Source organism: Mastigoproctus giganteus, chromosome 6 (assembly GCF_048544385.1).
Source record: "Mastigoproctus giganteus isolate SK-2022 chromosome 6, ASM4854438v1, whole genome shotgun sequence".
NCBI lineage: Eukaryota > Metazoa > Arthropoda > Arachnida > Uropygi > Thelyphonidae > Mastigoproctus > Mastigoproctus giganteus.
The window spans coordinates 137,753,441-138,891,695 of NC_143580.1; the positions used below are offsets into that span (position 1 = coordinate 137,753,441).

The 1,138,255-nt window shown below is 39.0% G+C and overlaps 6 protein-coding genes and 1 pseudogene across 7 annotated transcripts; 1 reads left to right on the forward strand and 6 right to left on the reverse strand.

The window, feature by feature from the left end:
* Positions 1–17,187: 17,187 nt before the first annotated feature.
* LOC150084610 (chymotrypsin inhibitor-like) lies at positions 17,188–48,318 on the reverse strand. Its single transcript, XM_090375348.1, has 2 exons — positions 48,245–48,318; positions 17,188–17,364 (listed from the first exon to the last, which is right to left on the reverse strand). Exons 1-2 carry the CDS (start codon positions 48,303–48,305, stop codon positions 17,192–17,194), a joined length of 234 nt encoding a protein of 77 aa, XP_090231474.1. The 5' UTR covers positions 48,306–48,318; the 3' UTR covers positions 17,188–17,191.
* Positions 48,319–118,227: 69,909 nt separating this feature from the next.
* On the reverse strand, positions 118,228–153,681 carry LOC150084611 (uncharacterized). Its single transcript, XM_090376512.1, has 5 exons — positions 153,482–153,681; positions 147,439–147,730; positions 131,160–131,330; positions 124,964–125,205; positions 118,228–118,591 (listed from the first exon to the last, which is right to left on the reverse strand). Exons 2-5 carry the CDS (start codon positions 147,665–147,667, stop codon positions 118,385–118,387), a joined length of 849 nt encoding a protein of 282 aa, XP_090232638.1. The 5' UTR covers positions 147,668–147,730; positions 153,482–153,681; the 3' UTR covers positions 118,228–118,384.
* A 22,477-nt stretch (positions 153,682–176,158) lies between these two features.
* Positions 176,159–619,761, forward strand: UGP (UDP-glucose pyrophosphorylase). 2 transcript variants are annotated; one of them, XM_090376515.1, is made up of 16 exons: positions 176,159–176,274; positions 201,593–201,721; positions 212,482–212,589; positions 225,060–225,242; positions 232,038–232,171; positions 242,115–242,183; positions 251,756–251,889; positions 261,346–261,434; positions 285,264–285,332; positions 296,811–296,842; positions 303,982–304,078; positions 326,966–327,044; positions 337,541–337,707; positions 338,538–338,642; positions 398,693–398,777; positions 619,718–619,761. In XM_090376515.1, the coding sequence occupies exons 1-15, from the start codon at positions 176,248–176,250 to the stop codon at positions 398,774–398,776; spliced, it is 1,506 nt and encodes a 501-aa protein (XP_090232641.1). In that variant the 5' UTR covers positions 176,159–176,247; the 3' UTR covers position 398,777; positions 619,718–619,761. The 2 variants fall into 2 exon arrangements, with proteins under 2 accessions (XP_090232641.1, XP_090232640.1); XM_090376514.1 differs by lacking the exons at positions 398,693–398,777; positions 619,718–619,761 and adding an exon at positions 366,490–367,994.
* On the reverse strand, positions 618,579–710,277 carry LOC150084613 (maltase A2-like). The gene is made up of 4 exons (XM_090376513.1): positions 709,931–710,277; positions 663,438–664,511; positions 647,642–648,271; positions 618,579–619,314 (listed from the first exon to the last, which is right to left on the reverse strand). Exons 1-4 carry the CDS (start codon positions 709,931–709,933, stop codon positions 618,835–618,837), a joined length of 2,187 nt encoding a protein of 728 aa, XP_090232639.1. The 5' UTR covers positions 709,934–710,277; the 3' UTR covers positions 618,579–618,834.
* Positions 710,278–730,656: 20,379 nt separating this feature from the next.
* Positions 730,657–730,776, reverse strand: LOC150084614 (5S ribosomal RNA; annotated as a pseudogene).
* Positions 730,777–967,811: 237,035 nt separating this feature from the next.
* LOC150084615 (uncharacterized) lies at positions 967,812–981,377 on the reverse strand. Its single transcript, XM_090375349.1, has 3 exons — positions 981,197–981,377; positions 979,028–979,589; positions 967,812–967,906 (listed from the first exon to the last, which is right to left on the reverse strand). Exons 1-3 carry the CDS (start codon positions 981,201–981,203, stop codon positions 967,885–967,887), a joined length of 591 nt encoding a protein of 196 aa, XP_090231475.1. The 5' UTR covers positions 981,204–981,377; the 3' UTR covers positions 967,812–967,884.
* A 114,926-nt stretch (positions 981,378–1,096,303) lies between these two features.
* LOC150084616 (uncharacterized) lies at positions 1,096,304–1,103,744 on the reverse strand. The gene is made up of 2 exons (XM_090375350.1): positions 1,103,228–1,103,744; positions 1,096,304–1,096,391 (listed from the first exon to the last, which is right to left on the reverse strand). The coding sequence occupies exons 1-2, from the start codon at positions 1,103,740–1,103,742 to the stop codon at positions 1,096,373–1,096,375; spliced, it is 534 nt and encodes a 177-aa protein (XP_090231476.1). The 5' UTR covers positions 1,103,743–1,103,744; the 3' UTR covers positions 1,096,304–1,096,372.
* Between the last annotated feature and the right edge of the window lie 34,511 nt (positions 1,103,745–1,138,255).

The following is a 1,138,255-nucleotide window of genomic DNA, read 5'->3' on the forward strand; positions in this document are numbered from 1 at the left end:
AGTTTTGAGATATTATTTGTTAATTACACTACGTTTAATTTTATACCTTGACTGTAACCAGATTTTCAGCATTAATGCATGAAAGAAGACTAATCAACACCATCAAATGATCGTTGGGAGAATCTCAGCGCCCAACATTTGGGACACCGTGGGCGCTTCCCCCAACCAGCTCTCCTCTCCACTCCCAAATCTTATTGCTCTCTCTTCGAGACTACTTCTTAAAGATCGTTTCCTCCCTTATCAGAAGTTCCATCTAGTTCAACTCCTGGATTCCGCGGCGCCTCCGTAGCCAGGTGGGAAGGAGCAGCAGTGCGTAGCACACGCTTCTTGATTAGACCGGGGTTCGAGCCCGTCACCACCAAATATGGAGGATGCGGAAAGGTCAGGGAATGACCACCGCATATCCCGGAGCAATATGGCCTTAGTTCCTAATGCTCCTAAAAACCAAATAACAAATAACAAACTCCTGGATTCCGACATATGTAAAGTCGTAGAGGACAAGAAGTATAGACGTCTCATCTTAGATCCGCACGTTGTTTCCACAGTCATCAACTGATCTCACATAAGAGATTTACTTTTTCTTGGCTATCCTATGATATTAAATCATCGTATTTTCGGAATCACTGCATCAAGGACCTGGGAAGTTGAGAATGGAAGCAGGGCATCAGAGAAGACTGCATTATGTATCGAAAGTTATGGTGAACCTGATTGTTTCTGGCAGAGAAACAATGAGGTTCGCTGTCATTTATCAATAATGTCCACCATCATTTTAGCATAGATTATCATTTATATAGACAAATGTAAAAGTGCATTTTAATCCAGTGTTTGTTGTTATTACCATCTTTGAGGAGATTGCTTGGATTAGATTGCGTCATGCAATCTGATTCCCTGCAGAATTTAATGTCTACTCCACTGCTGTGTCCCGTTTAGTAGGATTTCAAAAAAATTGACTCCTCCTAGCGGTATTAATTTTTTATGATGACCTGAAACACGAAAGGTAAAAGAACGAATGGTACGTCACTACACTGAATAGTTTGAAGGATGGGAAGGCAGGAGATACTCTTTGATATTAGACTTTTCTTTCTGTCCGTTTTAATTTTTAGAAACAGATATAAAAGAAAAAGAAGTTGATTCCAAAGAACAGAAGTAAAAGGGATAAATCAGGAAGAGGAAAATGACTTCTGTGAATTCGAAGTTGGACAGTGAATAATCTTGACACGATGAGCCACATGTTGGAACAGACTTTGAATTACAGATGTCAGTTGGGAAGAACAAAGTCCATGGAAATATCTGTAAAAAAAGGCATATAGTAGAAACTGTATACCCATATACAGTTTGTGAGAGAAAGGTTATTAATTAACCTCATTGGTTAATACAATTTATAAAATTTATCATTTTATTAAACACGAAATAAAAATGTAGTTTTACGTTCTCTAAATTTAAACCTTCAGTTTAATTAGAAGAACAGTATAAGATTTATTACTCTTCTGCAGTATACACTTTAAGTCTATTTTCTTACTATTGTGACCACATCTCTAATACTTTTTTAGGGTGCAAACAGCTGCTATTCATCCACGAATTGATTCATTCCACTGGATACCTGAAGACGCTCGGAGGGATCTGCCACCATATTCCACAATGTCGGAATAGATGACAGTTTCATGTCCATACGCCTCACTTCCCGTTCAAAAACATTCCACGGGTGTCAACTTGGCCTCCAAATTCGCCTGACCTCAATATTGAGCTGTCAGACCAGTTTGTGGAGGCCAGTAAAAATCTAATATCTTCACTGTGTTCCTTTACCTACTGATGCACAGTGTGGGCTTCATGATACGGTACATACGTCTCTATGTGCGGCGTATCGTGATTTGGAATATTAAGAATAAATATTGCCACAGCCGACGAAACAGTGAAATGCCGTCTACGGCGAAAAGGCCGTACACTATTTGCGCAGGCAACAACGCTGGAATGACACAACTAAAGGCGCAATAATGTAGAAATTCCTACTAGAGCTTGATTTAAAAAAAAAGGAAAAAAAAAAAAAAACCCTACCCGGAAACCCCATCCTGGTTCTCTCCAGGCCTCTTCACTACTTATCTCCTGACTGGTCATGGTTTGTTTGTTTGTTTTTTTTTTTTGCTTTTTAGGAGCATTAGCAACTAAGACCATATTGCCCCGGGGATATGCGGCGGTCATTCCCTGACATTTCCGCATCCGCCGTATTTTGTGGTGACGGGCTCGAACCCCGGTCTAATCAAGAAACGTGTGGTAAGCACTGCTGCTCCTTCCCACCTGGCTACGTAGGCGCCTACTGGTCATGGTGCCATCAAAGGAAAACTAATTAACCCAGGCTTGACTGATAACCCGCTATGCTCTTGTGGCCTCCTGGAATCCTGAGAACACCTAAGGTACCACTGTTCGCTGTATGAAGACCTCCGCTGTATACTGATCGCAACCATCCGTTTCGACCCGTAGGACCAGGAGCACCATCTTCTGGAATCAAAGGAAACATACAATTCCTTCACAAAATTCGCCCCTGACCTATTTGAGAGACGAACAGGACCACCACCATAACATCACTCTCTCAAAGGAAATATCACCACTTATATGCCAAATGAAGTGACCACGCCAACCAAACCAGTGGAAATCAATGGTTTCCACTGGTTTGGAATTTGGCCTCCAAATTCCAAAAAAAAAACTCCTCTGGCCGGCCGGGCTTCCCACTGCATCAGTGAGCCTTCATGATTATGAACCTCGGACGAGATTCCTCCCATGAATGACCCTAACAACTTGGAAATCAAGGCTGGCTGGGATGCTGTCAGGTTTTTTTACTCGCTCTCAACCAGCAGGTATTGCCAACGCGCCGTACAGGCGATCTGAGCTGCCTCCTTTGCTGGCCACTATTCTTGCCCTTCCCTGGCTTGGGGAAGGAAACGGCCCTGTTGTCCCCTCTCCTTCCCGCTGCCTTCCAATTTTCTCTCTGGTGGGGCATGGGCATGCCCTATTTCTGTCTATCTCCCACAGTCTTCAGTCTCCTTCCCTACTCTACCTGCACGCAAGTGAACGCCCCACACAAACTAAATTCAATAATCTAAAACCAGTTTTGGCCACCATTCTTGACCTTCTTCAAACGCTTCCCCGCTACGCGATCACAATTTTTTTTTCCTTTTTTTTGTAGGTCCTAGCCACTGTAGTCTCAGAAAACTAGGTTGCAGGACCTGCTAGAGTAAATCTTAAACTACTAGGTACCTGGTCTGCCTCTACTGGGCGAAAGTGGATTTTAAATCTCTAGCTTTTGCAACGTACTGTATCACCTGACAATGTAAACTACGCGGAGATGGGATTAAACCCCTGGTGCCGTTTGACCCTAAATACACTTTATTTGCCCAGATGGTGAAAGAAGAAAGGAAAGGAGGAAATATCAACGGTCAGACTTTGTGGAGAATCTGCGCGGTTCGCACAGTGGTATCATCACCGTCCTTTCCATACCGGGTGGAAAAAACCCGGGTTCGAACCCCGTCGATGATGCGAGGAAATTGAATGGGCTTTAATGACTTAATAGGCTTTAGTCGGTCTCAGGCATAAACAGCAAGATTTCACCCCAGAAACCGGAGGTTTCGTCCAGCAAAACAGTCAAATCGACCAGAGAACACACGCAATTAACAAATATAAGACACGCAGCACGGCAGATGAATTTAATTATTCGGATGGTCTAAAAATAGACTCCGTGGAGGAAGTGTGACCATATTGTTAACATTCCCTTTCTCGCCATACTGCAGGTTCTATATTAGGGTGTATGTGGGTTACACGATTACGATTAATTATGGAACCCGCAACAATTATATGGAGCCCTTCCAACCAATAATGATGAGGAAAATCATGCGGGCGGTGTAATAATTCAACGTTAGAATGACGATTATAATTTATATGCTGTTCACACCAATACACATGACAGGGCGGACAAATAGCCGTGTCATGCTCCGAGATGCAGCCACAAAGTTTGTGTCGGGATTCTTCTGCGTAACAAACCGCGCAATCCGGGAAAGTAATTCGATAAACCACATCCGCACATTGCGGACGTGGTTTATAGAATTAAAAAAATAAGAGTAGGAGTGTGTTATAGGTCTAATGACTCGAATGAGTACAAGGAACAATTGTACAGCGAAATAGAGTGGGCCAGTAAATCAGAATTTCTTATAATGGGAGATTTTAACTTCCCAGATATTGACTGGAACTTGTGGAGTTGGTCACTCACACACTAGTCAGACTTTTGTGGATTTATTGGATGATTGTTTTCTGCAGCAGCATGTTCGAGAGGCAACCAAAGAAAGTAATACTCTTGATCTGGTTATCAGCAGTGATCATTCGTGTATTAAGAATCTGCAGATAAAGGAACCACTAGTTGGCAGTGATCACAGATCATAGTACTGATGGGGATTTACTTAAAGATATAATTACAATCAGGGGTAAAGGAAAGGGTTTTTGCTTTCGTAAAGGCGAGTACAGTGGTCTCAGACAGTTTTTAAATTCTGTACAGTGGGATCAACTGACGATGTTACCAACAGTAAATTCTAAGTGGGTAGCATTCAAGGAATTAATCGTGGATGCTACTAAAAGTTTGATACCTATTAAGAAATATTGTTCAAGGTTTAGGCCAAAATGGTTATCGAATGAACTAATGAGACTCGTGACAGAGAAGAAAAATGCATGGGATGCATATAAATTATCAAGCGACTCAGAAGCCTATGGCAGAATATAAGCTAGTCTGTAATCAGGTCACAAAGGAGGTTAGGCAGGCGAAGGCAGATTACGAGAAATCTTCGGCAAAAGATGCTAAGAAAAACAGCAAGGATTTCTTTACTTATATGAACTCTAAAAGGAAGGGGATGAATCTGATTGGTCCACTTGACATCGATGGTTCGATTGTTGATGATCCTGCTCAGATAGCATACAAACTGAATGAGTATTTTGCATCTACATTCACACAATGATTTTTGTAATAACTGAGAGCAAAGTGGAGGAGAAATTGTTGAAGTTAAACATAAGAAAGGCACCTGGGATGGATGGGATCTATCCAGTTATATTAAAGGAGGTGGCAAAGGAAGTAAGCAAACCCTTAGCCATAATTATGAGTGCATCCTTGGACTCAGATGAGGTCCCGACGAACCGGAGATGTGCAAATGTATCCCCAATTCACAAAGGGAGATCGAAGGGTGACACGAGTAATTACAGACCAGTTAGTTTAACTTCTGTTCCGGGTAAAATAATGGAGTCACTGGTTAAAGATGCATTGCAGGATCATCTAGATAAGACTGCAGCAATAATTCAGACACAGCATGGGTTTGTTAAGGGAAAGTCTTGTCTGACAAATTTTATAGGAAATTATGATGTGGTTACAAAGGAACTGGATGCAAAAAATAATTTTGATATCATATATTTGGATTTCAGGAAAGCTTTTGACACTGTTGCGCATGGAAGACTATTGTACAAATTGGAGCAGAATGGTATTAAGGGTAAGTTGCTACAATGGATAAAATGATAGTTGAGTGGGAAAACACAGAGGGTGGTAATCAATGGGTGCTGCTCTTCGGGGACTAATGTTATTAGTGGAGTCCCACAGGGGTCTGTTTTGAGTCCGCTGTTGTTTTGTATATTTATCAATGATACTGATGAAGGTATATCACGCTTAGTGTCGAAGTTTGCAAATGATACAAAAGTTTTGCAAGGTTGTTAATGATTATCCAGATCCTACTGCAACAGGATCTGGATAATTTGGGCAGATGGGCCTATCCGTAAAGCATGTTACGATTGCTGGTCAGTAATCTGGAGAGGTTATCCAGGAAACAAACTACACCAAATAAAACCAGAACCAAAGCTGTGGCTCTACACATTCCTATACAGTTTACTTTCCTAAATCGTATAGGAATGTACCATAAAATAATCAGTTATTACAATGAAGTTAGTATTTCATATTCATCATTAGAAAGACATAATATGGTCCTAGCAGCCTATGTGTCGTTAAACCCAACAGCAACCGCAGATTTGAAATGCTTTCAGCCTACGAAGTTTGATTAATCAAAATGCAAAAACATAGAGGAAACAAGAAGATTTAACAGCGTTTGGCATAATTTTACCAAGTCAGTGTGATGTGCTGGAACGAAGAGAGTAGCGTTTGTTTATGTTGAATCCTCAGTAGAGGGAGTTGGATTTGAAGCGAACGAGAGAGAGAGAGAGAGAGTGCGAGCAAGCAGACGAAATTTACAAAGTGGGTTAATTTCTATGTTCAAAAATGATCATGTATTCATAAAAAGGTGTATAATTTTGCCAATAAACGTATTCAGTTAGAGACATTATTTGTTAATTACACTAATTTATTTTTATACCTGATTTAAAGAAGTGATTTACTTTTTCAGCTATCGTGGGATATTAAGTCATTGTATTTTTCAAATCACTATATAATATCTGTGTAGGAATGCCATAGTTCATCCATAAATTTAACTACATACGTAGTGTAAAGGCGTCGTTTAATTTCATCACGTATTGTGGCTGCCTTCACAACAATATGTTTGGTATTGCACTACTTCGAATAAACAACGCTTCTCTAATAGAGGAGACCACGGTTATTTATTCTCAGTGGTCACCACCCAGACGGCACCGTTTGAAAAATTGTATGGGATAAAGATCTCTGTTATCCTTATACTGTCCCTATTAGACTTAGTACAGCAAAAAAGGTGTAGGAAAGCGATAGTAGGAGAGGAAAAAGAAGGCATGCCGTCGAAAGAGAAAGGGACAGTTACTCCTCATATTCACACACCACTCAAAAACTCATACACTCCTCGAATAGGCAACGCTTCCCCAGTGGAGTCGAACGTTGTTACCTATTCTTGGAAACTCCTGAAAACAGGCTCCCTACTGTGACCATTTCGAAGCTAGTTGTGAATTTAATGTAGGAAAAAAAAAAAAAATTGGACCAAATCTAACAAACCAAACAAATTAAATATAAACTTCAAACCTGTATATTATGGAAAAATTTAATTCAGACTTTGAACAGAACTGTTTTGATAAGAATACGAGAGCTGATAAGGTCTATATTTTTATCAAGAAAACTGAATTTTGTAATAAATAAAGAAAGCAAAAAAAAAAAACAGGTGCTTTCATTTTTTTCTGAAAAGCAAGCTCTGTTTCATAGTAATTTACAAAACGATTCATATTGGGCGTTGTTGAATATGTGTTGCCATTGTCTTTAATTTTCTGAACCGTTTTGGCTAATGATTTAGTCTTCTTTGGTAAAACGCAGCTGAAGGACTATCAGCCTCCCCAAATTTTAGTTGTATTTTACGCTCCTTTTCTTTCTTTTCTTCCAATAGTATTTCTACGTTGTTCGTTTCTTTCCTTAATTTTTGTACGATAAAATGATTTTGCACTTTGCTTAATTTTCACCGACGTTTCCCACTGACTTCCACCTTGCTCTACTATCTTTTTAAGAGCTGTTGCAAAGTCCCAGTCCTCTCTCTCCAGAACTGCTGGGTTGAGCTTCCAATAGCTTTTTCCCAGATTAACGTTCGTAAATAATTCTCCCTTCCACATTACCGTCCTGTGATCTGCAAGTTTTCGACCTCGAATAATTCTCACATGCGGTATCATTGTTATTTTATTCTTAACTGTTGCGTTCCATAAGTGCGATCTATTCTAGTTCCTATTAGTAAATTAATAAGAGGAGTTTACCTCAATATAGTACGTAGAACACTTCCGTATGATACCCTCCAGAAATTAAAACGGAAAAAACGAAAAAATCGACAACTTACCGGTACATTAAAGTAAAATATAAATAATTAAAGTAAATTATAAATAATTAAATAATCAATTTAACACAATTCAAAATCAATTCAAAACAATTAAAATTCAAATTAACGCAATTAAAAGAATCTAACGAAAATATTCAAAACGATTTTCCTTCCTGAAGCTGACAATGCTTTTCGACCGACTGTCGTGATCACAGGAATGAAAATTATCGAATCAGGCTAAACCTGCAACTTAAATAGTGATTATGTGTCTTCGCGCATGCGCGTAAAGGTCCACGCATCGGAGATCAAATATGGCCGCCGAACATTAACAGAATTCTCGTGTAATTTCAACGGTTTCTGCAATTAATAGTCGCGTATAATTACGTTGAACGTTAAGTATTTTGGCCTCGTTAAATAAAAAAGTATGTTTTTCGTTAATGGCATGAAAGGCTAATTCTGACGCTGCTGAACGAGAAGCACGAACAGAGGCTTCGTGTTGATTTACACGGATATTAAGAGAAAACCGCGTGGAACCCTGATAAGACGAGTCGCAATCACCGCAAGAAATGTTGTATACTAGATCATTAATTTGTGTTGCGAACGCCGAAAGAACCGAGCGATTGTTCAGTATAGTGTGTAACTTCCGTATAGGCCTAGCTATAATTTTAAATTCGGTATCTTTAAAGAATCTGTTAAGCTGTTTGTGCCACTGTTCAACATATGGGACAGAAATAAAGTATTTTTTGATATTACTATTGTTGATTGGTGCAGTATTTTGTATCCTATCCTTAGCTTGTACCCTAATTCGATTTATAGTGTTAATGGGATAACCCCTGTTCAAGAATCTGCTAGTTAATATTTGTATTTCTGAGTCTAAAGCAGAATCCGTCGTTGAATATTTATAGGCATTTAGAAATTGATTAAAGATAATCGATCTTTTGTAGGTGAACGGGTGGTAGCTATTATAATGTAGAAGCATACCGGTGTTAGTGGGTTTTCGATAGATGCTAAATTGTATTTTGTTCGAGTCCCGGGTAAGCGTGAAATTTAGAAAGTTTAATGACTTAGTATCCGTATCTTCCCTTTCCAATGTAAATTTGAGTCTAGAATGAATATTGTTAAACGAATGTAAAATATCTTGGATAGTACTACTATCGGTAATAACTAGAACATCGTCTAAATACCTCCCTATAACCCTATTAACTAGATGGTTGCACACTGTTACTATGTTCTCAGCAGCTAAACAGGTCAGTATCTCCGCTAGAACTAATGCTTGGTGGTCTTCGGAGCTAAATCACAGTTTCAAGTGCAAACAGTCCCTCCATAAACAATGGAAACAGTCTGGTACAGCATATGACCGAACTCAGTACTCCAAAGCTAGAGCACTGTTTAATAGACTGAAATCGCAAGCCATTAAAGAATACACTGACAAGACCTTATCCAAAGGCAAAGTGCCATATACCCATAACTCTGAACCAGATTCCAATTTCAATCCAGTTGAATGGATCAACTATGTAGCCAGATTCCAAGACAACATCACACAACCATATGATTACCAACCAGACCCCATTTCAAGTCCAGATGATGAGCTGTTTTCTATTCAAATCGATCGACAGCAGCTTCGTCAAGCCATCAACTCGCTGCGTCCGTCATGCACCGCTGGCATCGATAATGTCCCACATTTCATCGTAAAGTGCCTCAGTCCATATATCCTTGATCCTCTGCTCTACTTGTTCAACTCCATCCTCTCCCATAGAGTGTTTCCGGCATCCTGGAGCAAATACAGTCTTGCCCCACTACCTAAAGTTCAACTACCAAGCCAGCCGAAGCACTATAGACCGATCTCCACTGCATCCACGCTCCTAAAGCTACTGGAAAAAGTTCTTCTTCCGCATATAACACGCCATCTTCTTCCACAATCATCAAAACAACTCCATTATGTTCTCCCTAATAGATCAACTGTCTCCAACCTTCTGGCAGTCCAAACGGAAATTTTAAATGCATTTGAGGCCAAATCAGAAATGGCGGTTGTTTATGCCGATATTGAAGCTGCTTTTGATAGCCTCAACATCTCAGCCCTTCTGAATCTCCTAACCAATTTCTTTCGGATCAAAGGTGACGTTTTCGCTTTTCTGCACTCGCTCCTCCGGAACAGAACAGTGTACTTCACTCATCGTAACCTCTGCTATACCCGATCCATCAATGCTGGTGTGCCGCAAGGTGGCGTTTTATCGGGGTTACTTTTTACAGCCCTCCTTATTCCGTTTGTGTGTAACAGAGATGATGTCATTACCTACGCCGACGATATAAAGTTCCTAACGGAAATACCACCATCAGCCGACAGGGGAGTGATCACATCGGAAATCTGTAATAAGATCACAGCTTTCTCTAGCCATCTCAACCATTTCGGTCTCAAACTGAACCCCCAAAAATCCGTTATTATGGTTTTTTCTCTGAAGAAGTGTCCCACATTCATACAACCCTCACTGGAGGGCGCAATTATTCCAAGTGTTACTAAACACAAAGATCTCGGTGTAACCTTCGACCCAAACCTTAGGTTCAACTGTCACATCGAATGTGTTCTACGCAAGATCAACCGAATGCGCTGGATTGCCCGTCAACATCTTCTTCATAACACAGACGCAAGAACCACAATCAGATATCTGGAAACCATTGTGTATCCTACCTTTCTGTATGCCTCTGAAATATGGGCATCCGCAGTACCTTCTCTCATGAAGCCCATCTTCGCCAGTGAATACTGGATATTGAAGTGGGCAACCCACAAACATCGACTCCCCCCTCAGCAGAGGACCACCAGCATGGCCGACCAACTCCAAATCCCACGGCTGCCTCAAATAATCAGCATGAGGAGAACTGTGACCACAGTCAAAATGCTGGTTGGCAAAATCAACTCCCCTGACTTCTGGGATATATGCCAGTGGCATGTTCCACTTCCGTCCTTACGAGCCACCCCTCTTCTTCAGCTACAACGGAACAGGCTGAAGATCAGTGACAGATTCCTACCTGGACAAGTACTTCCTACAGTACAAGCCCTGCTAATGATCGGAGTTGACCTGCAGAAATTCGCTTCTGATCGCAATTACAGGCGCTCGTTGGCCGAACTTGTTCCCCTTTTGTTTGGCCCCTGATGTCGACTCATACTGATATCTCCATCTTCTATCTCCTATGAGGTGCATAACGGCACGTCGCAGGAAAATCGACGAACTGTCTTCACAAGAAAATGCAATACCGAACAATAATGTGGCACTGTGAAATTTTCTGACTTGTGTGAATATGCTTAAATATGTGCTTTGTACATATGAACGTGTACATACCTTGGTGTACTGTCTGCCTCACAACTATGTACATACTCATATCTATTGAATGGCTAATGCTACGTTTTTAATTGTTATGTAATATTTTATACTGCACAAATTTTTATACTGTACATATTTTTATATTTCTATATCATTGTCAAGCCCCTGGCCTCCTGGCTGTGGCGGGCACATTATTGTATCTTTACTGTACAATAAAGATTTTCTTCTTCTCCCATAGTATGTGATACGGGGACGAAAAGGTGTCAAATGTATCTGCTCAATCGTTGAGAGATAGATCTCTGACATTAAGCCACTCAGGCTCAAACCCATTGGTAATCCAAAAATTTGTTTGTACACCTTGTCTCGAAAGGTGATGTAGTTAGCCTCAACTAATAGTTTAATTAAGTGAAAAATCTCCTTTATAGGCAGCTTCGTATAATTAATCGGTGTCGAGTTTTTATTTAACATATCCCAAATAATATCTAATGTGTATTCAACGTTTACATTCGTATATAATGATGTAACATCTAATGAGAATAAATTGTCATTGTCGCCGAGTCTACAGTCTTTAAGATTATTAAATAATGTATCGTAATTCTTAATCCCAAATTGTATAACCTGTCTAAAAGGTTTTATAATGTTATATACATGTGTGGCTAAGGCTGAAAATGCCGAGTTCCTGTAGGAAACAATAGGTCGAATCGGAAATCCAGGCTTGTGTAATTTTACCTGACCAAAAAGTGCAGGAATATTGTATGTTCTGGACTTCAATTCCTTCAACTGAACCATAGTAATGTAGTCGTTTTTACGATATGTGGTTAACGTTTTATTGTATTGATTTACCAAATTGGTAAACAGTGTCGGGTCCACTTCACAAGAATTCTGTTATTACACGAGAATTCTGTTAATGTTCGGCGGCCATATTTGATCTCCGATGCGTGGACCTTTACGCGCATGCGCGAAGACACATAATCACTATTTAAGTTGCAGGTTTAGCCTGATTCGATAATTTTCATTCCTGTGATCACGACAGTCGGTCGAAAAGCATTGTCAGCTTCAGGAAGGAAAATCGTTTTGAATATTTTCGTTAGATTCTTTTAATTGCGTTAATTTGAATTTTAATTGTTTTGAATTGATTTTGAATTGTGTTAAATTGATTATTTAATTATTTATAATTTACTTTAATTATTTATATTTTACTTTAATGTACCGGTAAGTTGTCGATTTTTTCGTTTTTTCCGTTTTAATTTCTGGAGGGTATCATACGGAAGTGTTCTACGTACTATATTGAGGTAAACTCCTCTTATTAATTTACTAATATCATTATCAACGTAGAACATATTGAGTATTACAGCTCTGATTCATACTATCTAATTCTAGTTCCTATATAATTAGCTATTCTGGTGGCTGCTCGTCGCCCCTGATTTTTTTTTTACCTGTAGAAGTATACCAAGTACCATTTAGTACAAACCATAATTAAATCACCAACACCCCAGTACAATGATGCGAGCCTCCATCCCCAGAACTTTCTCCGTCACGGGGTCAGGAACGCAGTTCCAGCCCCGTGACGTTACAACCCGCTGCCCCTTCAAATAGTTGTCTAGTTCCTGAAACAGTGTTTTCCTTTCTAAAGTGGAATTTGGACTATACACACTGATTACTCTAATTGTACTTCCCCCATAACTCCAATCCACTACCACAATCCGGCCTTCTGTATCCCTACCCACCAGTCATATAGTCCCTAGAATTGGAGGAGCCACTACTGTCCCCTACCGCTGACGATCGATTCATCCCAAACCCTCCTGAAGCCTGGCCATTCCTCGTATTCTTTCCTGCGAATCTTAACAATCTTAGTAAACTTGTTAAAAAAAGCCCTCGAGAGGACTATTAGACGTTTCTACCGGAAACCTGTCAATAGTAACCACTTTGCGTATATTACCAATTTGCACAGGTTTGATCACGACATTTCTAATAGAAAACCCTTTCAAAACCTTTTCTCTTGCCTCTACTCTATCCTTTTATCTCGTGAACCGAAACAACCTGAGTCACTCCCTCCCTGCATTACCTCTCTAATTGGACAAACCTCTGTAGTCTGAAACTCCACTGTCCTTTCTCGAAAAAAGAACTGTGCCATAATCAGTCTCCGTTCCTTAAGGAAAATGAATAAATACAAATTCGTGTATGAATTTGTATTCATACACGAATACACCTGACACCAGAAAAAAGAAAAATACTTAACTTGGCAGAAATAAATTTCAAAGAAATGTACGACAAAGAAAAAATAATCACTTACTACCCCTCTAAAGGAGGTTCCCCACAAAGGGGTTACCTCAGCCGGAAGGACTGCCTCTTGATACGATCGGACACTTTAATCAATATTCAGAACACATCTGAACGAAACAAATCACAAACTAGCCTCTCACAGCGCCGTTTCGAATCTAATTTGTTTACGTATGGGATAATAACTCTACTATCCACTTGTCCCTGTCAGACTTACAAAAGCAAAAAATATAATAAAATTTATAGTAGGAAAGGAAGAAAAGAAACGGTGTAAAAGATTGAAAGGGACTAATTCAAAAACTCACTCGTCGAATAGGCAACACTTCCCCAGTGGAGAAGACTGTTGTTACCTATCCTCGGAAACTCCATGATTATCAGGCTCCCCCTGGTGATCACATATGGCTAAGGGATAAAACAATCCTCTTCCACACTTACTGCCCCTATTAGATTTGAGAAAGAAGAAAGATAAAGAGGGGTAGCAGAGGAAAGAAAGAAAACCTGTCGTCAGAAACAGAAAGGGGCAGTTTTCACCATCTAGTCACACTTGAACTCATTACAGTGCTCTTACAACCCAATCGGATCAATTTCGCTCAGAAACACTCCGTGAAGAGCCCAGTCCGTGTGATTGGTTGCTAGCAGGCAGCCGCCTGGAGTTGGCTTGCCCTACATGATTTCTCAGGCCCTCCACCTCTTCCATCTTTACACACGGCTTTATTTAAAAACAAGCCACCGCAATCTCGGGAGGCAGACCATTTTCCTGGAACCCGCTTGGTCCCTATCCCCTTTAGACTAAGTTAGTTAGATAATTGCCCCCTAATCCCTAACTTAAGACTAGATTTTACCAACTAAATCTTATTACCTACTAACCGACACAGTGGTGCTGGATAACACCACTGTTTTAGAAATCAGTGTTCCCCCAGTTGTAATAGTTCTAACACCACAAATCTTCTTATTGCAGCATGCATGAATTGAATAGCTTATTTATATACACCTATACGTGTTCCTTCTATTTTTTTTTCTAATTTTCCATGCTTGGTATTTCACTTCATTGATTAGGAACATCAGAATGTGTGTGGCTCTGGAGACCGCCGGAAACTGCAAAAATTGCAGCTGATCCCTTGTTAATCGCGGTAATCTCAGAATTTTAAAATTATGAACCGTGTCCCAGATACGTTAAACAGGAGGACAAGAAAATGACGCATGTTCCACTGTTTCCCGCGCTTTACAATATTGACACTCTATTTGAGTATCCTCGTAACTTAGCTTTGCTTAACTCTACGGGCAAATGACCGTAAATCACCCTCCAAGCTAAGTCGCTTCTTGATCCATACCCCATGTGTTTGTGAAGATTGCTAAACATCTGGATTACAACTAAACTGTGCCATGACCTCGGATTCTGTACTGCTGAGGTAGCATACAGAATCTATATTCCTATACATCCCACATGAGGAGTTATTCATGAGAAGTTATAATTTCCAGCATCTTTCTGAAACTTTGTTTTCTTCCCACATCCAGACCCCCTACCGATAGTTGCTGAAGATATTTGTTCACCAGTTTATAAAAGAGTGGTGTTGTTTCTGCTGTAGAGCCTGTATGCTCAAGTTAGTAAACCAACCCATTGGGATTTTACTAAGGTAGAAGCTACATGCGTGTCAAACAGGACCGATCGAATGTGCTTTTTTACATACGTCCACCGTAACCACTTTAATTGTGGTATTTCATAACCTCGGAGAGCCTTTCTACAATGCAATCTCTGTTGTGTCGTCTCTTCTTGCCTATATCTTTGGCAAAGGATGCAAAGAAAAACACTGAGACTTCTTTACTTATGTAAACTCCAGAAGGAAGGGGATGAATCGGATTGGTCCAATTGATATCGATGGTTCAACTACTCATGATCCTGTTCAGGTAGCTAACAAATTAAATTAATATTTTGCATCTACGTTCCACATGAGGAGTTATTCGGGGAGAAGATTGCCAGAGGAGTATTAAACTCCGGCAAGGAGCTAGATAATCTTGTAATAACTGAGAGGAAATTGGAGGAGAAATTGTTGAAGCATAAGCAATTAGGCACCTGGGGTGGATGGAATCTATCCAGTTATATTAACGGAGGCAGCAAAGGAAGTAAGCAAACTCTTAGCCATAATTATGAGAGCTTCCTTGGACTCAGGGAAAGTACCCATGGTCTGGAAAATAGGACCCCAATCCACAAAGGAGGATTAAAGGGAGACTCAGGTAATTACAGCATGTTAGTTTAACCTCTGTTGCAGGGAAATTAATGGAGGCATTGGTTAAAGAAGCATTGCAGGATCATCTGAAGAAGACTTCAGTTATAGCTCGGACACAGCATGGTTTTGTTAAGGGGAAGTCTTGTCTGAACAATTTGATTGGATACTATGATGTAGTCACAAAGGAACTGGATGCAAAGAATAATTTTGATATCATATTTGGATCTTAGAAAGGCTTTTGATACTGTTGCACATTGAAGACTGCCGTAGAAATTGGAGCAGTGTGGCATTAAGGGAAAATTGCTGCTATGGAAAAAGGGATGGTTGAGTGGAAGAAGATAGTGGTAATCAATGGACACTGCTCATCGTGGACTAACGTTATTAGTGGAGTCACTCAGGTTTCAGTGTTGGGTCCATTGTTCTTTTCTGTATTCATTAATGACATTGATGATGATATATCAGGCTTAATGTCCAAGTTTGCAGACGATACGAAGGTTGGCATGGTTGTTAATTACATTAATGACAGTCGCTGCTGCAAGAGGATCTAGAAAAGTTGAGTAGATGGGCTGAGAGGTGGAAACGGAAGTTTAACATCGACAAATGTAAAGTACTGCATATGGGAAGCAGCAACCCCAGAGTAACGTATCAATTGTGTGGTACTACACTGACAGAAGTAGAGAGTGAAAAGGACCTGGGGGTTATTGTGTAGGCAGATATGAAGTTTTCTGAGCAGTGCAGACGGTCTGCAAGTGTAGCCCATCGTGTCTTGTCAATGATATTCAGGAATTTTTCTAGCAGGGATAAGGAGTGATTATCCCCTTATATCAGGTAATGGTCAGGCCATACCGTGAGTACTGTATACAGGTCTGGAGGCCTCATTTTAATAAGGATGTAGAGCTGTTGGAACGAGTACAGAGAAGGGCAACAAGATTAGTGAATGGAACAAAGGGGTGCTCTTACAAAGAAGGGCTGTAATTTTGCAAATTACAGTGTCTGGAGACTAGGCACCTGCGAGGTGATGTCATTGAGATGTATAAAGCCTCGAATGGTTTGAGTATGCTCAGTGCTGATGGGATTCTTCCTCTCGCTCATAATAATCGCCTGAGAGGACATAAATTCAAATTGAGGAAAGTCTGTTGTAGGATAGATGTGCCGAGGTTTGCTTTTAGCCAGCAGATGGTTGATTTCTGGAACAAACTTGCATTTGTCGTTGTAGAAGTTGATAGCTTAAACAGATTCAAGGCAGAATTAAACAAACATTTGGAGTGGGTGATCGGTGGAGTGAGAAGGGAGGGAGGGTTATGTGTGGGTTTTTTTTTTTTTTTTTTTTGGCTGATGCTATATAAGCTTGCTTTCTTGCATCATGTGTCCTTGCTAATGCTATTATTCCAAAAAAAAAAAAAATGGTCAGAAAACATGTTTTGTTTAAATTTTGCTATGTAGGAAGTTGTGTTGGGCTCAGTTTTACGTTCTTTGTGTGCTTACTAGATTGCTGTAGTTAGACGTACATTCTAAATTCAGTTGAGACATTCTGCCATCTAATTTAAACTTTATTCACAATTTACACTTCGTTTCTTTTTTTTCGTTAACATTTTGATGTTTGTACACACTTTCCGGCTGAGTTTCTCACCAACCCCTTCTTGCAGAAACATCCCGTAACGCATTGGAGCGTGCATACGCGCACTTCCTCCGTGTAGTTGTCACACGTATCTGGGCATGCTGTACCACATGATTGGTACTCCTCATTAACTGGACACTCTGCGAATGAAATAAAATGCAAACATTATTTATTAGATTAAAAAAATGGAAATATATATACTTAATTTATGAAATAGTTTCATTCTTTACAGATCTCTCAGTATCAACCTTTTGAAGAGGCACTTTTGCGTTACTTATTAATCAAAACCAAATTGTCTTCCACTTTTGCTACAAGTAACGCAGAATGAATAATATATTTACATTCAGGGCTTTATCTTGACAATGATTTTCGTATTTAATTTTCCAATTATATACAGAACGTCCCGTGTCTATATATGAACGTGGTGGAAAGCTCTCAGCATCTGATGTACCAGTGTCCATTATATGAGGACCTTCGATGCATTCTGATATCAAAAATTCAATTCATCCCGAGACTTCGGGAACAATAACTCCTAGAATCTGAGGACACCCATGCAGCATTTTTAAATTCGCCCAAGACCTCTTTGGAAGACGTTAGGATTCTCCCACCACCACAGAACCTACCTGATTTAGTCCTTCCACCAATTTTCCTGGATGGCACCTATTCCAGGATCTGTGACACCTCAGAACATGAGCTCTGACCTTCAGCTTCGCTGCCAATGCCACCTGGCGTACCGAATAGGGTGTTCCTACCCGATTCACTTTAACTCCTTATCCCTCGACTGAGGCAGACTGTTCCCTGTCTCCTACCCCCGTCGAGGGATAAGGAGGCAACTCTTCTTTTCCCTCTGATGGGGCATGGGCATACCCCACTGACTCCTGGGATTGTCTTTTCTATTGGCCCCCAGCCTTCAGTCTCCCCTCCCTCTCTGTCTTCAGTATTAGCAACAAACGAATGGCAAAATTTACCGAGCCTAACACACGAAGTTTTAGACTTTATACTCCTTTTAGCCAAATCCAAACGTAGTGTGTGTGTTTTTTTTATTTTTACGTCCTAGCCATCGAAATCTGAGGAAACTAGGTGACAGGACCTGTCAGAGTAAATATCTAATACTGATGTACCTGATCTGCCTCCCAGTAGCATAGTATGGCAAACGGTGTGCCCACCAGGGGCCCAACGGCTAAAAGGTCAGAAGAACAACGGTACACAATACAACACTACAATATCCGTACACTTTTAAATCTCTGGCCACGACAATGTTTGGTATGTGAAGATAGGGGAAATCCCTGGTGCCGTTAGACCCTGAACACACTCTAATCACCGTGTTACCAGAAAGGTCAGACAGTTTGGCATGACAAACATTGCGAAAACAAATGAGAATAGGCAAAATGACTAATGAATTTAATGAAGAATTATTTGTCAGAGTAGGCGAGTAAATCAGTCTATGATCTAATCAGCTAATGGAGAACTTCGCCTTTCCAGATATTGACTAGAACATGTGGGCTGTCACTTGAGTAACAAGACTTTTCAGGATAATGAAAAGTCTTGTTACTCAAATTCAGCACAAAATCAGGAAACTCCAACAACTGGATAGTAGAATTGTCACCAGCAGCATGGAACACCTTGAAACAGCAAGACAGAGTATTTATAAACTGGGGCATCCACCACTTTAGAGATCATGTGGCTGTCCACAAATGTTTCAGGTGCTGCTGGTTTGGGTACACTACACCCACTTGTACCCAAAGCTAGCCCATCTGTGGTCACTGTGCACGACTTCAACTCGTGCACAAAAAAGAATCCTCACCAACTGTGCAAACTGCAAGGCACAGAGGCCATCGGCGGACCATTCTAACAGGGACATCAAATGCCCCGTGTATTGTAAAGTAAAGGGAACATACCAAATGAGACTCGACTATGGCGGTACGCCTTAAATCTTTCAACTTAAACAGAGTAAACTTCATACAGCTAAACGCTCAACGTTCTAAAACAGTTGCCGCACAGCTTACCAAAAAGGTAAATGAAGAAAACCTGGACATATTCCTTATCCATGAACCGTATGCATACAACAGAGAGGTCAAGGGATAACCCCTGGCCTATAAGATTGTTCACGACAGCAGTGAGACACCTTGGGCCTGCATTCTAGTGAGGAATCCCAGTATCACCGCTACAAAAATTTCCAATTACTGTGCATCATGAGATGTTTGTGCCCACATCACCTCCCTGGGAGATTTCTATGCGGTTTCGCTATATTGTCGCCCGATAGAGGATGTCTTACCTGCAAAGTTTAAGTACTGACTTCCCGAATAGCAAGATCATCGTGGGAGCGGATGTCAACTGCCGGTTCCAACTGCCCTGGCGTGGTTCAGCGAGATCCCGGAGAGACGTGGAGAACACAATGGATTGCGACTGGAGAACTACCTGGCAAGTAATCCATACATAATACTAAACCAGCCAAATAACCCAACCACCTTTTCCAGCTCGACGTGGGAGTCTACAATTGATGTCGCCCTTGCCCCTGATCTATTGCTGGACATCCAACCTCTTGGACCGTCCAAGAATACTGGACCACGTCGGACCATGGGGCAATTACATTCGAGCTCAGACTCTCTCTGACCCGACAGCCTGCGATTATATACATCTAACTTAGATACGCTGTTGATAAGGCGGACTGGCCTCTATTCCAAACTTCCCTGACCACTGCAGCCCAATCCCTATGTGTTGCTGGACTAAACCCGGATCAGCACCATATTGCAGTGGTTGACCTCATCACGGCAGCTGCCAACAACTCTGTTAAAAAAAAAATATATTTCCCAAGGAGCTGTTCCCAGGTGGCCCCGGACCTACAATGCCTGAGGAAAGAAGTCATTAGGACAAGAAAACTCTTGCAGCGAGCGCGGCGCTCCTGGCCAGCTGCTGGGACAAAACTTCCCCGCGGTCAGAAATCAGTACACCACCACCATCCGCCAACGCAAACAACGTTGCTGGAAGAACTTTGTATCTGCAACTGGGAACGATGATCCCTGAGGTGTTGTCTACAGGGTAACTACAAACAAACTCCCCAGGGGTAAAACTATCCCTGCTACAAAAACGCTCCAAGGAACTTATACCCGAACTTGGTAGGATTCTGTAACAAACATCCTGGATACTCTGTTTTGGAACCCCTAGCTCATTCCAATCAGGAACAGAAAATCCTATGTCAGGATAATGACACCTATCACACAACTACCTACGAAGAACTTCTCACCAAAATAGAATTGGACATAACAGCACTGAAGATCAAGAACAGGAAGTCTCCTGGCATTGACCTCCTAGAGCCAGAGATCATTAAAAGGGCCGTCGAAGCCATTCCAGATGTGATACTCAATTTGTTCAATCACTGCCTTAGGGAGGGCCTCTTCCCGCAGGCTTGGAAAACTGCAAATCTACGTCTCGTTCTCAAAAATCCCAGTAAGAAACGGGACCTTCCGGAGTCGTACAGACCAATCGCACTCCCTTCCGTACTGAGCAAGCTGTTCGAAAAACTTCTGAAAAATCGAATTGAAACTCATTACAGTGCAACGGGCCTACAGTCGCAAAATCAGTTTGGCTTTAAGAAAACCTGTACAACCCTAAATGTACTCGAACATCAGTGAAGCGGCAACCTCAACAAATCGCAAGTATTTCCTTGTTATTGTAATTGATTTTGCCTTGGCATTTGACACCTTATGGTGGCCAAGCGTCCTCGGCCGGCTCCGGAAGGCCAACCTTTCAAAAAACCTGTTCCAATGTATGAGATCATACTTATCTAACAGATATATAACTGTTCGAGCTCCATACTGTAACGTGACAAAAGAGGTGTTCAGAGGCTGCCCACAGGGGTCTGTCATAGGCCCCGTCCGCCTGGAACATGGTTGTCCACGACTTCATGAACCTGGATTTCGGCGACGTCGTTTCCTTGGCCTATGTGGATGACTTGGTTCTGATGCTTCCTGGGGATTCCAGAGCTCAACTGGAGACTACCGCTACTCTGGCAGTTGACACCCTTGAGAACTGGGCTGCAACCAATAACTTAAATTTCATCAGAGAAAACAAGATACATTCTGCTCAGAGGAACCTTGAGTATCAGACGACCGCCCCGAATCAGGATTCAGGGTGTAACTATCAAGATGACTAATGAATTGAAACACCTCGGAGTGATTCTTGATAAAAAAAAAAATCAATCGTATACACCACATATCAAGTATATACACAATAAAATCAGTGTACTCCGCACTGTTTACAAGAAGAGCGCGCAAGGACTGGGGTCTGAGGAGAAAATCCCTCGGCCTCTACTATAAAGCCATCTTTCTACTGGTAATATCGTACTCAGCTGGAATTTGGTTCCACTAGGCCCCAACAGCTGTAAACAGAAGAAAGTTGAAGACAATACAAAAGTGTATATTACTAACCGCCTCAAGAGCTTGTAAAACAGTCAGTACTCACGCAATCCAAGCCCTTACAGGATCCCTCCCCATGGACCTGGAGATCATCCAACGTGGACTGCTTTATCAGCTGGCAAAAGGCCGGGTGGCCACTTGCCTTGACTTTACAACCAACCCTTAAAATGATCTTAAAAATGAAAGGAAACGCGCCTCTGCTCACAGCCAGCTGACCTGGCAAGCCTGCTGGGAAGCATCCAGCAAAGGATAAATCACGCGCAAATTTCTGCCTACAATACAAATGGTATATCCTAAATACCCATCATGCTCGCCCCTGGGCTCTTTACCACCTATGTGCTCACTGGCCATGGAGGCCTTTAGAGACAAGTTTCAGGGTTTTAGACTCAGCAATAACCCACTCTGTCACTGTGGCTCCCGAGAAATGGAACATTTACTTTACACCTACCCTCTCTATGAGGACCTGCACCACAGGCTAATCACTAGGATCTGTCTCTCCTTCAGAGACCAGGAGCACCTTGTAATAACTGAGGAGGACACATACAGGGCATTTGCTCAGTTTGCCAAAGATCTCTTTAAAAGGAGGACATTCCCGCAACCTCAACTGCAGCAGTGAACAAAAAACTGAAACCTTCCACCAAGAAATGCAAACTTGGAAACATCATCTGTATCTGCCCTGCCTTCTGCTGGTAGCAAGAAAACTCAAATGTGACAAATCACCTAATCCTAACATCAAGGGGCATGCCCATGCCCCAAGGAATGCGAAACCGTGAAATCCACTTTCTGGACACGTCCTTACATATCATTGAGACCATCTCAACGCAAGAAAACTGGAACATGACAATACAATGACTAAAACTTAATCACCTCAAATATAAATGCAACCTATGTGACGATTGCCATACACAAAGAGTCCACGCATTGACACTATTGTGCCATCACCAGGAGTAGACAAAATACCATCCTTGAGCAAAGAGAAACGAAATGTGACAAACTAGGACCGAACTGGACCAATACTTGACCATGACTGCAGCAATTGGCTGCCACCAAAAGCCATTAGGCAACCCAAGGCTGGACATCTGGCTCAGCCTGCTTTCACTCCTTTCCCTGGCAGGGGGAGGTGATATTTTTCTGTCTCCTGCCACCACCCACTTTTCCTTTTACGCCCGTGAAGCAGTGGGGCATGGGCATGCTCCACTGCCTCACGGGGAGTCTTGTTCTATCGACCCCAGTCTTCCGCTTCCCCTTCCAACACTTTCTCCTTACATAGTGTATTCCCCACGAGTCCAAATTTAAATAACATCAAAATTCATGCCTGACCTTTTAGGCTCTTAGAATTTATCATTTCAGCGTACAACCCCATCTGGCGTTTCTAATAACTACTTAGTAAAAAAAAAAAAACCAACCGCGATCATTTTATCTTTATTTTATTTACATCCTAGCCACCGAAATCTCAGGAAAATAGGTGGTAGGACCTGCCAGATTAATATATTGACAACTGGTACACATGGCTAGCCTCCCCGCGGCAAAGTATGGAAACGCTGGGTCCCACTAGGGGCCCAGTGGCTAATAAGTCAGACGAACAATGGGCACAGCATACTACACAACACATGATCCACACACTTTTAAATCTCTGGCTTTGACAGCCTAATGTCCTCGATACAATGAACATACACGGAGATGGGAGAAGTCCCTCGTGCCGTTAGACCCGAAAACACTTCATACTTTTTAGGATAATTGTTTTCTATATACGTATATAAGAGAGGAACGAGAGAAAACAGTACTGTTGATCTGATTATCGGCAGTTAATTCCTACGCATTAAGAAAATCCAGATGGTGAAACCATTAAGTGGCAGTGATCATAATATATGGATGTCGGATCTACTTAAAGATATAACTACTGTCAAAGTGAAGGGATTTTACTTCGGGAAAGACGATTACAGTAACTTTTCCACTAAACTGTACATAAAAACAGTTTCAAGTTCTGTTTAGTGCCAACTGCCAAATTCTAAATGGGAAGCATTCAGTGAAGTAATTCATAGAAAATAATAATCTCTTTATACCATCTAAGAGATATTGTTCCAGATTCTAAAAGGAGGTCAGATGAATTGATGAAACTCATGGTAGAGAAATAAAATGCATGGGATGCAGATAAATTATTAGAGGCCTGTTGTCCATATAACCTAGGCTGCTAAGTCACTAAGAAGATTAGTCAAGCTTATAGAGATAATAAGAAGTCTTCGACTAAGAATACAAAATGAAAAGTAGCAAAGAACTCCCTTCTTATGTTACTACTAGAAGGAAAAATTGTCTGGTGTGATGAATTCTTGTTTTGGTTTCAGCGGAGGGAGGACTAGAACATATTGAAAACAAGCGTGAACTATGCAAGCAGGTGGCAAACGTTTGTGCCCATTGAAACTTTTGATATCAGTGAAGAAATGTTGCGATGCTGTAGGATATCTGGAGTTATTTCCAACTAGACGCAGTACATCCTTCTGCGAATAGGTTCTTCCAAAAGGATAGTGCTCCATGAGGCCACAGTTGTACAGAAATAATTCTAGGAACATGACAGTGAATTAAGCCTACTTCAGGATTCCCTCCAGTTACCTATTGAGCACATTTCGTCAACGTGGATCAACATCTCTGTGGAACGCTTTCAACACCCATGTGAGTCCATGGTACGATGAATCCAGCCTGTTTTGAGAATTAAAGATCTGCTCGCTATTACGTAGGTGTACTTAATGAGGTGCCCACTCAATGTTGTTTACTTCGTACTATGTATAAAATATACAATTCGTTTATATTTTATTTCTTTTTTAAGTTAAGCTTTTTAAAATTAATAAAAGTTACGAATTATGTGCGGATGATCCATTTCCTGTGTGTGCATTATTATGTTCTCTTAAAATGAAAACTACAGGAGTGGGGAACTCGCCTGTTGACACTGCCACTTGATCAGTGTCGCCATGTTTTCTTCACAGTCCGATATGAGAGAGGTAGATTACAGATCTTTCAAGAACTTATTATCTCAGTTGCCAATGTCAGTCATTTCGAGTAAAGAGAAGTTGCAGTTCCCATATGCTACAAACTGTTTCTGGGAGATGACTTCCTGTTTAAACATCGACTTGGGGAAGGTTGATACGTTCTGTATCACTTTATGAAACCACTAAAGATGTGGTAATACTGATTGATGAGAAATTTTGATAGATTTGGACGAAAGGGACGACTGTGTTGTGAATGAATAAATGCAGCTTTAATATTTTAATAAATACCTACATGATTTGCTGTGTTCTCACTAATATATAAAATGAATTGTTAGTCTGGGTCTGAATTCTACCTGTTGCCACCGACGGTACAATTATGATTGGGTTGATTTTTCGAATGAGAGAGGGGTTCGAGCCAGTCACCACCAAATACCGAGGATGCGGAAAGGTCAGGGAATGACCACCGCATATCCCGGAGCAATATGGCCTTAGTTGCTAATGCTCCTAAAAACCAAATAACAAACAAACAACAAAACATCGAATGAGGGACAAAATTACTTCCACAGACGATGATATCTCCATATTTGTTCAAGTATTAGTCGTGCCTGAATTAACTGAATCCACTGAATTAACCGGACAGGTAGCCATTGTTGAATCAGTTCATGTATTTGTTTGTTTCAGAAAAATAATTTCCTCGTATATATATTTGCAATTACTGCTGGAACTTATGCGCTTTAAACAGAGAGGAGAGTTTACATATGTTACTTACTCAGTGCTTGGCATGAAGCAACCAATACAGCAACGAATACGATAATGACCTTCATGGTCATCCACTGAATTAACCGGAAAGTGGTATCCTTTTTAAAACGTGACGCGCGCTTTATATATGTTTAGTGGATGGCTGATATCTGATCATACATCGCAATTTTGATATCTACTCAATTCAAAGTCCTAAGAACAGTTGTAGTCCTTTTGTGTCTCACGGTGTGCGATAGAAACTCTTAAAGACACTTCAGTGTGAACATATGATATGCGTACATACAAATTTCTACAGAAGGAAATGAAAGGTCACCTTACCTTTTGTTTGTTTCTTTCTTTCTGACTAACTACTCTGGATATTTACAAATATCGAAACGAAGAAATAAACATATAAAAGACTCCAAATTTGGCGTCTTTTATTTGGTTATTTATTTTTTTATAAACTGACGTTATTAGACCGTTTCTGAGAGTACCATCTTCTTAAAATGTTTTTAAATAGATTCTGAAGGTCTGGTTAATAAAAAAAAAAAAACAAAAAAATCAAAGAAAACATTGTATATGATAGTGTAAAATGAAACTCACATAAATGATTATTCCTACAATTAATTGCACCTATATGGCGTCTCGTGATCTTAGTTACCTCATTCTTTGAGTTCACTTATTGAGTGAATCAATAAGTGAGCCAATCAATAGTGAATCAATCGATAAAATGTGAGCACTATAAACTTAGGCTGGATACATTTGAAATGAAAAAGCTTAAAAGGAGGTTCATCCATAATAAAGAATCAACATAAATAATAGATGCCCATTAATCCAGGTTTTTAATTGTAAAAGAAAAAAATATCATCTTTGTAAATGGCTGTGTTTGGTGTGTGTATTGGGCACCAAAACAACTGAAACTTTTGCATATCGTATCTATAATTCCATGTATCCTTCGGCCGGTTTGATGGTAGAAAAACCCTAGTATCCGGGAGAAAAAACCATGGTACCTTTTCCTGACAAACTCGAACACGTTCTCAAAAAAATCTTCATATCGATGACGAGATTCGAAATCGGAGATTTTTTCACCCGATGTGGGTAGAAGTGTGATCACAAACACAATGTTACTCCGCGAGCCCCTTTAAATTGCTTCGATCTCTTACATGCAATATGCTCATAAGGATGTTTCTCGTCCATTCTAATTAAATCAGGATTGGAATCGGTATCATTATTCGTGGTGTTGTTAAAACTGGAGGTGATTGGGATCCATCTTACCAAATTCTTACTACTTTTATTTTTGTTTTATTTATTTTTTGAATGGGGAATGATATTTATTTAGTAATGCTGTATGTCTGTTTTAAAAATATAAATATATATTTAAAAATTTTGCTGTTTTTGTTGTTCACTAAATGACTCAGACGTTGTTGTACAGAGGCGTAAAAAATTGAAACAACCCTTGAAATTAAAACTATGCTTAAAATTAAACTGTGAACAGATCGAACACACACATCAAGCTTTCTTGTTTAGTTTTATTTTATTTATTATTATTTTACAATAATTTGTTATTTTTAAGTTTAATTAAATTTATACGAACTTTAATTAGCCATCAACTAAAGTAGATAACGCTGCTTATCTATTTTACAAATATTTTGTTAATTTTAACTTTATATGAATTTTAATTAACCATCTAAAATAGATAACAAGCAGTGTTATCTATTGTAGTTGATTCATTAAATAAACTTCGCACTGTATTATTCTAATTATTATTTGCTTTTAGTATACATTGAATTTTTACTCCAGTCTTACATGCCTCATTAACGGTGAATTATTCGTATAAACCTCATCCAGTTCTGTCAGAAGTTCAGCAAAGATCCACTCTCTCCATCAACGTGAATACGATATCCGCATCTGGTGGATTCCCAGCCACATTGGAATTAGGGGAAATGATTCGGCTGACACCGCAGCCAACTCAGCAATTCCCACTAATACCTGCTGTCTGTGTTCCTTATAAAGACTACGCGGAAAGAATACACCAAAAGTTACACTCCAACTGCCAGGATTTATGGAATAGACGGACTACAAATAAATTCTTTCACATAAATCCTGTAACTGAACCGTGCAAGCAAATCTGCACAGAAATCGTAAAGCGAAGTTATTCTTACCACGACCCGTATAGGACTCAGTCATCTGACACATTTATATTTTTTATTATCTCTCTCTATACATTAAAAAGGTTTTCCTCCTAGTGATATTTATTCGAGCCAATCGGAGAAGACGGCAAGGCAATTGCGTCAGTACAAATGCAATTAATGATTGACAACTGCCTCCATAACGTTCACCAACTTAGTGCACATGCTTCACTGGCAAATATTTGATGTTCCATTGTAACTTTTTTTTTTTTTTTATATTAATGAATATTGTATGTTTCTAAATAGTTTTTAGTATTTTATAAATATTTTACATATTTGTATAGTTTGTCAATCAGTTAAATATTTTATCTTCTCTTTCGGATGCAACAAAATTCCTCATGCATTATGGAACCCAATGCAAAAGTTCTTTGGCTAAAATCTATTATTCGGGGTACCACTTGTCTCCGCGCAGTGGGGTGGCCGTAGAACAGAATGATTGTACGGTCGAGTTCTGTGATTGGGTGATTATTGTGACTGCTTTTTATTTATGATATTTTGGTGTTGTCGAGGAGAGGGAGTGATTGGCTTGGGTAGGATGTTTATTCCTCCCATCCCATTTTAAAACAGCGGCAGGTGGGGGGATAAACACCCTAGGCATGTCAACCTAGGAGGAAAGGGGACAGTACTAAACAGTGAGCGACACCTGCCAATCACTTCCTTCTTCCTGACTTTTAGTCGAAGTATGGTCTGATCTGAACTTTTATCAGGCACTTTTCCTAAGTGACCTATTTAAACGCAGGCAAATAATTACATAGTGATATTTATTCGACCTTGAGAATGCCACGTACTATAAATGCACATGTAAATAATTACATAGGTCATCTGCTGATTAGATATCGATCATTATGGCATAATGTTTGGGTTGGGGCGCCTTCGGTGGTTTCCGACAGCTGCGCCGCATACTCTGTGAAAGCAAGAAGTGTGTTGTTTTATGAAGTGTACTGTTGGGTTGGGTTGTCATCTGGCCTTTTGCTGCAGGGCCCCTGATGGCGCTCTACTTGGCTACCTCTGGGAGGTAGCCAGGCAGTACCAAATTCTCTGCCAGTGTCGCCTGAGCTTCCTGACAGATATCCACAAAAAAAAAAAAAAAAGAGAAAAAGGAAAATGAGGATATATATAGTTTGTGCGAGAAATGAGGGAGGGAGTTAGGATGAGCCTTGAGTACGACAGCGAAGGTATCCTCAGGTGAGACGGAGATGTCTCCATCAGACGAAATGGGAACCAGAAGTTACAGTGCAAGGGGAGCACTGCATAGATCGTCATTCGGCAGGTAGAGTGAAGTCCAGGTTATTTTCTTTGAGTCAAGTCTAAATGATGTTTATATTTTTAAATCCGGTGATGGTCCGATTGTTAAAAGTTTGTCCTAGACGTCCTGGGCGAAGCGGGTGAAACCAAAATAGGCTCCTTGTTTTCCAGCACTTGGTGCTGAAGGTCTTTTGGAAGATAGTGTATCCTTGTGAGAAGAGTGCATCTTATATCCTCGTAGATATCGATCAGTGCGTTTCAACAGTGTCTTTTACGTAAAAAATATTTGACTTACTCCCGCATACCTCTACGTATTACGTAGAAAAAAACCGTTTGCGGGGGTTGGCCAGCAAAGCCCCCTAATTATTATTAATATCTATTTATTGTTCTGCTCTAGAACCACCAACTGGACAGCAGTAAGCTGGGGGGGGGGGTGATTATTACATTCACAGGTTAAGGCAGGGACATGTGTCCGGGGTTACATGGCGCCACATATGTGCTTAACCTGAAAGGAACAGTATTTACAGAATTATTTAATTATATACTTGAAAATTGTGAAATACCATAGTATCCCAAACTAAGTAAGAGAATATTGGATCAAAAATGCTGGATAAAACGAGAAATATGTCCAAAATGTTATTTCCTTGGTTGAGGCAGTCCATATTTCCCTGTGAGTCATATCGGTAGATTTAAGTATGTGTCCACTAGCTTCTGGGGTCTGTAGCTCTATTGCTAACAGAATTTATCGAGGTCGATGGTTAGACTGTTTATCAAATCAACCATGTTTCCTGGGAACATGTGTCTCAGACCTCCTGAAGTTGCTGAAACTGATACTCAGCCTTGTGCCCACTTGACTTCTTCCGGCAATTCGGGAGTTTTTATAATATCATTGATATCAGGGTCGTCAAGTCGTCCAGTAACTAGTCTGGCCAGTGCAAAAAGGTTAGCTGCCACAATTCGTTGTTTCCGTGGTGAGATTGACGTAGAGTTGGGCCCTAGAAATAGTGTACTGGTTGCCAGTCCGCCATTTGAGCCATTTCAAGAGCCAATATTCCAGGCTGAGGAACTTGTTGAAGTGTGTTGTAGGGACCGATGACCAAATAGTTCCTGCATAAAGAGAATTGGGGTAGAGACATCGAAGGACTGAGGGCTGATGGCCCTACTATGTGTGAGTCCAGTTTTATCTTTAAGAGATATTTTAATATAGTTCCCAGATTCTAATGATACGCGTTTTACCCCTTTTTAACCGTCTGACTGTACTTTATCCTCTCAGTCAGATTTTATCCGATAATGATAAGGTGTCAGCTCTTTTTACTGTTTTACAACTAACTAATTTATGTACATATAAATAAAATAAAGAATACATTTTTAGAGTATATATTCCACTTTTTAAATATATATTCCTAACATTTTGACCAGGTAAACTCCTTTAAAGTTAACAGAATCTATTTTTAATTTGTCTTGGGACATAACACCCATTGCCACTAACGCGTCGGTAAAATCGTATACCGGCCCGTATACCTCAATTGAATGAATAACACTGTAGTGGCCTCTGTAGCCGAGTGGTCATTAGCGGGACTGCACTCTCACACACTCTTTTAGTAGACAGGGGGTCAAGTTCTTGACTACTGAATGCGGTCAATCGAATATGCACTGGACCAGCATGGCAGATTATGGTCCTTTCCCTCAACGAATTGTTGAAGAAGCTTCCATCTTGCAGTGGATTGATAATGGCTGCACTTTACCTTTTTTTACCTTTAACACTGTTACTATTGGCGAAATCATTAAAACTCGTTTGTCACTTCCACTCAAAAATTATCGAAAAGGAATCGATCATTCCAACGAGTATTGTTTTTAATTACGCAAATTACCAAATTTCTTTAGCTTTTTCCGTTGTAGAGATTTGATATTTCGAAAGTAACATCTTTTCAGTACCTGTAAGATTTTTTCAGCATGATGCTTTCCTTAGTGACGAAAATAAACAATAACTAGGGAAACATAAAAATATTTGTTTATTTCTTTAGTTTATCATAACTCTGGCTGTTCCGCATAAAGAGATGGCCATTTCAATGGCTACCATACTAAAGGGATTCCCCTGGGACGGAATAAACAAAAACAACCGTTGAACGGCAGCAAACAAGCCCTCTTTCTTAATGCTTTGCATGTTATCATTCAAGCCTTCTTCAGCAGATATCAAAGTTTCATATATGGAAAACTTCTTCCGATCACTTAGTGTTCTGAATATGACCTACTTCGAGGCCGTTATTATACTCTGAGTGATCACTGAATGATGACCACCTACCTAATACTTCGTAGGTCCTCCTTTTACCCTCAGTACAGCAGATATCCGACGTGCCATTGATTCAACAAGATGTCGGAAGCTTTCGGGAGGTAGAGCCAACCAAGCTGTATGTCATGCGGTCAGCAACGCAGGTATGGAGGTGGTTGGTCTTTCCATAGTGTCCAACAAGTGGTCTATGGGGAGTTCGGGGGCCAATCGATATGCTGGAAGTCAGAACTGTGTTCCTCAAGCCATTCCTACACAACAAGTGCCCGATGGCTCGGCTCATTGTCATCTTGGAAGACACCATCGCCATTCGGGAAAAAGTGTAACATAGCGGGGTGTACACAGTTAGCAAGCAGTTGACGATAGCGGAGACCACTGATACGTTGTTCTACATGCACCAGAGGTCCACGCTCCTGCAGTGAAACATGCCCTACACCACACAACAGCCTCCACCGGCCTGCAGTTTGATACTATGCATGATGGATCAAGAGCCTCATGATCTTGACGCCAAATCCGTACACGGGTTGGAGTAAATAACGTGACTCATCCGACCAGCACACCTTCAACGCCGATGAACCTTGGTTAGAAGAGGATGCCGTAGGGGTCGTCATACGTGCGACGAATGGTCATTCCAGATATTGTTCCTGGTTGGCCCATTTTGTATTGGATAGTCAACTGTTCAACAGTGCTGCGCCTGTACGAGTTGTCGAACCCAGCGCTCACCTCTAACATCAACCCTTTTCAGTTTTGCCTTCGGGTCGTCGTTTGACCATTTTGGCGCAAGTCCTAGTACACTTTAACTACGACGGCTTTCGATCACCCTAACAGTTCAGTCATTTGGAAAAATGGAGGCACCAGCTCGTCGAGCACCCACAATCTATCCTTTACCAAAGTCCGATAAATCCTTCCTTTTACCCATCATGCTCGGAATTTTACTACCTGTTGAACCACTGACACTTTATCTATGCTACGTAGGTGTACTAACTGCGCACTCTCGTACCTCACGTGGTCAGCGGGTCGCATTCAGTTTTCATAGGGGTGGTCATAATTCAGTGATCACTCAGTGTATATCAGCTCGCTAAGTATCATTTAAGTTTTTGTAAAAAGTGTAACCTTTTTTTTTTTTTTTTTTTTTTTTTTTTTTTCTGATAGGATACAGTATAAGCTTAAAACGTGGTGAAGAAGGAAGGGGGTGTTGATATTTGTCAGGAAAATTATGTTTTTGTTAAAAATTTTTTTTATGTAGGCAGTTGTGTTCAGCCCATTTTTAAATTTTGTATGTTCATGTTAGAGTGCGTTCTAGACAGTCCGGCAATATATACTAATCTGATTTGAGACATTCTATCAACTGACTTAAACTTTATTCAGAATTTACATTTGGCAATTCATTTCTGCTTTCATTAACATTCCTCTGGTTTCACACACTTTCCTGATTTGTGTCTCACAAATCCGTTATTGCAAAAACATCCCCGAGAGCATATCTTGACGCAAGGGCGTTGTACCGGTTGTTCACATGTCAGAGGGCATAGGGTGCCACATTCTAAATAGTGCTCATTTTCCGGACACTCTGAGAATGAAATAAAATTCAAACATAACTTTTAGAATAAAACAAATGAAAAATGTATTTACCTAATTTATAAAATAATTTTATTCCTTTTAAAAATTAGTATCAACTCTTAGAGAAGGCCTTATTGCATTACTTATTAATGAAAGCTAAATTCGTGTTCTGTTTTTGCTACAAGTAACCAGAATTAATAATAAATTTGCATTTAAGGTTTTATTATTATCGTATGTAATTTTCAAATTAATACTTTAGTAAAACCTTTCGAGTGTCTATAAACACTCAAAAGTTCTTTAGAGAACCAATTGTTATTTTTTATGGTGACGTTAAAGAGTTACCAGATATTTCTGGAATAGCAACTATAGGTTGAAAGTCAGGAATATTTGCTGATGTTAGAATGGAATATCATCAACAACCATTGATTCAAACTTGCTGTAACTTTGTTGGTGTCATTAATAAACAACCGAAACAGCATTTTATTCCAACTCCATAAAATTGAAGGCAGGTGGAGTTGTGAACATTATATTCTCCAAGGAAAATAAGTATTAGTAAGGCCAAATGATGCCAGAAAACGAACCCTGTGTATAAGCAGAAACTGAATAAATAGACAATCATCCAATTCAGCTTTAAACTTAACCAGACTCACTGCCTCACCACTATGAGATGCAACGAGGTGACTATTGTAGGTGACTCTGTTACCGTGTGGTCTGGGAAATTGGAAACATTAAAAAAAAATAGTGAAAGAGGACCAGGCATGTCTGCCAGAGAAAAATGGCGTTATAAATATTGTTGTACACATTGATTTTAATGATAGAAAGAGAAGGAAATGTGAAGATTTACTTAAGTACAGAGTGATGTTTTTCTCAACAAGTATACTCTTCATATATAAGAGATGAAGAGTCGTTTTCAATCAGTTCTGTCCTGGAAAGACCACAATGCTAATTGAGTAGATTTGTTTTCAGTATGATCTATCATTTTTAATAGGTCAAATTGCTTTTACAGGAATGGGAGTCATTTAAACAGAAAGATGTGCAAGAATATTTGCTGGTGCAATCTAAGGAAGCAATGTTTGGTCTTTTGGAAACTGTTAGCTTCGGAAGATGTCTGGAATTATAAAACCTGCTGGGGTACTCATGGGAGAAGGAAATACATCAGCTGTTATCACTTATCCGACAGAGTAGACGAGTAAATCAGAGTGTCTTATAAATGAGTCTTCGTCTTTCTAGTTATTGACCGGAACATACGGGCTAGTCATTTGCATAGTTGCAAAACATTTCTGGATTTACTGAATAATATACCAGTATATGAAAGAGTGCAGTACTTTTGATTTAAGTGAATTGTGACCGGGCGATCTTTCTAGAGCGACTGGTAGTGATTTTTAAGTTCCTACATTTTCCAAAACTGTTTGATAGAAGCTATTCTAAAAAAAAAAAAAAACCGTACGCACAAAAGATGTTTTATGTGTAAACATCTTTGACGACACCTAAATTTCGAACAGCTAGAACCGAAATCATGAATAATGAAATTTATGCTCACTCCCGCTGCTTACTCTACTGAATCAACGTTTGGAAGAGGTTAGGCCAATAGCCTAACTACCCATTTGATTGTAGCTATTTGTTGAATAGTATAAAGTTGAATAGTATATATTGTTACTGTCATGTTACTCTATCATGCTTTGTCGCAAATTACATATGCAATGCTACGAGATCTTCAAGAAACTACAGTATCCACGCATAATACGCTATCGAAACTGACTTAGCTCAGGATCTCAACAAGTATAAACTCGTGATGGTAACGCTGCACATTCCATTTCGCAATGAGGAAACAGATACTGTCACAGATGAAATATGTCAAGATCTACTATGACAATGAAAAGTTCATAGTAGAACGTAAGTTTTACCCCAGGGGCTCTCATCTGGTGAGTACGGGCTTGGCATACCCAGGGTGCTGAGCTGGATATCATCATTCTTTTCTTTCTTTGCGATTCCCTTTTCTCTCTCTCTCTCTCTCTTGGGGTAGTTCAGAATTTTGTTTTGGCTGGTGCAGCATAAGCCTCAGGCTTTCTTGCACCATACGGCTAATAATAATAATTATATGAATCGGACTTGGATATTCGCAAACCGATTGAAATATGTAAGCCGATGTGTCAAGACAACGACGACGGTAATGACCTGCATAGCCTTGCAACGCGACTGCGAGAAGAACCTTTTTTGAAACTTTTACAATCATCCAAAAAGCTAGACGAATGAGGATCTAAAGCTCGCCACGCTCAACTGACTCAGATCAATTGCAAAGAAAGGCGAAAACTTGATGACCAACGAGGACTTCTGCAACTTAATGGGAATGACCGATGACAAGCACAAGATTCTGATCATACATGCAATTTGGAATCTTATCTCCCAATCGCGAACCGATTGAAATATTCTTGACCGGTCCAGCTGGTTGCAGAAAAATGTTTGATTCGCCTCTTGAAGCGCATGTAATGTAGGAGTTACAACCTCTTCGGTAATACAGATGTTTACTGTAAAGCCTACATTACATGCGCTTCAACTGGTAAGCAGTGCTGTAGTCGTAAAATTAGCGGAAGGTATACTCTGAATGTTACGAAAAATAGAGAGTATACTGCTCATATTAATCGAATTCCATATACTCCATATTACAGTCTTTCAAAAACCAAAAGGTATACGCTATTCACCTTAAAAAAATCAAAAGGGTATACGTCGTATATCCTCTACTACCACCCTGCTGGTAAGGCTGTAACATATGTAATGATCTTGGATGCGCTCAGAGCTGTTTATGCCACCTCTGAGCACATCCAAGATCACTGCACTCAACATAACCATTTCTTTGGTTACCGAAAGGTTTCTGCCACGGGTGGGAATGGTTAGCCAAAAGCCACCTAAGTGGTATGCCCCGAATCATAAACGTTTTTCCGAAAACCAAAGGCAATGTTTTGGGCATTGGAAAGACGAGGCATAGACACCCCATACATTATGATTTTGGAGAAAATATATGAGACGCTACCTCCTTTATTAGAGTAGACAAAGACAGTAGGAAATTTAAAATTGAGAACGGAGATGAACAACGAGACATCTCCGAAGCTGTTTACTGCTGTCCTTGAGGAAGTTTTCAGAAGGTTGGTCTAGTCTCAGAAAAGAGTCATTATGAATGGAGACATTTACGATTAGCAGATGACATTGTGATCATAAGCCACGATCCCAAAAAAATAAAGAAAACCTTAATCAGTTACGCAGAGTTAGTAAGGATTTCGGATTAAGATGAATATGGCTAAAACAAAAAATTATGATGAACAAGTATGCCATAGAAAGGTATATAATCATTGAAGGAGCAGTAATTGAAAAGGTGAATTCATATACTTATCTGGGACAAGTAATTAGCTGTAATAATGATAAATGGCTGGAAGTCAAGAGAAGAATAAATTTTGGATGGATAGCATTCAAGAAATACAGTCACATACTGAGGAACAATATCCCAGTTTGTCTGCAATATACTCCCCACCACGATTTATGGAAGTAAAACTTGGGCACTCACCAAAAGAATGGAAGAGAAGCGGAGAACTACACAGCGAAGAATAGAACGAATTATATTGGGAATCAGACTTTTGGATAAGAAGAGAAACACATGGATTAGGCAGCAAATTCAAGTAAAGGATTCTTATCAAAACTAAAGAACTAAAATGGTCCTTGACAGGACACATAGCTCGAAGACATGATGACAGATGGACTAAGAAAATAACAGAATGGTACCAAAGAGGAGCTAAAAGAAAACCTGGGAGACAACGGAGATGGGCAGATGAAATTATTTTACATTTCGGATAAATTGGGATATTGCTCCACAGTATGTGACTATATTTCCTGAATGCTATCCATCCAAAATTTATTCTTCTCTTGACTTACAGCCATTTTGCAAGGTTGTGATCCATCTTCCCTACTGCTGGCATCAATACCACATCAGAATACACACAACAGAATTTGTTGGAAATGATTTTACACTTTCGAAGCATGAAGGTGAAAACATAAATGTGGTTCACCAGATCTTTGTGAAATAGTTTTTCATTAAATAGTTAAAAGTATGAAATGACACGAATAGAGGAACATTCAAAAAAGTTTTGAGAAAATACATAGATATAAAGATATAAAGAAAAATAATTTTGTTCATGTAGTTCGTCTGAACGTTAGTGCCATTACGTCTCATCATGTTCGTATAATCGGGCCAACCACAAAAACTAAACGTGCCAAGGAAAACGGATTTGGAATCGGAATTTATGATGAAAATCACTTGTTGACCTATGTTACCAGAACTCACTCTTAACGTATTAATAATCCTCAGTGTTGTTCTCCACTTAATCGATCATAGATGTGCGTAATAAGTGGAAATAATTTGAAGACACATACAGCGTAATATGTTATTTACTGTTATTTTACAAATATTTTCCCTTTTTATAACTCTAATGAACCTGTTGGGAAGCAGCATTATCTCTTTCGTGTTAATTAACTAAATATTCTTTAATACATACCGGTTTAGCTGAGAGCTTTTTAACAATTACTATCTTAGATTATCATGGAACTTTTTCACTCTCTTGAAAAAATGGGTAAAAAAAACTAACAGAAATATTACTTACTGGGAGTTGGTGTCTGCGCTTGATAGCAAGCAAATAACACAGCAAGGAAAACTAGTAGGAAAATGGTCTTCATGATTGCAGCGCTTTGTGAATCAGCTGTATAATGGTACTATTTATGTTTGATATAAAGGGAAATTTGCTTTTCTCTTGTAAAAACAAAGGGGGAAAAAAGAATAGCAGCTGTATTTTAAGGAACGTCATTGAACACGCCACAATTTATCTTCAAATTTTATGAAACGGTGTGTTCCCCGATTTCCAGGTGCACATCATCTGCCATGAGTCAGATACAGATGCACCCTTGATCCCCTCCCCTTGGGTCCTTTTTGTGGGACCTGCTGATTTGTATATTGAAGCCGACGAATCTTCCTTATATATTCGTAGGAAAACATTACTTTTGATGTATGCCGCAAAACTCCGCAGTCTTCCCTCTCACACTAGTTGGGGGATGCTTGTACAATACCGAATGGGAGTCATTTTACGAGAGGAAACCAAATGAAAACCGTCCTGCTGTACTTAGGCTTAAAGAACTGATTCAAACATGGAATATAGAAATCGGTAATATATTTCAGGACACGACACCACCAGATCCACCATAGACAAATGTCCTTGTAATTTACGACGACTATTTCCAACAGTGGGGAAAGAACATCTTGTCTCATATCGCACAGTTACATGAAAGTCACTCGGCTTCTAATTCACAGGCCTGTAACGTCTAAACAGACGGATCAAAAACTGAGACCCAAGTAGGTGCTGCGGCAATCTTCCCGTCATTCACTACTTCTGTCGCATTACCTGTAGAATCCGATATCTTCACTGCTGAGCTTTATGCTATGAACATTCGCACATGAGGAATTATTAAGGTTGGAAAATGGCAGAAGGTTATCAAATTGCAGCAGGATACTTAATGATTTTGTAATAAGTGAAAGCAAAGTGGAGGAGAAATTGTTGAAGTTAAACATAAGAAAAGCACCTGGGGTGGATGAGATCTATCCAGTTATATTAAAGGAGGCGGCATAGCAACTAAGCAAACCCTTAGCCATAATTATGAGAGCATCCTTGGACTCAGGGGAGATTCCCACGGACTGGAGAAGTGCAAATGTATCTCCAATTCACAAAGGGGGATCGAAGGGTGACACGAGTAATTACAGACCAGTTAGTTTAACTTCTGTTCCGGGTAAAATAATGGAGTCACTGGTTAAAGATGCATTGCACGATCATCTAGACAAGACTACAGCAATAATTCAGACACAGCATGGGTTTGTTAAGGGAAAGTCTTGTTTGACAAATTTTATAGGATATTATGATGTGGTTACAAAGGAACTGGATGCAAAAAATAATTTTGATATCATATATTTAAATTTCAGGAAAGCTTTTGACATTGTTGCGCATGGAAGACTATTGTACAAATTGGAGCAGAATGGTATTAAGGGTAAGTTGCTACAATGGATAAAAGGATGGTTAAGTGGGAGAAGACAGAGGGTGGTAATCAATAGGTGCTGCTCTTCGTGGACTAATGTTATTAGTGGAGTCCCACAGGGTTCGCTGTTGGGTCCACTGTTGTTTTGTATATTTATCAATGATATTGATGAAGGTATATCAGGCTTAATGTCGAAGTTTGCAGATGATACAAAGGTTGGCAGGGTTGTTAACGACAGTAATGGCAGTGTGCTACTGCAACAGGATCTAGATAATTTGGGCAGATGGGCTAAGAAGTGGCAACTGAAGTTTAACCTTGACAAATGCAAAGTACTGCATATGGGTAGAAGTAACCCCAGAGAAACGTACCAACTGTGTGGTACTACACTTAAGGTAGTAGAAAATGAAAAAGACCTGGGAGTAATTGTGTTCTGAGCAATGCAGACAGGCTGCCAGGGCAGGTCATGGGGTTCTGTCAATGATATATAGGAATTTTGCTAGCAGGGAGAAGGAGGTGATTGTCCCTCTGTATAAGGCAATGGTCAGGCCACGCCTTGAGTACTGCGTACAGGTCTGGAGGCCTCATTTTAGGAAGGATGTAGATTTACTTGAGCGTGTACAGAGAAGGACAACAAGATTGGTGAGGGGAATGAAGGGATCCTCTTATCAAGAGAGGCTTAAGTTCTGCAAATTGCAGTGGCTGGAGACTAGGCACCTGCGAGGTGTGATCTGATTGAGGTGTATAAGGCCTTGAATGGGTTGAGCACGCTGAATTCTGGGATCCTTCCACTTGTTCAGATTACGAACCTAAGGGGGCATAAATTCAAATTAAGAAAAGACAGTTGTAGAATAGATGTGCGGAAATTTGCCTTTAGCCAGCGGGTGGTTAATTGCTGGAACAAACTTCCATCTGTCGTTGTGAAAGTTGATAGGTTGAATAAATTTAAGGAGGAACTGGACAGGCAATTGGAGGGAATGGTGTGGATTTTTTTTTTTTTTTTTTTGGCTGATGCTGCATAAGCTCATACACTTGCTTTCTTGCAGCACATGCCACTACTACTACATGACTCTGGATCACATTACTGAACTTCTAATTACGCCTGTTTTAGTATACACTGACTCTCTCAGTGCTGTCTCTGCCATAAATAGTAATACCAACTCCTCTCACCCTGTAATGAAACAAATCCATTCTAAATTACTTGCCTGTAATGAGTCAAACCAAATTGTAACATACTGCTGAATTCCAAAACATTGTGGAATAACAGGAAATGAAAAGCAGATCTTGCAGCGAAACAACCAGATACTACTCTTTTGCAGACTTTTAAAACTCCATATACCGATTTTAAACATTATCCGTAAAGCCTGTTACATTAGCTGGTCACTAATCTGGAGAGGTTATCCAGAAAACAAACTAGACCAAACAAAACCAGAACCAAAGCTGTGGCTCTCCAGCTTCCGGGAAAGCAGACGAGAAGATACAATTTTAGGAAAGCTAGTGATTGGGCATAGTCATCTCACTCACCTGCATCTATTAACTAATTACAGCGAGAAAAAAAACCAGGTGCTTTCATGTTTTTTTCTGCAAAGCAAGCTCTTTTTCATAGTAATAAAAAAACAATTCCTAATACTGGGCGTTGTTGAATATGTGTTGCCATTGTCTAATTTTCTGAAACGTTTTGGCTAGATGATTTAGCCTTAGTCTTCTTTGGTAAAACGCAGCTGAAGGACTATCAGCCTCCCTAAATTTTAGCTGTATTTTACGCTCCTTTTCTTTCTCTTCTTCCAATAGTATACCGTCATTAACAACTAGTACTTCTTCTGTTACCCTTTCATCCCCGCACCGTGGTTCAATTCTTTTTTCTTTTAAGAGATCTTTCACTATTTCTACGTTGTTCGTTTCTTTCCTTAATTTTTGTACGATAAAATGATTTTGCACTTTGCTTAATTTTCGCCGACGTTTTCCACTCATTTCCACCTTGCTCTACTATCTTTTTAAGAGCTGTTGCAAAGTCCCAGTCCTCTCTCTCTCCAGAACTGCTGGGTTGAGCTTCCAATAGCTTTTTCCCAGATTAACGTTCGTAAATAATTCTCCCTTCCACATTACCGCGATCTGGAAGTTTTCGACCTCGATTAATTCTCACATGCATCTTTGTTATCTTATCCTTCAACTGTCGCGTTGCATAAGTGCGATCTATTCTAGTTCCTATATTATTAGCTATTCTGGTGGCCGCTCGTTACCCCCGATTTTTTTTTTTTTACCTCTAGAAGTCTACCAACTCCCATTTAGTACAAACTTTGATTAATTCACCAACTCTCTGTACAGGAGTTGGTTAATGATGCGGGTTACCCCCATCCAGAATTTTGTCCATGCGGTAAGGAACGCAGTTCCATTCCCCGCCATTACAACCCACTGCTCCCTCAAATAGTTTTCAGTCCCTGAAACAGTTTTCCTTTCTGAAGTGGAATTTCGACTATAGACACTGATTAGATTAATTGTACGTCCCCATAACTCCAATCCACTGCCACAACACCGCCTTCAGTCCACCAGTCATATAGTCCCTAGAAATGGAGGAACCACTACTATTTCCCCACCCCTGCTAATCGATTCTTCCTAAACCCTGGCCATTCCTCGTATTCTTTCCTGTGAACCTTAACAACCTTACCAAATTTGTTAAAAAAAACAAAACTCTCGACAGGGCAATTAGACATTTCTACGGGAAATCTGTTAATAGTAACCACTTTGCGTATGTTACCAATTTGCGCAGGTTTGATTATGACATTTCTAATAGAAAACCCTTTCAAAACCTTTTCTCTTAGCTCTACTGTTTTCAAGATCAACTCGTATTTCTGCCTCGGTAAGGGACTTAATCGTTTTATCTCGTGAACCGAAACAACCTGAGTCACTCCCTGCATTATCTCTCTAATTGGACAAACCTCTGTAGTCTGAAACTCCACTGTCCTTTCTCGAAAAAGAGAGCTGTGCCATAATCAGTCTCTGTTCCTTAAGGAAAATGAATAAATACAAATCTCGTTTCGTGTCCGACAACAGCAAAATGAAAAAAGAAAAATACTTAACTTAGCAGAAATAAATTTCAAAGAAATGTACAACAAAGAAAAAATAATCACTTACTAACCCTCTAAAAGAGGTTCCCCAGAAGGGGAGGGGGGGTTACCTCTGCTGTAAGGACCGCTGCTTACTTCTTGATACGATCGGACACTTTCCTCAATCTTCAGAACGAGTAGAACACATCTGAACGAAACAAATCACAAACTAGCCTCTCACAGCGCCGTTTCGAAGCTAATTTGTACATGTGCCGGATAATAACTCTACTATCCACTTGTCCCTGTTACACTTAGAAAAACAAAAAATTCGAGGAAGCAGAAAAGAAACGGTGTAGAAGAATGAAAGGGACTAATTCCTTCAACTCGTCATTCAAAAACTCTAACTCCTCGAATAGGCAACACTTCCCCAGTGGAGAAGACTGTTGTTACCTATCCTCGGAAACTCGGTGATTATCAAGCTCCCGCTTGTGATGGCATATGGCTAAGGGATAAAACAATCCTCTTCCATGCTTACTGCCCCTCTTAGATTTGAGAAAGAAGAAAGATAAAAATGGGGGGTAGTAGAGGAAAGAAAGAAAACCCGCCGTCAGAAACAGAAAGGGCCAGTTTTCACTATCTAGTCACACTTGAACTTATTACAATGCTCTTACAACCCAATAGGACCAATCTTGCTCAGAAACTCTCCGTGGGGAGCCCAGTCAATGTGACTGCCTGCTAGCAGGCAGCCGCCTGGAGCTGGCTTGCCCTACATAAGTTCTCCACGTCTTTCACTCTTCCATCTTTTCACAAGACTTTATTTAAAAAAAAGCTACCCCATTCTCGGGAGAGAGACCATTTGCCAGGAACCAGCTTGATCCCTATACCCTTTAGATTAAGCTAGTTAGATTATTGCCTCCTAATCCCTAACTTAGACTACATTTTCTACCTAAGCTGCACATAAATCTTAATAACTCCTAACCGACACAGTGGTGTTTTGGAAATCCCTGTTCCTCCACTTGTAATAGCTCTAACACCACAAATCTTCTAATTGCAGCCCGAATGAATTGAATAGCTTATTCATATACATCCATACATGTTCCTTCTGTTTTTTTTTCTAATTTTTCCATGCTTGGTATTTCCCTTCGTTGATTAGGAACATCAGAATGTGTGTGTGTGGCTCTAGAGACCGCGCCGGAAACTGCAAAAATAGCAGCTGATCCCTTGTTAATCGCTTTACTTTCGTAATTTTATGAACCCTGTCCCAGTTACTTTGAACAGCAGGACAAGAAAAAGACGCATGTTCTACTGTTTCCCGCTCTTTACAATATTGACACTCTATTTGAGTATCTTCGGAACTTAGCTTTATTTAACTCTACCGGCAAATGCCCGTAAATCACCCTCCCAGCTAAGTCGCTTCTTGTCCCATACCCCATGTGTTTATGAAGATTGCTAAACATCTGGATTACAACTAAACTGTGCCGTGCTTGGGGATTCTGTACTGGTGGTATCTATAAATCAAATAATTTCCAGTATATTTCTGAAACTGTTTTCTTCCCACATCCAAACCTTCTACCGATAGTTGCTGAAGATATTTGATAACCAGATTATAAAAGGGTGGTATTGATTCTGCTGTAGGGCCTGTATGCTCAACTCCTAGCAACTTAGTAAACCTCTCCATGTGGTATTTTACTAAGGTGGAAGCTACATACGTGTCCCACAGGGCCGATCGAATGTGCTCTTTTACATACTCCCACCTATGCGGCATTAAGGCGAGTTTCGTGGAGTAGGATCAGGAACAGGGAAGTACAATTTATGGATGCCGTGTCTATATTTTCTGTCACAAGGAAACTTAAGGTCAGCATCCAAAGACTGGGGATATGAAAGTAGCAGAAATGGCAGAAACCTATCGGATAGGTGGAGACGGCTGAGATGTGGGCACAGAGTTGGCGTCGCTCTGAGGGAAGCTTGGATGAGGGACTCTCCAAGAGCACAGGTCCCGGAATGATGGTGCCGAAACCTTGCCAGTGGTCATTTTCACAGTTGTGGTAAGGCATTTCATCCTAATCAGCGTGGGAAGCCTGTCAATTTTTATCAAACTGGCCATTTCAGTTGTCCTTAACTGTGGAGAAAGTTTGTTTGTTTATGGCCCATTTTAAGTACTAAAACTCAATAGAAAAGAGTGGTCGAATTGTGCTAGGGCAGCAGATACCCATACCACTGCAGTGAGTATAGAAGCGGTGGATATACTGTGGTTTTTATATATCTTCTGTAGTCGTTACTTCATTAATATAATGCAAATGCTGTTTGGCCATCCATCTGAGTCGAGCTGCCTAGGTGAGCAGCTTTTCCATATGGTTACCAAAACGGAGTCTACGATCAAAAACAACCCCGAGATAGGTATGTTTATTGACGATGAGAATAGGAGAATTACAGTGTTGGCTGAATATAAGAAGGCATTTTCTTTAATGAGAATATCATAAATTCAAACTTTTCTGGATTTATTTTTAATCTGAATTGGTTAAGGTAGTTTGAAAATTCCAGGAGTATATTGTTAATTATTATTATTATTATTAGCCATATGGTGCAAGGAAGCCTGAGGCTTATGCTGCACTAGGCAAAAAAAAAAAAAAAAAAAAAAAAAATTTCCCTATTACCCTGAGAGAGAGAGAGAGAGAGAGAGAGAGAGAGAGAGAGAGAGAGAGAGAGAGAGAGAGAGAGAGAGAGAGAGAGAGAGAGAGAGAGAAGAAAGGAATCACCAAGAAAGAGAAGAATGATGATATCCAGCTCAGGACCCTGGGTGTGCCAAGCCCATATTCACCAGATGTGAGCCCTTGGGGTAATTGATGCTGTTATCACGAGAAGATCATCACGTGGAGGAATTAGTGTGAAGAGTTTCATATCATCAGCATAACATAAAGAATCATGCCTGGACTCAATGAGCGGAGAGATAAGCGCTGTAGGTAAGAGCCCAGATAAGACACCACCCTGTGGCACGCCTGAGAGACACATCACTCTTATGTTTGGCCGTGGACAGTAAGCCGGATTCTTCTTTTTGAAGGAGTGAAGTGAGGAACTGTAGAGTTTCTCCCTTGATTTGATAATGGTCTGAAAGTAGCTTCAGCATTACCCAAAAAAATAAGAATTAAGCAAGGGTTAACAAACGTGTAGCATAATAGATGGCAAGGCCATGGGAATAGCAAAATAATATCGACAAATCTGAGTTTAAAAGCTTCTGTTTTATTGACTGCTTATGGCTTTGGTAGAAAGTTGGATTTGTTAGAGAAGAAGTGCAATTATGGACAGGTCAAAGACTGATTTCAATCTTGCATTAGAAAGCGATATATCTTCAAGGTTAACGTCATTTCTGTTTCGTCTGTGCTTCTAATTTATTTAATGTGTTCTGTGAATGTGTAACCAGTTATGTCACTTACATGTAATATACTTGGTGTTAGACTGCATTTTATTTTTACTGTCTGGCTGAATTGACGATACTTTTATTGATCTGCTTATTTCAGTACCCTTGAGAAAGTACTTACTCGCCCAAGGCGAGTAAGTACTCTCTCGCGCTAAAAGTGTAATCTCTTGGGAAGGATTGAACAAAATCAACTGTTGAATGGCAGTAAACTAGCTGTTCTTTCTAACTGTATTTTACTTTACCACTCAGGCCTTCTTCAGCAGATATCAGAGTTTTTTTTGTTTTTTATATGGAAAACATCTTTTGGTGCTTTCAGTGTTCTGAATGTGACCCACTCTGAGGCTATTATTCTTCTTCTTCTCTTTAACTAGCATTTAAGTTGTAGTCTATATCGTCTTTCCAGCATTTAGTATAATCTTAATATCTGGGAAAGAAGTGGGTGTTGATTTTTGTCAGAAAACATGTTTTTGTTTAAATTTTGCTATGTAGGAAGTTGTGTTGGGCTCAGTTTTACGTTTTTTATGTGCTTACTAGATTGCTGTAGCCAAACGTACATTCTAAATTCAGTTGAGACAATCTGCCATCTAATTTAAACTTTATTCACAATTTACATTTCGCATTTCATTTCTTTTTTTTCTTCGTTAACATTCTGATGTTTTTACACACTTTCCGTCTGAGTGTCTCACCAACCCCTTCTTGCAGAAACATCCCACAACGCATTGGAGCGTGCATATGCGCACTTCCTCCGTGTAGTTTTCACACGTATCTGGGCATGCTGTACCACATGAGTGGAACTCCTCATTATCTGGACACTCTGCGAATGAAATAAAATGCAAACATTATTTATTAGAATTAAAAAATGGAAATATATATATGTTTTTAATTTATGAAAGAGTTTTGTTCTTTACAGATCTCTCAGTATCAACCTTTGAGAAGGCATTTTTGAGTTACTTATTAATCAAAACTAAGTTGTATTTCACTTTTTGTTTTTTTATAAGTAAGCCAGAATGAATAATAAATTTACATTCACCGCTTTATTTTGACAATTATTTTTGTATTTAAATTATTTTTCAATTATATACATATAATTGGAAATTCAAATATATACATTTGAATATGATAGTACAATGTGTACAGAAAGAACGTAAGTTTTATGTCAGAGTTAGCCTAGAGTAGAAGCTAATACACCCTCGTGTATTATGTCCATAAATTGTGTGTGTTCTCTAAGCAGTTTGCCTGTTTTTCAAGACGCATAAACCCAGTATTTTGGGAGAAAACACCTTGCTATTTTCGCCTGAAGACAAAAATTCCTACCGTTGTCAGGATTCGAAAGATCTTTCCCACCTGGGAAGGGCGGTTATTATAACCACTGTGCTACCAGAAAGGACAGACAGTTTGACGTGACATAAACATTGCGAAAACAAATGAGAAAGGCCAAACAACTGTAATGAGTTTAACGAAGAATTATTTGTCAAAGAGATTAGGTGAGTAAATCAGATTGTCTTATAATGGAGAACTTCAGCTTTCTAGGTATTGACTAGAGTACGTGGGCCTGTCATTTGAGTAGCAAGACTTTTCAGGTTTTGTATATGAAGCAGTACTGTTGATCTCATTACCAGCAGTGAATTCTCATGTATTAAGAATATCTAGATGAAGAAATCATTAGGTGGCAGTGACCATAGTATATGGATGTGGGATCTATTTGAAGGTATAACTACTGTCTAGGGTTAAAGCGAAGGGACTTTACTTACGGAAAGGCGACTACAGTAACTTTTCCACTAAATAGTGTTTAAAAACAGTTTTCAAACTCTATTTAGTGGAACCAACTGCCGAACTCTAAATGGGAAGCATTCGATGAAGTAATCGTGGAAACTAGTACGCTCTTTATACCATCTAAGAGTATTGTTCCAGTTTTAGATCTAAAAGGATGTCAGATGAACTGATAGTACTCGTGGTAGAGAAGAAGAAAAAAAGCATGGGTTGCAGGTAAATTATCAGGTGATACAGAAGCCTATGGTAGATATATAAACTAGGCTGCTAAATCACTAACAGGATTAGTCGAGCTAAGACAGATAATAAAAAGAAGTCTTAGGCTAAGAATAAACGAAATGTATTCATCCTTTTGTGAATATATTATTCCAGAAGGATATTGCAGAACTGATTCTAGGAACGTGACAGTGAATTTGGCCTACTGCAGCAGTTGCCCCAGTTACCAAATTCCAGTCCTATTGAGCGCATTTTGTCAACATAAATCAACATCCCAGTGGAAAGCTTTCAACACTGCATTGAGTCCATGCTACGATAAATCCAGACTGTTCTGAGAATTATAGAGGGATCTACTCACTATTAGGTAGCTGTACCTATGAGGTGCCCACTCAATGTTTAGTTCGTACTATACTGTATGTATTAAATATACAGTTCGTTTGTGTTTTATTTCTATTTTTAATTTTAAGTTAAGTTCTAATAAAAGTTAAGAATTATATGCGGATGGTTTATTTCCTGTGTATGCGTAATTATCGTTATTATGTTCTCTTAAAATGAAAAATCAAACCACAGGAGTGGGGAACTCTCCTCTTGGCACTGCAACTTAACCGTATTCAGTGTCGCCACGTTTTCATCACAATCTGATATGATAGAGCCAAAATCATAGATCTTTCAGGCACTTGTAGTTATCTGTATTACCAGTGTTAGTCATTGCGAGTAGAGAAAAGTTGAAGTTCCCATGCATAACAAACTGTTTCTGGGAGGTAACTTCCTGTTAAAACATCGACTTGGAAAAGAATGCTGCGTTCTGTATCACTTTATGAAGCCATCAACGATTTGTTAGTACTGATTGCTGAGAAATTTTATAGATTAGATGGAAGAGACGACTGTTGTCAATGAATAAATGAATATTAATATTTTAATAAATACCTACATGATAAACAATAATGGCATCATTTGTACTCACTAAGATATAAAACGAATTGTTAAGTCTTGGTCTGAATTCTACCTATTGCCACCTCCTCATATATATACTGTACATATTTGCAATTACTACAGGAATTTATGGCTTGAAGTAGAGAGGAGAGTTTACATATGTTACTTACCGTGTGCCTGGCATGAAGCAACCAATACAGCAATGGCAACGAATACGACAATGACCTTCATGGTGATCCACTGAATTAGGCGGAAAGTGATGTCCTTTAAAATGTGACACTTTATATACGTTTAGTGGATGGCTGATATCTGATCATAATCAGCATTTTGATATCTACTCACGTTCAAGGTCTAAGAACAGTTGTTGGTTAGTCACCCGTAAATTCAGTGGAAAGAACACTTGACCTCACATCCTTTTGTGTCCCACGGTGTGCGATAGAAACTGTTAAACGTGTGAAATAAAACACCTTCATTCGGTTATTAAAAAAAACTAAGAAAATATTTGTAACATCTGGATGAAAACAAAGATTTCTCAACACGTGCTACGATTTAAGGATCATCTACAAGTTACATAACTCACGGAGGTAAATTGCAGGTTTCAAAACTCGTTACGAAGTGTTACGGGGGGGGGGGGGAGTTCGCAGTTAAATCTCAATAATTTGAGAATGTCACCTTGGTGTGAAACTTTACATAACATTTTAGTAGAATCTACTGATCACAGGGTTTTTTTTTTTTTTTTTTTTCCTGAGGGTGTCAGCGATTGGCAAGGTGAAGGATTTGTGGAAAAAGGTCAATTTGATCCCCGACTCGTGAAATATTTTTGAATTAAAGACATTTCAGTTTGAACGTATGATATGCGTACATACAAATTTCGACAGAAGGAAATGAAAGATCATACCTTTTGTTTCTTTCTTTATGACTGTCTACTCTGGATATTTACAAATGTCCAGACAAAGAAATAACCATATAAGACTCCAAATTTGGAGCCTTTTATTTGGTTATTATTTATTTTATAAACTAATGCTATTAGACCGAATTTTCTGAGAGTATCACTTTCTTAAAGAGGCTTTTTTTTTAAACTATATCTTTTAGCTATATATATATATTTTTTTTTTTTTTTTTTATTAACTATATCTAGTTAATAAAAAAAATCAAAGAAACCACTGCATACTATAGCGCAAAATGAAACACGTAAATTATTATTCCTACAATAAACTGCACGTATATCACGTCTCGTGATCTTATTTGCCTCATGTTCATTGAGCCAATCAATAGGGCACAAAAATACTAGGAAATTCTGAACTGTCTGCGTGAAAATGCGAACACCATAAATTTAGGCTGGATACATTTGAAATGAAAAAGCTTAAAAGGAGGTTCATCCTTAATAAAGAATAAACATAAATAATAGATGCCCATTAATCCCTTTACTAGTTGTGGGGTAGGGTATCCAGGTTTTTAATTGAAAAAGAAAAAATATCATCTTTTTAAATGGCTGTGTTTGGTGTGTGTATTGGGCACCAAAACAACTAAAACTTTTGCATATCATGTCTGTAATTCCATGTATTCTTCGGTCGGTTTGCAGGACGAAATACCTTGCGGGAGAAAAAAAAAAAAAAAAAGATTCTCTTTTAGGTTATGCTACTATTTACTTTGAAAACAAAATTATGTTTCTATAAGTTCTGAAAAAAGTTCTGATTGTGACCCACTGAGTCCATTATTATTCATTTACTCTTTAATTAGCATTTAAGTTGTAAATTCTGTATCGTCTTTCCAGCATTTAGTATAATCTTAATATCTGGGAAAGAAGTGGGTGTTGATATTTGTTATAAAACATATTTTTGTTTAAATTTTGCTATGTAGGAAGTTGTGTTGGGCTTAGTTTTACGTTTTTTGTGTGCTTACTAGATTGCTGTAGCCAAACGTACATTCTGAAATCAGTTGAGACATTCTGCCATCTAATTTAAACTTTATTCACAATTTACATTTCGCATTTCATTTCTTTTTTTTCGTTAACATTCTGATGTTTGTACACACGTTCCGGCTGAGTTTCTCACCAACCCATTCTGGCAGAAACATCCCATAACACATTGGAGCGTGCATGCGCGCACTTCCTCCGCGTAGTTGTCACACGTATCTGGGCATGCTGTACCACATGATTGGTACTCCTCATTAACTGGACACTCTGCGAATGAAATAAAATGCAAGCATTATTTATTAGATTAAAAAATGGAAATATATATACTTAATTTATGAAATAGTTTCATTCTTTACATATCTCTCAGTATCAATCTCTTTTGAGAAGGCATTTTTGCGTTACTTATTAATCAAAACCAAATTGTCTTTCACTTTTGCTACAAATAACCCAGAATGAATAATATATTAAAATTTGGGCTTTTGTTACAATTATTTCGTATTTAATTTTTATTATTTCGTATTTAATTTTCCAATTATATATATAACGTCCCGTGTCTATATAACAACACGCTCGAAAGGGCACCAAAACAACTGAAACTTTTGCATATCATATCTATAATTCCATGTATCCTTCGGTCGGTTTGCAGGACAAAAACCTTCTGGGAGAAAAAAAAGATTGTCTTTTAGGTTATGCTACTATTTACTTTGAAAACAAAATAATTATGTTTCTATGAGTTCTGAAAAAAAAAAAAAAAAGCATATGACCCGTGACTAACTCAGCCCACGTTCTGAAAAAATTCTTCACGTCAGGATTAGAAATTGGACGTTTTCCACCCGGTGTGGGCGGACGGTGATTATAAACACAATGTTACCCAGCGAGCCCCTTTTAAATAGCATCGATCTTTTACATGTAACATGTTGAAGGATGTTTTTCGTCCATTCTCTTTAAATCAGGAGAATTTTTTTTTTTTTTTTTTTCTTGAATGGGGAATGATATTTATTTATTAATGCAGTATCTCTGTTTTAAAAATATAAATATATATTCAAAAAATTACTTTGTTTTTGTTGTTCATTAAATGACAGACGTTATTGTAGAGTACAAATAACGTTTTGTACTTAAAATGCTTAAATCTAAATTAAAAAAAAAAAAAAATCAAAAATACACTTTCAATTAAAAGTTAAAACTATGCTTAAAATGAAACTGTGAACAGATCGAACACACATCAAGCTTACTCTTTAGTTTTTTTATTTTATTTATTATTATTTTACAAATATTTTGTTATTTATAAGTTTAATTAACTTTATACGAATTTTAATTAACCATCTAAAAAAGATAACATGCGGTGTTATCTATTTTAGTTGATTTATTAAATAAACTTCGTACTGTACTATTTTAATTATTATTATTTGCTATTAGTACATATCTAATTTTTACTTCAATCTTGTCGCTCGAGTTTTGGAAGCATGGCTGGGATTGAAACCCGTTTGTCTAAATCTATACTAGACTGCTGTCCCCTACCACATAACAGCTGACATAAATAAATTAATAAGTATTGCTATTAGTATTGGCAAACGATGCAAAAAAAAAGCAAGCTTCTTCATCAAGAAAAAAAAAAATTCACATATCAGTGTTATTCACATATCAAATAAGTTTCTGTATTGTTTATTTGGTAATACGGTAATAGTATATTGGTTAAATAAGCTTTTCCCAAGTTACTCTCTCTCGTATTACTAAGGAACTTTTCTCTCTTGAAAAGATGAAAAAATAAACAGGAATAATACTTACTGTTAATTAAAGGAGTCATAGCATGGCAGCAAGCAACCCACACGACAAGGGAGACCAGTACGATAGTGGCCTTCATCATCAAGCACGAAATAAGCGCCTACAGAATAAGAGACTTATAAACGTTTGATGTTATGAGGAAATCCGCTTTATAACTTTCCCCTTCTAGGAACAAAGAAAAAGCCCACTGAGTAAAAACAATCAAATTTATGTTCTTGTTTCTAAGCAAACTGCATTGAACATCCCATTTCGCGTTAAAGTTGCATAATACAGTATGTTCCTTTATTTTCTGGTGCGTGTCAGGTCACACCGCTGCCCTGGGGATAGTCACGCCGCTGCCCTATGATGACCGCCCCCTACTCCTTTCTGTTGGAGACTGCGCATGTATTTGATTGATGAGCTAATATGACGTTCTACGACTTTTGATTAACCAAAAATGTATAAACGTAAAAGGCGAGAAAACAAAACAGGAAATTCTGATAGCGTTTGGAGTTTTCTTCTCCATTTCTCTTTCTATCATTTTTGTTTTTTGTTAGAAAGAAAAACCAAAATGATTGATATTGACTGGAACGAAGAGAGATAGAGGAGCAGCGATAAGTGAATCTGTTAAAAAAGTATTTAATTTTAGGCATGAAAGTATTCACTTTGAAACATTCAGTACACCATTTTTAATTTATTCTGTTTTACCTTGATTTAAAGAGAGGCTGTTTACTTCTTTCTTTGCTAAAGTCGTCGTATTTTCTGAATAATGACACGTAGAAAACGAAAATATTGACGCAGAGTTTCTAAGAAGATTGCATTAGGGAATACTCGGCATAGAAAGGAAAATTAAATCTATTTTTCTTCTCCTCCAGAAACTTTCCGCTATGAATGAATACAATGTGTGCAAGAGTGAATACGAAGGAAAATTTGATTGTTTCGAAGAACTTGAATCCATATTGATTTTGTTAATTTTACTCATTTCCAACAGTATGCTGCAACGGGGATGTGTTCTGTTTTCTTTTAATTTTTTTTTCTTACCGTGGCTTTGATAAATATTATGGTCATCAGCACTCTAGGCCACAATAAAAGATCTAAACTGGTGTCATTAGATCAAATCAAATGTAACGGTCATATCTATGTAAGCTGTTGGGTCCAACTTCTGTCTGCCATCTTCCAGTTCTGTTACAACCTGATTGTTCATTATTTCTATTTAGCCTTGCAATAATTGTGAAACCTTTTCCTTGGTTGGATCTAGATTTTAAGTCTGTTGATTTGAATATTTTCTCAGATCGTGTCAGTGAAATTATTCTTATACGTATGAAATCTTTTATTCCACCCTAAACTTTGTTTTTTTTAAACAAAATATGCTAAGGCTATTTAAGATAGGAATATATTGCAATTGGCTTGTATCCCAATCAGTAGCTTCATTTTCTGCCTATACTAATGTTGTTAAAAGATTATTAATCAATCCAAACTCGATTCAGAACAGGCTCAGAGTAGAAACTTGCTTCTTGACAAAATGATAATCGAGCCTTCTGTTTTCTGGCCAAGACTATTGGGTAAAACTCCTGTCTATCCATGCTTCCAGCTCTGTTACAACCTGATTGTTCATTACATGTAAAAACAGCGCTGACTTAATTAGCATCCAACTTTTCTTTCAAACCGTTGCATCGATAATCTTAATAAATCGGCTCCTACAAGAATTCTGACAATCTTTATGGTAAGAGATCTTCAGATCCTAATGAAATTTCTTCACTTGCTCTCAAAACCTGTGCTCCAGAACAGAAAATGGTGAGAAATTCCTCCATTCCGATTATTGTTCAGTTGCTCTTACCTCTATTCTTTCCAAACGAATCTATAAATCCATCAATTCTTACATAATCTTTAAACTTTCCGTCTGATCAATGATCGCCAGTATAGATTCCACGAATGATGATCCAGTGGTGGATAGCTTGCCTTATGTGTTACTCCTCTTTCGACAAATTTGATATAAAAGGTAAATGAAACTCAAGTAGTTGATTTTCACATTTCCAAGGCTGTTGATCGTGTTTTACATAAAGGTTTTCTAAAAGGCTTCCATGTGTTTGTCTGTCTGCTTTTTTTTGTGAGTTGTTATCCAGTTTTCTTTCCGACAGCTCTCGCGGGTAGAACAGTGAATATAATCAGTCTTCCCGCCATAGTCATACCAGGTAGAAAGGGTCGAGTTACAATCTCGTTAATGGCACGAGGGTGCAATTATTCCAAGTGTAACTAAACACAAAAATCTCGGTGTAACTTTCGATCTAAAGCTTAGGTTCAACCCTCATCTGTTCTTCGCAAGAAAAGCCGAATGTGCTGGATTACCCGTCAACGTCTTCTTCATAATACGGATGCAAAAGCTACAATCAGATATCTGCAAACTATTATGTACTCCACTGCTCTGTATGCCTGTGAAATATGAGCCTTCGTGCCACTTCTCTCATGAAGCACGTCATCGCCAGCGAATACTGGATACTGAAGTGGGTAACCCACAAACATCGCCTTCGCCCCCAACAGAGGACCACCAGCATGGCCGATCAACTTTAAATTCCACTGCTACCTCCAATAATGCGCATGAGAAGAACTGCGATCACTATCAAAATGCTGGTTGGAAAAACCAACTCCCTTGACTTCCGGGACATATGTCAGTGGCATGTGCCACCTCCTTCCCTAAGAGCCACTCCGCTTCTTCAGATACAGCGGAACATGCTGAAGATCGGTGACAGATTTCTACTCGGCCAAGTGCCTCCCATAATAGTGTGCATAGTGTTATCGGTCAGCCACCACCTGTGGTTTCCCTCATCTGCGCCATATGTACGCTGTGAATGCCAGAAAGGTGTGTGTGTGTTAAATGTGTAGTTTTGTGTTGGGTTCTGTTGTGTGTCCTGACATTTGGCTGCGGGGCTCCTAGTGGGACCCCACGTTGCCTCCACACCACTAGGCGGTAGCCAGGCTGCCCATTTTCCTCTGGCTAGTCTTAGTCAGGGTTTGCCTGAGCGGAGACCAAGTAAAATATAATAAAAATAAATAAAATAAAAATAAACAAACAAATAAAAAAATAGATAAATAATAATAATAAAATTAATAAATAAAAAATATATATAATTATAGTAGATCACGTGGGTATAGTGCAAGAAGGGAGTAAAGCTGGGAGAAATGTAGCGGCTGTAGGTAAGGCAGCCGCCCAAGTTCAGTGGAGCAAGGTCCACCAGGCGAGGGGAAGGGAACAAGTCCCAAGAAAGGGAAGAAAGTCATATAGCAAGGGAGTCGGGTGTTCAATCCTGTTCTGTCCAAGGACAGGGTTAACAAATCCTACCCCGATAAAATCGGGGTTAACAGATATATTCGGCAGTGTACAGTCTTTGAACCATATGGTATTCAGCTGGCTCAAGTCTGGGCATCACATGATTCCCAGTATGAGTAGGCGGTAGGGTCTTTCGTCTTGAGAACAGATCTTGGGCAAATTTGGTGAACATGAGCAAGTGTTCATATCCCTGTGCTATCACTTGGATCCTAGTGAAAAACATGCTACGAAGGTTCTCATAGGGTGAGCAGAGGTACAGTAAGCGGTTCCAGTCCTCGATTTCTCCACAAGAGCAATAGGGATTATTTATTATGCCCATGGAAGTCGATTTTTTGAATGATCGATCCATGCCCAGTTATTAGATAATTTGCGTAAAGACCTGAGGAGTACCATGGTGTAGCTTTCGGGAAAACAAGTGAAACGTCAGGAATAATTTTTTTTTTTTTTTTTTTTTTTTGTAATTAGACCCTTGTCATTGTCTGTCCATCTGGCAAAAACCCCCAGTTTCTGGGGAAGGGCCGTGCTATCTATCTACGTCTGAAACATCCCTGGACAGGCAGTAATAGTCAATGGATGACCTCTAGATCGAGTGGAGGGACACCCGCAAGGATCTGGAGTGCGGCAGAACTGACCGCGCAGCATGCCCTGGTGATAGTTAGTAGGATACGTCGCTGGATACTTTCTAGCTTGCGCTGGTTACAGATCAATGTAGCTCGGTGAAACCAGACCTTCGAGCCATATGGAAAGATTGGTAGAAAGATGGATTTGTAGAGAAACTTAAGCGTGCCCCGGTTTAACCCCCAAGTCTGATCGGCTGATTCGAACAATCAGGGCTGTATAATTCCAGACTTTGGTATGGAGATGAGAAAGATGCGGGAAAAGGGTGAGTTTGGAGTTCAAGACGATATCCAGGTATTTAAGTTCTGTGACCAGTTTAATGGTAGTTCCTTGGATTTTAATCTGTGGACGTCCTGTTGTCTGCAGGGATCCCTTAAGGAGGATGGACTGCGTTGTCTGTGGGGAAGATATGGAGTTTGGCCTAATCCTGCAATATCCGAATGGCATGATTTGCGATGGCTTCAAGGGATGCTCGAGTATGCAGCGATCGGTATGGTGAGGTCATCGGCGAATGCCTGGGTGGTAACAGGGCCTAAGTCAAGAGCAAGGAGCTCATCTATAACAATGTTCCAGAGGAACGGGCCCAGAACCGACCCCGGTGGACAGAGCGCGTGAGGCTTCTATATGGAGTGAAAAATTGTGATCTTCCGATTATCCAGGTATATTTGAATACACTTGTACAAGTTGAGTGGAGTATGTGCTTGCTTGCCGCAGTCTATGCAAGATGCTCGGCCACCAGAGTATATTAACTGCTCAAGGGAAATCTATTGCAATTACTAGGTAATATTGATGTTATGGCTGCAGTGACTAATTGGCAGAGAGTCTTCTGTGCAGCATCCTGGGCGAAAACCGAATTGAAGATCAGATTGAAGGCCGGCGTTAATATAATGTGCTTCGAGTCCCGGTTGGAGGAGTCTTTCGAATAGCTTGCTTATCATGGATAAAAGAGCAATGGGCCTGTAAAGGTTGGGTTGCTCGTGTGGTTTGGATGGATTCTTAAGTCTAACATTAGCAGTTCTCCATTCTTCCTGGAAGTAATCAAAATTTAAGCATTTGTTGAAAAGATCCGAGAGGAACTGTGGGTTGATTTGTGCTGCCTTCTTAAGGATTTCAAGTTCCAGGGCATTTTTTTTGTCTTTCTTGTGAGCGAGGGCCTGCTGTAGTTCCTCGATGGTGAATGCAGCTTTACCTCCCGTAATACAAGCCCTGTTAATGATTAGAGTAGACCTCCAGAAATTCTCTTCTGATCACAAGTACAGGGGTTCGCTGGCTGAATTTGTTTCGCTTTTGTATGGCCTCTGATGTCGACTCAAACTGATATCCCCACCTGCTATCTGATGTGAGGAGCAGAACTTCACCTCTCATTTTCACTGACGAACTCTTTCACAAGAAAATGCGAAACCGTGTACAGACCAACTTAATGCACGCCTGTGAAATATGCTGACTTGTGAGCATTTGTGGTTTGTAATTACTTTGTACAAATCTACATGTATACCTTGTACTGTCTGCCTCAGAACTATGTATATACTCATAGCTATATATTTAGATATTAATTGATCCATAGCATGTTTTGGAGAAATATGGCCTTAGTTGCTAATGCTCCAAAAAACCAAATAACAACACCATAGCATGTTTTACTACCACGTTTTAATTTATTTGAATGTCATGGTTAATTCTCATCTATTTGTAATACATATTTTTATATAACCCCATAACCTTGTCAAGCTCCTGGCATTCTGGCTGTGGCGGGCCTATATTGTATCTATACTGTACAATAAAAATTTCTTCTTCTCCTACATACATTTTTTTTAGACCTTATCACATAATGTAATGAATAAAGCTCATTTTATCAGATAAGCTGCATGCAATTATTTTACTCTGACTACCACATTATATTAAAATAGATCACACACAAAGTACATGTACAGGCATTTCTCGCTTTACGAGTTCCCGGGTTTACGAGTTTTTTTTTTTTTTTTTTTTTTATCAAGTATCAACAAAATCGAAAATATTAATTGCAAAAATGAATGTTAAACAATTATAAATACCGCATTTCAAACCACTCGCGTAGCTATACAATAGTGTGCCCCGTTTCGATATTAATCCGTTACCATCGTATCGCGAAAATATCGTAATGTGAACCCAATAACACATTGTTTTTTGATAATTCGTTCCACGACCTCGGAAGTTCAAATTTTCGCTATATAACTCCCTAAAAGGTCGTTTTTATAGTGTAAATTATATTAGTTACCAATTCAAATCATTAAACGCACTACACTTTCATCGTTATCATATGTTTTAAGAACCAATTTTGAACGGCTTTGTGATATTTTTCTAAAACACATTTCTGGAAGTCACGACAATAAAAACAGTTTGCACTTTCCGGTTTATTGGGCTTTTCTGTTACTGCAAGCAGTTATAAACGGGTGGTAAACTCCATGTTATTGCCTTTGCGAAAATACTGAAAGCTGGAATTTTGTGTTTTTTTTACGTTATTATGGTGAAATGTGTTTGCCCTTTACTGAAATCTTCAATCGTATAAAAAACATTAAAAATTTTTCAGAATCTTCTCTTTATTCCTTTCTCTTTTAAGCTTCGTAAACTTGCTATTCCGAGCAAATCGTGTTAGTTGCAATTTGTGCGTTCCGTTAAAAAATGCTTATGCATCTATTGAAATTTATAAAGAAAAGAGAAGATTATCTTGGAAACAAACGCCTCTTAAAACATTTCTGACGAAGACGACTCCCTGTGCAACAAACCAACGAGTGCCGAGCCAATGAGTGATCAACGAGTGTGAATTTAGTCGATGATGATGAACAATAAAAAAAAAAAAAACATTCTTCAACATTTGTAAGTCATAAATTATTATAATTTACTTGATTTTACAGGCTACGTTTTCATTTCTTTGGACAAATCAATCATTGTTTAAACATAAACTAATTAGCTAACTAATTTCATCGTTGATAACGTAACCCCTATTTTTAACATTATGTCTATGGGAAATAAATTCCCGCTTTACGAGCGCGCGCTAGGAACGAATTAACTCGTTAAGTCGAGAACTACCTGTATAACAACATTCAACTTCCTTCTTATCACAGATCGTTTTTAATTCTCTTATGATGCATAACCATTTATTCCATAGTTTAATGTGCAAATTTTTAACCTCCAAGAATCTGCTTATACCTATACATGTAGTTCTCTGTAGAAGTGTGCACTCCCGGGGTGATTTGATTGTCGTGCAGGCCGAAAAACCAGAAATTACCGAAGGGAGGGGGAGGAAACCCTTCTCTCTCTCTCTGCCTGAGATCGATTAACTGCCTCAATTGAAGAGGATTTCAGAAATTCGTCCAGGTGGGAATCGGAATTATGCTGCACAAACGAATGGCAGACGGCGATGTATAGTGCCCATTAAGACTAGTATTTGGTGAAAGTTCTAATGATTAATATTCGTAAAATATTAAGTTTAAAAAAAGAGGTGTAATAAGGAGCCACACGTCTAGAAGGCATCTTTATCTATTTTCTTTGTTCCTCCTCGTGCGGTTACGCGTTTCGAAGCTCCGCGCTAAGAGCTAAAAATATAGTGTTCGTAACAGTGCACCATGATGAATCAAATACCAGAAGACTCCGTTTAATATCAGCGATCCGATGATGGAACTATCGTCCAACTCTCTATTACAGGTAAAATTTTGTCATTTTTCTGTTGCATATATTGCAGACATCATAAAAGGCTTATCATAACCACAGTAAATCAAAGAAATCTCGCGAGGTCAAGGTTGCCACACAATAGCGCCGATTTAATCCCCCAGTCATTGAGTCGGGTAAATTCCCTAGTGGCCTCCTCCTTAATATCTAACGGCCTGCAAATTCAAATAAATCCATTGAGCGTCGCCTTAGAAAATCGTCTTAAAGTAACTACTATTCTTAGCTTAAACTTAATATAGATAAACCTAAGCCGCTGTCAATAACAAACGATGGGAACAGTGATGTCAGTCCTGCTGTCGTGTTCATCTCAGAGAACTCTTAAATGAAAACGAAACTCCATGTGAGGAGCCAACCATCAATGAAGATTCTATGCATGGAGGCGTACTAATTTGTCAGAAAACAGACGGTCTGATATTCGAGAAAACACCCGGGGTTTATACGAACGACAAAATAGCGGGCGAACACAGTGCACCTGCCATTTCTACACTAAACTCTGCAATGAATTTTAATACTGGGATTTGTTCTCCTGTAAATAAGAGTTATGTTGTTAATGCTAGTGGCAATCTTACAACCCACATTAAGCCAGTTGCCTCCAGAACGCAACTCCACAGAAATCGAAGTAGACGACGGCATATTAGTGATAGTATTGTATATGCCAGCTGTCATAATGAAAACTTGGCTGATGCTGGTCCTAATAGTGAAAAGAGTATTGTAAACTTAAATAAATTTCAATATTCAATATGCCAGTCCCAAATAAACAACAGCGCGAGTCTAGATGTCCCAAGTGAAACATCCAATTCGGTTGTGGAAGCTTGCCTAGGAACCAACAAAAAATCTGACCATCGATGGAATCGATGGATAGGAATCGACAATAGATGACAAAACACTAGATCCAATTGTGAATGAAAAAAACATCTACAACCACGAAATCAAGCCGGAATTGAGCATAGTTCAGAACGTGACACTTTGTTTAGCCCTTCCAGACTTTGAAGGTCGCCCGCTGGAGGAAACATGTCCCTTCCCTGAAAGTATTGGGCATTTAACCTTCGTGATAAGGGGGCAAACTGAAGATCTCAGGGATGAAGTTTTCTCTATCGAAAATGAAAAAGGACAAGTAAGCCTATCAAAGGTTAATGATCGACTACACAATACTTCTTCCAGAAAAGAACCACCCTACCTCCATACATAATTGCATATGTCCTTGACCATCTTGCACAACTCTCAGAGCACCTTAGCCGGTCGGAACGAGTACTTAGGAAGCTGACGTTACCACTGCAAACCAACCTTAGTAATCTAACTAAAGAAAACCAACGTTTAAGATTCCAAAACCAAGTAATTTTAGACAAACTAAATGACGTAAAAACACAACAGCATGACTTCAAAAAATTTGTTAGTGAAATAGGAATTTCAACAAGTCAATATTTACTAATAGAACCAATATTAAACCATTCTTACCCCAACGAACCTCAAGAGCCCACTCTGGATAGTATGCCTCTTACCACTGAGATTCAACTACATGTGAACGAAGGAGAGAATGCAAACGAATGTGTCGAACTTCAGAAAAAAAACAACAACTCGCTAAACAAAATTCCTACTCCACTAGCTGCCATGTCCGCGAAGACGTGATTCGCCAGGTTCACTAGCAGTGACTGAAGCATCATGTACAAGAGGAATTATAGTCCCCACCCAGACCTCTGTAAGCCCTAAAACAAGCATAACGGATTCGACTTTAATTGAGTATCCCACATTTGCGGAGACAGTCCAAATTCCCGTAGTCGAAAACCAAAGTTTAAAAAATTTAAGCAGTCCCATCTAAACCTAATCTCTTTCTCAGCGAACTACTAATGTATCAGTTGATACGAACCTCCCATTGATTACTCAGGCAAGAAGACTGGTGGACATATACCATATGTCAGCTGTTCGCACCAGAGAAAAGATCTTCGTATCCAGACTGGGCCCTGAGACAAGAACAAAGCGTATTAAAAGTCTATTTTTGATGGAATGTGGGTTTGAAGTGGACGTATAGAAATTAAGAACCGAACACCCATGCTATGCCTCCTTCCTAGTGATATGCACATCTAACGCGACTAATACTGTCATGAACCAGAAGAACTGGCCTCCAGGAACACTGGTTAAGCCTTTTAAAGAAAGACCCCCCCATGAGGGTGCACAGACAAAACTCATAATCTAATCCAACGTAGCAACTAATGGCTAGTTTGGAGACTGAATCGAAAACTATGCAATTGCGATATTTCCTACAAAATGTCAGGAGTTTATCTAATAAGCTCCATTCCCTCCAAACGCTTTTATCTCTCAGAGAAATTGATCTCATCTGTTTAACGGAGACCTGGCTGACAAATGAGCGACAAATTGATATACTTCTTAAAACTACCCCTTATAAAGGTATCGGAAACAGTAGAGGTATGGAAGAGGAGGGGGGCGTCCAAATATTCTTTCCAATCCAGATGGCAGGCGACAAGAGTTAAACTAAGTCAGTTTAACAACTTTGAAGCTTTGTGTGTAACACTGGTGAACCGACAAGTGAAAAAACAAAACTCTTTGGTTTACCTCCCTTCTGACCATTCCGACGTTACACGGATTGAACTCCAGACCTGGTTAGTAAAAAGCCTAGCCCCTACTCAACAAACTGTTGTAGGTGGAGACTTTAATATGCCAGTCCTAATACATGTAAAAGCTCTACAAGACTTAAAGTTAACCTTGAATTCTTTAGACCTCAGGAGACATATCACACCGTCAACAAGAAAAGGTCAAGCTTTAGATCTAGTATTCCCCAACTGTAATAACATACCCAACCCTTTTCATTCTCATCAGATCACTCACCATCTCCATACCAACGTTATCGGGAAAGAAAAATTATAAATAACTATTCGTATACTCACTCTGATCTGATTTTTTTCTCCAAAATTCCTGAAACCTGAAATAGTTTTCAACCATCTCTCCACCATTGATTAGGATAATTTATCTTCACTATCTGTTGAAGAGGCAATCCAGACCCTAGCTGAGCAGTTGAGACATATCGCCATGATCGGAGCGTCTAAACAAGTCAGAATTACTGAGAGAACCCAGCGGTGGTTCCATCCGGATATGAAAATTGCCTTTAGAAGTAAGCAGAGGGCATATAGAAAATGGTTAAAATCGAGAAGCAGTACAGACCACGAAACCTTTAAAAGAGAGAGAGCTCGTTTCCTTACACTGTTAACACTGTTTTGTGCATGGTATTAAAAATTTACCGAGGTTTTCCACACGTCAGGAAAAGGCAGGAGAATCATATTAATTGTATAGGAACAACTGCACGCTGCAAAGAAATAAAGCAGATGTGAACATTTCCTGGAAAACAAGCTGCAGCAGTCTCTGATTTCAGAGACTGCTGGGAGTCATTGCGAAACAAGTAAATACATGGGCTGTGTTAGGGTAGCAGAATAGGAACAGCTGCATGTATAATTAAGTGAACACCAATGCTATGCTAGGAGTTTGGTAAATGAATTTGAGGCTTTGGTCAAAACATCAAAGGCAGATATTGTTGGGATATCAGAGACGTGGTGTCACACAGATATAAGGAATGCAGAACTGGAATTTGGGGAGTACAATGTCTACAGAAAGGATAGGAAGGGAGGAGGGGTTATGCTATTAGTAAAGAAACACAAAATCCAAGGAAGTACAGCTGGACATTTCAGTTTGGTGTGACATAAGCATTGGGAGATCAAAGTAGGAGTGTGTTATAGGGCTAATGACTCTGAGTATAATAAGAAACTGTAACAGGGAAATAGAGTGGGCCAGTACATCAGAGAGTCTTATAATGGGGGATTTTAATTTCCCAGAGATTAACTGGAATTTGAGGTTTGGTCACTCGCATTCTAGCACGGCTTTTGTGGATTTATTGAATAATTGTTTTCTACAGCAACAAGTTCGGGAGGCAACTAGAGGGAGTAATACTCTTGATCTGATTATCAGCAGTGATCATTCGTGTATTACGAATCTGCAGATAAAGGAACCACTAGGTGGCAGTGATCACAGTGTACTAATATGGGATTTAATTAAAGATTTAATTACCATCAGGGGTAAAGGAAAGGGTTTTTGCTTTCGTAAAGGTGAGTACAGTGGTCCCAGACAGTTTTTAAATTCTGTACAGTGGGATCAACTGACGATGTTACCAACAGTAAATTCTAAGTGGGAAGCATTCAAGGAATTAATCTTGGAAGATGCTACGCTTTTCATACCAACTAAGAAATATTGTTCAAGGTTTAGGCCTAAATGGAAGTCAGATGAACTAATGAGACCTGTGGCAGAGAAACAAAATGCACGGGATACATATAAATTAACAGGTGACACGGCAGCCTATGATAGATATAAGCTGGTCTGTAACCAAGTCACAAGGTTAGGCAGGCAAAGGCAGATTACGAGAAACCTTTAACAAAGGATGCAAAGAAAAACATCTACGACTTCTTTACTTGTGTAAACCCTAGAAGGAAGGGTATGAATTAGATTGGTCCACTTGATATCGATGGTCCAACTGTTAATGATTCTGCTCAGGTACCTGACAAACTCAATGAGTATATTGCATCTACATTCACACATGAGGAGTTATTCAGGGAGGGGAATGCCAGAGATGAATTAAACTCTGGAAGTGAGCTAGATAATTTTGTAATAACTGAGAGCAAAGTGAAGGAGAAATTGTTCAAGATAAACATAATAAAGGCACCTGGCGTGGATGGTATCTATCCAGTTATATTAAAGGAAGAAGAAAACGAAGTCACAAACTCTTAGCCATAATTATATGAGCTTCATTGGACTCAGGGGGAGGTACCCATGGACTGAAGATGTGCGAATGTAACTCCAATTCACAAAGGATGATGAAAGGGTGACACAAGTAATTACAGAGCTGTTAGTTTAACTTTTATTCCGTGAAAATGAATGGAGGCACTGGTTAAAGAAGCACTGCAGGATCATCTAGACAAGACTTCAGTTATAGCTCGGACACAGCATGGTTTTGTTAAGGGGAAGTCTTGTCTGATCGATTTGATTGGATACTATGATGTGGTCACAAAGGAACTGGATGCAAAGGATAAATTTGATACCATATACTTGGATTTCAGGAAGGCTTTTGATACTGTTGCATATGAAAGACTACTGCACAAATTGAAGCAGTGTGGCACTGGAGGAAAATTGCTGGTATGGATAAAGGGATGGCAGAGTGGCAATCAATGGACACTGCTCTTGGTGGATTAATGTTATTAATGAAGTTCCCCATGGTTCAGTGTTGGGGCCATTGTTGTTTTCTATATTTATTAATGATATTTATGATGGTATATCAGGCTTAATGTCCAAGTTTGCAGACGATACGAAGGTTGGCAGGGTTGTTAATGACACTAATGGCAGTACGCTGCTGCGACAGGATCTAGAAAATTTGAGCAGATGGGCTGAGAGGAGGCAACTATAGTTTGACATTGACAAATGTAAAGTACTGCATATGGGAAGCAGTAACTCCAGAGTAAAGTACCAACTGTGCGGTACCACAAGGATGGTAGTAGAGAATGAAAAGGACTTGCAGGCAGTTGTGAAGGCGAATATGAAGTTTTCTGAGCAGTGCAGACAGTCTGCCAGAGTAGCTCATGGTGTCTTGTCAATGATATACAGGAATATTTTTAGCAGGGATAAGGAGGTGATTATCCCCGTGTATAAGGAAGTGGTCAGACTACACCTTGATTTATATATAAATTCTTTATTGCTGATAAGTACAGAACATGTACTAGAGACAATAATACTCATCACGGCGACATGGCCAGGAGTTTTACATTATAATATTGAGATTAATTGGCAAAACATTTTTTACCATTACATGGAAATTATTAGTTACACAAATTAAACATGTAAAAATGAAATTATAATAATGAAAATATGAGGACTGAACGTCATATGGAGGAAGTTATCCCAGTTCCACCGATGTAATCCACTCGAGGAGCATGTGACGGTATTTGTAGTCGGTAGCCATTTTTTGTAGGTCGACTCCAAGACGGAGCAGTGCCTGAATTTTGGGGAGTGCCTGGGCAGGTAAGAACCGACTACACAGTTTCAGCCGGTTGTATTTGAGGGTTAGTGTGGGCTCTGACTTCAAGGATGGCGGAGGATTGTGCCACTGACAGAAATCCCAGATGTTTGGGGCGTTTATCACTCCTGTGTACATTTTTACTGAGGTCATTAAACGCCTGCTGTCAATTAACCTTGGAAGCCTGGGTACATTTAGCTGCTCAGCCATGTCAGTTGTTCTCAATTGAGGGGGTCGGCGATGCTTATTTGTGGCCCATTTCAGGGTCCAGTATTCACACGAGAACACCGGTTTTTGAAGAGAGGGCGACGCAGATGCTCAGATCTCAGCTGCATATAAAATAGCCGGATAAACAGTGGCTTGAAGATATCTAGTAGTGGTTGCGGCATCATTGGAATGAAGTAGGTGTTGTTTCGCTCTCCAGCGTAGGGTGTTAAATCGCTTCCGGAGGTATTCCGTGTGAACATTAAATTTCAGCCTCGGATCAAAATAGATACCGAGATCCTTATGGCAGGTAACTACTGGGATGAGAGTACCTAAAACTGAAGGTTGAATTATTGTTGGTTGGTGTTTCAATGAGTATATCATTATTGCAGATTTTGAAGGGTTAAGGTTTAATCCAAACATCTTCAAGTAAGTTGAAAGGTCGGTCAAATTCTCTGTGATGGAAGACGTAATTGCCATTGGGTCTGCAGACGGTGGGATTAAGGTCAGAAACTTTATATCGTCGGCATATATTATAGCATCATCACGAAGACGCATAAAAGGAATCAGAATGGCTGAGAAGAGAAGGCCAGACAGGACACCACCTTGTGGGACTCCTGCATTGATTTTTCTTGTAAAGTGGGTCTTCTTCAAAGTGAGGTGGACACTTCTATTCTTCAATAAGGCGGTGAGGAAAGCTAGAAGGTCTCCATTAATCCTGAAGAAGAATTGTAGAAGACTGAGAAGGGCTGTGACGTCTAGACTGTCAAAAGCAGCTTCAATATCGGCGTACACTATAGCTAATTCAGATTTATTTTCGAAGGCTTGAAGAATTGAAATCTGTGCGGCCATGAGGTTTGTTATGGTGGATCTATTTTCGACTGCGAAATGGAACTGTTTCAGCTTCTGTAGCATCAGCTGTTTGTTTAATGCTGGAAGGAGTGCCTTTTCTAGAAGTTTCAGTAGGGTGGAAGAAGTTGAGATTGGTCTGAAATATTTTAGGCTTGTTGGTGCTTTAACCTTAGGTAGTGGCCTCACAGAGTATTCATTCCACTGAGCAGGGAAAACTCGTGTGGAAAGAACTGAGTTGTAGATTGAGAGTAATGCATCTAGGATATAGGGGCTAAGGCATTTAATTATGAAATGAGGTATCTTATCACAGCCTGCGGTACTAGATGGACGCAGGGAGTTAATTGCATATATCAGTTGCTGTCTTGTGATGGAAATTATGGAGAGGTCATCAGTAGCAGCAAATTGAGAGTTTTGGAGAGGGATTTCGGCAGAAGCGGACTTGGTTTTGAATCTTGAAATGTAGTTCATCCAGTTATCTAGATCAAGATTTGAATTAATGCAACTGTGTCTTGATGAGTATGGCGCTTTTCCTTTAGACAAGGTAGTATCGGTGTATCTCTTTATTGAGTACTATATACACGTCTGGAGTCTTCATTTTAAGAAGGATGTAGAGCTGCTGGAACAATTTATTTATTTATTTATGCAAATATTTATACAAAAATAGCAGTGAGATTTAAAATGTGCTTTTAAATGCAATTTTAAAATCTGACATCTTAAGAGCACGCTCAACTGCACCAAAAACTCTAAAGAAGAGCACGAGTTTACCAAAATGTAACAACGTTGATTCACACACGTGAGCGAACTACAACCGATTAGCCTGTCTGGGAGGTTTGTTTACGAGTATATATTACTGATATGCAGGGGCATGTAGGGTAAAATAATCTACAATAGAATAACCAACGTTACCAACCTGAGGAACACGTGTCATTGGTGGCACGCCTTCTAATGTTGAAAAAACAACGTATAATTTTTTTATAAAAATTATACAAGTGATTTTAAAAGAAATGGAATTAATCTGGTACAGTTTAACTCTGATTTCAACGTAAGGGAACAAAAGGTTTGTTTTTAAAACCCTATAGTTAGTATAGAGCGGATAAGTTGGAGGAAGAGTGGACTTGATATCAATTCTCTGTGGACGAAAATGTATTCCCTAACCTATACTAAAAAGTGTTTAGGGCTGAAAGCTTCAGAAAATTTAGTAGACGAACAAATTAATGCAAAGCATTAATTTGTAAATCACCGAAGTAGGTGCAATGGCATCGCTTTATTACATCTCATATTATAAACGCCTTCACAACGAGTTGCCTGTTATTGCACTACCTCGAATAAGCAATGCTTCCCTAGTCGAGAAGACGGATATTAAATCTCGTTTGTGGCCCGTTTCCTAACAGTTAATCTTTATTTCTTCACGATGACTGTGCATGTCTAAGTTTGTGGTGTTCGGTCTGTAGTAAGATATTTATGCTTTTTTTGTAATTTTCTTAATAAGAGTCTTGTATGACAAATGTGATCGTACTTTTTTTTTTTTTAACCGACTCAACAATAACACTTATTGACCGACTTACTCGTAAGTACTTGGCAATATTCTCCCAGACAAGCCCTCGTGGGTAGCACAGTTAGTGTAATCACCATCCTCCCCAAACCGGGTGAAAAAGACCAGAGTTCGAATCCTATCAATGACGCCAGGAACTGTTATGGGTCTTATACTGATTTCCAAAATTTATTGAAGAAAGTTTTAATTCCATGATAGCAGAATTAAATCGCTAGTGTAGGTGAAAAGATTAACTCTGTAGTCCGACAAATAAGTTTTCACTCGGCATACAGATGTCCAAATTTTGTGCAGAAAGAAACACGGTATTATACTTTTTTCTCATTCACACCAGTACTTGACTAAATATTTAATATTATTTTAGGCAAGCTTGCACAGACCATACATCTGAATCATCATTAAATTGATCTTAAGGAGCGCAAACGAAACTTTAGATCTCAGCAGAAACTTATCGATGAGTACGGATGTGTATAATTTCTTCTAATATGTTCATATTTTTAAAACTTTTAGTTTTCAGATGCCAGTATACGTGTCTACAAATTGATTATATTCCACGATCAAGTGCTCCATTTCAAAAAAAGAAGAAAAAAAAAGGAATTTCCATAATAAAATTTGCGTAAACTCACCTGAGAAAAGTTAACTCGGGAAGTACATTAACAAGATCGCATTCTAGGTTTTAATTCCATCAGTTGTTGTGAAGGAACAACCTTCATCATCATTGTGCTGATGTACGTGCAACAGAAAAAACACAGTTGACATTCATGTAAACTTTATTCATAGCACAATTTCACATTGGTTCTCGATATTTCTGATTAACATCTATTTAGAGGCACGCACTGGCCATATTTGTTCCGCAGCAGCCCTCGTTTGCAGAAACATTCTCCGCTACATACCGTTGGGCAACCCACTTTGGGTCCGCCAGGGTATACACATTTCTCAGTACAGTAATTTCCACACGTTTTGAATTCTTCCCCTGGTCGATTGCAAACTGAAAGAAAGTTTAAAGTAAACGTAATGAAATATTAATGAAGAAAATATTTATATCTAACATCTGAAAAGAAGTGAGGGGTTTTTTTATTGGTAAAAATGTGCATATTATTTTCTGGAATATATTGTTGTCAGTTGTGTTCTGAAAACGCGCAACACGATTAAGTGAAAGTTAAAAATTCTAGCTAGAGATAGATATTGCTGCTACTAGCATTGTCACATTTTTTATATAAAGAAGCTGATATTCTTCAAGTTTGTTACGAATAGTGAGATATATACGTAGTACAGGATTATTAATTTTAATAGTTATTTTGAATTTAATAGCGTTAATATACCTGTAATTCTAAATTTCGCTAATTCATAGTTTATTGAATTGACTTAATTAATGCTTTAATTTAAATTTTGACTAGTTCGTATTAGTACAGACGTTTTAGCAGCCACTACAGCAGGAGAGCTAGACAAACAATTGGGGAGGGGAGGAATGGAATCGGAAGCTTTTTCATTTGGCTGATGCTGTATAATGTTGCGCAAGGTCTTTTCTCCGTTGTAGTATAAACTTGCTAGTGTACCAACAATTCTCAGTTATGGTGTGATGTGTCAGTTAGGAATAAATGTTCTTTGCAAGAGTTACACTAATATTTATATCCGGAGAACCCTGGCTTTCATGTAATCGTCTAGTAGTTAGTTAGGACAAATCCCGTGTTCTAAAAACTTACTCAGATGGACGTTGAGCAAATCTGCAACATCAAGATCGCGTTGTGATTATTTTCACCTTTGACTCCTTTCTATTTGATTAGAATCAAAAGCGCCGCCTTAACAGTTCTTTATCAGTAATCCATTCAAAGAAATCATGTGTCATCAGAGAGTAATCAATAGGCAAAAATTAGCAAACAAAACATGGTTTATTAAACATACTAAATCGTTACAAAATACAGTTAGACAAAACAGTGTATAAGTCTTTAGTAAAATAGCCTTGAGCTTTTATACCTTTACATATTTAGGTAACCAACGGATTAATTAATAATGGTGTGGGTTTGCAAATTGTTATGTTCTTCATGAACAATCGACAGCCAAAGTGCGTTCATACATCGCGTAGCTGACGAATATTACACCACATTGGTAGAACATGTAAGATTGTAGGCCATGATTAATATTCAGTCTTACTATTTAATTATAATATTCAGTTTTAATGTTAATTAGGATTATTCAGTTTTAATATTTAATTATAATTAATTCTAATTAAATAACGTCCGGTATTCATGTACAAGTTATAGTATCTATTAAATATGAAATGCTAAGTAAAATAACAAAACTCTCATCAAGGTATGAGTGTCCGTGAGGATAAATGTCTTTTAGCACATAAAAATTATATAAAAGGGGGGGATGGAAGTATGTTCGACTTAGCGCAATTAAGTTCCGTTTATAATTAAATAACGAGGGTTAACTTACCCGAATAATTCAGCAACGCCTCAGGAACTGTAGTTAAAGGACAGTAGTTCATCTCGATTCCTTCCTATATCTCATCAACGAGTTTTTAGCCTTCTTCTTCTTCCGACTTTTCGTTTCCCCTTCTTAAGAATATTTTCTTCACATTCTAAAAAAGATTATCATTGCGACGGCTCTCTATCTTAACAAAATCCTAACTCAAACTCCGCTAACTGCCCTTACAAGTCACAGCTCTTTCACTGACCAACTCTCACTGTCCAAGGCTCGGCTCCAACTACCTCGAACTCCGACTTCAACTATTCCCACACCCTAACTGTTAACCGAACTTCCTTCCCCCCTATTTCCCTTCTAGTTAGTTTCGTCAAACGGAAAAACATCTGGGGAACTGTATTTTTACAGCGTTCAGACTCAACCGAAAATCCGATTTATGAAAGTCGTTGAAAGAATTACATGTTTGTATGAGGCTCGCCCAAAAGCCAAAACGGACATAAAATCGTCTACTCCGACACAAGAAACTATGAAATAATAAACACTCTGCTGATGCCTGAATCAAACACAATACTAGTAGTGTTCTCCGAAAATCTAACTCCCCTGTTTTTCGTCAACAATACGCTTGCCCGCTCCGAACGAGTAAATAACGTACGGCAGGCGTCGGACGGTGGTTTTGGAATTTCGTGGGTGCGGCTCTGCTCCCATGCGAAAGCGAAAGTAATTCTGCCTTCTCCGGCGAGGTAAATATCGTATGACAGATACAGTGCAGCAAAAAAGTATGAGGCCCTTGTGCTCTCTAAGAATGTACCAATACGGTTAAAAATAAATGCATTTTTAACACCCCTCCGCGCCACCAGTAGATTTTGCGCAAGTGAAAAGAAAATTTCACATGCTCAAAATTTAAAGCATTACACAACTCTCAAAGATTGAGCATAGGGCCTTTAGGGGGGGAAAATCAGACATCTTTCCTCTTACATAATCAAATTAACCTAAATTAAACAAAAGGTGTCAAATATAACACTGTGTTCAACACATAGTGTACAATACATAAATATTGTTGTCTGAGGATAATTACTGTTCATGTTTTTACACTTTTGCACATGACAACCTTACCTGGTTGGAGAGACAACAACAACAATCTTTGCAGCAAAAAAAAAATTAACACAGTAAAAAATGGTAAGTGTTCTTGGAGAATTATGACAGTGTCTCTCTTGGTTTTACTCATTTCTGTTTATTGATTGTGCTGTAGGATGTTCTTTTTGTTCACTATTGTTGGTTCTGGACCATCAAAGTTCTGTCGTATTGGAGAAACTATCTTTCATTATCTGAAGAATCGGTAAGAGTTCATCTCCTCTGGAACATGGAGGATGTAGGTGATGTGTGACATCCATCACCATTCGATGCAGTAACATGACATGAAACAAATAGAAGTACAAAAGTATTAATATCTGTCCTTGTTTCTAATATTGTTTACAAAATATGATGTATATCTAACACAAAACAGAATTCACATCTATGACAATTAACAACCAAGACAGTACATTGTATATATAATGTTATTTCAACATTTGTGTAATTATATATTTAAGCTAAATTGAATGTAGATTAGCCATCCCTTACAATACATAATCAGGGTTTAATACAAAAAAAAATGCTTAAGGAACAAACAATTACAATGGCTACATCCACAAAATATAAAGAAATAAAGAGTAACATATTAGATTAATTGATAAGTAATTGATAAGTAATTGTACCTGAGATTATATAACTATTTATGCAGTATAATAATAATCAGTGCATAAATACTTCTGACAGATGTTGCACTTCTGTCAGTCACTTCTACACCTGTTCAGAAATTGTACAATACTAATGTCTGACATTCAGTGGTTATATATGTCTAATATATATATATAGAGCTAAGATTACATACATGATAATTCAATACTGCAGTAACATAAACTAGTTACAAACTGTGATTATTATGAAAACATATTATGTAATTGTTCAACATGAACATCTGACAGTAATATATCAGTCCTTATTTATCTCAACATTCAATCTGGTCAGTAGCCTTCTCCAACTTCACTAGTCCTTTAAACTCAAGCTACTGAATGGAGGTATTGGTTGAGTGCACTGCACAGTGCTCCACCAAGCGTTTCCAAGGACACAAGAAAGGGTTGTCTCTTGGTAATGGTAATAGTTCCTTATCTGGGCAAGGAGAAGTCCCTTATGTCTACTACTGTTCTAAAGGGAAGGGTCTCCGGTAGGAATTGTGCTTTTCAACCCCTTTGGTGAGAATTGACTAGCACGGCATAGCAATCAGGTCGATCCATGACCCAGAGGGTCAAGAATTTGAGAGCTCCTTGCTCTTGGACTGAAACCATGTACTGATTGTCACATCCAATTTTGAGAATCTCCTTTGCTGAGGGTGCATCTTCTTCACCTCTAAACCACAGGATATCAACAAACAACCTGTTGTTGAAGGGGATGATTAACAATCTGCAGGGGTTTTCTTGGGCCGACTGAGCACCAAGGTCTTCAAAGTTTCTGCATGGACAACAACTTGGCCCACATCTTTGTATGCCATAGCTCTCCACAGCCACAGCATCCGTGTGAGGAGGAAGGCTCTCAGTTTGGTCACAAAATTTAACACATTCCTGACTAATAATGTTGATGTAACTGCAAGTGGGAAGAGAAAAAAAAAAACACAAGCAAGGAGAATAATTCCACTTATTCACTCTTTCTCTCCTCACTCTTCCCTTTCAGTCAAAAGATTTGTTTCATTTACGTCTTCTCGTATTATTTTGAATCACAGGAGAGGGATACCTTAGGTCATTTACACTTCTCATTTACTCATTTCATTCACTCTTCCTGTTCTCACTCACAACCTCAAATGTCACTTTCTCGATTTCCTTACATTCCATTTCAGAAATGAATCACTCAATTTATTTGCAAAACAAAACATGTCATGCACGGAAAACTAACAAGATTCCCATCCCAAAAAAAATACTTAGAAACCATTCTCTTATTTTGAAAATCGCCCCTGATTTTCCTAATTAACACAGTGTTTTATTCATCAGCAGTCTGGAATCTTGAAGGCACGAGCATGAGTACAATACTCAGCAGTCTTGTTTCCGTTTCCTTTTCCATTATAGTTGATATTAACTATGTGTTTGTTCTATATTGACTTATCTACATTCATATGATATCAATCACTCCCTTAATTTCATCCATGATGGAGTCCTCAATAGTAGGTAAACTTTATTTGAAAAAATTTAATTATGGAACTAGAAATCTGATTCGTGTTGTTTCACATCCTTATCTGAGAGTAAAACTGAGAGGTGTTTTTTTTTTTTTTTTTTCAAAATAGCACAGGGAGATGGATCCCAAGTGTAGATCTTGAAATTCAGATGTTACCTTCTTTTTCTTTAGTCTTTTCTTCAGGAAAAAGACAAAACAAGTAATACCTGGGTGGAACCAGCCGTTCCCAGGACAATTGCTTCACCTCGTCCCCAAAATGAAAGAACCAAATATGATTTTTTTTTTTTCTCTGGATCCAATCACCTGAACTTAAATTTTAGCTATGCAATGAGAGAGAGAGAAAACAAAAGTAACCAGGGGCTTACTGGCCATGCCCTAGCCAAAATGCGCCCTTCCTCTCTGCATTTAATCCTGTATAATTTTATAAACTTGATATGTTTGTGCAAAAAAATAATAATGTCTGTTCAATAGAAATATTCCATCACTGGTCATATTTGATCAGAAGCTGTAGTGCTACTCTCCTTTTACTCCCCTTTTCTTTTTTTTTTTCGGATAATGATTCTTACTTTACATGGAATTTAGGTTTTTTTTTTTTTCTTTCCTGTGTTTCCACCATCATCATTCAATACTCTGTGCTTGTTGCTCCATCCATTTACACAACTGCTGATAAAACATACTGACAGAATCCAACAAAAATGATCAATATCTTCACCTCTATGGTCACGTTCTTTGATCCTTTGTTTGCCATAACTTCGCTTATCCCCTTTTTTTTCTCATTAAGGTAACCTTTTCCATATGGTGAAAACTGGGCTTGCTCACCAGTCAACACATGACCCACTGTGTCTAACCTGATCCACGTTTACATTGGTGGCATCAAACACATTCTGTAGAAAATAACTGGTGGGTTCCTAACAATCTACGATCCAACTCTGCTAGCCAATACGATTCGGCTGCTAGCCTCTGACATATACATAAGGCCTGCCAATTAACTACATATAAATACAGAAAAGAAATGTCACTCTCATGTGCCTCTCCTGTTCCAACAAAGAAAAATTGTCCTGTTCCTTCAAGACAGAGGAAACACAATAGTGAGCCTCCTCCCACACTGTTCTTTCATTCTTCAGGGTTTCTATCTTACTAATTCTCTCTTTTTTGTTTTTCTTAATCTCTCCAAGCATCTCTAAGTGCACCTGCCCAATCAAATCCTTTGCCTTCAACTCGTCGGTTTAACCTCGCTGCCAGTGGCGCTCCTAGCATCCACTGAAAGGTCCTATCCACCATACTTGGCTGTTCATCTGGGTCTGCAGTTCTCTGTTCTTCACTATTTTGATCTGGAGGTTCACTCCTCTGATTCTCTGTTCCTATGGTAGGATAATTTTGTTCTGCCTCATCTCTTCTAACTGGAACTGACTCGGGCACTACTTCATTTTGTGGTGGAGAGATACTAGACACCACAGGAGGGGGGTGAGTCACACGGCTACGTAAGTTGTATGGGTGAGACTGGGTGGGTACCTGTGTAATTCTGTCTGAACTTCCAGACGGCTCTGTCCTCCACTGATTCCTCGATGGGAGAGAAGACAATGGGATTGATACAGGCAAACTCACCGTTCTATCTGGTTGTAGTCTCACAGGTCTGGGGTGTATTGGTGGAATCAACGCACATTCTTCTAATATGGGCTCATCAAAGATCCAAGTTTCCTTCGGCACTGTCTCTGTACATGTCTGATCCAGTGATTCACTATCTTCGGGTTCTTCTTCCTCTCCTATTCTAAGTTCGGGAAAAACTTTCCGATCGACAACCTTTGTCAACCGATCCACATGCACTATCTGCCTGTCCTTTGGGTTATACAGATTTTGTATCTCATAATTGACCAAAGAAGTTTGCCTAATTACCCGGTATGGACCTGAGCTTAATCGGGCCAGTTTCTTCGTAGTACCTGTCTTTATCTTAGGTGTGAACAGGTAAACTAAACTTCCAACACGAATATTTTTATCTACTGCCACAGCAGTTCTGCGTTCTTCTTGTTTCTGTACAGCCTCTTCCAAATGTTGAGACACAATCTCATAAGTCCTTTGGAGACGTGCACACATTTGTTCTGAGTAGTTTTCTAACGAGGCATAGCTCCGTCTGGTTTTTCCATGCCATAGGTCAGATGGTAACACTAAATCTCTACCATAGATTAAGAAATTGGGCGATTCCTGAGTAGCACTATGGGTTGCTGCATGGTACACAGCTATCGCCAGTGGTGTCATTTCATCCCAGTCCGATTGAGCCTCATTTATGACATGCGATAAAATATTTGCTAAGGTGCGATTTAGACGTTCTACTTTGGCATTTGTTTGCGGATGATATCGAGACGTATGAATTTGATGAATATTCAACCTCTCACACACTTGTCGTACCAAAGAGGACATGAAATTTGTGCCTTGGTCTGTAAGAATGTACTTAGGAATTCCATGCCTAGCAATCACATTATTAATAAAAGCTGTAGCAACTTCATCCGCTTTTTGAGTCTGCAGTGGGACCACTTCGGCATAACGAGTAAAGTTGTCAACTGCCAACAGCAAATACTTGTTTCCTTTCAGTGTCATTGGGAGAGGTCCCAAAATGTCTAATGACACCCTCACCCAAGGGGCGTTTTCGACTGGGACTCTCATCAGAGCCGCTTTAGCTTTAGGATTATAACCTTTTCGTTCCATGCAAGATGGGCAAGATTCAAGATAATTCCGGATATCTGCGTACATGCCTGACCAGAAAAAGTCCCTTTTAACTTTTTCCAGTGTCTTCTGTAACCCTAAATGGCCTCCAGAAAGTAAATCGTCATGGCATGATTTTAAAATTTCCCCCTTTAGACCTTCTGGAACGACTAACTGTTCATTTGGGTCTTCTCGGGTGTTTCCAGAGCCAGACAGAGTATAGTGGTACAATAATCCATCATTACTCATATAAAAGGAATCTGGCACTCTTGTTGATGCCTGGAGTGTTCCTTCTAGCGCTTCGATTAATTTCCGCAAGATCGGATCTTCTCTCTGTAGAGTTTTGATCAAAGTTCTGGTTTGATTTTGAGGAAAAATCACTGGTTCCTGATTTGCCTCTGTTGATATTGGAGCGACTACCTTCATATTTCTTTGTTTCCTGTGCTTTTTCTGTGACTCATCTTCCTCTAACACAGGTCTAGAAAGGAAATCTGCATTTGAATGAACTCGACCAGGGCGGTAGACAATTTGAAAATCGTATTCTTGCAACAACATGCTCCAGCGGGCTAATCTAGGCGATGGGTTCTTTAAATTAAGCAAAAAGCTCAATGGTTGATGATCAGTTATTAGTGTAAAATGATTTGACACTAGAAAAGGTTTAAATTGCATGACTGCAAAGATTATAGCCAAGGCTTCTTTCTCAGTAGTACTGTAGTTCAATTCTGACTTTTTTAACAGTCTAGATGCATAAGCTACTGGCTGTCTAGAATTCTCATCTATCTGTACTTCTAAGCATGCTGCGACACAATATGAAGATGCATCAGCAGATACCACGAAAGGTCGGGAAAAGTCAGGGTAGACCAACAAAGGTGGGGTGGTCAGAACAGTCTTTAACTGGTCGAAAGCCTGCTGCGTTGAGCTGTTCCAGACAAATGGTGTTTCTTTCTTTGTCAAATTTGTTAGAGGTCTCGCAATCTCCGAAAAATTTGGAATAAATTTCCTGTAAAATCCTGCCATTCCTAGAAAAGATCGCACTTGTTTCGCAGTTCTTGGGGCTCGACACTCTCGAACGGCAGCCACGTTGTCGGGATCGGGGCGAATACCTTCAGAATTGATTAAATGCCCAAGGTATTTTAATTGTTCTTTTAGGAACTCACATTTCTTAGGTTTTAGCTTAAGGTCGTATTCTCTCAGATGCTGGAAAACCTTTCGCAGCTTCGAAAAATGAGAATCCAGGTCGGACGAAGCAATAATTATGTCGTCGAGGTAGGCGAAAATGGATTCCTTCCCAAGGTCATGAAGCACCAAGGAGAGGGCCCTTACGAACGCAGAGGGCCCGTTCTTCAATCCCAATGGCATTCGGGAAAATTCATACAAAGATTCCCCAGTGGTGAAGGCGGTTTTGTGCCGATCCGCTGGGTGCACCTCAATTTGATGGAAACCACTTTGCAAATCGAGCGAAGAGAAATATCGCGCCTGACCAAGAGTTTGCAGTATTTGATCAATATGAGGGAGAGGAAAGCAATCAGAGAGAGTCTTAGCGTTCAATCTCCGAAAGTCCACACAGAGTCTGTAACTAGCATCTCGTTTCTTGACTAAAACAATTGGCGCCGCATATGGGGAATGGCTTGGTTGTATGATGTTGGCTTCCAAAAGTTCATTTACCTGCTTTCGAACTTCATCTTTTAACAAATATGGAACTCTATAAGCTGTCTGCTTGACCAGTATGTTATCAGTCAGTCTAATCCTATGCTTTAACACCTTCGAGTTTCCTAACTGAGCTAGTGATTTAGCGAAAATATCTCTATACTCATATAACAAATCGGACAGTTTATGCCTTTGATCATCTGTCAAGTGATCGAGGTCAAAGTCTTGCAAAGTCACCGGAGCTGTAGTTTTCTCATTAGCTTCCTCACCTGTAAAAACAACTGTATTATCCCTAACACCCTCAAGACTAGCGATATTCATCCCTTTGGGAAGGTGGAGGGTTTCGTTAGTCAGATTGGCTACAAGAACAGACACTCTGCCATCTGGACCTAATCTGTCTATTGAGCATTTGACTGCTAGGTCATCACGACCTAAGTTAGAGTTAGGTTCTGTCAACACTAACTGTTCGGCAGAAGCAGCAAGATGGTTACAAACAGCCGTTACTACTTTTTCTGATGAGGCGGGAATCAAATGTTTGGAAGTTAATTTAGCTACCGACGGTTTTAAATTCAAATACTGGTCTCTTACGCCTTGCTCCTCGCTACCCTCTTCCCTTAAGCAAATGTTCAAAGGGGCAGAGTGTATAATTCCCTTACCCAAGTCTAATGTAAACGAAAATCGCCTTAAAATATTTAATCCTAAGATTACATCGTACTGGTCCTTAAAATTTCCTGAAGCTACCAAAATCTTATCCCGAAAAGTCGCCTGATCTAACTTAAAATTTACTGTAATTTCTGTATGTATTGGAACCACATAACCTGAGACTCCAGTTACAGTTAAATCTGGATGTCTGGGATTCAAGGAGCTATCATGCCTAATTTTTTTAAATAAGTCTGTGCTTAAAAGCGATACACTTGCTCCCGTGTCCACCAAAAACTTGGCTGGGATGCCTTGAACGTACCCATTAATTAGCGGCAGTTTGGCATCATTATTTAATATATAAACCCCATGTTGCGCATTTCTCTGACAGGCATAAGATTTATCGACCCTATGAAAATTCTGGTGAGGGGAAGCGGTTTTATTGCGTTGGAACTTCCTTCCATTTCGTACAGTATTCCCTTTTTGTCATAAATACTTCTCCCCATTTTGCCTATAGTCTACATGATTTGGTGATCTTCCCAAAATAGATCTGTGCTGAGTTTGATCAAAGGTACGTTTATTACTAGGTATTCCCCTTCTCTCCCTTGTAAAGGAGTTCATATTATTGCTATTTCGATTGTTATAATGAGTTTTACCTGTTAATGTATCTCTATTTCCATTAAAATTACTGCCCTTTCCGTTAACATAGGCCGCCCCATTTTTTGGTACTGCAGTGTATTCGCGCACTGCGCGCCCATCATGCCGAGAAGGAGAAAAATTCGGTGCCGGCCGGCGATTGCTTGAACGACCGCAGCCAGCAAAACGATTCTGTCCCTGCTGCCTAGCGTCTCCGCGATTCGGTAACCCACGCTTCCGGCCAAAACTCGTTTCTCCATAGCGTCGGTACTCGCGGTCGTTGACCTCATTCGTAGCGTCTCCTAGCAACGCCCTTCCTGACTGAGAATGCCTTACGGGGAACGCTACGCGATCGCAGAAAGGGGGGGGATGCATAAGTTTCAGTATTGAAATTTTGGCTTGGATGATACCTGTTATTATCTGCGCCTTGTGTTTTTAAATTATTATGTGTAATATTATTTACAGCTAGTGTATGTAGCGATTGCTGTAGGTCTTTTATCTGGTCCTGTAATGGCTTAATGATTTCTTTAAGATAGTTTTCTTGTTGGTCCCATATTTCTCCATCACTGTTATTCTGACTATACATGGCATTAATTGGCCTGTGTTTTGTTTCTGTAATAAGCTCGTTGGTTTCCTCTCGTTTTGCCACTGTAATTGCTTGTGTGAAGGTGAGAGGATTTTGTGAAAGAACCAGCCTCCTGATCTTACTTGAAACACCCCTGAGAAATTGAGCCAGCATTGCCTGATCTAATATTGATAATGCCTCTGGCGACTCACTTTTCGTGTTAAATGCTAAACGGCCCAAATTTTTAACCCTCGTAGCAAAACTTGCTACGGTCTCATTAGGCAATTGTACAGCATGTGAAAAATTATGTAGACATGTCACACTAGGTTCCGTTTTTTCGAACTGAGCCAAAAATGCATTTTTAAACACACTATAATCTTTTTCTTTACGTAAGTCTACAGAATTTGCGAGGAATTCCGCAGCAAGAGAGCGAACTTTGGACTTACAGACAGCTATTAATTCGCAATTTCCCCAAAGTGCTAATTGTCCTACACTTTCTAGCATTTCAAAAAAATACTGAACAGACGGACCTTCATCTACTTTGCCAGAGAAAACTGGCACTAAACCCAAATAACCAGCAATATTTGCCAAATAAGGTCTGCCCATTTCGGGAGGGGGTTGTGTCTCCTGGGTTCCAAAAAGTGGAACAGAATTTTCTATACCCGAGGTTTGTGGGCTCTGTCCCTCCATTTTGACTTAATTAGTGTCTGTGTAAAATTAATGTCCCCCAAAATGGTGTAAAACCTACCTTTCCGTTGAGCTGAAACAGAAATATATTGTTAATAACCAGCAATTCCAAAGCAAAAGGTATTACAACATGTAGCAACTCGTTTTATTCTTAATTTTTGATAAATTTTCTAGTTTAAAACATTACAAGTTGCTGCCTGTTGTTCAATATGAGTGTTTCTGGAGACGTCTGTGTTATTTGTACTGCTGTAAAAAAAAATGCCTATGACTAGTCTCTGTACACACAAAAATCAGTGCTGTCCCAATCCTTTCTATTAGAAGTACGTTCCTCAGTCTACAACCATCAGAATCATTTACGGGCATTCATATAAATCGGGTTTTTCATCCCGCAAGGACACACTTCAATCCTGGTCACGGCACCAGTATTGCGCAAGGTCTTTTCTCCGTTGTAGTATAAACTTGCTAGTGTACCAACAATTCTCAGTTATGGTGTGATGTGTCAGTTAGGAATAAATGTTCTTTGCAAGAGTTACACTAATATTTATATCCGGAGAACCCTGGCTTTCATGTAATCGTCTAGTAGTTAGTTAGGACAAATCCCGTGTTCTAAAAACTTACTCAGATGGACGTTGAGCAAATCTGCAACATCAAGATCGCGTTGTGATTATTTTCACCTTTGACTCCTTTCTATTTGATTAGAATCAAAAGCGCCGCCTTAACAGTTCTTTATCAGTAATCCATTCAAAGAAATCATGTGTCATCAGAGAGTAATCAATAGGCAAAAATTAGCAAACAAAACATGGTTTATTAAACATACTAAATCGTTACAAAATACAGTTAGACAAAACAGTGTATAAGTCTTTAGTAAAATAGCCTTGAGCTTTTATACCTTTACATATTTAGGTAACCAACGGATTAATTAATAATGGTGTGTGGGTTTGCAAATTGTTATGTTCTTCATGAACAATCGACAGCCAAAGTGCGTTCATACATCGCGTAGCTGACGAATATTACACCACATTGGTAGAACATGTAAGATTGTAGGCCATGATTAATATTCAGTCTTACTATTTAATTATAATATTCAGTTTTAATGTTAATTAGGATTATTCAGTTTTAATATTTAATTATAATTAATTCTAATTAAATAACGTCCGGTATTCATGTACAAGTTATAGTATCTATTAAATATGAAATGCTAAGTAAAATAACAAAACTCTCATCAAGGTATGAGTGTCCGTGAGGATAAATGTCTTTTAGCACATAAAAATTATATAAAAGGGGGGGATGGAAGTATGTTCGACTTAGCGCAATTAAGTTCCGTTTATAATTAAATAACGAGGGTTAACTTACCCGAATAATTCAGCAACGCCTCAGGAACTGTAGTTAAAGGACAGTAGTTCATCTCGATTCCTTCCTATATCTCATCAACGAGTTTTTAGCCTTCTTCTTCTTCCGACTTTTCGTTTCCCCTTCTTAAGAATATTTTCTTCACATTCTAAAAAAGATTATCATTGCGACGGCTCTCTATCTTAACAAAATCCTAACTCAAACTCCGCTAACTGCCCTTACAAGTCACAGCTCTTTCACTGACCAACTCTCACTGTCCAAGGCTCGGCTCCAACTACCTCGAACTCCGACTTCAACTATTCCCACACCCTAACTGTTAACCGAACTTCCTTCCCCCCTATTTCCCTTCTAGTTAGTTTCGTCAAACGGAAAAACATCTGGGGAACTGTATTTTTACAGCGTTCAGACTCAACCGAAAATCCGATTTATGAAAGTCGTTGAAAGAATTACATGTTTGTATGAGGCTCGCCCAAAAGCCAAAACGGACATAAAATCGTCTACTCCGACACAAGAAACTATGAAATAATAAACACTCTGCTGATGCCTGAATCAAACACAATACTAGTAGTGTTCTCCGAAAATCTAACTCCCCTGTTTTTCGTCAACAATACGCTTGCCCGCTCCGAACGAGTAAATAACGTACGGCAGGCGTCGGACGGTGGTTTTGGAATTTCGTGGGTGCGGCTCTGCTCCCATGCGAAAGCGAAAGTAATTCTGCCTTCTCCGGCGAGGTAAATATCGTATGACAGATACAGTGCAGCAAAAAAGTATGAGGCCCTTGTGCTCTCTAAGAATGTACCAATACGGTTAAAAATAAATGCATTTTTAACAATAAGCTTGCTAGCTTCCTTGCATAATATGCCACTACTAATCCTAAAATGCTCAACTCGCATTCCTTTGAGATTTTACAAAAAGTGAATGGATTTCAATCGAGAGGAGAAATAAAATAGCCGCCCGTTAATCGAGCCTGTTCATTAAATAGCAATAAATAAATAAAAATCTAATTTGAAGTTAATCAGGTGTTAGGATCTTTTGCATAAAAAGCACATAAATTCTAAAACAGTATTTTTATTTCTTGGCAATTGCGTTTTGAAAGTAGTGGCTATAAAAAAAAAAAAAAAAAAAAATATGTCTAGGCGTATACTATACTATACTATACCTGGAATCCCCAGCACACCGCCTTCAAAATAGGTCACAAGTAATAAATAATCTAATTTTAGTTTCTAAACTATGGCTGTTCGACTATATATACACTGTAGCTGTGTTATTGCAGCCAACATACGTTTGCAACAGAGTTTTCTTTGTTGGTGATTGCGTATGGACTTGATCTCAGAATGTACTGCAATCCACGTACGTTATCCAAGGAGCCGCTTAGCCGCCCTGCTGACTATTAAGTTTGAATCAGAGATTAAAAACAAAGTTATTGTGGGTAAGGTAGACATACACAGTCACATAACACCTGCTTTCATTTTTGGAGAATAACTTTAAAATTTGTTTTTCTCCACATTTTTCAATTTTTTCATTGTTTATTCTCTAATACATATTGGTTTAACTGCAAGCTTTTTATCTCAGATAATTTTGGAACTTTTCTCTCGTTTGAAAAGATGGGAAAAAACTAACAGAAATATTACTTACTTTTAACTGGAACATATTTCGCCTGATAGCAGGCAACAAACATGGCAAGAAAAAGTAGTAGGAGAATGGTCTTCATGATTGAAGCGCAGTGTGAAGCATAACAGTACTGCACTTTATATATATTTGATTCAAAGGGAAATTCTTTTCTCTTCTAGGAACAAAGGAAAAAAGGTACACCATTAAAAAAGAATTTAGTAAGAACTGTATTTTCTTGTTTCTAAAGAAACGTCATTGAGCACCCCACCCGTGTTGTATCTTCTCACGTACGCGTGTTCCCCGATTTGCTGGGGCATGTCATTTCTCCTAAAGACCTAAACCACGGGATGAATATTTGATTCCCCCCCATTTGGTCCTTTTTGTGTAGAACGCAGTCCATTTGGCGTATTCCTGTATTACCAAACCAGGGTGACTGATTGGAAGGAAGAGAGTAGGGTTTGTTTATGTTGAATACTCAGGGGATGGAGGAGATTTCAACCGAGAGAGAGAGAGAGAGAGAGAGAGCAAAGGCCATAACAGTCAGATTCTATGTTCAAAATTGAATCTTCATTTTTAAAAAGGGTGTTTAATTTTAAACATAAAAGAATTCAGTCTGAGACATTATTTGTTAATTAAACCACATTTAATTTCATGTCTTGATTTAAAGAGGTGATTTACTTCTTTGCTATCGTGTGATATTGAGTCATCGTATTTTCGGAATTGTTGCACCAAGGACACGGGTAGTTTGCAATGAAGGCAGGGCTTCAACGAAGGTTGCATTATGTATCGAAAGTTATAATGAACCCGATTGCCTTCTCTGCCAGAAACTTGTTTCTGTTACGAAAGAACATAATACCTGCGAAAGGAAATATAAAGGCAAATTTGTCTCGAAAAGAACGAATTCGAATAATTTTCTTATTTTTATTAATTTCCTAATAGTGTTCTGCTGCAGGGAATATATTTTTTAAAATTTATTTTTAAATTTTTTTCTTGTTTTGTCTTTGGTAAATGCTATAGTTGACAAATCTTTCTAATCTCAAATAAAACAAGTGTTAAACTGATTTAAATGATCAGATGAAGTGTAAGAATTATGTATGCATAATAAATAACTATTTTTTTCGCTCTTCTCTACAGCGTCTCACATTATGAAGGCAAAAGTTTTTTAAAAAAACTGACTCTTTCGGTAATAATAGTGCTATTAATTTTTTTATGATGACTTCAAACACGAAAAGTATAAGAACCCATTCACGGCAGTGAATTTTTTTTTTTTTTTCACCTCACTTCACTTCCATAAGTTGGTTGAAGGATGAGTTGATAGAAGATATTTGTTGATTACGAGACGCAATCTCAAAAGCAGAACAAACCTGTGTCTTGAAGCCAGACTACAAACATAACCGCTAGCATAATAGCAATGTGCGAAGACGAACATCAAATGACAATGGAAATAAGACAAGAAAATAGCCACCTTATGCACGATACTTGTTATTATGGATGGCTTTAATTTTCTTCTTTTAGATTGGAAATCGTGGGCACAAAACCGGAGTGGTTTCTTGAATCCATCAATTGATTGCTATTTACTTCAAAACATCAGAAAAGTACAAAGGACAGCGTCAGATAGTCACCAAGGTTCAAGAAGTATTAATCACATAACAGCTCAGAAATTGGTTGTGCGGATTGCCCCTTATGTCATCAATCCTTTGACTCCAAAATTTCTTTTGGAGTCAAAAGGAAAAACTTTGTTGTAGTTTACGGAAAAGGAAAGTTCAACTCGTAGATGGAAAACAGAGAAAATTCAACTGGTCTGTTGCAAGATCAAAGTGGTGAGATAATCGACAGGCCGAGCGAAATGATGGATGTACTGACTGATTTCTACTGAAATTTATTTTAGTCCTAAATATATTCTCTAATGAATGCATTAAAATGAACTGACAATGCTCTTTAATCATAGGCACACATTTTCTGATGGAAAAACGTGTTCTATCTCTTGTTTAACATCAAATCTTACTAAAATTTCTCTTGTGGAAAAGGATTTAAGAGAAGAAAAAAATTTCAAGTATTTTAAAATGACAAAGCTAGAAACTGAATTTCTATTCGCCAAAGAAATTTTAGTTCCTCCCCTCTCTCTCTCTCTCTCTCTCTCTCTCTCTCTCTCTCTCTCTCTCCCCCCCCCCCCTTCTCAGCATCCTTGAGCATGTAGATTATTTAAATTTTAAATTATTCTCGGCATGGCCATAATGGTTTACAATTTCAATGCAAATGTTTTATTTCAGTCGACACACCTGCGCAACTGTTAATGAGCCTGATATTATATTTTTTGTAGTACGTATGTGTTTGATTTGCATTTTGTGAACTGCTGTTACCTCCCAAACACAGCCGCACCCCCTTGCTGTAAACTTAGTTTGCATTGGATAGTATACTCAAAAGTTATTAGGGTGAGGCAAAGCAATACATAGATATTATGATTAAAGTCCGCTTTCTTCTCTTCTTAGGATTTATTCCATTATCACAACGGTTATCCTCCACCTAACATCAAAAAGTCATTCCTTTATTCGTTTTCCCCCCTTTTCTATCTTCCCAATCTCCGCCCATTAGTTCTCTTTTACTCATAGCTCTTCTCACACCCTCTGTCCACGTCCGTCTTGGTCTTCCTCTCTTTTTCTTTCTCCATGGTCTCTATTCCATGACTCTTCTGTGCAGTCGGTTGCCATCCATTCTCTTTACATGACCAAACCACTCCAATCTTTTTTCCCTCTGTTTTATCAATGATGGTTTTTTGGGCGTTCATTGTATTCCTTATGTCATTTCTAACTTTTTCAGTCCTAGACTTTCTTGCCGATCTTCGCCAAAAATCCATCTCAACAGCCAGTAATTTATTTATTTATTTTTTTGTGTTTATTTTAAGATTCAAGTCCCACATCCATATAATAAAATACTTTCTAATATTGCACTATATATTTGATATTTTGTTTTATTAATGATATTTTTATTCCAAAGCACAGAACTGAGCATTCCAATGACCTTCACCCAGTCTTCTCAATTTTGCTGTACAGCTGATCGTCAGCCTGAATAATTGGACCCAAGTATTTAAATTTCTGTACAGTTTCACTTATTTCCATCTAAATCCAGAACATCCTCACTACGATTCATGTACTCTGTCTTATTAAAATTAACTGTCAGTCCCCATGTTTTGTATTCTTCTAGTAACTTTCTGCTACGTAATTCGCATCCTCTTCATCCTGTGCTGCCACAACTTGGTCATCTGCAAACAGTAGATTGTAAAGGTACTTATTTTGACCAAGAAGAATACACCCACTGAACTGTGACCATGGTCTTAGGACAACTTCCTGGTATAGCATAAATAGGTGACAAACAGCATCCTTGAAGTAGTCCTTCGGAAGTTTTAAATTTCCTTGATAGTTTCCAATCAATTTTAACATTTTAATTACCAATGCTAATTCCGCTTTCAAAGTCACAATGTAAACCAAAAGTTCAAAGAATTTTTAATAATAATTTCTCCATAGTTAATTCAGTAATACTCTCATATTGATCAAGAGACAAGGTTTTGCGGGTTAGTCTCAAATTATTTTAGAATTTTTTTCCTCTATCTTAAAAATAAGGAAGAAAAAAGCATCAGGAATATTATTGTTTTTTGAAGTATTATGTCGTTTATAGAAAGTAGCCAGTACGGAAAGAAGACTAATGCGAGAATAACCTTCATGATCAAGCACTAAATTGAGCAAATATAGAATGCTTTGCGTTTCCTCCATTTTATGACAGGGAAAATCCACTTTGATCACCTTTAGTCATCTAGTGAAACAGGAAGCAGGCACATATTTCACCGATTTCCTTGCCTACTGCATGCAATCTCTTATAAAAGATCATTTTCCGTGTAAAAAGAGAAAAAAAAAAAGAAATTTTAACGGCCTATTAAACCTGGTGTACCTGAAAATGGTATTTCTTCAACATCCGAACACTATTTAAAAATAGGGCTTGGATGTTGATCACATATCATTTTCAGGTTCATGTGCTTAAAATGGCTATTCTGTTTCATGTTAGTCCGTCGGTCAGCCCAACTCGATATCCAATGGACGGATTTTCACGATATTTGACTATTTAAAAAAATCTGTGGAATCATTACAAATTTTAATAAAAACGGAAAATAGAAATCCAACAATTATTTCTTTTTTAATACATTTCTCATACATTATCCACATTGTATTTGTAGCACAAGCACTGGATGATGTCTGATGCACTGATGTGGGAGATGTACTGAAAATAAATAGTTTCGGTTCGCGAAAATGAATGGTATTATTTAAGGAACTCTCTGTTATTATCAATTCATTAAATATCTATCCACATCCAATGATAAAAGTTTGGAAAATTTGTTTAAATGCCGGCATTAATTACTGCATAACTGTGTGAAATGAGTACTAAACAACGTCGAAAGAGAAGATTCTGCATATAGATGATTCCGAATTGCATCATGTTCGTCAAAATGGAGGTGGTGTTGGGGGGAAGGATTCAGCGTGCATATAATCAAATTAAGCAAAAATACAAGCCTAGGAAAACAGAGGCAGGACGATGATTGACTCACTTATATTTATTAAAAAGGTTCACATCACTTTCAATCAAAGCGATAACATGGTTGGCCACTTTATTAGGTATATCTACCTAACATCAAGTAGGTCTTCTTTAGCTCGCAGAACAGCTTGGATTCTTCAGAGAGATTTTCAAATCGTACGACAGGAATGCTGCTCCATATTGACTCAATCTCTTACAGTTGTTGCAGATTGGATGATGGCGGATTCTACTCTGAAAAGCTAGTTTCACCCACTTCATCTCACGGTGCTCAAACTGATTAAGATCTGGCGACTGAAGAGGACACCACCGCAGTAAGCTGAATTCATTCTCCTCTTCCTGGAACGAGTCCTGTTCAAGATAGGCCGCATAATCATGTTGAAAGACACTATTCGCAGAGCGATACACTACAGTTATCTAGGTATACGCCTTGTCGGAAACTATTTCCACAACAACTGTGACATCCAAATGTTTCTCCACTGGTATCAGGGGATCAATGCGTACCACGAAAACACCCCCCCCCCCATTCGCATACGCACATTACATCGCTAGCACAAACCTGCAATGTTGACACTTGGAGGATGTGTTCATGCACCCATGAAATTCCATTCGATCTAACCTAATCTCCTTGAAAATTATTAACAGATTGTTCCCGCTTAATACAGTGGAAATCCTAAACCAGTTTCAAGTTAACTGCGAAAAATTATTCTCCAGTAGAACCTACAGAACGACTATCTTTCAACAAACAACTGAGTCACATCAATAAGAACTGGAACATGATATGGATACTCCTCTTGGATGACACCCAGTATGATGGCTTTTTTTTTTTACTGACCTGTCAATATTTATGTAAATTTATTCTCTGGGTTGTAAATATTTTATCCCCTCAGGCTTGCATTCTGTGCAAGGAGCGATTGTAACTAGCAATCAATTGAATGAATAAATAAATAAATAAAAATGCTAATATCCGTTTAGGATTACCATGAAAATACCAGTTCGGTGGTTGCTACAGTGATAAGGGATTATTGCTCTACTGACCGATACTGAAAATATAAAAAGCATTAATGAAACCAACTTTAAACAAGATTTGTTGAGTTTGATTTTGTAGCAAGGCAACTAAGGCCCTCCGTCCATTTTATGAGGTCAGTATATTTGTGAATTGCCCGTTTCTTCTACTTTTTATCTGATTTTGTAAGATAAAAAAAACAGTTTCTGTAAGAAAACAACATATTTTAACCAAGCCCATTTGATATGATTTTCATACTCCATGAAATAGAACGATGCATACTTGGAATTAAAGAAAAAAGTGTTCTTGTAATTTGATTTCTAAAATTTTTCATTGGAGTGTAAAAATTGCGCAACTCTCTTTTCAAGATGCCTTTATTTTACTTTGATTAATTAGCATTCGTAGAAAGGAATGCAGATGCCTGTTGCATTCCTGGTAAAGCCCGGTTTACAAATACATTCAGAAAAGCACACTATAGGGCAGAAGGGAAGATCATCGAAGTCTTCGCAAGTCGAATAACAAACTTGACCACAGTAATCTTTGAAATCTTCTCTATCTTTATCGCAATCCTCGGGACCTTGAAAATAAGAAAAACAGTTTTATATCATTTGTTTTATACTAAAGCAGCTCATCGCGCTCTAAAGTTAAAACTCCAACTTTTTTCGCAGCAACTCAAAAAACTTAACTAAAATCGAGCTTTCAAGATTTGTGTGTTTTCATTACGAAAATACTTTAAAATGCATATGAATTGTTTCGTTTGCATTCAGGCCATTATGTTTACCACTCGAGACTGTAAGCACTCTCTAAGAGTTCTTCTGTATCTGTAGATAAATTCACTTATCCAGAGAAAGCAAAACACAAGATTGTAGGTGTGAAGATTTTGGAATAAACTTTGGAATAGTAACAGGCAAGTTATGGGCACTGCGATTCTGTTGTAATAGCTGCCAATCGACATTAAGAGGACGATGTCAGTAGCAAATGTCCTTTTGCGATTCCTCGAATTTAGAGTGAATGTGCAAGAAAAAACCATGATGACGTTGTGGACATTTTTGTGTATAAGAAGACTAAAGTTCGAAAGCATGTTGCGTATGAGAATACCATTATCTATTGTCCCAATTTTACAAGAGTTACCTATACGAAATTTGAAGAACGATGATGACAGCGCAATGATCTAGGCCTGTACTCTTTATGAGGCCGCTACCGCCAGTAGGAAGAATATTCTAACATTTTCGACGCTTTTCTTTCAATAAGACAGTTGCCTCTGTCTTAAATCTCAATGTGGTATGGCATGGTTTAAGGATAACAATGTTGAGTGTGGTGACTCAGTTATGCTAAGCTCAGAGTGCCTCTCTGAACCCAGCAAAACCATTGTGTAGCGAATTACGAACCGATTTGAAGCCTTGTCAGTGGAGATACAGTATCACTTGTCCAGTTAAAAACTAGGTGGAAAAACTATTTACATTAACTTTTGATTTTTCCACCTATATGTATTTCGGCCGGAAAAATCAAAAGTACGTTAAAGAAAATTTGTATACTGTATATATGATATAAGGATATTTATGGTTGGAAATTTTTTGTTTCCAAGAATATTAAGTATTTTTAACCATAATTTATTTGATGTGGTACTTTATGGACGAGTTTTGTCTTGTTTCCATTAGCAGTCAGCAGAAGCATTGCAGCGTAAATATTTCTATATAAAATAATCAATTAAAGTGGAACAGTGTTTGGGTGGGGAACTCCCCCAGTGGTTTCCCACAAATGTTCCGTTTACTCTGTGTGGGATACAGTACTCTGTAAAAGCCAAAGCTGTGATTTTTGTGTTGGGTTGTGTTGTACATCTGCCTTGTCGCCGCGCGGCCCCTGATACTTTAAACTCTTCAGTCAGCTAAGAGGGAAATGTGACTGAAGAGTCTACGATTCTTCAGTCACATTGTCCTCTTAGCTAGTACCGGCGACTATGACAAATTTTGGTGTGGTGGAGTACCATACAATAACGGTGAACTGAGGAGACAGCGAGAAACTTCGAACAATAATAAGGAACATTTATAGGAGTTGTGTAAGAATTACCAAAAAGGTCACATTACAAAATTCGATAAAAGATACTCGAAAATATGGTCATACAACATCAGTACGGCGTATTATCCCCTCCAACGGCTAAACTGGCCTCACAGCAGTGAACCATGCTCAATATAAGTGTGTCAATAAGATCCTGTGGTAACAAATCCCAAATCCAACAACCAGCGCAGACATTAGCTCACCGAGTGACCAGAGAATTGGCTGTCGGCGTGCAATGCGACGCATAAGGGCATCCCAATGTTCGATCGGACTTCAGTCTGGCGAGCGGTACTGGCCACACAAGTCATGGTGTGGCCAGTACAGTACCTAGGCCAACCGTACCCCAAAACAGTCGCAGATAGGGTTCGAAGATCTGTTCTCGGTACCTGTGCGCAGTTAAAATAACCCTATCAAAACATGAAGAGGGGTGCAGCCGATGATCATTATTCCACCCCACACGAGAACACCGCTTCTACCGTAAGTCACCCTTTCTGTGATGTTGGAGGGATGGCACCGTATTACTCGTTGTCTTCAAATGAAATAACGTCTAGAATATGTTTGTAGGCTAAAACGGGACTCGTCAGAAAACAGAACTGTATTCCATTTGTCAGTAAAAAAAAATTAAGTGCAGCCATTATCAACCCACTGCAGGATGGAAACCTCCTCAACAATTCATGTTGAGGGAAATTGACCATAATCTGCCACGCTGGTCCAGTGCGGGTTGGCAGATCGACCGTATTCAGCAGTCAGGGGCTTGAACCCCGGTCTACTCAAAGAGCGTGTGCTACTGCACTCCCGCTCCTGCCCACTCGGCTACGGAGGCCTTTTGTCAGGGGTTCCTCCAAGTCACACGTTCATAGCACCAGTTTTGGCGAGCTCTGCAGTGGTTTGGGGTTACTGGGATACTAACCACTGGCTTGTTCCTTCCGTAGAGTCCACTTGAATTGCGCCTTCTTACCGCAGTCTGGTTGGAAATGTTTTCACCTGTGGCCGCAGCAACCTTAAGAAACAATTGATGGCAAAATATCGTAGGGCCGGCCCGGGCTACGTACGAAGCCGGGCGATTGCCCGGGGCGCTGACGCTTTGGGGGTTCGTGACATTGGGAATGTCGAAGGTTTGAGAGGGCGCTTATGCTTCGTGGAAGGGGGAAAGCGAAAGATTTGGGGAAAGGTGTGGAGGCCCTTTCTCTATAGTGCAGTAAACAGCCGAAAATGCATCAACCACGTGACATGTGTCGGATGCAAAGGCCTCCAAATTTCAAAGAGTTTAGCGAAAATGGATAGAGAACTCGGGAATACCATAACCGAAAATTTTCTCTCACACCCCTCAAAGATGGACTGAGTTTGCGAAACAATGACAGCTCCCTTGAAAGGGGCGCTTTTATTGCCTTCTTCCAGGCTCTGCCCTATAGGGCAGAAAAAACTATAAAATTGATTTTACCGAAGTCATTAATAAATTTTCAGGTATAAAATCAAGGAAAGGAATGCATTAAAGGAATTTCTTTTGGCACTTTGACATTTGGTGTTAATAACAAAAAATTCTTAAATTTTTGTTTTGCACTTTTAAATAGCTTTGATGTAACTTGTTGTAATGTAATGTTAAATCTATATTTATTCTGTAAGCATCTACTATTGAGTATTGTCAAGTGTCAGTCTGTCTCCAAATCATTCCACTTGTAGATGGGATACCGATTTGAAATTTGTATAAATATAAGTGATTGTCTACAATCCTATGTGTATCCCATTTCGTTCACACGAGCGGCTGAAATTTAATTATAGAAACTATTATTATTATATAAATTAAAGACAAGCGTAACTGCAACCCGCTGCTTTGTATTTTGATAAATGCCCTTATAAAAAATTGACTCTTTTGTAAAATTTTTATTGTTAATATTGTAATATGACAAAACATTATAAATATTCTGGTTGTCTTTTTTTGTGTTTACATTTCTCTTTTTTAACTTTTCTCTAGCAAAAATAAAAATATTAACTCCATAAAAACATGTTAATTTTTTTTCTATCTGGAAGGGGGCGCAGGAGTGCCTCCCAGTCCGCAGCGCCAATATACCTCGGCCAGCCCTGTTCATAGCGCCGGGCGACCTTGGCTAGCTCGTCTTGTAATGGTTCCAGGTCTCCTGAAACTGCTTCCATAGTGTCGAGACGATACTGAGTAACACATTGTCACCTCCGCTTGCGACTGCCCGGCTGCAAGTCGTCCAACGGCCCACCATTTCAAAGAATCATCTAAACTACTGCTACTCAAAGTGTGGTTCGCGGGCCGCTGCCGGGCCCCGAACTGTTTGTCACCCGTCCGTGACGAATTGGAAATTGGTCGCGGACGTTACTGAATCTGGACGATTCGTCCATTACCGATCCGCGAGATTTGTATTTTACAAAAGTACTGGTCCGCCACGGATTGGAAATAAAAGAAACTGGTCCTTCACCGTAGATAGTTTGAGAAGCCACTGATCTAAACCACGATGACTTGCCATCCTGAGTATACTGGAGATATGGCTATCCCACGGAGGAGCAAGACAAGAAACTGGAATGAAGTGGTGGTTGCAACTCGTGTAAGCTGATAGATCGATTTCTATTGAATACTCGGAATTTTCATGCTAGGATACCTATTTTATCATCCCCTGGCATTTTCTGCCGTGAAGGGAATTTGTCACTTACCAATGTACACCTATATTTTAAATTTGGTAGGCCAAATAAAGATTTATTTATTTATTTTATCAAATATTCGTCGTCAGAGACAGTTCACAATAAAATATTCATCAAAAACATTTTGTTCTTTTAATTTTGTCGAGCAATGTACTTTTAGTTTAGCTGCCATAAACCTCTTCTGTTACTGCAGTCTTGAAAACAGATTCCCAAGGTTGTGCTTGGAAACGTCATAGAAAACAGTTGGCAAGTCTATCACACCATGCTAGCGTGATAGACTTGCCACCAGCTGTCCTGTTTTTTTTTTTTTTTTTTTTTTTTTTTGGATAGTCCGGTAAAAAAAAAAAAAAAGAGCATGTGTATCCTGTACGCACGAAAGATGTTTTATTTTATATGAGAGCATCTATGGCGGCACTAGAGTAAAACGGTTTAAATTTTTGAACGGTTTGATGTTGATCAAAATCTTGAAAAACAGATTTTATTAAAGCCTGCATTTTATTCTTGCATAATATTAGTACCTGCTTTCTTGCATAATATTCTGCTTTTATTCTTCCATAACTTTACTACCCGCAGCTTTATCTACCGAATGAACGTTAGCGACTGAGTTAGCATCGTTAGCGCCATTTAGGAAGCAACGTCATTGAAAAACCTAATAGCAAGTGACGTCAACTGCGTCATTTCCGTAATAAAATTTCGTTACCAATCAATTTTACTCTAGTGCCACCATAGATGTTTCACATCAAAAGTTAAGTTGCGGTTCTTCCTGAAGAGTAAACATGGTTGCTTTTCAGGCAGAACCACAATAATAAAGTTTCAGCTGTTTCAATGAATTTCAATTTTTATGGAAACTGGAACAGTTTTCGCGTTGATCTGTACGAAATAACTGTTTGTGTGTGTCAAATTTTTGGACTTTAAAGATGTTTTCTCTACAAAAAACTATAAAAGCTTGCTTGCATTTCCGGTTTTGTACATGAACAACACCGAAAATTGCGGATAAACAATCGCGAAAACTGCAGATATGTGAAAACGATAACGATTGTTATCTGTCTTTTCCGCGGTAACGTGGCAACCTTATGGTGTGAAGTATTAATCATACCTGTTGTAGGGAATTTAATTTCCAACACCTGATACTAATAAATTATACAAATTTGCATACATATTGCACGTATGCAATATGTATGCAAATTGCATACGAAGTGTCAAATTGCAAATGTGGTACGAAGTGTCTTTTAATTTGAATTTAATATTATACTAAGATGCAAACGTAATGCATTTCTTTACTATATCGTCATAATGGATTACCAAAGTGACTGCTGTGTATCATGAATCTGAGTCACGCAGGACCCTTCAGAAGATACCCAATGGGAGACAGATGAATCTGAATGTGAATTTTAATCGTCAGGTCGAAGGAAGGGCATTGAGATCGTTTCTTTACATCTAGAATACAGTGATTTCTCTGCGGAGAGTGAACATTTCGCCTTAGATCAAAAATGCAGTGTGCGTTCTGTGAACCAAAAGAAATGTTCCTTGGTACGGGCTCTAATGTGCTACAGAAGTTATGTTACATTTACAATGTCAATCATAAAATCAAAGTTAATAGTTTATCGACTAAACCTGCTAAATATTCAAACATTTTCTGTTGAAAGAAAGTTAATCTACAAAAAAATATTTTAAAGAAACCTTATTCAAGCTTTAAAAATTATATTTAACTTCTGAAGTTTCGTTCCCTTCAATTTTAGCATACTTGGTCACTCCTTAGAGAAAGCTACTGTTTATCTTTAGCAACAGTTCATGTCTGAGTCATTACCCGTTTACTTCCTTCTAATGTGGCCGTCCGGGAGGTAAATAATTGCAATTTTTGGAAATCTGTTCTGAGATGCGTACACAAGTAAATCTAAGACAGCCACCAAAATTAATTGCCTACCTCGAAGTCAATTCTGCTATTAAAACAAACAAAAAAGTAGAAAGTATTCATGCATGTATACAAAGCAGTACAGTTGAGAAGAGCTGATTATGATTTATACAACACAGGCATCTCGGGCTTATCGTACTGTGTTTATTGTTCTTGTAAATAATAACCACAGGCCGCAAAATTCAAATGTTAAAATATATGTTTTAGGCTGATAAACCCGGATTGACTGACTTAGAAAAACCTTACTTCCTCCTATTGGGATCGGCTAACTACAGCCGGATTGAAGAGGACATTAAACATTTCTTCACTCTACAACAGAATTCGTACCCAGACTTCTCCAAATGAACAAGTGGCGAAACCACTACATTGCCATGGAGGACCAAAGAGCTGTTGATAAACTAATCAGGTAGGCTCCCAGCTCGCACTTATGTGACTGGGAAAAAGTCACAGATCCCTTCAGAACAACAGGACAGTTATTGGTTTCACATATCCGTAGCTTCCGGTTTTGCATATTGGTGTGTATTACTTCAAAGTAGATAGACAGACTTATTGGATGGTTGCTATAAAAATATCAGACACACGAGCAAAAAAAATACAAAGATGGATAACTATGAAGCACACTGACATTTTTAATTTAGATATTAGTCGCTTTTGATACTTACCTACTTCGTCCAGCCTACAGGGCACAAATGTAAAAACAGTAAATAATAAAATAATTACTCTCATTGCGAAGGTAACATAGAATTAGACCTATCAGTTTTATAAGGTTTGTAGTAAGAAGCTTCATTCAGAACCCTTATAATAGAAGGATAAAGATAAAACCATTTTATCAAATTTAATCCCATATGACACTGTTATCAGTAACTAAGAAATAGCAGATGGCCCTTAAGAATTGTCATACAAAGCACAGAATGTGAATATGTGGCATTGGGCTACACGTCGTATATGTCCGATATTTCAGTTCTTATACACTGTATTTTTCAAGATAATAAAACCGATGTCAAAAATTTAGACAACTGCCAAGGTTAAAGAAATGAAACGAACATTGCATAGTGACACTGTAAGAAATTATTTTGCTAAAATAGTTCCAAAACATTGTAACAAGGATAGTACGTCTGATAGGTATTGAAACAAATTGTCATAAAAATTTTCAGATAAACTGGTGGCAGAGCCCAGGCACCAATTAAAAGCCACCATGATTATCTCTCTAATTTTTATGTTATTTGTTTCCTGGTCGTCTTTTTGTCATAACAAGGCTGGAAGTTTTGCATTTATTTTTTTAATATATTAAAATTGGAATGTGTTATCATTTAGATTTTATAGTTCCTGAATTTAAATTTTGCCAAATCAATTTTTTTTTTTTTTTTTTTTTTTATAGTTAAGTTGTAGCTCCCCATCCGCGGTTTAGTTTAAAACGACATCGGTATAATTTTGAAATAAACGTAAAAGTAATTTTATTTCAAGCGGGGAGGGAAATAAATAAAACGGTTGTAGCGTGAGAAGGCGCGACGCATAATTGTATTCATAATTAGCTTTGACATCTAAACTCGCATTTTCAAGAACGAATGTTTCAGAAATACAACAGGTGACGTTTATTCAACAAATATGTTGTTGATTTTTAGGTGCATAAGCGACCTTGACATACTGCGCCATTGTGTATTACGTATGTAGCAGTATGTGCTCACAGGCGCTGATTTGTATGTTGTGCGAACTAAAAAAAAAAAAAAAAGTAACCCTTGTGTCCTCTGCTTGAGATCGGTATCAGCTAACTGCAACCTCGATCTAAGAGGCATATAGAAGTTCCTCTGGTCTATGATGGAACTTGAATCCAAATCTCTCCCAAATGGTTGGCGAAACCGCTATACTGTCATAAAATAATGCAAATGATATTACATTTTTGTAATTCTTAAAAAATAAAAGTTTTAATTTTTACAGTAATTTAAAAATTAAAATAATAATATTTTTAATTTTTTTAGTATTATCGAGATTAGTGACAAAAAAGAACAGTAACAAATGCAGAAAAAAAAGCTGGTAACACCATAAAAATAACCAATAGTTATTTTAAATGATTACACTAAAATTTAAATTTTAATGTTGTTATTTAAAAGTTTGTGGAAGTTAAAATAAGAGGTAAAAATCTTCATTGCGATGCTTCACAATCTATAGCCATTTCATGAAATAGAGCCATCCTTCAAAAACTGCATCACGTGTTCCCATCGTGCGATATAGAGCAGATATGTCGGGCTGTTGTATATTTGCATTTCACTGGGATAACGGTCAACATAACGAAATATTTGTAGCTTTGAATGTGGCATGGTAGTCGGCGCCAGATGAAGGCGCCGACTAAATTTTACGAGTATCACAGAAACTGAAACCTGCTGGGTTTCCATATATGAATGTTTTTCTTGTATACTGAAATAGTGTGCTCAATTATGGAGACCTAATCTGATAAAAGACAGAGCTTCTTGAAAGGGTTCAAAGACGGGCAATTCGCATGGTGAGATTGGCAAAAGGGCGACCATACGAGGAAAGGCTCCGATTATGTGGGCTGCAGAGCTTGACAACCAGACCCTTCAGAGAGGACCTGATTGAGGTTTGAGATTAGTAAATAGGGGTTAGTAAAATGAATGAAGGCAGAATTTTCACCGTTATAAAGAATTCCAGAACTAAGGGCCAAAATTTTGAAATTATAGCGGAAGAGCTTAGCTTAGATTGTATGAATTCTTTTAGCCAGCGAGTCGTTGATTGCTGGACTAGCTTGCTTTCGCAGGTAGTTGAGGCTGACAGTTTCAATAAATACAAAGGTCAACTGCATAGGTATCAGTGTGAGGAGGGAAGCAAATAATTTCTATTTTCTTAACTACTTTTTTTTTTCGGCTAGTGCAGCAAAAACTTGTGGCTTCTTTGCACTGTATTGCTATTACTACATCGAAATTGGCCCAGTAACTAAGTTACATCTAGCCAGTGGTGCTCCTGTGGTTGGAAACACCTCGTTGATGCGAGAGGCCAATAAAGGGTTTTTTTTTTTTTTTTTTTTAAATAAAGGCGACACCCAGAACGTATGTTCAAATCCGCCTAACAACTCTCAAATGAGTACATTACATCTTTCAAAAAAAAAAAATAATAATTAATTAAACATTACAAAAACATAAAATATATAAATTAATTTAAAAAAATATAATAAATAAATAAAAAGCAACACATTAAATTTACACTGGGAACTCATCCATATCTTAAACAATTGTGGTTACCAAGAACTCTAATATAAATAGACTTAAAACTCTTAAGTCTTCGTGGTAAAATGAGTCTTCTTGTCCAATTGTATCTTCAGACTTGATTGAACCGGGTTCGCCCTCAGAATAACCCTCTTCCTCCAAGCAAAAACTTCTTTTGCAAAGGCCTGAAGTGCTGCAAGATTACTTGGCATTTGAATTAGTTGTTCCACTGCAGTTAGGGAGAATCCCTGGACGTTATTCCTCAGCTGTTCTCTGGATTAATCATATATTGCACAGTCGAAGAGTATGTGGGACCAGTTCTCCTTCGCTGCACAGAAACAGAGGTCTCACTCTGCAGCCTAAATTGAAACAATTTCTCATTGAGGGCCCCATGTCCTGAAACTGGATAGGAGGTTCCATCGTGAGAGTAAACCATTTTGTAACAGATTTTGCCATTGCAAAGATAACATCCGGTATAAACTTTTTCGTGACTAGTCCCTTGTTGGTTGTGTCCCATCGGGTCTGCCATATATGAACTAGCTCATATAGCACCGCAGCCTCTCTCTTTTCACATTCGTGTCTAAGTTAAGGTGGATGCCTAGGATTTCTGCACGAATTTTCTTCCGTATCCTGCAGCATAGTCCCCCCATATAAACTACTAAGAGGTCCAGTGGAAAACTCCTGCAATGACGCGTTGCCGCTGTTGAGACCGTTCTGCAGATCCGATAGGTGGCCAGGGGAAGTCCCCGTTGGACAGAGTTCAGCTTCTCTTTAATTTTACAATTAACTGCCCGATGAAATCACGCCCACTGAAGCGAACATGATCATGGGGAGGAACATCGCCTTCTAGTAAAGGAGTATTGTGCGCTTGGAGGGCCCCCAGTCACTCCTGGAGATTCTGACTATTGAGGCTGGGAAGTTTTTTACTTTTATGTTGAGATTCTGAAGATGAGGGAGGAAAGTAAGTCTATGGTCAATGATGACCCCTATGACTCGGGTTTGGGTCACAAGAGGTAACTGCATGCCTTGGATTTTAACATGAGGGGGAGTCGAGTTTGGCTCCAAAGATAATCATATTGGTTTTTGCCTGATTGATTCTGAGCTTTATATCATCAAAGTTTCTTGCGACGACCGACTAACTGGTTAAAATATATATATTTTTTTTATTAAAATAGAAATGATATATACATAAGATAAAACAGAAATAAAATAAGAAAAGCATTAAAATACAACAAGATAAGAGAGTCAAAATATATATATATATATAATAAAAGCGTTAAAATACATAGATAGTAGCTTTTGAAGCAGAGTGCTTCTTCATCAGCTAGTGTGTGAGAATGGTGTACTTCGGTATATATTAATGGTTACAATAGCACAAATCAGCAGGGCATGATCATGTATCACCACTCTGGTGTCGGTAAAGCAGAATTACGTATACGTGATGATCGCCAGCGCTCATCGCACTGCAATACAGTACATTCTATAATAGGGTGTAAGTGTACTCCCCTCGTCCGATTCATAGTACTATTATTGGTGGCTATGTGTAGTGCTTCAAGCCATGAGCGCTGGCGGTATTCACGTGAACAGTCGACGATTTCAATATCCCGTTGGGGATCAAGATTGTGCCGCTCAACCCAATAATGTTCGGCGACTGCGGAGCGTTCAAAATTAGCGGTTCGCAGAGCCACCTCATGCTCAGAAACCCGATCTTTTAATCTTCTACCAGACTCACCTACATAATACGTTTTTTTTTTAGTTTGTTTATATCGTATGTATATATATATGTGTGTGTGTGTGTGTGTATATATATACACAGGGTGATTCACTACCAGTGCGACAAACTTGAAGGAGGTGTAGGGGGCACAAAGACGAATCGGAATCACATATCATTGCAGAGTCCGAAATGCCTTCGTCATGCGGTAGAGGACGTTGAACGGGAGGTCGCGTGAACAGCGATCCCGCTGGAAGTCAGCATAAGTTGCAAACTACATACACTTCAATCTATTCTCCTTACTGCAGAGTACGATATCATTTGTTTAATGGAGACCTGGATGAACCACAATAGATGTATTGACACTCTTTGCCTCCCTTTGAACTATGCTGCTCAAGTTAATGGACGCGCCATTCGCCGCGGTGGTGGAGTTGCAATCATCTATAAAAATTCCTTTTCTCGACATAGGACCAACTCAAGTAGTTCCCAAAACTTTGAAGCCATCTCTGTAATCCTTGACCTCGATGAAATTAGAATATAGGTTTGCACTGTCTACCTCCCTCCAGAACACACCCTAGAGGTTAGAACGGAATTAGCGACCTGGATTACTACCAATCTCCAACCCAACGTCCCTACTATTCTCGTAGGGGACTTCAACATGCCCCTGCCAAGGTACTCAACGGCTCGGTCTTCTCTAGAAAAAATGTTACATATGCTCGACCTTCAACCGCTTCAAACTCCCCCAACTCGCGGAAATCAGCAGCTCGACCTCATTTTTCACAACACACTTCATGCAGAACTTATCGAACCAACCTTCTTCTTCAAATCAGATCATCAACCGTTAGATTGTGAATTCTATGCCCGTTCCGACCTCTCTAATACCTCGGTTGAAGGATGTGGCCCGCTGCATACGAGAAGAGTCTTTTCAAACAAGTTCATTAAGCAAGAAATAATCCTCCATCGCCTCACTACGTATAAATGGAACTGCCTGTTAGAAAAGTCAGGGCCTGAAGCTGCTTCCATCCTGGCTGATGAATTATTTCAAATAGATTGTGTTGGTGCGTCTAGGGAGATTCGGATCTCACATCGATCTAACTGGTGGTTTAACAACAATATGAAGGTTGTGTTTGTAAGAAAACAAAAGGCTTACAGAAAATGGCAGAAAACCAGAACCGCTGAAGACTACATCGCTTACAAAAAAGAACGAGCCTGTTTCTTAAAGCACAAACGTCAAGAGTACAATTTTGCAATTTCTAAAAAGCTTAAACAGTCTAAAAGAATCAACAACAACAAGAATACCAGCTTCACCATGGACGAAACCTTATTTAGGGAATGGGCGAACAGTACTTTCGGAATCTCTCCAGATCCTAATTTAAAGTATAACTCTCTCGCACCAGACAATACCAGTTGGCTGGTAAATTACATGAATAACATGACTCCATCCGGATCCAATCTTGATATCAGACCTCTACTAACAGAAATCACCATAACCAAAGAAAATGTAATTCAGGCATTAAATAGTCTCCCAAATAAATCCACTTCTGGCCCCGATATGTTCCCCCTCTTCATCATGAAAGTAAGCAGTCCATTCATCATCGAGGTCTTGCTACACATATTTAGAGAAACCCTACACACTGGAATTATCCCTGAAATATGGAAACATTATATTGTAAAACTCGTGCCTAAAGTCAAACATCCGAAAGACAAGAAGGATTTTCGTCCCATCTCTATAAGCTGCAATTTACTGAAATTGTTCGAGAAGACTCTGCTGCCAATTCTTGTTATGCATTTTTTCCATAAAAGACCACCATATTTACACACTGTAATTCCAAAGAGATCAACTGTGACTAATCTAATGGACACCCTATTTCGGATCCAAACGACTCTGAACGCCAAAGAACAGATTGATGTAGTATTTTTAGACATTAAATCTGCTTTCGATAATGTCTCAATCAATTCCTTGATGACAATACTTGAAAGGCATTTCAGAATACAGGGAGGCTTATTAAAAGTCATCGTTTCCATTCTCAAACAAAGGCATTTGAGAGTAGAACATAGAACCTTCCAATCGAACCACGTCGTCTACAGAGGAGTCCCCCAAGGTGGCGTCCTTTCCGCACTATTTTTTGCTGCCGCTTTGGACCCCTTCCTCTCTACTCATCCTGACTGCAGCTCTTACGCAGATGATATGAAACTCTTCATCTCGTCAAAACACGATGACAAATCTGAAGCAATCACCGCCCATGCCACTGCCCTAATAGAAGAACTTGACCATTATCTTGAGAATATTGGCCTATCCATAAATCCGACCAAGTCAGCACAAATGTCATTCACCAACTTGAAGAAGAAGAAGATGAACATAGACATCTACATCAATGGTATTAGAGTCCAAAAGGTTTCTCATCACACTGATCTAGGGCTCACCTGGGATGAAGGCCTGACCTTCCAACAGCACTTCGCCAACACTAAAGCAAAAACTCTGTCAGCAATGTGGGCGATAAGACAGGAACTTACTGGTGTAAACAACCAAAAACTTGCCACTCACTACATACAAACATGTCTTGTCCCGATTCCCATGTATGCCTCGACGATCTGGTCCTCTGCTTCCCTCACTAACATCAAAAAATTCATGGGTATCGAATACTGGATTTTAAGGTGGTTGAACCGTGTTAATGGCCACCCTTTCACCATCTCGAGATCAGTCATGTATGCTAACCTTGGTTGCACCCCTTGGAATCAGTTGCTCATCACAGGAAATCTGCGTAATCTCTGCCAACTCCTCAACGATCGCTTTGACGCTCCAAATGTCCATACTCTTGTTGCAGGCCCTAGGCTTTCCCGCGTCCTTTGCAATAGTTCATGGATTCCCCTAAGAAGCTTAGTACAGAATTTAACTATGCTTAGAAGATGTTTTCCGTCTAACGTCCTCGAAACGTACAATACCCTGAAGATTGATCCCACAAGTTCTGTGATGAGAAAGCGTACAGATCTGAGAAGATACAGAACATGTACCACCACATACAACTGTAGAAGTTTCCTTATTATCTCCTTCAGGATGGAATCTCCCATGAACTCTACTTTACTGATGAATTAATTTGTTTTAAATCGATGTGTGTTTTTTATGTACAGATGTATTAGCTGTAAATGCATATATTAGGACGCGTATGTGTTTATATGTCTCTGTCTTTTGCTTGTGTCACTGTATATATTTGTATCTGCTTTATTTGCTCACTTTAGATGTACGATTTCTATGTTTGCTCTCTAACTTATAATGTATAAATGTATATAGGCACCCTCCTAGCTGAAGGCTGTTCAGGGGTGAATCATATGTAATAAAATGAATAAATAAATAATAATAATAATAATTTGCGAACCGGTTCCCGAGGCAGTAGGATGGACGAGTATTCAAACGTTGAACTGGCCGACATGCACCTGGCGTATGGAGCTGCGAACTGTAACGGGCGAGCCGTTCTGCGCTTGTACCAGGAACGTTTCCCGCACAGGCGTGCTCCCCATCATACGATTTTCGCACGTGTGCACAGAAGGTTACGTGAGACTGGTTGTTTCACGAGAGGAACCATGAATCGAGAGCGAACGACGAGGACGCCAGACAATGAGGAGAATGTCTTGCAGAAGGCAGTACGAGTACTCGAGCGATAGGCCAACGATTGGATATTTCCCAATCCACTGTATGGAGGATACTGTCAACAAACCAAATGAGTCCATACCATCTGCAACGCGTCTAATCATTGGAGCCTGCGGATTATCCACTCCGGAGGACTTTTGCTACTTGGTTTCTTCAACAGAAACGGTTCGCAAATGCCGACTTCCAGCGGGATCGCTGTTCACGCGCCCTCCCGTTCTACAGGTCGATAATTTCCAACTTCACTTTTAGAGCCACCCTTATTTATGCAAATGTATCTCCCATACATAAGGGTGGCTCTAAAAGTGAAGTTGGAAATTATCGACCTGTCAGTCTGACTTCAGTAGTAGGGAAAATCATGGAGGCAATGATCAAGGGTGGAATTCAGGATCATTTGGATCGAATTGAAATTCTCAAGGATACTCAGCATGGTTTCGTAAAGGGAAAATCATGTTTAACAAATCTGGTTCGCTATTTCGAAAGGGTCACTCACGAGCTGGATTTAGGGAATAATTTCGACATTGTTTATTTAGATTTCAGCAAAGCTTTTGACTCAGTCCCACATGAGCGGTTGCTTTATAAGCTGGAACAGGTTGGAATCACTGGGAAAATCCTTAGATGGATAGAAGGATGGCTTCAGGGCAGGAGGCAGAGGGTTGTGATAAATGGCTATTCCTCAGATTGGGTTGATGTAAGAAGTGGGGTTCCCCAAGGATCAGTATTAGGACCACTGTTGTTTTTAATTTTCATAAACGACATTGATGAAGGGATAGAGGGCGTGATGTCTAAATTTGCAGATGATGTTAAAATTGGTAGAGTAGTTAATGATCACTGTCAAGCTGAGCTTCTTCAGAGAGACCTAGATAGACTTCAGGAATATTCAGAAAAATGGCAGCTGTGCTTTAATCCAACAAAGTGTAAGGTATTACACCTGGGAAACAGTAATCCCAAAATAACTTATTCACTTGGTGGAGTTCAACTAAAGCCAGTACTGGAGGAAAGGGACTTGGGTGTTACGATACGGTCAGACATGAAATTCTCTGAGCATTGTAAACAGGTTGCAAGGAAGGCCCATGGTGTCCTATCAATGATCTATCGAACTTTTGCAAGTAGAGATAGGGACGTGATAATCCCATTATATAAGGCTTATGTTAGACCACACTTGGAATACTGTGTTCAAGTATGGAGACCGCACCTGAAGAAAGACATCGAGCTTCTTGAAAGGGTGCAAAGAAGGGTAACTCGCCTGGTGAGATCGGCAAAAGGGCGTCCTTATGAAGAAAGACTTCGAATATGTGGGTTGCAGAGTTTGGAAACTAGACACCTTAGAGGAGATTTGATTGAGGTGTTTAAGGCTCTGAGAGGCATCAGTAAAATGAATGAGGACAAAATTTTCAAGATTACAAATGATGCTAGAACTAGGGGACATAAATTCAAGTTACGGGGGGAAATGTTTAGATTGGATTGCAGGAAGTTCTATTTTAGCCAGCGAGTTATAAATTACTGGAATAAGTTGCCTTCATGGGTGGTAGAGGCCGAGAGTTTGGGGAAATTCAAAGGTCATCTGGATAGTACTTTCGGGTAAGGGAAGCACATAGGATGATAGGTTTAATTTCCTTTTTATTTATTTTTTATTTTATTAATTATTATTATTTAGTTATTTATTTATTTATTTATTTTTTTTTTTTGTTTTTATCATTGTTTTGTTCGGATGTATATTTTTTTTTTATTTTTTATTTTTTTTATTTTATTTTATTTATTTATTTATTTATTTTATTTTATTTTTTTTTTTTTTTTTTGGCTGGTGCAGCATAAGCCATAGGCTTTCTTGCACCATGCGGCCGTTACTAATACTAATACGTCCTCTACCGCATGACGAAGGCATTTCGGACCCTGCAATGCTATGTGATTCCGATTCGTCTTTGTGCCCCCTACACCTCCTGCAAGTTTGTCGCACTGGTAGTGAATCACCCTGTATAGTGTAAATAATTCCCCTGCTGGTGATGTTACTAGTACGAACTTGCCTAGTGTTCAGTCTATTAATCTGAAACTTATGCAGATCAATGGGCAACATTCTAGAGTTGTATCAGATGAGATACAGCAGAATCTTATTGGATTAACAGCAGAACAAAACTCAATCAATATCATTACTATTTAAGAGCCATATTTTGCTAAAAGGCGAATGAGAGATCATTCAAAGATCACGGGTTATTCTCTTTCCACCCGAGTAATCCACCCTGTGCATTAGGAACTGAAGACTTGTATTGTTGTATTAAACGACAATTGATGTTACTGTCATTAATGATCTCTGTCACTAGATTGCAACTTGTATCCTTGTCACATAATCTACTATGACCTTTTGTATCATCTCAATATACTGTCCTCCATCTGAAGTCTTAAATAATTCATTAAATTATCTAGAATCTACATTGAATTTTCTGGGTCCTCATAATGTTCTTATTTCAGCGGATATAAATGCCAAGTCTTAAGTTTCGGTTTAGTGCACACTCTGATGCCCGAGGACAGTTACTGGAAGAATTTATTATTAATAATAACATGAAGATTTTTAACGGACCTCAACAGTTTACTGCAATCTCTGGTAAATCAAACATTGATATCACTTTCTCAAATTCCTGTAATCTAGCTATCAATGATTCGACTGTACAACCTAACTGGACAAGGTGTCAAGGTGTGTTTGTTTTAATTGCAGTCTCCATGGTTTCCCCTATATGAAAAGGTAAAGGCCAGGTCAGCAAGTGTATAAACTGGAATTGGGTGTGTTACTCATCGGCAATCCTCAGTCATTATTATTATTATCCGTTTATTAACCGCAAGAAACTGTGGATCACCAGGACGGGACAGTGTGCCAGGAGGGTGAGAGATTTACAAACTGAGGTGCGAGGAACCACATGTACAAGAGTACATGCATGCTTAACCCGAGATATGTGCATAACTGAACTTACATATACTTCAAATAAAACAGTTTATAGCAATAGACATCAGAATTTTAAAAAATATGAAAATTAAAAATAATAAAAAATGCAGCAGGCAAAAAGTTCAGGTGTGATTGTTACAGGTTCAATAGTTGGTAACAGTTCTTGAGGCATTCCTTTTTGTAGAGCTTGTCCTCACAGAACTTATCAGGGTTGATGCCCAGTTTATTGTAGATTTGGAGGCAGTTGGCTGTAAACATTCCACTAAGGGAATCAATATTTGTAAGTCATGCTGTTTCCAAGGCCGTTTTGTAGACAGGACAGTTGCTATCTCTCCCAGAATTGTGAAATTCACGTTTTCCTCTCTTACAATTTATGCACAATGGCATTTCGTTTTTTTAGGACACTCGTTAAACACTTGCCCACCACGCACATATTGACTGCAAGACGGGGACTCGTGCATGCAGTACTGAGCGGTGTGACCGTATCCCAAGTAGTGAAAGCATTTTGTCACAACAGTATAAGGTCTGTGTCTGTGAGAGCTCCAGGCAAGAAATGTGTGCTCCAAAGTAAATATATGTTTGTAAATCCTGGGAGAAAAACTAACAACCCAGTTTACAGATGAATTTGACTTTGCTTTAGTTGAGAAGCGAAAGAAAGTTCCGTTCTTAACCTGCTCAAATTTAAAATCAGAATTGCCAAGATTTTCATTATATAAATTTTCAAGTATCTCGTCACGTGTCAATTCCTTTGGGATATCAAAAATCAGTGCAGTGGAGGAACACCTGAGCTGATACTTGCAGATGTAAAGGACTCCAAGGAGGACAAACACTCAAGATCTGTTTTAGAGGCTGCTTCCTGCAAGACTCCTTTGTTCCTCACTAGTCTAAGAGATTTGATCTTAACATTTTTTTAAATCCGATTTAAGAGTTTTAGCCACCAATGTGTTAACGTAGGAACTTGACTTACAATCACTGTTTTCAGAAGCTCTAAGAATTAAGACATTGTCAAGTTTCACTTTAGGAACATTTATAGTAGAACGGGCGGCATCAGCAAAGGTCCTGACAGGAGAGGTAGCAGTAGCTATATATTCCTGCAAAGTTGAATCATCTGTATAATCAGTGCATGGGATACATCATGTGTTAATGTAGGTTTTTCTGTAGAGGCACTATCTGAACAGATTGTTGGGCCAAACAAGACATATTTGTTGCTGTACTGGAAAATGTATTTATAACTCTTTCCAAAAGATTGGTATATGTATTTATTTCTACATTTAGGGCCTTTAGCTTTTCGTTCTCTACAAGGAGATAAGTTGCAAGTCACCAAATTGAGCCATTTATCCATGATAGTGTTACCTGATTGCTTAGTAACATTGTTGCCTTCGTAAGAAAGGAAACTAGAGAGATTTTGTCATATAAAGTAAGAACATTCTGTTTTGGATCATTTGCCTGAGCATTTTTTAAATTATTTTTCTCATCTGCACCTGCAGTTCCAAGTTTATTACTCGGAGATTCTTCTGAATTTATTTGTCAAGAGTAGATTGTGAAAGAGAACCACTAGCACCTTTTGAAGATGAACTTTTCTGAGAGGCAATAGTTGGTTCCAATGATTGAGTCAATGGCACTTGAGGGGTCAGAGGTTCTGAGATCTCACCAGAAGATGGCAATGGAGGAAAGTTATCAGCTGCAGAGAGTTGTTTATCATCCATATTAACCAAAATCAAAGTATATGCATAGTGCAAATTTAATATCTAAAAGTAATGAGACTGAGGTAAAAGAAGTTTATCTTGAAACCTCTTCAGTCTTCGGAGTCCAGGCAGTAGTAGGCTCTTCAGGTCAAATTCTTGCAGTCTGGTAGCTGATCTTGGCAGAAAATGCGTGTAGAGAAGATCTTTATGCAAACGGTGAAAACTTGCGACACGCGTGTGCTATTAAAACAAAATGGTGAAACTGATATCTCCGATGCGACGCCCGTCCAAGGTCATGGAAGGAGGAAAACAGCCCAGTCAAATTAGCGAGGGTAGAACTGTGGTGTTTAGGCAAAGGAATAGCCACCTCCCTAAAGCTTCGGCTATGGCGCCTAAGCGGAGTGACCAAAGACAATAACGATGAGAAAAAAAAACGGAAGATACTCGAAAGAGAGCCCTAATACCACAAAACTGTGCTTACCAACAGAATCCTCAAGTTGTAATTATCCATTTGGTGACAAACTGCACTTTTAACACGAAATAATTCTATAGTTCTGAGGCGATAATACAGGAACTAAAAATAACATGTCCGCCACACTACGAACACGTACGCCTATCAAAACGCAGAATTATAAGCAAGTGGCATTTCAAGGAAATTCTGATATAAACTGACTCCTTGAGTGCAGTCACCACCATTCAGTCTGTTACTTCTCCCCACCATCCTATATCAATATCAAACATCCCACCAGATAGTCACCTTCTGCTGGATCCCTGGTCATGTCAGCATCCCAGGAAATGAAAGTGCGGATCATGCTGCTGAACATCCTGACAGTGGATGATTCTGCCATCTGAAAGTCCCATACACTGATTATAAATCCACTGTTAAAAAAGCATGTAGGATTCAATGGTCAGAACTGTGACAAACTCAAGTCAATAATAAACTATTCCAGACTAAAAAAAGAACTTCAACTATGGACCTCTAGTTTCAGGAGAAGCAGGCAAGAAGTCATTTTAGCAAGGCTTCGAATTGGTCATTCTTATACAACTCATCGGTTCTTGCTTATGGGAAAGAATCCTCCTCAATACCCCATCTGTCAGACTCAACTAGCAATTAAACCAATAGAATGCCCTCAGTACTCAAGTATCTGAAAATCCAGTTTTCATTCTCTATCCAATTTACAAGACCCTTTAACTTTACACATACTTAGCAAAAATGCAAATTTTGAAAAACTGTTTCGATATTTAAAACACAAATTTATATAACCATCTCTGAAAGCCATATAAAAGTTTCAGTCACAAGAAAATCATGAACGTGATTTTCTTGGCCCTTGTACCAGAAATCCTCAATTACAACAAAGGAGCCTATAGACTTATATTAGCAGAGGCATATGATGCAAGAAAGCAAGCTTATAGAGCATCAAAAAAAAAACCTTCCCATTTCACCTATTCGGTCACTCCAAATGTTTGTGTAGTTCAACCTTAAATTTATTCAAGCTAAAGCTATCCACATATCAACTTCCACAACAACAAATAGAAGTCTGTTCCAGCAATCAACTACCAGCTGGCTAAAGGCAAACTTCTGCACATCTATTCTACAACTGTCTTTCCTGAATTTGAATTTATGCCCCCTCAGGTTCTTAATCTGAGCATTGAGAACTCAGTTTGAGCAGCCATTGAACCTGCTCAAACCATTCAAGGCCTTATTCACCTCAATCAGATCAACTCGCAGGTGCCTAGTCTCCAGTTGCTGCAATTTGCAGAACTTAAACCTCTTGGTAAAAGGATCCTTTCATTCCCTTCATCAATCTTGTTGTCCTTCTCTGTACACGCTCAAGCAAATCTACATCCTTCCTAAAATGAGGCCTCCAGACCTGTACACAGTGCTCAAGGTGTGGCCTTATACAAAGGGATAATCACCTCCTTGTCTCTGCTAGCAAAATTCCTATACAGGGTGTCTCAAAAATATTGGTACAAACGTTTAGGGGAGGTAGGTAACATCTAAAGGAATGTGGGTTGCATAGGAACCCATAATCGGAAACGTCACAAAGTAGTAGCAGAGGCACAAGAAGCAGAAATGACACAAGACAGTAATTAGTGGCAAACATTTATTTGACATATTATTAATGGAGTACGAAATGAATGCATTTCATGATGTTACAACAGATGCTCGAAGGTTCCACCATGAAACGCGATGCGTGCGTCACACCGACGCATGTTTTGGTACAACGGTCGAACACACCTGGAGTTTCTTTGACAGTAGCAGCAGCGCAGACGATTCTCGCCACGTGATCCATTTCCGTCTCCACAGGCGATTCAAACACGATATATGAGGGCCCCCCCAATAGAAAGAAATCAAGGCTCGATAAATCAGGTGAGTGTGGGGGCCAGGCAACGGGTCCACCACGGCCAATCCATCGACGCCCAAAACGCCTGTTCAAATGGTCATGAATAGACCTTCCATAATGGGCAGGCACCCCATCATGTTGAAACCAAATATTGTCTCTCACATTTGCTGGAACATCGTCAAGCAACCCTGGTAGAACTTGTTCAAGGAAGATCCGATATTTAGAGAAGTTCATGCGGGATGGTAACAGGTATGGGCCGAATAAGCAGTCACCGACCATACCTGCCCACACATTTATTGCGAAGCAATGTTGTACTGCATGGGGGTGCACACTGTGGGTTGTTGTGAGCCCACACATGAGCATTGTGCTGATTGAATAAGCCTTCCCGAGTGAAATTAGCCTCATCCGTGAACAAAACAGGATGGAAAATTTAAGTTTTAAGTCTTGAACTTTGTTGAAGAAACCACTTCGCAAAAGCCACACGTGCAGGATGATCTTGGAGGAGCAGTAGCTGAACCCTTTGGAGATGAAAGGGGTGTAAGGAATCGTTGTGCCAGACACGCTGTACACTGCAACGAGACACTCCTAAGGCAGAGGCACGCGTGCTGGTAGTAGGATTATTTTAGACTGTATTCAACACACTTTCTTCCATGGTGGGAGTTCGCATCGAACATGGTCTGCCCGCACTACTCCTGTTACCTCTAAATGACCCATAATCGCACAAATTTTGATGCACACGCGCAAATAAATGGTAGTCCGGTACATGTCTGTCTGGGAAGTGTTCCCCATAAATTTGTTGAGCGGCTCGTCCACACAAAAAGATGCATGCTTTTTGTGTGCCGACTACTGCTTGAATGAGTAAACCAGAAATTTTCCCTCTCGCGAACTGATGAACAGCGCCATGTCCCGACTTACAGTGACGTTTCCGGTTATGGGTTCCTATGCGATTCACATTCCTTTAGATGTTACCTACCTCCCGTAAACGTTTGTACCAATATTTTTGAGACACCCTGTATATCTTAGACAAAACCATGCTCTGGCAGCCTGTCTGCACTGCTCACAGAATTTCATATCCGACTGCACAACTACCCCCAGGTCTTTTTTCATTCTCCACCTCCCTGAATGTAGTACCACACAGTTGGTACATTTCTATTGGGTTACTGCTACCCATATGCAGTACTTTACATTTGTAAAAGTTAAACTTCAGTTGCCACTTAGCCCATCTGCTCAACTTTTCTAGATTCGTCTAGATATAGAGAAGAATAAGTTAAAAGTTGGAGAGAACCTAGTTTTACTATTGTAAATATACACTTGGTGATCACTGAATTATGACTACCTAATACCATGTTGGGCAATCATTTGCACAGATAACAGTCACTATTCACCTAGGCATTCATTCCACTAGGTGTAAGACATTCCTAAAGATTTGCAACCATGCTGCCTGCAAGGTTTTCCAGTGTTGGAATGAATAATGGTTGCATGTCCATATGCCTCACTTCCTGTTCTTAAATATCTCATAGATGTTCAATTGGATTGAAATCAGACGAATCTGGAGGTCAACCAAGGTGGGTGATATCTACACTGTGTTCCTTGAACCACTTGTGCAGAGTGCAGGCCTGATGGCATGGCACATTGTCTTGGATGATCCCATTTCTGTCCAGGGAAAAATGCAACATGGCAGGGTGCACATGCTCTCCTTACAGCTCACAGACCTCACCCATTGTGGAGTTGGAGGCAACCCCCACAACTGCATTACAAATAAGACTTATAGACCTCACCCAGTGAAACATTGGTCTACTTTGAACCAGGGGTCCTAGTTCTTGCCAGCAAAACATGCTCATATTAATCAACCACCGTCATCTGTCTGAATGATGGGCACCATGCATGATAGTTCCATGGCCTTTTGTTGCTTGGAACACACAAAGGCATCCATTGGAGTGTTGCACCAGGTATTTGGACTCATCTGACTAGCACACTCATTTTCAGTCCTCCAGTGTCCAACTAGCATGTTACTGACACCACAGCATTCCCCATCAACAACAATCAGCAGTGAGGAGAGGGTGTCTGTTGGATCATTTGTGGTGGAACCAAATATTTCTGGGTATGTTGCAGCAATTAACTACCTGCTGGCTAAAGGCAAACTTCCATCAATTGGGATATTTTTCTTGCATTTGCTATATTGTATTGAGATGTCAACTGTTGCACAGTGACATGCCATTGAGGCCGACCGGGCTAGCCGGGTGGGTAAAGTGCCTGTCTGGCAACCCAAAGGTCGCGGGTTCGAATCCCGCCTCGGGCTTGGATCAAAGTACTGCAAAAACCTTGGGAGGTGCATTATGGCCACAGAAGCCGATGCGCCAACAACTACAAAAAAAAAAAAAAAAATGCCATTGAGCTTATACAATGCACTGTGCCCTTTGCTCACAATGAATATCCTTGTGTAATTCATTATAGTTCTGTCAGTGGAGGTGGTTTGATATCATTCATTATACACTGAGTATAAATAGTAACAACAGAAATTAAAATGTTTGCTTTTTGTATCTTCATTTCTGTGTTATTTGAAAATATTTTTCACTATTTCAGTTCCAGTAACTTCTAATATAGTAATGGCAATAGTATTCACCATATAGTGCAAGGAAGCCACAGGCTGAACTGTCAAAAAAACCAAAGTAGGTAAGAAAATACAAATTATATGCTTCCCTCCTCATAAAGTTTACTATCCAGGTGATCTTTGAATTTATTCACAGTGTCAGCCTCAACTACCCGAGAGGGCAACTTGTTCAATCGTGACTCACTCGCTAAAAGAAAACCTCCTATAATCTAGTCCAAACCTCAAGCCCTGTAATTTGAATTTATGACCCCTATTTCTGGAATTTTTTTATAACAGTGAGAATTCCACCTTCATTCATTTTACTAATCTCTCTCAGAGCCTTGTAAACCTCAATCAGGTCACCTCTGAGATGCCTGGTTGCCAAACTCTGTAGTCCAAATAATCAGTCTTTCCTCATATGGCCATCCTTCTGTCGATCTCGCCATTCGAGTTGCCTGTCTTGATCCCTTTCAAGAAGACCAATGTCTTTTTTCAGATGAAGTCTCCATACTTGAACACAGTATTCCAAATGTGGTCTTACAATTGCCTTATACAGTGGGATTATGACCTCCCTATCTCTGCATGATAATGTTTGATAAATTATCGATATGACACCTTGGGCTTTCCTAGCTGCCTGTTTACACCGTTCAGAAAACTTCATATCTTCCCATATTGTAATTCCTAGATCCCTTTCCTTCTCCATTGTTTTTAATTCAACCCCACCAAATGTATAATTTATTTGTGGGTTGCTATTCCCCAGGCGTAAAACCTTGCATTTAGCAGCATTAAAACAGCTGTTTTAGTGATATGTTTACTTATCTTTTTATTTCATGCAAAAATTAAGGCAGTGTTATATTTTCTTTATTCACTTTTAATGACTATGGCATTAGTAATTTTTGCCACTCAGAAAACATGCATTTTTTCAATATTTTCAGCATAATCTTCTGATATTTCAACCCTTTATTATCACAATGACAAAATCAAGGGATTTATCATGTTTCTTGAATTTGTTGTGATAAGATCCTAAAAACACTAAAATACTTGCAAGTGTGTGTAAAGTTAACTTAAGCTGTAGTCCTCTACAGTTGTCCTCTGCCAACAGAAGACGACATCCAAAATCTCCTCCTCTACTTCAGGAGTCTTAGATCTTGGTAGTCCTCTGTCGGCAGCAGGAGGTGTAAAGGTCCCATGTTCACAAAGGCGGCGACGGATACCTTCAAACGTTTTCCTGTCTGGGCATCTTCGTTCTGGGAACCTTTCATGGTACAAATGACGAGCCTCCAGAGCACTGCCATCCGTCAAACCGTACATAAAGTGCATATCCACTTGCTCCTGATTTGAGTACATGGCTGGAATGGAAAACCACCAGATTCTGTCAGTACCTTGTGATGAAGGAAATCACCTGCAGGGGATGAGACAATCCAGTTAATAACTCGGGAATCAAGCATTTCCGGAACTATGTTGATATAAAATATTTTTATTGTCTACATATGAGGAGCTCATTACTGAAGTTATGCGTGCATTTTTGAGACACCCTGCATATATATATATATATATATATATATATATATATATATACTGTATATATATATATATATATATATATATATATATATCTGATAATTAAAATAAATATGATATTTAAATAAAATCATCAGCCAGTAGTACGGCAATAATGCAGAGCGAAAAGAAACGCAAAATAATATAAAATAAACAAACAGGGAAGGGAAGGTAGAGATAATAAGACAAAAAGGTAGTCGATAATCCCCTGTATAATTTAGTCAATTAAGTCATTAAACCCAATTAATAAAAAACGATATAAATTTAAATAATGCCAATTATAAATAATTTAGCGGTACCGCCCTTTTAATACAAATTTTAATACAAATTATATATATATATAATTTGTATTAAAATTAAATTAAGTACGTATAATTGGATGTGAAAGTTACACAAGGTGCCAGTAACTAAGGGTGAGGAAAGTAGATAAAGAAGAGTAGTAGACATGAGAAAGCAATTTATAGTAGTGAAGCGGCCTTAATAGTAAGCTGTGAAGAAATTCAAAATAGCAGGAAAATAGAGACCTCTATAGTTGTATTTAGAATACAAGTGCATGGAAATAATTTATAATTAGCATTGAAAAAAGTAAAGAAACGCAGTTGGAAAAGTATGGCTTTACAGTGATACAGTCATACAAAATTAAACATTACTGTTAAATATAAAGAATTATATGGTGGCAAAAAAACATACACATAGGCCAAATGATAGGGCTACGTTATAATAAGCTGAAAGGTAAACGTATAAGAGTATGGTAAATAAGAATCATCAAATATTTTGAGAAATAAATTAATAATTATAATCTATCCATTGCATGAAACTGCATCCTAGGAAAAAGAACTGGTTAAAATCCATCCAATATAGTGACTTAAGATCCAAAGGAGGTGCATTTTATGGAACCAATTATAAAAGGACATGAAATAACATGCAAAAAGTCTATGCATATGAAATAATTCCATTTATGTAATACTAGATAAATTCACAGGTAGCATCAAGTGTGAATTTAATGTGGAAATAGTAGTAAATGAAACCAAGGAAAAAGAATCCATTAACATTATATCCAATTATGAAGTGATATAAGTAACATGGTGACTAAAGATGATATAATCCATGAAAATGCAACAATTCCAAGTAAACATTTAAGGTATAGAAGAACAGGAAATAATTCCATGTATATAAAACTAGACAGATCCACAGGTAGAATCAGGTTTTAAAGAGTTACACAGGTTCTAAAGAGCTACATTGAAAACCCATTTTTATATATATATATATTTTAGGTCAAGATTCCAATGGATTTTGGTTTGCATGTCGCTGGGAATTTTTTTTTTTTTTTTTGGCAGGAAGTATTACCAGTAATTAAGGCCTAACTAACTGGCTAGCTGTAGTTTTACTAGCAGTTGTTGGATCGCCTATAGTTCCATGTTAAAAAAAAAAAAAAATTCCCCACCACACACAAACCAAAATCCATCGGGATCTTGACCTAATATATCAATGCACGTATAATGTTTAATTGTTCATCCTACAACAGCATTAACACCGCATAAACGCGATATTGTTCAAAACAAATATAGAACATTGGCTTAAAAGTAGTGTTCAAAAAAAAAAAAAAAAAAAAAATATATATATATATAAATAAAAACACACACATACTGTACATACATACATACTATATATATATATGTGGGACAAAAGTTCACAGATTTGTGAAATAAAAAGAAAAACAAAGTGAAAGAGCTCAAAAAACAGTTTTATTTTTATTCAATCATCACCTGAACGAATACACTTATTTCACCATTCTAAAAGTTGCTGAAAAGAGCCTGCAAAGGCACCCAAAGAGGCTATGTTCAGTTCGGTGGTTACATTTTTTTTTTTTCATGTTCTCAACATCCCAAAATATCTTTCCTTTGAGGGCACTTTTCACCTTGGGAAAGAGGATGAAGTCTGCTGGTGCTAGATCGGGAGAGTTGATCTGTACAATGCCATATTTCATCAGAAATGTCTTTGTGAGTGCAGAATGGGTAGAGGCATTCTTGTGCAACAAGAACCAGCTGCCTTTCTCTCAAAATTGTAGCCTCACCCAGGATACGCACTTCAATAGTTTGTAAAGCACGTGTACATCGACTCTCACCCCTTTGGGCAAAAACTTCTAGTGAATCGCACCGTTTTTCAAAATCATGACCAAGGAATGGTGATGATTTTGAAGTCTGCTGCATACTCTGGCATTTCATCTCTGGGTCGTACTGAAACACCCAACACCTCTCCAGTGAAAATACAATTGAAGAAATTAGGAGTGTCTTGAAAAGTCTGGATGAAATCTTCACGTGATGACACTCTTCACTGCTTCTGCTCATCCATGAGATTGTGTGGCACAAATTTTGCACAGATTCTCCTTTTCCCAAAATCGTCATGCAGAATTTTGATCAATCATCTTATTCATATCCAACTCATCAGCCATCATTCTGAGGGTCAAACAATGATCTCTTGCCACAAGTACACACTTACCATGATATGACTAATTGCAGGAAATTAATTCTCTTTATTTTATAAAATTGTGGAAAGATGCTACCAATGAAAACAGCTCAAAATTTTTTACTAACTTTATTTAGATAAGAGTTCCAAAAATAAAAACAGACTTTGATATAACAAGATCAGGCAACATGCTTAAATTAACTATAAATAAATTACAAGATTAAGATTCAGTGCACCAATTAATATTTGAAAATTCAGATAAATTAAAACATTACCCTGTGAAAAACCATGATTCATATTTTGAATACAATAAAAAGTTTAAAAAGTTCCATTCAATTCAAAATAACATTATAAAAAATATAAAATATTAATTCCAAGAATAAATAAATTTCACCATCCAAATATATAGCACCAATAAAAGTTGACAAATGTTTTCTATCACCTCAAGCGATAAGGAGCAGCACTTTTTGAACTTTTCTGGTGTGAAGTGAGATGAAAAAGAGAAGAGAGGTTAGGAGTGCTGTGCCTTTCAACAACTATTTTTTGTTGTTCAATTGGTGTATCAGGAACTATATACTGTCTGCTAGTATACCACTCTGTTGTTATCAGTTTGTTTCTATGAGCTTGAAGAGCAGACGGATATATCTGAAAGTTCAATAAAATACATCATTAACAAGCCATATTTAATTAGAATTGTAATAAGTATCAATTAATGAGCATTAACAAATAAACTAATTATTATCTGAATAATACAAATTGTAAAAATAGGTGACCAAAGAGGATGCCAAGTGCTAAAACAACTAAATTGACAGTTAATTCTTAAATTACTCTAGTAATAGCCTGCTTTTTTTTTATTTTTTCAGCCAGAATTTTTGTTCCCTTTCCAGTTTCCTTTGCCATCATTTCAACCTTCCACAATATCTGATACTATCTCTTAAACAACTTACTTTTTCCTTTTCACTTTCATTCCAATACCCTATCAATTTTAACTGATCACTCACATCTTGTTACTCCCCTTTAACCAAACCCTTTTCTAAAATACTTATGTTTATTTGCTTTAGGTAATGAATACAATAAAATAATGAAGTTCTTACAACAATGAACAATGGGTTGTTGTTATTTGGTTTTTAGGAGCATTAGTAACTAAGGCCATATTGCTCCGGGGATATGCAGTGGTCATTCCCTGACCTTTCCACATCCTCCGTATTTGATGGTCACGGGCTCGAACCCCGGTCTAATCAAGAAGCATGTGCTACGCACTTCTGCTCCTGCCCAACTGGCCACGGAGGCAGCAAACAATGGGTTGTTCATAGCTGTACTAGTAGGGATTGCAACGCCAGCCACAAGCATGTTCAACTGGTTCTGTCGAAAAGGGGTCCATATTCAAATGGTCTAAATAATAATTTCTTGGTTACTGTAAAATTTGAAAAAATAAAATAAAAAAAAATCATTATTACAAAAATACCCTGTATAAGTTTTGCACAGATCATGCAAGCAATTCTTGAACAGGGTCCCACAAATGTTGGACCTGGGATTTGTAAGAGGATCAACAAAGGTAAAACTACTCATGCTGTCCAAAGAAATTTATTTGAAAGATATGGCATAAAAACTCCACCAAAATTGAGAATCCTATGCTGGGGGCACAAACTCTTTTCAATGGAAGGTGATTTGATTTTGATTTGGTAGTTGTTGGCGCATCGGCTTCAGTGGCCATATTGCACCTCCCAAGGTTTTTGCAGTACTTTGATCCAAGCCCGAGGCGGGAATCGAACCCGCGACCTTTGGGTTGCCGGGACAACGGAAGGTATTTTGGACAAACCTAGACTCAGAAGACCCTTAGTTGGTGAGTAGCAGCAAAAAAAGTAACAGAATAAATTGAACAAACACCAAGAAAATCATCTGGCTTTGATTAACTCTGAAAGATATGTCATTTAGACAAATCTTACTGTTTACAGAGAAAAATTGCCAAATTGGTTTTTCTTATGTAATGCTTAAGCAAAGCTTAGTTTCACTGTTGTTGTCGTCATTCCAACTGTGGTTCCTGTTTCTTGATTAATTAATTGATTATCAGTTTTATAAAAAGTACTCATTAATTAAATTATTCAGAAATTGCCGCTTTTTTTAATTTATTCCGCTAACTGACTTTTGTAACTTGGGACGTCCTCTTAGCAAGGGAAATATTTTAAGACAAGTTTAAAAACCACTATTTCTCTCTTTGGTTATCAATTACCGTTTCTGTTTCTTTTACCTCTCTCTCTCTCTCTCTCCCCCTCAACACTATTTCATGTTTTCCTATTGTCTTAGTAGTCTTATCTATGTCAATAACTTCATATCTGGAAGAATTAAAATTTGTTGCACATTTTTTTAATCATATTAATATTTAGCATTTTTGTATTTCACTCTTTGCATCATCGATGCCTCAACATAATGTATTTACCCCATTTTGCAAAAATTTCACTCAGCAGGAACATATCAGTTGCATAGTGTGAGGTACGACTATATGATACGACTTATCACATAGCACCCTATCAGTTCCTCCCCCCAATAACCCTGTAGATATTTCTGGTTGAATTTCTTTTGACTGATCAGTAATAATATAAGCACGAAATATACTAACCATAATGACAATACATTAATATTTCTAGATTTTCTTTCTGTCAGTGAATTTACTGCCACAAGTTAGCATAATTATGCTAAAAATAAAATAACATTTCCAACTACAACAGTTATTTAAATTTTTTTTTTCTTAACATTATTTTTATAAAAATTATAAAGATAATAACAGAAAAAAAAAAGTGTCTGTCAGTGAACATGACAGTATTAAGTGTAGTAAACACTGTGTGGGGAATCATGCAGCATCACAAATACAGTTGCAGCTATCATGAGACCACTCTGGGCAAAATAAGGCATTTTACAATACTAAATAAAAAAAAAAAAAAAAAACACTGCTCACCTATCTTGTCTTTTAAAGTTAAATATAAATAACTGAGATAAAATGAACAACTAGCAATTGTAAGTGCATGCCGCTTGTTGTGATCACAGATAACGTTATCATTCATATAATGTTATCACTTTTATGAAGTTCTCATCAGATTTATAAATACATAGAAAAAATGCAGTTTATTGTAATCAGTGCTTCAGTTTATGTTATCACTTTTCCCCTTACAGCAGTTTACACATGCAATGAAAGTGATTATATAACACCTTGCTTTATTCTTGAACTTCAATGCATTGTTTGTGACTAGTTACTTTTGCTTCATACATTTTGTATGGTTGTTGATGTCATAACCCCATGAAAGAATACTTTGTCTTTACTCTGTGAAAGAGTACTATATCTGCACTGTATCCTACCAATGTGACTGTTTCACAGTAAAGCATTAACCCTTTTATAATTCTTGATTTTAATATTTTCTTTAATTGTTTTGTATGGATTTCCAGAAACATTCTGAGTTTCATTTTTACTGATAACTTTCTTGAAGACAGTGGACAGTATTTTAATGCTTTCTTTCTATGCTTGTACACTTTTTTAATATACACTTTTGCACTCTGCATAAATAAGCAATGCTGAATAGCTGTATTCTTGTTGCTTCAGTTATTGTGATCACTTTAGTTGAGTTCTGTGTTGATCACAATAAGAAGCATCCACTGTATATAGGACAATTGTTTTTCCCTTAAAGGGAACATTATTTTTCCCCCACATTTCTGTATCCCTTTTAACTTTACACTAAAAGAAAGAGTATTTATAATAGCACTAAATACACAAATCACCAAACAGATTTACATAAGTATAGCCCAAACTAACTTATTAGCTGCTTGGGTGGGACTTTGGAGAAAATTATTCACAGTCGACTTACATAATACCTGGAAACTCAAACCATTATGAACAAAATCAGTTTGGTTTTCAGAAAAATAGATCCACTCTACACATTATGATCAAAGCTGAGACAAATGTCTGAAATGCATTCATAAAGAATGAACATTTAGTCATGGTGAGCCTAAATACAGAGAAAGCCTTTTGATACCAAATGGTGTTTTGGAATTCTCTCTGACTTACATGCTCTAGGAATGAGGAAACATCTTACCATCTTTAATTGGGAACCTTCTCCAAGATCAAACTTTACATCAAGTTATTTTCAAAGAATATTCTCCAGAATCTTTGTGCAGGAGGAAGGGGCACTGAGGATCAATACTACACTCTTCTTGGTTAGATTACACACTCTGACAAGAACCATCCCAAATTTTGTAGAAACTTACCTTTATGCCAATGATCTCTCTATATCCAGTCACTCTCAGAATATGTATTCCATTGAAAGGCTACTCCAATTCAAATAAAATTCAATTATGGATGTTATAAAATGGTTACAAACAGTCAACACAAAAAAACCATTGCTTTACATTTGTGCAAGAAGCATAGAATGCACCCTGACCCCGAATTGCATTTGTGGAATCATGTTATATTGCTAAGTAACAACATCCAATTCCTAGGAGCGATATTAGATAGGAAACTAAACTTCTTAAAACACATACAATATGAATAAACTATTTGTCTAAAGAAAATTAATATCCATAGAGTACTCTCTGCCATGTCATGTGGAGCTGATCGATGCTCCCCTCTTCACATTTACCAAACCATAATCCAATGCCAACTAGACTATGGTGCACTTGTAAATGACTCGGCTAGAAAATCAGCACTGCATTGGCTAAATCCAATTCAATACTATGCCCTTAGTATATCTTTAGGTACTTTCTGAACATCACCAGTTCATAGTTTTATATACACATGAACCTCCATTATCCCATTGGAGACAGATGCTTCTGCAATAGGCATCAGTATGGCAAGATCAAACTCAAAATAAGCTCCTTCAAATAAAGGAAATGCCACAACACGAACTCCAGTTGAACAGATGAGAAGAGGTTGTCCTTGCAAGGGCATGCATTGGGGAGGGTGTGTGTGTGCACGCACACACACACCCACACACACACCTTCATTTGTTGCCAAGTGCAGATCCTCCTCACTGTTCTCACTGTCCCTCCCTACTGACAATGAAACACATCATCCTTGACTATCCCTAAACACAAGCTGCTCGACTCAAATTTTAGATCTCTTCTCCAGCATATTCATTAGAACTGAGTCATATTCTCACTAATGAAGCAATCTGACTAACTTATTCAGTTTTTTAAAGCAAATCTGTTTATATGAAAATTTCTAACACATCCCCAGGAAAAATGATTTTGGGAACAACAAAAAAAACCCAGCAGCAAATACATTGCTGAGTCCTGTCCTATCTAACATATTTCTTCAGTTTTATTCTTCTGATTGTATCTCTAAAGCAAACCACTTAAACATACAGCTTTTTAGTTGTAGTTCAGCCTTATCATATGAATTTATAGTGCATAATATATGTGGCATAAAAAAACACACTTCCACCATTTCTTTCCTTTTGCTCTTCTCCATTTGCAACTTCTTGCTGTTTTCAACTTGATGTTTGCTATTTTATTTGTGAATGTTCAAAAAAAAAAAATCATCTTATCACTTTGATAAATTTCTTTAAATATCTATTCTTTCTGTTTGTAAAATCAATTAGATTACATCATAAAATCTGAGTTTTCTCATTATTCCTCTGTCAAATAAGGAAGTTTTGACCAACTCATTGCATATAAATGAGTTTGTTTACACATGGGTAATGCATACACAATTTCTACTACCAAGGTAGTTTTAATGAATCGTTTTAAATCATATCGCATATTGTAAATACCTTCACAATGAGTTGCCATGGTATTGCACTACCTTGAATAAGTAACACTTTGCCTATAGAAAAGACTATTGTTACTTATTCTTGGCAAATACTACCACCCTCTCATATTGTGGAGTTATACTTCATAACTGGGTTATCACTATGGCAACAACAGGGTACCTGTCCACCCACTGATGAGAAGCCAATAAGCTTCAAAACGGTGCCATCTAGGTGGTGGTATCCGCCAAGAATAAGTAACATAGTCTTCTCCATAGATGAAGCGTTACTTATTCGAGGTAGTGCAATACCATGGCAGCTCTTTGTGAAGGTATTCACAATATGAAATATGATTAAAATAATGCATTAAAACTACCTTGGTAGTAAATATGATGTGTGTGTGTGTGCATTACCGCATAAACAAACTCCTTCATACTCTTAGGCACTTAGCCAAGAAATATCTTTTAGATTTGACTCAATGAGTGTTCGATTGTTCATTGAAACTTCCAACTGAAATTCCAACTTGAACAGTTATTATCTCCATAGTTTGAGGTCCATTACTGTCTACATTGGTTACTGAAGTTAAGGGTGAGCCACTTGTCCAATCATCACTGATGATTACTTGGCTGTATGTAACAAATCCTCACCATTGACTAGTGTTAACAACACAAGCACTTTAGGAACATTGCTGAATTACTGATAGTTTACCATCATAATGTACAAAAATCACAAATGTACAATGCAATTCCATCAGTTTTCAATGAATTCTGGTTTTAAGGAGCAGACTTAAACAAAAACCTCAGCTTTCTTTTTGTTCTTTGAAATACGACATAATAAACTTACGTTAGATGGAAAAGCAAGAAATGTTTTATTCACTTATCTGGAATTAGTGTACAAGCTGACATGTTTAGAAATTAACAGATGATTTTCCTTCACAGGCCAAAAAGAAAGCAGAGGAAAACCTGCACAGAGTTATGGAATTAAAAGCAAATCGTGCAGCTGTGAATATTATTTCTAAAGACACAAAAGCTTGATTTACTGGGAAACTTTAATGAACATCTATGAATGATAGTTTACACTGATATACCTTATTTTAAGAGGTTTTTACATGCAGAAAACTCAAAGTTCTATAGCACCAAGTAAATAGCCCTTTCGTTAACTATTGCAAATAACATAATTTTTAAAAAAAATAAGCAATCTAAATCTAGAGTACATTTTCCTGCACACCCTGCTTAAAGAAGGTGTTTAGAAACTTAAAGAAAAGAAATGCTTATGTTTCACTTGCGTTTCTAGCAGCTTTGATGTTGTATGTTTTTTTGGAACCAACTTCCTTTACTGAATCTGCCCATCCATAAGAAACGAAAGGTGAATTTGGCCTTTCACCACCAGCTTGTCTCCTAGCTCTATTTATAGCAAATCTCCATGGTATGCGTTCAGAAGCACTCTTAGTAGTCTTATCAAAAGTTACAGCAGGTTTCTTTTCCTTCAGTTGAGGTTTCTTGGCTGATGTAGATACTGAAGTTCTCTCTGAGTGATAAAAAATAAGTAAGTTTATTAAACCCAAAATAGTTCTCTCTAATAGCCAATGCTAATTGTACAGCACTGTTTAGTTACTGTATACCAATATTTTTAGAAAATGATATTAGAGCTACTGCATTATTTTCAATTGCAGCAAGCAAATCCAGAAAACAAAGATAACATAGGAGAAACATAAATAAACATAAAGGGTTATTTTAAAACATGTGCTAAAGCAAGTAAGGCCATGACATACTTGCTATATAGTAAATTGCCCATGTTCCAGGCAGCCATTTTCCCCCAAGATGCAGGAGAAGAAAATCCTTCATAGTAAAACTGCACTTCTTTCTTTAAAAAAAAAAATAAATAAAAAATAATTATCAAAAAAAGTTTTAAAGAAAGAATGCATGGAGTGCATGAGTGTGCAGGATTAATTACCTGCACACTTATTATGCACCCCATGCATTATTTCTTCTCACATTCAATACTGCTGTCAGTAAACCCTTCAAATAAGAGTTAAATTAAATCGCACATTCTTGCAAGTTGCAAAATGGCATCCATTTAACATGGAAACTGTACTGCATGTCAAAACTAAAATCTGGAAGTGTGAGTGAATAGGGTACAGTTACAGCTTAAATTATAAGGAGGACAGGGAATGAGAAAGATGGAAACTTGAGGAATATTCTATCAAACATACATTTATATGAGAAATGTACTGTTTAATAGAAATGAATGCTTAATAATTGATGAATGCTTAGAGATATAAAAAGTAGACAAGTGAAGAAAGATAGTGAATAAATGTGATTTATCTAATACTGATAACCATTCTCCTTCCAACATCCTCCCAGTACAGCCTCTCCCCTGCTTATGTAATACTTGACTTACGGAAATTGAACTTTACGTAAGTTTTTGCTGACCGGTGCAAACTTAAAAAAAAATCATGGAAACATTTTGCATTCCATTGGAATAAATAGAGGTATTGTGAAAATATCATAATGCGAACCCAATAACACATTTGTTTTTTTTTTTTTTCTTTTTGGTAATTTGTTCCAAGACCTCGGAAGTTGAAATTTTCGCTATATAACTAAGTTATTTATCTCTCTAAAAGGTAATTTTTATAATGGAAATTGCACTACACTTTCATCATTATCATATTATTATTATTACTATTATCAGCCATATGGTGCAAGGAAGCCTGAGGCTTATGGTGCACCAGCCAAAAAAAAAAAAATTCCCGCGTTACCCTGAGAGAGCCGACTGGGCTAGCCAGGTAGGTAAAGTGCCTGCCTGGCGACCCAAAGGTCACGGGTTCGATTCCCGCCTTGGGCTTGGATCACAGTAAAATGCAAAACCTTTGGGAGGTGCATTATGGCCATAGAAGCTGATGCGCCAACTAACAAGGGAAAAAAAAAAAAAAAACCCAGAGAGAGAGAGAGTCAGAAAAAGAAAGGAATCGCCAAGAAAAAGAAGAATGATGATATCCAGCTCAGGACCCTGGGTGTGCCAAGCCAATACTTACCAGATGTGAGCCCCTGGGGCTATGTTCCATTATAAGAATCAATTTTGAACGTCTTTGTGATATTTTTCTAAAACACATTGCTGGAGGTCACTACAATAAAACAAAAACAATTTGCACTTTCCGGTTTATTGGGCTTTTCTGTTAGTGCAATCTATTATAAAAGGGCGTAAACTCTATCTTATTGCATTTGCAATAATACTGATAACTGGAATTCTGTGGGTTTTTATGTTACGGATTAGGTGAAATGAGTTCCCCTTCACTAAAATCTTCAAATCATATAAAAAACAAATAAATTTTCAGAATCTTCTCTTCATTCCTATTTACTTGTTACAATGGTGAAGGGAAAGGAACCAATGGAAAGTGCAAGTGCTAGCACTTGCAAGAAAACGAAATCTTGATTTAGAAATGAAGATAATTAATTAAGAAGTATGAAGCAGGACAAAGTTCGTCATCTATTGCACGAAATTAGGTCTCGTTGCTTCAACAGCGAATACAGTAAACCCCCGCTATTCACGGTATCTGTATTTGCGGTTTCGCTGTAGCTGATTTAATATAAAATGAAACCTAATGAAATGTGAATTTTAAATCGCCGTGAACATTTTCCGCCTTAAAAAACATGGGCATGGCTAAAATCATTTTTCCCGGTCAAAACAGTGCTCAGTGGGTGGGGGGGGGGGGGAGAGGGGTGACAAAATCGCGAGCGTGGATGTTTCTCACTAATCCTTGTTCAGTATGTGCTATGCGCTTGTCATGGAAGGTTTCATTGTTCGCTTTTAATTTATGCTTATAAATTGAATAAATTTATATGCTTAAAAGTGAAAAATCTACCGTTTTGCAATGTGTTAGTGTAAACAGACTTTTTCAAGTGTGTTAACGGAAGAAAGTGACTTTATTGTGGACAAATTCTTTTCTAACCCCTACAAGAATATGGCTACGAATAACAAGGGAATTGTGAAAAGATCAAAGAAGGTGATGACATTAGCGAGTAAAATTCAGTTATTAGACAAAATTTCTAATGGTGAAAGTGTCTGGTCAGTGGCAAAACATTATAAAATCAATAAGTCAACAGTACGATCAATCAAGAAATCGGAAGAAAAAAATCCACCGTAGTGTCCGTGAAAAAGCGCTAATTGCTTCAAAAATTTGCTCTGTAACTCGTGATGTTAAATTAGAAAAAATGGAAAAAGCTTTAAATCTGTGGATAGAAGACCGAACTAAAAATAAAATTCCCTTAAGTTCACTGTTCATTCGTGAAAAGGCAAAGCACCTTTATCAACACTTTAGCGAAACTGGTGATAGAACTGGCGGGATAAGTTTTTTAGCTATAGCAAAGGCGCTGGATTGAAAGATTTGTTTGAAATTTCTAATAAATATTACATTTAATATTAAATTGTTTCTTATTTTCATTTCGATGCTTTATGCTTGCATTTCACTATGTACTGTCTATGTACATAGTCATATTATGAAGGTACATATAATACATACAGTGGCGCCTCCGTAGCCAGGTGGGAAGGAGCACCAGTGTGTAGCACACGCTTCTTGATTAGACCGAGGTTCGAGCCCGTCACCACCAAATACGGAGGATGCGGAAAGGTCAGGGAATGACCACCGCACATCCCCGGAGCAATATGGCCTTAGTTGCTAATGCTCCTGAAAACCAAATAACATAATACATACATAGACAAAATTTTAGACTAGTTTTTCTTATATATTTCATACTTTGGAACGGAACCCCTTTATTACTATGGGAGCCATAATTCAGTATTCGCATTTTCGGTATTCGCGGCATTTCTCAGGAACGTAACCCCCGCTATTCGTGGGGGTTTACTGTACTATTTTACAGGACAGTGCACATATAAAAGAACTTATTAAAGGATCAGCACATTTAAGATCAACAGTGATCACAAAACAGCATTCAGGTGCTATATCGAAGATGGAAAAGCTATTAATAATATGGATGGAAAATGGAAAATCAGATTCAGAAGCAAGTACCCCTGAGTCCCCTTTACGAAGATATTAAGGATAAGTAAGCCAAGTTTGTGGCAAGCAATGGGTGGTTTAATAGGTTCAAACGTGCTGGTTTCCAAAACATTAAAGTATGCGGTGAAGTTGCCAGTGCCGATTTTGCAGCTGCAGAGAAATTTTGTGATGTGTTGGAAAAAACCCCTTCAAAATCTCCACAGCCCTCAACTTCTGCAGTGGTGTGCTTATCAGCTGGAGAGTTAATTCTGGCAATGATGCTCGACAGGTGAAACTTGCTGACGTTATGCCTGTCTCCTCTCTCTTTTTGTAATTTTACAATTTTGAAATTTTTGTAATTTTTCCTGTGCATGAGATAAAAAAATTGAATAGATAATTCTATTTACCAGTTCTTCAAACATTTCTTTTTTTGTTTCAATCAAATTTGCGAGTGCTGCATAAGCATTTAGGGAAATTCCGACTTATGTAGAGTTCTGCAGAATGCAACCCTTACGTAAGTCGGGGGGGTGGCTGTATATACAAAATAGGTTATCAAAATACCGATTTAGGCTACACTTCCAAGGTATCACTTACTTTTCTTAACTGTAAAAACAACAATTTATTAATTATTCTAAAACAGAGCTATCAGCATACAGGATGATTCATGAGGAAAGGTCATACCTGGGAGTTGATGGAAATAGAGTAGAAAAACTTTATATAAACATGAATCCAATTCTGAACAGTTGCAGGGCTATTGCTGTTTAAATTTTAAAAAGTATTTATGGAATTTTGAATGGTAAAAATTAATTAAAAAAAAATATTTAACAGCCATGTACCTCATGAATAAAAAATTTAATAGATGTGTATCTGCTTATTCTTATTTATTAATTATTTGTTAGCAGACATATAAGTTAGTGCAACTGCATCATGTCTACACGTAGTATATTAACTGAAGTTATTATAGAGACATCGCTTCATTACATCTCTCTCCCCTTGACAGGGGCATCTGTACATGGTGACGGGACCTCCCAGTGACACTACTGAGCTTCCAGATTAGCATCACTGGAATTCAATGCCCACAGCTTAGGTTCTAGGCTAACATCATAGGAATCTGGTATGTTTGCCATGCACTGCAACCTGTGGAAATTCAGAAAGGGGGAACCTGGTGCTTGAGGGGGTCCAGCTTGAACACACCATTTTGACCCCTGCTTCAACAAGATGGGTGGTCCTGGATGTCTTGGACAAGATCGATCAGCTAGTGAGTTTGCCTGCAAGGAGTCGACCATGTCAATGGCATGCCCCTACCCTCATGGTTGGAGGGACAGGATTCAGACTGGTGGTGTGGATATAGCATCTGGGTAGCCCTAGCGTTCCACTCTTGAGCACATTTATTGCTTGCCAGGTATTGGGTTATCATTGGGCTCCGTGGTGGGTGGGGAGCCCGGGTGCTGAACCAAAATAAAAAACTATGAATCCTGATAAAAGTATTTATTCTGGAGCCCTAACCTGAAAAATTAGCTGGTAATGTTACTTCAGCAAAAAAGGCAGAAAACAGAATTTATATCAGGTCTAACACCCTATTACCTGATAATGCACTCTAAAAGTGAGAAAACTTTAGGAAAAATGTCACCCTTCTTTATCCAGAAGAATAAAGAAGGGTGACAGGAAGGGATTGGAAGGGTTGGCAGACTCTTCTAAATCAGTGAAACAGCTTCACTCAGGCAACATCCTTGTAGAGACCAGAAGTGACAAACATTTAGAACAGCTACTCCGAGCCACATCTACATAGGAAATGCCAATCACAATAACCCCCACAAGACACTGAATTCATCCCATGGCATCATTGCAGAATGGGACCTCATGGAAGTGTCTGATGAGGAAATCTGTTCCAAATTAAAACCCTAAGGAATGACACCTGAGTAATCAATATTCATGCATAGGGACAGGAAACTTGTTCCCAAGAGAAACATCATCCTAAATCATTTAATACTCAGTCTCCTAATGAAATCAAAGCAGCTTAAATGTCCAGTGAATCCATATGTCCCAAATCCTCTAAGGTGCTTTAAGGGCCAGAAATATTTCGCATTCATTTATTACATTGCACTACATATAAGCTTTTAGCTTCATTTTATTTATATAAGTCTAGTATTACCTTACTTATTTCCATGTAATATCAGAATTTTTGTAATCAACATACATAAATACATGGATTATCAAAATATTGTAGCAAATAAATATCTTTTATTTTCCTCCTTTATTTTTTCAATCACGCACAGACATTATCATTCCTCAACTCTCCTTTATTTCAATTTAATCATAATAAAGAAGTATAAGCTGTAATGGAACAGAATCAAGAAATGTCTTCTTCCAAGATAGAGGAGAGTATAAAATGTTAGAATATGAATAACAGTTTATACAAGAACAATTTTGAAATTATAAATTAAAAAACTTAACATTATTCTAATTAAGACTTCTGATATTAACTTACTAGTTTTTATTATATTTGAAATGCATTCTGTCTGTGTAAAATCTTCTTTGAAATCAGTGTATCTTTCTTTTATATCAAACGCTTCTGTTTGAGTAGATTTATTAGGTGAAAGCAATTCAGGAGTCTGTACGCCTTTCTCAATTAGTTTGTCTGCAGTAGGGTACTGAAAATCTGTAAATAAATTGACAAAAATTTATAATCACTGTTATGCCACTAATTTGGTTTAAATATAAATCTCTAAAATAAGAAATAAAATTGTAACTACCTGTTGATGACTTAAATCAACAGGTAGTTACAATTAACAAAGCAGTCAGAGTAAAGTATGTTTTTGTAGTGGCAGGATATCCTTATTATCCAGGGCAAAGAAAATAAAAGCATTTAATAAACATGAGGAAGTGACTTCCTTAGCAGGTTAGAATATAATATAGTGAGATGGCAATTTAATCATCTTTCATTGGATTTTCTCAATTCAGTACTCAATTTCTAAGTAAAATATCTAATAGTTTACAAACTAGAAACTGAATTAGGCATAAGCTAAATGAAAGTGTTTATTCCTTTTAAATTTATTACTTTTATTGTTAATTATAAATGAAGTTTGGATTGCAATTAATTCCTATTGTTTTTAGATTTTATTTTAAATTCTGATATACATTTTTTTACATAAACATTTTTACATTTTTAATGTATTTGTTTCTTTTAATATTAAAGCAAATTCACTTGAGCTCTATTCATTAACCCTTTGCAGTCCAATGCCATGGCCAGCACACCCATCATCATTTCTGATTACAGAATTTTTTTTTCAGCTGTAGAGTGCCCAATTTATGACAACCCACGAAACTTTATATCCAGCATCACCCCCCTCCCCAGGAATGAAGAGTACCTCTTCATTACTGAGGAAAAATATTATAAGGAATTTGTTAAATATGCACAAACAGTTTTTGAAATTAGAAGACAAACTCTCAGACAGAATCGGCAAACAGGTTTAGTCAGCAAGTAATGTCAAAATAGTATAATACAGTTAACCTAATTCTCAGTTGGGGTTATCTAATTTTGGTATTGACAATAACTTGTCCAAATGAAACATCTGGGAATTATTACCTGATAGAATATAATAGAATACCTGTTAGATAGAATACCTGTTAGAATATAATATTACACTATATTATATTCTAACATGCTAAGGAAGTCACTTCCTCATGTTTATTAAATGCTTTTCTTATTTTCTTTGCCCTGGATAATAAGGATATCTTGCCACTACAAAAACACGTGTATGATATACACGTCATACACGTGTGTGTGTGTGTGTGTGTGTGTGTGTGTGTGTGTGTGTGTGTGTGTGTGTGTGTGTGTGTGTTAAAAAAAAAAATAAAAAAAATAAATAAAGTGTGCTGTTGTCGTATAGCCTATATTTAGGGTGAAGCCCTATTAGTGTGCAAGATAACAACTGAAAATGGGAGCGTGGAAGCTAATATCCTTGTCTTAATTGTTGCAAACATAAATATATATGAAAGAGAAAAGAAAAAAGTACCTTGTGTATACGCAGTATGACTGATTACAGTGAATGTGTTGTGAACTTGTCAGTTGACTGGTGTCCCTGTGACTTAACTGCAGTGGGGATAACCTAGCAAGGAAATCACCATCCTTGCTAATGCCATGCTGTTCTCCTTTCTGATGGCATAGCATGGGATAGGTACACTGGTTTCAACTGGTCTGACCAGTGTGGGATGTCACCTTGACCAAAAACCCTACTTAGGGCACCCTGGCCCTAAAACAGTAATCGCCCAACAACAAACCCAGGGCATGGCCCATTCCTCTCCCCACCCAAAACTTCACCTGGTGGACCCTACTACCCTAAACACTTTCTGCAGTCCTCAATAGCCAGCCCCCTTTTGTGTAGGGTGGCTTTCTCTACCTTCCTCTTTTATCCAAAAAAACTTTAACTGTCACCCCTATGCTCTCTTTCAACAAAAACTTTTTTTCTTTTTTCTTTCTTTTTTTTTTTTAAATAAAAGAGGGACCTCTCTGGCAAGCTCAAGTGATGCCAGGGTTTGCCCCAACCAGAGCACTGATACCCTACTACCTGGCTCATCTTGTGGATGGGAAACGGGGGCAACCTTGGTTTTCCAAGAGGCCCATAGCTAAGAGGACAGATGACAACAGAACAACACAAACATACACAATATGATGCAAACCACACAGTCACACATTTTCTAGTCTTCGCAGAGTTTTTGTTTCACGACACTGCATCATGGAGTTGGGGAAAGCCCCACAGTGCCACAGGGCATAAAACACTATATACTGAAGCAATTATTGTACTACCATCTATTTACATTTCATATAAACAATCCAAAAAGATAAATTCATGTTTATTGATGTTTATATTCAATTATTAAGCACATGCCCAATTATTAAATGCATGTTTTTTTTTAGTTCTCGTTCAGTTGGATGTTGTTGGCAATTTTATAATTTTATGCTGAGATGTCAGCATTTCCAATTATAAAATCTGTTTTCCTGCTGTACTGCCATCCATTTGTACTTCATATACACGAAGAATGGACAGACAGAATTAAATTTTTCAAGAATGTATCTAGCAAGAAGAGTTCTGCTGGTATTTTGGATGCTGCATCCCTGCCCACCCAAAAAATGACAAACGAGGAATTCAAAGTAGGGATTCTAAATTTAAAAACATTTTGTCAATTAACTGGATGGTAGGTTTTGTGAATATTTTCTTCCAGGAAGAAATATTGCATTAGAGCTTTCAAACTGTTCGGTCATACTGTTTTATAAACAACAGCTCATGTAAAACTAAAAATAATTTTTGAACATTACATTTTAACTAGTCACTTGTTTGATTGATAGAGCTGGACTACATGGGGAAGACAGTGAAAATAATACTGGACTGTAAAGGATTAATACTAGTGTACAAGATGTATTTTTGGAATTAAATAAATTTTAAGTTGACATAAATCTAAGTGAAACTGAAGAGCACATTTTATGACATATTCAATTAACAGTGCGGTTCACAACAAAGTTTGTTTTGCATTTTATGAAGTGCTCTGAAATGCATACTGATCAAAATATTATAGCTTGGTAAGATTTATATAAGAACCTTTGAATTACTTCAGTTTCACTTGTTCAGATTACGAACCTAAGGGGACATAAATCCAAATTAAGAAGACAGATGTAGAATAGATGTGCGGAAATTTGCCTTTAGCCAGCGGGTGGTTAATTGCTGGAACAAACTTCCATCTGTCGTGGAAGTTGATAGGTTGAATAAATTTAAGGAGGAACTGGACAGGTATTTGGAGGGAATGGTGTGATTTTTTTTTTTTTTTTTGGCTGATGCTGCATAAGCTCATACTCTTGCTTTCTTGCATCACATGCCACTACTACTACTACTATGAATAAATTTAATTATTTTCATTTCTGATGATCATACATGAAATTAGCATTAGTAGAGGCATATGATGCAAGAAAACAAAACTTGTACAGCATCAGCCAAAACAAAAAAAAAAAAAAAAAAAATCCCATTTCACACAATCATTCACTCTAAAGTTTGTCCAGTTCTTCCTTAAATTTATTTAAGCTATCAACTTCCACAATGACAGATGGAAGTTTGTTAGAGCAATCAACCACACACTGACTAAAGGCAAATTTCTGAACATCTATTCTACAACTGTCCTTCCTCAATTTTTAATTTATGCCCCCTCAGGTTCATAATCTGAGCAAGAGAAAGAATCCCATTAGCATTGAGCCTGCTCAACCCATTCAAGGCCTTATACATCTCAATCAGATCACCTCGCAGGTGCCTAGTCTCCAGACACAGAATTTAAGCCTCTCTTTGTAAGAGCACCCCTTCGTTCCTCTCACCAATCTTGTTGCCCTTCTCTGTACTCGTTCTAGCAACTCTACACCCTGTCTGAAATGAGGCCTTCAGACCTGTACACAGTGCTCAAGGCATGTCCTGACCATAGCCTTATACAAGGGGATAAATCTCTACTAGCAAAATTCCTGTATATCATTGACAAGACCCCATGCCCTGATCTGCCAGCCTGTCTGCACTGCTCAGAAAACGTCATATCTACTGCACAATTACCCCCAGGTCTTTTTCATTCTCTACCACCCTGAGTGTAGTACGACACAGTTGGTACGTTTCTCTGGGGTTACTTCTACCCTTATGCAGTACTTTGCATTTGTCAAGGTTAAACTTCAGTTGCCACTTCTCAGCCCATCTGCTGAACTTTTCTAGATTATTTTGCAGTAGCATACTGTCACTACTAACCCTGCCAACCTTTGTATCATCTGCAAACTTCGACATTAAGCCTAATATGCCTTCATCGATATCATTGATAAATATACAAAACAACAACGGGCCCAACACTAGGGAACTCCACTAATAACATTAGCACACGGAGAGCAGTGTCCATTAATTTACCACTCTGTCTTCTCCCGCTCAACCACCCTTTTATCCATTGTAGCAACTTGCCCTTAATTCCATAATGCTCCAATTTGTACAGTAGTCTTCCATGTGCAACAGTATCAAAAGCTTTCCTGAAATCCAAGTATATTAGAACAAAATTACTTTTTGCATCCAGTTCCCTTGCAACCACATCATAGTATCCAATCAAATTGGTCAGACAAGACTTCCCCTCAACAAACCTATGCTGTGTCTGAATTATTATTGTAGTATGGTCTAGATGATCCTGCAATGCTTCTTTAACCAGTGACTCCATTATTTTTCCCGGAACAGAAGTTAAACTAACTGGTCATATATAATGATAATATATGTTGAGATGTTTCTGTTCTACTAAAAATGAACTATACTTAATTTCTCCAACAAAAAAGTCTAAAATTTCTAACATCAACGCCAGAGCTTGCACTTGATCATCTTGCAACACAACTGCAACCCCCAAGGCAGAATGCGCTGGTCCAACAGGAACTAGTAGCTGTTGGTGATTCTATTATCAGGGAAATGGGGAACATGCTATGTAAAAAGAATAAGTGGAACACGACCAGGGTATGTCTGCCAGGGGCAAAGGTTGATGACATTGTAGAGCAGATATCATATTTTAAGGGCACAAAAGGTGATATTGTTGAACACGTTGGCACTAATGATGTTAAGAGTAGGAGACCAGCAGGATTACTTAACAAGTACAGGTCAATATTGAAAAAAAAGTCGTGTGTTAGGGTTGAATTTGAAAGTGTCTGCAATTCTGCCCAGACACGATAGGAGGGAGTATATGATGAGAGCCTTGTTGATCAATATGGCCCTGGAAAGATTGTGCAAGGCTCAAGGGATAGAATTTTTTTCAGCTTGGTCTGTACTTGTTAACAGGAGAGACTGCTTCTACAGGGATGAGATACACTTAAATAGAAAGGGTGCAAAGAATATTTGCTAATGCTATCGAGGCAGTGTTAGGTGGGTTGGAAAACTGCTAGCTTGGAGGGATACAAGGAGTAATAGATTAACAGTAGCCACTGGCAGAGGTGAAAGTGATTCTTGCACTGCTTCTTTTGGAATGAGCAGCAGCCTGGAAAACAAGATGCAAGATATTTCAGAGACTGTTGGGAGTCATTGCGGTACAAGTAAACACAGGGGTTGTGTTAGGGTAGCTAAGAATAGGAACAGGTGCATGTATACTTGCGTGTACACCAATGCTAGGAGTTTGGTATATAAATTTGATGAATTTGAGGTATTGCTCAAAACATCAAAGGCAGATATTGTTGGGATATCAGAGACGTGGTGTTACATGGATATAAGGAATGCAGTACTGGAATTTGGTACAATATGTACAGACAGGATAGAAAGGGAGGAGGGGGTTATACTATTAGTTAAGAAACACATAAAATCCAAGGAAGTGAAGCCAATCAACATCGCTGGACAGTGTGGTGTCCAGTCATTTTGGTGTGACATGAGCACTGGGAGATCAAAATTAAGATTAGGAGTATGCTATAGGCCTAATGACTCTGATGATACGAAACTGTGCAGGGAAATAGAGTGAGCCAGTAAATCAGAGTGCCTTATAATGGGGGATTTTAATTTCCCAGATACTGACTGGAATTTGTGAGTTGGTCACTCACACACTAGCTAGGCTTTTGGGGATTTATTGGATTATTGTTTTCTACATCAGCATGTTCGGGAGGCAAATAGAGGGAGTAATACTCTTGATCTGATTATCAGTAGGTGATTCTTCATGCATTAAGAATCTGCAGATAAAGGACCACAAGGTGGCAGTGATCACAGTGTGCTGAAGTGAGATTTACTCAAAGAGGTAATTACCATCAGGGGTAAAGGGAAGGGTTTTTGCTTTTGTAAAGGCAACTATGATCGTCTGAGACAGTACTTAAATTCTATACTGTGGGACCAACTGATGATGTTACCAACAGCAAATTCAAAATGGGAAGCATTCAAAGAACTTATCTTGGAAGCTACTAGGCTTTACATACCAACTAAGAAATATTGTTCAAGGTTTAGGCCTAAATGGATGTCAGGTGAACTAATGAGACATATGGCAGAAAAGAAAAATGCATGAGATATATATAAATTAATGGGTGACACGGAAGCCTATGATAGACATAAGCTGGTCTGTAAACAAGTCACAAAGCAGATTAAGCAGACAAAGGTAGATTTTTATGAGAAATCATTGGCAAAGTGGAGGAGAAATTGTTGAAGATAAACATAAAAAAGGTACCCTGGGTGGATGGGATCTATCCAGTTATATTAAAGGAGGCAGCAAAGGAAGTAAGCAAACCCTTAGCCATAATTATGAGAGCTTCTTTGGACTCAGGGGAGGTACCATAGACTGGAGATGTGCAAATGTGACCCCAATTCACAAAGAAGGATCAAAGGCTGACACAAGTAATTATAGACCTGTGAGTTTAATTTCTGTTCCAGGAAAATTAATGGAGGCACTGGTTAAAGAAGCACTGCAGGATCATCTGGACAAGACTTCAGTTATAGCTCGGACACAGCATAGTTTTGTTAAGGGGGAAGTCTTGCCTTACCAATTTGACTGGATACTATGATGCAGTCACAAAAGAACTGGATGCAGGGAATAACTTTGATATTATATATTTGGATCTTAGAAAGGCTTTTGATACTGTTACACATGGAAGACTGCTGCACAAATTGGAGCAGTGTGGCATTGGAGGCAAACTGCTGCTATGGATAAAGGGATGGTTGAGGGGGAGAAGATAGAGAGTGGTAATCAATGGACACTGTTCATCATGGACTAATGTTATTAGTGGAGTCCCTCAGGGTTCAGTGTTGGGTCCATTGTTGTTTTCTGTATTTATAAATGATATTGATGATGGTGTATCAAGTTTAATGTCCACGTTTGCAGACGATACAAAGGTTGGCAGGGTTGTTAAGAACACTACTGACGCTACGCTGCTGCAACAGGATTTGGAAAGGTTGAGCAGATGGGCTGAAAGGTGGCAAATGAAGTTTAACATTGACAAATTTACATATGAGAAACAGTAACCCCAGAGCAATGTATCAACTCTGTGGTACTACACTGACAGTGGTAGAGAATGAAAAGGACCTGGGGGTAATTGTGCAAGCAGATATGAAGATTTCTGAGCAGTGCAGACGGGGTGTGGAGGCCTCATTTCAAGAAGGATGTAGAGCTGCTGGAACAAGTACAGAGAAGAGCAACAAGGTTAGTGAATGGAACAAAGGGTTGCATTCAAATTAAGGAAAGACAGATGTAGGATAGATGTGCAGAAATTTGCCTTTAGCCAGCAGGTTGTTGGTTGGCGGAACAGATTTCCATCCCTTGTTGTGGAAGTTGATAGCCTAAATAAATATAAGGCTCAGCTGCACAGGTATTTCGAACGAACGGAGGGGTGAAATGGAAAATGGGAGTTTTTTTTTTTTTTGCTGATGCTGCATAATCTTGCTTTCTTGCATCATATGCCTCTACTAATGCTAATGTAACACTAAGTTTCTTAACATTGTAAAGTTTACTGAAATCATAAAACCATTATTCACTCCAAGTAAGCTATCGCATACTTGGCACTGAGCTGTTTCTAGCTGCATACTGATAACAAGCTGATTTCAGTTGGGCTTTATGGCATGAGAGATTATATAGGAACTCCCCAACTTACGTAATACTATACTTATGGAAATTTGACTTTACATAAGTTTTTGCCGGCCGGTGCAAACTTTAAAAAATCGTGGAAACATTTTGCATCCTGTAGGAATATTGTAAGTTTGGTTCACGTGATGTGAACCCAATAACACATTGTTTTTTTGCATCCAGAGATTTTTTTTTTTATATGATTGAAGAAGAGAAGATTCTGAAATGAATTTTCAGAATATTCTCTTAATTTCTCATTTAATTATTACAATGGTGAAGGGAAAGGGAAATTTTTGCTATATAACTAAGCTATTTATCTCTCTAAAAGGTCATTTTTGTAATGTAAATTGCAATACACTTTCATCGTTATCATATGTTCCATTATAAGAATCAATTTTGAATGCATTTGTGATATTTTTCTTTTGTGATATTTTTCTAAAACATGTTTCTGGAGGTCACTACCATAAAACACTAAAACCAATTTGCACTTTCCGGTTTATTGGGCTTTTCTGTTAGCGTAATCTATTATAAACAGGTAGTAAACTCAGTTTTATTGAATTTTCGATAACTGGAATTCTATAGGTTTTAACATTACGGCATTATGGTGAAATCAGTTCCCCCTTCACTGAAATCTTCGATCATATAAAAAACAAATGAATTTTCAGAATCTTCTCTTCATTCCTATTTACTTATAACAATGGTGAAGGGAAAGGGACCAACAGAAAGTGCAAGTGCTGGCAGTGCTAGGAAACGAACACACATGATTCAAGAAGTACGAAGCAGGACAAAGTTTGTCATCTATTGCAAGGGAATTAGGTCTCGCTGCTCCAACAGTGAATGGCTATTAGATTCAGGGCACTTGCTTCTGAATCTGATTTTCCATCACTATTATTAATATCCACGAAAAATCCATGTGTTTACCGTTCATAAATAGCCGCCATTGTTACGGGGAAATTAATCAGTAAAATCTATTAATCTTGTCCAACTTCATTGTACTTTTAACTATACATATAACCACTTAGGTTACGTAACATAAATAATTAGGAAAAATAAATAATTAATACATAACTTGATACGGAAGTTATATAAAGGGATTTCGTAGATAACACTCGTTACTGAAACATAAATATTTCGTAGATAACACTCGAGATTTAGTAGATAACACTCGTTACTGAAACGCATATTTTAAGGGACAGTGCAAGTATAAAAGAACATGTTAAAGGATCAACGTATTTCACACTAGACCAGTCCACCCCAACAGTGATTACAAAACAGCATTCAGGCGCTATATCGAAGATGGAAAAGCTATTAATAATATGGATGAAAAATCAGATTCAGAAGCAAGTGCCCAATCTAACGGCCATTGAGGTTTGCCGTACTTAACAATAAGTACGGCAAACCTCAAGCCAAGTTCTTGGCAAGCGACAGGTGGTTTAATAAGTTCAAGCATCAGGATGGTTTCCAAAACATTAAAAGTATGCGGTAAAGTCGCCAGTGCCAATTCTGCAGCTGCAGAGAAATTTTGTGATGTGTTAGAAAAACCCCTTTCTTAATCTCCACAGCCCTCAACTTCCGCAGCGGCGTGCTTATCAGCTGGAGAATTAATTCTGGCAACGATGCTCGAAAGGTAAAACTTGCTGAAGTTAAGCCTGTCCTCCTCTCTCTTTGTAATTTTATAATTATGAAATTTTTGTAATGTATGAGATAAAAAATTGAATAATTCTATTTACACTTTCGTCAAACATTTCTTTTTTGCTTCTATCAAATTAAGTGTGCATAATTGCAACTGTGGAATTTCCCTAAATGCTTATTTAAGGAAATTGACTTACGTAAAATTCGACTTGCGTAGCGGTCCACGGAACACAACCCTTACGTTAATCAGGGAGTGGCTGTATTTGACTTAAGAGATTAAATTCTAAAAGGACTGGATTCTGAAGAATGCTAAACTGATGTGTGCAAATTTTTTTTATTTAGCAAGATCTACCATTATAAGTGCAACAACGAACAAGGAAAAAAAGTATTGGTATCGAGAAGGCAGCAACTTCTTTAAATGCTATAAAATTAAATCAGCCTACCATGGAGGAGCAACTTTTGTTCATCTATAAGCCAAATGAAAATTTTGTAAATTTCTGCTGGTTTGTTATATATATTTTTTTTTCCATTTCCTTCTTTTATTATATTTTCATTTATGGCCTATTCTTTTCACAAGAATTTTTAAAAAATAATGGTAATTATTAAAATTATAACATATCATGAAATTATTGCACAGTGTTACCACAAAAAATGAAAAATTAAAATAATGTGCTATTGTGATCACTGCAATTACAATGTCACTTTTGTCAAAATACTTCTTGCAGCTACTTTAAGTTAATTGGAGGTTATGATTTGTCAGCCTCAACATTGTTTTTATGCTAATTCATTTTGGGAAAAAAAACTGCCCACAGTTAGGGATACATCTGATTGAGGACATTTTAAAGATTACTGTTGGGAAGATTAGAGTAGGGTTAGCCTTGACTTCCAATTTGGGAGTCATGCCATATTTTTTTTTTGAACTTAGTATTTATCTGTGTGCAACTATGTCAACCTCATTTTGTATGGCTGTATGGAAGAAGTCATGACACAGGACATTAAATTTCAATAGTAAAAATTCAAGGAGACACTGTATATTTTCACACCATATATTTCCATGCAGTCAGTCCTTAGCACAGTTGTTTTCGACCTTTTTTAATAATGGCACCCCTAAGTAATTTATTTTATTTTGTGGCAACCCTACTCAATTTTCTGCCTGTTAGATCCGATTCTCTCTCTCTGTATATATATTATATGATAGTTATTACAATAATATAACTATAAACAAAATTACAATTCATAATACAAATTAAATTTTATTCTTTATATAGAGGTTCTAAATAAACATCAATTAAAGATCACTACGAAATTAAAAAGATACCATACAAGAAATATGCATTTAGTCAAAGCTTAATAAAGAGACGGCACTCACCTTAATAATCTGTTGTGGTTATATGAATCATAAAACAACTGATGAAAAATCATTGGCTAACTAAAAATGGTGTTTAAAATTTGCAGTAAGGAAAGCATGGTTTAAAAAGAGTAATTGAAAAAAACTTAGCCTAGAGGAGGAAGGGTGCACCATATCGTCCTCTAGTTGTCTGAAATTAAAATTAAAAAAGGATTAAGGCCAATAGTCGAGAACGGCGGACTTTCGATATGTTCATCTTCAGTTGGCGATAAAAAGAAGAGCGAAAGGGTTGCTGTAGATCTTAAGTACCTGAAATGTTATGCTGGACACGTGGTAATTTAATTCGCGTGAGATTCCAAATGGTAGACAAGATAACCGGAAGTTCTGTGTTTCAGACGTCAAGATCGGTATCGAGACGATATCATTCTATTATGAGAGTTAGGTATAGAAGGAGTTTATAATTTGACGATGGTTGTTGCAGTATTAACTGAGGGGTTGTGTTTATGAGTGTGTACCTGTTGAGACAGTTCAGTATTTCCTTGCTGTGTCTAAAAACTATGGACGTGGTAGTAGGCACGTGTGTTTGCGATGGTGGATGATCCAAATTTATTAGTAGTGCTCCTGATGTAGCATGCATTACAGTCGGGTTGACATTTGATTAAAAAAACTATGTTGTTGATGTCTTTAGTGTTGTAAATGCAGGTTTCTTTATATTTATTAAAAGGGACTCCTAACTTATTATAAGTAGAAAAAATTAGAGATATATCAGTGTTAGTGAAGATAAGACAATCGTTCTAGCGATTTATCAGTGGTAAGGGAGAACAATGCGAATGTTGGACAGGTTGGATTTTTTATAACTGGGTTTAGAAACACAAACTACTAATCTTACTTTTAACAGTTGAAATAATGTATTTAAGGGCAAAGGCCTCAGATATAACCAAAATGATGCCAATTTAGTTAATTAAACTAATTTGGTAGATAGCTATGTTAAAATGATGCATTTGCTTAGAAGAGGAAGGGTTGATAGAATGATGTTGAGGAAATGATGCACTTGCCTAGAGGTTTTCTAACACATTAAAGTGATGTGTTAGAAAAACCCCCTTCTTAATCTCCACAGCCCTCAACTTCCACAGCAGCGTGCTTATCAGCTGGAGAGTTAATTCTGGCAATGAAGCTAACCTACATATCAGTTGAAATAATTTGTTGGATTAGTTTGATGGGATATTTTCTGGCTGTAAAGTTCTCGGTGAGATATTTTAGCTCGAATGATAGTTCATCCTTTGATTGGCAGTACTTCAAGGCATTAAAAACTTGGTTGTAAAGAACTGATTTCTTTACACTAAACGGGTGATGTGAGAGAAAATGTAGATATTGGCCTGTGTTGGTTTTTTTCCTGTAGATTTATCTTAGGCCTGTTATTTTGTTTATATATGGTTAAATTAAGAAAATTGATTGCGTTATTAGTTTCTAGTTCTAGGGTATATTTTAATCTTGGGTGTACTGAATTAAAACTGGTAAAAAGATCGTTAATGGTGTTTTGATCTCCGATCATTAGAACGTCGTCTGCATACCAGATGTAAAGTTTAATATTTACCGGAAAAGGTTGAAGGGTCTGATGTTCAACTCTGGCGAGGTATATTTCGGATAAGGATGCTGAGATACCTAGGCCCATAGGGAGTTTGAAAATCTGTTCATATACTTGATCTTGAAAATAGAAGTGTCTAGCTTTAATTAGTACAATAACGAGCTCCAGAATGCTGTCAATGTTGAGAGAAGTCTGATTCGCTAAGGTATTGTCCAAAGTTAAAAGGTTGCGTAGGGCCTGTAAAGTGAAAGCGAGGTCTACATTAGTGTATAGGGAGGACACTACATCAAAGGAATCCAGTAAATCGCTCCGGGATAACGTAATAGGACTTATGTGTTCAAACGCTTGGCATGTATTGTAGATCCGGAATTTAGAAAACTTCATGAGGGGGGAAATGATCTTGACCAGGAAGAAAGATATATTTGTGAAGGTGGATTTGCTACAGGAAACAATCGGGCGTAAAGGGTGATCAGGTTTATGGAGCTTAATAATGCCAAACATATGGGGTAAGTGTTGTTATGGATACCTATTTGTTGTGAGGTGTGCAAGTTTATTTCATGATTTGCTCGTAGCCTTCTAAGCAGGGTATTTAACTTGTTTTTCAGATTTGAACTGGTGTAATTATTGTCAATTTTATAAGTTTGGGAGTCGGAAAGAACTTGTATTTTATTAACGTAGTCCTGTTTATCCAGAATAACAATGGTGTCACCTTTGTTGGCTTTTTGGATAATAACATTGGGATTATTTCTTAACTTACGTATATTAATTTGTTGCTGTTTAGACATATTAGACTGGGATGTAAGACGAGTGTTCATGACAGCATTTGTTTCATGGAAAATGCAGTTTTTATCTGGGTGATTCCCGAGTTTAGTTTGTAGTTCTATTATACAATTTTCTACAGGGTAATGTTTACTTTTAACTGAGAAATTGAAACCATACTCAAGGCCAGAGAGTTCAGAGGAAGAGAACGTTTGGGATGAAATGTTAGCAACAGAAGGTATGCGAGGTTTGTGGTGTACTTGAGTAAGCTTATTCCATTTCTTTAAATGTTTTGGCTGATTTGATAGGTTGCTTGCTGCGTTGATACGCATGTTGTTTAAATCAACAAACTCAATCTACTCTGCTGGGGTCATGCTCTTTTTTTTAAATTATATTTTAGGTAATGTATGTGATGTAACAGTTTTTGTTTGTTGTGAAACCTGTTCCGTAATTCTTCTTTAATGATAGCTAAAGAAAATTGATGAGTAAGGTGCGGATATTTACTACAAATATGCTTGGAGCATTTAGGAATTGTGTTGTGTGAGAGGCATTTCTGGAGAAAAAATGTGCAGTTTGGACAAGAAATATTTTACAATGGTTTCTGTAAACAGAACCTGTCTATTGACTGTGTCAACATTCATTATTAGGGTTGGAAAGGGATAGGCAGTCTGGATGAGGTGTATTAGATCAACGTTAAAATATCATAATTAATGACCATAAAAGAGTTAGCAAAAGCTTAAGATGCAGAAGTTCGTGACAAGAAATATGCATTTAGTCAAAGTTTAATAAAGAGATGGCACTCACCACAATAATCCGTTGTGGTTATATGGATCATAAAACAGTAGTGTGAGAAATCATTGGCTAACTAAAAATGATGTTTAAAAATCGCAGTAAGGAAAGCAAGGTTTAAAAAGGGTAATTGAAAAAAAACTTAGCCTAGAGGAGGAAGGGTGCACTATATCGTCCTCTAGTTATCTGAAATTAAAATAGATACCATACACCTTTTTATAATGAAATAAATATATAAATTTAAAAAAATAATAAGTTTAAATAACTTAAACCCAAATTACGAGTCAAGGGTTACCAAACTTGTTAACTTTAATTGAAGAAGAGCTAAATTTATACATTTATAAATGTTGAAACTTTTTAATATAAAAAAAATTGTGTATTTTTGATTTTGCAAACACCCCTTTATAAACATCATGAGCAAAAAAAAAAAAAAAAAGAAAAAAAAGGAACTACAAGGAAGCCCTCAATCAAGTTTGGGTTCACTAGTATTTTTCAAAGGGGGAAGGACAAAACCTCAGTGTCTGTATATTGGTTCTATCGCCGGAATTGTTGAAACCAAGCAAGCTGGAATGGCATCATAAGACACATCATCCTGAACTTTTGAACAAAGACATCACTTACTTCAAGCTGAAAGAAGATAATGTGAAGCAGCAAAGGCTGGACACCTATGGTGTTTCACACAGGCTCATTGTTCAGTGCTGAAAACTAGTTATGATGTTTCTTTACTTATTGAGCAGAAAAAGAAAGCACACCATTGCTAAAGAATTCATAATTCGAGCAGTAAAATTAATGGTTCAGAGCATGCTTGGTAAGGAGGAGGTTAGATTATTGGACCAGTTCTCACTGAGTAATTGAACAGTGAAATGATGAATTTTTCATGTGGTAGAGGATATTAGGGGCAACTGATTGGGGAGCAACAAACCGAAGCATGTAGTATTCAAATTGACGAGCACAGACATAACTAGCACTGCACATTTAATGGCATTTGTGAGATATGCATGACAATACATTTAAAGAAGATTATCTATTTTGCTTGTCCCTTGAGGAGCACACCTATGCAGCTTATGTATTTCATAAACTGCAAGATTTTGGTAATCAGCATAATTTTATAGTCATAGCTGCCACGCCATCTGTTGAAGTAACAACAGATGGCGTGGCAGCTATGACAGGAGTCACATCAGGACTTCAAGTTTTAATGCACAGTATTGCTCCAAACATCACTGGCCTTCATGGTAGTTTACACCAAGAGGCTCTAGCTACCATAACATTACCTGATGATTTGAAGTTGATTTTAGTTGTGACAAGTGCTAATTATATCAAAGAAAGTTCTTTAAAAGCATGTCTGATTCATCTTTTGTGCCAGGACATGGATGCCAAACATGAGATGCTTCTTTTCACATGGAAGTATGTTAGTTATTGAGAGGAAGTGTTTTTGAATGAATGTTTGAACTGCAATCTGATGCAGCTATATTTCTGAGACAACAGAAGAATGAGTTGTTGCTGTACTTTCAGAATTCAACATGGCTCTCTAAATTTGCATATTTAGCTGACATTTTTAGAAAACTTAATATACTGAATAAAACAAGCAACAGAGAAAACCCAAGCATTGCATTCCAAGACAATGCTTGACCTACAGATCATAAAAGTTGAGACGTCACATTTTGCTGTTTTCCCCCACACTGGCACAGTTTACAAAAGACACTGAGGTAGATCTAAGTGAGGTTAAAGTTTCTATTTGCAAACACTAGAAATGGAACTGGAGTGATATTTTCCAGTTATCCTAACTTTCAATGACACTTTCCCCTCATTCAAAATCCTTATCTACGACCAATAAATGTTGTATAAGAGGACAATACTCAAGAAAAATTTCCAGAATGGTGTTGGTCACCTTTATAGGCCACAACATTTGCATATTTTGTAGTCATGCACAATTTCCTAAAATTGGAGGATTCCTCATGATTTTTGGGAGGATAGTGTATATTAGTATACGTATACCTTGCAAGTATAACACTGTTCGGAAAGATAGCATCTTCAAACCCAAAGCTTTCTAAAACTACAAAAAATAAAAACAGTATATAAACTTACCTTCGAATGGCTCTGTTAAAACAATACGTTCTTTTGGTGTAAGCCCTCCACACTGACACTCTTCATCTGAACAATTGCAGTCCCAGCCAACCCACTGAAAAGGTTCATGGCGAAATTCTTTAAGCTTTTTCCAATGTCGAAACTCTAAATTTTCTTCAAAGATTTGCTGTCGTCTTTGGGGTGACGACCAGTGAAAATTTCTCCGGTATTCACTCTTCTTGTGCACCATCTCTAATCATTATGTGAATATTTTCTAAACCAAATCATTCTGCCCACAGTAATTTTACAGAATCTACAAAAAAATTATCAAAAATGCTTATTTCAAATCACCTGGATAATAATTTATGGGACTGAATAGAAAGAAAGGGGGAAAATGAACAATGCAACACAGATCAGTTTTAAAATTCACAAAATGAATTCTTTACATTCAAAAACTTCATTAATAGAATGACAAAAGTGCTGAAAATGACAAAGCTGCAACAAAAAAGAAACATTTGCTGTTATTTTCAAATCAATGATAAAAACTAATGAAATCACAAAATCAAGACTACTTAAATTCTACTACATTTGAAATTTATTTAATTTAATAATACTGTCATTTAACAGGAAACTACTAACCTTGTAAATTTTAACACCTTCTTGCCCAGTATAATTCCAGAACATTATTAAAAAAAAAAAAAAAAAATACTGAGCTAGGGCATACAGTTATTATTAATCATATGGTGCAAGGAAGCTTGAGGTTTATGTTGCACCAGCCAAAAAAAAAAAAAACATTTCTGAGTTACCCTGAGAGAGGGAGAGAGAGTCAGAAGTAGTAGGGAACCACCAAGAAAGAGAATAATGATATCCAGCTCAGGATCCTGGGTGTGCCAAGCCCATACTCACCAGATGAGAGCCCCCTGCAGCTTGTAGATATAAGCAGCACAGCAGATACTCCACAAATCAAATTGGCAATGTATCCAAGATTTAACAAGTCAGAACCAGTAAAACACCAATTCCACGAAGCCACAGCCAACCACAGGGATTTTATTTTTTAAGTGATTTATCAAAGTAATGTAATGCCAATCCAATAACTGCATAAATAATAGAATATGCTACCCACTTCTTTAGAAGCTTAGAAGAAATGATGTGAATTGCTTCTCATCAATCACAATAATTCAACAAGGTCCAAAGTTTAGCTGTAAATTTGGTTTTGAAAGATATTACCAGACATTACACGTGCGGAGGTTTGCCTACAGCCAGCAGGTAGTTGATTGCAGAAACTGTCAGACATCTGGTGTTGTGAAAGTAGACAGTCTGAATAAATTCAAGGAATAACTTTATACAAGTTATTGTTCAGGTGATGTGGGAGCTTTTTTTTTTTTGTTGTTGATGTTTTCTAAGCTCGCTTTCTTGCATAATGTGCCACTATTACTAATAATAATTAGTATTATTATTAATAGTAGCAGTGGTACTAATGACAAATGATGCAAGAAAGCAAGCTTATAGAGCATCAGCCAAAATAAGTCAACCCTTCCCATTTCACTTGTCCATCCCCTCTAACAGTTTATCTAGTTCTTCCTTGAAGTTATTCAAGTTACCACCACTCTAATACCAGATAGGAGTTCGTTCCAACAATCGACCACCCTCTGGCTGAAGGCAAATTTCTACAAATCTGACCTGCAACTATCTTTCCTCAATTTGAATTTATGCCCCCTCATGTGTAATTTGAGCACCTGGAAGGATTTTTATCAGAACTGAGTATGCTGTGATGTGGAAGCCTTAAACAACTAATCAGACCTCCTTGCAGGTGACTTGTCTTCAGAGCAGTAGCATAGGAATGCCTTGGCATTGGGGCAGGTGCCAAGGGCGTCGGTATTAGAAGAGTGCCACTGACAGGCCACATCAGATCCAAGCCAAACTATTTCGACACCCGAGGCTACCTGACAAAATGGCGGCCCTAGATGATGTTGCATCAGGATGAGAGTAGAGGGTGGGGTAAAATTTAATTTTTGCCAAATGGCGTGTTTTCAGAGGAAAAGGTCGATTCAAGCCTGCATGCATCGTTAAATCTCAGTACACTGCTTCACCAGTGCATGGTCAAATGCATAGCAGTTCGCAATTCAGGCATTTACAAAGATGAAATGTTGGCAGATTTTTAAATTCGGCAAGGCTTTCACTGTGTAGAAAATGTTCTAAAATATAATGGCATGCAGGCAATAATTAAAAAAAGAAAAAAAAAAAAAAAAAACCTGTATGAATTATATCACCAATCTCCAAAAAACCAGCGCAAATTAAGGATGATTGCTAAAGAACTTGTTGTGGAAACTATAAAGATCAGTCGTGTGTTCGTGCTACGATGAGCAGCTTGTAGCTTGCGGATTGCAAATGCAGATTAAGGGAATTATTCTGCATTGTGCAAACATTTTGAATCAGAAGTTAAATATTCCAGATTATTAAATCTACTTTTAAATCTGGAATTTCTTAACCATTTAGCACTAATGATAGACATCATGAAGGAGCTCTCTTACCTTTCAGAAGCTTTACAGATTCACTATGGTAAAAGCAGATAAATTAATTATTCGAACTATCAATGCTATTGATAATTTGAAAAATTCTGAAGGAAATTATGAAGCTAAAATTGAGAGCATGTTGAAGTGGAAAGAATTTGAAGGAATCGAAAGTAAGAACATATTTAAAAAATTATCTCTTGACAAGTTATTAAATGCATAGTTTTATCCTTAAAGGATAAGTTATTAATGCAACAGAGTGATTTTAAATTAAACAAAGAAAATAATGATACCATTGAAAGAAATTTTAAATATGCTACCAGAAATCGTGGAATATGAAAGAACTTTCGTCTCGGTGGCAAGACGGTGAAAACTGAATAAGAAATTTGTTTTCTGATAAAATATGAAATAAAATTAATGATTTTAGATATTTTGTCTAAGACAGTTTCTTTCAAATCGAATGAAATTCCCTTTTCAATTAAGAAAGCCAGAAATATCTTTTAAACCACTGCGATTAGCAGTGCTGAAGCTGAGCGAGCTTTCAGCGCAATGAATAATATTGTGTGATTGAATGAATAATGTTGCCAATTACGTTGCAGATTATGATGATCATACATCTAAATGGTAAACTGTTGCTTCAATTTGATCCGGATCGTTATGTCAAATCATTCTTCTGTAATCATCCCTCTGCTATTGAGCAAAACTCAACAAAAAAATAAAGAAGTAAACTGTATATGGCAATTTTTTGAATAAATTTTTCTTCAATATTTGTGTAATAATTTTTTTTCATATAATCTGTGATTTTTGTGTACCTTTTCTAGAATAGTTTGTTTTTCATGTAATATTTTTTATACTGTGGAATGTTTTGTGATAGTTATTTGTGATATGGGAAATGTTTCGTGTTATTTTTTATTCGCAACGTTAAAATTTTATCATAAAAAAATGTATTCATAATATTTCCCTAGGTGTAAAAAAAAAAAAGAATAAAAAAGTCACGCATCTGCCGAGCCCATGCGGTAGATGGCTATGTGAAACATCCTTTGTGTTTCTTTTAGATATTTTGATCTGCATATATTGTTTACGAAATAAGAGCTTTTGTATTGAAAATATCTTATTAATCATTCAGAAATTTCCATAATTTCTGGAAGACAATATACAATGGATTTATGATAACTAAAGTAAGAGATGTATACTTGCTACTGCAATGTATCTAAATGACTCTGAAAACAGCGTCAATTGAGGTACCTGACTTTAGTTGAAACAACATACGCAGCTGTTCGGGGCACCTAACAACAGAATGTTAGGTGCCCCGAACAGCTGCATATGCAAAACGAAAAAAGAAATTGTTGACAAATCTTTGTATTGTTGCAGTCATATGACAAATACTTGCAATCATATTTACTGCAGTAGTAACTGCAGGAAGTATGATTGTGACATAATACTATTCAAAAATTCTAAAAAGTTAGAACTCGAGATATCGTACTGGTCACGAAAAATGCATTGCGCACTCTAATCATACTACTAGTGAGTGCCCCACACAGACTAGTGTTGGGAGTGTGGGAAGCGCCTCTGGCAGACGCCGCGGATGACGTCACTTTAGTGACAAATCAGATTTACCCAGTATGTTTCATATCAAAATGTCGGCAAAATTGCGAGCCCATTGTTAAAATATTCACAGCTCACCACTGTGTGTATATATATATATATATATACACACACATATATATATATATATATACACACACACACAGTGGTGAGGTTTTTTTTATATATATATATAAAGTTAAAATCATTGGATGTATAGCATTAAGTACTATGTATTTTTATTTAATTCACCTTTTCACAAGTGTAATAATTCACAAATCATTACAAATACATACAAATAATCACAAAATATTATTACTTTCAGGCAATACAAAAGGGGCTCACATCTGGTGAGTATGGGCTTGGCACACCCAGGGTCCTGAGCTGGATATTATCATTCTTCTCTTCTTGGTGATTCCCTTCTACTTTTGACTCTCTCTCTCTCTCACACAGGATAATGCGGGAATTTTTTTGGCTTGTGCAGCATAAGCCTCAGGCTTCCTTGCACCATCATCATCATCAGCCATTTTCAATCCACTGCAGGATGAAGGCCTCTCCAGCAACTTTCCAGTTCCTTCTGTTTTGAGCACTGGCCATCCATTTACTACTCAAAAACTCATGAATTTCATCTATCCATCTCCGCCTTTGTCTTCCAGGTTTTCTTCTAGCTCCTCTTGGGTACCATTCTGTTATTTTCTTAGTCCATCTGTCATCATGTCTTCGAGCTATGTGTCCTGCCCAAGACCATTTTAGTTCTTTAGTTTTGATAAGAATGTCCTTTACTTGAGTTTGCTGCCTAATCCATGTGTTTCTCTTCTTATCTAACAGTCTGATTCCCAATATAATTCGTTCCTTGCACCATATAGCTAATAATAATAATATTACCTGAAAATAATAATTACCTATTTACATTATCGTTTTTATAACTATCTACTTTTATTTTTATTATCAAATTCTTATGTAGTCAAGAAGTTGTTTTTATTCTTTCAGAAAACGAAAAAATTAAAAATAAAATTACTGCGAGTAGTAGTACATGGCCAGTATACAGACCGGCAGATACGGAAGTGCCGCGCATGGTCCGTGACAATTCCCAGCACAGACCGGCAGATACAGTGAGTGTCGGGCATGCTCAGCAAGTAGGAACTGCCCGTCAGAATACGATTCACGACAGGTTGGAGCTGGCGGTGACTTGGGGGGCGGACCGTGACTCACGACACTAAAGTGCAGGTTACCTTTTAACTGTCCATTAGTCACTGTGTTGTTTTAAAATCGGGAACTCGTTTTCCGATTTTAAAACAGCGGGATGATGGGGATAAACACCCTGCCTAAGCTAAGCACCCCTCTCTCGACGACACAAAACAATCAGAAACAAAACGCATTCACAATAATTACCCAATCACAGAACTCGACCGTACAATCACTCCATTCTACAACCACGCCCACTATAATAGATTTTAGCCATATTTTTATATGTAATTTCTATGCCGTATTATTTCATGTTACGTTTATTACTGTTTCCATACTCGACCTCGCCGCCGACTGCAGGAACCAGTGTGGATTCCAAGATTTTCTGAAGGCGGGAGGAGCTGAGTCAGTGTTTCGGAGAATCACTGGGCTTTAAACATATCATCATTTAGTAGTAAGGAAAAAAAACATTCCTTTTATCACAAAGGGTGTGGGGCTCTAACCCCTTCCGTCTATATCTGAAACCGATACTTGATTGAACATAAGCGCCGCAACTTGTATTTTAAAAAATTAATAATTTTAAAGTATTGGTCTCGTTTTAAAAAAAAAAAAAAAAAAACTGAGTTCATGAAGAAAATTTTTTTTCTTCATGAGCTGAGTTTTTTCTTGTTCGAAAATCGTGAAAAACAGGTGCTTGTCCTCCTTTTAAGGAGGACAATTCCACATTCATTCCTTTAAATTTCGGATATACTGGCACTGCTCTGAATGAAAAAACGATTACATACCATCCGACGCCGTAACATGATCCAATCACTGCAAATACATGCAGAAATATCAGTTGTCAAATACTTCGGCAGTCACAGCTTCATTACGATTCTGAATTGAATTAAAACAGGTCTTTATGACATGGATGGATCTTATTTAAACTAGGTGGTCAAATTTCAGGTGCATAACACACGCTACAAATATTAATAGTACCCCACCTTTGAATTCAAAAAAATATAGCAGTTTAATGCTACACAAACGCCGCCACGTGGACAATAACTTACGTACGTTTGTGCTTCAGTTTGGGATGGAGCGGGGTATTAATCACACTGAAATCCAATTTTCTGTTATTTTATCGAATAATTAAATCTGTTGGATACTAATGTATGCTCCATGACCCAGCTAGATTTGTAATAACTGCTGGAGAACTGGAGAAACTAACGATTTATAAAATCTGGTAGAACCGTTGAACATCGAAAGGAGGAGTAGGTGCATACTGGAATGCCCGCAAAGTTCCACTTCCAGAGAAGGGACTGCAGTTCCGAACGGTTTTATAATTATTAGGAGGCAAAAAAAAAAAAAACTCATGAAATTGTATCTATATAAAAAACACGTAGTATGTCCTGCTTAGAAAATATTTGTAATTCAATTTTGCCTCTTTATTTATATAGTGTCTTCTGTGTTGTAGCACAGTTTATTAGCCATATGTTGCAAGAAAGCCTGAGGCTTATGCTGCACCAGCCAAAAAAATTGGTAGACCGCGGTCCTTCCTTGCACCGGGTGGGGAAGGACCGAGATTCCGGGTGAGAATTTTTATGGGTCTTTTTCACAATGCAATTGTGTTAGTCGGTCTCAGGAGAGGGTAACATGGTTTTTCTCCCGGAAACACGAGTTTTTCGTCTAGCAACCATCATATCGACCACAGAATACGCAATTTACAGACATATTATATACGGTGCATTATAATCTAAGTTGCTGATGCGCCTAAAACGTTACAATACCCTAACCCCCACTCCCTTTTTATGATAACACAATATTTGCTCTTAAACACAGCAATGTGAGCAATGTTGCAGGACCTCTCCGAATTTTCGCTATGCTATTGAAGAGTAAGGGCTGTCACACCTGTTTCCGCAAAGTTTTAGATAGCATTATTTTGTGTCTTACGTAAGAGATTTTACGAGGCTGTCGACACATTGACATTACTTTTCATAACCTAGTTACTCCATGTGAAAATATTCTCACAACTCTCAACATAGGGCTCCATAATTCCTTCAGTAACCATGAACATTGGTGGGTATTTTGAAACACAAGAATTTGCTTTGTCCATCAGTTGAAAACTTAGCAGTATAATGTTATATTCTTATTATTACTAGCCATATAGTGCAAGGAAGCCTGAGGCTTACGGTGCACCAGCTAAAATAAATTTGTGATTACCCTGAGAGAGAGAGAGGTAGAAGGGAATCACCAGAAGGAGAAGAATGATGATATCCAGCTCAGAACCCTGTGTGTGTCAAGCCCAAACTCACCAGAAGTCAGCCCCTGGGGATATATATAACTGATATTAAATATTCAATCAGAACTAATGCCAGTAGCATGGCAAAACTGTTGTGCGAAAATAATAAATTAAACATAACGATAATCAACAGGGAGGGAAAAGAAAGGTAACAAGACTAAAAATTGTAGCAGAATATCTCCAAATAATTTAGAAAAATCCAATTAAAATAATAAATCAATTTTAAAATTTAGAGCCAATTACATAAGAATTTAACGGCGGCCCCCCTCCCTCTAGTTCCAAATTCCGTGAAATATCACAAATAGAGACTAAACTAACTACAATAAAATAAACCCAAAATAACAAAAATATACTGACCAGTATGCCCCATATCAACAAAGGATCACAAGGCCAATAATGGTCAGGGAATCACTACATTTCAATCATTAGACAAATCGCCCCAAAGGCGAACCGAACGAAGGATCAGTCCGCAATCCGATTGGGGGATAGGATGGCGATTTGAATAAGGGTGGTCCTTATGCAGCGAAAAATAAAAATATAGAACAGACTAGCACTCCAGAGCAGAGCCACACCACTGACACAATGCAAGCTTAACCAGCTTATATAGACAATATTCTTTTCCCCACAATTCTGTTCCCTCCCTGTTGATTAATCATTACGTTTAATTTATTATTTTCACTCAAACGTTTTGCCATGCCACTGGCATTAGTTTTGATTTAATATTTAATAGTTATATATTGGGCATCATGTGGAGGAATGTGCATTTTGCTGCCTCTAATGATAGCTTTATATTTATTTTCTTAATTTTCGTATTATATTTTTTACTATTTTTCTTAATTATTTCATTATTCTAATATACAGGGTGTCTCAAAAATACACGGCATAACTTCAGGAATGAGTTCCTCATATGTAGACAATAAAAATATTTTATATCAACATAGTTCCGGAAATGTTTGGTTCCCGAGTTATTAACCGGAATGTCTTATCTCCCGCAGGTGATTTCCTTCATCACAAGGTACTGACAGAATCTGGTGGTTTTCCATTCCGACCATGTACTGAAATCAGGAGCAAGCGGATATGCACTTTATGTACGGTTTGGCAGTCGGCAATGCTCTGGAGGCTCGTCGTTTGTACCACAAAAGGATCCCAGAACGAAGATGTCTAGGGAAAACGTTTTAAGGTATCCATCGCCGCCTTTGGGAACATGGGACCTTTGCACCTCGTGCTGCCGACAGAGGACGACCAAGATCTACGAATCCTGAAGTAGAGGGGTGGACCAACTGCCTGGCCTCCACGCTCACTGATTTAAACCCACTAGATTTCTTCTTGTTGAGCCATTTAAAGTCATTGGTGTATTCGACTCCGGTAGCTGATGTGGAAACTCTCCGCAATCCAATTGTGGCAGGTGTGAGACAATACGAAACATGCCAGGAATTTGGCATCGTCTTCGCGAGTCCATGAGAAGTCGATGTGAGGCCTGTATTCAAGCAGAAGGTGGACATTTTGAACAATTACAATAAGGTGATGTGAGCAGTCAAGTGTCATAGACAGACCTTTAAAACTCGGAAACCAAGCATTTCCGGAACTATGTTGACATAAAATATTTTTATTGTCTACATATTATTATTATCATCAGTTTATTCCCATAAGGAAACCACCCCGGGACGGCAAAGTGCCAGGAGAGTACAAATTACATATCAGGGTGCGAGATATTACAGGCAGTGGGTTACATATACTGAATCCGTAGTCTCGTCCCCAAATATTATATACACATTTTATATTTAATACAGTATTTACACATTAATGATTGTGTACATACATTATACAAATCATATATTTACAATTCAGTAATTCCATATATATTTACACAACTGTTAGGGAAGGTATTTTGCAAGTCAATAGCTTACCAAATTATTATTATTCTTAAAGTGGAAAGTTTCACTTTTACTCAATTCTTTGGAAGTTGTCACTTTGCAGTCGATTCATATTTCAGTAAGTCTGTAAGAATTCTAGAAGATCTCTTTCCGGTATGTTGCATCCTCATAGAGTTTTTCGGCCTCTGTGTGCAGAGAGTTAAATATTTTTGCAAAGTAGCCTGCAAAGATTCTTCCCATCAAAATGGGAAGAATCTTTGCAGGCTACTAAGATTTTTCAGGACTGGACGCAGTGGATTACTTAATTCTCCGCTACGTCTAGCAGTGGCACGCGGTTTGACTAGAATATTATTCAGGACTGGAGCATCCACTCTGCCTGTGAGCATTTGTGCGAGGGGGTGTATATTCCTGTTAATTGTCCTCTGCATCCAGGGTGTGATGTTAAGGTTTGACTAGAGAATGGCCCTTGAGATAGTAATAGGGTGGCCTGGAACTCTGTTAAGCCATCGCAAGAACCAGTACTTGATCCCAAGGACGGACTTATAATGTGAATCGGGAGCTGGGACCAGATTTGAGAAGCGTACATTGCAACTGGCAGGGCACGCTTTAAAATGTACTTGGTTGCTAGCTGAGGATCCCTAATTCCTACCAGTTCTTGTCTAGTAGCCCATAAAGCAGCGATTATTTTGGTCTTCATATATATATGGGCGAAGTGTTGAGCAAAGGTGAGTCTGTAATCCCGCTTAAGCCGCAAGTCCAGGTGAGCGTGCACTTTTTTCACACTAGACCCGTTTATGGTCATTTGGGCAGACTTCTGTGCATTAATACGGAGCCCGATGCAATCCGGATAGCTCTCAAATTCTCGGATTGTGTTATTCGCCATCTGGCAAATACCTTCTGCTGATTCGTGGTCTTTGGAAGTGATGAAGTCACTTCCAAAGACTACGTCATCATCATTACATCGTCAGCATATGTTATAAAATTGCAATACCGTGCAAGAAACGGCTCTAGGGCGGCCGCGAAGAGGGTAGCCGAAATAACTCACCCCCCCCCGTGGCACTCCTCGCGAGATGGTAAAGCAAGATTGTAGTTTTTGGTGCTTAACAGTAAGTTTTCTTTGTTCTAGCAGGCTCCTTATTATAGTTAACAGATTTCCTCTTATATTAAAATAATTCCTTAAAATCCCAATGAAGGCTGGAATTGAGATGTTGTCGTAGGTTGCAGAGATATCCAAAAAAATAATATCAATTTGTTTCTACTCATTTAGTGCTTTCTGCATGCGAAAAAGGGTTTCCAGTAAGTTTGTTACTGTTGATCTCCCCGAAATGACTGAGTGCAAATGTGGTGGTCTATGGCTGAAGTAGTGTTGGTTGATGATAGGAAGCAGTGCTTTTTCAAATACCTTCTGTAGGGTGCAACTAACAGAAATTGATCTGTAATCCTTAGCCAATTTTGGGTGTTTAATCTTTGGTATTGGAGTTACAATGTAATTTTTCCAAGCTTGCGGGAACACTCCTGATTTGATGATTTCCTGATAGATGTGTAATAATAGCTCTATTATAAATGGGCTACTTGTTTTAAGGATGAACATTGGAAATTTATCTGGTCCAACAGTGGCCGTATTGGGTAGATCGTTGATTGCTTTCATTACGCTCTCTTTCGTGATTTGAATTTCACTCAAGGGAGGTCTTGTTGGTTCCTCTCGTGTCGAATAGTTTCGCTTCTTTAAATCTTTCAGGAAGTCCAAAATTTTGTTCCTATTATCAGTAGTCTCAATTTAATTCAGTCCAGGAAGTGTTATTAGCCCATTCCTTAAAAATGCATTCAGTGATATTCTCTGTGCTATTCCTATTACTAGTAATTCTTTTTGCTTGTCTTAATTTGTTATGAACAACATTGCAGTGTTCCTGTCTTTTTGTTTTGATGAAACATGCTCTCTCCTTCTTATAACGAATGGGATCGGCGGGATGACCCGTTCTTTGCCATTTTCTATACAGTTTTTGCTTCCTGAGGAAACTTGCTTTCAGTTGTGGGTTGAACCATTCTTTTGTTCTCTCAGATATTTTAATTTCTTTTGCTGCTCCTTCCAATGCTGTTTGGTATAGCTTTTTTTGATCATTTCTAAAGCTTCGTCTACTGGCTTTTCTTGCAGGTCACTCCAGTTGTAACTAGTTAGACGATTGAGAATGACTTCCCGGAGAAAAGATACTGACTTTGCTTTGCCCAGTTCGTGTGCTTACCCTGCATATATTTATGGATCTTCAGTTCTACTTCAATGGGACTGTGGTCCGACTTAAATTTTACGAAGTTTTAAACTTAAATTTTATATGAATATGAGGCTTAAATTTTATATGAATACGAGGAACTCATTCCTGAAGTTATGCCGTGTATTTTTCAGACACCCTGTGTATATATACATGTATATACATATATAAGCCATGTGTGGTGCATGCTGCGATGAGAATCGTGTGCCTCGTGTAGTAACACAGCAACGATGCAGCACAGTAACCCAGTCAGTACAAGGTACGAACACCAAAAGCAATATCCACGTAGACCATATTAGTTCGTATAGATCATGGCAGTCACGGGTACACATATTCACTGCAAGACACGAGAAACTGCATCATGCATTAACACGTCAGCATCACCACTGGACCATCGACATGTGTACACCTATCACCTTGTCTGATGAGCCCCTTTTCAACTCTATCATGCCGATGAGCATATTCTCAATCGACAAAAGCAACACAAAACCTTGGCACATGTTAATGTTTGGAAGTCTAGAAGTTGTGGTGTTATTGTCTTGGGATTGTTTTCGTGGCGGGATCTAGGTTCTCTGATCACCGCTCATCAATGGATCCATGGAAACGCCTACATTTCGATCGTCGCCAGCCAAGTATACCCCCTTCATTCAATCCAGACAACTCGAGCATCTATCGAGAAAACAGTACGCTCTTCCAGAAAGCATGTTAGATTGCCAATTGGTTTCAGGAACATTATAATGAATTCTCCGTTCTCATGTGGCCGCCTACTCTACGCAATCTTGACCAATCGAGCGGTTTTGAGACCTCCCACTGGAAAAAGACAGTGGATACTATGACCGTAAACCTGATGTCATCGTATCCGATGTGTGCGCCCATTACTGGATACATTGTGAAATACCACAGGACATTCTGTAACACCTAGTGGACTCCATACCAAGACGTGCATGGGCTGTATTACAAACGCCCTTATGTGTAGTGCAGGCTGTTTGGTTTTGTTTGTTTGGTTTTTTTTTTTTTTTTTTTTTTTTTTTAAGGAGCATTAGCAACTAAGGCCATATTGCTCCGGGAATATGCGGTGGTCATTCCCTGGCCTTTCCGCATCCTCCGTATTTGGTGGTGACGGGCTCGAACCCCGGTCTAATCAAGAAGCGTGTGCTACGCACTGTTGCTCCTTCCCACCTGGCTACGGAGGCGGCGTAGCACAGGCGTTTGGATCGCCATCCTCTCCACACCGGGTGTAAAAGACCTGAGTTCGAATCCCGTCAATAACGGGAGGAATTTTTATGGATATTTTTCACAAAGTAGCTGAGTTAGTTGATCTCAGGCGAGGGTAGCATGATTTTCTCCCAGAAACTCAGGTTTTTGTCTAGCAAATAGAAAATCTACCCCAGAACACAAGCAATTTGCCGATAATATACACAGATAAACATGGCTTTAGTTGCCGATTCTCCTAAAACTCAATAACAACAACGAGCATTACAAGCAAAGGGTAAGTCTGCGTGGTACGCGTTAAATAGGTGTCAATAACGTAAAATCAACTAGGTGTATATTCCCAGTTCTTCAACAAAGCTGTACGCTATTTCAAATAATTATGATCAGTTGTCTGTGGACATGTGTTGTACCATGTATAGGGTAGCTCCTAAATGTTAGTTGAACTCCTCCGATATGGATTTATTTATTCAAAATAACAGTTTAGAGACAAGGTTTATGGTTAATCAAATTATACTATATATTCTGTATGCATTCATTATGGAATGAATCAGCGCCACCTGTATAATATCTAGGTGGTGTTGGATAATACGACTCACCACTAATGTAATCTTGCACGTTAGTGAATTAATTTTACATATACATAGTATAAGAGTAGTAGCAAAGCGGTTACACTCACCGTCCTCCCAACACTGAGTGGACAAGGCACCAGATTCAAATGCCGTCAATGACGCAAGCACCTATGGACTTTTTCACTCAATGGCTGAGTTAGTCAGTCTCGTTAGTCGCGGATAAAAAGTTTTCCACCCCCCCCCCTCCATCACCAGAAACTTGAGTTTTTTTTTCATTGCAAAAGGCATAGAGACGAGAGAACATATGCAATTTATGACACGGGTACATGAGCTAATTCTAGGGAGGCTCAATTAACTTAAATTATTACCTAATTGTACTAAGATAAGATTAAAAAGTTTAAACACGCAAATGGCTGTAATTCCTGGAGGGTTAACTGGTCAATTGCACCCCCCTGGATGTATCAATAAATAAGCCTTTCAAGGACTACATGTGTGAAGAATGGAATAAATGGATGATGCTCCCACAGCATGAACTAACATCAACAGGGCGCATCAAAAGGCCTACCATTGTACAGGTTTGCCAGTGGGTCAAAATGCTTGGAATGAAATTAAAATGGAGACAATAGTACGATCGTTTAAGAAGTGTGGCATAACTAATGCTCTTGACGGCACGGAAGATGACCTTTTGTATGAGGAAACAGATTCATCTGACTCAGAGATCGCTCATAACATGGAAGATGGTAATAATGAATATCTTGAATTTTTAAAAATTTCTTGTGTTTTATGAATTGAATAAAAACTCCATGTTGTAAGTCCATTTAATAAAAAAAAATTTAAAAATAAATGTAACTCCATTTAATTTATTTTTAATACCTACCCCCTGATTACGTCCCGTATCACGCCATGTCGCCATATTTGTTTACATCAGTCGGTAAAAGATCGCTTCTTAGTTTCACCATAAACAGTATCGAAGGATAATAGAAGGGTTATTATTTTTTCAAAAATATGTGGCCAAAACTAGGGTGCGTCTTGTATGCCCGTGCGTCTTATAAGCCAGAAAATACCGTAATTAAATTGAGACGGAATTTTCTCTGTTATAAAGAATTCTAATACTGGGAGGTCATAATTTCAACCTAGAGGGGAAGGGATTTAGAATATATTGTAGAAAATTTTCTTTTAGTCAGCGAATCGTTGATTACTGGAATAAGTTTCCTTCTCATGTAGTTGAGGCTGACAGTTTTAAGATATTCGAAGATCAGGTGGGATGTTACCTACATGAGGAGGGAGGCGCATAATTTGTTTGTATTTTCTTATAATGCAGCAGAACCCTGCGATTTCGTTAAAGTATATAGCTAATACCAATACTAATCTTCTACATCATGTAGACCGTTTTGTTAAGAACTAATGAAAAATGAAAAAGCCCTAGCAAGAGATCAATTAACTGCAGAAGGGTTAAAAATAGAGTTTATAAAAGAGGACACAAAAAATATGAAGTTATACCCCTTTTTTAATTACTAAAATATTTTTTGTAGTACAGCGGGAAGGAACTCTTTATCCTCTTTTAACTAGTGGCAAGAATCAAAAGGAGGTTTATTCCATATTCTAGCAGCTAACAGTGGCTGCAATAGTTGTTTTTATACACATCCTGTGAACGAACTCAGTTCGACACCCGCCAAGGCCGAAGGGACTGCTGCCATGTTCCACCACGCCATTACAAAGTTCTTCGATTTTGATCGCGATTCGCATGATGGGTTTCCCATCGCTTGAATATTCACAGATTACACAGAATTTATAGACATAATATAATGATGACTCATGGAATTATCTGCTTGAATTCTTATTCCAAAATAACTTTCCTGGGCCTTTTTGCACAATCTAATAGATCAACGTCTGATATGTATAGCGTCTCATTTAATTTACTCCTCATATTAATCATCATTTAAGAAAATTCAAAAACCGTTTCGATCTTAAAACAACACCTTCATGTCTCCTCTCCTCAGTTAATCATTGGATATTTTACCTGATCGTATGGTGCACTATGGCCACAGATACCGATGCGCCTAATAAATCCCCAAAAAAACAAACCTGATCGTAAAATCAACATTCTCTATGCCTCTCCAATATGGGCTAGAGTGATGAACTCCAACTTCAAAAATTCTCTCCCTTGAATATTGGTTCCTGAAATCGATCTTTTTGTCGAGCCAACTTTGAGGATGTCATTTTGAATATGACTTTAGCTAAATGCTTAAACTATTGTTTATTTGAATTCGAAATGTTAAAAACATATTTATTCCCTCTCAGCATTGAATAACAAAGTTTTCTACAATTCTTAACATGGTAGTCCTGGATGGTCTGGTGTACAAAAGGATTAAAAATCCTTCGCAGTTCGCATAACTTCAAAATCAAACTAAATTTTGTACTTAATATATAGACTTCAATGACTTGATTTTGACTTTCCTGTCGGCCTGATTTCAAGATTCAGTTTCTTAGATATTGATCTTACATTGCAAATATCTGATAGGAATTATTATTGTTATTAGCCATATGGTGCTAGGAAGCCTGAGACTTATGCTGCACCAGCCACAAAAAAAAAAAAAAAAAAAAAAATCCCGCGTTTTCCTGAGAGAGAGAATCGCCAAGAAAGCAAGAAATAAAAGAATGATGATATCCAGCTCAAGACCCTGGGTTTGCCAAGCCATACTCACCAGATGGTCCCTGGGGTCAATTGTTCTGAAGTGACTTGCACTTTAATTAATTTAGCCTTCATAACCATGGAATCATTTACAGTCTCCCAGAAAAAACAGTTATCATTTTTCTTGCATTTAACCCATTGATTTATCTTTTCAGTTCGGCTTTTTTTGTTGTTGTTGTTTTTGTTTTGTAACAGTACTTATTATTTACGAGTGCACTGTATTTATATTAGATCCGATTTCATGATTGTGTTATTCATTTAGCTAAAGGTTGCTGTAGTGTGAAATATTTTCGTTAATATACATATTAATCATCCATAACTTACCTGTTTGATCTTCGTTGAAATGTTAGCTGTTTTGGCTCTGGTAGTGTGTAACTAGAACCAGCAGGAAAAGCAAAAATATTTCTTATATGTTATGATACCCATCTAGTTGTACTTGTGGCTACTGCTGCTTTGCAATGGGCTTTAGAACAGGCTGAAAAGATCTTAAGATTTCTTCCTTGAACAGGATTAGAGATTAAACCTCCAAGTTGGTGATAAATGGTGAAGCCGCTATAATGTTTCAGAGGATATGAGTTATGGCATGACTACAAGGAAAAGGAGACAGCGTCACCCACGGTCTCGTAACGAGGAGGAAGAAATATTTTTGTTTTCCTTGCTTGTTCTAGATATACATCACTCCCAGAAAATCCGAAAACCACAGGTATAATAGTCTATCGAACCTTCTTCAATACACAAATGGCCAAGACCTATATATAAGGAAAACTTACCAATCTCACAGGTTAGCTGATTTAATCATTGCATGCGGAGCCGAGCTGACTGATTTTGAAAGAGGTGTTATTATATTGGATGCCACATTGCTGGTTGTGGAATTACTGACAGCCAACACCATCCAAAGTTTGCTGTCGGTGATGGCATCAAAAATGGAAGTGTGACAGTAATCACCTTATAACGATGCACAGAAAGGCCAAATAAGCACACGTGACTAGTTGGTAAATGGAAGGGTAGTCTGACAATTTTGGGCGCTTCCGTAGCCAGGTGGGAAGGAGCAGCAGTGCTTAGCACAGGCTTCTTGATTAAACCGTGGTTCCAGCCCGTCACCACCAAATACGGAGAATGCGGAAAGGTCAGGGAATGACCACAGCATATCCCCGGAGCAATATGGCCTTAGTTGCTAATGCTCCTAAAAACAAAATAAAAAACAAACAAACAACTGACAATTTTGTTACACCCCCATATAAAACATCAACATTGTGAATGAGGGAATAGAAGTTGAAGCCTGTATGAACATATTATATATGCAGCTCCACAGCTTTGGCTTTCATGGAAGAGCAAATCGGAGGTCTCACTTTGCATGGTGCAACGTGCTTTTTAAATTTGCCATGCCCTCTACGATGTGGCGGTTCTTTGGTACAGAATCATGTTCGTTTTGAAGCAAATTTCTTGTCATATCGCTAGTGACGTTAGAAAATGGTTCATGGACATGAAATGTACAAAAGTTGCTTTTGTTCCATGCACAGGTCTGATCTGAAACCTATGGGATTAAATCGGTTTAGTGGAGTGGCAGATCTCGCTACATCCTATTCCTATTAGAGGCAAGTGTACGTATGAAAGTGAATGCAGTACGTCTGCTGTCGGAGTGCAGTTTGAGAACAGTGAAGTTCAAATGAGGTGAGGTTATGGTGTGGTGCTGGTTTTCATGGTACGGCCTAGAATCTTTGGTTGTTGTGCAAGAACCATGAACCCCAACGCCTATCTTAACATTTGGACAGTTTAATGCCAGTATGATGTGGCAGTTCTTTAGTACAGACCATTGTTTCGCTAGGATAAAGTCCCATGCCGTATAGCTGTTCGAGATTATTTCAATGACATGAATGTAAAAAAGTTGGAACGGCAAGTGCCGAGTTCTGATATGAACACTTTTGGATACCTATGGGATGTATACCGAGTGGACAGAAATCATGGGATCCCTACCTAGTAACGGGTAGGTCCACCTTTCGCCGGGATAAGGGCAGTCACACGGCGAGCCTTTGAGTCAACTAATTCACGAAAGCGTTCCAGAGGTATTTCCATCCATGCTTGCAGTACCGCTGTCCATAATTCCGTCGTGGAGCATCCAAAGCTGGAACGGACTGTCACAGCATCCCAAAGATGCTCCACAGGGTTCATGTCCTGTGAACGGGTGGGCCATTTCGTGGTGGTAAAATTGGCGGAATGTTCTTCGAACTATGTTCTAGTCACCACAGCTCTGTGAGGAGGTGCATTGTCCTGCTGGAAGTCTATTGCCTTGTGGGTGCACGATGACCACGAAGGGTTTCAGATGGTCTGCAAGGATGGACCGGTAATCTGGAGCGTTCAGAAATGCATCTAGACGTACTAGAGGTCCCAACGTGTGCCAGTTGAACACGCCCAAGACCATTACTGACCGTCCACAACCCTAAACAGTTCCTTGTGCACATGACGGGTGCATAGCTTCATGCGGTTTCCGCCAGATACGCACCCTCCCGTTCGCTCGAAATAACGGTAAACGGGACTCATGGGACTAGGAGACCCGTCTCTAATCATCCAAGATTCACTGCCGATGTTCTTTCGCCCAGTTGAGGCGTAGAGTTCTCTGTCGTAGTATTAGCAAAAGGATTCTGGTGCGTCGGTGGCTTTCATAACCTATTGCGACTAATCATCAACTGATGGTCTTTGTGGAGACATTTCTGGCAATTCCTTCGTTGAAGGCGGCGGTGATTTGCGCCACTGTCGCTCTCCGGTCGTCTGAAACAATGCGAGTTAGCCTTCGAAGGCTACGTACATCCACCACCCTTCTCGGCCCACAGCGCTGTCCACGATGAGATGTTATTCCTAAAATGATATATTCTGATACACTCTTGATACTGTCGAACAGGGATAGTGCAATTTCTTGAACACCTCCGTGATACAGTGAGCCGTGCGTCGGGCACCCACTATCATCCCTCTTTCAAAGTCGGTTAACTCTAATAATAATAATAATAATTCCTCGACCAACGATAACACCAGACATTACAACCACCCTGTGTACTTGGTAGCAGTACCCGTTACGGAGTGGAATCCTTCAAACAGGGAGAAATAATATGAGCAACAATAATAATAATAAAATCACGACGATTACCCATACTGATATCAAATTACCGTCTACGTGAATGTAGTGTACCTATATACAAGCGATGGGTTAGTCCACTAAAGAGAAGGATGACAGCTTCTCTTTGCCCAGGAACTAGATATCCCATAAATTCTGTCCTTTCAGTGTAATAGTAAAGTTTTTGGGAGAATCAACGACTAAGGCCATATTGATCTGTGTGTACTATACATCTGTAAATTTCATGTGTTTTGTAGTCGATTTTCTGTTTGCTGGACAAAAAACCCGAGTTTACTAGAGAAAAAAACCATACTGCCCGAGACCGACTAACTCAGCCACTTTCTGAAAAAGTCCCTTAAAAATTCCTCACGGCTTCGAAGAAACTAGAACTCAGACCTTTTCCACCCGGTGTGGGGAGGACGGCGCTTCTACTAACTGTGCTACCCATTAGGGCGGATGAATGGAAAGTCGAGTGATAGATAGACCACGATATTCCACATCAATATCTCAACTGCTTAATGAAGTCTATCGTTCGTTGTGGAATATGTACCCACGTGGGTGGAACGTGTCATAGGACCAAAGAGAGAGAGGGGAGAGCCATCCTATGAAAGTAAGTGACAGTGGCATCAATGCGAAACCAAAGTGTGTCCTGATATTCTTTTGTAGGCAGTATATTTTTCAAATGCATTTCGTCCTCTGCTGAAATTCCGAAGTCAGAATCTATGACTTATAGACTTTGTTAGGAATGATTAACCTTCTTGAAGTTTCATCAATATACGTAATACTTATTTTCGTAACTTTATAGATTACTTTGTCACTTCTAGTGAAGAATAAGTAATATATTTTACGTGTCATCAGAAATAGTACCAAGTTATACTGCATGTGTATTGTTTTATGTATATATTTAATGTTTTATTCCTGTCTTGTACACACGGTCTTAAATACTTATCTTTACAAAGGAGATATTAACTTTAGTCTGTAAATAAATATAAATTCGTTGGTCAACTAGTTCAACATACTGTAGATATACAATATCACAGAGGCGCCTCCGTAGCCAGGTGGGCAAGAGCAGCCGTGCGTAGCACACGCTTCTTGATTAGACGGGGATACGAGCCCGTGACCACCAAATACGGAGGATGCGGAAAGGTCAGGAAATGGCCACCGTATATCCCCGGAGCAATATGGCCTTAGTTGCTAATGCTCCTAAAAACCAAATAACAACAACAGTACCACAGAGTAGCACTACTCTACATACAGTACATACGTATACAACACAGGAGCTAGAGCAATTCGCCCTGTACAGCACGTGGCCAGATGAGTTCATATCGGATTTAAAATATAAATAAATAAAAAAAAAACTTGCAACCTTAATGAAATTAAAATATATAATAAATGCGCATACAATTGTTTATTAACAATAAATTTCTGATAATGTTATTTAATCTTTAAAATTATACAAATATAATATTAACTTCGTATTATTATTATTATCTGTTTATTAACTCCAGGGGATCACATCTGGTGAGTATGGGCTTGGCACACCCAGGGTCCTTAGCTGGATATCATCATTCTTCTCTTTCTTGGTGATTCGCTTCTACTTCTACTTCTCTCTCTCTCTCTCTCTCTCTCTCTCTCTCTCTCTCTCTCAGGGTAATTCAGAAATTTTTTTTTTGCTGGTGTAGCAAAAGCCTCAGGCTTCCTTGCACCATATGGCTAATAATAATAATAATAATAATTTCTCTTTCGAGACGCACATTAACAGCACATGGCTAGAGGGTGTGGTTATATTATTTCAGTATTTACAAGAATAATTGCATGAACTTATTTACAAAATTTGGAGATGAAAAAACACAGAGCATGCGGCTAATAAATTAATTACTAAGTAGTTTTAATTAATTACTAAATGAATGATAAAAGCTAAATATTATTACCGGTATATAAATTATTAAATTAGTGTTCTTATTATATTTGTACCTGCCAGTACACATTATCAAAGATTTCTGTCCCATACATTTTGTCTGTACATAGTCTTTCTGGATCTATGTTTAAATTATTAAAATACTTCACAGTATTTTCTGGGAAGCTTCCCAGAGAGTCCAACTGAGTCATTTCGCACTTGAGACTTGATTCTTCCCTATTTATTCTCGGTCGTGTCATCCGAGGGCGAGCGATCACATTTCCAACTTTCGGCGCATCTATTCTCTCCGTTAGTAGCTTTGCCAGAGTTAAGATGTTTCTAGTTATGATGATATAATTCCAGGATGTGATGTCAAGGTTGGCATAAAAGACCCCTCTTGAAATAGTAAACGGTTTCCCAGCGTTCCTATTTAGACATCTCAGGTGCAAGTATTCTATTTCTAAGAAGGCGTCGATGTTGTTAATTTTGGATAGGTCGCCAGCGGAGTGCTTTTTAATAAATATCCTCCAAAGTCTTCAGTCCCTTAGATTTTTGGCATGGCACACCTGAAAGACAAAGTTTAAGTTCAAAAACCTTAAAACATTGGAGGAACTGTCAATAGCGATACAGCAGAAATCGTAGAATTTCAACTAACTTGTGCACTGTTGTGTAGAAGTATTGAAAAAAGATATCCCGTTTATGCAGAATTGCCGGAGGGGAATATTTTGAACATCTTAAATAATTTTTTTTTCTTTTAAATAGAAGAAAATTTTAAAATTAATTAGAAAATAGAGGCAGATTAGAAAGAGAGCGAAGAAACAAACAAATAAATAAATATCAGATTAATTAGAAACCATTTTTCTTTCACTTCTACTTCTGATTCTCTCTCTTTCTATTTCTCTCTCTCTGGGTAACTCCGAAATATTTTATTTTTTTGGCTGATGCTGCAAATGCCTCAGGCTTCCTTTCACCATACGGCTAATAATAATAATAATAATAATAATAACCAGGCCAATCCCCATTAGAAGAGGGATCTTTCAGGGAGATGCTCTGAGCCTACTATGGTTCTGTCTAGCACTTAACCCGCTATCCACCATGCTCAACGGCAGAAAATATGAATATAACCTCAAAGAAGGAAGAAAGAACCCGTACACCCTCACCCACCTGATGTACATGGATGACATCAAGCTCTACGCGGCAACCGAGAAGCAACTCCAACAACTACTCCGGATCACCGAAGAATTCAGCAAGGACATCAGGATGGAATTTGGTCTAGAAAAATGCAAGACCCACACACTACATCAGGGAAAATTAGTGCCGAAACTACAAGCTGCTGACTGGTAAAGAGATCGAAGCTATGACAGAAGGAGAGACCTACAAATACCTAGGGATGATGCAGGCTAAGCAGTTAGAACACAAGGAAATCAAAAAGTGCCTGACCGAAAAATATCACCAGAGACTCAGAAGTCTGCGGAAAGCAAAATTAAAAGGAGGAAACACAGTTAAAGCCATAAACACCTATGCAGCTCCAGTACCAACATACACATCGGGGTCATAGATTGGACTAACACCGAGCTAGAAGATATCATGCGAAAGACAAGGACAATGATGACCAATAGTCGCCAACACCATCCGAACTGAGCAGTAGAGAGAATAACAATACCTCGGGAAGAGGGAGGAAGGGGCCTGATAGAACAACAGAAAACAGCGATAGTTAACCTGAAGGATTACTTCGAGAACAACGCAGCACCATTCCACCAGGCCATAAGGAAGATAGATAAATGGTATGCCCCACTCAACCGATGCGAGGAAACCCCTCGAGCCCAGATGGTACAAGAAACGAAGTTAGAAAGATGGGCAAAGAAGACACTCCATGGCAGACACTACAATGACCTCCATCAAGATCACATCGATAACACTGCTTCCAATGCAGGGCTCACAAGCGGGACGCTCTTCCGCGAGACTGAAGAATTCATGCTAGCCATCCAAGATAGGTAATCAACACCAGAAAATATAGAAAATATATCGCAAAGGAGCCCGGAATATCAGATGACACATGTTGACAATGCCAACTGGCCTCAGAAACGATCTAACACATCACCGCGGGGTGCAAGGGGATCATCCAGACTGAGTACACTCATAGACACGACCAGGTAGCCAGGATAATACATAAGAAGCTAGCGAGGAAATACCAGTTGGCCAAAGAAAGTGTACCATACTACAAGTACGAACCCCAGGCAGTATTAGAAACCCGAACCCACAAGCTGTACTGGGAATGCGCCATAATAACGGATAAGACCATTCCGCACAACAGACCGGACATAACCCTTTTGGACAAGATGGAAAAGGCTACCTACCTGATTGACATAACGGTGCCCAACACTAGCAATGTCCAGAAAACCCATGAGAAAAAAATTACGAAGTACACGAGACATGAGATCAAGGAGATGTGATATAGGGAAGAAGTATCAACCATCTCAATCAGCATGTCAACCACCGGTATGATACCAAAGACTCTACATAGCAGCCTAGCAGCAATAGGTCTCCCAGAGAACACCTACAAGGAACTCCAGAAAGTCGCAATCCTGAACACCTGTAGGATAGTCAGAGATTTCTTCAACCGACAGTAACACCAGACATTACAACCACCCTGTATACTTGGTAGCAGTACCCGTCACAGAGTGGAATCCCGCAATCAGGGAGAAATAATATAAGAGCAACAACAATAATAATAATAACAACACCTACAAGGTAGTGAACCCCAGCAATTGATAACATTCACAGCTACTGGTACAAGAAGCTCATTTGCACATACAGAATCACCTAGCAGAGCAGCTCACTCGAATGATAAGGCACCCGGAGACAATCCCGAATTTTCTCACTGACGGTGTCACATATCTGAAGCCTAAAGACGAAAATACAAGAAACTCGGCAAAATACAGACCAATCACCTGCCTCCCAACGATGTACAAGATCCTGACCAGCTGCATAACCAAGAAGATATCAGACCACTTAGAGAGTCAGAACATAATGGCCGAACAACAGGAAGGACGCAAGCGGAGGAGCAAAGGATGCAAGCAGCAATTAACCATAGGTGCTGCATTTATGGAGCAAGCCTACAAGAAGCTCCGCAACCTATACACGGCCTACATCGCTTACCAGAAGGCCTTCGACTCCGTACTTCCTTGCTGCCTATTAGAGACCCTGAAGATCTACAAATTCAATCCGATAGTGACAAACTTCCTAGGAGCAACAATGGCGAAATGGATTACCACCAATAAGGTCGAGAACATCACAACCAAACCAATCCCCGTTAGAAGAGGAATCTTTCAGGGAGATGGTCTGAGCCCACTGTGGTTCTGTCTAGCACTCAACCCGCTATCCACCATGCTTAACGACTGCAAGTATGGATATAACCTCAAAGGAGGAAGAAAGAACCTGTACACCCTCACCCGCCTGATGTACATTGATGACATAAAGTTCTCCGCGACAACCGAAAAGCAACTACTCTGGATCGCCGAAGAATTCAGCAAGGACATCAGGATAGAATTTGATCTAGACAAATGCAAGACCCACGCACTGCACCAGGGAAAGTTAGTCGGCCGAAACTACCAGCTGCTGACTGGAAAAAGATCGAAGCTATGACAGAATGAGAGACCTACAAATACCTAGGGATGATGCAGGCTCAGCAGTTAGAGCACACGGAAATCAAGAAGTGCCTGACCGAAAAATATCATCAGAGACTCAGAAGCCTGCTATAAGCAAAATTGAACGGAGTGAACACAGTTAAAGCCATAAACGTCTAATGCTCCTCTAGTACTAACATACTCCTTTGGAGTCGTAGGTTGGACTAACATCGAGCTAGAGGATATCGTGCGAAAGACAAGGACAATGATAACCGAGAGCCGTCAACAGTGGAGAGACTAAAAATAGGACGGAAAGAGGGAGGAAGGGGCCAGATAGACCTGATAGAGCAACAGAAAACAGCGATAGTTAACCCGAAGGATTACTTCGAGAACCACTCAGCACCACTCCACCAAGCCATAAGGAAGATAGATAAGTGATATACCCCACTCAACCTAAGCGAGGAGCCCCTCCCGCCCAGATTCACCAGAAACGAAGCTGGAAAGATGGGCAAAGAAAACACTCCATGGCAGACACTATAATGATCTCCATCAAGATCACATATATAAAATTGCTTTCAATGCATGGCTCACGAGCGGGACGCTCTTTCTCGAGACTGAAGAATTCATGCTTTCTATCCAAAACCAAGTAATCAACACCAGAAACTACAAAAACTATTATTTAGTCCACCGGAATAATTAAATTCATCTGCCGTGCTGTCTCATGTCTGTAAATTGCATGTGTTCTATGGTCGATTTGTCTGTTTGCTGGACGAAAATCCCCAGTTTCTGGGGAAAAAACCTTGCCATCTACGCCAGACACAGATTACCTCAGCCACGGAGTGAAAAAAGCCCATTAAAGTTCCTTGGGTCATCGACGGGATTCAAACCCTGGCCCTTTCCACCAATTTCTGTATGGGGAGACGGTGACGATACCACTGTGCTACGCGCACAGTCACCAGAAACTACAGAAAATACATCTCCAAGGAGCCCGGAGTGTCCGATGACACATGTCAACGATGCCGTCTACCCTCAGAAACGATCCATCATATCACCGCGGGATGCAAGGTGATCGCCCAGATTGAGTGCACTCATAGACAAGACCAGGTAGCCAGGATAATACATCAGAATTTAGCAAGGAAATACCAGTTGATCAAAGAAAGTGTACCGTACTAGAAGTACGAACCCCAGGCAGTACTAGAGACTCCAACCAAACCAGGCAGTACTGGGACCCCGCCAAAATAACGGATAGGACAATCCCGCACAACAGACGGGACATAACTCTTGTGGACAAGAAGGAAAAGGCTACCTATCTGATTGACATAACGGTACCCAACACTAGCAACCTGCAGAAAACCCATGGGGAAAAACTCAGGAAGTACACGAACCTAAGACAGGAGATTAAAGACTTGTTGCATATGCAACAAGTTACGAAAATCCCGATCTTCGTGTCAACCACAGGTATGGTGCCAAAGACCCTAGCAGCAATATGTCTTCCAGTGAACACCTACAAGCAACTCCAGAAAGTCGTAGTCCTGAACACCTGTAAGATAGTCAGAGAGTTCTTCGACCAACAGTAGCAACAACGACCCTGTGTACTTGGTGACAATACCCGTCACGAGGTGGAAACCCCAATCAGGGAAAAATAATATAGGAGCAATAATAATAAGATAATAATAATATCTATTAGGGTCACCTTTTTTTATCTTGAATTACGGCCAGTACACGTCTTCGCGCGGAGAATGGTAACTCTCTGACAGAGAGAAAGAGAGTAGCTTCAGATTCGACCATTTTTTCATCAAGATATTTGTCAGTTGCTATATTGTAGTCAGTAGATAATTGTAAGGGGGCCTGGGTAAATGTTCGATATCTTTAGAATGTTCTTCTAACCATTCAGATTTTGAACGATGGATAGTTGCGTTGTCGTCTTGAAAGAATTTATCGAAATCGTAAAAACGAAGACTTTTGGCGATAAAATGTCCTTCGAACGATATGAGCTGACGCAGTCCGTACCAAAGAACTTAGCATGATACCATTTCTAGCCACTTGAGAGGTAGACACGGGACAGTAACAGTATGCCTGGTTTCATGAGGTTCACGCCACACTTTCACCATACCATTGGTGCAAAAAAAAAAAGTGTTAATGGAGACTCCTCAGACTACACGATCTTTTTCCACAGTTTCCGAGTCCACTGTTGGTATTGGCGACATCAGTCCAGGCGAATCTTTCGATTTTTTTTTTTTTAACAGAAGGTTGTTGCTTTCGCTTGTTGGAGTTCCCAATTTCAGCCGTATTCACCTTTCATCTTCCACTCATTATATACTTCTGCAATGGTTTTTTTATATTTTATTTTTTATTTTGAAACACCAGTGATTTCCTTTGTTTTCTGAATTGTGTCACTGCCTTAATCAATTAAGAAACATAGGAAAGCGTTCAGCGTTTACCCGATACCATGGCACTTGTGATCATACCAAGTGACTACTGATTTTTGCATATCGTACGTTTAATTATCTGTTGTGTGTATATATACACTGAACGATCACTGATTTATGACCACCCCTATGAAAACTGATTGCGACCCGTTGACCACGTCAGGTACGAGAGTGCAGAGTTAATCGATCTACGTAGTATAGATAAGGTATCGGTGGTTCATTAGGTAGTAAAATTCTGAGCGTGATGGGTAAAAGAAAGGATTTATCGTCCTTTGATAAAGGACAGATTGTGTGTGCTCGACGAGCTGGTACCTCGATTTCCCAAACGGCTGAACTGGTGGGGTGTTCGAGAGCCTCCGTAGTTAAAGTGTACCAGGATTGGCGTCAAAATGGTTAAACAACGACCCGACGGCAAAACTGCAAAGGTCAGCGGTAGGTCGATGTTAGAGGTGAGTGCCGGGTCCGACGACTCCTACAGGCGAATAGGCGCAGCACTATTGAAGAGTTGACTACCCAATACAACATGGAACAATATCTGTCATGACCATGCGTCGCACGTATGGGCTATACCAGTAGACGACCCCTACAGCATCCTCTCCTAACCAAGGTTCATCGGCATAAAAAACTTGCCTGGTTCAAAGAGCATGCAAGTTGGACGTTAGAAGACTGGAAGAAGGTGTTCTGGTTGGATGAGTCACGTTATTTACTCCACACCGTGGATGATCATGTACAGTTTTGGCGTCAACAGCATGAGGCTCTTGATCCGTCATGCATGGTAGCAAAAGTGCAGGCCGGTGGAGGCGGTTGTGTAGTGTCGGGCATGTTTCACTGGCAGGAACTTTGAACCCTGGTGCATGTGGAACAACGTATCAGTGGTCTCTGTTATCGTCAACTGCTTGCTGACTGTGTACCCCCCGCTATGTTACACATTTTCCCGAATGGCGATGGTGTCTTCGAATATGATAATGCGCCGAGCCATCGGGCACTTGTTGTGCAGGAATGGTTTGAGAAACACAGTTCTGACTTCCAGCATATCGATTGGCCTCCGAACTCCGCCGATATGAATCCCACAGAGCACTTGTGGCTTGTGGGACACTATGGAAAGGCATATCAGGATTCTGGATACACCAATCACCTCCATACCTGCATTGCTGACCGCATTACACAGCTTGGTTGACTATACCTCCCGAACGTTTCCGAAATCTTGTTGAATCAATGCTACGTCGGATAGCTGCTGTACTGAGGGCAAAAGGAGGACCTACGAAGTATTAGATAGGTGGTCATAATTCAGTGATGACTGAGTGTATACACACACGATGTACTGTATAAATAATGTAGATGCAGATTGGAAAGAGAGCGAAGAAACAAATAAATAAACAATATTATTTATTTTAAGAAAATTTGCTCATAAATTTTTCTTGTACGTATATTATTTTTTCGTATTCTAAGTGCTTCCTTTACGATACTGTTTATGTCATAATCTAAGAAGTATCATAGATCCAATTTAATCTGTGAAGATCATGCATCACAACTGCGTGGCAGGACATTGCGTTATTTTGTAGAGTCAAGGTCGTTCAGTGGAGTGAAGAGGTCATCGTTGTAGGATGTCGACTCATTCCGAAAAGTTAGCTGTAGGTTTCCCAGTTTCGTTATCTGACCGTCTGTTGTTATAACTGTATCTACTGTTTTGATTTCAGCTATCCATTAGTTTGATTGAATTTCACATCCACACTTTAGTGAATGTAAGAAGTGCTTAGCGGTACGATTTATCTGTTTATATACATGTCGCGTATATAAACCGTTTGCAACTTACAGTTGCCCAGTTACCGAATGGCATTTTATTAGATCTTACAAGCGGACGTTTATAATTCTTTTCACTAAACTGTATTAAACTGCTTGTATTGACCTATTTAGGCCGTCAGGGCTTTGAGTGTAAAGCAAATTTGTATTCCCTCCCACAGACAGCTCGAAACCGCTTCGTGACCTCCTTTCCCTTTCCTAAATTGGGTTAATGGGACTCAACCCGGGCATCATGCGGCTGTGTGAAAAATGTAAACATGAATCAAAGAAGTTGGAAGAATGGGCATTTCGGTATGTTCCAAGGCAGCATAATGTGATATGGCAGCGGCTCCCAAACTACTGAAATCTACGGACCAATTCAGAAAAAAAAAAAAAAAAGTTTGTGGACTCATATATATATATATATATATATATATATGAGTAGATATATATATATATATATATATGTGTATGCACACCCAGGGACCTAAGCTGGGTATCATCATTCTTCTCTCTTTTGGCAATTCTCTACTACTTCTCTCACTTTCAGGGTACTCAATTTTTTTTTTTTTTTGGCTGGTACAGCATAAGCCTCAGGCTTCCTTGCACCATATGGTTTTTAATAATAATTATAACTATAATAATATATATATATATATATATATATACACACACACACCCCTTCTGAACCTTTTGTGGATCCTCTGGAACTGGTCTGCGGACCCCAGTTTGGGAAATGCTGCTATATGCGATTTACCTTGCACTGTTTGGCATTGGAATACGTAGAAAGCAATATTTTTTATTTGAAATTCGTGTTGAATAAATCAGTACCCTGTTGTACCCTTGTTTTTGTAAGTATCGTAAATTTAACGAAGTTGAGTTTTTGTGTGAATATTGTGTTCATTTCCTCTACTGATAGTGACCATCAATATACATTTTACAGTATTCAGATAGTAGAAAGGGTACAACTTGGAGGGTGTTACTTCCCGTCCCCCAAGATTATTCCTATTTTTTGAATTTATCACCACTAACCAATTTTCTGGTGAGTATGGGCTTGGCACACCCTCATTCTTTTCTTTCTTGGTGATTCCTTTCTGCTTCTGACTCCTGTTTTCTCTTTCTCTCTTTATATTTTATACTATTATTATTAGCTATATGGTGCAAGGAAGCCTGAGGCTTAGGCTGCACCAGCCAAAAAAAAAATTCTCGAGTTACCCTGAGAGAGAGAGAGAGAGAGAGAGAATCACCAAGAAAGAGAAGAATGATGATATCCAGCTCAGGAACCTGGGTGTGCCAAGCCCATACTCACCAGATGTGAGCCCCTGGGGTTAAACCTTTAGACTTGGTGCACAATAGCCTTAGATGCTGATGTGCCATAAAACTCCTAACAACCAACCAACCAACCTCTCTCTCTCTCTCAGGGTAATTCAGAATTTCTTTTTTTTTGGCTGGTGCAGCATAAGCCTCAGACTTCCTTGCACTATATGGCTAATAATAATAATAACTCCCCACACCCCCAGATTAAACTTAAGATTGGGCTGTATTAAAGTATAAAAAAAAATTATATTTTAATCCATGCCAAGCTAGAGTTCTGTGTTTTATCTTCATTGTTGCCAAATTCCACAATGGAGCTGATGTTATTTAAATATTGAGGCTGGTTTATTTGGAATATCAAAGACTGCTTTTGGACTGCCCATTGCTGCCCATTGCTAACTGGTCTCAGTTAGCAATGGGCAGTGCATGCATTTTAAGAGATCAAAGGTTTGATCTTGCAACTTGTATATCCTGCCTGTGTACTTTATGGTGGAACTGTAGGCTGATGCAGGTATTTAGTTTTAGGGTCTCTTCTGTGATAATTATTATTATTAATAATAGCCATATGGTGCAAGGAAGCCTGAGGCTTATGCTGCACCAGGAAAAAAAAAAAGTTCCAAGGTTACCCTGAGAGACAGAGAGAGAGTCAAAATTAGAAGGGAATCACCAAGAAAGAGAAGAATGATGATATCCGGCTTGGGACCCTAGGTGTGCCAAACCCATACTCACCAGATGTGAGCCCCTGGGGTTTGATGTTTGTCATATGCATAGCTCTAGACTATATTAATTTGAATGAGATATAAAAGAATGCGGAATAAAGAATTACACTTAAATGTAGTGAGCAAAAAGAAAATTACTTATGAATTAGCCTTTGCATTCTGTAAATCCAGTTGAACCTAGCCAGACCTCACCCCTGTTTTGCTAAGTTGTTACACCAAAGAACATGAAGGCTTGATCTGTCCTTGGATTATTATTATTAGCTATATGGTGTAAGGAAGCTTGAGCCTTATGCTGCACCAGCCAAAAAAAAAAAAAAAAAAAAAAAAAAAATCTGAATTACTCTGAGAGAGAGAGAAGAGAGAGAATCAGAAGTAGAAGGTTATCACCAAGAAAGAGAAGAAGAATGATATCCAGCTCAGGACCCTGGGTGTGCCAAGCCCATACTCACCAGATATGAGCCTCTGTGGTTAAAAAGAAGTGCTAAGGATGATTAAAAATGTGTATGTATTTTTGTTTGGTATCATTATCAAAGGAAGGATAAAATTGTTTTCAAGAATTGTGAATGATATGGAAATTATTAAGAGTGCATTGCAAAATATCAATTTATCTCTCCACACTCAGTGGATTTGGAGAAAAGCCACATTTTGCTCTAGTAGTTTGGTGATATTATAAGATGATTTTGTAGGTGTCACTTGTGGAGAAATTATTATTATAGAATCAAAAATGTATGACTGGGTGAGAATGTGATATATCTACACTGGTGGGCAAAATTAAGGCAAATAGGTTTTTTTTTTTTTTTTTTTAAACATCTAGTTATGTAAAATTTTAATACTTAGAAATATAGAGAAATACTCAGTACAATATTTTGCCTCTCAAATTGATCTCACCTTATTGCAAAAAAAAACAAAAAAAACCAAAATTAAGAAACCAGAATAAAATTATATGTAACTATATTCATTATATTCTGATTTCTTAATGTAATGCAGTCTGACCAAACAATTAGTCACGATAATTATAGTAATTTCTATGTATTTTGTTGGTACTATGCAAAACAGCTATTAAGTAATTGGCCGAAATATTATCATTAAAACTTTGTTTGATTAACATGTTTTTAGATTGGACATTTAAGACATCAGGGTTATTAACTGTGCACTATTTATGCCAGGACTTATTTTTGTTCATTTTGTGCTTTATCAGCAGAATTTTCGAATTTTAATGAGATAAGCCAAGAAAATTTCCTTAAGTTATTGTGAATTACAGTTGGTTGAATAGTAATTTCAGAGTAAAAAAAAAAAAAAAATTCTATTCATATGCCACTGGGATAAAAGTGATAACATAAATGCATGCTGCAGTAGTTGTTTTTATCTTTGAAGATTCCAGTATTTTTCTTGAAGACATTCAAATAATTAATTTCACTTTTTTGAAATCTTCTGTTTTTATTAATCTGAAATTATTACACTGAAATTATTTTCAGTGTAAAAATTTGTATTGATACCAGTTGTACAGGCTGTGCAATATTATATATAACCCAGTATTCTTATTGGTAGACAGTATGCAAGTGACCCACATTAGTACAGAGGGTTTATACATGTAGTATGTAATAACCTTGACTGCAACACATGATTGCTTGCAGATGGCATAAGTAACTTCTGTATGCTTCAAAATTTGGAGGAAAGTTTTATATATTAATTATAGAAGCTTATCCATAATTTTATCTAGTTTAATGTTTCATTCATCACTTTTTAAATATGTGGGTATCTTCTTTTTATTTATTCATAAAACTTTCAAGCATGTTTCTTATATAAAGTCAGATTATATGTAATGGAATCATGTTCTACAGTTTGAGGCAGATATATGATAGAATTACTTTCCCATGGATGAAATTTCCATTGTGATTTATAGCATTTAGATTATTAATGCAATTTTTTTTTTTTTAGGAATAAATTTTAATGTCTTTCTAATAATACTTTTAGGTAACTAACATGCCCATGTCCACTAGTGAATGATTTATTATATGAATTTTCATTTGTAGAACATTATTTTTGGCCCACTCTTCACAGTGAAACCCTCTGTGGGCCTTGAATAGCAAAAACTGCAGCAAAGATCACTATGCTATATAAACAATTTTAACTAATGTATAGAAGATGTGTTAATGCTTGCCCTTGGTAGCTGATTCTAGCTGGGTTGATTATAATTGATCATTGCATTAATGCTATGAAATATACTTTGTGTTCCCATTTCCATTCTGGTTTTTGTGTGTGTGTACATGGCATTTTCACTCCACAGGTAAATGTTATAGACTAATTCTTATAGATCATATTGTCTTTTATTTAGAATGCAAGTGGTAAAACAGATGGTGCATTTCCATTGCATATCCTGTTAATGCCTTTCTATTTTCATACATGTACATTATTTTATACAAACTGTAGTAGAGGTGATTTGAGGTGGCATAACACATCTGTTAAAAAGCCCTGTGATATGTACAATTTTATTAAATTTTATCTACAGCAGAAAGAACTATTTTGAATTTAAAAAAAAGAAGAAAAAAAAAGTCCACTCTAAAAGAGTTACAGAGAAAAGTGATAATTTTAATGTTATAGAAGTGTGATCAAGGTTGTGATATTCACCACACATTTTTAAAGTGTTATCCACTTGTAGTTATCAGTTTTGTCTACATCTACCTTATTCCTCTGGTGATCTTTTGAAAATTCATCACACTGATTTCACTTCTATGAGATTGTTGTATTAAATGATAAAATGTTTTCTGACAGAATGCTGCATGTTCTTCAGTTCAATGTGAGTGTTTATATATTTTTTTAAATAGAAACCAAATCATAAATGTGATTTTAATTGCCCCCGAGGTTGTAATAATCAGTTTTTCTGTAGTGTGGGGGAGATATCTGCATAATCACAGAGGAAGAGACTCTCTTCAGATGACTCTAGTGTAAAATAAATATTTTTAGCCATTTTTTTTTAGTTTTAATAGAGCATGCATAATTGTATAGTCACATTTGAAAGGTTGAGTAATAGACTTCTATTCCATTCTAACATTTTCTCTCATCACATCACTGAAATCCATTGTTCTCCATTATATTTTTAATTGTTCATTATCAAACATTGGTTTCCTAACTTATCAAAATTGCCTATCTTGGGGAGATGGTTATTCCTTCTGTAGCAGTAAAAAAAAAAAAAAAAAAATCTGCATTATTTGATCATATGGGGGGGGGGGGATTAATGTTACAAGATTCTCACACTTGCAATTCCAATTGAATTTTTATTATTTATACAGCTACCATGAGAGAGAAGAAAAAATAATTTTTGTTTTACTTTGCGATTTTAGGTCAGCTTTGAAAGTAGACCTTCCTTCTATTTCAGATGCTAAAAAAAATTTCATTCATTCATTAAACCTACTCATGGTGAAAATTATATTAGTAAGCTTCAACTTTGTTGCAACAAAACATAATATTTGACAATTCAGATGATGCAGAAATACACATTCCCTCTGTATTTAGATAGAGATTTTGTAGGTTATTACTTAGTACCGGTAAGGGTATCAAATCCACGTGTGCACAGGTTTTGCAGCTCCCGCGAACGAAAAGTTTTTAATTATACTTAGCCGCTTTATTGACTTAATTGTTAGATTAAATTATTTTCTATAAGTAGCTTATAGACCCAGTCAAGCTCCGTGGTTTATTTTGAATTTAGATAGCGCGATTTGGAAAGTAAATAATACCTCTTGTCCGTAGATTAACCGTTCGTAACTTGCCACCATTGTTATACGATACGTGTGCTAGCGTAAGGTTTAACGGATAACGAGTATAGTAGTATCAATTAATTAATCAATAAAATTTAATAATCTTATTAAATTTCATTGTCAATTGAATTGCATTTTTTTAACTAAATAAATATAGCGACCTAGTTATTACAAGCGTGGCGTCGTGAATTGATACATATAAGTTAACAGGGGATAAGAAAGTCGTATAACTGGTTAAAGAAGCACTGCAGGATCATCTGGACAAGAATTCAGTTATAGCTCAGACACAGCATGGTTTTGTTAAGTGCAGGTCTTGTCTGACCAATTTGATTGAATACTATGATGTAGTCACAAAAGAACTGGATGCAGGGAATAACTTTGATATTATATATTTGGATCTTAGAAAGGCTTTTGATACTGTTGCGCATGGAAGACTGCTGCACAAATTGGAGCAGTGTGGCATTGGAGGCAAATTGCTGCTATGGATAAAGGTATGGTTGAGTGGCAGAAGACAGAGAGTGGTAATCAATGGACACTGCTCAACGTGGACTAATGTTATTAGTGGAGTTCCTCAGGTTTCAGTGTTGGGTCCATTGTTGTTTTCTGTATTTATAAATGATATAGATGATGGTATATCAAGCTTAATGTCCAAGTTTGCAGACGATACAAAGGTTGGCAGGGTTGTTAAGGACACTACTGATGCTATGCTGCTGCAACAGGATCTGGAAAGGTTGAGCAGATGGGCTGGGAGGTGGCAAATGAAGTTTAACATTGACAAATGTAAAGTACTACATATGGGAAACAGTAACCCCAGATCAACGTATCAACTCTGTGGTATTATGCTGACAGTGGTAGAGTGAAAAGGACCTGGGGGTAATTGTGCAGGCAGATATGAAGTTCTCTGAGCAGTGCAGACGAGCTGCAAGAGTAGCTCATGGTGTCGTGTCAATGATATACAGGAATTTTTCTAGCAGGGATAGGAATGTGATTATTCCCTTGTATAAGGCATTGGTCAGGCCACACCTTGAGTACTGTATACAGGTCTGGAGGCCTCATTTCAAGAGGGATGTAGAGCTGCTGGAACGAGTACAGAGAAGGGCAACAAGATTAGTGAATGGAACAAAGGGTTGCTCTTACGAAGAAAGGCTTAAGTTTTGCAAATTACCGAGTCTGGAGACTAGGCATCGGCGAGGTGATCTGATAGAGGTGTACAAGGCTTTGAATGGCTTGAGCATGCTCAATGCCGATGGGATTCTTCCTCTTGCTCAGAATAATCACCTGAGAGGGCATAAATTCAAATTGAGGAAGGACGGATGTCGGATAGATGTGCGGAAATTTGCCTTTAGCCAGCGGGCAGTTGGTTTGTGGAATAGACTTCCATCACTTGTTGAAGTTGATAGCCTAAACAAATTTAAGGCTCAGCTGGACAGGTATTTCGAACGAACGGAGGGGTGAAATGGGAGTAGTGGTTGTGTTTTTTTTTTTTTTTTTTTGGCTGATGCTGAATAAGCTTGCTTTCTTGCATCATATGCCTCTACTAATGCTAATAACGTAACGCGGATATAATATTCGATACCGAAATACATATATGTAGTGTTATAACTGCATTGGAATATAGGTTTAGGTTTATATTTTGTATTGGAATTTTATTGAACTTGAATAGAAATCATGACTCAGACCAGAGCAGCAAAGCAAAAGGCTCAAACTAGTGGAAGTGCTGTGGCTCAGGGGAAAACCGAGGGGGGGGCGGTTGTCCTCTGAATCACAGTCTATTGAAATGCACTGCTTGTTTGATATTTGTGGAGCAATCAGGAACCAGACATGATATTGCCAAGGGGAATGTCTCTGTGTGTGTGTGCGATGTAAGGAGTGCGAGGAAATCAGGCGCCAACTCGGCATTGTTATGGACTTATATGAGAGCTTGAAGGACAGGGTGGATGTCCTCGAAGGATTTAAATTGAGGGGCCCATCAAGCTCTCAGCTGCCCACATCAATGCCAGAGCTTGCACTTGAACATCACTCAACACAGCGGCAACCCCCAAGGTAGAATGCGCTGGTCCCGAAGGAACTAGTTGTAGGTGACTATTGTCAGGGAAATGGGGAACATATTATGCAAAAAGAATAGATGGAATAGAACCAGGGTATGTCTGCCAGGGGCAAAGGTTAATGACGTTGTAGGGCAGATATCATCCTTTAAGGGCACAAAGGGTGATATTGTTGTATATGTTGGCACTAATATTATTAAGAGTAGGAGACCGGCAGAATTACTTAACAAGTACAAGACAATGCTGAAAAAAAGCTGTGAGTTAGGGTTAAATTGGAATGTGTCTGCAATTCTACCCAGACACGATAGGAGGGAGTATATGATGAGAGCTTTTTCGATCAATGCTGCCCTGGGAGAGATTGTGCAAGGCTCAAGGGGTAGAATTTTTCTCAGCCTGGTCTGTGCTTGTTAAGAGGAGAGACTGCTTCCACAGGGATGGGATACACTTAAATAGAAAGGGTGTAAGAATATTTGCTGATGCTATCGAGGCAGAGTTAGGTGGGTCGGAAAACTGCTAGCTTGGGGGGATACACGGACTAATAGATTAACAGTAGCCGCTGGCAGAGGTAAAAGTGATTCTTGCACTACTCCTATTGAAATGCAATTGAGCAGCAGCCTGGAAAGCAAGGCAGTGGGAATTTCCAGGACTGCTGGTGTCATAGTGGAACAAGTAAATACATGGACTGTGTTAGGGTAACTAAGAGTAGAAACAGGTGCATGTATACTTGCATGTACGCCAATGCTAGGAGTATAGTTAATAAATTCTATGAGCTTGAAGTGCTAGTCAAGACATCAAAGGCAGATATTGTTGGGATATCAGAGATATGGTGTCACACAGACATAAGCAGTGCAGAACTGGATTTTGGGGAGCACAATGTGTACCGAAAGGATAGACAGGACAGGAAGGGAGGAGAGGTTATGCTGTTAGTTAAGGAACACATAAAATCTAAGGAAGTGTATCCAATTGGTGTGGGTGGACAGTGCAATGTTGAGTCTGTTTGGTGTGACATAAGCACTGGGAAAGGAAAAATGAGAGTAGGTTTGTGTTATAGGCCTAATCAATCTGATGAGTATAATGAGCAATTGTGCATAGAAATAGTGGGCCAGTAAATTAGTGTCTTATAATGGGGGGATTTTAATTTCCCAGATATTGACTGGAATTTGTGGGTTGATCACTGACACACTAGCAAGGCTTTTGCGGATTTATTGGATGATTGTTTTTTACAGCAGCATATTCAGGAGGCAATTGGGGGAGTAATACTCTTGATCTGATTATCAGTAGTGATTCTTCATGCATCAAGAATCTTCAGATAAAGGAACCACTAGGTAGCAGTGATCACAGTGTGCTGAAGTGGGATTTACTCAAAGAGGTAACTATCATCAAGGATAAAGGGAAGGATTTTTGCTTTCGTAAAGGTGACTACGGTGGTCTGAGACAGTATATAAATTCTATATGGTGGAACCACTAGCGTAGCTACCCTCTTTCGGGCCTGGAGGCAAAGATCATGTTTGAGCCCATACTTAATGATAATTGCAAAAACAGGAGACAGCCAAAGATGCCAAGCCCCCTAAAGGGCCCGGGAGGCAATTGCCTTGCCTGCCAACATGGTAGCTGTGCCACTGGGTAGAACCGACTGATGATGTTACCAACAGCAAATTCAAAATGGGAAGCATTCAAAGAATTAATCTTGGAAGCTACTAGGCTTTTCATACCAACAAAGAAATATTGTTCAAGATTTAGGCCTAAATGGATGTCAGATGAACTAATTAGACATGTGACAGAGAAGAAAAATGCATGGGATACATATAAATTAACATGTGACACAGAAGCCTATGATAGATATAAGCTGGTCTGTAACCAAGTTACAAAGGAGGTTAGGCAGGCGAAGGCAGATTATGAGAAATCTTTGGCAAAGGATGCAAAGAAAAACAGCAAAGAGTTCTTTACTTATGTAAACCCTAGAAGGAAGGGGATGATTCAGATTGGTCCACTTGATATCCACGGTTCAACTGTTGATGATCCTGCTCAGGTAGCTAACAAACTAAATGAATATTTTGTATCGACATTCACACATGAGGAGTTATTCAGGAAGGGGAATGCCAGAGGTGTATTCAACTCTGGCAGTAAGCTTACTATCCAGTTATAGTAAAGGAGGCAGCAAAGGAAGTAAGCAAACCCTTAGCCATAATTATGAGAGCTTCCTTAGACTCAGGGGAGGTATCCATGGACTGGAGATGTGCAAATGTGACCCCAATCCACAAAGGAGGATCAAAGGGGGAGACAGATAATTACAGACCTGTTAGTTTAACTTCTGTTCCAGGGAAATTAATGGAATCACTGATTAAAGAAGCATTGCAGGATCATCTAGACAAGACTTCAGGTATAGCTCGGACCCAGCACGGGTTTGCTAAGGGGAAGTCTTGTTTGACTAATTTTATTGGATACTATGATGTAGTCAGAAAGTCACAAATGATGTAGTCACAAAAGAATAACTTTTATATCATATATTTGGCTCTTAGAAAAGCCTTTGATACTGTTGCACATGGAAAACTGCCGCACAAATTGGAGCAGTGTGGCATTGGAAGCAAATTGGTGCTATGGATAAAGGGATGGCTGAGTGGGAGCAGATAGAGATTGGAAATAAATGGACACTGCTCTTTGTGGACTAATGTTATTAGTAGAGTCCCTCAGGGTTCAGTGTTGGGTCCATTGTTGTTTTCTGTATTTATAAATGATATTGACGATGGTATATCACGCTTAATGTCCAAGTTTGCAGATGATACAAAGGTTGGCAGGGTTGTTAAGAACACCACTGACGCTATGCTGCTGCTGCAACAGGATTTGGAAAAGTTGAGCAGATGGGTTTAGAGGTGGCAAATGAAGTTTAACATTGACAAATGTAAAGTACTACATATGGGAAACAGTAACCCCAGAGAAACGTACCAACTCTGTGGTATTCCACTGACAGTAGTAGAGAATGAAAAGGACCTGGGGTTAATTGTGCAGGCAGATATGAAGTTTTCTGACAGTGCAGACAGTCTGCAAGACTCGTGGTGTCTTGTCAATGATATACATGAATTTTTCTAGCGGGGACAAGGACGTGATTATCCCCTTGTATAAGGCAATGGTCAGGCCACACCTTGAGTACTATATACAGGTCTGGAGACCTCATTTTAATAAGGATGTGGAGCTGTTGGAACGAGTACAGAGAAGGGCAACAAGATTAGTGAATGGAACAAAGAGTTGCTCTTACGAAGAAAGGCTTATGTTTTGCAAATTACAGTGTCTGGAGACTAGGCACCGGCAAGGTGATCTGATTTAGGTGTATAAAGCTTTGAATGGTTTGAGCATGCTCAATGTGGATGGGAGTTTTCCTCCTGCTCATCTTTAAATTCAAATTGAGGAAAGATGGTTGTAGGATTGATGTGCGGAAGTTTGCCCCTTTAGCCAGCGGGTGGTTGTTTGGCGGAACAAACTTGCATCTTTCATTGTAGAAGTTGATAGCTTAAATAGATTCAAGGCAGAACTTGACAAACATTTGGAGCGAGTGGATGCATGAAATAAGGGTTTTTTTTTTGACTGATGCTATATAAGCTTGCTTTCTTGCATCGTGTGCCTGTGCTAATGCCAAAACGACACTGCTCCTGTTAATAAGAATTGAATATTATCATAAAACTGCATTTCTGAATAAGGTCATAAAAATAAAATGCTTTTAGACATCACTGCATTATTTGATACGGCCTAGACTTGAGCATTAATAGTTTTATTATTGGAAATTTATTTTCATATGTGTGTGATCAGAAAACTTCATATCTGACTGCACAGTTACCCCCCAGTTCTCTTTCATTCTCCACTACCCTGACAGTGCAGACAGAAGCGTCTGCACTGTCAGGGTAGTGGAGAATGAAAGAGTGCAAGCAGTGCAAAAGTGCATATGTGTTGCAGTTACTCTGGGGTAACTGCTACACATATGCAGTAATTTGCATTTGTCAATGTTAAACTTCAGTTTCCACTTCTCAGGCCCATCTACCCAACTTTTCCATATCCTGTTGCAGCAACATACTGTCATTACTGTTATTAACAACCCTCCCAACCTTTGTATCATCTGCAAACTTTGACATTAAGCCTGATATACCATCATCAATATCATTGATGAATACACAAAACAATGTGCCGAACACTGAACCCTGAGGGACACCACAAATAACATTAGTCCCCGTAGAGCAATACCCATTGATTACCACTCTGTCTTGTCCCACTCAACCATTCTTTTATCTATTGTAGCAACTTGCCTTTACTGCCATACTGCTTCAATTTGTACAGTAGTCTTTCATGTGCAACAGTATCAAAAGCTTTCCTCATGTGTGAATGTAGATGCAAAATACTCATTTAGTTTGGCAGTTATCTGAAAATGATCATCTACAGTCAAACCATTGATATCAAGTGGACTAATCTGATTCATCCCCTTCCTTTTAGAGTTTATATAAGTAAAGAAGTGTTTGCTGTTTTTCTTCGCATCTACCATAGGCTTCTGTGTTGTCTGACAATTTATATGCATCCAATGCATTTTTGTTCTCTGCCACGAGTCTGATTAGTTTATCTGTCATCCATTTGGGCCTAAACCTAGAGCAGTATATCTTAGTTGGAACAAAAAGCCTAGTAGCTGCCAAAATTGCTTCCTTGAATGCTTCCCATTTAGAATTTGCCCGTTGGTAACATCATCAGTTGGTCCCACTGTATAGAATATAAAAAATCTCTGAGAACATTGTGGTCACCTTTACAAAAGTAAAAACTCTTCCTTTTACCCCTGATAGTAGTTACATCTTTAAGTATATCCCACATCAGTACACTGTGATCACTGCCACTTAGTAGTTCCTTTATCTGTAAATTCTTAATGCATGAATAATCACTGCTGATAGTCAGATCAAAAGTGTTACACTCTCATGTTGCCTCTCTAACATGCTGCTGTAGAAAATGATCATCCTATAAATCCACAAAAGCTTTGCTTGTGTGTGTGACAACCCACAAGTTCCAGTCTATATTTGGAAAGTTAAAATCCCCTATTATAAGACACGCTGATTTACTGGCCCACTCTATTTCTCAGTATAATTGTTAGTTGTACTGATCAGAGTCATTAGGCCTATAATTTTCCCCAGGGTCTCACATCTGGTGAGTATAGGCTTGGCAAATCCAGGGTCCTGAGCTGGATATCATCATTCTTCTCTTTCTTGCTTTTTTGGTGATTTCCTTCTACTTCTCTCTCTCTATCTTTGGTTAACGCGGGAATTTTTTTTTTTTTTTTTGGCTGGTGCAGCATAAGCCGCAGGCTTCCTTCCACCATATGGCTAATAATAATTATAATGAACGCCTACCCTCACTTTTGCTTTCCCAGTGCTTATGTCACACCAAACTGACTCAACATTGCACTGTCCATTTATGTCAACTGGATGCACTTCCTTAGATTTTGAGTTTCTTAACTAACAGCGTAACCTCTCCTCCCTTCCTTTCCTGTCTATCCTTTCTGTACACATTGTACTCTCCAAATTCCAATTCTGCATACTTCATATCTGGGTGGCATCATGTCTCCGATATCCCAACAATATCCACCTTGGATGTCTTAACCAGCATATCAAATTCATCAGATTTATTTACTATACTCCTAGCATTGGTGTACATGCAAGTATACATGCGCCTGCTCTTACTCTTAGTTACTCTTAGTTATATATTTACTTGTTTCATGACCCCCAGCAACTGGCTTTCTGGGCTGCTTCTCATTCCAATAGAAGCAGTGCAAGAATCATTTCCACCTCTGCCTGCGGCTACTGTTAATCTATTAGTCTGTGAATCTTCACAAGCTAGCAGTTTGGGGGGATTCACAGCAAATATTCTTGCACTCCTTCTGTTTAAGTGTATCCCATCCTTGTAGAAGCAGCCTCCCCTGTTAACAAGCACAGACCATGCTGAGAAATTCTATCCCATGAGCCCTGCACAATCTCTCCATAGCCAAATTGATTGACAAGGTTCTCATCATATACTCCCTCCTATCGTGACTGGACAGGATTCTTTCGAACTTGGGAAGCATTGAATTTTGATTTTATTTCAGTACTGTGTTGAAATACATTCGAAGTCCCATAGTGTTATTTTCATATCTTTTTTTTTTTTTTTTTTTCAAAAATTATGAAACTTCATTTGTGGAGGAAATTGTCCGTCACACTGTCTTCCTCAAGCAAAAAGTTGATAAAGGCCAGCATGTCATTGTACAATAATTTAAACAAATCAGTTGCGTTTTAACTTATCTTTGCTACAAAATTTTTAGGGCTAAAGCCTCAAACTATGAGAAATTTAGACTGATATTATTTTGTGCAAATGCATCATCAACTTAAAGCTGAATTTAAAGATAAAACAAAGTTTATATGTTGGGCATCGTCTCATGTTGTGAAATTCTTCACAACAAAATGCTTTCCTCTTATAATGTTATTTCAAATAAGTAACATTTCCCCATTAGAGAAGTATAAAAACAAGCTGCAGTAAGTACACGTTGGCACTAATGATATTAAGAGTAGGAGACCGGCGGAATTACTTAACAAGTACAGGTCACTGATGAAAAAAAGCTGTGAATTAGGGTTGAATTTGAAAGTGTCTGCAATTCTGCCCAGACACGATAGGAGGGAGTATATGATGAGAGCCCTGTCGATCAATTCGGCCCTGGAAAGATTGTGCAGGGTCAAGGGGTAGAATTTTTTTCAGCCTGGTCTGTACTTGTTAACAGGAGAGACTGCTTCTACAGGGATGGGATACACTTAAATAGAAAGGGTGCAAGAATGTTTGCTGATGCTATCGAGGCAGTGTTAGGTGGGTCGGAAAACTGCTAGATAGGAGGGATACAAGGACTAATAGATTAACAGTAGCCACTGGCAGAGGAGAAAGTGATTCTTGCACTGCTTCTATTGGAATGAGCAGCAGCCTGGAAAATAAGATGCAGGATATTTCAGAGACTGCTGGGAATCATGGGGGTACAAGTAAACACATGGGTTGTGTTAGGGTGGCTAAGAGGAAGAGCAGGTGCATGTATACTTGCGTGTACACCAATGCTAGGAGTTTAGTAAATAAATTTGATGAATTTGAGGTATTGCTCAAAACATCAAAGGCAGATATTGTTGTGATTTCAGAGACGTGGTGTCACACAGATATAGGGAATGCAGAACTGGAATTTGGGGAGTACAATGTTTACAGAAAGGATAGACAGGATAGGAAGGGAGGAGGGGTTAAGAAACACATAAAATCCAAGGAAGTGAAGCCAGTCAACATCGCTGGACAGTGCAGTGTCGAGTCAGTTTGGTGTGACATAAGCATTGGGAGATCAAAATTGAGAGTAGGAGTGTGCTATAGGCCTAATGACTCTGATGAGTATAATAAGAAACTGTAAAGAGAAAGAGTGGGCCAGTAAATCAGAGAGTCTTATAATGGGGGATTTTAATTTCCCAGATATTGACTGGAATTTGGGGGCTGGTCACTCACACACTAGCAAGGCTTTTGTGGATTTATTGGATGATTGTTTTCTACATCGGCATGTTCGGGAGGCAACTAGAGGGAGTAATACTCTTGATTTGATTATCAGTAGTGATTCTTCATACATTAAGAATCTGCAGATAAATGAACCATTAGGTGGCAGTGATCACAGTGTGCTGAAGTGGGATTTACTCAAAGAGGTAACTACCATAAGGGTAAAGGGAAGGGGTATTGCTTTCATAAAGGCGACTACGATGGACTGAGACAGTATTTAAATTCTATACAGTGGGATCAACTGATGATGTTACCAACAGCAAATTCAAAATGGGAAGCATTCAAAGAACTTATCTTGGAAGCTACTAGGCTTTACATACCAACTAAGAAATATTGTTCAAGGTTTAGGCCTAAATGGATGTCAGATGAACTAATGAGGTATATGGCAGAGAAGAAAAAGGCATGGGATACATACAAATTAACATGTGACACAGAAGCCAATGATAGATAAAAGTTGATCTGTAACCAAGTTACAAAGGAGGTTAGGCAGGCGAAGGCAGATTACGAGAAATCCTTGGCAAGGGATGTGAAGAAAAACAGTAAAGAGTTCTTTACTTATGTAAACTCTAGAAGGAAGGGGATGAATCAGATTGGTCCACTTGATATCGATGGGTAAACTGTTGATGATCCTGCTCAGGTAGCTAACAAACTAAATGAATATTTTGCATCGACATTCACACATGAGGAGTTATTCAGCGAGGGGAATGCCAGAGGTGTATTCAACTCTGGCAGTAAGCTAGAGAATCTTGTAATAACTGAGAGTAAAGTGCAGGAGAAATTGTTGAAGATAAACACAAGAAAGGCACCTGGGGTGGATGGGATCTATCCGTTTATATTAAAGGAGTCAGCAAAGGAAGTAACCAAACCCTTAGCCATAATTATGAGAGCTTCCTTGGACTCAGGGGAGGTACCCATGGACTGGAGATGTGCAAATGTGACCCCAATTCACAAAGGCTGACACAAGTAATTATAGACCTGTGAGTTTAACTTCTGTTCCCGGAAAATTAATGGAGGCACTGGTTAAAGAAGCACTGCAGGATCATCTAGACAAGACTTCAGTTATAGCTCGGACACAGTATGGTTTTGTTAAGGGGAAGTCTTGCCTGACCAATTTGATTGGATACTATGATGCAGTCACAAAATAACTGGATGCAGGGAATAACTTTGATATTTTATACTTGGATCTTAGAAAGGCTTTTGATACTGTTGCACAAATTGGAGCAGTGTGGCATTGGAGGCAAGTTGCTGCTATGGATAAAGGGGTGGTTGAGGGGGAGAAGACAGAGAGTGGTAATCAATGGACACTGCTCATCGTGGACTAATGTTATTAGTGGAGTCCCTCAGGGTTCAGTATTGGGTCCTTTATTGTTTTCTGTATTTATAAATGATATTGATGATGGTATATCAAGCTTAATGTCCAAGTTTGCAGACGATACGAAGGTTGGCAGGGTTGTCAAGGACACTACTGACACTATGCTGCTGCAACAGGATCTGGAAAGGTTGAGCAGATGGGCTGAGAGGTGGCAAATGAAGTTTAACATTGACAAATGTAAAGTACTACATTTGTCAATGTTAGAGAATGAAAGGGACCTGGGGGTGGTTGTGCAGGCAGATATGAAGTTCTCTGAGCAGTGCAGACTGGCTGCAAGAGTAGCTCATGGTGTATTGTAAATGATATATAGGAATTTTTCTAGCAGGGATAAGGAGGTGATTATTCCCTTGTATAAGGCAATGGTCAGGCCACACCTAGAGTACTGTATACAAGCCTGGAGGCCTCATTTCAAGAAGGATGTAGAGCTGCTGGAACGAGTACAGAGAAGGGCAACAAAATTAGTGAATGGAACAAAGGGGTGCTCTTACGAAGGAAGGCTAAAGTTTTGCGAATTACAGTGTCTGGAGACTAGGCACCAGCGAGGTGATCTGATAGAGGTGTACAAAGCCTTGAATGGTTTGAGCATGCTCAATGCTGATGGAATTCTTCCTCTTGCTCAGAATAATCACCTGAGAGGGCATAAATTCAAATTGAGGAAGGACAGATGTAGGATAGATGTGCGGAAATTTGCCTTTAGCCAGCAGGTGGTTGGTAGGTGGAACAGACTTCCATCCCTTGTCGTGGAAGTTGATAGCCTAAATAAGTTTAAGGCTCAGCTGGACAGGTATTTCGAACGAACAGAGGGGTGAAGTGGAAGTGGTTATTTATTTAGTTTACTTTATTTTTTTTTGGCTGATGCTGCATAAGCTTGCTTTCTTGCATCAAATGCCTCTACTAATGCTAATGCTAAAATTCTAGACTTAAACTTATTTAGCCCTTATAAAATTATAAGGGGTAATTAAGTCCAAGAGTGAAAGTTAAGGGCTAAATAAGTTACAACCCAGTTGTCAGCTCTTGTACCTTGGGTACCGACCCAACCACCAATGTGATGCCAAATAGTATTGAAATATTACCATCTGGATGATACTATTTCACGGCTATTTGGAATTGGGAATAAGTTTACTTTCTCAAATAAGATCACTTATTTAACAAGTACAAGGCAATGTTTGAGAAAAAAGTCGCAAATTAGGATTAAATTTGAAAATGTCTGCAATTCTGGAGGGAATCACCAAAAAAGAGAAGAATGATGATATCTAGCTCATCTGGGGAGCCCCTGGGGGTTATGTGTATATTATAACAATATCAGAGACGTGCCACTGAGACAAAAGGGATGCAGAATTCGAATATCGGGAGTACAATGTGTACAGTAAGGACAAACAGGACAGGAGGGGTTGGTTGGGGTTATAAGAATCATTAAATCTAAGGCAGTGCATCCAGTTTGCATTATGGCCAGTACAATGTTGAGTCAGTTTGTGACATAACACTGGAAAAACAAAAATGCAAATAGGAATTTGTTATAGGCCTAATTTTTTGTGAAGAGCATAATGAACAACGATACAGAGAAATAGTTTGATGTTTGTGGAGCAATCAGGAATGGGACATGATATTGCCAAGGGTAATGTCTTTGTGTGTGCACGATGTAAGGAAATCGGGGAGTATATTGTGCAAAAAGGATTGGTGGAACAGGACCAGGGTATGTCTGCCAGGGGCAAACGTTGATGACGTGGGGTTACTTAGGAGACAGTGGGATTACTTAACAAGCACAGGTCAATATTGAAAAAAAAAGCCGTGTTGTGTACTAGTACACTTGATTGAAGTGTACAAGGCCTTGAATGGTTTGAGCATGCTCAGTGCTGATGGGATTCTTTCTCTTGCTCAGAATAATCACCTGAGAGGGTATAAATTCAAATTGAGGTAAGACAGTTATAGGATAAATATGTGGAAGTTACCTTTAGCCAGCAGGTGGTTGATTGCTGGAACAAACTTCCATCTGTTGTTGTTGAAGTTGATAGCTTAAGATTCAAGCCAGAACTATACAAACATTTGAGTGAATGGATGGGTGAAATGAGAAAGGTTTTTTTTTTTCTTTTATTGGCTGATGCTGTCTAAGCTTGCTTTCTTGCATCATATGCCTTTACTAATGCAAATATTAATGCTAAACAAGGGGCAGCAAATCAGAATATCTGTAATGGTGGATTTTAACATTCCAGATATTGACTGGAACTTCTGGGTTTGCCACTTACAGACTAGCAAGACCTTTAGAGAGTCGACGAGAGAGAGAGAGAGAGAGAGAGATCAATACTCTTGAACTGATTGTCAGCAGTGATTCTTTGTGCATTTAGAATCTGCTGATAAAAGAACAATTAGATGGCAATGATCACAGTGTATTGATGTGGGATTTACTTGAAGATGTAACTGTCATAAAGGGTAAAGGGAAGGGCTTTTGTTTTCATAAAAGTGGCTACAGTGGTCTCAGACAGTTTTTAAATTCTGTACAGTGGGACCAACAGTAAATTCTAAATTGGAAGAATTCAATGAAATAATTATGGAATATACTAAGCTTTACATACCAAGAAATGTTAAAGCTGAGAAAATGGATGTCACATGAACTAACGAGATTCATGGCAGTGAAGAAAAATGGTTTGCATATAAGTTAACAGGTGATACCGAAGCCTGTGATACATAAACTAGTCTGCAGTCAAGTCACAAAGCAAGTTAAGCAGGCTAATGCAGATTTTGTAAACACCACACAGAGAGAATAAATCACATTGGTCCTCTTGATATAAGTGTTTTAGCTTTGGATGATCCTGCTCAGGTTGCCGATAAACTGAATATGTATTTTGCTTTTACATTCATACACAAGGAGTTTTGAGAGAAGGAGATGCCAAAAGTTTATCAAACTCTGACATGGAACTAAATTATTTTGTGATAAGTGAGAAGAAAAAGAGAAATTGTTGACGCTAAACATAAAATTGACACCAGGGTGGATAGAATATATCCAGTTATATTAAGAGAGGCAGCAAAATAGGTATGCAAACCTTTAATCTTGATTATGAGCATCCCTGGATTCAGGGCATGGCCCTGTGGAATGGCAATGTGCAATTATATACCTCCACTTCACAAAGGGGGGTATCAGAAGGAGACATGAATAATTATAGACCTTTATTGAAACTTATATTAAAGGGAAAATAATGGAGTCACTGATTAAAGAAATAATGCAGGACTGTCGAAATAGGAATGCAATTATACCTTAGTCACAGCATGGATTTATTAAGGGGAAATCTTGTCTGACCAGTTTGATTGGATGCTATCAGGTAATAACAAAGGAACTGGATGCAAAAAGTAATTTTGCTATCATGTATTTAGATTTTGGGAAAGCTTTTGATATTGTTGCACATAAAAGATTGCTGTTAAAACTGAAGCATTGTGGCATTAAGGCCAAGTTACTGCTACGGATAAAGATGGTTGAGTGGGAGAAGACAGAGTGGCTATCAGTGGACACCGCCTTTGTGGATAAATGTTATTAGTGGAGTCTCTAGGGTTCAATATAAAAAACAACAGTGCTGCCCCATTGTTGTTGTCTATGTTTATTAATGATATTGATGAAGGTATATCAGGCTTAATGTCTTAGTCGACAGAAGTAGGTACGGTGGTTAATAAGAGTAATCAGGGTATGTTACTGCAGCAAGATCTAGACAAATTAGGCAGATTGATTGAGAAGTGACAGTTAAGTTTATCATTGACAAGCACAAGGTACTGTATTTAGGTAGCAGTATATTCAAGATTAATGTACCAAATCTGTGGTACTACACTCAGGGTAGTGGAAAAGGAAAAACACATGGAGGTAATTGTGCAGTCAGATATGACGTTCTCAGAGCAGTGCAGATAGGCTCTCTGGAGAGCACATAGGGTTTTGTCAATGATATACAGAAATTTTGCTAGTAGGGATAAGGTCATAATTATTATGTGGTATAGGGCAATGATCAGATCACACCTTGAGTACTGCATATATAGATCTGGAGGCCTCATTTTAGGAAGGGTGTAGAACTGCTGGTATGGGTACCAGCAGTTCTACACCAGGGCATCAAGATTTGTGAGGGGAAAAAAGGAGTACTCTTACCAAGAAAGGCTTCATTCTGCAAATTGCAGCATCTGGAGACCAGGCATGTGCAATGTAATCTTATAGAGGTGTTCATGGCTTTTAATAGATTGGGCAAGCTCAGTGACTATTGTATCTTTCCTATTGTTCATGCTATGGTTATGAGGGGACAAATTCAAATTGATGAAGGACGACTGCAAATAGATGTGTGGAAGTTTGCCTTCAGTCGGTGGAGTTGTTCATTATTGAAACAAACTTCCATCTGTGTATAATTCTGTAATGGAGATATTTTACTTATTCAAAGTATAGGAGGAAGGTAACTCATTGTGAATGATTTATCACAATATGAGAGTTATAATAATGACACCTAATGTACAAACTTTGTAATGTCTTGAAATTTATCCATGAACTAATGATGCTTTTGAACAAAATAATATAACTTCTTTTTATTGAACTTCTTTTGATATTATAATTTTCATAAATGTTTTATTAATAGTAGTAGTAGAGGCATGTGATGCAAGAAAGCAAGTGTATGAGCTTAATGTCAAAAAAAAAAAAAAAAAAAAATCACACCATTCCCTCCAAATGCCTGTCCAGTTCCTCCTTAAATTTATTCAACCTATCAACTTCCACAACGACAGATGGAGTTTGTTCCAGCAATTAACCACCCGCTGGCTAAAGGCAAATTTCCGCACATCTGTTCTACATCTGTCCTTTCTTAATTTGAATTTATGCCCCCTTAGGTTTGTAATCTGAACAAGTGGAAGGATCCCATCAGAATTCAGCATGCTCAACCCATTCAAGGCCTTATACACCTCAATCAGATCACCGTGCAGGTGCCTAGTCTCCAGCCACTGCAATTTGCAGAACTTAGCCCCCCTTTTGGTAAGAGGATTCCTTCATTCCCTTCACCAGACTTGTTGCCCTTCTCTGTACACGCTCAAGAAAATCTACACCTTTCCTAAAATGAGGCCTCCAGACCTGTACGCAGTACTCAAAGCGTGGCCTGACCATTGCCTTATACAAAGGAATAATCACTCCTTTTCCCTGCTAGCAAAATTCCTGTATAACATTGACAAAACCTCATGACTTGCTCAGAAAACTTCATATCTGACTGCACAATTACTCTCAGGTCTTTTTCATTTTCTACCACCTTAATTGTAGTATCACACAGTTGTACATTCTTCTGGTGTTACTTCTATTCATATGCAGTACTTTGCATTTGTCAATGTTAAACTTCAGTTGCCACTTCTCAGCCCAGCTGCCGAAATATTCTAGATCCTGGTGCAGTAGCACACTGCCATTACTGTCATTAACAATCCTGCCAACCTTTGTGTTATCTGCAAACTTTGACACTAACCCTGATATACCTTCATCAATATCATTGATAAATATACAAAACAACAGTGGGCCCAACATCAAACCCTGTGGAACTCCACTAATAACATTAGTTCACAAAGTGCAGCGTCCATTGATTATCATCCTCTGTCTTCTCCCACTCAACCACCCTTTTATCCATTGTAGCAAGTTACCCTTAATACCATTCTGCTGCAATTTGTACAGTAGTCTTCCATGCACAACAGTGTCAAAAGCTTTTCTGAAATACAAGTATATGATATCAAAATTATGTTTTGCATCCAGTTCCTTTGTAACTACATGGTATCCAATCATATTTGTCAGACAAGATTTTCCCTTAACAAACCCATGCTGTGTTTGATTAATTGCTGCAGTCTTGTCTAGATGATCCTGCAATGCATCTTTAACCAGTGATTCCACTATTTTACCCGGAACAGAAGTTAAACTAACTGGTCTGTAATTACTCATGTCACCCTTCGATCCTCCTTTGTGAATTGGGGACACATTTGCACATCTCCAGTCCGTGGGGACCTCCCCTGAGTCCAAGGATGCTCTCATAATTATGGCTAAGGGTTTCCTTAATTCCTTTTCCGCCTCCTTTAATATAACTCGATAAATCCCATCCACCCGAGGTGCCTTTTTTTTTGTTTAACTTCAATATAACTGGTAATATAAACTGGAGAGATCCTATCCACCCCAGGTGCCTCTCTTATGTTTAACTTCAACAATTTCTCCTCCACTTTGCTCTCAGTTATTACAAAATCATTAAGCATCCTGCTACAATTTGAGAACCTTCTGGCATTTTCCTTCCTTAATAACTCCTCATGTGTGAATCTAGATGCAAACTACTCATTAGTTTGTTTGCTATCTGAGCAGGATCATCAACAGCTGAACCATCAATATCAAGTGGACCAATCTTATTCATCCCCTTCCTTTTAGAGGAAGGGGATGAATAAGATTGTTAAAGAAGTAAAGAAATCCTTAATGGTTTTTCTTAGCATCTTTTTCCAAAGATTTCTCGTAATCTACCTTCGCTTGCCTAATCTCCTTTGTGACTTGATTACAGACCAGCTTATATCTGCCATAAGCTTCTGCGTTGGCTGAAAATTTATATGCATCCCATGCATTTTTCTTCTCTGCCACATGTGTCATTAGTTCATTTGACAACCATTTAGGCCTAAACCTTGAACAATATTTATTAATAGGTATGAAACTTCTAGTAGCTTCGACGATTAATTTCTTGAATGCTTCCCACTTAGAATTTTCTGTTGGTAACATATTAGTTGGTCCCACTGTATAGAATTTAAAAACTGTCTATGACCACTGTAGTCACCTTTACGGAAGCAAAAACCCTTTCCTTTACCCATGATGGTAATTATATCTTTAAGTAAATCCCACATCAGTACACTGTGATCATTGCCACCTAGTGGTTCCTTTATCTGCAAATTCTTAATACACGAATGATCACTGCTGATAACCAGATCAAGAGTATTATCCTCTCAGGTTGCCTCTCGGACATGCTGCTGCAGAAAACAATCATCCAATAAATACACAAAAGTCTTGCTAGTGTGTGAGTGACCAACCCCAAGTTTCAGTCAATATCTGGGAAGTTAAAATCCCCAATTATAAGATATTCTGATTTACTAGCCCACTCTGTTTCTCTGTACAATTGTTGATTGTACTCATTTGAGTCATTAGGCCTATAACACACTTCTACTCTTTAAGGGTGTAGTGAAGGTGAAAGTGGTGGCAAATTATAGAAAAATTACTATTCTATAGCAATATCTATTAGAGATGCCTGATCAGTTAAGTGAGAAAAGGTTGTCACTTTGTAACAGTGATTATATTTTTATATAATCACTCCAATGCATATTTTTATTGGCTGGTACAGCACAAGCCATAGGCTTCCTTGCACCATGTAGCCATTAGTAATACTAATTAAGTTAGAAAGAAAAGTGATAGAGAACTTACATTGTGCTCAGGGAAAGCAGTAGTCATTGTGGATATGAAGAGTCAGTATTGTGTAGGTTATAAGTTAAGTATGAAACTTAAAGAGGTATAACACCAGAGAATGCTTATGGTGCATTATGACCAACGTAGTCCATGCACCATTAAACCCTAACACAACCAACCAACCAAATGCATAAACTTACCTTTAGTAGCATTTACTATAGTTGACATAATTTTTTATACCACTTTTATATCTATTTGACTATGCAATGTTTTGTGTAGTGTTTTGTGAAATGCTATGTTTGTTCTATTATTATTAATATAATAAATAAATAAATTGTTTTTTGTGTTATTGTTTTTTTCGCCTTAGAAATACTATAAAAGTACTATTTTTAATCTTAAAAACTCCTTTTTTGATGCCTATTATTTGAATCATATATGCAACCAATACAATGCATTTTGTATTGGTCACTTATCATTTATGATATGCAACTAATACAAAAGCTTTCAATATCATTTATGAAAATTAGAAGCAGGAGGGAGATCCAGCACAAGGGATCACCAATTGTTATACTGTTCCACCCTCAAGAATGATTATTTATGATAGCCCTCTGTCTCCTATCTTTTAGTCAGCACGTGATACAGCAAAGGTTGTCATTCATTAAGGATAAGTCATACCTGACCAATCTGATAAATTACTGTACTGGTCTAACATTTGGATGCAGCTAATAATTTTGACAATTCATATCTAGGCATAGCAAGCTTTTGATTTTTCCTCATATCAAAAATAATGTCTTTCTTTCTTATAAGTTCCTTTTGCTTCTGTTATTATGAAGTACAATTGTTTTTTTCTCTGTATTTTTTTTGTACTTTGAATTGTATTTGAAAATAAAGGGGTGTTATTAATTTTGGCAAAGTTCAGTGAAAGTCAACTTTTTATATTATTTTAGTTAAATGTTTAGTGCTACATATGATAAAATATTTAATTATTTTTAAGGCCTTTGGAAAACAAAGAAAAATTAGTGATACGACAGAATTTAAGGAATTAACTAAGCGGGATGCTCAAATACAGTTGGCACACGAACTTGAAAAACTGTTGCATACGGCACCGACATCAGAGAGAGAGGTAAATTAAAACTATATTGCTTTATAATTTGTCATTAAGAAGTATTATTCTGATTATATAAGTCACTTCAAAAAAATCTTTTTATAACAAGTGTTAAGATAAATAGAAAGAATTTTAAATAAATTGTTTTTATGAGAGGTGTTATTTTTAATAGTAAACAAAAATGTAGATTTAGACTTCTTTTTATAATTATTAAAAAAATGCTGCATTTTATAATTGCCTTCAGTGAAAGACATATCTCACTATCAGAAATTACATACATAAAATAATGTTATTGACTTTCTTAGAATTTAATGAATTAGCAACCCAGTTGTACTTTTTCTACCGTAATAATACTTTTTTTTTGGTTTGATTATTCCTTGGTTATTTAGTTGATTTTTATTTGCCAAACAGTTTCTAAAAAGGAAAAATTTATTGTTTGGATCTTTTATCCCACTAATCACATATTAAACTACAGTTATAATTCTTTCAGTTTGATGAAAAGAATTGTTATTGAATAACTTTAAACACCCATTCAGTAGTAATGGAATATACGAACCTAGAATGATGTTAGAATCACTTTAATGTTTAAAAAATAGAAATTCACTAACATACAGATAAGTTAGTGTTTTTAATTTTCAACTTATCTGAATAAAAACTAAGACAGATTAATTTTTTTCCATTGTCATTTTGTATGGATTTTTATATTTGTAAATACAGAGCTTTTTTTTTTTTTCGAGGGCTGTATAAAGAAATGACTACAAACTAGTGGGGAACATTGCTCATTGGAATTTTCACTTGGTCAACTACAGTGTTAGTACACTACTGGCAAGGCAAACTGCAGTTAATGACATTTGTTAGTGTCATGAAACATTATTGTGTCAAGCAAATTTTTGTTATTTTAATTAAATGTTTAGTGCTACATATGATAAAAGATTAAATTATTTTTAAGGAATTTGTAAAACATAAAAATTAGTGATACGACAGAATTTAAGGAATCAAGTAAGCACATCGTCTTTTAACAACAAATTAGAAATAAAACTTCGGAGATTACACTAAACTAACGGGACATATAACAGTTTGACTTACACTGTGCCTCTTATGTTTTGGATGTAAATAAACACTCGACTACATAGTGTTATGTGATTTCTCTGTAAAATTATGTTATTTTTGTAGAACCATAATTTGATTACTGTTTATGGCTCTATTTTCATCACTTCAATAACAACAACACTTGCTTTGCTTGTTACATGAATGCATAGAGGAAGATTTATTTGATTGATATGTTTGCTTTTGCCTTATCTTAAGAAATCTTAATTTCTTAAGTCTTCAATAGTAGATTTAAGAAATTAAGTCAATGTTGTAAATGAACTGAGAACGATGTTTCTTATCTTAAGAAATTAATAAATCCTTAATTTTTTAAGATAAGAAAATAGACAAATTATGCACTTCCCTCCTCTCATAGGTAACTATTCAGTTTACCTTTAATTTCTTTAAATTGTCAGTCTGAACTGCTTGTGGAGACAACTTGTTCCAGTAATCAAGAACTTGCTGCCTAAAAGAAAACTTTCTACAACCTAGGCTAAACCTCTTCCCCTGTAATTTGATTTTTATAGCCTCTAATTCTGGAATTCTTTATAACATTGAAAATTCTGCCTTCGTACATTTTACTACCCCTCTCAGAGCCTTCTAAACCTTAATCAAGTCCCCTCTAAGGTGTCTAGTTGCCAAGCACTGTAGCTGACATAATCAAAGTCATATCTTCTATAGTTGCCCTTTTGCTGATCTCACTATGTGAGTTGCTCTTCTTTGAATGATGCCTTCAAAAAGCCCAGTATCCTTTTTCAGATGAAGTATTCTAAATGCAGTCTTACATTTGCCTTGTACAGTGTAATTATGTCCTCCCTATTGCTATAGGAATGATGTTGTTTGATAAATCATCAATATGACACCATGGGCTTTCTTGGCTGCCTCTACACTGTTTAGAAAACTTCATATCTGCCTATATCATAACTCCTAGATCCTTTTCATCCTCTAGTGTTTTTAGTTTAACCCCAACAAGAGTACAAAATATTTTGGAGGCTGCTATTCCCCGAATGTAAGAACTTGCATTTTTCTTCATTAAAACATAGCTACTACTTTCCTGACAGTTCTTGAAGTCTGTTCAAGTCATCCCGAAGGAGTCCTGCTTGGCACTGATAATTAACAACTCTGCAAATTTTGAAATCATGCCCGATATCCCTTTGTCAATGTTGTAAATGAAAATCAGAAATAACAATGGTCCAAGAACCGATCTTTGCAGGACTTCACTTCTGACATTACTCCAATCTGAAGATTATCCATTAATCGCAACTCTCTGCTTCTGCCCTGCATCCACCCTGTGATCCATCTTAGAATCTTTCTAGTAATCCCTACATGTTCCACCTTATACAATAACCTCTCATGTGGGACTGAGTCAAATGACTTGCTAAAATCCAAATAACCTATGTTGGAATTGTTCCCTGCATCCAGCTCATGAGTAACTGTGTTAAAATAACTTACCATGTTTATTAAAGATGATTTTTCCCTTAACAGAACCATGGTGGTTGTCCTTCAGAATGCCATTTTTATCTAAATGTCCCTGGATTGCACTCTTAATCATTGCCTCCATGATTTCCCTGCCACTGTAGTCAGACTAACTGGTCTTTAATTATCAATTTCTCTCTTAGAACCAACTTTATATATTGGTGATGCATTCGCACTTCTCTAATCGAAAGGAATCTCTCCCTTTTTTGCTCTGTTAGACTGGTCAGTTCTGTATTCATCCATCCATCTTGGCGTCCTCCCTGTGCTATGTTTTCTAAATGATATACATGCATTCCTGGCTTCTGTGATTAATGCTTTAAAGGTATTCCATATTTCTAATGTATTTTCTCTCCCCCTACAATGTGGCCAATTGATAGATGCCAATTGATAGATGATTACTTTAAACTGTTATAGTCTCTTTTTCCTGAAATTAAAATCTGTTGCCTTTTTCTTTAACTACTGCACATCTTCCTCCATCACCCAACTATCAACTGTGTGAAATCACTATTTCCCAATAATTCCCAATTAGATTCCAAACACTCTGTGTAGATCATTCACAGAAATCTCAGCTACAACATCATAATTGCACATTTTTAGGCGCCTCCATAGCCAGGTGGGAAGGAGCAGCAGTGCGTAGCACACGCTTCTTGATTAGACCGGGGTTCGAGCCCGTCACCACCAAATACGGAGGATGCGGAAAGGTCAGGGAATTACCACCGCATATCCCGGAGCAATATGGCCTTAGTTGCTAATGCTCCTAAAAACCAAATAACAAACAAGCCACATTTTTAGGCACACAAAGCACAACCTGAAAAACACCTAGGAGACCTTAGCAGTCACCATCCATTATGGGGAAACCATAACCTGGACAAGCGAGGGCAGACTATCAAAAAATTACTTGATCAACACAATCTGATAACTCTCAGTAATGGAGCACACACACTCTTATACTCATCTTCCTACAGGATCTATTTTAGCTATTGATGTCTCTCTATGATCAGCAACCATATATCCTCTATTTAGATGGACTATTCACAGCAGTCTACTGGGCAGTGATCACTACCCTGTGATATGTTGCATTGATACAAACATTCCCCACCTTTCTTACCAGATTGCCAAATGGAACTTTTCTGAAGCTGAATGGGACATATACAAGCAGCTAGCAACACTAGAAGAAAAGCAGGTCCAACAAGTGCCCATAAACCTAGCAGTAGAATATATATCTAACCAAATACTTCAAGCAGCGGACAAAGCGATTCCAAAACAATCCACAAAAATATTGGCTTGCTCAAAAAGTGTGGTGGAATGATGAATGTAGTGCAGCTAAAGAACAGAGCATGGAACATTTTCAAAGAGTTCCCAACAACAGTAAACCTCATTTGCTTTAAACAGGCAAGGGCAAAGGTAAAACATGTTAGACAGACTAGCAAAAAGGGAAGTATGGAGGTGTTTTGCTTCCCAATTACAAGAACGACAAAAACCCAAAAAATATGTGCCAAAATATAAAGCCTTGAATGGTTTGAGCATGCTCAATGCTGATGGGATTCTGCCTCTTGCTCAGAATAATCACCTGAGAGGGCATAAATTCAAATTGAGGAAAGACAGATGTAGGATAGATGTCCGGAAATTTGTCTTTAGCCAGCGTGTAGTTGGTTGGTGGAACAGACTTCCATCCCTTGTTGTGGAAGTTGATAGCCTAAATAAATTTAAGGCTCAGCTGGACGAATGAACGGAGGGGTGAAGTGGAAGTTTTTTTTTTTTTTTCTGGTTGATGCTGCATAAGCTTGCTTTCTTGCATCATATGCCTCTACTGATGCTAATGCTAAATACAGCAAATGTATGCAAAACACCCACATGTCAAGTGTATCCCATGTTCACTGTCATTGGCTATGGCATTACAAAACCAGAGGAGATTCAGACACTCTGTGTAGATCATTTACGGAAATCTCAGCTATGACATCGTATTTGCCACATTTTCAGTCACACAAAGCACAAGCTGAAAAACACTTAATCAATTTTGAATCTGCATCCAGTGCTGCCTACAATCATCCCTTCACAATGTCATATTTGCACCATGCTGTAGCCTCCACTAAACTCAGTGCAGCAGGGCCAGATGGAATACATTACATCATGATAGCAAAACTTACTGAACTGGCACTCAAGACACTGTTACTCCTCTACAACAGAATATTCAAAGGAAGCATTTTTCCTGACAAATGGCCCCATGCTTACGTTTTGACATTTCCAAAATCAGGAAAAGATCTTGGAAATCTGCAACATTATCGATCTATTGCACTCACCAGCTGTATGAGCAAGGTCATGGAAAAAAATGATCAATGCCTGGCTATCCTGGCATAACTCTCGACCTTTTGATTAAGACAGAAACAAATGTTTGTTTCTGTCTTAATCAAAAGGTCGAGAGTGTCCTTGAACATATAAAAATGTTCCGGATTACGTGTCTTAAAAATCTTAAGAGTTCTATCAGGCACAATTTGGGGAGCTGACCATTACACAATATTATATCCTTCATATGGAAAGAACACCTTGCCATGGTCTTCTTTGACACTGTTTGGAGATATGGTATAATGCGAACCCCATACTATTTGGGATTACGCGGACACCTATCAGAGTTTATCAGAAACTTCCTACACCACTGCTCATTTCAAGTTAGCGTTTACAACCACTGATCTTCAAAGTTCATCCTTGAAGAAGGGATCCCACAAGGATCAGTGCTAAGTGCCACCTTCTTTAATATAATAATGAATTCAATAACACAGGATCTGTCACTACCATGTATGCCGATGGCTTCAGTATCACCTGCCATTTGCCTAATATGCAAATGGAGAGAAAGACAGTTGCAAGGTGCCTTCAACAAATAGCTAAATGGTTCAAGAACAATAGATTTCACCTCTCAGACCAAAAAACGATTGGAATATATTTCTGTAGGAAGTGTAACTTACATCTGTACAAGACCCAGAACTTCAACTAGAAAATCAAATCATACCAGTAGTCCCTAGTGCTTTCTTGGTTTGATATTTGACCAAAAACTCCCCTTCCATGAACATATAAAAATGCTCCGGATTACCTGTCTTAAAAAGCTAAACATTTTAAGAGTTCTATCAGGCACGATTTGGGGAGCTAACCATTACATGCTATTATATTTGTACCATGCATTAATATGGTCACGTCTAGACTACAGTTCTGTAGTCTAGACGTGACCATATTGTGCTTGGTATAAAGTGCTTGGTATAGCCCTGCTATACCAAGCACTTTATGTTGACTGGATCCCGTACACCACAGTGCTCTTCCTCTTGCACTGGGGGCATACCTTACATCACTGGTTTAGAGCTTATATGCCGAAGCATGTGAAACCTCTTTGCAGCTACCAGACAAATGCTCTTACTAAACTATGCAGCAAAACTCAAAGGGCATCCAAACCATCCCACTTGGAATGGACTTTCTCTCCTAAATGGGAAAGCCTTTACAGAGCTTATCCATCTATAAACCCACCAACCAGAATACGTCTTTGCTCACTGCAGGCTGCCTGGCAAATTGACCTTAGTAAGATACAGCTGTCTACTGCATCTCATACAATCCCACCTTGGATGCATCATATACTGCTGTGTGACTTTTCATTCACAGCCTGGAAGAAAACACACCTTGTCCCAACAGAACATACTGCAAATACATGTCACACTGAGAACCCAGCATGGCCAGTACACACCAATCTACACAGATGGTTCTAAAATTGATGGTCATGTTGGTACAGCAGCATTATTTCCCAACATTATTCAAGAAACTCCCTAATGAATTTGGCAGCTATACTGCAAAATTCTGTGCTACCTACATAGCCTTAAATTACACACTTTCACCAACCATATTGCACAGTGTTATTTATACAGACTCCATTAGTGCTATCCAAACTGCACAATAGAAAACGAATAGAATAGTGATCTCTTAGACAGATCTGGAATAAATACTCTTAAGTTAAACCAGAAGAAATAAGTTCTCTTTTGTTGGATCCCTAGTCATGCTGAAATTGCTGGAAATGAATATGCTGACATGGCTGCCAAAACTGCTACATATCCTATAGACTAATTCTTTACTACACCTGCAGCTGACTACAAGTATATATAGAGAGAGAGAAATAGAAGGGAATCACCAAGAAAGAGAAAAATGACGATATCCAGCTCAGGACCCTGGGTGTGCCAAGCCCATACTCACCAGATGTGAGCCCTTGGGATGATATATAAAGAAACGATGTCTTGAGCAATGGCAACATCTGGCAGAGTAAAGCCAATAACAAGCTACTTAGTATAAAAAAAAACACTTCCAACTAAGGAGATCCAGTATACGTGAAAACTGACATGAAGATGTCGTATTAGCATGATTACAGATAGATCACACACCTGACATATCTTTATCTGCTTGCAGTCAGTCACTGACCACACAGTGCACAAACTGCAGCATCCATCTTACAGTTCCCACCATACACTTGTTGATTGTCCCCATTTGCAACAGTGAGCGACAAACTCTCTTTGCCTCATTTTCAGCAATGAACACTGAGTATTGCTCATCTCCTAACAGATACCCACATATGGACAAAATCTTTACTCTCCACAAACAGATAAAACTCTATAACACATTCTAAACTTCAACCACAATCCATATTGATAAAAAAAACAGAGCATTGAACTTTACCATAGTTAGGTGCATTATGGCCGTATTGCTCTTAGCAGTAAAGTCCATAAACAAACAAACCGAGTGGCTATGGAGTATTGAATGGTAAAAAATAAGTGGTCATAATGTATGTAGTATGAGTAAACATTTTACTAGTTGCATATGTGTGTATATTATTTTTTAATTTTTGTTTATCTATAGCCATTTTTACTGCATCAGCATGGATGGTCCATAAGTAAGGAAACATGTTTGACTGTAAATAACAATACAGGCAGTTCTTGCTTTAAGAGTTTTCGCTTTACGAGTTCCTGGGTTTACGAGTTTTTTTTCCCCAAGTATCAACAAAATCGAAAATATGAACATTAATTGCAAAAAATGAATGTCAAACAGTTGTAAATACCGCATTGCAAACCATGTGCGTAGCTATACAATACAGTGTACCCCCTCTTTACGATATTAATCAGTTCCAGAGGCACCATCGTATCGTTAAAATATCGTAATGTGAACCCAATAACACATTGTTTTTTGGTAATTCATTTCAAGACCTTGGAAGGTTAAATTTTTGCTGTATAACTAAGCTATCTATCTCTCTAAAATGTCATTTTTAAGATCATGAGCATGACCTTAAGGCCATATAAAAAGGTTGTGAGCATGGTTCGTAAATTGTATTAGTTACCAATTCAAATCATTAAAATGTACTATACTTTCATCGTTATCATATGCTCTGTTATAAGAATCAATTTTAAACGCCTTTGTGATGATTTTTTAAAGCACATTTCTGTAGGTCACGAGCATAAAACAATAAACACAATTTGCACTTTCTGGTTTGTTGGGCTTTTCTGTTACTCCAAGCAATTATAAACGGGTAGTAAACTCGATGTTCTTGCATTTGCGAATATATGAATAGCTGGAATTGTGTGGTTTTTTTACGTTATTATGGTGAAATGTGTTTCCCCTTTACTGATTCAATCGTATAAAAAACATAAATTTTGAGAATCTTCTCTTCATTCCTTTTTTTTTAAGCTTCGTAAACTTGTTACTCCAGGCGAATCGTGTTAGTTGCAATTTGTATGTGCCGTTAAAAAATGCTTATGCATGCAGTCGTGAAATTTATAATTAAAAGAGAAGATTATCTTGGAAACAAATGCCTCTTGAAACATTTTTGAAGAAGACGACTCCTTGTGCAACAAACCAACGAGTGCCGAGCCAATAATGAGTGATCAACGAGTATGCATTTAGTCGATGATGATGAAGAATAAATATTCTTTAACATTTGTAAGTCGTAAACAATTTCTCTATTATTATAATTTGCTTGATTTTACAGGCTACATTTTCATTTCTTTCGATAAATCAGTCATTGTTTAAACATAAGCTAATTAGCTAACTAATTTCATTGTTGAGAACGTAACCCCTATTTTTAACCTTATGTCTATGGGAAATAAATTCCCGCTTTACGAGTTTTCACTTTATGAGCACACGCTAGGAACGAATTAACTCGTAAAGTCGAGAACTATGTGTATTTTAAATAGATATTTTAATTAATGCTAGCACAATAGAATGGGTATGCACAAACTGAAAAAAGCGAAAAAAAAAAAAAAAAAAATTCACATCTCTTCAGTATGGCTGTCATTTTGTCTTTTGGGAAAGAACAGCACACAGCAAAGCACAGTTCTTCAGAAATGTTCTCCAATTATTGACTGCTGAAGCTCCAGAAGAGATCTGTGCTTGTTCCTCAGTAAGTTATTCTTTAAGAATCCTCACAAAAAGTAATGACTGCGTTAAATCCAGAAGCGTGCTGGCTGTTCAATGGAACCCAACTGCCCGATATGTTGACCTGGGAACTTTACATCTAAGAATTCACAAACAGTTTTTGCATGGTGAGTAGATGCTTCATCTTGATTTTGGTGTTAATGGAAGGATTTTGCCTTTTAGCAGTCTGGCAGATTTCTCCTGTCATAGTTCCCTCAAAGAAAAAAAGGTCTGAATACATCTCTTTCCAAATTCAGGTTAGATTGTCAAGCCAGGAGCATTTAAATCCTTGTTAAATAATTTGGATTGTTAAGAGATTAAATAAACACAGTTATGGTGATTAATAGTTCCATTTAGTTTAAATATAGCTTCATCAGTCTGAAAAACATTCTCAATGATGTCTGGGTTTGTGATACTCAGCAAATTCCATTCAGGTCATCATTCCAGTTCTCATTCAAACGTATTTAAGTTCCTTTATGATTATGTAAGCATCATCAAACTTCTGTACAATATGCTTTATGGTTTTCATTGTGGGTGGTTTATATCCAAAAAACTTCTTGAATTTGTGTGCAACTCCTGCAGCATTTTAATATTTTCATACCACTTTACTATTTCAATCTTGTCCTTTGTTGGAGGGCCCATTGCACTTTTCATATGTTAAAGTTATTTTGAAACAATAAAAAATTATAAACTTTTAAACTTATACATATTTACATCAGTAGGTATTCAAAATAGTTTCCTTACTTACAGACCACCCTGTGTGTGTAAAGTGCTTTGTGTTCACAATGTCTGTTTATCTGCATGTAATAACTCAACTTTCAGAAGATGGATTTTCATGAAATGTTATATTTGGCTCTTTTAGAACAATTTATCTAGCCATCCCAAAGTTAATTAAACTTGAACCAATTTGTATGTCCATCTGCACATAACAACTTGACTCCCGGGGGATGGATTTTCATGAAATTTTGTTTCTTAAAATCAAACAACTAGTAATTATTATATATATATTTTTCATACCTATCATATAGGCCAGGGATGGCAAACCTATGGCATGTGTACCCAAAGTGGCACACATATACATTTTTTGGGCACATGGAATTCAGTGTTCCAAAAAAAAATTTTCAAACTTCGAAACATCACTCCAGGAATCCACCTTGAGTTGTGACCTGTGCATGCCCTTTCTCTCTGCCAGGCATGTAGTGACGAAGTTGTGACAAAATTGTGTGATTAAATGTCTTGAATATCACCTTCTGATATTCAAGGGGCACGTGAAAAATTCTGAGGAGCACGTGGAGGGTAGTTTTTTTTAAAAGATTTAGCCAATTTTGGCAGACATTCATAAAAAGGTTTGCCACCCTGACTTAGGCTATCCATATACCCTATAATTTAGCGAAACTGGATATTTATGTTTGTTTGCCTTGTGCTGATAAGAGGAATGAATAGGAAATATGGAGTTTGCCCATAAACCATGTTATTGGTTCATGCATGAAAGTTTTTGCTTTTTTTAAAATTTTTTTTATTATAAATTATGAAATATTATCATTTGCTGATGTGCCTAACACATTGTGTACATTAACTAACTTGTTTAAAATTATAATAGCTGTTCTGTATATTTGAAATATACTGTACAATCTGCTTGAGATTATTAAGATGTGTGCTTGTACAAATGAAAAGAATAGCCAACTGCAAACATTCATTGCAAACTTATAATCATAAGTAATCAACTTTTTAACTGCATTGTCATTTTGTTAATGCTAATTTCATTAATTTTTCTCTTAAATTTTTAGAAAACTGAGGCAGATTTTGAAGGTTTTAAGCAGTTATTTGTAAAATTTCTGACTGGAGTAGCTTTATCGGTGCAGTGGGATAAAATTGAGCCTTTGCCTGAAGAAGCTGTAAGTTTATAGTTTATTAGCATGGATTTTGTTAAAATATATTTTACTTTGTTCTAGTTAAAGTTTAAGTATTAAGAATATTTATGTGTTGACTAATTTTACAGCTAAAAGCTTGAAGTACTGTTGATTATCTATTAAGATTCTTAGCAAAGCTTATTATCTTAGTACTCACCTCTAGATCCATATTGGTTAGGGTTAAATTTACATAAAGGAAAGTAGAGTAAAAGTTTTCAATTATATTAATAGATTAATTAATTTAAAAGCATCTGTAGGATGAGGAAGTGCACCACCTTTTTCCTGGTGTCATTTATAAATATTATATGAAGAAGAGTCGTGTGTTGAAAAACCAAGAGCTGGACGAGAAGCCTTCGATGTCGTCGTCATCAGTTGGGGCCATTCACCAACTGTATTAAGTATGGGTTGAAGTTGTTGTTATTTGGTTTTTAGGAGCATTAGCAACTAAGGCCATATTGCTCCGGGGATATGCGGTGGTCATTCCCTGACCTTTCTGTATCCTCCGTATTTGGTGGTCACGAGCTCGAATCCCGGTCTAATCAAGAAGCATGTGCTACGCACTGCTGTTCCTGCCCACCTGGCTATGGAGGTGCCATGGATTGAGGTGATAACATTTCTATAAATAGCTTATACAAAATGCCCATCTGGTATAATGGGCATTTAGTATATTTAGTACTAAATATACTAAATGTTACCACCTCAGTTTTAGCTGAAGTAATTAATCTGAATGCATTAATTACTAAAAAGAATTGCCAGGACCAAATATTTGCACTTTGGTTCTAATTTTATCATGGTACATAACAAACAATATTTATAATTTGTTGATCTTCAAAAAGATCAACAAATTATGGTCCTTGAGGTTGTCACAGACATTCTCTCAGATATGCCAGACAAGCTGTTCTTGCTACCTGGGAGTCTAAAACGCTGATGGAACTGATATTCGGGTGACACTCAAGTCAAAGTGGACCCAATTTCGGCGAAGTCCGGACGGTCTACGACAGCCAAATCCTCTGCTTGCACCTTCACGATGGTGGGACTGTTAGTAATCCTGGGTATAACCTTCATGCACAAGTACATGGTGGGTGACCACCCAGGTGCGAACCAATGTAAGCAGGGGTCGAGGTGTGGCGCCCACACTACATGGAGGAACGCCGTCCCTCTATGTTACCAGGCAGTACTAGGTGGTAGATGACTCTCATCAACTGGTGAAATACCACCACTTTGCTTATTGGAGGCTTGAAGTGGTGGAACCCATGTTTAGTCTCTAGAGCTAAGTTCCGGCCAACCCTTCCCTATCTCTTTCATCATGCAGTATGATTGATGATTTTTGAGGTTATGATGAATGTCGTGGCGAGATCCAATATTCCTTACATTTTGAGGGTACAGATCTAAAACGGTGTTCGCAGGCCGGCCGCTAGTTAGTACACCGGACTGAACCTATTGGTAACTCTCTAGAAAGCTTCCGGATCAGCTAGTGTATAATCTTGCTACCTCTACTCTGCCAGATAGTGACTGGAGGGAGTCCGAGTAGTGTGTATGCGGGGAGCATTGTCGAGGCCACGTTATGTCAAGGATCTGGGTATATTCTTACCACATGTACGCCATATCCAAAAATTTCATTACTTCATACAGCATGTCCCACCCACTTTTTCTTACTATTGAATACACCATGAATTGTCAAAATAATAGAGCAAGCTTATCTGCGAAAAGATCTAAACCTCCCAAGGACTTCCTAATTCATTTCACAAATATACGTGGTCTCAATTCTAATCTCAACGATGTCCATTTCCACTTGCAGTCTTCCAAACCCCATGTACTTTTTCTGACTGAATCTCAGTTATCAGTTGATTCAACTACTGCTCATCTCAGATGTCCAAATTATTTGCTGTATGATTCCTTTCGCCTCAAAGGTGGTACTTGTGCATATGTCCATTCTGATATTCCCTGTCAGAAACTTGGCAATTTGGAATCTCCTCTCTTTGATCTTCTCTGGCTTAAAATCTCTCTACCTCATTGTGTAAAATTCATCTGTTGTCTCTACCGTTCTCCCAACTCCACTAATCACTTGGAGCTCTTTGACTTCCTCTCTTTGCAACTTGACTTTCTCCAGTCCAACTTTCCTAACAATGAGGTAATTTTCCTCGGTGATTTTAACGTTCACAACTCCAGCTGGCTTCCGTTTTCTAGTCACACCGACCCAGCAGGTTGAGATGCTGAGGCTTTTGCAATTACTAATGACCTAGCACAGATTGTTCATTTACCTACAAGAATACCGGACAAACCTAATCATACAGCCAATACGCTTGATCTTTTTCTCACAAACAACCCTTCTAAGTACAAGGTTGAAGTGAGAGGTCCTTTAGGCACTTCAGATCACAACTTGGTGATTGTCTCTTCTCCAATGGAACCTTTATCTCATGGCTATTCCCAACCTCGTATTGTTTGGCATTACAAGAATGCAAAATGGGATGACCTGCGAGACTTCTTTTCTTCTTTTCCTTGGTCTGATTACTGTTTCAAAACTTCTGATGTCAACGTTTGCTCAGATCGTGTCAGTGAAATTATTCTTGCAGGAATGGAATCCTTTATCCCACACTCCACTTTAAAATCTCGTCCTTTATCTAAACCTTGGTTTTCCAATAAATGTGCTAAGGCTGTCCAAGAGAAGAACGTTGCATATCGTAATTGGCTTGTTTCTAATTCTTCAGTTTCATTTTCTGCCTACACCAAAGCTCGCAACAATTGTAAAGCAGTTATTAATCAGTCCAAACTAGAGTGTGAACAGGCTAAGAGTAGAAAACTTGCTTCTTGCCATAATGGTAGCCGAGCATTCTGGTCTCTTGCCAAAGCTATTGGCCGCAACTTTTGCCCATCTCTGCTCCCACCTCTGTCCAAACCAGATGGTTCTGTTTTCACTTCAGCCAAGGATAAAGCTGACCTGCTAGCATCCCATTTTTCTTCCAGCTCATGTATTAATGATCTTGGTAAAACACCTCCCACCATTCCTAACACGCTCCATTCAATGCCTCCTGTGGTCTTCCGTCAAAAGGATATCAGAAGGATTTTGATGAATCTTGATGCTAAGAAAGCTCCAGGTCCTGATGGTATTTCTCCACTTGTTCTCAAAACCTGTGCTCCTGAACTTACTCCTATTCTTTGCGGCCTTTTTTCACTTTCTTATTCCAAAGGTGTTTTTCCTTCTGCTTGGAAATTTGCTCATATCCAGCCAGTTCCCAAAAAGGGTGACAAATCCCTCCCATCCAATTATCGTCCCATTGCAATTACTTCTACTCTTTCTAAAGTAATGGAGAAATCAATTAACCGCCAACTCTTAAACTACCTAGAAACCTTCCGTCTGATCAACGATCGCCAGTATGGATTCCGTCAGTGTCGATCCACTGGTGATATTCTGGCTTATGTTACCCATTTATGGACTAATTCAATGGAAAGGTTCGGTGAAACACAAGTAGTTGCTCTTGACATCTCAAAGGCTTTTGATCGTGTTTGGCATAAAGGTCTTCTAAACAAGCTTCCATCTTATGGTTTGCCAACTGTTTTTAATAATTGGTTATCCAGTTTTCTCTCTGATCGCTCACTGAGGGTGATGGTAGATGGCTCTCTGTCTTCTAACTTCTCCACTAATGCCGGTGTCCCCCACTCTTTTCCTCTTGTATATCAATGACCTTCTTCCATTGACTGGAAATCCTATCCATAGTTTTGCCGATGATAGCACATTGCATTCAACTTTCCATTTTGAGAAACCTTGTCCTGCTCAATCAGCTTCAAGCTCTCGAAAATCTGTTGCCAATTCCTTAAATGCCGATCTTCAGGTAATTCTCCAGTGGGGCAAAGACAACTTAGTTGATTTCAACCCTTCTAAAACTCAATCTTGTCTTATGTCTCGCAAAAAGGATTCTTCTGCTCCTATGCCTATCTTTAGTGACACTCCAATTTCTAGGCAAAATTATATATCTCTTTTGGGGATTACCCTGACTTCTAATCTCTCTTGGCACAAGCACATTACAAATATTGCTTCCTCTGCATCTAAAAAACTTGGTTTTCTCTTTCGCTCTCGGCGTTACTTTTCTCCCAAACAGCTGCTCACTCTGTATAAATCGCAAATCCGCCCTGCCATGGAATATTGTTCCCACATCTGGGGTGGTGCCCCCAAAACCTCTCTCAGACTTCTTGATTCCATTCAGAAGAGGGCAGTTAGGTTAATTAATGATTCATCTCTAACAGAGTCTCTCCACTCGCTTTCTCATAGACGCACTCTTTCTGCTGCATGCCTCTTCTACAGATACTTCCATGGGCACTGTTCTTCTGAATTGGCTTCTATAATTCCCGCTCTCTCTTTCAAAACAGTCCGAACATGTGCCGCCACCAGCCAACATCCATTTACTGTCCAACTTCAAACCCACAGAACCAACTTTTGATCTTCCTCATTTATTCATTCAACTGCCGTTTTCTGGAACAACCTTCCTTCATACGTATTTCCTGAAAATTACAATCTACAGAAGTTCAAGTCCAATATCAACAAATATCTTCTTTCGTCTTCTCAACCTCCAACCCAAGCACGGTACTAAGTACTATAGGTTATAATACCTCTCGTGTTTGGGGTTCTCATAAAAAAAAAAAAAAAAAAGCATACATCAAAGAATCTTAATCTAAAAAAATATGGCATCAAGGTTAATATTTAGGGGAATAAAAACATTTTTATGAAAATGGAAATTTTATGAAAATTTGCAGTGACGATTGAAAGAAGTATTGGAAAATAGTTTTACCACAATTTGGAGTGTGGGCAGTGCTCCACCTTATTACTACTTTTTATAATTTTCATGGACCTTTTCATAACAGAATGTAAACTGCCGACAAAGTTCAGTATGGTAAATTTAAAAATTGTATCAATATTTTGTGTGTATGATATGTTGTATTAAATATAGTAGTTTGCAAAATATTGAGAATTTTAGTCCCAGAATACAGGTGCAGAATGGTAAATATAAAGTACCCCCCCCCCCCCCCCCCCGATCCTTTTTTGGGCAGGTAACGATTTAATTTATCATCCGCTGTTGAAGTAGGAAAAGTGCTTGATAATGTTTTCTGAAATATCAGCTGCCACTATCTATGATTCACATTGTTTATATGTATAGTGAGCAGTGCAAGATCAGTTTGCTGTATAATATAACTTAGATAGTTCTATTATACACAACTCTTTTAGTGGCATCTGCTATATCATGTGATAAAGCTGTGAATTCCATGTTTATCTTTTGCAACCTGACTTTTAGAGAAAATGCATACTCACTCTCTTGGTGGGTATGCTTTATCATTCAGCTGTGCTGGCTTTTCCAAAACCTTAGTATGACCTCACTTTGCCTAATAACCATAGGCTATTCTCCCTTACCAGCTGCTTAGGCAAAATTCTTCAAGGACTGGTGCATCTGAGGCTTTTGTGGATTCAGTTTGTAATTGAAATAAATAACATAACATGGAGCATGTCAAGTATGGTTAAAGCATAAATATATGTAGATGATCTCACTATCCTCCATCACTCACAGAACATGAATGCCCATGAGCCACCAAATATGGAGGATGCGGAAATGTCAGGGAATGACCACCGCATATCCACAGAGCAATATGGCCTTAGTTGCTAATGCTCCTAAAAACCAAATAACAACAAGAGAACATGAATACCTCTGAAAAACAGATCCAATTACCAATAAGTAAAATGATGGATTCTGTAAACTGGATGCCGAAGTTTTGGGAAAATATCCACTGTCATACACTACTGCAAATGACATGCATGTCAACCCGAATTTTGAATATAGAATTATGTAATCCCGGTTTCTAATACTATCAGTGTTTTGGGACTAATAATTATTAGTCCCTAAACTAATAATTATTAGTCACTGGTCAACAAGGTTTTGCTAACATGAGTGAAAGTAAGCATTGTTTGGTAATTTGTATGTGCTGATTATGAATATGACAGTAAAATGTTTCTATCATGTTACATTTTTTTAGAAAAATGCAAAAACAATTTAAAAAAAAACGTAAAATAGCTTCAAAATCAATGAAATTGCCCAACATCGTGCTCTGTACCTTTCCCAGTCGAATTTATTGTAACAAAAGAGGCATATTTGTGTTGTTTAATGGTGTGCTAATACCTCTTTTTAGTTTTATGGTCCCGGGGAGTGGCCGTTCTGAGTTATATTGCTATTAACCCCAGGGGGCTCACATCTGGTGAGTATGGGCTTGGCAAACCCAGTGTTCTGAGCTGGAGCTTCATTCTTCTCTTTCTTGGTGATTCCTTTCTCTGCTTCTCTCTCTCTCTCTCTCTCTCTCTCTCTCAGGGTAACTTGGGAATTTTTTTTGACTGGTGCAGCATAAGCCTCAGGCTTCCTTCACCATATGACTAATAATAATAACCTTATTATGCAGTAGCACGTTTGGACCCTACTATATTTCCGGCGGCCAGGTGGCTCTGTGAAAGACAATTTGTTTACAAGCTGTCTTTAGCCCTTAAATGTACATTTTTGGGGTAAGTTTCTATTTTTAAGATCTAGTGGTAGGTTGTGGTGTTTTAAAGTTCCGTTTTGGTCTTGTGAAAATTCGTGAAATGGAGCGAAAACGCAGTGTGTGCGTTACTTCACCAAACAGTTTTTGCTATGTTTGTGGACAATTTATAGTGAGGTCGCAACGTTCATTAATCACAGACAAGATAGAACAAGCTTATTTTTATTTTGGTCGTCATGTAGGTGATCAGGATAAAAGGTGGGTACCACATATGTGCTGTATAATGTGCTATGTAAATCTGACTGAATGGATGAAGGGGAACAATTCTAAAATGCCTTTTGCTGTTTCAATGATCTGGAGAGAACCAACAAGTCACATCCAAGATTGTTTTTTCCCTCACAAATAATAATGGTTTTCAAGGAAAAATAGAGATAAATAAAATACCCCAACCTTCCATTCTCAATGAGACCAGTGCCCCCCCCCCCACACAGCAACTCCCTATTCCCGTTCCTCCACCAAGTTGTGAAGAAATCAGTATTCCAGAAGAAGAGCAAAAGTCACTAGAGCCCATACCTGCCCCCTCATCGTCTGCCGATCCTAGTTACAATCCTGAAAATGACAATACACAACACTTAATTGAGAAAAGTGAACTTAATGTTTTGGTTAAGGAATTTAAATCTTTCAAAGCAACAGGCTGAGCTATTAGGATCTAGGTTGCAGCAGAGGAATTTGCTGGCAAAAACCACGAGGATTTCTGTGTTTAGAAACCAAAATGAAAAGTTTGTGGGTTATTATCAAATGGAAGGTTCTCTTTGTGTCTGCAAAGATGTAAATGGATTGATGGATGAACTAAAGTTTGAACACTCCTGAAAAATGGAGTAATTCATTGATTCTTCTAAATTCAGTTTAAAAGCAGTTTTGCTATACAATGGTAATATCAAACCATCAGTTTCAGTGGCTATGAACGAAACCTATGATAGCTTGTCACTGCTATTAAATGGATTAAACTATAAGAAATATTGTTGGAAAATCTGTTGTGATTTAGAAGTAATCACTTCGTTGCTTGAACTACAGAGTGGTTTTACTAAGTATTGTTTGTTTCCTGTGTTTATAGGATAGTTGAGCAGTTGAACATCATTATATTGTTAAGGAATGGCTCATCAGAAGAATACTTTCCCAGGAAACTCAACATAAAATGCACGCCTTTAGTGAAACCTGAAATGGTGCTTCTCCCACCTTTGCACATTAAGTTGGGTCTCATGAAAAATTTTGTAAAAGTTCTGGACAAAAATAAGGAAAGTTTTGAGTGCTTAAAAAGCCAGTTTCCAAAAATTAGTGATGCAAAGTTGAAGGAGGCTTTATTCGTAGGTCCACAAATTAGACGGCTTTTAAAGGATGAAATCTTTGAAACTAAACTTAACACCACTGAATTAGCTGCTTGGAAATCCTTCAGAGCTGTTGTCAGCAGGTTTTTAGGGAATAAAAAAAGTTGAGAACTATAAAAGAATTGATAGAAAAATTATTGCATAATTATCAAACTGAATATTGCTGAAGATACACTTCCTACTTTCCTGGACTTCTTTCCAGACAACTTGGGATCTTTCATTGATGAGTTGAGGGAAAAATTCCACCAAGATATCCACACTATGGAGCAGAGGTATCAAGGATGATGGGATCCAGCAATGATGGGTGACTATTGCTGGTTTCTGATAAAGGGAGGACCATTCTGCTCATAAGAGTAAAAAATAGCTGTAAGTAGGAAGAGTTCCTATTTTTGCCTCCACTTTTGTGGTTTTATTGCTTACTTAAATCCATATATGTGTTTATAAAGTATAAATGTGTTATTTTTTATCCATTTAGAATATTTACTGGTCATTTCTATCTCAAGTAATAATTTACAAGGAAAGTAAAGTACATTGAGATAAAAATTCACAATTTTTGGAAAAAAGGAGCACAAAGCCATAACATGAAAACATGACATGCTGCAAACTTTCTACTGTCATTTTCTTTTCAGCACATGCTATTTAGTCCAAATCGGTTGATTTTGTTCATGTTATCAAAAAAAAAGGTTAAACTTGTTGGCTAGTGTAATCAATAATAAACATTACCTTCAGGCTCATGTAGCATGTCTTTGAACTAATTGCTACGGAACCTAAGTATTCTTCAATCAGAATATCAGTTCCATCTTAAGGGGGTGGTGAACAGACAGTGTCTCACTATTTAATGCATTAATCAGGTTGTGATAGGTTATGGATCCCTTATATATGCTTCAGACAGGGAAAGTGTTGTACAATGTTTTAACACCATTCAGCACAGTGTCAGACAATACCCAGAGATTATGGGCATCCATTCATGCCCAGTTGGGATGGTGGCTGATGGCCTGGTTTTAACATCTGAGCAGAGGCACATCAATGATGAGCTAGAGACCATTCGGCAAGCCCAGTGACTAACTCTGAGAAGGGGAGACATTTGTTCACCTTCTTGCCCTCCATTTTAACTGGAGACTTCAGTCTTGTATGCAGTTTGACCTGATGACTTTTGGTGTCCTGGTAGGATATGGCCTGAGGTCCAGGCTACAACAGTTGGGGCTTGGGCCCTCAGAATTGTACTCTTGCAGAGAACTAGAGACTGGCCTCCACATTGTTCTGCAGTGTCTCTATTATGAGGATGCATGTGTTGTGCTGGAGTGAGGGACACTTGCTCTTCACATAGATAAATTAGTATTATACAGTAGATTTTGGTTCTAATTCAGTATAATTAAAAATACTACACTAAACTTATATCCTTATGCAGTTATAATGCACCAGTTATGCTGTGAAATTTGCGTTACTGAATATATGTATTTTAATATAGAGCTTATGGTATATGTATTTCAAACCCATCTGAAAAGACATACTTTCAGTTGGGTTTTCTAACTATCTACTTGATCTATTTTGTCATCTGGGAACAACATCCCTCTGGTAGACCTTATCTCATTATAAAATTTGCCATCACCTTTTCTATTACTGGGGATTTCAATGGACATAATACTCTGTTTAGTAGTGCTGACATCAGTTTGTTTGTTTGTTATTTGGTTTTTAGGAGCATTAGCAACTAAGGCCATATTGCTCTGGGGATATGCAATGGTCATTCCCTGACCTTTCTGCATCCTCTGTATTTAGTGATCACGGACTTGAACCCCGGTCTAATCAAGAAGCATGTGCTACGCACTGCTGCTCCTGCCCACCTGACTACGGAGGCACCTCTGACATCAGTGGAAGTGGTCAGAATATGAAATATATATGCATTGAAAACAATGACCTCTCCCTTCTAAATGTGGGTTCTAACACCTTTTTCCGCATTCCTACCTGTACTTTTACTGTGATCGATCTCTCTATATGCTCCTCTTCACTCCTCTCTGTTTGTACGGGTGAAGAAAACCTTTATGGTAGTGATCATTTCCAAATCATAACCACCCTTTTCAATGGGAGACTATGCCATCTGTCTAGGATATCATGGTGGAAAATTGATCATGCTGACTGAAATGCTTTCAAACATCCGGCAAATTTTAATACTTACACAGTCAGCCAGGAGCCAGTTAATAACTCATTTAAGTACATCACAGAAAGTATTGTCCAGGCAGCTGCAACGGCAGTTCTGAAGACATCGACTCAAACTATGGTTTGGGAAATGGTGGAAACTGAGTCAATGTCTGAGTCGAAACTGAGTGGATGCACAGCAGCAAAAAAAAGACAAAACAAGGCATGGGGGATATTTCATAGATAACTTACCCAGAAAATTTAATAGCTTTCAAACATGCACATACCAAAGCATGTTACATCAGGTGTCAGAGTAAGAAGAAATCTTGGATCTACTTCATCCTCTGTTAGTCGGGTGGCAACACCAAAAGTTGTCTGGGACATAGTCCGGAAAATGAAGGTCAAATACACATCATGCTCTTCATCAATCCTAGAGCATAATAGATGTGTAATTGCAAACCCAACTGCAATTGCCAACACTCTTTGCAAGATATTTGCTAAAGTGTCTGCAGAACATCTTACACCTCAGAATTCCTGGTCCTCAAACAGAAATCTGAAAAACAGCAGTTGAAACTGTCCTCAAATGGCTGTTAAGGATACAACCAGATTTTCACATACTAGGAACTGAAAGTGGCTCTCTCTCTCTCTCTCCCAGGTGAGTGCTATCTGGCCAGATAACATCCATTGTGAGATTATTAAACATGTTTCGTGAGAATCTGTGAGTTGCTTACTCTATCTCTACAACAGAATCTATCTCAAAGAGTAGTTTCTGGACTCTGTCTTAGGACAATCATACTTGCCATTCCCACACCAGGAAAGGATCCAAAAATACCAAATATTTACTGCCCTATTGCACTGACCATCTTGAAAATGCAGCAAGGTCACCACAACCCCACAACATTCGTAGCTTGTTAGTTCCCTAAACAGAATACAGGCAAGTAATATGCAATAGATTATTCTCCCAGTGGCAACAATCTTGGCATAGGCAGGTTATGGACAAGCTGTATTAAATAAAGCCTGTAATCCAACACTCAGTGTAATCTGTACACAAACCATAGAGGGGAAGTTGTTCAACTCGCCTACATATAGGACATAGTCACCTTATGTGTGCTTTACTGCTGAGGGCAGATGATTCTTCTATGTGTGAGGAGTCTGGCACCTTTTTTAAACATGTCATATTTTATGTTAGTGTCCATGATATAGATATGAATGTGTTTTATATTTTACTGCTTTTGGTCATCTGGCTGAGTCTTGTACACTCAGTTAAATTTTATCCAACAATGAGCATGTCTCTGTTGTTTTTAGCTGTTTAAAATCACTAAACCTTTTTACTCATATTTAAAATTTACATTTTTAATGTTATGTTTTTTATACCTTTATTGTTATACATGTCAACATAGCAGCCTAATTCATTGGGTCACTGAAATCTTAACTGTGATCTTTTATATTACCTCATGTTAGAATGTGTAGTAATATAATTTTTATAGCTGGGGAGTTTTAGTATTAGTATTGGCAATTTAGATGGCATTTTCCCCATCCCTTCCAATAATTTGTCCAAATCTTTTTTGAAATTTACTGCAATTGTCCATCTCCCCAATATTAGGTGGAAAATTATTTCAGCAGTTGACCATTCTTTTGTTGAATGCGAATTTCCACACATCTAATCTGCAACCATTCTTTTCAAATTTAAATGTATGTCCTTTGTATGTTTCTTATACACTTCAGTTAGGTCATTGTGCAGATGCCTAGTTTAGAGAGACTGCAGTTTAAAGAATTGGTCTTCCATGTTAAGAACATTCTGTTGTTCCCTCAACTGATCTTGTTGTTCTTCTCTGCACCTTTTCCAACAGATCTGTCATTTCCTGAAATGAGGTTTCCAAATCTCATTTCAAGAAGGACACTGATCCATTGGAAAGGGTTCAGTATTTCACTAGATGTGGCTTAACCATTACCTTAAACAATGATTATTACTTTTTTGTCCCTTCTGACAAAGTTCCTGTATATTTGACAGAATCCCACGAGTTGTTCTAGCAGCCTGTTTGCACTGTCAGAGAATTTTGTATTAGTTTCCACAATCACCTTTAGAACTTTTCCCTCAATAAGTTCTTGAATTTGGTGCCACCCAAATGGTATTTTGTGCTGGGATTACTGCTACCCAAATGCACCTTTTATTTATTGCTGTTAAACCACAATTACTATTTTCAAACTCACCTGCTTAGTTTATCCAGATCCTCATGAAGTAGCCTCTCCTGATTACTGTTATTAACCACTGTGCTCACCTTTGTGTCATCTGCAAACTTAAACATTAAACTTGAAACACGCACTTCATTATCATTAATAAATATTAAACACAGTAACAGGCCTAAGTTTTATTTATTATGTGACACGAGAACATGTCATGAAATAACACGCTGTGTATTTTTGCAGGTTCGCAATTATGACAGCTTAGATGAACCACAAACAGACACAATCAGAGATATGTTGAACAAATTAGTGGTAATTAAACTGAATGGTGGCCTTGGAACTAGTATGGGGTGCACTGGTCCAAAATCTGTCATTCCTGTACGAAATGATTTGACTTTCCTTGATTTAACAGTTCAGCAAATAGAGGTAAGGCTGTAATTTTTAATTTAATCATAAATATATATTCTTTGCATTTAGTTATCCTTTACTAGTTTAGTAGTTTTTTTTTTTTTTTTTTGAAAAGTATAGTCATATTACCTTCTTGAACATGTATTTGACCTGGTACAAAAATTTCAAGGAATATTATATTATACCCCCTTTCTTTGCTATTTATTTGATCTAGTATAAAACTTCTAGAAATTTTATATACAGTGTGTTTCATACCAATAAACTGAAGTTAAATAAGAAACTTTGCATGTACTTTACATTGAAAAGAAAAAAGGTTAGCTTTCAGTACAAGGTTCTTACTTGTGGATCTTTGCGATAATGAGTGATAGGCAGGTCTTGCTCCACCCATTGCTTTTCAGTGTTTTGACTGCTTATCACCACAGTTTTGCATTAGAGTTAATGCCATTTTGCAAGTGAGTACAGCTGGCAGAAATATGACGTACAGGCCTGGAAACCAAACGTTTTTGGTAGACACTTTTCTTCCTTCTGATACTGGATTATCCAAGCAACATCCCTTTGAAGCAAATCATGTCGCATTTCAGATAGATCTGCAAACATTAAACAAGCATTACATATCATAAGTCTGTGATTCAGAGGACAACCTCTCCCCTTCTCAGTTCTCCCCAAGCCACGACACTTATGCTACTTTGAGGCAAACTACAGCTTTGTTGCTGTAGTCTGATCTGAGATATGATTTTCATTCAAATCCAGTTTAATTAAGAATAATATGCTGAACTAATATACCTAATGCAGTAATAACACTATGCATAGGTATTATGCCATGAAGTTTATGTTATTAAATATATATATATATATATATATACAACCACTCCCTGACTTATGTAAGGGTTGTGTTCCGCAGAACTCTAGGCAAGTCAAATTTTATGTAAGCCGGAATTTCTCTAAATGCTTACGTAGCACTCGCAAATATGCGTGCTGAATTTGATTGAAGCAAAAAAGAAATGTTTAATGAACATGTAAAAAAAATTTATTGAATTTTTTTTATCTCATGCCCAGAAAAAATTTCAAAATTATAAAATTAAAAAGAGAGAGGGGACAGGCATAACATCAGCAAGTTTTACTTTTCGAGTATCGTTGCTACAATTAGCTCTCCAGCTGATAAGCACACTGCTGTGGAAGTTGGGGCTGTGGAGATTTAGAAGGGATTTTTTCCAACACATCATAAAATTTCTCTGCAGTTGCAGAATCGGCACTGGTTTAACACACTACATACTTTAATGTTTTGGAAACCAGTGTGATGTTTGAACCTATTAAACAACACATTGCATGCCACGAACTTGGCTTGGGGTTCGTTGTACTTATCCTTAATATCTTCATGAATACTTCTTGCTTTTGCTTGAATGGCCTCTGGACTTAGAGGCACTTGCTTCTGAATCTGATTTTCCATCCATAGTAGTAATAGCTTTTCCATCTTCGATATAGCACCTGAATGCTGTTTTGTGATCACTGTTGATCTTAAATGCGTTGATCCTTTAACATGTTCTTTTATATGCGCACTGTCCCTTAAAATAGTATTCACTGTTGAAGCAGCGAGACCTAATTATGTGCAATAGATGATAAACTTTGTCCTCTTTCGTACTTCTTAATTAATCGTCTTCATTTCTAAATCAATTTTGTTTCGTTTCCGTGCACTGCCAGCACTTGTACTTTCTGTTGGTCCCTTTCCTTTCACCATTATAATAAATAAATAGAAATGAAGAGATGATTCTGAAAATTTATTTATGTTTTTTATATGATTGAAGATTTCAGTGATGGGGAATTCATTTCACCATAATACTGTAACGTAAAAACCCACAGAATTCCAGTTATTGGTATTACCGCAAATGCAATAAGATCGAGTGTACCACCTGTTTATAATAGATTGTGCTAACTGAAAAGCCCCAATAAACCGGAAAGTGCAAATATTTTTATTGTTTTATGGTAGTTGACCTCCAGAAATATGTTTTAGAAAAATATCACAAAAGCATTCAAAATTGATTCTTATAATGGAACATATGATAATGATGAAAGTGTAGTGCAATTTCCATTACAAAAAATGACCTTTTAGAGAGATAAATAGCTTAGTTATATAGCGAAAATTTCAACTTCCGAGGTCTTGGAATGAATTACGAAAAAAACCAATGTGTTATTGGGTTCACATTATGATATTTTCACGATACCTCCATTTATTCCTACAGGAAGTTTGCACTGGACAGCAAAAACTTACGTAAAGTCAAATTTCTATAAGTCAAGTATTACGTAAGCCATGGAGTTCCTGTATTGCAATATCAAGTTTATGTTTGCCTTTAATCCATAGAATTGGGTCATATTTGCCTATGCATTACAATACTATAAGATTATAGGGATATTTCAATGCAATAATTTAAATAAAATCAAAATTTCACTTTATGTTATTGCCCATGTTTGATTATGATCCTGAAGATTTTCTGATTTTAGAATGCGAAAGTGGTATACTGCATATCTTAACACAATTTTAGAATTTAAAAACAAACATAGCAGTTATCTTTTTAAATGGAAGATTTGCTTCCATACATCTCTTGCCTGTTTACTTAGACAAAATCATTATTCACAGTTCAACGTACATTTGCAAATAGAATCCAGCTGATGAGAAGTCAGTAAGCTTTGAAACAGCCATTCTAGCAGTGTCTCTGATTTTTAAATGTATAATGGATTCAGCTGTTCAGGTGATGATATACAAATTAAAAAGATGTTAGCAATGTAGGCAGAATTGTGAATATTTGTGAAAAATGAACATCAGCCCAGTCCTTAGCACTGAGGACTCTGTGCTTGGTGGTCTGCAGGGAGAAGAAAGTTTCTCCATGATCAAAATCAAACAGTTAACACATAATGAATTTTGATTTTATTTCAACTACTGTGTTGAAATACTCCTGCAGTCTTATAGCAAAGCATCAGATTATCTACCTTACCTTTAAAAACAAGTGGCAGGATACACCCTGTTTGTTTAAAAAAAAAGTACCATGGAGTGTGCATCACAGTTTCACAAATTGTGTGATGTAGATTGAAGTATGATGTCTTGGTTGCTGTGACATAGTAGTTGTGGTCTTCGCTTCATTGTATTTGCTGTTGGCCTTGTTTGTTAGTATAAAATTCATAATGATAAAATAAATGAACCAGTGCTGGGAGATTGATTTCAGTGGTGAAGGAAAGGGATGAATCATGTTGGTCCACTTAGCCCCTGGATATGAATGGTATAAATGTTGATGAATCTGTACAAATTGCAGATAAACTGAATAAATATATTGCACCTTCACTCGCATACAGAATTGGGATTAGCATAAGTGTATCTAATGCTGATTGGGAGTTAAATTATTTTATAATAACAGTAAGGTAGAAAAGAAATTGTTATAGGTAAAAGTGAACAAAGTACCTGAGGCTGATGGAATCTAAAATTATATTTAAAGAAGCTTCAGAAGAGGTTATTAAACCTTTAGTCATTATAATGAGAGTATCCTAAGATTCAGGAGAAATACCTGCTGATTGAAGATGTGCAAATGTACCTCCTATTCATAAGGATGGTTTTGGTAAAAGGGTGAAGTGGGTAACAACAGACCTATAAGTTTAGTCTCAGTGCCAGAGAAAATCATGGTTAAAGTAATGTTCTTTATTGGAGTGGAGCCATACAACAATCACAGCATGAATTTGTTAAAGGAATATCTTGCCTCACCAGTGTGATTAATTACTATAAGGTTGTTACAGTGGAACTAGATGTGGATGAAAAGAATAATTTTGACATCATATACAGTCAATCCTCATATAACACATGTTTACATTACACGAATTCGATCATACACGATTTATGAATAGGGGAACAATGTTGTATGTAACACGAACCGAATTTGCTTACGATTCACCTTTGTATTTACAAGAAATAGGGAGTTGAGCACGGGAATTGTCCAACAACGCAACACAATAGGAATGAAGAGAAGATACTGAAAATGTATTTATGTGTTTTATATGATTGAAGATTTCAGTAAAGGAGAAACACATTTCACTATAATAATGTAAAAACCCACAATTCCAGCTATTGGTATTATTGAAATGCAATTAGATTGAGTTTACTATCCGTTTATAACAGATTCCACTAGCAGGAATGCAACTGTAAATTTTTTTTTATTGTTTATGGTAATGTTCTCCATAAATGTGCTTTACTAAAATGTGAGCTAGCGTGAGGTGATAGTCAGTTTCTGCCTTTATGGTGTTGTTTATTCAATTGCCTACTTGCTACTCCTCATTTTTGTCCTTTTTATACTATAATTGTATAAAAAGAGTAAAAGACCTAAAAAAGAGTAAAATACTTGAGAAAAGTGTGAAAAGGAAGTGTGCTTGTGAAGAAACTACAGAAACTTTTAGTTTCTTCACAAGCACACTTCCTTGCACACTTCCTAAAGAAACTTGCCCTTCTCTGTACACGCTCAAGTAAATCTACATCCTTCCTAAAATGAGGCCTCCAGACCTGTACGCAGTACTCAAGGCGTGGCCTGACCATTGCCTTATACAGAGGGACAATCACCTCCTTCTCCCTGCTAGCAAAATTCATATATATCATTGACAAAACCCCATGACCTGCCCTGGCAGCCTGTCTGCATTGCTCAGAAAACTTCATATCTGACTGCACAATTACTCCCAGGTCTTTTTCATTTTCTGCCACCTTAAGTGTAGTACCACACAGTTGGTACATTTCTCTGGGGTTACTTTTACCCATATGCAGTACTTTGCATTTGTCAAGGGTAAACTACAGTTGCCACTTCTTAGCCCATCTGCCCAAATTTTCTAGATCCTCTTGCAGTAGCACACTGCCATTACTGTCATTAACAACCCTGCCAACCTTTGTATCATCTGCAAACTTCGACATTAAGCCTGATATACCTTCATCAATATCATTGATAAATATACAAAACAACAGTGGACCTAACGCCGAACCCTGTGTGACACCACTAATAACATTAGTCCACGAAGAGCAGCACCCATTAATTACCACCCTCTGTCTTCTCCCACTCAACCATCCTTTTATCTATTGTAGCAACTTACCCTTAATACCATTCTGCTCCAATTTGTACGATAGTCTTCCATGCGCAACAGTGTCAAAAGCTTTCCTGAAATCCAAATATATGAAATCAAAATTATTTTTTGCATCCAGTTCCTTTGTAACCACATCATAATATCCTATCAAATTTGTCAGACAAGACTTTCCATTAACAAACCCATGCTGTGTCTGAATTATTGCTGCAGTCTTGTCTAGATGATCCTGCAATGCATCTTTAACCAGTGACTCCATTATTTTACCCGGAACAGAAGTTAAACTAACTGGTCTGTAACTCATGTCACCCTTCGATCCCCTTTGTGAATTGGGGATACATTTGCACATCTCCAGTCAGTGGGAACCTCCTCTGAGTCCAAGGATGCTCCAGTCAATTGTTGACTGGAGCATCCTTGTTGTGCCCCTTATCATTTTTAATATTAATTAATGACATTGATTAAGGTATTTTAAATTTGATGTATAAGTCTGCTGTTAATACAAAGGTGGTCACAGTTGTTAATGACAGTATACAGGGTATTGTTCTGTTCATCTGAATTTTTAGGAAAGAAACTCTGGCCAAAAAAAAAAAGGGTGAGCAAGCAGAAATCCCCTCCATTCTTGTGAATAACAACAGGTTAATCAGTAAATGATTGATTGAGATTCTTATAAATTTGGACTAAATTTACAAGTATACAAATGTGTAAAAGGAAAGTAAGTGAATGTACTGTGGTGATATTAAATAAGAAGAAATCAGTCATTTATATTCATACTGTGATTTGTGCCAGCAAGGTGAATGATGATTTAACATTTGATAAGATTGGACAATGGGACAAATCTTTGTAAAGTTTCCTCTGAAACTCTCACTCTTGAAGATGGTATTGCCATTGTAGTGACTGACAACTTTTCAACATCCAGTGCAGGCAACTGAGAGTTTGGTTTATAGCCGAGACCTTGAGATTTAGCATCAGTCATTTCGTTGGAAGACCTATCATCATCTCGACCAAAGATATCAAAACAGATATGCTGAAATTTGAAGATGATGCTGTATGTCACAGTGGTGGTGCTATGTACTACAGGTGTTATCCACAAGGTCATTTGGTGAATCATGAATTTTATTTGGCCATTCTGAAATACCCAACAGTGGTTTTTAGGTAGTATTCAGTTAACTATACCAATTTGTGGTTAAACTTGTGGATAAGCAGAAATGAATGAAAAAATATGCATGGTCTGATTACAAATTACATTTCACTCATTTCTGTCTGAAATACATCTTGGAAGGAAAGGGTTCATGATGTGGCAACTATCTCCAACATCTAACATGGAACATAGCTATCTTGAAAGAAGAATATGAAAGGTGCACCAAAGAGTAGGGACTATTGAAATTACTTTTTACTCAAGAGTGCATAAATTTGAATTACTGGGTGTTCTCATGTTCTGTTAGAATGAATGAATTCAGTGCTGGAATTTTGATTAGATCTCATACACAATTAAATGGTTCATAGCTGACATTAACTGACAATTGCAGTAATTGCTGACTGTAATTGACAATTGCAGTAATTGATACCACATGCTTCCTTAAGCTGCTGTGCATTTTCAGTTTCCTGTGACTATTGGTTTGTTAGATCCATCTGCTTGAATTTATAAACTTACTTTATAAATGTCCTGTAAATTGATAAAGAATTGATAACACGTGTGGTTTTTATTAATTTCATTAGCACTTAAATAAAACCTATGATGCAGATGTTCCACTTGTGCTGATGAATTCATTTAACACAGAAGATGACACACAGAAAGTGCTACGAAAATACAGAGGGTTTAGAATCAGAATATTCACCTTTTTGCAAAGTAGGTAAGTTTTTTTTTTTTTTTTTTTTTTTTTACTTATTAATTGAATAAAAAGAAGTCTGTTTGAAAATGGAAAGTCACAGATAACACTAGTATATATAAAGAAAAATCTGCTTTTTTAAAATATAAATAGATGAAATTATGCAACTTTCAGGTGCTGGTTTCAAATCTGTAAATTAATATTGCTGGATCACAAATGTTTTGAATGAAATGAAAAAAAAAAAAAATGTACTACTTACTGCAGAATAAATCTTTTGCTACAGATAATTCATTGTGCATATAGTTAGTACATTTGTTCTTAATAGCTGCAGAGTATTAAGAACAAATGATAATGTGCACTCTAATTTCACTAAATCAGTACTTTATTTTAGTTTTGGCAGTTATTTTATTTTATTATTTTATTTTTTGTACATGGATGAATTAGTGCTGTTTTTCAAATTCTTTTGTGCTTATTAAAGGAATCACTTTTGAATGCAAACAGTAATCTGTCATTCCATTTACCCTGTTATCTTTCTGCTCATAACCTTGGTGAAGCTTTTTGCCAAGGTTCTATGGAAAGTATTCAAAATGGCTGTGTAGAAAAGAGAAGGTTCGTACTCTTGTTTCAGTCTATTTTTTTTTAAACTAGTGAGCATGTTGTTGATTATCTTCTTATAGTCCTTTGATTTATAAATGCCTAAAGTATTTAACAACATTATAGAAGTTCTTCTGAAATTATCATTTTGCAGCAGCTCTCTGATGTGCGATCTGTCATATACTGTAATGGAGTTCAGCATCACTTATCTCAGAAATATTTGAAACTGTGTACTGAAAATAGCCTTCCTCATTATCTTTGGCTGTATATTCTGACAGAAGCACTTTTATTGGAAATACAAGTGGCCCAATGATATGTTTTCGATGATATAAATCTCGTTGTGAGTTTAGTCCTTTTTGGTCATGTTTTTCTAATTCAGTGATCAGCTTAAATCCTGCTATTCGATTCAGACACACAAAAAAAATTGGGTAACTGAATATTGTCCAAGAAGTTAGCATCTTCAAATTGTCACAAGCTGTCTACTCATAATCATAATATTTCACCTCTTCTAACAAGAATTTTAGACTGTAAATTTTCTTTGTGTGTTTGGAATAGGTGATGGAACCACAAGTGACATTTTATCACCTTATATCAGAATCTCTCTTAAGTTCATCGTTGAGCTGTCAGTGAAGAATCTCCATTAGAGTGAATAGCACCTAATATGCAGTGCATCAATTAAACCATCTACATCAGTACAAAACACAAGATTTCTCCTTTGCAGCTTGAATTTTTATAAATTGTTTTCTTTGACAAGGTTTCAGCTTAACCATTACTTTTAAATTCATTATGATTACTTTGGGAAAAATCAAATCGGGGAATATGTTCTTGAAGTATTGATGTTCTGAGATTTAGCTGTAAATGGTACGTCATCATTGTGGGAAACAGGATGAATAGCTCATAGCATATTTTGATATTGTATTGCAGCTTTGTTCCTGGTACTGTATCCCTATTGCACATGAAAAAATAGCAATCTAGTGTTTGGTCTCTAGGTTCAGACCACACCATAGATACATCAAAAGTAAGGAATTTTCATTTTCTGTTAGCAGTTGTCATACATTTTCAACACAGAAAATGTAATGATTTGTTTGCCTTGGCCACTAGTTCTGATATCACAATAAGAATGATGCTGTGCTTTCAATAAAAATAATAATAATACATATGATAAGGTAAATAAAACCACCTACAGCACTTCTTTTGTTACTAGAAAATATAATTTGGGATATATTCTGTATATCATTTGGCACTATTGCAAATGCTTTATTAAGTTTAATTTTTTTACAACTCTGACATGCAGAAAAAAAAAAATCAGAAGTTGCTTGTAATCCCATTAGTAGGGAATAAACTGTGTTCCCATAATTTTAAGTCAGCAGAATTTTATTTTACAGCCTGTTGTCACTGGAGGGATAAAGCATTCCTAGTAAGAGAAAATAAAACAGAGAGAAGTGCACATGTTATCTAATTATTTCAGTGTGTCTCCATCAGAATAAAAATCCAACTCCTCTACTTGTTTGGTGCATAGGGCAAATGTACTTTACATCTCACTAAAGATACATGTCAGGTGGAAGTTTTACTTCCACACACACCATTTGATTGCTAATTCAGACCACCCACTGTCTAATAGAAGACCTTGAGACTTGAAACAATCTGCAATGGCAGTGCCTTTCAGTTTTAACAATAATGGATTCACCCTTTTGATGATGTTATTCAGTTTTTTTTTTTTTTATCTTAATCCCAACCACGAAAGGTATTAGAACCTATAGTACTTAGTACCTTGCTTGAGTTGGAGGTTGAGAAGACGAAAGAAGATATTTGTTGACATTGGACTTGAACTTCTGTAGACTGTAATTTTCAGGAATTACGAATGAAGGAAGGTTGTTCCAGAAAATGGCAGTTGAATGAACGAGGAAGATGAAAAGTTGGTTCTCTGAGTTTGAAGTTGGACAGTAAATGGATGTTGGCTGGTGGTGGCACGTGTTCGGACTGTTTTGAAAGAGAGAGCAGGAATTATAGAAGCTAATTCAGAAGAACAGTGCCCATGGAAATATCTGTAGAGGAGGCATGCAGCAGAAACAGTACGTCTATGAGACAGCGAGTGGAGAGACTCTGTTAGAGATGAATCATAAATTAACCTCATATGTGATGAATCATTAATGTCCCCTCATATGATACTGTGAAAAATTGGAAAAGACAGTTGAGGAATGGAATGGGCGAAGCAGTGTGCCACAATGACCTAAGAGAAGAGAGACCCATCTCAGCCACAGATCCTGCCTATGTGGTTAAAGTGGAACAGCTAGTCCCTGAAGATAGATGAGTGACTATAAATTTTATAGCAAACGAAGTGAACATTGGCCGTGGGTCTATTTGCACCATGGTGCACGAGTTCCTGCACACGTCTTAGGGGGCAACCTTATGGGATCTGAGATTGTTCACACCTCCTCAAAAGCTCCTCAGGAAAGTTTTCCACACAGTTATTGGGACTTTGTAGAAAGAGAATGTTGAGGTTTTTTTTTTTTTTTTGATTGAATTATAATGATGGATGAATGCTGAGTACAGTACATACTATGACCCAGAAACAAAACAGATGAAAAAGCAATGGAAACATTTATCTTCATCAAACTCCAAAAAAGCCAAGGTTCAATTGCCTGCTACCAATTTCATGTTATTAGTTTTCTGGAACTATAAAGGTATCGTCCAGATTTTGCTAGCAGGGAAAAGGAGGTGATTGTCCCTCTGTATAAGGCAATGGTCAGGCCACGCCTTGAGTACTGCGTGCAGGTCTGGAGGCCTCATTTTAGGAAGGATGTAGATTTGCTTGAGCGTGTACAGAGAAGGACAACAAGATTGATGAAGGGAATGAAAGGATCCTTTTACCAAGAGAGGCTTAAGTTATGCAAATTGCAGCAGCTGGAGACTAGGCACCTGCGAGGTGATCTGATTGAGGTGTATAAGGCCTTGAATGGGTTGAGCACACTGAATTTTGATAGGATTCTTCCACTTGTTCAGATTACAAACCTAAGGGGGCATAAATTCAAATTGAGGAAATACAGCTGTAGAATAGATGTGTGGAAATTTGCCTTTAGCCAGCGAGTGGTTAATTGCTGGAACAAACTTCCATCTGTTGTTGTGGAAGTTGATAGGTTAGGAGGAACTGGACAAACATTTAGAGGGAATGGTTGTGTGAATTTTTTTTTTTTTTTTTTTAGGCTGATGCCACATAAGCTCATATGCTTGCCTTCTTGCATCACATGCCACTATTACTATCCTCAGATTACCTCCCAAAAGGCAGTGACATCATTGGAGAGTACTACAGAAACATAGTGGGAAAGTTAAGAAAAGCTATTAAGTTGTAGAGAAGCAAGAAGCTATTCAAAGGTGTCCTCCTATCCTAGCCAACAACACTGCTACTCGCAGAGTTGTTTTCATGGTGGACTTAATGATCAAGTGAGTGGCTTTCAAAATCTGTAGCACCCACTGTATTCTTCTGGTCTTTTACCTTCAGGCTTCTACCTCTTTTCTAAAATGAAAAAATCAATATGGGACCAGATTTCAGACTGATGAACAGGTAATTAATGAATAAAAGCCTGATATATATATATATATATATATATATATTTTTTTTTTTTTTTGTTTGTTTGTTCAATGTGAAGAGTGCTGTTCGAGAGGCCTGAAAGAAGTTCTCCGTAGATGGAAAAAATGTGTGGCTCTAGGTAGTACATAGAGAAGGATGAAATTGCCAACCAAGTTTCAAATCCTAATTGAAGGTTGACTTAGAAAAAGTGCAGTACAAGGGGTGGTCAATATTTATTGACCATCCGTTGTATTTCATATTTGCTCGTTGCCTCTGAATTTCTTTACCACACTGGTGTCAGACTGACTGGTATGAGTAAATATCTACTTACTCATAGAACCACCTTTATCTGTTGGTGATATGTAGGTACATCTACAGTCTAACGGAACCTTATCCAAGTCCAGTGATGTTCTCATAGTTAATCTCAATTGGTCAATTCACTCTCTTGCTGCTGTATATGTCATCAACAATAGGAACTTTACTTGCCTTCAGGCTGAAATTTTTCTAATAAATGTTTTTGATTAAGACTTTTCCACACCCACTAGACAAGGGTCTAATCTCATTCATTCTTTTCTTTATATTCACATACCTGAAAAGCCATATCACTTGCTAAGAGAGCCATTCTTTGCTCTCATAGCCAGTATTTTTTCATAATGAGACCTTGCAAGCTTAATACTTTCCATACTACTGTTTACAAGTCAACTTGTAGCTTTTATAGGCTTTAGTTCTTTCATTGCTCTGTAACTTTCCCACACCACCTTTTTCTGCTCTATTAAACCTGCCAGCTATGTATTAATCCATCTCAGCATTCTTCTTGTGCTGTATTTTCTTATATATATATATATATATATATTTTATTTTAATTGCTTAGATGAATCAAACTTTAGTGTCTATTTTCCATTGGGTATTAGGGTGTATCCTGAACAGGAGCAGCAAGGGATAAAATATTAGAACAATCAATAAAACAATCAAATTTAATTAATTTAAGCAATCAAAAATATATATATATATATATATATATAAACTTAAGTGAGAATAATAATTAAAAAAAAGAAATTTATTCTCTTCCTTCCCTGTTGGTTTGATCGTTACGTATAATTTCACAATTTTCGATCTTCTGTTTTGCCATGCTGCTGACAATTTATTATTATTATTTTATTTATTTTTTTTAATTATTATTCTCACTTAAGTTTATATCTCAAGCGTCATATAGAGGAAAATGCCTTTTGCTGCCTCTGTATGCTTTACTCCTTTTTTATGTAAGATTCAGTTTTCAATTATTTCAAACATTATTCAAATAAGTATATATATATATATATATATAGGGGTGCGCTTATGAATAAAGGCTTAAGTTCTGCAAGTTGTAGCATCTGGAAACTAAGCATCTGAGAGAGGCGGCAAGCGAGTGCATTGAACCACTGAGGCTGGTTATGCGAGCATCACTAGACTCTGGGGAGATTCCCTTGGATTGGAAAAGTGCAAATGTATCTCCCATACATAAGGGTGGCTCTAAAAGTGAAGTGGGAAATTATCGACCTGTCAGTCTGACTTCAGTAGTAGGGAAAATCATGGAGGCATTGATCAAGGGTGGAATTCAGGATCATTTGGATAGAATTGAAATTCTCAAGGATACTCAGCATGGTTTTGTAAAGGGAAAATCATTTAACAAATCTGGTTCGCTATTTCGAAAGGGTCACTCACGAGCTGGATTTAGGGAATAATTTCGACATTGTTTATTTAGATTTCAGCAAAGCTTTTGACTCAGTCCCACATGAGCGGTTGCTTTATAAGCTGGAACAGGTTGGAATCACTGGGAAAATCCTTAGATGGATAGAAGGATGGCTTCAGGGCAGGAGGCAGAGGGTTGTGATAAATGGCTATTCCTCAGATTGGGTTGATGTGAGAAGTGGGGTTCCCCAAGGATCAGTATTAGGACCACTGTTGTTTTTAATTTTCATAAACGACATTGATGAAGGGATAGAGGGCGTGATGTCTAAATTTGCAGATGATGTTAAAATTGGTAGAGTAGTTAATGATCACTGTCAAGCTGAGCTTCTTCAGAGAGACCTAGATAGACTTCAAGAATGGTCAGAAAAATGGCAGCTGTGCTTTAATCCAACAAAGTGTAAGGTATTACACCTGGGAAACAGTAATCCCAAAATAACTTATTCACTTGGTGGAGTTCAACTAAACCCAGTACTGGAGGAAAGGGACTTGGGTGTTACGATACGGTCAGACATGAAATTCTCTGAGCATTGTAAACAGGTTGCAAGGAAGGCCCATGGTGTCCTATCGATGATCTATCGAACTTTTGCAAGTAGAGATAGGGACGTGATAATCCCATTATATAAGGCCTATGTTAGACCACACTTGGAATACTGTGTTCAAGTATGGAGACCGCACCTAAAGAAAGACATCGAGCTTCTTGAAAGGGTGCAACGAAGGGTAACTCGCCTGGTGAGATCGGCAAAAGGGCGTCCTTATGAAGAAAGACTTCGAATATGTGGGTTGCAGAGTTTGGAAACTAGACACCTTAGAGGAGATTTGATTGAGGTGTTTAAGGCTCTGAGAGGCATCAGTAAACTGAATGAGGACAAAATTTTCAAGATTATAAATGATGCTAGAACTAGGGGACATAAATTCAAGTTACGCGGGGAAATGTTTAGATTGGACTGCAGGAAGTTTTATTTTAGCCAGCGAGTTATAAATTACTGGAATAAGTTGCCTTCATGGGTGGTAGAGGCCGACAGTTTGGGGAAATTCAAAGGTCATCTGGATAGTACTTTCGGGTAAGGGAAGCGCATAGGATGATAGGATTAATTTCCTTTTTATTTAATTTTTAATTTCATTTTATTATTTTTATTTCTTTATTAATTATTATTATTTATTTATTTAATTTTTGTTTTTATCATTGTTTTGTTCGGATTTTTTTTATTTTTTTTATTTTTTTTTTTTGGCTGGTGCAGCATAAGCCATAGGCTTTCTTGCACCATACGGCCGTTACTAATACTAATACTAACTAGACATCTGTGAAGTGATCTGATTGAGGTGTATAAGGCCTTGAATGGTTTGAGCAGGTTCAGTGCTGACAGGATACTTCTGCTTGCTCAGATTAAGAACCTCAGGGGCATAGATTCAAATTAAGGAAAGACAATTGTAGAATAGATGTGCAGAAGTTTACCTTTAGCCAATGGGTAGTTGATTGCTGGAACAGACTTCCATCTGTTGTTGTGGAAGTTGATAGCTTAAATAAATTTAAGGCTGAACTAGACAAACATTTGAAGTAATCGGATGGGTGAAATGGGAACAAATTTTTTTTTTTTTTTGGCTGATGCTGTATAAACTTGCTTTCTTGCAACATATGCCTTTGCTAATGCTAATATTCTCATGGCTTTTGTGCCTATTGCTTTAAAAGCATTGAATATTACAATATCCTCTCTCTCTCTCTCTCTCTCTCTCTCTCTCTCTCTCTCTCTCTCTCTCTCTCTCTAACATAACTACTTTCTTCACAGTTCCCACTTAGAACTATATGATCATTTCCTGCTAATGATTTCTCTATTAATGGTGTCAGCCCTGTAATGTCATATGGGTTTTCACTGATGATCAAGTCTAGCATATTCTTTCCCCTAGTATTTTCTCTAGCATCTTGATACAAATAAGAATCATCTGGTTTATCTAAAAATTCTGACCCCATGGTGAGTTTCTCTCCCACTTTCCCCGATCTGTATGGGGCAAATTGAAATTGCCCGTAATGAGACATTCACACTTGCTCATCCATTCCATCTGCTTGTAGAGATGCTTGTCATGATCTACACAATCATCTGATCTATAGCATTCCCTCACTCTCATTTAACCTTTGCTTCCAACTACCTAATGCCACACAGATTTTATGCTGGCATGTGCTAGTTCTGAATGTGGGAAAGCCTTTATCATGCTTAGACTGCTTTTGATAAAAGTGAACATTCTTTCTTAATATTTTATATTTACCCTAGTGAAAATCATCATTCTCTATTTCTGAAGTGACATCACATTTCCATTAGTCCTGTTATGTCAGCAGTAGTTGCCCTAAGCAATAAATAGTTCAGATTCACTAATTGACTCTGCTCCTGGCATTGCTGTAGGCACAGTTTAGACAGTGGTCTTGTACTACTGTAGTTTACTACCTTAACCCCCCCCCCCCACCCCTTGAAGTTATTTAAACTTTTTTCTGTAGCATTAGCTATCTGTTCATTTGAAACATTGTTATCCTTGGCACGTCTTTCCAACACCAGCTTTTGAGGGAACAGTCAAGAGCTCTTGAAATATGCACATGTGTTTATTTTACCCATACCATCAGATAAATGTGTCTCTCCTCCTCCCAATTTATAGTTCCCTGAACCTTAAACTCTCCTTAATGATATATATATGTTACATATATTAGTAGTAAAATGTAACAGATTGTAACAATATGTAATATTCCTTCTCTTCTTTTGTAGAGAAGGAATATTACATCTATTCCTTCTCTACAAAATAGATCCTTCTACATACTAGCAGGCCATACTGATACCCCTGCACAAGATAGGCCCAGCCTTATAGTAAGGTGGGTTGCCTCAGGCCATGAGTGACAAAAAAAAAAAAAAAAAAAAAGGTAAGGAAATTTAGATATGCTTGTATGTAGTTCTCAGAATTCCTCTGACTTTTCCTGTCAGTATAGCATCTTGGGGACAAGAAGTTTTTTGAAGTTAAAATTTTAAAATTTATGAATACTTACATGCAGTCAACGTTGATTTGAAGCCAGGTTAAAAACTTGGCAGTTTTGTTGAATGAAAATGATATTGCAAGCGAATTGGACTATAGGGAAGTTATAGCTGATCTTGCATTACCTAAAGCTTGTAAGTTTCTTTATTAGTTATTAAGGTAGATTTTAAATTGTTGATTAGAAAAAAGTGTGAACAAATAGTCCTCCATTACAAATTATAGTTAGTGGTAGGGGGATAAACTGGATTTGACATAAACCCTAGTATTCACCATTGAAATGGAGACCATTGTGAATGTTTTGCCTTGGGCTTCACAAACTGTAAGGCTGGGCCCATCCCTAAAAGTTATGCAGAGTCACTTGAGTCTTGAGTTAATCCACAAGGCTTTTATCACATAATCCTTTCTATTGCTTCTGGGCAGAATTGCAGATACACATTGACTTGACTTGTGACTTTTTTTTTTTTTCCCAGCATAATCCTGTATTTATCCACTTAATGATCAGTTTATGAGAAGCATATGCAGGTATGCTTCTGCTAAATGTTACGTAAGATAGGAGTCTTTCTGAGCTAGCTTTTGTCACAGGAGAAGTAACATAACTTGTCTCTGATAGTAATCTGATTTGAGTGTGGCTGCAAACTTGTAATGGATCTGTACAATACAAAACAGTTCAATATTTTTTATAAACATGTATTTTGTATAGTGGTAATAATTTTTACATTATGCAACAACTTTTTACATTGAAATATAATACTTTATTGTATTTAACTTTAATCTACTATGTTCCCTTTAATCTTTATTAAGAGAAGAATATCTGTGAGTGATTTCTGATGTTCACTGCATTTTGCTGCAGAATGTAACCTGTTGCTTAATAGGTTTTATGTTAAGTATTGTATACATATATAATTAACCTGGATAGGCAAAACATTCATTTTTAAAACAGCTGCACTATTTATCCCATCTACTTGCATGAGTAGTTGTATGAGAGTGGTCTTTATTATACTTATAGGATTTCTAAAATAGAAAAATTCTCTGGTGTAGTTAGGCTCATTCTAATGCATTCATTTGCAGATATCCTAGGATAAACAGAGAAAGTATGCTACCAATAGCTACTACACTAACCAACCCTGATCCTGAAGCGTAAGTGTATCATCTGCATAATTTGAATTTTTTTTTGATATTGTAAAATTTATTCTAAATACCTATGTTAATAAAGAAAATTTGATAAGTAGTTCATTAATTCGATCCTAATATATATTTTTACAAATTAAATTAAATTTTTTAACCTGCAGATGATTGTCAGGTTATCTCTTTCAGATTAGTGGTACAGACTTTTCAGTGACACACTTTCGAAAATTTTTGTAGAACCTTGTTCCACCTGGTATATTCTAACCTGAAATGCTACACACGTGCCTAAATGAGGTGTAAGAAGCTCTTCAGAGTATAGCTCCACAACCATTTCAATTTGCAACAACTGGTTGAAGAAATTTATTCAACTTGGACCATCATCCTTGTGGCATACTTTTGGTACCTTGTTGAGTCTTTGCCATGATGAATCTGGGCTGTTCTGAGGACTAAGGGGAGGGGGGATCTACTCACTATTAGGTAGGTGTACCTAGTAAAGTGCTACTTAATGTACATGTAAAGCTGTACCATAAATGCTTCTTGCATACTGATTTATGGAGTGTTTTACATGCTCTTAAAGGTATGCAGTCTGATCATTATTCAATCCTGGTCTACATGTGGGAAATGCTCTATTTTCTGTATGAATCTGATAGAGATGTCTTCTTTTGTTGGTTCTCATGCTACTCAGGGATCAAGTAAAATGAGTGAGCTGATGAGTGCATAGTCAGCTGCCCATATTGGTTCCTTAAAGATTTACAACATGCCTTCATGAAAGAAGGCTTTCATTATGGCAGACAATCTGTCACAGGCAGGAAGTAAACAAACTATATCTGATTAAACATGTGATTAGGATGTGGCAATCCTGTATGCATAAAGTTCATCATGAGAAAGTCATTTTGGCCTGACGTTGAATAAGTAGCTACTGTGCATTCATATCTTCTTAAAGCTAAGGATTGCCCCATATGCATAAACACGGTTGTGTTACTTCCAACATTAAGCATGTTTTAATTAACTGCCATTAGTTTTTTAATAAGTGATGCAAAGCTGCTTATATTGCCATTAACCAAACACCTTTTTTTTTTTCTATACTCGGGCAAATTTAACTGACAAACTTAACATTGGATGTGTTTGCCTTTTTGCACTTGTGCTGCAGTATCTAACAGTGATCATTCAGTGTGCTGATCATACTAGCACATCTTATACTTGTACTTTTATACCTATACTGCTTATGCCTTTTATTATTGCAGTCATGGACTTGGTGTGTTATGGCACCAGATGCTGCTACATCATAAATCAACTGCCACCACCATTATTTTCAGAAAAGAAATCTGCTTTTCTCTTTCTTATACTACCAAATAACTCAGCTACTTAGTTTCCTCATGGCACTGCACCTGCCTCTCCATGGTGAGGCTGGAAAACTGGGCTGTAAAGTCAGCCCACGGGGCCAAAAGGAGCAAAAGATGGACCTTCTTTCGATCAGGATTGCAATTCCAACCTTAATGGAGTTGCATCATCTTAGTAGCGACCCCTATAGTCAAACAGAGACACTAAAGATGGTTGCTGCCCAAATGGAGTCATCCATCTTTTCTTTATCATACACTCTTTATCAAACCAGCTTGTAGGTAATTTATCACCATTTTACATCCAAAAATGTCTAGAAACATAGCTGGTTCTCTGAAAATGTATCTTAGATTTAAATCTGGTGATCTGCTTGTTGAAACTACCAATCACAAATATGTGACCAAAACTTTTCTCATTTTGAGGAATTCTAATTGGTCTCCTGCTACACTCAATACCTCCAAAGGGTTCACTTCAGAGAGGGAGCTAATGAATGGAGGAGAGAAATTATACAGCAAAGTCATGAGCTGAAAGTGACATAAGCAAACAGTTATGTTGAAAAAAAGATGTGAGCTTCAAGTCTGTTTACTGCACAGAGGAGTGTAATCAAGGAGGGGGGGAACTATTATCAACTATTAAACTGCACCATTTGCAGTTTAATAGTTTAAAAATTAAAAAAAATTAAAAATGCAATGATCATTCTCATTTTTTAGTGTATTTTACTATAAAAATTATAAAAAAAGTTTCCAGGCCATTGCATTATCATCTAAAATTTGTTTTCAGCTATAAATTATGAGAAACAGAAAGATAAACATTCTGATAAAAAAAAAAAAAAAATATATATATATATATATATATATATATATATATAATAAATATACAGGGTGTTTCAAAAGTGATGGTCAATAATTTAAAGGTGAACTGTACAGACTACAATATGCAAAAAAAGCCTAGTAAACATGGGTCCTTAAGTGAATTGTTTTCGAGATATTGCACATTTCTAGTTGGAATTCACCACTGACTTGTTTGTTTGGGTTAGGTTATGCTCATTCTCTCCCTTTCCCCTCTCTCAATGCTCTGAGATGTAGCAGGCATACTAGTACTTGTCAAAGGATAGTCAACATGGAAAGAGGTTACAGCAGTGAAGAGTATGTAGACATGCAATTCATGTATGGTAAAGCCAAATGGCAGTGCACTCAAGGCTGCATGTTTGTACCAAGAAGTATTTCCCCGCTGAAGGCAGCCCAACAGGCACACATTCATCAGGGTGCATCAGTGACTTAGAGAACATGGGCACTTCGCACATGGAGTAAGAGCAGGTAGGTCACCCTCAACTACCTGCGAGGGCAACTTGTTCCAGCAATCAACAACTCACTGGCTATAAGAAAACTTCCTACAATCTAATCTAAACCTCAAGCCCTGTAATTTGAATTTATGACCCCTAGTTCTGGAATTCTTTATAACAGTAAGAATTCCACCTTCATTCATTTTACTAATCCCTCTCAGAGCCTTGTAAACTTGGATCAGGTCACCTCTGATATGCCTGGTTGCCAAACTCTGTAGTCCTGATAATCGCAGTCTTTCCTCATATGGTTGTCCTGTCGATCTCACCATTCAAGTTGCCCATCTTTGGACCCTTTGAAGAAGCTGTGTCTTTTTTTAGATGAGGTTTTCATACTCGAACACAGTGTTCCAAATGTGGTCTTACAAGTGCATTATACAGTGGGATTAAGACCTCTCTATCTCTACAGGATAATGTTCGATTCATCGAACATTATCCTGTAGAGTTTATCTGCCCGTATTGTAATTCCCAGATCCCTTTCTTCTGCTGTTTTTAATTTCCATTTCACTTCAGTTTCAACTTCTGCAGTAGACCTCTCCTAGTATATATTGGGTAGCTCTTAATGATACGCTGAACAGTGATCATTGCCCACTAATATATAAAATTCAAATATCCTACTCTTTAACAACAAGAAAATCCAGTAAAATCAAAATCTTCAAAGGCTGAATGGATAAAATACCTTTGTCTCTTTAGATGACCATAACATTTGGTCCTGTTCCACCAGCACTGTTATCGAACACTTGGCAAATCAAATGCCAACAGCTGTAACTGCTGGTTTTCTGCAATATAAACTAAAAAGCCATTAAAAAATAAATTATGGAAGGAAGAGTGCAATCTAAAAACAAAAAAAAAACTATTCCACAAACAGCCAACCACTTCCAGTTTCAATAATTATAAGTGCTTTAGAGCAAACGCCTGCTATATCAAGAGAAAAGCCAAAAAAAAAAAAAAACTCTTGGATTAAATTCACTTTCTTAGTTAATAAAAAATACTGATGTCAGAGTGATCTGGAAAAAAAATAAAGGAATTAAATGGAAAATTTCCTCCATTATCTACTCCACTGCTTAACTGGAATGGATAGGAGCTCTCTAATCCTAAAGAGATTGCAAATGTTCTAGGAGCTGTATTTTATGAATTGCCTTCTTCAGCAGCATGATGAACATATTCTTGAATGTGTTCAATCATTTGCAATGTTTGAATTGCATTTACCACCACAATCTCTTTCCATCTCAAGGAACGGTTGCTTGGCCCTGATTGGGTGTATTATGTAATGCTCCAACATTTAGATCAAAATTCATTATCTTCGTTGCTAATCTTTTTCAATCATATATTTACTTACTACACATTCCCAAGCTGCAGGTGTCATTTTTGTGTATTGCCATTTAGAAACCCAAGTTTTGGTCAACAGTATGTGACCTACTATAGAAACAGACCACAGGTAACTTGGCCTGCTGCTATCATATTACAGAAACTAATAGAAACTTAGAAGATGCACATCAGTAAATTCCTCTGAGATCCCATAGATACAGACCCTCCATACAGAACCTTTATACAGTCTTGTGACAATTACTGCCGGCAATTAGGAAAACACTCTCTAGCAAACAATAACTGTCAACAATTACATAATGCTTTATATGAAAAATTATCCTGACTGTAAAAATTTATACCAGTGAATCAAAGTCTGAGAGTGAGTTGGGTACAGCAGTGGTATTCCCTGATACCACCATTTCTGTATTGCATTCCTACAGAATGTAGTAGTTATGCTATTTAAGTTACAAGTTAAAAAACCTGATATCAAAAATATTTTCTTCCTGTTAATCTAAAACACCTCCCCACCTTTACATTCCTTATTAAAGCTCATCAGATCAGAGCTGAGCTAGATTTCTGCTAGATTCCAGGCCACACTGGAATATCAGGGAATGAAAGTTTGGATCATGCTGCCAAACATCCATCCAGCACAGCCCTACTGAAGTTTCTACTGCCATTGACTATAAATCCAATATACATAGAATATGTAAATAAATCCAATATACAGAGAATATGTAAATAAATCCAATATACAGAGAATATGTAAATAAATCCAATATACAGAGAATATGACACTTCTGTGGAAAATGAAAATATATATATATATATATAGTAAATTCTTTCAGTTAAAGCCTGTACTACATTTATGGGCCCAGCTTTCATACAAATGGATAGGAAGAAGTAATCTTAGACAAAACTCAAATGGATTTTAGTATTAGTAGTGGCAAATGATGCAAGAAAGCAAGCTTATATAGCATCAACCAAAAATAAAAAAAATAATAATGAAAAAAAAATAAAAACCTCCTAAATCACATGTCCATCCCAATCAATAGTTTGTCCAGGTCTTCAGCCTATGTCTTACTTATCTTTTTTGCTTCTGTCAGGAAATGACTTTACACAGTGTATGCGCTGCTCTACATCTCTCACAGTAAAGGCATTTGGAATGAGCTTGTACAGTAATGCCTGACTCTTCTTCATTCAGTTTTATCTCAAACCTACAAGAACCTTTGTCATTTGGCCACATAGTTGATAACTCAAATCTCACAAAATTCTTTCCTATCCTGAAACATATATAATTATGTGATAATTTCTGACTGCTTCTGCAGCAGTCAAAGAGCATATGCAGAACTACATTGATAGGTACAATATGGCCTAAAGCCACCAGTGCCAAGCATTTTTCTCTGTGCAATTTATAGTGCTCTTAGAAAATAATATAGTTTTATTTCTTTTCTTGTGTGATTTTCTTCTCTTTTGTTTACTTTTAAGTTGTTCTGTGTTTGCAAAGTCAGAAGTAAGAATCCAGAAAGGGAATCCACCTTTCTTTTTCTAGTCTACATATCAAATACTAACCACTCTACTAACTTTAATAACCGCTTGGTCACTTGGTGGCACAGCTCCTGCCTCCGTGTGGTGGGGCCAATAATCTGGGGGAAAATCCATCCCATCAGGGCTAAAAGGAGCAGAAATGGAAACTGATGTATTTCCACGTTTAGAGCCAAAGAGCTCTCAACATGACAGTGACACTGACCATGACTGCTCCCTTTCAAAGAGACTTTAAAAGGATACAAGAAACAGGAATCTAGCATTCTTCATAGTGCATTCTTTGTCATTTCAACCTGTGAGCAAGCTCTACCCTTTCATCATTCAGAGATGCCTAGAAAATGCCGCAGGTTCACCAAAAATGGTTAAACGACTCCAATCAGGGATTTACTAATAGAGACATCTTACTCAAGACATTCTGAGTTATTATTATGACTAACTTCTTTAAATGGAATTCTGATTCAAGTCACTTCATGTAACACACTGAATTCTTCCAAGGGAGTGATCATGGAATGAGATCTATTAAACGTTTCTGAGAAAGAAATAGTCCAGGAGCTAAAAGATCAAAACACCTCTCGTGCAAAATGAATCATGATCAGAAAATACGGCATACGGTTAAGGTTATGTTACTCTTCAAGAAACATAACCTTAACTTTCAGTACACCGGGTTCTGTCAAAGCATGTTACTTGAACTACCACATTTGGCCATATACCCCAAATCAGCTTAGATGTTATTAATGTCAAAAATTTGGCCATTCTCAGACGGCATGCCACAGAAATGCTATATGTCTGAACTGTGGGTGCAAAACTTGTAACAAGCAGAATGCAAGGCACCAATACCACAGTGTCCTAATTGTAGTGGCAACCATCCAGCATACTCCAAAGATTGTGAACTCTGGAAGTTAGGAAAAAAAATATAAAATTGAAAATAGTTTCTTCCCAGGAAGCAAGAAAGCAGGTCAATTTAAGTATACCAAAATGCACTTATGCTTGTACCATCCATAGATACAAATCAGTGGCATGTGTCCATCTCTCCAAAAATATCAATCTCAGACTGGACTCGATCAGTACTCTCAGTCCAGCATCCATCTAAACTGAACTTAATAGACCACAGCAATAATATGCTACTTGCAGTTCCATCCCAGAGTTCACATTGTCAAGTAGCAGAAAATTTGAAAAAATCATATCCTGTTGACACGAAGTAATCATGCCTAACAAACTTTGTCAAACCTAACAATGGTCAAGAAGAACTGCTTGAAATACACACAGAAGATGATATGGATTATAGCAATGACTCAGGATGTCCTACATTTCACAGAAAATAAAAATCAAAACTGGACTGTTATAAACAATCCACTCATAAAAAGTAGACAGGTACATCTTCCACATACAAAACCAAATAATGGAACACATCATTCAGTGGAATTTCAGAGGTTTTTGCAGCAACGTCGATGATATTTATGAATTAATTCACTGCTTCAGTCCTTTTGCCATGTGCCTATAAAGAAACCAACTTGACACCCCAAGTTTCCCCTGCAGTCAAAAGTTATACTATCTTCAGACAAGACGGATCAGATACTAATCGTGCTTATGGAGGAGTAGCCATCCTGTTGGATTCAAGAGTTCCCTCCAGATGCATTTCATTGCAAACCTCCTTAGCTCTTGCCACACGCATTGTAATTGGAATCACTTTGGTCTCAATTTATCTTTTACCTTCCATATTCTATTCAGAAAATCGAGGATCTTGTCTTGCAACTACCACTTCCATTTTGTTTACTAGGTGACTTTATGCTCATCACCCATTATGGAGTGTCTCCAGCTTAGAGCGGCGTGGAAAGCTTGTTGAAATGTTGATCGACAGACAGAATTTAGCATTATTGAATACCGACTCCTCTACCTATTCATTTTCCTACTGGAGCAACCTCTGCAATAGACCTTTCCATTTACTCTCCAGTACTCTGTCCAAGGCCTCCGTAGCCGAGTGGGCAGGAGCGGGAGTGCAGTAGCACACGCTCTTTGAGTAGACCGGGGTTCAAGCCCCTGACTGCAGAATACGGTCGATCTGCCAACTCGCACTGGACCAGCGTGGCAGATTATGGTCCATTTCCCTCAGCATGAATTGTTGAGGAGGCTTCCATCCTGCAGTGGGTTGATAATGGCTACACTTTACTTTACTTCCTCTATCCAAGAGGATGTTATAGATAACTCTTAATGACCCTCACAACAGTAACCATTTTCCAATAATATGCAAAATTCAAACTTCCTGTTCCTTACCAACAGATAATCTAGTTAAAGTCTGTCTAGATAAAATGTAATCTATACTTTATATTTAACAGCTAATCTAGTTAAATGTTAATTTCCAAAGGCTGACTGGATAAAATACAACAGGCTCATCACATTTTACAACCATATCATTCAGTCGTCTTCCATCAACCACATTACTTAACACATAACAAACCAAATGCTAACAGCTGCAACCACTGCCATTCCTCAAAACCAAGTCAGGAAAAGGCAAAAATTAAATTACTGGTGGAACAAAGAATGCAACAATGCAAAAAAGGAGAAAAACAAAGCATGGAATGTTTTTTTTGCAAACATCCAACCACTTCCAGTCTTATTAGTTATAAGCAACTTAGAGCAAGAGAGCACGTTATCAGACAGAAAGCGAAAAAAGAATCTTGGATTAAATTTTCTTCTTAAGTTCATAAAAATACAGATATGAGACTGATCTAGAGAAAAATAAAACTGTTAAACAGTAAATTTCCTCCAACATCTTCTCTACTACTTAACTGGAATGGATGGGAACTCTCTACTCCTACAGAAATCGCAAATGCTCTAGGATCCGTATTTGGTCAGTTGCTCTCCTCAAATGCTTATGACCAATCATTTCAAAAAAAATAAACATGTGACCTAGAAATCCAAAATGATTTAATTGACAGCTATGCATTATTTTATAATCAACCATTCACCATGATTGAACTGTAGCTGGCTCTTATCAACACAAGAAACAGTGCTGCTAGTCCCGATGGGATATTTTATGTAATGCTCCAAAATTTAGATCAAAAATCACTCTCTTCACTGCTGATTTTTTTTTCAATCAAATCTTCACTGAACATACATTCCCAAGCTCCTGGCATCATTCCTTCATACTGACAATCCCAAAACCTGGTTAAGACCATTCTGCTCCTCACAGCTACAGATCAATTTCACTTACCAGCTGTCTGGGCAAAACTCTCGAAAAAATGATTTATGGTCGTCTGACTTGGTATCTCAAGTCCCAAAATTTGATTAACAACAATCAGTTTGAATTCCAAAAAAATTGATCATCATTGGACTTATGATTAAAGCTGAAGTAAACATCAGAAATGCATTATCAAAAAGGAACATCTTGTCATGTCTGTCTGGACACTGAGAAAGTCTTTGACACAACATGGCATTTTAGCATCTTAAAGGATCTGTATTCTCATGGCCTGAGAGGAAATTTGCCATATTTCATGCAAAAGTTCCTACAACAAAGATCCTTTCAAGTTTGTTATAGGGGACTCTCTCTAAAAACTTTGTCCAAAAAGTTTAAGGGTCTGTTCTCAATGCTACTCTGTTTGCAATTAGAATGAATCACATAACTGAACTCATTCTGAAAACAGTGGATTCATACCTTTATGCCAACGATCTCACAATCTCCTGTCATTCTCAAAACATGAACTATATTGAGAGACAATTGCAAATATCATAAATTGAATCCAGATTTGGATGACACAAAACATGTCTCATCCAAAGAAACTTCGTAATTTTTCCTCCTTTTTCCCCCGTCATCCTTTTTGTTGATTAAATAATAAATAACCAAAAATGTGTGATATCTAGGTCTGTGAAGATCCCAGTGTGGCTCCGCAGAACCCCAGAAAATTTGTTGTGGTTTGTTTTTTTTAAGCATGACATTTGAATTAACTTATTCTATTAACAGTATTTGTTATTAATTGAATTCTTTATTGTACTTCAGAACTGTTCAATATTATACCTTGTGTGTGTTATTATTTATTTTATTTTGTTTTTTTTTTTTTAGTTGGTACCCTCCTGGACATGGAGATTTTTATGCTTCTTTTTCCAATTCGGGACTTTTAGATAACTTATTAAATCAAGGAAAGGAGTATTGTTTCATTTCTAATATTGATAATTTAGGAGCAACAGTTGACTTGAGTATCCTTTAAAAGTAATATACTATTTTCAAATGCATATTTCTTTTATATAAAAATTCACAAGATGCATATTTTTATTTAGATGTTCTATAGATGTATTGTGTTTACACATGATTAAATTATTTATACACCCTGTGAAAATACTATTTTTATTCTCGTGGAAACATGTTTGTGTTTTTCTGTGAACATGTTTTTTATCCTAGAAATCAAAAAAAAGATGAAAAAATTTTTTGACAAGCTGAGACTTACTAAAAAAGACATGTCTTACATCTGGAACTCAGAATACAGATACAAACTACATTAAACATGTTGAGGGGGTTCAAAAAGATTTGTATTCACCCAGAAGTAGTTATGATATACAGATGAAAATTTTTTTGTTTAATATCTTGAAATCTCTATAACAACCATGCAAATTTTGGTTTTGATCTGACAATTAATTTTTTTCTTTGCACTGAATGAAATCTGCCCAGGTTACAGTGTTGTTGCACATTGGTATAAACAATTCAGATGTGGAAGAACCTGAATGCATGATGAAGAAATTCCAGGATGCACAGCAACTGCTGTAACAGAAGAGTGTGTTGCAAAAATTGTGGCATCACTCCTGAAGATCACTGCATTAGCATGAAAGAACTAGCTGCAGAGCTCCATATTAGTGTAGGGTCTGTGGAGAACATTGATCCAAGTTGCATATGGGTAATATGTCTGCTAAATGGGTTCCCAGACTTTTGATCCCTTACCAGAAGAATGGAAGGGCAAAATGTGCACATGAAGTACTGTCACTATGGCAGGAAAAGCAAGAGGAGTGTTTTTCACTGCTGGTCATCATGGATAAAACTTGGATCCATCACTATGATCCCGAAAATAAACAAATGTCAAAACAGTGGAAACATGAACAATCAATCCCCCCATAAAAAAAGGCAAAGGTGCAACCAAATGCTGGCAAGGTGGTGCTGTCACTACCTTGATTTTTGAGATCAGCATGGTGTTAATAGTAACAGATTACCTTCAAAAGGGCTGTACCTGTGATGGCAAAGTATTATTCCAACCTCTTCATGAAGCTATGTATGCTATAAAAGAAAAAAAAATGGGGAAAGCTGCCAAAAGGTGTATGCCTGCTCCATGATAATGCCCCTGCCTATTCCTAGTGTGTGCAGTGAAGTGTTCCCACGCATGTGGGTTTGAAATATTACCACAACCTGCTTATTCCCCTAACCTTCACCCTCAGATTTATTCTTCTTTCTTGCACTGAAGTCCTTTTTTTGTTGAAAACACTTTGCTGCTTATGATGAGGTGATTTCTGCTGCTGAGTCATGTTTTGAAGGACAGTCAGATGATTTACACAAAACTGGCCTGTAGAAGTGTATTGAGAAGTGGCAAAAAATGTGTCAATTTAACTGGTCACTATATTGAAAAAGTATAATACATGATTTTTTCAACCTTTTATCACAACTACTACAAATCCTTTTTTTGAATCCCCCCTCTTATATTTTCTTTCAGATAGCCAAATGCCTGTTGGATTTGGATGATGTAGTTGTCTACTGTTGTTAAGGATGTTGCAGTGTGTTTCTTCTGAAGATTGGATATCATAGCTATTGAATTAGTGTAAATTATTGAATTCTTGAGCAATGCAGCTGTTCAGCTGCCACTTGGAATTTTGTGGTGAAATCTTCTTTGGTTTTTGTGTCAAGCACTGTTCCCAAATATAATGATAAAACAAAATCCCTTTTTAAAAGCACACTATAAATTATTATTATTATTATTATTATTAGCAGCCATATGGTGCAAGGAAGCCTGAGGCTTATGCTGCACCAGCCAAAAAAAAAATTCCCGCGTTAACCTGAGAGAGAGAGAGAGAGAGAGAGAAGTAGAAGGGAATCGCCAAGAAAGCAAGAAAGAGAAGAATGATATCCAGCTCAGGACCCTGGGTTTATCAAGCCCATACTCACCAGATGTTCAGCCCCTGGGGTATTTGTTGAACTAAAAGTAAGGCAATGGTCATTTCCGAAGTAGTATTAACAGTTCCCACCAGCAAAACAACAAACTTAATCTGAGTCAGCTGACTTCCAGAGACAGTAAACAACAAGCAGTATAACACACAAGTTAAATATAGAGGTACTGAAGACAGTTTTATATATAACATATAATGTAGATAAAGTTTACGATTTAGTTATAATACAATCTATTAACAATACGTGATGCTATTTGTTATAATTAAACATGACACAATCAGGGTACCTATTTTAATGTAGATGTGAAATATGGCCCTGAGTGCCAAGTGATTTCTAGTGTTTCTCTAGGGAGAGTTCTAGCTTTTTTCATAAACCCTTCTCCACTTGCAATATTTCTGCCTTCCTTGCTAGCAACATCACTGTTACACCTGCTAGCAATGTTACTGCTATCTCCTACTAACAGCATTCTGCTCTCTTCTGATTTCTTGGTCACTGGTTGGTATCGCTTTTGCCTGCACATGGTGGGGCCAGTAACCTTGTGGGAGAGGGATTTTCTTCTCTCAAATTCAAACAAATCAGAACCACCAACATTTCTGATTATACATTCCTTATTGACTCAGCCAGTAAGCAAAACCCTCCTTTTGTCATCCAGAGATGTCTCAAAAATGTGGCAAGTACACCAAAAATGGTAAAATCTTAATTTCACGTAATAGATCTCCGGTGAGGAGATCTATTAAGTGAAACAACTCAAGCAAGGCATTCTGAACTAATATTAAAAATGTCCTCTATAAGCAGAATCCCATCCGAAGTCACACTACATAACACACTGAACTCTTCAAAATGAGTGATAGATAAGTGAATGGGATTTAATGAATGTCACCGAAGTGGAGATAGTTATGGAATTGCAGGAACAAAAAGTAAAGGTTATTTGGGACACATCGGGACTAGTGCATTTTGGCCTGATTAAGTGGCTACCCCAATTATCCGACCGGGCTAGCCAAGTGGGTAAAGTACCTGCTCGGCAACCCAAAGGTCGCGGGTTCGATTCCCGCCTCGGGCTTGGATCAAAGTACTGCAAAAACCTTGGGAGGTGCAATATGGCCACAGAAGCCGATGCGCCAACAACTACCAAATCAACAAAAACAACAAAAACAGCCCCAATTATCCGAAGTTTCATGTAAATAGTTAAAAATACAATGTACCCTCCCTTTACAATTGGTTCACTGTACAATCAAATCATGTTACGATGGAGTCACCATAGTAAAGTACCATTCACTATACGATGTGCAGTAAGCGCCGGTCATTGTGACCATGTTTGTGAATTGAATTTTAATTCTATTAAACAGCGATTCTAATTAGCAAAAATAGGAGGAATATTATCCACAGGCTATAAAAGAAAAGATATATTAAACACAAATTTACCCTTTATTACCTTACCAATTAAAAAATTAAATGATACGTGAAAATCGGAAGAATAAACGTGATAATCGGAATAATTAATGCGTACTGTAAAATATACATACAAACTAGTTGACATTTCTGTTCACTGATATTTGTGGGTGGGGGTTAAAATTTAAAACAGTAAAAAGATAAGCAATCAATAACAAAGAACACGGCACACACAAATTGCAAGTAACACAATACGCGCAAGTGAAAACAGTGTAACGAGTTACAAAGCTTTAAAAATAGGAATGAAGAGAAGATCTGAAAATTAATTTTTTTATATGATTGAAGATTTCATGGAAGTGTAAACACATTTGACCATAATAACTCACAAAATTCCAGCTGTCGGTATTATTGCAAATTCAGTAAGATTGAATTTACTGTCCGTTTATGACAGATTTCACTAACAGAAAAGCCCAATAAACAGTTGATTGCTAATTGTTTTAATTGTTTTATGGTTGTGACCTCCTGAATTTCGACCGAACTACTTGGTACCGTCAGAGACCATTAACATTAGCATTAGTAGAGGCATTTGATGCAAGAAAGCAAGCTTATGCAGCATCAGCCAAAAAAAAATAAATAAAGTAAAATAAATAAATAAAAAATAACCACTTCCACTTCACCACCCCTCTGTTCGTTCTAAATACCTGTCCAGCTGAGCCTTAAACTTATTCAGGCTATCAACTTCCACGACAAGGGATGGAAGTCTGTTCCACCTACCAACCACCCGTGGCTAAAGGCAAATTTCTGCACATCTATCCTACATCTGTCTTTCCTCAATTTGAATTTATGCCCTCTCAGGTGATTATTCTGAGCAAGAGGAAGAATCCCATCAGCATTGAGCATGCTCAAACGATTCAAGGCTTTGTAAACCTCTATCAGATCACCTCGCTGGTGCCTAGTCTCCAGACACTGTAATTCGCAAAACTTAAGCCTTTCTTCATAAGAGCACCCCTTTGTTCCATTCACTAATCTTGTTGCCCTTCTCTGTACTTGTTCCAGCAGCTCTACATCCTTCTTGAATCAGGCCACACCTAGAGTACCGTATACAGGCCTCCAGGCCTGTATACAGTACTCTAGGTGTGGCCTGACCATTGCCTTATACAAGGGAATAATCACCTCCTTATCCCTGCTAGAAAAATTCCTATATATCATTGACAATACACCATGAGCTACTCTTGAAGCCCGTCTGCACTGCTCAGAGAACTTCATATCTGCCTGCACACCCACCCCCAGGTCCCTTTCATTCTCTACCACTGTCAGTGTAGTACCACAGAGTTGATACGTTGCTCTGGGGTTGCTGTTTCTCATATGTAGTACTTTACATTTGTCAATGTTAAACTTCATTTGCCACCTCTCAACCCATCTGCTCAACCTTTCCAGATCCTGTTGCAGCAGCATAGTGTCAGTAGTGTCCTTGACAACCCTGCCAACCTTCGTATCGTCTGCAAACTTGGACATTAAGCTTGATATACCATCATCAATATCATTTATAAATACAGAAAACAATAAAGGACCCAATACTGAACCCTGAGGGACTCCACTAATAACATTAGTCCATGATGAGCAGTGTCCATTAATTACCACTCTGTCTTCTCCCCCTCAACCACTCCTTTATCCATAGCAGCAATTTGCCTCCAGTGCCACACTGCTCCAATTTGTGCAGCAGTCTTCCATGTGCAACAGTATCAAAAGCCTTTCTAAGATCCAAGTATATAATGTCAAAGTTATTCCCTGCATCCAGTTCTTTTGTGACTGCATCATAGTATACAATCAAATTGGTCAGGAAAGACTTCCCCTTAACAAAACCATGCTGTGTCCGAGCTATAACTGAAGTCTTGTCTAGATGATCCTGCAGTGCTTCTTTAACCAGTGCCTCCATTAATTTTCCAGGAACAGAAGTTAAACTCACAGGTCTATAATTACTTGTGTCAGCCTTTGATCCTCCCTTGTGAATTGGGGTCACATTTGCACATCTCCAGTCTGTGGGTACCTCCCCTGAGTCCAAGGAAGCTCTCATAATTATGGCTAATTGTTTGCTTACTTCCTTTGCTGCCTCCTTTAATATAACTGGATAGATCCCATCCACCCCAGGTGCCTTTCTTGTGTTTATCTTCAACAATTTCTCCTCCACTTTACTCTCAGTTATTACAAGATTCTTTAGCTTACTGCTAGAGTTGAATACACCTCTGGCATTGCCCTCGCTGAATAACTCATGTGTGAATGTCGATGCAAAATATTCATTTAGTTTGTTAGCTACCTGAGCAGGGTCATCAACAGTTGACCCATCGATATCAAGTGGACCAATCTGATTCATCCCCTTCCTTCTAGACTGTGTCACGTGTTAATTTGTATGTATCCCATGCATTTTTCTTCTCTGCCATATGCCTCATTAGTTCATCTGACATCCATTTAGGCCTAAACCTTGAACAATATTTCTTAGTTGGTATGTAAAGCCTAGTAGCTTCCAAGATAAGTTCTTTGAATGCTTCCCATTTTGAATTTGCTGTTGGTAACATCATCAATCGATCCCACTGTATAGAATTTAAATACTGTCTCAGTCCATCGTAGTCGCCTTTACGAAAGCAATACCCCTTCCCTTTACCCCTAATGGTAGTTACCTCTTTGAGTAACTCCCACTTCAGAACACTGTGATCACTGCCACCTAGTGGTTCATTTATCTGCAGATTCTTAATGCATGAAGAATCACTACTGATAATCAAATCAAGAGTATTACTCCCTCTAGTTGCCTCCCGAACATGTTGATGTAGAAAACAATCATCCAATAAATCCACAAAAGCCTTGCTAGTGTGTGAGTGACCAGCCCCCAAATTCCAGTCAATATCTGGGAAATTAAAATCCCCCATTATAAGACTCTCTGATTTACTGGCCCACTCTATTTCTCTGTACAGTTTCTTATTATACTCATCAGAGTCATTAGGCCTATAGCACACTCCTACTCTCAATTTTGATCTCCCAATGCTTATGTCACACCAAACTGACTCGACACTGCACTGTCCAGCGATGTCGACTGGCTTCACTTCCTTGGATTTTATGTGTTTCTTAACTAATAGCATAACCCCTCCTCCCTTCCTATCCTGTCTATCCTTTCTGTAGACATTGTACTCCCCAAATTCCAGTTCTGCATTCCTTATATCTGTGTGACACCACGTCTCTGAAATCCCAACAATATCTGCCTTTGATGTTTTGAGCTATACCTCAAATTCATCAAATTTATTTACTAAACTCCTAGCATTGGTGTACATGCAAGTATACATGCACCTGCTCTTCCTCTTAGCCACCCTAACACAACCCATGTGTTCCCATGATTCCCAGCTGTCTCTGAAATATCCTGCATCCTATTTTCCAGGCTGCTGCTCATTCCAATAGAAGGAGTGCAAGAATCACTTTCTCCTCTGCCAGTGGCTACTGTTAATCTATTAGTCCTTGTATCCCCCCAATCTAGCAGTTTTCCGACCCACCTAACACTGCCTCGATAGCATCAGCAAACATTCTTGCACCCTTTCTATTTAAGTATATCCCATCCCTGTAGAAGCAGTCTCTCCTGTTAACAAGTACAGACCAGGCTGAAAAAAATTCTACCCCTTGAGCCCTGCCCAATCTTTCCAGGGCCGAATTGATCGACAGGGCTCTCATATACTCCCTCCTATTGTGTCTGGGCAGAATTGCAGACACTTTCAAATTCAAACCTAATTCACGGCTTTTTTTCCTCAGTGACCTGTACTTGTTAAGTAATTCCACCGGTCTCCTACTCTTAATATCATTAGTGCCAACGTGTACAACTATATCACCTTTTGTGCCCTTAAAAGATGATATCCGCTCTACAACGTTATCAACCTTTGCCCCTGGCAGACATACCCTGGTCCTGTTCCACCTATCCTTTTTACAAAGCATGTTTCCCGTTTCCCTGACAATAGTCACCAACAACTACTAGTTCCTTTAGGACCAGCGCATTCTGCCTTTGGGGTTGCCGCTGTGTTGCGCGATGACCAAGTGCAAGCTCTGGCATTGGTGTGGGCAGCTGAGAGCTTGATGGGCCCCTCACTTGTAATCCTTCGAGGGCATCACCCTGTCCTTCAAGCTCTCATATAGGCCCATAACAACGCTGAGTTGTCGCCTGATTTCCTTACACTCCTTGCATCGCGCACATACGAAGACATCCCCCATGGCAGTATCATGTCCCATACCTGACTGCTCCGCAAACATCAAGCAAATAGTGCATCTTAAAAGGCTGTGATTCAGAGGGCAACTGCCCCCCTCAGTTCTACCCTGAGCCACAGCATTCTAATTAGCTTGAGCCTTTTGCTTTGCTGCTCTGGTTTGAGTCATGATTTCGATTTACTTTCAATAAAATTTCAATTTCAGTACAAAATTAAATCCTAAACTTGTATGCCAACACAGTTATAACGCTATATTTATGTTTCAGTAACGAGTGTTATCTACGAAATATTTATGTTTCAGTAACGAGTGTTATCTACGAAATCCCTTTATATAACTTCCGTATCAAGTTATGTATTAATTATTTATTGTTACTAATTATTTATGTTAAGTAACCTAAGTGGTTATATGTATAGTTAAAATTACAATTTAATTGCCAATGAAGTTCGACAAGATTAATAGATTTTACTGATTAATTTTCCCGTAACAATGGCGGCTATTTATGAACGGTAAACACGTGGATTTGATACCCTTTCCGATACTAAGTAATACCTACAAAATCTCTGTCTAAGTTACTTTAAACTTAAGTACCGTAATAGGAATATAAAGCTACTCTAGAAAATAAGTTAATATGTCAATTTAAACTAATAAAGCAGAAAATAAATCAGAAAAAACTTCTCTGTTCCAAGAGCAGCAGAAAGGCACGTCCGCACCGGTAACTCTCGTCCTCAGATATTCTAGGATAATCGTAGGATAATCCCCAGTGCTGCGGTCTCCTGCCCCGATTAAACGGCATGCTGTCCCAATTAAGTGAAGTAAACCCTGGCTATTTTCTTGATTGGTTTCCGTGTTTTAAGATTTGCCCCAAATAAACGGCTGTCCCAATTAACCAGTGGTCCAAATAACCGGAATCCACTGTATATATTTGCAAGGTTATTTGTTGATTTCACCGTTACACTAAAAAGAAATGAAAATAGTTTAGAATTAAAATTTTTTTGAATAAAATTCTATGATAAATTATTAATTTTAAAAGAATACATGGCAGCAGCGTTATATCTGCTGCAATTAAATTTATTTATAACAATAAAAAAAAAATTCAGAAATTAAAGAAATCACGTTACCAGTCTGTTGGTACCCAACAGCAGAAGGCAATTCTGTAGATATATTTTAATGTTTTGTTAAAATAATAAAGAATAATCTTTTAAAATAAGCAAATTACCATAAAAAACATTTGTAATTCTTAAAATTTCTTTATAATATAAACAGAAGAAAATGATTTTTCACTTTGACAGTTGATGTGCAGTTTGTGCTCTCGCTGATGATTGATCACCAAGGGCTTACTGGTTAAACTACTTGTGGATTTAATAACTCAAATTTCAGATTAAAAGCTCTGAGGAACATTGGAGGCATTCTTCGTGAGATATTTGCTTCAGTGATCATGTCTTGAGATTTACTCTGAACATTGGCCGTGGGCAGTGCTCACCAAACCCTGTTGTCACTTTTTTAAACTTTTTTCTTGTTCCTTTCATTTCTGAATGATCTAGGCTATGTATTCCAAATTTTCGCTTCTGGGCAGTGTATGGTTTGTCACTTACAGGTGCCAGATTGACCCAGTTTAATAATAAGTACTCTGTATGTGCTATTAATGATCTGTTTATACTTCTAATATTTAAGACATCATGGTTTAAATATTAAATAATGCTGATATTCCCCCATAACCATTAACATACTAGCACAAAGTTTTACCATTTGAATTTGGCATATGCTAAGCTAGACAAAATCAATTATCTTATTTTGCTGCAACTCTTTGGTCTTGTGTTTTTCATCTAAAAATATGTTTTCATGCATATGTGAAAAAAGTACTTGTTTTTACTTTAACTGTTTAGATATATTGAATTTACTTCTAAATCCTGCCAAAGATCCCCATCCTGAATTTGTAATGGAGGTTACAGACAAAACTAATGCTGATGTAAAGGTAAGTGATATGTGCTCACATTTATGCCCACATAAATAAACACAAAAATACATAATTTACAGTAGGTATGCTTGAAATATATGTGATTTTGGTTTTTAAGAATGAATGCTACTTTGCATGGTATGTGCCAAAAATCAAGTATCCTAAAATATTAATACATTTCTTAGTAATCAGTGCAAACCAAAATACAAATAATAAACAAATAGAATGCATAAAATTTAACTAGGTTAAATTTTATGCTTTCTGTTTCAGCCGTCTATGTTGGCTAAGCTCCTCATGTTTCCCTGTGAATAGTGAGATGTCAGAAATTAAGCTAAGCTTTTATTTTACAGTGAACGTAGGTGAGTTGTATCATATAGAAGCCAGCTCAATTCTTGATATTCACATACTATTTTGGATATTCACCGCTTCTTGATTAGACCAGGGTTCGAGCCCGTCACCACCAAATACTGTTCAAGAAATATTGTTCAAAGTTCAGGCCTAAATGGATGTCAGATGAACTAATGAGACATATGGCAGAGAAGAAAAATGCATGGGATACATATAAATTAACATGTGACACAGAAGCCTATGATAGATTCAAGTTGATCTGAAAACAAGTTACAAAGGAGGTTAGGCAGGCGAAGGCAGATTACGAGAAATCTTTGGCAAGGGATGTAAAGAAAAACAGCAAGGAGTTCTTTATTTATGTAAACTCTAGAAGGAAGGGGATGAATCAGATTGTCCACTTGATATCGATGGTTCAACTGTTGATGATCCTGCTCAGGTAGCTAACAAACTAAATGAATATTTTGCATCAACATTCACACATGAGGAGTTATTCAGGGAGGGAATGCCAGAGGTGTATTAAACTATGGCAATAAGCTAGATAATCTTGTAATAATTTAGAGTAGAAATGGGAGGAGAAATTGTCAAAGATAAACATAAGAAAGGCACCTAGAGTGGATGGAATCTATCCAGTTATATTAAAGGAGGCAGCAAAGGAAGTAAGCAATCCATTAGCCATAATTATGAGAGCTTCCTTGGACTCAGGGGAGGTACCCACAGACTGGAGATGTGCAAATGTAACCCCAATTCACAAAGGAGGATCAAAGGCTGACACAAGTAATTATAGACCTGTGAGTTTAACTTCTGTTCCAGGAAAATTAATGGAAGCACTGGTTAAAGAAGCACTGCAGGATCATCTTGACAAGAATTCAGTTATAGCTCAGACACAGCATGGTTTTGTTAAGGGAAGGTCTTGCCTGACCAATTTGATTGGATACTATGATGTAGTCACAAAAGAATTGGATGCAGGGAATAACTTTGATATTATATACTTGGATCTTAGAAAGGCTTTTGATACTGTTGCACATGGAAGACTGCTGCACAAATTGGAGCAGTATGGCATTGGTGGCAAATTGTTGCTATGGATAAAGGGATGGGTTGAGTGGCAGAAGACAGAGAGTGGTAATCAATGGACACTGCTCATCGTGGACTAATGTTATTAGTGGAGTCCCTCAGGGTTCAGTGTTGGGTCCATTGTTGTTTTCTGTATTTACAAATAATATTGATGATGGTATATCAAGCTTAATGTCCAAGTTTGCAGACGATACGAAGGTTGCAGGGTTGTTAAGGACACTACTGACGCTATGCTGCTGCAACAGGATCTGGAAATGTTGAGCAGATGGGCGGAGAGGTGGCAAATGAAGTTTAACATTGACAAACGTAAAGTACTACATATGGGGAAACAGCAACCCCAGAGCAACGTATCAACTCTGTGGTACTACACTGACAGTGGTAGAGAATGAAAAGGACCTGGGGGTAATTGTGCAGGCAGATATGAAGTTCTCTGAGTAGTGCAGACGGGCTGCAAGAGTAGCTCATGGTGTCTTATCAATGATATACAGGAACTTTTCTAGCAGGGATAAGGAGGTGATTATTCCCTTGTATAAGGCAATGGTCAGGCCTCACCTTGAGTACTGTATACAGGTCTGGAGGTCTCATTTCAAGAAGGATGTAGAGCTGCTGGAACGAGTACAGAGAAGGGCAACAAGGTTAGTGAACGGAACGAAGGGTTGCTCTTACGAAGAAAGGCTTAAGTTTTGCAAATTACAGTGTCTGGAGACTAGGCACCGGCGAGGTGATCTGATAGAGGTGTACAGAGCCTTGAATGGTTTGAGCATGCTCAATGCTGATGGGATACTGCCTCTTGCTCAGAATAATCACCTGAGAGGGCATAAATTCAAATTGAGGAAAGACAGATGTAGGATAGATGTGCGGAAATTTGCCTTTAGCCAGCGGGTAGTTGGTTGGTGGAACAGACTTCCATCCCTTGTTGTGGAAGTTGATAGCTTAAATAAATTTAAGGCTCAGCTGGACAGGTATCTCGAACGAACGGAGGGGTGAAGTGGAAGGGTTTTTTTTTTTTTTTTTTGGCTGATGCTGCATAAGCTTGCTTTCTTGCATCATATGCCTCTACTAATGCTAATGCTAAATACGGAGGATGTGGAAAGGTCAGGGAATGACCACTGCATATTCCCGGAGCAATATGGCCTTAGTTGCTAATGCTCCTAAAAACCAAATAACAAACAATAACAAACAAATTGGATATTCACTACTGACACTTGAATGTTAAATTTAATTTATCTAAAACTTGTTGACTGATGATAAAACTTGTTGACTGTTCTTGACTGATGATAAATGATTGCAATGATTTTTTTTGTTTTTTTTAATATGAAAACCTCAACCATGAAAGGTATTAGAACCTGTAGTACTATGCATGGGTTGGAGGTTGAAAAAGCCGACCGGGCTAACCAGGTGGGTAAAGTGCCTGCCTGGCAACCCAAAGGTCGTGGGTTCGAATCCCGCCTTGGGCTTGGTTCAAAGTACTGCAAAAACCTTGGGAGGTGCACTATGGCCACAGAAGCCAATGCGCCAACAACTACAAAAAAAAAAAAAAAAGAGGTTGAAAAGATGCAAGGAGATACTTATTGGTATTAGGTTTAAATTTCTGTAGATTGTAATTTTCAGGAAATACATGTGAAGGGAGATTGCTCCAGAAAATGGAAGTTGACAGAATAAATGAAGAAGAAGAAAAGTTGGTTCTGTGATTTTGAAATTGGACAGTAAGAGGATGTTGACTGGTTGTGGCACGTATTCAGACTGCTTTGGAAGAGTGAGCAGGAATTATAGAAGCCAGTTCTGAAGAACAGTGCCCATGGAAGTATCTATAGAAAAAGCATGCAGCAGAAACACAACGTTTCTACTTTATGCTTATGGGATAGAAAGTGGAGAGACTCTGTTACAGATGAGTCATTAATTAACCTAACTGCCCTCTTTTGAATGGAGTCTAGAAGCTTGAGAGGTTATGGGGGTACCGCCCCAGATGTGGGAACGGTATTCAGTGGTGGTACGGATTTGAATTTTGTACATAGTGAGTGGCTGTTAAGAAGAAAAGTAAAGTAATGCTGAGACCGAAAGAGAAAACCCAATTTTTTAGATGCAGAGGAAACAATTTTTGTGATATGCTTATGCCAAGAGAGTTTAGAAGTCAGAGTAATCCCTAATAGAGATGTGATCTCTGAAAACCTAAGTGTTGGCAAAGAATCCTTTTTGCTGCAAAATATTACAGGTCTCAGTGTTAGAAGGAGTGGATTGAAATCAATTAAGTTATCTTTGCCTAGCTGGAGAATTACCTGGAAATCAGTATTTAAGGATTTGTTAGTGGATGTTCAAGAAGTTGAAGCTGTTTGTGCAGGGCAGGGTTTCACAAACTGGAAGGTGGAATGCAGTGCGCTGTCATCAGCAAAACTATGAATAGGATTTCCAGTTAATGGAAGAAGGTTATTAGCATACAAGAGGAAAAGAGTTGGAGAAAGAAATGAACCTTGGGGAATACCAGCAGTAGTGGAGAAATTAGAAGACAGAGAGCTGTATACCATTGTGTGCAGTGAGTGGTCAGAGAGAAAACTGGATACTCAATTACGAAAATTTGTTGGCAAACCATAAGATGGAAGCTTATTTAGAAGACCTTTTTGCCAAATGTGATTAAAAGCCTTTGAAATGTCAAGAGCATCAACTTGAGTTTCACCAACCCTTTTCTTTAAATTTGTCCATAGTCGGGTAACATAAGCCAGCATACCACTAATGGATTGACATTCATGGAATCCATCCATGGAATTCATGGATCATTGATCAGATGGAAGAAGTTTTGCCTTCTGTTTGTGGAAAGTTTAGGAGTTGGTGGTTAATGGATTTCTCCATTACTTTAGAAAATTTAGAAATAAGTGCAGTGGCACAATAATTGGATAGGAGGGATTTGTCGCCCTTTGTAGGAACTGGCTGGATATGAACAAATTTCCAAACAGAAGGAAAAATATCTGTGGAATAAAGTGTAAAAAGACAACACAGAACAGGAGTAATCTCAAGAGCACAGATTTTGAGAACAAGTGGAGAAATACTATCATGACTTGGTGCTTTCTTGCCATCAAGACTGTTCAAAATTTTTCTGGTATCCTTTAGATGGAAGACCACAGGGGCATTGAATAGAGCATGATAGGTTTACCAAGATCACCAATAAAAGAGATAGAAGAAAACCAGCATCCTAGTTTTCTTCTATCTCTAGGTCGACTTTATCTTTAGCTGAGGTGGCAATAGAGACATTAGGTTTAACAAAGGTTGGAGTAGAGATCGGAAAAAGTAGCTTTGACAAGACAACAGAATGCATGATTACCATTTGGATAAGAAGATAGTTTTCTACTCTTAGCTTGTTCACAGTCTAGTTCGGACAGATTAATAACTGCTTTACAATTGTGAGCTTTGATGTAGGCAGAAAATGAACCTGGAGATTGGAATCAAGCCAATTACGATACACAATACGACCTTGGCAATGCTCGTACCCTAAACAATTTTCTTGCAGAATTTTTACACCATCTTGAAAATTGTTCTCTTGTTAGGAGGTAGTTCTTGATAATGATCTGAAATATAATCATTAGCCATTTCAAACTGATTATTGCTCCACTCTTCCACCCTGTTGACTGTTTTACCTAAAATAATGCCCTGTGTTAAAGGTGATTTCTTGAGAGTAAACATTCTAGCAGTAACAAAAATCCAAAACACTAAGGAGAAAAGACCACAGGAAACTTTTCATTTAATAGGCATTTAATAGAATGTACTGGGAATGGTAGGAGTTTACCAAGATCATTGATACAAGAGTTAGAAGAAAAGTTAAGAATTTGAAACATATTGTAATGAATTTGCTAGCAACCGGTATGTTGAAATTGGTTTTAAATGGCCAGTATGTGTTTCTGAGTTTACCTTGTGTTATCCTTTTTCTCATCCGTATGTGCTTCACTGATTGTTTGGCTTCGCTGGAACATTCATTTTTTTTTTTTTTTTTTTTTTTGATTATATGTTTAGAGTTATGAATAAAATTACCTATCAATAAGTTATAAGACATTGTAGCATTCATATAGAGGAAGTATAGGGCATTTTTTAAATGATAGCACCATTAGCAAAAACGGCCTTGTGTGTCAGGAATAAGTATACAGAAATACAGTACATCCTTCTTAACTCAATATTAGATTATTTGAAATGTGATATATTTTGAAGTTGTTACCATTCCCTGATCATGTATTGTGAATAATCTATACTAAAGTGCATTTAATATGGATTATTCAAAATACGTCAACAACGAAATTCAAAGTTTGAATTGGGTACAGTAACTTGTGGAGTAACTTGTATGATTTAAAATCACTGCTGAAACCATATTTACAAACTGTTATAACAAAAATTTGCTATAACAAACACTGTTATAACAAAAACTGCTTGGTCACTGGTGGCACAGCTCCTGCCTCCTTGTGGCAGTGCTGGTAACTTGGGGAAAATTGGACCCTCAGGGCAGATATGGAAACTGATGTATTTCCGTGTTTAGAGCCGAAGAGCCCCCAACATGACCATCATGAAACTGATCACAACTTTTCACTGTGGAAAAGAATAATAAAGGATGCAAACAAGCGGGAATCTCCAGCTTTCTTGATAATCCATTCTCTTCACAACCTGTTAGTAAGCTCATCATACAATGCCACCTTGAAAATGCAACAGAATAACTGAAAATGGTGAGACATCTCCAATCTGGGGACTTGCTAATAGAGACCTCTCACCCAAAACACTCTGAGCTACTGTTAAGACTAGTTTCTTTAAGTGGAATTTAAATTCACCCCACATGACATACTGAATTCTACCAAGGGAGTGATCAGTGAATGGGAGAATTAAACGTTTCTGAAGAGAAATAGTCTGGGAACTAAAGGATAAAAATGTAACTCAGGCAAAAAGAATCTTGATACGAAAAGAAGGTACCTTAGTTCCAACATGTAGTATCATTTTAACCTTCAATACACTGAATCTACCAGCCTCAGTCAAAGCAGGTTATTTAAACTGCTCTGTTTGGCCTTTTATTCCAAATCCTCTAAGATGCTACAAATTTCAGAAATTTGGTCACCCTCAGACTGCATTAGCATTATTTCACACATATGATGCAAGAAAGCAAGCTTATATAACATCAACCAAAAAAAAAAAAAAACCTTCCCATTTCACCCATCCAGTCACTCCAAATGTTTATCTAGTTCAGCCTTAAATTTATTTATGCTATCAACTTCCACAATAACAGATGGAAGTCTGTTTCAGCAATCAACTACATGCTGGCTAAAGGCAAACTTCCACACATCTATTCTACAACTGTCTTTTCTCAATTTGAACCTATGCCCCCTCAGATTCTTAATATGAGCAAGCAGAAGTATCCCATCAGAATTGTGCCTGCTCAAACCATTCAAGGCCTTATACACCTCAATCAGATCATATTGCAGGTGCCTAGTCTCCAGATGCTTCAACTTGCTGAATTTAAGCTTCACAGTTGGTATGTTTCTCTTGGGTTACTGCTACCCATATGCAGTACTTTGCATTTGACAATGTTAAACTTTAGTTGCCACTTCTCAGCCCGTCTGCCTAACTTTTCTAGACCCTGTTGCAGTAGCATACTGTCTTTACTGTCATTAACCCTGCAACCTTTATGACATCTGGCATTATATAACTTCATTGATATCATTCATAAATACACAAAAGAACAATAGGCCTAGCACCGAACCCTGGGGGACTCCACTAATAACATTAGTCCATGTAGAGCAGTGTCCATTTATTACCACTCCTGCCATCTCCCACTCAACCACCCCTTTATCCATTGCAATGGCACCTCCGTAGCCAGGTGGGCAGGAACGGCAGTGCATAGCATACGCTTCTTGATTAGACTGGGGTTCGAGCCTGTGACCACCAAATACGGAGGATGCGGAAAGGTCAGGGAAAGACCACCACATATCTCCGGTGCAATATGGCCTTAGTTGCTAATGCTCCTAAAAAAAACCAAAATAACAACAGTCTATTGCAGCAACTTGCCCTTAATGCCATACTGCTCTAATTTGTAACAGTCTTCCATGTGCAACAGTATCAAAAGCTTTCCTGAAATCTAAGTTTATGTTATCAGAATTATTTTTTACATCCAGTTGCTTTGTGACCACATCGTAGTATCCAATCAAATTAGTCCAACAAGACTTCCCCTTAACAAACCCATCCTGTGTCTGAACTATTACTGCAGTCTTGCTAGGTGAACCTGCATCACTTCTTTAACCAGTGCCTCCATTAATTTTCTCCGTAAAAGATGTTAAACTAATAGGTCTATAATTATTTGTCACCCTTTGAACTCCCTTTGTGAATTGGAGATTCATTTGCACATCTCCAATCCATGGGGACCTCCCCTGAATCTAAGGATGCTCTATGGCTAAGGGTTTACTAACTTCCCTCACTACCTCCTTCAATATAACTGGATAGATTCCATCCACCGCAGTTGCCCTTTTTATGTTTAACTTCAACAATTTCTCCTCCACTTTGCTCTCTGCTATTACAAAATCATTTAGCTCCCTGTTAGTGTAATAAACTTCAGTCCTCCTCTTCCTTACAGAATTCCTCATGTGTGACTGTAGATGCAAAATACTCATTCAGTTTGTCAGCTATCTGAGCAGGATCATCAACAGTTGAACCCACAACATCAAGTGGCTAGATCAAGTCCTATTCTAGATAGGTCTGCAAACATTTTCACATTTCGCACATTTTTTTAGACTGTGATGTGTTGGACAATCGCTCCCTTTGGTTCTCCCCCAAGCCACAGTACTACATATACTTTGTGCCCTTTGCTTTGCTGCTCTAGTCAGGGTCATGATTCCGTTTAAGTACAATTTAATTAACAGTGAAATTTAATAAGATTAATACATTTTTAATTGATTAATTGATAATACTAAACTATGCTAACAGATTTCTAATACAGTGCTATGTATTTCACTCTCTAGTTTTACGTTAAACCTTACTCTATCAAGTTTGAGATATATTATGTATCGTATAACAATCGCGGTAAGGTACAAATAGCAAAATCTATGGACACAAAGTATTAACTTTCAAAATCGCTATCTAATTCAAAATAAACCAAGGAGCTTAACTAGGACTATAAAGCTACTTATAGAAAATAATTTAATATAACAATTAAGCACTAAATACGGAGGATGCAGAAAGGTCAGGGAAGGACCACCGCATATTCCTGGAGCAATATGGCCTTAGTTGCTAATGCTCCTAAAAACTAAATAACAAACAACAAACATAACAATTAAGTCAATAAAACGGCTAAATATAAATAAAAACTTAGCATTTGCCGGAGCTGCAAAATCTTGTCCAACTTGTGGATACCTGCAGTATGTATACAAACTGGGGGTGCAAAATTCATCAATCATAATGCAAAGCTTAAACTCCACAGTGTCCTAATTGTATGGGCAACCATCCATAATTCTCTAAAAATTGTGATCTCAGGAAGTTTGGGAAAAAAATACAAGACTGAAAATAGTCTCTTGTCAAGAAGCTAGAAAACAACTTAAATTAAGAATGCCAAAAAAACACATGCCTTGGCAATCCACAGTCACCAATCAGTAGCTTGTCAGACAGAAGAGTCACTCTGTCCAGAAAAATCAATTGCAAAAATCAAAAATCAATTGTTGATTAGTACTGTCGACCTAGCATACATTGAAACCACAGTCAGTAGACCAAAGTAACAATACCAACTCAAAGCATTAGCATAGGCATATGATGCAAGAAAGCAAGCTTATGCAGCATCACCAAAAAAAAAAAAAAAAAAAAAAACACTTCCACTTCACCCCTCCATTCGTTCGAAATACCTGTTCAGCTGAGCCTTAAATTTATTTAGGCTATCAACTTCCACGACCAGGGATGAAAGTCTGTTCCACCAACTACCCGCTGGCTAAAGGCAAATTTATGCCCATCTATCCTACATCTGTCTTTCCTCAATTTGAGTTTATGCCCTCTCAGGTGATTGTTCTGAGCAAGAGGAAGAATCCCATCGGCATTGGGAAATTATCAAACCATTCAAGGCTTTATACACCTCTATCAGACCACCTTGCCGGTGCCTAATCTCCAGACATTTGCAAAACTTAAGCCTTTCTTCATGGCGCCTCCGTAGCCAGGTGGGAAGGAGCAGCAGTGCGTAGCACACGCTTCTTGATTAGACCGGGGTTCGAGCCCGTCACCACCAAATACGGAGGATGCGGAAAGGTCAGGGAATGACCACCGCATTTCCCGGAGCAATATGGTCTTAGTTGCTAATGCTCCTAAATAACAAACAAAACAAGCCTTTCTTCATAAGAGCAACCCTTTGTTCCATTCACTAATCTTGTTACCCTTCTCTGTACTTGTTCCAGCAGTTCTACATCCTTCTTGAAATGAGGCCTCCAGACCTGTATACTGTACTCAAGGTGTGGCCTGACCATTGTCTAATACGAGGGAATAATCACCTCCTTATCCCTGCTAGAAAAATTCCTGTATATCATTGACAAGACACCATGAGCTACTCTTGTAGCCCGTCTGCACTGTACAGAGAACTTCATATCTGCCTGTACAATTACCCCCAGGTCCTTTTCATTCTCTACCACTGTCAGTGTAGTACCACAGAGTTGATACGTTGCTCTGGGGTTGCTGTTTCCCATATGTAGTACTTTACATTTGTCAATGTTAAACTTCATTTGCCACCTCTCAGCCCATCTGCTCAACCTTTCCAGATCCTGTTGCAGCAGCCTAGAGTCAGTAGTGTCCTTGACAACCCTGCCAACCTTTGTATCATCTGCAAACTTGGACATTAAGCTTGATATACCATCATCAATATCATTTATAAATACAGAAAACAATAATGGACCCAACACTGAACCCTGAGGGACTCCACTAATAACATTAGTCCACGATGAGCAGTGTCCATTGATTACCACTCTCTGTCTTCTCCCCCTCAACCACCCCTTTATCCATAGCAGCAATTTGCCTCCACTGCCACACTGCTCCAATTTGTGCAGCAGTTTTCCATGTGCAACAGTATCAAAAGCCTTTCTAAGATCCAAGTATATAATATCAAAGTTATTCCCTGCATCCAGTTCTTTTGTGACTGTATCATAGTATCCAATCAAATTGGTCAGGCAAGACTTTCCCTTAACAAAACCATGCTGTGTCCGAGCTATAACTGAAGTCTTGTCTAGATGATCCTGCAGTGCTTCTTTAACCAGTGCCTCCATTAATTTTCCTGGAAACTCACATGTCTATAATTACTTGTGTCAGCCTTTGATCCTCCTTTGTGAATTGGGGTCATATTTGCACATCTCCAGTCTGTGGGTACCTCCCCTGAGTCCAAGGAAGCTCTCATAATTATGGCTAAGGGTTTGCTTACTTCCTTTGCTGCCTCCCTTAATATAACTGGATAGATCCCATCCACCCCAGGTGCCTTTCTTGTGTTTTATCTTCAACAATTTCTCCTCCACTTTACTCTCAGTTATTACAAGATTCTCTAGCTTATTGCTAGAGTTGAATACGTCTCTGGCATTTCCTTCGCTGAATAACTCCTGATGTGTGAATGTCAATGCACAATGTTCATTTAGTTTGTTAGCTACCTGAGCAGGATCATCAACAGTTGACCCATCGATATCAAGTGGACCAAAACCCATTGTAAAGTCCCCTTGACGTGTGCACCTCTACATTGTGAGGGGACCTCCCAGCGATGCTGCTGGTCTTTCAGATTAGCATCACTGGGATCCAACCCCCATACCTTGGTTCCAGGGTTACATGATTGGAATCCGGCATGTGCAGCGGTGCACCGCAATCCTTGGAAACTCAGAAAGGGGATCCTGGTGGTTTTGGGGCCCAGCCTTGATACATCTTGTCGAAGCTGGGGGCTAAGTGATACATCACTTATCCCCCAGCTTCGACAAGATGGGTGTTCCCTGACCAGCCCAACTGGGATCAATCGGCAGGTGGTTCTTACTGCTAGGGTCAATTGCATTCCAATAGGTCTCCCTCCCTTTGGTCCTGGGATGGGATCAAGGCTTTTTGGAAATGTGGGTATTGTGCTCCTAAGCGAACTTGGCATCCCATTCATGTATGCAGTACCTGCTAGTTCACGAGTGGGCCTCCCCTTGTAGGGCTCCGTGGTGGGTGAGGTACTCAGGGCATCAGAAATTTTTATCATACTCATATGAGTAATTTAAATTCTATTTCTTTTTGGGCCCCTACCTAACCGATCAGAAGATACCAATAACTGCAGTTCAAAAAGGTCCACAGTATACATGACTTCTCCATTAAAAATTGGGGTTAGTCCATAACTATCTTCTGTCTGTCCACTGAACCAAAAATTCTGACTTCTTGCCTGTCTTCACTGATGGCTCGAAGTTGGAGTTGTCTGTCGGATCTGCTGCTATCCTTCCAGGGCATACTATATCTGGGAAGATTCCCCAAGAATGCAGCATATACACCGATGAGCCAAAATTTTATGACCACCTACCTAATATGATGTTGGTCCTCCACGTGCAGCCAAAACAGTTCGTACCTGACGAGGCATGGATGCTATAAGATTTCGAAATGTGTCTTGTGGTATCTGGTACCAACACGTAACCAGCAGATCCTTTTAACTCCTGTAAGGTCCGTGGTTGAGCTGCCACGGATCGGAGTTGCTGTTCCAACGCAAACCACAGATGCTCGATTTGATTGATGTCTTGGTAATTTGGAGGCTAGGGCAATACCTGGAAATCTTCCTCATTTCCGCAAACCAGTATCGAATAATCCGGGAGGTGTGGCATGGCGCATTATCTTGCTAAAAGACAGCATCGTCAGAGGGGAAGACCGTTGCCACGAAAGGGTGTACCTGGTCAGCAGTGATGTTTAGGTAGGTGGTAGACATCAGAGTGCCCAGCACATGGATGACTGGACCTAGGGTATCCCAGCAGAACATCGCCACGGTGGATCCAGGTGCCATCACTTTCCCAGGTAAACGACGCACATGTACCTGGCCGTCCACATGGTGCAACAGGAAACCGGATTCATTGGACCAAACGACGTTCTTCCAATCACTCAAGGTCCAGTTTCGATGCTCGTGCCCATTGTAAGTGGTGTCTCCAGTGAACCATGGTTAGCAGGGGCACTCAGAGCAGCCTGCTGCTATGCAGGCCCATTTTCAGCAAAGTCCGATGTACTGTGTGTTGTGACACATTACTTCCATCACCAACATTCCGATTACTGGCGAGTTGCACCACAGTCACCGTTCTGTTGCCACATACCATCCGGGAGAGCCCTTGCTGACCTTAAGCATCATCCAACAACTTGCTGGCGGTTCGTGGGTTTTCCCTTCTCGGACAACTTTCGGTAGGTACTAACCATGGCTGACCATGAGCATCCCACCATCTGTACCATTTCGGATATGCTCTGACCCAGTCGTCTGGCCATTACAATTTGTCATTTGTCAAACTTGCTTAAGTTTGCTGCCTTTTCCATCTGAAGAAACAAGAGTAACACGGATTAACGGAGCTCAGTATCAGGTGTTTTTTATACCGTGTCCCGACCCACGTACGTGCCGTAGTTCACCAGCAGTTGCTTTGATTTGCATAACAACTCGCTGGTCGTAATATTTTAGCTCATCAGTATATACAGCTGAGTTGTATGCTATAGAGTTAGCCTCGGACCACATTAAAATCCACAAGTATCAAAGGTGTATGGTGTACACTGACTCTCTAAGTACACTGCAGGCTTTATCGGGAACGAGGTATAATCCTCGTTCATTCGTGACCCAGATTCAGCAGATGCTATATTCTCTCTCTGAGTTCATTCGACATTCGTTTCTGCTGGTTGTTATTTGGTTTTTAGGAGCATTAGCAACTACGGCCATATTGCTCTAGGATATGCGGTGGTTATTCCCTGACCTTTCCGCATCCTCCGTATTTGGTGGTGACGGGCTCGAACCCCGGTCTAATCAAGAAGCGTGTGCTACTCACTGCTGCTCCTTCCCACCTGGCTACGGAGGCGTCCCGTTTCCGCTGGATTGGGATCAGAGGAAATGAACTGGCAGATCATCAGAACCCCATAACACCTATTGCCTGTTAGTCCCCTATACAGACTACAGGCAACTAATACATGCTAAATTACTGTCCCAATGCAACAATCTTATCTATCAGATAAGATTGTTGCATTGGGACATCTCTATCAGATAAAGCCTGTAATCAGACACTGGCAGTCTAGTCTGCACAGGAACTGCAGAGAGGAAGTTGTACTAGCTTGCCTCTGCATAGGACAATCATCTTAAGCATGCATTTCTGCTGAGGACAGATGATTCTCCTATGTGCGAGAGCTGCGGCACCATTTTAACTATTCATCACATTTTAACCGAGTGTCCACGTTTTAGACGGGTGCCTCCATAGTCAGGTGGGAAGGAGCAGCAGTGCGTAGCACACGCTTCTTGATTAGACCGGGGTTCGAGCCCGTCGCCACCAAATACGGAAGATGCGGAAAGGTCAGGGAATGACCACTGCATATCCTGGAGCAATATGGCCTTAGTTGCTAATGCTCCTAAAAACCAAATAACAACATCAACGTTTTAGACATGAACGTGATTTATATTTTACCACTTTTAGTCATCTGGCTGAGCCTTATACACTTAGCCATATATAGTGTGACAGTGACCATGTGTCTGCTGTTAGCTATGTAAAATCAGTAAACTTTTTTACTCATATTTAAAATTTACCTTTCATTGTTATTTCTTTGTTGATGTATCTTTTATACTTTTTATACCTATGCTATTATATGTCTTGACATGATGACCTAATTGATTAGGTCATTGAAAACTTAAATTTTTTATATATGACCTGCTTTTGGCGCATTATAACCTTAGTTGCTAATGCACTAATAAACTACAAACCAGCCAACCAACCAATCAACCATTGTAAAGTAGTAAAGTAACTATCTTCAGAAAAGACAGAGCTGACAAGATAATGCCATGGAGGAGTGGCAGTATTCTTGGATTCAAGTGTCCCCTCCAGATGCATCTTATTGCAAAACTCCTTAGAAGCCATTGCCACACATGTTGTTAATGTAATCACTCTGACACTGGTTTCAATTTATCTTCTGCCTAATCATCCATATACTATTCAGGAAATTGAAGATCTTGTTTTATGGTAACCATTTCCATTTTATGTATTAGGCAACTTTAATGCACATTATCTATTATGGGATTGTTATATCTGACAGATGCAGCCAGCTTATTGAAATGTTGATCGATAGACAGAATTTAACATTACTAAATACCTGATTCTCCTACCTATATCCATTTCCCTACAGGTTCAACGTCTGCAATAGATCTTTCCATTTGCTCTCTAATCATCTTCCCAAGTATAGATTGGGTACCTCTAAATGATCCTTATAGCAGCAACCATTACCTATTAATGTGCAAAATTCAATCATTCTGTTCCTTCCCAATAGAAAATCCAATTAAATTGGAATTTTCCGTTCTATATTTTGTCCAAAATATAGAATGCATATCTCATTTGAAAACTATATCATCTGTTCCTGTTCCATCAAGAGGGTGTGGTTGTCCAGGCAGATATGAAGTTTTCTGAGCAGTGCAGACGGGCTGCAAGAGTAGCTCATGGTGTATTGTCGATGATATATAGGAATTTTTCTAGCAGGGATAAGGAGGTGATTATTCCCTTGTATTTTTTTTTTTTTTTGTGAACCCCAAACACGAGAGGTATTAGAACCTATAGTACTTAGTACCGTGCTTGGGTTAAAAAAGCATGGGTTGAAGGAGAAGTATGGTGGGAGGGGGATGCCAGAAACTTTGCTCTAGAGACTAAACATGGGTTTCACCACTTAAGGCAATGGTCAGACCACACCTAGAGTACTGTATACAGGTTTGGAGGCCTCATTTCAAGAAGGATGTAGAGATGCTGGAACGAGTACAGAGAAGGGCAACAAGATTAGTGAATGGAACAATAGGGGGGCTCTTACAAAGAAAGGCTTAAGTTTTGCAAATTACAGTGTCTGGAGACTAGGCACCAGCGAGGTGATCTGATAGAGGTGTATAAAGCCTTGAATGGTTTGAGCATGCTCAATGCTGATGGGATTCTTGCTCAGAATAATCACCTGAGAGGGCATAAATTCAAATTGAGAAAAGACAGATGTAGGATAGACGTGAGGAAATTTGCCTTTAGCCAGCGGGTGGTTGGTTGGTGGAATAGACTTCCATCCCTTGTCGTGGAAGTTGATAGCCTAAATAAGTTTAAGGCTCAGCTGGACAGGTATTTCGAATGAACAGAGGGGTGAAGTGGAAGTGGCTATTTTTTATTTATTTATTTATTTTTTTTTTTTTTGGCTGATGCTGCATAAGCTTGCTTTCTTGCATCAAATGCCTTTACTAATGCTAAGAGTGCTGACAGCTGTGTACACTGCAGTTCCGCAATATCAAGTAAGAAATCAATGAAAAATAAATTACTGGTGGAATGAAAATTGCGACAATGCAAAAAAAAAAAGAGAAAAATAAAGCATGGAATCTATTTCGCATACATCCAACCACGTCCAATCTTATTAATTATAAATGTCTTAGAGCAAAAACTTGTTATATCAGACAAAAAGCGAAAAAAGAAAGTTGGATTAAATTCGCTTCTTCAGTTAATAAAAATACTGATATCAGATTGATCTGGAAAAAAATAAAATATTTAAATGGTAAATTTTCCCTTTTATCCACCCCACTACTGAAATGGCATGGACATGAGCTTTCTATGCCTACAGAAATATCAAATACACTGGGAATTGTATTTTATCAGTTGTCTTCTTCAAACGCTTACGATCAACCATTTCAAAAAATTAAAACCGTAACAAAGAAGTCCAGACTGAATTTCACTGACACTTGTGCTTTGCCTTATAATCAACCATTTACCATGCTTGAACTTCAGCAGTCTCTTATCAGTTCAAGAAACAGTGCTGGTTGCCGTGATGGGATATGCTGTGTAATGCTCCAAAATTTGGATAAAAAATCACTATCTTCACTGCTGATGTTTTTCAGTCGAATCTTCTCTGAACATAACTTCCCAAGTTTCAGGCATCATTTTTATGTACCGGCAATCACAAATTCCACAAAAGACCATTCTGTTCCTCACAACTACAGGCCGATATCTCTTATCTGAGCAAAATCCTAGAGAAAATGAAACATCGGCGTCTCACTTCGTACCTGAAGTCCCAAAACTTGATTAACAACAATCAATTTGGGTTCCCAAAAAATCGATCATCATCGGATCTCATAATTAAAGCTGAATCAAACATCAGAAATGCATTCATCAAAAAAGAACATTTCTTCATGGTCTATCTTGACATTGAGAAAGCCTTTGACACCATGTGGCATTTTGGCATCTTAAATGGCCTACATTCTCTTGGCCTGAAAGGCCATTTGCCATATTTCATCCAAAAAATATCCTACAACAAAGATCCTTTCATATCCATTATTGGGGAACTCTCTCTAAGAACTTTGTCCAAGAAGAAAGAATTCCATAAGGGTCTGTTCTCAGTGTCACTTTGTTCACAATTAGAATGAATTATATAATTGAACTCATTCTGAAACTGTGGATTCACACCTTTTCGCCGATTATCTCACAATTTCCTCTCATTCTCAAAACATAAACTACATTGAGCCACAACTGCAAATATCAATTAATTGCATCCAGATATGGAATGCACAAAACAAAAATGGTTATAGACTATCCAGCCAGAAATCTGCTGTTCACTTCTGTACCAGATGTAAAATGCATCCTGAACCTGAACTTCACTTGGATAACCATCCTCTTCCAATAGCTAATAGTATTCAACTACTTGGCTTAATTTTTGACAGCAAGTTAAACTACCAAAAGCACATTGAACATCTGACTGCTTGTCAAAAAAAAACTGTACATTCTCAGAGTCTTATTAGCCACAACATGGGGTACAGATTGTGACACTATGCTTTGCTTATATAGATCCATAATCAGTTCACACCTGGACTATGGTGCACCTGTCTTTGATTCTCCTAGGGAGAGCAGTTTACCTTGCCTCAACCCTATTCAACATTCAGCTCTTACACAGTTCTAGGTGCTTTCAGAACATTTCCAGTGCAAAGTCTATGTTGAAGCCCATGAAGCTTTAAATATCAGATGTTATTACTAACTATGCAACCAAGATCCAAAGCCAGGTGACCCATTCTAATTGGTCAGTACTTTATGATCCACAGTTTGACCTTTTATAGAAACAAACCACAGGCAATTCAGTCTGCTGGTATTAGGTTAAAGGAACTAGCAGAAGATTGGAATATACACTTCAATAAAGTCCAATAGATTTCAACCCTCCATGATCTGTTATCATGCCATCTTGTGACAATTTTTTTCCACCAATGTGGAAAACACTCTCTATCAGACATTAACATCCAACAGTTACACATTGTGCATACTCAATTTTATCCCGATTTTGCTAAAATATATACTGATGGAACGAAGTCTGAGTGGATTGGATGGAGCAGTGGTATTGTCTGATACTTCTATTTCTCTATCTCTTCTCATAGAATGCAGGAGTTACACTACTGAATTAGATGCCATAAAACTTGCTCTATTTTCATTTGCCATCCAAAAGAGCATAATATACACACTCACAAAGTTCCTTATTAACCATGCAAAATGCTTCTCCACATACTGATCCATTAATAAAGTTGATTCATCTCAGAGAGCATCAGCAAAAGGTTGTCTTCTGCTGGATCCCAGGCCATACTGGAATACTAGGAAATGAAATCGTGGATACTTCCAAACACCCAAGCACAGCTCCATCCAATTTCCTGGTACTGTTCACAGATTATAAAATGAATATTCAAATTATATGTAAATGTCAATGGACACTTCAATCGCAAGTGCAAATTCATAAGCTCCTTCAAATTAAACCTGTACCAAAATTATGGGCTTCCAGCTTCATTATGAACAGACAAGAAGAAGTAATTCTAGCCAGAGCCTGAATCGGCCATACTCATCTGTTTCTTTTGTCAGAAAATGATTCCTCAGTGTAATCACTGCCACACACACCACTCACAGTCAAACATATACTTCTACAGTATAATTTGTATAATAATGATCATCTAGTTTCATTCAGTTGTCTTGCAAACTTAAAGGAGCCTTTGTCACTTGGCCATATCATAGGCAAAAAATCAAATCTCGCAGTATTTATCTCCTGCTAAAACTAATAGGATGATATAGATATAACAACTTCTAATTGCTTCTACAGCAACCAACCCAGGCAGTATGAACCACTTTCATAGTGCAATATGGCCTAAGTGATCATTTCACTGAAAATTCCAATAACATTCACCTCCCCCCGTATTTAGGAGGCGCTTCCGTAGCCAGGCGGGAAGGAGCAGCAGTGCGTAGCACACGCTTCTTGATTAGACCGGGGATTCGAGCCCTTCACCACCAAATATGGAGGATGCGGAAAGGTCAGGGAATGACCACCGCATATCTCGGAACAATATGGCCTTAGTTGCTAATGCTCCTAAAAACCAATAACAACAACAACTGTGTTTAGGCTGAGCAAGAGAAAGAGTGCCATTGGCATTGAGTTTTCTCAATCCATTCAAAGTCTTAAACACAGTCAGATCACTTTGCAGGTGCCTAGTCTAGTTGCTGTAGTATACAGAGCTGAAACTTTTCTTGGTGAGACCATCCTTTTTTCCTTTCACCAATCTTGTCCATCTCTGCACTTTCAGCAGAGCTGCATCCTTCTTAAAATGAGACTCCAGTCCTTTATGCAGTACTCAAGATGTAGCCTAACCATTGCATTGTACAATGGGATAATCACCTCCTTATTCCTGCTAGAAAAGTTCCTATATATCATTGACAAAACCTCATGAGCGCTGTTCTGACAGCCTGTCTGCACTGCCAGAAAACTTCATATATAACTGTAAATTACCACCAGATCTTTTTCATTTTTCACTACTCTGAGTGTAGCACCGCACAGTTGGTACATTAATCTGAGATCACTGCTACTTACATGCAGTACTTTGCATTTGTCAGTGTTAAACTTCAACTGCCATTTTTCATTAACAGAGAAAAGGAAATGAAGATATGGCATCGTGATCCAAGTTGTTCTTTTTTTATTCGCATGTTGCTCAGATAAATCGAATTGGAGAACAACTGAGATCCTAATACGGAAATAGCACTATCTGGGAAATCACTGGTCATGAAAAAAGTCCATAAGTATTAAAAGTACATTTGTATAAAAATTAAATATACACAAAGAAACTTTTGGAGCGATGTGCTCCTTTATCAACTTTAAAGAAAAATAGTATGGCATACCATCATTTTGTTGCAGAGAACTGGAAAACAGTGTATTGTCCTCTGTGAAAATGTAAAAATATCCTCTGCAAAACATAATGTATCATCGTCTGTAAAAAATGTTTTCCAGCTCTATTATATAATGATGGTTTGCTGTATTACTTTTGATGGTAAAAGCAATCCAAAACAAGGCCAAGCAGGCTGATAATTCTAGGCATGTTATTCTCACTCATGCAGAAAGTCTGTTCATATTTCTCTCTTCTGGCTTGAAGAAAGCAATTTGTGTGTTTCTTTCAAATGCCATACCAGTATTTGAAAATCTGAACATAGGTCTTCATTACAACATATCTCACATCCATGTACGAGGTCATTACTCCTAGATATGTTGAAGAAAATTTTGGATATGTTGAAGAAAATTTTGTGCAAATTTATTTTGTTAACAGTTTTTAAATCTTATTCCATTGTAGAAATTGATTACCATAGTAGACTAAGCTAGAAGGTTGATTCTGACTTATTCATATGGGTAGGTATTTCTGTTTCCATGGTCATTGGAGAGCCTAAAACAGGAGGAGATTCTGTTCTTTTTGATCAGTGAGGTTTATGGTTGAATGTGACAACATGGTGCACAAGTTTCCATTGAAAAATGATGTTCTCATAAAGTAAGGTAGCACAAATTTCAGTAATTGGTAGTGCATCATTTTAAAATTTATTTTTTTGTGGATAGATTCTGTTACATCTTGATGTCGATAAAAGATAAAGAAATAATTGAAGCAGTGGATGTTTTTCAGTGTTATTTCCGTCAGTTTCAATGTGAGAACCTGCCAGATACTGTTATGAAAAAACATATTGCTGTACAGTCTGGGGAACTGAAGAGTGCACAAGGAAGATTGAAATTAACAAATTATTCCAAATCATTCTTGGCATTTTAACAATTCCTCACAGTGCTGAGTGCGAGGGAAATTAAAGTGTGGTGGGACTGAATTCAATTCTGTTTCTGGCGAAGCTTTGAAAATTACCTTGATAGCAAAGTCTAAACAGCAGTGCCATTGTTATAAACAACTCTTCAAGTCAACATTTCTGAAGAAGGCAAAGTCTGCAACACTATTTTTCTTGAAACTATCAAAATCAGTTGATTTTGAATACAATATCCAAACAGAAATCCATAGACAGAAAATATTAGGTTAGTTAATGTTTAAAAGTATATTGTACTGTTAAACAATCCTGTGGCTGTGTTCTAATATAAAATGTATATTTTGCCGATGAAATTTAATTTCGAATGTAGTGTGGACTTCAAAAAAAACACCTCCTTTTACTGAAAGATCTATTTTCTTCCTTTTTCTAGAGAAATGCCTTCTGATTTTTTGTAAAAGCTACTGTTTCACTCCTGCTTACAAATGCCTGAATTCCAGCTTTTTGAAAATCTAAAAAGTTGGCAGTTATGGAACAGGGACAAAAAATGAAAAGGTATTATTCAGTGACCAAACAAAATTTTCCTGAATGATGTGCTTTGGTATTGATATTGCCTGTAGAGCACTTCCTCTCAGATTGTATTGTCTTGACTGAGATTTTAGTTGGGTACAGTAATACCCCGACTTACGCTACCCCGACTTACGCGAACTCGGAGTTACGCGGTTCTTGATTTTTTTCGTTTGGCAACGCTGCCGCCCACTATCTTCAAGGTCGTTTTTCATATGTTATCGATATACGGTGCGACGGCGGAGAATGAGAGCGAAAGATGAACAAAATTCAACTTTGTTGCTTTTATGTTTTTTATATCAGTGAAGGGGAAACACATTTCACCATAATAACGTAAAAACCAACACAATTCCAGCTATCGGTATAATCACAAATGCAATTAGATCGAGTTTACTACCAGTTTATAACAGATTTCACTAGCAGAAACGCAACTGGATTTTTATTGTTTTATGGTAGTAACCCCTAGAAATGTGAGGTGTTAATAGTGTATCTCTGCCTTTATGGTGTTGTTTATTCAGTTGCTACATGCGCGCAGCTTTGTTTATGTGTAAAATACTTAATTAAAAGGTGTGAAAAGGAAGCGTCCTGGTGAAGACACTGCAGATTCAGAGAGAAAAAGAAAAGCAATTATCCATAAACAGAGGCGGACTGGGTCAAAAATTCTTACCCGGGAAAATTTATAGTGGCCTCATACTATGGTTTATGGCCAAAATCACACTGGCCCACCGGGGTTTCCCCGGTAAGGCTTATGGCCAGTCCACCTCTGTCGATAGAGAAAAAATATGAAATTGTGAAACGCTTTGAGCGAAATGAAAGACCATGTGATATTGCACGTGCTACAGGCCTAAATGAAGCAACGGCGAAAAGCACATGACAATTGCAAACTTGACAGGTTGAAAATTGAAAAGGGCTCAATTGTAAAGGGCTTAAAAATTTTAGAAAACATAGACTCCAACGAAGAACGCGTTATAGCTACAAAGCAAGGAATAAAAAAAATTATTAGCTTGCTACGAAGAAATTCTGCGTGAAAAAAAGAACGCGCTGTGTCGTCAGACGAATTTGTTAGATTTTATGAAGCCATCGACATCGAAATAACTTTTTTACGTAAGTCATTTGTTTTTTTAATACATATTTTGTATTAATATGTATAAAGAACTGCAATTTTATTAATATTTTTCTTCTAAACTAGTGTTTTTGTTAGTCCTTGGTCCCAATTAAGCAAAATTTGTATATATTTATATGCAAAGTTGTACCCCGACTTACGCGAATTCGACTTACGCGATTTTCGTCGGACCCACCTATCGCGTAACTTCGGGGTATTACTGTACTCTGATGAGGCTGTTTTATGTGGTTCAGGCATTACCATCTAGTCCATTAGTAGTAATGCTTGAAACTATGGAGTCCAAACCTACTTTGATGTTTTGGACAGTTGTGCACTACCTATATTGGGAGAATACTATGAAAATTAGCTATGTCAATGTCAGAGACAATGCTTTTTGTAATAAACAGTGACATCAATAGATGGCATGATTATCCAAGAGTCTTTACCTCAATCCCATTGAATGCCTGTGGTAAGGACTGGGAGTTCTAGCTTAGGCCATGATATTTGTTGTATAGTCTTGTAATTGCTTTCTTCTCTTTGTGTTATGTTTCCTACAGCCTTAATCTACTTCATTCAGGTTCTTGAAAGCTAATATTTGATAGCAAAATAGCATCTGTTTATAATGATCCATTTGTTTTAAATCAATGATAAAGATGGGAATGGGATCCCTCCCATTCCTATCTTTACCATTAATTTATTTTTATTAAACAGCCTATTTCGATATAGTTTAGGGCTAAAGCCTCAGGTTATGTAAAGAGTTTAACTAATGTACAAGTTAATCTTGTCCTATGGTGAAGTGTTATTTATTTGAGATAGTGCAATATCATGGCAACTCGTGAAGGTATTCACAATATGAGATATACTTAATGATGCCAATTTATAACTACTTAAGTAGTTGGCTATGTACTGAAATGATGCAATTGCACTAATTTATACATTAGTTAAACTGCCTATGAAAATTAAGAAATGCAAATAAGGTGCAGCCCTGTCTCACTCTCACCCTTGTACTATTTCCCAATGTTTCCATTAATCCCAACTTGCAGATTTTGTAATGGTCACATACAATTTTTATTTCCCTTTAAAAGTTACCCTTGATGTGATTTTCCTAAAAACATAAAAGAGCACAACCAAAACAACCTTCTTTAAAACGAGCCCTGACAGCAGCTTTTTGAGAGCTTGTTTGAAATTAAGGTGAATTATGGCCACCGCATACTGGAAGTTGGTAGAAAGTATGTCCAGGAGAGTTGAGGCTTATAGCCCAAGGTGGCCTTACAATGTATTAAGTACATGGTAATTTGAACTAAAATTTGAGTTCTTAACGTTAACAACCAACTTTGTGTATGTGAATAATTTTGATAATTTAATGTTATGACTGCAATTGAAAAACTAATTTTCCCATGTGTTATCATACATAAAAAATTATTATTATGGGTTTGGAATGGATTATAAGTAAATTTAATGCTGAAATTATGTATTATGAATAGTCATTTCACATTTTCTCTTGGTTTATTATGTCTTCATTTCTAGGGTGGTACTTTAATTCAATATGAAGGAAAGCTTAGATTACTTGAAATTGCTCAGGTTCCAAAAGATCGTGTGAGTATATTTTATTTTAATAGATGTATATGATACTTATACCAGATTAAAAAAAAAAAATCTTTCTGTTTTCATATTTTGGGAGTATTTGTGATTAGTCAGGCAGCCAGACAATGTCTTTCCTGGCTGTCTGACTAATCACATGAATATCATTGGTATGAATTGTTTTGTAATGCAACTTACAGAATGTTGTAATTTGAATGATGAGCATATGTATATATTGAAAATTTCAGAAGTTTCCGAAAAGTCTCCCAGATGTGTACAAAATACATTTTCTTGTTGGTCAACATGTCTCTCTCTCTGTTTTAATTATTGGCTCCTGGAATATTGCAGGCATGAAGATGTGCGTGGGCACTGCTTTCATTGAGCAGTTATGATTGTGCTGTGTATACAGTGGTTGTGCTATAATGAGAGCTGAGGAAACCAGAAAAAAACATTTTAATTTTTTAAAATTTTATTTATTATTATTTTTGTATTAATAATCTGCTGTACAGATTTGTATCAATAAGTGCATGCATTAGATATATATAAAAGTGCAGAAAAGTGGTAGACAGAAATTATTAGAAAGACCAAATGAGGAGCAATATATAGAACCGATTATTCTTGAGAATTATACATAATCATATTACACACTCTAACATACACAGCCCAACACATGGTCTTTGACAGCAGCTCAAGTAAATAAACTTAGAACATGCCAACGAGCAATGGAAAGAAGTATGCTGGGTATAACCAAAAAAGACAGAATAAAATATACTTCCATCAACAAAAAACTAAAATCAATGAAGCCATCAAGACATCCAAGTCCTTAAAATGGAAGCGGGCAGGACATCTCTCCAGAAAACAAGAGGACTCGTGGGATAAGCTCACAACTGTTTGGTTACCAAGAGAAGGAAAAAGAAATGGAGGAAGGCAGAAAACCAGGTGGAGAGATGAGTTGACATCCCTTTATAGGCCCCACTTGGACAAGACTGGCATTGAACCCAGATGAATGGAAAGTCGGGGGAGGCTTTTGCCCAGCAGTGGGATTCCACAGGCTAACACAACAATTCTTGAGGAGCATGCTGATATTTCTTGGTCATCTTATTTCTCAATATGATTGGTCCTGCCATTTTACTAATTTTCTAATAAAACTTTTATGATATAACATTAGATGGAGCTGTTAACTGTAAAATTGACCAAAATCGGACTGTTCTTCCCATGTGCCCTCCCTTCATTTGTTAAAATACGTAAAAAAAAATTATAGAAAATGTGTAAATAAATAGATAAAAATAAAATGATAGAACTTTTAAAATCTCACTATATATAGTAAAAGCATAAAACTTTTATTATTCTAACCGACAAATTCTAGCCATATTCTAATCGACAAAAAATATGTATAGGACAATAAAAACAACCAAAATTTAATATTTTTTCTATAAATAAACTGTAATTATTGTACACTATCGTGTACATTGATTTGGTATTTATTTTTTCCTCAATCGTTGCTAATATCAATATCATTTTTCTTGACCGACCAGGTTAAAATTTAAGGAAATAGTGAGTATAATTACAGTATTCAATTAAAACAAAAGCCAGGTGGATTTACCAAAATTGTAAGCACCACCAAGCATTAAGTAATTATTTTAGTTATATATTTTTGTATTAGTTGTTTCATTTATATTGGCACATGACCTTGAACAGTGCATTATGCCATTTCAAGGTCACAGTTATAGAAAGTTACTTATACTTATATGACATGCTAGTGGATTTAGAGACTGAACTAGGCAATCCTCGTCTGGGGCAAAAGTAATATAAGTAAAGTAAAATAAGTACGCTCCCATTATATGCAGGTATCAATCTTTATGAATTTATAAAAATTACTATTGCTACAATTTATGATTTGCACATATTTATTAATAAAATAATTTAAATAATACAATGAATATAACAAAACAAAAATATCAAAGAAAAAGAAACTTACAGATTGGCATTAGCAAAGGCACATGATGCAAGAAAGCAAGCTTATATAGCATCAGCCAAAAAAAAAAAAAAAAAACCCTTATTTCACCCATCCACTCGCTCCAAATGTTTGTCAAGTTCTTCCTTGAATTTATTTAAGCTATCAACTTCTACAACAACAGATGCAAGTTTGTTCCACTAATCAACCACCCGCTGGCTAAAGGCAAACTTCCGCACATCTATCCTACAACCATCTTTCCTCAATTTGAATTTATGTCCTCTCAGGCGATTATTCTGAGCAAGAGGGAGAATCACATTCCCATCCGCATTGAGCATGCTGAAACCATTCAAGGCTTTATACACCTCAATCAGATCACCTCGCAGCTGCCTAGTCTCCAGACACTGTAATTTGCAAAACTTAAGCCTTTCTTCGTAGCAGCAACCCGTTGTTCCATTCACTAATCTTGTTGCCCTTCTCTGTACTCGTTCCAACAGCTCTACGTCCTTAAAATGAGGCCTCCAGACCTGTATACAGTACTCAAGGTGTACTCCTGACCATTGCCTTATACAAGGGGATAATCACCACCTTATCCCTGCTAGAAAAATTCCTGTATATCATTAACAAGACACCATGAGCTACTCTTGCAGACCGTCTGCACTGCTCAGAAAACTTCATATTTGCCTGCACAATTACCCCCAGCTCCTTTTCATTCTCTACCACTGTCAGCGTGGTACGACAGAATTAATACATTACTCTGGGATTACTGCTTCCCATATGTAGTACTTTACATTTGTCAATGTTAAACGTCATTTGCCACCTCTCAACCCATCTGCTCAACTTTTCTAGATCCTGTTGCAGCAGTGTACTGTCATAGGTGTCATTAACAACCCTGCCAACTTTCGTATCGTCTGCAAACTTGGACATTAAGCCTGATATACCATCATCAATATCATTTATAAATACAGAAATAACTATGGACCCAACACTGAACAATGGGGGACTCCACTAATAACATTAGTCCTCGAAGAGCAGTGTCCATTGATTACCACTCTCTCTTCTCCCACTCAACCATCCCTTTATCCATAGCAGCAATTTGCCTCCAATACCACACTGCTCCAATTTGTGCAGCAGTCTTCCATGTGCAACAGTATTAAAGGCCTTTCTAAGATCCAAATATATGATATCAAAATTATCTTTGCATCCAGTTCCTTTGTGACTACATCATAGTATCCAATCAAATTTGTCAGACAAGACTTTCCCTTAACAAACTCATGCTGTGTCCGAGCTATAACTGAAGTCTTGTCTAGATGAGCCTGCAATGCTTCTTTAACCAGTGCCTCCATTAATTTCCCCGGAACAGAAGTTAAACTAACAGGTCTGTAATTACCTGTGTCTCCCTTTGATACTCCTTTGTGGATTGGGGTCACATTTACACAATTCCAGTCCATGGGGACCTCTCCCTGAGTCCAAGGAAGCTCTCTTAATTATGGCTAAGGGTTTGCTTACTTCCTTTCCCACCTCCTTTAATATAAATGGATAGATTCCATCCACCCCAAGTGCCTTTCTTGTGTTTATCTTCAACAATTTCTCCTCCACTTTACTCTCAGTTATTACAAGATTATCTAGCTTACTGCCAGAGTTGAATACACCCTTGGCATTTCCCTCCCCAAAACATTCCCTTCTTTCTAGAGTTTGCATAAGTAAAGAATTCTTTGCATTCTTTGCCAAAGATTTCTTGTAATCTGCTTTCGTCTGCCTAATCTCGTTTGTAACTTTGTTACAGACCAGCTTATATCTATCATAGGTTTCTGTGTCACATGTTAATTTATATGTATCCTATACATTTTTCTTCTCTGTCACATATCTAATTAGTTCATCTGACATCCATTTAGCCTAAATCTTGAACAATATTTCTTTGTTGGTATGAAAAGCCTAGTAGCTTCCAAGATTAATTTTTTAAATGCTTCCCATTTTGAATTTGCTGTTGGTAACATCATCAGTTGGTTCCACTGTATAGAATTTAAATACTGTCTCAGACCACCGTAGTCACCTTTACGAAAGCAAAAACCCTTCCCTTTACCCGTAATGGTAGTTACCTCATTGAGAAAATCCCACTTCAGCACACTGTGATCACTGCCACCTAGTGGTTCCTTTATCTGCAGATTCTTGATGCATGAAGAATCACTACTGATAATCAGATCAAGAGTATTACTCCCTCTAGTTGCCTCCCAAACATGCTGCTAATCATCCAATAACTCCACAAAAGCCTTGCTAGTGTGTGAGTGACCAACCCACAAATTCCAATCAATATCTGGGAAATTAAAATCCCCTATTATAAGACACTAATTTACTGGTCCACTCTATTTCTCTGCACAATTGCTCATTATACTCTTCAGATTCATTAGGCCTATAACACACACCTACTCATTTTTCCTTTCCCATTGCTTATGTCACACCAGACAGACTCAACATTGCATTGTCCACCCACATCAATTGGATGCACTTCCTTAGAAGTGCATCCAGTTGATGTGGGTTGGAAAACCCCTTAACATAACAGGAAGGGAGGAGGGGTTAACATAACCCCTCCTCCCTTCTATCCTTTCTGTACACATTGTACTCCCCAAATTCCAGTTCTGCACTGCTTATGTCTGTGTGACACCATGTCTCTGATATCCCAACAATATATGCTTTTGATGTCTTGACTAGCACTTCAAGCTCATCGAATTTATTAACTATACTCCTAGCATTGGTGTACATGCAAGTATTCATGCACCTGTTTCTACTCTTAGTTACCCTAACACAGCCCGTGTATTTACTTGTTCCACTATGACTCCCAGCAGTCCTTAGAAATTCCCATTGCCTTGCTTTCCAGGCTGCTTCTCAATTGCATTTCAATAGAAGTAGTGCAAGAATCACTTTTACCCCTGCCAGCAGCTACTGTTAATCTTTTAGTCTGTGTATCTCCCCCCCAACCTAGCAGTTTTCCAAGCACATCCTTGATTAGATCGTGGTTCGAGCCTATGACCATGAAATATGGACGATGCAGAAAGGTCAGGGAATGACCTCTGCATATCCCCGGAGTAATATGGTCTTAGTTGCTAATGCTCCTAAAAACCAAGTAATAACAACACCTCAATTAGATCACCTCGCAGGTGCCTAATCTACAGACGATTTAAGTTCTGCAATTTGCAGAACTTAAACCTTTCTTGGTAACAGTAACCCTTTGTTTCACTCACTAATCTCGTTGTCCTTCTCTGTACTCGCTCTGCAGCTCTACATGTTTTCTAAAATGAGGCCTCCAGACCTGAATGCAGTAGGTGTGGCCTGATCATTGCCTTATAGAAGGTTAATCATCTCCTTATCTCTGCTAGCAAAATTCTTATGTATCATTGACAAGAACTCATGCTCTGCCCAGAAAACTTCCGTGGAAGTTTGGTCGGCGGCACCACCCACTAGCTTCAGAAAACTATGGGCCTCGAATTCTGGGTGCTGAAGTGGGCCAACTTGTGGCCGCACCAGATCTACACAACATCTAAATTTTCTCTCGCCCATGATTCACAGAGCCCATGTGCTAAAAATAAAGTCATTCCTTCATCTGTGCTCAGCTAAGCAGGATCACATCAACATCTGGAACGCAGTTGGTTGGTGTTTGCCAGGCAGACATCTCCATAGTACCCCCTCCTTGTGCTCAAGGCTCCAGCGGTTACAGAATTTCAAGAGACACTTCCCTAATGTGACTCTGGACACTCAACTCGCTCGACATCGACCTGTTAACAATAGACAAGGCATATCGCGATGGCATCTTGTCCTATCTTGCTGTTTGTAAAGGACATTTATGTAAGTGCTGATCGTAGTTAGCCAATGTCATTTCATGTTCTGCTCAACTTGTAGTCCTTTTTTGCTGTAATTACTACATTTTTACATTTTGATTATCATCTTTGTTTTTATCTATTAATTATTATTTTATTTCATTTTTTTTTCTATTATAACACAAAATCACTTGTATAAACAACGAATTGTAAGATTCCTCTGGCTTTCTGTGTAAGGAATCACTATTGTATACAATTTATGTTAATAAAGAATCTTATTATTATTATATCTGACTGTACAATTACCCTCAAGTCCTTTTCATTCTCCACTACCTGAGTGTAGTACAGCACAGTTGATTTGTTACTATGGAGTTACTACTACCCATATGCAGTATTTTGCATTTGTCAATGTTCACCTTCAGTTGCCATCTCTCAGCACATCTTCTCAACTTTTCTTGATCCTGTTGCAGTAGCATACCATCCTTACTGTCATTAACAACCCTACCCAACTTTGTATCATCTGCAAACTTGGACATTAAGCCTGATATACCTTCATCAATATCATCGATAAATACAGAAAACAACAATGGGCCTAATAGGGACCCCTGGGGGACACTATTAATAACATTAGTCCATGAAGTGCAGTGTTCATTGATTACCACTCTCTGTCTTCTCCCACTCATATTCATATCTTCTCCCTTTATCCATAGCAGCAACTTGCCCTTAATGCCATACTGCCAACTTAATGCCAACTTGTACACTAATCTTCCATGTGCAACAGTATCAAAAGTTTTCCTAAAATCCAAGTATATAATATAAAAATTATTTTTTGCATCCAGTTTCTTTGTGACCGCATCATAGTATCTAATGAAATTGGTCACAGAAGACGTCCCCTTAACAAACCCATGCTGTTTCTGAATTATAACTGCAGTCTTGTCTAGATGATCCTGTAGTGTAGTGCTTCTTTAACCAGTTTGTTATTTGGTTTTTAGGAGCATTAGCAACTAAGGCCATATTGCTCCGGAAATATGCGGTGGTCATTTCCTGACCTTTCCGCATCCTCTGTATTTGGTGGTGACGGGCTCGAACCCCGGTCTAATCAAGAAGCATGTGCTACGCACTGCTGCTCCTTCCCACCTGGCTACGGAGGTGCCCCTTTAACCAGTGACCTCATTATTTTCCCCAGAACAAAAGTTAACAGGTCTGTAATTACTCGTGTCACCTTTCGGATCCTCCTTTGTGAATTGGTGATACATTTGCACATCTTCAGTCCATGGGGACCTCTCCTGAGTCCAAGGATGCCTTCATAATCATGGCTAAGGGCCTGCTTACTTCCTTTGCCACCTCCTTTAATATAACTGCATAGATCCCATCCATCCCAGGTGCCTTCCTTATGTTTAACTTCAATTTCTCCTCCACTTTGCTTTCAGTTTTTACAAAATCATTTAACTCTCTGTTAGAGTTTAGATAAGCTTCTGGCCTCCACTTCCCTACAGAATTCCTCACATGTGAATGTAGATGCAAAATACTCATTCAGTTTGTTAGGTACCTGAACAGAATCATCAACAATCATACCATTGATATCAAGTGAAACAATCTGATTCATTCCCTTCCTTCTAGAGTTTACACAAGTAAAGATGTTATTGCTGTTTTTCTCTGCGTCCTTTGCCAAAGATTTCTCGTAATCTGCCTTTGCTTGCCTAACTTCTTTTGTGACTTTATTATTATTATTAGCCATATGGTACAAGGAAGCCTGAGGCTTATGCTGCACCAATCAAAAAAAAAAAATAATAATTTTCTGAATTAACCCGAGAGAGAGAGAGAAAGAAAGAAAACAAGAGTCAGAAGTAGAAGGGAATCACCAAGAAAGAGAAGAATGATGATATCTAGCTCAGAACCCTGGGTGTGCCACACCCATACTCACCAAATGTGAGCCCCCAGGGTTATTAGAGACTAGCTTATATCTGCCATAGGATTCTGTGTTGCATGATAATTTATGTGCATCCTATGCATTTTTCCTCTCTGCCACGAGTCTCATTAGTTCATCTGACATCCATTTGCACCTTAACCTTGAACAGTATTTCTTATTTGGTGTGAAAAGCCTAGTAGCTTCCAAGATTAATTCCTTGAATGCTTCCCATTTAGAATTTGCTGTTGGTAACATCATCAGTTGGCCCTGCCGTATAGAATTAAAAAATTGTCTGAGACCACCATATAGTCACCTTTACAAAAGCAAAAACCCTTCCTTTTACCCCTGATAGGAGTTACATCTTTGAGGAAATACCACATCAGTACACTGTGATCACTGCCACCTAGTGATTCCTTTGTCTGCAGATTCTTAATGCATGAATAATCACTGCTGATAATCAGATCAAGAGTATTACTCCTTGTTGTTGCCTCTCGAACATGCTGCTGTAGAAAACAGTCATCCAATAATTCCACAAAAGTCTTGCTAGTGTGTGAGTGACCAACCCACAAGTTCCAGTCAATATCTGGGAAGTTCAAATCCTCCAATATAAGACAATCTGATTTACTGGCTCACTCTATTTCTCTGTGCAGTTGTTCGTTGTACTCATCAGAGTCATTACGCCAATAATACACTCCTGCTCTGAATTTTGTTTTCCCAGTGCTTATGTCATACCAAACTTTGTTTCTATATAAACTACAAATAAAATACATAACTGCAAAGAAATAAAAGTAATCATGGAAACAAAATATTGTAAAATATAATATAGAGTACTTTTTTACATTATAACATAAACTAAAATTATTCATTTATGATATATTATTTTAATTGAATTTTTCTCACCTTTGCTGAAGCAAAATTATCAATAATTTTATCAAAATTTATGTTTTTTTCAATGTGTTTTAAATGGATATAATTGATATGTTGGTTAGTTGTTCTTGTCTGGTTGTTGATCTAAAGTCAGCTCACATCTGGTGAGTATGGGCTTGGCACACCCAGGGTCCTAAGCTGGATATCATCATTCTTCTCTTTCTTGGTGATTCCCTTCTCCTTCTCCTCTCTCTTTCTATCTCTGGGTAAATTGGGGTTTTTTTTTTTTTTTTGCTTGTGCACAAAAGCTTCGGCTTCCTTGCACCATATAGCTAATAATAATAAGGTGATTCTTAATCGAGTTAAGTTTCCTGAAGGACTTTTGACAAGAAGCTACTGTTGCAGGCAGGGTAAGAAAAATTCGTAACACTATGTTTGGATAAGATTAAGGTTACCGGATGTCCTTGTTTCTGAGGATATGTTTTAGTGTTTGGGACAGCCTCGGATGACCTTGCAGAATTTACACTTGCATCCTAGTTTTTTGTCATTTAAAAAAATCATCTCGTCATAAAATGAATATTCATTAAATAATATGTGCATTGCACATTCAGTCAATACACATTGCACGTTCAGTCAATACAACAGAATAAATAAAAACAATGCATTTTTATTTATTATGTTGTAAGCAAATTTATTTCTAAAGAATTAGTTTTTAGTAATAAAATAATTTTTAAAATGTCCTTGTTTTGTGCTCATTTTTAAAACTAAAAATGTAGTTTTTTCCTGTTTTGTCCTAGCCTTTGAATTCTGGGTGTGGTAATCCTAGATAAGATTCTGTTAGACAATACTCATGAATGAATTGGAGAAGTTGTTTAATCATGTTTAATCAATTCGTGCAGAATTGATTAAACATGATTTTTGAAACTTTAAATTTCTGTTGAAATGTGATCGATGAATACTGATTTTAGAGTACATTCATCATAAAAAAAAAATGTTTGCATTTGTTTTAACAGTCAAATATACTGTATTTTCAGGAACATATAGTGAAGGCTTCAATGCAGAGTCTCAAAATCTGCCAACATTTCATCTTCGGAAAGTTTATTTAATATCTTAGTCCCCCCCCCCCAACATTGCTACTCTCACTAGTTCTTTGAATATCATCCGAAATGTCAGAATCAAAGTTGGATATTCAGCTACTGTGGCCATGTAAGCACAAACAGGAGAAATTTACTGAAAGGTGTGGATCACTCACTCCTACGAAAAACAGATGACTGGTTGCCAGAGTAAAGATAAACCATGACACAGGTTGATCTGAGGCTATTATCTGTGTCAGGAATACACTTTAATCCTCTGACTGGCTATGGAAAACAGTTGACTAGTGTGACTTCTAGGTTTGTGGGATAGGTGGCTGCGTAAGTTTTACAGGCACCACTTACATTGCAGAATGGTAATCCCTTTAACCCTTAGTTCTCAATTTCTAATTGCCTAAAGGCCAGAGGTGGGAACAGTGCTTACAAAGTTAAATCTCTCTTTGTAATTACATTTAAAAACTATTTTAAATGTAATTACCAAGATGAATTCAAAAAAAATTCGCTATAGTGAGGTTTGTTAAACGAAGTCCGACTGTAATTAAATCAAAAATGAAGCGATATTAAAATACATAATTGGTTGCGTGTGCCCTTAAATACTGTGCCCGGGGGCTACGACCCCCGCTCGCCACACCATAGTTCTGACTCTGAGTGAATTACTTATTTAACATGAATGAAATATAAAAATAAGTACTTCGGATAAAATTATATTTGTTACTACTTACAAAGTTTTGTGAGCAGCCATCTAAAATGAACTGCAAGAAGCAGTTTTTAAAATTCCATTCAAGAGTTCACATGAACAAATTACTATCTATTAGTTTAAGAAAATACAAATAGGAATACAATTTATTTGATTACACTGTAAACTATATTCGTCTTTACTGATGGTTTCTATTGTTTTCGATAATGATTTATCTATGATATTAATTACTCCTTTTTTTTTTTTTTTTTTTTTCTCAATTCGATTTCTGCCTCTAGAATATAGTTACTTTCAAAATGTTAAATTTCTGTTTTTCCTACATATTTCAATAGTTGTTGTTATGGAGGTACAGTAAGAATGGCATTTTTGCTTCTTACTGTACTATGTTTGCTTCTTACATTTGAATTTATAAGTTTGCATTTTTGCTTCTTACATGCTTGCATCTAAACGACAGTCCCCAATTGTCGTTTAGAAGAAAATTGACTTAATATTTTTTCAGTTATGGCTTATTTAATTTTAATAGTTCGTGCAGTTTTGTTTTTAGCTATTTTCCCCAAACCATTTTTTTTTATATCTGCTCTTAGATTTGATGAAGTAGGCATCTTGTTCATCTCATAACTATAATAGGATTTACTAGCAAATTTGTAATCAGTTTTTCTTTGATGCATTTTTGAAAATTTTCACCATTCATTTCTATATAATAATCTCCACTTGACTGTGTCTGCTTTTATATTAACAGTGCATCTTTAAATCCAGTCTCCTCCTGCACTAACAGTAATCATTCTATTTCCTTTCTCAAAGTGGCATATTATAGCCTAGGTTGCTGTTGTGCCACTAAAACCAAATCAAATCCTTTCTCAAGGTTCAGGCAAATCCTTTTTCAGAGCCATCAATACTATCCCCTTAGGAACAGTATGAGAACTATGAATGAAAGTCTCGTGTATAAACAGTTGAACTGTTTTGTTTTCAGTATAGTTTAATATTCGTTAAATAACTAATTCTATAATTAAAAATAGCATGAGCTTAAAATAACAAATTCTTTAATTTTGTGCATTATGCCTTTTTAACCAGAATTTTTTGATTATTTTATTATTGAAAAATCTGGAAAACCAGAGACATTAATAACAATATATTTTTATAACAAAGCCCTCTTTCTGTTTTAGGTGGATGATTTTAAGAGTGTGAAGAAATTTAAGTAAGTTGTAATGGAACTTATTTATTTGACCTTTTGTTGTCTTTTTTGATAAAAATAAACCTGATATTAATATTGAAGTTGATAAACTGTTTATGGCACTTTAGACATATTTCAGATCATTGCTATTTTTTCAGTTTAATTTCTTAGTAGAGATGCATTTTTTAAAACTGAATACAAAATTCTTAGGACAAGATTCCTTCAGATAAAACATAAAATGATTCCTGTAGTAAAATCAGAATTATTTTACTACAGGAATTATTAAGTTAAGTGACCTTACCTTTAAGGAATCATTAAGATAACTGAAGTAAGATAACCTTATATTTAGTTATATTTAATTAAGAAAATTCTGAATGATGGATCTGTAAATATAATATTAATTTTTATTGGCTATGAAAAGAGTTGTGGTCAGAATGCCCAATGGTGATTTTATACACCACACAGATTTTCATGAACAGGCTTAGCTACATTTCCCACAGTGCAGTGCAGCAGATAGGTTGTGACAGGATGTTCAGTGCTTCCAACAGTGCCACCTGCTACTAGCAAAATATAATTTTCCTTTAAGTGAAAGATAAAAATGTACTACCACTGTATTTTAATATTACAGAGCAAAGCATTGCGTTGACTTGGAAATGGGGTGGGATTTTTAAGAAATATTCAAAACTCTGTTGTAATCATTTGTTTTCTCCCTCCCCAGATCCTCTTGTTTTAGAATTTTTGCAGCTGCATTGGTGGAATAATGATGGTGATCCTAGTGATAAACAGTAGTGTAGTGTAGTGGGAACGGTAGAGAGCAATGCCACTCAAATACTAATAAAGTTTTTTAGATATATTAGTTTTTTTTTTTTTTTTTTTTTTTTTTAAAACATATTAGCAAGCCACAAGAAAATGGCTTTGAGAAATACTTTTTATAGTTTTGTGTTTGTGCATTTTTTATGTATGTTGCCAGACAAGTTAGTTAAAATATCATGTGTATTTTTTTAATCAGTGGGTAACAGAAACAAAAACTGATGAATGAGATGAATAAATTTTTAAAAATTGACTTTCACAAAACTTTAAAAATATAAAAGATACATTCAAGTGTAGTATTATGTTCAAGTAGTTATATAGATATGCAACCTATATTACTTTAAATTTTCTAAGTTTAATCAGAAATTAAATAACATTGTTACAATAGTTATAGTAAATTACAGCCACTCCTCGACTTACGTAAGGGTTGCGTCCCATGGAACTCTACGTAAGTTGAATTTTACATAAGTTGGAATTTCCCTAAATTTATGCAGCACTCACAGCTATGTGCCCTCAGTTTGATTGAAACAAAAAAGAAATGTTTGATGAACATGTAAATAGAATTATTTATTCAATTTTTTTACCTCATGCATTGGAAAAATTACAAAAGTGTACAAAATTTGGTATCTTAATTCTCATGTAGTGATGAATTGTAATCATTATGGATTTCAAAAAAAATGTCTACTCTTGACTTCTTGTTAAAACTTGAGTCAAACATTAGAAATGCTCTTATAAAAAGGAATGTCTTGTCATGATTAATTTGGATGTTGAAAAATCATTTGGCATCATGTGGTGCTATGTAATCCTTAAAGACATCCATATTTTAGGACTGCAGAGCTACCACTCCTAATTCGAGGTTTCCTGCAGTCCAGATCCTGGAAAAAAAAATAATAAATTATAAAGCATGTGTGCTACATCCTATTCAAGGTACTGTTTTGAAAGGGATAACTGTGTGTGTGTGTGAATGATGACTGAATGAGAATGTCCAATATGCCAACTGTTGTACCCTGAATGAGCATACAATTTTTTTTTTTTAATAGCATACTCTGCACAAATCATGGTTACAGTATGGTATGGTTACAGTGTGCTCAGGAACACCACACTAGACAGTGCGGAATTGAAAAAACATTGCTCTTTCTGATGTCCAGTTCCTGCTGTGTCCCAATGATGGGAGGGAAGACCAGAAAGCAATAAGAGTCCATGAACGTATCCTGTTTGGTATCACCAGTGCAGTCTGGTGGTGACAGTATGAGGTTTGTATCAGTGGTGCACATTGGGCTTCTTGACACTAGTAGAACAACATTTAGTTCCCACAAGTTATCTGGAAATAGCTTCTGACCACCAGCACATCTCTTCATGGCTGCAGTGTATATATCTGCAAATAGGTTCTTCCATTTGAATGCTATGCCATGTCACAAGACCAAGATTATACAGAACTGGTTTTATGAATATGAGAGTGGATTCATCCTACTGTGGTGGCCTGCACAAGTTAACTGATCCCAATCCATTTGAGCACCTGTTGTATTAGATAGAATGCGCTGAGTTTCAGAACCACAGCCATCCAATTTGAAACAACTGTGGAAAGCAATTGACAACCAGCATCCCTGTGGTACACTTTTCTACTTGTCTTTGAGTCCATGCTATGGTGAATCTAAGATGTTCTGAAGGCTAAAGGGGATTTATTCACTGTCAGGTATGTGTACCTTATAATACGACTACTCAGTGTAGGTTCATTGTTTTACACTGTTCTGCATTTCTAATTTGAAAATAATTTCAGAAAGCACCATCAAAATTTTTTGTGATGAAATGATATGTAAAATGGCAAATATACACAATTCCTGTGTTAATCCCCTTTAACCTAATATGTTAATATAAGTCATGCCAATTCCAGTAACTTTGTGTTTGGATTACACTAAAAAAAAAAAAAAAAATTCCCACTCATCTCTTTTTATTTTATATGTAAAAGGTGCGATATCCAATTTTTTTTTTTTTTTTTTTTTTGTAAATGCAGTAATTATAAAAATAAAAAAGCTATATTTAGAAACCTTTACTAGGAGTTGACATGCCAGTGTAGTCACTGGCATGTCAACCAGTTTTATACTTATATTTTAATGCCATGTAAAGTTTTAGTTGTTAACAGAGTGCTTATTGGTGAAATGGCAGTAGTAAACTTATGAATGCATGACTAGGTGAAAAGATACAAATTCCAGTAGCACATATTTCTAAAATTCACAGTGAGAGGAATACAAAGTGAATGTGCATAAATGAGGTGGTAGAGAATAAAAGAGTTCCAGGGGCAATTCTACAGTCCAACAAAGTTTTCTGAGCACTGTAGATAGGCTGCTAAGACACCATGGGATTTTGTCAATAATAGATAAGAATTTTTGATAGCAGGAATGAGGAAGTGATTATACCATTGTATAGGCAGTGGTTAGGCCACATCTTGAATACTGCATATAGGTCTGGAAGCATTATTTTAAGAAGGATGTGGATCTCTTAGAATGTTTGACAAGATCAATTAGATTGGTTAGGAACACAAAAGGGTTCTCTTACTACGAATGACTGTCCCATAGTCAAGTGATCAAGCACAAGGGTACTGAAGTATGTGCACTGTCAGTGATTGTGGTTTAAGCCTACATGACCACTAAATATGCCAATGTCTGCCTATCTTGTGAAGTATAATCAGAAAATTAATTAATTTATTTATAAGGAGAACATAAATTGAAAAAGGATGGCTGGAGGATACACATAAGAGTTGCTTTTAGCTAGAGAGTAATTAATTGTTGGAACACATTATCTGGTGTTGTGGAAGTGGATAATAGTGTAAATAAATTTAAGGAAGAATTAGACTAATCATTAGAGAGGTTGGACATAGTTTTTTTTTTGCTGATGTTGTACAAGCTTGTTTCCTTAAATCGTTTGCTAATACTAATAGCTGAAGTTCAAAATCAGAATATGTGCTTATGAATACTATTTTATACTCTCTGTAGAGACTAGCAAGTAAAACTAACTACAAGTGTGTTGTTATTTGTAATTTGTTTTTTTTTTTTTAGGAGCATTAGCAACTAAGGCCATATTGCTCTGGGGATATGCGGTGGTCATTCCCTGACCTTTGGCACCTCTGTAGTCAGGTGGGCAGGAGCAGCAGTGCGTAGCACACGCTTCTTGATTAGACCGGGGTTCGAGCCCGTGCCCACAAAATACAGAGGATATGGAAAGGTCAGGGAATGACCACCGCATATCCCCCCCGGAGCAATATGGCCTTAGTTGCTAATGCTCCTAAAAACCAAATAACGTTCCCTGACCTTTCCGCATCCTCCGTATTTAGTGGCTCACGGGCTCGAACCCCGGTCTAATCAAGAAGCATGTGCTATGCATTGCTGCTCCTGCCCACCTGGCTAGACCGGGGTTCGAGCCCGTCACCACCAAATACGGAGGATGCGGAAAGGTCAGGGAATGACCACTGCATATCCCGGAGCAATATGACCTTAGTTGCTAATGCTCCTAAAAACCAAATAACAATCCTGCCCACCTGGCTACGGAGGCGCCACAATACACAAGTGTGTTGTGTGACATAAAAAAGATGTATATGCTTGATAAGCAAGTTGTAATCACACAGATTAAGGTCAAATTTGTTCGTTTGATTGGTGTTTTAAGGGGTTTTTGTCACGTCAGTTGTGGTGTTCTAGTTGATATGGCAGGCTGGTTTATATATCCTTTACATGAAGGCTAAAAAAAAAAAAAAAAAAAAAAACAGAAATAACTTGCAGGAAAAAATGTTGTCCCCTCTATCTAGCCTTCAAGATGGATTCCAATGCTACTGATATCAGAAAACAAAACACACAATTTTTATATGATCAATTTCTTGACTTTAATTGAGAAGCTTTATTTTGAAGATCCTCCTGTTTTGTTTTTGAATCATATTGAAATGCGCATAATTTATCATGAGTTAATTTTCCAAAACAGATTGCTGTCTGCTTGAACTCCTCTCAAGATAAGAATAAAACCATCTTGTTAGAATGCACCGTGCAAGATGAATACTGAAAATTTTTTAGTAGTTATAGCACTTAACACCCTACATTATTTATGCAATTTTAAATTGTTTATTGAGTCCCTGTAGAAATTAGGCAAATGACTTCAAATCTTCCTACCAAAAGTTTGCCTCGATGAAACCTGTTACCTACAAACTTCAGGGAGACCTCAAACATGCTGAACTTGGTTTTAAATGGGGATTCAAAGTTGGTTCCAAAATGTTGGCAAGAATGCTATGTTATATACTATATTTGATTTGCCTTTTATAGGTTTAAGTCTTTTGTGGAATTTCTATTTCAGTACTCTTAATAAATCACTTGCATAAATAACACAGAGTGAAGTGTATAATTTTAAAATTGAATATCTTGCCAAAGAGGTTTTTCAATGGAAGTTTATTTTTCAAGTTCGTGCAGTATGAGTGACTGATTCTTCAGTTTAATTTAACTCTTCAATAATGATAATTGCCTATCTGATTGAACTAGATCCTCTCACTCTTAATGTTTTCACTAGTTTCATGAGTTGTTGGATGTCTAATCTGTTTATCATCATTGATGTTTTCTCTGCTTTCTTTAAACTTTTCAACCATTCAGAAAACTACTCATATAATAACAAAAAAAATTAAATTGTTTCTTTCATACTGCTGTTTTTATTATGTGTTACACTTATTATTATCATTACATATATGCTTTTGTTACATTACATTGCATTACTGGTTAAATGAAAAAGTAAGTTGTGTATTCATTTAACCAGTGCATTTCTTGCAAACTGTTTGCAAGTTTGCAAGAAATCTTCACTTCAAAGGGCCATAGATTTTAATGATACAAATGCATCAAATGTTTAAATTAAATGAATGTTTTGGTTGAATTTCATAAGCTACTGATTGTGAGGCTACACCAGCATGTCTAATCATGCTGGTGTAGCCTCAATAGCTGAAGTCATTACTGTTACTTTAATAATTATAAAATAAAGCTGAATTAGCATTTTAGCATTAGTAGAAGCATACAATGCAAGAAAGCAAGCTTATACAGCATCAGCCAAAAAAAAAAAAAAAAAAAAAAAAATGCTTCCCATTTCACCCATCCATTTGTTTGTCCACTTCTTCCTTGAATTTATTTAAGCTATCAATTTCCACAATGACAGATGAAAGTTTGTTCCAGCAATCAACTACCCAGTGGCTAAAGGCAAATTTTCACACATTATTTGTCAACTGTCTTTCCACAATTTCAGTTTATGCCCCCTCAGGTTTGTAATCTAAAAGAGAGGAAGAATCCCATCAGCATTGAACCTGCTCAATCCATTCAAGGCCTTATATGCCTCAATCAGATCACCTCACAGGTGCCTAGTCTCCAGACGCTGTAATTTGCAGAACTTAAGCCTTTCTTCGTAAGAGCACTGCTTTGTTCCCCTCACCAGTCTTTTGCCCTTCTATGTACTGACATTAGGTCTTATACCAAAAATCTTATACCAAGCAGTACAAAAAAGTACTGATCGCTGCATTCAGCATTATAAATGCTTATTGTACAGCCTGTGTTGTTAACATTTTCAGTTTCATAAAGCTCTACCAATATTTTAAATATAGCATTTTAGGGGATACACTAAATTCTATAAAATATAAAAAAAAAATTGTAAATTGTACACCTAATGTTTTAGACCCAAGTGTATTCTACAAACACTTGCTAAGTTCAACACCCATGAACAAAATCCATCTGCTTTAAAGGATTTTTTTGAGATTTGCATGGAATATTTGTTAAACAGTGCCCATTGTCTAAATATTTTTCTGTTAACATAATGTCAAATATAGCAATAGTAGGAAAGATAATGTCCAGCTGTATTTTATTGAATGCAGCTGAACATTATCTTTCCTACCACTGGCTTTTGAACAAAACAAGGAAGAATGTTTGTAGGAGATAAATAATGGAAAAGTTCCATGTAATATCAAAGTTAAATAAAATGCACTTCTACAGTATTTTGTAAATTAGGTAACGTTAACAAATCATTATTTTCATAGTTCTTGTTCATTTTAAGAGGCTTTCTTTGAATTTTCTGCTGAAATGAAGAATTGTGTTATTTTTATTTCTTAATATTTTTATTCATTGACTTCTAGCTTATGTAATCTGTTGACACTTTTAAATCAACATTAAAAAGCATTTTGTGATATTCTGTGAGGTAATAAAGTGAATTGAATGCTAACCATATTGTTATTTATGATTAGTGCAAAAGCAATTTGTTTATAATTTGGCAAATTTATTATAGTATCTGTGCTATTTTATATCAATTTTTTTTGTATCTAGTTATATTTAATACATGCATTGTTTTAATAGAATCTTCAATACCAATAATTTGTGGATTAAACTGAAATCTGTTGCAAGCCTAGTGAAAGAAGGTGGCTTAGATATGGAACTTATAATTAACCCCAAGGTATGGAAAATAAATTTTAGAGTAGGCTTCTATGTTTATTAAATACTTCCATTATACACTGCCTGACCATTTTATTAGGACCATGATTGTTGGCTCTAACATTCTGCTAACATATGTAATTGAAACATTTTCGTGGTGTGTGACATATACAAGAAAGTGTTATAATAGTAGTAGTAGTAGTAGTGGCATGTGATGCAAGAAAGCAAGTGTTTGAGCTTATGCAGCATCAGCCAAAAAAAAAAGAAAAAGATAATCACACCATTCCCTCCAAATGCCTGTCCAGTTCCTCCTTAAATTTATTTAACCTATCAACTTCCACAACGACAGATGGAAGTTTGTTCCAGCAATTAACCACCCGCTGGCTAAAGGCAAATTTCCGCACATCTGTTCTACATCTGTCTTTTCTTAATTTGAATTTATGCCCCTTTAGGGGCATTAGATAAAAGAACGGATCTTCTAAACAATAATGCTGTGAATGTGTAAGCTGTGAATGTGTAATCTGAAGAAGTGGAAGGATCCCATCAGAATTCAGCGTACTCAACCCATTCAAGGCCTTATACACCTCAATCAGATTACTGCGCAGGTGCCTAGTTTCCAGCCACTGCAATTTGCAGAACTTAAGCCTCTCTTGGTAAGAGGATCCCTTCATTCCCCTCACCAATCTTGTTGCCCTTCTCTGTACACGCTCAAGCAAATCTACATCCTTCCTAAAATGAGGCCTCTAGACCTGAATGCAGTACTCAAGGCGTGGCCTGACCATTGCCTTATACAGAGGGACAATCACCTCCTTTTCCCTGCTAGCAAAATTCCTGTATATCATTGACAAAACCACATGACCTGCCCTGGCAGCCTGTCTGCATTGCTCAGAAAACTTTATATCTGACTGCACAATTACTCCCAGGTCTTTTTCATTTTCTACCACCTTAAGTGTAGTACCACACAGTTGGTACATTTCTCTGGGGTTACTTCTACCCATATGCAGTACTTGGCATTTGTCAAGGTTAAACGTCAGTTGCCACTTCTTAGCCCATCTGCCCAAATTATCTAGATCCTGTTGCAGTAGCACACTGCCATTACTGTCATTAACTACCCTGCCAACCTTTGTATCATCTGCAAACTTCGACACTAAACCTGATATACCTTCATCAATATCATTGATAAATATACAAAACAGCAGAGGACCCAACACCGAACCCTGTGGGACTCCACTAATAACATTAGTCCACGAAGAGCAGCACCCATTAATTACCACCCTCTGTCTTCTCCCACTCAACCATCCTTTTATCTATTGTAGCAACTTACCCTTAATACCATTCTGCTCCAATTTGTACAATAGTCTTCCATGCGCAACAGTGTCAAAAGCTTTCCTGAAATCCAAATATATTATATCAAAATTATTTTTTGCTTCCAGTTCCTTTGTAACCACATCTAATATCCTATCAAATTATAAATCTTTGTGATCCAGCTAGTACTCAAATCAGTTCAGCAGCAATGAGAAACAGGCAGAATATCATAGACTTCCAAAAAAGTATGATGGTCAGTTCACATTTAGCAGGTGTTGTAGCAGAGAGGGCGACTACTGTGTTAATGACTGCTATGAGGACTTTTTTCACAGCATTATTGTTTAGAAGATCCCTTCTTTTATCTAATGCCAGAAAGTTTTTTTTTTTTTATATAGGTGGTCCTGAAGCCTAGACTAATTGTGGAAATTATTCTGAGTGGAATTGCTAAAGCTTTATGGAGATTAACAGCTACTATTTGTGTGGCCTACTTCCCAGCATTTGGACCGCCTCTTGTAATAGAAATCTGCAGGCTTTTCAGTTCTCCATTTTCAAATCTGCTGGCTGATAGAATAGATGCCTGAGAAATTTCTATTCAGTTGGTTCTGTATAATGTGCAACAGGTTGCAATCCACCAGTGCAATGGTATGTCACATTTCCAGCCATTAGCTAGCTACTTCATGGCATTTTTTTTTATTCTCTTCAGCTTCAGTTCTCCATTTTTTCACCATTTTTCTCACATCAGGTTTACTATTAATTATTAAAACCTGCCTTTCACTATTAACATTCCTTTTTTCTTTTTCTCACACATTTAAAACTACATCTTCACTCAAAATTACAGCTGTAACTCTGTTTTACACCTCAATTTTTTTGGTAAAATTTGCAAATATTTCTCTTCTGAATATCATAACTTCTTATATTTTTCAACTTCTTCAATCAGAACTGTCACTTTTGTGTAGGAGCCTTTTACTATTCATCCGTAACTCAGATTGTAATTATTCAAATTTATTTTCTTACAGCATATTTTAAAAATGCATGTGCTGCCTCCTCCTATTTATTTTGTTTATTCCAGCTCTTCCCACACTGACTGCTCTTTGATCTCATTGCTAAGCCGAGCTACACTACACTACAGGTGCCCTACATTGCAGTGTTCTCAATTTTAAGGGACACATACCTTGCTGTGTTGCTAATTGCTATTTGATGCTGTTAATTATAGAGAATTCTCCACTAAATTCTGCATGTTCCTATTTTAAAGTTCATACTTTCTTTTCTTACTTTTTATCTTTTATTTTTTTACACATAGACACCTTCCAGTATAAATTTACATACTTAATAATACTATATTTTCCAGTTGTTCGTTACTATATAAAAATAATTTTTAAAACTGAAGTCTTACAGTTAGTGTCAGTAACACAGGCAAACTGGAGGCAAGTTGTGTTCTGATTAGCCATGATTTGCACTTTTCAGCACTAATGGAAGAGTGCAAATGCGGAAGAAACCAAAGAGGAACTGGAATCATGCTGTTGTATACTGATAGTTTAGGTATTCTGGAGGAAATGCAGTGGTGTGTGTGGCATGTTTTTGTGGCAAACTTTTGGTTCCCAGATTCCAGTGGAGAGCATTGTTGATTGCCACAACATATCTGAACATTGTTGTGGATCAATTATACTTGTCAGTGTTTCATGTTTGCCCCCTATTGATGGGTAATTTCAGGTTGGTAATGTAATGCATCCAGTGCCAAATGTGTGGAAGTGTGCCAAACTATTTGAGGAACAGGAAGAAGACTTCAAGTGTCTGACCTGGCCACCCATTCTTGATCTAAATCTCATTGAGCAACTGTGTGATTATCTGGAAAGTCATGCTAGTCAGGCACAATCCTTTTCATATATCCCCTCAATGTGTGCACTTGTACATGGTGAGGGATCCTGCTAGTGATGCTGCTGGGCTTGCCATCAGCTAAGATTCATTGCCTATACCTTGGTTCCAGTGTTACATGATTGGAATCTGACATGTGCAACCATGTGCTGCAACCAGTGGAAACTTGGAAAGGAGGATCCTGGTGGGTAAAGAGACTCAGGCTTAATACACCACTTTGGCTCAGCTTCGACAAAACAGGATGTCCCAGACTGGCCGACTGGAATCAGTTGGTGGGTGGTCCTTACTGCTAAGGTCAAATGCATTTCAATAGGTCTCTTTCCCTTTGGTCATGGGATAGGGTCAAGAGTTATTGGAAATATGGGTAAGATGTTCTTAAGTGAACTTGGCATCCCATGTATGCAGTACCAGGCTAGTTTGCAAGTGGACATCCCATCATAGGGCTCTGTGGTGGATGAGGTGCTTGAAAAGGGCATCAGAAATTTATTTTACTCTTATGAGTAACTTAAATCCCTTTTTTTCTAATGGGGACCCAGCAGTGCTCCTGCCAAATTGAACAGATGATACTGACAACATTTTTGTAAAAAGAGCCAGAACTGAGGATCCACAATCAGTGACACTACTTTTCCTCATTCTCAATTTTACTGGCATGCAGGTAATCAGGAAAATGTCACCCTTCTTCATCCAGAAAGGATTACAAGGATTGCCAGGATCTCTAAAATCTATGAAAAGGCTATGATCTGGAGATCTTTTAGTTGAAGTCTCATGTGCTAAACAAGTTCTGAAAGTTGTATCCATAGGGGGAATTCCTATCACTATAACCCCCACTCCTATAAAATTGAACTCTTCACAAGGTGTCATATCAGAAAGGGATTTCTTCATGTCTTTGAAGAAGAGATCTGTTCTGAATTGAAAGATCAAGGTATTATAACTGTCAGGTTATAATACCTTGATCAAAGATGGGAATCTTGTTCCTACTCAAGTTCTCATCCTTACATTCAATATCCCATGGCTTCCAAGTTCCATCGAGGCAAGCTACTTAAACTGCCCAGTAAGAATATATATTCCAAATCCACTGAGGTGTTTTAAGTGCCAAAAAGTATACCAACTTGCAAACAGTCTGTCATGGTAACCCTGCTTGTGTTTGATGTAGTGCCAAAAACCATAAGAGCACAGCATGTCCAGCTTCAAAGATAGTACAAATTGCAAAGTTGAGCACTCTGCATACTCTCAAACATTCCAGCAGTGAAAGAAAGAAAAAGAAATTCAATAACTGAAAATAGAGCTGAATGTCTCCTATTAAGAGGCCAGAAAACACATCCAACTGGTAAATAGCAGCAAGCCATCATATGCTGTCAGAATCATTTACTGAGTTTGCTTAAACCAACTCAAATGAGCTAACCAGCTGCTACACTGTATCCATACCTCCTACACTACCACCTCTAAAAAAGTAAGTGAGAAGGAAAAGAGTAAAAACTGCTCCCATCTCAACCACAAGAACAAATGGAGGTAGAGGAGGAGGCAACAGAAGAATCAATCTTGGAATTTTTTGTAGAAATTGACACGGGACAGTGTCCATACTTTCTCAAAAAAGATAAATCTAAGACAGAAAAATAAGCCCTCAGCAATTCGTAAGGTGATCGATGCAACTATCAAATCTAAATAATGGCCACATTAAAATTCTTGCAGTGGAATCATTATGGATTCCATTGAAATAGTGATGACATAAAGTTTCTCCTGTGTATGCATGAGTCAACCTAATTTTGCTTATAGGAGATATTATAAAGGCAAACAAGGATCCTTATTTGTATAACTGTTCAGTTATTCACAAAGGCAGAGCTGGGTATGGACCTACCTGCAGAGGAGACTCCATTCTTGTGAATAACCATATCCCTTTATAATCTATGGTACTTACCACCAGCTTAGGGGCTGTAGCAGTTTGTCTTACAATAGGGTTCGTCTTAACTGTTTTCTCCATCTGTTTGCCATCTGGAAACAATATCCAAGATCTCATTAAACAGTTGCTGCTCACTTTTCTATTACTAGGAGATTTTATTAGACATCATACTCTATGAGGTAGTAAAAAATTCAGAGCTACAGAGCTCAATAACTTCCACGATTTTTTAATATATTAAAAAAAGTAAGAGATTATCTCAATCTTTTTTTGTGGAATGCTTCCAGTCAGTTCTCTCCCAAATGTGACGAATAAAATAAGATGAAAAAAGATGAAAAAAAAATGAATTAATGAATTCCCTCACTCATAGAGATATGACCAAATCTGATGCGCAACAGAATCGAAAGCCAAGAGCCCAAACCCGACCCCGAAACATATCAAAACACCGCAGCAAGACCATGAGTGCGAGAAGACATTGTGTCAGAATAAATAGTCAAAACTGCTTCCGATAATAAATAATTAAAATCACAATTAAAAAAAGTATAAAATTAAAAGGATTCAAAATAACAATTTGGATGAATACTCAAATTAAACGAAACAGCTGTGCATTTCGTTTAATTTGAGTATTCATCCAAATTGTTACTTTTAATCCTTTTAATTTTAATAGTGATTTTAATTATTTATTATCGGAAGCAGTTTTAACTATTTATTCTGACACAATGTCTTCTCGCACTCCTGTTCTTGCTGTGGTGTTTCGGGGTTGGGTTGGGGCTCTCAGCTTTCAATTCCATTGTGCATCGGATTTGGTCGTATCTCTATGAGTGAGGGAATTCATTAATTCGTTTTTTTTCATCTTATTTTATTCATCACATTTGGGAGATAATTGACAGGAAGCATTCCGCGAAAAATATTGAGGTAATCTCTTACTTTTTTAATCTATGAGGTAGTGCTCACGGAAGGGTCAGACTATTGAGGATGAGCTCAAAAAACTTTTATGGAAGTGATCATTTCCTCACAATATTCACCCTGTGCAGTGGGAGACTATGCCATGTGTTGAGGTTACAATGGTGGAAGATTGATCATGCTGATCGGAATGCCTTCAATCATCTGGAAACATTTAATACCACCGCAGTCAGCCAGGAGTCAGTTAGACTCAGTTAAGTACATCAAAAAAAGGATTGTCCAAGCAGTAGCAATTGCAATTCCAGTGAGATTAATTTGGTTAGCATTAGCATTAGTAGAGGCATTTGATGCAAGAAAGCAAGCTTATGCAGCATCAGCCAAAAAAAAAATAAAGTAAAATAAATAAATAAAAAATAACCACTTCCACTTCACCCCTCTGTTCGTTCGAAATACCTGTCCAGCTGAGCCTTAAACTTATTTAGGCTATCAACTTCCACGACAAGGGATGGAAGTCTGTTCCACCTACCAACCACCCGCTGGCTAAAGGCAAATTTCCGCACATCTATCCTACATATGTCTTTCCTCAATTTGAATTTATGCTTTCTCAGGTGATTATTCTGAGCAAGAGGAAGAATCCCATCAGCATTGAGCATGCTCAAACCATTCAAGGCTTTGTACACCTCTATCAGATCACCTTGCTGGTGCCTAGTCTCCAGACACTGTAATTTGCAAAACTTAAGCCTTTCTTCGTAAGAGCACCCCTTTGTTCCATTCACTAATCTTGTTGCCCTTCTCTGTACTTGTTCCAGCAGCTCTACATCCTTCTTGAAATGAGGCCTCCAGGCCTGTATACAGTACTCTAGGTGTGGCCTGACCATTGCCTTATAAAGTGAATAATCACCTCCTTATCCCTGCTAGAAAAATTCCTATATATCATTGACAATACACCATGAGCTACTCTTGCAGCCCGTCTGCAAGAGTAGTTTCCACGTTTTCCACCTGGTTTCCACTGGTTTCCACCTTTTCCAAAACCATGGTGGAATGCAGAATGCACAGCAGCAAAAAAGGCTCAAAAGAAGGTGTGGGGGATATTTCATTTGTTATCACACAACAGATAATCTAGTAGCCTTCAAATGTGCATGTGCTAAAGCACATAATATTAGACATCAGAGGCAGAAGGAATCTTGGATCCACTTCACATCTTCCATCACCCAGAGGATGAGATCTAAGTTCATTTTGGGCAAAGTCCAGAAAATGATAGACAGATACACATGCACCTTACATCAATCTTAGAGCATAATGGATGTGCAACTACAGACCCTGCTGCAACTACAAATACTCTAGGGAGACATTTGCTAAAGTGTCTACCAAAACATTAACTTCCTTGAGTTTCTGAGCCCTAAAAAAAAAACTGAAAAGCACCATTTGAAGTTATCTTCATGTAACTGCATTGGCCTACAATAAACCTTTCACAGAATGGGTAATGAAAGTGGCAGGTGTCTGTTTTCTTTGATATCGATAAAGCATATGACACTGCTTGGAGATTCAGAATTTTTAAAAGATATTTCCAACCTTGGTCTTGGGGGGGGAGGGCAACTTCCTCCAGCTGTAAACAGTACCCTCTTTGTTGAGACTTCAGCATCTTTTCACGTCATGAAACAAGTCTTATTGAAAAACAATTGCAGCATGCCATTGACTGTGTTGATGTTTGGGTAATGGCTAATTGGTTCAGATTTTCATCTCAAAATGTAGTCTGTGTACTCTTTTGTTAGAGGCAGATTCTTCACCCTGAACCAGAACTAAAGCTTGGATAAAACACTATCCCAGTAGCACCTGAAACAAAATTCCTGGGATTTATATTTGGTGAAAGGTTAATATTTTTACAACTTGTGTATATGTAGTAGTAATAGTAGTAAAGGAGGCATGCGATGCAAAAAAGCAAGCATATGAGCTTATGTGGCATCAGCCAAAAAAAAACAAAAAAAACACTAATTAGCATTAGTAGAGGCATTTGATGCAAGAAAGCAAGCTTATGCAGCATCAGCCAAAGAAAAAAAAAAAAACCACTTCCACTTCATCCCTCTGTTCGTTCGAAATACCTGTCCAGCTGAGCCTTAAACTTATTTAGGCTATCAACTTCCACGACAAGGGATGGAAGTCTGTTCCACCAACCAACCACCTGCTGGCTAAAGGCAAATTTCTGCACGTCTATCCTACATCTGTCTTTCCTCAATTTGAATTTATGCCCTCTCAGGTGATTATTCTGAGCAAGAGGAACAATCCCATTAGCATTGAGCATGCTTAAACCATTCAAGGCCTTAAACACCTCTATCAGATCACCTTGCTGGTGCCTAGTTTCCAGACACTGTAATTTGCAAAACTTAAGCCTTTCTTCATAAGAGCACCCCTTTGTTCCATTCACTAATCTTGTTGCCTTTCTCTGTACTCGTTCCAGCAGCTCTACATCCTTCTTGAAATGAGGCCTCCAGACCTGTATACAGTACTCTAGATGTGGCCTGACTATTGCCTTATACAAGGGAATAATCACCTCCTTATCCCTGCTAGAAAAATTCCTATATATCATTGACAATACACCATCAGCTACTCTTGCAACCCGTCTGCACTGCTCAGAGACTTCCATATCTGCTGCACAACCCCCCCCCCCAGGTCCCTTTCATTCTCTACCACTGTCAGTGTAGTGCCACAGAGCTGATACGTTGCTCTGGGGTTGCTGTTTCCCATATGTAGTACTTTACATTTGTCACTGTTAAACTTCATTTGCCACCTCTCAGCCCATCTGCTCAACCTTTCCAGATCCTGTTTCAGCAGCATAGGGTCAGTAGTGTACTTGACAACCCTGCCAACTTTCGTATCGTCTGCAAACTTGGACATTAAACTTGATATGCCATCATCAATATCATTTATAAATACAGAAAACAATAATGGACCCAACACTGAACCCTGAGGGACTCCACTAATAACATTAGTCCACGATGAGCAGTGTCCATTGATTACCACTCTCTGTCTTCTCCCCCTCAACCACCCCTTTATCCATAGCAGCAACTTGCCTCCAATGCCACACTGCTCCAATTTGTGCAGCAGTCTTCCGTGTGCAACAGTATCAAAAGCCTTTCTAAGATCCAAGTATATAATATGAAAGTTATTCCCTGCATTCAGTTCTTTTGTGACTGCATCATAGTATCCAATCAAATTGGTCAGGCAAGACTTCCCCTTAACAAAACCATGCTGTGTCCGAGCTATATCTGAAGTCTTGTCTAGATGATCCTGCAGTGCTTCTTTAACCAGTGGCTCCATTAATTTTCTTGGAACAGAAGTTAAACTCACAGGTCTATAATTACTTGTGTCAGCCTTTGATCCTCCTTTGTGAATTGGGATCACATTTGCACATCTCCAGTCTGTGGGTACCTCCCCTGAGTCCAAGGAAGCTCTCATAATTATGGCTAAGGGTTTGCTTACTTCCTTTGCTGCCTCCTTTAATATAACTGGATAGATCCCATCCACCCCAGGTGCCTTTCTTGTGTTTATCTTCAACAATTTCTCCTCCACTTTACTCTCAGTTATTACAAGATTCTTTAGCTTACTGCTAGAGTTGAATACACCTCTGGCATTGCCCTCTGAATAATTCATGTGTGAATTGTTCAGAGGGCAATGAATAATTCATGTGTGAATAATTCATGTGTGAATGTCGATGCAAAATATTCATTTAGTTTGTTAGCTACCTGAGCAGGGTCATCAACAGTTGACCCATCGATATCAAGTGGACCAATCTGATTCATCCCCTTCCTTCTAGAGTTTACATAAGTAAAGAACTCTTTGCTGTTTTTCTTTGCATCCCTTGCCAAAGATTTCTCGTAATCTGCCTTCGCCTGCCTAACCTCCTTTGTAATTTGGTTACAGATCAACTTGAATCTATCATAGGCTTCTATGTCACGTGTTAATTTGTATGTATCCCGTGCATTTTCCTTCTCTGCCATATGTCTCATTAGTTCATCTGACATCCATTTAGGTTCTTTGAATGCTTCCCATTTTGAATTTGCTGTTGGTAACATCATCAGTTGGCCCCACTGTATAGAATTTCAATACTGTATCAGTCCATCGTAGTCACCTTTACGAAAGCAATAACCCTTCCCTTTACCCCTAATGGTAGTTACCTCTTTGAGTAAATCCCACTTCAGCACACTGTGATCACTGCCACCTAATGGTTCATTTATCTGCAGATTCTTAATGCATGAAGAATCACTACTGATAATCAAATCAAGAGTATTACTCCCTCTAGTTGCCTCCCGAACATGCTGATGTAGAAAACAATCATCCAATAAATCCACAAAAGCCTTGCTAGTGTGTGAGTGACCAGCCCCCAAATTCCAGTCAATATCTGGGAAATTAAAATCCCCCATTATAAGACTCTCTGAATTACTGGCCCACTCTATTTCCCTGTACAGTTTCTTATTATACTCATCAGAGTCATTAGGCCTATAGCACACTCCTACTCTCAATTTTGATCTCCCAATGCTTATGTCACACCAAACTGACTCGACACTGCACTGTCCAGCGATGTCGACTGGCTTCACTTCCTTGGATTTTATGTGTTTCTTAACTAATAGCATAACCCCTCCTCCCTTCCTATCCTGTCTATCCTTTCTGTAGACGTACTCCCCAAATTCCAGTTCTGCATTACTTATATCTGTGTGACACCACGTCTCTGAAATCCCAACAATATCTGCCTTTGATGTTTTGAGCAATACCTCAAATTCATCAAATTTATTTACTTAACTTCTAGCATTGGTGTACACGCAAGTATACATGCATCTATTTCTATTCTTAGCTACCCTAACACAACCCATGTGTTTACTTGTACCGCAATGACTAACAGCAGTCTCTGAAATATCCTGCATCTTGTTTTTCAGGCTTCTGCTCATTCCAATAGAAGCAGTGCAAGAATCTCTTTCTCCTCTGCCAGTGGCTACTGTTAATCTATTAGGCTTTGTCTCCCCCCCAGGCTAGCAGTTTTCCGACCCACCTAACACTGCCTCGATAGCATCAGCAAACATTCTTGCCCCCTTTCTATTTAAGTATATCCCATCCCTGTAGAAGCAGTCTCTCCTGTTAACAAGTACAGACCAGGCTGAAAAAAATTCTACCCCTTGAGCCCTGCACAATCTTTCCAGGGCTGAATTGATTGACAAGGCTCTCATCATATACTCCCTCCTATCGTGTCTGGGCAGAATTGCAGACACTTTCAAATTCAACCCTTATTCACGGCTTTTTTTCAACAGTGACCTGTACTTGTTAAGTAATTCTGCCGGTCTCCTACTCTTGATATCATTAGTGCCAACGTGTACAACTATATCACCTTTTGTGTCCTTAAAAGATGATATCCGCTCTACAATGTCATTAACCTTTGCCCCTGGCAGACATACCCTGGTCCTATTCCACCTATCCTTTTTACAAAGCATGTTCCCCGTTTCCCTGACAATAGAGTCACCAACAACTACTAGTTCCTGTGGGACCTGCGCATTCTGCCTTGGGGGTTGCCGCTGTGTTGCATGATGACCAAGTGCAAGCTCTGCCACTGATGTGTGCAGCTGAGAGCTTGTTGGGCCCCTCAATTTAGTTCCTTCGAGGGCATCCATCCTGTCTTTCAAGCTCTCATATAGGCCCATAGCAATGCTGAGTTGTTGCCTGATTTCGATACACTCTTTGCATCGCGCACACACAAAGACATCCCCCATGGTAATATCATGTCCCGTACCTGAATGCTCCACAAACATCATGCAATCAGTGCATTTTAAAAGGCTGTGATTCAGAAGGCAACTGCCCCCCCTTAGTTCTCCTCTAAGCCACAGTACTTCCATTAGCTTGAGCCTTTTGCTTTGCAGCTCTGGTCTGAGTCATGATTTCTATTAATTTCAATAAAATTTCAATTTCAGTTCAAAATTATAACCCTAAACTTGTATCCCAACACGGTTATAACGGTATATATATTTTTCAGTGTCAAGTATTAATTTTCTATGAGTTCCCTTTATATAACTTCCGTATCAGTTATGTATTAATTTATTATGTTACATTTGTAATCTAAGTCGTTATATGTATTTAGTTAAAAGTACAATTTAATTGACAACGAAGTTCAACAAGTTTAATAGATTCTACTGATCAACTGACAATATTATAACCTATACTATATTAACGCTAGGTATGGCAAAGACGACAAGTTACAAACGGTAAATCTACGGACACTTAAGTATTAATTAACTTTCAAATCTCGCTATCTCAATTCAGAATAATCTAACGAACCTTTCTAGGTCTATAAGCTATTACAGAAAATAATTTGATGTAAAAAATATTCAATAAAGTGGCTAAATATGGCTAAAAAACGTCTCGTTCAGCGGAGTTGCAACTTGTAACACGTGGCTTTGATATCCTTACCGATACTTTTATGCAATTACAAGGCCGAGTAAAGAATAAATACACCAGATTAATCAGAAAATTACAAAATAATGCTATACTACTAAATTTAAATCAAAAGTTTTAGAAAAACAATAATTTCAAATCAATAAATAAGAAAAATCCACTTAGCCGCTTTGAATACGTCTGGCTCCTACTAGCCTTGTCAGCAGACTTCACACATCTATTCCCTCTAAAAGTTTGTACAGTTCCTCCTTGAATTTATTTAAGCTATCAACTTCCACAGTGACAGATGGAAGTTTTTTCCAGCAATCAACTACCCGATGGCTAAAGGCAAATTTCCGCAATCTATTCTGCAACTGTCTTTCCTCAATTTGAATTTATGCCCCCTCAGATTTGTAATCTGAGCAAGCAGAAGAATCTCATCAGAATTTAGCATGTTCAACCCATTCAAGGCCTTATACACCTCAATCAGATCACCTCATAGGTGCCTAGTCTTCAACTGCTGTAGTGTGCAGAACTTAAGCATTTCTTGGTAAGAGGGCACCTTCGTTCCCCTCACCAATCTTGTTGCCCTTCTCCGTACGTGCTCAAGCAAATCTACATCCTTCCTAAAATGAGGCCATCAGACCTGTACACAGTACTCAAGGGTGGTCTGACCATCACCTTATGCAAAGGGATAATCACCTCATTTTCCATACTAGCAAAATTCCTGTATATCATTGACAATACCCCATGACCTGCTCTGGCAGCTTGTCTGCATTGCTCAGGAAACTTCATATTTGACTGCACAATTACTCCCAGATCTTTTTCATTTTCTACCACCCTAAGTATAGTACCACACAGTTGGTATGTTTCTCTGGGGTTACTTTACCCATATGCAGTAATTTCCATTTGTGAATGTTAACCCATATGCAGTAATTTCCATTTGTGAATGTTAAACTTCAGTTGCCTCTTCTCAGCCCATCTGCCCAAATTTTATATATCCTGTTGCAGTAGCACGCTGCTATTACTGTCATTAACAACCCTTCCAACCTTTGTATCATCTGCAAACTTCAACATTAAGCTTGAATTGCATTCATTAGTATCATTAATAAATATACAAAACAACAGTGGGCCCAACACCAATCCCTGGGGGGACTCCACTAATAACATTAGTCCACGAAGAGTGTTCATTAATTACCACTATCTGTCTTCTCCCACTCAACCACCATTTTATCCATTGAAGCAACTTACCCTTAATACTATACTGGTACAATTTGTACAGTAGTCTTCCATGCACAACAGTGTCAAAAACTTTCCTGAAATCCAAGTATATGATATCAGAATTAATTTTTGCATCCAGTTCCATTGTAACTACATCATTGTATCCAATCAAATTTGTCAGAAAAGACTTTCTCTAAACAAACTCGTGCTGTGTCTGAATTTTTACTACAGTCTTGTCTAGATGATCTTGTAATGTATCTTTAACCAGTGACTCCATTATTTTACCCGGAACAGAAGTTAAACTAACTTGTCTGTAATTACTTGTGTCACTCTTTGAACAAAAGGTAACCCCTTTGTGAATTCGGGTCACATTTACACATCTCCAATCTATGGGGACTTCCTCTGAGTCTAAGGATGCTCTCATAATTATGGCTAAGGGTTTACTTACTTCCTTTGCTACCTCCTTTAATATAACTGGGTAGATCCCATCTACCCCAGGTGCCTTTCTTATGTTTAACTTCAACAATTTCTCCTCCACTTTGCTCTCAGTTATTACAAAATCATTAGGCACACTGCAACAGTTTGATAAATTTCTGGCGTTTTCCTCCCTTAATAACTCCTCATGTGTGAATGTAGATGCAAAATACTCATTCAGATTATCAGCTATCTGAGCAGGATCATCAACAGTTGAACCATCGATATCAAGTGGACCAATCTGATTCATCCCCTTTCTTCTATAGGTTATATAAGTAAAGAAGTCCTTGCGGTTTTTTTAACATTGTTTCCCAAAGATTTCTCGTAATTTGCCTTCGCTTGCCTAACTTCTTTTGTGACTTGATTACAGACTAGTTTATATCTGCCATAGGCTTCTGTGTCACTTGATAATTTATATGCATACCATGCATTTTCTTCTCTGCCACAAGTCCCATTAGTTCATCTGACATCCATTAGGCCTAAACCTTGAACAGTATTTCTTAGTTGGTATGAAAAGCCTAGTAGCCTCCAAGATTAAATCCCTGAAGGCTTCTCATTTAGAATTCACCATTGGTAACATCATCAGTTGATCCCACTGTATAGGATTTAAAAACTGCCTGAGAGCACTGTAGTCACCTTCACGAAAACAAGAACCCTTTCCTTTACTCTTGATGGTAGTTACATCTTTAAGGAAATCCCACATCAGTACACTGTGATCACTTTCACCTAATGGTTCCTTTATCTGCAAATTCTTAATGCATGAATAATCACTTATGATAACCAGATCAAGAATATTACACTCTCTGGTTGCCTCTTGAACAAGCTGCTGCAGAAAACAATCATCCAATAAATCCACAAACGTCTTGCTTGTGTGTGAATGACCAATCCACAAGTTCCAGTCAATATCTGTGAAGTTGAAATCCCCTATTATAACACAGTCTGATTTACTTGCCCATTCTATTTCTGTGTATTATTGTTCATTGTAATCATTGAAGTCATTGTGCCTCTAATATACTCCTACTCTAATTTTTGTTTTCTCAGTTCTTAATGTCAATCAGACTGACTCAACATTGTACTGTCCATCTATATCAAGTGGATGTACTTCGTTAGATTTTGTTTTTCTTAATTAACAGCATAAACCTCCTTCCATCCTTCCTTCCTTCCTATCCTGTCTGTCCATTCTGTACACATTGTACTCCCCAAATTCCAATTCTGCACTGCTTATATCTGTGTGACACCATGTCTTTGATATCCCAACAATATTTGCCTTTGATTTCTTGACCAGCACTTCAAATTCATCAAATTTATTTACTATACTTCTAGCATTGGTGTACATGCAAGTATACAGGGTGTCTCAAAAATATTGGTACAAACGTTTAGGGGAGGTAGGTAACATCTAAAGGAATGTGAATTGCATAGGAACCCATAACCGGAAACATCACTGGAAAGTAGTAGCAGAGGCACAAGAAGCAGAAATGATACAAGACAGTAATTAGTGGCAAACATTTATTTGACATAATATTAACAATGGAGTACGAGATGGATGTTACAACATGATGTTACAACAGATGCTCGAAGGTTCCACCATGAGACACGATGCATGCGTGACACCGATGCAGCATGGATTGGCGGACACGGTCGAACACACCTAGAGTTTCTTTGACAGTAACTGCAGCGCAGACAAGTCTCGCCACGAGATCCATTTCTGTCTCCACAGGCAATTCATACACGATAGATTTGAGGGCCCCCACCGAAAGAAATCAAGGTTCGATAAATCAGGTGAGCGTGGGGGCCAGGCAATGGGTCTACCACAGCCAATCCATCGACGCCCAAAACACCTGTTCAAATGGTCACGAACACACCTTCCATAATGGGCAGGTCCCCCATCATGTTGAAACCAAATGTTGTGTCTCACATTTGCTGGAACATCATCAAGTAACCATGGTAGAACTTGTTCAAGAAAGATCCGATATTTAGCGGAGTTCATGCAGGATGGTAACAGGTATGGGCTGACTAAGTAATCACTGACCATACCTGCCCACACATTTATTGCGAAGCAATGTTGTGCCACATGGGGGCGCACACCGTGTGGGCCCTCTGCTAATCCATACACTAGGTGCATGTCTACCAGCTCACAGTTCATATATCAATGCATGCTCTTCGTGCGGTGACTACTGCTTGAATGAGTAAACCAGAAATTTTCCCTCTCGCAAAGTGATGAACAGCGCCATGTACCAACTTACGGTGACGTTTCCGGTTATGGGTTCCTATGCGATTCACATTCCTTTAGATGTTACCTACCTCCCTTAAACGTTTGTACCAATATTTTTGAGACACCCTGTATATGCACCTATTCTTATTCTTAGTTACTCTAACACAGCCCATATATGTTTATTTGTTTCATGATGATTTCCACCAGTCCTTGTTTCCCCCCCAGCACCCCACCTTCCAGGCCGCTGTTCAATCTAATAGAAGTAATGCAGGAATCATTTTCTCCTCTTAATAAGCCTTCAAAAATGTTTATAGGACACATCACACCATTACTCTATCAGATCTCTTGAATGATAGAGATGATCTTACAGATGTTTTCACCTTCCTTTAAGATATTAATTTATACCATCTCCTCTAAGGAAGTAAGCACAAGCAACAGACTAACCGAATGAAGTATGAATCAGACTAAAAGGATTAACAGAAATTCAAAGTAAGCACCTCTGAAACATATCATATCCTATGAACTGGCACATTATGACTAACGTAGTCCGTGCACCATTAAACCGTAACACAACCAACTTTCACCTCTGCCTGCAACTACTATTAACCTTTTAGTCTGTGAATCTCCCCAAGCTAATAGTTTTCCAACCCACCTAATGCTGCCTCGATAGCATCAGAAAACACTCTTGCACCCTTTCTATTTAAGTGTATCCCATCCCTGTAGAAGCACTCTCCTGTTAACAAGCACAGACCATACTGAGCAAAATTCTACCTCATAAGTCTTGCACAAATCCCTCCAGGGTCGAATTGATTGACAAGGCTCTCATCATATACTCCCTCCTATTGTGTCTGGGCAGAATTGTAGACACTTTCAAATTTAACCCTAACTCACAACTTTTTTTCAGCATTGACCTGTACTTCTTAAGTAAATCTGCAGATCCCCTACTCTTAATGTCATTAGTGCTAAAATGTACAACAATATCACCCTTAAAAGATGATATATGTTCTATAACATCATAAACTTTTGTCTGTATCAGACATACACTGGTCCTATTCTACCTATCCTTTTTACACAATATATTACCTGTCTCCTTGACAATAGAGTTATCAACAATAACTAACTCCTGTGGAACTTTCACATTCTGCTTTGGAGATTGCTGCTGTGTTGCCTGATTCTCCAACATTCTTGTCCCCATTGCACAGCAGTTAAACTTATAGGTCTGTAGTTATCCTCTCTATCCAGTTGTTTCCAAGCATCTTTCAAGGGTATTATGGAACTACTGTATTAGATATGCACAATTCCTGCACCGGCCATTACTAAATCTAATTTCTAATGTAAAACTCCTGTCTCTCTTTGCTCATACAAAGTGGGTTTGTTTACCACATAAGGTGCGTAAATTGTGAGGTATGTTACATTGGTAAATATGGCATGAGATTGGAAAACCACATCCATCAGCACAAGGAGGCTGTTGGCACTGCTAATTTTACTCAATTTGTTGTTGTTGAGCATTACTGTACTGAAAAACACAGATAACCTTGGCCCCTGCAATAATACTGAGATTGTCAGTCACTCTTTACAATTTCTGTTTTCATTTACGGCTTGAAGCACTGTATTTTTATGACTGGGTACAATTTTAACTTTGATAAATTTGTTAAAATTTATTAAAAGTTAATTTTTTAATTAACTTTTAATAAATTTTCTTTTAATATTATGGAGTCTATATCTTATAAGATGACAGGCAGCGGTGCACTTGGAATACTGTTGCTAATGCACATCCTTTATCACTGCCACATTCTGATTATGCTTCCCCCCCATCATATCCTCCTTTTTTACCCTCTGCCACATGACAAACCTGCTGTTTGCCATATTGTTCCATGCTCTAGTTATTGACAAAGAGGTGTCCTGGCTAAAAAATTCCTTATTTATGTTTCTGATTTTATCCTTTTTTTCTATTATGCATGATTACTAGTATATCAAAAATTCACATTGCTTGAAGATTTTTTAAAGACAGTATAGGAATAAATAGAATTAAAGATTTTTATTTTTAAAGACAGTATGGGAATAAGTAGAATTTTAAAACTGAATGCTTTTTTATTCCTAAAAAATCTTTCATATATTATGAATAAGGTTAATAACAGCTTAAAACCTTCAAATAAAAAAAAAAGAGAAGGAGAATTTACATTGTATATCTAAAATAAACAGTTTAGTTGAATTAATCACAATTATAGACATCTGTAGAATAGAATTTTGGAAATTTGCCTTTAACCAGCGGGGCTTTGATAGTTGGAACAAACTTCCATCTGTCATAGTGGAGTAAATACGTTCAAGGCAGAACTACACAAGTATTTGGAGTGAATGGATGGGTGAAATGGGAAGGTTTTTTATTTTTAATTTTTTTATTTTATTTGGCTGATGCTGTATAAGTTTGCTTTCTTGCATCATATGCCTCTACTAATGCTAATACTAATCACTCTTAAACCATGTGAAATTAATAATGCTGAAACTGCAGCACATTACATATTTCAGTAACTATTGCTGTTATAATATAAAAAAAACAAACTGTCCAGATCAATTAAATTAAATGAAAGAAACCTACTTTCACCATGGAAGAGATCCCACAATCCTTTGCAAGGTTGGTATGATGCTGCCGCTGCCTATGTTACATTAAATGACTAAAAATATCATTCTCAAATAAAGACAAAAGCAGAATCTCAAATAAGAAATTACCTAAAATCAAAAAGTAATAAGAATGTCTTATTTCAATAATGAACTGTTGAAAAGCAGACAAGCATTCACTGGTGCCCCGATATGACAGAACAAACAAAGAGAAATAACTAATCTGCAGAAAAACTAACTCAAATAAGGCCAGCTCTCTTCATATTAACTTAAAAAAAAACTAAACATACAAAATGTAAATTTTTATTCAGCCAATGACAAATTGAGAGAATCAAAAAAAAATGTAAATATGCAAAATAAAATTACTAAATCAAACTACTGAAGAAAACAATTAAATAAATAAAATAAATGAAACAGTATCAAATAATATTGGTTAATATATACAGGGTGATTCACTACCAGTGCGACAAACTTGCAGGAGGTGTTAGGGGGCACAAAGACGAATCGGAATCACATAACATTGCAGGGTCCGAAATGCCTTCATCATGCGGTAGAGGACGTTGAACGGGAGGTCGTGTGAACAGCGATCCCGCTGGAAGTCAGCATTTGTGAACCATTTCTGTTGAAGAAACCAAGTAGCAAAAGTCCTCCAGAGTGGACAATCTGCAGGCTCCAGTGATTGGACGCGTTGCAGATGGTATGAACTCATTTGGTTTGTTGACAGTATCCTCCATACAGTGGATTGGGAAATACCCAATCGTTAGCCTATCACTCGAGTACTCGTACTCGGATTTTCTTCTGCAAGACGTAGGACATTCTCCTCATTGTCTGGCGTCCTCGTCGTTCGCTCTCGATTCATGGTACCTTTCGTGAAACAACCAGTCTCACGTAACCTTCTGTACACACGTGCGAAAATTGTATGATGAGGAGCACGCCTGTGCGGGAAACATTCCTGGTACAAGCGCAGAGCGGCGTGCCCATTACAGTCTGCAGCTCCATAAGTGAGGTGCATGTCGGCCAATTCAACGTTTGAATACTCGTCCATCCTACTGCCTCGGGAACCGGTTCGCAAATGCTGACTTCCAGTGGGATCGCTGTTCACGCGACCTCCCGTTCAATGTCCTCTACCGCATGACGAAGGCATTTTGGACCCTGCAATGCTATGTGATTCCGATTTGTCTTTGTGCCTCCTACACCTCCTGCAAGTTTGTCGCACTGGTAGTGAATCACCCTGTATATATATATATATATATATATTTTTTTTTTTTTTTTTTTTTTTAATATAGTAACAGCAATAATTACCTAAATATGTAACATGCTGTAGTTTCAGTATTATTAATTTCACATTATTTAAGAGTGATTAATTCAACTGAATTGTTTATTCAGTACAAAGATAATTTAACAGTTTACAGCATTAAATTGTGCCAGATACTAGATGTACCTGGCATAACATATGCCATCTTTCTGATTATGGCGTAAATATTTTAATCTAGATTCTTCAGTCTTCACCATTCTTGTTTAGCAGTGATATAATCTACAGTAGTCACCTGTGGGATATATGCATATGTCTCTCTTTGCAGGTGGTTCCCCATCTTCTCCAAAAAATATTGCAGCGACCTCCATTTTGGATGTAGGTGCATTATATTGTCTCTCAACCATCTCCTCCAATTGTTGCATTACTTCGGCCACACATCCTTTGTTTGATTGTCTTTCAAGCTGTTTTGTTGTTGCTTCAGCAGAATCGAAAATACAAAGTTGTCCATATCCTCGCTTATTTGCCTCGTTTGGATATAGTGGTGAGACCAAATGGTAAATCTTGCCGTGTATTCTAAAACAGTATGGACAATTTCCAGGCAGTGATTTAATCTCTGCACCCATTTATGTGAATTCCATTGCTGAGTTGTACTCCCGTATGTGTTCTCTGTAGTTATTTGCTTCATGTGTATCCCCTATAAGCAGCTCTCGTAATAGAGTAGGTGTCTCAGACAGTGGGTCAATGAAACCTTCCATCATGACAGCATTTAGTGTATTTATTCAATGTGTTTAACTCATGTCTCCAATATCTTGCATTGCAATACTCACAGTTGTAACATATTTCCTATGTCATGCTCTTCCACATTAATTACAGCTTGTTGATTATTCGCATCCGGTACTTCTATTTGATTAGTCCTACAGCATCTTCTCATTTCCAATCTTGCTTCTCTTCCTTCAATGTTTTCTGTCCATCTTCGTAGTCGCAGAGCCTCATTTCAATCTCTTAGTCTATTAGATCTCTCCTCTAATGTTTCATTAGCATTTCTTCTACATTTTCTCAAAGTTATTATACACTGTTCAGCCATTTTTACATGTATTAAAAGTTAGAACGGTTTATTAAAATTGAAGATAGATAAAATAAACAGTTAAAATAAAAATACATCGATAGCTTTCAGGTATCGGTTGCCTTTCTTCAGTCGAAAAATGTTAGTACAAAAATATGGTGGTCATGCGAGGTGAACCGGGTGCTGGCAACAATTAGCAGCTGTAAAAATGTTAATACAAAAATTAATAAAGAATACCCGGTGTGGTGGTCATGCGAGGTGAACGGGTGCTGGCAACAATTAGCAGTTGGAAAATTTGGGCAGCATACCTAAGCGTTTTATATATATAGATACGTTTTATATATATATAATTTATCCCAAAAGGGATTAATTTAAAATGAATTTATTTTCAGGTAATTTTTGAATCCATTTAACTGTCTGATGCATTGGGTTATGCCTGCACTTAATGCTTCTAAATACAGAAATCTTTGTCCCTGCAACAGTGCCTTGAGCTTGAGGAATAGATCATAATTGCAAAGAATCATATCAAGACTATAAAGTAGATGTGATGTCCTTTCCGCTGGTAATGTGAAAACAAGCTGTATAGCTTGTTTTCATGTGTGTGATGTAAAATGCCTTACCGTTGTCACGGAGTACAAGCACACTAGCTTCCAACTGCCACTTCTGATGAATTTTTGGGCATAATTTCTTCATATATCTCCAGTTATTAAAATGGTCATCATAGCCTATAATGCTCTCACAGTTATAGGCCATAATGACTGTTTCTCCTTTAATTGTTGCCAGTGATATTCAGAGCAGCATGGCAAAGATGGATGCTTCTGGTGAGCTGATTGCAACATCAGAGCAGTTAAAAATTGCATATTGTTGCTATTTCATCAATAGCAACAATATGTTTTAAAACTCTTCGCCTTCTTGTCAGTAATGTGCAAGTAATTGTTGCACTTTCTTTACACTCTGATAGCAAATGTGGGACCCATTGGGCAGTGGTGATCTTTCATATTTGTAACACTTAAGTTAAAATTTGTTGAATGGATCATTTAAATATTCTGGGTTCTTTTGCTATTTCTTTACAGGTTGTGTCTGTCTTCCTTCAAAATGGTGGTAATAATGTCTGCTAATGTGTCATCCATAGATGTTTCTGGTCTACTTGAGTGTTGGCTGTGTGCTAATTAGTCAAGAGTGAACCAAGTCATATATATATGACTTGGTTCACTCTTGACTTTCCACACATTACCTGCAAGAATTCATAAATTTGTGTTAGCATTCAACCATGTTAAATTTTGTAATATAACAGATTTTTGTTATGAAATTTGAATCTGACCCAAAACAATATCACCATCCATTTTTAAAAGCCTCTACACAGACATTGAATGTAGGAACTCTGTTTCAAGCACATTAATGCTGATGTTAAACTTCAAATTATTATCTTGATAAATGTGAGGATAATGATTTTGCATATTGAATGAGAAGTACATGTGTAGTGTACATTACTTTTGGATTAACGATCATATGAATGTTTGGTTATTGTCTTGCAAATATTATTTGAAATATTTTAAAGTTTATTATATTATAAAGAATATTTTGAAATATGCCTCTGTTATTGCTTGTAGAATCCTTTATTTTAATAATTTCTTAATTTCAATATTGATTCTTCAAAAGTTTTAATTTGTTATAAATTTTAAGCACTTAGATTATGGGCTGAATGTTATCCAGTTGGAGACAGCTGCTGGTGCTGCCATGAAGGATTTCGAAAGAGCAATAGGTATCGTAATGTTTTTTTGAACTGAGAAATGGTTGATAATTATTTTCTTTTATTATATTTTATATATAAACTTCTTTGTTTGTCATGGAACTATATTTATTAATTTTGTAATTATTATTATTAATTATATTTTTAAGTTGTAATAAATGTGGATTTTCAGAAAATCCTGAAGACCAAAATAGCACTGATACTCAAATCAAGAATTACTGGAACTAGTGCTAGTGTAGAATCAGTGGTGTAATGATATGATGGTACTGCCAGCAAAATTCCACAAGCCCAGGATACTTTTGGTCCTGCCATCTAATTTTATAATCATCAGGTGGGGATCCTATCAGTGAACTTTTACTGTAGACCATTTTGCTCATAGCCACATCACTGTAGAATACGCTTTTTTGGTAAGAATTTTATTGAATGCCATATTCAAATATTTAAAAAATTTTCATGTAAGGTATCTGTATTTCACCGGGTTTCTTATAAAATTCTCTCTACAGCAGTGTTAAAGTGTTTATGGTTCTACAGTAAATTCTACAGTTTGTGGTTCTATAGCTTTCAATAAATTCTGCCCCTATGCTTTCCTTTCCAGAAATTGCCAATTATTAACACCAGTGAATCATCACATCTCAGCATAGATTGTGTCTTATTCATGCCTCTGAAATATTACATAGTGACTCTAGAGGTCTGTCTGTTATCTTTTATTTTGATATATTGTGTTCAGCCTATCTTTCCTTGCTTTTGTAAATGGATTAATATTTATTGATTCCAGTTTTTAAATTTTTAATTTTGATTCCAATTAAAATATATTTGTACTGCTTGCTCTTTTCCATCTGCATATCTCTGCTTTGATGGCCTTATTCATATGCACTTGTCAGAGGTACTTTTAGCTTTTGACCTATTGAATGTCCTTGTTTAATTTTATAAGACGTATCAATGTAGAAATCATTTTTTGTGCACTAACTGACTGATGTTTTGACATTTCTGATGAATCTCTTGCTGCATCTCACCATGAGGCTTCTCTTTATACCTTTTCTTTATATCTCTTTTCTTAGCAGTCTCCCTGGGATATAGATGAACAGATTGGAGGAGATTCTATACCTTGTAATACTCTCTTTTGAATACTTATTTTGATTGGCTCTTTGAATAGAGCAATTTGTATTGATCTCCCATTATTTTGATGCCTTTGATCAGCTGGATGTATGTTGGGTAGACGCCTCTTTTTCTTGCAGTGCTTTTAAGAATTTCATATTGTGTTCTACAGTGTCAAATATATACAGCTAAGCCTCGCATAACGCGAGTTCGATTAACGCGATATTCAGTTAACACTATTTGAAAAATGATACCACTTTTCACTTTACACGATGCAAATTTCCAGTTAACGCGATCTTTTTTTTTTTTATGCGATAGTTGAAAAAGATTTGAATCGCGCGTTAAGCTTACCGCGAGTCGTACGGTCAATAAACAAACATTTGCCTGCTGCCTGCCTCAGTGTGTTCCATCAACCATCGGAAGAAGACGTGTTTGTCTGCTACTAATAAAGTCAATGCAGACTTGCATTTAAAAATTCAAATTTTTAAATGAGCCAGATGAAAATGTTACCGCGAAGGAGATAACGGTAAAAGAATTAGATGAAATCTTTCGTATCGCATAGAACCTCAAACAAAAGGTTTGATGTTCTCTGCGATATTTATTTCGCCAGGGCCCAGAGAAGATTGTTGTCGGCTATTGGAAATTGATTGATGAAAAGAGAAAATCAACACTGTTCAAATATTTCCGCAACAGTAATTTCTTCATTGTGTATTTTATGTCAGAGGTTCCCAAAGTTTCTCGGTTCACGGTGCCTTTAATGTCTCAGTAATTTTTTCAAGGCGCACCCAGACCAAAAGAAATACCTAACAGTTTCGTTTAGTAGTTAGGTCCAAACAACTTAATAAGAAATGCTGAAACTGTGAACTACCTTGAGCTAGTAGTTTGCACGGTGTCCGACAGATGTCGAGTATCGCTGTGTTTCCCTCGAAAATTTAAAATATTCCGCGGCGCACAGTTTAAGAACCGCTGTTTTATGCAATAAACATTTAATTCCATAATTATTTTCATTATCTTTTACATTATATACAGTTAAAAAAATTATTTAAAAGGTATTTTTAAAATTCTTTATGGACATTCCAGAAGGTCAAGGACCAATTATAATTTTTCCTATTGGTTATGATATTCGATTAACGCGTTTCTGTTTTGCGTGATGCGCTCGCGGGATGAATTAATCGCGTTAGATCGAGGCCTGCCTGTATATATATATATTTAAGTGTATGAATAGAAGGCATAATGGCAGCTTAAATTCTCTGAATCATTCAGTGAGCTGTGTGAAGGATTGTGAAACTTCTTCGGGATGCAGCCTGTTATTCTCTTCCAGTGTGGTTGAAATTCAGTGTAATGTAGTTTTGGTCATTTTTTTGTAAATGTGAGAGAAGACATATTAGTTGATGGTTATTTATATCTTCGCCCTTGCCTTTCTTGAACGTAATAACTGGCTGGATGTTTTCCATTCAGTCAATAAACATTTTGCCCATGTCAGGACATCATGTTAACCTTTCTGCTAGGGCTTTGTAAAGTCATACCTCTGTCCTGGATGTCCTCAGTTTTTATCTAATCTAAGCTTGTATCTCTTCTTTTTTCCATTTTGTGAACTGCACACTTCCTCTCCTCTTCTAGTATGTATGGCACCTCTAATGTTTGACGTTCTTACCTGTTTACATGTTGGACTTTAACTTTTGATCTGAGGAGAACAGATTTTTCAAAGGTTTTGACTATGTCCCTCCCTCCTCATAGGTTGGTCTAACCACATTTTGATAAGTAAGTTGTGGGGATTAGCTGTGTTTTTTTTTCTCCTTTGCTAAGATTTTCCTTTGGGATTTGGAGATGTTTTTGTACTAGTCTTCAGTGATGTCTTCAAGTGTTTTGTTTTAGCTTTAGGAACTGCTTGTAGTCCTTATCTTTTTTGGTTGATTTCTGTGGTTACACATTGTTCTATTGCATTCATCCTTCCTTATTATGATGAATGTTTGAGAGAGAGTGATGGTCTTAACTTTGCTATCTGAGAAATATTTTCCTTGTAGTTTTTACATTCAAATTGTCTTGTAGTTAGTCATCATAGTCTGTTTCATTCCTGGTGAAATCCATTGTTTTTCAGTTTTCTTTTCGAAGAAGCTCTTCATGAGCTAGAGACCGCTGCTGCAAATTTTGCAACAAGCTTTTTGTCTCAGTAATTTCAGTTACCACTTCATTTTTTGTCTATTTTACATTTTCCTGATTTTTAACTGATCACATACTATTGTAAGTTTATCTGTGTCTTGATGAATCCTCTAATTGTTTTTAAGTGTTTCATATTTTCTGTTGAAGGTGTTGGCACACAACAAAGAGTGGTTTTTATGATTCTTTTCTTCCTGTCTGTGACTGGTCTTCCTCAGAAAAAATGACTTAATCAGCTTAGTCATTTTCATCTGAAAAATGAATTCTACTGCTTAACAGAAGTTTTAATTTTTTTTTTTTTTTTACAACTCAGCTACTGCAATTATGAATACAGGTGACCCCTTAAGCTTGGCTTCACAGTTAAGCGGTAGAGGTCTGTGCAACGTGGCTATTGCCGTGCTACCTTATTACATAATATGTAGTTGCTTTAGTGCAATAATTGAATTTATAGTGCCATTGTCAAAAGTGACTTTGTTATCAGTAAAGCTATTTTGTGGCACTTTGCAGTTTTGCAATCAGTCAAAATTTAGCCCCTCTACATTGTACCTACTTTTTTATTGCAATATATTTTTCATTATGTATCTTTCAACTCAGCAGTTTTCAGAAACAGTGTGACGTAATACTTGAACGACTCCTTAGTCAGCTTCAGTCTTTGCTAGTGACAATGTCAGTGGGAGTTTCCAAGCTGAGTGAAAAGTGATTTCATTGTGTGTGTTTTGTTATTTAGTGAATTTATATTTTATTTCCATAGTAACCCTAATGGCTTCAAAGTGTGCCTCTACATTCAAAAGTGATTCCGGGAAGAATAAATCCAGAAAAATTCTGTCTTTGCATGAGAAAATGATTACAGGCATACCTTACTTTAAGGCTCTTCGCTTTAGTTGTTATGAAATTTAACGACACATAGACTGCTAAGGCCATATTGTGTCTTTCTAATGGTTAATAGGAAATACTAACTTTATTGTAATAGCTGTTATATTTTATGGTATATTCCTATGTTATGTAGGAAGGCAAACAGTTCTGTTTTATAGGGTTATCTCCAAGAATCTGCAATAATGTTAGTGAAGGCTGTGCATTAGCACATGATGTAAAGCTGTTTGAGTGGATATTGAGATGGTGAGGACAGTCCACTAATAAATGACAAATAGTCAGTTGCACGTGACATGATGTGCATTGAGGAGCGCTGTCATTCGTTAATAGATAGAGGTGTGTGAGTTGGGTATGCCCAATTCTTAGCCTTCCCACAATTACTTCTTTTCGTCTGCTTTTCTGAAAGCTGGGAGAGCCACAGCTTTGGATCTGGTTTTATTCAGTAAAGTTTGTTCCCCGGATAACCTCTCCAGATTGTTGACCAACTATTGTAGCATGCTTTATGGATGATTGGTTTGAAATCGTTATATGAAACTTAAAGTCTTTAAAATAGAAGTATCTGGTTGTTTGGCTGCAAGATATGCTTTTTCATTTCCTGCTATCCTACAATGCCCTGGGATTCAGCAGAATGTCACAATTTGGTTTGACTGATTACATGCAAGTAATTTAGAATGTATTTCTTTAATTACAGGGTGAGAGGAGTTGGTATTACTGCTTATGGCGGAGACAGCACTGAGCGAGTCAGTGTATATTAAAGCAGATGGAATTAGAAGTTCAATAATGTGATCCAGAGCTAAGTTTATAGCATCAAGCTCAACAGTGAAGATACTGCATTCTACTGGTAATGAGACAGAAGTGGTGAATGATGGGAATATTGCCGCAGCATGAGACCTACTTGAATCTTAGTTTTTGATCTATCTGTGTAGATTTCACAGGCCTGTGAATGAGAAAGAGAATAGGTTGCATGTAGCTGTGCAATATTAGAAGGAGACAGGGTGTTCTTTCTCCATTGTTGAAAATAGCCATCATATATTGCACAGATATTTGTCCAGGGTGGATCTGGTGGTGTCGTGTCCTGATTTCTGATATTACTGATTTCTATATTCCATGATTGAGCCAGTTCCTTAAATCTAAGTGGAGCAGATCAGTTTTCATTTGGTTTACTGTTGTAAAATGCCTCCCATTCAGTATTGTACAGACATCTCCAACTAGGGTGAGAGGGAAGACTGTGGATTTTTGTGGCATACATCAGAAGCAATGTTTTTCTCCAAAGATGTAAGGGAGGTTCATCTGATCAATTTTAAAAAGTTTTATTTCATTGTTTTACTACTTTTTTTCAGCATGCAGTTTTATTTTAAATTTAGGTAGGAATTCATTTCGATTTCATAATGGAAGCGTATACCCAATTAAGTTTCTGTTGTTTCCATAATTTAGTATTGATTTTTTTGGGGTTTAGTTTGCTTTCATCATGTTTTCTTTCAACATAGGAGCCCTTTACATTTATGATAGGGGCACTAACTCGCTGTCACTCAATTGGATCAATTGAACAAGAGGTGAGAAATTATGGAGGAAGTCAGTTTCATTGTTCGTTTTTGAAATCCCCATTCCAGCAAAAATTTGCATAGAAAAATATTACTTCCATGATGTTTTTAGTTGGAATACATTTTAAATTAAAACGTGAAATTGTTAATTTATTTTAAAAATAAATTATACCATTTGTAACACAGATTATGGTTTTAATTTCCTACACAAAATGTTTCAGAACCTAACCCCTGTTTTTCCATAACAACAGTATCCCGCTGAATGTGGAATCGCCGTGTGCGAACATTGGTCAGAACGTAACCCCCACACTCGGTGGGAATCACCTTATAATAATTTAATTTGTAGCATTTATAGTTTTTTTTTTTGAGCAGAAAAAAAATTCAGTGAGAAATAATTGTGTAATAGTTTGATTGATTTTTTTTTTTTTTTTTTTTTTTTTCGGCTGGTGCAGAAAAAGCCACAGGCTTCCTTGCGACATATGGCTAATAATAATAATAAAATAAAATAAATATGTAGTCTGGCTTCTAATCTTTGCATATATAAGAAAATTGACCTTCATGACTACTTAATTAAGGATCAGCAACTTTATGGCATGCTTTCCAAAAGTAACATTAAAGATATCTTAAATTGCACCATGAAATGATTTCATTTAATTGTCTGAACATGGCATTGCCAGAAAGACAGGCAAGTACACTCATATTACAGTTTCCTTTTGAAATGAGGCTTGCTGAATGCATTTCAGAAATCTCTACAATTTTAAAAATTGGGACAGTAAATCAGAGTGTCTTATAATGGGGATTTTAATTTCCCAGAAATTGACTGGAATTTGTGGGTTGGTCACTCACACACTAGCAAGGCTTTTGTGGATTTATTGGATGATTGTTTTCTACAGCATCATGTTCGGGAGGCAACTAGAGGGAGTAATACTCTTGATCTGATTATCAGTAGAAATTCTTCATGCATTAAGAATCTGCAGATAAAGGAACCACTAGGTGTCAATGATCACATTGTGCTGAAGTGGGATATACTCAAAGAGGTAACTACCATCAAGGATAAAGGGAAGGGTTTTTGCTTTCGTAAAGGTGACTGCGGTGCTCTGAAACAGTATTTAAATTCTGTATGGTAGGACCAACTGATGATGTTACCAGCAAATTCAAAATTGGAAGCATTCAAAGAATTAATCTTGGAAGCTACTAGGCTTTTCACACCAACTAAAAAATATTGTTCAAGATTTAGGCCTAAATGGATGTCAGATGAACTAATTAGAGATGTGACAGAGAAGAAAAATGCATGGGACACATATAAAATAACAGGTGACACAGAAGCCTATGATAGATATAAGCTGGTCTGTAACCAAGTCATAAAGGAGGTTAGGCAGACGAAGGTAGACTATGAGAAATCTTTGGCAAAGGATGCAAAGAAAAACAGCAAAGAGTTCTTTACTTATGTAAACTCTAGAAGGAAGGGAATGAATCAGATTGGTCCACTTGATATTGATGGTTCAACTGCTGACAATCCTGCTCAGGTAGCTAACAAACTAAATGAATATTTCGCATCTGCATTTGCACATGAGGAGTTATTCAGGGAGGGGAATGCCAGAGGTGTATTAAACTCTGGCAGTAAGCTAGATAATCTTGTAATAACTGAGAGTAAAGTGGAGGAGAAATTGTTGAAGATAAACATAAGAAAGGCACCTGGGCTGGATGGAATCTAGTCAGTTATATTAACGGAGGTGGCAAAGGAAGAAAGCAAACCCTTAGCCATAATTATGAGAGCTTCCTTGGACTCAGGGGAGGTACCCATGGACTGGAGCTGTGCAAATGTGACCCCAATCCACAAAGGAGGATCAGAGGGAGACACAGCTAATTACAGACCTGTTAGTTGAATTTCTGCTCCAGGAAATTAATTGAGGCACTTGTTAAAGAAGTATTGCAGGATCATCTAGACAAGATTTCAGTTATAGCTCGGACACAGCACTGGTTTGTTAAGAGGAAGTCTTGTCTGACCAATTTTATTGGATACTATGATGTAGTCAGAAAGTCACAAATGATGTAGTCACAAAAGAATAACTTTTATATCATATATTTGGCTCTTAGAAAGGCCTTTGATACTGTTGCCTGTGTACTTGGTAGCAGTACCCGTCACGGAGTGGAATCCCCCAATCAGGGGTTAATAATATAAGAGCAATAATAATAATAATAATATTCTTTATTACCCACTAATGAAATGAACCGATCCTTTGCCAAGGCAATGCCAAATATGTCAAGAGTCTTTTTCTTGTCAGAGTAGATTGTGTGTGTGATTCTCCAAAAATTCCTAGCAAACTTTTTTTTTTTTTTGGTAGGGCAGAGGAATTTTCTTTCACACACTGCTGTCCACAAGTGTTGCTGTGATCCTGGCAGTTAGACAACTTATGGCCTAAGATATTTGTCATGGGACAAATATCTTAGGCTATAAGATTATATAAGATAAGATATTTGTCATGGGACAAATATCTTAGGCTATGAATAGTAAAAACGTAGGTCACAATAAAAACCTTTCTCCAAGATGAAAGCTTTAACCATGCACAATGAGTTTTAATGTATTGCTTTAGCATTTGGCTGAGAACTAAATTTGCTGATCCTTGGATGTGTTACTGGATTGTCCTGTTTTTCCTAAACATAGCTGGAAAAATGGATGGTGCAAGATTTGTGAGGTTAAACTCTAAATAAATGTAATATTTTATGCTCTTCCTTTTCTGCCTCTTTCTTGTAGATGCTTGTAGAAGTTCGTGATTATGGATACAGCATACTAGTAATTTGATACAGTCGCTTAAATTAATAGGCCTGAATTTTAGTGTTTATTTGCTAATTATGGCTTATTATGCGAGTTATAGGTGGGGAACATTATGATGAGAGGTAGCAAAGGTTTGTTTTTATAGGGAACTCCCAGTTACGGACAGATGCTTCACTCCCAAGGCACATTGGAGTGAACAGTGTTATTTCAGAGAATAGAGGGCAACTCTGAGGGGAAGAGGAATAATTTAAAAGTGACTGGTATGTTAGACTGGTACCAATCAAACCATGCTATAGCAGGAAACAGCTGTATTATGTCTTAACTGTTATAAAACTTGAGCATTAAAAATTTTATATACTTACTGACAGCTAAATATTTTGAATATTTTTTATTATTATTTTAATGATTTTTGTTAGGCAGGAAAGGGCAATTTTGTTTCTAGAATATTTCTTCAGTGAGCTTCTTCTCTCTTTCTCTTATCACTGAAAAACAGTTTAAAGTAAACTTATACAGTTTTTTTCAGTTTTAGGAAATTTTCCATATTATTAAAATTACTACGAAGGTGTATCAAAAATTCATACCCTGAACTAGATAAAGCATCATCAGGAAGATGCCGTTTTTAATATAAGTTGTCTACATATTCAATAATTAACATGTGAAATTTCATTCCAGTAGCTGATCGTACACCAGAGGTGGAGCCTGGAATCTGCGGAAGGACTCTAAGGTTGACAAAATGGAGTATCGAGCAGTGATCGAGTTCCTGCATTTGCAGGGCAAAAAAGCTCGGGAATTTGATGAAGAAATGAAAGCTGTGTATGGGCAGAATTGTCCATCCTATTACACTGTAAAAAAGTGGAAACTGGAGTTCCAGTGCAGTTGTCTTTGATGAGCCAAGAGAAGGAAGGCCATCCAAAGACAGTGAGACGGTTACAAAGGTTGAGCAGCTGGTGCTGAGTGATAGATGTGTGACAATGAATTTCATCACAAATGCAGTGGGAATTAGTTATGGGTCTACGTACAGAATTTTACATGACCATCTGCACATGTCTAAGGTCTCCGCACGATGGGTTCCAAGATTGCTGAAGCCTTTGCAGAAGCAGTGTCGAATGCAATGTTCTCGCCAGCTATTGGATTTGTGTAATGCAGATGTTGGGAACTTTTTTGATTGGTTGGTGACAGATTACGAATGCTGGGTGTACCAATATGATCCAGAGACTAAAGACATATCAAAGCAGTGGAAGCACACCTCCTCCCCACCTCCCAAAAAGGCAAAGACCACCCCATCTGCGAAGAATGTGATGTTGTCCATGTTTTGCCATTAAACAACTGATCATAGATGAAAGAAATGTGTTACTATACATGAAGGGTACATAGAAAAGGATTAAAATTCCTCTGAAGTTTCATCTTTCTATGGCACCTCCATAGCCAGGTGGGCAGGAGCAGCAGTGCATAGCATACACTTCTTGATTAGACCGGGGTTCGAGCTCATGACCACCAAATACGGAGGATGCGGAAAGGTCAGGAATGACCACTGCATATCCCCGGAGCAATATGGCCTTCGTTGCTAATGCTCCTAAAAACCAAATAACAAACAAACAAATCATCTTTCTAGGGCTATTATTTCTAGGTAAGGGTACACACTTTTTGATACCCCCTCGTATATATGTTAAATAACTGCTGTAACAAGATATATAGATTTTTGACAGCTTTATGGATTTTGAATAAGAAAAGAAATTATCTGTAGTGCATGTTAATAATTAGATTTTGAAACCTGAGCCTTAATCAAATTTGGAAATATAGGTTATCTTTGGAAGGGAAGTTAAACATTATGCATTTAGATGGTATGGTGGTTATTGTCAGATTTACAAACTTTGTCATATTTCGAAATATGATTTCATAATTTCTTGATTACTTTTGCTTTTTTTTCCTTATTAAACTGTACATTTTTAAAACATTTCCCTTAATTCCTCCAAAATCCTATTTGGCAGTTATTGACATACTGTATAGCTTTACATATTCTTCATTACCCAATTCTCAGTTTAACTTTCTATTTTTTTGTCCTTTCTTAGGTATAAATGTTCCCAGAAGCCGTTTTCTTCCAGTCAAAAAAACTTCTGATCTTCTTCTAGTAATGAGCAATTTATATCTTATGAAAAATGGTACTCTTATGATGAGTCCCCAAAGGGCATTTCCAAGTGTTCCACTAGTTAAATTAGGAGACAACCATTTTTCTAAAGTAAGATGTGAATTTGAATGGTGTGGCATGTACAGTAATTGTTGTATTTTTATTAAGATAAAATTATTTCTGAATAAGAAATAAATTAAAAATCATTTGCATACTTCACTGATTCTAGGATTCAATATTTAATGTAAATAAAGACTGAAAATTTGCATGTCGTGGGAGCTTGTAATTTGGTAATCACTGTTTGTTTAGTCACTATAATTTGGTAATCATATTTCACCTTCTCTCTCTCTCTCTCTCTCTGCCTGCCTGCCTGCCCGCCATGTGTGAGACTTGCGATACCATTTTAACAGCCCGTCTTATACTTACTTCAGAAATGGCATCATTCATTGGTATCATTCATTGAACTAAAATTAATATAATTTTTAATTGAATAAAGGATTTGCCTTATTAATAATATTAATCAATTAAAAATTGATAATCATATTTAATTAATGTTTTCAATATATATTATATATATATTTTTTTTAAATAAAATTGAAGGTTTAGTGCAAATTTTATAAAAATTGAAGAAATTTGATCAAAACAACAAAATTTTCTTCTAGATTGATTCTATTAAAAAGACATTTGTAAGCATTGCATATACAGATTAATAACAGTTTGAGTAAGCTTATTTCTCAAGTGGATAAGAGCAGCTTTTATTTATTCTTTTTAGAGTCTGGTTCAAGAAACTGGTTAATATCATTTCAGCACTCCCTAATATCTAGGAATTTTTCAGTTTAAAATGCAGTATTGTTACTTTTCTGTGTATTAAAATTATAATTTTTAATACTTTGAACAATTTTGTAAATTGTTCCAAAATTGTTTGTGCTTGTTCATTTTAGGTGAGAGAATTCTTGAAAAGGTTTGCAAGTATACCTGATATGTTGGAACTTGATCATTTAACTGTTTCTGGTGATGTAACCTTTGGAAGAGGTGTTTCATTAAAAGTAAGTTTCATTATTTTATGGCATAATAATTTAATTTTTTTAAAATTAGGTGGAATATGATTGCTATTGTAAAATCAAAGTTGTTCCTTATTTAGTTTTCATCTTATTCTAATGTTAAAAACTAAGCAGATTTTTTTTTTCATAGAACAGTAAAACTTCATTATTTCCCAAGGTACAAGGAACAAAAATTTTAACTTTGAATTATCCAGTTTTTCTTACAGGTTGTCAGTTATTCAGTATTGCTATGCATGCTGAAGACATCAACGACATATTGGTATAAAAACAATGGCTTTTGCTGAACTTTCAGCATTTGCACAAAATGATATACAAGATATCACTAACTCTGTGTTGCATTTTGATCCTGTGTCATATTGTTCTTCCACTTTACAAGTATAAAGTACCTTCATACCTGTCTCCTCTTCACAATGAATTTTGAGATTCACAGAAGTTATATAACATTCATGGATGCTGGAGCATTTTAAAATTCAGTCCAGCAGTATATTAACATGCTTCATATCTAAAGCAACAATAATGATTTGTATTTAGGGAGTAACATGTGGAGTCATGCTGTGCAAACCAACAATATACTTACAAAACTGCATGTTTTTATAAATGCCATAGCAGCCAGGATGCATGATCATCCTGGCTGCTATGGCATTTATTTTATTGTTTGCGATGAAATTGTCCTCATATTGCAATAAATCTTTATCACAATGTCATTGCTGTGAAAATACTTTTATTGACTTTTGCAGAGTGTATACATATAGTAATAGAATTCGGCATATAGAGGGCAAGGAAGCCACAGGCTTTTGCTGCACTAGCAAAAAAAAACAAACCAAGTAGATAAGAAAACACAAATTATATGCTTCCCTCCTCACACAGGTACATATATAGCTGACCTTTGAATTTATTCAAACTGTTAGTGAACTACCTGTGAGGATATTGATTACTACCTGGGTAGTAATCAGTGGATGCTGCTCTTCGTGGAATAATGTTATTAGTGGAGTCCTACATTGTTCGGTGTTGGATCCACTGTTGTGTTGTATATTTATCAATGATATTGATGAAGGTATATCAGGCTTAATGTCGAAGTTTGCAGATGATACAAAGGTTGGCAGGGTTGTTAATGACAGCAATGGCAGTGTGCTACTGCAACAGGATCTAGATAATTTGGGCAGATGGGCTAAGAAGTGGCAACTGAAGTTTAACCTTGACAAATGCAAAGTACTGCATATGGGTAGAAGTAACCCCAGAGAAACGTACCAACTGTGTGGTGCTACACTTAAGGTGGTAGAAAACGAAAAAGACCTGGGAGTAATTGTGCAGTCAGATATGAAGTTTTCTGAGCAATGCAGACAGGCTGCCAGGGCAGGTCATGGGGTTTTGTCAATGATATATAGGAATTTTGCTAGCAGGGAGAAGGAGTTGATTGTCCCTCTGTATAAGGTAATGGTCAGGCCATGCCTTGAGTATTGCGTACAGGTCTGGAGGCCTCATTTTAGGAAGGATGTAGATTTGCTTGAGCATGTACAGAGAAGGGCAACAAGGTTAGTGAGGAGAATGAAGGGATCCTCTTACCAAGAGAGGCTTAAGTTCTGCAAATTGCAGTGGCTGGAGACTAGGCACCTGCGCGGTGATCTGATTGAGGTGTATAAGGCCCTTAAATGGGTTGAGCACGCTGAATTCTGATGGGATCCTTCCACTTGTTCAGATTACGAACCTAAGGGGGCATAAATTCAAGTTAAGAAAGGACAGATGTAGAATAGATGTGCGGAAATTTGCCTTTAGCCAGCGGGTGGTTAATTGCTGGAACAAACTTCCATCTGTCGTGGATAGGTTGAATAAATTTAAGGAGGAACTGGACAGGCATTTGGAGAGAATGGCGTGATTTTTTTTTTTTTTGGCTGATGCTGCATAAGCTCATACACGTGCTTTCTTGCATCACATGCCACTACTACTACTACAATTGTTCCAGCTATCAGTGACTCACTGGCTAAAAGAAAACTCCTTACAATCTAATCTAAACCTCAAGCCCTGTAATTTTAATTTATGATCCCTAGTTCTGGAATTCTTCATGACAGTGAAAATCCTTCCTTCATTTTACTAATCCCTCTCAGAGCTTTGTAAACCTCAATCAGGTCATCTCTGAGATGGTTGCCAAACTCTGTATTCCCACCTAATCGAACTCTTTCCTCATGCATTCGTCCTTCTGCCAACTTCACCATTCGAGTTGCTCATGTTTGGACCCATTAAAGAAGCTCAATGTCTTTTTTTAGATGAGGTCTCCATATTTGAACACAGTAATCCATATGTGGTCTTACAATTGCCTTATACAGTGGGATTACATATATATATATATTTTTTTTTTTTCATTATCATTTTAAGTATGTTGAAAATCTTCTAGTAAGTGCTTTTGTCTCATATCTTTGTTTCTAAGTAATTGTAGATCACAGCATTGAAAGTAGCTTTTCAAATTATAGGAGATCACTGCTGTCAGCCATTGATTTTTTTTTTTTTTTTTGGCTTATACAAGCAATATTTCTTGCCATTCAGATCCATCAGTGAAATTGAATCAAATGGCACAAATAGATGTAGAAGATAAGGTTACAAATGAATAAGTAACAAGTCTTTCTACACTTTTTTCTGAATTTTTTTTTATAATTTAACAATTTTTAAGTATAGTTGTAATCGAACAAGTTTGTTTTGCATCACGTTAGTTCCTAGTAAAATCATGGTGATTTTTCTATGAACTAACATGATGAAATGCACTAACTTGTTTAATTAGTGAATTTTCTGTAGTCGGAAGCTAAAACCTTTTTAGTCTGTACAGTTGTAAATAATTTATTTTATATTTTTTAAAATTTTGATGTGATTTTTGATAGTGATTGCGCTACTTGTGAACATTGAAATTTACAGTAATAGTAAATCCTTACCTAACAGCAGAATTGCAGCTCATTAAATATTATTAAAAGGATCATGAGAGTTATCCTCATCACCTGTATTCAGAGGGGTCTAAATGAATTCAGACCCCTCTGAATATACGTGATGAGGATAACTCTCGTCTGTATGAATTCAGACACCTCTCCCATCCCTGTTAATGGCTGTTGCACTCTGAAGGATAAATTTTAAGCTCTTGAGCTATTGCTGAATTCTGTGTGAATGATCAATGATAATTACACCTTCTGAAAAAATTTAGGGATTTTTCTCCTAAAAACAGATTTTTTGTAATCAACTGACTCTAGTGCTCTTATCTGCCCATGCCTCATCCTCCAAATGGGTTCTTTAAACAAGCACTTGACTCCTTACATAACATTTTCCACAATCCAGACATTTGATCTCATATAGTTCCACTTGTATCCTTGATAGGTATAGGATCATTTACCCTTGACACAACAGCATGCAGGTTTTACCTTAATAGTTGCACAAACAAGGCTGAAAAGCTCATATTATCCTCAAGATTCATTCTTTTAGCCTAGATAGTAAGGAATATGTGCAGTGGCAACAGGTTGAAATGCCCCCCCCCCAAACAAAACATATTTGTCCAGAATCCTCTGGAGAGTAGTCATGCTTTCAGAAGTCCATTGACTCCTCCAGTCCATCATCAACAGGTGGAATAGCACCTGTTGATGATGGGTGCTACAGGTAGAATAGGCTTTATTGAATAAGGCCTTAATTGTGCTATTCTTATGAGTGTTGACTTGTGTGATGTAGTGTGTGCATATTGCCGTAACACTCTGTGTAAGGCCCTGAGTACTAAGCTATCTCACTCACCCTAGAAAAAACACTAGTGTGATATCTAGTGTTTTTTCTAGGATGACTACTAGCCTGTTTTCATAAACCCTTCTCTGCTTACTGCTGTTCACTTGCAACGTTGCTGCCAATTCCTCTAGCAACATTACTGCTACTTCTGCTAGCATCGCACTCTTCTCTTTTGATTGCTTGGTCACTGGTGGGCACCATTCCTGCCTCCACACGGCGGGGCCAGTAACCTGAGGAACATTGAATCCTCAGGGTGAAAAGAAGTATAAATGGGCATTAATGATTTCCCATGATTAAAACCGAAGAGCTCTCAACATGACAATCATGAAACCGATCATGACTTCTCGCTGTTGAAAAGGCTAAAAAAGGGATGCAAACAAGCGGGAATCTCCAGCTTTCCTGATATCCATTCTCTGTCGGCACAACCTGTTAGCAATCTTTCCCCTGTCATCGTACAACGTTGCAGATGCAGACTGGGTCAAAAATTCTTACCGGGGAAAACAAACAATGTATCGGAGCTCAGATTGTAATATTGAAAATCATATCGGCCTCTGTCCTCTGGACCACCAGGGTTTCCCCGATAAGTCTTATGGCCAGTCCACCCTTGCAACGATGCCTTGAAAATGCTGCAGCATCGCTGAAAATGGTGAAACAGCTCCAATCTGGGGACTTGTTAATAGAGACCTCTCACCTAAGACACTAAGCTACTGTTAAGACTCTCTTCTTTAAGAGGAATTCCAATTCATGTCGCCCCACTTAACATGCTGAATTCTTTCAAGTGATCTATTAAATGTTTCTAAAGAAGAAATTGTCCAGGAACTAAAGGATTAAAATGTAACACAGGCAAAAAGAATCACAGTATGAAAAGATTCAGTGTTGGCATTCGAGGTGAGCGGATGCGCTTCGTCAGGGCTCCTCAGTTAAGTGGATTGGATTACTGTTGATTAGTGCTTTTAAATATTTGATTTATATAGATATTGTTGGATTATTTTGTTATAGGTTTTCCTGTAACAGTTTGATTTTAATAATATTATAGATATAATTTTTTTAAAGTTAATTTTCATTGATATTTAGCTAATTTTATAATGGTAGTTATGAGATCTGCCTTAAACACGTCACAGAGCATCGTGACTCACACGGAAATAGCCGATGGCGATTTACGGGTGAGTCATGATTTAATCTGTTGCAGAACCTGTGGAATGTTTTCGAAGGTCGACCTGGTGACTAACCATAGCTCACCTGGGAATTCTTTTCTTTGAGATCGATGTAAGGAGTGCACCGATCTTAAATTACAATTTGGTGCACTGATGGAACAATTTGAGTCCCTGAAAAAAAACGAGTGCTTGCCCTCGAGGGCGCCTCCGTAGCCAGGTGGAAAGGAGCAGCAGTGCATAGCACATGCTTCTTGATTAGACCGAGGTTCGAGCCCGTCACCACCAAATACGGAGGATGCGGAAAGGTCAGGGAATGACCACCGCATATCCCGGAGCAATATGGCCTTAGTTGCTAATGCTCTTAAAAACCAAATAACTAACTAACTAGCTGCCCTCGAGAATAATGCATCTGGGAGCTCGTCAGGGACTCAAGACTCCAGCAATCAACCAAATGATGCACATCCGATTCAGGCCTCAAAACAGAAAAACCAAGTGCAAACTACTCTGGTTAAAAAGGACGGGGAATATTTTTTGTAATAAGGTTAGGTGGAGTAGAAACAGGGTATGTCTGCCGGGAGCAACTATTAATGATGTCACCAACAGATTGTCAGATTTTAAGGGGGGTAAAGAGAATATTATTATTCATGTGGGGACTAATGACATTAAACGTACACACTCTGACGATTTGTTGGAAAAATACAGGACCATGCTGAGGAAATGCCACGAGCTAGGCCACAATGTCTGTGTGTCTGCAATTCTGCCCAGACACGATAGGAGGGATTATATTTTAAAAGCCTTGTGGATTAACTCAAGACTTGAAGGACTCTGCAAGGCTTTAGGGGGGAAATTTCTATCAGCATGGCTCACACTTGTAGGTAGAAGGAATTTGTTTTGTAGAGACCGGATACACTTAAACAAAGGTGGTGCAAACATTTTTGCCAGTATTATTGAGGATACCTTAAAGGTTCACGGAAACTGCTAGTTAGGGGAGATGTGGGTAATACTGACACGCGTTTATCTGATAATATTGGTCAAAGTAACTCTTGCACATACCTTAAAAGTTCTTATCTGTTACCCCAACTGGACATATTATCTAGATGTTCTGGGGGCAGAAACGTTTCAAGTGAGCGGGTAGCTAATGCCAGGGAAGAGAGCCTAAAAAACTTCAAGGGTTGTGTTAGGGTTGTTAAATATACAAGAACAGTAAGTCTTAATTGTTTATATAGTAATGTTAGAAGTGTTGTCAATAAAATGAGTGAATTCGAACTGCTGGTTAAAACAAGTAACGTGGACATAATAGGGCTTATGGAGATGTGGTGCCACCCGGAAATTGGGGATGATGAGTTTCAGTACGGCTTGTATAATGTATTTAGGAAGGATAGGGTAGATAGAAGGGGTGGTAGGGTAATGCTTCTTATCAGAAGCAGCCTGAGTGCGACGATAGCTTTCCCAGATTCAGATGTTTCACATGCTAGTATAGAATCTGTATGGTGTGAGATAGTTGGAAACAAAGGTATAATGCGAGTAGGAGTAATCTATAGACCAGGTGATTGTGAAGATAATGACGAAAGCCTCTACATGCAAATGGAATGGGCAAGTAAGCGTCAATGTCTTATTATGGGTAATTTCAATTTGCCTCTAATTGATTGGAGTAAATGGGAAGGAAACTCGACATGGGGAACAAAATTTTTAAATCAACTAGATTACTGTTATTTGTATCAATATGTCAAGGAAAGTACTAGAGAAAAGAATATCCTAGACCTCATCACCCATGAATCAGATGACATAACAGGGCTGACAGTAGAGGAACCAGTAGCAGGAAGTGATCACGGAGTTCTACGGTGGATGAAGATGATGAGAGAGGTAGCAGTAGTAAAAGGCAAAGGAATGGGTTTTAATTTCAGAAAAGGAAATTACGCTGCCTTACGGTACTACATGGCCTCTATTAACTGGGTAGATATCGCGCAGAGAATGAATACAATTGAACTGTGGTGTGCTTTTAAAACATTAATCACAGATACCTTGATTGCGTATATACCATTAAAAAAATACTTGACGAGGAGGGTTCCAAGTTGGATGAATAGTGAAGTTGCCACATTACTTGAGCAGAAAAAGGTGGCATGGAAAGGTTACAGAGCAATAAAAAGTACTGAAGCCTATAACAGCTACAAGATTATCTGTAATAGAGCCACAGAAAAGGTTCGACAGGCAAAGGCAGTTTATGAGAAATCACTAGCAAACAGAGCAAAGAGGAGGGATAAGGAATTCTTTCACATATATAAATGCCAAGAAGAGCAGGACAAACCAGATCGGACCTTTACGTAAGTGAAAGGGGATAGTACTAAATACACCAGTTGCCATTGCAGATGAACTCAACAGTTATTTTGCATCGATATTTACAAAAGAAAAACCCTTTGTGGCAATGGGAAATTGTGGGAGCGAAGTTGAAAAATATGTAATTAATGATATTGAAATTTCGCAAGATTATTTAATGAAAAAACTTTCGAGCCTACAGGCCAGTAAGGCTCCTGGAGTTGATGGAATATACCCTATAATCTTAAGGGAGGCGGCAAGTGAATGCATTGAACCATGGAGGCTAATTATGCGAGCATCACTAGACTCTGGGGAGATTCCCTTGGATTGGAAAAGTGCCAATGTATCTCCCATACATAAGGGTGGCTCTAAGAGTGAAGTGGGAAATTATTGACCTGTCAGTCTGACTTCAATGGTAGGAAAAATCGTAGAGGCAATGATCAAGGGTGAAATTCAGGCTCATTTGGATCGAATTGAAATTCTCAAGGATACTCAGCATGGTTTTGTAAAGGGAAAATCATGTTTAACAAATCTGGTTTGCTATTTCAAAAAGGTCACTCACGAGCTGGATTTAGGGAATAATTTTGACATTGTTTATTTAGATTTTAGCAAAGCTTTTGACTCAGTCCCACATGAGCGGTTACTTTATAAGCTGAAACAGGTTGGAATCACTGGGAAAATCCTTAGATGGATAGCAGGAGGCAGAGGGTTGTGATAAATGGCTATTCCTCAGATTGGGTTGATGTAAGAAGTGGGGTTCCCGAATGATCAGTATTAGGACCACTGTTGTTTTTAATTTTCATAAACGACATCGATGAAGGGATAGAGGGCGTGATGTCTAAATTTGCAGATGATGTTAAAATTGGTAGAGTAGTTAATGATCACTGTCAAGCTGGGTTTCTTCAGAGAGACCTAGATAGACTTCAGGAATGGTCAGAAAAATGGCAGCTATGCTTTAATCCAACAAAGTGTAAGATATTACACCTGGGAAACAGTAATCCCAAAATAACTTATTCACTTGGTGGAGTTCAACTAAACCCAGTACTGGAGGAAAGGGACTTGGGTGATATGATACGGTCAGACATGAAATTCTCTGAGCATTGTAAACAGGTTGCAAGGAAGGCCCATGGTGTCCTATCGATGATCTATCGAACTTTTGCAAGTAGAGATAGGGACGTGATAATCCCATTATATAAGGCTTTTGTTAGACCACACTTGGAATACTGTGTTCAAGTATGGAGATCGCACCTAAAGAAAGACATTGAGCTTCTTGAAAGGGTGCTGTTGTTGTTGTTATTTGGTTTTTAGGAGCATTAGCAACTAAGGCTATATTGCTCCGGGATATGCGGTGGTCATTCCCTGACCTTTCCGCATCCTCCGTATTTGGTGGTGGCAGGCTCGAACCCCGGTCTAATCAAGAAGTGTGTGCTACGTACTGCTGCTCCTTCCCACCTGGCTACGGAGGTACCACTTAAAAGGGTGCAAAGATGGGTAACTCGCCTGGTGGGATCGGCAAAAGGGCGTTCTTATGAAGAAAGACTTCGAATATGTGGGTTGCAGAGTTTGGAAACTAGACATCTTAGAGGAGATTTGATTGAGGTGTTTAAGGCTCTGAGAGGCATCAGTAAAATGAATGAGGATGAAATTTTCAAGATTATAAATGATGCTAGAACTAGGGGACATAAATTCAAGTTACAGGGGGAAATGTTTAGATTGGACTGCAGGAAGTTTTATTTTAGCCAGCGAGTTATAAATTACTGGAATAAGTTGCCTACATGAGTGGTAGAGGCTGACAGTTTGGGGAAATTCATGGGTCATCTGGATAGTACCTTCGGGTCAGGGAAGCTCATAGAATGATAGGTTTAATTTCCTTTTTTTATTAATTATTATTATTTATTTATTTATTATCATTGTTTTATTCGTTTTTTTTTTTTTTTTTTTTTGGCTGGTGCAGCATAAGCCATAGGCTTTCTTGCACCATGCGGCCATTACTAATACTAAGATAGCACCTTAGTCCAAACACGTAGCATAATTTTAACCTTCAATATGCCGAATCTACCAGCTTCAGTCAAAGCAGATTATTTAAACTCCTGTGTTCAGCCATTTATTCCAAATCCCCTAAGATGCTACAAATGACAGAAATTTGGTCACTTCCAGACAGCATGCCGAGGAGATGCAACATGTAAAAACTGGAGGTGCAGAACTCATACTGAATCAGAATGCATGACACCAACTCCATGGTCTTCTAATTGCACGTTCACCATTCAGCATACTCTAAAGATTATGATCTCTGGAAGTTGGGAAAAAAAATACAAGACTGAAAATAAAGTCTCTTATCAAGAAGCAAGAAAACAAGTTAAATTAAGCATTCAAAAAGCACTTATGTATCGGCTGTCTGCAGTCACCAATCAGTAGCACAAACAGAAGTGTTATTCTCTCCACACATACTGATTGCAGACGGCTCGGTCAGTACTATTGACCCAGCTTACATTTAAACCACAGTTAGTAGACCAGAGTAACACTGCACCATTCGCAATTCCATCTCAAAGCCTAGCCCATTGTAAAGTAGCAGAAAAATTGCAAAAATGGGATCCTGTTGAGGTGAAGCAACCATACCCAACAAGCATGGATACAGATGATATGACCAACCAAGAAGAACTTCTTGAATTATATGCAGGTGATAATGAAGATAACAATGATTCAGGTCACCTCACATTTTCCAGAAAAGAAAAATCAAGAATTGAATGTTATAAACAACCCATTCATAAAAAGCAGACAGATTCATCTTCCCCTTACAAAATCAAATAATGGAACACATTATCCAATAGAACTGTAGAGGTTTTTGCAGTAACATCGATGACATCCATGAATTAATTTACTGCTACAAACCTCTTGCAATGTGCTTACAGGAAATGAATTTGACGCTTCAAGTCTCACTTTCAATCAAAAATTATACTGTGTTCAGACAAGACAGAGCTGATACTAATAGTGCTCCTGGAGGAGTAGCAATATTCATGGACAGCTACTCCTCCAGATGTGTGGAAGTGTTCCCTCCAGATGCATCCCACAAACCTCCAATCTTATTAATTATAGAGCAAAAGAGCACAGAGCAATAGAGCAAAAGCTCGTTATATCAGACGTAAAACAAAATAAGAATATTGGATTAAATTTCCTCTTCAGTTAATAAATATCAGATTGATCTGGAGAAAAATAAAATATTTAAACAGTAAATTTTCTCCTTTATTCACTCCACTACTGAACTGGAATGGACAGGAGCTCTCTGCTCCTAATCTCAAATGCACTGGGAATCGTATGTTCTCCGTTGTCTTCTTCAAATGCTTATGATCAAGCATTTCAAAAAATTAAAACCATAACAGAGAAGTCCAAACTGAATTTCACTGGCACCTGTGCCTTTCCTTATAATCAACCATTTACCATGCTTGAACTGCATCAGTCTTTTACCAACTCAAGAAACACTGATGGAATATGATATGTAATGCTCCTAAATCTGGATCAAAAATCACTATCTTCACTGCTGATGTCATTCAATCGAATCTTCTCTGAACATACCTTCTCAAGTTCCTGGCATCGTTCTTATGTGCTGGCAATCGCTAAATCCAGTGAAGACCATTTTGTTCCTCACAACTACGGGCCAATATCTCTTACTAGCTGTCTGAGCAAAACCGTCGGGAAAATGATACATCACTGTCTCACTTGGTACCTTGAATCCCAAAACTTTATTAACAATGATCTACATTCTCTTAACCTGAAAGGCCATCTGCTATATTTTATCCAAATTTCCTACAACAAAGATCCTCTCAAGTTTGTTATCAGGGAACTTTCTCTAAATCTCTAAAAACTTTGTCCAAGAAGAAAGAATCCCACGAGGGTCTGTTCTCAGTGCCACTCTGTTCACAATTAAAATGAATCATATAATGAAACTCATTCCAAAAACAGTGGATTCATACCTTTATACCAATGATCTCACAATTTCCTCTCATTCTCAAAACATAAACTACATCGAGTGACAACTGCAAATATCAATTAATTGCATTCAGACATGGATTATGCAATGGTTCGTTACTGCTAACCTTGCTTGCAATGTTACTGCTGTCTCTAGCAACATTCTGCTCTCCTCTTGTGCTAATTGCTTGGTTACTGGTTGGCACCACTCCTGCCTCCAAGTGGGGGGCCGGTAACCTGGGAGAAGGAATTCCCTCTTCCAGGGCTAAAAGGAGCAGTGATGGATTGCGATGCACATCCACCACTAGAGACTTGAATACACTGTCTCAGACCATGACTTGAATTGTCTGAAGAGACAATGGACTGACAAACAGAGTGCAGATATGCTAGCATTTCTAATCATGCATTCATTATCCGCACAACCTGTCGGTGCCGACCGGGCTAGCCAGGTGGGTAAAGTGCCTGCCTGGCAACCCAAAGGTGTAAAGTGTGTTTAGGGTCAAACGGCACCAGGGGTTTCCCCCATCTTTGCATAGTTTACATTGTGGGTGAACCAGTTGACTGGAAAAGCCAGAGATTTAAAAGTGTATGGACTTTGTATATGTGTGATGCCTTGTACCGTTGTTCATCTGGTCATTTAGTTGCTGGGCCCCAACTGAGCCCCAATATTGCCCCACTTATGCCCCTTTGAGGCAGACCAGGAACCCAGTAGTCTGTTTCACTCTGGCAGGTTCTGCTGCTTAATTTCCTGAGATTTCGGCGGGTAGGGCCTTAAAAAAAAAAAAAAAAAAAAAAGAAAGAGAGAAAAAAGAAACGTGTCGACGTAGGGGTAGAATCACTTATTTTTGCTAGGCCAAGTTATGGGCGTAAGGTAATTTAGACAGGTTAAGTTTTTGGCATGTAGGGATTTGGCTAGCGTATAGGTAGAGAGAGGGGAGGCAGAAGGCTGGGGGGAGAAAGACAGAAATATGAGGCCAATAGAGGAGGTAGCCCCAGTTTTCAGTGGGCATGCCCCTGCCCCACCAGAGTAGAAGATATGGGGTGGGGAGGGCGTAGTAGGTATAAAGGTGAAGGGGCTAGAGTGCCCTCTTTAGATCGCCATATGGCTATTGGCAGCTATTGCTGCATTTGTTTTCAAGTTTCTTCACTCATGGGGCAAGCTCCGTCCTTGTGCTTGTGTCCCTCATCTTTAGTTTCAGCCCTTACATTGTCCTGGCTGGTGTCTCAGTAGTGGTACTTGATGTCATCATTGTAGATGGTGATTAATGTCCTTCTCTTGATGAAGAGGTCTTGTGCGAACTGGGATAATGCTCTATATTCATTCAGTATCTATGAAATGGGATTCCAATCCTTTTGGTAGGTATCTTATTTTTGTTATAAGTACCCCTCTGAGGTCTTCATATTGTGGGCACTCGTACACTATGTGATTCCAGCTTTCTGTCTCTCCTCACGTATAGTTGGGGTTCTCGGTGAGTCTGAATCCGTGCAGCTTCTCATTGTAGGGTCCGTGTCCTGTTATTAGAGATGTCAAATGGTACCCTGGGAAGTACTAGATCAGCTGTTTTGGGTAGATTTTCTGGAGGTCTGGTTATCTCACCCTTGATGGTCTCCGTTCATCTTCTCTGCCATAATTTTAGCAGGTGCCCTGGCAGCCTGTCTGCATTGCTCAGAAAACTTCATATCTGACTGCACAATTACTCCCAGGTCTTTTTCGTTTTCTACCACCTTAAGTGTAGCACCACACAGTTGGTACGTTTCTCTGGGGTTACTTCTACCCATATGCAGTACTTTGCATTTGTCAAGGTTAAACTTCAGTTGCCACTTCTTAGCCCATCAGCCCAAATTATCTAGATCCTGTTGCAGTTAGCACACTGCCATTACTGTCATTAACAACCCTGCCAACCTTTGCATCATCTGCAAACTTCGACGCTAAGCCTGATATACCTTCATCAATATCATTGATAAATATACAAAACAACAGAAGACCCAACACCGAACCCTGTGGAACTCCACTAATAACATTAGTCCACGAAGAGCAGCACCCATTAATTACCACCCTCTGTCTTCTCCCACTCAACCATCCTTTTATCTATTGTAGCAACTTACCCTTAATACCATTCTGCTCCAATTTGTACGATAGTCTTCCATGTGCAACAGTGTCAAAAGCTTTCCTGAAATCCAAATATATGAAATCAAAATTATTTTTTGCATCCAGTTTCTTTGTAACCACATCATAATATCCTATCAAATTTGTCAGAGAAGACTTTCCTTTAACAAACCTATGCTGTGTCTGAATTATTGCTGCAGTCTTGTCTAGATGATCCTGCAATGCATCTTTAACCAGTGACTCTATTATTTTACCCGCAACAGAAGTTAAACTAACTGGTCTGTAATTACTCGTGTCACCCTTCGATCCCCCTTTGTGAATTGGGGATACATTTGCACATCTCCAGTCCGTGGGGACCTCCCCTGAGTCCAAGGATGCTCTCATAATTATGGCTAAGGGTTTGCTTAGTTGCTTTGCCGCCTCCTTTAATATAACTGGATTGATCCCATCCACCCCAGGTGCCTTTCTTATGTTTAACTTCAACAATTTCTTCTCCACTTTGTTCTCAGTTATTACAAAATCATTAAGCACCCTGCTACAATTTGATAACCTTCTGCCATTTTCAAACCTTAATAATTCCTCATGTGTGAATGTAGATGCAAAATACTCATTCAGTTTGTTTGCTATCTGAGGAGGATCATCAACAGTCGAACCATCGATATCAAGTGGACCAATCAGATTCACCCCTTCCTTTTAGAGTTTATATAAGTAAAGAAATCCTTGCTGTTTTTCTTAGCATCTTTTGCCAAAGATTTCTCGTAATCTGCCTTTGCCTGCCTAACCTCCTTTTTGACCTGATTACAGACTAGCTTATATCTGCCATAGGCTTCTGAGTCGCTGGATAATTTATATGCATCCCATGCATTTTTCTTTAGGCTATTAGCTTCTACAACAAAAGACGGAAGCCTGTTCCACCAATCAGCTACTCGCTGGCTAAAGGCAAAAAGGATTGTACAATGGAATGGGCAGGACCTATCATTCCCAGCTGATATTGCAAATGCTTTAGCAGAATCTTTTTATAACATTCACACCTCTTCCTCTTATGTGACATCCTTTCAATGCATTAAAACTAATGAAGAAGAACGTCATAAATTTAATTTTTCAACTGGACTCTCACTTCCGTATAACCAGCCCTTTGCTCTAGCTGAGTTCAAAGAATCCTTGAGCAAATCTCTGAACAGTGCAGCAGGACCAGACGACATTCATTGCAGTATGCTGATGCATCTGTGTGAAGCCGATCTCTACATACTTTTACTCTTTTATAACCGGATCTTCTCAGAAAATACATATCCTCTGTCATAGCGTCATTCCTATATTTGTGCTATTTCGAACCAGGCAAAGATCCTTCTCTAGTTCAGAATTACAGACCAATGTTATTGACAGCTGTTTGAGCAAAATCTTTGAAATGATGGTGTATAAGAGGCTCACCTGGATTCCACACTCCCAAAACCTTCTTTCTGCTCACCAATATGGCTTCCGCAAAAACAGATCTACCCTAGATTTACTTGTCAAAATTGAATCAAACATAAAAAGGTAAAGTGCAGCCATTATCAACCCACTGCAGGATGGAAGCCTCCTTAACAATTCATGCTGAGGGAAATGGACCTTAGTCTGCCACGCTGGTCCAGTGCGGGTTGGCAGATCGACTGTATTCAGCAGTCAGGGGCTTGAACCCCGGTCTACTCAAAGAGCGTGTGCTACTGCACTCCCGCTCCTGACCACTCGGCTACGGAGGCCTACATACGTAACGCCTTCATCATGAGGCAGTGTCTAGTGATAGTGAACCTAGATATTCAGAAAGCATTTGATATCACATGGTATTATTAAAGATATACATCAGTTGGGGCTTAGAGGTTACCTTCCTCAAATCATTCAGAACTTTTTCAGGTTATGCACCTTTCAAGTTTGATATCAAAACAGGCTGTCAGCATCTCACATTCAAGAAGATGGTGTACCACAGGGCTCCATCCTGAGTGCTACCCTATTTGTGATTCAGGTCAATAACATATTGCACAATCTCCAAAAAACTATTGAATTATACGTGTACGAAGATGACATCATGATATCCTGTCACTATCGAAAGACAGTTGCAAATTGCTCTTGGTCCTTATGAAATGGATACCATCTTGCAGAACAGAAATCCACTACTACTCGCTTCTGCAAACTACAGTCACTTCATCCTGATCCTGAGCTAAAGATTAATGATGTTCCAATACCCCTTGCACACACACACACACACTGTCCGTTTTCTTGCCCTGATATTAGATAGGAAACTGAACTTTCATGCACATGTGACCTATCTTCGAACTGTCTGCTTGAAGAAATTGAATATCTTCTGGTGTGTGTCATCAGTGTCATGGGGTGCTGATTGATATACTGTAATCCATCTTTATAGAGCTCTCATCAGGTCTATGGACTATGGCTCTCAAGTGTATGACTCTGCGAGGAAAAGTACTTTAGAGCGATTAAACACCATCCAGCACAGTGCTCTGTGAGTTTCCCTAGGTGCTTTCAGAACTTCTCCAGTTCAGAGCCTTTACATCGAAGCCCAAGAACCTCCCTTACATCTTTGCAGGAGAACATTACTTCTCTCATATGCCACAAAAATCCAGTCTTCCTTCCCATCCTAATTGGCGATGCCTATATAATACCGAATGGGAGTCATTTTACAATAGTAAACCAAATGAAAAGGGGCTGCTCCACTTAAACTTAGAAAATTAGCTCGATCTTGGAATATAGAAATCGGCAATATATTTCAGAACACAACACCTCCTGATCCACCGTGGACACATATATTCCTGCAATTTATGATGACTATTTCCAACAGTGGAGAAAGAACATCTTGTCACCTTCCAATATCTCAGTTACATGAAGCTCACTCTACTTCTAACTCACAGGCCTGTAAAATCTATACAGATGGATCAAAAACCAAGACCCTACTTCAAGAAGAAAGTATACCAAAATTATATGAAAAAAGGCTTAATGACGAAATAAGTAAAACATCGGAGAGAGAACAAATAGAAGAAGAATTTAATAATATACGAATTATAATTTAACAGATAGACACACTAGAACAATTCAGGAAAAACAATAAGAGGGGGGGTAAAGATATGGAATGAAGAAATAGCTAAAGCAGTACAAGACAAACAAGATAAATATCTTAAATGTATACAAAACAGGACAAGGAAGAATGAAGAAATATATAAACAAGAATGTAATAAAACTAAAGATATAATAAGGAAGGTAAAAGCAGAGTCATGGGATAGATTTATAAGTACAATAGAACATGATGTTCATGGAAGATAAAATTTGGCATATAAAATGATGAAACATTTGAATAGCGCAGAGAAAGATACTTCAAGAATAAATATAATAAAGGAAGAACAATGGAAAAAACATTATGAAGAATTGTGGAAAGACCCAACATATCAAACAGAAGAGATACAGTTAGACCCAGTTAGTGACATAGATTCAATAACGAAGGAAGAATTAGAAAAGGCATTGAAAGTTACAAAAAATAGGAAAGCAGTGGGAATGGATGGTATAAATACAGAACTGATCAAGTATGGAGGAAGTTTTTTAAAAGATAGGATACTAAATTTATTTAATAAATGTTGGGAACAATATAAAATGCTGGAGGAATGGAAGATAGCAAAAATTATTTCAATATTTAAAAAAGGTAATAGAAATGATACAAAGAATTAGAAGGATTAGAACATTAAATACAATATATAAAATGTATAGCAAAATAATAAATAATAGAATTAAAATTATCTCTGATGAAATATTAATAGAAGGACAGGCAGGATTCAGAAAATGAAGATCATGTACAGATGATATATTTGTATTAAAACAAATAATGGAAAAACGAAAAGAGTTTAATTTAGAAACACATTTAGCATTTATAGATTATGAAAAAGCATTTGATCAAGTAAACAGACGAAAACTATGGGACATATTGAGTAATAAAGGATACCCAAAGCATCTTACAAAAATAATACAGTTTATATCAAGGAACAAAAATAGTAATAGATACAGGTAATAAATTAACAGAAGAAAGTATAATAAATCAAGGAGTTAGACAGGGATGTAGCTTGTCATCAACGTTGTTTTACATATATATCGAGGATTCTTCTCTTTCTTGGTGATTCCCTTTTGACTCTCTCTCTCTCTCTCTCTCTCTCTCTCTCTCTCTCTCTCTCTCTCTCTCTCTCTCAGGGTAACTCGGGAATTTTTTTTTTGGCTGGTGCAGCATAAGCCTCACGCTTCCTTGCACCATATAGCTAATAATAATAATATGATATGTAAATGGAAAGAGGAAATTAATACAAGGATATTTTAAATACAAAGAATAGGATTAATACACTGTTATTTGGGGATGATCAAGTAATTATTCAAGATGGTGAAGATAATTTACAAAGAGCAGTATTTAAATTAAACCAAATAACAGAAAGATATAAAGTTAAAATATCAACAATGAAAACTAGAACAGTGACTTTGAACGGGAAAAATACGCTGAGAACAAAAATAGTTATAGACAATAAAATATTAGAACAAGTAAAACATTTTAAATACATAGGATGTGATATAACATATGATGTCGAAGAAGATATGAACCAGAAATCGGTTCATATCTTCATGCAGAGTAATGAATAAGATAGTGATCCTCCAATACCCAGAAACCTCAATTCAAGGAAAAACTTTCATATTTATTTAGATTCGTCATCAGATTCAAACAAGGAAAAATTCAAACAATAAAAAGAACTCTGTCTAAGAAAACAAGGAAAGAAACACAATTGAAATTTTACAAAGTAATGGCAGTACCAACACTTCTTTACCGTTCTGAAACATGGATACCGAAACAAAGAGACATTAATAGAATACAAGCTGCAGAAATTAAATTTTTAAGATATGTTAAAGGATGTACAAAATTAGATAAAATATCAAACGTAAATATTAGAAAGGAATTAAAGATTTACTCAATTAAGGAAAAAATTATAGAATATAGACAAAGATGGAAAGAACATGTAGAAAGAATGGAACATAATAGATTTCATAAATTAGTTTACACATATAGAGCAAAAGGAAAAGGAGATAGAGGAAGACCGAAGAAAAGATGGGCAGACCTCTTTGAGATCGGAACAGGAGGATCGCCTAATCTGTGAAGGAAGACAAGACAAGAGATGCAAGGAAGCAAGGTTATATGCAACAGCCAAGAAAAATTAAAACTTCCCATCTCACCTGTCCATTCTTTCTAATAATGTAGTTCTCTTAATTTAACTCACTTCCACAACACCAGATGGAAGTTTGTTCCAACAATTGACTGTTCTCAGGCTGAAAGAAAATTTCCACATATCTATAACCATCCTTCCTCACTTTAAATTTATAATCCCATATGTGCATTGCCTGAACAAGAGTAAGGATGACATCAACATTTAGCTTGCACAATCCATTCAAAGCTTTAAACATCTCATTCAGATCCTGCAGGTGATGCAGTTTGCAGAACTGAATCTCTCAATAATAGTACTTTTTCGTTCCCCTCACTAATCTCTTTGCTCTTCTCTGTACCCATTCCAACAGGTCCACATCCTTCCTAAAGTATTTCAGAAAGGAATTATTTTATATATGTGGATGAATTTTATTAAATATTCTCTCCTTTATTGAGTTGATATAGTTTATTACAGTTATTATGATTGATTATTTTACTGCCCCTCCCAGCCTGTTTGAAGAATTTCACTCTAATTTTGGACAACCAACTCAAATTAAGGAAAAATTTATTTTAAAAGCATTTTTATGCAGTTCTCATTTTTATTAATTTGAAAACCATGAAAAAACTCATTGACTCTTAGTGGGAAACTTTGCTGCTCGGGGCTCATAAGTGATTCACTCTAGAGTGGGTTAAAGAAGAATGAACTTTGAAACACTGATGCATTTCGTGACTGTTATGATAGCCATGAATTGCATCCATCTGCATGCCCATATATCTCTACTACTTGCAACATATCATACCAATTATACAGGATGTTTGAGAGAGAATTCTGGTTTTCTTTCGGACATTATTTATCACTGACATAAACCAGGGCTTTTTTCCTGATGTAATGTGCCAGAATGGCATTCTTGAAATAAAAATGAAAAATGATATACTCAGGTGCATTTTCTAAACATTTTAAAAGGGTCTGTTGAAAAATGATTACTATCAGCTCAGGATAAAGAATTACCTCAGTAGGCCAAACGGATAACATTTTAGCATATGACAAAACTGAAATTCAAAATTTAAACAAAAGATATGGTATGAAAGACAGAATCCGTAATTTAAGTTATTGTGTAGTGTTAAACAAGAAACATCATATTAATTATAAATGTACATTGTTTTATAAAAGAAACAAAATTTATGGGTGTAAAATAAAGATGGCAAGTAATTATTATTGTGACATGCAGAGTAATGAATCAGATAGTGATCCTCCAATACCCAGAAACCTCAATTCAAGGAAAAACTTTCGTATTTATTTAGATTCGTCATCAGATTCAAACAAGGAAAAAATTGCCCATAACTCAGCTACTGAAAAAAATTGTTCAAATACTGGCCAGAAATGGAGCTGGGAATCCTGACAAATGAGCTCAAAATATTCAGAACTGTAAAAGACTACAAGTTATGTATGCAGTACAAAAATAGGAATGGACATTTAATGCCTGCAAAAGAATTTCAAGGTAAACCATGTCAGTGTGCTTGGAAAGTTAATCAAAATACCACTTCTGATCAAAAAGAAAAAACCATGAGGGCATTTTACAGTTTTGAGAGTCAAGTTAAACAAAATATTTTTATACGGGGTTCTATTAGGATTGCAATAATAAAAATACATTGTCCCAAAGATAATACTTAACACTTAAAAAATATATATACATATATAGTATTACAACTGAATTGGGATACAAGTTTAGGGTTAGCATTTTGTATTGAATTTGAAATTTTATTAAAATTGAATCGGAATAATGACTCAGACCAGAGCAGCAAAGCAAAAGGCTCAAGCTAAATGGAGTGCTGTGGCTCAGGGGAGAACTGAGGAGGGGTAGTTGCCCTCTGAATCACAGCCTTTTAAAATACGCTGCTTGCTTGATGTTTGTGGAGCAATCAGGTACGGGACATGATATTGCCAAGGAGCATGTCTTTGTGTGCGCATGATGTAAGGAATGTGAGGAAATGAGGCAACAACTCAGCGTTGTTATGGGCCTATATGAGAGCTTGAAGGACAGGGTGGATGCCCTCAAAGGATCTAAATTGAGGTTCCCATCAAGCTCTCAGCTGCCCACATCAATGCCAGAGCTTGCACTTGATCATCATGCAAAACAGCGGCAACCCCCAAGGCAGAATGCGCTGGTCCAACAGGAACTAGTAGTTGTTGGTGAATGTATTGTCAGTGAAACGGAGAACATGCTATGTAAAAAGGATAGGTGGAACAGGACCAGGGTATGTCTGCCAGGGGCAAAGGTTGATGACGTTGTAGAGCAGATATCTTTTAAGGGCACAAAGGGTGATATTGTTGTACATGTTGGCACTAATGATATTAAGAGTAGGAGACCGGCAGAATTACTTAACAAGTACAGGTCACTGTTGAAAAAAAGCCGTGAATTAGGGTTGAATATGAAAGTGTCTGCAATTCTGCCCAGACACAATAGGAGGGAGTATATGGTGAGAGCCTTGTCCATCAATTTGGCCCTGGAAAGATTGCAAGGCTCAAGGGGTAGAATTTTTTTCAGCCTGGTCTGTACTTGGTAACAGGAGAGACTGCTTCTACAGGGATGGGATACACTTAAATAGAAAGGGTGCAAGAATATTTGCTGATGTTATCGAGGCAGTGTTAGGTGGGTCGGAAACTGCTAGCTTGGGGGAAAACAAGGACTAATAGATTAACAGTGGCTACTGGCAGTGGTGAAGGTGATTCTTGCACTGCTTCTATTGGAATGAGCAGCAGCCTGGAAAACAAGATGCAGGGTATTTCAGACTGCTGGGAGTCATTGCGGTACAAGAAAACACATGGGTTGTGTAAGGGTAGCTAAAAATAGGAGGAACAGGTGCATGTATACTTGCATGTACACCAATGCTAGGAGTTTGGCAAATAAATATGATGAATATGAAGTATTGCTCAGAACATTAAAGACAGATATTGTTGGGATATCAGAGACGTGGTGTCACACAGATATAAGGAATGCAGAACTGGAATTTGGGGAGTACAATGTGTACAGGAAGTATAGACAAGATAGGAAGGGAGGAGGGGTTACACTATTAGTTAAGAAACACAAAATCCAAGGAAGTGAAGCCAGTTGACATCGCTGGACAGTGCAGAGTCGAGTCAGTTTGGTGTGACAGAAGCATTGGGAGATCAAAATTGAGAATAGGAGTGTGTTATAGACCTATTGAATATAATGAGGAACTGTACAGGGAAATAGAGTGGGCCAGTAAATCAGAGAGTCTCATGATGGGGGAATTTTAATTTGCCAGATATTGACTGGAATTTTTGGGTTGGTCACTCACACACTAGCAAGGCTTTTGTGGATTTATTGGATGATTGTTTTCTACATCAGCATATTCGGGAGGCAACTAGAGGGAGAATACTCTTGATCTGATTATCAGTAGTGATTCTTCATGCATTAAGAATCTGCAGATAAAGGAACCACTAGGTGGCAATGATCAGTGTGCTGAATTGGGATTTACTCAAAGAGGTAACTACCATCAGGGCTAAAGGGAAGGGAAGGGCTTTTGCTTTCGTGAAGGTGACTACTGTGGTCTGAGACAGTATTTAAATTCTGTAGGGTGGGACCAACTGATGATGTTACCAACAGCAAATTCAAAATGGGAAGCATTCAAAGAATTTATCTTGGAAACTACTAGGCTCTACATACCAACTAAGAAATATTGTTCAAGGTTTAGGCCTAAATGGATGTCAGATGAACTAATGAGACATGTGGCAGAGAAGAAAAATGCATGGTATACATATAAATTAACATGTGACACAGAAGCCTGTGATAGATTCAAGTTGATCTGTAACCAAGTTACAAAGGAGGTTAGGCAGGCAAAGGCAGATTACGAGACATCTTTGCAAAGGATGCAAAGAAAACCAGAAAAGAGTTCTTTACCTATGTAAACTCTAGAAGGAAAGGGATGAATCAGATTGGTCCACTGGATATTGATGGTTCAATTGTTCATGATCCTGCTCAGGTGGCTAACAAACTAAATGAGTATTTTGCATCTACATTCACCCATAAGGAGTTATTCAGGGAGGGGAATGCCAGAGGTGAGTTAAACTCTGGCAGTGAGCTGGATGATTTTGTAATAACTGAGAGGAAAGAGGAAAGTGGAGGAGAAATTGTTGAAGATAAACCTAAAAGAGGCACCCAGGGTGGATGGGATCTATCCAATTATATTAAAGGAGGCAGCAAAGGAAGTAAGCAAACCATTAGTCATAATTATGAGAGCTTCTTTGGACTCAGGGGAGGTATCCATGGACTAGAGATGTGCAAATGTGACCCCAATTCACAAAGGAGGATCAAAGGGCAACCACGTAATTATAGACCTGTTAGTTTAACTTCTGTTCCAGGAAAATTAATGGAGGCACTGGTTAAAGAAGCACTGCAGGATCATCCAGACAAGACTTCAGTTATAGCTCGGACACAGCATGGTTTCGTTAAGGAAAGTCTTGCCTGACCAATTTGATTGGATACTATGATTTGGTCACAAAGGAACTGGATGCAGGGAATAACTTTGATATCATATATTTGGATCATAGGAAGGCTTTTGATAGTGTTGCGCATGGAAGACTGCTGCACAAATTGGGGCAGTGTGGAATTGGAGGCAAATTGCTGCTGTGGATAAAAGGATGGCTGAGTGAGAGAAGACAGAGAGTGGTAATCAATGGACACTGCTCATCGTGGACTAATGTTATTAGTGGAGTCCCTCAGGGTTCAGTATTGGGCCCATTGTTGTTTTCTGTATTTACAAATGATATTGATGATGGTATATCAAGCTTAATGTCCAAGTTTTCAGACGATACGAAGGTTGGCAGGGTTGTTAACGACACTAATGACATTACGCTGCTGCAACAGGATCTAGAAAAGTTGAGAAGATAGGCTGAGAGGTGGCAAATGAAGTTTAACATTGACAAATGTAAAGTACTACATATGGGAAGCAGCAAACCCAGAGTGACGTATCAACTCTGTGGTACTACACTGACAGTGGTAGAGAACGAAAATGATCTGGGGTAATTGTGCAGGCAGATATGAAGTTTTCTGAGCAGTGCAGACGGTCTGTCAGAGTAGCTCATGGTATCTTGTCAATGATATACAGGAATTTTTCTAGCAGGGATAAGGAGGTGATTATACCCTTATATAAGGCAATGGTCAAGCCACACCTTGAGTAATGTATACTGGTCTGGAGGCCTCATTTTAAGGACGTTGAGCTGTTGGAACGAGTACAGAGAAGGGCAACAAGATTAGTGAATGGAACAAAGGGTTGCTCTTATGAAGAAAGGCTTAAATTTTGCAAATTACAGTGTCTGGAGACTAGGCACCTGCGAGGTGATCTGATTGATGTGTATAAAGCCTTGAATGGCTTGAGCATGCTCAATGCTGATGGAATTATTCCTCTTTCTCAGAATAATCGCCTGAGAGGGCATAAATTCACATAAATTGAGGAAAGACAGATGTAGGATAGATGTGCAGGAGTTTGCCTTTAGCCAGCGGGTGATTGGTTGGTGGAACAGACTTCCATCCTTTGTTTTGAAAGTTGATGGCCTAAATAAATTTAAGGCTGAGATTGACAGGCACTTGGATCGAACGGAAGGGTGAAATGGGAGCGTGTTTTTTTTTTTTTGGCTGATGCTGCATAAGCTTGCTTTCTTGTATCATATGCCTCTACTAATGCTAATGCTAAAAGGAAGGTCAAAGGAAGACACAGGTAATTACAGACCTGTTAGTTTAACTTCTGTTCCAGGGAAATTAATGGAGGTACTGGTTAAAGAAGTGTTGCAGGATCATCTAGACAAGACTTCAGTTATAGTTCAGACTCAGCATGGGTTTGTTAAGTGGAAATCTTGTCTGACAAATTTGATTGGATATTATGATGTAGTCACAAAGGAGCTGGATGCAAAAAATAACTTTGATATCATATATTTGGATCTTAGAAAGGCCTTTGATACTGTTGCACATGGAAGACTGCTGCACAAATTGGAGCAATGTGGCATTGGAGACAAATTGCTGCAGTGGATAAAGGGATGGTTGAGTGGGAGAAGACAGAGTGGTAATCAATGGACACTGCTTTTCTTGGACTAATGTTAATGGAGTCCCTCAGGGTTCAGTGTTGGGTCCATTGTTATTTTCTGTATTTATAAATGATATTGATGATGGTATATCAGGCTTAATGTACAAGTTTACAGACGATACGAAGGTTGGCAGGGTTGTTAATGACACTAATGACAGTACACTGCTGCAACAGGATCTAGAGAAGTTGAGCAGATGGGCTGAGAGGTGGCAAATGTAAAGTACTACATATGGGAAGCAGTAATCCCAGAGTAACGTATCAACTCTGTGGTACCACACTGACAGTGGTAGAGAATGAAAAGGACCCCGGGGTAATTGTGCAGGCAGATATGAAGTTTTCTGAGCAGTGCAGACAGTCTGCAGGAGTAGCTCATGGTGTCTTGTCAATGATATACATTGTTTTTTTCTAGCAGGGGGTAAGGAGGTGATTATCCCCTTGTATAAGGCAATGGTCAGGCCACACCCTGAGTACTGTATACAGGTCTGGAGGCCTCATTTTAAGAAGGATGTAGAGTTGTTGGAATGAGTATAGAGAATGGCAACAAGATTAGTGAATGGAACAAAGTGTTGCTCTTACGAAGAAAGGCTTAAATTTTGCAAATTACAGTGTCTGGAGACTAGGCACCTGCGAAGTGATCTGATTGAGGTGTATAAAGCCTTGAATGGTTTGAGCATGCTCAATGCAGATGGGATTCTTTCTCTTGCTCAGAATAATCGCCCAAGAGGGCATAAATTCAAATTGAGGAAAGACGGTTGTAGGATAGATGTGGAAATTTGCCTTTAGCCAGCAGGTGGTTGATTGCTGGAACAAACTTCCATCTGTCGTTGTAGAAGTTGATAGCTTAAATAGATTCATGAACTTGACAAACATTTGGAGCGAGTGGATGGGTGAAATAAGGGATTTTCTTTTTTTTTTTTTGGTTGATGCTATATAAGCTTGCTTTCTTGTATCATTTGCGTTTGCTAATGCTAATAACACCTGGAAGCCAAGATCTCATTCTTTCACATTTTATATTAGACAAAACAGGCAAGATATTCGTGTTGGCAAGAAGTATTTTAGGGACACCTATCAGATAAGCGATGGATGAATATACAATTGTTGTTCAAAAGATGTTTTGTCTCTGAAAGATTGCCGAGGTTACTATGTTCCAGGCAATAAAATTGATGACTCACATGTGATAAAACATATAAATTTGTTTTCAACTTATACCAGTCACTATACAAGAGTTCATAATCATAGTCAACAATATTTGAATCCAGACCTAATGTAAATTTGGTGTTTTAAGCATAAAAAGCTGAAAATACATCTTACCCTACAGAAGAAGAGGTACAGAGTATTCATTAGACATATATTTTACATAAATATTTAGTAATATTTACATAAATGATAAATATTTAGGCTCTAAGATTAAAGTAACAGTTTAATGGTTAGCGTGTTCGAAGAATACAGACGATTATGTAGCAATTAATGCTATATGAAAGGAGTGTAAATTTGAAATATATGAATGAATATTTTAAAATGCAAGAAATGTATTCATTGGGAGTTAAGACTGCGAATCAGCATGAAAATATGTTTATGGTAAGGAAACATTGCATGCTTTATGGTTTGGGAGAAAATTATTTAAAAAGTATTCAACATAATTAATTGGAAATATTGGACATTAATTAGATGTCGAAGAAGGAAGAAGAGGGATAATAGTGTCACCTTATGAATAAATGCATTGACTGGAGATTTAATAAGTACTAGTGCGAATTTGATGAATAATATATATCCATTTATATACATAGAAGACCTCTGGAAACCAGGCGAAAACCATGCGTAATCAGCCTTCTGCACTAAGTGGGGCTCTGCTGTAGTCACCTTTCCTCTTCAAGAGCATCTCTTGGGATGCATAATGACTCTTCCTATGATTAAAGCCAGCCCCTTTCTAGACTCCATTCAAAAGAGGGCATTTAGATTAATTAATGACTCATCTCTTACAAAGTCTTTCCACCTCTGTCTCACAGATTTATCTGCTTCTGCTGAATACATTTTCTATAGATACTTCCACGGGCACTGTTCTTCTGAATTGACATCTGTAATTCCCCCACTCTCTTCCAAACCAGCTTGAACATGTACCGCTTTTTTTTTTTTTTTTTGGAGACACCTTCTTGTGTATTTCCTGAAAATTGAAATTGTATTTCCTGGAAATTGAGGTCCTTAGTCAACAAGTATCTTTGAGGAAGTCTTCTCAACCTTCATCCCATACATCAGCGGTTCCCAACCTTTTTTAATTCGTGAACCCCTTTCAACATAATATTTTTAAAGCGAACCACTAAGCCTATATTCTCTGAAATCATATAATATTTCTGAATTTTTATTATAAAATATTTCCAGTACTACTTTTTATAAGCAACATTGCATAACAATTAATGTCTCATCTCTAACAGAGTCTCTCCACTCTGTCTCATGGAACTACTTCCATGGGCACTGTTCTTCTGAATCGACTTCTATAATTCCCACTCTCTCTCTTTCAAATAAAACCAAACACGTGCCGCAACTAATCAACATCCTTTTATTGTCCAACTTCCAACAAAACCAACTTTTCTTCTTCCTCATTTATTCATTCAATTTCCATTTTCTGGAACAACCTTCCTTCTTATGTATTTCGTGAAAATTACAATTAACAGAAGTTCAAGTCTAATATCAAAAGTATCTTCTTTCAGCTTTTCAACCTTCAACCCATGCACTGTACTAAGTACTATATTTTCTAAAAAAAAAAGTTCCTGTACCTAACAATGGTCCTTGAGAATCAAAAAAAATTTAGTATAGAAAATATGTTTATTTAACATGATATACTGTAAGATAGTAAACTAATTATAAGGAATTTTGGGAGATTTTGGTTTCTTTCTTTGGCAGTTCTTTACTTTTTATTTTACTTTATTGTTTATTATTAGTTATGTTTTGTAGTTTACAATAATATATCTATATAAACCTATGCAGATACCATTACAAAAAAATTTTTAGTGTGAACCCCCTGGAACACTTTCGTGAACCCCCAGGGGTTCGCGAACCACCGGTGGGAACTGCTGCCGTACATGGTACTAAATACTGATTGATTCTAATACTTTTCGTGTTTGGGGTTTTCATTAAAAAAAATTTAAAAAATATGGTATTGGTAACTTATGTTATCTTATTTCTAACACTGTACTTACATTAGTATTTTAAATAACGTTAAAGTTTATGAATGCTGTATTTCAGGGAACAGTTATCATTATAGCCAATCATGGAGACAGAATTGATATTCCTCCTGGAGCTATCCTTGAGAACAAAATTGTGTCTGGTAATCTCCGTATCCTAGATCATTAATGTTTACAAGGCATAAATGAAATCAAGATAGATGAAAATAAAATGAACCTTTAATTGCATTCTTGATGCATATCTATATAAATTTTTGTTTAGTTAATGGTTTGTCTTGTACAAAAATGTGAAATTTTTGTGCTACTTTTCATTTTGAAATTCCTAGTCATTACTTAAATATGTATGTTTGTAAATGTGCCAATGACATTAGCCATTTATTTAGTTTGGAATATTAGCTGTTGTAGAACAGGCTTTTTGTAGAAGAAATAATGCCATCAATGTGTGTCAAAAGATATACTTTCAGTAATAACAAACTCCATTTGTAAAAAGTTTAGAAAACTCTGAGGATATACATTCGAGAGATATTTTTGTATAGCGTTCTGTTTGAATCATGTAGAAGTTTAACTTTCATGGCTAAGAAATCCATTTAATAATATGAGGTGCTATCCAAAAAGTTATGAGAATGCATATAACCAGTTTGTCATCAGATGGACTCATACACAAGACATTGCCAACTCTGAGAGTCATTTTAACCCTATTTAATACAAATTTCCCAAATTAATGTTTGCCGTAGAAACTGTGGCAAACATTAATTTGGAAAGCATTGTAAGCTACGGCTGAGCAAATTGATTGGTTTTTGATTGAAAAGTGAGTGCAAAATAGCAAAGAAAATGGGTGGGGTTTAAAATGACTTCCAGGTGACTAACAATAGGCTAAAAACAGATGTTCACTTAATTTACTTAATTTTAAATCATGTTCCCCTCCAAATAAGTTGTCCCTTTTGGCAACTTAACAATAACAACAATGATACCTAGAGTGTCATCGTTGAAAGCATGTCTGAAATTCTTTTTCATGTTGCTGTTTGGTATATCTAACAGTTTATACTGAATCTTCAATACCTCATTAGCTCTTTCCATTGAGCTTCAGTTTAATCTTTGGACACTAGAAGTCACATGAAGCTAGATTTGCCGAGTAAGAGGGGAATCAGGTATTAAGCATCTCGTTCCTCGCCAGAAACTGTCAGACAGACAATTGTTTGGGTGTTGCTTTATCAGAATTGCCACTCTAATATTTTTTTTTTCGATAAAACATCTTTTCCACTACCTGTAATGTAACATCTTCAAGCTGTTCTGCCAAGCCACCTGAAGTAAAACTTGATGCAAACTCTTTGTTTGTTTTGAACAACTTAAATTTTTTTGAATGATTATAAAAAATTGCAAAGAACAGTATACGTATCTTCATTAAGCAGCTTTGTTTGCATGACTAATGTGGTGTAGAATGGTATATGACAAGAAAAGAGCTGCTGCAAAAGTATATTCTGTCACTACCTGGCTGGAAACTTTGTTAGTATCGATAGTTGTTGTTACATGACCTGTCTCATAATTTTTGGTAGCACCTTGTATATATGTATGTACATATATATTAAATAAAAGTAGTTAGACTAACCAATAATTTATTGCATGTTTACATAATAATCTGTTAAGAGTTTTGTATTAGATGAAATACAGATATTAATCTAATAATATCATTTGCATCATCTAATAATATTAGATGACACAGATGTCAGTTTTATGCCAAATGGTAAGTCATGTCCTGTTTGTTATAATCATATATGACTGCTTTTAGCATTTATTTTTTTTTTTTCCAAATGTTAAATAAATTGGAACAATCATATTAGTATCAGCCGTATAGTGCGAGGAAACTATAGACTTTTTCTACACCAGCAAAAAATAAATAAATTAAAAAATATAAAATAAAGAAAGAAAAACTAGAAAAGAAAATACAAAGCAAATTATACATTTCCCTCCTCATGTAGGCAACTATCCAGTTTACTTTTGAATTCGTTCAAACTGTCAGCCTGAACTACCTAAAGAAGCAACTTGTTCCAGTAATTAATTCTTGCTGGCTAAAAGAAAACTTCCTACAATCTAGTCTAATCTCTTCCCCTTTAATTTGTTTAATTTATGGTCCCTAGTTCTGGAATTCTTTATAACAGTGAAAATTCTGCTATCATTCATTTTATTAACCCCTCTTATGCACCTTAGATGAGCCTTATCCACCTTAATCATGTTCAGTCTTTAGGTGCCTGGTTGCCAAGTTTTGTAGCCCACTTAATCAAAGTCTTTCCTCATATGGTTACCCTTTTGATGACTGCACCAGGTGAGTTGCCCATCTTTGGACTCTTTCAAGGTGTTCATTATCTATTTTCAGATGCGGTCTCTTTACTTGGACACTATTCCAAATGCGGTGTTACAATTGCATTATACAGTGGCATTATGACTTCCCTATTTCTACTGGATATTATTTGATAAATCATCAATAGGGTACCATAGGCTCTCTTGGCTGCCCGTGGTATCCAGGAAAATGCAACTCCCAGATCTCTTTCTAACTTGACTGTTTTTAATTCTGTCCCAACAAGTGTATAAATTATTTCGGAGTTACCATTCTCAAAGTGTATGACCTTGCATTTTGCTGCATTAAAAGTTAACTGCCAATTTTCTGACCATTCCTGAAGCCTATTCAAATCATCCTGAAGGAGTGCTGCTTGTTAGTGATCATTAACCACTCTACCAATCTTTTTGTTGTCTGCCAGTTTGACTTCACACCCTTTAACTCTTGGTCAATGTCATTTATGAAAATCAGAAACAACAGTGGCCCAAAAACCAATCCTTGGTGATCCTACTTCTGATGTTGCACCATTCTGAAGAATATCCATTAATCACAACCAAATCACAACCTGCAGCCACCCAGCAATCAATGCTAGAATCTTTCCAGTAATCCCAACGTGTTCCAGCTTATACAGTAACTTCTCATGAGGGACTGAGTCAAATGCTAAAATCCAAAAATAAACTATGTTGTAATTGTTCTCTACATCCAGCTCTTACCAGGTTAGTTAAAAATGATTTACCTTTAACAAAACTATGTTATGTATTTCAGCATGCCATTTCTGTCTAAATGCCTCTTGGATCGTACTCTTAATCACTGCCTCTAACATTTTCCCTACCATTGAAGTCACACTAACAGATCTGTAATTACTGACTTCACTCTTTAGAACCACCTTTATGTATTGGAGATATTAGCATGTCTCCAATCCAAAGGAATCTCCAAAGTCTGTCTGGGATGCCTTCATAATTAACCTCAGTGGTGCAACACACACTCTTGCCACTTCCTTTAAAATTACTGGGTAAATGTCATCAACTCCAGGAGCCTTACTTGCCTTTAGGCTCAAAAGTTTTCCTAATAAATAGTATGTGCAATATCTGAAGTTCTTTCATTAATTATCAAAAATTTTTATACATACAATAGGCCTTAAGCCACTACAAAAAAAGTGAAATTTTAACAGTAAGATATCTCTGTTATTTTGTTTTTTTTTTTAATGAATGGGACATGTTGTTTTTTGGTTTTATATGAATAACTTGATTGCTATTAAGTTTAACTGATGCATAAAACTTGAACATATTGTGAATAATTTTAATAATTTCACCAGAAATGTATTCAGATGATACACAGAATGAGATAAGAAAAGAACTTGGCAGTTATAAAAAAAAAAAAGTTTCTTAATGCATCATGTTTTATTGTATTCATTGCATTTAGCTTAGCTTGATGCAAATGAAATAAATTTATTGTTTTAACATTTGATGTATTTTGTTTTTAATTACATGTAATACAAAGTGTCACCCCCTCCCTTCATGAAATGCATTTGAAAATGAATATATCAAAATAAAAAATATTTGTAATTAGATCAAATCAGATTAGTAATCAAACTTGCCAGATCTCCTAATTTAGATGGGGGAGACAATTTTTTGCTCCTTCAACTGCCTAACAGTGATATTTTTTCTCTTAATATTTCATCATATTTAAATTGCAGCCATACAATTAAATCCAATTTTTATTTAAAAATAATCTTATCATAAATTTCCTTTGATTGTTTGATCTGGTGCAGTAAACCCTCACCAATCCGGTTAATTGGGGGGAGAGGTGATCTGGATTAAGTGACAATCCAGATTAGTGAAGCAAACGATAACCTTCAAAGAAAAAAAAACCTTCAAACAAATAAATGGCAAATTTATGATATAGGTAGTGCTGATGAAAATAAATAAAAAAATATTACTGTAGAGCCTTTATTTAAAAACTATAAAAAGACAATACATTTATCCATCGATAGATGGATAAATGTATTGTCTTCTTATAGATTCTTTTTGTTTTTTTAATGTCTGTTTATAGATTCTTTTTGTTTTTTAATATCTGACAGTCTGTTGGCCAATACCAAATTCTTCAGCAACTTTTTTTCCAGGAACACCATTTTCAAGTTGTTCTATCACTTTGAGCTTGTTAGTGTTAGTTACAGTAACGTGTTTTCTTTTTATTCCACTTTTAAATTCATTAGAACCCATAATTATATAAAATATGTTAACTTGTGTGTATAAATAAATACGTTTAAAGAAGCATGCAAAAGAAGCAAAATAAGCAATAACATCTGTCTGACTAGAATCAACAACAATACAGAACAACATGCAAGACAATGTGATGTATGTACGTATGCTCTCTCTCTCTCTCTCTCTCTCTCTCTCTCTCTCTCTCTCTCTCTCTCTCTCTGTGTACAGTCAGGGTGACTCATCTGCCTTCATAAATCCCATGTGTCTTTCAAAGTATTCACCTGTGAATAGAATTTTTCATATTTCGATCCAGATTATCCGACGTCCGGATTAACTGTAACTGGATTGGTGGAGGTTTACTGTATTGTTTCATATGGATTTATGGAGGTTTCACTAAAGTGACTTTTTTATTTGCTAAGAAGACTTTTTCTCTGCTGTCTCAGGTGCAGTTAATTCTTTTACTTCCTAATTATATATGCAGACCTATCAGTCTGCATAGATTTTGAGCTTTACAAAATCCCTGGTGTTTATGGGTATACTTTTAGTGCTAATTCTAAAAATTCAAGTTGTTTTTACCTGTCATATACAGTTTTTTTTACAAACAGTAAGAATTGCTTTTTTAGATACACATTCCATGTATTTGCAATGTGTACTATTTCTTTTGACTGACTGGTATGGATATGCCCAAACATATTTAGACATATTGAGAAGACCTGCAAGTCAGGTAACTATATAATCCTACTAAGTGTTTATTCTGCTTCTGGTTGTTATCTGGTGCAGTTTTGCTAGGTGTTATCTGCTTCTAATGCGATTCTCATATTCTGTGTTGATTTTCAAAAATGGTAACTGTTTGAACATTAAAACTACATTAAAAATGTAGTTCAGGTTACTTAACAACAATAAAACATCAGAGGATTTTCTTAAAATGCAGACCAATGTTATTCACTGTTTATGGGGAAAAGGTGAGCAGTGATGAATTCATTTTTTAACAGATAATTGGTCATCTTTGCTAATGACCAATAAAGAAAATTCCTAATAGCAATAAAAGACACCATTAGTGAACTTCTGTGAAACACATGTATGTAATACACAAACCAAATGAATTGGCATTCCAAGGAGTTGTTGATAAAGAGTGTTTTGTGTTAACACTCTGCTTCATATAAACAGCACTGTTTTTCAGATAGTGAAGTATTGCACTGTTTATTTGAATATGGAATGCTCTCCACTTCTATATTGAGTTTCTTCAATATTGCAATATTTGAAATAATCAACATTTCCCCTATTTATATGAAATAACTTGTCCTAACAATGAAAGCCTTAGTATTACACAATTTCAAACAGCATATTTGAATGTTTTCTGCATATGAGATATATCGTTAAAAAAACAAAATCTTTATTTATCTGAACACAGTGTTTACCAGTACACAAATATTTCTTTCATTAAGTTTTAATTTCTTTAAATTATAACTCCTGAATCACATTTAATACAGTTTTGATATCAGGACTCAAAATTATAACATGCACACTATGGCCAAATTATCTTTTCTGCCAAAAAAAAAAATCATTCAGAAAGCATTGAGCTAATCTTATTGCCTAGATTTTGATGTTGTTTAGCCTCTAAGAAATTTCTTCAGAACTAGTCTTTTTCCAGTATGCTGTGGAATCATTCGTTTTTCCAAATGAACCAATGCTGACCCCAGATTTCTGCAGCTAAGTTTTTCCATTATTGTTTAGACCAGAGGTCGGCAACCTTTTTGAGTGAAGCGCTATTTTCGATCTAATTAAAAAAGAAAAAGAGAATCCGAAGGACCTCAGCTCAAGCTGGAGGGGGGGAGAAGTCTTTTAAGAAATCGAATAGAGTGGGAAGGTGTTTTAATAAAAAAAAATATAAAGTTTGAAATATTTATTAATACTGAAAAAACAACAAACATCCAATTGGGTACGGATTAATGTGACTTTTGCTGTTGAACTTCTTGAGCGAGTCTCTCAACATCAGGCAAGTATGCCATAATTTTCATCTTTAAACATGTTGAGAGACTCGCATTCTTCAAACCATTTCTTGATTTATTTTTAGTATAGTTCATGTTCGAAAATAGCCTGCAGAAATACATCGAATCAAAAACTGAGGAGTCCAAACGCAAATATTTTAAAATTTATATACATGTCTGGTAAACTACATGCGTTGAATACAATTTCGTCTTGCTTTTTCAACTAATCTATCACCATCCATTGTGTAGAATTGCAAGTGCAGCCTTTTTGCCTCTCGAAATCCTCAGTTTCAGTTTTAAGGCATTTTAGTCTTGCACTCCACATGTTCTTGATTTTTAAGTCCTCCAACTACATTTCAAATTGTGTTTCATGTGGGCTAAAAGTTAGAGCCACAGTTACATGTTCAAAGAGCCGCATGCAGCTCGAGAGCTGTAGGTTGCGACCCCTGGTTTAGACTTTAAAGAACCAGATGCTGACATTGAGAGTAAATGATATGTTTAAACTTCAACCACCAGTGTCACATATCAAACATGGTAAGTGGAACTGACAGAAGACATGATAATGCAATCACACACATTCCCAGCTTAATTCAATTGTTGCAGTTCTTCAAAAGATGTACTGAAAAGTACTCAGACATGGTGTACATTACAGATTTGTTTCCATGCAACTCATGTTTTAGTCTGTTGAAAAAACTTTAGGATGTTTACATTAGAACACTGAAATAAAAACAGCTCATTAGCATTAGTAGAGGCATATGATGCAAGAAAACAAACTACTGCAGCATCAGCCGAAAAAAAAAAAAAAAAAACCTTCCCATTTCACCCATTCATTTGCTCCAAATGTTTGTCTAGTTTTGCCTTAAATTTATTTAAGCTATCAACTTCTACAACAACAGATGGAATTTTGTTCCAGCATCAACCACACGCTGGCTAAAGGCAAACTTCTGCACATCTATCCTACAACTGTCACTCCTCAATTTGAATTTATGCCCTCTTAGGTGATTATTCTGAGAAAGAGCAAGAATCCCATCAGCATTGAGCATGCTCAAACCATTCAAGGCTTTATACCCTTCAATCAGATCACCTTGCAGGTGCCTAGTCTCCAGACATTGTAATTTGCAAAACTTAATCCTTTCTTTGAGTATGGGCTTGGCAAACCCAGGGTCCTGAGCTGGATATCATCATTCTTCTCTTTCTTGGTGATGCCTTTCTACTTCTCTCTCACACACAGATGGGTAATTTTTTTTTTTTTTTTTGGCTGGTGCAGCATAAGCCTCAGGCTCCCTTGTACCATATGGCTAATAATAATAATAACCCTTTATTCCATTCACTAATCTTGTTACCCTTCTCTGTGCTTGTTCCAACAGCTCTACATCCTTCTCAAAATGAGGCCTCCAGACCTCTATACAGTAATCAAGGTGTGGCCTAACCATTGCCTTATACAAGGGGATAATCACCTTATCCCTGCTAGAAAAATTCCTGTATATCATTGACAAGACACCATGAGCTACTCTTGAAGACTGTCTGCACTGCTCAGAAAACTTCATATCTGCCTGCACAATTACCCCCAAGGTCCTTTTCATTCTCTACCACCTTGAGTGTAGTACTATACAGTTGATATGTTACTCTGGAATTACTGGCACCCATATGCAGTACCTTACATTTGTCAATGTTAAACTTCAGTTGCCACCTCTCAGTCCATCTGCTCAACATTTCTAGATTCTCTTGGAGTAGCATACTGTCATTAGTGTCATTAACAACCCTGCCAACCTTCATAATGTGCAGCATAAGCCTCAGGCTTCCTTGCCCCATATGGCTAATAATAATAATATCATCTGCAAACTTAGACATTAAGCCTGATATACCTTAATCAATATCAATAATAAATACAGAAAACAGTGGACCCAACACGATTTATTGATTCCAAGAGCAGCTTAGCCCTTGTGGGCAGTGCAGGTGGTAGAATCGCATCCTCCCCACACCATGTGGAAAAGACTTGAGTTCAGCCCCGTTGATGATGTAAGGAATTTTTATGACCATTTTTCACAACCTTGCTTTTTCAATCTCAGGCGAGGGTAGCATGGTTTTTTCTCCCGGAAATTGGTTTTTCATCCAGCAAACAAAATTTTCCATAGAAAGCCTGCTTTATATACAGAGCAATATGGCCTTATCACTGATGCTCCTAAAATTCTACTACACAACATCAGCAGCATAACGAATTTTTAATGAGGTATATAAATTAGAGAAGCAATCTGAAGCATGTTCAGATCAATCAATGGTAATCAATGGACACTGCTCATCATGGACTAATGTTATTAGCGGAGTCCCTCAGGGTTAGTATTGGGTCCATTGTTGTTTTCTGTATTTATAAATGATATTGATGATGGTATATCAAGCTTAATGTCCAAGTTTGCAGACGATAGGTTGGCAGGGTTGTTAAGGACACTTATGGTATGCTGCTGCAACAGGATCTGGAAAGGTTGAGCAGATGGGCTGAGAGGTGGCAAATGAAGTTTAACATTGACAAATGTAAAATACTACATATGGGAAACAGTAACTCCAGAGCAATGTATCAACTTTGTGGTACTACACTGACAGTGGTAGAGAATGAAAAGGACCTGGGGATATTTGTGCAGGCAAATATGAAGTTTTCTGAGCAGTGCAGATGGTCTGCAGGAGTAGCTCATGGTGTCTTGTCAATGATATACAGGAATTTTTCTAGCAGGGATAAGGAGGTGATTATTCCCTTTTATAAGGCAATGGTCAGGCCACACCTTGAATACTGTATACAAGTCTGGAGGCCTCATTTCAAGAAGGATGTAGAGCTGCTGGAACGAGTACAGAGAAGGGCAAGAAGATTAGTGAATGGAACAAAGGGTTGCTCTTACGAAGAAAGGCTTAAGTTTTGCAAATTACAATGTCTGGAGATTAGGCACCGGCGAGGTGATCTGATAGAGGTGTATAAATCCTTGAATGGTTTGAGTATGCTCAACCGATGGGATTCTTCCTCTTGCTCAGAATAATCACCTGAGAGGGCATAAATTCAAATTGAGGAAAGACAGATGTAGGAAATTTGCCTTTAGCCAGCGGGTGATTGGTTGGTGGAACAGACTTCCATCCTTTGTTGTGGAAGTTGAAAGCCTAAATAATTTTAAGGCTGAGATTGACAGGTACTTGAAACGAACGGAGAGGTGAAATGGGAGCGTGGTTTTTTTTTGGCTTATGCTGGATAAGCTTGCTTTCTTGCGTAATATGCCTCTACTAATGCTAAAGAAGCCATAATTTTTGATTCAGTATTATATCTCTTTTTCAGTAGGCTTGGCGAAATTGCTACCTCTGGTGGTAACTTCATGAAAGAAAAGAAGACTTCTATACTTTAACAGTAGAATTAAAGGGTTGAATCGCATTGGGTTATTCGATGACTATGGATTAATTGTTGATGACCCTTTTCAGGTTGCAGACAAATTGAAAATAGGTATTTGACATCTACATTCACACGATGAATTCATTAGGGAAGGGGATGCTAGAAGTTTATCAAACTCTTAACGAGGAGCTAAATGACTGTGATAACTGAAAATAAAGTGGAGGAGAAATTGTTAAAGATGTACATAAAAAAAGTAACCAGGGATGGATGGAATTTATCCAATTATATTAGAGGTAAGCAAACCCTTATCCAAGTATGAGAGCATACTGGGATTCTGGGTGGGGTCCTATGGACTGGAGATGTGTGAATGTATTTGAATGTATCTCCGTTTCATAAAGAGCGATCAAAAGGCAATGTGAATAATAACCTGTTAGCTTAACGTCTATTCCACGGAAAATAATGGAATATCTGGTTAAAGAAATAATGCAGGACTGGACAGCCTTGCAAATATACTGCAATCACAGCTTTGGTTTGTCAAACTTATCTAACCAATCTGATATTACTATGATGCAGTGACAGAGGAACTGGATGAAAAAATAATTATGACATCTTATACCTTGGATTTCAGGAAGGCTTTTGCTATTGTTGCACATAACGACTGCTGTGCAAACTGGAGCAATATGGCATTAAGGGCAAGTTACTGCTATGAGGTGGTTAAGCGTAAGAAGACAGAGTAGTTAATAATGTGCACTGCCTGCTTTTCGTGGATTAATGTTATTCTCCAGGGTTCAGTGTTGTACCCATTGTTGTTTTCAAAATTTATTAATAAAGGTACATCAATGTATATCAGTCTTATTGTCTAAGTTTACAAAGGTTGATAGGGTGGTTAACGAGAGTCATCAGGGTGTGCTACTGCAACAAGATCTAGGAAAATTGGGTTGACGGGCTGAGACGTGGTGGTTGAACTTTAATATTGACAAATGCAAGGTACTGCATATGAGTAGCAGTAACTGCAGAGGAACTGAGTGTAGTAGAGACTGAAAAAGACCTGCAGTCAGACATGAAATTCTCTGAGAAGTGCAGATATACTGCCAGGACAGCTCCTGGGGCTTTGTCAATGATATACAGCAACTTTGCTTGAAAAAATTAAATATCCTCAGAGTACCATCTTCATCAACATGGAGCGCTGAGCGATACACTGCTTCTGGTATTAATCTCGCTTGGATTACAGAGCTCCAATCAATGACTCTTCCAGAAAAAATGCACTAATTCGGCTAGACACTATCCATCACAGTGCTCTAAGAACTGCTTTAGGAGCATTCAGAACATCCCCTGTACAGAGTCTATATACAGGGTGTCTCAAAAATACACGGCATAACTTCAGGAATGAGTTTCTCATATGTAGACAATAAAAATATTTTATATCAACATAATTCCGGTTAATAACTCAGAAACCAAGCATTTCCAAACTACAGCCAGTTCTATTGCTATTCTGCGTGTGCTGATTCCACGAGTGGCATGCACAACATCCAAAATCTCCTCCTCTACTTCAGGCTATTCAACATTCGACTATTTGGAGAGTGTTGCGAGAACACCAACTGTATCCTTACCATCTGCAACGGGTACGACGATGCCAACGGGAATTTGGTATCGTCTTCGCGAGTCCATGAGACGTCGATGTGAGGCCTATATTCAAGCAGAAGGTGGACATTTTGAACAATTACTATAAGGTGATGTGAACAGTTAAGTGTCATAGATCTTCAAAACTCGAAACCGCAACTAAAGTTTTTCCGGAACTGTTGAAATAAAATATTTTTATTGTCTACATATGAGGAACTGTGGACCCGACACGATTTTGACAAATGCAAGGTACTGCATATGAGTAGCAGTAACTGCAGAGGAAGTTTTGCCGTGTATTTTTGAGACACCCTGTATAGAGGCACACGAACCTCCACTCCATCTTCGGAGGAAAATGTTGCTACTTAACTATGCAGCAAAATTACGGACCCTTCCCTTTCATCCTATCTGGCCATACTTATTTGAGCCTCTGTGGACTACCTTTTATCACAACAAACCTAACGAAAACAAGCCAATTGGGACAAGGTTGTTACAGTTAACACAATTCTGGAATTTAGACATGTGTAATATCTTTCAGGAAACAAACACACATGAACCTTCATGGTCTGATTATAAACTAGTCTGTGATTTCTCATTAACCCTAGGGGCTGATATCTGGTGAGTATGGGCTTGGTACACCCAGCGTCCTGAGCTGGATATCATAATTCTTCTCTTTCTTGGTGATTCCCCTTCTACTTCTAACTCTTGTTCTCTCTCAGGGTAATTCAGAAATTTTTTTTTTTTGGCTGGTGCAGCATAAGCCTCAGGCTTCCTTGCACCATATAGCTAATAATAATAATTCCAACAATGGGGGAAAAAGCAAGCAGCAGATTTCACCATCAGAATTTTTTTTTTTTTTTTTTTTTGGCTGGTGCAGCATAAGCCTCAGGTTTCCTTGCACCATATAGCTAATAATAATAATAAAACTCCATGCTGCACATGTAGCTAAAAATTCTCGGTGTTTTCAAATATATACCGATGACTCAAAAACAAGTACGACAGTGGGCGCAGCGGCTGTTCTATTTTTTTCTAGTTCTGCGTTCCTTCCGAAGGAATGCAGTGTCTATTATGCTGAACTGTGGGTGATTAAAATAGCTCTGGATCACGTGATTAATCTGTTCAGTAAGCAAACTATGATTCTCTGAGTGCAGTAACATCATTGAAAAATCCATCCAAGCCAATCCACCCCGTCTTGAAGCAAATTAGATCAAAGATAATTGCGTTACAAGCTGTTAACCAATCAGTTACTTTCTGTTGGATACCAGGTCATGTAGGGATCAAAGGAAATGTTTATACCTTTCTATAAGGACATGGTTAGGCTGCATCTTCGGTACTGTATACAGGCCGAGGCCTCACTTTTGAAAGGATGTAAATCTGCTGGAAGTGGTGAAGAGGATAAAAGAGTGCACTTTGATTCAATTGATTGAGGAGTTTAAAGCCTTGAATGGATTGAGTAATGTTAAGGGCATTTTTCGACTTGCTGATTCTATACATGAGGGGGCATAAATTGAAGTTGAGGAAGTGTAGTTGTAGGATAGATGTGCGGAAGTTTTGCTTCATTCAGCGGGTAGTTGATTGTTGGACAGGCCTCCATCTGTTGTTGTGGAAGTGGAGGGTACGTACCCTCCACTTCCACCGTACCCTCCAAATTCTTGGAGGGTACGGTTGGATGCACTGTGTAGGTTTTTTTTTTTTTTTTAAGCTGATGCTACATAAGCTTGTTTTCTTGCATCATTTGCCATTACTACTACCGAGTCGCGGTAGCAATAATGGTACCGGGTCTCGTGTGTACAAAAAACATCGTTTAATGGACGGTGTCAAGCTGTTCGTTATATCAGAAGTCTGTTAATTTGAGGTCCATTCAATGAAGAATTTACTGAATTTCAAAGTGGACATCTGAGCTTCAGTGACAATAGAATATTGATTTAATTTATAAGCTTAAAAAGCAACTTTCGCCGAAAATCATTTTGAAAAAAAAAAAATGTTATTTACTTCATTACAATTAAGGTTATTATATTAATATCAATCTTACACCACGTGAAAGTAATGTAGTTTATTAGGCTGTTCGCTATACATTACTATACATTAAAGTGACGTTTCGGGTATGTTACTGACGCTTATCATCAGACCATGCTGTTGGGGAAACAGAAAATTATCATCATTATTATTAGCCATATGGTGCAAGGAAACCTGAGGCTTATGCTGCACTAACTAAAAATTCCTGAGAGAGAGAGAGAGAGTCAGAAGTAAAGAAGTCACCAAGAAAAAGAAGAATGATAATATCCAGCTGAGGACCCTGGGTGTGCCAAGCCCATACTCACCGGAGTTGAGCCCCTGGAGTTAATAGAAAAAGTTACTAATTTTTAATATTTTAGAATATTACAGTTACAATTACCAATACTACAATTACCAAATTTTTACAATGACATTTATAATTACTAATATTACAATTATCAATATTATAATTACAATTGACAAATTACGATTCTAAAGTATTAAGTTGCCATTACAATAGAAACAGGAAATGAAAGGTAAATACAATGAGTTTAAATTCTTACCTGCCGACAGACTCCTCTTGCCAATGCTCTCCGAAACCTAGTGTGCATAGAGGCGCTACCAGCAGTTAATTTATAGGTGAGTGATTTACTCCGTTAGGCAATAGGACAGTGCTAAGTTTTTATCTTGGATTTGGGGTTCTTTTGTAGTGGAAGCCTGGGGTGACCTTTTCTCCCATACTCTTAACATCAGGGTTGGTGTGCAGGCTGGTTTATTACCTTGGTCGAGATCAGATTGTCTGATGATGGGTATCAGTATGATACCTGAACGTCAGTTTAATGTATAGTAATGTAGGCGAACAGCCTAATAAACTATACTATTAATTTAACGTGGTATTAATATTATAATAACCTTAAAGGAAAACAACTACGTAGCATCCTTCCCTAACTACATTGATTACAATGATTCTTCATAGTAATTAAACGAAACTCCAAGTTATAGTTATGAATATCTTCACTCATTGTTCTTTTCTGAAAATGAAATGAGCCCTTTTCCAACCTTACTTGGAATACAACTACATCTAAGTGCATAGAGAATCGCTTATTTCGCATATTTCTTGAAGACTATAAAGATGAAATCACTTTAAGTTTCTCAAGTAAAGGAATCTGTATCATCTGTGCCAAGGAGTTAACCTCCAGCTTATATGAGAACACGCCACTGTTCAATGATTAATAGAGTAATTGATAACGTTCTTTGTTCCACTTCAATCGAATTTAGAGTGCTTCTTTCTCTCAGAAGAGGCTTCGTTAGGACTGCATTTTTTCGTGTGATTGAAAAAGACTAGTTCTATGATGGTTCTTCAGTTTCATGCTACCCAATCATCTTGGAATGGTTTTGACAGTTCCAGGTGTCTTAATATTTTTCTCCCAATCACGTCTGAACTGATTGGGTTCACGTACGGTTTTTAAAATTAAGTCTACAAATAAGATCCTAACTGGGAGTAGGAACTTTATTCCTGCCATTGGCACATTACAGTTTATTGAAATTTAGCGATTACACAAGAAATTGTAAAATTTCGAGAGGTAACTAACCCTCTGGGATGATAACTTTTAAACTGGTTTTAAGGTATTGGTATTTATTCATCGAATGCCAATAAATTGAGTCTGATTCGCTGATATGAACTTCAACAGAAGGTTCCATAGCCTTGCACATGGTTCTCAATAAAATTTGAGAGTGCATTATTATTATTATTATTATTATTAACCTGGGGATGATACAAGCTGAACATTCAGAATACAATGAGGTCAATGCCCGCCTGACCGAGAAATACCATTAGAGATCGAGAAGTCTGCTAAAAGCAAAGCTGAACGGGGTGGAATACAACTAAGACTATATCTACGCAGTCCTAGTACTAACGTACTTCTTCGGGATCATAACGTGGACTAACACCGAGCTGGAGGAGATCATGAGAAGGCTAATGACGACGAAAAGCAACCAATGCCATTCGAAAGCGACGGTCAAAAGACTGACCTTAGCCCAGAAAGAAGAAGGAAGGGGGTTTTCACAGACCTCATCGAACAACAGAATAAAGAGAATAAAACCAGAAAAACACTGCGCTAATCTACCAGGCCATAAGGAAGGCAGACAAATGGCATACCCCGCTCAAACTCGATGATGAGATCCCCACCCGCTCAGGCGTAAGAAACGAAGACAGAAAAATGAGCAAAAAGACACTTCGTGGCAAGCACTATGTAATCATCATGATTATATAGATAAGGAGGCGGAGGCTTCCAACGCATGGCTCACCAGTGGGACACTCTTCCTCGAGACCCGAATATTGTTATTGTCCCTGTTGTCACTAAATATTTTCGATTGTGAAATGTATTGTTATTTATGATTATTTCAGAAATTTAGTCAGGCTTGTTTCCAATGTGGTCCTAATGTCTTGTTTTTATTATAATATTAACTTCTTCAACATCTATCGGACTTCCTTATTTCGGTTAATATTTGATACCACAATTGGCTTCCAAAATAAGAAAGCGTAATGGTCACAGATATCCAATATATTTCTTAATAATAAAAAAAAAAAAAAAAAAGAACATAATCAGTTCTTTTAAGAAATGAAAATGAATACAATGAAGAAAAATTAATGTGGTTAACATTTCTTTATTTTATTTTATATTATTATTTTTGAACATTGCCATTGTAACATAAGTTTGCAGCATACCGCATTTAATGGACTAAGTTCTTTGATTGGTAGAAATTCATTTCAACAACTTTAATAATCGATTCGCAGAACTCGATTAAATAAAGGGATAGCGCACCTTTCAAACTGCGAGATAAGCGCGTGTAAAGGTTTGCGCTTGATGAGATGCGAGTGTCACGCACCTGTAAGCTTCGATGTGCATTGCTAAGTTGTAATCTGGGTTTCCCAAAATTGCATGCATGGATCAATAAAAGGAGGTTTGATGAACTAATTCTGAAAATAGACAGCTTCATCACTATTACACAAAGATCACTTTTGTGCTTCAGAAAGCAATCACTTGTAAACTAACAAAATTGTTACCATAAACTTTTAATAAGCTCGATCAACTCATGATACAGTGTTATTTCTTAACACTTTTTTGCTTATCTACTTACAGAACGTCATATAAGCTCAAGAGACTCTTTGGAACAATTATGTTTAAAAGAATGGAAATAAGCAGGCCCCAACAACTTTATTCAATATCTAGGCGCCACCTGTGAAAGTGTTTGCCAGGTGGAGAGGAAAAAAGGCATGCAGCAAAAGCCTCTTGGATTAGTCATTAATACAGAAAACTGTCCCCTGACCTGTCTGTGTGTGTAGCATAATAGTATCGTCACCGTCTTCCTCACACCGCGTGGAAAAGGCACGGGTTCGAATCCCTTCGATGACGCGAGGAACGTTATTGTTTTTTTTTTTTTAACTCCGTGGTTGTTAGTCGGTTTCAGGGGTAGATAGCGAGGTTTATTTCTCCGGCAACTCGGGTTTTTCGTCCAGCAAACAGACAAATCGACCAGACAACACACGCAATGCACGACAGATGAATTTAATTATTCGGGTGGCCAAAATTTAGTTTAGTTTTTTTGTCCCTTGACCTCACACTACACTACGCAAACTAACACAAGTGCGCTATCTCTGGCATTTACAGAGTTTGTACTACGTCACACTGCATACTTCGCGGTTTGTAGGGGAAATCCCCGGTGCCGCTAGAGAACAAACACTGTACACATGTCCCCTCCTGGAGTCATGTGATGAGGTACAAAATAACGTTGTTTGCCCTGCTTGGTAGCTCCAAATTTGTACGTTGACTTCCCAAAGCGGCCTATAAGAATCGAACACACTGTATAATACGGACAGTCAAAAAAAAAAAAAAAAAAAAAAATCCTTACCTCCGGAGTAAAAGTTGCAGATTCTGAAGGAATTTGTTGCGCTGATTCCAAAAATACCAAACTTATGTCGCTATTAACGTCTGCTTTAAATGAAAATATGCTGTCTTAAAAATTATTCTTATTTATTTTAGAATACTTTACTCACACGTATAATGCGCTACATACATTTTAAATCTTTAGAAATGTTTGCTACCCAGAGAATTTTTTCTATAGGGGAAAAAATTAATTTCCTATAGGGGAAAAAAAGTAATCTCCCATCAAACAATATCTCTGCGATCTTGGTACCTCTTTTCCATCGTGGATATGTTCCGATGAAAGCGTTCCCCTTGCTTATCACTTACATCTCCCAAATTTTGATTAACAAGCTGAGCTGGGAATGAAGAATGAATTTTCAAAGACATTAAGCACCTCATTTCTTAATAACATTGCAGTAAAGTTGGCACCAGAGATCCATGCACCAATGCTTTGAACAATCACCAACCTTCATTTTCCTGTAGCATTGTTTCAAATACATCTTCCCTGAAGGGTTTCTTTATTTGAGGCCCAGTGAAAATTCCTTTTTTCAGTTTTCCATCTATTAAACTGAGAAACATTTTCCTTAGATAAGGTGTAAGGTATGTTAGTGTCTAACGGCTCCTGGGATTTCTCCCATCTCCGCGGGTGTACATTGTATCGGGACCAGAGATTTGAAGTGTGTGGAGGTCATGTGTTGTATATTGTGTTGTGCCCTTTGTTCCTCCGGTCTATTAGCCGCCGAGTCCCTAGTGGGACCCGACGTTACCACACCGTACCACGGGGAGGCTGACCGGGTGTACCACTGATGCTAGAGTATTCTGGCGGGTCTTGCCACCTACTTTCCTGGGATTTCAGTGACTAGGACCACCAGATTTGGGAATGAGATGATCGCTGTTTCTTGAGCAACGGTTGTAATTTTAACAGAGCATAGGGTTGTTCGCTGATAACTTGTTCTAGGGCCAAATAGGTCGGGCAATAATTTTGATGTATTTAGATTTAGACCTGTGGGGCATATATACACATATATATAAAAAAAAAAAAAACCCGTTGTGTAAGAGAAAAGTAAGAGAGGAAGGCAGAAGACTGGAGGGTAGGAAACAGAAGAAAGGGGCCGACAGGGAAGATGGCCCCTGATGGCAGTGTGGCATGCCCAGTGCCTCACTAGAGAGAAGAGTGGGGTGGCGGGTGAACGAAAAACCACCTCCCCACACAAAAAAAAAAAAAAAATCATTGTGTAAGAGAAAAATAGGGGGGGCGGGTAAAAGGATGGTAAGAAGCAGAAGAAAGAAGCCGGGAAAAAAAGAGAGAGAGAGAGAGAGAGAGAGAGAGAGAGAGAGAGAGAGAGAGAGAGAGAGAGAGAGAGAGAGAGATACCCCGCAAGTGCAGGGTAGGTACAACTAGCACGGCCAGTCAGTTGGAGCCGACAGCTTGGTGGAAATCCAGCAGTGTGAGTGCTGCTATGGTGGACGGGTCATGTTCGAAAAGGTCTAGTCCAGGTGTCGTCATTGGGACTCCATTTGGTGAGTCTGTGTCGCATCCAGACTGAAGGCCGGCCCAGTAGTCCATGATAACGAATAGTGGGGTGGTCAAAACCGGGAGTCCAAGATATGATGGTCAAGTCCAGGGATCGATGGTAGGTCTCTTCTTGATGAGATGTGTCACGTCCGGTGGGGAGAAGTTGGTCCAGGAACCAATGATGAGGAATTTGTCAAGGTATGTGTGGACCCTGTCTTTGATTGCACTGTTAATATTGTCCCAACCAAGTGGGGAGACCAGTTGACTACTTGAGATGTGAGGGATAAAGTTGGGTTCTGTACTCTGGATGGTTTGTTGGTCAAGCCTTGTGTAAAAATACTCCTCATGGAGTATTTTTTATAATGGTATATACACATTCAAGGCTTCTGTGAATGATGTTTTAAAGGTATACCATAATTGAATTGTATTTGCTTTCTGTGCAATATCTACCCAATTAATAGAGGCCATGGCATCATAATTTCCTTTTCTGAAATTATAGCTCATTCCTTTGCCTTTAGCTATTGCTACCTCCCTCTTCGTCGTCCACTGTAGAACTCCGTAATTACTTCCTGCAACTGGTTCCTCTACTCTCAGCCCTATTATCATCTAGTTCATGGGTGATGACCCATGAACTAGATGATATAATACTTTTCCCTAGTACTTGTCCTATATGATGTCTTGTCATAGAAGGCGCTTTGGTTTGCATCGAAGATTCGGTTTACATTTCTATGGGAGTTCTCTTTGTTTTGGCTCGGAGTAGTCTCTTGCTTTATCCGAGGAGGTTCTGCTTCAGTATGTGTAAATATTCTCCTGTTCTCTGATTTTTGGTCGTGTTTGCTGTGGACGTTGTCTCTCTTGAGGATGCTATTCAGTTTTTCAATCAATTTCTTACTCCTGTTATCCCTTTGGTACCGCGTCAATTGGCCTATCTTTACTCTTAATTCTTCTCTATTCTGCTGAAGTCTTGTTTTTTTTGGTTTCTTCTGCTGCTTGTCTCTTGTTTCTCTTCCATTAATCCTAGTGGCTGCTATGGCAACACAGTATACAGTTGTGTAGATGACCTCCAGTGTTGCACCTTGAGGTAATGTGGTATTATTTACCGATTGAGGTGGTCTGTAATTCTGGACAGGATTCCATTGGGTCCCTGCTTTGGTATCACGTAGGTCTAGTGGGATCCATTCATTCAAATTCTGTTAGGGCCTTCTTCCACTCGTCTTCAAGAAGAAATACAACCCACTTCAGTCGCTCTGGGTTGTATTTCTTCTTGCTCTTCCTCTTCTTGTTCCATGTTGTCCATATTCTTTGTTCTTTGTAGTTTATCACCAACGTCCAGCTTGATTTTTTCCAAGATTGCAGGGGCTATCAGGTTCTTCTTGAGGATGGTCCTCTATTAGCTGTTCGGTGACCTGAACATTCGGGAATCGTTCCAACCACTTGGTATGCATTATTATTATTATTATTATTATTCATTAATAATTAATATTGCATTGCATTGTATTATTATTAATATTATTTTACTTTGGTTAATAGTTAACAAATTCGTGTAGTACTAAATCAGACACCATATAAGTCTGGGCTTTTCAGATATGCGCAATTTAGATATCAGTCGGTCATACCTATGATTAATTTCTTGTCAAGTAGGATTGTAGTTCTTAAAAAGCAAAGCATATACCATAATACTAATGCTAATGGTAGTTAATCAAAAGTCAGTGGCAATACTACCATACCGTTAGTCTTCCATCGCGGATGAGCCCGAGAATTCAGGGGGCCCCAATGGCTGATTTTGTATGTTTGTTAAAAATCGCGTGGAGTCGTTCACCATCGTGGGTAGCACAGTTGGTGGGATCGCCGTACTCCCCCACACCGGGTGGAAAAGACCTGAGTTCGAATTCTGTCGATAACGGGAGAAATTTTTATGGGTCTTTTTCACGACGTGGCTGAGTTAGTCGGTCTCACGCTAGGGTAGCATGGTTTTTTCTCCTGGAAACTTGGGTTTTTCGTCCAGCAAGCAGAAAATCGACCTGAGAACACAAGCAATTTATAGACAATATAGACGGAGCAACATGGTCTTAGTCGCCTATGCTCAAAACCCGATAACTATAATGAAGTCATTCGGCTGTCTGGTGAGAGGGGAACAGAATTTTTAGTTTGGCCACTGTCAAAAGCAGTGGGTGTACTATTTGCTCGAAAAGAGCAGGGTACTTGGCGCATTCTTCCAATATAACCTTTATTTCGAGGAAGCCGTTAGTAAAGGCATCGAAAAACAAGCACGATCTGCTTAAATGTGACAAATCTCCCTAGCCTGACTATCAGTAGTCAAGCTAGGGAGATCCTTTATAATATTTACGCCAGGCTTCGATTAAAAAGGAAACATAAATGAAAAAAGAATCGCTTTTTAAAGAAGCCTATGCTGCTACACGCGTATCATATTCTCCATAATTATGTCCTATCTGTTGAGAAAAAGAACAACGACTCTACCATGGCTAGACCTACGTTGGTTATGCTGGGAAAAGAATGGGTAAGAGAGATCTACTGTAACCTTTTTGACAGTTTAGATTTTCGTGTAATACGATCCACAGTTTCAGAGATATTTCGGGATGACCAACATCCAGCAGTCACAAAATAAAATCGATTGAAGGATAAAATTTAATTTAGTTGTAGTTCAGTCATTTCGTTGCACTTTAACTAATCACTTGTACCTAAGACAGAAAAATTGGTAATTATTGCTCATTGTCATCGCTGTTTACGTCAATGAAAACGGAAAATTTAAACAGTGGTATCATCAAAGCTTGGTATTAAAATACCAATCAGAAAAGGTTGTCTCGATTTGATAGGTGCAGGAGCTGAAGATGGATTTATGCAAAATACAGAAATGAAAAAAGGTTGTTTAGTTAAAGGGAAAAGTAGGTTGGAAAAATTTTAATAGCTGAATTTGAAAAGTCAACTTTCAGATTTGCTGAAGTGCAAATTGTCAGATTAAGAGACTGGAAAATGCAATACAATTAAAGCAAATTATGCGGCATAAAGAAAAAAATTTAAGACTACTATTTATTATAATTTCGTGCATGTTATGATAAGCTATCGAGATTCTCGTTTCCTCGGGTGTGATTCCTATTCTTCCACTTCTATTAGAATTTTTAGATCACGTACTTGGTAATTTTGAGTCTGGCCAAATTGCCCTTGTGCCCTCACAATGATCATCATGAGCTGTGTTTTTTGTATGGTAGATCAAGATGAGCTGTGTTTTTTGTGTGGTAGATCAAGATGAGCTGTGTTTTTTGTATGGTAGATCAAGATGAGCTGTGTTTTTTGTGTGGTAGATCAAGATGAGCTGTGTTTTTTATTCGTAATTTCATCAGCCTGAACGCCATACCCCACTGTTTAACCGTATTAAGTTCAAGTACAGTATTTAGTTTGTATTCTTCATGGCTTAGATAAGCAAAACAAAGTGTTCTTGATCATAGATGTTTTATAAGTAAAAATAACACGAGATACAGCTTTTATAATGTGTGTTTAAAATTTATGTTCGTCGAAATATTTAGAATATGCGCCGAAGAAGCTAAGGTCAGGCCAAAAAGAGTGAGTGTATTTTATCTCTAAGTTGCTCAATTCTATGGTCGATTTGATGTTCTCGATGAAAAACCAGTGTTTCAGGAGGAAAGCAGGTGGATATCCCACATCACAGGCCGACTGACTTACTCATCCTCCATGCCTAAAAATGCCCATAAAATTATTTTCGGTTAGACGGGACTCAAACCTAATTATTTTTCCACACGGTGGAAGTATGGTGATGATGGTGTGTGTTAAACGCCAAGGCATGTAAGGCTATGAGGAGATTTCGGTATATCGTATTTTTTAATTTCTGTGTATTGGATTTTCGTAAATGCATGTATTCTTCTGTTGGCTTTGTTACCACCGGTAGAAAAAAACATGTAGCTCTCTCTTGAGACCCATTATCTCAGCCATCTCGTGAAAACAAAAAAAAAAAAAAAAAAAACCCAAATAAAACAAAAAATGATAAAAAAAATAAAATAATAAATAAATAATAATAATTAATAAAAGAAAAGGAAATTAAACCTATCATCCTATGCGCTTCCCTCACCCGAAGATACTATCCAGATGACCTATGAATTTCTCCAAACTGTCAGCCTCTACCACCCATGTAGGCAATTTATTCCAGTAATTTATAACTCGCTGGCTAAAATAAAACTTCCTGCAGTCCAATCTAAACATTTCACCCCGTAACTTGAATTTATGTCCCCTAGTTCTAGCATCATTTATAATCTTGAAAATTTCGTCCTCATTCATTTTACTGATGCCTCTCAGAGCATTATCATCTTGAAATATGGCATTATTGTGCCATATGGTGCAAACATTGTTAGAAACAATGTTTGCATCATAGGATGAACTTGGCCCCTCAGAATACCAAGGTAATCAGTGGCGGTAATTCGCCCTTTCACGATGATTTTAGGATCTAAAGAATATCAAGATATTGCTGCCCAAACCATTGTTGATCCTCCACGTTTGCCATATGTCAGGATGATACGGTTCCTTTGCCATTCGCCAAACGTGAATTCTGTCCAACGTTGAAAAAAGTGTCAATGATTATTCTACTGAAAATATGACATTTCCAATAATCAGGTGTCCAGTTTTTGTGCTCCTTACACCATTCCATCTTGTCTGTAACATTGCCATCAGTAACGAGTGACTTGGCAATAACAGCTCTGCTATAAATTTTAACTTTAGAAAGTTCTCGCCGGACTCCATAAATATGCCCATGGTGTCTAGAAAAGTGAATTGCCCAGACGCACATTAAGTTCTGCGGTTAATTTTGAGGCAGTAGTTTTATTTTTTTGGGCTACAATCCTTTTCAGTGTCCGGCAGTCTTTTACCACATGGCAAAATTTAGTTAATTTAGTTGAAAACTTGAATTTAATTTTATAATTTACTAACTCTAGTAATACTATTAATTTTATTACCGGTAATATATTTTATATTGGTAGCATTCATTAAAGTTTTCTTTTCGAGAAATCAGTTTCTACTAATTACTTTTTTAGAATATCTTCAAGAGCAAGAAATCGTGGTCTACTTCCAAATCAGAAGATATTAATTTTCTGAATATTACAAAAAGAAAAATAAATACAAAGTATAAAAAAATACCGAGAGAAAAAAAAAAAGTCTGTAAATTGTTTTATAGTTTGTTTTAACGTACTACCGTCAGTAATAAACAGAAATGGCTTTGGTAATGGTTTTCCGAAGTCCTTAAGATAAAAGATCGCTTTAATGTCTTAAAGTCATAAAAGAGTTGGAAGTCTTTTGGCGACATTTCCAAGGTAATCAACGGAGCGGGTATTTCTTAAACATCGAAAATTTCGAAGAGCGTGTCAGAAACTGCACGCGCAAGATTTAATTAAAGGGCCTGCTCATGACATCTGTGACGTACGGAAACTTAATTTAAAAGGAAACACTGGAACTTTAGAAGGTTCAATTGATTTCTAATATCATAGTGTGTCAAATCCCTATGTCGAAGACGTGATAGGAAAACAGTAAGTAAAGAGGTCATTCTTCATGTTTATTTCGACATTTGGTTCTGAAAACAGATCCCCCTACGCTCTTTAATGCCACCCAAGAGTTCGTTTTTTGAAGCTGATTATCATACTGCGCATCTTATGATATACTGTAGTCTTAAAACACAAAAAGTAACGAATGAACTCTCGGAAAGTTAAAAAATAATTCTTCTCTGCGATTTATAAAAGTTTCTATTTCTTTTAGATAAAAATCCTGTATTTTATTAATGTAATAGGGTAATGAGCTATAGTTACTCCAGATATCTTTCTGCCTGCAGTAAATATTTCTCTCGATTGCGATGGAACTTTGTACATATGTTCTTAAAAGCTTCATATCCGAGAGGGTTCATTAGTGTGTGAACGTTGGAGGCAGTCGATTGTGTTGTTTTCTGTAAACAGCTTTTGCAATTTCGGTCACGTACCCATATCCCGAAAAATGGCGTACAAATTTTCTTCCCAGTCTTCAAATCATGGATTTATTATTGTTAATTCGATTTCAAATTTTAGCTACTTTGATGGTATACAGTACTCTGTTTTTTAAATAATACGCTTATTGGAACGGGCAATAAAACTTCTGTACTAGCATTTTCTGATATTGTACAACATTTTGTGAGATGATGGAGTTGGATGCAGGAAAGTCACGTTCAATGGATAAAATAACGCCATCCCCATTTTCTAAGTTAAACTGCATTTCCTACATGCTAATTTTACAAATATACAGATTCACAGAATTTACAATACAATTATTCGAACACACATTTTAGACACCGAAGTAAACATTCTCGCACACAAAGGTAGGTTAATATTTTCTCTTTTTGTTAATCAGGGTGACTTACTTGATTTCGTTCATCTTACTGAATGATATCTGTGTCTCTTTAAGGGCCAAAAATGGGGTCAGCATTCCTATTTGGGAAGAAATTTTGGATCTCAGATGAGGGGGTCAAAGTTTTTATTTGGTACCCTAACCCCCTCATCCGAGACTGGCTAAGTTTACCTTTCTTTTATAACTTAAATCATTTCCACGTTTCATTGATGGGACTCGATTCCAGTCCTTTCCAAAGGAGTAGCAAGCAATCCCGCCTTTTCGAGACATGGGACTCTCTTTTATATTGCATGTGTATTTAGCTACCAATGTCATGGTGCTTTTTTTAAACCAAAACTGGCCTCGATACGAACTATTGCAACCGCCGAAGTAAACCCAGTGGTGAGCAGCTCTTGTCTCTTAAATTGAAGATTGTGACAGGAAAAAAGATTTATGTTGTCCAGCCCTATTGCACACCTTGTTTCAGGTTTTTGGATAAGCCATTTTTACGAATGAAGCTAGGACAACATTTCCATTATTCAGATGTTTCGTAACTTTTTAATCTTACTTTGATGATTGACTTTGTGTTGATTGAGTTTTTACTGTCTAAGGAGAAAGTTGGATAGCTGTACAGGCTCAACAATGCGCTATTAAAAATTCATTTTGAAGGCTGTTCTTGACAAAATGATCAATGGTTCATATGAGTGGTTAAGACAGTAATTAGCATAAATACTATGCCATCTCACTGGCTGTATCAGTACAACTGAAAAAAAAAAAAATGTTGCTGGCAGTTGGATTCATCAACACTAAAGTTAACAAGGACTCTGGACCAACGTTATCATTTCGGATACCACAGTGAATATAGTCACCATCCTACTCATATCTGGTGCCATAAAAACCAAAACCAAACCAAACGAAAACCTCATATACGGCGAAAAAGACCTAGGCTCGACACTCGTCAATTGAATGGAGGAATTTTTATAGGGTTTATTTACAACGTGATTGAGTTAGTCTGTCGCAGGAGAGAGATGCGTGTTTTTTCATCCTGGAAGCTCGAGTTTTTCGTCCAATTAAACGGGCAAATCAAGTGTAGAATACAAGCAGTTTACAGAAACAGTATACTGATACGTCATAGCTTTAGTATTTTGGTCGCTTAACACAAACACTCATACACACTCGCTACGGTGGAAAAAAAAAAAAACAGAAAAACACCCAAAAGTTCTTCCCGTCAGATGGGAATCTGACCCAGCCCATTTCCGTGGACAAAAGGTTATAGATGCTCTTAGAGCCGAGAGGACTGAAGAAAGATCCAGTTTGAAAAATAAAGTAATTGAAAGCTTTTGAAGATTCAATGAGAGATTAGATTGCACATCAATTACGCTTAATGGAGATATTTAGAAAAATTAAAATTTGAACAGAAAGTACGGAGACCATGCAGAGACCATAGGCATAAAAAAGTTCCAAAAAGTGACACTATGGTAAATTTCACGTTGCATGCGACAAATAACATAATTTATTTGTTCAAATTACAGAACGACATGAAGATTCTACATACCATGCATACAATAGGTTCCTCATGTATTGCGTGATGCGATACCCGTTTGTAATATTGCTAATGTTTTGGAAGTACAGCACACTCAGCTTAGCCCAAAGCATGTCACGTGGAATGTTGGCAACATATCTTGCTTTGCTTCAGCCAGATAGTGAATATTGCCTTGATGAACCTCGTACTCGAGATACTTCATAACCAGAAGTCATAGGGATGATTAAGGTTTGAGCATTGGAAAAATGCCGGAAAAGATGTGGCCATCGTAAAATGTGGCCAAAGAAGCAGTTTTAGTTTTAGAAACAGATAATCTGGAGGATTGTCTATCCTCCAGAGTGATATTTACCTACTTCTCGGTGGGCAACAGCCCGGCATTAACGTACGAGAGTGCATTTCATGTGCACCATCGGCCATAGCAGCAGCAATTTTGTCAACAATTTCAGTTTGACGGTGTTTAATTTTAGCTAATCCACTCTTGGGGAAAGGGGTCCTCTCCTTAGTATTTTAAACAATAGTACTCCCAAAGCATAGCCAAGGCGTTAATGTTAGAAGAAAGATCTAACTTTGTTGGTAAAAGAACTTTACCAACAAAGTAGGAACTTTCATTTGCTAAAATTACCACGTTATCTTTTGCTTGAGACCTATTAAGAGATGTGTGTGTGTGTGTCATTAGTTAATTCACAAAATGTACTTTGTATATTGATTGGAACAGTACATTCTAATGACAATTTTTGCAACTGTTTTTTTGTAATACTTTTTGTTTTCGATCTAGACACTGTCGATTCTAAATTTCCCTAGGCGATTCATAATTTGTTTTCCAAATATATGCACTTTAATTATAACCACTCTCTCTATATATAACGTGCACATACGTGGTTTAATTTGTTATTCTGGGATCAATGTGTTTATCTAAAAATATATTTATTAAAGAAAACGTTAAGATTTTTTTTTTAATCAACAAGGAGGAAGTAAGTTCCATTTTATTATTACTTGCCGAAAGAACAATGGGAGCACGTCTTTGACAAGCTCAAACTTTACTTCGAATATCCCTGTTTTCGAGCATGTTCCGTTATAAGATTTTTTTTTGCAACTTTTATTATGCAACACTCGCCAATTACGTCGATAACAGCTGCCTTTCACTTCCCCCTTTTTAAATTTCTGACACGAAAGCGTACTTACCACGTATTACGCCATTTTGACCTCTTTTGCACTACAGAAGAGCGCTTCAAAACGGGATTAACTGCCTTAGATAAGGCTTGTAATTTTCACATCTCGCCTTCAATAATAAACTCGATGGAGGATCTTTGAAGCATTTGGGTCACAGGGGAGAGAGAGATGGAAATTAGGACTTTGTAAGAAGTTTTGATAATTATTAAGAAAGGGATTAATGATTTACCCGCTGGTAAGTGGTTGTAGAACAAGCAAAGTTTTCAGTTACTATTACATTACGCTGTCATATTCTTCATGCGTACAATAGAACTTTTAAAGATGCGCTTGAAGTTTGGTTTTATTTCTTTTTATTGAGATGGAGTTTAGAAAATGTGATAGTTGCACTCAAAATTTTACCATAATGCTTTGAATCATTTGCACGTGCGAAATTTTGCAATGCAACACGAAAGAAGAGGAATAAAAATTGTCATGAATAGTCTATGATTTGTCAGAGTTGTCATTAACAGGGTGGCAAAGAAGAGGCTATGATTCGAAGATGTTCGAGTTGGCTTGTTCGGCGAAGAGGTCAGTATCGAGCGTTCGGTGTGGTTGGGGGGGGAGGGGGGGAGGATTTGTTGAGTTTACTCAAGTTACCTAAATTTGGTTAGGATAGACTTGTGGAAATGCTCTCTGAGTACGAACTGGTTTCAACTTCATTATGATAGTCAAATTATAAATATTCCAAGATGTATTTGTTGGTTATGGTCATGAAAATCAGCGTGGAATCAGTTCGGAATATCTATCTGATGGAGATTTTAAACGAAGATATTCATGGAGTTGCTCGATAGCTGAATATAGATGGTATCTGGAGTTGATCCTGATTGGATTGATATCAGAGGATGGACTAAATTCATTCGAAATTTAATGACTTTGAAATGTACGAACATTCCCTTTTTTTAATGTTATTACATTTTTTATATCTTTTATTCCGTAATACTGTTATAATTCTTTTAAGTAGAGAATATTATAAACGAAAGTGTTAATGAGTTTAACCATATGGATAAATTCGAATTCTTTAAAATAGGAGAATCTCTAACTGAATAAGTCCAAACTTGTTCAGCTAGAGTTATGTGTCATATGAAATATGAAATTGTCATATGAAAATTTTCTGAATGTCTCATTGATTTACTCTGCGTCAGAACAGATCCTCTTTATTTAAATTGCTGTTATTGAATAATTAAATTCATAATGGTATGGGTTATTCTTCTTCTTATTTTTTTAATGGCAGTGGAGTTTCTAATACCTGAAAAGCATACATCGACACGCATTCCAAAAATTAAAATAATATAAAGGAAAGATTTGGAGCAAACACAGTAACCACTTTGTCAGGGTATTAGCTACTGTAGATCCCAAATTCTGATATGTTTTATGCGAAAGCATCGTATCAGGCTTGGAAGAGGTTAGCAAAATCCATTTGTAGAATAGTATGACGCTACAATCATAAGGAAATATAATTGTGACGTCATCATACTTCCTTAGTATGATTGTGACGTTTTATGCTCACGCCCGCTACTTACTCTACCGAATCAACGTTAGTGATTGAGTTAGCGTCATTTAAGATGTGACGTCATTGAGTCATTTCCGTTATATTCCATTGTTAGGTGCCGCTATAGTTGTTTTCACATCAAAAATATGTTCGTGTGACACCAGATTTGTTTTAAGTGCATTTTCACCCATTACTACGAATATCTGAAGTGTTTCTTGGCTGATTAAAACTCCCATTATTGCGATATTTGTTTATACTATGAACATCACTGTAGTAGCGACGGAAGAGAGAGAACTAGGAGTTTGAAAGTGTACAGGTGGATGACGACGTAAATGCATAATCGGGATAAATTTTGACTCTATATTTACTGCAAGATTTACTGTATCTCTCATGAAGGTGTTTATAAATTATGTATTTTCTCACTCGCTTCGTTTTTTGGGTTAGAAACTCAGTTTCTTTTAGGGGGAGGGGATGGGAGAGAGAGAGAGAGAGAGAACAAAAATTCACACTCCTCGCTAGCTTACTCAATTGTGGTGTGCAAAAAGTTACTCCAGCCTGGAGATGAGAAATATCCTTTAACTGAAGAACGTACCGAGCTAGATCTGAATCGAAACCAACCAGTTCCCTATGGCGTGAAAGTGCGATTGCTATAATCATTGTTCCATCCGTTTGAGACTAAAATAAATTTCGCATCTAGTAACGGTTAGAGTTACTTTGCCAGAACCCTTATCTAGTTTGTGTACGTATTACGAGATTGGCGAAAGGCAGTGTCTCATCGGTGAGCAAGTGGCAAAAGGAAGACTTTAGAGAATCCAAACAGAGTCGAAACTCGAGTCTGAGCAGTGGCAAACTTTTTAAATATATCAACGATATACTTCTCCACTGGAGCAGTACATTTTATTTAAAGTAGTGCGAAGGCAACTCTTGGGGAATGTGACTCCATAATGAGGTCAGTGCTCTCATTCGCAAACTTTGTTCAACACCACGTAAGAAAAACGCTTTGGCAATCACTTACAATAATGTATATCTATTACTTATATGAACACCCGCTGTTCAGCTATACTCTCTCTTTTAATTAATATTAAACAGTCCATGGTTATGTAATTTCCTCCAGACTAGCTGGTTGAGGAATTCTAATCATGTTAATTCAACGAAACCGTTATCCTTGATGGGCACTTCTGTAACTACATGATTAAGGTTACATTTACACCATGTGCAGGTGTTTCTGATAAGATCCCCCCCCCGTCTCACCGAAGCATTTCGGCTCATTCCATTACCTGCACTTTGCACACCATTCAGGTTTACGAAAAATGAGTTGCTGTCTTTTTCTGGAGAGTTGTTGATGTAAAAGAAATTGATTAACAGTTGCGAAGCAGCAGAAGCGTCTTATTTAATGAGTTCCTCTTAATTCAAAATGCGTTTATTAATAAATAACGTATGCGGTAAGCTAGGTTAATAGCAGTTAAGTGGCCTTGTTGACTCGAGCGTTAATTACTGGATAATTTTCATTCGATCTGTTTAGATAAATATTTTCGGTTATCAGACACACGCGTGTTTGTGACATCCGACAACCCGCGCTTAACCCCCATTCTAAATCACACGTTGAAAATTAGACAAGAATGGGGAGTGGGTCGAAGTGAATTCCGATACGATTCTTCGTTTGTGTAAGTTTTTTTTTTTTTAATTCTTAAAAACAATACTGTGCAGCGCAGTGTTAAACTAACTCAAAAGCAAGACGAAACATTTTACATTGATTTTAAACTCACTTAAGCTTTCCTGAATTAATGAAGCCAACTTGCCAATAACAGCAGTAGGTTGAGCGTGTTAGTACTTCTGCCGGCTGTTATCACCAGACAAGAGGGGCAATTATTAAACAAAGTCTAACAATTGCAATTGTTAAAAAAGGATTATTAAATAAATGTTTAATTGTTAAATAAAAAGGGTAATTGTTAAACAAAGTTTAACAATTGCCCTTTTTATTTAACAATTAAACAATTATTAATTACCCTTTTTAAAATAAAAAGGGTAATTGTTAAACAAAGTTTAACAATTGTCCTTTTTATTTAACAATTAAAAAAGTTTCCAAAAATGAATGTTTTCTACTAAATTTCGAGCAGTTGAAATCTTTAATAGGAACTTGTTTGCTTATGTTTATTCAGTCGTTTGTCGATGTTACTGTGACGCAACAACTGAAATTTGAAATAAAAATGTTGGTAAGCAGGTATTCTAAAGCGAAGAATTGACATTGAACAACAATTAATACTCAAATGAGGATTGCGCATTTAGATTTTGGCTAAAAAGGAAAGGAGGAAAAAAAAAAGTACAAATGTACTCTTATTCAATAACGCCTTGCGTGAATCTAGTAGATGCTTCCACTTTGCATTTGAAAAAGTAATTTTACTTTTGTTAAAAATTGAAATTAGATTTCTGTTTTTCAAAATTAAATGTTCGAATTTTCAGATTTTAATGTGATAGTGCGTTTAATATTTGCAAATTGTTGGGAAGTTAATGCGAATATACGAGAGAGGGCGTCTCCGAACATTTGTTCTAATTTTTGCATTTGTGGTCAGCGTGTAGCAATGGCGTCTAGACGTTATGTATTTGTGATACTGTTGTGCGTTCGTTTAATCCATGTAGTCCTTTAGTAATATTATAATTTATGAATTGTGAAACAGAAAACAATTTTCGTTTCTTGTTGAATGTTAGTGGTAGAAAATTTTCATTGGGACTTCTGAAGTCGTTTGGCTGATTGGACAACCGTGTCATGTGTTTACAGACTTAGAAAATCATACCTGAGGTAAGATTTGTTTTTATTCTTTAATAGATATCTTTAAGAACCACGTGAAGTAAAGAGTGAGTGACCTTTACAAACAGACTTCTTAGCAATTAGTGTTGGCGTTTTATTTTGTTTCGCCAGAAATGGTAACGTGATTATATTGAGACAAATGGACGTGCAACCATGCATTAGGTAGATGCATACTAAGGTGAATTAATTAAATCCGGTTTACAGGTTGACTACAGATAAAAGGAAAGGGAAGTGTTATTATTTTTTTGTGAGGGTGTGCAGTAAAAATATTTTAGTTAAGGGGTTGTAGTATCTGGTTTTTCCAATTACCAAAGTATCAATGGGGGAGGGAATCGCTAAGTTTAGGTATCTGCTGTTATTCTTTAGTAAACAAAAAGATGGTTTATTGGCATTCATTTTAACTAAACAGACGGCTACCAGTTTAGTTAAACTTTTAGTAATTAACTTTTTATTTATAATGCTGTGATCGACATGAGCATCTTGGTGGATTCAGAATAGAATCTTTTGCTCCTGGTTATGTCTTCTAAGTAGGTATTATCGTCCCTTAAAACCTCTTTAAATTTCTTCGACCATCCAAAACTTGAGCAATCAATTAATCAACAACAGGCTCTAGCCCAAAATGCGCCTTAGTCTCAACAACTTCTCACAAACCTTCCTGCATTTCCTGTCACACAGCCATTCACTTCTTTTTCTGGAAGTTTTCCGATGGGCTGTTTTTTTAAAGTCAACTATTCAACTTCAATTTTAATAAACATTTAGATCTAATGACCAAGGTATGAGTGAAAGCCACGTGTTAGAGTGGACGGGAGAGGTTCAGTGCTGCTCTAATCTGTCACTAGTATAACTATTCATATCGTCTGGCTACCGGTATGTTATCACAATATCATTTCTTTTTTAAAAAAGAATGCGACATTATGAATATATTAGCTAAGGTTACTTAATAATTTAACTTGTAATCATAGTTTAAATGTTCATTTTATTTCATTATCCACAATCTCCACCTACAATTCCTCACTATATCCTCCGTGACATTATTTTGTGTTCGCCACTCGCTCGATTTCAAAGTTCTGGGTTGATTATGTTGAAGACTAGAAGGATTCTTAAAGAACTCGTCAATTCAAGTTGCAGTTAAATAATCTGAGGTGGAAATTAGGGTTCTTCTGCGTGAGTTCTTTCATGTTTTTCGGATCGCACAACATACAGATCGATTCGCGAACACAATATGGTCTATGATTGTTATTGAGCACATGGGAGAAAATCAAATCGCTGGATGGGCAGAATTTATAATTTCGTGTCTGATATGGATATCAGAAGTAGATGATGTGGGTCCATGCAGATTCTGCGCATTATAACCAAGGTAGTCAATGTATCATCTGTGCAAAAGTGAATGATACGAGTTAATGATCGTATAACATTAGAAAGCATATCCTCAGGAATTGAATTTATTATATTAACCAGCATAAACGAATTTAAAACTTTACTGATACACCATGGTGTCAGATTAGGCTAATTATAAAAACATGTATTATGTTTTATAATTACTATGCGAAAATGTCAGCTCAAAGGAGAGGAATTTGAATATTTTTTTCACAAATGGACGATTACTAGGTATCTGGCAAGGGTTGCACGGTTTTATCTCCAGGAAGATCGTGTTTTACCCTTAAAAGCACGCAAGTCGATGATATAATAGGTGAAATTTACAGAGACATTACACTGATGCCTCCAATCCTTGATTGCTTTGACGCAAAAACAAACAGAGAATCACTTAGCCACTTTATTATCCACTCTTGATGATAACGCGCTACACTAGTCATTAGAAACCGAAGCATGCAATCATCTTTTCAACATCCAGATAGAATAAAAAAAGATACAAGCGTTTAATATAAATAAAAATAAAGAGATCTAATTATTGCATAAGAAGTAAGTTTCTGTAATTCCAAGGACTAGGCTGAGTTAATTGGACTCCAACTTCTGATAAATAAATGAAGAAAATTTAATAAAATAATATCGATTATTTGATTAAATAATACTTGTATTTATTTTATACCTGTATCACATTAGGAATAAAGGCAGTGGGAATATAGATGCAAATTTCTTGAGGTTTTTTTATGCACTGTACGGATTATTTTGCTTTGGGAAAAGGGGCACTTTTTTCTCTGTTTTATCATTCCACAAACATCGAATGCAATGTTAGAGTACAGTTTACGATTGGGGTGCTTTTCAATAGCGACAACGGTCGCTACTGAAAAGCACCAATCTAATCAGTGCAGCTAAGTTAGACTCGATGTGTAGGGTTCCCAATGTCGATGGGATGTGTGAAATTCGCAAACCAGCCTTATAACACATGGAACTTCTATGATACAGAGACGTTGATTGCTACTTCAGTTTCACTGGCCCCATTTACTCTCACGTGCATTAGCGAAATTCCAAATTCCGGTTTCCTAGCGATAATCTCGAATCGCTCCTTGTGTCCTTTTGCGGCCATACCAAAAGAAAATGTCAGTCACCGCCTCCCCCCCCCCTCGTCTCTGTTGGAGCCGCCGAACAATTAATAGTAGTGGGCGTTAATATTTGAAGAACCTTTTTCGTGGTTCGATCCGGGGTGGGGTTTCTTTGTTTTCCATAAAACAAAACTGACCGCAGAATATATGCAGGTAAACACAATATACCGATGCCACATCTCCTTATCTGCCTTGGTGCTTAATACATACCGGATATTATTCAACCTTTCTTTAAGGCAAAAGCCCCTTATACTCTTTTGATTTCATAATTATATATCTTAACCGGGGCCTTTCTTAGGCATATGCCTAGGGTCCGTACTTTGAGGGGCCTGTAAATGGCAACGGACACAACGAAAATCCGTGATATCCAGTAGTGTAATTACGAGCATGAGTGTTCGTGTTCCAGGGGTTCCAAAAAAAAAAAAAAATTGTTTAGGATTCGCATATCCTCAAGTTAGGCCCTAAGGTATTAAATTTTTGGATATTTATATTTTGTTATAGTAATACTTGGTAGCCGTATTAGAATTAAGACAATAATACCTCTGTTTGTGCTGCGGCTTTTATTTGCATCGGAATACCAAGGAAACTCATGGTAAGAGCGTTGCATATGAGAAATCAATGCATTGCGAAAAATTCTTCACCCGATTAATCTTCGATTTCTGCTTGGTGTAGCGTATGCTTATTAGTGTCCTCGGTGCCGGTCAGTGGATGTCATTGCTGTTTTTGATTTTATTTAATGGCCGAAGTTGAGAAATATACCTTATTAGTCTGGAAAGGACTTTGATAGGTTTTTACACCATGGCCCAATTAGCCAGTCTCAGACTTGGTTGCATTTTTTTGCCCTCTCTCTTTGATGATGCAAAGTGGGCAAACGGACACAGAATATAGCTAATTCACAGGCGAATATATTGATGTTTCGTTTTCTTACCCATCACTATGCAAATTCTAAACAACCTCGGAAAACTCTCACTATACTGCTATTAATGCATTTGTATTTCCAGATTTGGCGCAAAACAAGAATTTACTTCCCTCAGTGGTTAATTTTTTTCACCCTCTTTCGATCCCTTTCTATTACAGAAACGTATCTAAATGCAGACAACACACAAAGCTTGTCTGCTGAAACTGGAAGAATTAGATTATTTTTATATGAACGAATTCCGAAAATGCATTTCCGAGATAAGAAAACTTCGACACGGGGGGAACATCTTTTAAAATTCCATTTTATAAGAAAGAAGACAATCGAGAATGGAAGATCATTGGGGAATGTCACCACTCTACTAAATTTTCTAGGCAACATTTATTGCCGAATTTTTGAGAGGAAGAGATGAGGGCCAATTGCAGGAAATCTGCCGTGGGTTTAAAAGAAGCAGAAGTGTCTGGAAATTATATATGCAGTTAGATTTGTAAGAAGACAACTAAGTATGACAGGGAAATACGTGTTTTAGTGATATGGAACGAGCTTTAGATCGAATCAGAGACAGACATGGAAAATACTGAGTTAAGCATGTAATAGCTAGCTCTAAAGAATGCCACTCAGAGCATATATGTCACATATATTAGATACAGAAATAATCAGGATTGAAGAAGAGTAATGGTAGTTAGTTCCTGACAGAAGCAGTATATTATCAAGCCGTTACCGATTACGCTTCAATATAGTCACTACATATGATCGTTTCCCATACCAGTAATAAAAAGGAAATTTCACTTGCAGAGGGTTTTTATCGATATTTATGATAAACCGAATTTGAGCATTAACATGGTCTGCATGTTTTCAAAACGCCGCTCCTGAAGACGATCTTTCATCTTGATGAACAGATCGAAGTCTCAGACTCCATCACGAGTTCCCCTGACTTAAAGAATCGTTCATCGTCATGGTGTTCCGAGCGGGACAGCATAGAGGACTACTGCTTCTACTCCCTGTTCTTTGAACAACCATTTGCAGCTTCAGTAACAAAATCAAAATCGGAAACTATTTTGATAACACTTTGTCCATCATCTTTCATGATAATGCATGAATCCATGGGGTGACACCTACTCAACTTCTGAGCCGATAGAACTGGATAACGCTGGAGCATCCATCGTGTTCCTCTGGCATGAGTCTTTACACCTGCTGCTTAATTGGCGTCTAGAAAGTTCCATCGGCAGAATGGCGAATGAACGAATTTCCTCCATGGCTTCCGTTTTGAAAACCGATATTATATCTCATGTGTTACAGACTAGTATCTTCCAGATATCGATAAATACCGCTCTGTAAACAATTTTATGGCTACCACGAGTATGGAAAAAGGTGATACTGGTATACAATGATTGTATTGAAGGCACGTAATCAATAATTACTTGATAATGAATTGTACCTTCTTGTTGTTACTTTGGGTCTGTTACTTTCTATTAGGACAAGTATTATAGAGCCTTCGTTGGTAGCAGACAGTTGGTATAATCGTTGTCGTTTCCACACCGGGTGGAAAAAAACTGAGTTAGAATCCCGTCAATGACCCTAGCAATTTTTATGGGTCTTTTTCACAACGTGGATGAGTTGGTCTCAGGCTGGGGTAGCTTGATTTTTCGTGCAGTCAATTTACGGACATTATACTGCGCAATATGGCCTAAGTTGCTGATGCGCCTAAAATTCTACTACTAGAACAAGTAATATAGAGTCCACTGAGCTTGATATGAATAGTGTAATAGTTCGGAGAAGAGTGTATATTAAGTACACTTCTATTCATTCTGACATTTGATGTAGTAAGGAAGAATGGACGGGGCAGAGCTATGGTATTCAACGATTAAGTCTGTATACAATTTAATGAAGAAACCTTTGAAGACGATGCAATTAATGTAAGGATCAGAAAGAATCAGAAATAAAATTTTGACATCTTACCTAAAATAAAAATGTATTAAAGTAATTAAAATTAATGGCAAGACGAACGATGGCTGCGAAGAAAACCGAAGCAAAACATAGATGGCATTAAAAAAACTGAATGTTACAACAAATTGAAATTTGTGTCTTGTAGCATACTTAAAACGAGAAAATAGATGATGAGATCAGAAAGAGAGAATTAAAACTAGAACATTTTAATGCTATTACGCTAGCTTTCCTTAGAAAATAGGATGCTCCCAAGAAAACCAGAATATTCGTTTCTAAATCCACCGTTTTCCCTATCCTACCAATATCCTTATTTAAAATTCATCTTAAATAATAAAAATGAATTTTAGCGAAAATAGAAATTAAAACAAAAACTCCACAATCCGAATCCAGACCATACGAGGAAATGCAACTCCAAACCAATCGGAAAATGTGGTGGTTGGTGAATATCTGCTAAGCTTCTCACCGTATACTTTACGCCTAACTCAATGAGATTTCATTTCCAGTGTTTTCTCGTGCCAAGAGAAAACGTAATTACTGCGTCATTTTTCCTCACAATGTGATGACTTGAGAGCGGTTCTGAATACGCATTACGTATGTGCATAGCTGTCAAAAAAGATACTTTGAAACATCCAGTTTGACTTCAGTCTAGCAATTTGTCCACGAAGTGCCTCTTATTCCCTTTATAAGAAATGTTGTCATTACCATTTAATATTTCCTTATTTTATGACAAAAAATCAACTTGGTTTAAATCTGCCAAGATCTTGTTTAATAAAACCACACGTTTTTCTACTTTTACTGTAGAATAACGTGTTCTGTAAGGTACCATAATTTTCGATACCAGACTTCATAATAAACTTTCTTTATTGAGCCCTCTTTTAATTCTTGAACAACATTGTTTCTCTGCCTAGGGCTTCTATATTTGACCTACTTCTGACAGTCCGTTACATGCCCGTAAACATTGCTGTCAGGTAGATGTCGCCGGCACGGATCTCTCCGGGGCATTTCATTTCGTGCTTCACGAATTATTAATAACCAAACCGCAGGCGATGGTATATATCTTCTGATGGTAACATGGATGCAGAACTACATAAAGGAATATAGTTACGAAATTCTAATTAGCAGAATCACATCGTGTCTGTTTACTTTTCAAACTAAAGTTTGCAGTTTCATCACTTGGATCCGTGGTATTCACCAGAATGACGTACTTTATATCATCTTTAACGGACCAAAGAAGCATTTTAATCCACGCAGCACACATTAAAAATTTACAAAATTCTGATGATACGAGTTGCTCTTATGGATGAATATAAAATAACTTCCTGTAATTAATTAAAATTTTATTAGCTTAAAATTATTACGTCTAGGGAATATAAAATGTGTTTGAGACAACGTATCCATAGACTCGGCGTTCGATATTTGCGCTCTCTTTTTGTTTTCAGGCCTTGCAAATTGAAACTTCTGGATTTTTAAAGACACGGAAGGCCGAACACCATTTAGGCTGTGTGAATTGAAGTAAATGTGCCTTTGTGCTTATTTTACATCCTAATTTTCCAGATATGTTTATTTTCAAGTGTACGCATTGAATTTCGCATCAGACAAAGTTAAAATTTATGGAAAAGATGCTTGAACTACCATCCTTGAACTACCAGGAGTATCTGCTGAAGTCTTTATAAATGACTTCATTGGCTGTAATTTGATATTAAGGAAGACTATTGTCTGAAGGAGTTGAGGCTTCATGCAATAGAAACTCTTTATTGTAAAGAAAAATTATTATTGTAAAGATATAAAACTTAAATGGAGTTACGTAATAAGACTTTCTTGGGTTCCACCAACTTGTGCGTGTAATCGTCTTTGAACAACGTATAGTATTCTCTCAGCGTGGTCAGTGCTTCTGGGTTCAATGCTGACCTTATGATCTGCTTTCTTTCTTTCATATGAACCATAGCATTTTAATGTGATATGATTTCTGTCTCAGAAACGTACAGGGGACCTTTTTGTTTCCAAAAAGTAGCCTGTTATATTCTTAAGGTTTTCATACATATTCTTTAAGTAAACCGAATTTACAGTTGAAACAGAAGCATGAATGATACCGTTACGTGGGAAAAACGCCTTTGTGGTTTGTTTTGGAGGAATCGACGAACATTCATCACTCACTTGGTTTATATATTGGAGCTAATAAGACAGTCATTAATCATGAAATATTGCTGAACTATGAACAAATGAATATTCCAATAAAATTAGGAAATAAACTGCTCGGTCTTGATCCCAGGATTTCCACCTAAGATTTTTTTAGCTTGTTTAGTACGAATTGTACTTAACATTCTCACCCTCCAAGAAGTATCCGGATATCTCTTCTTTCGTTGGAAACTCTTGGATAAACAAGTGACTCACATTGGGATATAAAGAAGGGCACGAACATCGCAAGTTATTTAGTATTACTAGTTGAAAATGACGTAAGCAAGCTTATAGAGCATCAGCCAAAAAAAAAAACCCCACCCTACACACTTCACCTATCCGTACCCTCTAAGAATTTGTATAGTTCTTCCTTGATTTATTCAGCCCACCCACTTCCATAACGACAGATGGAAGTTTGTTGCAACAATCAACCCCCTTGACTGAAGGCAAACTTCCGCACATCTATCCTGCAACAATTCTTCCTTAGCTTGAATTTATGCTCCCTTATGTTTGTAGTCTCAGAAAGAGGAAGAATGCGATCGAAAATAGTTGTTCTCGTCGTGGCATATGGAGTCGAGCTGACTAATTTTCAGAGGGGTGTTAATGTTGAATACGGAAGCTCAGGTAAAGTGAGCTTCCGTATCCAACAATACGTGGTGACGGTATCATCGCCGTCTGAAATAATTTATTCAAACAACCTTTGCAAAACATAAATCAGGAGTTTAGGGCACCAACTGTGAATCCTGTACGAAAAATATGTGCGGTGTTCCACAGCTTCGGTTTTCATGGAAGAGCGGCGGCGCATAAGCTAAACTCGCCAATCGCAATCAGCTGTCTCACCTTGTATGGTGAAACAAACGCCCAAATGGTCTGTAGAGCAGTGGAAATCCAATTTTTGGAGTGACGAATCTTTCTCTTTCCATCAAATGGTCAGATGTTCAGGTTGCCTGGAGTTGTTTGTTGTTGTTGTTTATTTGGTTTTTAGGAGCATTAGCAACTAAGGCCATATTGCTCCGGGATATGCGGTGGTCATTCCCTGACCTTTCCGCATCTTCCGTATTTGGTGGTAACGGGCTCGAACCCCGGTCTAATCAAGAAGCGTGTGCTATGCACTGCTGCTCCTTCCCACCTGGATACGGAGGCGCCTGTGGTTGCCTGGAGAGCGCCTGTTTAATGAGCGCCTTCTCATTATATGGCATAGGACCTTTGATGGTTATGCAGGGAACCGTAAATCTTAACATTTTGGATAATTCCACAAGCTCTGTGATGTGTTAGTTTTGTTACAGACCCACGTTTATTTCAGCAGGACAACGTCCCATGCCATACTGCTAGTGCTGTTCAAGAATGGTTCATGTATGTGAATTCAGAAAGTTGGAATGGCTGGTGTAAAGTCCAGAACACCTTCCGTATGAACTGAATTGGTACGTCTTATGAGGAACAAATCAACACATCGTGCATGGAACTCAATTGGTTACTGTTCTTCAGAGGAATGGAAGATTTATGTTTCATTCATTGGTGAAAATTTTACCTAGAAGGTCGGATTGCGCTGTAGTCGTCACGGGAGATCGCGACGCTTTTGAAGTGAATAGCAATGACTGATGTCAGTGTGATATCGACGCGTGCCTCGGTAATTTTTGAAGGGTAGTGTAGATTTTCATGCTGGGAACAGTCATTTATGTTACATTCAAACTCTGATAATGAAATCGTATTGAGAATTTCTTGTAGAAATGATGTAAGAAAGATCAAGATCATGCGCGATTGATTTTATAATAGATATTAAATTTGGATACAACATATCCTGTTTAGTGTTATAAAATTGCACTGCAAAAATAGCTATGATCTCCGTACTTCTTGGTCCACACCAGACCCTGGGAATAGCAAAGCATAAAGACTTCTTATCTTAACTCCACTTCTTCAAATGTTCAATGTAAATGCAACATACTCGGTGTGGAAATTGATTTAACTTATTCACCTAGGTGCATCCAAAAAAACCCACAATAGGCACAATGTATTGTGCTGCGCTAATATCATATGGTGCAGAGAATGACGTTTCCCATCCATCTGCTGTCCACTTACCCATATTGAACTTCTAGGCGATTTCTCTTCTCGATAATGCTTGAAAATTTGTAATAAGCAGTCACCAATCTCCTAAAAAAAAATGTAGCCATTTTTAATTTTTGTAAGGAAAAAATATGGATGATGCGATGTCGTTTTTTTAAATCTACACACACGAATTACTAAAGGACGCATAATTAGGTCAGACCATAAACCATTGTAGGTATGTGACTTATTAAGTTAATCGAGAAACAGTTAACCACAGCCTTCTTAAATCATTGGGATCAATATAGAAACATAACACTTGTCTGAATTTATTTCAAAATTATTTTTATTAGGCCGTTGGCTCTAAACATATGGAGTTTTGCAGAATGTCACGTTATTATGACAAAAGTTAATCGTAATGTTATTCGCAGACAACAAAACCCTAACTGCCCAAGGAAGTGAGCATTAGCATTAGTAGAGGCATTTGATGCAAGAAAGCAAGCTTATGCAGCATCAGCCAAAAAAAAAAAAAAAAAAAAAAGAAAGTAACATAAATAAAAATAACCACTTCCACTTCACCCCTCTGTTTGTTCGAAATACCTGTCCAGCTGAGCCTTAAACTTATTTAGGCTATCAACTTCCACGACAAGGGATGGAAGTCTGTTCCACCTACCATCCACCCGCTGGCTAAAGGCAAATTTCCGCATATCTATCCTACATCTGTCTTTCCTCAATTTGAATTTATGCCCTCTCAAGTGATTATTCTGAGCAAGAGGAAGAATCCCATCAGCATTGAGCATGCTCAAACCATTCAAGGCTTTATACACCTCTATCAGATCACCTCGCTGGTGCCTAGTTTCCAGACACTGTAATTCGCAAAACTTAAGCCTTTCTTCGTAAGAGCACCCCTTTGTCCCATTCACCAATCTAGTTGCCCTTCTCTGTACTCGTTCCAGCAGCTCTACATCCTTCTTGAAATGAGGCCTCCAGGCCTGTATACAATACTCTAGGTGTGGCCTGATCATTGCTTTATACAAGGGAATAATCACCTCCTTATCCCTGCTAGAAAAATTCCTATATATCATTGACAATACACCATGAGCTACTCTTGCAGCCCGTCTGCACTGCTCAGAGAACTTCATATCTGCCTGCACAACCACCCCCAGGTCCCTTTCATTCTCTACCACTGTCAGTGTAGTACCACAGAGTTGATACGTTGCTCTGGGGTTGCTGTTTCCCATATGTAGTACTTTACATTTGTCAATGTTAAACTTCATTTGCCACCTCGAAGCCCATCTGCTCAACCTTTCCAAATCCTGTTGCAGTAGCATAGTGTCAGTAGTGTCCTTGACAACCCTGCCAACCTTCGTATCGTCTCCAAACTTGGACATTAAGCCTGATATACCATCATCAATATCATTTATAAATACAGAAAACAATAAAGGACCCAATACTGAACCCTGAGGAACTCCACTAATAACATTAGTCCACGTTGAGCAGTGTCCATTGATTACCACTCTCTGTCTTCTGCCACTCAACCATCCCTTTATCCATAGCAGCAATTTGCCTCCAATGCCACACTTCTCCAATTTGTGCAGCAGTCTTCCATGCGCAACAGTATCAAAAGCCTTTCTAAGATCCAAGTATATATCAAAGTTATTCCCTGCATCCAGTTCTTTTGTGACTGCATCATAGTATCCAATCAAATTGGTCAGGCAAGACTTACCCTTAACAAAACCATGCTGTGTCCTAGCTATAACTGAAGTCTTGTCCTGCAGTGCTTCTTTAACTAGTGCCTCCATTAATTTTCTGGGAACAGAAGTTAAACTCACAGGTCTATAATTACTTGTGTCAGCCTTTGATCCCCCTTTGTGAATTGGGGTCACATTTGCACACCTCCAGTCCGTGGGTACCTCCCCTGAGTCCAAGGAAGCTCTCATAATTATGGCTAAGGGTTTGCTTACTTCCTTTGCTGCCTCCTTTAATATAACTGGATAGATCACATCCACCCCGGGTGCCTTGTGTTTATCTTCAACAATTTCTCCTCCACTTTATTCCCAGTTATTTCAAGATTCTGTAGCTTACTGCTAGAGTTGAATACACCTCTAGCATTCCCCTCGCTGAATAACTCCTCATGTGTGAATGTCGATGCAAAATATTCATTTAGTTTGTTAGCTACCTGAGCAGGCTCAGGTAGCTAACAAAGCAGTTAACAAAGCTGTTAGCTACCTGAGCATCCCTTGCCAAGGATCTCTCGTAATCTGCCTTCGCCTGCCTAACCTCCTTTGTAATTTGGTTACAGATCAAGTTGTATCTATCATAGGCGTCTGTGTCACGTGTTAATTTGTATGTATCCCATGCATTTTTCTTCTCTGCCATATGCCTCATTAGTTCATCTGACATCCATTTAGGCCTAAACCTTCAACAATATTTCTTAGTTGGTATGTAAAGCCTAGTAGCTTCCAAGATAAGTTCTTTGAATGCTTCCCATTTTGAATTTGCTGTTGGTAACATCATCAGTTGGTCCCACTGTATAGAATTTAAATACTGTCTCAGTCCATCGTAGTCGCCTTTACGGAAGCAATACCCCTTCCCTTTACCCCTAATGGTAGTTACCTCTTTGAGTAACTCCCACTTCAGCACACTGTGATCACTGCCACCTAGTGGTTCCTTTATCTGCAGATTCTTAATGCATGAAGAATCACTGCTGATAATCAAATCAAGAGTATTACTCCCTCTAGTTGCCTCCCGAACATGCTGATATAGAAAACAATCATCCAATAAATCCACAAAAGCCTTGCTACTGTGTGAGTGACCAGCCCCCAAATTCCAGTCAATATCTGGGAAATTAAAATCCCCCATTATAAGACTCTCTGATTTACTGGCCCACTCTATTTCTCCGAACAGTTTCTTATTATACTCATCAGAGTCATTATGCCTATAGCACACTCCTAAGTTAATACAAGTAACATCATTAACATATGTACTGAATAGTAAGGGTCCTAAAGTGTGTCATTGAGGAGAGAGGTAAATTTTTTTTACCATCTCTCTGATACCTTATCAAATAACCAATAGGTTAGAGTGTAAATACTATACGAATATAATTTGATCCTCGTGGTCTGAAACGTCAAATATCCGGGAAATAACGATGTAAGTAACACCAACCCAGTTACCCTCAAGGCATTCGGTAGTCACTAACTTCCAGGAAGAGCCATGGTGGACAGTAGATAACGTGGAATTTATATGAGGGGAGTATTTTCTTGATAAAAAACAGAATATAGAATCTTTGATATGCTATTTAAAGGCGTTACAGGTCCTTAATTAAATTCGTTAAATTTAAAACTTTTTTTTTAATAAATGGGGATAACGTAAGCGTTGACCCTCGTGGGTAGCACAGTTGGTAGAATCACCGTCCTCTCCACACCGGGTGGAAAAGACCTGAGTTCGAATCCCGTCGATGACGTAAGGAATTCTATGGTCTTTTTGACAAGGTGGCTGCATTAGTCGGTCTCAGGCGAGGGTAGCATAGTGTTTTCTTCCGAAAACTCGGGTTTTTCGTCCAGCAAACAGAAAATTGACCTCAGAACACACGCAATTTACAGACAGTACACACGGAGAAATATGGTCCTATTCGCTGATGCTCCTAAAACCCTACTATGACAACAGCATCGTAATCCTTTTTAAAGTGAGTAGGATATTTTAGCTTTGTGAAAGGATTTATTGAAAATACGAAGTAACTAAATTATAAGGGATGCAACATTCTCTTTAAAAAAAACTGGGGATTTGATTTGATCGGGTATCCGAGAATAATGATTTTTAATACTTATAATTACTGTAAGTAATTAGATATTTAGAGGTTAGGAGTTAAGTATTTCGTAGTACTCTACGGAAGATTGAAATTAGTATTAGTAGAGGCCACATGGTGCAAGGAAGTCTAAAGCTTATGCTGCACCACACAAAACAAAAATAATAATAAATAATAATACAATAAATAAATAAATAAATTTAAATAAAATAAATAATTAATAAATAATAAGAGACAAAGGAAATGGACAACCTAAGCGTTTCGCTCCTCCCGTAGGTAATTATCCAGCTGACCTTTGAATTTCCCCAAACTGTTAGCCTCTACCACCCATGTAGATAACTTATTCCAGTAATTTAAAACTCGCTGGCTAAAATAAAACTTCCTACAATCGAATGTAAACATCTCTAGCCCCCCCCCCCCGTAACTTGAAATTATGGCACCTAGTTTTAGAATCATTTAAACCCTGAAAATTTTGTCCTCGTTCATTTTACTTTTGCCTCTCGGAGCCTTAAATACTTCAAGTCTCCTCTAAGGTGTCTTGTTTCCATGCTCTGCAACCCACATATTCGAAGTCTTTCTCATATGGATGCCCTTTTGTCGATCTCACCAGGCGAGTTACCCGTCTTTGGACCCTTTCAAGAAGAACAATGTTTTTTTTAGGTGCGGTCTCCATACTTGAACACTATTTCAAGTGTGGTCTAAAAATAGCCTTATATAATGGGTTATGACGTCCTTATTTCTACTAGCAATTGTTTGATAAATCATCGATAGGACACCATGGCCCTCCCTTGCAATCTGTCTACAATGCTTGGAGAACATGTCTGATCGTATCATAACTCCGAAGACCCTTTCCTCCACTGGTTTTGGCGCATTATAGCCTTAGTTGCTAATGCGCCAATAAAATCAAATCAAACCTTTCCTCCACTACCGGTTTAGTTCGACTTTATTTTTGAGAATAGTCAATACAGCAGTATGATTTTTATAACTTAATAGTCTTATCTAAAAGGTTTTGTGAGGCCACAATAAAGTGAATGAGTATTTATCTATAGTTGCATTCTAGTATAGAAAATTTGAATTGTTTGAATTATTGATTGATTGATTAAAGAGGCTCCGATCTGCTGTATAATTTTTGATGTTGTTTTGACAATTATCTGAAATGGTGCAAGTCATTTATTAAATGTAAGGACTTTATAATCCGAAAAAATAAAGTCATCACTTTCCTATGTCCGAATAAATATTAGAAAATACAAGATGAAGGAGGTGATCAGTCCTAGTGGGATTAACTTGGGTTAAATTATAGTTGTTCGAGATATCAATATATTTTGTAGGAATCGTAATTTAGTAACGGTTGATCTGTTTGAGGGAGGTTGGAGTCCCAATAAGATAACAGTATATATGTGGGTTTTGGTGATCTAAAAGGGCTGTGTGGGTTGTTGTCCAGTATATGCAATAAATTTACATTCACTGGTGGAAATAAGTATGCAAAGATAAAAAGAATCAGACTTTTATTATTATTATTTCGATGTATAATCTTTTCTAGGTTATGAAACATTCCAAACCTGGTACTTTTCAGAAATTTCGTATCGCCCACGCTTACCGAAGGATTACTATACATTTAGAAGACTCCATTTAGAAGGATTACTGTACATTTAGAAGCGTCTTGAAAAGGAAGAGTTTAGAAAGTAGTGCGCAGGGCTTCTACAAGCTGTGCATTTCTTTAGGAGACTTTTTCTTCTTTTAAAATTGTCCTCGCTTATAACTAAATAGTCCTTAGACAGTTGTTGATGCAAAAAGCGGTTTGGTCAGCGTTAGATTGCTCTTCAGGACAGTAATCATCCATTACACCTTTCAGTTTTAGCGTTCTCTTTCCTGTAAGATTGGTACGGACACTTGCAGATTAACCGCAAAAACAATGTAAATCACATCTGGCTCTAAAAACTGAAGCCAACTTTTCCGGTTTGTACGTTCCCGCACATATGGATTGAGCGCCTGCCTGCTCTCCCTTCCCACTCGGTGATCAGCGATTTTCCCCATCCCATTCCTCTTTTTTTATTATTATGGAGTGTTCTTTCCGTAATGTAGTGAAGTCCTTGAAAAGACCCCCTCATTGGCCAACAGGTACTCCATCGATTTTTCAAATAAGTGCAGTGAAAATTAAATTATCCTTAACACATAAACTACCTTTAAAGGCCGCTCTTACGGTAGATTTCGCGTGCGTGAGCTTCATTGCGTGAAATCATTGTGATCAGCGCGTGGACGAACGCAGCATTCCACAGTGGGATGTAGAGTGAGATCTGTTTTGTCAGAAGCTGTTAGAACGGTTCATGGGCACGGGTGTGACGTTTACTTCGGATGCCGATAACGCCGTCTGCGAGGAATCTGCAGAAATAAGTGGATGTGACAGACGCATTACACGCCGTTTAATCCTTTATACCAAGAATCATCACGTGTGGTATCTTAGCGGGGGAACTGAGAGAGAGAGAGAGAGCGCACAGGACCAGATGAGTTGGGGGAGTACGCTAAATAAAGTAGAAATTTTGAAGTAGTTGATCGAAAATACCGTTACCAGAACGTATCAATCAAACAGCTTTGAAAGTCATGGCATTCTCCATCTAATCATATTCTTTGTTTGAGTGGATCGTTATGAATGAAATAATAAGCGTGCATTTTAAAATGTTGAAATGAATAGGCACAGCTCGAAGATCTGGTGGTTCTACGTAATTTTAATACCAGAATGATAAATAATGCAAGGAAGCGCCTTTTTTGGCATATAAAAAAAACAAAACAAAACCCTGTCACTCATACTTTTTTGCCAAAACTGATCATCTAGTTTCACTTTGAACTTCACCAAGTTCCCCGCCTCAGCCACTCGGCAGGTAATTTATCTCAGTTATCTACATAACTTTGCTCGAAAGTTGACTTCATGAGATCCAGCCCTAAATAAACGCCTTTATATTTTACAATTCTGCCCCCTGGTTGCTATCTTTCCTACATCGCCTGTACCTAAAAAAACTGTTCAGAATATACCGCCTTAATAATTTTACTGATAGCCTTTAGGGCCGGCGCGACCACTAGGTCAGCAGAGTTTACAATAAATCATCAATACAAAGGTCAGTCGTATTTAGCAGTCACGGACTTGAACCCTGGTCCACTCAAAGAACTCGCACTCCTGACCACTCGGCTACGTCAGGCATCATGTGTAGTTACCACGCTTTGCAATCTGCACATAAACCATTTTTCGTACGGCCATCGATTAGCACCTCTCACCAATCTGGTCGCCCTTCTTTGAACTCCATCTACAGGTTCTGTGTCTTATTTTAGGCGCTGCCTAAATACCCGTATCCAATATTCCAAATTCAATCTCACCATTGTCTTATACAGAGGGGCAATGCCATCCTTCACCATACTTCCGAAGGTGTTGTGTAAATCATATATAGGACACCACGTGCCTAGCTGCCTGTTTACCCAAAACAAACTGGTAAATTTTTATATCTGGTTGCATAATAACTCCTAGATCTTGTTCATACTGAAAGAGCCATTTTGAGAAGATGGAATTTCCTTTTCAAGCATAAGCTAAACTGCACTCAGAGAAGTCTCAAGTATTGTGATGTTTTCATAGCAAAGTTTTATAGGTAATTTACGGGCGCTCATCTTAGGACTAGACGGCTCTCAACTTCTTAAACAGTTAGAGGCTCAAATAGTACTGTAACATACCCGCAAAGCGATCAAGGTCACATGTTGTCTCTTGCCCCGTGTAAATGCCCCAGGATCATGGTCTTCTTTATTCCGACCATGTACCAATCATCTCTGATATTTTAACTACAGCTGAGCCGTGAAACGGCCACCACACTCTTCTCAGGCACAACTTAAGAAAGGCTGATTAGCCTCTCATCAACGTTGCACTTAAGTCCCTTGACCGATCACTTGACTTTGTGGACATGTGAATTTCGTCACCAATGAAATTATTAGCAATATTCTTTCCATCATAACAGACATTGTCTCACAACCCAAATAAACATCGTGCTGCAGATATCCCTTGTGATATAATTCGGAGATCATAAAATCACATTAGAAGACTACGGAAGAAATTAAAAATACAGAGCCAGTCAAGGAGATCATCATCAACCTATGCTCAGTATTCTCCAAAATAGATAAATCATTAGTTTGTGCAGCTTAATAAAACTACAGCGAATCAATCCAGGAATAGCTAAAATATTATTTATTACCCTTTTTTATTTAATAATTTCTATTAAATTCGCTCTAATAAATTAAAATATTGCATACAAAAGTGGCATCACTGATCATTTCTATCACAATTTCAAACAACGAATTTTTCTTTTCAAGATGATTTTTGGCAAACTGCCAACATTGCTGAAAACTCGTGCGTGCTTCTATTCGTGCACATGCACGCACACACAAAAAGAAACAGATAATGTTGAAAAGTTGTGGCAGACTTCTCAAGCTTAATCAACAAAGTATCACTAAAAATGAACAAAATGATAAAAAAAAATCTGTAATGCCAAAGGTGATGATGGAACGGTAGGAGTTGAGTTGGGTGACGTTCGGCCACAGTAGAAAAGGCGTTATTAGGACTGTGTATTAGTTGTTAAAGACCTTAAACAATAGTTTAGAAGAAACGCAGTAATCATATTTGTATATATATTTTTTTTTACTTCTTCCTCCATCACCAGCTATTTCTTTAAGGGTAAGGATGTGATGTTCAGCTGTACTGGTGAAATTGTTTAATTTTTCAATTTGCTTTGTTTAACTTTGGAACCCGGTTACATTACGCGATCGATGAGCTGGAAACTTCCCCTCTGGGTCATTCAGTTATTTTCTAAACTAGAAAGGGCTTGGGAGAGGCCCTATCATTCCGCCGCATTAACTCGCTGAAATAAGCAACGTCAATAGGAATGGACCCTCTGGCTACACTCCCACTGCCAAATGAACACGGGGAACATTGCCCGCTGATCGCTGAATATGAAAACAGATTTGAATAAACTGATTAACGCGAGGAGTCCGTTGATTGGAAATGTGATTGTGAGGTGCCTACAGGAAACTGAGATGACACAGTGCAGTCTCAGCGGCGTGCCACTCTCGAGCGATGGGAACACGAGCAAACATTAACTTTCCTACAGAGCTGTAGGCTGATATGAAGAGATTATTATCTTGCCGAAGACATTCGTTAACTTTAAAAGTAAACAGATTAGAGACAGAACACTTCGCGTTCGTTCTTTCGCCTTTTTGCTTCCTTTGTACTCTTCGCAGTTGCTTTATACTTAGAACAAACGAATGCTGCAGTTTCTAATACAATGAGTTTGTTTCGTTGTGCTCAGACACTTGTTGATCCCCATTCATCGCTTTACGTATGCAGCAACTTGTTAAGACGTTGGACTCGACAATCCGGCAGTTCTCTCTTCAGGATTATGACTGGGCCCGCTGAAGCTAATGGATACACAATATTTCCCGATATGAACCCCTTCAATTACGCAAATAAGATCGGAGATTCTCGTATATTTGCAAGCGTTGTTTCTTAAAATTATTTCTACAAATAGCAGAGTGAGTCTTGGAGGAATTGGGTGAATTATGTGATAAGACCATGCTTTGTCTTCGTGTTCTGAGTATAACCTCAGATCGTGTGTAAATTATAACTTAAATGTAGGCAAAGGGAAAGCAGAGAAATGTGGACAACTTGTCAGTATCGTTCCTGTTAATTCCACACGATGGCCTCATTCTATGATGTTCGTGTCTGATTGGTTTAGCAGAGGTATATGATGCCAGAAATCAAACTTATACAGCATCAACAAAAAAAAAAAAAAAAACTTTCCCATTTCACTGATCCATTCGGTCCAAATGTTTGTCTAGTTTTGCCTTGAATTTATTTAAACTATCAACTTCCACAACAACAGATGGAAGTCTGTTCCAGCAATCAACTACCCGCTGGCTAAAGGCAAACTTCTGCACATCTGTTCGACAACTGTCTTTCCTCAGTTTGAATCTATGCCCTCTCAGGTTTGTAATCTGATCAAGAGGAAGAATCCCATCAGCATTGAGCATGCTCAATCCATTCAAGGCCTTATACCCTCAATCAGATCACCTCGCAGTTGCCTAGTCTCCAGAGGCTGAAATTTTCAGAACTTAAGCCTTTCTTGGTTGGTAAGAGGACCCCTTTGTTCCCCTCACTAATCTTGTTGCCCTTTTCTGTACTCCTTCCAGTATCTCTACATCCTTCTTAAAATGAGGCCTCCAGGCCTGTAAACAGTACTCAAGGTGTGGTCTGACCACTGCCTTATACAAGGGGATAATCACCTCCTTTTCCCTGCTAGCAAAATTGCTATATATCAGGCGCATCCGTAGCCAGGTGGGCAGGATCAGCAGTGCGTAGCACACGCTTCTTGATTAGACCGCGGTTTGAACCCGTGACCACCAAATACGGCGGATGCGGAAAGGTCAGGGAATGACCACCGCATATCCCCAGAGCAATATGGCCTTAGTTGCTAATGCTCCTAAAAAAAAACCAAAAAAAACCCACCAAACTGTATATCATTGACAAAACCCCATGACCTGCCCTGGCAGCCTGTCTGCATTGCTCAGAAAACTTCATATCTGACTGCACAATAACCCCCAGGTCTTTTTCATTTTCCACTACCCCGAGTGTAACACCACCCAGTTGGTACATTTCTCTGGGGTTACTTCCACTCATATGCAGTACTTTGCATTTGTCAATGTTAAACTCCAGTTACCACTTCTCAGCCCATATTGCTCAACTTTTCCAACTTGTTGCAGTAGCATACTGTCATTAACAACCATACCAACCTTTGTATCATCTGCAAACTTTGACATTAAGCTTGATATACCTTCATCAATACCATTGTTATATCGGTTATAATCAGCATAAAAATATACATTTTTATGCTGATTATAACTGACACGTTGTCAATCAAGTGTTGTACCTTAATTTATGGAATTTAATAAGCCATAATGTCCATGCGATATTACATTTCTTAACTGTTTAATTAAAAACTAAGCAATAATTATTATATTTTGTTAACCTAACTATATAAAATAAGGTTAAGTGGACCTAAAACAGAATAATTAATGGTAAACTTTTAAGTATTTAGAAAACGTACTGTATGTCAAGTAAAGATATCTATAATGAGTCAAAAATGCACAAAATTGAAGTCTGTCAGACAAAGTTTTATTTGTGGCAGCTCTCAGTGATGACATCGATTAAGAAAATTTGTCAGTCATGATTATTGGAAACCAATAAGAGACGATCATCATATAACGGGATTGTGAAGCTATCGACTTTTAGTATGGAACTTGTGGAAAGTTTCCTATGAGTTTCTGCTTCCCTTCATTTTTGCCTAACTGTTCACAGTAACTGAAAATACACTTGCCCGGACTATGAGTGCGGCTGACAAGACAGGATGGCGTCTGGATTGGGAAGTGATTGCTGTTTCTTTCATAGTGGTCTTCTATTGCATCCTCCCATGAGTGACTGATCCTAATACGAGACACGTGCCGTTTGGATGTACAACATATGTATTCTCAAGTAGATATGCAAGTTGTGCGGAGGGAAAAACTCAATGGAAAACTTGCTTCCTCTGTGTGTGTGCGATCCGCTAACTACAACCCCAATTGAAGAGGACTAGAGAAGCTCTCAGGCTTAGATGTCAACCAACTAGGCCACTCCAAACAAGTGGTAGACTGCGATGTATCGAACCGAATAGGTTGCCAGTGAGGACTACTTTATATGTATTTCCTTGAATACACAGAACTAAATATAATATAGTCTCTAATAACCTTAAAATGTGTTTTAGGTTAATGCAGAATAGTCCTACTCTGATATATTGATGTTCACTTTAAATGAGTGAGGTGTGATCATGAGATGGTTACGAGATATCCCTCGATGCTGTGAGGGATGCCCAGCACCACTGATTCCAGTCCACACCATTCCAGAATATGTCCATTGCTAACTTTGGGAATTTAACTACACGTGCTGTGTGTGGTTGCCATAACAATGATATTAGAATTCCTTTTGCTAAATGACTGTCATGAATATAACGCAATCCTTTTAAGGTACTTCATTGAAAAGGATCAACCAGCAACTGATTTATTTCTTATAATTGCATTGAAATATTTACTGAATCGGTGGTCTGGAGAGAGTTTAAGATGCACAGTCGTTTTATTTTGGACTAATCAAATAAAAGCTGGATATCAAGAATTAAGAAGCTTATCTTTGAGAATGTTGTTCGGAAAATGTCAGTTTTGAGATATTTAATTACATCTGGTAGTAAGGAGTAAATGAATTTCTCTGTTGTGCATCTACGATTATTTTTTTTTTCTAATTTTCAATTTAGAAAATGAAGCATCTTCTGGAGTTGAGGCAACTGGTAGAGTAGGGAAGAAAAATGGCGTACAGACGTTTGGAAAATATATCAGAACTTTATAAGATAGGGAAGTTAACAAACTCCTGCACGTCATCTATTTTTGAGAGTTCATTTTTCAAACAAAGTTTTAAAGATACTTAGTACCCAAGAAAGGAGAGAAATCGCAGTAAAATTCGATTAATAGCCCGTCGTTTACCTACATTTCTTCATGGGGAAACATCAATCAAATCTTTTGGTTGAATAATTGGATTCCTTTGAAATTTCACGAGATCATCGTGCAGTATTCTTATCAGCGCACTAAGATACCATTTTCTGGTAGTTAAGTTGATTGAAATTCACAATGCTCATAGTACAGTGTTAATTTTATAATTTCAGAAATCTGCTTAAGAGAATAGACGTTCCATAGCTAGAGGAAATGGTAAGACAAATCCCCCACTTCGTTCAATCGTTAACGATCTTTGGAGGTCTTGGAAGATTCTTCCGGCAAACACAATAAAAGCGTTCAATTCGCTGCAGAAAGATGTTGAAAAATTCTGTGTGGATGCAACATACCGAAAGAGATATTCCAGAATTCATATAGATTTGAGCATACTCCAAGTAGATGTGAACTGTGATATAACATACCAAAATGAACTGCGACAGAATAAAACTCTCCTTCAAATATATGAACCCAAATTCCTCCTCTAAGAAAAATAATGTAGTTATATATTCATTAATGAATGTGTAAATATATTCTTAATATAGTGTCGAATATGGTAATATGAAAATATATATTTCATATAAAGTTGGTATAGGCAGGATGTTAATTTTCAAATGCAACCCATAATTGTCAGTTTCCATTCTTGGTTTGTGCAACAATTTTATTGGTCGTTGGTAGAGGTTGATGATGGAGTTTAACCAGTGAGACATAACTGTAAGAAAATGAGCTGTTAGGAACAAGGAACATTGACGTGTGTTGGGGTATTGTGCGAGAGAAAACTCAATTTTTGATCAAGAAAGATAGTTCTGACTCTTGAAAAAAGAATTTTCATAATGAAGCTTTATTTTAGTAAGAAATCGTATGCGTTGTGCCAAGAAGCTTTCCAAAAACCTGAGTTTGAGGAAAACATCTTGTTGCTGTCCACATTATAATCACTGTGCTACCCACGAGACTAAAATCCAGGGACATTCCTATTCAACTAGGTTTCAACAAAGCGTTAAACTTCGTAAAAATCGAATCAGATCCCTGCCAGATGTTTCACAAAAGCCGGAGTAATTAAAGATAAGAAGGGTTAGAGTTAACTGTGTGATAGATGGGCTTGTTCATCCCTGTTTGAACTGACTGCACCAAAAACAGATTTGTTTCTTGGACCTCATTGTTCGGCCATAAATAACATGCAGTTTCTGATAAATTTCTGTGGGGTTAGTGCCTTTGGCATACAGAAGTCGGATAACTGCGCTCACTCTTCATTTGGCCCTGCTTCAAGCAGGGCAACTATTTTGGTTCATTCACTTTCTGTCAAATAAGGTATACAGCTATGTAACAAGAAGAAAAGAAATGTTTCTTATGTGACTTTATTTATGCTACGTTTCACTTATAGAGAATGTAAGGTTTCTCTCTTAAACAACTGTAAACTTTCTTGGCAAAAGCAGCTCTCATACCTCATTAGCATAAGTATTTGGATCTAATGTTTAGATGTTCGTTTATTTATTCTCAGTTCACTTGCCATTACGAAACTACGCAACTGTAGCTTATTTTACTGTTTTAATGATTGCCAGAAAATCGAAAATTTATAATGGTGTGAATAATTTCTTAATTGTCTCTTTTAGGGATGCTGCCATATTGATGTTCCTGAATTACTTTTATTATTATCATGAAGGAATTTTTAATGAAAACTACAGCCGCAAAAGGTACTACAATGTATGGTACTTAGTACCATGCATGCAATGAAGGCTCAGAGATATAAACTGCTTGTTGAATTTCTATAGTTTGTCATTTTTAGGAAATACATGTGGTTAAACGTTCTGACACAGAATATAATCAGAATGAATAAATGAAGAAGAGGAAAAGTTTGTTCTGTGAGTTTGGAGTTGGGTAGTGAATGGACGTTGACTGTTTGAGATACTGGTATAGGAGACAGCGGGGAAATTGCGGATGCCATTTCAAAAGACTAGTGCCCATGGAAGTATCTCTGGAAGAGGCATGCATCAGGAACTGACAGCTTATGAGACAGAGTGGTGAAACTTTGTAAGAGATGGGGCATTAATTAACTTAACTTTCTTATTTTGAATAGAGTCCATAAACTTAGAGAGAGATTTCGGGACCATTCCACAGTTGTGAAGTCAGTATTCCAAGGTAAGGCGGATCTAAGATTTATACGGAGTCAGCTATTTAGAAGAAAAGTAACGCCGGATGCGAAAAAAGAAAACCCAGTTTTTTGATGCGGAGGAAGCAATATTTGTAATGTGCTCCTGCCATGACAGATTGAAAGTCATGGTAACCCCAACTGAGATTTTTTTATTTTCTTTGGAAATGGTGGTGTCATCAAAGATGAGCATAGGAGTAATACGTGTTTTTGCAAGAAACACTTTTGTGTTAAGCGCCAAACAACTAAGGATGTGAGGTGTCAGTATATTGTGTCTGCAAATTGTATGTATTCTGGGATCGATTTGTCTTTTCTGGACGAAGAAACGGAGTTTCTGGGAGATAAAAGTATGCGAATTTCGCTTGACACCAACTAACTCAACCACATCGTAGAAAAAAAATCCATAAATACCTTCGTGTCATTGGCGGGGTTTGAATCCAGGCTTTTTACACAGGGTGTGGGGAGGATGGTGATTATATCCACTACGCCATCCAAGAAGGCGACTGACCTTTAAGAGGATTGGATTTAACCAAGTTTTCTTCACACTACTGTCATCAGTAAAACTAAGTATAGGATTTCCAGTCAGTGGAAGAAAGTCGTTAACATACTGTAGTAGAATTAAATACTGGGAGAAAGAACTGAATCTTATCTTAGGAAACATCAGCATTAGTTGAGAAGTTTAAGATAGAGGCGTCTACCATTATCTGCAATCGGCGGTCAGAGACAAAACTGGCTACCCAATTAAAAATACAATAGACAAGCCATAAAATGGAAATGGTGATTTCATTGGAAGATCTTTTTGCCAGACACGGTCGAAAACCATGGAAATATCATGAAAAACTGCCTGAGTTTCATCAGTTTTTTTTTTCATCATGTTTTGTCCAAACATGAGTAACATGAGCGACAAAACCAATAGAGCTCCAGTACTGAAGGAGTCCATATTGGCGATCATTGATGGATTTTGAGGATGGATTTCTCACTTACTTTGGAAGGAGTAGAGGTAAGTCCAATGGGAAGATAATTGAAAGAGGAGGGTTTGGCACCCCTCTTTTGGAAGTGTTTAGAAATAAGCAAATTTCCGTGATGAAAGAAAAACACCACTAGAATAAGTTGGTTTTAAGAAAGGTGACTCAGAACAGGAGCAAGCTGAGGAGCACAGGTTTTGAAAATGAGTGGGAAAATGCTATCAGGGCTTAGAGCCTTACTTGGAATTTAAGACTGTTCAGAATTCGTCTAACATCCATCTGCTGGAAGACCACCGAAGGCATTGAGTGGATTGTGTGGTATGGTGGGAGGTGATTCGCCAAGATCGTCGGTACAAGAGGCAGAAGAAAAGTATGATGCTAGTAAGTCAGCTTTATGTTCTTTGTTGTTGTAGTTGGAATTTTAAGAGCATTGGCGACTAAGGCCACGTTGCTCCATGTATGTTGTTTGTAAAAATTGCATGTCCTGAGGTCGATTTTCTGTTCGCAGGACGAAAAACCCGAGTTTCCGGGAGGAAAAAGACGGTATTCGAACTCGGGTCTTTTCCACCCAGTGTGGGAAGGAAAGCGATCCCACCAACTGTGCTACCCACGATGACTAATCTTCTTTAGCTGAGAATCTAATATAACAGGTAACGATGCACACGGACTTCATCTTACTAAGTTATCAAGTGGATATGCTACTTTTGTGAGGGGGGGGGTGGCAAATTTGCATACGTAGTCGACATTTTTGTGTAGCGTGATTATTCACATTCATTCAAAAATCTGAATTAAAAAAAAATTCACTTTTCTGTGTTTTTGCTAATAGCCTGGGATAGGAAGAATATACGTGCAACTTCACGAATCATTTTGGATTTTTTCTTTCGCGCATACTCAGTTTTTGATCTACTGCTGTCTTGAAAATGAGTCGCATCCATAAAACATTTACCAGTCGTTAAATATGCAAGTTCGGTGATTGACGTTATTTATTGGTGGCACAGTATCGTAAAACTTTTATCGGTCGCGTGACGTTCTTTGGCCGCCTAAATAGAAAAATAATTTATTTCAGCGCTAAAGGTTTTATGCATGCATAACTGTCGGTAAATGATTTTACGTATCTCACCAGCAAACTTAACGATAATAAAAGTCTTACACATGTGACCCAGGGTGTCCCATCTTATTCATCGGTCACATTACCTTTGTGTGCGGTCCTCTTGAAAATTCCCTTAAAATTCACACTACTCTACTTACGGTACTTTCTGCTAAAAGTTTCCAGAAATTCGAAGTTATTCAAAGTCTGAGCTCTCTCTTCTGCTCTCTGTGGTTGTAGAAGAATAATACAGCGCCACCTCGCAATATGAGTTTGTCTCGTGATAGATCAATTCGCATGAGCTAAATTATATCTTATACCTCGCAGTGTATCATAAGCATTTATCTCGATCCATTTTAATCTTATGTAAGTCTTATTTTTAGATAATATTGACATTATTCAGAGAATACCGATGGGGTATTAAGAAATTTAATTTCATTAAAATACAGTCATCGCAATCAAGCTTATAGACTGCATTTGTTATGCAGCTAATTAGTGTAAGCCAGATATACCTGAGGGTAATAATTTTTCTGTTGCTCTCATCATTCCATTTTAAGAGATTTGTTGGAAATGGCCATTATGCCGGAAGCGACAGTGAGCTTGCATCCATAAGCAGCGCGGAGCAGAGTCGTGAATTAAATTAGAGTGACATTAGTTTCATTTTTGACTAGCCGTGACTTCATTCTTTAAAAATAGGTTACGAAATTTTTGTGCAATGCGTAATTCGGACTTGATTTGTAATTGCTTTGGCCAATGAAACCACGGCGATGTGAGGCGGTAGGTATTGCGTCTGTTGAGCAATCTGTCCAGCAATCGGTCATATGCTATGACCGATTGCTGGATGAAAAATCTAAGTTTCGGGGGAGGGGAAACTGTGTTCCTTTATCGTGACCGACTAACTCGGCCACAATTGAGTAACGCCCGTAGATGTTCCTTCCTCTTCGAAGAATTTGAAACTATCCCGTTTCCATACCGCCCATTCAGATAGAGTGAATGTGGGTAGGGGATACTGTAATTACAGCAAAGTGCAATGGTTTCTGTACTTAAAGTACTGTAGCATTCCAGAAGTTTCTGTTCTTAGCGTGTTCATTGGCCATCTGAATAAAAGAGCAAGTATAGACTATGACTGATAGAGAAGTAGATAGCTCTTAATATCTCATTGGCCTTTTGCAGGAATTTCATTATTGATTAATTTTGATACACAATGCCTTTTACTCTTAAAATGCTACAGCGGACAGGTCGATTTTCCTTTTAGAACTGGTGCGAGGAAAAAAACATAATGAATGTGTTTACATGATTAAGATTTAGGAACTTCTGGTTTACACTCTTTCATCCTAAGACTTATCAAAATTCTCAGTTGTATTTAATACACATTATGTTGTTTGCAAAGGTGTCTAATATCAGATGTGAAAGAAAGTGATGCAATTTCCAGCAGTATCTTTTATTAGAAACATCAGCGACTTAATAATAATGCCACTTAAACTGTATTTTCGCATCCTGTATCGTTAGGCGCAATCTTTTAAATAAAATATGATACCTGAGCAGAGTTGTCATACCACGATGTAGTGATGATAATCAGAGAAAGTGGACAAGGCAGTAGGTTCCACCTCTCCTCCCCGAAGGTTTATGGTTTTCTGTATCATCCTTACAGGAGGACAGATGGTATTACCACGCAAGAATATTACAATTTTTTCAATTAACCGACGCTGCAGTGCAGTGAGAACTTAGCTGAAATGGTCCATCCTTTGACAGAGTCGTTTATCAGCGATAGTCGGATTTACACCCAAAAGACAACTTTTTTTTTTTGGTGCAAGGTAGAGTAAGTAGAGTTCTTTACCAAGAACTCTACCTTCCCTACGTGGAGGGTAGAGCTCTTGGTAAAGGTCAGGATTGAATCCTATTCCAGAGAAGGATTTATTGGTGTTTCTAACACGATATTTATTGGCCTTGAGCAAGCGTTGAATGGTCTTTTTATCGCTCACTACAGGCAAGCCAACCACTGAACCCAATTTATAAATACTATGTAGTGCTGCCTCATTACCTTAGGTGCCTTTATACAAATTCAAAACGACTAACAGTTCTGGAAAGGTAGCGGAATTTTGACATTTTCTAAGTTGATGAATTATACAAACATATAGCACTTGTCTTCTCCAGTTAAGAATTCGTTTCAGAAATGTCGATTGGGTTTTGTATTGCACCTGAGAGAGAAAGAAGAAACAAATATTAGTTGGATGCAGATATTTGTAAATTCTGAGGGATCTCAAAAACCCAACTTTAGTATTTTTACTAAAAGTTAACGAGATGAGTACCTTCCTCCTCCAGAGTTTCAGTATTGATCGCAATCTGTCACAGTACCTTACAAAACAAAGGAATGTTTATTGTAATACAGAAAATACACAGCAGCAATCAAAGTGAGAACATATTTTTTTTGCAAGATAGTAAAAATGTGCTGAACTCTCTGATTTTTTGGATTAAGTTAACCTTCTCTGTGAGGATTTCATTTGTAGTGTACTTTCTGAAATAAAGGATAAACTTATTCTCTGCTTTCTGATTATGTGTACGACTTTCAGATTGTTAGGAGACAACTTTGCCCTCTAACGTATACTCCAGCAGAGTAGAAATCTTTCAAATCCGACGTATCGAACTTAGCTAAAGACCAATCGGGTTAGCGAAAACTGTTTACAGTCTCCGAAGTTACACAGAGCACTATGGCAAATAAGATCGATACACGCACACCCCTCGTCTTTCCGTTTGTATACAAGTAACCTAAAAAAAATCAAACTTTGAGATCTGTAGCCTTAAACCCCGACGTTCTTTTTGTAATCCCTGGGAAAAGAAGTGAGTGGATAGTTTATGGCCCAATGCACTTTCTGTATCTCCACATGCACATACGATGAAATCGCACTGGGGAATTTCCGTCTCAGGATTACGGATTGCGATTTTCAAGATTTCCTCTCTTCACCCGCAGAAGAAAATTACTCGATACGTAAATAAATAGAGCAGTTAGACCTAAAACTTCAAAGGCTTCTGAGGAATAAGAGAGATTATAGTTTTATTACCTCCTATTCATTCTACTGTTGATGTCTAGAATAACTTCTTAAGATTCCCTTTCTTTCGCGACTTTCTTCTTTCACGCTGTTCCTTTAGATCACGCTCTAACAGAACAGCCCCCCCCCCCACACCCATTTTTTGCTTCTAATGAAAGGAGTTTGGTTCACGATTATCTTGGATGTTAAGTCCATCATGAATTGCATAGGTATTGCTGTTATAACCATTATAATGTATTTGATGATTAAGAGGGCTCTTAATCAGATATGTTTTAAGTAGAATGTTCTAGAGAGAGTTGAAATCGTTTCAAATCCGATTGGTTTTAATGAGACTTAGTATCGTTTGTTTCTCATTTTTCGATTCCAGGAGTGTGAAATATTGCACAAAAAACAGCTTAAAGGCTTAACTTCGAGAGTCGTTCGTAGAAGCGTTAATCCTATTTAATCTATAATCCTATAATCTTTCTTCGGAAGTCATCACCGTTTCCGAAACTAATTGTTGATTCCTGATATCGCTAAATGGACTTTTTACAAACTTTATTGCACAAAGTTTATCGGAAATTGAACGCTATAGAAGCTGTTAAAGTACGTTGTCTGTGTACTTTCTCCACATATTCACCAAAACGATTGAAATATTTGTTCTATCTCATAATGAAAAGTTCATTTAAATGTTAATTAAATCCGTCCTCCATGCATATAACTGGTTTAAAATTACTCTCCAGATACCGACATACCTTTCAAATTGCTGCATTAAAAGGTGCAGCGATTTGAAAGATATTTCTTTTTACCTTGGAAACCAGTGAAACTTCGATAGAGCTAGGTCAAGGCTATAAAGCTAAGAGTGTCAAGATATTCGACTTTGAATCGAGGTCAGGGTTAATCTTTGGTGGAATTTCAGGATATTGTACCAAAATTTCCTCTGGTTTCTTCGTCTGATGTGTTAATTGAGATATGGTATTATTGTGGAGATGAGTTACAGTACTGCGTATTATCCAGCTCTGGACAGACCGCGAAAGCCTAAGACCCGTTTCATACGAATGAATTGTTCCTTGTGATTTTTTCATTGAAGGTTAATAAAACTGTACAACAGTTATAAATATATTGAACTGAATGGTATTTTTCACATGGAGAACGAGATTTCAGCTCACTTATCTCTGGAATTCGGACGGAGGGTAATTGGCAGCTCAAGTTTGATATTTCCGGATCAGCTTTCTGGAAGTTCTTCCTTGACCTGTATTTCTTGAAAATTACAGTCTACAGAAATTCAAGTCTGATGTTAACAAGTACCTTCTTTCAACCCTTGCGCAGTACTAAGTACCATAGATTCTAATACCTTTCGTGGGTTCGTGACGCGCCTTAGTCGCTTTTGCGCCAATAAAATCAAATCCAACCAACCTTTCGTGTTTGACAAAAAAAAAAAAAAATAAATAAATAAACGCTCAAGATTAATCACCGGACTGGCAAGCTTAATCCCTTCCCTCTTCCTAGTATTGGTAGCGCAGGTGTGAAGTAGTGTAGTTCAGGATAATGCATACCACCGATTCGTGTTTTAGCTTGAACTGTTCCGTGACTTTTTTTTTTGCAATCTGTTGTATCAAAGTACATTTACCAAATCTAAGTCCATTTGGATTACTGAGAAGGTCACGCTATAGCATAATCATCTTCCAGTTATTCTCCAGAATCGATAAAACAGAATTTCTGATTCCCCTTTTATATAAATGTTTTAAAATTAAATGAATCGCATCTTTGATACCTCATAAGTGGCTAAATTTCATTATTAAATGGCTCTATATTTATTCTATAGATAAATTCTTAAAAAAAAGAGGGGGAAACGCTTAAAAGATATCCGAATTATTAAAAAAAAAAGCAAAAAGGCGCAGCTGGTTCGTGGCAGTGAATACTGATTATAGCTGGACTTAGTTTAGGCCTGGGATTTGAACGCACGTAAACAGTCTCGGAAACATGCGGGGTACGAAGCGTTATTCCCTGCAGGCTGTGATTTAGGAACATCATGGCCATCCACATTAATCACACTGATGGTGTCATTAATGTAAAAATGATGTATGAAATGCGTCGTTTCCAATAAAGAGTTCGCTGGTGTTTCATATCTGTTTCGAGAAGTTTTAAAGGGAATTTTGCAGCGCTTGATTTATGCGCACTGCTGTTCTGAAAAGTATTTGAGTTTCTTCCCACATTTTCGGATCTCGGAAACGATTTGGCTCTACCGAGATTTGTGGGAACGTTCCTAACTACTTTTAGTAAATCTATTTTCGCGAACGGCCGATAAGAAACGCAACAAAAGTGTCAAAATGAAATTCAAAATATCGAATCCGGAATGATATTGAGAAAACAGCAGTCGGAATCTGTTTTTCCATTAATAGTTAACTAATAAACATTAAAAGCATCGCTTCTTACCGAGAAACCACTAACTTTGCTGTTGCCGTGCTGGTCATTGTAGGTTCACCAAAGAACGAACTTGAAACGTTAAAAAAATCCATAAGTTAGACAATTAACAACACGGAATTCTTAATATGCATTAGAAAATTAAGAAATGCGTTTAATCGATAAATACTTGATAGTAATGCTTTAGCGACTGATTGAGGAATAGGTTACTTGGACCAATTTTGTGTTTACTATGGTGTGAATGATTTCTTTTCCAAAGAGTGGATACACTCTTTTATATTGATTCACAAAAAAGATGACCTAAAAATTGGTGACTTTTACTCCAGCTATAATTGAGTGCTACTAGTTGGGTGCGTTCGGTGTGTCTTATGCTGCATCTACTCCCATTCTTTGGAAAGGACATCGCATGACCAGTGCAGCTGTTTCTACTCAATAATACAATTTCCAGTAAATAAACTAGGTTATGGTGGTGGATAGCGTTTATATGTTACATTTCGATGTCTTTATTGTATCCAATTCGATTTAGAAATTGGACAACAGAAAAACTTTTCACATTTAATGGCGGTAAAACAATTCTGTGGGATAATGCGATTTGCTATTACAAAAGCGCAGAAGAGCTAAGCAAAGTAAACGAAACACACAAGGAAGTTATTGACGGATTTAAGAATAAGTGGCCGCTCATTGAACTAGGACATAAGCGATCAAAATTACGAGGGCCACCACAAAGCAATATCACCACTTTTTTTTTTTTTAAATAATAACTACTGTGTCCTAAGTTATCTTCAAGAAATGTTTATATTTCCCTCTACTGGTGGCTCAGTTTTTATTTTTAGTTTGTACCAGAAAGGTGTACTTGAACATGGTGGACTCGTGCAGAGAGTTGTGATCGAAATTTCGACTGTGGAAGTCGATATCAATTCACATATATGAAGATATCTATACGGAGATGGCGCAGCCTCTGCGTGCTAATAGTGAGGAATCATTGTATCAACGAAAACCACTCTGCAGATGGAATTTCCCATCATGGGTATTGGAAAAGGTCATAGAAGTGGGCAGTGATTAAATAGAACTAATGTAAACCTAGGCTTATTTTTTCTGCTTCTTGATTTTGTGCCTTTTATAACGTGAGTTCAAGGTTTGATTGGTAAACAGTGTTGGGTATGGTAATAGAATGCAAAATTGGAATGCCAATTTTGTAGGGACAAGCTATAACTTCATCATAATGTGCATAATGTCCACGACACATGTTTGCACTTCATAAGCCATAAATAGGTAGTTCTCGCTCTCAGTTGGAAATATATTAAAAGAATGATTACCTGTGGTTCAAAATTAAAGACAGCAAACTTAAATCAGAAGGGCCTAAACCAGTGAACCCAGAAACCGGCTTTTTTATGTCAAATTGCGTCCTAATTATTTTAAAATGTCATTCCCATTTTAACCAAATTTCACTGGCACCCATAAAAAGAAGAAATCATGAATCCATCTACAAATGACACAGGAAAAGTGCCTTATAGAGTTTTTTTTTTTCTCTCGAAGGCAGTGTATTTCATGGAGTTCAAACAGCTGACTGGAGCCACTTAGGCTTGCCACTTACAGATCCAATTATCCGCTATAAACCCCTTCGCTAATAGCCGGAAATTAATGGAAACTCCTTTCCTTTTCCCCTCCAAGTCGAAACGCAGAATAACCTTAAGACGAAGCAAGCCGTTGCCACGACAACGGAAAAGGACGTGCGAACCCAGGGTCGAGCGGTATAAAAAATGCATAAAGACCAACTTTTTGTGCTGACAAAGCCGACAGCCTTCTACATCGTTTTCCACTCTCTTCGTTACTTGTAAAATTAGTACGCCAAGTGCCCTTGATTTATAGAGTGCATCTGTAAGTAGCTCGGCCCGTTTTACGCCATGCAACACCAACTCTGGGTTGGTGTTATACGGACGTACGCACGGTATCACTTTGCACATGATTAGCGGCCTCGGAACGATCAAAACCACAGTCCAGTCTCCACGGGAGGCCGCACATTCAATCGGGAAGCTGAAGCTACCCATTTATATGAAGGTAATCGGAGAGATGGAGCCCGCCCGATCTATTCGGTGCCCACACAAGGCCCGTGATTTATTACCGCCGCCAAGTACGGTGACGGAGAATGTCAGCAGATACGCCTCTCGGATCATTAATCGTAGCAGTCAGAATTAATGGTAAACAAATACGATCTGCGAAGAAGCAAACGGAGATTACTTTAGATATGAAGAAGTAAATCCCTTAAGACACGGAGGTTTTCGGAAAATAAAGAAATACCAAAGAATTACGGTTACAGAATAGTTCTAACGTTATCAAAGGTAGAAAATGAGCTGCTCAGGTGTTGGTGGAAACGCTGTAAGGAGGAAAAAATGGCACTAAACACGTTTTGTTGCTTATCTCAAATGAAAAATGAACCTTTATGACACTCCCGTGCGAGATACAAATTCAGAATGCTGCACGAGTTTCAAGAATCGCAGTTTTTGTTTTCCAAACTGGGATTACAAGCAGCAAATATTTGCTTTTTCTTCATAGCTTACATATATTTGTAGATTTATACGACTCAGTTCATCTTGAGCAGGCTGGCTCCTGATGTCGCGCCTAGACACACACAAACACAAACGTTGTATGTGCACTCTAAGCGACAATTTGTTATTTTTTTATTAGAAAATCTATTGGAATATCTTTTTAAAAAGAGACAAGCTTCATTCATTAATACATCTCGATAGCTGAATGTTGCAGCATAAAGAACTTATTACAAAAACGTATAATAGTTGTTAAAATAGGACAGAAAATGGGATACGTTTTCTTTTGCATTGAAAAGGATTATATAAAGGTTCTGCTAGTCTTTAGAATTTTGTGCCGTCACACAAATCCATTGCTCGGTTTAGAAATCTGCTGTTGACTGTGGCCTTCACATCATCGTCGATGTGAACGTTTTATAAAAACGAACCAGTGATGTAGTAATCACACGAAAATAAGATCCGGGCTGTAGGAAGGATGTCTGAACACTTCCCAATGAAAGCTTTCCCATGTATACTTGATAACATTCACCATTAGGTGTAGCGTGGAAACTTCCATTATGTTATTTGCTGCAGGTAACATAGGAATAACATGGTTTGATGTTATATAGCGATGTGTAGTAGGAGACTTGGTCTTTGAGGATAGTTGCATTTGTTTGCAAGCGTATTGGATAATAGGCAAGATTATACTTATACTAAATAGCAGCTACTTGATTTCTACAACTCGAATTTTTTACTTAAGGCTAATAATATTTTAGACGTTTTGAGATAACTTTCATGACAAAATTTTAATGTCTTAAGATATTTAATAGAATATCTAGTAATGTATGTTTTGTAAATTTAATCTTGAATATTGCTTATAATTTGCATCGCTTTACAAAACCTCGTTCAGTTCTTTGGTCACACGCATCGAGAGGAGTAGTGCATGTGACCAAGGAACTGGAAGAGGGTCTGGAATGTGATGCTGTTAACGAAAGGTAATAATTGCCTTTTAACTATATCTCTTAACGAAAATAACCCTCGAAGTAAACGATTCTTTTAATATCACGGTTAGGAAATAGGGGCCAGATTTCAAACCGGTATAGAGATGTATCTGAAATGTTTATTTCAGAAGTTCCAAAATGTTTTAAAGTTATCATAAAACTTCCTCTTAAGTTGGAAAATCAATTATTTTAAGAAATGACGTTCGGTCAAGCTAAGCGTGCAGATATTCGCGAAGTACTTGTTCCACGACTCGTATGCTCGAATCACGTTATTTTAGAATCTTGTGATCAAAGTTACGTTCAGATGAAATAAAACCGATCCAGTTTCACGCAGACGTTGGTGTGTATTAAATCTTTTCGATTAAGGACAGTGACGTCGAGAAATCATCGTCGGTGTTTCTCAACAGTAGTTCTCGATTTACCGTTAAAAATACATAAACGAAAGAGATGTAAGCATACTCGTTTGAAAAATGAGCTGGATTAATTTTGTCGGCAAGAACACAGTTAAATATCCAATAACGTACAACCGAACACTGTTTATAAGCTCCTCAGAACTCTTGCTAGAACTAGTCTACATAAACCACACAACTCGATGTGCACAGTAAGATAGCGCTGCAGTTATTAGCAGCCGGATCTTCAAATGATCTTCAAAAGAAACCTCAACAGTTAGTTCCTGTAATGTCCATCGGTTTGTTAACGTACGTTGTAGTCGATGGGCATTACAGGAACTAACTGTTGAGGTTTCTTCTGTTTCAGCAGTTGTAGTGAAGTCTCCTCAAAGAACTCTTCCACATAGGGTGCCATGTGGTTGGTAGTACGGAGGAAAATCTTTGAGTATTCCCCAATTACATTTTTAGGACATTTAGATTTGTTCCACAGGGTGAAGGAATCATTTGGAGGTCAACGTGGTAGATTGCCCACTCAATGCATTTTAACAAAGCCAGACTGATTATGGTATCAGACATCCCTGCATGCTTAGGGGCTGGTTGTTGTACTGGAGGCCTAAAATTAATTTCAGGAAATGTATCTACCAAACACGGCTACTGGTTTTCGAACAACCCTCGTATTTCTTTTAAATTCAGATTAAACATATCACTTTCAAACAACTGTTTTAGATCTTTTGTATTATTTCCTGAAACTATTTGAAGATAAATTTTCCCTTTAGGCACGCTGCGTATTACTTAAGATAGTTTTAAAATGAATAAGTTTACTGGGTTTATTGAGAAGCAAGCGTTATTTGAAATAAGACCTTTTTTTATTGATTTATCTGCTTGATATCGTTCACAGTTATCTGATTTCAAACACGAGGTTTTCATCTCTCAACTTTTAGTTAGAGTAAGAGCTTATTAGTAAGCTCTGGAAATATTTGTGAATTTAAATGAATTCATTGTTACCACGACAGATACTTTGTTGATTTACTTCTGTGTCTGCCTGAAACCGGCCCCCTCTCAGATGATGACAAACTCAGTCTGCTATCTTCGTGCACGTTTCCTTAATGCAGCTTAAATCCTTAGTGGTAATTTCCTTCAACGAAAATTGTTTTATGCCTGACCTTCCAGAAGGGCTGTCATGCTTCTCGCGGAAGTCCTGGATTCTCCGTGAACAGAGATAATTTTCTCTTTTGCGCCGCACGTGAATGTCACCAGGTGTTTTAATTAAGATTCTTACTCTAGGATTATGGGAGCGTTCACGGAGTGGTGTATTCTAAAACCTCGCGATTTTGGGCTTTGTTTAATGAAGGTTGTGCACGAATGCCCGACTAACGATCAGATAGGCGCTGCCCCTGTTGTAAGGAGATTTTTGTACGTTTAAAAGTCATCGGTCTGTCATTATTCGCTTCTTATTGTTTTTCTTTCCATACAAGCTGCGCGTGAAGATAAGTGAACGCCTTAAGGAAAATATATTGCTTTAATTTCTGGTGACACAATTGTGACGACGTTGGAATTAACGAAGGGGGGGGATATTGCAGCGACGGATATCACTTTCAGCTATTTCGCAATTAAAAAATTGAAAAGGAAAAAAAAATCTTCAGTGACTCCATTTGCTTGACTGCTCGGATAGAAGCGTTGTAATGACTGGAATCTGTCCACCTTATGCGGCAATGCTTGGTTGTTGAGCACTCGAAAATATTTTGTCGTGAGAAGAAGGGAAGGGCAAATTACATCTCCCACTCAAGGTCGAAGACCAAAGAAAGGTACCACAGTGCGCAGTGTCCACAAAATCCCTTTGCAGTGGAATATTTTGTTCCAAAATATTTTATTTTATTCTCAGATAATATTTTGTGTAGGTCAGGGATCAATATTGCAAACACGAGTGGTCACACGATAAAAAGAAAGACCGGGAAGCCCTGCGAACACAGGTGAAAAAGGCTTTTTCATCGGAGAGTTTTCTTGTGACAAAGAGTTCTAGGGGTTCAACATCACGCCGAAATCCTCATGTGGATATTGCTGAATAATCTTGTCCAAGATCATTACAGAAATCGATTAACCTGGTGTTATCAATAGCATTTGTGCCAGAAAGATTGATATAGTTTCTATTACGCTGCTTTCTCCCCGGTGGCTCAAGTTCTAACCTTTGTTTTGTATTTATCAGATTAGCGTGGAAACTTTCTCGACAATTCCTGCTTGATTGTCGAGAAAGGTTGCACACTTATGTCCCCATTATTATGAGGAAATTGAGCAGTATATGGGCATCAATTTCGACGGATCACTTAAATGGCCTATAGCTTTTTATTGAAAGTTTCAAAATTCTTTGGACGTGGTTCGTTATGCAACTCCATGGTGGGAGGTAGATAGATCTGAAATCACGATTTATTTTTCAACGTGGAAGGCAACGTCTAACACGAGAAAGGATCAAACAGTATTCTTGAGAATGGAGATCAATATACAGATGCTCTTTTGATTTCACTGGATGGAGTTTGCAACGGCTAATACCACACTCACTGAGCAGGAGATCGCGAAAAACTAGTAGGAAGTCTTTCACCATCTATTAGTTTTTCACAGAATAATTCCCTACTCATTGCTGCGGCTTCCTTTCTTCCACCTTAATGAAAAAAAAAAGTTCCAAGGAATAATCACTATTCAGAAGTGAAAGGGATGAGGGAGTACTGTGTAAGTCATATATTTACGTATTACTGTAATTAGCGCATGGAAAATGTTTCAAAATAAAGTCACATCGCTTTTGTGAACACCTTATGACCCCAAAGTTATCTTTATATTTCTCTCTGAATTTCTCCAAAATGATCATTCTTATCTTTCAAATGAATAAATGTGAGTTAAATGTCTACGCATTTATTGGAAAATCTGTTTTACTCCACTTTCACCGGAAAATTTTCCAAAGTACGCCTGATTATTGAAGATGTTAAACAGAGAGTTGATATTTTGAAGCAAAGGCTTGGTAGTTTATAATGCCTAGCAAGTCTGTAGAATATGTAGAAAAATAAGCTTTATCTTAAGCTTATTTTTCTACATACCGCCAGCGCTATTATCACAATGGCTACGACTGTTGTTCTTCCACGGCTTATCAATAAAACTTGGATCGAATCCCGTCCGGTTGAAAGGAATTTATGAGCTCATACCGTGGTTGAGTTTATCTCAGGCGAAAATTAAATTTTTTTTTCCCGGTGGAAGGAACGAGAATCATGCATCCTCAATTTTAATCTCTCAGGCATGTACACTGACGATATACTGAGTGGCCACTTTATTAGGTACGCCCCTTTCATGAAATGAACGCTCTTTCAGTTATAATAGCATTATGTGTCGCCCGTATCATGCGATAAAAAGCAGGTGGGTAGATATGTAGGGTTGCTGCACGTGTGCAGTTCAATGCGAGAGTGGGCAAAACTAAAGATTTAAGTGACTTTGAACATGGCATGGTAATCGACAGATTACCATGCCATGTTCAAATACGAGATACTGCTACGAGACTTGCCAGTATGAGTATTTCGGAAACTTCAATCGTGTTGGTGTTTTTACGTATGACTGTGTCTCAGGTGTATTGAGATGGATCCAGTAGCTAATGACAATCTAATGGTTGATGCGCGACGCCAGTGGAGACTGAGAAGGCTTGTGCAGCGCAACAAAAAGGCTAAAGTCAATCAAATAAAAACCCGGTAGAACAGTGGTTACTAAATAGGGATCTCAAAACGCACAGTTACTCGAATCTTGTAGCGCATGATGTATCTCAGTCGATCGAATCGGGTTTCACCTCTTTCAGTAAGAAAAGAAGAAGGTACAGTCGTAGCGGGCTCAAGAACATCGACATTGGTCAATAGAAATCAGAAAAACTTGCTTGACCTGAAGAATTTGGGCTCCTGCTGTTATTTATTTATTTATTATTATTTTATAACGAAAAAGGCCTACGTGCTCTGGATTCATTACGAAAATTTTATTATTATTTCTCAGAGCAAACTAAACTAAAATTACAATTAATTAGCTTTCGGCTGAGTGGACAGCCTTCTTCAGATAGAAAAATACTTTGAATGGCAGTTGGAATAGAGATGGCACTGCCAGGATTGTGCGTGAGGTGCGTGGCTAATTGTTTGAGGTTGATGTTTGTGGCTGTGACGTATGGTGGTGACGTGGCCAGCGTTTGTCTATGGACAGAATTACTGCCTCTGTGATGGGGTTAACTTGACAACCACTGTTCCTGTTCAAAGAGGTATCCGAGCATTTTATGTTTAACGATTCCAACCAGGTGCGCCTTAGGTAATGGTGGGACCTGACCACGACATCGCGGTGTGGGTCAATGTCGTGGTGCGTTGTCCAGACATGTTCGGCGGTAGCTGAGTGTTCGACATCTGCCAAACGGATCGCCCTTTTATGTTCTGAAAGACGTTTCTCGAGTCGACGTCCAGTCTCTCCAAAGTAGCAGCTAGTGCAGTCACGGCAAGAGATGCGATAGACCAAACCGCTCTGTAGAAGGGTGGGGACGGGTGTTTTTACGTTGGAAATGAGAGAACGCAGTTTCTTGCCTGGGAGTTGGATGCACTTTATCCCATGGGATTTTAGGATTCTACCGATCTGTTGTGACAGGTTGGGGTAGTACGGGATAAATGCCCTCGTAGATTACCCATTACCTAAGGCGCACCTGGTTGGAATCGTTAAACATAAAATGCTCGGATACCTCTTTGAACAGGAACAGTGGTTGTCAAGTTAACCCCATCACAGAGGCAGTAATTCTGTCCATAGACAAACGCTGGCCACGTCACCACCATACGTCACAGCCACAAACATCAACCTCAAACAATTAGCCACGCACCTCACGCACAATCCTGGCAGTGCCATCTCTATTCCAACTGCCATTCAAAGTATTTTTCTATCTGAAGAAGGCTGTCCACTCAGCCGAAAGCTAATTAATTGTAATTTTAGTTTAGTTTGCTCTGAGAAATAATAATAAAATTTTCGTTATTATTATTTGTTTTTTCTGATGGAAGGTGCAGAAAATAGCAAAAATAGCATGAGTCTGTGGACCCATCTTGCTAATTGACAGTAATGCAGCTGATGGTGGCGATGTAATGAGAGTGTTTTTATGGTGCACATTGTACTCTCCGATATCACGGAAATATTTCGTTTCCACAGGTTATTTGAATATTGTTTCTTACCCGGCACATCCGTTCATAGCTGCAGTGTATCCTTGTGCGAATGGGTTCTTCCAATAGGATAATGAGGCTTATCACAAGGTCAGAATTGTATAGAGCTGATTCCAGAGACAAGAGTGGACTCTGCTTACTGCGGTAGCCTTTCCAGTCACAAGATCTCAATCCATTTGAGCACCCGTGGTATGAATAGAACGAGCTCTGTAGAGTAGAGATCTGCAGCCATCCTATTTTGTAACCTTTGGAAGTGATTGAGTCAACACGGACCAGCATCCCTATGGTACGATATCAACACCACCTCCAGTGTTATCCCACGAGAAATTCCAGTCTGTTCTGAGGACTAAAGAGGGAGTACCCTCTGCTAGAAAAGCGTATCTAATAAAGTGACCAATCTGTAAAATACACGGATTTTGAGGCAGAATACAGTACGCTGACGCTTCGTAAGTTTCTCAGCAGTAGGCAGATTGGGCATACCTCTTAAGGGACGGTTAAGAAGGGGCAGATAGCACTTTTATCAGAAGATCTGACTTTTAGTCTGTCAATATCGCGTGTTTGCATTGTTATTTCACGATTCTGTAATTGTTTTTCGCTATTTGTCTTTCTTCGTTACTTTCTACGGAGTGGTGCAAAATAAGCTGACCATTTAAAAAAAAACCATAACTTTTTTAGTTCTTTTTAGGTTTGTAATTTTTTGCGTTTATCTTACAGGTAACCCTTGGAGAATTTAATTATGGAGAGGTACACAATTGCTTAGCGGACTAAAATAGTCAGTGTTCTTGGAAAAGCCGACCGGGCTAGCCGAGTGGGTTAAGTACCTACCCGGCAACCCAAAGGTCGCGGGTTCGATTCTCGCCTCGGGCTTGGATCAAAGTACTGTACTGCAAAAACCTTGGGAGGTGCAATATGGCCACAGAAGCCGATGCGCCAACAACTACCAAATCAAAATCAAATCATGTTCTTGGAAAACAATCGGTCTGTAGTTCAAACGCAACGAGCATATAGACAATTTTATAACGTTCGCGAGGCACCGAGTAGGAACACAATTTACACTGCGGTTCGAAATTTTGAACAAAGGGGAACTGTTGCTGATGCCAGACACACTGGAAGACCACGTAGTGGTCGATCAATGGAAAAAATTGCACGTGTACAGGAGAGTGTTGCAGATCAACCCCAAACATCGACCAGAAGACGTTCTGCTCAATTGAAGATCTCTAGTCGCTCGTTGCAGCGAATTTTGGGTAAGAACTTGCATCACTTTCCGTACAAGATTCAATTAGCCCAATCCCTTCATTCCGAAGACAAACAAGCGCGTCTGGAATACACCCGTGCCTTCATAAACCTCTCAAAAAATGATGAGAATTTCATTTCAAATTTAATGATGAGCGACGAAACACATTTTCAGCTAAGTGGCTTTGTTAATAAACAAAACTGTCGATTTTGGAGCAATGCGAACCCAAGAATAACTCATCGGAGACCACTGCATCTAGTCAAGGTAATGGTTTGGTGTGCCGTAGCAGCCGAACGCATCATTGGACCTTATTTCTTCGAGGATGATGATGATGGTATTGTTCAGGCGGTCAATGGAGAGCGCTATAGGACAATGGTTGAAAACTTTTTGATGCCACAGCTCCAGAAGACCACAATATGTGGTTCCAGCAAGATGGCGCTACGGCTCACACCGCTCGAGCCACAATGGACCTCCTAAGGTAGCATTTTCCCAATCGCATTATTTCGAAAAATGGTGATGTGAGATGGCCACCGCACTCACCGGATTTGGCCGTCCCAGACTTTTTTCTTTGGGGCTATCTCAATGATAAAGTGCATGCCAATAACCCTCAAACCATAGAGGCCCTAAAAGAGAACATCCGGCATGAGATAGCCGCAATATCTCTGAAACTCCGAGAAATGCCATGGAAAACGCCGTGAGAAGAGCACATGTTTGTGAGCAAGAAGGAGTGGTCATTTGGCCGATATTGTTTTTCACATATGATGTAAAAAATTTCCAAGAATAAAGCTTTCATTCACCGTTTAGATAGTTCATTTATTACATTTCGTTCTAAAGTTACAGAGAAAACAAACTGTTCAGCTTATTTTGCGCCACCCCGTATTGCTTCTGTTTATTTGGGAATTCAACTTATGTATTAATGATTATTGGTGAGACGCCTCCTGACGACAGTAACAAGTGAATTCTGTGCGCATTCATTTTGGTTTTTTGTGGCGTTTGTTTTTATAGTTATTTCTTGCTAGTTCCTGAATCTCTTCTGCCTGGAGCAGCTCTGTGACCCCTTCCACATTTCATCTAGTGATCTTTGATGATTTAAAAACCAAACGATTGCCAACGAAACGGCGCTTATTTTGCCCTGTATTGTTGTTAAAGGATGCTGCACATATTAGCTTTGTAAATTGTTGAGTTCAATTATTATTTTCCTACGGAATATTCCAAATAATAGAGGCTACTAGTTTTTGTTCGTGTTTAAACGTTACAGAGTTGTAAATGTTTCATTGTTACATCGGGGATAACTCTTAATCATTAGATGGGTTCTATGGTATTTGTAGGAGCCAGGATGCTTTGCTTTGTAGAAGATAATCGCCATCGTTGCCTAACATTCCCTCAGTATTTTTCTTACAATTTACAGAAACCGTTATTGTCAAAACGAGTTCTAGGAACTGGAAAGGGCTCACGTATTCTCTTTAAGTTCCTGATGGCATCGATTTGTTCTTTCCCATTCATAGATCGAAGCTGCTGATTGAAACCAGTTCTGTGACCACACTACCGGCTCTCTGGGTTTAATGTAAACAACCAAACTCTTACAATGAACCTTTGTGAGGATATGATGTGAGATGAAACTTAAATTACCAGAAGACCACAATATGTGGTTCCAACAAGGTGGCGCCACGGCTCACACCGCTCGAGCCACAATGGACCTCCTAAGACAGCATTTTCCCAATCGCATTATTTCGAAAAATGGTGATGTGAGGTGGCCACCGCGCTCACCGGATTTGGCCGTCCCAGACTTTTTTCTTTGGGGCTATCTCAATTGAGGGAGAGAAGACAGAGTGGTAATCAATGGACACTGCTCTTCGTGGACTAATGTTATTAGTGGAGTCCCTCAGGGTTCAGTGTTGGGTCCATTAATAGTTATGCGATTTCATTTTATTTGCGGTCCACCCGTCCCGTTTACCCTGAACGGTACGGTAGGGAGGATTAGGGGCGATTATATATCGATCTGACGACCCTCGTCTGTGTTTGCGAGGATCGCTAGATAATCCCCGCAAACACAAGTGAGGATCGTCGAGAAACAGCCTAATTTATTTAATTTTTAAGATGCCCAAAATAGATCCAAGTGGATCGGCGATCTATTATGCATTATCAGAACTGTTCTTGAATATGTTTGTCCACCATCTTGATCTTTGGAGCTAACTTCTTAAACAAAGAATATCACTGAGCTTACGGATTAAATACATTAATCAGTTTCTCGACACTATCTATCTTTATTTTGCAACAGACCCTTGAATTTTCTGCCGAGCTTTGAAGTTCATCTCGATTATTTAAGGTTTTGATTTTAACTGTTGGAAATATCGATTGCTTTTCTAAAGACTTAAAAATACTGAATTACAGTTCATCTTTAACATCACTGCCAGTGAACAGATACGTAACCATTTTTAAACATGGTATGCCCTGGAATAGATTATCGTATTCAGCTGTTCTTAGAAGGAAAAATCTTTTTCTGCTTCTTTAGAGATATAATGAAAGCTAGTGGCAGTACAGCTTACAGAGTCTAATAAATCAAACACTTGACAGCAATTTATCTCAGTCAAGATCTTATAAAAAATTAAATACAGGGACAGCGTTTAAATTTCACTTACGTATGAAGTTTTCAGACTCTATGTTCAAAAATGCTAGTGTAATATGGTGTACACTTCGCCTTTATTTTTATACTAAAAACACACTTCGTTTCCAAAATTTTGACCGGGGTAATCATCGGCGCCCATGCCCCATGGATGACGACAAATTTTAATAGAAAGAAAAAGTTCAAATTAGAATGAAAGCAACAAACCTCGTGCCTTTCTTGTTTCATATGATTTTAACCCGTGATATTTGGCAAGAACCAAACGATCGATACGCTATAAAACCCAAGTGACACTGAATTCCCCATCCCCAAAGTAGTAGCTTGTTTAGTATGATTCGCATGGTGTCTGTTTTCCTTCAAGCGTCGGAGATGCGATGAAAAACGGCAGTGGAAGCAGCCCTGATTACACCTGTCCTGCCCATGTCCGAGTATTAAGTCCCTTGTAGCAGTGCTGGTCACAGGTGGCAGGAATGCACTCACCCCTAAAGCCCTGGAAGATTTACTTATTTAGCGGAGATCTTCTTCTAATTAGCGCCTCCGTGAGGTGTAGCGTGAACTGCATTGGGGTGAAATTAAGTTTCGCGAGCGGTCACATGTCACATTAAGCTGGTGAACTGTCTTGACTTGTTCACTTTTTTCTTTCTTCGATGCGTCCAAGCAAAAACAAGAAGGAAAAAAGATGCTCGTTTTAGAGGGGACGTTAAACAGCGCAAATAATTGATATCTTAATGGATGCGCAATGAACTGAGTTAGATGGAAAGAAGTTCCATCTGAATCCTTAATTTTGTTGAAGGATTAAATTAATAGAGAGTTTAAAAAGAGCGTGTAGCTAGAAATCTTGACGCTTTCTCGGAAAAAAGCGCTGTGTTCAGTTATATTATTTATACCCGAGGTATGCGTTATGATTTAGATTTGAATTCATTTTAATTTCATATAAAAAAACAAATTCTACCATGGAGATCAAACCCTAGCCCAAATTGATTCTTTATTATTGGATATTTCTGTGGATGTCTATAAAATTACTTTTAATATAATACTGCGTACTTAGCATATGTTCGCTTTAATAAAAGAGTTTTTTAAATAATTCAGAATCTTTCCTGAACAGCGTTATCAATCAGCAGTATTTTTACTTTCTTAAAGCATCCATTGACGTTGTAAATTCTGTCATTATACACTTAAGCCTCACTTCCAGTGAGTCGTGTCAAGCACGGGAATTATAAGAGGAAAGTTGGGCTTAAGTCATTAGGTAAAGGTGGGGGAGGGGAAGGTGGATGGAAAGGGTGTAGGTGTATGTTTCATTTCACTAAGTATTCACGTTAGCGCGCGTGTGCCATTTGGATAAAGAACGCAGATAACGGAACACGTTTATGTCTGCTGATAAGACAACCCTGTGTCACACGATCCAGCTCGGGCTACATTTCTTTTTTTTATCACTGCGCATGCATCCCTTAATGACAGTCCCTTAATAACCGGAAGTTAGGAACTTTCCGGGTGATTAAACGTTTTTATCAAGGTCCATCAGGGACTTCCTGCAGGCGTAGGCAGAGAAATAAGACTCCGTTGTTTTTCAGTTATCCCTCGTAATTATAGCAGATAGCATCTTAAGATCGCTGCTGGCATCTCTCTTAAATTATGCAGTGTGAGGCGGAGATCACTGGAAAAAAAGCCTCCGAACTTTCCCCTGCCCAGCCTCCTTCTTCCCCACCCCAGCCATTTAAGTGTCACCTTTTCATGACTTATAAATTAAAGAAATTAAAAAAAAAACTTATCTGATAAATAGAAAACGGCAGCTTTGCTATCAGTTCGATAACGGGAGTCGGACGGGTAGGAATGGGTAATTTAGAAGGGTTTATTGTGTGAAGTGTGTTCGGAAATGCGCGAATTACTTCAGAGATAAGTTCCGTGTGTCAGTGATTAAAAGTCAAAAGTACTCTTGGAAAGATAAAGACAGGGAATGGCTGTGCAGTGCAGGTTTTCTCTTTCTGAACTGTTCATCAGTGTTACATCTTCCATAGCGGGAGATGTTCTTGACTCCAACGAGGGGGAGAATTTTGACTTTGGTGAGAAAACATTATGGCAAGATCTAGAGTAACTGTCGTATCTTTGCGTGAAAAATTATGGCTGACTGCTCAGATGAAAAACAAGAAAGAACTCTCTTACAGAGGTGGTTAAATACATTTCGGCTTTTGATAACTAGGTTTGACTTTGAAATTTTATGTGATCATAAATTTTATTAATTCTTTAGAAAAGAAACTCGTGTTTGCTAGAGATTTATGTGAATATTTTCACTTCGTTGTCTGTTTAAATAAACAAAATTGAGTTACAGATAACATTTACCATTTATGGGAGTCGGAAAATTTACAATATTTAGAAAGAGTTGTGAAATGGGGTTGCATGTAATCGAAGGATAAGCGTAGATCCCTTAATATTACGTTACGGGATCTACGCCAATAAATTCTTCGGAGAAAGAAATTTAATTTTTTGCAATGTGGTGTATTCGTATAAATTGAATTGTACACCTGATGGATTTAATCGATCATTAAAGAATTGTTTTAATTTTGCTGAACATCCTCAAGTAGCCTAGTAGGATTATGCAGTCTCTTAACGCGCATGATATAAATGACTCCGGTGCACTCTTTTAGTTAACACCGGATTTCTTGAACAAGTTAATAATGTTTAAATTTCACGACTTGTTATAAGGACAATAACTGACATCAGCGTTGATGTTAATGATGTTGTAGCATTGGTTTCAGACAACGCAGCATGTATGAAGAAAGCAGTTAGTGAGGTTTTAAAAGGCGTGCTTCCCAATTCAGTTCACGTAACCTGTTGGGCTCATGTACTTGGTTGGTGACCAATTTTGAATTTGCCTTGAGTTTGCGATAATTTGGTTTCCGGCATGAAAGCAATTTTTTCTAAAGCTCCAGGTCGCTGGGCAGGTTATTTGAATTCCTTGCTTCAGCAAAACAAATAAGCCATCTCTTCCACCAGTTCCAGTGATAACACACTGGAATACCTGTTTAAATGCGGCAGTTTTTCATTCCAAACATATTACCTATATAAAGGCTTTGTAGAAAATGAAATATGAGGTAATGTTAGCACTGTGCAACTTAGAAAACTCTCTCAGCTGTAATCTTCTGACAGCATGGACTGTGGAGCGTGAATTTATGGCTGTTCATAATCAACATTTAATGAATACACTTCCGCTTTCGAGGCACACAACTTCTTAGCATCTGATGCATACAACAAAGTGTAAAGTGAAAGTGTGTTTAGGGTCAAACGGCACCAGGGGTTTCCCCCATCTCCGCGTAGTTTACATTGTGGTGTGATACAGTTCACTGTAAAGGCCAGAGAGTTAAAGGTATATGGATCTTGAGGTGTGTGATGTTGTGTACCGTTGTTCTTCTGGCCATTTAGCCGCCGGACCCCAGCTGAGGCCCGACGTTGCCCACACTTCGCCCCGTGGAGGCAGACCAGGTACACTAGTATTACAGTTATTTACTCTGGCAGGCCCTGCCACCTAGTTTCCTGAGATTTCAGTGGCAAGGACCTTTAAAAAAAAAAAAAAAAAAAAAAAAATCCTGTCTCCTCCCCTACCGCCGAGGGAGGGGGAAAGAAAGATGAGTCCAGCAAGAGCGCCGGCACCGATTGCCATTATGGCTGGCATATGCAGAGCGGTCTCATTGGGCTGGTTGGAATTCAGCTGAATAGAAAGTCACTCGTGAGGCTGTGTCCTGTCCGAAGGAGGTCCACATATCATTTCATGGTTGTTGTTGTGGTGGTGGATGCGGGAGAGTCCGCCTTCTTGTGAAGAGGTCTTGCGCATATTGAGTGAAGGCACTATAAGTATCTTTTTCAGTTAGTATCAGATATTCCTGGTCTCTTAGCGTTATTTGGGTGGTGGTTATAAATCGGCAGCGGAGATCCTCGTACAGTGGGCAGTCGTACATCAAGTGCCCCCATGTCTCGCGTAGTCCGCAGTGGCATAGAGGGGTGTCACTCAATCCGAATCCATGGAGTTTTTCTCTTATGGCGCCATGGCCGGTCAACAGGTAGGTGGCGAGTAGTCCAGGAGAAAGCCAAGGTGGATAGTTTGGGTACACCAGTTGTAGATCAGGAATAAATTTTTTAGTTATTTCACCTTTGGTTGATGTCTGCCAGCGGGTTTGCCAGCTCTGGTTGAGATGTGTGAGGAGACGTTTGCGTTCCAATTTGTGGTCAGTTTCAGGGTCCAAAGTGAAGTTCAGATGGTTAGCCTCGCGTCCCTTGGAGAGTTGATATATTAGGCCGCGGAAGACTATTTCAAGGTCTAGGGGAAGAATCCCTGTCAGGGCCTGGAGGGCGTGTGTGCTTACAGTATTGCAGGCTCTTGTTATTATAAGTAATATATACCGTTGCGTGGTGTCCAGTTTTCTTCTGTTGACGGCCGTGGTAGCCTTCCGGTACCACACGCCAGCGGCATACGTTATGGCAGGCAGGAATACGGCTTTATAGAATAGCTTGAGAGTTCTCCTCCGCAGGCCCCAATCCTTGCGGGAGACCCTCATGAACAGAGCAGAGTATCTTCTGATCTTTTTCTGAATGTAGGTCAGATGAGGGGTGAATGAGAGGTTATTATCTAGGACAACCCCGAGGTGTTTTAGTTCCTTTGTCAGCTTAATTGTAGTTCCTTGGATGCGGATTTGTGGTGGTCTCCTGATGTCCAGGTTACCTTTTAACAGTATTGAGCTGGTCTTGGTTGAGGATATGCGGAGATTGTTTTCGTCGGTCCACTTCTGTAGGATGTCAATGGCGCGAGTAGCAGAAGTTTCTAGCCTGGCTCTGCTGTCCTCTCGCAGTACCAGGGTCAGGTCGTCCGCGTATGCCTGAGTTGCCACACGACCTAGGTCTAGATTTAGAAAACCGTCGAGAACCATGTTCCAGAAGAGCGGGCCCAAGATTGAGCCCTGTGGGCAGCCTCTGAAGATCTGTCTGGAAATAGAATGATATGGAGTTTCTACAACGACCATTCTGTTGTCAAAATATGTTTTGACGCATTGGTATAGGTTGGCCGGGATGTTGGCCTTCCGGAGCCTGCCGAGGACGCTTGGCCACCACAGGGTGTCAAATGCCCCGGCAAAATCTATTGCGATTACAAGTAGATATTTATGGTTTGTTGTTTCAGCAGCTCTGGTAATGTTTTCCAAGGCATCCAGAGTGGAGCAGCCCCTCCTAAAGCCAAATTGATTCTGTGATTGTAGGCCTGCAGCCATGTAGCAAGTTTCGATTCTAACTTTGAGGAGGTGTTCAAAGAGTTTACTTAGTACAGAGAGAAGGGCTATTGGTCGGTATGACTCCGGAAGGTCCTGTTGCTTGTTTGGACTTTTCAGGATTAAGCGCAATTTGGCAGTCCTCCAAGCTTGTGGAAAGCATCCCTCATTAAGGCAGTGATTAAAGAGGGTGAGTATTACCTCTGGAATTGTCTCGAGGGTCTTCTTGACGATTTCAGGCTCCAGTAAGTCGATACCCGGTGATTTCTTGTTGCGCAGTTTTGCTGCAGCAGTATGAAGTTCGGTGATGGTAAGTGGTTCTTCCTTATTGGTGGTAGTATAGGTATCATTGTCTTGACATAATTTTTGCTGTTCTGGTGTAGTGGGAGTAATATGTCCAGGAAACATGCTGTCCAGGATGTTGTTGACATTATCCTGCCAGGTCTTGGTATAAGTGCCTAGCGGCGTCTTTGTTGCAGGGATGACTTCTCCCCTGGGGAGTTTGTTTGTCGTTATTCTGTAGACAACCCCCCAGGGGTGCTCGTTTCCGGTTGTAGAAACAAGTTGCTCCCATGAGCGCTGTTTTCTGAGTCGGATTAGAGCCGTGTACTCATTTCTTGCGGTGCGATAGTGGTCGCGGAGTTGGTCTATTTCTGCTGCTGGCCAGGAAAGTCGTGCTCTCTGGAATAGTCTTCTCCTTGTGTTCACCTCGCGTCTGAGCTGTTGTAGTTCCGGCGACCACCAGGGGACGGCCCCTGGAGTTGGGTTTTTCCTTTTAATTGAGCAGTTTGCAGCGGCAGTGATGAGATCCACCACGGCGGTTTGGTGCTGGTCCGGGCTCAGCCCCTCTATTTGGAGGGTTTGTGCTGCTTCTCTTAAGGTAGTCTGGAAGAGAGACCAATCTGCCTTCTGTATGGCATATCTATGTTGGATTTGTCGGGTTGGTTGTTGTCTGTTTATGGTGCGTTGAAGAGTGAAGGTTATGACCCTGTGGTCCGATGTGGTCCAGCTTTCCCTGACCATCCATCCCGAGAGGTGACCAGCCAGAGACCTTGAGGCGAGTGTAATGTCAATTGTGGCTTCCCACATTGTGCTGGAAAAGGTGGTGGGGTTATTTGGCTGATTGAGTATAGTGAAGGTACTGTTTGCCAGGAACTCCTCTAGGTGTTGTCCATTTGTGGCTCTGTGATGCCCTCGGATTTGGCTGAACCACGCCGGGGATCGACAGTTCACATCCGCTCCCACGACGATCCTGGCATTCTGGAATTCTGTGAGTAAACTCTGCAGGTACCTGGTAGCTGGGAGGATATCTCCCCCTGGGCGGCAGTACAGTGAGACTGCATAGAGTTCGCCGAGCGGGGTTATAATATGGGCACATGCGGCCCAGGATGTACAGTAGCTGGAAATCTTGGTTACAGTGATACTAGGGTTCCTAACCAGGATGCAAGCCCAGGGGTTGTCTCTATTATCCTGAACTATTTTGTAGGATAGGGGATATCCTCTCACCCCCCGGCTGTGCACATATGGCTCTTGGATAAGTAGGATGTCGAGGTTCTGTTCATTCGCTTTCTTGGTGAGTTGTCCGGCCACGGCCTTAGATCGCTGTGCGTTTAGCTGCGCGAAGTTTACCCTGTCTAGGTTAAAAGGTCTAAGGCGTGCGTCCATAATCAATCCTCATTTGGTATGCACCCTTAGCTTTGATGTAGATGGGACACTGATTGTCCCTGAGTGAGTGGTCCGCTGGCATCTTCTGTGATTTACAGTTTACACAGGTGGGCGGATCATCTTTTTTAGGGCAGGTGCCAAATTCATGGCCTTTCTCTGCACAGTGGCCGCAAGTAGGCTCTGTCTGGGCACAGGTGTGCGTCGTGTGTCCAAATCGACAGCAACGGAAGCATTTGGGAACAGACACATGCTCTTTGAAGCGATGGCTGCCCCAATGTATGAAAACCCTGGTTGTTTGTGCAATCGTTTTCCATGCCTCTGGTGTAAGTTCAACTACCCAATTTGTGTGGTCTCCTGTCCTGGATTTTGTTTGGAATTTTGGGGTGATTAGTGTCGTTGGTTCCACGTTTGGGTACTCATGCTGAAGGTTCCTGGAATATAGTTCCTTCTGCAGAGCTTCTGGTGTTAGAACCTTGCTGGTATTAAAAATGACTATACTGGGGCCCTTTTTCTTGGGGGACGCTGCCTCTAAGCCAAGTGTCTGGATCCTTGGGTTGTTGAGGATTTCGTTTGCGTCTTCCTTCGTCTGGGTTTCAATGATGACACCTGTATTCCTTATTTTTCGGAGAGATTTGATTTTTGTAGTCTTAAGATCCTGTGAGAGGTTCTTCATAATGGTTTGTTTCACCTCTTCACTAGTCTGGTGTTGTGCTGTTGAGGTCGGTTTTAATATTACTAGGTGTGGAGTCGGCAGGAGCGTTTTGCGTTTTGTAGTAGTTGCCACACGTGGCAGTTGTAGAGAGGTATCTGGAGCAGTGGTCCTCAGCGCATGTGCATATGTGGGTGCACGCTGTGGCATTTGTTTTGCCCCACATTCAGCGTAGGCTTGCAGTTTAGCCTTGGCCCTTTCGCTCTCGAGGTAGGCTTCGACAAGGAGTGCATCGAGTTTGTTCCACAATGTTATTATTTGAGCCCTTAGTGCAGTGGTGACTCTGTTTGTTTGCTCTTTAAAGAGGGATTCTAGAGCAGTTTTCAGGAACAGGGATTTTTCATACATTGTACCTTCAGGTAAGGTAGGATCCAGGAAGGTTTCCTGTGTCCTGTCGTCGCTAGTCTCCTTTGTCGTAATCGCTGTGAGATTTTCCTGCGTTTCCCTTATCTCCGTCTGGGAACGGGTTTCTATCTCAAATTTTGGTATAGAGCCTTTTTTATTTTTCTTCTTACCCGTTTGGGGGTCCCGGAGCGGGGATCCATCCCTTCGTTCTGTTGGTTTGTGATGATTATGCATTCGTCGCCCTGGGTTCCCCTAAGAGGGTCTCTGCTTTTGTCCGTATTCCTCTCCATATCACTCTTTCCGGATGACCGAGACTCGTCGGTTTATCGGGATTTCCTTTCTACTATCAAGAAGCAGTGTGCGCGTTATGTAAATAAAATCAGCCACAAGTGCGAAGCACAAAAAGAATTTGAGTTGTGGGCCTTTAAGTCATTGGGCTATCCCCTCAGTCACATGTGGGGAGGGAGATAGCCGGGTGTAAAAATAGACCTGGAACAACGGGACTACTTCCCTGTGGGGTTTCTGGGCGCGGCCAACACGATAGTGGTATTTAAAGACAGTAGAATCTACCCTAGAAATGTTCCGCCTTTACCATGATAAGTCTATGGCAGAGGGGGGGGTGCACACAAATGTCATTATTTTGGGTAAAACTCGCACACAGTTTAGTGGAAAATGTTGGGACACAAATGTTGTCCAAGGTTACAAGCACCGTTGCACCTCCCAAGTCAAGAGCAGGGTAGAAGCGTGGCGATCGCTATATCGGTCGCCTCTCTATATTCCAGATGTCAGACACAAGGTGACCTTGCGGTCTGACACAAAGAATACAAATAGTGACGCTTCCAACCAGCCAAACTCCCAACAAAGCACAGAAAGTTTTCTCACCTTGAGAGTCCACTGGAGTTGAAGAAACACTGTGTATACTCTTGCTGTGAAAAACACTTTAAACTGAAATCTACGAGCGTGAAATAAACAACGTGTCTGGCAGCCATAATGACGACCGTCTGCATACAACAAAGTTGCAGTTCATTTGTCATGGCTCAGGACTCCAGGTTTTCCTTTTGCGACAGAAAACTATGAAAGAGCTATGAACTCAGCATCCGCCAGATTAGCTCAATATATGGAAGCCGCAAAGGAACCAGCCATGGGAGTTTTCAAAACCATGTACATATTTGATCTTCGCCAATTACCTTTACTTTCGAAATCGTTCAATTGAGCATGCAATTTCATTGCCAGCATTAGCAAATGCATCCGAAGAGTGGCAGATATATTTAGATATCGTTGAGAGTGAAGAAATACACGAAATTGTAGCTACTCTTTGGTCCTCTCTGGAAAAACGACAACAAAAGTTAACAATGTTATTAAAGACGCATCTGGCATTTCCAGTATCATCAATTGACGTAGAACGCTGATTTTCGAAGTATGGATCTGTGATTTCTCTGTGTTGTCTTAATTAATAGTTTTATTAAAATTATTTCTTAATAAATAAAATGGCAGTTTTATGCCTCATTCATTACTTAATTCATAAATCTTGATTATTCACTGGCGTATTAAAAGTTCTTATGAAAAGTTCTTTATAATTGAAAAGGCCGCGGTGTTTCGTGCTTCTGAATACTGTGGGCCCTAATTATTAGTAGAGCATTTTGCAGTACTTATAACATTTAATCTTTCCAATTAAGTAGAAACATCTTTCTGCATCTTGTCTCCAAAGATTTTAAACATGGAGGAAGCATGGAATGCGAGAAACCAGATTTTTACCAAGAGTTTGTTTAAACAATTCTTTTCTGTTTTTTTAAACATAAATATTCACCATGACTCAAGAAGACAAGCAGGTCATATTGTATATTTTATTATATAATAAACCAAACAGCTGTTGTTGTCGTTCTCGTTCATAAAGGACATTCGTCTGAGGAGTTACATCGTGCATATAGCAAATGAGTCGATGCAGAAAAGTGTTTTTACGGGAAGAAATTTTATGACCATCGTTGTCATAAATACTGTTTAGCGTGGAAATACTGCCAGGCAAATGGAGAAATATTAGTTGTCAACTTGCGCGGTTCAATCAGTATTTGATAACTTTCCGCGCTACTTTCACTCCTTTCGATGTGACAGCCTCAGCTGGAATCGCTGTAGAGAATGGAGTACTGAGAGCTAAGAGGGAGGGAGAAACGCTAGAGCCGTTAGCATGACACATGGTGATGGAACTGTCCTTACCTCAAGTGACACAAGAGCTGTTTTCTGCAGTGAGTTGCGAAAAATCATCCAAACTACAAGACTGGTTGACAAACTGTCATCTGTTAGCGACACCTGAAACTTCTACAGCAGCGAACTTATCACAGGGCCGGATGCAGTGTCGCATGTCGGAAGACGAGAATTGGCGGGAGTCTGTGTGCATGGAGCTGGGTTGCTATGTTCGCAGCTAGTACTCTTGGCTGGAGAAATGAGTTTGTCAAGTTGTGCTACATCATACTCTTCCATCTTCAGTATACTCTTCCCTCTTTTACTTTTATACAGCGTATCGGGTTGAATATTTCAGTATGTTCATAAGTCTCAAATTATTTGAGATTGCAAAAAAAAAAGTTATCTAACGTGTTTCTAGCTTTTAAATCAGATGAGACCGAATTGTGTTTCTGGGCTCTGAGGAATGGTGGAGATGCAGAAAAGAATATCAAGACCAGTGTGAGTTGAACTTAATCTGCACTCAGTGAAAGAGGTACTATATAATACGGAATATCATGAGTAGTCTACTTTAGTCACTGGATATCATTCGATTGATTTAAGACTTCCCTGTCAGGAAACTAATAGGTTACAGCGCTATTACCATTCTTGTTATCAATCGATTTGGACTCATCATCGGTGGTTCACGTTAACCAAGAAATATTAGGGTTTTCTTATCTGGTTATGCAGTGTATTCAAAACATTGTCATTCTTTATATCTTACTAAACTAATCTATCATCTGGTACCACAAGCCTTAATTGTTTTATTTTACCTTGGAAATATATAATTCGTTGGTAACCTGAAAATATGAGACCGTCGGTAATTCAGAGTCTAACCGTTTTTCATTTACATTCGCCCTCATGGCTGAAGACGTTACGCAACCAGATTGTATATGTTAAAAGATTTGGTTAGGTTACTTTGCATTTATCAGGCTTAGAATATAGATAATTTCTCACAATAGATTGTTTTGTTGAAGTTTGATTAGTCTATGTCCAGAAAACAAAAGGGAAAAATCACAAATATGCAAAGTATGACGGCTATGCAATAAATTCATAGCGAGTGATGAAATATGACATCTGGTCAACCAATGAGAATTTTCGATGCAGAAGACAGCAAGAGTGCTTCCGATGACATACGATTCTTTGCTATCTTACTTTTCCACAAATACATTTCCTGTGAGAGTTTTTAATGCTGACCTAAAATGAAAAAGACTTTGAGGTAATTGTGCAGCCAGATATGAAGTTGTCTTAGCAGTGCAGACAGGTTGCCTGGACAGCTCATTGTCAATGATATAGAGGAATTTTTCTAGCAGGGATAAGGAGGTGATTATCCCATTGTATAAGACAATGGTCAAGCCACATCCTGAATACTGCATACAGGCTTGGAGACTTCATTTTAGGAAGGGTGTATGCTTAATGCTGATGGGATTCTTCCTCTTGCTCAGACTACACATGAGGAGGCACAAATTCCTTTAGTCAGCGGGTGGTTGATTGCTGGAACAACCTTCTATTGGTTGTTGTGAAAGTTGATCGCTTAAATGAATTCAAGGAAGAACTAGATAAACTATTGGAGGAAATGGACAGTTAAAATGGGAAATGTTTGTTTTTTTGGCTGATGCTGTATAAGCTTGTCCTCTCGCATCATTTGCTAATGCTAATCGATTTAGTTCAAGTTTAGTTTAGTTCGGTTGGTAGAGGAGTGTGAAAAGCACTCTCTGCTTTTGAATCCACAGAATGTATTGTTATAAGTTTTGAAATTACATTTGTTATTGCTGTCAGCTGCAAATTTGAGCAATATCTGCCTGCTGGTGTAATGTGTGTGTGTGTGTGTACCGCAGTTAAAATGCTGAAGTAGGAAGTAAAATTCGTCACGCAATCAGTCGATGCGCTGTAATGGAACTTCCTGCGATCCACCATTTTATGGCCGGTGTCATAAAACAGAAACAGCCTTTCGTAAATATAAGCGCATAAATTTAAATATCTAAAAGTGAAAAGCAGGCGAATAGACATTAAAAACAGATAATAATTCCACTTCCCGGAAGTGCAACACTGTGAAAAATTCGGTATTCATAACTGGAGATAAAATTCCTTGTTCTGAAGTACAAAAATATTGACACCGGTATAATTGCAGACTAACCGTGGCTGAAGACATCATCAGTGGATTAGCTCTGTCTTATTTCACTCTTTATTAATTTAGGATGATCTTTCAATGATTATAAACACAGTATCTTTTGAACTTCGTGTTTCTGCATCGAAGAATACCAACTCGCTGTTAATTACCACGCTAATCCTATTAAACCCGATATTGGCGTCATAAGTGAACGTTAATTAAGTTAATACCACAAATTATGTACTTAAATAATATCTGGGATTAAATGAAGATCTGACATTCTGATAAATGGCTTAAGTTTAATAGAGAAGATAATAGAACTAAAATTAAAAATAATTTCGTTATAAAGACGAAGAATAATTATTATCGCATTGCTATAATTCTTTTAAATATCGCAGCTTTCTAAAATAAATTAGTGAGCTACGCGATTATCGTGCTATGGCCTATATAGTCCTGCTTTATTTCATACCAGTGCAGTTAAAGAGCACGAACTTTAATAAGGTCTGTCTTTATTCCTTCTATTTTCTCCATTATTGTTGTTTTTCCATGGTAGGTGGAATCCTGGAGTGCTTTTGTAGATGCAATTATCTCTATGCATAATTAATTGTGCCGTGTTTACTAATTAACTGTTGTATGCATAATTAGCTGTAGCCTAGATATAATTACCAAATCCGTAGGCGTAATTAGCTGCGTATTACTTTGGATCACAGAAGGTCGGGTTCATACGTTTCCGCACCTTTATCCTCCGTATTCTTTAATGATCGGATCAGATGGACGTAATCTAAGTATCCCAGAAAGAAAAAGAAATACAGTGGTGAAGGGAAGGGAAGGGAGGAAGAGAGAAAGCGGTTAGGAAGTCAGTTACACCCCTGTTTTCAAGCGTATCTCTGCAAAGTGAACACCACACCAGCAAAACAACATTAATGTTAACCTTTGTCCGTCGAGCCATTTCGTCCCAACGGCTATCTCCATTAAGTTTAAACGGAGTTTGCATAATTGTACTCCAGACACAAAGTATGTGCGAAGTGTTCCCACTGCTGGTTAAGGGGATTTCCACGCACGTGGCTAACGATGATGTAAGGAAATTAAGTTCCCGACAACTAGGCTGCTGCGAGCTTTAATGTGTGGAGTGGGAGCATCGGGGCTGCCTTAAGTGTGAGTACTTAGATCTAAATAGCGTTGCAGTAGATCGTGGTTGAAATCCCTGCTTGGGTGGCTTCACTGGCCAATTGGAAGGAACGGCAAGCGCTACAGTAAGTGATGACCTGTCTGGGAGTGCTTCTTTGCAAATGTCTTTCAATCTGTTCCCTATTCAGGACAGATACGGGAGCTTAAAGCTCCCCTAGCGTTTAATTTATTTCCGTAGATACGTGAAAATCTACGGATTATATTCCGCACCCCTCTTTCCTTCTTCAATTCCCTTAAAGCTTTAAGGAAAGTGATGGCTATCCAGTTATTTGTATCTTGATGTCAGTCATTCTGGACCGACTATTGACTGGTGGTTCTCTGTGGGGTCAAAATGTGTGTCCAGCCACTGCGATTTTCCTAAGTTTTGAGCAGTGCAAACTTTTTAAGCTTAGTGTTCGGCTTACAGCTTAAAATATATAACCAGATTCCATCAATTACCGAATTTATATTACTAAAGTAAGTTTCGTGAGTAAAATGCTTCTCCTGTCGTGTCTTTCATTATGTTGATCTTATTAATTGTTTTGGTTCATTAAAATTTCCAAGTACTGTACATTAAATACAGTGAATTACTTCTCATTAAACTTTACCATTTGCTGGTTATCTTGTAAAAAAACTGCAATATGTAGTTCGTTATCTACAGCAGCAGCGTTGAAGGTAAAAAGAATTAGAAACAGCCAATAAATCTCGAAGTAGTTGAGAAGCCATTAGCCAAGAATTCGAGAGATTTTTGGCATTTCCTTCGTGAACAAGTGTGTGATCTGTAATTACGCGCACAGTTTCTTCAAGATCAAGTATTCTGTATTATGTGGAAGTATAGTGAGAAAGTTCATTGTTCTTCCTCTCCCTCCACGCTAACTTTGCGAGTTCGGCTATCTGGCTAAGTATTTTATAGTGATTTTGTCATTTAGATAGTTTTATGGATTATTATTTTTAAAATTTATGGCCTTTATGGATTGTGGATTATTTTTAAAATTTTTATCGTGGTAATTAAAATAAATAAACGATTAATCTTTGATTAAAGATGCACTTGGTTTAAGAAGTGTGTGAAAGAAGTATTAGAAGATATTTAAAGTTGGATCCCTTTTGTAATGATTCAATTTTAATCGATAAATATAGTTTTTGAATGTCTGTCAAGCCCTGCATACGCTTGCTCACTGAGTGTGCATACCTACCTAATACGGTGTTGGGGGCCACCGTTCGCACGGACAACAGCCACTATTCGCATAAGCATTGACTCCACTCGATGTCTGAAGACGTCCGTAGGGATCTGGAGCCATGCTGCATGCAAGGCTTTCCATAATGTTTGAATAGATGACGGTCGCGTGTCCATACACTCGCTTACCCTTCCAAAACATCCTGCACTTGTTCATTTGGATTTAAGGCCATGAAAATTTGGAAGCCAATCAAGGTGGGTGAGATCTACGCTGTCCTCGAACCATACTTTCACAGTGGGTCCCGTTGACGTTCTGTTCCCGGAAATATTGTAACATGGCAGGGTGCACAGGGTCTCCTCAGTGCTGCAGTAAGTTTGTAAGTGTCCATACTTGAACATAGTATTGAAAACAAACGTGGTCTTACAATTGCCTTATGCAGTGGGGCTATGGCCTCCATGTCTGTACAGGATAATGTTCGATAAATCGTCGATAGGGCACCATGGGCTTTCCTAGCTGCTTGTTTATACTGCTCAGAAAACTTCATGACTGCCTGTATTATAACTCCCAGATCCCTTTCTTCCTCTAACGTTTTTAATTTAACTCCGCCAGGCGTATAATTTATTTTAGGTTTGAGATTCCCAAGTAAAGGGTATTCGTGTCTAACGGTACCAGGGGTTTTCCCCATCTCCGCTATGGATTCCCAGGAATTAGACCTTGTTACATTTTGCTGCATTAAAACATTGCTGCCAATTTTCTGATCATTCTTGCAGCCTATTCAAGTCATCCTGGCGCCATTTGGAACTGATAATTAGCTACTATACCAATCTTTACGTCGTCTGCAAATCTTGACACCAAGCCTTCTATCCCATTTTCCATGTCGTTTATAAAAATGAGAAACAAGGGTGGTCCAAGAACCAATCCTCGGGGGACCACTTCTGACTTTTATACCAAATTGAAGAATATTCATTAATCATAGCCTTCTGCTCTGCCGCCACCCAGCAATCCGTCTTAGCATTTTTCCAGTATGTTCCAGCTTACACAGTTGAGGGACTGAATAAAATTCCTTGCTGAAATAAAAATAAGCTGTCGAAATTTTTCCCTACATCCAGCTCATGAGTAACTGTATTAAAATAGCCTACACAGTTAGTTAAACAAGATTTTCCCTTAACAAAACAGTGTTCTGTGTTATTCAGAATGCTGTAGCTATCTAAATGTCCTTGGATTGCACTTCTAATCATTGCTTCTAAAATTTTCCCTACGCCTGAAGTCAGACTAGTCGGTGTGTAGTTACCGACTTCGCTCTTAGAGCTGCCTTTATGTATTTTGGATACGTTTGCACCTCTCCAATCCAAAGGAATCTCTCCCGAGTTCAAAGATGCCCTCATAATTAATTTCAGTGGTATAATACACTTCATGGGGGTCTCCCTCAATTATTGGGGGTATGCCATCAACTGCAAGAACCGTACTTGCCTTTATGCTCGAAAATTTTTCTAATAAACAGACACCTGCAATTACGAAATAATTAATTTCACTCGCACAACCTGTTCTCAGCATGAAGGTTCTTTATTCAGGAATGATATGCAAAGTACCTGTTCAGTTCATCCACAATATCAGCTGGGTTGTCTTACGACTTCACACACACCAGTGCGTAAGGGTCCGATCTGATTCGCTTTTTCCTTCATTGTATTCACATAAATGAAAATTTCCTTTTTTCATTCTTTGTCTTAGCCTTTGCTTTCTCATATGCAGCCTTTGCCTCTCTAACCTTATCTGTGTTACAATTTCAAATAAAAAGTGCAGCTCTTGTAGGCTTCAGTAATTTTCATCGCTCTAACTCTACCGTGCTTTCTTTTTCTGGTCTCTTTTACCGGCCAGCTCCTCATTCATCCATTTCGGCAATATTTTCTTAATGGCGTGTATGCATTCATGGCTGCTTTGATTTTTACTTTAAAGGTATTCCATAATTCGAACAATATTTTCCCCTCACTCTGCAATCCATCCAATTAATAGATGCCATTTAGCGTCTTAAACTGTCAAACATCCCCTCTTCTGAAAGTAAAACACGTGCCTTTACCTTTATCTAGTGCAACGTCTTTTTTTTTTTCATCTTCCAACAGACAACTGTGTGATCACTATCTGCCAATGGTTCCTGTACAATAAACCCTGTTATGTCATCTAATTCGTGAGTAATAATGAGGTCAAGAATATTCTAATCCCTAGTATATTTTCTAACATGATGGTACAAGTAATAATCATCTAGTTTATTTAGGAAAAAAATCCCCAAGGCAAGTTTCCCTCTCATTTATTCCAGTAAATCTCGGGCAGATTGAAATCGCTCATAATAAGACATTAGCACTTTTTTGCCCATTCCATCTGCGTGTAAAGACTCTCGTTATATTTCTCACAGTCTGTAATTGACTCCAGATCTCATTATACCATTGCTTCCAACTAACTCATACCACACAGATTCAGTGCTGGCAGACTCAGCAAATGCTCTTTTCGCATTCAGGCTGATTTTGATAAAGTATTACCTCACGATCCCTTCCTTATCTTTCCTAAATATATTGTACATACTATAGTGGAACTCTTCATTCCCAGTTTCCGGGTGGCACCTCTTTTTTTGGTTAGCCCTATTATGTCAGCATTACTTGTCCTAACCAGGAGTTCAAAATCAGCCAATTTATTGTCAATACTCCTAACATTACTATGGACAGAGTTAAGACTAAATATTCTTCTATAATTTATTACTGTAACACACCACATGAAGTTATTTAGGCTCGTCTCCCTATATTTCTCATTCCACTCATTTGAAACGTTGCTACCCTCAGAACATCTTGGCAGCATTGACTGTTGTGGCGACAAACAAATGTAAAATTTATTTCATTATTGGCAGAGTTTTTAATCAATTATAGAATACGATTATTACAGGATATGCGCCAGTGAATATTGCCTTTGCTCAGCAAAGGACCAAATCTGGTTATCGCCTCTAGTGTGCAATGTTAACATTAGTCTCCTGCAGTTGTTTTGGAAAAGCATGAATTGCTGCATGTGGCCTGCGAAGAACCTCTGCCGGACAAGTCGTCGATACACACATTTTTATAACTAATAAAAGTCCCCTTTAGACGACAGAGTCCGATATGCAGTAATTTATGACCGTCCACAGGTTATTCAGATGATGATTACCATCCCTCAAACACGTCACACGAGTGACACTGTGATGGCTCACTTTTGCTGACAAATATGTGGAATAATCTCAAACGCTCCTCACAGAAAAGTTACCTGAATGTACCTTATGTTTTGTGAAATATCCTTGATTGCCATAAATTATTATCGAAATATTCAGGGTTTTTTCAACTAGCTAATTGTGTACTGAAAACAGTAATATATTCACAGTATATATATATATATATATAATCTTTATTGTATACAAACATGGCATATACAATAGACCCTTCACAGCAGCAATGCCAGGGGTTTTACATTGGCTGGTGGACAATAATAGCCTTGGGGAGACGGGACCCACATCGAAGTTCGGGCTCATCCCCCAGAGCCAGCAAATCAGTGTCAGATTGTTTACAGGATATATGCTTTTGACAGTATTTACAATGAAATAATAAAGATATTCACATTTACATTATGTTATGTTAATATTTATATTCATAAAGATATTCTTCACTTTATTTACAACACATTCATAAAGACATCTACATTATTTACAATATATTGGGCATTATTATGCTGCCCTTATCAATGTGCACTTTGCCTGGCCATGGCCAGGCTCTTAAGGATCTGTCTTCAGTACCTCCGATCCTTCACAAACCTACAGAGGCCGCCGTCAATTGAAAGGATTGTGGGGAGCATCTCCCTGGGGAGAAAGCGGTCACTGAGTGCTAGTCTGTTATAGTGAGCTGTGAGCGTGGGAGCTGACCTCAGTCCGGGTAGAGGGATCCTCCAGCCACACAATTCCCAGATGCTTGGCTCCGAGACCATTCCGGTTGTCATCTTGACAGTGAGAACAAGGCGTTTTTCAAATACAAGATTTGGAAGTCGGGCAAAACGAAGTGACGTCGCCATCGCAGTTGTCCTTTGCTGGGGTGGACGACGATGTTTTTGCACGATCCAACGAAGGAGCCAGTATTCGGCGGAGTACACGCGCTTGATGTTGGTAGGGACCGCGGACCCCCAAATTTCCGAGGCATACAGTACGACGGAGTATACTGAGGTGTATACGTACCGACGAGTCACATCCAGATCCCTAACGTGGAGCAGTTGTTGTTTTGTGGTCCAGCGCATTTGACAGAATTTTGCTGTGAGCTTGTCAATGTGGGAGTTGAAGCTCAGTTTATAGTCGAAGACGACTCCCAAGTCTGTATGCATCTTGACCACTGGGATGGGAATGCCGTCTAGAGGGGCTTGGATTTCAGTGGGTTGGCGCTTCAGAGAAAAGACCATTTGGGCTGATTTGGCGGGGTTAATGAGGAGGCCAAATTTATGGAGATAGGATCCTAAGTCGTGTAACTTTTCACAGATCTTTTTATTGATGTTTGAGAGATGTTCGCCGGGGTTAATCTGAGTATATATTTTAATATCATCGGCATAGCAGAGTATGTCTTCTCTCTGTTGCACAAACTGAATAATAATTGCGGTGAATAATGCTCCGGAGAGAACTCCGCCTTGGGGAACTCCCGCAGTGATCTTTCTCCAGATTGTGTGTTGATCCACTTTGAGAAGAATGGTTCTGTCAGAGAGCAGGGCTGTGATAAACCACAACATGTCACCTTTTATGTAGAAGTGGTTTTCTAGGAGGTGAACAAGTGAGGGGATACTGATGGAGTCGAAGGCAGCTTCCAGGTCGATGTAGGTGACAGTAAACCTGGAAACATTGCCCCTGTGTAGAGCACCTTCCCGCACGACATCAAATTATGCAGGAAAGCTACCTTTACAGGCAAATACGCTTTCGCCTTTAGATTTTTATAACTGGCAACTGTCTTTTGTGATCCTTTTTAATCTTTCGTTGTTATTATTCTACGAAAGTCTACTATAAGAATTTAACCGTTAATAAGGGGTCTATATTTTTCTGCTAGCCCACTGTCTATTGACGTGAAGAGACTTTTTTCTACGAACTTAATTCTCTCCAGTTATTTTTCAAAGAAATAAATTTCTGTTTATATTCTGTATGGCCACCAAATATTAACTCGACTTATTTTTGTCGTAGCCAGTGTACCAGCGCAGACTTGGTTTTTGAACAGGGGCGTTTTTTACAAATTTATATGGAAGGAAAATAACTACGAAAACTCAGTCCTACTCGAAACGGCTTCATCTGCTTTTTTTTTTTTTTTTGAAATGCAAGCGCTAGTTACTTGCAGTTACTGATCTGAGGCTTTTTTTTCGGTAAAACCTATTGTCTTTATCGACAAACGGTAGAGAAGACTTCTCACTTCAGAAATTTTTCTGTTCTTTTTACCCTTTAAGCAGTTTTGATAAATACGCACTCAAAAATCAGATGTTTTTATGTAGTCTTGATAAACAGATTCCAGTATGTGATTTTCCTTACAAAATCCTGTATAAAAATTTTCATCCTCATATACGTGAACTTCTTTGCAGTTAATCTTATCTCTTAATTAACATAATAATTAAATCGAAAATAAATAGGCGAGTCGCTGATTATCAGCGACTAGAGCATGTCATGAAATTTAATTTACATGCAATTTTTAAGAGGAATCTCTTTAATTCGGCCACGGCAAGAATATTTCATGTTTCAAAGTCTTTCAGATTCATTTTTAGAAGAAAAAAATTAAGGCAGAGATAGCACACACGAGATTTGATTGTAGTAATCTAATATTTGCGTGAATTTCTCTACTGTGTTTTCTTTACCAGAATCGGGGATGCACCTTTCATCCACTTTGTGGTCTGTCGCACGCTGCATACAGTATGGCTGGGATGGAACAATATTCGTGTTTTAGTAATCATGCAATTTGTTTATTTTTAATTTGGCAGTTGCTTGCCTTATTTGTGACGGCAACCTATTTTTCCTAGTGCGCGTCTGATTTATGTGCCTATTAGGCGAGTGTTGCGAGCACAGTTGTGTCAAACTAGTTACTTCATCTTAACGACAACACTTTTTTAAGAAAGAAAGAAAATAAAAAATCTTGTTAATTCTCTGGCCGTGTTCTTAGTGACAGCTAGTTAGCTGTTCTTGAATTATTAAAAAGATGTCTTAAAAATTCCCCAAATTAGATTCTGCTTACGTCCATAAAAAGTGATAATTTAAAAGAAGTTTGGAAAGTTCACGAGGGAAAAGATGTGATGTAAGTGACAGGTAACAACACGAAAGAAACCGCAGCCCTCTTTGGGAAGGTCCAAGTGTGTGATTACTGATTAAACCTGATTTTCTCTGTTCTTGGAGGATTCCACTAGTTGGAATAGTTCTAGTGAGCCATTTTAGCAGAAAATTCCTTTCCTTCGTGGTGCCAAGACAACGCATAGTGTGTACGCGCGCGCGCGCGTGGCCGTTCACCATGTATTTTCCTACTGGAATGCTGTCTGACTTAGCATTCAAAAATTGCCTCCACCTATCATCTAGTTTTGAGTAAAATTACCTACGAGCTTTTTTCACTCTAGGTTTATTGTACAGTTTATGTTTTATGCAATTTGAATTAGTTGAAATCCCTCAGGCGTTTTGTAATATGGAATGTTTGATTTGCCACTCGACCACTCCATCTTTTTTCCCAACTGAAGTCCCTTATTTGCGCATTTATTTGACCTGTTTGACTAATTCATTTTATTCCGTACTTTCAGCTACTTCCTTATGATACAGTTTATATAATGTTTCACTTTTTTATACTCTTATCCATACATATTTGAAAAGCATTACACTGCCTGGCCAATTTATTAAGAACGCCTACGTAATATTTGGTGGTACCACACCAAGATCAGTGAGTGTTGCCGAAAGAGTAGGACTGGAACTTTTATCTCGATAAAATTCCCCTGTCCATAACACGGCCATTCAGTGCATATCCCAGCTTAAAAATGAATAATGGTATTATTACAAAGATTAACAATCCAGGTCAAGAATTTCTCATCATACAGATCTCAGACTTATCTGGAATTGCGGGCTTGACCTTCACACATTGTCGGTTATGTGGTCCAACAGAAAGAAACTTGCTGCTCTGTATATTCAAAAGTTCTTAGGTCTGATAAATGCACATTAGCCTTACCGTGAAGCACAGTGGTTAAAATCACACGAGCAATTTTTATAGATTTCTTTCACAACGTGGTTGAGTAAGTCTGTCTCAGGCGAGGATTGCATGGTTTTTATTTCCGGAAACTCGGGTTTTTCTTACAGCAAACCGACCGAGGAATACATATAATTACAGATTAGAGACACTATCTACTGACACCTTGTAGCATTAGTTTCTTTGGCATTTAACACAGATACAATCTAACCTAAACTTACACACCAGATATAATTCCCATGCATACCTCATCTATTTGATCCTCTGCCCCATTTTCTAACAATCAAAAATGTTCTTGGGTTACGTAACCTCTGAAAACTGATTGCTATTCGCCTTTGACATCTCTAATGTCTGGAACTCTGTGGAGTACTCTAGGTTGGTTCGGAATCTTCAGAAAGAAGCAGTTTACAGGATCCAGCGATGCTTAGATGGAATTTCCGAATTAATACCTTCCATGTGGACATGTGTTTTGTAAAGGGGGGCTCCTAGAACGTCTGTTCAACTCCGCCTGGTATCTCTGTGAAGTACAGTATCACTACAAATGGGCCAGAATGTGAATGACGTAGGTTTGTGTGTGTGTTCTGTTGTTCTGTTCTGGCCTCTTGGCTACCCAGAAGCATCAGTCACCTGGACAGATGATTCTGGGTACTCGTCCACATCACGGGAAGGTGGGCCAGTTCCAATATATCACGTAACGTCTCAACGAAACTCTGATTCACCTGATGTTGTCAAAAGGTGGACCAGGTTCCTCTGGGGGCCCATTCCAGAGGAAGTGAAACAAAAAAAAAAAAAAAGATCCCGTGATGTAATTAATAAATAAATAAAAAAAAATAATAAATAAATAAAAAATCCCGTGGTATAATTAAAAAAAAAAAAAAAGGGAGAGAGAAGCTACACTAGTGGAGAGTGGGGAGACGAAAAAAAAAAAAAATAAATAAAAATAAATTAAAAATAAAAGTTTTAAGCTGCTGTCTGGGGATCCCCATTCGAAGCCTGCGTTATTCTGTAGGAGGCTTTCCTGCGCGTGAATACTTGCATTGAGAAGTTCTGGAAGGCAGCAAGGTTCTGTGGTGTCTGCAACAGAATGTCCAGTTGGTTTTCAGTGAGAGGGATGGTATTTGCTAGGTCTTGCCTCAGGTCCTCATAGAGAGCGCACTCATAGAGAAGGTAGAACCAATTCTCCTTGGCCCCGCAGTAGCAAACGTCTATGGGTATTAGGCCTAGTTGGAAGAGCTTCTCGTTCAATGAGCCATGCCCAGTGACTAGGAATGATGTCTCAAGAGTTAGAGAGAGCCACCTCTGTGCCGACTTAGAGGAGGGGAAAGTCACATCTGGTAGGAACCTCCTTGTAGCTGCTCCTTTGGTGGAAGTGTCCCATCTTGTCTGCCAGATATTTATCATCTCATTATAACAGCGTCTTTTCTCTGCCTTAGGGTCAGTGTTCAGGTTTAGCTCAATGTCTAAGATCTTGGTTGGAATTTTCTTGTTGATTCTAAAGGTCAGGCCACGGAAGGTTACATACAAGTCCAGTGGAAGGGTCCCAGCTAAGACCTGTATAGCAGCAGTGGATACTGTCCTGCATACCCTATGGGTAGCCAGAAGCATTGTCCGTTGTATAGAGCCTAATTTGCATATCATATTAACCAATCTAGCTCTGTGGAATCAAGCACCTGCAGCATACGTCACGATCGGAAGGAAGGCGGCTTTATAGTACAGCTGAAGTGACCGCGTGGACAGGCCCCATTCATTCCTCATTAATACCTTCCAAATGTACAATACGGTAAGGATTGATTTCCATAGATTTTGTGATTATAAAGCCTCCGGGATTCAGAAGACAGATGGCATGCACCGCCTAATCGAACTATAGCTATTTTGAAATAAATAGTTTGAAGACCTCCTGGTGTCATCAAGTCTCTGGCCTGCTTCCGCATAGCCTCTCTTCTGGGGAGAATATTATTTTTGTTCTTTTATATGTATGGTTTTTAGCACTATATATTATTGGTTTGCATGGATTATATTTGCGTGCATCTCTGTATCCATTTACACTTTTATTACTTATTGAAAAGTTACAGAAATATAAAACACCTTAAGGCTGTTTAGAAAATCGCAATAAACTGATTTAACGATATTTATTAGTGTTGCAATCTTACAAATGGGATGCTCTTGCTTAGTAATAAAAGAAATTCGCCGTTATCTCGGAGGAAATGTATTCATTGAAACTCCTTTTCTTCGTAAATTAATAATGCAAATTGCACTCATTAAAGTATTAATGTGAATAGCATATCTACGTTAATATTCTATTAAAAATATCATTAATATGATTTGAGACAAAGTAGGTTTTTATTTTAACTTAATTTAAATTTAATAAATAGATTGAAAATTTAATGGATAGATTAATCGAGTTTACATTGATTTACGATATGACAGTTAAGTCGAAGATTTTTGCTTTAGGAGAAAGAGGAGATTTGCGCTATTACATCAGAATTGTGAAATTCGATCCAGTGCAATCTGTTAAATTATAGAAATGAAAATTTAGACTTAAAAGAAGGAAGAAAGACAATCTTCTACTCGTTACGTATATTTTGTGCATTTATGCTTCTTTGCATAGTTGTTTGAACTGTATTCGCAATTCTAGTGGAGGACAAAAGTTAAGTTGCAGTCGAGTTTTACACGCTTAGCCTTTGTAGATCAAATGGAAATTGGGTACCGAGATCCTATTTCGTGAAATTGTTTCTATAATAAATTGGAGAAAGTTAACGGGACAGTACAATAGTGTTCCTTTAAAATTTCAGTTTATTATTCTCTTCAATGTTTCGCTAGGATCATAAATTATCAAAACCGTTCTTAAATACACATAACTACCATGGTCTTAGTCTGAAATTTGAATCTGCAATGGTGTTTATCGTTAGAAAGGTCTAGAAGGAGGAATCAAGTATCTGATACTAGCAGGAATTAAATTGATTTTTATTATAAAATTACGTAAAAGCGTAGTTAAAACACCCTCAGTGAATGCTTTAAATAATTTAGTAATATTGTACGTACCATGCATTGCGTGGATGAATGAGTTCGTGCTTGTATACTTTTTTCGATATGAGATCAAATACAACTATAATGATGCAAGTTTTTGGTTCTTCCTGATAGTTCATTTTGTTGCTGTGATGACCAAGTTCTAAACCCATTCGTTTCATCAAAGTCCTTTTTAAAAAAGGTTTAAGGCAACGTTGCTTTCATTTGCTTCTGAAACAACACTAAAATAATCAACTGAGTTGTTGACAAATATCCATTCTCGAGTGAATCTCGAAAATTTTCATATTTGTAATAAGAAATGATCAGAATTTTGACATCCACTGATTAGCAATGCATGGTTGCAGTTCCAGGGGTATTGAATATTTGCAATGTGATACGAGAATCGATATTCGTAATCGGGCTGACACCATACAGCCGCAGAAGGTATTTTGTTGGCCATTTGTTTCTGTTAAAAATCTAAATAGTATTATGGAATGTCGCTGGAATAGTGACTTTCCTCAGGACTCATCTTGGATTATAATTGTACAAGGTTTGTTTATTTAAAGTGTTTTCTGACGATATGGAATCATGAATGGATAGCGTTTTAGTCCTTAATATTCAACAGTGCCAAAATGTATCGAGGTGAGCCTTGACGAATAGCCACAAGGAATCCTATTGGTTTAATTATTATTAGTAATGTAATAATCAATCAGACTGTAGCAGTTAATGATTTGGCAGTTATCTTTACAACTTAGTGTCATTTTGTAAAATAAGTGCCGATTCGATTTCCAATAAAGCTTCGAGAATAGTAGGTTTCATTAAGGTAGGTAATTTGCAGGCAACTTAGCCATAATAATATTTCACTAAAAGTGTACTATGACCAAATATATCTAAACCTGGAGTGGGTAAACATAATTTAGAATCGTTTCAGAGAGAACCTTAGGGAAGAATTAGAATTGGCGCAGAAAAACTTGAAAACAATTGAATTCTTCGAATTGCCACTTCCAATTGAACTTCTCTCAGAGAAATTCAATTGGAAGTCGCAATCCGTGATATTTTAGATTTTTTGTCCCGATATTGATTTTGTTGCAATGAATAAACAGTACTGAGTTAGTCAATCTCCAGTAGTGCTCTTAGTTCTGTTTTTCTCCGAGATCTCCATTTTTTTGCCTTAAAAAGAAGTAGAACTTTGGAGGAAACGCAATCGCGAAATATGAATAAAAAGACAAGTTAAAAGTATTCTACCAAAAAATGCCTTTATGTCAGAGAAAGCTAGGTGATGATGTAAAAATAACTTCGCAATGCAATAAGAATTAATCGAATAAGACACAAAGTAATTCATTAATTAAATTTGCTATCATTTAATCTTACACGAGTAATTTTACTTATGGATAATTTTGATTTTTATGTTAAATAGACTTTAAATCAACTCTTCTTTTCAAGACGTTCTATTTTGGGAGAGGAAAAATAAGACGTGGAACGCAGCATCTTTCGGTTTGAAGATGCGTGGAAGGCAGCATGTGCTAGATAAGGAAACACTTTTCCTAAGATACGTGGATCTGCACAATGCATCTTATTTACATTAAAAAAAGGCAAGCAGCCATCCGATTATATGTGAACGATGTATTGATAAAGTTGTGTTGTACATCTGCAGTGTTTCGTGGGATATGACTCTGCTTTACGTGGAAATCGATGTCCGCGGCATTTAAATTCGAAACGATGTCCGTATTTGCAAGTCAGGGCTCCAGCTGCGCTTCGATATGTTACTGATAGAAGGGGGAAAATACATTTTAAAGAAAACTTGCTTCCAATTCTACGCGGTTTAGAAAAGTCCCGGATTTGCATAAGTTTAGTATGTATGAGGGAGCCTTTCATTTACTCGAATTCTAAAATGAAAGCATTAAAAGTTTTCAACTTTCCCAACACTACCTTTAGGAACTTTAATTTCTAGCCCATCCTCCCCCTTCCCCTCCCTCCCCGAGGATTTTATAGGAAGCTGCGGAATTGTTGTTCAAATAAGTCGATCAGATTTCTGATTTATGGCCTGTAATTCCAAAGTATTGACGCTATCGTTAGCCCTAAAACTTCCAGCGATGATTTAATTCTAAACTTCTGAGAAATATTGCTGACGTTGGACTTTAGTTTGAACGCTACATCCTCACAGCGACTTTGGGCACAACCTTGGGTTTTTTTGCGGTAGTGCAGATGTTGCCAATAATGCCCTATGAGCGAACTAAGTTTGAAGTAGCTCCTTGATAATGTTGACATGTCTTCCGTTAACACAATTCGGGAATCAATTCCCGTATGTCTCTCTATCTTTCTACCCTCCTATCATGTATGGATTCGCAGTGTTATGGACACTTTCCAGATTTCTGCTTCTAAGATACTGGTATTATCCATTAGTGCAGAGGATATCATCCATCATCTAATGCTTTGTAGCTGTCTCCCACTTAATATACTCAACAGTGTATAAAATTGATGCGATTGGTGGTGTAGACTTCAGATAAATTTATCTCGGCTTAATGTATTTACCACGCTGCTGTCGTATGTTTATTTATACGTTTCGATTAATTTATCTCTTTCTTTTTCAGGTGCATTACGATTGCAACGAAAATGAAAACAGTTGGGAATTTCATAAACTCAGTTTACAGTTTATGATAATTATTAAGAGGACATTTTCGGATAATAGGTTCATAAGGTTCCCATGGCCTTCCTTCTATCGAGTGGAGAGGCTGGAATAGAACAATTAATTAATGTCATTCGCTCATAATTCTCTAACGAATACCATTTTTGTTTTTTTGCATTTAAAATTTTCATTCTTTTTTTGTTCCATTCATCCATCATTCTCATTCACACCAGGGGGTATGCAGTCAATTTAAACCAAAGCAATAATTAAGCAGTTAAACAAACAGATAAAGTAAATTATCACACTGATTTAATTGACATGCAAATAATCATAATTAGGAGAATATTTATTTACATATTTAATCGAATAATGAAATAAAAACACGCCCATTTATATAACTATTATACTAACTTCTAATTTCGAGGTGGAGAAAGCAGGTGGGTGAATATAAAAGGGAGTGGATGATAAGAAGATTACCCACCTCAAAATTAGTTAGAAGTTAAAGTTATAGAGGGGGGCACCCCTCTATCCCTTTAACTTCTAATTACACCCCTGTGAAGGGAGCCCACCCTCCACATGGGGGACTGACAAGGGCAGTTAAAGGTCTGTGGTGGTAGGGTCCACCAGGCGAAGAAGTTGAGGTGGGGAAGGGAAGCAGGGATTGTTGGGGAGAAAAGTTAGGGCCAGGGTGCCCTATGTGGGGGGGTCGCACTGTTAAAAGTGCTTCTCTGTCACCCTTATAAACCATAATAATTATGGTTCATAAGTTCCCATGCCCATCCGTCTATCCAGTGGAGAGGCTGGAACAGTGGAGGGGGAGCAGAGTAAGAAGGTTAGGGTAAATGACAAGGTTATCCACCAAGAAGTAGGAAGTTAAAGAAATAGTGGGACACCCCTGTGGAAGAAGCCCATCCTCCACAGAGGGTACTGACAAAAGTAAAAGATTTGTGGTGGTAGGGTCTACCAGACGAAATTTAGGAGCTGGAAGTGGGGGAAGGGAGTATGGATAATTTAACAACAAAGAATAGGGCCAGAGTGTCCTATATTGAGGGAGGAGGAGGAGATCGCACCCCACTGAGGACAGTGGTTCTCTATGAATAAACCCCCACTGGCCAGACCGGCTGTAGCCGGTGTCAGCATATCCCACGCCATCTCACAAATTAGAGAGCATGACTTCATCCGTGTAGGGGGATTTTTACACAGGTTGCCCCCGCTGCAGTACAATTTGGCGGGGGCGCTGTGGAAAGTGCTTCTCTGTTGTCGAGATACTGGCACTTACAATTTTGTCCCAACAATCCAATCATACTATTGAAGTCAGAAAGATCTCTTTGCAGACACTCAAATAGTGATCGACTCGTGTGCGAACTACAATCTTATTTCAGCAGTTCCTGACTATGATCCATCACAGACCAGTCCATTCCTACACAAAGGGAGGATGTTGCCAACACAAAGCCAACTCAGTATATATACTTATATAGTCCGCTTTTATCTGTATATGCCGACTTTATTTTACAATTTAAATTTTTTAAAATACATTTCCTGTCTGGTAGGTGTGGACAAGAATATTATTCTTAGTTACTATCCATATTTAGGACAAGAACTTCAGTCATTATCAATAATCTTTTCACAGGTGTTACAGACCTTGAGGTCAAATTCAGGGACGATAATTCTCTTCTTAAACGGATCAAATTGCTCGTCGACTTAAGAGTGTAAGATATTGTTTGGATGAGGTGGGCAGCAACCTGCGCACTTGAAACCGTCTAAGCATCTGGGATGCCTTGAGGGAGAACTAACTGGGGTGCGTTGAACTCTCTCCATGCGCTGAGATCTGATCTTGTTGAGAAGTTGGATTGATTATCGCAAGGCCTTATAATTAGCGTTGTAAACAGAACAAGTGGTTGCTCAAGTGGCTTGACTGTTATGGGTGAAAATACTTTCTATTAAACGGCTGAATAAATGCATGACTTGCTCCGTTTCAAATAGTCACGATCGCATGATTATGATTCATGAAATAATTGGATTTGTTTTAAAAAGTCATTACAATTGAGTCTTTTAAGAATAATAATACTGTTTCCAGAAGAGTTGTTTGCCTTCTACGAAATACTGTATCTCATGCAAGAGATAATGAAGGAAGATGATATGAGAGGAATTATTTTTAGGGTGTAGATCAATAAATTTATAAAAAAAGAACTTGCTAATCTTATTAAAAATTTATAGTTTTTGGTAAACTGCAGTATCGAAGAGAGAAGTGTCTTACCATATTCAGCCTATGCGGATCGTTGATTGGTTATATCAAGAAAGTGATCACAAAGATATTCAAAAAATGAAATATTAAAAAAAAAAAACATGGCTGATGATACATTTAATGTATTTATAAATGATTACAAATTTATAATACGCAGAATATACTACTAGGGAGTGAAACCATGCAATAATTACGAAATGTTTGTTTTGAAATTCTATAGAAAACACATGAAACATCAGACTACATTATATGAAATAGATTCGTCTCTTGTAAGATGCTGGAAATGGCTGCTACGTTGGCAGCATATATCAATATCTAGCTGTGTCTGGATATTGATCCCGATGCATCTGATATTGGCGGCTACTTTGAATTGCGCTTCCTTCACAAAAGCCGAGTGGTCTTCGATTGAAATACGGTAAGGTTGGCGTAGTCTTTTCCTTTATAAGTGTCCTCGCGGCAAGCACATTTGTTGTAGTCAACGTCCTCTCCCCCACCGGTTGGAAAAGGTCCAGTTCGAATTGCGGCAATGAGAGGAAAACTTTTATGGACTTCTTTTCACTCCATGGATGAGTTGGTGGGTCTCTGGCGAGTATAACAAGGTTTTTTATCCCCAGAAATTCAAGGTTTTTCGTTCATCAAAACAGGAAAACCAACCACAGAATACGCGCAATTTATAGATATTATACACACAGATGGATGGTGGGCTTTTGTTTTTAGGTTATGAGCTGCTCTAACCCTACGTGGCGGTCTTCAAGTTGTAAATTAATTATACAGAAAGTTAGTTTCAACTGTGGCGTAGCCTATCTTTTCTGAATTAATCAGTGACCTGCAGAGGTCTTAATACCACGGATTTTCTTTTTGAAATAAGATTCAGATGCAGGGTGATTTAAATTTCATGCAATCTAAGTTTTAAGTGTTAATTTATCATCGATAACTTGATGGAATGATCAGCACTGGTCATGTCCATTAGTTGCTGCAGTTATAAGTCCACATTCAGTTACTAACCAGTAGTACTTTGTTTTTAATTAAGAGAGCATGCTATTTTGACAAGAACACACATATTTATCATTGAACATCAACGATTACAGATTTTTGTGTTTCGTATACTAAACTGCCTTCACATGTTGGAAGAATTAAAAGCGAATATCGAGAATATCGAATCAAAAATTTCACCGATAACAAAAATTGTCAAGTCTCATCAAACATGGTGAAAGTCGTTTTTCCTTCCATTTGAGTAGGAGGAAGCTTTCTAAATTTATTGCAGTCTCCATTATAATTATGCACACTCAGTGATCACTGAATTATGACCATCTACCTCATATTCCGTTGGGCTACCGTTCACACGAATATAACAGCAGATATTTGCCTATCATTGACATCCACTAGATGTGTGAAGACGTCCGTAGGGATTTGCAGCCGTGCTGCCTCCAAGGCGTTACAAAAGTGTCGGAATAGTTGACAGTTGCGAGTCCATACACCTCACTTCCCACGGGTGTTCAATTGGATTGAGATCAGGTGAATTTGAAGGCCAATCAAGACGGGTGATACCTTCACTGTGTTCATCGAACCACTCCTGCACAGTGCGGGCCAGATGACACAGCGCATTATCGTCTTGGAAGATCTCGTTTCTGTCTGGGAAAAAATTCAACATGGCAGGGTGCACATGGTTTCTTACGAGCTGCTGGTAGACCTCGCCAGTAAAAAAATTAGTCCATAAGAACCTGAGATCCTGCTAGTAAAATAAGCCCATATTAAGCAAACACCGCCACCTTCCTGGACAGTGTGCACCATGCATGATGTGTCTATGGACTCGCGTTGCTTGCATCACACACGAAGGCGTCCATCGGCGTAATACACTGGGAGTCTGCGTATCTTGTGACCACTAGGAGGTTATGTGTCTTTTTAACCTATGCTTTGAATTTAGAGCTTCGATTTTTGTCGGATATTGATCTCTCCTTTTGTCTCTTAGCTTTAAATGTAAAAAAATTTGGTTATAGACTATTTTATGATGAGGCTTTGACGAGTGATGGTGAAAATCATACATCTAGCTATGTTAGTGGATATTTGCAGTTCAGTAATTATGCATGCGGCTGTAAATCATACCAAGATGAAAAAGTAAGGATTGAAAGTAAGCACTTCCATTGATCTGTTTACTTAGTAGAATGATTCCTTTACGAAAATTCGGGTATGTTTTGTTAAATAGGGAATTCGCCTTGGATTCAGTCGAATCTCTGTAGAGTGGAAATGCGAAACGTGTCTCGTATTCTCAGAGGACGAAATGAGTAATTAGAGACTTATAAGTTCAACGTCTGTGCCGAAGAACAGTCCATAATGGGAAAAGTAGATCCTTATCGAATGACTTAAAACGGGATCAACTAGATAGGAATGGGGCTATAAAGGCAATCCAGCATGGATAATTTTAAAAGAAAGATCATGTTTGACTAGTCTGGCTGGCTGCTATGAGGTTGTCTCAAAATGACTGCATGGGAATAAAAAGTTTGACATCATACACTTAGATTTCAGTAGAGCACCTTATACATCAATCGTCCTACATGGACGATTGATGCATAAATTGGAACGGCGTCGCATTAGGGATAAGTTACTGATACGAATAATGGGATGATTAAGTGGTAGGAGCCAGAGTAACTATAAATGACTACTGGCCTTAGTGGATTAATGTTATGAGCGTGGATTCACGGGGTTGCCCCTTTGGGTGTAGCACAGTTGTCTCAGCAAATACTTATTGAGTAAAAAGTTACAAAATACTGAACAAGTAAAAGGACCGTGAAATGCAGTTTAAAGACAGTACATTTGTATGTTTAATTGCATAAGCTCAAATGCTAACAACAACACGTATCCTAGAGCAGGAAACTTTTAATTCTTTTGTCATACTTATTTCCCTTATTCTGTTCTTTCGTGATGTTAGACTTTTTTGTTACTTTTTCTTTATCCTACACTCTTTGCTGTTGGTGTTTACTTGCTGAGCGGAGTATGCACAAACCACTACGCGTTTTTTCCCTCGTGCCAGCTTCTGAAGATGGTTTTTTATTGACAAGACATCTTGGAGCGATCGCTAACTCCTTAAAGAACTCGACCCTGCTGTTTTCCCATTTTTTTTGAAAAATCTTGCCTGGTATGCCTTCATGTGACAATCAGGAAAATGTTAAACAGTGACAAAGACTGTGACGCACTCTGCTGAATCTTCGAGACAGTCATCAAGAACACTATGAAAAGAAAAGAAAAAAAGACACCATTATTCAAATGAAGCATCGCCAAGGAAAAGAACGAAGACAGTGCCATGCACAACAAACAAAATACACAAATTTAGGTCTTTCGTCACCAACACCAAAACTAGCTCGTTCCTGGTAGCTTTCTTCACGCTCCCATATGAAATTAAAAATCTCTCGGGATACGATACTTTAGAGGTTCGAGTAATTAGTTGTTGCTCCAGAACTAGTTTGAAGTATTCAGAAATAATTAGTTTATCGCGTCAACAGCGTATGAGAAAAAAGTGGACTAAATTATTAAAATGCGATTATAAATTTCTTCGTTTCCAATTTCCTTTCGCGAGGATTGGTTTGTGTTTAAACAAGCTCTAATTTGTATGAAATTCAATATTTGAGCTAAGTGATTTGAAGAAAATCAGATATGTGATCTAAAATTCAATATTTCAGCAGAATAGGTACATTAATTATCAAAGGTGCTCATAACCACGGATGAAGAGTGTTTCTAATGCATTTAGATGTGTGCATCTTGCTGATATTCATCTCACGTGGCAGTACAGATAGGATGGATCAAAACGTGTGTTGCCAAACCTTGAGAGCTTGTTTTGGAGTAGTAATACATAAAATTAATTTTACTTTATTACTAATCTTTTAATTATTTATTTGGTTATCTTTACCATAATTTCTGATGAAGAGGTGTAGCATTCCACATCGGTTGTCTCTCATAAGGAATCGCTTATTTGTCGATGCGAAGAAGCATCCCTGAACAGCACTTGCGAATAATTGTTTCGTCATTTTATTCCAGAAAGTTACTGAAGGTTCCATGGATCCAAATATTAATAAGTACTTTTAGCGATGCTTTTTAAAAGATAACTTACCTCTGTCTTACCCTGCGAATCTAAATTTCCATAGTCTTTAAAAAAGTAAAATCTTTAAAAGGAAGTTTCTAAACATTTCTTATTTATTATTTTATTTATTTTTGGATAAAATATTTGGATAATTAAATGAAGATTTACTTATCATGAAGAAGGCGTTTTAAAACCCATATTCATCGGGACTTTTTTTTATTTATTATCGATTCCCCAACACGCTTCCTGAATTTGACAGAACAATTTCCCTTGTGGATAGCACGATTGGTAGAATCGCCGTCCTCCCGACACTGGGTGGGAAAGACCTGGGTTCCAGTCCCGTCGATGACGGGGGGAATTTTTCTGGGACTTTTCACAACGTGGCTGAGTTAGTCGGTCTCAGGCGAGGGTAGCATGGTTTTTTCTCCCGGAAACTCGGGTTTTCGTCCAGCAAACAGAAAATCGACTTCAGAACACAAGCAATTTACTGACAATATGCACGGAGCAATATGGCCTTAATCGCTGGTATTTCTATAATCCTAATAACAACAACTTTATATATACTGATTTAGGCAAGCCTATAGAGCAGATATTCCCAGACATGTCTTGAGTCCCTTAAATTTTTTCATAAATTTCACGCGACCCACACTTTGGGAACTTCTGTTATAGTGACTTTGTCACCAGCGACTCATCTGGAAAGGGTAGGGATTCGAATGCCATAGGAGAGTGAAGGAGTTCTTAACCACTCTTCAGTTCAGTGGAGGTTAGTCGATCTTGGATGGAAGAATTTTTTTTTTCAGTTATAACGGGCTTTTAAACCCTCAGCCGATGGATACACACTTGTACAGATATAATATATGAAAAACCATATGAACTGCATTACTGCGAACAAAATACACTGCCCTAACATTAATATCCGGACACCTGCCTTTAGACAAAAAAAGAGCTTTTATTGTGTTATTTAATATTTTGTGCTGAAACATTTTGCTTCTATGACAGCCTTCAATCTTGGAGGTATACTCTCAACCAGCTTTTTATAAATGTCAGGTTCATCCACTCGACCTTTAATGCAGCCACCAATTCGGCCTTGTTCTTTAGGTGATCTCGACGTGCACCTACCCGACGATCCAATACAACTCAAAGATTCTCGATAGGGTTTACATCAGCACTCTGGACTGGCCAATCCAAGTTTTCCACACCCATGTCCTTAAATCACTCTGTTGCGACCCGAACTGTATGCCATGGCGCGTTGTCTTGCTGATACAGGTATTGGGCCTTCCCCGAAGTATTGCCATAATGTTAGAAGTGCATAATTGTCCAGGTGGTCCTGGTATTGCACAGCATTCATGGTTTTGTCGATAACGACTAATGGGCCAAAGGCAAACCATGAAAGGAGTCCCATACCATGATACTGCCTCCACCAAACTATTGGGAGGATACAATCAGGAAGGAACTGTTCCCCTGACATTCGCCACATCCAGAAATAGTTCCCACTCTACCGCCATCAGACTGGTAGAGTGGGACCTCGTCTCGTCTGTCCATAGGACTGTTTTCCTCTGCTCTGTAGTCCAGGATTCGCGCTCCTTACACCATGTTAATCGGCGTCTAGCATTTGTTGAGGTGATTAATTCTGTTGAACTGTTGAGGCAATTCTGTCATCTTGTTGCATGCCCACTTTTGCAATTGTCTGTTCGAAGCCCAGTGCATATTTATAGCAGGTCCTGTGACGTGTTGCATGCATAGGACCTGTTTTGCCATCCATGGGGGGGGGGTCCAGATTTTAATGGTAGGACAGTGTATTTGATCTATCAGTTTTTCAAGAAACCAAAGGTTATGGTAAGGACTCGGTTGCCAGCATCACAGCTGGTATATTTCGCGTTGTAATATTTTTTGTGGACATAAAAAATCTTAACCTATATGAATACAAGTACAGGTTAGGCTACATGAAAAAGTTTCTTTTTTTTCCCTCCTCAAATTGTCTTGTACAGTAGTGATAATGAGAAAAGAGGTAGTTGTTAATTCCACCTGTAATCAGACTTGCTCTGAATGGTATGAAAATAGTTCAATAGATACTTGAAGAGGGAAATTTACGCATTACATACTGATAACAAGCTATGATGCACTCTTTTGGGCATCAAGTAATAAAAGTGAAATAAATTATTTAGAAACTTTTTATATATTTAGATAATGAGATATAATTTTCCCATTAACTTGGTTAAAAGAGAGTCAGTTGTTTCTAGTGAGAATTCGGTAGGGATATCGATCTGTTTTTGTTGGGGGTTTTTAAAGTACAACGTATATATGAAGGGATGTACAGTACCAAAAGTATTCAGACTATATTAGCAAAGAAAATAGTAGGTTACGAATAAGATTTAAAGTCTTATTTGGCCTATAATGCTTCGTTTATCACTTTTCAGAAATATTTTACCATTCCTCTAGCAGAACAGTTCTGAATTAAGCAGCAAGCGATGTTGGTCTCTTGCATGTTTTTCTAATCAGTTCCACAATACAAAAGTCCTTTTCCACTTTTAAAAATTAAAAACTTAAACTATAGGTCGTATCAAAAAGCAGGTTTTTGCCTCATAATCCGTATATGTGGGAGTTTTTTAAGCAATAAAAAATACTTTTAAATCTAACCATCAAGGGGTGTCCAAATAATTAATTTTAGAAAAATATCGCAAAGATAAATTTTTCAATAATCTTTATTGACGATAAATCTCCACGTGTTCACATTATTTTTTAATAAGAAATCAAGATGGGGCATTAGGTTATCCACAGACGCATTTAAAAATTCCTTTGGAATGTCCATTATCCCCCCCCTTACTGCATCCTTCAAACCTGAAAGAATTGTTGTTGTACCTCATCAAAGCGTAGAATCACTTCTTATGAGGCTTACAGACAACAATCTTTAAGATTAGAAGTTAAGTGGCTCTTTTCGGAACGCCTTACAATATTTAATGCAGTTATTCTCGAACAACGGAGGACTGCCATAACAGTGTTGCCAATTTTTTAGTGCACCATCTTTAGGTAACATCTTAAAACGAACTTGACTGCTTTATTTCTAAAATGAAGACTACTACAGCTTTTTATCTTGAAGACAACGAATAAAACCATTCTCCGATACCCGGAGTCTGCTTTTCTTAAGAACACGAGAGCTGATTTGTTTATTGGATTGAATAAATTGCCAAGCCTCCTGTTGTTTAAATTTCGGACTAATTTTATTGTTCAACAACTAAACTTCCACATTTAATGATTACATTGTAAAAACTGTTTTTCGATACAACTTGTAGTTTTCGAGTTTAAGGATTCATTTGCGCAGATATATCAAGAACTGGAAATTGATGAAATAATGAGTACTTTAACCTGCTTGGAGGGATAATATAATATGCCTTTTAATTTCTTAAAGAAGCATTAAGGCTTAAAGAATTGCAGATTATTCTCAGACATTTCGTGGTACTTCCTGCACCAGGAAGTTTTCCAGTTTTAATTTAGAAATGTGGAAATGGACCTTATAACCACTCCTTGCTTTAGGTTCTGATCGGAACTCTGAGAGGATTAATATATTAGGTTTACATCTCTCCAAAGCACTGCACATCGACTGTTGTGACTGAAGCATTGATCTGTTGGGGGAACAGAAGGTCCTGCTCTATAAACTTCCATCAGTGTTGGATAGAGACCTCATCAGTCCAACACGAAAAGCAGCTCCAAACCACTAGACTTCCCCCCCCCCCACCGTTTTTCACAAAACCAGCATGCTCCTTCCTTTTCAATACGTTTTCTGGGTCGTCTCCATATCCGAGTTCCATTTGTTGAAAACATCGAGCTATACCTCTCCGAATAATTTCGTTTTACTCCTGTAGAGGATCATAGGATTTTCATACCTCAACAGAAGCAGACCAACCAGAGAATATACACAATGAACAGAGATAATATACTTTCATATCATGGCCTTAGTTACCTTACAGTTTAATAAATATAACCATATTGATGCAACGCTCTCTACGTACAGTGTGCTTGCTGAAAACTGTCCTTAGCTGGTTGGCTGTTCGGAGATGTAGTGACAAAATAATAGGTGGTTTAACAACAGGAAATATACGATATCCCAGATGGACTTCATCTCCCACTAAGTCCCGTTTCTTGTGGCTTATCGCCATCTGTCCACGTTCATATATGTTGAATTCTTTTTTCACCTTGTATGTAGATTGTAAATGATACTCTAGCTATCTTTGTTTGTATCTCAGCTATCGGATGTAGGGTCCTTATTCGTTTAGTGGCGCCCAGGTAAATATAATTGAATTATGAAGAAATTGAAGCACTTTACCCTAAGTACTCCCCTTCCTCAAAATACAGTTCAATGAATTTATCCTTTTGGATATATGTCTGGGCAGTGTTTTTCGGGTTAGTAAACCAAGATAGGAGGTTCTTCCAATCCCCACTAGAACTTGCTACCCACGCATGACAGACATGCTGCTCTTTGTAGCGCGGGATTAACAGCACATCAGAGTTTAAGTTATCTTTGTACAAATCTACTCCGACCCAACCATGTACCCATTAGGTCTACTTCATATCAACTTACCGGAAGACGTTGCACACAGCTACTCTAGAAGATGAAAATAATTCTAAAGAATGACACTCGATCACCTTTAAGACAAGGTGTTTAAGTAATTACTTTCTGCTTAAGTGATGAAGGGAATATCGGCAAATCAAGTACATTGCATTTTTCTGCTACTTTCCCTTCTAATTAGACCATAGGGATTACTCAGAAGTGGAATATCTGTTAAGATAGAATTATGCTACCTGCAGGATCTGGCGGAAGAAGAAATCGGTTCTGTTAATAGCCTTTCTTACATTGAGATGTGAAGGGGATTGTGGTAAGCCTCATGCAAAGTACTTGGGCTGTAAAGATTAAGGTTTTTGTTCTCAGGTAATAGATCACGACCGTGGTGACCTCTTGTGCGGGAGATTTTTATGGGTAAACTCCAACAAATAAAAATCCAACACAGATAACATTTTAGTCAGGAGTTCCGTATTATGGAGTTTTTATTGCCTTTAGAGCTGCATGGAATCAGACTAAGAACTTTCTAAACTTGTGAGTTCATGGAAAATTATCGCACCGATGAAAGAATAATCCTACAGATGAAGTTATTAAAAATAATATAACTAAATCACTTGTTCAATCAGTCATATCACTGATGAAATAGATCCTCCTTGGACTTCATCAGTCCAACCCGGACTTCTTCAAGAAGTGAGAACCCGCTACGGGTTCTCACTCATTTGGAGAAGTCCGGGTTCAAATTCCTTCAGCGACAGGAGGATTCTTAAAGGACTCTTCGATAGAGGCTGCAATTAGCTAGATTGTAGAGGGAGTAGGGTCTACGTGGATTATTCTACATATTTTCAGCTTCACAACATGTATATCGGCAGACATTACTATACAATAAAATACCATATGAACCAGCATGCCATAAGAATTGGAGCACTGCGGCCCAAGTCTGATATACCAAGGAATCCCCGCTGCTCTTCCTCAAGCAACCACCTGACGTCATTGATTGAAAGATGATACAATTTTCGTGTACAAGCTTTTTGCTACCAGACTCCTTTGGATGAGATCTTAAAAAAAAAAAATTGGATGTTGATTGTCTTCTTCAGTGGTCGTGCATGATAAATATGTTACAATCTGAACGCCATTTCATTAATAATGTGGAAATATATAAAAAGGGAATGTTTCTAATATGAGTTCCACAACAGGCGTCTTGTTATATTCAGCAGTAGAGTACATTAATAACCACGGCTGTTAGTGCATCACCAATCTCCTAGAAAGTACAGTTTTATTCATTATTTCCGTTATCATCATTGTTTCTTAATGTTTCTCCTTGTAGGTTTTGAGAGCGAACACAAAAACAAAATGGAATTCCTCAACTTGATACGACCAGTTCTTGGTACTTAGCCAAGAACCGCAACGTTATTAACAGGGTATCAGATGTGCAATATTATTATCGGATGATTCTGAAGTGGTTTTTGGAAGCGATGCATGGCTTTAGTTTTCTTTTTCCAGAAACATGTTATGTGGTGGAGGAGAGAAGAGGAGATGTCCGTTGGTCCATTATGTGTTTTCCAATCGTAATTGGCAATTGAAGCTTCCTTTCGTTAAATCTATTACCGAATCAGACTAATATTTAATGTTACAGCCAATGCATTGTCGTAGTTGTTTAATTCAAATAATTATTACTTGTTACGTTTCTAAGTGCTTTCTTGTTTCTGGAATGTTAGATAAAACAGTTCTCATTGTATATGTAGTTGTCTTCTACAGTGTTAGATAATTCGAAGTATTTTTGAAAAGGAAATGAATGGCGTATGACTGACAAAAGCAGGGTATTTGAAACAACTTATTTTACGCATGTCGACTCGCATTCATCGTTATTGATCTTTGATGAACTTTGCAGCCATCTATAAGAGTAGGAATTATTCCCTTTTGCTCCACTAAGCTTGTCACAGTAAAAGCTTGTATTTTCAGTTATTTTTTTCTGGTTCCGTTTGACCTCAGGACTACAGTCGCTTGCTGTAGTTCTAATTCGCACTACGTTTTCTGCTTCTTGTTGCAAACCTTTCAAGCCTTGATACATGGATGCACTTTACAGTAGACCTAACATTTCTTTGCGATTATTTTTTGTTTGATTCTCCTTTCGAATAATGTTCCGAGGAGCCTTGCATTAAGTATTTCTGTATGACGATAAACTGCTGATATATTTCTCGTGCTTTTCCGGATGCAGGGCTCAACATTGTATCGTAATATGCTTTTGTTTCTTTAAGTACTTAAGCTGATGGGTTATTGCTTTCGGTTATCGAATGATTTAACAACATGCTCCCTAGACGGTGAACTAAATCAAATTCCGAGGAACAGCACGAATAAATCACGGTGTCTGTGCTTGACGGAACAAAATGAATACCGGCATCGCTAGGCCTGGCTATTGATTGTGACTGTGGAGCACCTGGAAATACTTTGTGTACAGCATCCTTGCTCATCGTTTTTGTAGAGTTCGGTAAATGAGAGAAAGAAGGGGGGGAATGTGTTCGTCAATTCTTGCGTCATCCTCAGAGGGGAATAGGGAGAAAGTCAAAGTACGTTTAAAAATGTAGATTGGATGCTGAGGGCACGCGAATAAATTTGGTACCCGCTGAATATATTAAACGTATCTGAAGCTAAACCCAGCGAACACGTGCGTTTCGTAAAAAAAACACAATAGGCGAATGGATTGTGAGTTTTGTTTAGCGATGTTCCGAAGTTTATTATTTATCCACGCTATTTCAGAATAGCCTTTCGCGTGCGATGTTAAGCCTGCAAGTTCCATGCATTGGATATGATTTTCTAATTCAGTTTCTCCTGTAATATTTTTAGTAGCTCTAAATGGAAGTTCTACCACATTGTGGGTTTCAGATTCCTTTTTTTTCCCTTACACCGATGATCTACTTGGTCTGGGGGTGGGCGATTGGGACCATGATGTTGAAGACACTGATTTAGTTGCTAATATTTTGGTTATTGAATGATGATATTGTGTATGTTATTTATGGAGACTCCAGGAAACAGTTGAAGGACAAAATTTCCTAAATAATGACTGAATTAAATGGTTCAGTCATTATTTAAGAATCATAATTTAAACCAATACTTTACACGGTAACAGTGTTGCCAAAAGGGCAGGCTTAGTATTACAAGAACCCTGTTGTAAGATGTGGGGATTATTCCTTGAAGTATGTGAGAATGGTGAATTACCTCGGGTTGTGTCTGGGCGGAAGATTGTACTTCACAGGGTGTTTGTGCGAAGTATTTGAAAAATGAGATCAAGACCTTGTAGCTAAGCTCAGATGGGTTACTGGAATGGGGCATTAAAGGTAGAAGATTAGTTCTCCTTTGTCTTTTTCTGCTTAAGCTTGAGCTGAGCATGGTGTGTCAAGGTCTCAATGCTATGATTTAGAGGCATTTGTTACCAACTCAACGTTTTGCTCGTCTAGGCATAAATCGAGCATAGATGTATTTCAGGCATTTTCAGGGAAAATGCCGACTACAGGAACATCTCCCGAAAGATCCTGGGAGTGGTTGTGTTCGGAAATGGGATCGTATATGGAAATGGGTCATTCTGGATTGAAAGTTGAGAAAAGTAGAATATACGATACGATTATGAAAACATGGCAGACAAGATGGAATTTCCCTGAGAGCAGAAGCCTAACCTTCTTTATCTTTCAAGTTACCATCATCAAATTTAAAAACAGACCTTGGTTACAATTTGGTTTTCATAGTTGTTTCTTGCTGATGAATCATGGCAACTTAGTGGGGTCTGTTCACGTAGCGTCAGCGTTTATGGAGAGCATGAGTCGGGTCTCCATATCATCTCCATTGTTTACAGTATGCTGAACTCAGAGCACGGCTTGAGAGAGACGTTCTCTTTAAACCAGGAAAATTTATCAATATTGTTTATTGATAAATTGTATTTTAATAATTTTTGTTTGCTTAAGAGGAGATAAATTTTATTAAATCAAAATAGAAACCTAAATTAAATTGGAATTAGTAGGCCAGTTACCTCCACGAAGCATGGAGAGGACGATGCGATGTCCTCACTGACGCTGTGGGTGAGGTCTGCTTAAAATACTCTCTTTTTTGAGTATTTTAAGCAGACTTCATTGTTTTTGAGCTCTTGCATTAATTGTTTCCTGTTCAGAGTTTTTGTGTACTAATATTTTCTTGCTATATTGATTTGAAAGGAATGGGAAGTTTTGTATGAATGAAGTTGAACAAATGTCCATATGAGCTTCTAGCCTAGGTTTAAAGTAAATAGTTATTAACATAATTATCTTTTAGAACCTTTGTGCATTATTATAATAAACTGAAATTCTGTGCATCTTATTTTGTCTTTTAAAGGAGATAAACTTTGAGATTTTTAGACCGATTTTCTTCCAAGCCGAATCTGAAATTACATTACGAGAAGGAGCTTAAATATTACAAGCAGCTTTTTTCTCGGCAACTTCTGAACTCCATTAAATCACAGATAAGTAGGTGCCATGCAAAATATTGAAGCACGAAGCTCACCGTGCGAGTTTCCTCGTAAACAATTCTGTTCTCTCTTACAAATAAATACTGAATTATTAAAGGGGTGCGAAGTTTCTTCCATAAGACTGTTTGCATTCACAAGCAGGGAGTGTATAATTCAGGGCTTCTTGCGCAACTGTTTTCGACAGAGAAACCTCGGCAAAACTGTCCACCTATATGTATGAATAACGCTGCTCAGGCGGGTTCAACGGAACATTGATGAAAACCCACGCTCTGTTAATATTTAAGCCGAGTTGGTGCCTTCTTGTAGTTGACATATGCGGGCGATTTTCGTCAGCAAAGAGGATGTTATGTGGCACCTTTACAGCCTAGTGGGAAAACGCATCAGAGCAGGAACACGTCTATTATATTTACTCGGTATTCGCTGGATAGTATGAGAACTAATGGCAGCTACGATATACAGAATTTACACCCAGTTGTTCGAGTCTCCACTACGAACACAAATACGCAATATGAGTCAGTTAGATATGTTCTAAAAGTGGTAGAAACAATTTAATAGCAAGTTTCGTTGTTGTTACGGTTATTTTCTGCACACAGAGAAGAGAGGGATAGTACCCTCGAAACGGACTATATTGTGGTGTTTCAATGTCTTGTTTTTACATGATAAAACTTTATAGGATCGAATTCTGTATGCTGAGTGACGTCAGGCCTAACGATATATATATAGATACACCAGACAGGAAATGTGATTTAAATTTTTTTTAAAATTTCGTATTTCACTCTCCGGTTAATGTAAACTCTCCTTTGATGTGTTTGTTCCTAAAGTATAAACATAATTTAGTTTAAAAGCATTTATTTAATCTTAAATGAAGTGGTTGAACTTTATCCTGACTTAAATAACAATCTTCCGGGCTCTTTTATACACCCAGATATCTTTACAGACACACACACACACACAAAAAGAAAGCCATAACCGCCACGCCATTATTATTCACGTTAAAAGTTTACCATAAGAGCCAAAGATAACTGCCTCTTAAGTAAATGATGATGCAAGATACGCGATGCATCCATCCCTGATAGCATCGAGATTAGAAATGTTTTTTTTCCATTGTTCAGACCACGTACACGCGCATCTGTTCAATAGTACCGTACAGCGAAACTGTTAACATATGTTGCTTAGCAACGAAAATGATGTTACCGAAGTTCAATCAAGGAAAGGAGCTTTATTGTGCTTTTTCGAAACGACTGCAGAAGCTTTCTATAAATCTCAGAAATTAAAGTGTTCTTACTTGTTTCTTCTTCTTAACCTATGATTATGTTATTTCGAAGCTCACCCTAATTATTTTGAGACTGAACTCGTGATTAGGAGCATCCCTGCTTTTCTTTTCCTTTTGTTTCGTTTTCAAATGAGAGAATGTTAGGCCGCGGTACTCTGATAAAGCTCAGATTGTCGCTGGGTGGCGCCCTACATTGCTGTTCACGAATATTTTAAAGTGGGTGATTCTAAATGATCTGTATGTGTATAAAAACTGAAATAATATTGAAGCATATTATCTCGTGGAAGCAGGAATCCATGACAAGAATATTTTTAAAACTTAAGTCCTTATTTCTTGAAGGAAATTTGTTCGTTATTGACCTCAGCTGTGCTTGAGTGGAGGCGACAGTATTACAAATTGTCATTTATGTGATCCATGAATATAAAGTGTCTGGAGTTGAAAATTGGTGATGTAGACGAACTCTTCTGAATGGAAACGTCCAGAAACAAAAAGAGACTACGAAATAGATAGAAAGTAAAGTGCTCTTTCAGCACAGTTGATGCGACAGAACAGATGAAAGTTTCGATAAAAATAAAAAAGTGGATGCAGTAGGACAATAACTGCAAAAGCAAAGGAGTAAAGTATCAAACACAGTTTGGATTCAGCGTTGGCATTATGACAGAAGAATTTTCTCTCAAGATTGATGGCTGTTCTCTGAAGGATGTGCATGATTAGAGTTGAAATGCGAGGCGAATTGAAGCTTTTGTCACGCGTCTTTTATATTTATTTATAAGCCAGTGAGGCACTTATAGATTCATTGTTTAAAGTTTTGTCACGCATGCGTTGATGGAACTATCTTTCCACATCAGAATGATGTTTTTTTTTTTATAAATACAATAGACTGGGCCCTCGAAATTAGCCCCTGATGTGAGTACGAGTAATTAGTTTTATTAAGTATATTTACGTGTGTGAATTATTCAGTTTTTTTGGGCGCATTACATATTTATGCATAAAATGTCTATCGTCTTCACCATGTCTGTTCGTCCGTCCCCATGAAATAAATTGATTCATAGTGGATGGATTTTCATAGGCTCTTTTATAAAGGTTTTTAAAGCCATCCCAAATTTCATTAATAATGGAACAATAGAAATCTACCAATTATTATTCCTTTTTTCGCCTGTAATAGCTAGATTCCCAGTGGATGGAAGGAAGGATAGATGAAAATTCGTGAAATTTTATGTTTTACTATATTAGAAAAATTTGTCGAATCGTTCCACATTTCATTGATATCGGATCAATAGAAATCAATCCTGTTATGCGTGATCTCACACAGAGAAGGGGATACTTCAAAAGGCGTAGTGTCAGCATATTCCAGAAATGGAAGAATCAAGTGTCTGTTTCAGTTTTCCATAAAGGTAGCCTACAGTTCCCAGTTTCTTGATCACATGGAGAAGGAAAATAGAAAAGCTTATGAGAGATTTATTCACAGGTAAGGCAGTCTGAATTAAATGATCCTGATGAAGCTGAGAGGATTAGAAGCGCACTGATGCAGAAAGGCACCAAGATGATTAAAATCAGATCTGAACATGGTTATCATAGTTCCTCCACTGAGACCGAACTCCTGAGGACAGATGACTAGATTGGTGATGGGTACAGGTCGGTGCATGTGTGAAGGGCTTGGGGTATGTGGACTGTAGAGTTTGAAGATTGGAAACCTTGGGGGGGAATCTACTTGGACTGTGTGGAGAGCTGGGGATTGAGTAGAATGGATGGGCTCTGTTCCCTCGTGGAATGGGAACAAGGGGGGGATAATTGCAGAAATTCGGGGAATTGTGGGGGACTGGATCTCATAAGGTTCACCTGTGAGCAGCGGGTTGTTGTGATTGGAATGGAGTTATCTCCCACGGTTGTAGAGACGGTGGATCTGGTAGAGTTGAAGGCGGAATTGGGTGGTTGATTTGTGGGAAGGAGAAAAAGTATGAAAAAAGGAAAATATATGATAGTTATAACATTAACTTATAACAATGACAAAAGTTTTGGAGCAAATTTTTAGACGACTTTAGAAATTCCTCCAGTCGTCAACGGAATTCGAACATAGACTTCTCCAAACGAGTGACAAAATGGTGAAACTGCTATACCGTGACGGAAAACAGTTCACAGGATAGAGAGAACACACGGACAGCACCGCATTTAGCAATCACGCACGAATGAACCACGGACAACTCAAACACTTGTACAAATGCACCCTCGTGTTTGATCACTCGGCAACTATTTCGGCTGAAATAGCCTTCGTTGGAATTTGTCGCCAACACAGGTATTATAGCCTCCGTGTTTATAAGGTACGGGTGATGTCTTGGAAGGAGTAGGGATATATTTTTTGTCCAAATAATAAAAGAAAAGAATGCGAAATTTACTGAAAGTTTTAGTTCGTTTTTCGTCTACCCTACCAATTACCTTAGTTCCCCCACCTCCACCCAAACATCCTTGGCATTTTTAATGGGGTTCTATTTTGCTAATTATACGAAAGCCATAACAGTTTTAACCATATTACATTTTTGACACGCATGCATTTTCATGATTTTTTTTCGGCTTGATAGTTATAAGAGTGTATGGTATATCTGACAGAATTGTGAGGATCACTTCGCTCTTCTTGAAGTTTATTGAGCTTCAATTCCGGCGTATTCTTTTTATTTTGTGGATGAAAAGAAGACATTGAAAATTCCGACACACACAGTACCGGTATGCGTCACCAGAAAGGTTCTCAACTATTGACCTTGCATCTATTTCTACACGAGATGACTAAAAAACGTTTTCAATGGAACCCAGCGTAATTTGTTTTATCCAGAACAGAAGGATACTATTCTAAAACCATCTGCAAATGATTCGTGGAAGATTTGGCGGAATAATAAAATATTAAAATATGGAAAGTTAGCGTCGTGTTGAGTTTCAATGAGTGCGCCCTCACAGTGACCATCTGTGCGTGTGTTTCTCCGCATTTATACTCGACTATTATTTATACATTTTCAACGGTGGTGCGCGTGCAGCCAGGGGATGTGTGCTTCACTATTACCGCATTACCGGTGTTGTTAGCATTCGCGGCTTCACTTGCCTGGCTGACATATTCCATTACTCCACTGACAAGATGCGCTGAGACCAGCAACAAACCCGGGAGGTCGTTCCATCCAACAATATATCAAAAGTGCCAATATTATCACGTGATCTTCATGCGATAGCGTGAAATAACGCAAACCACCGATGGATTCTGACAACCTGAATCATCTAATGCGAACAACACAAACATGAAACTAAAGGAGGGCAATTTTTATCGTGTTTTTCGGGTTTCATTTTTTCCAATTTTATCCGTGATTATTTAGCTTTGCGATGTAAACGATATGGATTTTCACGTCACATTTACGCCAGCACAATGTCTTCCATAACTCCCTCGAGATAAGCGGGAGTAACCGAAATGGACGGGACTTGATTTAATTATCGACGATGCTCACATGCCTCTGGATTAAGTGAGAAGTCTTCTTTGGAAAGTATTGGGAACAAAAGACGTCATGAAAAAGACATTTCACAGTCGAAATGCTTTCAGAAAATGGACAAGTGAAAATAACCGCATTAGAAAGCCCTCGCGGGTAGTCAGTGGATGGCATCGATGCTATTTTTCTAACAAACGGTGTTGTTTTTGTGGCGCATCAACATCTTGTATTAAGCCAGTACAAGTGTGAACATCGGAAAAGACCAGGTTCGATTAGCGTTGCCGATTGGTTAAGAAATCCTTCCCATTGGGACATTGAACAAACCTTCAGCTTTTTTTTTAAATTGTAGCAGATTTTTAGTTTGCTTCAGTCGACACGATATGCTCCATCTGCTACTCGTTTGGAGAAGTTTTGGTTCGATTTCCATCGATGACTAGAGGAATTTCTAATGTCCTGTTTAATCGACGCTGTAGTAGTTGATCTCAAGAGGAAAAAGGGTTTCTGTCTGTGAGTTATTACGGTTGCCTAACAAACGGTGTTATCGGTAGTAATCGGCTGCTTATTATCATAAGGTAATACTAACCATCGTGCTTAAACGGTTTCTTCTAAACTACCAACCTACCTAATGGTTGCAATATTTGTATATTCAGCTAAATATGCTATTTATGATTACACAGAGGGATGTTTACCAACGATGCCGAGTTTTGGCTCCAAATTTCACCTCTAGTGGTAGATAACGCGTTCAGTATGTTCCATTTTTCATAAGTATGAAGTAATAGGACTATAAGTTCCTACCCATCTGCCTGCTTTAGATTTTACATGACCCTAGGCCTATAATCAGCGCCAGTCTCAGATTTGCATGACTTTTGCATTATTTTTACATAACGCGAGAGCACGTGCAGCTTCCTTGCATTATATGTGCTGGAAAGCGTCTTCACGCACGGATGTTAGCTTAGAATCGAAGATTGTAGAAAGCGGTGGATTTGGACCTGTGGGGGGGGAAAGGTCTTTTCTTCTTTTTTTGTGGGTTTTTTATTTAATATTAATATTAAATATTTTTTGTTTTGTTCCCTAATAGATATATAGACCTTTTATCTTATACCCCCACTTACACATCTGACTTTGGATTCACAGGAGAATTCAGGTTCCAGGGTACTTCTCAATTACGTATAATTCCCTTCGGAAAGGCTGCGTGTTCAAGAATGACAAAAACACACATTAATTTATAACATAACATAGTTTATTTACATATATATATATATATATACACAACATGATAAAGTGATCAAAACTCAGGCACATACTAATATTATTCAAATTTGCCTATGTAGCATCAGATATATATGGGATTAAGTACATTGGTTTTGCACTAGAAGGGTTATTTCTCTCTAAACAACATAATCAATATGCTTACAGAAAACTGCTATAGTTTCTTCTTCCTTCACACATGAACAATAAATACTTAAGAGGTTTAGTTTACACCCTTTTTCCTATGTAAGTCAAATTCTTACCTTATAAATTGATTTAGGAATTTCACTCTTAACTTCTGATTTATTTAGAGTCCCTTTTTGCCTTGGGGAATATAATTTCACAAACTTTCTCTAATCAAGATAAATCGTACATTTAACATCAATTTCTGGACTAATGCTTGTCCCAAGGGTTAGCTATTCATAAGGCTATTTCTTTCTCTGTATTTCTCTACCCTTCACTTCCGAAATATATCATACATATATGTTAGACAATAACTAATAACAAATATCCAATTTCTCTCCTTTGCTTTTCTACATATGTATAATTATACATTAATCAACCATACATATTTTTGTACATCCTTCCCTTAACATCTTTCTAAACTTTTACTAATCTGATATTATAGTTCCTACAGTCCTTTATAGGTAAGTAAGAATACTTTATAACTAGTCACTTACTTAATTTTTACCAACCGAACTTCTCTGTCTTGGGGCCTTCTACTCCTTGTTTGGGACTGTCATCATCTTTTGCCAAGGGCAGTCATCTTAGGGCTTTTCGTTTCTCAATGGGCTGTAGTCTACGTCTGGATAGGGCATCACTGAGTCTCTTAAGAATTTATGGGCTGGTCTTCGATACTGCTACTTAGCCTTCGGTTCAGCTATTCTGGCAGGCTCGGGATTACAACTTTACCTTCTCAGCTCACTTATCTGCGCATTGGCCTTTATCACTGCCTTCAGATGATGGACTAGGGTTATTTCTCTCCTTACACCACTTATTTTCATCCTGGCCACTTTCACTACCTTCCGATTACGGACTAGGCTTATTTCTCCATCCACTTCACTCGTTTGCATACGGGCCACTACCGCTGCCTTCCGATGAGGGACTAGTCGACTGTTCTCTTCTATCATGAAACTCATCTAACTTTTCTTAACTTACTGACTGTACTTAAACTTATCTAACCCTTCACTCTCCATCTTAACTTTGTCAGAACTTTCTCAACTGGCTGACCTCCCTGTCTTCGCTACACGCGCTCTCTTTTTGTTGTCCGAATTTGTGTACCGCCCTTTTTTTGTTGGCCCACCTTCTCTCAGAAATTTAACCACTCGTACTTCGATATTTAAATTTACATCTCGACTATTCGCTAGTGTGGGTTTCCTATGCTATCTCCATCCCCGCTAGATTCAACCTCCCATTTTAATATCAATATTCCTTGATTTGTTATATTTTATTTTTCAATATAACTATTCCTGACGTATCCTTTCTTATTAAATTTCTCAGTTTGGGAACGACGATCTGTTATCTTTATATACAATTTACTTGTAAGGTTTTATATCTTACAGACCTTTAGGTTGTAATCGGTCCCTCGAAGAATTTAAAGTTTTTGAGAATGATAAAAGAAATAAACCGAATTTAAAATTATATGATAATGAAATAAATTTAAAATATTGAAGCTTAATAAATTGGGAGCAAAGCTTTCTCAGAAGAGAGAGAGACAATCGGCTTTTGTTCGTTTCTTGAGACAGTAAGTATAAATCCCATTAAAGTAGTTGATTACCTAATTTGGTGTGCTGAGTCTATTTCATTTCGAGATAAACAGATAAAAATAAAGGAAACCTAAAGAAACTCAGAGGTTTGAATTTTTCTGTTAAGAAGTTAGATCTCTTCTGGAGAGGATATTCCAACTATATATCCTAAAATAAATGTAACCTGCGTTTCCTATAAACATATAATTGATATCTCATTCCATTTGATTTCTAGTTCACCACTAAACGCGTTGGCAATGAAATTCTCAAGCTGATGATGAAAATCAAAACTTCTCAACCAATTACATTAATGACATGGACGCTCTAAAGGAGCGTTTCCAATAAAATGAGTCCATCTTACCATATATACTTCCCTTCCAGATTGCCAACTAAACCTCTCCAACGTCTTCAAGTAATTTGCACTCGAATACGTTATCGATGTATTAAAGCAGATCAGTTGCACGTATGAAGTCTCTAAAGTTAAGGTTTTCTGGAGTAATGTCTTCTATGATCTATGAAGACTATCCATCAGAGGACCTTGAGTATTAAAATTGGACCTATCATGAAATGTATTCATACGAAATCGACAAAATTAAGTAACGAAAACAACAATAAATTATGATGCATATTGCATTGAGTCCCCAAACTGCTTCCAGTTACTGCCACGTGTCTCGGTGTTTTATGCACCAAATACTTGTTTTCGTATTTGCTCTAAACGTTGACTTATTAGCCGTAGTAAACTTCGCGGGCTTCTTCCATCATCCGTTTATTCTTTCCCACCTTCCGTTTCCATCGCCTACCGCACCGGGCGAGTGGGGAATATTTGGCATTTAATGCTCCAGAAAGTGAGATAGTTACATTTTTATGGCTGTTTGGCTTACATTTATTAGTTTTTAGTGTCGGAAATTACCTCGTGCATTAGAGACGTTCGTTATTGTAACCTCCGTAGCGTTGCTTTTAGCACTAAATGATTCTTGCGAGTTTCCTCCGAGTTTTGGCGGCGCTTGTAAATTATGAGACACAAACAAGCCCGCATTAATGTCGCGGGTTATGGATAATGGTAGCTGTAATGGTCCCCCAGGCCATTATAGAATCGTTCTGCAGGGACGTGTTGGGACAGCGTGGTTGTGATTCTGGGTGACAGCCCGTTCGCGTTAAGTCGGCGGCACCAGCTGTGCTGAAAGTCACTACTAAGATCCGCATTATGGCAGCCAGCTGTTTGCGGAAATATGACCCCTGGAGGTACGTTGTTGATTTTCATTACCACAAAAGGGCGGGCAGGGAGGCGGATCTAGAATTTAATGGTCGCGTGGAAGCTAAAAAGTGGGGTGCCGAAAGTTGTAACCTCTTAGTGGTATTTAGAAAATGCTCGCGAATTCATGCAGGGATGGGATGATCGACTACGTGATCACCAGAGAGCTTCGTGATTCATAAAATTGCCCTGTGGGAATCCTCGGTGGTGTAATGGTTTCAATCGCTGTACTTCCACACCGTGTGGCATAGGTTCGAATCCGTGAAGACGGTGGGAAGAATCATTGTTGGCTTTTTGTCAAATCCTCGCCCGGTTTTTCATCAGTGTACAGACAGCCATAAAATAAACTGACTTTAAAGATATGAGCTACTTCGATGCCTATTGCAAACAACCAACTCAATTGAGTTTTCTAAGGTCCAGAAAATCTAATCCAATTAATTTATTACAATAGTTAATACGCTTTTGCATTTTCGCCTACGATTTTTCCAAATGGGTAGGTGTTTGCTTGGATCTCGCGCTGAGATGATCATATTTGAACTTCAGAGCTATCTGTTGTTGAATATTTGTTGGAGATACGGGGAGATTATATGTTTTTTTTTTTTTTTTTTTTAAGTGTTTGTGAAACGCAAATAAGCTCTCGTAATATACCCGCGTAGGATCGCTCAGTATCGTGTAACAGGAAATGGGTATTGGATTCTGCGTGAGAAATGAACAGACGCTTTCAATTCACTGGCTTTTATATGTTGGATAACTTGTCACTGATATGTCTGCTTTATCAGAGTTTTGAATTTCTCTCTTCGTTTATTCTACATTGTGGAATTTGGAGGTTCTGGCAATAGAATTTCGTTCCAGTTTCATTTATTATATTCTCAGTGGGCTGTGAGTATTATGTCTTGAATTATTTTTGTTTATATATGTTTTAATTTGTTTATTCATAATGAATTTTACGTTCTTGGTGTTTTTAATATTTTAAAATATTTCATGGTATAAAATACGTTTGTATTCACAGTGTATTTCACAATTATATATCATTTTCAGGTTCAACTGGGTGTTATATTTTATAACTTAAGAAGGTTGAACTTTTCTTTAGTTTTCAGTTCATGTGAACATTAATAATAGTAAAGAATTGGACATGAATATTCGTTACGCTATATTATTTTATAGTGGCACGGTATGCTATTTAGCATTTCAGGCTGCAGAAAAAGAAAAACATCCTTTGAAACGTGGTTTGGTTTATTTTAAGTCTCAAACTTTCGATTATCAATAATAAACCGATGTACTCGTCTAAGAACTGATCTTTTCACAGGTGGAAACAAAGAAGTGAGCAACTGCACTCTTCTGCTATTTTAAAATGGTAATTATTTAACAACTTGTAAGCTTTTAATAGTAATCTTTAAAAAGAAAGATGAGGTTAATCCAAAATGTTTGGATTCCTTCTTCCCAACCAATGGCATTTATTTTTCCTTGAGGAAAAATAAATACCATATTGAATAGATGGCTTCCATTCGTTAGATTCCAGGTCTTCCATGAAATGATTCTGCCAGCAAAAGATTTCAAAAAGTTCAATTCCAAGAAGACGCTTAATAGAAAACAGTTGCCTTGAAAATCCACAACAATTTTCTTTTTTAATGTTGGAAATATGGCTGAATCCAAAAATCCAATATGAAGATTTCTTGGTTAAAAAATAAACTTAAATACCGAGTAGTAAATCTGGAAGTCTTCTATTTCTTCAAAGACGCTGAGTCAATTCAAAATAGTCGATGAGATGTCATAAATGTACCTGGTTAATACAGTGGGTAACGCCTGATATAAAAGCAAGGTTGTTTTCAGTCCGAAATTAATATTAATTGAGGAAAAAACCCACTTGTTTTGTTAAAGCGGTTTAATATTAAATCTTAACTATGCAATCACTTAAACAACCTTAAAATTAAACAGTACGCATTTAATTTATTAATATTTAATATTTCTAACTTCTGTTTTCACAGGATATGGGTTTCGTTTAAAATTTAGAGAATTTATTCTAAATGTATACCCAACAGCGACTTCAACAGCGACTTCTGCATATACGATTTTGATTTTGGATAACAACTCCTATAGAAGTTTTTTTCCCTTTTTTATTTCAAGCACACAGAAGTGCCTCGACGCCTTCTGGTGCGCTGAGTGTATTTGACATGGGTTATATAAATTTACATGGAACACGGAATGCCACATGCTCGGTACACATCAAAAGAAACACGCAACAAAGTTATTGATTCGTTTCAAAATCTTCCGACGTCTGTGATGTATGGCATATGTTAGTAACCTAATGCCGGGCACTCAGACTCAAAGGATTCTCTTCTTAAAAATCTTCCTTATTCTATTCTTTTGCCTTGTAAGATTAATTTCCAAGCGTTCCAGTCTTTTCTGCTCTTTTTTCCCCCCTCTTTCTGCAATAACTGGGAAATTTGAATATTTATTTAACTTCGAGCGAATTTCTAAATAAACAAAGGAGTACTGGGACACACTTATTTGTGCAACATTCAAAGACTTAATCTCCCACAGGGTAAGGTCTTAAAGAAGCCTCTTTGTATTAGAATGGTGTCGAGCAGTCTGTAGCTTTTCATTAGGTTTTCCATTTTCTGTGTGGAGCCGTTGAATGTTTTTATCTTCTTGTTTTATCCTTTGTGCCTTCCTTCTGTCTTGCAGGGAAACGTTAAATAAAAAAAAAATCTAAGTATGGAAATGAAAACGTACGAAACTCCCTGGAGGGTGATATGGGATTTGGAAATGAAGTTATAGCTTTTGAAACGACTACTGAACTGAATCGGAAACTTTGGGAGTTTCTTTCCCCTCTTTCTTGATTACAGTCAAGTACCAGCGATCGTTTATAGCTGAATGCAGCGCATCTTTTGATTAAAATTATTGGTTTTCCAAGGATATAAAACTTCAGGAGTTATTAAACTTTCGACACGAGAGAGAGGTATGAGGATGGAGGTGTGTTTACTCAAAGTTCATTTTCACCCCGAGCATGTTGGTTACTGGTATCGGTCCCCAAGGACTTCTCACTTTCTATTAATAGTTTGGTAGCTATTCTTTAGCTGGCACAGGTTAACAGTGTCCTGAGGTTTACTTTCTCATTGTTAGTGTACCTTAAAGCAGTCACCTCCCTCCTCTCTCTCTGGTGACCTGGCACCATTTTCTTGTGTTCACCTCTGTCCAGTTAACAGTAAAACAGAAATGCGATATTTTAATTTTACGTACTCGTCATGAGAATCTTATAATGCGAGATATAAGACAGGACTGAGTTTTAGAAGAATTGAAATCAACTAAGTTATCTTTTCCCCTCTGGAAAATTACCTGGAGATCATTTAAGGATTTATTAGTGGATAATCGAGAAGTTGTAGCTGTTTGTGCAGGGCACCATTAATATCCAGAGAGCAGAGTAGGAGAAAGAACTGAACTTTGGGGAATACCAGCATTAGTGGAGAGTTGCAGGATAGAAAGTCATTTGCCAATTACCGGCAGCGAGTGGCTACAGAAAACAAGCTGGCAGTTTATTTGATGACCTTTTATGCTGCACACGATCAAAAGCATTGGAAATGTCAAGAGCAACTGGTTGAGTTTCACGAAGAAATTTTTCCATTCGGTTTGTCCATGAATAGGTAATATAAGCCAGTACATCATTGGTGGACCGACACTGACGAATTCACAAGCAGAGGATTTGGTTGTCGCAGAAGGACCGGACTTGACTGAAATTTGGTCCACTTGAATATCACACACATCTTGCTGCACATTTTTTTATGTCCATAGTATCATTCAGTATGACCTGTGCTGTATCATACGTCTACGTGGTTCGCACAGCGGTGTCGTCACCGTCCTCTTCATACCGGCTGGACAAGTCCCGGGTTCAAATCTCGTCAATGACGCAAGGAACTTTTATGGGCTTTTTTCACTCAGTGGCTGAATTAGTCGGTCTCGGGTGAGGATAGCAAGGTTTCCCTCGGGAACTCGGATTTTTTGTTCAGGAAAAACATACAAATCGGCAGTAGAACAGACTTAATTTACAGACATGAGACACACACACGGCATGGCAGGTGAATTAATATTCGGGTGGCCTAATATGACAATTTTTTTTTTACTGTACCATATGACAACCCACTGATGGCAGCAACATGTCTAATGGTGACATGCCGGTCCTGCAGTATAATGTTCTAGAATTTGCTGACATTTTCTGAAGTGGTGGCAGTTTTTGGAGCTTCTCCGGCATGTTCATCTTCATACGATTTTCTACCACAATTAAACCATTGGCACTGCATTTTAATTATATCATATGATGGAGTAAAGTAACGCAGTGTCTACCACGTCTTTATGAATATTAGTCGTAGTCCAGTTCTTTTTCACAGATATTTGATAACAGCTCTGACCTCAGTTTTCTCCATTTCTTAAAAAGCTAGTACTCCTTCAGTCATTCAGTTTCTCACCTCCAACGAAATAAGTATTATTATGAGTGACCTCTAATTTCATTCATATGCGGAGACATTTAAAAAGAACTTTTAACCTTTTAACTAATTATTTCAATATTAGGAGTAGAGCAATTTGGTTATCCCTCGTATTTTGATACCGTGTAGACTCGAGCAGGCTGCATGAGAACTTTGTATACCCTCTCGATCTTCTATCGCATCGCGTGGAAAAGGACTAGGTTCGAATCCAGTATTAATCGGGGGAATTTTTATGGGCTTTTATCATTGAGTTAGATGTCTCGTGCGAGTGTCAACCAGATTTTAATCTCCCATTCGATTATTATTCTGTAAAACAAACAAACCAACAGAAAAATACACGTAGTTTATGGGCACAGTTGCTGAGGCCAAACAAAGAACAGCAAAAGTATACGCCTCACAGCCTAATTTCCTTATTATAACTCATATACGGAGCTGGGAACCTCTGAGAGCCGGACCATTGTGGTTAATATACGATTTCAGGAATTCCTGAGCAACCCAAATAGTCTTAATTGTTTGCGATTCGAAACCGTGAACTTCGCAATATTTTACTAAACTGAGCTGTACTGCGCACCACACGGATCCCAGCAAATCCCTGTAAGTAGCCGATTGCGCAGACCAGAGACGTATCTTGCGTGACACACACAACTTTTCTTGCCCATTCGATAATGGGCTTAGTGCAGCGTAAAATTAGAGTCATAACTTCTCCCGATAAGCCTCAAGAACGAGAGTTTATTTTAATTTGTTTTAATGGGAAATCGAAAGGTGCTCAGAGGAGGCAAAAAGTGTCGTGGCTGATTTGTAGTGAACAGAGGTATGGTGATGGCTGCATTATTTCGCTATCGGCCTTTTGTACGCCGTTACAAAGAGCTAGGTGTCACCACACATTGTTCCGTTATCTCTGTCGGCAGGCAGACGGGAAACTGGATCCCCCAAGTAAATGGGTCATATTTATTCCTTTACTGCCGCGTCCTTGAGAACAAAGAGAAGCTGGGGCCGGCGTTCACACATTACTGCTCCCGTAAGCGAACATTCGACCATTTTCTTCCTCCGAGGAAAACGTCTCCGAGAGAGAGAGAGAGAGATGCGCGAGATAAAAGACAGGTCACATGATTAGAAGGTTGACGACGGTGGTTGGTTTCATTGTCTTGTGAAGTGGATCCTGTTGCCTTCCTCTTAATTTCATGTATACCTCGCAAAGAGCACTTCCACGCCCGAATTCTTTTTGACTCGCAAACGCCTGAGAGGATTTAATACCGGCTCTTGCGGCTAGATGAAAGGATTTATTTGCTTTGTCAATTTACCTAGAGTGTGTGGCTGGTAAAATGCTCTGGTTCGAATCCCGTTGATGACTGGATCTTTAGGGTTTTCCAAAAAAAAAAAAAATTAAATATAAAGGCAACCCAAGTCGTGATGTAAAGGTGGCTACTTAATGCAAGGATGCGAGGACACTACTTGCCTTTGAAGAACATCCAAATATTTGAACAAGGTGCGTTACGAGCATTAATAACGTTGCATTAAGCCCCTGTGGTGTTGTTTGCGACTTAATCTTGTAGCTTGCACTTTCTGTAGACAACATTTACGTATGAAAGCAATTCCAGAGAAGACTGATTGCTCTAAGTAGATGTCTCTGCTAAGAAACAAACCTAAATGGACTTATAGAATGTTTTCAGTTGGTGTACGGAACCTCTCTATACATCTGCAGTATCCGGCTGTCAGCGCGGGTCTTATGCTCCCCGTACACGGATGTCAGACACGACAAAGAACCCGTTACCACTGTCGAATAACGTCGTTAGGGGTGGTGAAAGGTTATTATGTAGTGCGTCCAAACCGAGGCAGAAGCGGCCTTTCAGTTGTCATTCCCATCAGCTGAGCACACACAGTCGCCTTCCTATCGTTAATAAAAGGCAGTGACAAAGCACCTCCAACTTCCGGATGGTCCAGACAACTTCTGTCTTCACGTATCCAGGAAGGGCCTTCACGTGACGTTAAGTGTCACCCTGTCTTCCTTCGCAGTACTGAATACCAGCGCTTCCTCCGTCTCCAAAATCAAGTTGAACGACATGTTCGGATTAGCTAAATACGCCTTAGGCACGTAATTCTCCAACATTACCTGCTTTTCAGGGCCTCCCTCTGAACTAGGGCTGAAAAGATTTTCGTTAACTTTCTCGATAAATGAAGGTAATCCAGTCTTTTGATACTCTGCGGCATATTTTCTTTTTTTTTTAAGCGAAATTCTTTCTTCTGTACGGTTGGCTGGAAGGGCCCTGCCTTCTATTCGTATCTACGTTTTAATGACGTGCGCAAAAAAGATAACCGTTAATTAAGAATTTTCCTGATATAATGTGTATTTACTGTTAGGAATGCCACTAATAAGGTTAATATATCTGTGATTCCGAATAATTACAAATAGCCTTTCGCTATCACCAGTTGGATGGAATTTTCGTGGATGCTCTAATGAACTTGTACTGCGTAGTCTGATGGAAGTTAATTACTATTAATATTAAACGATTATTGAATTCGCTTTTGTGGAACTCCTGCCGGTACTTTTATTGAGAGGGAGGTTAAACAAATTATCCTTCGAACTTATCTAAACACGAAATCGGCTAAAGTTGTGCCGTAGCTTGATCACGCTGTCCACAGTTGAGATCTAATGACAGCGAACAGTGGACTTGAAAGAACCTGATTGGCATTATGGACCTCGACGCCATTACTCTGTCGATTCGTAGCCGATCTGATAAGACCAAGTGTCGCCTGCACGTGCGACACTCAAGCATCTCTTATTACTTACTTCAATGTACCACGCGGTGTCATTACACTCAGAGGGACGTTGTTTCCAAAAGCTGCTTTTTTGTAGTCGATTACTTGGCCCATTCTTATCTCAGAATTTATCTTCTTTTCAAATGACTGAGTTTAACTCGCTTGTCCATGGCAGCAAAGTTTTCACTCGTACGTACCGTGGACCGTGGTGCAAAGAGAGATGATATTCCTGGTGTTGCTTTGGTGACCTACTTTCCATGATGATGATGATGACGACAAGATTTCCAGTTTGGTTTGTTTTTAAAAAAATATTTTGGTCTTTGTTCTAGTGAACTTGTATATCTTATTATTAACAATTAATCTTCTACGAGTATGTTAGTTTAAGACGAGTATTTTTCTTGAAGGCAACTACAGACCCCTTCCCTTATTTCAAATATGCTCATACCTCTGTTTCTGAGATTGTACCATGGGCGATCGACTAAATTAGTGTTAGGCCGGAAAAATCCTTAATATTTTCACCAAGAAAATAGTGGCAGTTCAAACTACAATTCCATCTTCTGGGTAAAATCTTTTCAGACGTTTTTGAGGTGGTATACTTTAAAATAATTTACGATAGCCGATGTTTTGAAGTTGTGCTCATAAATTGTATCAAAATTTATGATCGTAGATCATAAAAGTTCTTTTTATATATGTATACTCTTATTGATGGTCACTGTAACCCTGCGTGGTAGATTTAACACCTTGTCTAGATTATGATATAGTTTAAAACCCTGCTTTCTTCACTGTTTTATTTTACATCATCTAATTTCTAGGTTTAATCCTATACAATCTCTTACAATCATAATCTGGCTATGCAAATCGAGGTTTAAAAACAATGCAAAACAAGTTTGTCAATATGGTGTATCGGATCTGTATTAATATGTATCCCTTTCAGACACCCATGCGGTTTGTGTTCTGACTAAACATGGCCTGAGGTCCAATCCTATTGATCTTTGTATTGATTAAAGTGTTGTAGTTATATCTGTGCTAAAACAAATTGAATGTCATTAGAGACCTTAATTGGAGAAATCCCAGCTGCTGTCAGGGAGAAATGTTTAATTTTATGCTATTCTTGAATCAAGCTGTATTTATGATACACACTGCCATGATTCGCACCACCATTGTGGATAGCTTAAACGATGGATGTCAAAGACTAAAAGGAAACTAGGCCTTCTTTAAGAAATAACTTCGTAACATTCACAAACGTTGCACATCTTTCTACTGACCTCCTCCTTTAAACATCAGATTTCGTGCTTTTTGAAGGAATTATTTGAAAAAAAGTTGGAAAAATTAAAGAAAATTAAGAGGTTAAAGTAACCTTTTGAATCTCTCCTTCCCGAATTTTAATATTATATTACTAATATAATATTAAAAATAGAAAGGGCTTCTTTTTAAGTTATTCGCCGCCTCACTGTCTGTTTACCCTCTTATGTATTAAGGGTCAAAGTTTGCCCAAATGAAACGTACTTAATTTTTGGAGAAAAATTGTCGTTCTTAGCTCGGAAAGTTTTCTTTTTAATTCATTCATTCCATTATTATCTGATTACTTCTGATGTGCCTTCAAATAAAATTACTTGCGTTGCTGTATTATTCTTTTGAGTCCTAAGAATTTTGTCTTGAAATATCACTTTGCATTCCCTTTAAAGTATCAGAACAGTTATTGATACGTTGGCATTTTTTCACCACAGTTTTTCTGTCATTTTTGTTCTCGCTATTCGTGGCCTTTTATCATTCATAGCGGTGTCATGCAGGACCTACTATTGCTTAAACATCAACTGTAGTGCCTGTTTGAAATATATTCCACTCATGTGCAAAAGTTAAGAAATTTGTACATTTTTTCACTGTTGGACAAAATGTGTGTATAAAAGTGGAGAAATATGTGCTATATGTAACTTTACCATGCTTTCTAAAGAAAGGTTGAGACAGTCCATGAAAAACAACATTGAGAGATGAAAAATATATCTGTTGAAAGGATTGATAGCCTGGGCAGAAGATGCCTCAAGAGATGGAAACTTGAAGGACATCTGGAAGGTAACTATGAAATGGAAGGCAATGTTTTCTAGATGGGCAGCAGTCGATGTGGAATTCGGATTGATTGATCTACCTTCAATATTGTTATCTTTGAGTGTAGAGTGGCTTCTGTGTTAGAAATCGGCCTACTTTAACCATGTTGATCGAAGTACTCTCTGTGTTCCCTCCTTTGTTTCAATCAAAATTGTTGGTGACTGTTTGAATAAAAAAACCTTCGTGAATAAAATCAACGTACGTGGTTAAAAACAAACAGATACATTGTACATACCTAAGTATCATATATCTATCTACTCGAGCAAGGATCCCGACGTTGACAAAGTTAATGTAGCAATGCAATGTAATGCTCTCTGTCAATATTATGCGATTGTATTTAATGCGATATTTGTGCTCCTTTAACTTGCCTTAAAGTGCCTCAAAGTTTGATTCATGTATGATTGCCAGCTCTATGACGACCTCCGCGACATCCTGATAACAAAATTGACCTACTTACCCAGAGGACAGGAACACCACCTACTAGACACAACAGAGGAATATTTGGCGTTCTTCGACTTCGCCCAGGAGCTCTTCACAAGGCGGAGGACACTTACTGTCGTGGAACGCCACTGACATATCCCCATAAATGTGACAACTTTACTGGATTTTTTTTTAATGAAATCCAAACAAGAGAGGTATTAGAACCTATAGTATTTAGTACCGTGCTTGGGTTGGAGATTGAGAAGACGAAAGAAGATTTGTTGATATTGGACTTGAACTTCCGTAGACTGTAATTTTCAGGAAATAATGAATAAACGAAAAAGTTGAAAAGTTGGTTCTGTGAGTTTGAAGTTGGACAGTAAATGGATCTTGTCTGGCGGCGGCATGTGTTCGCACGTGTTTTGAAAGAGAAAGTGCGAATTATAGAAGCCAATTCAGAAGAACAGTGCCCATGGAAATATCTGTAGAAAAAGGTATGCAGCAGAAACAGTACGTCTATGAGAAAGCGAGTGGAGAGACTGTTAGAGATGAATCATTAATTAACCTAACTGCCCTCCTCTGAATGGAATCAAGAAGCCTGAGAGAGGTTTTGGGGGCACCACCCAGATGTGGGAACAATATTCCATGGCAGGGCGGATTTGCGATTTATACAGAGTGAGCAGCTGTTTGGAAGAAAAGTAACGCCGAGAGCGAAAGAGAAAACCAAGTTTTTTAGATACAGAGGAAGCAATATTTGTAATGTGCTTGTGCCAAGAGAGATTAGAAGTGATGGTAATCCCCAAAAGAGATATATCATTTTGCCTAGAAATCGGAGTGTCACTAAAGATAAGCATAGGAGCACAAGAATCCTTTTTGCGAGATATAAGACAAGACTGAGTTTTAGAAGGGTTTAAATCAACTAAGTTGTCTTTTCCCCACCGGAGAATTACCTGAAGATCAGCATATAAGGAATTGGTAGCAGATTTTCGACAAGTTGAAGCTGATTGAGCAGGACAAGGTTTCTCAAAATGGAAAGTTGAATGCGATGTGCTATCATCGGCAAAACTATGGATAGGATTTCCAGTCAATGGAAGGAGGTCATTAATATACAAGAGGAAAAGAGTGGGGGAAAGAACTGAGCCTTGGGGGACACCGGCATTAGTGAAGAAGTTAGAAGACAGAGAGCCATCTACCATCACCCACAGTGAGCGATCGGAGAGAAAACTGGATAACCAATTACTAAAAACAGTTGGCAAACCATAAGATGGAAGCTTGTTTAGAAGACCTTTATGCCAAACACGATCAAAAGCCTTTGATATGTCAAGAGCAACTACTTGTGTTTCACCGAACCTTTCCATTGAATTAGTCCATAAACGGGTAACATAAGCCAGAATATCACCAGTGGATCGACACTGATGGAATCCATACTGACGATCGTTGATCAGATGGAAGGTTTCTAGGTAGTTTAAGAGTTGGTGGTTAATTGATTTCTCCATTATTTAGAAAAATTAGAAGTAGATGAAATGGGACGATAATTGGATGGGAGGGATTTGTCACCCTTTTTAGGAACTGGCTGGATAAGAGCAAATTTCCAAACAGAAGGAAAACCACCTTTGGAATAAGAAAGTGAAAAAAGGCGGCAAAGAACAGGAGTAAGTTCAGCAGAACAAGAATGAACATAAGCCCTATGTATGACAAAACTACCGCACTTGACATCCATGTGGACCTGGCACTAATGGGCGCTCAAGATCACGAACGATTTGATATCAACCACTGGAGCATGACGGACGGCAGATGGACAAAAGACGGACACAGTCGGACTTGACACTGATGGATTCAAACCTACGTGACATTGACCTCATCACAAACCTGGACACTTACCAGGACCAGATGCTAACCAATTGACGATGACATGAGGCGGTTTGTCCCTGGCACTCCACATGGGTGATCTCCGCGCTCCCTTGCGTGGTGCCTTTACTCTTGTTCCCTAGCGGGGGCCAGAATACGGTTCTCCCCCTCTTTCCTCCTGGTGGGGCCTAGGCCAGCCTCACTGAACATATTGGGGTGACCACTCTGTGAGAGATGGATCATGCCTTGTTTACAAGAGAGCAGCTGAAATAATACGCAATAATACCAATTATGGAAAGTAGGACAGTGTACTTACCATCATGCAGACTTCGCATAGGCCAAATAAACGCACAAAAATCAACCTCAGTGGCATCTCAGCTCCATCTCCTCATGGAGGAATTAAATCTTGATCTTCTCCTTCTCCAAGATCCCTACTTCATATGTGACAGGGTCTCTGATTATTCCCTAATATACAGAAAAGTTCAAATTATACAACAGCACTGTCTCACAGCCATCATGGACCACAATCCGAAACTAGTCATTACTAGAATTGATTCCCTATGCTGCCCACATCTGGCCGGGGCAACTTTGGCCGCATCACATTTCTCACGGCATATTTCCAATTTGGCACCAAGATACAGCCACACATTGCTCGTCTTGAGCAAGCCCCTGACTTTCTTGGAAATGCGGATGTTATCATACCTGCTGACTTGGTACAGGATCGTAGAATCCACTAGTCTTGCACTTAACCAGTGGACTTTGGATTTTTTTTTCTTTTGATATTTTTATTTATTTATTTATATATATTTTTTTTTGCCCAAGGACTTTCATTACTGTCTATAGGTGCGGGACTTCTTTTTCCTGACCTCTTGCAATTCTCTCGAGGCGGGAATTTGCTGGTGCCTGGGTTTGGGTTCCCTAGGTACGGGATCGTAGCATCCACTAGTCTTGCACTTAACCAATGGACTTTGGCTCTCTTTTTTTTTTTTACTTATTATTATTTATTTTATTACATTTATTTTTTCTCTTTGAATGATCCCAAATTCGTTTTGAGCATTCAGTACGAGCTACTCGAGGTCCGCCACATTACATGCGTAGTTGTGGCCCACCTCCCCGTGGTGTAGACGGACATTGAGCAGGCTTTCCAGGTGATCGCCTGCCTGGTGACAAAGTGGCCAGAAACAACTAAACAACACACACACACACTGCACGAACATAACATTACACACATTTCTGGCCTGTTACGGTGATCTGTAACCATCACAGTGTACAAAGGCGGAGTTGAACTCACGTTCAGGTGCCGTCACACATGACTACATAGCTGCTGACTCAAATGCTCGATCAACCCAATGGCATAATGCCACAACTGATGCCAGAGGAGACTTACTAGAGGAATTCATCGCCTCTCGTGGACTTGTAATAGCCAACTTACCGGGACAGCCAAGTACAGCTTTGGAAATGGGGAGTCTAATCTGGATATCACACTATTAACCACCTCTCTTGTCAACAGACTAAGGCACTGGCAAGTACACGACACTGCCACCACCAGTGATCATCGACTAATAACATATAGCATTGAAAACAGTGCTTGTACTTGTTTTTATGTTCAAGATACCATCAGATTCTCCCCTAGAACTGCCAAATTGGATACCTTTGAGAACATTATCCCAGATGCTCTTCACCACCATTCAGCTGAACTGGGCGCCTCAGTAGCCAGGTGGGAAGGAGAAACACACGCTTCTTGATTAGACCGGGGTTCGATCCCGTTACCACCAAATACGGAGGATGCGGAAAGGTCAGGGAATGACCACCGCATATTCCCGAAGCAATATGGCCTTAGTTGCTAATGCTCCTAAAAACCAAATAACAAACAACATCAGCTCAACTGAGCGCTTTCGAACCATGAATAGCAACCAGAAAACTAATTTCCTGCAAGACTTACTCCATAAAGCATCATGCTTTATGGAGTAAGTGCCTTGATGAAAAAATGTACTCGACATCCAAAATCAGTTCCCTCGTGGTCAGAAGAATTAACAGGTCTTCGCTCCTCTCTCCAGCATGCAAGAAAAGAGTTACAAAGAAACGAAGAACACACCTACCGCAAACAGTAGCACAGTACAAGGAAAATATACAATGCAATCAATCTGGAGAGAATACACGAAAAAAAATTATCATGCCAAACAAAGTTCCTAGTGGAGACGGAAGGCAGGCAACAAAAGCCCTTTGGGTTTGGTTCACAAGGTCATAAGGAACAAAGTACGGCCACAGATATCATAAATTCTATTCGTTCTCAGGGCTCCTCGGAGATGCTTTCCTGGGAAGACACAATGAACAAGATTGTAGACGGAATAATCTACCGAGACAATCCTGATTATGACACCTAAGTACACAGAAACATCATCACTGAGAATCAGAGCTACTTGCCCTCGGCCACAGAAGAGGAGGTTGCATTAGCCTTTGGTCTGTTGCAACCGATGTTCTAGTACAACCATTCAACACGTGTCTTAATGAAGGCTCCTTTCCTACACGTTGGAAACACACCAACTAACCTTACCCAAAGATCCATATCGTCCCACTGGTACAGCCAAAGCATACAGTCCGATTGCTCTATTGCCAATATTAGGAAAAGTATTTGAGAAGTTACTTCTCATCCGTCTTTAGCCTGTCTATGAAACCAAAGGACTCGCCTCCACACTCCAGTTTGGCTTCAAGCAGGGGTGCTTAACAATTGATGCACTACTGAAAACCGCTCACCTAGCAGATAATTCTGATGTCCGTTACGTACTGGCGATTTTTATAGATTTTAAGGGAGTTTTGACACCGTCTGGTGGCTAGGGAGCTGGCGGCGAGCCAGAATATCTAGCTGCTCTCTCAACTTCGTCAAATGTCATACAGATTGCTTCCATAACAGAAAAGTTACGATGAAAACAAAATTTCATAGTATCACCCTCCAACTTATCAGAGGCTGCCCACAGGGCTTTGTTCTAGGATTCGCTGTTTATAATATGATTCTGGATGAATGGCTCCTGCAGGACGTCCCCCATACCACACAGCTCTCATATGCTGATGACCTGGTTATCGTTGTTGAGGGCCCTACTCATTAGCTATTATTGAGACCAGAGCTAACACAGCCTTGAATGGCCTGTCGGTTTGGGCTGAAGAGAATAAGCTGGAAATCTCTACAGATAAAAGCAGAACCCTACTTCTCAAAGGCCGTCTTGACATCAACAGACCACCAACCATTCGTTATAAAGGACATGCACTCAAGAATCAACGTTCATTCAAATATTTAGGTGTTACCCTAGATGGTCGCAGAACTTTCATGCCACATCTAAAGTCCATGAAAGAGATACACTAGTGTACGCCCCACACAAGTTCCAAAGTTTAAGTCCAAATTACACCGTTTATAATCCTTTTGGCTTTTCCAATTCTAGCGCTCATCCCTCGATTTTTTTTTTTTTACATAGACCCTAGCCCTTGAAATCACAGGAAACTAGGTGGCAGGGTTTTTGCTCTTTAATGGAAGATTTCAATTCCATTGGTATGAAGAGAACGGAGATTATCCGGGAATCAGCAGCAATCCGTAGACCGTTCTGAAGATTCCCAAACTGCTGTGTGACTTTGTTTTTCAGTTTGTGATTGAGCTTTCATATCCTTTCTTTTCTTTTTTTTCCCTGTTCCGTTTCTTTTCCGTCTCAACAACCTTTGCTCTTAAAATGTATTGAAATGCAAATATGGTAGCAAAGACACATATACAATACCCGATAAAGACCATATTAACTGGGCATTATGACGAAAAGTAATCATTGATGCGCCCAAAAGTTCCAAAAAAATGAAATTCCAAAATCATTTCCCATTCATTCATATCCCCTGAATAGAGTGCTCCACTGCATTTCAGATAAGTATGCCTGGATAAATTCATTCGCATTCCCTGAACAGGATGCTCCACTGCATAACAAGTAAGTACGCTTGGATAAATTCATTGCCTTATGGAGTAAGCGAATTTTACCGAACACACATTATAAGCTATATTGTTCTTAAAGGTAAAGGTAGAAACCGAGTTTTGTAGGTTCAAGTGAAGTGTTTGCTCTACCCCAGATGTGAAAGACTCGGAAGGAAACCTAAGCCTTCTTTAAAAAAGAACATTCTTTTTCTCCATTTAGAATATCGATGTCCATTTTGTGATTGATTCCCTCATTTCAGCGCGGACTACTATTTCAACAAAATTACAAAAAAATTGATCAACTGGCATTAAAAGAAAGATAAAAATATCAGTAATCTTATCTGTCGTGGTGTTTAAAATTAATAAATAAATAAAATTCAAATGACATGTTTTTTTCTAGTGTCGCCTTTGCAATACTCTTTGTTCCGAATTCCAATCGATCTAGAAGCTATTGTATTTATTTATCTTTCAACTTTTAGAAATTTTCCGCTACTTTCATTACAAAATAATAGTGATTTGATTATCTTACATTTTAGAATTTACGATTCGTGCACTAATTCTTTAAAAAGTGATGGAATCGGTCTAGTTAAAACCACTATAATTTAATCATTGATTCTTTCTTTTAATATCTAAGATAAACGAAACAAAAAATGTCAGAAAAACCTTTTGTTGCGAGTCTCTCTCGAGATTTTTTTCCCCTCCCCATGAGGATGACTGAAGTGTATTGCTGTAAAAACGAACAGAAGGTTTTTATCATTCAACAGAAGAAAAAACATTGAAATACAAGAAACAGTACTTAGAATGCACTCAAGGAACACCAGAAGGATGGGCAGAATAGCATCGGGATTTTTATTTTTGTGAAAGAGAGCCTGTGACTGTGCACACCGCTCAAATAAGAGCAATTTTGTCCGACATTATTTATACCTTTTGTTCAAATATCCGCGCGTACGTCTTCTGATTTGCTTCTTCAGTTCTGCCCAATGTTTTGAAATTATGAAAAGAACGTTATCCAGAAAGTTTTTGAAGGATTGTTGCATATATTTTGGATGTGTGGCTTGTGTGTTATAGGCACGCATGCAGGCAAGAATGAAAATTGCCTTCCATTACTCCGTCTCCTGCCATATATTATCCTCCAAGCCATTCGGCTGATGGGGATTTTGACGTATTTCTCCTTAGCAAAATGTTTCGAATAATGAGCCCAATTGCTGCGTACACCATTTTGTCGTTCCTTGATAGGATGTTCCTTATTTTCCCAGGTCTTCCTCCTCGGTAACCGTGTTTTCCGATAAGTTCTTCTCACTCGTTTAACTTTCACAAATTTTGTTGCCGTTCACGCCCATCTATGCGCCTGCCAAAATATTTCTCCACTGTTACCACTCGGACAATGATTTCGTTAATGAGACTGCGTCCATAATTGGTAGCTTGATGGTTCAAAATTGTGCTCTTAGAACAACCTTTAGATTCTACTCGTTAGTCGGAGAACTGGATAACTATCGAGAAAATTGTAGTATTCCATCATCTGGTCCTCAAAATATCGAAATGATGGCCGATGCTATTTCACGGTAGTGGTGTGGGTATATACTACGTAATTTTTCGGGCTTATTGTTGTTATCATTGAATGTACGATAGGAGAAAACTGAGCAATAGAGAGGAAAGATGGAAAATCTATAACAATACGTAATTTTCATGTTTTTCTCATGTTTATAAAGACCCTTTTGGACATAATTGGTAAAAGGATGATTTAAATTGTTTACTGCTCTACCAAAGAAATATAAATGTATAAAATTTACAATAAAATAAATAAAAAAGAATAATGATTTTGTCCTACAAATGCAATCATTTTCGGGTTCTTTTACACTAATTATTTAAGATTCAACTAGATTTGAAGGAAAAAAACCTCATCCAAAGAACATAGGCCATTCACAAGAAAAATCTAATCATCATTGAGTCAGAGAAAGGCATGTTGTGACTCAATACCCTTCCGTTGTTGTGGCGCTCATTGCTAAACCTTGTTATTAAGGCGCCATTTGGAATTTTTTGCCATTCTTAATATATACGCTGTGATCAAACGTATGGAGACTCAAACAGAAAATACAACTGTTATTGATTGGATTTTAATGAGCTTATATCTTATCCTGTAAATTGCACTTTTTTTTTGTCAAAGTCCATGTCGATTGGTTAATCCGTTTCCCTCTTCTGCACCCATCTTTCCTTTAGAAATTCTTTTACACAAATACCATCTCTCAGCAAGCCATCATATGCGAACAACACAATTGAAGTGTATTGGATTAGTACAGTAATCCCTACACTACTATACATTGAAAATCAAACGCCCGAAATGTAAGTCTATGAATACATTAATTAGCTTCTTATAATTATTATAAAAGTTTATTTACCCTTTTAATATTCCTCCTAAGTCAAAAGAAATAAGCAAAGAATCACAGGCAACCGTAAGCAACAGGTTTATTGCGATATTCCTATTAGTAATGAGATAGTCGAGAAATTCCTCAACTATAACATTACAGAAGAGCTTAATTTGAAGTTATTCCCCCAAGGCTAAGTTAGTTGATCACTGAAGGAAAGACGGTTATTCCACCTGAAAACTCAGGTCTTTTCAACTAGAAGAAGAGTTTATAAAATTTAGTGACATCTCATGGCCGTGCACAAAAGAACTCAGCGGTTGCTGGGCATCAGTTGTTGTGTACTTTTTTGGCGGTGTCCTGAGGGTTGCAGAACGTAGATGCAAATAAGAACCCGTTTACTGGGGAAGGGGAGAGATAAATACGAAACGCAGTGTTTCATTAACTATCGCCTGATCTTGTCAGATGTGGATGAATTTTCTTTTCAGCGATGGCACTGTCTGATGGTAGCGAATTGATTGAATCGATCTCCATATATTCGCCCGTAGGAGTTTCTCAGGAAGATGCCAGAGCGCGTCCCTTAGGTTTTCGGTTTTCTCGACCATTGAAACATTCTCGCGTGTTGGCCAAGCGACTATAGCTGCAGGCAAGGGAACAGCGCGATGCTGTGACTTCGCACTCTTTGCCGCTGATTCATCGACCCGACAAGATCTCTTCTGTTGACTGGAGACTCGCTATGGGGTGTCTGGGGACGCTATTGTGATTCCTTCTATATTACACAGCTCGTGGCTCTAAGGAAAGGCCGACTCCTCGTAATACGGAGATGCGCTTAATTTCTCCGCGTGCAAAAGAAAACTTCTCGTTACTAACTGGTAATGAAACCGCATACACTGTCGATGATGATGTTTACTGTTTCCACCAATATTCATCCACGGATAAGAAGCAGTACATTCTGCGTAACACGGCTAATACAGAAATGTCCTTGGTTCCACCTATCGACAAATTATGGTAGTAATTAGAGTCCTCGCTTAAATTAATCAAATTAAGCGTTGTTTTCAATTTATTTCTATTATAAAATGTTTATTAATGCTTACAGAAATTGAATTTCAGAGTGTGATATCTCTTCTGGGATATGCACTATGGAAGTTCTCGAGAAAATTTCATCTTAAGCTAAGAAATTCAAAATGTGGTAACAATATTTTGAACTTTATCTATTTTTGATAATTAAAACAATGTTCGGCCAGGCTTTCTTGATGAACATCATCCGGCTAGTTCAGCGCACCTTGAACCTATTCTCTAGTTGTGAAAAGTATATTTTTGTGGTCTAGAACTGCAAGGTTTCCACCCGTAAATTTACTTTTTTCTCACACACTCACAGGCCTTTTCAAGCGAGGTAGTGAATTAGATGGTCCGAGATAATTTCCAGGTTTTTCATCCAGGGAATAGAAAACGCCATCCTTAAAACACAGAAATGTGCATAAGTTTGTTTTTTTTTAGTAATAGTCCACAATATAACAACAAAACTAAAATGGTTGATAGCCATTTAATTAATAAAATAAAATATTTCAACGTATATTAAGTTATATAAAAGTATAAACTTTTCTGTATCGGAATTTTTAGCGAACAAATACATGCAATGTCTTGATTATTATTTCTACTTTCTGTTTCATGTACAAAGTATAGACGATAAAAGGAGAACACATTAAAGATGACCGATACAGTACAAATTCTAGGAAATATCTGAGGGTCAATGCGCAGCAGATAAAGTCAAAGCCACGTAAATAACAATCCAAAGGAAGGGCATAGAATACAAACAGAATGGTTTCCAAGTGATCAAGGCATGCCACCGCCAGAGGGACACTTAATCGCAGACAAGTTAACAACAGATATAACGAGGGCAACAACACAACAACAAAGGAATTCACTTCTCCATTGAAAACATACATATGTCTTCCTCAGGACTTTATTTCGGCTGATTGGAGACATTTATCTTTGTCACGTCACGCGCACTTTCAACACCCCACATGTTACTGTTGTTTCCAAAGTAAAATGCCGGAAGAGGGAATTCATCAGGCTTGTTAAAGGAGAAATATTTTGAAGAAGGGCAGTGGTGTGTGTGTTTGTGTGAGTATCTTAAGCGCATACTGGCGGGATTATTTAAAAATCAACGAACAGAAGAACACGAACATTCTTAGGTCATAATTAGCATTCCTGAAGTAGCAGATGTTTTGGAATGATACGACTGGAATGTCTGTAGATAATTAATGACCGCAAAACAGTTAATATGCAGCAGAAAGTTTCCTGTTAGTTTTGAATTCTTTTGCTGCTCTGTTATTTGTTATTAGCTACGAAGTGTATCCTTCGTTCTTTGAGATATTCAGAACTAGAAACTTTATTGTACACCATTTTTCTTATTGTTTTCAAGAGGCAGTTGAAGCATATACGGAGTTGAAGTGGTAGATTCAGTAATTGGAAACCTGGAGTTGTGGATAGAACAGCGAAAATGCCCTGTTTGATTGTGATTGTGTATGTTGGTGCGTAGACCCTGCATACAATTCGGTCCTCTCCTCATGACTTGAACTTACCATTTACAACAAAAAGTTGAACTAATAGTTTAAAATGCGTAGCAAAGAGGAACATAATTCGCACAATCCACTCTAGCTCTTTGAGCCATAAAATTTGTACCACCGTGGCAAGCCAACATTCTCGTTAATTATGTATTTTTGATTTGTTCTCCGAGGTCATCTGTCAAAGAAATTTAACTACGAATACCTTGTTGAAGATGGTTCGATGCTTGCAACACCTATCGGTAATTTCGTTGACTTAGGAAGAAGGTATAAATTTTTACAAACGCTTCCCTTTCTTGGTTTTGTCATGCGCTCCTCTTGTTATGTGATCGTGCTTCTGAAGCGATCAGTAATATATGGCTAAACACGAACAAGCAGAGTTTTATGAAGTTTGACAATAATGGCTTCCCACTTTCCCTATGCAATTAGCTAGAATCAGTTTGCCTCCTCCCCAAGCATGTTTCTATCGCTTTAAGTGTCATCTATTTCACCTTCGCTTGGCCTATATAATTAGATCGACCCTTCTGTTGTGTAATATTGCTAATTCCACTGAGGTTAAATAAATCATCGAAGGATTTCGCTTATTCCTTTTGTTATCTGAATTCCCTCTTACGTTCTGCAAGGTTATCTTTCATTTGCTCTTCCTCGCAATTCAGAATCATGTTGCCTCGTGCATTATTTGCTCTACTTCATTTAACATATAACTACTGTGAATTACTGGGCTAATTTTTAAAAGTTAAACCCCAAAAATGTCGAGATATATGTTTACAAAGGGTATTTTTACTACGTTTAACATTGTTTCGGAACGCTTTGATTGTGTTTGAATCTACATTTATTATTGGGAAAGCATAAGTTATCATCATCTCCTTATAGCAGTGGACAAAAAATCTCAGCACAGTACTTTGGATATAAAATACTTTGCAACATCTGTTAATGATATCACTAGCTTATTGGCTTTTGCTATGTTGCATCATCCACTTTTTGTGCGCGTTCATCTTACAGGATCAATTTATTTTCCTTGCGAGCACCTAAAATTAACTCCACGCAAAACGTATAGCCATTTCTGTCTGTAATGGAGGTTATTCCCAAAGGCTAATTGCCTCAAATGCTCTCCTTCCTGTTTAGTAACTGAGTTTGGAGAGGCAGTAATGAGTCAGGAAAGTCTGTAGTGATAGGGAAAAAACTTCCACTCCAATCAGAATCGTTAATTGTATAGGCTTTCTTTTAAAATCCTTAAGGCAACCTGGTTTGAACATGTCTTATTTGTAAGTGGGATGAAAGTGTTCAGTCGTCACTAGGTTCTAGAACTGTTAGCCAGCGATTGTGTAGCGTGGATTGAAGCCTGACCTATCGAAGAATTCCGAAGAATACATGAGTCGATCTTTCAATCAAAAGTTTTAAGTGCACAAATAGAGAAATGGGGGGCGTTATTTCATACTAGGGGCACTTCAATATAAAGCAAAAGTTAGTTTCTAGTTAGGGTATGGGGAAACAGTATTGCAAATGCTATATTCAGCTTTTGAAGCGCAGTTGGAATTCTGTTAAAGGGATTTCTTATATCGAGGATTTAATTCTGCAGTTAACTCAAGTTAATTCTGTATCATATATCAAGAATTTACGCAAAAAGTATATTTATTCTTTTCCACAAGAAAAAGATAAACATACTGTGTTTTCTGGACGAAAAACCCGAATTTCCGGGAGAAAAACCGTTCCTGAGACCGATTCCCTTAGCTATGTTGTGAAAAAGGTCCACAAAAATTGTTCAGGTCATCGACGGGACTCTAACTCGGGTCTTTTCCACCCTGTAGTTGGGAGGACGGCGATTCTACCACCTGTGCTACTAACGAGGGCATGTGGTGAGAGAAAATTATTGCACTGACAGAGAACATGGTTGCCAAAGCCGTCAAGTAACATGGTAGTGGAAGTAGAGGCGAAGTACTGTGAGAAATGCCATTGCATAACAATGAAATTTTTCATGGGATTGTATTCGATCCCTTAAAGCAGAATTCATACCGCTCTTCGAAATCTTGCTACAACATACACCATAACAGCATTTCTCATGGTAGTATTTTGCTTGCTCACCCAAAAACAAGCCCTCATTAATTTCGCATATTTTATAGACTATGGTGGAACCCTACTCTAGGATGAATCAGTCTTTTCTGGACCATTTTGTAGTAAATCTTTTTGCACTGAGAGAACCTCGCATTCTTATAATTTACCAAGTCAGACGGATTTTTTAATGCCATTTTCTGAGAGTTTTCTGTTTTCGTCTGAAGGAATATCTAGTGTCACCATTAAACCATGGGTTAGCTTTGTTGAAAGTGCGAATCTTATTAGAAGCGTCTTCCACTGTAGTAACCTTTTGCTCATTGGATAGAGTAAGAACAGCATCATTAAAATGCATCAGACGAAGACTTACTCATGCCTCTCTAAGTAACTTCAATACAATTTTTGTCTTGGTGAATCATGTAGAGAAGATATGTTTGTTTTCTTTGGAGATTTTTTGTTGTTTGCCGGGTCTTGTTATCTGATCGTGGTGGTGAGACACTGAAATCTGATTACAAATGCTTCAGGAAGGTTTGCAGCAGGAGTGATCATTGCACCAGCTAGGTTACTGAAAGGGTTGAGTCTAGGTCTTTCTTCGCCTCCTTGTAACAGGGATGAGGAAGTTAAAAATTGCAAGCGACTACCGTAAGAGTAGACTGAACAAAAGAAAGTGTAATCCAGGATGGGAGATCCAGTCTTGTGTTAATCATGGGAAGGTAGAAAATACACATAGCTCAAGTCGAACCTTTTTTGATTAATAACCGTGGTTGAAAATTTGTATGAAAGAACGATGTGACACTCTTGTCTGTTGGAGTTACATGAATGCAAAATCTCCATGAAGATTATTAGTCAGACAACATATTTTGGATGGCGTAGGTCATGTTAACAGATAACCAAGAAGAACTGCACGAAGCAAACGAATGATTCTTAATACCACGAATATAATCTGAAGCACGCATTTATATTCTGACCAAAACCAGCATTGTGAATGCAATTGTTGCAGAAGCAGTAATTTGATTTATTGGAAATGTACGGCGCATCTTAATGTGTTTTCACCAAACTAAGGTTGTGCCTGTCCGTGAAGTAAGATTAATGTGTCCATCGTTATACCCATTAGTTTCCGATACAATGCATCTCTATTTTTCCGGCATTGTCGAAATTTCCGATTAAGACTCCCTTGAGATGGAACAACCGCAATACTCTTTTGAATATAAATTTGTTAGTAAACGATACCTTGTGCAAATGACAAACTACCGGTATCGTATCTGCTATAATAACTGGGAAAACGGGCGACTTTAATTAAACTAACACAATAAGCATATCAATAACTAGATCTGATTATAATGGCTTGTCCTGATGAGGTGTGTGTGTGTTGATTTGATTAATTCGGAAATCGCCAATTGCCTTTGCTGTCCTGCCGAAATAATTCTGCGCCAACAAGGCGAGAAGATAACGAGGAATGACACCAACACGGTTGTTATCCATTTTAACTGCATTTCTAATTGAACGTACGAGTCCAAAAGAAATTCAGATGTTGGCGACCATATTCGGACTGCTGAAGGTAGCGCACGTATATTTATACGTGATAAAGCGCACATATTCTTCTTGGCTCATTAGGAAATGCAAATTATCAGCCAGTTCCTTGATGAGACTTGGCTACGTTTTGAAACGGACAATGCTAACTGAGAAAAGATAGTTGATGCAACGATGTTAAATTCTCGTGTTCTGTAGTGTCCGAAAAGAAGAGATAAAATATCTTCCATTGTTTTCCTTTCGATTTAACGAATAAACAGTTTTGGGGAATATAGTGGATCCTCTGTGTCACTTTAAATATGAACTATTGGGATAGTATGAAAAGTCTGCAGGAAAGGCTGTCAATGATGTTTAATGGAAAAAAGTGGTTACTTTTGAAAAGCTCTTATTGGCATTTGGTTTTGGTACCAAGGTTTTTCTGGAGCCCACGGTTTTGCAAATGCAATCAAAAATTAATCTTGTTTTCAGCATGTATTCCAAATTCGTTTTGGACTTAAACACGTGACAATATAATTTTATATTTTACATTATGTGATATATTCATAATATAATACATATTTATAATATAAGGCAATATATTTTTAAGTGAGATGTATTGTTAAATCAGTATTAAATTAATGTTGTTACGTATTTAATTTCAAAGCCATGTATGCTATGAATTGATGCATTTGTAAGTGCCCCTCTAATCAAACGGGTTATCCAACAGCAAACGTAAGCAAAAATGAATAATAATAATAATAACCTAGCAGCAATGCTAGATCCCTCAGAGAACACCTACAAGGGACTCCAGCAAGTCTCAATCCTGAACACCTGTCCGATAGTCAGAGTTCCTCGATCAGCGGTAACACCACACATAACAACCACCCTGTGTACTTGGTAGCAGGACTCGTCACGGGATGGAAACCCCCCCCAATTAGAGAGAAATAATAATAAAACCTGATGTACATAAATGACATCAAGCTCTACGCCGCACCCGAGAAACAACTCCCGTCCCAGATGAGCGGTTACTTTTTAAGCTAGACAGGTTGAAATCACAGGGAAAATCCTTGGATGGCTACATGGCAGGCGGCAGAGGGCTGTGATGTAAGAAGTGGGGTTCCCCAAGGATCAGTATTACGATTACTGTTGTTTTTGATTTTCTTAAATGACATTGATTAAAAGGAAAGAGGGCGTGATGTCTAAATTTGCAGATGGTGTAAAGGTTGGTTGAGTAGTTAATGATCACTGTCAAGCAGAGCTTCTTCAGAGTGACCTCGTTAGACTTCAGGGATGATCATAAAAGTGGCAGCTTTGCTTTAATCCAGCAAAGTGCAAGGTGTTACACCTGGAGGACAGTAACCCCAAAATAATATATACAGTTGGTGGAGTTTAACTAAAGTCAGTAGTGGAGCAAATGGACTTGGGAGTTACGATACGGTCAGACATGAAGTTCTCCAAGCATTGTAGACTGGTGGGAAGGAAGGTCCATGGCGTCCTATCGATGATTTATCGAACATTTGATAGTAGCTTTAAGGATGTCATAATCCCATTATACAAGGCTATTGTTAGACCACACTTGGAATACTGTGTTAAAGTGTGGAGATCGCACCTAAAAAAAAAAAAAAAAAAAAAAAAAAAAAAAAAAACCACCAAGCTTCTTGAAAGGGTCCAGAGACGGGTAATTCGCCCGGTGAGATTGATGAAAGACTTCGAATATGTGGGTTGCACAGCTTGGAAACTTGGCACCTTAGAGGAGACTTAATTGAGGCGTTTAAGGCTCTGAGAGGCATCAGTAAAATGAATGAGGACGAAATTTTCACGGCTCTAAATGATTCTAGAACTACGGACCATAAATTCAAGTTACGGGGGAAGATGTTTAAACTGGATTTCAGGAAGTTTTATTTTAGCCAGCTAGTTATAAATTGCTGGAATAAGTTACCTACACGGGTGGTAGAGGCTGACAGTTTGAGGAAATTCAAAGGTCAGCTGGATAGTTACCTATGGGAAGAGGGCAAACGCATAGGCTGTCTATTTCCCTTCCCGTTCTTTTATTATTTATTTTTATTTTAATTATTTGTTTCATTTTATTATTTTATTATTATTTCACCCTATTTTTTCTTTTCTTTTCTTTCTTTTTTTTTTTTTTGGCTGATGCAGCATAAGCCTTATGCTTCCTTACACCATATGGCCATTACCAACACTAACTACTCTGTATCACTGAAGAATTCAGTCATGATATCAGGATGGAATTTGGTCTAGATCCACGGATTGCATCACGGGAAATTAGTCTGCCCAAACTATCAGCTGCAGACTGGTAAAGAGATGGAAGCCATGGCAGGGGGAGAGACCTACAAATACCTGGGGATGACATAGGCTCAGCAGTCAGAGCACAAGGAGATCAAAGTCCGCTTGACCGAAAAATACCATCAGAGACTCAGAAATCTGCTCAAAGCAAAACTGAATGCAGGGAACACAGTCCATGTGCTAACATATTTATTCGGGAATATAGATTGGGCTAACACCGAGCTGGAGTATATCATAAGAAAGACAAGAACAACTATGACCAAGAGCCGTTAACACCATCCAAAGTCAGCCGTGGAGAGACTGACAGTAGCTCGGAAAGGAGGTGGAAAGGGCCTGATAGACCTGACTTCATTGAGCAATAGAAGACAAGCGGCATACCCCACTCAACGCGAAGAGTCACCTCCAGCTCAGACGGAATAAACGAAGCTAGAACGATGGGCAAAGAAGACACTCCATGGTAGATAATACAATTACCTTCATCAAGACCATATAGATAAAATGCTGTCCAACGCATGACTCAAGAACGGGACGCGCTTCCCCGAGACTGAAGGATTTATACTTCCCATCCAAGACCAGGTAATTAATAACAGGAACTGTAGAAAATGGATCGCCAAGGAGCCCGGAGTGTCGGATGACACACACGTTGACGATGCCACCTGGCCTCAGAAACGACCCAACACATCACTGCAGGATGCAAGATGATCACCTAGGCTGAGTACACTCCTAGACACGACTAAGTAGCCACGGTAATACATCAGAAGCTAGCAAAGAAATACCAGTTGATCAAAGAAAGTATACGAATCTCAGGTCGTACTAAAGATCCCTACTCACAAACTATACCGGATTGCGCCATAATAACGGACAAGAGGAACTTGCACAACAGACTAGATATACCCCTCATTGACAAGAAGGAAATGGCTACCTTCCTGATCGATATAGCAGTGCCTAACACTAGCAATCTCCAGAAAACCTACGAGGAAAAGATGAGGAAGTACACAGACTTGAGACAGGAAGTCAAAGAAAAGTGGCATATGGAATAAGTACTGACCATCCCAATCACATTGTCAACCACCGGCATGGTGCCAAAGAGGCTCCCAGAGAACACTTACATGGAACTCCAGAAAACCGCGATCCCGAACACCTATAGGATAGTCAAAGTTCCTCGACCAACAGTAATAATAATAAGTATTACCTTACACAACCAACTATCTCATTCAGTTGGTGCCAATACTGTCACGGGGTGGAAAACATTTCCATAAGGATAAAATGTTATAATAATAATGCAAGATGTTTACATTTTGCAGTGTTACAGGGAACTGAATAAAACTGCGACAGAACTTTTCAGGATATTTCAATGGTGATGATGATACTGTCACTGTCAACTGATTTTTGCTTGTTGAAAGAGCTCTGAAGAATCGTTTAAGAATTTTTGAGGGCCTATATTTCAAAAATGCGTTATAACCAAGGAAAGATAAATATAGCGCGAAAGCTCGCAAACTAGCATCTGACAATTGGCCAATGAGTTGAAAGTATTGATCTGTAGCACTCATTTCCATTCTTACAGAACATTGATAAAGACTTGCCATAAGGTACATTACGAATAGTGCCTCCCCCAGTCAGGAGCGTGACTACTGAGAATTAAGAGGGAGGTGTTCGAGCATGAAAAAAGAACCCAGCAGGAGCACTCTCCCCAAAGACCTCCATTCAATTTGAAATGCCCTGTCCACCCTGCGATAACACCCTAAGATGGAGAGTACTACCATATATTGTGTTCATCTCTTGGTGGATCTTGTAGGTGTTTTTTCCTTTCAGAAACAGGACGGGGATGAAGGTTGTATGGTACACATGGTCCATAGTCGCACGCAGCTACAAAAAGGAGAATTCCTTAATGCTTTGATATACAGTGCTGTCGGTATCAAAGATTGGTTAAATATCGATAACACGTAGAACGCAGCTTCTTTTTAAATTTTTTTCTGTTTATTATGAAAATAAAATGCATTTATGGTATGATTACGGTAATTCAGGAAGACCACATAACAACAGAGGTCTTCCACAAATGGAAGACCTCTGATGTTATGTGGTCTTCCCGGACTATAAATAAAAAAAACTTATTTTTTATTTTATATTTCGATTACTTCAGTTTTATAAGTTATTTACGCTTACTTTGTTCTTCCTTATTGCATTAACTCCCATCCATAAATGTAATTAAGAAAAAAAGGCTTTTTAAAAACAAAACAGTGTACAGCAGTAACGGTAATTCATAAAAGAAAAAGTCCGTTTATTTTCAAATAATTACCTCCGAATAATTTCAAATGATCATCATCTGGGGGCCAATTTGTCAAAGGGATGGGAACTGCAGTAAGGAATTTAGAATTCAGATGTTCATTTAGTTGAAGAGAAGATAATGGAAAACACTCAAGCCTTGTTTATTAATGTCCCAGAGCTCCTTCATCTCATCTCTTAGGCACAATGAAGACAACGGGACATTTGATTTGCGAGGTTTAATTTACTACAAGCCCTTTGTTATCATCGCCTTGCTGATTTTGTTTGTTTCGTGAGTTAATACAGCAGCTACACAATATATTGTACGTCGACACAAATTAGCACCGAAGAAATGGACGCACTACTTTATGGCTAATGTTTCTGCTAATTACAATTTACATCACGCACTTTTAATAGCCTTTCCTGTCCTCCTCCCCCACACGTACATTTTCTCTTTTGAGCAGTTTGTCATTAGGGGATGCTTTTTACTATGGGCGGGTTCTAATTTGCTTCGTTTACTGCAACGTTGACGAAGCCAATTATGTTTGCCCCCAACACATTTTCACACGAGATGCTCCTTAACGAAATTTGTCTTTGAAACTTATTGAAAACTTTATCTTTCGAAATTGGTTATGCTCACGGGCGAGTCAGTAGATTAAGATGGATTTTATTCAGTTCACCGTATATTCTAAACGAGTTTAAATTTTTAAAATATTAATAAGCACTATGTATAATAAAAGACAACAAACACTTTTATGCGCCAACCGAGAATATTTAGTTTGCGCTCATCGGCCATATTGCCCATCCATTCTCTTACCATCCAAGAGCTATGGCAACAAGCAAAATATCCAGCGCATCAGCTGCAATATATGGATTACCTATGTGATATGTATGAAAAAATAAATAATAATTTCCGGATTTTTATTCCCATTAAAGAAACGTTTCCATTCTATTCATTGGGATTTGAAGGGGTTTGCTTTTCGGGCCTTGTGAGCCAAAAACCAAATCTTATACACCATTTTTGAATATTCAATGCCTGTTAGTCAACCAATCTATCTATTATACATAATCATAAACGTTCTTGAATACGTTTTCTTCCTGATATTGGTCTCGAGTTTTGCATCTACAAAGATAGATTTATCTTCAGGAAGACCACATAACAGCAAAGGTCTTCAACGAATGGAAGACCTCCCTCCTCTGACGCTATGTGATCTTCCTGGACTACAAATCAAAAACTTATTTTTTATTTTATATTTCCGATTACTTCAGTGTTCTAAGCTTTTTATATATCATTCGAAGAAACCAGATATCGAGGTTATAATATTGGCCCGAATTTAACAAGTTGACGCGAGAGAGTTTTAATTTGGGAAAAAAACTGCAACTGGCAACTAATTGCTAAATTATTTATGACTGGCTATTAGACTAACAACTTTAACCACTTAAAGGCTAACTGGATGGCCTCCCTACATTTTTCAGTAGGAACCAAAGAGGTTATATGCGAAGGTGAAAAACGACTCATAAAAATTGCAGGATGCTGCCATTATTTGCTATCAAAGGCACTTTGATAGTATGAAATCGAAATAGTGTGTTTAATAGTTTGGAAAAGGGGTATATGTATAGGAACTGGCTTCCTTTCTGTTGAGTGCAATCCTGCTGCAATCGTGACCTTTCATTTACTAGTAATAAATGAAAGGTGACACGTGTCAGAGCTAGATTTTGAAATGAATGCAATTTAGATGTTTTTTCAATCCTTGATCTTGTTTCATAAATATGTAAACGAGGGGGAAATGGTAATTTTTCTCTTATTTTACTCACAAATGAGGTCAACGGAAATAAGATTCTGTACATATTTATCTGATTTCTTGTGTAAATATTTCATTTCGATGCATTTCTGCGTTTTTTTCCAAGACACCAAGAATGTTTCCATATTAAGAATTGCTTTGCTGACACGACTAAGAAAAATGAAATTGTATTCGTTTAAATTGAGAAAAGGCCACATATTCTCTAGCTGTAGATTGTACGAACTCTCGAGGTGGCATGTTTTAGTGATAAGGCAGAATACCGATGCGAACTGTACTTTTTTTTTGCTGTTTTCACCGGTGTTTCTAATACGTGCTACAGATTCGCATTCTACCCAGCCTAAACATTTTAATTGCTGTAATGTAATCAAGCTCTTCAGTTTAAACAGACCGTGGGGTCGTTATAATGCGTTACCAGTGAACCGTAGATGAGTGATTAGAAGACTCAAAACAGACGCTACACGGAAGAAACAGTATTCTTAATTAAATCATTGTACACCTTAAGGGAAATTTTTTTTGCCTTAGATTAATGGGCAGAGTGCTTTGAGTTGTGAGAACAGCTGGGTGAAAAATTGATTACGAAAGTTTGTTTTAATTGCGAGTAATCAATCTGTTGAAAGAAATTCCCCGGTTTACAGTCGGTTGTTTTATTTTAAAGCTGGATGTACATTTAGTTCATGACCAGCGCGCTTTGTGATTTATTAAAATAGCCCGACGCGGAAATCCGGGCCTAATGTCAGGCGACAACATCTCCCCAGCCATCGATCACCTGAGTACTTCCAAATTGGTAGAGAGAGAAAGAGAGTCCCGACAACGCCACTCTTTCCAGGAGCTGATGGCTGTTGTTACTAGCTAGCATTACCTCCCCACTCAAGTCTGTGGTGAATTTATCTCTGTAGATCGCCTGTTGGACAGGATTTCTTGTGTTAACATACGACATGGCTGCCCTCTTACAGCAGCCATCCCAGACCGATGACTCTTGTTTGTGTTCTCTAAGAGGGGATGCATGATTGAACTACAAACTTTGCTATTGGCTGATCACATTACTTGTCTCCGAAGTATATTTTCCCTTTTGTATGCGTGTGTGGAAAGTAAAGTTGGACCATGAAAAATAGAGAGAAGAAGATGGGAAATGGGTTACGTTATTCTTAAAATAGCACCTCGGAAAAGTAGACTTAAAGAACTTAATTTATCTTCAGATGCTAGTTAAAGAAATATCTCGCTGCCACAGCACTTGTATTTGTGTGGAGAAGGAATCAGCAGTTTTGATATTCCGAGATTATTTTTTATTTATATTTATCTATATTTAACTTGTCTTACTTTCTTTTTTTTTATAATTATTTGGTCCTTGGATCTGAATAACGAAGTCCGTTAAAGCTGGCTTACTGTTAACTAATTATTTATAAATCAAAATCTTAATATGTTTCCATATTAAGAATTACTTTGCTGACGCGCTTAATTAAAATGGTAGAATTGACTTATGTACCTTCCTCTCTTGTTGTACCATAGTTTGAAAGAACAACGATGTTTTTATAAATAGTCATTTTATTATTGAGGATCTGTGCCATAAGCATGCTGTTAAATATAAATAAGACTGCATTATTTCTTTATGTAACTTTCTTGCTCGCTCTAATTTTTGTTTCCATTTAAAGTCTGGATTTAAGAAACATTAGCTTTTTTGTTTGTCTTATTGCATCGGTAAAGATTATTACCAGTTCCGTTATCCAAGAATAAGGAGTGCCCCAAGGGTCCATCCTTAGTGCCACCTTCTTTGCAATTAAGCTAAACACCATGGCGCAAAGTATCCCTAAAACTAGAAATATGTATATGTATGCCGATGATCTTGCCATATCATACCGTTCACCAAACATTAACACAATTAAGAGACAGTTACAACTTTCCATAAATAATTTAGAGATATGGATCCTGAAAAATGGTTATCGTCTATCAGAACAAAAGACAATGGTAGTTCATTTCTGTAAAAAGTGCAGATTACATCCAGAGCCTCAACTTAAATTAAAAAACACCGACAAATCCCTCTTGCCAGCAATTTCCGCTTTCTAGGTTTAACATTAGATACAAAAGTAAATTTTTCCATACATATAACTTATCTTATAACTCTCTGCTTGAAAAGGCTTAATATACTTAGACCCATATCAGCTGTGGCATGGGGAGCAGACAGATACACTCTCCTGCATTTGTATCGTTCCATCATTAGGTCACGTCTAGACTGGCGCAATAGTCTACGACTCACAAGAAAACTGTACTTACAAGACTGAATACCGTACAGTTCATGGGGCTTTTCGAACATCCCCGGTCCAATGTCTCTATATGGAGGCAAACGAACCACCACTCCACCTCAGAAGGAAAATAGAACTCCTCACCAATGCAGCCAGAATTAAAATCCTTCCCGATCATCCCAATCAACCGCTACTTTTCAATCCTGAATGGATAACATTCTGCAACAATAAACCTACTGAAAATAAACAAACTGGTATTAGACTACAATAGTTGATGCACTGCTGGAGTATGCATTTTGAGAAGACACCTATTTCCAACAATGTGGTAAAAAGTCCCTGGAAAACTTTAACATCGAAAAACTGCACGCAGGGCATGCTTCTAGCAATCTGGCTCAAAATCAGATGCCGCCGTAGGTGCTGCAGCAGTCTTTCCCTCATTCACGGTGTCTGTATCTTTTCCAACTGAACGTTGCAGTTATATTGCAGAACTGCATGCAGTCCATCTAGCTATAGACAATATCCATCTCAACAGTAGTTTAATATATACAAATTCCATGAGTGCGCTATCCGGAATAAGTAATAAATTCTCAACCCCACACCCCCATAGTAAAATAAATCCGGTCTCGTCTAAATAATTTGCAGAATAGGAATCATACTGTAAGCTTCTATTGGATTCCAGGACACACTGGCATTGCAGGTAATGAAACAGCAGACCAGCCAGCCAAGCATCCCAACAGAAGCGCACCTACATTTTACCAAGTACCCTATATAGATCTCGTAAACCATATCCGACATATTTGTAGAGACCAGTGGTTAAACTTTTGGAAGACACAGACCAACAATAAATTATTCAAAATTAAACATGAACCACAACTGTGGAACTCCAGCTTCAGGCAAAACAGACAGGAAGAGGTAATACTGGCAAGATTGCGCATAGGGCACACACACACCTAACCCATCTGCTCATGGGCGATGACCCTCCTGTATGCACGCATTGTTTATCACAACTAACAGTTCAACGTATCGTCTTAGGCTGTTTATTTTATACTCACATCAGAAATACCACCTTCTGGTCTCTGACACAAATGCAAGAACCGTTATCACTAACCCACCTGTTGGGAAAAAATGCTTATCTAGATGCGATCTCAAACAAACCAGACTATGTTTCCATTCTCAAATAAAGCGAATTTCCAGTATCTGTCCAAAAACTGGAAGAAGCATATTTTGGCCTAAGTTGCCCTTGTGCCAATAAACTTATATACTAACCAGTTCCGTTGATTGCAGCTGAATGATTTGGTTTTAGAGTATCACATTCCTTCTCTTAAAAGTGGTTCCCCTTAAAACACAATTTTACTAAAAATAGGAAATATCTTAGTAGACTAATACCATTAAAAAGCAAAGGAACTGGATCTTTCTCGCTCATGCTTTTTAGTGGCATACCGTGTATTTTTATTTCAATTTGAGACTTCTCAAACGTTACAGTATTCATATAACAAGATATGTTTATATTCCGGCTCAACCTCATAAGTCAGAGGAGTTTACAACCAGTTATTTCGCATGGATATTATTAATCGAACACCATGGTCAGTTGAAAAGCATTATACTACTGTACATCCTCTTAACCACTCGACTACATCAGATCGAGGTGTGGGAAAAAATGATGTTTAAACAGTAGTTGCATTTTCTAACGCATTTATCTGCTCCAACTCATTAAGACGAGAAAATATTCCACCCTCACTCGTTTTCCTTCCACTGGGTGTCTCGCAAAGTGTCCTACATAAAATTGCAGAGCAGACTGCATTACTGGATGCCGTTGTCCGTAGCAACAACCATTGGCAGTATTCCCTCGTCAAATACGCATCGTGGCAAATCTCGGTTCATTCTCTGAGTGCTTCCGGAAGCTGGTGTCATTCCATTAACGTCCCACATATTGCTAAAAGAAGAACTACGGAAGAAATAGCCCGAGAAATAAGCCAGCAAGAAATTATCACTATCAAGTGTTCCAGAAAGAAGTAATTTCCCAAATCATATTACAGTGTGTAGAAGAAAGAAGTGGAACAGCATTAGCGACACCATTACTGGAAATTTACTGTTCAAAGAACAGGTCGGTAATACTCGGGCGAAATAACAGATTGTCCCCTGGGAATCGGAAGCATCGGAAGTCTCTTTTAAGTGGACTCAATAATCTCCACTCTTTAGGTATGGATATGGGCACTTTGGCTGCCATTAAGACACCGAAGAGACTAACAAAGCGTGAGTTCTTCACAAACACGCTAGTGCTCGGGCAATTTGAATTTTCGAAATGCATATTGTAATCCTAATTTCAGTAGAAGTGCGCTATCGCAGTCTTTAAGCAAAATTAAAGATAGCCAGTGTAAGAAAAATAACATAAGGCTGATTCTTGCTGAATTAAAATTTAAAAATAATAATAATAATAAAACGATAATTTCTCCAGAAGTGGCGTTTCATCTTTTAGTCTTTGCGCAAAAGAAAAACCATTAATAAAACCTTAAACAGCAGTTCGTATATGCGCTTCTAATATTTTATTAAATTTAAAATGCATACGCAATGTTTTGCTACTTGGCTTTCGAGAAATAATCGAAATAGACGCCATAGCTCCTGCGTTTTATTAAAGTGCTTTATATCCTTATAAAAATAGCTCGAATGTAACTTTGGAATTTGAAAAAGAATGTTAGTAATGAGATAGTGAAACAGATTATTTTTGGAATTAACTTGTTTTTATAAAGAATACGAGGTAATTCGATAAATAGCAGACTTATTTTACTTATTAATAGTGTTAAACTTGGGTTAATGAATATTGAATTACCGTGATAGATTTACTAGTGAAAATTTGCATTATCTCATAAATGCCTGCCTCCTACTAAGGAGGTGGTAAAATATTCGTAATAGCAGTCTAGAAAGACAGTAGATATTACAAATAAATGGCCCTCGTGGGTACCACAGTTGGTTGAATTGCCGCGCTCCCACGCCTGGTGGAAAATGTCTGAATTTTGAGTGCCGGCGACGAAGTGAGGAATTTTATGGGCCTTTTTCGCAAAGTGGCTGAGTTAGTCGGTCTCAGACGTAGATGGCAAGGTTCCCCCCCAGAAACTGGAGTTTTTTGCCCGACAAATCGACTAGAGAACACATTCACGCAATTAACAGATATAAGACATATGTGACAGATATATGTGAGCTATTTTCTTTGAGGAAAAGTTTATGTCCATGTCTTTTTTGCTTCAGTAGAAGGAATAAACTTGTTTATCTAAGGTCACTGACCAAATTCTCTTGTCGTTATTATCGAAGGGTTTTAAGCGCATCATCGACTGAGATCATACACTGAGTGGAGAGAAATCATGGGATGACTACCTAGTAACGGGCAGGCCCACCTTTTATCCTGCTAAGGACAGTCACATGGCGAAGAATTCAGTCCATTAGTTCACGAAAGCGTTTCATAGGTAGTTTCATCCATGCTTGCGGCACCGCTGTCCATAATTTCGTCGCATTCCTGAGGGGAGTATCCAAAGCTCGAACGGACCTTTCAACAGCATCCCAACTATGCTCCACAGGGTTCATGTCCGCTGAACGGGGAGGCCATTCCATGGTGGTAAAATCTGTGGAATGCTCTTTGAACCACGTTCTGGTCACCACTACTCTGTGAGGAGATGCATTGTCCTGCTGGAAGAGTCCATTGCCCTGTGGGTGCACGATGACCATGAAGGGATGCAGATTGTCTACAGTAATAGACACGTAACCTGGATCGTTCAGAAACGGATCTAGACGTATCAGAGGTCTCAACATCTGCCAGTTAAATATTCATCAGACCATTACCCACCGTCCACCTGCCTGAACAGTTCCTTGTTGACATGATGGATGCATAGCTTCGTGCGGTTTCCGCCAGATAAGCACCCTCCCGTCCGCTCGAAATAAGTGGAAACGAGATTCATCGGACTAGGAGACCCGTCTTCAATCATCCAAGATCCAGTCCCGATGTTGTTTCGCCCAGTTGAGGCGTACAGTTGTGGTGTTAGCAATGGGACTCTAGTGGATCTGCGATTCCCATAACCTATTGCGGCTAATGATCGCCTTATGGTCTTGGTGGAGACGTTCCTGGCACACTTTCCTCGTTGAAGTCGTCGATGATTTGTGCCACTATCGCTCTCCTGTTGGCTGAAATAATGCGAGACAGACGTCGACGGCCACGTTCATCCACCACCTTTTTCCTCCCACTGCGCTGTCCACGATGAGTTGTTATTCCTGAAATGGCGTATTCCCAATACACTCTTTATGCTGTCCAAAGGGGATAGTGCAATTTCTGTACCACCTCCGCAATAGAGTGATCCATGCGTCGGGCACACACACTATCATCCCTCTTTCAAAGGCGGATAACTCACGACGTTTATCCATACTGGCGTCGAATTACCATCTACGTGAATGCAGTGTACCTATATACTTGCCAAGCGGTGGGTTCATCCACTAGCGAGAGAGGGGTGACATCGTCGCGTTGCCCAGGAAGCAGGTATTCCATGAATTCTGTCGTTTCAGTGTATCTATTATGTCTTTAAATTGTTTGTGTTCTGTAGTCGATTTGGCTGTTTTGCTGGACAAAAAATCCCGAATTTCTGATAGTGAAAACTATGCCACCTTTGCCTGAGATTGACTAAATTAGCCACGGTTGTGGGAAAAAAAAACCATAAAAATTCCTCACTTTATTTGACAGTATTCGAACCCGGAACCTTTTTCACCGGGCGAAGAAGGATGGTGATTATATCCACTACGCTAACGGCGAGGGCTATTCTCTCCTGTTAAATTATTTTGTTTCCTGGTCTAGTAGTCTGTGCAGTGCTTTAGGATATAGCAATTAAAGGATATAGCAATTAAAGACTTAGAAATTAAATGTGAAATATATTTTATTATTTCGAAGGTTTTTCTCTTTTGGATAAAAATTAATCTGGTAACTAAAATGTAAATGAGAAGTGGTGTTTGATTAAATGATGATTTACAACATTAAAAACTTTTTATACTGCATTAAAGATTCATTTCTAAATCGCTATGTACTCTGTTAACATTTCGCCACAATGTTTAGGATGCAGAATCCATAATCAGCAGCTGTTGAAGAACATCTTAACGGTATTTTAATAACAAACTATATAAGTGGGCACACACATTTCTGTGTTTATTTACACAAATAGAAATTTTTCTTCGAGAAAAAGTGTGCTAAAACATATCGTGCTCAGATGGCTTTATTGAAGTTTTTTCTTATCATCACAATGAGTCTATTATTAAGTGGGCCTAATAAAAAGCATCTTTCTTGTACGATATACTGAAGTTTAGAGACATTTCCAGCTTTTATCTTTTTCTGTTTTTAATTGGCACTTTCTGTGCCAGTCACATCTTAACAATACAATGATCCGGCTGCAACTTCAGTGATAAAATGCAGCCCTCTTTTGTAACCTTCTAGAAATGCCTGGACTTTGTTAGGGAACACAACCGGTGTGCCACAGATAGGTCTGCATCATCCGTTGATTTCGTATCGCCGAGATTTGACGTAAAATTAGATCGTTGTCTACCTCCCTTGTCAAATCTTACAGGAAAAGAAGTCTGATGGATAGCATTTCTTTGAAGATGCTATCACTAGCTGAAATACTTAGGGTCTCGATTTTAAAGTGTAAGATTTTTGTAAGAAACAGTTCTTTCTTCGAGCGAAGCAAGTTTTGTTTTTTGAAGGCAGGAAATAAAGTAATTGATTGATATTCCAGCTGGGATTGGAATATGAGTTTCTCGATTTTTATGAGGACTCCAGTTTTCTCTTTCGAGAAGGTGCGAGGGACTTTAGAAGTGAGCAAAGTGTTTTTACTTAAAAAAAAAAATAAAGTCAGTATATTACTCTGAAATTGGATGAACTGGAGCCACGTGCTTATCCGACGGTTCTAATTATTTGATCGAAATATTGATCTTTGGCTTGCACGTGCCAAGTTCTTCTTTCATAAATTAATAGAAAAGAACCGGCTTCAAATATGTTTCACTGTGGAACATTTTACCCCAAAAAATTGTAACCTTAAAGAAATAATAAAAGTAGAAGCATAAAATGCTTTGTTGGCTTCTGTGTTTGGTAACGGTGTTCACAGATTTCAAAGTTAAGTTTCTTATTCATTTCGTCAACGTTCTTCGTCCATAGGTATTTTAATTTCATTAAAACATGGCCATTATTCTCCCGTTTTTTTTATCATCTTCCAGACAAACAAATTGGCCAAAGAGGAGATTCAATTACCAAGTCTCTGACAGGGAATATCGGAACAGACATATGTACAAGTACATACTGGACTTACACATGATAAACAAAGCTGGAGTTGCCATAATAATAAATTAAACAACCCAATCCATCCGATTCGTTTATTCATATATAAAAGTAAAACTGGCTTAGGATCTTTCTTACTAAAACTTTTCCCATTTACGGTGAATGAATTGCGGATAGAAAGTTACAGAATTAATTTTAATAAAAAGAAGTCAACTGAGGCCAAAATTAAAGCAATAATCATAGAAGCAATGAAAGCGCATTTAGAGCATTAAGAAAATAAAGCACCAGAAGAATTCCGACACAGATGAATAACATTCTGGCCAGTCTAATAGAGCAGAAAAGATAGCATGGAAAAACTAGAGCTATTACAACAGGTACAGATTGATCTGTAATATTACCACAAATAAGGTTAGAGAACCGAAGGTTGAGTATGATAAAACAGTGACTAAGATGGGAACGAACAAGGAATTTTTCGTGTATGTGAATACAAAGAAGGAAAAAAAAAACGAATCAGAAAGGACCCTTGTGTATTGCATACGGGAAACCTTAGATAACCCAGCTATGCATCGGTCTCTACACAAGAAAGACCCTTCATTCTGAAGAGAGGCTGCGCAAGTGAGCTTGAGCCATAAAAAAATTAATTTCTTTGAAATTACTGATGACTGTTTATCAGAAAAACTTTCGAGGATAACGGCGAGTAAGGCTCCTGTAGTTGATAGCATATACCCGGTAATTTTGAGAGAGAGAGAGAGAATTGAACAATTGGGGTTATTATGAGGGTATCATTGGACTCGGAAGAGATTCCTTTGGATTGGTGAAATGTCAATCTGTCACCAGCAAATAAATGTGGTTCTAAGAGTGAAGTCGGTAACTACAGACCGGTTAGTTTGCCTTCAGTGATAGGGAAAACCTTGGAGGCAAAAGAGGAAGTTTTCGTTCATTGTACACGATTAATATTGCAATTCAGGGTTTTGGCATTCTGAAGGATACGCAAACATGCTTTCCTTGAGGTAAAATCATGTTTAGCTAAACTGGTAAGCTATTTTGACATAGCTACCCATGGGACAATTTTGACATAGTTTATTTGGATTTTAGCAAGGTATTTGACTCGGTCCCTCATGGCAGGTTATCGTATAAGCTGGAATATCTTAGCATTGCTGGAAGTGAAATTTTCTAAGATGGATCGTAGGGTAGCTGCAGAACAGCAGGCAGACGGTGATGATTAATGGATATTCTTCAGAACTTTAGAAGTGGGGTTTCTCATGGATCAGTTCTTGGACCACTGTTGTTTCTGACTTTCATAAATGACATCGACGAAGAGATAGAGGGAATGATGTCAAAATTTGCAGACTATGTAAAGATGGGAAGAGTCGTTAATGATCAGTGCCACCAAGCAGTGCTCCTTTACGGTGACCGGAACAGGCTTCAGGAATGGTCAAAAATGGATACCTGTGTTTTAATGCAGCAAAATGCAAGGTTACACTTGGGATAGCAACCACGAAATAACTTATAAACTTGGTGGAATTTAATTAAGAAGAGTAGAGGAAGAAAGGGATCTAGGAGTTACGATACGAGCTCAAATGAAATTCTCTTAGCAGTGTAAATAGGCGGCCAGGAAATCTTATGGTGTCCTGTTGATGATTTATCGAACAATAGTGTGTGGAGATAGGGAGTTCAGAATCCCACTGTATAAGGCAACTGTAAGACCGCATTTCGAATACTGTCTAAATATGGAGACTTCATCTGAAAAAGGTATTGAGCTTATTGAAAGGTCCAAAGACAGGTCAAGCACATGGTAAGATCGGCGAAAGGATGACTGTGCGAGGAACGACTTTGATTATGTGGGCTACAGAGCTTGGCAACGCAACTAAGCACCAGCTTAAAGGGAACCTGACTGAGGTTTATAAGGCTCTGAGAGGGTCAGTAAAATGAATGATGATGGAATTTTTGCTATTAAAGAATTACAGAACTAGGGGCCATAAATTCAAATTACAGTTGAAGAGGTTTTAGACTAAATTGTAGAAGTTTTCTTTTAGCTAGCGAGCTGCTGATTACTGGAACAAGTTGCCTTCGCAAGTAGAGTCTGACGGTTTCAATAACATCTAAGGTCAATTGGACAGCTACCTAAGTGAGGAATACCTTCCTCACTTAGATAGCTGTCTATCTGCTTATTTTGGGGATCATTGTATAGTACTTTGCACTGTATGGCTAATAATAAATTTGGAGAGTAGGGAGGGCATTCCACCTAAAGGATCCGATTTTTAATAAATGAGTTCCCGAAATGCTACCAATGTAAAAAAGAATGACTTCTTTTGAGCTTCTCAAATGAGGTGCCGTAAAGAGGACAAAATCAAATGATTGGTAAGTTCATTTTAACTTAATTCATTCCTAATATCTCTCAGAAAGTTCTGCTGGTTTTTAAAAATTAACCGTATATCAAGGTGCCTCAATTTGTTATGGCTATGAATTATTTCAGTTATGGCAGACCCTGTGAGCAAGAAATGATGCGATACGCTTGTGCACCTACAACAAAATTTAGAAGAACAACGTGTGATCTTTTATATCTAGGACCCTTCATTCGTAAATTACTCTCCAAAACTAATTTGAGGAATTTCACCATGGTGTGTTGTTTTAAAAACCAGCCCTCACTAATGTTACCTCCACAGCAATTGAAAGAAACGTGTCATTGCTAGTTTAACATTATATTTAAGGAAATAGGAAGAAATAAGTAATTGACGTTTGCTCCAGAAATACTGCACGAACTGTTTAGAAAGTGGTTGCAGTTGATTCCATCCTTAGCAATGGTTAAGAAACACAGGTATTAGTAACAAAGCGTCGTTTTTCCACAGAGTGCGCCCGTAATGGGGTTTTTGATTGCAGCTTACCAACGTATAGAGAGCGTCACACATGACCTGTTGGTGTTATCATCAGTGAAGGATGAAGTTCTAGGGTCCTCTCAATCCCCGGTTAACAGGGTGCAATTCGTGTGGGCGCCAGGAAGTATTCTGTGTCCACTCGAAGCTTTTTTGCCGGATCTTAAGTCTTTCCGCTAGCAGTAGAAAGCACTTAGTTTAATCGGCACAAGACGGTCGAAAAATTGCAGGATTGTGGCGCTGTAATCTGCTTTAAGATCAATATGGCGAAATATCATATCGGAGAAGAGGAAGTTTTCGTTCATTGGACAACTCGTCACAGGGGCTCGCGTTTTACGTCGCTTTGCCGGAGCGAAAATGTAATTCCGTACAACCGCAGAAAAGGTATCGATAGTAAATATGTGATTGTTCGCGAAAGTTTTCAAACATAATTGCAGTCACTGATACACGCAGTCATTGAACAGAGTGCTTGTGGATGTACGTGCTTGGGCGCATCTTGTCTCAAGGGCTCACCACCAAAATTATTTATAGCGTACAGTTTTCAAAACATGTTGCTTCACAGAGATTCGAATGACCTGCCCAATTCGATGTTTATTCTCTAAATGACTTTCTTCACGCTGTTACTTAACATAATAAAATTAATTTAACGCTGGCGCTCTAAAGATACCGATATAAATAAATAAATAACGTTTATATTTGTTAAATATGGTGCAGGAGCTCTCAGTGTGAAAGTCTTCTGCCATTGCAAAGTATAAAGAGCACCCTTTTTAGTAAAGGCACGCCCGAACTATCGGAAATCAAGAGCATCCACGAAAGTATACCTCGTCCGTATCAGGAAACTGAAGAATAATAAATCAACAGAGAGTGTACTCTTTGAGGGTTAGTCAACTTTTTCACTTTCTCAGTAATACGAAGAGTGTTCAGCAATGGGGGGATCTATTTCTTTAATGGAAGGCATTTCCCCTCCTCTTGTTTCGTGCCTCGAAGTAGCTATAGCTGAGACTTTGGAGGAGGTGACTGTCTTGGGAGATATGAAAGCTGTATGACCCAGTTTTATACGAAAGATCACATCACATCCCTTTCGGGGTTATATTCTCTGTACAGAAACTCCAATCATTCACAATTTTCTTTTGTCCACTCGCATACCATCGAAATTATTTGATAGCATTATCGATTTGAGGCTACCATATATGTAGAAGACCATGCAGGCAGGAACTCAACTTATTGTTTAAACCTTTCTGTCCCTGACTGCTATTCAAACTGCTATCGAAGTCTTTCCTGGCTGGGAGTTTTCATTAAGTTTTCGTGCCGACGAAGTCCCAAATCCAAGCAGTAGGAAGCATAGTATGCACGCGGCTCGGTTGTTGCGCCATTCGCCAGGCAAAGCAGCTGCGGGCACGACCACTCGGTGTACTTAATCCGCCCCACTGGAATCCGGGAAAGCTCCACAAACAAAGACGTTCCCGAACACGATATTATCTGCAACCCCGATGGATGACAATTAATGTTTACCCAACGCTCGTAGTTGTCGTTCTTGGGGTTGCTCAGTCACCCACTAGGGTGCACGGTTCTCAGTGACGAATAGGAAGCGATACGGAAATCTGCCGGACGTTGTCATAATGCTAGACTTGCTCTTCCATCGCCGCTTGTAGTGATGTCGCCGTGGACTTATCAAAACTCGGAACTTTGAAATGAATATGAAGACACGAAACCGGCGATGCGTGCATGCAGGGATCTCATTTCTCCATGGGGCGACTTCGTCGAGCACACATTGTCTAGGCAGCTTGTTCGTGTACAGACGTTTCGTGCTACATTTCACACGTCAGACCCAGTTCCTCTACATCAGCTTCTCTTTGCTCTTAAAGGCTCTCGAGATTCAAGTTGTAGTTCGATATTTTAGCATCGATTCATTATTTACCACATTTTAATGCGAAAGACACCGTCAGATGTCAGAAGGGGTCGTTGTATCACAGTAATTGGCACTCCTTACCGTTACTGTAGGCAACGGACATATAAATCGTTTTTTATTTTTTATTACTTCTAAAAATCTGAGGATAGTAACGCGAATACACAATGGCAATGGGCATTCGAAATCTGTTAAGGCTTCTCATTATTCGAGTTGAGTTTTGGATACATGAGAACCAATTAAGTGTAGTATTTTATTATTATTATTACCAGTTTATTACTAAGGGAATGTCCCTTTACGGCAATGGAGTTAAGAGGACATGGGTTACATGATAATATGGGATGAAAAATGACAAACCATTTACAGTTTGTGTACAGAGTACTCAAGCGGGTTAACATAATACATGGCCTTAACCAGGCTCTGTTTTATATACATAAACACAGCAATGCAAGGAATGTAGTATCACAGACATAACCTCTCCTATAGCTTAACGAGGGGCATACACAACTGCAAGAGTGGAAGATCTGCAGACTTTATCGTTGCACAGCTTCTGGGAGTCTATGGACAACCTATTAAATATTTCGATGGAGTTAAATGGAAACATAGTCCAGTGTGGTCAAGCTACTCAGCTTAGATTTGTATGGGAATGCAATGATAAGGCTTCTATACCGATTGACGGTCTGGCAATGATCTTACAGATATCAGGCGAGTTTATTTTTTGTTCTTTTCAATTCGCTCCCTTGCTTCTTTGGGAATTAAGAGAATATTAGATTCTACAAAGTTCCCAAAGTGTGCGAACAAATAAACATTAGGAGATTCAGTTTAATTGTAGACATTACAGGGAACTAACTTATTTGTGATCTGTTGCATTGAACCACAATAAGTTTGACACGCATCTCATCGTCGCCTCAAGAGCAGTTACTTTATTTGGAGATTTATTTCTGTTCGTGATGAAACAACCTGCCGCATGTCACTGTCCATCTGGAGCCTACATCCCTACTTGTGTTTGAATATATTGAAATTGCGGGGACAGTTGTGAACGAGAGACAAAGGCCCCCACTTGGAACTGCTAAAGGTAGCTCACTAAAGTTGTTTCGGAAGTCCATGGATTCTTTTCCTCTGTTTGCATCATGCGTTGAATTCCCCATCCCACTTATAGTTTGTGGATTCCCCATCTACAGACTGTATAACAGCTTGCTGAACGTATTTACATGATGCTGAATTCAGTTTTCCGTATAGTATTACGGGGATCACATGAGTCAATCACTTGATCTGGAACATTTCCCACAATTCATTGAAACAGTCTAACCAGATACTTTTGCGCCAATAATATCATCTAAGTCCATCCATCTACCCAGATGCTGGATATATTACTTTAAAATGACATCATATATGTAATATAAATAAAGACATGGATGTTGCTTACCTGAAATGCAAAAATCGCAAATCTTCAGGAAGAACAAAATAGAGGCAAAAAATAGATAATTTTCCATGGAGACAACGTTCTCGTATGTCCTCTGCACATTTAATTACTGCTCTGTGGAAGGGTACTTAATGGAACGCTTTTTCGGACATTACTTAGACAAGGGGAAGTTAACAGGTAACGTCATAATCTGACTACTTATAATTCAGAAGGAGTCTTTGCTAACTACTTCAGGAATATTTTCTAAGCACATCGATCGAGAAAGCAATAAACTTTTCCCTGCATCTAAAGCAGAAGGCAATTAAATATCCACTAGAAACCACAGTTCCTATCAAATAACTTGCATGTGGAATTTTTTTCTCTTCCAACTCTGAAGCTAGGAAAAATTTTTGTCCCAGGAAAGTAAAGCAGAACGCGTTGGCCTTCAGTGACTTTGCATATCAAACACGCATTAATTTTTTTTTGTAGTCAATGTAATGAACAAAACGGAATTAAAAATGGTCTGAGATGTCCCTTTGATTGTAAAAAAACTGCAATCGATAATGTCTTATTAGTTTCCTGAACAATTTTTTTCCTCTTCGGTTCCATTGTCGAACTTCGATCTCCACCAGTTTTTTTTCTGTGATTCTAAGAAATAGAGAGAAACTCTGAGGGACTAAGTTTAAGCCGGGTGGAAATTGCAGTGAAAACTCTCGTTTCGATTGATAAATAAATCAAGAACTATTTTGTATGGTTGTAAATCTCAACAAAGGCTACAATTTGTGATACATTTTTCTGAGTTTTGAAACCACTCATCGGATCAGCCCAAGTGATTTCTATCCTCATGTAGGTGGCGTATCCAGGTATCATCGTTACGGGGGGCATGGCGACCATGTCCAGGTGTCATCATAAGGGGGAGGGGCATGGCGACCAGTGAGTCTTTTAGAAAGCAGGAGGCGTTCTAAAAAAAATCAGGGTTAAGGAGGGACATATGCTCCTTCTACCCACCCCTGAATACGCCCCTTCAAGTAATAAACTTACATGCTTTTAAGTGGTCGTTATTTGTCTCCAGTGATCGAATGAGATTTCCCAATTGGCTCATCTTTTAGGATTCGTTCAGATACTGTAGTTAATGGATTCTACTGTTGTTGCTAAGCAGCGTATGGCGCCATAGCGATGCCAGAAACGATTTAGGGTGAAGGAGATAACCGACATCATCTTAACGTCTGATGACAGCCATTGCTTTTTTAAATATCGGGAATGGAAGTGTCCGGACTCAGTCAATTTTATTGATGATGATTATGTGATAATAATTCATTCTATTCAGAAGGCACGAGTAACGATTTGCTGTTCGGAAAATTGGGACGGATCTCGGTGTATCATTGATGGCTATGGCCTGTGAATCTTTCAGACATCAAGGTTACTGTAAAGGTCGATTACTACCATTCCTGATGGAATGTATACGTAGTGGAGTTAAAAGTACTGCAGGTTACAAATCTATTATGTTAATATCAAGTTAAAACATGTTCAAATTATTTATTCATATTTTAAACTTTCTAGAAGTTAAAGTTTATTAAAACATTATATATTTAGTCAGTAATGGATTCGTTGAAACTTCTAATATTTCAAAAAGGAACTCTTGTAAGATTGCAGTTGACTTCAACACGTTTGAATTGTATTGGTTGACGTGATGCGTTTATAGCTTTTTATCTTAGTGTGAAAGAGTGGTTATTGTTCAACCAGAGAGTTGGAGATTCTGCGACGCCCATTTTGATGAGTTAAACGGGCTAAATATAGCAAGACTGAAGAAAATGGATTTTTAGGAAGGAGCTGTATTCGTGACTATCGATTAAAAAAAGATAAAGCTACTCTTACTTGAAAATGAACTTTTCAACGATTTTGTCGACAGTGTTGAATATGGTGACGGAACGGTAACTAATGGATCAGTCTAGCCCCCAACCCTTTTAATTGAATACATGAGCTTGAAGGATAAATATCGCTATGAAGATAGTTGAACAAAATGATTAGAACAAGATCGATAGAGGCTGCAAAATAGAGGTAGGGAGAACTTGTAAAGCAAATTCAGGTACTTTCGAATTTCACTGGAAGTAATATCCCGGATTAAATAAAAATGTGACTTATTCGGAAGCAACATAGTGTGAACTGCATTTCTGGTTTCATAGTCCATGTACTATAAAAAGAAAAAAAAAGCAAAACAGAATTTACAGTATGTTTTGGAATGTACACAAAGTTCTGAACACATTGAATTTTGAGAACGATACTGTTGAAAGATGAACGTTAAAATTTTGTATGTAATTTATATTACTTTATTTGGAAATAAAAACATTTCAAATTCTATTAACAAATTAATATTAGAATACGTATATTTTTCTTATTTGCTTGCCGTCTGTCTTTGGGGATTGATCCGAATAATTTGGAGTCAAGTTCTTTGCGGATAATTTTGGATGGTCGTTCTGATCAGTTAAAGCATGCTTTTCTCTTCAATCTGTCAGTTCCTATTTGCCGATTAAGTTTCTCCGTGGTATGATTTTTCACCTACGTGTATAGATAAACATTAGATGGATGTGTACAGGACTTTCACTTTTTATCCAGAATTTTTTCAGAATTCTTATAAAACACTACTTTCTGGAAGAAGTTTATATTTACTAAATATATGATTTCATTGAACAGAAATGTTAAATAGTAGGTAATTTTACCTACTACTTGAGTCAGAGTGATACATGGATACTGATATCCATGAGTCATACTCATGGATAAGGGTTAATGAACTTTTATCCAAAGGTTGAACTGTATATGAAGCATGGGGGAAGCTGTAACCATTCAACAAACAGTTCAGTTTAGTGAATCAGGAATCTGAAATTAATGAAGGAACCCCTGTTAGTGCTTTACCATGAATTACGAGGAAAGACCATCATAGTTGGAGTGTAAAAACCAGTACGGCTGAAACAACAAATCATCGTAACAAGTTGGCCTCTCTCAGCTAGCACCACTTTATTTACAAGACGTTTGTCTTTTTTAGCCACAAGTTCAGGAAGTTTATTTGGCACAGTGGGCAACCCAGTTGCATCTGTGTTAAATATTCTCCTGAGCGAAAGTTTAAATGTCTCATAAACAACTCATAGATGATAGCAAAATCTGTTAAATTGTGCTTGTTAAACCTTGTTGCCCTTCCCAGACTACGATTTTCAAGAAGAAGCAGAAGAAATTGCAGAAGGCAGTCTCTTTCAACAGTTTTTGCGGTTAATTCTGTGTTCTGCTTTACAGTATTTCTTTCGGTATATTTATAACAAGATCTCTAAACTTCCTTATAGTCAATCAGTAGAATTTATCGTCTAATTCTTTGTAGTTGTTGATGAGATCAATTTGAGCATAATGTGAACGTTGGCTTCAACCTGCTAAATGATTTGGGAGTGTTCTCCTAAAATGAAATGTGGATTCATGCAAGCCAGTGCTCAAAACAGTGCTTTTATTTTCTCTCTGGCAATCTTAGTGATTTCTTTTGTGAAAACCTCTCTGCTCAATAAATATTTCACAGTACTGTGCTAGGAAATATTTTTAGCCATGTTCTAGTGCAAGTGTTGTCTCTTACCTGTTTTGAACACCGATGGGTGCATACAGAGATTTGGGTGCTCATCAGCCGATGAGCACCCAAATCTCTGCTTACCCTTTTAAAGTATTTTCCCAGTTAACCTTAATTACTTTATTTCATATAAGTAGTAATTAATTACTTTAATTAGTACTTCTACAGTTTCATAAAAACGTGAATATGAATTTTTGTCCCACCCATTCGTATTTTGAGGTGATCGGGAAAGATCAGTCCTCTATTTTATGCTTCACCTTTACTATTTCAGCAAATGGCTTCTATTTTACAAATGTATCTTCGTGTAGAGTTAGATAAATCCGCACGCTCAATTTTAAGCGAACAAATTAAGCTGCCACGCTCGCTTAACTGTCATGCTTCGATAGAAGTGTTAGGAACCATGCAGTGTTGGAATGCAGTTGAATTAAAATTACTTTGGGATTGTTGGTTGCTGGGAGGCAATAACTACGTTATTAAATTATATCAGGCAGTTGGTCACTACATCCAAACAGTTCATTTACGGATGGAGACAGGAATATCAGAGAACAATTACGAGCGCGAGTAAACCAGATTTAATGCACTGTCCAGCGAATTCATTGGAGCAATACGCGTTCCTTATAGCTATCTAGAGATTTCACTCGCCTTTCATCGCAAAACGACAGTAAGTACCACGTGGGGACAACTCGTGCGCCACAGTTATTCCTAAATACATTTAAGGGTAAGTTTCAGGGCGTTGTATAGGAGTTCGTCGATGCAAATTAATGAACTACGCAAGTAGTACCATAGGAAGATACAGACGAATTTTCTAACATTTGTCGTTTGGTCTTTTAATCTAACTTATATTCACTTGGCAAAATATTAGGAATTCCGGTACTAGTTTTCAGCCAACTTCGAGCGGTGAAATTAGCACGAGTTACTGATGGTGTGACGTCGATTAGGTGATACAGCCGAAGCGTCCTGCTCCCGTTTGCTGAGCTTCCGTATGTCCGGCCATGTTGCGACACGTTAGTTATTGTATTCGGTGTTTCCGTCGACAGGCTGCGCTAATGAAACTTGATACTGCGACCTCCTCAAAACTCGACGAACGCATCAAGTCCATGTTTATTGTACTAGGAACAAGGGTTTATTTCGAAGGCAACACAATTAATTACACGTGTGTCACGCCTGGGGTGATTTATTGGATTAACTCCGATAGTTACGGAGCCGGTCACGGTAAAGAACAGATGCTTGGAAAAGGGCTAACAAAGTCAAACACCGGGACAATAGGGTGTCTACCGGGCGCTAACACTGCCACTGTTTCGTACGACCGACATCCGCAAGCACCAAATGGCTTTCTTTATTCGTCACGGTTACTTGAGGTGACAAAGTCGCTAATTAATGATCCACCGGCGCTCTTTGATAAATAATGAGTAGATTAATAAAGTGACATTCTACCTGGGTTACTCAAACGATAATTACTCGTGCCATAAATTCTACAGCAGCCTGCCTGTCTGGTGGGAAATTTTCTCCTCAAGGCCTTAAATCTTCCTTACTGGTGTTTGTTTAAGGCACGTTGCTGTGTCACTCGCCGTTTGGTTTTGTGTGCTGCAAATGACTTAATTAGCGTTCTCTTTTATCATTTGGACGCGGAGGTTTCTTAAATGAAACAGCAAGAAAACTTCCTTGGATTGTATTAAGTTGGAGGATATTTTCTAATTTTCTGAGAAAATCCAAACACTTTCCGATAAACATCGCATGCATTATACGCTTATAAAATTGTTTTCCAGATAAGCTGGTTTCGTATGAAACAGTCAGTAGCAATTAGAAAATAACAGTGTCTAGTTTTAAGCGAGAAACTTTGATAATAACCGAGGTTGTTGTTTCTGTTGTCGTCCTTGGGAATTTCGTGGCATCGACTGCTCCGACCATAATGCAATAGATCTCATAGTGGTCCAGTTCCTACGGCTTGGCTGAAAAATCTGGAACACCTCACCAGAAAAGCTTATTCCCTCCCTCCCCCCGAGATCGGCTAATTATCAACCTAACTGAAGAGGCCTTTAAGACGTTAACCGCCATGAGACACGAAGGAGTGTCTCAGGCTTATTCGTCCGAAAGACCTTGAGACACACATGCCGCGTCACATAGTATTTATTCATTAGAGCTCTCTGAGGGATATAGTTGGGATATAGTTACCGCTGGAACTGTATCCCAATTGATTCAATTGGGATATAGTTACCGCTGGAACTTGAATATAGTTTTAACTTGTAGTTATTGTGAAATTTTCTAATAATTGAAACAGTCTTGATAATTAGGCTGTTTTATGTTTGAATGTCGTTTGCTCGTTTCAAATAGACTTACTGGAGAAATATGTCATTTTTTTTTTAATCACAATACAGTAATGCAAATAGACTCACTGGCGAAATATTAAAAACTTTTACTCAGAATTACAGCACGTATACGTCGCTGCATAGATTCCACATCTAGTCGAATGTATGCAGAGACGAATAGTGAAATCTGCAGCCTATCTCCAGATTTCACCATTCTTTCATCAGGATTTTGGCAACCGCGGCGTTGTGGTAAATTGAACTGCAAAGTCGAACTGCCCTTAACGAAAATATTACAAACATTCTCAATGGAATTTAATCTGGAGAATTAAGCGGTCAAGGAAGATGTTGGGAATGTTCCTCGAACCAATCATATACAATTTTTGCACGGTGATAGTTGGGCGTTGTCGTCTTGAAAAAATCCATGGCCATCTGGGTAAGAATGAAGTAGTGCAGGGTAAACTTGGTAAGAAAAGACAGAAAGATTTGGAAAACAAAACCTTTTATGAACGGACCCAGTCATACCAACAGAACAAACCACGACACTACATTCAGCCACTTGAGTGGTGGACGCGAGACAGTCTGGATCTATGGCATTTGCACAAATGGTATCCCTGGGACGAGTCTCGACTTATACATTTGTGCAAAAATGTATAAGTCGAGACTCGTCACACCACATGATCTTTTTATACTGTGCCATGGTCTGGTCTAGTCTAGGCGTTGGCCGCACCATAGTGTTTTCTTAGTTTTGGCTGCTGGACGTGAATCTCAATTTTTTTTCGTCCAAAAGTGGCTTTCGTATTGGCACACGACTACCATTTCCCAGTTTCTTTAACTCTCGCCACATAGTTCAGCTAGAAATAGGGTTTTCATTGCATAAATTGAAAATTTCAGTCATTTTCTGTGAACCGGAACTTCTATTCGGATGCACAATTCGCTTTAAATTCCAGTGGTCTCGTTCTTAGAGTACCTACTTTCTGCTGCATTTCTTCTTTTTTAGAGCTGCAGTCTCCTTTCATCTTCCATTCATTGTATACTTTCGAGATGGCTTGCTTTCGACACACACACACACACCAGTGCTTTTTTTTGTTTTCTTAGTTTTGGTTCCTGAACGTGCCTCAACAATAACAACTTTCTGAAAATTAGAAAGATCAGTAGTGAATCGATTAAGACGCCCAGAAAAAGAATTTAAAAAGAATGAGCAAACTCTCGTATTAGGGTTAAATGAGGACAACCTCATCCACCCATTTGTATTATGTTCACAAATTGCGTGTGTTCTTTGGTCGATTTCCCCGTTTTTCTGGACGAAAAACCAGAGTTTTCTGGGATGAAAAATCTTACCATTATCGGATGAGACCGACTAACGGCCACGGAGTGGGAAAAATCCCATAAACGTTCCTCGCATATGAACTCGGGCTTTGTGAACCCGGTGTGGGAAGGATGGTGATTATAACCACTATACTACCCGCGAGGACAAACCAGGAAGGATACAGTATTTGATACCATGGAACTTGTGATCGCACCATGTGACAACTTGCAAATGCAAACCGGAAATTTAATTCTGTTGACGCAAATTCAAAACGAATTCTATTTTTTTGACAATGAATGTACAATAAAGCATCGTATTTAAAATTGATAAGAACAGAACTCAAATATCGTAGATAACCCCGAGGGCTCACATCTGGTGAGTATGGGCTTGGCACACTCAGGATCACTAGCTGGATATCATCATTCTTCTCTTTCTTGGTGATTCCCTTCTACTTTTGTCTCTCTCTCTCTCTCAGGGTAACTCGGGAAGTTTTTTTTTTTTCCTGGTGCAGCATAATGTTTACATGTTTATGTTTACATTTCCCACTGAATACCATCAAAGACAACACATCACTTGCTGTTCGAATCAGTCTTGCGGCTCTCTCTGCTCATACGCACGTTTCAAGTAGATTGCGCGGGGAAGGCGAATATGATCTCACACTGCAATTACAGCTTTTCATAAATTAGCATAATTATTAATTTATATTACAGCATGCAATTTCAGACTCATATCAACTGCAGAAATGTAAGCAAGCCGCATGAGAAACGTGTCTCGTGGCCAGAAGTGACTTTTATTTTTACATTTGGGCCTCCTGATGAGTATCTCACAAAAAAAAAATGATGATAGCCCGCGTATTACCTTTTTTTTAACATTTTGGATCTTAATGTGTTACGAATTCCTTAATATGCATATCATTAATCCTCAAAATAACTGTTTTAATTATCTCAGCGTTCCAGTTAGGCATTTGGCATCTCCATCTTTATTAACAAAACGCACCAAATGATGGAATATCTACAATATTTCACGGCTTGACAGATGTTAGTTATATTTAGTTCGCTGTTTCCTTTTGGCAAGTGGTAATGGCAAAATCCATCTTGAGGATCGAAAGCGAAGTTTAAACCAGCGAGAGTGGAAAGAATCGGCAAAAGCTACACAGATTTCATTTATTCCAACGGGAACCGTACAAGGTGTTGCAACATTGATTTCGCGAGAATTGTAAGCGAATACAAGTGAAAAGGAAACCAATAGTTATGAAAGTTCTGCCAACATTTTCTAAATAAAGACACAGAACTTTGCATGAAGATTAAAATTTTTCGACGTTTCATACTTTGGGGGAGAGGGAAGAGGGGAAGGGGTTGTTAAACACGCTCGCGCAACTAACCGATCTCATCCATCCACGCACACATGCATACCACTTACTTTAATCGCCTTATGGTAACATGAGAAAAGATCAAGGCGTCATCCTTGGTATACTTTCCTTACGTTAGATTTTGGTGAGAAGAAGATGAATTACCATATTAATCTAGAGCATCCATAAAAAATCGTCTTCTAGCACTAATTTTGCATTAATCGAGAAGCCTAAGAAAGCGAAGTTGTGAATTCAAATGCCTTTATTAAAATTACGGTTCATCAATCAGTGATCTCTAATTAAACATTATAATTGAGGGGAAGAAGGAGGGAAGAAGGATGCATCAGAAAGCTTTACAGAGAGAGAGAGGGAAAAAGAAAAAAGCCTTTCCGGCACCATCCAACAATATGATTTATTGGTTGTAAGAACATTGGAAAAGGAAATAATTCCTCACAAGATAATTTTAATCTCTTTCTCTCTCGGGCGAATCGTGTAGTTTTGGAAAGACAAAAATTACTTCGCTTTTATGAAATTCGTAGCGCACGCTTTAGAAAACTGGTTAATTAAACATTTAGATTAAATTACCGTGAATCAATTTGAATGAATTCCAACAGTGTTTGCTTCGGTAATTTCACTTTTGTTTTAAGCACGTTCGTTGAGGCAAACAACAAAAAAAAATAATACAAAAGGCCAAATTAAATAGCGAAAGTATCATGCAAATAAACAGTGATCACGAATTCCAGTAATGGACATTTTTAGTCCGCTCTACCAGAGAGAATGAAACCACGTTCAGTTGAAGGTGAAATGCGGTTTTTACGTCATAACATGGCTGCAAGAGCTGTTCAGAAAGGAGTGGTTCTTTAATTGAAATGCGTTTCTAGTTTAGACTAGTTTTTGCCCACTGTTTTAATATGTTTTGTGTACACTGCTGCTGAAATAGGAAGTTGAGATATCAAATATCGCTGAAGACGAAGGTAGAAATGGATAAATAGGGGCACAGAATTTATTAGAAGTCATTCATATTGTATTTAACATGGTGTAATACCAAGCAATTTTTAAGTTTCCAGAAGAGCATTCCATCCAAAGATAAGATGTAAAGTGTGAAACGCCCAGTAGTTCTTTCATTAGGATTTCTCCCAAGAATGAATCGTGTTATGGTTGACAAATCTCAGCAGATTGTATTGTTGGACTGATTTCGCTGTACTATCTGTAAAATGAAATCAAAAATAATTGCATACAAAGCCATAGAAGGAAATATTGAATGAATAGAAGTATTCAGCATCCCAGCTAATTTTGTAAACGTCTTTTGTATAACGAATACAAGCAAGTTGAAGTCAAATGCGACCTCAAAATAGTTACAAGCACTAACTCTTGGCACTTTATAGTAATCTAAATCGACAAATGAATCGAATCGCCGCTTAAATTGAAAAGAAGAAGAAGAAAAGAGAAGAAGAAGAACTCTTTATTGCATTCAAAAGGCACACACCGTACACAATACACTTCACGGCTACAAGCCAGGGGTTTACAGTAAAGGCTAATACAATCAAGGATAAGATAGGAGAAAAAAACAATATTATTACTAATTATAAAAGTGTAGGATTAAACATACAAAAAACAATTGCAAATTTACATATGAAAATATATACATAATAGCATGTTATCAAGTTAAATTATTCTCCAGGGAGCAGTCCTTTTACAGTGCTCAGAAAGTTGGAACACTGCGGTGATGGATCCATGGCAGTGATGGACAGATCCTTGGGAGCAGGTTCTAATATCCTGTGACGTGATCCTGAGAAGGAAGCCGATGGAGTAAGTTCTGCCTATATTTTTTATCCAGTGCGAACTCGTAGAGGTTGCCATCGAAGGAGTGTATGTACTGCAGCATTTGCACGGGTAAGAACCGATCGGATAACTTTAACCGGTTTGGCGTGGCCCGAAGGCTTGGTACTGGGATTCTCCATCCGCACTTAGTCTGGTTCCGAAAGTCTGGTTCCGAAATAATGCCAACCATCATTTGTACAGCAAAGACGAGTCTTCTCTCATGGATAATGGCAGGAAGACGTCTGATGTTTAGAGCTGCCGCCATCTGGGTTATCCTTGGTGCAGGGGGAAGACGAAATTTCCATATGGCCCACTTCAATAGCCAAAATTCGCCCGCAAAAATCCGTCTCAGATGCGTTGTGACAGTTGAGGTCCAGACTTCTGCGCCATAAAGTATGACCGGATAGATATATGTCTTAATATATCTGCACCCAACGGCCTGGTCATGGACATGCATAAGTTGTTGCCTAAGCATCCATCGGAGTCGACAGAAATTTATTTGCAGATGGTCTGTGTGTGGTAGAAAGGAGAGCTTCTGGTCAAAGATAACGCCCAGGTCGGTGTGTTGCTGCACAGCAGAAATCGCGGATCCTCTTATATTGGGTTGCACCATTGTTGGGTTGCGTCTGAGCGAGAAGGTCAACTGTTTCGACTTCTCAGGATTGATGTGAAGGCCGAAACCGGAGAGGAAAACCTCGGGGTTCTGGATTTTCTGTACGATTAAGGCATTTGTGTAGTCAGCAGTGTCTCCAGGGTTGATAACAGTGAACAGCTTTATATCATCAGCGAAGGTGATAATATCAGTTCGGCCCGTCACGAAAGGCAGAAGAACAGCTGAGAACAAGCTACCAGAGAGGACCCCGCCTTGTGGGACTCCAACTGTAATAGACCTGGTGTAGCGTAGATTGCTATCGCGAACAATAATGGTCCTGTTCTCAAACATTGTCTGAATAAACCAGAGCACGTCTCTGCCAATGATGTAATACTCACGTAGTAGCCTTGCTAACGCGTGAACGGATACGGAATCAAATGCTGCCTGGACGTCGATATATGTAACGGTGATTTCCGAACCATGCCTCGACGATCTTGGTGGTGGTGGTGACTAGATTTGTAGTGGTGGATCTTGACTGGATGACACAGTGGATCTGCGGTGGCTGATGTGGCATTATTTGGGTGGTTAACGTTTTCAGAAGAGATTTCTCAAATATCTTTAATAAGGTTGATGCAGAAGAAATAGGACGGAAGTGACTGGGTTGAGAAGCAGAGCGTATTTTTGGCAGCGGTCTTACTAGATAAACATGCTATATAGAAGGGAAGAATTTTTGATGAAGGATTTTGTTGAATAACGACAGAATGAGATCAACAATAAATATACTCAGGCATTTCAGCATAAACTGAGAAATCCTGTCGGCGCCGGATGCGGCCGTAGGTGCTAAACTATTTATTGCATCAATCAGTTGATATTTGGTAAGTTGTACTGAATTTAAGAGGTCTATTGAAATCGGATTGATTGGGAATTCCATTGGTGTAGTGGATTCTGGCTGAGCGGCGAACCTAGTGATATGGTCGAGCCAACTACTCACATTAAGTGAGTCGATGGCGTCATCTGATTTGCTTCTATGGAAGGGCTTCTCCTCATTTATGCCAGCCTCTAAGTGAAGTTTTATTGCCCCCTTCTTGTTCCTAATAAAAAGCGCCCTAGCTAGAGAGAAGGCAGTTCTGCCTGAGGGTGAGCCGGAGTTTTTCCATCGCTTATACATGTTGTTTGACGTGGAAGCTTTCAGAGACTTTTGGACTCCGCCCTTGAATGCTCTGTAATGGTTAGCTTCTTTGTTGCAGCATAGAGAGAGAGAGATAGTGGCTATCCATCTTGTCGTTAGGTCAGTTCTGAGTTCAGGGTCGCATTTTTCAAGGACATCCCATGGGATTGCCTGGGCTGCATAAACACACCTTTCAGGATTGAAGTATTTGGCGCTCTAATTGTTTTGGCTGTGACTTTCCTCCTGCCAGAAGTGATGGGCATTTCTGTTTGCACAGAGAGAATGATGGGGTTATGCTCAGACTGTATGTTGCTTGTTGGGTTTTGATTAGCTACACAATTTGCTGACGCGAACACGAGGTCCAATGTGCTTTCACCCCTCGTCGGTGGTGTGCTCACCAGTTTAAGACCTAATATGCCTAGACGCTGACTCAGTCTTCTCTTGAGGCTCCCCAGGGTATTTGGGAGATTGAAATCCCCACAGACGACGTGCTTCAGTGATGAACGGAGATGATTAAGCAGCCAATTGAGGAGTTCATCAACTACTTGTGCGTCTGTAACTGGTGGGATATACACTGCCACAATGTCGAAAGAACCGTTCTGGCTATTGTTGTTTTTAGGTTTTAATGTTACTAGAACTGCCTCGAAAGAATCGGACTGGCTCGATACTGAGTGGAGGATAGAAAATACCTGCTCATTGTACAAAATTGCAACTCCTCCCCCCCTGTGGTTTTTTATAGACGTGCACACCATCTGATATCTTGCAGACCAAGTAGAAGAAAGTGTTTCTTCACTGAGATTAAGCCGTGTTTCTGCGAAGCAAACCACGTCCATTGAACTGGACAGCAAGAGCTCCTCAACTTCATTCAATTTGTTCCTCATGGATCGCACATTTTTAAATAGCAGTTGGAATGAAGCTATTCTCTTAACCTTGACGACGGACGCACATTGTCTGATCCGTCTGTGATGCGTTGCTGGTTTTCGATTTGTTGAAACCATGACAGGGATCGTAAAATTCGGAGACAGAGATGCCGGAGATATTGAGTAGTTTTCAATCACCGTTGAGAGCCTCCTTTCCATAGGTATGTTAAGGGCGAAATATGGAAACGGTCAGATGGACGGAACCCAGCCATTGTGCAGGAATACACTACATTTTTTGATAAATCACCCTGCGCGTACGCGAACTTGGCATACTCGTTGTTTCAAGTTCTAATAATTGGTTGTGTTTTTAAATATAAGTTAATGAGTAGAGTTTTACGCATGTACTAGAGCAACGGCCAAGTTTTTTTAAATCTCCCGAGGTCAAAATCTTCAAGTTCTGTACCTTCTAACGCTTACAACTATCCTGTTAGTCAAATGGAATCAGGTACCTTGCTGCTGCGGAAGCTCGCCATTCCTACAGCTTGAAAGAATTTGCTTATTCATTGCCGTCTTTACCGTCTGCGACCACTGTCAAGGTCAGGAAGAGGTGATAATCTCCCCTAGGGTGAAGTGTCTCTCAGCATACGTCATAAAGTAAGTACTGTATTCTAAACTTTTATTCTTCCCACGAAGTTAAGCCTTGCTATACCCGTGGCGACATGGCGCAGAAGCAAACTGAAATCTGCAGAAAATGCTCACAATCCACAAATTGCTGGATGAAGTGCAGTGGCCCCTGTAGTGGCTTGTTTTTTGTGAGACCTGTTGTATTTTAAAAAACTTGGCTCGCGCGCCTCAGCCCGGCGATCACGATCGCAATGTGCTACATGCCGTGGGCACAAAGTGAACGCCACAGAATCAAAGGCAAGGGATTGCGTTTACCCCTCCCCACCTCCGTCGCCAGCGAGCTACTCCGGAGAAGTTGACTGCAGGTCACCTAATGCATGCATGTCCGACTCCGCCACAGTTCTCCTACGCCGAGACGCTCAGGCGCAAACTGATCAGGTCTTAGAGCAGCGTGAGGAGCTCATGTGTCAGAATTGTAGTAAAATGGGCAAGAAGTTTACCTTGTTTGAAAATATTCTGAGAAAGCTCTGCATAGAGAATACAACCCTAAGAGAGTCAATACATAGGCTGGAAGACATACAACATTCTACGCACCATTCTGTGTCCTTGCTGCTGGAATCCATCGTAAGTCCATCCAGGATACAGATTCTTTACCTATGCAACTTGTTCAACACTCGAAACAAATGGTTTCTGACTCCCACATCGTGCGGCCCCCAACGGAGCCGTTACCTGCAATCCTTTCGCTTTATCCCCTGCCCCGGAAGTCGCGAAAGCATGGGGGAAGAAATCAGCACTAAGCAGAAGCAATGTGCCTCCCAAGCAAGGCAAGGCCAGTCTTAGTAAAGAAACCTTTGTCAGCCGAGCAGATCAGAATCGTGATGCAGTTATTGGCTCTAACCCTAACACACTAGGCATTAAAATCGTGCAACGTAGAGGAAGAAGGTCTAAACCATCCAGCATATTTATAAGTCGACTATCCCCGGAAACAATGGTGGAACAAATTGGAACTCTTCTGAAGCAGCTAGACATACCCGGTACCCCCGATCAAGGTTCCCACCAGGCATCCAAACTATGCCTCTTTCCGGATCAAGATCAGAGATCCTAATATAGAAAGGTATTTAAACACAGATATCTGACCTGCAGGTCTTCTGGTGATTCCATCTTTCGGCGACCATAATGCGCAACCAGGGGTACATGCGATCTCGAGACCAGAGGTGGGCAGGGTGCATCTCTCTGCATAGCTAGGCAGCAAACCAGACTGTACCTTTCAACCTGATGAAAGAAGAGCGGCCACCGTGCTGACTAAATCCTGCAATCATCTCTTCAAGTCTGATAACCAGATACAAGCGCACATTACTAGTAGGACGGGTCCTAGTGCTACACCCTGCTCAAGGGGAATCGACCTCCAATCAGCCACCATTCTCAGGGAAAGGAACCCTAGAAACTTAATCCAGATCAAGCCTGTCAACAATAAACATGTGAAATGCTTCATGCAGAACATCAGGAGCTTGAAGAACAAGCTCAGTGCCCTGATTGACATAATTCTAAGTGCGGATTACGACTTTGTTATCCTTATTGAAATCTGGCTTCGTGATGACATGGACATATCGCATTTAACCACCAACATCGGTTATCAGTGTATCCTGGCGAACAGGAAAGGTAGAAAAGGAGGGGAAGTCTTAATCTGCCAAAGGCAACAATTCCCTCTGATCAAGTCTTGTGCATACCCTGGTAACGATTTTGAGGCTGCACTGGGCTGCTATCTAGTCGATGGACTACAGTTATTAGTTTGTACAATTTACTTACCCCCACCCGTTGCAGACCAATGCATTACTAATTTTTCTGCTTAGCTCCTGACCTCTATCAAGTGCAATAAGAAAGTAATAATTCTCGGAGATTTCAACCTGCCCCTGCCAGCTACATCAAAGCTCCTCGATCAGTTAATTTCGGATCTGTCGAGTCTCAACATCTATTGCATCTGTGTCCCCCCCCCCTCTCGCGGAGAAGCCATATTACAGAGAATCTTTTCCAGCCATGGAAGTGTTGAAGCTGCAATCAGCTCTTTGAAACTTCTCTCATCTTGCTGAAAGAACGCTATAACCAACCAAACCAATCGAACTCGATTGAAAAGATCAGAAAAGCTGTATATGATCCAAAATACCTAAATTTTGAAACAGCAATGGACCTCTTTAGGCTTTACCCCTGGCGAACTCTTAGTGAAATCGATATAGAGGAAGCTGCGTTTTGGCTTCAGAAATGGTTATCTTTCATTGCTAAAGTGGCCATGTCAAGAGTTTGCGTCATCTGCCCACACTCGAAGCCGTGGTGGTCCAGCATCCTTATGCACCAGTTTAAAGAAAAACAACGACTACATGCCCAATTCAAGAGATCACCCACAGAAAGATCATACTCAGCGTACTCAATAGCCAGATACAGTTTTCAGAAATCCAAGAGGCAGGCTATCAACTCGTTCATGGAAAAGAGGATAGCTTGTGGACAGCGATCCTGGTCGTCCAATCACATCAGGTCAGTAGAATCGTTAGACCTGGCCGAATGGTGCAATCATGTTCGTCAAAACAGACAGTGCAGCCGCGGACTCCCCCTGGAACAGTGTCCACTACGACTTAACTAATCTCATGAACGTAACGATTGGTGAAGAGGAGCTAATTAAGGCCATCAATCCCCTGTCCAATAAGAAATCAATGGGAAGTGACTCTATTCCCACCTTTTGCCTTAAAGTTGCCTCCTACTTCATCAGCGATGAGCTGACGAAGGTGTTTAACAGAATTTTACAACAGGGAGTCGTCCCAAACGCTTGGCTAAATTATAGAGTCATCCCAATTCCAAAGATGCAGAATCCGACCTCTACTGCTGACTATAGGCCAAATTCTATCTCCTCCCCTTTTCTCAAATGCCTGGAGAAATGCATGTTTAAAGTGGTTGCCACTCAAATCCTTTCCCAGAGACCTCAGCATACACGTTACGCGCTCTCACAAAGATCGCCGATAACATGCATACAGGCCCTTAATTTAAAAACCCTTCAAGCCTGGGAGCAAGGATATGCTATGCATGCTGTTTTTCTTGATCTGAAAGCGGCCTTTGACTCAGTCCAAGTTAAGCCACTTATGTACCTCCTGGAGAACTACTGCTGTTTCACGGGTAATGTTTCGAAGCGCCTCAGAAATTTTCTGACCAAGAGGTGCCTTACCTTCCAGCAAGGGAATAACTGCATCACAAAACAGGTGGAAGTCGGTATACCCCAAGGTGGATCGTTGTCGGCACTGCTTTTTTCAGCGATATTTATTCCACTAATGAGTGAAATACCTGCGTTCATGGCCTACGCCGACGATATTGTTTGTTACCTCTCAAGCCCGACTAATACCTCACCAGACCAGGCAGCGGAATTATCGAATCCTGTCATCCTGAATAAATATCTCTCCTCTTTTTGTCAATACGCTACCTATTTTGGGCTTAAAATAAACCCTGAAACATCCAAATATATCATCTTCTCACCTAGAGCACAAGCAGACCTCAATCCAGCAGCCTCTCTGCGCCCTCCTTTGCGGGGCATGTTCTCGTCACCACTCATTCAGTAAAATTCCTAGGAGTGGTAATCACCGAAAACCTAACGTATAAGGAACAAATCCAGCAACTGCGTTCAAGAGCATTACGGGCTTTCTGGGGTATGAAACTTGATCTCTGTAGAGCGAACAACAAGGAAACAGTCAGAAAATTTCTCCTCTACTATTTTAGTTCTGTCATCAGTTATGGTATTGAAGTTTGGTCCGCTGCTCCTATGTCCAGTCTGAAGACGCTCTGGGGTCTGGAATTCTGGGTCCTAAAGTGGGCCAACAATTGGGCTCACCTACCCTACACAACATCAAAATCACAGCTCTGCATAAGTCTGAGATACACCCCGGCCCAGCACCTGGCATATGCGAGGAAGCTCACAATGGCGTTAATCTGTGGTCCGCCGCTCTCGACTTCGTTAATATCTGGGAAATCGTAGGTTGGAAAATCCCTGGTAGAGCCCTCAGAAACCGTCCAGTGCTCTGTTCTAACCTGCAGAAGCTCTCGACCTTCAAGCGGCACTTTCCGAACAGCATCATCGGCACGCTGAACTCGGCAAACATTGATTTGGATGTGTGGTCCAGAGATTCTGTCTACAGAAGAGAAAAACGCAAATCCATGGTCAAGTGCATTCATCATTCCTGCAATTGTCAGCGGAATAACTCCCAGTGAAAATATAGGCTAAGAAGAATATTTCTAAATACCGTAAATATGGCAGCATTTTCTATGGATTATCTTAGCATTATCCATTTAAAGCAATATACGAAAAACCTTGTGGTTTTTAAGTTTTGGTTTTTATATATTTGAGATTCTGTTCTGCGTCCTCTCTATAATAAAAACTAAAATTATATCATCCTAATATAATTGAATCTGCAAATATATTTTAAATTCAAGAGATTGTTTAGCGACTTTACGATTTTTTGACTGTCAACACCGGTTTCGCCCTACTGCTTTATTCAAATTTCATTATCGTTAAGACAACTAAAAGTTATAAGAATTTTGAATTCCTTACAATAGAAATCAACCCGGGACAGCGTTCTATTCACTTAAATAATAATGAGGGCTGTTCCTGTGAGCTGACGTTTCATTTTATATTTCTTAACTACCTTGCATTTTTAAGAAGATGACTTCATCTCAGGTGAATTCTTTCCATTTTGCGACCGCGTTATGGGCAGCAAACATTCGCGGAGTAATGACTCTAAAGTGAAGGAAACAGAATGAAATTTGAAGCTGAAAGAAAACGCTGTCGCTTTGAAATGTATTTAGAAACTTTCCTTATTTTATAAAGTAAAATAGAAAGCGTTGCCAGAAAAACAAATAAATATTGTAAAAAAGTTTCCAGAATATAGTTTTTCATTACGGGGAGGGCACTTTAGAGTAAATCCAAAATTTTACTATAAATAATAATATATTATAATCATTTGTTAAGATGCACGAAACATTTCTGTTCATAAAAACATATTTATTTATTTAAATTAAATAAAAATATACATACTGATTTGGAAATTAATTTGATTATTAAAATTAAATCGTTTAAAGTTACTATATTTGCCGAAAGGAATTTTTATGAGTCTTTTTCACAACGTGACTAAGTTAGTTTGTCTCAGGAGACGATAGCGTGGTTTTTTCTCCAGAAAACTCTGATTTTTCGTCCAACAAACAGAACTCAAGTGTTTGGCGCTTAACACGCTATTGGAATAAAATGGAGTGAATGGGAATAAATGTGCAACGCATTCCCCTTAAAGATTCCGAATTGAAGAGTAAACCCTTGCCATACCCGATACATAAACGTTTCAAAGAATCTGATGAAGGCATTCGAAGTTTCTCTCCGTTAGTCTTCTAGTGATGACCTCCGATCTGTTGAAACAGTGCCCATCAAAACGTAGTGCTGTGATGTATATAAATTGATCGAATGAAACAGAAAGCACAGTAATTATTTTCCACTTTGTTTTAGCCATTGTCTTGATAATCAACACTTGAAATCGTTGTTCAGGGAAATTTCTGATGCCTTATAATAATAGACTTAAGATACGCTGAATTATATCTACTTGATAATGTATTTCGAAAAGAAATCATTGATGGATTACGAGTAAAATCCTTTAAATACCTCTAATTAATAGTAAATCACAAATAACTTTTTTGCAGTTTAAAAAGTTTTAAAATAGCAAAAATCGCGAAGTAATTGGCTTCATTTCAATATGGAAATAATAGCGCAGTACTTGGTGAAGCACTGACTTACGTGTATGGTTGTTACGTTGTGGGGCGTGGTTCACATTTACAAATATTTATAACTTTTAATTGAAGCGCTACATTTTACATACGAGTACGTAGTATGGAATTAAAAGTAATTTATTACAGATACGCGCTCCAGGCATTGGGCCAACTGTTACCGGAAAGAAAATACACTTAACTGTACGCTGAAAATCTGCTTCGTCAATGTGAGCAGTCCCAGTCAAATGTAGAAAAGAAAGCGGAGACTTCATCCGATAAAAACAAGAGATCACCAGAACACTGGTGAATTGGTACCTGCCTTCTTACCTCTTTGTCAGGGGATTAGTGTCAAAGGAATGTGGTCTTGCGACTAGTAAGGCCACATCCCTTTGACACGAGACCCAGTATTCCAACGCAACCGATTATGAAATGGAAAAAAAAAAAAAATGAAAATCTTTTCAGTATGAATATAATAGTCTAGTGTATTTTTAACTTTAATTTTAAATGTGCAGCCCGTTTTTGAATTCGCAAATGCTTTATATTTTAGGTTTTGGTCTATCTGTTCGTATTGAATTACTGATTGAGAAGTTCTGGAGTAAGGAGTTTCGCGCAGTGGCAGTTTCTAGAGTATTTTAACCCTAAGGTATTCCTTGAGCAGCATGATACGTAGGTAAACTGTGTTGTACGAAGATAATAAAGCACTCGAAACCTACTTTGGTACTGTTATGTTTTTTTTTCCGAATTGGAAATACGTACATAATGGAGTTAAACGTTTCGTGGTATTTTCTTGCCACTTCTTTGGCGACATCTGTCTTTGCATATCATCGTCACAAACGATCACTTGTTACAAGTTCTTGTGATTACACAACTAAGTCTAACAGACGGTCGCTTACACCCACCCCTATTAAATAAAGCTTACGAACTGTATTTTAGCTGAAAATTAGGTGATCAGGACAAGCAGTGTCCTTATCACCAAATTACAAATTCTCTCTGTTGTTCAGATCGATTAATTTTGGGACACAAGAGGTTGACTTATTAGGAGATTTAAATCCTTGCAAAATCATTTGACTATTGCCAAGTAAGAAGATACAGGGCCACTGTTTAGGAGAAAGTTAGAAAGATCTTATAATCTGTGTTATTATTTCTATATTTAATACACTCTTTTATTTATGGTTTTAAAGATGGGAGGCAGCCAAGCTAAATTTCATTTATGTGAACGTGGAGAATTATCAAAAAACGCCGAGTTTACATTAACATTGTAGCCTGTCTAGGTATAAATAAGCTAATGGCGTTTTATTACACAAACTGTATTGTTATTTTTTTTAAATAATTTTAATTATTTTCTGAACGTTCTAACGCCATCTAACGGAAGCGGAGAGAGTTTAAAATATAATATTTTTGACATATTGTATGATTTCTTTACATTCGGCTTGAACAGATGAGTGATTTACGGTTTTCTGTGTGCCCACGACTTATTCCAATAATTCATTTACTGCTTAATAATCAGGAATAATAAATAAAAGTTAGTTCTAATAAACATGAACGTTTTAAGCTCGAGAACTGTTGCGTGAAACCCGTTTACAACTAATTGACTCGACTTAAGCTTTCAACAAAATTTAAAGGAAGATTTCCTAAATTTTATTAATTGATTACCACACGATAAAAATGAAGGTAGCAGTTTGTGAAATTAATTCCCAAGTACGTATAATCTATTTTTAGACTGTAAATATCACACATACGTAAAATAAATATAGAAGCAAATTAGAGGAAATCAGAAACTGATTTTGGAACTGGCATTTTTTAAACTTCCTATTTTTGTAACTTTTGCAAATTTATGCCTTGTAAACACAAATTCCTTTGAGATTACCGTGCCCTTATTTAATTTTGCAACAGTATTAAATAAGTATTCAATCGTGAATGCCTTAATTGCAATAAAAATAGGTAAATTCAGTGAATTCGTTCAGTATTATACTTGTCTTTCGAATCACGAGTGGCTGCTTTAAAGGAAGAAAAGACCATAAATAATTAAGCCTGATTTGTCCTTAATTTTTGCCCGCTGTAACTAAATTAAACTAATGCACGTGCAACGGCAAGTGCGTAATGACGAGCTTGAGTATTCAAATGATAAGAGCAATTAGATTTCGAGACCAGTGAATCCTCTTTAGATACAGACTAAAGGTCGCTTCATTATATCAGCCTGTTCTCATCCTGCTAAGGAGCGGAACACTTAATTTTTATTTATTAATAGTCAGTATATTTTGGAGAAATTTTTAAAAATGGCTGTAGGAAGAATTCTGAAACGAGAACTGTGCATTGGGATCGCTCTATTATTTTTTTTTTCTAAGAGCGAAAAAATGTAGGATTTGTAACATGGAAGTGTAATTTAATGAAGGAAACCGTGTATGTCACCCGACATATAAGGAACCTTGTTCTTGTATTAGGATTTTAGGAGCATCGGCGATTAAGGCCATATTGCTCCATGTATATTGTCTGTCAAAAAATGCTTGTGTTCGATTTTCTGTTTGCTGGACAAAAAACCCCAGTTTCCGGGAGAAAAACCACGCTATCCTCATCTGAGACCGACTAACCCAGCCACGTTGTGAAAAAGATCCAAATAAGAATTCCTCACGTCATTGATGTCACTCAAACTCAGGTCTTTTCCCACCCACTGTTGGGGAGGGCTATTCTACTAATTGTGCTATCCAGGAGGGGAAACGGAACCTACATTTAATAGACGTCACATCATACCCAAATGTTTTTCTTGTTGTGCTTTCAAGTTTTGCAGATGGAACTGAATTAGTCGATCACGGAACAAAAAACTAGAATTCCACGTCTGGACAATTCATGCAATCAATATTTAGTACACTGGTGTGCAAATTTAAGGACCAGTCAGGCTTTCATCTGTAGCTTCTCATAGGAGTGGCCTGGATATGGCAAAAGCGTACCAAAGGAACCTTGTGAGGTACAGAAACGACGAAAGAAACAAAACCGACACAACAACGGAAACAAAACGGCACAGAGGGACTTTATTCAAAAATGGCAACACAGCACTGGCTGCGATGGTTCAGATGCATCACTGCCAAAGATGGAACAAAGGGAAGAGGTTGTCCTCAGTAGGAGATATGGCTACCCGTAATGTCGATGTAGGCTTTGCACCGCCTGTCCATACTTAGAACAACGTTGTTGATAAGTTCTTGCGGTAACATCGTCCATTCCTCTGTCAGCGCCATCTTCAGGTGGTGAACATTTTCTGGTGTGTGTGGACGTGCCGCTAGGCGTCTCCCCAGAGCGTCCCATATGTTTTCGATGGGATTTACATCGGTGGAACGGGCAGCCAATCCATACGAACAATGCCCTCACTTTTCAAAAGCATATCAACAGCTGCAGTACGATGGAATGTGGCGCTATCATCCGTAAACACGAACTAGGGGCCAATGGCACCTCGGAACAGACGCACATGGGGAAGGATTACCTCAATACAGTACTGGTTACAGTACTGCCTTCCAGTATCTGGAGTTGTGTACGTCCATCCAAGGTAACGCCTCCTCAGACGAGAGCACCTCGACCGCCATATCGATCCCTTTCAGTAATGTTTGCGGGTCGATACCGTGTGCCAACCTCTCGCCAGATTAGGTGACGTCCAGAATCGCTTCTGAGACTGAATCTACTCTCATCAGTAAAGAGTACCTTAAGTAAAGATTTTGAGGTTGTAACCTTTAGAAATAGCGTTGGTCCTTAAGTTTTGCACACCAGTGTATTTAATAACACAGTTGCCTTTCAGGATGAGCTGACACACCCCACTGGATGATAACATTCCTTGTACTAATGGACAACAGTCCTATGTATAGATGCCGAGGTGGGTCAAGAGTCTCTTTTCCCTACAGACATGTTCCTTTCCTGGACGAGTGTGGTTGGTATTTTACAGAGATGGCATGGATAATCTATCCACGACACGACACTATGTATGCATATTTAATATGAAGTCGAATGTTCAAAGATTGGCTTTGAATACATAATTCTTCCCTCGGTAAAATACTGACGATGCCCCTGATCGTTTATCTAATTGGATACATTTAATCTTCCACTTCAGGAGGTGGGACAACAATTCAGCCATAGTTTCTGCATCATTCATGCGAACTCCACTCGGTTCAGACACTGCAAAGTACCATAAATATTGTTTATAATTACTTCCAATATATTTAAACCACTGGATGTAATTCATTCTTATAATTTTGAGTCTATCGCGAATACTCCAACGCATTTAATATTGCGAGCAGTTTAAAATCGATCTGAAAATGTCATCGTCAGTTTTACTGCTGGAGATTTTTCTTCTTGCCACAAATTTCTTAAACCTTTTATCTTTTCTTAAGCAAATAAATAACCTCGTAATCCAGCTAAGCTCGCTGAGAGAAAGAAAAAGAGGAGCCATTTTTTAATGGTCTATACGTCGCTCTTTTTAGCAGAATTTTCTCAAAAACAACAAGAAAAAGAACCCCCACTCGTAAATCACTGTGGAGGAAATATGTTTAAACACACTCCTAGACCTTGTCATTATTTATTTCGTAGACTCTACTGTGAATTGTATTACGTTCAGCGCTAGAATTATGGCGTGTGTGACACATCATAATTACGCGTTCTTCTTCAGTTCCAAAATGCAGAGTTTTCGAAATTGTCCTTTGGTTGTTTCTTTTTCGATTATCTTTCTTGCAACTTCTTTATAGTAATATTTTTGCTACTTCAGCCTTTCTCTCAATGGATTCAATGCAAAGACAAAATTAGCTGCTTTTATTCACTAATTAAACTTTTTTTTTTTCAGAAAAAAAGTTAAAACTTCAAGTCTGAATACTAAACTAAAAACAGTGAATAGTTCATTGAGTTTTTGCATTCATCAAATGTAATTGAAGTATCGGTGCATTGCATCCTTGGAGTCACAATGTGTGTGTAAAAGATTATCGATTCCCTTGGGCGAATTTGAGAATTCTATTGATCTGTGGCTTTTATTGACATTATGAGATGGCTAGTCACATTGGGCGAGGGTTGCATGTTTTTTCTTACCATAAATTCTTGTTTTTCATCCCTGAAACAGGTGAACCACCTGTGGGATACATGCAATTTACAGACACGATATAATGACGCTTCGCATCCTGAGGTACGTCGATGCAAACCCTAAACATTGCTTTGTCTCATCACTGGCTATTGTTTTGGATGTTGAATGCCTTGGCATTCAACATCCAAAGCAGTAGAGCAATGAGGCTTTACTATGTTTTGTTTACAATTTGAGAGTATTTTTGGCCTTCCTTTTTTCGGGACCACAAAGGTACTATTTGGGAGATAACTCGGCCATAATGTGCAAAAGTCCATAAAAGTTCCCCAGGCCTTTCCACAGTTACAACCACTGATCATCTGGGGTTATAACTGTGGCTGTTGTTTCCCGCTGAGTCTATGACAATTAATTTTGAACAATTTCTTGTTGAATTTCATTAGTACAGAAGTATTTCTTGTTTTCTGAAACCACAATGGATGTACCTGAAATAATCATGCATCCCAATTAAAATAGTATAAATGAAAATAAACACAATAAATTGTTAAGTGTTATCACAGAATTCTTTGCACACGATGTTAGGAGGGCTCTTTGTAGGAAACGATCTTTCTTGATCAATACGACTCCAAGAAGTTAATTTCTTTTCGTTGACTTAACTCAAGAAATTTTCAATTCGAATTGCTTCCAGAGTGAATTAATTTTTTTCTCAATTGTTGTTAATTAAAGAAGTTTATATTAATTGCTAATTTTGCAACAGACAGCAGGATCATTAGACGACCGCAAGATTTCTTAGAAACGGAATCTCCTTACTTTTTCCAGAGAAGTTCGTTCTGTAACGCTAGCGTCTTGCCGTCAATGTCTGCCAATAAAAGTGCCCCATAAACCGTAGACCCGAAATAGTCGTATCGTTTATGTCGGCCAGTTAGTGAAAATAAAGCGGGCTTATCTTTTCTTTATCATTCTTCTTAGTATTAATGCATGTATTAAGGAAACAGAAAACGCTCGACTCACGTTTCTTAAACATCAACACATTCCAGGAATCCGTGTAGGAGCAGGAACAGCACGTGATCCACTTGTACACAGAATTCCAAGTGTATCAATTGAATACTTCTGCGTCTTCCCCATCTTACCACCTAATTCCATCAGTGCCCATGTACGTCCATTACGCTTTCAACTACCTCGATAACAATCGCTAACCTCCATTAATGGCCCTGCGAGATCTTCCGAAACCCTCTCTTGTCTTTCCGGATATCATTAAAAATTTATGACCTTTGAAGATCTCGGTGAATCCACAAACGCTTCGAAAATCGCATCGGGCTAGAGAAAGAAGATAAAGGTTGATGGCCGCCATAAATTCTGTTTCTATAACTGCCAGCTGATCCTTCCTCCGTCCAGATGAACTGCCGAACAGAGAAGGCGAGGGTTATCCTGGCTGTCGCATTATGTTCCCGACGCGAGATTTTATCCTCGAAATTTCGAACCTCCCTCTGATAAAAATGTCAAAAAGAGTTCTCGTGTATGCTGGAGAGCAGTTTTTCTTTTATTGTCGGATTTCTTTCAGTAAGAAAATGAAGAAAGATCGAAGAAATATTTTTAAGTTAACTAGCAAGTATTTCCATAATAATTCTTCACTGCAGCCTAACTGATTGCTAGTGCATTCCTCAGCACGAAATAAGCCGGTTTCGTCTCATACATATCCACTCCTGTAGATAACATTGCAGAATTTTATTCCAGCTACTGCATCCCATCAACCGTTTGTCTCACCGCTGGGTTTTCCTTCAACACCTGCCACTGGTAGACTTTATACCAATGTCTGAAACTCTTTCTTTTAAAAATTTCGATTTTAACTTTATAACACCAATTCCCCCACTTTAGAATTATTTGTCATAACCATACATTTAAAAAGAAGCTGGAATTAGATACGATAAGATGGACTTATTATTGCCCTTATATCGCTTAAAAAATTCTACAATACAATGAAGGGTTTGGTATTGTTATTTATAAACTGATGAATTCTACGCCTTTATTGCTATTTATATAATTTTTGCCTCTTTTTTACCCAGAAATTTGTTCAAATTTTATCCCATTTCGCTGTCAGTTCAAGTTCTGTTTTGTGCACGGTTAATCTCTCGATTTCTTTGGCTTCCATCAGAGGTTCATATTTTCACGATCAATAAAAGCGATGAAGATTTTTAGTGCTTCCCGCTGCCTGTACATTGTAGTAGGAGGCTGGCCTCCTTGGGAAACATAACTCGGTTTGCTTCTTCCCTCGTGGTGGATCGCGCTACGTTATGGGCGGTCACGGCGCTCGTGACACTCCACCGAAACTGGCGAAGTGGTTTTATAGTCGTCTCTCCCGGAGATATTCGTTAAGGTCGAACGCGTGCTGTGGCACCGGTTTAGTGGTTTCTTTAAGGAGACAGTGACCGTTAATGCCCTGCGCACAGCAGGTACTGCCCCGGTCCCAGACGTTTGAATAATCTGAATTTCTATTTCTTGACAGCGGAATATATCTCAGCGCCTTCTGGTGTCGTAATGATAAACGAGGGTGTTCGGTCCGTTGCTGGAAGGAGAAATTCTTTATCGAGTTGCGTAAACGAAGAATGGTTTGGTAAAAAAGAAAAGAGGAATAAAATTCAACACGAAGCGTTGGTTGAGCATATTGATGCGTCGTCTCAACTATGGAGGGCTCTTCGCTTCATGGTTGCTTTCCTTTGGTTGAGTTACTGTTCAGCTTGTAGATAAAAGCAACAAACTCTCTCTCTCTCTCTCTCTCTCTCTTTCTTTCTTAGAAGAAATATTTACAGCCTTTTAAATATGTAACCCCTCTACGAAAGCCAGATGTCCAAATAGAGGGAAAATCTCTAAGATACCCAATTTTTATATCTGCGGAAGGCCTGTAGAAATTACCGAAAGGTCTCGACAGAAGCACGCGAGGAACGTGGGACGCATCGGTAATTACTAATTACAGCCACTAAGGGATTAATTTTGTCCCGTGCGAAGATCTATTGAGAATCTATTATCTTCAATTGATATTGTAACAAACTCTGCAAGTTCTTACCAAACTATCGCCTCGCAGATTTAAGACGTGATCGTAATGGCTGAGGAGGACCATTATGTGTTGACGTCTCATTAAGGGAGTTCATTCCAACTTCTCCGCGGGCATTTCCTTTTAAGAGCTGCTGTAATCCGAGAGAAAACTGAAACAGTTGGACGAAGAAGAAACCGAGCCACTTCTCTAAGGGAGTGGATCTAATGAACGAGCCTACCATTCTCCCGGAGGCCGACTCACGGACAATAGCGATGCCACAATTAGTTGTAATCTCTACCATCACGTGCTTATTCCTCGCTAACAATAGCTGGGGGCTCTGTTAGAATGTGGAAAATGAACCTCTCTGGTCTGTACCATTTCTTTTTTTTTCTTTTCTTCTTTCCTTTTTTTTTAAGCATTTGTTACGTACCCCGTAGTTAGCTTCGCCTAACCCGGCACAGCTGCTGTTCCATTTTCAGAGACGAGAACTAATTTTTCGGGAACCTAATGGTTTCTAAGTGCGTGGCCACAATTAAGGGCTGTTACAGTTGCCCGAGCATTCGTTTGCTGAAGGCCTTCTTAGAGAAAATGTGAAAATTGGATGGTGATTACATTTTGGATTCTCTAAGTGGTTTCGCTGTTAAAGTGAAGAGAGTCACTGTCATTACAGACGAATCACTGTATTTCTGCCGCGTAGTAGCCGGTCCTTTCAAGTTTTCTGTTAGAAATCCGAGCTACAGTTGCCAAATTAGACCGAGAGAGAGAGCAATGTTAATCTAAACGACTTTTGAATTCATTTGGAGCGAGTTTAATATTTCTCTTGTTCAGGAACACACTACTGCTTCTCAGTTCAACGACTGTTTCTTTAAAAGTCTTGAGTGTAACTGTCATTCGAGTTTAAAATGCAGAAATGTTTTCCTCACTGGTACGAAGTCGTCACATATCAGAATTCGCCATTCATTTGAATGAAGTCAACCGATGAATGCAAATAGCAATGAATTGGACTCTGACACCTTTTAAAATGAAACTCCACTCCATTCAATTCAACGAATGAAGGCGGATATTAATAAACGCCGTTGCGTCCACCCCTATGAGCAATTGAAAAAAGAAAGAATGTTCCAACAGAGAACTGAATTGCAGATTACAGATGGTAGATGAATAAACTCAATTATTGTTTATTCATCTGCTATCTTAGGTATACGCGCAAATTGTTTTAAAAACTTCTTAATTTTACTTTTTTTATAACATAGGTAGTTGTGAATATTTACTAAGTGATTGATTGACAAAATTCTTATAAAAAATGAAATTAAGACCAATAAGGAATTAATAAATGTGATATTATTAATTTTAAGTGATATTTTGCTAAATATTGGTCATAATTAGCTCTGTGGTAGTTACCAAGTCTATTCTGTTTAATTAAATGTTTGATCATTTTAATCTGATTTTTTTATAATTTAACGATTACGTATCCCTAGTTAAATTATAAAATTTAACTTGGAACACTTATATGCCGTAGTATAGGGTAACTATAATAATCAAACAGTCTAACCAAATACACTGCCGCAAATATAAATTGGACCACCTGTTGATAAGACGATATTTGAAGGTTCACCTTCAAATATCGTCTTATCAAAAGATGGTACGTTTCATTTGTGCCTGCCTCTTTGTTGTGGCTAAAGTAAAGTGTGTTTAGGGTCAAACGGCACCAGGGGTTTCCCCCATCTCCGCGTAGTTTACATTGTGGTGTGATACAGTTCACTGTAAAGGCCAGAGATTTAAAAGTTATGAATCTTGAGGTGTGTGATGTCGTGTACTTTGTTGGGGCTAGTGGGAGGGACAAATCGCTGGCAAAACTCTCACTCCAGGGTTTTATAAATCAAATTCTCTGTGAAAGTCACATCTAGTTGACTGAGCCATCCTCCAAGAGTCCTGCAACTGAACTCTATTGTCGATGAGTCGGTGCATTGTTATCCTCTTGAATTCCATCCTTACCAGAGTAAAAGTTGTGGGTTAGGGCACAAAATATTTCGCTATCAAAAATACTGCGAGATTGCCTCTCTTTGCTCTCAGCTCTTTACAAGAGTCCAGTCCACTTCCAAACTGATCTCAACATCAATTTACCATTATGACTTGGTCCCCTAATTTTGTTAATGTAAATATTTTCTGTGCTGCCATGATTTCTGGTCGAAGTTGATACATACTTTATATTCTTGATTTGTTTTTCTCTCCTTGATTGGCAAGGTTTCCTCCAGTTGAGGGATTTATCAGCATAAAAGAACGATTGTGGTCACCGAAGAATGCTTTGTAGTAAGGTGTCCTGAAAGCACCCAGGAGAAACGGCAGTATCGATTCTACTTTTCTCATTAGTTAAGTTTCGCCATCACCGCGCACTCCGTGTTAGAGACACAAAGGTGAAGAGAAAGGGACTTGTTTACGATCTGCTGTTACTACGAAGCTGCAGGATCGTTATTCTGTGGCCGTCCGTAGCCGCGATAGCTAACTCAACCAATTTCCAGGACATAACTTTAATAAAGTGTTGGACTCTCCTCGCTGGAAGCCACTTCGGCTGCAGATCTCTCGATGCGCTTGTTTAATGGGTTTGTAATAGTGGCGGAGGTTGGCCGACTGTCGCTGTATTTTGTGAATTGTGCACAGGGTACACAGATTACTGTGTTCCGACTGAGAATGGCAAAAGGCGCCGCTCACTATAAAACGGCGCTGTCTGATATGTGGACAGAGCGATAGAAGATAAATGGAGGAGGCCTTCTTGATAACACCTTTAACTCTGTCAGATCACGTGATTTGACATTACAAACTGCTACTGTATACTTCCTTTAGCTTGCTGACCGCGCACTGGGAAACCTGCAGTTCATCACTCTGCTCGTGTTGTACATGGTATAATGCTCTGTGATGCAGAACTCTCCAAGCAAATCGTGTAAACTCTCATCAGAATTGCGTTGGAGATAGAGAAATAAATATTCATTTATTGTCAAGTACGAGTAATTACATGGAGAATCCCTTTGCGTCTTTATTATAAATTGGAGGGCACATTTTGACCATAAAGTCCTTGCGTCTTAAATTTTCGGTATTTCTAAAACCATTCCTGCAAGCGAATCCAAATCTAATGGCATGGCTTATATCGATAATTTAAAATTAATTATTAATTCAAAAGCCATTTATGATATTCATAAAATAAGCCACGATGAAAATATAAAAATGAATAATGAATCTCATTATCGATGCTAATTAATCAGATAACCTAATTCATTCCTTAAGAAACAAGAAAATAACATAAAAATTAATATTTCAGATGTTTCAAATATCTATCTATTCCCACAAAGACTTAGTAATAGTTTAACAAAAATCTTTCTTTTAATTCCCATGATTTGCATATTTCCCAAAAGAATTAAAAATTCAAAATGGTTGATGAACCAAGGAACAGCAGCGATCCAGGACTTAAAAAGAAGCCATAAATCTTGTTCTAAGGTGATGGATCTTTCCTGTATTATCATATGCTATCCGAAAACTGATCTGGAGCCCGCAAAAAAGCACCTAAAGTAGTGCGTTCTGAGATGACTTAATAGCAAGTTTGGTCCCCCCCATACAGGAAACAGCTTTATAGCATCTTAAGAAGCCTCTTAAACAGCTCATTAACAAGTCAGGAGCCACGCCCCTCGCCAAATTAACTTCTGCAAGAGATTCAACAAGTGCACCGACACAATAGCAATAACTCCCAACAGAGAAAACTGAAGAAAACACTAATTCAGCACTAACGTTCCCAGATTGAAGAATACGAACAGGATGTTTCCGAATGCAACCCCCCATCTCATTAACCTTCGCAACATTCGCTGCCAACGATTTATCACTTCTCGATTATTTAGGAATCAAATCTCTAATCAGACGAAAAGCAGCCCAAACAGCAGACGTTATTTTGGCAATATCTTCAACCTGCTTTCAGCCAAGTGGCTAGCAACTCAACATACAATGTAATGTATACGGTAGCTCTGTTATTGTATTGTTTAGTTGTCATAAGCTTTCCCTTACCATTCCTAACTACACTCCCCTCCCACCCGGATCGTGGAATCACTTTCCTGGAGTGCAACCTCTTTTTATGGCTCATTTTCCGGTTCGAAATAGCCATCGCCAGAGTTAGATTATATTCACATTGCCAGGCTTCGATCCAAAATACTAGAGGCTCCAGTGTTTCCATACAAAAACCGTGCTCCTTAGGAAAATACTCCCCACATCACTGCAATGAGTGCTTTCTCCACTGAAATCCAAATCATCTGCTACCATAACCCTGCTTTGGTAATGTCTTATTCTTTTTTTAGGCTAATATAAACTTTCTCTGTGTTCATAAATTTTTAACAATTTCTCTTGCCCCTTATGATCGACTTCTGGCTCATTTCCAGTCACACATTGGCACAAACTCAGGCAATGTGTGGCCAAAAATGTTTTTTGGCCTTAAGCCATTTTCAGTGAATTCTCGATGGTGTTGTGCATGAATATGCTATCATACATTGCGATGTTTCTTTCCCTTCTGTAGACCGCAGCTATCATTACATCTTCAAATTCCAGAAGATATCGTTGTTGTTAGACTACTCAGATACTCTGCAGCTTTCCTTTGGTCCTATTTCTATGCAACAAACGGGAAAAATCAGTCCAACACCACTGTCGCTATGCAGGTTTTGTGTTCATGCACTTTTGGAATGCCATGGGAAAAGTAAGATTTCTGGTAATCCCATCTGTAATATCCACGGGCTGACTGGTGACTGTCACAGGTTTTATAATCCCACTCGGAAAGAGTCAGCAAAGTTTTCGTGAGCAGTATATGACAGCTGGAGTGACATACTTCGCCTCGTAATCGCCTTTTAATTGATAATCTTAGATGCCTGCCCCGGGGCACTACTTTTGGAAGAGAAAGGTCGCACCAAATCGTAAGCGATTTAAAAATAAAAATTAATTCTGTTATGCTCCAACACGGCCATTTAGGATAAATGTTCAATTGTACTGTTAACGTTGAGGTATTTTTGTTATCTTTTATTTCATTTCTTATTGGACATTGAATAAACGAGAACAAAAGTAAATCTCCATGAAACCTTGATCCTGAAGTTTTGACTGGTTTATCTTCCAAAAGTAGCTCCAATTTTCTGATTAGTTTATTAGGTTTATGATATCTCCAAGATATTCCATAAACCTGATAAACCAGTGTGACGTTAAGAAAGCCATACTAGAATAGAGTTACAGAGATTAAAAAAAACATGGCTACCAGTTGAACTAGAAACGTAGTCTGTCACACATAAGTCTATGCTTTGACTTACACTGAGTGATCACTGAATTATGACCACCCCTATGAAGACTGAATGCGACCCGTTGACCACGTGAGGTACGAGAGTGCAGAGTTAGTCGACCTACGTAGCATAGGTAAGGTGTCAGTGGTTCTGTAGGCAGTAAAATTCCGAGCGTGATTGGTAAAAGGAAGGATTTATCGGACTTTGATAAAGACAGATTGTGGGAGCTCGACGAGCTGGTGCTTCGATTTCCCAAACGGATAAACTCGTGGGGTGTTCGAGAGCCGTCGTTGTTAAAGTGTACCAAGACTGGTGTCAAAATGGTCAAACAACGATCCAATGGCAAAACTACAAAGGTGAGCGAAAGGTTGATGTTAGAGTTCAGCGCCGGGTGTGATGACGCGAACAGGCGCAGCACTGTTGAAGAGTTGACTACCCAGTACAACATGAGCCAACCCGGAACAATATCTAGCATGACCATGCGTCGCACGCTCGCACGTATGGGCTATACCAGCAGACGACCCCTACGGCATCCTCTCCTAACCAAGGTTAGGAGAGGATGCATAAAAGACTCGCCTGGTGCAAATAACATGCAAGTTGGACGTTAGAAGACTGGAAGAAGGTGTGCTTGTCGAATAAGTCACGTTATTTACTCCACACCGTGGATGGTCATGTATGGATTTGGCGTCAACAACATGAGGCTCTTGATCCATCATGCATGGTATCAAAAGTGCAGTTCGGTGGAGGCAGTTGTGTGGTGTCGGGCATGTTTCACTGGCATGAACGTGGACCCCTGGGGCATGTGGAACAAAGTATCAGTGTGGTTTCTGCTATCGTCAACTGCTTGCTGACTGTGTACACCCCGCTATGTTACACTTTTTCCCGAATGGCGATGGTGTCTTCCAAGATGACAATGCGCCGAGCCATCGGACACTTGTTGTAGGAATGGTTTGAGGAACACAGTTCTGACTTCCAGCATATCGATTGGTATCCGAACTCCATCGATATCAATACCATAGGGCACTTGTGGGACACAATGGAAAGGCATATGAGGCGTTCTGGATACACCACTCACCTCCATACTTGCATTGCTGACCGCATTACACGCAGCTTGTTTGGCCATACCTCCCGAACGCTTCCGACATCTTGTTGAATCAATGCCACTTCGGATAGCTGCTGTACTGAGGGCAAAAGGATGACCTACGGCGTATATTAGGTAGGTGGTCATAATTCAGTGATCACTCAGTGTACTTTGCTGTTATACGTTATTACAGAGCCACTAGGAATAGCTGTTGAATTGGTAAACATTTTTTATTGTAATTTTTCCTTAAATACTTTTAAACGGACCCAATATCCATATAATACGTCTTCCTTATAAAACTAAATGTTAAAGATATTTAGATTTATATAAGCGTTTAAGTACCAACAATGTCAATGATTGTTTCTTCTACAGTCAACCAGACCAACATCTAATGTAATTGACCTAAAAGTTCCACTTACGAAATATATGTGTAACCTAAAATTTGCATGTGACTTCTGATTAAAGAGGCCAATATAGAAAAACGGAACGAAAACCATTTGAGATGCATTTCCTCTTTGTTTGGACAGCAGACACCCAGTCATACAGCGAGGAATTGAGTCCACTGTTTCACGAAAGCATTTCACACTTATTTTCATCAATGTTTGCTGCACCGCTATCCATAATTCCATCGCATTCCTGGGTGGAGGATCCAAAGCTCGAACGAACCTTTCCACAGCATCCAAAAGATGCTTCACAGGGTTCATGCCCACTGAAGGGGAGGCCATTCCATGGTGGTAAAATCTCTGGAATGCTCTTCGAACCATGTTCTAGTCACCACGGCTCTGTGAGGAAGCGCAATGTCCTGCTGGAAGAGTCCATTGTCCTGTGGGTGCACGATAACCATGAAAGGATGCAGATGGTCTGCAAGGATGAACCCGTAACCTGGACCGTTGAGAGATGCGTCTAGGAGTACCAGAGAATCCAACGTGTGCCAGTTGAACACACCCCAGACCATTACTGACCGTCCACCTGACTGAGCAGTTTCTTGTTAACATGACGGGTACATAGGTTCGTTCGGTTTCCGCCACATAAAATAAGTGGAAACGGGACTCATCGGACCAGGAGACCCGTCTCCAATCATCCACTTTTTGTGCAATTTCTGTACCACCTTCTGCGTCGCGCAACCACTATCATCCCTGTTTCAAAGTCGGTTAACTCACGACGTTTATCCGTGCTGAATCGAATTACCATGTACGTGTATGCAGTAATGCAGTGTACCTATATACCTGCCAACCGGTGAGTTTGTTCACTAGCGAGAGGGGTGGCAACATCGTGTTGCCCAGGGACCAGGTATTTCATGAATTCTATCATTTCTGTGTATATGTGACATAGATATATTTCCGTCTTCTTCAATTAGCATCGGAAAAAAATGTTATAAATGCGAAACCCTAGTGGATATGGTTACTAATAGCCAGTGATGGTGCATGTGTAAAGAAAATGATCTGTCTAATTCATAGAAGATTGGATACAGGAAAAACATCTAAAGATATACATTTGAATGCAACCGTGTCATTAATAATGCCCAAGTTTTTCAAATTACGCACGATACAATTAGACAAAGTTCTTTCTTCTTTCGTGGCTGATTTCTTCAGGACTTTATTTGAATTATTTCAAGCAGGAAGGCCATTTGAGAGGCGAAGGTGAGATTTTATGGCTCATATTTTCGTCGACATTCAGGTAATTTATGTGCGGGTGGGATGAAACTCACTGTTCTCGGTTATAAAATTGCTTTCTTTCTGCTTGAACTGCTGTTATACTATTTGCAGAGTGGGTTTAGCTGACTGGTGTCTGCAATGGGAACGCATAAAGAACAGCAATTTCGTACAGCTGTATCACCATTTTTCGATTACAATGTTGATTGTATGTGGTTTTAATAAACCGTGAAAGGCCCTTGCAACACGTGCCATATATACGTACACGGAATCCATTTGCGCCAGACGAGGAAATGGAAAATAAATTGCCTGCGTGAAAAAACATCGTTCTGGTGACACAAGTGTGCGCGAGACTGTGATCATGTGACCACTTATCGGGGCAACGCTGGTGCTTGGAGCGCCCAGAGGTGTTCCATTCACTTGTCTTTTACAACTGCCGCGGTGGGTATTTCTACAGAGGAATTAAAATATTTTAAAGCTTATTTTCAGAAATTTATGGGTACGAGGATGCCTCCAGAGATATTTTAATTGATTGGACGATTTATTCGTAGTAATTGTCCACCTGATTAAGCCAAATCAAATTGCGTCATTGCCCCTAATAGTAGAATGGAACTTCTCGACTGGGGGCTCGATCAGAATCGTGCAATTTCTTTGGAGGCTTGCTAGTTCTGTTTTTCCATAATGAAATATTTTCTAATGATTTTCATCCTCACTTCAATAGAGCAGTCCACTTTCCAATTATTTTAATTGATGAGATACTAATTACTAGCTTCACTTGATTCTGGTATCTATCCACTGCATATTTCACAGTTAAAGGGAAATAGCATTCGCATCCGACCGTGAACCGATAGTTTTTTTTGTACCGGCTCCAACCCTTGACTTCAATATGTCAAGCGTTAAAAAAAACACAGCAGTAATCCTTCCAAAGTTCATGGACATCAATAAATGTCTAACCGCAGCAAAAAGTATACAATGGAATATACTCGAGCGGTGACAGGTTGATCTAGCAGGTGGAATAATAATTAGATGGCTAAATTCCATAGTCATTGGCTGTGGAAAAACAAATAACCATCACACCAAAGTCCATACCATAGTGGTCTGGAGATCTCAACTCCATCTCCGCTTGCAAGCTGGTTCTCCATAAACAATGAAAAAATACAGAGGACAGAGTGTGCTGAGAATAGAATCGTCTATTCATTGGCACGGACTCAGTTAAATAGGATAAAATAGTTGCAATTAAAATCTACACCAATGCCATTGTAAAAAGAGGGAAAAGGCCCTATACAAATCAGCCTGAAAACTTAGAAGTTTCATTTCCAACAATGTGTAGTTACTTTGTCGTCCTGGAGCTACACACAAACCTTATTAGCCCACAGCAAATAACTGTTGCAGCCAACTGCTTACAGCATACTCCACAGCAGGTCTTGATAGCATTCCAGACTTCGTTGTTAAGTGCTTCAGCCCATTTATTATTGATGTTCTATGACAATATTCAATGCAAATCCTTTCGCAGGAAACCTTCCCTGAAAAATGGAGTATTTATTCGATAAAATCCATTCCAAAGACCATTAACCCAACCATGCTTAAGCATTGCAGGCCTATCTCATCGGCATAAATCCTTTTAAAAGTTTTAGAAAAAGCAATCCTGCCAAAACACCTCTTGTCATCTCAACCACCACTATGTCACTATGCAATCTGCAAACGTTCCACTCACTGTGACAAACCTATTAGGTGTGACCAATAACACCCTTAAAGCCCCAAACAGCAAAAAAGAACTAGACCTCGAAGCAGCATATGACAGTATAAATATAAATGTTCTCAGCTTCAGAACTGTTTCCATATCAAAGGTAATATACTAGGCTTTTTAACTGATTGAATTGTGTTCCTTCAATATAACGACATATAACCTACACCAGAAGATTAAATTCTGTGGTGGCACAAGGACGTGTGTTGTCACGGTTATTATTTACAGCAGCGCTAATGTCATTTATCATGGGCAGACAAGATATACTGATGTATGTAGTGACATCAAACTATTTACTCTTTTTCCTCCCGGAGCCGACCCCGAAGTGATGACATCTATCAATAATAATAAGGTTGAGAAATTCGTAGACTACCTGAACAACTATGGACTGAGGCCAAACTCAAATACCAGTAAAGTGGCAATGACACTGTTTTCGCTAAAACGAAAATCAACCAAAAACCCACAGTCTCTCCGAGATGACCCATCCTCTTGGGTAGCACAAATGGTGGAATCGCCGTCCTCCCCACATCGCGTGGAAAATACCCGAGTTCGAGCCTGTCGATGACGTGAGGAATTTTTATGGGCCTTTTCACGTGACTGAGTTAGTTGGTCTCAGGTGAGGATAGCATGGTTTTTTCCTCCAGAAACTCGAGGTTTTCGTCCATCAAAATAGAAAATCGACGTCACGAAGCAGCGTGACCTTAGTCGCCGATGCTCCTAAAATCCAACAACAACAACCACCGAGATGACCCTATTCTAGTCATAAGCAGCCACGGGGACTTGAGGGTCATTTTCGACTCCAGATTTCGCATCCATAACCGCATAGAAGCTTTAATGAAGTAAAATGAGAAACCGCAGGTTTCCATGCAGCATCTTCTTTATGTTAATGACTTGCAAACCACAAAGAAGTATATTCAGAACTTAATCTACCCATTTTGTGTGTATGCAGCTGAACTTTGGGCGACTTCTGTCCCTCTACTAAAGAAAAAAAGTATACAGAAGACTACTGGCTCCTGAAGCAGATGATAACACACAAACATTATCTTCTGTCACAAATGCCAGCCACTCAAAATGGTTGTGCAATTAAAAACTACATCAATGTCGTTTTTACAGCAAGCATTTAGAATATGAGGATCACGAAACTGTTTACTGGGTGGACGCGAATTGATATGAATCGGATATTAGGTACAGGCGCAGAACAGTTATCCCCCCGTACTGGATGATATTGCTAGTAAGTCATAAACCCCACTCTGTAGATCCCTGTGAACTACTCTGAATATCAAAATTCCCTCCAATGCCTTATGTTTACTAAAGGCTCCACGTCAGGGGTCAGAAAATGTCGATCGCAAACCATATTTGGTTGATGGGGATGCACAGAAATGAAAATATAGAGTTAAAGTCAGACATTAACAGAAATCTCGCTGTATAAGAGAATGGTTAGGCTGCATCGTGAGTACTGAATATCGGAGGTTAGGCTGCATCGTGAGTACTGAATACCGGTCTGAAAGCCTCATTTAAGGAAGGATGCGGATCTTTTGGAAGGGATGCAGAGAGGAACATAAAGATTACTTATGGGCCCAAGGGATTCTGTTACCAAGGAAGACTTGAGTTCTGAAAATTGCAGCATCGGGTAACTGGACACCTACAAGGAGATCTGAATGAAATTTTTAATGCTTTAATTGGATTTATTAAACTAAACGCTGATGGAATTCTTACATAAATTAAAAAAGAATGGTTGCAGGACAGATGTGCGAAAATTTGCTTCAGCCAGAGAGTAATTGATGTTGGAGCAAATATCCATGCGATGTTGTGAAAGTGAATAGTTTGAATAAATTTAAGGAAGGATTAGGTACATTTTTTAAGAGGATGAACAGATAATGTGTTTTTTTTTTTGGCTTGCTTCTTTACATCATTTTGCATCACCTAATATTAACTTGGCCATTTATATGTGCTTTTTCCACTTTGTGAACAGAAGGCTATATAAAAATATTCCGTGTCCTGACGGGTTGGAGCCCAGGCGTTTCTGTTCTATTTGGAAGGATAATAATGATAACTCCACGGTGCAAATGCCAGGGGTTTTTCAGAAAGGCCACAGTCCAGAAAACGACTAGAGTCCGAAGTGATAATGCTGTGCTACGTTGTGCTCGTGGTCGACGAATCTCATCGAAATTAGGACGTTCTCCAGATGTAGTGTCCTGTGAGATCTTTGTATCCGAATCCAATCGGGAATGTCTGGAGTACTTTAGGAAAACTATTTGGAACAGTTTGACCTCTTAGCTTTTTTAGTCCATAACCACCGATTATAGATCCTTGACAGTTTGCACTAATGCACACATGTTTTGAAGCTGCTGTGTTCATGAAGATGATCCTACTGCGCGAATTCCAACAATTATGTCTCTCTCAAACTATCTGATACCTCTTGTTTTTATCCCCAAACACAAGTTCACTTTCTTACTTGTAACAAGTTTTAAAAAACCCAATTAGAAGTTCCACTTTGCAACCACTTCGTTATGAAATTCATTAAATCTTCAGTAATCCATCCTTTCTTTTTTCATTTTAAACAAACTACCCTACTAACAGTTTTCTCTTTATTTAAAGAAGAGATAAGCTTCCTATAATTCTTTGATGGGTTCTTTATTTGTAATTGCGATAGTGAGGCAATTCGTTGAGATAAAATGAAAGATGAGAAACATTCGAAATCCAATGGGTTTCTGAGGTCCTCACCACATCGAAGCTCATTCAACCGTATAAAATGTTCATTATAAATGACACCGTCAGCAGCTTCGTTTATAACTCTGCAATATCTGTTGAATTCACAGTTTGAATTGAGCATGTTTATTCGTTAGTGGTCACTGCAAGCATTCGTCATTAAAGAGTGACTGATTCAAAGAGGATTAGTAAGATCCGCGGTTTCTTGTTCCCTGTAAATGGTTTGAAGGTTGTTTACATCGCAACCAGAGAGGGATTACACCAACAGCTGTATCATTACACTGTCATGTAGATGGACACCCAACTAAATACATTTCTCTCGCTAGTTAGCATTCACGAATAGTGTAACCTCCTATCGACCTCGTGTCGATGCGCTGCTGGAATTTAGGCTGCATTCCCAACATTGCTGGTCCGATGTCTCTGCTAACCGTGTATTGCCTATCACTGCCGAGGGGTAATCAAGTTAGCATCAGTTCACGTCTCGTTTCGTTATCACCTCTTGATGCGCTCCTGTCTGCACTTTATCACTGCGATAGTTTCACTCTCAACTTTAACCCAGTTCTTGCCAACCGTGCTGTACAGAAAAAGTTATTTTCTTTTCAGAGCAAAGTTTTCAGCTGCTCTTCTTGATCGCTACATTTTCCTTATTCTTTTTGTCCCTGTATTCTGGTGCATCGCTGTGCAGTGGACTCCGAGAGACCATTTTAGAATTTAAAATTACAACCGAAAGATTAAAACCTCCATATCATTTCGCATTCGTTAAGACGTTGAAGTTCGTGTCTTATTTCTTTGGTACTTCTTAATCTAATTCACTGTTTCTGCCACCCACTAAACGTTTTCCGCAATACATACTCGAAATTAATCTTTAAACACTCTTTCGTCCACTTAAAGTTCCTTTCAAAAAATCCATTTTTCTTTCTTAGGATTAATTCCATAATTGAGTTATAGCGGATGGCATGGAATGGATTTTCAGTATTATTCCTGCGCATCTTAAAGAGCTTGTGCGTTACTCGTAATCCTGTTAGCCATCAAGCTGATAAAAAGTTCTGGCTCGTCGTAAATCTTCTTAAATTGTGTTTAATCCTTTCATAAATTATAACTTGTTTTTAAGATTCCATGAACGCAATTTTTACTTCAAGATTAACTTAAGAAAATAGGCGCTCATAAGTGGCTTATTCTGGACAGTACTTCTTTAAAACTAGATTTTTATTACTACCATTTCCATTATTTCTTGATCGCTGGTTTTCCTATTCTTTCTGCCACTATGTTCTGGCTCAGGTGTCAAGTGCTTTGTTAAACAGTAGGTTTAAATTATCATTGCGACTTTATAGGTCAAGTGATAAGTGATCGGTTTTCTTGTTCGGCTCCCTGTTTTGCAAAGAGCTTAAAGAAGCTCTACCTCCAAGTGGTCTGGGCTGCCAGTTGGGGTGATTGTCCCCCAACTGGCAGACTGAGCTTTTCTGGCAGTTGTTTATTTTTCAAAATTGTTGCATTTTGTCAGGTGGATTAACCTTACTAATTACTAATTATGACAAGGCGTAAGATGAAGGCTCCTGTGTCTCAGGTCGAAGTACCTGAGACCTCTTCGGATGAAGATACGGAGGATGAATTGGAACAGATGGCGGTTCGAACGCCTTTAAAGAAAATTCCAGCTCCGAGCCCGAGGTTTTCCTTGTTAGGAAAAGGGGTTCAGACAGAGGTGGAGATCCTCGACCGGACGGGTTTTGAGGAATTGAATTTTTATTGAGCTAAGTTGAGAAAGCATGTCTCACTTCTCCGCGATGCGGGAGGGAAAGATGTAGATATGATTATGCAGTACAGTACTGGGATCATATGGCAGAAGTGGTCCAGAGGTTGGTACTACAGAATAAGCAGCTACAAGTAAAATTAGATAGCCTTGACCAAGGAGATGTATCTAAATCAAGATCGTATGCTGATGATGTATGTTCCCAGGAAGACAAGTCCAAGATCAAGTCAGTAATTTTGAAGGCGAAATCGGAGAGGTACAGGTCTAGTGACCAGGTTAAGTCTGCACTTGTAGGCGGAGTTGCTCCAGTCCTTCCTAGTGTGAGAATAGTATCTGTACGCCCGATAAGAGACAATAGAGTGGTGATTGAAGCGGCATCTGGTGCAGAACTTCAAAAGATTAAAGACTGTCCTAAGGTGAAGGATTTGGAGGTTGAGTGCCCCCTCCGAAGACTTCCTCGAATGGTCATCCTTGATGTGGATACAGATGTGACGCATGAGTATTTAAAAAAGGAACTATGGGATAGGAACTTAGTGGATGGATTTAACAACAAAGATCAATTACTTTCTGAAGTCAAGATTCTTGCCAGAAATAAGGCCAGGAATTCCCCAGGTTACAACTTTGTGGTGGAGGTTTCCCCACGAATAAGAAAGTTGTTTTTAAAGCGTTCATTGATTTTCTTGAACTGGAACTCACATCGTGTTCGGGACCTGTGGACCCCGGCACAATGTTTAAAGTGTATGGCGTATGGCCATGTGGCCCGGTACTGTGATGCAGGCGAGTTCTGTGGTCACTGTGCCGGTAGGGGCCACACGTATAAGTCTTGCACAAACAATCCGAAATGTGTGAACTGTTGGAGAAGGAAGTCCCTTCAGCACACGAAGCAGTAGACAAGATAAGTCCTGAATATATCCGCGCAGTGGATATTCTGAAAAGGCGGACCGAGTTAGAATAAATTTGGTCGTTGTGCTGGGGTGGGCTTCTTCAGCAGTAGATGCGAATGGCTTCTCCCGGTGATCGGGGGTCGCCGCACTCAGTCCAGCGTCAGTGTCTGGGGTCTGTGGGGACTGAATGGATGTGAGCCTATAGTATTGCTGTTCCCTCGCGAGGCTAAAGGTTGTGCTGTCTAATTTGTTTTGTCATTAGTCAAGTAGACTATTGTATTGTAATTGTTGTTTTTGATAATTAACTTCCATGAATTGTAAATAAAGAAACAAATAATGATTATGATAGAAGAGGCATATGGGCCAGAGCTCGGGAGGCCTATTGGAACACCTGACAAATGACAAATGCCACTCTGTTCTGGTGTATCACTCTGTACTGGATCTCAGGATACCATTTTAGATTTTAAAATGAAGTGAGGAATTAATTGTGATTTTAAAATCTAAACTTAATCCTAAATATCATAACATTCAGATGTTTGCTGAAATATGTTGTATATTTATCGCAACTTTGCTGTGTTCTGTATCAGTGTGCCTGGTAAGAATTTGTACTAAAAATGTGAGTATTTCTTGCTACCATCTTTCCCCTTTCAGTTATTTTTTCCAACACAAATCAATGATTATTTCGTCCTATCAGAACAGTAGTACTGATTGTTTTTGGTTTAGAAATATCAGACGAATATTTAAGATACCTGGTCCCTTGGCTTTCTTAATGAGCAATTGCAGAGCTTGTGGCACCACTCAGTCCACACATTCAGCTATGTTTGCCCTTCAGCCCACCTATATAGGTGGACTTCAAGCAGGACAACGTAGTAAGGAACTTCTAATCCATGGTAGCATATCATTGTCAAGATAATCATGGGACTCTTGCCTTTAGGTGGTTCAGTGGACTGTTTTGAATTTGCTCCGAAGCAATTTAAGGCTGTTAGGTGCCAGTGTAGAGTATTTGTCTGTGAATTTCGTGCAATTCTGTTGTCGATTTATTTGCTGGATGAAAAATCCAACTTTTCTGGAGAAAAAATCATCCAACCGTTAAGACAATGCTAAATCATTCATAGTCGTTATGAATACCACGAGGATCTGAATTAGGACAACAACCACGACCATAAGGGAGAAGACTCGGTAGATGTTTGTATTATTGACATTCGTGCGAATAAAATTTTATTAAAAAATTCACATTGATATTTGAACCAACTCCATGCATTAACGAAACGATAATATTCGTAGACTACTGATCTGTTTGTTTATTTATTCTTTATTTAATATATTTTAGATGCATTTCGGAGTAGAGCAGAACTGCTCGAACGAAATATTTCATCTGTTGGCTTACTGAAATAAGAATTCCAAGAACGTCTTCCCATTCCTAAGAGCAACTTTCTTGGAAGTCAGCAACTGCTGGCAAAAGTAGTACGAGAAATGTCTTTTAAAGTGCAGCTTTTGCATACAGCGGCAGAAATTTTTTCTTTTCCCCTCCCCGCTTCCTCGTGCTCATCCTTGTACACGGATTGGTGCGAACGTCCCGCGTGCTGATCATCCGGCATCACCTGTCACACGCTCACGCACCCTAACATAATATTACTGCGGGATAGGCACGATCTGTGTCCATAGCAACGGCAGCCAGTTGCGTGCACTGATCCGTCTCGAAGCGGATGTATGGAGTCCGATAATCCTACTTAATATATATCTCGGCGCTGCGTCCAGAATGTCACAGCAAAGTGGAGCAAGAAAGCCGATTTGTGTTCTCCTTGTCATTTTACTTGCGTCCTTTCATGTGATGTACGGCAGGCTGCTGACGTAGATGGAAAGCCGAATAAAAGTTGTACGCTACACGGGGATAGTATGTGACCCGTGTATATCAGGGAACACGTAGCTGCACTCGCGTGGAAGGCAAAATACAAAAAAAGTTTGGGCAATTCCTGGATTTATTTCAAAGTTTCCTCGCGAGTCTGCTGCTTTCAAATAATAAGACTATTGTCTTTCTTCTAGTCGCTTTCTTGGGTTTGGATAATAGCGTACCATCCTTCGGTAGATCCAATCATACAGAACAGAAATAATAGGAAAAGACAGCAGCCTGTTCTTTCAGTAGACGTTGCGAGAAAAATGAAATTGGTGCCTTGCAGGTGGCTCTCGAGGTGAGATTCACCGTTCCACTGCTCGTTCATTTTATTGGAAATGATGCTTGTTAAGTATATCCGATATTCATCGATGCTTTAAAAGGGCGCAGATTCCTTCTCTGCGTGTCAGGTAATGAAAGGAGGACCACTAATATACACTAAGTGATCACTGAATTATGACCACCCCTATGAAAACTGAATGTGACCCGTTGACCACGTGAGGTACGAGAGTGCAGAGTTAGTCGACCTACGTAGCATAGGTAAGGTATCAGTGGTAGAGTAGGTAGTAAAATTCCGAGCGTGATGGGTAAGGAAGGATTTATCTGACTTTGATAAAGGACAGATTGTGGGTACTCGACGAACTGGTGCCTCGATTTCCCAAACGGCTGAACTGGTGAGGTGTTCAAGAGCCGCTGTCGTTAAAGTGCACCAGGACTGGCATCAAAATGGTCAAAAACGACCAGACGGTAAAACTGCAAAGGTCAGCGAAAGGTTGATGTTAGAGGTGAGCGCCGGATCTGACCACTCTTACAGGCGAACAGGCACAGCACTGCTGAAGAGCTCACTACCCAATAGAACATGGGCCACCCGGAACAATAGCTGACTTGACCATGCGTCGCACGCTCGCACGTATGGCCTATACCAGCAGACGACCGACCCCTACGGCATCCTCTCCTGACCAAGGTTCATCGACCTGGTGCAAAGAGCATGCAAGTTGGACGTTAGAAGACTGGAAGAAGGTGTGTTGGTCGGATGAGTCACGTTATTTACTCCACAACGTGAATAGTCGTGTACGGTGGCGTCAACGACATGAAGTTCTTCATCCGTCATGCATGGTATCAAAAGTGCAGGCCGGTGGAGGCGGTTGTATGGTGTGGGGTATGTTTCACTGGCAGGAACATGGACCCCTGGTGCATGTGGAACAACGTATCAGTGGTCTCCGCTATCCTCAACTGCTTGCTGACTGTTTAAACCCCGATGGTGTCTTCGAAGATGACAATGCGCCGAGCCATCGGGCACTTGTGCAGGAATGGTTTGAGGAACACAGTTCTGACTTCCAGCATATCGATTGGCCTCCGAACTCCCTCGATATCAATGCCATAGAGCACTTGTGAGACACTATGGATATGGAAAGGCATATCAGGCGTCTGGATACACCAATCACCTCCATACCTGCATTGCTGACCGCATTACACGCAGCTTGGTTGGCCATACCTCCCGAACGCTTCCGACATCTTGTTGAATGAATGCCACGTCGGATAGCTGCTGTACTGAGGGCAAAAGGAGGACCTACGAAGTAAATAGGTAGGTGGTCACAATTCAGTGATCACTCAGTGTATATTCATCCTAGTGAGAACCTTCAGAGATGATGCGAAATAATACTTATCCGTTATCAAAACGGAAAAATATATGCTGCTATTGCGCAGTGGATTTTAAATGTTTACTCTTCTCGCAGTATTATAGTATTTCGTATATTTCAAAGCATGATTAATATTTTCGTGCCATATGGGGCAAGGAAGCCTGAGGCGTATGCTGCACCAGCCAAAGAAAATTCCCGAGTTATCCTAAGAGAGAGAGAGAGAGAGAAGAGAGAGAGAGAGAGGAATCATCAAGAAAGAGAAGAATGATGATATCCAGCGCGGGACCCTTGGTGTGCCAAGCCCATACTCACCATATGTGAGTCCCTGTGGTGAAATATGAGGCAAACATGGACAAAGCTTTGTATTCGTTGATAAATTATCACGTATATTTTATTATTCACATAGGAAACGTTTAAAGGAAATATTTATGGCATGTGTGAACGAAAGGAATAAAATTAGGTTGGGTGCCTACATGACAATCGTTAGTGTACATTATTGCTTTTTATTGATTCTTGATGGTTAGTAGACATTGGTCATACAGCTAGAAAAGGACGAATGAAATCATTATATAGCATAAATTGAGAGGACAGGAAAATATTCAGCCATTGGACTATGCCCGATGAATGAGGTATTCTTTTCTTAAATTTTTGAAGAGATTTTGGGATGCCTTCACAACAGCTGTTGTCAATCAACCGAAAGCCCAGTTCAGTTTAAAGAACATTAATTGAGTCAAAAATCACATCTGAAAAATGGCTTGTGAAGGATTGGAAATTGAAGCAAACATTGGGGGTGCTAGAATTGCCGGCTAGGAATCCTCAGCCCCACCGTGTTCCAGTCCATAAATTGATGTGTTCATGTTTGGCTGAGTACAGCTTTAGAAAAGCTTGAATCTTTAACACGTATATGCTTTATGGTTGAGAAGTATATATGGGAAGTTGGTACATAGCATAGCCTTCGATGAGGTGGTGTGTGACTGCTCATTTTAACTGCTACCCTACCCCACTATGTGGTAAAGGCTTAAGTTCAGATCAGGCCGAGATAATCGATCTCTCTCTCTCTCTCTCACTCAGAAATTCGGGCTTTTCATCCAATAAAGCAGGCGAACCCACCTCAGGATACAAACATGCCTGAATATGTACTGTTTCTTATCTACGGCGATTCTGGAACATTATTCTGAGAAGATGCAGTATACCACAGTGGCAAAATTATTACAGTGCTTTGTTCGTGTTGTTTAATTGAGTCTAGTCACTTTGCTACCAAGAAACAGCGACATAAATCCAGAAAGACTGCTTTTCCTTACCCGTTCACGCCACGAGTAGGTGGGCTACAACAAAATCATACTGTGAATAGTAATAATAAATCGTATACTGACTGTCCCAAAAAAAGGGAAGTGCCTGTAATGCCACATGAGTTGAAGGTCTAAAAGGGTTACATCGATGCAAAAAAAAAAAATTCTTCCAGGGAAGGAGTGACCCTCTCTTGGAATTACAGGTTTTCTGAGCCTCTAGGAGCTTATATAAACGGTACAGGAAAAGTTACAAGATTGATCTAGGATATAAAAGGATACTCTTACCATAAAAGGATTCTGCAAATTGCAGCACTTGGAAACTAGGCATCTGCGAATAGACCTGACTTAGGTGTTTAAGGCTTTAAAGGGATTGACTGAACTAAATGCTGATGTACCCTTATCCTTTCTCGGATGATACACATAAGGGGGAATTTAATCGAATAAGGAGGGTTTCAGGATAAATGTGCGGAATTTTGTCAGTCAGAGAGTAACTAATTGTTGGAACAAACTTCCATGTGGGTTGTGGAAGTTTGTCAAATTATTAGAAAGAATGTACTGATGATGTGGGATAAGTTTTATTTATACGAGCACGTCTACTACAAGTAATAAAAAAAGTTCCTTTTGCCTTCTGGATTTCTAACCTAGATGTTTTCAAAAGGATAAACTACTGTAACGTTTAAGTGAACGTTGATATTTTAAAGTGATGAAACTTTTAAAGCCTGCTGAAACATCGCTTTCTTGAGTTGGAGATCAAAGGAAATTATAGTGTACTTTGAAATATTACGAAATCTATGAGGAATGGCAACTTCGCTCACAGACAATTGGAAAATGAAATGGTGATTAGGATGGGCCTAAATTTCATCGGAAATCAATACGGCATTACAACAGTCGTCTGTGAAGTGAAGAAGCCGATTGATCTTTTAAGTGAAGTCCTATTGTTATCACACTTAAAAAGCTTTCGGAAAGGGAACTGCAAGTGTACCAATTAAAGAAGAAGAGCCATTAAACGATGAGAGATAAACTATTCTGGATAAATATTCTTATTTAATGTATTTTCGCTCGAAGTCTGGATTGTTATGCTTCGATTTCATTTCATTTTTAACAGCGATACTGTTTTCTGCATCTGCGTTTATAAACTTCGATGAATTTATTGAGACAGCTCACAGACATCCAGATTAGGACATTGCCTGGCTGACTAGTCATGTAACCAGTAATCAGTGTACATATTTCTTTGTAAGTAGTGCATTATTAAAAAGTGTAAATATATTCCAGCTTGCAATCATTGCCTTTTCAACCACATTTTTCAATGAATTTCAGTTCTTTCGTTACCTTTACTGAAGAACAGTATTTTCTTTTCTGTATACAGTAAATGGATTCTCTGTTCTGTATAATTTTCTAAAATAAAACAAAGTATTGTATTGCATGTGTTGTTTTACAAACATGCACGGTACCTGTACTATCATCGGGCATACCACAATATACCAAGTGAATCTAATGCATTGGTGAATAAATAGACAAATTCTGTATGATCCAGTAAAATTTTAATAAAACGATAAATGACATGTAGCTTTCAGAGTTAAATGGACCTCTTCATCAGCAAATTCCAACGGGATTTGCTGAAGAAGGGGTCCATTTAACCCTGAATTTGTCTATTTATCTACTATGGAATCCAGTACAACAGGTCCATTTATCTACATGCATTGGTGAAGTTAGCAGTCGTCCATGACACTATAATATCATTGACATAATGATCTCAACAGATAATTTACTGTTTATGAAATAAGCTTTGTTTGTCCACAATTGCAGTTTCCTTTCCTTATGTAATAGAGATGCACAGGAAACTCGGGTTTTTCATCCAGCTAAACAGAAAAAATCGATCGTAGAATACATACAGACAAAATATATAGAATCCTCACTGCCTTCGTACCATACTGAAAATTCAGAAAAATCGAGACTTACTCAATGGGCCAACGCGACATTTTTGCAGTCCACGAATATCAATGACGAATCAAAAGAACAGCAGGTGAGAACTGAACCTGCTTTGACGAAGAAGAGTTTGACGTCAAAACTTAGTTTGGTAAGAAGAACTGCGTCTTTCATTCAAGGAAAGAAAGTTGTTTTTTGGGATCAGCCGCTGGTCTTAATGAAAATTGTGAGCTTGCAAAGTCGTTGCCGTTGAAACCCTTCGATCACTCGTTAAGATGACAACGTTGTAATTCGATTGACATAACACGTGTGATACTTCTGGCCCATCAAACACGCACCCCGATTGTTTTTTCCTTCGTCATCACAGCGTGTATTGTGATAAATATTTATACTTATGCGCGCGGTAGGTACGCCATTAACCACCCTATCCATACATTCTCATACAGGGTACGTAAGCCACGCGCGCGCATTGTTCTTGACGCAACAGACGTAATCTAGCGGAATTTAGAAAACAGCGAAAACCTATTACCGTCCAGCAGTGAGGCCGACAAACATTTCTATCGAAATACCATCTTTTCCCGACGTCCTCCGAAACGAATGAGGGAGGAGTTGGTTTCTGTTTCCTTGACACCGTGTCGTATTTCACCTCGGTCACGTTCCGCTACTCAGCCAAAAGTGTCACGGCCATTACAAGTAGCGATGGCCGCTGCCCTATTAGGCTGTTACACTTCAGTCGCCGTGTGCGCGAGAAGACATCAAGACCCGAGGCACCATTAGCATTTGTCTCTGTCGCCTGAAGAAAGTTCTTTTTTTCTTTTGTTAAGGATGTAATAGCGCACTCTCAGAAAGTGAGTTGGAGAGACTGAAACTAGAGAGCGAATGATAGGTGGAAATGAGCAAGGTACAACTATAATTTCATTAATTAGATTACTCCATTCAGATTTCCCTGAGTGGAAATAATTGTCCATCCTTGGTCTTGTAGTTTGACGTGACAAAAGCCAGATTGAAAAGTTCCATGGGCTTGGGCGTCAGCCCTCCTTTGTTTTTTTCATGTCATAATCTGACCCTGACTGTATTTTTCGAATCGTTTAATAGGTCATTTTCCTAAAGGTTCAATGGGAAAGCGATCATGAGGGAAATCAAAGGTTTTCCGTCCAAAGAGAAAGATCATTTAGTTACCTGAAAAACATAAGAATTGTGTTAGCTCAGTTACTGGAAACCCCTTGTGTTGGGTTTCCAGTAACTTTCAAATTAATCATCGAATGTGTTATTGCCGATAACTTAGGCGTTTTTCAACTTCTGTTTTTGTTGCTGCATGAATGAATCCAAAGTTTTGGTCTGAAGATGGAATCACGTAGTTGATCCAGAAAAGTAGCCAGTAGTAACCATCGGTTTAGCAGATTACTAGTCTTGAAGTATTATATGGAGGACATGACGCTCTTGGAATAATATTTGTAGACTGTCTCCATGGTCCATGGAGTTTATTTGGATGATTTTTTTTCAGGTTTCGGCTGAAAAACCATCAAATTATATATATTTTTAAGAATTATTTTACCATAGCTGCTTAAAAATAAAGGAGGGAAAGTTCGGGGTTCCAGTTTTCACACTTTAAATTGCTAATATGGCATTGCTGGTCATGGGTCATAAATACGGATGAGGAATGATTGTCCGATAATTCAAAGATTATCGAAAATTTATGAACTGTAGAATTTTTCACATGGAACATTCCAGCCTGTGATAAGTACTAAATATTCCTCATCTCTTTCCCCGATTTAGATTAATTGCCCACTCCTGGTCCAGTAGTTTGTATCGTGGCGGAAGATGGCGCCACATGTTTTGAAATAGAGAGTACCGATACCCGACAAGAGTGACTATTTTGAAGGACGTGCAGTTTACATATTGGCGACATTGGAAATGCCTGCACTGATGGCACTGGGTTGATGATACGAATAAACTTGGCACGCAGTTACATCTCTCGAAGCAACTGTCTGGAATGGGCTCAAAGAATGTCAAGGACAAAAAATAAAAACTCCTGCCGATGTTGCCAAGATCGGTACGAAAGGTCAACCCCTCAGCAGTCTTATGCAACAAGAATAACTGTCCATTGGATGAAAGTTAGGGCATCTCCAAAAGTCTTTCAAGGTAACGCCTTCAAGTGCAACCCTGAGGGGAAAAATGTGCAAGTGCTGTCAGTAATGCAACCATAATTATCAAGTTATTCTGAAAACGTTTTTGGCGATGTTGGTAGTGTTTGGAACAGTTCATAACCGAAAAACGTTTTTGTTTCTGCATTTTACTTTCTCAGTAAAACGAAAGGAAGTTTTATCTGTCCATTAAAGAACACGATAACAGTTTGGGGGAGCTCCTGTTGTGCTGACCACGCGCAACACGTCTCATTTCATCGTATCGCTGGCAATATTGTAAATAGAAACGAAATGGTAAAATGCGATCCGATCCGGTGCTGACGATGCTGTTTCTTTAAGTGGTGGCACTGGTCTCGTACTTCTATTCCTCCGTATGCGACTCGGATTTTATTTCCATTGAAGCCTGAGGAAATGCACCCACACGGATTATATTTTAAGTGCGCGTGATTTAAACGAAAAATGGAAAGCAGCGCTCTCTGCGGACTCGGAGATGCATTGGGTGGATACTTAAAATTACGGGAAAGGCACAAATGTTTCCCATCTTTCTGCAGGAAATAAACATAATGGACTGGAAATGTAGCTTGCATTAGCATTTGTCCATCAGGATCTTAAAAATGAATGAAGAATTATATTCATGAGATATCCTTGGTTGCCAGAATACTTCATCTGTACAGAATGAGATTACTTTCTTAACGATCTCATCAGAGGAATGCTTCACCAAACTAATTCTAGCAAGAATGCGTCCACTAACTTCTCGATATGCCTAAAGTTGTATCAAAACTGGTCTTGTTATACTTTTTTAAGCTACTCTTAGTTACCCAAGTAGTGACTTTATTTCATACCATGAATTTTCGTAGATAGAAATTTGTAGGCAAGTCCGTTTCTTGGTGGCTTTATTGAAAGTTCTTATTATGAATCTGTCTGTCAGACATCGAAGATCTCAGAGGTCCAACAGAGATGCGTACGAAGATGTTCGGCTTTTTATACTACGAGCTACGCGACATTACCGATGGGGTGGTCATAATTCAGTGATCTGGGTGTAATTCTTAAAACGTCACATTACTTCACAATTTCTAGATATACGGGTTTTTGTTTACCTGTATTACGTATAACTTGGTACAGTACTGGAAGGTGACCCTGATCCGTTGTACCAAGTTATACGTATTACAGGAATCACCCTGACAATTTCTGGTACGTGTGTGCAAGAACCTGTGTAGAGCTACCGCTTAAAACAAAACCTCAGTGGTAGCTGTTGTTGTTTTGGAGTTTTAGGTGCATCAGCGACTGAGTCCGTATTGCTCCATGTATTCTGTCTGTAAATCGCTCGTGTTCTTTGGTCGATTTGCTGTTTTCTGGATGAAAAGCACGAGTTTTTGAGAGAAAAAACCATGCTACCTCGCCTGAGACCGACTAACTCAGCCACTTTGTTAAGAAGATCCAAAAAAATTCCTCATATCATCGACGGGACTCGAACTCAGGTCTTTTCCACCCGAGTGTTTGGGAAGGACGGCGTTGATGATTGGAAAATCTTGGGATCCATATACTTGCATCTCAAATCTCAGGATGTTACTACCTGGGAAATCTAAATATTCGAAATTGGCCATTCGTTAAGTTGCTAAAATTTCAGTGGAGACAGGATAGAGCGATAATTTTAGAATTTTTAGAATCAGCTGGTCAATAACCTTTATTCTGAAACTTTTACTCCTAAGGCACAAAAATATTTTTGTTGGCCAATGTTATTATTTGAATCGCATTAATTTCGATATACTTTTTATTTGGAGTAATCCGTTTAAGGTCTATAAAGTCAAGAAAATAAACTTTATTCTCGAATGCAGCACAACAAATGACGGAACCAGCAGCCATAAAACATTTTAGGATGGAGCTCACCCAGTACAATAAATGACGAAAGCAGCAGTCATAAACATTGTAGGATGGAGCTCACTCAGGACGATTAAGAAATCGACAAGTTATCCACCCACAGACAGAAATACTAAATATATCTCCAGGAGAAACCGCCCAATTCTTGTTCTTTGATAAGTTAAAAGCAGTCTTAAGGGAAATAGCCTTTAAAAAGGAAACTATCTTAACTCACAATGCATTAATCCCAATCCTTCAGCTGTCGGTGGAATTCAACGAAGCCTTTTTTCAAACGAATAACAAACAGCGATGTCACCATACTTTCGTGGAAGGTGTCGTAGATATCTTGATGACTTCGTTTTGTTCAGCGTAGCCCTCGCATTTGAGCAAAGGGTGGTCCAGTTTATATGCCTCGTGAGAAGGTCGCATGGTATTTCTTACCTTAAACTTAAAATTACAGGAAACTTTTATTTATATTAGTCTGATTTTCGAGATGAAAAATCATCTGGCAAAACAGGTTAATACGTAATTTCCCTAAAAACGTTGACCGCTGATTATAAAAGGAAAGCAGTTTAAAGACAGTATCTTGATGCCTCATGGCTTCTGCCATCGCAGACTAATTCTAAACAATCGAAATCAGCTAATGTCAAGTATAGAGTACAAATAATGTATTAATGTGGTTTCGATCGAACTGCATAAACTTGCAACGCTCGGCCGAGACCCAATAACTCTGTGCTTTCTCTCTGCTCTCCTTGGTAAGAGGTTGCTGAACTTGAAACAGGAGGAAGATGCTATAGGAGGACTGTTACTGTTGGAGTATCCCAGGGTGGTATCCTCTCTGAATTGATATTCACGACAATAGTAGCTGTACTAGTGTGGAATAACCGAAAAATCATCTTCTACGTTGATGACCTTATGATTCCAACCCAAATTAACCTAGTCTCCGCCTCATCTTGACCACATTACTAATAACTAATAATCTAATGAAAATTTCATCCATTCTTCAGCACTTCAGCCTGACAATCAAACCCGATAAGACCAAGCTGCTGATATTCTCACTGAACACAAATCCTACAACAATCGTTCCAACTTTTGGTAACACCAAAATCCCTGTTGCAACTGCGTCCTCTGACTTGAGTGTAACGTTCTTCATATCGTGCGTTTTAGCATTCAGTTGGATAAACTCGCCTCACGGCCTTGAGTTTGCGTTGGAGAACAAAAACAAAATCTGCTGTATATTAAAAATTCTAGAATCATTAAGAAATAAATTAGAATCATTGTCTACCCGCCATTATTGTACGCGTCGGAAGTATGGGCTTCGGCCACCCCGACGACCAAAAAGCCTCTGATCGTATCTGAATATTGGTTACTGAAGTGGGCCAATTGGAAATCCAACCTGTCCCCTCAAAGCTGAAAGACAGCATTAGCAAATGCAATGGGCGTTCGCCGACTCTCTGGGCTTATGGATTCCCAGATAGTTGCGGGACTAATTTCAGAAACATCCATGCTACTAGAGAATTCTTCTCCCAACTTTGAGGACTACTCCGACTGCCCCTCTCCAGAATACTAAACTTTTCCTGATGGACCGTTTCCTCTCCTTTCCAGCGTGAAAAAGTCCATAAAAATCGTCTCCATGGGAATCAAACCCAGTTTTTTCCATCCGTTCAGAGTCCTGCTAGGGACAACATGAATCCCGTTACATTCTGCGTCAAGTTTTGGTCGAAGTTTTCAACGTGCAGTTGGGAATGCATTTGATTATGCTGAAAATAGTTTTTCCGACTTCTCCAAGCAGCTTATTAGGATTCCACTACACTCCGAACAGCATTTCGTATTCCATCTCATTGAGCAGCTTTCCATTAATATTCAATGGATGTCTTCCTTGCATTTTTACAACTCAACAGTTCGTGCTGTTCCAGGCCTTTCTAACAACAACGCATTCTAACACTGAAGTAACTGAAATGAAGATCGTGATTTTTATACATTATATTTACACTTCGTGGCTCTGATCGATTTTACTCATTGGATTTCTTTGACCTTTTGTTTCGTTTAAATTTTTTAGACTTTAAACTGCAGTTTAAACCCATTCCATATGGGTGATTAATGTCCTCTTTCTGCAACACGTGTATAAATATCGGAGAAAATATTTAGATAACGATGTAAATATTTAGATAACCTTGACTACCGTGCAGTGGCACCATTTATTCGCATAAAATGCATTACATAATGGCTGTTCTTTCATCTAAGATCGGGTTTGACAAATATTTGCCTTCTGTAGGATTATCAGTAGCGGATGAATAAACAGACTGAGGGCAGCTCTGATGGCACAAAAAAAAGTAGATATAAAAGCTGTGTCACCACCGTGTGGGACTGTGTAAGCAGTGCGGGAAATGTCCTCGCTCCCGCCACTAAAGAGGTCTTTTGGAAGGGGTCGATAGGACAAACGGGGAGTTTGGTGTCACGGGTTTGATGACTTGGGGCTTATCTGGCGAGGATCTACTGATTCCACCAAGGCCTGGGGATGCATGAAATATTCATGGCCAAACGATTTTCTCAGATTAGGTGAAGGCAGAGGCGTATGTTTAACTTCACCAATAAAACAACCTCTCGCTCTCTCGCGCGCGCGCGCGTTGAAGCTCGTTATTCGCATCCGATCGTGCTGCCAGTGCAGGAGACAAAATGTCTCACATTCAGAAGATCAAAATAAAGCGAAATTCAAAAATAATTAATTTAATAATCTGCTGCGTGAAACTGTTATTGAAGTTGATCATAATTCATCGGCAAGTCGTTTTCATTTTATCCTTTAAAAAATCTTTGAGTTGCAAACCCTCCTTTTTGCAATTTTTCCATGGTTTTGAATTAAAGTTCTAGGTTCGTATTAGAGTACTATATATCGGTATCTAACCATTCCTTCCTGTTGTATCTTATTTGACTTAAATATACCCAGTTCTACAGATAGCGTGTCCCCGTCTCTATTTTGAAATTCTTTCCCCACCTTCTGGAAATTTCCAAAATGGTGAATGAGCTCGAGTCTTATGAGAGGAAGTTGTTCTTCAGAAATTGAACTCGTCCATGTATAAAACGTTTGGGATTTCATCAGCAGTTAACGATCGTGACAGTCGGTGATAATTCACCTGTTTTCGGTTGATCAATAAGATTTAGAAATGTTTGTGGATGGCGACGCGTTGAATGTAGTTTTTCAATCAGCTCCGATAAACCATTTCCTTAATCTCTGTACCCAATCCACAAAATCTTGAAGTCCTTCAGTGTCTTTCTCCATCACAAGACATACAGTAATTTTCATTCATTTAAAATTAAGGCAGAATTTCTCTTTAGCGACTGCAATCATTTGTGCAAAAGAGGGACTCGAAGTTAATCACCACGTGGGTTTTGCCACGTATATTCCGAATAATTACGCCATCGTTCTGTTTATGCGCGATTGCTACACGCTTATTATAATCTCTGCTGATTTCAGAGGCACTTTTAAATGTCCCCGTACTTTTTTTTTTTAATCCGGCCCTAACTGGGCTCGCGCTACTATGAAAATGAAGCTCTTCTGCTAAGGATTGCGATCGTTGTGTGCACCGTCTTTTGAAGTATCGTTATTGATGAAAGGGTTGGTAGAAATAATAAGAAGTGAAGGCTGCGTAATTTAAAAACTTTAAATAGAACAGGGATGACTTAATCGAAACTTTGAAACTGCTTGAAGGGAATGACATGAACGGCGATGAGAGCTCCGTAATCTTTAACTGGGTCAAGCCAACATTTCCGAACAGGAAAAAAGATTTTTTCCACATAAACAAGCCTCGGCTGATGCATTTCAAAGTAGACGAAGCGCCCTCTTCGCTAAAATTGCTCGCTGGACTCCTTTATTGGCAGCGCTGCGTCACAATCGATTACGACTTTAATAATGCAGTAAAAAAGTAAACAACGGGTATAACCAGTCAATAATTCGCCTTCCTTCCTCCCTCCCTCCCATCCCCGGCCGCTTCTACTGTGCAGAGATGTTCCAACACTTTTTCGCTCCCGAGTCTAGTTCGTGTTAGTTGAATAATGGGCCAATTAGAACAGCTTATCTAAAGTATTACTGCTCTGTCAACAGGGAAACGTGGCTTGAGTCGTTTAACATTGCTAACTCGGTAGCCGTTGCCCTAGAGACAGTCATTGTTAAATAACAAAGGCATCGTCTTCTCCACGAATACGAAGCCTTTCTCAAGGGGATTGCTCTGTCTGTCATCTACGTCTAGTTGCAGAAAGATAAGTGGACTTCGGCACTGATGAAGCGAGTTCATTATTGTTGAATAATTAAGTAGGTGGAATGAGACTTCAGATTGTCTTGAAAAGGAAAATCTCTTAGTTGGTGGGGGGGAATGCTGTCTTCAGTCTTCAATATTACGCAACTGAAATTTCCTTATGTCTGGAGGCGAAATGTTTGATATATACGTGGAGGTAAATCCAGTCCCTCCTCCAAGACAGGTGTTTTGCAGAATAATTAATATACTTATTATTAATAAACCAGTAATCGTTAATTAGGCCCAGCAAGGCTTCAGTACCACTGAAGAATTACGCAGTTCTGTAATGGACCGTTTTCCAGCCTTATTTGATAGCGTGGCTCACTTAAAGTTGAAGAAATTCCTCGTGTCCCATCTGAAAACTCGTATTACAACAGTTATATATACAGTCGTGTGCAGATGTTAAGTGGGTGACATATTGTACTGTCAATAATAAAGAGGCTTTAGAATGCAGATAGGCCAGCCACAGGTGGAGGTTTGGGTGCCTTTGCTAGGTTCTCCAATGTATACGAATGAGTTTTTTTAAAGACTTTGGAAACAATCCCAGGTGACAAGAATGTGCAACCCCAGGAAAGGTTGAAGGATGCTATCGGAATGCTATCAATATGTGGCTTTAACAGCTGAATGCAACAGAAAAGTATCTGCACTCCAACTTTCATTGAGTTCTCATCGGCCGATGTCGTACTTTAGAAAGGTATAGAGGATCGCTGATTTAAACAAAGGAGTACTCTATTCTAGGAAATCTGCAACTTACATTTCTCTAAACCATTTCCAGAAGAGAGCCAGTCTTGGGTTTCTCCACTGAATAATGGAGTCAAAATTCAGTCTGAATAATGATCCTCAACGGTGTTACATGTGCAGAGACCACGGTGGGCTGATATAAGTCCACCACCTGCTCTCCAAACTATAGAAAAGGGAATGTGGTTGAGAAATAATGGTGAGGCCACACATCATCCTCTCCATACCTTTGGGGACTGAACCTTCACTTCGCGGCGATTGCTGATAAAACTTTTGAGCAATGTGCGAGACTGTTCTTAGGTATAGTCGATCGGTATACACAACTATTTTATGGATGGTAGCACCCTTCTTCTTCATAGAGTTCAGTTGGTTGAACGACTTTTGGAAATCGAAGATATCAAGAAAATTATCAGATCCTTTCAGAACGTACTCAGAATTGTTTTGAGGAGGAAAATTATGAGGCACCACCCACCTCCAATCTAAAGATGCGTAGCCTCCTTAACTTTAATGCATAAATGTATTTGCCGAAATTCCATGAAGTATATTTTGGAAATCATTTGAAATTTCTTCATGGCATGCCTGCTGAAAAACCCTCATAAGATCAGCGAAGAGGCAGGGAAACGCTTCTTACCTCAAGGGGTGAGGCAAGAAATGAGAGCATGAAGATGAAGAGCATCTTCATCTTCATGCTCTTCATGTTCTTCATGCTTCAGGCAAGAAGACGAAGAGCATCTTCTTCATTTCTTGCCTCAACCCGTGAGGCAAGAAATGAAGAAGAAGAACTCTTTACTGCATACAAAAGGCACACGCCGTACACAATACCCTTCACGGCTACAAGCCAGGGGTTTGCAGTAAAGGCTAATACAATGTAATAAACAAGGATGAGATAGGAGAAAAAAACAATATTATTGCTAATTATACAAGTGTAGGTTTAAACACTGAAAAATATTTACACAACAGTATGTTATCAAGTTAAATTATTCTCCAGGGAGCAGTCCTTTAACAGTGCTGGGGTCATCTGAGCAGGCGCAGAAAGTTGGAACAAAGTAGTGAGGAATCCATGGCAGTGATGGATAGGTCCTCGGGAGCAGATTCTAATGTCCTGTGACGTGGTCCTGAGAAGGAAGTCGATGGAGTAAATTCTGCCTGTATTTTTTATCCAATGCGAACTTGTACAGGTTGCCATCCAAGGAGTATGTACTGCAGCATTTGCACGGATAAGAACCGATCGGATAACTTTAACAGGTTTGGGGGTAGCCTGAAGGACTGGATTGGCCCAAAGGCTTGGGACCTGGATCCTCCAACTGCAGTTAGCCCAGAAGTTTAGTTCCGAAATAATGCCAACCATCATGCTCGCTCTCTCTCTCTGATGTTCCCCCATGGGGTATTGATTAGGTTGGGAAGAGACCATAAATTCAGGTTTCATTGTCGATATCGGCTTGAAATTGTCATAAGGATTCATTCAAAAAGTAGTTTTGTTTTGTAATAAGATATTGATCTGCAAGCAGCACGCGCGTGTATAAGAAAACTTAGAAATATTTGTTTTGAAAAACTGCAAAAAGCAGATGGAAGGAAAAAAATCTTTCGTAAAGAAATCTGTACGCTAACTTCCGGTTGCTGGGATCATAATTGTGTATAAAAAGGCTTCACAGAGTGTTGGCAATGCCAATTAAGATTTCGAAGGGACACTGAGGAAATAAAGTAATTCATATACACCAATGAGCCAAAACATTATGACCAGAGAGTCGTTATGCAAATCGAAGCAACTGCAGGTGAACAACGGCGCGTGCGCGGGTCGGGACACGGTATAAAAAACACCCGATACTGAGCTCTGTTAATCAGTGTTATTACTCTTGGTCTTCAGATGGGAAAGACTTAAGTGAGTTTGACAACGGCCAAATTGTAATGGCCAGTCGACTTGGTCAGAGCATATCCGAAACGGCAGGGCTGGTGGGATGCTCACAGTCAGCCGTGGTTAGTACCTACCGAAAGTGGCCCGAGGAGGGAAAATCCACGAACCGCCAGCGAGATGTTGGATGACCAAGGTTCATCGATGCTCGAAGTGAGCGAAGGCTCACCCGGATGGTACGTGGCAACATAAGGGCGATTGTGGCGCAACTCGCCAGTAATTGGAATGCTGTTGATGGGAGTAATGTGTCGCAACACACAGTAAATCGAACCCTGCTGAAAATGGGGCTGCGTAGCCGCAAGCCCCTCCGAGTGCCCATGCTAACCACGGTTCACCGGCGTTGAACCGGACCTGGACCTTGAGTGATTAGAAGAAAGTCGTCTGGTCCGATGAATCATGTTTCCTGTGTGTGTGTGTGCCGACCGAGCTAGCCAGGTGGGTAAAGTGTCTGCCTGGCAACCCAAAGGTCGCGGGTTCGAATCCCGCCTCGGGCTTGGATCAGAGTAAATTGCAAAAACTTTGGGAGGTACATTATGGCCACAGAAGCTGATGCGCCAACAACTAACAAAAAAAATGTTTCTTGTTGCACCATGTGGACGGCCGGGTACATGTGCGTCGTTTGCCTGGGGTAGTGATATCGCCTGGATGCACCGTGTAACGAAACCAAGCTGATGGCGGCGGTGTCATGCTTTGGGCGATGTTCTGCTGGGATACCCTGGATCCAGTCATCCATGTGTCGACCTCCTATCTAAACATCAGTCTGCGCGGTAGCACAATAGTAAGGCAGATAGCTTGGACGACCTGTATCATAAAAATTTAAAAGATTATTCCTTCTCACAACAGGAGGTAAACGAGGGTACAACATTTAGGTTCAGCTCAGGTTCTGGAAACAGTATTACTAACTGGGTGATTGGATTCAATCCTCAACTTCTCCACTGTTTACTTCAAAACAATCGAATATATTTAGGCTTCACATCGCATACGTTCAGAAAATTCACCGTAGTTAACAAATGTTTCAGGTGCCTGGCCTACGGGCACTCTGCACAAAATTGCTCTCATAAAACCGTGTCATGTAGTCACTGTGCCAATGGGGGTCACATCTTCGCAGAGTGCCCCAACAGAGAAGAATCACCAAAATGCATAAACTGTAAACGCAAGAACAAGGACTCCAATCACTCAGTCAGGGATGGAAAGTGCCCCGAGTTTTTAAAAGCGATGGAACCAGCAAATAAGCGTATCGTTGATGGATAATACAACTACAAGCAGAAATAACTTTGGCTACTCTCAAAATACAGACACAATTAGAATTTTACAAATAAACGCACAGCGCTCTCGAGCCGCAGCTGATGAGATCAGAAACGTAGCCATAGAACATAACTACGATATTGTCTGTCTACAGGAACCATATTATTCATCCCAAGTAGGTGGAACTGCGCATAAAATCATGGGCTACCCCAATTCCACTAGAATCATAGCAACTTGTGATCCTCCACCCAAAACTGCAATTGTTGTGTTTAATAACGAACTAGTTATTACTGCGATTACAGGAGAATGCTCAGCGAATGCTACCTGTATCCTCGTGTCCTCTAGTTCCATCTCTTTCTACCTAACTTCACTATACTGTCCCCCCTCAGAAGATGTGCATATAGCATTGCACCTACTGGACAAGATCTGTGATAAATTCGCAAATAATAACTTGGTGATGGCGGCGGACCTGAACGCCAAATCGACGTTCTGGAACAGTGGCTTCACTGATCCTCGGGGAGCCCAATTTGAAAATTTAATTATGGCTCACAGCCTTTGTATTAAAAATGTACAAAATAAACCATTTACTTTCTCCACTACCAACGGAGAATCAAACATTGACGTCACACTTACTTCCATAAGGGTGGATGACAAAACTGGAAACTGGGACGTGAAACCCTCCTTGGTGAACAGCGATCACAGGGCTATCACGTTCAACATATCAAAGAACTCCCAACACAATGACTTGACTGTCCATGACTTAAGAGGATACCGTACGGATAAAGTCAACTGGAAAAAATTCGAGGATTATCTGCGTACAGTATTTAATGGAGAGGATGCTGAAGCATTAAACCAACTATCGGCTTCAGAATATGTAGACACTGTTCAGCAACATCTATATATAGCTATGTCAAACTCAAGTAAAAGGAAACATATAAGAAAGCCTTCAGTGCCATGGTGGAACGCTCAGCTTTCTGCTTTGAGGCTTCAAACTCAACAAGCCAGACGCTTATATCAGCGTAGTAGACATCTTTCTAACGACGACGTTGAAAGGCTGAAAAACAGTTATAGAGAGAAAAGAAAATTATTCCATCGAGCCATATCTGAAAGTAAGAGGACCTGCTGGCAAAACTTGGTCAAAGATGTTGGGAATACCAACCCCTGGGGGATCATATATAAAATAATGAGGAATAAACAGATAAGTGGAGATATCTATCAGACTGTAATTAGTAATAACCTAGAAACAACAGACTGGCACTCTACTGTCGGAACGATCGTTGATAATTTGTTTCCAAAGGATCTACCTCACTGTGATACTCCAGAACAGGCAGAGATCAGGAGGAAAAACTAGAATTATGTTGGATCTACCGATGTTTGCCTTTTCACTCTCGTGGAACTAGGAGCTGCTACTGCTAAACTCAATAAGAAAAAATGCCCTGGCATTGACTTGCTAGAGAATTTGGTAATTGTGAAATTTTTTAAACTGTTTCCCAATATCCTACTGAATATGTACAATAAATGCTTCCTCGAAGGACTTTTTCCCAAACCCTGGAAACTAGCTCTACTGAAAATTTTATATAAACCTGGAAAAGTCAAAACAAATCCAAGGGCGTACAGACCAATATCCCTCCTGGCTAACTTAGGGAAACTTTTTGAGAGATTAATTTCTCCCAGAATTGCAAGCATGTTATCGGACCAGCAATTGTGCTCAGATCATCAACACGGATTCAAAAAGGGTCACTCGACCGAAGATGCTATAATTTCTCTTCTGAAATACATCCAGGATTTTCACAGCAAGTATGTCATGGTGGTGTTCGTGGACTTCGAGGGCGCATTCGACTCCCTCTGGTGGGAGAGCGCCCTCGGGTCGCTACGTTCAGCCATGTGTGATAATCATATCTACCAAATTATGAGATCATACTTTCAAGACAGACAGATCAAGGTTTGTGCCAAACACCTGACTTACAGCACGACTGCTTCCAGAGGGTGTCCGCAGGGTTCAGTCCTGGGGCCTCTCCTCTGGAATGCAGTCTTAGACCAATGGCTGACAAAGAAAAATGGAGATTGCAAAAAAATTGCATATGCAGACGACTTGGCGGTTGGCGTTACTGGTATGTCGAGAACAATCTTAGAACAAAAGATTCAAACAATATTGGATGATTTATTCAACTGGGCCAATCTAAATAAGCTCAAAATTTCCCCTACAAAAACTAATTTCATGGTTTTTCGAAAGCAATTCAATTATGGCAGACCTCCCAGAGTTATCCTAAATGGCTCACAAATCCCCTACGTATCCAGCACCAAGTACTTGGGACTTACAATCGATGACAAACTAAACTTTCATACTCACGTATCCAAAATTTCTGAGAAAATTAAAAAACACTTCACGGCTGGAATTGCAAGGATTTCCAGAAAAGAATGGGGCCTCAGCAAAAAGACGTTGTCTTTATACTATAAGACTATCTTCCTACCAATTGCTGCGTACGCAGCAGGTGTTTGGTTCTGGAGGGTCTCAAAAACTAAGACCAGGACTAAACTTCTTTCATTACAGCGTTCGGTGTTGCTCACACTTCTACAAGCTCCTCGGACGGTGTCGAATAATGCCCTACAAGTTCTAGCAGGAACCCTGCCTCTGGACCTTTATATCTCCTACAGGGGTATGATCTACAATCTCAAAAAAGGAATTTCTGTAAATATTTTCAATATTGTAACAGACCCTACGAACAGAATAAAAGAGGAAAAACGAAGACTCTGGAAGGAACTCACCGCTGTTTGGCAGCAAAGATGGGCTGAAAGTGAACACGGTGAGGTTACATGAAGATACATTTCAAATGTTGAATTCGCATCAGTACCCACAGTCTCAAAATGGTTTGTGCTTAGCATGACTACATCATATTTAATGACTGGCCACGGATCGCTCAGGGCTAAACTTTTCGAAAGGAGCCTTGAGCCTGATCCTTTCTGTCACTGCGGAGCATCTGAGACATGGCACCACGTTCTCTTTGAATGTAATGATTATTCGAATGAAAGACAGGTACTGCTGAGTAAAATAAATAATCTCTCAGAAAATAATGTACATTTGCTCATCGAAAATTCTGATGTCTTCACTACATTTCAACAGTTCTCTGCGGCAGTTTTCAAGAAAAGACTTGCGGCTAGAAACTCGACTGTGGTGTCATAATGATCCAGATTAACTCACTTTTGGGAAGAACATATAGGAAGATAGCCATCAACGCAACAGGAAATAACAGGTGGACCCCTTTCTCCTCTAAGTGATGCTGGATGGGATTCCAAGAAGCTTTGTGTATAAACGGGCCTAAATTATTAGGAAGCTAACCTCGAAGAATTGTAAATAATTGCTTAACGTACAGTTAAGAATACCCATACTTCTGCGCACCCCAACACGCTTCTCTCTCATGAAATCTTATTTAAAAAGAAAAAAAATAAATAAAATAAGATCTTCTCCCCATAGGATGAATCCTGCAATAATCTGAAATGCCATCAAGCCAATTGAACACAAAAAACTCCAATTTCTGCTCTCTGACTGATGTAATGCTACACGTATAGAAAAACCTTCTGCAAGAACGCTAGTGTTACTGCGAGTGCTTTAATGCATGCTGGGAACTTCCTCTCCTGCCTAAAGCTCAGGAGTAATATGTGAACTATCTACATGGAAATCGCCTTGAGGAACTTCTATAGCCCTACTCTACAAGCTCAGATTCTACCGGGGAAGAAATTAAATGAGACTATATTTCCCGAACAGTTAGACTACTGGACAGTCTTTACCATTGTATAAAACGGAAATACATGTAACTATTGGTAAGTAACAACTAATGTTGCTGTAAAACGACCGTAAATAATTTTCAAATTCTGTTGCTAGAACTGTCAAACAGAGAGAGTGGTAAATCTCACTGTAATGTAAATAGTGATCAATGTTAACAGTTTATTTCCTTGTTAATGCTAAACTTAATAGGATAACTGATATATAATGCTACTGATAACTACAGCTCTCTTTAAAAATGTTTGTCTTGGCTGTGTGACTTCAATGGGTTTTTGGAGCTCCAGCCTTTTTTTTTTTTTTTTTTTTTTGCGGGCTCTAGGCCTGGGCAGCCTGTGAGCGGGATAGCGGGCACCCACTGGTATTGCACTACCTCCAGTGGGTGCGGGATTTCGTGCACTTTGGCATGTAAAAGGTTTAAAAAAAAAAAACCAGGCCTGGCTACTCGCGCCTGGGGACAGGCACCAGACAGCAGCTGCACAGGTATTGGCTGCTCCTTTGCAGAGGTCCTACATTCAATACAGATCCATTAGGTGGAGATGGGCTATGCCTAGGGGCCACCCTTGATACCAGGACACACACACACACACACGTGTTTTGTACTGTGTTTCCTCAACTGTATTGTGAACAAAATATATATGAGAATGAAAATGTACATAAAATTGTATATAGATTATTGTTTATGTTTCTTGAAATTGTACATAATATTTGGATGTGTAAATAAATGAAAAAAAAAAAAAAATGCGCGGTAGCACAGTGGTATCGTCACCGTCACACCGGGTGGAAAAGGCCCGGGTTCGAATCCCGTCGATAACGCGAGCAACTTTAATGGGCTTTTTTCACTCCGTGGCTGAGTTAGTCGATCTCAGGCGTAGATAGCAACGTTTTTTGCCACAGAAAACTGGGATTTTCGTCCAGTAAACAGACAAATCGACCATAGGACACACGCAATTAATAGACATAAGACACAGCACCACAGATGAATTTAATTATTCGGGTGGCATAAATTTAATAGTTTTTTTATCTAAACATCATTGCTAACAAGGTACACCCTTTCATGTCAACGGTCTTCACCTCTGGCGGTGCCGTCTTTCAGCAGGATAATGCGCCATGCCACACCGTCCGGATTGTTTGAGACTAGTTCGCGGAACATGAGGAACACTTCCAGGTATTACCCTGGCCTCCAAATTCTGCAGACATCAATCCCATCGAGCATCTGTGGTTTGTGTTGGAACAGCAACTTCGATCTGCGGCGTCTCAACCACGAACCTTACAGGAGTTAACGGATATGCTGGTTATGTGTTGGTACCAGATACCACAAAACACATTTAGAAATCTTGTAGCGTCCATGCCTCGCCCTGTACGAGCTGTTTTGGCTGCACGTGGAGGATCAACTTCATATTAGGTAGGTGGTCATAATATTTTGGCTCATCGGTGTATATATATATATATATATACCACGGCTGACCGTTAGCATCCCATTTCTGCCTTGCCATTTCTGATATGCTCTGACCCAGTCGTCTGGCCATTACAAATTGCCTGCTAAACATATTCACTTGCATTGATATCGCACTGATACGGAGGTAATCTCAAAACAAGAAAACCTTTCTCTGCAGCCACTGTATCTAATATATATTCCTTATTCTCAGGAGCATTTTTTCTAGTCTGTTCTACTTACCATGGAATCTCATTCCAAGTAGGACGGGGTCCAATATGGATTCTCTACAGCTTCTTGAGTACAAGAACCTTAAAGTTTGTCGAAGAATCATAAGTGGGAAATTTATTACAAAATTGTTCCTTTTCTACATTTTCATTTTAAAGTTTTATTTCAAAAAAAGTGCAAACAAGACAGTTATAGCTCACCTTTCTGATCGGTCCACAAGTAATCGATAACTTGGTATTACTTCTTACCTCCGATAATCTAGAAGCAAGTAAACAGCTCCCGGGAAGCGTACTTAATTCTTTTCGATATGCACGTCGAATTGAAGAGTCGCTGTTTGGAATATTGCAGAAGCGTCTATGGATGCATTCTTCTTGAAATTATATTTGGAGATCTCTGAAGAGTTGCCAGTTATTGCAGTTGGTACTCTTTCTGCGGACTCACTAAAGAGTATATGTACTCGTAAAAGTCGAGGAACATTCTAAATATGAATAAAAACCATCACCACCTGTCCAGATTTCATAATATTTTAATTTCATTAATATTTTCATTTCATTTCGGGTAGCCATCAATGAATACTTAAACTCTCCTGTAACAAGAAAAGTGCGTATCATGGGTCCTCTGTGATATGCAACTTGCAGCTCGTTTAAATAGGTCTAGATTTGGACCTTTTTGAAAATTAGATAAGCTCTTGAAGGCCTTAAAATCTTCTTCGATAAGTACTGATCTCAAGGGTAGGGATTAGGGGTTATACAAGGCTTTTTATCTGCTGTAGGCTTGAGAGTTGAAAAATATTTGGCAGTGTTGTGAAGATATATCAGATGAAGGGGTACATTCTGTCCGCAATGTTTCCATGGGCGATTTACCTAATGTACGTGCTGAAAAATCTAGAATGACTTTGGAAGAAAATCCTACTCTACCACCTGAGATCGGCCACCTCGATTGAAAGGCCTTTAAGATTTACTCCAGTCTCATACGAAATTTTCTCACTAAGAGAATCATGTGTAGCTATGATTCATTAACTTTTATTTCTGCTACGTTATTATTTTCATTTTCCAACACGAAATGTAAGTCCATTCCAGTTTTATTTACCATTAACAATGAATTCATAAAATGAAAGTTTCTCACAAATAGTGCTGTTTATGCCTCTTCACATCCAAGTGTCACACTACATAAAAAGCAGATCTAATGTACACATTGCGCTACATTTCAATAAATACGAAACAGATAGCCCTCGTGGTTTGCACAGTTGGTGTAATCAATCACCGTCCTTCCCATACCGGGTGGTAAAGACCTCATCGATGCTTTCCCAGGGATCAATAAAACACATGCTGAAAATTTGGTGTACATTTCAGCTTTCCTTATCGAATAATGCTCAAACATCCGAAACATAAATAAATATATATATATATATATATATAGGCATAATTATAAATTTTGTTTAAGAACAATTTGAATTTTTATTAGTCCTATTTTATTGGTCCTCGATGGATCTTTCTTGAGATCCAAATCTAAAAGTTCATAGAAATCAGTCCACTGTAGTTGAATTGTTACATGCGGACGGGCGGACAGTCATGATTAATACAGTATGCGTAATATAGTGTACCTTTTTTACTTGGTCTGTAAATAATCGATAATGTTTCCAATTTTTTTTTTTATCCCTTACTTCAGATAATCCAGAAGCAAGTAAACAAACAGTTATTGGGCAAGATACATAATTCCTTTTGACATGCATATCACATTGGCAGATTCACGCATTCTTCAAAAATTGTTCAAATTCTTCGGAGATCTCCAAATGCAATTTGGAGATCTCCAAAGCTTTGCCACTTATTGCAGTTGAAGCTGCTACTGTAATGGAGGCTGAACTGATGTTCGCAGCTGGTAGCGATACGTTATCAGAAAGTGGTATCATTGAATTTTCTCGAGAAGTTTCTCAATGATTTTTAACGAACCTTGTTTCGTTGGACAGAATATTTGTGGAGAAAGTCGAGGAAACTGAAACAGATCTTGGCGAAATGCGCATGACAGGAATATTTTAAAAATAATCGGATATTGTAAATTGTCATTTTATCAGATTTGCTGAATGAAATAATGTACGAGCTCAAATCCTTTGTTTTAATTCGATTCTTGACTTGCATTTTTGACTCAGACTTTATAAAAAAATAATAGTAAATGAAAATTTGAAAAATAGTCTGTATAAATGGTCAAAAATTTAAGGTAAATCAGATACTACTTACAGGTTAATTAAATCAAAATACATCTGGGTCTACTTCGCTTATTTTTAGGTCATTTTAGCTCAAGTGTCATAAAAAAAGGTTCAGAGACCTTTTGTTGTCACACTCGGATAGAACTGTTTTGAATTTGAGCGAAGTAACAGTTTCTTGTGATTTATAAATTTAAATTCTGCTTCAGGAACTACATTTTCCTAATGGGAAAGTTTCTCCCCGTCCTCGGTTTAGTCTACAAATGTCATCGATGTACTTCGGAAACATGTAAACCGATTTATTTCAAGAGCGAGAAAAATAAAGCGCAATATGTTATGTTAAAAAGGTTATATGTTATATTAAACAGTTAGCTGTTGGAGTCAGTTTAAGTCAGTTTACAGTAGAACCCTGATAATATTTGTTGTCAACAAAAGGCGGAGATGTATTAGGTGAGGGAATTTCGATTATTTCGATCCCAACTCAGTGAAATTTTACAAAAAAAAAATTGCGAACTGAATGAGGTGGGGCTAAATAGTTTGTTTTATATTTCTATGTTACGACACCAAATCTGAACCAAAAAGCAAAACAAATAAGAGATCTCGAAATATGGTGATTCACGGGATTCATATCACTGCTCCTCTAGAAGAAGCTGTAATACAGACTTTGAGAAACATTTTGAAATTTGCAGTTTAGGACATTTTTGGGTCACAGAAACGGTACATTCTTTAGATAAGTTTTAATCCCAGACGGGTTTTCTAGTTGGGAGGCTATGAACGGATCTGATGGGTACCAAAAATGTTATTTTCAATATTTGCTGTTCGCAGATCCACAGAGGGATCTGCAAATAGCAATGAGGGATCTTTCTGGATAGTGTATTAGTACATCTAATTTTTACCTGACATTTGAAAGCGATACTAAGGAAATAAAGCGCGTCAGGGGGTTATTTTTGTAGAAACAATGTTGATACAGCGATATACACTGAGTGATCACTGAATTATGACCACCCTTATGAAAAGTGAATGCGACCCGATGGCCACATGAGATACGAGACTCCGCAGTTAGTCGACCTACGTAGCATAGGTAAGGTGTCAGTGGTTCAGTAAGTAGTAAAATTCCGAGCGTGATGGGTAAAAGGAAGGATTTATCGGACTTTGATAAAGGACAGATTGTGGGAGCTCGACGAGTTGGTGCTTCGATTTCCCAAACGACTGAACTGGTGGAGTGTTCGAAATTCACCGTAGTTAAAGTGTACCAGGACTGGCGTCAAAATGGTCAAACAACGACCCTACGGCAAAACTGAAAAGGCCAGCGAAAGGTTGATGTTAGAGGTGAGCGCCGGGTCCGACGACTCGTACAGGCGCAGCACTGTTCAAGTGTTGACTACCCAATACAACATGGGCCAACCCGGAACAATATCTGGCATGACCATGCGTCGCACGCTCGCACGTATGGACTATACCAGCAGACGACCCCTACGGCATCCTCTCCTTACCAAGATCATCGGCGTAAAAGACTCGCCTGTTGTAAAGAGCATGCAAGTTGGACATTAGAAGATTGGAAGAAGGTGCGCTGGTCGGATGAGTCGCGTTATTTACTCCACACCGTGGATGGTTGTGTACGGATTTGGGATCAACAACGTAAAGCTTTTGATCCATCATGCATGGTATTAAAAGTGCAGGCCAGGCCGGTGGAGGCGGTTGTATGGTGTTGGGCATATTTCACTGGCAGGAACATGGACCTCTGGTGCATGTGGAACAACGTATTAGAGGTCTCCGCTATCACCAACTGCTTGCTGACTGTGTACACCCCGCTATGTTACACTTTTTCCCGAATTGCGATGGTGTCTTCCAAGATGACAATGCGCCGAGCCATCAGGAACTTTTTGTGCAGGAATGGTTTAAGGAACACGTTCTGACTTCCAGCATATCCACTGACTGGCCACCGAACTCCACCGATATCAATCCCACAGAGCGCTTGTGGGACACTATGGAAAGGCATATCAGGCGTCTGGATACACCAGTCACCTCCATACCTGCATTGCTGACCGCATTACACGTAACTTGGTTGGCCATACCTCCCGAACGCTTCCGACATCTTGTTGAATCAATGCCTCGTCGGATAGCTGCTGTACTGAGGGCAAAAGGAGGACCTAATACTCCGTAGGTCCCTAGCATTAACATCGAGTAGTTAGCTCTAGTGATTGACCTTAAACCGCCTGTTGTTTTTCTCTGCACTGTAGTATTAGTCAATCGAAACGATCCATTTTCTGACTCGATAAATATGCCCATTTTAATTTTTGTCAGATCCCGTTAGAAGTGTTCCCTACCCTGGCTGTACGTATGAAATCGTTAACCTTCTTACTAGAAAGGAGAAATTTATTTTGTTATGAATGGCTCTGTTTCAGTCTTGTAGGAATAGATGCGTTTCTAACATAATTTTTTCTTGGCATTAACTAACCGATAATTTCTTGATTTCTACTTATTATTATTATTTTATGTGCGCGCCAATTCGGCTGGTTAACTCTTTTAAATATCGGAAAACTGTGTATACATGCCTTCTTAAATTGTATTTGGAGATCTTTAAAGATTTTCCAGCTCCTTCGGTAATAAAAACTCTGATTTTTGACACAAATACCGTGAAATTTAATTTCATTCACTTTAATATCTCCTCTCTGATACAGTTATAACAAGATGTAAAGGAAAAAGGTAAACTGCAGCCAGTACAATTTATCTTTTTTCATATTGAGGCAAATGGACCATAATCTGCCACGCTGGTCCAGTGCGACCGTATTTAGTAGTCAAAGGATTGAATCCCTGCTAAGGAGGGGGTTCAAGGGAAGGGCTACGGAGGCCGGCCTATGAAACAGGTACAAGATTACAATTTACGTCTGTTTGCTACATAAAAACATTAAATTGTTTTATCTAGATGACCTGTATTGCAATCCTAATGATTATCTTCATTATTTTCCCTACTACCAGTAGTCCAATTGACCTCTCTATAGTTACTCACTTCGAACTACCTTTATGGATTGGCGATGTCTTTCAGATTCTCATTTAACATGGGCTAACTGGACCGCTGAGTACGACCCTCTAATATTTGGTCCACTATGGGCAGTTCCTCCCCATTTTCTCATCAGTAAACCAAAGATCGAAATGTGCCTTTACAAGATACTTTTTTTTTGCATTTAAAATTAATTTATTTATACAAAAATTTGTACCTTTTAGATAATTATATGTGTATATGTATATACACACATGAAAGGCCGTTTATGGGCACCATCTTCTGAGAGGCCTTTATATATCAAGAGATAAATAAGGCTTAACTTTAATGGTCATAAATTCCTTCAAAAAAATGTTATTGTTTCATAGTGAGCTGTACCTTTATAAGCATGCCGTCCCCCCTGAATTAATAACATCCGCGATTCGCGTCACGAAACCATGAACAGCGGGAGAAAAGCTGGTCTTGAAACTCTTTGATTGTCCTCTTTATTTATCCAACAATCTGTTGGATGACCTCCTTCCCTTAGTCAGTATTCAACAAGGTTCAACTGGACTGCGTGAGGTTCACATTGTTTCAAAGGATCTGCCGTGTTTCTCCAGTAAATATGTAGAGTTGCCCCATCGGTTCTCCATAGCCGGTTAATTGCCACGAAACATCGCCATTGTCTTAGAGGTTGGAGGAATTTCTGCAGTATTCTTTGATAGAGGCTGTAGATGCAAATCATCCCGGTAATTAAATGGTATGGATGTGAGAGACATAGTTCCTGCACCCTGTCGAAAGATAACCTACTGCAATCCCTCCCATGTCTGTCATTAATCGAGAATGAGCACTTTACAACTTGTACGCATATATACGCCCATTAGGAAAATTTTTCAAAAACCACAATTCAATTAGGAGGTGGTTGAGAAATCGTAACATTCTGTTATCTTCTCATCATGTAATTGTTTGTCAGTTACTTCGTGTGGATTTTCTTTGTCCCAAACTATATTTCTTATTCTAACAGTACCATGAAGATAAAAGTGAGCTCCATTGACAACGAAATTGAAGCAGATTTCTTGATCGGAGAGCAACAATTCTTGAATTTATGAGAGTGCAGTTTCAGAATCTTGGTAACTTTTTTCTAGCAGATATCCCGGAAATTTGTAAACGTGTGGTTCAATTAGGTTCACCCTTAGCGGAAGTCAATGATAGTTCTTTTATCAGTTCGACTAATATATTAACGATTTCTGCGATACTACAGTTTTGTTTTTTTTTCTCAGTAACTCATTTGACACCAGAGACTTCAAAGACATTTACTTTTCTTTATTGTCTTCTGTAAGCAGCAGGTAATGCTGTTGACATAATGCTTTATTTATGACTAATAATCATTATTTAAATTATCTAACTTTAAATCATTTTGTTTGAAAAAAAACTTTGTCGATTTCGTGAGAGGACCATCCCTGTAATACATTCTTCTTAGCCCCCCCCCCCCATACCGATACGTATGGAATCATAAAGAGTTATTTTTTTAACGTATCCCTTTCGACATGCACACCGAATTGGCAGATTCGCTGTTCTAAATAAGGAAGATCGTAAAGATGAACTGCGACCAGGAAGCCTCCTCAGCAATTCATGTTGAGGGAAATGGACCATGATCTGCCACGCTGGTCCAGTGCGGGTTGGCAGATCGACCGTATTTAACAGTCAGGGACTTGAACCCTGGTCTCCTCAAAGAGCGTGTGCTTCGATGCGATGAGTGTTGGCTGTAATCTAATCATTGTCATTACAAGTTCACCTGTAAGTTACCCTCATTTGCATATATTTTTAGTTGGAGCAGATGTAGGTGTCTGTCCAAAGGTCGATTTGGGTGAGTGAGGGGGGAAAACCCCCCTCAAAGCCTAGACCCGAGATCGACTAACTCGGTACCGCGAAAACGACAAGAGAAAAAAATTCCACTCCACCGAGTGGGATTTGAACTCAGGTCGCTTCAGCAGCAAGCGTAGTGCCTTACGCACTACGCTACCGAGGCCCTTATCAGTGATTCGCTAAACAGTAATGAGAACAGAAGGGCATTTTCACTTCCTCAAGTTATCTGCTGAACATAATAATGGATAAAAATTTTACATCTCAAGAGAAATTAAAAAATCTTAAATGTACCGAATGTTAATAAAACAAAATGGCGTAAAAGTATGCGAATGTTAATAAGCAGGTTTCATTGTGGGTCTTCAAATTAGATGGGCACAAATATAATGAAAATATCGTCCCATTGAATCAATGGAATTATGAATAGCGTAGGAAGCCTGATTTCTTTATTTATCATAAAATGTTCTCCCCGTTGAATATTGACTCAAATAAAATGCGGTCCAGTTTTGAAAGTGGAATGCCTTATATTTTAAACAACTGTATTAGTAATTAATTTGCAGAGCTTTCTTTTGGCTCACAGAACACAATTATGCGTATTAAAGGTGAATTTCGTTGGACCATATAATGCAATACAGACGTTGTTGGCAGAAGGTCAGATGACAAGAAATCCTGAACTCATAAAGGTGCAGTTTACGTTTGCTATTTGTAAATGTCCGAACACTTCTCTTTAAGTTCATTATGTTCATTCCCTTAAGGGTTGGGGATAATTTGGTTGCTGTTCAGCTAATGTCGTTAATTTAAAGCGGTTTTGACCTAAATCTAGGGACAGGGTTTTTATATCAGTAATGCATCCAGTCTGTTTAGACTTCAATGTTAGCCTTTCATAATTGAGCTGAGGACCTTTTCTTCATTATTCGTTCTCTTCTTGAGAGCTGTTGTTGTGGTATTATAGTTTTGAAAACTGGAAAAAATGCGTTGTTCCAAAGGGAGAAAGCTAATCTGTTGCTTTTCTTTATTGTTCTCAGTATTAATACAATAATTTCTGCCGGACAGATAACTTCCCCCTTTTTTTGAAAAGACAAATGTTATAATGAACAGATAATACTATAAGGTTAAATTTATAATGGGGCAGTAAAATTCTGAATTCATTCCCTCTGATTCTACCGAAACTGTACAACTTCTAACTTTGGGAGAAAGGTAAATTGTAGGCATTTTCATCAGAAAGACATTAGATTGATTACAGCACAGAGGAATACAAATTTCTTTGTAGTAAGACTGCTTGGACGGTACATGAGTTACATTCCATTCAAAGCTCCTTAAACCTACCATTCCCGGTGCCGAAGCACATCCATGGTACATGAGTTACAGAAATAATTATCCACTGTTCAAATCAATGTCAGGTAACACCTTCAGTACATGATTTCGTTGCACCAAAAGGAACTAATGATATCTGTTGACTTGAAGAATACAAAGAGACTCCAGCTCTGTAAGGTACAACGTTTTGGAAGCGGAAGTCTTTTTACATCTGTGTGGAGAATGATTGATCAGTTTAAGACCTTAAAAAAGTGTCTCTATTGTGAACTCATCTTATGTTGTTGTTGTTTGGGAGTATAAACAGAAAATTTATAAATCAGAACCATATTAAAAAATGACTTTAATTACCTAATCTTACAGCACGATTGGATAAATATGTGATCTTTGCTGATTTGCATCGTTCTGTCAATGGGAATAATATTGAAGAGCAGCAGCACCTGCTCATTTATCGAATCAGATTCATCTACAACAGAGTAAGTCTGAGATATGCTGTTAATTGCACATATACAGGAGCCATAATTTGAGACGATGGTCGTCACATTTGTGACTAATTACCATGAAGAAAAGCATTAGCTCATGCGTCGACTTTCTCCATATTCTGAGGGTACGCCTAAATTAGTTCATTTTGAATTGTAAATGAGTACACGATAATTTAAATTTTTCGTTTATTCATTCAACTGCCGTTTTCTGGAACAACTTTCCACAGAAATTCAAGTCTAATGTCAACAGATATCTTCTTTCGTCTTCTCAACCGAAGCACGGCACTATAGGTTCCAATAAAAAAAAGCTGTCGTTTAACCTTGTCAACGGTTTCGATCTTAAGAGCAGCCGTTGTGATATTTTAAAAACAATAGCTCACAAGAGAAATTAGTTATTTCAAAGAAAGCATCGCTTTGATTACTAGGAATTTCTCAGCTTTACGTCCCGTTTCTTAAACGCGAATCATAGAATACGTAGGTGCCTTTAATGAAATAAAGAGACTGAAGTGTTTCTTTGAAGCAACACAATAAATTTTGTGTTTATTAAGATCTCAGCGATTATAGGATTGAGGTTTATAAAGAGACAGTTAAAGGAAATTCCCCCAAAGTGAAGCGAATTGTAGGAAGTTTTTTTCCTAGTAAGCAAGTGTTAGGCATTACAATAAGGTGCCTCCATGGAGAAATTGAAACACCAGCTTCCTTGCACCGTATGGCCTCACTGAATACTAGAATCTCTTTCAATTATGTGCGTAGTAAGACAGCCAATTGGTTACTGTCATTGACACGCAGAGATTATCTTATCACCCTGTTGAAATCAGACTTCTTCAGTACATGTCGTCCTTCTGCCAAAGGGTATCCATTGACTTGAAGAATACGAAGAGACTCCAGTTCTGTGTGTTACAGCGATCTGGAAACGAAAAAAAAATTACATCTCCTTGATGATTAAGACATATTTTCAGGATGATGCGAATATTAAATATTGTATTCCCAGATTATAAATAGCAAATTTATCCCTTCCTTTTGGGTCATGGATCGACTTTCTCCATTGTATTTTAATGAGACTACCACTAGTTTTATGGCACACTTGAGTAGAAACATTGGTTATTTTAGCTCATACTTTGCCAAGTACTGTGGTATTATCGACTGCAGGTTCCCCACTCGTGGTGTTTTTAGATATACTTCTCAAAAGAACGTATTCTGGATTATATCTGAAGAAACAATAATAAAAATCAACCTTCCCATTGCAAAATTTAATCAGAATCATTAGAAACAGAAATTATTCGTGTACATAAAAAATTGGATTGTCACTATTGACGAACAGAAGAGATCAATCACTCTTCTGTTCGTCAATAGTTCGCCCCGAGATAAAAAAAATTCCACTCAGGGCGTTTCCCAGCAATGTCAACGTATTCCAAAATAGAATAAATTATATTTTGTTAATTACCACGGTCTCCAGACATAGAAGTATGCAAATCTTTATTTACTGTCTGGTGGGTATGAATCCTTGTTGTGCACGAGTCTTTTAAATGACACTGCAGGGCATAGTTGTGTTATCCTGACGATTAATATAGGAACGAATCTTTGCGATGATGTTTGTCAGATTACCATGAAAAATAACTTCTTGCATCGACATGACTCGTATTTTGAGAGTACGCCTGAATTAGTTGAATTATAAACTGGTCATTTCTGATTACAGTTTGCCAATTAATATGGTATTGTCGAACTACTTTGAGTTGGAGTTCATCCACTCATATTGTTAGAATGCCAAATGAACTTCGTTTTCAGTTTAGTCCTGTGAAAGGATTTGAACCAGAGTAGACATGACAAACTGGAATTATTCTTGGGCATTAGTTTCTCAATTCTACCAAAAGTTCATAAAACTTAGAATTGTGGATTTTCACTGAAGTTCAGAATCATTTAACTATAAACAGCAAGTGCATTCTGATCTTGGTCTTTTAATAGACAATGTCTTACTTGATATACTGTATATCAAAAAGCCGTTTCTTTTCTGATGAGATTCAAAGATTGTCTTCCCATTATTAGAGTAGGAAGTTTCATCAGTCTAGTTTGATTTCTAATATATTCATTGATTGCACCTAGTAACGTTAAAAAGTTTAATGTTTTCAAATGAAACTCGTAGTCTGTATGTAAAGTAACATTTTATATTAACGAAATCTTTTTTTTTTACTCATTAGAATGGCCTCTCTGATATAAATATACTTGAGTTCAACTTAGGAGTTTCATAATCCCTCTATGAAAGTTTTTGAACTTTAGTGTTAAAAATCAAGTTATCCTTTACTTTAGCATCTATAATCATGATAGTTTTGTAGATTTATTTGTTAGAAACTTTCCGAGTGAACTAATAAAGGAGATTAATGTGTAGTTGTCAGCAATGGGATACTTGGACAAATGTATGCACGCTCACATGAAGAAAACTAAGTCCAGGTTTTTAATATTTGCAGAGACATAAAATGTTACAAATGTTTACAGAACGTTGAAAATACCAGCGAAATTTGACGTGGAACTGTTTGTGCCTGGCTGTCTTCCTGTCATTAGAAACACTGAGCAGCAACTTCCCAATACCAGCAACACTTAGGACGGAATTGGCTGTCGAGCAGTAACTTCTACCTTTTCGCTCCCTCGCATAGGCAGGCGCCGGTAAAAGGAAACTTAGAGAGATCACGAGGTGTCGAGGAAAGATGATCAGGTGGTTAGCTCTCCGATGAACACTTCGCCTCCATCGACGGTCAGTTTCTCGAAAGTGAAGTACCCCGACTTGGTGGAAGAGGATGAAAAAAGAACTTGAACCTCGTAAAATATCTGCGACAAGTCCCGGGTTTGTTCGTCTTCGCCAAAGTTTGCGTACAGAAGGAAGCGGGGCCTCCTGGGGTAGTATCTTTCCAAGGCCAGGATGCACGCGTCCACGTGGTGTACTTTATAGTTGGGCTTGCGCACTCGAGTCTCCTCATCAAAGATGCTATCCATAAACAGGGATGCGGTCCTGTTCCTCAGCTTGATCAGACGACTGATGATAGCTACTCTCTTCAGTTGCTTCTCCACGTTCAGCGTCTCGTTCGACGAATCTGAATATACAGGTAGCCACGGTGAAGTTTCTAGGCCCGTGAAATTGCCGTACGTATTAGAGGACCACTGCATCGGGTAGAATTGCCCTCCTCGGAATACCTGCAAGATGAAAAAAAATCCATTTATACAGAATAAACGACAATAATTATTGATCATTATGGAACAGAAACTGATAGCTTTGGATTCTTTTAAGTATTGCACCATAATACCAGTTTATTGTTTGATGGAGAGCTAATAATTCCTTCTGAGAGTCATACAATGATTAAAGTGTAGCCCGAAGTATTTTGATACTGGAGCCTTGGACAAAGTTATGGTAAGACGAACCCTTCTGCTACCGTGTGGCCACGGATCTTAATTAGTTTATTCCGTTATGTACAAGTCTTCAAATTATATCCTAAGGTTGCCTGACGTTAAACAAAAATTACAACTCGTTTATCATATTCTAAAACTTATTGAACTGCTTGCTTTTATTTATACTTTCATTATCTATTTTTTTTTCCAGGAGCATCGCCTCAAGAAGTGAAAGTCAGTTGTCCAGTACCTTAAATAGATCCTGCACAAGGCAGCTGGTAGCTTAGTTTGTCAATTGGAGTATTGATATTTTCCCAATCGATCTGTCAGGTGACCTACAAAACTTGAAAGCAATGCTTCGTCTTTCACTGCCAGCTTAATAAGATAAAACTTCTTTCTTCAAGAATCATCGTATATATCCTAGGTTGCCGTTTCCTAAACCTTATGTTTCAAGTAACAGGATACGTACATTAAAGTACTCTGGGTTGACTGTTTTTGTTTCATTTCCGCCAACACTTTCTTTGTCACGTTAATTAAAATCGCATCGTCATTTACCATGCTCTTTGAATTCAAGTGTTCTCACGACTGCTTTATTTACCCATTTCTCATAGCCGTTCACTTTTTCTTTCTCCTGTCGATATCGGAAGACTTTCTTTAAGAGTTTAAAAAAAAACTCGATAATCTTAATTACAATCATTAAACTGAGCAGCCGAATTCAAGGATACCTGCACACTTCCTGACGCTAGCCAAAAGAAAATAAATTGCTAAAGTTTTGTTCGTTGCAAATGAATGAACAGCCTTTCCCATAGATGGAGAATTAATAGAAAATTTCCGTGTTGGCTCACGATGGATATTTTTATCTTTTATGTACTCGAAGAGTTAAAAGTTTTTTCTACTGTCAACTTACAATTTATAAAGTTAAATACCTTTTGTGATCCATTAAAGTACGCATGATATCTAAAGAATTTTACAACTATGTTTGTTTTTAACCAATATTCCCAAAGGATATTTATAGTGACATTTCGGGATTGTCACTAGTAGGTGAGATAGTTAAACATGTACTAAAAAGAGGCGCATAGGCGACAGCAGCTTTCATTATTCTATTTCTCCTGGGCTTTAAGCTCGACCAGAAGTGTTAGTAGATCTTATCCTTAAATACCCGTCTCTCTGGACGTACGCTTGGCGTTCTTCCAGATCATTTATCAATGGAGTAATTGGTACGGGGGTGATGATGACAGGTATTCTTAAAAAACTACTTTTCCTCTATTAATTCGACTCTAGTGAAAAGTTTGTGTTCAGGTTAGCAAACCAGTCATGAATAATCAGGTGTCGTTGGAGCACGGAGACAACCAACAAATATCACTGGTAGCTGTGAGAAAGTCGATTCCCATAGATGAGATGGGATTAACTGAAGGTTTTATTCTCAAGAGTGAATTTCTCAACATTCCCACAACCGTTACTGGAGTCTTCAATATGTTATCACGTTCTTCTTTGATGCCTAATGAAATTCTCCTCCAATCACTTAGCCCTTAATGTATCCAGTAACTGCAATACCAACCAAGAAATCTTCGTCCGTTAGAATTTAAGACGTTCTTCTCTTTCCTCTTATAATTACAATGTATTATATGGCGAATCTGGATGATGGCATATCCAAACTTATGCGAATATTTCCTCGATGGAGCCTTTAAAGACATGAGATTTAATTTTCGGTTTTATTCGAATTAAGCCCTTCTTGTTTTCTTAAACAGAAACATTTGATTGATTTCTATTATTTTTAGCAAGTATTAACTGTACTGTTGTATCAACTTGTTATTGTAAAGGTACGTGTACGCCTTACACGCATTTGCATATATTCTAAATCGGAGTAGGTGTAGGTGGCTGTAGTTGTGTGTGTTCTAAGGTCGATTTTGGGTGTGAGGGGGGAAAACACCCCCCTCACAGCCTCGGCCCGAGATCAACTAACTCGGTACTGCGAAAACGACAAGAGAAAAAAATTCCACTCAACCCGAGTGGGATTTGAACTCAGGGCGTTTTCGCAGCAAGCGCGCTGCCATACGCACTACGCTACCGAGGCCCATACTAACTAATCACTAAACTGTAACTTAAACTTACGACAGAAAAGAGGAGAAAAAAATTCCCCCCTCTTATCTTAAATGCTCTGTTGGTAATATAACGTTTTAGCCTTTTTTGTTGGTAATATAACGCATCGAATAAATTGTAAAAACATTTTCAATCGGAAGTATAAATAATATGCTAAAAGTTGCACTGCACGCTTTTCTGAAAATCCTTTATATTCCAACAGATATTTAAAAAACACTGCCATAAGCCAGGAAAACGTTTGCTGTTTCCTATTCTTTTCTTTTTATACAGAATGTATAAAACTCTTGTTAACTGGGCCTTGTACAAGACAAGATATATTTAAGTTTAGTGAAATTTGAAAGGTCACCAAGGATACATTTCAGCTGTGTAAGGCAAATCTTTTGTAACAAAAATAAAGTAGTGCTCAGCAATGGGGAACTCCATCTTCTTGAACGTATGTTTGTGGCAGATCATTTTGATCTTCACTCGAATGATTCTGCGACTCAGAAAATTTTGAAAAGTGTCATCGCAGACCATAGTCATGAAGATCCTGAAGAATGCCATGTCGCCAGATACTATTTAAGGCTTGTTCTATGTCAAGACATCGCTGCTTCTTGAAGACCATGGACCTCATAATAAAGGCAGACAGATCTACTTTTATCTTGAAGTCCATGGCCTGTATTTTCGCACCGTGCTCAGGTCATACCACTATTGTGAGATGTCAGTATATAATCTTTGGTGATGGGGTGAGAACAATTTTTTTTTCCTTTTCACCAGCGATTGGTGCGTTTGTGGTCGAATTCTTATTCACCCTGCGTTACAGTACCAAAAAACCAAATGAATTTTTTTTTCTAACTGATTAATATTATGCTACAATGTCTGTCGTCGTCCCCTCCCCTAATCAGTATTTTAAAGATGGAATGAAGCCCTCTAATTTTTTGCAATTTCGATGAACATATTACACCTCCCTCCTCTTTGGTACACAGTACTGAAATTGCATTGTTTGTTTGGAATATACCTGCCTGAAGTTTCTCGCTCGCTCTTCATTTCATCGTTATTCTATGGTGTACCGCCATACCAAATTTTATCCTGCCTCATTGCAAGCTGCACGAGTTTTACCACGCTTTCTACGTGTTCTGTTAATTTTGCCGAGCAGTGCATTTCACCTACTTAGACCAAAATGTATCTGTTCATGTTGATTTAGTAGTGCTGGAGTCAGGAGTTTTCCAAATCTTGTGCAGTGGTCAATTTCCGACAATTTCTGCACTACTCGATACAACGTCAACCTCCGAGACAGGCCAATCAGTCGAAGTTATATGTTGCCAGTTATGGTGTTATTTGCAGTTGAACGTGCATTTTAGCAATATATCTCTAAAATGCGCTTCCTCCATTCCCATCAAGACTTTCTCCCAAATAACCTTGGTGGAAACATTAGTGATGAACACGTTTTCATCAAGATATTTCTACCATGGAGGAACATTAAGGGACGTGGAAGCCCAGTATGGTGGCGCACTATTGATGGAAATTGATCACGGCTCCCGTCTAATGACACGTATACCTGCCATTAGATAGGAGAAAATGGGCTGGTATCAACATCTATTTATGGATTTTTTTCCTGGTTACTCACTAGTGCCCTCTTTTAGTATTCTGCGTCATTTTAAATATAATTTTTCACTTCGCATCAGTCAGTGATCCTGCCTAATCAAGAGCGGATTATTGGCCATAAGGATTCCATGAAGTTTTGTTAAAAGTACCCTAACTTTTTTACAGTAGCTGTAGATATCTTCGCTAATATATACCTACCGAACTACTCAGCGTTCATTTCTTAGAGGACACTTGTAATCACATCCCCCCTTTTGACAAATACCGCATTTCTTGTTCATTCGATGTTCTTTTCTGAAGACACCATTCTTCCCCACCCCGTACATCAGGGACTTTCCCCTTTCTTTCATTAGTGGCGAACGACTACGTCAAGAAAGTAAACAGAAACCGTTTTTATCGTTGTTCACTAGCTCGCTGAGATCAACCGGCATCCCAGGGCCAAGGAGTTATTCCCAGATAGAGATGCGATAAATCAACACCGAGGGTGGAGGGGATCGATGCTCACCGCATCCCGATAGCCTACAATCGCTCGGTCAAAAGCTCTTTGTTGCGCGATGAACACCCTGCAAGTCGCAGGTAAGAAGGAAACTTTGGAGCGTAGCTGGCAAAAATCTTATCTACGTGCAACCTACACAGCACTAAAGATAAGAAAGTAGTGAATAAAAATACATTTCAAGTCAGCTATTTTTGGCTACACGCTCTCACTGAAGGATTAAGTAAAAGAGCAAGAAAGCTACCCTAACCCCAGGAAGATATAAAACGAGGAATGTTGAATAAGTATCCTAACAAGTAAATATAAAAGAAAAAGAGTTAGTTGGGATTGAAATACAAAAGAAGTCTTTGCAGTTGATTCTTTTGGGCTCTCGCTAACCGAGTTTCTTATGATTATCTGAAAAGAAGCATTCATACTTTATTAATAAATTTAAGAGAGCATATTTTAAGGTTTGGCGTCCAAAATCCCGGATTTATCGATCCTCCGTTCTCTGTTTTGAATCTAGTAAGTTAAGTAGTTGTAGAGAATTCATTAGAGTTGCACAAAACGAGGACTACGATTATTTATAGTTTCAAAATAGTACAAAATATCACAGCTGAAGTGGCGAGGACACTATGGAAGCGGACACATTATCGATATTGCAAAACGATTAAGAGGGCCGTTATCGACAATCGATAATTCCTGACTTTGATGTTAAAAAAATGCAGGACTTAAAGCGCAAAGGAATCGCCATTAGAAAAACAAGACAATTTATGAATTCAGTACGCTTATATGCATTTATAAACGAAGACGATTTTAACAGAAAACGCGTTCAAATCACTTGCATAGCTACACCAGCGAAATTCGGGTAATTTAAAAATCATTAGAAGTATGGTGCACAGGCCAGGAGAGAATTACACTGGATGGACTAAACGATCGTGCATAGGCCAGGCCAGAATCAATACAGTGCTACAACAAAAGTGCAAACATTTGGAAATCCGTAAGATGAATAGGAATCGTGGGTAATGCGGGAGGAGGAATTAGCAGAATGCAAGCGATAGAAAGGAACTTTCTGTGCGGTATTTGTGCAAAGACCAGAAAGATAGAATAAGAAACGTGGCCATTCGGGAGAAGAATGATTACAAGAAGCGATTGAGAGGAAAGGCTGAGATGGTTCCTTGTTGGGTTTTAGGAGAATCGGCGACTAAGGCCATATTGCTCCGTGTATATTGTCTGTACTAGGTCGATTTTCTGTTTTGCTGGACGAAAAACCATGCTGTGTTTGCCTGAGACCGACTAACTTAGCCACGTTGTTAAAAATGCCCATAAAAAGTCGACGGAACTCGAACTCAAGTCTTTTCTACCCGGTGTGGGATGACGCGATCCTACCAACCACAGACGAGGACGTTTGGACATGTAAAGAGAATGGAGGTTAAGACACTGCCAAAGAGGATGTCAGAAATTAAAATGGAGCATGAAAGACCAGAGAAAGACCTGAGAGAAACTGGTGCAAAGATAGGGTGAAATGGAGAGGACTGGTTTCTTTATCGACCCGGCAAGAAGCTGGAATGACAACGGATAAGTAAGTAAACAGGAAATTTAATGCTTATCGTATGAATACTAATGAACGCCGCCTTTTAAAAGTTTTTGAAACTATTTGTTCCATTATAAGATTATCCAATTATCTACACGTGATAAAAAAACAAATGACGATTGTCCCAAGACAGGAAGAGCAGCATTCATAGATGACCATAGGTCATTTGCATCCACGTATGCCATGAAACTGAACCATTATATTTGCAAGACTGCTTCCAACCTGACTGTCTTTGCTGACGAATTTTTCATAGGAAATATTATTTCAACTGGCATCTGTAATGCCACCTCTTCATTTAAAACCATTTCAAACTCGTACATCGATCATTCAACATCCATTGAAGATTCAGCAGCCAACTCACCAAATAACTTTTCTTCTTCGTTTAATCTCCCCATCTGTATTCTCTGTAGTAACCTTCCCCCGTGTGCTTTTTCTTGAAAAGTAAAATTTGCCGTGTTGCTATGTTCAGTGCCAATAATCCTCTTCTGGATTCCCAACCTTCATCCCATTTCCAGTTCTTCACTGTACGATTCAGGAACCTTTCATATTTGAGGTTATCTTCAAATCAAGCGCGGTGTGGGTTATAATACGAACGCAGTCCATGTTCCACAATTCTACATTTCGTCATCGCCTACCAAATACTCGAAGAAATCTTTCTTTACTATTTAAGAAGAAAATGAGACAAACTTCCTCTTTCTTCAAAATATAAAAAAAGAAAAAATCAAGATATTGTGCCCTGATACGAGCTGAGTTGACCATTTTTTTTAAATCTTCCTTATCACGAAGGACTTAGGACAAGGTCGCTCTCAGATATTGATCTCAGCATAACCCGATCAATGGAATTCTGATTACGGTTAACTCATAGCTTATAAGTGTCTAAGAAAGAAAAATCTGCTGCTTTTTATGTTACTTCGATAGAGCAATCTCGTACTTTTTCTTGACCATATTGCGCTATATTTGATCTATTGGTCATATTGTAACTTTGCACAACTTTTTCTGATACAGCACGTCCTTGTAACTGGAGCTAACAATCAATACTTGCTGTATTTTTTGGATATTGAGTTTATATATATATATATAATCTTTATTGTATACAAACATGGTATATACAATAGACCCTTCACAGCAGTAATGCCAGGGGTTTTACATTGGCTGGTGGACAATAATAGCCTTGGGGAGACGGGGCCCACATCGAAGTTCGGGCTCATCCCCCAGAGCCAACAATAAAATAGAATCAGTGTCAGATTGTTTACAGGATATATGCTTTTGACAGTATTTACAATGAAATAATAAAGATATTCGTATTTACATTATGTTATATTAATATTTATATTCATAAAGACATCGTGCTTTGAACATTATGTACAACACATTGGGCATTATTATGCTGCCCTTATTAATGTGCACTTTGCCTGGCCAAGGTCAGGCTCTTAAGGATCTGTCTTCGGTACCTCCGATCCTTCACAAACCTACAGAGGTCGCCGTCAATTGAAACGATTGTGGGAAGCATCTCCTTGGGGAGAAAGCGGTCACTGAGCGATAGTCTGTTATAGTGAGCTGTGAGCATGGGAGCTGACCTCAGTCCGGGTAGAGGGATCCTCCAGCCACACAGTTCCCAGATGCTTGGCTCCGAGACCATTCCGGTTGTCATCTTAACAGTGAAAACGAGGCGTTTTTCTAATACAAGATCTGGAAGTCGGGCAAAGTGAAGTGACGTCGCCATCGCAGTTGTCCTTTGCTGGGGTGGACGACGATGTTTTTGCGTGATCCAACGAAGGAGCCAGTATTCGGCGGAGTACACGCGCTTGATGTTGGTAGGGGCCGCGGACCCCCAAATTTCCGAGGCATACAGTACGACGGAGTATACTGAGGTGTATACGTATCGACGAGTCACATCCAGATCCCTAACGTGGAGCAGTTGTTGTTTTGTGGTCCAGCGCATTTGACAAAATTTTGCTATGAGCTTGTCAATGTGGGGGTTGAAGCTCAGTTTATAGTCGAACACGACGCCCAAGTCTGTATGCATCTTGACCGCTGGGAGGGGAATGCCGTCTAGTGAAGCTTGGATTTCAGTGGGTTGGCGCTTCAGAGAAAAGACCATTTGGGCTGATTTGGCGGGGTTAATGAGGAGGCCAAATTGATGGAGATAGGATCCTAGGTTATGTAACTTTTCACAGATCTTTTTATTGATGTTTGAGAGATGTTCGCCGGGGTTAATCTGAGTATATATTTTAATATCATCGGCATAGCAGAGTATGTCTTCTCTCTGTTGCACAAACGGAATAATAATTGCGGTGAATAATGCTCCGGAGAGAACTCCACCTTGGGGAACTCCCGCAGTGATCTTTCTCCAGATTGTGTGTTGATCCACTTTGAGAAGAATGGTTCTGTCAGAGAGCAGGGCTGTGATAAACCACAACATGTCACCTTTTATGTAGAAGTAGTTTTCTAGGAGGTGAACAAGTGAGGGGATACTGATGGAGTCGAAGGCAGCTTCCAGGTCGATGTAGGTGACAGAAAGCTCTGCTTTCGCTTCTAGTGCACTGAGAATGGTGTTGGTTAACGATGTTAAATTGGTGACTGTGGATCTACCTGGAATTCCATAGTGAATCTGGGGGGGTTTGTGAGGCATGATTTGATTGATGATGGTGGAAAGTAATGTCTTCTCCATGAGCTTCAAGAGGCTGGATTTTTAATTTTTCTTAATCACGGTATATACGTTTCTATGAAGATTTTTTCCCTCCAACTTGATGGACATTAAGGGACAAAGACTTCCAGTATTAGCGAATGCGAATAGAGATAGTACGCGTGTCCAATGACGTCATAAGGCTTTGAAAGGTGCAAGCAGAGATGGTAGCGTGGATGCTGCCTTTGGAAATAATGGCCGACTGGGAAAAGTTTCTGATTTCTCCCCTAACGATATGTCTGTTAGACAAGTGAGTGGGCAGACGGGGTATTCGTGAGATGGGCGGTCGTTATGCCGCAATAGGCCACTGAGGAAATAAAGTTGCGGGATGTAGGAAGCTAACGATGTCGTTTTGTAACGCTGTTGTCAAATCAATGAGACATAAGAGGTTGTTTATATTAGTGATGGAGACATATTGCAGTGATAGTGCATGCTGCGTCTGCTTAATGTTACATTATTGTTAGGTTTTGCCCCTAAAAGCAAATGTTTTGCTGTTTCCATCATACTTTGTTTTTCAGGGGAAAAAAGATATTTTCCTTTTAAGAAAGTATATTGCGCAGTTTATGACAGAACGCTTTCCCACTTGCAGCTAACACGGATATGCCTTAGAAAGAGGAGACTTTTAAATGCCGGGAATAATAGCTTTAGGGTGGGCGCGTATACTTTTTGAATGGAGCATTTAGCCTTTATAAATATAGGCTAATATCCTCAGTTTGGTTCATAAAAGGTTACGAGCAGTTATGGGATACATTTACTTAGCGTAAAGGGACATCTAGTTGAGGAAACAAGATCTATATTATGACTAAACGCTAATGAAACGAGTATTTATTTATTTATGAATGCAGAAAGAAAGAAGAAAGTAGCAACTTCCGCAGACGTTTCCCGGGAGTAATTTTAAACCGCTTTTGCAGAGTGGCAATCACTGTTCCAACCGACTTCCAGAAAATTGCAACTGTTGGGTAATCTAAGTAGATTTGTGGATCGGTAGGACTTTACCCACGTTTTTGTCTTTGGTGGGAGGATGGATTAGATTCTCTGCTTTGTCCTAGAAAATTACTGTATTTTTTGATTTTGATCGAGTCTCTTTTGGGGGAAGGGGAATGAATCCTAGAAGATACCCCCGGTGTGCCGCTGAACCTAACCCACAGGATAGGGGAGCTTACTTGATTAAAGTTGTGCTTCTCATTTCCTGTTCAACATGCCTTTTAAGTAATCCTCGAGTTCTGAAGGTAATTCCATTGAAATCCGTCCACTGGGAGTGGAGGTGTTACAGGTGGATGCGGACAGACATGGTGAAGATAGTAGGCGCTTTACAAATTTGCCAGCGAAATTACCTGAAAATAATTCAAGTAACCTAAATCCTATAACTCGTGGCGATAACAAAACAATTCAATCTTTGAGAGGAATTTGCCTTAGTGAGGACATCATTCTTAGCTAAACAAGTTCACCATTACGTTTTACGCAAAATAGGGTATCGTCCTCTTTTAAAAACTCATTGGATATATTATGCCTACTTCTGTTCTGTTTATTGTCGTTTTAAATAGAGGCATCGTTGCCTCTTTCATTTTATGAGTTTTTGAAATTTTGGACTTTTAAGGAAATTTCAAATTATGAAATTAATTTTAACGTTCAATAAACTCAAATTTATTCAGCCCTTTTTCCAAAGATGGCACTTCTTACTGTGTAACTGTAAGCAGTGCTGTGTCTGAGTTCGGTTTTTCACCAAGTATTCTTCATTGGAATCCTTGATGACAAACCAAGAACCCCAATTAAGTTATTAAAACTGTTCAGTTTGGAAATTAACCTTACTCGTAGAATTTAATTTATAATCATGGCATTTAGTGACAAATATTTTTTGCACATCAATTGCGTACAAAACAGAAGAGTTGCATGGCTCAATCTATTGTGAATATTCTCTTTAGTTAGTAACTCGCCAAAAACTTTTCTAGTATTTGGAAGTTTTCTTCCACTTTTCAAAGAAAGAGTCGCAAACTGATCTTAGATTATTTCAAGGTGACAAATGTAGAGTCGATGAAAGAGCTACTCGGTCTGTAAATTACTAAAATCTGAACTCTGATGCTTAAAGGACGATTCGCTCTTGGGTGGTCCAGCATGGATTTTGACCTATAATACTAGCTGCTCTCGTCTAATAGCTAGTTGGATTCATCGTACAAACGCTCTGTACTATTTCTTATTTCATCCAGCACACATTTCATATGTCTGATGTTTGCCTTTACAGTTTGGTCATCTTGGTTGTTACGAGTACTTGTTTGCTCTTTAGAGTCACATGCCGCACAAATGCTGCTCCTTGCAAGCCGTCAGAAAATGTCCATATTTCCATCCTCTAAACCAGCGCAGCGGATCTAGGATATATGGTCGAACATCGCATGCTAAGTATCCTGCTTTAAGAGATGCCAGATGTCTGGTCGGTTAAAAGTCAAGATGATATTTTTAGTTTGGATAACATTACCATCCCCTCTGACAAAATTATTTTAAACTACTGCCGCTGTTTATTCTTCTAACTCCATCTTCATTTCTTCCTCTGTGACACTGAGGAGGTCCCAGGCGTAAATTACACCCCGGGATGACTGCGTTGGAGTACTCCAGTTTTGTAACAGTAATGTTGAAGCTCAAAAATAAATTAACAGGTCTGGTTTCCCCGAAGTCTGTTACTGGAAACCAAAAACTGAAACCGTAGCGCCGTTGATCCTCAGCTGTTTCCAGGTTTTCACGAATAACTGTTCGTTCAAGAATCAACCTTTTGCGTTAGTATGTAGATAAATCAAAAATTCCTTGCGTGAGTGTTCTTTATTGTGAAAATGCCTCGCGTGCCCTGACATGATGCAAACACAGCTCCATTTCTTACCTACCAAGATTGGAATCGAAATTTAAAGCAGTCAGAGGCCACACGGCGAATCATTTCTACGAATAGCAACTGCAAATTGCGTGGGTGACCATCAGATGGTAGCGCTGCTGTCTGCTAAATTCATCACATTCCGTTTGTTCTGTAGCATTCCACATAATCTGACATTGGTGAGAAATGAGCTTTTGTTTAAAAGAAATTCCCTTCTTTGTGTCGCTTTCCCAACTAGGTATTATGCATTTGTAACTGTAAGCGCATTTATTTCTCTTTTTTATTATTTTTTTTGAAAACATACTCATAATAATTATGAAATTACTATAATATACACTTTTCCACTAATGATATGAAATTTTGCCACAAGATAAAGCATCTCCATGACTTAAGCAATGTTATTACATTCATCGTAAAGGTTTCATTAAACCTGAATTTGAATAAAATACTTCTGTTGTTTATCCGACGAAACAGTATACTGGATAATCGGTCTTATTATACTGCCTCACCAAAATATTAGAAAATGCAGTTAATAGTGAGAAGGTTCTTTAGCAGCGAGAACACCATCAACAGCTCTCTCTTATTGCTTGCAGGGTGATGTTAGCTCAATCCGAATTAGAAATGGCGCATTCGAGAGTTGGCAGCTATTCTCGCTCTCGGATGCGCCATTTCAAATGATTCCACAGGTTCCGATCGGATTCGAATCCCATTAGTAAATGTGGAGGACCAAGGAAGCCACTTGGGATACACTTCATCCCTGAACCATCCGTTACTGGTGGACAATGACATCATCGCGCTGGAACGTCCATTACCACCTGAATGCGCAACGTCGATAGTGACCTCAAGAATAACAAAAGGAAGGTCGCTCACATCAGAAAAACACCAACAGGTCACGTTAAACATCTGGTGGTTCTATTCTGATGTGGTTCTCCCATTCCCGTATTAACTTGATGCAGTTAGACCAGATTATAGGTAGTATAAAAAGGTGCATGAGGAAAATGACCTACCTGTCTGAATTCCAAAGAGGTCAAAATGTTGGTGCACGTTTAGCAGCAGCATCGATGATTAAAACTGCTGATTTGTTTAATGTATTCATAGCAAGTGATGTCTACATTCACCAAGTAGGGAAAAACAAAATCTGACAGAAAATCAAAGCTTTCAGACACTGAAAATGATTTTAACACGAAAACATAACGCCACTGCCCAAAAATAGTTGCAGAACTTTAATGTGATCTCAGCAATCCAGTTTTATAGTTAAACACTTCGGCGAGAACTTCATACAGCTGACACTTATAGCAGAGCCACTATTTCCAAGTTACTCGTTACTGATGGTAAATGCTAGAAAGAGGATCAAGGGTGTAAGTGGCACAAAAACTGAACACTTGATGATCGGAAACATGAAGAATCATCACTCACACTTTTTTCAACAGCAGGGAGAGTCTACGTTTGGCGAAGGCCAAAAGAACAGTCAGAATGATGCGCTTCCAAAAGGAAGCGCATCATTCTGACTGTTCGCAGCCAACCGTCAAACATGGAGGAGGATCAACAATCATTTGAGCAGCAATATCTTGGTATTCTTTAGGTCCTATCATCACCACCACCCCGAACGGCCAATTGCTATCACTGATTACCTTGATATTCTGAATGACAAGGTTTATCCCATGGTGCAATCATTATTTCTCACAAACCATACTGTTTCAAGATGATAATGCTCCAATACATGCAGCCAGATGTCTCCAATCTTGGTTTGACAAGCATGAAGCCGAGGCTAAGCATCGTCCATGGCCTGCACAATCACCAGACTTAAACGTTATTGAGCCACTGTGGGCATATTCGGAGAGGGAAATGAGAAGCAGATCTCCTCCACCTTCATCACTCAAGGAGCTCGAAACATTCCTTCCACGAAGAAGGGTCTGATATTCCTCTTAAGACAGTTCAAGATTTATTTGAATCTTATCCACGTAGAATACAAGCTGTTTTAAAAGCGAAGGGTGGCCCAACCACCATTTTAGTGCATGCCTGCGACTCTTATCGCACGTGTTTCCTTTTTTTTTTCTATTTTTCAAAAAAAAAACATTGCATATAACAGGGTGTTCCACATCATAGAGTTTTTTCCTGTTCTGTATTGTGCTTGCTGCTGAGGGTTTTTCCCAGTCGATGGTCACTGATTACTACCCCCAAATCCGCTGTTTCCCTAAATGATGCTTCCACTACTAATATTATTAGTGCTGAATACATAACAATATTGGTGGTGATACCAATAATTAACTACAAATCATTAAATTATATCGATCGTTGAAATCTCTCAATTACTAATCATTCGATTATGCCCATCAATAATTTCGTCCGTTGACTTGCAGATCGTGTAAGTTAAGTCACTTTCCGATGTAATGTGCATCAACACAGTGTCTAGTTTTCTTTGGCTCGTAGTGTACGGTCAATCAAACGAGATGATTGAATTTACTTCAAAGTTCAATCTACCGTCAAATAATATAATATGACGACTCACTTATTTCACTCGGTGCCTCATTACCCCTCACAGTTAATGGCTTTCTTAATGAGGACATCAATGTGTTTTTACAAGGGTGCCAATGGATCGTCCAGAACAAATTACTACCCGAAATGCAAAGTCACATCTTGAATTAATTGGAAGCAGCAGAATCCTCGATGCCATCTGCCCCTCCGTGTCCCCGAGCTGTAATTCATACCCTCACACTCGGGGACCACTACCGCTAGTAATGAAGCATATAATTAATCCTTTTAGACCGCGAAAGGGGACGCACTTCCACAGAACTCCAAGCGTGCACGTGTCTCGATAATGTATTAGCGGTGGAGAGTAATTACCCTCTTATTTCCCTATTATTCGCGGACCCTGCAGATAAAATAGATTTCTTGTTATCTTTTCTTATGAGGTTGTGACAAGCAATGTATTTTAAATGTCTGTGATGGATTCTGTCTCGTAGCCGTGGCCCCCAGTTTCCAATATTCCTTCCATCCATCACGCCTTGAGGGGTGCGCCCGTTCCGTGTTCCCTATCCACAGGGACAGTTGCGCAGATATGACGGCGTCTGTAATTTGTTACGATGATGAGTGGTTGGTGATTTGGTCTGTCTAAAATGCATTCATTATTCCGTAACAACTCGCTGCTCACGTGTTTTATGACATCAGTTGCTACCTCGTGTGCGTGTACGTATAATGCATTCCATTTCGAAAGCGTTCTACTTTTATTTCTCAAAAATGGAACCCAGTTTCTATTGAAATATGAAATAACTCGGCAAGAACATCAAACAAATAGTCGTGTTGTTTATCTTTAGATGGTGATGATGAATACTTGGAGGTGGGCAAATGTCTTGATAACAAGCAAACAAAGCATGCGCTTTTGACAATCTGTAAAATCAATTCGGATCAAATACACACACTTCATTCTATTTTGTTCTTCGCCTATTGGAAAGAAATTTATTGCAAGCGTACGAGAAACGAAATAATGACGAATGCATTTTGGTTTTGATGTTAAACGAACGAGCCAGAGCTGGAGTGATGATTTTTCAGACTTCAGTAAATATAATTAATGGAATTATTGGACTAAGAGGAAAAACCAACCGTACTAGGTATACAGATGTAAAGATTCTGGTGAAATATGGCCTGAGATGCCCAATAGCTGTAACCACCACCAAGTGTTCAATCACATAATTATGATTAAACACTTGTTGGTCAATTGCATTTCGTTTAAAAAAAGGCCCAACCTTAAATGGATGTCGAACATAATGACCAGAGTAAGGTACAGTTTCTCTTATCCCTTAAGAGAGGAGATTAGAAGACCAAGCTAGTGTTCTGATTTACGAATATTAGTTGTCTAACTAAAGTAAATTTTCATCACAATGAAATTAATTCAAAATTTTGATCTCTGGACCGAAATAATCCTCTACTTGTTGAGGGGAAAAAAAGCAAAAGGAGACGAATAATCAAAATGTCTCTTCCCCTTTCCATTGCTATATATTGAGTCTAATGTCTCTAAAGTTCTGTTTCTTAAGTAAATCAATAGCACCATTAAAAATATCGCTGGGAAGAAGAAGGTCAGTGAAGACTACGGAAAGCGAGCTCGGTGCTGTCAAATAACATGATGCCAATATCGAATTTCATCTTGACGAGTCTGTAGCTCGATTTCTTGAAAGGAAGTGGAACCTTAACGTATTGCAAATGTCCAGAAAAAAGCAGAAAAAAAAAGTTTTTTTAATCTATGTCCGATAAGACAATGCAGATATTGCTACCAATCGATCGAGTCCTTGGGAAACGAAATACGACTTAAATATAGTAGCTAAGATAAGAAAACCTACTCGGGATTTAAACTTCCTTGAAGACGTTGTTTACTAAATTGAAGGAAAAAGGTTTTTTTAATTCATTCAGAGTTGGAAAATTGGTTTCAAAAGGGATAATTATCTTTTTAATGGACGCGAAATTGATTTATGCAAGTACAAAACAAAATACACCTGACAGCAATTTATTTTCTGTTTTTTTTCTGAAGGAAAAATAAATGTTCTTTTACTTTCTTCACTTTAAACTAGCAAATGTTTCCAAATATAAGTTTTTACAAAATGATTTTCGCCATTTAAGCAAGAAATTAACTTCAGGAACCGTTTACATTTCTAAGAAGATTCTTTATTACCATCTCAGCTAAAAGCTCTTCAGAAACGCGAGGAAGAGTAGAAAAACTTCAAACGTCTAAAACAAACAGATCTCTAATGAAACACTCTTTGCCTTCTTTGTATCAGGAAATAACTGAGGAGAAAAAGTTGCCCCCAGGGGACTAACTGTTTTTTTTTCTCCATTAGTTGTTAAATATAAAAAAAATGGGTTTGAACTTGGGAATGAGAGTAATTTGACACATCCAATGTATTTTAAAAACACCACGTTGGAAACAAACACGTTGAATGCGCAGAGAGAGAGAGAAAGAAATACGTTAACGTTCCAAGAGCTAAAAAGAGATGGTACATTACTTGGGAGTGTAAGGAGGGAGGGAGGAGAGATAAAACAACTACAGCTTCTTTCATCGCATCTTTTTAAACGTAAATTGTACTCCCACTTGGTAAGGTGAATAAATATTGCAGAGAGGATGTAAAGGATGGAATCTACATCAGTGTATACTTATATAAGCTGTTTTTTTCGGGCAAGGACTGCCTTTCTCTCCAGAATTAGTTGATAAAACAGCGCGCACAATACCGTGCCCTCATTCTATCTCCAGTACACTTATTTTTATTTATCTTTAAGAGATCTAAAAAGAATGGTGGTTGGTACTGTAATCTATCACACTACACTGAACAGACTGATTTAAATGTCCAACGAAACATGTAGAAAAATTTGATAAATGGCCATCCCGATCCATTTTCCACGGTGTCAACTATTAGTTATAAACAGAGGCAATCATAAAATGGAATCCTTGGTAAGAATACAAAAATGCATCCGAGTGTGTTGTAAGAGTAACCCGATATTTCGTCGCATTCTATTCATAGTACAGGTTCTTGGAACAGCCACAAACACGTGACTTAATTTATATGATTAGCTGAAAGAATGGAAAAACTCAATTTTTGTTTCTTTCCACTTTCACGGACCAACACGCTCTGCTCCGATGTCGTTGGGTGATTCAACACTTTCGTGCAAATGGGGTTTCTGTTTGTGACGCTGCTCTTACGTGAGAACAAATAGCAGATAAACGACAGAATTCCAGGGCCCATCATGCGGGGCTGTTCATCTCACGTGGATGCAGAAGTAGAGTACATTTTATTACAATAATCTCAACGGAGGGTAAATGCCATTTCAAAAGTTCCTGTCTAGGTAGAGGGTGAAATTGCTGCTATTTCGTTTGGAAGATGTAATTTACGCGGGCCTATTTCGACACTAACATCATCACGTTAGAATAAACCACCTTTGAATAGTCAGGTCATAATACTACCCAACAAATAAAAGCACATAAATGCCAGCATGCATTGTGTGCTGTTCAAATAAACTACACTTAATGCCATCGTGAAATAGACAACTTCATCTGCACATCATTATCACTGCCCTAAATGCCGCTTGTCCTTTTGACCTGTCTAACGAGTATTTTATTATGAAAATACAAAAGTTTGTTTGTTTGTTTTGATTATTATTAGAACTTTGACAGAATGGTTCCTTACTCTTCGCTATGCGCCTTCTTTTCCCAATACTCCAACACGTTTGGGAGTACAGCAATATTTGACGGTTCCCCTATTTTCACTGAGATGATGTTTCTTTTTTCAGGAGGGGTGGCAAGTTGGGGGTTTATTTCGCAAGGCCATAACTGCTCTTAGAATTTCAGTACGCAATTAAAATTGTCTCACTTGGAAAGAATGGATGGATTTACAAAAAAATTGCATACACAACTGTAGCTAATGTGAATGTAAACTATTAGCATGTCAAGTTGATCGGCGAAAAGGACGTCAAATAACATTCAATTACTGCCTGACATAGGATTCTGAAAGTGCTGTGAAAACAGAATGACTTTAGCGTGACATGTAGATCTATAGTATCTTATGTAGGACGGCACATGAACGTCAGTTCAACTCCACCTTGGTACACTGCGATGAATACAGAGCTCTCTAAGGCCAGAAGCGTGGATCACCTGGAAAGCCTGTCCAGTGTCCGTCTACACCACGAGGAGGTAGGCCACAACTACTCATTTACCATGGCCCAACTTCGACAGTCATGCACTGAATGTCCAAAGCGAGTTTGGAACCATTTTAAAGGCCCTCGTGCCAGAAAGCCGCCACCAACACAGACACACACAATCATTCCCTTTCATCCAGGAGACAAGACAACAGAAGACGAAGAAAATAGTATAAGGAGGAATTTAAAAAAATGTGCAGTATGATAAAGGATACTACTCGACCATGTCTTTATGCAGTGCTGTCCAAAGTAGTCCACAAAGAATAAAAGTCTTTAGTTAAACAACAGCAATAAACTTATCCAAAAACAAGGCCAGAAAGGCAGGAGCAAGTTCTAGATGCAAATCTGTTAATCTGGAGTGGTTACAGAAGTCACTAGTTGATTGAGAGTTTTAATAAAGGATGAGCCAGAAAAAAGGCAACAACTGTTAAAACTTTGGCGTGTTCTTGAAAAACCAGCAAATTTTGTTAATGAGGTCATCAGGACGACAGACGAGGCAACAGGTCGTATTTTTATTTATGTTGTGTTTTCAATTTGATTGCTCGCATTAATATTGAGGTTGAAAGTCTTCCTGCTAATGGACCGTATTAGAAAGTCTAAATTGGTAAAGTTTTGCGTTAAGAGAACCATGCCCAGTTGGTATGTAGGAGGCAAACAGTGAGGAAGAAAACCATTTTCTGGTGGATAATGGAAGTAGTGTAGTCATATTAGCAACGAATTTTTTATTAATGGCTCCTTTTTCTGTAGAATTCCATCTATTCTGCCAAACATTGAGTAATAAATTCCATCATCTGGTTCATTCAGTTTTGGTATTGGCCTGAGGATTAACAATGATTCCCTGAAATTCCGTAGAAATGCTTCTGCAGATATGAAAACAAAGAGCACTTGAGTTGATACTGAGCTGGAGTTGATACTGTTTGGAAAACGTTACCAGCCAGAAAACGCCCGGGTTCGAATCCCGTTAATGACGCGAGGAACTTTTATGGGCTTGGGATTTTTCTCATTCCGTGGCTGAGTTAGTCAGTCTCGGGCGTAGATAGCAAGGGCCCCTTCACTCGGAAACTCGGGGTTTTCGTCTATTAGCACAGACAAATCGACCAGAAAACACACTCAATTCAAGAATGTAATACACTTGGTTTGTTGAATGATGTTCCAGGTGACCCTAGTGCGACATTTATTTATCGGTAAACGTGAAGAACTCCAAGGAGAAAACAACGTTGATTAGTGGATAACTTTTTACAGTTTTAAGTTCAGTATGTCTAACTCAAAGACTAGCAGCATAGGTTGTAATTGGGATTACCACAGCATTATAAAATAAATGTAGAGTTTTAGTGTTCAACCCCCAGTCTTGTCTGGTAATTCTCTTTACTTTGACGGACAGGTGTCGAAGATGTGCAGTAAAGGAAAAGCGGTCGTTGATGATGATGATTCTTAAATTTGATGCATCTGACAAGTGAAAGGGACTTAATGTCAAGTTTTATAACTGGTGGTCTGCCATAGTCTAATTTGTGTTTTAAAACCATAATCTTGGATTTCGTTGGAGATAATTTCAGTTTATTCTTAGTAGACCCAGACGATAGTCCAAGAAGTACTTTATTGGCACACAGTTCTAAATCAGATCTTGAGTTTCCATTTACCAAAATAACAAATGTCATCTGCATATATTTTGAAATTCGGTCGTCCTCAGCAGCCAATCATCAAGAACCAGGTTCCAAACCAAGGGATCCAAAAATGATCCTTGGAGGGTCAACCGCGGAAGACATCTGTGAACCATGCTACGGTTGCCTCAGACTGACTAGCTCAGCCATGTTGTGAAAAGGCTTTTTCGAACTCGGGTTTTTTCAACCCAGTTCACGTGAAGAGGACGGTATTTATATACCAGCCTTGTTAGTCGAGAGTACTGCGAATGATCATTTAAAATAATGCAGTAACTTTAACACGCGTAAGGTGATGCAACTGACTGACTTCGAAATGGGTGAGATTATTGGGTTGTCAAAAGATGGATGGTGAACATGGCAAATCCCGTTCGTGTGTCATGGTGCCCGAAAACTATTGGCAAGAATGAATAGAGCAAGACAGACACTCAGTTAATTCACCAGGGCTGAGCTGGCGTTAGAATAAGAAACATACCCGCCAGATTTAAATCTTAACACCACTCCCGTCTGCAGATGTGTCGGGGACTACGATAAGCAGGCGACTCCGCAAAGTGGGGGGAGCTACATTCTCGTCTGCCTGTGGTTCAAGAGAGATTTTTGGGTACAAGAATAATATGGTGTTGTCTTTAGTGACGAATTGTATTATTGTTTGAGACCAAGTGATGGCCATATGCGCAGTTGCAGACACGCTGGCTACAGAGGTAAGCGGGAATCAGAAAGCAGAAGACTGGCGGAACGCCAAGAATCGTAATACGGAGAGCCATCAGCTGCAATAGTCGTTCACTTCACTCCTTATCGATGGCACCTTGATAGTAAGACACGCTGAAATAATTATAAGACGGGTATCCTTCCTAAGCTCCGTACAAAATGCTATTTTCCAACAGGCCATCCACATACACTCTCATATCTCGACAGTACCTACATGGTGTGAATACGCTTCCTTAGTCCGCTCGTTAACCAAATATCTTGTTCATCAAACACCTTTCGGATTGGCAGGACATTCGCTGACTTCTGCCCTTCACCCCGTTCCCTACGACTGTTGCGCAACTCAAAACACCAGTGCAAGAAGAATGGCTCAATGTTCAACAAGATAATACTCAACAGCTTTTCGACTCCGCGACATCTGACCGCTTGTATCGCTGTTCATGGAGGCCATATTCATAAGTAATAATATTCGTATTAGTTATTCATAAGTTCATATATATTCATAATTTATTATAAATTTATTCATAAGTGAGGCGCATTTCCTAAGTGAATACTGCGGAACTGATAATCCTCAACCATTTCTTGTTTACATTTTTATCTACCACCACTTATTTTAGCTCAAAGCACGCACTCTTCTCAGGTGGAGCATTCTCAGTAACGTGTTAAGGCCTGTGAACTGAAAAGGTTATTCAGAATTGCTCATCGAGGAATGAAAACTCCATATGACTGTAAAACTCACTTTCAGATTCATCTTCTCTCCATGTATTACGCATATATAAACTCTAATAAATAAAACAAATATTACCTGTGAACAGCAATTTTCCAACGTACAAAAATACGAAGAACATTATAATATCGTAATCAACAACAGAAATAAGCACTTTGCTGTAATACGACCTTAATCGAAACCTGTAATGGTAGAAAGATCGCTGTATGGTACCAAACAAGTGACAATGTCTTCAGAAGCTAGCCTTCATCATCGATTGTTGTCGTGCCATTAAATGCTGACATCAAAGAGGAAAAGATTACACGCTATAGAATGACTTAATAACTTGTAAACACGTTGGGATGCCACTTGCTACCAGACAAATTATTATGGTTCATTAAACAGTTCATCAACTTAGCCTTGCAATTTTGATCATTGTCTCAATGTTTGAAGCCTCGGCTCATATTATTTATCGGTGCCAAAGGGCAGTTTATACAACGACTTAGGGATACCACTACCCTCATCGTTTAATTCCTTTAATTCAGGGGAACAGACCAAAGTTTTGAGAAACTAAAATATTTTATAGACTTTTTAGACCTTCGCATACTCCGTTTTCTTCAGAAGAAAATATTCATTAAAAAGTTACCTAAAAATATAACCATGGAGTAAATTCACAAGCCACATAACTACAGAACCGTCTTGGGAAACAAATGCGCTCGAACAATTAAGACATCATTTAAATTTGCAACTGTTGTGATCATCGGAAGGATAGTTCTTGGACCCGAATTGTTAACTTGGATTTCCTTATTCTTTAACTTCTCTTTTTTGGACGCACAGATTTGCTACCGGATTGAACACTCTTGATGTGCCTCCTTATTACGGGAGTATCTCTACCGATTTTTATCAATTAATACTGATTTATATTTGACTGTTTAGGAAACGGTATACTGGATATCGACGTCCAGATGAACTAGTTTAAACTTGAATTCCCAGCCTTTGTTTTAACAATTTTTTTGATTGTTCTGAACCGCAATTTTAGTTATCCCTGACTGGAACGTTAACCATGATTGTGACTACATAAGTTGATGATTCTCTTTAATCACACTAACTACACTATTTCGAAGACTTGACTCGATGTCATCTAGGCCTCCCAGAACTGGACTTGATCTACTGGGAATCTTCTGAATTGCCCACCGGACTAGAATACTTACTCTCACTATTGAGAAATATCCCAGAATTCGTTTCAGTTTCCACAACTACGACCTCATGCCTGGCCCCTTACGAACCTGATGTATCCTTTTAATGTACCTCCTTCTCCTCGCCTCCTTTATTATTTTACTTAATTCTTATTATCATTATTTATTTTAAATTTTTGTTTATTTTCTTTTATTTTTATTTCTTTCTTGCTCGCCTCTTTGGAGGCGGGATCTTTTGCTCGCCTCTTCAGATACCATTGCTGGTTACCCTGGTGGATTGGGCTCCGGGAGGTACGGGAGTGCTGCCACCCAAAAGTTTAGCTCCTGCCTTCCTGTGAGTGCAAAATCTTAGTAGTCCTATCTGCTCTGTTAGGACAGTACATACACAGTTGTGGCCCGCCTCTTCGTGGTATGGAGGGACACAGGGGAGAAGCTTTCCTTGTGATCTCTGATAGAAAAGTGGCCAGATATACAGTAACTAAACAACACATATTACACAAACATGCATATTCTCCGCGTGCTAGCATTTTTCAATGTTATCCCTTTCATGGAAGTGATCACTTATTTGCAGTACTAAATAAAAGCAACCTTCTCATTAATTATAAGTTAAAATGTACTTTAGCCTTGATATGATGTACTTAATTTTTCTTCTGGTTAATGACTCAATTTTTCGAGTGACACACGAAGCTTAAAATAGATGTTTCTAATAATTCTGAATGGGATTCCATCAAGGTCCACTCGATTAGGCTACACAATGCTGGAGAATTGAATAAGAAAACGGCAGTAAGACTGCACACTTTAATTTGCCACTGGAGAAGTCCGCGGGTCTTTTCCCATGCTCTTCCCTTCCCACGAGCACATTAAACTAGTCACGATAAATTCTTAATGCCGGGTTTTTTTATTTATCTGTTTCTTAAGAAAACATGGAGCGACGACTGCTTTCTATTGAAATCGTCTCTGTGCACCGGGTGGGTTTTTTGTTGCTGTTTATCCGTTGAAGAGATTCTCATTTCCCATTCCGTTTTGCATCTCAGCTGAATGTTCACAATAGCGAACTCATCTCCCAATTTCCATTCACTCGGCAATCTCCAGCAGGAACACACAAACACGCCCCAATACAGGTAGCGAGAAAAAGAACGGATCAGAGAAATCTCCGTTTTGAAAAGTTTGAAGAAATTACCCGCGAAGGTCGATAAGCACTCGGTATCTTCTACACGCACGTGTTCCAAAGAATAGATTTGTTCCATTATATTGCAGGAGACAAGGAACGGTGCTTGCTTGGAAAGCTCGGTAAATAACCGACAGAGTAGCGTTCCATGTGTGAACACCCTCGTAACTGGGCTGGCAAAAGACTCTTGAAGGTAAAGAGAGAGATGTTATTTTACTCTGCAGTTGACAGATAATTAACCGGAGAAGAACTTCTGAAAACAACCCAGTATGGTGAACGCATACTTCAGATGCACGTTAGCATATACACACACACATCAAGGGAAAGAACATAGAAAGCTAAATATTGTTGAAGTACTGTTTAGGGTTCAGTTTAAATTTATTATTATTGCACCAAATTAGCCATTTAGGCTAACTTACTTTGATGTCTTTAAGAAGAATCTTTGAAATACAATTTAAATGGAATTTTATCAAAACATTAAGAAAGAAATCAGTGAAATCAAATTCGAACCCATTTGACATTTTTGTGCACCCCAAATAAAAATGATCCTTAATTCGATATTGCGTACTTTTAATTTTCTGCGAGCGATACTGTTATTTATTTAAACCAGTGGAAGCTCTGAGAAGGTTGGTTACTTGTGGAAGAAATTAAGTCGTGATTAAATAATGGCCATCTTTCTACGAGGTTTAGAATAGCAAAACAGAACAGGACAGTTTCACCATTTCATATCCTAAATATAAGTTACAAATCACTTTATAAACTTCTTCAAAAAATTGATCTCCCATCTTATGCTTCGAAATGTATTTTATTGTAAAGGAAAAAGAAATTCATAAAAACCGTAGAAATGTGTGAATAGGAACAGTCAAGTTTATCCGTAAGAGTTTTTATCATAGATGCGCGTCTAGGAATCCTAAATGGAATTTTCACAACTCAAAGTTTTCCAACAGCCTGGAACCAATATATAGCTCGCGAAATTCCAAAACCACATGGAGCGACCTCAGTATCACAGTTCAGGCCAATTACGAAAGTGTCATGCATCCTCAAAGTTGTGGAGAAGTGCCTCCTTCCCATCTTAACCAACCAGGTTCTCCCATGTAATTCACCATGTATCCATTATGCACTGAAACGCAGGTCCACCATCACCAACCTGCTGGCAACCACTGACACCATTCTGGAGGTTCTACAAGACAGGGCGGAGATGGCAATTGTCCGCCTTCAACTGCTTTGACGTCCGGCCCCTCCTTCAGCTATGTGAGGAGGGATACAAGATCAAAGGAAATATCCTTGAATTGTTAAAGTCGCTTCTTACGACCAGGGTTCTTCACTTGACGGTGAATAAAAAATCCTTCACTGGGAAAATCAGTGTAGGTGTTCTCCAGGGAGGAGTCCTTTCTGGGCTCCTCTTTACTGCTGCCATCCACCAACTCCTGTGCCAGAAAACGGATTTTCTCAACTACGCAAATGATTTGAGGCTTCTCTATCGGATCTATGAAACCGACTAACCTGAGACTGCTTCCGAAACCATCATCAACAGCCTAAAAACTCTTGTCACATACTTAGCACAATTCTCTCTTCAGATTAACCCAAATAAACTTGCACAAATGGTGTTCTCACTCAACTCAACTAAACCTGAAAATTCATGCAACCTCCATCCCTCCAGGAACCAAGCACAGAGTTCTCGGGATCATCTTTGACCATAAACCCAGCTTTAAACACCATGTTCCAGATGTTCACAAGGTATGCCGACCCAAATGGCTAGCCAAACAACACCTCTTTCATTTCACAGAGTCGAGTACACCTTTCAATATATTTATCGGTTTCTTCAGCCAGTCATCACCTACAGATCTGAAATCTGGGAGTCGTCAACGAAAACCACGCTAAAAACGACCATCTTATCTGATAAGTACTGGCTTTTTTGTTAGATCCTCTTTAAGCACAAACTTACACCCCTAACACACACTTCAGATATTACAAAACTACTAAACTACAGAAAAGTCTGAGAACGGATCTTCACCCTCCGCTTACTCGTCTCAATTAAAATGATAGACGGTGGAATCAATACGCCAAGTTTTTGGCAGATATGTAATTGGAGAATCCCCCCCCTCAAAACCCTTGAGAGTCCTCCCTTTGTTATAGTCCTGGCGTGGAGACTCAGGAAGGGGGACAGATTCTTGCCTATGGAGATGGATTTTGACTACAAATAGTTTATAGAGGACAAATCCTACAGAAGACGCATCATCAGGGAACAGCTTTTGTCTTTAAGCTCTGTGACTGCAATTGTTTTTCTTCGTGCTGTGTGTAGCAGGAAAAAAAAAGTTTTTCATTTCCCATGTTAATAATTTGTTTTATGTAATTTTTCCTGATTTCGTTCCTTTTATGTCAAACCCCTAGCATTGTTGCTGTTATGGGTAAATAAAAAAGTGCTATTCGCTTTATGCCCAATAAAATGCATGCTGGAGCCACAGAGTTCGATACGATACTACAAGTCTGTGATTGAAATCATTGTGTGACTAATTCTGCAAGGTTTAACCAAGCCAAGTGCTTCACATACCTTGAGATAATCTTCGAATGTCACGTACCATGACGTCACGTTTACGTTGTAACAGGCCAATATAAGAGCAATAGCCAAGTTCCAATAATTGAAAACAGTTGGCACATTGAAATAGACACAGAGAAATATTTTGCCTTTTTTGGTAATAAATTAAAATATAGATAAAAGTAAATCACTAGAAGGAAATTTAAAAGTTTTTAATTTTCCCAGAGTTTAATTATCAATTAGCATCTAATATTACAGCGTAGTAGTAGTAGTGGCATGTGATGCAAGAAAGCAAGTGTATGAGCTTATGCAGCATCGGTCAAAAAAAAAAAAAAAAAAAAAATCACAACATTCCCTCCAAATGCCTGTCCAGTTGCTTCTTAAATTTATTCAAGCTATCAACTTCCACAACGACAGATGGAAGTTTGTTCCAGCAATTAACCACCCGCTGGCTAAAGGCAAATTTCCGCACATCTATTCTACATCTGTCTTTTCTTAATTTGAATTTATGCCCCTTTAGGTTCGTAATCTGAACAAGTGGAAGGATCCCATCAGAATTCAGCGTGCTCAACCCATTCAAGGCCTTATATACTTCAATCAGATCACCAGGTGCCTAGTCTCCAGCCACTGCAATTTGCAGAACATAAGCCTCTCTTGGTAAGAGAATCCCTTCATTCCCCTCACCAATCTTGTTGCCCTTCTCTGTACACGCTCAAGTAAATCTACATCCTTCCTAAAATGAGGCCTCCAGACCTGTACGCAGTACTCAAGGCGTGGCCTGACCATTGCCTTATATAGAGTGACAATCACCTCTCGCCTGACCATTGGCAAAATCCCATGACCTGCCCTGGCAGCCTGTCTGCATTGCTCAGGAAACTTCATATCTGACTGCACAATTACTCCCAGGTCTTTTTCATTTTCTACCACCTTAAGTTTAGTACCACACAGTTGGTACTTTTCTCTCGGATTACTTCTACCCATATGCAGTACTTTGCATTTATCAAGGTTAAACTTCAGTTGCCACTTCTTAGCCCATCTGCCCAAATTATCTAGATCCTGTTGCAGTAACACACTGCCATTACTGTGAGGTTGATTGATACCAGCTGCTTTGGAAAGTTGGCATTATGTGAATTTAACGCTAAGCAAAGTACACATCGGTTTAGTATGCTCCCCTCCTCCAGCTAAATCTTAACTTTATGAACATCTATATTATGTTTACCCTCAAATAGTTTCCACAAGATAAAGTCTGGAAGAGGAGGAGGAGTTAAATTTTGGGGGCAAATTCTTTCAGCATATCTCAGATGTGTTCAATGTCTGTTCTGTTTTTATTGTCAATTCCATAGGTATACAGACGATTTCTGTAGTATGCCCTTTGGGATTCAGTGCAAAGTTAAATTCCAACTTAATTCATTAGCGTGTATTTGGATAAAGCTGTGTACACCTGAACAACCAAGTCTAAATGAATTTAAACCAAGATATTCAAGCAGTTGGAGTCAATAATAGTACAGAGACAGAGATGCGGCACTGATCAAATATTACATCACTTAGTCCACTGCACACGAATATTCCACTTCAATGATTCCTGCTACGTTTCATGACACTCCCTGTTTAGAATGTAAGAGAGTCAGTTTCATGTTTGTAACTAATACAGGTTTCCCTTCACGGATCAAGTACTGCGACGGCAGTTTGGTAATATTGATTATTGTATGGTAAGCCTTCCTCACAGGGACGCATCAAAGAAACATTAACCACAAAACTAAGTTAAATATTTCCCCATTTATTGTTTATTCTCTGACAACTGCCATTTCAGTTTTTATAGTAAATAAATCGACGAAAGTTTAGTGTTGTCTAGGAAACAGAATTTGAAACGTTGCTACGATTATTAGGCATAAAAATACCGATTAACTCTATCCTGTTAAAAGTAATGGGACGCATTTAGTTCTGAACACAACGAACATTTATCAGAATGAATGTACCATTACGTTTAGCAGGGTAAAGTATAAGTAGAAGCATTTACAAACAGAAACTTGGCTTGCGTGAATCTGTTTTTCAAATTTGCGTGCTAATCTGTAATCTTGATAGTCGTAGAAGAACTCTTAAAAACAGCAAAGCACTAAATTCATCTAATGGTGCATTCAATAAACAACTTTAAAAAGAGAAAGTTGCGCATACAACTAACAGGTAAATCAGTAGAGCACACTCACCCTGCTGGAGAGAATGTCATAAGAGTCCTGCAGTCCGATCTCGTCTCCATAAAACAGCGACACCGATCCAGGAAGCATCATGAGGAGAAATATGGCTCCCAAGGTATACTTCTGTTCCAGTCGCGATGCTAATCGAAATGTGTCCGCACTCCCAATGTGCCAGTTAAGCCATGGCAGTGGGGACAAGGATTTCAGAGACTCTGCCTTCGCTATCTGATTCGGTATATCCTCGGTGTGGTTTATTGCCACGTGAAGGGGCACATCCACCAGGTCGAACAAACTGAGAATCGCACTTAACAATGGACATTTACGACTCTGCAGGTACTCGACGAACGACACCGATCCCATCAGCATCTTGCGACTGCCGTGCTGTCCATAGTCATCTAAAATGCCCCTCCAGTGACGAATAATTTCTAACCGTTCGTCCTCGTTGGTGACATGGAGGCGCTCTAGGTGTTTCATGTAGAATCCATCAACTCCATTGTCCAACCAGAACCGGAGTACGTCGGCCATTTCCCGTTGAACCACTGGATTAGACCAGTTTAGATATACCTGTCGACCGAACATGCGATGTGGGATTTCCCATTCACTCATTGGAGGGCCTTCGGAGGATTCCATTTCCGGCCAGTCCTGAAAGAAAAAGGTCCTTGTTGTTAAAGGGCATTCACAACACACTTCCCTTATACAAAAATGCAATCATTATCGATTAAACTCATATAATGCTATTATTAATGAATTTGGAATATTGGTGTGGTTCAAAAGTCCCCATGGATGGAAAAGTCTACCAACTGAAAAGATGAACTTTTTCGAAGGAAAATGAATAATTTTCGAAACATAATTTAAGGGCAACTCGTAAAAAAACTTGTTGCCCCCAAATTTCAATATTGTAAACAGTCAGGATTTTTTTTCCCGTGTTATCCAGAGGTGAATTTCTTTTTGAAGGCCCTTGAGACAAATAATTCCTAGAGTTCCCATAAATGTACTCCCGTTCTTTAAAACTAATTTTAGTGCCCATCAGGGTGATTATAAACTATGTGCAAGGATAAACCCGTCCCATAGAGGTGTTCGTGGGGTCAAAATTGTAATCCGTGACCTCCTTAAGTTTCCAGGAACGGAAGGAGGATCTGCCTTCTGCTCTGGAAACTTCAAATAAGGCCAATAGTGATGGAGTATCATTTCGAGACAATAATACTCCCAGTGCGACCGTTTACTACAGGACGGAACAGGAAATAGCCGTCACATCAATGAAATTCGTACGGGTGCAGTATCTTCTTAAGAGAGTCTGCACTGATGGAGGAAAACGATTTCGGATTTGCAACTACTCTTAATGATGGCTGCAAATCATCCAAAACGTGAAGTTTCCTAAACTGCTTGAACCAGAACCTTGTTTTTTATGCTGAAAAATATATTTCCGGATGTGAGTATGTTTTAGGATCTTTATCTTGGCTCTATCTTCGTAAAAAATAACCCAAAAACCTTCAAACTGAAGAAGGAGAGTCATTTCCATAACAAAGATAATAATTTCAAGTTTTAATTATTATCAGCTAAATATAATAACTGCACGAGTGGAGACAGACAAGTTTTTTTGTAATCTTTCTATCTATCACTGAGGTTGTTGAACATGCAGCTATATTCTAATCCACGAGAGCATTCAGGGATGTACATTCTTATTTTCTTTCCCTCGTTTTTTTTTTATATTCAAAAGTCCACTAATGTAATCTTGACTTCTTTATAGACGCGCGGCTACGCAGTTACACGTGTTTATATGCTAATTAGGCTCTAAATATTAATGATAGGAAAGTTTACACCGCGCATATGCTTTATGCTAATAGAAGTAAAATTAAAAGAACAAAAAGCGGCTGTAATATGAGAGGCACTGTGTTTTTCGGTGGCCAGGAAATGGAGTAGACTCAAAAATCGATATCTCGGTGTTTTAAATAAACATCGAGACCACGGTATGGGAGGGGAGGAGGGTTAAGAAAACTTTATCTGGCTGTATATCATAAATATGAACACAGTGCTATTTTCTATTGAATTCTTTGTCAGTGTACACTCGTTACAGCATCTTAAAATAATTATGCATTTGTATAAAAATTACTTTGTGTTCTGTGCAATGGCAATAAAAGTGGTAAAAAGGTAAACCGCAACCATTATCAATCCACTACGGGATGGAAGCTTCCTCAACAATTCATGTTGAGGGAAATTGACCATAATCTGCCACGCTGGTCCAGTGTGGGTTGGCAGATTGACCATATTTAGCAGCCAGGGACTTGAACCCTGGTCTCCTCAAAGAGCGTGTGCTACTGCACTCCCACCCTTGACCACTCGGCTACGGAGGTCTTATAATAGTAGTATCCAGAGAAAAACCTTGATTTTAGAACCTGCAGACGAATGGGAGAAAGTCTAAAAAGGTTTTTCAAAGTCTTTCCAAGAACCAAACTTAATTCCTTTGCAAATTAAGACTGTTTCGCGCGCAGAATTTTCAGAAACGAAAATCTCCTGGTTTAGATACTATTTGGTGAAGCCCAACTCGATTCGTAGTCCCAATATCGCCAATTATATTATTATTCTAAGCCTTCCAAGTTATATCTTTCTCAAATCATAAACTGAGTCCGAAATCCAACGTCTTATTGTCACGAAGGTCAAGGAAGTGGCTGCTCAGCTGACTTTCTCCTAGGCATTCACATCGACTCACGGAAGAAAGCCATCAGGCTCAGTATCTGCGCACGAATATGGCTACTGCTTAAATAATGGATAAAACCTTGGCGTTCAAAGACAAAATCCACTCGTTCATTCCATTTAAGCGGCTGCCCTTAATTTACCTGCAGCAGCACCACCACCCCGTCAGTCAATTATCAGACCGGGGTGCCGCCATCTGTAGCTGCGCAGAACTTCTATTTCCCCTTATTGATCGCCGGATTAAAGAAAAATACGTCTTTATCTTCATTGCGTTTCGTTTGCTGCGAGTAAAAATTCCGAATGCGTACGGCAGTTGGTGTTGTGTCGTCTTTCTCGAGTTTCGCAGTTCTTGTTGCGGAAGAATATTTGAATGGTGAGTACGGAATCGTTGCCGGTCATTTATCACCATTTTCCTCATCATCGAATCAGCGAGACTGCCATATATTCACCCCGGGCCGCTACGCTATTCAAGTGTTGTCTGCTTGTAAATCATGGACTATTTGCTCGCAGTTGATCGACCTCGGCGGCTACGAGCTGACGTGGGACGGAACTGGGATGTTAACATATACAGCGACGGAATAAAATGTTTTCGGTGCTTGGCCTCGCGAAACTGTTTTTTTTTTTTTTTTTTTTTTTATTGTGTAGCGAGGCGACCGAGTGCGCAGAGGTCGCTACAAACGTTTGAACTGAAGTGAACAATGATCAGCGCGAGGGCGTTTCTCTCGAGATTTTAAACAATGGCTTGTCGTTGATCGAGTGGTTTTATTTACTATTTTTGTCCGCTGACACTTGAATGGCGTTAAGGGCCGGCTCTAGCCAAGTCTGAATGAACGACTGGGATTAATTTTGACACGAGTTCAAAAGAAGGTTTGTTTAAAGCTGCTTAGAATAGCTTTTAATATTTTATTTTGAGAGCTACGAAGACTTTCTTATTCGCACGCGTTATTATTATTGTGTTGAGCTAAGAAGCACACCAGAAGTGATCCTAGGATCGACAGTCATGTTTATGTTGGCTACGGCTATACTGCTAAAGGAACATTAGTTCACCAAACGATTTTTCCTTTCGTAGATCCCATACTTTTTTTCAAAGCTTATTAACAAACACCATTGTTCGGCGATTGTTGTTGTTGGGTTTTAGGAGCATTAGCAACTAAGGCCGTATCGATCCGTATATACTGTGCTTGTATTCTGTGGTCGATTTTCTGTCTGCTGCCCTCGTCTGAGACCGACTAACTCAGCCACATTGTGAAAAAGGCACATAAAAATTCCTCTTGTCATCGATGGAAGTCGAACCCAGGTCTTTTCCATCCGGTGTGGGAAGGCGGCGATTCCACCAACTCTGTGCTACCCACAAGGGCCTGTTCCGTGATATTTTTGCATCAGTTGAATAGTAACACTATATGGATAATAATTGCCTGGAACAGTATGAAATTATCAAGACTGTCGATGATCAATAAAGTGTGACGTCATCAGTTCTTTAAGTCTCTCTAACTGAACCCTTATGTATGATGGTCCTACCATGGTCTGATGCGTGTAAACCATCTATTCAGACAGCAATACGTAGCGTAATTTAATAGGCTGATGTCAGTTACTAGCTGCTTCCATCCCAGCCAGTTGTTACAAGCTAAGGAAGGCAAAATCTTAAACGCGGCACAATCTGTTACCTCATCGCTTAGTTTATTGTCTGGAGTAAAGTGTTATTATTTTGTGGATAAAAAACCAGGTTTCCAAAGGGAGAACCACGTAATCCCATCCGAAACCGACAAACTCTGTTACAGGGCGAGCAGTCCCATAAAAATTCCTTGATTGTAACCGGATTCGCACTGGGAGTTTTCCACGCCACGTGGATCACAGTGTGTGCAAAAGCCATCGATTGCCAATGTCTAACTTGGGAATGGTTTCCATTTGGAAGGAAGCAAATCTTCTGGGTTTTTTTTTTTTTTTTGACAATGGCCCACTTAGTAGGTTTCAGAGTTGTGCACTTTTCCTCCCTAAGAAATTCGATTTTTTTATCCCACATAAGGGATAGTCCAATCACTGAGCGCCCGTAATTTACAGACCACGATACAGTGGACTCGTAGCTTAAGTAGCAGGTGCATCCAGCAGTTGGTTTCTGTTACAAATATCGAAGTGATCTATGATATTCATTTATTCCATTTGTGATTCAGTTTAATCCACTATCAGATTCTTAACATTACTCAGAGAGAACCTACGCGCATTATTAATATTTCAAAATATTAACTCATAAATGTCACGCGAGAGACAGTGATCGAATGTGCGCTGCGCAGCTTTGGAAAACAGCGACACCTTGGTATAATGATTTAGAGACTACGTCGCTGCCAGATGGAGCACCTGGAAGCGGATCTCCATCCCGCTATTCAGGACTTAGAAAGTAGGCCACAGCGAGAAGAGGCGAATCTAACCAACGAGCTTTCTATCTTCAGTTTACCGAATAATAGCGGAGGCGATGGTCCTGTCCACTGAGAATGCTTTTGAGCATATTTTGCTTTAAGGAAAAGATGTATTACTTAGATAATATCTCCTCTTGTGCCTCCTTCAGTTGTGCTTAAGCATTATCCTAATGCATTCTTTAATGCGGTATTAAGTAGTGACCATTAGGCTTAGGGGAAAGTAGGAAAGGAAGGATAAGAGCCAACAGCAGGCGCTTATCTAAGATAGGGATCTTTAGAGTGTTTACATTCTCTTTATTCTTGTGTACGAAGAGAGAGAGAGAGTAATCAAAATACGTGCAATGAGAAACTCTTAAGCTTCAAGCTCTGTGATCCAGCCCTTGCTGGTAAAATAGTGTTTTAAACATCGCATAACGGTTATGCAATGGAGAGCTGGGGATCAGTAGCGACTGCTGATGTTTCTATGTTACTGTACCATTCCCGGGGGGGAAGGGGACAACCGAGTTGGTCACATCCTATTAGTAGGGCAGCGAAGACGCTTGCTAGAGTTATCTCTTAAGCCAATAACTGAGAAATATTCCTAGAGGGTTCCACCAAATCTACGCCATCCTTTTGTTTCCAAGACAGATTTCTGCTAGGATAAATGTTTCAAATTTCAGAGAACCGTGACGCAGACTTCTACAAGTTTGCAAAGAAAGCGAATACGGATATTTCGTGTACTCTACGGTCGGTTTGTCTATTATTGGAGCGAACAAAATCACAATCGTCGTGGGGGGGGGGAGCTGATAGAATCTGACTGAGTGTATAAGACTAGAGAATATAAGAGACGTTGGTGTCTATAGCGTGGACACTCAATTGAAATGTGACGAATGTTAAAAATGTGTCATAATTCTCACACATCGCAGCGTCATCATGCGTAAGATGACTGTAGCCTATGCGGAGGCGAGCTAGAACAACTTCCTCTCTACGGTTCCTGCCAGTGTTCGATTACATGCTTTATCTGATAGAGCTTGTTTGCGACCTGCTCATGCTAAGATTGTTGCCATTGGGAGACTAATGTCGAGTGTATTAGCTACCTGTAGTATGCATAGAGGACTAACAGGCTACTGCTGTTTTGGGATTGCGGGGACCTGGCTGCGGAGTGAGCCAGTTCATTCCCCTTGATTCCAGCAGAAACGAATGTCGAAAGAACGCTCAGAAAGAGAGTTGAGCGTCTGCTGGACCCGAGTCAGGTGTGGATTAGGATTATATCTTATCTTCGATAAAGCCTGTATTATACTTAGAGTCAGTATACAACATACACCTTTGGTACTTGTGGGTTTTAATATTATACAACAGATGTGCGTATGCTGTATTCGTGGGGACTCTTGACTTCGACCCATCAGTGACGACAGGCAAGAAGTCACAGTACTCGGCTCGGTATGCAGCATAGAGCTGTTGGTAGACAGAAGATGGGGCATGGCCTTACTCAAATTTTTGATGGAGAAGTTGCATAATGGTATGCGAACGTGCCGGGATGGGAATAGTTTCCTTAGTGACTGTGCAACATTGTCTACCGTGATAAGGAAACTACTCCCACCTATTTCGATGGAATCCACGGCAGTTCTGTTGTAAGAATTTAAATGTGGCCATTCTTAAGATTTTTAGGGTCCATTCGGTGGCTTCTGAAGGGCTGAGGGCTTTGTTTTCTCAGTCCTGGATTTATCTCTGTTTGAGAAGAATGAGCGTTGGCATGTATTCATTTCTTCTTCTACCGCAAAGCGTTCCAGGACATATTCGCCCTGGAACTCATTTCTCCTCTTAACTTCTACTTCCATTATTTCTTGAATTACTGGTGGCTTTACAGGTTTTTTGAAATTTCTTTACCACTTTGTCTTGGAAGTGGTGGAGCATTAGCAGGCGTAGATATGGAAGTGGAAGCTGAGTGATCCTTCTGTGCAGGTTTTTGTGAGTTTAACACGTAGCCTGCCATGGGAATGAGTGACTCTTTCGGGGTGATTGTCATTTCTGTTTGGGTTCCGATAGAATATCTCTCTGCTGCCTTCTGGGCGCAGGTGAATTTTTGTTTATATTTATATGTTTCTGTGCTTTTCTTGCTTCCTGATATATGTTCAGCTCTGCCTCAAGTCGTTGAATATGTTTTTCTTCTTTCCACCTCTGGCATGCTCATGAATAAGTTAGGTGTTCTCCTTGACAGTTAATACTAAACGTTTGATACATACGATTTGATAAACATTTGATACTAAACTTACGTTCAAGTAGCATGCTGACCTGATTGTAAAGAAAATGAATTACTTACGGTGGGCAACCAAAGAGCACCTCTTGCACGTGAAACAAACTAACAACCGCATGATGTTTAAGAACCACGGTGTGTTCGGCCATATTGTATGGCGCCCCTACCCACATTAAGAGAATATACGAGAGTAAATTCTGGATGCTGAAATGGGGCAACCATAAATACTATCTCCCTCAACAGTTAAGCAGCTTGCTGAACAGCTTAAACCACAGCGTTTACCAAACATCATTGCCTGGAAACGATTAATAACTACAATCAAGGTGATAACTGGCGTGATATCATCACCATGCTTCTAGCAGATTTGTGAGTGGCACATCCCGTCATCTGCCTTAAGAGGCGTGAAATCCCTGAGAATGAAAACCAACAGACTGAAGATGGCAGACAGGTTTATACCAGCCAGGGCGTCGGAGTCAAGTCAGTGGTTAACACATACTGGAATTGAGCCTACAAAGGCTCATAGAAGATTCGAATTATAGGAAACAAACCACGGTGTGGTTCGCTGAGGCTACTGTTGCCTAGCAGTTGTGTGCATTTCTGTCAATAACTGTATGTACGCAATTGTGTGTACTTATTTCAACGAGTGTATATCTCGCACAAGTTGTTTCAGTGGATGTGATGTTAAGATGAACTTTTGTACTACAACTGACAGGACTCTGGACAGAAATGTAGTGATGAGCCATTCGTTTTTTATTGTAGCTTTTATTGTATATTTTAGCATTTTTTTTTTATTTTTCATTTTATGGTAATCCCCTGGCATTTTCTGCCGTGAAGGGAATTTGTCACTTACCAACGTACACCTATATAGGCCAAATAAAGATTTATTCAATGCAGGTGGGTTTTGTAGCTGAACATTATGTTGTTGTTTCATAGTCCTTTGCACCACATCGAGCGCATGCAAGGACGCCACGGCAGGCCATTTGCGAGTGGCCATATTTCTGGCACCAAAGCACCGTAAGGGAGGGATTTGAGACATAAAATGCGCTGGACAGTTGGTGTAGCCACCTTTGATCTCATTAAAAGACGTCAGCCAGTTGAATGTCAGGATGATGTTTCTAGTGGGAACAGGTTTCCCATTCCTAAGTGTAAAAATTCTTTTAACAGCGATCACTCTCTGTGGTGTTATTTCAGAGCAGATATCCTCGGTAACCTCAAGCTGGTCCCACTGTGAAATTACGTCTCTTGATGAATTTAGTGTTCTGTGTGGTGTCGCGGTAAGTGGTAATCTTCCGATTGATTTTGCTCGTAGTAGCTGCTCAGAATGATTGTCATATTTGGTTTCAATTAAGAGGTCCTCAAAACGAAGCATCTTAACTGATTTAGGGGAATCTCCTAACCCCTTTAAACCCTTCTATATAAAGAAAAGCAACATTTTCCCAATAGGTTTTTTGCTCTAGATTGATGATTAAAATCTTCGGATAGACCCTGATGGTATTTCAGTTCTGGGTGCCTTTTCTGCGTTAGCATTTTTTGTCTCTCCGTTTGTATTTACAGATAGGGGTCGTGTTGGGGCCCCTGAAAAAGTCAGTTTATCAGGATTCAAGATGGTTTTTATTTTGGTTTAGTTCCCTGGCTCCCCACCCACCACGGAGCCCAAATGGAATGCCCACTACTCGGAAAGCAATAAATGCGCTCGTAGTGGAACGCCAGGGCTACCCAGACATCATACCCGCACCTCTGCCAGCCTGACTCTTATCCCTCGGACCGTAAAGGTAGGGGCGTGGCATTGACACGGTTGACCCTCGCAAGTGAACCCACTAGCCGATTGACCCTAGCCAGAACTCCAAGTCCATCCGTCTTGTCAAAGCAGAGGCCAAAGTGGTGTGTTGAAGCTGGACCCCTCAACCACCAGGAATCCCTCTTTCCGAATTTCCGCGGGTCGTAACGCAAGGCAAACACGCCGTATTCCTATGATATTAGCCTAGAACCTAGGCTGCGGGCTTTGGATCCCAGTAATGCTAATCTGGAAGCGCAGGAGCGTCACTGGGAGATACCCTCACCATGTACAGGTGCTCACCATATTTCTGGCACCAAAGCACCATAAGGGATTTGGTACATAAAATACACTAGACAATTGGTGTAGCCAGCTTTGATCTCATTAAGAGACTAAATGAGAACAAAGCGAGTGGAGGGGCGATGTACTGGGTCAAGCCACCAGAAAAAACTGTCTCCAGCAGTGCGTGTACCTGGGCCCCTTAATCCAGTTTCGATGGCCCAGGTGCCAAGTGATTTTGCGAAGCAGTAGGACTGGTTATTATCATTGCGACTTTCTTTGGTCAATTGATAAGAGTTTTATAGTGTTTGTGTCCACTGATTGGCAAGACGCTTGAAGAGCTCTACCTCCTAGCGGTCTGGGCTGGGCAGCTGGAGTGATAGATCCCCCCAACTGGCAGAGTGAGCTTCTTTAGGCTTTGTTTAAAATTCCGTGTTATTTTGGTTGTTTCATTTGTCAGGCTCTGATCCGTTTATTCTATTTGTGTACTAATTACGCCGAGACGTAGAAAGAAGATTCCGGAACCTCAGATTGAAGTTTCAGAGACCTCTTCAGAAGAAGAGTCCGTGGAAGAAGTTCCAGTTCGACCTTCTCCATCAAAGATTTTGGTCAGGGCGAGTTCAGGGCCGTCTGCCTCTGGAATTGTGGTTCAGCTTGATAAAGATATCCACAGCTGACGGACTTTGAGGAATTAAATTTTTATCGAGAAAGGACAAGAATTCATGTTTCGGCCCTTCTTGATGCGACAGGATCGGATGCGAAACGAATTATGGAATATTGATATAAGGTGGCGGACGTTGTGTAAAGGGTTGTGCTAGAGAACAAGCAATTACAGGCAAAGATTGAAACCCTAAGTGAAGAACGAGTTTCTAAGCTGAGATCGTACGCGGACGCCGTCGGATCCCAAGAAACGAGTACCAAGACAAGAACAATTATACTGAAGGCTAAATCGGACAAGTATCAAACTAGCGACCAAGTTAAGACTGAGTTGATGGGCTGAGTTGCTCCGGTCCTAACAAATGTTAAGGTCGTGTCAGTTAGACCGATTAGAAACAAAAGAGTGGTGGTTGAAGCGGCATCTGAAGAGGATGTGCAAAGAATCAAAGAGTGTTCAAAGGTGCAAGATCTGTGATTGGAGGTGGAGCGGACCCTTCGGAGGAGTCATCGACTTTTCATTTTTGATGTTGATTCTCAAATAACGAAAGATCAATTAATGAAGGAACTTTGGGAGAGGAATTTGGCCGACTGTGGCCTCCATAAAGACCAAGTGCTCTCAGAGATCAGAGTTCTGACTAAAAACAAGGCAAGGAACTCTCCTGGTTACAATTACGTTGTGGAGGAATATGCACGTAGAAGGAGGTTTTTGCTAAAACGTGCAAGAATTTTCGTGAACTGGAGTTCGCACCGGGTTCGGGATCTGTGGACCCCAGCCCAATGATACAAGTGTATGGCGTATAGCCATGTGGCCCGGTATTGTGATGCAGACGAGTTCTGCGGATACTCTGCCAGGAAGGGCCATACATACAAGACCTGTACAAAACATGCAGAGACACCGAAGTGTGTTAATTGCTGGAGGAGGAAGTCTCCTTCTGCCCATGAAGCAGATGACAAGATTTGCCCTGACTATTTGCGAGCTTTAGATACGCCGAAGAGGCGAACCGAACGACTAAGTTTTTGGTTGTCGGGCAGAGGAGAACTACTCTGGCAAAGAAGAGAATGGTGGCACCTCCCGGCAGTGTCGGGAGCTGTCAGTTACAGACCAGCGTCAGGGTTTGGGGTCGATGGAGACCGATCTGGTGCAGAGCCATATGATAGTAAGATGTAAATGATGGTGTAAGATGAAGGTTGCCTATGTATGTATTAATTGAAGATCAATTTATTTTATTTTGTCTGGTGGGTGACTGGACAATGGTTTTCTGGATAGGGAAACCTACCTCCTTGTGCTCGTGGTGGGGACGGAGACGCCGTTCCCACCGCGAGGCTAAAGGTTGTACTATTCATATTTTGTTTTTGTTATTAGTCAAGACTGACTAGTGTTACTTGTTATGTTGATAATTGACCTAGAAAGGATTTGTTTTAAATATAACAATGTGACAAATCAGCATATGGGCGAGAGCCCAGGTGGCTGATTGGTAAGAGTCTGACAAATGACAATCCAGTTTCGATAAAACAAGTGCACTACAAGGTGTAAGGAAGGACATCGATCTGTTCGGGAACAAATAGGGGACAGAAGAGGGGGGGGGCATGCCCGTGGCAGACATTCCTTCTTACTGTGCACTTTACTCTCAGTTTCTTTGCATGACAAATAAATCAGTTAAATCTGAGTCTTAAAAAATCGGTTTTTACTGCCACTGGAGTAGAATTTACTATAGCGACAAAACTACAGGTGAGTGATCTGCCGCGACGAGTACTTGGACCGACGAGATGAGATGGTCACTGGCTTGCTGAGTTGTGTTTCAGTGATCCTTAACTAATGAAAATGCTGAAATCGGCAAAAGACTGATTGCGAATTAACATGGATAGTAAAAAGTTTAACACGAGGAGTTCCGACTTCATCACGGAATATCAATAAATCGTATTACCTGTTTCATATTAGAAAACCTCACAATACTCTCCCCCATATACATACACACTTTGAGCCATCGGCTTAGGATGCTGGCATCTGTGCAGCTTAAGCCTTTATGATGGATTCACATCCACTGGAGAAAACGCTTCTACAATGCTACTTTGTTGTCGCATCTCTCTTCTCCCGAAAAATCTTTGAACGTCCGAAAAGGTGGAAATCTGAAAAGACCTATTCTGCGAAAGGAAGAAGTCATCTAGGATTGTTCAACTAAACAAGAGTGCTGCAGTTGTTATATTGGTTATTAAATGCATTACGCTACACTGTTCTGATGTTCTACACTGTTCTATTTTTTTTCCACCTGAAATCTTCTAACTATACCCGAATGAAGAGACCTTTAAACATTTCTCCAGTCATCTACAGGACTTCAATTCAGACCTCCCAAAACGATTGAAGAAACCGCCATAATAGACAAGAATGTTGTATTGTGTGATTTGCCTTGTGGTGCCGAGATTGATTGGCTTTACTGGAACTCATCTTGCACTTACTTTTCGAGAGTGGTGACACTAGAGAATAACTGTCTACAGTACCGAGACTGATGTTCACTTCTTGCGAGATTTCAAGAGAAACGTGATGGCTGTGCAAAATGAACTTCTAGGTTTTGTTAATGTTCACAACAGTGACCATGTGAAGTGAAGGTTTGTTCGTTATCATCCGACTGTCTTTTTGACACCGCATTCCCAACCTGTGCTATCAATGTTCGGCAATTCTGAGCCTTCGTTTACTAAAAGCACTATGACACACCACCGTTTTACTGACTTGCGGCATGAATAACCTTGTGTGCAATTACAAGTAATGCTGGAGCGAAACGAATGTTCATAATCTAGATCTCTGAAGGACCCTTCACCAACCATCATACAAATAAGCTTCCAATACACACAATTATAGACATAATACATTGACTCAACATGATCTAAGTTGCTGAGGTACCACTGAAAACCTACCATAACGACCACCTCCAGTACCCCCCCCCCCGACAAAAGGGTACAGGTACAGGTAGATTGGATTGCCATATACTTGGAAAACTTGAAATGATAAAAAAAGTCTTGGCAAGCGAATGTTTTATTTTTTATGATAAGTATCATGAACTGTAAATATCCTGTTTCATGTACATGTACTAGAACAATCCGACCAAACTCTATCAGGAACTCGATGTTTAGAAAATCTTGTTTTATGATCTCTTAAAGACACAACATAATTTCCAAACCGAATCTGTTTAAATATAAATTACAGTCTTGGAAAGAAAGTTTAACTATTACTATTTGACCAAAAACTCAGACTCTGCTGTCACATATTACTCAAGAGGATAAGTTCTTTCTGCGGAATGGTGAAATGTCTTCTCTCTGATACCAAAATCACAACCAGATGCCTCTAAACCAGGGGTTCTCAAACTTATGAGTACATCGACCCCTTTTAGAACTTATTGAGCTGTCATCGACCCCAAATCAAGTAATTAAGAATATATATATACATTCTTTCTCTATTACATTTACAGTAACATTTTATGAATAATGGAAAAGTTGTATTCCAACAGAACGCAGAAAACTAAATTTTTAAATCGAGAAAATAAATAAATAAATAAAACTAAAGCAATAGAAACTTTTTATTGAAGAATTTTAGATCCTTAATGTGAAGGGTGGGCCTGATTAGCATTAAGAAGGACACAAATGTTAGGCAAAAAAATTGTGAGTTTGAGTCTTGGATCACCAGTTTCATCAACATTAAGTCTGTTTCTCTCACTTTGCATAAAACTGCCTCACGTGGCGGAATCCGGCTTCAACCATATAAGAAATTGGGAATGCCAGCAAAAATGGGTCAGCAGCTGCCCGTAGATGTGGATATTTGGTAGCCACTTTTTGAACCTATCTATTTTTGAGACCTTGAAAACGAACTTCAAAATCTTGTTTTAAGTTTCCAAGGTGGGTTGTGTATACTAGTAAGTCACTATCTAAAATACCTTCACCTAGTTCTTGTTATAACTGGGTGAAGTTTGTTAAGTATTAAAAGTTCTTGGGACTTAAATATGACTTGTATAAACACATCTTGGCTTGAAAACCAACGGTTCGAACTTGAATAATTATAACATCTTTGCCTTATACTCGTTTCTGCAATTCATTAATTTCGAGTATAAATCAGCCTGATGAAATACATGATTATTGCACAACAGCAACTTTACCGATGGTTCCATATCCTTAAGGAACTCTACAGCTGAATCAAAGAGTTCAACCAACTCTTGCAAACAATCTCCTTTGGATGCGTCATTAAATTTATCTCACCGAAAAGCGTCTGCGACGTATTTGCTTGAAATTTTGGCAGAGAATTCTAAAAACGGATTTCCTTGGTATACACATGAATTAACGTGGTCACAGAACAGTTTTGATTTACATTGCACTCTCCTGGAACGTGTCCTCTACGTAAATCAAGGAAAATATCAGGACGTAAATTAATTAAATCAATAACAAAATATAGGTACTTACTGATTAAAAGAAACTTGGAAACTTTCAGGTTGAACAATGTCCTTGGATCGTATCGAGGAGGAAAATATTTGTCTAAATACTGATGCTGCTTCTTGAGTTAGGACGAGTATCAGTCAATTACGCCCAAGGAAAGCCAATCTATTATAACACGAGGCGTTCTTCAAGCACTGAAAAACAGAGATCATTGATCTGATGTTTTCAATACGATGGAAGCATGGAAGTATTAAAACTGACGCGGACAGCCTACACTTGTTCTCTCATAGGTGCAAACTACGAGGGGTGGAGGGAGCTGAAAATAGTTATGTCCAAGCCCTCAAAGGTGATCTACGGCTTGAATTAATCTAAGTGATCTATGGCAATTACTAAACTTGAATAGCTTGTCAATTGACCATCTCAACCATAAGTTCACCCTAAGTTGCCAATCATCGTCCATCGACCCCATTTCAATCCCTAGAACTGTATCGACTCCCTGCACAATGCGATCAATCCCTATGGTCCATATATACTGCTTTGAGAACCCCTGTTCTAAATGACAGTCTGCTCTTCTGTCATATCTACTGCAGGGATTTGGGCCGCAAGTGCCCCAAAACAATATGTCCTGCAAGATACTGAACGCTAAAATGGACAGTCCATTCATACACTTCACTTCAACGTAGGCTCATAGAATTAGCCAATCAGCTACAAATCTCAATATCTCAGATATTCGTCGGTGTTATAACGTCCCCTTGTCTTTGGAGATATGTGCTACTGGCAAGTATCCTAATTTTGAGCCCAATTAATAACTGTCTAACGTTGCGTTAGAGATTTGTTCCTGCTAAAGCGCTCCCAACAATTCAAGCTCTTGAACAAAAGAGATTCGACGTAACAAAATTTGCAAATGACAGTGAGTACAGGTGTATTCTTGTAGAATGGATCTCCCAAATGTGTACACATTCTAAGTCTGGGGCCACATAACTCTGGAGAACGTACTCACAAAACCAAAACTTTCCTGCTTTAATGTTAGATTTTGTTAAATAACTGTTATAACCCAAGTCTGCCCACCGATCTAAATTGTCTGATAAGCAGACAAATATATTATTCGTATGTTTGTCTGCTTATCTAAATCCATAACTGTCCTGAAATAATACAGTACTACCTAATGTGTAATTTCTGCTCATTTGAATCCACATCAACCATCATAAATAAAGACGTAGATGCAGATTGTATTCAACCATCTATATCTACACCTATATTGATTTTTTTCCTTATTTATATTTTCTCTTTTGTACATTAATATGCAAATAAAAATATTTATTTATTTATTGCAGAAGACATACTTACTATGGTGTCGTTTGTGACCACGTAGAAGTATTCATATCCGGAGATATTCCTCTGCCAGTGGGCCGCCCACGTGTGTTCGTCGCTGGTGAGCGAGGGATTAATGTCTAACACAACAAACATATTCCTGGCGTGCACTTCCGAGACGAGTCTTCGGAACTCGTCCATCTTCCCAAGGTGCGGATCAACGTTGGAGAAGTCGATGATATGTTCGTATTCTAGCGGGAAGTCCAAAGCACAAAAGATAGAGTTCAGACGAATGGCAGTCACGTGAAGGTTTTCTATGTAGTCCAGGTGGTGAAGGATCCCCTGGATGTCACCGAAACCGTCTCCGTTCGTGTCCTGAAAAGATGCAGGAAAGATTTCGTACATAACCGTCCCTTGCCACCACTCTCGCGGAGGATTGCAGCGGAAACTGCCCGCAACCAAGACTCCCACCACTATGCACACCATGGCGATGAGACACGAGAGCATGAACACACAGCAACCCAGGCGTATGGCCGGCCAGTTCCAGTGGAGGAAACACACGTCGGACGAGCAGTTTTCAATAGTCACTTCGTGGCCACACACCTGCAAGTGGTTAATGTGGGTGGGCGGCGTGACCCTTAACCCTTGCTGTATAGTCCTAATAGCGAACCTGTCGTCGTCCAAAAGACGAGTTGAACATCCGGGCTCGAGGCCTTGGTCGTTTTCTGGAGGTGCACCCACCGACATGATGGGGGCATTGTTGAGCTCTTCCAGGCGTCTGGCCAGTTCCGGATTCGGCAGAAACATGTCCATGCACGAAGGAGAGAACGGGTCGAGGTCTGAGGCACTTTGTTTGGTGTGATGGGCAGCATTGCGGGCGCGTGCTCTAAGGTCGCTAAGTAGAGGAACGTTGGGCAGACAGTGAGAAAAGCGAGACGAATCACGAACATTTTGGAGGTTTAATAAGATTTCAGGCTGTTCCTGAGCAGCCAGGGGAGGAATTACTGTAGTCCATTGCGATGTCGGAAGAGAAGGATCAAATTCTTCCGTAAAGCCTGCGTTTTCCGCTGCCTCGATGTGATTCAGGTCTCCGTTCTGTTTATCGTTCATCTGCGTGAAAAGAAATAGGATATTATTCCAACCGTAGTGCAGAGTGCTGCTGACATGCTAATAATCTATGTATTATGTCTTCGGTACGGTTTACAAAAGGGCACACAACAGGAAACAAGATTGCCGAGACATTGCAAACTGCCAGAAGGGATTTACATAAGTCATTTATCTGCGATGCTCCATTACAGCAACAGCAAACGAGATTGGCCTCGTTAATGGCGGTATTAGTGGAAGGAAAATTATTAATTCTGGAGTTGTTGATTGAAAAGCGCTAGTGCACTATATTAAACCCACCAAGGTTCATTTATTAAAAACAATAAATAAATGTGCACTGATATCATGGATGTGTATACAACCTACCAAAATATTGGAAAATCCCGTTACATTCTCAGGCTTAAGTCAAGTTATTACGTTCTTGATCACGGGTCCGATATGCCCAGGTTTATAGATATAAATAAAAATATACGCACTTAGGGGTAATCGATTCTCTAATATTTAGGTACAGGAGTGTAGCAAGTCATACGGATGACTTAACAAACGTTCCTCATTTGATGTACAGAATTGTTTCCAGACAGCAGCCATATGGATTCTGTGAACAGCTAACCGGATTTTATTTTCCAGGGAAGATTTGTTTCACCGGAAATACAGTGCAGTCAGTTGGTACGAATTAGTCGTTTACCAATTAAGGCACGGACTAATGGAAAGCTTTTCCGATAAGCTGAATAGAATTACTTGGGTATTTGAATTTATTATTTTCTCATGCAGTTAACCGGAAAATTGACATTGTTACTCTGTGCTACACTCAGTAGCGTGCTTTAACTTGCTTCGATGGTATTTATTATAGTCTTCGGTGAATCCTTTGCCAGCTTACATTTAGAACTTCAGTTGGCACGGCAACGCCCAGAATATTCTTGGTTTAACTGCTGTAAATGAATTAGTGCCACTTTAGTGTATCGGATCCGTTTCGGTAGCTTATAGTGGATCACAAGGCGTGAACAATGAGGTACGCAAATCGAATCACAAAAGGTGATTCGACTTGCGTACCTTATGAGGTGTGGTTAATGGTTTACAGAGAATTGTATGTATTAGTAATTTTCTAGAAATAACATAGGGGTGTGAAAATAATAATAATATTAAACACAACAGCTGCATTGATGGGACTTAAGACTATATGTATATTTAAGGCTATATAAAAATATATATACATATATTAGCTAGGTACACGAGATACACCTACCTAATAGAAAGTTGATCCCCGTTTAACCCTCAAAATATCTAGATTCGTCGTGGTATGGACTCTATGAGGTGTTGAAAGCGTGTCACAAGGATTCTCATCCAAGTTGACTCAGCTGTTGAAAATTTTATGGTTGGGGATCTCCACTACGAAGAGCTCGTTCCACCTCATCCCACAAATGTATGTGGGATGAGGCTGCATCGAGATCTGGTGGCTGACGAGGCCTTTAAGGTTGAATTGACTTTCATGTTCGTAGAACCAGTTCTGAACAATACTGGCCTTTTGACACTGCGCCTTATCATGTTGGCTAAACACCGTTTGCAGATGGACTCAGCCTGATCGCAGGCCATTTCCGGATAACCTCAAGCATGCAACTGTTGCTCCGCTGATATCAAGGGACCTAATGTTTCGCGAAAACACTCCCCGCACTATTATACTGCTGCCACTACCTTCATTACTGACACCTGGTGGGATGAGCTGTTTTCACAATATTCTGGTTCTATCCAACTTTTTTTCTCCCGGAAACTCAGTTTTTTCATCCAGCCAACAGACAAATCGCCCACAGACACACATTTTACAAATATGAGGCGCCATATGGTCTAAGTCGATAATATGCCTAAAACCCTAAAACAAGGTAAATTCTCCCATCATAGTGAAACAACAGGAACCGAGATTGGTGAGACCAGGCAAAATTTTTCCAGCCCTCCATTACCCAGGGTTGATGTTCCCTGTCCACTGCAACACCTTCTTGTGTTTGCTAACAGAAGTGGAATCTGGACCGGTCGTTGGCCCAAAGAGTGTTAACAAGTAGACAATGCATTGGATATGAACTACGATAAATCTAGTCATCTAAACATGTCCTAGTTCACAATATTTCGGGCTAATAGAGTTTTATTGTGCTTAGTTTATTTCATGCAGTGCAACTGTTACAGCTGAGACAGATTACACCGTGAAATCACACAGAAAGGTAGTTCACAAAGGGGCAAGTGACGGCGATAATAAGCGAGGTGGCTGAAAGCACAACCGGTTTCCCCCCTAGATGCATGCTGAAATAATAATCCACGGCATCCACCCCCATTTGCGTCGAGTAAAAAAGAAAAACCAACGCGACACTCTGGTTCCTTAGATTTATGTAAGCAATATCAGCAAGGGGAGAAGTCGGTGCCGCAGGAAGACGTATTGAACGAGACTTCCTGTGTAGACAAACTTTTCTTTTAAGCAACACTCGGGCGTTTTCTCATACCTCGAGCAAGCTTCACGCTCCATAAAGTGATCGGCGAAAAGTTTAATGCTTGACTCCGAACAATACGACACAGCGGGAGACATCCTAACGGCGAAATTCTTTCCGTTGTTTACGCTCCGAATGCACTCACTCGATGACGGAATGCGTTAACCCATCACAGTGTACTCAATATTTACATACACTCACACAGCGCACGAAATTATGGCCGCTCTTCAGCAAACGCGGTCATGTTTCTTAAGTTATAGGCTGCCCCGCCATCGTTTCCAAGAAGACCACTCTTAGCGGCGGCAAAGTGCATTCGTGGTACCAACCAAATCCCAGCACATAATTCTTCTCGTGCAGCGGACACATTCATGTATGCCCTGCCTGTCACGGACTCACTAAGGTCTAATTTACATACGCTAGAGACGCCATTATGTTGATAGCGAGTACCTTCCACATATACCGGTTGATGGAAAAGATCTTCCTTCTTGAACACGAGACCTATTTAGATACTGTTCGTGGTAATGTTGTTGATAAAAGGAACAGTCTGGGGCTCGCACTGCTATTTGGGCAGGGATATTGGTAAAGCCTTCTAGCGAGGCAAGCCAATAATTTGAGTTTGTGGTGTTCACCTTTAAAATAGGCAGTCTTCGGATAATGACGAACGTAATGGTTTCTATTTCAATAAAATTCCGCTGGAAACTGGCAACAATCTCTTCAATTATAATGCGCCCGCAATTCTTTTAAATTTAATTACAGTGGTATTAATAAACCGCTGTATGCTGTAAACGTGCTCAACTACAAATTCTCTCGAATCAGATTTCGAATGCTCGACTTCTCACAATGTACAGAACAAAGAAAATATTCAGCGACTGAACTACGCTGGAAGTTTCTAGTTTCCGTGGGACTCGGAAATTCGCTGAATTATTCGAAACAGATGGCCGCTATTGGAACCTTCTTTTCCCATTCATAATCAATCACATTCACTTTGTGTTGTGGAATCTGTAAGTTAGGGTTCATCGATCATTGTCTTAGGCCAGTATTCGAGTCCCTAAGGGACTCGAATAGTTTTAGATGGACTATTTTTCCTTCTCACGGAACGTTCCGATGTCTGTCCGTTTACTTTTCTGTACTCAAAGTTTATTGAGCTTTTAGTGGGAGCAGCCCTTTGATCGGAGCTGTTCCGATATATTTGCCTTAGACTGCATTTTCCTGTCTATTTACTTATCGTGAAGGTGGTGCAGCTGCTTTCCGGCATTCCAAATGGACATAAGACTTTATTTACATTGAATTATCTGTGTGGACATACGGCGAGTTGTTTATCTTAAGCAGAATTCATTAATAGCATGGTGTTTGAAGTAAGAAAATCTAGTACAGTACACCAAATGCTGCATAATAAGCGTGTTTTATTACTGTGAATGAAATTTAATGCGAGTTCCTCTATTTCATGCGAAAACTCGTGGTCAAATCATCAGCCATATTATCAAGAAGACCATTCGTGGTTCTTTGATCGAAGACTTAAAATTTCCATCAGAAGACCAAGTTATTAAGCCTTTCATCCCCCCCAATTATGATAATTCCTTCGGGTACTGCTTTTTTGGTCAAATGGACCAAAAAAGTAACAAAGTAACCATTAAGCTTAGGAAACTTACAGATGATGGTCCACATTAAGATAATAAAATACTTTTTCCGTTGTAACTTCTTAAAATGAGTTTTATTATAAAACCCAAAACAGTAAAAATCCGAAACAAAATTACTTTCCATATTGCAGGAAGAATCAAGGATGTGGAGTATTATTTATTTTTCCACCAAAACGACTACGGCTCTGAGCCACCACTGCATTTTATCTGTGGTGTGTTCTATGATTTGTTCGCTGGATGAAAAATCAATTCCTGCGGCAACGTAAAAAAATAAAACACAAATTCTGCTACTTTGACAGCATTCGATGCCATCCCTTTCCCCACATTGTGTTGAAGGACTTTGATTGCAACCATCGTGCTATCTAATAAAATAATTTTGGAACGGACTTGATCCGTTGACAGCAAAGGAGGGTCGAATGTCATTCAGAGAGTACCTGAATTTTGTATTTGATCTTTTGTATTTCATTTTCACCTTGAAATGTTACACTCTTATCCCGAAGATGACGGCTACTTTATGGACGACAATGCAACAGTGCATCGTGCCAGAATCGTGCAAGAATGGTTCAAAGAACATGACATGGATTTCCACATTCACCTAATCTCAATCCTATTGAGAATGTGGGATATGCCGGAGAGAGCTATTTGGCAACGAAGTCCTCTTCATCCAACTTTGTCCTAGATGCGCGATATTTTGCTGGATGAATGGCTTCAATTAGACCAAAACGCACAAAAGCACCTTATAGAATCCATGCTGCGCCACTTACTTGATATTATTCGAAACAAAGGTGTCCCGATTCGATATTGAATAAAGGTTCGTACTTTTTTGGCCAGCGTGTGTATAAGATTAGTTATTCTATTATTATCTTAGATTAGCGAGTTTCAAAAGACAGATACATTTCATATAAAGCAGAAATAAAACATATTTTACTTCCATCCAGGTTAATGTTGTATTAAATTAAGATCTTAACTATAGGTGCAAGATTTAATGACAGCGAAGTACACTGTTATACCACATGAATATATTTTAAAACGTATTTATTGAAGTGTTGCCACATCAATCTACACTTAAAATATTGGAAACGTTTTGAGGTTCTACTGAACTCCGTCTTCAAGCCTCTTTAGAGGAACCACACTCGAGGCGAGTATCCCTTCCTCTAAAGACGAAGAACCCCGAAACGTTGCGGATATTTTACTACAGATATACAGATATATCTGTAGGCGACTGAAGGTCATTCGTTAGCTTCTTTTCAATCACAAAAATAAGGCATCGTCACTTCTATCGATTGCCTTATTTTTGTGGGAGATCAAAGATAACGAGCCTTCTTCATTTTGAGTTTGATTTAAAGGATCCGTTGGATTCAACTCTCTAACTTCATGCTTTTTTTTGTGTGTGGAATTAGCTAGAACTTTCGACTCAGATTGCCCTTGGTCCTCTTCTGATGAAGACGCAGCACCAGAGACTTATAATAACTTCTCAGGTACACGAAAGGTTTATTAATAAACAGAAAGGCGTAAGTTAATATGGGGAACGATACATGTAGTTTTTTACCCCCTAAAGGAGAGTTTCTCACCGCTCTTCTCTGATCCTTTATTATTCAGTATTTTTATAAATTATTTATGATAACTTGTCTGGGGGTACTGATCCTTACTTATGCCGATTATTTAAAGATTTATGAACTCATTCGACCCGCACGTGACTATATTTACTTAGGAAAGGCGATCAATATTACTGTCAGGTCTAGAAAGAGTTTAAAATTAAATAAAGATAAATTTTGCGTTAATTTAAGTCAGAGATTTATTTTTTTATTATGATTACCGAAAAATAATAACATAGTCTCCAGAACTCATGAACTAATCAATCTTTGCGTTATATTTATCTTCAATGCCAATTTTTTCGACTGCAATATATTAAATACTTGTATAACCAGTCTATCAAAAAACCTGGCTTCATTAAAGCGCATATTGGAGATTTGGAAACGTAAATTTTATAATGTAGGTGCACGGGATTTTATGTTAGTTGACACGCGCTGGTTGCAGAAATGAATAGACAATATGGCGTATGCGCAGAAACGAACTATTTTCGGTTCGCGCATAAAAGTCGTTGCCTTTTGCTCTTTTTTTTTTTTTTTGATACTATTTACTAAAGTGCTTAAAATGTAATGCACTGGTACATTATTATAAACGTTGAAGTTTGTCTGTTTTAGGTGCACTTTTTGTAAAACATAAAATCAAAATAAAAAATAAAATAATTAGCTTAAGGCCTTAAAATTAGCTTTACTGTAAAATATTTCTATCAATTCATTAGTTTAATTCAGTTTAATTGGTTTTTAATTGGTTTTTAATCATTTAAACGAACAAGTAAAATAGCGCAGCAGATTTAATTTAAAAGTTTTTTCTTTTCCTGAGAAATCCTGAAAAATGCATAAAGTTCTAACAACTCCATTCGTTTTCGAATGGAGTTGTTATCCAATTACATTACAAAAAAAAAACTAAATATTCTCTCTCTTTCTCCCATAAATGTCAACACCCAATTATTTTCTCTTTCTCGTAACAATCCTTACATGTGTATTTGCATTCCCTGGTAGAGTATTGGCCTGGATTCGATTTCACCGCTTGCCGAAATTTGAAATAATTCTCATCTGCATGAGAGGATCTTTTATGGGCTTATTCACACCGTTGTTGAGTTAATCGATCGAGAATTGAACGGTTTTCCAAAATAGGAACCCAATGTTCCAATATTCGCAATTTTCAGATACAATACACTTACTCCCTGTGGCTTAAGTTGCTTCTATTTATGAACAAACAACGGTACATTGCTTGAAAGGCTTCCTTATTAGAAAGTTGTCAATGCAAGGAGTGTGTGGCTTGTCTCTAAATTGAAAATGACGGATAAATCGTCATTATATAAGAAATATCGCGGGTCACTTGCCTCTTCCAGTTCTAATACAGTTAGTGTTACTTATTTATTGTGTCCTAGACACGAATAACTTCAAAAGCTCTATTAAAGCTGTATTAAGTTTCCATTTTATTGGTGCAAAATTACGTAGAAAGGCTTTCATAAACACTTTGAAATTGGTATTAGTGCACAAAACGGAAATTGTTAAACTGACGCAAAAGAATACTTCAGCAACAATTTTCTCTACTTTCAGCGTCCCTTCCCCTACCCCAGGTATGTGATAGTTCAATAAACAAGATGGTGTAATGTTCGTTACGACTCTTTCTCAAGTTGCTCCCACCCCAAAACTTTCATCAATCTGCCGTTACAACCCCACCGGATCCACTCAAGTCCATCCAAATAAAGGATTATCTTTCCTTCCCAGTTGCGACTTTAACAATCCTTTCCAAGACACGTTCTTGCAGTTTACGTTAAAGTCTCACCCTCCAAGTAGCACATTTTTCTCAACTAGCATCGATCCATCCCACCTTACTGTGTGGGAGGTTTATCACTGCCGCAGCGTTCAGGACACCGCTATTTTTCTGTGGCCGGTGTCCCTAACAACCTTTTCACTATCGACAAAAACACGTGCCGTTAGAGTGCCAACCCTTTTAATCTGTAAGTGAATCGAAAACTACTTTCTGCTTCCCATCCTAACGGAGCCCAATTTATCTCAATCCTTTCAACTTATCGGCACCAGAGGCATCTATTCTTATCCATCGTACTTGACCTGAACTGAGCATCAAATTTGTTTGGAAATTCGATCCGATACTTTAAATTCACTCTGAAGAAAACGCAAGGCTTGTTCATCTATTTCTCTTGGAGCTGACGTCAGGAATTACGTTAAATAAAGGCCATTCCTATTGGATAATCTTAATGCCTTTCTTCTTCCGAAAATACCAAATTTACAAAACATTGTCGAGTAGTGCATGTCATATTATACTTAATGCGTGAAGCTGACGAACTAAATACAGATAGCTCAACTAAAGGACTGATTTTTATTATCAGCTTTTCCACAGTTCATAGAGCACGTGAAGTTGGACTGCACTTGAATGGAAGATGCTTCTAAGAAGGTTAGACAGTAATTATATCTTAAATGTAGGCAATTAATCTGTCTAGGAGAGATTTCCGTCATCTAATTGCAGGGAACTGCAATAATCCGAGAAGGAAAAACAGGAGAAGGCGCATCTCTGTGATCGAAATGAACTTCCGTGTCAAACGAAGTCTTACTGCATAAGAGTGTTAAATTCAATTTTCAACCGGGACTGACTTCTGCAGAAAACTATATGAAATATTTAATTTTAAAACACTCATGAACAACAGTTAAAATTATTGATTAATGGCTCACAAACAAGAGGGGACTGCGAGTTATTTATTTATAGAATGATACGCAGGAGCAGTAAGTTCCAATTTAAGTTTCACTCCACCCAAGTTTGAAATAAAACTCTCTCCCTCTTGCTTAAGCACAAATCAGAGGACTATTCGTCGTCTGTTTGTGTGTACAGAGCATAAAATTTACAGGTTGTCAAAAAATAAAACATTTTATGGGTTTCTCAGGAAGCAGAATGGCGTGTAATTTTCTCGCTTAATTTTTACAAATAAAACTCTTGTAAAATAAACTCCAGCTGTTCTACAGAATGGAAGATAATTAAACAAATGCTATCACTGCAGGTTTTAAATGAAATTTATCTGGAATCAAAGCTACCAACTTTGACGAAAAGAGAAATGTTGAAGAAGTATTAAAATGACGTCACTTCCAGACCAGAGTTAAGATAGGTTTGGGGATACGTCTATGCAAATAAAGAGGAATGCAAATCGGCTGTAATCAGATATTAATACATCTGCTGGACCAGCAGACGAATTTAATGATGTAATGCACTGAAAACTGGATAAAAATAAATAAAATTTAAAGTTTTAAAATAGGCACAATTCAATGAGCTTTCAGAGTTGAAATTTTCATCAGTGGATAAATTCAACTCCACAAGAAACCTTGCAATACATGAAACTCTGAAATGTTGTGTGGCAAACATAGCGGAAGTTAAGTGAAACTTCTTTAGAATCTTTTAAGAAATATTTTGGTTTTTAATTATTTAAAATCGGACTTCTAGAAGCTGAGATATAGCGATTTAAAACGTAAACGCGACACGCTACACGGTGGCCGCACTGTAGGAGTACTGATAGCGTCATGCGTCGTTGCTACGCACTGCGTACGTCATTTAGTGTCGCATTTTCGTTGCAGTTACTCCCATGTGAAAACTGCCTGTGGCGCGCCTAAAGAAGTTTCACTTCAAATGGGAATCAACCTCCTCTTATCCTTGAGAAAATGAAGAAAATCGTAAAACCACATATTAAAGAAATCCTGTTCGGATATTGATCAAAGTATTTTATGCTTTAAATAATCATACTTTCACGTGGTTGGACAGATTTTCAATAAATACAGGTTTTCTCTAGAATTTTCTCAAATACAATGGTGTTCTCAGATCGCAAAGACTAATAGATTATCTCGTGAATGTTCATGTTTCAAATCAATAAAACCGTCATATTAACTTACTGTATTCCAATAATCGTTATATAACAGAGTTAATATTCCTTCTCATGATCTGATGAATTTATCTCTGTTTTCTATAACAAAGATATAATCGAATATCAATTTCAAATATTTTTATACTCTACCCTAGTGAATGTGTAGGTTTATCGTTTTGATAAAATGTGTTGGCGACTATCAGGTTGTGCGTTTCACATCCTTCACTCGTTACCATAAATGGTAATGCAATCATTAATTGTAACATTTTAACTGGATCTAAACGTTTCCTAATTATTCCGCTCTCCATTTGGCAATTTAAATCTATCTTATATTAAGTTAACAGGGTGTATTGATATATGATACTGACTGCTTCATTCAATTCTCCAAAGAAATTCCAATAGTGTCATAATTTACGATAATGCGAAGTTCGTTTGTGAATATCCAAGTTTCTTCATTTTTGATGCATCAGCAATCAATCTATTAATAATTAATTAATAGATTAAATAGATAAAACATGGCATCTGTAAAGTTCTATTAATAGTACTAACTATTAAAAAGCAACTACTACACCGGTATTCCCAGGTGGTCACCTTCCCAAGTAATAAACAGTTCTAACGCTACTTAACTTCGGTGATCAGGCGACAACCTGTAATGCGTTTACAGGTTCTCGCTTAGATTGTTCTCGTTTATGGCTTAGATTGCCGTGTCGCATTTTCGTTGCGATTTCCACTAACGCAAGTTACTCACATGTGAAAACTGCCTGGAGCGCGCCTAACGAAGTTTCACTTCAAAAATTGCAAAGCAGAAACGGCTACTGGCATTACACCAATAGTCATCAGAGCGTAATATAACGATCTCCATAACAGGATGGATACTTAACGCGATTTCTTTTTATAATCCGAGAAATCCACGGAAGCCCCTCCCCCATCCATTTCCATACATCTCATTTATTTGTAGTACTTATCGTATCGTGACTGCATCTACAGTATAGTATGCCCATGCTGCCAAAATCGTTCTACCTGCAGAAGGAGGGTTTTACTTTTCACAACCATGACCAAAATTATCATCAACTTTATTAAACAAAGCTTTGCACAACCGTGATTCCTGATACAGGTCATCGGGAGAATCTTATATTAAATTGCTTAAAACTCGCATTAGGCAGAAGCAGACATGTCAATGCAGATGACATGATACAACACAAACAGGAGGCAAAGGGCAATATATGATGTCCTGTTTATACTCAAGTAAGACGCAGGTCAGAAGAATATACAATGCATTATTTACCAATCATATATCGTGTTTAGTGATAACGTGGATTTAATCCATGTCAACTGATACGTATGTACGACTTAACTTTTGCCCTTACTACTCAGCTACAAACTAAAAGAAATTACAGCAATATGAAGGAAAGTTTTAGATATCAGTAAGAACCCACCGTCACATCAATCACAGTGGAGTCACACTGGCAAGCAGTGACAAAGCTGCCCTCGATATATACCAAGAGTGTCCATCAATGTTTCATGATACAGCTTGTCAATCGATCAACAATCCAGGTCGATTCCTACAGCGTTGCGCATCACATTTAGTAAGTGTCTCTTGAAGCAATGTATCTTTGGAGGTTGCAGCATAATGACCCCGGTTAATGAGCAGGTTTTTGCTAGTATTCACCAACCCAACCGTGTTCCAAATGGTAATGCGATCGTGCTTGACTGAGTCAAGGACGAAAAACTATGCAACCTTCGCTTAACACCGATTAAGGCGCCTCCGTGGCCAGGTGGGCAGGAGCAGAAGTGTGTAGCACACGCTTCTTCATTAGACCGGGGTTCAAGTCCGTGACCACCAAATACGGAAGATGCGGAAAGGTCAGGGAATGACCACCACATATCCCGGAAGCAATATGGCCTTGGTTGCTAATGCTCCTAAAAACCAACAAACAACAACACCGATTAACTCAACCAAGTTGCGAAAAAAGAGCAGCCCATAAAATTTCCTCACGTCATTGGTGGGATTCGATCCCAGGGTTTTTCAACATGTGTGGGATATCTTGTGATTATTATATCCATTGTGTTACAATTTTGCGGGAGTGATTGAGCAATCGAAGAACATGTATTCTTTACTTGTCAACCCTGTTTCTCCCTCAAATTTAGCTGCAATGGATGACTCCTAAAGAGAAAATTACAGGAATAGCACCACTTCCAAAGGAAGTGGTAGTGTTCCTGTTGTAATTCCACAATTTAGGAGGAATGAAGCCATAATTTACGGTACACGCCTCCTAACGAAAGTGTGCCGTCTTTCTCTGCTTCTAATATAAATTGGTTATGTAGGGATAAAGCGTTAACATGGTACACAACATCGTCCTCACCCAAACGAATTACGATAGGGCAAAGCAGACAAACCGCTTTGAAATTCGTAATAGAGACAAGAGATTATACAAAATCCTCGCCTCCAGCTCCTGCACGGCAATATTAGCAACGGCCGCACTAACGGATGAACCCAGAGTAGTGCCAGAAGTGGGTTAAATACTCTACCGTCGTACATCGCGGAAATGCACCTGAGATACATCGTCAAAGCGAGGAATCCATCGTCTATCTAAGATGAGTACTCTGGCAAGACAACATCGTATTCTAACACTGTGCGGACGCAGTTAATATGGCCAAAGATACCAGTAAATAAAGAACCCTCAAACGATACTACGATCGTTTGTTCCGGCAACACCTGTCGTCTGATAATAGAAGTAACAAAGCTCCTGCTACATTTTGCCCTATTATCTGTCTTCCCAACAAGCGAGGAAACTAACTTGGCAATATATTTTGATAATGCGCATCGAAGAGACAACTATACGACATAATGGCACTTCTTTATTTGCGAATTTTAGACAAAGAATAAAACTACAGAAGCTGGCAGTCAGCTAACTCAAAATCCACATTTTCTTTTGAGTTTTCTTGATACTAGGAGCTATATTAAATCTTTCACCATGCACGTTATACTGAACAAAGTGGTTTGTACTCTATAAGGCCCAAACGTGTGTTCTCTGCTCAGTAGATTTTTAGAAGGTTAATTTTTTTTAATCTTTTTTTTTTTAATATAAATAAATACAATAGAAATTGTCTGTTATTAACTGTAGTTTGTTTATAAATAGACCAATCAATCACTTTTCACCCAAAGGAACGTATAAAAAATATATCTTTAGTTCCACATCTCAATGCCAACGAAGAAAACTACATCAAAACTCCACAGATATTTGTAGAAGATTATATTTCCTCGGATTTCTTCCAGAATGATATAAAAAGGATGTCTTTCTGACAGATTATTGATTTCATATTGACAGATTATTCATATCTGGTGTTCGAGGTAAAAAATCAAATTTTCCTTGCTGTCCAATGATGTCGTTCAAAAACCGTGACGTATATTGTAAAAATCCTCGTGTGTGTCCTACAATATTAGCATCCTGTTGGAGATGTATTGAACAATCTGACTGCTCTTATTCGTGGTGGGAGAACACGCTCTATATTTCTAACAAAAGCAGAGACTATTCGAAGATGAAAATAAGGGGAAATGCGCGCAATGTGGGAGCGTATTTTAATAGAAGTGTCTTGTCCAAATAATTATAGTAGAGGCTGTGACTCTGCCTTGTTGGTAACTTTAAAACTGATGGAGGCAGACAGATGCACGTATACAAAGAGAGAAATATATTGAAAAAACATCTTTTTTTATGTATCCGGATGTTGTTTATGATAGCGAAAACACAAGACATGCACGAATGGTCTTCATAGAGCCTATTCGTGGTTTTTTATATGAAATAAAAGGGAATGGTAGCTATAAGAAATGTTGCTGACTGATGCTCTGTCTTAGAATGTATGGAAATAAAGTGAAGCGTTCTTTCTTCTACCGATAAAGAGATAAACAAAGTTATGTCCGCTAGAAGGAGTCTGCACTTGCTGATGAAGAAGCGCAAGCTGTGGGAGAAAGATATTTCGGGGGATGCTTACGTCTAACTCCTAAGACGCTTCTAAGGATACGTGAGAATTTCGGTATTCGTCTTGAGTCTAATGTTATAAGAAATCGACGTGGAGATGGCGAGTATTAACTTAGGACACGCGCAGTTGCGTGGGCGGACGTGAAATTGTTATGCATATGATGAAGTGAAAAGAAGATATAAGAAGACGCGTAAGACATTAATATTCATTCTCAAACGAGTTTTTGACAGTATTTTTGATATTCGCTTCTCACCTGTTCCACGTTAATGCAATCAGTACTTCATGCGTGGTAATTCTTTAGTCCAGTCGTTATCTTTCTCTTCTCAATTTTTCTGAATTTAAAATTTTAAATTTTAAACGCGAGTTAGGTCACCTGTCTGTTGTATCCTTGTAAAACTGTTAAAAGCCAAAAAATATTCGTTCTTCGGGCTATTAAGCTCAGTCGAAACCACACCTTAACTGCTCTTCTATCATATGTGAAGAAATGAGAGAGAGAAAGTTGATGAAAAGAATTAATAGGACACAAAACGTTTAAATGAATCCGTATCTACAGCAATCGGCACATTTGCTTAATCGACCAAAATTATACAAATAGTGAGGGATTTTACGTTACACCGAATGTCCTCTTTAACTCTGTGTACTGAAGTATTATAATGGGCTCAAGAAACCCTTAAATTCGTAAAAAAAAAAGTCAATTTTAATTTCAAATAATTTCCCTTTTAGTACGTTAATAACCCTCCTTTATAAACGTATCGCGAGAATAACACAAGCAATTTATGTAATGGCAGCTGCGGCAGTTAAGTTATTTAAGCACATTTATTAAAGGGGGATAGAAAATATACTGCAATGCACTCGATGGGAAACTCCTCCCCACAGTCTCTTCTGCGTTCTTTGGTCATTTAGCCGCTAGGCCCCTAATGGGACCCAACATTTTCCACACTCTGCCCCGTGCAGGCAGATCAGGTACACCCGTGTTATAGTTATTTAATAGGGGTCAAGCAAAAGGAGTACTTGTTATGTAAATTGATGTAAAGTTTTTCAGTGTAGGGCTCAAGCAATTTAGAGATGATTTGGATGCTAGTAGTTGTAAGTTAGAGGGGGGAAGATTGAAGGCACGGGGTCCATAGAGAAGATGACCCCAGTGGAGCAGGCCCATGCCCCACCAGAGGGAAAAAACCAGGGGGTAACCTCACCCTCCAACCCGGGGAGGGAGGCAAAGGACCACACAAGGGAGCGTGGCTAGGAAGGCCTAATGGCAGCATCTGGACGGTGCTGGTGGTTCTGTCACTCCTGGAATGAACCAAGGAAGGAGTCGTATGGCACTGTTCCCGCGGAGGTTAAATTCGTTGCCTGGCAAAAAGGTCTTGAGAAAATTTGGAAAAGGCGCGGTAGTGTTGCTCGTGTTCCTGAGGATGGTTTTCTGGATCTTGTGGACGGTAATGAATCTGTGTAATGAGAATGCGTCGGAGATATTCGTAAAGGGGGCAGTGGTACATAAGGTGGTTCCAGGTTTCCTGGGATCTACTGTTACCCAGAGGGTTGTCTGTTATATAGAAGAAAGTCAGTTTTGCACGAATGGAACCGTGTCCTGTGAGAAAGAAGGTCGTTTGTAGGCCCGGTAAGAACCATAACGGGCATTTGGGATTTCGCGTTATGACCCCCTTTGTAGACTCTGTCCACCTAGTCTGCTAGATCTGTGTTAATTGAGTGATGTCTTTTTTCTTCTGCAGTCCTGTTGTTGAGTGGATCAGAGGTGAAATCTAATATTGTGTCCCATTTTCCTTTGGAGAGTTGACAGAGTAGACCCGTGCGGACAATTTCTAGGTCTGCGTCTTTTCGTTACACTTTAACGTTCCACACCCCGAAGGCGTAAGTGGTGACAGGGATGAAAACTATTTTATATAAGAGCGTCAGGGTGGGCATTTTGAGGCTCCAGTCCCGCCGGGTTACCCTGGTCACTAGGGCAGTGTAGTTTGCGATCTTCTTACTTAGGTTGGCAAGGTTCGGTAGGAAACAGATTTTTGTCGATGACTACTCCAAGGTATTTCATTTGGGCTTTGCAGTTTTATGTTAATTCCATGAATCGTTATCTGCGGCGGTCTGGTTGGTGCAAGCGTGCCCCTCAGTAAGACAGAGCAGGTCTTAGCAGATGAGACGTTCAATTGGTTAGTTGGTTATGATTATCCAATTCTTGTAGCACTGTCAGCGCACGATTTGCACTGGAGTCTGCCCCCCAGCATCAAGATCAGGTCATCCACGTATTCCCGGCATTGGCCTTCTCCAAGGTCGATGTTCAAGAAGTTATCCAGGACGTAGTTCCAGAGCAAGGGCTCTAGAACGGAACCCTGCGGGTAGCCTCAGTATATATGTCTTGAAACGTGATTGTAGGGGGTGGTCTTCACTATGATGTTTTTATCTGAAAGATAGTTACTGATGCAGTTATATGGGTTCTCCGGGATCTTGGCTCGTCTGAGTCGACCCAGGACACTCGGCTACCATAAAGCATCGAATACCCCGGCTACGTCCACGGTTATTGCCAAGAAGTATTTATCGTTGCAGTTCGTGGCTGTGGCTCTAATATTTCCTCGTGAATCAACGGTTGATCAATGCTTGAAACCAAATTGGTTTGGAGCAGCCAGCCCCGCGATTTCGTAGTGGGTTTCTAATCTATGCCGAAGGAGCTGCACAAACACTTTACTCAGGACGGACAACTGAGCAATAGGCCTATAGGATTCTGGAAATTCTGGTGGTTTGGACGGATTCTCGAATATTAGGCGGACTAATGCAGTTTTCAAATCTGTGGGGAATGCCTCACGTTTCGGGCAGTGGTTATAGAAGTTTAGAATGAGATCAGGTTCATACTCAATGACTTTTTTGGAAATTTCTGGCTCAATTAGGTCTTTTCCGGGAGATTTGTTATTCCTGATTTTGCAGGCTGCAGCAGTGAGCTCCTGTATAGTGAAGGGTGATTCTGCCACTGTGGAGTGATACTGGGCATTTTCCCAGTTGAAGTTGTTCGAGGGTACGATCCGGGTATAGTTGCTTAAAGGTGACATCCAAGATATTAAAAATAATGAACAACTAGAAAACATCCAAGGTCATTCCCTTCACGAAGTGGAGGAAATGACCTTTCCCCTAGGGAGTTTTCTAGTTGTTATCCTATAATCAATCCCTCATGGGCCAGAGCTGACCACAGTGGAGACAAGGTGCTCCCTTGACAGTATTTTCCTCTGCCTGATGATTACGGTATAGGAATTCCTTGTCTCTCTGTATTGGTTCCTGGGGGGGGGGGTCTTTCAATCTTCGCCTGAGACTAACTAACTCAGCCACGGAATGAAAATAGCCCACGAAAGCTCCTTGCGTCATTTATAGCATTAGAAACCAGGCTTTGTCCACTTGATGTGGAGAGGACAGTGATTATGATTATTGCACAACGACGAAAACCATCATAGTTGTTATTTTAGTGATCCAGGAACGTAACCCATAATCCAGGTCTGTATATCTGTCTGTAGAAGTGTGTATTCACCGCCCAATTGCATGTGGTTTGGTCTGAAAATTCAGGAATAATTCACATGGGAACTCCTACTCCCTTCTCCTGAGATAGGCTAGCTACAGCCACGATCGAAAAGGATTAATTTGTTTTCGATTTGTGCTATTCTAATCATAGTGTCTTTAAATATTCGGTACTTTTTTTGTTCGATCCTTTTTCATTTTAGCATAGTTCTTGGGTTGCTCCTCATTATTTAAATATTCATGTTCTTGTGTTCCGATCTTTTCCATTAACTTTTTTAAAAAAAAACTTTCGATGGAGATGCAGTTTTGCTGTTTTCTGACTGAGTTTCCAATTTCCAATTGTCTCTCTTTTCAGAGAAGAAAAGAAAAGAGGAAAGGTCATTATACAAGATGTTTACTTTTGTGATGCTAACTTTTTTATATATAATTTGAATAGGAAAGCATCAAGTCGGCTAAAAAAAAAATACTCCTAAATAAAGTTCGGCTTTTTACAGTGCATGCACACATAAGAAATGCGCACACAGGTACGAAACAATCCAGTTAATGAACAGCCATATGGCTCTAAATGCACGCACGATTCTACCATGGGAATTTATTTGGGGAGGGGATAAACTTCTACATACGACTCATATTCGCGCTTTCAGTCGGTGAACGGATCCTAGTACAGTAGAGATAATTTCAACAGGCAGGCCAAAGTCATTTATGCTACAATTCTACCTCCTCTTATCAACAGTATGTCTAAGAATCGCTGCCTACGTAAGCTCTGCGTTTCTTAGATCAGTACGGGCAGCTAGTGAAGGACCTTCAACCATTTACAGAATTGCCGTCTACTCTAGTCAGACGGCAAATACTGGCCAAAACCTGAATTTTGCTTTAGTACTTTTAACAGCATAAAATACCATTCAATTAAAATCAAATGGTATTTAATATATTCAATTAAAATTAAATGGTATTTAATGTTAAAATTCATGAAATACGCATCATCTCCATATAGTTTAATATGGTTTAATACGCTCTATATGGTTTAATCCAATAATCAAACAAACTTTCCTCCAGAAGCAGAAGGCCTACTGAGGATGGAGAAAATCAGCTGACGCAAGAAGGCTTCAGCGCCTATAAAAAGGCAAGGGCTCTCTTCCTAAGACAGAAACGACTTGTCTGCAACCAACTTGCCCTGAATAAGCTGAAAAGGTGTAAAAGACTATGAAGGAAGAAATATTTAAGGAATGGACTGAGCTCACTTTTCAACAGACCGACCAGTCACATGTACAACCTCCTGTTACACTTTTTTGGCTCTCCCTGCAAACCTCCAATATCACTTCTAACCATAACCCGAAGCCATCTGATGGAGATCGTCAAAAAACTACCACTGAAAGCTGTAATGGTCCTGACCGGTTTCCTCTGTTTCTAATCAAAATCTGTAGTTTATATATTATAGACCTTCTAGTCTATATTTTCAATAAAATCCTAGAAAGTGAAGAGATTCCAAAGATCTGGAACATATACTTTGTTCGGCCAGTCCCCAAATGCAGAGACCCCAAGCGGCCTCAAGATTTCAGGTCTACTGCCATCGCCTGTGGTTCCTCAAGATATTTGAAAATACAATCGAGACCACCATTGCAGATCACTGTTTCAATCACAGGCCCCCCGTACCTCCACACCATGATTAAGGGGAGATCTGCTAATAGCAACCTCCAGGATACCCTTACCAGAATCCAGAAAGCCCTCAACAATAAGACACAGCTTGATGTTTTTTTCTTTGACATAAAAGCGGCCTATGACAAAATAGACATAACAGCTCTAATCACCATTCTCCAGCATTACTTCAACATCACTGGAAGAAATCTCAGCATCATTAAATCAATCCTGGAGCATAGACATCTCATTATCTCACATCGCAGCTTTCGGACAACATGCATTATTAATAGGAGTGTCCCATAAGGGGGAGTCCTATCATCAACCCTATTTACCGCAGCACTGGAGCACTTCCTGGCATCCCAAACTGACTCCCAATCATACGCTGATGACCTGAAACTTTACTTCACATCTTCTGACAAAACTCAGGTTCTTAGCACTACCTTGCAAACAAGTAAAAATATTCATAACCTTCAACAATATGGCTTCAATCGGATTACAGATTAATCAAGCAAAGAAAGCTCAAATATCTTTCACCTGGAAGAAGTCACACAATGATATCAATCTTACCATCAATAGATCACCCATTCAGAAAGTTAAAGCACACAGGGATCTCGGATTACTATGGAACGAGGGGCTGCCATTCCTGGCTCACCTCCTGAACACAAAAACCAAAATATATTCTGCTATGTGGGCGATCCGCCAGGAACTAACGTGAATTCATGACGCCGAACTGGTAAAGAAATATATTTTCCGATGTCTGTATCCCATACCTTTCTATGCAGCAGCCATTTGGTCCTCTGCTCCCACAATACATTTCAACAAGTTCCTCAGCCTGGAACACTGGTTCCTGAAATGGCTCAGCTGGCGGACTGGCAACCAATACACCGTTTCTAGGGCCCAACTCTACATAAAACTTGAAGTTATCCCATGGAAACAACAGATTGTGGCAGCAAACCTCCTTACAGTTGCCAGACTAATCACAGGAGGACTCGGCGCTCCTTACATCACTGATCTGATAAAAACTCCCGCATTTCCGGAAGAAATCAAGTGGACCCGAGGCTTCCACTCAGAATCAGTTTCAACAACCTGAAAGGCTTGAGACGCATGTTCCCATTAAACACGGTAGATTTGATCAACAACCTAACCATCGACCTGGATAAATTCTGCCAGCAGCATATATACAGACCCCAAAAGCTAACGGACACATATACAAACTTACAATTATGACAGACCACCATAAGGAAAACTGCCACGACAATGCTTCCCATGACAAAATAAAATAAAGTGAATCCGTCACTGGTTTCTCTTGGCATCTATTACTCCAAAGATACCTGGCTGTGAGCACTAAGACAGTCAAGATTGAAGAGATGCCACGGGAAGCAACCGGTGATGGACTGCCTCAATCCTTTATATTTTTGTACATATTTCTCATGTTTTGTAATTTACGGTACTTTTGGTAAAATAATATCCTTTAATTTGGGACACTTCGGTATTGCACAACTTTCAAGTATGTAAAATAATAAACACTAAGTGCTGTACCTTTCAGGTTAAGCATACATGTCCCTGCCTTAACCTCTGAATGTAATTATATCACCCCCCTAGCTTACTGCTTACCAGGCGGTGGCTCTTGAGCAGAGCAATAAACAGATTTAATAAATAAATAAAAAATAATCAGTTATTTAAAAGACCTTAATTCTAAGAAGTGCTGAAAAAATCTCACAGAATCTTTACTGGGTTAAGAAATCAGCAAAGAAGTTCACTTCCAACGTTAATTTCTTACATAGTCTTGCATATGATAATAAATATTCGATTCAGTTTACTTAGAAAGTTATGTGCACGTGTACCGCAATGTGAGACGTATTACAAGAGGATGCAGGATTTAGATGCGCAAAAATTATTGGCATCACCATTATATACTGACGGTAGCGCAAGCGTGACGAAAAAAATCGCATGTGTACACTACACACACGAAAGATGTTTTATGTGTAAACATCTTTGACGACACCTACTAAATTTCGAACAGCTAGAACCGAAATCATGAATGATGTAATTTATGCTCACTCCCGCTGCTTGCTCAGCGAATACAAACGCGACAGGATAACGTTGCGCATTCTATACTTCCACAGATGAAACATGTCAAGATCTACGACAACAATGAAGAGCTCATACTAGAACAGCGTAAATTGTATGAATCGGACTTGGACATTCGCAAACCGATTGGAATATGCCAGCCGATGTGTCAAGACAACGACGACGTTGACCTTGACAATGCATGCGGTAATGACCTGCGTAGCCTTGTAACGCGACTGCGAGAAGAAGACCCTTTTCAAAACTTTTACAATCATCCAAACAGCGAGATGAATGAGGATCTAAAACTCGTCACGCTTAAACGACTCAGCGCAATTGCAAAGAAACGCGAAAACTTGATGACCAACGAGGACTTCTGCAACTTAATGAGAATGGCCAATGACAAGCAAAAAGTTCTACTCTTGCATGTAATTTGGAGTCTGTTGTCTCCCAATCGTGAACCGATTCAATTATTCTTGGACGGCCCAGCTGGTTTCAGAAACACTTTTATGATTCGCTTCTTGATGGAAATATACACCCGCTTCAGTAATACAGACGGGTATTGTAATACCTACGTTGCATGCGCTTCAACTGGTAAGGCTGAAGCGCATGTAATAATGTAATGGTCTTGGATGTGCTCAGAGATGGTTTATGCCTGCTTTGAGTACATCCAAGATTACTGCCCTCAAGATATCCATTTCTCGGTTACCAAGAGGTTTCTGCCATGGGTGGAAATAGTTTGCCCAAAGCTACCTAAGTGGTATGCCCCGAATCATAAACGTTTTTTCGCAACCAGCTGGTTTATGCCAGCTCTGCGCACACGCAAAATCGTGACAAATTGATTTTACTACCAACGATGTTTACAAATCAAAACTGCCCAGTTTTAATCTCAGAGACGAAAACCCTCAATATGGTTTGACTCCCAGATAACCGAATGGGACTCTCCAGAAAATTCTTCGCTAAAGGGTGGGTGAGCTGCACTGTTCTCGTAAATTGTCGATGTTCTCGCAGCATTCTGGCCAAAGATTATACATCTAATAATGCTAACACTGGCCTTTGTATAATTCCAGTAGCAGTCTAAGGGAAGTCGGTTTTGATGTCGCATCAGCGCTGTGTCCGATACCAAGCAGTGGGTCTTTTATTTACTGTCAGCGGGGTAGACGATGTTCGGATGTACACAATCCTACGGCACCACAGGTAAAAGACAAGGGTTCGGATGTATTTAGCGTTAGTAACTGTTGTGGTGTTACCAGCCTAATGGGGGATTTCTCTTTGTTCATTAAATGTGAGCCGAGAATTACCCTAAGTCAGTCTCATGGACTCTTGGAATACAGGCGTCGCTTTAAAGTGAACAAGAGGTTCCATCAGATCAACTGTGAAATGTGTCCATTTGGAGAAGTTAAATAACAAACGAGATTGCTATAAATGTGAAGACTTCAAAGAGTACATAGCTTATTGTATGACAGCCTTTTGGTTTCACTAGAGTTTTAACGTCATCAAATATGCAAGAAAATACGAAAGAAGGTTAGTAAATCGGCTGGTGAAACACGACGAAAGCAATTCAGGGGTGATGCTACCTTGAGGACATCTAACTAAAAGAGCTAAATTCTCGTGATGAAACAAAGAAGTCGTACTAAGAAGAGATAATGTAAACAAGAGATTACTAACATTCTAGAGAGTAATCTGCGTATTTTCAGTGTGTATAATGTGCTGTTCATATCTAGACACGGGATAACAATAACAGCGAGGCCTTTCATTTCTGTTCAATCCGTTTCTTATTTTATCTAATGCAAAGATTCTCAAGAAGCAGTCCTTCGCGTTAGCAATGCAATTACATAAGTGATTATATCACTGTTATTCTACACACTATTGAAAAGGATAGGGTTGAAATCCCCTCGATATATATATATATATATATATATATATATATATATATATATATATATATATAAAAAAGAATATATATATATATATATATATATTCTTTTTTTTTTTCTTGCCGCATGGTTTTCAGCTCCTGGAAGGAAAAGTTTTTCATCTAGCAAGCCAGGCAGACCAACCAACCAAAGAATAGGCGAAGTTTTCAGACATAACGTGCTGATGTCTGATGGCCTGCCATTCCTCCCTTTGCATTCAGAGTTTGTTAAGAAATGCATAAAAGAAAATAATGCAGGAAATGTGTTTAGTTGTATAGAGATAACCGCCAAGCGAAATGACAAATTATTATTTCTCTTTTCTCTTTGGTACAAGTTGAGAACAACAGCATACCGAACTTTGCTTAACTGCCTACCATTGAAAATAATACTGGAACTGATCGTAGAAGGCGAGAAATTTTTAAAATGGAATTCAACTTGAATAGGAATCAACTGTAAAGAAGATAACGAATCCTCGAAATATGTGGCGCAGTTACAAGATTTGATGGAAACAAGAAAACCAAATGTTGAATTTTCAATGCGTCATTTACTATCAGCTATGTGCAGCAAGAATCACTTGTGATAAATGGTGTTTTATCATGAATAAAAGCTTGAATTATTGCTAATTCTAAAACTTCTTGTCTTAGATAGATGGAGGATGATGTCAGGTGGCCTGGAAAATCTAAAATCGTTGTTATGAGAATGACATCTTTCATATTCAGAAAAGTGGAACATCAACAAGTATTTTTTGTTTTCGTACTAATCAAAAGGGAAAGCTTTTGATTATCATAAACATATTTTAATATGGCTGCTAGATTGACTAAGTATAGTCAAATTTCCTTCACAATTTTGACCATTTAGTGCAACGACTGATCAACAGTTTAAACTACGAACGTACTGCCACCAGCATTTCCTCTGGTTTTTACAAGTGCCAAAAAGATGAATGGATGAACCAGTACTGAAGTGAATCTTGCATTGATCCCTCAAATGTAGTGGAGTATCACACACTTCTTATGATAAAGGCCACGTGTACTAAATCCAGTCTTCAGATCACAGTTCATGGACAACCTAAATGCAGACATTATGACTACTGTTTATGGCTAATACACCAAAGGGAGTTGAAAATTCGAATTAATCACTGAGCCCGTCGACTCCCATATTACCTCCTTGGTTTATATGGGGTAATTAGGTCCAGGAAATTGATGACTTGTTCCTGCCTGCCCTTCCCGTCTGTTTAATATTTCCGGAATTGCATAATTACATACCGTAATGAGGGGTGCAATAGGTGTTTGTTTTACTGCCATTAGATTCAGCGCTGTCTCGCTTCCCTGGAGTTTTAATGGTACTTCTGCTGGGTTCCACCCTCGTGACTGATTATTAACGCCCTCTTTAGCAAGTGAACTCGAAAAATTTTGATTTGTTTCACGATGAGAGAAAGGATGACGATGCAGCGCGATGACCTTTCTTATTAATTACTTTCCACGCAAAGTTATCAGTTCACCTCCGGACATCCACTACACAAAAAGAATTCCCTAATCAGATACTGCTGCCTGCTCCTCACTGCTTATAGGTACGCTAATTAATTTCACCGACCTTTTGTAGGACGTTCTGCGTGGTATTCCTGCTCCATCTAGGGACCAAGAAAAATTAATCACAGTTGAAACTTCTCAAGAAGTATTGCATTCCTAGAGAAAGGAAAGCTTCGACTTTATTTCAACCCTTTCAAGTTTAGTATTCTATTAATCAATTGTTCTCTGACGATTTATTGTTTCGTCTGTGCTTTATGAAGGCGTGTGTGCTGGCAGATCGTATATTTTCCAAGGTAAATGAATCACAGATGGGAGGCGGAGTACAGAATGTCTTAGTTAAACATCTTGAGGCCGATTCGCCGCCAAGGCGAATGAGGTTATGTGTTCGTTGTCGAACTAGTTGAAAGGAACACCCCGCTTCTATTTGGAAAAATTTTCTGACAGTTTTCTTGGAAAAAATCGATACATTTTATCGTATATAGAAAGGTTCAACGTTTTCAAGTTATAATTGGGAAGATTTATTACTTGATTCTTCAAATAATAATTTCTGTTTTGGGTAATCAATACCCTAAGTAGCCCTTGCGTCAGAGACTCCCATTACAACATTGGGTAATCAAATTAAAAATTAAAATTCTTCACACGCGCAAATGTTGCGATCAAGTAGTTCAAGGGAGTGGAACCTTAGCGGGATGGAGATGGGACAAAAACGGAAGGAACTGTTAAATCCGGTCTATGCCGAAAGATATCATGCATGTGTATAGCTGGCCATTCATTTAAATCTTTAACAACTAAAGAAAACAAACTCCTACTGCTTTTGCTAGGCTCTTACAAATACTCCACTCAAATATGAATGGTTACAAATCGTGGTAAAATTTAGAAAAAAAAGCGATGGTTAAAACACTTCAAATACGTTCATGATGATGGGGCAAAGGCAATTAAATAAAAAGAAAGACCATCTAGTTTGGAGGAGAAAAATATTAAGAGACTATATGAGGCATTTTCGAATTACGATCACAAATTATGGGGAGGTGGGTAGTCGCGCACTGGCATGTGGAACTAAAAGCACCGGTATGAGTATCTTGAAAAGTATAACCCTGCTGGGGTTTTCAAGTATGAATGTGTCTCGGGTGTATCGAGATCTCTCCAATAATTCACTGGTTTACTGGTTATCTGGGGTTTGAATAAAAGTATGTGGCAGTTATTTATGCATGTTTACTGATTACTAAACCGAAGTCAAATCAAATATTTGCCTCAAATACTGTGACATAAAACTAGGCGATCAGGATAGATCGTGGGCACCGCATAAAGTATGCCATACATGTGTCGAACATCTTAGAAAATGGATCAAGGAAAAAAAGATGTGCTTGCCATTTACTGTTCCTATAGTGTAGCACGAGCCAGTAAGCCATGCCGAATGTTACTTTTGTGTATGTGACGTTAAAAGTTACAATTCAAAAAATAAAAAGGACATCAAATATCCAGATCTAGCGTCAGCCATAAGACCGGTTCCGCATGGACCTGATCTGCCTGTAAAACCTCCACCAGAAACTTTGGAGTCCACATCTTCCACCGAAGCAGAAGCTAAAGAGGTTAGTGAAGAGGAATGTTATCAACCAGAAATTCACGCAAGTCGAACTGAACGATTTAGTAAGGGACTTAGGTCTTCCAAAGTATGCTGCTGAAATTCTGGGATCCAGACTTCGAGCGAAGAACTTACTTGCTCCATGTACATAATTTTCCTGGTACAGAAATCGTGAAAGGGAGTTTACACAGTATTTTTCACAAGAAGGCCTCGCGGTGCTCTCGTATATTGCAATGATATCGCTGGTTTAATAAGTGCCTTAGGAGCTCCATCATATGTTCCTAGTGAATGGAGACTATTTATAGACTCTTCTAAGACTAGTTTAAAAAGTGTTCTCTTGTATAATGGAGATAAGTACACATCTGTGCCAGTGGCTCATTCAGTCTACTTAAAAGAAACTTATGACAATCTAAAGTTGCTTCTGGAGAAACTTAAATATCAAGATCACGAATGGCAACTATGTGTAGACTTAAAAGTGTTATGTATGTTGTTGGGGCAACAGGATGGGTACACTAAAATGCCACGCTTTATTTGTGAATGGAATAGCAGCCTAAAGCGCTGCATTGGACAAAGAAGTAATGGCTCGGTGGCACAATCTTACACCGGGGTAAAAAAATATTGTGCACGAAAGTTTGGTGAAGCCAGATAAAATACTTTTACCTCCACTGCTTATCAAATTAGGCCTAATGAAGCAATTTGTTAAAGCACTGAATAAGGATGGCAACTGCTTTAAGTACCTTTGCAGTAAATTTCTCGGTTTATCTGACGCAAAACTTAAGGAGGGTACCTTCATTGGTCCCCAAATTAGAAAATTGGTTTTAGACGGTCAGTTTGGAACTACTATGATTGATGTTGAAAGGGAACCCTGGATTGCTTTTAAAAGTGTAATGGAAAACTTTCTAGGAAATCATAAATCACAGGATTATGAGAAAATTGTTCAAAATATGTTCGAAAAGCTTCGCAATTTAGGTTTCAATATGAGCATCAAAATTCGCTTCTTGCTTGCCCATCTTGATTTTTTCCCGAAAATCTTGCGCAGATGAGCGAAGAACAAGGGGAGGGGAGAGATTTCATCAGGACATAAAAGAAATGGAGCAGAGGTACCAGGGAAGGTGGAATACAAGCATGATGGCCGACTACTGCTGGTGTTTAAAAAAAAAAAAAGAAACCTGGCACTGTATATAAAAGAAAAACGACTAAACGTTCTCTTCAAACAAAGAGACAAAAGTCTGATTAATGAAAGTTTCAGAATTTTGATTAATACTTGTTAGTATTTTGATTAATACTTGTTAGTATTTACGTATTTTTTGATATATGAAAATGTAATCCTATCAATTTGTCATTACTAAATACAATAAAGTTATATATTTTCGTAAAAAAACAATACTTTTTTATTTCTTAAATTGTGATGTATCTGGATGTGATAGAAAACAATCTAAGTCATATTTGAAATCACAGCAACATATTTCGGCAGTAGGACCTATTGAAATTCAAACCCCAGTGAATAAACTTAAATTTGTAAACTAATGTAATGAAACCCTCAGTGGCAGCCTAGTCGGCACGATGGTAATCAAAAGGGCATTTCAGAATGCACAACTGTTCATACCTTACCACTAGATGACCGACCCGGGTTCGACTCGTATCAGCAAAAACAATATAAAATGGTTACCGTAGGCTCCGGGACCACTAAAAGAGGAGCAGTGGAAAAATTTTGCCTCGCCCGATGAATCCCGGTTCCTTCTGTTTCAAGTTGATGGGAGGACTAGAATATAACGAAAACAGCACGAGTCCAAGGACTTATTCTACCAGACGTCAACAGGGCAGGCTGTTGTTGGGGGTGTAATGTTTTTGTATTGCACACATGAGCCCTTTAATAGCAGTGCAGTAACATTTCGATGAGAGGCCACAGGTTATCTTGAAATTGTTTTCGACTAGGTGCATCCAAGGCTGCAATGTATTCATCTTCAAATGGGTCCTTCCAACAGGATAATGTGAGATTTCACGGGGTTAGATTTCTACAGAGCTGTTATCAAGAACGTGAAGGTGAATTCAGCCTGCTGCAGTTGCCCACCTACTCACCAGATCTCAGTCCGACTGAGCGCCTGTGGGATGAGGTGGAACAGGCTCTTCGAAGTAAGCATCCTCAACTGTCCAATGGGCGACACTTGCGGGAAGCGAGTAAGTTCGTGGAATAGCATCTCTGTGGCGCACTTGTAACTCCTCGCAGAGTTCATGCCATGATGAATCTAAAATGTGCCGAGAGCTAAAGAGGAGGTCGACTGGCTGTTAAGTAAGTGTACCTAATAAAGTGTGTATGTATAAAGTGTGTATGTATAGGGCTGCGAAATACTAAAAGATCCATATTAAAAAAAATTCTAGCGATGTAATTTTCGACAGTCTTTAGAATATACGACAGTGTATATTCTAAGTTTTGACGTTATTAACCCAAAGCAAATTATTTTCTTTATTATGAATTAAAAGATAACTACAAAAATGAAAACTTTTAAAAGCTATTTATGTAAATTTAGGAAAAAAGGAGAATTTAAAATTAAATTTCAAATGAATTCAAGAAAAAATAAATATACAAAAATAATACAGTAACTATCCATCTGCTAACTCTGCCCCTTAAGGAGACAATTGATAGTAATCTTAGTCTTAGAAAGAGGAAATTTATATTTGAAATCCTCTTGAGAGTTGAGGAAAAAGGAAAAAAAATAGAATAACGTAAAGAAGTAACAAAAAAAAAGAAAGATGAAGATGGGGATAGCCTTTTCGTACGATGATAATCCATCTTATTTCTGAAACATAAAAACAAAAATCGTTAATTTAACTTGAAACTTTTCAAATTTAGGGAACAAATAAAACATTACTAAGTCAGATTGAAGATTGACTGCATTGGTTGTAGTTGTGCGCGCATGCGATATCTTCGTTTCGTGTGGACTCACTATGACGAACACTAATAAACAACTGCAAGAGGTAGTCACGCCAGGCCTCAGTCCCTTTGGTTGCACTCTCTCTCGAGGAGGCGGATGGAGAGTCTTTCAAACCACGTCCAGAGCGGCTGAATTTCTGTAGAGGATACTCGGTTCAGAACAGGATCCACACGTCATTTTCTCGGCCTCATTCTGCTTTCAATCTCAGTCAACCGCTGCTTCTCTCCTAGTCCACAGTTCTTCGAAGAAGAGTCCTTCAAACTGTTCATTTGCTCTTTTCTGTTACTATTTTATTCTGGAACCGGAATAGAAAGGGATGCAACCAACTGGATGAAGCGCTTTCATTCAGCAGTTGCATCCCTCTTCTTATTTTTAGAAATAACCTTCTCACATTACTTTTTTTTCCCTTTCCCTTCATTTCTGTTGTTTTCCTCTTTGTACCCATTCACATCACTTTCATTCACATAATTTTCCTTCACTTTCATTTTGCTTTCTTTCTCCTACGCCTATCTTCTTTATCATTTCCGTTGACATCACTACAGAAGCAGGGAGGAGGGGAAATGGGGCTGATGCACGTGGCCTCTGCGCGTCTAAATGACCATTGAAAGCCTAAGTACTTTGGCGAACTTCAATGGGCACTTAGATGTCCACCATGACTAAAATCATTTTCTCAATGTTGGCGTCTCCTTAGCCCTGAACTGGCCATTAAACGTACGACCCTGTGGTAGAAGGTTCCATTAAGGGAGCACCAAACAGCCAGAAATACCCTCCCTCCTGATGAGTCAGTTCATCTTCGTAACACGGTGTCTCAGCACCTGTCTTCAAACGAAGTTTTGTTTAATGTGCGAATCTGCACGTGTAGAGGGAGGAGGTTTTCCGCTATTTGTATTATTTGTGACTGCCATTCCAGCTGAAATTTATCGAAGACGTTCACACTCATCTTAAATTTATACTTCTTGAATACAAGAAGGTGAGACAAGAATCGAGAGGATACAAATATAAAATCTCACTGAATAAAAATTGTAAAATTAAACGTCCCTACTGAGGTAAACCCTAACTTTCCAAACGGCTGCTTAATTTTACTTTCTGACCATTAATTTTTTCTCTGTTAGTTACAGCTGACTTGATCATATACACAAATTTCCTCTCAAAGTTTTTTCTCAGGTGACTGATTAAAATTCAGCAACCGTTAGTGTTTTTTTAGCTTCTGGGTTAGATATTCCTTTCCTTTCCTTGGGAGAACAGCATATTTGAACATCGATAAAAACACTCTTCTATTATTAAAGAGGCTCTGTGTATACATAGCCTCACATCGAAGAAAAATTAAGGCAAAAGTGAAAGCACGCAATTCGAAGAATCAACCCCCAGGGCTCGCGTGAACATGTTGCATTTCAGTAACCAAGCGACTCTTGTACCTTCAACGAAGACCCACGATACACCTAACCCCGCCGAAGCACCACCAGAAAAAATATTTGCAGCTCATCAAAGTGACAGCAGCGTGCAACCTTTTGTGAGTTTTTTCTCGCCAAAGTCACGAAAGAGATTTCTTAAGGAGTTTATTTTTTATAGCCTGCTTCAGATTGGGAGTCCCGCTTTTTAATTCTAAGCGTGATAATGAAAGTAGAAAATTACTCTTCCTTTATTTGAATTGCCCAAGGTTACCAAGGATGGGTATTGCAGAAACTCCAGCTATTAAGAATGCATTCACATCTCGTCCTTGGAAATACAGTCTTGATGCGAGGATAAATTCTTACACAGAATCTTTAAAAAAGTAACTTTAACGTCGTTGGACCTCTATAATTTTATTCCTCAATAAAGTCTTTACCATTTACGTACAATCTGATGCAATCCATGTTTAGTATGAAACGTGGGATGATTTGAAAGGCGTCTCTATTAATAGCATGGAGCAATTTCAAATTCCATAATCGAATTCGCTCGCTTTCCTACCTGGAGAGCGATGAAGACATTCAGTCCCCCCAATAAAGCTACCATATTATTATTAAAATCGCATCCCTCGCCCTGTGTCTCCTGGGATTTGTACCTTTGTTCCCTTCAGTGTCCTCAGGCTAGTAAGCACTCTCTATGATTGCAAAGATCTGCTTCAATTTCCACGAAAACTATCGCCTTGGAATTCATTTCATAATGTTTGTCCCTAAGGGCAGGCAACAAGCAAATTTCGATCAGATTTCTACTCAGCTTATATTTTGCCTTCCTCTTTTTTTTGCAGTCATTACTAACAAAAAGTCGTTAAAGGATATGTCTTGTACATATGGGTGGAAAATTGTTCTTTGTTTACTGTATGATTTCGTGTATTCGGTTCTTCTGGATTGAAATAATCAGGGCTTTTATTATTCAGTGAAATATTACAAGGCAAATATTTCTCATTCACTCTCGGGTAATAGAAAACATCGCCTTCAGAGAATGTTGACTTTCAGTGCTTCTAAATTGCGTCTCTGCATCCGAATAGACAGATTTACATCATAATAAAATGACGCATTTCGGGGGAGGGGGCTACAGCATAAGTGGATGAATTACCTGGTTCTTGTATAATATTAATACATTCATTCCGAGATCCCCCAGGCTTTATTTATTATTTTGTAATTCAGCGACTCTCAGTTTCAAAGCGGTACGTTGAAGTTATGAAAGGATTGAGCAAGATAATCCGCTAGACGTTACCATAGTTTGAAACAACAAAGTCGTTGGTAAGACACCAGTCCAAAGTTTATTTTTGTTTAATTATGATCTTAATAAAAGGAAACAGAATAAGCCCGGTTTAACAAACTGTCTTATCACAATAGAGTTCTTTGTTCATTCAAGATCGAAGAAGATGAACTCTTGAGTTTTGAACTCAAGTTACTAGAGAGAGAGAGAGATTAAATATTTAAAACATTCATACTCAAGAGAAGAAAAATAAATTTTTAATAAATGGAAAGGAAATTATGATAAAATTATTGAAATCACAGTGGAATTATGTTAGTTACAGTTGGCGATTCCAGTGACTCAGATTCACCTGGGTAGTGACTATCGTAGTTTTTTTTTTATTTTAAAGATTAAAACGATCCATTTCTGAGCCAACAAATTGAGGAAAGAAGCCGGAACAATACTAATTGAGTGCTCTTCAGACCTGAATACGCCTTAGTGAAGAATTTCCATCTCAAGTTCTACTCCACAAAATGCTTGCAGTAAAATACAGTATTACAACATTGGGGTAACCCCAATCTCAATCCGTTAAAACGAAGTTTTGCTATATAGTAATGGACAAAATAGCATCAGCTGTTGCTATTATCTACTTGGAATGTTAGTCCAGTCGGCCACCAAGGAATGCCAACCCTTAGGGAAAGGGGTGGGGTGAGTTATTGAACTCCAGAGCTTTATCCCCTGGTCAAGGATAGTCCACGATGAACTGCGTGCTGTGGAACTCAGCGGTTCTGTTACGAAGAGTGATACTGTAATTTTTCTGTTGTAGGTGATTGTTTTCAAGTAGCGAAATTGAAGAAAAAATTGATATTGCTCTCAGGAAGGTTGCTAAAATTAAGAGTGAAGGATTACAGGAAAACAACCACTAAAATCGCTCACATTATTGGTGTACACAAACAAATGGCTTGGTGGCAATTAAGGAAAATGCGGAACTGAGAGAAACTCGGTGTGGAAAAGTAAGAAAGTGTGAAGGGAAACGCATGATCTCCAAGAGCAGATAATCTAGGAGTCTCCGCAAGCAGCGGAAAGAAATAACTGGAAGAACTGTAAGGAGACGGGCGAAGGAAATCGTGTCGTCCAATTAAGATGCCAATGCTGGTTAATTAAGAGCGGCAAGGGTGCGTTACGTCGATTGAACAGTGCCAGAATTGACTCGAAGAAGAACAGTGGGAAGTTTTGTTCAGTGATGAAAGAAAACTGATTTGAGTATCGGTAACTTTTATTCGGTTTCCCACATTTGCAATGAATCTCTGCACTTAATGTGCAATGGAGATTGTGAAATTTCCCACCAGAACTTCCATCTTTTCACACTGGTGGGAAGATTTTTGATTGATTTTTTTTTTTTTGATTTGGTAGTTGTTGGCGCATCGGCTTCTGTGGCCATATTGCACCTCCCAAGGTTTTTGCAGTACTTTGATCCAAGCCCGAGGCGGGAATCGAACCCGCGACCTTTGGGTTGCCGGGCAGGTACTTTACCCCTGGTGGGAAGATGGAAGTTCTTTGAAAGCACTGTGAATGTCGTGATATCGAAACACATTGTTTCTTCTCAAATGGTACCTTCATTTAAGAGGAAACTCAGAAGTTCATTTGTTGAACAACGGAATCAGATCATATAATTTTTCCAGAATTCATCTTTCAAGGTGACTCTTTCTCGTCACTGAGCACGGAGCATAGTTTTTGTAAAGAACTTTTTGTCATCCAAAAATGGTAAATCATTATCTTGGCCTGGCAATTCTTCGGAGTTCAATCCCACAAAAAAAAAAAAAAAAAAAAAAGATCCTCTGGATGCAGTTAGAGAAAACCCCCTCACATAAAACGTGAATTTATAATTAGAGCATAGCATGATGAAATACTGCAATAAGTATATATATATTTTTGGTCCTAAGAAAATGAATTTTGTAATGTTAAAAAATAGACCGAAACAAGCGAATTACTATTAATTTGGCTAGTATTGTATGTGCAACAAATTCTTGCTTTCTTTAAGTGCACAGAGAAATATAGCGAGCATGCAATCGGGGATGCATTTTGCCTTTGTAATGACAATAGTTTAAACCTGCTCACAGAATAAATATTTTGTATTTATTTTTCCAGAGTAACTTAACTTATGCATTTTTTTAACATATTACACTTCAAGTATAGTTTAGAATGTGCCGTGTCCCAAACATCCTTTTCGGATTAGCTATTAATAGTTAATGTTTCTACATCACTCTCTAACGCTAATGCATCACGTGCGCTCATTTCTTCAATGTTTATGTGACTCTACCAGCTTCCACTGAATAAGAATAGGTTCCGAAGCTCTACTTTCTTTTACCGGCCCTCAGTCTAAGTTATTTGAAGACGCAGCGTTACTCTAAAATCTTAGGAATGTCTCTCAATCCTTTCGGGACACTTCACAGTGCCCTGGAAAGTTCAAGAGTGCAGCTGTCTGCTTCTTAATACATTCCAATACAGTCAGCATACTCTGCCAAATGTTAGCAACCCTACGTGTTGATTTAACCGAAGCTAAGACCGGGTTCGAACATCCTTCACTCGTCTAAGAAGTGAACAACACCTTCGGGCTAGCGTGACGTCACACATGACGCCAAATTCCCAAACCAGGAAGAAACAGTCGATCATCAACGCGCATAATTGTTTGCGTGGATTCGCATCCACAACGTTCCTGTTGTTTGCGATGGAATGTTATGCGTTATCCTCGGGAACATCGCCGGCCCTCGCTATTTAATTGTATTGTTTTTCCCGCTGTCAAAGGCAGTATCGGCGCTGCGTTCCACAATTTATTTTTTTTTTCCGAAATTATTACTCTGTCCTTGTCAATGGCTGCCACTGAACGATGATATTAAATAAATAAAAAATAAAAAAATAAAAAGAATTTTTAGTATTAAAATTCTTTGTGCGCTGCAGCATTTTTCTGACATCCGAAACCAGCATCTTTCCTGCATCCGCCCGCCTCTTACAACAATTATTACGTCACATTTATATCTTCTCCGTACTTGAAAAGCGTTGAATTACTAGAATGTATTACGTGTTTGCTCTGCAGGGGTTTTTCGAGTTTTCATTTCATCTGTACGGTGTAGAATGTCGTCTTCCGCGTTCCCTTCTATTTCCAGCAGGCTTTCACACCGCGCGAGCTCCTCGGAAGCCCATCGCATTCGCGCAGCAAACAGCGAGGTGAAAGGGGAGGAGTAGCGAAGAAATACTGGAAACGTGCCACATTTCAACCCTCCCCAACTATACGCGTTATTGTACTTCATAACGGTGGATTGTGCCAAAAAAAAAAAAAAAAAAAAAAAAAAAAGAAGGGGGGTGCACGCTCACCGCTGCGTATATGTGTACACAACTAACTGAATCCAATCGTGATTGCTTCTGTCTTGATATTTAGGACAGCTCTTTATGGCCAGCAGAGAAAGAAAGTCTTAAGAAACAGCAGATAAATTAATGTCGTCTGCAACAAAGAGGTTTATCTTCTCTGACCGATGTAACAAATCATCGTCTGCTTTTCACGCTCCCTTGCCGCACCTAATTGTAGTGGCCACAATGTGTTTATTGCAAACACGGATGTGTCAGTGCGCGCAATAAGTTGTTACCCTCGGTGTGCTTCGTGAACAGGAAGCTGCCAAAAAGAGAGGGGGGCAAAGGTGGAGAGGGAGTGGAGGAAACAGAGGGCTCGAAATATGTACACTGCTTATTATAGCAACAGCGAATAAATCGCTTATTTTTATGGCTTATCGGCATCTTTCTCTACTTTTTTCTAATTAAGCAAATACGAGAAACAATTATCTAGAATTCGAGAGTGGAATTGGTATATTATGCCAATATTTCATTTAAGAGAATGAAATCTGTAGCCTAAACTATTAAAGGTATCTGACTACGTTTGATAAATATAACAACAATGCGCTGCTTGACTTCGAGTTGTCCCTTGGGCTATTCATCCAGTTGCTTAATATACAACAGAAATACAAGCAGCAAATAAAAATCCGCTTTCAATGAAACTAAATAATAAAGATACATATATCGTTGTTTCGCGGCTATGAATGAGCAACTCCTGAGGCGTTTCTTTTATTCGGCTACGGCACTGTACACAATGGGAAAGGACTCAAGGAGGAATGGGAGTTATATTGGATGATATGGCTTTTTGATGGACACATCAGAAGACTAAATGCACATTTAAATGGCAAATATTCTGTTTATACTCCAGGACAGCCAAGTACAGTTAAACAATTTTACAAAATACAGAGAATACAAAACCATCACCGTATTTAGCAGTCATGTGGCCTTAGAACCACGGCCAACTCAAACGCGTGTACAAATTTACCTTCAAATTTCACTGTCTGCTAAAGCGGCCGGTTTTCGAAAGACAACCGAGGTCATCAGGAGTTAGCATTCAGTCGATTCGCCCTTCTCCGTATCCCTTGCAGAAGCGCCATATAAATTTTTAAGTAAATTTCCAAACCCATCATATTATTCAGAGGGACAATGACATCCCTCTGACTGCTTAATATCTGATTCCATCATGTCTTCTTCGTCCCAAACAACTTTTAACCCGTCTCGCCTACTAACTCCTGGATTTCTGTTCCCAAAGTACAAAATTTTGCATTTAAAATAGTTACATTTTTGTAGTATTTTAGTAAGGCACTCGATTAACTTTGATAGCCTTTCCTACACTCCCTCGTTTATGTGATTAAGGAAGAATAGAAACAGGAAGGACCAAAGCTCCACTTGCTACATTGATGTTCTTAATTTACAACTACCCTTTGCATCCTATCTTTTAACCAATCCTTAATTCTACAAAGGATCTCACCATAATCTCAGTTTGTTCCATTTCTATATACGACTTTACTGAATTCAACGTAAACATTGCCAAAGTTGTTTCTTCTGTCAATGATTTGTAACTTAGTCATAATAATTAAGCAGATTGGTCAAACAAACTTTCCCCTTCACGAACCCGTGCTGAGATCCATTAAGGATACCATTCCTTAATTGATTGGATTGGGGAGACATTAACATCTGTCCAGCCTCATTAATATTACCAACTGTTTAACTCACTGTCATGTAGCTTTTGTTTAGTGGGGTAGGGTGTACAGTAGGTCTCCCTTGATCTGGTACGAACATGGCTCCCTTGATATCAAGGGAGCCATGTTCCTACCAGACGCATCCTTTATGGCTGCTACGAATAGGCTCTCCCAATAGGATAACGCGCCATCTCACACGGCCAGACTTGTACAGTAGCGGTTCCAGGAAACGTGACAGTGAATTCACGGGGCTTTCCTAGTCACCAGCTTTCGATGCAGTCGAGTACTGTGTAATAGCGGTGTAGATACAGGCAACCATCCAAGTTTTGAGAATTATGGGAAGCAATTGAGTCAATGTGGACCACCATCCCTGAAGTACGCTTTGGACTCCTCATTGAGTCCGTCATAGGACGAATTCAAGCTGTTCTGAGGCTAAATTGGAACCAACTCATTGTTAGGGACGTTTACTTAATAAAGTGGCCACTCAGTTAACAGATCCGAAGACAACCTGAGTCCACTATTTGCTTTAGTTCTCTTCGCCGAAACTGAAGTTCTCATCTGTTCCTTTAAACGCAGAAATTTTCTTGGACATTGTTTTTGACATTGTGAGTCTTACCCGCTATTGCCTGCTGTGCAATCAAGTTGACGATGCAGTTTATAGCCTTGAAAATTCGACACCTTCAATGCAATAACTGGATCATGTGTTTCTCTCCCATATTGATACACAACCCTCTCTCATTCCTGATCTTACATATGTATGAATAATATAAGAGTGCTTTACATGCTGTTATTCCTGCACATACTGTATATTGTGTCTCCTTAACAGATTCATCAGCCAAGTGAAGCTGAGTGAGGCGGCAAAGAATAGTAGTAAGTTCAGGAGCACAGGTTTTGAGAACAAGTGGAGAAATACCATCGGGACCTGGAGCTTTCTTAGCATCAATATTCGTCAAAATCCTTCTGACATCCTTTTGACGGAAGACCACAGGAAGCATTGAATGGAGCATGTTGGGAATGGTGGGAGGTGTTTTACCAAGATCATTAACACATGAGTTGGAAGAAAAATGGGATGCTAGCAGGTCAGCTTTTTCCTTGGCTGAAGTGACAACAGAACCATCTGGTTTGGACAGAGGTGGGAGCAGAGATGGGCAAAAGTTGCGGAATAGCTTTGGCAATCGTTGCGACTCCTGTATTGCAGTTTGAGGGAACGCATGTCCCTATTAAATTACAGTTGACATTCCGTCTACCACCTAACCTTCCAGTAAATATAAATTACAGTCGCCAGTTGACCACCTAGGAATACTCTCGAAATCTTTATGGAAAATTCGTGCATGTCTCTGCTGGAGCGTGCCTGAAATATCCTTGAGTAGATTTACACTCTCGTGAGAATATAAATTCCAAAAATAGCGGAGGTCATTACGTATCTAGTCAAGTGCTAATTTCTCCAATTGTCCCCAATGTGTGTTTCGGGGTGTTGAGCTGTCACGTAGGCCCTGCAGCATGATTATCGAAGAATAAAGGTTGGTATCCATCCCAGGGTAAGAAAAGTCGCTACCTAACAGTTACTGAGGGAATAATATCTATAAACACATTATTTTTATTAAAATATGCCCGGTCGATATCAGTTTTCCTTACTCGTACTTAAGTATGCAGTCTTTACATCGAATATGGGATGGAAGTAATGTTTTATGTAAAAGACTCGTATCGAAAGAAGATTTTTCTTCTATTACAGGAACACGGAAAGAGTCGAGCAGCTTTTTGTGGCTCGTGCAGCTAATGATTTGCAAAACAAATGAAAAGTCTTCTGTGTGCCAAACTAGCGAAATACTTATGAACTATTATAAATTATCTCTGGCTGAAAGCATCAATTTCCTTAGTTTTCAGACTCTTATCACTTAATTTCTCTTTTCTTGATTGATGGTAGCACCATCGATTTATTTGCATTGATTTTGAAATTCTTTCTGACAGTTTTTCTTGTTGTTTGCTGATTACTCAAATGATCCGATACGCAGAGGTCCACAGTCATATTTTATTCGATCTTTCTTCAACAAAGACGGCTGCCCCATCTCTCTCTTACTACACAAATTAAAAGTAATGTTGCGTTATAAGTCACAAAAGCTGTCACTTCCCCTATAAAGAACATTAACCCCTCTTGAGTATACCACGAAGCTTTTAAGTTTCTCAGAAAGTGTTTTAAGAACGAGGAGGGAGTGTAAAATGGATTACCTATAAGCGAAGCAGTAAAAATGGTGGATATAATCGAGGCCGAACTCCAAGAAAGAAAAGTTTACGCAATTAGATGTTAATTAATTATATCCTTTGTGCCACGCACAATGAACGGCTGTCTGCAGTTGACTTTGATAAACTTGTCAACAAACTTTCCCTTTGTTGTCCCGAATTGTACAATTGTGTGTGACAGCTGGTGGTTTTCGCCAACTGAGCAAAGTTAAAAATAAACAAAGGTAAAAATGCAAATCACTCTTAAGGGATTTCTTTTTCTAATTGGGTCCCTTATTCATCCACTCTTCTACATTGAAAGAAATTCACTCTTCCCACTCACAGTATGATCTTGTAGCTCGCGAAATGTTATTGAGTTTTCTGGCCATACTGCGACCTTTAAGCTCTTCCTCCCCTCTGCCTCCCTCATCAACGAAGCACAGTTAAAAGAGCAGCCACTCTTAAACACCTTGAAAAGACATTCGGCAGGAAAATCAATGCCAGCTGCCTACCGAATCACTGCCGTTTTTTTTTTCCATCCGTTGTTTGACTCTTCGACGATCTTGTTTAACGAAAGGGATTGTTTGAGAACTTCTTCGAAATAAGGTTACTTCAGCATGCAAAAAATCTGTCTAATTGAAAAGCTTTCTCAAACAAAATTACTGGGTTTAAACCATGTTTTTGTTGTTTTGTGTACACACACACACTGTGCTGCCCTGATGGAACAATCGAAGCACTTGGTGGCCGTGTTCTCTTTCGCAAAGGGATTTAGACTTACGGAATTTATTGCTACTACTACTGTTATACTTTTAAATTGATAGTTTTTTGTCTAATTTCAAATATTCTGATATTCCCTACACCCGAGTCAAATTTTAAGACTTTTAATTGCGGACTTTTCAAACCATACGAAATAGGCCTGGAAGACGTCATGGAGGTGGAACGAACTTTCTTGGCCTTCCCCATCCCCCCGTGGCTGGGTTGGTGTCGGTGTCCTGCGAGATTTATATGGTTCCCTCCAAGGAAAACTAGGGTTTTTCATCCAGAAAACAGGTAAGTTGCCCAATAGGATATATTCAGTGTCAGACAGAATACATTGATGTTTAAAACTTTAGTAACTTTAATTTTGCCTCACAGCCAAAGGGGTAACTGCAAAATCTTCTTACCATGCGGATTAATAAACAAAAAAGGGGTGGATTCGAAAGCTTTTAGCGGAATTGCTCAGGTTGTAGGAGAAAGGAGAGACAAGAACTGTTACTGTGAGTTCTACGGATCCCTGGCAAAGAGAATAGTGATTTTAGAACTGAAGAGGAAAACGTTTTCGGAAGGTATTATAATACTGTTTTTTCTTAGAATGGCAATGAACTGTCCTCATTATTATTATTCATGACGTGGAGGAAGGTTAAATGACACGGATGGGATTACCTGTAAAGTAAAATGAATTAAAATAGATCCACCTTCTTAAACTCGCCGGTTACACTTCTCTGTCAAGCACAGGCAGCCAGTTACCAATAATCGTAAGTACAGCAATCGGAATGAATGCTGAAGAAAGAAGATGTCTCCAAAGATATGGAAATGGATGTTATGAAAGAAATTAAAGAATCGCATGTCGGCTCTGAAGATCGATACAACAGCTGGTATTACGTGGAAAGCTGCATTTGTTGCCTTGTTAATGTTACCAATATTGAATACTTAATAAAAATTCAGGGAATAATTATAGACGTATAAGTTAATGCACCATGTCTATACGCAGTTGACCAAAGTTTATATCAGGATTGTTTCATTACATCTCATATTATGAATGCCTTCACAGTTGCCTCTCCAGATATACTTCGAATAAGTAGCGCTTCCCCAATAGAGAAGACTTTTGTTACTTATTCTCAGTGGATAGTGACATCTAGACTGCTGTTTTAGAGCTATATGGCCCTCCATCGGACATTCTTCTCAACGTAATGGCTATTTAATTTTAGGACCAGTGTAGGGATACGAGCTGAGAAGTGATTCTTTTCTGCTGGTATCAGTGAAGATGTCTTAACGCCTATAAACACATTCATCGACTGATAATTTCTTATCTGGTAGATGCCATTTCAGTGCCCCAAAGAAGAGAATGGGGCATTACGTGGATTATGAGGTGGATGCGCCTAAACTTCTCATTCTGTTGAAACCACTGTTAAGGCTGCATGGCCATGTGTAGCGTGTTGTTTATCACGAAGCAAGACCACATTTTTGCAGTGTTCTTGGTCTCTTTCGACGAAGAGCATCCCTCAATTTATTCAGTGTGTGGTAACAACGCTTCGCACTTACGGTTTATTTACGTTTCATACGATCGTTGTCACAAGCGCATGAATCCATGAAGCGCTCTGCCAGCTGATTTTGCAGTGGGTGTTACCCCTTTCCATCCAAGCAAACGATTCCATTGTTTTATATTGTGCACATCTGTTTCCTCTATCAGCCTACGTATCTTTCTTTTAGAGTTAAAAAAAGAAACAGAATCCTAAAATCGTCTATATTTAAGAAAATAATCCTGAAGACGTGTCTTGGACATTTCCCAATTCTGGAGACTTGTCAGACTCAACTAATAACTGCTACTGAATGCAGGATACCATCTGTCGTTCGCATTGTCTGTTTTCACTTAATAGGCGTCTCAGAAATGCTCCCAGTTATTACCAACACTAATAATGTCAAGTTGGACTAAAAACCTAATTCCACTGCACGAACTTATCACGTTGAACATATGCATTTTAACACTTTAGATAGAAACGTGCCAGACGGTGTCTCAAGCGACAGGAATGAATTATTAATTAAACTAGCTGAAACCTCCGACTTTCACGAACGTTTCCCACTTTAATCTTCATATACAAAAGTACTTCACTTGCTTGGCAGAGTCACAATAAGCTTTTTGTTAAAAAAAATTAGAACGCCAACACTGGAATCGAACCCGAGTTTAGGTTATGATACAAAGACACGCAACCCACTGCACTATTCATTTGCGATTATGTATTAGAATGGTAGTGGTTCTAGCCTATTTTATGTGTTCATGGGCCGATTTGCATATTGTGATGATTGGAAAGGAAATCCTTCCACTCGAGATCGGCTAACTGGAACCCCAGTTGACGAGGCCTTTAACAATTCGTCCAATCTCCAACGGGGTTTCAATACAGACTTCTCCAAAAGACAGACAGGTAGAGGACCCACTATGTTCGTGTCCATGATCCCCTTTTTTTTAATTATTTATTATTTTATTAATTTTAATTCAATGTTATTGTGGAGGATGCAGTTCGCTGTAAATTTAGTGTTTTAAAATTTTCGAAAGCTGATTATATGAGGTGGTTTTCCGATCGAATATTTTGAGAGCAATCAAAGCAAACTTACTTTTGCTTTCATAAAGGTATCTGCTGCTCGTAAGCAGATACCTTTATGAAAGCATTGATGGCTGCTGTGGTAGCCAGGGGAACTGAATTACCGTTCGTGCAATGTAGTGAGACAACACGTTTCTGTGGCCAATCAGTTTTGTTAGTTTCGGAAATCCTACATAATCAGTATCCTCAAGACATTCGTCTCTCCAAGTTGACTCCTGCGCGATGCATCTGTCGGTAACCACTAATCCTTTGCTTCCAAAAGTAGGTCAATCGAATGAAGGAAAAAACAGCTTAGCTTCTCCTAAAACCTCAATGCTTAGGTTTCGGGAGTAGACCGTTCACTCTATATTTCCTTTCCGTAGCAGGTAGTAATGCATACATTTCTTTTCGAGGATCGATCTGTCAAAGACAGTGGAGCTTTAAATGCCGAAACTTCCAACTGCAAACTTTGGCAAAAAAAAAAAAAAAGCCGAAGAAGAATCCTCCCACATTTGTGCTCCATACGGCACCACTAATGAGGTCAAAACATGTGGGTAGAAATAACGAGCAGAGGAGTTACTTAGACACACCACTGTGAGTGGCCAACTGCACGTTCTCTGGAGATCAACTCTTGCACGTCGGACGTCTCCAGGCACACTCTAATATGACAGGTGGGCTAGAAATAGGAAGATTTACTTTAACACCAATTGTTCAGCAGTTTTTGTACTACAGTAATGATAAGGGCACGCGCATTTCTTATTGCACACCAAGCGCCCTGGACAGGAACCACACCTCTTCCCTCATGAGTTGGATAATGGAAAATTACTGTTTTCATTGCAACAGTTCTATTACAAAGAGTTGATACTTAGGATGCCACTCTGACGATAGTTGTTGTTAAAATAATTCCTATGGATACTACGGATTTTCTCCACAAACAGAACTTCGGATTTGTACAATTTAAAGACAACTGTGAGCACAACGTGATGCTCTGAGTCCGGCTGCCAACTATCTGGCACGTTCTAGAAGCATTAGGGATCCACATTTGACAAACTTCAAAACTGAAGAAAACGTCTACTCCCTCCCCTCTTAGTCCTCCCCCCTGAAAGATACCGAAGGCTCTCTCGCGTATTTCAGATAAATATTAAAGTGTATTAGGTGATTATGAAATTAATCGATTATCGAAGCAACAGTCTGCACTTACCAGCTGACAGACTAACCCGGATGTGTATGGACTGGCGCCACCTAACAGAAATCTAATAATTGCGAGCTGCGCAAATAACATGCCAAGACGTTTAAATTTTAGTTTCACGCTATCCGAGATAAACGTTAAATGACCTGCGCGAGGCAAACAACAGGGTGACGCATTATTCTTCTTAAATGCGAATATGGTATCTAAAAAACACCTCATTTGTGAGTCGCCCTTTTGACTCCAGCACACCTGCAGTCGACAGAGATTGAAAACGAAGTACGAACTCATTAAGGACGCTAATTAACATAAGGAGGGTGCCGCATTTTTATTCTAAAGTCCTTTTGAGTACAATCTGAAGGTGTCCACTTATAGTACGTTGAAAGGGGTAGCAGTCACCCAATTCTGCCAGACTTCTACATCAATATATCAACGATAAATGATAAGAGATTCTTACCAAGAATCTCTTATCATTATTCACAGATTGCGCTATCAAGTCGGACTCCAATCAGTCTTCTCTTGCTGTTAGCGACGGAATGATTATTTTGAGAATGATTTATTGTCCAGCTGTACCCGTTGACGATACGACTTTTTTTTTCCCCTCCAGTGCATTTCTTTAAGAGCCCGTCGCTCCAATAAGAATGTTTTCAAGAAGCTGTCCAAAGATATGAAATTTTATGCAAACCGCGTTGTAAAAATGTTAATTTTTTTCTATTTTCATACTCCAACAAGGAAAGGGATAGTCTGGTCATGATGATTTAAAGTCTCCAAACTAAGTTGGCAGAAAGATTTGAGTTCGTGCCAAAAAGCCTAGCAACTGCGTGTAAGGTAGGACTGGAGGGAAGTTCACCCCTCATTTATTTAAGAGGAGAATGGCAACCGTGGGGAAGAGACAAACATTAATCCAGTTCGGGATGGTAAAGTTAATAATGGTTCGCTAATCTGGACGGTGCTAAACTTAAAATATATAAGGGTACAGCGACATCTTTCGGCATATTGCTGAATACACACGGAATTATCACTGCACGATAATTCCACGTGTGTGCACGGGGAAGAGCTGATGTAAGACGAAAGCGCAATTTCGACGTGTGTAGTCACAGTGGCGTCGACTAATTGGCAAAGAAGGGCTGCTGGAACATTCCCATCTTCTATTCTTAGCGCGGTTCCCTTCGAGAATCTAACCCAATGCTGTCAAGTTGTACAATGGGAGGGAGGTGATACTTCAGCTTAACGCAGTCTGTGATTATATCTTTAAAGTTCAAAGTTCTTGTCGTCCCCTTTAAAGTTGAAAGGGGGCGATAGGTAAATGAACTCGTCGCCCCCTTTCTAAGTATTATACTTTGGAAGGGGATGATGTAACTTTTCAAACCTTTCTTTCTGCTACTTCAATTCAAAGACAACTTTCTGTTAAACCCCAGGGGATGATCATGAATACAGACGATACTTCTTCGTCCCCTTTTTAAGTTTGCAATCATAACGAAGCAAATAACCTGAACTACAAATCGACCTTAATTTGGAAGGCGAAATATCATTTAAGCAGAATCTACGAGCATCTACCAGGATGGTTACTGATACACGTTTAACAGCAATAATCTTTTACGCAGGACAGCTGCTCGCACAATAAACCACTGCACGCGCATCTACTTAAAGTATTGCTCGAACTCGTTAAAACTCCAGGTGAACTCCATTGCCGAGAAATTGAATCCGCTCTCCCCACCGCCTCATCCCAGTCGCTCATATCCGCGGTTGGAGCGCTAAGACGTACCACGGCGCGTCCCGCTGTTCCGATAAGTCACCTGGGCTTGCTCGTGACACCAACTGGCGAGAGGGTAAGTCAACGCCACAAGGTTGCATTAAGAGACGGCCCGGCGACACTTTACGACATCGAGAACGAGCATCCGACGCTGCTAATTCCACCTATGAACTACTTTTTCCATTAAAACTGTCGCCCACAGAAAAGTGTGACCACCTGGCGTTTCCCCACGGGAGCGATGTTTATCGACGGTGGAGCGCTTTCTTAGACCGCCCTCCGAATACATTTTGTCGCCGCTCGGAGGAAATAAATATCTTAAGATGCTTAGAGCGTCTTATTTGGGGGCGTCCCGTTTAAGGGAACACCCCGGCGAAGAAAATGAAAAAGTCTTAGTCCGTGAAAGGACAACAGAGACGGCCCGTCAAGATAAACTGGCTACGGAGCGTCCCGCAGAGATGACCTTACGCTTTAGCTTATGTTAGTCAATAGGATGTTTAAGATTGGTTACTTACCATATACACGATTCCGTTAACACAGTGAGGCTCCCGGCTGACAGCTCTATCCGACACGACTCACACGAAAATGACGTCTGCCACAGTTCCTCGCGCTCCGGCTCTCTCTCACATGACTCGTATCTATGGTGTACCGTATTGATCGCCCCGCCACTAATTGGCTGGAGTGCAGTAGTTCCACCAATGACAGGGGTGGCCGTAATGGCAGGCGGGAATATTTGGTTCCTTACATCTCCGGGACAAGAGGACACCCTCGGATTCTTTTTTTTCCTTCCTGCCCTGCGTGTTTGTGTACCGGAAGATGCACGTCGTCACCGAGAGAGGCGGAGAAAGTGATCCGGGAGAGGTGAAGGGGCCTGCGAACTGGCAAAAGGAATTTCTGTCGTCTCTCTTAGCTTTATCGCGAAATGTGAGGGGTCACGAGTGGAGCGGGAGAGCTTTAGGAAGTGGAGGATGTTTTGTAGATTGTTTAGTCGCCTTGAGTGGCGCTCCGTGTTGAGAATAGGAATGAGCAGCCTCTGCCGATCATTGGATGAGGATGTTGCTGTGTAGGATGAATTTGAGGTCGGGTTTCTGAAAATCATTAATCGATCCAAAATTATTAATTAATAGAGCTGGCTGCGTGTGATTGTGACAGTTAAGTAGGGCTCTCCATATTTGTTTGCTATTTCTTCAGGAAGGAGTGATCCAGGATGATGTTTTTCTTATTATCCTTTGCAGGTTGCTATATACTGTAGAGCGACTGACCCCAAATCACATGATTCTAAATTAGAATGCTTTAATGTTATGATTTTGGTTTCTCTTACAATCCTGCTTTGTTTGCATTCGCTTGCAGTTTGCTCAGAAATAAATAAAACATCTCATTCTAAATTAGTAAAAATACGAGATAGATAGAAAAAACATTTATTATTTATGTACAGAAAGTAGATTTTAAATTCAAATATTAGTACAGCGTGTTCATATTAAAACAAAATAAAAATAAATAAGAAAGGGTTATAACGAGATAATGAACCAAACAGATAAATCAATGGCAAGTATTTATTAACTGAGCATTTCAGTGGAGTAGATCCTTCCCTCCCCGCTGCTCTGCTTGAAGCCCAAATCATTGTAGAGCCAAAAACAAAGTTTAGAAGCATTTTTGGAGTTGACTTTTGCTGACCTAATAGCAAACTAGTCGGGAACAAATTTCTTCAAAGATTATCCCCACAGTGTTCTCTTTTTTTTTATAATTTTCATAAATATTTGTTTACCGCGGTTGGCCGGACAATAATTTTCATTTGAATTTTGGGTAAGTCTCCATTATGAATAAGTTTGGCAATTTCCTTTGAATTAATTCTGGATAATTTTTCCCATAATGCATAAAACGTTTTATAAAGCGGTTTTGGATACAATTTTGGCGTGGATAAAGAACTCCTTTAAGTGGCAGATTTGGACTCTTCCACGAACAAATAAGGATTACTAATTATTCTTATTAATTAGTAATTATTAACTATCCCAATTATTATAAGGATATATAATATGGATTATGATATACAGTGGTGGACAAAAAACTGCATCACCTTAAAAAATTAACGTTTGTAGTGAAACGTATAAGATATTGTTTGATTACAGTCATTTTGTTGTCGCAAAGCAAAGAAATTGCGCCAGAATACGCTTTTATTGCATCAGACAGTAATTGCAAGGTATTGCATCAGCCGTTTCTATAAAAATGGCATTGGAAGGGTATACACGCTCATTAGTATCCTGTTTTGCGGAGGTGTAAGCATGGCTCATATGTTCAGAGTACAGAGTATTTTCGGCACCAGGGATTTACCCCATTCCACGTATGTTCTTTGCATCGAGGAGCGTACGCTGTCAAGGCCAGAGGTTTAAAAGTATGTGGGTCATGTGTTGTGTAATTGAGCCCTTGCTCATCTGGCTTGTTAGCCGCAGGGCCCCCGATGGGACCCGACGATTACGTACCCTACCACGGTGAGGCCAGCCAGGTGTTCCCATAAAGTTTGCTCTGGCAGGTCCTGCCACCTATTTTCCTGAGATTTCGGTGGCTAGGCCCTTAAAAAAATAAAATTCTTCTTTTGTTTTGGGCACATGGTATATTATACGCTGTTTAGAGGGGCTATAAGAGATATGATTTCCTAATAGTTCGGGCATGAATTTTGGTGTTTTAAATTTGGACGTGTGGGGCGGGCGCTGTGTAAGGGAAAAAGATTGGAGGGGAGGCAGAAGACTGGGAGGTTGGAAATTGGAAGTAAGGAGTCGATAGGGAAGATGACCGCTGTTGAAACAGTGGAGCATGCCCATGCCTCACCAGAGAAGAAAGACGGGTGGCAGGAGGGGGAGGAGACAGTAGGCCATCCCCTCCCCCAATGCCAGGGAAAGAGGAGTAAAAAAGCAGGCTAGGCAGAGTGGCATCATAAGACGCAATCTTCGTCTTTTTGTTAGTCCAGTGGAGGTCCGAGTCCAAATTGCAATCTTCATCTTTGCGTTAATCCGGTTGAGGTCCAAGTTCAGAAGTCAAGTCCAGTTCGTCACGTTCATGTGTTGTATCTACTTCAGGTGGTCACTAGTTCAGAATTTTGCGGTCATTTTCGGTAGTCACGTCTGTGTTTTGGGAGATAGTTACATTAGAGCTGTCTTTTGAGATATAGTTGTTTCTAATGTTCCCTTTCTGTTTGTTGTATCGGTCCGGTTTGACACTTTAATTAGTCTTTACTTGTGGTATTCTGGTCCCCTGGGTGGGCCAGTCTCATTCTGGTATACTTGGTTCAGAGGTTCGGATACTAGCTCATTTTTGATATTCGGATCATAGGTTAGTGATGATGTGGCAGGGATCTTTGTCTTTCAAAGAGTTCGCGGGCAAAGACGGTGAAAGCCCGGTAATTTTCTTCTTCTTGCAATATTATGTCTTCTCGGTTCGTTAGCAAGGAGTTGATGCGTGTGTATAGTTGACATCTGAGGTCCTCGTAGTTGTCACAGTCGTGGATAAGGTGTTCCCGGTTTCCTCCTGCCCGCAGTTACAGCTCGGGTTGTCGGAGATTCGCAGCTCGTGGAGTTTCCCTCTGAAGGAGCCGTGTTCCATAAGAAGGAAGGCGGTGTGCAGACCAAGGGAAAACCAGGACGGGAAGATAGGATATACCCTGCTGACAATGGGTATAAATTTTTTGGTGACTTGCCCTTTTGTGGTAAGATTGCATCTGTTTTGTCAGATAGATTGCAGATGTTCAGTTAACCTCTTATTTTCTGAGGATTTGCTTTTCTGTGGATCTGTTGCGTAGTTTAGATAAGTTGTGGTTCTTCCTTTCGAATGTTGGTGCAGCAGCCCACAGCGCACTAGTTGTTGTCAATAATATGGATCGGTGGATCGACTGTAGCTTTTTCTTGTTGACTGCTGTGTTTGCTTTCTGATACCAGGCGCCTGCACCAAAGGCCAGGATAGGGATGAAGAGAGCTTTGTATAGAATGGAGAGCGCCCTCTTCTTTAGTCCCCAGTCTCTCCTGGTGATTGTGGTTATCAGGGCCGAGAGTCTCCTTGTTTTGTTTCTGAGTTAACAGAGACGAGATGTGAAGTTTAAGTTTCGGTCTAGTATTATTCCTAAATATTTTAGTTTGATGGTCGCGCCATTTATTTTGATTAGTGGAGCAGGGTCAAGAGCACCTCTGAGAAGCATTGAGTTTGTTTTTTCGGTTGAGATCGTTCGAATATTTCTCTTGGCCCAATTCTGCAGCATGTGTGTGGCATGATTGCCTATCGCCTCCAGTTGAGCCCTGCTCTCTGCTTGAAGCATCATAATCAGGTCATCAGCGTATGCCTGTGTAGTGACATTTGGAATATCCAGATTTAAAAATTCATCAAGCACCAGGTTCCACAGGAGTGGCCCCAGGACGGATCCCTGGGGGGGTGCGTCCTGGGGCCCTTGTAAACCGGTCTGTATACAGAGGTAAAGGGAGTGCTGACCCTGACTCGGTTTTCCTGGTAAGATTTCAGTCAGCGAAATAGATTTGATGGGATTTGAGCCCGCCAGAGCCTGGCCAGAACACTGGGCCACCAGAGGGAGTAAAAGGCGCCAACGAAGTAAATTGAGATGAGGAGGAAATATTTCCTGTTACAGTTTCTGGCTGGATCGATGATCCTCTCGAGGGCATCAGTGGTGGAGCATCCCTTCCTGAAACCGATTTGGTGTCTTGACATCAATTCAGCATCTTGGTATCGGTTTTCAATCCTGTGGTAGATGAATCGCTCAAAGAGCTTGCTCAGCATCGACAGCAGAGCGATAGGCCTGTATCAGCCTGGCATGTTCTGGGGTTTAGTGGGGTTTTTCAGGATAAGTCTGACTCGGGCTGTCTTCCACGAAGTTGGAAAGAAACCCTCCATGAGGCATTGATTCGCTAGGTTTAATATAGTATCCGGTATCATTTCCACCGCCTTTTTTAGTATTTCTGGCTCTATTTGATCTTCGCCGGGAGTTTTTCTGTTTTGCATTTTGGCTACAGCTATGTTGAGTTCGTTATCGTGAAATAGGGCTCCACTGTCTGCGTGGAATATATATCATTCCCCTCGCAGAGAGTTCTCTGTTCCTGCGTGTGTGGAGTTATTGAAGGTAGGAAGGTATGGTCCAATATGTCATTAATGGAAGAGTGCCAGGATCTGGTGTATGTCCCTTGAGGCGTTAAGGTGGCAGCAATGATCCCCTGGGAAGTTTACTGGTGGTGATTTTATACACTACTCCCCAGGGGTCTGCATTTCGCTCTGTGGATACAGGGTCTTCCCAGGAGCGTCTCTTTCTTGTTTTAATTTGAGCCGTATATTGGTTCCTGATCTCCCGGTATTGCTGTCTGAGTATGTCAACCTCTGCTTGGGGCCAAGATCTGCGCGCCCTTTGGAATCTTTTTCGGGCATTATTCACTCATTGTCTTATTGCCTGGAGTTCCGGTGACCACCAGTGGACCGCTTCGGGAACGGGCTTCTTCTTCCTGATGGCCATGTTTGCTGCTTCTGTTATAAGCTGCGTTACTTTTTGTTGTTGTTGGTCTGGATGGATTGAGATATTTTGGGTAGAAATTCCTGGCTTTTTCCATCAATGTCTGTTGGAATAAGTTCCAGTCTGCTTTTTGAATAGCGTATCTTGGCGAGAGGAATCTAGGTGTATACTGTGCTACGAGGGAGCGGTGGAGGTCAAAGGTTAGGACTCTCTGGTCCGAAGTGGTCCAGTGTTCTTGTACCACCCAGGGGAAGAGATGCCCAACAATCGACCGAATGGCGAGAGTTACATCTATATTTGCTTCCCATGGTGTGCTCGAGAAAGTTGAGGGTTGATTAGGCCTGTTCAGAACTGTTAATTTACTGTTGGAGATGTAATCCACCAGGCGCTGACCATTTCTTGCACCTACGGTCTGGTCTTTCACTGTGCCAAGCAGGGGATCTGCAGTTGATGTCCGTGCCTGCTATGAGTTTGGTATTCCGCCTTTGTAGTTGGATATTTTGCATATATCTTGTCACGGGCAATATATCTTCTCCCGGACGGGCATATATAGAGGTGATATAAAATTCCCATATAGTCTCACCATATAGGTGAGGCTATATGGGCACATACAACCCAGTTTGTACATGGGTCCGAGATCTTGGTTAACCTGAAGTCAGGATTCTGGACAGCGATAGCAACCCATGGGTTGTCTCCATCAACTTGTACGATCTTGTAATGTAGGAGGTAGCATTTTACTTCCTTGGTGTAGGTGTAAGGCTCCTGTAGCATTAGTATGTCAATTTTCTTCTGTGACTTTTTTAGTCATTTGTTCGGCAACAGTCAGATCTCTGAGCATTGTGCTGTGCGAATTTAATCTTTGTGTGATTATAGTGATTCGTGTTATTCACCATATTCGGTTCTGTTTTGTTGTGCACTCTTAGCCTTTATGTAAATTGGACACTTATTATCCCGTAGTGAGTGATCAAATGGTAGCTTCGTTTCTTTAAAATTCACACAAATTGCGGGTTCTGCTTTCCTGGGGTAGAATGCGAATTCATGTCCAGCGTCCGCGCAATGGCCACAGGTAGGCTGCGTTTGCTTACAGGTGTGGGTCGTGTGACCAAAGCGGCAGCACTTGTAGCATTTAGGAACAGCCACGTGCTCACAAAAACAGTGGCTGCCTCAGTTTACATAGATTCTTGATTGTTGGCTCAAAGATTTCCATGCGGCTGCTGAGAGCTCTGTGATCCAATTTATGGCATTTCCGTTTCTGGATTTAGTTTTATGTTTGGGCATAACGTGTTGTCCTGATTCTTCCTCCATGAGTGTCTGCTTCAAGTTTTTGCAGTATATTTCCTCTGTTAGCTCTCCTGGGGTTGTCTCTTTGTCTACTTCAAATACAATGATGCTTGGCTCTTTCCATCTAGGAGGCTCTGTTAGGAGTCTCAGCCTTGAAATTTTGGGGTTGCTCATTTATATCCACCGTAGTTTCAGTCTCAATTAATACCCCTACGTTTCACTGATCTTGTGTGTTTCTGTAGAGGCTGGCTTCAGTACAACTAGGTGCTGTTTTGGTATGAGGGTTTTCCTCTGGGCTGTTGTGGTCCGGTTTGTAATGGTGCTTTCATTTGGCTTGTTTAGGTTGGTCCTCAGCGCTTGGGAGTAAGTAGGGACGCGCTGTAGAATTTCGTTTGCCCTACTGTTTTGATAGACTTGAAGTTTGGCTAAAGTAACCTCTTTTTCCAAGTTGGTCTGGATTACGATTGTCTCAATTTTCATTTATAATCCCACTATTTGCTCCCGGAGTCGTAATCCTGTTATGTTGTTCTTTAAATAGGCTTTCTAGGTAGTCCTTGGAATAAGAGACTGCTCCAGTGCAGTGTCTTCAGGCAGTCTGGGGTCCAGTGGAGTTTCTTGTTGTTTGTCCTGCGCTTTTCCTGTTGCATTTTCTTGTTGGGAGATGGTCTGCTCCGTTTGGTATTTGCTCTCGCTTTTGGAGCGGGTTTTCCTCTCCGGTCTGAGAGCTGTGGGTTGCTTACCCTTTCTCTTCGCTGTGGATGTTCTTAGAGTACTGTCCAAGTCTTCGTTATTCTCTATAAGTATTGGGTCGTTACAGCCTTTTTCAGAGGCGTACTTGAATTTTTCGAATTTACGGCCAGGTACGGATTATTGGGATTGTTTCAGTTTATCGGTTCCATATTGTTCTCTGGATGAAGAGTTCTGAAGAGCAGCTACTGAATTGCTCAGCTGTAGGAGTGCAATGTTTAGTTCAGATTCTGTTTTATATTTTTTGACCCAAGGCTTGCCGGGTAGGGGGGAAGGAAGTCCCAATCCTAAGTACCAAGATACCCGGATGTTGTTCTTAGTTTATTATTCGTTCTGGGAGGCCAGCACTCTGCATATTATTATATATATTCTCAATATCACGATATAGTGACATTATCTGACTTTTATTAATCCTGTGTTAAATCAAATATATTTAGTATCCCTAAAAATGTTCTGGATATAGATATCTTGAAGTACGTAGCAAGTAACTCACTAACAGTCAAGGACCGACCAATCAGGGCTCGATCGCGTGGTGTACATTGAGAACAACTGCCTTTGTTTGTCAGGCACCATATTAAAATTAGATAGAAAACCAGTAAAATATCTGAGATTCATCATGAAAAACATATGTGGCTATAAAGTTGTTCAATTACAATTCCTGATAGTTGCTATCATCATCATCATCATTTAGGCGATATTTGTGGTACCAAAATGGCTTTAACAAAATTCATTTTAATATGCAATGAAAAGTTATCACGTTGTAACCCAGCGAGATCAACGCTAATGAAAAGTGACCATAATTTTCGTTTACCTTGGTCAATCTTCACGAAGTTGATGTGTGTGGACACATCTTGAGAAGAGGAACTTGACGGACACAAAATAAAGCAAAATTTGACAATTTAAACTACTAAAGTCCCAAAACAAATCTTTCGCTCCATATGTTCAGTTGACACCAAGAAAAAAAAAAAGTCCCAGGAAGAGCATCAGGCCGTAAGAGAGTGACTTCCCCCTTCCCAAGATCGATATTTGCAACGGCTCTGCCTTCGTAATCGCCATGCTAGTGCTTTTGATCTAAAACTGGACTTTGAGATGGCCTCTGGTGTTGAACAAGTGCGCGAACTATCCAAAGGCGGCTTTCGGAATGTAGTCTGCATGCCTATCGGCCCAAGAAGAAGCCTTTGTTGACCCAACAAATGAGGAAGAAGCGACTTGCTTGGGCCGCCGTAGCCTAGTGGTCAGGCGCGCGGGTGCATAAGTACGCGTGCCTTGAGTGACCGGGATTCAAGCCCGTGACTGCTGAATACGTTGCCACACAGACCTCCAAAACTGCATTTTCAATAGGACTCAGCACCTTGCACAGATCAAAATTGGTACGTTTTATGCTATTTAGATTTAATTATTAGCTTGTCTTCTTGTCTCACAAGGCTTAAAACATACTTATACCAATGTTTTCCCTCGTTTTTCTCCCTTAATTGTCAGTCATACCTCAGAAATGCTGGCATTACAGTGTTGAACTGGTCCGGCGACAGTACAGATTTGAACCTTATTGAAAATTGATGGTACGTAATGTCGTCTAAAATTGCTCAGAAGAAGCTAACAAGTAAGATTCAGCTGCAGGTGAGCGTTATAAGGGTGTGGTACCACGAAATTGCCCAAATTTTCGTGGTACCACATATTCACGTATATCCAGAAGTTGATTAACTCTATGCCAGATCTTTGGGAGGATATTTATGGCAATTAGGTATATCAGGTGGAGTCTTTTTATTGGATTTCATTCACAGAGATGTATATCCCATCTAACAAATGCATTTCGAACATTTCGGCAACCCACAATGCAGCGCAAAACCCATTATTTGCAAAATTCACAAGTGATGCAGTTTTTTTTGCGCGCCATTGTATATTAATTAATTATTAAGGATTACAAAACTTTACCAAATCAAAAGTCGTTCCAAATGGCAACACTATAAACAAAACAAAACATAACTCTGTCCAACTCTGAAAATTAGAGTGATGATGTCAACAGACCTTGAGTTATCAACTTAAAAAAATATTTCAGTTGAGACCACATCAGTGGTGCATTGGCAAACACAGTAAAGCGGTCTACAATTTCTGAAAACAAATATATTATTTGTTTATTTTTTTATTTCTCTACGCACACGACTTTCAACGAGGGATTTACAAATATACATCTCCCTATGTCCCCAAAACCTCTGAAACTCTAAAACCGGATTCATACTTTGATCGTGGCTACTGCAGAGATTTCATTTGTGCTAATTCTTGTTTCTTTAGGAAGGCGGAAGAGGACATCATACGGAGGTCAAGCGAAACAGTTAACTGTGAGAATTACAAATCTGCGGGTTCCTCCCATGTGAGAAAATAAGAATTTCATTTCCTTCCAGTAATGAGATAGGAGGGGCAGCCTCCAGGACAGCAACTCTAACTTATATACTGGGAGGGGCTCGGTTAAAAACGATAGAGGAAGAAAGAGATTTTGGGATTAGGGCAGTGCAGGCAAGCGGCAGGGAGTTGCGAGACCGCATTTGGAATATTGTCGTCCAGTGATGGAAACTCTGACTGGAAAAAGAAAAGACATCGATGTTCTTGAAAAGGTCCATATGCAGCAATGCTTTGTGAGATTGAATAAAGGGCCCATATGAGGGAACGCTTCAAATATGAGGGCTACAGAGCTTAGAGAGGATTTAAAAATCTGATTATGTTTATAACGGTGTGAGAGGGGATAGTAGAATGAATGAAGAGGAAACGCTTAACCAGCAAGCATAAATTAAAACTATACGTTATAAATTGAATCGTAAGGTTTTCCTTTAGCTAGGGGTTGTTAATCATTAAAACTATTTGCCTTTTATAATTTGAGGCCAACTGCTTGGCAAAAATTCAAAGGATTTTTTTCGCTCGAGAGTTTGGATGAATTCTCGTTCTCCACCACTCTTCGAACAAGTTCCCTTAGGATAAAGTATTCCTTAAATTAAACAAAATGCCCAAACAGAAGGATCTTACATTCAGAACAACCCCCGAGAAAATCCAAGGAAAAAGGCCTGTTTCGCTCCTTATCAATATTTTGAGTTAATAGTAGAAAGTGAAGGAGAAAGTTTTCCAGTCCAGAGATTCGATCCTTACCTAAGCTAAATGTACTGTGTATTTCGTCTTTTCTACATTTTTATTTTGCCATTTTTTAATTTCTTATATATTAGTTTCCTATATTAATGTGAGTAAAAATAATCCAAAGATCATCATGGGCAATTTTTGGATTAAGTTCTCCATTCCCAAGCTATAAAGCTTGGAAGTTTTTTGACCCCACTTCCTGTTCTGAAAATATCAACTTGACCCCTTCGCAGCACGTCTCCGTCAACGGTTAAACCGCCACATGTAATCCAGGAGAAATAAACTATTCAAGCACCAAGATGAATTATAAATACACGAGAATCACGTTACAAACCTTTCATCGGGTTCTTCTTCTGTTATTTGATTATTTATCACGGTGTATAAAGTGTACGAATAGCTTATTTCTTGATGGATAACACCCGCGAGAAAATGCATAATTTAATGACAGGATTAAAGCCACAGGTCATTTTCATCGATAACACTTTATTCCGTAATGGTACGTTTTTGAAATGGTAAACTGCCTTAGGGGATATTTAAGCTGGGTGATGGGGGAACAGAGGCCCATATCACACAACCACATAGAACTACTGTGAGTTTCGCGCTTCTCAATGTACTGAATGATGAGTGAAGGGTGGAAGATTCCCATAGGATCCTGTTGTTGTTATTGGGTTTTACGAACATCGGCAACCAAGGCCATGCTGCTCTGTGTATATTGTCGGACAATTGGGTGTGAATCCGCGCTTCTGGGAGGGAAAAACGCTACCCTCGCCTGAGACCGACTAACTCAGCCAGGTTGTGAAAAATACCCATAAAATATTCCTCCCGTCATTGACGGGAATCAAAGTCAGGTCTATTCCACCCGCTGTTTGGAAGATGGCGACTCTACCAACTGACCCACGAGGGCGAAGCTCCTGTTTGGGCCTGTATAGTACCTCTAAGGTTTCCTCTTATCCGTGGTAAGGTCCACTTCAAAAATCAAACTCTCCTCAAGTCGAGGTGCAGTTATACTTCTGATGTTCTACTTCAAGGGAGATAGTTATATTATTCTTCCATCATTGCTTTGTGAATGTCATTTGTGCCACTCCTCTGGGTTTTCAGGACAAATCCGATAGTTTTTACAAACTTATCCAACGTAGACATCAACCATGGAGACTTCAGGTGCACTATTTCAAGGACTCAGGTGTGTAGATTCCTTGAAATAGACAAACATCTTAAGGTTGTCTGAACAAAGTTCCTATGAAGGGCTCGGAAAGATCACAGAAGATAAAGGACAGTTCCCCACTTTAGGATACTGTCTTTTATGATCCTTGCCTGAAATTCAAATTATAACCATTCCCAATAGTTCCGCAAAATTTTCTTAGTTATTCTTCGATCTGTGCCAAAAGGACAATTTCGCTATCAATCAGACAGCTGGACTGAAAATGAATGAATTTCTTTCTCTGCCAATGAAATTCGTCCTTCGAACATTGAAGACAATTGGTGTAACAATTCTTAACTTTTTTTAAAAATTTTTCTATAAATTCCAGACGCATCAGTATTAGCCATACAGAGCAAGAAAGACACAGGCTTTTGCTTCACTCCCCAAAGCATATAAGAAAATGCAAATTATGCACTTACTTCTCTCCTTATGTAGGTAGTTATCCATCCAGTTCACCTTGGAATTTGTTCAAACTGTGCCTCAATTACTTACAGAGGCAACATGTTTCAGTAATCAACAATTCGCTGGCTAAAAGTAAATTTCCTACAATCTAGTCTGAAACTATCCTCCTCTGTAATTTGAATTTATGGTCCCTAATTCTGTAATTCTTTATAAGTGAAAATTCTTCCTTCATTCTTTTAAGTAACTACTCTCAGAGCCTAATAAACCTCAATCAGGTCGTCCCCTCTAAGGTGCCTAGTTTCCAACCTCTGTAACCCACATAATTGAAGTCTTCCCTCGTGAGGTCACCCTTTAGCCGATCTCAAAATCGGGGTAGCCCGTCTTTGGTCCCTTTCAGGAAACTTTATAATCTTTTTTCGGATGATGTCTTCACATTTGGACACAATATTCCCAATGGTCTTACAATTGCCTTGTACAGTGGAATTATAACTTGCCTCTCTGCAGGCTATTGTTCGATAAATCATCGATAGAACACCATGGTCTTTCTTGACCACTTATCTACACTGCTCAGAGAACTTCATATCCGCCTGTATCGTGACTCCCCGATCCTTTTCTTCCTTTATTCTTTTTAATTCAACCTGACCAAAGTTATTTCAGAGTTGCTATTACCAAAATGTAAGACCTTGCATTTTTCTCATTAAAACATAGCTGCGACATTGTGCAGAAGTCATTCCGAAGGAGCGTTGCTTGGCACTGCTCATTAACGACTCTTATAACCTTTACAATGTCTGCAAATTTTTATATCACGCCCTCTATCCCTTCGTCAATGTCGTTTATGAAACTGAGAAACAACAGTGGTCCTTGAACGATTCTTAGTAGACCCCACTTCTGACTTTACACCAATCTGGAAAAACATGCATTAATCATAAAACTCTGCCTTTTGCACTGCAGCCACTCTACAATCCATCTTATACTCTTTCCAGTAATCCCAACATGCTCCAGCTTATACAGTAAGCTCTCTTGAGGGACTGAGTCAGATGTCTTGCTAAAATCCAAATAAACTCCAGATCATGAATATCAGCTCTTTTCCATGGCTAATCCTTTGAAATTTCTAGCTGTACTGTTATATGGCTTTCGTATGAATTCGATTTCCATCTTCGACAAACATTCAGAGAGATGTACTGAGCCATGAGGTTTACACCGAAAGGACAGAATTTATGGGATACCTGATTCCTGGGCAACGCGACGCTGTCACCCCTCTCGTCAATGGACGAACCCATTGCTTGGCAGGTATATAGGTACACTGCATTCACGTAGACGGTAATTCGCTGTCAGTATGGATAAACGTCGCGAGTTAACCGATTTTGAAAGAGGGATGATAGTGGTTGCCCGACGCATGAGTCGCGGAGGTGATATAGAAATTGCCCTATCCCCGTTCGACAGTATCGAGAGTGTATCGGGAATACTCCATTTCCGGAATAACATCTCATCGTAGACAGCGCTGTGGGTGGATAAAGGTGGTGGATGAACGTGGCTGTCGATGTCTGTCTCGCATTATTTCAGCCAACCGGAGAGTGACAGTGGCACAGATCACCGCCGACTTGAACGAGAGAGGTGCCAGAAATGTTTCCGCCAAGAACATTAGCCTCAATAGGTTATGGGAGCCGCCGACTCAGTCCACGATACAGGACTCTACTGCTCAACTGGGCGAAAGAACATCGGCTCTGACTTTGATTTATTGGAGAAGGGGCTCCTGGTTCTATGAATCCCATTTCCAGTTATTTCGAGCAGACGTGAGGGTCCGCATCTGGCGAAAATCGCACGAAGCTATGCAGCCATCATGTCAAACAAAAAACTGTTCAGGTAGGCGGAGAGGTCGGTAATGGTCTGGGGCGTGTTCAACTGGCACACCTGGAGACCTCTGGTATAGACGTATCTCTGAACGGTTCAGGTTAGGTGTCAATCCTTGCAGACCATCTGCATCCCTTCATGGTCATCATGCACCCACAGGGCAATGGGTCTCTCTATAGAGCCGTGGTGACTAGAACAGGGTTCGAAGAGCATTTCGCAGATTTTAACACCATGGAATGACCTCCCCCGTTCAGCGGATATGAACCGGGAGGTTCATCTTTGGGATGTGGAAATGTCCGTTCGAACTTTGGATCCTCTGCGACATAATTATGGACAGTGGTGCATCAAGCATGGATGGAAATACCTGTGGAACGCTTTGGTGAAGTAGTGGACTCAATGCCTCGCCGTGTGACTCCCCTTACCGGGCGAAAGGGGGGGTCTACCCGTTACTAGGTAGGTATCCTATGATTTCTGTCCACTCAGTGTATGATTAACAGCCAGATAATTATAGTCTCTTAACATCCTGTTGAGGAATCAACTTAGCATTAGAAATATTGTATTATTAAATGATTATATGAGATCTCTAGAAAAGAAAATGCAAATCTCCAAACTGTTACCAGACTTTAATTTTCTTTTTGGAAAATTCTATTTTTATAAGAATTACTTTTAATTTCTTTCCTAAAATAAATAAGGAATTTCCCAATACTTTAGCGTGTTTTCTAGAGAACAATATCCGGGTATCTTAATGAGCCCTCCCTGTTCAATATGTCGTGGTCACACTCGCATTGAAAAGAGGGTGCGTGTGGGATGCGCGTTCGATAAATATACATTTTTCTTCACCTATTTTTTCTTCTTCTTCTTACTATACAGAAGATATACGACTTGTTTTGAAAAGTTGTGGCTACAAAAATGCAAGACGTGTTTTGTTGGAAGTTTCCGCTTTAGTCGGTTTCGTTAAAATTTGTCAACAGCAGGTGTTGCCATGGCGACCGTACATTTAGAAATATCCGCTATCATCCGTGTGGGGAATTAATTTTTTTTTTCTTTTCTTTTTCTCTCTCATCCGAGTAAGTAAATGAATCGGAAATCTACAGCCGGATTTTTGTTTTCTTCTCTTCCTCCCTCCCCAAAAATAGTTTCAAAGTAAGCGATCTTTTAAACCTAAAAGTTGAGCTATCATTAAGGAGCACGCGCTTGTACGATATCAGGGACATTTTTAAGAACGTAATCGGCATAAAGACGACACTGCTTCGCCTTTCAGGCACATAATTCGGTTAATGAAGCCTCGGATGCTGTAGGAGACATTTATTTTAAGATGGTGGGGATGCGTCTGCCACTCTCTGAAATTGTCTTAAGGTTTCTTCCATCAGAGAGAAAGATTCTTCAGTCTAAAATAAATAAATCCGGCACATCGGAGTAAACAACCCAATAGAAGCTGAATGTTTGCGATAGATAAACATCCGGGGAAGATGGTGAAATATCTCAAAAGATCAGACAGCCGGTTTCCTCTTTAGGGGATGACTTGACGAGAGCCGATAATGATCTCTAATCGCTCGCTTACTGTTTTAAATCGACTATTTAAGTGGCAAGGCCGGGTGAGAACATATTTAGAGATTGAGCCTATGAGAAAGAAGTTTCTCATCCCAGCCAATGTTCATTCTGCAGTAACATCTGAGCAAAATAAGCGCTGGTGCAGCGCGTGTAATTATGCTGTAATTGAAGTATCAAATTCATGTCCGTGTTCACTTTATTTCGAACTACTGTATAACGTTAACTGCGAGTAAACAGACGTTCTCGATTACGTTGCCGTGGTGACCATTTATGCCATCGTCGATCGGGATGCCGTTATGAATCTGTCCCCGAAGAGCATTATTTGGTGATCGCGATAATTATATCGTACCCAAGAAACAAAAGGAGATACTCCAGATGATCACTTCGATTAATGAGAAACGGTTTCCTGGAATAATTTAAAATGTAGAAACGAATGCTCAGTTTACAGCGTGCTTTCTGAAACTACATTAGTGCTCAATGTTTGTTTTTTCAATGACTCTATTTGATTTTTTGTACTTTTCCTTAAGGGGACCACAAAAACTGCCGATCCACCACCCCCAGAAAGATATTAAGACTCTTTTGCGTGTTCCTAAACATTTTTTTTAAAAATAAGTCTGGTTTATTAGCATTAGGAGAGGCACATGATGCAAGAAAGCCAGCTTATACAGCATCAATCAATAAAAAAAAACTTCCCATCCATTCGCTAAAAAGTTTGTCCAGTTCCTCCTTGAATTTATTTAAGCTTTCAGCTTCCACAACGACAGATGGAAGTTTGTTCCAGAAATTAACCACCCGCTAGCTAAAGGCAAACTTCCACACATATATCCTACAACTGTCTTTCCTCAATTTGAATTTATGTCCTCTCAGGCGATTATTCTGAGAAAGCAGAAGAATCCCATCAGAATTCACCATGCTCAACCCATTCAAAGCCTCATACACCTCAATCAGGTCACCTCTCAGGTGCCTAGTCTCCAGCCGCTGCAATTTTCAGAACTTAAGCCTCTCCTGGTAAGAGCAACCCTTTGTTCCATTCAGTAATCTTGTTGCCCTTCTCTGTACTCGTTCCAGCAGCTCTACATCCTTCTTGAAATGAGGCCTCCAGACCTGTATACAGTACTCAAAGTGTGTCCTGACCATTGCCTTATACAAGGGAATAACACCTCCTTATCCCTCCTAGCAAAATTCCTGCATATCATTGACCTGCTGTGGCAGCCTGTCTGCACTACTCAGGGAATTTCATATCAAACTGCACACTTACCCCTAGGTCTCTTTCATTCTCCACTACTCTGAGTGTAACACCACCCAATTGGTTCTTTTCTCTGGGGTTACTGCTATAGTATTTTAGAATACGCTCCTTATAGTATTTAAAGACTAAGCTTTTTCTGCTAAAGTGTCAAAATAGAAGAGGTCAAAGGTCGACAAATTCTAATGCTCCCTACCTGTTTCCGTGCTTAAGTTTCCTTTCACGTAACCTCATCCAGAATAGTTAGACAGCGAAATTCTTTCTCGAATTTATACCAACGTGGGATGCTGTTGTTCGTCTCTATTTCCACGCACACTAAGATGACTCCCTTAAGTAACAAATGCGGAGAAAGGTCATCCATACATTAAAAGTTCACATTATGTGAGCGCCGTGTTAGGTTTCAAGAGTCAGCGGTAATTAATGTATGTAATTAGATGCTTGCTCGCGCGATGCACAAACAGGTTCAGTATTGTGTGGGCAGGATATTTAAGGGCTCATTTCAGCTGCGACGCTAACATGGAGGTGGTAGAACAATTAAACCGTCTAACGGAGTACGGATCAGAAAAACGTTTCTCATATTCACTATAAGCTGTAATAACTGCACGTACACACAAAAATAATTCTCCGTTATATTCATACTCACAGCTGTTCAGTTCACGCAAACTTTATAAAAGAATGCGCACTTTTTTGTGGAAACTACTGTACATATCATTAAAACTTCACTGATACAAGTATTAATTATACTAAAATTATCTAATTTAAATATTGACTACCGTAATTAGGATTCCAAATAAGAAAAAACGCTTCCTATAATATAATTTACCTTAGTTATCCAAGTTTTTTGCATCCTGCTGCTTTTCTAGTTGTCACTGAAATATTTGAGTGCATCTGCATAAATTGCAATCCCCAGGAAAAGCGAGCACTCTGAATATTCTGCAATTACGTTTTTACAAATGTAAACCATTAAGAGCACCATCAACATAGCAGCATGATGTCTGTTTTCGTCAGCTGTTTTGAAGCACTTGGATAAAGAATAGCTCAGTTTCCATTATTAAAAAGACTCTTAGTCGTTTTGGATGAGCAATAGATCCTTTCAGTTACCATAACAACCACCAAGGGATGTGCATTGTAACTCGGTGTTCACAAAATGACCGCAGGCTTAGGTTACGCGCTATCCATTTTTTTTAATAACTATACTTTAATTCTGTAAGCGATGATTGAATGAAATATGGGGGGGGGGATCCCGGCGAGGGTGATATATCACAAAGAATCCGTCTTACTAGTTCAGCGATACTCCTTGGGTGCCGTTAACATGATGAATGATGTTCCCTCATAACGATACCTGACTCTTTAACTGGTAGCTCTCGTTCACTACCTGATATCCTGCAAGCGATGCGTTCCCAGGCTACACACTCTGATAGTCACATCTCCCTATTATCTCAATCAACAGTTGGGAAGAACCAGATCTCATCTCTTCTTACAGATTCCATTAATATTGCTGGCTCAAAACAAAAGCACACGAGCCAGAATAAAATGATTCTGTTGGCTGTTTTGCCTTCTCCAATTTATTATTTATGAGTACCTTCATTTTGGTGTTATTTTCGCATCTTATCGATGTCATGGCAAAAGCCAAGAGAGTAGAGTTTCTCTAGGATGCTGACTCATATAGCCAAGAAGTACTACATTTCATCGCTACCACTGGATAGTACGACCTCCTGTTCTTTTATGAATGCAGTCATTCCAGCAGGACACGAATACAACGCACCTCCAAATTACTACATAAAAAAATTGTAATTTTTATGACACGCATAAAAGGGAAGTGTCTTTTCACCGTCCTCTATCGGCAAGATTTTCAAAGGAAAGTAAGAATTGGTCCACGAACAAAGATCACAATCGAAAGGAAGAACGAATTTAAACTCGCTTTTGCCAGAAATAACCCAATCACAATCGAAATTCCTCGAGGCAATTCCATCAGTTGTAATTATCGAAGTCACATTAAGTGCTTTAATTACAAAAATTCAGTCGGTATTAAAAGGAGCGAGTAAATTAAATCCTTAATTAATTTTCGCATCTCCTCTACTACGTGCAGCCTGGAGAGCATATTTTTGCGTCTACAGCGTCTTAATGAAAATCAAATACCAGACAATTCAAAGCTTTCTCGTGGAACATCCGGCAATTATGCATATTGATCACCGAACTTTGAAAAGTAGACCTATAAAAACAAGAAAAATTTGGATAAATATTAAACACGTGACAAATATCGTTGTACGATATAAAAATAGTAAAAAAAGATTACATCTAATGATTCCGAAGGTGACTTTTAAATTATAATCAAACTATATGTAGCTGCTGTGCAAATATTCAAACCAGACAAGATGATTACTTTTCTTTTCTAATTAAAGCCGCAGTAATAAGGCGATAAGCTGCAGAAGTGCATTTCGTAGAGCCCAGGTAGAATATGATTAAAAAAAACTTCATCCATATAAATAAGTATTTCTAGGAGATCGTAGATTTGCTTTTTGCTGATGCTCTCTGAAAAATATGGTTTGTACAGGCTGTAATGAATGATGCGGCTAAAATGAAATTTGATATATCGCTTTAAAAATAATTGTTTTCTGGATAGTAGAGATCATTCTTTATCGTAACTCATCTAGAGTATTAGCAATGCCATGAAAATATCCGATGGAAGCGGTTACAGAAGAATAACAGCCAGAGAAACTTTGCCAACTAACGAAGTTGTGTTTCATCAGAAGGAGATGGTTGGTGTGAATTGTGCAGGCCCACTTAAGAATGGTCGTTTATTGACAGAAAAGTATCTGCTCTTCTTCTGCTTGGTCATTCCATATTAAAGATGGGAAAAGCTAAATTCTAAGGATTTATGAATTGGCCATAATAGCCCTTTAAGCACCATAATGTTCAGCTGTATACACCAAGTAGACTTTTAATATGAAGTTGTTGATGATACCGAATATCAAATATCAAAATATTTTGCAAAAGAGATCTATCTGGTTAAACACTGAACTTCTAGCTCCATCCACGCTATCCTTACGCTTTAAAGCGAGATGACGAAAGGAATGTAAACAAATGCGACCCGTTTTTACATTGATAATGAGGCTGCTGTTGTTGTTGTCGTCGTATGGTTTTAGACCATCAGCAACTCAGACCATATTACACCGTATTTAATACATATGTCTGCAAATTGGTGTGTTCTGTGGTTTATTTGCCGTTTTCTGGGCGAAACACCCAAGTTTTTTGGAGTAAACCAACTAACCCAGCCACGTTGTGAAAAAAAAATTGTGTGTGCCGAATAGCATAGCAGAAGTTAAGTAAAAACTTCTTTAGAGTCTTTTGAAACGTTTATTATTTTAATGTTATAGTGGTTTAATTTTTTTAATATTTTACAATTGTTTTACAAGTTTATTACAATGTTTTTACAGATCTCTTCTTTGTACTCAATGGAGGTGGTTTCGGTGGTCACATTGCACGTATACGTGCTCTCTACGCCTTACAACGCCCACTATTAGTTTTCGGCATGTTGAATTATAATTTTTTTTATTAAGTACGGTAGAGAACGACGAAAGAAATATTTTTGTTTTTAAATTTTTAAAATCGGACTGCTAGAAGCTGAGATATAACGATTTGAAACGTGACCGCGACACGCGTGCGAGTTACACCGTGGCCACACTATAGGGATACTGACTGCGTCATGCGTCGCTGCTACGTACGGTGCCGCGTCGCTCGTGCCTGGTACAATTGTGGGGACCGATGAATCATTTCGTGTCGCATTTTCGTTGCGATTTTTGTCAATCCACGGCCGCAAATTACTCCCATATGAAAACTGCCTGGTGCGCGCCTAAAGAAGTCTTGCTATTTTCACTTCAAAAATAGCATGACGCAATGAGTACTGATTGGGTCATGCGTCGCTCGTGCCTGGTACAGAGTGGTACAATGGTGATGGTGGAGATGAATCATTTCGTGTCGCATTTTCTTAGCAACTTTTGTCAATCCACGGACGCATTGCACGTGTATGTGCAATGCGTCCGTGGATTGACACAGTTATGCAGTGTCCGTGGTTGTGCTCTATAGGTCTTAAAACGCTCACTATAGTGTACTCCGCTTCACGATTGGTTCATTGTACGATCAAATCACTTTACGACGGACACTGCATGACAAAATAGCGTTCACAATACGATATGTAGTAAGCACCGGTCACTGTGATCACGTTTACGAATTGGATTCTATTGACGGCGATTCTAATCAACGAAAATAGCAGGAATATTATGCTCAGACTAAAGATATAAAGCACAGATTTACACTTTATTACCTTAACAATTAAAAGGAAATGAAAGCAAAAAGCCAACTGCACCGGGTTTCCCAGGTGGTGGCAACCTCCCAATTACTAATCGGACCTAAAGCTGCTTAACTTCGGTGATCGGACGAGAACCGATGCATTCAGCTTAGTATGATAGTTAGCTGTTCAAAGCACCTATAATGCGTTTAATTATGGTTGAGTTTGCTGTGTCGCATTTTCGTTGATTCTTTGTAAATCTACGAACGCAAATTACTCACATGTGAAAACTGAATGATATCAATGGCATTTTTCGGTTGTCTTTCAATAACCCTCAGTTTGCATGACATTAAAAAATATGCTAAAGTCATCAACATAATGGGAGCTATTTACAGTTGGAGGAAGTTGTTCTGTGATGGAATTTACTTTGATTTCAAAAAGGGTAACGCTTAAAACGGATCCCTGCAGTACTCCCTCCTCTTGGCAAAAGGGACGAGAAAGTGAGGATCCCACAATAACTTGGAAAGACCTATTGTCTAAAAATATTTTAATGAAAACGGGTAGATGCCCTCTAAACCGAAACTATATACAAGCCTTTTAAAATGCCAAATCTCCATGTTGTGTCATATGCTTTAATGGAATTTCCTCTACTTCCCAATTAAGTGAAGAGAGAAAAGAAGGGGAGCAGATATAAAGATCAATGGCAGAAAACGTACAGGTGGGTATGTATAAGGTGTAGTTTACACGTTTAGGAGGTAGAGGTGATTGTCAGTGAGCACATGCTCTATGACACGTCCCCTTCCATTAATATCAGCACTGCCCCACAGGGTAGTATGTACATTGAAATCCCTGAGAAGCAGGGCACGGGAAGGCAGCTGCACAATGAGATCATTAAGGTCTCTCTGGAAGATGTCAGCCCCCAGGTGGTAAATAAATCGAACAGACTGTTAATAAAAACCCAACCTTAAGGCGAATTCCTACCTTCTAAGTTAGTGGAAAGCGGCGGAATGGGAAGTGATGACCCACAAGGATGGCAACTCCTCCGTGGGCAGGTCCATCTCCCGTTCTGTTCTTACGTTTGCTAGTAACATTATGAAGTGATGGGTTTTCATTTGCCTTCAAATGTCTCCTGCAAGAAAAAGCGTACTGGCTCATGTTTTTACAGGAAGGCCTTGATGCCGTCAGTATTTCGCCAGATTCCAGGACAATTCCACTAAGGAATTTAGCCATTATTTTGACTTGATGGGTCAATCAGGCGGCTTCCGAAGTGCTGAGGGCTTATATTTTCTCAGTCTTGAATTTATCTCTTTTGGGGAAGTATAGACGCTGTCCTGTGTCCATTTCCTCCACCGCAAAGTGTTCCAAGACTATTTCGTCAGGTACCTCCCTCTCCTCAATATTCATTTTTTCTTGAGAGCTAGGATGTACTTCAGGTCTCTTATTCTTTTCTCCGGTAATAATTTACTGGTGCAGCGTTATGAGGTACAAATATAAGAATAGCAGCTGATTGATCCTTCTGTGCGGGCTTTATTGAGCTTAACATATAACACGATGGCAGTGAATGACGCTTTTTGTGGATGGTCATTTCGGTCTGAGTTCCGATATAACATCTCCCTGCTGTCTTCTGAACGCAGGTAGGTTTGTTTACATTTATAGGTTTCATTGCTTTCTTTATCCCTGATATGATATGTTCAGCTCTGCTTTTAGTCTTTATATTTCTTTTTCTTTCTTCCACCTATGACATGCTCATGAGTACGCAGCCTTTTCCTTGGCAGTTAATACAGGTAGGTTTTGTGGCTGAACATGACGTAGTTTCATGGTCCTTTGCAGCACATCGAGCGCAAGATTCCAAGACAGGCCATTTGCGAGTGTCCATATTTCTGGCACTTAAAGCACCTTAGAGGATTTGAGACATATGGACCCATGGGACAATTAATATAGCCAGCTTTTATCTCATTAGGAGACGTTGGTGAATTAAATGTCAGAATGATATTTCCAGTGGGAACAAGTTTCCCATCCCTACACATGAACATTCGTTTCGCAGCTGTCCTTCTTTGGGGATTTAATTCAGAACAGATTTCCACTTCAGACACTTGAAGGAGATTCCATTCTGTCATGACACCACGGGATGAATTAAGTGTCCTGTGGGGGGGGGGTAACTGTGATGGGCATTCCCCCGATAGATGTAGCTCAGAGAAAAGCTGTTCTGAATATTTATCATTTCTGATCTCTACAAGTATGTCGCCTGAGGGGAGCGTTTGACAGATTTGGGAAAGCCTGCCAATCCTTCTAAACTCTTTTGGATAAAAAAGGGAGAAATTTTTCCTAAGGGCTTCTCACTAGTCGAGTGAATTATTAGGTAACGAAGTGTTCGGCCTGATATAACTTCTGCTTTCTGTCTTTTGACAGAGGTGGTATTATTTGAGTCAACGGTCAAATTTTCAGATAGGGAATGGATTAGGGGCTCAGAAGAAATAAATTTATCATGATTCATGAGTGTTTTGTGTTTGTTCAGAGCCCTCCCCGCCCACCACGGAGTCCAAATGGTAAGCCGACTATCCGGCAATAAATGAGCCTGGGAGTGGGACGTTAGGGCTACCCAGACGCTATACCTGCACCGCCGCCAGCCTGAATCCTGTTCCTCGGACCATGCCGTTAAGGAAATGGCATTGACATTCCCTTACATTCCCATTGACAGTCGATCCTGGCAGGTGAACTCACTAGTTGACTGATTCTGGCTGAGTCATTCAGCACCACCCGTCTTGTCGAAGCAGGGGCCAAAGTAGTGGCTTGAAACGGGGCACCACTACCACCAGGATCCCCATTCCGAATTTCCACCGGTCGCAGCGCACAGCAAACACGCCGGATTCCTATGGTGTTAACCTCGAACCGAGGCTGTGGGTGTTGGATCTCGGTGATGCTAATCTAGAATCCCAGAAGCGTCAGTGGGAGGTTCCCTCACCATGTACAGGTATCCCCATCGAGGGGTGCGCCAGTGGGATAAGGTGATCCATCCCTGATATGCCAAGTAAATGGGCCCCACAGCATAAGGCATCACCGATTGGCCTTGATGCTCCTGTGTAACACGTCATCGAGTTCTGTTGTTTTTATTAGATACTTCTGAAAATCAAACCTGCAGCGATTACGTATCTGAAGTTATTGAAGTCTGTTTGAGTATCCATGGTCATTCATAATACTAGACTCACGGCGCCTACTCTTTATGTGGGACCTGAGGACTACCTGGAAACATATCCAGTCACGTATGCGTGGTGCCCTGGTGTTCTGCCTACTCGTCACAGGGCTCTAGTACCCAAGTGTTTTCTTTATTCTATTTGCCATATTACTACGCATTTTGTGCGTGCAAGATCGAACTACAAATTTCATTTTTCCATAGGAAGAAATAAAAACGGCTATTATGAAACTAATGATGAATCACATCGTTATACCAAGTATGGTTTTGCTACCTCAGTTTCTACGTGTAAGATCGTGACAGGCTTAATAAAATTACGATTATATCTAGATCGTTATTTCTTTAATTATTAGTTACATTCGGTGTATGGAAACCTCTCCGTACACCAAAGATTAGAATAAAATGCCTGGTCACTGATATCAAGATTTAAAAAACGATTCGTAATCAGAAAACAATTCATAACAAAGTATTATTAACATTTCCCCTCAGACATCCGTGTTTTAAAAGAATTGGAGATGTCATTTTTAGCATGGACAGAATCTTAATCCTTCATTAAGGTCCTCAGATGCTTACCACTAAAATGTGATACCGTGGACTCCGAGGTTCCCATCTCGCCAAAATCCACATGAGACTTCTCTTGCGAGGGAACATACAGTAAATAACCTTTGCCCTCTTTGGTACAGCCACTCAATTACTAATACTGTCGGCGCTGTTTCTTTGACTGTCAGATATTCAACCACCTTGTTTTTTTCCGGTGACCGACAGTCTGTCCCTGGAAAATATTAATGAAACCAGGAATTCCTGAAACTTTTTCGGTGTCTCTACGCGACATCAATTTATACGGTTACGATCCCTTCTACGGCGTGCTACTCCCCACGCTCTGCGCTCAAACACATGGCAGTGGGTAAACAAAAAATAAAATAATACGTATATGAAAGGCTAAGAAAGTAATCAATCATCCAGAGATTCTGGAATGGCAGTTACTACGGCTTTCGTAATGTTACCATTTTACTTCCTTAGAAGTGCATCGGATTCCGCCTCCTCGCGCTTCTGCTTGGTGCTCCGATAACGCTGAATCCGGTAAAACAAGATATTCTCTTGCGCGAAGGGTGTGAATCGAGGGAGTAGATTAGAGACAATAATGTATTCCAGTGGCGAGGAGAGGAAAGTAGCGCGTATTTTCTAACAATATACACAAAGGTGAATAAACAATACGAGTCCCATTACTGCGGAAACATCCTGTAGTCTTCTTATCTATCGATGAGTAAAACACAGTTAATATAAACATGGCTCAAGTGAGCTAAAACTGTTGAGTGACTTCGAACATGTCCAATTGCATTTTGGCAATGCATCGGCGTAAACTCGTAGCGAAGGTGGCATTTAATTCAAAGGTGTCCTCTATTTATTCCAGTGGCAACCATTTCCAATAGATAAATGGACTTCGAAATTACTTTGCATTGTTTAATTTAAAAAAACGTAAAATTTCTACAAAGAAATGGTTGCCAACATCTTTTGTAATTCGGCGGGTAATTTGCATATCTAGCGAAGGATCGGCGTCTCTGTATTCCCCGAATGCTAATGGGATGTGTGTGGTGATGCGTAGGGATGTATACAATGGACATTGCGAGATATTATTAGTTCGGCATTGCCCACAATCACAGCTGTGACATTCTTTAATTAACTTCGTGCTCCGCTTTACTTAAAAATTGGACCATAGGCTGGCTTTCTATTTGTAAGTCTAATTAGGAGAGTTCCAATAATGCGATTTGTTCATCTAATGAAAAAGTAATGAGTTGTTATCTCTCTTTGTTTGCTGATAGGTAAGACTATGCTGAGAAATATCTCGCATTAATTAGTGTTTAGAAACCGCGATTGTCGTGTTGATCTCGGAAACAGACCCTAATATCGGTGTGTGTGGTTGGAATCTCATTAAGATATTCTCCTTTTATCTAGGGATGTTCGACGAGTGATAAGCATCTACGACAAGGAACTACCTGTCGTTAAAACTGTCACCGATAGGCAATACGCTCTGATTTCACGTCTTTGAGTTTTTATGCTGCGTTAAGAGCAAACGAGAAATAATTGCCACGTAAATGCAGCTTTCCTGCATAACTATGTGTCATGCGGTGAAGCCTTCCAACAGTTACATTATGTAATAGATTAAAAATCAACCTCATCTCGATTCTCTCTCTCTTAATGATGCATTCTTTTAGCTTTTCGCTATAGCCCGTTCAATTTTCCTGCTTTTTCTGAAGTGCAGGGAAAAGGAAAGATAATTAATGCGAATTCTGAAGAGGAGAAAGTCGCTGTATGTAACCCTGCGTGAACTTTGCAAATAAACCCTGATAGTAGCGAATAAATGGAAGGAGTTCATTGCGGGGGGAGATTAAAGTAGCTACGGAAGAAATAACGATAAAGTAGACACTTTCGGTAGAGACTCAAGAGACGAACAGATGCAAAGGAAATTTTTAAAAGAGAAGAAGATGCAAGTTTCTCCACTAGCAAATTCGCGTTTTATTCCTCAAGGATCACGAAAATGGAATGAAAGCAACATTCTCAAGTGGTTTTAATAAGAGGTCGAAGTACCGAACGTCAACCACGTGCGTAGAAAATGAGCGATGATGGAGTAGCGGTTCAGTTAAGGGGTTCGAAACAGCAAACGCAAAGGAAATCCAACGTGCGCATGACTTTATTAATTACTCCGATTTAAATATGGAGAACTCACTTAATGTAATCAAGTTGGCCTCGCACGCTATCTGGAAAAATACTTCCGACCGAGTGAGAGAAAGAAACAGCGGAAACTAGGTAATGTTTAGTTGCAATCGTACTTTCAATTAGTTGTGTGTTGTGGCTTAGACTAATGATCGTTTCTTCTAGATAAGAATACATTTGAATAAATTTAAATAAATAAACTGGCTGCAGAGCATGCAGATTTCAATTATTTCATTTCAAATCCTGCGAACCCAACGTCATTTTCAGACAACGAACGATCAATAATTACTTCCGTAAGTGTAGCTGATACGGCCCTTAAAAATGAAACTATTGTGTTCGGACAAGAACGGCATGCGAACGGATGACGGCCAAAGTATGAATAGGGGCAAAATGACCCAATTTTCTCTTCACCTCTCCACTAATCAACCGATTTAGATTACGTGAACGGCAGCCCGTGTGAGATTGCGTCTATTTTAACACCGTCCATAAAAAAGACAGAACAAATGAGGGTACCAAAGTGAAAGAAATATTTTTATTGTATAATAGTTAAATCGGACTGATAAATATTCCGAATTGAAAATTCAATGGGCGCCCTACAAAGTGATTAAAACTTGTACGAAAATTTTCTTTGAGAGAATCACTTCCAATCGATACACTCCCTTTGCTATACTTACCCAGTTTCCAGATGAAATTAACAAAATTTTAATTACTTATTCAAATTTTAGTGAAGCCTTAGTCAAATATTTACACAGACAAAAGAATCAAGCTGATGAGTTATAGGAATTCGAATTTTGAGAATCAATCCTTTAATTGAAAGGGTTCAAAGAAGATTGAATGCTGTAGCATTTTTAAGCCTGACTTTATTTAACTTTTGATTTTTTTCCTGTTACAGTCGCGCAGGACCCTTTCTCCTCCATCCACGGATGGAGAAAGGGTCCCCGACCAAATAAAGTACCTAGAGATCCTTTATTTGTAACATTATATTTTACACTTTCGCGATACTTTAATTCTCCTCGATTTTAATAAAAATTTAAATGCAATGATCGTGTGATTAATAAATGAATTTATTTTAATTTGTTACTAAATTAAAAATAGTGGTATTTCATTATTTGTGTTTAGTAAGTTGGTAATAAAATGGACATGATTCATGAAGTAATTGCCTTCACAAACAATGACATTTTAAATTGGTGCTTTATCGTGTAAAAAAAAAATATCGGGCACGTTCTTATCCTCACGTATCTTTAGTGACCACTTCTGTTTTTATGATTTGCCTTTAGACAACCAACTAAGGACACGAGACGTTAGAGTATTTTGTCTGTATTTTTCCAAGCTGTGAAAATGACTACAAGAGTTCCTCCAGTCGAGACTGGATTTGAACCAAAACATTTTCACCCCTTGTAGAAATACAGAAATGGAAGGTAATTATAACCTTCCTCATTCCTCAAAGTTGATTACCTCATTTAAAGTAATAAAACCACAAAATCATTTATAGCAAGGAATCACTGAATCGGTTATTAAATTACGCAAGATATCTGGCAGCGAATAAACAAGCCGTATACTTTGGAGTTAGTTTTCTTTTCAGATGCGCTTTGGTAACGAGGGTACACAGTGGCTTAACGACTCTTCCTTAAAGAATTCCGAATACGTGTATGTTTCGGTGCAGAAACGTCTCTTCGGAGATTAACCTCCCATGGCTTATTTTTCTTTTCCTTTTTTTTTTCTCCTCCTCCGAAGTAGCGCTCGTGCCAATAACGGTAGGAGGTAAATCATTGTAAATATATACCAAGAGGGAGGGTGATGAAATGAGTGGTCCTACTGGGGATGCTAGACGAAATTTATGTGGGTCTTAACCGTATCCGGCTGACAGAGAGAGATTTAAGAAATGACCAGGAAATAAATCTAATGTATGACTGAGAACTTATATATTGGTCGGGCCATCCTTGCATTATTTTCGTTTCGAATGACCGTTTTACGAACATTGGGTGTCCCGAGCTGTGATCTATGACACGGGGGGGGGGGGGGGCTGAAGAAGATTACCTGATGATTAAACGAGTCGGAATTCAGGAGCCTTCTTTAAAAATGACTTTAAGACTGTGGAATGCAACAAACAAGGATGAAGAAGACTATAAAATAGGCATAAAATATTGTTCCGTAATGGAAACAACTGCTTCACTGTTGTCTATTACAAGGCCTCTATCAAAAACAATTAATAAACGATTTTGAGTTTCGAATATATTAATCCAACCTTCAATAAGAAGGCATTTGAGAAAGCATCTAACTTTTGCAAATAACCACAGAGATCACTAGGATTGATCAACAAATCGTTAAATCAATGAGGTTAATTCGAAGTGCCTGTTGTTAATCATTAAGAAAATGTCATGACAGGGAAACATATTTTTGTTTAGCACTCTCAGTCTGCAAGATTGTTCACATTTTAGTGTTCACGCACTTAGGCTGTAATTTGAGTATTCATATTAGCTGGATTGTTGATCGGGAAAGTTATGGAGTGAACAGTTTTCTGGATCTTGCTACAATGGTCAGTTTTCGGCAATTTGTAGGACTACTGTACAAATTGCCTGTTCTCCATGCCAGACGGTTATATATAAAGCAAACGTTCCAGACAGGTTTTGTTGTTATGGGTGTTTAATGGCAAAGGGCTACTAAGGCCAAGATGTGTCTATCCGGAGATTGCCTGAGAGCTCCCAAACACATAAATCAGTCGGAATTATAAGCTTGAGCCAATGTTGTTACATATAACCAAATTCGTTCTCTTTTTATAGTTTTTGGGGTGAATTTTATATATGCTAAGATTACGCAGTTAAATCTCGCAGACGCGCCTATTAAAGAAAACATGAAGTTGATGTTGGCTGGTCAAGGATCACTACCATTGTAGAACACGGCGAGCATTTTCATCAAGATATTGCTACAATGGAGAAACGTTACCAAGGAAGGTAGAAGCCAAATATGTTGGTAGACTATTGCTGGACATCGATCAGAGAGATTTGATCATTACAAATGAAAACGAAGCAAAAAAACAAACTCGTAGAATTCGAAATGTAAGGTATTTTCTGTATTTTGTAACATATCACAAGCACGGCAAAGGATGGATGAAAAACATAATGGCCTTCTCCAACGCATTCTAGTAAAAGAAGTAAAGAATGCGGCCCTAGCCAGCTTTATTGGCAACCCTTCCACCTATTTCAATACTGTACAGGTAATTTCTAAATAACATATACTACCACTAGTTTATTACCAGTTCTGACAACACAGAGTCTGAGTCGGCCAGGGATCTTCTGCTAGCGTATGGATAATATCAAATGCAGCATCGATCATCTGCCAGCGTACTGATGACATCACATATAGCATCAATATAATACCCCCCCCCCCAATTTGGAGAGTGTGTCAGTTCATTAGTTCTCTGCAAAGACTTGAAATAAGGGAAGAAGAGAAAGGGGTTGGTTCATTACTTGAGCTACAAAAATCTTCCACGTGATGTGGAAGATTAGCGATTGTAACCAATGCGAGCACGAATCAACTTCAAGTTTGTTGGGATTCCGGCACTGTTGATAGTTGGGTTGAAAACGATTCTAATGAGAGAGAGTTCTTCGTTGGCAGATGCCACGTAAAGCAAAAATATCTCCACCGCTTTTTCCTAGATGATGGCTGAAAGAGGAAAAACAGATTTCTCGCACTTGCTCTAATGCTCAGGCGTCTGCCTATGGTTCGTATAATCGCATGAGAATCTTTACTGACATCGAATTTGATTCGATTACCCGAAATCCAAAGACGATGCAATTATTGTGTAGAAAGTAATCAATGAAGCCTCGGCGAAGGCGAAAATAAGAGTAAAAACTATTACTGACGAAGTGTGAAGAAGAAAAAGACACACCTGGGACTGAAAACACAATTACGAAGTAAAACTTGTGAGGAGAGACGGACAGACGAATGTGATTAAGCTGAATTTAATTCGAGGATCAAATTGCAGCCCTTCCTTCTCCACAACGCGGCATCTCGGTTATTTGGGGATCCAAATTACGAAGCCGCTTTACGGCAGAATCCAATTCTCAGCAATGATTGAGTTTAGTTTTTCCAATCGAAATTACGAATGACATTATGGCAGCCCACGCCTTTTCACCTTTATGCCTCCACTCTCCGATTTAACCATTTGTGCGTAGCTCCCATTTGTACAGTCTCCTAGGTAATAAAAATCTAATGAAATCACCAGGTTGATGCTCATTTTACAAACCTGCAACGATCATCATTTCATTGTTAAAATGCTGCTGAACATGCAGACGAAAAATCATCTGATTGTAACAGTTTGCCAACAATGAGAGGACAGCGCATGATTTTAGAATTTTAGTATCATTTCAAAGCTACCATGATCCTCTTAACTTACCTTATTCATAATGCATTTTTTAAAAGCTTCCCCAGATGAAAGGATTTTTGGAAATTATGTACAAATTTCACTACGAGCAAAGTATGAATTACTTTCCGTTTTCAGCCTTAAAATTAATTGGAAAATACAGTTATTTGTACTTTCAAATTAATTAATCCTAACATGTTTTTGAGTTTATGAACTTATCCAGTTAAAAAAATTCCTCGCTATTCAGTTAAGACTCTATCGATAAAAGCAAATGAATTAACAAATTAATTGTAATTAATTGTATTAAGCATTATAGATTACCATCAATTAAAATGAGTATTCATTACAGATGCCTGAAGATTTGACTAGCTTCGCATGCAAACTATGTGATGGGAACGTTGCTACATCGCACCGTGTACACGGTGAGACTTAGATTTTTAAAACGGAGGGGGAAAAATCAAGCATTTTATACCGCCTAAAACAAAAGTAATTCTTTACAGCGAATCGGCAATAAATATGCATATCTTCATATATGACTTCTGATGAGATGTCGTTTAGCACAGAAGCAGTTAAAGGATGAAACTTTGTCCATTGTGTAGGTAACCAACGAAGAAAAGAAAAAAAAATTTAATGAAACCAAAATGAAAAATCAAAAAAGTGTCAAGTGAAAATCATTACTTTAAACTATGAAGTAAATTAATATTAAAAAGGAAACTCCGTACTCAATAATCAGTACTAACTGATCAAACGCAGTATTTCTGAGTAGGCCTACTTAATACTGATGAGCAAAAGGAAAATTTCAACAATCGTCTGTCATAACAATGACATGGCAGCCTGCATTAGTTTAAAACAATCATCTGTCGTAACAATGAAATGGCAGCCTGCATTTGTTTTCAACAATCATCTGCCATAACAATGACATGGCAGCCTGCATTTGTTTAAAACAATCATCTGTCGTAACAATGAAATTGTTTTCAACAATCATCTATCGTAACAATGACATGGCAGCCTGCATTTGTTTAAAACAATCATCTGTTGTAACAATGAAATTGCAGCCTGCATTTGTTTTCAACAATGAAGGATCTACCACTGGAATTTTGCAGAATTTGATATGAATTCGCCGGTAGTCATTAAGCAGTTAAGAGCTGCGTGAAATAATTTTCATCGGTACTGCGGAAAGCACAATTCCTGCTCTGTTAATCAACTGAATGAAAGCCTTTAACTGTCTTCAAATAGCGATCCATCTCGGAAATAAATGGAAACCGGTGACCCGTACGAGGTGGTGTAATAAAGTCAGGCCGTAACTGCAGCCAAATAATCTCCAGCGAAGTGCGTAACGTTCCGCAGTTTTCCCATTGCCGTGTAGCAGGCAGACACATCTGGTGAGCGCACTGGGATCTCAAAGTGTTATTCAGAGCCGCAAGTTCGGTCCTCTCCGGTGAATGTACTTTCCCGCAATTCACTTGACCTATGGCGATCTTTCTGTTAGTTAAGAAAAAGCCGCCGCCTCTCCAGCGAAGCAATTTCCGCATTGCATTCGGAACACGTTCGTCATCTATTGATGCAACAAGAAAATTCGCAAAACGTGCGAAAGCCACTTTCCTTCTTCTGGCCTGGACACACCACGTGATGTTTGCGTATACAGAACTTGCGGACAGGAGAAAGAGCGCGTGCTGATATATGATTGCGAGGGCACAATGGCAGCCATGTTTTCTCGGCTATGCGACTGTTCGCGGATTCTAAGGTCATGTTTCGGAGAGCACGCATAACGTACGTTTTTGTTTTGTTTATTATTATTATTTTTTTCATTCCGTAGGACACGAGCCTTGAAGTGTTTTCCCGCGAAGGTTGGAGATTTCTGATCTCATCGCTTTCACTTTTATTTTAAGCCTAGTATTTCGACTTTCCCACGAGCGCTATTTCTTTCCATCTAACAAGGTTTAAGCAATTACGGGTATTCCCTGAAGCCTACTTTTCTCACATCGTGAAGCTTTATTTATTTTTATTTTTTCATTCGCCTTTTTCAAATCCTAAACGTGTAAAAAGATTTCGTTGTAAAGCGAAACTCGCATTCTTCAGCGTATTTTTTTGGTTCTGCAACTTCTTTTGATTCATCCAATTCTACAGTTGTGGTTTCTTTGAAGAAATCTTAAGCCAACTGATTTTTAACTCTCCAAATCACGTGTTGGTAATATATTGGTATTATACTGCCAGTGCTAGAACGTGTTCAATGATACAAAGCAGTGAAACACTGTTTAAATTGTATTTTATATAATCAAAAACAAAATACGCTCAAGATTTCAACCATAGGATCCAATGTTTGAGTTGTTTACTGGATAGCGCGGATCCATCGTTGAGAAGGATTGATTTTGTATCTAATTTTTGAGCAAAGAGACTTTATACTTAGACTTTCAACATTTCTCTAAAATATTCCAATGTCATCTGTCCAGCTTTAAAAATAATATCCGTTATAACTGCTTGAATACAGGTCTGGATGCCTCATTTTAGGAAGGACATGAATCTGCTGGAAAGAGTGCGGAGAAGGACAATGAAATTTGTGAAGGGAACAAAAAGATGCTCTTACCAAGAGAGAATACAGTTCTGCAAATTTCATTGTCTGCAGACTAGAGTAAGCTCAGTGTTGATGGCATTCTTCCTCTTGCTGAGATGCCACACATGAAAGTGCAGAAATGAAAACGGAGGAAGGATGTTTGCAGGGTAGATGTGCGGAAGTTTGTTTTCAGCCAGAGCCAGTGGATTGTTTGAACAAAGTTAACTTCCATCTGCTGTTGTGGGAGTGGGTAGTTTGAATAAATACAGGAAAGAATTAGACGAATTCTTGGAGGGGATGGACGGGTGAGGTAGGTAGTTTTTTTCTGATACTCTGCAAGCTTGCTTTCTTAGAGCATTTGCAGCTACTAATACCAATAGTGAATAGGCTTGTATGTCTTCTTGTCTATTTGATTTTTTCAAGATATAATGTTGCATACTGGGAAACAAAATGATAAATATTAAATATCCGATAAATATCCAATTCTTTAATTACGTACAGTTCTCTGCAGAACTGTTGAAGCTAAAGTTTGGATCAGCTTCGGAGGGAACTCAGGCCACGAAACGTCTGTGGGTCATGAATTTCGCAATTAATATTCTAGAAAAAAATCGTGCAGCATTTTCTGAAACTAATTACCTCAACTTCGCTTGAAAAGGCCAAAACAAATTCTCTCCTTTGACTGGATTCTAAACCTATCTTTCCAGTAAGGCATCAGTAACAAGAATATCGTATTCTTTGGTTCAATTAGGGTGGAGATTTGGCCAAGACGTTATTTTGAAAAGAAGTCCTTTTTACGATTAATGGATCGCTCTGCGGAAGTGTTACTTTTCTTTCGCATTGAATTTAATATCGCCAGGTTTAGAAGAACTTACATCTTCACATTAGCCGTTTTCCTTTCTGCAGGGATGGATTTATGTCCACGGAACGTGAGTCGGTTCGTTAATCGAAGCCAAGACACATACACAGTCATGGTAGCATCGGTTACGTAGCTTTCTCAAGATACAGATCTTCACTTGCACTTGGAAGCTTGACATTATATCAATGTCGGGTGACCACCAAAAATATGGCTGAAAGATTATTCTAGAGTTACAACATGTAACGAATTCAATGAAATGTGAGTGGATGTCACTTACCCATAAATAAAATAAAGGATGAATTCTTAAACCAACAACATAAAGATAGGATATCATTTAACCAATTGAAACTAGAACCAGTATTTCGGAAAATTTTAACTGGTTTGGCGAGTATTACAAATCTTAATGCCTGATGGCTTCTACTGAAACTAAAAGAATTAAGAATATGACCTATGAACTCTTTAAGGAATCAGCCTTAAAAACACAGATTAAAATATGCACGATCAATAGCGACTTTTTCCACTCTGATGATTAAAGTTTTAGTTAGAGGTCTCCTCATTCTTTATTCTAGTCTGATGCATCGAAGAAAAAAGAAAATCTGTCTGGGATTTACACTTGATTAGCTAAAAGCTTTCACTTAATTCTACTTTCATTCTACCCAAAGACAGTTCTATACTGGATGGAAATGCATAATCTGGCTTTTCAATATTGTGATTTTATCTTCCATCAGTCCTGGATAAAAATATATAAATAAATTCATTCTGATTTTACGTTATACAATCCAAGTGCGTGTCTTTGTAACCCCAACTTTATCATACCGATGCAGAATCTCAGAGGTCCTCACATTTTCAACAGATAAGCCAGAGTCATCTGGCTTATCTGTACGTAGCTACAACCATTTATTTACGATCCATTTGTTCTTCAATGGCTGCGTCATTTCTTGCCCTTATTTGATATGGATTTAATAAGAAATATGAAATGTAGGATACATTCGGTAACAGGATAATGATTTTGCCGCTTGTCACTCTAGATAAATCTGAGTTCAAGTTCCGCTGATGATCGAAGGCATTTCTAAAGGCCTCTTCAAACGCGACTGTCGGTAGCCGACCTGAGGAGTAAGGAGTGGGATTTTCTCCGGTGTATAATTCCGGTTTTTTATCCCGCACAACATACAAATCGGCCTATGAACACACTTCTACAGACATAATACAAAATGGCCCAAGTTGATGATGCGCCTAAAATCAGCAATACAGTACAGCTAACTTAAAGTAGTTTTGAACGTCTTATCTTTACCACTTTCTTATGCATGTTTAAGCCTGCTTACAAATAACAGACTTCAGAATATATGATAGGCATAGACTGTAGAATGAAAAGTGGGTTTTTAAGTTTTATCGACTTTAGGTGTTTGCATTACTGCAATGTCTCTTTCTTGTTTTGTCTACCCCTAATAACATTCTGGCGCAATATGGTCTAAGTCACCAAAGCACCTTAAAACCCAATAACAACTAGCATCCCTTAATTCACCAGGTTTCTAGCTGCATAGAGTTGCCTATCCCAGCAGGTGAAGTTCCTAATATCCCTACAGACGACTTCATGGGTATTAAACAGTCACTAACACTTGTTCCTAGTATTTATCATTTTTCTGGTCTCTCTTTCTCTCTCTCCATCCAGACTGTAAATTCTTAGAAAAGGAGAAATTGTCAAATTAGTTTAAATTCCTTTAGATTCATATTGAAGATGCCGAAAGTAATGTTGTGCACAAAGCAGTGTTGTCAAACAGAACCCATTTAGATTTTTAATGCAACGGTCTTACAAAATCCATTTCTTCATATGCAGATTCTGGAAGTGCTGCCGAGGATCTCCGAAACTGGCACTTCATCAAAATGGGAGGATTACGCTCCGTGTTTCGAAGGGTGGTTAAGACAGAAAGTGATGGGTAATTATGCTTCCATTTTATCTTCGGTGGAACGCATAATTTGCATGAGAAACAGTTCGGTATAAATTTGCTGTCGCGCAGATTCTAAATAAAATTTTCCTCCACGTTAATGTCATGAATATAAAAACAGGTCTTGGAATGGTGGCCGATTATTATATCTGGAGAACAAAAAATTCTTGTTAAAACACGCTATGCCAGTGGGACAACATCTTTTCAATCTCTTTCGATTATTTTGGTCATTGTGGTTATACTAATGGAGATTAATTATTGCTTTATTTATTTGTTTTAACTTGCCATAAGATTCGAGAATGGCGTGTAAATTTACTGACACGAATCTCTTCCATTTGAGAATGAGCCACATTTAAACAGTTTCCAATCGGCAATATTCAACTGTTTATTATCCAAACTGAAATCAACAGTGGTGTGGTCGATTAACAAGAAGACGAATGTGACCCAAGTGCAGGGTTGCAAAGAGCTAAAAACGCGTAGTGGAATTCCAAAATAGACGCTTACATCCTAACTGAATATACGGGCTGACATCGTCTTGAATACTAAGTGCGGATAAACCCCACCATGTAGTGCTCTCACGCGCTAGCGTAGCGCGCAAAAACACTTAATTAAGCTTCCTCCCCCATACGACGACTTCTGAACGTTGTCATTTATTTGATACTTCACTTCTGCGCCGGCCCGATTACTGCCACCACCACCACCACAGGAGGGACGAAAGGCGCGTTGAATTCACCAAGAGGTAGGAACGCGTCCCCGATCTTCTCGCAGAGGTCAACGCTGGAGTGTTTAGTTATGGCGCCTGCCAGCTGTTGCGCCTTTACATTTGACTTACTCGCGGAAGAGCCGGTTGTTAAGTACGGCACGTGCTGCCGACATCTCCTTCGAACGTTCTTCTTCGTTGCCATGAACACAGCACGCGCTGTTAGCGCGGCATTTATGACTTAATGAAACGTCGGGTGTTAATAAGGAAATGTAAACTTTTCTCCACCAAAAAAAGAAAAAACTCACAAAGGCGTCGATAATTTCTACGTTATTTGCCTTTCAGTCAACGTCTTCGCACATTTCTCGCCCCCCCCATAAGATGGGGTTTTGCTTGTTTAAGAAACATCTAAGGATAGAAATTGTTGATTCGAGAAAGAATCAAAAAAATGTCAAGAGGGTTTTGTCCATGTTTTCGTACAGATCTTCGATAACAGTTAGATCAACCCCCCCTCCACATAAGGTGTCGCCATTTTTAAGAAAATTCGGTCTACAATTTTTTTAGAACGCACAAATTATTCATCGCTAAAATGCTGATAGTTTTTATTATTTTTTTTTTCATTAAACCGAGTTTGTGTTTTTAAACACAGCTAAGTGCTTTACCGATGTTAAAATGTTGCATTTATACCCGAGTAGGCGATTGGATATCATTTGGAAAGGACATTTATCTTGCGCGACTTCTTTCTTCTTTTAATATTTGAGATTTCGTGTCGCCTCGCTAAATGCATTTATCTTTGTTTCTTTCGCATTACAGAGAAGTGGGGGGAAGGGGGAGAGAAAAAAAGAGAGGGAGGGAGGAGAATTGTGTTACTTAAGGTTCATATCACCGCTTGCACGACGCTACTATTTATAGGAATCAAAGTGAAGTGGTTTAGTTGTGCACACGTAATAGCATTAAGACACTCCAATCGGAAGAAAATCGCATCGGAGAAATTCAGGTAGTACAATAAGACGGAAGCAAGCGAAGGAGATTAAATAAGAAACCTAATTTACCTTGTCCGTAGTTAATAAGTTTGGTGCGCAATTCTGCGATGGAAGAGTGGGTTCGTTATTAACGACGAGTGGCTAAACAAAGTCTCTGGAAGAGAAAATCAGTAACAAATGACCCCACGAACCTCTCTGACGCAATTCTGACGGAGGTTATTATGCAAATGGCAGCATAAACTAAAGAAATGGCGGGCCATTGTATTCTCACTCGAGGCTATCTAGATATATCCGCTGCACGAGATGCAGTCCTTTCAAATCGCGGAAAGACGCGAGACAAATTAATTAAATCTACAAAAGGTCTTCAAGACAGAGCATAACCTGGTCTGTATATCGTACACATTTCACGGGATGCATTGTTCACCCACTCTGGCCTTCTTGGAATCCCTTTTTTTCTAAAATTCATCACTGCTAACTTCTTTCGGAGGAAATTTTTCATCACCACCTGAACTCTGATTCCTGTGGACAGAAGACATCGGACAGCGACACTGAAACTCTTCAACATTGTAAAAGATCTGTAGGGATATGAATTTAATGGATGGACATTCGATAATCTTCCCTGTGGCACCGAATCTGATCAATATTTTGTGTCGATTTCGTCCAGCGCTTTCTAACAAATACTCACAGGGGCGTTTATCTAAATACTGAAGGAAAAATTCGCAGAACTGTTCAGTTAACTCTACTGAAAGAATTTCTAGGAGCTTGTTGATCAGGCCGCTTGGTTTACATTGGACAAACAACGTTTCCCTCGATCGCAATGATCCCGAATGTCACTTTGTTCTAGGACCAAGAAATCTTGAAACATCTTCCTTGAGCTGCCATCGGACAAAATTTCTATCTTATCGGTATGATATTATCCACGTTAACCCTTTTCTGTCTCTGTAACCTCGACAGTCGTTTGTCCATCTTTTTTGAAGATCTATGAAGATTCTATCAAAGGACACAATTTATGGTTACGTTTTTGAAAGGAAGGGAGGGTACAATAATTGATTCCGTTGCATCATCAGCTAGTAAGATCATCAACTGATACTTATCCTATCCCATCATGTATTAGTCCATACACTGAATTTCGATTCGAATACCAACGAACAACCCCTCCCAAATATCCTTAGCAGTCAGACTAACAGTTAACTCGGCCAGAGTGTGGCAAAGACACGAGCAGCTATTAGGATAGACGCCTAGCAGTAAAATGCACGATATGGTTGGGATGAGATTAAATTGCGAAAAATGTGCACATATCACTATTACTCTCAAGAAAAAGAAACGTGATTCAAATAAATAAAGCAATATGAATACCCTAATTTACAAGATAATTTCGTATCTCAATCTTGGAGTGTGATGCAACGTTCATCTTGAAGCATTCATCTTCAAAATCCACTTTGATGTTCTCCATAAATTAAGAGTTAATGAGGATATGAAACAATGTTTATCTTTGAAAACCGGTAAGTACGTTAAAAAGCACTTCATTCTCTTCCTTACCTGCGCATCTCTTGTCAGCGCAAGTCGTCTCAAATATCAAGATATTTCTCCAGTGGCTAAATAGAGTTGTAAAAAACCTGTTTACCATTTCCAGATCCAATTTATATCTACCCTTAGAGACAACGCTTTGCACTCATATCACACTCGCTAGTAATATTCACACGATTTCCAATTAGCAGCCTGCGTTACTGATGCGCCATCTGTGGAAAAAAATATTAGTCGGACACAAAACCAACAGTATACGGCGATAATGAACCTGCTCTTCGTATTTTAATGAAAAACTAAAGCGCTAAACAGCATGTTTCCCATGAATACGATGCAATCTTCGACGGGTGAATAACAGATCAGGAGGCGTCAGAATTAGGAAGAGAATATTCTTTTGATGTTGGATTCGGCAGCCGAGGCCCATATCTCTGAAGCATACAGTATTGTCGGGTATGGGTTTGATATGATGTATCTTTTTACCAGGTTTGGGTCGGTGGTGTGGAGTAGCTGTTTTTTGGCGACCCAGAGTAGTGAAGTCAGCCTCGACTGTATGAGGTTTATGTGTTCGTTGAAGGATAACTTGGAGTCGAAAACGACCCCCAGATCTTTGTGCGTTGGAACACTTGGAACTGAGGAGCCATTGAGCACAGGCTCCACGTTGTTGGGCTGCCCTTTAGTAAAAAAATTATTTGTGCCGATTTTAGGGGGTTAATTTGGAGGTTGTCCTGGTTTGCTGTTGATTTGCTGAGTGGTTTCGGCTGCCGAGTCGTATGGCGATATCCTAGTAAGGAGCTTGACATCGTCCGCATATGTGATCCAATTGCATTTGTTGGCCACAAACGGCACCATGATTTCCGTGAAGAGAACGCCAGACAGGTCCCCCCTTGAGGCACACCTGCAGTTATGTGACGCTGGAAGGTCTTTGTTCCAATCTTTAGCACAAGGGTCCTCTTGGATATGAGAGATTCTAAGAACCAGAGAACATCGCCGCGAAAATTGAAGTAGTTTTCTAAGGGTTGTAGGAGATCGGATATATAGATGGCATCAAATGCAGAATTGATGTCAAGATATATAACTCACAATTTTTTTTATGTACTTGATGAAGAAAATAAATTTTTCATTTGTAGACATGAAAGTATTTTCAATTTTTATTCTTCACCTTCGGTTAAGCTACACATGCTTGTAAGCGTTGAATGCAGAAACTGAGACAATATTTTGAAAATTTTATAGCAAAATACTAGAAAATTCTTTTCACTTGTGCATTACTCTTGATTTCGGTTCTGTTCGCAAAGGATCAAACCTACAGAACACTGCTGAGCACTACTAAAGTCAGTGGTCTTCGTCTTCATCTATAAGTTTTACCAATGCCACTCTGATGTAGAAGCTAAATGAGTCTTGTAGGTTCAGTAAGCAACATAGCACTACGCCAGTGTCTCGTCTGAGAACACAGAAAGCACTATGCTGGCTAAAAACTGCTACAAATAACAGCGTCCAGGAAGATCAGCTATAACTGAAGAATCGTAAACCCACAATGCTTCAATTATAGCTGATCTAATCTGAACCACCGACTAGATGGAAGACAACCACAGAGTCATCCATAACCAGTTCATTGTTTGTAAACTGGACAGCAACAGAAAGAGAGAGACAGATTAAAAATCCAGTGAATACATACTATCATTTCCATGAGTCCCTTCTGGATTGCACTCGTGTTAGGAAGATCAATTACTCGCTATTCAAAAATAAGGGACTTTCTTGTTTCTTTTCTTAGAACAGTTCCACTATCACTTTGTCAATATCCAACCTTTTCTCAGAATATATCAATAACGTTTAACAGAGTCTAATTTATTTAATAATATTACTTTTGGGAAGTTTTTCACCGAAATTGCATTATTAAATAAAAATGTCAACGCTGTACCTTTTGATGGGATCGCGTACATTTTCTTGTAGAATAACACATCTTGAATAAAATCGTGATACTGTTCGTTAGTATTAGACTTACAGGATGGTATTAAGTCGAGGGTGAACTATGATTTATGCCACAAGGTACCACTACTAAGATCGCAATACTTATCTTTATTAACCCAAACGAATAATAATTCTTGAAAAGCGTTAAATTGACAGAGTTTACCAAACATTAGGGTAAAGAATTATGACTAAGCAGCTTAAAATGGAGAAAGCTAATGCACAAATCATCCCACGCTACATTCCAAATTTGATGCGTCTTGTTCTAACCACGCGATTCTAGTGTCAGAAACCAGTTCTTTCAAGTTTCCTTAATGATGTGTCCTCTGTTCTGACATCCACTAGAAACAAAATCTAAAAACACTTCTGCTTCTAAATAAGTTTTAAAAATGCCGATTTCACCTCATCGCTAATTGCACGCACCCCCGGAATGAAGTTAATAATGATAATTAAGATCCCGCACAGCCGTCAGCTCTCGATGAAATAACCAAGATAAACCTGCGCGAGCCTCAACCGACTTTCGAATATCCGACTGTGGTAAACTGATGTTTTCAAGTCCTTAATTTGAATTAATGATTTACTGGAGAGACATAAATGTCGGCGAAATCTGGAGATTGTGCGCTGTAATTACCTACAAGTGGCCAGAACTATCGGACCAAATAATTATTACTATCGACAGGATTAAGAATGCACTTAAGAGAGCCAGAATGAAATGAAAAGCTCTCCAAGATCAAAAGAATAAAGATAACTTCGGAGGAAATAAATGATCATCGCAGTAATTAATTTTCCTGCCAAGATTCGACTGACTCCAATCATTATCCCAGACACCAGAGTTGCCTGCTTAGATATTGATTGCCTCCATACAAAACAGCAGCTTCCTAAGAAAATTAAGATCTGTGGAAGTTTTTCAAGAATTTCAACCAGAATTACTTAACCACTGCAAAGAAATACTCGCATGGTTTCTTTCTTCGTCATCTTCTTAAGAGCACGGGGAAAAAACCGATGCAAAAATCCACCAGAATAAATTAAAAGACGCTGAAGATGCTTCGACTCAATAATGCATTCTTAAATTTATCGCTTGAGATGTAAAACGAGGTATTAAAGGAATTGTGTAAGATGTAATTATTAAATGGTACTTAATATTGGATGGACTAATATGGAATCTTTAAACAATGTTTCGCCTTACAAATTAATCCAGAATTTTAAAGAGAAAAACTTCATATTTCATTAATTGTTAATTTTTGACTTAGTCTTCTTATGGACTCAGGGAATTGGCTCCCCCTTAGTACGTTGCCTTATAAATAGCCTACGCAACGAAACTTTCAGCTTAAAAATGACAGAATCGGTGATTTTAATCAAGTCACTCCTGAAAATGATTGGCTTTTACCATTTAAACGGTGATAGTAGGATTACTGAGTAAATAACCTGTCTGATGGCTATGGTAAATTGTAGGGGAAGGCAAGGGAGGATACTGTTCACTTCCAGTTTGTACTGTTTAATGAGTGTGATTAGTTAATCAAACTCATTAAACAGTACGAATTAATTAATTACGAATTAATTAATTAATTCGTAAATTAATCTTCATTTTTTTACGATATTTGATAGTTAACGCAACAAAAAAAGAAAAGAAACACCAACTGCGCAGAATTATTCATCCCCAAAAGGCATTTCGCGAATGTAGCAAAGTAATTCTGCACACTTATAAAAGAAACTCTTTGGAAAACTTGTAAAGCAGAGATGAATACATAACAAAAATTTCTGGATGCCATTTCAAACACACTGTGATTTTACAACTTCCTCTGTATTTATCTTACTTTGATCCACGTGATATTTCTCCTCAAAATAAACATCTCGTTAAAAGAGACGACTATTATTTCCTGCGAAGTTGTGGCAGCAATGGAAAAGGCAATCGGAGAACATTCAAAAAAGGACTTCAAAGAAACCTTTCTACAACTTTATAATTGATTGAAAAAGGTGATTAGTCAAAGCAATTATTTAAAAAACTGGTTATGTAATTATCTCTAAATACAGGTTAAATCAAAAGTACATTTGGGGCCTTACAACTACTTATTATCTTTACATAGAAGAAACATTGTATTGGCAGAAGATTAGTATAAACCTAAAGTTGTAGTGGAAGTAACAGATGCAATCAATTTGATACGATTTACAGTAGTAATTCGCGCTTCCAAACGGCAATGAGCCTCTTGCCAGACGAGCTGTAGCATGTCTGGTGTAACTGTGTCGATTGCTGCAGTGATCCTTCAAGTCGTTAACATCAGTTGGCAAGAGGGGCTTGTACGTCTGGTCCTTGACATAACCCAACAAAGAGAAGTCCAATGGTGTGAAGTCTGGTGAGTAAGCTGATCCCAGAATTGGACCTGCATGCCCTACCCATGAACCTCGAAAATAGAGATCCAACCGGCCACTGGCGATGAAGGTATATATTCAATCTGTAGAAGAATGGTGATCATAACCACTGTGTTGGCCACGAGGAAGACATACACAGCTGACTTGCGTCTTTGTTTCAGGGCTTTAGAAGAACGTGCGAAGTTAGATTTGCTTAAGGGCGATGTCCGACCTTAAACGGGATTGTGACGTAGGAAGGAAATTCGAACGGCGCGCGCAAAGAAAAAGAGGTGAATTGGAGAATAACCAAGAATTAAGCGGACAATTCTGCAATCTTTGAAATGATAATAAAAAAGAACACCCATGAATGTTTTGATTATGTAAATTAAACACGATATCGGGAAAACTACAGAATGCGCATTCGTAAATTAATTAGAAGTTCCTTCATCAATAAAGAGCGATTGGGATTCTTCAAACTTTCGATCATGACAACCAGTTACACACTAAAAGAGGCAGTTTATATCATATATAGTGAAACGGATTTCTAAATACAAGGCTCCATTCCCAAACATGTTTAAAGCAAAATCGCGCTAAAAGAAGCCATCCGAAATGAATTCAGTTCCAGAGAAGATAGAGAAGGATACAGAAATAAAAATTTAATTGTTTAAATTAAATGTTTATTCCTGTTATGTTAAAATTGTTACCCGTCAAAATTGCTATGATGTAATCATTATGACCACATCACAGTAATTTACCAGATTGGTTGAGAATGATCTTCCCTTAACGAACCTGAGCCGGGATGTATTCAAGACACCATTCTTACAGAGACGGTCCAGATTCGCACCTTTAACCACAAACTCAGTGATCTTCCCGACCACAGAAGTCAAAGTCCTTGACCCGTTAACATTTGCATCGTTTGGTACACTCACATGTAACCCTTCCCACGTCCTCTACAACGTATCTTGATACACGGAACCGATGACCGTTCTGTCCTTGAAGAAGAATGGACCATATACCTTTCTACAACTTGCAACAAAACGCGGGTTAAGTTTACAATTGTCTAGTACGTGTTACAAACACGTTATCACTTCCCCACATTCTCACTTTGCGTGTTCAACTTGCTTGTAACGTGGAACGCGCACTCGTTACTATGCACCAAACACTACCTTTGTCTTTCACCAAGTTAGTAAACATATCCACACAGAATGTTTGACACCCGATCTTCTCGGCAGTCGCAATGGCTTGTTCCATTGCCGGCTGGCAATAAAGTGCCTCGGCAATACTGAAAAGATAAAATTCAATATCTTTTTCGCAATTTGGTATTTATTACTGATTCCAGTTTGCTTTGTATTTATAACAACCAATGCTGTAATTGAATTTTACGTAACTTACTTGTATTCTTAGACCAACAGCTTAAAGCGATGTGCTGTAGGAACTGAGGTTTTGTTGCGTTTTATATATTTGTATAAATATATGTTTCTATACCCCTATACGTTGGAACTCAAATTGGTAGTTGTTGTAATATTTCAAAGGAGGATAACTGGTACTCCACTCCTCCAAAGCTCTCCGACTGCTCCAAATTTTAAATCCCACTCTTTCTCTTGTCTCAGAAGGTTCTAAGATTATGAGGTTTTCTTTTATTTTCCACAGGATGATTCGCCTTGAATTTTTTTGAGAGGTGTGTGAACTTCTCTTGAATAAAAAGGCGTATCCAGTATTCTAAACATAACTGAGTTTTATTTTCAATAACAAATTTAAACGTGGTATTACGACATTCTAAGTGAAATATACAAATATGTTTACCACTTTCCTTCTCAACACGTGTATACATAAATCACATCAATATTAAATCAGAACATAAATCCTACACTTTACTAAAGCTTCCTTCAAGTGAGTCCCGAACAATTACGTATATACATGGTATGTCCTTAATAATCATACATATATCTATATACACACATCCTCCTTTAGTCACATAAATGCTAAAATCTGAACATATATCCTACACCTTACTTATATTCCCCTTCCGTAAATTAAGAATTTCAAAAACCTTCGTTCTTACAATGCCTTTGAGTCATAGAAAGTTAATCCATTCTCTCTCATCTCTCTAACACTGTTCCTCCACTTTATTTCTTCATTCTTCAGTTAATTGTATACAACACTACCTAACTCAATACTACCTCTAGATGAGGTTAAGTCTGTCAGTGCTATTCGTATTTTAACTACCCAACGGAGTCAATACTTGGGGACTTACTTTTTCTTTTCTCCGCCTCCAATTGGTGATCCTCTGCTCTTGGTCTTTTCTATGCGGCTGCCTTTGCCTTGGCTTACCGAATCGCCAGGCGTTCATCTCTGTAGACGCTCTTAGATTCTTCGTTTAGGGAAGTCGAATAAACTATGATACACGGGTTCTCTCATTCAGACGAGGCTCCTGGTTCCGAAACATTCCTCTGGCCACCATTCAGACTGCCTTTTCTCCTTCTCAGAACTATCTTCACTTCTCCACACTTTCACCTCAAACCACCAGCACTCCTACATAACTTGTTTCACTAAACCCCACATTTCTCCGTCAAACCCCACTCCAAAATTTTTTTCCGTCACTCCCATCGCGCTTCTCCCTTTTTGTTCCACCTCTCCCTCCTTTTCTTGACCAATCATTTGCATTTCTCTTTGTCCACGAAGTGTCCTCTATGGCAAGACCATCCTTACCTAGAAGTACAACCGTTGGTTGAGGAGCGGCTACCCTAGGCAACTTTCCGTGACGATTACTTCTCTTTAACCTTTTGGTTCCACGTTTTTTCCAGAAGTGGCCCTCCATCAGTTTTGAAACGCATTTCAGGGTCGGTTTCTTTGTTCCAACCCGAAGCTTAAGATACTTGCCATTACCAGGATCACGGCTCTTTTCTTCCCTGAAGTACAGAAAATTTTCGGCAGGGGTGTCTTCCCTCGGCAGGAAGACATCTCATTTCTTTACTCTGCTCTCCCTTCATCTTCACAGTACTACGTATTTGCTTATCTCACTTACTTACTGCTTTTAAGAAACAATTCGGGGACGGTGTGTTTATTCTTTCCAAATTACATTCTGTGGAATGTGAAAGGGCACGCCAAATATTTTATCTGCTGATTCGCTACATCCTAACATGAATGCAAAATTTACTCTCTTTAATGCCATTCAGAAAACTGAAAAATATGTATACCAACCGGAGGCTGTGGTGACAAAATTTAGAGATATCTTTAAAGATAATTTCTGTAAGTGCTCGAGGGCCTCTTTTCATTCATTCATTTCGAAACGATAGTTAATTTATTGAGCGATTCGCCTCTGGAATTATTATTAATAAGGAATTTTAATTCATCATTAAACTGGTGGTGGTTTTCTATAACTGAAAATTCCTTCATTGAAAAAGAAACTCGCTGGATGTGAATTAAGTTATAGAGTGATCAATAGGAGGTTAATGATTAGAAATTAAACCATACATACCGTAGAAAAAACACTCTAGATTGGATGGAGAATTCATATGGAGTAAAAGACTTCTTGCTCAGAAAACAGCATATTAGCCAAGTCCTTAAAAAAGGAGGATCAAAGGCTGACACAAGTAATTATAGACCTGTTAGTTTAACTTCTGTTCCAGGTAAATTAATGGAGGCACTGGTTAAAGAAGCACTGCAGGATCATCTAGACAAGAATTCAGTTATAGCTCAGACGCAGCATGGTTTTGTTAAGGGCAGGTCTTGCCTGACCAATTTGATTGGATACTATGATGTAGTCACAAAAGAACTGGATGCAAGGAATAACTTTGATATTATATATTTGGATCTTAGAAAGGCTTTTGATACTGTTGCACATGGAAGACTGCTGCACAAATTGGAGCAGTGTGGCATTGGAGGCAAATTGCTGCTATGGATAAGGGGATGGTTGAGTGGCAGAAGACAGAGAGTGGTAATCAATGGACACTGCTCAACGTGGACTAATGTTATTAGTGGAGTTCCTCAAGGTTCAGTGTTGGGTCCGTTGTTGTTTTCGGTGTTTATGAATGATATTGATGATGGGATATCAAGTTTAATGTCCAAGTTTGCAGATGATACAAAGGTTGGCAGGGTCGTTAAGGACAATACTGACGCTATGCTGCTGCAACAGGATCTGGAAAGGTTGAACAGATGGGCTGAGAGGTGGCAAATGAGGTTTAACATCGACAAATGTAAAGTGCTGCATATGGGAAACAGTAACCCCAGAGCAACGTATCAACTCTGCTGTACTACACTGACAGTGGTGGAGAATGAAAAGGACCTGGGGGTAATTGTGCAGGCAGATATGAAGTTCTCTGAGCAGTGCAGACGAGCTGCAAGAGTAGCTCATGGTGTCTTGTCAATGATATACAGGAATTTTTCTAGCAGGGATAAGGAGGTGATTATTCCCTTGTATAAGGCAATGGTAAGGCCACATCTTGAGTACTGTATACAGGTCTGGAGGCCTCATTTCAAGAAGGATGTAGAGCTGCTGGAACGGGTACAGAGAAGGGCAACAAGATTAGTAAATGGAACAAAGGGTTGCTCTTACGAAGAAAGGCTTAAGTTTTGCCAATTACAGAGTTTGGAGACTAGGCACCGGCGAGATGATCTGATAGAGGTGTATAAGGCTTTGAATGGTTTGAGCATGCTCAATGCCAATGGGATTCTTCATCTTTCTCAGAATAATCACCTCAGAGGGCATAAATTCAAATTGAGGAAGGACGGATGTCGGATAGATGTGCGGAAATTTGCCTTTGGCCAGCGGGTGGTTGGTTGGTGGAACCGACTTCCATCACTTGTTGTTGAAGTTGATAGCCTAAACAAATTTAAAACTCAACTGGACAGGTATTTCGAACGAACGGAGGGGTGAAATGGGAGTGGGTTTTTTTTTTTTTTTTTGGCTGATGCTGAATAAGCTTGCTTTCTTGCATCATATGCCTCTGCTAATGCTAATGCTAGTATATTTTTTCTACAGAATTTGCACGGTTTTGGAGAGATTGGAGACAACTGTCTTTTTTATGGTAAATGGAAAAAGAGATCAAGTATCAGGGACTTAAGTATGCCCAAACTATTACTGGATTTCGGAGGTATCCGAATGTAACATCTGAAACGAACCATCATTGTCAAATGATGGTTCATTTCAGGTCTGGTTGGTTTCCTTGCTTTTCTGGACGAAAAACTCCAGGTCCCTGGAGAAAAATTCTTAATGTCCTCCCCTGAGACGGGCTAACCCAGTCACGGAGTGAAAAAAAAAAGGCCATGAAAGTTCCTCGCGTCATTCGACCCGTGCTTTTTTCGGCCGGTGTGAGGAGGACGATGATTATAATCACTGTGCTACACCCGAGAAGACTATCTAGGTGGCAGAATAAGGCGAACAACTCATTAGCCAGTTCTTATACAAATATTGCCGATGTATACAAAAGTAATCTTCTCTGAACTTTGGGGGAACTAAAAGAAATTTAGTTTGAATCGGAGTTCAGCAGTTGAGACAATGGCAAATATCAAGTACAGATTTAATTATACACTTTCCTGATACAATTATTTATTGGAAGGTGGTTAAACTGAGGCTGCAGTTCTATAAATAGCAGTTTCTTACACCCAGTGAACTCTATCTACCACCGTTCATCGGACACACAAACCGTGTTTCAAATGCCATCATAAATAAGCTTACAAAGAGCCCCTTCCGTAACGAGCTGGTTCTTGATAAAAATCTTCTCAAGGTGGCTGCAAATTCTCGTAACCTTCATCTACCCCACTATATTTAACTCCTTATATTCTGGTTTCAGTACTTCGTATGTGAATAAATCACTGGTCCGTACTGCCACGTTCTCTTTACAAAAAATAATAGCGCCTCTCTTGGGAGATCTATTGAGGTTTGTGGTAGGTTTTATCGAGATAAATATTGAATGTCTTAATCTCATTTTGTTTTTCATATCGCTTCGCAATTTCTTTCGTGAGTGGCGTGAGGTAACTTTATTTAAGTCTTTACGATGGCTTCTGGAATAGAATTTTATTTATGCTGCACTTATTTTCCATTGAGTGGAGAGTCCTCCAGTTAGTATTTTTAAGAGATCAATATTTCAATCCATTCCTTTTCGGATATGAGCCATAAAACTTAACTGAAGTTTATATATATAAGATACATCCAAGTTCGGCTGGATACCAACGTCTGTGCAATTCCCTACAAGCAGGAAACTTGTCATTTCAATGTTAATTTAATTAATTTTGATTTAACTGCAATGAAGAGCATGAATAAAGCATTCTTGTTGCGCAGAGATTCATAATATGAGAGTTCAACACTGTAACCAATTTATTTTCACAAAACACGAGGAACAAAAGATGTCCCAGAATTACCTTGCATGGATATTACAGCGGGACGTTGATGTGCTCGTTAAAAAAAAAGGAAAATTGACGTAGGATGTAATTTTAACAAAAGTTGTCCGAGATATGGTCTTCTGTGTTTCGTGTCAGCTCATTAACATCGCCATCTTAATAAGCAAAATGCGCATCGTAATGTAACGTGAACTCTGCCAAAGACTTTTCCGTGTTTCAATATCGACCAAATTTCAAGTCATCTGCATTAATTGCTAATTCACCAACTCTGAAGACCCACACAGTGGCAACTAACAAATGACTTTGAGATCTTCATTTTTACTGCCTCACTCAGCAGATTGTTGATGAGTTCAATTAACAGACTTTTTGCGCTAATTTGTTGGACTTTTTACCACCTCTTCATTAGCCAAACATCTGGTGAAGATTTTTGTCATTTTTATGGGAGATTACAAAAAAACCTCTCTTGGCTTGGCTAGAAAAAACTACAAACTACGTCGTTCTTAATGCTTAAAGTACATGCGCGCTAAAAACTGCGTTTTATTGGATGAAAAATCAATACGAAGGGAAGAGCTTCGCCCCTTAAAAGATACAAGGACGATTATGAAGAGCACTGTTACCGTAATTAGTCACTTTCTCCGCTGATCAAGGACGATAAACAGCGAAGTGGAACACGTACTGGGTACGTTTTGGTCAGCATCAAGATTCAGTCCTCCCAAGTACTGCAGCTCTTGTTTTAGTGACATCCGAAACATGCTTTTCTGTCTGAAAACGTGTCTCGCCTCTGAGCGCTTACCTAAACTCGGTGATGAATTGAATTTTCATCTGAGTGATTTACAGTTGTCTACGTTTAATGGAATAGCGATTCTGTTATAGTTGGTCTATTAAATAAAAACAGACCCGCGGATATAACAATGGTAGTCACGTCTCTGCGCTTTGGGGGTATTGCGAAACCAGGATCCTGAAAACAGAACCTAGAAAGGACATTAACATTCAGTGGAAGAAATAACAGCGGACATTGATGGATGAACTCCATCCCATTAAACTCTCATTCTTCTATAGAACTCGGTTTGCCTTTTTAGTTAAAAAGCCTTAGACTTCTTATGGTGTTGCATTTCCATAGAATATATAGAAAGTCTATAACGAAGGCAAGAATTTAAACGTCTCCTTAAAGAACGTTATGGATTGATGTTTAAAAGAATCGGAGCTGCTTGGAATATTACCTTCTTCAAGTTTCATTTGTAGCGCTCAACGTTGTGGGATGGGGGTCATTCTCTATCAAATTAATTATTCCCAGGAAATCAGCTCCAGTACATGAAAACATCCCAGAATTTCATCTAGCATATCTGTCACTTGCCCAACTTTTTGGACGCAGTAATCCAAAGATTTTATTTGAGTTTGGTTCGTTTCAATTTTTTTCCAGACCACGAGGAGTAAAAGTATCATTGAAATTATGTTTATAGTATAACCAATTTATATGTTTTGAAGGATGAAAAACTTGAGTTTCAGGGAGAAAAAAAAACACACGCAAAATTGTTTCGAGACTAAATAACTAACTCAACCAAACGAGAAGAAGCCCACAACAGTTTTACGCCATCAAGAGGAGATTTGAGTCCGTCCTTTACTGGCCAGTAAACTGCACTGCGCACACACACACACGCAAACGACTCATCCAGCAACTTAAATTTGATATCCCTCTATCAAATGTAAATTGAGGTTATCTAAAAATTTAATTTTTAACTCCCTAGCGCAGCAGGCTATCCAAGGGGGTGGATATTTTATTTCAATAAATGTAGTTATGGTAATAGCAAGAAGAAATAACAAATTTGCCATGGAATACAGCAATTTACAGAAAATTTCCTTGGCGCAAAATGAACATCGAAACGACTGCTGCTTAAAATACCTTCTCTGGCGTCGCAGTGAGTAACATTTCTACTTCTCTTCCCTCATGGAAAAGGTCCGGATTTGAACCCTTGTTAGTGGCTTAAGTAGAAAAAATACTTCCCAGTGTGGCAAGAACTATTTTCTCTTTTTCCCACCACTTTATATCGGTCAGTCTCGAACGAGAGTTAATGGCTTTCTCTCCCGCAAAACACTAAGTATATTCAATAAACTGACTCCTCGTAATCACTCTAAATTTTGCTAGCACTCATGGTTTGAAGAGGTTCACATTTCTATAGCAGGCTCATTATGAATCGCGATAAAGGGAACCGCATCGATCTCATTATGGTCTGCAATCTTGTAAAACAAAATAACGGGTTTTATCAGTTTTTACTTTTATTTGGTATATATTCTGGTTCCTAAAACTAAATTTTCAACAGCCTAACCTAACTGCGAAATTCGCATTTTTCAATAAACTCAATGAACTCGAAAGAATTTTGGACGTTTCAGTATTATTTGAAGCGAACTGTAATTTATTTCCTAAATGTGTGAATTTAATTCGGCTTCTCTCATAAGGATCAGCAAAATGAATTTTTCTGTTGTTTGTGCAACCGAAATATTGATGTAATGAGATAAACAACACAACACCCTCTCGGAGACGTGTCTTTGCCCGTACTGACACTAGCAGTAAACAAACATTTCATTTTATAGATCAAACGATTATCTTATTATTGAGTTCTTAAGACTCTTAAAACACTCGTTTGGAAATTCGCGGAGGCCTCGTGAATAGCAAACACGTCTCCGGAGTGCAATTACAATTTACTCGCATCTTAAAAGCGAAGAAAATAAAAGGAACAATTTCTTAACGGTGGCACAAACAGGAGGCTCGTGTTTGTTGACGCGTTCTATTGTTACTGTCTGAAATATCGCATCTGGAATACTAAAGAAAGTCAATATGGCATTGGAGGCCACAGGCGCGAGTATATTACTTAAATGTTGGCTTTTATTACTTGATAGATGTTTATTGCTTACCGCCTGACATTAGGGACATTTGAGCAAACTTAAATGGGCGACAGCTCGTATATTCGATAAGAAAAAGGAAGTTTCCGGGATAAAATGCAGAAAGGTAAGCGGCTCTTCCATATTAAAGTAAGAACGATCAAACAGAGGTAGGTGGTTAACTGAACCAATATGTCATAACGATGATTTTTCTGAACGCCGTCTAATGGCTATTGGCTAAGAGTAGGAAATTATGCCCATTACTTACAGGGGGCCGCAATGCACGAGGCAGAGTTTCAGATTTATCTTAGCGGCGGTTAAATTCCTAAGTGCTCCACCAGGTGCTTAAAATTCAAAACACTGCCGATCTCTTTCACTTAACGCGCGATCATGAAAAATTCAATGCCTTATCACTGCGGTTCAAAGGGCCAGCTGATTGATTGCAGCACGAATCTCGTGCTTCATGCACGGAAGCCTTAATCTTAAGTGTGGATGTTCTTGCTGCACATGTACCTAAGAAATCAGCCAATCTGTTTCCAGATTGAAGATAAACCAGCTTCTGGACTGATTATTTCCTCCCGAAAGAATATCTGGAGGCCCCATATAGTAAGAATCCTGTCCATGGTAAACTACCTAAGTACTATCTTTTTAAGTTAGGTGAATAACAGGGTTGACATTAGAAACTTCTCACTTTACTTATTATGCAATTAGCATCCCTCAGCGTGTATTAATCAAACTTCTTTCCAATGACTTCAATTTTCTCCTCTCGGCAATCAGCATTTAACCTTAGCTCCATCAACAATTCGGAAGTGGCAATTTCCACGATCATGTAGAATTTTTGAATCAGCTTCTCTATTAAACACCTGAAAAATGTACAGGGTGATTATAAAGTACTTTCTCACTTTTAAAAATTAATAACTGCAAAACTATAAGCCGTATCGAAAAACTGCTTTTTGCATCGCAATCAGTTCACGTTGAATTTTTAAACAAAAAATAGAACGCAATATGATTACCAAGAAGTGCACAAAGGAATTAATTTATAAAATAGTAATGAACGAGCGGAAATTTGACTGCAATAAAAATTGAGTGGTAAAAAGTGTACCTTTTCTGCAATATTAAGTATTTTACCAGTGATATCATTCGGTTACTGAGAGTCCACTTTTCTCTGGTGTGTATTAAATACTTTCACACCACGCACAATGGTTTCTCGAGAGTTCATTTTGCATGAGAGAAAAATGGACTCTCAATGACGTCATTGGTAAAATATTTAATATTGCAGAATAGGTGCATTTTTCACCAATCAAGCTTTATTGGCAATCAAATCTGCTCATGTCGATCATTATTTTCTAATAAGCGATCGAAACAGGCATTGGGTTCCAATTATAGATCTATCTTTAAAAAATTAATGGATACGTAATTCTTTTTAAAAGGCCTAAATGTAAAATTTCATGAAAATCCATCCATTCGAAGTCCAGTTATTACATGAGGATGGACTGACGGATGAGCATGGTCAAGAAAATAGGCCCGTTCTTACGTATACACGCCTATAAAATGAGTCTGGATTCTTCAACAGCATTACTTTGCTTCTCTTGCTCTGAACACCAATTCCAGAAATCTCACTTCCTTCTTACGATCTCAATATGGATGAAAAGGCTGCCGACCACGATTCTAGATGCAGAGCGAAAGTCTCAGTCCTTTACCCAAAATTTCTCTACAGTCCTTTGTGTTGCCTGTCTCTGTAATGGCTCCAACGGTTTGGACAGACGAGATCATCACTGGAACATTCCGTGACTTTTTAATGGGTCGCTGATAATAATGTAACCAGAATAAACAATATGCATGAATGAATCTGGTTGGATGACTAAAATTTCTTTGACAAATTGCAGTAGGAGTGAAAAATAAATTCAAAAGAAAGATGACCCCAATTCCACACTTCATAACGTCCGAAACTTAGACGAACTTCAACATCGAAAATTAGTTGGGTTGTTTATAAGTAGCTCTGAGGCCATTAAAGCAATGTGGTATCAGCCTATTGCGGTTGAAAATTTTGTTAATTCTGTAGCCGGTTTGCATTCTTGCGCATAAAAAACTGGAATTTCCAGAAGAAAAACTATGCGATCCTCGCCCCAATCCCTTAGGTATAGTGGAGTAAACGAGGCAATGAAAATTATTCTCTCATCCTCTTAGGATAGGATAATCAGAATTGTGATGGGTTTTGCATGGCTTCGGCTGCTTGGGTTCACAAATGGAACTCAAGGCCTTTTCCAAACGAGTTGAGAAAGCAGCAACGCTGTTCACTGCGCTACTCGCAAGAGCTCCAATGCTCATTACCGAAAATTTACTGCAATGAATAGATTTGTTATTGTTTTATCCGAATAATGGCAAAAAAAAAAAAAAAAAAAAAAATAGATGAAATCCCAACTCGGCTTTCAGCCTCTTCTACTTTCTACTGAAACTTGTTTCATTACCTCAGCAATATCATTATTATAAATAAAATGATAAAAGACAAGACTTGTAGCAATAGTCCAAAGAAATCTTCAGCTATCTTTCTCTCCTTACGGAATTATTTTTATTTCACTGATATCCCTCTAATCCAGGGCCGGAACAACGTATTTCCCCGCCACGGGTCGAAAGGATTTTCGGCGCCTTTACTAAGGGTATAAAAAATTTTATCTCACTGATCTTCTGTTTGTGGGGCCCCTTAAAGAATGGCGCCTCGGATAATGCCTTGCTAGCCCGTACCTTAATCCTGCACTGCTCTAACCCTTCCTTATTGCGGAAGCTTTCCAGATACACAACATTAGATAGCCAGTTCTTACAGTAACTAATTTCTCCGGCTAAAAGTAAATTTTCTTCCACATATTCTGCAATTGTCCTCCATTTATTAAATGCGTCCCCTAATTATACCAATTTGTAACAACGGCGACTGGAGAAATTTCAAAGGTCGTCTCCAATCGACGGGATAGTTTACAGATCTCAGGAGCAGCCAGTAAGGTTTTACACCGTTTCTTTTTAAGACATCCAGTTTACAAGCACAAAACTTAAGCCTTGTGACACATTACGGGAGTAATGTGTCACAACACACAGTACATCGAACCCTGCTGAAAATGGGACTGAGTAGCTGCAGGCCGCTCCGAATGCCCACGTTAACCACGGTTCACCGGGACAGCGTTTACAATGGGCATGCGAGCATCGAAACTGGACCTTCAGTGATTGTAAGAAGGTCGTCTGATGAATCACGTTTCCTGTTGCACCATGTGGACGGCCGGGTACGTTTGTCTCGTTTACCTGGGGAAGTGATAGCGCCTGGATGCACCGCGTAGGGCGAAAACAAGTTGGTGGCAGCGGTGTCACGCTTTGAGCGATGTTGTGCTGGGATACCCTGGGTCCAATCATCCATGTGCCAGGCACTCTACCTAAACATCATTACTGACCAGGCACACCCTTTCATGGCAACGGTCTTCCCCTCTGGCGGTGCCGTCTTTCAGCAGGATAATGCCACACCGCCCGGATTGTTCGAGACTGGTTCTCTGCCCTGGCCTCCAAATTTCCCGACATCAATCCCATCGAGCATCTGTGATTTGTGTTGGAACAGCAACTGCGATTTTCGGCATCTCAACCACAGCTCTTACAGGAGTTAAAGGATCTGCTGGTTACGTGTTGGTACCAGATACCACAAAACACATTTAGAAATCTTGTAGCGTCCATGCCTCGCCGGTCCTCCACATGCAGCTGTTTTGGCTGCACGTCGAGGTCCAGCATCATATTAGGTAGGTGGTCGTAATGTTTTGGCTCATCGGTGTAAAAGCAGGGCTGTTTCAGCTACAGACATCAACAAAAAAGAAAAAAATGGAAAGTACGATTTAAAAAGAACCCTTCTAGCATCCCTTGCATAAATGAATATTAAAATAAAAATTAGCGATATTTTTAGAGTGACCTGTTCTGTTTGACTATCACTCTCAAGTTTGCTTTCTCACCACGGCAACTGAATATGAGGCTTTATGTTTTGTGCTTGTAAACTGAGTGTATTTAAAAAAAAAACCGAGAAATTCACTGGTAAAACCTTACTAGCTACTCCTGAGATCGGCTAACAACCGTGTCGATTAGAGGTGTTCGGGAATTTTTGCAGTCGTCGTCCGGAATCGAACTCAGGCTTCCTCAAACGAACGACAAGTACAGATACCATTATACTGTCACTGGGGACGGGTGTATTCTGTGCCCGGTTTGCCTGATTTTGCTGAATGGGAAAGGGGCGTTGCAAACTCAGCCACAATACGAAAATGTCAATTAAAATTCCTCCCGTCTTGACGGGATTCGAACTCAAACCTTTTCCACACATTGTAAAAAGGCAGCTTCACAGGAAGTAAAAACTTTATCTCCATCGATGCAAATGTCGCTCTCCAATTAAAAAAAATAAATAAATAAAAACAATGATAAAATAAATTAGAAAAATAAAAATAAATAAATAAAATATAAAAATTTTAAAAAAATAAACAGAGAAAAAAAGGGGGGGGGGGAAATATATATATCTGATCCCGCACGGACCAAAGGCCAGCAGGGGTCTCCACTAGGAAGGCTACGAGGTATTCCGTAGTTGAGTGAAAAGGCGTCTCCGCCGATCAAAAGCATGACGAGCAAATTCTTGCAGGGACTGGAAATTTTCTGTGGTGCTCAGGAAGTCCGGCTCATTTCCGGGGACAGTGATACTGGTGAAGAGAAGAAGGTTCTGTCGAAGATCTAGGTATTGATGGCAGTGGTATAAAATATGTTCCCAGTCTTCTGGGTCACCACAAGAACAGAGAGGTGATTCAGCAATGTTGAAAGTTGCAAGTTTCGCATTAAGGGAGCCATGACCAGAGTGTAAGTAGAGAGTGTACAGACCAGGATGGAACTATTTCTGAGTGGACTTTAGAGTGGCAAAGGTGACGTTAGGGATGAACTTTAAAGTAGCAAAGCCCTTTAGAGGTAGTGGACCATCTGTCTTGCCAACTCTGCATCAGAATATTCCAACAGCGTCTTTTCTCTGCCTTGGGATCCACAGTGACATCGATGGTAATGCCAAGAAAGGTGCAGGGACGTGTCTAATATATAAGCACAGGCCTCGGTACATAAGAAAGAGATCGAGGGGCAGACAGCCGTTACGGACCTGCAAAGCAGGAGTAGACACAATCTTACAAGCCCTGCACATTTCTAAAAGCATTTTACGTTGAATGCTGTGAAGTTTAGTCTGTACTGAAACCTTCTTAACATGCCAGAACCAGACGGCCGCGCCATAGGAACAAATTGGTAGAAACACAGCTTTGTAATATAACAGTAGAGAGCGAGAATTAAGACCCCAAGATTGTTTAGAGAGACGCAGAAATGAGAAGGTAAGTTTTTTGACTTTCTCTGACAGACTTTCCAAGTGTTTAGTAAACGTAAGTTTATGTCCTCCAATATTTGGATTTTAAAGCAGCCTGGAAACCTAACAACCTTCATCAGTACCCTCTGGGAGAGCCATCCATTGCAAGTAAATTCATCAACTGGGAACTTAATGGTGTGCGGACGACCTCTGACCACAAATCGATCACTTTCTCCTTGTGTCACTCTGTACATCATGTTCCACGATGCCCAGAGATGTCGTCAGGTATTGTACCAAAAATTGGATTGGAACCGTTTTCATCAAGTCCTTGAAGATTTGCTACCTACCGATCTTTTCATCTGACCCAAACCATTCCTAAGAATACTGCAATAACACTAATCAAAAGTATCGAACAAAGCTTGCTCTACTGCCATCCGAAAACGTAAACTTTTTTGCACTGCTGTCCCTTGGTGAAACACTGATCTGAACAGCCAAAGAAAAGCAGTGCATCGTGCCGGGAAGGCCTTCCAAAGGACTTGAGCTTCACTACATCTCTCCGAAACTGACGTTCCAGAGAAACCTACAGATTGCTCCGAAATGCCTACACATAAATATCAGAAAATCCAAAAAAAAGTCCTCGCAGGAATTGGTCTCCTCAACTGGTAACAGTGATCCCTGGGAAGTGGTGTACCGTATTATGACCGACAAGCACCCCAGAGAAGTCCTACGTCCAGCATTGAAAACAGATGGTTCGCTCACCATAACTTGGGAAGACTCCGTCAACAATGCGTTGGATTCCATCTTTCCGAGTGACAGCGACCCCACGACTGCTGATCAACAATGTATTATTACTAGGAATGAGGAATATGCAACCGATCACATTGAAGCACCCTTTTTACAGGATGAGCTGCTCTGCACAAAATCAAAGGCAATAAAATCCCTGTAAATGACCTTCTGGGGATGGACTTCTTAAAAAAAGTTTGCGAAAAGATTTCCACCTACTAGCTACCTTTAACAATTGTCTCGAGTTTGAATAATTTCCCAAAATCTGGAAGGGATCTAATATAAAATTTATCATCGAAAGTCCTGAAAACCCTCCATAAAGTTCTAACTTCTATAGACCAACTGACTTCCTTGCTTTCTTTCCTCTCCAAACTGCTTGAAAGGCTTCAAGCAGTTTGGAGACCACTCTCATTCGGATGGAAAGGCACGGAATCAAGTCTGGTATCCTCTCGCCAATTCAGATTCAACTCATCTCTACGGCCAAAATCACTCGTGTCAAATACTTATATTTCCTGGCCACCGCACTAGATTTTGCTGGCGCTTTTGTTCGCCTGTGGTGGCGAAGCATCCTCAGCAGGCTTAGATACGCCAAAACTCCTATCAACCTTTACAGATGTATTTCCTCATACCTCAATCAGCGGAAGATCATGCTCACCAGCAAGTTTCCAGGCTGGTCACCCGTTTGTTCTCAGGGCTCGGACCATTTTTTCTGGTCCATTGTCTTGTATGAGTTGCTAGAGATGGACTTTGAGTGTGCTGTGTCTCTAGCCTTTGCAGACGACCTGGCCTTGGTTGTCATTGCGTGTTCTACAGCCCAGTTGGAAGTCAATGCAAATCTTGCCCTCCAAAATCTCCAGAGCTGGGCCTCCACACACCAGCTTACGATTTCTGGTGAGAAAACCAGGTCTATTTGCTGAAGGGTTCGCTTCAATTAACTAGACCACCAACATTAAAAATGAATGGCGCAGGCATCAAATTGTTCTCTGAAATAAAATACTTATGCATCATCCTCGATGTGAAGCTGACATTTTACTCACATCTCGTTCATGTCGCAACCAAAATTAGGAAATACACGGTACTAATTGCCAGAATTAGTAGAGCAGACTGGAGCCTTAAACGAAGAGCGTTTGCACTAATCTATGAAACCATCTTCTGGCCGATTGTCTGCTGCTGTGCGGCAATGTGGTGTACCAAAGCGAATATCCAACGTAATAAAGCAAAGTTGGATATCTTTCAGAGAGCATGCTCCTCACGGTTACTAGAGCCTATCGCACTGTTAGTACGCCGGCCCTTCAAATCCTGACTGGATGCCTACCTGTGTATCTTGAGGCGATCATGAGAGACCTCTTTCAAAGACTAAACAAAGGTATTCCCTTCGAGATCCTCGATACTCTGAGATCCTTCAAATTCTGACTGGATGCCTACCTGTGTATCTTCAGGCGATCATGAGAGACCTATTTCAAAGACTAAACAAAAAAGTATTCCCTCTGAGATCCTCGATATAACCACCTTGATCTGGCCAAGGATCCTAAAAGAGAGAGAGAGAGAACGTATGGCAGACAAATTCGTCGAAATTCGGCAAGACTCATGGAATAACACCAGCAAAGAAGATAATACCAAATTATACCTATCTTCTGCCACCAAAACACCTGAAGTCTCCTACCTGGTTTTCACCGGGCTCCAAGTAACGTTATTTTACTTCCGGGACACAGACCCTACAGGAAAAAAATAACAAATCTGGGCATCGAAAAAAACTCACTTTCCAAATGCGGACAACCTGAAAGCTGGGAGCATGTGATGCACTACTATCCTCATTATGAGGATTACTGGACAAGACTGGATAACAAAAACACAGCAAAACATCAGGAACATCGATTTCTGCAAGATGAGCTTTACTACCATGCCCTTAACTGAGTTTTCTCAATCAACATTCCAACTCAGACTTAATTAGACAAGGATCTCCCAGGCAACAGTTCGGCATTTGTACAAATGGAAACACCACCTAAATGGACTACAAACCAATTCCGGGGTACGATACACAGCAAACCCCTTCGGGGTAGGATTAACTGCAAATCCTGCTGATACCTCCTGATGTGGGATGAGTTTACACCTGTATACTGGAAGGTGAATCAGGTGGTACTGACGCCTTCGGGTGTGAAATACCATACGGCGCGCCCTATTCTAACCCTGCACCATTTTTTCTTTCCTTGTTCTTCGACTGTATACATATTGGGCCAATAACCAACGACAATCCTGTAGTCTCAAACAGCTGGCTGATGAAGGAGACCGAAGGGGGGCTGACAAGACTTGTGTAGAGTTATAGAAAGGCTACAGTCAGTGAAACAGGAACGCAGTCCAACAGTGAATTAAATTACCCTAATTAAATATCATCATTGCCACTAAGTAAGTCTTTCTATTCAATGCTCAGTTCGTATTTTAAGTCGCACTTGTCAGATTTCTTTCCGGGTACTCCAAGATAATTTCACAGCTACAATTTTTCTAAGATGCAAAATATTAAATGCATCTGGATCCTTTTATGCTCTTCGCAAACCCCGAAAACAACGATAAAGAACAAACAGCGGGTCTCTTCCTATGGAAACTCCCTACAGAAATTGCATAATCTTAATTGCTTGCTTCAAGGTACAGAGGAACCGGATGCAACTAGACATGAAAAGGGCAGCCCAAGGAAATGGAGAACTGAAGACTTAGGTTCGGCTAGAAATTTGCTGATGCCGTTAAGGTCCATTATCTTGAGCAGGTTAATCTGGCTGTAGGCAGCGTCCCTGCCTATCTTTTAACTTTAAACCCACAGTGCGTTTTACTTACTGCCCGCCCCTCATTGCCTCCAGATAAATAAAGTTCCAGAGAAAACGCGAACTTGTTTTTATTAATATTTCATATCGGAAAATGTTTTACCTTGGCAACCACTACGACGTCTTACCCTCCACGAGTGGCCTCGCGTGGGGATTCTGAATTCTTTATGCGATCGGAACTTAATAGGCTTTTTCTCTTAGACAAGCTGGTACGAGTTTGAAGCCCTGAGTAGCCTTTTATATGCATAGCGAACAGGCAGTCATTCAATAACAAAGTTTTACGGGGACGTATATATTATTTAGGGCATTGCCGAGGATCGCTGCTGGTCTGAAATTTTATTATTCAGCGTTTATGTCCCGAAGATGGGCCCTCGAATCAATATGAATGCCCGGAGAATTTATGGCAATCACGACACTTGCTTTCAATTTCTCAGCAATAGGTATATCACGTGCAATATGGCAACCCACAGTTCAGATAAATCCTGATTTTATTATGGGAATGCGTGCATTCAACCGGTCCACCTTATTATTTTTATGGAAGGAAAATTCTAGAGGATAAAAGTAATAAATACTCGAGAGTAGCGGCTCAGTTAGTCAACGTTGTTTCCTAATTGTTCAGCCACTGTGTGTGTGTGCGTGCATGCACATCTTTTTGCCACAAGAAACTTTGAAATATGCAGAAAAGAGCGAGATATTAACGCACGATTGATTTTCAACATCCATAGTTGCGAGGGCAGTTTGAAAAGTAATGCCATTTCGAAACCTCAGAGTTCGGTAATGCAGAATTCGAACTAAGTTCCTGTAGGTAAGTTTGTAAGTAGCACGTGCGCGTGTGGTTGTTCGCTTACAAGTTACGCTGTTTTAAATCAAAGCATCTTTTGAGCAGACGCTTCTTTTTCTCTGCACAGACGTATTTCTAATTTATTTTATCAAAGGTTATTCAATTAGAATCAGCGCTTTTCGATCCATCCTCGTATTTTTTAGAGATTTCACTTTTAAGGCAATTAAGAAAGGATTACATTTGCTACTTTTTTGCGATTTTGTACCTCGAGTAATATCGTTAATCAGTAGTCGTGAATGTGTTCTTAACGCTTCGTCTTGACAGACCTACGTCCATAATTACTTGACCACTAATTACTATAATTAGTGAGTAGATCCGTCATTAATTAAATCTGGATATTTGCAGTTATCACACAATGCCCGTTTCCAGGCTGTTATTACGGTTGCTCAAATTGCATAGCCTACTGTTATTAGTAGTGCGCGTGCAGAGGTATGTCACGAAATTCCACTGTATCGTTGTGGCTTGTATGTCACAGTTGTGTTTGGAGGGTTTCTCTCTCTCTCTCTCTCTCATTTCGTTTTCCAAACAAGGTGCGAAAGCAGCCGTTCGACCACCATTTGGATAACTCAATCGATATTGCATCGATTCACCAGAAGTGATGTATAAAAGAGACAGAAATGGTCACAAATTATTATTCGTGTACTTATCTAAAGTTGGCCTGGCTTTAAATCCACAGAAGACTGTACTGATGGTGTACTCTCTCAAAAAAATAACCAACGCTCGTATATTAAACAAATAAATGGAATACTTATACCAATTGTTACAACACAGAGATCTGGGGATAATATTTGACACCAATTTACGTTGAAGTCGCATATTGATTTACTTGCAAAGAGGATGAACTGTCTTCGTTGTACATCCAAGCAACACCTTTTGCATGTGAAACAAGCTGCGACAACCGCATGATACATAAGAACAATGGTGAATTCAGCCATTTTGTATGGTGTTGAATTGTGGGTGTCAGTCACTCCTACCCACAATTGGAGAATATATGCGACTGAATTGTGGCTGATGAAGTGGGCCAACAATAAGGACCACGCAGCTAGCTGAAACTACAGCGTTTACCAGACATCATTGCATGGAAACGAGTCATAACTACAATAAAGATGATGACAGGCGTGACAGGCGTTTCTGGCAGATTTTTGAGCGACACATCCCTCCATCTGCCTTAAGAGGCGTGAAATCCCTGAGGATGAAAGACAACAGACTGAAGATGGCTAATAGGTTCATACCAACCAGGGCGTTGGAATCAATCCGCTGCTTATCTCAAATTAGAATTGACCTCGAAAGGCTAATAGAAGATCCGAAGTACAGAAAAAACCGCGATATGGTTCGCTGTTGATGCATCCTGCGTCTTCTTTAGAAGTGTATCAATGTTGTCTTCTGTAGTGAAATCCGTTATAGGTAGGTCATGTCCCTATTTTATTTATAGCATCTTGCAATTGTCTCTGTGCGCATATTGTGTGTGGGGCATCAAACAACGAGGTCATCTGCGTGTTAATATGTTTCAACGGTTTCAGGTTAATTTTGGTTAATTTTGATTGCGAATAGAGTTGCACTGAGGACTCAGCCTTCAGGAACTCCTTCGTCTTGAATATATTTTCCGGACTGAACATGATTAAACCAGACATGGGTGGAATTTTGGTAAATGGTTTCGCCTTCGTCATAACGTCCAAAGTTGGTCTATTCTTACGTAAACCATATCGACTATGACTATGAAGATCGTGTCTCAAGAAACCATGTTAGACAAATGTTTATCATTCTTTCTAAACTTTTTTCCCAGACAATTAGTGAGGGTGTTAGTGATTTTGATTTGTGCGATCTTTGACAGGTTTCAGACAGGCTAGTTCAATCGATTGTCGTCTCAGAAGAAAAAGAATGCGCAAGGAATTCTCACCATGATTCTTTATAATTAGATAATGAATTCCATCTGGCTAAGGCTTTTTGTAAATATATACATGTGAAAGGAAGAGTGCATGATGTCTATGGAGTTGTTCACATCTCATACCTTTCGATCTGTGTTTTATGTTTTTGGAATACTAGGTCATATGAAGACATTGCTGACAGTTTCGCAAAGGTGTCTTCTAGTGCATTTGCTATTTCTTCTGGCTCGATTATATCCTGTCATTTCCAGCTAATTATGGGGGCCATCGTTGTTGTATATTTAACGAATAATTGTTTGATTTTATTCCATACTACTCTTGCGACAATAATAAATCGCCTGGCACTCGGGAAGGAGAGAGAGGGAGAGAAAAACAAGATAGGGAAAAAGAAAAACATAAAGAGCGGTAAAAAGAGAACTAGACAGACAAAGAGCGGGAAAAAGAGAACTAGACAGCCAGAAAGAAAGAAGAAAAGTAGAGAGAAAAGAGCGATTTGATTAAAACTAAATCTGACATTAAAGAATGCAGAATCAGTTTTAAATACTTTAATCCGTTTTGGTTGTTTAGTCTTTCTTATTCGCTGCATTTTTTCGCCTACTCTTTCGGGTATTCAAACACAAACCCCAACAGCCCTTTCTTTCTCCGTACACTGATGTCCCATGCAACTTATTGCAGTTTAAATTGCACGTCTTAAAACACGCAACATCGTCCACTTCTCACCTAATTCTGGTCATCAATCATAATTTGTTTTCTTCACCGAGCAATCTTCCGACGTTTTCGGACTAGTAATACAAGAAAGCATCCGGGTGATAAGTTACAGGAAACGTGTAGCAAACTCAGGCAGTGCGTGTGTATGCGTGTGTGTGTCAACTTGACGCACGAAACCCATTTAAGTGTGTGATTGCAACAGAGACGCTTTACATCTTCCTAATATCGAGCTGTTTAAGCCTATGTCAACAATGACTGCACTTAAACTGTCGGCTACACACCTACTTTTCAATCAAAAGTGGAAAAAGGTTTGGTACTCTTCTAAAAAATAAATTTATCTGCAGTGTTCTGGTACAAAAAGTCAGCCTAAATTATTCCGGAACTAGCAAACAACTCCAGACACTTTGAAGAAATAGCCAATAGCTCTGTTGAGCCCTCTCAAGAAAGACAGAAATTATTTATTGAAAATAAATTGTTGTTTTGAAGGTAATAATGGACTTTAGCATTAGTAGAGGCATTTGATGCAAGAAAGCAAGCTTATGCAGAATCAGCCAAAAAAAAAAAAAAAAAAACACTCCCATTTCACCCCTCCGTTCGTTCGAGATACCTGTCCAGCTGAGCCTTAAACTTATTTAGGCTATCAACTTCCACGATAAGGGATGGAAGTCTGTTCCACCAACCCAACCACCCGCTGGCTAAAGGCAAATTTCCGCACGTCTATCCTACATCTGTCTTTCCTCAATTTGAATTTATGCCCTCTCAGGTGATTGTTCTGAGCGAGAGGAAGAATCCCATCAGCATTGAGCATGCTCAAACCATTCAAAGCTTTATACACCTCTATCAGATCACCTCGCTGGTGCCTAGTCTCCAGACACTAATTTGCAAAACTTAAGCCTTTCTTCGTAAGAGCACCCCTTTGTTCCATTCACTAATCTTGTTGCCCTTCTCTGTACTCGTTCCAGCAGCTCTACATCCTTCTTGAAATGAGGCCTCCAGACCTGTATACAGTACTCTAGGTGTGGCCTGACCATTGCCTTATACAATGGAATAATCACCTCCTTATCCCTGCTGGAAAAATTCCTGTATATCATTGACAATACTCCATGAGCTACTCTTGCAGCCCGTCTGCACTGCTCAGAGAACTTCATATCTGCCTGCACAACCACCCCTAGGTCCTTTTCATTCTCTACCACTGTCAGTGTAGTACCACAGAGTTGATACGTTGCTCTAGGGTTGCTGTTTCCCATATGTAGTACTTTACATTTGTCAATGTTAAACTTCATTTGCCACCTCTCAGCCCATCTGCTCAACCTTTCCAGATCCTGTTGCAGTAGCATAGCGTCAGTAGTGTCCTTAACAACCCTGCCAAACTTTGTATCGTCTGCAAACTTGGACATTAAACTTGATATCCCATTATCAATATCATTCATAAACACCGAAAAACAACAACGGACCCAACACTGAACCCTGAGGAACTCCACTAATAACATTAGTCCACGTTGAGCAGCGTCCATTGATTACCACTCTGTGTTCTCCCTTCAACCACCCCTTTATCCATAGCAGCAATTTGCCTCCAATGCCACACTGCTCCAATTTGTGCAGCTATCTTCCATGTGAAACAGTATCAAAAGCCTTTCTAAGATCCAAGTATATAATATCAAAGTTATTCCCTGCATCCAGTTCTTTTGTGACTGCATCATAGTATCCAATCAAATTGGTCAGGCAAGACTTCCCCTTAACTAAACCATGCTATGTTTGAGCTATAACTGGAGTCTTGTCTAGATGATCCTGCAGTGCTTCTTTAACCAGTGCCTCCATTAATTTTCCAGGAACAGAAGTTAAACTAACAGGTCTATAATTACTTGTGTCAGCCTTTGATCCTCCTTTGTGAATTGGGGTCACATCTGTACATCTCCAGTTTATGGGTATCTCCCCTGAGTCCAAAGAAGCTCTCATAATTATGGCTAAGGGTTCGCTTACTTCCTTTGCTGCCTCCTTTAATATAACTGGATAGATCCCATCCTACCCGGGTGCCTTTTTTATGTTTATCCTCAACAATTTCTGCTCCACTTTCTTCTCAGTTATTACAAAATCATCTAGCACACTGCCAGAGTTTAACTCACCTCTGGCATTCCCCTTTCTGAATAATTCCTCATGTGTGAATGTAGATGCAAAATACTCGTTTAGTTTGTTAGCCACCTGAGCAGAATCCTTAACTTTGATAGCTGATCTCTTTTGAAATGAAATCTCCAATGAATGCCACATATAAAACTGAATCATACAAACTGTTCGTGAAGAACTGAGGATTACATTTATAAAATAACTTATTCAAGATGTCGCCTTTTGAAGAGAACATCGTGGAGAGGGTATAATTCACTGCTCTCTCAACACCGCGTAGAGAAAAGGCCTGGATTCGATCAGTCGAAGATGAGTATACTTGAGATCTTTCATCCAGACGGGAAGAATGCATGGGTTTCTTCAGAGAAAGCCCATAAAATCGGTCTCAGGAGGGGGCTGCACTTTTATTATCCGAAAACTCGGGGTTTACCATCATTAAGTCTGTCCAGCCAGAGGAACATACCACAGAATACACACAATCGACACGTGCAACTCGCTGATTGGTCACTTTTGCCATAAATTTCCAATACCCCTAGCTGTACACGACCTTAGCCACCTACTTAACAACAACAATATCCTTAAAACTCGTGTCGGCGATTTTAACGGTTGTCTTTCTGATGTACAACATGTCCACCTTTCCTTTCATTGTTCCAGACAGGAAGAACTGACAGAGCGAAAGTCATGGCTATACGAAGAGTGTATTATGAACCAAGAATTTAGGCTGTTTTCTGCTCTGATGGAAAGATACGCTGAACCAGCTTGCACATATTCGAGAAATGTCTAGATATCCTTAAAGAATGGCATGAGTGCTACCTACCGATGTACTCAACAAATCAGTCAACCATCTGATTTGTTGAGTACTGGTCTTCGTACATCTCTCTTAGAATTTCAACTGCAAGTTTCTTCACTGGCAAATGGAAGTTCAGACTTGTTGCGTTGTCTTGTGTTTATGTCCAGGATCGATTTGAAAGGCAACTTTAAAAATAATATTAAATCTAAATCGGGATTACTGCTTTGTATAGCGGTTATACGAGGTTAAGTGTATGTGCTAAGCACCAAAGCAACTAAGGTTATGAGGTGCTGTGATTGTGTGTATTTTCTTAAAAACAGGGATTAAAAACCATGCAACCCTTTCCCGAGAGATTTCCGCAATGATTCAATATACAAACGAATTTTAAGTCTTCAAGGGTCTTCAAACGAATTTCAAGGGTCCCATGAAAAAAAAATCTATTTGGTCTTGAACGTCCCCTTTTTAGATTAATGGACAAGATGGAGGATGGAGAAGATGGGCCGGAGAGGAAGAATCAGAATGGTGAGAAAAGTTAATTTTAATATAGGTCAATACAGTTAAGCAAGGGGGGTTTGGTGAGAGAGAGCATACTTTTCCTTTAATCCCTGCCCTTCTTCCCCCACTTCGGAAATGGCACATGCAGTAATATCTATATGCTTTAAGTTAACATAGCTATTCTCTAAAGCCATTTCCACGATTATGGCTCCTCTGAAACAGCTTGCCCGAATAAAGCTCTTTCATTGGACTACTGCGTCTTTCGAGACCATAAATATTTAACCTCCGCTCAGTCCGTTCCATCCATATTAACATTCCTGGCGATTGTAGCTAAGTCAACGTGTACGTAAACAACAAAGAAATCCCCAGGTAGCCGCTACTGGCGTATCTAATTTCCACGTTCCGTTAGAACTTTCCCGCATTTCCCGCGCTGACAGATGAGGGTGAAATGTGAAAATTGCAATCACGGAGCTCATCTGAACCGGCGACTCGCTCGCAGGAATTCGTCGGATTCTTTTCCCGAAGCGCAATAAGAGAAGTATGAAAATGAGATTACGGCTTCGGATTCAACCATTAAAGCGACCAGCAGTTGCGCAATCAGGCGCCATTAGTGAAGGAGTCGATTACAAAAGGGGGGGGACACATTAAACTCTAAACGCCGGCGTCTGTTTTTCACGCTCTGATTGCAGACTCGAGGTAGAGGAAGAGCATTTCTTCGGGAACGAAATTGAACAATATCCGAAGCAGGAAGAAACCTTCTGGTAAACGGGCCTTCTTATTAACACCGTGGCTAAGCTGGCAAAGTGGAAGGAAAACGTCTTAAATGCTTCGGCCTTGCGCAAAATCGATAATAAGTGGATATGTAAGGTTGCGCTACAAGATATTAGCATCCCTTTTCTGTGGACATTAACGGGACGGCGTGCTAGTCATTAGAAATTTAATATCGCCGGCGTGTGAACAGTAGCGGCAGAATGTTTCTCACGACGCCTTTGAAATCCAATATTGTTTCTTGCAGTAATGGTCATTGTCACATCAACTTGTTAGCGCGATGACTTTTCGAGTAAGGCGTACAATTATTTCCATCTCTCCAAGACATCGCCCGATATTCAGTTGCGCATCTCTAATACGCGCGCCGTAGTCTCACCCGCAGCCACTGTTCACACTAATTGTTTCTCCAACAACGACTGCGAGGCACACGTGATCAGATGACAGATTATTTGTCTAATGACGCAATTAAGGGAAGCGCATTGTTATGGCAGCCCTGCTTCTGAAATCATTGTTTGTGCGCGCTTCACGTGAAGTTGATTACAGACTGAAACAATTAAGTGCTTCATAACGGCATTTTTATTCATTTGGCTAATTAACAATGAGACATTAAATAACACTGAGCGTTCAAGGGATGCTATAGAAACCGTCTGGAACTTTAAAATCATAGGTGGAACATTTATTAATAACGCAACGACGCCGTTCCTATTGGAGAACTAACCCAATGCAATAAATCAATATTTCTGATGTAAAGCATCCTTGGTGGCATAAACCGAGTAAATCTGATCGGTCACGAAAAATGCGTCACGGAAGTGACGTCATCCGCGGCTTCCGCCAGTCTTTTTATTGAATAGTATGACGTAGCCATTTCTTGAACAGCATGATTGCAACAATACAAGCATTTGCCAACAGTTTCTTTTTACGTTTCGCATTTTCGTTACATTTTTATTCTTAGGAGTCGTTATAGAAGTTTTCATAAAGAAGGATGTTTCACATAAAACCATCTACCGCGCGTGCTCGGCACGTATGCAATTTTTTTTTTCTCTTTTCTTGGATTCAAAATTTCCGTATCGCTATCTGTTTACATATAAGTATCTAAGCAATTAATGGCCGCTTCCTATTTAATCAATGAGCAGTAGCAATTTCACATTAAACCAATTCGCTTTAATTTAACCAATTTACTCTTAGCGTCAGCAGAATGGCTGAAATTGGCCACTTTCTCAACAGCGATCCGTTTACATGTGGAATAGGGAACTAAGTTGAAGAGAATTTAATTAGTCGTAAATAGCGATCGATGTGACTCTCACCGCGCTTTAACCTTTTTAAGTATCAGAATCTCGTATCGGGTTTACCTGAAAATTTGCACGCATAATGAAACATATATGGACGTAAACGTTAAGCGTGTCAAGCTGATCGGCGCAGCAGAATACTCAACGTGTCTGTTATGTCCTGACGTAGCAAGCTGAAGGTGCTATAAAAATGTGAGGATATAAAAATAGAATAATTAAGTGTGAACACGCTTAAAACAACAATATTTGTGCTTGACATACTTTGAAATGGATCGAATCATTCTATTGTCAAATATCGGTTTGTGGACATGCCAAATCTCCTTTCGTATTAGTCATATTTCTCTATCAGTTTGACGTCTTCGGCAATAATGGGTGCAGTAAGGTAGCCGGACATGTTACGAGGTGCCAGATGGCATCAGAGGAGATGTCAGGATGAAATGAGATGGACGGATCTGGTGACTACTGTTACAATCTGACAGATTTCCATTATCATAATATTGTTCCTGTCTGCGATTATCAAACTAATCAGAGCTGAGCTACGTTCTTGTCGTCCGTTGCCTCGTCTGCCTCTGGCGCCATTCCATTGACGGTGAGGGACATGTTGCCCGAGGGCAAGAATGATATCGTGTAGTGTTTCACATTTCTCTCGGATATTCAGTAAGGGCTGCATGCGGATTGGAATCATGTCGGGGACATTGGTAATCCAGCCTGCATCAGGAAGCAGCATACTGGACTAACACCAGGAAGTCATGGTATGAGGAAGCTATCAGCAACAACAGTGGTTTACTTGTGGTTATTCATAGCAAGTTGACGCCGGTAGCTGGAGGGAAAATTGAGGTGGCAGCAGGAGACGGCGCATAAGACGTAAGCTTATTTGGTACTTGCCATCTTTTTGAAAGTAAAATTGTTGCTGTGGGATCTTTCTTTCATATGAATGAAGTGCATTTCATCGGCTGAGGCTGAATCCTGTGTTTGCCAGGAGCACAAATTGTTTGAGGGTTGGGAGTTTGAAGAAAATTAACGTGCATGGAAAACGGGTTAAAGGAACAGCCCAACCGTCACTGGTCGTGTGAAAACGCCTCAGTGAGCCAGAGCTCTTTTCCATGCTTTTCAATGAATGACTTGGGACTCGGACTCCAATTCCGGCCCCTACACAATCTCCAGAGAAGATTACCCACCTGCGCTTAACCCATCTACGGCACCAGCCTACTATTAACTTCTTTTAATAAAAACATAGCGCGTGTATCAAACCGAACGTCAGAAGATACGCATTAGCCAGCCGGCGTCCATCAATGTTCTCATTAATGGTCTTCGGAATCACGTGCAAAGTGAAAGTAATAAAAAAAGAACCTGCAAGATCTAAAAATGTACCTAAAAGACATCCCCGGGCCTTATTGGAACCCCATGCTCCTAATAAAACCCATTTGACTACTTTAAGAAAGTGCAGCTCAAGTACTGAAAATTGATTCCAACTAATGGTTTCCTTAAAGCTAACAACATATTAGACAACAGACGAACGTTATTGTAACCCTGCAAGGAGCACCAATCAGCTTTAATTTAGCTTATTTAGTACACCTACCTTAGATGTATAAAGAATAATACTGGAGTTTATTCCCCTCCACCCCGTTTTCAGCAAAAGAGGCATCGATAGTCAAATGTTAGGAGTAATTTTTTTTCTTTTCTTAATATACCGGAATAAAGTTCCAAATGATGCCGTTGAATCAAGGGAGCCATCTTAAAAAATAAATCAAATTTCCATCAATTCGTCCTTTTTGATAACCCCTAAAAAAATAAATTATCTGCAAAAGCTGCGTTTCTAACCTAACTGGGATACTTACGTACAATAGCGGTAATGCAATGAACTGCCAATTTATCTTTGTAAATTGTAAATAAAATCCAAATCACTTTGTCCTCTAACAAATAATGAAGTTGTCTTAAAATATGTGCGCTTTATTCGATACCACGACACTCCTTTTTGTTTCTTCGGAATATGCATTCAAAACACTTTTTTCTAAATATTTAATTGAAGACTGATCTAGTATAGCTTGGTGGGGAACCAGCTGAAGGGCTTACTGGTGGCTTCGCTGCCGATAAAGGCATCTGAATGCCTTGGAATAATATCTATTATTATAATCTTCTTATATCTTCATACTTTTAAAAATCCACATCATACTGGAATGCGACTAAATTGGAAGTTGATTCTCAGGCGACCCAAAAATTCCATTCAGATTTTTAGAGTAAAATTAAAACATAAGCAAAGAACAGACAAAAAAACTTTATTGTCCTCTATGATCGTTTGGGGAGACGCTCGTAATAGACGACACCAGGTTCACAGGTTGATAACCAGTGATGTGATGGTTTTGTGTTGCTGTCATAAACCACTTTTCGTCATCGCCGGGTCCAAATACGGCTCATTTTTACGCGAAAGCAACGCAAAAAAACTAAGGCTCTGGAGTTTGTTTTTGTCTGCGAGTCCGTGTGGGACTCAATTTTTCAGTTTGTACATCTTCCCCAGTCAGCAAAGGTATACACAAACTGCGTCCAATGTCAAATGAATGTTTTCGTGGCTTACTTTAAATTTTTTCTCAAGCGGTTGGTATATCTGGCTTGAATTCGACTGTGTGCCCTTTGTTTCGTCTTCGGAAATGATGGTTGCTCACCTTTCGCGGGATTCACATTCACCGTCAAGTGATTCATTACCTAATTAAGTTTTTTTTATTATAATTATTATATTTTAACTTGCACAGCGCCTTTATTCACTGTGGCTGTCCTCGTGGGTAACACAGTGGTTTTAATGCATATTTCCTACATTGGGGGAAAAATCACCCGGGTTAGAATCATGTCAGTGACGCAAAGAACTTTTATGGCCGTTTTTCCTCAGCCACTGAGGGAAAAACGGCCATAATGTGAAGATAAGCTTGACCCTGGTGTTCCCGGGGAAGGGAAAACGTTAGGTTTAAGCTAACGCCTACTCTTTGGGTGCGGGATAAAAATACTTCACCCCACCCACTCATGGAAAAAACCCCCTTCATTGGGTGTGGGATAAAAATACTTTACTCCATCCACTCATGGAAGAAACCTCCCTTCAAACTACACTCTTCCCCATTTCCATGGCCCCTTCCTCCATTACTAACACTCTTACTTTGAGTGTGGGATAAAATATTTCACTTCCTTCCAGCTTCCATGGAGATAATTCCTCCATTATCCTCCAGCTATTTCAATGCACCCCTGTCGGGCCAGAATCCGTAACAGAACACGCATATAGTGCATACACATATAACGTATAACATACACTCTTATAACCCATCCCCTTTTTTTTGACAGGATAGGTTAGTCTCTATACACAAAACTTCGGCCCCCATCTGCTTATCTATTTGGATAGGTATTTGGGTTGGTACTGTTTCTTCCTCATCTGCTTCTCCTGTGTCCACCTGGATAACTTACAGGTGCCCCATATGTCCGGAAACTCCGCTGTCCCCCAACTGCTTCACCTTCAGTCTTCTCCTTCTGCTATAAATCCCGAGACACCTCTATTTATCTCTATTTTCCAACTTCTGAATTTTTTTTTCCAGAAGATGATTTCTTCCATTCCAGTGGGTAGACGGAGGGTAGCCTAGATAAAGAACAAACTCGACCCGGTCTCGTGCAAAGAACGACAGCCAATCCAAGTAATAGCAGATTCCAGATTTCTGGCTGCAGATTGACCCACACATCTGGCTAAACAGAGATGCTAATCATCACAGGGACCCATCCGCTGGATGATTACCATCTACAATGGGTTCCACAAAAATTTGATCAAAATATTAATCTTTAAAAACGGCGAACTTCTATGGTCATCTGATATCATTGTCTGGCTTTTCTGCTACCTGAATATCGGCCCTGCCTGTGCAATCAGATCCTTTAATACAATTCGGTGATTTTCAGTTTTTCTTCATGCGGCGGCACAACTACCCGATATCTCAAAATCGCGCGACACATTCACCGCCACTCCCCCCCGAAGACCTTGGATCTCTAGCCATGTTTGGGAATTTTTAATATCTTATTTTCACTCGCAGTATCTTAATGAAACCTTACTGCACAAGTTTTGAATGAAATTTTGAATGAAATATTCTGAATCTGAAACACTTCAATTATTTATGATTAAAAGATATCAAATTAAATGCTCGCGTAATTTTTGACAAGGACAACGAAATCTCCAGTCATATTTACCATTATTTAGTGGCAGAACGAATACGTTAAGTGAAGATGGAATTATAAACGTAGGAATCATTAAACCACGTTACAAATACAGAAAACTTTCTTTTGTTCTTTTTAAGGCTGGACTTGGTAAGGCACGATCCTGCTCAAGACAACCTAAAAATAAAATAAAATAAAATAAACTGGCAGAAAGCAATACTCCTCTTCAGCGGCGCTGACGCGTGACCCCCAGTCAAAGGAGATGCACGCTCACACCCTACAAAGAATGAGCGCTACTTTTCGTGAATAAATAATAGAATAAAAAGGGAAAATATTGGGAACTCACAAGCCGATGCACTCTTTACGAGGGCATTAGCGCTTGTGGGTGTTTTGGAGTTCACGATTGCTGATGCCCACGTGAAGAGGTGCTTTTGAGGTCCCAGTTCTAGTTTATTATTTCATTTCAGTTTATTTTGGGTTGGTACATTAAGAACAGAATCACACTTTACTAAGTCTAGTCTTGAGAAAAACGGCAAGAATTTCTTGTATTTGAACATGATGTAGTGTTCCCTTTGTTTACGGAACGAGAAAGAGAGAGGGCAGCTGACGAATGATTTTCAACCGCTTCTAGGATTTTCTCCATTATAGTTGATAATCTCTCCTTCAATACAAAAGACCACCGATAACAGAAATATTCGATTCTTTCAGAATTTTGCGATATTGTAGATCTTCATTGGGACTCTTATTCTTTTCCATCTTTTGTCTTAGACATTTGTGTTGTGGATTTTGGGCTGAACAGTGACGTTGGGAACCGTTCCTTCGCATCATTCATTGTGAAATAGGTTGGGGCATGACCTACAATTGAACTTCTAACAGTTTCATTTCGTCTTCTCTTCATCTGTTACGTTGTCCACCCTTTCTGATGGGTTGTTAATTGTCACAGATCCCTGCGCGACCTCAACTATCAATCGGCTCGCTGCTATTGAAGGAAATCTTCGGTGCTCTTCTCCTAGGAACTCCATGTAGTTTTGAAAAACAAAATGTACAATATGGTTTTGTGAACATAAAAAAAAAAAAAAAAAAAGTACATGTTCATCTAATATAAATAAATTCCCTTCTCAATCTATTCATATTATTATAAGATTGCATAAAAATATTTAAATCATTTTAATGGCAAATTACTTTTCAGAGGTTAACTACCTAACTCTTCAACAGTGTCGAAATGCACACTGTGGTGCTAACCTGTCGCAGGCCCTCCCGACTTTACCATCCTTCCACACCGGGTAGAAAAAACCTGAGTTCTTTTCATTTGAATGCCAAGCAATGTTTAAAAATAAACACACGAATAATTGAGAAGACCAGTGCATGTCGTATTGCTGTCAAAATGAAACTGCCGTCTGCCACCTCTCTAATAACATTTTATCATAACCGACAACATTATTCTGCTCTGTTGCCATAGCTACCTAGGCATACACAGTTGACCAGTGGGTGTGACTTTAAACTCATGAACAAATTAATATGGTGTGGATCCACCGACTGCCTCAATGACAGTGTCGATCCGTTGTGGAACGACTTCGACCAGTTCTTTTCACGAGTGGAATTTGTGTCCATTCCTCGTTCAATCTAGTTTTCTGTTCAGCAGTAGTAACAAAGGGGTTGCTTCGTGGCAAGAGGACTGATCCGGCGTTCCAACATTCATCTCAAAAATATATGATCGAATTCATGTCTGAGTCGGTCAAGCAAATTGTTAGACTTCGTTTTCCTCACACCAGGTTTTTACAATGTTCTATCTGAGCTGGGCCGTTGTCGTGCCGGAATATGGAGGATCCACTTCCACAGAGCTGCTAGTGTGAGCAGCAAAGAAGTGGCCAAGGTGTCAGTGTTCTGTTTTCGTTTCATTCTGTAACATCTACCTGCTGTTTGAATGCCACCCCTTTTACATCCTCTGTTAATTGGTACTGCCATTTGCCGACCATGTGATCTCTGGAAGTTGAATTCACCTCCAAATGGGTAACCTGTTCCAATACGTGTTGGAAGACTGTGTACTTGCACTGTAGGAGACAACGGAATTTAGAGACGGCAACTGTATTAAGAATAAAGGAGATGCCTTGTTAACATTTCTGAGCGAACTGCTAAATGATAATTAAGGTACGATCCTCTTTCAGCAAGCCTCTGGAGACAGTACTAGAAACATAATGCCATAACTTACATCGAGGTTTCCTGTTACCTGGCAACTCGTAACAAAAGGCTCAAAGCGCAATCCAATTTTGATGCAACACGAAAGTGCTAAAACAGTCATAAAAGAACCACCGAACACGAGCGAGGTCACTTTGTAATTACAACTAAAGACGCGACTGTTCTAAGCACTGAACTATTGTATTCCAACCTTCCCCTTCTTGTCACAATGGAAGAAATTTGCCAGAGACATCTACGAAACCTCACGAAAATTGAATAACGCAGCTGTGATTAGTGGTCGTAGACGGACGCAGTGTCGGTCTTTCTAAGTAAAAGAATGCTTGAGAAGATCCTAAAACTATGCAAGCACTTAAGCCAGAAGTTTGACAAATGCGTGCTCTTTCTTACTCGCACAAAGTAAGTGTTATCACGTGAATTGCATTTATTTTTATTTCACCGCTGTAGATAACGCTGGAAATTTACCTCTCACTTCAAGTAGAATACATTAAGGGACTTGAAATGATTCTGGCCTTGCCGCATGTCATTATTAAATTAAACAATAATATGAACACAGTAAGATTAAAACTTCAAAAATCCACGAGGATGTGGTCAAAACATTGCACGATGACTGCCGTTAATTCAGCACCATCAAGAACTGAATTCCTTAACTCATAAAGGAACAGTAGGGTCGCCAAAAATTAATCCTCTAGACGCTTGTGAATGTGCTGTTCCGACTCGTAAAAACACCGATGCTGTTCATAACCTGAGTTCGAAAAATCGTCGGAATAGGTTGCAGTGTATAACAAAGACACCAAACAACCCTGTGGTGGATGAATCTACCAAAAACTGAGATTGAAAAAATTTCAATGAAATACATGCATTTGCGAATATATTTGAATGAAGAACACAAGAAGAGAAGATTATTTGTGCAAAGACACCTCTCGGGAAGTTTGCAGGCGACTCCAAAATTTCTAAACAAATGACGAAACTTGGATTTATTACTATTATCCAGAAACCAACCAAACAAACAACAATCCATAGTGTCTCTGATAGACATGCAGAGGCAGTCTTTCAGAGGCGCTGGTATCATCTCTTCACGTCTGATCCTAAAAAATGAGACATCGAAACCATACCTTCCTGCAACCACACTGCCTCTCCTTGTACCTGCTCTTCCCTCATCATCGGCCACAATCAGAACTGTATGAACATCCAACTAGGCATCCTCCTCGTAGGAATGACGGCGCTGATCTGAAAGTACCATCATACTCACCTCTTCCAGATAACCAGGGAATATCCTTGTGGGATTTAAAGCCCCTTCTGACGGTCAACATCTGATCCGTTGCACTACCCTGATTATTCCATCAGACAAGTCTCCAGCACCAGTGAATAAACTCTTCCATGGCCGAATTCAGTCGATACCTCAAAATTCCTAGATGACTCATAGCATTAGGGAGAACTTATACTCACGCTTTTGCACTTTCTCTTTCCTTTCCCATTCCACGCACTTCTCTAGAAAGATCTCATTATAATAAGCATTTTCCTCTCCTCTGTTTTCGTCTTGGAAGTTCCTTCCGCTCTGCTGGCTCCATAATCTTTCCCTGCCTTCACCTTTTCTGTAAAATGCTCCTTTCCGCCGGCTCCCTTCACTCTCCTTATTGCATGAATGCAGGCAACTCTATGTGCGTTTTTCTACTGTCCCTGGTCCGGCTCCCCATGCCGTGGACGGATTCTGGGAGTTCCTTTCCTGTAACCCACACCAACTGGCTTTGCCAAGTTGTGGAGCATCACAGGATACCTAAAGCGGATTTGTGAGAAACCGCAGGAACCGCCTAACAAACACACTATGTCGACTACTTGTACTTCATTCCTCTGTGTCCAGGATTTAAACTGTAACCCCATTTGTTTTATTCAACATTCCTGTTTATTTTTTCATGGGAAATCTATATTCGACGGCATAATACAATTTTAGCATGCAAATCTGACAGATATGAAAATACAGGATTCATCTCATTAGGTTTTCTCTTTCTGTAGAATGCAAGTAATCATTTGGAAGATTCGGAGCGGTGTATGTCATTGGCGAGATGAAGGCAGAACAGTCGCAGCAGAGGTGGCTGGGGTGGTGAAAGTTATAGAATGTTATGGTCAAGGGTGCATTATAATATCTTGAGAGGTTTAACGCTTAAAGAAAACAAAGGATGGATGGTCTTTTTAAGGGGGAAATCTTGCTGACCGATCTGATAAACAACTATGTGGTCACAAAGAAGGGCCAGGGTTATAAGCAGTGTCTCTCTCGAGATTGTTGCTGGCCACTCTTATTTCTGATTTTCTTGAATGATATCGATGAGGGAATATAGGGTACGATTTTGAAATTTGAAAATGGCAGGGTGGTTAATGATCAACTGAGGCTGAGTAGTTCTTACAGGATCATTTAAACAGTCAAGCTTAATGAACAGTAGTGAGACAAACTCTGGCAGAGAGAGAGAGAGAGAGAGAGAGAGAGAGAGAGAGAGAGAGAGAGAGAGAGACATGGTTGTTATAATACTCTTGCAGAAAAGCACACAGCGGTGTGTCTTATCAGTGCTTTTCTGTACTGTACTGCATCTTTGCATTACGGCGTAGGTTTTACACCAGTTATACAAGTTTCAAGTGCGAAACATTTGAAATATCGTGTACAGGTCTGGAGAACACAGCTATAGAAAAACACTGAACCTGAAAGGATGGGGGGGGGATTACTTCTACAGAAGTTGCAGAGTGTGACCATCACAGTATCGTCTAGGGTGTCCGTGTGCGCCTTGGCCTTACAGCTAACGGCCAGAATCCACACTACAACGAAATAACGCTGCACCATGAGTCCCCATTCCCAATTTCATTGGAGGCGCAATATATGCGTAGGACTTTTCAGCAATTCTTTACTATCTGGTAAGAAGACTGCCACAATTCATCACTATATGGAATCTGTCAATGACGAGAAGAACCGATGAGAATTTTTCATTCTTTGGCTTAGTTAGTTGTCCTCGGGCGAGGATAGCAGTGTTCTTCCCGAAATTTGAGTTTATCATCCAGCTAAACCAATCACATCACATGGATTTTTTGGACGTAATTCACATGGGCAGATGAGGTTGTTTCGGGTATCCTTAATATCACAGTTTCGTTCCCACAGTTCTCTGCTCCAAGAATGATGGGATAGACAATACCACGGCAAATTAACTGCTGATATTGGTTAGTGGTTCGCTGTGGGGCTTGTGAGCAATTTTTCCTTTAAAATTCACGCAGTCGCACACTTACAGACAATCCTGTTAACATCTGCAGCAGCTCAAACACGCTTTTTAACGGAATCTCAATTAGCCCTCACTACTTTCTTAGAGATCGACAATTCCTATAAGATTTTTCAACCACCTCACTGCGCCCACTTAATCGTTGTCATTCCCTCATCTCTCTGTTACCACGTTTATAGTTTACTAAGAGTTCAAAGATGACAAATTTCTAATACAGCATCCTGATATAAACTCAGATTTTCATTTCATTTTTAGCGATTCCTTCCTGCTTTGCACACATCTGTCGCACAACACTCTATTGCGAAGGGGGTAGCATAATAGGGTAGAGTATTTGTAAAAATTCCTTTAAAATTGAACGTTTAAAATGTATAAACGCGATAACTAAATTCAGTAAACTATGAAATCTGAAAAGAGGCAAACAAAAAAAAGTCATTTCTGAGTAACCGTTAAATTACGTTCCTTTCCCATAATGCCCTAATTGCAGGTGATGCAGACAACGTCCGCATAATTTATGATGCAGGAAATTATGTTACAATTACCGCTTCATAGCAACACGTCATCTTGGCTGCTGAACAGAAGTTAATTCAATCATAAACTACTTTGGTCAACAAAAAACTGCATTTTCCACTGGAATCCTGTTTAAATATTAATTATGACAAAGTGACAGTAATAACAATCTCTAACTAATGATGGTCTCCATTTCCCTCATCCGTCTTTCGTTCTTTCTTGTACAAATATTGATTATTAGCAGTGTGGAGCGACTCCTAATTACTCCGACATCCCTTCCTTGTATGCGGTTACGAATACACGTGGCCTTTGTTATTTCCAAATCCTTCAGCAAAATAAAAAAAAGAAGTCTAACAAGCATCTCTTAAAAACAATCCGGCATTTTAGAAGAAAAAAATGGACATTGTTCAAAGATCTTCCACCACAATGAAAGACAGATTGTGGTACGCAACGATGCTCCGACCTTCCTCTGCTATGATTATCCAAAAAATACACGTTTTTATGTAGTTCTGAGCTGTGTAACATTGAACAGTTATTTCGTAGATAAGCGCATCGCTGCCAGGTTTAAAAAGGAAACATTCAATCATTTCAGCAGTTCTTTCTCTCCCCACGACCTCTAATTTTCTTCTGCGGGTCACTCAGCTGTGAAATTCCATACGATAAATGGCTACATACTTTTTCGATTATCGATAGATTTAACGTACTGAAACATAGGAGAGGTAACCTTTATTGCTTGCTGAATCTTTAGAGAATAGCGGGTGATTTCATTAAATGACCAGCAGATTGATGACGTCGCCATTATACAGAGAGAACGCCGTATTTTATAAGTCAACGCTGTAAGAGTGTTGTTACTTTTCCCTGTCCAGCTAATCATTGCAGAAAAGTTTATAAACTCCTCCGATCATTGGTAGAAATCGAATCCAAATCTTCCCAAACGATTCGCAGATGGCGATGTAATGTATTGTACAGACCAAGTTCCACGGAGTCAAATTGTCGAATTACTAATGGAGTTTGACCACCGAAGGAATATCTGGCCTAACTACGAGCAAACAAAGACATGTCCAGTAATGAAGTTCACTGCCAGTCCACTATTCGCTATTGTAAATAAACTAAATAGCACACTTATGTTAAGCAATCTCTGAACAGATAATCTTAATTACAAATAAATCCTAAAGTATTAACTGCAAACATGTAGAGCATGCCCCGAAGTAAAGTAATAAAGAAAAGTACATCAAATGTTTGAGATCCATTCAGAAAGTCCAAATCTCTTTTTTCACCCCACTCCAGAAAGTCCAAATCATTTTTTTTTTCACCACACTTCGTAATGTTCGAGTTCTAAATGAAACTTGCAGTCATTTCTGAATGGCATCTCGGGTTGGATTTCGCACGTAATGGCTGCCTTAACTTCTCACTGACTGTAGCATTTGGCCAATTGTTTCATCAACCGTGTTTAAACCACTGATTATCAGCGGACGAAGGGTTTGTGGGAAGACATACGCCTTTATAACGAATCGATGATGTTGGGGAGCAGCCAAAAGTTGACGATGCCAAATTCAATAAGTTGGAAAGGAGGAAAAAGAGATGGAGGACCTCAATGTCATTTTCCAATAAAAAAAGACCTTAGCAATGTCTGGCAGTGCGTTGTCTTGGAATAAGATAAACTGAATATTGGCTTTCAACAGCTGCACAGAAATATTTGGACTTTCGTCCATTATAAATGGGCTCCGCAAACTAAAGATTTGCATAAGGAAGAAAAAAAAATGTTTTCTCCTGACTCGCGATTATCTTCCAAATGAATGTTACGATAAATCTATCAGCAAAAAAAAAAAATGCTTTATTTATGTAAACTTCGGTGATCTCCATCTTTTTTTTCCGAGCTAAGCCCAGCCCTTTCTTTTCCCCTAAAATGATGCAATGAATGCACACAATAAGAGGGATTTTACCAAACATTCATGGGATGGAGGTCACATTTTTTCCACTGCCAGGCCTTTTCTTTGTATCTGAGTTGATGCATAATACGACCTTGATGGACAAGCAGCAATCCAATAAGAGCATCAAAAATGGCATATCAAAACAAAACTAAATGTTTCTCTAGGATCTATGAGGCCACCACAAGCAAGGTTTGCTTTTAGAGATAATTTTATTGGCGCAATACCCGTGAGGAACTTGCCAACCGTGTATTCTGAAAATTAAAAGTCCGCGCGCAAGCACACGCCCCCATTTCGGCTACTGGAGTTTTCTGCGAATATCCGTTCATAGCTACAATGACAAACTTCACCATTAATTACCATTACTTGACCATCTTGAGACAGGATTGCTGATGTTTCTAATTTTGGCTCCCGTGGATATGGGATAACGTGCACTCTCAGGTTCCTGTGAGTACAGTATCGTAATAGTCCTATCTACTTGGTAGAACAGTAAGTGCACCATTGTGGTTCCCCTCCCCGTGGCATGGACGGGGAAGCAGCTAGATACAACTAAACGAGACACACGGGACTAATCATTTCTAGACATTTTACATATCAATCGAGTTGAATTAACCATCATTCATAAGATACAACACATGTCCATGTTCGCTCTTTCATCCGGCCGACCGGGCTAGCCGAGTGGGTAAAGTACCTGCCCGGCAACCCAAAGGTCGCGGGTTCGATTCCCGCCTCGGGCTTGGATCAAAGTACTGCAAAAACCTTGGGAGGTGCAATATGGCCACAGAAGCCGATGCGCCAACAACTACCAAATCAAAATCAAAAAAAAAGCTCTTTCATCCAAGAAGGGGCGAACATGGGCATGGAAGGAAAAATTGTGTCGAAATACCAACGTTTGCCAACAACACAAACACTACCAAATCTTTATCTTTGGCAGCTCAGGAAATGTCCACTAAGGCCTGCGATGCTTACAGTTTGACTGAACCACGTGCAGCACAGACCAAAGTCAGCAGCGCCAAGCTCAGTGGAATCTTATATTGGTTGCTAAATGGAAAAACAATGATAAAATATGAATACCTCCCGTTGTTTTGCTCGCACTGGTTCCGAAGTTTTCTTGGGTCGTTTAAAGATTGGTATGCGACGCGGCAACGTCATTTCCTTCAATACATTCCATTAGGGTTAGCCGAACAAATATTATTCGCCTAAATTATGGTTAACAATATTAAAGCGAAATAAGCGGATGTCATCGTAAACAGCCAGTTAGGTATTATTGCGTTAGCAAATCACGAAGCGCGCGCTGGAGAAAGAGACCGCAATATAAACAATCGTACATTCGCCCGCAGCTTTCCTTGTTAATCACCCGACACGAAAAGTCAAAGGGACATAAACTACGCTGGCATCCAGCAACCCCGGCAATGGCGGTCACGTGTTGTTGCGTCCCTGCTGGACCACAACGGTAACAAGTCGACGGAACGATTCGCTTCCCCAGTTAAATCGTGTGTGAAGAGGTAGAGATGAAGTAAATAGTCCGGAAACTACGCGAGTTATTTTTCAAACGGATGTCTGCAGAGAGAGACACTGTTTCTGTACCCCGCGGTGATAATGTCCTGGAAATAAGGTTAAAGGGGTGGGTGGTGGAGGAAGCGAACGTAATAACGAACCCAAACTCCCGCATTAAAAGATGAACTGCAGCCACAGTTTGTCACCATAAACACAGTTGGCGAATGTGCGATATTAAACACGCAACTAACGGTGTCCCGTACTTTGCTCGCTACTTTAACGCTCCCCTGGATGCACGTGCTTCGAGAAAATGTGGCGTAGTTGGGCCCCGATGCTGCAGATTATATTTTATTACCATCGTCGTTACTTAGGGACGCATTTACGCCCTTAACCAACTAGAGGCGCAAGTCCAGAGGCCCTTGCACTCACTATTTCTTCCCTCTAGCGCACTCCACCCTGAAGAAAACCCTCGGTACCTTCAAAGTCCATAGCGGAAACTTGAGCAAATAATGTGGATTTTACGAAGACGTAAAGATGAATGGACGATACTTTGCAGATTTGGCTGGTTTTGAATTGCCCATTGTCTCTATAGAAAGATCACTTGCGCAGATGATTCTGACATCCGAATAGCTGTGAATAGTTTAGGAACTATCCGCCATTTATTCTCACCGACGTTCGCCATTAGAACTTCACGGAGACGAAAGCCACCGGGACTTCCCGCATTGACCTCTGCATGCTTCGAACAACTAATGCTCTAAAATTACAATCCAGTTTATCGTTTATAGAGACTCCAATAGCCAGTGACAACTAACCCTTTCGCAATTCGGGCAATTCTATGAGTGCTCAGCTAATGATGATTGAAAATATCACGAATAATTGAATCGAATTTGAACTCCTTTACCATCTGTGGACAGCTCCATATGAAACAGAACTTTAAGACTAAAGGAACAACAGATGTCCTCCTACCCCTCCGGTTACATTTGAAACATTCATCTCATAATTATTTACTCAGAGTTCGATAACAGTTCTCTGTTTAATAATTATTAAACAGAAGACTGTTATCGGCGTATGAATCTATGAAGAGCAGATTCACTTGGACAATGAACGTCTGTAAGCTGAATGTTTGCCCCTCCTAGCCATCAGGCTAGGAGGGGCAAACATTTTATTGTAACTGGAATAAACAGTTACAATAAAATTCATAATATTATTAAACAATTACACTTTAAAATAATTGACTGTTTGCTACGATGCAACTAGAAATAATTTGAATGACATCAGAGTATGCACGCTGTGTGGTAAAGTTCCCGTACGATTACGTTTGAACAACCAGTTTCGTTAGTAGCGTTAACGTTCGATATCACGATTTTGCAATGGAGAAATGAACGAGTATCGATTTTTGCTTTAAACTGAGGAAATCTGCAAAAGAAATGTACGAAATTTTTGATGAGATGTTAAGTCCTACCAGTGTTGAATGGTATAAGCGGTTCAAAGACGGACGTTAAGGATGTTAGCAACGATCCAAGAAGTGAGCGTCCGTCAACTTCTCGAAATGAGCAAAGGGTCCAAAAGTTCGGGAAATTGTGGCAAGGGATCGTCGTTTAACTATCAGAATGATGAGTTGGATATGAAAGGAGATGACTCGGCAAATTCTCATGAACATTTAGGGCAAGGAAGGTCTGTGCAAAATTTGTGCCGCGCAGCCTCACTGATGAGCAAAAGCAACAAAGTCACACACACACACACACACACACACACTGGACTGATCATTGAATTATGACCACCCCTATGAAAACTGAATGCGACCCGTCGACCACCTGAGGTACGAGAGTGCGGAGTTAGTCGACATACGTAGCATAGATAAGGTGTCAGTGGTTCGGTAGGCAGTAAAATTCCGAGCGTGATGGGTAAAAGGAAGGATCAACTGGACTTTGATAAAGGACAGATTGTGGGTGCTCGACGAGCTGGTGCCTCGATTTCCCAAATGGCTGAACTGGTGGAGTGTTCGAGAGCCGCCGTAGTTAAAGTGTACCAGGACTGTCGTCAAAATGGTCAAACAACGACCCAACGGCAAAAACTGCAAAGGTCAGCGAAAGGTTGATGTTAGGGGTGAGCGCCGAATCCGACGACTCATACAGGCGAACAGGCACAGCACTGTTGAAGAGTTGACTACCCAATATAACATGGGCCAACCCGGAACAATATCTGGCATGACCATGCGTCGCACGTATGGGCTATACCAGTAGACGACCCCCTACGGCATCCTCTCCTAACAACGGTTCATCGGCGTAAAAGACTCGCCTGGTGCAAAGAGCATGCAAGTTTGACGTTAGAAGACTGGAAGAAGGTGTGCTGGTCGGATGAGTCACGTTATTTACTCCACACCGTGGATGATCGTGTACGGATTTGGCGTCAGCAACATGAAGCTCTTGATCCATCATGCATGGTATCAAAAGTGAAGGCCGGTGGAAGTGGTTGTATGGTGTGTGGCATGTTTCACTGGCAGGAACTTGGACTACTGGTGCATGTGGAACAACGTTCCAGTGGTCTCCGCTATCGTTAACTGCTTGCTGACTGTGTATACCCCGCTATGTTACACTTTTTCCGCAATGGCGATGGTGTCTTCCAAGATGACAATGCGCCTAGCCATCGAGCACTTGTTGTGGAGGAATGGTTTGAGAAACACAGTTCTGACTTCCAGTATATCGATTGGCCTCCGAACTCCACCGATATCAATCCCACAGAGTGAGACACTATGGAAAGGCATATCAGGTGTCTGGATGCACCAATCACCTCCATACTTTAATTGCTGACTGCATAACACACCGCTTGGTTGGCCATACTTCCCGAACGCTTCCGACATCTTGTGGAATCAATGCCACGTCGGATAGCTGCTGTACTGAGAGAAAAAGGAGGACCTACGAAGTATTAGGTAGGTGGTCATAATTCAGTGACCACTCAGTGTATTTCGTTAAGGCTTTTCTATTTCTCTTCCTCTCCATAGTCGGAGCCTACAAAGAGGGAGAGAAATAGAAATGTGGTTCCCCTATCTTTAACTGTGGGTGGGATTGTTGTTAGTGTTCGTGGTGGTTCTAAATATATTTTAGACTATTTAGACGCATATTCATTGTAATTAATTTATGTACACTTCATATTATCAATAATTTCAAATAAGTTCTCGCAAGTAAAAATATTTCCGATTCCTCCGTTAGAGCAGGAAGTCCCAACATTGTTAGAATGCCGCGCATATTCATACTTTACCAATATTCATGATCCAACATGTTCTCTTCTACAACAACATAACAGAAATACTGACATCCGAAATAATTATCAACAATATTGTTTTTATGACTTTTGTAACTGACATGGCGATTTAATTTATCATATAATGTTGGTTTTAAGCATTTAATTCGTCTTTATTTTTATTTGAAACTTCACGCGATCCATTATGGATGTCCCGACCCAACTTCGTTTGGAAATAGCTTTAGAGCGTATAACTAAAGTGGAGCCATTATTAATCCACTGTAGGAATGGAACCCTCCTCAACGATTTATGTTGAGGAAAAATGGACCATAATCTTCCATGCTGGTAGAGTGCGGGTTGGCAGACCAAAGTCTTTAGCAGTCCGGGGCTAAAATCCAGTGCGGGAGTGCCTGTGGTACCGCACTCCCGCCACTGACCATTCTGCTACGGAGCGTGATACAGTGTAACACACTGGTAATCCCCTGGAAAACGTGCTTTTCTGCATGACCCCAGAGCTATGATGGGGTGCATTATCTTCAGTGTATCTGAGAGCAGAACAATGAACAGAGTTGATAACAATAATAAGAAATCCAAGAATAAGATAAACATTGCTATAGATTCAAACACTAAAATCATACGTACAAAAGAGGATTGCGTTAAGTTAAGTAATTACCGGAAAAACAAATAATAAATAAATTAATTAGAGAATAGGAAAATAATAAAACAAATAATAATAAACTATAATAATTGGATGAGATCTATTCACTTTGAAGTTCAAGAGAAGAGGCAAATTTGTGGATGGAGTTCATGAGTGATTGGGAGTCGTCAAACAATTGAATCAGAGTCATTTGGTGCTTCTGTTCAGTGGACTGAACTTCCTTAAGTCCGTGGTGGCATAGTCAAGGCAAAACGGTGTAAGGTTCTTGACTTGTCTACAAGGAGCATTGAAGTTTATTTTGCTAAGGATCAATATCAGATGCTTCATAAGTTTCACCGATTACTTTGTCTAGAAGGATGTGTGTGTGTGTGTAGAATAGTTTACACCTTTCCTAAAGTGTCTGTCTTTTAAGAAAGATTAAAGTAAACTTCCATCGCAATCAAAACTCAATCTACTCGTAGAAGAATGCCATACATTAACAGTAAAAAGAGCTCAGCCACCAGTTTCGATTGTCTTTCCCCGGAATCCGTTTCAAATAGATTTGCATATAAATGTTCTTATGCATCTGAGGATTTAATGATTTACTTGATCGCTGGCTATTAGGTGCTGCCGCTGTTTCTGCAGTATGCACTCTTTTAGGAAGATGGTTTCGCTTATGATAAATCGTGTCTAATTAATAATAAGGTCCTCCGGTAAATTAAGACCTTAGATATATCAGCATCGGTAGTAGAACATCTCACCTGATAGCTAATAAAGAACGAATATTGCTCACAGATCCAACAACTTAATACTTTTGGCCAAAGATGATGACGGCGGTGTGATAACAATACTTTGATGGAGTTTCTTCTACTTAATTGCGTCTGGCATTTTTGAAGAATGTTAGAAAGGGTAAAAATAAGCAACTTACGGATATCACCGTGATACGTCGTTTATTATAACTATATCGTCACGACCTACTCACGCCATGGGCAAAGGATACACATCGGCTACAAACATCCCAGTACTCATAGTCTGGTGACGTCATATTTTATGGCGTCATTGGTTATCTACCGAAATTTAACTTTTATTATTTTTAGAGAAGAGTTGATAGTCGATATGTGGTATTCCTTAATTACAGGAAGTTGCTGCAGTGGATAGAATTTCGAAGATAACGCGATTATGTCCGTAAATTAGGGCTCATTAAGTGCGCACTTCTCTACTCCCAACATGGCTAACCCGGCTGTTTATACGCAGCTACATAATTCTCAGCTTGTTTATGGATAGGGAGTTTAATTAACGAGGAAATCGTGCGATTTCTTTGATGGGCAAGAAATTTGTCATTGATTAGTCGGCCTGACCCAGGAGGGGAAACAAAAGTTAGCTCGTGACTTGAGTTGTTTCCATGATGACGATGACTCGGTGAGAAGGCTGCCAATTTTTTTTTTAAATCTCTTCGTAATGATCGAACTTGGATTATCACGCGCAAATGTATACCGTTTTGCGATTACGCATATTGCCACTGCAGGATGCATAGTACGTCGTACACGGCAGAGAGCGATTTCCTAGATTTGGGTTCGAGCAGCCTATCCTCGTACGCATATATTAATTTAATATTAGTGGCCGGACGAAGGGGGGGGGGTTGTAAGCGCAGCGCGTGCAGGTTGCTGACGTGTCTGCCGGGATTTCTGCATACGTAGTTTTGAAGGTGGATTTAATCGGACTGCGAACAGGCGATTACTGCGATGTAATCCTCAACTCGGGAGCGACGTCAGTTATTTCCGATAGAGCAACCGCCGCGCTCTGTTATTTACGAAGACGCGACCTACGCAGCGCGAGCTGTTTGTTTCCACCCTAATATTTACAGAAATGGTTCCGGGATTCTCCGTATAATTTTCGTTAAGAAAATGTCTCATCCGAGCGAGGTCTGCGCTCGCTGGAAATTTGCGCCTGGAATTATTGAGACGGTTCATTTAATCCGAGTGTGTTTTTGCATCCGCAGTGGATAAGATGGTTTGTCGAGCTGATGTGATGACACTCGAGGGCTGTTGCTTTTAGATCTCATTTAACAAAAATAGTTTACTACGAAATGTCAGTCTAATTTTTGGAGGTACAGCAGATCTATCCACGTGGTTCATGCAACTGGTTTGCCGTGACCCCCTCAGTTCTCACAGCAAATATCGGTTTACTTTAATAGCTGCTTTCTGTGGTGAAATGCAATATTCAATTAGTTTATAAGAGATATCCCTGAGACCTTGCGCCGTTTATTTTGTATTGAGGATAGAAAACATCCATTTCTACTAAAGCTTTCAAGTTTACCTTACCGTATTTACGATCAATTCTTCTACGCCGTTTGCTTGGATTCGAATCCTGTCTAGATGCAGAGAATTTAACTGTGTCCAATAACTCGGACACAGTTGAAAATTAACCTGTTAAAGTTTTACGTTTCAGGAAACTCTTGTTTTTAATTCAGAAAACAGGCAAACCAACCACAGAATATGAAGTGTGACCAAAGATTTCGCTATTTACAGGATATTCAAACTGGTTGCCTACCCTCCTCCGAATAATACCAGTGAGACTTAATACAGCGAGTCTAGCGATTATCCTAGTGCATTTTTAGATGGAAATTCGATCTCAAAAGCAAAAGAAATTATGGTGGATTACATCAGAAGAACAACAAGGAACTAAAACCAACTGGCTAAAATGTTAAGAGCAAGTGGATTTGGTTATAGGACTTCGATGGGATCTTTATTTGGCATTTCTACGAAAAGAAAAAGTACCACAGCATTTACTGAAAGATATGCTATCGTGTGAATGTAATCTCTAAATGATTTGGTCAAAGATATCCCAAAGTTTGTAAGAGCCCATTATTATCGCAGAAAGGAGATAAGGAAATCCTTTTATTGTCCACGTGCCAATACTTTATTTAAAGATTCTGAAATGCGACTAAAAATGGTCGGGGCATAGAAAGCAATCTTACTTTTGATAAAATATTAATCAAGTTTTTCCTCCAAGCTTTTATCTCGCACTTCACTCATTGAAAAGTGGGCACTTCAAGGATCTTCCACCGCACCACCACATCCTCCTCCTCCCTAAAAGCATTAAAAGAAACATGGTGTGCTGAAGATTGGTTATTCATCACATCAGGCTTAATGTGCTCCAATTTCTGGTCATGCGAATATGATTGCGATCCGTCACCCTCAATATTCTTCGATCTATCTTTCCATGGTTCATTTTTTCCCGAAACCAATTTTTTTTAAGACGAAGGAGTAGGATTTACCGAATTTTGAAGGAAAGAAAGAAGGATTTGCTAAAGTGGATTAAAACATGAGCTCGAGAAATCCTTCCAACGTGCAGAACCGCTATATCAATTCTCACGAGGAGTATCTATGGTGTGACAGCATAAAATACCTAAGATGAAACGCTGTTTACCACACTTTGTATATCAAATTTGCAAATACAACATACTGACGCCTCGTGGTCTTAGCTGCGTTTTGCAAAAACACTAAAAACACAAAACAAAAACCCTACAATACAGAATATTGCCTTCCAAAAGAAATATGGTATATAAAGGCAGGCAGAAATCGGGTCTTATCTGATAAGCCTTAGCTCAGGGAGGTCCAGCAATAAATTGTCAACGCTGCAAGGATAAATTAATTGATCAACTAACTAGTTTTCGTAAAAAACTAAAGCTGAAATCTTTCTGAAATGTGCAGTAATTAATAAAGCTTTCAAAAAGCTGTCGTTAAAAAGTGGATGAAAGTTAGTGTAAGTGACTTGGTAGGAAATTCACTAATCGTACTATTTCTAAAGTAATATGGAAGTTATTTTTACAGTAAAGCCCGATGGCTTTTTGCAGCTTATTATCAGCTAAGGAGTTCGAAATCGAGCTCTTTTTTTTGTAATGGACGTGCATTTTAACTTTCTACATTTTTTTCCCTTCTGTAATGTCTAAAAGATTTAGTCAGAGATTTCCCAAAGTTTTTAAGAGCCCATTATTATCGCAGGAAGGAGATAAGGAAATCCTTTTATTGTTCACGTGCCAGTACTTTAGTAGAAGATTCTGAAATGTGACTAAAAATGGTTGGCACAGAAAACAATCTTACTTTTGATAAAATATTAATCAAGTTTTTCTTCCAAGCTTTTATCTCGCCGCTTCACTCTTAGCAAAAGTAGGCACTTCAAGGATCTTCCCTCGCACCTCCTACCTAAAAGCATTAAAAGAAATGGTGGCTGCGCCTTTTAAGAAATAGAATAAGGCCCTGATTTTATAGGAAAAACAACAGCTCAGGCAAGGCTGAGATTTAAGATTATTGTAATGCCTGGTCTAAAAATACTGATGGTGTTAGGAGAGAGATTTAACAATGTGTGAAGTATCTCTAATTAAATCTCTTGGTGGGCTTTCTTAAAATCCAATCATTACAGCATCTGAGTATTTGCATAATACTCTGGTTTGATCATTATTACCGAAACTGTTTCGATCATGTTATTTGAACGTTGGTTATTTAAAATTGTATAAAATAGATATGAGCAGGTTTGCCTTCAGACAGGGGGTGGTTACAATATATTTTCATCTATTATTGTGGAAGCAGGTAGGTTTAATAAATTCAAGTAATAAGAAGACAACTTATTGGAGTGGATGGGCAAGTGATGTGGAACAATTGTTTTTCTGATGCTTTATTAGCTTGCTTTTTTGCTTCATTTGCCACTACTACTAATAAACAAAAATAATAATGGTTTGTTTCTTACTCTCCCTCTCCCGAACTACTGTGGTTCACAGATATCAAGGCGTGGGACATGATTGTGGCAGCTCGTGCGTTGGATGGATGGATGCTTCCATATCGGAAATGGTATGCTTTGTCAGTTGATAAAGGCCCACTGTGGTTAAGGTTATAGGTGGCGCTGACCAAGTACTGGTCGGACGCATGATTTTGGTCTCAGTGTTTTAGTGTACTTTTTTTTAGTGAGTTTTTGGATTGAGCAAGTATTTAAATAGGCATGTGCCCATATTATAACCCCGCTCGGCGAACTCTATGCAGTCTCACTGTACTGCCGCCCAGGGGGAGATATCCTCCCAGCTACCAGGTACCTGCAGAGTTTACTCACAGAATTCCAGAATGCCAGGATCGTCGTGGGAGCGGATGTGAACTGTCGATCCCCGGCGTGGTTCAGCCAAACCCGAGGGCATCACAGCGCCACAAATGGACAACACCTAGAGGAGTTCCTGGCAAACAGTACCTTCACTATACTCAATCAGCCAAATAACCCCACCACCTTTTCCAGCACAATGTGGGAAGCCACAATTGACATTACACTCGCCTCAAGGTCTCTGGCTGGTCACCTCTCGGGATGGATGGTCAGGGAAAGCTGGACCACTTCGGACCACAGGGTCATAACCTTCACTCTTCAACGCACCATAGACAGACAACAACCAACCCGACAAATCCAACATAGATATGCCATACAGAAGGCAGACTGGTCTCTCTTCCAGACTACCTTAAGAGAAGCAGCACAAACCCTCCAAATAGAGGGGCTGAGCCCGGACCAGCACCAAACCGCCGTGGTGGATCTCATCACTGCCGCTGCAAACTGCTCAATTAAAAGGAAAAACCCAACTCCAGGGGCCGTCCCCTGGTGGTCGCCGGAACTACAACAGCTCAGACGCGAGGTGAACACAAGCAGAAGACTATTCCAGAGAGCACGACTTTCCTGGCCAGCAGCAGAAATAGACCAACTCCGCGACCACTATCGCACCGCAAGAAATGAGTACACGGCTCTAATCCGACTCAGAAAACAGCGCTCATGGGAGCAACTTGTTTCTACAACCGGAAACGAGCACCCCTAGGGGGTTGTCTACAGAATAACGACAAACAAACTCCCCAGGGGAGAAGTCATCCCTGCAACAAAGACGCCGCTAGGCACTTATACCAAGACCTGGCAGGATAATGTCAACAACATCCTGGACAGCATGTTTCCTGGACATATTACTCCCACTACACCAGAACAGCAAAAATTATGTCAAGACAATGATACCTATACTACCACCAATAAGGAAGAACCACTTACCATCACCGAACTTCATACTGCTGCAGCAAAACTGCGCAACAAGAAATCACCGGGTATCGACTTACTGGAGCCTGAAATCGTCAAGAGGACCATCGAGACAATTCCAGAGGTAATACTCACCCTCTTTAATCACTGCCTTAATGAGGGATGCTTTCCACAAGCTTGGAGTACTGCCAAATTGCGCTTAATCCTGAAAAGTCCAAACAAGCAACAGGACCTTCCGGAGTCATACCGACCAATAGCCCTTCTCTCTGTACTAAGTAAACTCTTTGAACACCTCCTCAAAGTTAGAATCGAAACTTGCTACATGGCTGCAGGCCTAGAATCACAGAATCAATTTGGCTTTAGGAGGGGCTGCTCCACTCTGGATGCCTTGGAAAACATTACCAGAGCTGCTGAAACAACAAACCATAAATATCTACTTGTAATCGCAATAGATTTTGCCGGGGCATTTGACACCCTGTGGTGGCCAAGCGTCCTCGGCAGGCTCCGGAAAGCCAACATCCCGGCCAACCTATACCAATGCGTCAAAACATATTTTGACAACAGAATGGTCGTTGTAGAAACTCCATATCATTCTATTTCCAGACAGATCTTCAGAGGCTGCCCACAGGGCTCAATCTTGGGCCCGCTCTTCTGGAACATGGTTCTCGACGGTTTTCTAAATCTAGACCTAGGTCATGTGGCAACTCAGGCATACGCGGACGACCTGACCCTGGTACTGCGAGAGGACAGCAGAGCCAGGCTAGAAACTTCTGCTACTCGCGCCATTGACATCCTACAGAAGTGGACCGACGAAAACAATCTCCGCATATCCTCAACCAAGACCAGCTCAATACTGTTAAAAGGTAACCTGGACATCAGGAGACCACCACAAATCCGCATCCAAGGAACTACAATTAAGCTGACAAAGGAACTAAAACACCTCGGGGTTGTCCTAGATAATAACCTCTCATTCACCCCTCATCTGACCTACATTCAGAAAACGATCAGAAGATACTCTGCTCTGTTCATGAGGGTCTCCCGCAAGGATTGGGGCCTGCGGAGGAGAACCCTCAAGCTATTCTATAAAGCCGTATTCCTGCCTGCCATAACGTATGCCGCTGGCGTGTGGTACCGGAAGGCTACCACGGCCGTCAACAGAAGAAAACTGGACACCACGCAACGGTATATATTACTTATAGGTATAGGTATGTTGAGGGTCTGACGGCTCCGGGGATTTCTCCCATCTCCGCGTATGTTCTTTGTATCGAGTGACAGTACCCTGTCTATGCCAGAGGTTTAAAAATAATGTATGGGTCATGTGGTATGTAGTTTGTTGTGCCCATTGTTCATCCGGCCTGTTGGCCGCCGGGCCCCCAGTGGGACCCGGCGTTACCATACCTAGCGACGGGGACGCCGGCCGGGTGTACCAAGAGACTAATTATACTCTGGCAGGTCCTGCCACTTACTTTCCTGGGATTTCGGTGACGAGGACCTAAAATAAAGGTTGGAGTTATCGCTAAGTTGGAGTTATCGGTTTAAGTAAAATTGCATTTAGAAAGCGCTGCGTGGGGTTTTACGCTGAAAGAACTATTTGTAGAGAGCCTAAAAGGTCGGGCAAAATTTGATGTGATTTAAATTTGGACATCTGGGGCAGTCGCTGTACAAGAGAAAGTGTTGGGAGGGTAGGGTGAAGACTGGGGGGATGAAATAGGAAGAAGAGGGGTCGGATAGAGAGGTGACCCCACATTTTCAGTGGGGCATGCCCATGCCCCACCAGAGTGAAAATATGGGGAGGCGAGGAGAGGAGAAGAGCAAATACCCCCTCCCCTCCCGCTCCCCGGAAAAAAAAAAAAAAAAAAAAACCGCACAAGGGAGTGCAGTTTTGGGTCGATAGTAGGCCATTCAAATCATCCTCAAGTCTTGTCTTTCTGTGGTATGGTGAGTTTATTGCTTGTGTTTTTTTTTTTTTTTTTTTATTACTTGTTTGACCTCCTGCATTCTTCCTAGTTGGGTTGCCTTTGGTATATTTCTATCATTGTTTTCCTTCTAGAAAATAGATCCTGGGCATATTGACTGAGTGCCTTGTAGTCCTCTTGAGTGTCTAGCAGTCTGGGTTCTTGGTTGTCTGGGATATATTGGATTGACGTTATTAGCTGTAGTCGCAGGTCGTCATACAAATCGCACTCAAACATTAAGTGTCTCCAGGACTCCGGGTTGCCACAGGGACAGTCCGCGTTATTTATGATACCAAGTTGGTGAAGTTTAGCTTTAAACGGGCCGTGTCCTGTAAGGAGAAAGGTGGTATTTCGACCAGGGTGAAACCACACTGGCGCCTTAGGGTACAGCTTGGTGACAGTGGGGAGGAATCTTCTGGTCACTGCACCTTTTTCTGTGTTGCTCCATCTCCTCTGCCAAATCTGGATGAGGTGGTCGGTGATTCTTCTCTTCTCATAGTTGCGGTCATTAGTGATGTCAGTGGTGAGGTCATACATCGTAGCCGATGTGTTTCTGGCAAGATGGTAGAGCAGACCACAGCGGGTAGCTTCGAGATCCAGGGGTAGAACTCCTACTAGGACTTGGAGGGCAGCCGTGCTAGTTGTTCTAGTTGCTCTCGACATGGTAAGGAGGATGGTCCTCTGAATGGTTTCGAGGATCCGTTTATTCACTTCTAGTGCCGCCCTCGCGTACCAGACAGGGGAGCCATATGTGATGGCAGGGATGAAGATAGCATTGTAGTACAAAGACAGGGTAGTACGTCTGAGTCCCCAGTCCCTGCGAGTGACTCTAGCGAAGAGGGCCGCGTATCTTCTTATCTTTTGTTTAATATATTCTAGGTGTGGTTTGAAATTTAATTTTCTGTCCAAGATTATTCCTAGGTATTTAATCTGTTCGCACAGCTTAACTGTTTTGTTCTCAATCTTAATTTGTGGTGGTCTCCTTAAGTCTAACGTACCTTTTAGCAGCACCGAATTTGTCTTGTCGGGTGCTAGTTTGAGCAAGTGTAGCTTCGTCCAATCTAGCAGCTTTTGCAGGGCATCATTTGCTTGGATTTCTAAGGAGGATCTGCTGTCAGCCTCGATGGTCAAGATCAAGTCATCTGCATAGGCCTGGGCCTCCACACCACCCAGATCCATGGCGAGGAATTCGTCCAGGACAAAGTTCCACAGGAGCGGCCCCAGGACAGAACCCTGGGGGCAGCCCCTGTGGACTGGGCGACTGAGGCATTTATATGGTGTGGTAACTTGCACTGCTCTATCAGCCAGGTAATCCTTCATGCAATAATAAAGATTCAATGGAAGGTTGGCAGCTCTGAGTCTCGCCAAGACGCTCGGCCACCAGAGGGTGTCGAACGCCCCAGCGAAATCCACTGCGATGACGAGGAAGTATTTCCTTTTACAATGGGCGACTCTAGAGAGGAGGTTCTGTATTGCTTCGATAGTGGATTTGCCAGGAGTAAATCCGTATTGCTTTGTCATGTTAGGATTTGCTTCATCATAATGCCTTGTGATTCTTGTATGTAGCAGCCGTTCGAATATTTTACTGAGGGTTGGTAGCAGGGCTATGGGTCTGTAGGAACTAGGTGTCTCTGGTGGCTTTGTTGGGTTTTTTAGGATCAGTTTTAAATTTGCTTTTTTCCACTGTAGTGGAAATTTACCTGCTTCCAGGCAGCAATTGAATAGTTTTAGCAGTAATTCAGGTATATGTTCCGTTGCTTCTTTTGCCATCTCCGGTTCAATTAGGTCCAATCCAGGGCATTTCTTATTTTTCGCGCGGCTTGCTGCATCCTGAATTTCTTCTAAGGTGAAGGGAGTTTCTATTTGGTCATTATTATAGGAATTGTTTGCTTGGCAGATAGCCTGCTGCTCATCTGTTAGTGTTGTTGGCAGCTCCTGAAGGATGTTGTCCAGGATGTTCCCAATCGACTCCTCCCAGGTTATGGTTAAATTTCCTTGTGCTGTTTTGGTGGCTGTCACGACTTCCCCCCTGGGGAGTTTGTGAGTGGTAATTTTGTATACCACCCCCCAGGGGTTGCTGTTTCCTGACCCTTGTACCAACCTCTCCCATGATTCTCTTTTATTTTTCTTTATCTGTTCCGTATAACAATTTCTAGCGATTCTATATTGGTTCCTGAGTTCAGTGACTTCTTGTTGCGGCCAATTCCTCCTAGCCCTCTGAAATTGTTTCCTTCTGTGTTGAACTATTTTCCTCATTCGTGTGAGCTCTGGAGTCCACCAGGGCGTGGCCCCTGCAATGGGGATTCTTCTCTTCATGGCTTTCTCTGCTGCTTCTGTTATTATTTTTGTTAAATCTTTCTGGAGTCGTTCCGGGTTTTCGCTCCCGCATTCCTGCTCCCTCAGTGTGTGTAGGTATTGCTGGCCTGCTGTGCGTAGAGTCTCTCGGAAGGTGTCCCAGTTTGCCTTGCTTAGGGCGAATCTATTTAGCGTGTGCCTGTCGGCAGCTGTTCTTGTCAAGTTCCTTTCTAATGTGAAGGTTATTGTACGATGGTCCGAGGTCGTCCAGGCATTTCTAACCGTCCAATTTGTGATGTGGGTGTCTATGTTTCTTGTGGCTAATGTTATGTCAATCTCTGCTTCCCATAAGGTGTTGCAGAAGGTCGGGAGGCAGAAGGGTTGGTTTTTAACAACAAATATGGAGTTGGCCAGGTGCTCCTCGAGCCTTTGCCCATTTGTTGAGCCTCTTCTTTCAGGCGTGGTACTGTGCCAGAGGGGGGATCTGCAGTTGACGTCTGCCCCCACTATTATCTTGTGTCCGCTTAGTGCAGTTTGAAGATTCTCCAGGTATGTTATCGCATAGTCGATTTCTGCCCCTGGCCTGCAGTATAGAGCAACCACATAAAGACTTCCCAGAGAGGTGACAAGGTGGGCACATGCTGCCCATGGTGTGCAGAATTGTGGGATTTTTGTGACCGTGATATAGGGGTTCCTGATTATCACAGTTGCCCATGGGGTTTCATCTGTGTACTGCACAATTTTGTATTTAATAGGATACCCCCGTACTTGCTTTTGGTGCGTGTACGGTTCCAATATTATGAGGATGTCAGCATTTTCATCGTCAGCTTTTAGTCGGACTTGCTCCGCCACCGCTCTGGCACGCTGTGCATTGAGCTGGTGGAATGTGAGAACGCTGGAGTTGAATTGTTTATGGTGTGTGGCCATAATCTATTCTCTGTTGGTAGGAACTCTTGATTTTTTGGTATGTCGGACACCCAGTATCGCGGATGGAGTGTGAGTGCTCCAGTTTCAGACTCTTACAGTTTGCGCAGGTTGGTGCGTCGGTTTTGTTGGGGCAGGTATTGTACTCATGCCCTTTGCCAGAGCAGTGGCCGCAGGTCGGCTCTCTTTGTGTGCAAGTATGAGTGGTGTGGCCATATCTGCAGCAGCGAAAGCACTTGGGTATGGATATATGTTCCCTGTATCTCAGGCTGCTCCATTCTATATATATTCTGTTTTGGGTGCTTAAGATTTGCCAAGCAGATGGCGCCAGTTCCACCGTCCAATTTACTCCCATCCCGTTCTTTGCTTTTATTTTGAACTTTGGAAAAATCAGCTCAGAGGGTTCCAACTCTGGGAAGTGGCTCTGTAAGTTCTTTCTATAAATCTCGTTGGTTAATTGCTGCGGATCCATGTCATACTCTACATCAAATATTAGTATAGTTGGGCCTTTCTTTTTCGGTAATTCTGCCTTTAGCCCTAATGTGGTTATTTTCTCATTTGCTTTTATTTCTTCTATCTCCTTCTCGCTCTCAGTCTCAATCACGATCCCTGGGTTCCTGGTTTTGCGGATAGACTTTATCCTGGTGTTTTGAAAGTCTTCCTTCATATTATCTATGACTTTTTGTTTGATTTGCTCACTTGATTGGTTGCTGTCCCCGGTAGGTCTCAGTATCACTATATTTGGAGTTTTTGTGAGTACTTTCTTCTTTGGCACTTGTAATTCACTGGTTTTTTCCCTCTCACTTGGGGTATGCCTCAGCGCTTGGGCATATGATGGGGCGCGCTGTAGCATTTGTTTGCCACCATCAGCATCTTTATATGCTTCTAGAGCTGCAAGCGCCCTCTGGTGCTCCACATTTGTTTGCAGGAGGATTGTTTCTAATTTAGTCCATTGAAGGACTATGTCTGCTCTTAAGGTTGAAGAAATTCTGCTACTGTTATCTCTCATTATATTTTCTAGAGTGGCTCGCAGGGTGAGCACTTGCTCAAGGACTGTTCCCTGTGGCAATGGGAGATCCGGGGGGGAGATTTTTTCCCCTTGTTTTTGCTCTTCTGTGTTTTTGCTTGGCTCCTGTCGATCTCTTGCTTCACTATTGCTCCTCATTTCCCGGTCTGGTTTTTCAATATTGTACCTCTTGTTTCTCCTCTTGCAGGTGGTGTCTTGTCTGGTTTCGTCTTGTTCTTCTGGTTTGTCCAGGCTGGGTTTCACCGCTCGCTTGTCGGTAGATGTCTGGGAACCCTCTGGCTGGCCTTGTTGACTGTCTGGCATCTCCTCCAGGTCTTGTGTTCCCATACCCAGAATTGGATAATGGTGCCAAAATAATTTTTTGCAGCAGGATGAAATCTGCGGGATGAAAGGGTCTGAGGGGCAGTTGCTTTGCTGCTGGGGTGCAGTGTTTAGTTCAGAGTCTTGCGAGTGGGAGGGGGGGAAGTCTTAACCCCTAGATATGAAGAATACTGGATGACGAGCTTGGTTTATTGTTCGTCCTGGGGAGCCATTGGGAGCACGGCACTGCGCATATTATTATATATATATATATATATATATATGTTCTCAATATCTTAAATGTAATTAAATTAATAACTTCTATTCATATTTTAAATCTAATAAATTTAGTACCAATAAATATTCTGGATATAGATGTCTTGAGGTACGTAGCTACCAACTCACGCAACGGTCACTCAAACAGGGCTTGACCAATCAGGGCTTGACCGCGTGGCGTAAATTGAGAACAAAGGCCTTTGTTTATTAACCAGCATACTAAAGTCAAACAAGGAAAACTAGCAAAATATCCAAAATTCATTATGAAAGTTACATGTGGTTGTAGAACTGTTCAATTACTGTTCCCGATAATTACTATCATCAATATTTAGGAATTATTTGTTGTACTATTCACTTTAACAAAATTGGCAATATAACAATATGCAATGCAAAATCACGTTGTGTAATATATTACTTATAATAACAAGAGCCTGCAATACTGTAAGCACACACGCCCTCCAGGCCCTGACAGGGACTCTTCCCCTAGACCTTGAAATAGTCTTCCGCGGTCTAATATATCAACTCTCCAAGGGACGCGAGGCTAACCATCTGAACTTCACTTTGGACCCTGAAACTGACCACAAATTGGAACGCAAACGTCTCCTCACACATCTCAACCAGAGCTGGCAAACCCGCTGGCAGACATCAACCAAAGGTGAAATAACTAAAAAATTTATTCCTGATCTACAACTGGTGTACCCAAACTATCCACCTTGGCTTTCTCCTGGACTACTCGCCACCTACCTGTTGACCGGCCATGGCGCCATAAGAGAAAAACTCCATGGATTCGGATTGAGTGACACCCCTCTATGCCACTGCGGACTACGCGAGACATGGGGGCACTTGATGTACGACTGCCCACTGTACGAGGATCTCCGCTGCCGATTTATAACCACCACCCAAATAACGCTAAGAGACCAGGAATATCTGATACTAACTGAAAAAGATACTTATAGTGCCTTCACTCAATATGCGCAAGACCTCTTCACAAGAAGGCGGACTCTCCCGCATCCACCACCACAACAACAACCATGAAATGATATGTGGACCTTCTTTGGACAGGACACAGCCTCACGAGTGACTTTCTATTCAGTTGAATTCCAACCAGCCCAATGAGACCGCTCTGCATATGCCAGCCATAATGGCAATCGGTGCCAGGGCTCTTGCTGGACCCATATTTCTTTCCCCCTCCCTCGGCGGTAGGGGAGGAGACAGGATTTTTTTTTTTTTCCCTCCTGCCTTCTCCCCTACTCGCCAACCCAGATTTCCTCCTGGTGGGGCATGGGCATGAAGATCATGATTTTTAAACACAAATTAGACTATCGCAGACCACCAGTTGTAAAACTTGACAAGAAATCACTTCCACTTGTCCGAAGCACCAAATTTTTAGGAGTCATCATCGACGACCGCTTTTCCTTTACTGAGCATATTCAACATCTGTCTGTCAAAGTTAAGAGTTTTACCGCGATGCTGCTCCAAATTACCAGACATGACTGGGGACTGAACACTAAAACCCTACATCTATTTTACAATGCTGCCATAATCCCAATTACAACCTACGCTGCCAGCCTTTGGTTTAGACGTACTGCACTCAAAACAGTACAAACCAAGTTATCCACTATTCAACGTTGCTTTCTCCTCAGCCTACTTCACGTTTGCCGAACAGTATCAACTCCAGCTTTACAGACTCTTGCAGGCACCATACCACTTGACTTGCATGTTGTGTTTAGAGGGCTTTGCTTTTACATCCGCAAAGGCATTTCCGTGGAATTTCAGGGAATCATTGTTAACCCTCAGACTGATCCCAAAACTGAGCGAACCAGATGCTGGAATTTGTTAGTGAATACCTGGCAGAATAGATGGAATTCTACCGAAAAAGGAGCTTTCACCAAAAACTTCGTTCCCGACGTAACTGCACTACTTGCATCATCCACCAGAAAATGGTTTTCACCCTCACTGTTTACCTCCTACATACTAACTGGGCATGGTTCGCTTAACGCAAAACTCTACCAATTCAGACTTTCCAATACAGTCTCCTGTCGATGTGGGCTACCGGAAGACTCTCCTCACGTACTTTTTGAATGCTCCATTTACGATGATCTAAGATCGGCTCTTAAGGCAACAGTACCAAACTTGTGTCCCGGAGGTGAGAAGATACTCATTTCTGTCAACAATTTCCAGGCCCTTCAAACCTTCTGCAATGCTGCTTTTAATCGCAGGAAGGCTCTCAACCTCAATGTTAATTCAAGAAATGAAACTGAAAATGCATCATAAATCATAATACAACTGTGCGCTGCCTCGTCGTCCTGATGACGTCATATACAAAATTGTTGTGGCTTTCAAGAACACACAAAGATTTTGACAGATGCTGCACTTCTCTGACTCATCCTTTATCAAGACTCTCTTCAACTAAACCTCTGCTCAGTGATACCGTCATCTACCAGAGACTTCTGACACCACTCCAGATTAACAGAATTCAGAATTATATCTAGAACTTGTTCCTGCCGATCATGATTGAATGACATTACAACTTCTGTTTGACAATACACCTTTTCTCTTTGTGGACCACTTTGGGCAGCACTGCATACAGATGTGGGCAAGAAATGGATAAAGATTTTATTTTTATTTTATTTTATTTTTTTTTTTTTACTTTATGCTATTCTCATCCTTATTTCTTCGTCTTCTGCTGTCCTTTCTCCTGGGAGTGTGTGTGTGTGTGTGTGTGTGTGTGTGTGTGTGTGTGTGTGTGTGTGTGTGTGTGTGCGTGCGCGCGCTGTTGCCGGCTTGCTGGCGCGGGGTTCTTTTGAATGGCTCCAAATCCTCTTTGGACATTCAGTACGTGACTGTTGAGGTTGGCCATGGTTCTTGCGCAGTTGTGGCCTACCTCCCCGTGGTGTAGACGGACACTGGGCAGGCTTTCCAGGTGATCGCCTGCCTGGTGACAAAACGGCCAGAAACAACTAAACAACACAACAACACACACACTGCACGAACATAACGTTACACACATTTCTGGCCTGTTACAGTGCTTTCTGTAACCATCACAGTGTACAAAGACGGAGATGAACTTTCGTTCAGGTGCCGTCCTACATAAGATACTATACATGTCTACATGTCTACATGGGCATGCCCCACTGACTTATAATGGGGTCGCCTCCTCTATCGACCCCATTTCTTCTGTCTTTCTCCCCCCAGTCTTCAGTCTCCTCTCCCTCTCTACCTGCTCGCCAGCGTATATCCCACAGGTCAAAATTTAATAGCTCCAAATTAAGTTCGCTCACATTTCGGTCTTTCAATCTAGCGATCAACCCACGAAACGTTTTTTTTTTTTTTAAAAGGTCCTTGCCACTGAAATCTCAGGAAACTAGGTGGCAGGGCCTGCCAGAGTAAATAACTGTAATACTAGTGTACCTGGTCTGCCTCCACGGGGCGAAGTGTGGGCAACGTCGGGCCTCAGCTGGGGTCCGGCGGCTAAATGGCCAGAAGAACAACGGTACACAACATCACACACCTCAAGATCCATATACTTTTAAATCTCTGGCCTTTACAGTGAACTGTATCACACCACAATGTAAACTACGCGGAGATGGGGGAAACCCCTGGTGCCGTTTGACCCTAAACACACTTTACACTTTACACTTATTTAAAAGTGTCCATTGGATTCCTATTGGGTCAGTGAGTCGTTTGTTGCCATTTTTATGGCCAACTTCTTTGGGGTTCAGTTTTTTTGAATATTTCAAAATTTGGAACAGGTACTGACCACCACGTGCGTGTTCATAACATTCACGCCGCGTAGGTTATGCCGTCGATATTACCTAAATTTTTAATAATGAAATTTAATGAAAATAATGCAGTAACTAGATCTAAAATGTGTATCATCAGTATTGAAGATGACTATATAATGTTAAGTGGTAAAATTTTGAAGTTGCACAGCTTCTAAGTGCAGTTGTTGGGATACAGTAGTAGTACGGAAAATAGCATTCCATTCAGACGGCCATTTTGCTTCTTTCCGGAAGTAGAAAAACAAAGGCCTTGCTCCTAACAACAAGTCACATGATATTGTAGGATCGCTACAATTGGCTGTTCCTTGCTGGTGACAAACTTGGAGGAAAGGAATTTTAGCAAATTACTCAATTTTCGGAATTCTATCTGTTTAACTGTCCCCTGGCTTGATTCTTCAATCAAGAATCGCCAAAACCTTGACCGTTTTCCTTCTCAACAAGAATCGTACTGTTTGTTTGCTCTATTCCCTGTGTTAGAGGTGTCCTACTGCAAAGACAATATGAATGAAAAATCTTCCTATTCTCATGGTGCTGAGAGAAAACCCTCGGACTCTTCGTCTGATCATAATTCCAGACGGGTTGCAGATGTCCCGCTAAGGTCTATCTGGAAGACACGTCCCAAGGTCCTTTCAAATTCGAACCTCTATCCCTCTTTGAAAACGAATGAAAATCGAGAAAAACAAAATAGCAAAAAGAGTCAAAAGGAACTAAGTCATTCGGCTTCAGCTGTTGTCAAGCTGGATGAAAATCCAGGAAAACAAGTTAATAAAAACAGTCAAAAGGAATTTAGTGATTTGGCACCAGAACAAATTTTCAGGACAGTAAATATTGGTACAAAACACCTCAAGATTTCCTCAGACAGTACTTCTGAATCTTACGAAAGTACAACCTTAGAAAAACAAACAAATCCACTGGCAAGGAAGCTCCTAAAGTGGTTTTTAAGTTGCTGTGACCAAGTTGTCCCCCAGAGGAGACGAAACAAACCACCTTAGATAATCCAGGCTTACAAAAAGGAATGAATAAAAACACAGATGCTACTCAATTACCTGCCTCTGTTGAACAAAATACCTCGTTTATACAGGGACTTCATCTTTCAGGATCGCTTGATGCTACAGCTGTGTTCAACATAGTGTCGAAAATAAAGAAAGCCCTTGCGGAATTTTTGGCCGCAGAGTAGCAAAGTTACCAAAATGGCTTCGAACTACATTCAGGGTTTGTGATCGGATCTTGAGGCTGTCTCGACTGCTCTGTTTGTTGAAAATGAACGGTTGAAAGTCAAGATTGCAGAGCTCCAAATAAGAGCCAACCATTTTGACAATCTTTTTCGAGACCAGCCTAAACGAGGCACATTCGCAGATATTGTAAGAGGTACTGTTGGCACTGACCGTGGGTATCAGCATCCGCAAATTTTCAGGGCTCAGACGTCTCCTCAAGAAGATAAAACCCAGCCTTCTGAACAAATCCCTGTATCTGGTAACACAACATTGGACAATGCAAGGGTTAGCAACCCCAATAACATAATCATATTGAGGCCATTGCCTGAAAGCAATATCATTTCCAGCCAAGATATTCGTAATACAGTTACTGAAAACATTAGGAAGGAACACCGTAATATTAATATTAAAAACATCAGATTGCTTAGGAATAAGGGTTTATTGGTAGAAACCACCAATTCCACTGATGCCAATATGATTCGAAAATCGGCTACTCTGATGAGGCAGGTTTATCAATAGACAAACCGAGATTACAAAACCCCACGGTTCTGATATACAGTGTACTAAAGGATTACTCTAAGGAAGACATCTTAGAGGATCTATATATAAAGAATTTTCAAGATCAGGGTTTTGTCCGGGATGAAGTGACTCGGGGCACTACTTTCCGTTTCTGTTCTGGCTCTGGTATCAAGACCGTAATTGGATTATTGGCTTTGTCCAAAATTGATGAATTACCTTCTGCAAAACGACCGCATCTATTTGGGCTTCACTTCCCACAGGTTCCGCCGTTTCACGGTGGTCACCATGTTTTCGTTGTTTGGCCTTTGGGCATTCGGCCCAAAACTGTACCCATAAAACAGTTTCTTGTAGCCATTGTGCCAATGGCGGGCATATCTATGCAGACTGCCCACACAAAGATGATGATCCAAAATGCGTCAATTGTAAAAGGAGAAATAAAGATTTCCATCATTCAACCCGTGACAGCCAATGCCGGAATATATAAAGGCTGTTGAAATGGTCAACAAGATAACCCAATATGAGTAATATGACCTACTCAAATCCTCTTCTAGCTAATATTAATTTTGAAGGAATCAAAATCCTGCAAATCAATGGACAGAGGTCTAGAGCTGTGATGGCCGAGATCAGAGCTACAGCAATAGAGCATAAAATTGATATAATCTGCTTGCAAGAACCATTTTATTCTAGGCAGGTTGGTGGAGCAGTTAATAAGATCATGGGTTTTCCTTTGTCAGTGAGATTAATACACTCATTGAATTCTCCTCCCTAGGGCAGCTAGTATTATCTTGAATAATGATTTAGTTGTAACTACGATTTCAGAAGATTGTTCTGATACTGTAATTTGTGTAATTATTTCTACAACATCAACTGTCTTCTATCTAACATGTGTATTGTCCACCTTCTGAGGAATTCCAACTGTCGCGTTCAAAATTTTCGTCTAAAAACTTAATTATAGCCGCTGATATGAAGGCAAAATCCAATTTTTTGCATAGCAGAATTATTGACCCTAGAGGCTTGGCCTTACAGGACTTTATCCTATCTTTTAATCTTTTTGTCCAAAATTTATCCGACAAACCTCCCACCTTCTCCACATCCAACGGAGAATCTAATATCAACGTAACCTTAGCATCTGCTAAAATGGATGGTTTGATTGTGGACTGGGGTGTAATTCCAGGATTTATTAATAGTGACCACCAGGCTATCATTTTCGGGATCTCATCTAGACACACTTGCGTTGATGAATAACCTAAAGATCTTCGACGATTTTCTGTGAAGTCGACAAAATGGAACAAATTTAAGGAGTACCTAAACGCTATCCTGATACGAGATATTCAAAACCTCTTAAACTCAATGACAGCACTCGAATATGTCAACTTTATTCAGACTCATCTTTTCCTTGCTATGCAATATGCTAGCAAAATAAAACAGTCCAAGAAACCTATTGTCCCGTGGTCGACGCCTGAACTGTCACACTTACGAACACAAGTGCTTCAAGCGTGGAGGAACCTTCAGAGAAACAGACATCTGTCGATGTGCAGACTTACCAGGAAATTTATGGCAGTCTCAGGTAAAGATACCATAGGTAGATTGCCAATTCCAAGAGCAGTTGTTGGCAAAACTTAGTTAAAGAAATAGGGAACACGGAACCGTGGGGTTTAATTTACCGCATTACAAAAAATAAAATGATTGCAGGAGACGTGTATTAATATTGTTATGGAGCAACGAAAGGAAACAAGTGACTGGATTTCCACAATAAGGTTTATTGTCTCCAACCTTTTCTCTTTGGACTCCCCTGAATTTGATACACCAGAACAACAGGAGATAAGACACAGTAATGAAATGTACAGTGGCCCTACGGACATCGTCCTCTTTACCCTCTTGGATCTGGGGGCTGCTGTTAGTAAACTAACCAGTAAAAATGTCCTGGGATTGACCTTATTGACAATGATGTTATTGTTAAATTTGACCTGTTTCCGCAAATTCTGTTAAATCTTATGAACTGTCTCCTTGAGGGTTTTTTTTCCAAGGCAATGGAAAGTGGCTTTGCTGAAAATTCTTCACAAGCCAGGGAAACCAACATCCGATCCTCGTGCTTACAGACCAATTTCATTGCTTGCGAATCTTGGAAAACTCTTTGAAAGATTTCTAGCCCCGAGACTCCATAAGATGTTAAGTGAGAAACAACTTTGTTCTAACCTACAATTTGGCTTCAAAAAAGGGAAATCTACGAAGGAGGCCATATCTGCTCTAACTACTTATGCTCGGAATTCTACTTCAAAGTATGTTTTGGCTGTGTTTGTGGACTTTGAGGGTGCTTTCGACTCCCTTTGGTGGGAGAGCGCGCTCGAGTCCTTAAGAGCTGCTAATTGTGATGTTATACCTACAAGGTCTTAAGATCTTATTTCAGTGACCGTATGGTAAAGGTAACTGCAAAGCACCTGACATAGTTCCCCTATATCCAGAGGATGCCCTCAAGGATCGGGTTGGGGCCTCCCCTCTGGAATCCAGTTCTAGACAAATGGCTTTTGAGAGAACATCAAGGTGTGCTTAAAATTGCATATGCCGATGACTTAGTGGTGGCTATCGAGGGGAGTCCAGAAAGGTGCTTGAGGAGTGTATGCAACCGATTGACGATTTGGTAACATGGGCGAATACAAACAAATTAAAAATTTCATCAAGTAAGACGACTTTTATGACTTTTGGCAATCACTTCAACTATAACAGACCTCCTAGGATCCTTCTTAATAACATACAGATACCATATGTCTCTGAGACTAAATATTTAGGAGTTGTATTAGATGATAGATTAAGTTTTCAGTCGTATGTTTCAAAATTGAAGAACAAAATTCGAAATTTTACTGCCTCAGTGGTTAGGGTCTCTAGGAAAGAATGGGGTCTTACTAGGAAGACATTATCATGTATTATAAGACGATCTTTTTGCCTGTAGTTTCTTATGCCGCCAGCATTTGGCATCAAAATGTTACCAAATCAAGATAAAAGCAAAGCTAATATCCTTGCAAAGATCCGTCTTACTTACCATTCACCTCATTCCACGAACTACTTCTAACAATGCCTTGCAGGTTTTGGGAGGAGTAATGCCACTTGACCTCTATATCATTTATCGAGGAATGTTGTACAATCTCAAAAAAGGGACTTTCGATCACAGCGTACGGAATAACAACCGACCGCGCAAATAACATAAAACAAGAAACGGCTAGAATTTGGCAACGCAGATGGGATGGAAGTCAATCTGGTCTCATCACTAGGAAATATACGCAAAAGGCTGACAACCTAACATCCCCACCTATCAACTCATGGTTTATACCAAATATGTACACTTCCTATCTGCTCACGGGACACGGTTCCTCACGGGCTAAGCTCTTTGAAGGTGGACTCGAATCTGATCCATACTGTACATGTAATGACCTCGAAACTTGAATACATGTTTTCTTATTTTGCCCGGAATATGAACAATTTAGACAGACTTTAGTTGGTTTTGTTCCAGAGTTATCAGAAGAAAACGTCAGTATTCTTGTTGAGTGTTCTAGTAACTTTAAAGCCCTTCAACATTTTGCTACAAATGTTTTCAAGAAGCGTCTTCAACTAAGATTCCTGGCTCTCAGAGGATGGTCATAGTTCAGTTATCACTCTGTATATCGATAATGAAGACTAAAGGTCAAGTATTCATAATAAGATCGCTTTTGATAAGATGGTGCAAACAAGCAAGCTTATGCAGCATTAGCCATGAAAAAACAATAATATTCGTTTCTTCTGTTATTACCTATGTTGCTTCCTAAATAATACATTGATTTTAGATTGCATTTATATTATTATTATTACATACACCAGTGAATACAGAACTTCGGATTTATCAGTTACAACTTCCACTGTCATTTTCAGACCATCCGAATAATTCATCTAACAGTGGAATACACCATGGTGGCAGTCCGATTTATTTTACACTTCTTTAGGATAAAGTATTGCTGAAATGAAGCCAAATTATGAAGAAGAAAGGTTCTATATTCATAAAATCCCATGAAAGTCGAAAGAGAAGAATTTCTTTTCTCTTTACCACTGCTTGAAATGCATCTGTTTTTCTCAGCCCTCATGTCCTCAAGAGTAAGGAGAACGTTTTTTAGCCAACAGTTGCTCAGGGGTTCGCAGCCACTTTTTTTCTGTGGTATTTTTCAATTTTTCTTTCTTTTATTGTCATTACTGTATTTTAGATTTTACTTTGACTGTTTATAACGAAACTTTATAATATTTCTAAACTAATTCTTTGCAAGAATGTTGCAACATAATGGTGCAGAAACTGTATTCATTATTATACTCGTAGCTCATGGCTCATCAAACACTGGCCTGTAGCCACGTGCGTATTCCATACTTCATTACTCAACTCGCACAGGAGCCAGCTGATAAGTAATTAATGTTGAGTACAGTGGCGAAACAACTATTCCACCAGGTCTTCGCTTTCTACCGCCAAGGGATAGAAAGCGAAGAGTTAGAGGGTCCTACAGCCGGTTTCCTATTGGTTGTTAAAGAGCACGGGGTTAAGCCCTTCAGAGATTTCGAGATAGCGAATTAGTCCTAAACTAATTAATATACGAGGAAAATTTCGAAAAATAATGGAGAAAATTATAAATAAATATTTAGCTTATGAGAGCATCGGGATTGGTAAACCTTCGCTTTAACCCCTGAACCACGAGGACTGACACCAGAGACACGAACTGCGAGTATTCTTTAGGAGCTAAGAAAACATTCTCAATTTTCTGGGGAGGGGGATTCTGAAAATGGGGTCTTACTGCTTGGCCATGTTGCTTCGTTATGGAACACTTTATCCCCACGATGTTTAAAATTAAACGAAGATGACACGATCGTGCAATCCCCTTGTAAGTCTTCTTCCAGCAACCTTGGTCATTTTGGTTAACCGCTCCACCACCTTCACATTATCGAGAAAGTCTGATATCGGACTTGTAATACAGTCATCAATATGTTTAATGACTATCAAGAGGCCCAAGCACTGACCCCTTTGGGGTTACACTCCTGACATTAGTTCGCGAAGAGCAGCGATCATTTATAATCACTGTCTACATTCTGCCATGTAATCACCAGTTTTATTCGCAATAGTGACTGAGCTCTAATTCCACATTAGGGACCAACACGATCGTGGAATTAGGGAGACGGGGATTCTGTCACATGAACGCAAAGATGGCGTTATCAGATTCTGAAGCCGCAGATAAATTTCGAAGAGCATTAAAACTTTAACGCGAATGTAGGAAACCCCAAAGCTGGATCTTTTACCACTCATTGTTTTAGTAATATTCTTTATTTAAGGAACATTTTTAAATGAAATGTTTTTGATGGTAAAATCGTACTCTAATTGCCACACCGACGCTGTGTAATCGAGAAAGAATAGGATTTCAAGATTACAATTTTTAGATAAAGAAGGTATTTAATAAGCAATGGGATAGAGCGATTATTAAAAATTTCCAGTTTCAGCTGAAGATCCGTGGTAGGTATTTTTATAATTTCTCAAACGCTTATCGTAACCAGCTGATATTGCATTTACAGCTTCCTCCAGCGATTCCTAATGGTATCAGATAGAAGATTTTTTGAAGACTTGAAGGTTATATAAAAGAATCTTGAGTGTGATACTGTCATAGTCAGCAATGAGATTCATTACGATCGAAGTTCAGTTCGGTGGTTACATTTTTATCATTTCTGAATTATTCAAGGATAAACTCTAAAGATTTAAATATTATTCATAATTTTAATAATGATTTAAACTTTCATATGAATAAAATATGAAAGAACAATGTGGAAATGATTCCTTTTGTCCTCAGCTAAGTTGTCATTTAGTACGTAACTCAGTTTCCTGTTCTTATGCAGTTATCTAAATGCGAATAGGAACTTGGATTATAAATGTTTCATTCCCTGAATAAAGTTACTCGCAAGTGTTTGTTAATTAAAGTAAAAAATAAATAAAATTTCAGGGAGCATTTAAGGGCACAATTTCCTAATATTAGTTAGCTGTTTTCGACAGCTAAATTCAGTAGTCCATCATTCTGGTGTGATTTCAAAACAATGTCATTCTTTATTATTTCAAGTTCCAAATCTTCGGTTTTACTGATGTCAACGTATGCGGCGGTGGTAGTGGTAAGAGACCTATCACGGTTCTTAAAACTGAAGGCATTAGTTAAGGAATTTAAGATTGATCCATCCCATTTCAGAAAACTGGTGTAATCTAGAATTAAACTCTTCCAGGAGCGTTTTAGTACACCGTGCGGACAGTGCAATATTTCAGTCTGATTCACGATAATACTATTTTTTTTTAATTTGGGGAGGAATAAGATAATGAATTTTGGGGGAAATGAGATTTATACAAAGCTAAATTACATTTGAATCGTTTACAGAACTTGTCATTTTGCGGTGATGATTTTTCCTCGCATCTCTAAATTCAGTTATCTCAATAAGAAAGCCGGTATCCATCAAACAAGTTTTTGTCATCCAACTGTGCATAATATTCTTTCTCTTCCTTCATGAAAGCTCAAATATTTGCCCCCTGCTGAGTGACCTCACTTCCGTCTGTAAAAGGACACCACATTTAGCTAGCTTCATCATATAAAAACAATTTAAACAAGCATAGTCCTATTCTGCTCCTCTTATGGAATTTATTTTTGTCATAAATTTTTAAGACGTTCAAAACGATGAACTTCTGCTCGTTATGCTTTTCCCTGTATAATATAACCTAGAAAAAAAATTGGGGGAGGAACATAGGGCAATTAAAGTGATTTTTGTACCTGGTACTGTAGTTTCACCATCCATAGCAACTACTCCAAATTATGTCATGAAATTTTACTCTCTGTGGAATATATTTTGAAGGTTTCTTAAACATCTTCACTCTTTGTTCGTCCTTTAAATATGAGAATTTTAAGAAAATTATTTCTTTTTTTGCACACGAAGAATTTTCGTTTGTCAAATCCAAGGGCACATCATTTACATAACAGCTAATTTAGAAGTGAATGCGTCTGTAGATTTATCGAGTTGCGCAGAGAAAAAAAAAAGTTACTTTGTGAAAATCACTTGCTAATTAGGATTCTATATCTGCTTTAATTGCTTCGATTCTTCTAGAAACTAATCTTTGATGATATCCGAATCATTTTTATCCCTGAAATGAATTAAATTTTACATGTAAGAGCAAATTCCTTATTTTTTAGGATAGTAAACGTCAAAAGATGTTGTATATGCAAATAAATGAAATAAGATCCTATAGCCAGATTCATAAGTCACGTTAACAATTTAATCTTTGTTTTTTTAACCTGGAATCCAGTGGGTGTTCGCGGCAGTCTATCCATTTGTTGGAAAATATTTCGTTAAGTAATTCTCTTATAATGAGAGAATGATGTGCTGGAGACAGCATTCTATATAAAATACACATCCCTTAATTGTAGTTTGGCATAGGCATATTACTCTAACGTCTTAAGATAGCTTTCTGAAGTGACACTTCAATGATAAACACAATTATGGCTGTTAACATTGCATTCAGACTGAAAATTATTTCATCTGTCCAAATTATTGCGTTGAGAAATATTTTATTCTCTTCAATATTTTGGACAAGAGTCTCAGCAAATTCCATTCTTCTTTAAGGATTATGATGGTTGAAGATGATGATGTAATTTTGGAATATAAACTTTGCATCTCAATCGTTTAAGATTCTTACAGCAGATGTTTGACAAGTCCAGTTCATATGAGAATACTCCCCGTATTCTCAGATCTCTTAATTGTTTGGTTTTGCTGGTGGGTAGAGTCGAATTGAACTAGCAGTTCTTTATAAATAGGGGTCACAATAAAGTTTATAGGAACACTTCACTATTAGAATTCTTTCTTTCTTCTCTTTTTTTATATGATGCATATATCTAACAAATTTCAAAAAGTTCTCGCATGGAAAAAAAATAATAATTAAGATTCCATGAAAGACTTGACAATGTTTAGTTTTAAAAGTGTAAAGTAACTTATGACTCATTCTGAATAATGTAGGATAACATCGAGATAATACGTTTTTGGGCTACTGACCCCTTCCCTCTCCAAAGAATTCGAATCACCTATGCTTATCTATTGGGCATCAAAGTATTGGGCAAAGTGAGCTAACTGCCCAATCTCAGGAATGCCAATATGCTCTGAGAGATTTCTAAGTAGTTGGAGAACTCAGATTAGTTGAAAGCTTTTGGTTTTGTGAATGGGAGTGATGAGATCGTTCAGGAAGTGACACTAAGAAATTCCTGTTGGCCCAATTCATTGGGCTGTCCCGAATATGTTTTAAAGATGCCATCAAGATTCGTCATGAAAGAGAATCCTTTCTCACTCTTTCAGAACTATTTCCTCAGAGCTGGGACCCATGTACGTTAATGCTCATGACGAAAGCATTATAGATAGCAGTTCATACGTGGAATGTTCCATTCCATTGAATTGTTTTCTGTGTGTCAAGTCGATTGTGAATGACATCACCACCACCTTCTACATCAATTGAATTCAATCTGCATTTCACTGCTACCACACTACTTTGCATAACTAGCAATTGGCATAAGATGTTATTATTCATTTGTGTCGCAGTACTTTTGGGCAAGGCCTTCGTGGCCGAGTGGTCAAGAGCGGGAGTGAAATAACACACGCTCTTTAAGTAGACGTGGGTTCAAGCCCTTAACTGCTAAATACGGTCAAGCTGCAAACCCGCACTGGACCAGCGTGGCAATTATGGTCCATTTCCCTCAACATGGATTGTTGAGGAGGCTTCCATCCTGCAGTGGATTGTTAATGGCGGCTGCTGCTTAATCCCCTTTACTTTTGGCGTAGTGTAGTTTTCATTTCATTCCTTTTAAAATATATCTTTTGATGTTAGCTGGCGTTAACAGCATAATCTATACAGTCAATAAAGTGGAATTTCTGTATTCTTTTGTAATTAGAAAACAATGCATCTGATCGTCATAAAAATTCATGACGCGGTCAAACTGTACAGGTTTCACAAAGCTCATTTACTCTCAGCGCACTCCACTCCAAAAGTATTGCGATTAAGAATATAGCATAGTCCTGAAAAATGGTGGCCATACAATGAATTTTAATTAATTACGTGCCAAATATTATTTTTATGAGTAAACATTGCGTTATTGGCCAACCAACGCAGAAACATTTAAATAAACAACGTGTAGCGGAAAACATACATTTGGGGAGGTAGATGACGAACACAGCTATCAAATGCTACACTGCTCGAAAAATTACCAGAACACATAGAAAACGTAATGTACTCGAAAATATTGTCACATCACATCAGTATGGCGTATGTACTCCCTCCCAACGGCTAACCAGACCTGACAGCTGTGAAGAATGATCGATATAAGTATGTCTAAGATTCTGTGACAACAAATCCCATCCTTCTACCAGCTCAGACCTCAGCTTACCTAGGAGTTGGCTGTCGACGTACAATGCGAGGCCCAAGGGCATCCCACACATGCTCAATCTAATTGAAGTCTGCTGATTGTGCTGGCCACGGCAATCACTGGATAACTTCAGTTTCAGTATATTGCTCCACTACTGGAGTTCTATGTGGATTGACGTTGTCGTGCATAAAAGAAAAACTGGGGCAAAACTGCACACCTAAAAAGATGTGCAGTTCTTTTTAGATCCTCGAACCACGTAGGGTTCGAGGATCTGTTCTCGGTACTTCTGCGCAGTTATGGTACCCCTATCAAAAACATGAAGGGACCGGGGTTGATCATGATTCAGCCCCACACGAGAACATAGCATCCACCGTAAGTTATTGTTGTTGTTATTTGGTTTTTAGGAGCATTAGCAACTAAGGATATATTGCTCCGGGGATATGCGGTGGTCATTCCCTGACCTTTCTGCAACCTCCGTATTTGGTGGTCACGGGCTCGAATCCCGATCTAATCAAGAAGCGTGTGTCCCTGTTTCAGATATTGGAGGGATGGTACGCATTCCTCGTTGTCTCCAGATTAAATAACTTCTAGAATCTGTTTGTAGGCTAAAACGGGAATCATATAAGAACTGTACTCCATTTGTCAGGGCTCCATCATGTTCATGGCACCAGTTTCGATGAGCTCTGCTCTGGTTTAGAGTTAATGGGATACAAACCACTGGCTTCCTCGCCTTGTAAAGTCCACTTGAATTGAACCTTGTTAACACAGTCCGGTTGTAAATGTTTTCACCTGTGGTCGCAGCAACATCGAGACAGTTGATGACAAGACATCATAGGTTTCCGTCTTACTGTTACAACCAGGTAGCGATATATTCTAGTTGAAGTAGCCCTCGGGCGACCTTGGCCAGCTCTTCTTCTAATGGTTCCTGAAACTGCTTCCATAGTGCCGAGACGATGCTGCGTGACACATTTAAGTGAATTGAGCCACCTCCGCCTGCCCGGCTTCAAGTCGAAGAAGTCTTCTTTGAGACGGCACCCGTCTCAAAGGATAATCTAAACGACGTTAACTTGCCGTCCTGAGTACTGGAGACATGACTATCTCACAGAGCAAGCTAAAACATGGGGAATTAAGTGATGTGTCCTCATCCTGATTTATAAGCATGAATAATTTGCATAATGCGCGCCTCTTTTATACTCTGAATTTGCATGACAGGATGCTTATTATCATATAATTATTAGCAAACGGAAACCCCGTTCACAACAAAATATTCTGAAAAAACATTGTTCTGTTAATTTTGTCGAGCAGTGTATATAGAGACGGAAGGAAAAAGATACACATGGACACGCGCATTTTTGTTTTCTACCTTCTTGAAAGAAAACGGAAGATTGCAATATTGATATTCCGTGTTGGAAAGGCGTGGTTGAATTAGCACCATCATTAGTTCTTAATTACCACAATAGCTGACTGTGAATGCATTTAGAGAGAGAGCGCGCTGAAAGGTGAAGCTATATTTTTATGCCCTCCCCCACACACACTCACACAGAGTCACTTGTTAGCCACTCCTACATTTAAAGCCGATGCATCACAGCGACACTGAAAGTTGGCACAAACTTAATGGACATTACTGTTCTCTGCATCGCTCTGATTGGCGAGTTCCTGTATCCAACAGATTTTGAAACTGGATTTTAAATCAATTTTATTGTTGCAAACTTGCTGGTGCAAGGAGCATAGGCAAGCGCAATTCTAAACCATTGATATAAATGCAAAAGAACAGTTTGATCCTTTTGTGTATAGATAAAATAAAAAAAAGAAATCTATGAATATATGTATAAGAAATGAAAATAGGCAATTCGACCTTTGAAATCGTAAGGAAAGTTAGAGGTAAGAAGCCTTGAAGGATGATCATGGCACAGCAAAAACTACTGAGAGAAATATTTGGTGAGTTACACCAGAACGAGTTTAGACCCATGGCTTTATAGGAGAGTGAAGAATGGTCTTTAACTAGATGAATGAAAACAGATCCTACAATTCAATCACACTGGAGAGGTTAAATGTCTCAGTTCGAGCAAATTACGTAGTTCTGCACGCATACGATCAAAGACCCTGCAGAGGCCAGGAAATGCTACGAATATTAGCCTATTAGGATTCAGTTACTGTCAAAGAACTGTATAGACTACTTTGCAACATTCTTGGTATATTGGAAAATTCTGACATAACAAACCTTGAATCGCATCTTGCACGATACCATGTTCACATATTCTTTAAATATGGCAAGACAGGGAAGGTCACGATTGTTTTGTATTCATAGTTCAAATGGGAAAAGAGAGCTCTAAAGAAATGGCCGTGATCGTTGATATCGTCCTAACGTATAAACCGAATCCTCCAACTTATCCAGAAGAGGGAATTGGCACCAAAAAGTGCAATCATTTCAGCGCTTGAAGAGAGGCTCTGACAGGTCCGTTGTTAGCAGCACAGGGAAAGCATTTGACAGTGCACGAGGCTTAGAGATACAAATTGCCCTGTCGTAAGCTTGTGTTACAAATTTACCACACGCACGCAGAGACGAACAAGAATGTATATTGAAAAACCAAGAACGCGTTCTGAGGACAGTATCGATCACATTCTTTACATCATCTCTGTCATTCGGGTTTTATTCTCACCAAATGCCTACACAGGACGGAAGGTCACGTTATAGGTTCACTGACAATCGTAGAAAGAGAGAAAAAAAGTTTCTGAACAGGAAAGTCTTCATGCGAACTCGTCCTCTGTAAATTGCATCGGTAGTGACAAGCTTTTCTAGAATGGTTTGCCACGAGCTATATTTTGTTGTAATTGCGTATATTTTAAGAAAGAAAAAAAACAGCAGAGGACTACTTTCAGTATCCTTCAGTCAAAGTAGCACTTTCTACGTTATCTTTTACATCAGTCCTTAATTGAAAGATATGACTTTAAACTTTCTTTTGCCATTATCTTTAAAGACGAAGACAGTGCTCCGAATACGGGTAGGAATTTGTTGTGCCCCACTCTCCCTCAAACACTTTGTCAGCAGGCACCCGGCAACACGATTCTCATTCATAAATCTTTCAAAACAAGCATATCACGTGACTATTTAAAGTGTTTTTGTTCGTTTTTCGGGGGCAAAGCTTCCAAGTAAATCATAAAAGATTAATGAAGCCTCAGACGCTACAATCATTAATGATCCATTAGGAGAAGTCCACAACAACTAATCACCAATAGATGATGATGGATAATGAGGCCCTCTGCTCACCAGCTTTATTTTTATTTATCCCCGTCTCGTGAGAGCAGACCTGTCTCTGACACCCACGTGATGTGCGGATGCAGCAGAAACAGGCCGTCAGCGTCTGTAGGATCGTTATGTTCATCGTTGTAAGCCAACCATAATGGCCCTACTATGAATACTAGTATGTCGGGCACTTTTTTTTCCTCTTTAAAAAACATTATAACAGTCTCTCGCAGCCATCTTAATTTACGATGATTTTAATTACTTGATCTCATCACCACCAGGGATCTCAATATTAACTCGCTTTTATCTACCACATCTATTCACGCTACGATTACCCAGCTACGATGCGAGGCGTTTCTCTCAGCCCTTATGAGGATAACCCGCTCCCCGTAAAGGTTTTTATAAGGAGACCTTAAGAGCCATACCCTCGTAAAATATTAATTAATTACGTACTTAAACTTACGCAAAGCTAGCGTCACCTTTCTCGGGTGCTTTTCTAAGTGGTGATCAGCTCATGCGCAATCTTCAACTTTACTCGAAGCCTACCCTTGACTATTTATTATCTAATATTATTATAAATTCCCAGTTACACTGTAGTCCGTGTCTGCATATAAATAGTTAATGAGCATGCGCTTAATTCATTTAGGCGCATACTCATTAAGCATAAAAAACTGGCTTGAATGATTTAATAACCATTGGCAATTGTACGTCTCGCTTCCTTTAAATCAACTCTGGCTACAATCGATGAAGAAGACGACGACGTTATCTCCAGACATTGTCAATCGATACATACGAAGCTTGGATACAAACAACCACACTTTTTTTATACCTCTTTAGAAATACTGTGGTCAAAGTGTTCCTTATAATTTCAACTACTTCACTAGAGACTGGTAGAGAATTCACAGTGGTATACTAGTTCGTCCGAGAGCGAAGAATCTGATGGAAATCAAAAAGGTCCATAGTGAATAAGAACTCTCTCAAGATATAACCAGCTTGGTCTGAAGCTGAAAGGTTTCCGTGATGCGAATGGATGAACATTAATGTAAAGAACGAAGCTACCATTTATGATCCTCCCATCACACACACATATATACAGAAACAATACCGAACAGTTCGGAAGAGTATAGATATCAGGTGTTCTATCCCCACTGGTCTTTAGAGCGAGTTTTTTTTGGTAAACTTATCCTGCTAAGAGAAATTGTCTTATAAGTAAGATTTCCTTCCGGGTCCTCTGATTTCTACTTGAATAAATTTCAGTAGAACGCATATAAATCTACAGGATGGGCTTCTGAAACTTTCCAGAGAGGAGGAGGATGAAGTCAAGACATAAAGGTAAACTGCAGCCATTATCAATTCAATGCAGGCCTCCTCAACAATTCATGCTGAGGGAAATGGACCATAATCTGCCACGCTGGTCCAGTGCGGGTTGACAGATCGACCGTATTTAGTAGTCAGGGGCTTGAATCCCGGTTTACTCAAAGAGCATGTGCTACTGCAGCTCGCTCTTGACCACTCGGCTATCGAGGCCTTTAGTCAAGACATATGTAATATATAATCCTGGAGCAAATTTCAGCTTTCTCGATAATAATTGCATTCGATGACTAGCTCCACTTTCCTTCTTATTATCCCGTTCAATGTTAATTACCTATCCTATTTCTTATTTTCTCTTCCTTACATCTGATGATCTTCGCTTGGTTACTGCACTTTGTATCCTGCAGATCAACAGTTCTGTATTTTATTTCATTTAAAGTTGCGTATTTAAGATTCCTGATTTTTCAGAAGAATTCCTCATCATTTGTTTATATTTTTATATAAGTTATTGTGTATTATAAAGGTTAAATGAATCGAGTAGACGTATACACCGCTGTCCATATCTTGAAACGAATAAAATTAATTTATTTACATTTAAAAATAAGGTTAAAAAGTACACTGAGCGCGTTAATTAAGAATGCAGAGCTATTCCACTCGTGCGCTCGACTTTTAAATCCTGCAATCCACTCTTTCCACATTAATTCCATTTTTCTTCGCGCTGCTTCTTTGAACGATGCGAATATTTTATGAGTTTCAAGCAGTGTCGGTAAAAATTATTTCTAAAATAATCAATATTACTTTCTATTCATAATTTTCCCAGGTCTTTAGATACTCTCTGGGCGCGTGAAATCATTACAGTTAATTTTTGGATTAAAACAAAGTAATCTATTGAAACTACATTGAAACAGAAAAAAATAAAACCAGGGACGGCTGCCGCTGCCTGCAGCGCGCGCGCATGATAAATGACGCACGTTTGTGCCTTAGCAAGAACATTATACAGTCCATTAATGGCTTTCCAGCATTAACTAGATTTAGTCAGAGACGCCACATCAGCTAAAGAAAACACCATCTGTTTCCTGCTGCAGGTCCTTCATGTTCCGCATGTGTGTGTCTTCTGCATCCTTGTTGGCAGGATGACTTTCTTCTTACTTTAAAGAAATAGATTTCTTCTTCTTGTATAAATATAAAACAGAGAAGGAGAGAGATTAAAAGGAAATTTTTCACTTCCCGTACTCGCAGCTGCAATTTAGTAAAGACCGAATTAAATAAAATTATCCCCTAAATTAATAGTCTGTACAAACATAATGAGGGTCTGTGCATTAAATATTACTGCGATTATTAATGCAGGCTTAGAATTAACTGTGGTAGAGGCTACTTCCTTTAAACAGCAGCAGAACATAGCAAAAGGAGGACTGTACTTAAAGAAATCCAAGTGGATGAAGACACCGTTGATGAGTAACTTCCATCGTGAAAGGTCATTGCACTCAATGTGATTATGATCCAACGGTAGCCGCAGCTCGAGTACAATCCTAGCACCGTGGCTCAGTTTCTAGCTAATGCATTATGGTTTTTCATCCCGAGCATGACACTAAACTGTTGTGCGGGCGATGTCAGTATTCCTCATTGACCACAATATGATGATATAGAATCGGAAGATCTGATGATTTTGGGAAACCATAGTCAAAGAGAGTAATCTACACACCTTGGCACAACTTCTATGCGGCCAAATGGATTCGCCTGATTCTGCAAACCCTTGGACCTCACAGAGAACCCGGTGCAGTTCAACACTTTGTCTACAATCTTGTCTGCAAAATGTGCAGTACTTTAGGTCAGTGTTCCCGGGAAATACGTTTGGAATGTATAACTCCCTGGGAATCGATGCCTCATCTTTGTGCAGCTCGAAGTGCTATAGAAAGGACATAGTGAAAGAACTCTATAAACACGAACAATAAGGGCTTTGTGAAAAGAATTCCCTGCAAAGGCTTTCCTGAATTCACCACTGTGTTTTTTATTGTTTGGTATTTATTTATTTTACTTTAAGTATTGATTTTTACCTTGTTATGTATTTGCAATCTGTTTTGATCTCTTGCAATTCCAATGAATGCATTCAAATGGAATTAGCATTAGTAGAGGCAAATGATGCAAGAAAGCAAAGCTTATGCAGCATCAGCCAAAAAAAAATAAAAATAAAAAAACACTCCCATTTCACCCCTCCGTTCGTTCGAAATACTGTCCAGCTGAGTCTTAAATTTAAAAATTTTCTATTTATACTCCGGCACGACAACAAAGTCCGTAGAGTTTACAATAAATCGTCAATACAAATATTTATCGTATTTAGTAGTCATGGGCTTGAACTCTGGTTCACTCAAGGAACGCCGGTCCACTCAAGAAACGCGTGCTCTGCACTCTTCCCTCCTGATCACTCGGCTACGTCAGGCTTTAGGCTATCAACTTCCACAAGGGATGGAAGTCTGTTCCACCAACCAACTACCCGCTGGCTAAAGGCAATTTTCCGCACATCTATCCTACATCTGTCTTTCCTCAATTTGATTTTTTTTTGCCCGCTCAGGTGCTTATTCTGAGCAAAGAGGAAGAATCCCATCAGCATTGAGCATGCTCAAACCATTCGAGGCTTTATACACATCTATCAGATCATCTCGCCGGTGCCTAGTCGCCAGATACTGTAATTTGCAAAACTTTTCGCCAGATGCTGTAATTTGCAAAGGCTTCGTAAGGGTTACTCTTACGAAGCCTTTCTTCGTAAGAGTAACCCTTTGTTCCAGTAGCTCTACGTCCTTCTTGAAATGAGGCCTCCAGACCTGTATACAGTACTCAAGGTGTGGCCTGACCATTGCCTTATACAAGAGGATAATCACCTCCTTATCCCTGCTAGAAAAATTCCTGTATATCATTGAAAAGACACCATGAGCTACTCTTGCAGCCCGTCTGCACTGCTCAGAGAACTTCATATCTGCCTGCACAACCACCCCCAGGTCCCTTTCATTCTCTACCACTGTCAGTGTAGTACCACAGAGTTGATACGTTGCTCTGGGGTTGCTGTTTCCCATATGTAGTACTTTACATTTGTCAATATTAAACTTCATTTGCCACCCCTCAGCCCATCTGCGCAACCTTTCCAGATCCTGTTGCACCAGCATAGCGTCAGTAGTGTCGTTAACAACCCTGCCAACCTTTGTATCGTCTGCAAACTTGGACATTAAGCTTGATATGCCGTCATCAATATCATTTATAAATACAGAAAACAACAATGGACCCAACACTGAACCCTGAAGGACCCCACAAATAATATTAGTCCACAATTAGCAGTGTCCATTGACACTGTTCCCCCTCAACCATCCCTTTATCAATAGCAGCAATTTGCCTCCAATGCCACACTGCTACAATTTGCGCAGCAGTTTTTCATGTGCAACAGTATCAAAAGCCTTTCTTAGATCCAAATATATAATATCAAAGTTATTTCCTGCATCCAGTTCTTTTGTGACTGCATCATAGTATCCAATCAAATTGGTCAGGCAAGACTTTCCCTTAACAAAACCATGCTTGTCCGAGCTATAACTGAAGTCTTGTCTAGATGACCGTGCACTGCTTCTTTAACCAGTTCCTCCATTAATTTTCCTGGAACAGAAGTTAAACTCACAGGTCTATAATTACTTGTGTCAGTCTTTGACCCTTCTTTGTGAATTGGGGTCACATTCGAACATCTCCAGTCCATGGGTACCTCCCCCTGAGTCCAAAGAAGCTCTCATCATTATGGCTAAGGGTTTGCTTACTTCTTTTGCTGCCTCCTTTAATATAACTGGATAGATCCCATCCACCCCAGGTGCCTTTCTTGTGTTTATCTTCAACAATTTCTCCTCCACTTTACTCTCAGTTATTACAAAATCATCTAGCTCACTGCCAAAGTTTACTTCACCTCTAACATTCCCCTTCCTGAATAACTCCTCATGTGTGAATGTAGATGCAAAATACTCGTTTAGTTTGTTAGCCACCTGAGCAGGATCATCAACAGTTGAACCATCAATATCCAGTGGACCAATCTGATCCATCTCCTTCCTTCTAGAGTTTACATAAGTAAAGAACTCTTTTCTGTTTTTCTTTGCATCCTTTGCCTGCCTAATCACCTTTGTGACTTGGTTACAGACCAGCTTATATCTATCATAGGCATTCATGTCACCCATTAATTTATATGTATCCCATGCATTTTTCTTCCCTGCTATGTCTCATTAGTTCATCTGACATCCATTTAGGCTTAAACCCTGAACAATATTTCTTAGTTGGTATGTAAAGCCTAGTAGCTTCCAAGATAAGTTCTTTGAATGCTTCCCATTTTGCATTTGCTGTTGGTAACATCATCAGTTGGTCCCACTGTATAGAATTTAAATACTGTCTCAGACCATCGTAGTCGCCTTCACAAAAGCAATAACCCTTCCCTTTATCCCTAATGGTAGTTACCTCTTTGAGTAAATCCCACTTCAGCACACTGTGATCACTGCCACTTAGTGGTTCCTTTATCTCCAGATTCTTAATGCATGTAGAATCACTACTGATAATCAGATCAAGAGTATTGCTCCCTCTAGTTGCCTCCCGAACATGCTGATTTAGAAAACAATCATCCAATAAATCCACAAAAGCCCTGCTAGTGTGTGAGTGACCAGCCCCCAAATTCCAGTCAATATCTGGGAAATTAAAATCCCCTATTAAAAGACTCTCTGATTTACTGGCCCCCTATATTTCCCTGTACAGGTTCTTATTATACTCATCAGAGCCATTAGGCCTATAGCACACTCCTACTCTCAATTTTGATCTCCCAATGCTTATGTCACACCAAACTGACTCGACACTGCACTGTCGACTGGCTTCACTTCCTTGGATGTTATGTGTTTCTTAACTAATAGCATAACCCCTCCTCCCTTCCTGTCCTGTCTATCCTTTCTGTACACATTGTACTCCCCAAATTCCAGTTCTGCATTACTTATATCTGTGTGACACCACGTCTCTGATATCCCAACAATTTCTGCCTTTAATGTTTTGAGCAATACCTCAAATTTATTTATCAAACTCCTAGCATTGGTGTACACGCAAGTATACATGCACCTGTTCCTATTCTTAGTTACCCTAACACAACCCATGTGTTTACTTGTACCGCAATGACTCCCAGCAGTCTCTGAAATACCCTGCATCTTGTTTTCCAGGCTGCTGCTCATTCCAATAGAAGCAGTGCAAGAATCACTTTCACCTCTGCCAGTGGCTACTGTTAATCTATTAGTCCTTGTATCCCCCAAACTAGCAGTTTTCCGACCCACCTAACACTGCCTCGATAGCATCAGCAAATATTCTTGCACCCTTTCTATTTAAGTGTATCCCATCCCTGTAGAAGCAATCTCTGCTGTTAACGAGTACAGTCCAGGCTGAAAAAAATTCTACCCCTTGAGCCTTGCACAATCTTTCCAGGGCCGAATTGATCGACAGGGCTCTCATCATATACTTCCTCCTATCGTGTCAACACGATAGGAGGGAGTATATGATGAATTGCACGGCTTTTTTTCAACAGTGACCTGTACTTGTTAAGTAATTCCGCCGGTCTCCTACTCTTAATATCATTAGTGCCAACGTGTACAACTATATCACCTTTTGTGCCCTTAAAAGATGATATCCGCTCTACAACGTCATCAACCTTTTCCCCTGGCAGACGTACCCTGGTCCTGTTCCACCTATCCTTTTTACAAAACATGTTCCCCGTTTCCCTGACAATAGAGTCACCAACAACTACTAGTTCCTGTAGGACCAGCTCATATTGCCTTGGGTGTTGCCGCTCTGTTGCTTGATGACCAAGTGCAAGCTCTGGCGTTGATGTGGGCAGCTGAGAGCCTGATGGGCCCCTCAATTTAGATTCTTCGAGGACATCCACCCTGTCCTTCAAGCTCTCATAAAGGCCCATAACAACGCTGAGTTGTCGCCTGATTTCCTCACATCGCGCAAACACAAAGACATCCCCATGGCAATATCATGTCCCGTACCCGATTGCTCCACAAACATCAAGCGGTGCATTTTAAAAGGCTATGATTCAGAGGGCAACTACCCCCCCTCTTAGTTCTTCTCCCTGAGCCACAGCACTCCCATTAGCTTGAGCCGTTTGCTTTGCTGCTCTGGTCTGAGTCATTATTTCGATTTAATTTCAATTTCAGTACAAAATTATAACCCTAAACTTGTATCCCAACACAGTTATAACACTATATATATTTTTCAATATCGAGTATTATCTACGAGTTCTAATATATATTATCATAACTTGTTCTGTCTCCGTTTCGCTCTGTGCCACAGTAATTCGATATTAATAATGAATCCAGAGCGCATAGGCCTCCTTGTTTGTTTGTTGTTTGGTTTTTAGGAGCATTAGCAACTAAGGCCATATTGCTCCGGGAATATGCGGTGGTCATTCCCTGACCTTTCCGTATTTGGTGAGGCCTCCTTGATCGTAGTATAAACTGTTGTTTATACTACTTAGTAAAACTTGATCGTAGTATAAACTACTATAAAATAGTAATATAAACGTAGTATAAACTACAAGTCCTCAAGAGAGCTAGCAAAAAGGTTCGTTGGTGACTGTCTAGTTTGGTGTGAACTAGACAGTCTCCAACCAAACAGTAATAAGTTTGGTTCTGTGAAACCATATGCTGGCTGCACATGTAACGATTGGAATAAACACTGTGTAGTATAGAATTCTGAGGGTTCCCTCTTTTAAACCCAATCCTGACTAGAGATTTTGAATAACATGGCCGTAAAAGTTTTCACTTTTTGAGAAAGATTCTGGATGTGTGGTAAGAATGACAATTTTTCATCAAAAATAATATCAAGGAGACAACCCCAGGAGTCAGCGGGGCATGCCCATGCCTCACCAGATAGAAAAGGGGTGGCAGGGGAGGAGACAGGGACCCGTCTCCTCCCCCCGCCGAGGGATAGGGAGTTAAAGTGAATCGGGTAAGAGTACCCTATTCAGACCACCAGGTGGCAGTGGAGTTGAAGGTCATAGCTCTTGTACTGAGGTGTCACAGATCCTGGAACAGGTGCTATCTATGGAAACTGGTGGGAGGACTAAATCAGGTAGGGTCTGTGGTGGTGGGAGAGTCCTACATCTTCCGAAGAGGTCTTGGCCGAATTTGGAAAACGCAGCACAGGTGTGCTCTGATTCCAGGAGATATTGTTCCCGGCGTCTCGGGGTGAATTGAATTTTTGATATCAGAATGCACCGAAGGTCCTCATATAATGGGCACTGGTACATCAGATGCTCCCATGATTCAAGTTGGCCACAGGAACAGAACGGGTTGTCGGTGAGGCCCAGGGTGATAAGTTTTCCTCTGATGCTTCCGTGTCCAGTCAGCAGATGGGTTGTCAGTAGACCTGAGGAGAACCAGGTTGGTGACTTCGAGTAGGTTGTCCGGAATGAATTTTTTGGTTACGGCCATGGTTTTCTTCCGTCTGATAAATTTCCTGAACATAGTCTACACTTTGGTTGTTTTCTTGATATTCATCTTTAAACCAAACTTGCTTTCGTGCTGTGCGGTTCTTCAATGTTTTGCGGAATTCTTTCCGATCATCGGAAAAGAGAATGACGTCATTTGCACGTCGTAAGTGATTCAGGTGATCTCTATTTATCTTTAATCCCTTCATTCTCCCAAAACAGGCAGAAAATAGTTTTGATGAGATTGTATTTACTTGTCGGACTCCTCTTTTTTTTATGTTGATCTGAAGTTTATCATTGTTGACCCTGGCATTCAGATTTCGATAAACCCGTGTTGATGCAGTCGCCTTTTCATATATTGATTGGAAAATACTGAAGCAAGCTCTGTCTACACATTTTTTTTTTTTTCACTTTTTTGTCCAGTACTTGTGAATCCAAGAAATGAAAACGCGAATGGGGGAAACAAATTCTAAGTATTCAAAACTTTTTTATTGAAAATATTTATCTATTTAGTAAGTCAAAAAAAAAAAAAGTTTCACCATATCAGTTTAACTACTAAGTGTTTCACCGTAAACAACCACACAGATAAAGGGTGCACATTAAACAGGCGAATTATTACAAAACTAAAATACCCGTGGCGAATTCATCAGAACTCTTTCTGAGAAGAAGCAAAGATTATATCGAATTAACCTCTACCTCCTTCTCATTTGCCTCATTTGACCCATTTTCTGAATCCAGCAGGGACAACACAACATGTAGCCCAAGGTCATTCATTCCGCCTGTTGTTTTTTATCCTTACTGTAGCGAACTACTGCGCTCTTCCTACAATTTCAAGTGAGTGTCCCGCATCTGTATTGCACTACATCGACTGCCTTAGCTTTTCGAACTCTACGAACCAATATGTTTAGATTTCGTAAATCAGCTCTCATCTTACGATTAATCTCCGAACCTCAAACATGCTCGCCTGTCCTCTGAGGAAAATAAAGGTTTCTTTAATGAAGTACTACTCCTTTCGATTAATCTTTGGCCCTTCTTCGATTTAATACAAGCAAACGCCAACCAGAAACTTCAGCATCAACGATCTTCAGGAATAGGGTTTCTTCCTTCCTCATTTGTTACATCGAACGCACTCCTACAGGCGAACCTGGCTGTATCATTTATTCATTCGGCGTGATCCAATTATCAGCCTGATGGTCTTCGAAGAACAAAACGATCGCCGAATGCAACTAGCAAACGAAGGGGAAAATGTGCACTGTTGGTTCATTGTTGCGTCATTCGAGTTAAATTTCGTTTGGTAGACAGACCGGTCCAAAATGTCGCTGCACATTAGATTAAGTAACAGAAAGGCGGATACCTTTTTGCTCACGTATGCACATAAAAAGTAACAAATGTGCTATTAGCACTTAGAACTGCCAGCAATACCCACTGCCTCACTCTCTTTTAAGTTATAAGAAACGATCATAAGATACTTAAGATTTCTAAGCCTCGTCACCTTTTCCATTTTTAATTATAATTTTTAAATTAAATTTGAATGAGAAATGCGACGTTGCATTTTTGTTTCACTGACGCTGAAAGCATCTATTTCTCAAGTAACCATGCTAGAATAAAACGAGTTAGTTATTGTACACAGTGCGTTACATTCAATGTTTTATTCTTAAATGATTTTTCATTTTAATGCGATTAACAGAAATGAAAAGTAAATATAGTTATCTCTTTATCAATTAATTAATGAGATAACTTTATAGAAAACTTCATAAAACTATAGGTTTACGTTCTCCAAATTTAGCCAATTAGTTTAATTACAACTGTATAATATTTAATACTCTCCTCCCGTATTACAGGTTTTTTTGTTGTCTTCTCTCTCTCTCTCTCTTCACATGCAACTCGCGTTCACGAGCCTTGCATAAAAATGCACGCGAGGAGAGCTAACAATACTGCATTAAAACTGCATTTAAATTATGAATTTATTTTCATTTTTCTGCAAAAAAATAAATAATAATTGCTGGATTTCTTTTTGTCCGATTTTATCGAAATTGTTTTATTTAGTTTGCCTCGTCACATACTTTTAACAAGCCCAAATACAAAATTGTATTCAACTTGTTAGTACAATGGCTATGATCGTTGTTCTTCCATACTCAGTCGACTCTCGTGTACAGAAGAAGTCTAAGGATTTTTTCCATACCATGACCGAGTTAGTCGATCTTGAATGAGGGTTGATAAGAACAACTCAAAATGACTACAGTATGTTGGCGTCTCATGACTTTAGTTGCTTTAGCCGCTAGCTGAAGTTACCCCAACTTTGCAGTAGTGATAAATTTACGCACAGATGGAATCGCAGCTCGGGTTTTATTTATTTATTTATTTTTACATGCCACGAGGTCCCCGGACTATGCAAGGCCACAGCAGTCACCTGAGTTAGCCACTCATAATATTAGAATCCTCCCCTTTCTGGGTAGCACCTTAAAACCATATTAAAATACCTTAATAATAATAATAATCGAAAACTGAGCAGTAGGAATAATTCTGGTAACTAGTAATGCCATCTATCGGAAGGAAAGACCAACAAATATACAGAATAACAAAAACTGTTCCGTTTATAAAACAGTATATCGCTTTTGTTATTCGATATATGCACATTTCCTTTTCTTTATTTTTATTATATTATTGATTAATAATACCGTTAACCATTTTCGTGCTTTTTCTTAAAAACGAAAGAAATATTTAAAAGAAAAGATTCAAATTCTTTATGCGCAATCCCATCAAAGTCAAAAAGCACGATCGACTCGCTCTTGACATTCAAATGCCACCTGCTCACATCACTTTGAAGGCGACACAATTTTCTGGCCAAGAGAGAATTTTCTGGCTGTGGTCTGCCATTTCTCTACCGTTTCTCGTTCTCGAAACTGTATTGGCATTGAAAGAGCAGAGATCTCACGAAGTGTCGAGGATCCGTCTAGAATCGTAAGATGTTGTAAGTAAATAAAAACAAACAGGCTGCATAAATATGGAGTCAACAGTAGCAGAATCACAGAAGTGATGCAGACTCGTTGTATCAATTTATTAATGAAAATTACAGTTACAAAAATGTGTTAATATTGCCCATTATCGGCTAAGTAAGTTCGAAGTAGGATAAATGGCTTCCCACTTTTCCAATAACTCTATCCTAGCAATGTAATTTCTTGTTTTAAGCGATACATCATTATTCACCCAGAAGTAGTTATGATAGAAGGTTTAAACAAACGCCATGTATTGTGTTTTTTCAATATAGTCGCCAAACAAAATTACACACATTTTCCACCTCTCAATACACTTCCGCAAACGTCCTATGACTGTCCTTCAAACCACACTAAGCAGCAGAAATCGCGTCATCATCGTCGACAAAGTACAGGGTCATCGAAAAGGTGTCCGTAATTTCCCTTTTAATTATCTTCGGAAATATTTGATCGATTTTTGTGAAAGTAGCCACAAACAGTGTGGTAACTCACTAAGTTTTATTTGACACCTCAATAATGACCTTGGCTGCGCCGTGAGTGAACGCAGAATGACTCCAACGCGCACCATCAATACTGACGTTCCTCGGTATTGACGTTGCTAGATCGGTTTCAGTTTTCCCTGGCACATCAACGTCATTTTATGTGCACATTGTGCCCTTTCCTTCTTCGAATAAGGGGTCAGAAGCCTGGGAACCCATCTAGAGGACACTACTTATCTGCAACTGTTGATGGATGACGTTTCAATACCCTACACTAGTATGAAGCTCTGGAGCTAAGTTCTTTGATGCTAATACGGTGATCTTCCAGGATTAATGCTTCAATTTTTGCAACCTGAGATTTCTTCATGCACAGATTCTTCCACATTTGAATTGTTTATACCAATCTGCAACAACACTAACCTAAGCAGTCTCCTCTAAAAGCAGGGACCATTTCTTCGTGGATTGTTTTGCGTGTTTTCCCTTGCAGAAAGAGGAACTGAATCACTGATCTGCATTCCCCTTTATCCATTGTGACACTTCACTTCATTCGGTAGTGCAAAGTAAAAAAATTGTCAGATCTAAACGAAAATTTGTAAATCGTTTTGTTTATGGGTCACTGATCTGAAAATTTCGCATTTCGATTACCAAGGGATTATGATGAATGCAATTGTCTAGTTAATAGAGATAATATTCGGATTGTGTGCCAAATTAAGTTTTCCTAATGTGTCTTTCTCTTGCGCAGGTATTTCGTTGATATCCAAGGACGATGAAGACGCCACGAATATTAACAAAAGCAAAGAGTGTCCATCTCTTGTTTCATCCATGGTGAAAAGCCTTCAAAGTTTCCTGAAAAACTTCAAACAGCCTCTAAATACGAAACATCTCATTCGTCATCCAGATGTGTCATCTTTCTAAACAGCCCTCATCATTTTGTGAGAAAACCTTTGACATATTCACCAAGAGGTGTAAATTAACATACATTTTCTCCAGTAGAATGGAAGGCTATTTTCAGCCATAAACAACAATGGAATATAAACTTTATCTCCTAATTTTAAAACCTAATGAAGGATTGTCTTTTGAATTTGCAAGACAATCCTTCATTAGAATTATATTTCATAAGCGGCAACGAAATATAAACTTCTCCTAATTTTAAAACCTAATGAAGTATTGTCTTGCACATTTGCACACCTCATGATGAAAATTACTTCTAAGTCTTTGAACGCATTGTGCAACATTCACTTTTGGTGAGGGTTAACGCCTGTCACTTTCATTATGCGATGATTAATTATTACTTTCTTTCTAAAAGATTGAGTTTGTAAGTAACTGCTTTTTTTCCAAGAGCAGTTCGCTACAAAATTTCTTTATATATTAAAACTCAGGCAAGATCCGTTGACCAGATTTATTATTGCGTTAATACGCTTCCAATCATGCACTTCGCATGAGTGGCCAGCAAACGAAACAAAGATTTATTTTCGAGCTGGAGGGGAAGGAAGGGGTCTTCCTGTATAAAGTTAATGAGAGGTGTCGCTGTCGCTTTTCAACCGCGATGCTGCGAAGGATGCTCGTTCTTAAACTTGATGTTGAATAATGAAATATAAATTTATTTTCTCAGCCTTTCGTTTAAATTTCTTGAGATGCATTTTACTTTGCTGAAGTTGGGTGCTCGAAGTATCGTTTATGAGAAAAATACAAAAACAGCTCGTTTTGAACAGTGCCTCGACAAAGAATAAGATACTAACACCCTAACGAACCAAGTTGCTTATAGACCGCGGTTTGTTCGTTATGGTTACGCTAAGCCTCGCGAAACCCTAATTTTTGTTGAAGGAGAGCAGAACATTGGAGCAACAGGAAACTCAGGGGATTTAATAACGAAATTTCTGTTATTTTATATGTACTATATCTTGAATCTTTAGTATATTGGGTATCTAAATTGCGAGTATTCTGTGCAGTGATCCGTTTATATCTTTGTTGGATGAGAAACAGTTTCCGTGAGAAAAAAAGAATGAATAGACTATGACTAGACTACGTTGTGAAAATATAAGTCCATAAAAATTTACTAGCAGGACTCGAGCCATTTTATTGTTGATTCATAACATCAATTCGTGATGTTAGGAATCATTCAACCAGCTCCAGTCTCATATAAAGGTTGTATTGCTTGCAATAAGTGCAGACACAGCTGAAGCCGCAAGTGGATCAATAGACGGATTTGAAATTGCATCTATTCTGTAGCCAATTTACCTTTTTCTTTTCGGAATGAAAAACCCACGTTTTCACCAGAGATAGATTTACTCGGCTCCAGTGTGAAAAGGCTCTTAAAAATTCACTAGCAATGGTATTTCCATCTTACACCTCCGTAGCCGGTCAAGCGTGTGGGTACAAAGGTGCACTCGATTTTAAGTGACCGTGGTTCTAGTTCTCGTGACTACTAAAATAGTGATGTTCTTGTATTCTGTATGTCATGTGAACTCTTCTGCTCCTTATGTGATCGCTAGGAGGATAAACTAAAATTTATTTAAGCTCATTTGCCAATTTCACTGAACATCAGCAATGACGGCATGAAGTACATAGACGAGTTTCCATCTTTGGTGACCATGATTCCTTTTGAATTCAGCAAGCCAATTCTTGATGAACAATCATAACGTCTCCTTGCATTTGCTTCCTAGACGGTCCTTTCGAAAAAAAGACTTCAGTAACTGTACCTTTGCCTCCTTTTTGGGAAATTATTGGTTTTGGCGACCGTGACGTTTTAAAAGATAAATAAATTGTGTTATTTTCCCATTTAGCACAAAAATGTGTACCACGGGAATCGATAAACGTTGACTTCCCGCAAGAGAACAAAAATATGGTTTTAACCTCGAAACAAACTATATAGAGCAGATGAGTATTTCGAAATTGACGGCATTAAATCCTTGAAATTTTAAGTGAGCTGGTATATAAAGAAAAAATGGCGCTTGAAACGAAATGTAATATTGTATTTCAGGATCAGACTATGATGTGAGGTAATGCTTCTGGCGTTTTAATTAAGATGAGACCTGAGATCTTGCAGCTTCACAAGTATCCTCGAACGTGTTTGTCAGCATTCCATCTTTAGTATCAAATCTGTTCCCTCCTGTTATGTCATAATGCTCTCTACGACCCGAAATCGATAGAATATCGCTGCTTTCATATTCCAAAGGCCACCCAGATTAGTTTCATTATTACCGTTTTATTCGAGTTCCAATTCATTACATCTCAGAAGCTGATGTAATGAATGTAAGCTGATGTAAGCTCAGAATGCAAAGATGTTGGCATTTTTACGCACGCAAATTAACATTAAACCAATTTTATGAGCCATAAATGGATATAAAGAGGGTACTTAAAATCCTCGTGGTACGATCATTTTCCAAATAACTATAGAGTGGACGTAGTAAAAAAAAAAAAAAAAAAGTGAAGGTTGTTGGCGTGAGATATTTTTCAGCTATTGGAAATTAATGGCAGTGAATCCAAGTCCCGATTAAGATACGATGACCCACTAAGCCAAAACACATGAAGAAGCCCCAAAATATGTAATTACAGATTTTTATAATTGCGAAAGGTCCAATCCTAGACACTTGCCTAGAACGCTGTAAGACGAAATTTAAAATGAGACCGTTGTGTTTCGAGATTCAATATGAGCTGAACTTGGTTTGAACAATGCGAAATTCTGATCTCTGCTCTTGTGTCTGTATGTTGTTTTATCTTCCACACAGCACTTTTCAGCGAACTGTAAAGTTTGAGAAGCATCAGTAAATAGACGCGCATATCTGAGAGAACACTGGCACGCGTATTTAAAATGAACTATTTATACATTCAATAAGCTCCTGCTGACATTCAAGCATTTTCAGAAACTTTGACGAACTGACAGTCGGAGCAGTCTGTCATTTATTTGTTCGCATATTACGATGCCCCCCGGCATCGTAATACGTTACCAAGTGGATGACGAACAACGTAAGTTTATTAAGAACAGCGAAGTTCAAACGCAGGAAAGTTTTAAGCAGTCTAATTATGTCCAAACTTTACACGAGGCTTATTCTTAGCTGGAGACAGCTCTTCAGCGATGTAACGAATCGGACATTGTGTGGCAAATGGCTGGAGTGAAGCAGCAATCTTTGCGCTCTAATAAGTTCTCTGGACATGCTGTAGTGATTAGCAGTCACCGAAATGCTGGATTAAACTTCCAATAGCTGTCAGCTTCGTGCCACCTTTATCTAAAAATCGTGTTCATTAAATCGATTGAAGCTAATCGGGTGGACGCCTCTCCCTGCACGGGCAGAATAATTATTGGTTCATTACCCAGGAAAAGATCCTGTTCACCATTCCAGGGATGGGGAGAGGCGTTCAGTTACCACTACCGATATATAGAAGGAAATAGAGAAAGGTGCTTATGAAAAGAATCCCTGCGGCTTCTACTGCTCAGAAGGTACTGTGCATCGTATTATATCTGGCATGCCAAACGTGGTCTAATTAGTCAAGAAATATCACCTGCTGGTTTTATTTTCTCCAGTCAAGGCTACAGTTAATTTTTCTCAGAATAGGGTTATATGATTTTTCTTCAATAAAAACCACTCACCAAAACAAGTAACTTCAACAACAAAACCATGCCACAAGAGGTTCTTGCAAGGTTCCATCAGAGAGGTTCTTGCATAACAATGAGAAAAATCAGAACAATATTCAGTGAAATATAATATGGTAGCAGAACAGAATCCAAAATAGATTTAAGAATCATAAAGATGTTTTTCCAAGAATATTTGGACGTTAAGGAGCATTTAGGGTTCAATGATTTATTTCTGGTTTGGAGCCAACTTTTCTAAAGATACAGCACTGCACATGGACATATTTTTGCCAAATGGATTTAAGAAACCGGAGTGAATGTCTGTTAGCCCAGCTAGTGAAATCATAGTGCAAAACGTAGATGGCAATGAACCATAGAAAAGCAAACCATATGGTTCTCTGTACACTTGCCATTTACTTTAGGGATATGGGAAGTGAAGTGAATGTATGAAAATTATCACACGCAGTTCACAAATACCTAATAAATATTAATCGTGATTTCGATTTCCAAGTATTTGTTATTGCAATCGGTGGAAATGCAATAATGTTCCTTAATAAACATTCCTGTACAATCTCTAGGCAAAACAAAGCCTAACTCATCTCGTAAATACGGCAAGTCCAATTTCAACTAATAACGCATTGTACTTTTATAAATTTAACTCAGAAGAGATGCATTAAAATCCCTTTTTCAGTACATTTCGAAAACCTAATTAAATTTGTGTGTTTTATGAGATTTTAAATTAAATTAGTTAAACGACCAACTAATTTGGTTACATCAGAAATGTTTATGTAAAACGAGGTGAATCAAATTATTCGTGAAGTGGTGATTTCAATTTCGCTGTCATAAATTATGGAATTCCACTTTTTAAGTGTGTTCACGTTATGACGAAATGGAAAAAAGAATACGGTTGAACTCCGACATCACAATTTCATAATAAACAGATTAATTTTCTAAAGGACCCTGTCCACCGAATTGATAAGGTCCGAATTCGGTTTCCCCCTAACAACATAAAAATATGATTTTCCAATGGAGCAAAGCCGGTAGGCCAAACAGTTTTTAACTTTATCGTAAAGCCGAAGCCAGAATATCCCATGCGTAGTAGGAACTAACTGCGAGGGCTTTCCTGTCGGAGCTGTACAGATGACTGGTTCTGATTTTGCATCTTCCAATGATGGTAGTTACAGAATCTTTAACGGGAAACTCCACCAACCTTAATTAACTTGATATAACTTTAGTGCTCTGTGCCGGATGAAACGTATTCCTAACGGGAGGTTGATAAGTAAGTAATTACGATTTAATGACTTCATGAATTCGTACGGAACAGATGACATGGGGGGGGGTGATTTTTATAAGTTTCTCTGGTTCCGGAACAGACACGGAAGTAAGAGTAATTTAAATGCTGCCTTCAGCGAGAGGTAATTCCCATTTCACCCTCATCGGCGTCTCTCTTTTACGTGCTGTAATGCAGAATTCCGATTCCAGTAACGTCTGTTTTAAGTGGGCTTGTGTTGTGGGGTTTCATGTCATGACCCTGTTTAGATTCTTCCAGAGAAAGTCCGGGGAAAAAGTTTAATAAACTTTAGATGAATTTATTAGGTAAATCACACAACTTCTCGCTCGATGTTAAAGATGCTCCCTCTGTTCTCGCATTTCCAAGTATGGCGGATGTTCCATCATACAGTAAGATCTGAAATCAAAGAAACCATTTCATGAAGTAAAGGAAAGTAAATTAACAGCAAGCGTACTGAAAATCCCAGTTGTCACAAATTTGTACTTAGGAGAATCTTTACTTAACTCATTCGGGTATTTCAAACATTGCAGTTGCTGAGGAAATACCCAAGTACAAAATTTGATGAGGACCGTTGTTATCATTCTTATTGCGATGGTTTCGTGCATTAAAAATACTATTAGAAGCTGTGAAATGGTACTTTCTCATTTTGTGTCTATTGTCAAAGTTCGGTATGACAAAAATAAGCAAAACTGAAAAGCACTCATCTTAAGTACCTATTTGAATGTGCTTCCTTGGAATTCTCAACAATTTCGGACAGGTTACAACTAAAGAATGGCACGTGCACAATTTAAGATTGTACCGTCTTCTTCATAGATTCATGTTCACTCACGGAACTAGGGAACTGTGGGTTCCAATGATCTTCCGAGGTTTAAAAAAAATGGGGAAAATGATCAGAACTTATTTAATAGTTATCTATCGATGCAGATATAAAGTAATCAATGAACTTCAACTAATTCTCTTCTCATTGAGCGAACACATGGTATTAGAGCTATCTTCGAAATTTAACTTTGTTAATATACTTCGTTTCGAATTTCTCAACAGGTTGGTCAGTCAGTTAATAATAAAAATAAACCGAATTTTATATAAAACTACGAATAAGCTAAGCGATAAAAATATACAAATTAAGAATATAAAAATAAAAGCAGTAAGATAAATGTATCTATAAAAGGGATCGGTACCATGTGCCCTTGTTTCAACTCACTAATCTTTGTAAGCTATCGTTAGTGAGTTGGCAAAAGCTCTTCTCTTTTATGTGTATATGTCCCAATGAGTACAAAGTTTCTCATGAACTAACCCAACAGAAAAACTGTAACATTTAAATTAAGGAAAAATTTATTGATAATTGATTAATTCAAGACTACTGCTAGAGAATAATAATAATACCATTGCTGTAAATATAGTGGAAGGAGTTTTTATTCATCCTACGCTTTCTTTTCCTCGCAATTCCACGAGCTTCACATTTTCCGTATCAGCAACACAACTACCATGAAGTGAATGGCAAACGACTGACAATGGCCTCCAATGTCACTTGATCTAAAACTTTGATTTTATCTCTTGCTTTCTCTCAAGCACAGCGTTTTTAGAAAAGCATTTCTGTACTGGAAAGAGCGATTGAAGAAGAATTTTTCAATGTTCTTTGCAACTTCACACTCCGACTGCGACATGTGACTGATGAATGTGAGGGGCACATTGAACATGTTGTGACATCAATCCCCCAATACTTCCAAATGTAGTTAAACCGTTAATTTCTGTTTCCAGCAATAGTTTATGTTCTTCTGATGAATAAAATAAAGTCGTCTGTTTATTTTCAAACTCAGATTACTTTATTTCCTCTCTTTTTCCATGAAAGTCTGCATTTTGTTGTGGGTATTGGTTCCTCTAAAACCTTTAAATAAGCTTAATGATCTTTTAATACGTCACTATGATTTTATAAAATATTTTGCTTAATCTTACGGTACTTATCTATAGTTGTTGCCGAGTTTCTATTCCAAAAACTTCTGAACTTATTTAAAAACATAAATTTCTTTTACAATCATGCTTGTTGCCATAAAAAATCTCTACACTTATTCGGATATGTCAAAGATGCGATGTACCTACTAAGAATTAGGCCTTTTAAAAGTGTGCCTTCAGTAAGATTTTATGGTCTTCATTTCGAGTTTGCACCGTTCGTGTTACGACCGAGGTGGGGGCTTTATTGAATTCCTCGCTTTCCAGCAGCCTCAACTCCACCTAGCGAGTTGTTCATCGAGGAAGAGTCCACGAGATAACGTTGAACTACAATCGAGAGAGCGGTAAAATTATGCCCGACTGCTGCACAAATTACCCTCTCCACTTTGAACTGTTCTACGGCCTCGTTACGCTTCGCCTGTCTCTATCTATTACCGTAGGGCCCCGGATAACATCTGCGAAAGACACGTCATTCTTTTTTAGATTTTGCACGGATAATGTACGACGTGTTATCTTGCAGCCTCGTGCTGCAACAACTGCCTGTCGCATTAAGGAGATATTAAAATGCTATTTCCCCCGCAGAGGTGAGCATAACCACAGTTTAAACCATTTCTACCTGCCATCGTAGCAAGAATTCTTTTCGTTTCTGTACTTAAAGAATCTTCAGCTACCCACACGTTCTCCACTTCGGACCCAAATTAAAACATGCAGATGCTCTACAAGAGGAAAAGATTATCTGCAGTTTCAGATCTCTTCCCGTATGCCTAGTATTTATCAAGTACGCCCATATAACACTTTTATATGCGAGTTCGAAAGCATTCTTAAAGGAAGCTTCTTTTTTGACAATTTTTACTCTGTAGTTGAGTTAATAGATCTTAGTGGATTGTTTAACCTCATGAGAATTCGGATTTTTCATCCTACAAAAACATCGGTGACAGTATAGTGGTTTCAGCGCTTGTCACTCGTTTGAAGAGGTCTAGGATCCGTCGACGACTGGAGGAATTTCTAAAGTCCTCTTCAATCGATCTATGTAGTTAGCCCATCTCAGGCAGGGAGAGCAGGTTTTTCCCTCTTCAGTTATTCCAGTTTTTCAGCCCGCACACATACACGTCCAGGTATAGATTACACCCGGGGCCCCTGAAATAATAATTATTATTATAGAAAACCCGCAGACTCAGGATATCGATTGCCGTTCCTTAAGAAGAAATTGCATATTGCTAATTGAATGAACATACTTGGTGACAATGACTCCATTTCACGATCGATCCGGTAGTCAATCCAAGGGGTTCTTTAAGGAGATATAATCCCCTCTCCTAAACTGAGCATACCACTGTCTGGGCATGAAAATTCTCTTGAGAAGTTCCTACCATTCCACTGCTACCATCCCTTATGTCATCACTAACTGCAACTTTCTTTCCCGAAATACTTTAGATGTTTTCCATACTTAAACATTTTGTACTAATTTCAAATGGAGGATGTCAAAGCTCTGAACATTTAAAGAAAACTCCGTAATATTCTGGCGTGTCGATCACCCACTTTAAGTCGACGTCCAAGCAACTGCACCCTCGCAAATTAAAAGAGTTAACTTTTCTCTGAAACAAAGTTCACGCGAACTTGTTTAATTTTCTGAGAGCGGAAACACACAGACAGGGCCACGATTTTAATTTAAACCGGCACGATTTTATTTCATGTCGAAGCTGTGTACAGGTAGCATTGCAGTCGCGCGGAAAGACCCACGAAATCTAGATGAACTCCTCATATACGTCGGATCGGCACCGACAGACCATTCGTACATTCTTTGGCGTTCTGGGAACGAAATAGAACGAGAAAACTCGAGGAATGCGAACGAAGAGATGGAATTCGTTTGTAGTAAACATGAGGGATTCTCTGCACCGAAATACCGAGCGGCTTATAGACAGGAAGTTGGGAGATGCAACGTTATTTCTTTCATCTTGGATCTCTCTGTCGATCTCTAATGAACCGCTTTCTCTGTACGCAAACACCACCCGCCTACTGCAACATACTTCGTCGTAGCCAGGGTTTATTTGGGGAAATTTGCATTTATTTTAAGCCGCCGGGCGTACTCTTCCCCTTGGATTTATCGAAAGCGGAAGGAGTTAAGACTTCCTCTTCTAACAGAAGGAAATGTTCTCTCTCTCTCTCTGCTGCTTTTGCGACAAGGCGCTAGCAATAACGAGCATTTCTTTTAATAATTAACTGTCATGGGCTTTGAAGCAGTAATTTCGTCGAAATGGATACATTAAACAAAAATTGCATTCTTCGAAACTAACTGGAAAATGTCCAAACCTTAAAATTTAACCCGTGTTTAAAATTAATTGTAAATATGAGAAAATTTGTTGAGAATAAAAAAAGGCTATAATCATGGTGCGAATGTAGTCCTATTTTTAATAATCGTGTTTAAAACAAATGCTTAGAATTAAAAACTGTTTATTTTTAAATAAACAGCCGCAAATGCTCAGCAGCATATATAACGTGTGTTGTTCATCCTTGAGAATCCACATTATTTTGCTGGGGGGGGGAGGTTCTCTGAAAGGATGGGGAACATACCTGTCCATGAGCCACCTGTGTGATTTATAAAAACATCTACAGATCAGCATCCAGGGATTGCCTTGTAAAAACATTTGCTTTGGAGAAACTGCTCATTGACATCTCAGCTGTCTGGGAAATTGTCTAGCCATACAAATCCCATATAATACAGTGCAGCAACTGGAAAACGAACCTGACGCTAGTCAAAAATGATGATCTCAGGTATGAGTTAACTAACCTTGGTTAATTAAAAATAGTAACCTCCTCCCGCGTCCACACATTACATGCAGCGATCACGAAGCGACTGGAACACTATTCGATGTTCTCGTCTTTGAATGATGTCAACGTCATCAAATTAAAAGCCTTTCATTAGTGCAATAAGCTTCGGGAACAAAACGAAGCCGCACGGGGTTAAGTCTGGTGAATACAATGGGTGCGACAGTACGCAGACCTTGTTGCTAGCCAAAAGCTCGCGAACAATGTAGCTTGGTGCGTTGTCACGCAAGAGGAACCAACTTCCATCTCCGTACTGGGGCCACACAAACAGATTCTCTGTGCCAGAAACGTTTCAAAACGTCCTGATAGTAAAAAACAGTAACAGTTTGGCCATTGGGCACGAACTCTTTGTACGCAAATCCCTTGCTATCGTAGAAAGTGATGAGCACGGCTTTGAATTTTGACCTTTCTTGGCGAACTTTTTTGGGCTTTGGAAGAGTTTGCAGACTTTCACTCCGCACTTTGTCTCTTCGTTGCGGAGTCGTACTGAAAACACCACGTAATCCGTAATGATCGAATTCAAGAAGTTAGGTTTGCTTTCAGCGGCCTCGATGCGTTCTCTGCAGTGTCGTTGATCATTTGTTAACGAATGTGGAACAAACTGCTCACAGACCTTCGCTCTCTTCAAATCCTGGGTTATTACTTGTCGAATGGTTTCCTTATTAACTCACAGAATCTTCTGGAATCATTCCAGAGTTCATATCCTTACTGTTAATGATTTCCCGCATCTTCCCCATCAACGCAGGCGTTAGAACCGCTTTTGCTGGGCCCAGATATTCGTCGTCTTCCAGCGATGCTCTTCCATGAGCGAAATGTTTATGCCGCTCTAACGCACGTGACAGAAAATTCTCTCCGAACACTTGCGTCATCATTTCAAATGTTCCGTGGCACTATTTCCCATTCGAACACAAAACAAAATTTGATATTTTTTTCTCTTTGTTCCATTGTCTGTGTCCTCCACCACAGGAGAGATGTGCAGTTCAGCTCGCATTACATTCTGAAATGGCGGCAATTTCCGCTGACTTTAACTGCAGTGCTCGAGGAACAATCGCTCTAGAATTTCATGTTTACTTCTAGTAGACGCAGCACCAACACTCGTCTCATAACATCAGCCTCTTTTTAGCCAGAAATATATAATTTAAAACTCTGTCAAAGATAACTCATTGCATCATCTCTCCCTTCGCCACAGAGAGAGATATAAGAAGTGGTATGGGAGGTATACGAGTTAAACAACAAATAAATACTAAGGAGATAAAAGTACTCGAAAAGCGTACTCTCGTTTCTTTTAATTAAACATTGTAGTGCTAATATTAAAGCAAATACCCTTACCATCTTTGTTTTGGAGAATTCATGGCGGTTACAGGTCTGTAATTAATTGTTTGTATTTAACTTTACGTAGCGCTAAATATCACGAAATACTGTTTATTCAACGTAAGCAAATTAAATTAACACATTTGCGAACATGAAGTTATACGATTATTTATTTGATCTGGTCATTTTGAAGTGCATATTGAAGTAATTCTGTTTCTCAACCTATCGGTACTAGTTTTTTCCTTTTCAGTTTATTTTAAGAATGCGAATTTGTTGTAAGTCAATATTCTCTTCAGAAAGTACTGAAGTACAGAACTGAACAAAAAATTAGAAAGCTTTGCAATTTCGGTCATTGGATAATTACCTTTGCGATTAAGTCTTCCTCTCCAGACACTTCTTTGCCTTTGCAGGACCTTCGCCGTTTCTCCCTTAGACGTATATTATGGCCTCGTTTTGATGATGCTCTTCAGTTCTCATTCACGGACTCTATGATGAATACTATTGCTAATTACTCTGCAACTGTGCAAAGTATGTCCAGGATGCTTTATTTAAGGCCTGCTTTCGTGCTGCTAAGAGGAAAGTGCTGCCTAAACATCCAACACCGTGGTGGAGTCACGACTTGTCCATCTTACGCCGTCGTGTGTTGCGTGCTCGCCGGTCCTTCCAACGACACCGTACGAACTGGCCAACCGCAGATGTTGAGCAGCTAAAAAATTAATATCGCAACCTCAAAAGGAAATATGCCAAGGCCACAAAGGACAGTAAAAGATCCACTTGGAAAACATTTGTTTTAACCTCAGATATATGGTTTCTCTGACTTGGTTATCTTGGTTATCTGACCCCAAGGGTCAGATAACTGACCCTTGGGGTTTGGTTCATCGTCTCCCTAGAAACAAGGTTCACCCTCCAGAAATGTACCAGTCTGTTGATTATCACAATGATGAAACTCTGACTTGGACTACCACTGTCAATGCCATACTTGATGCACTTCTTCCCTCAGATGATCCCTGCTGTGATCTTCCTATTCACCAACAAATTAGATCTCTCAACAGTATCTATCTTACTTCTGAATCCACTCCCTGCTTCAGTCAGGCAGAGGTTGATTTGGCAATCTCTAAAATCAATAATAATAGCTGTCCTGGAATTGATAACCTCGAGGGAATTTTTATTAAGCGACTACACAAACTCTATCCATCTGTCTTTGTCACAATGTATAATAAATGCTTGAACGAGGCAAATTTTTCCTGTCCTTTAGAATACGGCATTGTTAAAATTAATTCCCAAACCTGGTACTCCTATCTCTGCTAAGGCCTATCGTCCTATTGCGTTATTGTCCAACTTGGGTAAAACTCTTGAACGACTTATTGCTGCCCGTCTAGATTGTCTATTTACTGAACGATCATTAAAGTCCTCTGACCAGTTTGGCTTTCGTACAGGCCGTGGAACTGAGGAGGCCTTGGTTGAACTTCTCTCAGAGTAAACAACTGCACTTTTAAATATGCTATGGCTATTTTCGTAGATCTCTCTGGAGCCTTTGACTCCCTTTGGTGGGACAGCTTCTTTGCTCGCCTCCCTCAGGGCTGCTCGATGCTCCTCACAACTCTACAACTTAACCTGCAACTACTTTCTCCACCGTTCTGTACAAGTCATTTCTGGAACTCAGAAACTTAGTTATTCTATCTCTCGAGGATGCCCACAAAGTTCGGTGCTTGGTCCACTCGTCTGGAATTTGGTTATAGATGAGTGGCTTCTCCGTTCAACTCCTAATGCTTCTAAAATAGCATATGCCGATGATCTAACCCTTCTTGTCCTTTGTAATTCTCGTGCTTCTTTGGAAAGTACTGCCAGTAGCATTATGAATGATCTGTGCTCTTGATCTGCTATTAATAAACTTACCATTTCTCCTAACAAGACTAAGCTTCTTTATCTTAAGGGCAACCTTAATATTTTCAGGCCTCCGATTGTTAAACTTTTTGGTCGTTCTCTGTCCATGGTTTATTCGCATAAAATTTTGGGTATTATTCTAGATCGCAAGTTAAAACTTTAAGAAACATATCTTGCACCTTCATGATAAAATAGCCAAGTATACATCTATGCTTGTCCGTCTTTCATATCAATCCTGGGGTATTAACCATCACACCCTTCGTCTTTTGTACAAAGTGGTGTTTGTTCCTATTTGTACCTATGGCGCTGGTGCCTGGTTTTGGTATACTAAGAAGATTGCCATCCAAAAGAAACTCCTCTATCCAAAGACGTATGCTCTTAATGATGAGTCGTGTCGCACTTAATGATGTACCTGTCGCACTCTCTCGACAGCTGCACTTCAGGTTTTAAAATGGTTGCCTACCTCTGGATCTCCAAATCGCTTATCGAGGTTTTTGCTATTACCTTAGACATCCCATTCCAGTTGACTTTTTAGACTTCACTGTTAATACCCATTGCGATCCTAAAACCGAAAAAACTCGTTGCTGGAACCACCGGGTTCAACTCTGGCAAGATCGGTGGTCTTCTTCAAAAGGTATGGTCACAAGAAAATTTATTCCATCTGTGTCCTTTGCCTTACAAAAGTCTATTCTAAAATGGTTCAGTCCGAGTCTCCGCACTCTTTTTCTTCTAACTGGCCATGGTTCCCTTCATGTTAAACTTGCTATGTTTAACCTGTCTGATTCATCCCTCTGTAACTGTGGCAGCATGTTCTTTTCACCTGTCCATATTACTTGGATCTTTGTGAGCCTCTGTCTACTCAGTGTCAACGATTCTCCCCAGGCAATGAGTCTTCTCTCTTGGACTCCAAAGCAAAATTTCATCTTCTGCAAGATTTTCCACATAAAGACTTTGCCAGATGTGGACAAATCATCAGTAATGCCCCAATTTCAGGAACTACTCCTATTCCAGCTCTACCTCCAATCCAGACCAGCATCTCTATCATCGCCATCTCGTGATACCACTACCACCATTTTTTTTTAGCTCAAGTACCATCTTCGACTTGAACAGTTGGTTAACAAACGTGTATGACGATGAGTGACATCACCGTCTTCTTGACTTCTATTTCCTGCTAACCTCAGGCTGGTCCTGAGGCAGGGTCTGCATCCTTACACTGGTGCAGAATGAATTTTTATTTATTTTTTATTATTTTTTTTCTCATTTTATTTTTACTGAACTTTATTTTATTTAATTTTTTCTTTAATTTTTTTGATTATTTTATTATTTAAATTTATTGTTAAAAATAACTTTATTTGCTCATACTTTGAATAATTTCGATATTCAGTACGTGACACTCGAGGTTTGCTGAGGTTCGCGCTCAGTTGTGGCCCGCCTCCTCGCGGCATAGACGGGTATCAGGACGCACCAACCTGGTGCTTATTGCTTCCTGATAGCAAAGGAGCCAGAAACAACTAAACAAACATAGCATTACGCACATATCTGGCCTTTCTGCAGAGGTTTTGTAACATCACAGTGTACCACGGCGGAGCTGAACTAGCGTTTGGGAGCCACCTTACATAAGACACTGTACATGTCTACATTGGATAATTGAAACGAACGATATGCAGATATATTGTCGCATGGTATGATCACAAGTTCCCTACTATCAGATACTGTTTGCTCTCCTAGTGGCCCCCTAGTCGATCTGGTCATTGGGAAGATAGGTGACCTTTCAGAAAGGTGGCATTGTCGGCAGGAGCCACAATTTGAATACATAGGACATCATTGGTGTGTAGAAAGCAACCATCTCAGAGGTATACAATGAGTGGATATTGAATTCCTGTGGATTTTTTTTACACAGGAATTTAAAGCGAATTATGCGTCAGAATAGGTCTAGTGCGTGGCAAACGATTCAAAAATTAAGTTCAAGCTACGAAAGACCCGTTTCCAAAACTACAGTATGCGGCCGGGATTGGGTAGTCGTGCGCCTATACGAAAACCACCTCTTTCTATGAAAGACCGAAAGATTCGGCTGGAGTGGCGTCGCCAACGCTAAGAGTGGACTGCGGAACAGTGGGAAAAGATCATCTGGTCTGATTAGTTTCAATTTACACTTTTTTTTTTCTTTTTTGCACCACAAAAGGGTGGATGTGTGTGTGAACCTCATGAAGCCATGCATCCAGACTATCTCATGTACACCCTCAAGTGTCTGAAAGTGGAATCATAGTATAATCTTTGTATACAAACGTGGTATATACAATACACCCTTCACAGCAGTAATGCCAGGGGTTTTACATTGGCTGGTGGACAATAGCCTTGGCTACTGTCCTTGGGCTGGTGGGACAATAGTCCTATAAAAGAGTATATGGCATATGCTTTTGGATTCCTGCGAATTTTTTAAAATTGAAATTTTTTTGAAATGTGGATTTTTAACGAGTAGATCCGCCAATACCGTTGGAAGGTCATGTTACCCCAATGAACATCTTTCTGTTGTATCGGACCAAGTTCACCCTTCAACAGCTACCCGGACAGACTAATTCTCCAGATCTGAATCCATCTGAAGATGTCTGGGATATGTTGGAAAGGGTAATTCGGCTTTATAGTCTCTCCCGACCACATTATAGCAGCTGACAAATATCCTGAGGAAGGAATGGTCAACTGTGAAGCCAAACTACCTCAGAACACCTAGTAGAATCCATGACATAGCCGTGTACTGTTTGGAATTCAAACAAAAGTTGACCTACTACAAAAAGGTTTCTAATTCTTCGGCCAGTAAGTGTATTATGGTACCGAAATAGACAGTACTCTGCTTTCCCCCTCGTATCCTAAGGGGAGGTATCCTACTGGCTGAGAAAACTAATGTTAGTGAAGTCTGTTATACACCTTACGCACTATCAGTTTAAGAAATAAAAATAAGAGCGAGCATTCAAGATTTTCTCGCAGTATTTATTTAATCTGTTTATATACACTGTTTCCACGAGCTGATACGGGCTCTATGATAAAGGCCCCTGCGTGCGTGTGTCAGTTGTGTTTGCTGTTAAGCTCTCTGTACAGAATTTGCACATTTATTGTCCCCATTCAAAGAGAACTAAGGCGATAGCGCTATTATTAATCTCCTTCTTAATGCTTTCCATATCAAGAATACTCTTCGGCGCAAGATATAAACACCCAAGATATAAGGAGTCGTTTAATCTGATTTCCCAAGGGATTTGACTATCTTCCTTTGACCGAGAGTAGAACTTTGAACGTATTTAAATTTTAATATATCTCGAGACATTTTTCTCGCCGCAATCTAACATCGTCGAGAGTGGGCACGAGAGCTGTATTTTATCCTAAGTTATGGTGGTCTATTAATACACGGAAGAAGCAATTTCTTATTCGATTGGAGTTATCGGTAAAGTATCTTACTCTACCTGAGCACTGCTGCACCCTTAATCGGATGATGGCTTTTCTAAAAATATCCGGAATGATCTACTGCACCATGCGGAAATCAAAATGCTTTCATAAATACAAAAATATAATTTGCGAATATACTGTCTATGATCGCGGCTGCTTCGAGGAGAATTATGAGGAACTGGTTACTGCGGTCTGCAAAAAAGGTTTGAGTCTGGTGAACCTGAAAGCCGATAATGAGGTTGAAAATCTGCTGTGTGTTGTTAACTTCACAAGTGGAACTGCGTCAACTTTTACAGCGTGCCAGAGATAATTGTAAACTTGATGACGACACTAAAACCCATTCTGAAGGAAGGGATCCCGGTATGGTACATGGAACAGTCAGGAAGTAGAATCGCAAGGAAAAAAATTACTCTGAAAGACTGCATTCAAAGGGGTTCTGTTTGTTAATTATTGAATCAGTCCGAGAACTTTTTGATAGGTCCCAAGCTAACACCGGGTGTGTATCTTTAAAGTTCCATGAATGGCCATGGTAAGAGGGGTGTTGTCTCGACAAATGGCAAACTTCAGTCCAGTTTTGCCATGTTTCTTCATCTGTCTTTACACCGGTCGTAGGTTGTGCGTTAATTATGTACCTCAAAATATGGTAAATTCTTAATGATCTCAATTTAGCGGACTTTGGAAACGGCAGGCATCATACAATGAACTAGTTTTTCTTCTGTACTAATTCGGTAACCTAGCTAATTACAGCATGGTCGCGAGGTGAAAAGCAACGCTAATTGCTGATGAGATTGATTTTCAACCCCCCCCCCCAAAAAAAAGTATGCTCAGCACGTTAAGTAAAATTTCTTTGGGCGAACAATTATCACTCGATCGGAGATCCCGTATTGACGAATCTGCATTAACGGGATCCTCGCAGATATGAGACGTTCCGTTACCAAATCTAGTTTCGGCAAGTGCTGTGGCATCGGATGATATTTAAAACCATTTCACTTCGATAGAGCCAGAATCACTTTGTTCTTGAGAGAGCCACGACAGCTGTTAACATTTGACTTACATCCCCATTTGGAAATGCTGTTTGAAGAAGATCTCCAGCTGCTACAATCTTCACATCGTTCTTGAACCAAAGCCGATCACACACGGAACTGACTGAACCGAAATCATCATTCACGAATGTATGTTTAATTAAACTGTACGTGGATGCTTTCGTGTTCCTTAAAATCTCGTTGCTTACGCCGGCTACGCGTTGACTGATTTGATGGAGTACTTCTGGCACTCGGTTTGGTCTTCTTCGCTTTTCGTTTACGATTGTGCTTCGAGGTCTCTTCATCATTTTCCTTTGCAGTATCAACTTCCATGACTCCTTCCAAATCAAATTCACTTTAACATTTCTGGGGAGATGCAAGGCTCTAAAAATGTGAATGGATTCTCCGGCTTCTTTGTTTAACTCCATCGCACGCTGTAATTTCTTCCACTTTCAAAATAGCTAAGATCTATCTCTGCTTTGTACTCAACGGAGGTGGTTTCGGTGGTCGCAATGCACGTATAAGCACTCTATACTACTATTACAACGCTCACTATTAGTCTTCGACATGTTGAATTATAAAATTTTTTTTTTCAGCGAACATTGTTTATTAAATACGGTGGAGAATGACGCAATTAGTAGGGGTTGCTGATTGGGTTATGCGTCGCTCGTACCTGGTACAGGGTTGGAGGGGATGAATCATTTCGTGTCCCATTTTCGTCAATCTACGGACGCATTGCACGTGTTCTATACGCCCTGCAACGCTCATTACAGCGGACCCCTCTCGTTCTACCGATTGGTTCACTGTACCATCAAATCACTTCACGGTGGACACTCCATAACAAAATATCGTTCACTGTACAATGTGGTAAGCACCAGTAGTTGTGATCAAGTTTACGAATTGAATTTTAATTCTATTAACGGCGATTCTAATAAGCGAAAATGGGAGGAATGTTAGCCATATGTTATAAAAGTAAATATATAAAGCACAGATTTACACTTTATAACCTTACCGATTAAAAAGAAAGGAAGGAAACTTCACCGGGTATTCCCAGGTGGTCACCTTCCCAATTACTAACCGGACCCAACGCTGCTTAACTTTGGTGATCGCACGAGAACCCAGTATTTGTCCTAGTACGATAGCTGGATGTTCAGAGTGCCTGTAATACGTTTTACTTATGGCTACTGTCGCATTTTTGGTACCCTTCTTTTAAAACTGCGGGAGCGCGCCTAAAGAAATTTCACTTCAAAAGATATTTTCCATCAGAAGTCATTCTTTAAGGTAAAACGTCCATCAGACGTTTTCTTTCAAGTTCCGACTAGTGTGAAGGAAAAGGTATTGCTGAAATGCACGAGTTGAGGTAGGCCAAATGCGTTGCATCATGACAATGCGCGGGTTTACCACTGCGTCCTTCGCAAAGCAATTAATCCTTGAGATGGAATATCTTCCCTAGTCCCCCAGGAATTAGCTTCTTATACCTTCTCTGTATTCCCAAGTTTGTCCTCAGTAACAGTATAGTGATTTATTTCGAGAGGTCTGGTTCCAATCACACGACGACTGGAGGAATTTCGAAGGTCCGTCCTTTACCATCGAGACTGCAGTTACCCGATCTCAGGCGGAGGGAGTAAGTCTCTTCGCGATTTATTTCGGGTTTTTTGGCCCCATGCAGATCGGTCCGCGAACACAGATTTTTACAGACATAATACTCATACGGGTATAAATCATTTGGGAGCCATTAACGCAATATTTTTTATTCTCAAGTACGAATGTTTCTTTGAAAAAGGCACTACATTGTCTTTGGAGAAAGTCCAGCAGTTTACCTCGAAGGCAACCGAAATTTGTGTCAGAAAGGAGTTCCAGAAATGCTTCCAGTGGGTTCAGAAGAGAATGGCGTCGTGTAGCGCTGCCTAAAGGAACTACGTTCTTTTAATGGAACAAAAGCATAAAAAAAAAAGAAAAGAAAACTGGCGAGTTCAATTTTAACTTACTTAGATAATTATTCCTGAAACTTTCTAACCACACCTCGTGTCATTAAGATACTTAAAAAGCCGTAGTAGCCAGGCGCCAATTAAAATTCCCACAAGCAATTCATTTATCGTATCATTATCCTTAACACTGATCTGTTCCCCTGGGTAAATATCTACCCAGATCAAATTACAACTAATAAATTCTATAATTTTTACTCTACTTACATAGCTGAAACTCGCTATAGTTGGAGCCAGAACTGTTTTCTTGAATTTTCCCACTTCAATTTTCAAAATCTTCTATTGAATTTCACGAAATTTACAAAAATGTGACATCAAGTGTGCATTAAACCCACCTAATTTGCCTATGGCTTATGAAACATGACACTTGATTCGTTCGTTTCTTTTGGAGGGGGAGTTTCTCTTTACAGAGCGAAATTGTTTTCGTGGCGCGGAGCGTGAGAAAACCGTTGGCTACGTCACACCGTCGCCCGTAAAGTTACGTCGAATATTGAAGGGAAGGGAAGGGAAGGTAGGTAAATACTTTTAGTTGAGTAGCAGTGTTTTTGAAAGGCGAACAGATCGTATTTCCTTTCTTCAACGTGTATTGCTCCTACGAACAGAAGATCAAGGAAATTCATCTGTTGTAAACCGGACAAAACTGTAAAATTGATAACACTGCAAAGCGCATTTTATGAAAACAAAAAAGTTTGCTTTATTGTAATTATTTTTAGTAAACAATATCGGAACAGCAGTTTCCTGGGTTTGATCTTGTAACGAAATTTCGAGAAAGTATTTATTTATAGTTGCGTTATAAACTTCGAAAACTTGTGCATAAAAGGAAAGAAAAAAAATCATCCGCTATGAATAACGTTCTTTCTTGAACTGTGTATTCTTCACAAAACTGCAATATTTATAACAATTCAAAGCTAACAGATTACGAGTAACGGCTGCTCAAAACCTATTGTTAGAAGATATTTGCTTGTTACGCTTTGATGTCATCACAAAGGGAGAAATTCATATTTAGTACAGAAGCGGAATAAATTCACTATCCACGGTCATAAAGCTGTTCTAGCTGCAATAAACAGGAAAAAATATATTTTCTCCCCATCACTTCTCTTGTTTTTCTGTGATGTTTGGCAGATGGGTCGCTGACTGCTAAATGCGGTCGGTGACCGGTGACCGCATTTAGCAATCTCCCTCCTTGTGGTCAAAGATCCCGAAATAGAGAGAGAGGTCATCCCGGAATATAAATGGAATTTGTTTGTCGGAATGCTGCCCACCAATTATCACTCTTTTAGTGACCTTCTAATGTAGGTTGTGTTCAAATAATACACTTTGCCAAAATTCGAAATTGCTACATCAATTAGGAGCACAAACCGTTTCCCCCAACATAACGAATTACTTTATAGGTATAATAAAGGACGACTACTGATGATTTTTACTGACTGGAAGGAACTGTCCGCAATAAAACATCTGTACAAGGGCGCTCACTCAAAAGAAGCTATTTGCATTCAGGGACAAGCTATACAGCGATTTTTGAAATGCATAATGCAATTCACTCGCTAATATTTCCAGAGGGATTGTTCAAACTATTGTTCCTGAAAATAATTACGAAAAAGCTAATCGGCTTCACTGTAGGACTTAGGCGTCCTACGTTGAAGATGACTTATTAGCATCTGTTGTGAAACTGAATTCAAGCATCGAAACATATGACTCTTTGTGCTGAATATTTCGGGCTGTTCCGATTTAGTCCTCTAAAAACAATTACAATAAAGCCAACTTTTTTTTTTTGAAAAAAAAGTTGGCTTTATTGTAATTGCGCATTGTGGTGATCAGTTTTTTCTTCTGTTTTCCTTCCGTTTCCAGTATGGCTTCCAATAGATGAATTTCCTTGATTTTTTGTTAGTAGATACAATACATACTGAAGAAAAGAAAAGATATTTTTGTTTTTCAAAAATTCGTTGCAATTCTTTCGTACAACAATTACGAAAACCAGTAAAGCAAACTGTTGTGAGAGAGCCATGCGGGAGAGCTATGCAAATTAGTGTAATGATGCTCAACTGTTTGTTTTCCACGAAAATCGTTTACATTTTTACGTTCTCCTTGGATCACCTTGGTAACGCTAATTGACGTAAGCTCGATCAGTCAATTATCTCTCCGCTTGCGTTGATTCGTTTTAGCCAGAGGCGTCCAGATGACGCGCGAATTTTTGAACTAATGATATAACTCGTTTTATTTTCAAAGCTTGGATCTTGTTTTGCCGACATCAAAATTTAGTAAATTGAAATGTGATCGTACATTTTTGCTGTTTTAGAGTAAATTAATAGTTTTTGCTGAGCGCTAAAGGTAGGAAATCAAAGAATATACTTCTGTTTATGTATATTGGGAGTTTCAATTTTGTAAATTGAGTAGAAATTATGGAAATTACTTGTTTTTTTCAGGAGGGGCAACTTTCAAGTTAGGGTTAAAGTAGAGTTAAAAAAAAGGTGGACTGGTTCGGGGTTAAGATAATGGTAGGTCGGATTCAATACTATCAGCGTGCATCCCCCCCTTGTTTATCGAAAGCAAATTTACATATGTGGTCTCTGACGAATAGCTGCATTAGCATGTTCATTCACAAGCTTCAAATTAACTTGTAAATAATTACAAACTCATTAAAATTAAACCTTTAGTCTTGTATACCTAATCCCCCTGCAAAAAGACAAGTAAACTTCAAAAACTAATATCAGTATTAAGACTTGCGTCCTTTTTTTTTCTTTTACGTGGAGTAGCCAGCAAGGAACGTCGGAGTACTAATTAAAATAAAGCTACTGTTTTTGAAAATATTTTAAAAGTAATTATTCGTATTTCTTTTCTTTTAGATTATTTATTAGGGATAAATTTATGTTTTAGTAATTCATGATATTTAATCTAATAAAAGCTATGTACAAGTATATGAATTTTTTGAATTTATAGACAGTAAAACTAATGGACAGAAGCCAAAGAATCAACACGGTGAATTCAAGATTAATTCGAATGCTTTGTTCTACACGATGGAGTGCAGAGCTTGTGAAGTAGTTCTCTAGAATTACCACAGATTGTGACACAAGAATACACAAGTTTACATTAAGATGACCACTTGCGGGCTTATATAACTCGTTCACGCGAAACTTGGGGGCTTTAACAGGCAGGAAACCTGTCCCAAACTCAACAAACTTCGGGGGTTGAAAACAAGGACGCGTACAGCACTTCTTCCCCCCCCCCCGCCCCAAAACTAATAAAATTAAATAAGCCAACAGGCTGAAAGCAAAATATATCTTACCTCTTTTTAAATAAAAAGACGTTCCACTCGAGACATCGAATAACAGTTCCTGGCAGGCAACACAAAGTACATACACACAGGGCGCCCAAAAGCAGAACAAAACTGCATTCCGGAACACTAAAAATCTGAATGGCGAGCAAATAACTGACACCTGTTCAATGACGAGCTCTAATAACATTAAAATACAAAACTTTCCACGAGAGAAAAGTCGCAAGCTACTTTACTTCAGTGTTAAGAGGAACAGCGCATGAGATCAGCTGTCACTCATCGCGTACAGTACTATGAAACTCACTAAATATGCACGAACAGAAGCACTGTAAAATCTGGTCCCTACCCAATCCGCAGTACCCTTTATACAGGACCCTTTTCAAGAAAAAAAAAAACTGCTATACATTGCCAACACCATTTCATGACAATGTCAACAATCCTCTGAATTCATTCCAGGCATTCGCTTTATACACAAAGCATTGCCTTTATGAATTGTGATTTAACTCTTCTTTGCCCTGCTGGAGCACTTCTGCGAGTTCTGAGCCCAATTCTGACGATCTGCAACCGTTTACATCGCTGGAGGCGATTGTCTTTTGAGTAAGTCTTTGGAGCTGCGTGGCCATTCTTAAGAAACATTCGGGACATCGTACAATGGGGCCCATTAAGAGGAAGATGCGACAAAAAACTTATTAATACTTGAATAAACATCCCCGATTGCGCGTTAAAAATGAAGACCAGAAGTTCTTCAGTGGGGACATCGATTAATGGCTGCCGCTAAGAAAAATAACCGGACAGCAGTCTCAGAGGCCTCGGGCGAAGCGAACACGCGGTGAAAAATAAATACACGTGACACGAGCGAATGAGGGAGGTCGAATGAAGCGTGCTGAATAAACAAGGAAATCTGTAACACACCACTGACAGCGGCCGACTCTAACAAGGACTTGGGGGTATTAGCAGATTGTAGCGGGGCTTTTACGTAATTGTGTCCAGGTTACAGCGTCGCATTGTTTTTATCCGGGGAGGCTTAAACAAACAAAGCACTTGACGACAGATAAAAGGATCTTCCAAACAGGGTTTAAATGAATACGCGCAGCCAGTTTAAATGTGCTCGAGAAAAATAATACTTTAAACGACGAATTCTTTGCTTTATCCACCTGCCCGATCCCCTTGCAATAAGGAAGCTCAGTAATCAGGCAGCGGTGGCTTTAGTCCGACGTTTTCTGCTATCCCTTATTAAGTCACTTGGATACTGGTTTGTTTTCTCCACTCATTCGAACACTCAAGTAGAGTTGTGTTGTTGCTGTTGTGTGCGTAGTCTCTTTAAATACTTGAATTTGCAATGCATTGTAAATTTTGAGGCGAACAAAATATTCATGCGAGTCTGAAGAGCGCGCAGCTATATCTGAATCTTGGGAGGGTCTTAAAATATTACAGTGAAGTGGATTTCTTTAATTATGAAGCCAAAAAAATTTAACAAGAAAATATATTGTTTTCTCTGTATTACAGCTTTGTGTATATAGAGGAAAATGCATATTCCTACAATGCTATTGTATGCTGGCAAAATCTAAATACTTAAAACACCTACATTTTTTCAGAACGATTAATTTCTAACACCTATACCTCAGAATTCTCTCCGAATGGAACATACATTCTTAGTAAAGGTGATTGTCAGTTGGCGGAAGCCAAGCTGGACATCCCTGGCTTAAGATTTTACTCACAATTCTTCCCTTGCCATTCACCACCTTAATCCACTCAAACTTTAACGCGACTGGTGGAGCTCATGTTCTAGATGAGATTCTTCGGAGGGGACCTAAACCTTCTCCCCCCCCTTTACTGGATTTGCTTCATTCACTGCTTAACAATCGTCAATTATCTGTAATAACCGAAAGCATCAACTTCGTTTACTGTTTCACAAGGTGTTCCTCATGATTCACCATTTGGTAAACTTTTGTTTATTGTTTACACCAATGAACTGTCAACTGAATTTTAGTATTCTAATGCTGAGCGGCACTTATGCAGGTGAACTTTTCAAATTTATCTATTCTCTGAGTGACAAACTTCAATCCTGTCTTCATTCCAGAGCCAACACCGTCTTGAATGTCCTGTCAGTTTGGGCTGAAAGGAGTAAACTGGAAATCTCTACATATAAAAGTAGAACCCTATTTCTCAAAGGACGTCTTGACATCAACGGACCACAAACTATTCGTTATAAAGGACAGGTACTCAAGAATCAAAGTTCATTCAAATATTTACGTGTTGCCCTAGAAGATCGCAGAACATGCCACATCTAAAGTCCATGGAAGAGACGGCCAAAATTAAATCAGTATGCTTTCTCGCTTCACCCGCAAAGACTGGAGTCTTAAGGGACGTGCATTCCACCTTCTTTATTCAGCTGTCTTTGAACTCATCATAACATACGGCGCTGCCGTATGGTTCCATCGTTTGTCCATCATCAGAACTAGGAACCTAATCCTGTAGATGCAACGGTTGATGTTGTTAAAAATGACTCGGGCATGTAGAACGACGTACACAGTTACAAGTATTGACAGGTTGAATTCCCCCTTGACTTCCAAGCGGTCTTCCCCATGCTATCAGAAACAAAGAAACTGAATTCATTGGGATAAAAACTCTTGTCGATGCAGATCCAAAACCAGAACCCCGGCGTACTTGACAGGAACTTGTTTCCCTCTAGCAATTTCCATTGGGATAATTTCACCAAAGGCAGTACTACCAAGCTATTTCTACCTAGTGTCTCCCACCTCAACAAACGATGACCTGACTGGTTCTTCCCTAATGTACATACTACCGTTCTTCTTCTTACAGGACATGGGTCATTCAAAAAACGACTTCAGGGCTTTGGGCTTATAAACGATGCCCATTGTAAATGCAGAGAACTGGAGGGCCACGTAATGCATTCGTGTAACATCTACCCGGACCTACGGAATCAACTGTTACTGGAACTAAATTTAACCAATCTTATCCCGGAAAGCACACTGTTAGATTCAAAAGAAGCTTGTTTAGCTTTCAACAGGTAATCCTCTGCAGTCTTCAAGAGGCGTATAATCTCTCCATGTCTGATCCTATAAATGAGACATCCAGACCAGACGTTCTTGAAACCACTCTGCCTCTTCTCACGCCTGCTCTTCCCTCATCTCACAACCAGAACTGAATGAACACCCAACTGGACATCCTCCTCGTAGGAATGACGGCGCTGATCTGAAAGTACCATTATTCTCATTCTTCCAGCTAACTAGGGAATACACTGGTGGGATTTGAAGCCTCTTCTGACGGTCAACATCTGCTTTGCTCTGCTGCACCACCTTGATCATTCCATAAGACAAGTCTCCAGCACCAGTGAATCAACTTGTCTAGTCAAATTGAACCAATACTCCAACTTCCCAGATGACTCCTCTGCAGCAGCCAGAACTTCTGCTCACTATTGCACTTTCCCCTTTTCCTCCCAAACCCATGTCCCTTCTCTAGGGAGATCCCATTGCACTAAGCATTTTCCTCTCATCTGTTTTCGCCTTGGAGATACTTTCCACTCTGCTGCCACCATTGCGTTCATCTTTTCTGTAAAATGCTCTTTTCTGCTAGTTCTCTCCACTCTCTATATTGCACAGGAGTGCAGGCACCCCAACAGCGGTTTTTCAATTGTCCCTGGTCCGACTCCCCATGCCATGGACGGATACTGCGAGGTCCTTTCCTCGTGATTGTGCCTCCCCGTAACTCAGAGTCCAGTCGAACAACACACTACTCACATAACCCACACTACCAACCTCAACTGGCTTTGCAAAGTTGTGCATCGTCACAGAGTACTGAAAGCGGATTTGTGGGAAACCATCGGAACCGCCTAAAAAATGCATGATGTCCACTTTCTCTCTTCACTTATTATTACATTAGAAATTTTGTAAGTACCGAGACATTCAAGGACTTAAGAGTCATATTCCGTTCTGATCTTCATCCCTCTTTCCAACTCCACCTCATAATATCTCAGACAATGGCAATACGTCATAAATCTCTCTGCAAACAGCTTATACTTCCGTTTTTGACTATTGTGGTATTCTGTTTGTTTATGACCTTTACGGTGCATCGTGGTATTCTCCGGTCTGCATAACAGTAATACCTTTCTCGGACACCACAACGAATTCAAATCAAATTCATTCCATTCTTATGCTTTCGAAACCGTCATATCTTTCACGCAAAACTATGAATCACATTCACCGTTTCAGATTCGATTTCTTCTCTTCAGACGTCAGCTCCATGTGTCACTTCTCCATATTTTATTGAAGAAATCTTTCACTATAATCCTCATAAAACTTATTTCTCACTGGCCGTGCTGCGTGCTCAACATTTGCTCGCTAGTCCTCTGTTCCGTTTCCTTCAGGTAATAAATAATCGCCATTTGATTACACCCTTAACCCACCTATGTATAAGAGTAACTGTTCACTCTCTCATTAAAACTAATTTTCTATAATCTTAATGCGTTATACTCTGTAATCCTCAGCGTTCTCGTTCAAGTTCTGCATGCCGTGCGGGTGTGAAGTATGTAAAAACAAATAAACACCCGATTCAGTTCATTTGAAAAAAAAAAAAAAACAAATATTAGAATGAAAAAAGAAGTTTAATATTTTTCAAAATAATCGCTTTGAGCAGCTGCATATTTGTGAGGTCGCTCGGTGGATCTTACTGGAAGCATCATTTAAACGCATTCGAACTGATCGCCACATTTCTTTTAACGGTCTTTAAAACTCGGCTTTTATTTTGGGGACGGACAAGAAGTAGTCTGTGGGAGATAAATCATAAAAATAAGGGGTGAAACTATCTCTACAGTTCCACGCTTTTCGAAAAACTCCTTCATAATCAAAGCGGAATACTTATTGTTTTCGTGCAACAGGAATCAGATCCTTCGTTTTGTAAACTAAGCCTTGCTATAAAAAAAAAAAGAACTAATCAATATCACTGGTTTTTGAAACAAAATGTTCTTGTGTCTCGGACACCACATTGATCGCCATCCCATGCTCTGCCTTTACCTTTGTGGATTGCATTCATAACACAACGGCTCGTCACCTGTTACGATCAAATCGAGCAAGGTGGGTCATCAAAAGCAGCTTCAATAATCTCTTTAAGTTTGAGCAGCCTTTATTCACCCAAGTAAACTAGCGCAGATTCATCGTTTACCAAAAACAAAATTGCACAAATGGTTTCTCTGTTAATTGAAGTCCCTCCATCATTCAATGATAACAACACGCAGTCAATCTGCGAAATATTTTCCGGGTTTGAAGTGCTGTTGTATGCCCACAGAGCTCGTCATTATCCATCTTCTGCGCCTCCGCAGCCAGGTGGGAAGGAGTGGCAGTGCGTAGCACACGCTTCTTGATTAGACTGGGGTTCGAGGCCGTGACCACCAAATACGGAGGATGCGGAAAGGTCAGGGAATGACCACCACATATTCACAGAGTAATATGGCATTAGTTGCTAATGCTCCTATAAACCAAAAAAAAACAAACCTCCATCTTCTCAAGGCCATCCCAAAATCTTGCAATCCAGTGAAAAACACGCCAGCATCTTTAATCATGTTCGTTTTCTCAATTCGTAGGTTTCCTAACTTGAAACAAAATTTGAATGTTCACTCTTTGTTCCACTACTTACTACAATGACAAAACTTTGAATAACACGATTGTGTGCGAACGACTTACGATACGCAAATAGCCTTGTAGAGAAAGGCAAACAAATAGACAGCGCCACAGCGCGTTACATCATGACCCTACTTGCTGTGGCATGTGCGCAATACACTCATTCTTGGAACTTAACTGTGTCCTGTAAATAAATAATCACTTTATTGCTGCAAAGATATAGAACTATTTATTTAATCAGATAAAGAAAAGTTACATCTACCCCTTGACAGTAATCAAATGCTAGGAGGGTAACAGAATTATAAAAGTGAATACAATATCAATATTGGGTAAAATAAAATATACAGAGATTAAGTCAATTAATTACTGAAGTTAACAGAGATTAAGTCCGACATATTACTTTAAATACGTTCAGCGTCTGTCCAAGAAGAGTGCAGGGATGCTGGGATGATGCTGCAGGCTGTCAGGAACAGGAGAAGGAGCGCAGATGCGGTGAAAATGCTGCAGGCTCTCAGGAACAGGAGCGCAGATGCGGGGAAGATGCTGCAGGCTCTCAGGAACAGGAGCGAAGATGCGGGGAAGATGTGCAGGCTCTCAGGAACAGGAGCGCATATCATCCTCCAACACAGTAGCCACGTAAAGCGATGGTGATATGAAAGAACTATATCCCTTCACAGCCCAGAGGATTGGGGAACAAGTTATTAGTTGCAATATCGGATAGACAAGACACGTGCCTTATCTGAAGAATAAACGTGTAACGACTTCTTAGTGCTTGAAAACTAACCTGCCATTTTATAGCGAGGAGAATTTCTACAGGCGGTTGAAGGTCATTCACTAGCTTCCCTCTTCTCTCACTCCATATACCTTTCACCCACATAATTATCGACTACTGAAAGGGTTCCTTGAACATAGTTTGTTGATGAGAAGGGGTGGTGTTGTAGCGTGAATGCAAAGGAACGCTAGCGAATGACCTTGACCCGCCTGTGGAGTTTTTCTTGACTTTAATACTAATAATTGATTAACGCGCAGTTGTAGCCACGGATCAAAAATAGTTTTATCGAATTTAGTACCCAATGCGGTTGAGTTTCCATGGTAACTACCTCTGATGCGTGTACAGACGATAACGGAAGCTTCGACAGCTGTCATTTGGTGTGTGAGCGCGCGCGCTACTAATTCACAAGAAGGGGGAGAAAAAAGGAAAAAAAAAACAAGATCACCATGAAAGCCGGGAATTACAATGAAGATCCATTGCGCCAATACTTGGGCACAAAGACGTGGGAGTTCTGATTCTGCTTCAGATGCAATCCAAAGAAATGCGGAAGACGAGAGAAATTAAACCCCGTGTAATGCGTGTTGCCCGTGCATATCACCGAGCTGAATTGTGGGGATTAGGAGAACACGTGACTGAAATAAGAACCCCGAACTTTTGGCCATTTAAACTGCGTAATGGTTAGTGTTCGCGTAGTAATGGAATAAGCGAACAGAAAAGAATTCTTCACCGAAACGATTCTTTTGCGTCACCAAGATGCTACGCCGGTGGCTGGCCACCAACCGTATCGATCGATGAGGGATAAAATTCAGACTCAAGAAATTCATATCTCTTCTTTCATAAATACATTTCGTTCCATGCGGCGCTTCGGTATTTATACAATTTCGTCAAATAAAACAGAAGCGGTGAATAAAAGATGCAACATGGCCGTACTAAGAAGGCTGCCTCTTTCCTCTCCGGAATCTAAAGACGCCCGAAATGTGAAAGCAGAATTCTTGACCTAAGTATACGAAAGTTTACCAATGGCGTGGAAAATCCCCATGTCGCACGAAGTCAGAGATCTTTAACAGACTACGCAACGCCACTGAAATTTCGAGATTACTTTTATCGTCATTTATTTATTTATTTATCAAGGGATTTTTTCGAGGAAAAACTTTCGTCTTTGTAGCGCATCATACGTGTCGACTGTTGATTTAATCCGTTGAAGCATTCCATCTCAATATTATGGTTATCATTTTTCTTGTAAATATCTGTGTACCTCTAAAACGTTTCTGTTTGAATATGTACAATAAGAAGCCTGATTCTGTCCTAAAAATAGATATCCTGAATTTGTATCTACAAATATAGACGTTTATCATACACTTCCGCCTAAAAGTTTGGAATCACGCGTTTGAAAACAGTCTGTCAATTTTTTTCTTTAAATTATCTGTGACAATAAGGTTTAACATAAAAAACAACACTACAAACTGCTTTAAGTTTGTTATAAAGCATTGAAAAAAAACTTACAGAAAAAAATATTGAAATGATTAATATTAACAACTGTACTGATTTTTCATCAAAAAATCCTCCATGACATTTTATCACCACCTTATTATTGACATTCTGACCATTAACTTTATAATAGTGTTTCGATTAACATTATTCCAAGCGATCTGCAAGGTTTTCCATAAATTGTGATGAAGGACAGACTGTCTTAACACGGACTTCAAAAGGTCTAGATGATCCCATAAAAGCTCTTGAGTTTAAGTGACTCGATTTGGGATGGCCACACCATAATTTTCAATACCCCATCCTATTGTTTAGTTGCTAGAAAGTCCCTGCACAGCTTAGACCTGTGCTATCGGTCACGGTCTTGATTTTATATAAAATTTCTTTTACAAAGTGACACTCCAGAAGATATTGCATTATGTTCAAGAATGTTTAGTCTTCTTTTCTTAAAATTCCTTCAATTTTGACAATGTCACCCATTCCAGAAAAATAGAAACCACACCAGGTCATGATGGAACCACCTCCCTGCTTGACTGCAGGAACTAAACAATGCGGCATCATATTTTCTTCAGTTGATCGTTTTACATAAACTGTACCCTTGGATCCAAAAATCTCAAATTTGAATTCATCCGTCAACAGTACGTTTTCCACTCTTCATTTGTCCAAAGTTAATGGCCCTTTGCCCAAACCAACAGTTTCCTTTTGATTTTCCGGTTCTGAAAGGGTTTTTTAGACTACTGCACGACCTTGAAGTTCTGTTTGTTTAAGACTAAGTTTGGATGTAGACACGGGCGATTCTCTGTTGCTATTGAACTCAGCTCGGAATTCAGTTGCAGAAAGTCGTCGATCGCGTTTAGAAATCAGTGTTATGGTTTTATCTTGGACTTCTTTGTTACGCGCTGTCTTTCTTCTGATCGTGGTTTGTCGTTTTAAACTGCCAATCTCCTTGAATCGTCGAATGGTAGATTGTACTCCTTTAAATGAAACGCCTCGTTTTTTTTGTCAATACTTCTTACAGAATAATTTTCTTTATACAGAGTTATAATAGCGCTTTTTTTCAACACTCAATTCCTTATTTCTTGCGATGTTTATCACGAAACACACAAAACATACACCAAACACTCTTTCTGATTGATAGGTGTTCGATTTCATATGTTACAGCTCTAACTCCAGGCGCCTCCGTAGCCAGGTGGGCAGGAGCAGCAGTGCCTAGCACACGCTTCTTGATTAGACCGAGGTTCGAGCCCGTGACCACCACATATGGAGGATGCGGAAAGGTCAGGGAATGACCACCGCATATCCCGGAGCAATATGGCCTTAATTGCTAATGCTCCTAAAAACCAAACAAACAATAACAGCACTAACTCCTCAATTTATATTATTGAAAAACACTCCAGAATCATCTATAACATTTAAGCAATAATATTTCCACTTCCTATAATGTTCTGGAAGCACCTACAACGTTCTACCACATTCAGGAATCTTCCACATCTTTCTGGAATATTCTAGAAATTTCTTAACTATTATTTCAGTTTTATTTTTATACATAATAGAAAATATTTTAATAAAAAATGGGAAATGAGTTGGTCCTATTTTAATAAAAACTTTGAAAATTAAGAAAAATGAAACGTGACTTCAAACTTTTATGCGGGAGCGTATATCTCTCGAGAGGGACATTGGCGAAGAATTGAGTTTATCATATTAACCAGAATTAAAATAATTAATTTTAATTACGAAATTGTGCCGGTAAATGAGTATTATATTCGATGTTTTGCTAAGTTACACAATTCAATAGCTTCACTGTTGTGGCATAATAATTTCGGTATTCGGGTTTATGTCAAATTCCCCAACGAAATTTAGCATTTGGCATTATTAAGATGTATTACTCAGCATATGAATGCTGATAGCCAAGCAGTAATTTTACTTATTTGCAAACTCAAGCCTGAATTGTAAACTATTATCCTGTGCTGCTTTGTTGCGTTAGAAAACAAATTAAGAAATACAAAGCGCTTACAGCATTCATGGCAGCTCGATTCTCACCAAGGAAATGTACTCCCGACAATGAAAGCATTACCGCGTGAGTGATGGAAGGAACACAAGTGAATGAAAAGTGGGTGACACCCCATTGAACAGTAGCGAATTAATACTTCAGAATGCAGGAATATTCGCGAAGCTCTGTAAAGATTTAAACACGGCCGATGAACAGCATATCGGAGTGAATAGAATTTGCTGGAGGAATAAGACACTCGTTGTGGTTCTACTGTCCTCTCATAACTCTCCAAAGAATTGCCTCCAGTGGCCATTAAGAAGAAGCCATCAAACAGTTCGGTGCATTGTCTGCATTTCGCATTGAACAGCTGAGGTTTGTCACCGTCGGTGGATGGGGTGTCTTCGCAGTTGTTTATCTCTTTGGAAACTGTTTTTAAAACGCAATAAGTGGCACGTCGAATTTACTGCCACTTAAAGCACGCCGCGTTTGCACCGGCAGACAACGCGCGCACTGTTCCACCCCTCAAACGGTCTTCACAAGTGAAATGTGCGAACTTCGACCGTGAATTACGTTGTACATCCCCCCCCCCCCCTGCACGTCTTATTTGGTGGTGAAAAGGACTTAGGGCACTAGTTAACTCTCATCGCGAAGCACAATCACATCCGTCCATCTACACGATGGCTCCTGAATAAAACAATCGGCCTCCATTTTTGATTGCACTCACGCATTCATTCGTAGAGGAACGGCAGGGCAATGTAAATTTGCATTTCATTAAAAGTTCGCATTTCGCCTCAGGTAATTGAATTAGTTTGCGAGTGTACGGAACAGCAATCAATGCCTGTAATCCAATAATCTGCCTCAATTGGCAGGACAAGGTCACAAATTAACGGCATCAAGAACCTAATTATACTAACGCTTATTTAGCGTTCATTTGATCTGGCTGATTACCGTGGAGTACGCTGATACGGAAACATTTAAGGCAGCTTCTTGGAAAGATACTTTAACAGGAGGAGAAAAAAAAGCCGGCACAAATACATAAATATCCAAGAGTGCAGGAGGGCTGAACGTCCCTCGCAAAAAAATCCCACGAACTTATGTAAGATTTCGAAAGAACTGCGGTTAACTCGATTAATACTCTGACTTACACGTGATATTTAACAAAGTCCGTCTGAGGTTGCTGTTCACGCTTCAATAATTTGGTGGCAACAGTTCCGAACTGCACTAACTCACTTGATGAAAGCTTTCCTCGCAGTATATTTCGGAGTGGCCATCAGAATGGCTAAAGACAGACCCAAAGCTCTGTTCCACGCCATTTTTAATATTTACATTAATGACATCATCGTGACAATCTGATCCTGCTCATCTTATAATGTAAGCCCTACAAGTTCTCTAAAAAATCTCGATCTCTTGGAAGACACGATCACGTTGTCTGAATGACCCACTTCGAACTTTCCTGATGGTAATTCAGATAAGGCCGTCATCTGCTTCTCAGTGTGATTAACCACCGCAAAAAGTACTGCAGGCTGATCAAATCGGATAACGATCTTGAAGTCGATTTCGATCATAGATTTAAGTTAACTGATAATTTCTCTATTATAACTAGAAAAACCCCAACTTCATTCTCAAGTACCCTGTCGTTTTTTCACTGCAAGACTGAAGAATTATCGACAAGCATACAGACCAAAAACATGAATTCAAAAGACTCGGAGACCTAACATTCAGTAGCGATAATTATGTAGTTCTAATGCTTGTATTGAATGGATTGACATACATCGCTGTTGGTGTGGGGGACTCGGAAAATGCCAAGCATTCTTTCCGTCCAAAACTTCTGCATCATAGAATAATCTTAACATAAAAAGGTTCAGATGTAGAAATATTCGGCCATTGAGCTCTCTCTCTGGTATTGCAGCTCCCGACGCCCAACTTCAATGTCTCCAACAACGTGAAAAAATATTATAATCTCTCCCATCTTCCTACAACCGAACAGATGCCTCGATGCAGCAAGATTAATTCCCCGGGAAGTTCTTGAATCAGGAAACCAGGAACTGGCCCTAGACATATTAACTAGATGGTTGCACACTGTTACAATGTTCTCAGTAGCTAAACAGGTCGCTATCTCTGCTAGAACTAATGCTTGGTGGTCTTCGTAGCTAAATTTTAGTTTCAAGCGCAGACAGTCCCTCAATAAACAGTCTAAGTACAGCATATGACCGAATTCAGTACTCCAAAGCCAGAGCACTGTTTCAAGTCATTAAAAATATACTGACAAGACCTTATGCAAAGGCAAATTGCCATACTCTACCCCTAACTCTGAACCAAATTTCAACTTCAATCCAGTTGAATGGATCAACTATGTAGCCAGATTTCAAGACAACACCACACAACTATATGATTACCAACCAGACTCCATTTCTGGTCCAGATTATGAGCTGTTTTCCATTCAAATCGATCGACAGCAGCTCCTTCGAGCCATCAACTCGCTGCGTCCGTCATGCACTGCTGGCGTGGATAAAGTCCCGAATTTCATCGTAAAGTGCCTCAGTCCATATATTCTTGATCCTATGCTCTACTTGTTCAACTCCATCCTCTCTCAGTGTATTTCCTGCATCCTGGAGCAAACACGCTCTTGCCCCACTAACAAAAGTTCAACTACCAAGCCAGCCGAAGCACTACAGATCGATATCCACTACATCCACGCTCCTAAAGCTACTGGAAAAAGTCCTTCTTCCGCATATAACACGCCATCTTCTTCCACAACCACCAAAGCAACTCCATTATGTTCACCCTAATAGATCAACTGTCTCCAATCTTCTGGCAGTCCAAACGGCAATTCTAATTCCATTTGATATCGAAGCTGCTTTTGATAGCCTCAACATCACAGCCCTTCTGAATCTCCTAACCAATTTCTTCAGGATAAAAGGTGACGTTTTCGCTTTTCTGCGCTCGCTCCTCTAGAGTGAACAGTGCACCTCACTCATCGCAACCTCTCCTATACCCGATCCATCAATGCAGGTGTGCCGCAAGGTGGCGTTTTATCGGGGCTACTTTTTAAGGCCCTCCTTATTCCGTTTGTGTGTAACAGAGATGATGGTATTAGCTACGCCGACGATATAAAGTTCCTAACGGAAATACCACCATCAGCCGACAGAGGAGTGATCACATCGGAAATCTGTAATAAGATCACAGCTTTCTCTAACCATCTCAACCAGTTCGGTCTTAAAACTGAACCCCCAAAAATCCGTTATTATCGTTTTCTCTCTGAAGAAGTGTCCCACATCCATACAACCCTCACTGGAGGGGGCAATTATTCCAAGTGTAACTAAACACAAAGATCTCGGTGTAACCTTCGACCCAAACATTAGGTTCAACTGTCACATCGAATGTGTTCTACGCAAGATCAGCCGAATGAGCTGGATTGCCCGTCAACACCTTCTTCATAACACAGACGCAAGAACCACAATCAGATATCTGGCAACCGTTGTGTATCCTACCTTTCTGTATGCCTCTGAAATATGGGCCTCCGCGGTATTTTCTCTCATGAAGCCCATCCTCGCCAGCAAATACTGGATACTGAAGTGGGCAACCCACAAACATCGACTCCTCCCCCTCTCCAACAGAGGACCACCAGCATGGCCGACCAACTTCAAATCCCACGGCTGCCTCAAATAATCCGCATGAGGAAATGGTGACCACTAACAAAATGCTGGTTGGCAACATCAACTCCCCTGACTTCTGAGATATATGTCAGTGGCATGTTCCCCTACCTTCCCTAAGAGCCACCCCTATTCTTCAGCTAAAACGGAACAGGCTGAAGATCAGTGACAGATTCCTACCTGGCCAAGTACTTCCTACAATACAAGCCCTGCTAATGATCGGAGTTGACCTTTAGAAATTCGCTTCGGATCGCAATTACAGGCGCTCGTTGGCCGAACTTTTTCCCCTTTTGTTTGGCCCCTGATGTCCACTCATACCGATGTCCTCACCTGCTATCTGCTATGAGGCGCAGAACGGCACGTCGCAGGTACACCCGACGAACTGTTTCACAAGAAAATACGAAACCGTATACAACAACTTAATGCACACTCCTGCGAAATATTCTGACTTCTGTGTTTTTTTACATATAAATGTGTACATACCTTGGTGTACTGTCTGCCTCAGAACTATGTATATAATCATATCTATAGAACGGTTAATGCCACGTTTTTAAGTTAATTTCATGTTATGTTATCTTTTTGTTATACTGTACATGTTTTTATATTACCTCATAACTTTGTTAAGCCCCTGACCTCCTGACTGTGGCGGATACATTATTGTATCTCTACTGTACAAGAAAAAGTTCTTCTTCTTCTTGTAATATGCGTCATTTTAAATTACTGGGAAAAATATTAAATAATGCAAATTAAATTAACAGTTTAGGTATGAAAACATAATATAAAATTTTGCTTTTTTTTCCCCCATTAAGAAAGAGAAGTACGAATACTTAAGAAATTGCGCTGACTTTCGTGCGATGACGGACCAACGAATTTTGGACGGATGATGAACACCCCCAGATATCATTAATGCCGATTTCAGCAAACTATTTTGTCTCATCTCCGAGTGCCCTTTGCCCTTGTGCGAGAAACGTTGTTGCGGAACCGCTGTCGGCCATTAAACCATGCAAAAACCTCCAAGACAGCATAGCCACGATTGAAAGGCCATGGATCGATGGTTGAACAGCGAGATTTAGCTACTTAAAAAAGGTGCGACAATGTGATCACAGCCTCCATGAAATATCAGAAAAAGAGTGACCTGTTCATCCCCGGATGTTTCTTCTGGACCATTCTGCAAACTTGTTCTATTTTTAATTTAAAACATTCGTCCCGAATTTAAAATTACTCGTTCGTCCCGGTTTCCATGGAAACCCGCTTTTAAAATAAGTGACGCCGCTTCCAATAAACATCAACGTATCTGCAATCTTCCAAGGATTTCCAAACAACACCGAATGGTATTACTAATTCATGCAAAAGTGTCAAATTTAGTGCTCTTTCTGTGTCTTATGTGAATTTCTTTTGTCTTATTGGAAAGCATGCTCCGTTAACATAAGTGCATCTCCCGTCTTCCACGCCAGTCCTCCAGAAACTAAATTGGCGTCTTGAAAAACAAGCCCCCCTTTTTTTTGCTCTCTTAAAGTACATAATTCCTTCGAAAACAGGCCATCAAATTACCTAGAAGAAATGCTCTTGGCATAGATCTGCATTTTCTTAATTTCCCAAGAGTAATCTTTGTCTCTTTCGAAAAGTGTAATCATTTTAGAGCGAGGAAGAGGAACTGTACAAAAGTTTTATTGCATTGCAAACGGCAAACTTTCTTACTGTTTGCCTAGTGGGTTAGCTGCTAAAAATAAGTTAGCGTCCTTTCTTAAAACAGCTATTTGTTTTATGACTGATTTCTAGAAGACTTTTCAAAGCTCTTGGCTAGGATAATTGTTGAATGCGCGATTTTCATGCATTTAGGCAGGACGTTTGTCTAAAGCAGTTCTTGAACTCATAGAATCATTCGCTGCAATTCACTTAATACATCTTCCCATGAGTTGTAATAATACAATTGCAATAAATTTATTTCCACACAAATTATTCCACCAAAAGAGAAACAAATATACTACAGTCATACCCGATCATTATAAAAAAAAACTAATTGGAACAGTTTAAATAAATATTTATTGCAGTGACAATAAATATTTATTAACACGACTCTTCACAGCCAATGGACATGGGTTTTACGTGGAGCAGGAGGAAGAAGAGAGAGAGAGAGAGATAACTGAATTAAAGCTAGACGCTCACATCGAGATCCCGAGTCTCTCTTCTTGCAAAATTTGTCAAATATCATGCGTAAAAGATTTGATTTAAGATTATTAAGACAAAACTCCGGCCTCGTACCAACGATCATGTTTGTCATTTAAGAATCCATGCAAAAAATGCTGATATTTCTCTTTATAAGATGCTCCAGGGCTATCTGATGCTAACTGTTTGTTTTTATTCCAAAAATATTGAAACTGAATATTGTCATTTTTTAAACAACTGATCGTTTAAGGAATAATTGGTCTCTCATCAGATTGTAAATCTATTTTTTGTGTGCATCAGTAAGATTTGTTTATTGAATCATCTGTTTACAGAAGCGATGAACCAAAGATGTAAAGAATCAAATAAATTTTTCAGCTGTACCTCCACACTGGGCATTTTCAATCTCAGCTGCCCTGGAGTGATGTCAAAGTGGTCAAACACCGATTGTACGTGGTCTCTGGTGACAACACGCAAACAAAATAGTTATAAAGAAGTCACATAACACTGGTGACCACTTTTACATCCCTTAAGGTCAGCTGAGAACAAAGAGATTGAAAATTCTCAGCATGGGTACAGCTGGAAAATTTATGATTCGTTACATCTTTGGTTAATCGCTTCCACAAACAGAGATTTACTGGTGCACACAAACAATATATTTAATTCCACGTAACCAAAGAAAGACGACCGCCGTAGTCGAGTGGTCAGGAGCACACGCTCTTTGAGTAGAATGGGATTGAAGCCCCTGACTGCTAAATACGGTACATCTGCCAACACGCACTGAACCAGCGTGGCTAGTTATGGTCCATTTCCCTCAACACGAATCGATGAGGAGGCTTCCATCCTGCAGTGGATTGATAATGGCTGCATTTGTAAATTAAAATTGTAAAAGTAAATTAAACAGCTGCTGTTCTAGCTTTCAAAATCTCAAAATGACGAATTATCTCTTCCACAGCATTTAATGATGCATTTATAGCGTTTTTTTGTTTGTGGCTCTAAAATATTTATTCTTCTTCTGATTGTAGATGGTGCTCCTTGAAACCCATCTAACTTTTTGTTTAAGTTTCCTCACGCGCAAGAAAAGTGAGTCTATTTATTCACAACTGTTTTCCTTTCTGTTTTTTTTTTTTTTTTATTTTTCAAAACATTTTGCTAGCTCCTGCGCTTTTCAGTATAGGACACCAAACCTGTCCTGCTCTTGTTCGCTTATCCCTGCTAATAGCGACTAACAGGAGCTCCAAAGAATAGTCAAAGTAGTTTAGCCCACAGCTAAGAAAGCTGACGGGGTTTTCAGTGTGCGCACACACACACAATTACCAGAATCCTTTCTGAAGGCCATAATTAATTTAACTTCCAACTACATGGAATTCTAATTAGTGGGGTGATCTATTAAGTGGGACACGGGACGCAGAACAGCTTGCGTTTGGAGACTGACAGCAGTTTTGCTACATTAACAACGATTTCGTAGATTTCTTTTTTGAACCGGCGAAAACGCTTTTAAAGTGCGTTGAAGAAAAACAAAACCAAAAGAAGGGAAAAGAAAAACTTAAGCAGCCAGAAAACGAATAAAACGATTAACAATATCACTGTAGACATCTTAATGGATTTCAAATTAAAGGAAATCGATGTGTCTGGGGAAATTCTATCACTGGTGGCCAAAAGTGTCGGTAAAGTAGCTTCTGTTTCTACTGCACGAGTTCTGGAGAAGCAAAAACAACAAAGGATCCATCTGCTTAACAGCTTTGAGAAGATATCTTCAGACAATACTTTGAAAACCACGAAATCGAAGTCAATGTTGAATCCAATGTGTGTGTAATGTGCACACAATATCTACAGCTCCTATAACTGTATACTGCAGTTATTTATAGCTGCCACCGAGGAAATATTTCTTTCTAAAGACCTGACCTGAAGCTTATCATATATTTCGAGACAGCAGCTCCACCTAGCTTTCATAGTTTTGTTTCCACATAACTGTTTATTATTGTGCAAAATTTCATTTTCTAGATTGTAATTTTATGTACAATGCACGATGGAACCATTTTTAATTGTGCCATCGTGCATTGTAGGATCAATCAGTATTTACTGCATTAACATGATCACTGTAATATTGCACGAAACTCTGTTCTTCATCGAACTGTAACGAAAGAAGTTTTGTCAAAGTTTGATGAAGTATTGCAACAGGAGGGTGAATTATTGGGGGAAGAAATCTGAATGGAAATGTGTGGATAAGGAAGGAATGTAGTGTATGGTGGACAGAGATGTGGGAATCAAACGAAGAAGGAAATTGTGGTGGAATTGACTGGTTGGTTGATTGATTGTGGGATTTTAGGCACATCAGTGACAGATCATATTGCGGAGTTTATATTGTCTGTAAATTGCTTGTGATTTTGTGGCTGGTTTGCGTTTTAGCGGTCAAATCGGGTTGATTTGCCCGCTAAAATCTATCTGGCAATAAAATGACATTCAAAAGCGGTATAGACGTATCACAAATACTCTGTTCGAAAAACATTAACAGAACATGTAGAAAGAGTGGTGTAACTCGTGTAATTTGCGATGAAACAGGGCAAAATTTGGTATGGTCGTGTATCATAACATAAAGATGAAATGAGGAGACAGCAAGGAACTTCGACAGGTATAAGCGGCATTTAATCGGTAGGAAGATCCAACTGCCCATCCCGCTCGGCCGGGTGTTGTACAAGAATTACCAAGAAGGTCACATTACAGAAGTCGATACAAGATGCGCGAAAATATAGTCACATGACATCAGTGCCGCGTATGGTCCCCTCGAACTGTTGAACAGGCCTGGGAGCGATGACCCATGCTCGATATAATTCTGTGGCAACAAATCCCACTCTTCCACCAGTGCAGACCTTACCTCACCAAGAGGTAAGTGTGTTAGTTGTCAGACGGCACTAGGGGGTTTCCCCCATTTCCGCGTTGTGTACTCTGTTTGTATAACACAGAACTCTGAGGAGGCCATAGATTTTAAAAGTGTGTGGGATTTGTACTGTGCAACGTGTTGTGCCCCTTATTCTTCCGCCCTGTTAGCCACCGGGACCCGACCTTACCACATCTCGCCAATGGGAAGGCCGGCCGGGTGTTACGAGTATTTTGTAAAGTACACTGGGTGGTCCTGCCACCTACTTTTCTGAGATTTCAGTGGCTACGACCTAGTTTGAAAAAAAAAAAAAAAAAAAAGACAAGGTCGCGGTTTCTCCAAAATTCGATTGTTGATTTTAACAGTGCGTGGGGTTATTCGCTAAAAACTTGTTCTAAAGGCCTAATAGATCGGGCAATAATTTTGGTGTATTTAAATTTGGACCTGTGGGGAAAGAAGTTTACTATGTAAGGAGAAAGTAGTGGGTGGGAAGACAGAAGACTTGGGGGTAGGAAGCAGAAGGAGGGGGCCGACAGGGAAGATGGCCTCCAGAAGGCGGCAGGGAGGGAAGAGGAGACAGAGACCCGTCTCCTCCCTCCCTTCCCTTGGATTGGGTTTTAAAGGGAGCCGGGTTAGAGTACCCAGTTCAGATCGCCAAATGGCGTGTCGGCAGCAAAGCCGCAGTATGCCTTCGTCGGTGATGGTTGTCAGGTCAATGTAGTGTCGAATCCGGTAGGAAGATCAAACTGCCCATCCCGCTCGGGGGGGGTGGGATATGTTAGCTGGCAGTGGGGAAACCACCAGGCGAAGGGGTGGGGAATAATATCCCTCACCGGGAGGGAGGGAAAAGGAAGAGACATTTTCTGCATTTATAATCCGCATTCTTACTACTTGCATTCTATTTTTATACTTTTTTTTCTTATTGTTTATAATATTTTTTACCTGTTAGGTTATATATTTTTTTCTCAATCTCTCGTCTTTTTTCTCACACACCACGGTGGGATGCAATGGTGTGTAATGTAAATTTAATACTAATTAAGCTAAGTAAGTAAGAATATAAAAGATTAAAACTAGGGTTAGTGTGTACTTAACTGTAGCATTTATGGTTTGTGTTCTTTCTCTCACACGCTTACACTCATTCATTCTTCTGGCTTTCATTTCATTTGTTTGACTCTTGCTTTCTGCACTGCACTCTCTGAGCACCTCAACTTACTGTTATTCTTCAGTTGCGGTGCAGGCCTAACTGCAAGTTTTTTTTTTTTTTCAGGCCAGGGGAGAGAATGCAGTGATAGTGTTGTTAGTAAATGTTTGTTAGTATATATAAGTAATGAAAGTTATTATTAACTTTGTTTTCTTTCAGCCAACTACAATTGCTCTTCCACTTATTCCCATTCATCATAAAACTCATTCACTCTCTCTCCCTCATGCTGGATCCGTCTTTTTTTCACCAAAACTGACATTTATTCCCTTTTATCATAATTCCTAATTCACTCAGTGACCAGCCTATTCATTCTACATTGCATCCCTTTTCTACCAGCTTACTGATATTTTTCAGATTACTAAGAAGTAGGCCGTCGGCTTGCAATGCAACCCAACGGCGTCCCACACATATTCGATCGTAATTGTGTGATCGTTCTGGACAGGCAGTCGTTGGGTAATTTCAGTTTCAAGATAATTCTCCACCACTTTAGTTCTATGTGCAGTGGTGCTGTTGTGCATGAAGAGAAAATCTGAGCCAACCGTACCCCTAAAAAGTCGCACATGGGTTGCGAGGATCTGTTCTCGGTACCTCTGCGCAGTTACGTTAGGTACCCTTATCAAAAAAATGAAAAGCGGTTGCGGCCGTTGATCGTAATTCCACCCAAAACGAGAACACCGCCTCCACAGTAAGTGTTCCTTTCTCTGATATTGTAGGATGGTACCGGATTCTCATTGTCTCCAGATGAAATAAAGCTAGATTTTGCGTGTAGGCTAAAAGGGGACTCAGAGAACAAAACTGTACTCCATATGTCAGGACTCACAGTCGTGGCATAAGTTTCGACGAGCTCTGCGGTGGTTAGGAGTTAATGGGATACAAACTACTGGCTTCCTTGTGTAGAGTCCAGTTGGAAATGTTTTCATCTGTAATTGCAGCAACCTTCGCAGAAAGTTATTGGTTCTATATCCTGAAATTGCTTCCATAAAATATTTATTAGGGTCACTTGAAAAATAACTTTCGAACCTGCGGCTCAGCATGGACTACACTTGTGTATTGTGTCTAAATATTGCGTGTGTTCTCTGGTTGATTGCCATGCTTTGCTGGACGAAAACCCTCAGGTTTTCTGGGGGAAAAATCTTGCTGTCCACGCCTGAAACCGACTAACTCAGCCACAAAGTGAAAAAAAAACCTATAAAAGCTCTTCGCGTTAGCGTTATCGACGGGATTCGAACTCGGGTTTTTTCCACCTGGGGAGGACGGTGAGGATGATACCACTCTGCTACACGCGCAGAAGAAATTGCTTCCACAGTGCCTATAGGACACTGCCTGACACATGACTAAGCCAACACCTCCTCCTGCGACTGCTCGGCTTCAAGTCGTCCAACGCTCGCCATCTCAAAGAATCATCTGAATGACGATGACTTGCCATCCTAAGTACTGGAGATGCGGCTATCCACTGAGCAAGTCAAAAAACGGAATGCAGTCATGTGATCGCAACCAGTCTTTTTATAGCCATGAATAATTAGCATAATGTGCATCTCTGTAAGGTGGTAGTTCGATTTCTGATTGATATCGGAATTTGCATGCCTGTGATATCAAATGCTCGCCTTCGGCGAATATTTGATATCATAGGCCGTTTGCGCGGTAGCACATTGGTATCTTCACGGTCCTCTCAAGGTGTAAAAGACCCTGGTTCGAATCCCCTCGAAACACACAAGCCAAAAAAAAAAAAAAAAAAATCGAACCTTTATTCAGTATCAAATTTGGATGCCTTTGGTGAATTACAGCAAGTATGCAGCTCGCCATGGTTTTTGGTGCGTTTTGTCTAAATGTAACCGTTCTTCCAACAAAATATCGCGAAACTGTGACAAAGTGGAACGAATCTCTCTCTCTCAGGTGAGTGTGTGAGCCACGGGAAACGGTAGAAATCCGTATCTCGTTCTTCGAACCATTCTTGGCCGATTGTGACACGATGCGCTGTTATCCGTAAAGTGTCCAGCACCTTCTGGATAAAAGTGTAACATTGTAGGGGGTACAGTAAATTTGATACAAAATTCAGATATTCCCTGGATGACATTTGGCCTTCCACCGGTATCAACGGGCCCGTCCGTGCCAAAAAAACAACAACATTCCCCATACCATGATACCTCCAGATCGTTGGGTTGTCTTAACAAGACAAAGGTCCATTGCCTCGTGAGGTTCTCGCCACACCCTCTGCCTACCGTCAGTGCAAAACAAAGTATATCGTGATTTATTCGACCACATGACTTTTGTCCATTGTTCCACTGCCCAATCAGAATGTTCTCGGCTCCACTGCAAGCGTATTTTTCTGTTTTCTTCTGAAACAAGTGGCTTCTGAATAGGCAGGCGACTGCCAATACCCAATTTCTTCAATTACCTGCGCATAGTATGGGTGAAATAGGGCAGTTCTGGGCTTGGTTTAATTCAGATATTATTTGCTGCACACTGGTGTCCTATTTTCCGTGCAGCCCTCCTTAGAGTACGACGGCTTCGCTCTTGGAGTATTGTTTTTCTGCCACATTTACCGGATTAAGGAAATACGCTTGCTTTCCAGTCATTAAAAACTTTTGAGATGGATGCTTTTGAGAAACTAGAGGTAGAGAGAGAATCTTTTATTGCACCATCTTCAATTGTGACAGTTACATGATTGGATCGTGTTGCAATGTCCCTTCATGGCCAAAGACCAGTTATGCCTTTCCTTTCTTAAATCGTGGATCCTGCTAAAAGTAAACCCACAATAAGACCTTTTTAAAAGTCCGAGAGATCATGCCTTTTCCACAGTCTGGCTTCAGATTACTGCAGTCAGTCAAAAACCTCCTGTACAGTGTTTACACTCAACAAGGCAACAATTCATCATTCCACGTTAGAGTTTTCTTTGCATATATTCGCCTTTATTGTGTCTGTGACTGTGTTAGTACAAAGGTTCGTATTTTTTTGACAAGTGCGTGTGTACCAGGAGCGTGCTTAATGCACAGCACAGATTGTTTTGGATATGCGAGGGTAAAGTAAAGTGCTAGAAATTGGATAACACTCAATAAAAGGAGATATGGTGGTGGAATGAAGAAGTAATTTTAGAGAAGACTGCTTTTAAGAAAAATGGCAGAGAACTAGAGAGAGAGAGAGAGAGAGAGAGAGAGAGAGAGAGAGAGAGAGAGAGAGAGAGAGAGCACTGAATCGGATGTGCACAGGAAGAAGGTTAAAGGAATCGTGAGCAGGACAAAATTTGAGAGATATGATGTAGTAGTTTGGATTCTAGAAGAGAAAAAGAAATCCTCCGACTGACACAGGCCAGAGAACTTAAAACAAGTGATGCGAGACCTGTAGGTTGCATTAAGGATGAGAGCGGCCAAGTTCTGGCTAGAAATGCGGATATTACAGGACGATGGAAAAAGTATTTTCATGGATTTATTACACGAGGAGTTCCCAAGAGAACCAGTAGAGTTCCCACAGAACAGAATGCAGGAATCGTAAAAACTCACGAAAGAGAAGTGGTTTTGTCTAAAATTAAGTGCCGGATGGAGAACCAGGGAAGGTTTGGAATCTATACAGGAATCGAATGTTGGTGAATTATTCAATGAAATTATCAGTGAGGGAGGGCAGAATGCCAGATGTTCGGAGGCAAAGCTTTCTTATTCCGATTTAGAAAAATAAGGGTGATAACGAAAATCAAACGGATGTGCCATACTATGAAGAACCGTCATTAAGAGATGAAGTAATTATCTCAATGAGTCAATCCGGCGTTAAGCTGAGAAGTAAACCACGGAACCCATCATTTGTATGAGAAAATTGATGAAAATGTACAAAGAGATGAAAAGACTATCTAGGGAAGACGTTCGTATTTTGGGGCTACATCAAAACTATTCAAGGTATATATGAGAATAATGATGAGTGTTTATGGCGAGACTAGTGTTTTTAGTGAGGTCAGATTTACTTCAGAGTTCTGCTCTGAGACCTTTACCCTTTGCAGTGATTTTGTGTGTGTTGAAAGGAAATATTCGGGGGATGATACGCTATAGTGTACGATGCTTGCTGATGGGGTGCTACTGATTGATCAATCGAGATATGGGTGGATAGAAAGACAGACGATTGGAAGAAGATATTGGGAAGATTAATTTGGCTAAAACAGAATATTTAGAATGCAGTTTTGGAGATGGAAATAGAGGAAGGTGTAGTAAGGATAAAGGAGCAGGCGGTAAAGCAATAGAATTCATTTAAATATCGGTTGAGTAATGCAACAGCATTGGGATTTTGATTAAGATGTGGCCAGCGGAATGTGCGGTGGATGGTTGAAGTGGAGACAAGCAAGCGGAGTGTCCTAAGACTGACGAGTTCCAATTAAAGCAGGTCTAGGCGTATGCTCAACAACTTTGTCACCCCCTATTCCCAGCCATCCTCTTGATCTCTCAGTATCCACCGTTCCCTCTACCACAATCCTTCACCTCACAAAACATGTCGAATTCAATTTCTCTTCAGTGTTGGCATTAAAACGGACAAAATCACTTGAATTTGGAAAGAATACGATTGTTAGGATGAACGAATGGAGTTACCAGAAGGGTTGTTAGGTTAGGTGCGGGGTGTGTGTGTGTGTTAAGCGTGAATTCATTAGTACATTACGTGATTCTTCGGTTTGATATTTTCTGGACGCAAAAACCAAAGTTTCCGGGAGGAAAAACCATATAACCCTCGCTTCAGCAGACTAGCTCAGCCGCATTGTGAAAACATCTCATAAAAATTCTTCACGTTGCCGACGGGATTCGAACTCGCTTTTTGACCTGGAATGGGAGGACTACGTGCTTGATATTACCTTATAATTATTGTGCTACTTGCGAGAGCACCAGAAGGGATAAAACAAGAAATGAATGAATATGTTACAGAAAGGCTTTAGGGGATGCACTAATTGGGAATAAAATACAAGAGGAAAGAACGAGATAGTTAGGATATGTAAAGAAAATGGAGCCAGGAAGAAACAATAAGCAGAACCATGGATTTGTGGGTCGAGGTAAAAACAACTGCGAGGACGACGTAAGAGAACATACATGGACGTCTTGGAAAGGGGGCCCATGAAGGATTGGGAAGTAACCCAAAATAGCATATTATTCAAAAATAATCTGACCTCTTATAGATGGGATTAAGCTGCGGAATAAGAAGGCTATTCAAGCATTTCTATTCTTTTATAATTTAAACCAAAAAACATGAAGTTTACTTTTTATTTTTAGGTTGTGGTTGGATTACTCGGACTAGTTTTAAAGCAGTTGAGGCTGAGAGGCGCGGGTGAATCGCGTTTAGAAATCGAAGGTATTTTTGAACTGTTTTGTCTATTGGATAAAAAAACCTCAGCACTGCCCACCAAATTTAATGAATTTCATGTTTGTTTGTTTTTTGTTTTCAACGAAATTTGTATTTAAACACTTAGTTTTTTTAGACGTTATGTTGACCTAAACAAATGCTTTGAAAATGTCTCGAGTAACTGATTGAACATCGCGAAATTTGCAAGATTTAATCTCAGGTCTCTTTTCATAAAGAAGGGGCTCTTAAAATGAATAATTTACTGATTCTTTAAACTCTTTACTTATGTTTGTGACATTTGGAAATTGTCGATGTTTCCAACACTCCTTTTCTGGGGAGAGGAGAGGGAAACAGTTTTCTTTCGCGCCATAGAAATCACTCGACCACAATGTGTCAAACTGTCATTTCAGTAGGCTGCGTTACTCTCGTAATTTAATGTAAATTCCTTCTCCGCTACCCTGACCTCTTCTCATTCTTCTTGAAACTCAGATGTTCTTTTCCATTCCAAATTCTGTAAGTCAGCCTGGGAGAAAACCTGAAGTGACGCGTCTCCTACTGTTCTATGCATATCTAAGCATCTCCTGGTCGAGTGTAATTCAGATGCTCAATTCAATTGTATTTTGCACTCAATTAAGGAATCAATGCGCGAAAAGTGCGCACTTTTCCAAAGAGGGAGAATCTCTTCAATTTTCAATACTGTACGCGTTCATCAAACCTTATGAATTAAAATCCCTTTTAATACTGCTCATTCATCGAACCATATGGATTAAAGAAGTGTTTCAAAATCTACCCTATCCTCCAGCATGTACTGGGACACCTCATCCCTGGGAAGCAATTGTTAATTTCAGACAACAGGCGGCAGATAGATGGCAGTGCCAGTTAAAAGCAGAATATAAAAGGCATTCATATTCAGTGATAGGTAAATGGAATAGAATTGGTCAGGAAAATGACCCACATCCTTTCACAAGATGTTTTACTAGTACGGTGTCACAGTGCGCATGTCCATTCGCCAGACAATAGAAAGAGTGTGACCCCCATATCAGCTGTTAGGAATATCGAATGCCAATGAAAGACAGCGGGTAATGTGTCCATTCATCCAAAGCCAGTTAAACTACCAATGATAACTTCCAGACGTGTGGACCGTGTTAGCGTTACCATGTATTAATGAAAAAAAATCTCAAAGACACCCTTAAATAAGCTGACGCCAGGGGAAGTCGAAAGATTTGAAAGTTACGTTCTTAACAACTATTAACAGGCTACCAAGTAGAATGGCATATGATAAGTAACAACAATATAAAGGAAAGTTATACCAGGCGAAGGCTCTTTGAGGCCCAATTTTCGGTAGTGACCAACGGTTCAATACACACTGGCCTTTATCTGACATCGAAGTAAAATTATCATCACGAGCCTCTTGTTCAGTCGTATTTCGCTAGTTTGAAAATAAATACTATATAATAATTTGAAAGAGAAATTTTATTTCGTTTGTGAAGTAAAAGAACAGAATCTTAAATTGAGCCTGTTGAACGAATTCCAAACATTCAATCAATTTGTATTTCGATATAAAAATAGTTTTATGGAAATCGCACACCACGAAAGGCACTTTTCCAACTTTACTTCAATGTTAGAACTAGTTAACGATGTGAATACAACGAGCTGCTGATTCTGGAGAATTTGTCAGCCCTACAGACACCAGCGGTTCGTTACTCCCATTCGTTTCCGACCACGGGTGCAGATCGGGTCGTTTTAGTTTTCTTCGATAGCTGCTCGGAGAATGATGGGAAGAGGGGAAAGGAAGAACAGAAAAACAAGAATTCATTGATATGACTGCTGATACTATTCCGAAAAAAAAAAAAAAAAAAAAACCCAAAAAATACATTGCATTCACTGTTGATTCGTTTTGGCCGAAAATAAAAGAAGAGCACTTTTTAACGGAAAATAAGGCTTCTGATTTTTTTGATTTTTCGCTGTTTTCAACATCGCACTTGTGTGATCTGCCACTTTGTGCTCCTAGCAACGCCAAAAATGAAGAAAAGGGCGAGCTTGATCGATGTAGAATGAGGCTGCATGGGTGCCAGTCAACAACTCGTTCCATACTAAAAGAAAATGCGTGCGGCTCACCCATTTTCACTAAGCCTTCGCTTAAGTTTATTAGTTAACGCTCTAATTATAATTAAGCATAACTCTCCTTAAAAGAAAATTTCGATTTCACTTCAAAAGCAGGATTAAATAAATAGATCCATGTCCTGTCTTCTCAAAATCAATTTACTTCCTCAAACCGCATTCAAATAAAAAAAACATTCTGGTCAATCCTTTCACGTTTAAGACATTGCTAAATTATAATAAGAAATGTGAAAAAGGATCGACAAAGGCCCTTAGAACAAAAGTTCCAAGCGGTATACCTTTTCTAAAGAAAGCAAGCCACGACATGATCACTGAGTAATGTTACATAAGTAATAATACTAGCCAACTCCATTTTTAATGACGACTCCGAACAGGAATAATTAATTAACCTGGCTACCCACTTTTAACGGTTTATAAGAAAAGGAAAGGAATGCGGTTCAGTGAAAGAGAAAATTATATTTTTTTTCGATATACAGGAAGCTGTATTTGTGACATACTTTTACCAAGAAAGGTTATAACTTCGAATGTTCCAATAAAGATGTGATCATATTGAGAAATCTGAGTATTGAAGGTGAGCAAGCAGCAATGGGCTTTTCTGCAGTAAAAGTGAAGGGACTATATTTTAGGATGAGGTTAAATAAGTTTGCTTTTGTTTCTCTGCCCCCGGGAGAATTAGCTGAACGCCAACGTTTATAGATAGAGGTTAATATCCGAAAAGTTGTACCTGTTTGGGCGGAGTGGGTTTCTCATCCAGGAAAGCGAGATCAAACGTAGCTCTATCAGCGGCAAAGCTTTTTGCAGATGTCCAGTCAGTTGAAGATGGTTACTGATATAGAAAAGCAAAATAATGGGCGAAATAAACGGAACCTTGGGGAACATCACTTTGATTGAAAAGCTAAACAGCAATCTACCGTCATTTACAGTGGCCGATCTGAGAGAAAACTGGCTGACAAATTGCAAAAACAGAAGGTAGACCATAAAACGAAAGCTTGTTTTGATCTTTGTGCCAAAAACGATCAAATGCCTTAAAAACTGACGACAACTACTCCAGTTTCTTCATACTTCTCCTCAGAACTTATTCAATCAAATATTTCGAATGTTGACTAATAGCCAAACTGAACTAAAATTCAAGCATTGTACGTCTAATTCTTATTTTTAAATAACTTAATTTATATGATTTTATTGACTACAAATGATTACTCATATTTTGGTAATAAAATATCGGTATTTTTAAAATTTTGACTTTATTACAGATATCCGAGAATGTGTGATGTTAAGAGTTAATACAGTATTATAACTTTAGTATTCTTTTAAGTCAACTTTAATTTGAAGCTCGCACTTCAAGTCTCAAATTAATATTATACTATATAGGTTACCAAAAATGAAAATCGGAGGGACTTCAAATCTCTAATGCCTACCTTTTTAACCCCCCCACACAAGTAACTGTTGAACTTATAGTCCAAACAAATTTATAGTACAAAGAATTATTTCATTACTGTCCACCTTCTTTAAACGATGTGGCTGCTGCCCAATTTATATAAATCCACCCATTCCGAACTCTTGTTTACAGTCCAATCCAAACCCAGCTCGGAGTGAACAGCCGGGGGGAAGGAGCTCAAGGCGATCTTTAGGCACATCCGAATTTGTTTTGTAATCAATAATATTTGTAGTTATTTTTATTTAAATATTTTTAAGTAGAATTCTAGATAGGTACAATAGCATTTAACGTAAATACGTTGAATATAATATCAGGTATGCTTATAAAAATATGATTTCCATTTATCTGATTTTAATGAGTTTGTAATACTCGACAAATGTTTCTAAAACAGCCAAACATAAAACTTCAGGAAAAATCCGTTCATCGAAAATGAGCCTAAAAATTGAAATACTAAATTTAAGAATCTGAGTAGCTTACGAAATAGAAATTCATTCGTCATCTCTCACATGGAGAAAGTTCTTTATTTAATGCACGGCCTTCCATCAAAAATAAACTACGGGAAAAAAAAACTTTTAAGCTCCCTCTCCCCAGTCGTTATAAAATTTCAGTTAAATCCTGCAAGATGTACGCACTATGTTGCTTTTTTACGAACGCAATCTCGTAGCTTCGTACACCTGCTAGAATAGATTTTGCTCAATGGAACGAAGAAATTCGAGCAAATCTGTAGTAATATTGGTGCGTCTTATAGAACAGGAGTTAGCTATGGGGAAAAAATATTTTTTTAAATAAGATCAGTAAGAATTGAAGACCATTAGAAATAGAATCTTGAAGGGATTTAGTATATGAGCATGGCTCTATTAATCATCTTGTTCAACTGAAAAATTCAGACTTAAAGCAATTAAACTGCCTGCGCCTTCTCTCCTTTTGGGGAAACTTTCCCATTACTCCGTGAAACAGTTACGATCTGGACGTACTGGCGGCCTTCGTGATGCAAAACACATCGTCATAAACCCATCACCCTCCAAGTTTTATTTCTTCCCGTGGTACCTTCCACTATTGAGTTTAATAATTGTTTGCAACCATCCCTTCCCCCACGAATATCTCCAACTGTACAGTCCCTTCTTGTAGCAACGTGTTTACAACCGGTTGTTGTTCCCATCTCGCGAGACGATAAATCTGAGTTGCAATTTGGAGCTCTCGCCTCGCGCTGTTGATGTCCCTCATAACAGCGCAACATACGTTATCCTCCTATCAACACGCGACAGAAGTGTTTTCCTGCAGCTCGCTCATATTTCAACGCAGATTACCCCTAAAGGAAAGATGAATATCTGCTAGTGAGCACCTTCTGCTGCATCTTATCCATATCGATCTCCTTATTTTTGGCATCTGTGTGGCTCTTCATTGCCAAAACCACCTGAGTAGTCAGTCGGTGATAAGTTGTTCGTTGGGCTGCGTTTATTTCTTAAAGAACGTCCACTCTTTTACGTGTTGTTAATTTCGATGTCAGAACAAAGCGAATGCATTAATTCTTTATGAATGGCAGCATTTCTAAAACTCCATATCAGACAACTCATCATAGAAGAAATGTCTGACGTTCTGTAGAAATCAAACTTAGTCCAGTTTCTCCTGAAAGCGGCTGCGTTCCCAAATCTAAGAATTACCACGATGATTCTATTCTTAAAAATTAACTTGAACTTCATACATAAAAGTTTAGACATTATTCCAACCCCTGGCATGCTGAGAATTAATTGCTTTGTTTACACGTACAAATAAAACCTCAACTGTTATATATTCCTGTTTCAAGTATAAATATTAGTGAATTTGACTGAAGATTATAGCTTTCTCCCCACCACCAAAATATGACCATTACCAGTTTTGATAATGAAACCGCTAAATATTAATTTATAAGATATAAATATCAAGATGAAAGTAGAACGGATATACCTACATTATTGTGCATATAATTAACAGAAGAATCAGTGTTGATGAATATTAAACAGATGTTTCTCAGGTGATGTACCATAAAACAACCTGAAGCGCTTGTAGAATACGAAGAGGAAGAAGTAGTTGTAACTCGTTCTTCGTTTTCTTTATCGTAACGATGCAATAGGTTTCCCTTCAGAGAATTCAGGTGGGAACAATGAACTTTACTAAAAGTAAATAACATGTGGACATGTGGACATGTGTGTGGACATGTGTGTGTATAGGTAGGGTGGCTCCTAGAACGTCCGTTCAAATCCACCTCGTTTCTTTGTACGTTGAACAGACTCTGCAAAACAGGCCAGCGTGTAGTAGTGCAATGTTCGTGTAGTTTAATGCATGTTATGTTGTAGTGTTATGCTGACCTCTTAGCTACCGAGAAGCAGCTATCACCAGGAAGGCTGCTTCTAGATACTCGTCCACACCACGGGAAGGTGGGCCAGTTCCAGTAGATGGGACGCATAAGGTCTCAGGTTATGAGACAACAAAAAAAAAAAAAAAAAAAAACCCTCTGGGGGCCCAATCCAGAGCTAAAAAAAAAAAAAAAAAAATAATAATAATAAATAACACACGTGTATATATATATATATATAAAATAATAATAATAAAAAAAATAAATAAAAAAATAATAATAATAAATAATAATAAAAAAATAAATAAAAAAAAAAATAAAAAAATAAAAAAAAAAAATAATAAATAAAAAAAATAAAAAAATAAAAAAAATAAAATAAATAAATAAATAAATTTAAAAAATAATAAAAAAAAAAATAATAATAAATAAATAAATCCTCCTCATCATCACCAATAGTCTCTTGGGCATTCTGGACCCACTTCAGTATTCTTTTCAACACACTATTCTGGTTCAACTGTTTAACAGGCGTTTCCTCAGTTCAAAGGCTCCCTTTGCAAAATCCTGGAATAATTGAAATACACTCCTATTAGATACAAACACCTCTTCCCGACCTAACTCATTTTCAGCAATGATTTCCCTGATTATTTCCCTGACATTATCGTAAATTGTACACACATATAATATATGGTGCCAACTTTCACTCTCACCACAAAAACAGAGATCTGTATCCGAAAGACCCAACTGAAATAATTTCGCTTTCATCGAGCCGTGACCTGTTAGTAAAAATGATGTTTGTAAACTTGGCGTAAACCAACTTCGAACTGTTCTGTCACTTAAAAAGGTAACATCCGGAATAAATTTCTTTGTCACTCGACCAGTAGATACAGTGTCCCATCTTGTTTGCCACAAGTTAACAATCTCATTTAAACATCTTCTCTTCTCCCTCTTAATATCAGAATTTATGTCAACTTCTATGCCAACAAGTCTAGTAGATATTTTCTTCTTAATGCCATAGCACAGCCCTCGATAAGCCACGAACAAATCCAAAGGGACTGCCCCAGCCATCACTTGAAGTGCAGTCGTAGCTACAGTTCTACATACCCTTAATATACTGAGAAGCATCGTTCTTTGTAGTGAGTTTAATTTAGCCTGAAATCTAACAAGAGCCACTCTGTGAGACCAAACTCCCGCTGCATATGTAACCATAGGCAGAAACACCACCTTATAATATAAAAATAAAGTTTTATTGGACACACCCCAATCTCCTCTTGATACTCTTATAATATAGCCGGCAAATTTCCTAATCTTACTATGTAGATGTGTTATATGCGCATAATAAGACAACTTGTGATCAATAATGAGCCCCAAGTATTTAGTTTCAGAAACCATAGTCAACTGTCTCCCATTTAATTTTATTTGCGGTGGTCGTCCCAAATCAAGTTTGGTTTTAAAAAGCATCATTTTGGTCTTTTGGGGGCTAATGGTAAGCTTAAATCCTTGTGCCCAGGTATTAATATCATTTATTACACGGTTTGCATTTTGCTCCAAATCGTGTCGTGATCGACCTGCCACAATTAATGTGACATCATCAGCAAAAGCTATCACGTGACAATTTACTTGTGGTCGAACCAGCCAGTTCTGTAACACTAAATTCCAAATGGAAGGACCTAATACAGAGCCCTGAGGGCAACCTCGCATGATTTGTCTTTGAAGGAGAAAATGTTTAGACCTTACAGTCACATATCTCTCAGAAAAATAACTCCTGAACAGACTGTATAACTGCTTAGAACACTCAGCACGACACAGTTGAGAAAGAGCTGCCTCCCACCATACTGAGTCAAACGCACCTTCAAAATCTATATATATAGCGAGTTCATATTTTGAATCAGAGTTTGAAATGTATGTATGAAAGTCCAGAAGAGCATCCTCGCACGATTTCCCCGGTGTAAAACCATACTGATTAGGTGTAATCATGTCATGGCGTTCTAACAATTCTTGTAAACGTATTGCCATTAACCTCTCTAACACTTTCCCCAGATTAGCCAACAAAGCAATTGGACGGTACGACTTAGGCTCAATTAAAGGTTTCCCAGGCTTCCTAATTAGCCTCAATAAAGCAATCTTCCATTTCAATGGAAACAGTCCTTCCTCTAGGCACTTATTATATAACAAAAGTAACATGTTAGGTATTAACTTAAAAAACCTCACTATAAATGCGTTCTCAATCAAATCTATTCCTGGACATTTTGCAAAATTAAGTTTCTTTAACACCCCTGCTAGTTCATCTATTGTAAACGCCATGGTATTGCCTCTAGCTACATAAAATTGATTTTTTCTCCGCAGTTCGAATTGGCACTGTGAGTATAAGATGGGATCGTCAACCGGGAACAGCCTGGTTAATATTGCATCTACTGAATCCTCCCAGCCAATAGTCTCAGTAGAATCCTCTTGAATTGTATTAAATACCTCCAAACTTCTCAGTTTATCTCTTGACAACTTATATAGCAAACCCCAGGGATCGTTTCTCCCCGATTGTTTTACAAACAATTGCCAGGTTTCTCTCTTCCGAGTTGCCATGGTTCTCTTGTAATTATTTTTAAGAGATACATAATTGTCATGCAATCTAACTACCTCAGAATGACCCCAATTCCGATGCCGCTGGTACTGTCTCCTAGCTCGATATACAGCCCGTCGTAAGACAGTCAGTTCGTTTGTCCACCATGGGCAGGATTTTAGTTTAATAACCTTCTTCCTACCTGACTTATATGCCGCTCTTACTATTGAATCCTCTATAGTATTAGCTAAATATATTGCAGATTCACGAACTATCTGTTGTTGTTTATCCGAGGAAAAGTCCCGAAGAATAGAAGCTTCATACATGGACCAATCAAATGATTTCAACGAAAACCGAACAATGTGTGGTATCCGATCTTGAGTACCAGTTAAATCCGGCACATTCTTCACATAAAACAATATGGCTCGATGATCACTTGATGTCCAATCAGGCATTACCTTCCAGTTACAAATACAATGTCTAATACCAGAAGTTGTTATAGTTAAATCAATATTAGATTCACCCATTGGTCCACAGAAAGTAGAGAGTTGATTTGACTTGTTCATTACAAATAAATTATGGCTCGATAAAAACTCTTCCAGCAATAAACCTCTCATGTCAGATGTTGCACTATACCACAATGGAGACTTTGCATTAGCGTCTGTCGAAATAATCACTTGTTTAGGTCTTAAAATGAGCAACACATACTCTAAATAATCCACGCAATTATTAAAGTCCATTGAAGGAGCACAATACAGAGATATAAAATAGAATTGAACATTTGCCGAGGCCACCATAACACATGTAGCGAACTGGTTACATAACCTATGAACAACCACTACGTCTAGATCTCTATTATTGACCACAATTCCAGTTTTAGGCTCTTCCTGCACCGGTTGTATTATTCGTGACGTTAAGGGATAACCAAATATTCTAGATGTTTGCTCACCTGGAACTCTAGCCCAATAAGGTTCCTGTATTGCCACCAAATCAATTTGAAAATCCTCACTAATCTTCCTAATCTCGTCCGCTACCAATCTCGATCGTTGTCCATTAATCTGCATTATTTTAATTCCTGTAGAATAAAAAACTTCAGTTAACTCAGGATCTTCTTCCAACCCCCTCTCTCTTCGTTCATTACAACTATTCATTAGCAGTCCGAGTTCGTACCATTTCCAGTGCTCTTTGATATTCTGGACATCTGACGTCCCTTACTGAATGGCAACAATCCCGCTTACGGCGCTTGCAGTTAACACAGCTTGGCTCCTGATCTTTGTTTGGGCATTCAGCATATACATGCCCCCCTCTTGCACAATGACCACAAGTAGGGGAGCTGTGAGTACAATATTTCGTAACGTGTCCGTATCCAAGACATAGAAAACATCTGGAAACTATAGTAAAGGGGCGGTGCCTATGCGAACTTACTGCCAAGTATAAACGATCCAATGTGGATATAAGCTTATATAACCTTGGGGAGAGAGTAATAACCCAGTGTACAAAAGCTGTACTTCTAGACTTGGTCGTAAACCTAAAGCTTATGTCTTTCTTAACTTCCTCAAACGTGATCCCGCATTCTTCCAAATTCTTACAGTATAATTCTTCAATGATATCTTCCTGACTTAACTCCTTAGGAATATCATATATAATCACAGATGGGTTGCCCTTATTAGGAACACCCGTTGTTATTCCAACAGACGCCAAAGAATCCGATGCAGCTATATTCACCAAATCCGTCTTTATAGCTGTTTCTAATAACACACCTTTATTTCGCACCAACCGCAGAGCTCGGACTTTCACTGACTTAAATTCATTTTTTAAAGCATTTGCCACAGCAGTTTTCACTTCAGAACTCGATTTAAGCTCACTACTATCAGAAGCTCGAAGAATCATAAGATTTTCCCCAGACCTGGGTATTCCTTCCTTAGGACGAGTACCACTCGCTATCTCCGCATAAGTACGCTTTACTTCCACCCCCTGCACTTGCGCATGATCTTGACTACCTATTACACCCCCCTCACCACTCACTACTGCTTTGTGGGCCTCAGTCTTACTATAAGGCTCAGACGAAAATGTTTGAATTAAATGTTCTAGTAAATTCGCCCGTTTACTGATCTCGGCATTTAAAGCTCTAAGTTTTTCATTTTCTATTAATACAGCCATAGTCGCTGTTTCTAACTTAGCCCATTTGTCCATAATTATGTCTCCTACCTTCTTTGTAACCTTATTAACATCTGCCAAGAGGAAGCTCCTAATGTCTTTCCTCATTTTAGAAATCCCCTCACACATTGACGATACATCTTGTACATTGTATAGCTCATCAGTCATAGTTTCAACATCCTGACTTGGTATAAGTTGCACCTCAGTATTCGCAGCTACCTGATCACTAACTTCCTCTTCATGCGCTAACTGAATATTCGTATTCCCAAAAGCTCTAAACTGATCCTGACTGTGTCTTCTAGAGTATACAAACTCCCCATATTTTATAAACTCTTCCCGTGACTGTGGCACTTTAGGTGGAAGTAGGGGGGAACCGTCCTCCCCTGTATCAGATCCCACTGTATGCTTCCTAACTGTTCCACTTGATCCTTCCATAATTCTTATGAAATTCAATTATCCAACTAAACAGCTAACAATGTGTTAGTTCTTATTAATTTCGAACAGTAAACTCAAACTAATTACTTTGCAGTGAAAACTAATCAACTGCTAGATTATAAAAAAAAAAAAAAAAAAAAACACATGCAGAACAATAAACCAGTACGCTATTCTTTTCTACTGATCCCTATTGATATTAATAAATATTAGTTCCAAAAATAAATAGTTTTCAAACAAAACAGTAATTCTGACTATGTATAATCAGACTACTCCTCCCACCTCATAAAAACCGGAACAACTGCTACTATCTTTATCTGCTATGAGGCGAAGAAAACACGGAGCACAGTAGAAATGCGACCGTACCGACGCGAAACACTGGCAGTCACAGTGGAAGAATCAGTGTTGATGAATATTAAACAGATGTTTCTCAGGTGATGTACCATAAAACAACCTGAAGCGCTTGTAGAATACGAAGAGGAAGAAGTAGTTGTAACTCGTTCTTCGTTTTCTTTATCGTAACGATGCAATAGGTTTCCCTTCAGAGAATTCAGGTGGGAACAATGAACTTTACTAAAAGTAAATAACATTCGGATGATCACTAAAAGCGCAGCAGGTATCGAATGAATGGTCCGCTTCTATTTTTGCATCGCTTCTTTTATCCGAGAGCAGCGCCGAGGATGTCACTGTAATTTCCTTTCTATTTCACATTATTGAACGCTCATTCCGCCTCAGTACGAACGTTAATATCAGCTGGCCAGGACAGAAGAGAAAGTATTTTATCACGAGGCTGTCTGCTACAGTTAATAGAGAGATCGGCTTCTATCTCGAATAAAAGTCCTCTCGAACAACAAAAAATATATATATTAATGGTGGACGGAATACATAAAAGGGACGACACTGCCGGAAAACAGTAGGAAGGTATTGGGAATGATGAACTTTAATTTAAAAGAACTTCAACAACTTTAAAGTTTTGCTATTTTCTACCAGTCCTACGGTACGTTTGCTGGAACGGTCCAGAAAGTGTATTGTCAGATGCTCCAGCTGGACCCGACTGCAACACTTGTCGACCTGCTCAACCATCTTGGTTGTTACAGGGTTTTCTAACACTTTTTATTATTATTTTAGAAAGCGAAGGTAATGATCATTATTAAGAAATTAAATTTAAAATGGTCACTTTAAAACAGCAATAGTTAATGTACACAATGCGTTAAATTTCAGGCTCGTTATTTTTTTTCTTTTTTTTTGTGATTAAGTGAAAGTAGAGTTCTCACTTTATCAATTAATTGCTACGATAATACTTTATAGAACACTTAATTAAACTCTTCAGGTTTACCTTCTTTAAATTCAGTCTTTTAGTTTAATTACAACAGTATAAAATTTATTAATCCTCTAACATTATTCTTTTTTTTTAAAATCTCTCTTCTCTGTACACATCTCTTCACGAGCCACATCACGTTCACGAGTCTTGCATATCAATACACGCGAAGCGTGCAAGGATTGTCTAAAGTAAAAGAATACTGCATTAAAACTACGTTAATCTATGAATTTTTTACCCAGAGAAATTGTGTGGAAAAAAGAAATAATTACTGGATTTCTATTTATTCGATTTTAATAAATTACGTTAAAGCTGGACAAATATTTTTAAAAAGGCCAAATATAAAACCTTAATGAAAATCGGTGCACCTAGACAGTAAGTGCTTATGCATACAAGATGTGGCTAAAATGAAACGGGCTTACAAACGCCTTCCTACTGCGCATGTCAACAACGTTCATATCGTGTTGTATCTTGTTTTTTCCTATACAGATCAGCTTTTGTTTCGTTGCAGTCGGTTAAGTTTTGATTGAACTGCGCTTCTTTAACGAGTTACTTCGATGAACCTTTGACGTATACGGGTAATATTGTACAAAGCTTATTGAGACAACTTTCTTGACATGGGTTGGCCACAAAGTCTAATTTATGCACGTTGCCTTGAGAAAACAAACTTTGTTGCAAATTTAATCGATGTCTATTGCGAAGGAATTTGCCACGAGTTGCCTCAGTTCTAACTGCGTTTCAAATAAAAAGGCAGTGCTATGAAAAAAGTACAATTATTTTGTTATTTGAAAATTGTGCCACTGCTGCTTCGATTTATTTCCGGTTGAAACTATCAACTTGATGAAAATCAAGTATGAACAGGCACTTTTAAGTTAATAATCAAAAAAATTGCAAGAATACCCATTTGAATATTTTGCCTATGGTATGAGCATCTGCACCATTTCAAAATTTGGTTTTGATGGACTCGCATTATTTAACGTGTTGTTGTTTTTGTTCCGGGCATCGAAGTTTTCATCCATCCATAATTAAATTCTGTTAACTTTTATGATATGTGGTTCATATTTACTACCCGATTTTAGTCATGCAAACAAGAAGCAAGCAAGAAGAGAGAAGCGAAGTAAACAACAAGAAAACGCATTTTTTTCACATTTCTCCGAGCTCAGCTTTGGACATTCTTTGACCTCAACCAATACTTGACCCGTAACGAGAAAATGGAAACTGCTGGTCGCGTTATGAGCGAAATACAGCAGAGGAAAAAAAACGCATCCTTGTATGGAGTGGTTGTCCACTTCAACTTCTCCACCTTCGGAGCGCTCCTTTCATCTTTCTTCCTGCACGTGAGCGTGTTTACAAGTTAAAAAGTGGCCGACAGGAAGCATAAGACGAAACGTATCGTCCAAGAATAACGAGACGGTGCGTCGCTAACACTGGCGTTACTAATCAGAGATCCACTTTAAGGCAGTACCGAAAAAAGATAAGAAACGACTGCTTTGTGCGCTACATTTCCTCGCGCACCGTCTTATCCAGTTTCCTCTTCGTATAAAATGAGGCGACTGTCAAACAAACAAATTGGTATAAAGCGTTCCTTAACGATCTCACAAAAACAGAGCAGGAACACGAGAGTGACATTAGACATCGACTCGCTGCAAAAAGGGTTTTTCTGTTTCACTTTGCTCCGTTGCATAACAACAACTCTTTTTGAGGACCGAGCGGGTTTAAGATATAACCTAAGAACCTTCCGCCTCGCTCGATCTGTCTGAAATGATCACGGATGGACAGGTTCCTAGCTGCAGAAGGGGTCGGGTACTCGTCCGAAGCAAAGAGACGGGAAAGGGGTTGGGGGAACTTGAAGGTACGCAGCAATATTCAACTAACTTCCACCGCAATTCCTAAACAGAGACATTAATATCATTTATGAGGTCATCAACACGCCATTAGGTAGCGGCTCAATTTCAAAGCGACTTTACGAGCGAACCAGTCGTGTCATACCATTAAATAACTCATCAAATCCGATTTGGTCATTTTCCCTGGATTTCACATAATCCTCGTGCGCTCGGTAGGGCTAAATGGTCGTTATGTTATCTGCCAGATGTCTGACAGCAAATACACACGAACCGAAGTGTAATATTCTGTTTCCTTTGTCGTGCATTTCCCCGCGATACGCGGAATCCACTTACAACTTCCGTCTCCCAACAGGCCACCGGACAAGCTTAACAGTAGTTGAATTTGCTGCTCGTCCTCGACCAACCTCTATCGATCTACGAACTTGGTGATCTACTTCGGTCTTATTTGCAAAAATCGATGGAACGCGCCTCCGACAAGCAGACGTCGGACACACACGATGAAAGTTGAGAGGGTTGATGAGCCGGTCAGGTAATCTTCATGAAGTCGAGCTACTTAACTGCCTCGCTACAAAGTGAACGACTCGCCGCAGATTTAAGCTCGTCCCGTGTTTATTCCTTAGAGATGTACTCCGCCCCGAAAGCGTGTTCGGCTGACAGCAATTCGGCCTAATTAATGACAGCGAGGCGAAATCCATTTTCTTGCGCTTTCTGACCAGACATTTCCCTGCCAATCGGCACGACAGCTGAATGCAAGGAATCGTTGGGAACAAAAAATAAATTCAAACGATTCCTTAATTCTTATGACTGTCTTACGTTAAGATGATTAAAAATGTTTCTTATTTGCTTTTAAACTCTTAGGAATTTCAGCCTCGGGTTTCGGTTGGTTTTTAAACGTCAGAGACGAAGACGGATATTAATGAAGTTACTGTTTTTTGTTTAGAATGACAACTGCGTTTCCTTGTTTCTCTTTGTACGCGTTTATTTATTCCATTTTAAAACTTAAAACATCGATTATTCAGCTTGGAGTTTCAACAAATCCTCACAGGAATATTGAAATCCATTGTTTTGATAATTAACAGCGCACGAGGAATTATTTTTTTCGTATAATGTGAAAATAAATGTTTTTACGCATTGTATTGTAGGATTACTTCTGGTTATTCGTCTGTTTATTTAAGAACTCGTGTAAATTTGCAAGTTGTGAAGAATCGAACCCTCTAGAAAGGTTTCGATTTGAGTTTTTCCATACAAATCTTTCTACGTATATTTAATGTGTGAAAAGCCAATAGATCAGCTCCAAAAAGAGTAACCAAGAGGTAGCGTGTTAGAAGACAGAAAACACCTTCGTTGGCTATGAGGCAAAGGTCTAGCCATGACAGAAGAGATTGAGCGCCATCTATGAGTGCTTGTTGGAAGCGCCCAGAGGAAATCTCTTATTTTGCGCAAAATGGATCGTGGAGATTTCTCTACGTGAATTATGACATTTGGATATTTATCGCTCGAAATTGGTTAATAAGCTGTCAACAGACGCGTTTTTTTGCTTATTCAGTTTTTAAACTTTGCTGTGGACAAACAATGGATTTATGATTATTTAAAAGGAAAGATCGAAGTAATTTTAAAGCTTTTCACTTGTCTATACTAACATTAAGTGAAATGTAGTTCTGCTCATCTGATGACCTGCCAACAGAACCTTTGAACAAATTAATTTCTACGTTTATCTGAGACAGAACAAATGGCGTTAGCGAATGTGTACATGCTCACTCACAACTGAAACAGCTAACTGAAAGCACGAGCTAAAAATAACAAGATTTTTGCACCTTTAATTAGTTGTCACAAATCCCAAAGCTCCCTTCGTACTTTCTACTAATATAAAGACGTATAATTAAGTAATAGAAATACTGCAGCTTTTTGATTACGCTGTCTAATATACAGCCGAAAAAATCTATTTTATGAAATGTGTTAATAGTATATCCACTAATTAATTTAATTATTTCATTTACTACGATGATTTACAGCAACATTCTCCGCGTGCATTTTATGTACCCATACTGCTAACTGTGCTGAAGCTTTCGAGCTTTTAAATGAATTATAAAATATTTATGGATGTCTGTTTTATTGCTGAAAGCATTAATAAAGTTTTAATTGGGTGATGAACGTGTAATGTCAGAATCACTTTAGCGATTAACTTCTTTGTTAAACAAACCCGAAGATTGTCAAAGACGGTCTTTATGTTGTCATGACAGTATTCCGATTGGAAAAAAGTAACGACTTGGAACAAATGGGACATTGTCATTGGACTGTGGCGAGACGTTTCACAAAAACAGATGGTTACATAAAATTAAGACTCAAAGTTCATATCAGAGTTTGAAGCCGCTGCACTTGCTGTAGATGGAGAGCAGATACCATTCCAGTTCGCTTTTTTTTTTGTGTGTAGGTTGATGATGAACTCAGCTGTATGGAAGAATGAAAAATGTTAAAACAAGAAGTATAAAAATGCTTTTTGATAAGTTCTACCTTGGCCATTTAAACCAATATCACCGATGTGGCTCCATCAATGACAAGGGCTGAATCGAATCCAGTGATCAAATAAAAATCGCCCATGTAGTAACCAGTAGACTTTTCTGCATGAATTTTAATTGACGTCACTAAAACAACCTGATGAAACCAAGTATTAAACGATTTGAATCCATCGAACACGGTAGGCAAGAGATATTACTTACCTCTCCTCTTCCAGGAATGCAAGGGTCGTTCACTGTAGAAGTGGTCCTCATCACCGTGTGATCTTGATAATTCGCTCGTTGGCAATGACCAACGGTTTTACACGAGCTATTTAACAGACGATTTTTGTTTTCCTGCAGATTACCACACGACTACATAACAGCTAGGGTGGGGAGACGCCATAGATGCTCATTAGATGGTCTTTATGGTTTTCTGCAGATTACCTCAATTTTGTTTTCGTTCTATTTGCATCAAACTAACAAACTATCAATTTCTTTTGAAAAGTTGAGGGTTATTATCTTATTGAGTATGAAAAGCTTGTTTTATAAAGATGAATCAATTTAATCTGGAGAGATCAAGCGAACCAAATTGCAGGACAGTCCGGAATCTGTTTCATGTCTCAAAAAAATCCATCTGGATTTCTGTCCAATTTGATAGGAAGGAAAATGTTATTTTTCTAAATGTGAATAAATATTCAATCAATGGCATACTTTATTATCTGTACTAAATATACAGTATCCCTTCTTCAGAGTCGTGATTTTGGGATATGTATTTTCACTTAAGCACGATGTATGCATGTTCCTAAGACCATTTTTCGAATTACGTGAAGAATTTCGAATCTGTAATCGTTCGTCCATTAACAGCTGAAGGAGTTTTAGAACTGCACAAGCTGTTTAAAACTAGGAGTCAATTTTAGTGGTTGAATTCAACAAGTGGGCGGATTTACAGCTTTGTGGCAATACATTTTTTATAATTGTCAATTTGTTTACCATCCACCGGCAGCATGATGTGCAATATGTTAAACCATGTTTGTGAGATACAATTAGCATGGGCTGCTGCACATATTCAGTTAAAAACATTTGAGATGAAGACAATTCCATCAAATTTCGTTAATATGTATTGCATCCGTTATACTGATTCAGATTTTTAACCATTTCTTTTGGAAATAAAACTATTATTTTTGACACTCAGTTAAAACTCCTCTGGCCATGATTATAAAGGATTATTTTTATTAGTAGGGTCATAAAACACTAAAAAGGTTTTAGTGTTTTATGTATCATTATAATTTAATTTGAGTTATAATTAAATTCAAATTTAAAATAGTTATAATACATTAATATGAAGAAGACATTCTGTGAATTTACTATTACTGTTTATGGAAAAATGATTTTGTAAGATGCTTAAGGATCTTAAGTCATAAGTGAGTTACGCATTATTCTCTGCTACGTGCAGTTTTTCTTTTCTTCAGAAAACCTTTTGTCCTAACTTAACCAAAGCTAACCCGCTTATTAAAATTTTTGCGTTTATATAATTTGGTGATTAAAGAGTTTTTGGGAGGATACATTGGATTGGATCACGTAAGATAAAAATAAACTCTCCTTAAATCTGCGTTGTCCAGAAACTGTCGCCTACGAAATACAACGAATAGTTGTGCAAGGACAGAATGAGATTACAATCTGAAACGCGGAAGGCATTTATTCCAAAGCAGTAATTCTTAGACTATCCGATAGCAACTGACATGTTAACAAGTTATTGTATTTGCCCATACAGCGGTAGAAGCCAAGCGAAGCATTTCGCCACACTCGAATGACAGCTGAAAGCTTCCAACCATCGCACGGCGACACCGCTAAGCTGGTCCGGCGTTTACTGTTTGTCGATTCTTACTGAAACAAAGTAAAGCAGAAGTTACTAAAACCACATGTTATTACGGCCTTAGGTCAGATCTCAAAATAACGACAGCGATAAAAAATTTAATATAATTGTGAATTAGACGTTTAGATTAAATTTTTGTTAAATTCCTTTTTTATTTTTATTTGCAGTTTTACGTATCACAATACAAACAGAAATCTTTTAGAACTGACGGTGACTAGATGAATTCCTCAAACGCTTGAGTTTGGCATCCTGTCCAGCTTGACAACAAGCTAAATTCTAAACACAACCAATTTCCAGATTAACCAGCTGGCGAAGATTAGCCATCTTTACCACCAATGATTAAGTGAGTCCAACAGTTGTTTTGCTGAGCTTGTGAACTCCGTTGTCATTTATTCGCTTTTTAAACTTGATTCTTTGCGGTTGAGTATGACCAAATAACTAAGCTCAGATGTAAGAAACAAACCGTAAAAGTGCCTTCCTTCCAGACTGGAATCGAATCCACATATATTCTACACGGTATGGCTGAAAAAGGGCAGTAGCAACTGCGCTGGCCATGAGAGCACACGCTCAAGCAGCACAGTTAAGTTTTATGATTTTGTACTTGACAGCACATCTAATGAAACCTACCCCTGTAGAAAAGGTTTTACCGTATCGCTTCACTGCTATACATGATCAGCATTCTACTAATGCTATTCTCATTACTCTTATTAGTATTAGCAATGGCCACACCGTGCAAGGAAGCCAATGATATATGCTGCACCGATCACAAAATAAAATAAAATAAATAGAATAAAATAATAATAAAATTAATAAGAGAAAAATAAATAGCCTACGCGTTTTCCTCCTCCCGTAGGTGAATAGGGTGTTTGTGTCTAACGGCACCAGGGGTGCTCCCATCTCCACGTAATATACGTTGTCATGTGAAACAGTACACTGTTGAGGTAAAGTGTAAAGTGTGTTCGTGTCAAACGGCACCAGGGGTTTCCCCCATCTCCGCGTGGTTTTCTTTGTGGGTGCAACAGATCACTGTTAAGGCCAGAGATTTAAAAGTGTATGGGATTTGGAAGTATTGTGTTGTGTATCGTTGTTCCTCTGGCCATTTAGCCGCTAGACCCCTGCTGGGGCCCAACGTTGCCCACACTCAGCCCCGTGGAGGCAGACCAGGTACACCCAGCATAATTATTTACTCTGGCAGGCCCTGCCACCTAATTTCCTGAGATTTCAGTGGCTAGGGCCTAAAAAAAAAAAAAAAAAAAAAAAAAAAAAAAAATAGTAATAATAAATAAAATAAAATAAATAAAAATAATAATAATAACGCGATTTTAAGGGGTGGTTCGCTAATGAGGTTAAGTTTCGGAATTGATGCACGATTTGGCTGTTATAATTTGGAAGTTTAAGTTTTTCAGCTGCAGACACCACAATTAAACCATTAAAAGCCGCTGAATACTGGCTCCTGAAGTGGGCAACCTGGAAGTGTCATCTGCCACCACAGCAGCGCTCAACACCGATGGCCAACGCGCTGAATTTAACCAGGTTTTCAGCATTAATGCACGAGAGAAGACTCATCTTCACCGTAAAAATGATTGCCGGGAGAGTCTCAGCACCCAACGTTTGGGACAGCGTGTGCTGGCGGATTCCCCAACCAGGTCTCCGCTCCACTCCCAAGCTTCTTGCTCTTCCTTCGAGACTACATTTGAAAGATCGGTTCCTCCCTTATCAGAAGCTCCACCTGGTTCAATCCCTGGATGCTGACTTATTTAAAATCATAGATGATAAAAAGTATAGACGGATCATCCTAGATCTGCACGTGGTCTCCAGAACTACCAACTGATCTCAGATCGTTATGGCGGGGCAAGAGACTCTCAGAAAACTGCACTTGAGGAAAAGCTTTTGTTATCACAATTTGTTATTTTTGTTATTTTGTATTAATTTTCCTTTCAAGTCAATGTTATCTGCTATGAGTACTTTTTTTTTTTTTTTTACTATATAATTTGCTTATAATTAATCTCTACAATTCCTTTATTATCTCTGCCGTTTGTTAACCCCTGGCATGGTGCCGTGAAGGGTATTGTATGGTCGTGGTACCTGCGTGTACCGGTGAACTGTACAATAAAGATCTTATTTATTTTTGTCGTGTGGGGCGTACACTGTGATGTATAGAGAGAGAGAGTGGGGGGAAAGACTGAAGACTGGAGGGGAAAGACAGAAGTATGAGGCCAATAGGGTAGACGACCCCAGATATCAGTGTGGCATGCCCATGCCGCACCAGGAGAAGTAAACGGGGGAGACGGGGTAGGGGACGGTCCCGGCCCCTCCCACCGCCAGGATATGGAGAGAAAGTGGGCCAGACTAGGTGTCCAACCCAGATCGCCAAAAGGCGAGGCAACAGCGTAGCTGCGGTCACAGTCATGGTTTTTGGATGTTCAGCTCAGTGTCACTTCAGGTAGGTCACAGTCTTGATTCAGTCTCACTTGTCTCGTGTTCATCTTATGGGATCAGGAAGAGGAGTGATGACTCTGGTCAGTTTGTAGTACTGCTTTGATATCAATTCATGTAGTCATATTCGTTGAGAGCATCAGTCCTGGCCATTTGCACCAGGTCATGAATGGAGAGTTATCTTTGTTGGTAATTTCTTCTGATCGGTTGTAATCATGCGGTATGTTCATGCTGTAGTCTCCTCCTTGGTTAGTTTCAATGGAGTTCTTCTATTCAGATGTTTCCATATTGTTGCGGATAGCGATTTCTGTTCTCCTTCTGTTAAAGATGTCCTGGGCGTAGCGGCTGAACGCGGTGTACTCGTCTTCCGAATCCAGGAGGTGATGCTCATTGTCTTTTGGTACAAATTTTATACTGGTGATGAGTACTGATCTTTGTTCCTCATAGCATTCACATTTGTGCATGATATGTTGCCACGTCTCCATATTGCCACAGGTGCAAGTTGGGTCCTCGGTCAGTCCGAATGCATTCAGTTTTGCGTTAAAGGGCCCATGGCCCGTCAGGAGGAAGGTGGTGTTCAGTCCTGGGTAGAACCATTTGGGGGCTTTTGGATAGAACCATTTGGGGGCTTTTGGATAGGTCTTGTCTACGTAGGTAGAAATTTCCGTGTGACTTCACCCTTGGTCGTCTCTTGCCATCTCCTCTGCCAAGTTTCTTTCAGGTGTTCCATGATTTTCTGTTTTTCCATTCGGTGGTTGTTTGTAGGGTCCAGTGTAAAAGTGTCAAATGTGGTCGGTGTTCCCTTTGCCAGGTAGTACATCAACCCACATCTCGCCACCTCCAGGTCCAGAGGGAGAGTTCCCGCCAGGACCTGCAGCGCACAGGTACTCACCGTGTTACACGCCCTGGTGATGGTGAGGAGTATTTTTCGCTGTATTGTATTGAGGATTCTTTTATTTACTGCAGTTCTTGCTTTGACGTACCATATTGGGGCTCCATAAGTAATTGCTGGGACGAAAATTGCTTTATAGTAGAGGGATAATGTTGTTTTGTTTAGTCCCCAGTCTCTGCGTGTTACTCTGACTACTAGTGCTGCGTATTTTCTCAGCTTCTCCTTCAGATATAAGAGGTGTTGTTTAAAGGACAGGTTGGAATCTAGGATAATGCCTAGGTATTTCATCTGTTTTGCCAGTTTGATTTGTGCTTCCCCTTACTTTTATCTGGGGCGGCCGTCTGATGTCGAGTGTTCCTCTCAGTAGAATTGAGTTCGTTTTGGTCGGGGAAATCTCCAGTGTATGCAGGTTTGCCCAGTCCTGGAGCACTTGCAGTGCCTGGTTTGCACGGGCTTCTAACTGTGATCTAGAGCTCGCTGCCACCGTTAGGACGAGATCATCCGCGAAAGCTTGTGCGTTGACATCACCCAAGTCGAGTGCCAGGAATTCATCAAAAACAATGTTCCACAGGAGCAGCCCCAGGACAGATCCCTGCGGGCAGCCCCTGCGGACCGATCTTGTCAGGCTCCGGAACGGTGCCATTACCCTGATTTTTCTATCTGAGAGGTAGGATCTAATGCAATTATATAAATTCATGGGGATTTTTGCCTTGCGGAGTCTGCCCAGGACGCTTGGCCACCAGAGGGTGTCGAACGCCCCTGCGAAGTCGACCGCAATTACCAGGAAGTACTTTTCATTACATTGTGCTGCGCTTTCTAGGAGGTTCCGAATTGCTTCAATCGTGGAGAGTCCGGGTTTGAACCCATATTGTCTGGGTGACTCTAGGTTAGCTTCTTTGTAGTGGCTGAGTATTCTTCGATGTAGTATTCTCTCCAGGAGTTTACTTAGTGTTGATAGCAGCGCTATGGGACGGTAAGAGTTTGGTTGTTCAGGTGGTTTAGTTGGGTTTTTCAGGATGAGCTTGAGATGTGCTGTTTTCCAGCTAGTTTGGAAATGGCCCACTCTGAGGCAGCAGTTGAAGAGGTGCAGCAGGGGTTCCGGTATGTGCTCCACCGCCCTCTTAACGAGTTCTGGGTCCAAGAGGTCAGGGCCAGGGCATTTCTTGTTGAGCATTTGTGTTGCAGCTTCCTGTAGCTCATCCATGGTAATTGGCGGCTCCATTTGTTGGGTGTTATAGGTCTCGTTTGCCTGTATGATAGCTTGTTGGTCTTCCGTGAGTATATTCGGTGGGTCTTTTATAATGGTGTTCAAAATGTTGGCCACCGAGTCGTCCCATGTTGTGGTGAGGGTGCGTTATAGTTGCTGTGGTTATTTCCCCCCTGGGGAGTTTATTTGTTGTGATCTTGTAGACCACTCCCCAGGGATTCTCATTACCTTTAGTTGAGACCAGTCGTTCCCAGGAGGACTTTTTACTTTTCTTTATACTCTCGGTATAAATATTTCTCAGTACTGTATATTGGCGGCGCAGGTAAGTGACCTCAGCGGGTGGCCACGACCTCCGTGCTCTCTGATATTCCTTCCTTTTTTGTTGGACTAATCTCCTTTGTCGTTGCAGCTCTGGGGTCCACCAGGGCATGGTCTTGCTCGAAAGCGTTTTTCTTTTTATGGCAACTTCAGCTGCCTTGGTTATGATGTTTGTTATTATTTGTTGCAGTTCGTCTGGGTCCTCTCTTATTTCTTGGCCATCCTGTCTGGTTTGCCCAATTCTATCATGTTGGGCTCTACTAATAAGCTGTTCTCGGTAGAGTTCCCAATTGGCTTTGGAGATTGCAAATCTGTTTAGCATCGTCCTTTCTGTTGCGATTCTTGCTGTGGTTCTCTGTATCCGGTAGGTGATGGTACGGTGATCCGACGTGGTCCAAGAATTTTGCACCGTCCAGTCGGTCACGTGGGAATCGATATTTCTTGTGATTAGCGTGATGTCAATGGTCGCCTCCCAAAGTGTATTACAGAAGGTTGGAAGGCAGAAAGGTTGATTTTTAACCGTCAATATTGAGCAAGAGAAACGGCAAGGCACCGTTTCTGGTGCCTTGCCGGTCCGGCGTGGCGCTGTGCCAGACTGGGGATCGGCAGTTGACGTCGGCACCTATTATGATCCTCTGTCCTGCTAGAGTAGTTTGGACATCCTGGAGATATGTAACGGCGAAGTCAATCTCGACGCCAGGTCTGCAGTAGAGAGAGACTGCATATAGGCAGCCGACAGAGCTGATTATATGCGCACATGCTGCCCATGGCGTGCATAACTGTGGGATCTTGGTTACTGTTATTTCTGGGTTGCGGACTATAATTGCTGCCCACGGTGTATCTTCGTCACTCTGTACTATTTTAAACCTGAGCGGGTATCCCCTAACCTCCTTCATGTGAGTGTAGGGCTCTTGAATAAGGATGAGATCAGCATTGTCTTCTTCTGCTTTTAGGCATACTTGGGCGACCACTGCTTTCGCACGTTGCCCATTTATTTGGTGAATTTTTAGCACTCCATCGTTATATTTTTTACGTTGCGTACCCATAATCGGTTCTGAGTTGATATATACACTTGAACTTTTGATATGTCGGACATTTTGGATCTCTTATGGAATGCGTTTGATCTAGCCTTAGTAGCTTGCAGTTGACGCATACAGGGTCTTTTGCTTTGTTTGGGCAGCTACTGAAGTTGTGCCCCTTTTCGGAGCAGTGGCCGCAGGTTGGTTCCATTTGATTACATGTGTGTGTGTCGTGTGCCCATATTTGCAGCACCTAAAACACTTTACTATAGCCACGTGTTCTCTGTACCTGTGGCTACTCCACTCTATATAAATTGATCGCTGTTCCCGAAGGACTTGCCAGGCCTCTGGGGCCAGCTCCACTACCCAGTTACAGTTTCCGCTGCTTCTGGCCCTTGTTTTATACTTGGGCATTACCATTAGGTTTTCATCCCTCTCTGGTAGTCCTCTCTGTAGGTTTTTCCTATAGATTTCCCCGGTTAGAGTCTCGGGGGTGATGTCTTGGTCCACGTCAAATATTATGACAGATGGCCCTTTTCTTCTTAGGGTTTCCGCAGTAAGGCCCAAGGTTGGGATCTTTGCATTGGACATGATTATTTCCGCTTCTTCCTTGGTCTCCGTTTCTATTACAATCCCTGGGTTTCTTGTTTTCCTTATTGCTTTAATTCGGGTAGCTCCAAGGTCTTTCCGCAGGTTTTCTATTACCACCTTCTTTATTTCTTCGCTTGTATGTTCATCTTGTCCTGTTGACTTTAGGATGACTATGTTGGGTGTTGGTAGGAGTGTTCTTCTCGAGGACACTCTTGCAGGTTTAGCGGCAGGTTCATTTATGTTTGCAGTGGTGGTTTTGCTCCTCAGCGCTTCTGAGTAGGTCGGGGCACGCTGTGGCATTTCTCTTGCCCCGCCTTGCAGGTATGCCTCTAATGTGGCGTTTATATTTTCGTTCTCTATGTGGGTTTTGTACAGGATAGTTTCCAGTTTTGTCCACAGTGAGACAATGTCTGCTCGAATCGTTGTTGTAACTCGATTGTTCTGCTTTGCAAAAATTTCCTCCAGTGCAGACCTGAGTATGAGAATCTGGTCTGGTACTGGGCCCCCTGGTAAGGTGGGGTCTAGGGTTTGCGTTTCTTCAGTCATCTCAGTCAGTTGGTTTTGTTGTTCCAAATTACTTTTGCTCAGGTCAGATTGCGACCTGGTTTCCCGTTCGAATTTCGGGACGCCCGGTTTCTTGTTCCTTTTTTTTGAAAGTGGGGTCGGTTTTTGTTCCTCGGTGTCGTCCCTATTGCCATCAATCAGGATGGGTTCTGGTTCTTTTCCGATGTTTTCTTCGGTTTGGTTGGGGTTTTCCGAAGGCATTTCTGGCCAGATCGGAAAATCGGAGTATTCGGATTAGCGGGGTTCTGTTTATATATTCTTGTAGCTGATTTAAAAGACGAAGTTTGGTGGGTCACACAAGTTCGTGCGTTGTATGGTTGTCACACAATACCTTGGCAACGATTTGAGCTATCCCCAAGGTCAAATCGTTGGGGGGGGGAGTCAAGTGTTAAAATGCCCCTAGAGCAGTGGGATTACCTCCGCATGGGGTTTCCTGTGACATCTAAAATATTGAAATAGGCACGTGAGAGAAGATTCCACAACATAATGGAAGTTTATGGCGGGGGGGGGGAGTCACTAAAAACATTCACTGTCTTTTAAAACAGTTGTAAGCACAGCTTGTTGGAGCAGCTTTTGCTCTGGATATATCACAGATCGTGGCACCCTCCCCAGTCAAGTACAAGGTACCAACGTGGCTTCCGCGTTAAAATCGGTGCCTCTCTATATCCCTGCTGCCAGCCACATGGTGACCAGTGTAGGTCTGGCAAACAAAGGAAACATAAAAAACGCTAGTAACTTGCAAAATTCCAGTTAAATACTCAAAAGTTCCTCACCTATAGAGTCCACTGTAGTTTATAAATCACTGGACATACTTTTCCTGAAATAAAAGCACTAAGAACTCATAATTTAATCCATAAATCGCAGAACGCTGTTTCAGCGTGGCAGTAACAACGGCAGCCATATTGGCCATCCCACTGTTGAGGTCAGAGATTTAAAAGTGTGTGGGCAATGTACGTACATGTGTAGTGTTGCTTACCGGTGTTCATCTGGCCATTTAGCCGTTGGGCCCGCCGTTGCCCACACTAAGCCCCGTGGAGGCAGACCAGGTACACATTAGCTCTATATTTTAGTCTGGCAGACCTAGGCGCCTCCGTAGCCAGGTGGGAAGGAGCATCAGTGCTTAGCACACGCTTCTTGATTAGACTGGGGTTCGAGCCCGTCACCACCAAATACGGAGGATGCGGAAAGGTCAGGGAATGACCACCGCATATCCCGGAGCAATATGGTCTTAGTTGCTAATGCTCCTAAAAACAAAAAAAAAACAGCCTGCCACCTAGTTTCCTGAGATTTCAGTAGCTTGAGCCTAAAAAAAAAAAAAATTTTAAAAAATTAAAAAAAAAAAAAAAAAAAAAAACTATCATGGGGTTATATTCCAGTGGCATCGCAATTCTCGGAACAGGTAACATCCGGGAAAATAGGGAGTCACAATGGTTGCGGATCACACATGGAAACGAGTGCTGTCCGAGATTGCTGTTCATCCGATGCACAGGGGTTCAAAAGAATTTGCAGCAGAGCTGCGAGGGTCATAGTTGAGTTGGGTCTAGTGAGATGTCACAGTTCTCAGGACACAGACGCTCTCCGGAATAAGTGTCTGGCTGATTTCAGGTCTCGTGTGGGAGCAGGTCCCGTCCAAGGTTGTTGTAAAGTGTATTGAATTCTAACGGCACCATGGGTTTCCCCCATCTCCGCGTTGCTTTCATTGTAGGTGTATCAGTTCACTGGGAAGGCCAGAGATTTAAAAGTGTATGGGTTTTGTATAAGTGTAATGTTGGGCATCGTTGTTCATCTGGCCATTTAGCCGCTGGATCCCTACTGAGGCCAAGGTTGTTGTAATTATCCAGCTGACCTTTTGAATATCCCCAAACTGTCAGCCTCTATCACCCATGTAGGTAACTTATTCCAGTAATTTATAACTCGCTGGCTAAAATAAAAAACTTTCTACAATCCAGTCTGCAACCGTAACTTGAAATTACGGCCCCATGTTCTAGAATAATTTATAATTTCGTTCTCATTAATTTTTCTTATGCCTCTCTGAGCCCTAAACACCTCAATCAAGTCTCCTCTAAGGTGTCCAGTTTCCAAGCTGTGCAACCCACATATTCCAAGTCTTTCCTCATATGGACGCCCTTTTGCCGATCTCACCAGGCGAGTGACCCGTCTTTGGACCTTTTCAAGAAGCATAATGTCTTTCTTTAGGTGCGGTCTCCATACTTGAACACAGATGTTCCAAGTCTGATCTAATAATAGCCTTATATAATGGGATTATGACGTCCTTATCTCTACTCGCAATTGTTCGATAAATCATTGATAGGACACCATGGGCATGGACCTTCCTTGCAACCAATCTGCAATGCTCGGATAACTTCATATTTGAACGTATCGTAATATCCAAGTCCCTTTCCTCCTTTACCGACTTTAGTTCAACTCGAAGTGTATAAGCTATTTTTGAGTTTCATTTCCCTAGGTGCAATACCTTACAATCCAAATAAACTATTTTAAAATTATTCCCGAAGTCCAGCTCTTTAGTGACCCTGTCAAAATAGCTAACTAGATTTGTTAAACATGATTTTCCCTTTACAAAACCATGCTGATTATCCTTCAGAATTCCATTTCTATCCAAATGATCCTGAACCCTTGATCATCGCCTCCATGATTTTCTCTAAAACTGAAGTTAGACTGACTGGTCGGTAATTTCCCACTTCACTCCTTGAACCGCACTTACGTATTGGCGATCTATTGGCACTTTTCCAATCCAACGGAATCACTCCCGAGTCCAGTGATCTCTCATAATTAGCCTCAATGTATTCACATTGGGTCCAATGCGCTCACTTGCTGCCTACCTTAAGATTATAGGGTATACGCCATCAACCCCATGAGCCTTACTGGCCTGTAGGATCGAAAGTTTTTTCATTAAATAAACGTGTGAAATTTCAAATTCATTAATTACATATTTTTCAACCTCACACTTATAATTCCTCATTGACATAAAGGGTTTTTCCTCTGTAAATATCGATGCAAAGTAACTGTTCAGTTCATCTGCAACTTCAGCTGGGGTATCTAATGCTATCCCACGTCCATTACATGTGTCCGATCTGGTTTGTTCTTCTCTTCTTTGCATTTATTTATGTGAAGAATTCCTTATTCCCCCTCTTTGTTCGCGATTTCTCACAATCTGTCTTTGCAGCCTAACCTTTTCTGTGGCATTATTACAGATCAATTTGTAGCTGTCAATTATTACAGATCAATTAGAGAAAATCATGGAGGCGATGATCAAGGATTCAGGATCATTTGGATAGAAGCAACTTTTCCATGCTGTCTTTTTCTGCTCAAGTAATGTGGCAACTTCATTATTCATCGAACTTGGAATCCTCCTCGTGGAGTATTTTTTTAATGGTATATACGCATTCAAGGCTTCTGTGATTAATGTTTTAAAGGTATAACATAATTAAATTGTATTGGCTCACTGTGAGATATCTACCCAGTTAATAGAGGCTATGTACCACCTTAAGGTATCGTAATTTCCTTGCCTGAAATCATAACCCATTCTTTTGCCTTTAACTACTGCTACCTCTCTCTCTCTTCGTCATCGACCGTAGAACTCCGTGATCACTGCGCGCTACCGGTTCCCGTACTGACGGCCCTGTTAGGTCATTTGGTTCATGTGTGATGATGAGGTCTAGAGTATTCTTTTCCCTGACATGTTGATACATATATCAATTATCTAGTTGATTTAAAAATTGTCCCCATGTGGAGTTTTCTTCCCATTTGTTCCAATAAATTAGAAGCAAATTAAAATCACCCAAAATAAGACGTTCACGCTTAATTGCCCATTCCATTTGCATGTAGAGGCTCTCATCATATTCTTCATAATCACCTGGCCTGAAAAATACCCCCACTCTCATTATACCTTTGCTCCCAACAATCTCACGTCATACAGATTCTGTATGCGAAACGTCTGAATCCGCGAAAGCTTTCATCGCGCTCAGGCTGCTTTTAATAAGAAGCAAGACCCCATCACCCATTCCATCTGCGCTATTCATCCTAAATACATTGTACATACCATACTGAATATACCATACCTGGGAGGCACCACGATTTCGTAAGCCCTATTATGTCAGCGTTACTTGTCCTAACCAGCAGTTCAAATTCACTAATTTTATTGACGACACTTCTGGCATTACTGTATAAACAATTAAACCTTAGTGTTCTTGTATAGTTAACTACCCTGATATACCCCTTGAAGTTGTTTAAGCTCGCTTTCCTGGCAGTTGCTACCCGCTCATTTGAAACGTTTCTGCCCTCAGAACATCTTGCTAATATGATCTGTTTCGGTAACAAGCAAGAACTCTTGAGGTATATGCAAGCGTTACATTGATCAATATCATCAGATAAACGCGTATCTATATTAACCCTTGCCCCTCCCCCAAACTAGCAGTTTCCTTGCACCTTTGAGGTATCCTCAATAATACTGGCAAAACCTTTTGCACCACCTTTGTTTAAATGTATCCCGTCTCTACAAAACAGATTCCTTCTACCTACAAGTGCGGGCCAAGCTGAGAGAAATTTCCCCCCAAAACCCTTGCAGAGTCCTTCAATTATTGAGTTAATCCACAAGACTTTCAGCATATAATCCCTCCTATCGTGCCTGGGCAGAATTGCAGACACATAGACATTGTGACCTAACTCGCGACATTTCATCAGCAGGGTCCTGTATTTGTCTAATAAATCGTCAAATCGTGTATGCTTAATGTCATTAGTCCCCACATGAATAACAATATTCTCTTTACCCCCCTTAAAATATGACAGTCTTTTGCCCCCGGCAGACATACCCTGGTTCTAATCCACCTATCCTTATTTACAAAAAATATTTTCCATTTCCCTGACAATGGAGTCTCCTAATAGAACCTCATGAAGTCCTTTTGAACCAGAGCAGTTTGCAATTGATTAATCTGTTCTGGAGAGAATCCGGAGTGCATCACTTGGTATATTACTAGGGTCTCGAGTCCCTGACGAGCTCCCAGTTACATTATCCTCAAGGGCAAGCACCGGTTTTTTCAGTAAACGAAATTATTCTAGCAATGCAGTAAATTAACTTAAGATCGGTGCATTCCTTACAACAGTGGCAAAGAAAAGAATCTCCAATTGAGCTATGATAATCCAATAGGTCGACCTTGGAATACACAGGTTCTGCAAAGGATAAAATCATGGCTCAACCGGAAACCACCGTCGACTATTTCCGTTAGAGTCATGGTACTCTCAGACGAAGTGTTCAAGGCGGATCTTGTAACAACCATTGTAATTTACTAATTATTGATAAAAGAAACTTTCGAAAAATTATATTTATAATATTAAAAAAAAACCAAACTATTACAGAAAAAAACCTTATCAAAATAACTTTACAATATACTAAATAACCTTTGAAATTCTGCTCTCCTTCACTGGCTTATCTTATTAACATGAATCAGATGACATAACAGGGCTGACAGTAGAGGAACCAGTAGCAGGAAGTGATCACGGAGTTCTACGGTGGATGATGACGAGAGAGGTAGCAGAAGTAAAAGGCAAAGGAATGGGTTTTAATTTCAGAAAAGGAAATTACGATGCCTTAAGGTACTACATGGCCTCTATTAACTGGGTAGATATCGCGCAGAGAATGAATACAATTGAACTGTGGTACGCTTTTAAAACATTAATCAAAGATGCCTTGAATGCGTATATACCATTAAAAAAATACTCCACGAGAAGGGTTCCAAGTTGGATGAATAGTGAAGTTGCCACATTACTTGAGCAGAAAAAGGTGGCATGGAAACGTTACAGAGCAATAAAAAGTACTGAAGCCTATAACAGCTACAAGGTGATGTGTAATAGAGCCACAGAAAAGGTTCGACAGGCAAAGGCAGTTTATGAGAAATCACTAGCAAACAGAGCAAAGAGGGGGGATAAAGAATTCTTCACATATATAAATGCCAAGAAGAGCAGGACAAACCAGATCGGACCTTTACGTAAGGGAAAGGGGATAGTAATAAATACACCAGCTGCCGTTGCAGATGAACTCAACAGTTATTTTGCATCGATATTTACAAATGAAAAGCCTTTTGTGGCAATGGGAAATTGTGGGAGCGAAGTTAAAAAATATGTAATTAATGATATTGAAATTTCGCAAGATTATTTAATGAAAAAACTTTCAAGCCTACAGACTAGTAAGGCTCCTGGAGTTGATGGAATATACCCTATAATCTTGAGAGAGGCGGCAAGCGAGTGCATTGAACCACTGAGGCTGGTTATGCGAGCATCACTAGACTCTGGGGAGATTCCCTTGGATTGGAAAAGTGCAAATGTATCTCCCATACATAAGGGTGGCTCTAAAAGTGAAGTGGGAAATTATCGACCTGTCAGTCTGACTTCAGTAGTAGGGAAAATCATGGAGGCATTGATCAAGGGTGGAATTCAGGATCATTTGGATCGAATTGAAATTCTCAAGGATACTCAGCATGGTTTTGTAAAGGGAAAATCATGTTTAACAAATCTGGTTCGCTATTTCGAAAGGGTCACTCACGAGCTGGATTTAGGGAATAATTTCGACATTGTTTATTTAGATTTCAGCAAAGCTTTTGACTCAGTCCCACATGAGCGGTTGCTTTATAAGCTGGAACAGGTTGGAATCACTGAAAAAATCCTTAGATGGATAGAAGGATGGCTTCAGGGCAGGAGGCAGAGGGTTGTGATAAATGGCTATTCCTCAGATTGGGTTGATGTAAGAAGTGGGGTTCCCCAAGGATCAGTATTAGGACCACTGTTGTTTTTAATTTTCATAAACGACATTGATGAAGGGATAGAGGGCGTGATGTCTAAATTTGCAGATGATGTTAAAATTGGTAGAGTAGTTAATGATCACTGTCAAGCTGAGCTTCTTCAGAGAGACCTAGATAGACTTCAAGAATGGTCAGAAAAATGGCAGCTGTGCTTTAATCCAACAAAGTGTAAGGTATTACACCTGGGAAACAGTAATCCCAAAATAACTTATTCACTTGGTGGAGTTCAACTAAACCCAGTACTGGAGAAAAGGGACTTGGGTGTTACGATACGGTCAGACATGAAATTCTCTGAGCATTGTAAACAGGTTGCAAGGAAGGCCCATGGTGTCCTATCGATGATCTATCGAACTTTTGCAAGTAGAGATAGGGACGTGATAATCCCATTATATAAGGCCTATGTTAGACCACACTTGGAATACTGTGTTCAAGTATGGAGACCGCACCTAAAGAAAGACATCGAGCTTCTTGAAAGGGTGCAAAGAAGGGTAACTCGCCTGGTGAGATCGGCAAAAGGGCGTCCGTATGAAGAAAGACTTCGAATATGTGGGTTGCAGAGTTTGGAAACTAGACACCTTAGAGGAGATTTGATTGAGGTGTTTAAGGCTCTGAGAGGCATCAGTAAAATGAATGAGGACAAAATTTTCAAGATTATAAATGATGCTAGAACTAGGGGACATAAATTCAAGTTACGCGGGGAAATGTTTAGATTGGACTGCAGGAAGTTTTATTTTAGCCAGCGAGTTATAAATTACTGGAATAAGTTGCCTTCATGGGTGGTAGAGGCCGACAGTTTGGGGAAATTCAAAGGTCATCTGGATAGTACTTTCGGGTAAGGGAAGCGCATAGGATGATAGGATTAATTTCCTTTTTATTTAATTTTTAATTTCATTTTATTATGTTTATTTATTTATTAATTATTATTATTTATTTATTTATTTAATTTTTGTTTTTATCATTGTTTTGTTCGGATTTTTTTTTTTTTTTTTTTGGCTGGTGCAGCATAAGCCATAGGCTTTCTTGCACCATACGGCCGTTACTAATACTAATACTAATTAACAGATGTTTCTTTCCAAATTATATTGGCTGCTTCTCAATAATGTTACAAACTGCCCTATTTGTAGCAAAGACTCCAGGCGTGAATGCTCCAAATAAAGGCGAACCTTTATATGTTTACTTACCCCCCAGTGTTCGTGTTTTCTTTTAAAACAGGAAAAATATATACCGTATAGAGCATCTTAAAACCTGAGCTTCTAGCTCTAAATAGCCCTCACTGAAGTCTGTACGTAGAGCACTCACAAAGACCGATTGGTATCGAGGAAATCTATAAGCCGAAGCACTTTCATTAGGCACTTCCGTATTCTGAAGCGGGACTCTTGAGAGACAATGGATGCGATCAATCACCGTTACATTGGCCTTATTTGGCTGTTACGTCCTCCCTAGAATAGAGAGCAACAACTGAATATAATAGACGTGCTAATCTCTGCTCTACCGAGATCCCATTCCTCTAATAAATCATCTCACGATGAAGCAAACACATCACCTCTTGTAAATTTTCTGCGGCAAGAAACGGATGGTGTTTTGAGCAGTCTTGTGTCAGTGGAGTGGAGTGGAGAAGGTACTATGAAGTGCTCGCTGTATCTTGCATCTGTTCCTAAAGTAAACCTTGTCAGTCAGATGCGATTAAAGTGATGAGCGAATATTTTCATTGTCGAGCAGAAACAGGTCAGACATATGCTACTGATCGAAATGACTGAACTTGTTATTTAGGAGAAATAAGATGGGGGGGAGAAGAAGGTTAGAGAAAATACGAACGAGAGGGGATCTAAGTGATATTGAACAACCTCTATAATAAACAGTGATGGTATCGGAAATTCTGAAAGAGCTGAACTGGAAGAACTCAAATGAACATTTTTTTCACCATCTATAAAAATAATTGGCTGAGAATTAGTGGTTTCTTCTTCCAGAAACTCCTTTTCACCCAAACAGGTAAACCGACCACAGGATACGCGCAATTTACAGATACGTGAACCCGCACGACCTTCGTTACTTAACGGACGCACTTTTGTCCTTTCGTAACTGCAGTTATAACCAGAACTTCTGTAAGATGAATATAAGACTGGGATTTCAAAATTCTAGTGAGCATGGTTTTCTACAAAAGTCTGGAAGATCCCTAAATTTAAGCCCCTTGGCGAATAATGAGTGAAGACCACCTTGATCTTAAACTTCAGTTATTACAACAGGTTTTCGTACATGTAGATTGAAATTGGATTCCTTTCTGATACACTATCTCAATAATGTTTCATTTGCGTGGACATGTCAGCAACGACAACGGACATTTCTGAGACACTAACAATCCTTGCATCTTCGAAGAGAAATTCTGTGGTCGTCATGAACCAACTGTATGACCAATGTTATCGGCGACTGTAATTAGGATGACACTCAGTTTGATTGCATGAATGATTGGGTTAAAACAATGTTATTTCAGTTCTTAAATGTGACATTAAACTGTCTGGCTAATTTAGTCTCAACCCCAGATAGAACGGACCTGCGACACCAGATAGTGTCTCAAATCTATCATTTAGTCTTTTCAATATCTGGTTGATGAAACTGCTCTTTTTGATCTGCTTTCCATTAACTTTCCAACTTATGATGATGCATTTAATCTTGTCCTTCAGAGACTGTCAAAACAACATAATGTGCATCGCAAATAGCGTGGAATACAGAAATTAATTTTACAAGTTTTCGATATATTTCCTTCAGTGTGAAATCCCCAATGTACGACTAAAATAAAATACCCCACCCATAGATCAGTACGTCCCTATACAACCAGGCCCTAAGTGAAAAGAGAATTTTCAGCCACAAAAAAAATTCCAATATCCGCTTCCTTCTTTTTCGAGTTTTAATTACATTCTAGAAAAGTAATTAATGATTGTTGCTAACGACTTTGAAGAATAAGCGTTAGGAGCATCGCTTCTACGATGCACGTTATTTCCTGGGTTGGAAAAAGTGTAATATACCGAGAGGGTGAATATTTGGGAGCTGCAAAGGTGTTATTAAAGACCTAATTCAGTGAGTGAACAACATAGCTTCCAGAAGAAGTGCAACAAACAGGCAGTAGTTGCAATTGTTTTAATGGAGTTTATAGCTAAAAGTAGGCACTCCAGTAAAAGATGGGCGCAGGTTCTCTTTTTACATTCCCCTTTTCTTACCCTCAGAGCGACATTTAACGAACGGGAGTGGTAAAATACCAACGCTGCTTATATAATACCACCATCAGCATCTCCTACAAGAATGAAAAGTGGCCCAAATGTATCGAATGGAGACATACGTCGAATTAATTAAGATTTTAATTAATAATAACAATCCACGCGAGCATTGGGCAAATTTCAACTTAATCTGTTTACTTAGAACCGAGTAACAGATAATTTTGCTCAATTCTTATGGAAAGTGAAGTGTTATTCTTAAAATCTTAATTAAAAGTGTAGGAAATGACGTCCCTCAAAAGCAAATAGCTTAACAGACGCATCCTTTCCTATAGAAAGATGAACAGAGCATCCTAAAGCTGGAAGCACGGGTATCAGAGATCTGGGCATATGCCGAAAGGAGAGAAAACGACAAAAACTACAGCAAATAATCTATTTATTATTCCAATGGAGAAGGTTTGCTTAATTCATTGGCACCATTCTATATTCGATCATAATTTATCCCAACTTCTTACTCAGTTTCATTTTTGCGTTATGGCATCCGTTACTAAAATGCAATGTTGATTATTAGCATCAGTAAGGATGTCCACAGAAGGAAACACTGCCAAAGTCACTAGAAACTGAATTAAGTGTTCTTTTAAGATGCTCGTTTATTTAAAAGGACCAATAAGTCTTGGTAACAGCGCAATGATAAATAATATCCTCATAGACAGAACTTATGTTCTCCCTCTTCGGTATTCGATCCGATATCGTAGCGCAACATCTTAATTACTGTTCTCTTGTAAGCTCTCCCTCCATTAGGAAATAAATATTATCCGTAATGGTGCTGTTCGCTTCTGGTATCGCGGGATCATTAATTCCAACCGGTGTGAGGATGCTCACTGGATGCTAAATCTCTGACATAAAACCAGAAGCCTTTCAGGATTCCCTTCCGCATTCCATCGACGGGATGCGAAACAGAGTATGAAAGGCAATACACGAATTCTCATACTTTAACAAAAGAGTTTAGAGATCTTTTTACTTCATTTTCTAGTCAGTTGGTCTAAACGGTTCTCTTCTCATAAAAAAAGCAGTTATTAATACTCAAGCAATTATTTACACTATAATCCCCGAAGTATAGTAACGCTAAGAGAAGAGACAATAGTTTACAGATGAGAATTTTGTGCGATGTGTTGCATTTTTGACCTCTAATTCGGTTCACTCTTAGCGGAAAACGTTTGACCAACTTACAACACTTGTCGATAGTATATCTATGTTCGTTATTCCAGCTGAACACTTCTTAATTGGGAAAATGATGTTGGCCTCCATGTAGGAGTCTTCGCATAGTTCGTTCCAAATGGTTCTTCCGGATTCAACAAGTCAATTTAATGTCATTTACTTCAAACTACGCATTGATCATATAGTGATCTTTGTGAAAAGAGTAACTTCTGTTTAAAAACAAAGTCCTGCAGCGTACAATTGGAAGAACTAGAGTTATTGAAGATGCCATAATAATCACTCCTCCTGCATGGTTCCATCACAAAAGCCATTGGGATCATGCAGTTCTCTTTCAGTTTAATGAGTTTCTTTCATACTACAACAAAGTTAGTCAAGGATTACATAGTTTCCTTCCTCGGCTTTTAACTCCAGAAAAGTAAGCAAATCGACATAAAACACGAGCTATTTCTACACACCGTCACTCTCACATATTTAGTTACATTGATGAAAAAGACCAATCCTTTTTGTGGCGTACTCCTGCGTTGCCACTGCATCGAATTTAAAACAGTGAAAATTGAGATTCTTCACCGTAGTGTATTCGTTTTCAGTCCTCCCGAGACTACTTCCTTCCACCATTATATTCACTGCTGTTCATTAACGATGGGAAAAGTACACAAATCTGACATTTTCGAGTAAGTTCCAACGAGCTTAAGGTTGTGGCACCCTTGATTTCATTTTGAGGAAAGTAATCAGGAGAGAATTAATGGGTGCACGAGAATGGGTGTTGTTAATCATAATTTCGTTTTCTTTCTTCGCTAGAAGGAAAAAAGACGTGCTGTAACGACACCTTAAACCCACATTTCCATTGACTCCGCGCGAGAAAGAAAAATTAGTGGCAAAAGTAAATGGTCTCGAAGTAACATAAACAATCCTGAATCTGCTTGTTTGCACCTACAAACACTAATGCATATTTAAAATGAAATATGATACCTGGGATCCTTGAAGAAAACGCTCTCAAATCCACGGTTAGCTTTTTCTGCGTTCTTATTTGAAGTGGCGAACTAAAGGACATAATGAATTACAGATATTGTTTTCAGAGGCAGAAAAAGGAGGTGGAGATGAATGCCAAATATGGAAAACAGCTCCAGGTAATGCAGAACACCAGTAAATTGCATTAGTCTGCAACTCGAAGACAAAAATAAATTACTTTATAAATACAGGAGTGAATAAAATGACTCTTAAATTAAAATGGATGGTTTTGTCAGTCGTAAAAATGAGAGTGGAGAGGACCACCGGAGAATCTCAGCATGCTAGGGATATTATTTAGAAAAACAACATCCAGAATATCTCAGTAATGAAAACAAATGGAATGGGAAACTTCAATGTGTGCACTATCATTTTCTTAGAAGAAATAAAGTTTCTTGGCTCTGCTTTAATGGTATCGCGGTGCTCAAAGTTCACGTAGAGCCTTATTCATTAAGTTTTCCATTAAAAGAAACATGGTATTCCTCTCGCATCTGTAGAGCTCTTATCATTTCTTCTCTAAGCGGCAGTCTCGGGCAGAAAGATGGCAGACCAGGGCAGCACTACTAACCGAATTAAGATCTTGTTTACCAGTCCCTTCCACGAGCTGTCTTAATGTTTCCATGCAGTTTTCTGTTTACTCACGGATGGAAGCAGACGCATGTGTAGAAAATGATACTGCTCCGTTTCTAAATTAAATCTTTGTTTTCTTCATGACTTTCATTCCCATCAAAATTAGAGAGGAACAGAGAAAAGGCGGCTGTTCTGCCAGTTACTTCAGCTACCTATTTTGGTCCACCCTTCTGGATACTAAGAACAAAACTATATTTAGAAAACTGGATGTGATCGCTGTTCTTTGCTCCCGTACAAAAAGAGTCTGGGTTCAGTTCCTGTCAAACGAGAAGGAATTTTCATTAGTCGATTTTTCCCCATAGCTGAATTGATCCGACTCTAGACGCAGATTACGACAAAATATATTTGCACCTTATGGTCCATCTTCCTATGCACTTATTCTAAATAACCTAGATCCATTCTGCTTGTTTTGTTTCAAGTTCAGCTCTGTGTTACTGCTTTTAATCCTTGGAAAGCTGGCCTCTTAGACCAATTCTACATCATACCAAAACTATCCACTTATTGAAGTGTCACTGTGTTGAAACTTTAATATCACTGCATATGGCGTTACTCTGCTTTATATTAACCTGCGTAAGTTGAACTGTAAGTTCTTTAGATGTTTCCATCACCCAATAATTCTAAACATTGGAGATCGACAGAGGTGGTTTCCTAATTACGAAGCCTTCAAGCAGCAATGTGTGTATGCACGCCGGTTGCCAAGTTCTTGGCCAAAAATTAAAGCAAAGAAAAAGGGCAATTATCAGTCTGTATGTGAACAATTAGTAACAGAGCCGACATGGGGTGCCAGCTTGTGTGCTTGTTCCAGCGAATTCGATAATTAATTAAGGGTGTTTATTTATTTAATACACCAAGTGGTTATCCTTTGAATATTTACTTTATTGGCGTCAATTCTAGCAGTTAAGTTTTATTTTTTTAGAACGGTCTCTTTTTTTTTTTTTTGTTTGATTGATGGCCCGAGGTTATCTTTGATTCAAAGAAAAATTGAAACCCATCAGTTCATACTAGGAGTCGTGTGCCGCATCATCGACACGTTATTTAATTATAATACGGCTTGGTTCTCCGATTATCTCACGCATGAGCAGTTGTTCGCAGGTGTGCGTTCTCAAGTGCTGTTGACAGTGCAGTGCGTGTTTCTGACTACCCAATTCCCCCACACAATAAAATCCTATTAGTCGCAAATTACATTCAGCTCTGCCGATTCACGGTTAAACTTCTCTGGCTCAAACCGAGGGATTTTTTTGATGCATTATCAAATATACCGATGATAATAGAATATGGATTCTATTCTCATCGGAATTCTAGGTGGAATTCTCCGAGTAGTTCTGTTTCCTTACGACCACTTCGCCTCCAGTATCTCTTGTAACGTCTAAACATTTTTAAATATATTTAATAAATCACACCAAACTGGAAAAGAGTTTACTCTTCTGAGCATCATTGAACAAATATGCACGAGGCTTCAGTGTATCAATAAATTACGCGTTTTCTATTGGTTCGTTTGTTTCTCTTGCAGAGTCTTTTATTCACAGGGGCTCTTTTCATATAACGGGTCCCGCAATTGGCAACGAGCGACTGGAAGTATTTTGTAAGAGGACAGCAACGATATCCACTTCGCTTTGATAATTAATTAATTATTGATTCCTTGGCAAAGTTTATTTGTGGAAAGGTTGAGTAACGAGATTCAATCAAACACTAATATGAAAAATATTCGCTCAAATATTAAAATAATTTTATTTTAAAATTAATAATTTTAACATAACAAAATGTTAATTTTGAAAACATTTTCTTCCTTCAATCATGAACTTTCATAAACGTTTTGTAGTTTTTCCACTTGTACACGACTCCATTTTTCTCAGAAACCAACCAACAGCGTGGTTACGTTCCATCTTCTTCTCAATCTTCTTTTATACCTTGATGAAATTGCTTACTCTGCTCATCTTTGTGGGAACCAAGATGAGCAGAAAGATGCATTTAAGAAAATATCGATGTTGGAGTTAAATAAATGAGCCTTAAAGCTCATCTTACATCTAATTTTGAAATTTATCGAGTGTTTTCAAAGATACTTCCATAACTCGAATATTTCTTTAATTTTTTAACATTTTAAAGCCAATATATACTTTTTCATTTGTGGTCATTATTCCTTTAAAAACTTTTCTCTGAAGTTAATTTTCTTATTTGTCATCCAAGTTGTCCTTTAAGTTTGCATCAGATAAACTTGGAACTCGAAGTGGAAATGCCCCATTGGTGACAACAAAGAGCCTGCCTTGGCATTATTTCCCTCCTTATTTTAGTGAATATTTTGTATTAGCTAGGGTTTCCCATGAGTTAAAGTAAATGTTTTTGAAAAGCATTTTAATGCATTTTAAGTGAATGTGGTCATTCTGAATTTCAGGCTAGAAGACTGCCAATAAGCAGTTTTCTAAGTGGAACTCTTCCTCCTCACTTCTTAGATTGTGAAATCATATTTGCAAAGCGGAATTTCTTTTATTGATCTTAATTTTCTAGTAATACAAAGAGAAAAATCCCATGGGTTAAGAAAAACCATGTAAATGTTTTCTGAAAACCAGACAAAAATAAGAAGCTGCTGGATATCCAGTCTACAAAATAAAATTACGTTGACGTTGTTCAAAATCTTATTAGGCTGCATTTTTCCAGTAAAGTAAAATCCCTTGAAACGAGAAACAGAGCTGCTTTCAAGACAACGTTTCTCGACATAAGAAAAGAGAATAAACAATAAGAGAATATGATAACAGAAGAAACAGAATTTCGTCGAATCTTAATGAATCTTAAAACCTTTGAACCGAATCTTAAAATGTGAATGGAGCGATAACTCTTTTGTTCTACAATTTATTACCCTTTTTGGCGGATTTCGGCATCCCACGGTCATTTGGAAACCCCGTCCCGGTGGACAGTTCATTCCAGCAGACAGAAAGATGGCCTACTAAATACACGAGGGAAAAGTCTTCGGCCCATTACTCACAGACTAAAATGTCATCTTTAAAATAGCATCAATATATCTCTACACAGATTTCTCTGTCAGATATTCACCGTTTCTCTTTTGATAAATATTTCTTTCCTTTTTTTTTCCAGAGTTTCCAAAAGACCGAATTCCCACACAGCCAACAATTTTTCTCCTGTCACTCTCTTGATCTGCAACTCTTCTCTAAGCTCAGTACACATTAACCTTCAGTAGCTGAACCCCTCCCTCTCCCCCTCTATCCCCATTTAAAAAAATAAAGGAGACTGGGGAAAACTTTAGCTCCGAAGTTTGCTGTTGTAATGACAAGACTGAATTTAAACGACTGCCGAATGAGGAAAAATGTCCGCAAGACTCTCTTCTTCTTGGTGAATTCTATAAACCTTTTTTCTTCGAAAAGCAACCATTAATCACCTCGAGGGGAAAAATCATTTATTTTGCCATCACGCTGGTCGGAAATCAAAGACAACGTCATATTTTTACAGTTATGTATTCGAACAGAAAAATGTCCCCCACTCCAAACGCTTTCCTATTACAGCGACTTCACAAAGCAACAACTGTGTACTCGTGTATCACATCGTTAGACGCCTCATTCGAGCACGTCATGCGGTATAAAAAAGTTTATTTGTCCATCGCTATCTCTTAGAGCGAGAGTTTATATAAATCAATTTTAGATGGGCTTTCAAAAGAGGGAAAAAAAAATGCCAGAATATTTTGTACCGAAATGAACGAGAAGATCGAAAGCAAATTGACAAGAACCAAGCGGATCCATCAAAAAGATTCAATTACATCAAAAAGATCCTGGAACGAAATTTAAGTTACAAAATGCTGCTAACTATTACCACTTATTCCTCACGTTGGTAATAACGTGGTTGGTATCGTGCTGGTTTGCTGTTTACAAAAGCTCAGCCATTTATGGCATACCGTTTAATTAATAGGATGCACTAAAAAAGTGGCTTTTTTTAATTTCACGTTAATTAATTTGATAATTAATTGAATGGTTCAGTATAAAATACTTCCCTGTTCTCCAATCCTTAATATTAATGGTCGGCTTCCTCTTCTAGCAAAGCTATTCGACAGTAACCGGTCTATTGAAGCGAACCGTATTCTTTTTGTAATTAAGAGGTTGATCGAAACCTTTTCATCTTCGTGTTCTTGCGTAATGTGGTTGTACGCGGGGAGAAAGGGAAAAAATGATGATTAATGCCAAAAAATGAGAATGTTTTTTATATGAGGGGTGATCATTTAATTTGCGGACTAGTGCAAGGTTGTTTACCACGCGAACTTTCCATAATTGCCACTAGAGGAACTCTGATCTCTACTGAGCAGACTGTATGCACATGCCAGTACTTGTCGAGCTATTGGAAACTGCAAAAAAATTCCTCATGTATCACACCTTCCGGAATCCGATATTTTGCTGAATCAATTTTTATCCAGGTGCTTGTTGAATTCTTTGCCACAAAAGAAACAGCCTTCATTCTCATCATATAATTTTAAGATTTGAGCAAAAGCCTGTTTCCATTCCACTATGCGCGAGGAATCAGTATACCATGTCTAAATTGTGTACTTCATGGTCACTTTGCCTCTTCTTCCCAGATTTTCATCCCACGGAAAAGCAAACTTTTCCCATGAGGTGAAAAGTGATCAGTGTAACTTTGATAATCGCAAATACTTCCGCATAAGAAAGAAAAACAAAGATTAGTGTCCAACGATGTCTCTCAGAATAGTATCCTGGAATTTAAGGAATGTATATCGATTTTATGGACATCAAAATTGTGTTTATAATTGCTACCTTTTCCCTCAATGTTACGTTTTGGCTTCATTCCTTTATTTCACTGTCTTCTGTTGAAACAATTCTATTTGACCTGTTGACCTATCTGCAAATGACATTCGTAGAATTTTAACCGCTCCCTTGGCTACATTCAAAGCAGCTAAATTAAAAGTCCTCTTCTTCTCATCCAACTAGCCAGTCTATGGTAACAGTCAAAACATTAAATGATTATGAATTCCTCCGAGTAGTTGAATCAGTACTGTATTCCATTAATCTTCAATGATTAAGTCAACCAGAAAGGGGTCTGTCGTCAAAATGAAACCGACTGCTATATGCCCTAATAAATTTCGAGTAATTCAAAAATATCCAAAGGAAAAAAAAAAATATCCAAAACTCCAAAACTCCATACAAAATTCAAGCTATATAAAATATTTTTCTGCGTTTACAGCAAATGAACAAAATTTGCAAACCCCTAACTAATATGCTGCTAAGAAACTATATTTCTACAAAGGGCTTAAGTCAAATACATTATCTAAAGGCCACGTGTTGACTTAATCCTTTTACAACATCCATAAAGCTGAAAATTTGACTTAAGCCTTTTAAATTAAGGTCCAAAAATCCCCTCTTAATAGGAGTAGACTAATGCTATTTATACCACCCGAAAGAGTATTTTTCTGAGCCAGACAGCTTTCATACTAAAAAAAACGGCTTTTGTTGCCTTAAGCCCTTTATATCGCCCACCAGAGATTTATAGTTGTCAGAGCAAACATCTTGAAAACATTCTAACCAATGCATAAATTTGTTAATCTGATGAGCACATTGAAACACTTTGGTGGCGACGGCCAGTAATGCAGATCCTGAACATTGTGCAATACGGAGATTATACTGAACAGAGATACTGAAATTATGCTTCAGAAGTCCAATTTTAGAATATTAAGAACAGCATATATTATAAATTCTCCTGCCACTTGTTGGACAGAGTAAGAAGGATTTGAAGGGAAGAATACACGAATACCAAACCCCAATGCTAACTTGTAATCTTGCTTTTGCGAAAGTACTCTCATCTTTCCAGTTGGTCGATGTTACTACTCTCTGAGGGTGCAAGCTGATAAAATCTACCCTTCACACTCCATTAAAAAAGGTTCGAATTTATCTGCGCAGGAGAATGGAAAAACAGTGTTAAATTCTTCACGCAAATCGTTAAAGTCAGATAATCCTTCTGGTCTCCGCTAGCCATCTTTCAGAACAAGGAATTAAATCCCTGTTTGGTAAGCCCTTGAAGGCCAAAAAGGAATGGAATGAAATGAAAGGAAGGATGTAGAATAAAACCGAGTGTGAAAGTGGAATCCAAATTTCTTCCAGCAGTGTTGAGAATAGTTGCCGTTAGTGTATACTTATGGAGACTGCATTGTTATACATTAACTATCTGAATAGCTTCTGAAGGTAAAAACTTAATCTATGGTTTGCTGCAATAGCTTACTGTAATTAATAGTTAGTTTGAGAGTATATCTATAGTTTTTAAGATCTGTGGCGGACAATTTTGGATAACTCTGTGATAACGAAAGTAATTTAGATGTTGCAATCAAAACTGTTGGGAATTTACTGTTTTTGTCAATTAACTGAAGTCCAGAATTCTCACGACGAGATCGCTTCCATTTCTAATAACATGAAATAATTAAAAAGGGCGGGTTTTTCCAGCTACTGTATTAAATAATTCGTGTCGTCCTTATGATGCTCTGCCCCCAGTAAGTTCTTTCGATACTTCCCCTTTAAAAGAGCGTACTTTATCACGTTAATTGATAGAAATGATGAACTGCTTCATACAAGTGCTGGTTTTAGGTTCTTGTGCATCTGCCACCATGAGATTGTTATAACCGGAGCAGCAATGACGGGTTTAGGAGTAGTGCACGAACGAGAGGGCGGCGAATGATATATATTAGGGTTGAGAAACAGGCAAGGAAGTAAAGTGTTCTCACGTGACTGGCCATTAATCAGTGTCAGCGTTGTCCCAGTCGGCAGTTTAGTTTCCCCGTTGGATGGACATCATAAATAACGACATGTTAACGCAGTTCTGTAGCGAAGGGAGCGATGACATCCCGCGAAAGAAATGAAAGTCGAACGATTTCTTTTAACAAACAAAAATCTCGGCTCCGAACGCCAAAGGAGACATCGCACTATTTATCTTGCGGAGGAAGCTCTCATCCGGAAGAGAGTGGCTGCAGCAGTGTGGTGTTGGTGGTGTCGGTGCACTGGATAGCGCTTAATATGATCATTAAGAGACGGCTCAAAGGGATCTGGCCGTTGTCGCACGGCTACGTTATCTTGGCCCAGTAACTTCTTGTTTCCAACACGGAATTTGACTACAGACGCACTTTAAAATGTCACAGCGTCCTTCCTGGCAACAGCTGATACCTCGCCTCCCCTCAACTGTTATCGCAGCCACACGCATTATGAAAACCGATATTCCAACAACCTTCAGAACAATTCGCTTTGGCTGTTTGAGATGTGCTCCCACGCAACTAAAATTATCAGGCGCCAGTATATAGTGTCTCTGAATCGGTTTGCTGTATTGAGAGAGATGGAAATTCCCAGTTTCTGGAAGATAAATCCACAACTCCATCTCAGATTGAATAACTACAACTCAGAGTGAAAAAAGCCTTTATAGATAAACTTCGCCTCTTTTAGACGCGAATCATCACTATTCATAAAACTTGGCATCGCCTAATTTCTTCCCCATTATAGAATTCGTTTCTTTTATTTGTTCTCCTATATCTGGCCTCCAGATTGTTGCGTTGGAGAACATACAGCAAATAAAGTCTATGCTTAGATTTGATGGCGAAATTAGATATTTTGAACATCGACACATGAATACTCTTAATGATACAGCTTGAACCCTTGGTCGGATGGAGTTGTTGTAATAGGGTTTTAGGAGTAAAAGAGACTAAGACCAAATTGCTCCATGTATACTGTTGCGTGTCTTCTGTGGTCTATTTTCTGTTTGTTGGACGAAAAACACGAGTTTGCAGGAAGAAAACCATGCCACCCTCACGAAACCGACTGACTCGGCCACGTTGTGAGAAAGACCCATAAAAATTCCTCACGTCATCGAATTCAGGTCTTTTCCACCTAGTGTGGGGAAGACCGATTCTGCCAACTGTGCTACCCACAAGAGCTCGAGGTGGAGTATTCTTTTAGATGTTCGATTTATTCATAGAATCTTACATAATGTACACTAAATTTTATTGCATTTCTGTTTTTTCGGTGTTCATTTTGTATAGACTGTAAAGATTTAAACATTACATTATTTTTATTTTTTGTTTTTTCCTGTCTTGCTAAATTAGTCGGTGCTTTATAACACGGTGGTTATGATCACCATACTCTAACACCTGGTGGAAAAGGCACGTGTTCATACTCGTCAATGACACGATTTCATGGGCTTTTTTATCACTCTGTGGCTGTGGTAGTCTGTCTCGGGCGAGGACTATGGTTTCGTTACTTCCAGCAATACAGGCCAACCGACCATAAAACACATTCAATTTATGGCCATAATACACATTATTATGTATGTATGGACTTGGGTGGCCCCTAATAATAGTTTTGTTGTTTTGACACATTGTAATTGGGACGCGCCCTGCAATGTATGATTAAAATAAAATCGAACGAGTCTTTTATAAACAGGTGACAAATAACGAAGTCAAGTAACTGCAATATTAGTCTGCAGAAAACTATTCCTTAGTCAAGTGACCAACATTATACAAAAAGGTGAATAATTTCAATTCCTTTGTATTACACTTTAAATATTTGTTTAAAGGTTAGGATCAAATTGAAATTTGATCCTAACCTTTAAACAAATATTTAAAGTGTAATACAAAGGTTAGGATCGAATTGAAATTTGATCCTAACCGGATCAAATTTCAATTCGATGAATATCTGCTATTGAAATTTGATCCTAACCGGATCAAATTTCAATAGCAGATATTCATCCATTTTGATGACAGGTGTCATTACCAAGAGCTGTCACTGAAATAAAAGTATAGAAACCAAATATAAGTATAGATTTATTTGTTGAAGATTTCATCCATTGCATGATCCGATCGAATCTAACAAAACAGCAACCAAACAAAATAATTGCAATTTCACTCTTCCTGTTGTGTAAAAAGATGGGAACGATCTAAAATATATAACAATTCTTTAACCTGACACTATTTCAAAAGAAAAGCTTGCGATTTCAAACTACTCCCAGAAAAAAGAAAGAACAGTCCTTGTGATACGAAGAATATACTTTCCTGTCTCTACTATATTCCGGTTACCTTTCGGTTAGATATTTCTTGATCTTTGATGAGCTGAATCAATACAGCTTCTTCTACTAACAAGCTACATGTTTTGCTCTCACTTCTTAGTCACCAAACATTTTACAGAGAAGGTAACAAATAAATACTCGTCACCACAGTGATCCGTCATGCCACTCAACAGCAATAAAGGTATTAATTCGGATAAACTTTTACACCAACAAGATATCATTGCTCTAATTCCACTTTACAACAGAATCACTAACCACATGTACAATATCGTCCAAGAGGAACTTTATTTCCTGGTCGTGTGTCTTTAGAATGATTTAATCAGGTCGGAAGCAAGGTGCAAGTATCGTTTGCCAAAGACTAAAACACTTTTCACATTTCATCAACTTCTTTCGTATTTAAATTTCTGTCTGGAGCATGGTGCGAATTATTCTATCCCCGAGAGCAGCCTCCAGAGAGATACGGCAAAGATAAGACTAATTTCCTATTCAGGAGGTGATCGAGCATAACTGACAGCATGTCATGAATCTTTGTCAGGTAAAATTTTTATCGTAAAAACGTCACACAACTTTTACACGAGACAATTCCCATCGCAAAGAACTTTTATCATGAATATTTCATAGATATGATGCACTTGTCAGCGATTTCACCACGAGGCTCTAAGACACCAAAATAGATAAAGAATTGTGACTTGTCTCCAGTTCTACTAAACCTCTCGCACCGGGTGAGGCCACTTAGAATGATTGATGAAAAGGGATATGCTGTATATTTTGTGGCTTGTCTGACGATCAGACCGTGGTGTTCGTCGAAGTCCAATGACCTCAAGGGACTATGCAATATCTCATACACAGCCTCCATCGATTTACAACTTCATCATTAATCGATCCCTGGGGAACTGTATGTAAGAGTCCCAACTGGAAGGCTCCAGCCAGAAACCACTCAGTGACGTCACTGCTGCCAAACGGGGAATCTCAAGTGTCCTTTCATCTCATTATTTTTAAGAGTCATCCTTCTGTAGATCGCAGAAACATTAGTTATACCGATAAATTTGTCTGAAGATTTGTTACAATGTGTACAATCTGCGTTAAGGCAACTAATGCCATGAGGTATCAGTATATTAGGTCTGCGTGCTATTCCCACTGGAAGAACTTTCAAAGAGCGGTCATGAAAGAATTTTCTCAAAGGATTTATATTACTGGTAAATGAAGTTTCTTTAAATCAAATTCTACGAAGACTGTTGCTGACATGCCATAGTTTTATCTTGAGAAATCACGATGAGGATTAACAAGGACTATACTGAAATTTTGTAATATCTGTTTCATATCAACCGAAGTCCAAGTTACACGCAAATTGTTTATTGTAAAGCAATTTAGCAAACAGAGCAGGACCACTTCTGCCTCATCACCGAACCCGGATCTACCTTACGAGTGCATGCAAATATCAGGGGAAGACAAGAGTAACAGGACATTCCAAGAGCCCCTATCTAGCACGTGATTGATCACTTGTAGATCATGAAGCAGCTGGTTCGCTGGCTTCCATGTCAGTCATTCCGTTAATACACTTTCGCTTTATTTGGAAATGATAACGGCAAAAGATAACGACCAAAGCATTGAGCATCGGAATCACGATCTCACGGAATAAAATTATCCTTAATTTGACTGTGAGATCCGTTTCGTCGATCAATAAAGAGAAAAATAAAAACCGCAAGCAGAACTGATGTTTTTATCAGGAGGAGGTTCCTTAATTAAATCAACGAGGAATAAGTCAATCAAAAGACATCTACGTATTTCTCAATCATATTTCAAAAACAATCTGAGGTCATTATTAAACCTCAGAATTTACCGAGCTCTCGAAAAGTGACATCCCCCAAGCAAATATACTCTATGTTAATCATTGCAACGTTGACTCTGCTCTCGCCCAAACTGATTCGAAGCTGTACCGCAACCAGTCAACCTCCTAGTACTGTTCAACCTCAAACTCGCAGAACTAACTTTCTTCTTTCTCATTTATTTCTTCACCTTCCGTTCTCTGGAACAACCTCCCTTCATACGTATTTCCTAATAATTACAATCTACGGAAATTCAAGTCTGATTTCAACAAGTATCTTTCATCTCAACCTTCATCCCAGGTACAGTACTATAGCTTCTAATACCTCTCGTGCTTGGGGACTTCATAAAAAGAATCTGCTCAATGACTGAATTTTGTACAAATCCTCTCTTGTCCATCTTTCGGCCTTGTGCTCTTTCTCTGCCATTAAGCACAAAGAGTTAAATCAAAGGCAGTCATGCGTTATCCTTCGCTTACTAGTTTTGGAAACATGAGGATACGTACACCATAAATTCATTACAGCTTCTCCTACCTCTAAGAAATGTGAAAATTAACTCTTTATTGCTCACAATAATCATTTTGCCAGCGGGTACCGTGAACGAAAGTAGCACAACTCACCAGTTCTGATGAAAAGCAGAACATTCATAATGAAGTGAAGGAATGAGGGATCCTTTGGTCCAAATAGCCAGCGATCCTGCGATTGCATTCAAGTTTCCAAGACACGTTCCATTATGCTGGAGTTGTGAGGCCAGAATATGAACGGTAAATAAAGAAAGATCAATAATTATAATTAGCGTGTTAATTAAAAACTCGTTATCCAAGTGGTGATATCTTCAGCCCAATACTTCTACAGCAGTGTGAATGAAGGCCTGATGATAAATTGAGTTGGAAGGCCAGATTAATAAAGTTATGAAAACAAATTATTTGGTCATTGGTCCGTAACATGAATCGCTGGAGGACGGTCTTTGTTATTTTTCTATTCGCTAAAGTCCTTCTTCTCCTCCTCCTCCTGAAGAGGCTGTAATTAAAGTCTAAACAATCTGCTCCTCGGCATTCTTACACTTTAAAAATTTTAAGAGATCTAAAGAAAACAGTTTAACCTAAATGAAACGTCAAGGTGGAAAAGAAGTTAATAATGATTGGTGGGAGCACGTGCAAATTCACGATACCTGTACTGTGCAGTTGCCAGGAGAAGTCGTGATTTAGATCGATGACAGAATAATTCTAAGCCCTTTAATGAGTTTCGACTGACGGGTAGCCTTGAGAATTATTTTGAGTTTGCACACGCTGTGTGGAACCACTCCAGCAACCCAATCACTCTTCTGGGGACGGAGGCCTCTAAGGCCACCTCTAATAACTCGTTAACAGCTCCCTTGCGGCTATCAACTTGTAAAGTACTTCTTGACAAGTTTACAATTTGTATGTGGTATATTTAAACTCCCACTTTGGTGGGACTATCACTGGAACACTGATCAAAAAAAATTTAGGAGAGTTACAATCGACTTTGAAAAGTCGCTTTTAATCGCTATTATTTTTGGCGCTGTAGCTGAGTTATTCAGGCTCAGAAAATTAGATTACGTTTTTTTCCTACTCAGACCTTTTATCCATCAAGCAGAGAAGTTAAGTTTCTAGGGCATACTATATACGGACACTCGGATACTCCAGTGCTTTCAGATAATTTGCTTATTATAAGCAAAATTGCTTATTATAAGCAAATTACCACAAGTCAGAGTGTGGAGCATGCATAGGGCTAGCAATCTCAATATATGCAGCAAACAGCGTTTCCATTCTGTATTTGGATGAAAAGCCAGTTTTTTGGAGCTAAAACCATTGCAAGAGACCAATTAACTAGACTACGATGTATGAAACATATCCATTAAGGCCCATTTGCACGATCATTTTTCCCCTTAATTTCAAGCTTCGTGCAAAATGATCGTCTAAACGCCAGAAACGGAATGACGCATGGCATGAAGCTTGATCACTTCATTCAGGCGTCATGCCGCCTGATCGCGTTAAAGATTTCAATTCCTCACGCTTCAACAGGACTAATTTAGGAGTTTTCCCACACGTTGTTGTGATCATAACCGCTGTACTAGTCCAGAAAGTATATGCAATGGGAAATCAGTGAATCGTCTCCTCCAACTGACTGAGGATGCAGATAACATACCATGAAATAGTTCATATTCCATCACATGAAGTATGCTAATTTCAGGTCAAGAAAATTAAACTTTCTTCTAACATACCTCCATCGAAGTTTAGTCTTTTTTGGTCAGGAATAGAATCTTCAGTGAATAACCGTATTCGTAAGAAATAAACATCTGTTAAGGACATTTTAAGCGTGGGCTTGATCTGTTGTTCGTTAACATATTTCTGATTTCTTTGCCTTCAATGTACTCATCAGCTTCAAGATAATCAAATGATGTTTGATCACTTAACACCATTTCAAAAATCACAATAATTATTGCAACAACGATTCTCGTACTTGTGTCATTTCCTATGATTTCAGGTTGTTCAATCTGTTTAAAGTACAAAGATTTGATATGTTGTAGTAGTCAGTCATTGTTATGATGATTTTGGTGGTTCTGGAGATGAAGATTGTTCTCCAATGTTTATAGGGTACCACAAATAGTTATTGCTTTAATTAAGTCAAAGACGTGTGTTATTTGATCATTGTTCTTCAGCATATCACTTAATGTGAGTTGTTTTATACTTTACAAAAGAGTAAAAATCTGTCATCGTGACACTTCAAAATTTGGGCATTCTTCTTCAGAATGTTTAATAGCTAACTCTGTGTTGCCCTTTAAGTCATCTTTCGGTGGAGAAAAACCTGCAAATCGCAATAGAAAAGTCTATGTGCGATTCCCTATCTGGTATAAGAACAAAAAAGGCGACTTTTGCCTTTGTAAGATGCTTGCAGTCCTATCTTGTCCTTGAATCCGTTTTGATTGCCAACAAGATTTAAACTTCAAACAATGCAATTTAATTCTCACAGTAAAATAACCTACTCTTGCAACGAGTTGCCTTAGTATTGCATTTCTTTCAAACAGATGGCCTTGCCAAAGGGTTAATGATAGTTATGATAGTCTGGTCTTTAGCCTAAACTAAGACCAGGCTATCATAACTGGTTCCTCATTAGTTGAGTTAAGACCATTGCAGTTTAAGTCCTGCTTGTCGCATAAACTGATCAAAGTACAAACTAGCCATAAATGCTTTCAGACGAAAATAAGTTCAGTTGTTTGAGCTTAATGAGATGTGCTATCTAAAACTGCCGCACTACTAGGTATACCTCTTTTAAAAACAGAACATTTCAAAATCTGACGGGTTTTAAAGTGTTTACTGTATGACTCATTTCTCTTACTATAATTTTAATTGTCCTCAACGAAAATTCCGTTCATCAAATAATATTATATTATTTTAAATTATATCACTAGCAATCGAGAACAGAATAACCTTAATTCGTATAGTACTCAGTCTACTGCGGTATTGATGACATCATTTATATTGTATGATGCAGATACTCATATATATAATTTTTACTAAACTCGCTGCGCATTAAAAAGTCGGTTATTCTCCAGATTATGGGTACACCTTCGGAGGAAGTGGCTTCTTTGGCTTGAATCAGTCTCAAATTGGGCCATGCCCACAAAGCGGTGACAAAGTGTGCCCATAACCTGGAGTTCAGCCAAAAGGGCTTTATTATTTATAAATTAAAAAAGAAAAAATATATATATTGTACACTTAATCTACTATGCATCAAAACTGTTCAATGTACTGAAACCGCAACTATTGACCCTCCTGAGCCCATAAAATCTAAAAATTCTAATCATCGTCACCATTTTCAATCCACCGCATGCTTCAACAGGAACTTTCCAGTTTCTTCTGTTTAGCGCAATGGCCAAAAATTCTAATATATGGCCTAACTTCATATTTCTACAACAGCTAAAGAAGTAACTCCTACATATAACAACGATGAGCCAAAAGATTATGACGAGCGGGTCGTTATGCAAATCGAAGCAACTGCAAATGAACTACGGCGCGTGCGGGGACACGGTATAAAAAAAACACCTGATATTGAGCTCCGTTAATCAGTGTTACTCTAGTTCTTCAGATGGGAAAGGCAGCGGACTTAAGCGAATTTGACAAAGGCCAAATTGTAAGTGGCCAGACGACTGGGTCAAAGCATATCTGAAACGGCACGGCTGGTGGGATGCTCACGGTCAGCCGTGTTTAGTTCTTACCGAAAGTGGTCCGAGGCAGGGAACCCCACGAACCGCCGGCGAGGTGTTGGACGACCACGGCACTCTGACATCTACCACCTCCCCCAGCCTCCCTCTCTACAAGACACGAACGCCCTACATACTAAATTTAATTTAATCAAATCCAAAATAATCTTCGCCCAGTCTCGGCCTAACTATCACACGCATTGCCCTTCTCCTACTGTATGAATGCATGGACGCTATACGCTGTATGCAAATATTAAAAGTAATTACAACTGCATGGATATATATATCTTCAACTTGTTTTTTTAGGTCCTAGCAGCCGAAATCTCAGAAAATTAAACGGCAGGACCTGCCAGTGTAACTTAAGTCTACTGCGTTCCTGGCGTGCCTCCACGGGCGAAGCAACCTTAGGCCTCAGCAGGAGTCCAGCGGCTAAATGGCCAGAGGAACAACGGCATAGTCACCACACAAATACAATACCCAGACACTTTTAAATCTGTGGCTTTTCCAGTCAACTAGTTCACCCACAATGTAAATTACGCAGAGATGGGGGAAACTCCAGGTGCCGTTTGATCCTAAACAATCTTTACCTAAACATCACAGACCTTCACTGACATGACTGAACTGAACGAGACTTGGTCCCATGAGTGATATCCCAAATGGGAACACCAATACGACTGAAGACCAACCGCAGCTTGCTGCTTGCCATCTTGGCTCTCAAAACCATGCTCCTTTGTATGGTCCTATCTTTCCCCCGGCAGGGGGACGGTATTTTCCGTCCCCCTTGCCACTCCTCTCTTCGCCTGGTGGGACATGGGCCTACCCCACTGATTATCTGGGGTCACCTTCCCTATCGTCCCCATATTTCTGTCTTCCCCCAGCCTTCTGTCTCCTCCCCCACTACCTGATACGCTAGCGTATACCCCACATAACTTGAAAAATTTTAAAGCGACTAAATTTAATTGCATTCACACTAAACTCATTTGGCATTTCTACTCAATTTTCTAAACCCCCACAGAGCAAGAATTTTTTTTTGGTCCTAGCCACAAATATCAGGTAATTAGGATGCAGGACCTGCCAGAGTAAATATCTTAATACTAGTGTACCTGGTCTGCCTCGACGGGGCCAAGTGTTGGCAACGTTGGACCCCAGCAGGGGTCTAGCAGCTAAATGGCCAGAACAACAACGATACACTCATATAATATCCATACTTTTAAATCTGTCTTCCCAGTGAACTCGCTCACCTACGATGAAAGCAACGCGGAGATGGGGAAAACGCCTGGTGCCGTTTGACACTGAATACACTTTACCTAAACATCATTGCTGACCAGGCATGCATGGCAACAGTCTTCCCTCTGGCGGTGCCGTCTTTCAGCAGGATAATGCGCCATGCCACACCGCTCGGTTTGTTCGAGACTCGTTCGCGGAACATGAGGAAGACTTTCAGGTATTGCCCTGGCCTCCAAATTCTCCAGACATCAATCCATCGAGCATCTGTAGTTTGTGTTGGAAAAGCAACTCCGATCTGCGGCGTCTCAACCACAGACCTTACAGGAGTTAAGAATTTCGTTCCTAACTGATTGCGAATATTCGCTATTTAAGATTAAACCATAAAATGATTCGCTCATTATTGTATGAAACATCGAACTTACGTTCAGCCACCATCTTTTATCATCACTCTAGAACAAATGGCGACGACCAACCAAGCATTTCGATTTTCACTCCATCTAACAGAGTGCGGAGTTCGCTAACGCCACTTTGTCGAGAATCACTGTACCTCGAAAGACACTGTTCCGTCAACAAAGCAACTGATATTGATGAACCACATTGATAGCCAATGACCTGTGACTGCCAAGAAACTTCTGGTCCTATATTTACAGTCACTCTTCACAATCGCCATGACGAAAGTCCATTTGCAGGCGTTCATGGGTCACGCCGATAAAACTACAGTTTCGGGAAAGTTTTATTGCAGATAAAGAAAAACAAACATTTTAATATCGTGTCTCCTTTTAATTACACAACCTTTAAATACCAGCCGAATGGTCAAGCGAGAGGGGTCATAATGTGTTTGAACTGACCGTGGTTCAAGACAACATAACTGCGAAATGTACTGCTGTTATAATTTCTATCTGTGACTGGCACGTTCAAAAATGTATGCATCAAACATTCAGAAATCGGTTTGTTAAAAGAACTAATATTGTTATTTATGCTTTGCACCTTCCTTACTTCCCCTAAACAGGGAATAGAAAACTGGATTTGTATTGCACTACAAATATCTCATTCTTTCTCGAAATTAGATAATATTTTCAAATTGCCCAACTCGTGTCTCCGGTTATACCTGGGGAACACAATATAATTTGGTTGGCGTGAAGCTTGATTGGAAGCTTAACGACAGATGGCAGTACGCATTGTGGACGGAAACCATTCGCCCAATAACGTTATCCACTTCTTGAGTAATCCATGGTAACACTGAGTGTTCAAGACGATTCGAAAACAGATGCACGTTATTGTCGAGTGATATTACAAACCCAATTCTTTCTCAGTTAGACAGGAATGCAGGCAGTATTTCAGGACGCACGGGTTAAATCCACCATATGAGAGGTGATTAAAAACGTTCAGGAGACGAAGAATGAAAAGAATCTTTATTGCCATCAAAGCAAAGTTGCCAGCAGTATTTGATGCATAAAAGTACACAAAGAAAAGTAATAAATAAAAATGGCGTGGGGGGGGGGGAAGATTATAAATATAAAAATTCACGAAACTTAGAGTGACAAGGAGTGTGTATCAATGGAGAAGATTTAAATGGTCCTAGAGAACACTGCAGCAGATGCAAGTAGTCGAACCCAAGATTGTGGTGGACTGTCCACCCACAGCTAGAAGTACTGAAGCAAACCAGCTGGTATTGAATTGATCTGTACACTCATTTATGATGAATCAGAACCAAATGCAAGAAGAAAATGTCTATAAGTTGCATTGTTGGTAAATAGATGGAGGTCAGCATCCAGGTCTCGGAATCTTTTGAGCATCTGATTGAATACTGTGGCATAAAGTTTTGTTTTGGAGCGCCATCGGTGGTTTCCCACAACTGCGCCATCATTTCTTGTGAATAAACAGAACTCTGAATGCCATCAGTGGGTGTAGTGTGTTATTTTCTGTTATAGTAGTTTCGAGTTCTAATGTTCTTCTGGCTTTTGGCCGCAGGGCTTGATTGGAAGCTACATTAGAGTTTTAAGAAGAGCAGTGACAGTAGATGATCATGTTCTAAAGAGGACCTGTTCGTGGGTTGTTTCTTCGCTGTATCATCCGTCTCAGTTGGAACGTTGACTGCAGTTCAATAAGGGCAAGGTAACGAGTCTCATCCTGGAGGTAGACGTGTTCCTCGTGTCGGAGATTAGCTTGGATTTTGGTTATAAGTCTAATTCAGTAAGTCGACGAGTTTGTTTGAAAAGACCATGTCCTGAACAAGGAGGCGACTTTGGGAAGGTGAAGGTAACAGAGAAAAGAAACAGCTTGGTTATGGCGCCTTTGGTCCAGGAGTCTTGCCATATTCCAAGGAGCTTGTCATAATACGCTTGCGCTCTACTTAGTATCATTTGCCAAGTCTAAGTTGTAGAAGAGACTTCTCTTAATCACCTGATTGAACGGTTTGACTAGACCGGCCTATTCGAATTCGTGAGAGGTGCTCTCAAGCTGCGTCGGGTGCAGCCATGAACATATATCGGCCTTTATTGTAACCGCGATCATTTTCGGAGTGCATTTATGGGTAACTTTGTAACCGCAAGGATTTTCCGCTCCCAACAGAACATACCATTACATTATCAATGATATTTGATAAGGATTGTTTAATAGATTTTATAGTGTTTGCTGTGCATTTTCTTTTATATAATCATTTTTATAAAACTAAATTTTATTGTTTCTTTGCTAAATTTTCGTTAAATTATGACTACGTCCTCTGACTAGAGGAGTAGTTTTCCTTATGATCTCATTTCGTTTAATTGACAAACTGGACTTAAAATATCAACAGCCCAAATCTTCTAAGACCATGCCCTCAACACCTCCAGTTGCTTTTATCTTTTATCTGCCAGTGGCAATTAATCAATGGTGACATTCGCGGACTACAAGCAGACGTGACTTGCCACAACCTCTGAAGGGGTGAGAAGCCATGGATTACGTTGTTATCCGAAGATCTAACATACACTCATACGTTGGGTGGGTTAGTGTCGAAAAACACGCCAGTCGTACATGCAGGCTGATGCGTTTAAGCCACTCTCAACACGAAACTGTTAATACACGTGGAAGAGTTCCATTAAAACAATCTTTATTGCACCAGAGATTAACTCAAGTCTGTTGCACTTAACCAACGTTCCATGGGGAACATTCGGAAAGGTGTAGAAGAGGCAACACGAAGGCTACTTCGCTGAGAACTACAAAAACTACTCAATTTATCTTTTCAAGATTATGTTAATGGAGTTGGTGTAATAAACCAGTCCTGCGAAATGGGAGTAACCTCTCCTATTGTCTACTCATAAATTAACTTTTCACAAGAAAACATTTTACCGTTAGATGGCACTTCAATACCTTCCTGTCAACTTTACAGATGTCATAAAACTCTTTTTAGCACCCATTTCTGCGAGAATGGATACAAACAAAACACTTCTTTCACTATGAATTGCATCAAAGGCCATTCGAGTGTTAGAAATACATTAGCTTCCTAAATCCGCCAGTTTCTTAAGTTGTCCGCACAAAAGAGGTACGACCTACGGCTTGTTCAAATAGCAGACACGTCCCAGACGTCAGCCGAGCAGCACCCTAAAATACGTCATTATTTGCGTCACTAACAGCTCGAAAAAGTCTTTATGTAGGCGTCTTCCACCCTCCAAGTGCGAGCTGTAAAAACTGACCTTTGCTAATCGCGAGAGGGCAAAGCCAGGTGACGTCAAGACGGCCGCCATTACGTCGTAAATTTTATTGCGAAGCCCATTCCCGACTTAGTGGCTCTTCGATAACCTTCGCAGCCAGTGCCTTCCTTCTCCTTTCCACCCCCCCCACGTGCATCCTCTCCCTCCTCCGGCACAGACTTCGCCGTGCACTCCTAACTTGTCACAGTCTTCCCAAGTGTCTTGGGATAGAGATAAACGACAGTCGTGATTCAGTAATTGGATTTTATCGCCACAAATGTCAAGATTGAGAACACCCCCCAATCCGGAAATGCAATTAAAGCACGGCGGAACCGACAAACTCAAGATTTCCGGGGCTTCTGCTGTACCGTTCTGATCATGCAGAAATATTTCTTCTTCCCCTGCTCAAATGATGCTGATTTCCTTATCGAGGTTTTTTTTAAGTAGAATGGCATTAAGAAGTGACTGAGGGTGCCTTTCAACAGACGGAAAGGAGCTTTTCCTTCAGAATTCTAAAAAATTCCTTCGTTGAATGCGAAGCCTATCGAGTTAGGCAACCTGTCAATCACAAATAAGCTTAAAATAAATTTCCAGGCATCCAGACTTTCCTTCAGTAACACGATTTTGCGCCATCTGTTTGCTTCTTGGGACTTAAGTATTCCTCTCTTGAACAAATCGTTGTTCGACGGGTCTAGCACTGCAAACACCAAAAACAGATCCAAGGTATACGGAGAATAAATGAAAGTCGCATAAAAAAATCCATAATTTAATCCGTACAGTCGTATTCATACAACGAAATTGGGGTTACAATATATAGCACCTTACAAAAAGTATAGGAATGTCTGTAAGAAAGTATTTATTACAGACGAACTGCGAACAGGAGTGGGTGAATCCCCTAAGACGGGACTTTCAAAGTGAAATGATGCTGGGTCTTTATTTTAAAGACGATGGCCGATTACGTAAATTGGTTTACGTTAAGTTTTTTGAGCAGAACCTAAGGCCACGAGGCATCAATATACTGTCTATAAATCTAGCATGTTTCGTGGAAAAGAACTATGAAACCTTGGCCTAAAATGTGAGAAATTCCATAAAATCTTCTCAGCAGAAATTGGATCCATGCCGTTTTCTACATGGTGTGAAAGACAGATCAGTGGCAGAAGTAGTCTATGTTAATAACAGCCAATAATAACATCTTCTGACGCAGTCTTGTTCACCCCAAACAGTGCTGAAAACTGAAGAGCTTCGTCCTTGTCCTTTCTAATGTAGTGTGGATGAGATGATTTAACATCAAACGTGGCTGCCAGTGCAGTCAACGCATGGGCTAAGGTGCAGTGGTCACCCATCACATTTCTCCAGCTCTTCTACGTAGGATCGTTTGTGCAAAGTTGTTGTTTGGATCGTTTAGATTATGAATGGAAACCCACAAGTAGCATTCTTGACTCGGTTATAAGCAACGATTCACCACGTATCAAGAACCATTAAGTAGTGAAACCACCTGGCGACGAGGAGCAGAGTGTTCAAGCTGGATTTATTTAAAGAAAATAAATTCTGCCAAGAGTAAAGGAAAGTATGTTGTTTTCCCAAAAGTAATTACAATGGGCTTAGGCATTTTTCGAGATCTTTCCAGTGACATAAACCAATGCCTATAACAAATATAAGTGGAACTATATATGAGAAAGTAATCGTAGACGCTAATAAGATTACTTTAAAAGAGATGTTCTTCAAGGTCTAGATCAACTGGATGTTGGAAGAACTGATGAAACTAGTAGAAGAAAAGCAAAATGTATGGGATGATCATAAATTTGAGGCTGCATGGGAATCCTGTGGGAAGTTTAACGAAATTGATCAAGGGGTTAGGCAAACTAAGATATTATGAAAAGTCCTTTGTTAACAATGCAAAGAGAAGTAACAAGGAATTCTTTGCTTATGTCAACACTAGAAGAAAATGGATGAACCACATTGGCCCACTCTATATGAGTGAAACGACAATTGGGGATCCTGATCAGATTGCTGACAAATTGAATAAATCTTTTGAATGTATGTCCATACGTGAACACATTTCTAAAAATAAGGATTCCAAAAGTCCAATACTCGTTGGGAGTTAAATGATTTTTGATAGCCGAAAGGAAATCGGAAGAGAAATTGTTGCAGATAAAATTAAAAGCACTGGGGCAGACGGCATCTATCCAATTATATTAAAGAAAGCAAAGCTGCAAGAGATGTAGGTAATGAAGCCTTCAGCTATTATAATACGATCATCCTTGGATTCAGAGGAAGCCTCTACGAATTGGATAAGTGCAAATGTATATTCTATTCACAGTGGGTATTTCAAAGGTTGAAATGAGTAATTTGACTTTTATGGGAGAGAAAAATCAATGTCTACAATTAAGGAGCACAAGATAATTTGGAGGAGCAATAAAGTAGTCACAGGGATTTAAGGGAAGATTATGCCTGACCGGTTAATGAGGTCTTCAGAAAGGCACTGGATACAAAGAAAGATTTTGCCATCACGTACTTAAATTTAAAGATTTTGTTACTGTTCCACAAGGACAGTTGGTACACAGATTGGAGTAGTGTAGAATAAGCGGAACACTAAGATATAATTACAATAAAAAACTGTTACTCCACAATATTTATCTGTATGACGAGCATCACGTTCCGTGACCTATACTGATACTTGATCACATTAAATCCTCTAGTTAAATCATGTACAAGTTGGTGCAAACGCATCATATTAGTACGCAGCAAACTCTGAATTAACAAAAACGGCACCATTTTAGTTAAATCTCATATTTTGAATGTTATATTGTTAAGTCCTTAAAATGTTTCACTCTAGTTAAATCTTAATGGAATTAAACCACGAAGGGAACATCTCGTTTAAAATCATGATTGGTAGGGGGGGGGCACCACTGCATACATTGTAGCGATTCGGCATCATGCGAACACTTATCTAAACTGGACAATGCGGCGTTATACTATGGTTAAGTGTTAGAAAACAGAAATTTATAAATAGACACTTTATCTGGACTAATATTATGAGCAGGTTGCACCCGCTTATGGTTTCTACCCCAGTATTTATTAATAAATGGTATCGACCGAATAGGTTTAATACTTTATCTATTAATGTCCAAGTCTGCTGGTGGTACAAATCTGGGCACGGTAGATATATCAGAGAATCGCTAATTCAGTGGAATCTGAAAAACTAGTCGGATGGACAGAGAAATAAGAAGTTGCATATAATGTCGATAAAGAATTTGGACAGTCGAAAGCAGTCAATTGTGAACAAGTGGAATCTGAAATCGAGAAGAATTTTTTTTATGTAAACCCCAAACACAACAGGTATTAGAACCTATAGTACTTAGTACCGTGCTTGGGTTGGAGATTGAGAAGACGAAAGAAGATATTTGTTGACATTGGACTTGAACTTCTGTAGATTGTAATTTTCAGGAAATGCGTTTGAAGGAAGATTGTTCCAGAAAACGGCAGTTGAATGAATAAATGAAGAAGATGAAAAGTTGGTTCTGTGGGTTTGAAGTTGGACAGTAAATGGATGTTGGCTGGTGGCGGCATGTGTTCGGACTGTTTTGAAAGAGAGAGCGGGAATTATAGAAGCCAATTCTGAAGAACAGTGCCCATGGAAGTATCTGTAGAAGAGGCATGCAGCAGAAACAGTACGTCTATGAGAGAGCGAGTGGAGAGACTGTTAGAGATGAGTCATTAATTAACCTAACTGCCCTTTTCTGAATGGAATCTAGAAGCCTGAGAGAGGTTTTGGGGGCACCACCCCAAATGTGGGAACAATATTCCATGGCAGGGCGGATTTCCGATTTATACAGAGTGAGCAGCTGTTTGGAAGAAAAGTAATGCCGAGAGCGAAAGAGAAAACCAAGTTTTTTAGATGCAGAGGAAGCAATATTTGTAATGTACTAAGAGAGATTAAAAGTCAGGATACTCAAAAGAGATAAATCATTTTGCCTAAAAATCGGAGTGTCACTAAAGATAAGCTAGGGGCAGAAGAATCCTTTTTGCGAGATATAAGACAAGACTGAGTTTTAGAATGGTTGAAATCAACTAAGTTGTCTTTGCCCCACTGCAGAATTACCTGAAGATCGGCATTTAAGGAATTGGTAGCTGATTTTCGAGAAGTTGAAGCCGATTGAGCAGGGCAAAGTTTCTCAAAATGGAATGTTATGTGTTATCATCGGCAAAACTATGGATAGGATTTCCAGTCAATGGATTAAGATCATACAAGAGGAAAAGAGTGGGGGAAAGAACTGAACCTTGGAGGACACCGGCATTAGTGGAGAAGTTAGAAGACAGAGTCATCTACCATCACCCTCAATGAGCGATCAGAGAAAAAACTGGATAACCAATTACAACAAAACAGTTGGCAAACCATAAGATGGAAGCTTGTTTAGAAGTCCTTTATGCCAAACACGATTGAAAGCCTTTGAGATGTCAAGAGCAACTACTTGTGTTTCACCGAACTTTTCCATTGAATTAGTCCATAAATGGGTAACATAAGCCAGAATATCACCAGTGGATCGACACTGACGGAATCCATACTGGCGATCGTTGATCAGACGGAACGTTTCTAGGTAGTTTAAGAGTTGGTGGATAATTGATTTCTCCATTACTTTAGAAAGAGTAGAAGTAATTGCAATGGGACGATAATTAGATGGTAGGGATTTGTCACCCTTTTTAGGAACTGGCTGGATATGAGCAAATTTCCAAGCAGAAGGAAAAACACCTTTGGAATAAGTGAAAAAAGGCGGCAAAGAACATGAGTAAGTTCAGGAGCACAGGTTTTGAGAACAAGTGGAGAAATACCATCGGGACCTGGAGCTTTCTTAGCATCAAGATTTATCAAAATCTTTCTGACATCCTTTGGACGGAAGACCACAGGAGGCATTGAATGGAGCGTGTTAGGAATGGTGGGAGGTGTTTTACCAAGATCATTAATACACGAGTTGGAAGGAAAATGGGATGCTAGCAGGTCAGCTTTATCCTTGGCTGAAGTGATAACAGAACCATTTGGTTTGGACAGAGGTGGGAGCAGAGATGGGCAAAAGTTGCGGCCAATAGCTTTGTCAAGAGACCAGAATGCTCAGCTACCATTAGGGCAAGAAGCAAGTTTTCTACTCTTAGCCTGTTCAAACTCTAGTTTGGACTGATTAATAACTGCTTTACAATTGATGCGAGCTTTGGTGTAGGCAGAAAATGAAACTGAAGAATGAGAAACAAGCCAATTACGATATATATGGAGCGTTCTTCTCTTGAACAGCCTTAGCACATTTATTGGAAAACCAAGGTTTACATAAAGGACGAGATTTTAAAGTGGGGTGTGGGATAAAGGATTCCATTCATGCAAGAATAATTTCACTGACACGATCTGAGCAAATGTTGACATCAGAAGTTTTTAAACAGTAATCTGACCAAGGAAACGAAGAAAATAAATCTCGCAGGTCATCCCGTTTCGCATTGTTGCATTGCCAAACAATACGAGGTTTGGGAATATCCATGAGATAAAGGCTCCATTGGAGAATAGACAATCACCAAGTTGTGATCTGAGGTGCGTAAAGAACCTGTCACTTCGACCGTGTACTTAGAAGGGTTGTTTGTGAGAAAAAGATCAAGCGTGTTGGCTGTAGGGTTAGGATTGTCCGGTATTCTTGTAGGTAAATGAACAATCTGTGTAAGGTCATTAGTAATTGCGAAAGCCTCAGCATCTTGACCAGCTGTGACTACAAAACGGAAGCCAGCTGGAGTTGTGAACATTAAGATCACCAAGTAAAATTACCTCACTGTAAGGAAAGTTGGATTGGAGAAAGTCAAGTTGCAAAGGGAGGAAGTCAGAGCTCCAAGTGATTAGTGGAGTTGGGAGAACGGTAGAGACAACAAATGAATTTGACACAATGAGGTAGAGAGATTTTAAGCCAGAGAAGATCGAAAAGAGGAGATTCCAAGTTACCAAGTCTCTGACAGGGAATATCGGAGCGGACATATGCACAAGCACCACCTTTGAGGCGAAAGGAATCATACAGCGAATAATTTCGACATCTGAGATGAGCAGTAGTTGAATCAACCGGTAACAGATTCTGTCAGAAAAAGTACACGGGGTTTGGCAGATAAGTGGGAATGGACATCGTTCAGATTAGAATTGAGACCACGTATATTTGTGAAATGAATTAGGAAGTGCTTGGGAGGTTTAGATCTTTTCGCAGATAAGCTTGCTCTATTAGTTTAACAATTCATGGTGTATTCAATAGTAAGAAAAATGGGTGAGACAGGCTGTATGAAGTAATGAAATTTTTGGATATGGCGTACACATGGTAAGAATATACCTAGATCCTTGACATAACGTGGCCTCAACAATGCCCCCCCCCCGCATACACACTACTTCGACTCCCTCCAGTCACTATCTGGCAGAGTATAGGTAGCAAGATTATACACTAGCTCAGTGCTTCTCAAACTTTTCTGGATCACCGCCCTCCCCCCTAAAAAAAAGCCCTCGCCAGGGCTTTTTTTTAGCCCACCAATATAAAGTGAAGCTAAATAACTGAAATTAATATTTGTCTGTTTGCCTCCAAAAACGTAAATGCAGCCCTGCATGTATGTGTGTGGATTATAAATAAAACTATTTTAATATTTAATGCAATGGATGAGCTTGGTGGAGATTTATTAGCTTATCAATATTAGGTTTAATATCTGTAAGTAGAAGTCATAAATCGCCACTTTTAACAACATTCAGACAATTTCTTTGTTTTGTCAGCAATTGGGATACAGCACTGAAACCGGTTTCAACTAGATATGATGTTGGAAAAGAAATAAGTAATTTTTTTACAATTCCCCACAATGCAGGATAATGGTCATGGATTTTCTTTTGTAACCAAAATTCCTGATATGAATTTTGAAATTTTGGCCTCAGTTCAACTTGATTTTGTAACTCAATCAATTCTTCTTCTAATAAATAAAATTTCTGTTTATACTCCGGGGACGATCAAACCGTCAGAGGAGTTTACAAAGATACACAGAATACAAGAAACAGCACCTGACCACTAGGCTACGGCGGCCTTCTACAAAACGTTCACCATAGTCATTTAAAAAAAGATTTATAAGCCAATCTGGAATTTTCAAATTAAGATCTTCGAACCTTTCCTGCATATCTCTGTGCAACATTTCTAGATCATTACAAAAAGTTAGTTTCATCAACTATTTTTTCTTTTTTCTCTATTTCCAACAGATTTGGAAATTGATATAATTCACGTTGCGCATAAAAAGCTTTATTTTTGAAATAAATGCTGAAATTTGAGTTTTCGCCTCAATAAGAGTTACATCTTCTCCTTGCAAATGTAAGTTCATTGAGTTGAATCTAGTAAATAAATCTGCAAGATAAGCAATATCAGTTTTCATTTTCTTGAAGTCATTACTAAGGTCTTTGTTCCTATCTTAAAAACACTCGACAACAGTATCAAAGAGTTCATAAAATATCTGTTGAGACAGTTGCCTTTTGACAGCCACCGAACCTCGGAGTGAAGTAGAAATCGTTCAAAATCTTCACTGTTTTGATCACAGAGCTTTCGAAATATACGATCATTCAAAGAATGTGCTTTGATTTCGTTTATAGCAGTAATAACAGTTTGTAGAGAATTGTGCAGTTGATCACCAAGTTTTTTCGCAACTAAATGCTGACAGTGAATGACACAATGAACAGTAATAATATTTGGCACAACATTTTTTTTTAATAATACCGTAAAACCTTTGTAACGGCCAATCATTGATGGTGCTCCATCCGCCCTCTGTCACTCCTTTCATGCCTATCGTCCCCTTGTCATGCCTAACGTCCCCATGGATAATTCAAACGCCCCCCAGGGGGCGATATAGCCCACTTTGAGAAGCACTGCACTGGCTTATCTGTAAGCCTCCTAGAGAACTACTAATAAGTTCGGTCCAGTGTACTAACTAGCGGCCGGTCTGCGAACACCGTTTTAGAACTGTACCCTCGAAATGTAAAGAAGATTGGATCTCGCCATGATGTTCATTATAACCTCTAAATTCATCAGTCATACTGCATGATGGAAGAGATATGGAAGGGTTGACCGGAACTTAGCTCTGGAGACTAAACATTGGTACCACCACCTCAAGCCTCCAATAAGCAATGTGGTGGTATTGCACCGGCTGATGAGTCATCTACCACCTAGTACTGCCTGGTAACACAGAAGGGTAGCATTCCTCCATGTGGTGTGTGCGCCACACCTCGACTCCTGCTTACGTTGGATCACGCCTAGGTGGTCACCCACAGTGCTTGTACATGGAGGTTATATCCAGGATTACTAAAGTCCCACCATCGTGAAGGCGCAAGCAGAGGATTTGGCTGTCAGACCGTCCGGACTTCGCCGAAATTGGGTCCACTTGACTTTTATGTCAACCGAATATCAGTTCCATCAGCGTTTTAGACTCCCAGGTAGCAAGTACAGCTTGTCTGGCATATCTTAGAGAATGTCTGTGACAACCTCAAGGACCAAAGCAATCTTAGCAATGTAGAAGGATGCTGGTCTATGTCATGGGGTTTGTGATAATAATATACAGGAACTCTTCTAGAAAGGACAAACAAACGATGATTATCCCATTGGTTAGGCAATATCTCGGCTATTGCATATTGGTTTGGACACCTCATTTTAAAAATGAGGCAAATCTGTTGGAAAGTGTCCAGAGAAAACCAAAAGATTAGTTGTGAGAAGGGGCAAAAAAGGATATCGTAAAGATATCCAAAAAAGACCGAAGTTCTGTATAAAGACTAAAAATGTTTTGTAGTAAACCATAATCTAAGAGCAATGAAAAAAAAACCTTGGCTCGAGATGATCGGTTCTTTGCAGAGGCTCGCCCTTCGAAACAGCGTCTGGAACCAGTCATTTGGGTGGTGACTTAACTGAAGAATATTAGTCTTTAAAATGATTGAATAAGCCAAATGCTGATATATAACATCTTCACTCTTTCCCAAACTACAGATACACAAAAAAAACAGGATATTTTTAAATAGAGGGATAATCGCGAAAATACATGTTCAGAAGTTTGCCCTCAGTCACTGATTGTTGGGATGAACTTTCCTCAATTGTGAAAGTAAAGACAGTTGAATAATTTAAAAGATAACAAATTACAACGACTCTCGCTTAAACGAACAACTTCCACTGAATCAAGCTTTTCATTCTTACGTAACCCAGTAACATAAGTTGCCTCAGTCTTGTTGTATTTGCTATCAGTTCAAATATTTTCATAATAAAACCGAGCTCCAAGGAGCAACAATTTTCCTCTCCATCGTCCTGCTGAGCGCATCAGTACAGAATCATCGAACCTCTAGCGAAGGTACCTGAGATCTCTTCAGACTGAATGATTTTTGGCAGGTTCCACTGTCACTATATGACACGGCAGAGTTTCAAGTTTTCTTATTCCGCACAACTAGTAAATTCGGAAGTAATTTCAACTTCCGAGATTATAATCCTTTTGAATTTAGCAGACAGACAGTCAGATCTAGCGGGCAGTCATTGGCGATAGAGGTATGCATATATTTAAACGATAAAGTAGGACCACGAGCAGCTAAAATATCATCCACACCCTAGAAAAGGGAGTATTTTAGTTTTTTTTTCTTTTAGAGAAGTGTTCTGAAAACAAGTAGCTTACAAACTTTCTCGAAATTTCGATTACAGATGGGAATAACCTTGATTTTGCACCACAAAAGGCAAAATAGTTATTCAGTCATGGCAATTACAGTATTCTGCTTAAGTTGGAAGATTAAGCAGCCTCAGGATGTGAGAATAACAAAAATTTCTCGTTTTCATTCGGAATGAACGTAAACGTTACCAAATTTAGCGAAGAAAAAATTTGTCAGGAGAACTTTCATTATACATGACACGCTTTCTCAGAAGCCAACAAACCATCGTTCAAAGACAGTACTGCTCATCTCATCTTTGTAACCTCCTAGTACCCTTTCACTGGGACACATTCTGCACTTTCAATAAAACCATGCTGCACTGAATTGCATAGCACATAATCAGATGCCATCCTTTTCCAAAGGGAACTTTAAGACCACCAGTGAATGTCGACTTCTGCTACCATATATATTCTTTAACTATTTTGATTGATCTGTGTTTCATCCAAATAAATTATTGGTCGAAGCGATTTTTATTTTTTAATGAAACGCAGTTTTTTTCCCCCCAAAGAATGCACTCTGGCGGCAACTATATCATGCCCTTCCATCGTTACGATTTATATTTGAGATTGTTGTTGTTGAAAAATCTCACTTGTTGAGATTTTTCTGCTGTTTTTAGCATGTTTGTTTGTTTGGGGATTTGTTAGGCGCATCGGCAAATATGGCCATAATTCTCCATACATATGGTAAGTATGTATGCTATTTCTTCTCAGATAGTTTTTAACTAAATTTTTGGTTCTAACTAAAAAGTAGGTCATATACTTTAATCATTTTGAGAAAGGTAAAAATGTTGGAGACAATTTCACCTTTTATTCAAAAGGTGAAATTCTCATTTATTTCAGTAGAAATCGATTGAACTCACCTTGGACCTCCTGAAGAATCTCTTGACCATAATTATATTCTGTGAAATCGGTAATAGGATGTCTGGGCATCCTATATAGCGTGTATGTGTGGGAATTAAAAAAAAATGAGGAAAGGGTGAACACATCGAGATTAAATTTATATTCTAGCACGATCATCACATGAATTAGAGAAGTTCCCAACTAGTCAATCGAGAATATCATTAGCCGCATTGTGTGACTGCATGGATTCAAACCATGGATTCAAAATGCACGTAATGTGAATGCGCTTAATCTTTTGTTACCAACAAAAGGTAATAGCAAGAAATGGTACATCACCTTTGTTTTTGCTAAAGGCAAAACCAGGAATAAATTGGTTAACTGAAGCTTGAGAATTCAAGTGGTCTCTCTCAACCTTTTTAGTAATCCCGACAGTTATTGTAACTACTACAGCCTGGCCTTTGATTATCTATTAAATTATGTTTCTTCGTGCCCAATAAGGCAATCAACGTTATATTCCTATTTTCTACATATGGAAACACGATCTGTACTTCTGTATCGGATCCATGTTCAAGGACCATGCAGTTTCCGGAAACTACATTTATAACCGGCGCGTTTGACGCCAGTTTATTACGTATCCTTTGTCTGGAAACTGTTTGGTTGACGGAGCCAAATAATTAATTGAAGCTGTTTTCCAGGATGAAAGAGAAATGCCAACCCATCTCGACGTTTCAATTCTGGCACCGAAACTGAAATGCTACATCCACCCACGCCACCAAACATACTGCTAATTAAAGAACAGGACCTCGGGAGACCGGTGTCATTGTAAGCCAAATTACGATACTGCTTTACCACGAGACTTTAAAGGGCTTCTTGGCCGCTGCACGAAGAGGAATGGGCGCGTTTCATTGCGGTAATAGGCGAACTTTCTTCTCCCATCGCAACAGCGGTACTATTAGTTTCGTTAGTTCCGTAAGGCGCGTGCCGATTTCGTCTGCCGAGACTGCCTCGATTCTCCAGAGAAGTTTCTCGGAGTGGATATTCGATAGCCGAAGAAAACTTTGATAGGTGCTCGGAGAAGAAGAAAGATAAGAAGTTTCAAAAAGGAACGCGACGAAATACGAAGAACGCTGCGGTGTCGTAGTACGGTAATTTTATAGAGTGAATGGGGAGTCCATAAATGTTAGTAGATAGACGGAGAGTACATTTACAGCTGACTGCAAGGGGAAGAGCCGCACTGGAGACGGAAAATGCACAGCTATGACAAGAGAAACCGAACGCTACCAAAGATTGAGGAAATGGAAACGGAATGGTTGCGATTAAAATCTCATCGCGAATTCATCCAAAAACTACTTGTCATTCTTAGCTTCTTCCACCTCATTGCCCATCCCCTCCAATTACTACAGAGTTCTCTAAAGAGTACTAAAAATAAACAAATACCACGCAGATACAACAATTAAATAAAGATCTCAAAATGGCTTCTGCGCAAAGCGTGCTTTAATGAGGTTTGCAGACCATCCTTTCCATCTGCTCTGTCAGAATTGAAATACGATCCCTGGAACTAACAGAAATAACGGGTGCATTCGCAGTTGGAGAAAAACTTGCCATTTTACGAGAAACTTTGCTGGCCGTAGTTACGTTACAATACAATCACGAGAGATGAAATCACCCCGTTGTCGTAAACGTGTTGGCTAAGTACGGTCCGTTATCGACTGATGGGTACTTTACACTCTGCTGAGAACAGCGTCTTTCATAACAGTCGGCCTAAACTCGCTCCGTTGGTGTCGTCGAAAATTGAATTTGTAATTCAATTGAAGACTTTCTAGCAGAAGATGGCAAGAAAGAAATCCCCCTTCGGCAGTGTCAGTTGATATGACCACACGGAGGAGGAACGTACAAACTTTGCTACTGATTCCGTGACAGTCGGAAGCTGTAATTGCTGGAGAATCGCTTTTGGCGCAGCCTATAGTGAAAGTTGCCAAATGATCGAAATACAGTGGGCCCCTGTCACCAAACACTCATTAATGGGGTCGAATGGAAGGGGAAAAAAAGACAATCAGGAAAACTTTTGAAATTTCTCATTTTATACATGACGACCACCACCAAATGGTGGAGAATCATCTTTCAATCAGTAATAAACGATGAGCTGAGCTACCGACAACAGTATTCAACTATGGGTTAACGTGTCCGGTATTTCATAATTGTCCAAGCAACGTAAACAACGTGTGATCTTTGAGTTTGAAAGAGATGATGGGATAAGGACATGGGAGTTTCTCCCATATCTGGAATGTCTAATCCGTCCGAGCTAATGCTGCGAAAGTGCACAGACTAGAAAAATTGAAGGCAAGACAACCAACCGTCATAAGCGATGTTGGTGGAACGCATATACCGAGTGAGAGAAGGGTGGAAAGTTTACTGTGTGCTAATCGACTACTGATAAGTTAGGTACCACGGAAGGTACTCGCCACGGAATGGAACGCTGAGGCAGTTCAAAGTTCCCATTTTCTATAAAACAGAACGATCATGTTGGTTGGGATATAGTAAAAAAAAAAAAAAAAGCTCAACCTTTCAACTCCATTACACTTCTATATTTGGGTTCTCTAAAAAGATTTGTCGAGATCTTATCGGACAAATAAAAATTAGGCAATGTTTTTCGTAAATTTTCGAGTAGTTTGGTATTTGAGTACTATTAGTTAAGTAAAAGTCAGATCGACACCAATATTTTCAGAGTATGTTCTTTTTGTTCCTGTAAAGGCTTTAGAATCAATTCGACAGCACCCTCCCTTCAAATAAAGCTATTACTCAAAAAGGTAGTGGGATCGGTGTCAAATTTTCAGCGAATGTTTAGTCTGAAAAAGCATATACGAAAATGAAATTCTAATTTCATTTCTTTGTATGCATTACTTTTCGGGTATAAGTGGTTAATATGCCGAATATACAACTGTTTTGTTCCGTCCAACACTACCTTGATCTAGGGCTTTTCTGGAATGACGACCTGACCTTGTTGCACTTTACTGACAGCAAAATAAAGACGTATGCAGCATTATGAACCATTGGACAAGGGTTGGCGGGATATCATGATCCAAATGCGATCATGCACTACACACAAGTGTAGTCTAATGCAAATACCACTCTGTGGTCCTCTGCACCGAATATATACTTGACGAAAAAAAAAAAACAACTTTGGCACTGAATATTGGATCCATTAATGGATGAACGGTGTTGAAAAAAGGCCTTCATCATTTCGCATACTAACTTGGGCACAATCCCATGGTAACAACACGTCATGGTCGGGAACTTGTGCATCATCGTGCAGGTACTTAATATTTTCAACAAAAATCTCGGAGGTTGTAGCCACGCCTCGTCATGGTAGAAGAAATAATACTTCACAAGCTGCTTCCCATTGAGAAGCAGCTTGCGAAGCATGAAGGATCTAAACAGGATGTTTCCGGCACTACTCTGAACATATTCAATATACTAAAGATTGATGGAAAGAGACCGTGCGGAGAAAAATTATTCTAAACAAATCCCGCTCGACACAGACTTTGCTTTAACTTTGAATGTTCGTTACAAAGAACTTGTGTTAAATTGCATTCGATCTTATTGTCTTTTGAAAAGGGACCATACAGCTCCAATCGTTAGCAATAGGTGCAAAAGCAACTGCCGTCACCAGAAGTAAACTGATCAACGAAATAGAACAGATAGATCGAGGAGTTGAACTTAGACTTTTCTTCACCGAGGAGTCATCACAGAATACAACCTGTTCTTACTAATGCAGCAAAAATAACACCCTTGATCAACTGTAGATGGACCAATCCCATCTGTGATGATGGACGTTGTTAAATATCCTATCAATGGGAGGCTCTTCGAAACACGTTGGTGTTCGCTGCCTTTTGGCAATGTTTATGAAAGTTCGTTCAGACATTACTCGATAAGGAAAAGTCAATCGATACCTAATTTCCTGCGTACGTTTTTTTTTTTTTTTTTTTATGTTCCTGGGGATGTTATAACTCCATTTCCGTTTCCATGGCACTCCATTCAATCCACTTCAGAAACGTCCGATCCTTTTCAAAATTTTAGAACTTCCTCGAGTATCAGCCACACAATTGAAGGAAACCACAGGATTTTGCAACATTGGCGAAAAAACAATTAAAATTACTTAAATAAAATAAACTTTTCTTTCCCTCATTACCTAGTTGGATGGGGTCACTATCCGACTAACTAATGAAGGAAAGCATCTGCAATTTTTGCACTTTTTTAGCAACTTACATGTACCTTGTTCATTGAAATAGAGTTCGACCATAAAAAGTTTGGGGGATAAAAAATACAGAAATAATTACTTAATGTCATAAAGGTTCTTTGACAACAGTTGATTACATTAATAATCTTATGAAGAAGATAAACTTCTGTAATCGGCTGTGAATTTGATATGAAATATTTCAGCTTGGTTGTTTAGATATCCTTCCCCCCCCACACCTCATTTGGTGCATCAACTTCTTTGGTCAGTGTTTCAATTGCTGTGTAGTAAGTCTATACAAGGGAGAGTGTTCGCGAGCCGATTTCTATGCTTGCTTACGGGAAGCTCTACTTGCTCCCAAGATCGATTAACTGAAGTCGATATAAAGATTTCTTTTAATTCTTCCAATTGCCGACTGGATTCGAGTCCAGACCTATCCAAAAATGGTGGACAAAGTGGCTATTGAGTGTATATAACATTTCTTTAATTGAGTAACTTTTAGGATTTTGGAACAACTAGAATTTTATCGCTCAGACTGCGTGGAGAGAGTAAATAACCAGGTTTAAATGACCCTCGAAGTATCTCCGATTGCTTTCGAATATCTGATTCTTTCCATCTGCGATTAATCTCGTCCCTAATAGCAGACGTGCAGTATAAGAGAAGATTGCACCTTCTTCAGTTCCGCCCTTCTGATTAATTGTAGCAACAGAATTAGATGGTCGGGATGATAAGATCGCAACTAACATACGACAACCGTTCATGCTTACAGTCAGTGGAGCTTCTCAGCACTGCTAAATATCTCGAGCAGGATAATGACACTGTCTAAATCTATTTTCTACGCGAACAGACGCGTATCTCCTCCGAAGAGCACCTTCCGTAATAAATGTATCATTCTCCAGCAATGGTCCCTTTCCGAGGAAGCGGATAGCTAATTTTATTCATTAGACTCTCGTAGGACCATCGCCGAGCGGCGAACTTTATTTTGCAGTCTTTATTATAGCGCTCATCTCACTCCGAAGTAAGTGAGATGGAAATTATTTTTCCCTATCAGCATCTTGGGACTCCTTGAACCCCGTAGTCGAACCGAAATTCCATCGATCCAAATCTATTCAGGCAACGTTTCTTTCCCTTTTTTGTTTTGCTTTATCGGGGAAACAGTTAAATCACGAAACTCGGGGTACAGACTACAGAGAGAGCGAAAAAGAGCAAATTTTCATTTTAATATCGAGCGCACGGAAGAGAGGGAAGGTTGGAATCGGAGATTCCATTATTTACACGGCCTGCACCTATTAGCAACGAAGTATTTTCGGCTCCAAATGACGGGCGAGAACTGCCTCTACCCGTAAAAGAAAAGAGCGAATGTCTCCCATCAGCTCAGTGAGGTGTAGCTACTGTAGCTTCTGTAAAAATCTAACGCAGAAGCCCGCAAGTGATCCGTGAAACTCGCCGATGGTAATTACTACCGAAAAACAGGAAAACGATACCTTGGATATCTCTATCAGATTCCCCAGGGAAGGAAATACAAGTCTCACTTCTTAATTGTTTCTACACACAACACCACACAATTAAGTCCCAAGAGGGACTCTAGTGTGCACGGCTGGAAATGGTAAACTCATCTCGCTGAGTGTTTGGATTAACAGCAATGAATACTTCCCGAAATATTAGCCGACCCACTAAAAGAAATGAAGATTATCAGGATCGCCAAACTCTCCCAGTTATCGCAAGCATCATCTCTCTGCTACTTGTTTGAAAGTGCTGCGTGGTACTGCCTATTTTTTTTTCAACGTACTGTGCGTGCTGAGCTGAAAAAAAAACTGCAATTATCTGGAGTGTAAATAAAGATTATCACTGCATTTAAGAGTTGTACGATTGTTATTGTTTCAGAAATTAAATTTAGGAACATCTTAAACAGTATTTGGATTTTTAGATATTCCCAATATTATCCTGCTACACTATCTCTGATAAATAACGAATTCTGTTTCCAGCTGAATTCAAATTAACTGCACTTCCACCCAAATTGCAGCATCCTCAAACAACGATAAAGGCACTTCACCCCTGTGAAGTAATGGTTAATTCCAGAATTATGAGTTAACGGGGCCATTCATCTTAAGCCAGGCACATCGACATTAATAACCCGCAGAATATAATGACAGCTAAAATGAAGATGAAATCAAAGACACCTGTTTTGAGCTGACCACGGGCACTTTTCAGAATTGGAGTAAACGTAGGACCAATAATCAGAGAAAAGTCCATAATCATACTTTGGTTGTGGAAACACTTTATGGTCACGCGGCTACTGTTAAGCCGAAGCTTCTCTCAGCAATTCAAGTCAGTGGCTATCCTCTGCAGAGAACGGAAGCATAAGAACATTACAGCAGTAGCAAAACATGAAGTAATTGAATCACATTGCATGATCCAGATAGTCAATGTCCAAAGAATGGATTCATCCAGACTGTTTGCGGTGGGTCTGTTTACGAGATCGGCTTTTTCCGATTGAAGAAATTATGAACGCAGCTGTTTCTCGCGATATCTTAACAATTCTACCTTACCTGCATCATTGTGGAAATTTTTGGAGAAGGGTTTTATTCGTATATCAAAATTACATCACTCCGTGTCATAATTTAGAAACAAGTTGGGAGTTAGAATAACATCTTTTCTCAATCAGAGAACTTCATTTAGTGCTCCAATGCGTGTTGGAGGACAACATGTTGCTAAGCATTTGTCAAATATGTTGCCAGTTTATAATTCACTTTGTGTGTGTATATTCCACAGTTGTACGTAGAATGCAATTACTGGGTTCGAGTCTTTTAGATAAATGAAAAAGATAGCTGGATCTTATTGTGAATTGATTGAAGAAAAAAAAAAAAAAAAACACCTGTCTTTAGCACCAACGCTGAAATCGCTGTTAGATTTTTGCGCAACAGAAATTAAAGCCATTGGCCATAGCTCTGCTCTATTAGTGCATTGTAGCTTCATCTGTTTTGTGAAACAAATTGTATTTGGGAGTGAAAATAATGAAACTCTTTTCATATTGCCCACCGAAGTAAGAGACCTGGCTGGCTATACCCATTAGCTAAAATAGGGAATTTGGGTTTAATGCACTGAAGTTTGACTAATCACCAGAATTTTATTAATACAACCATTTTGTATAACTAGGATATTAAGAGAAAAGGCTTAAATATTTTTATTACGTTGTTTATGTAGTTATCAAATACTCTCATTAGAAAAATGAAACATCCTTGGCTAAATGCAAGCCAGGTCTCGTACTTCGGTGCACAATATGAAAAGTGTATTTCATTATTTTCTCTCCCATATACAAGTTTTTATCACAAAAAAGATAAAGCTACAGTGCACTAATAACGCAGAGCTAGAGCCACAATGGCCAATGGCTTTAGATTCTTCTGCGCAAAAATCTAAAACGTTGATTTCAGCGTTGGTGCTAAAGTATTGCTTGAGAAGGATGTGGGATCGAAGTCAAATTTTCAGGGAATGCTTCTTCTGAAAAAGCAGATAAGATCAATTAAGATTGGTCAACAACTGTTACCAACAAAACTAACGGTTGCCTCACTACATTTGTGGAGAAAATGTGGTCTAAAATTTTTTTTGAATTTCCTAGTAGTTAACTTTTTATCCTCATGTTTTCTGTCTATGCGACAGCTGAGCAACAGACCAGCACCAAATCAAACGAATGGTCTGTCAGAGGAATTAGAGGACAAATAATAAGGTTAGTGTTCTGATACAAATATTGTCTTGCAGTAACCTCTAGTAGAGGTAACGTAACGGCAAAACAATTGAATTTAACTTGCTTTAACTAGATTCTTTCCTAGTGGAGGTGTAAAGAAAGCAAGTTGGTTTCTCATTGCCAATCATACATGCTTAACTTTCTCAACATTATCCGAATTAAAAGTATCATATTCGATGGACCAAATGACAATCGAATTATGGAATTGGGAGAAAACTGTAGTTGAAAAAGTGACCGGAAAGTAACCAATCACTCTTTTGGTAGCTCATTTATAGATAACAAATACGGCAACTATGAGGAGCCGATTTAAGTTAGGATTCAACAGTACGAAAGATTAGGATCAATTCGGGACAGATACGAAATATTTCGTATTCGAATTGTCGATAGCGTAAAATATGTGACGCTGCTTTGTGACCAACTTCTTACTGGCTCAATATATGTCCCTAAGCTACAGTATTTGCACTTTTTGAAGTGCGCCATGTTGACCAAGAAAAATCAAAGGCTGAAACTAAGGAAACAATTCACGCGCTTTAACGAGCACTTAAATAAGTGTACCTTTGAATTTTGGGAATTCAATTCATCATGAAACCATGACAAAGACTAATTATTCCTCTTGTAGAAAACGTTACTAAGCGCCAGAAATAATAAAAAGGCAAGCCAATTCCATCTCATCAACTTAATTCCCTCTAACATGATTTTCCATAATGCAAAATGAGACCAACAGCTTGTATTTTCTTCACAATCTTTATTTCAAAATTATTGTACACTCCATAAAGCGTGAGGGTCTCATGGGGGACAGACTTCAAAATGGCATCTACCACATCTTCCAAGGATCCCTGATTGGAAGAAAATCAAATTAGTACGTAGAACAAAATAACTATCATTACAAAAAAAAGTTAGGACTAAACTGACTTAATAGCTACTGAAGGATTTTTCATTCACAAATGCGTGGTATTGATCGTCTGATCGACTATCCATAAAGAAAATTTGCATGCTCTTAAGTTTGCTAATTTTGAAGGACAGAACACATTAAGTGGGGAGAAACCTCGGCTTCAATACTGCCTGACTAACTCTTCCTTCGAAGAAGTGGAAAAAAAAAAAAAAAAACTCCGAAGAAACCCTTCAGCCCCGATAGAAAACGAACCCACCGCTTTCAGAAGTATGAACAGCAATCCAGGCCTTCTAAGCAGAAAGATAGAACTGTGGGTTAGTTAATATCAGATTAACACTTTGATCTATTTTTTTTTATGTAGAAAAATTATACAATTTATTATTTTTTAATCAGTACTTTTCAATACGTAGTTCTCGGGAAAGACACTCGAGTAAGATCTTATTTCATTCAGCATCACTGTTAAAAGAATGCGCAAGGCAGGTACGTTCTTTTCGGGACTCCCTTTCCCTTCACTCAGCCAGATGCAGATTGGGCCAGTTGCAACTTTTATCTTCAAAAGACGGATCTGCCTTGTGTTCACTCAAATGAAAGCAAACAAGATGTCAGCTTTGTCAACAGTTGCAACTGCTTGCTTCCCATCTCACTATATTTTTGCCCATTTGAACAAACTGTTGCACTATTATACGACATTAAAGTTTCCTATATACCAGGAAAAATAACACAGAAATTGAATTATTTATTAGTAAACGAACTGAAATTCAAGTGGCGTCTCTCTTTCATACAGGCAGTTCTTCGGAATAAGGACAAATTTATCCGTTAACAAACTGTCACTTTCTTATAATTCTACTAAAAGACACGCTATACCCAGCAAACCAAACAGATCGAAACCCAATTAAAAACTTACCTTCTAATCTGTGAAAACAACCTTCCACCAACAAACCTCCCTAAATATCATCATATTTGGAAATCCAATGTCAATACGTCTTTCTTCACAGCTCGCTTACATTTACAAAATATTTAAGAGTATCCCCTCATCGAAATGATAGGCTAGATATCCGACATGCAGGATCTGAAAACTCAAAATAAAATATACAAGTCCTTGTCAATAAAAGCAAATAAAGTTAGTCCTTCTTTAAACATAGCGATCAAAGTCTGTTTAATTCTTCTGGACTAAGACGGGTTGATTTCTGAAATGGGGGTAAATAAATAAAAATACTTTCCACACTTAAGAGTTAGTTTCATAAAGACCGAATTTCACGAGTTGAAAGAACGGAACGCCTGATACTTCAGCTTTCCTGCTTTTTATTTAAGTCGCCTTGGCAGACTCGTGGGAAAAAGGGTTTCAGCATATTTTATTGAAGTTTAAACAGAAAAATATTTCAATTGGTTTTGACTTCAAAGATCATAAGTCACTTGTATTAAGTGGTTTTTTAACTCAGTCTCTGGTCAAAAATTGCATTCCTTATTCGTAAGTAAACTTCAAAGAGACTGCTATTGAAGACCGAATTTTATCGCAGTCAGAACCTAACATACAAAACGCAGCAACTTGGTTAGTCGCCTGTCGTAATCAAATTTGTCGGCGACAAATTTGATTACAATAGAGTTGATAACAACGCATTTGGAAAGAAATATAAAAAGCTGGAAAAGGTATTCAGGCTGAATGAATGATGGGCCGAATTTCAATGAAGTCCAATCTGTCTGCAACATGCAAATCCTCTGCTTGCACCTTCACAATGATTGTAGTGTTAATAATCATAGATATGCAGGGTCCATAACACGGCACCTATTATGCTGGAAGTGACTACCCAGGGGCGAACCATCGTAAGCAGAGTCATGGTGTAATGTCCTAATGAAGCAGAGGAATGCAACCCGCCTCCTGTCGCTATGCAATGACAGTTGACTCACCGGATGACTCCTTATCCGGTGCAATACCATCACTTTGCTTATTAGAGGTCCACAACCCATGTTCAGTCTCCAGAGAGCAAAGCTGCGGAAACCCTCACTTCTTCCATCACGACATTAAACAATATATTGAGGTTATGACGAGCATCAATGCGAGATCCAATATTCGTTAAATTAGAGAGTAAGTCTATAAAGGTTTTCGCAGGCCGGCCGTTTGATAGTGCAGCGGACCAATTGAACCTATTGGTAACTTCATAGGAGTCATCTGGATCAGCTAATGTATAATCTCGACAATGTTCCCTGCATACACAGTATGCAGGAAACATTGTCGAGATTCTCGCTGTGTGTACGCCGGATCCAAAAAAATTGGTCAATCTATATATAGATCTGTCCCACCTCTAATTTTATTAGATCTTTCGAATACACCATGAGTATTCAAAATAATAGCAAAACTTACTTGTGAATTGATCTAAACCTCCCAAAAACTCATTCATTTTGCAAATATGCTTGGTCTCAGTTCCAAACCCCACTTATTTTCTGACAGAATCCCCATTGTAGATCAACTACTACACATTTCAGTTTTCCTAACGATTCCGTTCTAAGATTCATTCCCTCGCTTCAAGTGATAATACTTGTTCGTATGTCAAGTCTGATATTGATTGCAAGAGATTCTCATCTGGAATTTCTTCTTCCATCTCTTCTGGCATAAAATCTCTACCCCATTCTCTTAAATTCATCTGTTGCTCTTACCATTCTTCGAATTCTACTAATCATGTGGAACTGACTTCCTTTCTTTGAAACTACTTTCTCCAATCTAACTTTCATAACAATAAATCAATTTTATTCGTGATTTCAATGATCAACTACAGTTTTCCAGTTTACATGACCTAGCTGGGCGAGATGCCGAGGCTTTTGCAATTACTAGTGACCTCACACATCTTGTTCCTTTATCAACCCGAATACCAGCAATCCCTACACACCAAACGTCACTGAACTTTTTCTCAACACCTTTCACGGTCAATATTAGTGGTCCTCTAGGCTTCAGATCACAACTTTGTGATGCTCGCTCTCTCTCAGCTTCGTATTATTTGTCATTACAGGAATAAAATGGATCTCCGCGATTTCTATTATTTTCTTTACTGTTTTAAATCTTTTATCCTAATGTTTTGCTCACTGAAATTATCCTTGTAGAAATGAAATCTCATCCTTTAACTAAATCTTGGTTTTGCAATAAATGTGCCAAAATATGAATGTAAAATATCGCAGTTGGCCTGTACCCAATTCCCGAGCTTCATTTTCTGCTACTAAAGCTTGTAACAATTGCAGAACAGTTATTGCTCCTATGCTCATCTTACGAGATTCTGGTTTCTAAACAAGCTTTCATCTCTATTAGGAATCATCCTGACTAATAGCTCTTGGCATAAAAATACTGCTTCCTCTGCATCAAAAACTGGGCTCTCTCACTCTTTTTCCAAAGAACTAATCACTCTTACAAATTTTAAGTTCTTCCTTTAGTTGAAGACCTCTCACATCTTGGTAGTTCCTCCAAAACTGCAGAGGAGTTTGGGGACCACCACCTCAAGACTCCATTCAAAAGAGGGCAGTCAAGTTAAATAACCCATCTCTCAAAGCTCTTCATTCTCTCTCTCTCATGGACGTTCAGTTTCTGCTGAATGTCTTTTGTATAGATATTTTCATGTTCTTCTGAACTGGCATCCAGTCCTCCATTCCGTTCCAAACTAGCATAAACACTTTCTGCATTCGAAGTTAGCATCCATTCACCATCAAACTCAGATTATCTTCTTCCCCTGATTTGTTTATCTCTTCTACTTCTGCATTCTGGAACAACCTTCCTTCACATGTACAGTGGCGGACAAAAAACTGCATCACTTGTGAATTCTTCAAATAATTGTTATGCGCTGCATTGTGGGATGCAGAAATGTTCGAAATTGATTTGTTAGATGGGATATACATCTCTGTGAATGAAATCCAATAAAGATCCCACGTGATATACCCTAATTGCCACAAATATCTTCCCAAAGGGTAAAATGAGTAATTAATGGAAATATGAGAAATCATGCAAATGGAAATCATGACAGCCAAACATACATTTTATTGCATTTACGTGTACAAACTGAAACAACAAGTTAACGTAACAGTATTATGTACTGTAAATCAGCAAAATAAGACCTCAATATTTTGTTATTCCCTCTCGAGCTGCAATTACAGCCTTCCAACGATCTGGCATAGAGTTAACCAGGTTCTGGATATACGGTTGCCCAATTTCGTGCAATGCCCTCCTGCAGCTGAATCTTACTTGTTTGTTTGCTTCTGACTAATTTTAGATGACATTATGTACCAGAAATTTTCAATAGGGTTCAAATCTGCACTGTTGCCGGGCCAGTCCAACACTAATGCCAGCATTTCTGAGGTATGACTGTACCTTAAGGGAGAAAAATGAGGAAAAACATTGGTGTAAGTGTGTTTTAAGTCTTGTGAGACGACAAACTCATTATTAAATCTAAGTAGCATAAAACTTACGAAATTTGCTGTGTGGCAAGGCGCTGAGTCCTGTTGAAAAATGCATTTGTGGATGTCTGTGTGGTATCCCTAATAACGGGTTTCTGGCACTCCTCCAAGATAGCAGTGTAGGTTTCTGAATTCACCGTTCCGTTAATAAACTTAATCGTGCCCACCCCTTCGCTTGTTATGCATCTCCAGACAATCTGACTGGCGGGGAACTTTTACAGTCGATGTTATGCAGTCAGGATGGTATGCCTCCTATTTTCGTCTTCTGGCATATCGCTTCCCATCCAAGTCATGCAGGTTGAATTTCAATTCGTTGTCAGAAAAGATGACGATGTCCCATTGCTCTTTTGTCCATGAAACATGCATTTTAGCCCAAGCAAGTCGCTTCTTCCTCATTTGTTGGATCAACAAAGGCTTCTTCTTGGGCCGATAGGCATGCAGACCACATTTCGAAAGCAGACTTTGGATAGTTCGCGCACTTGTTCAACTCCAGAGGCCATCTCAAAGTCCAGTTTTAGATCAGGAGCACTAGCATGGTGATTACGAAGGCATAGCCGTTTCAAATATCGATCTTGAGAAAGCGTAGTCACTCTTACGGCCTGATCCAGGTGTTCTCTTCACATCACCGGTTTCATGCTTTAATTTCAGCACCCGTGATATTGTTAACTGCCTATTTTATCAGCGATAGCACGCGTAGAAAGCCCTTCCTGGGACAGAGCAACAGCTACACTTTTTTTTTCTTGGTGTCAACTGAAAATATTGAGCCATGCTTACACCTCCTCAAAGTACTTACTGTACGGATGAGCGTGTATACTCTTCCATCGCCGTATGTATATAAACGGCTGATGTAATACCTTGCAATTACTGTCTGATGAATAGAAGCGTTATCTGACGCAATACCTTTGCTTCGAGACAAACAAATTGACTGCAATCAAACAAACACTATCTTATACTTTTCACTACAAATATTACTTTTATTTAAGGTGAGGTGATGCCGTATTTTTGTTCGCCACTGCACTTCCCGAAAATTATAATTTATGATAATTCAAATTTTAATATCAACAAGTATCTTTTTTTCAGCCTTAAACGTTGAACTCATGCACGGTACTACAAATTATAACTTTCGTGTAAAAGTATTCGTATATAAAGAGAATTTACAGGCAATAAACACAGAATGCTTAAGGTTCAACCAACCACTCAAAAATACATACTTCCTTCATCATATCAGATGTTAACTACAACAACGCTTTAGAAGATTCTTCACAAAAGCAGAATTTCCTCCCAAAAAAAAAAATGCAGACAGAATATCCATTAAAATGCACACTGACCATGTCACCACTGTACAATGGCAGCAACCATCGCCACTGGAGGACTCCTCCAAATATCAGAATGAACTGCGTTTCGTAATAACAAAAGACAGTTTCATATTGTTTTTCAATTCTTTTCCAACCAGATGCTCAGCAATCCGAAAGAAATAAGAATCTACAGGAGATACACACTCCTGGAACAATCCTGCAATAAACCGCAACTGCAGACTCTCCTGCTGACAAGGTGTCTCTTTTGACCAGTGAATAAAATCAGTCCCTGAAAGTACCCGAAGATTAGTCAATCATAGCCAAGTGACCTTAGTGTGTACATCTTTAAACGCTCATCGTGAATCAAACTAATGGAAAAAAATAATTATAAATCGATTCTGCTGTGTGTAGATTGTAGAAAAAAGAAGCCCGTTCCATCTCATTATTTCAGGTTTAGACGATTCTTACTTTATCTTGTCAAATTTCGGTTAGAGGCTTTTAATGTGATGTTAAAGTTTGTTTTATCCAATCAGCTACAGATTTTTTTTTTTGTCAGTGGAAAAGCTGTTCACGTCATTGGTACTTATTAAATGAAAGCGTGCGAATTTAAATTGGAAAAAAAATATCCTTCTATGTTAATGTTTGCCCAGGGACCTCTTACTCGACGTTTAAGTTTTTGTGTACGGAAAGATTGCTTTCCAACCCCCCCCCCCTTCATATTTGAAAGTGGGAGTAAAATTGTTTGTGATCGTTTCACAAATCCACCGATAATATTTTTAGAATCTCGATGTTGAAAAGACATTTCCTATTGAATAAAGAAGCATTTGATTAGAGAAGTTTTAGATCGAAATCAAACCACATTTAGCCTAATTTTAATATCAAAATCAAGTACAATCATGAGGTCATGATTTAGCTTAATGAGGACTCCTTATTAATATAAGCATAAAAGCATACCCAGACAAATATTATTTACTATAAGTGTTTTTTTTTATTATCTTTACGTATCCCCTTAACACGACCAATTAAGTCACATTCAAGCTTAATCCTCAGCAATTATATTTTTACCAAACAGTTGATTTTATTAGAATCGCCATCAGCTTCGTGATTTTACTGATTGATACATTACTTTGAAACAAAAGTTTCGTTTATTTTATCCCTTGAATGTTCTTAGTGGTTAGTATATCTAATTTGCAACTAATGTATCCAATGATATTAACCACATGCGTTATAATTCTGTCTGTTGCGTAGTCATGAGGCTCATTGTCTTGTCTGACTACATGCTTCTTTCTCAGTCTCCCGATTTTATTTCCATCGAGTGAAACTGCACGCCCTTCTTTCAGTAACAGTCTCACAAATTCGTTTACGAATAGCAAAGATTAAGACAACTCAGGAAGTCCTCTTTTTCTGAAGGAAAACTTGGTGTATCAATCATTTGATACCTAATAGTATAGGAACTGTCACAACATATACCATCATACGCTTCTACTATAATAGTCATTCGTTAAATTTATTTCACATTTCTTTAATTAAAATATCACGCGCGCCATTTTAACGAGTCCAAGCAATTTCAACGTTCCTACTGCAATATAAATAGGAAAGGTTTACATTTACATTCTCATCTCGCAGTGTACATAACTAGTTGCATAACGCATTCATACATCACAGAATAATGGGCATCTGAGAAAATTAGTATTCCCGAATACTCGCAAGATGTACTAAGTATCGATCCATATCAATCCGCGTGCAACTCAGATTGCAGATAAACTCTTCTACGTTACTTACGCAAAATAATACAGGAGCAAGCTCATAATTTTCTCCTTTAATACTGGGCACGACAGGCGAGGTACATGATGAGAACCACGTCAATCAATTCAGCTCTGGAGAGACGGTGCAAAGCTCATGAGGCAGAATTTTTCTCTGCGTGGTGTGCGCTTGTTAACAAGACTTTCTATAGGATGGGATATGCTTAAAGAGGTGTTCAAGCATGTGTGTTAATGCTATCGAGGAAGTAATACGCGAGTCTGTAAACTCCTAGACTGGGGAAGGATACAAAAACTGATAGTTTGATTGGCCACAAATGAAACAGATTCTTCCGCTGCTTCTATTGAGACACGCAGCATTCTGGAAAACAAAGTATGGAGAGAATAAGAGCCCTGTTGGAAATCCTCATGGGACAAAGTATCATGGGAAACGTTATGATTACCAAGAGCAAAATCAGGTAAAAATTAATTCTACTAGTATAATAGGCAAATAAGTTCGATGAATTTGAATTGTTGGTCAAGTCATAACGCAGTTATTGTGGGTGCCTCAGATACATGGGATGCGGAATTTCAATATGCGAGTACAATGCGTGCATAATTGGGCAGATGACAGTAAAAGGTGACGAGGAGTTACTCAGTTATAAGTACACAGAATCTAAGTGAGCAGCCAATGTAATGTTGCATTGGTGTGATATTTATCAAATACTGGAGAAACGAAAATGAACAGGAGCCTGCTATAAGCCAAGTGATTGCGATGGGTATAATGAATAGCTACACAGACAAATATTACTCTGCCTATGAATGGAGGAGAATAAAAAAAAAAAACACCTTTCCAGATATTGAGTAAAACTTCTAGTTTTGGTTACTCAAACAGTAGCATAACTTTCCTTGATTTACTGAATGACTTTTCTGTACCATTCTGTTAGAGAAGCTACAAGAGAAAGCAATACTCTTGTTTTGATCATCAGAATTGTCTATTCATGCATTAAGAATTAACAGATAAATGAACCACTAGGTGTCAGTGATTACTTAAAATCGCTAACTGCTTTTCTTAAAAGAAAACTAAAAATAAAAGAATTTTGCCTTTGTAAAGGGTGCTCCAGTGAACCCAAATAATTAAATTAACTACTCCAAATTTAACTAGAGCATTGAGAAAATTTATAGGCGAAACTAGCAAGCTTTTTATACCAGTAAAAAAAAAAAAATGTTCAAGACTCAAATGGATGTCACATGAACTGATGATAGAGAAGTAAAAACTGTATGGGATGATTATAAAGGACTCAGAATCCTACGTTAAATACAAACTATTCTGCAGTCAAGTCAATAGATGGGGAGTCAAGCTAAAGCAAACAAGTCTTTGGTAGAAACACAAAAGAAAAATAGTAAAAAATTCTTTACATCTTAACAGAAGAGCGTTATACCTATTAAAGATTCTGTTGAGATTGCTGACAAAATAAGTAAATATTTTGCATCTATATTCACGATTAAAGATTTTTTTTTAGGGATGGGGATAATGAAAGTTATAACAAGGAGCTAAATGAGTTTGCGGTAACCGGGAAGAAATTGAATAGAATATTGTTAGAAAAAAAGTAAATAAAATACCTCAGCAGCTGGGATCCTCCCAGTTATATTAAAAGCAGCAAAAGAGGTATACAGACGTTGGTCACAATTACAACTGTGAGAGCATCCTTGGATTCAAGGGAGCGGAGACGTCCTTGCAGATTGGAGAGGTGCAAGAAAGCCTTACAAATAATTAGATTTCAAATCTTTCCTTCTGTTAAAGTTAATGTAGTCGCTGGTAAAAAATGTAATTCGGGATCACCTTGACAAGAATGCAGTTTATACAGCAATCGCAGCGTGATCTTCCATTTTGCGTGACCAAAAAGATTAGCTACTATGAAGCAGTAATAAAGGGACTGGTGCAAAATAAATTTTGAAATCATATTTAGATTTCAGTAAAGCTTTTAAACCTGTTCCATACACAATGGAGTATGTGTATCACTGAGGAAAAGTTCTGCTGTTGATAATAAGATGGATGAGAGCCCGAAAACGGGATGGTTAATGGGCACTGTTCTTCTTGAATTAGTATTATTAGTGGAGTCCATCAGGGTTCAGTTTTGGAGCCCTCACTATTTTCCATATTTATTAGCGATATTTATGAAGGAATACCTTAATGCCCGTCTACAGATGACACAAAAGGTCGTCAGGGCGTTAGTGGCAGGAATCGAGGAGTACAACTGCAAAAAGAGAAAAAAAAAATTTAGACAGATGGGCTGAGAAGTGGTAATACCTGCATATAAAATGACATACATCTCATGGAATTCTGTCAACGATATACAGGATTTTTCGGGAGGATCAGGGAAGTGATTATACGTCTATAAGGCAACAGTTAGACTACACCTTGAATACTGCATACAGGCCTGGAAACCTCATTTTAAGAAATGAGGTAGGTCTTTTGGAAGGGCAGAAATGAGCACTAAAATTAGTCAGGGACCAGAAGGGCTTATCGAGAAAGAATGTTGCAAATTGCAGCGCCTTGAAAATAGACGCGGGCAAGAAGAACTGACTGGGGCTTTGAAAATATTGAGTAAACTAAATGACGGCATCTTTACTCTTTCACGGGCAACACACTTAGGCGTGTTGTCCGAGTAACAGTATAGATGCCATCAGCATTTAGTTGAATTTAAACTGGTCCTCTTTCCTGCATCTATCCTACTGCCATCCCTGCAACCACCCTTCCTCAATTTTACCTTTTGTCTTCAGGGGCTCACATCTGGCGAGTATGGGCTTGGCACACCTAGGGTCCTGAGCTGGATATCATCCTCTCTCTCGGAATTTTTTTTTTTTTTTTTGGCTGGTGCAGCATAAGCCTCAAGCTTCTTTGCACCATGTGGCTGGTATTAATAATAACTCCAATTAACAAAGAATGGTTGTAGGATAATGTGCGAAAATCAGCTTTCAGTTAGAGAGCAACTGATTGTTATAACAAATCACCATTTGGTGTTTTGGAAGCTTGAATAATTTAACGAAGAATTAGACAAATTATTAGATTTGGATATACAGACTTTTTGGGTGACGCTGTATAAACTTGCTTTTTTGCGTCATTTTGCAAAACTAATATCAATTTAAAATCATTTAAGTACATATCTTTTACTAATGCTGAGTGTCTGCTCAAATCAATTTCTATTATTAGAAGCCAAAAGCTAAATATTCAGATTTTAATATGCAAAAAAATCCCCCTCCCCAGTAAAAGCAAAGAGTGTTCTTCAGTTACCTACGTTTTCCTTAGGCCTATTCTTATGCCTCCATGGTCATAAGCTTAGTGCTAATTCCCTTAGCCTTGACTGCGATGGACTTGCCTGTATATTAATAGCAGTGCGAACATGAATATGTAAATAAATTATGGATTTCATCTTGGAACGAAATCTTAATATGAACTGAACTGTAATCATAAGATTAACCCATCTCAGAAAATGCTAAGGAAAGTACCACTGAATTCTATGTTTTCTATAACAGCGCTACAACAACCAAATGGGGAAAAAAATAAAAGACAGGCCTTAATGAAACGGCAATACTTACTGTACTAAGTAAGGTCTTTTGATCACTTGAGCCTTTTCCTTGACTATCTGCACATTCTGGAACACTGGTTTTGGTATAGGGACTGGAAAGTCTTTATACACTGGAACGAATGCGGGCTTAGGAATAGGTACAGGTACTGCATAAGGCACGGGCTTTGGCACACGCACTGGTTTTCCTACTGGAACTATTACTGGTCTCGGCACCTTCACTTCTTTGTGTACGAAGTAGGGCTTCGGCAATGGAATAGGTTTTTCTATTGTCACTATCTTTGGGACTGGAACAATCTTCGGAATTGGTTTCACTTGAGGAATAATGTGGGGCACGAAAACAGGTTTAGGAACATTTACACGGTTGATAACGGGTACAATCTTCGGAATGGGGAAGTAAGAAGGTTCTGGAACAGGCACTGGGTAGGTGATCACTTTCGGCTCCTCCCTAATGGTAATCTTTATCGGTTGTGGATTAAATGGATCACCTCTCCACGGATCGTGTGTCCATTGGCTGATTATGGCTGGCAATAACAGTAGTAATACAGCAACACGAAACGCCACCATGGTAATAACTGAAAAAAAAAAAAAAAAAAAAATCCACACTTTAGGAAAACCACGATAAGTTAAATATTTAAACCAACCTCAGCCCATTCATTCTAGAATGAATGTCTTAAACTGAGCAACAGAAAAATATCGGGGGGAGTAACTTCGAAAAAGACACGCTTATCTTTCATTGTCTTTAAAGTTGCCAATCAAACACCGTTTCAGCTACCCCTCATTTGTCTAACGGCTACACCAGTAGTAGTCAAGCTGTTCGTTTCCTTCAATGTCGATGTTTTCATTCGGTTAACGAATATTGAGGGTAGATGTTCATAGCTCTATGATAAAAATAGATTATTTGCACCCTCTGTTGAGGATGATCCCACATGGTCTGGTCATAAGTTTACAATAACATTACCCTTATTTTGTGGTATCACGTGGATTCGATTACGCTGCGCGCGTACCTCTGTACTCACATGACCTCTCATCTGCTGTACCGATATAAATTTGGCAAAGTAAGATAACTTAATTTTGTTACCTAACATGCATTATAAATATACACTGGTTATTTTTCCCCTCTCCACTGAAAATAATACTAATAGGCTGCATACTTCATCTTGCCTGTCAGTAATAAAGCACGCGAACAAATGGCAAGGAAACGATATACGTTTGATTGACAACTACCATGCCAGTGAATGAAAAGCGCCTTTCGTGTTAAACAATTCTTTCAAGAACAAGCTTCAATCAGTATGCCTTCGTCTGTATCTCTTCTGCTCGAAAGTCCCTGATCTGAACTACTAGTTTGCGGCCAGTGCCATAGCCCGAAAGTTGAAATATGTAAAAAAAACATTTCCCACCCTTGAAACTATTCATTCTTTTAATCTTAAGTTTTCCTAATCTGATTGATCTTAGAAATAAGTTCTGTTTGGAAATTCTTTAATTCGGCTTATAGCTGTAAAAGCGGTTGTACACATGTTAAACATTTCCCTCCCCCTTGCCCGATTATAGAAAAGCTACGATCAGCTTTTTGAACATCAGACTTTACCTCAAAATGCAAGTTTGTCCAAAGTTTAAGAAATGGTTGATTCAGCTCGCGTCCTATTTCATTATCCAAAACATACGGGAACTTTTTGCCAATTTAAGGCATTAATCTTATAGAATTAAATGAAAGTAGGTTATCCGTTAAAAGGAATTTGGTGCCTACGAGAATGCTACCTGTCTAGACTGCGTGTAATTAAAATTTGAATCTGTTATAAATGAGATTTAAATGTCACAAGTTCCTTACATGGTATTTTCACTTTAATGCGAGTCTAAGAAATAGTTAGATTTCTTGAATTATTTCGTATGACAATATTTTCACCAAGACGGGGTTGTTTTGGATATTACCAAAGCAATCAAAATACGCAGGTTATCTTCATACGAAGAAAACATAGCGAACGTAACTATGAAACTAAATCTATCTCTAACCTCGTTTATTCCCTCAACAATTCAACAATGTGTGTATGTATGTATATAGATAGATAAACTTGTCATTAAATATCGTTCTTTTTCTGTCGAAAACAACAAAAAAAGAATAATGAAAACATATACACCCAAAGAGCCAACTTACAGTCGAATCTATAAATGCACAAACACTTACCCGACATCACTGACAAATACAGATTTTATTTCAATGGTCGTTAAAGACGACTCGCATTTCCCCCAACAACTGCAGCTCTTTATGCACTAAACTACTAGTATCCTCGCAAGAACATCTTGAGAACTAATCGTAGTGAGTCGGCAAATCGCCTTTTTTCTCGAATTGTTCTTAAAATAACGGTACCATAAAATGAATGAATTGAATTCAAATATTCATATAAAATTCCTCAAAGCCTACTAGTTATACGCGTCAAGTAATTCTTTAAATTATTTTGTTCCGCTCGCTTAAATATTTATTTAAATGACCAAGCCAATCCTGCCTACTCACAAAATATTACCACATTTTTCACAGTTCCATACATAATGCTATGCAAATGTCGCGAGCAACCTGGCAGGGATCCAACATTCAACTGGAATGCCACTGTATTTTGAGTTTCAAGATAACTGAAAGACGCGACAATTTTCTGCGTTATATTTCTGCGAAAATTATGACTCAATTGGACGCCAAAACTTCTCTTTGAACTGGATTTCAACTCAAGGAATGGATGCTGGTTGTCTCAGAATTTATTTCAAGCGTTTTTATTCCAAACCGCTTTTAACTTTTTCGTACAAAAATTATTCACAACATAACTTTGTAAAAGTTTCATTATTTTCACAGTTCCATACATAATGTTATGCAAATATCGCATGCACTTTTACCATATTTATTTATTTATAATTATTTATTAATGCTTACAACCTCTTCCGTAACGGCTCAGTGACTTTTCCCTCAATTACGGCTCTGTAAGGTTCGATTGCCAAGGGAGTCTTCAGTGAAGTGTTCCGTTGGGCTTGGCGAAAATGGATTTTAAAACCAAACGGAGTTTGTTCGTCTTAGGTGGGAGGTGTGTGAATTTTCCTCCAAAGAACTACAGGATTTTCATCCTGAAAACGATTAATTGACCAGAGAGAACACACGCAACGAAAACATTCGAGAGGCACAACAGGACTCAATATCTTAGTAGGATGGTAACTGAACGTCAGTTCAACTTGATACACTGTGATGAATACAGAACTCTGTAAAAGGCCAGAAATGTGTGTAGTTTTATGTTTGTGCAGTGTGTTGTTTAGTTGTTTCTGGCCCAGCAGAAGATGAAGAAATAAGGAAGTAAAAAAAATAGCATAAGGGGGAAAAAAGTGTAATAATCAATGAGCTCCGTACGAGGCAGATAACTATATCATAAGAACATCATAATTGGGTTATAAAGCGGATATCCTGATAGTAGGGAAGCCAGTTAGCTGCCGACATCTGTTAAATATTTCTTTTGCAAATTCTTAGAAGACTTCAAAGGTTTCCTTATTTGCAATTAGATTGTGTTCATTTCCAGGAGAAAAATAACGAGATGTAGTTGAGATTTGTTGTATAAGGTCTTGGTAGTTCAAGCAAGAATAAATCACATGTTGTCTGTCCTCGATGCCACTGCATAAGCAAGAATCTGTAGAGGTGAGATATTAAACTGTAGGAGCTTCACATTCGATGATCCGTGTCCTGTTATCAAGTATGATGTGCACAGATTGGGAAAGAACCATTTCTGTACAATGTTGGAACAGCACGAATATTATATACTACATCAATCCTCCTAACAATGGTAACAAGCATACCAATATAAACCTCTTGAATCTATCTGTGCAACATATAACATCCACCACAGTGGATTTTGAGAGATAGACAAGTCGTAATTGTGGTCTCAGAAATGTTACTCATGTGGAATCCTAATACCATCCCAAGTTGGAAGTCTATAAGTTCCGATCTACGACGAATGGTGTTAGGATGATACATCAGTAACATTTCTGAGCGCAAAGCCACGACACTTCTATCTCTCAAAGTCGATTATGGTAGAAGTTATCCAAAGAAAGAAAACCGTTAGTGATACCTAAAACAAACAAAAAATGTGTTCAACAAGCCATTAAGAGGACAGTTCGTATCTTACACATGTCTTCTACGTTAAACATTGTGGGACAGGACGAAGAGGACAGAAAATACGTCAGTATGTCAATCATTCGTCACACCTTCGGATCAATAGAAGGGCAGCAGCAATTATCCTAATATCACGATCACCAATGTGAAATGGCGTTTGGGATGGTGTGGCCCTACGTACATAAATATTGCAACGTTGTCTGGGTACATAATCTCGTTACCCAATATTTCATTTTGATGGGCGTGTTAGGGTGTGGGAACTTCCTGGATATCGCTTCCTGTCGGAGTATCATCTCGATCATGACGTCTGGTGGTGATAACTGAACATTACCTGCACTGTAATAGTACTACGGGAATAGGCCCTGTCATTATCATCCCGAAAGTGCTCCATGTCGTTCAGTGAGGATAAAACAGGACCAATTTGTAGTTGATGACCTCGTAAAGTTGCACTATCCGGTTCAGACTACGAGTCGCAAATCCCCTCATCACCAGTGGGGGACCAATTGGAGCATCGGATTACAAAATTTCTTCTCAAAGCATCCCATACGGGTTCAATGGTATCCATGTCGCGAGACTTCAGTGACTACTCCATTCTGTAAATATCCTCATTAAAGAAAATGCTCCGACAGTTACATTTTATGAAGAGAGCATAATCGTCCGTTACACGGAAATGAGAGAACTACTGCAATATGGTTCGGGTACTTCGTCCCATAGCAACGACGTTTACAGTTCCTCTCTCAAAGACACAGCCCTATTTGTGGGTTAGATATTGTGCTTTCCCTACACCACCAAACCATTTTCTCCATATAAATCAATTTTTTAACATTGATGGGTGGCTTCGAGTTCATCTCGTTTTTTCCAGTGTTCCCCATTAGAGAGAGATCTTCTAAACCAAATCGTTGTTTCTCAGCGCGATCCACCTAACTGCAAAAAAAAAAATCTGAGGCTCACCATTTTAGTAGTTGCAACTGATGAATTCATCGTTTTGGCTTCTTAATTTTTTTATTCGAAAGAAAAAAAAACACCAATTCATTATTATGTACGCTGGTGTGCAAAACTTAAGGACCAGTCAGATTGTCACCTGTAACTGCTCATAGGAGTGGCATGGAAATGGGAAAAGCATACCAAAGGAACCTCGTGAGGTACAGAAATGATGAAAGAAACAACACCGACACAACACCGACACAACAACGTAAACAAAACGGTACAGAGGGACTTTATTCAAAAATGGCAACATAGCACTGGCTGCCATGATACAGATGCATCATTGCCAAAGATGGAACAAAGGGAAGAGGTGGTCCTCAGTAGGAGATATGGCCACCCCCAATGTCGATGCAGGCTTTGCACCGCCTGTCCATACTTAGAACACTGTTGTTAAGTTCTTGCGGTAATATCGTCCATTCCTCTGTCAGCGCCATCTTCAGCTGGTGAACATTTTCCGGTGGGTGTGGACGTGCCACTAGGTGTCTCCCCAGAGCGTCCCATATGTGTTCGATGAGATTTAGATCGGTGCAACGGGCAGTCCAATCATACGAACAACGTCCTCACTTTCCAAAAGCATATCAGCAGCTGCAGTGCGATGGGGTGTGGCGTTATCATCCATAAACACAAACTCGGGGCCAAAGGCACCTCAGAACAAACGCACATGGGGAAGGATTCTTTCAGTACAGTAGCGTGCACGGGTTACAGTACCGCCTTCCAGTATCTGGAATTGTTTACGTCCATCCAAGATAACGCCTCCCCAGACGAGAACTCCTCGACCGCTATATCGATCCCTTTCAATGATGTTTGCGGGGTGATACCGTGTGCCAACCTCTCGCCAGATTAGCTGACGTCCGGAATCGCTGCTGAGACTGAATCTACTATCATCAGGAAAGAGTTCCTTACCCCATTGCGCTGCTTTCCAGTCCTTGTGGCGCCTCCGTAGCCAGGTGAGCAGGAGCAGCAGTGCGTAGCACACGCTTCTTGATTAGACCGGGGGTTCGAATCCGTGACCACCAAATATGGAGGATGTGGAAAGGTCAGGGAATGACCACCGGATATCCACGGAGCAATATGGCCTTAGTTGCTAATGCTCCTAAAAACCAAACAACAACAACAACAACATCCAGTCCTTGTGTTCGATGCACCGCTGTAAACGGTGTCTCCGATGGGCAGGTGTTAAAGGGACACAGCGTGCTGGCCGTCGGGCAAACTGTCCACCTTTGTGGAGTCGCTTGGCCACAGTAAACCGGGATATCCTGCGTCCTGAAGCTGGTCAATGTCTCCCGCTGTCTAGTGTCGGTCCTTCTTGGTCTGTAGGAGTATATAGCGTTATATAGCGAGTATATAGCTCATCATTGGGCGTTGTTTTTCGTGGACGACCACCACTGGTCCTTGGAACAGCTGTACCTGTCGTTCTGAAGGCGATCACGCACGTGAGACGATGCTATGGGAGATACCGAACTCTGAAGCCACAGTCCTCGCACTTTTTTTTTTTTATTACTCCAGAACAGCCTAAGCCTTACAGAGGAGGACACCTCGAGCTTCCCAATTATTCGACCCCTGGTAAAATCATCTAGATGTTGTCTACTGGCCATTTCGTTGTCTGTAGTACTGTATGAAACCAATAGAACGTCTTTTAACAATCGTGCTCGCCATTCGGTAATTTGCACATAACTGCTTCTTTTATCTGTTTATGTGAGCCCTCTCATCTCGATTCAAATTTTTGCATGTGCACCAGCTTTCTACTGAACGGCCACAGTTATGTAAATCGCCACAGGATGTTTCGTTTGGATTTTGTGATTGTAACCTTTAGAAATAGTGTTGGTCTTTAAGTTTTGCACACCAATATATTATATTTCCTTTTATTTTAATGCCATTGTTGAGCTGGATGAAAAGTTTCGCGACCCACGGTCGAGAAACAGTGCTTTTTCTTTTCTAGAAATATTCAGGATATTTATTTTCTATAAATAATCATTTTCTAGAAATATTAAGGAAATGGAAGAGAAGTTTGATGATCCGAACAGTCGTAAAGCCCAACACATGAGGAGCTGCGTATCTTAGAGAGAGAGAGAAACTACACTGCTCGATAAAATTAAGAGACCAAAATGTTTTTGATGAATATTTTATTGTGAACGTGTCGCCGAAGGCCAATATTTGATTGTGTGAATATTTCCGAGTATCCAATAGAAATCGATCTATCACTTTACAGAGCCGCACATTATATAAATTATTCATGCCTATAAAAACACGGGTTGCGACCACATCACTTCATTTTCCAGTTTTTTTTTTTTTTTTTTTCGGCTTGCTCAGTGGGATAGCCACATCTCTAGTACTTAGAATGGCAAGTCAGCATCGTTTAGATGATTCTTTGAGATGACTGGCCGGTGGACGACTTGAAACCAGGCAGTCGCAGACGGAGGTGGCACGTCGTCTCAGCACTATGGAAGCAGTTTCAAGAGAGGGGAACCATTATAAGAAGAGCTGGCCAAGGTAGCTCGAGGTGTACGTCAACCAGAACAGACCGCTGTCCTGCTCTAACAGCAAGACGGAATTTGAAGTGAGTCCTCTAACAGAAGGCTCACTTCAAATGGATTCTACGCGAGAAAACCAGTTTCCCATTTATATCCCGTTAACCCCAAACCACCACAGAACTCGTCGAAACTGATGCCATGAACGTGTGACTTGTAGCCCTGACAAATGGGATACAGTTCCGTTCTCTGATGGGTCCCGTTTCATCCTTCAAACAGATTCTAGACGTTATTTCATCTGGAGACAATAAGGAATGCAGTACTATCCCTCCCACATCAGAGCAAACGATACTTAGATGGAAGCGGTATTCTCGCGTGGGGCAGAATAATGATCAACGGCTGTATCCGTCTTCATGTTTTTGGTAGATGTACCGTAACTGCGCAGAGGTACCGAGAACAGATCATCGAATCCTATGTATGACTTAATAGGGATGCGGTTGGCCCAGATTTTCTTCTCATGCACGACAAAGCCACTGCACATAGAGCTCAAGTGGTGAAGGAATTTCTTGGAACTGAAGATATCCAACGACTGCCGTGGCCAGCACAATCGCCAGACTTAAATCCGATCGAACGTGTGTGGGATGACTTTCTGCGTCGCACTGCATGCCAACAGCCAAGTTCTCAGTCATTTGGTGAGCTGTGGTCTGCACTGGTGGAAGAATGGGATTTATTGCCGCAGAATCTTATAGACACTCTTATACCAAGCATGGTTCACCGCTGTCAGGCCTGTTCAGCCCGTTGGAGGGGATCATACGCTATACTAATGTAGTTTGACCATATTTTCGAACATCGTGAATGGAATTCTGTAATGTGACCTTTTTTGGTAATTTTTATACAACCCCTATAAACGTCCCTTTTACCTGTTCGAAGTTTCTGTCTCCTCATTTCATCGTTTTTCTATGATACATCACCACATCAAATTTTGTTCTGCTTCATTCATCGCAAGTTGCTCCAGTTACACCACGTGTTCTGTTAATTTTGACGAGCAGTCTATGATTGCTGTCATACAGTAGTACCTCAATGAAATATGTGTACCCTTTCAGTGAATGAACTGGCCCTCGCAGATAGCACAGTGGATATAATTACCGTCCTTCCACACAAGTAGGAAATGCTGGGGTTCGTATCCCGTCAATGCCGCAAGGAACATTTTCGCAACATGGCTGAGTCGGTCGGTCTGGTTTTTTCTCCCATGAAAGGGCCATATTGCCGTGTGAAAAAAAAATAAGAAAATTTCTAGGGAAGGATTGGTTTGTGCGCTAGGGAGATGGCTCTGATCAAATGTGTTAGCAAATAGGAAGAAGTGAAAAATTAAGCGAAGTATGGGGATTGATTGCGAGTCCAAGGAAGGCATTAAAAACTTCAGAGAAGAAAAGGTTCGAAAGGAGAGTGAAGTGTTGTAGAGAGAGTTTTTTTTCTTTTGGAGGTGCGTGGATAAGAGTGGAAAGTGGTGTTTTTTGGGAAGTGCGTGGGACAGAGTTAGATAGGTGAGCTTAGTAATGTAAGACTTTGAAAAAAAGTCTGAAGAGTAATTGGCGCAGGGAACTGCTCGTGGATTCTAACTCCGACCCGTAGAGAATGAGCCAAGTATGTACATATGTGCGTATATAGCCTGCATGAGGAAGGTGCGTCCTGTCACGAGCCCCGTGGGAAATCAGAGTGCCCAAGAAATGAACGCACGCCTGTCCGCCACGGAGAAACCCAGAGTGCCACATAACTGGAGTATGCCTGTCAGCCTCGAAGGAAAACCGGAGTGCCTCAGAAATTAACTTAAGCCTGTCTGCGCGAAGGAAGCCTGAGCGCAAGGAATGTGGAAGTAGCGGAAAATCCGGAACATAAGTCTGTTCCTGTTTTTTTTTATCGAATCCTGAACGCAAGGACTCATAATCTAGCTCTGTAAGAAACTGAGTAATAGTCCTTTTAAAAAAGAACATTCCTGTTGTATTAGACAAGTTAGTTACTGAAGTTGAGATAAATGGTAATAACTGTTATTGATCATGGGTAACGAAAGGGTGGCACAGGGGTAAATGAAAGGAAAGAAATAGTATAAAGGAATTAGTAAAGAAATTATAATCGTAGGGATAGTACTGTGAGGATATGTTAACCTATGTCATTAATTTAGGCCAGGTCCCAGCACAAGGTAACATACCAGATGAGGTGTAAAGAGAAAGGAATTTTATTAATAGAGAAACCTCAAGAGTAAAGAGGGATGACTAAGATGGTAACTAGAGAGTAACTAAGGTAGAATGAGTGATTTATAATGAACATTACTGAGGTAAGAGGATACCAGTTATAATACAATTCATGTGTTAAAGGTTAGAAAAAAATATACAAAAGAGTAATAAGAGTTGAAATGAGTTTACTGATGTAAGTGATAAAAAATTTTTAATGAAAGAGAATGATTGAGTAATCATCGAGGATTCATATTTAGTACAAACTGATGTTAATAATATGTAAATTGAGAATAGTTGATGAGAAAGAGATAGTGTAGCGTACTGTAGGATGGTTCAAATATATGGAAATTGGTATGTAATTATTTATTTTTTTTTATGTAAATGCTGTACATAATTTTCATTAAAGGTTTGGGATTTTTATTGAAAACAATGTGTCTTTATTGTTCTGCTAACACCCGCTTTACACACCCTAGAATCTAGAATTTCTGTGAATTGCAGTTAGATTTGCGTTTTGTGGGCTGTTTGAGACTTCAGTAGGTGGAGGGCTGAGAAAAGGGGGAAACAAAAACAGAACCCCCACACTATGTTTGTGTAATGTGCGTATGCGTTGTTGTTGTTGCATTCTTTAGTTGTTTAGTTGTTGCTACCAGGAAGGCAATCACCAGGAAAGCATCCCCATACCCGTCCCTAGCACAACAAGGAATGCCACAACTATGTGTGTGCCGTCCACAGGGAGACAGATCGGGTTTACACATACTTCCTGGATGTGTTACTAATAAACGCCTTGCAATATCTGAAGATGACAGGAGAATATTCGCTTGGATGAGCGTGGTGCATGGATAGGTCAATTGTAATCATTCGTAATCCGTAACACATTCAGGAAGTGGAGGGGAAGGGATTTTGTGTCGATGTTTAAACAAAGTTTAAAGTGAGGATTTCTGAATTGACGATTTCCAGTTTCCAATGAAGAGTGTGTGGGTGTATTTAGGGTCAAGCGGCACCAGGGGTTCCCCCCATCTCCGCAATTTTTTTGAAGAATGAAAAATGCTCCAACCAATAAAGGACTGCCAATTACCACGTAAAATGGAATCTACGTTCATTTCTTGGAAGGAACAGAGCCGCCATAATCCTCACTCCCATAATGAGGATGTATGCAGAGAACAATAATAAATAAACTAATATGACTACGCTAGTATAAAATGAAGAATTTACTTCTTAAACAAATATTATGAGGGAAAACCAATTAGAGATGCTTATAACTTTAAAAGTTTCAAAAACATTTAGGAAAGTTATTAAAACGAATTCGCCTTCTCTCGCAGTAATTGTTGTTTTCCTTAAATTTCATTTCAGCAGAATCCTCTCCTTTCTTTACCTCCCGTTTCCGTTGCTGTCTGGTCTAGAAGCCACTAGGGACCGCAATTCCAGCCATTTATTTTGATTGTTGCATGAATGGTTCCTTTGAATATTCCACTCCACTGTCCAAAGTATCCTTTACGTCGCTGTAGACATTATCAGGAGACACCGTCTGGAGAAATTTAAATATGAAATAGAAATGACAAACAGCGGTTATGTTTACTATTTCATATTCAAATTTCACAGAATCAAAAACAAAAGAAGTTTACAAGATGAGTCTGAAAGAGGAAACCTGACACGAATAAGGATCAATGCACAAGCTCCAAATCCTGACGGAGTCTGTTTTCAGGAACTTCGCCCCACGACAAAGAAAACTCCTGGCTCTTTTCGGTCTAGTTGTTGAGGACACTCGAAGCAGAGTGCCAATCAAAGCTCATCGCAATTCGCATCAAGAATACTGCTTGAGAAACAATACTCTCCACATCCATTACGAATCGAGCATCTTTCTCGACAGATGGCATCGCATCCACCTTAACACAGAAACAATTTTTAAATTTACAGCACTTTGCATCACCAAGAGTGGTTACTGTTATGGGTTGGCTGATTTATATCTGGCCAACTATTGCAAATTAATGACTGCTATATCCGAACGTTCCAGTGTCTATGATTGTGCTATTTGCTCTATTAGTTATAATAAAGAGCCACTGAAAATAGAAAATAGATCCCACTCATTCTAAATCCATTCACTCATTGGCTAATTATAGGCTTAAAATATCGGCTGAAAAATTAGTTATTGTCTTTTACTCCAAGACAACTTAAAATACGCCCAATTTACTGGCCATACCATAAATTGGGTGTATTTTCAGGTCGATTTGCCTTGCTGGATGAAAAACCATGACAGATTTACGCAATTACGCACATTATGCAAATTATTCATGCCTATAAAAACATGGGCTGCGATCGCATCACTTCATTCCTGTTTTTTGGCTTGCTCAGTAACAAAACTATAATTTTAATATAATATTATCTTTTATAAATAGTACAATATGTATAATACATGCGCATCACTAAAGTCCTAGAGAAACTCCTATTTGTAAGACCAATAGTTATCAACAAAAAATAGAAGCCTTGCCGATTTCTCATCATTAAAGAACAAGACAACAGAACGAAACGCTACAATCTTATAAAAAAAGTATAATACAAAGGGTACTAGGAAAGTTTTGCAATATGACGCAACAATGAATCACAGGAAGCTGCTTGTTGCTGCATGTTGAGACATGTTCATACGTGCATAGTAGCCGCCGCGCCAAGTTGATGGGCTCAGTTATTCATTAGTAGTGAGAGTGTAAAGTGCTTGCGATGGCATCGTGGTCACGAAATGAGATAAGGACAGTTTTGCGGTATAATTTCGTGCGTGGTTTAACCATAGAAGAAATAGTGCTTAGAAGAAATGTGCTTAGAAGAAATGACTCTTGCACTAGATGATGATTGTCCACATCGTACAACGATATTCAGGTGGTATAGAGAATTCGAAAGGGGAAATTTCACTCTGGAGGATTCTGAGAAGCCAGGAAGGCCACGAACGTCAGTTACGGAGGAAAACGTTACTGCTGTGAGGAAAATGCTTGACGAAAACAGGCGAGTGACCTACCAACAGATAGAGGATACTTTGGGCCTAAATGCACCAGCAATTCGTTCGATTCTGCAAGATCATTTGCACGTGAAGAAACTTTGTTCTCTCTGGGTGCCGCATCAACTGACTGAAGAGCAGATGACACGACGTGTGACTTGGTGCCGGAAGATGTTAAAAAAGTTTGATAAGGGACAATCTCGGTATGTGAACAACATCGTGACAGGTGACGAGACTTGGCTGTACTATTACGATCTGCCGACCAAGGCTCAAAACAAAGTTTGGGTCTTTGATGATGACGACACACCCGTAATTGTCAGAAAATCCCGATCTGTAAAGAAGAAAATGATAGCTGTATTTTTCAAATCGAGTGGAATTGTGGAACGTGTCGTTTTGGACACGCAGAAGACAGTCACAGCTAAGTGGTATACTGAACAATGCCTGCCTAAAGTCATTGGATCTATGAAGAACCTGCGGCCAAAGTCAAGAATGGACACCTGGTACCTCCATCCCGATAATGCTCCAGCTCACCGCGCCAAAGCCTGCACCGAATATTTGACCACGACAGGACTGAAACTTCTCGAGCACCCTCCCTACAGCCAGACCTTGCTCCCTGCGACTTTGCACTGTTCCCGCATGTGAAAATGAAGCTAAAAGGGAGGCGGTTTTCCAGTGATGAGGACCTTCTACGGGCTTGGGACAACGAGTGTGCTTTACTCCCTAGTGAAACTTGGCAGAACTGGTTTAAAGATTGGTTTCGGAGGATGGAGAGGTGTATTGAATGTAGAGGAAATTACTTTGAAAAAATTAAATAAACAAAGCTGTATTGCAAAACTTTCCTAGTACCCTTTGTACTTTGGTTAAACCAAGTACAGAAATTTTAAGTGGAAAATGCAATGTCTGCTTTGGCTGTGGAAGAACTGACACGGGGGTTTTCTATTTACGATGGTAGAACAGAAAGCAATGCCAAAATTTCTCTACAACTTATGATTTGTTTCCTTTCTTCAGAACTAATGCGTAAAAGTCCATAGGGATCAGAGGTACTCTGTAAGTAGAGAAATAAACACCGAATTCATTCATTCTCCTTTATGCAGATTAATCCAGGGCATCGGTGAAAAAAAATCATCGTGAAAATATATTGGAAAACATCCCATAATCGGAAGAGCATCCTATTTACTTTAACCATTAGCGTCTCGCTTCTATCAGCAAAGATATCAAAAGCGAGAGTGGTGAGGACATCTAATTAAAATTCTTTTCTTCGCCTCTTTCATAATCTAGGAGGGAATAACAGTCCTTGACTCTATTCTCCGTAGCACATAATCCTCTACGAGTCTTTGTAGTGCGGTTATTACAAGCCGCGCTTTAATTAAACAGGAAATTACCCTTCGGTGACGTCATCCACTATACCGTACTTTCTTTTACATCTTAGAAATCGCTTTAGCGGTGGCTATTGGCGTTACTTATTCCTGCTACGGCGACAACCAACTTAACTGATAGTTCCGATCAATTCTTCACTTATCACAGAGCAACAAAACATAAATTAATCGTCCTCAACGTTAATAATAAGAAAGATGAATATAAATCGCCGTTTCTAAATTATAATGAATACTTCTAATCTCCATCCTATGTTTATTAACGCATTTGTTTGATGAATAGGAGCTTGGAAAAGAAATTTTTTGAACACTAAAAGCTAAAACCCAATCTGGATGACTTCCTAAAGTGTATCTATCTTTGCCGTTTCTCTTTCCCCAATATCGTTATTGTTGTTTGTTTGTTTTAGCATCAAAACAGCTAAGGGAATACGGCGTGAACTTATTGTATCTCTAACTTGCGTGTAATCAGTGGCCACTTTGTCCATTTTTGGCTGGATGAAAAATGCAAATTTCTAGAATAAAAACTCCGCATCTCTCTTCTCAGACCTGCACTCATAAGAGTCCATAAAGGTCCAAAGTTCTTTATGAACTGAGTGGATTCAAGCCTAGGGTATTTTCCAGTAACACTATACCCTCGTAGTTAGCACGGTTGGTAGGATCACCATTAGGGAGGATGGCGAGCCTACCAACTATGCAAACCCTGTCAGTGATGCAAGGAATTGGGTTTTTTTCACAACGTGGCTGAATGAGTTGGCTCAGACGAGGATAGCATGGGTATTTTCTCCCGAAAACCAGGGTTTTCATCCAGAAAACAGCAAATCAATTACAGAGCACGTGCAATTCACATATATAATATATATGACGCAATATGGTCTTAGTTGCTGATGAGTCTAAAAAATCCCACAACAACCAACCACTCAAATATACTCATGAACAACACAGTAGTTATAAGATACGTGCAGATACAGAATAAGATACGTGCAAGATTCTAACTTTTTTTTTTTTTTTTTTTGATTTGGTAGTTGTTGGCGCATCGGCTTCTGTGGCCATATTGCACCTCCCAAGGTTTTTGCAGTACTTTGATCCAAGCCCGAGGCGAGAATCGAACCCGCGACCTTTGGGTTGCCGGGCAGGTACTTTACCCACTCGGCTAGCCCGGTCGGCCAAGATTCTAACTCGAGATGCTTTTGCCTTGAGTGTGTGTGTGTGTGGGGGGGGGGAGGAGTATGTATTATGAGAGAAAACACCTTTTTATTAACCACTTCATACATTTATTATTATTCATTATCCTTCCCTATTTATCTCTAGACGCTACCCTCCTTGATATTGTTTCCAGACAATTATTTTCAAACTTTGCGACAACAGCCCAATGTATTAAGGCCCACATTTCTATGCCAATTTTCATTTTGATCAGAGGTCCGAGAGTTGAGGATTTTTGTCTCACAAATATGTAAATTGGGCAGAACTGCGTATGTCTAATGAGCAACTGAGGCTCAGCAACTTGCCAATACAGAACTAGTGTCAAGTTGCTCAAATTAATGCCCTAGTTTCAACAAATCCTATACTGTTGTCTTCAATGAAACTACGGCATTGATTTGCTTCCTCAATGGCACACTTCCATTCCGCAATACTTATTATCCTTCAGGGAACACATTTATAACTCTGGTTATAATTACAACTAAAATTGCTTCCATATAAATGTACAGCATTTGACAGTACAAAATGCTATCCAAATGATTGTGACTCAGTCCGTATACCCAAACTTGTACAATTAGCTTTCCTTTCCTTACGTTCTTATGACACTGCATTACGTAATCCTTATCACTCACAATACCTTTATCTTACTTCAATAGATATTATTTTCTATATTTACGTTTACACTTATTAATAGCACATGTATTAGCCGCTTCTCCGCATTCAATTTATAATTATATATCAGTTCTGCAGACTTGCATTTTTCCACTTGTCTTCCATCCTTTTGTAACATTCTATCTTAAAACTGCATCGTCCACGCTGAATTTTCAAACCGAAACTGTTTTAAACTCCATCTTTACTTTTTTGGTAACTCGATCTCCACATCCCTTTCCACACGAAACATTTACATATATATTTCTTTTTCCAAAATAATTCCTCCTTAATGCCTTGTAAACTATCCGATGAGAACTCTCGTGCATTCAGAGTGGCTATCTTCATCCCCATTCGTCTTAAAACTTTCCTTTTATGAATATTTAGATCTATTTGTTTAGTGCGGGTTTTGTTCACTGAAGGCTTTTAGTATTTGTTTACTTCGCCAGGCTGGTTTACCCATTATGTTCCTGAACCACCCACATTTTTATTTCTCCACAAAATCACCTGATCTAAAGTCTTCTTCAGATCAGGTGATTCTTCTTCTTCTGGCTTCAGAATCCTTTTATCGAAAATCAGTTTTACATAAACTGCAGCTATATCCGTCTTTCTAGATCATCCTGTCGAACTAAAGTGGTTCTAGAAAGTTCTGTTGAACCCTTAATCTCCTATGCGTCCCTTCTACAGTTCATACTTGTCGCTTCCCTCCTTTGATTGTTGCTTTTTACTGAAATGTAATCCATCCATGATTTCACATATATAAAACTAATACTAGATGTCTCGTACTTGGCAATAAATTCATGATTACTTTAAGCGATGTTATTAAAATAAGAACATACTTTCAAGATTGGCTGTTTATCGACGTATCTGCTGTGACCCTGACGCATCTTCGATTTCAAGAAGACCATCTGCCTTCCCTTTACACTTTGATGTTGTTTTTTTCTGCATATATCCAATGCGTGCATAAATAAGTGAGCATAGCGTCATCTCGTAGTGAAGAAGAAAATAATGATTATATTACTGAACGCAGTATAGGATTCCTACAGGAATTGAATTTCAAATTATCTGGTAAAGTAATCAACTTAAACGACTTGCCTCTGGAATTGCCTGCTACAGTTTGTTGGACTGTTTTAATTCAGGAATCTGCTTTCTATTAGGATAACTATGATTAGAATAAAAGGTTTAGAGGAACACTGAGTGCCTTACAGCTGGATTTCTTTTATAGTAATCAGAGACACGCTCATTACAGTACCCGGAATTTTCAACGAGGCTTCCAGTTACCAGCAGCTAACGAAATTGGATTCAACTGGGAAAACAAAAGCTGTTTACATAACGATTTTGTAGTATTTCGACTTTAACCTTTTCAATCATTATTTTTTACCTTTAAAACAGAAACGTTGGGAATGAAAACTTTATTCCTTTTCTCGTCATTAACTGAGTTCTAGGCGTCAGTGCTTTTCTTTCTTTTCTTTTTTTTTCCAGCTGCCTGACATTTTAACGCTCATTTTCAGGTAGTTCGCCAGTTAATTCTGCTAAACTAAAGCGGAAAGAAAAAACCGGAGTCAGCCCTATAAATACAAATCTTCCTGATACTCAAACAATCTCGAAGACACGAGCTACGCACTGGCTACAAGATCAAACAGCTTTTAACAAATAATTTTCATATCAAATTGCATTGATTTTACAAGTTAAATATCTGCAGAGGTTTCGATAAATTTGATCGTAGATATAATAAGGAAGTTGAAATATAAACGGTCCTGAAAAAGTCATGGAACATTCCTCTCTTGCCCTTGAGGGTGGCACAGTTGGTAGACTTGCCGTCTTTTCCACACCGGGTTGAAAAGCCACAGTTCGAATCCCATTGATGACGCGAGAAATTCTTATGGGCTTTTTCACAACGTGGCTGAGTTAGTTAGTCTCAGGCTAGGGTAAGATTGTCTTTTCTCCCGGGAACTCGGGTTTTTCGACTAGAAAATTGACCACAGAACATGCGTAATTTTATAGACATGTTGCATACGGCTAATATTAGCAATTTATGGCCTAAGTTTCTGCACCAACCAACCATCCCTCTGATTTCAGGAAATTGTAGCCTATAGAGATGGTCAGCGGTCAGACCAGAAAATAGCTGTTTAGACTGAAAAATTCATTTCAAACTTGTACGATGAACAATGAGAACACGGAAAGCTTTAACAGTCTTGGAGGGGAACGATGGTTGAATGTGAAGTGGGAGAAATCTGTGTGTGCTGTTTCTCAGCAACTAAACATTTCCAAGTCAGCCATTCATGTTCTTCTGGAGTTGAAAAAATGACAATCCAGAGATTACACTGAGACAATGAAACGATCAGGAAGGCGTAAGATATTGATAGAGAGAAGCTGATGCGTCTTGAGACATATGGCTGCTTCACTTACTTTGCCATCAGATTTTTGAAAATATGAGTTTGGAACCACAACCGATACAGGGAAACCTGTTCCCACGACACGCCATAGATTTTCACGAAAAGTTACAACTCACAAGGCTTTGCCAAAAACAAAAAAATAAATAAAAATAAGGTACATTGAACCAACTGGACTGTGGATCAAGAGAAACTGGTCCTGTGGAACGACGAGTTGTGCTGTACGCTCTTCCAGTGTGATGGATGCGTGTAGGTGTGTTGTCCCCGGAGAAGGAGGAGGAGAAGGAGGTCTCGTGGCCTGAGAGTGTTTATTGTAGTATGGACGAGGTCCACTGGTTGCGGTCCATGGAACTATTAATGCTAAGCCTTATATCGATGTTCTCGATAATTCTGCGTGCTTTACATTGTGCGAATTTTATGGGAACAGCACTTACACCTTCCAACACGACAACATCCCATGTCACAAAGCAACGATTGCGTAGGAATTGAAGAGAACGGCATCGGAACATGCAGCGGCCGGAACAGAGCTTAACTTCAATCCAATTGACCATCTTTTGCATGAATAGAATCGCAGAATTAGAATACCAAGATGTATAGTTTGGTTATTGGTGATAACAAATGCTTTAATGAAAGAGTGGAGCACAGTACCACTAGTTTTCTACCAGAAATAAGAAGCTCGAAGCCGTCAAAGATGGTTCAACACGCTGTCACTTTCTCTGAATAAATATGTCTTGTAATTATTTAAAGAAATGTAAACCAAAGGTTCCTCAATGTGTGGCACTTGTCAGCAGACACCCTTGTGAACAAAGCCGGCGCAAGGGTTTCATGCGCCCTAGGCGAGACTTAAAATTTGCGCCCCAGTTGTATTCTGTACCATCCAACCGCCTATCTGTCTACCAACAAACTTATCTATTCCCACCCATTCATCCGTAATATTATCCCTTCTTCCCTAACTTTTCTATTAATATTTTCGGAAGCTTTTAATTAAATACCAAAGTGATGCGCCAACAAAGCGGCCCTTAATGTCATAAAACCATATAGAGGATTATGTTGTAAATCAATATCTTTTTTTTTTAAATATTTAGATAGTGTTATTTTACACTGCTGCAGAAAATATTAATCCATTAAATTCACGAATCTTTTGATACTGTGTGGGTGACCCACCCATCAGTTCCAATCAATATCTGAAAAATCAATCCCCCCCATTATACGATATTCTGCTTTATTAGCCCGTTTTGTTTGTCTGTGTAGTTATTGATTACAATCATCTCAGTCATTTGGCCTATCGCAGGCTCCTACTCTCATTTTAGTTTTTCCAGTGTTACACCAAAACAGAAAAAGAAAATTCTCTCGTGGCTTAATAACAGTAATAATTATAATATGGCAACTTTCGTACTGAAAAAAAATTAGAGGATAAAATGAATGAAAATTGATGCGGCCTAATGAATAATAATTGTAAATACCTGGGAAAGAAAAATTAATTCTAGCGCCGATGCCCCATCTTTTCAAAGAGAAGATACAACGCACTCCAGCGAGCGAAGGACGAACGTAGTATTTCGATAATCCTTCAGTCCAGAGAGTCTGAGTAGGACTAATAGTCTTATTGGTTGTCGTAGGCTCGTGGCTACAGCCGCTCAGCTCAGACTCTCTGGGTTGATGGATTATTAAAATAATACGTTCGTTCTTGTAGATTCCCTTGAAAAGAGACATCGGCGGCCTTCTTCTTTCCCAACTATTTCCATATTTCTTCACTCTCTCTAAATTTTCTATTCAGTATCAGGCAGATTTAGCCAATAAAGGAGACCTATCGTCTCACTGGCTTTTGCTTTTTCCGGTGTTTTCGCTTCTGCAAGATTTTCTTCCATTCATTATAGTCTTTTATTTTCACAAATAGTCTGTAAAGACATTCCGTCTCACTGGTTTTTCGCATCTTCTTTCTCACTATATAGGTGGACTTTATTTTAAGTCACGTTTCCTGTCTAATCAGTGTCGACAAGAATATCGTTTATATTTCACTCCTGACCTCTGAACAAGGTTCATTATAGCTGAAATTTACCAAATTTGTTTACTCTACTCCTAGCATTAGTACACACGAAAGTATAGATGCACTTGTTTCTTCTTTTACAGCCAATGTATTTGTTTGTCCCATGGGTACTCCCAGAAGACTTTGTAATTTCCGACACCTTCCTTTCCAGGCTGCTGCATGTCCATCCAAATGAATCATTGCAAGAATCATTTCTGCTTATGGGTGTTGTTAATCTGTTATTCTGTGTTATACCCCGAATCTAGCAGTTTTCTGGCCCACCTAACATTGCCTCGATAGCATCAACAAATATTCTTGTATCTCTTCTATTTCAGTGTATTCCACCCTATTAAAACAGTCTCTCCTGTTAAAAGCGCAGACACGATCAGGAAAATTCTCTCCCATGAGCCTTGCCCAGTCCAGAGCGAATTAGATGGCAAGGCTCTCATCATGTACTCCACCCTATCCTGTGTGGGCAGAACTGTAAACGTGTTCAATTTAAATCCTACTGAAATTTCTAAGGCAAAAGTATTTATTATGAATGGGGAATTATTTTTATGATGGAAGTTCCACTGTGAAAGTAAATAACATCTATGTAGTCGTGTTGGGCATACTTTTTGCATAATTCTCGTATTAGCCATATTTACACAATGTCTCCTCCTTCATTATAACTTGCGCGTCACTGAGTTGCTCTTCTAAATATTTTTACAGATTGGTCTCTACAATTAATGGTACGTACGCACCATTCATTACGCCAAACCAGTTTAAGCAACCCTCCTGGATGGATCTTTAGTTACATTATTGGGGTTACAGAGAATTTTCACTGCGATTCATAAATTACGATGTAATTTGTTAAGAATTATTATAGCGATGCCTGTTATGGAAGCAATTCGTGTGAGATCTCACAGAGGAAAAATTACGTTATATTAATTACTAAAATTACTTTACGGGATAATTGCAACGATATATTAACTTAATTAACGGTATTTACGAATCACGTGCGAAAACTTTCCTCTTCTAAGCTTGAATATGCACTGCTCAAATGTAAAAACAATCTGTCTCCATAAATCTGACATATATTTAACGTTCAAGGAGTACAATCGCTAATCACACCATAATTCTGAACCTGACACCAGATAATCTATTTTTACTTTAACAACACGTGTCAAAAATTAGAGAAAATTAAAGAGATGATTCACGATTAACTGATTAAAAATTAAAGGGCTGGTAAAAGGACAGATTTTCCCAAATTCAAAATATTTTGAGCGAAAGAGATCAACAAAGTTGACAACACCAAAGAAAAACATCGCTGCGCGTAATCCATTAATATTGTTGTGGATGAATCTATCGCCATATTTATTTTCTTTGTCTTCTACATATTTTCCTTCCTACACTGAGTGATGCAGACCATGCATGGAGTCTGACGTCCAATACATCATGTTATTATTTCGTGTCTCTTCTGTAGAAATATATGGTGTTTTTACGAAGCAAATTGAATCACATTAATGGTTCCACCGATCTAGCTCAAATTAAATACAAATCGTTTAAAAATATCTCATCAGATCATAAAGTTACCAAGAATCTGCCAACGCAAATCAGGATAATTTCTTTTGATATCTTCCATATCTAACCAATGGTTGCGTAGTATCAACTGTAGTTTACGCTTTATAGAGTAAATTACAGTGAAGGATCTGCTTGCGTTGTCTGTTCTTTGCTTGCGTCAAGATAAAATTTCGCGCCGTGTCATCTAACACGCCAGTATCGTAGACCAATGTCTAAGATTATAACGCTGGATGGAATCCACGTGGTTCTTGTAACTTCAACAGATGCAGCATCAAAAAAGTATATTAAATAAACGCTAAATCTGCGTAACTTAATAAAGATGAATTTGAATGTAACTTCTAAAAAGGCTTTTCCAGAAACAAACTATTTTTCAATATAATTTGAAAATTTAACTTAATTCTGGAAAATGGCTCGTGGGCGTCATGACTCAAAATGTAGAAATCAGAAGGTCGATGGCTGTAATAGGATCTCAAACTTGAAATCCTAAAATGTACCTTTCAATGTATCTATCCTTGGCTTAAGCAAGATATTCGAGTGAATTTTCACGTTGAAGTGGTTATTAATGAACCACTTTTCGATCGAACTGTTAGACTCCATTCATCTTATCACACAGTTATCGGCGTTGATGGAATGGTCCTTCAGAAAAAGAATATCAGCAAGCTAAACTGTATTGGATGTTTCTGCTACGACTTGGTCTAGCAGGCCACTATTCATCTACAAAACATGAAATTGCGTTTTTGAAACAGTTAACAGTTGTATGCATTTTGCAATGCTAAATAACTATTTTATACTTTAATAAAATAACATTTTTTTTTTCTCTCTGAAAGAGTTACACCAGGTGAAACTTATCTAAATTTAGTCTAATATAACCCTTATATTAGACCAAATTTAGCATACTCTTAATGACTGAATGACACATTTTAAAGCAAGCCACGTCATCAACTTTCCACATTAATAAGGCCTCAAGGCGTGATATAGTAATCAAATTTGTCTTGAAATGTAGTCTTTTATTCATTAAGAGAATATGTATTAAGGTGTTCACAATAAAGTTTTAACACGTGATGTTTAATTCTTTATTAATCTTTAAATTATAAAAAAATTTCAGAAATTATTTGGTATTTTAAAATCGCTTCTTTGATAATAATTCATATTAAATACTATTGGCACTCATGATGGTACACTGCGAATTTATTATTATTTTATTTTTATTATTATTTTAAGGGTACTGGAACTGTTTTCATATCGTATTTGTGTATGCGTTGTGGAAATGTGCGGTTACGAGTAGATTTGCGTTTTGCAGGATGGAAAACCTTGGAATAACTCAAGACAGAAACGCTCCACTCCCACCGCCTGTGATCGGCAAACCCAAGCCTCAATTAGAAATTCCTCCAGTCAGTGAGGGGCTTCGAACTCAAACCTCTTCAAACGAGTTGCAGACGGTCAAATATCGTGCAGACTAAATTGCCACAGAGCACCTGATAAATGCGAACAAACATTTTCAATTTCTAGTTATCAGAAGAAGCAACTCGTACATCCATCGTTTATTATGTCTCTAAAATGCGCGTGTTTCTAATCGATTTGCTGTGTTTTCTGGACAAAGTGCCCAAGTTTCAATAAGAGAAGACCACGCTTCTCTTCCCCGAGACCAACTAATTCAAAAGCGTATAAAAGTTCCTCTTATCATTAACAGAATTTGAACCCAGACTTTTTCCACACAGCCTGAAAGGATTTCGATTATAAACATTGTGTTACCAGCTGGACTGTTAGACTACGAAGTACAAAACTGTCAAACCAAAATAGAAAAAAAAAGTCACGCAATTTAAATAACCGGTAAATGAACAAAATATTGAATGAACTGTTTCAGTTGCATAAAATAGAATGAATTATCAGGGAAGAAAACGGAAGAAATTAACATCAGGGCGCACTCTGAAGGATGTCCGCATGCGGTTCTTACCCATATCAGTTAAAAAGCAAAGCCAATTGACTCTCTAGTATATGGGCCATCACAATAAAGCTTAACTCACTTTTTCAGAAATGACTGGGTGAGAAAATTGCTCATTTAATATGAGTTTGTATCAGAACTAGCATTAATTCTGTTGTCGGCCATCAAACAGTATTGATATGTATACAACGAATTAGCGAATTCTAAACATATTATCACTTCCTCGTGCGTATACCCTTCCCTCTCTGGCACGGGCCACACTATTGATATTTGTTAGCTTCCTGCCATTTTTCAAGGAGACAAAGGATATTTGACAACCATTTACTCTCCCAGACTCCAAAAGAATAATTTGTCAAGCGCAACGCATGCCTCATTTAAAAACTGTCATCTACCAAGTAGCTTGTAGATGGCGTCTGTCACTCTTTCGACACGTCTGCCCCTCCTTATCCACCTATCTTTCGTGAGGCGGAAGATGGCGACATAACTTTGCCCTCTACGCCGGAAGCAGAAGAATGAAATTCCTATAAAAACAATCTTCCTGCGAAAGAAAGAAGAAGGGAGGTTGTTGACAGAAAACGAGACAATCCTCAGCTGGGGAAGATAGATAATGGCCAGCTTCCTCTCTAGGACACTTTAATTTCCGGCAGCGGTTTACCGACAGAGGTCATTTTAAAAGAAAAATTATATAACGAGGTCTATGTACTTCGTTGGTGCAAGACGTCAGTTGTTTCTTAGGTGCGCTGATGGGCTCTGGTGGTGGTGATGGTGGTGGTGGTGTAGCTATTTTGTGGTAATAAAATAACAGCGATTCAATCGATAAAATCCTGCAACCACTCCTTTGAAATAAATGCATTATGTTGTGTTCCTGAGTTGAAGTTTTAAAATATATGTGAATAAGGGTTGGGATACCTAAAACGTATCAACATAAAAAAGAACCTTAAAAGTCTGGCTGTAAATCTTCTGTCAGCTTCAGTCAGTGATTCCCTAAATCAATATAAAAAACAAAATGGAATTAGATAAATCATATCAAAATCAAGTACGTCTTACTTGCGATAAAGAAGAATAGTGATGTCATTGCAGATAAAGTAGGGACTTCGAAATTCTTTTCGATTCTCTTTGCCAATGAGAACTCTCCATAAAAAAACGGTTTTTTTTTTTTATTCGATGCTGTGGCTGGCCAGTGTATGGTCTCCCTCTGAAAAATTATCCTTCCTAGAATACACGAGTCTAGAAACAATATGAAGTATGAAGTGTTTTCGGGTCTAACGGCACGAGGGACTTCTCCCATCTCCGCGTATGTTCATTGTATCGAGGACATTACGCTGTCAAAGCCAGAGATTTAAAAGTGTGTGGATCATGTGTTGTGTAGTATGCTGTGCCCATTGTTCGTTTGACTTATTAGCCGCCGGGCCCCTAGTGGGACCCAGCCTTTCCATACTTTGCCGCGCGGAGGCTAGCCATGTGTACCAGTTGTCAATATATTAATCTGGCAGGTCCTACCACCTATTTTCCTGAGATTTCGGTGGCTAGGATGTAAATAAAATAAAATAAAGATAAAATGGCCGCGATTGGTTTTTTTTTTTTTTTTTTTGTTTTTTTTTTAGTAAGTAGTTATTAGAAACGCCAGATGGGGTTGTACGCTGAAATGATAAATTCTAAGAGCCTAAAAGGTCGGGCATGAATTTTGATGTTATTTAAATTTGGACTCGTGGGGAATACACTATGTAAGGAGAAAGTGTTGGAAGGGGAAGCGGAAGACTGGGGGATAGGAAAACAGAAGAAAGGGGTCGATAGAAGAAGACCTCCCGTAAGGCAGTGGGGCATGCCCATGCCCCACAAGAAAGAAAAGTGGGTGGTGGCAGGAGGGGAGGAGACAGCAAAATGTCACCTCCCCCTGCCAGGGAAAGGAGTGAATGCAGGCTGAGCCAGATGTCCAGCCTTGGGTCACCTAATGGCTTTTGGTGGCAGCCAATTGCTGCAGTCATGGTCAAGCATTGATTCAGTTCGGTCCTAGTTTGTCACATTTCGTTTCTCTTTGCTCAAGGATGGTATTTTGTCTACTCCTGGTGATGGCACAATAGTGTCAATGCGTGGACTCTTGTGTATGGCAATCGTCACATAGGTTGCATTTATATTTGAGGTGATTAAGTTTTAGTCACTGTAGAGAGAGAGAGAGATGATCTTTATTGCCCTTCACGGCCATAAAGCCAGGGGTTTACAGCCTCCCGAAACTTCCGGGAAAATCGAACAATTATTTACAAAAAGGTAATTTTACAAACGAAAACAAATTTTAATACAAAGAAGAGAACTCCTTACGAGAGTTCAGTCTGATTGAGCTGGCTTAACATCGAGATAAGAGCACCAGCTCAATAAGACAGGAACAGATGCAAGGTACACATCAGTCATTGCTGATTAGTCCTACTAGTCATAATTTTTTTCCGATAAGTCCGGTCAACAGCGAATTTGTTCAGGTCGGCGTCAAGTGCCTGGGTTTGCTTCAAAATCTGCTGAGGGAGGAACCTGTCCGAGAGATAGAGTCGTGCTGAATGCGAGTAGAGCTCGGGATTGGCCCTAAGGGCAGCAGGGGGAATCCTCCAGCCACAGGTATTCCAGAATGAAGATGTTGCAATTATGCCTGTTATCATCTTGACTGTTGCAAGGAGGCGTTGGTCGTCGACTAAGGTGGGAAGCTGTGGAATCCCGAGATAGTCGGCAAGCTGCGTGGTACGAATCAGAGCTGGAAAGTTGTGCTTCCTGTTGGCCCACTTTAGGAGCCAGAATTCTGTGGCAAAGAGTGGTTTCTTTATTGACGGTGCCGCTGACGCCCAAATTTCAGCAGCATAGAGTAAAGGTGGAAAGATAATTGTTCTTATGTACCTCATGGTTGTCTTTTTATATTGTCATGTTCCAATTTTCTTGCATTGAGATGGTCCCAATGATATGTAAGGACGTGTCGAGAAAGTGCATTTCGCGATTTTGTATTCCTTGGGGCATGGGCATGCCCCTTGATATTAGGATTAGGTGACTTGTCACATTTGAGTTTTCTTGCAACCAGCAGAAGGCAGGGCAGATCCAGATGATGTTTCCAAGTTTGAGTTTCTTGGTGGAATGTTTCCGTCTTTTGGTCACTGCTGCAGTTGAGGTTGCGGGAATGTCCTCCTTTCAAAGAGATCTTTGGCAAACTGAGTACATGCCCGGTATGTGTCCTCCTCTGTTATTACAAGGTGCTCCTGGTCTCGGAGGGAGAGACAGATCCTAGTGATTAGCCTGCGGTGCAGGTCCTCATAGAGAGGGCAGGTGTAAAGTAAATGTTCCCACGTTTCTCGGGAGCCACAGTGACACAGTGGGGTATCGCTGAGTCCAAAACCCTGAAGCTTGTCTCTAAAGGCCCCATGTCCAGTGAGCAGATAGGTGGTATAGAGCCCGGGGGCGAGCCATGATGGGTATTTAGGATATACCATTTGTATTGTAGGCAGAAATTTGCGCGTGATTTGTCCTTTGCTGAATGCTTCCCAGCGGGCTCGCCAGCTGGGAAGTATTTAGCAAAGGACAAATCATACGCAATAGTTATTTCATAGTTATTTTATTTCTATTTAATACGAATTGAGTAAATTTCTTGTTGTTAAAGGTTGTTGTTCTCTTATTTTTCAAAGTCACTCTCTTCCCCATTACCGAAAGGTACTATCACTATTGCCAGAGCACGTGCTCTACTAATCCTAATTCTTTGGTGTTTCTTTAGTCACGTGTTTGTGGTACCATCTATGCCAGTTTCAAATCTTCTCCCGTCTCGCCTACATATATTCTTTATGATAAAATTGCACTTAATTTTGTACAGTAAATGCCATTCATTAAAATATGACATTGGATCGTTCAACAAACTTCCCATTTTTAATTAGGTTACATATCATCTGAATCACTTATAAGTTTATCAAGTGGAAATCTGCTGTACACCAATGGAAACAGTGAAAGGAGTGAAGGTGGAGTTGGGTTTCTGGTCCATAAAGATTTTAAAAACAACATTTTGAAATTCAAAAGTACATCACCAAGGGTGTCAAGACTAATATTCAAGATTTCTAAGAGGTACAAGCTAAAGATTATAATGATTTATGCACCAACATCGAGCCATGATGATGAAGAGGTTGAAGAAATGTACACTGAAATTGAGAGTCTTCTAGATGAGCAGAAAACCCACTACACTATTATTATGGGGGACTTCAATGCTAAGGTTGGTAAAAGGCAAAACAGCGCAGAAAGAGGAACTATAGGAAATTTTGGAATTGGTGAAAGAAATAAAAGAGGTGAAAGACTTGTGGAATTTGCAGAATCTCAAGGACTGTCAGTAATGAACACTTTTTTCAAGAAAAGGGTGAACAGAAAGTGGACATGGAAGAGTCCAAATGGATTAACAACTAATGAAATCGACTTCATCCTCACTAACAGAAGATATATTGTGAATGATGTTACCGTCCTGAATAAGGTAAATGTTGGAAGTGATCACAGAATGGTAAGATGTACACTTGATATAGATGTAGGAAAGGAAAGGAAAAAACTGACTCGAGTAAATAATACAAAGGTCTTTGAAATAACAGAGGAGGAGAAAAAGCAGTATGTACTGGAACTTAAGAACAGGTTTGAGCTTCTGCAGACTGCTCAGGACCAAGATATCGACGAGGAATATTACAACTTTCTGAAAGTGATAAAGCCCAAGAAACCTATAGGGAAACAGAAATCCAAAAAAGAAAAAAATTAGCCAAGAAACACTTGTCATGATGAACCAAAGACGACAAATGAAGAGCAAGAAAAACACTGACAGGGAGAAAATTGAGTATACTGAGTTATGCAAAGCCATTAGAAAGAGACTCAGAGAGGACATAAGAAGATTTAACACAAGAAAAGTAGAACAAGCATTAAGGGTAAACAAAGGATTTAAATCAGCAGCCATGAGCAGTAATACAGAAAGACAAATGATACTGAAAGTGAAGAATAGCGATGGTGTACTTATAAACAGCAGAGAAGGCATAATTCAAATAGCAGAAGACTACTATAGAGAATTATACAAGGAGCAGGGGAATGATGCCAGCAGTGGGGAAGATGGATTGCAAAGTAGCAACACATACGACATACCCGATATTCTTCCTGATGAGGTAGAACATGCATTGAAGAAAATGAAGAATCGGAAAGCCCCGGGGGAAGATGAAGTTACTGTAGAGTTGTTAAAATTGGGAGGAAGAGACATAACACAAAAACTGGTAAGGCTCTTCACAAAGTGCATTAGAAAAGGTGTGATGCCTAAGCAGTGGAATAATGCAATCATAGTTTTGCTGCATAAGAAAGGAGATAAATCAGAAATTGGAAATTATAGACCAATTAGCTTGTTATCCCATATCTACAAGTTGTTCACAAGGGTCATTACTAACAGATTAGAAAGAATACTTGATGAGAATCAACCGAAAGAGCAAGCTGGCTTTAGGACAGGATTCTCAACTATGGATCACCTTCACGTAATATCACAGCTAATGGAGAAAGCAAATGAATATAAAACACCATTATGCCTGGCATTTGTGGATTATGAAAAGGCATTTGACTCCATACAGCATAAGGCAATGTTTCGGGCACTGGAAAAACAAGGCATTGATACCCCATATATTATGATTTTGAAGAAAATATATGAGAGTGCTACCTCCTTTATTAGACTAGACAAAGACAGTAGGAAATTTAAAATCGAGAAAGGAGTTCGACAAGGAGACACAATATCTCCGAAGCTGTTTACTGCTGCCCTTGAGGAAGCTTTCAGAAGATTAGACTGGTCTCAGAAAGGAGTCAATATGAACGGAGAGTACCTAAACCATTTACGATTTGCAGTTGACATTGTGGTTATAAGCCACGATCCCAAAGAATTAGAGGAAAATCTTAATCAGTTATGCACAGTTAGTAAGGATTTTGGACTAAAGGTGAATATGGCTAAAACAAAAGTAATGATGAACAAGTATGCCACGGAAAGGGAAATAATGATTGAAGGAGCAGTAATTGAAAAGGTGGAGTCATATACTTATCTGGGACAAGTTATTAGCTGTAATAATGATAAATGGCTGGAAGTCAAGAGAAGAATAAATTTTGGATGGATAGCATTCAGGAAATATAGTCACATACTGAAGAGCAATATCCCAGTTTGTCTGAAACGTAAAATAATGAACCAATGTATACTCTCCACCATGACTTATGGAAGTGAAACTTGGGCACTCACCAAAAGAATGGAAGAGAAGCTAAGAACTACACAGCGAAGAATGGAACGAATTATATTGGGAATCAGACTGTTAGATAAGAAGAGAAACACATGGAGTAGGCAGCAAACTCAAGTAAAGGACATTCTTATCAAAACTAAAGAACTAAAATGGTCTTGGGCAGGACACATAGCTCGAAGACATGATGACAGATGGACTAAGAAAATAACAGAATGGTACCCAAGAGGAGCTAGAAGAAAACCTGGAAGACAAAGGCGGAGATGGATAGATGAAATTCATGAGTTTTTGAGTAGTAAATGGATGGCCAGTGCTCAAAACAGAAGGAACTGGAAAGTTGCTGGAGAGGCCTTCATCCTGCAGTGGATTGAAAATGGCTGATGATCATCTGAAAACCATACTTTACAAGATTCTTTTTGTTTCTTCGCCGATGCCTTTTAAGTATGAAATCACTATCGTTTTTTTTTTTTTTGTACTCAATGTTCTGTGTTTTAGTTTTCTTTTTATATTTTGTTCTCATTTTTTATGCAACTCCCAAAACCGATAGATATTGGAACGAATAGTACCTAGTACTTTGAGAGGGTTGAAGGTTGAAAAGATGAAAGAAGATACTTGTGGACATTAAACTTGAATTTCTGCAGATTGTAATATTCAGAAAATCCGTGAGAAGAGGGTTGTTCCAGAAAGCAAAAGATGAAGGAATAAATGAGGAAGAAGAAAAGTTTTTGCTGTGAGTTGGACAGTAAAATAATACTGACTGGTTGCGGTATGTGTTCGGATTGATTTGGAAGAGAGAGAGAGAAGAGGGAACTGTAGAAGCCAATTCAGAAGAATAGTGCTTGTGGAAGTATCTATAAGAAAAGGCATAGCAGCAGAAACAGATAATCTATGAGATAGAGAGTGGGAAGACTTTGTAAGAGATGGATCATTAATTAACCTAACTGCCCTCGTTTGAATAGAGTATAGAAGCTTGAGAAAGGTAAGGGGGCACAGCCCCAGATGTGGGAACAATATTCCATGGTAGGGCAGATTTGTGATTTATACACACTAAGTAGAAAAAAAGTAACGTAGAGAGCGAGACAGAAATCTCAGTGTTTTAGATGCAGAGGAAGTAATATTAGTAAGAAACTTTATTGCAATAATATTGATAATAATAATGATACAATTCGATAGATTGCAATTGCCCTTCACGGCCAATTACTGTATTATTACTGTTAACCCCTGGCCACCAGGCCAGGGGTTAACAGTAATAATACAATATAAATAGGGAACATTGATATATATAAAACATAGGAAATGCATATGCGGAAGTACAATTCCAAACTCCAAGTATCGTACAGTTATTTACAATACAATATATAAAGAAGATATTGGCGGAAACAGATAATTTCATATACATATAGTAGTATAAACAGGCAACGCTCTTTGCGCTGAACAGAAGTAGTTAGTCCATCATTACTAACTGTCATACTGAAGAGTTAGTATGCTGTCTTCACATCAGGTGTTATTGATGGCTTGCAGCATTAAGACGAGCTTCGAGGAGAAGGATCAGGGACAGGGAAGTACAATTCAAGGATGCGACATCTGTATTCCCTGTCAGAAGCGAACTTGTTAAGGTCAGCATCCAAGGACTGGGCACACGAAAGTAGCTGAGAAGGCAGAAACCTATCAGATAGGTGGAGACGGCTGTGATGTGGGCATAGAGTTGGAGTCGCTCTGAGGGAAGACTGAGGGATTCTCCATGAGCACAGGTCCCAGAATGATGGTGCCGAAATCTCGCCAACCATCATTTTGATAGTCGTGGTAAGACGTTTCGCCCAAATCAGCGTGGGGAGCCTGTGAATCTGAATCAAGCTGGCCATTTCAGTTGTCCTTCGCTGTGGGGGAAGTTTGTGTTTGTTTATGGCCCATTTTAAGAGCCAGTACTCAGCAGAAAAAAGTGGCCTGATTGTGCTAGTGGCAGCTGATGCCCATATCTCTGCAGCATATAAAAGCGGAGAGTATACAGTGGTTTTTATATATTTTCTAGTAGTTGTGACTTCATTTATATAATGTAGATGCTGTTTGGCAATCCATCGGAGTCGAGCTGCCAGGGTGAGGAGCTTGTCTATATGGTAACTGAATCAGAGCTTAGGATCAAACACAACCCCGAGATCAGTATGCTTATTGACGATGGGAATTGGAGAATTGCACAGAATGGGCTGAATATAAGAAGGCGTTTTCTTTAAAGAGAATATCATAAATTCAGATTTCTCTGGGTTTATTTTTAATCCGAACTGGTTGAGGTAGTTTTCAATTTCCGTCATTGTAGTATTAATTGATCCTGTTATCATGAGAAGATCATCGTATGGATAAATCGGTGTGAGGAGCTTTATATCATCTGCATAACATAAGATATCATACCTGGACTCAACAAGTGGAGAGATAAGTGCTGTGAACAAGAGCCCAGATAAGACACCACCCTGTGGCACGCCTGAAGAGATACTTCGCTCATATATGTGCCCATGGACAATAAGCTGGATTATTCTGTTTCGAAGGAGTGACGTGAGGAACTGTAAAGTGTCTCCCTTGATCTGGTAGTGGTCAGAAAGTAGCTTCAGCATTGCAGGAACGTTTATAGAGTCGAAAGCTGCTTCAAGGTCTACATAGGTGACTGCAAGCTCTGCTTCGGATTCAAATGCAGAGAGGATAGAGCTGGTGGTGGCTAAGAGGTTAGTCACAGTGGATCTATGAGGAAGGGAGTAATGGATTTGAGGAGGCTGATGTGGAAGAAGTTGTTTAGTTAGAACGGGGAGAAGTACCTTCTCAAGGAGCTTTAGAAGACTTGAGGCATTGGAGATTGGCCGGTAATGCTTAGGAAGTGAAGGAGATTGAGTTTTGGGGACAGGCTTCACAAGGTAGATATTCCACTGCTGGGGAAAGAAGTGGGTTGACAAAACAGCATTAAAAATAGTTAGAAGGGGATCCAAGATATATGGGCTGAGACATTTAATAATGAATTGGGGGATTCCATCAGCACCTGCTGTCGCAGAAGCTGATGTAGAATTAATGGCAGCCATAAGCTGTTCCCTGGAGATTGATACTGCCGACAGAGTGTCAGGCGGGATTCTGGTTGTTGGAGTATGAAGATCAGGACATTGTTCCGTGTTCGAAGCAAATCTAGATATGAAGTCATTAGTAATCTTTATGCCAAGAAAGATTAGAAAACAGGGTAATCCCTGATGGAGATATATGATCTTGTCTAGAAATCTGAATGTCGTCTAAGATAAGCATAGGAGCAGAAGAATTCTTTTTGCGAGATATAAGGCAGGATTTAGTTTTATAATTATTGAAATTAACCAAGTGATATTTGTCCCACTGGAGAATGACATGGAATCAGCATTTGTAATGGATATTCGAGAAATTGAAGTTCTTTGTGCAGAGCAAGGATTCTCAAACTGGAAGGTGGGATACAATGTGTTATCATCAGAAAAACTATGGATAGGTTTTCCAGTCGATGGAAGAAGATCGTTAATATACAAAAGCAAAAGGATAGAAGAACACTGGCATTAATAGAGAAGTTAGAATAGATAAAGCGCCGTATACCATCACCCGAAGTGAACTATCGGAGAGAAAACTGGATACCCAATTATAGCAAACAATCGACAGTCCATGAATGGAAGATTTTCAGAAGACCTTTACGCCACACTCGATTAAAACCTTTGAGATATCAAACCAAAGGCTGAATAGGTGTTGACATTGAGTTGATCATATTGGTGATTATTGATCAGATGGAATCTAGATAATTTAGGGGTTGGCATTTAATAGATTTCTCCATTACTTTAGACAGAGTAGCAGTAAGTAAAATGGGGAAATAATTGGATGGGAGTGATTTTTACTCTTTTTAGGGATAGCTGTACATGAAAATTTCCAAGCAGAAGGAAAAACACTAGTAGAATAAGAATGTGTGAAAAAACGACTCACAGGTTTGGAGAACAATTGGAGAAATACCATCAAGACCTGGAGAAATACCATCAATACCAAGCTCATTAATACAAGAGTTAGAAGAAAAGTAGGAGCCAAGCAGGTCAAATTTATCTTTAGCTGAGGTGGCAATAGAACCAACAGGTTTTAAGAGGGAACAGAGTACGGATGAGCAAAAGTTGTGTCCAGGAACAAGCATTTTTGCTAATTTTTTGTTTTTAATTTACTAAATACATAAATCGCTAATTATTACTACTTGCTTATTATATAAATCACGCAAAAAAAGTTAAATACATATTATATTTCAAATGCTATTGAAATCCAGGAAGAAATAAGTAAATGCTTTACGAAAGCGTTGACACTATACTGCAGTTGTTTAGTATATTAAACGAGTGGATCCCCCAGCTACCTAATTGGGGGGAGGGGGGGGTTAAAAGTAGTTTATAATTTTTAATCTTTACTGAAAGTGTCATTCTTTTCAGGGGCGATACCAAGGTTATTCTTTTCGGGGACGGCTGTTGTTTTTTACTGCTACTTGATCATTAAAGCTTAATGACTCCCCGGAATACTGCTTTAGGCTCACCGCCTTCCAAAAATCCTGGCCCGTCCCTAATTCTTTTTGCTTCAAGTTCGTATGGAGCAATTTCTAATAAAACCATTCCGCTGTTTGAAGTGGAGTTTTCTTTATTGCCAAAGGAGTCAGTTTATTCTCCACGTAAGAAAAACTGCTTTAAATTGTCATTCTGCGAGAGAACTTTCATCATGTAAGCAACTGAACTGTTACTTCGTTTTGGTTTTTTCTTTTGGGATCGCCATGTTCGGTCTCAGATGGGAATTTGACCAATAAGAAGTGGGTGACCAGGTGTTCACTTCTTTTCTGAACCTTCAGAATATACATTATTTAAGGCGTAGAAAATAAAAATATTTAACCGAGAAAAAAAGCTGTATGGCAGACTCTGAATTTTCTTCGACTGTATTCTGTTAACTGAAGAAAGAATGATTGTTGTTAAAGAAAGGTAAATTCAAGTAAAGGAGTTGGGATCATAATTTATGCCAACTACTGTTCGAATATGAATTGCTCAAAAGAGAAATTAGGATGGATAACGAAATGCGTTTCAATGTGTGGTCAATATGATGACAAGAGTTTCATATTTTTTGAATTTATGGTTATTATTATTTATCCTGAAAAATGAAGATTAAAGAATGTTTCTAGATTACTCAGCTCGTAAAGGAACATGATGAAAACAGTAATTAACTATATTAACGTTTTTCTTTTTACTTAACAAAAACGCAATGATTGAATGAACGCTGATTGTTGTAATTTGTCACCTGAACAGATACTGAAAGGAATAAACGTTGCTCTTTAAAAAAAATTTAAACAATAATCTAAAGGAAAGCTGCTGGCCAGTGTCATATTAAATTCTCGCATATTCCTCAGACTACTCGTGATGCAATTTTGGGATTGACCAGACAACTCATGACCTCAGAGATGCAGCAATGAATCCTAAACCCTTCACTGCCAATGAGGCCAAGAAAAAGAAAAAAAGGAATCTCATCTAGTGGTGGAAAATGCTTAATTTCGAGCTGGCCGGTTAGATGTTCGCTTCTCTATAAACAATGTTTATTCTTAACCACACATCCTCGTAGGTAGCACAGTGGTTACGTGGTGACCTGAGTTCGAATCCCAACAAGGCGAGAGGAATTTTATGGGTGTTTTTTACGCAGAAAACGAGTTGGTCGCTTTCGGGACGCACCATTTTCCACCCAACAAAACAGGCAAATAACCTTAGAATCCATACGATTTTCTAACACAACAACTATTACCTCATAGTCTTAGTTGTTTGGTCGCAAGAACAAAAACAGATGCTGCTTAACCAGACAGACTGGATTAAACATAGACTGCATAAACAAAGACTAAAGGCAGTCGGAGGGGCAAAATGACAATTTACTCTCCGAAACTATTTCTTAACAAGTTCAACGTCTGTCACACAAAAAAAAAATTCCTCGAGCATCGGAGTTTGCACAACACTTTCGCTTTGAATCACTTAATTCCCGTTCTGCTCTCCCAACTTTTTTAACAATCGCGAGAAAGATAAATAAAAAGATAGAAAATGGTCCTTTGTAAATAATTTTTCTCAAAAGGAAGTCTTTCCTTATCCCCCCTCCCCCCAAAAAAAAACACAACGGAACCGTCTTCGGAACGACTTTTTAGAGCACCAGCGAGCATCTCTCGCTACAGTCTTTGCTCAGCTTTCTTCTATTAATTTAAAGCTGAATGAACGTCTCGGAAGCCTGAGAACCGTATTGTGACGAAGGCAAAACCCGTAAGAGACGCAGCGGCATGTTAGGGCGAAGCAGAAGTTTCCCATTCTGTCTACACTTCCTTTCTTTTCCTTATAAACTAAGTTTATGATGCTTCTTGGGCACTTAGCCCGAGGTAAAAGGGGCTTCAATTTTGTTTCCGCAACCAAAGGCTAATCGATACTCAGCGGGTATATTAAACTTTATATTTTGCCTCGGAGAGAACGAAGAATTTGTTTTTCCCGAAATTGAGACTTTCGGTTATTTCGGTCAATATTAAATTCCCATATTATGAAAGTATTAAATCTTTCCTCTTCAGCTGACATTATCCTCTTAGGATCCCCCGATACTTTTAACATTATACCTCGTATTGCCCGGAGCCTTCCGCTTTGTGCGCTGTTTGGTTACTATGACAACTGCTGAAAGACGGGTCCTTCGTCTCCCCTTACAAAAGAATCTTTGACTTACAAGAAATGCAACTTACCTTTAGTCGCTTCATCAGACACCCCCCACAGCGTTTCTTCAGCCACTTCCTCGCTTCCCTCGGATTAATTCTTCTTCTTTGCAAACCAGCTTTCTTTGTTTTGCGAGCCACTTTGCTTTGTTTTCTTATTCCACGCGATATTTCTTTGAATAGCCGGATCTTTGTAATTCTCAATGTTTACAATAATTTCATTTTGGCCCGTTTTATTTCCAAAATTTCTTCCACAATAAAGAACAGCATTACCAATTTAAAAGCAATATTCAAATTAACTAATATTTTTTAACAAAAACGTGATTAAATAAATACTGAAGTATAAAATTTACACGAAAAATACGTTTAGTTTATTTCCATGTAGAAATAGTGTAGAAATAATTGTATTGATTGTCTTTACATGCAAGAAAACTTAAAGGGGATTTTAAGGAGTGGAATGACTTGAAAGTAATTTTAAAAGCATTTCCACGCAGATTCAACATACCAGTGAGTTTTGGTCCAATTCAAACAGCACTCTTTTAAAGTCCTCGCGGTAGCACAGTGGTGATGGCGTCGCTGTTCGCTTACATCTTGTGGAAAAGATCTGGGTTCGGTACATTTATGAGTTTCTTAAACGTTTGCTTTCGTTTCTGAAAACAACTAAAGCTTTGAGGCGGTGTTCAACGTGTTAATCATAAGTAGCAACCCTCGTGGGCAGCACAGTTGGTAGAATCACCGTCCCCCCCACTTCGGGTGGAAAAGACCCGAGTTCGAGTCCCGTCGATGATGTGAAGAGCTTTTATGGACCTTTTGCACAACATGGCTGAGTGACTCAGTCTCAGGAGAAGGTAGCATGGTCTTTCCTCCCGGTTTTCGTCGAGAAAAGAGAGCAAATATAGACAATACACACGGAGTCCAGCCGTACAATTACAGACAGTATACACGGAGCAATATGGTCCTAATTGCTGATGCTCCTAAAACCCAATAACAACAACAGTAAGTACCGCTTCTTCTACGTGCGTGTGAATGTTTTTGTGGATGAAAAATCCAACTCTCCGGGGGGAACTCGTGCAACCCTACGTAGGCGAGTGGCCAAGTGCCACAGTGCAGCAGTACACACGTTTGCGAAGACCAAAAATTATTATAAAAATGTACATAATTTTTCCCATGTTGACTGGATTCGAACCCAGGCCTTTTCGACTGTGTTAAAGTACAACGACTGTAATCAGTGCGCTACTTGCTTTTAAATGGTACTAAATGGAGTAGGGGATGGATAGTTTCTCTAAAAGCCTAATTTACAAAAGGATTTGAAAAAAATGCAATAAAAATCACTCTCCCCTCTATGGGATTCGAACCTACCCCTTTTCACACGGTGAGGAAATATAATGATTAATAACTGCAACGATAGCCAATGAAATGTCTTCTCTACTGATAGTGGCTTGAAGCGACTATCAGCTCATGGTAATATCATGCTTGACTCCTATGCGAAGAGTTATACAACTTTTTTTGTGCTAGTTTTCGTCCAGCACAGAAAGATGAGCAAACCGACTTAAGACTATATTTAGAGACATTATTGTACATAGTGAACGCCTCATAACCTCAGTTGCTTTGGCGTCCCAGTACACACACAACATAACCTTCTCTGATGGTAGAAATATCATTCGGGTTCTTCGTTAAATGTGTTCACAGTCCATTTCTGGAGAACTTTTTTTTACCCAACAACCTGAATTGGGAGAATCATCAATGCTCCAAGATTTGAGAGATTATTCAAAAATCTCTGAAACTTTCCATGGAACGTTCAGCATAACTATAGCAAATTAGTGGTCCATTTCTGCATATTTTTGTCAATAATTCTGTTGTTCTAACAAAGCCGTGCAACTTCGTGTGGAGTTTTCACAAAGTTCTAGATGTGTGTACACAGCGCCAGAGCAACCAAGATGGTGAAGTTCTGTAATTGCGTATATCCTTAGATCGGTTCTCTGCTTGCTGGACGAAGAAACCGAGTTTCGGGAAAGAAAAAACAAACATGCAACCGTCGTCTGAGACCGATCACATTTTGAAGGGAAAGCCCTCGTGGGGTTTCCCCGCACCATTTATGGATTCGAACTCAGGCCTTCTTCGCCCGCTGTGAAAGAACAGTGATCATCATTCCTGTGCTAATTGCGAGGGCTAACTTTGTTAGTAAATTTTCAGGCGAAAACAATAAATAAAAACTCATTTTGTTCTCGTTTCAATCTTCCTTTCTACAAAAGTATTATTCTCCTTTCTCCTCTGGTCCATATTTATCCGTTGTCAAGCGACGAACAATATTTCTGCGATGGGCTGTTCAACGTGTCACAGAGTAACCCTCTCAAGATGTAATTTATATTCTTACATATCACGATTAAGTCCATCTGCAACTTAAGACAATGCACACATCGATACTCATTTCTCTAGTCTGGTAACCATGGTGATTTTACTCCATAGACCGGAGTTGATTAGGGACTTAAACGGTTCCATGACAGTATTGTTTAATACCCAGTTATTAAGTAACTGTCTAACTTATTAATTAATAAACTACACATAATTAGCCCTGTCAGGAAGAAAGAGACTATTAGCAATTAAATTCGCTTCAGAAATTACTAAAGAAATTATGGCGATAACTGATCGAGGGCGGAAGGACTCTCGGTTTACATCAAGTTAGAACTGCTTTAAATAAAGGACGGACTAACATTTGAGAGAAAAACCTCGATAAACGCAAAGAAGGGAACATCAGCACTCCTTTAACATGAAAAATGCATTCCTGCTGGATTCAGGTCCTGCACAAGAGGATTTATAAACCCAAGTCAGATGAAGCGAGGCAGAAATACACCTGAAAAAGAAATAGTTTTTTGTTGTTGTCGTTGTTGTTAGTAATGCGGTTGAAATGGAAAACAAGTTTAAAATGAAATTTATAGTTTAAAAGCAAAGTTCTGTTTCATGTCTCTTTTCTCCTGAGATGTAGTTAAGGTGGTTGACTGCACGTGGACAGAATTTTTGCCAATCATAAGGGATAAACGGCCTAAATTTGGAACCACTAACTAGAAGAACAAGTCACTGACACCTGCCATTTGAAAAGGCCTTTCTTTATTGTTATAATAATGATATATTTTCATAATAATGTGATTTGAATGTGATTTTAGTGACTCAGCATTCAATTTGAAAGTGGTAAAACCATCAGTAGATTCCTTAGGTAGTATAAATTACAACAATATTCTTTTTTAAATACTTCAAACAACTATTATTTGACCGATTTTACCCGTTACAGTTTGATTCAAATATCCTGATTTCTGTTGTTTAGATTAATTTAACCCAATGGGGAACAAGAACCAGAAGACCAACAGACGGGGCCCTTGCAAGAAGAAGTTTATATTTCTTTCAATTGAACAAAATTAACTATAGGAAGAGAAGAGTACTGATCACCTTTGCGATTGATTGCCTTACGATAAGGATACTGTCACCAAGGTTCTCAGCCACCATTCAGACTTCACGCAGTTTTTCATGTGCATGAACTGGCAGCTTCGCAACGCCCCTCCTCTCGCCCAACAGGAGCTGTGTATCTCGATGTTGTGCATAGTTGTATGCACAGCTCTATTGTATCCATTTTCAGCATTTTTCCAAAGGATTATACATCTAATCTTTCTCTCAATTCAAACGTTATTCATTTATTTCGGTCTTATTTTAATTATTTTGTAATCCACGATTTATAATTATGTTTTTTTAGTAAAATCTGTGCACCACATTTTTAATTCAGTGACGTGAGGGACCTTCGTGGGTTAATCTTCGCAACGTCTCTAAGTGGGTCGGTCTCAGGCGACGGTTGCGTGGTTTTCAATTTTTCTACAGGATTTTTTGTCTGAAAACTTACTGAAGAAAACACAATAAATAACAGACACTAAAAATACTGACGCCCCACAGCTATAGTTTCTTTGGCGCTGAACACACGTCTATCCTAACTAGCTCTATTAAGCGTGAAGAACTTTTGCAAGAATATTCCTCTCTCTCTCTCTCTCTCTCTCTCTCTTTCTCTCTCTCTCTCTATAACTCATGAAACTCAGCACAAAGAACTCAACTTCACCCTATTAATTTAGTGAAAGTAAAATCTTATAGTACAGTATATGCTTTCTTAACAGCAACAAGCAATGCCCGATTTTTTGCTTCGATCACGGGCCCCCGGCATTTCTTGCTTTGGGAACAAAACAGAGAAAACGTTGAAGATCCGGGAGCCGTACAACATGAAAGAATAGGCCACAAGTTGCCCCCCCCCCCTGGCTTAGACGAAACCAAAGGCAGTTCGTCTATGTTTCAATAACTGTCTGAACCGGCATTTGACCAATCAATGGATAGGGAAGAGAGTGATTGGACATCACGTCCTTTTTCTGATTTCACTCTCTCTTTTTTTGTTTTAAGGTTGTAAAATATCAGGTTTACTCTATCGGAGGATCACTCAGTTGCAGGCTGCTGTTAATTCTTCCCACGGTTCAACTGTGGGTTGGAACCATGAGGGCTAAGAGATTCTCCCTGTCTGCACCAAGGATCATGAAGTCGTCAGCTCAATAACGTCTTGCGTTCGCAATAAACAGCATGAGACGTAATTATCCCAAATATTAACGACTTTCTAAGCATACATATACGCAGAAACCCTCGCCATAATTTAGGACCATGACCCAAGATCGTTAAATACATCAAAAGCTGCTGAATGTTTTTTTTAGAACTGTTTGCTTGTGTTCCCACAGCATCTTAAAGCTGCACGCCAAGAAAACGAACTTGCAAAGCAGGTTCCTTTCCCTCGCAGTACAACGCACACTAACATCATAATGTAAGACTCGCATTATTACTTCGAGACGGGGGTCATTTCTTTTCTGTTCTATGGTGACAGGTTCCATTTTCCGAGTTCCTCGGTGTTGCGCGCAGAAATCCACGTCTTCGCACGATGACGTTCTCCTCCTCCTCCAACAGTTTGCGAAGTTGTTTAGCGGCACAATGGGTGGCGATGCTTTTCACGAAGATGGCATTAACAGCGAAGAAAATCCGACGACCTTAAACACAAAGGCGAAGTGATGTAATAAATGTTACTGCATCACCTGGAGAGGACGAATGAGAGAGGAAGAAAGGGGCGCCCATTGATTACTCCCGCAGCAGCAGGTAAGTGCGAGTAAAGAGAATCAATCGTAAGATGTAATTTGCCTCTCGCGGACGAACTGGATTATTCAGTCAAGCTGACACTGTTCCGTTAAACGACGGATGTTCAAGCAGCAGCCACTTTTGCAACCTTCTCCATCTTCGTTAAATGTTCTCCTTTACGTGTCTCTGTTAAATCCGTAACCTACACCGTAAATTTTTAACCTAGAACATATCTACAAACGAGCAGAGGGCGCTTTGGTTAATGGAGAAGTGGAATGGTCGTCTTATCCACCCCAGATTACCAAATAGAAAGCGGTGCTGGAAAAACGAGTTGCAAGGAGCAAGGTTCCAAACGGGTAAATAAATAGGGTTAGTTAGTCATTTAAATATGTGAATAATCGTGCTGATCGACAAGAAATGTTTCAGAGATTGCTAGAGAGGGGCATGTATCCAATGATAGAACAGAAAATATCGTTTATGAGCATCACGTGTCTAAAGTGGCTGCAAGGTGGGTTCTGTCAAACTCGCCTCTATTCAGTGGGGACAATTTTCAGCATACCATTGAAGAATGTCATTATCAGCAGCTGAACTACCCATTCGGTCCATATTTAGTCACCGCTCACTTATTTGTACAGAAATCTTAAATGTAACGTTTGTAGGAACAGATTTCCAAATAATAATGCAGTCGAGGGGTGTCGCCCGTTAAATAAAATTTCAGAATTTTATTTAACGAATATTAAAAGCTTATAGAAAAAACAGAATAAGTACTTCTCAATCACCATTTATTTGCTGGTCCTCAGTTTCGTTTTGAGTCAGGCTATAAATAAACGCGAAATGAATTACATGCTTAACCCACCCTGCGCAGAGACCTGTGCGTGAGAAATATGCATAGAAAAACTATTAAATATTATTAAAGAGATTATTTTACTTCTCGGTGAAGTTTTCTTTTTCCTGCTGTAGTCAAATGCACAGCGCGTAAATCCCAGTAATTGAGCTGTGGCATCTGTCTTACACTGATGAGCCAAAACATTATGACCACCCCTGTCTCCATGAGTGGAGACATCCTGCAGCACCTACGAGTGACGTCGCTTACAGGCGCAGCATATATGATAGCCTCACTTACCGGCGAGCATATGTGGTAGTGTCACCTACCAGCACAGTATATATAGTGACGACACGGTAGTGCCTGTCAGTTATGAAGCCAGTGCAATCGAGAAAGGGAAGGAACTGACGGCGTTTTGAACGGGAATGATTTGCGGTGCTAGGAAGGCGGTAGCCAGAATCTCAGCAACCGCAGGCAGCTGTTCCACCCACACCGTAGTGAAGAGCCAGTAAATCCCATGACCAACCAGATTCCTATAGACCCATCGCTCTCCTGTCAGTAATAAGCAAGTTGTTTGAGCATCTTCTAAGACAAAGAACAGAAACATATTTCAACAATGCCATCTTGCTGTCCCCAAATCAATATGGATTCAGAAAGGGTCGTTCCATTGTTGACGCACTGGAGAACATGATTGAAGGCGCAAAGAACACGGACAGAAAATATTTCTTAGCCATCTCAGTGGACTTTGCCGGGACGTTTGACGCACTCTGGTGGCCAAGCGTCCTCGGCAGACTCAATACAGCAAATCTCCCTAGCAACCTGTACCAATGCATAAAAAATCACAACGGAGCATAACCGTCAGGACACCGTATAGCAAAGTTTTGGGCCAAATCTACAGAGGATGTCCCCAGGGCTCTGTCCTGGCACCCCTACTATGGAACATCGTACTTGATGAGTTTCTGCACATAGACCTGCAGAATGTCCAATCTCAAGCATATGCAGACGACTTAGTTCTTACCCTTGCTGCTGATACTAGATCTCAACTCGAAGAGCCGCAGCAAATAGAGCATTCGGCACTTTACAGGACTGGGCCTGGCACAACCACCTGGAAATCTCACCAGTAAAGACAAATTCCATCCTGATTAAAGACCCTCTGAACGCAGCGAGGCCACCACAAATCAAAATCAAAGGGAGAACTATCCGGTTAACAACTGAGATGAGATATCTTGGGGGTGATCTTGGATAGGAACCTATCTTTCACACCACACCTGAAATATCTACATACCAAGATTCGAAAATATACTGCACTCGTGGCAAGAATCGCACGTAGGGACTAGGGATTGAAGCAACGCGCGCTCACCATCATCTATAAGGCTATGTTCACCCCCATAATGACCTATGCATCTGGTATCTGATTTTCAAAGGCCACCACAGCAGTTAACAAGAGGAAGCTTGACTCGATACAGCGCGTCATCCTGCTCAACATCACCCGGGCCTGCTGCACGGTCAGCACACAAGACTTGCAAGTGCTCGCCGGCGTGCTACCTCTAGATCTAGAAACAAACAAATGTGGTTTGCTTTATATTCTTTCCAAAGGTAAAGCCATCTCCTGTCTGGATTTTACCACCGACCCCTCAAATAACATCAAGCAAGTCTGGCAAGTCTAGGTGGATACAGTCTACAAAAGGAGAAGTCACCAGAAAATTCATTCCTACAATAGCAACAGTATACCCGAATTCTCCCGCATGGTTCTCCCCTGGCCTATACGTCACCTTTTTGTTAACTGGCCATGAATCTATCAGAGGAAAGCTCACTGCACTCGGGATCACCGAAAACCCACAATGCCTCTGTGGTTCCCTCGAAGGTTGGGACCACGTGATGTACGAGTGCGAAATATATGAAGAATTGAGGTGCCTCCTCCTGACTAGGATACATTACCTTCCTAAGAACCAAGAACAGCACATCCTGGAAAGAGAAGAAGAGTATGTTGCCTTTACGCGCTACGCACAAGAATTATTCTAACCACGGAAGACCCTGCCATGGACATTGTCACTATCCGGATCATCATCAAAACCAAGAGAAGACAACCACCTATATTTTGGGAATCAATGCAGAGGCCTACCAGCAAATGAGACTACACCACCACCAAATCTGAGAAGATCCAGTATAGGACAACCACAGCTGCATTTCTATTTATATCCCTACTGACCTAGATACAGATCACCGGATAGGACTTTAACTACCAAACTGGACATCACCACTGAAACTGACATCAAGACCGGACCTAAATGAGAAGAGCAAGATCGCCAAATGGGGATCACCCTTGTGCTCTCTTGCACGGCAACTTTTCTCCCACTCCCATCCCCTATTTCCGCCTGATGAATGTATTCCATTGTACCTGGGGGATGCCCTCTTCTTCTTCATCCCCCATATTTCTACCTATCTCCCCTTTTCTTGACTCTAAAGCCCACCCGCTCTCTCTCTCTCTCTCTCTCTCTCTCTCTCTCTCTCTCTCTCTTTTTTACATTGGTCTCTGTCAGGAAGCTTAGGCGACCCTGCAGAGACCAGCCAGAGAACAATGGGCAACCTGGCTACCTCCTAGCGGTGTTTGCGGGCAACGTGGGTTTCCACCAGGGGTCCTGCGGCCAAATGCCAGAACACCCAACAGAATCCAACACAAAACTACGTATTCAACACAGAACACTCACTCTTTCTGGCATTTACAGTAGTTCTGTATTTCTTCACAGTGCACATATGGAAACCACGGTGGGGGCGCCTGACCCGAATACTATGCACACACCGTAGTGAAGGTGTGGGTGGGAATGGTCCGAAGTGGGACACTCAACCACCCACCACTACTGCTGGTTGGCAATCGAGGTGAACGGCAGTTGGCACGTTGTTAGGGATTACAGACGGCTCGCGCTCTCTCAATTAACGGCAGATCATAATCATGAGAATACAGAGAAACGTTTTCGAGCACACCATCCGTGCCCTTGCTGATAGGACTACGGAGCACGCGACCTGTTCGTGTGCCCATGTTAATCGACTCTCATCAAGACCTCCGCCTGCAGTGGGCTCGAGACCATCGTTCGTGGACGTTGTTGTTGTAGGATTTTGGGCTCATCAGCAACTTAGACCATATTGCGCCGTACATAATATTTCTGTTAATTGTATTTGCATCTTTCAAGTTATTTTATCTGCTTGCTTATGATGAATTTTTATCTTCCGACATTTCTCTCTTTCCTTCACTTTCTTTTATTATTTATCACACCTTACCTCTCTTCCCCACCCTTTGTTGTTGGGAATCTGCTGGGAATGGCGATTATTTCGATGAACAGTTTTTCCGAATTCATTAAACCATTATGTTTGAAGACAGATTTCTCCAATCAGCCACAAGAAAAACGGCGCTTTAAGCGTTTAACAAAACTAGAACTGAGAAGAATGCATAAATATAACTTCCAATAATTCAAATCTTTTCTGTTTCTCAGTAACTTCGGCTCATTTCTTTTGCTGAGGGAAGACCTAACTAAATCAAAAAGCGTGCCGCGATTAATTACAATGAAAAGCAAACGGGAGAGTAATCGGAAAATAAATTTAAGAGGCGTGAGAAAAATCTCAGATAATTGGAATCGAAGAACGGAAAGAAAACTAATAAGTTTTTTTTTTTTTTTTTGGAAGATTCATGTCTTGCTTCGAATAATACACTTCAAACAAGGGTAAATTTTCACGTTCAGAGAGTACTTCTCTAAGTAACAGCTACTAATACAGACATTTAAACAAAAATTGCTTTCTGACGATTCTGCGCATTGCATTGGATACTGGTTATCCATTTAGCAACCTGTTCCACTGGGACTCTAATTCATTTGTATTCCAATGTCTGTTTCGAGAATTTCGTGCGTAAATTTGGTCCACACCGAAGGCAATGATCAATCATGGTCATTAAGTCCTAAGGGGAAACGGTTCCTCGAAGTTTCGGTCACACTTCCAAATACAAGAATGATTCGCAATAGGAAATTATTTGAACGCCTTCTCTTTTCACAACTTTAAGAAAGGAGAGAATTCTCCTCAACGCTTTCTTTCACTTAAAGTAGTAAGTTGGTGAGCTTTATTTAACTTTACCACACATAGGGTAATAATGGTAAACTTTATCACAGAGATGTGAACTCTGATTAGACGTTGTTCTTAAACATAGAAAGTCGGGATGTGGACATCAAAAAGAGAAAAGTGGAGAGTTAAACCTTTAGATGAAAATATGGTAAAGGTTGTGTCTGTTGCTTATCTACTCAGCTACGTTAGATGTGTGTGCTAAGCGCCAAAGAAAGTAAGGCTATGAGGAGTCAATTTACTGTGTCTGTAACTACGTGTATTCCTCAGTTGGTTTGCTGCGTGCTGGATGAAAAATTGAAGTTTCCATGGATCTTTTGCCTGAAACCAGCTAACTCGGCCACGCTGGGAAAAAAAAAAAAAAAACAGAAAGAAAACCATAAAAATTCCTGGCAACTTTTCCGTCCTATGTGTAAAGACAGTGGCTATTACCACTGTGCTACTCACGAGGGTATCTGCTTAGTCAAATAGGAACTAAAAATGGAAGAATCTGGTTCCTGCAGAAAATCAAGAATTATGTTAAAATACAACCTTGGGCCCTGAGGGACAGGCGAGGTCTTAAAAACTGAAGTATGTAGAAATCAGTAATTCTTTTGATAAAGTGGTCTACTCTTTTTAAACTAGGAAAAGTGAGAAACTACTCAATGTCGGAATCTCTTTTTTTGTTTTTTTCGAAACATCAGCAACTAAGGCCATATTGCTCAATGTAGCTCTGTAAATTGCCCATGTTCTTTAGTCGATTTTCTGTTTGCTGGACGAAAAACCCGATTTCCGGGAGGAAAAATCACGCTACTCTCTCTCTCTCCTGAGAAATTCTAACTCAGCTACGTTGTGAAAAACGTTCATAAAAATTCCTTATGTCATCGACGGGATCGAACTCAGGTCTTTTCCCCCAGTGTGAGGGGGACGGCGATTCTACTGACTGTGTTACCCAAGAGGGCATGTCTGAATACTAAAAAGTTTTAGCACCAAGGTATTTTTATCTCTTCGCAATTTGTATTATATTAAACTGCAAATACTGAGGTCTGTGAACATAACTCAGTTATGTTTGCAGACCCCCAGTGATAAAGATAAAGACAGCTAAAGATTTCAGAAATATCATTAGTTTTTACTAATTTTAATAGAGCTAACCTTACAGTTTTGAATCTCGCACTGTGGTTTCTTTCGATGTATGGTTTTCGTAATCCGTTATATCAATATTGCTTGTTTTTCTCGATAAATATAATGCGCATTGCCATGATGGTAATTCCACCTCGGCTCATTAACAGGCTCAGTATATGCATGTAGCAGTGAAAGGCCTGTGTTTCAATTGTAATACAGTATCCATCAAGGCAGCGTTTATTGAGATAACATCCTGAGTTATCTCTATAAACGATTAAAATTATTGAAACTTCAAAATATCGAAGGTAAGTCTTTTTAAATTAAAACTCCGATACTCCGGGGTGCAATGATGATAGATAGTGAAATTTATTGAATCTCTATACAAAATGCGTAAATTTATAATAATATCCATTACGGTCAAACATAAAGAAATAAAAATATACAATTAGCGGGAGGGAGAGGCAGTGACTTGGGATGCCAGCAAGGTTGCCCATCAACTGGGATCTGTTGCTGAAATACTCAACTAAAATATGTGAAAATTTTGTGAAGCAGAAAAAGACTCAAACCATAGATACTGCAGAACGAGAACTTTTCTCTAGTCGTTGAAAATAAAACTCTCTCTGGAGGTTGGGAAATAATTATTTAAAGTCAATGGCAGAGAAAACAATTCTAAAAATTCTCGTTCTCGAAGCAATGACTGCATCCAATCTTTCTAGAACACTAAAAAGATCCAATAAATCGCCCTTTTCTCTTCTGTTAAGCAGACTTCTTTTCGACCACCTATCTGGAATCCTTTTTCCCAGCTATATTCTCCCCTATCACCATTTGCTAGTGATCCACTCTTTCAGCTTACAAGTTGCAGGCTGCACAACAACAGCAGCAACCAGCGTCTTCTGTGAAGGATATATTTCTGTTACATTAACGATACTTACTTCTGGCTACGCAACGAAGACCACTCCCTCTAATAGAAGTCACTCTCTTCATCTTCATTTACCGGTAATTGACTGTCACCTCTTGGAACGTCCACTGTGTATAAACTTTTGGACCACCGCTGCCTACTCTGATCCAACCAGGGGCCAATTAATGCCTAATCATTACCTACCAAGAAGCACTCTAAGTTAATGGTCGCTCCTGTCTTAAACTTAAGAAATTGCTCTCAAGTATACGAGAAGTTATTCCTAAAACGATGAATCTAAATATAAAAGTAACTCGACTGAAAATTAGATATAATTTCTACAACTCTTTCTGTGTGGAGATTAAAGATAAACCGTTTGATTGTATCAACACCCATGAAATCCGAACGAAGGGATTTTTTTTACAAATTAGTCCGCGCATTTATCCTCCCCGCCAATGGAGAATCCATTATGAGACCATCATTCTTTCAAACCAGCAACCACGGAGCAATAGTTGATCATAATAACGATTCTTCAAATTTTTCACTTGACTAACAACCACCATCTAAGATGACTCTTCAAACTAAATTCACAATCCACGACTCTATTCTATCAAACTGTAGAAGTATCGTCCTGAGAAAATGTGCAATTTAAGGACACAATACACCAGAAGCACGAGTTACTTGCCGGGATAACACGCAAATTAAAAAATATTTAACTCAGCTGTAATTGCGAATTCACACAATCGCTGTCTGATTGAAGAAATAAGCGAAGTCTCAGAAAGCAGTAACATATTTCCTATACTGTTGTTGTTGCGTTTTAGGAGCATCGGCATCTAAGGTCACGTTGCTTCGTGCATATTGTCTGCAAATTGCGTGTGTTCTCAGGTCGATTTTCTGTTTGCTGGACGGAAACCCCAGTTTCCGGGAGAAAAAACGATGCTCCCCTTACCTCAGACCGACTAACTCAGCCACGTTGTGAAAAATACCCATAAAAATTCCTCCCGTCGTCGACTGGATTCAAACTTCGGTCTTTTCCACCCGGTGTGGAGAGGACGGCTATCCTACCAACTGTGCTACCCACGAGGGCCCTATACTACTGAAATGGGACTATATTCTATATGGGGTTTTTTTTTTTTTTTTTTGTAGTTGTTGGCGCATAGGCTTCTGTGGTCATAATGCACCTCCCAAGGTTTTTGCAGTACTTTGATCCAAGCCCGAGGCGGGGATCGAACCCGCGACCTTTGGGTTGCCAGGCAGGTACTTTACCCACCCGGCTAGCCCGGTCGGCTTCTATATGGGTGAACTTATAGAAGATGGGACTATCTTCTATAAGTTCACCCATCTTCAGTCTTGCAAGCCCTTCAGTATAATGCCCCTATCTTCACGGGAAAAATATTCAGATGCCGTGTCCTGTATAAAACAGTAAAATAAATTTAAAAAAAGGTAAACTGCAGCTATTATTAATCCACTGTAGAATGGAAGCGTCCTCAACGATTCATGTTGAAGGAAATGGATCATAATCTGCCACTCTGGAGCTTGAATCCCGGTCTACTCAAAGAGCGTGTGTAACTGCACTTTCTCTTCTCACCACTCAGAAACGGAGACCTAAAATAGTAAAATACTCACCTACAATACTGACTGTTTGGATCTTCTGAATAAATTAACCATTCTGATTCTCTACAAGAATCTTCTGTTGAACTGATCCTTCAGCCCAACTAAAATGATTGTGCAAGAATTGAACACTCACCAAAATTGTCGAAGATGAAAACCTGTCCTCAGTGTCTTCTCGTCTCTCCACTCACTTAAACCAGCCTCATTAATACCATCAGAGAACCTGGCTTCATCTCTGAATCTGCTAAGTTTGCTGTTATTTATATTGGCATTTATATTTATATTGAAGATTGGAATTTTTGTTTCAATTCGTTGCTATTTTAGTATGCCTTGTTTTGGAAAAACCACAGGGATTTTAACTAATTAATCTCCTCTGTATGGAATTTCGATTAAAAATTCTTGGTCTATCGGCTTCACGTAAGTAAAATCTTATTCAGTTTCTCAAATCTCGCATGTTTCTAACAGTCGTGCTCGATTTTTCAGCTCCTGTACTTCGAAGACCTTTTGTCATCTGATACCTTAGACATTTTTATATTCTCGTTTGGTCCTTAACTCTGTAAAACGCAATTTTTCAGTAAAATTAAGAAAAAATTAGCATTTCGTGGTGGGTGGGTGCTCAGTAAAACGTTATCCTGAGTTTAAACTACTGAAATCAAATTACAAATCCCTTTCTGTACAAAAGCAACAAAAGTCGAGGATCAAATACACAAACCCCAATAGCGACCATCCTAAAGTATTTTATCAGAAGCGTGTCCGATTACCGAGAACCGCTGTAATTAACGAAAGACTTTATTGCAGCTGTCTCAGCCAGTCAGGCAGGAAAAGAAGAAAAATTATAAGGCCAGTGAAACGCTGCAATTTTCAGCTCTGTAATTTCTGTGTTCGCGGACAAAGAATCCGAGACTGCGTTCATGTGAACTTCTCTTCTGCCTCGTTTCTAGGCAATCAACTCCATTTATTCTTCCCCCATTTCAGATCAATACTTATCTGAACATTTTTATTCTTAAACACCAGAAAGTTTCCATTAAAGTTAGCTCAAGACTGGCAATTTAATGGAAAGGGCGAGCGTGATTAACTAACTTCATATGTAATTCTAATCGGGTGGAATTTCTCGTTTGGAATTACTAAGAAATCTTGTGGTGCAAGCTGAACTGCTGGGTGTTCGTGGAAGAGGATGAGTAGAAGTTTATCTATACGAGCTCACAAAGAACTTAATGATGGAAATTCCCTAAGAATAGACCCGAGCCAATAAGTCCCTTCCTTTCTACCATTTAATGAAATTGTTTCAAACAATTATTTCAAATATCATTTAATTCAGACATCTAAATCGACAACTAAACCCACGAAACACTTATTTTATATTTCGGTCAGTATACAAGATGTTTCAATTAAAATGCACCTGGGGCGGGTATCTCACTTATTTTTAGGTTTAAGCTATATTTCGCCCTTTTCTTGGACCTCTTTTTGTCATATTTGGGCTGAAATTTTTGAGTTTATTGTTTAAATTGGATTAAGTATTACCGTTTAGGTTTTACGATTTCCAAATTAAAATTTTCTTAATCAGCTATTTTTTTTTTTTTTTCTTAATAGGAAAGTTCTTCCTTCTAGTATTTGTCTAAAAACGTGTTTACGTTTGTTTCAAATGTACACCGATTTCATTCGAGGATAAAAAACCCCATATATATTGACTACTTCTAATATGTAATATACTGAATGAATATGCATATATATATATATATATATATACATATATATATACATATAACACCTGCCTTTAAACAAAAAAAGAGCTTTTATTGTGTCATTTAATATTTCGTGCTGAAACCTTTTGCTTTTTTGATGACCTTCAATCTTCGGGGCACACTCTCAACCAGCTTTTTATAAATGTCAGGTGATATGTTCCTCCACTCGGCCTTTAACGCAGCCACCAGTTCGGCCTTGTTCTTTGGGCGATCTCGACTTGCACGTACCCAACGATCCAATACATCCCAAAGATGCTGGATAGGGTTCCGTGGAATATAAAAAGATCTCGCTGGAAGAAAATTAAAAAGAGTTGTTTAAGGAGACATTTATACGCTAATAATTGGATCTTCCAACGGATAGGTGCCCAAGAGGAACTGCGTAGCAAGTGTCTTACTAGTTACAATTTCATGTACTCAGATGAGCTCACAATCGCTGTCTGATTGAATAAATAAGCAAAAAGCCTCAGAAATTTTAGATGACTAAAGACTTCACTCGATTCAATCCTGGGCGTAACCTTTCTAAGGCATGTCTTTCACGTAACCATAGGGGCTTACACAAAAATTTTAAGAAGGACATAACTAGCGAAACAGTAAACAAGCACAATTAACTGTAGCCCAGGAGTGATTATTCAGGATTCTCCCCCCCCCCGCAGATACAGAATCCTCTATGCTGGATTTACAAGACCTTTCCTTCGCCATAATCAAATTAAAATCTTAAAAGAGACTACAGATTAATGCATTTTTTCACGACGCTCTTCCATTGGTTTTTCTCTTTTAGCCGATATTTTCTACATCCATAGAAAATATCCACGATTCAAGTGACCCTTATGAATTTTCAGTTGCACTTTCTTCTAAGCACTCCACAAAATTCTTTTTAAAATTCGCTTTGCTTCATAAATATAAATTTATAAATTCTTCTCCCTCGTTAAAAAATGCGTCTCACTACCGAGGAATTTCTTTCCACTCAGTTTCTACATCTCGCTTTCGCCCCACTTTTTTTCTTTCTTTCGGTTCGTCAGAACGCTCATATCATTATTTTACCCTTCCCCTTCCTACTCCAGCTTGCCATAAATTTCTTCTCAACTAGCGCGGTCACTTGAGACTAAGAGTGAACACATTTCCAAGGAGGAAAATATTCGTGATACGCTTTTATGGCCACAGAGAAAAATTCCAGACGAACAGAAAGCTAAAATGCAACTTCGCTACCAACGTTCCCTTAGCGGCCTTTTCAAATCAATATTAAAAATTTTAAGTAACAGGAGCGTTCTTCAGGTGCTCGATTTTTTAATTTGCATTCTCAAAGGAGTGGTCGCCTTAGAACTCTGCGAGCTTCGTTCAGCCTAATTCGCAACCGTGGAAGAATTATATTTGTGTGGTCAAAAGATTTCAGTTTCTATGACTTGAACGGAAAAAATTAAAGTGTTCGTTTGTAGTGAAAATGTGTAACGCGAAAAGGAAATTAATTCCTTTTTAAATGAAATATATTGAAAGAAGGCTGTCCTTATTTAATTAGGAATTTAAAATATGGCGTAGCTATTTCGCATTTGGACATATTGGTTTTCTCAAGAAAGCGTGCCTGTTGGTGATGTCCAACGTGAATGCCAGAATAATCTGCAAGTTTCATAAAAGCAAAATAAAGCAAACATCAAACCCTTCGAGGTATTGCTTCAAGACCGGTCCATGTCTTTACTAATCACAAATGAGTTCCTGGGGGACTTATTAAAATTCTCGGATATTGCTTTATTTCAAAGAAGGAAAGAGTCGCGACTTTCTTACGTCTACTGAAAGACAAGCAAATGCTCTTATGGGTTTATTTTGGTAGAAGTACCATCTCATTCCAAGTTCTCGGAATGTTTATGAAATTTAAGCCACCCAAATTGTTTACATTAGTGCAGGTCTACAAACCGATCTTTTATTATAACTGAATCGCTATTCATGTAATTGCGCATCCTATCATTAAAAAGCCCTGTTGCGTCTGTGAGATTAGGCCTCTATCATTTGTTTGATTTAAAGCATCACGTACCTCATCTCTTTCTTACTTAAACAGAAGTTGCAGTTGGATGTTGGGTGATTCAGATGGTCGAAGGTATTTCCATTTGAACTGGACTGGGAAGTTGTTTATTTCGGATAAACACACTTATTTTGTTGATATCTATAAATGATATACTGATACAATCAACAGTCAGCAAGATGAATGCTGATATATGTTTTTTGACTTTCTTGATATCTAGAAAAATATCTTTTTACCGATCTTACAGCACAGACCATTCTTCCTAATTGAAGCATTCGCGTGTAGTGCAGTGCAGCACCTAATGCTACTGCTTACTTACCCAATATGGAAAAGTCCTCCGTTAGATTCATAACTCCGAATGAAGCTGAGAAGCATTTCTTGTCATGAGGAGATAAACTTATTTGCGGTTTTTTTAATTTTTTTCATAAGGTCGCTGGGTCGATCTTTTCAACCAAAAATTCCATTTTCTCATGAAGATAAACAGGAAAGCCATCCTAGAATAACAATCAATCAATTTACAGACACAATATGCTAACACATCGTGGGTTTATTTTCCTCCGCGAAATTTCAAAACAACCGAAATCCGAACCATACTCTAATAGATTAAAAAATGTTTCCCTGGTTCTTTATCTACTCCGATTTCATTCAAACCTGCAACCAATCCTGTCAATCTCGTTTCATCGAGGTATAAGGTCGAAGGCTACGTTCGCTATCCAAAATTCTCATATTCGCAAAACTAAGATGTTTTTAATTCCATAGATCCCTAGGTCGAAGAATGGTGACGCGATCTGCAAATGGAAGTTGACTGTTGCTGAAACCGTCGGAAAACGACGCAGAAAACCTCAGAAGCTGAATAATATGACAGGAGAGCCATGTAAAGAATCGTCCTCTCGGAACACAGGTCGAAGTTGTCGCAGCACACAGGCCCTCAGTGAAAGGATTGGAACACGTGTCTACAAGCACAAGCCGTATTAGCCCATATCATGCGCAGGGCTGCAAGATATGGGCTACTACGTTGCTGTTGTAGGGTTTTAGGCTAATTAGCAACCTAGATTGTATCGTTCAGTGTATAATATGTCTGTAATTTTTTTTTTTTTTTTTTTTTATGTAAACCCCAAACACGAGAGGTATTAGAACCTATAGTACTTAGTATCATGCTTGGGTTGGAGGTTGAGAAGACGAAAGAAGATATTTGTTGACATTGGACTTGAACTTCTGTAGACTATAATTTCCAGGAAATACGTTTGGAGGAAGGTTGTTCCAGAAAACGGCAGTTGAATGAATAAATGAGGAAGATGAAAAGTTGGTTCTGTGGGTTTGAAGTTGGACAGTAAATGGATGTTGGCTGGTGGCTGCACGTGTTCGGACTGTTTTGAAAGAGAGAGCGGGAATTATAGAAGCCAATTCAGAAGAACAGTGCCCATGGAAGTATCTGTAGAAGAGGCATGCAGCAGAAACAGTACGTCTATGAGAAAGCGAGTGGAGAGACTCTGTTAGAGATGAATCATTAATTAACCTAACTGCCCTCTTCTGAATGGAATCAAGAAGCCTGAGAGAGGTTTTGGGGGCACCACCCCAGATGTGGGAACAATATTCCATGGCAGGGCGGATTTGCGATTTATACAGAGTGAGCAGCTGTTTGGATGAAAAGTAACGCCGAGAGCGAAAGAGAAAAACCAAGTTTTGTAGATGCAGAGGAAGCAATATTTGTAATGTGCTTGTGCCAAGAGAGATTAGAAGTCAGGGTAATCCCCAAAAGAGATATATCATTTTGCCTAGAAATCGGAGTGTCGCTAAAGATAAGCATAGGAGCAGAAGAATCCTTTTTGCGAGATATAAGACAAGACTGAGTTTTAGAAGGGTTAAAATCAACTAAGTTGTCTTTGCCCCACTGGAGAATTACCTCAAGATCGGCATTTAAGGAATTGGTAGCAGAGTTTCGAGAAGTTGAAGCTGATTGAGCAGGACAAGGTTTCTCCAGTGTATATTTTATAATTTTTTATAGTTTATAGGTTTTTTTTGACCCAAGAAGTAGCGGCTTATAGCCAGAGAAGGGAACGCATGGAGGTGGCTAATGGGCAGTGTGGAGATGAAAAAAAAAAATCTTTATTTTTCCTGTGAGCCAGTACAGTTTTCATCGAGTACTACCGACGATAATTATTATTGTCTCATACAGATCGCATGATGTAACAGGTTTACTCTCCTCTCTGTCAACAGCTACATAAAATTGATTGGTCCCAGATATTGGACGATAAAGTGGTTGTAACTTTTAATACAGCTGATGATAGTAGCTGACGTCAGTATTACTTGAATATCAGTATAAATGATCTTCGATACATCATAAATCTGATCTTTAAACTCACGAGATTAGATTACTCCGTATGTCCATGGAGGCGTAGAAGAGAAATATATCACCTCACATTCAACGTAGTTGTCAACAACATGGATAGGGAGCATGGAAACGAAAAAGACGATAGTAGGAGTGTCCTCCGTGGATGAATTGATTAGAAGAAATTATTATCCCACGATCAATCAGTGTAAACCCAAACATCGAATAGACAAGTGTTTTGTGTTATGTAGGGCGCCCCTAAACGTTAATACATCCGCTGAGACACAGTAAAGATAATCTAACTCGGTAAAATGGCCATTTGTGGTTTTTTTATTACTGGATACTTTGCTTCTAGGGATCAGCGATTGCCAGGATGATTACGCCTCGGAATCCGTCCACGCCAAGGAGGCGGGCCATACCAATATACGTACGGTCCTATGATAAAGACAAAACAAGAATCCCAAATTCACTGGAATGTAAAGAGCAATTCCAGTAAATGCTAGCAGATTCCGTACCATTTGGAACCAATTCAGTGCTACCAGCAAATAATAATAAACAAAAGACGCAACTAAAATATAAAACAAAAAATAAAATAATTAAATAATTAAAAAACAAGTCCCATCTCTCTAAAAACCAGAGACCATAAGGAAGGTGGTAGATTTAATCAGAGTTCAATCAAAAAATCCCGTAGGGAATATAACCAGGACAGAGACAGATATGGTTGTCTAAAGAAATTTCAGAAAGACACAGACAGGACGATATCAGGAGTCACACGGGGAGAACAGAAGGCTCAGTCCGGTTGACTACAGAAAAACATGGAGGACAAAAAAACATAATTTGTAAAGTTTAGTAGGTTCTGTAGAGAGTAGAATAAATACATGGTCGATAATCAATGATGGGATCTGTCCAAGGCAAGTAACTGTGTTATGAAATTCTGATTTATAAAGCAGATATCCTTATAGCAGGGAAACCCGTTACCTCTAGCCGAAAACGGACCAGCTAACTTAACCACTCAGTAAATGTCCTAACCGAAGTGCTGCAGGAGCCATTCGATGTACACCTGAGAGTCTCAGGAGAATATTACCACCCAGTATCATCAACATCCTCAACAAACTTCAAATGCAGAAAAGGAAACTCTGGCACCACTCCGGAATACTATGCAAGAGCTTACTGAGATCAACACCCTAAAACGTTGTTTGCAATCATGACTGCAAACAATGTTACCCTCATCAGACATATAGGACTAACATCCTGCGTCGAATTAGTTTGCTGTAATACCAGTTTTTTCTCTATTTAGAAGTATTTTAAGGATACTCATTTAAAGGGTATTAAATGAGTATCGCATATAATTTAAATCGCATATAATTTAATAAGATAAGTAAATTAAAGTAATGTGTGTATGATGTTTTTATAGCAGCACACGTTTAAATTAATGCATTCTGTTTTTCAATCGCGTTTATATGTTAATATCCTGATAGCCAATTGAACAAGGGCTTCGACCAAAATGAATGTTGCTGCTGCTGTAGGATTTTAGGAGCACCAGCAACTAAAGCTATGTTGCTCCGTGTATACTATCTGTAAATTTCGTGTATTCTGAGGTCGATTTTCTGTTTGCAGGACGAAAAACCAGAGTTTCCAGGAGAAAAGACCATGCTACCATCGCCTCAGACCGACTAACCCAGCGACGTTGTGAAAAAGACTCATAAAAGTCCCTCACGTCGTCGACTGGACTCGAACTCAGGTCTTTTAAACCCTGTGTGGGGGAGAACAGCGATCCTATTCACGAGGGCCCAAAATGAATACTGCAACGAGATCAAATTCTCCGTAATAAAGCTCTAGCGGTGCGAAATGGGACTCAACACAAGTGTATATGGCACGCGTGCACTTATAAGTGGAGGCCCAAACGTCAAATAGACAAGAGCGCCTCTTAAATTTTTTTTCTTTATTTTTTAAGAAGACCCCAAACACGAAAGAGACTAGAACCTATTCGAGGTTGTGGTATTCAGTGCACGGAATGAAGATTGAGAAGATAGAACACACTTATTAACATTAAACCTGAATTTCCATTGATTGTAATTTTCGGGAAATACATGCGAAGAAAAGCTGATCCGAAAACAGAAGTTGAAGGAATAAATGAAGAAAAAGAATTTTGTTCTGTGAGTTTGAAGTTGAACAGTAAATGGATGCTGACTGGTTGCCGAACGCGTTCAAACTGGTTTAGAAGTAGGTGGGAAAATCAGATGCCAGTTAAGAAGAACATCTAAAATTTAAGTGCATAATTTCACTCAGATTTAACGATTTTCATTGACTCTGAAGTTAAGATTTCTTGGTTGGATCCTTTGAACAGTGGTAGTTTTTTGCTAGACGTTCGATTGACAATTAATTGGCTCGATTTTTTCCATTTTTTCAACAAGTGATACCAATATAGACGAAACTTCTCGTTCGTAATGATTACCTTAACTCCCATAATATTAATTAAATACGAATAACTTAAATCAGTAATTACACAAACATTTCGGGCTAGATTTCACAACGCTGGTCATTCATTCTTTCAGTGCGCGTGCTAATTTTGTCGCAACGGGCATTTTTATAGCAAATGCATCAAAGACACTCGGAAGTCTGGCAATTTCAGTCTGACGTTGTCCCGGGATAATTACAACATTTAATTAATCGCTTAATTAAACTATCTACGCTGTATACTAATACTTACGAGATAATTTAATGGATTCGAGTCATTTAAAGTATTTCATTTATGTATCACGAGGAGAGGTACTGAAATGAGACAAAAACTTCAAACTTTCTGTTTACCTTTCACTTACAGGTTTGGCTTTAATCGTGTCGCCGCGAATATTTTCTGGGCCAAAAAAAAAGATTCCATTTTGTTTTTTTGAGATAACTTTTTCGATCTTCCGCACTTTTTCTTTAACGAACTTCTTAATTTCCTCCTCCTTTCTGCATCTTCCGGTTATTACTTCTTTCTTCGCGAACTTCGAGAAGAGCTTTCCGTGGCGCCATCTGCTTTTGTTAGAAAATTAAACTTTGTCATTTAGAATAATATCTTTTCTGGCGAAATTAAACTACGTCAGCAACTCGAAAGAAGTTTTTTCTCCCTTTATCTGATAGAATTACTCTCGCCGTGGTAGCCAGGATTTTAATTTTATCGATTTAATTTTCAATTTCGGATTTAATTTTCGTTTTTCTAACTTTGTGGTGTTTCGTTTGGGTGATGTCTTTGCAATTTCAATTAAGATTCGACGATCCAATACTTGGATCTTCGAATTTTGGGGTATTAAATATAGCCCAGTTTCAAATCTCCGTATTATGGCTGTCCACAGGTGGCGTTATAACCCGATCATCGCCGAATTATGGTTTTACCCTCGGATTAACAGTCTGGACACTCCTACGCAGCCAATTTCGCTGCAGTTATGCAACGCGTGCTCTAAAACTCTCTGTACAATCTCCCAACCGTTCCGCAGTGCAACATATCGCAAACACCAATTTTCGTGATTGAACTAATAAGCTTAAGGGACGAGGTGATTTTCATTAAGCTTATTAACGAACATGTTTACTACCGAAATCTCGTTTCCCTTCAGTAAAGCAATCCGGCATTTGTTTAATGCGCATCGGCATGTTTGAGTTTCAATATTAAATTGCATGTCTATGACAATTTTCCCTCACTCGATCAAATATTGATCTTAATTCTCCGCGCTTTGTTATGTTGTTCAAATTAAGTTGCCGAAACACCGTCAAATATTATCATTCGAATAATGGTCAATATAGCAGTTCTACATATGTTTGATTTGTTCGGGAAAGTTACTCGCTGAACTACAGTCTCGTCGATACCAAACAAGGTACGTAGGGATAAAGTTCAAATCTGAATAGTTGGTGTATCGGCATTAAGGCTGTTGGTTGTTGTAGGAGCGTTGGCAACTTAGGCCAAATTGTACCGCATGTAATAAGTCTGTAAATTACATCTCTGTTCAAATCAGAAACGACATTCATCTTCTTAAGCTAATATTCAAAAGAGGTGTACGTTTCATAGCAAACGCACGTACAAAACGAGAAATATAGAATATGCTCCAAAAGGGATAGCATCTGTTCTCTAATCCTCCTTTCTATCTTTCGACTGTCGCAAACCTGTCAATTGTGAGGACCAGCAAACAATTCCCTACTCCGTATGAATACAGTAAATTCAAGAATCGGCATTCAAGCTTTGTCCGGACATCCGTCTTATTATATAAGAATATTTGAATTGAATTGTTTTGTTCATTAAACTCACTGTTCACTCACTGTGAACCTTTAATAATGTACACTGGTGTGCAAAATTTAAGAACCAGTCAGGTTTTCACCTGTAGCTTCTCGTAAGAGTGGCCTGGATATGGGAAAAGAATACCAAAGGAACCTCGTGAGGTACAGAAATGATGAAGGAAACAACATCGACACAACAACGGAAACAAAACGGTAGAGAGGGACTTTATTCAAAAATGACAACATAGCACTGGCTGCTATGATACTGAGGTGGTCCTCAGCAGGAGATATGGCCACCCCAATGTCGATGCAGGCTTTGCACCGCCTGTCCATACTTAGAACAATGTTGTTGATAAGTTCTTGCGGTAACATCGTCCATTCCTCTGTCAGCGCCATCTTCATGTTCTTGATTTAAAACTGTTGTACCACATCTTCGCTGGTTCAACCTACCTGCCGGATCTTCTGTGCCATATTGGCCGGCCTTCAAGCTCCAGTGGTGGCTACTAGACAGAAGACTACATTCCACATCGGTAACTCCAGATTAGAGATATCCAGGAACTCCTTCTTCAAAAGAACATTGGCACTCATGAACAAGTTTGACTTGGATATGGCTGTGAACAAGAAACAATTTCACAGAACTATTTGGAGTAGGTTGACCGATTGACGGATGAGTTCTGGGCTAAAGATGTCCTCATTAATTCGTGTGTGTGTGTGTGTGTGTGTGTGTGATGATGTCTCCTGCAGCAAACTGCTTTCTGCGAGTTTACATAGCGCTGGACTTGACGTCATGAATATCTTTTTTATTTTTGTGAATTAGACTTTTCCCGTTTGAATTAACTTTCATTGTACAAAGTATATTAGTCTACCATTTATTTTTATGTTTTGTACAACCTTTGCTCTGTTATACACTTTAACTGGGCGAATGCCTGTTGTGTATATTATTATATGTTAAAAATAAAAATAAAATAAAAATAAATGAACATTTTCTGGTGGGTGTGGACGTGCCGGTAGTTTCTCTCCAGAGCGTCCCAGATAGGGCCGCCGTAGCCTATTGGTCAGGCGCGCGGGTGCATAAGTACACGTGCCTTGAGTGACCGGGGTTCAAGCCCGTGACTACTGAATACGGTGCTGTTTCTTGTATTCTATCTACCTTGTGAACTCCTCTGACCGTTTGGTCGTCCCGGAGAATAAACAGGAAATTTATTTATTTATTTTATTTATATGTATTCAACGGGATTTAGATCGGTGGAACGGGCAGGCAATCCATACGAACAATGTCCTCACTTTCCAAAAGCATATCACAGCTGCAGTGCGATGAGGTGTGGCGTTATCATCCATAAACACGAACTCGGGCCCAAAGGCACCTCGGAACAGACGCACATGGGGAAGGATTACTTCAGTACAGTAGCGTGCACCGGTTACAGTACCCCCTTCCAGCATCTGGAGCTGTGTACGTCCATCCAAGACAACGCCTACCCAGACAAGAACACCTCGACCGCCATATCGATCCCTTTCAGTGATGTTTGTGTGGTGATACCGTGTGCCAACCTCTCGCCAGATTAGCTGACGTCCAGAATCGCTGCTGAGACCGAATCTACTCTTATCAGTAAAGAGTACCTTAAGTAAAGAATTTGTGGTTGTAACCTTTAGAAATAGTGTTGGTCCTTAAGTTTTGCACACCACTGTAATAATACATATTAAACAGAACGGCAGAAACAAGAGACTGCCAATTTTTTTTTCGATCCTTAAAGCGAAAATTTAGCTTGTAAGAAGCAAATAAGTGCGTAAAGTGCTAAGTGTCGGAACCAATCAAATGGATGAAAATCTAGTTTAGAGGTGTCACCCTTCTTTCGGAACAGAATATACAGTGATAAATATGTCATCAACTGAAGCCTTGCCTTCACTTTTCAGCAAGATATTCCACTCTTAATTCTCGGGTCTTTTCATCATTTAGACTTAATAAGCCAATTAGCATTTATGGTCTGTGATGGAATACGCTACCCATAATCAGACCGGTTTGTTTAAGAGTTTTGGGCAACTTATTTTTCTCTAAAATAATAGCAAAAAATCGATTAAAAATTATTAGATGTTTAACAGCTTCACCATATAAGAATCATATTCTCCAATGAGACTTTTTTTTTGTTGCAATGTAATCTTTTCGCACTGCCCATGACTTGTTTATCTCTTTGGTACGTTGATTCGACTTCTTTTTCTATGGAAGAAGGCCGCCATAGCCTAGTGGTCAGGCGCGCGGGTGCATAAGTACACGTGCCTTGAGTGACCGAGGTTCAAGCCGTGACTGCTGAATACGGTACTGTTTCTTGTTTTCTGTCTACCTTGTGAATTCCTCTGACCGTTTGGTCGTCCCGGAGTATAAACAGAAAAAGATTATTTTTCTGAAATTTCCAACAAAAATAAATACAATACAATTTTTTTTGGATAACTCGCATTTAAGGCGCATTAGCTATATTTATATTCGAAGACACGGATCCAGCACCAATCCCAAATGGTTTGTTTCAAGAGGGGGAGGGGTGGAGCTGTCTCTCAACACTTCCCCCTTGATTCCAACTATTTAGAGCCCTTCTCAAAGACCTTGTTTAATTATATTCGATAAATGAATTGAAGGTGGTTCTATAGTTAATAGTACTAATATTTTTCGTTAATGCTAAACACACGACACCGATTCACTCAGAAATCATTATTTTCACCAAATATGGATCTGACAATGAGCCACATATAATCCGGTGAAGTGCAGCTCCATACCCCTCGCAGAGTCAAAGCAACTAAGGCTAAGAGGCATTAGTGTATATATTATGTCCGTGATCGTGCATTCTTTAGTCGGTTTTCCTGTTTCCCTAAGAGTTCCTCCTGTTCCAATGGGATTCGAACCCAGGCCTTTTCCACAAAGTGAAAAGGCTGTGATGGCAACCACTTTACTACGAGGACCCTCATGGGATCCCAAAATACAACGCATTCTTCAAGCAAAGTAGTCATAATGCGCAATACTACATTATGATTGCCTTGTATATACAATGTTCATTCAAAACATTATGACTCCCCCCCCCGTGTTTTAGCAATCAGCCTTCCCGCCTGTTAGCACACGAGGGACGCGATGCGAACCAGTAAATGTAATACTACAGGTTCGTAGCATGCGGTCTATACGAAGTACTTAATCATCACGAGCAAGAGACGTCATCTGACAGACTTCGAAAAAAGATTGATTGTCAAGTTCCGGTTGAAGAGTGGTAGTATTACAAAAAAAAAAAAAAAAAAAAAAAAAATATATATATATATATATATATATATATATATGTTAGGGTCACCCAGTAATTTCTTATATATACCCGTATGTATTGTATCAGTAAATTGCGTCTGTTCTCTGGTCGATTTGCCTGTTTTTCTGGACAAAAAAAAAAAACCCAGTTTCTTGGTGGAAAACCTTGCTATCTACCCCTGAGACCGACTAACTCAGCCATGGAGTGAAAAAAAGCCACTTGAACCCGGGCCTTTTCCACTCGGTGTGGGGAGAACGGTGACGATATCACTGTGCCACCGGCGCAGACATTGGTGAGGTCTACCGTCAGTTCTTAGGAATTCATGTGCACCCTGCCATATTGACTTTTTCCCGGACAGAAACGGGATCTTCCATGACGATAATGCGCCGTATCATCTGGCCCACACTCCACATGAGTGGTTCGAGGAATATAGTGAAGATATCATTCATCTTGATTGGCCTCCAAATTCGCCTGACCTCAGCCCAATTGAACACCTGCGGAACGGGAAATGAGGCGTATGGACATGTAACCGTCATCTAGTCCGACATTGAGGAAAGTCTTGCAGACAGCATCGCTGGAGATCCATACGGACGTCTTCAGTCATCTGGTAGAGTCAATGTTATACGATAAACTGTGGTCCAACATGGTATTAGGTAAATGATCACAATTCAGTGAGTGTATAAACTTGTGTCATTATTTTTATATCATCCCATTATCTAGAAAAACATCCCTATTTTCACTGTCTTACTACAAAAGGCTATATTCTATCCTAATATGCATCATAAATATCTCTTCTTCCATTTTGAACTCGAGCTACCACAAATATAGCGGTTAGTTCTAGATTTAAATATAGCGCGTGAGATTATCCGAGGACTCGTCCATCTTCTCCAAATTCTGCAACAACTTGACTTCCAAGATTGTGCCACGATAAGAAGACAAAATCGAACGAGATTGCAACGTAAAAAATACGAGTTTCGTGTGTACTGAACATCACAATTGTTCTTACTTTCTTTCTTGAAATAATTGAATAAATCTTTAGTTTGCAACTCGATTCGCTGTTGGGCTCTTTTGACTAGTACCATCAGGTATATCACTACGTATACCATTTATACAGAGGTGTCAATTTGCACTGTAAGACAATGTAAATGGACATCTCTATAGTTTGCTCACATTTCAGAAATAAAACTCAGAAATGTCATCCAGAGAATCCATTTATTTCCCAACATGGTCGACCTTTAATGAGCAAATGAAATTACATACGATCTCGTACTTTCGAGGCACAACAAATGAGTTTTCTGAAGCATAATACGTGGGGCATTATATTAGATAAAAGAAATTGTTTTTAAGCCTCCAATTAGCCAACACACTAATTTATTATGTATCCGCTTACCTTTCTGGACTGAGAACTGGAAAAAAGATGGAACTTAGCTTAACGTTTCTAAATTTAAAAATTAATTAAAAAATAAAAAATAAGTTACATCACAATACTAAGCCATGCAAGAAGAAATGGAATTCTTCTTAGAATATTGCTCACCCCCCCCTTATGTAATGCGTGTTATTGCAGAAAACTGTTCGACTGTTCTTCGTAGTCAGCAGTTATTTTTAATCCTAATAACTGCATTCGCACACTTAAGTCGCGCAGCGAGTAGCAAAATGAAAAATGGGGATGTTTACAGGTGGCTGCTACAAAGAAAGCGTAAAAACTTTCTCTTTTTCTTCGAGTGTGACCACATACTGACTTTTCAGCGGCCCTTTCCTATGAAAGGTTACTGGAAATGCGTTCATTAATCCTCGCAACGCGGGATACTCGTCAGTGAATTACGGGAACAACGATGCAAATTTTCGCGCAACAAAAAAGGCTACCAAATACGGTTATTTGTTCCTAACTTGCTTGATAAGCAATTAATTTTAATCTGCACTCCGGTCTCTCGTCCACTTCTTCCGTTGTTCTACTTTTTTGTGTTCAGTGGCAGTGGGAAAAGGCATTCTTTGTTCGGCAGCAGTGACATCTGTTTCTTATGTGTCCCCGAGGACCGCGTGGCTTCCTTGGGGCAACTACTTTGTTTACAGATTTGTTCTTTCAGAAAAACAAAACCAGGATAAGCGATCACTTATCACCAGAGCGTGCAGACATCGCTCAGTTCAACAGCACACCGAGTGAAGTCTGTTAAATAAATTATTTGGGAACTCGCGAGAAGTTTTTTTCCCTCTCGGATGTACTTCGAAGAACGCGAAAAAATCGGTGACCATGGAAACAATCTCCAAAAGCTATGGGGTGGGGGAAGGAAATTGGATGGACGAGAGACTTCAACTGAAACCTTTCTGAAAACTTCAACTGAAAAATTAAGAAGTCTTAATTTGGCGGGGCTAGGGGTGTTAATTTGTTATTCGGGAAGGGAGTTGTTATGTGGTTCAGATTAACATAAGGGCAACTCAGCCAATGGGACAAATGGAGAAGGAGATAAGCTAACACTTCAAACTGAGCCTGAAAGAGAGACCTGTAGTTATCAATCTTAGTTATGTAACAGCGTGCTTGTTCGAAGGTATTCAAGTGGTATATTTAATCCGCACGACGTCACACCCACATATGTGCGGCTCATTATTAACTGTCGTTGCTTTTATAATTAAATTGTCAACGTCCGTCCTTTCCTCCATATGGTTTAAAAGTTGCATTTGTTGGGTTTTAGACGCTTTAGACCATTTTGCACCACTGTGTATTATATCCGTAGAAGGATGTGTTTACTGCCTGTTTGTATGATAGGTGGGCTTAAAAAACCCAGAATAACTCACGAAGAAGGAACCCTAGTCCCTCCACCTGAGATCAATTGAGTACAGTCTAGATTGAAAAGGACTTCAGAAATTCCTCCAGTCCTCGACGAGAATCGAGCCTAGACCTCTCAAAACGAGGGATGATTGGCAAAACGGCTATACTGTCTCGGAGGACTAAACAGAGCGTGAAAATCAGTGTACGGCGATGAAAAATAGAAGGATAAGATTTGATTTTGTAGTTGTTGGCGCATCGGCTTCTGTGGCCATATTGCACCTCCCAAAGTTTTTGCAGTACTTTGATCCAAGCCCGAGGCGGAAATCGAACCCGCGACCTATGGGTTGCCGGGCAGGTACTTTACCCACTCGGCTAGCCCGGTCGGCTCTGAGCAGTATGAAATTAACAATATTTAAATCACAGATGACTGTTTATTAACAAAACTTTTGTTGAAGCAATTTTGAAAAAGGAGAGACGGCGAGAGTGCATTGAACCATTAAGGTTAAATATGAGCGTGTCACTAAACCTTGAGGGATTCCTCTGGATTGGAGAAGTGACAACCCATTACTGGTGCATAAAGGCGTTCTTAGAGCGACTTTGATAAATACAGACCGAAACGTCTGTATTTATACAGAGATTTAGATAGAAATAGAACTGTAAAGAATAATACCAACACGGTTTTTGTTAAGGAAAATCATGTTTAACTAACCTGGTTTGTGCTTTTTTGACATGGTTATGCGTGAGCTGGATGTAGGAAACATTTTGACGCTGTTTATTCGGATTTAGCAATGCATTTAACTCCAATCCCCCATGAGATGTTATGTTTTAATCTGGGCATGTCGGGATTACGGGTACGATTCTAAGATGGATCACAGAATAGCTGCAGGACAGAATTCAGAAGATTGTCATGAATAGTTACTCTTCGGATTGACGTAACATTAAGGGTGGAGTCCTCCAAGGATCGGTTCTGGGACCACTGTTGTTCCTGATTTTTATAAATAACATAAACGAAAGTATAAATGAATGATGTGAAGAAGGAGAGAGGTTAATTATCGCACTACATCAGTAAACAGGCTTCAGGGTTGGTCAGTAAAGGGCTGTGTTTTAAAGTAAATTCTTACACTTGGGGAATAGAAACCACAAAATAAATTAAACACTTCATGTCCGTCCAAATGCACTCCCAAATGCATTTCTTCCTCCACTTGTATAAGAAGGACATTTAGGAGTTATGATATGAGCGGATATGAAATTCTACAAACAGTGTAGACAGGCGGCAAGGAAGGCTTGCGATGTCCTATCGATGATTTAGGGAAAACATTCTACTGCCCCTGTTCATGCTGTTCTCTCCCACGAGCTGCGAAGACGAAAATCGGGACTTTCAATTGACATTTTGTTAATTTAATCTAAATGTTACGTTACCCCAGTATTTATTTAATGTAATTTCGTTTAATGTAATTTTTATGTAACCTAATGCCATTATGGAAGTCATTGTATCGTCTTATAAATGTCTTATGTCACTTGATGTTATTTCATTTAATTTGTTTTATTTTCTATAATATCACTTAATTGCAGTTTATTTATTTCTGTAATATATCTGCTTGTTATCATCTCTATAACTGTTAACCCCTGGCCTTTTGGCCGTGAAGGGACATTGCAACACTATCCAATCATGTAACTATCACAATTGAAGGTGATGCAATAAAAGATTCTCTCTCTCTGATACCTGTTCAAGTCCATATACCCCAACTAAAAAATGACGCAAAGCCTCTTGAAAGGGTCCAGAGACGAAGCTGCTAAACGATGCCCAAATTAGTAAAGACTTCGATTTTGTAGGTTACAAAATTTAGTAACTAGATACTTAGAAGAGAACTGTTTGGGGGAAATAAGGCTCTGAGAGGGCATAATAAATGAATGAAGGTGAAATAAATTTTCACTGTTATAAATGGTTCCGAACTAGGGGGCTATAAATTCAAATTATGGGGAATAGCTTTAGTTTGGATTGTAGGAAGTTTTCTTTTAGTCAGCAAGTTCTTAATTACTCCACAAACACCGTCTCCCAGCTTTCTCCATAGACAACAGTTGAACAGATGTGGTCTAATTTAAATGAAGACAGGTATAGACACGGAAGTTACCCGGCTCACCACCAAACAACCATACTATGCATCATTAAAAATCACTACAGCAGAATCTAACTACAGACTACTCAGCCATGCATCATCTTGGCCTGCAGGGGCACTTGTGAAACACTTCTACACTTCAAAGCGTTCCTCTACCGGGATGCAGCATCCTGAACTGATTGAAACCATGAATAATGAAAGGAAATGCTGACTTAGAACCGCAATCAAGTCTAAGTTTGGGGAGGAACATTCCGGTTATACTGAACCGGCCCTTCTTGAAGATCCAAACGTTCACACAGAAGATGACCAGCAACATGATCAACTGCTACTAACTGCTGAGAGGCGGATGAAGATTGAAGTGGGGAGTACCTCTACAAGGGGGACTAGAGGACTGCCTCCACCTTTCACAAAGTTCGAAGAGCGCCATAGAAGCTTGCCAGCAACATGATCACCTGCCACTAACACCTGAGGGATATATGAAGATTGAGGTGAGGACTATCTCCAGAAGGAATCATAGACAACTTGCGAAGGCCATCAGAGCTCCAACAAGAATATACATCCAAACTTCTCTGATGTGCATGATTTTCTATCAAAACACTAGAAGCCTAGGAAATGAACTTCAGACAATGGAAATTCTTCTCCTGTCCAGGTTGTATGACATCATTTGTATCGCAGAGACTTGGCTGTTACCCAATGAAGAAGACCTCGCATTCTCTCAATCCACTTGCTTCTCAGGCATTTTTGCCTCAAGGGAACGGAGGACTGGTGGTGGGGGTAGGCATTTTCTTTAACACACAAAAATTCTCACCGACTAGCTCAGCCACTCTGAAAACAGAACTGTTTGAAGCTGCAAGAGTCTTACTCAGCATCCAAGGCAACAGACTTGATGTGTGCGCAGTCTACATCCCCTTCCTACAGTTAAGAACACTTTACAAGAGGTCTCCAACTGGAGGATTAATCAATGCCATCCCAAAGCAACATTACTTGTGTGTGAAGACTTTAATATTAGCTCAAGCCAATACAGTCTTCGAAGATTGTTATCCTCCAATTTAGTTGCAGTAGGTCTGTCCCTCCAGAATTTTGCCCCCACCAGAGACACTAACTTGTTAGACCTAATCTACGCAACAAACACCCTCACATTTGACAGCCAGCCTGAAACAACCTTCATGTCAGACCATCTACCAGTAGCCCCCATTCTTCTAATCACATCCAGGACACCTTTGCAAAATCAGACACCATTTAAAAAGACAGTGATTAGCCCGTCACTCCTCAATCCACAGAAATGCTGCTTCACAGCATCCATTTTTCCTTGGGAAGCCTTGAACCAATGTCAATCACAGCTCGGACTGCACTTTCTTACCTTCTGGCTGAAGTCTATTGCTCGAAGTGTAGCGTCAAAGAGAGTTTCAATCTCTTGTCGGAGTAAGGCATGGTGGAACCAACAGCTCAGCATTGAATTTCAGAATAAACAAAGGCTACGAAGGCATGGTGAATTCCCTTAACAACTTAATCCAATCGAATGGCTAGACTACGTCACAAGATTTAAGCCAAAGTCAGAATCAGACTAAGAGTATTCAAAACAGTTGTCAGCGAGATGCCCTCGGTTCCATCATCATTACAAAAGGAGAGCTCATCCATGCCATCAATGATATCCCACGAACATCTTGCACCGGATATGATGGGTTCCCACAATATATTCTTAAGAGCGTTAGTGTGTTTATCATTGATGCATTCCTAGAAATCCTTAATGGAATCCTCGCAACTCAAAGTTTTCCATCAGCCTGTAACCAATATATTGTCCGACCAATCCCCAAAACACAAGGAGCGACTTCCGTTTCACAATTCAAGCCAATAATGAAAGCCTCCTGTCTCCTCAAAGTCATGGAAAAGTGGCTTCCATTTGAGGAGACTTCCCATCCTAACCAACCAGGTTCTACCATTGAGTCACCATCTATCCACTATGCCTTGAAACGCAGGTGCACCATTACCAACCTGCTGGCAACCAACAACGCTATTCTGGGGGCGCTGCAAGATAGGGCCGAGATGGAAATTGTTTATTTGGATATCCAGACTGCATTCACAGCATAGATCTGGTGTCCCTCCTGCAACTTTGCGAGGAGGGACACCAGATCAAAGGCTTGAATTCGCTTCTAACGACCAGGGTCCTTTACCTGACTGTGAATAAAAAATCATTCACAAGGAAAGTCAGTGTAGGTGTTCCCCAAGGCGGAGTTCTTTCTGGACTCTTCTTTATGGCTGCCATCCACCCATTCCTGTGCCGTGCCAGCAAACGGAATTTATCCGTTATGCAAACGATTGAAGCTGCTCTATCGGATCCACGGGACCACCCGACCTGATTCTGCTTTTGAAACCATTATTAACAGCCTTAAGAATCTTATTACATACCTAGCTCAGTTTTCTCTTGAAATAAATCCTAATAAATCAGCGCAAATGGCGTTTTCACTTAAATCAAACCCGACGCAACTAAACCTGGAAATCAATGGAAACCTGGAAATCATCACTCGAGTAACCAAGCACAGAGATCTCGGCGTTATCTTCGACCCCAAATTCAGCTTCATACACTTGTTGCAGACATTCACAACAAGGTCTGCAGATCCAAATGGCTCGTCAAACAACACCTCCTTCTTTGGTGTCTGCGCGGGTAGCACATCGGTATCGTCACCGTCCTCCCCACAGCGAGTGGAAAAGGTCCGGGTTCAAATCCCGTCGATGACGCGAGGAACTTTAATGGCCTTTTTTACTCCGTGGCTGAGTTAGTTGGTCTCAGGTGTAGATAGCAAGGTTTTTCCCCCAGAAACCTGGGGTTTTTTTGTCCGGCAAAACCAACAAATCGACCAGAGAACACACGCAATTTACCGACAAAATAAATATATGGGTAGATGTAATTATTTATGGGTGACCCTAATATCATACTTTTTTTAAAAACCTCCTTCGTGTCACAGAGCCCGAGTCCACGCTCCAATACATATACCGGTTTCTGCAGCCAGTCGTCATCTACGGATCGGAAATCTGGGCGTCGGCAACAAAAGCCAGGCTAAAAACAGTTGTATGTGATGAATACTGGCCTCTTCGGTGGGTCCTTTACAAGCATAAGCTGCCACCCCTCACACACACCTCAGATATTACCAAACTTTAAAAATACAGAAGTCTCAACCAGATCTTCACCCTCCGCTTACTCGTCTCAATTAAAATGATAGCGGGTGAAATCAATACGCCAAGTTTTTGGCAGATGTGCGATTGGAGGATCCCCCCCCCCCCCGAAACCCTTAAGAGCCCTTCCCTCTCTGCAGTCTGTTACGTGAAGGCTCAGGATAGGCGACAGATCCCTGCTCCATGGAGAATGTGCACGCTCTTCCTTCGATTTATAAAAAAAATGCACGCAGAAAGTATAAAAAAGTGTCGAAAAAACTGCTAAGGCCAATTCCAATTATCATTATCGGATGTTGGCATAGCCTGAGAAGTATATCATAAAAACTATCTCCGTTTTTCATTGATGGATATTTAAATTCTGATATCTGAGAGTCTCCTTCGTTCTAACTAGCCAAATATCAACTGCAATTTACAGACGTTGAGAGATCTCAGCCCCAGTTAAAAACCAAATGAAATGAATGAGTTATTTCCAGATTTAATGGCGTCGGTGCCGATTATCTGCTACGAGCAAACCCCGTCGTACAAAAGTGGAGCTTCCTCATAACGTAGAGGACGAGTACAGAGATCCCTTTCAATAAAAAAAACCCTTCGCAATCATTTCTTTTCACCTGATAGGTAGCACACTTGCTTGCACTCTGGCGATGAAGTCATCTCTTCCTTCTTCGTACTCTCATTAAGTGTAGATGATGCAGAAAGAAGAAAGTGGAAAAAATCTAATTAATAGCTGTCTTTAAAACAACTCTAGCTGGCCATATCAGCGACAGCGTGCAATCAATCACCGTTCCTTCATTATGTCGCTTTTTTCGGCCTCCTATGGGAGAGAAGAAATCGATCATATTAGGATGAGCATCAGTTTTTGTCCTTGAAACAAACGTTTGATTAATTGACATCCGCCTGGAAATAGATGATGTCCTGGGAGGGTCTTTTTCTTCATCCGTGTACTCGGAGCCTAATTAAATCGAGGAATTATACATTTATTGATCTGCGGAGTCAAATTGGTTTGTCTGAGAACTCCTCGGAGAATACACAGATGCTGCAAGATAGCGCGTGGTGTTTCGCGAGTAAGAACAGGCCTTTCCGATTAACCCGCAGCTAATAAAACAACTTGCCGGTATTTCAATTTCATTCTCTTTTCTGTCCAGCCAAAATATCACATTTTCTCTACATACAACACTTTAAACTTCGCAATAAATTGTACGTCTACAGCATCTTTAATTCGCTTCACTAATTACATAAAATTAAGTTAATGTTTATCAGAATTGACGCGTAAAATCTATTCTCATAATCACGAATATAAATTTCATAATTTATTAACTTATGTTAGAATTAGACTTCGCTTTTTGTCAAATTTATCTATTTAATTGTGCACGTTTTAGTGTAACCATTTTGCGGTTAGAAACTCTTTAAAAGGGACCAGTTGGTCTTGTGTTTACTGTTCTGTCGATAATACTTTCTCTTAAGCAAGGCTCAGCCATTTAAGCCCATCCATATTTGAGCTCATTGCTGTAACAAATTGTTATCCTGACTGGGAGTGGAAGCTTTTTCTCCCTGCTTTTGCCGACTTAAAACTGCACAAAGATGATATTGTATTTTGGAACAAAGCAACCTTTGAGAACAGTGCTCATAAAGAGAAATTTCTACTTATCACGTAGTATAAACTTAAAATGTTATCCATTTCTTGAAGAAAATAAGCGTATCTGAGTTGGTTGAAGTTAAATACAGAAAACACACTGCATAATCAAAACTTGAGCTAGCAAGAACCGGTGATCTTTTTCGGACGATGCAATAAATGTATTTTGGATAATACCATTTCAGCGATTATTTGCACACTTTGAAAGGTCCGTTTATGATTTTACTCCATGTCTAGTACATAAAATACCATAAAATACAGGGTGGTATTAATTAAAGTTTTCCTACTTCGGCATAGATACAGAGAAAACTAAACAGAAGATAGCTGCTAACCGTCATCACCAGAAGATGATCAAGTGCAAATAAGAGTTGTGCTCATAGATACAGAGTAGTTGCTGAAAAAGTTCAGAGATATAAATATAAAGAGACCGTGTGGATATAAACGAAAACTAATCTGTAAGGACCCGTCCTTACATTAATTAATAAAAATTGTTAAATATTATGAGAATTTAACTGTAATACGAATAGTGGTTTTCTGATAAAAACAACATGGGTTAAGAAGCTCTGGAATTCAAAAATACCTTCCAGTCACTCCCTGTTTAGTTGTAGTTTGTTTGTATGGAAATTCTTTGACGAGTCAGTAAAAGTAAATAACCGTGACAAATCCCCATTAAGACAGAGGCAGATGCACCATAGTAAGGGCCAAGAGCACTTAAGTTGGCTCTCTTAGAAATTTCACGGTGGAACGCTAGTAGAGGTGGGCGACGTCACCAGGTGTGCGCGCGTGAGGTCACGGGAGGAGCTGTGACGCTTCTCAGTTGACCTGAACTTCCGCTTCTCTTTCTGGATTGTTCTGGTATGTTCGAGGTCCACGGAAGTTGGGGCACAAAGAATAAAGAAGACCCGCCCACGGAAGAGGAGAGGAGACAAATGAGAACACAGGAAAAAGGATGTGCAGATCTCCTATTGGCCAGGAAGAAAATAGAGGGAATTTTGAGAGGGAGATTCTGAAGAAGTTCGTGGCATTCTGGAAAAGTTTTCGGGGGATTCGAAAGAAGTTTTCGGAGGAGTCGGAAGGAGTTCTCGGAGCGGTCTGGAGGATGATTTGAAGGAGTTGGAGAACGATACAAAGCAGAGCAGCAGTCTAGTTTGGGTGATAGCTGCAGACCTGAGGTAGATGGAAGCAGTGATAGAAATTCTGCATATCCCGACAGCCAGTAGGAATGTTCACCTGTAAACATGGAAGCCGTAGTGAGGAAGAAGGAAGAATCACACCCTGAGAATTATATAGGCAAAGTCAGTCGAATGAGTGGTCGAACCATTGACCTACTCGAAAATCCCTCTATCCACGGAAGAAGAAATGCTGACCGGTAAAGAGTATGCGACACTGATTGATTCCAGCCGTGCAGTACCCGGTAGGGAAGCACCATAATCACCGAGGTCCCCAAATGAGCGCCCCCGCATTCCAGTACCTGAATGACCGATATGAAAGGAAGCCGAGCAGAGAGGGAAGTTCCAGGCCTAACACGTAAGTGCTAGAGAGTTTACCGACATAGGTGTACTTAATTTATTAAGGAGAGGACTTTAAGATAACTAGACATATATGGTTAAGGAGGGAGGTTTAAGTAATGAAAATATGAATAAAAGTGTAAGGTATTTAAGACGGACGTAGCCTATAATTTGAAGTGAAGCTCCTCATATATATATGCTTGCTGGAAGGAGTGATTATAATAGATAACTGAGAATTGTTTAAAGTTGAGAAAGGTTTTTATAATATATATGAAATTAAAGGTTGAAATTTCAATTTATTATGAGTTGGTTTGTGGAGAGTATTTCTGATTTGAGTAGGGGCTAATTAATAAGTGATATATAAAGGTATAGAGGATTAACTGTTCAGAAGGGTAATGTTAAATTGAATTGATTATTATTTCCTGTTGACCTGATTGCAGAAAGGGTGTCTAATTGAATAAATGCAATTTTTTTTACAAATTGAGACACGAACTCTGAAGGTTTTTGTGAGCCAGTTCATTGGCTGGTAGTTGTTGGTTTATTAAACAGACTGTTCAGAAGAAGAGTGGGAAGAATCTATGTAAGGTGTATGACACGACCTATTGAAGTCCCTGTAAAGAACATGAAGAGACACCATGTCATAATGAATAATAATGTGTATTAGAATAGGATATCAGATGATGAAACAATTGAGTTTGAACAAGATATTTACACATATAAAGGTTAAGGAATTAACAAGTCACCAGCCAAATATAGTTTGACCAAATACTATTGCTAATTTCTGTATGATATGTTAATAAACATTGTTTTATTTTACATTCATGTGTTGGAGTCTGTCATTCCGAAACTCAGCCAATCCTGTGGAGAAATACTTAAAGTAATTAAGGTCCCCTACGAGTCAGGTAATCTTCTGAGAACAAACAAGTCAGATGCTAAGTGGGAGGATTGGACTACGGGGATATACATATAAAAAAGGGGATAAATTATAATAATTAAAATATAAAGAAAATTAGGGCAACCAAGAAAGACAATAATACAATACCCCCACAATAAACAAGAGTATAAACCAGTCCCACCCCCACAAATCCCTATCCTACCCTAAATAGAAGATGCAGAAATAGAAACCTATACTAGATAAAAGAGGCCTTGACGAATTCACAAGGAACCATCAATGTGCATGGTGTTAAGACCTTTCCTGTATAATTCAGAACGTCCCATTCCAGCACATTCACCTAAAGCCATAAGAGTTATAACTTAATACAGAATTCATCCTTAGTTCGGTCTCTGTTTTTAAAAATATTCGCCCAATATACCCAATTACAAAGGACCCCCCCCCTCTGCACATGTGGAGAGACAGAAACATGGTCCCACATTATGCCCAGCTGCGACCATTACGAGGACCTCCGCTGTCGACTTATGATGGAATTCACATATCTATTAGCAGGACTGGAGCATCACCTTCTAGACTCGAGGGAGGAGTTCCTGGCCTTCACGAAGTTTGCGCAAGAGATGTTTTCTAGGCGGAGGACACTTATTACTATTCATCACAACAAGCCAGTAAATGAATGAAATAACTCAACCTAATTGAACAAAAACATTCAAACAGAACCATTCAAACGGAAAGATTGAGCTAACCACACTAAGGACCTTTTGCAACAGGACCCGGACAGGACACGAAACTGACGCAGTCCACTGCTCACCTGTCTCGAGATCCCTCTGCGGCGGAAGACACCAGTGATCACCAAGTCAGGCTTGCCTGTACACATCTCCTGAACCTGACACCAGCGGCTGTGACCTCTGAAACAAACTCACCGGACATGACTATTGCTGTAGCTTGCTGCTAAGGCCATTGGCCTCCCCATACCAGTGCACTCTTACACGGTGCTGTCTTTCTACTTTCTGGGTGGGGGGAAGAAGAAGTAAATTGTCTCCTCCCCTCCTCGCCACCCCATTTTATTCCATCTGGCGGGGCATGGGCATGCCTCACTGACCATCTGGGGTAGCCTCTCCACACCCTCCCTCCCTCTCTCTCTCTCTAACTTTGCGACCGCGTCTAATGAAACCAAAATTTTCCAAACCCACATTCAAAAATTTAAGTCAACCATGCAACAACCCTATTTTCTATTTTTTTTTTTAGGTCCTGGCCACTGAAATCTCAGGAAATTAGGTGGCAGGGCTTGCCAGAGTAAATATAACTATACTGGGTGTACCACCTGGTCCCTCCACGAGGCCAAGTGTGGGTCCCATTAAGGGCCTAACGGCTAAAAGGCCAGATGAACAACGGTACAAAACATTACACACATATACAAGATCCACACACTTTTAAATCTCTGGCCTTTACATCTCTGTATTACACGACAATGTATACTTTTAGGAAATGGGGGAACCCCCTGTTGCTGTCTGACCCAAAAACACTTTACACTTATACCCAATTACATGTTCTGTAAATGATCTGATACCTCGGTTTTGGTCACCTCAATTATCTTAGCTCTCCAACAAACTGAATGCCTCGAGACGAGTGGTTTTATGCATTATGATTCCCTCGATATAACGCGACCCGTCGGGTCGCAATATATCGAGGGCATCATAATGTGTGTGTGTGTGTGTGTGTGTGTGTGTGTGTGTGTGTGTGTGTGTGTGTGTGTGTGTGTGTGTGTGTGTGTGTGTGCGCGCGACCGCGAAGGGGAATATTGCACTAATTAAAGAATTATTAGCTGCAAAATCCCTACAATGTAGCAGACTCCATTACCCGATCTGAGCTACTGTGACTTCTAGCATATTAGTTTTCTCAATTACGAGTACAGCGCGTATCTTGGAAAATTTTCACACATATACAGTATTGTAACCATCTTTCCTGGGCTTTCAACGATACATTTGAGAACGGAATGCTTTGATTTGAATACTTTGGGGACCGCCCGCGAAGGACCACACAACGAAAAATTCTTTCCTAGTTCTGGTACACCAGTTTGTATCCGTGGTAAATCCAATCTTAGGGTAAGTGCCACACAGTCCTCCGACTGTGATATTTATGAGTAGTTTTTTGCCTAATTCTCTCATCTGTCTCATCTTCATAGTGTGTCCTAATATGAACACTTTATGCAGATTCCGCAAATGTATCGGAACAGGTGAACTTTAATTATAGTCCCCTCCTCATCCCCCTGCATTAGTCAGTTTACAACATTAACAACATTTCGATTATTTCTCAATAATTTTCAAAAGTCATTCATTAGCTGATTAGCGAAGCGTTTGAGGAGTAAGGAAAGTGATGGTATCTCTCTCTCCACTAAATGGATTCAGGCAGAAGTATGAACTTTCTACCATGTGATGCGGGTAAGTGTAATGCGAGTAAGAGGATATTTTCACCAGAAGGTTCGGTTCAGTTCTGATAATAACCATTTAAACTAGTACTAAAGATGTCAAGTTGCTATTTTCATTTCTTCACATTTCTGTCTCAGTTAAGTTAGTTCAGAGCGCTGTGTAAGAGTACACTTCGTGCTTATATCACGCAGCGATGAACCATGAAATATGTGAATCTGTCTCACAAAACGTGAACTGTGCTATAGTACATATCTCTATTTTGTAAGAGACGTAACACGTTATTTTTCATTAAAATCTTCCTAAAAAGCTGCATGCATTATTGTATGGGTGTTGGTGCCTGTTTTTTCGAAAGAAACAAATTTTAATGGTGGCTCGTTGCATGAACTTCGAATTATATTGATTAATTTGTTTTATTTTTGCAGTTCAGTTTCTTGCTTCAAAGGCGAAAGTTGGTGTCTGTTTTATTACACATTTATAACTTCGCACGTTAATCGTGGAAATGGCAAAAAAGGGAAAAAATTCTCACTTTTGTATCTGCTTTTAAGTTTATTTTTGTTTGTTTTAAACATCCTGACAGCCTATTTGCTTTCTTTTGATGCCTGCTACTTCATTTCCGTTTCTTTTTCTCCAATCCATTATCTCTTATCAATTTCCAATAACTGCATTACCTGTTCTTTATGTTCAGTTTCTAATTTACAACTTAATGATTCTTTGGAAATCATTATGCTTTTAGTTTTCTCAGCTGAAGGGTTCATATTGAATTTTTTGCATTTCTGTCCAGAACCAACAGCAGTTTATCTTCGTTTCCACCTCATGGGTATAACAACCTTGACTGTATTTGTATTTTATTAATTTCTTTCTTTATTTCGAAATTAATATTAACTGTAAGAATAGATGTTAGAATTAATGAATCTTCCTGGAACACCTCTTTCTTTAAAGCATTTCATTAGTACACGTTTGTCTATGTATATTTGTTACTTACGTTATACATTCCTTAATTTTATAACTGTAAGTTTATAATTTTTCTTAATGATTTTCTTTTTGTGCATATGCTAATGACAGTTTGAAATTTTATTCTGTTGAACGCTTTGCTGAGTCGCGCAAAGCACATACAGGTATGATTCTGTATTTTTTAGTTTCTGCGTGCGATCTTCCTTTTCAGTAATCTATGTTTTTCATTTATCAAAGTTGTTCAATTAAAAACAAGTTTGACGCTTGTCAGTTCTCAGTAGGGTTTGGGAAAGGCGCCCATTACGCTTAAACGAGCACGTCAATATGCTAGTTCATACCAGGACCCGCTTAGTTTCATTTGTTCTTCGTTGGGGGTTGTGGGTATGTAATTTTACATATGGCATTTTGAAAAGATGGTACTTCTGAAATGGATGAGCGTGAAAAACTGAACAGAATGTTTGCGTTTATAGTGAAGGTAAAACCAGAATGAGTTTAAGCTAAAATATACAACCACACCAAGAATAAAAAATATTCGTCCAACCAACTTCTGTTTATAAAGTCTTGCTTTCAAATGCAACTGCTGTAATAGCTGTCAATTTTTTCGGTCTCATATGTTACTAATCATATACGCTAGCAAAGAGTTACCATTAGCATTAGATGAGGCATATGATTCAAGAAAGCAAGTTTACATAGCATCAGCCAAAAAAAAAAATAAATAAATAAAAGTAAATAAAAATATTCCCATTTCACCCATCCAATCACTCAAAATGTTTGTCCAGTTCTGTCTTGAACTTATTTAAGTTCTTGACCTCCACTACAACATATGGAAGTTTGTTCTAGCAATAAACCACCCGCTGGCTAAAAGCGAATTTTCTCATATCTATTCTATAACTGTCTTTCCTCAATTTCAATTAATGTTCCCTCAGGTGAGTAATCTGAGCAAGAGGTAGAATCCCATAAGCATTGAGCTTGCTCAAACCTTTTAAAGTCTTCTACACCTCAATTACATCACCTCGAAGGTACCAAATCTCCAGAAGCTACAATTTCCAGAACTTAGCCTTTCTTGGTAACAGCAACCCTTTGTTCCACTCCCCAATCTCGTCATCCTTCTCTGTACTCGTTCAACCAGCTCTATATACTTCCTAAAATGAGGCCTACAGATCTGTATACACTACTCAAGGTGTGGCTTGACCATCTTATACAAGGGGACAATCACCCCCCCCCTTATCCCTGCTAGAAAAATTCCTGGATATCATTGACAACGCACCATGAGCTACTCTTGTACATGTCTATACTACTCAGACAACTTCATATCTGACTGCACAATTACCCACACGTCCTTTTCATTCTCTACTAACCAGTGTAGTACCACCAAGTTGACACGTTACTCTGGGGTTACTCTAACCCATATACAGTACTTTACATTTGTCAATGTTCAACTTCAGTTGCCACCTCTAAGCCCATCTGCTCAACTTTTTCCAGATCCTGTTGCAGTAACATGCTGTCATTACTGTCGTTTACAACCCTGCCAACCTTTGTATCATCTGCAAACTTGGACATTAAACCTGATATACCTTCATCAATATCATTAATAAATATACAAAACAACAATGGGCCCAACACCGAACCCTGAGGAACTCCACTAATAACATTTGTCCACGAAGAGCAGTGTCCATTGATTACCACTCTGTTGTCTCCCACTTAACAATCCCTTTATCCGTTGTAGCAACTTGCCCTTAATGTCATACTGCCCCAATTTGTACAGTTGTCTTCGATGTGCCACAGTATCAAAAGCTTTCCTAAAATCCAAATATATTATATTAAAATTTATTTTTTGCATCCAGTTCCTTTGTGACCACACCATAGTATCAATCAAATGTGTCAGACCAGACTTCCCCTTAACAAACCCATGTTGTGTCTGAACTATAACTGCCGTCTTGTCTAGATGATCCTGCATTCTTCCTTCACCAGTGACTCCGTTATTTTCCCTGTAATTACTGGTCTGTAATTACTCGTGTCACCCTTTGTGAATTGGAAACACATTTCCACATCTCCAGTCCATGAAGACCTCCCCATGAATCCAAGGAAGTTTTCATAATTATGGCTCAGGGTTTGCTTACTTCCTTTTCTGCTTCCGTTAATATAACTGGATAGATTCCATCCGCCTGGGGTGGATGGGATCTATGGTCTTTCTTATGGTCAATTTCAACAATTTCTCCTCCACTTTTCTCTCAATTATTACAAAATCATCTAGCTCATTTCCAGACTTTAATTCACCTCGGAAATTCCCTTCCATGAATAACTCCTCATGTGTAAATGTAGATGAAAATACTCATTCAGTTTGTCAGCTACCTGAGCAGGTTCATCAACAATCGAACTGTCAATGTCAAGTGGACCAATCGGATTCATCCACTTCCTTCTACAGTTTACATAAGAAAATAAGTCTTTACTGTTTTTCTTTGCATTGTTTGCCAAAGATTTCTCGTAATGTGCCTTTGCTCCCTAACGTCCTTTGTGACTTTATTACAGACTATCTTATATCTACCATAGGAATCTGTGTCACTGATAATTTATATGCATCCCATGCATTTTTCTTCTTCTGCCACGAGTCTCATTAGGTCATCTGACATCCATTTAGGCCTAAACCTTGAACATTATTTCTTATTTGGTATGAAAAGTCTAGTAGCTTCCAAGATTAATTCTTTGAATGATTCCCATTTTGAATTTTCTGTTGGTAACATCATCAGTTGGTCCCACTGTATAGAATTTAAATACTGCCTCAGACCATCGTAGTTGCCTTTACGAAAGCAATAACTCTTCCCTTTACCCCTGATGATAGTTACCTCCTTGAGTAAATCCCACTTCAGCACACTGTGATCACTGCCACCTAGTGGTTCCTGTATCTGCAGATTCTTAATCTGCAGAGTATTACTCCCCCCGGTTGTCTCTCGAACATGCTGCTGTAGAAAACAGTCATCCAATAAATCCACAAAAGTCTTGCTAGTGTGTGAGTGACCAACCCACAATTCCAGTTTACATCTGGGAAGTTAAAATCCCCCATTATAAGACAATCTGATTTACTGGCCCACTCTATTTCCCTGCACAGTCGTTCATTGTACTCATCAGAGTAATTAGGCCTATAACACACTCCTACTCTTATTTCACACCAAACAGACTCAATATTGCATTGTCCACCAACATCAATTGGATGCACTTCATTATATTTTATGTGTTTCTTAACTAACAGCATCACCCCTTCTCCTCTTCTGTCTTATCTATCCTTTCTGTACACAATCTACTCCCTAAATTCCAATTTCGCCTTCCTTATCTCTGTGTGACATCATGTCTCTGATATCCCAACCACATCAGCCTTTGACGTCTTCAGCAGCACCTCAAATTCATCAAATTTATTTACCAAACTCCTAGCATTGGTGTGCATGCAAGTATACATGCACCTGTTCTTACTCTTAGTTACCCTAACAAAACGCATGTATTTACTTGTTCCATGATGACTCCCAGCAGCCCTTGAAATCCCCAGTAACTCTCTTTCCAGGCTGTTGTTCATTCCAATAGAAGTAGTGCAAGAATCACTTTCACTTCTGCCTATGGCTACCGTTAATTTATTATTCTGTGAATCCCCCACAGTTTTATCATAGGGATTTATCAAACTGATAGAAATAATTTCCTCTTTCTCTTTTATTGGTCTTTACGGTGGTACTGGAACAGTTTCATTATTTCGCATGAATTTATATCTTAATCCTCATCATTTTCACTACTATGTACTTCTATAATTTTTCCCCATTTTTATTCCATTCTGAAAAAGGCAAATCTATATATTTTAATTAATAAATTATTTTAATTAATAAATTTTAAAAAATAATTTAATTTATTTTAATTTATTAATCTTTAAATCTCTTATTTCAGTACTTTAATAAACGAGATCTTATTCGTTCTCAAAACGCTTGTTTCGTTTCTCTTTTTCTAATTCATTGCTTTTTATATGCTACTTATTTTTCCTTATTATATTTAGCTCGTAGACATATATCTCTGTCTTCCCTCAATTTGTTTTGAGAGAAATTCTAATTCCTCCTTGCTGTAATAATATTATACAATCTTCTTTAAACAATCCTACCATAATTTCCTTTTCTGTATTGGTGAATCTGTTTTTTCTCTCATCTTTTGGTCGAAGACTTCGCTTCTTATTGATATGGATAATAGAATTGTTATCTTAATTGTGCCGTTTCTGTTTCTTGGACTATTTATTATAAATATACATTCTTACTCTATCTCCAATTTATATTTGATTTATACTCTAAATTGTTCATCCGTTCAAAACTGCCGAAGTTTTATGCCATTTGCAATTTTTTTTTGTTCTCTTTTAAATCTTTGACATATAACTCGTATTTTATAGCTTTATTTCTGAATTTTGATCTCCTATTATAAGAGTAGTGATTTGTTCAGTTCTTATCTTGTCTATAACGAACTAAGCTTTTGCTTCTTTCTGGAGTTTTCTCTTCTGAGCACTGATGAAATTTATGTTGTTTTTTTTCCTAAACTTCTAATTGCATTCTCATATGTCGGTATTCCTTCGTGTATCGTAATGATTACAGGAGATCTGGCTCTTTGAAATAACGATTTACTTCATAGATTCCATTTCCTTTGGCTTCTGACTGGAGCTATTTTAATTGTTCAGTTATTTAATTAGTCCTGATTCAGTGGCCAGCTACCTATTCACAAATTCCTTTTCCGTTTTTCTTTTCTTCCTTCATATTCTTTGATCAAGTCCCTTATGTCAGTCATTCCAGAATTCCACTGTTCATTTGCGTAACTATTTGATGTCATCTGCGTTAGCCAGACATGTTGCTGCCCAACGTGTCTGGCTAACGCAGATGACATCAAATAGCCAAACATGTTGCTGGTCTTTCTGGCTGGTATTTTCCTTCTGCTAGAATATCATAACAATGAATCAAAGAGGTAACGAAAGGTCATCTTCCATTTCTTAACTGTACTCTTACAAAGTAATGGAAATAAGCACTTCTTGTCACATACAGGAGAGATGGGGTGATTTCAGGACTACGGAAACAAATCTACAGGGTGGCCATAATTTAAGTATCCCTATTCAGAGTTCTCTGTAGCTCTAAGTAATAAGCGGAATGCCACCAAAATTAGTAAGTAAACTATTCGAGGCACGGGAGAAGGATCCCGTGAAAAAAAGAAATTAGTTCCAAAATCTGCCTATCGGCAGATTTTGGAACTAATTTCTTTTTTATGGCGCTGTACAAGAGGAAAGACATGACAAAGTACCAACAAATAAATAACTAAGACAATCCTTAATGAAATTACAAATTTCCATTTGTGCTCTTTGCAAAAAAAAAAAAAAAAAAAACAGAAATAAACTGAATTGCACTAAAGCTTTAAACCCGAACTAAAAAATAAGGAACCTAAGAGAGCAGAAAATTTGCATAATCTGAGTTAATTTAATATTATCAGCAGCAGAGAGTTATAAAGACACAACGGGAACATCGAAAGCGTATTCTGAAAGTTTACCGTTAACATTATTCCTCAACTGCAGCAAAGAGGATGCCTGGATGGGGCAATTTTTATGCTAGATGGGGCTTATCTTCATATCGCATGGACCAGTACAGCAGCTTCTCCGGCATCACTTTACTGCAGAAAGAGTCATTGGTCATATGTTTCCCATTGCATGGCCACCACATTCACCTGACCTTACACCGTGCTATTTTTGCCTGTGGGGATCACCTGAAGGAAGTGTCCCTAACCTGGCTGTCTTAAAGGACAACGAAACACAACATGTGCTGAACATTACTCCAGAGATGTTGCATTCCGCAGTGGAGCACACCGTGCATCGAATGCAATTTCTGCTCCAGAACAATGGTAATCACTTCGAAAACCAACTCCACCATCAGCGACATCATCGACCATTGGGAGTAAACTGTGAGTGAGGTTGGAGCTGTGAAACCATTTCCTTTGGCAGTTCAGTTGGGGTTTTTTTCTGTTTTTTGCAAAGAGCACAAATAAAAATTTGTAATTTCATTAAGGTTTGTTTTAGTTATTTATTTGTTGGTACTTTGTCATGTCTTTCCTCTTGTACAGCGCCATATTATTCCCTATCGGTAGATTTTGAAAATAATTTCTTTTTTTTGCACGGGATCCTTCTCCCCATGCCTTGAATAGTTTACTTACTAATTTTGGTGGCATTCCGCTTATTACTTAGAGCTACAGAGAGCTCTGAATAGGGATACTTAAATTATGGCCACCCATAATTATCAGGAATACACTGTCCTCATATTGTTACGATATGTGGACATACAGTATTGTCTCACTAGAATATGGTATCTGGGATGAAACGTATGACCGATAGAAGCATGGATCTCAGTATGATGTGAACACGTTGGACGCCTGAAATATACGTTTGTTGTTAATGATGATTCCTCATACCATGACTGTCATGAATGCAGTCGTCAGGGGTGTAAATGACTTTTCACAACTAGACAGACGCACTAATTATGTAGTTATAAAAAAGATAAACCCAACTCCCAGTAACATCAGTACAAGCAATCATAACAGCTCTGGAATTAAGATTAAGGCCTCATCCCCTCCTCTGCCTTTCTCCATTTCCAGCTCTCAGTGTGAGGCTTCCTAGAATACAGTCAAAGCCTTCACTCTTCAACTTCCACACTCTGATGTTGCCATCTCTAGATTTCTGCCAGAATCCAAACAATTCACACAAGTTGCCATTTGCCACATTATTCATTCCTTGCAAATGCGAACGATGTGATATGGTCACAGTGATATTTTAAATTTATGGGAAAATACTATTGTCCAGTAAATTTATTGATGCAACGTTAAGACCGAGAAAAGCTTTCATTTAGCGGGTCTCGAAACTTTGCTTAATCTTAATTCAAATTATTATTTAACCGTACCGGAGCTTGTTATTTACATGTCATTCAAAATCCCTGCAGGAATTTTGCTAGAAGGGATAAGGAGGTGATTATCCCCTTGTACAAGGCAATGGTCAGGCCACATCTCGAGTACTGCATACAAGTCTGGAGGCCTCAGGAAGAATGTAGAGCTGCTAGAATGGGTATAGAGAAGGGCAACGAGGTTGGTGGGAGGAACAATGGGGTGCTTTTACCAAGAAAGGTGTCTGGAGATTAGGCACCTGCGAGGTGATCTGATTGAGGTGTATAAGGCTTTGAATGGATTGAGCAGGCTCAATGATAGAATTCTTCCTCTTTCTCAAATTACGAACCTGAGGGAACATAAATTCAAATTGGGGAAAGATAGTTATAGAACAGATGTGCGGAAGTTTGCCTTTAGCCAGCGGGTTGTTGAGTGCTGGAACAAACTTCCATCTGTTGTTGTGAAGTTGATAGCTTAAATAAATTTAAGGAAGAACTAGGCAAATTACTGGTTTGCCTAGTTCTTCCTAGAGAAAAATTACTTGTTTTAACCCACTACTAAAATTAATCTTAATTTTAAAACGAACTACACGAAAAATAACAAAACTTGGTCATCCTGGGCCACTGCATTACAAGAAAGAAAGGCGCAATAAAATCAGCTGAACACAAAGAAAACAATAATAAAATAACTGGAAGTTATTTGTAAGTTTAAGAAGAAGGAAGAATCTCTGGAGAAAGCACCATTCAGAGCTTGCCTGCTGAATACTGCAATTACTAGAGAAGACTTAAAAGGGTTGTCGTGGTAATTGTGATATCCTTCAGGCTAGATAATTTCCGATTTTGCGGTAAAAATAAGTTTCCCATATATGTTTTATAGATATTTATCTTGAAATAGAAGAGAACTTCTCCTGCTTGAATGGGACAAATATATTGCGAAGTCAATACCGCACAACCCAAAACAGCCAAACTTTATAGCTACAGATTGTACACTTTAAAAAAATTCGAAACATGCCTTGGCCTCATTGTCAATAGCAATGTTTTGGGTATCAATCGATACATCTCTACTCCGTAATCTGAAGTAGATATGCAGTAATAAATCTTTTAAAATCTTTACAATGCATAAAATAAGTCATGAGCAACGAATAGAAGCCTATTACTCATGAGTAATCGGCTATTACTCATGGGATCCCACCCAGAGTGAAGTTCTTTCCCACAACCATTTAAGAAATTTACAAATTCATAAGCTATATGAACGATATTATGCTTTTCATCGCCTGTAAAGCCAGGAAACAGAAGTAATTGTCATTCAATTTGAATGGCAATTTTAAATAAAAAATTAGGGTTCAAAGGATACGATCTCACTTTTGAAATAAAAATAGGATAAATGCCTAACCTTCGCACATCGCACACCTTGCATACGCGAAAGAATAAACGTAGCCGATGTCCATATGGGCGACAAGGTTCTAAAAACGGATGACTTAAGGATTTCTGGCAATCCTTACAGAAGGATTGCTGACAACCCATTTGACCATCTGTACAGACATCTTGTTTTTCATTCTTGATATTGCTCCATGTAAATAGCATATAAACACCAAAAGCTTGCCCGCTTGCTAACCTGCTCACAAGAAGACTGGATGCACCAAATGTGGGCAACTGGATCGCAAGACAATGAGCTTCTGACAGACTTGAAACCCTGCGGAACGCAGGGTTTGAAGCCCTCGTTGGTAGCACAGTTAGTAGAATCGCAGTCCACCCCACACAGGGTGGAAAAGACCCGAGTTCGAGTCCCGTCGATGATGCGAGTAATTTTTATGGGGCTTTTTCACAACGTAGCTGAGTTAGTCGGTGTGAGGCTTAGGTAGCATGGTCTCAGTTGCTTATGCTCCTAAAAACCCTACTACTCTACCTACTGCAGGGTCTGACTACCACTCGGCAGGTTCTTCACCAGGCTGGATAGCCTGGAACGATTTGTTACCGGTATTATCAGAATTTTCTCCTCTGACAATCGGTCCTGAAAAAGGTTTTACCGATGAGCGTATAGGAAACAGGTGCATACATTGGCTAGTTTCTCCTTAGGTTGACGCGAAATCAAATTTATCTCGAATATGACCCTCATCCAACCTATGGATTACAATCGGAAATAAAATATTTCTCTTGGATGAAAAATAGAAGTTCAAACTGCCATGAAAGTCTCTGTCTAAATTTTTCAAGAATCGCAGGACTGGATGAGTTAAGTCAACATTTTAAGTCCGCTATTCGCATTTGAAGTCTAAACATGTAACATACTTGATAAATTTATACAGGGTGTTTCAGTTAAACGTTTCAGAACTTCTAAGAGGGGTAGGGTACATCCTGACAACTCGAAATCATATAGCAATGTGGGGTCGGAAATGCTTTCCTGAAGCGGTGTTGTACACAGAAGCACCATAAAGAAAAGAGACCGTAAGTGAGAAATCGTTTTAATAATACATGAAAAGAAGCAAAAGGTACATGGATTAAAGTAAGTGTTCGAAGTTTCTTCCACGGGCTACAATGCACGCCTCACATCTCCGACGCATGGACATCCGAACATTCTGGAATACTCCAGGCGAATTTCGAATTTCTTCGGCAGCTACTGCGATTCTTGCAACCAGCTCCTCAGCATTGTCAACAGGGGTGTCATAAACTAGCGATTTCATATGACCCCAGAAATAAAAATCAAGACATGATAGGTCGGGTGACCGAGCAGGCCAACGCACGGGACCACCACGTCCGATCCACTGTTGACCAAATGTGACATCCAGGTAGTTACGAACATCTCCGCTATAATGGGCAGGGGCTCCATCGTGTTGGACCCACATTGTCTGTTGCGTCGATGCAGAAATCTTTTTATTATTATTATTATCTGTTTATTTCTCTTCCGAGACACCCATAGACAGCACCTTGCTAGAGGGTGTGGTTACATTATAGTATTTACAAGCATGTTTACATGAACTTATTTACAAAATTTGGAGATGTAAAAACACAGAATATGTGGTTAATGAATTAATTGTTAAGTTGGTTTTATTAATTGCAAATGGTTCTTAAATGCTAAATATTATTATATAAATTATTAAATTAGTCTTATTATATTTATACTTGCCAATACACATTACCAAAGATTTCTGTCCTATACATTTTGTCTGTACATAGTTTCTCTGCATCTATATTTAAATTATTAAAATAATTCACAGTATTTGCTGGGAAAAATCTCCCCAGAGAGTCCAATTGAGTCAGTTGGCACTTGAGACTTGGTTCTTCCCTCTTTATTCTCGGTCGTATCATCCGGGGGCGAGTGCTTACGTTTCCCACTTTCGGCGAATCTATTCTCTCCGTTAGTAGCTTTGCCAGAGTTAAGATGTTTCTGGTTGTGATGATATACTTCCAGGGTGTGATGTCCAGATTGGCAGACAAGACCGCTCTTGAGATGGTAAACGGTTTCCCGGCAATCTTGTTTAGCCATCTCAGGAGCCAGTATTCTACTCCTAAGAAGGCCTTGATGTTGCTCTCAGGGGCTGATGACCAGATAGTCGATGCGTACAACGGAATCGGTGTAACGCATTTAAGGATGTATTGAATTATAAGATGAGGGCTTCGGAGACCGGTGAGTTCTTGTCTAGTGCTCCACAGTGCTGCGTATGTCTTTTTCCTAATGTGTTCGAAGTGAGGTATGAAGTTTAATCCTTCATCCCACTTGAGGCCAAGGTCAACATGTGCGGGGGAATTTTGGATTCTGGTATTGTTCACAAAAATCGTAATTTCATTTTTCTTCTTTTTGTTGGTGAAGGTCATTTGGGCAGTTTTCTTTTCATTAAGTTTCAGGCCAATGTAGTGCAGATATTCTTCTAGCTTCTTGATTGCCTTGTTTGCTTCCTCTGATAGATGGGGTGCAGTTTCTTGTTCTTTAGATGTTACAAAAAATTTCAAATCGTCAGCATATGTAATAAATTGTTCACAGTTTTGAGCTAAAAATGGGGCTAGTGCTATTGCAAAGAAAGTGGCGGACAATACGCCCCCTTGAGGTACACCCCTGGAGATACAGTAAGATGCTGTTTGTTTCCCGTTTATTGCGATAATTTGTCTTTCTTGAAGGGTGTTAGTGAGAATGCTTAAAGTGCTTCCTGAAATGAGGAAATACTCCTTGAGGATTACTGTTATAGCTGGGATTGAGACGTTGTCGAAGGCTGCTGCAACATCCAGAAAAACGATGTCCAACTGTTGTTTATTGTTTAAAGCTAGCTGTATTCGGAGTAGAGTCTCCATTAAATTAGTAATAGTCGACCTTCGAGGAAGCACAGAATGTAAGTATTCTGGCCTGTCCCCAAAGCAGTGCTGATTGATGGTGCTCAGGATTGCTTTTTCAAATATTTTTTGCAGAGAGCATCCGATTGCGATGGGCCTGAAATCTTTACTGGTTTTAGGATTGCTTATTTTTGGAACTGGTTTTACGTAATATCTCTTCCATTTTTCCGGGATAACCCCCTCACTTAGTATTCGCTGGAAGAGGTGGTGGAGCGGGTCGATTATGTAAGCGCTACATATTTTTATCATGAATAGCGGGAACTGGTCCGGCCCGATCGTTGCTTTATTGGGGAGCGAGTTAATAGCTTCCTTTAAGTTTTCCCTGCTGATATTAATTTCACGTAATACGTTTCTAGCTCTAGTTTGGTTTGTGCCAGTGGGATCCGTCAGTTTTTCAATCATTTTCTGCATCTCGCGGATGTTTTCCTCACAATTTTTCTGCTTCTCATTCAAAGGCTTTCCGTTCATCTCTCAAAAGTTGTGGCAATACGTGCTGCAGAAAGATCAAGTAGATAGGTCCGGTTAGACCTATCTACTTGATAATCTATGTACCTACGGTAATCCATGTACCTTTTGCTTCTTTTCATGTATTATTAAAACGATTTCTCACTTACGGTCTCTTTTCTTTATGGTGCTTCTGTGTACAACACCGCTTCAGGAAAGCATCTCCGACCCCACATTGCTATATGATTTCGAGTTGTCAGGATGTACCCTACCTCTCTTAGAAGTTCTGAAACGTTTAACTGAAACACCCTGTAGATTATGTGATGAATTGATAGGGTAATTTAACAGCCTTCTGCAAAAATTCTTTTAGAATTTCTTGCGCACGTATTCGTTTAATATCTTTTTAATATCTCTCCTCTTTGAATTCATTATTTTGCAAATAGTCCTTCGAGTGGTAGTCAGCATATGTTATTATCTCACACCCCATTATGTAATTATCACCCTTCCAGCCCAGAGCTGTTATTTTGAGGACAATAAACAGCTTTTAATAAAAGGAATAAAAATACCTCTCCAGTCGGTCGAATTAAGCTACGAAAACCTATAACCGACGCTGTACAAATGAGAGGATCACTAACAATTAGAGTTCACAGTAAAGTTGCGTAACTGATGAACTCTCCAGTTAATCAGTTAAATGACCCTGATGGTTTTCAGAGGACAGTTGTATACATTTCCCGTTATTGCTGAAGATAATAACGGGAAATGTATACAACTTTCCTCTGAAAACTTTATATTAGAAATATCATTTACAATCGATTCAAATGCCAAATAGACACGATCCAACTGCCTATTCCCAAATGCAGGACCAGCATGACTTCTAGTATTCACATCAAACAACGGAAGAGGTTGTGGTAGGTTTAGGCGAATTAGCAACTCAGACCATAAATATGTCTAATACAGAGATAATATAGAGCGTCGTATATATTATGTTTGTAAATTGCTTATGGTCTGTGGTCGATTAGCCTGTTTGTTGGACCAAAAAACCATGCTAATTTCCCGAGTTAGTTTGTCTCTCCTGAAACCAAGTAACTTAGCCACGTTGCAAAAAAGACCCATAAAAATCCCTCGCGTCATTGAAATCCCGGTCTTTTCCACGGGGTGCTGAGAGAACGTTGATTATATCAACTGCGCTACCGCGAGTGCCCAAGAGAGAGGTAATAATTGAGAAAAGTTGTCCGACTGACAACGTCATACAATGTTTTAAGCGCCGGTGTTTGAAAGAACGCTTTAAACATTTGAATTGCTCACATAATTAAACCAATGTTTAAGTTCAGTTTCCTAATTAATAACTGAACGCAGATCATCGTGTGAAAATTCGGAATGAGAGATATTTTATTTTTTTATTTTATTTTATTTATTAACACACAACTGTATATACATTCTCAAGTTATCTTAATCAATTTACATACAATATTAATCAATTTATATACAATATTTATATACAGATTTATATACATGCTCTTATATATACTGTAGTCTTTCTGTACATTGATTGTGTGTGTCCTGATATGAAGGGTGGCTCCTAGACACAAGCCCATCTCCACCTTTTACTCCTGAGAAAGCTCAGAACGTCGCAAGACAGGCCTGAAAAAAAGAGCATTATGTCAGGCCATTTCGCCACCAGGGATTAACTAACACCTGGATCCACCATTCTCTATGTGTGCTGTAATGCACAAATCCTGCACCTACCGGAAGTAGTGCTATACTGGTAGGTGCCAGCAATCCCGCCCCCAAGGCTGCCCAAACTTGGAGGCCAGCGAAAAAAAAAAAATAAATAAATAAAAAAAAAAATAAAAATAAAATAAAAAATAAAAAATAAAAATAAAAATTTTCCAACTAAGAACAATGTACACTTGTTGAAAAAAAAAAGCAACATACGATTATTTACATGCAAATAGCAAATACATACACTTACATTAACTTAACACTTAGAAACATTAACATTAACATTATCTCCACTTTAGAGTCCATCCACAAATGCAAGCCTGAATTGGGTGTCCAGGAGCAGAAGATCATCTCGCTGTAGACAAGAAACATCCTATAAAGATGACATTACACGAAGTGTTCTGTCGTCAAATGTGCAGCACTTCCCTTAATTGGTATCCTGCAATAGATTTCTTAGCTCCTGTCTTCTTTTAAAAACTTTGGCCGAGAATTCCTGAAGCAAAGCAAAGATGTCCCACCTCTGAACCAAGAGAGGTAAATTATTCTCCGTGAGGTTTGGCAACCTATTTAGTAATTCCTGCCTGTCTGAAGTATACAGTCCGCATTCAAGGATGACATGTCTCCAAGATTCCACCTCACCGCACGAACAGTAGGGGTCAGGTTCTAATCCTCTTTCAAATAGTTTGGCCCTTAAGCCATGTCCAGTGATTAAGTAACTCGTTGTCATGGTGGGAGCAAACCAAGACGACACCCTCCTGTCCATTGCAAAGCTTACGGCTGGAATGAAGCCTCTTGTAATGGTTCCATACTCACTCAAATCCCAACGTTGCTGCCAGCAATTCACAAGCTCGCCCCAAATTCTACATTTTTCCTCCTTTATGTTGTTATTTGGATTAGAGGTGATATTCAATATTTGTAACGCCCTTCCCTTCTTTAAGTTATATACAATACCTCGGAAAATAATGTGTAAATCCAAGGGGATGGTACCTGCAATAACCTGTAAGGCATTTGTCGACACTGTCCTTGGAGCGCGTATAACTGTAAGCAACATTGTACGTTGCAGGGACAGAAGCTTGGCTTTAGTTGTAACCTTGGTAGCAGCCGCAAACCAAATACCAGCACCATAATCTACAATGGGAAGAAATATCGTCTTGTAGTACAATACCAGAGTTTTTTTGGATAAACCCCATTCCTTGCGGGAAATTCTAACAACTGCAGCTACGAACTTTTTGATTTTTTCATTGATTTTAGTGACATGTACATGAAACCTGAAACGATCATCTAAAGTTAAACCCAGATATTTGGTGTTCTGTACATATGGAATTTGAGTACCATATAGGGTTACCTTTGGCGGCCTTCCATAATCGAAGTGGTGTTTAAACACCATGAAATTGGTCTTGGTGACAGAAATCTTTAGTTTATTCAAACCCGCCCATGCCACTAAATTATGCAACTTTGATGAACTCATCGCTATCCTTCGTGAGCCACTGGTCTAGCACTGCATTCCAAAAGAGAGGTCCCAAGACTGAACCTTGAGGGCATCCTCTTGAAACGGTAGTCGTGTATGATAAATGCTTTGCACATACTCTAATTTGTCGATCCTTAAAGTAAGATCTGAGGACTCTGAACAGGTAGTCATCACACTTTGCCAGTTGCAGTGACCTGAGAGCACTCTCCCACCAAAGGGAATCGAAAGCGCCCTCAAAGTCAATAAAATCAGCAAGAACATATTTGCTGTTTGCCTCCTGAATGTAAGTCAGCAGGGTTGAGATTGCGTCCTCAGTGGAACGTCCTTTTTTGAATCCAAACTGGCAATCAGAGGAGAGATTATGTTCTGTAAATAATTTAAAAATCCTTGGGGCAATCATCCTTTCAAATAATTTGCCAAGATTTGCCAATAAAGAGATTGGCCTGTATGCTCTGGGGTTTGTTTTTGGCTTTCCCGGTTTATGCAAGATTTTTAAGAGCGCAAGCTTCCATTCGAGAGGGAAAAGCCCTTCTAGCAGGCATTTATTAAATAAGTTTAATAAAATCTCAGGGAAGAATTCATAAAATTTTCCAATTACTTGATTCTCAATGAGGTCAATGCCAGGACATTTTTTATGGTTCAATTTAGCTACTGCAGCACCTAGCTCAAGCATATTAAAAATGGCAGTTTCGGTTGTCCCCTTATATTCACGATTAATGCGTCTAATTTCCGCTTGATCAGGGCTGTCCATAAACGGCAAATCTTCCGGAAATAGGCTACTCACTATCCCTTCGACTGTAGATTCCCAGTCCGAAGTTTCTTGATTCTCTCTAATTATCGTGTTGTAAATTTCACCACACAAAAGTTTATTTCTTGAAAGCTTATAGATTATACCCCAAGGGTCAGCATTTCCTGTTTCCTTCACCAGACGTTGCCAACAATTTTGCCTGCTATCAGCAATTGCTTTATGGTACCTCTTCCTCAAGTCTCTGTAATCATTTTTCAAAGCCTGAGTGTCTGCGTCCGATAGATGCCTATTCCTTTGGTATGCTTTTCGTGCTTGTTGAGTTTGTTGTCTCAATTCAGCTAGTGTCGAAGACCACCATGGGACAGAAGTTCTTCCTGTCTGTTTTCTTTTCGTCGAGTAGGCCATCGCTTGATATAAATGATATTGAACCAGAAAAACATTCTTTTGCTGTTAAGGTGTTAATGATTACTTTGTTATCTCCATTAAAAATTGTATTCAGATATTCACGAAACTTGGTCCAGTTCACCCTGTCCATCCGAAAACGCCTTAAATCCCTTATTGTTATATTCACTTGCCTATCCTCCGGTAAAATCGAGAAGGTGATTGCTCGATGGTCACTATTAATTAGATACGGATTGACGTCCCAATTTTGCACCCTATCCACCAGATTAATGGAGGTTAAAGTAGCATCTATATTAGATTCACCATTTGTCGTCGAGAATGTATATGGTTTATTTGGAAAGTTCTTTACACAGAGATTATGATCCAAGATCAGATCAACCAACTGCTCGCCTCGAGCATCAGAAAAGCCGCTGTTCCAAAGTGTAGACTTAGCGTTGAAATCTGCTGTAATTAGTAAGTTTTTAGCTGAAAATCTGCTACATACCCTGTCAAGTCTGTGTAAAGCTGGCTGAATATCCTCTGAAGGAGGAAAATACTGGGAAACCAGATAAAACGACTGGTCCCTGGAGGAAACCAGGATACAAACTGTGGTAGCAGAACATTCACTTGAGATAGTTGTTATTACTAGTTCACTGTTAAAGATAATTATGGCGGCCTTGGGTCGATCGTCACTTGAGGCAATAATCCTTGCCGAAATTGGATATCCTATAACTTTATACGCTGAACCCCCTACCTGAGAAGAGTAATACGGTTCTTGCAAGCATACAATATCAAACCCCAGATCATCAGCAGCTTTCCTAATCTCGTCCGCCGCTGCACGAGATCTTTGCCCATTAATCTGAAGAATTTTTATTTCGCCGTATTGCAGGTTAACACTTGTTGAATCAATTACCGTTGTATTATTCATGTCTGGTTCTTCGGTCTGTCAATTCAACAGCTTTAAGATACTCGGGGCATTTATTATCCCTGACCGAGTGATTACAATCCCTACCTCTACGTTTACAATTAACACACTGTGGTGGTTCCTCCTTGTGAATACAGTCAGAAAAAACATGGCCTCCACCCCCGCAGTGGCCACAAGATACAGCTTTATGGGAACAGAACTGCGCACTGTGACCATATCCTAGACATCTGAAGCATTTGCTTACAAGTGTAAACTTACGAAATCTATGTGACGTGAAACCTAGATAAATTTTGTCACTCTGAATCACGTGTCCCATAAGGCGTGGGCTGAAACCAATAACCCAATTGGTCACTCTGGTTCCGGTGCCAGAGTTAAATCTGAATGTAATCTCATTCTTAACTTCCTCCTGGCTAAAACCAAAGTCTTTTAAATTTTTATTAATTAAATCCTCCAAAATATCCTCCTTAGAATATTCCTTCGGGACACCGTAGATCAAAATTGTAGGATCGGACAATCTGGGTTTTTCTATTGATAATCCTGCTTTTTTTAATGCAGAAGCACTTGAGATCTTCTTGGCATCATCAGGATTTGTTGTCTCTAACAACACACCTTTATTTCTCAAAAGACGTACACCCTTGATTTTCATGTCCTTGTGATCTTTTTTAATCACTTCAGTAACTGCCTTCCTGATATCCTGGCTAGACGCCAGGGAAGATTCTGCTGAGGGCCTAAGTATTAGTATGTTTTCGGAATCAGAGATCCCACTTCCGGAATCCATCCTATCTTCACCAGCAATTGGTCTGCCCGAAGAAGCTGCCACCTCCACTGAAGACGTTAGCAGAGGAATCTCTGTTATTTCAGGAGTCTGTCTATTTCGCTTTGTCCCACCACGAACAACTTCCGTAAAAGTCTTATGAGGATGTAGATCACGTTGGATCTGTATCATCTTGTCCAAAAGACCTGCTCTGATTTCCAATTCAGATGCTTTGGTCTTAAGTCGTTCATTGTCAATTAAGATTGCGGTGGTAACTGCCTCTAGATCCGCCCATAGACTATGAATGCGGTTAGAGGCAGACTTAGTTATCTTGCTAGAATCCTTTGATAGAAACTCTCCCAGAGCTTTCCTGATTTTGGCAACCGTCGCATATACAATTGAAGCATTCAAAGACCCACCCAGGTCCAATCCCTCTGTTAGAGAAAGATCTTCAGAAGATTCTGTTGGAATCGAGTTACTATCGACAATGACCATCGGCGGCTCAGAAGCCAACGAAACAGAGGGACTCTCCACCACAATGTTTTTATCTCCTCGAGCTTGAGTAATTCTAGGAGTTTTGGGAGTTTTCTTCCCCCTGCATCCCTTTTTTTCTTAGATGAATCCGTAGACTCTGATCCAGAAGAATTCTCAATGTCAATATCTTGTGTCAGTATCCTAACTTGGTCATGGTCCAAGTCAGTATCCATGTCAGATAAGTGTAGGCAAAAAACAAAAAAAAAAAAAAAAAAAACCACACGACTATTGTCTATCCTCTTGTTCTAAACTTGTCTTCTCAATCCTAATAGGATACTCATTAGTACCCTAAAGACAGAGTTATATCAATATGTCTATGTTCAATATGTATTTCACTTATCCAGCTGGATGGAAAGTGGAAGGGAAGTTCTGAAATCTTCGAAAAGCAGTGTCTAGATCTCAGTCCCTAATAGCCTGAGGGCGCCAGAAAAATTCTTGAAATTAAGTATTTTTATAAGATCCTCACCTACCAATAACGGGGTCCCAAGGACCAATAGATGAGGAGAAATATCAACTTTAAGATTGAGAAATGATAGCCCAAACAAGCCCACAATGTTATCCAGCAGAAGGCTTAAGTAAACTAATGAACAAACGATATTAAGTCAAAATACTGCGATGGCGCTAGTAAATGTTTTCCGTCTCCATGACTAATTTCAAAAAATGGAATATTTCAAGTCGCCATTATCATCCATACAAAGTCTATGGGATAATGGTATCTCTATGGGAGATTTCAGTGATATATGTATAAGCACTATGCAATGCAATGTACGACTATGAAATCAATTACTCAGTTTGTAATATAATCTCATGCAAATAATTCCACAATCCCACGGTCCCAACAACCAAAAAATCACCTATGAACTCACCACAACTTTAACTTCTAGGAAAACATATTTACACATAAGGGGGTTGTCAATGAACGCATTAAATATCTCAAAAAGCAGGAGCACATTCAGAACACATGAGCCACACTGGACGATACAGCGCCCTCTCGGAATGAGAGATAATGAAAATTAATTGTAATCCAGTATATCCGCGGTAAGATAAGTTATTTGAATGAACTTTCCTTATTCCATTCCTCATTCCATACGCTGTAATAATTTACGATAATATGGTCGTAAATTAAAAGGGAACGAACAATGGCACGTGATTAATGAAGGGACAGGTAACTACAGCACTGGCACGTGTAACCTTAGATAGCAAGATTGATAAATTAGTGAAGTAAGTGGGGATTACACAAGTAATGAATAACCATGGTACATTCACGGTGGATATGATGCCAGCCAGGACGAGATGAACGATGGTGGAATACAAAGACCAGACACAATCATCCGTTTATGGCCTACTTGCGCCCTGCACACACACACACACACTGGTTCTGTGTAATAAGTCTGCAACCACTAACTCTGTTTGTTCAGCTTTTTTAGCACACACTTCTGATAATAACTTCAGTGCGCGCCATCTCAGGTCACTCACCAAAGCTGCTACGCCGAACCCCACTAACCTTTTCCTCGCTCTTTGAGAGAGAATGTTATTACTGCGGACGCATTCTCTTTTAAATTCTTCACACGCGATGAACTAAGAATGTTTTGTATTGATAATAAGTATCCTACATGGCCTTACATTTATTCACTCGCCTACAATACGGGAACGATTATTTGCCAGGAACATTTTTATCAACAGCAATTTAAACGAGTGTTCATTTTAATTATAGTTTCTACGCATAACTAGATTTAAATACTGGCGAATAACTTGCGTATCGATTTGCTTTTGCACCAACCAGAAACATTTTAAGAGAAAGTTTAGTACATGGTTATTGTTTAATGTATAGGAAAAGAACAAAACCAACGAGTTATTAATGTACGCAGTACGTTGCATTTCAGACGCATTCTATTTTTCCTTAAAATTAATTGATTTTCTTCTTTATCTGTGATTAACAGAATTAAAAATAAATATAGTTAATGTCCTTATCAATTAATTATTAAGATTATAACTTTAAAGAACTCTTAATAAAACTCTATAGTTTTAGTTCTCTAAACTTAGTCGTTCGGTTTAATTACAACTGTATAATATTTATTACTCTTCTCCGTTTTCTCTTTTTTTTTTATTCTCTTTTCTCTATATATATGTATATCTCTTCACAAGCGGCACAACGTTTACGAGTCTAATATAACAGTGGATTCAAGCGCGCACGGATTGTCTAAAGCTAACAACTGCATTTAATCTATGAATTTCCTATTTTTTTCCATACAGTTGATATGGAACAAATATATATTAATTTCCACATTTCTATTGGTCCGATTTTAATGAAATTTTGAGTGGCTCGACATATATTTTTTAAAAGGCTCAATTATAAAATTTGATGAAAATCCGTCCTCTGGCAGTCGAGCTTTTACATGCGGACGGACATGGTGTTGACACTAGGTGTATATATGTTGTGGTAGGGTTTTGGGAACATCAGCGACTGAGGCCATATTGCTCCGTATATACTGTTCTGTATATATAAAAGAAAACGACGTGACTATAATCATTCTATTAGAGATGCAGCCTGCCCGGAATACCAAAAAGCACTAGAACTGGCACGACTTAGGACCGCGGATGGCTGAAACCCCTCTGTCCTAGTCCCCGTTCGGCTGACCATCAAACTCCTGATATCAAGCTCACCAATCAACCAACTAACCATCTAAACAGAACATCCCAAACACTTAGGGTCATACAAACTAATGGACAACGATCATGTGCGGTGGCGAATGAAATCCTAAAAGCAGCTGAAGATCACAAGATTGATATTATTGCAATTCAGGAGCCATATGCAACCAAAATCCTCGCTAGTAATACCCATAAAATCACGGGGTATTCAACCAAAGCAAGAATCATACAGCCAACCAATACAGACCCAAAAACTTGTATAGTTGTTCTAAACGAGAAATTGGATATGCTTGTGGTTCATGGACTCTCCACAAGGTTTGCAACCTGCATCCAGATCAGGCACCACTCAATGTTCTTCTGCTTAATATCCCTCTACTGTGCGCCCTCTGAACATTTCGAGCAATCCCTTAACTACCTTGACCATATATTAGACTTCTTAGGCTCAAAGAACATCCTAATTACGGCTGACGTTAATGCGAAGTCTCATTTCTGACACAGCCCAGTTCCTGAACTCGAGGACTGCTGCTGAAAGATCTTATCCTCACCAGGAACTTAACCATCCAAAATCTACCAAACCAACTACCTACATATTGCAGCTCAATAGGACAGTCAAATATTGATGTAACCATTACTACCAATGATCTCAGAACACACATACAGAACTGAACAACTATCCCAGTAAAACTGGACGCTTAGTGACCACAGAGTCATATTCCCACATTACTAATAACCAACCGTCAGCCCCTCTCCATGAACAACAACATGGCTTTGTCCGATTCTCAATGAAAAAAGGTAGATTTGGCAACATTTGAGAAATCCATTAAACAGGACTTTCCGGAAACAGACTCCTCCCATCTTACAGTGCTTTCGTCTGATGAACTGGCAGATACCATCCAAATCGCCATTACCAAGGCATCCTACAGGTCGGCAAATAAGAAGAGGGTTTGCACCAGACCCTGTGCTTGGTTGACAACGGAATTGACCAATCTTAGGAGAGATGTCTGCAGAGCGCGAAAACAATATCAGACCCACAGAGCCTGGCCAGCTCCTGATGTTACTCGGCTGTATAGAGACTACATAAATAAAAAAAATGCATATACCATGGAAATAGCAAAAAGAAAGAAAGAGACCTGGTCCAACTTTGTAAAAGAAACAGGTAATGCGAATCCATGGGGATTACTATACAAGTTATCACGAGACAAGACTCTCGCCACTGACATCTTTGAACCATCAAATCTGGTCAGCAGGAAACCTCTAATTGGGTTTAGACGCCATTCTCAGCAAACTCTTTCCTGACGATAACCCCCTGGAAGACCTTCCAGAACACAGTAAAATCAGAAGAGACCATAAAAAAATACCAAACGTCAGTGCTAACTGACCCATTCGCAAAACAGGAACTTGAAGTAGTTCTTAAGATTAACATAAAAAAATTCCCAGGACTAGACATGGTGGAATATGCTTTCATCATTACATTACATAAAATTAAACATGAGCTCCTGCTTCTATTATACAACAAATTTCTCTCTCACTCTTGTTTCCCACAAATCTGGAAGACTGCACTACTCCTTCTCATCGCCAAGCCCAATAAACCAATTACAGAGCCGAGATCCTTCAGACCCATAGCACTTCTGGCCAACTTGGGAAAAATCCTAGAACGGTTAATAGCTCTGCGCATTACAAATCTGTTTCTTTCTCGGAATCTGATCTCGCCTGCACAATATGGATTTACCCCAGGTAGGTCTTGTGAGGAGGCCCTCTCAGGCCTGGTCCTGCATCTGGAGATGTCCAATTACAAGTACGAAATGGCCCTATTCGTTGATTTTGAGGGGGGGGCCTTCGACAACGTGTGTTGGGAAAGCACCCTGGAACGCCTCAGATAGGCAGAATGCCCTCACAATCTCTATTGGCTAATCCGAAGCTACTTTTCAGAGCGATCGATCATCGTAAAATCTAAATACCAACAGATTCACAGGCCTATATACCGGGGTTGTCCACAGGGGTCGGTTCTGGGACCCCTGGTCTGGAATATGGTGCTTTCAAAACTGGCTACACAAATCATTTGAGCTGGCTACTAAAGTCATTACATTTGCCAATGATTGCACTGTCATCATCTCAGGACATTCAAGATCTGTCCTTGAACTGAGAGCGCAGAAAGTCCTTGATAGCCTCTCCTCCTGGGTGGCAACCAACAAACTTCAGATTAATCCCGCCAAAACAAAGGTGGTGATTTTTAAAACCAAACTTGACATAAGAAGGCCCCCCAGGTCAAAATTAATGGTATCCAGCTTCCCCTGGTCGTGTAGGCCAGGGTCTTGGGCATGATCATAGACCACAGGCTATCATTCCTACCCCACCTACAACACCTTCGTGAAAAAACCAGGAAGTTTACAGCCTCCATCATTAGAATTTCAAGAAATGAGTGGGGCTTGTCCAGGCGAACCCTGCTCCTCTGCTATAAAGTGGTATTCCTTCCCATAGTCTCATTCGCTGCCGGAGCTTGGTTCCACAGAGTGGTAACCGTAAAAATGAAGGAAAAACTCAACTCAATCCAGAGGGCAATGCTACTAGCAACACATCGCATCTGCCGAACAGTCTCCACTGCGGCAATCCAGGTTATTGCAGGGACTCTCCCGTTAGACCTATATGTAATATTTAGCGGATGTGATATTTAGCTTCAGGCTCAAAAAAGGAATACCTACCTCCATCATGGATATAGACCTATCGCTGAATGACGATAATAAAAAGGAGAAAGCTCGATGCTTTAAAGAGCTAATAAATGTCTGGCAAACAAGGTGGGACAATTCAACTGTTGGCACTGTAACCAGAAATTTCCTACCGGATGTCTCCTTTGTGATGTCGAAAAAGGTTAGCTCATGGTTTAGGATTAGTCTGGAAACATCATATATAATTACTAGGCATAGGTCCCTGAACGAAAATTCAACCAGCTAGGCCTGTTAAATACTGACCTGTGTTTCTGTGGAGCAAAAGAAAACTGGCAACATCTTCTCCACGAATGTGCCTGCTATGAAGACATTAGGAATGAGCTGCGAAATGAAGTCCCATCCTTCAGCATAAATCAAGTTGACCAACTTGTTCTGACCCCACATCACTTGTCTGCACTCCAGGCTTTTGCAGCTGCTGTCATTGCCAGAAGGAAAGATATGCTTACAACTAATGCGGTAGCCCCATAACCTCAAACACCATTCAAGGATCAACCTATTGACCTTTTCAGGTATATTATTTTTTTTTTCCTTTCCTCTCTTTTTCTTTTCTGGTTTTTTTCCCTTCTTTTTCTGTTTTTTTTTTCCTCTCAAAACCTGTACCACGGGCAGATGTTTGTTTTTTTGTTGCTGTTGTCCCTCTGGAATGGGCCCCCCAGAGGATCCTGGCCCACCTGCTGGCAACACCAGGGGATCAGAGTCTCTTTTGAGACGGTACGTGCTATACTAGGACTGGCCCACCTTCTCGTGGTCCCAGAATACCCAGAATCATCTGTCCAGGTGACTGATGCTTCTGGGTAGCCAAGCGGCCAGAACAGAACAACAGAACACAAACCTACACCAACATATTTCTGGCCCTTTACAGTTGATTCTGTTCTTCACAGAGACACGAGGTGGAGCTGAATAGATGTTTCAGATGCCGCCCTTTACATATACACATGTCCACATATCCATGTACACTGTCTGTAAATTTCGTGTTCTGTGGTCGATTTTCTGTTTGCTGGATGAAAACCGAGGTTCCGGAAGAAAAAACCATGCTACCTTCTCTTGAGACAGACCGACTAACTCAGCTAAGTTGTGAAAAAAGACCCATAAAAATTCCTCACGTCATCGATGGGACTGATTCGAACTCAGGTCCTTTAGATATAGAAAAATTTACAGATAAAGAAAGAAAAAGATATAGAAAAAGTTATTTTGAAATACTAAAAATTTATTAAGTCAAACTACTAAACATTTGGCATCTCTCATATTGTGGACTGAATTTCACAAGTGGGTTGTCAGCTGTTATACCAACAAGGTACATACCTACCCACCAGTGAAGGACCAAATAGCCCGGAAACAACCGTCTGAGTAATGATATCCACTGAGAATGAGAAACTGTAGTTTTCTCTATTGGAAAAGCGTTACTTATTCAAAGTATAACCGAGAGGCAACTCGTTGTGAAGGCCTTCAAATTATCAGATGTTATCGAACGATGCTATTATAATTAACTTCGGCTAACTTGCTGCATATAGACATGATGCATTTGAAATAACTTATATATGTCTTAAAACTGTATAATATTTATTACTCTTCTCCCGAATACTCTTTGTTTTAAGTCTTTTTTCTATATATATATATAAGATTAAAGTAATTAAGCGAGAGCAATAACCAAACTATTATCAACACATTCACATTGAAATCTAACATTAATATCTTCAGCATTGAAACTTATGATTTTACAAATCTTTTCACCTCCATACCTCACAATTTGCTTAAATCTGTGCTTAATTTACTACATCACAAGTATAGTGACAAAATCAACATCGATGAAGATATGCGGATCAACTATATTAATCTATGCATTCTTATTAATTTTATTTTTGACGGCAAGCATACCTATAGGCAAACTATTAGAGTACCCAGGGGTTCGCAAAATTCTACGTTGACGAGTCATACCTGACAATACCGGAGAAGCGTGCTTTGACTGTCGAAAGTTAACAAGACTGCATTAAAACTACATCTATGAATTTATTATTTTTTTTAATTACAAGTTGTATTGAAATATGAAATAATAATTGTCGGATTTCTACTTTTCAGTTTTAATGAAATTTGGAATTGCTCCACAAATATTTTTAAAAGGTCGAAATATAAAACTCCATTAAAGTCCGTCCATGGGAGTCCTTCAGTTATGTGCAGATGGACGTGGTGAAGACAATAGGCGCATTATACATAACGAGTATAAAACTGGCAACAAATATCTGCAACACTTTTTTAAGTAAAATGTACTGCGATGTATTTTATTTTAATTCGGAAATTAATTATAATTCTTTATAGAGCCATTCTTTATACAAGAAGCCATTCTGAGACAAATGTAAATACTGCGTCCAAGTAAGTTAGTAAAGAACTTGCAAGTCAACTAAAACAAAATTTCAGAAAATGGAACAGTATACTTGGCAAAAACATTAATTACTGATAAGTTTTGAAAGATTGCGATGCAGACTGCAGTTCATTTCTGTGCAAAATCTTCTTTTCACCCTGTTGGCACATATGGCATTTTCCCATTTGTTTTTCCCAAACGAGTTTATACAAGTGCTCGTATGTATTCTTCTTTAGGCATTACTCTATTGATCCGCTCATTCAGACATCCGCAACGCTGTAAATGTATTAACCTGATATTTAAATCCTTAATAACTCGTTTTGGGTAGAACGTTCGCTGAATTTTTTTGCCTCCTTGTGATTTCCAGAATTTTGGTTCTTCATTTTGAAAAACCTACGCTGTTTTATTTCTTTCTCACGCAAAAAAATGGTCCTTGTTCCTTAATGAGGAAAACATTCTATTTCATTTATTTATTGAAAATACACGACTCTTCGAACACTAATCGCCATTCCAGAGTATATTTCCACACTATATTTTGTACATCAACCACAAATTCTAGAGCTGAACCTATGCAATATGGCCCTGACACTCAACTCGATAATTCTAAATGCGCTGCTTTAATTATCCGCGCCTCTTTCCTCTGTTCAAGTAGTTCTTTAATTTCGCGTTACATCGTTTCTAAATGTAGTGCAGTGCCTTTAATGGATTATCACTATACACGAACGTCACGTGCTCATAAAACTATAGTTGTCAGCTGCACCAGATAATGTTTTGGTTACACGCGGTAATCTCCTTAACAGCTTCGTCTTCACCTGTATGCTGGGGTCAGAGAACGGAGATCAATCATCGGGAAGCCTACACAGGATGCACTTTGTAAACAATCGGCTTAAGAGCACTTGTCTTGAGCAACGTGAAGTTTTAAGCCGCCCAAAGCCCATATCAGTTTCACACACTACCGACAGCGAGAGAGGATGGAGCAAGCCCTATAAAATTATAAACAGCCCTCACAGTCCACAGGACTTTGTCAGATTAGAGAGGATATCGCAGCTTTAATACAGAATAAAGTTTACTCGCATTTACCTAGTACCGAGATAGATGAGGACGGCTAAGGCAACTGAAACTTCGCTCTCTATTTTGCTAAGTACAATGGTCTTCTGAACACCTGTTCACATGACGCTGTCACGATAAAATATCAAAGAAAATGCTATAATTTTCAAAGTTATTCATCGACCAACAATTTGTTGTTAGCTTTAACAATCTCGTTGAAGGATCAAGAAGAACCAAATACTTAAAACACGTTTAAGTATCGAAATTGTAACAATCTATACAACAAGGGTTTAAAACGAAAAGGAAATAATTTTTAATCTTTCTGAAGATATCTTCTGTGATTATTATTATTATTAATATCCATTTATTTCCGAAGAAATGTCCTTTTACAGCTATGCAACTAGAGGACATGAGTTGTATAGAGCTGAGAGAGGGTAAGAAGGTTCCTGGAGATGATGAAATATCTCCAAGGAAGCGTATTACGATTGGTGACCAGAACAAATTTTGAGATTGTAGGTGTTAGCCCGGCAACCTATTTAGCCATTTCAAGATCCAGAATTCCAGGGAGAGGAACCTGGCGTGGTATGATGAGGGTGCTGAGGACCATATAGTCGAGGCATATAATGGAATTGGGAAAATGCAACGAAGAATGTATTTGATGATAAGGTCCGGGTTATGGAAGTTGGAGATCTCTTGTTTTACTGCCCATAAAGCCGAATATGTTTTCGTTCGAGTGGCATTAAAGTGAGGCAAGAAGGTGAGGTCTTTGTCCCAGATGACACCCAAATCTTTATGTTGGGTGACTTTTTTTAACTGGAGAGTTCGCTATAATGATGTTTTTTTTTCTTCTTGGTGATAGAGAGTTGTGCAGTTTTCTCTTTATTAATGGAGAGCCCAATCGCATGAAGGAAGTTTTCCAGTTCATGTAGCTGGCGGTTGGAGCTCACAGTAATAGACTGGGGGGCATTTTGTGATGATGAAGAACTTAATATCTTCTGCGTAGGTGGTAAAATTAGTACGGTTTGATAGGAAGGGTTCTAAAGATGTGGCAAAGAAGGCGGCAGAGAGAACGCCCCCTGGGGGAGCCCTCTGGAGCAGAGAATGTGGTGATTATGGTTTTGATTTCTGATCCATAGGGTCCAGGACTGAAGGAGTTTCCTAAGGAGAACTAGGATGTTGCCAGAGATTTTGAAGTAGTTGCACAGTATGGTACATAATGCATGGGTGGACAAATTGTCAAATGCCGCCTTAATGTCGAGGAATACAATATCCAGTTACTCTTTGTTGCTTAAGGTACTTTCTATTCTGAACAGTGTGTCCAAGAGGTTGGTGATCGTGGAACGTCCAGGTAGTACACTATGGAGGTATGGAGGTTTGTGGCCGAACATGTGATGGGTGAGAGCAGGAAGTGTGGCTTTTTCCAAGATTTTGAGGAAAGTGTATCCTACGGAAATTGGTCTGTAGTCATCAGGCGATTTTGGGTTAGACTTTTTTGGAACGGGAGAAACATAATGTGTTCCAGATAGCAGGGTAAACTCCTGTTACAAGGACGGAATTGAATGCGTCAAGCAAGAGGTCAATGATATATACACTGCATAGTTTAATCATGAAAATATGGAATCCATTCGGGCCAGTGGTAGACTTGTTGGGAAGACTGTTGATGACCTCAGTAAGGCGTTCCTTTGTGATGGCTATTTTATCCAGTGATGTCTGGTTAGCTGGTGGATTAACCCGAATAAATGGGTTTGGGGCAGATAGGGGCTTAGTTGCGAGCGAGTTAGTCCATGCGAGGTGATGTCAGTGGTCATGGGGGACTGTTGGTTCTTGTTGGTAAAGATTCTTTTCCCAAGTTTCATTCTGTGTGCAATCCAGTCGTTCTGCGCCTTCCTCCGAATGCGTAGGAAGCGTGCTGATATTTTTTATAGAGATGATAGTCGGCTAGATCCCGTGTTCTTTGCCATTTCCTGTATAGTTTCTGTTTCATGATGAAGGCGAGTTTTGCGTCGCTGGTAAACCAGTTCTTGTTCCTGGGAGACAGGTGTACAGATTTGGAGGCCCGTTCACAGGCGATGTCTTTTAACAAGTTAGCTAAATTTGTAAGTGTTTGATCAGGATGGCTAGCAGCAATTTTTTTCCAGTCTGTAGGTTTTAGTCTTTGTAGGATGATTTGAGGTTGCATATATTTTAATGAGAAGATCTTCAGTTGGGATTCTTTATGGTCATGTTGTTCAAGTTGTCGGGGAGAGCATAGGCTTTCACTATCAAAGGAAATTTGGAGGTGATCTGATGCGATGTGGCAGCGGAAGAAGATAATTTGGAAAAAGCACAGTAGGACAGGAATTCACAGATTACGGTTAATTATTAGAAAATTTGATTCCATACTTCTCCCATCTAAACGTCTAGTCATTGGCAGTTAATCATAAGACGACATTGCATACCTATTCGTAGGTTTTGCACCAAAGCAGCTACGGCTATAAAGCGTCAGTGTATTGTTTCTGTAAATCGTGGTATTCTTTGGTTGGCTCCGTTTTACAGAATGAAAACTCGGATTTCCTTGGAAGTTGAGAAAAATATGCTGTCCTCGTCCGAGTCTAGTGTTTTGGGCTTTCAGCTTTATTAGCTTTTTTGCAGCATGCGAAGATGCTGCGAAATAAAGCCAATAAATGTTTCTCCTTTATATAGTTAGACTCAACAGTCTTGTCAGTAGTAAAAAAGGTAGCAGCCCAATCATAATGGGTGTTATTGTAGTCCATTCGCTCGAAAAGCGTTGAATGTATTTCTTAAGTGAGACGAATAATTCTTGGAAAGCTTTCAGAGAAGAAATTGAAAACAATTTTTGACACCGAAAACTTGGTGATCATCCGGAATTCACAACCCTCACTCAGCATTAAAGTGATAAATTTAAATAACAAATTCTACATATGTTTCCTTTACTTTCTGTCGTAATCCGACTCTCCCAAGCCATAGTGATTATTCGCCCATCGGAGTGCCAAGATTATTAAACCTACCTATAGACGGAACTTGAGTTTAAATTAAATGAGTTTAAATTTAAATTACTAAATTTAATACATCTTCTTGACATGAAACATTTCATTGGTTGTGACTATTTTCTTCAGTCATAATTCTGTACTTGATCCATACATTCCACCATTAATTTCACATACTGTTATGTAATCTATTTTCACTTCTTTTTTTTTTTTTTAATCGTCTATAATTTATTATTGATTCTACAGAATCATAATTTTTTTTTTTTTTCTAAGCCACTGCATTATTTTTGTTTATTCAAATGTTCAGATTTATCTTTATTTACTTTTTTTTTTTTTTTGTCCAACCTGAGCGTGCAACTGTTAATTTATTAAATCGAACAATGCTTTTTTTTTTCCCCATATATTTATTTAAAAACGGGATGAATTTTATATTATAACTTTACTTTGAATTGAGTGTGTATTTTTGAATTTATTTATATTTTATTGAGTCTATTTGATTTTTAGATGTAAACAGACCGTTTCTTCGTATTAATTAGTTCTTTTCCCATTTTAATTGCAATTTTCTAAATAAAATAAAATAATAGCAGGAAAAGCATTTTTCATAGATATGCTCAAGCTAATAGTGACAATACCTGAAGCTCTTGTGGGCAGCGCATTTGGTGGAATCGCTGTCCTCCCCAACCCGAGTGGAAAAGACGCGAGTTCGAGTCCCTTCGATCTCAGGTCTTTTCCACCCGGGATGGGGAGGTCATGCTGTGAGGAATTTTTATGGGCCTCTTTCACAATGTGGCTGAATTAGTCGGTCTCAGTCGGGGGTAGCGTGGTTTTTTCCGTCCAGCAAACAGAAAATCGACCACAGAACCCGCTCAAATTGCGCATAGTATACACGGAGCAATATGGCCTTAGTCGCTGATGCTCCTAAAACCCTACTACAGCAATAACATTTTTGACCTGTCTGTAAAGTTATCCTCTGGCATAATCAATTCCTCTTCTGCCTGATTTAAAAACTCACAATTTTTCTTTTGGGTGGACTTTGTAATAATCTTATTTCATTAATTATCTTTCGGGCAGGTAAATAAAGGTCGAGTGGATCGGGAGGTAAGATGACCAACATTTGCTTCTGAAAGCCATACTCGTTTAGTTTTTTATTATTTTTTTTTTTTAAGATAAAAGATGCGTTTACTGTAATGTGTTCTGGAGCTTTAATCTAATGCACACACAAAAAAAAACCGTATTGCATTAGGGTCACCCAGTAAATCTAATGCACACAAAAATTTATTTAATTAACAAGAATGTAATTTTTTCCCACTTATGTATTTTATCTCAGATAAAATAGCATGATCAAAATTGCCGAACTGTGTATATTAAAAATGCTAAATAATTTGCAGCTCTTCCTCTTAATTATTAATCAATCATCTTAAGATTGTGACTGTCCACAACTTCCACAGGGCTACCTCTGATCGAACTACCCGTTGCTGCCACAGAAAGTGCACAGTCCACTGTTTGCTGTTGCACTCATAAATCAGCTGTTAAAATGAATTATAATGAAGTCAAACTCTTTTGCTCTCGGCCATACAGAGTATAAATGGAAATTTATTTTTTTTGTAGCATTAATGCAAAGTTACATTCTGTAAATAATGCATTTAATGCAGTACAGCTGGGAAACACTTTTGTGACGGTTTACCTTGACACTTATATATTGCATTTATATATTTTTTTTTATTTGGATTTTTTTTTTTTTTTTTTTTTTTTTTTTTGTGAGCAGTCCCAGCCAACCTGTAGCAACTTCGCCGTGATTTATGTGCTGTATTATGACTGATAAAGGCCAATTGTGTTGTGTACTAGTGTCCCTTTTTTTTTTTTTGTCTCTGTCCAAGAAATTCAGACGACCCTGCCAGAGGCTACCCAAATAACTTTATATCAGGATAGAGATAAAGCAGCACATAAAAACCTCGGCTTCTAAGGTCCCACCAGGGGCCCTGCAGCCTGTATCCAGAACAACAACAGAACACTACATTATACAAATTGTACTACGCACACTTCTGGAATTTACAATCTTGTTTTTCTCCACAGGAGTATTAATGGCGCCCAGCATTATATCCACTGTGTTCTGTTAGATAATGTTGCTATCCTCCTGGATATAGCGTTCAGTTCAATTACATTCTGATATGTTTGTCAGAGTAACCAAGATCTCACCTGCCTCCCACAGTAAAGTTCAGCAAATGAATCCTGTTCTTTACTGTTGAGGTTGTTGTCCAGGAACAGAGGTTTTCCGCTGATATATTCTGATCCCAGCAATCTCTTAGGGGTTTGTAAGCACAACAGCTCTCCTCTTAAGCTTTAGGCAGGGAATCCAAATTAGGAACAGGAGCAATATCTCTCTCTTCTCTGGTCGTCTTTTTTTACGTATTAAATGGAATTCTTAACGTATTCATGCAAGTCGAAGGGGTTTTTTTTCAGTTAATTTGGCTTTATTTTGTTCCGATTTTGTAATTTCTGGACAATGCTTCGGTTGTAAGTGAAAACTTATAAATGAAAATTTAAACTGGGCATCTTTTCCGTAGGATGACACTCCAACATGAACCAAATGACTTGATATGGCAACAATACGGCTCTGTTAATTGGAAATGCATTTTTATAACACGCACTACAGATTAAATGCGTCACTTTTCGTTGTTATTAGCATCCTTATTTTAAGAGGAAGGCTGCAATTATTTTCAGGTTTTCATTTTAACACTTAAATTGATTTCTGAACATGAGAAGCCAGTTCCTCTCTGACAATATAAAGAATTTACGCCCTCGTGGGTAGCACAGTGGGTATAATCACCATCCTCCCCACATAATTCAGCGTCATTAGTGATTCAAACTCAGGTTTTTTTCACCTGAAAAACCTCAGTGAAAAAAACCCTAGTTTGAATAACGTCAATGACGCGAAGAATTTTTATGGGCTTTTACCACAACGCGACTGAGTTAGTCGCGTTGTGAAAAGGTTTTTCATCCAGAAAATCGACTACTGAACACATGCAATTCATAAACAATATACTGTATACGGCGCAATATGGCCTAAGTTGTCGATTCGCCGAAGGCTTAAATTCATAACGAAAACCCAGTCACTACCAATATTTCCCCTAAAACCAAACTGACGCTATCTGCTAGAAAACCAACTCCTGTTCCACGTGCTGTTGCAGTGAGAAACTGCCGTAAGTAAGTAGGCATCTACTTCGATCCGCTGTATACAAAATCCATTGGACACCTTTAGTATACGGTTCAGACAAAGATACAACACTTGACTAAAGAAAGCAGGTGATTTACAACCAAAATTAAATCTCGATGCATTTAACACTTCTTTCATGGCGTCGCAGCGTCTTAATAATGCCGTTTTCAGGGCTGGGTATACAGTATACATTGTACCAGGCGTTCCCCGCCAAATTCTGCCATCCCGCATAAATTACAATACCGTGCATGCAATATTTATTAAAATTTATAATATTATACAGAAAATGAGCTACAGCCATTCAAAAGTACGGAACAATGTCCGAAGTCCATCCGGCTCACTCTTACAAAGAGAAGAACAGCGGTCCACCCGCACATTTTGGCAGTCCAGAACTGAACACCGCAAGGAGCTACTGAGGAGAGGCCTGGATACATTGCCTGAACCATCAACGCGGTCATTTCTTTTTACCGATGACAATTATTTTCCTATACCGCACATCGCGTTTTCACAGCCTCTTTGCTCGAATCCCGGTGGCAAGTCCAGGGGAAAACTTCAGCAGCTCTTTGAACTTTAAATCCAAAGCGAGTTATTTTAACCTTCCAGTAACAAGGAATTTGTTTAAATTACTAAGTCATCCCATTTGCGCACAGAGAGTGAGTACTATTATTATTAAACATGACTAACTACAATGCATATATTACTCTGTAATTGAGCTCGACCTTTAATTCTACAAGCTACTTTGATTTTGAGCTATCGAGTCAAGGATAAATTCCTTGTTCAAAATGTCGGATTCTGGAAAGAGAGCAAGCACCTTCCATCAGCTGGCTTATTAGCCAGCATTGTCTCCCTCACCTCTACTTGTATCTGCCATTTCTTGGCAGATAAGCATTCGTTGTGATGGTCACTCACAAACGCTGAACTCGTCGACAATGAAACACAAGGAAATGTTCACAGATATACGTTTAATTAATCCTCGTCGTCGTATTTTCTTGGCGACCCACAGTGCAACGAATACACAGACAGAAGGTTCTGCTCTGGACAGTTCTTGCACGTTTCATTACGTCTTCGTTAAGTCCGTCCTCCTAATTAGTTGATTAGCCGTACGGTGACCACCGCTATCCCGAGCCTTCCGTCCACACTGATTATGTTTGGCCGGTGGCAGAGGGTGGGAAAAGCCAGTTTCTAATTAGGTTTAGCAAATTAGTATATGGTAGGTGGTAGTTAATTAGTGGGACTGCATAGAGTGTGTGTGTGTTCTCGTGCCTGCGACCCGCATTTTAAATTAAAATTCGCCGCTCTTCGGTCCGTTAAAATGAACTAATTGCACTCAATGTGCAATTCCAGCGCTTAGAAATGGTTCATTACGGACAACACAAGTTATGGAACTATTGAGGATTTCTCGCCATTTATTACCCTTTCAGTTCTCCTTCGTCAATAAACGGAGCTAAAAGATTACCACTAGTAATCGCATGACAGTGATTAAAAAAATTACTTTCCTTTACAAGAAGCCTATGGAGGCCATATTCGCTAATATAGATGTGTTCCATCAGATTATTGATAAGCGACTTTGGAATGCAAATGAATGTGTGTATTGAATTTCGCTTCTTTCCTCTTCTTATATTTGTAATTAAGCCATCAATCTCTTCAGATTCTAATAGCATATTTTTAAAGTTCAGTTAGATTTGTCTAGCACAGCAATTTATCTTCTAAACCAACCAATGATGTATTTAAAAGATGTACTTTTAAGTGGAATAAATTTGCTGGCATAGTTCTTCCACCTTTTAGGGGAGATACATAAATTTTGGTTTAATAGCGCCGGAGCACCTCCGCGGCCGAGAGTATTGGGATATCTCTCTCTAAGAATACTGTACCAGAAGTCTCCCGTGCATGCATATTGGCTCAGACATACCAATTTGGTGGGTCTGCTTGTACAACAGCAGTGCGTTAGAAGATGTATTGATCGTGGATCGGAACTTACAGATTTAACATGAGGGTGGTTGGATGCCACATCAGTAACTGCGAGCAACGACAACCTCTGAATCTTCAAAATCCACTGTGTGGAGAGAATCAGTAAATGGTGGAAAACTATAGTGGATAACAAGAAAAAGAAAAGTTACGGACAGCCTCAAACTCACGAAAGGCGAGTTTGAGGTTGTATCGTTCCCAACATTCTTAGACTCTGGGAGAAGGTGCTACGCGAGAATTAATCTTGCTACATAAATCTTTGTTCCGATGGACTTGGCGTGATGTATGGAGCTATTTCGTATGGACCATTGGTAGTAGTGCTTGAAACCATTAAGTCTATAAAACTACGGCAGTATTTTTATAGACTTAATGGAAAAGGGTCATACCAGTATCAGTCGGTGACTGAAAATTCATCATTAAGGAGAAGTTTTCCTAATCCTTAAACACATACCAGGTTTTTCTGTTATGAATTCCCCTAATTTCACAACCATTTTACGTTATCTGAGAATCCACGAAGAGGCTGTTCTGGCTATCCTCCTAATTTGTTTCCTGTTATATTGATTTTTTACGTTCGTTTAATTTTTATTTTCTATTAAAAATTGTATTTGCGTTTTACTACATTCTTCTTGGAACAGTGATGTGAAAGCTGCTTTCATGTAGTCAAGGCGTGGTATTTTTCCATTAACCGGGTCAATAATTTGGGTCGCTTTATGGATTCGAAATTTTTACGGTTCTTGAATACTGTTTAATTTACATAAATTTCTTTATGCGTCTCTTTTGAAATATCTGTGAAAGTGTATTTAGATAGCTGTGATTACAAGTCGTATTGAAATGGGAATAAAATAACTCGTTTTAGTATGGACTGCAGAAGCTTCAACCTTTTAGGAGGTTGCTGCTGATGATGTAATCGCAGTATTCAGTCCCTTCAATTGATATTCGGTTAGTCCTGTTTAAACTTCCCCACATGCGAGGATAATTTTTGGAGAAAAGATAAGTTTTCCCCTGAATTGATTCCCACCGCCTTCAAATTTGAAGCCCTTTCCAGTCCTGCGTCTGAGGACAGAGAAGAAGAAAAAAAATGTACGCAGAGATCGAACGTCCTAGCGGCTTTGTAGAAAGTATTTAAGTTAGTTTTAAACAAAAAAATTGTTAATTGTAGTTCCCATCGCTACTCAACAGAAAGTCCTCGTTTCGATGTGTTTTTATTTCCGTGGGTTGCAACATGCTGTGTATACTTGCCAAATCTTAAAGTCGACGAAGCATAGAATTTTATGACATGCGTTATATATGCTTTTGTCACTTACTAAATCCTCAAATGCTAAATTATTGCTTGTCTACTCGCTTTAATGCGTGCGTGTAGGATTTTACCAGGTTTCTCATTCAGATCGTCTCTTGTCTGTCGAATAAAGAAATTCTGCCACTCCAAATATCGCTGTGAAAAGTGTCAAGGATTCATGATTATGCGTTTCATCGCTGCTTCTCTGAATTCCACACTTAAAAACGCCGAACACTTTAATACGGAACCTCCACTTTTCTTCGCTTAATACCGAATATTCAAAAGAAACGTTAAAATTATTGTATACTGATAACGAATGTCCGCGTTCATTCCTTGAATGATTTATTTTTGTAATATCAGCACTTGTTGCAAGTACTGAGGACAGAAACGTTCCACAAGTCCCGTTGTTTCTTCCATTTTTAGGGGAATTTAATACTCGCGTCGCCAACATATTTACATAGGTCTAAACTGTCAAGGGAATTTACTCTTTTAGGGGAGTTTGCATCTGCCCATAACAACGCTTCATGTTATACAGAAATTATATTTGAACGATAACGTCCACAAGTTGGAGTAGCAGATCAGATCTGCCCCCTCCTCACACACACACCTGTAGGATGATCGTGGATTGTTCCTTGATTAGATTGCGACCAAAACCGCCTCCCAGACTAGCTTTTGTGCTGCAAATGAGCGACTGGAAGTTGACAGCTTAAATAAATTCAAGGCCGAACTGGACAAACTTCTGGAGTGAATGGATTTGAAACGGGAAGGCTTTTTGGCTGGCGCTATATAAGCTTGCATCATATGCCTCTACTAATGCTAATTTAGTACATAAATTCAGTTTATTGTAGGTAGTAAATTCATGTTTTATTGAAAGTATTTTAAAAATAACTCATTTAGAATATTTCGTTATTGGTCGTTCTATTAAGTTAGTGAAATTTCAGTAACCCTTTCAATGAAGACAGACAATTTTGATATTTTTGGAATCAAAAGATCAATTTCGTTTATAATCTGCAAATTTTGCTCCACAGTTTTTTGACTAGTGTATGAATTCGGTCTCCGAACGTCTTGATCACGTAGTTCGGCTTAACCTTCAGCAATTATTAATATCATTGATGGAAATTTAATGAATTGCTTAAGAATGACACAATTTATACTAAATAAAGCGAAGAAACACTCAATTTTTTTATTTATTTTCATCAATATAGACCTACATCCCCGAAAAAAACATGGAGTTCACTAAAAGTTATTGCACACGTTGAACCAAATCTTCGATAGCAGACGTTCACTTCCAGCCGTATTTACTGAAAGAAATAAAACAGTTTGAGTAACAGTATTTCACAAAGTCTCCCCACCCCCAAAGTTCTTGTAAAGAATTAAGGCAGTGATGTGTTTCGTTTGGACCATGAACTGGAACGTTATACATTTTAGCATAGGCATTTGATGCAAGAAAGCAAGCTTATGCAGCATCAGCCAAAAAAAAAAAAATAAATTAAAAAAAAGAAATTTCCACTTCACCCCTCTGTTCGTTCGAAATACCTGTCCAGCTGAGCCTTAAACTTATTTAGGCTATCAACTTCCACGACAAGGGATGGAAGTCTGTTCCACCAACCAACCACACGCTGGCTAAACGCAAATTTCCGCACGTCTATCCTACATCTGTCTTTCCTCAATTTAAATTATGCTCTCCCAGGTGATTATTCTGAGCAAGAGGAAAAATCCCATCAGCATTGAGCATGCTCAAACCATTCAAGGCTTATACACCTCTATCAGATCACTTCGCTGGTGCCTCTCCAGACACTAATTTGCAAAACTTAAGCCTTTCTTCGTAAGAGCACCCCTTTGTTCCATTCACTAATCTTGTTGCCCTTCTCTGTACTGGTTCCAGCAGCTTTATATCCTTCTTGAAATGAGGCCGCCAGGCCTCTATACAATACTCTAGGTGTGGCCTGACCATTGCCTTATACAAGGGAATAATCAACTCTTTATCCCTGCTTGAAAAATTCCTATATATCATTGACAATACACCATGAGCTACTCTTGCAGCCCGTCTGCACTGTTCAAAGAACTTCATATCTGCCTGCACAATTACCCTCAGGTCCTTTTCATTCTCTACCGCTGTTAGTGTGGTACCGCAGAGTTGATACGTTGCTCTGGGGTTACTGCTTCCCATATGTAATACTTTACATTTGTCAATGTTAAACTTCATTTGCCACCTCTCAGTCCATCTTTTCCAGATCCTGTTGCAGCAGCATAGTGTCAGTAGTGTCCTTGACAACCCTGCCAACCTTCGTATCGTCTGCAAACTTGGATATTAAGCTTGATATACCATCATCAATATCATTTATAAATACAGAAAACAATAATGGACCCAATACTGAACCCTGAGGGACTCCACTAATAACATTAATCCACGATGCGCAGTGTCCATTGATTACCAATCTGTCTTCTCCCCCTCAACCACCCCTTTATTCATAGCAGCAATTTGCCTCCAATGCCACACTGCTCCAATTTGTGCAGCAGTCTTCCATGTGCAACAGTATCAAAAGCCTTTCTAAGATCCAAGTATATAATATCAAAGTTAATCCCTGCATCCAGTTCTTTTGTGACTGCATCATAGTATCCAATCAAATTGGTCAGGCATGACTTTCCCTTAACAAAACCATGCTGTGTTTGAGCTATAACTGAAGTCTTCTCTAGATGATCATTTTAGTATCAAACTGTTGTTATATTTGTCGGTTAATCACTAATGATTGCTGTTCACTCTTTCGTATGGGGAGGGGAGGGGGGAAGTGGATTATTCTCTTAGATCTCCGTTTTGCTACCGGTAATCCACCATCTTCACTGTTACAAAAATTGTGCGGCTTCTCCCGAAAATGTTCTGAAATTGATGACTATCAGTTTTAAATACCGTATTGCCCTTCGTGACATTGGCGCAGCAATGAATTTTTCGCTCATTCGTTTAAGCAATATCCGCTTCTTGGAATATCTAATTTCCATAGTTTTGTTTTGGTCAAGATGTAAACATATTTGGGCGACAAGCGCAACGGAGAAAATGCAAGGTCACGTGAAGGAAGAGCAGAGGGTAATAAATCGTGCCAGCCAGAGTTCTTCGACACGCTCACTAAACGTACACAGATTTCCATTGCTTTGCTACGGGAAAGCAATTTTTTTGCTTCAACTGACTACGGGCGTGAATATAGAATTCTAAGGTGGGCCAGTAACGGAGGACAACCACCAATGAAACGTTGGGTATAAGACTAGTTTTGCTACAAAGATGTGGAGCAAGTACTGGCTACTGGATAGATGGGCGCGCGCCATCTATTGACAACACGAGACAACGCAGCACCGAGACCTTACATTGGCGTTCAATAACCGGAACGGTCTTAGTCGATGACAAAACAATTTCAAAACTGAAAAGTAGATTAGGCATCAACCCTGCTAAATGTTCTAAATGATAGCAACTACAGAACGCGAATAAACTTCGTTTTTAGTAACGTACATATAATCGGTGACAGTATATGTACAATTCGTTACTTTTTATTGATAGTCGATTAAATCCAGTTGATACTGCTTCGTTCTAGGTTTACCAAGGAAGAAAAATGAAAAACAAATGGTAAAGATAAAAACGAAAGTATAATAAAAAGAGAAGAAATCGGCAACTTGTTTCTTCCTTCAACCTACGGTTTGTGCAACTTTTGATGTAGCAATTCAAAACTTAATAGAAATTGAAACAAATTTCTAGTCGGAACTCCACCTAGCGAAAGCTTCATACACTTGCCTCCTATGCTTAAGAAAATTTATTTTCTATGGAGAGATCTATGTTTAGAACTTCGTCGTAACTGATATGGCAGCAATGTATAGTTATGTATAATAAATAGTCAACAATGAGCTTACTAAGTCAAACTTGCAGCACGAGTACCAGTGGTCACGTATTGTACATCAGAAAGCCCCACCAAATCACAGCTGATGACTTCTTCTGGCTTTGTGTGAAAATAAACAAACAACTCTCCTACAAGAGGTCATTCTGAGAGCTGTAGGAATAGCCTCAGTGCAGTATTATTTTCATCCTATTTGTGCTTGTTTGTTGTTCAATTGTATTTGAATTAGTGTAATAAATGGGTCAGAATACTCGCGGCGGTGGGACACACACACATTGCCGAACACCGAAGCTAATGAAAGACAGTTAATATATCTACAGAAAACTTGTTCTCTGATATAATTTCAGAGTTTAAGTTTACAGAAGGAAATAATTTTATCGTAAAACTACATTAATAATTATACAAACTATTGCCTAATTATTATATATATAGTAACCAAGTTATTTCTGAAATTCAAAGGGCAATATACGTCCATCAACGTTATGCTTGTACGTAGATTAGTAAGAAGCTTTGTAAAAAATGGGAAATTCTGTTCCGAGTGGCTTATAAAAGAATGGAACTTGAGCAGCGGAATTCGTAGTTCTTTTGGCGCACTCTTGTCCGCTGATATCAAAACGAAACACAGCTGACCTGTATGAGAGACCAAAAAGTCTCTTCTCAGTTCAATCCTTTGTGACGCTAACAGGCAGACTAGAAGCACTGCTATTAAAACACAAGATCGACCCCTTGCCCCCGATGCAGAAAGAAATTTGCCCACGTTAGCCGACCTGTAAATGAATTATATACCGTTTCACTTTAAGCAAAATAATCAAGTAGTTATGGCCTTCGACCCACAATGTACGGAAATTCATCGTAAAACTTGATTGACTGATCACAGATCACGTTTCGACCGAATCTGCTTCATCTGTACAATAGTACCGTTGGTATGCATAATTGTCCGAAAAAAATGAATCCAAAATAACCGCTGCCAAACCATTACATGATGTGAAGGTAACAATTCTCACATCTTTCATTAACTGGACTGTAAATGTTCTTAAAAAAAGAATTGGCAATACAATTTCGTTACTATTTTCCGTGAATGTACAGAGATGACAATGACAGCAAATGCCACTGTACTTTAATGTGGAGTACCGGACAAGAATTGAGCTTTACCCCCCCCCCCATATACAAAGTTACGTATTACGAGTATTTAAAAGGACCGTCTCTACAATCAAATCAAAAGATCGCGCAACCAAAACAGGTATCATAAATAAGAAGGGGGTATCAAAATGTTCATACTCTTACCTAGAAATAAGTAGCCCTAGAAAGGTGAAACTTCAGTAACTTTAATCCTTTTCTATGTACTCTCCATGTATAGTAAACATTTCTCACATATATGGATCAGTTGTTTGTTTAATGCCTTGATCATAGAAGTCCGCACTTTTTGCCTGAAACCACGATTCCACTCCATTGACTTCGAGAAGGATCAAAGCGGAATCCGTCCACGGAATTGTTTCATTTCTCGAAATACGTCTGACTGTGCTAGGTCAGGAGAATGTTGAGAAAATTTTCAACATCCACATTACACAAATCCAACAGTTAGTAGAACATTGCATTCGACATTGCTTCTGCAAAGGCGCCAGCAATCTTGGAACCCATCGTGCGGAGAACTTAGACATGTGCAGATGGTCATGTAAAATGCTGTGGGCAGACCCGTAATTCCCACTGCATTTGCAATGAAATATCATACGTCTGTCATTCAGCACCAGCTGTTCAAACTCGCAACCGTCTCACTCTCTGTGGATGTTGGCCTTCCTTCTCTTGGCTCGTCAAAGACACTTGTACGACCGCACTGGAACTCCGTTTCCACTTTTTTACAGTGTCATAGGATGGACAATTCTGCCCATACACAGTTCATTTCTTCGTCAAGAAATGAGCTTTCCTGCCTTGCAAATGCAGGAACTTGATCACTGCTCGATACTCCACTTGAGGTGTCCTTCTTCAGATTCCGGGCTCCACCTCTAGTGTACGATCACCTACAGGAATGAAATTTCACATGTTAGTTATTGAATATGCAGATAACTTATATCAAAAACGACACTTTCCCACTGATGTTTTATCTAGGTCACGGCACGAACTATTTGATATCCCTTCGTATTTTCCGAGATCAGCTTTCTTCGCCTGCTCATGACTTAATTAATCGAATTAGAGCCGTTTTTTTTCCAAAGAGAAAACGGAGTATTATTTGTAGCCACGGAATTTGACGTCTTACAATAAAACAATTTACATTAATATAGGTCCAAATTAAAATATTTTTACTCCAAGTTACTTTCAGCAACTTATTACAATTCCAAATATTGAAAATAAAACTGAACTCAATAACTGTGCCATGAGGAAACAGGGAGCCTGTGGATTCAAGCCAACTCAGTATTATAATAGAATACTTAAGGGAATAAGCCTATTATTGTTTTTGTAAACAATTGTTATGAAGTTATGTATAATAAATATCTAAACATAAGATGAAATGGATACTAGAGCTATCAAGAATAAATTCCCTATTTAAGTCACTATAAATGCTCTCGCATTAAAACAATGATTAAATTTGACCAAGTGTTAACTGGCATCAATTAAAAAAATAACCTTAAAGCGCACGACCCATCAAAGCTCTTCTTACTTATGTCGCTTTGTATGGACAAACAAATAATCCAATGAGACTCACAGAAGAAACCGCATGGAATGCATTTTCCTTCTCTAGTTCTACCACAGGCTTCTCTAGCAGGTGAAAGAGAAGCCTATGGTAGTTAAAAACTAATCTGCATTCAAGTCACAAAGGAGAATAAGCAAGATAAGGCAGATTATTAGAAATCTTCGGCAAAGGATGCAAAGAAAAACAGCAAAGATGTCTTTTTTATGTAAATACTAGACGGAAGGGAATGAATCATTGTTCCACTTGATATCAATGGTTGATTCTTTGATGATTAAAAAACTAACAGGAAGCTAAATAATTGTGATAACAGAGGAAAGTAGAAGAAAAATTACTGAAGCTAAGTGTGAAGTAGCACCTGGGGTGGATCGAATCCATCCAATTATATTAAGAGAGGCAGAAAAGGAGGTAAGCAAACCCTTAGCCATAATTATGAAAATGTCTCTGGATTCAAGCGGAAGGTCCCTGTGGACTGGAGATGTACAAATGTATCGACAAAAAAGGATCCACGTATGACCTGACTAATTACAGACCTTAACTCGTATTCCGTGGAAAATAAGTCTCTGGATAAAGACGTAATTGCAGGACCATCTAGAGAGGAGTGCAGTTATACTGCTCTTCGTAAATTAATGTTAGTGGTGGAGTCCCAAGTGTGCAATGCTGGGCCCATTGTTTTCTATATTTATTAATAAAGGCATATCAAGCTTAATGATTAACTATTCAGATGATAAGGTTGACAAGGTGCTTAATAATCAAGGTATACTAGTGCCATAAGGTCTATGCAAATTAGGAAAATGGCTAACAACTAGCAATTAATCTTAACATTGACAAGTGCAAATACTGCATGTGAGTAGCAGTAATCCCGGATTATCGACCCAACTGTTTAGTACTATACTCAGGGGAGTATAAAATGAAATTATAGGTAGTTGTTGTACAGTCAGATATGGAATTTTGAGAAGCGCAGATTGACTGCCAGGACAGCTCGTGAGGTTTTGTCAATAATATACAGAAATTTTGCTAGCAGGAATAAGGAAGTAATTATCCATTATATAAGGCAATGATCACATTGAGTACTGCATATAGGACTGGAGGCCTCATATTAGGACAAATGTGGATCTGCTGGATTGCAGTGTCTGCATACTAAGCACCTGCGAGATTATCCGATTCAGGTGTTTAATGCTTTTAACGGAATTGAGCAAACTTAATTGCCAATGGCATTTTTTTGATCAGACTGCACATGTGAGGTGGCATAAATTCGAATGATTTCAGAATGATGGTTGCAGAACTAATTGTTGTGGAAGTGGGTACTTTGAATAAATTCAAATGTAGAAACTATTAGAGGGGACGGACAGGTGAGAACGCGATTATTTTTTTTCTTCTGTCAATGCTGTCTAAGCTTGCCTTCTTGCATCATTTGCCACTAATAATATTAACTTGTTAAACTTTTTTCGTTTGGCAACTATTTTATGTTACCATACACCTTTAAGGTTTGGTGAACTACAGAGTTATTTCGCGTAACTGAATTTACCTCTATAGGTTTTTTCTTGTTACTGTAAACGTAGGCAGACATACTCACCTAGCATAAACTGCTTTCTCTTTCACAATCTCAATATTCACAGGCACAAATTTCGGAACTGGAATCCGGACAGGTTTGTAGGACGGAACATAAATTGGTTTAGGAATATGCATTGCAACTGGCACCGGCACGAACTTCGGGACTGGAATTTCTTTTGGACTAGGAACCAGAACTGGTTTAGGAAGCTTCATTTCTTTAGGAACCAAGTACGGCTTTAGAACAGTCACTCTCTCTGGAACAGTAACTATTTTAGGAATTGGTACCACTTTAGGGATGAACTTCACCTGCTCTACGATCTGAGGAACGGGAATCGGCTTAGCAACTGGCACTGGTCTTCCAACTGGAACTATTTTAGGTACAGGGATATGCTTTGGCACTAAAACAGGCCTAGGGATTGTTATTAGTTTTGGTTGCTCTCTGATGATAATCTTAACAGGACGAGTATGCCACGGGTCAGCTACAGAAAAGGTGGTTTGGAATAGCGCTAGAGTCAAATATATATAGATAGCAGCCATAATTTACCTGTAGACAATAGTTTAGTTTTAGATTTCTTATAAACAAAGAAAATTCATGTTTATTGATTAAAATATATTCAAAATGTTTAAATTAAGATTTACTTTTAAGGCATAATTTTAATTTAATATAAACGTTCATTAGTTACATGTTAATCCTGTAGACGAGGGGGGCCTAATTGTTACAAACATGGTGGCGCTACACCTGACGTGTCAGTTTCCTTTTAAATTTCTGGAAAAAGAAATATGGGCTTTGAGTTCTGCTTTATGTATGATAATAAAGCATCTTTTCTTGAAGAGCATTTCGTCAGAACAAAGTGAGCAGACACTGTTCTGAGCTTGGATTGTAATACATCCAAGTAATGTGTAATGCTAGAGAGTAAGGAAGACCGTGTGCAACCCTTTAAGAAAGGTCCAAAACTAAAAACATGCAGCATTTAAAAAAAATAATAATAAAAAAAAGTTTCTTGGCTATAGATGAAATACGATTTCTCTGATGTAGACATTGCAAGGTTTGAGAACCTTTCGTATAGATTCTTGCTTCTACGTGCTCATCGACAGAATCCATTATCTGTCAGTGTAATGTTTGACTCTTGAATAGTACACTTATTTGTCCGCCGCCAGGTGACGGTGAATTGTCTCAGCATAAATTCGACTCGGCTCTCTGATGCGTTATGTAATCCTGTTAGAGACTACATAATATCGAGGCCAATGCTCTAAAATCAGTCTTATCTGTTATAATCACTCTTAAAATCAGCTGATAAATTAAGCGATTCTGGTTTGTTTTTGACTGTAGCCGAGTTGGTATAATGAATCTTCGCCTTTGTTGCTTCGGCGCAAATTCAGAACTAAGCAACACTTCCTGCTGTGTAGCTGTACAGACATCAATTTTATTTTAGGACTACTTAAAACAAGATTTCAGAAGTCATGTTATACGATTTAAAAAATTCCATCGATTTTTAAAGCGGTAAAAGTTGCTAGAGATCAGATGGCTTTCTCAAATATATGCAGCCACTGCTTTTTGGCTTATAACACCAGAAATATCCGTTTAAACGTACTATGTCCGAAACGGTATGAGCTAATTTGCATACTGACAGGAGCGCGAGTGCAGTAGCACATGCTCTTTAATGGCCTGGGGTTCAAGTCCGTGACTGCTAAATACGATTACCATTTGTATTAATTGATTGATTTGTTGTAAACTCCACTGACCTGGTGGTCGTGCTGGAGTATAAACAAAAACATTTTACTAAACGGGGAAATATCGAGAATAACTGAATTAACCAGACTCCCAAGGTCGGGCTACTATAGAAAATTTCAAGTAGGAATTGATATTCGTGACCAAGTTCTTTGGAAGCTCATTTCTCCATATTTTAGGAAATATCCGTACAGTAACATTCAATGCTGCATATTTATTTAGTTCGCTACTAAAGAATCAGAGTTACTCGTTTCACATTCTTCAAAAATAGATACTGTGAAAGAGAAACTAAACCGTAAAAATAAGGTAGCTCCTTCAAAAAGATCATAGAAAATGCTCACTTCATTTTTTCTTTACTCTGTGATGTGCTTCCCGCAGCTGATACAAATGAAAATAAATCAGTCACTTGTTTTATAAAGCAGTGGCTGCAGAAATTTCATTTGAAAGATAATTAACACGTCGAATCATAAAAATACAATTTCCTATTTAAAAAAAAAAAAAAATCATTTGAATATAACACTCACCACCTATTACAAAACGCTAATATCACCAATTTCTCGCTTTGCCTTTCTTTTATAATACACTGCTATGACGTTTCTTAACATTTCCTGATTTCCTATTGGATGCCTATTTTTCCGCATAATTCAAAACCGCAACATAACACGTTGAGTAAACTTGCAATATTTGCATTCAGCTTCAAATGTTCATCAACACGTACATACGCAATTATCTTCACAAATGAACGTTCTCTAACTCCCAATCCATCAAGGTGATTGTCACGCTGTACCGAACCTGATACTGTGGCGCTGCTTCACTCAGTGACGTAACAAGTCTAGCCACTGTGAAATAACTTAATGCGTGTTCGTTATGTTTACTGATTTCATTGTGCTTTACGTCAATTTAGGAAAAATAAATTCCACTTTATGAAATAATCGCAAATTGTGCTTATGACGATTTTTGCAAATCGGCCCTAGATAGTCGACCAGAAAGAACTTGCGTAGCATTCTAAGAAACATCTGGATCAGCTATAGGCGGGTTATGGACTGTCCTCTTCTCTCTCTTTAGAGAGAGAAGAGGACAGTCCAGAAATCCTCTCGACTATAGTGTATAATCTTGCTACCTCCATTATGCATGTTGTGAGTCATTGGAATCAAATTAAGTAGTATGTAGCTGGGAGGGAATTTCACTGCCGAAGAAGCGTAACTTTAAGGGAATTGATGTACATTATGTACAAATTCCATCAGCTCATACAACATGCCCCCCCCCCCATTTCTTTTTATATTTTATCTACATTACTGTATCCTAAACAGTTAAACTAATGGAACAAACTTGTATGCAAAAAGAACTAAATGCCCTCGTGGGTAACACAGTTAATAGAATCGCCGTTCTCCCCACACCGGATGGAAAAGACCTGAGTTCGAGTACCATCGATGAGAACGGGGAGTGGAGAATTTTTATGGGCCTTTTTCACAACATGACTGAGTTAGTCGGTTTCAGGCGAGAGTAGCGCCCTTTTTCTCCCGGAAACTCGGATTTTTCGTCCAGCAAAAGGAAAATTGGCCACAGAACACACGCAATTTACAGACATATCATATACGGAACAATATGGCCTTAGTTATTATTATTATTATTGACGTCTTTTTATTTCCACATCAGTGAGTATTAGCATTAGCATTAGCATTAGCATTAGTAGAGGCATTTGATGCAAGAAAGCAAGCTTATGCAGCATCAGCCAAAAAAAAAAAAAAAAAAAAACCACTTCCACTTCACCCCTCTGTTCGTTCAAAATACCTGTCCAGCTGAGCCTTAAACTTATTTAGGCTATCAACTTCCACGACAAGGGTTCCACGGAGTACCCCGGAACCGCCTGGTTCGGCTAGAAGAGTGTACATTATAAATATTCAATGCGATTACATTGATTGAATTAAAAGAAAGGAAAACAAGTTGTATTTACAAGTAAGCTAACATAGACACTGAAGTTTCAAAAGTGTGAAAGTGGTACAGTCAATAGTTCTAATTTATACGCTTCTTTGCGGGTGTCTTGTCTGTAGCGCTTCGAGCTGCAGAAAGCTGAGGCATTAATTCTCAGGGAGTTATATGGTCCGAACGTATTCGCCGGAAACACTGATTCTAGGTATTGCAGGTTTTGTAGTGAAGATCTAAGACAGGGTGTTGCACTGCACCGGGTTCGTTCGGTTGTCCGAGGGTTTCTCGTCACTTCCCAGATGTCAGGTGAAAAATTGACAATGTATCTAAAGCCTAATCGCATATATAGTGGAGGACAAAAAAAAAAACTGCATCGCTTTAAAAAAAGTAACATTTGTAGTGACACGTATAAGATATTGTTTGATTACAGTCATTTTGTTTGTCACAAAGCAAGGGTATTGCGTCAGATAACGCTTGCATCAGACAGTAATTTCAAGGTATTGCATCAGACAGTAATTTCAAGGTATTGCATCAGCCGTTTCTATAAATACGGCGTTGAAAGGATATACACACTCATTAGTATCCTGTTTTGCGGAAATGTAACATGGCTCTATATATTCAGTTGACACTAAGAAAAAAAAAAGTGTAGCTGTTGCTCTGTCCCAGGAAGGACTTTCTAAGCATGCTATCGTTGATAAAATAGGCTGCCACCAGTCAACCGTATCCCGGGTGCTGAAATTAAAGCGTGAAACCGGTAATGTAAAGAGAAGACCTGGTTCAGGCCGTAAGAGAGTGACTATGCCTTCCCAAGATCAATATTTGAAACGGCTAAGCCTTCATAACCGCCATGCTAGTGTTCATGATCTAAAACTGGACTTTGAGATGGCCTCTGGTGCTGAAAGAAGTGCACGAACTGTCCAAAGACGGCTTTCGGAAAGCGGTCTGCATGCCTATCGGCCCAAGAAGAAGCCTTTGTTGACCCAACAAATGAAGAAGAAGCAATTTGCTTGGGCTAAAACGCATGTTTCATGGACAAAAGAGCAATGGGACACCGCCATCTTTTCTGACGAATCGAAATTCAACCTGCATGGCTCGGATGGGAAGCGATATGTCAGAAGAACGAAAATCGGAGACATACCATCCTCAGTGCACATCCCCAGACCATCTGACCAGATGATCCGGTCAGATGGTCTGGGGATGCATAACAAGCAAAGGGGTGGGGCGAATTAAGTTATTAACGGAACGGTGAATGCAGAAACCTATACTGCTATCTTGGAGGAGTGCCTGAAACCCGTTATTAGGGATCACCACACAGACGTTGTTCAAAACTACATTTTTCTACAGGACTCAGCACCTTGCCACACAGCAAAATTTGTAAGTTTTATACTATTTAGATTTAATGATGAGTTTGTCTTCTTGTCTCAGAGGGCTTAAAACATTTACACCAATGTTTTCCCTCGTTTTTCTCCGTTAAGGTTCAGTCATACCCCAGAAATGCTGGCATTACAGTGTTGGACTGGTCCGGCAACAGTGCAGATTTGAACCCTATTGAAAATTTCTGGTACATAATGTCATCTAAAATTGCTCAGAAGAAGCCAGCAAGTAAGATTCAGCTGCAGGAGAGCATTGTAAGGGTGGGTACCACGAAATTGAGCAACCGTATATCCAGAAGTTGATTAACTCTATGCCGGATCGTTGCAAGGCATAGATTGCCGCTCGAGGAGTAACAACAAAATGTTGAGGACTTATTTTGCTAATTTACAGTACATAATACTATTACGTTAACTTGTCGTTTTAGTTTGTACACATAAATGCAATAAAATGTATGTTTGGTTGTCATGATTGCCATTTGCATGATTTCTCATATTTCCATTACTTACGCATTTTACCCTTTGGGAAGATATTTATGGCCATTAAGTTTATCAGGTGGAGTCTTCTTATTGGATTTCATTCACAGAGATATATATATCCTATTTAACAAATGCATTTGGATCATTTCTGCAACCCACAACGCAGCAAAACACATTATTTGCAAAATTCACAAGTGATGCAGTTTTTTTGTCCGCCACTATATCTTAGTGGTATTCGTTTGTACCATTGTCAAGCCAACTTTTTCACTTTTTAGCCAATATTTTTGGCAGAATCTCAATTACCAGTTTCCTTAACCATCAGTCATCTCATTTCTCCTAATTATTTGCTCCGCTTACTTCAGCTTTAATAGATTAGGTGTGTTAAGCGCCCAAGTAACTAAAACTGTGAGGCGTGTATTATACAGTATTATATCTGTGTACAGCGAATGTTTCTTCGGTTTGCTGTACGCTGTATGAAAAACCAGAGTGTCCAGGAAAAACTAACGCCGCATCCGACTGACTCAACCGTGATGTGAAATTAATGCTTCAAATGTGGTAGCTGCGTATATATCCACTCCAATAATCTTCAGCAAGTGCCTCCTGACCTGGCATCTCCTTTCTGTTCCTTTAGCCCATAATATGCTGACAAATTCACTTTTGCCTCTATGAAAAAAATTTAATTAAATTAACTTTTCCTAAAAGTTAAATCATATTCCTTTGTCATTTAAATGTTCACAATTCCAGGTGGCTTCAGTTTTCTAGTTGTACGCACCCAGTTAACAGAAGCGCTAAGACTTCTGCTGTTACTAATAACCTTGCATAACTTGTTCATTTACATAGTAAAATACTAGACAAAGGTAACTGCACACCTAACACCCTTATACAGTTCTTCAAACACGGTTCTTCAGAGCAGACAGTTAATATTTTCTGTCCTCTAGGTACCTCAGGTGACGCTAGTTTTGGAAATAAATACTGATAAGGATGTCATTACAAGAATGCACAATGGTTGATCAGGATTTCTATCCTCTCTTTCTTGGCTGTGCTGCTCTTTTAAATAATATTATCCTAACTGTTGCTCAGATTGTGCGTTATTAAAATTATTCTTGTAAGAATGAAATCCTTTATTCTAGTATCTCATTCTTAATTCCTTGTATTATTCATGAAAATCGTAAGTGTTCCCTCCATAAAAGCTAATGATCTCTTCATAAATGCCACGATTATTTATTAGGTTTTCTATAAGTTGAAAACTTAAGAAGTCATTTCCGGTGGTGAGTTGACCATGCCATGTCAGGAACAAACATAACATTATGTTATGTTTGTTCCTGAGCAACGCGACGCTGTCACCCCTCTCGCTAGTGGACGAACCCACCGCTTGGTAGGTACACTGTATCACTGCATTCACGTAGACGGTAATTCGATGTCAGTATGGATAATTGACGGAATTAATCAGTCGATTATCCATACTGACTACGTCGAATCTACGTCGTGAGTTAATCGACTTTGAAAGAGGGATGATAGTGAGTGCCCGACGCTTGGATCACTCTATCGCGGAGTTGGTACAGAAATTGCCTCAATTGGTACAGAAAATATCCCCGTTCGACAGTATCAAGAGTGTATCGGGAATACGCTATTTCCGGAATAACATCTCATCTTGGACAACGCTGCGCGCGGAGAAAGGTGGTGGATGAACGTGGCTGTCAACGTCTGTCTCGCACTGTTTCAGCCAACCGGAGATAATAAGGTATAAGGTATGTTCGTGTCAGACGGCGCCTGGGATTTCTCCCATCTCCGCGTATGTTCGCTGTATCGAGGACAGTACACTGTCAAGCCAGAGACTTGAAAGTGTGTGGGCCATGTCTGTGCAGTGTGATCTGTTGTGCCCATTGTTTGTCCGGCTTATTGGCCGCCAGGCCCCTAGTGGGGCCCGACGTTGCCCATACCCTGCCACGTGGAGGCTAGCCGGGTGTATCCAGTATCACAACAATTTGCTCTGGCAGGTCCTGCCACCTAGTTTCCTGGGATTTCAGTGGCTAGGGCCTATTTAAAAAAAAATAATAATAATAAATAAATAAATAAAAAATAAAATAAAATAAAATAAAAAATAATAATAAAAGTAAAAAAAATAAAATAAAATAGTAGTTAAAAAAATAAAATAAAATAGTAGTTAAAAAAAAAAAAAAAAATATATATATATATATATATATATATATACGCGTTTGACGTTAATTCTTAAGGAGATTGCTGTTAGGAAATCACTGGTTGGGATTGAACGCTAGAAAGATGTGTTAAAAGGCCTAATAGGTCGGGCAGAATTTTGTTGTTATTAAATTTAGACGTGTGGGCTATACGCTAGATGAAAGATAAAAGTAGGAGGGAGGGGAGGCTGAAGACTGGGGGGGTAGAAGTAGAAGTAAGGGGTCGATAGAGGAGATGACCCCTGCTAGACAGTATGGCATGCCCATGCCACACCAGAGGGGAGTTTGGATGGCGGGTGGGGGAGACGAAGAAGAGTTATCTCCCCCTGCCATGGATAAGGTATACAGTTAGAGTGGGGGAAGAGACTGAAGACTGGGGTCAAAGGCAGAAGCATGGGGACGATAGAGAAGGCGACCTCAGGTGGTGAGTGAGGCAGACGCATGCCTCACCAGGTGAAGAGATGGGTTGGCAGGGGAGGAAGGAAACAGAGCATGTCTCCTCTCCCTCCTGCCGGGGATAGGGAATTTAAGATGAATAGGGTAAGGGTACCCCATTCAGCTCGCCATATAGCATTTGGCAGCGGAGCTGCTAGTGGTTCTAGTCCGTTTCCAGGAGCGATCGGACCGAAGCATGATCGGTCATGGGGTGGTTCCCGTCCGTTCTGCAGTCTTTACCGTCAAAAGGTCCGGGTTTGCTTGTCGGCGTTTGTGGAGTCTTTCTTGTGACATTTCTCATCCATGTGGTGTTTGCGTCAATGTTGTTTATAGAGTCATTACTCATTTATTCAACTTTAGGTCCACTTCAGGGTTTAGTGCCCTGATGATCGGAGGCCATTGGGTTCAGGCGTCTTCCGCGGGATGATTTCCTTCGAGGTTTGTACTTTTCTTATTGTGTCAGTGGTTGATTGCGGTTCGCTGCGATAAGAGCTCTCCGTCTTGTGAACAGGGCCAGTGCATAGCTGGAGAAAGCCTGATATTCTTCCCTGGTGTCCAAGATGTGGTGCTCCTGTCCGTATGGTAGATACTGTATTTTGGTGATGAATACACTGCGGAGGTCGTCATACAGCTGGCAATCATGCATGAGGTGCTGCCAGCTCTCCAGCCCCCCGCAGGTGCAGGTGGGATCTTCTTGTATTCCGAGTAGGGATAGCTTTGCATTCAGAGCTCCATGTCCTGTCAGTAGGTATGTGACTTGTAGGCCCGGGGAAAACCAGGGTGGGAAGTTCGGAAAAACCCGGCCAATGTTGGGCAAAAACTTTCTGGTGATTTCGCCTTTTTGCGAGGTGGCCCATCTATCCTGCCACACCTGCAGCAGGTGAGCATGCAGCTTTTTCTTTTCCATAGTCTTGCTATTGATGATGTCGGTGGTGAATCCTAAACATGTCTGTGGGATACCCTTGTCCAGGTGGTGCGTGAGGCCCCGTCGAATGATCTCTAAGTCCAGTGGAAGGACACCAGCAAGGACTTGCAGGGCATGCGTGCTCACTGTGCTGCAAGCCCGAGTAATGGTCAGAAGGATTGATCGGTGAATCGAGTCAATGATTCGTTTATTGACAGCAGTTGTGGCTTTTTGATACCATGCGCCAGATGCATACGTGACAATTGGGGTGAAGATGGTTTTATAGAAAAGACGTAGCACCCGTCTATCTAGGCCCCACTGCGAGTGACTCTGGCAACCAATGCAGTGTATCGTCTGACTTTTGTACGCAAATATTTCAGGTGGTCCTGAAATGATAGATTCGGATCTAGAATCATGCCTAAGTACTTTAGCTGCTTTGAGAATTTAATTGTTTTCTGGTCGATCTTGATTTGTGGAGGCCGCCTGAGGTTGAGGCACCCCTTGAGCAGGATGGAGTTTGTCTTTGCAGGGGATATTCTAAGTTGATTTTTCTTTGCCCATTCCTGAAGGGTGGACAGAGCCCGGTTTGCCAGTGTCTCCAGTCGTGTCCTTGAGTCCGCTGTCACTGTCAGTAAGAGGTCATCAGCAAAGGCCTGCGATTTTACCTCGTCAAGGTCTATAGCTAGGAAGGAGTCCATTACTATGTTCCACAGTAGTGGTCCAAGGACCGAACCCTGTGGACAGCCGCGAAATGTATTCTTGGAGAGGGTTCCATAGGGAGCAACAATCCTGATGGATCTGTTTGTGAGGTAGCTCTTGATAACCCTGTAGAGGTTGCCTGGGATCCCAGCAACCCGAAGCCTTGCCAAGATGCTTGGCCACCAAAGTGCATCGAAGGCCCCAGCAAAGTCCACGGCAATCACGAGGAAATACTTCTTGGCGCATCTTGTTACTTGTTCTTGTAGGTGTATTAAGGCATCCACGGCTGAGCGACCCCGCCTGAAGCCAAACTGGTTGGGTGAGGCCAGGCCAGCCCTGTCATAATATTGCTCTATTCGTCTATAGAGAAGGCGTTCAAGTAGTTTACTTGCGACTGTGAGAAGTGCGATCGGTCTGTATGATTCTGGGAGGTGTGGAGAGCGGCAGTGGCACAAATCACCGCCGACTTCAACGAGGGAGGTACCAGAAACGTTTCCACCAAGACCAACAGGCGATCATTAGCCGCAATAGGTTATGGGACCCTCCGGCCCAAAAGTCCCATTGGTAACACCACGACACAGGACTCTACGCCTCAACTGGACGAAACAACATCGGCACTGGACCTTGGATGATTAAAAATAATATTTGGAGACGGGTCTCCTGGTCCGATGAGTCCCATTTTCAGTAACTTCGAGCGAACGGGAGGGTGCATATATGGCGGAAACCGCACGAAACTATGCACCCATCATGTCAACAAGGAACTATTCAGGCAGGTGGACGGTCGATAATGGTCTAGGGCGTGTTCAACTAGAACACGTAGGGACCTCTGGTACGTCTAGACGCATCTCTGAACGGTCCAGGTTACGTGCCCATCCTTGCAGACCATCTGCATCCCTTCATGGTCATCGTGTACCCACAAGGCAATGGACTCTTCCAGCAGGATAATGTGCCTTCCCACAAGGTTGTAGTGACTAGAACATGGTTCGAAGAACATTCCGAAGATTTTACCACCATGGAGTGGCCTCCCGGTTCACCGGACATGAACCCTGTGGAGCATATTTGGAATGCTGTGGAAAGGTCCATTCTAGCTTTGGATCCTCCTACCAGGAATGCGACGGAATTATGGACAGCAGTGCAGCAAGCATGGATGGAAATACCAGTGGAACGCTTTCGTAAACTAGTGAACTCAATGCGTGGCCGTGTGACTGCCCTTATCCGGGCGAAAAGTGGACCTACCCGTTGCTAGGTAGGTGTCCCATGATTTCTGTCCACTCAGTATATGAAAACACTCCATAAAAGTTCCTTCCATCTCAACAGAATTTGCACCAGACCTTTTCCACAGAGATTGTAACCACTGGAGAAGAGCTGCTATGTTAGGCACAGAATATAACAAATGGATCCTTCTTTCATTGTATTATGTACTGTTTAAGCTGGATATTTTCATTGTACTATTTAAGCCGAACTAACATTAGATCCTATTGTGTCAGAGGAAGAAACATTTCGGATTCCTTTGACGTTTTCGCTGGACACGCAGCTTTTGGATGATAAGCGCATTATGTCTTTATAGTTAGGAACGGCTTCGTTAGTTCAGAGAAGTTCAAAAGATAGAGAATACAAGAATATTACTGTATTTTGTGGTCTGAAGTAGATTCGCCCGAGAGTATCTCTTTAGTGGAAGAATGACCATCCGGCTCTGGTCACAGCAAATAAAACATTTAGAAAATAACCTTTTGCTCTTTATTTTAATTTGTTGCATCGCTCAAGTTCCATTCCATCATAATTCGATCAGTTTGGCAATAAAATTTGGGTATGATATTTTGAGACTCCTCGTTTTTCTCCCTGAGGTAGATGCATAACATAAAAGACTTCCTAAGAAGATGATCATCTTGTAGCACATGGAATTTTTATAAATTAAATATATTCCCTTTAAGGAATAACTTCTGAAACTGACTGCTTTATGACAAAATCTCACAATATGTGCTTAAATCACACGAAGAAGAAGAAAATATCTGCCAAAAAAAGCGCCCAAGGAAAGTGTAAAAAAATGAATACGACGCTCTTTGAACGATTCGTCTGTGGAAGCAGAAATAATGACAGAAAATTTCATTTAAAACAAGATTTATCTGCTTTTTCTTCTGGGGTATTGTACTGCTCTTTTACTCCCAGTAAATCTTGTTTCGTATTTTCCTCCCTTGCTCTTTCTTCCTTATTCCGGATTATGTTCAGCTGGTTCGGAAGAGAAAACTAAAAAAAAAAAAAAAAAATCGCCTCCTTCTCACGTCAAATTATATATAAGTCGATTGCGCAAGAACGAAAAGTATTGAATGTTCGTTCGTACAGAACGATATAAAGAAGCAGGTTTTATTTCCTTGTCTCCGGTAGAATTGTGACACTGTTATTGGTAATTTCTGATGATGTGTCTACTCAATAGAAAGTGAAAAGAGAAGTGGGGGGTTGCATTTGAACGACTACTGAAATACTCCACTTCAGTTCAAATCTTGGCATATCTTTTAAAGATTGCTTGTCAATAAAAACTGGTTTTGGTCCTATTCAAAACAAAAAAAAAAAAAATATATATATATATATATATATATATATATATATATCTGAAACTCATATGATTGATTCCTTTGCGCCAATGGCGGATGAAGATTTTAATTGCATCTAAAAATCACATTGCTAGTTCTGAAGCTGAAGCTGATAACTTAGTGGAATAATTTGAGCCACTTGAATGCAATGATCGACGAACTATGCTTACAAAAGGCAAACAACCCCCTGTAGAGAATAATTTAATAACAACAACATTCTCAATAATAAATTTTCAAGTGGGAGGAACTGGGAAATCTGAAACGGTAGAAAAAAAATTTCTGCCTGATTAACATGGCTTCATCATCATCATCATCAGCCATTTTCAATCCACTGCAGTATGAAGGCCTCTCCAGCAACTTTACAGTTCCTTCTGTTTTGAGCACTGGACATCCATTTACTACCCACAAATTCATGAATTTCATCTATCCATCTCCGCCTTTGTCTTCCAGTCTTTCTTCTAGCTCCTCTTGGATACCATTCTGTTATTTTCTTAGTCCATCTGTCATCATGTCTTCGAGCTATGTGTCCTGCCCAAGACCATTTTAGTTCTTTAGTTTTGATAAGAATGTCCTTTACTTGAGTTTGTTGCCTAATCCGTGTGTTTCTCTTCTTATCTAACAGTCTGATTCCCAATATGATTCGTTCCTTTCTTCGCTGTGTAGTTCTCAGCTTCTCTTCCATTCTTTTGGTGAGTGCCCAAGTTTCACTTCCATAAGTCATGGTGGGGAGTATACATTGGTTCATTATTTTACGTTTCAGACAAACTGGGATATTGCTCTTCAGTATGTGACTATATTTCCTGAATGCTATCCATCCAAAATTTATTCTTCTCTTGACTTCCAGCCATTTATCATTATTACAGCTAATGACTTGTCCCAGATAAGTATATGACTCCACCTTTTCAATTACTGCTCCTTCAATCATTATTTCCCTTTCTGTGGCATACTTGTTCATCATTACTTTTGTTTTAGCCACATTCATCTTTAGTCGAAAATCCTTACTAGCTGTGCATAACTGATTAAGATTTTCCTCTAATTCTTTGGGATCATGGCTTATGACCACAATGTCGTCTGCAAATCGTAAATGGTTTAAGTACTCTCCGTTCACATTGACTCCTTTCTGCGACCAGTCTAATCTTCTGAAAGCTTCCTCAAGGGCAGCAGTAAACAGCTTCGGAGATATTGTGTCTCCTTGTCGAACTCCTTTCTCGATTTTAAATTTGCTACTGTCTTTGTCTAGTCTAATAAAGGATGCAGCACTCTCATATATTTTCTTCAAAATCATAATATATGGGGTATCAATGCTTTGTCTTTCCAGTGCCCGAAACATTGCCTTATGCTGTATGGAGTCAAATGCCTTTTCATAATCCACAAATGCCAGGCATAATGGTGTTTTATATTCATTTGCTTTCTCCATTAGCTGTGATATTACATGAAGGTGATCCATAGTTGAGAATCCTGTCCTAAAGCCAGCTTGCTCTTTCGGGTGATTCTCATCAAGTATTCTTTCTAATCTGTTAGTAATGACCCTTGTGAACAACTTGTAGATGTGAGATAACAAGCTAATTGGTCTATAATTTCCAATTTCTGATTTATCTCCTTTCTTATGCAGCAAAACTATTATTGCATTATTCCACTGCTTAGGCGTCACACCTTTTCTAATGCACTTTGTGAAGAGCCTTACCAGTTTTTGTGTTATGTCTCTTCCTCCCAATTTTAACAACTCTACAGTAAACTTCATCTTCCCCCGGGGCTTTCTGATTCTTCATTTTCTTCAATGCATGTTCTACCTCATCAGGAAGAATATTGGGTATGTCGTATGTGTTGCTACTTTGCAATCCATCTTTCCCACTGCTGGCATCATTCCCCTGCTCCTTGTATAATTCTCTATAGTAGTCTTCTGCTATTTGAATTATGCCTTCTCTGCTGTTTATAAGTACACCATCGCTATTCTTCAGTTTCAGTATCATTTGTCTTTCTGTATTACTGTTCATGGCTGCTGATTTAAATCCTTTGTTTTCCCTTAATGCTTGTTCTACTTTTCTTGTGTTAAATCTTCTTATGTCCTCTCTGAGTCTCTTTCTAATGGCTTTGCATAACTCAGTATACTCAATTTTCTCCCTGTCAGTGTTTTTCTTGCTTTTCATTTGTCGTCTTCGGTTCATCAAGACAAGTGTTTCTTGACTAATTTTTTCTTCTTTGGATTTCTTTTTCCCTATAGGTTTCTTGGGCTTTATCACTTTCAGAAAGTTGTAATATTCCTCGTCGATATCTTGGTCCTCAGCAGTCTGCAGAAGCTCATACTTGTTCTTAAGTTCCAGTACATACTGCTTTTTCTCCTCTTCTGTTATCTCAAAGACCTTCGTATTATTTACTCGAGTCAGTTTTTTCCTTTCCTTTCCTACATCTATATCAAGTGTACATCTTACCATTCTGTGATCACTTCCAACATTTACCTTATTCAGGACAGTAACATCATTCACAATATATCTTCTGTTAGTGAGGATGAAGTCGATTTCATTAGTAGTTAATCCATTTGGACTCTTCCATGTCCACTTTCTGTTCACCCTTTTCTTGAAAAAAGTGTTCATTACTGACAGTCCTTGAGATTCTGCAAATTCCAAAAGTCTTTCACCTCTTTCATTTCTTTCACCAATTCCAAAATTTCCTATAGTTCCCCTTTCTGCGCTGTTTTGTCTTTTTCCAACCTTAGCATTGAAGTCCCCCATAATAATAGTGTAGTGGGTTTTCTGCTCATCTAGAAGACTCTCAATTTCGGTGTACATTTCTTCAACCTCTTCATCATCATGGCTCGATGTTGGTGCATAAATCATTATAATCTTTAGCTTGTATCTCTTAGAAATCTTGAGTATTAGTCTTGACACTCTTGGTGATGTACTTTTGAATTCCAAAATGTTGTTTTTAAAATCTTTATGGACCAGAAACCCAACTCCACCTTCACTCCTTTCACTGTTTCCATTGGTGTACAGCAGATTTCCACTTGATAAACTTATAAGTGATTCATTTCTTCTTCTTGTTTCAGCCAAACCGATGATATTCCAATTCACATTTTCTAATTCCTCTAATTAACATGGCATGGAACGATTAATGATCTACGATATACTATCCTCCAACATGTATTGGGACGCTAAACAAAAAAAAAAACCTCTAGTTGAAACATCAGCCCCACCAATCAGTATTAATAGCGTCAATAACTCTCTAAGGACACATTCTCCACACCCCACATATTTGTGGAGTGTGAAGAGTGGGATCTTGCTCCGCTTCTCCCGTAAAGTGGCACATAAAGCTACAGCTAGTCCTCAAGTTAAACTAGGGTACCTTGCTCTGGTTCTAAATTACTGTATTAGGAAAAACATCCCAAAGTTGTTCAGCAGGATTTATATACGGGTGACAAGCTGGAACTGCTAGGCTCACCACGTTGTTGCCGTCTTAAACCATCGTTGTACTGGATGTCATGCTAATACAAATACGAGCCCTTCCCTTGCCCTCCAGGCGCAAAGTCCTAAATGGCCCTTGCGCCAGAAACCACGCCCATTCCCCTCCAATGAACTGCCCCAATGCAAGTAACGCAGAATTTTTCAGAGTATCACAACAGGCAGCTGGATTTTTAAAATGTCCTTGTTTATACTCCGGCATGACCACCAGGTCAGTGAAGTTTGCAATAAATCGTCAATACAAACTTTAATCGTATTTAGCAGTCACGAGCTTGAATTCCGGTCCATTCAAAGATCGTGTGCTACTGCACTCTTGCTCTGACCACTCGGTTACGTCAGATAAATGGTGGAACAGGTTGGAACAAGTTCAAATCATGTTCAAATCAAGTTCAAAACATATATATATATATATATATAAAAAATTTTACATATCTAGTTTATTCATTTATTTATTAAATGAGCTAGACGGCAGCTGACAGCTGAACGTATAAAACTGTATCTTCAACTATTGGCATTATTACGAAACAAATACCAGCAGTACACAAAAAGTTAAATTTAAAAAACTATAATACAAAATTCCCTTATGTGCGTTGGATTCCAATGTTTCATAAATCACTTGGTGTAAGTTTTATGTTCCTCTCTTCTTGTAGAAATAGCTATGCAAAAATACAAGAAACTGGAGTCTTTGCTGCAGTCTTTACTGGAGTCATTACAGTCGATAATAATAATAATTATTATTATTAGGCATATGGCGCAAGGAAGCCTGAGGCTTATGCTGCATCAGCCAAAAAAATGTTCTGAATTACCCCGAGAGAGAGAGAGAGAGAGAGAGAGAGAGAGAGAGAGAGAGTAGAAGAAAATCACCAAGGAAGAGAAGAATGATGATATCCAGCTCAGGACCCTGGGTGTACCAAGTCCATACCCACCAGATGTGAGCCGCTGGGATTATTATCGACTATATTATCGTTCCGGTTCATCGACTAGTAAAGCCTAAATTATCATTTAGGCTTTACTAGAATTAATTATTTTTCATAACGCTCCTTTTTAAACGTGATTAATGATGACAAACTTACCATTGAATACATCAATACAATACTTTTTATTTTAAAAACCATTTTACTGATATTCACCATGTTAGCCCCAGCCATGTTTTAATTGATTATTATAAAGGCTACTAGCATATATTAAAATGCAATCAAATTTAATGGGAGGATTTAATAAATCTGTTTCTTTAATTGCTTTGTATTTTAATAGTTCTAATGTGTACAAGCAACATTGTGGCATTATCATGAGAGCTGGTAGCTTCTGTATTGCAAATCTTTATTTACACTATTTTTAAAGGAAATTAAGTAGCAAACCTGTTCTTTATCGTTTTATTGATAATCTTAAAGCATTAAGTAGCCTAACTTTTTGAAGGACATGGCCACATGTTATCCTTCTGACTTGATACTTGAAAGTATCAAGTCATATCTTTAATCCGGATTAAAGCACGGGCTAGAGAGCTCTTGCCAGGGGAGCCAAAAACAGAAGAACAATGAGGCAATAAATATAAATATCCTTAGTAAGAGGGCGCCAAAAAACCTTTCTGTCTGGGACTCGAAAATACCTTGGTCCGGCTTTGGGTGTCGTCAAAGAGTTTTTCTCCCCTGACCATGTTCTAAATGTCCCAAGAGGCTGAGATTCGGAACATACATTTCCTTCTCTAAGTGGTTACCACCCAAAGGGACACAATTCGCCCATCTTTTTTGGACACTTCCTTATGCTATTTTTGTAGAAGGTCTTACTTTGCTCTTGAAACTATGCTTCTGATGAAGAAATTACACCTGCATTTCCAAAAAAAGTGCTTTTCACGCAAAAATGATTTCATCTGCGGAAAGAGGAAGTCAAAGAAGCTGCGGAAGTCAAAAGGTGTCAAGTCTGGTTAATAAGGCGGGTGAGGCAGGGTATGAAGTCCTAATTGCCGGGCAAGAACAGTTGTTGTGACAGCAATGTTGGCTGTGAGCTGATGCGTTGTCATAAAGCAACAGCACGTATTTGCTGTGCATTGCGCGTCGATTTTCCTTAATTGCTGCATGTAATTGCTTCAATAAGTTCTGTAGTAATGTGCATTGATGGTGTAGCCTTCTCAAGGTAATCTGTGAGGATAATGCCCATTTCATCTGAAAACTGGCAGCAACACCTTCCCCTGCATATGGTTGCACCTGGTATTTTTTGGAATTTAGTGATAATGGATATTTCCATTGTTTTGAAAGCTGTTTTGTTTCTTGGTAAAAGTGATGTATCCACGATTCATTCACAGTCACCAATCGGGAAAAAGACAGGTCAGGACAGTTGTCACACATAGCGTGAATTCAGCAAAGCAGGTCTGCTTTTTTTTTTTTTCTAAAGACGTGAGTAATTGAGGAATTATCGTGCTGACATCTTATTCTTATTCAAATCATTGTGAATTATGTTCTCCACTCATCCATAACATATCCTAGCCTCAGTCAGTGTGTTTACTTGTTATCCGGAGGTCATTGAAGATCAGCTTTTCAATTTTCTCCACGAATTCAGCAATGTGAGACGTAAACGGCCGCCCACTTCTTTCCTCATCATGGACGCTCTCCCGGCTTCACTTGAACTGTCATCGTATTGTTTTATAGCGTAATACAATGGACAGATATCCCCATACACCACAGATATGAATAGTTCTTGGCTGTTTGCCTTCCAAAAACAGGAATTTTGATAAGGGATCGATATTCAACTTCATCCATGATGACACTCTGTCTCTGATAAAAGAAAGAATTTCAATTTCCAAACCATTAGTTTGTCTCACTGGCATTCAAATGTATCTAAAAGAATACATAGTAATATGTAAATTGATAAAATATAAATTTCCACCTAGCTTTATCTCTAAGTACTTAAATAAGACAATTATTATTGTAGTTCACAAATGGCATAATAATTTGGATGCTAATTATACGTTTTCCCTTCTGAAATGTTGTAAGAACTATTCTTACACTTATTTTTAGAATTTATAGATTATCAAATTTTAATAAATAACTAAGTTAAAAACAGTCAAGCACTCAGCAGAATTGCTGGTCTGTTTACTCTTCGAAAAGAGAGATTAGCGTAGCAGCAGGAGGGACGCTGACCGAACTGTGATACAATGGGTAGGCCAGTTTGACACAGTTCTTGTGTACAGAAAAGCGGCTGTCGCCTACTGACGGTAACGGGAGACAAAAGAACGCCCACACCCCAAAAGTGGTTTCGGTACCCCATCCAAAGGGAAGACCCAGATCAGAGAGTTCACCGTGTCCGTGCTGTAAACAAAGTACAAACAGGCCGACACGAGAGGCACTCTCACAAATTTCACAGGCGGTGTCTTGTAAGGAAGCGTGACGGAAGAGGTAAAGTGAAATGGTCATCCCAAAGATAGTTTTTGAGAATGGTTAGAGCCCGGATGTTGTCAACACAAAGAAGGGAGATGGACCTACCAGACGCGGTCCAGGCGACGAGAAAAAAAAATAAGCGAATGAAATTAAAGATGAAGAGAGAGAGAAAAATATGATTGGACGAAAAATAAGGGAGCGTGGGAAACAAAACTGGAATGCAGGAGAAGACGGGAGAGAGCCGGAGAGTCAGAGTCCCGAAGCCTGGAAGGGAAAGATCCGGAGGAGAATCCCGGAGGTGCGAAAGAGTGGCGGAAAGATATTTTTTTGGAGTGCGGGAAACGCGTACGGAAAGTTAGATCATGATAGTTTAGTGGGTGCAGATAATAGCGAAAGGCAGAATGACCTGGAGGAAGTCCTGAGTGTGGGAAAGTCAACTTGGAGACAGAAAAGAGCCGTAAGCCCAGCTGATCAGGGAAGAAATCGCAGGAAGGCCTGAAGGATCGGAAACTTACCCAGGTGGTAAAGAAAATGATACCAAGTAAGTCAGCTTAGTGAATGTTACTAACGAGAACGGGGTTGTAAAGAAATCCATGGGAGAAAATTGGACAGGACAGTTTTAGAAGTATTGTAACGTGTAGAATACTAATTTGTAAAGATAGGAATAAGATATAATAGAAATAGAGAGAGTGAGTGAATGTTACTCATCTGTGACTAGAGGTATTGATGAGAAATTTTAAAGAAATGTGTTAAAAGTAAAATAGTGGGTTTCTGGAATTGTCTAATTGCTATTAATGGAGTTAATTGTATTCGATAGAAATTTCCTCCTTAAAGTATGTAAGAAAGAATGAAACAAATTATTGGTGTTATTCAGAATATGTTGAAAGGGGATATATATATATATATATATATATATTTGATCATGTAAAAGAGTATAGGATAGAAATTTTAGATTTTTATTGAAACATAGTGGAAGTTTATAGATGGCTTAAGGAGAGTAATTAAGGGAGGACACCTTTTCATGTATATGATAATTACTGTGTTGTAAAGTTTTGGTATTATGAATAATCATGAATATATAGTGTGTGTAAATAATTGTACAAATGGTAAATAAATCTAGTTTGTTGTTTTATCATGAGCTTTATGTGTGATATTGACACCAAGCATTAATTGTAAGTCACGGGAACTATTCTAGCACGGGGAGATAATAACACAAATAAGAGAAAATTAGTATTTCCTCCAACTTGGATCTTCTGATACAAAAACCTTAATGACAAAGGAGTGAGTGAAAAAGGGTGCCGATTAACTGCGTAGCAGATAGCTTGTGGGCCTTGGAAGGGAAGTGAGGACCCCCCCTGTTTAAAATTATAAATAACCCCCCCCCACACAATGTAATAGTCGCTCCTGATTTTCGACATATAAACTTCAGGTGGCGAAGGTCTAAAGCTCCCAAAGTAATTCTGAGATTGTTGTGCTGGATAAGTTCAAGCCATGATAGTGCTCGCTTCCTGGCAGAGCCATAGTTACTGGAAAGCCATAGCCCAGATGCCATCTAATTAGAGAGCGAGGGAGACTGAGCAGGCTATCAGCGCCCCAGCTTTTTGCAGTTATTGCTCGAAGAACTTTCTTTTTTCTCATCAGTTGGTTCGGATTTTCTTTGTGCTTACTAGGAAGTTAAATTCTCTTATCTTGTTTATCTTTAAACGAGATTATATGATCATGTGAATGCATCTGAATGTCCGCATGTGGATAACGTTTTTTACAGAAATATTTGGCTGCTGTCTTAATAGATGATGGTCATTGCAGTCGAACCATGCATTTGCTCTATTGATTGAGATTTGATTGAGATTTCTCTATACTGTATGACATATTTTGAGAGTGATATAATATTGATAGGTCGTCTGTAAAGAGATAAGTTTGCACTAAATTCGGATGATCATTAGTCAGCTGATTAAGTCTGAGAGAAAAAGAGTGGGATTTAGTATCGATCTTACACATACACATCTTACACATCGATCTTACACATCTTACAGACTAAGAATATCACAACGTACTGGACAGATTAAATTGCCGATTTTTAATGAGATTGGTAGAGATTTGTGGATCTTGTAAGGATAATGCTTCGTGCAGATATTCGAATGCCACCTTTCTTAATCAGAATACGTTTAACTTCAATAACTGCTCATCACTTTTTTTATGAAAACCCCAAGCAAGCTCGAGAGGGATTAGAATCTACAGTACTAAGTATCGTGCGTGGGTTGAAAGTTAAGAAGATGAAAGAAGATACTTGTTGACATTAGACTTGAATTTCTGTAGATTTTACTTTTCAGGAAATACGTATCAAAGAGGTTGCTCCAGAAAATGGAAGCTGAAGAATAAATGTCGAAGCAGAAAAGTTAATTCTCTGAGTTTGAAGTTCGACAGTAAGAGGATGCTAATTGGCTGCGGCACGTATTCGGACTGGTTCAGAAGAGAAAGTGGGAATTACAGAAGCCATTCCTGAAAAACAGTGCACATGGAAGATACTTCCATGTGCGGCATACACATGGAAGAAACGGCATGCAGCAGAAACAGAACCTCTCCGAGAAAGTAAATGGAGAGACTTTGTTCGTGATCGGTAATTAATTAATTAACCTGACTGTCCTCGTTTAAATGGACTCTAGAAGCCTGAGAAAGGTATTAGGGGCACCTGCCCAGATGTAAGAACAATATTCAATGATTGGGCCGATTTGATATTTGTACAGAGGGAGCCGCTGTTTGGAAGGAAACTAACGCCCAGAGCGAAAGAGAAAACCCAGTTTTTTAGATACAAAGAAAACAATACTTATGATTTGCTCATGCGAAGAGAGATTAGAAGTCAGCGTAATCCCTGATAGAGATAAGTGATCTTATCTAGAACTCTGATTGGCATCGAAAATAAGCATAGGAGCACACGAATCCATTTATGAGATATAAGACTGGATTCAATTTTAAAAGGACTGAAATCCACCAAGCTATTTGTCTCACTGGAGATCAGCATTTAAGGAACTGGCATTTGATATTCGAGAAGTTGAAGCTGTTTTTGAAAAGCAAGGTTTCTTAAACTGGAAGGTGGAATCATCATCATAATCGTCAGCCATTTTCAATCCACTGCAGGATGAAGGCCTCTCCAGCAACTTTCCAGTTCCTTTTGTTTTGTGCAATAGCCATCCATTTACTACCCACAAATTCATGAATTTCATCTGTCCATCTCCGTCATTATTTTCCAGGTTTTCTTCTAGCTCCCCTTGGATACCATTTGTTATTTTCATACTCCACCTATCATCATGTCTCCGAGCTATGCGTCCTGCCCAAGACCATTTTAGTTCTCCAGTTTTGATAAGAATGCCTTTACTTGAGTTTGCTGCCTAATCCATATGTCCCTCTTCTTATCTAACAGTCTCACGTCCATAAGTCATGGTGGGGAGTATACATTGCGTCATTATTTTACGTTTCAGACAAATTGGGATATTGTTCCTCAGTATGTGACTGTATTTCCTGAATTCTATCCATCCAAAATTTATTATTCTCTTAACTTCCAGCCATTTATCATTATTACAGTTAATGACTTCTCCCAGATAAGTATATAACTCCACCTTTTCAATTACTGCTCCTTCAATCATTATTTCCCTTTCCGTGGCATACTTGTTCATCATTACTTTTGTTTTAGCCATATTCATCTTTAGTCCAAAATCCTTACTAACTGTGCATAACTGATTAGGATTTTCCTCTAATTCTTTGGGATCGTGGCTTATGACCACAATGTCATCTGCAAGTCGTAAATGGTTTACGTACTCTCCATTCACATTGACTCCTTTCTGCGACCAGTCTAATCTTCTAAAAGCTTCCTCAAGGGCAGCAGTAAACAACTTCGGAGATATTGTGTCTCCTTGTCGAACTCTTTTCTCAATTTTAAATATCTACTGTATTTGTCTAGTCTGATAAAGGAGGTAGCATTCTCATATATTTTCTTCAAAATCATAATATATGGGGTTTCTATGAATTGTTTTTCCAGTGCCCGAACCATTGTCTTATGCTGTATGGAGTAAAGTGCCTTTTCATAATCCACAAATGCCAGTCATAATGGTGTTTTATATTCATTAGCTTTCTCTGTTAGCTGTGATATTACGTGAAGGTGATCCATAGTTGAGAATCCTGTCCTAAAGCCAGCTTGCTCTTTCGGTTGATTCTCATCAAGTATTCTTTCTAATCTGTAAGTAATGACCCTTGTGAACAATTTGTAGATGTGGGATAACAAGCTAATTGGTCTATAATTTCTAATTTCTGATTTATCTCTTTTCTTATGCAGCAAAACTATGATTGCATTATTCTACTCCTTAGGAATCACACCATTTCTAATGCACTTTGTGAAGAGCCTTGCCAGTTTTTGTATTATGTCTCTTCCTCCCAATTTTAACAACTCTACAGTAACTTCATCTTCCCCCGGGGCTTTCTGATTCTTCATTTCCTTCAACGCATGTTCTACCTCATTAGGAAGGATATCGGGTATGCCGTATGTGTTACTAAGTTGCGATCCATCTTCCCCACTGCTGGTATCATTCCCTCGCTCCTTGTATAATTCTCTATAGTAGTCTTCTGCTATTTGAATTATGCCTTCTCTGCTGTTTATAAGTACACCATCGCTATTCTTCAGTTGCAGTATCATTTGTCTTTCTGTATTACTGCTGATGGCTATTGATTTAAGTCCTTTGTTTTCCCTTAATGCTTGTTCTACTTTTCTTGTGTTAAATCTGCTTATGTCCCTTCTGAGCCCCTTTCTAATGGCTTGGCATAACTCAGTATACTCAATTTTCTCCTTGTCAGTGTTTATCTTCTCTTAATTTGTTGTCTTCGGTTCATCATAACAAGTGTTTCTTAACTATTTTTTTTTTCTTTGGATTTCTTTTTGCCTATAGGTTTCTTGGGCTTTATCACTTTCAGAAAGTTGTAATATTCCTCGTTCGATATCTTGGTCCTGAGCAGTCTGCAGAAGCTCAAGCTTGTTCTTAAGTTCCAGTACATAATGCTTTTTCTCCTCTTCTGTTATCTCAAAGACCTTCGTATTATTTACTCGAGTCAGTTTTTTTCCTTTCTTTTCTACATCTATATCAAGTGTGCATCTTACCATTCTGTGATCACTTCCAACATTTACCTTGTTCAGGACGGTAACATCATTCACGATATATCTTCTGTTAAAGGATGAAGTCGATTTCATTAGTTGTTAATCCATTTGGGCTCTTCCATGTCCACTTTCTGTTCACCCTTTTCTTGAAAAAAGTGTTCATTACTGACATTCCTCGAGATTCTGCAAATTCCACAAGTCTTTCACCTCTTTCATTTCTTTCACCAATTCTAAAATTTCCTATAGTTCCCCTTTCTGTGCTTTTTGTCTCTTTCCAACCTTAGCATTGAAGTCTCCCACAATGATAGCGTAGTGGGTTTTCTGCTCATCTAGAAGACTCTCAATTTCGGTGTACATTTCTTCAACCTCTTCATCATCATGGCTTGATGTTGGTGCATAAATCATTATAACCTTTAGCTTGTACCTCTTAGAAATCTTGAGTATTATTAGTCTTGACACCCTTGGTGATGAACTTTTGAATTCCAAAATGTTGTTTTTTATATCTTTATGGACCAGAAATCCAACTCCACCTTCGCTCCTTTCACTGTTTCCATTGGTGTACAGCAGATTTCCACTTGATAAACTTATAAGTGATTCATCTCTTCTTCTTGTTTCAGCCAAACCGATGATATTCCAATTCACATTTTCTAATTCCTTTTCCAGCTCTAATATCCTGTCTTCACCGATGAACGATCTTACGGAAGATGGAATGAGATGTGCTATCATCAGAAAAACTATCGATAGGATTTCCAGTAAATGGAATAAGGTAATTAATATAAAAGATGAAAAGAGTGGAATAAAGAATTGAACTTTTTTTTGGCTGGTGCAGCCAAAAAAAAGTTCAAGGAAGCCATAGGCTTCCTTACACCATGTGGCCATTGCTAATACTAATACTAACTTTGGGGAACACAAGAATAAGTGGAGAAATTGGAAGACAGATAGCTGTCTACCATAACCCACGATGAGCGGTCAAAGAGAAAACCGGATGCCCAATTACAAAAATCAGTTAGTAAACCATAAGATGAAAGCTTATTCAGAAGACCTTTATGGCAAATACGATGAAGAGCCTTTGAAATGTCAAAACCGACTGCTTGAGCTCCAAAAAACTTTCTCACTCGATTTGTGGAACAGTTTTCATATCTGCTGGTAATATATATTGGTAACATAAGCCAGTATATCACTAGTGAATTGTCACTGACGGAATTCATACTGACCATCATTGATCAAATCTAAGTATTCTATATAGTTAAAGAGTTGGCGGTTAGTGGATATCGTCATTACTTTAGAAAGAGTAGAAGTAACTGCAATGGAAAGGATTTGTCACTTTTTTTCTTTTTTTTTTTTTTGGAACTGGCTGTGTATGAGCAAATTTCCAAGCAGAGGCGAAGACACCGGTGGAACAAGAAAGTGTACAGAACAAAATTAAGCTTAGGAGTATTGAGAAAAAGTGAAGAAACCTCATCAGGACCTGGCGCCTTCTTGGGATAAGATCGTTCAAAGTTCTTCAGACATCGTTTTGAAGGAAGACTACAGATGGCATTGAATGGAGCGTACTGGAAATGCTAGGAGGTGACTTACCAAGCTCATTAATACTCGAGTTAAAAGAAAAGTAGGATGCTAGCAAGTCAGCTTTATCTTTAACTGAGGTGGCTATAGATCAATTCGGTTTTGAGAGAGGGGGTACTACAGATGGGCAAACGTTGCAGCCAATGGCTTTGGCAAGAGACCGGAATGCCGACTAACATTTGGACAAGAAGCTATTTTATACTGTTAACCTGTTTAAAATCTATTTCTTATAGGCAGAAAATGAAGCTTAAGATTTGGATTCAAGAAAATTGCAATATGAAACATTCTTATCTTAAAGAGACTTAGCACCATTTACGAGTATTGGATAAAGGAAAAGATTTTAAGGTGGAGTGCGGAATAAAGGATTTCATCCCTTGCAAGAGTAATTTCACTAGCACTGTCTGAGCAAAAATTGACATAAAAAGACATAAACAGTAATGCAACCAAGGAAAAGAAGGAGAGAAATCGCGCAAATCGTCCCATTTTGCATTCTTGTAATGCCAAACAATACGAGGTTGAAAATAGCGGCTTTGGAGAAGAGACCACCAATTTATGATATGAGGTGTCTAGAGGACCCCTCACCTCGTCCATATAGTTGGAAGGAAGTTTATTCGTAAAAAAAGATCAAGATTCTAGCCTGTGGTAAGGATTGTTTGGTATTCTGGTAGGTAATCGAACAATCTGCGTGATGTCATTAATAATTGCAAAAGCCTCACATCTCGACTAACTGGGTCCATGTAACTATAAAACGGAAGTCAGCTGAAGTTATGAACATTAAAATTACCTCACTGTTAGAAAAGTTAGACTGGAGAAATTCGTTTCAAAGAAAGGAAGTCAAGGAGTTCCAAATGATGAGTGTAGTTGGGAGAACGATAGAGGCAACAGTTGAATTTGGCAAAATGGGGTAGACAGATTTCAAACCAGAGCAGATCGAAAAGAAGAGATTCCAAATTATCAAGTCTATGATAAAGAATATCAGAGCAGACATATGCACAAGTATCACCTTTGAAGCGAAATGAATCTTACCGAGAATTAGGACAGCTGAGATGAGCAGTGATTGAATCAGCTGATAATTGGGATTCTATTAGAAAAAATATGTGGGCTTGGCAGATTGTAAGTGGAAATGGAAAATATTAAGATTGGAACTGGGAGCCACCCGAAGAATTAAATTCATCTGCCGTACATTGTGTATTATGTCCTTAAATTGTATGTGTTCTATGGTCGAGTTGCCTGTTTTCTGGACGATAAACTCGAGTTGCCGGGGGAAAAAAAAACTTACTTACTGCGCTTGAGACCGACTATCTCAGCCATTGAGTAAAAAAAAAAGCCCATTAAAATTCCTCGCATCATCGACGGGATTCGAACCTGGGCCTTTTCCACCCGGTGTGGGGAGGACGGTGTCGATACCACTATGCTACCCGCACGGACAACATATCTGAAGAGAAGAACAAATCGTTCAACGCTGTAGTTGTGTTATTGAAGGCTTTCGGACGAGAAACATACAAAAGTGGAATTGCTGCTTTCCTCCACACAGTACAAGGATTATGGCAAATAAAAAACTAAACAGGACTGCTTTCGAAATCACTCCTCCTCCCAAGGAAGAATGACTCTATCCAAGAAGGAGAAGAGACTGACCAGCTTAATAACAATCGCCGTGAGGGCTCTCAGGACCCCGCCTCGTTAATAAGCACCATAAACTAACAAAGCACAGGATCGAAAATATGAAGACCAAAATCAACAAGATGAGGAAGGATTGGAAGAAGTTGCTGTTGCCAAGGTCTTAGGCCCCCAGATCCTCCAAGAAGCAATCTAAAATAAAAACGTTTGCCAAGAAATCCCAGAAGACAAGGTTTCTCAAAGTAAAACTGGGGAGATATCTAGATATTGAAACAGAAGATGCCCTTCCCAACTTCAGTATCAGAGAATTCCCAAGCCTTAATTTAATACCTATTCTTCGCCGCCATGTTGAACGTTTTTTGTTCAGCGAAAAGAACAGAGTAACATAGGGAGCTTCTCGTAAGATTACTCGCTCCTGGGGAAATATGGAAAAGCTCCTGTACCAAATTCTCATAGATAATGAATAACTAAAAGCCAAGAAAGCACTTTACTGCTGTCATCAGTAAAGTGCCCAGCATAGGCACAGCCTCAGAAGACCCCAAGTAATGATCACAAAGAATGGAGCATCATACCATGCCTACGATTTCCTGTACTGCTGCATTAAAACAGCCAGAGCCTCCAACCAGCAAAGGATTCAAACATATTATTATCCTGAAGGCAGATGACGGTAGTGCTGTAAAGAGCAGTGAGGAAGTTAGAACGGAAGTTCTGAAATCTCTTCGCCAACAACTTAACATCAGAGTAAAGAAAATTCGGAAAATTAGAGCTCGCGGCATTATCCTCGAGGCATCCTCCAAGGAAGGTGTAGAGGAAATCCAACAGTGTGAAAGCCTGGAGGGCATGAGCCTGAGGTCCGATTTCCTCAAGTTATGGGGACTCAGCATCCTTGTTTCTTTCCAGTGCGGAGCTTGCCTCTTAGATAAGAAATCTCACCAGCTTCCTGGAAACTAGCAGAACGCCTTTTCAGAGTGCAGTAGTTCCACAAGGACAAACAAAAAATAGATTTAACTGGATTGTTGACATCTCCCCAATCATAAAATGAATCCTTCATAACCAAACAAGAATATTCATAGGGTGGTCCTCATGACGCTTCCGTGACTTTGTGCCCATCACCTCATATGATGAAATGCTACCAACTTACAAAGTTACAAAGGCAATTCTAACTTTATAACAATTGCCACAAAGTTAGAATTGTGGCAATTCTAACACACGGCAAGTGTTAGAATTGCCTTGAATATGGGCACACATCCTCCAGATACATTAGGCCACAATCAGTATGCGGATACCGCGGTGAGGAGAGTCTCATGTTCAGAGATTGCCCAGCCAGGAATCTCCCAGAAAAATATGCTACCTGTAAGTATATCAACCTACCTCACAAACATTCCGTCAGAGACGGTGCATGTCCTATCTATCAATATGCAGCAGAGAATCTCAAATCCAACTCCTATTATGGGCTATAGCCACAACAGTAATCAATTCAGGCTTCGTTTCGCACAGCACAACGCCCAAAAATCAATACCCGTAGCTAACCAATTGCACCAAATACTTGAAGAAAGGAATATCGATGTTCTGCTCCTCCAAGAGTCATATTGTTCACAGCGCAGAATAGCTAAATATCCCCTAGTCTACAGAAAAGATCAGACCTCTGTGTGTGACTGCTTTGCAAGTATTATAGTCAGGAAATCAGACATCGTCGTCACCCGAATACATTCTCTCACCACATCACATCTAGCTGCAGCAACCCTTGAAAGCGACTTCAGTAGAATCACAGTCCTCTCCTCGTATATCTAATATAGTCACGACATTACACGTCACCTGGCAGTGCTGGATTTTCTGAATTGCTGCCGAATCATCATAGCCGTAGACTCAAACGCCAAGTCCACCTCCTGGTTCAACCAATATACTGACACCAGAGGCGTGCCCGTGGAAGAGATCTCAGCCTCACAAGACCTGTCCTTGGCAAAAAAAACCAGGGCACTTTGCCACTTTTAGCTCAACACATGGCCAGCTTACCAAGCTGCAATGGTAGCACAGCAGTATCGTCATCGTCCTCCAGACACCAGGTGGAAAAGGACCGAGTTCGATTCTCGTTGATAACTTGAGGAAGCTTAATGGGTTTTTTTCAATCCATGGCTGAGTTAGTCGATCGGGGCGTAGATAACAAGGTAGGTTTTTTTCCCCTAAAAGCTGGTGGTTTTTTGTCCAAATCAACCAAAAAACACACTCAATTTTCCGGACATAATACACAATGCACAGCAGTTGAATAAAAATATTCAGGTGGCCTAATATAAATGTTTGGTTTTTGGCCAGTCCAACATAGACCTCACCATGATGACACCCTCCCTGGTTCAAGATATATCTGGCTGGTTCGTTCATGAATATCTAACGACCAGTGATTATAGTTTAATCACCTCTGAGGTTTTCAGCGTTCACCAATCATACCATCCCCGTCAGAACGACATTGTTCGATATGCCACCAGATCTGCAAGATGGGAGCTGTTCTACAACACTGTCGGGCAAATCCTCCAAGAACAATGACCAGAAGGCTTACTGACCATTACAAGATCACAAGCAAAACCCCATTCCATCGGATTACAAGGAATACCACTGGATGCTGCCCTCGGGTCTCCATTTTTGGCCCAGCTATGTGGAACATGGTTTTTGATGAGTGGCTCGTCTACACCTCTGAGCACATCTGCATTTTCTCCTATGCTGATGACCTCGTTATCCTGGTAGATGGTCCCACTCTTTCCCCATTTGAGAATCGATAAAATCATATCATTGAAGCCCTTGCGATTTGGACTTCAACCCATAAGTTCACCATCAACAAAACTAAAATCAAACACTCTTGATAAAGGGCACACTTTATGTAAGAAGACATCCTACAATTAGACTGCATGGCCATCCTCTTCAATATGGAAGGACAGTGAAATTCCTAGGTATAACCCTGGACAATAAGTAGACTTTCTTACCACATCTCAACTCCCTCAAGGTAAAAGCTAAACGCTGCACAGCCATGTTAGCTTGTGTAACCAGGACTGACTGGGGACTAAAAAAAAAAGAACTCTGCACTTCGTTTACAGCACTTACTGTTACAGCAACCAACTTAACTTATTTATGGAGCCTAAATCTGGTTTCGTTATGTGGACAAGAAGACCATCATCCACAGTCATGGACAGATCCAGCGCCTCTTCCTTCTATGCATGTCTAGAAAAAGCTGCACCATATCGATACCTGCTCTCCAAGTAATCACAGGGAAACTTCCTGTAGATCTGTACACCGCTTTCTGTGGTCTAACGGAATGCACCAGCAAGAACATAACAACAGAATTCCTAGGTATAAGCACAATCACTCAAAAAGAAAGTAGAAAAGAAACGTATTTGGCAAAAAGTGAACATCCTGTGGCAATGTCGATGGTCAATTACTGATAAAGCTCTAATAACACCTACTTTGACTTTTCTAATTTCGCTACCAAGGTGTTCAAGCGGAGAAGGAACCTCTTGGCACCTCTCCCACCATAGTAGACCATCCAGCTACTGGAATCAGATATTTCGAAATCAACTCCATAGATTGATTTCGAAATGAGGTCCAGTTGTAGGTCGCCAATTTGGCGACCTACAACTGGACCTCAACTCTTGCTGGGCCAGTCATTCCATGTTGGACACTGCGCTGTCAATGGTCCTGGGAGACTAGGCTACCCTTGACAGAGTCTGCGCGGGTAGCACAGTGGTATCGTCACCGTCCTCCCACACCGGGTGGAAAAGGCCTGGGTTCGAATCCCGTCGATGACGCGAGGAACTTTAATGGGCTTTTTTCACTCCGTGGCTGAGTTAGTCGGTCTCAGGCGTAGATAGCAAGGTTTTTCTCCCCAGTAACTGGGGGTTTTTCGTCCAGCAAAACAGGCAAATCGACCATAGAACATACGCAATTTACAGACACAAATACGGGTTAATGTATTTAATTACGGGCAACCCTAAAATAATAATAATATATTTTTTTAATACCCTTGACAGAACCTTGTGAGATATGACAAATACTAGAACCCTTGAGTGGGATAATTTGGTGGCTTACTTCCACCCGTCCTAATCCAATTTGGTATGATATCTACTTGCTAGCCTGGAATGCTAGGCAGGATAAATACCAATTCTGAATTCCCCAGTGTGAAAACTCATTGAGCAGGTCGACCCAATGCATGTCCTTTGAGTTGGATTTACTGGCCTATTGTCCCTCTGACAGAATACTCACCTTTCACCACCACCACTTTCCACAGGTAGCTTCTTATACCTCCTCGAGAAAGATTCGTCGCCACTGAATACAGTTTTTTGGGAACCGCTGGCACCACCTAACAAAGTCACTATATCCACTTGGAGAATAGCAACCCAAGAAAAAATTATACAGTTGGTGGGGTTGAATTAAAAACAGTGGAGGAAGAAAGGGCGCTCGGGAATTACAGTACTGGCAGATATGAACAGTGTAAACAGGCTGTCGGGGAAGCCCATGGTGTCCTATCAATGATTAATTGAAGGTTATCCTCTCGAGATAGCGAGATAGGGAGGTCATAATCTTACCGCATAAGACAATTGGAAGACCACATTTGGAACACTGTGTTAAAGTATGGAGACCTCATCCGAAAAAGGACATCGGGCTTCTTGAAAGGGTCCAAAGGCGAGCAACTCGAATGGTCAGATCGGCTGAAGGACAACCCTATGAGGAAAGACTTCTATTACGTAGGCTTCAGAACTTGGCAACCAGACACATCAGAAATGACCTGATTAAGGTTTACAAGGGCTCTGAGAGGAATTACTTAAATGAATGAAAGTGAAATATCAGCATATACAATATCAGCGTATATCAGCATATACGCCGATACAAAGAGAGCTCCCAGAGGAAAATAAACAACCGAATCTTTGATGAGGATCAAAGAAGCTTCTACAGGAATTTCGGAGACGACGAGAAACAAGGGAACGGACCACCCGAGAAGAAGACGATTGAGGCTTTCTGGGGAAACATATGGGGAAACATATGAGGATTTCTGGGGAAACATAAAACATAACAGCCGAGCCACTTGGATAAAACTAGAACGCAAGAAAACCAAGGAAGTACAAAAAATGAGAGGATGGGAGATTCGTGAAGAAGATGTAAAACAGACGATCAAGAACTCTCACAACTGCGAACTCCAGGAATAGATAACGTCCACAACTTCTGGTACAAGAAGCTCACTTGCACGCACACAAGCACCTGGCAGAGCAGTTCACCCGAATGATAAGGCACCCAGAGACAATCCCGAAATTTCTCACTCAAGGAATCAGATATCTGAAACCTAAAGACCAAGATACAAGAAACCCGGCGAAATATAGGCCAATTACCTGCCTCCCAACAATGTACGAGATCCTGACCAGCTGCATAACCAGGAAGATATCAGACCACTTGGAGTGCCAGAATATAATGGGCGAACAGCAGAAAGGATGCAAGCGGCTGAGCAAAGGATGCAATAAGCAATTAACCATAGATGCTGCGGTTATGGAGCAAGCCTACAAGAAGCGCCGCAACATGTACACAGCCTACATCGATTACCGCAAGGCCTTCGACTCCGTACCCCATAGCTGGCTAATAGAGGCGCTGAAGATCTACAAAGTCAATCCGATAGTGAGAAACTTCCTAGGAGAAACGATAGCGAAATGGAGTATCACCATTAAGGTCGAAAACATCACAACCAGGACAATCCCCATCAGGAGAGGAATCTTTCAGGGAGATGCCTCATTGTGGTTCTGTCTAGAACTTAACCCGCTATCAACCATGCTCAATAGTAGCAAGTACGGATAAAACCTCAAAGAAGGAAAGAAGAACCTGTCAACCCTCACCCACCTAATGTACATGGATGATATCAAGCTCTACGCGGGAACCGAGAAGCACCTCCAGCAACTACTCCAGATCACCGAAGAATTCAGCAATGATATTAGTATGGAATTTGGTCTAGACAAATGCAAGACCCACAGATTGCACCAGGGAAAATTAATCAAGTGAAACTGCCAGCTACAGACTGGAAAAGAGATCGACGACATGGCAGAGGAAGAGGCCTGGAAATACTTGGGGATGATGCAGGCTCAGCAGTTACAGCACAAGGAAATTAAGGCCTGCCTGACCGAAAAATACCATCACAGGCTCAGATACCTGCTGAAAGCAGAGCTGAATGGAGGGAACACAGTTAAATCCATAAACACCTATGCAGTCCCAGTACTAACATACTCCTTCGGGGTCTTTCGGGATTGGACTAACACTGAGCTGGAGGATATCATGAGAAAGACAATGACAATAATGACCAAGAGCTGCCAACACCACCCAAAATCTGCTATGGAGAGACTGACTGACAATTGCCCAGTAAGAAGGAGGAAGAGACCTGATAGAGCAACAGAAAACAGCAATAGTTAACTTCAAGGATTACTTCCAGAAACAACCAGCAGCGCTCCACCAGGCCATAAGAAAGATAAACATGCAGTATACCTCACTGAACCTAAGTGAGGAATCTCCCCCAACCAGGAGGTACAAACGAAGATAGAAAGATGGGTAGAGAGGACACTCCAGTGCAGACACTACAATGATCTCCATCAAGATCACATAGATAACATTTCTTCCAATGCATGGCTCACGAGCGGCACACTCTTCCCCGAGACATAAGGAGTTATGCTCGCCATCCAAGACCAGGTAATCAACACCAGAAATTATAGAAAATGCATCGCCAAGGAGCCCGGAGTGTCCGATGATACATGTCGAAGATGCCACCTGGCCTCATAAACGATCCAACACATCACTGCGGGGTGCAAGGTGATCACCCAGACTGAGTACACTCATAGACACGACCAGGTAGCAAGGATAATACATCAGAAGCTAGCGAGGAAATACCAGTTGACCAAAGAAAGTGTACCATACTACAAGTACGAACCACACGCAGTACTAGAGACCCCAACCCACAAGCTGTACTGGGACCGTGCCATAATAACGGATAAGATCATCCTGCACAACAGATCGGACATAATCCTTGTGGACAAGAAGGAAAAGACTACCTATCTGATTCATATAGCGGTACCCAACACTGACAACGTGCAGAAAACCCATGGGATAAAAATCAGGAAGTACACGAAAATAGACAGGAGATCAAAGAGATGTGGCATATGCAACAAGTAACGACCATCCCGATCATCGTGTCAACCACAGGTATGGTGCCAAAGACCCTACATAACAGCCTAACAGCAATAGGTCTCCAAGCGAACACCTACAAGGAACTTCAGAAAGTCGCACTCCTGAACACCTGTAGGATAGTCAGAGAGTTCCTCAACCAACAGTAACACCAGACATAACAACAACCACCCTGTGTACTTGGTAGCAATACCCGTCACGAGGTGGAACCCCCAATCAGGAGAAATAATAATAATAATAATAATAATAATAATAATAATAATGGTTCTGTCTAGCACTCAACCCGCTATCCACAATGCTCAAAGGGAGCAAGTATGAATATAACCTCAAAGAAGGAATAAAGAACCTGAACACCCTCCCCACCTGATGTACATGGATGAT

Excerpts from the sequence above, each read along its gene's own strand:
- LOC150084610 (XM_090375348.1), bottom strand. The coding sequence starts at position 48,305 with ATGAAGGTCATTGTCGTATTCGTTGCCATTGCTGTATTGGTTGCTTCA. Across the intron at positions 17,365-48,244 it reads TGCTTCATGCCAGGCACACG|AGTGTCCAGTTAATGAGGAG; the intron begins GTAAGTAACATA and ends TTTCATTCGCAG.
- LOC150084611 (XM_090376512.1), bottom strand. The coding sequence starts at position 147,667 with ATGGTGCACAAGAAGAGTGAATACCGGAGAAATTTTCACTGGTCGTCA. Across the intron at positions 125,206-131,159 it reads TTCAAATATAATAAAAACTA|AGAGAACTTCAGTATCTACA; the intron begins GTAAGTTAATAT and ends TTTATCACTCAG. Across the intron at positions 118,592-124,963 it reads ACATCAAAGCTGCTAGAAAC|ATATATCCGTCTGCTCTTCA; the intron begins GCAAGTGAAACA and ends TTGAACTTTCAG.
- LOC150084615 (XM_090375349.1), bottom strand. Across the intron at positions 967,907-979,027 it reads AAAAGACCTTACTTAGTACA|GGATCCTTGGAAGATGTGGT; the intron begins GTAAGTATTGCC and ends TCTTCCAATCAG.
- LOC150084616 (XM_090375350.1), bottom strand. The coding sequence starts at position 1,103,742 with ATGGCTGCTATCTATATATATTTGACTCTAGCGCTATTCCAAACCACC.
- LOC150084613 (XM_090376513.1), bottom strand. Across the intron at positions 648,272-663,437 it reads TGGTCACAAACGACACCATA|GACTGGCCGGAAATGGAATC; the intron begins GTAAGTATGTCT and ends TTTTTCTTTCAG. Across the intron at positions 619,315-647,641 it reads ATGACATTCTCTCCAGCAGG|GTATTCCGAGGAGGGCAATT; the intron begins GTGAGTGTGCTC and ends TTCATCTTGCAG.
- UGP (XM_090376514.1), top strand. The coding sequence starts at position 176,248 with ATGTCGACTCATTCCGAAAAGTTAGCT. Across the intron at positions 337,708-338,537 it reads GAGACAACCATTTTTCTAAA|GTGAGAGAATTCTTGAAAAG; the intron begins GTAAGATGTGAA and ends TGTTCATTTTAG. Across the intron at positions 338,643-366,489 it reads GAAGAGGTGTTTCATTAAAA|GGAACAGTTATCATTATAGC; the intron begins GTAAGTTTCATT and ends GCTGTATTTCAG.